Genomic DNA, 1,062,290 nt, shown 5'->3' with positions numbered 1-1,062,290 from the left:
AGCTGATTCGACAAACACTCGAGTTTCAATGACTTGCAGGTGTTGAGCAAAGACTAAAATTTTACTGACCCACTTGTACTCGAGGGAGACTGAAGTTTCACTGACTTACGTGTACTCGGTGATAGCTCGACTTTCACTGACTCACGAGTTCTCGACAAAGACTCAAAATTCACTGACTTGACAAGAATTCGATCTTCACTGACTCACGGGTGCTTGACAAAGACAAAGACTCGAGTTTCACTGACTCAGGAGTGATCGGCGAAGACTCAAGGTTCACTGACTCACGTGTACTCAGGGAAGACTCGAGTTTCACTGACTCATTATTGCTCGAACAAGACTCGAGTTTCACCGACGACAAAAATTTGATCTTCTCTGACTCAGTAGTTTGCGATCACTTGCACTCGCTTGCAATCAATGGACTAGAGTTTGTATGGACTAGAGTTTCACTGACTCGTGTACTTGGCGAAGACTTCAGTTTACTGACTCACGGGTGCTCGTCCAGCATATACAGTTTGACTGCGGAGTTTGTTGCACATGGGCGAGTTTCAGTGCATGTTTTCTGTCATGGGTGAATGGAGCACCCGAACATTTTAGTCAGTGACTCATAACAATTTGTCATTGCCACTTCTTTCTACTGCTTAGAAGAACCACTGCAGTTTTAAAATACAAGCACAAAATGAAAGCAGCGTCCAAATGAAGTTGTGTTTGCATCCATCTTGGTCGCGCTCACACAAGAGTTTGCGCGCACAATACGTGAAATCTGTTGGATCTTCAAGGGGTGGAGTCGCTGCTGGTCGGCCCAAGGGCTAACATACTGTACATTCCAATTGTTTACTTGCTGCTCTGTTGTCTGCGCATGCTGTGAATCAATTTGAATATGAGATTGTTAAAGCATAAGTGAATCCTTTGTAGCTGAGTTAGCCTGAGGAAAAGAGACACTACAGGATGACTCATGACTTGCAGATTTCAGTGTTCATTGTGATTCTTTAAGGTTCAAAAAAGCTAACATGTTCAGAATAGCTCTTGTATGCATATGTGCTTTTTTTTAATTCCCAGAGCCACTTCAAAGTCCCCTGTGAATCATATAGTTAACACAACTCTGGAATCTATTAGTGTCAATCCTCCAAGAGTCACAAGCAGCGTGTGTTTTTGCTTAGAATGCATTGCTCAATCCAGCAGATTATTAATTTCCCATTCTGAGCTGAATATAGCGGAACCAGCCCCTCGACCCCTGACCAATGGCAACAAAGTAGGCAGGGTCGGCCAATAGGAGAAGAATGCAGATTTACCCAGTACACAAGTTTTTTAGAAATGGCAGAATATGTGCAGTGATAAAGGAAAACGAAAAAGAAAAATAACTATAAAATATTTAAATGTTCAAGTAAATAAGGTATGACTAAATAGAATAAATAATAAATAGAAAATTGCCCTGCGATTGGCTGGCGACCAGTCCAGCGTGTACCCCACCTCTCACCCAAAGTCAGCTGGGATAGGCTCCAGCATACCCCCACAACCCTAATGAGGTTAAGCGGCATAGAAAATAGATGGATGGTTAAGTAGAAAATAAAATAATTTATAGTTTAAAGATAAAAGGTTCATTAGTCCAAATTGTTTTGATTTCGCCTCCACCTTTAAAGCTTTCCCGAGGCCCGTCACTGCAAACGCACTTCAAATCTTTTTTCTCTGCATGAGCACTCCGCTGTAACTTTTCACACCCTGCAGATCCAGATGTAAACGCCATTGTCATCCAGCTGTGCTTTTCTCTCATGAGCTGGGTTGCTGCTTTTTAGATGGAAAACAGAGGCTGATTACTGGGAGATGAGCAAACGCTGACTGCAGGGAGAACAGCAGCCTACTCAGGATGGGATGGGTGGTGGATGCGTGGGGGGGGGGTCTACTCTCAATGCTAATGCTTGGCTGGAGAAAGGGCAAACGAGCCTATTGAAATGTAGAGTTCATGTGTTTTCTTAGGGTAATATTCAAACAGCCCGCATTATGAGAATGAAAGGTCAGTTTGACGTTAGTCAGTAGAAGTGGGTGATATTTTGTGGAACCTGTTGGAAACGTGTCCTGTATTTTTTTTCCCAAGTGCTCTGACCATTTTTTGTGGCGTTATATGCACAAATGCCGAAAACGGTCCTATCTCGTAATGTTAAAGAATCCTTTTAAAAAAATTCCCCGATCCGGATCTTCCCCAAAATATAATGAGTTCTTCCATATCCCATTTCCGTCATTTCCTGAAAATTTGGTCCAAATCCATTTGGAACTTTTCAAGTTATTTTGAACACAAACAGATAAACGACAGCAAAAACATAACCTCCGCGTTTGCACTTGTAATAAGTGAGAATACAGGTCAAATTTTTACATGTTTATGTCTTAATACTTAATGTATTCATGTAATAATGTTTGTTTGTGTTAGGCGTTGAGATTTCACACTTTGTTCGGTGGTACTTGACTGCACCATAGTTGTGTTCTGTGACTTTTTTGTACTCGTGTGCTTACAGAAACGCCTTCTCGAGCCCGCTAGCCTCTAGCGCTAGCCCGACGACCAGGCTACTGTTCATCGATCATCTTAGTGATGAGTACCTCTTCATGTTACACTTCAAATGCAAGCCATGTGTCAAAAATCAACATTTTTAGGGGCATACCAATTACTCACTTTTTTTCACCATTCATGGGTGGTCTTGGACATCAACAACAACATTTTTCACAATCATTGAATGATTTGAATTTGTTGAGCGTGATTACTGTTTAACCAGAATAGATTTTAGGCGCAAAAAAAAGTCTAAGAAACTTGTTTGTGAACAATTTAACAATATAATAATAATATAATAAAACCAATATTTGACAATGCAACAATATCAATAAAATAATATAATTATTCCCTCATTTGAGCAGAAAAAAAGTCAATTGTCCAAAATAACGAATCATGTGTCCAAGAGCTTATTCTCTGTGTTTGTGGATAATATCAGCAATATATAAAAACAATATATACAACTATGAAAAGCACAACAAAGAATACAGATTATTTGTGAAAATAAACATCAAGACAAAATGGAAATATATTAAATATTGATCTCATCAGGCTCAAATCGATCCGATACTAATACTACCATTTGGTAACGATATTATTACTTTTAGGAGCAGTCAGCCTACCGACCCTATCAGTCACCAGGAGCAGTGAGAAGAGCTGCAGGTTATAAGGTACTGTTGCATTTTCACCATACCATACCTGAACTTCTGTGAAGAATGTGTCGGACGTTTCGCTCCTCATCCAAAGAGCTTCGTCAGCGAACAAAAATAGAGCAAAATTTGCAAAAAATAAGAGCAATTCTAACAGATTATTCAGCATCCCCACGATTACCATCACACCCAACATGGGCTGTCAATGAAAACACCACCATTCAGGTGATTGCACTCCTGTCCGATTTAAAATCAAACTTGTTGCTGGAATTCCTCTGTCAGAGAGAAACACTGGAGACATGTCAAGTCGCCCAGAGCTCATTCATGTCTAATTACCATGGCACTGGACCATTTTGGTACCTTTTGTTGGCCTGTTAAGAGGAGCACCAGGCCCACGCTCTCCCAAGCACACATCTCCAACATCCTTCTCCTGCTCCTCGGCAACCCCTGGCTTCCCCTGCAGCCGCCACAGTCACACGGAATGAATGCAACCGCCTGTGGAATGTGGACACAAAAGGAGGAATGTCATTTTGCTGAGTGCTCCCCCAAACTGATGGACACACACACACACACACACACACCGCAAGTCAGGCTTGTTTCAACATGTTTAAATGCAGGCGTATAACTTTTTAATAGGCTTGTTTTCATTTAATAAAGGGACTTTTTTTAAATTATAAGACTGCCTGCTGCAATTCATGCACACAGACCACATTTCAGAAGGGTAATAGTGAAGAAGCAGCTCAGGAATTTGGGACATTTGAATTTGAATGTCATTCAATCTGGAGAGTGAGACGGAGCACGAGAGTTGGAAGCTTTCTGTATCTGTTTGAAAAAGCAACAAGCTACAATAAGGGCAGGGCCTGCAGGCAAACAAACGTCTCCCGAGAGGGGGAAAAACACTGCAGTGAAGTATGCAAAAAGAAATATGCACCAGAATTACATGTGCTGTATTTAGTGAACATATCATTTCCGAGAAAATGTGTAATTCAGTGATTCCCAAATAGAAAGACAATAGAAGTTTTGATGCCATTTCTGCACCATTGAAATGGTAATGGCCAGTCATTTCACTCATGGTTTAAGCTGACCACAATCATCATTGACGTTTATGAACGCACTTTGACAGACTAGATATGAAAAGTGCACATTTGCCGAGCCTGATCAGTATTTTTTCTAAAGTAGAAAGACTCCAGACAACTGGGATTTTGACCCGATTTTTACTGAAACGCGAGAGGATTTTAAACAAACCGGAGCTTATTGAAAAATAAAGACTGAAACGGGGGGGGGGGACACCTCAAACATGATGTGTGAATGAAGAAATATGATGTTTAAGAACTGTCAACATAATGTGTGCCTGTTTTCAACATGAGATCTCCTCCTCATGAGACCTAATGGAGCCTCCAATGGGTTGACGGAATACCACAACAAAACATCATGCGTCAATAGATAAACGACACTGATTGTGTACAAACTGTCAGACAAAACTACATTTTTGTTAGTGTATGGTAAGCGTTTCGTATACCAAGTAAATACAGGGCTAGGATCACAGATCCCGATATTTTGACTTGGAATTTTTCAAGATCATTACATTATTTTGTGATGATTATAATCAGAATAAAAGGCAGTACAGTGGATCACATTTGCAATTCAGCAAATTCATGCATTTTTTTTTCTCTGTAGGCCGTTTTATCCTCCGATTCCATCTGCTCATGGATCATCTTACATTATCATTCATTAGTGGTGAGTACCTCTACTGTATATTTTATACGTTAAATGCATTTATTAAGTGTGCGGGGCGTATTGAGGAGGGGTTGGGAGGGTTCTGCAGCTGAATGTAATCTAACAATTCTAACGCTTTTATTGCAAATGTCGATCCGAAATAGGAGGAGACATCAATGCCAAGTTATCAGGAGGGTTTGCCTAGGTATTGATACCAACGTTACTTGGATTGATGGACTTTTAGATTGTGTTTCAAGTGTTTAGAAGGGACCAATAATACATTATCTCTAAAATCTTGCAACTTATCAAGTTGGTGTCTCTAACAATGCGGTTGCCGTGCTAAAACCACACAGTTCTACACAATCCAGACACTGTATCCTGCTACACATAGAGTGTATGTGACAAAAACATGTTACGACTTGATCCAGATTTAATAAACAGATTATACCCCCTGTTGGGACACAATTAAGGACAGTTAAAAAAAAAAGTGTGTTTAGCGCCAATTGTTATCATCCACAGTGTTATCTCCAGCCAACTGGAACCATAGATAAGAGGCCATCTCCAACAGGCAGGTCAAATAGGGAGAGAAATTTGTGATTGAAAAGACTTTTGGTTATCTAACGTTCCTTGCTGATAAGTGAGGTGTCACAGTGAGGCAACCGTGTCCAAATCTTTTCCAACAAGGGCCAATACAGAAAAATGGAAGGATGTGGGGGGGCCACAATGATATTCCTCACCTTTTGTTTACTTAATTCCATGCTGGAAACAATGCATAGATATGCAAAACATCGTCTCATTAAAGAAACAGCTTTGTGTTACGTGTGAAAAGGCAACTTTGTAATTGCTTTCCAGTAGAGCCCTGCTTTTCTAGGACCACCAGGGAATGGCAAAAAATCAACAATTAATTGAGATTGCCCATAAAAATGTCTATTTTTGATACACACCCCCTCCACTGTGCCATGTGGAAAACATCTCAGGTGGGATCTGCTTGTCATGCCAGTAACATTAGAAACCATCGGGACCGGAAAGGTTCTTTTTTTCTAAATAAACCTTTCTTTCACCTTTCAATGTCCCGTGTTTGGTGCGCTCGCACTAATTCTGAACGGGCAATTTTGTGACGACGAAACCTTTTCAAGGACTTTTTTCTTCTTAAAAGCCTTCTCTCGCAGATGCCGTCTAATGGTTATTGGACTGCACTCGGCACCATCAGCAACCTTAATTTAGGCCAAGGATCGTCCCTTGTTTGGCCCCTTGACTCAGGGCCGATGACATTTGGGTTTACACTTAATTTGTTTTGTTCCATAACCGCCAGGATCTTTTGAGAAGTTTAAAATGACGATCTTACTGCGTCCAATCTCAGCAGCAATGGCGTGCTACGCGTGGCCTTGCTTATGCAGCTCAACAATTCGATCGCGTTCAAAGAGAAAGCTTTTTTACCTTTGCCATCAAGAGATCATGAATACCTGACACTACCTGACATAAATAACACTGAATCAACATTTTTGCCAAGATTTTGGCTTTTAAAGGCTGTGGTCTTAAACTTTTGATCAGCTGATGAATAGCCTAGTTCACGTTAATGGTTGTTTGAAATAAATTGCTTTCTCGAAAAAATGTTTTGTCTCACTCTCATTTCTTCTTTTTGCATTTTGAAGCTCTACTTAGAAACTCTCGAAATGTCAAATGTCATGTTAATTCTTGCCGATTTTCAACGGGTCTTAAAAATGTGATCATGCACTACCCTTCTGCCTTCGAAGTGATGTAACTTGGTACTCATGTTGGAAACAAATACGGTGGATTCCCGCACATTCAGGATTCAGCCTTCACAGCCCGCAAATTTGCGATTTTTGGTTAAAAAAACATTTTTTCCCCACACAAAAAAGACATCTCATTAAAAAATGACAGCATGCATGTACCACTGTTTAAAAAATCCCACAATTTTTACACGTTTGTCTTTATGCTTCACAAAAAATGTTTTTTTTTTGTGAAGCGCTGAGATTTCGCACTCTTTTCGGTGGTCCTTGAACGCACCATAGTTGTGATTTAAGAAAGGAAGATCTACTGTAAAGCCATGGACATTGGTACTGATGCAATGGATATTTGGAGCGAAATGTCCACCCCTACTAAAAAGCGACTTGTGGGACACAAATGGCCCTTGGGCCGGATTTTGGAGACCCCCTGGTGATCCACTCTTGTTGTTGTTTAATGCTGGGCACACCAATGGTTCAGATACAAGTGTATCCAAAGGGATGCAGCCTGCTCCATGCTCCACCCCTGGTGTTGCTGCTCTCCACCCTCTTTGTCCCCGGAACTTCTCTTCTCTCCTGGGTGTCTACCAGCGCCGTCAGCTCGCATCTGGATCCCAGTAGGACAAGCTTGCTGTCCAGTGTCCTGACCCATAGAAACCACGGCCTCCTCGCTAGTGGACAGAAAGCTAGAAAAATATAAGAATCAGCTTTTTGAGGTCTTCTCCTTGCTTGTGGTTCTTACTGCCGTCGTAACCAAGAGAGCTCACTCCTGGGATTCTTGCATGCAGTGCAAAAAAGTTTTTAAAACTCTTGCAAAGGTTTTGTTTGGTCGCGTCCTGGTGATTTAATTGAGTCTGGAACTCGATATTGTCTTAAACACCCGTGCTGTTAGAGGGATTAAGTCAGATGGTGTTTTTTTTTGGTAGTTTTTTTGTTTCTGTGAATGAAGCGTCTGTTGTGCTGAAGGAAGCAACAAGTCTCCATGAGGAAACTCGGCGTGGCTCACACTTAGCTACACACCTGGACACTTTTCTACGTTTTGTCCTCTTCTTTTTGCGTGTGTTTTTCCCCGTCTAAAGCTGATACAAAATGAAGACGCTGTTGTTGCTGTGTGTGCATAGCACCCTGGTCGTGTTGTGTTTGTCCGCCACGGCGGAGCAAAAGTTGAGAAACTGCAACGAAGTTCGGGCTGCGTACAGCTCCAAGGGCTTCAACGTCAACGATGTTCCCAACAAAGGAGTCAACGGTGAGTTACTATTGTCGTTTTATGTTCCTGTATGTCACGTTACAACAACAAAGTGGTTCTCAATATGGGGTTCGGGGGCGCATGCGGGCCACAGAGAGGAAGGCGAGCGGTCCAATGGTTAGCATAGCACAGGGTGTCCAAAGCGCGAACAGCGTGCCATTTTTGGACCACAGCTCGTCTGCATGCTCTAAAAAACATTTATTTATTTTTATTGATCTATATTATTAGATATTACACTCAAGTGTATTATAACACAAAGCTAATATGTTTTGTTAGCATAGCATATATTGACCTACATTGGATTGGTTTTAGTATCTTTAATACACCAAATGTATCAAAATAGACCCAGCATCCTTCAAAAAAAGGAAACAGTTTGGATACCCCCTGACTTAGCACCAAGTTTGATGAACTAAGTGGCTGGCTGAAGTTGATTGTTTGTTTGCTTCAAACTAAAATATAATGCAGAGGTTTCCAAACATTTTCATCCGAGGGCCACACACTGAAAAACCAAAGCATATGGGGGCTACTTTGGTAGCTTTACATTTTGTAAACAAACCCATGTAGATATGCTAATAAGTTATAGTATTTATACATTTGGAAAAAACAGCCTGTATCTCAGCTTTGCATTATAGGTGACAGCGTGTTGTTAGCATTAACTTTTTGTCCTTTTTGTCCCTTTTTTGTTTTTTTAAATTTTCCAAATATTTTTATTTTCTTCTGATCTAATTTTCCAAAAATTGCAGGTTTATTCTTTTTTTTTTTTTAATTACCAAATAACAGCATGTCCTTTTCTTTAATATTTCAACATAATATTTTTACAATTTTTTTTCCCATTATATTTCTTGCAAAATTACAAAAAAAATTCCACAATATTTTCTCCTAATATGATAACCTTATTTGTCTAATATTTTTACTTCATTCTCTGTCTTTTAATTACATTTAATTTTTTTTTTTTTAAGTTTTCTTGTTTGATTGTATTGTTAAAATGTGCTGCAGGCTGAACTTTGGGCTCCCCTGTTATAAGGGATCAAAAATAAACCTTAAAGTCTTACCTTTCTGGAATTCACATGATTGTGATTTTCATAGTCAGACATCCAAAACACCGTCTTCCACCTCAAAGTAAAAACATGTCGCTTTGATACATTTTTTGTTGTGTTCTCCATCTTAATGAGTGTCTGGCAACACTTCAGTGCTTGAGCCCGTAAATATAACATTCATTTAGGAAATACTTGAAGGCAATTCATAACAATGGTGAGGTATAATCAACACACAAAGTCTGCTCCCTGCTGAAAGAAGCCAGCCTGTGTTTATTTCTAAGCTTCCTTACTGAAACCCCCATTGTGATGACGCTAGCAGAGATTTGGTTAACTGGTGGTGGTGACATCAGGTTTTTAATGCATTTTTTGGTGTTTGGATAAAAACATACATGTGCCACTAATATGAAGATGGAATGCACAACTGAAGACGATTCAGCAGTAAATGGAAAAAGTGAAAGCACAGGCCCTTGACATATCCGGTGTAAAAAATGTGCTAAAGTAATTAACCCTTAAAATTGTAACAGTCTTGCCATCTGCAAGGCAATGTTACAGGTTGCTTGTCTGCAAATGAATTGGCCAGCAGACAAACAACACATCCTTGGCATAGGGAATTCTGAGTTACACCCAAGTAATGGAAACAAATGGAGGGGACTTTTATAGTGAGGGTTGGAGTGGGGGGGGAAGCAGAGAGTTGGGGTTTCCACTGTGCCCTGCATACTTCAAATCCCACCCTTCTCTCATTTCCTTTTTATGGTGGTTAAATGAATATGCATACTTACCCAGACAAGCCTTGAATTCAGCCCCATTTGATTTCCAGTTTTGCAGTTTAGCGATTCCATTTTAAGATGGTGATCCAACAAGCACGCCGCTGTCGTTTTAATGGTTACTCGTCTTAAAGTTCTTTAGCATTAGCTTGGATTTAAATCTTTTTACCCCATTCTTCACTTTTCACAAAGACAGTCAAACATATATTTGCACAAACTGTTGGCAAAGGTGACCAGCTTGCATGTGCCCTCACAATAGTCTTACTTGGAGTATATTTTTGAATAGTAGGAAATTTACATTTTTGTAGGCCATTACCATGATTGGAGTTGGGTGTAACTGTCAAATAAGTAGAGCACTTACCTCTTCCTGCATTTCATACAAGTCTATAGGCCCTTTGTTTTCTCTCTATGTATGTCTTTGTGATGCTAAATGTCATTGAGAGTACCCCAACATGTCCACATTGGTCACTTTTAATTGTGTTTCATCCCAGGGATTTGAAGGAAGGATCTGAATAAAGCCAGTATTATTGTGCAGGTTGGTATGCCTTTTCCTTACAGTTAATTCCCGGTCTGTGTCTGGGCCTTTGAGGCAGCGCTAGTCTCAGTGAGCTCCCTTTTGTCATTGATGGAGTGAGATAATTCACCCGTAGAAAACAACACAGTCTCAAAGTCCACTGTCGTTAAAAGCGAGTCCTGTGGATGCCAGTGTGTGATTTGTTGGCGCTCACAAACTCAAGACAGCCATTGTATTCTTACACTAACCACCCGGGTTCAAGGACGCAGGCGTCTTCTAAGGGCTGGGAAAAAGCTCAAGTTATACAATTTGCAGAATTTGACCAGAAGGTCAAAATATTTCTTCCACAATAACTTCACTTCCTTTTTATTTGGAGAGACAACATCTTTGCCAGGTGGTGGCTAAGTACTTCTGGAAATATTTACTGTCACTCCTCTGATAGTAAATCAGACTGGTGGAATATGACTCTTATAGGAGACACAGGATTCAAAAACCTGCCTTTTTACAAGCGCAGACGTCTTGTGTTATTGTTGGCACGGCACAGCAGCAGGGATGTTTGTTACTGTTAATGTTACTTTGGGGGCTTTGTTGAGGTACAATAAAGATGTTGTAATGCAGTAAAACCGAAATGAAAACCCTGATTGCTTCAGCATAGAGCAAATTAAGTGATGGACAGTGACAGCAGGATCAGATTGGGAATTCCTTGGTGATCACACTGGATCAGTCTCATTCCTCTCAGTAACGTCTTTCCAGCTTTCTCGTCTGCTGTTTGGTGATTCATGCCTGTGGTTACACACCTCAGTTGAATGGAAATTGGGACACTTGTAGTGCTAATGTAGACGCATTCATCTTGTCAGGAGTTGTGAATAACATGTTTTATTGCCTTTTTTTGTACTTTTGGTTAAGCATCACACCGCAATTAGTGTGTACTTGTCCTGCAATATATGAAACTCTGACTTTGTCATTATTAGGGAGGCACAATGCTTTTTTTCACCGATAACTTCCTGTTATCGATACAATAACCGATTTTTTAGATTTAGCCTAGATTTAGATTGAACTGTGGTTTGTGCACACCCATCCATCTTCTATGCCGCTTATCCTCACTAGGGTCGCGGGTATGCTGGAGCCTATCCCAGCTGACTTCGGGCGAGAGGCGGGGTACACCCTGGACTGGTCGCCAGCTAATCGCAGGGCACATATAGACAAACAACCATTCACACTCACATTCATACCTATGGACAATTTAGAGTCGCCAGTTAACCTAACATGCATGTTTTTGGAATGTGGGAGGAAACCGGAGTACCCGGAGAAAACTGGGAGAACATGTAAACTCCACACAGAGATGCCCAATGGAGATTCGAACCCAGATCTTCCCGATCTCCTGACTGTGTGGCCAACATGCTATCCACTCATTCAACGTGCGGCCCTAGTTTGTGCCCACGTGGAGGTAAAAATTACTCAAAGTTGAATTTGACAAATTGTACCGGTAGAGTTGTCCTCACCAAATCAATACTATTAACAAACATAAAAAAATAGCAGCAGCTCAGAAGTACAAACCGTGGGTCCGTTTGCTGGGCGATGAGTGGGGCCCTTGGTTGTCTCTGACAAGCTTTTCAGACACCGCGGCGATGGGAGCGTGCCCCTGGCTTCTTTGACGCCCTGGGCGTCTTTGTTGGCTTTCGAGACACCGTCGTGGCGATGCTGCTGTTTTGGGTGGCTGGTGGGGACATTGGTGGTGCGCAAGGTCCCGGAGGCAGTGGTGAGGTCCCACACAATGCACCATGTTTGTTTACAGCACGTGACAAGTAAGAAAAAAGGAGTGCTTGATTTGATCACCCTAATCCACCCACAGCAAAGTACTGGTAATCTGGCCTCATTGGAGATTTTTTAAAAATTGTCTGTTATCGGAGCTATTTTTTAATGTTATCGGATTTATCGGTATGACATCATAATTCCTCATTTATCAGGCACCCCTAGTCATTATCTATGTCATTCCAAAGGTTTGTTTTTGCAGGTTTGGGCACCACACTCACCTTTTTTCCTCTTTTAAACAAAATAAGTGACAGAAAAGACATAAGGCTGCCGCTAGTCTTGATGTAATGCCCCAGGTACGGGACAAAGGCAGAGCTAAAGATAAGAGGGCCATTCCTTACTCATAAAAAGTCAATTGCATCAGGCCTGAACCTCATAAGTATACATTGGCCTCTTGATAAAACATAGGATTTTTTACATTCTCGCATTTGGTGGCCTCTTTCTCCTTCGGTGGTAACTCGTCCTCCACTATTATTGGGGAAATAACAGTTTATGTTTATACACTGATGTTCAGCAGATAAGACGACAGAAGGAAACTTGTGCACGCAAGGCCTGTCACAGCTTTCATTGCTCAAAGGTCAGGATTTGCAGTCCTCCTAAAAAAAACTGTTGCCCGGCATTTTAACTTCAGTGATAATTAACTATTAAACAACCAGCACAACGTCTTACTTGCCTTTCAAGGTCAGTCCCATTAAAATTCAAAAAGCCCTCTTTGTTTTATGTGACCGCCCTGCAGGTTTTATCATGAGTAGTGGCTTCAGTGCTGTACTTGGTTATAAATTTAATATCCACAATCATTTAACACCCAGAATTCTAATAAATACAGTGTTGTGTTGCCTTGCCAAATAGGAAGCAATTTAGAAATATACAAGCGTCATGCAATTCTGTTTCAGTGCTGTGCTCCATGCAATGCTTCGTCTTGATTGCCTGAAATAATGACTTGCTATTCAAGTGATAATTACCGCATTATTTATATCATTTAGGGTTTCTTTTAAAATAAATACATCTCGGCAGCTGTTCTTTATGTTTTACCTTGTGCTCCAACCTAATGTAGTATACTGAATGACCACCATCTAGGATATCTCACATCCCTTGAGAAATAAAAGAAGGAAATTTGATCCTAAATAGCCTTTTGTGTCAATCGCAGGATCAAACACCAGCAGGTGCGTCGTCTTAAAGGGACTTTATGCAACTCGCTCCGAATTTTTGGAGACCAAAGAATATTAGAACACTACCACTAGCTAGCATATGTTACCAATAGTGGTTTAAAAGAACAGATTATACAAAAAATGTTGAAATAAAATAACTGCTGTTCATGACTGCCCCCCCCCCCCCCCGCTTTCTCATATAAGCATATACGACCGTAGCACGTGCACATGCACAGAAGCAGTCTCAGAGAAGCGACTGATTCATTTGGACTTACTCTGTGATTATGATATAGGCTATGCATTCAATAAATGTCCCGATAGCAAATTTTGCTGGACGATAATTGTCCTACAAATTATTGGCGATAATCAGTATTAATAACAACATGTTTTCAGACCATTTTTTTCATTAATTATATGGCATAGTAATGAGAGTACATCATATCAAAAGCAATAAACTTTCATTTCTCAAGAGTATTTAACAATGGAACTGGAATGTCAAGAGCTTTTAAATTAATTAAACGAACAAGAGAATGTCTCTGTTAAGGAAAAAAACACGCACACACACACAGTTATGAAGTGTATTGTTATGTAACTAATGTAGGGGGTCATATTTGAGCTGGACCACATATCTGTGGCGGCAGAGTAAAATGCAATGTTTCTTATGTCCTTCATCATGTCGTCTTTCACTTGGTTACACAGTTAAGAAGTTGCTGTTTGTGACATGTACTGTACATGTACGTGTACGTTCCCCCAGGAAATTCATACTGTCTGTCAAACATTTCTAACATTTCTTGAAATGTTGCATTTCTTTTGCAATGTTGGGAGCGACACTGACTGACTGTCAGGACGAAGGCTCCTTTCCACCTCCATTTTAGTTGTGCACACAAGTTGGTTGCATTCCCCTTCTTCCTCATCACTACTTTCGAACAAATGCGACATATCAGGTTGTCGGTGTTCATGTGCTCAACTTGTTCATTGTATTTAAAACCGAAATATTCCCACACTGGGGCTGTGGCATTCGCCTTAGAAACCGTGTTAGCTTATGCTTGCTCACGAGGCTAACGTGTTGCTAGCCAAGATATTCCCGCCTCCATGTACTGGGAAAAAGAGGCTGAATGGTGAGAAGAGGGTTCACTCTCTCCGTTCATTCCACTGTAGCAACAACACGCAGTCAGCTGCAGAGTGAACCCTCTTGTCATCCGGCCTGAAAGAGACGAGGAAAACAAACACGCATGCGTGCACATGTCAATTTATTGAGGCCGGCAAAAATGATTGACTTCATTTCCATCGTGACAGGCCTAATAATAGCTAACTTTAGTTGCTAAACTTTGCCAAATTGCTATCATTACCATACAACAAACATAACTAGTGGGTGTTGATTATTTAGCCTGTTAACGTCTTTCGTTTGTAGTGAAAAAGTGCAATTAAAAAGAGACGGAGAGTGTCGTTGGAGCTGGAACCAATCACTGTGTTACAACAGTCACTGTTACTGCAAATGTTGATCGAAGAAGTAGGCCAACGCGAAGAAAGGCTGCATTCCCTATCATGGAGTCGTGTACGCACAGGAAATACTGTACTGAAGGCAATCTGATCACAGACCTAACAGTTCGCAAGGTAATGTTGGTTTTTTTTGGGGAGGTGCACGTCAAGCTATGCAGGAGCTTAAGCGTACTAATACGGGTATTTTCAAAACGCATATTTTGCTATGCGTTTTGGCCTTGCGCCAGGTTTTTGGTCTTAAAAACTGAGCTTTTGGAAAACTCTAGCCAGAGGGGCGAGTTTCCAAAACCCCGGCTTCAGTGTGTGTGTGCATGTGTGTGTGTACGTGTACGCAGGTAAATTCTGAGCTATTAGGTTGGTGTCATAACATGTGCGACATGTTCATGTTTTTAAACCAGATTTAACAACATAATATGAAGTTATTGACTTACGGATGTTGGTTTCATTTCGTGTAGCGGTAGGTGCGCGTTATAACACACACAAGCTATTTAAAGAACCTTTCATGTTGTTTCCTGGGCTCTGTGCAAGCGAGTGCTGATTTTAAAGATAATGTACATGTCATTGTACAGCTAATATGGGTACAGCTAATAATATTGACGAACAGATGTGTTATAATATGTGACCAAGTCAGCTGTAGTTGTTGTTTCCAGCTATTCAGCCAACTGGCCAAAATGTGCACGAGCCAGTGAACGTGTTTTTATGTTGACATGAACACCGGAGTGGGGTAAATGTGCGTTTTTCAAAATATCCGCGTTCCTGTGGACATAGCCTTTGTCCCACTCTGGTGTTCACAGCGAGTCACTATTTAAATGAAAATGAGTGTAATTGAGGCAATTTTAGCTGTGGGTGTGTGTGTGTATGTGTGTGTTAAAATGAGGTAAGCTAATAGTCATTACATGTCATACCAGGATCTTAGCAAAAACATGTTGTTTCCATACACAGGTTCCTTCACTTTGAAAGCAACTTCAACAAATTGTTTGTCAGAGAACACTATTTTTCCAATAAAGACTGAACATTAATATCCTTCATCAATTTGAAGAGATTTTGGAGACAATCTGTGTGAGAGATTAAATAAACACCAAACATTTTCCTGAGACATGAACCTCCGAGTTTGAAACCTATTTTCTCTGGCTCCTTGGTCAGCCTGTTTGAAACTATTGGTTACAAATTGTGATTATTCATTTCGATGCTTTGGAATAGCAGGATTCACCTTCAACAATAATGCTTAGAGTTGAATAAAATGTGTAAATCAGACTTTGGAGATCTTACAGGTAACACTCTCCTGGCGTATCAGTGAATAGATTGTGATGAGTTGCTGGAAGGACCCCCTCTGGGCTGGTATTTCACTGGAAAGCAGTGATAATGTGACGGTCCCTGTTGCTTTCTGGCCAATATATGTGACATCTCCGCAGTAACTTGGTGAGCCCTCTGGATAATTGAGTTTAGATATCAGGAGGCAGAGGTCTTGTGAACCCAGGGCAGGGGAAAACCTGGTTTTGCCTTCCAGAATCCAGAGGAAGGAGGGAGGCCTGCAACACGTGCCTGCCATCTCCGCTCTGTCTCTCTGCTCTTATCAGCTTCCTGTGAACACAGCAGGGCAGCACTGGCATCAGTAGTTCTCCGGATGTTAGCAAGCACTTATCATCGATCCAGAACAATACAGCAAATCAGTGCACAGAAAAAAAAAAGTTCCATGGAATGATTTTATCTTGAAAACTGTCTGGATTTGTGTGTTTGTTATTTCAGACCTGAGGCTGAGGAAGCCTTCACTCTTAATCAGTAGAGCTATGGAATGTTAAGTCTCCTTCCTTGACTTGTTTAATATGCTCTGCGTGTAGCATCAGTTCAGGAGCAGTGTAACCACCAAGGGCCTGAAATTCTATCTCTCCACATCTTTTGCTTTAGCCTAGACCCCTACAAATGGCCAAGTGAGCGACAGATCAGTGGGGGGTGGATGCTGTGTGTGGGAACAATTGAACACCCCCTTATAGGCCAGCTCGCCTACCCCCCCACCTCACCACATTCCACCCCGGACCACCAAGACCCACACACTACAAACCCCAGAGCTGGAAGCACATGGCAACAAAGAGCACTAGAGGACTGACTGAGGCATGCAGGGAAGGAGAGTGGGGGCTTTGACTGACAGGAAAAAGCTTGGACCAGAGCAAGTTGATCTGAGTGTCCTGGAGAGCACATATGTTTGTGTGAGATGCACACCATCACTGATCGCATGTATTGTGACTCATCCTTCTTCGGCCATGCAGCCATGTTGCTACATTGTTCTTACTCAGTACAAGCTTTGTTTTCCTTTTCCATCTACACACAGCTACAGCGGCATATACAGTTCCCTTGTATATTGCAGTTAATTAGTTCCAGATACGACTGTGATAAGTGAATTTCCACAAAGTAGGATTCAATAATAATCAATGGAATATTTTTGTAATTAGAACATAGAAAACCTGTTTGTGACTACTAGGGGTGTAACATGGATGTATTGAACCGTTTCGGTTCTGCATGTTTGGTTCGGTCCACTTGTGTACCGTTTTGGTTATATTTAATGCTATTTTTCTCATTAAATTTATTACTAGAGTGATCTAAGCGCTTCACGCAGAACCAGGGTCCTGGGCGAGTTTCCGCACGGACGCCTTTGAGTGTCGGACACTGAGGGGGAAGAACGCTAGTAGCTCGCAGGCGTGACAAATGGTATTATGGTAAATGCAAGCCAGAAGCCTGAGCTGGAAGACCCTCCCATCTCACTATGGTCTCCTGAACACGTTGGCTTCCCTGTTAAAATTACGGATGGACAAAGGCAAGTAGATAAATCCAAAGTTGTGTGTCAACATTGTTCCACGGATGTCGGGTATGCTGCAGGAAACACGTTTAACATGTTAGCGTAATACGGCATCATCCGCCAGCGAATATTACATCTACAGGAAAGAAAAAAACAGCAAACACCGATAACTTCAGCATATAAACAACCTCGAGCAAGCAACTAAAGCAGTAACACTTGGTATTGGAGTTTTTTATAACTACAAGATTACGTCCACATTCAGTTGTTGAGAGCGCTTGGCTTTAAGAACAGCCATGAAAAAAATGATTAGACCACGTTCATTTTAATGCCTGATACAACTAAAGGTACCTTTGTTTGGACAAATACAACAATGACAACAAAAGTAGCTCATAAGAGTTCCATTTTTTGGCAGTACAATGCTACCTGTTACCTGATTGATATTCAGGTGATATTTAGGGCACCCAATCTGACATGCATCTGGCATACACGCGCAGTACATCTGTGAAATAATGGACACTGCTGCACTGCTACTATCTTTGATTACAGCACAGTTTACAGACTCACAATTTTGATGACTTTGGACTCGACTTGACTTGACAAGGTTTCCACTATGTTGACTTTGACTTAAATTCTGAAGCGTGATTCAGCACGTAAATCTGTCAATAATGGAAGCTGTCTGTAGCAGAATAAGTGGGCATGCAAACCAAGAAGTAGAAGTCTAGAAGTAAAAACAGGAGTACCGATTGGCATCCACTCCTGTTTTATGCCCTATGAGGGTTTGACAGCCATGATGCGGAGCAGAATTTAAAAAACTATGTATTGAAAAAATGTCCTTGGCACACTGTTCAGCTATTAATTGCTCTAATAGACCGTCCAAAGGCATGGCCATGGCCACCACTGGTCACTCTCCAGCCACTCCACTGGCAATCTAGACAATTCAGGTATCAACTTTTTGATACCTGATCCGCCACTGGTTTGAAAGTCAGCCACTGTCCCCTTTTACTCTGCCAGACTGGCAGCCAGCAATGGAGCTAAGGCTAAAGCTAGCCAGAGCAAAGAGCCAGGCAGCGGCCCGCTGTTGGGACTTTTGAGCAGTGAAAAGAGCAAAGCTGCTACGAGGAAAATTATGGAGTTCATGGCATTGGACGACCAGCCATTTTCGGTCACTGTGGACTTTATTTTTGGTAAGACGCTCAAATCAGGTGTGCAGTGTAACTCTGTTGTGCCGGTTTGTTTTTGTTTTTTTTTTTTAAATGAGAAGTACCAAATGTGCGGTTAAAACAAGTTTGTATTGTTTCACAGCTACTGTTAATTTTTTTTCAACAAAATAAGATTGGAGCATTGAAGGTGTATGCTGTCAGTTATTTTAAAAAATCAGCATCGGCCAAATTGGATTTGGAAGGTCAGGCTTTCTAAAGACTGGTGATGGGCCAAAAAATTTAATTGGGGCACTATGATAAACCCAACTATCTTCTTCATGCAGCATCGACTGATGTTTTGACCAGGTTTTTTTCATCTATGCTAATGGATATGTTTCAATACATTTTTAACTAGTGCAGCTGAATGGCAGCTTTACATGTTAACCTTTCCATTATTCTTCCCTGGTTTGCTCGAGTCGTTCTGTTCATCTGCTTCTTGGTGTTGATACCTACTCTGCTTGTGTAGCACAGCCAACATGGCTCTGATCCCAAACTGCAAGGGCGGAGTTGGAGCCTCCTCGGCGACTCAACCGCCTCACTGAAGTCATGTCATTGCTGTAAACTGTGATAAGGGAAAAATCGTATGATTTCAAGTTCAATTGATTTCCACTTAGGGGACTGTAGCACTGATTATGTGTGTCAGTTATACTGACTGGGATTTGTGTGTTTTGATTGAGGCTTGTTTAAATTGAGAGAAAGGAGAAGCAGAGCCAAGCTTTTGCCTGGGTATTTGGGTTGAAACCCAGTGCTGGGTGCTGGCCAGACTAGCTGTAATCCCTGCTAATTACTCCCAAGTCCTGCATCAAATCTCCCTCTGAGGCCCTCGCTCACGCTTAGCTCACTTTTTCAAACTGCAATTTGAATACACTTCCTACTATTTTTGTAATCCCCCTGTGATGCTTACTGTCAGATATATTTCAATCCAAATCATCTTGTTTTGCTGTATATTACTATTGGGAGTTTTCTTTCTTTGTGTTTTGTATTGTCAAACAAAAGAAGCATTAAGCTGGTTTTTGGCTGCCTTACCTGTCTGAGTTTGATTCATGAACCGATGCCATGTTTAGAGAAAGACTGAAATGTAAAACATGATGAAGACAATGGCAGGCGTCCTGCTGGCCAGAGGGAAAAGAAACTCACACATGAAAGAATATTTTGTTTAACCATGGCTCTGAAGCTGCAAATAATTTGGTCAGTGTGTTTTCAGGGTGATGTGTTACGGCAGAGAAATGTGTTTAATGGGAATGCAAGTTGGCCTGCTGGGACTTAAATTATTGTCTCTGATTGTCATGGCGAGCAGCTAAGATTCACACACAGATTGACGACATTCTGAACACGCTGCACCATTGATGACTAAGGCCCATTAAACCTTAGTGCTGTTTGGTTTTGACTTTGTCTCTTTGACTTTCCTCTTCCCACCGCCTCCACTGGTGTCCAGTGTCGTTAGGACCAACAGGTATATCAAAATCTTTGTTGCTTCTTTGTAGCTTTGAGCCTTCAGAAACCTAATCTTGTACCTGACCTCTTTCTGCCTGAAGCGCTGTGCCGAGCCTTTTCCTGCCTTAACATCTGGTGGACTTCAGCTGCTTTGGGATGTTGTTTATAAATATTTTTAAAGATCTCCCTGGAATTTCTTATTTTGCAAATGTGCGTTTCATTGTGTAATTGTAAAACTTTTTTTTTTTTTTACTTTCTAATATGTTTTAACAAAGTGCACTTTTGGGCAGTCTAAGGCCGACTTCTTATCTTGCTGTTTTTTTTTTGTATGGCCCATCTGGATAGAGTGTTGTCGGTGTGATTTACTATACAGGTGGTCCTCGAGTTTTGCCGTTTCGTGGTTACGTATGCGCTGTTATTAATAATGAATACTGTACAAAAGAGAAAAAGAGAACTACTTTTGTGCTTGCGGCAGAGTAATACGTACGTACTTTGCCAGACTGGCAGAGTAACTTGTAGTTGCGTTGCTACACTGAAATGAAGGACATCACTTTTGTTTCCTTTAGTTCACTATTGAAGCTCACACTATTGAAAGCTCCATTATGACTCCCAAGGCAGTGAGGCAAATTCGTCTGTAGGCACCACGTAAAAAGTGGGTCCAAGCTGCTGAAACATGGCAACCAACATGAAGGACAAAGATGGTATCTTTGAACATGTGAAAGCATCTGCTCCTATGAAATGGACAGTGATAACAGCATAAGCAGCGTAGTTGTCTCATTATTGAGACTTCCTCCTCCCACTAAGCCTGTCTGCCACTTCTTTCAACACCCCCCAGTATGAAGACAACCACAGGGTTATTACTGTTCTTTAATTCTTGCGATTTCTACCAATTTAGCTATTTATTTTTTGCTATTCTAGTTAATGTTTTAATTGCGGTACTTGAGGTCTTTCATGTGTTCTGTGTACACTGTGAATGACTCTGGAGTTAATTTCGGTATATTTATGGACCTGCAAGCACAGCACAGCAGCCCATCTTACTATTCCTCATGTATTGTTTTTTAGGTATAAGATTCGACCTACACCAAAATGTGACTTACATCACAGTCTAGTAACCAAATACATACTTTTTTTCCTGCGAAAATGTGTTGTTTTTGACATCTCGTTCATCCTAAATCGATAATAATTTATAAATACTTGGTAATACAGATATAATGTACAGCATACATGCACCACTGTTTAAAAAGCCCACAATTTTTACATGTTTGCCTTAATGCTTCACTCATAATGTTAAGTGTTGAGCTGTCACACTTTGTTTGGCGGTCCTTGAACGTACTGTAGCGGAAAAGTGGGGCTCTACCATATTGAAAAGGACCTATTTGTTAGCTCAGTGGTGACGCACTTGGCCTTAAGTAAAGTTGTTTTTTTTCCTTTTAAAGACGGTTTTGTTTCATGTGCCAAGGCTCTGCTGACAGCATAAGGAGAAGTCTAGCACGACAAGCCAGGAAGGTCTTGGGTGTCCTCTTTTCTCTTATAATCAAGTTGTGCTGTAACTTGTTCTCTTCAGTTGTGTATAAAACCTTTACCTCTGCAAATCTTTAACAAAACACAGCCTCACTCACTCTTTCACCGCAATACTTTGTCTCACGCGCTTACAAGCATGGACTGGGTGAAGGGGCAAGATGGAATGTGTTGCAGAAGCGCCAGATCAAACGCTCCAAACTTTGCGGCTCTTCAAAAGGCACATACCTTGAAAGAAACATGTGGAAAAAGGGTGCAAGATAAGGCCAGTTGTTACCATGAATCATCGCCATCCACCTCCTCCGATTGTGGTTCTTCACACTAGTGATGATGGAAAAGTTTCATGATTTACTTTGGTTAGTGTTTTAATTCTTTTTGTGTGCGAAGTACCTGTAATACCTAGCGTGGGCATGTCCAAACCATCTGTTGAGAAATGTAATGTGTACCACACTGTGGCAAAAATGTTTCAATCTTGTGACTTCTGTGTTACAATGAATTGTGTCCTTTATGTTATTTCCCGCCCTGGGTCAGCAATATTGAATCTATTCTGCTCTGACCTTGGTGGGGTTTTTTTCTCAACTTGTTTAGAGGATGACTCCTATGTCGTTTTTTTAAATCGCAAACTCATACATCACGTCAGTTTCAGAGTACACTTTGAAATGCTTGTTTGACGCCTATAAATCATTGTCATGTCCACTCAAATACAAAGAAAAATGTCAATCCTTTTGTGCTAAATATACATCTAATTTAGGATATGTTTTGCATATAGAGAGGTCAGAGGACAACCGTGAAGATTTTGTTTACAATGCGCACTGGTAGGACATTTTGAGAATAGCCAGAAAGCAGCGGTAGGCTTTTTTTTTTCGAAAAGTGTTAATGCAGTAAAGGGAAATGTGGGAGCAAGTCTAAATCCTGACAAAGCAGTGACCTGGGAAGTGGTATAGGCAGGGAGCTTTTGTGCCTGGAGACAAAGCTGTAGATTCGGGCTTAGTATGGGAGAGTCAAACTGAGTGAGAGGCTGCTTCAATTTTGTGGAATCTCCCCAGGCGCTTCTGGGTAAAAGTACATGGATGACAGCATTTTGGAACACTCACACGTGGAGAATTTTAATTGGCCAGAGGCCCCAACTGGTTTAGTAATCAGAAATGGACTGTGAGCAACAAGCTCAGTGTCTTTGTCTTTTGGGTCAAGATGGTTTTAAAAAATCAAATATGTTTTAAAGTGACCCATTCTGAATCGCAAATTCTGAAGGCTATAGCTATCTGTCTTGTGTGGCGGTGGCTGCTTTTGACTGTTCATCAACATCACCATGGTTAGAACACCTGATTCTCTGTGCAGTTTGGTGTTTCGAAAGCTGTGCGGAAGAGTTCATTCTCAGTTTATGTAAGGAAATGTTTTACACAGTCATTATCCAAAACCACGTCTTTGCCTGCAATCCAAACGTATTCACTCCAAACATGACTTTGCTTAACTGGTTAACTTCCTGGAGAAATGGGTTGTTTGCTTATGTGGCATGCAGCTTTAAAGGGCTTTTTCATTGGCACATGTGGCTGTGGATTCAAACTATACTCTCTCAATTAGAGACATATCTTGGCCAAACCTTAGAGTGCACCTTGCCTGTACATGATGGCTCACAGACACCCTTTGATTGATTTAATTCCCTCTAAACAACTGTAGTGGCGTAACGGTACACCATATCTATCACCATATAATCACTGTTAAGGTCACGGTCCAGTGCATTTTTTGTACAACAAGGAAAATGCAACGCATTAAAATGCTTAGCTTTTATTTAAACAGCTTTAATGAGTTTTAAAATGAAACAGAAAAAATGCAAATTGCTGGCAGGAAATTCTCCATTAAATAAAATTCTCAAAGTAAAAAATATGAAAATATGTAATAATTTGCAATTGTTATGCAACAGCAGCAGCCTGAATTATTACGTTATATTAGTAAATTAAAGGCGCCTTGCCTAAAGTGCAGCATTAATAGTTCCGATTTGTGGTTTTGTCCCGGAGCTTGACCGAATCATGCAGACATACTGCTTTGGCCTTACCCACTTGCCTTTGTTTGCGTACTAAACCGGGAAGAACCAAAACAGGAGACTTAAACGACCGAAGAGGTACACCTTTGTACCATACCAAATGCTTTGTACTGAAAAGTCCACTTACGACGAGATGTACCCTTAAACCCCTAGACAGCAGATTTGACAATTGATGTACTTTAGGCTGTCCTCAAGGCGCTCTCAGTTGACGTTAGTTTGAAGTTGTCTACTTGTGATCGGATCACTCGGAACGTAAGTTGATACCAGCTCGGAACAGAGCTTAGTCACAGCCATGGATCAGCCTGCTGCTGATCTTCTGACAACTTAGAACAAGCCCGTCATCAGTTACAGACACAACATGAATCTTGAAATAGCGAGTGGTTGGAAATACAAATCCCTCCGTTGCAAGGATAATACATTAGGCACATTTGTGTGGAAGTATGCCCTGATTCTCAAAGGCTTGCTTGCTTTAGTAGATCCTTTTCTGAATGGATGTCACATGTTGTTTTCCATCAATGTCTGACACTTTTGGATGATGGTGAGTCATGGATCAATTCAACACATTTCCTGTCTCATCTTATAGTTGCTGCCTTTGCGTTATAGTTTCGTCCATGACAGGCTGGCTAGCAATGAATGGAGTCATGGGACAGCTGGATCACTGCACTAAAATTAGTTCCCCACACAGGTCAGCAAGTGTGCAGCATTTTCATGAAATTTGCTCACACTGCCAAATGAACACAGGAAGCTCAATTTAAGATCTTGTAATTAGGACCCGGCCAATGTGGATTTTTTTTTGTGGCCAATGCCGTTTCAAATATTAGGGAATAAAAAATTCGCGTTAAAGGACGTGTCCTTTAACAGCAAATCTTACCTTTATGCATTCCCACATAGTATCAGCATTCAGGAGCAAAAATGAGGTGAAAGAAAAAGTGGAAAAAATACCGCAGCGTGGGACAAAGGTACAAGGTGCGGTCATGAACTGTCAAAGTGGGACAAAACGCCGCTCTCATTAAACATGCAAAAACTGAGGGATTTCTAAATGTATATTATTTTTGGAATAAAATAATGGCCCATTTTTTAAAAAAATGGATAGCCCTTTGCATAAAATATGAAGTAGTTATGGTAGTTGTGTATGAAATCATTTACCACAAAGAGATTTACATCCCTACTTATCATAGATAAAAACTTATTTCTGTCTTCAATTAAGTGCGAATAATTATGTGTTAACTACGGACAAAATGAGATTCATTACAATTAAATAATTTAATAGATTGACAGCTCTAATTTGAACATAAACTAAATAAAAAATATGATGTGCAAAAGGGCATTAATCCTCTCGCAAATAAACGCATGCAATGATGCTATATGAATTAAGGCCTTTATTTTCACATGCCTCCCTAGTACCAGAATTCTGTAGTCTTATAGAACAGTCATAATTCTATAGTGCAAAACATACAAATGTTTAGCAAAGGGGTCACCAACGTTTTTTCTTGCGACAGCTACTTTTAGAAAATGAAAATGGCCACGAGCTACTCATTTTTGTAGAAATGATTTTCATGCCTTATTTCAACCCAACAAATCAAATATGCTTGTTTTACCAAAACATTCACAAAATGCTGGTATCCACAACTCACACTTTATGTTTCAGAATACATTTCTTTCTAGTGTTCTCACATTAATAACTGAAAACCTGAATGAAAAGCAGGCCTGCGGGCGCCTCATGTGGTCGTGGGGGGTTACCTGGTGCCCGCGGGCACCACGTTGGTGACCCCTGCTCTAATGACTGTAATCGGCCCGCTCATTAATCACAGATACATTTCTAAGAAAAACACCATGTTACCTGCATGTTATTAGTGAAAAATGAGTATTAATATCAGTGTCAATAGGCCAACTCTCAACCAATTCCGATTATTATGTAATGGCTATAATTAAGTCGGTCAGCCGATTAAATCGGTCGAGCCCTACTTGTAATGAATATGTCATAATAGATGTACTGTAAATATGAAGCCACCATTGTGTGTCTAAATTCATTCATGCTTGGTGATTGTTGAAACAGTTAACAGAAAGCAAAGGAAGGGACAAGCTTTGGCTTTGCTACCCGTTATTTTGTCAGAATACTTCAGGCGGATTGAGCTGTCCCTTTCCAGCGCATTCTTGCTCTTTTGGACTCTCCTTATGAGGGCTGAAACCCATTATTGGTTTGGATGTACGGCTATAAACTTGTCATTACACTATTTTTGCAAGAGGCTGACGTGTGGAGACAAAGTAGGTGGAAGTATTGCCCTGCCCTGATTATCTCCATATGAACCGCTCTGTCTCTAATAATGGTGTCCCCTTACAGCATAATGCTTTTGAACATTGTCTCCCTTTTGCTGTGATTCATCCTCTGCTCTTGATGCACCCAAGCACAACGTGAAGGGCATCTTATCTGTCAGATTGATGCATCATGTGCATTGGTGTTTCATTTACATTGGCTTTTAAAATGCAATTTTAATTGTTTGCTTTACACACTTCTTGAGTTGGCGTGTCTACAGTAGTGTGCACTGTGAATTTTGATAAAATTAACTTTTTCTTTTTCTCAATTATACGGACCAGGGGTGGGCATGTGGCAAGCTTTCCTCTAGCATGGAAACAGAACGTTCAACGTTGTATTAAGCAGATTAATGTATACCTGTAGGAGTAGTGCGATAGTGGAGGTTGTTGTGGAGGTAGCCCAACAAACAGAGCTGACTTGACAGTGTTTCCCATGCATTCATTTATTTTTAGCGGCCCGCCACAAATAGATTTGGCGCTACCTGTTTGCCCCTGCTCATAAACACATATCATGGAACTGTCTGTGATTGTAGCTTGTCATTACAACTCTGTACAGTAGATGACATCATAAGCCTGCTTCTTAACACACCTCATAAGCACCTGGTTTGCCTGAGAATAAGAAGCTGTAGCAGGAGGGATCAGTGTTGCCAACTTGGTGACATTGTTGCTATACTTAGCCGGTATTCAGACCCCTCCAGCTTCAGTTTTTCCAAAAAGCAACTAGCGACAAATCTAGCATTTTTTTCTGGTCTTATGAACACTTTTGAAGACTCTAACTTGTAACATGAAAGCACATATCGCTCCATTCAACAAGCAGCCTTTGCTGCTGTGGCCCGTGCCCCCCACCCAATCTAAAAGCACTCACAGGGGGCTCCATCTTGCTTGTGACATATATATATATATATATATATTAAAATATATTTTTTAAAAAATAGGGCTGTCAATGGATGAAAGTATTTAATCACATGTTGTCCATAGTTAACTCATAATGAATCTGAATCAATCGTAGAATAAAATAAGTTTTCGTCAAAAAGTCATAAAAAGTTAAAAATCCAATCATTTCAATTTAAGGCCTTAAAATGTTTAAAATTTGTTTAAAATGTAATAAAGTGTCTTAAATATGATTTTGAAAGCTCTTAAAAATGTTTTAACGTTACTTTTATTTAAAGCAAAAGGGCAAAAGCGATTTTTGCTCCAATTTTTCTTCATGTATTTTGTACTTTTTTGCCAGCACGGATGTGAAATTGGTCTGTAACTGTATTCATTTTGGTCTTGAAAAGTCTTAAATGTGACTTTATACCTGCAGAGACCCAGGACAAGTGCTTTTAAACATGACAACTGAGTGTCAACAGCGCCTCTGCAGGTTGCATCCAAGCAGTGCACTCCATTTTGCGTCAGTTTTTTGTAACGTCCAACCCTCATCGTAGAGGACAGTAAAGTTTATGTATAAAGTGAAATGTAAATTTCTTTTTAGGACAGCTTTTACATTGAAGACCAGTAGGAAAATCTGGAGCGGGAAAGTGAACAAGACACACATTACCCTCCTTCAGCTATGACTGGCACGGTGCCCTCAAGCAAGAGACTGCGGTTGGACCGCGTGGCTGCTTGATGTGAATACGTGGGCGTTTGTAACCTTCCCTCCTCCTGCGGCTACTCCCCAAGGTTGTAAAGTACAGACGAAAGCCCTCCGTCATCTCACCTAGTGAAAGGATCCTTTGCAATATGCTGTGGAAATCATATTTTGTGCTTCTCCTAATACCACAGTGAAACTGAGCGGAGATTCCCATACTGCACCCTGCGCAATCATGGGGTCTTCTAAGTATTTATTATTTTCCTCTTAGTTATATGTTTGGATCTAATTTCCAAATGACACATCTAAACACATGAAATGATGGCTTTTCTGAAATAATCGTTAAAAAGCTGCTAAGTAAAGCCTTTTGAGATGGTGGCTTTCAATTCAAGTTGTTTTTTTGTGGGCAGAATAATGACTCCAGCCATAAATCACTGACTGAATTCCAATTGTAAAGCATTTAAATGACTAAAGTCGAAAAAATATACACCCGCAGATGTAGACCACACTAGAAGTAAAAAGGATACGCCGGCAGAACTGGATGATTTGTTAACATTCTGTAACAGGAAAGAATCTAAGAAAATAATTTTGTGGAGCCAGTTGACTTTTTATCTCCTTTAAGTGAAGTTTCGGCTCGTGGCTGTCAGCTCTGCCTGCCTGACGACACGCTTATGAATTAAACCTTCACACCTTCTGAAAAGCACCACTGCGGACTCTTCAGAAGCCAACAGGTTTGGCTCATGTGATTGTGCATGACAGGATATGGAACAGAACAGAAAGTAACTCTCCAATATCCGGGGATAATTACACCATAAGCTGAGATTTGGAGCAAGAGGGGAATGTTAGGGCTGCAGGGCGTGCATACAGTATTTACAACAGTCTCGGTGAGTAACGCTCACTTGACTGTCGGCACAGCCTTTTGCATGTCAGAGCAAGGAGGGTTTTATGTTAATTGATAGTCAGCATTGTGCTCATGTGTCATGTCACCTACTTGACTAAATTTGGTCCCATATTGCGCATACCAGTCATTTTGCAGTCGGATATCACGTTTAAAATTGAATTGTCTCCACAGTTTCACATTAGAAGCATTCCTTGCGGTCTAGATTAATATACACATAATCTATATACAAAGTTAGCTTTTTATGTAATCATTGACAAATGTTGACTGTGTGGCCGTCCTGAAGCTTGCATCAGACCATGAGGCTCCAATCACCAATAAAAGCAAGCACACAATCAACATGCTCTTACACCAGGGCCTCCTTTACGGCTCTGCTAATAGTTGTCGCAATGTCTTGAGTTCAGGAGAGTACAGAAATAATCTGTGAGGGACATGCGTTTGGACTGCATTGGCCACTAGGCGTTTCTATTTATACTTTTTGCATGTGTTTGCGACTTCTACGGCTCATAATTGCCAGAATGTCTGGGGGAACGTATGGTGGTGGCGTTATTATTGGATGATTAGAGGTTTGGGAAGTGGGTTACTGTGTGTGGTGGATGTGCAGGCTGGTGGACAAGGGGCTGGTCAGAGGACAGGACCTTTCTCAGAGGAGTGGCTGTTAACCCCTGACCTTGCTGGTTAAGCCTGCAGGGTGGTGGTGGTAGTCGAGGCAGAGGGTATGCAGGCCGTGGGTGGGGTGGGGGGCTGCACCCTTATGTCTGTCTGGTTCAGGGGCACATGATGGCAGGCAGAGGGGGCGGCGAGGTGTCTAATCTGGTTTTTGTCTGTGAGGCGTTTTCACCTCCCCCACCATCCTTCCTCTGAGAACAGTGTTTGAGAAGCAGGACAATGTCAAAGGGAAGTGACTTATTTTATGAGCCATTTAAAGGGGATGGTGCTCTCCCCACAAAGGAAAGCCAGAGAAGTAGTGGAGTGCTGATGAATGCCACGACACACAGTCACATGTTTGTTTACAAGGTGCTGTTTCTTTGTTTTGACCGCCATAAATGGCAGTTTTCCCCTTCAGAGTGACACTCGAACAATGTTCTGTCTCTATGTCTTGTTACATCTTTGAGGACTTGGGAAGCTGGAGAGTTGAGCGGCCGCTGAAAGGGACAAAAAGGAACACACAAGGACTCATGTCAGTAATTGAAGAGAAATGATTGGCCTGAAAACACTGAAAAACAAAGTTGAGCATGATGCTGACTTCCATCACTCGCTTGTGCCTCACAGTCTGGAGTATTTTCTACCAGGAAGCCAAGAAATTGACTTCTGAAGTATGCATGAGCTAAGAATCTTGAGGCCTCAGAGAGTGTTCAAGCTAACAATACGGCATTTGTATGGACATTCCTGTGAAATATCGACCATCTCACTTTTATTTGTGTACTTTGGTAAGTAGGGCTATTTTCCATGTGGATATAGCCCTTTTGATTGTACTGCTGTGCCGTGTGGCCCCTGCAGGAGGGTGGAGGGCCTGGATGGTTGTTAGACCTAAAAGTTCAGAGTGTGTGTGTACCCTGTGCTCCCACTGCCTCCAGTCAATCCGGTACAAAGAGCCATGTGTTGAGCAGTGATGAGATGTGTGAATATGTTTAAGTTGGGGCTGCCAACACTGCCTGTGTATTTGAATGTGTGTACAGGAGGGGATCTGCTGGGGTGGACTAGGGCCAGAGAGAGATGACTTTGGGGAAAGGACTGAGAGAAGTCACTTGAGGCTTATATGGACTTGATCCCAGACAGAGTCCAGTTGATGGCGCCAGGGTGCATCTTTCGCTTGGACGCGTAACTGTGACTCAGAGTCACTTGTGACTCTACTTTGCTATTTTGTACTAGTACTCATTTATTGTTTTATCATATTTATTATCATTTCAAAATGCTTATATAATAGCTAGACCGGGGGGGCTAGGAGAGCCATGACAGCCACATTTTAAAAAATGTATTTCCGTGAGAGCCATATGATATTTTTTTAACACTGAACACAAATAAATGCATACATTTTTCGGCAAGATCAACCATTTTAAAATATAGTAAATCTCTGCATTTATTCTTTTTAATTATGTAGTTATACTGAATCTAATCAATAAATAAAATACTTCTGGTGCTGCATGGTTTACGTCTGTCAACTCATTGAAAGTGAGGGAAAAGTATACTCCTGCAATTATGCTCTTCACTTGTTTCCTCCACTGTCATGATAGTGCGATCGTGAACAGTTCTTGCTCACAGAGGCAAAAGAAAAGCCGTCAAAAAGTTCATTCGCCACATCAAGCATGAATGTTTTGGCAAGTTCGCTGTCTGTGAATGGTTTTCCGTTCCTCACTATTGCTAAAGAACCAGCCAAGACCAGTCAGTTTGTCGGCTCCATGTATTTTTTTGAAGCTGTGGTGGAGGGCTGCATGGGAGGGCGGGCTAAGCTATTGTGATGAGGAGAGGCGAGCTATTTGTGTTTTATGTGACTGCTTTTTAAATTGCACTTTATTTACAAAGCACATCTTCACTCAGTGTGCTCATTTGTCATTAAATACAAGTGTCATGTTTGAATAGAACACTTGTAAAAATACTAAGAGGTGAAGCTAGGCCCGTCATGATAATCGATAAATTGATTAATCGAACGATTAAGAAAATAAACAACGCCGATCATTTTTATCGGCCTCGATATATTGACCTGTGCATGCATTCATGTTTGTATTCCTCACCTCTCTTTCAGGCTGGATGACAAGAGGGTTCACTCTGCAGCTATCTGTGCACATTGTTGCTACAGTGGAACGAACGGAGATAGTGAACCCTCCTGTCGTCTCGTTCCCTCTTTGTCCCTGTACGTGGAAGTGTGGCTATCTTGGCGAGCACATGAATGACGGCACAAAAGCGATGGTTTCTAAGGCGAATGTCACATACCCAGTGTGGGAATATTTCAGTTTCAAAGAGAATGAACACCGACAAACTGAGATGTCGCATTTGTGCGAAAGTAATGAGGAGAAAGCAGTGGAATACGACCAACTTGTATGCACACCTAAAATGGAGGTGGAAAGGAACGTGAATCCCGACAGTCAGTCGGTGTTGCTCGCTACATTGCAAAAGAAATCCAACAGTTCGGGAAATGTTAAAAATGTTTGACAGGCAGTACGAATTGCCTGGGAGAACGTACATGCACAACATGTCACAAACAGCAATTCTTGAACTGTATAACCGAGTGAGAGACGTGTTGAAAGACATCAGAAACATTGCATTTTACTCTGCCACCACAGATATGTGGTCCAGCTCAAATACTGTATGACCCCTACATTAGTTTAACAATACACTACATAACTGCGTGCGTGTGTGTGTGTGTGTGTGTGTGTGTGGCTTTTATTGGAGTGTTTTTTTCTTAACAGAGACAGTCCATTTTTATTTCAATTGAATTTTTTTGTCTTTTGTTTTTATTATGTTGTTTGTTTAATTAATTTAAAAGCTCTTGACATTCCAATTACAATGTTAAATACTCTTCAGAAATTTAAGTTTATTGCTTTTGATACGATGTACTGTCATTATTGTGCCATAAAATTAATGTAAATAACATAGATTGGTGACGATCATTTGTAGGACAGTTATCTACCAGCAAAATTTGGTTATCGTGACAGGCCGAGGTGAACCAAATATTCTTTGACGAGCTACCTGTTGGAGACCCCTTTCATAGCGTCACTGTCGTAAAGCTGGACACACTATGTGTTGGTTGAACAACTTCGAAACACATTTAGTGCTTTGAAGACAAGCCATAAGTATTATAAGGAAAACAAGAGAGCAAGATTGTTAAGTGACACTTTTAAAAAGTAAGTTAGCGTGTATCCCATGAATGTGATTGCCACTTTGTAGCTCGCCCGTGGCATAAAAGCAAGCGAGCTGCCGCCAGAGAGGCAGTGGGAGCCAGACAGAATTTGTAAACAAAGATGCCACAAAGTCAGATGAGACTGAAACGTGAGCGATCACACAAGCTGGCTTAGATAGGTTTAGCCTGTGACAAGCTGTCGTCAATTGATGACACATTTTACGGACTTCTTTTTTGATTCTCGATAATAAGAAACAAAGAAACAAGACTCTTCACCTACTTTTAACTGGTCATCCATGCGGAAGTGCCAACAGGGCAGATAGGCAATTCCGGTGCATGTTTATCAAAATAAAGCGCATTGAAAGTGGCCAATATGTGCATAAATAATAAGCCATCTATGAATCTGTTTAGTATATAAATCCATTCATACAATATATCACTTAACACCATTCTCAACTTTTAAAAAAAGTAATTTTTAAGGTATGGCGGTTTATATTTTGTTGTGGCGCTGCACCACGATCATTTACATGTAGTGGAAACTCTGCAGTTTTTGATGTGTCAAAGAAACATGTATATTTTATGAAGTGAATGATTGGCAAAGGTCCCACTAGACTGGATTCATTGACACTGACAGTTCCTCCCCAGACACCCCTGCTCTGCATCACCTTAAAAATAGTAATAAGGCTTGCTTCCTTCCTTGATGCTAAACCTTGCACCACCATGGAATTTCTTTCTAATTAAAATGGGTCCCTTGGTGAATTGTGGGTCAAAGTGAAGTGTCAATTTAAGATTAATCTGCCTCAAGTGGCTGGAATCGGTTACCTTTACACAGTTAATCCTCTCCTCTTCAAAGCAGCAATGAGCTGTCAATCAAGGGAAAGATGAGTCAACTGTTGCATTTAATTCCTAATTGAGGGGATTATTGCAAAGTATTTTTAATTTTTTGGTGTTCAAATGTTTTACTTGATGAAAATATGAATTTTTTTCCCCTTCATGTTTGGGGTTACGGTCTCGGACCACCAGCGAACAGCCAAAATCTACAAGTAAAAATGTCTATTTTTGACTAGGGCTGTCAAAAATAGTGCGTTAACAGCAGTAACTAATTTATTTCATTAATTCTGTTAAATTTTTTTTGCGTAATTAATGCATACGCATCATGGCAAGCCACGGCTCTCTGTTATGACAGACGATGGCACAGTGTAGCTCCCCGCAGAGTTACACAGAGTCTGTCGCTCCTTTATGACTTACAAATTTTATCATTTGACAGCCCTATTTTTGACACATGGCGTGCTGGTTAGCCACCGTGCTGCACACGCTCGCCTGCTAGCTGGCTGCAAACTGTGGAATGGATGTCCTGAACAGAGGCAGGTCTCAATGAGACGCTTATTTGCCACTGTTTGCCTTTTCTAAAATGTCTCAATGGCTAAAATGTTTTGTCTCTGTAGGGGCTTCACTGCCACCTGTTGCTTTGACATGCAGTTGATAAATAGGGCATTTTTTTGACCCCGCAGTGTGTGAGAATCTTGCTTCGTACTACTTTCGGGGTTTAAGATAAGTGAGTAGATTTAACAGTAGCGTGATGCATGATGTCGTTTTCACACGTTTCCTTATATCATCTCTTCCAGGAGCGTCCCTGAAAGTCTGTCCTCAGGGTTTCTCCTGCTGCACGGTGGAGATGGAGGAGAAGCTGAGCCAGCAGAGTCACTATGAGATCAAAGCTCTTGTCTCCAAGCTTAGCACCAAACTACAGTCCACCTTCCGGCAGAGGCACGAGCAGTTTGACAGTAAGCAAACACACTTATGCAAATGACCACACACAAAAACAGCAGCCACCTTTCAGGCCACATTTGCCACAAAGTGTCCCCATATTAGCAGGAGTGGCGCACACCGCTTGATTTTTTTGACAGACGCTCCCACCTGCCAGTGTATTGCCATGAGCGGAGACAGTCAGTCTGCGTCCACTGGCGTGTCCACCTGTCTCTCAACATCTAAGTTCCCTCCCTCAGCGGCCCCCTCTACCGGCTCTCCTTCTCTAGAGAAACACACATTCTCGCAGACGGACCACACACATCTCCCAATGCAGTCTTCTTCGTGCCTCCATTTCCTCTGTGTGTGAGCATGTGTGTATGCCTGCAAATAGTGGGTCAGATTTCACTTGAGGAGGGCGGAAGCACATGGGAACATGCAACACCGCTGAATCACAGAGGAAGTGGTGTCGATTTTTGACTACTAACCAACTGAGTGACTGCTGTGGTTCTGATGGACTGAGGCCTGATGAGATTGAAGGACGAGCAGTCCATTTAGGATGTGTAGAATTTGAAATGTTACGCATGGATGGGTTTTGACAAACCGGTCATGTTGTGATTTAGGGTTAGCGGCTTTGTGTGTGCTATGTATGTCATATGTGCGCGCCTGTGTATAGGTGGGTCACAGACCTCTCTACATCTTGTGTGTCTGTGAAAGAGAGGGAAGGATTGTCAGTAACAGAGTGCGTGTGTATTGCAGCCAGATGTGAACAGGAATGTGACGTGTCGGAATGCAGTGGCAGCTCACTACGCCCCGCCCCTCTCTTTCTCCTTTCGCTGGCCTTTGTCCCCAACTGATGCTTTTCCTGGCATTGCCAGAACTCTTCTTTCTCTGTGCATCAATTTCTGTATGTCGCTCTTCCCTGACCGTTTGTGCTCTTTGTCCTCGTTCCTTCTCAAGTCCAAGCTGCTGTCTTATGTCAGTCGATGTTGTTTGTGATGTACTTTCAGAGTTTTTGATATTATATACAGGCGGTCCTCAGGTTACGACATTTTATGGTTTCGATGCAGTCCCATAACCTGTTAACAGTACAAAGAGAAAGACACCTAGCTACATGTGCACGGCGGAGAGACTACCGAGGAAGGGCAACGCCACTTTTTTCTTTATGTTGAACTTTTTCCCCTTCATTATGTCTTCCAGGAGTAAGGCAGACTGCATCAAAAACACGAAAGTTAAGGGAAATGAGATATTAAATGGTCAGAAAGTGAAGAAATGACGACCAACATTGACCTCATACCTCAAAAGCTGTTCAACTGTTGTGACCAAGGAGATAGACTGGATTCTTGAACATGTGGAGGGATCTTCTATGAAATGGACAGTGACAACTAAGCAGCATTTCATCTTTTTTTTTGTCACTTAAATTTTATTGAACATTTTTTATGTAACACAACAACACTAAGAAAACTAAAAGTGCCAACATGGGAGTTCTTTTCTCAGCAGCATATCCGTTCCGTTTTTATTTTTCATTTTCAGCTGTAGGTGATGGGTCAGCCTTTCCATGATGTAGATTTCCTCCACTATCGCAGTCCACTGATCCTGTGTAGGGGCGTCCTCCTTTCCCCATTTCCTTCTTATGGCTTTTTTGCTCACTGCCAAAAGAATGTTTACCAAATATCTATCCTTCACAAGTACATTCTCTTCACGTAGGTTTCCCAAGTATATAGTAATTGTGCAAGTCATAAGGATCTTATATCCAAATATTTCCATTAGCACACCATTCAACATTTTCCAAAGTAGCATTATCTTATCACATTTCCAAAAGCTATGTGAGTGATCTGCATCCACGGTTCCACACCCCCTCCAACATGGCATTGTTTTATGTAATTGTTTGCTCTTGACCTTTGACGTGAAAAAGAAACGTGTATTTTTTCAGGAGAACTCCCATGTCTGCGAACTGGTGGATGTATCATGCATTTTCAACATGTTTAGCCATTCTTCTTCTGTGATTTTGATTTTAAATTCTGTTTTCCATTTTTCTTTGATATAGTTAGTTGAGTGCCTAGATATCAGATATCAGTGTTTTATATAGTTAGATATAATTCTGGTTCCGGCTTCTTTATATGCTTTCATTATGATTCTAATCACACCATTCACTTCCCGGGAGGGGTCCATCTTCATCTCCTTCATATAATAGTCCCTGAGTTGTAAATACCTATAAAATTCAATGCTATCAAGGTTGTATTTCTCTTTGGAAACAATTCAGCTGCCCCTCCTTCAGCAATAGACACCACACTGTGATTCCCTTGGTTATCCACCGTTTGAATCCTTTATCATGGTTTGAAAATATTATTGTATGCTAGCCACCTTAATAGTTTGGCATTTTCTTGCTTCTTATGTTCTTTTCCTGTCAAATCCAAATCCACAAATCCAGTGTGAACAACTCTTTCCACTTTGCAATGTACTTTGGTTCACACCAGCATACTAGATATCTCAATTGAGATGCATGGTAATATCCATCCAGATCTGGGAGTTCTTATTCTAGGCCTCCTGCCACCCCATATAAACCTTGATATTGTCCTATTCCAGATCACAAATTGCGCATCCAGGACCTCCTGTTTGTAGGGACTAGAACAGGTACAGACGCCGTGGTAGGACGTTCATCCTAATTATTTGAATTCTTGAAAAAAAAATCCAGTGTTAGTGTGGACCGTCTATTGATGTATCCTGATTTATCCTGCTGTCGTTTAGATACTCCTTTTTAACTGTAGCACCCAAGTATTAAATTTTCTCACGTTCCCAAATGAAGTTGAATAATTCTTGTACAACATTTGAACGGCTGTGATTGATTCTCAATATCTGCGTCTTTGTGACATTTATTTTATACCTCGATAAGTTTTCAAACGACTCCAATAGTTTCATCAGTGGCGGTAATGATTTGTCTGGATCGTTACGAAATGACCATTCACCTCCACTCCCCTAATCTCACGATTTTGTTTGACAGCTTGTGCGAGCAGCTCAATAAAGAGCGCGAATAGATGGGCAGCATCCTTGTCCTGTCGATCTGTGTAACAATTTTATCTGTCGGGCTGCCATTACTTTTGATTCTTTGTTGAGCCTATATATCGTTTGCCTTTTTCTGTTGTTTAAATGTATAGATAAATAAACTGGATTGTGATCATACACATCTGCACCCCCCATGTGACACTCCCTCACCCTATAGTTATGCTCTATGTTCATGGAAAAAAATCATTTTTTGAATGCACTTTGTGTGCTGCTGAGTAATGTGTGTGGTCTCTTTCTAGGGGGTGCATGTTCCTCCACACATCTATCATCCCCATCTCTTCCAAAGATACGTGTATACCGTAAATTCCGGTGTAGAAGCCGCTACTTTTTTTCCTCAAACTTTGAACCCTGTGGCTTATACAAACTACATTTCCCTTGATGCTTGCTGTGGTCATGTCCTAATCTCATGACATCTGTTATGCTTCACAACTACTACTAATCGTTAAAATATGTATTTCGGAAAATGCTATTACTATGATAGTCCATCATAAGGGCAAAAAAGGTCAGGAAACAACATAAAAAACGCAGAGAAGCCACCATTCTCTGCTTTTGCTAAACCCGTCACTCTAGTTGGGTGGAGCCGGGTATGCACACTCCGCAGTTTACAACAAGCAGTGAGTAACAACAAGCACAATTTATACTAAAATCAAATGTAAGCCATTGTTGGATTTGGTTTATTCAGTAAACATCATAAATACAGCGCCAAGATTGCAAAGCTTGTTATGTTGAATGAAAACAAAAAAGGGGGGGGGGATTATTATTGGTTATTGGAATTTGTGCAGCGATGGCATTGACACATACCTGCACCTGCCGGGGGGATTCACGCACTATGATGACTCAAAGGCGGCCACGATGGTGCCACTGTACCGTGGTTCTCATGGAGGATAACCTCAGCAGAAATAAATTAAAATGATTTGTACTTTCTCCTTTTTGAAATTTGTCATGACCTTATTTTTTCACTGACATTATGTTAATGTTATTAGGCATCTTTATGCTCTACCATTCTTTGACAATTTTCTCCCAAATGAATACTAACCAGTCACAAAACGTCCAGCGGCCCAGAAAAAGGTCATTGTCTGATTTGCATAATTGGCTATGATGACATTATCTCACGTTTTTAAACCTTATTTTTTAACAACAGGACATGAAGTTATTGCCTTACGGGTGTTTTACAGTAGGTTTCATTTCATGCAGTGGAAGATGTACGCCTTCTATCCGTGCTCATGTTAACGTGACCTAGACAGCAGGACCCGCTATGTTCCTTTATGCTAGTGTCTCAAAGTGCCCAACACGATAAGAAAAAGTTGCTAGCTTTGTTGCTAGTCCCTGTTTTGACTTGTTAAATCGTTAAGCAAGCAACACTGAATTCCCTCCTGCTACATTTTCTTATTCTCTGACAGACATATTGCGTTTGATGTGTATTGAAAAGCAGAGTAATATTGCCATCTACTCTAAACAGTTGTAACAAAAACCTTATGGTGATGATACTCTGACAGGTGTCTCCTTGCTCGCCAGGTGATTTTTGAGTAGCTCACAAAGGGTCAAAGAATATTTGCTTCAACTCTTAGTATGTTTTTATTATAACGGTTCAATTCAGGCTGTATGCCTTTTTATATAAGGACAAATGAACACAAAATAGCATCAAGATGATGGCGACACTGTTTGAGTGGAGAGTTGCTTGGTTAATAAAGTGGTGTACCGTTTAAATGTTGCCAGTCAGAAATGAAACACAAATAGTTGAAGGCTCTAATAGTGATGAAATTTGGAGACCCATGCAACCTGGACACTGAACTTAAGCAGGACAGATTTCTATTTAATAAAGATATTCATATGTATTATTTTATTCTGTTAATTTTGTTATATTGAACTAAAGAATACATTATTGAGCAATTTATTTCCCATTTATTCATATCAAATTAAATTCAGGTTTGTGTCAAATAGTACAAAAAATCGTTTCACAAAAATAAAGGCAAAAACCCCCCAAAACTATCCGCCCAAAGGTTTATTTTTTAATCATTTGCCTGGGGCCCTTGCAATTGTACTGGTGGTCCCGGCCAAAATACGACGTACCATAAATAAATAGAAAATCTGTATCGGCCGATCTCAGCCATGGATGATGGTATCGGAATTAGCAGTATAAAACCCTGATCGGAGCATCCCTAATCTGTAGCGGTCCAAATTTATCCGAGGCGAGTCGCCACAAATAAATGAATGCATGGGAAACACTAACAAGGGTCAATGGTGAAAAATGTATTAACTAAGAATTGAGTCATATCAACTTTTTCCATTAGTCCTCCACATTCACAGGAGAATAACTGCTGTTGTGCAAATGTTTTGCAGCAGTAAAGAGTTCAATACATGAGCTAATCAGTACAGTATATTACTGTTGAATACCGCAGCGTACTTCAGCAAAATATTGTTTGGAGTCATCCTCAAGGCAGCAGCCCTGATGTGATTTTGAAATTCTAGCCTGCTTTTCATTTACCTGTAGCGTATCCCCCCCCACCCCTCCGCATCACTACAGGAAGCTGGCTGTTCTATCCGTACTGTTAGATGTGAGATCTCTTTACAAAGGCCCGCTGTGCTTTCATTTGACACCTCTCATCGCTTAAAGTGACATGTTCAGGTTGCTGTCCTATTATTTACTCTTTATATGCCAAGACACCCAGGAGCTGTGCTTCTAGTCAGTGCAACTGGCACACAAAGTGCATATTCTTGTATTAGTTGTTAGAGAAGATGACAGGAACAGTGATGTCACATGTGCATAAACACAGCTGCAAATATCAATGAAAACAGACACGGCTACATGCCTTTACACACTAACAAACCCAGGAAGTGTTGTATGTGATTAGGCCCGCTAGAAGTCATGGCCAATTAGAAGCCAGAAATAGTTCTCCTCGGTCAATGTTTGCCACGGCCTCAGCCTCAGTCTGTGTTTGTCTGTCTTATTGGTCTGACCCTGTCCAGCAGAGCAGGTCTATGTGTGGGATTTAAGAATGTGGATTACGGCTTCTTACACAGGACACCCATTGCCTGAGATCCAGCAGCAGGAGGGACGGAATCACATCCCATGAGAAAAGAGTGCGGAGCAAGGACTAATTGGCACAAATAGGGGTGCAATTACTTCTTGGGTTGGGATTGGGAGGAGCAGAGTTTAAAGGAACACGGGTGGGGGTGCAAGGATGAGGAAGTGGGAGGAGTTCCGCTGCCCTGTTCCTGTGATGGATTAAGATCATTGCTCATAATGTAGGGTTCCGCCATGATTTGTTGATCTCCATTTTACACCCACCGTGTAACCGTTCAGTCATTTTGCAGCACCCACACCACAGTTAATTAGCTTTTAATGACAATCCAAGATCATCTCCTTTCTTTCACTGTCTTTAAACTTGTTGCTACTACAACATTCCACTGTTGTGGAACTTTTTCTTTTAGTCTCTTGTCAGTGGAGAGTGGAACATAGCTTTGTGTCCTCTGCTGTGTGTGTGTGTGTGTGTGTATGTGTGAGAGTGTGAGTGACTTGGGGGCTGCAGTGTTTCCGGTATCCCTGGCAACATAGTGGAGATTTGGAGTTAAAAAAGCCCTCAACTTAACCCACCCCATGCTGCCCCCCCACACCCTTTTTCTTTTTAGTGTGTCAGTCTGGAGTGGAAGTGACAGCATTACGAGGGGGCTGTTTGTGTGTGCATGTGCGCGTGCATGCTGGTGGCAGGGAACATTTAGTGTCTCCTACTGTGAGAGCATGGGAACTTTACATTTCAAAGGCAGGCAGAGGGCACCCGGAGAAACTGCAGTGGGACAGAAGTTTTGTGTGCACGGGGCAGCCAGGGGGAGACAAGTGAAAGGGGGCCCGGCGTCCGCTCGCTTGCATGCACGACTGAAGGTGAAGCATTTTTCAGTGACTCTGCGGAATTCTCATTTTGTTCAGATTAAGAGAGTTGGGGGTCAAAGGGGGCTGGATTATTGGAAGGTGGGATGGGGAGGGGAGTGATGGACATTCCTCAGGATGAAGTAGGTCATTGTTCCCCGTCGACTGAAGAGAGGTCTCTGAAGGAACTGATGAAGTGAAAGCAGTGTAGGGATGGGTGGAGGCGTACAGGTCCATATATGGGAGGGGAGAGGGTTCTCATTATTCAGTAATCCTATTGAAAATGCATCTGAAGGACAGTCCAAGAGAAGCCAGAAGAAAGGAACGCGAATGGAATGTGACAACAGAAAAATGCCATTGATGATGGTCAGTTTGAAGCGGCTAGATGTTGGGAGACATCTCCACTGAATGGTCTGCAGAGACGAGGAGCGGTGCCACTCATACACAGACTCAGACAGAGGTGGTCTGGCTCATTTCCTAATTTTAACCCCCGGTTATATAACCGCCCAGGTTACATAAATCATAGTTGTTTATATTCAGAAGATTTAATCTTTTGGTTTCATATGTTAATACAGTATTATCACAACAGCATTTTTCTTATCCAAGGAACGTGTCTGATTTGACAAAAGTGCTATTGCAGTACAGGTGGTTCTCGAGTTCTGTTCCTAGACTGAGATGTAAGTCGAGTTTTAGTGTAAGTGGGAACTTATACCTAAATGTCACTCACACTGTAGCCAGAACACATGAAGGACATATAAGGTTGTGGTTGTCTTGCAGGGCTTTCTACCTTCTTAAAATATTGTCCCTAGCTAGTCTGGAAGGACAAACTACTCATCTTCTCCCAGATCTCCGTGTAACCGACTCCATGACCCCTCGAGCATTAACTTTTTTAATGATGGTCGTGACAGTTGAGCGGTCAGGACCAAGAGCGACCACTGTTTGCGGGGGTGTCACTTCTCTGTGGGGTTTTTATGATGGTCATTTTCACTTCCACGGTGATGGTTTTCCTTTTCTTTGGCGCACTGCCACTTGGGAGACATAATGAATTGTACAAAGTTAGTAATGTTGTCCTCCCCCAGTGTAGCTGCGCTTGCACACACTGCATTCATGTCGCATGAGGCGGAACAATACAAAACTAGTTCTCGAGCGAGTCTTGTGTTCATGGATGAAAACTGAGTTTTAATGCATTTATGGCAGCGCCTTCGTAAACCGAGGACCACCTGTGTTTATCTGCTAGAGCCGGATCAAGATGCATTTGTTTTTTCTGGTAATGAATGTGATTAAACATTATGCATGAGTATTTCATTTAATTATTTTATTTCACACCTGTGTAACAGTGCCAATGTACTCTCATTTGGATTCAACGTGGTTACCGTTATTTTTGTTTACTTTTTTCCATATTTTTTTTGGTCAGGATTACTTTTTAGGGTCTGCCAGATGACTCTTGTTGTTTGGCATTAATGTCCTGCGCTCAACACAATTGCTGTCTCTCCTTAAAAGCACCTTTTAAGAATCTATCAAATAATGCAAATGTTTTTAGGGGGGGGAAAGTCGGGGCATTTTCACTTCACATCCTTGTTGGTGTACAGAAACAAAGATAAATGATCAATTTTGCACTTTTAATAGGCTCTGAGTATCTGTGTGAATGTTTTGAACTCCTGTTTAAATGCCGGTGTGGTATTGAGTACACCAAATACAGTAGTTGAGAATGACTCAACAGTTCCTCTACTGGTTGCAGCCAAGTAATGCACCCCATTTTACCTCAGTTGCTCAAAGACCGTAACAACCAGTTTCACACGAGAGAGAAGTCGTAACCATGACCCAAACGATTAGTCAGTTGTGCCCATACTGAGTTCTGAGCAATATTTATGACACCCCCTCTTTTTTTTTTCTTCCACAGAGTTTTTCCGAGAGCTTCTGAAGAACGCAGAGCTCTCACTGCACAACATGTTTGTACGAACGTACGGCATGATGTACGTGCAGAACGCCGACCTGTTCAAGAACTTCTTTCAGGGCCTGACGCGGTACTACGCGTCCGGCAGCTCGGCCGTCAACCTGGAATCCATGCTGTCTGACTTTTGGGCCGACCTCCTGGAGAGGATGTTCCGTTTGGTCAACGTGCAGTATGAATTCAGCGATGCCTACATGGAGTGCGTCAGCCGTCACACAGAGCAGCTGCAGCCCTTCGGCGACCTTCCCCGCAAGATCCGCATCCAGTTGACACGTGCATTTGTTGCTGCCCGCACCTTTGTGCGTGGCCTCAACCTTATGCCGGAGGTGGTGAATAAAGTCTCAATGGTAAGTAAGAAGGGGCACTTTTGTCCTTTTTCATCCACAAGTTAGTGATAAACGTTTCGCTAAGAATGCAGTCTTGTGTTTTCTGACCGCATATCTTCTGTGGCTTTGACTCCATTACACTCTGAAAACATAAACCACTTTGTTTCCTCTGCTGTGACATGTTTTTCCACTGTACTGAGTGATTAATTGATGATTAGATTATACTGTTTTGCTAAATAATGGCTTGTGAACTAAATGGTCAGAGTCAAAGTATGTAAAGTATCAGAGTCAGTGTTTGTCTTGTAACTGCCCTGCAGGTCAGCGCGTCTCCCAGCTGTGTGCGAGCGGCCATGAAGATGTTGTACTGTCCCTACTGCTCGGGCCAAGTGGCCTTGAAACCCTGCCAGAATTACTGTCTAAATGTCTTGCGGGGCTGTTTGGCCAACCAGGCCGACTTGGACACAGAATGGAACAACTTTCTTGGTAAGTGGCGATAACAACCAGTCTCTCCAGGATTTCGCAGGCCTTTTTTTTTTTTTAACTGTTGCAGCCTGAAATTCCTGATTTCGCAGGTTTTTTTTCCCCCACAAATTGCGATACTGTTTTTTTTAAGGTGTTTATTGTGACAAATTAGCGGGAGAAAGAGCGTCACTATAAATTGCTGTGTTTTTTCTCTGTGTAAATCTAATAGGGAAATTTGTTGACTAATAAGTAATTAATAACAAAATAAAACAAAAAAAAAACGGGAAAAAAGCATCTTAACATCATGGCACACAAAATAAAATGTTCAAAATAGGCTTTACTTAGTCACAACAAAGTACACCTCTAGCCCTGTAAGGAAAAGACTAAAAGTTAAAGCCTTCACATGAAAAACATAAAAGAAACATTTTCACAGTTAAAAAGAAGTCATGCTGAATAAAACTAAACAATGCAATTACTTTCAAGGGACATTACTACAGAAGTGACACTTTCAATATCAGCTGCACACTGACTACTCTCAAGTATATCCAAGCTTCATTTCTAGTGTTCTCCCTTGAAAATATCTACAGTGGATCCCCGCATATTCACGATTCAGCAGTCACGGCCCTGCAAATTCACAGGTTTTTGGTTAAAAAAAAAATTAAAAAAAAAAAAATAATATTTTTTTTCTCCGAAAATGGGTCGTTTTTCCGCAACACCTCATTGACCCTAAGTCAGTTATAATTTATAAATACATTATAATACAGGTAAACTGTACAGCATACATGTTACCACTGTTGAAAAGCCCACAATTTCTACAAGTTTATGTCTTTATGCTGCACTGATAATGATTTTTTTTATCAAGTGTTGAGATTTCACACTCTGTTGGGTAGTCCTTGAATGCACCATAGTTTCTGTGAGATGCAAAAGTGAAACATATATAACTTCTACACTGTGACTCCGATTGCATCTGTTCATTGATCACCTTATGTTATCGTTCGCCAGTGGTGAGTACCTATACATTTTATACTTTAAAAGGTGTTTCATAAGTGCGTGAGAGACATTTAACGCTTAAACCCGGATTGTGTCGTGACTGAACTGAATTGAAGAGAGGAGGGAAGGTTCTGTAGCTGAATCCAATCAAATATTAGAACATTCTAAACGGTTCTTTTTTTGTTGTTGTTAGTTTTCCATACTTGACAGTTTCTACTGCTCACTTGCAGCCTTCTTCAGAGCGGTCACGTGATGTTCCCTGTGGTGTCTTGTCAGCTGATTTATGCAGATGTTGGCGCTGCCTTCCTGCCAGTGAAGGCAGGGCGACAGCACCATCTGCTGTCCGACGTATTTTCTTCTGGCATGTGGTCCTAAAGAAGTCTGCATGTGAGCAGTGGAAACTGTCCATTTTCGGAAAATTAGGTTGCGGAAAAAGTTATGTTGCGGGAATACAGTAAAAATATTATGGGAATAAAGTCATAATTATGAGAAGAAACTTTACAAGAATAATGTTTAAATATTTGGAAAAAAAACAACAACAGAAATTGGAAAAACCAGTTGACAAACAAATTAAGGAAAGTTGTCATTTTTGGAAAATTAGGTTATTATGAGATTAAAGTAAAATTATTATGGGGAATAAAGCCATAATATAAAAATAACATTTACGAAGATTATTTAAGAACAAAGTCAATATTTGCAAATTAAAAAAAAAAAAAGAGCAAAAATGAGAAGAGAGAAAGACCGGAGTTCATACTAATAATACGCTAATTCACAAAACTGAGATAGTTATTTCTTGAAAAATATATAACTTATTAGCACGTCTACATGTGTTGATATCAAAGTGGTTCTTTCATTTTTTTTTTGTATGTCACCCTCTGTGGGGAAAAAGGGCAACGTACAGGAGAGAAAAGTCATAAATACATATAATTAAGTATTACATTGCATCAGTACGTCATTACATGACATCATTATGAATGTAATATGTGCATTATAACTATTCATTCAACATTATAATGACCAATACATTGTGTAATTTCATGTAGCCAAATCTTATATTTAGCACTTTCCCTAATATGAGTGCCAGATATTTTCTCCTGTGCTGTTTGTGTTGCTAAAATCAAGACAAAATATGTTTGCTTCTTCCATGTGGAGGTATCAGGAATTTATACTTTGCTTCCACCTACTGGACGCTAATTGTAACACCAAGACATCAATTATTGCTGCTAATTATTAATTCTTTTTTGTTTCAAATCCTCAGATGCCATGCTTAGCCTGGCTGAGAGGCTTGATGGTCCCTTTAATTTCGAGTCCGTCGTGGATCCCATTGACGTGAAGATTTCTGATGCCATCATGACCATGCAAGAGAACAGTATGCAAGTTTCACAGAAAGTCAGTATCAGTTCCGTCTCTTTAATACGCAGAAATATGTAGGTTTGCTCGTGCTTACTTTTTACGCTTGCTTGCAGGTTTTCCATGGCTGTGGCCAGCCTAAACCGAGCATGGCATTCCGCTCCAAACGTTCCGTCAAGGAAACGAGCTTTACTGGCCGTTTCCGCCCCTACGGTCCTGATGCAAGACCCACCACCGCTGCTGGAACAAGCTTAGATAGACTGGCAAGTGCTAAAACAACCCAGTAGAACCCTGTGTATCTTTTAGTGGATGCTGAACCTTTAGTTGTGTATTTCTTCCAACAGATGAGTGATGTAAAGAAGAAGCTGAAACATGTCAAAAAATTCTGGTCCACGTTGCCAGACACTGTGTGCGTGGATGAGAGAATTGCACCTGGTGATGATTGCTGGAATGGCACAGCAAAGAGCAGGTAATTGATTTAATATCTAGATTTGCTATACAATGGATCCCCGCAAATTTGAGTATTTTTGGTTTAAAAAAATAGACATCTTATTTCACCACGTTAGTAATTACTGTATTTCTAAATATGTGACAATACAGGCAAAACGTAGAGCATGCATGTACTACTCCCTAACAAAACAAAACAAAACAAAAAAACACATCATTTTTTACGTTTATGCCTTTATGCTTCACTGTTAATGTGTTTTCATCAAGCACTTCTATCAATTACGATCTAATTTAATGTATATTATTTATGATGTATTGTGTAAAACTAAGACATGAATAACATCAAATTAAAAGCACAAAATGAATGCCGACCCACCATCCACCAGTTCAAGCCTGGAGTTTTTCCAGAGAGATTATTACATCATTGTTTGACGTGTGTGGTAAAAGGCAGTGCGCTAGCATGAATTAACTTGAGACAAATGTGCACATTAGCACTCAATAAGTCATCAAAACTTACCTTTATGCATTCCCACATAGTATCAGCATTTGACACCAAATATGAGGTGAAAGAAAAATGGTAAAAATACAGCAGTAGTCTATCTGTGCGGCATGAGATAAAGTTAGCACACGCACAATGGACATGCGTCAAGTGAGACGGATGTAACAGAGAGAATCCAGCCACTTTTCAAAATAAAACATCATTAAGACTACAAATTATGTGGGAATTTTTTTTTTTAAATAATGAAAATGATTTTTTCTTTCTGTGCGGCCGAGTACAAAATGACCCGCAGCCTGGCCCAGGGGTTGGAGACCACTGCTGTACACGGAATGCATAAAGGACATAAAGTGCAGTAATAAAACACTAAACACAAAAATTAAATGAAACAGTAATAAAAAATAAAAAAAAGAGCACAATTCCTTACTTTTATCCCTGTGGTTGTCTTGCACACTGGGGGTGTTACACGGAGTGAGAGGCAGGCTTACTGGGAGGAGGACGTCTCAATAATGAGTGTTCGTTTTTGGTGTTCATGGTGTTCGTTTTTGAACATGTCGTTGCTTTTTGGGCTTGCTTTTCTGTCTGTGACCCCCCCCCCCATTATCTCCCAGCTCCTCATAATAGAGGGCGAGTGCGTTAGGTAGTTTGTCCTTTTCCAACACCCGTGTTTCCTGGAAACTCGGCATACCTCTAAACACACTCATGCACATGGCACAAGAGCCGTTCAAAAGACCGGCTAATTACATTTTTATGCATATTATGTGTTTTTTAGAAGTCAACCCACGGTAACAGTCATTGGCAGCAGTTTTAAATTAAAGATTTGGATCAGAATAATGCAAACTTACACGTTATTGGTAGCAATTATGTTTAAATGCTGTAGTAAATATTATCATTGGATTTGTCTTGTGTTTTCATTTCATAAGATGGTGCCATATCCCCATACTTTGACAATGACGTTGCTATTTTAGAATGTTTTTTTTTTTTTTTAACTAAATCTGGGGGGCGTCTCTAGGTAGTTGCTGAATTAAAGAGTTTACTTGGAAGAACTAGAAGAACCGTACGCGTTGCTAATTCACTGTCCTCGCATTTTTTTTATTGAGCGGACCGCTAAATAACCCGCCATTGGGCCAAAGAACGTTTGCACTTCGATAAAGAAGGTGAGAAACACCACTGATTTGAAGCTCGCCTGGACGTACAGGAAGTCTGCATCAACAATAAGTTCTATCCATTCATCATTTAGAATTACTTCACATTGATTTCTGCATGTAAAACTACAATTCTTGTTGATTCAGTATATTTTCTCTTCAAATTTTTGGGTGCCCGGAACGGATTATTTGGATTTACGTTCTGTCCTGTGGGAAAAACTGCCCCGGTTTTCGTACATTGAGGTTTCGAAAATCAAGAACCCACTGTGCTTTAAATGCCTTTAATAAGTGTGTGAAGCATATTTACAGCTTAAACCTGGATTTTGCTGCGAGTGAACAATGGCAATGGAAGAGAGAAGGGGAGGGTCCTGGACCTAATATTTACAACCGTCACATGTTGATTCGAAATCAGCGGGGAACGTCACTGTGAAGCGAGCAGGAGGTTTGGGGGAAGTGTCGAAAATAGACATTTTTATGGGCACATAAATTACTCGCGAAATGCGGGAATCAACTGTATTAGACTGTAAACCAAATGCTCATGTCGGTGATTTGTTTACACAAAGGTATGAGTCAGTGGTGATTGGAAACGGACTGGCCAATCAGGTGTCCAACCCTGATGTGGATGTGGACATTACAAAGCCCGATATTGTGATACGGAGTCAGATTGCAGTTCTGAAGGAAATGACAAGTTGGATCAAAGCCGCTTGCAGCGGCAATGACATCTCCATCGATAACGGTGAGGATGCTTGCCTTTCATTTCTTTATGACAATAAGTTCTACTCGAAAATACCTCACTTTGTGTGTGTGTGTTTTTTTTTTTGGCATATTCAGACGAGGAAGCCAGCGGAGGAGAGGAGAGCGGCAGTGGCTGCGATTCTCCGTCCTGTGACACAGATCAGGACATCTACTTCTCCACTCCAACCAACCCGGTGGATCCCCGAGTTAACCTGGTGCACACTGAATCGGCTGGTGTGGCCTTGCAGGGAAGCATGGCACTGGCGCTCTGCGGGCTGGCCCTGCTTTTTGCCCACTTGAGATAAAAGGATTTGTGCGGTGAGAAGAAGAGAATGACTGGGAATGATGGAGAGAAACTGTCAGAAAGACTTTAAAAAGACTGCCGTCAGGACCTTAGACAGCCTGCTATCGGGGATGGGGGGTTGAGGAAGACTCTTCTTAATAATACAATAACTTCACTTTTAATTATTTGCATGTTTTAAGGTCAACAGTGTCCAGCAATCGGAGTTTTTTTTCCCCCAAGAAAGCCAACTTTTACTCACAGTGGCTCAGTTTGAGCGACCCTATGCTTCTTGCTGCAGCAATAAGAAAAAGTATGTAATTGTCTTCTTTTGGTAATTGAATACTCAAGTGTGCTTTCTTCAACACGTGACACCTACGACGGGACATATCTTCCTCATCACTGATGTCCTCACAAAGATGTTGAGCAGTTATGAGGAGCGGTCATTCAAAAGAGTCATTTAGCAAACTGTGAAACTCTGCATGAACCGACGTCCGCCAGTACGAAATTTGGAAAATGGAGGGCCGTCACTGTTTTTGAAACGGTACTCCATTTTCTTTGGAAAGACCGGGCATCTTCTCATCATCTAAACACAGAGAAATCTTACATAGTTTCTTGAGGAGAAACAGAAGAGCAAACCTGCACAGTCTTTGTCGGCTGTGAGCTTCTGCTTTTCTCCTTCGGCAGTTCATACCTCATGCATTCTCTCATCGTCAGTGCAATCTAGTGATACGGAGCTGGAAGTGTGTGATAGAGATGTGATATGTGGGACTTTTGCTCCCTGGTGAGCAGGGATGGGGCCTGAGGAGGAGAGGCGACCCCCCCCTCCTGGTGTTACCTCCGAAGAAGAAGAAGAAGGCAAAGCTGGCAAGTCCCAAACGCCCCCTTTGTGTGTACTGTAAGCTCAGTTCAGGCCTGAAGATATGACTTTGTATAAGATGACAAATTAGTTTCGCAGTCAACTAGACAAGAGAACCAAAAGAGTGCTTTGATCAAATTTTTAAGACATGGTTGTATTTTGTATTTTGTTTTTTCATATGAAGATACTACATTGGTACTACATTGGATTTGAAATGCAAGTTGTAGGTGGCTCCTTGGATGCACACTTGTACCTCTTAAATGGCCTTTTTCAATATAATTGGACATGAACCTACCTAGATGTATCCGCACAGTCTCACCATTTCAACTCGTGGTTGTGCTACCAGAATGAATACCATGTATTTTGACTGATTCCTTTTTGTTTGAGTTGTTGGGGTTTTTTTTCAATCTTGGTACAGAATTGGCAACATCTTAAGGTGAAACGAATGTAGATTTTATTGAATTACGTTATGTGCTGACATTTGTTACCAGCTAAAAAGCACAACACAAGACTCTTTTTGGTGATTTCATCTCTAACGTTGTAGCCTTTGTACAGTAACTTATGTCTTTCTATGTTGTCATTCTTTAAAACCGGCTAAAGACTATCTATAACTTACAGTATTCATCGCCACTTCAAGGTCACAAAGTATTTGATTTTGTTATATCCGGGGGGGGGGTTAAATATGCATTTTCAAGGTTTTTACTTTGTATTTTTTAATTTGCGTGCTTTCACCTTGGCTGGCAGAAAATACTGTAAACCACTTCTTTTTTTTTTGCCACCATTTTGTTCGGCTCTGCATTTGACATGTTGATTGTAAGCTCAGAACAAAATCTCTCCAAAATAAGTGAGCGGTCCAGTCATGAATCAGTGAAAACATCATGTTAAATATGTCACTTTGAAGGAACCCCTATGCAAACTGCCTTGATTTCAGATAAAGACGCTTGATTTGGCATTTCTTCATCAACAACAATGTTTGTGTGTGTCACCTTGACATGTGGAAGAGTGGCGTTGAGTTAAGAACCCTCCCCTCCCAAAACAACTTTCATGGTCAACCTTTTTGGGGAAATAATGGCGAATGTCTGTGCTTGCGGGCTACAGCAGCATTTTCCGACAAGCGGGAGTCGGTCCCGCTGCAAATGTGGTGTGTTTGAACCCCACGTCCAGTCGGACAGTCGGTTCAAAGCTTTCCATCAAACAGAATGGACTCATTCTCTGACGAGAGAGTGCCGGAACGACTGAAAAGAAGACGAGAAGTGTAAATAAAGAGCAGGCGTTTTAGATGTCTCTAAAAGAGGCCGTAACTGTACACCAGATTTTTACTTGTCAGAGTATCTCCAAAATGTTATGGAAAAACAAGATGAGATAGATGTTAAATTGTAAGAGAAAATGTATATTAAACATTTCTTAGTCTTGTTAAAATAAAGACTGCCAATATTTAACTGTTTGTGAATGTCTTGATTTGTGTTGCGCTCTTTGCACTGGTCACATTCACCTTGGCGTTCACAGATGAGCGTTCAGCTCATGGGAAAGCAGGTGGAAGATGCTGGATTTACTCCAGGTAAAACATTATAATATTATAATAGCCCTGCGATTGACAGGCAACCAGTCCAGGGTGTACCCAGCCTCTCCCCCGAAGTCAGCAAGGATAGGCTCCAGCATACCCGCAACGCTACTGAGGATAAGCGGCATAGAAGATTGATGAATGGACGCAATCGTAATACAGTAGTGCATAATATTAAATAGTGCTACATACAATGTTATAAAAGTATTATCGCTTAGGTGTGACTGCATCTTTCCTATCTGTCCACAGAAGACTGTTAGTGTTAGATGATACAGTACTGCCGATTTTAGTACTGATCTGATACCAGGTATGTACAGGACCAGTATTGTCACTGCTGTTCAGAATGGAATATTTCCACCCTGTTCTGGATGAATACTACAACATGTATGTACTTATCTACAGCAATAAGACCTTTCACTTGGAACAAAGACGCCCTGTTTTGTTTTTTTTAATGAATCTCACACACATAGTTTTATTATGAGTCGCCCTTCTGTCTCCTGGACGCCCAGCCTCCTAGTGGAGGTTGGTTCAGAAACCAGATCAGATCAACCATCCATCCGTTTTTTATACCGCTTCTCCTCTTTAGGGTCGCGGGGGCATGCTGGAGCCTATCCCAGCTGAATTCGGGCGACAGGCGAGGTACACCCTGGACTGGTCGCTACCCAACTAATTGTATTCACTCCAAATGGACTAAATTGTTGAAGGAAAACTGCACTTTTTGGGGATTTTGCCCATCATCTACAACCCTTACATGAGACATGAACACATTTAAAACATACTCTCTTTTCTGTGCATTTTAAAGCAATAAAAATAGATAAAAAGCGACAGCTCTGTTGTGCACGTAATGGGACACATTTATGCCGCCTACAAAGCCCGCTATAAAAACACCTCCAAAAACCAACAACAACATTTTATGGTTTTATATACATGCTGAGAGATTGTAGTAGCAGGTACATTCATGATAACATGTAATACTTAGAGTATTTTGTATATTTCGGCCATCCTAAGCACGACCGGGACTTCCTTGCTCGGCTCATTGATTTCACATACCAACGTCATTGAAACGAACGCCTCACACCTTGCGTTAACTTTTCCAAACTCATAAATAAAAACACAGCAGTAGCAGCATCTCGAATATGTAGCCTTACCTTTAGGTAGTGTTTGAGGCGTTGTGAGTGTGACGCTGATGCGCTACGAGCAAGTCTGTGGTAAAGCTCATTGCTCAACACCAATAATAGTATATGCATGTCACATTATATGTAAATGGAGCGCTGTTCGTGCTTTTTGGAGACTTTTTCAAAGGACTTTATAGGAGGAATAAGTAAGTCCCATACATGCAGTAATGAGATGGCTTTTTATCTGCTTTTATATCTTTAAAACGCACAGAAATGAGAAAGACATACGTGTTCATGTCTCACATAAGGACTGTGGATGATGAGCAAAATTCTCAAAAAAGTGCAGTTTTCCTTTAAAACGTACTTTTCGACTCCTAGGTATTTTATGTTACAATAAAAGAACCCAGGTGGACTTCATCGTAGTACAGGGGTCAGCAACCTTTAGCATCAAAAGAGCCATTTTGCCTCATCTTCCATCCATCCATCCATTTTCTATGCCGTTTATCCTGCCTCATTTTCCAATAAAAAAAATTGTCTGGAGCCGCAAAACATTACACAGCTTATAAACTTGTATAAACTAATCTTTTTTCAATGTTACCTGTTACAACAAAATTCAACAAACAGAGGTGCGTGTGTAGGCCTGCTCTGAAATTATTTCAGAGTAACTGTGACTCGCGAGTTGTTAACGACTCGTTCATGACACACATCTCTAGTTTACAGCTACTTATTGCGGTATTATAGCAGCTATATCCCACGCACATAAGACCATAATGATACATGAAATACAGGGCAAGTGAGAACACCATCAAGCAGTCTCATGGGACCTAGTATTTACTTTTAGGTTTTAGTTTTTTAGCCATATAATAATGCAATAAAAATAAATAATAATATAATAATAATTTGGTCTGTTTTCTTTTGTTTTCTTCATTTTTAAGGAAATAATGTTTTTTTCAAAGAACAAAAATAATTTGAGAATCAGTTTAGGTTTCACGAGTTAAAAAAAAATTTACTTCCTTCACATTTTAAATAAATAATGTTTATTATACAGCGAGATGCGTTGTAAAGGTAATGGGTATTACTGTACTTCCGTTGGTTAATTCACTCATTGATTCACTAGCGTAACTTGTGTACCCCTGAAACGTGTCCGGCGGAAGTTGGGCCCTCGGCCTTGTTGTCACAAAAGAAATGGCGAGCGGCATAGGCAGTGAGTATTGTTTTCTTTCTCCCTTGCGTAATTTAAGTAAGTTTAGAGCACATCCCTGGTGTAAATGCACCCTGGACCTTGCTATTTAATTTAGTTTAGTTGAAAAGAAGGCTGTGTAATGAAACACGACATCGCGTTGTTGTATGTGTCTCATGATTGTGTTCCCCCGTAATGAGAGCGTTAAGCTAATGCTGATTGAATATGAGCTGTTTCCTACTGTTTACCTTACCGCATCAATATACTTTTTGCTCGATTTACTCGCTACGATTAATTTTAAACCGTTCTTTTAATACCTGAAATGCCATTCCATGTCATATAAATATAAATTAGGTGTAAGCTATCATCAGTTATGCTAGCTATCTACCGTAGTCTGGGCTAATAAAAAGCTCAGTTGATTGCATTTTCAGTTTTGTGCGTGTTATATATACTTTCTGTGTGCGCCACGTCATGTTTTTGTGAATCATACATATACACAGTATGTATACTATTATAATAAACTTCCATTGGGACAGGGAATGCATTTTCCCCCTCACGACTACTATCTGGTATAACATGAAAGTAGTAATTAATGTGCACTGACCGTAAACTAAATGCACATTTTAATGTACTTTTGTCTGTAGTTTTAAAGTGCATAATCTCAATTACAACGTACTGACCAGAATGCAGAAATCCTTCTGTGTCCTGGTATTTTGCAAATGATTGTGGGTTTTTTTCTATTCTGCAAGTATTGCTTAACTTTTACACATTGTCCATTGCTTTATTGTTTTGAGCATAGAATTTTGCTCAGACTGAATAAATAAATAAATACCAAACCTTTTTCCTGTTATAAGTGCACAGTGCGTCTGTTCTATGTTCCAGAACATAAGATTCTGAATGTGGGGCCAACTGAACCTTGGTCAGTCAGGGAAAAACTGTGCCTGGCCTCCTCTGTTATGAGGAGTGGTGACCAAAACTGGTAAACAGAAAACTTCCACATGTGTTCATTTAAATGTGTGCAAGTTTTTAACTTGAACTAAGTGGCCCTCTTGTGATTGTAGGGTGTCTGTAAGTCGAGCCATCAAGCCTTTTTCTGAGCCTGGTCGCCCACCTGACTGGTTCTCTCAGAAAGTAAGAGACGATGGATGCACGAGTTTACTGATGTGTTCTTAGGATTGTGATAAATCAGCCATGTCTTTATTTTTCAGCACTGTGCCTCACAATATTCTGAGCTGCTAGAAGCCACAGAAGCCCCTAAGTCAGTAGCACTATATGGTTAATTTTGTTAACTTTAGAACAGTTGTAATCTGTGTTGGATGTGTTTTGCATTCCAGGCGTAAGCGTGGTGAGAAGGGCGAGGTGGTTGAGACCATTGAGGATGTCATTGTTCGCAGGCTGACTACTGAGAGGATAGAGGAGCTGAAAAAACTACTACGAGACACGCAAGAACAGTACAGGTAAGCTGCATCCTTAAATAGAAGACCCTTTAAGAATTTGTGATGTGACCTTTAACACTCTGCATTGTCTATCTGTGCAGGAAGTTGAAGAAAGAGGTGGATCTAATACAGACAGGCCACATGGACCCCCAGCTGAAGGAGCTGTGGGCAGAGATCACACTGTAAGACGCCTTGTTCAAATCGTCTTTGCTCCCTTTTTTTTTTTTTAAACCCCCACATATTTAAATATTTTATTGCAAAATATAAAATTGCAGAAAAAAGAAGCAAGATGAGGAGGAAGCAGAGCAGAAGAGGAAAGCAACAGAAATGGCATATCAAGGTGAGTTTGGTTACAAACTGAAATGTAAAATATTTACCCTAGACCAGTAGTTCCCAAACTTTTTACAGTCGCGTACCCCTTCAGACATTTGACCTGAAGCCATGTACCCACAACTCCTGCACACTTAAAAACATAAACCGTTTTATCTGAATTAACTTGAAATAGTCAACATAATTAACTATTTTTATAGTAATTCTGGGTCAAAATGTGTATTTTGCATGGTTACATTTTGATAAAGTTTGACCTACTTGACCTCGGTTTATGCTCCTTTTTATATGTACAAATCTATTTTTCTCTCGAAATTTTATGGGTGCGACTTAAACACCGATGTGTCTTATACACCAAAAGTTCAGACTCTTAATTGCTTGAAGGTATGAATGAATGGTTGTTTGTGATGAATTGTTATTAATTAGTATGTTTGCACAGACATGAATTTAACTGATGCTGCTAAACCTAAATTGTGATAGATTATATCCTCAGTTTCACATCTTCAAAAACCAAAACAATTCGTATGTGATCTTTTACGGATTACTGACAAAAATCAGTATCATGTATACAGTCATGGAAAAAATGATTAGACCACCCTTGTTTCTTCAGTTTATTGGTCCATTTAAATGCCTGATACAACTAATGGTACATTTGTTTGGTTTGGTTTGGTTTAGTTTATTTGAACATGAAGGTTACAATGGAATACATCTCATGAATCATTCTTTGACAGTTCCACATGTCCAAAAGGAGTAGGAAGAAGCAAAGCTTATTTAATCCTACCCCCCATCCATTCTACATCTAGTACAGTACATGTAGTTCACTTCCTGCATTCCATGTCGTGTTTTCTGTGATAGTCAGGATAATACATAATAGATAACGGTAAGACAGCCCTCCCTGGACAGCCCTGGACAAATATAATGATGATAAGAAATATAACTCATAAGAGTTTAATTTAAGAGCTGATATCTAGCAACTTCCATGCTTTTCTTGATAATAACCAGAATCACTTAAGTTCTTACATGAATAGCTATAGCATCGTACTGCCCAAAAAAATTAACTCTTATGAGCTGTTTTTGTTGTCATTGTTATATTTGTCCAAACAAAGGTACCTTTAGTTGTGTCAGGCATTAAAATGAACACGAAACTGAAGAAACAAGGGTGGTCTAATCATTTTTTCCATGACTGTAAATGCATGCTAATTGAAAGACATCTGCAGGTATGAGAAATATCAGCTGCAGCCAGAATTGCCATTAGTGAGCATCTCAGTATGTTTTTTGGTTCTAAGGAACTTCATACATAAACATGTAAAACCACACTGTTTGTGTCATTTGATAAACCGAAAAACATGCTGTTGTTTGTTTTAACTTCGCTTGTAGTCAAAATAATAAAAAAAAAACCCCACCTTAGTATACACTTGAACTCGAACCAACAACAGGAGCTTTTGCTACTGTATGTCCTGACAGACTGAGCTATCAAGGTAACGTAACACCTTGAGAAATAGGAGATTTAGTAAGGTTAAGGACAATGTATTTTTCATTATTATGATAATTATTAGGGCAGTCCAAGTTAATGCGTTAACGGAAATTTCTTTTAACGTCAGTATTTTTTTTTTAAATGCGGCATTAACATACGCACGTCCTGTTTGACCCTCGGCCCGCACCATAGTTTGAGAAAATGCAGCGGTGGATGTAGAGCCACAAGCGGTATCACATATTGAGCAGAAATGGACAAAGAAAAGGGTATTTTGAATGGTAAGTTCAGCTTCAAAGCGCTGAGTATGTCGATTGCCAGAGAGAAGTATGAAGGTACTGGAGCACTGCCGGTATTTTTTTATTGTCATGTATACAGTGGCACCTTGTAGTGGTGCAACAATATGTGTATCTGTATCGAACCGTTCAATACACATGCGTACTGAACCGTGACCCTTGTATCAAACACTATGCAGTTTTACAGTATATTTATTTGATCAACTTCTGACGGCGCTGGTGTAAGTGTGCAACAGAACTGTACTTTTAAGGTTCACCAGATGAAGCACTGGTGGAAATGAGCCCTCAAACGTCATCAATTATGTCACTTCACAGAATGAACCCGAGCCTCGATAAGCGCTTTGCTAAATACTTCCTGGTTTACTCAACACACACTCCAAAGCCCCGATCCGCCCATCACGAGTACATCTGAACTATCATTGTTTTGGTCATCTACAATGGAACATTTCTAATCTCACCTCTTCTTCAACAGTGGCATCCGAATAGTTGGAAAGGATAAACAATTAGAGAAATGCATGTAATGCTCATGAAGTGTCTTGTCTTTTAGCTCGACAGGCGATTAAAAACACCCCCAAACGTCTGCCGAGTGTCACTGTTCGTTCTCCTCTGGGTGCCAGCCCTACTGGCATGGACTCCCAGACTGACTCCTCCGTCCCCACACCGCCCATGGACCCTGCGGCCATTGCTTCAGATGACACCAGTACCCACACTGTAAGCGTGTGCTTGTGTACAATATATTACTTTGGTACTTATTTATGTGTGTGACACAGCCACTTCATTTTTATTTTCTGCCCTCTCCACCAGGTCCAAGGCGTAGGGGTTTTTCTCCCGGTGACAGACGCCCCTTGTCTGAAAGATGGAGGGCTGGCCTCTCTAGTAGATGACTCCCCACAGAAGAGGCTTCTGCCACAGAAGGCCACACCTCCGCCTTCTCCTCTCCTATCAGAACTGCTGAAAAAAGGCAACCACATCTCGGCCAGCACCCGCCTTGTGAGACCCAGCATAGCCTGTATTTATTTAACTATTCAAGGACATCAATAAGTCACATGATTTATGAAGGCAAAGCTATATTTCCAATATTTCAATGCACTTCATAGTTATCTGCATGGCAATTTTGTATGTGAGACTGCAGTGAGATTAAATTTGACTGGCAGCAGACCCCACAGCGGTATTTACACTCAAAATGCTTATTTTTTTTCATAAGTAGGTTAACAGGTGCTGATGTTCAAAATGAGTTCTAACCACAATTGCAAGACCAAACCTGTCTTGTTTAAAGTAAAGCCCCGGTCCCTACCTGCCGCACTTCCGAGTATGTGATGTCTACTTGCAAAAATTTGGGGATCCGGGCAAAATTGGGCAAAATTTTGGGATCCGTACTTGGTGAGTACGGCCTCAGTACAGATTTGGGAGCATATAGACAGGTCATAGCACTTTTAGTGCAGGAGGAACTTTTGCTGCTTTCGGGCTGCGTCAGGCTATGTATTCACCCCCCAGTACGGGTGACGCGCGTGCCCTCTACAGCCAATGAGCGTACAACGCACTGACTCCGTGAGCACGCACGTGATAAGTGCATTGCTTACTCGGCACTTCCCCAGTTTAACTGGCCAATGAGCCACGATAACGTGGCAATCACACGGAGATCGGACGTTGCAAGCACGTACAACTCACTTACCACGTGCGCAACGTATGATGCACGCAACCTCTCACGGCCAGGCGTGACGTGCGGGCCACGTACTTACACCTTGCGCAACAGTGCGAGTGACGTGTTGATGTACCCCCTCCCTGCAACTTGCCACTCTTGCTACTGTTGACAAATGGACATGAAAAATGTCCATTTGTTGGTCATTTTACAGCAGATTTAGTTGGATCACTGCCTTTAAATTTTCCTGGGATAAAAACCCAATTTATTGCATCACAGGTTGCTGACGGAGACTCCTCTGGAAGCCTTAGCAATGGATTACAGACTGCTGCTTCAGTCACCACGCCATTACCATCTGGCCATGATGTCATCACAGGTAAATGTGCTGAGCTTATGCTTTGTATTACTAAAGGCCTCCATCCAACAACGTACCTTGGTTCCTTCCACTTTCAAATACAGCATTTATTTTACTAGACAGGACTGGGCCTGTCACGATAATCAATAAATCAATTAACCGCATGATATATAAAAACAAACTCAATAATTTTGTCGGTGTTAGTAAATTGACATGTGCATGCGTGTTTGTTTTCCTCCTCTCTCGCTACCAAAAAGGCTGGATGACAAGAGGGTTCACTCCGTGCATCAGTCTCAACACCCAGACGTGTTGGTTCTATAGCGGAATGAACGGAGTGAGTGAACCCTCCTGTCAGTCATCCAGTCTCTGTGCTACACGCTAGCGAGTGCACTACTTGCTTGCTGTGTGTGTTGTGTGGCACACGATGGAATACTTTCTTTGTGCCTATTGTGAATAAAACCGGAACTAATGTCAATTTCAGCCCGTTTGTGCATCGTCAATTTGTGACATGAAAACGTTTATGACAAAGACAGTGAAACAAATATAACAAAATGGTGGAACTTGCGTTTCAGCTGCCGTGATTCCCGAGGTATAACACGTCATTGTGCACCAAATGCTTTTTTGCTGCATCCAAAACATGTACTTAGGCCAAACTTCGACAAAACGTTGCACCCCATTAAAAGTGAACAGCGTACTCCACACACGTTGTTGCTAACAGTGAATCAAGGAAGTGTAAATCCAAATGAGCTGACAGCATTAACTTACAGTGTGAACTTCAGCATATTATTTTTAGTTATAGCAATACATTTCCAATCAGGCTCTTTGACTGTCTGTTAGTGGTTTTTTTGGCTAAGGCCTGTATTTACAGCTAGCTGTTTAAAGATTACAACACTGAAATGTTGTGCTTTCGATTCTTCATTTATTTGCAGAGGGGGAAGTCGAAGCTGCAGTGAAGGCTGAGCTTGGTGAGGAGACCGGATTAGTTGAGGAGGACCTTGTAGCTGTATCTTACATGGGAGATGAACTGGATCTGGACACTGTAGGAGACATCATTGCCATCATTGAGGAGAAGGTACACACTGTGTCTACTATATGTACCTTTTTATGAGTAAAACAGTTCTTGAGTCCTCACGTCCCAACAAGTTTCGCACATGTGCCAACAAAAATGGATTGTGGAAAACCTGATTAATAATGCATATCTCACTAAAAATGTATACACATTAAATTCCTAATTAATAACTAAGACCTTTTATGGTAATTAGATAAGATGTTTCTGAAAACACAATTAAAAAGGTGTCTTAAATGAACCCCATCATCCAAAGTACGATTGAATCCAGCTAATTAGATAAAGTCTAATGACAAGTGGTGCTGGTTGTGCTACCAAGGTTGATGACTCGGTGGAGGCTTTGGATGCAGCAGCAGTGGAAGCAGCTCTGTCTCTGTGTGAAGAGGCTGTCTCAGAAGGCCACACCCTCCCGGGTCCCTGGGAGACTCAGGAATTAAAAGAATCAGACCAGACATCCACAGTCGAAGACCCTGACCACATACAGGACCCTTGTGATGTGACGAGTCTGTCCATCCCAACCCCTGTCGGCGTGGAGACGCAGAGTCAGCCAGAAACTCCAAACACAGAGGAACAGGCCAAGGGAAATTGCGACGAATCTGTGGCGGAAAAAGATGTAAGTTTGTGTGGCACCTCAGACGATTTTGCGGTTGGAGATGACGTTACAGAAGAGGGCACAGCAGAGAAGGAGGACATTAATGCAGTCGTGAAGAGTGAAGCAGACGAGTGGAACCAACCTGAGGCCAACCCGCCCTGCCTAGGTGCACATACAAAAACACAGGCACACTGAAACTATTGTTTTGTTTTTTTAATCTTGTACTCTTTTGATCCACAGATTCTGAGGACAGTTCTGTCTCAGGCAAAGAGTCCAAGGTACCAGACATCACCATTCTTGCACACTTGAAAACGCTTTGGGAAAAAAGTGCTGTCATTTGCCTTATTGCCGCATGTGCTTGACCTCAGGAGGTTAAGGAGGAAGAGGTGGGGAGTGAGTGTGACCCCGAAGAGGGGATGGAGCTAAAAGAGCAGTGTGGCGAGGGGGAGGGTCCCTATTTGTCAGAGGTGGAGCGGGCAGCCAGCGAGAGCGAAGATGGCTACGGGCCGCCTTCTCAACGATACATGGCCGATTCATTGGCGAGCAGCCCTGCCTCTTCTTCCCAGCTGTGCGTATCCATATGTGCTCATGTCTTCTTGGTGAATTCTGACTGTTAGGTCTTGACAGCCATACTTTTATATTCCATCCCCAGGTCTACATGCGGTGAGGACCAAGATGCCGTGCAGGCCCAGAAAATCTGGAAGAAAGCCATAATGCTGGTGTGGAGAGCTGCAGCTAACCACAGGTGGCGCTCTCTAGCTACTGTGCCTTAAATAATCTTGCTCATTTCACATTGTGCTTCCTCTGGAATTCAACTCTGTGAATACATTTTTATCTCAGGTATGCCAGCGTCTTTTTACAGCCTGTGTCCGATGAAATTGCCCCTGGTTACCACAGCATTGTACACAGGTGAGATTACCCTGTGCCTGCGCTCCATTCTCACAATTTGGCTTGTTGAATCCCCTCATTCACTTAAATCAGGACTGTCCAAACTTTTTCCACCAAGGGCCCCCATTCAGAAAAATTGAAGGGGCCAATGTGATACATTTTGATGTGGTTGTGTAATTTGCATAATTTCCCAATGTTTGTGTGTCTATGTGCGACATTATCTCATGTTCTTAAATCCTATTTAACATCAGAATATGAAGTTATCTAATGGGTGTCGATGTGCGAGTGTGCGCCTTATAATACGCATGGTCGATTAAAAACAATAACAACTTCCTGGGCTCTATGTACTGTAAGTGTGAACTGTTCCCATTATTATGCAAACAGTAACCCCAAATCTAAAAAAAAAAAAACAAGCTTATCTGTAAATAAATGAATGTATGGGAAATACATAGAATATATTGCATTAGTAAATCATTTTATATATTTTTAGAATATGCAAAGGCCTAATAAAACACGGGCTGCGGGCCAAAAATGGCCCCCTCGTGCACTTACAAAACCCGTGATTAAACTATCTAGCTAAGGCCAACCTTGTTCATGATTGATGCAGGTTTTCCTGACCGACCTCAATCATCCAATACCGTACATCCAAATGTAAACCTTTTGAAAATAAAAACATTTTTCACAGTTAACCTGCTTTATTCTATTCTCGAACGCTGCTCCTGTTCCAGACCAATGGACCTATCTGCCATAAAGAAGAACATTGAAGCCGGTGTGATCCGTACAACGGCAGAATTCCAGCGCGACATCATGTTGATGTTTCAGAATGCTGTCATGTACAACTCGTCAGACCACGACGTTTACCACATGGCGCTGGAGATGCAGCGTGACGTCCTAGAGCATGTCCAGCAGTTCTTGGCCACCCAGCTCATTATGCAGACCTCAGAGAGCGCCATCTCCGCCAAGAGCCTCCGTGGCAGGGAGGGAAATCGCAAACCAGGCGAGCCAGCTGAGAAGGTGTGTTGAGCAACTTAGATGGGAAAACGAGTAAATGTTACGCTAATGTCTCAATGTTGCATCTGTCGTTTGAACTGGGACAGTACATTTATTTAGGTGTACCAGGAGTTGGGACATGTTTCAGATTGAACAAATACCTAAAATGCAAGATAACAACTTTTAAGTTCTATTACGTTCTACTATGACTTCATTGAGCCTGACCATTTTACATGTACAGTAAGTTTTGGAACCTAATAAATGTAATGAGTTTGGATGCCGAGGGTCTTGTAAAGTGGATATATGACTGCAAATATGGTTATTAATAATAGCATTAGTCTTAAGAAACTATGGAGTATTACTGCTTAAATCTCAACAAATCTCATCTGCCTCAGATTATACATTTGTTGTTCTGTTAAAAATGTGCCTTTACCTACCTGTGCCTTGCATTGTACAAACAGTACCTCACAAAAGTGAGTACATCCAGTATATTTCTGCAATTGTATTGTATCTTTTCAAGGGACAAGAAATGACACTTTGATACAATGTGAAGTAGTCAGTGTAAAACTTGAATAACAGCGTAAATGTACTGTCTACTACAAAACTACTCAACACACAGCCATTGATGTCTAAACCACTGGCAACAAAAGTGAGTGAGTACACATTCAAGTGAAAATGTCCGAATTGGGCCCAATTCGCCAGTTCCGCTTCTTGGTGTCATGTGACTTGTTCGTGTTACAAGGCCTCAGATGTGAATAGCGAGCAAGTGAGCTAAATTTGGTATTATCACTCTCACACTCTCTGACTGGTCACTGGAAGTTCAACATGGCATCTCAATGCAAAGAACTCTATGAGGATGTGAAAATAGAAGTGTTCAGTGGTTCTCTATATACTGTCACCACTGGGAGACAAAAATGTTTTGCCCCCCCACCCCCACAATTGAGAAACTAATCATTTCTATTTATGTATCTGAACTGTACAGACTGAACTCGAAACTGAAACTGGTGAAATGCAACAAAATGGAGAGTAGTGAGAGTAGCACATTCAAGAGTCAAACTTGTACGACAAATTCATACATGCTGGCAGGTCTGAACTAATATTGAAAGTCCTGCCTGCATCTCAATTTGGTTCAGATACATGTCAAGCATGTGTGGTGGCCAACAGGTGAGGACTGCAAAGACAAATGTGTCTTGCCTACAGTCAAGCATGGTCTGGGGCTGCATGAGTGTCCCACTGGAGAGCTCTGGTTCACTGAGGGAAACATGAATTCCAACATGTACTGTGACATACTGAAGCAGAGCATGATGCATTTTTTTCAACGTAACAACCCCAAACACACCTCCAAGACCACCACTGCCTTGCTAAAGAAGCTGAGCGTAAAGGACCTAGACCTGGGGCGACCTCAAACGGAAGGTGAAGTGCACAATCTCTCTTCCAAGAATTCCAGAGGCAACCTCTGAACTCTATGCTCAAGAGACTTAAGGCAGTGTTGGAAAATAATGGAAGCCACACAAAATATTCAGTTTGAGCCCAATTTGGACATTTTAACGAGGGGTGTACTCACGTTTGTTGCCAGTGGTTGAGACACTAAGGGCTGTGTGTTGACAGTCAATTTACACAGTTATATACAGTAAGCTCTACACTGGCTACTTTACATTGTATCAAATAGCCATTTATTCGGTGTGGTCCCATGAAAAGATAAAATAAAATATATTTACAGAAATGAGAGCGGTATACTAACTGTTGTGAGGTACTATTGAAATATGCTGCCTAACTAGCAACAGTATGAGTCCCTTCTACTTTTATATCTATGATTTTGAATTACCTTTTTGCCATCTATTTGCCAACGTCCTTTGACTATTCTCCTTGACCAGCAAATGCATTGTGCACTAGTAAAAATATAATATTCCCTAGCAAGTCACACACGTGGGATTTTTTTGTTTTGTTTGTTTTTGTCTGTGGCTCTGAACTTTAGTACAGGTGTGGTCAGAAGTTTACATACACTCATCATTCATTTTGGGCTTTTAATGATTCATGACAACTGTTCTTTTCCAAGGTGGAATGATTGTATATGATGATATTTCAAAACAAGAGTGGGGTACATTTACATGTTTCACTTGGACTAGACGCTTTTTGTAGCCCTCAACAAGCTACTGGACTAACTTTGGCTTGATTTCTGACCACTTTTATTGAGTTGAGGTTTATGTTGGATAATTCCACCTTTTAGAAAAAGAACGGTTGAAACAAATCATTAAAAATTTAAATGACATTCCATACCTATGATAAGTGTATTTATTTCTCTGACTACAATTGTATGGTTTATGTATACGAATGTATAAAAATGTAAACGCACATGCACACACATGGGAGACCTTGAGACATCTGGTCTCGCCCTGTACCAAAATCACAAAACGTCTCTCCTCTCTAGTCATCCTAAAGGGCTTTTGTGCAATAATTCCTGGCAATATCTTTTCCTGCATGCTGACTGAACGTCTTCTCACTAACCTGTGTCTGTATGTATCTGCCTGCCACTGACTCTTCAGCTTTTTGTTGCTTTTGCATGAATATTCTGTGGTATGGTTGGTTGAACATCGTCCTAATCGGCTGCTACCCTTTGAAGTACCAGTCAATATGTCGGGCTTGCGTCCTTTTTATGTCAGGGTCCAGAGGTACAGTGTTCCCTTGCTACATCGCAGTTCGCCTTTCGCGGATTCGTTGTTTTGCGGGTTTTTTAAGTGCAATTTTGAATATTTTTTTTTAACAGCATATTAACGCGCTTTGAGTTTTGCGTCCTTGTGGTGTATTAGAGCGATCTTTCGCTGCTCTGTTGTATGTCTGTTATTGTATTTACTACTGCTACCAGTAGAGGGTGATGTATACTCATGTTGAAGACGTGTGCAGCTCCACCTAGTTTGTGTGTTTACGTGCCTGTACAGCAAGGAGGAACCCAAAGCAGATAATAGCCGACCAAATATAGAGCCACAACAGTCCTTATTGGCTTAGAGAGAACCCGCCCATTGTGTTCTGTGTCCTGATTGGCTGTAGACCATTGTCAATCAATCTCCTTCGTGTGCCTAGCTAGCAAACTGCATAAGCTGATTGCTAGCTAAATGACTGGATACTGTAGACTAAATGACTAAATGAATCTTTGATTGAAGGAGTAGGACAAGGAGGACAACGACGGCAGGACAATATGTTTTAACAAGGATACAAAAACATGAATATGGTGAATCACTTAATAACTTATCATCACTTAACTTCCTGTGATAAACGAGGGAACACTGTATTTGTGAATGAATTTGTCAGATGAATCTTTGACAGAAGGCGATAGCGTTTATCCATCTGTGCCAGAAACTTCTCCCACCTTTCCCGCCCATGTTTCAGTATTTCATATAGCCTTAGACTTGCCTACATTAGACCATCTTAGGCTGGAGCCTTTCTCAGCATTCTAAAAAACTGGTATTCCTCATGGAATGACTTTGCGAATTAAGATGATTAAAGATGTTGTCCACATCTGATGCAGGCTTGCTGATGGCTGTTGAGGCTGATCCTGAAAAGCCAGCAGGGGGATGTCAAATTTTGGGGTTTGTGCTGTGGTAACACTTGTCCTTTAGGGCAGCTCTGTGACTAGTCTCCAATCAGGAGACTGACTTGTGAACAGTGTGCCGCTAAGCTTGTCGATCGGTGGCTAGGTCTGACCACTGGTCATGGTCAAGGTGGCAAACAGTCAATGATTTCTTAAGGGAGTCCTTTAAGTCTCTTCTTGGGTGCCCCTCCGTTGCAGTGGCCAGTGAAAGGTTTTCCGTAAAGGGCTGTCTTGTACAGATAATCATCCTCTATCCTGGAGACATGTCCTGCCTAGTTGGGAATTGGCATTAATGGGGGAAAATGACTGTATTTTGACAGTTAATTGTGTTTTTTTTTAATGTTTTTTGGCAGAAATGGGCCAATTGAGCAATTCATTTATCATCAGCAATTCTGCAAACTGTGTGGGATTAATTGTTACTTGAATGTCTTGAAGCAGTGGAAGCAAAAAGGACAACACTGCTTGTGCACTACAATTTCACCAAGCACCAACATTCTGCTAAAAACAACCCTGATATTCAAACATCAGTAACATCCACCGTTATTTTTTCCCCTAGTGGATCAAGCAAGATTTTTCAGATTCCCATTCCAAGTGCTTATGATAATCTTTTTTTCATTGTTAAGTTGTGCTTGTGGTGGAGGTGTATGTTTATATATTAACCTTGAGTTGAAGTGGGAATGCGTTGGATAGACCCGCTAAGTGTGAAAACAATCTTGTTTCCCATCAGGCATGGCATATGTCAGCTGGTATATCCAACTTAATGGCTAAATAGTGTATATTTTAGCTAACAGAAAGACATAGGATAACTGTCGTTTCATGTCAATACTTAAGTTTGACCTGCCTTCTTGTGCATGCACAGTGTAAGGTAGTGATGTCTGTCTTTGCTTTGCTATTTACAGTATATCTGCACGTGCTGATTGCTTGCTCTGTTTCAATGACTGTCGCTTTCGTGTGTGTGTGATTACTCTCTCTTTCTCACGCCAATGTTTGTCCTTCTGCAGGACATGGTCCCAATGGCCTCTCCTGCTTTTCTTCTCTCTCTCTTTGTAAGTATGCAGGTTCTCTCCGTCAGATTTCATCAGACGCTGGCCATGCTCAGCACACGCATTCTGTTATTGACGCAAACTCATCACACGTCTTCTCTTTTCAGTTGTACATTTGTGGCATCATTGGAATTGTATCATCATCATGTCATCAGGGGAAGCTAATGTTAAATGTCAATCAGGTCAGCCCCGGTTTTCAACTCACCTTTAAACGGTCAGGCCTTCTTCATGGGCCACTCTATATCACATCAACCAGTGGGTGGAACCACAACCTCTCAGATTTTGCTGTCACTCACGTAAAACAGTCTCTATGCCATACAAATCGAAAATAGAATTTTTCAAAACTCCAATTACGGTATTAAGGGAGTAATTAAGGATGGAATATCTTGCGTTGCTGTTGCGGCCATGCCCATTTATATTAAAATATAATCCTTATTTTCTCCCAAACTACTCGTGCTAGGTTAACCAAACTTTGCTCCTTGGGGTAGCTTTTCATGCAGAATTGAAGTTACATTCAGATTTACAATATTCTCAATATTTACAAAGTTATTCAAGACTTTTGAAAATTTTAGGTGATCATTTTTAGGCCCCAAAATCTCAGGTCTCCTTGAACCGATTTTTTTCAAGATTTTCGTGCTATGTTCTTTGGTGCCTCTAGGATGTAATATCAAAAAATTAGGGGGGTGTTTTTCCTTGTTGAAGAGAAAAATCACAAAATGTGTTAGTATGGACTCCGTTTATTGTACCCTGACAATGACAATTCCCTTGAAACAAAATGGCAAATATAGACTCAAGACAAGTGACAAGAGTCAATGACATTTTTACTTTGTCCTATCGACAGCATCGTGATAATTTCTATGCTCATAGTAGAGCTGGATCTTGCCTCCATCTTGTCCATCGGTTCAGTTATGAGGTTTCGCCCAGTCAGTATGTTGCATTGCCTGACCATCATTTCTTCTGACAAGTTCTGAAAAAGATAATAGAATTAAGGTTGAATCAAAGAACTTACCCCTGGCAGGTTTCCGGTGACTGGAAAAAGGATCGTCGTCTCTGGTTGACTTCATATCTTTGTAAATAAACGTCAAGGTGATGATAACACACTGTTGCATCTAGATTGGATGTTGGGTCAACTGCAGATACTCCACTCTTCCAGACATCCAGTTTACATCTCCTTTGTCCTTTTTTGCGTACAAAACCTGTTTTATGACAGGGTAATCCTAATTTTCTAGTATCTTCTGTCATGATTGACACCATGTAATTGCTGGACTGCTCATCTCATTTTACAGGGTTTAAAGCAACACAAAATTATTCCATTAATTCTTCAGTCTGGTGCATTTTCAAAGCTGAGACAGAAGCACTGAAAACGCACTATAAAAAAGGTGTCAAAACACTGGCAACATGGAGTAATTAAAGTGACTATCATCTGATCAACACACCCTTAGCAAATATTTGCTAACATTTCTTTTTGCGCCTCTGAACATTGCGTTGTACCCAGGACACCAATTTCTCTGTCAGCTCAAGCTGAATACATTTTTTAACAAGATGTTGTTTCTCATTTGGATTTTAAGGGTCAGTCACTTGGCACCAAAAGGCCAAGTATGCCAAGTTGATTTAGTTTGAGATTAGTTTGTCTTCTGAAATAGGGTAGTCAAACATCTTTAATGTCTGGCATAGTTTATTCAATGCCCGGTCAAATGCCACATGATTATCACAAGAATCTGTGGTATCCAAACCTGCATGGTCACTCAAAGTGATTTTACACACCCTAAACATATTTACATTGTATGTTTATGCATTGGGAGTGAAACAATATTTGCATACAAATCTGATTATTGGTTAGAACCACTAAGCACAGAATAAACTGATGATCTAAGCATGTACATCACGCACACACAAGGCATGAAGTTGGGGGAATGTGGGAGGATGCACCGGCCAGGTGCTCATCCGTCTTGTCATTTTTCTCTGCAATAATGAAAAACACCCTCCATAAGATAAATGGGCGTGGCCACACGGTTGCTAACGACAAGGCAAAATCCTTAATTACTCCCTTTAATAATTGGTGTTTTGAAAAAATTATTTTTTGATTCTTGGTTTGTATGGTATAGAGAGTATTTTATATGAATAATAGCAAAATCTGAAGGGGTGTGATAGGCAAATGTCCTCTCTATTGGTTGAAATGACATGGAATGATCCTCACGTCAAATGAGAATCGTATTTTTTTTTAAAGGATACTTTGTCTGACTCATGATGACCAAATTGAGGTCAGAAGTTAAATCGGTTGATGATCCATGTCACCTTTTGATCAGTAGTTCTACTTGTTGCAACTTTCAGCTGTTTTTTTTTTTGTTGTTTTTAGATCTTCACTGTTTATCAGTATTTGCCTTGCTGGGATGATGCATTGCTCAGTCTAGTTTAATCACCTCAAGCATCACCTCAGGAAAACAATAACAGGTGATGCCACTAGGTAGCTGTAACTACAGTGTAATCTGTTTTAAGTTGACAACCCATCTACCAAACTCATCAAGTCCAGGTCCACCATGTTCTTATTACCAAAAACTGCCCGCTTAAGTCGATTGTCGACATACATGGTCGACTGCTACATAGAATTTGAGCGGACCAAAGGGGTCATTTTGATGAAAAATTAGTGTATGTCGGCATGTACTGTAGTATTTGTCAACTTCATCATTGTCGCAAAAGCAGATTTCCCAGTATGTCAAAATCAATTAAAACAATCGAAGCTGTCAGGGGGGCAACAGGAAAGGAACCGCCACTTAACTTCTAAGCTTCGTCATAGGACCTTGGTCCTTTCTTCTTTCTTCTTTGGCGCTAGACTTCTCAGCCGTTCTTTCATCTTTCTTTCTGCACCTGATCAAAACCGCCCATTTTAAATTTTGAACGTCAACAAAATTCTACAAGTTGAAGAAAAAATATTTTATTACTTGAGGTACAACAATTAATCGATTAATCGCCGATTGATCGATTATCCAATTAATCAGCAACTATTTTGGCATCTGATTGTTTTTTGATTTAAAAATGTAAATAACCTCTGATATCAGCCTCTTAAATGTGGATGTATTTTAATTTCCTTTGTCATCCATGAAAGCAGACCTTTTATCTCTGTGTTTTAGGCAAAACAACACATGTACGTACACACATCAGCTTGGCTTTGGAAAAGAATGATCGCCGTTTTTGCCTCTTTTCTCACATGTTGTGGAAAGACGAAAGTAATCGTTAGTTGCAGCCCTAATTACCGCCCATTCTCTTCTTGCGTCTCTGACGAAACTCGCAAGCAGTGGTTCTTTTCGGTTGTGTCGACAACCGCTTATGTCGACTTGAGTCAGCCAATCTGAGGGGTGACGACATAAACGGGGTCCACCGTACCTTTTTGATGTAACCGACATCATCGGCGTTTAGACAGTCGCCAGTGAATTCCACAAAGGAAAAACATGTGACACAAGAAATAAACGTCTATAATTGCACATTAGCATGGTATTATGGCCGTGCGGCAAATGCAAACTGGAATTGGCCTGACTTTATCTGCTTCGAGTGCATTGTTCTGGCTGGCGCGCGTAGAATTTGTGATAGGGCACAAAGTAAAAGTAGGCAACATGTAGTTCTCTCTCCTTGTGCACTAATGTCTTATTAATGGACACTAAGAATCAAAGGAACTGCAATAGAAAGTAACAATCCTGCAGCAATCAATGAACAAGCATTTCTATAAAGACCTTCTCATAAAGAGAACGCCTTGCTTCAAATAATTTCTGCACTTGAGTAAATTAGAGGAAGTACAGTATGCAAACCATGATACAAAGCAACATGGTCTCTGGCTGTGGAAAAAGGCACAACACAGTGCTTTTGCATTTGGAACCAAAGTTATTCAAATTTAAAACCTTCCCCTGACCAGTCCAGTGTGTCACACACACACACACACACGGGTACTAGTCAGCCATCGTTTCAGCTCCTGTACCACCGAGATTTGTGTCCTTTTGAAACCATGAATGCACCCAAGCTCAACCCCAACCAAAGTCAATCACGGCATCTTGTAACCACATGGGGCATCAGGACCTGTAGACGCCAGATAAAGCTTTCTTTCTCTCAGCTTTGGAATTTGCAACTGTGGAATTTCCTCCAGTGACATTTCACCACCCGGCCGGCTGGATAAAGACCCATGACGCTTTCCTGTGTGTTTTTTTTGTTGTTGTTTTTATTGTTTGTGTCTTCGTGATCTAATTTATTTTCTTCTCTTCAGTTTAATTTTCATGTTATCATTTTTTTCTGTTCTTCATTTGAGGAGGACGCCTGAGGTGGACCTGTACTGTGCCGTGTGTGTGTGTGTGTGTGTGTGTGTGTAAAGGCCTCAGTTACATCCCTTCACTCTGTCCAGCTAACCCTTGACCTTGCCCAACTTAAATGTTAATTCTTTTTCTTGCCCTTTTCTTTGTTTTACCCCGCTTCTTCCTCCTCCCTCTCACCTATTTCTCCACCGTAGGATGGGGGCACCAGGGGTCGCCGTAGTGCGATGGAGGCCGACCTGAAAATGAAGAAATAAACTTGACGCTTTGGAGGCAAAAACCCCGGAAGCAAGGAAGGTGGAAGTGATGTGTAGCAGTTGAGTAGAGAGGGTCTATTCAATCTATGGGCCTAGCGTGTTAGCATCTGTGCTAGTGGAGTCGTTTGTTCTAGATGAGCGTTGTGTGTGGATGTGTGATGTGTTTTTGATAGAGCCGCATCTCAATTAGGACCTTGGATTGTATTCAGGCTTCTCTTTGGTCAGCCCGGGAAAACGTCCACATTTTCCCCGTCTTTCCCCGCGCCCTCCCTTTTAATAATTTATTTTATTTTCAAACGCTAATGTGGACAGGGATGATTGTAGAAGATGCTGAAAAGATGAACCAGCTGTGATGCAAGGGGTGAAATTGAATTCTGAATGACATTTAATGAACCCAACAATCGGTTAGAAAGCAAAAATGCATACCTGTTCTGCATGTTCTCTATTTTAGGACTTGAAATTCAATATTTATTGTTTTTTTTTTTTTTTTTTTTTAAATCTTGTTTGGTATTTTTTTATAAGTTGCTAATTTAATTAGTCCATCACAGTTTGTGCATCAGTGTCATTGAATGCACCACCACAATTTCTAAGTGGTGTTTGGGTATCAGAACATTGCCATGACACACGACCCGGAGAACGTCTGAAAATGAGTCCGACCTTTTAAGTTAGCGTCACATGCTTGATAGAGCGCTTTGGAATATGAAGTGGCCGAGTCAGTTGTTGCTGAAGTAGTATTGCTGTATCCCGACTTATCACTTGTAGAGCGTTGCCGGAGTGTGTGGCGTGATAGCATCAGAGACAGCTTGTGTAATGTGTTCTAGATGAAAGTCAGAAAACACCTTTTTGTACTCGTGAAGGACCATCAAGAGTTAGCGTTTGCGTAGCGGATTTATGTATCATACTGTATGTTTTGTTGTACATTTGTTAAATAAAAGATTTCTTCTAATCTTTGACCATCCCAATTTTGTTTTTACGTTCAAGTACAGTTGTACCTTGGTTTTTCGTTATAATTTTTCCCACAGCAAATGGTGTAAATCCGAGTAACTCATTCCAGACACCCAAAATATGAACAAAAAATAAGCTTTATAGAGAATAATTATAGTTTAGTTTAGTAGTTGTACATGTACAAAAGCGCTGGCACTCACAACTTTCTTTGGCCCCGTGGCGGGTTATTAGCAGTTTGGGCACTCAGTTTTGCTTAACGACACAGAACAGGGCAAACGGACTAGTTTGTTGCATTGTACAAAAACTGATACCGTATATGAAAACCGAATCATACGAAAACTGGGGCGTACGAAAACCGAAGTATTGCCATTGTATTGTATTGCCATTTCGCATTGGTCATTTTTGCTGACATTTTTTCAGTTGAAATATAAATATACAGTGGTGTGAAAGTGTTTGCCCCCTTCCTGATTTATTTTCTTGCGTGTTTGTCACACTTAAATGTTTCAGACCATCGAACAAATTTAAATATTAGTCAATGACAACACAACTGAACACAAAATACAGTTTTTAAAATAAACTTTATTATTAAGGGAGAAAAATAAAATCCAAACCTAAATGCCAGAAAACATGTTTATTCCCAAGACTTTTGGGATAATACTCCAAGACAAAAGTTGTGGCCCATTACATCTGGCGTGAAAGTAACGCTGCGTTTCACAAGATCATACCAACAGTAAAATATTGTGGTGGTAGTGTGATGGTCTGGGGCTGTTTTGCTGCTTCAGGACCTGAAAGACTTGCTGTGATAAATGCAACCATGAATTCTGCTGTCTACCAGAAAATCCCTGTGTGGAGTTTCCATGTTCTCCCCGTGTGTGTGGGTTTTTGGCAGGTACTCTCCCGTTCCTCCCACATTCCAAAAAGATGCATGTTAGGTTAATTGGCTAATCTAAATTGTCTATAAGTATGAATGGTTGTCTACATGTGCCCTGCGATTGGCTGGCAACCAGTCCACGGTGTACCCCACCTCTTGCCCGAAGTCAGCTGGGATAGGATCCAGTATACCCGCGACCCTAGTGAGACCCTAGTAAGCGGCATAGAAAACGGAAGGAACTTGTATATTTACAAGTTGTTTTCAAATGTTTCAAAGACCACTACAGATGAGCGCTATTTTGGATAGTAACAAATGTTTTACGTCTTTTCAACCGAACATACTTTATGGTTAAAAAAGTTGGCAACCACTGGTTGAAGGCTTCAAAAAATGTTTACAACAATAAATCAAGTCCTTATGTAAAAACAGCTTTTATTGAACATCAGTTTAAGGAATTAGACCTGCCCCTTCCAGAGGGGATGCTTTCAGTGTACACTTTCAAGACATTTGTGCAAAATAGTAGTCAAGTTAGCTACAGGCATAGAACACAGGAAACTAAGCACAAAAAAGAAACGCGAAGTACCAGTGAAAAAGTGCAAGAGGCTCTAGTTAAACTCGTGGATGACAGGGCTGGCAGAAGAGTAGAGCTTCCTCTTCACCAGCTTGTACTCTGGTCTCAGCTTCAGCACTTTATTGCTATCAAAGATGTGCTTGAGTGGCGGCCAACCGTGATCCCGGTCTGCCTTGAGCACTAAAGACAGTTCAAATGTCGGGGTGACATTGGGGTCAGGGCAAATACTCCCTAAAGACTTGAGGCCGTCTTTGGTCTCCACATAGACCCTGATGGAGGCACCCCGCAGCCCACACGGCTCATCCGCGGACGAGCGCAGCACATCCCGGCCAACCCTGGCGGTCATCTGTCGGGGAAGCAGCAACGCTTCGCAGTGAAGGATGGAGGCCTTGGCCTCTGTCAGGCAGCGCTCAATGTGGCGAGTCACATCTTGTTGAAGGAGCTTCTCTTGCTCCAAACCAGCATCCATGTTAGGATCTGTGAAGACCAGGAAACAAACTGTTAAGTACTTTTGGTGTACACACACACACACACACACACACACACACACACACACACACACAAGTGACAATGCATTTTTTTTATTACATTGCAGCAAGCATTTATTTTTAGTTACATGCAGCATAAAGCTGAGAGGATGCCGAGTCATCAGAATATAGAGCGGATCAGCTCAGCAGGTCATCAGCTGATCCAACGACCGCATCACTTGCATCAGAAAACCTTCCGCGGTAAACTAATTCTTCTAACAGCAAAGGGTCAGGCTACTATAACGCCAGCTCTGCTGTGGTATGCCTGAATTGTTACAGGACTCGTCAAAACGGTAAATGTCATACTTACGGGGTGAAATGTCGGTGTCGTCGCAACTTTCGACGCTTCCCCGTCGCACCAAGCTCCACTCTTGACGCGGCGATGCAAGCCTGAAAAAGTACTTTCCTATCATGTCGATGAGGCTTTCTTCCTCTCCCAAAACAGGCACCCCTTGTCCAAAGAGCAGAGCCGTGGTATAGACCATCCTAATTCCTGTTTGTAGACCACCGGTATCTCCTCCGAACGGTTACTCGTTATGTTCTCCATGTAATGAATGAGCCAAGAATGGAGTCCCGAAGAAAGAGAGCGGCGACTTTTTATAGTGGGAGGTGTTAGTTGCATCAGCTAAACCCGGACACGTGGGCGGGGCTTAAGCACTGTTGAAGGTTTCGGAGGTGTCTCACGCAACATGTCGAGGCATTACACTGTCAGCAGGTACGGCAACAACAAAAAAAAACATACATATTACATATAGACAACCAGCCTTTCACACTCGTATTCAGAAATAATGTAAACACATATTTTCTGACACGTGTAAAAACACTCAACAATAGTGATATTGTGCGCGCACGGATTGCAGTCATTCCTTCATGAACGAATATGTTACGAATTCAAAGTGAAAGAAATGAAGGACATGGTCAAAGGGTACAGAATCCCACATTTTGTAATTGTGTGCTGATAACTGACTATAAATTTCGTTGATGCTGAAGATGATGTCTTTGAGAAATGAGGTCCACTGCTGCGGTGTCTTTATTCAATTTACATTACGTGAAACAGACAGTCATTGTAATTCATTTTAGTGTGGCATTTTGGCCAAACAGAGCATTTTTTCCACCTACACAAATACCATAGCTAAGATATTTACACATAACTCATGAAACCTATACTTTAATTACAGATTAATTCGTTTTCTTTTTTGTTAAGACAGAACAGTATAAGCCAGGGGTGTCCAATGTGTTGCTCAGGTGCCATTTTGAACCCACAGCATGTTTTTTATTGGCCCTCGACATATTGTAAAAATGGCTGAAGTATCATAATTTCCCTTATTTTCCCTTATATTATGAAACACATTCCCTTATTTTCACATGCAAATGTTGACAGGCATAGTATGGGAGCAGATTCAGCACTCAAATGTTAAGTTACGACTTATTATGTTTTCTTTTTGTGAAGACTGAACAGGATAAGTGGTCTACAAATAGAAGGAAGTGGAGGAACATGCAAAAACGCTGTGAGTAACGCCTCAAGGTTGTGATCGTGTGGGCCCGGCAGGTCTAGACTGGTGATGTGAGGCCTACCTTACTCACAGGTGAGCGACAGAAATGAATTAACAGCATATGGAAAGCACAGCGGAAGGCATCTATACTTGATGACGAGAAACTGAAGGAGGAGGTCAGTCTCACCACTCACTGCTGAGTCACTGTCTTTCAACATGAAACCCTTTTATCATCTTCAAATGTTTACCAGTAATGTTAGCAAGTGTCTGACCTGTTTTGCTGGGGAAATCACGTCAGGCTAATAAATCCAAATATTGACAGTATCGATACCATATTATATATATATATATATATACAGTGGTGTGAAAAAGTGTTTGCCCGCTTCCTTATTTCTTAATTTTTTTGCATGTTTGTCACACTGAAATGTTTCGGATCATCAACCAAATTTTAATATTAGTGAATGACAACACAACGGAACATAAAATACAGTTTTTAAATGAAACTTTTTATTATTAAGAGAGAAAAAAACGACAGGAATTTTGGCCCACTCATCTTTGCAGAATTGTTGTAATTCAGCCACATTGGAGGGTTTTCCACCATGAAGCATCTCAATAGGATTCAGGTCAGGACTTTGACTAGGCCACTCCAAAGTCTTCATTTTGTTTTTCTCCAGCCATTCAGAGGTAGACTTGCTGATGTGTTTTGGATCATTGTCCTGTTGCAGTACGCAAGTTGGTGTCAGCTTGAGGTCACGAACAGATGGCCGGACATTGTCTTTCAGTATTTTCTGGTAGACAGCAGAATTCATGGCTCCATTTATCACGACAAGTCTTCCAGGTCCTGAAGTAGCAAAACAGCCCCAGACCATCACACTGCCACCACCATATTTTACTGTTAGTGTAATGTTTTTTTCCTGAAATGTGGCGTTACTTTTATGCCAGATGTAGTGGGACACACACCTTCGAGAAGGTTTAACTTTTGTCTCATCAGACCACAAAGTGTTTCCCAAAGGTCTTGGGGATCATCTAGGTGTTTTCTGGCAAAATTGAGACGAGCCTTGTTCAGCAGTGGTTTTCATCTTGGAACTCTGCCGTATAGGCCGTTTTTGCCCAGTGTCTTTGTTATGGTGGAGTCATGAACACTGACCTTAACGGAGGAAAGCAAGGCCTGCAGTTCTTTGGATGTTGTTGTGGGGTCTTTTCTGACTTCTTGGATGAGTCGTCACTGCGCTCTTGGGGTGATTTTGGTTGGCCGGACACTCCCGGGAAGGTTCACCACTGTTCCGTGTTTTCGCCATGTTTTTGTGGATAATGGCTCTCATTGTGGTTCGCTGGAGTCCCAAAGCATTAGAAATGGCTTTCTAACCTTTTCCAGACTGATAGATCTCAATTAACTCAGTTAATTTTTAATTAATTTTTTTTTTTAATTTAATTTTTTCTCTCCCTTTTTCTCCCTTAATCATAAAAAGGTTTAGTTTTATTTAAACGTGCATGAAGGTTACAATGGAATACAACTCATGAATCATCCTTTCATATCCTTTGACGTGATTTCCCCAGCAAAACAGGTCGGACACTTGCTCGAAATCGAAAGGGGACAAACACTTTTTCACACCACTGTGTATACTTACAAAGTGTTCATGTGCTTCATTTCCCGTCGTTTTCACAAAAGACACGCTCCCAACTTTGTTCCTCCAGATCTTTGTTAAAAGCATTCATACTTTCCTGTGTTCGCAGTCTTTGAAATGTCTTTTTGTCTTCCACCTTTCTCTTCCTGTAGTTTTCATTGCAAATTGTAAACACTGGAAGATGGTGACTGATGTCGTTAATTAGCAGACCACTTGTAGTGTTATGATCAAAATCATTCGTGAATATATTATCTATTAGGGTGGCACAATGGTCTGTTATTCTGCTTGGTTTGGTGATTTTAGAATATACGTAGACTCGTGACATCGTGTCTATCTATTGTCTTGTGCTTATTTGGATTCAGAAGATCAGTATTGAAGTCCCCACATACGAAGGTTATTTTTTGGCTGATGTCCGTGAAGGCTGCCTTGATCTTGAACCTTGAACATTTCAATGCTTGACTTGGGTATTCTATAATAAAAGTTCAGTTTTGTGCTTTTTTTCTTGGCAGATTTCAATCGTTATACATTCTAAAATGTAGTTCAATCAGTTGCAGATGACATTTGCTATCCTACATTTGCTACATTTTTCTGGTGTTTCCCAGGTGGATTGTTTCAAGTTGCTGTTACATAACAAAATGACTGAAACGCATTCTTTGTCATGTTTTGTAACAGATGAGAACGGTTCAGAATAAACCGCTAATATGCTCCAATGGTTCCATATCACAAAGAGAATTAATAAACTGCCTTGTTTGGTTTAGCCCAGAACACTGAAACTCATTGTTAGCTGACGTCAGCTGCTAACGATGCATTGATTAGTGGAGAACAAGTCCGACCTGTCTCAGTAGTCATCCCTCAGTGTGGCTAACACCAGAACTTGTGCGTCTGCTGTTTGTTTAGCTCACAAAATATATTTGTGTGGAGCTAAACTGAGTTATATTGTGGAACAGGTGAAGACATACAGGTATGAGTTGGGTTTTCAACGACACATACCGTTATTTGCTTTAATGTGCCAAACATTGTACAAACATGAAAACTGAGTGTATGTGGTCTTATTCAATATGTGCCCCCCATCCGATCACTGGAAGTGATGCAGACTACCTCTCGGTCACCTTGTTGCAGCCCAGCATCGAGGAACTGTTTGAACCTGTGAAAAAACTGCATAATATGTCTCCTTTAAAACAACAGCTTTTAGAATGATTTTGTTAGGATGCTTTATGTTCTTTTTTTTGGCCCACTGAAGATTGTGGTAGGTTACACAGTGACTCTTTGATGTCAGGCCGCCTAGATTATCATGGCACGTTATCAAACTTTTACTTTGTGTGTGAAACTCAGTCTCATGATGAAGAAGCAGTCATGCGTGTTTTGATTGAAATAGAAGATTAAAGGAACATGAGAAATGACAGGAGAAGTGTGTTGTAAGTGTCTAATATAATTTATCTTTGATTTATGTTTTCAAGTACAAATGAAAATCACACTTTTCACCCAGCCGTTTTTCCTGGAAAACTCCATATTTTGCCCTTCTTTCCCATCACCCTCCCCTTTAAATAGCTTCCCGTAAATTTCCTGTATTTTAAAGTTTCATCAAGAAAATAAAAAACCTCTGCGGTACTGCGTGTGACATTGGTGACGGTATCCACGCTTGAGCTCCAGCAATCTACAAAGGCAGTAGTGCAGCGCATTGGCAGTGGGCAGTCAGATTTCTCTTATTTTCTGGAAAATGTCCCTCATGTTACAGTATGATGAAAATGTGTGTGTTAACAAAGCTGCCAGTGTCTGGTGTGAGTGAACTGTGACCTATTAAGAGTCTTGATCCTACACCACAGCACCAATGCTCCATTGTATGAAATTAATCACAAACACATCAAGCAATCAGCATACTGTGAAGTTGTATCAAATATGGGCTTCCAGAAGGTGGACTGATTCGAAACATGTCTGATGCAACCTCACAGAGCAGTTGCAGCCTGATAAACAGGTGTGGTGTCAGGTGCCTTGTCAGATGACTTGTTTTGGTTTATGGAGTCATAAATATGTTGGTTTGCTTGGCTTGTCTTAATCAGTCACCCGACAGGCTCCTGTTTGTCTCTTACGTACTGACAACAAACACTCTTTGTTTCCCTCGAGATGACGGTGTCTTTGTACTGTTTGATTTGATACATTATGACATAATTTTGAAAACAGTGAACATGGACAGATATGATTTGCAGCAGTTGTTTAATTTTCGTAATGCTCTGGGTTATGCGTCAGCATAGAGGCAAACAAGATTGAATACAACCTTTGGTCTGCTGTGGAATAATGTTCCTGTCTATGAACAGGATGGGCAGATAATGTCCTGTTCTCACAGGGAGGAAGTGGGAGGACAATTGAAGTATAATATGCGCATGAAGTAAGGTGACCTTAGGTGACCTTGAAATTGCCAACATTTTTCAACATTTTTCAGCATGGTATGAATGTGGGAGGCGGAGCTCAGTGGCTCTGTGCTTGACAATGCAACCTAAGCCAGAGTAGCTGATCGCAGATACACTGAGCTTTCAGCACAGCGGCGTCAGAAGTTGATAAAATAAATATGAAACTGCGTATTGTACGATACAGGGGTCACGGTCCGGTATGCATGTGTATTGAACGGTTCGATACAGATACACGTATTGTTACACCCCTAGTATGCACGTGTAGTCAGAATAGTACCCACAACCTTGTCATTTTCTGTTAGCACAAGCATGTTGGTATCGTTACTGTTCAGGGTTATAAGAAAAATAATATGAATAATAACGCCTTTCAAACTATTCTTGTGTACATGAACCTTAAAATCCCTCAATACACTAAATCATATTTACTGGTAGATGGCGCTATTACTGTGCTTTATAAAACTGTATCTTCCTAGATAAATTGTCACATTTACCAGGAGGTGGTACTAGTGCTTCAAGAACAGTGTGTGTTGCTAAACTATGCTCCCTTGCACAATGTGTAATGCAATACTGATGATAATGCTTTGTTTAAAATGTCATGAGGTCTTAATTTAACTATATGCATATTGTTGTTGTTGTTGTTGTATGATGCTCTGCATCATATTGTTGTTGGTAACACTTTACAATAAGGTACACAAAATTACAGTAGTCAATGAGGAACAAACCTACCTAAACCTAACCCTAACCACTACTCATTAGTTACTCATTAGTTATTCCTTAGTTCCTCAGTAACTACCCAACTCATTAGTTCCTCATTATTTCTTCATTAGTTCCTAAGTAACTAGTGTAAATTTATGTGCCTTAGTCATTAGTTACTCATTAGTTCTTCATTAGTTCCTAACTAGTGTAAATTTATGTGCCTTAGTCATTAGTTATTCATTCGTTCTTCATTTGTTCCTAACTAGTGTAAATTTATTTGCCTTAGTCATTAGTTACTCATTCATTCTTCATTAGTTCCTAACTAACTGGTGTAAATTTATGTGCCTTAGTCATTAGTTACTCATTAGTTCTTCATTAGTTCCTAACTAGTGTAAATTTATATGCCTTAGTCATTAGTTACTCATTAGTTCTTTATTAGCTCCTAAGTAACTAGTGTAAATGTATGTGCCTTAGTCATTAGTTACTCATTAGTTCTTCATTAGTTCCTAAGTAACTAGTGTAAATGTATGTGCCTTAGTCATTAGTTACTCATTAGTTCTTCATTAGTTCCTAAGTAACTAGAGTATTTTTGTGTACCTTTTTGCAAAGTGAGACTGGGTTGTTTTTTTATATTCAAGTTGCATTCGTGCAGGGGTGTCAAACTCAATCGCACAGGGTGCCAAACTCAAAGTATACTTTAGGTAGTGGGTCGAACTGGACATTACCCCCCACCCCCCACCTCCACCCTCCAACTTTGTATCTTTCTTATTATGTATTCTGAAATTTTCAAGACTTGTATATTTCTGCATATTGAAAGTATTAAAACCTTAAAACCTTCTTGTCCGTGTAACCAACCATAACCATTCACCATAATTGGTGAATGAAGCACACTCATGTGCATCATCAGTGCACACACACAGAAGTTTGAAGTTGTGAACATGACAGGACATGCCCCGATAATCCAGGCTCAAAAAAATAGTAGTATGGTCAGATTTTGAGAAAATGTCTCATTAGCACTGACGACAAAATAAATAAGCAGTCTACACACCTTTTGAAAGACCTTTTTTTACTTGTTTTCCTTGGTGAGTGGATGTTGCACTGCCTGTTCGTTTTGCCATAATACAGGGTTAGCAAGCCACATTTAGCTCACTTACTCTAACCTGTAAAACATCGGCATGTACTACGCAACGCGCTGTTAATGAATTGATTGACTGCGTAAGTAAATAAAGGATCTGCTTTTTGCATGTCACTCACGGAGTTGCAGTGCAAAATGGTACAGAATAAATGATGTGTTTATTTTATTTACAGTTCAGGTTGGATTTTGTTATGTTGTGCTGCAAGGATATACTGTGCGCTGAGAACACAAGATCAGTGCGCCATTGCGTCCATGTGCAGCTTAGAGGGAACATTGCTGGTAGGCACGTTTTTCTTCCTCCCAGTGTCTGATATACAGCATCCTTCTCTTTAGGACCCTGTACACCCACCACACAAGCAGCCATGCAGAATGTCACAACACATCACCTCTGCTGGGGAGCAACCCTACACCCTTTGGAAGGTGTCAGGCAAAAGAAAAGGGCATCCCTGCGACCAAGCTGCCTTTTCCTACGTAGGGCAAAAACAAGAAACAGAGACAGCTGCACATGCCAGTGCTGCATTTGAATTGATTAACACTATCTGGGACCTTGACAAGTGAATAGCCTGCACTTTTAAGCAACAGTCGCCTAATATGTTCTAACCTGAAAGGAAATGTAGGTACTTTATAATGAATTCAGTACACTCTGATATTACACATTTCTACATTATTGTTTTATACATAGAGATAACTCGCGTGTGGATAGAGGTACACTATAACCTTGGTTAGAGTCATTAATGTGTTCCTTGTCTTCCTTCACGGAAGACAAGATTCTTGGTGACTGTCCGCAAAGACATGATGTGACCACAAGATCAACTCCCACCACCTTCCTGTTTTCATATGAGTTGTTTCTTGAATTCAATAGTATTTCTCACCTCTATACTGTAACCCAAAATAGAGCCAAAGAAAGTTGCAAGTGCCAGCATTTTGATAAAGAAGGTGAGGAACACTATTGAATTCAAGAAACAACTCATGACAAAACAGGAAAATAGGGTCCGTGCTGTATCTCGGTGCCAACACCTCTTTTACAATGTTACTGGTGCCAATGTCATTATCAACAGAAAAAAACAATGCCGATATGAACTAATATTTCATTTTTATACCATTATCAGCTGATGAATCATAGTGAATTTGGATCCTGTAGTACCTGCAAGCTCCCTTTGATGGTACACGTACAGGCCTGTCTGAATTTTTACAATGAAAACCTGAATGACTCAGAGAAGGCTTGGGAGATTGTGGTCAGATGAGACCCAAATTGAGGATGGATGCGCCACCACCACCAACACCATCCCCACTGTCAAACATTTACCTCTGGGGATGTTTCTCTGCCAAGGTTACCATAGAATCTTAGATGAGAACCTCTTGGACTCAGCCAGAACATTGAAGATGGGTCGTGGATGGGTCTTCCAGCATCACGTCCAAAAACCAAGGAAGTCAATAATACACTAAAAACATTAGGTTTGTGCAATACATTGGGACTATTTTATGCACAATTTTAGGTTGTTATATGTATGCGTGTAGTATTTATTTTGACATTTATTTTCATATAGGTGTTGACATATACAAAAAAATCAGCTATTGGGTTTCATTTGCAGTCCATCTCTCTTGCTTATCTCTCTTATTGTGACGATTTGATGCTAGGTTAACTTAGAGGACTTATTCATACCTGTCAACTTTTTAATTTGAAAAGATTGGAAATTTCCCCTGAAAATAAGGGAACATCAGTCTTCATGAATACTAATTATTTTCCATCTTTGAAGGATTTTCAAAAAAGCAACAATTTCACTGGAAACTAATTACATTTATGAACTATACTTTATTTGGGAACGTGACTAACCACTATAACTCATCACTAGGGATGCTCCAGTTGATCGGCCACCGAGTAGTATCGGCCGATTTCCGTAAAAAACACGTGATCGGCATATGCTGATAAATGCCTTTCAAGTTGATTACAAAAAACGGTCGGCGTGCGGCGGCGAACGCTACATATTTGCTGTGTCACGTAGGGTTGCCAACAATTGTATTGAGCCAATAAGTGACGCATTTTGTCTCGTATTGCCACGAGAATCAACACTGGTCTATAAAACGTCAATGGCTTCTGTTTGACAGCTTGACACAGGGTATGCCAATTGATGCCAGCATGTTTAATCACTCCCTTATCAAACCTATTGTTGTTCGACTTTTCTTGCATCTTTCTTTACATGCTTTCCCGAGAGCTGTCACTGGCAGCAGTTAGCTAGCTAAGTAGCTAGAGTTGTCGGCCTAGCTTCTGGTCTTCGGATCCCATATGTGACTTCCTAACACACTGACATTTTGTTTTTAAAACAAACAAGCAATGCGGTTAGTTCAGAGCTCGTTTTTGTCTCACGGGAAAGTGGATATCACGTTCATAGGTTACGTACTAAGTGTCACTGAACAATTTTGCTCTCTTGTTGTCATTATACTAATTATGTTTTGTCCTCAAAACATTATTTGTGTGTGATTGTTTAATGAACATAAACACAAAGTGTGTCCAGCCTTATGAGAGGTCTCCTACCTCATCAGCTGGTTTTGAGTAGCTCACGAAGGCTCAAAGAATATTTGCTTCAACGCTTAGCAGTTTTTTATATTTATTTTTTGTAACGTAATATCATGAGAAATGACCACAAAATTGCATGAAGCCGATGACCACGCTGTTTCTATTGAGATCTGCTTGGCAAATAAAGTAGTGTACCGTTTAAATGTTGCCAGTCATAAATAAAACACATAGTTGACAGCTAAATACAAAGATAAATTTATTTATTTGTATTATTTTAATCTGTTAATTTTGTTATCTATCCGTCCATCCATCTTCTACCGCTTATTCGAGGTCAGGTCGCGGGGGCATCAGCCGAAGCAGGGAAGCCCAGACTTCCTTCTCCTCGGCCACTTTGTCCAGCTCTTTCCTGCGGATCCCGAGGCGTTCCCAGACCAGTTGAGAGACATAGTCTCTCCAACGTGTCCTACAGGTTGGACGTGCCCAGGGAGGCGTCCAGGAGGCATCCTGACCAAGGGCCTCATCTATAAAGCTTGCGTACACAGAAAAACAGGGCCAGAAAGTTGCGTACGGCGTTTTCCACGCCAAGTATGTTTCCTATAAAAAGAATGTGCACAGCGCTACACCACCTTTGCAGCTGGCGTACGCACTTTTAGGAGACATGGCAAAAAGGCGACACACATTTTAAGTGGTGAAGTGAAATCATATGCTAGAAATAAACATGTAATGGAAGCCAGTAAAGATTTATCCATCATTGCATCAAAACATGATGCCATTATGGACTTAAAACATTTGTGGAAAGTTTTGTTATTAGACATGACACTGACTGATATCATTTGTCATTTATCATAAACACCGTTACGCACCAGCGTATAGTATCCCCACTAAAAGATACATGAAAAACACAATGCAGCACTTAAGTACTTCATTTTATTTTATAATCATAGTCATTCCGTTAATATTGATTATAACAAACATCAGGTTGTCAATTAAATCATTCTAGGGATTAAGTTTACATTTAAAAAATACATTTTTTGTTGCATATGTCAAGTATGTCATCAATAGCAACATTTATTTACCATGCATGGCCCTTATTTGTGTGGGTAGTGTCATGGCCGTGTGTGGAAACGTCCTCTTTCCTTTTCCACAAATGATGGGCTTTTCTTTGCTCTTTGCTCTTTTTTACTTCTACCACGGTGCGCCCCATTCCACTGACGCTGTTGACAGCGGACTTGCTCATCTTCCTCTTGTTATGCCACTGCTGTGTCCTCCAAATATTATGTTTTTCCCCAACTAAGATTACCACCTCAGTTTCGGTGAAGTTCCGCTTCTTCGTCTTCGGCTTTACAGCAGCCATGATTCGGAAGAACCGCGCAAAATGCAATCAAGGGTCATTAAATATGGACGCCGCATTCATGAGTCACTTTGCATTGACCATGTATGGCGAATTGAAGGCGTGGAGAGGGCGTGATGTGGGGCGGAGCTGCGTACGCACATTTGGACAGAAGGTGAAGCACAAATTGCGTGAATGTGTTGGGGCTTCGGCATTTGCAGACTTTTAGTCAGATTTCCATGCACAGTTTTATAGATGAGGCCCCAGAGGCTCCAAGCCACCTCATCTGGCTCCTCTCAATGTGGAGGAGCAGCGGTTCTACGCTGAGTTTCTCCCGGATGACAGTGCTTTTCATCTTATCTCTAAAGGAGAGCCCAGCCATCCTATGGAGAAAACTCATTTCGGCTGCTTGTACCTGCGATCTTGTCCTTTCGGTCACTACCCAAAGCTCATGACCATAGGTGAGGGTGGTAATGGTAAATTGAGAGCTTTGCCTTTCGGCTCAGCTCCCATCTTCACCACAATGGACCGATGCAGAGGCCACACCAATTCGCCCGTCGATCTTGCGTTCCATCCTTCCTTCACTCGTGAACAAGACCCCGGGGTGCTTAAAACTCTCCACGTGGGGCGGGATGTTTTTGCCATCTTGAACTAAAAAATGAATTATTGAACAGGTTATTTCCCATGTGTTCGTATTACTCCACAACATGAATCAAATTAAATTCAGGTTTGTGTCAAATAGTACAAAAATGAAGGCAAAAAAATGAAAAACAAAAAATCCACCCAAAAGTTTATTTTTTAATAACTACCTATTTGGGGTGGGGGGGCCTTGGAATTGTCTAGCGGCGGTCCTGGCCAATAGCATTCATCATAAATAAATTGAAAAATGCACAGTTAATCCATGTGATCGATTTTGTCCGATCTCACTCATGGATGATCGGTATCGGAAGTGGCATCATAAAACCCTGATGGGAGCATCCCTACCAGTAACTGCTTTTTAGAAGTCAGAAGTCATATAACCCAACACCCAGTTAGAGTATATTACATGTAAAAACAGTCAACTTAATTGGCATTCCTTGGTGACAATAGAATTCATCCAGGAAATAAAGGCTCAGTATCGATGCCAAAGGTTCATGCATATTTTATTCAAGAGTAAAAAAAGTGGATCGTCCCATGGGGCATGCGTACAGTGTTAGTGACTGGGGAGTTTAAACCAAAAGAGAGAGAGAGAGAGAGAGAGGGCGCGAGAGAAAGAACCATGGCACAGTTGCTATGGCACGGGGTTTCCAGTTGGGGGGTGGGGGTGGTAGGGGTTCACCTCTCCCAAAAAAGCACAACAAGATAACCAAGGAGCAACGCAACATGAAGAGCAACTAGCAGAGAGAGAGAGCTTAAATATTAAGAATAATGTTCATAATAAATATAATAATCATAGAACCATACTGTAAATATCAAATAACAAGAGGACTCAAGAATTAGTACTTTTTTCTCCTCAAAATTGTGAGAGCAACGCAACCGGCTTGTCCTGTTCAAATGTGTCTTGCTGCTTTTTGCTTTTTTTTTTTTTTTAACCATGCAATCATGCTTTTGCCTGCCTGAATGCCTGTGCCTCCATATATGATGGTGGTCATCCGATGCTAGTTTGTATTTATTACTCATATTTGCCGTTAAAAACCAACTCCCGTACATTGACAACGAACAGAGTATTGAATGTGGACTTGACACTTTGGACTCCAAGTGTACCGTCATTCTGTACAGTGCGAAAAGAAACGGGACGCAGGTGATGGAAAGAATTGGGAAGAAAAGATCAAACAATCTGAATAAAAAAAAGCAAATTAACATTATGTACAAAATAAATTATTCATTATTCCTTCGCTCGTTTATATCAACCAGAAAACCAGAAAAAAAATCCTACTACAGTGAAACACATAGCGCACAAATATAATTCACATTGTTATCAAATAACTTAACTCTGCATGCACTGATGCGTAAATATAAATGCTTTACAAAGAAACTTCTCCTCTGATTTCTTCTCGTCTTGGCAGCGGAAGAGTCCATTTCTTCTGCAAAATATAATTTCCTACGTTTCAGGCCAGAGGTCGTTGGCCGTCGCCAGGAGGGATGTGTAATTTAGCACAACTTCACATTTCAACCCTGTCCTCCTAAAGCATTCTATTCCTCAGGTGTGCAACGCTCTAAGTAAGCTCAGGAGAGACACTTCCAATCAAAGCTATTCCCGTGAGCTAGTTAGCCTGAGGGGATGAGTGGGCCTCCGCTCTCTCATCAGGTGGAGGTGTTGAGCTCCAAAAGCAAACAGTACCCCCTACCCATATAAAAAAAACAACAACAAAAAACGAGGGCTCAGATCAGTCTGTAGCTGCAGTTATCTTCGCACATCCCTGTTGGATAAGCATGTTTCCCGCTTAGTGACATTTCTCCAATATAACTGCATGGTCATTGTTAAAGCCAGCTTCTCGATTTTTGATGCAAACGGGAAAAAGAATCTCTTATGTCCCTGATGGCCACACCCTGACCTTAACCGCTCCTTGTCAATGCCACACATTCCGCATCCGCACGATGCTGACGCTGTCGACCCACTGGGGTTCTCCGACATGCACAGTGAATAGTAGCTCCTCCTGTTCTGCATGGGGAGGGATGACGTTTCTTTGTTCAGGGGCATGGGAGTCTCTAAATAGGGCCCATCAGTTCAGCCTTGTAACATACAGCGAGAAGGGGTAGATAATCATGACCCTGTATGTGTGTGTGTGTGTGTGTGTGTGTGTGTGTGTGTGTGTGTGTGTGTGTGTGTGCATAGGTGTGTGAAGCCAGTGTTTGGAATACTGCAATTTGTGTGTGCTGCATTTTCGTATAGAGTATATCTATGTACAGTTATCAGTAAGGATGGTGCTATACCAGTGTTGGAACTGCATTAAGTGTGTCACTGTATATTGCTGTTGCTATCGGTCCCGTTGGGTTCTCCCATATTCATGCGACCCATAGACAGGCCCACGCTGTTGATGGCGTCACGCCGCGGCGGCATTCTCTCGTTGATTCGGTCCAGACCTTTGGCCTCCTCGAAACTGCTGATCCGATGCTGCGGAGAGAATCCGCGGATGGCTGCCACAAACACACACATAGACGCACACAGTTAGTATCTGGTGGAATAATGTGTGTCAAAACTCCTGAAAGAACCCTTTGACCGGATGCCAGTCCGGCTTAACTCAGAATTCAACTTTTTAATGCTGTCATTGAAATCTAGTAAGGGCAAGCTGATAATTTGGTCCCGATTTTCTGCCTGTAGCTTTGGCTTTGGATAAACAGAATTCTGTCACACTGCACTGTTCTAATGCCAGTATCTACACACATCAGGCAGTGTTTATCTGTTGTTTTCAATGGTGAGCCAGGATTAGCTGGGCGACCCAACCACTGATCCTAGATCAGCCGTCAAAGCCCTTAAGAGAGGGTGTGTATGGAACAAAGCAGAACTGGTAATTCATTTTGTTCCTCAACATTAGCTTGTGTTTCAGTTATTTCACATATAGAGACTAATTAATTGAACTACGATTAACATTCATCGTAAAACCCTGCTCTGTTTCCTCATAGTTGATATGCAGTTGTTTGTTCCAACTATTCAGGCACCACTTTAGTTTTATAGTTCCTTATTTTATCAGTTTCTTCAGTGGCCCAGTTTTGCTAACATACCTAAGCCCACAGTTGCAAATAAAAACACAACAGTATCACATATAGTACACTAACTCAATCAAAGTAAACGTGAACTCTGGAGAGATAGGCGCAACCTTTCAACAACAGCTATTGTTACGCTACCTTCCGCAAACATGCAAACACTCACAACTATTTTGCTTGACAGTGTACATCCAACACTCAGCTAAGGGATCATCACGAACAGAAATCAACATAATAGAAGCCGTACCCATAATTTATTTTCTTAAACAAATTATGGTAGTTCAGGTAAGCCACAGACAGAGGACTAAATATACAGTACTTAAATACACAAATCCAAATTCCAAAAAGGCTGTGTAGAACTTTAATAAAGAGAGAATGCAATGATTTTTCCATCAATACTGATTTTGATCATACATTCAGAATTTGATACCTCCAATACATTCCGACGAGATGGGATTGGCACGTTCACTTTTTGGAAGTGAGATTACAGTCACTTCCATTTCATCTTTAAAGTCACAGATCAAAATTCTAAACCATTTTTTTGCCGATGGGTTTGGGATGCATGAGCTGATAAGGGCTTCCCTAGACGATATTCAAGTTACCCATGATGCCACCGACCATTGAAATAATTTCCCTTTTTGCTTTATAGATTCTTAACTTTAATTTGCTAAAGCAGCCAATGTGCTTCTTTAACCTTGTTCCTATCAAGTGTACAGTTAAGTTCGCTATATACTGGATCCCTGTACATTCGTGCTTCAGCATTCAGCAGGTTTTTGGTCAAATCATTTTTATTTTTTCTCCCAAAATAGGTAGTTTTTTTGGCAGAAAACACGTCATTCACCCCTAAATCGGTAGTAATCTGAAAGCATGTGATATTACATTCATCCCTCGTTTATCGCGGTTAATTGCTTCCAGACCTGACAGCGATAAATTAATTGGAAAGTTGGTATCATTTTTATTAAATTGAATATTTTCATATTTAGAGCATTTTTATGACTTTGTAAATAAGATTTTTTACCATTATTAAAGCCCTGTCGACATGAAATAACACTCCTATAGTCACCTTTACAATCTTATTCTTTGTTTACACCCCATTGCCCAACGGTAATGCGAGGGATCACTGCAGGAACAAAGGAGATGGCCGCCGCTTTCGCGCTAACTAGTTAGCCTCCAATTTGTTTGTTCTAAGCGTAACAAAGGGTTTCAAACGGAGTGGGAAAGAAGGACAAAGTAAGAAGCCAAAAACTTACCACTTCCACATGGAATGGGAGGACAACTTTTTTTCACTATGTCATGTCGGACATGCCATGGCAGTGTGAAGTTAATTAAAGTTATGTAATATAATGTGATGTCTCATCAATGTAACATTACTAACGCATAATGACCAGAATATTACATCTACAGTAGTGTTTGCCCCCTTCCTCATTTCTTATCTTTTTGCATGTTTGTCACACTTAAATGTTTCAGATCATCAAACAAATTTATATATTAGTCACTGTCAAGACAACTGAACACAAAATGCAGTTTTTAAATTAAACTTAAAAAAAAAAATCCAAAGCTCCATGGCCGTGTGTGAAAAAGGGATTGCCCCCTAAATGTAATTACTGGTTGGGCCACCTTTCGCAGCAACAACTGTGATCAAGAGTTTGCAATAACTTGCAACAACAGCGGTGTTTTTTTTTTATTTTGTCCCACTCATCTTTGCAGAATTGTTGTAATTCAGCCACATTGGAGGGTTTGGGAGCATGAACCACCTTTTTAAGGTCATGCCACAGCATCTCAGTAGGATTCAGGTCAGGACTTTGACTAGGCCACTCCAAAGTCTTCAACTTGTTTTTCTTCAGCCATTCAGAGGTGGACTTGCTGGTGTGTTTTGGATCATTGTCCTGCTGCAGAACCCAATTTGGTTTCAGCTTGAGGTCACAAACAGATGGCCGGACATTCTCCTTCAGGATTTTCTGGTAGACAGATGAAGTCATGGTTCCATTTATCATAGCAAGTCTTCTAGGTCCTGAAGCAGCAAAACAGCCCCAGACCATCCCACTACCGCCACCATATTTTACTGTTGGTATGGCGTTCTTTTTCTAAATGTTACTTTTACGCCAGATGTAGTGGGACACACACTTTCCAAAAAGTTACATTTTTGTCTCGTCAGATCAGAGTATTTTCGCAAATGTCTTGGGGGTCATCTAGATGTTGTTTTTGTTAAGCAGTGGTTTTCATCTTGGAACTCTGCCATGCAGGCCAATTTCGCCCAGTGTCTTTCTTATGGTAGAGTCATGAACACTGACATTAACTGTGGCAAGTGAGGCCAGCAGTTGTTTGGATGTTGGTGTGGGGTCTTTTGTGACCTCTTGGATGAGTCATCACGCTCTTGGTGTAATTTTGTGGTTTACAGGAGTCCCAAAACTTTAGAAATGCCTTTATAGCATTTTCCAGAATTATATTACACTTTTAATATCACAATATCAGATCTTATATTTTAGGGGAGGGGATGGGGGGCAATCACTTTATTTTTCTCCCTTAATAATAAAAAGTTTCATTTAAAAAAAATGCATTCTGTGTTCAGTTGTGTTGTCATTGACTAATATTTAAATTTGTTGTGACAAACAGGCAACAAAAAAACAAATCATGGAGGGAGCAAACGCTTTTTCCACACCACTGTAACGTGTCTTTTAATATTTTTTTACTAATAGGCAATAGTCAACCTCAAAAAAGCGATCATTTCATAATACATTTTTGAAAAACACAATAGAGTGAGGGAGCGATGTTGAACCTCAATGCAGCGAAGGACAACTATTCACGTAAAATGTACAGCATACAAGTACTAGAAAACAATTTCTACATGTTTATGTCTTTATGCTTCACAGATAATGTCAAGTGTTGAGATGTTGCACTTTTTTTCACCAATCCTTGAACACACTCTAGTTGTGTGCTGAGACACAAAAGTGAAACTTATTAAACATTTTCCGACATAGCCACAGCTTAATAAATCCATCTGTTCATGGATCGTTTTACATTATCACTAATTAGTGGTGAGTACTTAGACATTTTATGTGTTTAATAAGTGTGTGAGGCATATTTAGGGCCTAAACCTGTGTCGCGAGTGAAAGCAGAGTCGGTGGGGGTCTGTTTACGGAGCAGCTCAAACCAGTGTGACGGAGAAAATAAATTTATGGGTGTTTTTTACCATTTGTTTTTGTGTTTCTGCGTATTGTTTGTCGCTTATTGGCTGTGTTTTTGCTTAATTGCAAAACATGTTGAGGAGGTCGTCTGGGAAGTAAACACGGAGGGACGTTCATTATACTCTTGATATTTAATCTTTTATTGTTCATAGTTTATATTGTCAATCCCACATCCTTGATTTATATACAGTCACTAAAAACCTGTCAAATTCAATTCCATTTTTTGAAGTGGTCTGTCATTACGACATTTTTAGCATGCAGTAATTTGAAGCAAACTCCAGATGTTTAAAATGCGCCTGAAAAAAGGGACCTAAGCAGCACACAGCAGATTGTAGAACACTGTTTCAGCTAAAATAGGACACACAATTCCAGGTGGACCAGCTAATTTTTTTCACCCAATGTGGCCCACGAGTCAAATGTTCTGCCGTTAACTTAGAGACTTTTCTGGATTCATAAAACTTCTGGTAAAAAGTCCTGGCTGATTTACCCATATGATATTTTAGCCTTCCAAAGATATCCCACATTTCTGTTTGTCGTTTATTCCTGTCCCCAAATGTGGCTAGATTGTGTTGCAGACATTCCATTCGGAATTCATTGTGAAGTTGACTTAAACCTGAAAAGCTCAGATGCAAATCATTGCCTTCGACTCGGTTTTCTCTCATCAATTTTGGAACAAGGGTTTGTGAAGAAAAAAAAGACAAAAAAAACAAACAAACAACCTAAACACTGCAGTTAAGTAAAGCGTGCACAAAATCACCAAGCCTCTGTACACAGAATACAACACATTAAATACAATACCTGATCTCAATCCATTTGCTAATTATTGTTCATTTGAAAAGGTTTGTATGTTGAATTGGTCTTTTTCTTGATCTTTTTTCTAGAGAGCTGTTCTTTTCAATGACTACAAGCATATTGTTGATGTCTGATGACAACCATGTACATACGTTTTTAGTAAAACACAGCAAATGACTTATTGGACAGTTACACAAATTTTAAGCTATCGCTCCACGATGATCGTTGTATATTTCATGTTTAAACCCAGCCAGAGACGACTTTGAAATTCTGTCTATTAAAATAACAAACAGAATTGACTGCCTTGGCAGAGTCCAATGTCTAGCATGAACAATTTTGACTTGTATTACTGTTAATGCCAGCCAAGCTCCAATTACACAGGGAATGAATGGCCCCTATCAGCTGCCTGAGGACCACCGTACTTGGAGCTGGGGGAGGGAATAATCGAGCCACCCGATTTCGACCTTTTGAACGTTTGTTAAAGACAAATTCACAGCAATCAGCTCTTGTTTTCATCACATGTGAGTCTGTGTGGCTGTGTAGGGGAAGTATGACACTTCTGGCAGCCCGAGGATATACAGTCAAACCTTGGTTTTCGTACTCCCTATTTTTTGTACAATTCGGTTTTCCATGCCAATTCGTCACACTTTTCGTACACTGTCTTGGTTTTTGTACGGCCAAACATTGCGCGTCACAAACTGCTGTGGAACCTCGATTAGTGTACACCTCAGTTACCGTATTTTTTGGTTTACGTAAAAAATGTATGCAAAAATTTTGCCTCGGTTCACATACCTTTCCTGGTTAGCGTACAATACGGTGCGCATCTTGTTGTGTCAGTAATACACTGCGTGAGTCCAACTGCATTTGTAACTTTTTGCAGAGCTTTATGTGGTAAAGAAAATGTCTAGACGGGGCAGCATGGCCAGAAACGTCAGGCAGTACTGACTTCGAATCTGGGTTTAGTCCGGGTACTTTGATTTGCTCCCACAGTCCAAAAGTTAGCTTGTTAGTTTAATTGGAGACTCTACATTTTCTATAGGCGGGTTATTTGGTTAATAGAGGACTATTGGGGTTGTCATAAGACTGTGACAATATGTGGAGAAATATTCTAAAATAGCTGAATTGAATTGTTTTGAGGTTTAATAAAGTATCTATGTACGTATGACAGCTCATCACCGGTAACATGTTCTACTGAAGCGAGGAAACAGATTATATGTTGACCTTCTACAGCACCTATCACATATAGGATAGACAATACAAGGTCAGATTGACCTCATTCCCTCTCATCAACGTTCACTCCCACCCACAGCCCTGCTTCTCTTGTGTGTCTGTGTGTAAATAAAAAGCAGTTAGGGGTATCATATATGCAAGTGTGCAGTAGCAGTTGGTTGACAGTGAATACGTACAGTAGGAATGCTCCGTTGCCGATCATCCAGTGAAATCGTCCGATACTGATACCGATTGTGAAACGAGTTTTTTACTATTTGACAAAAACCTGAATTCAATTTGATGCAAGTTTTGGAGTAATACGAATACATGGGATATAAGTTGTTCAGTTATTTATTTGTTCAGTTCAGATAACGGAGTAAAATAATTCAAATAAATATCTTTATTAAACAGAAATCTGTCCTGCTTAACTTAAAACAGATTAAATTCAGTGTCCAGGTTGCAGGGGTCTCCAACTTTCATCACTATTAGAGCCTTCAACTATTTGTGTTTTATTTCTGACTGGCAACATTTCAATTGTACACCACTTTATTTACCAAGCACATCTCCACTCAAACAGTGTGGCCGTCGTCTTTTATGCTATTTTGTGGTCATTTGTCATAAAGTCTGAACTGAACACTTATAATAAAAAAAATAGCTAAGTGAGTTGAAGCAAACATACTTTGACCCTTTGGTGAGCTACTCAAAATCACCTGGCGAGCTAGGAGACACCTGTCAAGAGTATCACCATCATAAGGCTGGTTCCACTGTGTTTATGTTCATTAGACATAATTAGTATAATGACAACAAGAGAGCAAAATTGTTCAATGACACGAACTAACCGCACTCCATGTTTGTTTTAAAAAGAAAATGTCAGTGTGGTAAAAAGTCTCATTTGGAGTCCGAAGAAGCTAGGTGGATAACTCTGGCTAGCTGGCTAGCTAGCTAGCTACTGCCAGTGACAGCTAGGCAAACCGTGTAAAAACGGATGCAAGCACAGTTGAACAGCAATAGGTTTGATAAGGGAGTGATCAAACACGCTGGCATTGATTGGCGTAGCCTGTGTCAAGCTGAAGCCATTGAGGTTTTACAGATTAATTTTGATTCTCATGGCAATACGGGACAATTGTATTAGCAACCTCACGTGATAGCAGACATGCGATTTGCAGCCGCACGCTGACTGTTTTTTGTGGTCCGCTTTGAAAAGCATTTATCAGCATATGCGACTAACGTGTTTTTTTTTTTTGTTTGTTTTTTTTACAGAAATCAGCCATTACTAATCGGTAGCCGATCGATCGGAGCATCCCTAACGTACATTATGCTTGAACAATGTGGTGACTTCAGCGAGCTGTGGTTGTGAGAACTGTTAGAAGAGCTCCGTGCATCGTGGGTAAGGAGAATCTTTGATATTATGAGCATGGGTGGCCAAGAGCGCAGCCATGCTGCACACACACACAGACACACACACACACACGCACTGTGAAATGACTGGTTTTACCTTCGGCATCCTTAACTGTCTCGATGGCTTCTATGGCCTCAATGGTAGCTGAAGGATGGTCAGACAGAGAAGAAGAGAAAGAGGAGACAGGAAGAAAGGGATGACAGATTCCAAGAAAGCAGAGGAAGGAAACGAGTGAAGGCTGAAACATGCTTCTGTGTAGTTACACGTAAACATCTGAATATGATGTACTGTATGGCTCATAAAGGCTAGAATTTTAAAAACCCCTCTGCTGCGGAAGTGACTGACATGGGTTGGCATGTTTCAGACTTTAATCCATGTGAGGCCTGCAAAGCAACACGGAGGCCAAGGCAGGTTAGAGGGCACCTGGTATTAGCAGTAGCTTTGTCTGACTCACGCATTCTTCTATAACACTATCCATTGCTCACTTTCACACACACACACACGACCAGCAGGCTGTTAGTGTCCTCAGCACCAGTGCAAAGAGGTGGAAGAAGGGAATGAGGCCGTGGGGTGCAGGGATGAAAGGAGATAAACGGCAGTTTAAGAGAAGAGGGAAGAAGAGAACAAAGGAGCAAAGCATATGATTCCAGTGCATTGTGGTGTTTGTATGTGTTTTAACTGCGACTTGAGGAGTGCTCTGGGTTAGGTTTGAAAAGCCAACGTCTGTGTGTGTTTGTGTTTGCCAATGTGTAAAACACTCACCACTCTGCAGAGTCTGTTTGCCCCCTGACAGCACTCCGCTTGGCAGCATACCTGTAGGGGTCAATCCCTTCAGGGTCAACACGTTCTCACTCTCCTCCCTGCGAGCGTGTGTGTGAGTGCGGGAGACAGAATAAAACAGTAGGTAAGAATAGAAGCGCAACTGCCCACACAGATTTTGGGTCACAAGATTCAAAAGATCATCCCAAGAAAGCAGCAAGGGAGAAGTAACCACAATAGAGCAGTTGCGGGAACTTCTGAAGTTAGTAGGCTTGCAGCTACTCTATTGGGGTGCAATTTGCTTTTCAATTGATTCAACTGATAGGAGTCACACAGGGTGCCAATGAAGCTAGAACTGCCACTGTTCAAAGTTTCACTGCATGATGTAAGAAATAAAACAGTAATGAAAGGAAGACAACGAAATACAAATACCTGGGTGTCATAATTGACACAAAGCTGTCATTTTCATTTCCATTCACATACAAAAAGGTCAAATTTAATCATCAAATGTTAGCACAGGTATCAAAAATGTGCATGCATGCTATGATCTTCTCACATATCACTTAGTGTTTGTTTACCCATTTCAAGATTCAAGATTCAAGATTCAAGAGAGTTTTATTGTCATGTGCATAGTACAACAGCAGTTATACCATGCAATGAAAATCTTATTCTGTTCATTCTCCCAAGAAAAGAAAGAAAACAAATGAAAGAATAAGAACATAAGAAACATAAACACATAAACATATATACCAATAAATTAAGCAACAACAACAGACGAGACATTAATACAAGTAAATAATACAAATAAATAAATAAATAAAGTGCTATGAGTGTGTGCGTGTGTTGCGTGCGGCGTGTGCGAGTGCTTCGTTGAGGAGCCTGATGGCCTGTGGGTAAAAGCTGTTTGCCAGCCTTGTGGTCCTGGACTTCAAACTCCTGTAGCGTCTGCCTGACGGTAGGAGTGTGAATAGTGGGTGTTGTGGATGTGTGCTGTCCTTGATGAGGTTGTGTGTTCTGCGTAGGACTCTAGATTTATAAATGTCTTGCAGTGAGGGGAGGGCTGCCCCAACAATGTTCTGTGAGGTCTTGATCACCCGCTGGAGTGCCTTCCTATCACGTGTTGTACAGTTACCGTACCAAACAGTGATGGAGGCGGTAAGGACACTTTCGATAGTGCATCTGTAGAAGCAACTCAGGATTGTGGTGGACATGCCAAATTTCCTCAGTCTTCTCAGGAAGTACAGTCTCCTTTGGGACTTCTTCAGAATTTGTTGGGTGTTGTGAGACCAGGTGAGGTCCTCGCTGATGTGTGTGCCAAGGAACTTGAAGGTTTTCACCCTCTCCACCTCAGTCTCATCAATAAACAGGGGTCTATGCGGCTCCTTTTCCCTTGTTCTTGGGTCGATGATCATCTCTTTAGTCTTATCTGTATTGAGAAGGAGATTGTTATCACGACACCAAGCTATGAGGTCCGCCACCTCTCTTCTGTATGATGTTTCAACACCACCAGTGATCAGTCCGATGACTGTAGTGTCATCTGCAAATTTAATGATGCTGGTGTTGTTCTGGGAGGCCACGCAATCGTAGGTGAAGAGCGTGTACCCATTTGGTCACAGGCTAGTATTACATTTCCAAAACCCCTGCAGTCACTTCACAAACGCACTATAAAGGTTTTGGATAAGAAACCACACACCCTTTCTCACCATTGTCCAATATTAAGTAAACACAGATTACTCAGCTGGTAAAACATGGTCAAATTATCAAATCTGTTTTATTTATAAAATTATTGACTGGTTATCGTCTCCTCCTCCTCACCAGTTTGTCAACATCCTAACAACTAGCACAACTAGAGGCGTTGAGAGGGGAGATTGCATAATTCCCTTTAGGAAAAGTGTTGGACAAGGGCCACACGGTGGCCTAGTGGTTAGCAGCTCAACTCACCGTAGAACTGAAAACATTTTAGCCATCTTCCCAATGGCACGGATCTTATTCTTAATCACCTCCTTCCTGGCTGCTGCTGCACTTGCTGCAAATCAGACAAAAATAAAACCTCACAAATACTGTTGCTGCTAAAATGTATGTACTGTATGTCAGGAATGTGGTGTGTAATAATAGTGCAACGTGTTCCTCACCATCAAAGATCTCATCACCATCGTTCATGAGCTCATCATCAGAGCAGATACTTAGGACGTTGACCAGCATCTCTGTCACTGGACGGAAAACAAAAAAACATTCACATTATGCTCTGTACAAAAAGACTACTAAACTTTATGATCTATTATTGTTTTATACACTAAACTTCTGTTAATGCAAATTGGGAGCATTCACCATTAACAACTTCACTGACTTTAAGGTAGTTTAACTGATTTGTTTGGTGTTTTCCAAGAAACTGCCAAAGGAGACAATGTGACATTTTGGCAGAATTATTGATTATTGTCTGGATTCTTATTGACACCCCTACACATTAGCGTTTCACAGTCAATTATTTACACAATTTATACATTCAACTTGAAGGATGCAGAAGCAACAAAGGCATAGTTAGAAGTTAAAGAAGTGAAGTCCTGGCTGGTCCACTAATATTATAGACCGTTCTTTCTCTACGTGTCTCTTACTCCGTATCTCTCTTATTTCCACGTGTCTCACTCATCCCTCTGTCCTCTCTTTTTGTATGTTTCACTCTGTATCTCTTTTATTTCCCCGTATCTCATTGGTTTTTACATGTTACTGCACTGTAAAATCCATTAGTTAACCTAACTTAAAAAAAAGCATGCAAACCTTGAAAAACCTAAGTAAATGGAACTTAGTATTGAAAGTTGACCACAATAGATGTTTACCTTGTACTTGGTACACTCAAGTGAGATGAACTTTTTTTAATAAGTTAGTTGTACTTATTTATCTGAGTTGAAAGTGCTATTGGATTTTACAGTGTGGCTTCGCTTCTTTCCGTTTTTGTCCTTGTATTTAAATGGCAATGTTTAGCACCTGGAATGCACATCAGTTTTTCTGATCTGATCAACCGGCACTGTAAGATCTAAAAAAAAAAAAAAAAGCTGTGCCAAATTTGAAAACGCCCCGTCAGAATTTACATTACCGTATCTTGGAGTATAAGCTTCACCGGCGTATAAGCCGCACCCACTAAATTTAGAGGAAAAAACTGATTTGATCATATACAAGCGCACCGGTGTTTAAGCCGCACGTTTCCACGTCATAAAATGGGTAGACAAGCTCATTGTGAGTTCACTGATAGCTTGTGATTGGCTCCTGCCAAAGAAAGAGCTACCATTTCCTCACTGACTCGCAAGCGCCTCGGTATTTAAACAATTAGTAGTAGTTCTGAAGTAAAGGAGATGTCACGAGATTAGAATTTAGCCATAGATTAGCCATAACGCTGTATAAACCACAGGGTTCAAAGTTTAAGAAAAAATTAGCGGCTTATACACCATAATTTACAGTACTTAAATAATTTCTTGACTATAGGTCCATGTCTATAGAGGATGGGGTCTGAGTCCGGACTTGAACTACTGTCCGTCAGTTAGTAACCCGTGCTGTTCCTCCTTAGTATGTTTACCACGACACAAAATCAAGTCAAAGGACCATAACTCAAAATTTGCTTTGAGTTTTACCTTAAACTAAAACATCTCCTCAAATGAGAATATAAAAGTTCATACACTCGTAACCACGCAGTTAGTAAAGAACAAAATCCGACTAAGCTCTGAATTCCCACCAGTCTCTAATCCTCTAAAGTGGAGGCTAGCCACTTTTTAAGATGAAATAATACAGTGTTCTACTGATGCCACCGTGACTCAAAACACTGGAAATAAATGGCTGTATCTGCACCTTTAACCAGATCCGAATTTTAATAGGTTCTGCTTTGACCAATGTGCTACCCCTCTACATTATACAGTTTTGTTGAAATACTTTTTGTCGACTGTATCTGTTATTACTATTTTACCATGTCAAAATGAAAAAAGTAATTAAAAAAGGCTGCTATAGGTGACCAAACACTTTTGCATAGTACTGCATCCAAGTAAGAACTGTTACTACCCCAACAGAGTAAATCAAAATGATGTCACTGCAAAGCGTGTGTCGTGTGTGATACCCTTTTCCCCCACAAAAGGTAGCGACCAGGTGAAGACGTCCATAAAGTTAGGCAGCCAGTATGGGTGAGGAGAGCAGTTGAACTGACGGATGTTCATTACGTTGTTCTCGTATTTCAGCACCGCCGCTGGGAACACACACACACACACTTCAATTTAATTTTTTTTTTTTTATTGATTCAATCCATAATGTGAGTGTGTATTTGTCTTACCTTTGTTATTATAGACATCCAGATAATTTGGAGCAGAGAAGATGGTGATGAGTGAAGGAAAACCCGTTGTTTGACTCTTTCTGTACATACGGTACCTGTGGAAGTTTTTATAGAAGGGGTTAGGGTAATACCGTACATACAAGCCAACTAAACAGCTGTAACAGAAATGTTCCTAATGGATTCACCAAACAGCACTTACAATAGTGCCGCCTTAATTGCTGCATTACATTGAGAGGATAACAGATGCTGGGGTGGATTATGGGTCAGAGAGAATGTTTTCACCCTACCCATTTTATTCATGAAGGGTGGAAACCCCACAAGACTGTGGATCTTCAGTGTCAGCACCGGTCTGACATGACCATGCAAGCTCAGTGACCTTGTTCACACTAGTCATTTTGACATAGTAAAATGTAAACACAAAGTCAAATACTTGGAAAGTCACACAATTCAGGGGTCAACTCAAATCTTTAGGAAAAATACACCTCTAAAGTTGCACAGAAACCTAGAGGTTGTACGGCTGCTGTGTGGGATTTCCTGAGGGCTTGCAAGTTATACAGTGGTGTTTGCCCTTCCTGAGTTATGTTTCAGATTATCAAACACATTTAAATATTAGTTAATGACAACACAACTGAACACAAAATGCAGTTTTTTAAATGAAACTTTTTATTATTCAGGGAGAAAACAAATCCAAGCCTATATGGCCCTGTGTTGTCATTGACTAATATTTAAATTTGCTTGATCAGAAACATTTAAGTGTGAAAAACATGCAAAAAAAAAAAGAAGTCAGGAAGGGGGCAAACACTTTTTCACACCACTGTACTATATCGGGTAATGCGATTGTAAAGGTGACTATAGGAGTGTTATTTCATGTCAATAGGGCCACGGAAGAGCACGTTAAATTTAGGTGAAAGCCTGGATAAAATTGCAGACACATGAATTTATTTTCACTCTTTTATATCACCACAAATGAAACCATATCCCCAGACACATAATGGCACTGCCTAGTTGTTTGTCATCCTCAAACAACAACAAATCTTTTTTGCATGGTGTAACTACAATAAAATGTCTGGGTGCATTCGTTTGAATGGCACACATTGTACATGAAAACAAAGGCTGAACTATTCTGTCCGCTGTCAGCTTACCCAGCGTCCTGTGCTTCATGTGCTCTGATGATGGAAAGCAGGTTGTTGGTTTGTAAAAACTCACACACTGCTGGGTAACTGAAATAGGAACAAGAAGAAAAGAGTTAAGACTCTGACAAAACCGTACAGACTGTACATGTCATATAGATGTGTAAAGCCCCCTATGGGGATGTGACTGGGCTCCTGGGTTTCTGTAGTCATTACTAACTGAGGCCAACAGAGGGCATCAGGGATCTCGATCAGGCATGAGCAGGTCAGGGCCATGGAAACAGCAGTGGGTCAAAATAACTCTTTCTACTCAACCAACATATCCCATTGTTGGCCAGATACCACATTCATAAAAACAACTTGTTCTGGAAACACAGCCACATACTGTATAAAACGACTGCTTGATCTCTCTTGGAACTACAGCCTGTCTCTTTCGATTTCTCCATTTTGACAGTTTTATGTGCATCTTTTATCTTCCTATGCTCACCACCACCCTTCTATGTTGCTCCACCTCTTCTCTCACTGTATCTTAATATGACTCTGTATCTGGCAGGAGTAGCCAGTCGTCATAGCAACAGAACCGTGCAGCTTCCCTTGGGATTGTGGGATATCGTTTCATGCCGAAACAGAACTGTGTGGATGTGTTTACGAATGAACGCGCTGTGTTTATGTGTTTAATCTCATAACTGTAAGTGTGTGTGTGGTGGCGGTGGTGGTGGTGGTGGTGGTGGCGGGGGGGGGGGGGGGGGGGGGGGGGGGCAAGATTTTGTGTCTCTTGCACTAATCCTAGTGATGGTTATTAGATCTTGGATCACAGAAAGGAATCTTGTCCCAAACCAATAGCTTTAAGACCACCTACAACTTATTGGATTTCTGATTTGTAAATTAAAGTCGCATTACTTTGAGCACATTTCATGATACAAACACACACCTTTGAGTGTCCGTTATATTGCACACACTCAGCCGTGCAGAACTTTGGCCAGTGTGAGGTTATTTCCTTTTTACCTGTAGAAATAAGAGCAACCTCTGACTGTGTTGTGTCCAAAGTACTCTTGGGTCTTCTCATTGCCAAAGTCTTCAAGGGGGTCTGCCCACAACAAGTCACACATGGGCCCAAACGCCGGGGGCTCCTTGAATCGGTCCAACTGGGACACACAACGGACACACAAAAACAAGTCTCATACACGTGACGCTTGCAAGGAATACGCAGAGAAACAGAAGCAGTGGCACATGTCGTATAAATCAGAGAAGAGCATAGCAAACACCTCGCACGTACACACATACACTATAGATCATCTCCATGGCAACTCCCACCACACAGGAGGGAGAGGATGTCACACCAGCAGATTCACCATGGAAACACTGCCATTACATGAGGAAGTGAGTTTTCTCGCCATGTCTCCGTGTTTGTGGTTGTACTTTTCAACGTAGCATACGGTATATATGCCTTTTTATTCAGTAGTACTTGTGAAACGTCAAACTACATAACATGCATTTGATGAGGAGTTTGATTTTTTTTTCTTTTTAAAGTTCAATATTTCATGAATTCTTGTTGAGTAAAAACTGAAGTACACTGCAGTATCTTCTACAGTCATAACTGATACAGCCTATCTGCAAACTAGGTAAGGTTCTGTTTCTCCACATTACTAGCGATTATCTTTCACGATAAATGCTGCACATATGTTACGGTGGAACCTGTTTATGTCGACACCTCTCAGACTGGCTGACAGACGTCAACATAAGCGGTTGTCGACATAACCAAAATTGACAGCAAAACTGACCATCGCTTGCACGTTTACTTGTGACTTTGGCGAGAGACTTAAGGAGAATGGGTGATAATAAGTTTAATAAGATCATAGTTTTGAACATATGATTTACTGACATGGTTTCCTCCATTTCTGCATATTTTTCATTTGGATTCTTTTGTTTTCATATGATATTTTGGTGACAGGTGTCCTATGATAAATCAATTCCTCCAGTTTTTTTTGCCCTTCGATATTATTGAAAACTGCAAGATTTTAAATAGAAAGGCAGAGTCAGTTGTGTGTGTGTGTTTGTGTGTGTGTGTACCTTTTTGATGTCATCTAGTGTGTGGATCTCTGGTGAAAGCCCTCCATGCACACACAGAAACTGCTGGTTCATCAGGGCTGCTAGGGGCAGGCAATCAAACGCCTCCATGCAGGAATCATACACCTGCTCCGAATACTTGATCTTACCTGGAGGTCATTTGGAGAGAAAGTTCCACAATGTTTTTGAAAGTGCTACTTCTTCACCTTCGTTAGACTTAAAGGGCCCCTGTCCTGCTAATTTCAGGGACTTTTAAAATGCTATTGAATCCCAGTGGGGCACTACAGTATAGTCAGCTTCTTTTCATAAAATACTCCATAAACCTGAAATTGTGGACAGGGTTAATCTGCATACTTCTCCTCTTGACTGAAACACTGCTCCGACCATGCCTACTGTGTTGCAATTGGTCAGGGGCCGAGGGAAGGCATTTCTTGTAATTCACCTCGCTGTTGTTGACTGTCGAAGCTAGGTCTTTCTGAAAAACAAGTCCAGGCTCATACTGGTGGACGGTGGGTCTGTATTAATTTTGCGCTTTTTAATTTTATGTTGTTCCTGTCATAGTTTTACACAATACATAATAAATAAGATAAATTAGATCGCTATAATGTACGTATGTTGATGTATGTGTTGATGACTAGCTAGTGCACTGCTAATGCTAGTACTGCTAGCGCTGAATTGACAGAAGCCCCTATATAGCTGCCCTCGGCTATGCCTGCCGTTAACTAGCAGTTCGTACCCAAATTATAGCTCGCAGTTCCAAGCAAAAATCAGTCCAGAGACTCCTTATTTCTAAAAAAAAAAAAAAGCAATAGATACAAAAATAACTTTGGTCTTGTTGCGAGAGCCATCTGCCAGGGGTTTGAAGCTAAATTTACCAATCAAAGTACCCCTTTCTTTCTCCATTTCGGCTAAATATTTGCTCCCGCCCTTTCCTCAAACTACGGCGTCGGCTGACGGTCAAAGAGGACGTGCGCACATTAATCGCGCATTAAAAAAATAGTGCCATGAACGGAAACTACCGTTAACGCGTTAATAAAGTTTAGCGTTTACTTTCACAGCTCTAATTTCGAACACAGAAGGACAAAGTAAGAAGCCAAAACTTTCTTTCAAGCTGTCATGTCGAACATGCCATGGCTGACTACATGCAGTGTGAAGGTAATGTAATATATCGTCATGTCTGATGCCTAGTGAACAGAAGACTATAACTTGTCTTCCAGTATTTATTTTTTCACTAATAATAGGCCATAGTCAACCACGAAACAGCGAGCATTTATGAATTTATAAATTTTTGAAAAAACGCAATAGAGTGAGGGAGCGATGTTCGAACCACAATGTAGCGAGGGACGACTGTAATTGGATGAATTTTGGAGAATCTGGTGTCCAACCGTGCTTTGGTCACAAAACACCTTTCCGTGAAGCGGAGGAGCAGTGACTACAAAGTAGGTTTTTAGCTCCCCAGAAAACAAAAATTTCTTCCATCCGAAAAAACTCTTACTGGCTGCCATTTTCAAGAAAAAACGAAAATAGTACCGAGCAACAGTCGCCGCTTGAAGCAGAAGTTGTCATACATGGACTTCCTAAAGTTGTGATGTGAGAAATTCAAAAGGTTTTGTGGAAAACTTGTGAAGTTCTCGTACCTTGGCGTTCACGAGATTTAGGAGCGGCATAAAATTAAAGCAGCGATAACACGTTGATATGGCACTTCCACATTATGTGGAATAAGAGTACAACATTAGAAACATACACATACACTACTAGTCAAAAGTTTAGAGACACCTCATCATATTATTGTATGAGCAAGTGTGTCCAAACTCTTGACTGATAGTGTCTGAAAAATTGCAAATGTAGGCTAGGGTCCCTTTAATGTTTCCTACTGGACTACTAACATATTGAAGGATCTGAGAAATAACCAATTTTTTACCTAATCAAGCATGCACGGTTGAATAAAAACACACAAGGAGTAGGTGTACTGTATGCTTTCAAAGACTGAACTTCTGTTTTCTGTGAGTAAAACTCTGACCCAAATATGAGCATGAAACAGCGTAGAGACACTGTGAGGCAGATTGTTTTGTTCTTAAAAAAAAAACAAAAAAAAAACCTCCTGTCATTTGGCAGCAATATCAGTTAAGACATCCAGCAGGATGCATCTTGAAAGTACATTTCACACACGGCCAACACAAAACAATACCATGGGATTAAAATAGCTGAAAGGCAAAAAAGATAGAGGAAAAAAAAGGGCGGGGGGGGGGATTTTCGATGAGAGAAATGCAGGATAATAATTTCATGAAGAGAGAAGGAGGGCATTTGGAGACGATGATGAAAGAGAAGAGAGCGACTGGAAGGGAAAGGAGAGGTTTTGGGGATGTATACACAAATCAGAGCTAGTATTGCAGGAATAATTGTACAGTGTGACATATGAGCCTGTACAGGTGTGTGTGTCCACAAGCGGTGTCATTGTCAACCTCTCCATCTGCCTTGTGTAGAGCAAGAGATCATTACTGCCAGGTGTCAACTCTTTCTCTCTCTGCCTCTCACGCACACCATTTCTCAAGACTTGCACACACACACACACACACACACACAGCAGATGGTAATTGAGGGCGACCACCATTCGCCAAGGGCATCAGGGGAAATTAGCTTCCTCGTCCCATGGCCAATCAGACACAGCGGAAGAAGTCCCTGAGCCAATCATTGACGGCCAAATTAATTTGCCACTAATCACCCACTCTCAGACAGAACTCACTGGCAGCGCTTCTCTTTGACTATTTGGGAATACAATGCAAGAATGAGGCGGAAGAAAGACGCAGAATCTGACACTGGAACTTTATGACCGGAATAGGTGGATGTATCAATCGGAATAGCAAGTGTATTAGTAATGGAGTGATTGCTAAAACTTTAGGGTCTTCTACCAAATCTAGCATTAATCCCTTGTTTATCGTGGTTAATTGGTTCCAGACCTGACTGTCATAAGTAGGGTTGCTCCGATCAGAGTTTTATGCTGCCGATTCCAATACCAGTCATCCAGGACTGAAATCAGCCAATCCCGATCACATGGATTAATTTTACATTTTTCTATTTTCTAGGGGTGCCGTGTAAAAGGGAAAAGTCAGGACAATTCCAAGGTCCCTTGACTGTCAGGGGGCCCAAAAAATAGGTAATTACGAAAAAAATTAGGTATTAATTAATAGCCTAATGTGATTGTTTTTATGAGACCCAGAATTCCTGGCTGCGCCCCTGCCACTGGCTATATGATATGAAAAAAGGAACCATAAAATCACCTTATAAACATAGTTGACGTACTTTTTCAAGAGAACATATATCACTCGTTAAACTTACAAAGGATGAGACACCCTCTTTAAGGAGACTTTGGATGTGAGTGTACATCGGTGGAGTTCTAGCAATACTTCCAGGTACATGAGAGAGCACTCTGCAAACCTGGTGTCTTCCACCGTTGAGAAAGGCCGATGAATTTTGTTTCCTTCTGACTGTCACGCACATATGGGTGAGTGTTGTCCACATGGCTGCATTAGCTGCTGTTGGACTGATGATCACACCGTGAACCTAGAAAACTCACCATACTAAGTGTTTGTTCTTCAAATGCCATATTAAAAGTTAAGCTTTTTAACGTGCTACCCCCGCAAGATAGTTTTCATGGCATGTCTTGGCAGTTAAGTTCCACACGGCACGCTGCCCAAGACACTGCACTGCACACAGGGATCGCTACAGGCTGCAATACTGCAAGCCACACGTGATCTGCTTTTGTGATCGCGGTTAAAAGACATTTATCGGCATAAGCCGATCCCGTGATTTTTCACAGAAATCGGCCGATACTGATCGGTGGCCTATCAATCGGCGCATCCCTAGTGATAAGTGAATAAAAACTAGGATTCCTTATTTATAAACGGAATAGTTTTGTAGTTAGAGCGTAACATTCTAAATACAGTTTTTAGCATTATTAGAGCCCTCTGGAAATGAAATAACACCCTTATTCAGTCATCCCTTTTTGGCCAAATTAAGCATTTATTTTCAAGCACAAAAATGGCTAAATGACCTAAAATACCAATGCAGTATAAGCCGTTAAGACCACCAACTTGTGAATGCAGTATTCTACATTGGTCACGAGGTGTCAGTAATTGTTTGGTGCCAAGCACCAGCCTTGAACAACCGGCTTTTATTGTAAGTTTAAATTGATCTCACAAAAGGCACAAGAATAATAACATAATAATAATCATAATAATAGCACAGGTTACTGTTGCAGCCATAGCCCACAACAAGCTAAACCTCAATTCTGAATCCCCAACGTCACTTCCGGTCCACCATCGATTCTGCTCCCGTACAAGGTAAACTGTCTTAAATGGCTTATTTTATCTGATTATATCTATGATATTGGTTAATATGAATTTAAAGGTGACTATACGGGTGTTATTTCATGTCTGGATGGCTCTAATAATGTTAAAAAAAAACATATTTAGAAGATCGTAAACAGGTTTTCTATGCCATTTATAAAGAAGGAATCCTCCGGTCGGGTCTAGAACCAATTAACCGCGATAAACGAAGGATTACTGTAGTCCACGTTACACTCCTATTATCCAATATAGTAGACATAACAACAGAAAATAAGCCATTTAACACTAGAACCACTGGACTCAACGTTCCCACCCTAGAAATACCAGAGAGGGCCAAAATGGCCCTGTGCATTTGGATTAACAAGTTGATAGTCCTCACCAGTCAGTTTTCATATGTAAATGCAGTCGTTACCTGTGGAGTGTGGCGGAATGTGGGTCAAACTGAGGGGGAAGGTGAGGCAACTGTGGAATGCTTTCAAAGACTTGTGTTTCAGTTCAAGACAAAGTAAAATTTTCAGAAGAGAAAGCTTTGTTGGAATGTAAAGTATCTTTTTGCATGAGAGTTGGGAGGGTTTGCACATTTTATTAGTGCGTGTTGTTTTACAATTTTACAATTTTACTTTTTCTTAAATAAAATATTTTTGTAAAAGTATTTTTGTAAATTTTTTTTTTACTTTGTTTTGTAAATTTGTCCACACCCAGAATTACACACTTAGTCAAATCAATTGCTATTTCAGATATCATTGAAATTGTAGATTTGATTACTTCTATTTTGAGTAATTTAAAGATTTTAAATTAATAAAATGTGTTATATCAATACTTTGGAAAAATTGCTGCTAATTTGACTGACAATTATATATTAACACAAATAAAGGACAAAATTAGGATTTACAGTGTGTGTGTATGCAAACAATATTTGTTATAACATAGTACTGTATGTACGTATGTGCTGCTTGTAGAAAATATAACACTGAATCAGTATCAAATGTAAAAAACTGAAGTAAGAGGTTGACACATGTTTTTCATTTCTTCGTAAATAAGATTCGTGTGTGTTGCTGTAAATGTGTTTCGGTACTAGGGGAACTGAATGGGGGGGGGCGGACAAGAAGCGACGTCAGGGTTTCAGAGTTGGGTTACGGCTGCAACAGTAGCCCATGTTAGAGATTATTGTTCCTGTTGTGAGATCATTCAAACCACCAGCAAATAATAGGCCCAGTCTTACCAAATATTATAGTAACATTACTGACGCCTAATGACCAATGTAGAATACTACTTACAATACTACATGGTGTCTTTTCAATCTGTCTTCTGAATGCCTTATATTTGTATTGTTGCTAATTTAGCCATTTTTAGGGTTGGAAATGCTTACTTTAGGCAAAAAATATTTATATTTCCTTAAATATTAATATTTTAAGTAATAATAGCCTGTATTCAACAAGTAAGCAGCATATTAGTATATATTTTTAAATCCGTGATAGAGTGAAGTCGCAAAATTTGAATCGCAAAAATTTGAAATTTGAGTGGCGAGGGATTACTATTACTTATTACCATTGTCTCTCACATCCCCTCCACACCAAAGGGTGATTCCTAAATACACTATTTAGGAATCATTGCCTTAAGACCAAGTTCAAAATACACCATAGAGTGCCATTTTCCTAATCAGATTGTCGTCCAACCTTAGAGCCTTAAGTTCTTCACCTTAAATGTAACACAAGAAACTAAATTATCTAAAAATAATATTGTGCAAAAGTCTTGGTCCACCGTGAGCTGTGTCGATAGAAGGAGTTGAGTCATTGTGGCATCAAGGCCACCATCCGCCCCCAATTATAATGGTATCCTCCATGAACTACAAACAAACACAAATACTTTAGTTGACAATGTTTTTTTCACGTTTGTGAATCTGTCTAATTATATAAAGTCCTAGCTTTGCAGCGTTTCTCTGCGAAGGTCAAGTTAATTGTATTTTCTATATAGCGGCAGATAACAGCAGAAGTCATTTAAGAGTGCCTTTCATACAGAAACATTGTTCTTTTTCAAACAAATGAAATAGCCTTATCTTATTCATTATCTTATTTAATTTACATGACAGCCTGTCATTTCTCATGTGTTCTCGGTATCACATGAGAAGCGGATCATATGAATTAAATGTCTTCATTTTGACTTTATCGATTCATTTGTAATCTTTGTATTGCTTTCGATTATGAAAGTTTGTGAAATGTAAATGTAGTGATTGGAGCGTGTAGCATATCCGATGTGGATGATGAGATACAAACTCGGGCTTTTAGTTTGTCTGCAAACGCTGCTCAACTCTTGCGGACCAGTCAAGTTTACAATGGTGCCGGGACCCGTATGAGAGTAAGGTTTAGTGGGGTGAGACTGTAATGGATGCCAGCAGGAATGGCTGTGCAAGTAGAGCTCACTCCTTGACGCCTTCAAAAGTGGCATTCTGCTCGTCGGCTAGTGCTGCTCAGCTTGTGTGGACCCTGGTTTGATCTTCTTGTGTGCGTAGGGGCTGACCAGTCATGTTACAAGTGCATGTGTGCACATGTATATATCGGTGTATCGATTCTCAGCCCAACCCCCCCTTTATTCCACATACACATACACATGTGTCATTAACTTGAAAAGTAATTTAAGAAAAGAATCAACGGTGTCGAGAAACATCTTTTTCTTCTCCTGACTAACATGCCTTTGAATATTCTCATTCATCCAGGTGGTTGATAGGACAGCTCTAACCCAGACTAGAGCTGTCTTTGAGCATGAGCTGACGAAGCCTGTTCGGATGAGAAGAGCAACGTCTTCTAAGACAACCCGCCGAATCCAATTGCTATCGATTCTTTGCCCTGAGAACCCGTAACTAACAAATCACATAAGAATAAGTGCAGAAGTGAAAGAGCAAGTGATATAAGGAGGAAATGAACAGTCTACTCACATTCTTGTTTGAAGGTGAAATATTCTGTCAGATGTCTACATTCATGGTTCCCCCGTAGAAGAAAGAGTGTCTTTGGGTAGAGGATTTTCAGCGACCACAAGTATAACACACACTAAATGTTCACCGGGGAAGAGAAAACATGAAGAATCAAATTAATTGCAGTTTATACCTTTACATACAGCACGTGTGTAGATAGTAAACAGTAAATAGTTTCCCATTCTTTGCACCTTCTTGCTTCTTGTCTTTTCATGCTAAATGAACGCTCCTGTTGATATACAGTATAAGCCGCACCGCACATGTCCATGTCATAAAATGGCATGTTGTGGCGCACGAGTCCGTGAGGACCAAGCAGCTCTATATTTGACAGGAGCCAATCATGAGCTACTGTATGAAAAAACTTACAAGCTTGTCAACCCTTTTGAAATTGCAGTCTGACTCATGGCGTCATCTTACACAGAATACTACATTCATTGCACAGCAATTTAACGTTCAGAAGGCATACCTAAGAAATATACAAACATGTACCAGTACACGTTTAAAAAGAAGTATTTTAAGGTTTTCCCATAATGCATTGCATCTGAGCAAAACATTTAATTGGAGGACAAGAGACATAGAAAATGGATGGATGGTGCTTCAATGCCGTCTATGTCCACCAGAGGGAGCCAGAGGAGCCCAGACAGAGGCTAACATCAATGCAGTGCCCCGGCATGCACCAATGAATGCAATGGTGCATTGGACACAATGCATTGTCGGAAAACTTTAAAATAGTTTTTTTTATTCATTTTAAGCCCTTATTGTTACTTGTTTGTATATTTCTTAGGTATAACTTTTGAGTGTTTAGTTGCTGTGTGATGAGGTTAGTGTTCTTTGTAAGATAACAATAATCCAAGTTCTGAGGTTAATCGGACGCTCTAAATTGTGTGAATTTGAGCGAACGATGTGTCCAGTGATTGACCACGGGTTGTACCCCACCTTTCGCCCAAAGTCAGCTGGGATCCAGCTTCCCCGTGACCCTGAACAGTATAAAATGTAGAAAATGAATGAATAAATGATTCATACATTGTCCTGAGAGTACCTGCTCTACATTTTTTCCATCTGCCCTTGACGCGTGTAACAAAGGTGGACTAAATATTGCTCACTTCTCTTCAAACTCATGTCAGTGACATAACACTCATCTCACCACGGCACACTTCAGCCAGACAATGTCATCACAGTGAAACGTCCAACTGGTTGGTATAATAATCTAAGCAGTACTACTACTTGAGCTTGGTTTGGTTTGGTTTGGTTTAGTTTATTTGAACATGAAGGTTACAATGGAATACATCTCGTGAATCATTTTTTGACAGTTCCACATGTCCAAAAGGAGTAGGAAGAAGCAAAGCTTATTTAATCCTACCCCCCATCCATTCTACATCTAGTACAGTACATGTAGTTCACTTCCTGGATTCCATGTCATGTTTTCAGTGATAGTCAGGATAACACATAATAGATAACGGTGAGATAACCGTCCCCCCAAAAAAAGAGAGAACATTCATAATAATGATAATATGATGACAATACTAAATAAATAAATAAATAAATAAGAACAAAGCTTTTTTTTTTTTTTTTTTTTTTTTTAAACACAACAAAGAAAATTATAAAAAAAAATAAATAAATAAATAGAAATAAATAAATAACAAATAAAATTTAATTAAATAAATAAAAAATAAAATAAAATAAAATAAAATAGAAAATAAAAAAATAAATAAATAAAATAAAATAACAAACCTGACAGAACAATCTGGACTCTTCTGCCTTGTATTTGGCAAACATCAACTGCTTGTATTGTTTTTTGAATTTGCTCATCTCTGTACATTGTTTGAGTTCTTTACTCAATCCGTTCCATAGCTTCTCTCAAAATACATTTGAACCACAGTACTGTATAAAAAAAAATCATGAGCATAATGCCGAAAGTTATGTTATGTTGTGTTTTATTGTCAACTACCTGTGTTAATCAAAAACAAAACAAGCCAACTTGAAATCCAGTAACGGCTTTAGGATGATGGAGTGAGAAATAAATAAGTTAAAGTTTACGCAAGAACACGGTGTGTGCACAATACACCAAACAACAACTGTCTCATGGATACAGGCATGAAAACAATTTAAGGGAAGTCCTCGTGTTCTGATGTTCGGTGGCTACGAAGCATTTCCATAAATTATTCGTAGTGTACAAAAGAAAAAGAGAAGTAGTTAGGTGCTGAGGAAGGTCGCTTTTGTTCGTTTTACTACATAGCATCATCTTTGAATGCGTCTTCTGAATCTTATATTTGTATTTTAGTTCATTTAGCCATGTTTGAAAATGCTTAATTTAGGCCAAAAAAAATTTAACATTTGCTTTAATATGCATTTTAGACTAATAATAGGCCATATTCAACTACAGCATGATTTATTAATTCTTATACAGTATATTTTTAAACTGATAGAGTGAAGCCACAAAATTCAAAGGGCGATGTGGTAAGGAACCGAATATATTTCTCAGACAGTGTCAATCAAAACTGTGCATAATGTCATGTTCCACATGACAGGTGATGTCTTTAGTTTAGTTTAGTGCTATTTTTTCTGTGTTTCCTGTTCTGTGTTTTTATTTTGTTGCCATCGTTTCCTGTTTTGGTTCTGAATGCCATCCCTTGACTACCGTGGAGAGAACTGTCATTCATTTTGTAATTAGTACATTAAAATTAGTTTTCTTGGACTATTGTTACTATTGTCAACAAATAGAAAGCAAAAACATCAACTGATTGCGATGTAATTGAAATGATAATAAAGGTCATTAATGAGATGACAGAACCACTGACATTCATCAGTAATTTATCACTTCAGACGGGGATATTTCCAAATAAAATGTAAATAGCTGAAGTGGTACCAATTCATGGCATTCCATGGCATTCTATGAAATAACTGAGGAAATTACCAACGCTATAGACGGCACAAAGTGTGCAGCCGCATTGTTCATGGATTTAACAATAGCATTTGATACAATTGATGACAATATCTTAATTAACAAACAGTATGGAATCAGAGCATTAGCAAACAGGAAGCAATATGTGAAGCTAGGCGAATATACATCTGCAAGCTTAAATATATCATGTGACGTACTCCAGGGGTCAATACTGGGACCAAAACTGTTCAACCTGTATATAAATGACACCTTTAAAGTTACAAAAGACCTGAAGCTACTGTTCGCAGACGATACTACCGCATTTTGTTCTGGAGAAAGCACACAAGAGATGAAGACTATAGTAAAAAGACGGTTTGATAAAAACAGACTATTCCTGAACCAAAGTAAAAATAAAATTATGTTATTTGGTAACAGCAGAAAAGACACTTATGCGCAAATACAAATTGACGGCGTGGACATTGGCAGTGTGAACGAAAATACATTTCTAGGGTTCATTATAGATCACAAAATGAGCTGGAAATCCCACATTAAAAATGCACAACATAAAGTGGCCAGAAATACCTCAATACTGAACAAAGTAAAATTTGTTCTGGACCAAAAATTGCTCCATACTCTCTATTGTTCTGTAGTCTTACCATATCTAACTTATTGTGTGGAGATATTGGGAAATAACTACAAAAGTACACTCCATTCACTAGCTGTACTACAAAAAAGGTCAGTTAGGATAATCCATAATGCTGGTTATACAGAACATAAAAACCCTTTATTCCTAAAATCACAGTTATTAAAATTAACTGGTAAAAAATCTGGTAAACCTTCAAACAGCTAAAATTATGTATAAAGCAAAACTGCTACCCAAAAACGTAATACAATTCTTCTCAACAAAAGAGGAGAAATACGACCTTAGGGAAAAAAGGAACCTTAAAACACTTATACACGCGAACAACGCTAAAAACCTTCAGCATATCAGTATGTGGAATCAAATTGTGGGACGGATTGAGTGAAGAACTCAAACAATGCACGAAAATTAGCCATTTAAACAAACAGTACACGCAACTGATGCTTACAAAGTACAAGTAAGAAGAGTCCTGAACCACTGTGTACATACAATGCTTACTACTAACTCTTTCTTTGGAGTACTTGAAGTATTATTGTCTGTACTCATCATTGTGTCAACTATTAACCTTTTCATCACTTATTATTACTATCCATCCATCCATCCATTTTTTATGCCGTTATTCTCAAGAGGGTCGCGTGAATTCTGGAGCCTTTCCCAGCTGACTTTGGGTTAATATTATGTATTTATTCTGAATGTTATATCATTTATCTATAGTGATTATAAACCTTGAATCCTATTGTACTACATTGTTTTCCTATGTGTTTCAAAATTGGAAAAGAGTACATTTGGAAGTGAACAAATGCACGTAACACATAAAGGCAGCACAGGATGTGATGAATGAAGTTTCAGGTGAGTGTGTATCCAGAATGTGTTAGAAAATAGATGCACTCTTACCTCAATACTGAAATAGCCCCTGTCCACATAGTCCCCTAGGAAGAGGTAGCGCGTGTTGGCAGGAGAACCTCCCACTTCAAACAACTTCATCAGGTCGAAGAACTGGCCGTGAATGTCTCCACACACTGCGGGAAAGACACACATGCACAACAATGATGCCGGTTCATACTGCACATTTAACTTTGACACAATTCCGGTTCATACCTAGACAAGTGCAAGACAATCCCGATATTTTAGCCAGAGTTGTGCAACGTCAGATTTACCTCATATTGGTGAGGTCGGGATTTGTTCACAAGAAGGAAGAGTTTTCTGAAATGCAGCATTGTTTGCCTCAACTGTATCTCACAACAGTTGAGGTGTCTGCAGGTGGGGATCAATATTTCTCTGCTGGAAGCAGCAGGTTGAAAGGTCTGCACTAAACAGCTTCTATTGGACCATCTCCTCATCTGCCTGTCTGTCTTGTATTGTCCCCAGGGAGCTGTACCCGTGAAAGGCGAGCAATGTTCCTACACTGGAACATCCCACACAGATTCATCTCACCACTTATATTTGCATAAACACACACACACACACACAGTAAGTACTGTCAAAAGGCTGGATGAGTCGGAGTCTGATTGCCTTCTCATCTCAGAAAAATGTTTTCCATTTTGCTCTCCATCGATCTCAATCTATCCCCAGCTACCACCCTGCTATTCCTTGCAGCAGACCATTTCCCTGTCAAGGAAATCCATGCATGTTGTGAAGCGCATAACAGCCAATTGGGTCTCTCAGCAATCCTTCTTATTAAAAGGATGGCTGATACACATTGCAGATGAATAAATCAACAAACGTATTCGTTATACAACATCAAACATACTGTCATTTCAAGAGCAAAAAAAACAGTACCTGTGTTACATACTATCAGTGAGAGTTTTGTATTTTTTGTATACTTTTGTTTCATAAATATTATTCATAATATAGTGTACGGTAGATCCCCCGCGTTTCGCAGGAGTTACGTTGCAAGACGCCTATAAAAATGTCTATTTTTACCCTCTAACACAAACTAACAGGAGGTCATCAAACCAAACGCCTCCCTCACTTACGGCGCAACAAAAAGTAACATGTGAAACACACAATGTAACTGCACCACACGGACGGGTATCAAAATACAAGCTTACAACCAATATAATATGCTCACAAAGTATGCTGGGTAACCTCCTGTTGATTGTGGGTTATAAATTAGTATCAAATAGTATTATTTTGCATGTATATTTGTGGTTAAGCAGTATTCATAAATATTTGTTTTTATGAAATAGGTGCTTTATAAGACCATAATACAAACAGTAATGAGACCTTTTAGACATTTTCACAGCCATCTCTCTATTTGAAACATTTAATTTACGTCTCACAGCGCATGCATTGATGAGTGGCTAGCCCCATGTTTATGTCAGTGACTTTCATTGTTTCTGTTTTCATTGGTTGTGACAGATAGTGTCACATCATATTAAACATTCAAACCTGTCAACACTGACACTGGATGCTGGTGTACAGATACAGGACACAAGAGATAACAATACCATACATTTTAATATTGATTTGACTGTTTTATTAGTGTTCTTCTTTGTCATCTACACATGGCAGCTATAAATTTACAACAATATCCACCTGATTGATCCTTACCTGTGACGGGCGCCTCAATGTCCAACATGGTGCGTTCCTGGCGCAGGATGGCAGCGCCCTCATCAATGATGCGAAGGGCCACTGCTTCCTCCAACCGGCCCTCCTTGGTGAGGTGCGCTTTGAGCAGGTCCACCCTCGGCCGGCCCTCGGCGTCAAACACCTCCTTCATGGTGAGCCGGTGGGCCAGGGGGAAGGGGACCGCTGTGGAGGGGAGATTGAGATTTCAAATTTGATGAAAATGAAAAATGAACACATGTAAAAAATTAGCTAGTTTGCAGAGAGAACGGGGGAAGCAGAACATGATTAATTGATGTTTCCTTCAAATATTATAAGCCCTCTGTGCTCTCTATTATGGAGCTGCAAGCTTTGACTCTGTGTGAGTTATGGAGGCTAAGGCGTGTTGTAATGAAGCAAGGGCTGCCACACTTATCAGGGTTGCCTGCCTCTGTTTTGCAGTAATGTCTCCCCGCCTCTGTTCTGCAGTAATGTCTTTCTTACATAATGAAGGCCCACAGGGCACTGCTGGAGAGGGGGCGGGGGGCTGACTGACGACAGGGGTGATACAGCGAGAGTGCACAGCTGCACGTGAGGAGTCACATACACACAAACAAGACACGTTGGCCACACCACAGACATACACGAGGGCTGCTTCACCAGTACACAACTCAGTGGTAGGAAATAGAGATGTGCAAGTCATGAATGACTCGTTCAAACATTTGTACTGTTTCGGGAGTCACGGGTACTTCTCTACATTCATTCCTTCACTTACTCACCCCTGCTACTGCTAGCTAAAATAAAAAATATACATATATATTTTGTATTGTATTATTTTGTAGAACAAATCTGGTCCATACCTCATATCAACTCTCCTTTCCTCTTCCTGCCCAAGCTGCATCTCAGACCCGACAAAACTAACAAATCACTCGTTCAACTTCACCACCTCCAGGTGCTTGCAAAGACTCGAGATTCACCGACTCAGGGGTTGACAAAGACTTTAGTTTTACTGACTCACAAATGCTCAACAAAAGCTCAAGCTTTGCTGACTGATAGATTCTCGACAAGGACTGGAGTTTCACTGACCCACAGGTTGACGAAGACTTGAGTTGCACTGACTCACGAGTGTATGACTAAGACTCAAGCTTTGCTAAGTGATAGATCAGGGGTCGGGAACCTTTTTGGCAAAGGGAGCCGTGAAGCCACATATTTTAAAATTTATTTCCGTGAGAGCCATGTCATATTTTTTAACACTATAATACAACAAGGGCCGCACGGTGGTCTAGTGGTTAGCACGTTGGCCAACACAGTAACAGCTTGGAGATCGGGAAGACCTGGGTTCGATTCTCCCCTGGGCATTTCTGTGTAGAGTTTGCATGTTCTCCCCGTGTGCGTGTGGGTTTTCTCCGGGTACTCCGGCTTCCTCCCATTGTCCTCCCATTGTCCATAGGTATGAATGTGAGTGTGAATGGTTGTTTGTCTATATGTGCCCTGCGATTGGCTGGCGACCAGTCCAGGGTGTACCCCGCCTGTCGCCCGAAGTCAGCTGGGATAGGCTCCAGCATGCCCCCGCGACCCTAATGAGGAAGAAGCGGTATAGAAAATGGATGGATGGATAATACAACTAAAAGAGTGCATTTTTAAGCAAGACCAACAATTTTAGAAAATAATAAGTCTCTGAATTTAATCTTTGTAATAACATTGTTATACTGAAGCTGTCCAATCATAAATAAAATACTTTACCATTGATGCGACTTATGATGCTGCATGGTTTTGCACCGTACTGCGTAGCTTTCTTTCTTTTCGCCATCTTCTTTGTCAAAAGGGTTTGCTCTGCTGAATTAGCTAGCTGACTATTTCATTAAAGAAGGGTAGTTTACTTTTTAACATCTCAATGATCCTGGTAGGCTACGGCATTATCCAATAATAGTCCAGGTTTGGTGTCTGACCTGGGAAATATCGGGAGGACAGGAGGCATTGGTCTGAATTGTGGTAGAAAATGGATGCATGGATGGATTAAAATGCATTAAAAAGTTTTATATTTTCAACATTGTTTTTAACATTGTGATTTCTGTAGTGTTTTACGTTAAAATGTCAGCCAAAAAAATGTAAATAAATATGATCATGTTAAGAAATGTCTGAGAGCCATAGGTTCCCCACCCCTGTGATAGATGCCCGACAAATATTTGAGTTTCACTGATGCACGAGTGCTCGACAAGTGACGAAGACATGACTTCCTCTGACTCATGAGTGGTCTACAAAGACTCGAGCTTCGCTGACTCACTGATGCTCGACACAGACTTGAGTTTCACTGACGCATGAGTGCTCGACGAAGACTGGAGTTTCACTGACTCACAGGTTGATAAAAACTTGAGTTTCACTGACTCACTGCTGCTCAATGAAGCCTCGAGTTTCACTGACGTATGAGTGCTTGACAAAGACTCGAATTATAGTGACTCACAGGTTGATGAAGATTCACGGGGGCTCGGTGGAGGCTCGAGTTTCACTTACTCACGGGTTGACGGAGATTTACAGGTGCTCGGAGAAGACTTGAGCTTCACTGACTCACGTGTTGACAAAGACTGTAATTTCATTGAGTCATGAGTGCCTGACGAAGATTCAAGTTTCACTGACTCATAGGTGCTCGATGAAGTCTCGGGGGTTGACCGAGACTGGAGTTTCTTGTTCAGGAACTTGTTGCGCACGTGCAACATTCTGCATGTGCTTTGTGATGAGTGACTTAACTGAATCAAGTACCCGATTCACTTCAGTGTGTGACTCATGAGAACTCGAGTCAGCAAAAGGAATCGAGTTTCCCATCACTAGCAGGAAACAGGAGGAGGAGGCGTCGGGTGCATGTGTAAAACATGTATGGCACAGTGTGTGAGAGGCTCACACATATGTCAGATCATAAAAGGTATTGTTCCACACAATCCACTGAGCCTGTTCTAGCCCCATCAGTGCTAACACAGATAATGGCCTAGATCATAAGCTAAAAGTAGGCCTGGCTCGCTCTCTCTCTGCACACACACTCACACACAGACGCTTTCACTCTGCCACTTTGTCTCTATTTTGCACTCCTCTTGCCCTGTCTGTGTTTATCCCTCCCGCTTCTATACTGCCATGTCTCTCCTGCTGACACTGCGAACAAGCCACAGTCTCCTCCGCGAGTCATAATATTTTAATGTGAAATTCACACTTCATTTTAGATAAGAACAAGCTCCACAGCCACGGATCCAGACAACATTGTTTCGTGTATTTAGACTAGACTCGATCAATTACGCTATTAAATGCATTGTTTACTTCTGTATTGGGACACTGACAGTTATCATTTTGCCTCTATATGCCACCACAACATAGCATAGGCTTTCTGATTTGATTTAAGAGGGTTTTTTTTAGGATTTACAGCTGTTTTATGCAGAGTATCAAACTTTCCAGGGCTTTGGGTAATTGACATAGTAATAATTTTTCATAATCGGATGCAACTTTTTCTGGTCTTGTACACTTTTGGAGAATCTGACATGAATGCATGGATGAAAGTTAGACACTCAGCCATAAATAGTTTGCAGTCCTGTGGGAAACACTGAACAGATTTAAACTGTGCCTTTAGTCAATCCAGTAAAAACTCACCAACCTATCTATTCTGGTGGTATGTACATGTACAACGGGGCTCGCCAAAGTGCGGCCCTGGGGCCATTTGCGGCCCATGTCTTGTTTTTTTTACTGGCCTTGCGGTACATAGTAAAAATAAAATTAATACTCAGCAAAAAAGGTAAAAAATAGAGCAAAAAGGCATAACGTAAAGAGAAAAATGCTTACATCCTTCCATTTTTCAGTAAGCGGCCATTGGTTGAAAGAGTTCGGACACTCCTAATATACAAAGTAACAGAAATCAGTTACGCAGTTATGCCGGTGCTGTTCTTCAACTAATATCATTCAAGTTTGGGGGCTCTCCCTCCCAAATATCAGCATAGAAGACTGCGAACACCCTAGACTACTTAATTGCACCCCAGGTCACCTTAAGACTGAATACAACACACCAGAGCATCCTGAGGCATTGCAGGCTTCCAGCAGCTGCCAAACTAGGGAGTCTGCGTTACATCGCTTCACACCAAGCGCCCCTGCATGCCAAAACCAGGTAAGCCTTTTCAGGAATGGACTGATTAATATTTCAAAAGCACCCCTCAATAACTTCTAAATTAGTCATGCATGTGAGTTCACATTTAAAACAAGTAGTGGTTAGTGACTAAACATCATTGTCCAATAACGCACTGTCCTGTGCTACTTGACTGCATCGCACTGTACTGTTCTGTTACGACGAGAGAACACGAGCTAGTACATATACATGAACCCAGCACATGCATGCTCCTGCTTGGAGGCACAACTAAAGGTTCTTGTTTATGTGTGTGTGCGTGTGTGTGTGTGCGTGTGTGTGTGTGTATCGAGAAAGAGAGAGTCATAACTGTAGAGCCAAGTGTGAAAATAGAGCAAGTATGAGATTGTCAAGAGCAGCAGAGAGACAGCTCTGAGAGAGGAACTATACTCGGCAAAACTATACTTGGAACCAATTCAGATCAACCATAAATGTCCTTTTCATGTGGCTGCTGACCTTTACATTGGCATAAAACACACAAGTAACACATGACACTGACTATGCGGGGATTGAAATAGAGGCTTACACAGTAGTACATGCAAAACAATACTATTTTTTCTCATTTATAACCCACAAGGCATGCTGGGAAGCCCACATGCACACTTCCCCACCAGGGCCCGGTTGTTCAAAGCTCGGTTATTTTAACCGCTGGTTAACCAGCGGTTAGAATAACCGAGTTTTGAACAAAATTCTTAACCCGTCGTTAGCTAACCGAGCGTTAAATATGCGTTGTTCAAAACATGGTTAGTCACGTCGTTAGTTAACGGCACCGTCAAAGTTAACCGCGTGTTTGACGTAATTGGTCGGCGCCAATATATCCCATAATTCCTCATTTTGCTGACTTCCCGTTTAGCGAAAGAAATTGATAGCAAAAGGATTTCACAAATAAACAAAAAAGAATTAACAAAAATATTTTTATAAATATATTATTAATTAGAGTACGTAAGCAAGATTTAACGTAAAACGTAAAAATGTTCAAATCGTACTCTGCAACAAATGAAGCCAAATGTTTTACGAATTAAAACCAACGAGACATTTATGAACGACCAAATTAAATAAAAATGTTTTTCGTTAAAAATATTTTGCTCAGCACAAGCTGTTCTAGTTTGGAAAAATACTGAAAGTCGGCTCGCCTTCAAAGTAAGAGTATTAGGGTTCAAACTAATATTGGTGCCATGATGATAGTACATATAATAGCTTTTCATGTATAAACGACACATGAGCAATATTTACGATTGCCCCAAATTGCATAAAAATACAATCTTGTGATGCCGATAAAGCCTCAAATAGCTCTCTGTATAATCTGTGTCCATCAAAATCGTTCTTCTTTTGACCAAGATAGAATTTGCAAGCTTAACAAGGTTCAATAAAATGGTTTATTTTCAAATCTGGGCAGTTAAAGCATGTTTTTCTGTCTTGCAAATATAAATAATTTGTCTTGTGCTGAAAAGCTGCAATGTACAGTTAAGTGTGAAGTAATGCATAACCCAGACATCAGCAATGCATGTAAGGAGACATGACAGTACGGCATCATGAAGGCACTGTTAAAAAGTTAGCGGTGGTCCTTAGGTGTGTTAACTTTAACGTCAAGTTAACAGCCGGTTAAAGCTAACCATTTTGGACAACAAGATAATGGTGCCGTTAAAGTTAATGGTCGGTTAAGTGTACTTAACCAGTGGTTAAGTAAATAACCGAGTTTTGAACAATGGGCCCAGGAGGTTACACAGCATACCGAGTTAGTATTTGTATAAAATAGTATCGTTCTGGATGTATACTAGTGTGTAAGCGTCTATTTTGATACAATTCGATACGATAGTGGGTGCGATGCCGTTAGATTGTGTGTTCCATATGATGATGACTTCCTGCTGGTTTGTGTTGTGTGGTTATGGGTGTAAATGTCAAAGCTAATTCATTGCAAATGGACGACACTTCCTCAAGTAAATTGGTGTTATGTACAGTATTGCCATAAACATTACAGTGTCTAAAACAGACATTTTTATGGGCATCTCAATTACTTGCAGATAGTGGGGATCTACAGTACTGGATATTGGAATTTGACATACAGGGTTGATGACTTCAGAAAAACAATCACCATAAATTTAAATTGCGTCAACGAAATATTAAGTATCGGTTATTGGTTAAACAACGTAAAAGCAGCCTTTAAAGATATACATAAATACTTCATTTCAGTACTTGAGGTATCAATGTGGACCAAAATAGATATTTTGTTCTTCAGTTTTTAGGACATTTTTGTTCTTTAAAAGTTTCAACAGGCTCACCACTTTATCAGAACGCTTCACTTATAGCATTACCAAGTACTCATAGCATCAGCAGGTACTGATATTGTACATATCCAGCATCATCATCAACGACTGGAAAATGCCTTGCATTGTGGCTGTCTACAACCCTGCATTTCTAGTTGATAATACGGTAAAGCAGGGGTGTCCAAACTTTGTCCACTGAGGGTCGCATACTGAAAATCAAAGGACTTTGATATTTTCATGCATTTTTTAATTTTGTAAAAAGGTTAAATATATATATATATATATATATATAAATATATATATATGTTTGTGTGTGTGTGTGTGTATATATGTATATGTATATATACTGTATATGTATATATATACAGTATATATGTATATGTTTATGTATGTATATACTGTATTCCACGTTTTTCTGGGTTTTTGGATGAATTTTGTTTCCGCAATGTTGTTTGGGCCACAAATGGCCCCCGGGACCCACTTTGTACTCCCGCTCAGTAAAGCATCAGTGTATGACATTTCAGTTGTGTTTGCAATAGTAGTTACTACAGTATAACAGTAGTACCATTTTAGCATATCCCCCACTTTTGGGATTTGTAACATTTGTAACACCTCTTGTGTTATGTTAGCAATGGCATGGAGAGGTGCCAGTTTGCCTGAGGTGCTCCTGAGGAAGGTAGTCAGTCGCCAGTGCTCAGGGCCCTGCACCCTCACACACTGACAGAGAATAGATCCAATGTCCATTAGCTCCCGTTTGTTACTGTTTATGTGTGTGACATGTATAAAATCTAAATAGTGATAAAATACATTGTGCTTGCTTTCACAGATGGTGAAAGGTTGTTATTAATATTATTATTGTGCATTATTTGAACATCTTTATACAGGGCCCGAGGTCTGGACATCTCATATGCACATATGTTATACATGTTAATGAATAATACTTAAAATGTACATTTCATTTGATTTCTTTAAAATTACAATACAATTTTGAAAAAGTCATAAATATGTGCTACATAATAATCCAAAAATGTTTATTACAATTAAATGATGATGAAAAAAGAGAGAGAAAATAGTCTTTATATTACATACATACAAATGAAACATTTATATATATTTATTAAAAATAGTTTCTTTAATTATATCAGTATTTTCTGTTTATTTTTATTTATGCATTTTTGAGCTGTGTGGAAAATGGATGGATGGACCATTTAATGCCAGCAAGTTGTGTTAGTGTATGGGGAGATTTAAGCTACAATTCGAGAACATGGGATAGCTCGAGCTGCCCATATTGCAAATCGCAAGTACCCTTAGGGTGTGTGGAGGTCAAATTTGAGGTATACGAGGAGTTGGCTAGCATTTATATTCTTTATAAACAGACGTAAAATGAATGCTCAGTAAAACGGGTGCCTGCATTCATGTTGCTCATCACTGAATAATGTAGCTAGAAATGGATGGTCATAGACAACCACATTGTATCCCACCATAACACTTGTTCCACACAACTGATTTGTATTCTTTTTACAGGTACACAGACTGGTCCCCACATGAGAACCACCTGTACCTGTACCACCTGTACCACCTGTACCATTTAATAACACACATCAAAATCCTGCTTTTACAAAGATCAAGGTGAGTTTGGAGTTATATCAGAGACGTCCAAAGCGCGGCCTGGGGTCCGTTTGTGGCCTGTGACTCGTTTATTATTGGCTCGCGGCACATTGTAGAAATAAAATGAAACACAAAAACATAAAAAATGAAAATAGGAAAAAAGCTGAAAAGTTGATACTAATAATGAATCAGCCAAAGCTTTGGCTTTAAATATATGTAAATATATGTCAACATTTTTACGCATTTTTATGAAATAAAAAAATATAAAAAGCAATATCAAAGTGGCTCCCCGCATCCTTTGATTTTTCTGTATGCGGCCTTCTGTGGAAAAGTTTTGGACACCCCTGATTTACAGTATTTATTATTTGCTTGAAGTTTGCGGTGGTGTACACCTGCACTGCATCACGGTGTGAGAGGTGTGTCTAACAGTGTGACACTCATGCAGCTAAACAAGGTAAGGGCAGAGATGAAGTAATCAGTGTAATTTTCTGACACAATTATGTGAGTTGCACAACCCATGTGGAAAATAGTGAAATGGTGCGAGAGAGGTTGCGATGACGTGAGTGACTGTGAAAGAGAAAGATTTCACTGTTTTCGTTCTGGTCCTTCACTTTGTGACTTTAAAATGCTGTACATGCAACCATCTCCAACTGTGGTTCACCACTTGCATGGACTGTGGACATCTATTTCCTATTGTTTATGTCCTCTGGCCCACTCTCCACAGTTAAACTCCCTAGTGTGGAATTTATTAAGTGGCAAAGCTGCCAGCTCAGCCAAAAACCTTGTGAGCCTGAGCATACATCTATGACATGGCTTTCAACCAAAGCCCCTAAATTTGTTTGGGCTGGCCTAATACCCTAACTGGAGCAGAATCTGATCAGAATCCATCTTCCCATTATTGAGAGCACCGTTTATAATGGCTAAAATCAATTATAGGGATTTCATCAGTTTTAACAGCGCAGGGGCACTGTTCGCACTGCTGCAGGATGGAGGGAGTTCAGGAAGAGGGGACATATGACTAAAGATGTCACCCATGATATCCTCATTTTTATGTGTAGGTGACATCAAGCATGGTAGTGCATGAAAATGGTGTGTGGGGCTTATTGTGTCTAACAGAATGGAAAGTGTCAGTATGTGCGATACTCGATGTAGGTTGCCTTCGTACCATGATCATACACACCCTCCCAGATTATTTCATTCTCTTGCTGGGCTCTGCATGAATAAATGAAGCTTGAAGAAGTGGAGGATGAAAGAATGAGACCAAGCCATTCAAAGAAAGGAGCACAAACTGGAGTGTAAGAGAAAGGAGCAATGTGACTGTTGTGTGTTTTTGTGCAAATGTTTATCTGACGTAGTTGACTCGATCAGCTGACAGAAGCATGGGTATTTGAAGGTGGTGGTGGTGCAAGGGGGGGAGTGACAAAAGATACGTTTGAAGTCATTCAATTAATGCGCACTACACACATGAAGAGCCATCTGTGTGCACACGCACAAACACACACAAACGGAAACAACAGTACATCCCCTAACAGCCTGCCCTCATTAGACAATCCCTCTCTCTTTCCGGAGTGCCTTCTCTATAAATAGACAGTGTCCTGCCACCCTCCCCACAGGGCACACACAGACCTGTCAAGGTGGGACCCCCGGCTCGTGAGACGACACACAAATCTAACACACTTATCCTAAAATGCAGTTCACACAAGGCCTTGGGGCAACCATGAGGGAATGGGACAGCATGTTGCACTAAAAGGAAATATGCCCAGAGTGCCCCCAGCCATGCCAGAAGTGGTGTGTTTGTGCATGCATGAATACATGCATGCATGTGTGCATATTCAATGCGGCCATCAGTCAGCTTTGATGAACGGATACGCTTAAAAGTACACTTACGACGCTATAACGACTATATACATACAGAGCCGCCCCTTCCTACATGCATCCATGATCCAGGTGGGTGCTTCCTTTGAGGAGAGTAAAAAACGAGACAAGTCATCTGACGTCACACTCGTTGCCACAGAGATTGATAGCGTGCAGCAGAATAAGTGAATGAAGTGGTAGAATTCACCTACTCACTTGTCGGTCCCTGCTGGTGTAATGGTACAGCCGCTGCCTTTTAAGGCAGAGGCTGAACAGTGAACTGAACAGTTTTTTTTATTGTTGATTTGTCATTTTGCACTAAAAATAATTCCTGCTGGTGCACCTATTTGTGATAGTCATTTTGTATTGGGGGAGGAGGGGGGTCCTCCAGAGCAGCCCTGTAGTTAGCAGGCTACTTCCTGGTTCATGGAGGATAACAGACAAATGATGGTGATGCTGTTAGGATTTTAAGGGATGGACAGTTAAGTTGATGCCATAAACACCCTCTTTTACACAGAGAGCCTGCAAAATAGTCCTAACAGCAAAAACGGCAATTTGCCTTTTACACAGAACGAAGTGAAGGTGACATAACTGAAGGCTTTTGTCACTTGTGGTGAAAAAGGGGCAGATGCATTTGAAATGTTTCTGATATTTGTCATTTCTTTGAAGTAGCTTTGCGTGGTGACTGAAAGGACAAAATCTCAGGTACAAGCGACCAAAATTTGTTTTCTCCATAGGGTGACTGGGCTCTCCCTTAGAGGTACTGTAAGGTGAGAAGCACTATCATCCAGGAAAACCTTGGACTAGAAGTGCTGCTCCTCCGCATTGAGAAGAGCCAGTTGAGGTGGCTCGGGCACCTGGTTAGGATGCCTCCCGGACGCCTCCCTGGGGGGGGTGTTCAGGGCACGTCCAACTGGTAGGAGGCCTCGGAGAAGACTTACGACAAGTTGGAGAGACTATGTCTCTCAACTGGCCTGGGAACACCTTGGGATCCGCCGGGAGGAGCTGGACAAAGTGGCCGGAAACAGGGAAGTCTGAGCTTCCCTGCTTAGGCTGCTGATCCCGCAACCCCCACCTCAGATAAGCGGAATAGGATGGATGGATGGGTAATTTGTTTGAACTGCCTTTTGTTTTTAACCGATGGAAAAAAGTAAAACAAAAACGTAAGTGCTTTTACAAAGTGGCACAGCACAGCTGATAACTAGCTAGGGTGGCCTTTAAAATTGAACTTTTTAAATTTACACCTGTGACCCCTGAATTTGTTCCATTTATGAAGAAGAAAAAATGTTTTTCTTAATTTGGATAATATTTAGAGTTGGCCCCGGGGCTTCCGAGTTTTCAGTTTTTAAATATTTTGCAACTGATTTCCAAGTTCTTTACTGAGGATACTTTCTCATTCAAAGTTGATTAAATCCTATACTTTCTTTTTAATTCTGTTTGTAATTTCATGAAGATCTCATCAAAACAAATAAGATTTAGTTAAACAGTGCAGCACCTTTCGGCCTTTCTTCTGTGTTCCGTGTTGCAGAGCCTACAGTACATGTTGGTTGTTATGACTGTGGAGTTTTAAAAAAGAGGTGCTTTTGTCATTAGTTTCAGTGTCCTCTAATGCCTGCTGCTGATTAGAAAGATGTAAACATGAGCAGGGAACAATGTGTACGTAATTGGCTCTTACGTGCCAGAAATTATTGATGCTAAAAGCCAGGCATTTGGATACTTCGTGCACCTGCAAAATGTCCAAAGTCCAAAATGCTAGCTCAGTAGCAGTGAAAGCTGTGTCCAAAGTCTGGGCGAAAACAAGTATTCAAACACGAAGCAGCCAGCGCTCGATCCAGAAACTTGAGGCCATTTTCAAGGAATGGAAATTGCCAAGGAGGAGGAACAACTTCAGTTTCTCCTGCAAGTCGTCTTAGAACATTGAAAGACATTTGTAGGCTGTGAGAAATTAACCTTAATGGCCAAAACTGGACTGTTAAAACTGTCACAATCAAACTATAACCTTTTTCATATTTGTGTATACTACCGGATAATTCACTTGGATAATATAGTTACTTGGATAAATGTTACAACTTGAGTGTGGAAGACTTTGTAAGCCATGCAATAAAAGTGCGATAAAAGTAAATAGATCATTTACACCAAGGTTCAGTCTTTGCGAAGCCAGGGCCACCTCTCAAAATTGTTCAATTACATTTTAAAATGACCATTTTGTCTTTCTTCACAAGTGGAACATATTTGGGGGTGAGAGACTTGACCAACTTAAAAAAAAATGTCATTTAACCAAAGAATCACCCTCCTAGACAAGCTGCTGCTTCTGCGTGCTTCCTGGAAGTGCTGCCGCAGCTCCACCAGATGATGTATTGTCATAACCAAAGTCTCCTTAAAGACGTTGTCTCATCCTCTGTGATGTACTGTAGGTTCTCTTGAAAAAGTAAGTTCAATGTTTTTGTTTAAATGAAGTTGATTTTATGGTTCCTTATTTCAGATCTTGCAGCCAATAGCTAGGAGTTCTGGGCCCCATGGAAAAACAAATCATGTTGGCCCCCCCTTTTTGATTTTGAAATAATTACCTATTTTTTGGACCCCATGGCAGTCAGGGGACCTTAATTGTCCTAACTTTTCCCCCTTATATGACACCCCTGGCCGATGGCACTCATCATAAAAAAATGCAAAATTTACAGTTAATCCATGTGATTGGTATCGGTCGATTTCACTAATGGATGATGGCAATCAGCAGCATAAAACCCTGATAGGAGCATCCCTAATACAGGGTAAATCTGCATTCTTTTTCCTCTTGGTCCAAACGCCGAACAGTGACTGTGAGCTAGTTCTCAAGCTCCCCAGAAAGCCAGGTAGTATCTGTGGGAATTACAATTTCTCCATTTTATTGAAGCAGCTGAAGGTTAGCGTTATAAGTGCTTCAGAAAAGTGTAAGAAGATCATTGGCTTGGCCCTCTTCTTGTGCTTTCCTGCTCCAGCAAGACTACTCTGTGGCCTTGTCGCACACGCCCTCTCTCTCGCCTCGCCCCCACACTTTCTGTTCATTCCTGCGGGTATGCTTTGTCCTTTGGCTCCATCTCCGCGCACTTCTATCTCACAAACAGCACTAAAATCCATAACGTAGGGAACGAGGGAGCGCCGTCTGAGTGACACGGTGTTGTCTGTGTGACTGATACCATCGTCCCCCTCCAGCCCAAACACATTAAATCATTCTCACCAGGTATGATGAATTGCAGTGTGTTTACAATGTGTGTGTGTGTTTGTGTGTTATTACAGGTAATGCATGAGGGTATAAGCTGCACAATTGCTCTGATGTGGAGGCGACTGAGCTCTGGTGGCCCGGATGTTTACAACACAGGGGAAGAGCAATGATGGAAAAGTATACAGGGGAATGGGGTCACAAACATCCATCCATTCTTGCGGCTCTTTTCTATAACATGCTGGAAGCAGCTGTCTATCTCAGTGGTGGTACACACCCTAAAAAAAAAAAGTGCAGTGATACCAACGGAGACAAAATAACACAGATCTATTGTGAGGTCTGACTTTTTCGTGGAAAAACTGTTTTTTGATTCAAATTTATTACTCTTTTGAATGCATATTTTTTTGAGAAGCAAAACTCTTTACTTAAGTGACCCCACCAACTAGCCGGAACTACTTTCCTCTACACCGAAAAATGACCAGAACTCAGCTCATGGGATGAAGTGGGGGGAAAAGTCATGGTTGATGCACTACACTGCTGATACGGATGTCATACGATTTAATTTTGCACTATCCATATAAGAGCTGCGCTGGACAACAAGTTGACAACCCAGGACTTTTAGCTTGCTGCCTAGTTCTGCTCGACTTAACTCTCATTCGGTGGGGATGTGTGGTCGCGGGTTTGAGTGTGTGACCACCGTTACATAAGTACATAGTGTACATCCATCCATCCATACATCTTCTAAACCGGAGTACCTGTAGAAAACACAGGCACGCACGATGTGAACATGCACACCCTGCACAGAGCTGCAGTGTGAGTCGTATGCATATTTAATTTTAAGTACAGAAGTGCACTATCCAAGTCTCTGTGTTGAAACTTTTGACCCTTTTGGCCCACCATTCTTGTGATTTTTATTCCAATCCAAGTCACATGATGTTTGTTTGTGGCATAGTGCATCACTCCTGCCATTTACATGTGCTACACAACAATACTTAATATGTAAAAGTTACTACCATGTTGGACAGAGACTCTAATATGATGAGCACTGTTACATCTGTTCCTTTGTCACCCCACATCGACCCTCCCATGCCAGGCCACTGACTATCATGTGGGAGGAAGGTTCCTGAGAGAACCCACGCAGAACACAGGCTAAATATGCAAACTTCATAATTCCAAACCAGGCCTAGACCTTCTTGCTGTACAGTTCATCCGCTGTGCTGCCTGATTATGTCAATATAATCAGCTATTTCAGGGAAACCACCCATGCATAAATACAAGTGTGTAGTTTTGCACACTTTTGCACACTACGTGCAAAAACTGCACCCCCGCCCCCCCTTCCTGTGAGCACGACGCACACACGGAATACCGGGGCATGCCCGAGCGACGCGTCCAGCTGTCAGCTCCGCTTCTTCCGGCAGAGAGACCTTGTGACTTCATTACGAGAGAGAGAGCCGACCAGGCATCGTCGCATGTGACACATAGGCAGTGTGTGCGTGTGCGTGTGTGTAGCATGTCAGCCTTGTTGTGGCCACATACAGCACGACAATCTGTGCAAAGCCCACCCCTCCTATGTAGGCAGCCATGCGTAAAGCAGCAACATATTAAATATTCCATAATCCAATGATGCAATAACAGCATTAGTGCGGCACGAATCACCATCGTCATCACTGTAGCAAGCGTTGCAGCCCTGCATGCATCCTCTCACTCCATTTTGTCTCTCATTTGACCGTCAGGGAAACGAGGGGAAGCCAAGGAGGAGTCTGGGGGGGGAAATGCAACCACTGTCCAACGTAGAGAGGCCTCAACAACAGGACGATAGTGTCCACAGTGGGCACCATCAAGCAAAATATGATGCTGCACAGTCGGGCTGCAAAAACTTTTCACCCTTCCTAACGTTTAAAACCAATCGATTACCTGACTGTGGTCCAGATCTGGATCTAAAAATAACCCGCCTATGTAGGCCACCGTGTTGAATTAGCAGGCACATGCATAAACATTACGTGCACATTTTAAATAAAAGATACTATCAAGAACCCACCCCCCCTTTCTCGTAGCAGCATCCTTTTCACCCTCCCTCCGCTTCCATCGTCGCAACATCAGCATCCCGCCAGCACACATGCAAAGATGAGCATCTTTTTTACCTTTATGTCTGCCTTTCGCTGTCATCGTCACACTGCTTGGTGTTTCATTGGAACAAGGTGCTCATCTCTATCCCTCCCTCTCTCTCTCTCTACACTCCGTGGGTGACTCTGGAGGGTATTATTCAGTAGCAGCCAACCACCGCTAGGAGTGGTACGCGCATTGAGAGACCACCACGTCCACCCCCTCCTCTGGAAAATGGGGTATTGCCTCAGTGGGAAGTGGATTGTAATAGAATAGCGAGGGGAAGACCCTGATTGTAGCGTACGGAGCGGGATGCACCCCACCCACAACCCTCCCTCCCCTAAAAGGTTCGCAAGCACATGCACTTTTGTTTATTGTGAGCTGCAAGAGGAACGCACACATGCACGGTATAGCTGCCGTGCATCATTCGCCATGCCTACATTTCATCACCCGGTCCGCGGGACTTGCACTGCAGTCGGACATCCTGGAGCCAGTGACGAAATATGTGCGTGCGTGTGTGTGTGTGTGTGTGTGTGTGTGTGTGTGTGTGTGTGTGCAGGAGAGGAGGGTCCTCCTGCTGCAGGCGTCGATAATACGAGTGGCTGTTGGCTGCTGCAGTGGTATCACTCGGTGGAGTGTCCCTGCTCCCTCGGCCGGGGGAAGCCTAGGCGGTTATCACGGTGCTATAGTCGTGGCATGCTAATAAGACTCTGTAAACGGGCAAAGACAATGATACGTGTGGAATGACGCCACTCCGTGCAAGGATGTGCAGCTGGCAGCTTGGCAACACCCCGGAATGGCGAAAGCAGGAACTCCCACGCATATTCACACTCGTAATGCACAATGCACGCAGCCGGGTTTTTACTGCCATCATGTGGAGGCTCACATTTACAGGACAGCGCAAGGTATTCCCCTCATACAGCTGTGAAACCCTATGGTCATGTGATCTACAGGCTTCCATCCATCCATTTTCTATACCGCTTCTCTTTACAGGCTTGTCTTTATTTAATAAGAAATACATTGATAGAAATGTAAATGTTAAATAATGATATGGGAGAGTCTTTCAGGCATGTATGAGTGTAATACAATGGTTGAAATACTATTGAGAAACTGCTAATATCTATTTATTTATCTGCGCTGTACAGACTGATCTCAAAACTGAAACCAGGTAAATGCAACAAAATGGAGAGCTGTGAAGCATACAAGCATATTGCATGGTGAGTACAATAAATTTGTACATGTTGACATTGAAAGTACTCCCTGCCTCTCTCACCCCCCCCCCTCCCCCCCCCAGAAGCACTGGTGTAATACATTGTAGAATACGATAACTTACCATGCTTATACAGAGAAAATATGTGCACTTTATGCATTCAAACTAAATAGATGTAAGTTTATGTGTTAGAATTGCAATAATATATTTCTCAGGCCTGTTTATTGCCTTAGGCATGTTTAACACAGTCTTTCCGTGACACGTTGACTTCAAAAATAATTTTCCCATTGGAAATAATGTAAAGTCAACAAATCCGTTCCATAGTCAATCTGTCACCATCATAAAGTTTAACATTCCTAACTGTCACGCAAGTTTAAAGAAGAGGTCAACTCTAAATCATAAAAGTTTAAAATAATAAATATACACTACTGATCAAAATTTCAAGACCAGTTGAAAAAGTGCAAGAATTTACATTTTTGCACTATTGGATCTTAAGGAGGTTCTAAGTTGAGGTTCAAAATTCAAAAAATAAGAAATGTTTTAAGAAAGCAATTTATTGCAAACAAACAAAGTGAAATACGCTGTTCATCAGCTGATGAAAAATTGAAAACCACAGCCTTTACAAGCCAAAATCTTGGCAAATCCTGTCATGATCTCTTGATGGCAAAGGCAAAAAGCTTTCTCTCTTTCAATGTAGTCAGATTGTTGACTTGCTAAGCAAGACCTCTCACAGCACATCATCGATGGTGAGGTTGGACCCAATAAAACAGTCATTTGAAACTTCCTAAAAGATCCTGAGGGTTTGGGAACAAAAAAGTCAAGTGGTAGACCCAAACATTTTCACCGGCCCTGAGCCGGAGGATCAGATTCGCTGTCCGTCAAGACACAAGACGATCCTCGGCCCAATTGAAGATTGTTACTGGTGCCGAGAGCAGTCCAATAACCATCAGAAGGCAACTGAGAAGGGTTTTAAGAACAAAAAAATGTCTTCAAAGGCCTCGTCTACTTCAACGCCACAAAATTGCCCATTCAGAATTTGCAGGAGCGCACCAAACATGGGACATAGAAAGGTGGAAGAAAGTTTTATTCTCTGATGAGGAAAAAAAGTAACCTTGATGCTCCTGACGGATTCCAACATTACTGGCATGACAAGGAGATCCCACCTGAGATATTTTTCACACGGCACAGTGGAGGGGGCGCCATCATGATCTGGGAGTGCTTTTTCCTTGAATGGATTAATGGAGCTTCAGGTTGTGCAGGGGCATCAGACAGCAGCTGGTTAGGTGGAGATGTTGCAGGGGACTGAAGGCCCTCGTCTGTGTGCTAATGACTTTTTCAACAGGACAACGCTGCAGTTCACAATGCCTACCTGACAAAGTACTTCGTCCAGAAGAATAACCTCACTCTTTTGGACCATCCTGGGTGTTCCCCTGATCTAAATCCAATTAAGAACATTTGGGGATGGATGGCAAGGGACGTTTACAAAATTAGACATAAGTTCCAGACAGTGGATGCCCTCCTAACTCTGACTGACCCCTCGATTTATAGCAAATCTTTTGGTCGTGCCAAACGGAAATCTGATGGAACTATTTGCATCAGCATATAATGTTTCAATAGATTTCTTGAACATGTCACCAAATTTAAAAACCTCTAGAGCAGAGGTCTCCAACTCGCGGCCTGAGGGCCATTTGCGGCCCACTGTGTTATATTTTGCGGCACACGACTTGACATTCAAGAGTAGTGTAAAAGAGATCTGAGCTAGGCCACCGGTACTCATAAAAAGCAAGTCTAAGGCATCACGGAATTATAATAATAAGCTTGTCACATACACAAATGAACGGGTGGGGGGGTCACTAGACAGAACACGACCTACAATCGTGGTGCTAACACATAAAAAAAAATGACAGCACAACATATAACAGGTTAGTAAACACCCATAGGGCAACTACTGCTATGGGGACAAATGAGCATCTCTAAACACATAACTTCAGCAGTTCTTTGCAAACCACTTACCACAATGCATGCTGGGAGCCGGCATCGCTTCAGATTAGGGTTGTGACAAAATATCTAAATATCCACCTATTATTAAATTATATTAAACCCTACTATCGATTATTGATACCTTTTGCCATGTATGTTTTTTTAGATTATTATTATTACAATATAGGCAATACAGTATATACAATACATATAACTTGTTTCACTGTTACTTCTCAGTGAGTCGAGTGAGCATTTTACATGTCATCTAGTATGACCTCTTCGCAACAGCAGCAGAAAATTGGTCGGAAATACAGAAGAAGAAGAAAGAAAAGCAGAAGAAAAAAATACACAAAAATGGAACAAGAAGGTTTGTAGAGTAATACTGCCACCAAGCGGCGTGTTATGTGTATTGTAGGTGTTTTAGTGTATGCAATGAATTTGTGTATGTAATTGATATTTATTTGAATACACAATAGATAGAAGTTTGTCTTTCCTTATGTGTGTGAATAAACTAAATGGATAGATGCATAGTGTAAGATAATAACACCTTAGAGTACAGCTGTGTTTCCAACTTATGTTGAGCCAAGGAACATATTTTACATGAGAAAATCTCACAGCAGACCACCAAACAGAAATACCTTATAGCCACCCTTACCTACAGGCAGAACACATGCTGTGTGTAGCGCCCCACTATTATTTTACACGAGGGGGTGCATTCTCAGCAAATGCGGAAAGGATGCGCATCGCTGCCATGAGGTGTGCACAGAGCACCAAGTCAGCCCGAGTTATTTAATATAAAATTTGTTATTTTATATTGCCACAAAGTTTTCATTTTTATTTCAACAGCATACCTATTTTGTTTTGACCTTTTCCTTCTTTAACGTGCTCCTGATTCGTATCTACCTCTCCATCTGCATCCAATGGCCTGTAGATGCATCTGTGTACTGTGGACTGTCAATCATGTGGCAAAGCACGCGGCGTCAGATTACTCAGATTACTCATCTCTTTTTTTTAACTCTTTTAACACCATTTTGAATGACACATACTCAAAAAGAAGAAAAAAGCCCAAATGACAATTTTTGGATGAGTATATTGTCCCTGAATAAGACACAAACACCCCCACCCCTCTGGTTTTGTCATGTTTCAGATATAAAGTTGAAATGAGGAGGACTAGACTCAATCAGGACAGCATTAGCTGTATTTCTATCAAGCCATGTCTCAAAAATAAAATCAACATTCCCTGGGCCCCTGGTTGATATGAGGTTTAGCAATGCAGAGGCCCTTTGTGTCCTAGACAACAGCATTGATGCTGTTGGGAATAACGGCTACGGGCGCCGGTGGTGGAGGCCGAGCTGGGGGAGCTTTGGTTGATGGAATGGCCTTAGTAGGGAGAGGGGCCCGTTTCTTTTTTGAGGATCAAATCCTTGGTTTAGCCATGTCTGGAGTGAGGGGAACCATTTTAATCCCTGATTTCACTAAACTTTGAAGATGGTCGGGAAATCTCATAAATGATGGTGGAAACAGGAACAGTTGTGAAACATCTCCAGAGGTTGTAGATGCAGCAGATGGGTCCCAGGCCTGTGGTAAGACCTGTGGTGAAGGTGAGGGAGGAGCTGCTGCATCTGAAACCTGATTCTGGAGGAGCTGCTGTGGTTGCTGTGGCTGAATCCTTTGTGGGTCTTTGGGTGGCGAGGCAGGAGATCTTCTCTCGCCCTTCTTCTCTTCTCTCGGTGGTAGCACAGGATCTGGTCCAAGCCCGGGAGGCTGTTATCCATCAGTTGTCTCACTCCACCTCTGTTCAGGTGTGGGCCTTTCCCTTCAAACAGATCCTCTCTTTGCCAGAAGAGATTAAAATTCTCAATGAAGCGCAGTCCTCTGCACTCACAGACGTTAGACACCCAAGTGTTCATCTGAAGTAGCCGCATGAATTTGTTCATCCTTCTGTCGATGTTTGGGATAGGTCCTCTGATGAACGTTGGTATTGCCATTTTATCAATACTCTCAAATACTTAATGAAAGTCTTTTTTTAAGGATTTAGACTGTTGCTTTCTGACATCCACTGCACCCACATGAACTATCAGATGTTTCACCCATCTGTGTTTTGCTAGTTCCTCGGGTATCAGCTTTGTGATGTCAGAGAGAGTGGCACTTGGATAGCTGGAAGTAGCTATTCTGTTTATGTTTATGTTTATGTTAGCTATGGCACCAGAGTATCTTTGACATACTGACACCTGCTGGATCTTAAAGGGTGTGCACCGCTGCTGTGACACATCTCACACATACACACACACACACTAAAATACCACATTTATCATTTCTAGTGCTGTTCGCTGATAGTATAGTGGTATGTATTCCGCCCTTGGACGGCAGGTAGGTCCCATCATGTCATTGGACACCGTGTTTGAACCATAACATGCAGAAAACGATTTTTGTCCCAGTTCACCCTTATTCGAGAGACTCATCTGACAGATTGATTCAATGACCTACTATATACAATAATATTGAAATGATTGCATTATTTTATATCTTTATCGAAGTTTAAAACAGCTTTTATATCTTTAAAATATACAGTCAATAAATAATGAACGTGAATGTGTGTCATAATGTGGAAAGTAAAGTAAAAGTAAAACCAAAACTAAATCAACACTGTAAATTGAATTCAAGTATTAAATTAATTTAATATGAGCTACTTCTGAGGAAGTAGTTAAATATTTATAGACTGTATCTAAACGCAACAAAAATATAAACGCAAGACTTTTGTTTCTGCTCCCATTTTTTATGAGATGAATTCAAAGATCTAAACTTTTTCCACATACACAATATCACCATTTCTCTCAAATATTGTCCACAAATCTGTCTAAATCTGTTATAGTGAGCACTTCTCCTTTGCTGAGATAGTCCATCCCACCTCACAGGTGTGCCATATCAAGATGCTGATTAGACACCATAATTAGTGCACAGGTGTGCCTTAGACTGCCCACAATAAAAGCCCACTCTGAAATGTGCAGTTTTATCACACAGCCCAATGCCACAGATGTCGCAAGATTTGAGGGAGCGTGCAATTGGAATGCTGACAGCAGGAATGTCAACCAGAGCTGTTGCTCGTGTATCGAATGTTCAGTTCTCTACCATAAGTCGTCTCCAAAGGCGTTTCAGAGAATTTGGCAGTACATCAAACCAGCCTTACACATCCAGCATGTTGACCTCCAAGATCGTCTGAGACCAGCCACTCGGACAGTTGCTGAAACGATCTGTTTGCATAACCAAAGAATTTCTGCACAAACTGTCAGAAACCGTCTCAGGGAAGCTCATCTGCATGCTCGTCGTCCTCAATGGGGTCTGGATCTGACTCCAGTTTGTCGTCGTAACCGACTTGAGTGGGCAAATACTCACATTCGATGGCGTCTGGGACGTTTGAAAGGTGTTCTATTCACGGATTACATCACCTCATGTTGCAGCAGGATAATGCACGGCCCCATGTTGCAAGGATCTATAGCTGAAAACGTCCCAGTTCTTCCATGGCCAGCATACTCACCGGACATGTCACCCATTGAGCATGTTTGGGATGCTCTGGTTCGGCGTATAGGGCAGCGTGCACCAGTTCCCGGCAATATCCAGCAACTTCGCACAGCCATTGAAGAGGAGTGGACCAACATTCCACAGGCCACAATCGACAACCTGATCAACTCTACGCAAAGGAGATGTGTTGCACTGCATGAGGCAAATGGTGGTCACACCAGATACTGACTGATTTTTTGAGTCCCCAGTACTGTATTAGTCACGTGACTTTTTCTTAAAGCGATACGCGCACCTACACAGGGTTTCGCTCTTTGAGCTCGACACATGTGCCGACGCGTCGATGTTCCCAGATCCATCACTATCCGACAGCTTTAACAAGGAGACTTTGTTTGGATTACTCCTCCTCGCATGTTGAGAAAGTGTAGTTGCTGGCTTGTCAGATATGTTGGAAAAATGAAAAAATGATTCAAAAAGTTTTGCTTCACTTAAAAGAAAATAAATAAAATCATCTCCAAGACATGGGGAATTCATGGTATTGCACGACCAGCCATTTTCAGTCACTGTGCACTTTATTTTTGCTAAGAGGCTCAAATCATATGGTATGGTATGGTTTAATTTATTTTGAACATGCATACATGTTACATTGGAATACTTTGTTACAATTATATTATGTCAAGTTATATGGAGAAATTAAAATGTGACGTGTATCCGTTGTAACGCGGCACTTACGTACCACAACAGCTGATGTTATATGTTTCATCATATCCTCCTGACTGGAGCGGAACATCCGAGACAAGGTAAAATCAACATGGCACAAATCAGTGAGATTAAGGTTAATGTACCTTACTAACACAACTATAGCCGTGTGGAGGGCTAGCGTTCTCTTAATTATGACTACTGTCAAATGTGTGGCAGTTTATTACGATGGTAATGTGACCATACTGGGTTTATTTAATCTGAAAAACAGCGCTGTGAGTTAATAAGACAGACAACAAAAACATTGTAGTTCACTAATCAGTAGCTGCTCATTTCTAGCAGACAATACTGTGAAATGGAACAAGGATATACTTGTCTCACTCATAATGTGTTCCACTACAGAAGGTGTCTTAATTTTGCTCTGCAAAAACGCAGTATCTTCTAAAGAATATTTGTCTTACTTCTAGTGAGCCTGTCTCCATGATGACATCACTGGGGGATGTTGGACCCCTTGTGTGACTTCAGTTTCTGCTTGAGGATGCTCCGCCCGCACCCAGTTGGGTTCAGTTCTGGAGGAGACGTATGGGCTACTTGATGAACTTCACCTCCTGAGCAAGGCACTTATTTGGAGGTGTGTTTGAGCTTGTTATCTCGTTGCAACCCAGTTTCCCCAAGAGAGGGGCAGCATTCACGCAACCCCAGACCATGACTCAACCAACACCATGCTTGACTGTGGGCAAGACACAATTATCTTGCTACTTATTTGTGTCGCCAGGTATTTAGACAATTATGGCTGTGTTGAGTCATTTCCCATGGGTAGTAAAGCTATACTGCTCTACCAGCTGTGCACTGACTACTCTAATCATAAATTGTTTGCTGAAATGTGAAGGCTGTACTCTCACTCTATTGCTGTGTCGATGGTAATCAGCATGTTGGCCACACAGTCAGGAGATCGGGACGATCTGGGTTCTAATCTCCGTTTGGCATCTGTGTGTAGAGTTTGCATGTTCTCCCCGTGCGTGCGCGGGGTTTTTCCGGGTACTCTGGTTTCCTCCCACATTCCAAAAACATGCATGTTAGGTTTCTAAATTATCCATAGGTATTAATGTGAGTGTGAATGTTTGTTTGTCAATATGTGCCCTGTGATTGGCTGGCGAGCAGTCCAGGGTGTACCCCGCCTCTCGCCCAAAGTCAGCTGGGATAGGGTCCGCGACCCCAGTGAGGATAAGCGGAATAGAAAATGGATGGATGGAAGGATATTTTCCTTTAGTCGGTAAAGTTCATTTAGATAAGAGAGCTATGTTTTGATGCAGGTTAAATAAAAGGCCATCGTTGCTTTTGTGTGTGTTTTTTTGTTGAATTTATACACCACCACAGTATATTTGAAATAAAAGATGTTATTTTAGTGTAACTTTCCCCTTTTAATTTCAAACTTTCACAAAGAAATGACATTTAGTATTTAGGAGCCACCGTAATTTCCAGGAAGTCAGCTTCTAGAGACGCACAAGGATGAACCTAGGGTTTGAATTGAAGTTTTTTTAATTCATGCAAATATATTCAACATATTCAACATTTTCATCTCTCCAAACCTGTCCAAATTACATATAAATCACATTATTATTAATAAAAGTTAACTTAAAAAATAATCAGACTTTAAATTAGTATGAATGCTAACCCAATCTTTCATAAGGTCAACTTTTACATTGATGGTTTTCCAAATGCTTTTAGACCATCAAAGGATACCGTACTCAGGTTGAAGGATTGGTCTTACATGCTAATGCTCGCTAGCACACTACATACAAGCTTGCGTTTGAGCACTTCTAAAAAGGGTCTACCTACGCGCACAGACACGTTTACTTCCGTCTTTACCTCCTATATGGCTTAAATAATGTCAAGTCAAGCCTTTAGACATAGCTTCCCTGCATTTTACCTCATACGGTGTTCGTGCTAGATGACATTTTGGCTCTGTCTGACATCTGTAGCTGTCTATCGACAGTGAGTGCTACTGCTGCCAGGAGCCAAAATGATGCTCACATGGCACTTTTATGCGCATGTCGGCCGTGGGCCCCAGAGCGGTTACATACGGTTTCCGGCGTCAGAGATTGGCCTTCAAAATAAAACAAATCAACTTGTATAAGACTTAAGCGCACATTATGGAAGGTGAATAACCAAACTTTTTTTAAATTCGTGTAGTTTGCGACCAGACGTTATAAGGTTTGTTTGAAGTTTTCTGCAAATGAAATTACTGTTGGACTGTTAATAAGAACGTTTTTTGCATAACTAAACATCCAGAGGGAAGATAATTTATCAGTTTACTCATTATTATTATATTAAATGCAATTCATAGTTATTCATGCTTTACAAATATATGTACTTTATCATTTGTATCGTTTACTAAGCCACATGTTTTGTGCGTTTGCTGATATGTAATTGTGAAATGGTGCAACCGGATGTGCTGTCACTGTCACTGTTGTGTGAGCACAGGCCCGCTGTGATTTGGTAGCCGCTGCAGTCAGAGGAAGGACCGCGGTTCTACCCCTTCTATCTTTTAGTTTCGACTCGAAATTTTATAGGTGGCTCCTTGTAGTAGCGATCAGTTATTTGTGTGTACTCTAGTCGTGTTCTATGATAATTACGTCGCTGTATTATCAAGCAACTGAGATCACTCGCCATTTTAATCGCAGGTTTCCACTGACAGCAGCGCTAGCACAACAATGGCTCTGAAAAGAATCCACAAGGTAAGGAAGTGAGCGGCGAGGCCCTTGGATTTCGTAGTTTTGCTGGAGATTTTGTCCCGGGGTTGTGCGTCAGTCGGTTGCGGTTGGGCTTTACTGCAGTCTCAACATTATAATGGTATTGGCAGACGAGCCTGTACATTGTAGCTAACGTTGTGTGGACACCTAGCGACGATAGTTGAAGCAGTGCGCCGCTTTTCTGTGCCTCAAATGGGGCCACCTCGGTCGACACAAAAGTCACCGTTTACCATGGCTCAGTACCTTTAATTTGTCTATCTTTTAGCACGTTTAGCCATCAAACACTCAAATGTTTAAAGTGGTCATGATATCTACAAATATTCCTTCTCCATTAAGCGTGTTTGTTTATTGCTTCATTTCAATATGTCCGGGTGGCTGGCTAACGCGATAAGCTAAGCTAGTACATTAACGCGAAGGTGAAACATTGTGGTACACTCTAATTCTGTCCGTCGTCATATGTGATGTTTGGATATAAACATCCACATGTGTGAATTTAGCTACATTATTTTCTAATATTGTTCATGTTCGTTGCTCTACTCTTGACTGTTGTACAGTTCTAGTTGTTAGCGGCTACGCTAAAGCTAGCTGAAATAGAACGACTATTGTGCTTGCTTTCTTATGGTCTAAATCGCCAGTTTGGGCCTTTTTACTAGCAATAAAACTATAGTAAAAGTCATGTAACAATATTTAACACCAATATGAACAGATGCGATGATGTTAGTATTATGACAGCCCATATATGCAAGGACGGATGTAGGCTAAACTAGTTTATACGTCTGCTGCTTTCATGCTCTGCATTGACAGTTCACGACCTAAACAGACATTAACGATAATATTGTGTTGAAACGCTGTTAAATGCTTGTGTTTTGCACCGTTTGACAGCGACACCATAGCAAGAAAGTGTGAAAAGCTATGAAATGGTAGCGGGCCCCGCGCGTCGTTCGCCTGATGTCGTGTTTGTGACAGCAGCCTCAGGAAGACATCATACAATTTCTTAGCTTGTGCAAGCATATTGTTGTTTATCTGGTGTTTGTTCGCCCCTTCTACGTTTTGACCAGTTTTATAATTTCCTCGCTTGCCGCCTTACAGTATGTTGCCATAGGAGCTGAGACAGCGAACATGACGCTATCGTTTGCAGAGCTGCACCGGCTAGTGACAACCAAGAGTCTTGGCTGTAATATTACCAATTTTGTTGACAATTTTCTCCAATTTGCCTTGTTTTGTCACGGCCACAACTGGACTAGGCGTATTACATAATGGGGGTCATTTCATGACGCCAGGGTAATATTGGGAAATGCCTTTGCAGGGTATGCACAGTGCATCAATTGAAATTTGACAGATCATATTTAAGACATATTATGGGTTATACATTGCAAGTGTTCAAGTGATGATTTAGTTGAATCCATCTTATGCGCTAGGGCTGCTCACAAAAATCTCAATTACCACTAAAATAAAAATATCTGATTTTTTGAGATATTAATGAAAATGCATCAAAAACACTGTCATTTTACACAAGGACTCGCTGCACTGTTAGCATGACGGCCTTTTCCTTTCGCTATAATGTGCATGCATGTATTGTGGTGTGAGCAAGCATCTTTTTTTTTTTTTTTTTTTTTTTACTTGATGACTTCTATTAATTTCTATTAAGACATTCCCCCATCAACTGGCCTTCCGGGATTTCCCATGAAGAACGGCAGAAAGGCCATTGGCCGTTTTTTTAAAGCAGACAATACGGAGTCTGATAATAATAATAATAATTAAAATGAAAAATATGATTTGTTTCAAGCATAAGCCCTGAACATGGTTTGTATGTGCGTGACAGAAAAATAATGTCAGAGAATCTCAATCTCCATTCTGAGCAAGAAAATCGTGATTCACATTTTTATTTTTTTGTTTTTCAGAACCGTGCCAGCGCTATTATGCCTCTAGTCCGCGATCATATTGTTTTTGTATGACACTGTCTTGTCACAAAGTGTTTTGGTGCTGTTATTTATTATTCAATAATATGTTTGTTGTTGTTTCAGGAATTGAATGACTTTGCACGGGATCCTCCAGCCCAATGTTCTGCTGGACCAGTAGGAGATGACAGTAAGTTTAGCATCACCAGCAGTGTTGCCCAGACATACGTTCATTTGTGGCGGCCTGCCACAAATAAACTAAGATTGCCACAAATAGATTTGGCATTACCTGTTCATCCTTGCCCATAAACACATTATGAGACTATATAATGGGATTGCCAGTGAATGTAGGTTGTCGTTGCAGCTCAGTACAGTAGGTGACGGTGTGCATAATAAATCACCTCATGTTTAACACACTTCATATGCACTTGGTCTGCCGAAGAATAAGAAGACGTAGCAGGAGGGACCAGTGTAGTGTTGCTATATTAAGGAAGTACTCAGATCCCTCTGGAAAAAGAAAGAAAAGAAGAATCTAGTGACTTTTTCTTGTCTTATCGAAAACTTTTTGAGACACTGACATGAAAACACGTATCGCTCTTAACTTATTAAATCCCAGCCATTTTTCAAAAGACAACTCCTTCAGTACCGGACATTTTAGACAATTTTGACAGATTTTTCAAGGCACACAGGTTATTGTGTTCAATGGCTATATAAACATGGAACCTACCAAAAGAAAGATTAGACTCTTGTCTAGCATTAGAAAAAAAGTTTGTTTCTGCCTTTTTCCGTTCTTTAGTAATCAGCAGTAGAACATAGGTAAGTTTCAGGAAAGTATCAGTTTCCAACAAGAAAAGGGAGAAAAACTTTGTGAAAAGATACATTTCAAGCATAACTTTCACTTTGACATCATTGTTTTTGCTCTTGTGACAGCTCAAATATCTCAACAATTGTACCATAACATAAACAACACAAATAAGGGTTGTTTTACATCCAAATAACAATTTATTTACAAATATAACACCATGAACTATTTGCAGTTTTCACATTTGGAAGTATGCGTGTGTGCATGCTTTAAAATTTCCCTACAATATGTAACCTCCTGCACGCTACACTCCACCTTGCTCTTCCACTTGCTCCTTGCTGTCGAGTATGTTAATACATGCAAATGATCCATGCCGAGCTCTTATCAAATGCACTTCTGCCACCTTGTGGCTGTTTTTATGGCTTAAAACTGCAATGACATATATTAATGTGCAGTTGCATCACCACCCCTTTTTGCCTCGGGCAAAAAAATTTAAAAGATATATAAATACGTCTTTGGGTTTGGGTGTTCGGGTTTATAAAAACGTACAAATACGTCTTTGGTATTGAATGACTTAGCGATCAGCGGTGCTGCCATGGGCTCCCCCCCACGTCAAAACACTCACAGGCGGTTCAGTCTTGTTTGTGACATTTAAAAAAAACACAACAAAAACAGCCAGGAAGTTTGTTTCTAAACATTTATTTTGCTTTATGCACTTTTTTTATCCATTCACTGAATGAATGATTACACACTTTTTACACATGATTTTGTACATGATTACTTTTACTTACTTTTCTTGTCTCTCCCACAACCTTATTCCTTTCTCCTACAGCCTCCATTACAATTGCATGCGTGTTGTCAATGGCCAATTATGCAAATTAGACGATGTAATCTAACAGCTGCTTAGCATGCACAATGATCCATTTAAGGCAGGGTTTTTCAAAGTGTGGAACCATAATCACCCCCTCTGAGAACATCAAGCATCTTCCAAGCAGCTTCTTTGTATTATCGTCTTCAGTAACCTCGAGGTTCACACCCTAGTCGTAGTTTGTGTGCTGCTGGAGTACAGTGTTCCCTTGTTTATCGCAGGGGATAGGTTCCCAAAATAGCCCGCAATAAGTGAAATTCACGAAGTAGCCAACTTCCTTTTTTACAATTATTGTATATGTTTTAAGGCTGTAAACCCCTTGCCATACACTTAGTACACTTTTCTCACACAGGCAATGACATTTTCTCACATTTCTCTTTTGTTTAAACACTCAAAAAAATTTAATGATTGACTTACAGGTAGGACACAAGAACTTATCAAGTCACTCTCACGTATTCCACTCCTGTTGCAATCCTTCTCCTTCGAACCGAAGATTCATTTACATGCTAGCAAGCAAGCTAGCAATGACACTGGGAACACGGCGGGCGGCATGAAGGAGAGGCTGTAGACCATTGTCAATCAATCAGGACGCAGAAAACAATGGGCGGTGCAGACAGACGTGAGAGGCAAGAGAGACATTGAACTTCCCACAATGCAGTTCTTCTTAAAGGGCCAGGCTCGGCCTGTAACGGCGTTCAAAAAAAAAAAAAAAAAAAGGAAGCAGAACAAAAAAAATTCTGCAAATCTGTGAAAGGTGAACCGCGATAGAGCGAGGGGACACTGTACAGGAAATATGTTTTTGCTTTGATTATTATTTTTTTGCACACTAGTTGCTCTGCCTCCCCTGAGGTGCTCAGCTGCCCCCCCAGTGAGGTGCGCCTCACACTTTGAAACTCCCGAATGATCACATGCACACACAAGGCTATATTGAATAAGACACTGAAAACATGTTGTTTTGTTTGTTCACATAACAACAGCATTTTTGGAGCCAAGTAATAAAGCATTTTGAAAAGAGATCTCAACTTGGAAGATTTTACAAACATCACAGTTTACATCAGAATGCTAAAAATTATCGCTCTTACTCTGGAGTGTGTACATGTGTGCACAGTTGAGGCATGTAAGACTATGTCTCATTCAGTAGAATTAGATGCAACCTATCATTGTTGGAGCATTTGTGCTTAACAATTAAACCTGCAGTGTACATCTACAGTACAGCTGGCAAGTTTCCAGTGAACTCCCCATAACAAATATAGACGTAAAGGTGCCGATTATATATCAACACTTGAGATTATCAACAAACCTGTGCATACAGACAGCCAGTAATACATGCAGTGACTCCAGAAGCTTCATTTATTACATGAAATAGTAGATTGTCCCATTAATGTACCACCTTGCAATGGTACACACGTCCCTTGTCCCTAGCCAGAGTTGAACATGCAGCCCTTCACAGAATACAGGCCTCCCTTGCTACATGCTTGACTATTGAGTGTAAAGGTGACTATAAGGGTGTTATTTCATGTCTACCGGGCTCTAATAATGGTAAAAAAAATATATTTAGAAGGTTGTAAACAGGTTTTTTATGCCCCAACTTTTCTTTTTTAACATTCAATCCTACTTTGTGGAAATGTACTTATCACTGGTCTGGAACCAGTTAACCGCCATAAACGAGGGATGACTGTATGAGATATTGCCCCTTTTGCTCTGCATGGTACACATGTTGCATTTAACATCTGTACTTTCTATTGATGTTTTTTCCATTGTCCAAAGCAGGAACTATACCAAGTACAGTAGATACTTGCTTTTTGTTGGGGTTACTTTCCGGGACTACTGGCGAATTACAAAAAAACCCAAAACAAGATATGCATATTTTTGACACACAACTACGGTGGCTGCAGTGGTCGCTTTCCTTGCTGCCCTCCATCTCCTCTCGAATACAGTAAATGTTATCTCCAGTGTGTGACCAACAGCCACATGCTGGGAAGTAAATACAGGAGACTCTCGTTCTCCGTTTATTTTTTGTTAGCAACTCTTGTTATGACTAAAGTATTCAATGTGCTTGCTGCTCTATTTTTTTTTTAATACGAAGCCAATCTACACGAGGGCATACACGTAGATCGGCTAGGAACTGAGCCATTGGAAACGTGCAGTGGGAAAGCGGCAATAGTTCACAGAGTGACAGCCTTTTGGTGAGGTTGAGCCAAAGCTGAGCACCACAACAGCATATCAATGAATCCACGCATAATCAGCACGTTGAAATCAGCTTCAACACAAATGCCACAGGGTTGTAATTATGTTCCTTAAACATGATTAAAATGTATGCAACTTATTTTAGGGATCAAAATTCTGGAATATGTTTGCATTTTTTTTTTTGACTTGGCTTTCTCAATCCTTAAATGCATTCCATTTAATTATTTTATTTCTCTGTTAAACAGAGCTACATAACCTCATGCTGTGTTTGTACACCTGGATAATCTAACAACATACGTTTTTTACCTGTATGGCCAAATGATTTGCTCTCTGGTAGCCTTTTGTTGCCATGTTGAAATAACAAACAATTGTTAATTTGTTTGTGTAAAGTCAAATAGTTGCTTTGCCTGTGTTTTTCCCTGCACTCCTGAGCCTTCCTGATCAACTCTGATGTGTTTCAGGTTTTCACTGGCAAGCCACAATAATGGGGCCTGTAAGTATTGTTTGTACAAAACATTCAGGTTACATTTCAGGGCCACTCATGTACGTAGTCTGTTTTTTGTTGTTGTTGTTGTTGTTGTACACGCAGCTCCTTTGTGAATGTGTTATGCTAAATGTTTTTGTCTCTGTCCATTAGAATGACAGTCCTTACCAAGGCGGGGTTTTCTTCTTGACCATCCACTTCCCCACAGACTACCCCTTCAAACCACCAAAGGTAAGCACAACACAGTGCAGGTGGTCGGTTCTTTGACTGCAATGTAAGTCGGAACTTACACTTAAATGAACTCCTATGTCACTCAGATTGTACGCAGAACACATGAAGGGCATATAAAGTACAGTAAAAGTTCAGAGAGATTAAACACAAAAATTAAATGAAGCAGTAATAAGAACAAATCCTTACTCTTATCCCAGTGGTTGTCTACCTACTTAAAATATTGTCCCAGGTTAGTCCCCTCTTCTCCTCCCAGATCTGCTTGTAACAGTGCACGGAATCCATGAAATGATCTTTATCCTTCATGATGGTTCGGACTAAAAAAGAAGCCAAAATTGGTGGCCGTGTCTCCTCTCTGTGTGCTTTTTTATGATATTCATTTTTACTTCCATGATGCTGCTTTCCTTTTCTTTGGTGCACTGCTGCATGAGAGACATAGTGAAGTCTACAAAGTTAACTAATAAGTAGGGATGTATGACCGATACTGGCATAACAATTTAATATTGGTATCAGGTTTTTCCCTATAGTGAAAACGGATAATAAAAAAACTGCTGGGGCCTATGGGCTCCCGTACTTGTCATCGAGGCTTCCATTGGCACCAATACGTGGAAATACTTGATCACGTCCTGTGCTGTTCTTCGCAGTCGGAACTGGGCTGGATATGTTGAAACCACGGCCATGGGTGTGCCACAGATAGCACAGACATGAGCTAACTCATTAGCTTGTAGCGGCACCGACACGGTCTTGTTTTCTCTGTTGTCAGTCGAAATTTTTTTATCCACGTCGAGGGTCACCAAATGTGGAGATGCGATTCACAACGAGTCGAGATAGGTGGCACCAGTTTACTCTTGACTCAACAACAAGCAATAATTCTTTAGCAATACCTGTAAAAGGAAATACGGTACGTAGATACTTCAGTAATCCCCAAGAGAAATGTCTAAAACTATATTGTGGGCCACCACAATGTTTTAATTCCATGACAGGCGATTTGTGATGTTACACATCTGTATCGGTTGCTATCGGAAATTGAGAGTTGTACAATTTTGGCATATCGGACAAAAAGCCAATATTGGACATCCCTTCTAATGAGGGATGTTATTCTTCCTCAGTATAGCTGAGCAGGAACACACTGTACTCACCCGCCCAGCACGAAGCACACACTTTAGGCCTGTCACAATAACAAATTTTGCCGGACGATAATTGTCCCACAAATTGTTGCCGATAAACGATATTATTGTCAACATTATCTTGAGACCATGTTTTCATTAATGAAACGATAATAATGCAAGTACACTGTATCAAAAGCAACTTTTATTTCGCAGGAGTATTTAACATTGCAATTGGCATGTCAAGAGCTTTTTAATTAAACAAGAAAGACAGGAAAAAACCCAATAAACATAAAATGTACTCGATCTCTTTTAGCAAAAATTGCACTTAATAAAAATCACTATTTCTGAATTTGAAACACTGATTCACTTATAGCACCATTGTGTGTGGAATTTGATGTTTACGTTTACTGGGGTGTAACATTTTGTCAGAGTTTGGTCAAAGTACAGGTTTTGGATGTCGCAAAATGTAGGGGATATATCGATATTTTTCAAATATCGATATTTCTTTGAAGCGTGATATCAAAAACAAACATATTGTTCATATTGATATAGACTGCACTTGCGCTGTTAACTCATCAGTGTAAACACTCATGCAGCCTAAGTCGCACGTGCGCACACACAGACACACTAGCATGCTCTGCTAAACTAAGCTAACTAAGCTAAGAGAGGAGTTTCCAGGTGTTTTCGTCACCGTTTTCACATATTTAGTTCGGGAGGGGGCGGGTTAGTGTATGTGAAGACTTTCTGCCACGATTGAGCAGGAAATACTTACCCCCACATTTCTCATGATGACATCATTTCGTTCATGCCACTTTCCGTTCTTATTGGCCAATTTTGCTATTCTCGATGCAATTCTGTTAACACGGAAGTCATAGGGCCCTAAGAGTGCTGCTGCTGTGTGTGAGCCCCGCCTCTCATCACTGAGACAAAGAGACAGAGTGACTGACACAGGAGGGTTCACTCACTCCTTTCATTCCTATAGAACTATAGAACCAACGCACCCTGGTGTCGAGACAGATGCACAGAGTGAAACTTCTTGTCATGTAGCCTGTTTGGTAGAGAGAGAGAGGAGGAAAACGAATGCATGCACATGTCAATTTATCGAGGCCGGCAAAATTATCCACTTTATCCTGTGATTTATTGATTATCATGACAGGCCTACACACACTGCATTCTTGTGTGGCGTGTATTTGTTCGTCGGCGTGTGCTGTACTAGTTCTCAAGCGGGTCTTGTGTTTACGGACCATGGGCGTGCTTTTGTAATCATGCAATGTCATAACACGGAACGTTACCACCTGTACACTGAAAATGACAGGTTCCAGAGATTTACCTTTTCATTGCTGAAAGCGATGTTTCCTGTTAATCTTCGATGTTGACCTCCTTGGTTTGTCTTCTTCAGGTTGCATTTACCACAAGAATCTACCATCCAAATATCAACAGCAATGGCAGCATTTGTCTTGACATCCTGCGATCACAGTGGTCTCCAGCTCTCACCATCTCCAAAGGTAGGCTGTTTTCTCTGACCTGTGCTGTCATAATTACACTACGAGGTTCACTGTTTTAGAAATTATGAAGCCAAGGAAAGTTGGAGTGCTGGATTTTTTGTACTTTGACTGCCAAGACATAGGTTTTGGTTGTGTGCCTTTTATTATTACACTCCCAGAAGAAGAACACACACCAGCTATCTCTTACAATCCACCATCATTTTTTTGTTTGCAAAGAGTAGATCCTTACCAAGATTTTTTTGGGCCATGCAAATTATTTATATCCTTGCAAGGGATGTGTATTGATACTCTGTACCATAATGGCTCTATTGCGGTTCACCTTTCGCAGATTTGCCGTTTCGCAGAATTTTTTTTTGTGCTTTAAAAAAAAATACATTACAGCGTATGAATGCTGTTTTAGGCCGAGTTTGGCTCTTTAAGAACAGTTGCATTGTTGGAAGTGGAGTGTCTTTTCCCTCGTTTGTCTGTCTGCACCGCCCCTTGTTTTCTGCATCCTGATTGGCTGTAGACCATTGTCAATCAATCTCCCCTGTGCCGCCCTGTGTGTCTCCTGTGTCATCACTAGCTTGCTTGTTTGCTAGCTTGTAAATTAATCAACGGTTTGGAAGGAGGACTGCAGAAATGTTTTAAAAAGGATACAAAAATCCTACAGTACAGCGGAACGGCGCCAGAACGAAAAGGCACGGTCACAGGAGAAAAATACGTACGAATGACTTAATAATTTCTTGTGTGGTTAATCATTAAAATTCAAACAAAGGTTTGAACTTCTTTAAGAGTGTTTAAACAAGAGAGAAATCTGATAGAATGTGAATGCCTGTCTGAGAAAAGTGTATGGTGAGGGGGTTTACAGCCTTAAAACATATGTAGTCATTGTAAAAAAAAAAAAAAAAAAAAAAAAAAATGAAGTTGGCTACTTTGCGGATTTCCCTTATTTCGGACTATTTTGGGACCCTATCCCACGTGGCAAACCAGGGAACACTGTAACCAGACCGAAAAACTAGGTCGATATCGGTTCCTTGTTTCGGTACCGCTAAATTAGTAACTGTTACTATTCGTTTAATAATAATTGGCACCGAAATGAGGCAAAAAACAGGTATAGTTACGCTCTACCTGTCAGCCCCTGCAACAAGTGCATGAAGGTGATATTGTGCAAGTAACATTGTGTACGTAACTTCATTTTGCTCGTTAATACAGTACATGACTCTTGTGCAATATGTATAATTGACAATTGTGTATCAATTGTCCATTTCTGCTGGAATTGTACAGAATGTATGCACTTGAAGTACTGTAAAACGTTGCACATTTTTTGCACATTCCCTGTTTTCTGTATTGCTTCTGGTTTTGCTTAAGTGTGGAACACAAATACACACTTTGTACAGGTAACACAATACAGATGTGCATTAAAAACTATTTAGTAGTAACAACATGCAAGCTTATTCACACACATTCCTTGCTTATGGTATATTTCCTACTCTGATAAGAGTATCATGTAATTATGTTAATTGCCAGACATGTAAAGTTATTTATATTTTTTTATATACATATATGATAACTTAATGTTTTTATAGTTAAGGTCAATTATTGCCACTTGTCATTCGCCGCCTCTCTACCAAACATGCTATTCTGGATGCTGCTTTAACTACTGTCGTGTCCTTCCCAGTTCTCCTGTCCATCTGCTCTCTGCTGTGTGACCCAAACCCGGATGACCCCTTAGTACCGGAGATCGCCCGTATCTACAAGACGGACAGGGAAAAGTATGTCTTCTCATTCATTCACATTGTTGGTGTGCGGGATTTTATTTTTGTGTAGAGGTGCTGCATCACCTTCCAGTATGCTCTGACTGGTTGCCAAGAAGCAGACTCTTTTTTTTTTGCTTTGCTGCAGTGAAAGAGCAAGTCTAAACTAATGTGCTGACTTTGGCCACAACATACAGAAGGGTGTGAACCCTTATGAAGTGGCAGCCAGCTGGCCGATGTTGCTTCTGCTTCAACCAGGGAGAATAATGACCGAACACAGAAGAGACTGTACCAGCACTTACCGTATTTACTCCAAACGTGGCCTCACTCTAATACAGGGGTCACCAACGTGGTGCCCGCGGGCACCAGGTAGCCCCCCACGACCACATGAGGTGCCCGCAAGCCTGCTTTTCATTCAGGTTTTCAGTTAATAATGAAAGAACAGTAGAAAGAAATGCATTCTGTAATACAAAATGTGAGTTGTGGACACCAGCATTTTGTTAATATTCTGGTAAAACAAGCATATTCGCTTTGTTTGGGTTTAAAATAAGCTCTGAAAATAAATGTTACAAAAATGAGTAGCTCTTGGCCACTTTCATTTTGTAAAAGTAGCTCTCGCAAGGAAAAACGTTGGTGACCCCTGATCTAATAGACGTGTCACAATTAACCGTAATCAATGTAAATGAATAAACACAGAGCTTCAGATAGACGTCCTTACACACTAATATACATTCAAAACATACAATTTTATACTTTATTTATAACCTGCAAGGCATGCTGGGTAACTTCCGGCAGGGGAAGTGTGCCTGGGCTTCCCTGCATGCCTTGTGGGTTCTAAATGACTATACCATAGTATTGCTTTACATGTATATTATTGTGTAAGCATCTATTCGTCCTCTTGCTGAAACAACAAAAATGAAAGATTTCTCTCCTTTGTCTGTTTCCAGGTACAACAAAATAGCCCGGGAATGGACACAAAAGTATGCAATGTAGTGTTGGAGCGGGATCATTGCCAACCAGCTCTACGGCAAAAGTTTGGGGAGCTTGAGATGTAAAGAGAAAACAAACAAAAAAAACACATTCAAACAAATGAAAAAGTTTCAAACAAGATCTTGTTGGTTTCCATTGGAGTGCTTTCATTGAGCCACGCCTCCCCCTCACCAGAGTACCTGTAAAAGTCTCTCGACACCCCGCCCCTACCATACGTGTCGTCCCTTTGTTTTCATCTGTCTTGTTTCACCCCCTCCCTTCCTCACCTGCACACCCTCCCATGTACTAACAGCCAATGTGCAGTCGTCTTTATTGTGCCCCCCCTCCACTCGGTTCTTCATTCCTTTATTCTGTTTTATTTTGTCTACAAGCAGGTTTGGCTGTCGCTGCCTCCCCCAGCCCACTCTTACGTCCCCATCCACACTCACCCCAGATGTCCATCACTTAAAGCATTCCTTTGAGCATCTAAACTTCTGAGGGGACCGTTTTCTTTATTTTCCTTTTTCGGGGGAGGGGCACAATAACTTGGAGGGATTTTTACACACCTTTCTTGTTGTGTTTTTCCTTTTTGATTTCCATCTGTCGAGAAAGCAGACTGTCAGCGAGTCAGAGGGCACTCTGTTTCATTTATACAGTGAAAACTTAATGAATCGTCGCAGGCCATTAGTGGTCTTCTGTTGGATACTATGAAATGACTTGAATTTATCTCCACATTTCCTGCTCCTCACACCTCCCCAAGTCGACCCATTTGTACACAGACACACACACACACACACACACACACACACACACACACACACACACACACACACAAAGAACAAGTGCAACCCCGTGTCCACCCCCACAACTACCTCCATTTTTGTTTCTTGACAAAGTGGAGGTTCCAGACCAGGTATTTAAGCAATTCATTTTTTCTTAGTTCAACCTATGTTTTTACCCCACCCTTCCCACCCATAACTCTTTAGGTTGTTACTTTTTTCTTTTCGTTATATGCTTTTTTGTTAAATTAGAGGCTAACATCTTATATGGCTCTGGGACTGGCTTGGGCTCTGAGTGCGAGGAGAACACACTCTTCTTGCACAAAACCTCTGTATATTGAATTACCTGAGAGGCTCGTTGAGCTTTGTGTGTTGATTAAACTGTGTAATAAAAACCTGTGACTCCTGTGTTGACTCATTCTAACGCATTTTTTGGGAGGACATGGGAGGGATATTTAATAGCAGGGTATACAATAATTGTATTGTATTGTGCGATCCCTTTACTGAGATGCCAACATTTGGTGTTTGCAAACGAGTAGGTTGTATAAACTCACTGACCACATTTAAGTACGCCTGCACAGTAGAAAAAAAGACTGCACTACACTTGGTTGACAAAATAGTGTCATTTGACAGTGATTGTTGCAATACATTAGACACACCTTTCGCATGATGCAATACACTTACACTGTTAAATGAGCGCTCCTGACTGTTAAGTGTTTGCAAACACCCTTTACATGTTTATCTGGCGCCGCCTTGCGTTGCCTCACGGAATACCATCGAGCTCATTCGTCAACTTTCTGCTCTTTCTGTTTCCAAATAAAGACGTCCTAAAAATATTGTGTTTGGTGTTTTATAAGCGACTCATTCGCTTAGTGAGTTGTTATCCTGAAAGAATAGGCAAACGATTTCTCTGGAGAATAACCTTACCAAAGATGGTATTTGTCAAGCAAGTTCCCTTCCCTAACTGTCATGCTAGTCGCGCCCAATCAGGCAACGTTTGAAATTAATACAGCAACTGAGCCAAACAATTGAAAAATATACACCATGTACTCACTTGTAATTTGTTTTTAAATGCCGCGGAAAGCCACTGGCACATGAGTACCTTGAGTTATAGCCATTAGATCGACATTTCCAGGTTTTTATACTGTTCCAAATAGCGCCAAAGCGACACCGGAAGTGATGTGAGGGGAGTGATGAACCCACTTTTGCCTTCTCTGTGACGTCTCCTGTTGTAGAGTGACGCAGGACGAGCTCGACACAACGCTCCCAGAAAGAGAACAAGAGTTCACTTACTACGGTGCCATTGACCTTGCTCTGCAGCACTCACAAATACGGCGTCCGGAGAAACCATGGCCGTTTCAAGTTTGCCACAGTTGTCAGCCAACTCGGGAATGAGGCTGTCAAAAGGTAAACGCGTTTACCTCAGCTACTAGCATGCTAGCATGCTTAATGCTGACTCCAGTTCCGTTAATGTAGTCAAGTGGCAGCTCACGTGACTTTTGTTTGCGTACGACAACCGGATATGGATTCAGTCCTTAAAATGATCCACAAAGCCAAAGTTTGTGTTCAACTACCTGCAATGGTGGCTACCAGCCACTTGGGTGTGTTAAAAGGCCACGGAACCATATATAGTTTCTTAACGGTCATCTTGAAGGTGATCCACTTTCTTTCCGTGTCTTGGCCTTCTGCCTCCCGGGTGCAAAAGGCTCATCACGGGACCTGTTAAGCCAGTCATGCGGCATGGCGGCGGTGCTCGTGTGCAGACATGATCTCCACTGCCTCCTTTAAAATCTCCACTTGTAAAGCCTCTGGCACGTTGCCTCTACAATGCCTTCCGTCTTTTAGTTCTTGATCATGTTAGGGTCGTTTTATGGCAGAATTAACTGAATTCCTTAAAGAGAAAATGTACATTACACAGATATGGAATATGGAGTTTCTCTTGTGATCCTATTCTTTACTGACACAAATCCATAATAAGATGAGCATTATAGATGGCATCTTAATGGGATCCAGCTTAACAGGTGTAACTGCATTGGCGTCTCTCTTCTGTCTGTTCCGATGTGCATATTCAGCGTGCGTTTAAAACAAAGTTGCTCTGCTAGATCAAACAGGTGCACCGAGATCTACCTACAAGTGGACTCTAGTCCTGACTGAGGCAAGTGTGAATGTCGATCACACCAAAACACTGTGGTCACCAAATTTGACTGCAACCAGGCGGTTGTTAGCAAAATCCAAAAGAGATCTGAGTGAAAATGATCCAAAGTGACCAAGTAACTTTTTAAAATTCACGTTTGCTTGCTGCATGTGTCTCTGCAGAGCATTTCCTCGTAGCAGTGCCTGTGGCAGTGGTCGCAGCCGTAGGCGGCTTTCTGGTCAGCCGTTACCTGAGTGGGCGGAGCTGCAAAAAGGGGCTGGTGAACACGTGCATCAACAAAGATAGTCCCAAAGTCGTGCACAGCTTTGACATGGAGGACATTGGCACCAAGGCTGTGTACTGCCGCTGCTGGAAGTCAAAGAAGGTTAGCTTGGAGCCACGAGTCATTGCTCAATTGCAAGAAGAAAATGATCCATTACTCAGGGGTTGATGAATTGTGTCTTGAACAATTGAGGCAACATGGAGTGCACTACTTGCTGCAACCAGCAGAGGCGCTGTTGACTCAGTCGCAGCATGTTGGTATGAAAACAGGACCTCATAACATTCAGGGAGGGATTCTTCCATCCCATGAAGAAAAAAATATTTATAATAACAATGTAGTTAATTTTGCTCATAGTCAAGCAAATTTTGTCAAATTTCCATTGTCTCTTTTTTAAAAATTGTACTAATCATGCATTCAAAAATCTAGTGTAAGCGTATGATACCTTGTTGTAGTATATTATGGTATACACATTTTTGTAGTTTTGCAGTATCTAAACTGCAGGCATTTTACTTTTCTTAATGTCATACAAGCGTAAGGAGAAGTTAACCACCCTAAAACATATAAACAATCAATCTACCTTTTAAATAAGTGACGGGTGTTACTGCTTGGAATGCGAGTCTGCTAACTTTTAACTTTAATAATGATTTGGATTGCATGTAGAATGCAAAACGTAGCTCTCTTGGACCACATAGTCGTTTATTAACAAGTATATTATTAGTTTGTGTATATAGCAAAACACAGCAGCAACAGAACCAATGTTGTAATTGCAGTAAGGCGCAAACTGCCCAGTCAGCATTAATGACTTTATGGTCAACAACAACAAAAGTACAGCATGTGTAACACGCACAAGTTTCACGCCAACAGCCAAGTAGCGCAATCAACATTTTAAAGTTCATGCAGAGGTAGATAAAGCTGCCGGATGCTGACCACTCAAGGTACTGCCAGTTTTCAAACTTATTTGTCAGAGGCAGTGTTGACACATGCAACAACAAGGCAATGAAACGATTTGGACAAGACAACCAATCAACCCACTATCAAAATGTGTTAAAAAAAAATCTTGTGCAGTTAAAAAAAAAAAAAAAAAAAGAGGTTGCCTACAGCCACAGCTGTTAATGCCAGTGTTTTTTGAAGTGGTTCTAACCAGAGACCCTGGCGGTTATTTGCTTTTACAGAACATGTCCCCGGCTACTGTAGGAGACTTTGCTGTTAAATGAATATAAACGTTAATTGGAGGTAAATATTGCAAATGCAGTCACAAAATAAATCCCTTGATGCGGCCCGCCACAAATAGATTTGTCTCTACCTAGTCGTCTTCACTCATAAACACATTAGAACACACTTGGTCTGCCGGAGAATAAGAGGACATCGCAGGAGGGATCGGTGTTGCCAACTCAGCGACCTTGTCACGATGTTCAGCAAGTAATCAGACCCGTCTAGGTTCTTTTTCTTTTTTTTCCAAAAAGCGACTTGTGACAAATCTAGTAATGAGACTTTTGGCGATTGTGGCACGTGTCGATCTTCTCAACGAGCAGACGGTGCTGTTGTGGGTCCCTGCCCCATCTTGAAGCACTCACAGGTTTGTGACATTTAGCGACAGAATAAAGTGTTGCGTATGTATTTCTTTTGTTTTTCATGTTTTTCTACTCACTTCTTGCTGATGCGCCATGGCGATGTAAGCCAATTCGGCCATTACATCATTCCCACACCAACCCACCACGGCCACAAATAGATTGCAGTCCTGTGGGAAACGCTGCATGCGAAACATAAAGTATCTATCTGTCGCTTTCGACCAGGGGTGTCCAAACCTTTTCCAGCGAGGGCCACGTTCTGAAAAATGAAAGGATGCAAGGGCCACTTTGATATTTTGTAAAGCAACACACAGAAAAATGCTAAGACGTTATATGCAGCTCAAGCTTTGTAAGATAGGTGAAATGCTACTAAAAATGACTTTTTACCATAATGAGTTTATTCTTGTAAAATTGCAACTTCATTCGATTATGACTTTTTTTCCCCCGTTTCTGCTGTTTTTTTTTTTAACATTTTCCAACTATTTCATTTAAACTTTCCTCATAAATTTTCTCCTCATAATTATAACTTTATATCTTTTCAAACAATAATGTATTTTTTCTTTATTTCAACATTGTTACTAAGATGATATTTTTCCTCATTTTACAAGTTTATTCAAATAAAATTGCAACTTTTTTCTCATTAGAAAACTATTTTTTTCTCTTAATAGTTTGACTTTATTGTGGTGAAATTTCTGCTGTTTTTTGTTAAATTGTTGTTAAATTACATTTTTAGCCTGTGCTGCGGGCTGATAAAATCACAGCCGCGGGCCGCAAATGGCCCCCGGGCTGCACTTTGGACACCCCTGCTTTAGACTAACATGGTGCTTTGCTTTTCTTCTCTCCTCACAGTTCCCGTACTGCGATGGCGCCCACAGCAAACACAACGAGGAAACTGGGGACAACGTGGGACCCCTCATCATCAAGAAGAGGGACACTTAAGCCAACCAATTACAAGTTGGCGCTCCCACCTACACGCATCCCCCCCCCCTTTGTTCGCACATGATAACAGCGTCTCATGGACATGTACTGCGGGTATTATGTTGTCACGGTAAATCCTCCATAGAATGTGCTACTGCTTGAACACTAAGTGACATTATTGGAGATGTAGGGTCACTGGGTCACTTATAACTGGTTTGCGTGTAAAGGCTGCTGTACGTGTGGAGCAGGTGATGTCAAAAAGGTTTTTGCCACTTTTCTCATTTCAGCCTTAAATGAAATAAACACACACTACCCACATGAATGTTGCTTGTTTTGTCTTGTGCGCCAAAAGCCAAGTGCTTCCTCCGAGCTTGATGTTTGGCTTAAATCGTCAATCTGCTGTAAACTGTGGAAACTTCTGACAAAACGGTATATTTGGCTTTTTCTTTAGATTTTCTACAGTGCTGCGTGTCTGATTAAAGGGGTTGTTCTTCTGTATAATGTAAATAAACTTGTGCAACTTGATGAGCACGCCTTATTTGCCTTTTGTGTGCGTGTGTGTGTGCGCGCACGCGTTCTGCAGTGTCCACCCGCTTCAGTGGCCATTTTAAGACGCGTCAGTATTTGTGGTGACCGCTAGAAGACGCTGTGTTTACACGAGCAGTCGTGTCCAGATCGCGCACGCGAGTGTTGGTGGGGGCCCCTGCTGCTATAGTGACGCGCGCGCGACAGCACGACGTGCACGGCCGCGTGCACGTCGTCTGTGGCTGCGTGCCAGATGCAAGCAGGACTCTCACAAGAGGTGGACTGGACTCTGCATCCCTGTGAGGAGTCACCTGGAAGCAGCTCTTGGGTGGCCACGTTTGTCTAATCATTAGCACCCAGCGGCTAACAACACTGCTATCATATTACGTTCCAAAACTTCTTCATCATCACCTTTTACATATGCAAAACAAGACTATTTAGTCATTTTTAACAATGTAAAGCCTAAGAGGGTTCATTTCACTTATAATACATAAATACAATAATAATGTTAGATTAGTTGAGATTACTCACACCTTCATAAAGAAGCAAAAATAAACTTTTCATTGTTTAATATCTATATGTATGTATATTATACAATGTTTATGCCAGTTCTATCTAAATATTTAGTCTGTTACTCATTTATTTTGGTGATAGTCCTGTTCTTACTATTTACTGGTTATATTTCTGTCATCTTGACTTCTTTATTATATACTCGTTATTACCAAGTAACTATTATAACTACTAGTAACTATCACACAGCTTCATCCTGTTGTCTTTTGTGTGAAAAAACATATCACTATAAGCTAAGTGATCTGAACAAAACACCATCTCAGCTGCGTGTTGTAAGTGACAAATTAGTGTAATATCTAATAATATAGCTCATTAATTACAATAATCATTTATTTTATTTATAGGCACCAGCAATAAAAAAAAATATTTTAAATTAAAAATGAAGCCCTATAAATTCTATATAAAAAAAAAGAAAATGTTAAAAACAATTTGAATTTAATAATTTAAAAAAGTTATCTGTTGCAATTTGGACACCTCTGATCTATGAATAAATATATTATGTATAAAATAGTGTTTTCTAAATACAGTATACAGCTACATGTCAATAAATTACAATATTGTAAAAACAAAAATTATGTGTTTTCAGATTAAGAATTTTTTTTTTACCTTACCTTTCTGACCTTACAAAATACATTCTTGAAATATTTCAGTGTGTGTCGTGAATCTGCGAGCCAAATCGGTGCCATTTGTTTGTCTTTGTTTCATTTTTGTACAAGTTTCATGACCCATTTGACTAACAGGACTGAAAGTAACAGGAGTGACTTTTTAGCATATGATAGGAAATATAAGATAATATGCTGATAGCATGTGACACTTCACACTTCCTGTGGATCATGTGACTTGTCTTCCAAGTTTTGTAGAGGGTAATGTGTTAAGGGTAACACAACTGAGTGAAAACCCAGGGGCACGACTAAAGTGTTAATTTTAACAGAATTATATATATAAAAAAATAAAATAAATAAAATATGTTTAAAAAAAACATTTCTGAAGAATTATAATTATTATATTTCACAGTGAAATCTAATTTTAGGAATCAGGGACAGGTAGCAAAAGCTATTTTTCCAGTGTTTAAGGTAGTTTAAATTAATCTTTTTAAATTGGATTTATTATATATGCAATCAGATCAATGTGCAGGACACGTAATTCAAAAAAACATTAATTAATTAAAAACATTTTACAGTTCATTTTATTGTGAATGTATACATTTTATTTTCTGGAGATGCTAATGGCACTTATTCGGTGGCATGGCCGCCATATAACAGAACTGCAGTAAATGAACTTTTGAAATATAGTGTCGTGTCCTGAGCTGCACCTCTATATATATGATATATTATCTATGAGTGACTTTCCATCTTTGTATTTGAGTGTATTGTGTATGCATGGTGCTAATAATAGTTAGCATACAGTCTAGTGGAGTCTTCCATGAGTGTGTGTGTGTGTGTGTTAATGTGCGGACTTCCGGCCGCATGTTAAGATGTTTCAGTGCCTTTCCGTGGGTCGTCGTGACCGCCACGCCACGCCACGCCGTTGAGTCCACTTCGCATTTTGAGCGACGCCCCCAAATTCCGTGCCGAGTGTTTGCAGACCCTCCGGGACGGAGAGGTGGAGGAGGACTCGGCAGTTCGGCCGTCTATGTTCACCACAAGCAACGCGCCATTACTCCATGACTTCATCCCTCCGTTTTGACAGCGGCGTTCGGACAAGTGTGGCTTACTTTGTCTCCCTCGTAGGTAAGACTATTTCCACGTACTTCCTGGTTGGTTGCGGCTGCTTTGTGTGTTGTTGTCGCCGTTCCGTGCGTGTCGCAGCGACCACTCGGACGGTGGTCAAGCAGCGCCGTGCGTCGTCGTCGTCGTCGTCTTCTTAGGTAACAACTCAAGCAACAAGCTTCGCCATTGTGCTTGTAAAACACCCCGCGGTGATCGCCTGTCCACACATGTGTCCATTGTCGTATTTGTCCACTAACATGTCCGCGGAATATACCCTGCTTCTTTTTTTTTCTTCACAGCCACCGCATCGTTGCGCACCTCGCCACTGCTCGTCGTCGATAGCAGGACAAAAGACAGCCTGTTTTTTTGTGGACGCTTCTCAATTCCTCTGCCACGGCTGGCACACATAAGAGCAGTCGTCAAAATGTATTTGAAAAGCGCGCTCCACATTTGACCTGCGCATATGCGCATATCTTTGCATATTGTTGTCGCTCTGTTATTGATTGCATTGATATACCGTGAAATTCTTAAAGGGATACTAACCCCCTGCATGCGGAAATCACTGCAAACACATGCACTCATGCTCACAGCGGCATGTTTGCTCCTCTTTATTTCCACTTGTTAGGATTGTTTTGTTTGTGTGCATTTTCTTGTCTGTTTTTGTGTTCTTTTCTTCACACTGTTCATGTGTTGCGCCACAGGACTCCACGGCTGCTGCAGAGAATGGGAATAGGGACACAGGCCAAGGCTTGCCATTTTGGCTGAAGTAAGAGGACAGTTGTCAACCCCGCGCCGGCTTCAATCCCTCTTCCCCTCACCTCCCCCGCCCCCCCTCTCCTGCACGCACACAAGGACACAAACCGCCGCCCACATTCACGGCTATGTCCACAGCAGTAGACATTGCTGGCCCTTCCTCGCCAGACCAAGCCAACAGCGGCGCTAAAATCCCCAACGAACCGCTGAGACCTAGCCTCAAGCGTTCCAACCACCCCTACAGCCTCTCCCATTACATCTCCACCCCTTCCCAAGCGATGGACGTCAAAGGCCTCATCCAACCCTCCCCAGCACAGGAGCAGACGGCCCCGCCCGGCCCCACCAAACCTCGCCGTGCCCCTTCCTGGCCTGACATGTGGGAGTCACCCAGCGGGCTCCACCTGGCTCACGCCGCAGAGCTGCTGATGCGAGCCGGGCTGCTAGCGTTGACCCCCACTGCCACGGAGCAGGCCGGCTCAGGTGCTCAGAACAGCCAGCCAACTAAACGGGAGGCGGCGGAGACGAAGGGAGGCAAGGGAGATGCCGAAGGAGGGGGATCCGGGCCTGAGGAGGAGGAAGAGGACTCACCTGGATGCAGGGCAGACATCCAGCCCTTCCTGGGTGCTTGGTTCCCCTTCAGCCCCACTCTCTTGCCTCTCGCTGGCTTTCAGATGGGGGGAGGCCACTGGAGGAGCACGGCTATGGGAGCTGAGGGCATGGAGGGCCTGGTGGCTGAGGGCCACTCCCCCGGTTCTCTGGGCGGGGGCAGCGGAAGCAGGAGGAAGAGGAAGCGCTGCGGTGAATGCGTTCCATGCCGGCGTCAGACGAACTGCGAACAGTGCAGCAGCTGCCGCAATCGTAAGAGGGGACACCAGATCTGTAAATACAGGAAGTGCGAGGAGTTGAAGAGGAAGCCGGGAGGCCCCGGGTTTGAGAGCAGGGTGTCCGCGTTTGACCTCAGAGGCTCCGACTTTTCTTTGGGCCTGGCGCAGGAGAGAAGCAGCGGCGCCTTAGATGGATAATAATGTTTGCTGCAGAGGATCTCGCTTTGGATGATTGTTGTGGAGCTGCAGTGTAAACACACACACACACACACGCACATACACACACACGCACGCACGCACACACACTGGACACCATGTTAACAAGCTGGTTGAAAGACGTGGACATGATGTGTAGAGTGCAGAGCTGCACCTCTGATCAAGAATGTTCTCACTCGTTCCCATCCTTTCTTTTGACAATCAGTGAATTGGAGAGCGAGAGAAGGAGAAGGATACCAATGTGTTCCATGATGACTAATATGTTGTAAATAGACTGTAAATAACGGGAAAAAACAACATTATGTCTTTTTTACATCCCTTTCCAGTTTGGATGTATTGTGTTTCAGCCGTTTAAAAAAAAAAAAAGAAAACAAAAAAAGAGCCAAATGTTTTGTTTCGAACGGGGACTCTCGATTCTGTTGTCACCGCATCACCAGTAAGCGAGTCGTCTAAATTATTTCATGTGCAACTTGTACCGTATAGATCTGTTTGCCCTTTTGAAATAAAAGAAATTGGCCATGTGCGCTTGTCTACATGCTTCGTGTGTGCTAAGGTTGGGCAATAATGCACATTTTGGTGTCGATCCGATACCGAGTAAATACAACGCCAGCAGTGCTGATACCGATGCTTTTTGCTTGAAGGTTTTCAAGATCATTGAATGACTTTGGGATTTTTGCCCTTTAATTTGTTGATCTTAATTATAATCAGAATAAAGAACAGGGCATGTATTTTACTTATTTGTGCAAACAAACTTACTTGTGAACAATGTCACAATATAGAAACACAACATAAGTTCAAAATTATGCAATTATTCCCTTGTATTACATACAAAATAAAGTGAATAGTGCAAAATAAGTAAAGCAAAAACTACTATTGGCTCTCATTCAAATCAGCCCTCCTGTGTCCAATAACTTATTCCTTGGGTTTGCAAACAATACGATATATAAATAAATAATATCACAATAAAAACAACAGATATTTATTAAAATATCATGATAGTATTAATTCGATTAATTCAATACTGATATTATCATTGGTATCGACGTGTACGTCGCGTAAACCTCACTCCCCGACACCATCACAACTGTGCTGGACTGTGGGTTGACAGTCAGGGGCTTTTGGTCTGCTGCTAAAACTCATTTGAAGGAGATTTGTGGTCGCATCCACACGTTCCCACCAAATAAGAGTTAAGTCCTGTTCACTGCTGTCAACTGCGCTGGGCTGTGGGATGACAGCCTTTTGAATCACTGGATGACTTAACTTCCATTTGGTGGAAAGTCGCAGATCTCGCATCCATATATCCGCACGAATAAGCCAACCCCGCGTTCCGCCCTGGGTTCGAACCGAGGTCCGCAAAATGAGAGTCGAGCTAAAAGGCCGGACTGTCAACTCGACATCCGCCGTGACTCTTAAGGTGTCAGGGAGGGAGGTTTACCAACGTACATTAGCGCAGCTGCGCTGGCTCACCCCCGTTACACTAGCTAATGACCTAAAATCTATGGGCTGTCAATCTACAGTCCAGCACAGCTCTTAAGGTGTCGGGGAGTGATGTTTACTAACTTACATCCGTGCATCTGCACTGGTTGGCATCTGTTACACTAGCCAATGAACTCAAACCCATGGGCTGTCAATCCACAGTCCCGCGCAGCTCTTAAGGTGTCGGGGAGTGAGTTTTACACAATGTACTACTGCACAGCCACACGAGCTAGCATCCGGTGCATTGATGCTGTCTATGCTTGTATTGATCCGCTAACCCCTCATCTGCGCTCATATTAATGTTTGTTGGCCCCCGTGCTTCCGCTCATACATGAGCATGTACGTGTACCCGCATTCATGCGTGCGTGTGTGTGTGTGTGTGTGTGTGTGTGTTTGTGAGGCCGTGTGTGGATTATGAGTCACCTAATGGTGTGGCGGAGAGCCTTATCACAACCCCACAGACACACACACACCTACACACTGCTTGGCGAGCACACCTAAGCTGACATACATCACAAACACTCTCCATTCACACGCACATACACACACACACACACACACACGGTGACGCAATGTCCTTTTTATTCATAACTCCACATAAGAAAGAGATCTCAGCACGAGCTGGGCTGAGTGTTTTTTTTTTTTGCTCGTTGCCGTAACGATGGCTGATGTGATAAGACCTTCTTCCTCAGCGCCACACTCCAGGGGACCTCAGGGAAGACGTAACCATGGCAACGGTCGGCCTGAGGTGTCACGCTATAATTGGGCCACGGCTGCACTTCCTGTGCGCCTTCAGTCAGGGGGGATCGCAGAGGGACTGTGTGTGTGTGCGTGCATCTGTGGGGGTGGGGGGTTGTGCGTGTGTGTGTGTGTGTGTGTGTTTGTCAGGCAGGCGAGTGAGAGAGAGAGGGAGCGAGGCGCAGCACGCCAGCCAACGCAGGACACTGCCAACTCATGGAGAACAGCAGCGAGCTCCAACATCATGCTATGACAACACTCGCTCTGAATGACAAACACACAATTTTGCACTAAAATGTGTCTTCATCATCCCACACAAAAGCTACACTTCCCCCCTCCCCAAAAAAACCCCCACCTCCCTCCATCGGTGCCTTTCTAGTGATTTGGAGCTTAATCCACCCCCCCCACCCCCTCCACCTTTTTTTCGTTACGCACGCACACACGCACACCGGAAATCTGTGTCACCCGCTGCCCAGCAGGTCCAGTGACTCCCTGAACGCCTGCAGTCTGGCTCCACTGGCCTGCAAGATGGCAGGAGAGAAATGGGGGGAGGAAAGGGGATTGAACAGGGGACAGAGGGGGGAGGAGGAGGAAAAGGAGGGAGGGGTTGTGGTGGTGGTGAGGGAGGGGGTGGGGGGGGTCAAAAGCGGATCCAGGAAGAGAAGGTGGAGGGTGAAGGGTGGGGGGGGGTTTGAAAGAGACTTGGTGAAGGGCAGAGAGGGAGGAGGGTTGGGGTGGGGGTGGGAGGGTAGAGTGGGAGAAAGCGGGAGGGATGAAAAGCAGGACACAGGAGGGGGGGAAAGAAAAGAGTGACACACGGGGAGGAGGACAGCAGGGGATGGAGATAACGTGGGCCAAACAAAGAAAGGAGAGATGAGTGTGAGATCCAGCAAGTAGACTGATGAGGCCTGATAGAAATGCACTGAGACAGGAAGGTGTGTGTGTGTGTGTGTGTGTTGCATTGCGTGTAATCAAGCAGCCCTGTGGCGCTTACATATGTTGGCAGCTCCTCTCACACTGCAGTGGGTTCACACTCTGCCAGCCAAGCTCGCTGCAACCTGCACCGGAGCAGGGCGGACCCTCACTCGCTCAGCCAGACCTTCCAGTCCTGACCGCGGCTTGGAGACACTGCGTCTCATTGTGTCTCCCCCTCACCCGCCCCTCCCTCCACACCTCCCTCCCTACTGTTCGGAAATGTGTGAGAGCATAGCGGAAACAACGCAGCATCTTTTCTGAGGTCACTTTTCTGCATGTTTAGGAACTCTGGTGGGGCCAGAACACTGTGGTCTCCACTTCCTAGAAGAGCTCAGGCTCTTCTGACTTCTGCTTGTATTTTGGTGACACCGGGGGGGGGGGGTCAAAGGGAACTCTTGACCTTTGACCTTTAAAGCTATTAAAGGTGGATCTAGAGGAGGCCGACATCCACAAACAGCATCGCCCACTCTTGCTTCAGAAAGCGTGACTATAATCGTGATGTAATAAACTCCTACAGTAGCCCCTCCCCCCCCACCCAGTCGTGGTTTGGCATTCAAAATTTATTTTCAGTTTTTTTTCTTATGGTAACTTAAATAGAAAGTGTTTGGATGACGCTATCTGCAAAAAAGTGTTGCAGCTATGAATCCAGCAGAGTGTGCTGTCTCACAAGTCAATTCACCCAACATTTTCCAGCAGGAAGATGCTTTGACAAGACATGATGTTGTATAACTGCATGTTTTGTCACTACAATACAGTGGATCCTCGCACATTCGCAATCCAGCATTCATGGCCCTGCATATGTACAGATTTTTAGTCAAAAACGGGACTTTTTACATTTTCTTTCTCCGAAAATAGGCTCTATTTTCCGTATAAAACACATTTCATTCACCCTAATTTGGTAATAACTTAGAAATATGAGAAAATTCTGGTCAAATGTCCAGCATACATGTACCGCTATTAAAAATGCCCACAATTTGTACATGTTTATGTTTTTATGTTTTTTTTAACACAAGTTGGTAATAATTTATCAAATGTGATAATACAGGTAAAATGTACAGCATTGCAACCATAGCAACCACTGTTAAAAAAGCCCACAAAAAAGGCAAGTTGCATTTTGTATAGTGGTCACCAGGCATCACTAATGTTACATTGACGAGACATGACATTAGATTAGATTAGCTTCACACTGCACAGGGTGTTAGGGGTGTTAGTTCATGTCTACAGGGCTCTAACAACGGTAAGAATTGTATTTATAAAGTCATAAGCAGTTTTTTTATGCTCTAACTACAAAAATATTCCATTTCTTAATGTTGAATCCTACTTCGCGGAAATTCCCTTATCGGTCCGGAACCAATTAACCGTGAAAAACGAGTGTATAATTCGTACACTGTGGCTCCGATTCCATCTGTTCATGGATCATCTTACATTATCATCCATTAGTGGTGAGTACCTTTAAATGTGTTTAATACGTGTGTGAAGCATATTTAGAGCCTAAACCTGGATTGTGTCAATTGTGCCATTGTGAACAATGGCAATTGAAGAGAAAAATGTAGTGTTACTTATCATTCATTAGTGTAGAGTACCTCTACATTTTATACTTTAAAATGTGTTGAATAAGCGTGCGAGGCATAGTGAAGAGAGAAGGTTGGTGGTTCTGGAGCTGAATTGAATCTAATAATTACTTTTATTGCAAATGTTGATCCAAAATCTGAGAATGTCTATATCAAGGTAGCAGGTGTGTTTGGAGGGTGTTGAAAAGAGACATCTGTAAGAGTGGTAAAAGTGGGGCTCCACTGCGTATTGTTCAGTGTCCATCATAACTTTGCATTTTGTTATTAGATGTTGCTGATGACATAATAATCCTGGAGTCAAACAGATTTCAAGAACCATTTCACACTTCTGTCTGACATTTTGAGGCAAGGTCAAACAGCGTTCTCTTTCCGAGGAGATGTGTGCACAAAATTCTGTTAATCTTTAGCCTGCTGCTGCTTGCAAAGTGGGGGGAAAAAAAGCCACGGCGGCTCCAGGAAGTTAAGCAAAGGACTGTGATAAAGTCGGCCCGCCTGCAGCAATAGTTCATCACGGCCTCTTGTCACGCCATCTCATGATGCGGAATCGATTGTTACCACTGAGGATTCAGCTCGAAGTGGCCTTCGCTCCTCCATTTGCATCACTCCCAAGAGCATTTCCTTTTAAACCGAGTGATAAATCATGACTCCAGCGCTCATTTTGCTTGATTTACAGCAAATATACGCTACCAATAGCTGAGAAAATGCCACTTTCATTTAGTTTTAAGTTGTGCTCAGTGACTACACATGTAACCTAGGAAGCAAACCAGTGTAATGTCCTAAAATGATTATTAAACAATTAGTAGTTTGATCTGTTGAGCAGTATTATGAGAAAAGTGAAAAATAATAACAGAATGTGCCATTTAGACAGCAATAAATGGCAAACCTGTGCGGAGTGTCGGTGCAATTTCAGCACTTTTTAAATCAAATTATGGAGGATTCAGGTGGAGTCGCCTTACTAACAAAATATGTTTCTTGAATAACGAGAAATGAAAGAGCAATGCCAATGCTCATCATGGGTTTTCAGTCTTGCAAAGGTCAGCGTTTCTATCTCCAGGCATACTTTGAACAAATATTAATAGTTTAAACAAAAAAGTGCGTACGAGGACACATCAAAGACAGGCTGTGTGTTTATAACAAGTTATGATTGCATGTGGCAGTCTAATCTAATCTAACTTTCGTAATTGAGACGCCCATAAAAATGTATATTTCTGACACACGGCTCGCTCCTCCCCCTCCATACTCTTCTACTTGAAGTTCTCCTCCGATTTCAGATCAACATTTGCAGTGAAAGTGACTGTTGTAATTATTGGATAAGATGAAGCTCCAGAACGCTACCCTTTTCTCTTCAATTGCCATTGTTCACAATGGCACAATTGACACAATCCAGGTAGGCTCTAAATATGCTTCACACACGTATTAAACACATTTAAAGGTACTCACCACTAATGGATGATAATGTAAGATGATGCATGAAGGAGTCACAGTGTAAAAGTTATATACTGTACTTTGTAAGTTTCACTTTTGAGTCTCACAGCAGCTGTGATGCGTTCAAGGACCGCCAAATAAAGTGAAAAAACATTACCAGTGAAGCAAAAAGACATTAAAATGTAAAAAATTGTCGTTTTTTTGTACATATGACCTGTGATATGTATTTAGAAATTATAACTGACTTAGGGTGAATAAGATTTGTTTTCTGTGGAAAAAAAAAATCACCCATTTTTGGACAGATAAACTAAAACTATTTTTTGGGGGGACCAAACATTTGTGAATTTGCGTGGTTGTGAATGCTGTGTTGCGAACGTGTGGGATTCACTGTATAGCAGCTGTGCCATAAAGTGCTTTCCAACTGTCCATCCATCTTCTATGACGCAAGGGTCGCGGGGGTATGCTGGAGCCTAGCCCAGCTGACTTTGGTCGCCAGCCAATTGCAGGGCACACATAGACAAACAACCATTCACACTCGCATTCACACCAATCACCAATTAACCTAACACGCATGTTTTTGGAAGGTGGGAGGAAACCGGAACACTTGGAGAAAACGGGGAGAACATGCAAACCCCACACAGAGGTGCCCTTTCCAACTGTAATCATGTAAAATCAACTTTGGATTGTCTCACACACAAATAAAGCAATTGCTGTGTGAGGCAATTTCTGATGAGCAGAGGAGGCAAATCAATGCAGAGCTGCAATCACTTGAGTTGTGCTGACATAAGAACACATACCCAGATGACCTTTCACCCGACCGTAAGTATTCTCATTAGGGCGCTTGTCAGACAAGAAGAAATAATCCCTGCAAGTCCTCAGCAGGTCGGTTGAAAATTGCAACCGTCGGAGAGGTGATAAGGGATTTGACCTCAGATACACAAATATGAATGATACGAAACAAAAAGAAGGGGATGCACTGCAGGTGCCACAGTCACCTGCGATCAGTCTTCATGTGAAGAAAGTCACTTCCCAGCGTGCGCGGTAGTCCTTGATCTGTGCAAGCCTAAGTCATCACAACACAATTTATTATTTGTAAGTTTTACCGTACCACAATAACCTTTTCGTCAGGGCACTAAAGCTTTATGAGGTAATAAAAGCTTTATAATGGCAACAGTTTGACTGTGGAACAGATTATTTATTATATTTATTTTTTTATGAAAATAGAAAAATGTTTCAAAAGTGGTCCCGGCATGCACATAATATTCATAAAATATATTTATACAATATACTATATAATTATATAAAATATATTAAAAATATATATAATAATTGATAAAAAAAAAAAGATTGGCGCACGCCAGAGTTTGGATCCCAACGCAGAGGGGGCAACGTTCAGTGTGAAAAATTATTTAATAACAAAAGGTTAGGGGAAGAAAAAATACAAATGATGACAAAAATAGAAAAAGAGTCCACGGGTAAGAAAGGAGCAAAACAGGTAAGCATGAAAAATACTGAACACCAAAACAATTCCAGCGAAAAAGGCCGGCAGGAAAAAACTAATGCTGAATAACACGAGGCGCTGCTGGAATACCGAACAGGAATAGGTAACCTTAGCATGAAACAAGAGCCCGAACACAGAAAGTGCACCAACTACACTACGAGGCCGGGCAGAACGGAGTAACGGGTGGAGTCCAAGGTACAATCTGGCCACTGGGGAATGCTTCAGCCATGCCTAAGAAGCCAGCGGTAATTGGCGACAGGTGTGTGCTGGCAGCTCCGCCCCTGCCGGGCCAGCTTGTGCACTAAAACAGAAGGCAGTTAGGCGGCAGCAAAGCAACACCACAGAACATGGCACTACTAATATAAAAACAATTTTATTTTTAACATATATTTTATACAAAAACATTATAAAAAAACAAAAAAACCCAAACAAAATAAAATAAATAAGCAATACACTTGTAATTGTAATTTGTTAAAATATTGAAATTATGGACTGCACGGTGGCCTGGTGGTTAGCAAGTTGGCCACAACTGTGCAGTTTGCATGTTCTCCCCGGTTTCCTCCAACATTCTAAAAAAATGTTTGTTAGGTTATTTGATGACTCGAAATTGTTGAATGATTGTTTGTCTGTATGTGCCCTGCGATTGCCTGGCGACCCATGTAGGCTCCAGCATACCCCCGCAACCCTTAATTAGGATAAGCAGCATAGAAAATGGATGGATGGATATTAAAATAAAATAATTTCAAATGAGAAATTTAACAAATAAAAAAAATGTCTATAATAATATACATAAACATATAAAAATTAATACATTCAATTAAAAAACAAAAATGTATTTGTTATTTATTCATATATATATACACACACACATATACATAGACACATATACATATATATCACATATATACATAGAGTATATATTGTATAATGTGTGTGTATATGTGTGTATACCTGTATATGCGCACACACACACACACAGTGTACATATATATAATCAATATTGATATATAATTCAAATCGATTTTTCAAATAATTGTACAATATAATCATTTTGCCTATGTGCCAAACTGGCTATTTATGGTTGAATTTAAGTGGACAACTGCAGCAACAGAGGTGTTACGTCCAATGATGTGGACGCTGCAAGTTAACTGTCCTGTTTCTCCACAATGAATAGTTTGTGAAAGGACGTGCTCTCGCCGCTGATCTTTGACAGGTGCTTTGTCACAACACATGAGAAGTGTCCTGAATTCTCCATCTGCGCCAGAGACAAAAAAAAAAAACACCTGCACACTCTCGCCGCACACACACACACACGTACACACACGTACACACACGTACACACACACGATGCAATGACGTGCACTTTCTTGTGTGACAAAGTTGTCCGCTCTCTCCACAATGCCCGGCTGGGAAACCCAACACTGTCCTGCTAAATATAGAGGGCCCTTTCACACTGCGTGCATGTGTGTCTTGTCACATGATCCCAGATATGGGGCGGACGCGCACGCACACACATAGACACTGTTCTCACACACGCAGACGCCAAATCCTGAGGCTGTGGGTGCGGAGGTGGTGAGGGAATGCGAGGAGCTTTAATGAGTTGGCTGTGACGTGTTGCTTTCCCGTGACCCGACTCCCAGTTGCTCCGTCTCCCCGAGCGTCTCGCCCTCTGTCTCTGCGTCTTAACCACGTGCTAATCAGCTTTATGTGCTCGCCGTTTGAAGTCTGCTGGGCTGTTTTGCTGCTGAATAGATAATCATTGTGCAAGCCTATCAACAACTTCTCTGTGTCTAACCCTATCAGGCCGCCCCCAACCCCATATGGAATGCCTGCACAGCTTTGGTAAAGTCGAACATAACGTATTCCGTTTTTTTCCCTATGCTACCTATTCAGTAATTTAGAGAACATACACTATTAAGGAATAGCAGCTGGGAGTGAAGAATATTTAAGTGATTACTCTCTAGCTCGTGTCATGCTACAGTGGCTTTTGTTTGGATGTGGTTTTTGCCGGTTTCTGGTCTTTGACGCCAGTGCAGTTTGGTCTGTCAATATTTGACGAGGTTTGACTCCTTGTGGCTGTGTACACCAGCACACTGGACAAGAAAGAAAACAGCAATGACTACGATTAACATGTTCAAACACCCACTTCGGATACAACATTAGCTACACTATCTCAAGCCGTCCACAGCTTTAGCTGCACTATCGCAATCTAATAGAGTCCAATACTAGAATAATGCTCAATATCAGTGTGTTTATATATTGTGTGTGTTGTTTACAGTGGTGCAGAACGGCATTGTATCATACTGAAAGGTGTGTAATTCACTCACCACAAGTTGGGAAATATTATATCATAATATTTGCAACATCTTGTGATGCCTCGATGGAAGGAAATGTCAAAACAAATGTCTCTTTTTGCAAAACCATTGAAGAGCTTTGAATAGCCTATCAAATCCATCCATTTACTATGCCACTTATCCTCATTAGGGTTGTGGGCGTATGCTGGAGCCTATCCCAGCTGACTTCGGGCGAGAGGCGGGGTACACCCTGGACTGGTCGCCAGCCAATCGCAGGGCAAACAACCATTCACGCTCACATTCTTACCAATGGACAATTTAGAATCACCAATTAACCTAACATGTGGATGTGGAATGCTGGAGGTAACCGGAGCACCCGCAGAAAACCCACGCACGCACGGGGAGAACATGCAAACTCCACACAGAGATGCCCAAGCAGAGATTCGAACCCAGGTCTTCCCCATCTCCTGACTGTGTGGCCAACATGCTAAATATCGTATTTTCCGGACTATAAGTCGCACTTTTTGGTTTGGCTGGTCCTGCGACTTATACTTTTTTTCACACTGACAGCCCCATAAGGGCGCTCGAGGCTTGTCTGCCAGTATCTGCTACTCCTATCACTCCTATACCGCTGAAAATGTACAATATAAACATCAACTGACAAGACAACTGAGCAAAACGGAACGACTAGATCTACATTTTAGCAGTTATTATTAAGCCTGTGGCTTCCTTTCAGTAAGTAAAAACCTTGGCTATGATTGCACTACATTGTCATGTAGCCTTACAAAGTACACCTGGAAGAATAAGAGGTGAATAAATGAAATGTGAAACTGATGAGGGGTAGGATTAAATAAGCTTTGCTTCTTCCTACTCCTTTTTGGACATGCAAAATTGTGAATTGTACGATGTACTGTTTGACTCATGCATGTTCAGGATGAATTAAACCATTAAACCATTACTAGGGATCAAAAATGGGAAACATTGATGGGAAGCAGTAGGACAAAAAAAAAAAACAACTTAATGTGCAACATGTTTTAATAACCTACAAGACAAACAAGTACAATGATGTGAACTTGAGCTATATTATTACCCACGTCCACTCCCTCGACTCAACCCACGACAGTTTCACATCAAAGCCCCTATTCAAATACTTTACATTAGCTCAGTTTTGGGTCACCGTTCCAGTTGTGTTGACAGTAAATTATGTATAAATGTTCATATAAAAAATATATTCACACACAGAATAAGCTACCTATACCGACCGAGCCACATTAGGTCGTTTTTAAACATATCAGTAGTCTTTGTATTGTACGAAATATGGTACAAGTCGAGTATTCACTGATGTTGTGCGCTGTACTCTTTGACTGGGGATGCTCCGATCAGGGTTTTATGCTGCCGATTCCGATCATCCATGAGTGAGGTTGTCCTATATCGATACCAATCAAATCACATAAATGAACTGTAGATTTTTCATTTGATTTACGATAAGTGCTATTGGCCAGGGCCGCCGTGAAACGATTCCAAGAGCCCCTGGCAAACAGGTAATTATTAGAAAACACAATTTTGGCCGAATGTTTTTTTTTTCCCTTATTTGTGTGAAACAATTTTTGTACTATTGGACACATATCTGAACTTAAAACTAAATAAATTCAGTGTCCAGGGTGCAGAGATCTCCAACTTTCATCACTATTAGAGTTGTCAACTATTTGTGTTTCATTTACAACTGGCAACATTTAAATGTTACACTACTTTATTTACCAAGCAGATCTCCACTCAAACAGTGTTGCCATTGTCTTTATGCTATTTTGTGGTCATTTGTCATTATATAAAAGGCATCAAGTCTGAACGACTCAGAGTTGAAGCAAATATCCTTTGACACTTTGGTGAGCAACTCAAAATCAGCTGGTGAGATCGGAGACCCCCGTCATAGTATCGCCATCATAAGGCTGGACTTTGTGTTTATGTTTATTAAACAACGACACACAAATGGTGTTTTGAGGACAAGACATAATTAGCATAATGACAACATGAGAACAAAAGTGCTCAGTGACACTTGAAAAAGTTAGTACGTACCTCATGAACGTGATGTCCACTTTTAGCTTTTCGGTGGGACTTGTTTGTTTTAAAAAGAAAATGTCACTGTGGTTAAAAAGTCACATTTGGAGTCCGAAGACCAGGAGCTAGGCGGATAACTCTAGCTAGATAGCTAGCTAGCTAGCTAGCTGCCTGCCAGTGACAGCTAGGCAAAGCAAGTAAAAAGAGATGCAAGAAAAGTCAAACGGCAATAGGTATGATAAGGGAGTGATCAAACACACTGGCATCGATTGGCATAGCCTGTGTCAAGCTGTCAAACTGAAGCCATTGTTTTACAGGCTAGTTTTGATTCTCGCGGCAAGAAGGGACAAAGTTCATCCCTTGTCGGCTCAATACGGGTGTTGGCATGTGACACAGCAGAGATGTAGGGTTTGCTGCAGCACGCGATCGTTTGTTGTGATCGGCATTGAAAGGTATTTATCGGCATATGCCAGTCACATGTTTGTTTACGGAAATCGGCCAATATTGATCGGTGGTCGATGAATCGGAGCATCCCTACTTTGAACGCATCCAGTTCAATTTAAAAAAATATATAATTTAAATGCATTAAACATTAAAATGCAGTTATGTGTCCTTGAAGATAATGACTGTCAGTCTCTTTTTGCACGTTTTGTCCATGTTCAGTTCACCTTTTGGGCTCGAGTGAGGATCCTCATGAGCCTGGACCACCACCAACATCAACGAGTATAGGAGCCATTCTCTACGTGGAACGTGTGACACAATTCAGTGCATTATTTCTTTGGTGTCACAACAGGCCTGTGTGGTGATGTCCTAATGGATCAATGGCGTGTCTCTGGTCAGTAGATGAGCAGGTTTGGCAGGTAAAGGAGGTTTGTTGAGGCCGTGACGATCAGATGCGAAGGCTTTTCTGAGCTGGGCTACTCTGCCTCCATATTCCGACTTCTTCTCTTGAATTAAAATGTCTGAGAAACACAGGATGGATCAAGTTAATTCCAAAAGGTCAGGATTATGATGTAGACCGTTGGCTTAATTTTTAAACCTGGTATTAGCCAGTTGAATTATGTGATCAGGTATCAAGACAATTATTTATGGTCACAGGCAACAAGAATTGGGCCAACATTACTCGTGCCTTAACATGAGTTGTTTTGGACAAATTTTAGTAAGGGGAATCCCTCAGGGATCTATTTTGAGACATCTATTATTGAATATACCAGCATGATTCATACCCTGCTATGCCAACAACGTCAGTCAACCAGTCCGAGGGGCGTCAAAATAAACGGTTTCACTGTATCACGTGTATAATAATACAACAGATACAGATCGAACATATCCACCCATTTTCTACTGCCTGAGCCAATTCTTGTACAAGTCCATCATTTTAACCTATTTGCAACTTATTTTCCCCTATTTTATGATGCCAATGTCGACAGGTATGGCATAGCCTTGGTTGTCAGTGTTTACATGTAAACGTGAGCAGTTGTTTCCAGAAACTTCCGCATTGTAATGTTTGTTTTCAGGCAATAAAACACTGTTGCCTTAAACAAGGGGTGCTCAAAGTGCGGCCCGAGGGCCATTTGTGGCCTGCAATCCTGTTTTTTGTTGGCCCACGGCACGTTGTAGAAACAAAATTTACAAAAAGCGCCATCGAAAATGGGAAAATTAGGGCAAAAAGGTGTAATGTCAAGAGAAAAAGCTGAAATGTTGATACTAATAACTAATTATAACAAAGCTTTGACTTGAAATACATAATCTTATGCAGGCAAATTAAAAATATACAAGAACACAAAACATAAAAAACAAAATAAGCAAAATAAAAGATGTAAAAATAAATATAAATAACATTTAGAAATGGAAGAAATATAAATAAAAAACCAAAATGCCACCCCTGTCATAAACAAACAACCATAACAACCCTTGCTGGTCTTGTGTAAACGTCCACTTACCATCCATCCCATTCCAACAACAACATCCATGTAAAGTCAAAGTATTAGTCAAGTGATGCATTTGTCGAGAACAATTTCAATGAAATAAATATTTTTGTTTGAACCAGCCCAGGGTGTGTCCCGCCTCTTACCCGAAGCCGGGATAGGCTCCAGTTTGCCCGTGACCCAAACGAGTACAAACGATTAAAGGAAATGGATGGATTTTGTTTGACTATTAACATCTGAATCGATCAATCATCTATTTATTATCTTTATTTTATGATATCTTTCCTGTTCAGTCTATAAATCATAGCAATGACAGCTGCACATTGACATTGATGACACATTTTCACCATGAATCCTTGTTTTCTCACCTCTGGCCTGTGTGCTGACCCTGTCTGTGTCTGACAGCTGGGCTTTGAGTGCTGCTTTGTTGCCATGGCTACTAAGATGGGGCCTGTAGAGAGGAGCCCAGTCGCCGAGGTTGTCCGAGCGGCTGCCCGATTCACTGTCACTGCCCTCACCAGGGTCCTTCAGGTCGTCATCGGCGCTGCAGGAGTCCGTCTCGTCCTCGGATGATTGGCTGTTTGGTGAGCCAGGGCTGTTCTGTGCACGTAGGGAGCGCAATGTTACAATCTGTGAGGGTTTATCTTGTTAGCTTGACTATAACACTCACAGCGGTTCTGTCAGTGCAGGGAGGCTGGATTTCTGCTTTAAATCCAAGCGGCTGGGCTTCTTTTCCTGCCTGCACGTCTGCTGTCTGGATGCCATTCATATTATCACGATGGAGTCTGGGGGAGAACAATCAGGACAACCTTTGAATCGTCCTCTCCAGTTACTCATTTAGCACATAGAATCAATAATCCAATCGGGAGGAGACCGCTAACTGCTAGTAACTTTAGTTAATTGTTCATCTCATAAAAAAAATAAACTGTGATGTCATGAGGGTGACAGAGAACTAGCTTCATGTTTTAGTTTGTCTAAGGGTCAACATGACACGCGCTCATGTTTAAACCGTGCACCGCATCGTACTATTAGCATCAGTTAATGTATTATTATTAGTGACGGGCAAATTACTTTACACAAGTAATTAAGTCAAAAACAACGCGTTAACGGCGGTAACTAATTTATGTCATAAATGACCAGAGGTGTCATGAGACACCCAACTCACTAGACGGGGCACGAGATTGGGCCAACGAGGACGAGACGAGATTTAACATTAATTTGAAGAAAAATACACTGAAAAAATGTGACTGGACAAACAGACTTTTTAATGTAACCGAGTCACAAAACAATACAGGTGCATTTTGAAATGATCAAAGATATTATTGTCAACATTTTTTTGAGACCAAATAAACCACTGTTATGACAATATGCTGTATAATAATAATAATAATAATAATAATAATAATAATAATAATAATAATAATAATAATAATAATAATGCTCACTTCTTTTTTTAATCTTCTTGTCTTTGTCTATTTATGTCAGGGCTGTCCAGCTGTCCTTTGAAAAACTATTTATGATAAAAATAACAACATATATGTGCGTGGCAGTGAGAGGTCTAAGGCGGATAGCCCGAAAAGTGGTTGGATTCGGTGGACTGGATGGTCGACCGTCGTTGGCAGTGGAGGAATCCGGGTTGTTGTGCTGTATGCTCTCGTATCAAATTTCTTAGCTTTCTGACTGTCACGCACATACGGCCGAGTGTTGTTCACATGGCTGCGTTAGCTGCCGTTTGACTGATGATCACACCGTGAGCCTCGAAAACTCACCATACTCCATCAAGTGTTTGTTCTTCAAATGCCGTATTAAAGTAAAGCTTTTTAACGTGCTACCGTAGCGTGTGTTGGCAGTGAAGTTCCACACGGCAGACGTGATTGTTTTTGTTTTGGCACTCTTGTGCAATGGGAAGGAAAGTGCTAGAAGGACGCCTTTGCTAAGACATTAGGACGTTGCCTAAGACATTAGGTAGGGTAAGACACGACACTCCATGCAGGGATCAATGCGGGCTGCAATAGTACGAGCCACAGGTGATTGGCTTTTGTGATGGGCTTTGAAAGGCATATGCCGATCATGTGGTTTTTCAAGGACATTGTCCGATCGGGGTATCCCTACATTTTAGCTTTTTGTAGTTGTTATTGTTTATTTTATTTCTGAAATGAGCCAAGTTCTGCTTGGACATCAACAAGTAGCAAGCAGCTGTTTAACTCCCGACTGAAAATAACAACTACACGTCACTTGCTGACGCTGACACTGTGACCACCAAGGTAGGTTGGATTTCAAGGTGTACTTAATGTGTACTTCCAATAATGCCTTGCACACTGCCACTTCCATATTACTGTCTTATCGTTCATAGTAGCAATGGCATAGTTCACACCCTTGGTTAGCTTCTATCCGCCCTATTCTCACGATACAGCTTTTCTCCAAACGAGAAATCTCGTCACGTTTTTTTTTTATCTCGCAAAATCTTGTCACACGAGATCTCGCGACACCCCTATAAATTATGTTACAATATTTAGAGTAATTAACGCATGCGCACGGTGGCAGGCCACGCCTTTGTGTTATGGTGGGAAACGGAGACTGTGTAGCCCGTTTGGCCTTGCAACAGCACATCCTCATTATAACTACAAGACCTCGAGGTGCATTCGTGGACACTCTGGACATCCCAATAAGGTGTTTCTTATGCGTGCACGCGCGGTCAAATAAACAAAAAGACAAAGAAAAACAAGTAGTGGATATTCTTATCACTCACTTTGTAACTGTGACGCTTAAGCACAATTTGCTGCATTTAAGTGTGCTCCGGAATCCCGGAAAATACCCTTAAAACATGTTAATTCATCTTGAACTACGTGGCGTCTTTGAACACAATCCCTCATTGCCCGTAATAACGGACAATATGTGATTCATATGTTCTGTTACTTTTAAAGAGACTGGTGTTAGGGAAATACATTTTCACACGTGTGGTATCTTTAAGCTTGATTTAAAATTTCAGTTCATTTGGAGGTGTTAATACATACACACACATATATATGATCCAGTCCTGTCATTTATTTTTCTGTTAATATAGTTAAATGGGCATATTTTGATTAATTAATTTGAAAACTGTGATTAACAACAAATGTATCATTTACTTGCCTGTATTTCTATATAAAAGCACTCACTTTCTTTGTTTGAACCTTTTTGTATTATTATCAAATTGAATGACAGGATGCATTCAAGTGCTTTATCTAGTGATTGCTCTGTGTTTACAGAGTGTCTATAATTCATAAATAAAATGAATACAATTTTAAATGAACGGATTAATCGTCATTCAACTGCACCACGTGACACTGTAACTGCATTGTATTTCATTTTTGTGGATGCGCTAACCTGTTGTTGATAAGGCTCTGGAGAAGTTTGGAGGACCTGAACTCATCGACCTCTCCAATCACAATGACGCTTACGTCTCCATCGCGGCCGAGCAGCCAGCTCACGCGCTTGCTGGAGGCTGCAAGCAACAAAAAAGAGACACGAAAAAACAACTTGAGCTTTCCACCTTTGTGTTAAATGAAAAAAAGTGGCCACATAGACTGTTGTGGAGGCTTGCATCCAGAAGATGGTGCTGTCCTGTAAGTTTAATACTCAGGGAGCCTCTGTGCGCTTGCTGGTGATTTCTGCCCCGTCATTTGCAGACTTCTCACATTAATTTTTGTCATGGTGAAACACACCTAAAGGTAAGCCCAAAATGACTTATATCTTGGCCTCCTTTTGTGTTAAATTGAACTAATACTTGTTAAATGGCTGTCAATGACACAAGAAAGTGACACAATACTATTGATAGTAGGCCTCTGCCACTACTGCTGCCATAGGGCTAGACTAGGGATGCTCCGAGCAGGGTTTTATGCTACCGATTCCGATCATTTATGAGTGAAATCGGCCAATACCAATACCAATCACATGGAACTGTAAATTTCAGTTTATTTCTGATGAGTGCTATTGGCCAGGGGTGCCGTATAAGGACATAAAGTTAGGACAATTCCAAGTTCCCCTGACTGTCAGGCTCAAAAAATAGGTAATTATTAAAAAATAAAATGCTGGGGGGCCCAACGGAATTAGTTTTTATGGGACTAGAATTCCTGGCTGCACCCCTACTATTGGCTACATGATCTGAAAAAAAGAACCATAAACTCACCTTAAATTAGACAAAAACATATTTTACTTACTTTTTAAAGAGGTCGTATTTTACTCTTGAGACTTACAGAGGATGAGATAACGGGTTTAAGGAGACTTTGGATCTGAGAGTACGTCGTCTGATGGAGCACATCTATGCCTTCTGAAGGAAAGTGTGTGGGGGACGCTTCTCCGGGACGTTAGAGCAAGGCACTATACAGCACGCAGGGATCGCGACAGACTGCAGCCTGCAATAGTGCTATCCACAGGTGATTGGCTTTTGTGATTGGCTTTGAATGGCATTTTTCGGCGTATGCCCGCAACGTGTTTTACCATTGAAATTGGTTAATATTGATCAATGGCCGATCGATCGGAGAATCCCTAATTGTAGACTTCTGGGGATCCACCACAAGCACCAAGCTCTCTACCTGTTCACGTCCAAAAGTGATTTATGTACTGTATGGAACTCTTTCAACTCTAGTAGGCGCTCCCACGTCCAAAGTTGCAGAATTGTGCAAATGTAACCATCATGCAACCACGTGATGTTCCTTAATGTAACTTGTTCAGCATGCCTGAAACAAATGAACATACCATACCATAATTGGGCCGTTTGGCGGTGGGAAAACCATCTAATTTGCCCAACGTCGGCAAAGCTTGAGGTGTTCTTTATTTGCAGTAAATCAGCGTAATCTTTACACCCTTAATCATGTATCACAAACAAGCAGGAACTTATGAACCCCAATGCCTACCTCGCTCACGGTGCAACACATGTGGAACACACAATGTAGCTGTACCATACGGGTATCGAACTAGACACACACTAATATGCATGCAAAACAATACTATTTTTTACAAATGTATAAACCGCAAGGCATGCTGGGAAGCCCATGTGAACACTTCCCCAAGAGGACATTACGATTTGTATAAAATAGTATTACCCGCATGTCCATACAGTTACGTTGTGTGTTCCATACTTGTGGGGTTATTTTTGGTCGCACCGTGAGTGGGGGACACATTCCGTTTGATGGCCTCCTTTTGGTTTGTGTGTCAAAAGAGACATTTTGTCACCGTTTCAATTACTCACGGTTTTGTGCTAGTCAGTCTCAGAAAGCAACTCCTGCAAATAGCAAGTATTTACTGTACTGTGCTCTCATCCCTGTCTATGTAGTGTTAGTCTATGTGCCCTGTAGTAGGCGCTGCAGAAGTGCAGCCAACAACAGTGTTATTGCAGCTCCCATCACTCCTGTTGGTAATTATTTTATTCTATAGTATTTGATAACAAACCAATTACATTCTATTAATAATTACTTAGTTGATTAATGGTAATGTTAAAAAGAGCCTTTCATTATCATTATTGTTATCATCGAGAGGATGTTTTTTCCTTGCCTTTGGCGGCGGCGTTGGGTTGTTGGGTTCAGGTCCATTTCAAGTCAAAATATTTTCCATTAAGACACTGAAAATGTGTCCAGGGGATAGATCATTTTGGGTTTTACTTTTATTTACTCTGTTGTGGTGTCTTTTCAATGTATTATATTCTCCAATTTTGCAGTTTTCTTAAAAATATTAAGAAACATCAAAAAACAAGTGTGCACATGAGGCTATTTTTAGCTGTTACTTGATCAGTTGACAACACAGTGGGCAAGAACAGCCCTGATTCCCTAAGGTGACAGTTGTTTTCCATCTCATTAGTTCTTCTGAGGTATTGCACCTGCTATGACATCACTGGCTGGGGTGTGGTTAGAGAATACAAAAGAACTGCTTTTAAAGCAGGCGTGATGAATTCTAAGATAACGTACACAACACAGTGGCAGGAAAAACAAGGGTAGCTTTCTTAGAGCTCGTGTATTTATTAAGGATAGTTTCTAGTTTATTGTGGTGCGTGAGAGAGCAACGTCTCACGTAGAGGTCAACAAACCAGCCATGCTGGGAAGCAGGTGTGTCCGAACTGCAGCCTGGGGTCATTTTCAGCTCACGGCTCGTTTTTTTTTATTGGACCGCGGCACATTTTCGAAATAAAATAAAAAAAAAAAAAAGAGGCAGAATGCAAAGAAAAACAGCTAAAATGTTAATACACAGACATTATTTGTAGTAGTAGTATTCCCTGGGGTTAGTCATATTCATGGGGTTTGCTCCAGCCACAGCAAAAATAAGAAAAGGTCCTGAACTGTGCTGCATGTTGTGTAACACAAACAGGCTTGGTCACTTCTCAGGTGACATGACAGAGATTGGGTAAACAAAGACTGAAACTTAATATATGCTTCAAACCACAGGGGCTTAGTCAGTCTTATTCAGCTGCAAGCCAGGAAACAGATTGGACGAGTGCTGATAGCGGCTGTCAGGCTCACACACACCGACAAATGCTGCATTTATAGCGTAGTTATACAGGTCTAATGCTCAGCGTATGTGTGAGGGTCAAAATATTAGACACAGCTCTCACTAACACAGCAAACTGCCACCGCAATAACAGACATATCAAAAGAAAGGCAGGCATTTGCGACTGTATGTATTGCAATGTATTGCATTGTGTCTGTATGGATAGGATAGGATGTCATCAGACTGTGTAAGCGGCCCATTCTAGCGTTTCTGCTGTTCTGCTGGTGTTGTGGGCCAACATATGCATAAATGGCAACATAAACCAGGAAGAGGCCGGCCGCACTGCAAACGTCTGTGGTTGCCAATTTAAAAGAATAACAAAAAAGTGGAAGGAAACTGGCGTTGAAGCAAGGGTATCCAAACTGCGGCCCGGGGGACATTTTTTGCCTGCAGTTTGGCCCTCGGCGTATTGTATATTCATGTTACTGAGACATATTATAAGATATTACACCAAATTGCTTGGTATTGTTGTGGTTAAATAGCTTTGTATATATTGACTTATATTGGATTGCTTTTAGCATCTTTAGTACACAATATGTGTCGAAGTGGCACCCTGTGGAAAAAGTTTGGACACCCCTGTTTTATTTGTAAAAAGGTGGCAACCACAAGTTCATATCTGCACTTGATGGAGGAAGTGAAGAGCACATTCTCAGAAATCCTATTGCTACTCGTGTCAGCTGTTTTCTTTTTTGCTGTACACGGACTCCTTATGGCGAACAGTTTCTAGCGATGTTACCTTTCTTTGGCCTGCTGACGACGATGTCCTTTCCTTCCCGCTCTTCCCTTTCCCTCCAGCGGCGTACCTGCTCCTCTCTCATCTTGAGGAAGAGGATCCTCTTCTGTTCTTCACTCAGGGCCTCCAGCACCTGCGGCTCCACCCACATCTCCTCCAGGATTTTAGCCAGCATCCTGAGGCTCTTCCCAGCGGGCACGAGAACTGGCCGTCAACCCCTGTAGATTCTCTGTCCACAAGGTCTTGTTTAAGTGGTGGTTTCCACGTAGCTCCTTTTTGGGCTCAGGTTACCTGCTCTGGGAATGAGTCAAGGATCAGGTAAAAGCCCAGGTGTCGTTTGTTTGGGTGGGAATATGTCTGACTGTCTTGAGGTGCAGGTGCAGTGTGTCTGGATCGACTGTCTCTCTAAAAAGAGAGAGAGAGAGTTTGTTCACTTCATCTCCATTCAGCAGAACACGATGGACCAATACAATAGTCTGTGTGTTTTGTTTGCTGTGCATACATCCGTATTCCCCAAGCTTTTCTTCACCAAGGTGCATCTTTTACATTAGAAAAATCTCCCTTATTCTGTTGCATGAACAGCAACAGGTGGACAGGTTCATGATATACCTTCTACCGTCTAGTGGAACTGCCAGTCACTACAGCGGTTATATTTTTAAAACGTCTGTTTTTGACACTCTGATCAAGCCTGGGCTTTGCTTTTCGTTGAGGTCGGGCTTGTGACGTGGGCTCTATGAGCAAACTACAAATCTATTTGGCTTGCTGCTCAGTGTCATGGGCTGCGTTACCGCAGTCAGTCCGAATGAGCAGCCTTTTCTGGAGGTGCACATCTATGGAGTTATATTTATGCCTTAATTTTAACGAAGCAAAGGCTAATTTTGAGCCACGACGTGCAATGTTGCGTGAGCAGGCACATCACTCTCTCTCTCCTTGTCGCTCAACCTGTGAGCGCGAGGTGAGCCGGTGTACAGTACGTGTGCATGCTCATGGTACCTCCGGTCGGGTTTTGGGGACTGGTCCTGCCTGGAACTTGCGGGTTGCGTGCCTGGAGAGCGGCAAGCGTGTTCAGTGGTCAAAACGCGTGCCTGTTGGTCACTCTCCGGGAGGGGAGGGCACTAATAATATATATTTTTTTCTAATATTCTCGCGATTGATCGGCAAAGTCCCAAAGATCGACTAGTAGCTCACGATCAACTGGTTGGTGACCCCTGCTCTAGACCTCTGAAATAACCTCTGGACTAACACGCCTATAATCACCTTTACACTCATTTTACCCATTATAGTAGATAAAATCAGAACATAAGACTTGTGGGTTTCAATTAATGTCTTCCAGACTGTCAGGAATTCAAAGTTGAGTTTTGGCTGGAGTACGGCCACAACAGTACCCCGTTTTATTATTAGGATTATGATGATGATTATTATTGTTATTACAATATTGTGCCTGTTGTGAGATAATTCAAACCTGCAATCAAACCTGTTGTTGACAGCGATCAAGTCTGGTGCGTGTTAATAGTGACACCTAGTGGCCAGTGCAGATTACAGTTCATCAACATCCTTTAATCCCTTAAACTGTATTTGTATTTTACTTCATTTAGTAATTTATATGATTGAAAACGCCAAGAATATGTAAAATTTGCTTAAGGTGCATTTTTTTAAACTAATAATAAGCTGTAGTGAACCACAAAACATGGATCGTTAATTTTTGAAAAACCGCAATAGAGTGAGGGTGCGATGTTGGAACTGTGATGTGGCGACGAACGACCGTAAACTTTTATATCATTAATGACAACATATTTAATCATTTTTCACCAGTTTAGGGTAAATCAGATCATCCATTATCTACATTAAAAGCACATAAAAGCGTGATTTACCACAAATGAAAAAAATAATGTTTTGATCAAAAATCTGTGAAGATGCGGGATCCACTGTATATATTATGTACAGACATAAATAGATGAACAAAGATGCATTTTTTATAAGTAAATAAATTAAAATTTGCCAATTAAGACACACTAATATGCCACGAGACAGTGGTTGGGAATCACTGGCGTACCGTACAGTTGTGAAGATGTGTTTTCAAACACTAGAAGGCAAACAAAGTACATATCTACTGCAGGCTAACTAGAAGAGCTTTATAATTAATCTGATTCACAAGCTCTCGTATGCACAAACACTCTTTTTTTTAGCAGCTTACCTCCACACGTGACACTGGTAGCCATTAACAGCCCCGTTAGTCATTTCTGGGGAAGACTCACAAATCAAATTCTCGGACCACTACCTTCTTCTTCCTCCTTCAAAGTATGTTCAAACCAAGATTAAAAAAGGAGCGACCGAGGATGAGCCAATGGGATTTAAAGCCTTTGATAAGGTTGAGCCAATGGCTGCAGGAGGGCGCTCAGACGGTGTTGACAAAGGTGAAACGTTAGGCCTGACTTTAGAGCTTGAGGTGTGGCCACGTGTGAGCCACAATTGGAGCAAAGCATTAAGCTAAACCTTTCAGCGGGCGTGCTCGCCAACGTATGTGGGTCCTGCAGAGCAGCTTGGCAATTATTTTCTGCCTCTTATAGCTGATGTCAAATTGGATATTCACTTAAGACGTTTAAAGGTAATCCTAATTACTACACAGAGATTGTAGTGATGGCAGATTTTATTCTGTGCGGTATTTGGCACAATAACTTGCAGCCACTGACAATGGAAACCCTCTTTTAAATATTGACAAAGCAAAGAAGCCGCACTTCAAATAAGAAACATGACAAATGAAGTGAAATATTTCATAGCTTGTTGATTATATCAAATAAACCACAACAAGAGCAGCATAAGAACATCTTGGGACACCACACTGATAAAAATGGTACTAATAGGACAGTTTGCTTAGTTATCTGAATCACAAAGCTTAAATGTTAGCCGTTTTTGTGCAAGTTTGGAGAGAGTTTACAAGACAAACAGTGTTGTTTTCAGATTAAGGTTAAGTTAACTGCTGCTTTTGGCGATAATTACATGTTACTTGAGAAACTATACAATACAAATCAGTGCAAAAACATATTTATGACTTCATCATCTCATCATCACATTTAGCCTCTGTAACCATTGTTGCCAACTTGGCGACTATTTCTCTAAATCTGGCGACATTCCAAATGCTCTTGGTGATATATTTTCTCAAAAGCGACAAGCCACAAATCTAGCTACTTTTTATGGCACCGTTGAAGAGTTTTCTGGTATTTGAGGACTTAACAGTGAAAGCACATATTGATCTGCGGTTTTTGTTGTCATTGAGGAGCAGCGGGTGCTACTGAGACATTCGCCCCGCCTCAAAGCAGTCATTGCACTGTCAGCTCCCGTGGACAAGGAGCATAGTGGAGCTCCACGCATCCAAGAATCACACATGTGCGAGGCGCGATGCTTGGTTGGCTCTCGCCATGTTTTACATTTAAAACATAAATGTTTCTTAATCTTCATTAAATGACCAGTCACGACACTCAAGCCTCATTCGGACTTGGTCACTTACCTAAAGGTGGAGGCTGGAGGGGCTGTCCGAGATAAAATATTACAATTATTTTATTTTTATGAATTGATGGCCAATTTTACACTAACATACTAAGAATCAATCAGATTTTGTAGTTGTAAACAAAAAAATAAGGTGTTTTTACTCACTTTTGTGTCTCTTCTACAAGGTTATGCTTTTTTATGAATCTCTTACATTGTATGCAAGTAATGTACAAATTAGCCAATGACATCATCTAGCGACTTCTAGGGCTGCCAATAGCTACTTTTCTTACTGCGTTGGGGGCAACAGTGTCCGTACATTTTAAAACCGTGCGATTTATCAAACTGTCTGTGAATATTCTCATTCATTCAGGTCCATTGCATTCTCAGGGCATTGAATTGATGGCAACTTCTCCTAGAGAACGCCTCAAGTCCGACTAGAGCTGTCCTATCCAGTCCTTGCAAAAAAACAGCTTATATTTCAGTTTTGTGCGACGAAGCAAAGTAGCTTCAAAAAGTACTTTAGTGTGAGCTTTATCCTCTTTTGTAATGTTCTGATGCGGGTTGTGTTTAATTTTATTGTTAGAATATGTTACAAGCCAATGAATCAAAAGCTCCGAATAACAACTGGCCGCCAGGCCGGTCTTTGGACACCCCTACTCTAAATCATCCATAGGTACGAATGTGAGTGTGAACGGATGTTTTTCTATATGTGCTTTATGATTGACTCTAACGCATTTCCAAGTACAGGTGGTGCTGGGTTTACGAACGTACATCCATAAATTATTTAAAAACATGTTTTGGTGCGTAAACACAAGACTCTGAGATAGAATAATATTGAAGAAAAGGAAAGCCATCACCACGGAAATGAAAATGAACAGTATAAAAACCTCCTAGCGTGACACACCCACCAATTTTGGCCGCTCTCAACCACTTGACTGTCATGACCATCACTAAGGGTAAAGATTATTGAATGCTAATGGATGCTGGAGGGGTCATGGATTCAGTGTGCTGTTACAAGGAGATCTGGGACGAAAAGAGGTGGTGATAACTTCCAGACTAGCCCGGGACAATATTTTAAGAAGGTTAGAAAGACAACCACACGGGTAAAGGTAAGGAGTTGTTCTCTTTTATTTTGGGATCATTTAGGTATAAGTTCCGACTTACACTAAAACTCAACTTACATCTCGGTCTAGAAACCAAACTCGTTCTTAGCAGAGGACCACCTGTTCATATACAGAAGGTGGCAGTCTATGGCTGCAATCATTTACCATGCGCAGTTAACTTTGTTGCAAGGAGGATCAACATTCACAGGCCTAACACTTCTCCGTTGTTTGCATGTGAAGACAAAGCATCCCCCCTCTGGCTGTGCTCCAACATGCAAATAGGCTCAGACTTTGCTTGTGCGTCTGCTCACATCACGCAGAGAAAAGAAAGCGAGGGAGCAGAGAGAGGGATTGTCAAGGTGTGTGCAACGCATACTGAGAGAAGAGTTTGAAAAGTCCCTCCATGTGACAACACAGTGGCTGTTGTCAGAGTGTGGGAGATAAACGACTGGCCGGAGAATGGCGACAAAGACGCAAAGAGAGAGAATGAGAGTGGACTTACTCAGTGGCTGCCAGGCGCCAGCATCTTCTCGTACTGGTCTGAGTCTCCTCTAGAGAGTGGTGTCATGAGTGTGTGACGTGAGAGCATGTGCGTGTGTGTGTGTGTGTGTGTGTGAGGTCAAGAGTTAGAGGGGTGGAATGCAAGCTCAGCTCCACTCTGCTGCATTTGTACCCAACACAAGTGGGACGGACTGACATCCGAGCATTCATCATTTTTCCTCCTCCTCTTTGCTTATCGCCTTTGCTTTCTGACTATGACACATAGCAATATACATGAGGCAAGACAACTAACATAAAAAACATGTCATGAATGAAGTCCTAACGCACGAAATATTCAGCTACAAGGGAAAATGTGAATGCCACAAACAGGAATTAAAAGCGGGGCATGTTCTGTGCTTATTATCTCTAATGATTCTATCTGTTTAACAGCAGCTCGCTTGTTTTTCAGTCTCCTTCCGTTGTTTTCTTCCTGCAGGAAGTCCTGGTGGCTTTGTGTGAAAGCAGTAATCACAACACCACATGTGCGGGAAAGAATGTGCATGCTTAAACTAAGCTGACGACAGGTTGTTGGCACATTGATCAAGCATCCACGCATTGTGTTTCTCTGGCCTTCCCACCTCACAGTGCCATACCTGAGTCCAGCTGACTGGATTATTTTGTATATGGTCCGAAATAATTAGTGTGCCCCAAGTACCATGTAAAGAGCTTAAGTAAATGTGTGAAAATAATAATGCTGACGCTGTCAAAGAGGTTTTCATTCAACAATATTACTATAATTATTGTGATTGCAGTTTGCAGTGCAGACTGTTTGTATATATGCTGTATATATTTTTGATGCAGCTCATTTACATGATCTAATTACACTGTGTACGTGTGCCTAATGATGTTTTATTGCAGTTCAGTGACAACACTGCCTCCTGAGTGTCCCCAGTAATAAATGGGTGTGACTGCATGTAGAAAATTAAAAAAAGAAGTTCAGTGAATGCAGTGTTTCCCAAACTTTATTGAAACATATTTTCCATGAGAAAAATCGGACTGCCACCAGACAAAAATATTACTAAAAGTATGTACCATATTTTCCAGACTATAAGTTGCTCCAAAGAAAAAAAAAACATTCAGTGGTGTGAAAAAGTGTTTTCCCCCTTTCTGATTTCTTATTTTTTTAATCACACTAAAATGTTTCAGATCATCAAACAAATTTATATATTAGTCAATGACAACACAACTGAACACAAAATGCAGTTTTTAAATGAAAATTTGTATTATTAAGGGAGACATTGCCGTGTGTGAAAAATCCACTCCTGGTAAGGTTCACCACTGTTCCACATTTTTGCCATTTGTGGATAATGGCTCTCACTGTGGTTCGCTGGAGGCCCAAAGCTTTAGAAATGGCTTCATAACCTTTTCCAGACTGATAGATCTTAATTAATCTCAGTTATGTTTTCACGGGGGCCGCACAGTGATCTAGTAGTTAGCATGTTGGCCACACTGTCACAGTCAGGAGATCAGGAAGACTTGGGTTTGAATCTCCGTTGGGCATTTCTGTGTGGAGTTTGCATGTTCTCCCTGTGTGTGCACACATGGGTTTTCCCCGGGTACTGCGGTTTCCTCCCACATTCCGAAAACATGCATGTTAGGTTAATTGGAGACTCTAAATTGTCCATAGGTATGAATGTGAGTGTGAATGGTTGTTTGTCTATATGTGCCCTGCGAGGGTGTACCCCGCCTGTCGCCCGAAGTCAGCTGGGATAGGCTCCTGCATAGCCCCGTGACCCTAATGAAGAGAATAGAAAATGGATGGATGGATGTTTTAACGGAGGGGGTAGTCACTTTTTCACACAGGACCATATGGGTTTGCATTTTTTTTCTCCCTTAATAATAAAAAGTTTCATTTAAAAACTGGCATTTTGTGTTCAGTTGTGTCGTGACTGACTAATATTTAAATTTGTTTGATGATCTGAAACATTTAAGCGTGACAAATATGCAAAAAATAAGAAATCAGTAAGGAGGCAAACACTATTTCACACCACTGTATTGAAACAAAGGCAAATTATGTATCTTCTGCCATCTAGTGAAAGAGTAACAATTGTTTTGCCTGTCACTATATTGGCATAGATAGAAAAACAACATCATTTGCCGTAAAAAAAAAAATATATATATAATCGTTTCCGGCTTCACAACTGATGATTGGCCAACTGACTAAGAGTTTCTCCAGTTCCTACCACCGCTTTCATCACTCGTCAATACAGATACGTTTCTGCCAAAAGAAGAGCTAGAGTGAAACCAGACCCTTGTTTGTTTTTTGACTTAGTTTATCACTAGTGTGACAAGACAAAAGGTCAAGGGAAGCACCTGGGATTACAACATAGACTCACATAGGTTTGTATACACTTGCAAGAAGCAGTATTTTATATTTTAAAAGTGTTGCACAGTGAACCTCCATTCAGAGATTATAATAATGCTGGGGCTCCCACTACTCCCTGAAAAACACATTTTCTGGAACATTTTTGTCGAGATTTTGTAGAGTTTTCTGCTCACTTTGGTGTATGAAATCAAAATCTATTAATATTGTCTTTGACATTATTATCTTAGCAGATTTGAAAAATTGTCTTCTTTTCTTTTTCTCAAGCTGCTGCAAGTTCCTTGATGTCTTGTTGGCGAAGCCTCACACCTCATCAATCTCAGTCAATAAAGTCACAAAGTCACAATCTCAGTCACTAAATTATTGATCATAACGGTAAATATTGGAGGTGGGCGGATCGACCCAAATATGAATATTAACAATACCAGTGTGATGGGAGCGATATTTTTTTCAGTTCTCTTCTGTGTTTATTTTCAAATGTATTATAGAAATATATTTGTAATTATTGGAGGTCAATTTAGGGGAATATGGCCCCCTTTTCCCCACATTTTTCTGTTTAAATTGTAATTATATGTATGTCATTATGATCTGAAATTTAAGGTTTTAAATACAGTATACTGTACACTGTAAATAATCATGCCACATACAGCATTGTAGCGACGGGTATATTGTGTTGCTCCCAGCTGCTGTTTTGTGTGTGAGCTACAGGGGGCAGTCGGGTTCAACATGTTGGTTGGAGCAAGCGTTTTGGAGGAAAAGGCGTCGATTAAGAAGAGAAGGAAGGTTGCTACTTTGTTCACATGTGTAGCTAAGTTCGCCTGCAAATCGGTAAGTGCTGTTTGTGACTGTGAAAATAAATGGCCACCTGAATACAGACACCCTGACGCGCAGTTGTTCATCTGCCATTACAGTATACAAGATATGACAACAAGGTGACACATGCACGTTAGAAGTCATGAGAGGCTGAGTCAGGTAAAGATTAGGATAATGAGGAAATATTTTTGCCGATGGGAACACACCATATCACCTACACCTTCATTTCCTCCAGGCACACCTTGGGAAAGTCCCAGCACAGCGTCATCGGGCAAGAGGATTAGATATTAGATCAGGTTTCAGACGCAGCACGCTTTCATGGTAACTTTGTATACACACAGCGACATCTGCTGGAGTATGGCACGCCAACAATTCATTTAGGGGTAGTGAATGAAGTTTGAATGAAGAACATTTTTATTGTAATAATACATAAATAAAAATATGAATATAATAATAGATTAATAATAATAAAACAATGGAATAATGTCAGTGCCCTGCTCTAGGTCCAGGTTTGTCAAAAATTGTACAAAAAAGGTCTTAGACAAGGACGCAGGAAGTGCAATCAAGGAACAGGATGTTATCCTTATGGTTTATTTTGAACATACTAAACAGCGTTACCCTCAGTGCATTGCATGTTTTCACTTGCACAATTCAAACGTCTGAAAAGAAGTAGGAAGAAGTGGCGCTGATTTGATCCACCCCCTTCTATGTGTCTCACCAGTTACTGCTACTCTCTTCACTTCCTGTTAAGGAGAAATAAGCAGAGGTACACAGGCGAGCTGAGATAAAAGAGGATGAACAAAAATCTGGAGGAGAATATGAACGTGAAAAGAACAATTCAAGTATTCATATATGAATACAGTATATCAGCTGGGTATGGATGCCAAATGGCTGATCTGTGGAGCATTTTTGCCTATTTCACCTATTTGTCCTTGGACCTTCATGTAAACTGCATGCATAGAAATCCTTCAACATAAAAGCTAAGTGCTCGTACTCCTCTAAAATCTCATGGTTACATAGTCATAGTTATAACAATTGATTTATTGTGTTAATGATTTCTTTAACAGAAAATATTTCATTGACGTCATTTGGCCATTTGTTTATTTGATATATTGTGCTTTGGTTTGCGTCTTTTGTTACCAGCGAGTGAGCAACTGGGATGTGCAGTGCCCGCTGCAGAAAACTTAATGAAAAACTAGATGTACTGTACAATGGCTACAACAGAAGATGCAAACCACTCATTTGCAAGAAGAATAGGAAGGCCAGTACAGTACTTTTGATTGTGAAGTTTTCTAGTAGACAGTGATACCTTCACTCCTGTCTTCTGCAGATTGTTGTTGATGTCACCGACAGTTGTTTCAGGGTCTTTCTTTACAGCTCTCACTATATTTCTGTCATCAACTGCTGATGTTTTTTTTAGTCTTCCTCTTTGACGTCAGTTACTTAGTACAGTGGTCTCCAACCTTTTTTGACCCGCGGACCGGCCTTGTGTTCCCAAAAATCTCCCGCGGACCGGAGAGGGGGGGGTGTGTACATTATAGCAATCTAATTTATCTTATTTTTTATGTATTGTGTAAAACTAAGACATGAATAACACCAAATTAAAAGCACTAAATGAATGCCGACCCACGATCCACCAGTTCAAGTTCCAGCCAAGTTTTTCCAGAGAGATTATTACATCGCTGTTTGACGTGTGTGGTAAAAGGCAGTGCGCTAGCATGAATTAGCTTCAGACAAATGTGCACATTAGCACTCAATAAGTCATCAAAACTTACCTTTATGCATTCCCACATAGTATCAGCATTTGACACCAAATATGAGGTGAAAGAAAAATGGTAAAAATACAGTAGTAGTCTATCTGTGCGGCATGAGATAAAGTTAGCACACGCACAGTGGACATGCGTCAAGTCAGACGGATGTAACAGAGAGAATCCGGCCACTTCAAAATAAAACATAAAAAAGATGGAATAATGGAAATGACTTTTTTTCTGTGCGGCACGGTACCAAATGACCCACGGCCCGGTACTCACGGCCCGGTTGTTGGGGACCACTGACTTAGTACACCAGTGGTTCTCTTCTTCCAAATGATTGTCCTGGAAATGATTGTACAATGGTTCAGATTGATTTTCCCATCTTCTCTCAGATTCACAATTGCTTGTTTTTCACTCATAGACAGCTCTCTGTTTTTCATGTTGTTTTCATCTCTAAATACAGTCTACACATCCAAAACCTTTCCTACCCAATCTGAAACTGAGCGTAGACATTCAGTGCTATTGATTGGTTGAATAAGTAATGCAGTAGGAAACACCTGGGTATCCGGTCCTCCTCATATCCACCTTTTGATGTCAACCCCAAATGTTTTCAATGTACTGTATTCGTTTACAAGCATGAGAAAGTGTGTTTAAACGTTTGACCCCTACTGTATGTATGTAGATTACTAGTGTTATGATTGTTATTATGTTGTTTTGTGATCATTCAAAAAGTTTCGAAATGCAATCAATCATAGTTAAATATCCATTAATAATTTCAGTTTATTTAAGCATGCAAATTGTTAATTTGACAGTAATATGCAATCGTTGAACTACACTGTAGACGTGGTAGTGGGTGGGTGAGCAGAATGGACTGAGCCTTCAACCTCCTCCTGCTCCCCATTTCCAGAGGCAGTCATGAAGAATCAGTAACATTTTCCACACTCTTGACCCAAATATGCGTAATAAGATGGAAAGAAAGCTCGGAACAAAAACAAATAGGATTCCGGTGTCTTCCTTACATAAATAAAACGCAAGACTAAAATGAAAAGTTTTGATTCATGGCAATTTATATTGAGGAACCTTCAATTCGAACATTACTTGTCTGGTATCGTTTACTGAGTAACATGGCACTCTAGCGCTGCTTTGGCAGGGTTTCACATGAGAAATATGTGTGGTTAAACAATCCACTAAGTATTCTTTTACTCTTCAAGATGTTCTACATGGCAGAACAAGTTGTGCTGGTGCAACATCATAAAAGAATAACAGTGGGGAAACAAAAAGTGAGTAAAAAAACATGAAAAGCACAACAAATACGTTTGTAAAATATGTCTTTTTTTATGTCATAAACAAGATGGAGTGGATGGGAGTTTTTTGAGATGGGGGAGGGACCTGGAGGAATGAAAATGTTCACGGGAAAACTGCAGTGTTGTTTAACTGGAACACACACACACCTATACCGTTTACTTAACTTAAATATAGTAACAATTAATGTTCCCCCTAATTTTTCAAGTATCTGAGCATACACAAAAAGGACCTGAGCATTCCTTGGATCTGTGAGCGGCATCAGACGTGCACGATGTAGTATCGCACCTGTCCAAAACCAGTAAGTAAGTAAGAACTTCCATTCTGTCATATTTTGTATATGACTGGTTTCAAACAGACAAGGAGGATTCCACAGTGTAGCTTTCTTTATTCTAAAACGAAACAAGCCATGATGCCATACAATTAACCATCTGAATCTTGTAGAAAACCCCTAGTTTGTCATTTTATTTTCAATGTATTTTCTTGTTTCCCATTTATATTGTTAATTCGGTATATTTTAATTTCCTTATTTGACTTTCACATTCTGTTTTAAAGCAGACTGTTGTGGCACTATTTTATCCTCGAAATTTACTTGAAATTGATGCCATTTGTGTTGTGTATGTTTACTTTTGTCTACATTAAAAAAAAATTAAATTAACTTTCAACTGACCTTTTGGTCCCTTCAGCAACACAAACTCGGCCTAACACTTCTTGTATCCGATACATCCGGCCATCAAAATAAAAGCACGGCAGTAAAACATGAACAGTTCCGCCACACATTAAAGGGATAGTTTGGATTTTTTGACATGAAGTTGTATGACATCCCCATCAGCATTGTAGTCCAATAACAGGGACTTACCCCCCTCCAGTTCTGGTCAGATTTCCGTGATGAAGAACGTAGTTCCGCTTAGTTGCTGGGGACAATTAAGTAAAGAATGTGGCTTCTCAAAACAATATGCATTCAAAAGATTAATACATTTGCTTCACAAAAATGCCTTCTCAAAAAAATCAGACCTTACAAAACATTTGGTGTTATATCCGTCTCCCGCCGTATTCCTGCGCACTGTCGCCAGTGCATTCATGTGTATGTGACGAAGACGCTCGCATCTACTTCCGCGACAGAGCGCCGTGGACATCTTGTTTACATATGTGTTCCACAGCGTCTTCACCCATGACCCACTGAAAACGGGCTCCGCGACCCACTTTTGGGTCCCGACCCACCAATTGAGAATCCCTGTTGAAAGAACACAGTGTTGAGTTTTGTGTGGAGTTTGAAGTGAGGCCATCCACAAGCTCTGGTGACATGCAAGATGTGTCACTAAGGTTTTTTTTGGTCACGGCCACGGTTCTGTTCATTTTTGTTACACTGATGGAACAAAATGCAAGAAATAAATCTGCTCAACTTTTGTGTATAATGACTTTAAAAATGAAATATAAAAAAATGTATTAAAGATGCTAAATTTAGGTCCATTTTCTGTACAATAACTCATATAAGCTTTGTGTTATAGGTGACAAAGCAAATTATTGTAAAATCCAATAATACATCTCATCATAACTCATTATCTCTTTTAATATGCAAACTGGTTATAAAATGAGGGAACTATTATGCTTTTCCTCTTTTCTGACCTATAAATGTTACAATGTTGTGTTCTCGTGTTAACCAATGCCAACGCGTCAGATAATGAGGTTTGCGCATTTAGAAGTAAGACCTCAAAGCAGTTTTGGACGGCTCCGCACTGTGTTTTACAGAGTTTTTTTAACACTAAGTTCCATTGACATCAATGCAACCCTGACTTCCTTATATGGGCATGCCCAGGCAAACGCTGTAGGCCTGCCCTCCCCCTGCTCTGCTTCGCTCTGCTCTGTTCACCGTGTGTAGCTGCTCTATAGGAGTCCAGAACTCAATACAAAAGCAAAAATTTTGCATGCTATGTCACGCTTTGGGTACTCCTTTCAGGAGTCTGATCCTTGTAATATTTTCCAAACAGCTCGGTAATGTTCCACTCTGCAATTCATGTCCTGTTACGATTTTTTCTACATAATAATGATTACAAATAATTGACAACTGAAGTAGGATGCATTGCTTGATTTTTTTTTTTTGCAGTACAGAGGGGTTGTTTCTGACGTGCGTCTGGTGCTACGGGGCTTCTTATTCAAGCTCATGGCGAAAAGCAGTTGCCTTTCATACAGCTGGATCAACACTGGAAAAACAATTGTAGAAAACGGTATAAGCTGAAGCCTGAAGTGCAGTCCAAACAGTAGTGAGTGTGTGTTGGCTTCTTCTTTGGAAAGAGAACCAGCAGGGAGGTATGCATTCTATTTCCTGTAGCACACTCTTTAGCCCTATGAAATGTTCCACTGTCAGGAGTCTGGGTTTTCTGAAATTGGATGCAATTGACATAGAAAAAGCATAAAATCACATTTCAACTGGATCATGTCAGGAAGGAAAATGTTGAATGAGACGGCCTCCATCTGTGTGTCAGCATGATCCAAAACTCTTTTTTTTTTGGCAACTTAGATTTGAAAGGACTTCCATAATTCCATATTTACAACTTGGCATCGGAGGACTGAGTGTGGTGCTGTTGCCGTGGCGACGTGTCAGTCTGTTGACCCGGCTGCCCGGCAAACTCATAGTTGGCAAGCATGCACACTCAAGCATACACACAGAGAGTGTCTCAAACACACACGGCACATTCTGTCATCATGTTGGCATCATGTTTGTCTGTCTGGCACAGCCTCCAACATACACACACACACACACACACACACACACAAAGACATATGCACACTGTAAACAAAAAGGCACATTTTTCAGGTTCTATATGTTCCCTCTTGAGCTCCATGTCATGAACAGGTAGTCACAGGTGAAAGTGATGGATGCCTCTTAGCGACCATCCCCCATTTGTCTGCCTCTGTCAAATAGGGCCATGTGTGTCGTTGTTACCTACTTTTTCATGCCTGTTGTATATAATGACCCAGATGACACATACGCACACACACACACACGCACACACACACATACACACACATACTCATGCTGATGAGGCAGTCGCCAGAGTCCAGCACAAAGCTGTGCAGCTGAATAATCATCAGTCCAAACTGAATGAAGCTGTGGTGTGTTTCTTTTTAAATGAGCCACAGCAAGGTCATTGTAATGCTGATGAGCCGCACTGCAAAACACTCAACTGTCAACTGTAATAAATGCACTGTTGTTATCGCAATGGTAATAGTGTACTGTACTTACAGCACAGGAAAAATATCAGGAAAATAAAGGCAACAATCAGTATTTCGTATGTGTCGTGTTGTGGGAGTCGTGTGGAAATTATTAGATACTGTGACTTTTTTATGTAACACATTTGAAACTATAATGCAAAAAGAAGGATTTTATTAAATTGAAATTCGGTTGGCCGCTATAAAAGGTTGAAAACCAGTCAGTGTCTGGTGTGACCACCATTTGCCTCAAATACCATATACGCCGATTCAGAGCATGCCATACATTTTCAGTGGGTGAGTATAGCCATGCAGTACTGGGATGTTTTCCTGTGTTGCAGGTCGAGCGGCTCATGGTGACCGTAAGGTTATGGTGTGGGCAGTGTGTCCGGTATGTTTTGAACAATGAACACAGGTGCATTTCATTGATGGCATTTTGAATGTACAGAGATCCCGAGGCCCATTGATTTGCTATTCATCCATGACCATCACCATGATAATGCATAGCCCCATATTGCAAGGACCTGTACAGTACACAATTCCTAGAACCTGAAAACATCCCAGTTCGGCTTATATGGTATTTGAGGCTGGTTGTCGGACTGACTGGTTGTCGGACCCCCGTAGATCCTCCAGTACAGTTAAACTGCACATTTTGGAGTGGCCTTTTATTGTGACCAGCCTAGGACATACCAATAAGGTATAGGACATGCAATAATTATGCTGTCTCATCAACATTTTGATATGCCACACCTGTGAGGTGGGTGAATTACAAATTATGAATGCTCTCTAACACTGATTTAGGCCTTTTGTGTGCAGAGACAAGTTTTACATCTTTGAGTTCAGCTCATGAAAAATGGGAGCAAAACCAAAAGTATTGCATTTATATGTTTGTTGATAATAAGTCTTCGGGGTGTAAAGGCACACCATAATCACGGTTCATACCTTGGTGATGGAACATACTGCAAAACATAAAACTGCTCAACGTTTGTGTATAATGATTTTAAAAATGAAACATAAAAGACTGCAGTCTGCTGGCTGGTTTTTACAATAAATAAACTTCTCAAAAAAAATCCAGAAATACATACATAAAGAAAAATTTAAGGATGTGGGCCACATTGATACATTTCGTGCATTAAAGGTGGTAAATGTAGGTCCGTTTTTTGTATTATAATCTATATAAGCTTTGTGTTATAGGTGACAAAACAAATTTGTATAATATCTAACAATATATCTCATGAATAACATTATTTACCAAACCGAAGGCTCTGTACCGAAAAATATGAATACGAATACATGTACCGTTACACAGTTGATTTCTTAATGTAGACTTAGTTTAGTTTAGTTTAGTCACAGTGAAAATTGAATAAGGTTAGAAAACACATTTTCTAGGCCTCTTGCTTCTACTCTTTAAACACTGCACAAACTCCTCTTTCTAACAGAATAATAACATGATTTGTCTTGATTTTTATCAAAGACATCCTCTTCATTGCTGTCATGTGGCCCACAAAAACATGCACGCAGTAAACACACACCATCACTTTCATGCAGGCGCTTTTTGCTTCAAAGTCAGTAGATCAAAAAGAACGATTCACACAAAAACATTAATATGCACAAATCCAAATAAAGTCTGCATGTGTGTATGCATGCATGTGTGTGTGGCATATCACTGTTGAGTGCCCACTGCCTCGAACAGCTCCCTATTGTTTGGCTTGTTGTGGCAGACTGCTTCAGAGCATTAATCTCTTTGGATGGATGCTCGTTTGGAGGGTTCTTTCCTCTCACTTTCAGCATCCTCCCATCTTTGTGAGTCAGTTTATCCTCAGCTACATGTATGTACTGTATGTGTGTATTTGTATGAACACAGTTGCATCTCTTATCTTGTCAGTGAGTTGTACAATACTGCACAGTATACAGCAGGGGTGTCCAGACGTTTTCCAGCGAGGGCCGCACACTGAAAAATGAAACGATGCAGGGGCCACCATATTTTGTAAACCAACACATATACTGTAGATATGTTAAGAAATTTTATGTATCAAAAAGGACGCCATCTCAGCTTTGTGATATGGATAAAAAGCGTATTATTAATATGAACTACCATCTTTGTTCTTTTTTTACCATTTTTTGCTGTTGTTGTTTTTTTAATTTTCCAAATATTTCAACTTACTTGTTCAATAATTTCCATACATTTTCTTTTCGTAATATTATGACTTTATTCCCGTAATATTACAACTCTTTCCCCAACATAATTTTCCAGAAATAAGACATTTATTTTGTGCTGTTTTTTCCCATTTTCCCCTCATTTATCATTCATTTATCATTCATCACTTATACATCACTGCTAAAAAATAACATATTTTTTCTTTAATATTTCAACTCTATGGTACTAAAGTGACATTATTGTTCTTCATACTATTATGAGTTTATTCTTGTAAAATTACAGCTGTCTTTTCCATTTCTGCTGTTCTTTTAAAAAAAAAATGTAATGGAAAATTTCAACTTTCTTTGTGTAAATTTTCTTCTTGTAATTATAACTTTATTCCCGTAATATTTAGACTTCTTGTAATATTATAACCTTTTCTGCAACCTAATGTTCCAAAATATTATATTATTATATTTATATTTATCATATTATGGCTTAAAAACATATTTTTTCTTTTTATTTCAACATTATGCTATTAAAATAAAAAAATCCTCTAACTAGTGTGATGTCATTCTTGCATAATTACGACTTTTTTTCTTAATATTTTGACTTTATTTTTGCAAAACGATTGCTGATTTTCTTTTCATTTTGCTGTTGTTGCTTTTTTTTTTTTTTTTTACTTTTCTTGTTAAATTATATTTTTAGAATGTAAATATTTTCAGTGAAGCATAAAGACAGAAACATGTAAAAATTGTGGACTCATGCATGCTCACATGCTTTACATTATACCTGTATTGTCATGCATTTATACATTCTTTCAGTCTAATTTCGAAAAAAAAACCCAAAAACATTTTTGACCAAAAATCTGCAAATTTGTGGGGTCCCAAACTGTACTGTAAAGATGCTTTCACCTCGGCTTTGGTGGTGTATGTAATTTTGTGATTGCTTGAGCACATCAGCCTATTGATTTGTCATCTTCACAGCCTGCTTCTTTTACTGATATGATGACAAACACACATGCACACACACACACCCCCACACACGCACTTATCACCATTTATCAGTGTTTTTGCATGACTGCACGTATTCATGTCATTTCACAACAGCACACGTACTGTATGTATGCGCATCACAGGGGAGCGCCTAACCCCAACACACCAAGCTGTTATCCTTTCTCCTCATTCAGCAATAACTCCTCCCTCCATCCCATTCTCACATCAGGGATTTCCAGCGTTCCCAAAATGTTTCCGCCGTCATGGTCCAGCAGCTGTCACTTAGCAGCAGACGCATCGCTTTATTTCTCCATCCATCCAACCGCCTCTCCAGGGACACAGATGAGGGAGCAGTGTGTGTGTGTATGTGTGTGCCTACAGTAGGGGGAGGGGAGAGCAGCAGGTTAATGAATTAGTAATTAGGATTGACATCACGTCTGCAGTGGGTATCCCCCAAACTATTTCTTCAATCTCTGGTCAGCTGTGCATCCTCTCTTTGTCATCTTCATCCCCCCCATGCCTCTCCGTCTCTTGTACAACTGCATCCTCTCCACTCGCCCCCTACCTGCTTCCCTCTCTAACCTTCTCCTCCCCTTGTCTTCAAATACACACACACACACATGCACACACACATTTGCCTCTTTTGTTCTGTCCACATCCCCCTCATGACTTTATATACCCTCTTCAACCTAATACCTTCTTTCTTTTCACCCCTGCTTTATTCTGTCTTCCTCTCATGTGCTATTGATCATAAGATATCCCTCGATTGGCTGAGCTTCTCAATCCATGCACACTTTACTATAAGCCTGAGCCTAAGGACTGTGTTCTATATCCCAGAAGGAAACATGATGAAATACTGGCAGAAGGTCAGGATGCCTGGTTTGTACACCACCGATTTTCTCCTCTCAGTAGCCTTGAATTGCTCCAACAGGAAGCTACACCAAAAAGTAACTCTACAATATGCCTCAAAAGTCACACAAAATCATAATGTATGACATCAAACCAACTCGGTGAGCATCAGAGCATTAACTCTGCATGTATGTTTGACATGTTTGGCTTATTTTGCAGCACTTTCAAACCAGGAACCAACGTCAACAAGGGATTTCAAGAGAAGATGACGGTGCCAAGACAAGGACAAACATAGCCAAGGCCATGGTCATGATCTGGGACCACCAGTGAATGGCGAAAAACTGCAAGTAATTTATACACTCATAAAATGTTTATTTTTGACACACAGCTCAGTCCCCCTCCCCCTTCCAAACCTTCCTACTAGCTTGGTGTTGACATTCTCTTTTGATTTTGGATCATTTGCAATAAAAGTGACTGTTAAATCACAATATTATTATCAGATTCAGCTCCAGAACTCTTCTCATTTCCATTGCCATTTTTCACTCGCGACAAAATCCAGGTTTAAGCCGTAAATATGCCTCACACGCTTAAATTAAAAAACATATAGGTACTCACCACGAATGAATGATAATGTAGATGACTCTAGGGACTGCAGCCTGGTTGTGAGGCTAGTGCTGGAGCAAGGGTTTCCAACCTTTCTTGTTTTACAAAATTAAAATGACTGAAAACTACTCCTTTTTGTAACATTTGTAACAAACTGAATCCGCTTGTTTTACCAGAACATTAACAACATTTTATATATTAAAACATTTACAAGTATGTATGTCTGAATTCAATTCTCACATTATTAACTGAAAACCTGAATGAAAACCAGGCTCGCTGGCACCTCATGTAGTCGCGGGGGGCTACCTGCCACGTTGGTGACCCCTATCGGCTAGAGAAAGCCTTTCCCCAAACTGCGTCTACATCATTCCCACTGCTCGCCTGTTGTAACTCCAGTATCGACATATGATCATATATTAACTTGTGTTCACCTTGCTGTAATTGATTGTCAAAGCCAGTGCTTCCGCAGTCAAACAAACTTTTGTGTCTCGGAGCACACAACTATGGTACATTCGAGGGCTGCCTAAAAAAGTAAACATTGTAGGCTTTTTTGACCGTGTTGCATGTATGCTGTACCATTTATTTATTTATAAATTATTATTGACTTACTGTGAATGAGACGCGTTTTCTGAGGAAAAAGCGGCCTATTTTCGGAAAATAAAATTAGGCTCAAACTCAACGAATTTGCAGGGCTGTGAATGCTGAATATGTATAGTAAAAATGGATAGGTTAACTGCTAACGATAGCATCTAGCTATACATCAACAGGATGCCGCCTCACTTGTTTTGCAGATTTTGCATTTTATTTGTCCACTTGTGTGACATCAGAAAATGAGAAACACAAGATGCCGGGGCTTGAACCCGCAACCACACAGCATCGCCAAATGATGGTTAAGTCGAGCAGCGCTAGCTAGTGAGCCAACTGTCAACCCACTGTCTAGCGCAGCTCTTAAGGCCTGGTTAGGGGTGAGGTTGACTATCGTACAGACCACACTAGCTGGCATTGCTTCCATTTTACCTGACATATACATTTTACATGTGTATGGCTGTTTAAAATGTTAGTTGATACATTGCTTGTAACATGAGCAGATGTTTTATGATGGTGACAGCTAGACTCTGTTACAAATGAATGGGATTCCTATTGTGTTTGACCAAAGGTTTCACTGAATTTCATTAAAAGGTGCACATTGTGTTGCTGTGTTATTGTGAGCCTTGTCAAGGACAGCACAGACAGCTAATAGGATGTATAGATGAATGACATTGTACCGTTTGACAGACACAATACGGCCACATCATCACAGCTCAGGGCAGATACCAATTGCATGTTGACAGCACAATCTCGCTATTTTTGAACCTATCACCCACCTGCTGATACGTGGGGGCAAATCAATTCCTCATTTTGTAAGGACTATTTACACAAGAGAAAAACTCCACATATGATAAATCAGTATTTCTCTAAGGGTGTCAGCTGACACTGAGTGCTATTTGTCTTTGTTCTCCAGCCTGCATAATTGATTGTCTGTGTTGCAGCTGTTTAATGAAAAGTATTTCTCGTTTCTCCCTACATCACAAGATGTAGTGGCAGTGCTCATGGGAGAAAAAAGCAAGGGTAACCTGAATGTATTCTGCAGTACATCCACCCTGCAGAAGCCCAACAGGCTTGAGAAGAAGCTATTTTAATTGCCACGCACACACATAGCAGGTCGAAGGTTACAGTGCTGCAGTAATAAAAAACAGATTGACGCTGTACTTTAGAGGAGCAGTTTTGTCATTCGTCAGGGAATTTGTTTTAACACATCTCTCATTCTTGACATCTGCTTGGCCACAAATCAGCTTTGAATTGCTTCATTTATTGACCCTGCAATTGGCTGAGAATGTATGAAATCAGGCCATTCCATAGGTCTTGTTTTCCCTGCCAGACACCAAAATTTAGTACGTTTACATGCAGTCAAATGACCCTATCATATCCTGAATATGAGCAATAACCCGGTTGCACACGGCCATGTAAACACCAACAACCGTTTTGAAAAAACAGATCATTAATTTGTGTTCTGCGCATGTTCTATTCGAAAGGAATCTTGTGTCTTTGGCAGGAACTACTTGTAAACATGGCGACACGCAAAACCCCACACTTTTGGAGCGAGGAGGAAACAAGCCACCTCGTTAGTGTGGTGAAAGACAGGAACATTATGTCTTTTATTGATGGTAGAAAGTACCGCCATAGTGAAATCTATCGGAAGGTGAGCGAGAAGTTACACGAAGCAAGGTTTGTACGAACGCACCTTCAAAAGTGTCCGGGGGGCTCAGGTGGATGTAGCATGAATATGGATGGCACATTTCCTATTTCTTCACATTCAATGAAGAAAGTAAGACAGAATAGTGTCAAGTACCGGTGGTGGGTCACTACAAGAACCAAAACGCAAATAAAGCTTTCATTATCCGCAGTGCCGCCGTTGTTGTTGTTTTTGGATACAGGAAGAAGAAGCGGAAATGATGCGCGTTGCGTCATGACGTTTTCCATGCGGGGTTTTTGTTTTTTTTCGCATCACGCATGTGAACGGGTTATTCCGAATGTTTCAGAAACCGGAATATTGACATTAGCCTGAATATTGACTGCATGTAAACGTAGTGAATGTCCTATCTAAACCACATTTTCAAGATGAATGTTTTCAAGTGGATATCGCGGATCGATCATAGTATCAATACCAAGGGAAGTCTTCTGTTTATATTCACAAATATCTTATCAAAAAACCATGAGCAACTGATATGTCCATAAAAATGTCTATTTTTGACACACAGCTCTACCTTTCCCCACTTGCTCCTGAGGTGTTGTGAGCACGTTGTGATGCTCTAAGGGTAAGTGTGTGGTGAAGCTAGTCGCTAGCTGGCTAGCAGCTAGCCGGTGTGGTGTGTCAGTACGACAGTAACGTAGTTCAATCGGCGTAACAATGTTAATAATAACAATAATAACAGTGTTGCTGTAGCTTGGTTAATATGCACATCACATTATATGCAAATGGAGCGCTGTTGCTACTTTTCGGAGTTTTTTTCAGAAGGCTTTCGAGGTGGAATATGAGTTTCCTATTACGTGCATTCTTAGCTGCGTCTTTTTAGCTGTTTTCATATCTTTAGAAAGCGCCGAAAAGAGAAAGACATGTGTTCATGTCTCTCAAATTCCAAAAAAAGTGCAGTTTTCCTTTAACTATGCCTCACACCAGGGGTGTGCTCAGGGGCCATTTGCGGCCCGCAGCTCGTTTTTTATTGGCCTGCGGCACTTTCCAGAAATTAAATGAAGCATTAAAAAAACAACAGCAGCAACAATGGAAAAAAAGAGCAAAAAGGTGTAATATTAGGTTTTAATAATAAAACACTTTGTTACCTCTAACACAAAGCTAACACAAAATGTTGCCTTTAAATACAAGTAGCACATTTTTTAAGGCCTTTTAACAAAATAAAAAGTATCAGAATGGCCCTCACATCTTCTTTCATATGCGACCCTCGGTGGAAAAAGTTTGCACACCCCTCCCTCACATACAGTACTTATAAAACACACTTAAACTACTAACCACTAATGAATGATAATGTAAGATGACCCATGAACAGATGGATTTAGAGTCACGGTGTCGCACACATAGCACATTATAGAACACATACTATATGGTGCATTCAAGAATCTACTGTATTTATATATTTTTATATTCTTTACAAATCCAGGTAAAATGTTCTTGGACACAGGGAGGGCTGTGGAAGCAAAACGCTAAAGAATTTGAATGACAGGCAATAGAAGTTTTTGCTTTTGTTTAGCTATTGAATTGACTCGACTATTGACTTTATTTTGCTCCGACAATTGTGTGTACTTAAAGGGACTAAGAGAATAGTCAGATTATTTGGTTGATATTGTTGCTTTGTCTTATATTGTTGGATATTTTCTATTGCTAAATTGTTCATAAATAAGTTCAAAGGTACTTTTTGTTTGCCTAAAATCTTTGCTCTGTGTTTTATGCCAAGGGTTTAGATTATATAGAATCTTCCTGTTTACAGTATGTGTCAGTTTTTTTAAACATAATTTTTTATATAATACAGTTCTTTAAAAAACAACAATATAATAAGGATAAAGAGGTGTAATATGAGAGTTATGAAAGTTTACAGATAGCTTTTACAGTAATATAAATACATAAATGAATAAAGCAGTAAGACTTGACAGATACATTGTTTGATAATCCAATTTTATTCTGATTATAATCATGATCAACAAATTAAAGGCCAATATCATTCATTTATCTTGACAAATTTCAAGTTAAAAATGGTCAGTATCGGTATCCCTGCATTACAGAGACCGATAGGACGCAAACACGCAGCAACGTCGTAACCCTCCAAACACAGAAATGACAAAACAAACGCACTGGGAAAATGCAGAAAATTCTAAATGCAAAATCAAAAACAAATGCACAACAAAAATGCTGCAAATTCCAAACACACACACACACACACACACACACACACACACAAAGAAAATGCATAATGTCTGTGCTTGGAGTGTTTGAACTTTGCTTTCTTGGTGTCGGACTGATACCAAAATTTGCAGTATCGCCCCCCTTACTGGATATGACATCTGTGGTACTTTAGACCTTGGACAGAACTATTTGACTGGCGGTAAATCATCTGCATGCTGTGCTTTTCAGGTCACTTCTTCAGCCCCCCCCTCCCAAACTCCCCCCCAACTCCCAACCCCCATCAGACTCTTGTGATGTCAAATCAATACACTAATGCAGAGTTGAAGAAGAGGACCTTCACTCAGTCTTACATCTGCTTTCTCGAATACACTGATATCTTTTTAATGTATTCCAGCTTGTCATCAGTAGGTTACTCCTTGGTTCTATAATCCTCCCCCTGCAGGCTCCGCTGCCTCATATCAACAGGGCCAGGAGACGCGTCCTGTTCTCACGGTGCGCCGGAGCATCCTAGCCACCCGCTGAAACACTCTTGTGGGGCATCGCGTGGAGGCGGGGACGGTCGTCCATCCGTCCATTCACCGTCGTCCTCCGTCGCCTGGACGTCCTCCGAACGGAGGCGCGCAAGACAGGGGAAAAGAGAGAGAGAAAGGGGAGGGAGAAACGAACCCGTCTGCTCGTTTTATTCCCCGGTGTGGATGTACGGAGACAGAGCGGGGAAGAGGAGCCATTCAGGGACCAATTTTACCGGTGAGTGTAGAAATCTTCATCTTCTTGGAGGACATGCGGTTATGTTAACTGCTAGCTTAGTTAGATCTTGTTTTTCATGGTGTCCTCAGTGTAAAGACATTTCTGCTTTGACGTTTGACGTGTTTTTTTGCTTGCTAATCTGACAAAAAAAATAGGCTACCCTTACCGGTTTAGAGCTGCAATGTTTAGCTAATACACTCAGCGGCTCGTGAGATTTGATGCTAAACGTCTGTGTTTGTGTTATTTTTTCACCTCATCCTGCACGGATAAGTCCATTTTTGAAACGTTACCAAGGGTCTATTTTGGAGGAAAAGAAAGACACCGGCCTCAATTGAGCTTGAACCATGTCTCCCAGCCATCTTGTTGTCATGGTTACTGGCTCGAGGAGGCTGGGAGGACATCGCTTTCTCTCTCTCTCTCCCTCTCTCTCTCTCTCTCTCTCTCACACACACACACACACACACACACACTGGCACGGAGACAATGAGCCCTGTCTATTTAGTTTGTGTCCTTTAAAGTGTATTGGGGTGCACTTTGGCAAACGTTGCAAGTACATGCGATGCTAACAGATGAGATCAGGTTAACACAACTTGCACCATGAATGGTGCTTTCACACTTGTAGTCCGGTACTCCAACATTGATACTTGGTGGTCACTTTAGTGCGGTCTGGTTAGTGTTCACACTGGTACATTCACAGAAGACCAAATAATGCTTTCAGGTAAGCATATGTATAGTCGCCCCTAGATTGGATGGCGTATGTAATGTGTAAATTGTCTCGCGACCTCACGCATCCAAAACATGACATCTTCCGGGTCAAGTGGGCTCCTAAGACTTTCCTTTCCTAATTTTTTTTACCAGCTGATTTTGTGGCAGCTTTTTAAAAAGTTGTGATGTTTTGAGGCTTATTTTTTCCAATAACATTGCATCAGCTTGTGATTTTACAAATTTGGTATAAATGTTTTTAGTGTTATTTGTAATCTTAAACCCCAAAAACACGGTATTTCAACAAATCTAACAAAATATGCTTTACTTTCATATTAAACTCAAGTGCAGTGCACATTTTTGAACATTGACAACAATTTACCAGTCCCACCCAAGATCTTGGAGGCTTATTTTTAGATGCCTGATTTTGCAGTTTTTCCCCAAAATTACAACGGAAGTTGTAGTGTTTTCTTTTAGGTGTTTGAGTCAATAATAAACAAAACTAAAATAAATACATCAGTAAAAGGCTTCCTTATTGTCAGTTACCAACATTGTATGTTTTACGGTCGAAAAGTGCTTATCAATCAAAAACATTGCATGTAGTTTACCCCTGCTTTTGTTGATATCATTGTCTGGACTACAACCAGACTGCAAGCATTTCTTTGGAATTCAGTGAACTGTAATGAGCAACATGACCCCTTTGTTGAAAAGATATAGGTATGTTTAACTGTCAAGATCTGTGGAGCTATCGAGTGTTTGACCCCCAGTGGTCACAGTGGTGGTGGAAAATAAAAATACTTGAATAAATCAGGTGCAGGAAAAACAACAGAACGCGACAGAGGAAAACGGCTCTGTGAAAAACATACACAGAAGACTAGGAAGTAGCAACAGGTGAAGGAACCGTCTAGGTGACAGTACAGGCGAAGTACACAAAGGCAATGAACCGGCGGCGTACCTGCGACGACGCTGGGCTTTTAAACTCCACTAATTGAGATCGAGAACAGCTGTGCATAACACCATTGGGGTAAAGCGGCTGCAGCTTCCCCACAGCAGGAAGTGCAGAACTCCAAAATAAGAGGGCAGGACAGGAAGTGATCACTCCTGTCCTGTGGAACATGACAGTATCCCCCCCCCCCCCCCCCCCCCCCACGGAACGGATGCCAGACGTTCCACAGTCCTCAAGAGTCCATGGAGGATGGAGGGAGGAACCGCAAAGGGTCGCGGGACTTGCACACCCCCCAACTTGGGACGAACGAGGGAGACAGGCCGGCGTCCTTGCTGCCAGCGAGGCAGCGTCTGTTGATGCCAGATCGCGCGATGGTACAGCCGGGGAGACCAAGGACTTGCTGCAGCTGCCGGAAGCATGGACGGCCGGCGCGGCCAGGTTTGCGGCGGCGGCATTGGGATCGGCTGGAGCGGTCCGGGTGACAACTTCCCCTTGTCATTTTTGGTCCGGTTAAAACAAACACTAGTCTGTTTGCTGTGCTAGTTCAGGTTGTTTGGTCAGGTGTAAAGGCAGTCCAGAGACATGGGTCGTAGTTTGCCTGCAAGGGAACTCTAGTCCTAGGTGAGGCAAGTGTGAACGCTGACCACACCAAAACAATTTATTATGCAATTTATATGCTCTTTGTTACAAAAAATGTCAGCTGGTAAAAACTCTGCCATAAAAATCAAAGACCCACGATTGTACATGACATCATGTTGTTTTGAAGGCGTGAGTTTCGTCAGACAATGTACACATCGCATACAGTATGCCGTCCAATCGAGGCCTGACTTGCATGTGCTTGACTGAGAGCATTATTTGGTCTGCTGACAAAAACACAAAGAAAAAAACAAACCATACTCAAGCGAAAATAAAATATCTTTGGAGCACAAGTGTGAACGCACTCTAATTATCACCCGCATATGCAGAGATATGGTTATTTTAATTATAGACATTTGCATGTCTAGTCAAAATTCCTTGTAATTCTCTCCCTGGATACAACAGTACTCCCCAGAGTATTCATCTGGAAGTCAAGGTGTTTGACGTGGACGCTCCAGCAGCTGCATCAAACAGAGCTGTCTTACACTTTGTTGCCACAAGTGATGATCCAACACCATAGCTGCAGAGACCCCTGATTTCGACCTTAATTACAAATACCTTTCAGACAACTGGATGTGTCCAACATTGTGGGAAAAGCTTGGGGAAGGTCCTTCCATTCCGTTCCAGTGTGACTCGGCCGCAGTGTGCAGAGGAAGGTCTATGACAGAACCATGACCTTTCATGAGATGTAAAACGAATTCCATGTACTCAAAGACCTATTTCTCTCAAATACTGTTCACAAGTCTGTCTAAATCTGTGTGAGAGAGTCCCTCTCCTTTTCTGAAATAATCTATCCATCTCACAGGTGTGGCACACCAATTGCTGATTAGACAGGATGATATTGCCAAGGTGTGCCTTAGTCTGGCCACAATGAAAGACCACTCCACAATGTGCAGTTCTATCACACAGCACAATGAAACAGATGTTGCAAGTGTTGAGGGAGCATGCAATAGGCATCCTGACTGCAGGAATGTTCATCAGAGCTGTTGAATTGAATGTTCATTTCTGTATCATAAGCCGTCTCCAAAGGCGTTACAAAGAATATCACAGTACAGTCGTACCTCACCACTTTGCGGTTCTTAACATAGCTCTCTCACTCTATTGCAGTTTTTCAAAAAATAATTAAAAAATGATTGCTGTTTCATGGTTGACTATGGCATTTTATTAGTCAAAAAATATTGAAAGACAAGTCATATGTAGTATTCTGATCACTTGGTGTCAGTCTGGTGATCTCGTGTCTGGTGTTCTTTGTGCCAATAGATGGTAATCATATGAGGCGTGGATGTTAAGGGTGGCGTGGGAACTTAATCTCAGCCATGGGAAGGATTCAAATTTTGGGACACATCATCAGTAGTGTACTTTTGAATCAGTGGGTGTTTCGGCCTTTCAACACTAGACACCCTCATCAAAGGCGGCCAACTATAGGGTGATCAAGCCTGAGCCTGTGTCCCATGCCCAATCCTGAATAGAGTAGTGCCTGGAAGGTGGGGGGAGAGGTGGTGGTGGTGGTGAGCTAGACAGTGAGATCTTGACCTCGGACCAAAACCTGCCCGGCCAACCGGGTCGTCGCTCAGCCTCCCCCCTTCCCGCACACTTCATATCCTTGGGTAAGGGCAAGTGGGTCGGGGGGTTCACACTTCATTAGGGTCGTCAGGTGGGCATCCTCCTTCATTGGTGTTTCGATGGTACTGATAGGCCCATGACACCTCCAGAGAGTTCACCGGCAACACCTGGCGTCCCAGGTGTGCCCCCCCCCCCCCTCTGCTTTGAGCCCAGCAAGGGTCCTTGCGCTTGATCCATAGCCTCTGGCTGCTTCTTTCGGCTGCTTCAGAGACTGATCTTATTGTCACAGAGCCTGTCCATGAATGCCAAGGTCTTTCATGAGCCTGATGGTAGAAGAAGCCACAAAACCTCTGCATCCTACTTCAGCTGGATAGACCTCGGCCTTCCATCCTCATTGTTGTGCATCTGCTGCCAGGTCTGTGGAGCTCACTTTCTTTCGTTCGTAGGCCTCTTTGGTGGAATTCTCCCATGAGACCGTGAGCTCTACGATGTTGACCACCTTTAGTGAATGGGACCATAGAACCAAGTCTGGCCTGAGGGTGGTGTTTGCAGTCTCTGGGGGAAAGATTAGTTGCTTGCCATTATCACCTAGCATCTTACAATCACGGGCCATGGCTAGCTGTCTAGCTTCTGGTTTGGTAGGGGGGTGGTTAGACTGTTTCTGTCCCTCTTGAATGAATGTTGACACAGAGATGGATTTGGTAGCTCTCAGGAGCAAGGAGTTGTTGGTGTTTTTCTTGCTCTAAAAGGCTGCTGCCACAGTCTTGAGGACCTGATTGTGACTGTAGCTTGCCATTTGTGAGGCTGGTCTTACAACTGGTCAAGATGTGTTTGAGAGTCGCTGGGTTTGGGCAGAGGTGCAGGTTGGGCCCTCGCCATATCACTGGTGGAGGTTTCTTAGGGATGGTAGCACATAATATGTAGCTCTTATGATGTTGCTTGCTTCCATTTCCTAGAGCTGCCTCCAGGTGAGCTTTCTCCTCTCCACACCTTCCCACCTCAACCACTGTCCCTGCTTGGCAAGAGGGACAGCCTTTGTACTTCTCTGAGCATCCTCCTTATGGCACACCTCCTTTACCACAATTTTCCTTCTTTGTGAGGCTGAAGCTTTGTGCCAAGTTGGTTTACTCACTGCAACGCCAAATATCTTCCCAACTGGACATGTCCCACGATGTAGTTGTGCTTCAGGGCTGACGTAGCGTGCTGTACTGTGTCGGATGGTGTCCATTTCCGTCCTGTTAGGTCTGATCTCTGGAGTCCTTCAATGTCATCTGTAGTCTCACTTTAGATCACTTGTATTATTTGGTGAGGCTCGTGATAGAGACAGTATCTTAGATTACATTACTTTAACACTGGATAGTGAAAAGAAGTTCTCCTGCCATTTCGTGTTGAATTGGTAAATTTTGGCTTCTTACTTTGTCCTTCACCCCTACTTGGCAGCATGCTAATGGCAAAACAAAAATGTTGCGTTTATATTTTGTTAGAACAGAGATGGTGACCCAGCAGGCTCTCTCTCAGGTTCACAATGGATAAACTGACAACATTTCCAGAGACACACTCCAAACTCTGGTACAACGTCTTCCCGGAAGAGCTGCTGTAGCAGTTGTATGTATTGATATGTCTGGCTATTGTTTGAGTAAATGCGAGCAAATGGTTGACCTTGACATCCTAGAAGTGACATATCAGGGTGATTTGGGGGAACTGTTCCGCTCCACTGGAGTCTCCATGCTGTCTTGACTTTGTATGCAGGCAGAAGCACATACACTCTGGATTCTTTCCAATTCTGTGTTTCCCTGACTTCCTGCCCCAGGCTGACAACCAGGAAATGATTTCTTCCCCATCTGTTTGCATCTGTGCTTATGACACACCATTACATTTTTAAAAGATGATGCAAAAGCTTTGCGCTGTGGCTTCATTGGCCGTGCTGAATCCAGCCAGCATACTATGAACAGGGTCAGTGGGTCATTTTTACTGTGAGACAGAGTGTATTTTTCCGAGCGTGTGTCTCTGATAGATAGTAGAGGAGGAGGGGGGAGAGGGCATACACGTCACATCTTATTGTCATTGTTCATTGCATCAGCTTCAGCTTCATGCATATTGTATTAGCTGTGTTTAAGATAGTGACTGATTGTTTTGAAATGATGGTCTTTGTTGTGTTTGAGATTGAAAGACATTCAGTCACTGATTGAGTCATCTCATGCTACGCCTGTGACTGAATCACTTCATTTTCTGAAGCTACAATTGAAACGAATTTGTATCAGAAATGACAATATATACCTACTATTCTTAGTTTCTCACTGCATTTTAAATTACTCTCAGCAAATATAAGGTATTGTTCCCCTGCATCGTTATGGTTCGCTATTAACGTACAGTCATTATGCATCAATGTGCTCTTGCCTGATGAGATATACTATTATCCCTCAATGGCACAGATTAATCATAGTTGTAGGCATCTGACACAGGAAGGTCAGTTTAGAGGTCGTAGTGTATGAACATGGCTTAGGAGACCAGGTGAACAATCCAGAGGAACCTCTGAGGTTGAGCTCAGTCTCTTCCGGGATGTTTTTTTTTTAAATTTAGAATAAAATTGTCTCATACGAAAACATGTGAATTTAATTAATCTGTCTCAGGGTCAAACTGTGGCCGTCCTACAAGCATTAGTTTTATTTCGTTTTACTTTAGTTTTATTTCGTTATCTGTTCTAAAAGGTAAGACAAAAGCAGCATCGTTAGAAAACCAAAGCTATTTTTCTATTAAGAAATAATTTTAAGCCAATTTATCCTCTACAGACACCTAAAAAATATGAACATAAAGCACATTTTATAGAGAGTAATTATAGTTTTACATGCAGAAAATAATGTGAAATACATCAACGAGCATTTAGCGTCACTTGTACTTTTATTGCAGAATATTGTCGAGAGGGAGGAGGGGATGGATACCTTGGTACTTTGCTACAAGTTCTGTCTTAAATTCATACAGTAAGTGTATCTGACCTTCTTTATCGAAGTGCTGGCACTTGTAATATTCTTTGGCCTCATGGTGGGTTAGCATTGTGGGTTATTCGTAAAAAACACAGAGACTGAGGGCATTTTAGCGTTTCAGCCTTTCATCCGCATGTAAACAGAGTTCTGGGTACCCTGAAACCGTGTTTTTTGAAAACAGCTTCTAGAGTGGGAAAATCTGATAACGCCAGCTTGTCGTTTCCGTGTAGATAAGCAAACCTCTACTTTCTGAAAATGATGACATCACCGCCCTGTCGTCATCACGTGACCAGAAGTGACAAGCCGACACGCCAACATAATATCTGAATACTTCGACTGGCATGACTCACCCCAGTCGACATTCTTCTGATATTTTGTTGTCTTTTACTCCAAAATAACTCACGGAAGTAATTCCACTTTGTCATAAGTCTAGACAAGCCGGCCAAGCGGAAGACAAAGGACTTATCATGTGGTTCCGTCTGTGTTTCTGTTTACAGCACCACACGTTGGTGTGGCTTGTGTGTAACATCGGTTTTACCCAATGACCCGTCCCCGTCTGAATGCACTATTTACTAATCTGCCGCAGTGTGGACGCAATTTTTTCCCAAGAACATTTCCATATGGACAGGACCTGAGTCACCAACGCGCGGTTGCTTTGTTTGGTCACTCGATTCCAGTGGCAATGTTTGGTTGTATGACTAAGGCAATATAGGAAAACTGGGGCAAATTTTTTGGTCGAAAACTGAACCATATGAAAAGTGGGGTGTATGAAAACCACATGAGGTTTAACTGTATATATCATCATAGTGTCTTACGGCGTCACATACAAAAAGCCAAACACAATATATTAAAAACAATATACAATTAATGAATACGAGATTATTAACAGGGGAATAAATGGCAAGAATGGCAAAGTTTCTGAAATAAAGAGACCATTTATTGGGAAAGATAGAATCAAACAATGTATATATACACATAGACTGATTGAAGTATTGAAGTGGATTGTGTTAAATGCAATAGCCAGCAAGTGAGTCTCTTTAATTCATGTTTGATTGCATCAGTAGCCTCTTTGGGATCTCTGACAGATCTCAATCATGCTTATCTGAATTGCCTGCCAGAAGAGTGTGACTCCGTGGCAAAGAAATCAATAAATCTCACCATAGTGCGTGCACATTGTGCGCATTAGACTGTATGTGTGTGTGCATGTGTGTGTCTATGCATAAGTGGGAAAGAAATACGAAAAGTGAGCAATATATAAAAAATGCACAGGAGACAGCTGTTATGCTGACTGCTGGTTTGGTGGTTTATTTGTCTGAGTACTTATGTGTGTGTGTGTGTGTTGTTCACATGACTGACAGGTGGTCAGATTGCAATTAAAGCAAATTGATGTGGTTTAAGAGCTTCAATGTTCTACTGAAAAAGGAAAAATTGCGACACTCTCCCTGAGTTGCTACAAAATGACAGATAAGTACGTACATACTATACACACACTCCTTGTGGTATGTGTGTGTGAGCACATCTGCTCTCCTCAGCAGTGGAAATCACAGTCCGGCTCACTATTGTCTTTTTCTAAGACCCTTTTGCCTCAATTAGTGCAAAATGAGAGTCTGACAGTGGAATTAGACTATGAGATATTAGGAAACATAATGTAGAGCAGATGAAGACGAGTGTTGGGAAGAGAAACGTAACACTGAGAGACACAGAGACAATTCCCACTTTCCATGTCTGGTTTCATAACCCTTGACTGTTTCCATTTATGGAACTCTGTGACTGTTTTGCTTGGGTAAGTGTTCACATTTAACTGTGTGTGATACGTGCAAATGCATGCTTATGTAGTTGCATAAATGGAATTTAATAGTGCTTGTTTGCATATGCTCAATACTATAATTGCAAAAGCTCTATTTGGACTCATTATTATTGGTAATGAGGGCAAGGGGGCTTGTTAGTTATTTTGAAAGCAATCAAAATGCATAAGCAGTTTCTTAAATGCATAGTGCTTTGTGTGTTACAATGTATTCAGTTAATTGAAATGCAAAGTGTGACTATAATGTGCTGTCATGTCTGCAGATGGAATAAATTGACGGTGTTTGGTAAACAGATAATGTTTGCAATTACTACGCCTCCCTGAAGGAAAGGTGTCAGCCAATCGCAGCTCACATTTTCAGAAAGAATCTGCTGAGGGATCAGTCAGAGCGTCCTTTGAGATCATCACACAACAGTGAGAGGGATTAGAAGACACCAGCAGAGATACACACAGTGCCTGCCCAACACAAAAGAGTTGAATATCAGACTGCATTTTAATAACTTTTCCTTTCATCACATCACATTTTCAACAAAAACAGTTCTTCATTTCAAGCCAAAGATATAACTTCTTTTTGAGTATGACTTTTTGTGATCGTAGCTTTGTGTTTACGTGTCAGTCCAAGAGGAGAAAGTCTAAAATGGCAGACATGCCCAGAGCGAATTTGCATCACTTTTTGGCTTTGCATAATTTGCATCATCCTTTTGCAGTGCAGATGAAGCATCAAGTGGACCAGAGGCATCCTCATGTTGAGGGGCTAAGCCAAAAATTCAAAATCTTCCACAGTTTCAAATATGCCTGCAATGGGTAATGATTTTTATTGTAACAAGTTACTGTAGATATTAACCCAGTGACAACCATTATTTTGTTAGTACAGCGTAACCTTGGTTAGTGTCTTTAATTTGTTCCAGAATGTTCAACTCTAACCGAAATGTACCCAAACCCAATCAATTTTTCCTAAAGAAATAATGTAAATCCAACTCATCCGTTCCAAAAGGCCCAAAATTAATCCAAAGCATAAATACCAAACGTTAGGGGTGTCACAAGACACCCAACTCACGAGACGAGATGATGCACGACATTGGGTCCATGACACATTTATTGTCCCACAAATTGATGCTAAAATGTATTATTGTCAACATTTTTGAGACGAAATAAACCTCTTTCAACGTCTACCACGGTATGAAAAAGTCACAGTTTCTACGATACGTGAGAAAGTGGAGGTCCAGCGCGGCTACAATGGGGAAATACTAATGCTACTATATCCTGTGTTATTCCTTGCAGTAGGAACTGGACTTCGATGTGTTGAAACCACGGTGTTAGCTTCCTTGTTTGTATTGATTGGCGATAATTACACATAATTCCTCGATAGTTGTGTGCATAAACTGGGTAATATGTCAGTGAAAATAGCTTCGTACCGTTCAGCATGTGTTATGTCCAGTTAACATTTGCTATACAATATTGGTTTGGTTTGGTTTAATTTTATTTGAACAGGCATGAAGGTTACAATGGAATACATCTCATGAATCATTTCACAGCTCCACATGTCCAAAAGGAGTAGGAAGAAGCAAAGCTTATATAATCCTACCCCCCATCCATTCCACATCTTGTGCAGTACATATTATTCACATGTCATATGTCATATAGCATCCTTTACAATTACATGCACATGTGTCTTGTCCACTTATGCAAATTAGAGAATAGATTGCAGTCCTGTGGGAAACACTGAATATATAGTAAATTTAACCTAAAATAACAGCTTCAAAATTATTTTGATAGGGTGGGTGGTCTTCTTTTGTGGTCTATAATACTGGTAGACCACCCTTGTCATCTCTCATGCTGTGTTAGTATCTGTGCTAACATTAATTTTCAGAGCTGCATACAATCGAGGAAAAGGCTTCTTGAGACGTCATCTGTACTTCTGTGTAGAAGGTGTCAGACGTTTCGCTCCTCATCCGAAGAGCTTCGTCAGCAAACTAATAAGTGCTGGTAGCATAGGCCTTAAATACAGTAAGAGTGGGCGGAATTGGTGTGCCAACACCCTCCTCCTATTGGTTCGTTACACTAAGCCTGGGCGGAGCAGTGGTATAATCCTATCCTGTTATTCACACCTACGATAAAAGGGAAGTGTCGCTCCCTGAATTGGGTATGAACGACTCTGATACTGGCTTGTTAGCATCTATTGTTCTGGAACAATAGATGCTAACAAGCCAGTATCACTGGCTTGTTAGCATCTATTGTATCTACATCTAATAGCATCTATTGCATCTACAGTATCACTGGCTTGTTAGCATCTATTGTTCTGGAACAATAGATGCTAACAAGCCAGTATCAGAGTCGTTCATACCCAATTCAGGGAGCGACACTTCCCTTTTATCGTAGGTGTGAATAACAGGATAGGATTATACCACTGCTCCGCCCAGGCTTAGTGTAACGAACCAATAGGAGGAGGGTGTTGGCACACCAATTCCGCCCACTCTTACTGTATTTAAGGCCTATGCTACCAGCACTTATTAGTTTGCTGACGAAGCTCTTCGGATGAGGAGCGAAACGTCCGACACCTTCTACACAGAAGTACAGATGACGTCTCAAGAAGCCTTTTCCTCGATGGACAACTCCTGTACGACTGAGAGCCTACACAGAAGCTGCATACAATGTTTATACAATCTTTGCTGCACACTAAAATCATCAGAGAATGTTTAGGTCATGTACAGGTATGTATTCATACAGTCACACAGTTCTATTAGTGTTTAAAATGTTTTTGTTAATTTACAAATGCATTTTCCCTCCGTGGACTTATATCTGTGTATTTGTCACAGTGGCTTATTACAAAAAAATCTCAACCCTTCACAACTGTGAGCTAAGAACCCAACTGATCCCAATGGTTACTTAAAATGTCAGTAAATATTTTACTGTTGTTTTCTCTGCTGTTGATGATTCAGCAAAGTAAAGACCAGTGAGTCTGGGAACATTTTCCCCTGCCTGCATGGAAGACAGGCAAATCGACCCTTAGATCATAAGTGACTGCTAAATAAAATCACTGTCATGATTTTACAGAATTTTCATTTGGAAAAATAACAACTCCATGCTGGTGTAAACATAACCTTCGTTTGTAAGAAATCCATTCTTACCGCTTCCATATCACCTCCAACAATAACATGAGTGACCTCAGCATTTTTTGACAGTATTTTGCTGATAAATAGATAGATAGATAGATAGATAGATAGATAGATAGATAGATAGATAGATAGATAGATAGATAGATAGATAGATATGTAAATATGTGTGGTGGCTATTGTCTCATCAATGTAACATTACTGACAGCCAGTGATCAGTGCAGAATAGGGTCTCGTTTAGAAAAATTATGTCTCGCAGGAACAGGTCCTCCAGAAGTACAGTATATCAGATTGTGAATTATGGCATCTACTGTGAATGATAATACACATAATGTGGACGTGGCAGTGCGCGAGGCAGGATTGGAATTGTACATTAAGTGCTTTACGCACATTATAAAACTTGCAATCCAACCTATCACGATGTTCCCAGCGCCACTCGTTCTTTTTTTTATCGGAGTTCAACAGGCAATGTTGAAGTTCATGCAAAAGCGGTAGTAATTCTACATATGATCAGACTTACTGAAGATTTGTCAGATCAAAACACGATCGCTGCCTATGACTTCTATCAACGTGTTATGAGCGTCTACTTCACTACTTCCTGGTACGACAAGCTTCATGGGAAATGTAGTTCTTTTAGCATTAACATAAAGCTAATCTACTGCAATCTGCTAGCTATTTTACACGTGTCTTTTCATACCTACCCATCAACATACATGATTAGTAGTAGCAGCAGTACTACTGCAGTAGCAACCTTCCTGAGCCTTTAATTGGTCTCGTAGTCTGAAATGAACTCTTGAAATCAAATAACTTTTGTATGAGCTTATATTATTATATGTGCGTGGCAACCACGAGTCTGTTGATTTTAATATTATTCAATGATGAATTAATTATCACAATCTTTGAACATTTAATTAATTAATTGGCTTCACTTCACTAACCAAATTCCTCAGCCAATCCAGCAGCATATCTAATTCATAACTGTTCGGCATTCGAAGAGAAACAATAAGAAGCTAGTTCTAATTCACACAAATCTGTCTGTAATTAGACACCGCTTATTGGAATTGCCCTTGAGTAATGATGGAAGATGAGCTCCAGAGGTCTTGGCTGCCAAGTGAAAGCAACAGTGCACCAATATGAAAGGACCCATGTTCAAATCACATTATGCAATTTTCACACAGCACAGTGAAAGCAGGAATGGGAACAGATAGTTATTCAGCTGTAAAATCTCTGCATAGACAGAGAGCGCAGGAGCTTACTGGATCATTTTGACAGGACTCAGTTGGGCTTTATTAAACAAATCTCTGTGTGCCTGCATGTGTTTCACACCCTTTTTCATTGCTGGTTTGGCACCATCAGTCAAAGTGCTTTGGACGTGCAACTCCCAAAGACTACGAATATTGTTGGGCTTTTTTAATGAGACTTTGTGCAAAAGTGAAAATCAATGAGTGACTGTCTACTCCAGGTACTTTCAACTATTCCCCCAGTTGCTGTTTTATCCTTCTCTAATTGACTTCTCTGTTCTGTGTTTTCACAGCATCCTACCCAGTTGCTGATCTGAACCTCTGGTCCTCACCTCTGACCAGAGTGCACAACCCAGTCTAAAGTGAAGAGCAACATGACCCAGGAGGGGCAGGCTTTGCTGTCTCCCACCCCACCAGAGAACCCAGCAGAGCCAATTACCAACAGCAGCGACCTGCCCACGGAGGCTCAGAACCAGGCAGAGCAAGACAAACCTGGTTCTGAAGACTTAGAAGAAGGAAAACAAGAAGACAACATCAGCAAGGAAGTAGAGGAAACACGGGGGGAGGCACACTGTAATGTTGAAGGCAGGGCAGAAATAAAGAAAGAGGGAGGAGAGGGTATTCACCATCACCAGACAGACAAGGAGGAGGAGGAGAGGGATGCGGCAAATGGGAATGGATGCAGAAATCATAAGGTGAGATCAACGGAGGAGGAGGAAACACATGCTGCAGATGAGATGAAAGAGGAAGAGGAGGGTAACGAGAATGAAGAGATGCAACCACAAACAGAGGAGGAAGCAGCTCAGCCCCAGCAAGCTGGACGGTTAGTTCAACAGCTCATCACTCCCTCTGGACGAATAGAACATTTACAGAAAAATGTTTTAGTTGGATGACATAGGATAAAAAAAACATTCATGACTTCCAGTTTCCTCTGTTTAGGTCATCTCAGGCTTAGTGCACTGGAATCACTGCAACTGAATCTGTTTTGGCAGAGCATCACATAAGCTGTTTATCAACATTTTATCAGCTTTAGCATCCTTAAATGGGACCACACGTGCACATACAGTACACACTGACAGACTTTGTAGGAACTTTTTTGTGGCTGGGAGAACAGTGCTTATGGTATCCACATACAATACATACTGTCAACACACAATAAATAATAATAATATCATTCTAGATTGTACCCTATCTCTAGCCCAAAGTCAGATGGGATAGGCTCCAGCATACCCCCATGACCCTAGTAGGACAAGTGGCATAGAAAATGAATGAATGAATAATAATAATAATTATTATTATTAAAGTACTACTAATAATAATTATATATTAAGATGTTTATACTGTACATTATATAGTTATTACCAATGGTAATTATGATCAGCATTGTTATTAATAATAATATAAAATTTTATAAATTTACAATATACATATAGAATATTTCTAAAATATTTCTAAAAATGTTAATATAATATAAACACTCCTGATCAAAAATTTAAGACCAGTTTAAAAATTGCAAGGTTTTACATTGTGCATTGTTGGATCTTTGGGAGGTTCTAAGTAGAACTTCAAAATACAAAAAGAAAAAAATGGGAGTAAGACTGTTTGCTAAGCCACTACAGTCATCCCCGGTCACTTCACGCTTCGAATTTTGCGGTTTCGGTCTATCACTACTATCAACATTTAAATTCATAAATCATGCTGTTTCTTTATTGAATTTGGTGTATTGTTTGTAAAAAATATGCATATTTAAGCAATTGTTTTGCCTAAATTAAGAATTTTCAAGCATAAAACTGGCTAAATTAATTAAAATACAAATATAAGGCATTCAGAAGATGCATTGAAAGACGTTGTGATGATATCTACAGTATTATTCTACACTGGGTACTAGGTCAGTAATGTTACTGTAATGTTTGTTGAGACACACAAGCACCAGACTTGATTGCTGTTCGAATTATCTCACAACAGGCCCAATAATTCCTACAACAGGCTACTGTTACGGCTGTAACCCACGGCAAGCTGAAACTCAACTCTGAACCCCCGACGTCACTCAGCTCTCCTAGCAACACAACAAATTTATAACACTGCACACAAGCACGAGTCTTAATATTTTATTATTATTATTTATTATTATTTATCTCTTAAATGTTTATATTTTTCTTAATTGTATCCACTACATTGGGTAATACAAGTGTAAAGGTCACTGTAGGGGTGCTATTTCATGTCTCGAGCGCTCTAATAATGTTAAAAACTGTATGTAGAACTTCATAAACAGGTTTTCTATGCGCTATGAAAATATTTTATTTATAAATAACATAATTCATACTCGGCGGAAATCCACTCATTACGGTCAGGTCTGAAACCAATTAACTGTGATAAACGAGGGAGTACTGTATTAGCAAATAATAGAGCACTTCTTCAAAGCAAGTTGAAGCTTGCCTCTGATCATTGCCAACACAAGAACGCCATAGTATGTCGTGTTATAATATGTAGTTATGACCTATGTTGATATTTTATGGTTTATTATCACATATTTGTAAATTGCTACCGACTTAGGGTAAATGAGCTGGGTTTTCTGAAAAAAATGGCTTATTTTGGAGGTAAAACTCAAAAATGTGCAGTTTTTGTGGCAAATAGGAAAGTAATGTGATCAAAAATTTGCGAATTTGTGGGTTTGCGAATGCTGAATCGCGAATATATGGGGAGCCACTGTACTCTTGCCAAAGTAGGGTGTAGGGAGACGAGAGCATTTGTATATTGTGTGCACGTGCCCTGACGAACACTCAATATAAATGATATAAACAAAGAAGCTCTCTTATGATTAAATCACATTTTTCCCATTCTCATACAGATTAACCAATGGCATGAATGAGCATCCAGAAGATGAGGAAGGTGGCAAAGAGGACCATGAAGGAGCCGAGGGCGGGACACACTTAGACACTTTTAGCTCTGACTTTGAAACCACTGTGGAACAGGCTGACACAGAAGTGGAGGAGGAGGAGGAAGACGTGCCAAAAGAAGAAGGTGGGAGAGGAAACCAGGACAGTTTCAGCTCAGCGTTTGAGCAGATTGTTGAGCAGGTGCAAGAGGAAGAAGAAGAGGAAGAGGAGAGGGAGTTGAAGAAAGAGACAGGCAAACGTCAAGTGGACAACAAAGATGGTTTCAGCTCCACGTTTGAGCGTATTGTGGAGTCTGCCCTGCTGAGGGGCGGGACCTGTTACAGCAGCCTAGACTCTCTGGATGTGCTGTCGCTTACAGATGAGACTGACAGCTGTGTTAGCTTTGAAGCGCCACTGACACCACTCATCCAACAGAGGGCTCTCTTACAGGGCCCAGAGCCTCTGGAGCTAGAGCTGGAAACTGTTCAGGAACAGGAAGGGGCTGAGGCTGGACCAGATGCCCCAGGTAGTGAGCTCAGGGCTGGATCTGTGGCTGGAGTAAGCGGAAGCCCTCTGAGAACCACTATACCAGGGAGCCGGTCAGAGTTTGTTCTGAGTCAACCTGGACGCTGGGCCATCCCGAATGGATACCATACTGATTCCCAGGGAGCCATGCAGAATTCTGTCAGGTAAGGTGAAAATCTGGTTTTGTGTTTCATCCACTTTTATGCTTTTGATTCTCAACGAACCGAGAAACATTTGTGTTTGGAAACCCACATAATCTATGCACACCTGCACAAACTAAAATCAGACTTGACATTTGCTAGACGCTGGGATTGTCATATTTCATCTCATGGAGCTAAATAAGGTAATCAATTACTATATTGGAAAGATAGCTCATTTCAGCACTTTTCACGACAATAAACTTATACAGAACCTCAGTTTTCATTATTCCTTTCCATCTAAAATTGAATCGAATGAAAACTGGAACAATTTGTCTCCTAGGAAACAATGTAAATACAATGACATCATTCCAGATACCCTAAAATATTAATACAAGATACTTTCAAGGCACTCGTGTTATATTTGAGAACGAAACTTTGTTTACATCAACTGATGCAATCACACGCACGCAATAAACAGCGCTTTACGACACAACACATCACTCTTGTCGTGACCACCCCACAGCAGTATGCTACAATTTGCAACTTTCTTTGGCTTCATGTAGGGTTATTTTGCAGTCGTACTCAATAAAAATAAGCACAGAGACCATCTGAAAGCCAATTTTGACACGCAGTGTTACGCAGTGCGCTTGAATGCCTCATCGGGTGAACAGCCACATTGACAGCGCAGGGAGTACAGAGCTTGATAGAGCCCTCTGACGGGAAGAAGGGAGACAGCCACATTACACACATAATCAAGATGATTAAAGGATTCCCTGGCTGAAATCTGTTGATAGTGTCACAACTCTAAAAGAACCACTGTCCGTCCTTCACAGAGACAGAGTGGATGCTTTGTTTGGGCACTTGATTCCTATTCAGGTTGAGGACTAGTTTATTAGGCGCAATGTTTGGTCGTACAATAACCGAGACAGTGTATGAAAACCAAGATGTATTTTTGGTAATAATTTTCATCGAAGTGACAATCCTATAAAAACTGAGGCTCGACGGTATTTATAACCACTTTGACAATAAGTGGCATGAATAAACTACATTGCAGCCACTTGTATAAGAAATGTAAAACAGTCTTTCAGTATTTGAAACTGAAGGATAAAATGAAAAATTGTTCCTGCGAGAGAAAAAAAATCACACACTTAATTTTTTGTATTCTAACAATCAGTGCAACTAAAGAATTATTTGGAATGTCAGTAATCAGTGCCTTCCTCACATTTTATGACTCAGAAACAATGTGATACTGCAGTAACACTTCCAAAAATCTAGATGATAAAGTATGACTTGACTATTACGTGAGTGCATATTGGTTGCTGTTGTCTTAGTGCAGATGGTGGTGTGATATTGTGATAATAGCAACTACCTTGTACTGCTGTGTCATGACCTAAGCGAAGCATATTAAATGTATCATATCGCAGGATAACAGTGGTTGGTTTGATGATGGTAGATTTCGCTATGTGCTCAATTGCAACCACATAATAGAAGCTTTATGTTGATCCTAACCTGAAATTTGCAATGACCTTGACTGAACCAGAAGGTGGCGTGAGGCCTGTGACAGGAAGCAGGGTGACGGGTAGGGTTGAAGGATGTGGGTCTGCTGTTTGTTGTTACTTAAATGTGAGCAAATGCTCACCACTGTAAACAAAAGCTGTATTTATACACCCTACTCTGTAGAGCTACAAGCAAACTGGCATGTACCTTTAAAAATTCATAGTTGTAGTCTTGTAATTTTTATATAATACGTAAGACTTTTGAAATGAAATGAAATGAATCTCCTTCTCCCTTTTGGAACATGTGGGTAGACCACTGGCCTCACTTATAAAACTGTTAGTGGAAATCTGACTAACTCTGTGTACACCAGAAACCCAAAATGCGCGCATGGACAAAAATATTCAGACCTAAAAAAAAGTGGCGTACGCACACATTCACACAATTTGTGCTTCACCTGCTGTCCAAATGTACTCAACCAACTCCACCCCACATCACGCCCTCTCCACGCATTCAGTTCGCCATAAATGGTCAATGCAAAGTGGCTAATAATAACTACTAAAGTCATACTAATTCATACAGGAATGTGCAAAAAAAATTGCAAGATTTTACTGTACACTACTTAATGGTGGAAAACTTTTTTTTTTTATTGTGCGTATCATCACCATGAATGCACGTCTTTCTCTTTTGTGTTCATTCTAAAGAACAGATAAAAAGGGACAGCTCATTACTGCACGTAATGGTACACACCTATGCAGCCTACAAAGACCGCTCTTAAAACACCCCCAAAAACCTCCAAAAAGGTTATATACATGCTGTAACCACGTAGTAACATGTACATTCATGATAACATATACAGTAATACTTACAGTAGTTTGTCGTATTTTGGTCCTTTTAAGCATTATGGGAATTTCTTTCCTGGGCGCATTGATTTCACATAGCAACATTGAAACGAACGCCTACACCTAGCATGAATCCTTTCCAAACTCAAAAACAAAAACACAGCAGCAGCTGTGTTGAATATGTAGCTGAATATGTAGCTTTACCCTTCGGTAGTTGTCGGAGTGTGTGGTGAAGCTAGCCGCTAGCAGCTGGGCACCTTAGGTAGACGTGTTTACCAATTGTCTGCGCAGATGAAAGACTAACGCCAAAAGTAACACCATCACAACAGTTTCCACTAAATGAATACCACAGTAACTATTAGTTAATCAGCAAAATGAGGTACCAATATCTACTTAGTTTTTCAGTCTGGCTACAACCGTTAATGTCAGCAATGGCTGCCATTATGGTACAAAGTTTCGGGAGGCATCACTACACACAAGGCACGTGGGACCTCAGCAAATCTAGCAAGCCTGGGTCTGTTTTTTTTTTTTTTTTGAACAGAAGACTGACAGTCATTATGCAGAACTTCATGGACCTCAAGTTCACTGACCATGACCTTTTGAGGCAATACTTATTTCAAAATGACCAACATAAAGAATGGGTGTTAAGGCTGATGTTTTACTGTTTTTCCATGCAAAATTATATTAAAAAATCTTAAAACAATACCTGCATTATTACTAAAATCTTTGGTACAGTATGGGTTTCTACCTTAGGGGGTCTACAAGTTGTTCTTCCAGCCGTGCTTCCTCTCTTGCTGTGTTTGCGCTGAATGGTGCTCTATAAATAGCTTATTATTATGCAAAAAATAATAATATGGCTATGATAAATAATGAATTGTTATACCATTGTTTGGATTGAAATAAGGTAGCTTGACCACATAAATGTTTTAAGATGTCTTAAGACACAGAACATCTGCTCTGGCGTCTTCAAGACATGGGTGCATGTCTCTTAATGTTTGTCTTAAGATGTCTTAATACACAAAAAAGTCTTGCTTTGAGTTGTTAAGACGTCTCAAGACAAAGTGATGGCTGGGTATACATACGTATGGTATGAAATACTAACTGTAATAAAGATTGTTTACATAAATTGCTTAAGTCTTAATCTAATGCACCTCCTTAGTGCATTTTTAGTAAGAGAAAAATGCAACAGTAAAATTGTGCCTTCCATCATGTTACTAGTCCTAATTTAATTTCAATTCACTATTGCTGATGGGTTTCCACAGCATTTACACTCTTGCACATACAGTATTTGAGGGCATGACATTATTCTTTTAAAACGATGCACTTCTGCTGACCTGTCACACTGAACTAACATTGTGTGCTTGATATATTTGATTAGGTGCATGTATCGTATCTTTTGCTCAACACTGTCCATCTATTGCCGAGGCCCCACAGACATGTGGATAAGAGCAACCTATGACTCACTTTTGATGAATTACCGTAATAGTACTAAAGAGGGCTGAAGAAGACAGATGGGTGCCACTGAAGGGGGAGGTTGTAACAGGAACCATATGGGAAGAGCCATGTAACTTGAACTATGGTAGCATGGCTGTTTGGTTTGCCGACACACACTTGTTCCCGCCCGCACTGTTTCTACAGTTACTAACTGACAGGAATGCCAAATAGATGCACAGACCTTTGACATGATCCTCCCTGCTAACTGCTGGGATTTGCTGTCAGGCTCTGTTGGTACTTCCACAGCTCAATAAGCTTTAATAAGATGAAGAGAGGTTTTTTTGGACATGGATCCTATCCCCGCATCTACAGATGTTGTCCTTTAGGCACAGGCTTGCTTCCTGACCACCCGTGCCAGAATGAAAGAGCTATTGTTTATGCAATGACATCATCGTCTTCAGCTTTCCTCTACCCAGCAGGCTCTTAGAATGTGTGTGTGTGTGTGTGTGTATGAGAGATTATTGCCCCTCTGTGCTGGCTGCCTTGCCACACATTTGGGCAATTAAATGAAGAGTGGATACATCTGGTGGGGTAGTTTTCTTTTAAAGAGGGTATCTATTTATAATGAACCAGAAGTCACTGATGTCCATTTAACAAAGCTTTTGAGACATTTGCCAAATTATCGTCAGCTGTTATCAATGTTGGACAATTCCAACATTTTGAAATATCTCTTGACCCCGGTCTTTTTTCTTTCTTTCTTCTTAAAGTGTTTTTGCGAGTCACAGCATCTGTCAGGCAGATGTGACTAAACATTTCCTCTGCAATAGTGTTGCTTGTCCTACTTTTTCTCCACCTCATCCACAATTGCACATTTTGTCACATATATTTGTCCTAGGTGTGTATGCCTGCTCTACTCCAAAATAACAGTTTGTGTCTCCATGTATTTTCTGTTACATTTTTATTAGATTCTCCTGCAGTAAAGTGGACAAAAGGCCACATGGGCGTATATAAAACATTGAGTTTTTAAGTATGCAAAGTGGTAACAGGAGGCATTGCTTTGTTGTTGTCACAGAAACCTAGCCTTACGAAACAGAGGCTGCACACATACAACATGGCCAAATGCTTAAGCACTGTGACACAGATAGATGTGTATCTTTTACCCAGGGTTCACTTCACCTCTCTACGTGTGTGCAGCAGCTGTGGCGCCACATTTGCATGCATGCACGGCGTTCTCAGCGCGTCCATGCTGGAACCATGCTGCGAGTTTGTTCCTCCCCTTGTGTTCAAGTCTACCACATCTAAGCCCAAGCAGAGCAGATAAAAGGCAGGCACAGTTGATTCCATATCACAGAGGCAGCTCTGCCTTGAGAACTAATCTCTTTCACATATGCTGTCATGTGCAGAAACATGCACACATAAAAGGCACATATGCCGGCAGCATACAGTACATGTGCAAACAAGAACGTGTACAATGTTCACTCAGCGGCCTCATCATATACTGGATCTCACACACTGAGTCTCTCGGTTTCTCATGTGCAAATTTCAGGATGTCACCAAAGGAATAAAACCTTTAGCGTGATTCTATAGCGTAGCGAAACCATCCTGCAGATTATCCCCTCCTGGCTCTCACTAAGGTAGCAATGCACACATATACACACCCCACAGACAGGAATACATATGCACACACAAACCAGTAATACACACAAATTCTGCTGCATCCTTCCCACAGGCACACACACTGTCGCTGAATCATTTTAGCACTGACAGATTTATTCTTGTCTATTTATAGCTGCACTGTGTGTTTCACACACATCTCAGAGTCTGACTGTAACAATAACAGGTTTGGTTGATTTAGGTTCTTCTACTAGAAGCTTCTCTTTTTGTGCTTGTCACATTAGTCAAATTCCTCATGACACTATGCTGTTTAGCAGTCTGTCTTCTTCTCTAGGAATTCTATTTCTCAGTGAATTTTCTGCCACCTCTAAGAAAGTTATTTTTTCTTTGACATTTGCTCATTCGTCTGTGGCAGGTTGGATTATTGGGAATGTTTTCTCACCTCTTTTGCATCATATTTAAAACACAGGTCCATGTAGTTGATGAAGACTGTGTTTTGATTGTCACCGCAATATCATCATATTCATTACAACGCAACCAGGTGGAATAATGTTCCTGCAGATTTTAGCTTGGCGTGGGGAACGGCGGAAACATGTTAAGTATTACTATGCCTGTTGTGGTTATTGTGATTATTCAAACCTGCAGTAAGAGCTTGTTGTTCGCACGATTAAGTCTGGTGCTTGTGTGTCTCAACGAATGTTACAGTAGCATGTTCTTTGGTATTACCATATCTAACCATATCTAACTTATTGTGTGGAGATATGGGGCAATAATGATAAAAGTAATCTTCACTCACTCACTGTACTACAAAAAAGATCGGTGAGGATAATTCATAATGCGTATAGAGAACATACAAACCCTTTATTTTTAAAATCACAGATATTAAATTAGCTTATTTATTACATTTTCAAACAGCTAAAATAATGCATAAAGTTAACAATAACTTCTTACCCAAAAACGCCATATAGTATTTCTCTATAAGAGAGGAGAAATAAACAATGTACCGAGATGAGCAAATTCAAAATACAATACAAGCAGTTGATGTTTGCTAAATACAAGGCAGAAGAGTCTTGATCATTATACTGACTGTTCTGTCATGCTTGTTTTGTTTTTTTAATTATTTATTATTACGCTGATTATTATATCAAAAATATGACATGGAATGCAGGAAGTGAATAATATGTACTGTACACGTTGTGGAATGGATGGGGGGTAGGATTAAATAAGCTTTGCTTCTTCCTACTCCTTTTGGACATGTGGAACCGTGAAATGATGATTCATGAGATGTATTCCATTGTAACCTTCATGCTTGTTCAAATACAATTAAACCAAACCAAACCAAACATTACTGACACCTAGTGGCCAATGTAGACTAGTACATATCATTGAAACATCTTTGAATGCGTCTTCTAAATGTGCTTTCAGAATGCCTTACATTGGTTCTTATTATAGTTCATTTAGCCATTTTTATGCTTGTGAATGCTTAATTTAGGCAAGAAATACATAGAAGTTTCTTAAATCAGAATTTTTTTTTTACTAATGATAGGCCATATTCAGCCCCGAAATGGCGATGATGTATAAATTAATATATTTTTGAAAAATCGTGACAGAATAAAGCCGCAAAATTTGAGGCACGAAGTGGCGAGGGAAAACTGTATGGCAGAGTTCTGTGTGGATGTAGCTTATAAATTAAGACAGACTACACGACTGACTAGTTTAAACTGAATCGACAACGCCATTGCTGATTGCAGCCAAATACTGCGCTTCATTTTGTGTCAAGACACGACAAATTTAAAATATATTCCATGCAATTATTAGAATTCACAGCAATCAATGATTCGGTTCACATGCACTTCATTCCCTCGTCTGGACTCCCTCTAAACCTTGAGCATTAAAATATGAATCTTTTGCAGGATTGATGATAGGGTGTTTCGCCATATACTGGGGATGTAACTATTTCAGCTTTTATAGGTAGCTCGACACATTAGGCACTAAACTGCCATGAGAAGATCACATCTGTGCAGCATCAGGTTAATACATGAGAAAGACAAAATGACAAAAGGTTACCCGCGAGTCATGGTATTGTAGCGATGGATGTGTTGTGTGGTTCCAAGCTGCTGCTATAGGGGGCAGTGTCGTTCGGCATGCTGGTTATAGCAAGTGCAAGCGTTTGGAGACAAGTCTGTAGAATAAGAGAATCCGAAAGTTGTTGCACTGTTCATGTGTGTCTAGCATCTACCTGCCAAATAGTGTTCTGTGGTTCCTGCAAATAATGGCAAACTGGCTTACAGCCATCCTGACGGTGAGTTATTCAGCCGCCATTACAGTATTTTGTTGACAAACTGATCAATGGTCTTCTTCCAAAAAAAGGACGTTGGTGTTGTTGTGTGCACCTACAGTGTAGCTCATGGCTTAAAACAGGTTGCTACTCAGTAAAAATCATCCTTTTTGCATCTATAGTCTTATTATCAGTTATACTTTTGACTTCACAGCTGCTTCTCTGTCATGTGCTTCTTTTTTCTTTCTTTCCGCTTATAGAAAGAGGAAGGGGGGCATGCAAGGATGTGTCAGGATGTTATCCTGCATTTTGGTGGCCGTGAACACATGTATGTCTTTGACAGTTACATCTAGTCATGCATTGTATGTAAACTGACGCCAGTGTTTTTATAAGAAAATAAATGGTGGGGGACACACAAGCAGTACTTGCTTCTCCGGTCAGAGGTAATTCCAATAGCCTTAACCAAAATAAGATAGCTTTCCAACAGAATGACTCAGATTCTTTTTGCTTTTGTCGCATGCTCACTTGTTTCCAGGCAGTGTTCTCAGCGCTGAAGCCTAACTGCCCCTTTTACAAATAAAATATTACATTATGTTAAGCGATTTGAACTCAGAAGGAGCAGCTGACAGGATATTCATTTCACTACTGACTGTCCAGCTGTGTCCAAAATACAGTGGAACCGCTTAAGTCCGTCACACTTTAAAAAATCCTTTTAGTTAATAACCTAACGATAAAAGAGTTACAAGTGTTTTTAAAATTTATTAGAAAATACAGTACATACATTTTTATGGTGGCCTGCAGAACCAAACATGCAAATGATCCAAAACCAAAAACACACATACACCATAGAACACATGCAACGGGAAAATGCTGCAAATTAAAAATCCTGCAATAACATAAATGCTGCAAAATGCAAAATAAGAAACACACACAAACCACATTTAAAACCATGAGCGGGACGTCCAGAAGAAAGGTACATTTTTCTTTGTTTTTGTCGTAATATTGTACAGTATTATAGAGCAACAGATTATTACTGGCAAGTGTTTAACAAAGTCATAAAGAAACATGTATTGTCTATATGTGCCCTGCGATTGAGTGGCGACCAGTCCAGCGTGTTCCCTGCCTATTGCACGAAGTCAGCTGGGATACGCTCCAGCATACCCCCGTGACCCTAGTGAGGACAAGCAGCATAGAAAATGGATGGATGGACAAAGAAACATGTACATTTTCATTTTTATCTTTCTTCTGGGCATCCCGCTCATGTCCTTATGAGCACCCCCTTTCGTCGCCATTGTTCACTACTTCTACACAGGAAGCTAAATAGCTGGTCAACAAAAGTTGTGGTTGCTCATGCTCAGGAAAACACCGCCCCCTAGCGTTTTGGTAGATAATGGCAAGTAATGAGCTTATCCCTCAACTTTATTCTCATGAAACATCTCTCAGCAGCACACACCACTACAAGGTAAATCTCAATTCTTTTATGTATTTGAGGTCTTTTCCAAAAAGTAGCAGAATAAATACTTTCCCTGGCAACTAATGACATTTATGAAGGAGTAATTCTGTTACTTTTTAGGGAGGAAAGTAGACACTCTCTGCGTCCTCTTCAAACCCATACAACACTTCCTCATTCTCCACCAATCACACACGAGGTGCATTCACGGATATCGAAATTCCGATATGACCGCAAAAAAAAAAAGCAGGTCGTTCCATTTTGGACTGATTTGGCACACAACGGTACACACCAGGTGTTTTAGGGTTTTTCTAAGAAAGTAGCACAATAATTACTTGCCCTGGTAATTAATTACATTTATGAAGGAGCAATTCTGTTACTAGTTAATTTACTTTTTAAGTAACTAGTAACTAATATAACTATAACTAATTACTTTTTTAAAGTAATTTGCCCAACACTGCCACGCATTGCCAAAACGTAGGCTACTGTAATTTGAAATACATATTGGAAATGAAAGAAAAAAGCGCCTTTTACTGGATATGATAGGACACTACTTCCTGCCTCCTATGTAGAGCTGATCAATAACTTGCAACATGTCAAGTTTGGAATGAGGGAAACATCCAGAAAGCATAGCAAATTTTAAAGAGGAGGAGCTGCGGGCCGAGAGGAAGCCGGCTAGGGAACATGGAACCATTGTACATAGGCGCACAAACATCAGACCTTCCATCAGGAAAAGTCTTTGCAGCGTCTGCTCCGCCCCTACATCCTCTCCCCACGGTGGAGCCTTCAGACCCACAAGAAACATCTAGGAAAAAGTCCAAATTTATTCCCCGCCTGCTGACAGTATGGCGGAATAACACAGCTACGTATTATTAGGAGGCTGTACTTTTTTGCGAGCGGACTTCCGCTTGACTCCACTAACATTCGGAGTTGAACAACAAAGCGGACGCATGCAGATTTGAAAGCCGGAGAGCGAGAGCCGGATGATGTGTCGCTCGGACATCGCGTCTTTAACCAGAGATTTCCCAGATTTGAGACCATGTGGAAAGAGGAATATGATGCTCACTTCGACTTTTTGCTGCAGCTGCTGTAAGTTCAGTTATTTAATTTCGCTTTCTTTGTCGAATAAGCGAATTTGCTGCGTGGCAAAGTGGAAAGAGTGAGGCGTTTTTGCAAGATTAAATATGATGTAACTATTAATATTGAATGAGTTAAATGGCGATACATAATACGTTTTGTTTTCATGTCTAAGCGTAGAACTGGGTTGGAAACAATGCACCCTTAAACTGCCTTAAAATGATAATAACTTGCTCTTACAGCTGGGTGGAAATGATCTTTTTAGTCGTTATTTTTTTTACTGTACTTTGGCTGACCACAACTTTGCAAAATCAATATATGAGCCAACTTTACACACAAAAAGCTTTTTTTGTTTAAGTCAGACAATACACAGTGCAGCAGTTATTTTTATAGATATCATATCCATCAGATAAAAGCTGCTGACACACACAAAAAGCTTTTCTTTTGTCTGTTGGTTCACATTTGAACAGTGAAATGTCACATTTTCATAATCCTGTAATTGCTGAATGGGATCAGCTACTGCCCCAGTCATGCTCACACACATGTAAACACACCTTGGAGGCAGACACAATTTAGGTGTTCTTGCACAGTCAAAGAGGTCAGGTGAGTCACTGGCATGCACCATCATGCACGCTGTCCCTGATGCAAACATTTAAAGACAGCCTGGCGCTGCATACAGTAGGTATATTTATCGAAATACCGTATTGTCATTGTCTCTCATGCTGTTTTTCTCACATCATGCATTGCATTAGAATAGCATTTTTACCCTGTGAATATAAGGTGAATGATTTATTAGATTTCTTTAAAAAAATATTTCCAAATACACAGCTTAACAACGTTTTGCATAATTATTGTGTATGAATATAATATGACAGGGATGCACAATATATATTTATTCAAGCCAATACCAATAACTTCCTGCTTCTCAAGAACTTTACCAATAACCTTTGATATCCATTGTTGTTTAAATTTAGATTTAACTGTAGTTTGTGCACACCTGGTGGTAAGAACGACTCAAACACTCAAGCCTGTAGATTTGTCATTACCAAATATCATGATATCAAAACTATGGCGACTCAGAAGTACAAACCATGGCTCCAAGGGGTATCTTCGATGATGATAAAGGGCTGGTCATCCAGCACCATCGTTTCCATGATGAAATCACAGATCGCTTTAGTCCTCGGGTTGCCTCTGGCGAACGTTTTTGCACTTTTCAAATGCAGCGTCAAGAAGAGCAAGCCCCGGACCCCGGCGTCGAAGCGACGCTAGCATTTCAGGTGGCTGATAAGGTTTCACGTGTTTAAGCGCGATATTTTTTTTCCCTCAATGCGGAATGTTTGCCGATTACCACATGAAATGTCTTCCTCTGAAACTGTGAAGAAATTCCGCTCGATTGACGCCATGTTTGTTTACAAGTGAGTTTGCACATCACAGGCAAGAGCACAGAGGAGCACTTGATTTGCTCATTCTAACCCAGTGCCAGTAATCTCAGCTCATTGGAGCGTTTAGAGAAAAAAAAGAAACGGTTAATGGATTTACTGATATGCCGTCATAATTCCTCATATTGGCCCGATATTTATCGTGCACCCCTACTATGAACGCATATACTTTACCTTTGCGAAGCTCTGCCCAAGTTAGTTTGGTTATGTATTTCTGTAAACACAAGTGCCCTGTCTGCTTTACAGGAAGCATCTTAATCAGATCCCCCCAACCCACTCCATTGCCTTAACCCATAACTGTTCTAATGGTTTCACTCCTTCCGGATATAACAGCTGCCCACCCTGTCCCTAAGGATGAGCCCAGACACCCTACACATGAAAGGAATTTTAGCTGATAGAATCTCGTACTTTAATTCTGAGCAGTAATGTCTTGTCTACTTATGTTTGATGCATTTAAGCAGGGAGTTGTGTTGCTGAGGGCAGTGACTCCAAGCAGGGTGTTCCATGCAGGTATAAGTGGTTCAAGGTCGCAGGCATCATAGGGACTAATTAAGATCTTATTGAATCAGCCAAGACAAGAAAATATAACCTTGTATGCAGCAGGTTTGTCAGGAAGCAAGGGAAGGGGTCAGCGGAGGGCTTGTAAGGCTTAATCAGCTACTGTAGCCTGCATGTGGAATATTAGTTTGCATATCGGTCTCTATCTTAATCGTCTGCGTCAGCCTGTATTCACATGGCAGTTTATGACAAGCAGCACAATAGAGACTGGAAGCCCTCAGAATGTCTCGTAGCAGACACCGCATAGCTTCCTCTGTATCTATGGTAACTGCCAAATCCCTAACGATAATGGCTGGTAATGTATTGAATTTGTGAGAGTAATGCAATTGGGCTGATCAGATTATGCAAAAATCTTCTGAATCATCTGGCGGGAATGCTGACATGCCACAATGCACATGCACACCCTAAGGAAATGAACAAATGCCATTTAGACTCATTTAGACTGACAGAGGTAGAGAAAGGGAATTTATATTGAGAAATGCTACTCACACTTTAATACTCTGTGTATCTTTCCTCGCATATTTATATGACGTGAACGTCTATTTTATGTAATTTATATAAGATTACTATTAGCTCTTTATGGCTATTTTAGTAGGCATCTTGTCTGTTTGTGTAACCCCCTATTTTACACTATAATTTACTAAAATACAAAACAATTTCCACCAAACTTTGTAGTGGGATGGCGCATGGACTGAAGATTGTCAGTCAAATACAGAAATGTGTCATGACAGTTTGAGTCACTAAGGCATCAAAGGAATGGTCCACCTATAATGACCCCCCCATCTGTTTGTCATCCTCCATGAGCCAGGAAGGAGCCTGCTAACTAACAAGCAGAAAACAAAAACAAACACATATGAACACCACAGGGGTTTAGCAATATAGCCTTGGTGGAGGTCTGCGTCATACTACGTGTATTGCTAAAACAACATATGTGGTGACCTTAGACCTTTCACAATACTGTTTATTGAATAAATGACATTCTACATCTACAAATGTTGTATAGACACACATTTAGTATTTATTTAGTATAGTGTTATAGTGACGTCATGGCCATGATGCATTTACATGTAATTATAATTGACGGAAGACAAAAAGCGAGTAAAAAAAGAAAAGAAAAGCACAACAAATGTGTTTAGAACTACAATTTATTTTTCTTCTGATGCTTCTTTATGCCATTTTTTCAAATGTCACAAACAAGACAGTGCCGCCTGTGAGTCCGGGTGAGGGGCCCACCCGCAGCTGCTGATCATTGAGAAGAGCGATACGTGCTTTCATGTCAGCGTCTCTGTTAGGAACCCCACAATTTGTATGTGTTATATCTTTGTTTCATTGATAATGTTTTTTGTCAAGCATTAAGATTTCACACTTTGCTCTGCGGCCCTTGAATGGATTACCGTTTTGTGCTATGAAAGGCAAAAGTGAAACCTATACGTAACATTCTCCGACACTGCCACAGCTTGATAAATCCACCAAACAGAAGACAGACTGCCATGTTTGAGCACACACATACAGTATATACCTTTGCCTTTTTAAACCAGCTCAGTCCCAGGAGACATCTCACCCTTTTGAGAGCCTCTTAGTTTTAGTCTCCAAAATCCTCTTCACTAGATTTGTCTCTGGTTGCTTTTTTGAAATAGAGCATCTTGAGGCGTCTGATTACTTGCTAAATATAACGACAATGTCACTAAATCCTTCCTGCTACATTGTCTTATTTTCTGGCAGAGCAGATGCGTATGAGGTGTGCAAAGAAGCAGACAGTCATTACAATGTGTTTATGAGGGTGAACAGGCAGCGCCAAATCTATTTGTGGGGGGCTGCCACAAATAAATTAATGCACGGGGGACACATTTTATTTTTTCGTTGATGACAATTTTACTTGGTCTGAAACACACCATCTGCATTGGCTGTCAAAAGTCTAAATAAAAGGCTGATGATTTTTTCCGGTCTAGTGGTTAGCACGTTGGCCAATACAGGAACAGCCTGGAGATCGGGAAGACCTGGGTTCGATTCTCCCCTGGGCATTTCTGTGTGTAGTTTACATGTTCTCCCCGTGTGTGCGTGGGTTTTCTGCGGGCACTCCGGCTTCCTCCCACATTCCCAAAAACATGCAGGTGAGGTTAATTGGCGACTCTAAATTGTCCATAGGTATGAATGTGAGTGTGAATGGTTGTTGGTCTATATGTGCTCTGCGATTGGCTGGCGACCAGTCCAGGGTGTACCCCGCCTGTCGCCCGAAGTCAGCTGGGGTAGGCTCCAGCATGCCCCCGCGACCCTAATGAGGATGAAGCGGTATAGAAAATGGATGAATGGATGGATGGATGATTTTTTCCCAGTGAAGAGGAAGTTAGTGTTGTTCTAGTATAATTGATAATAATAATTCTGTGTGGAATCAATTGTCGCTGAATTGAATCTTGATGCACTTAAGGCAAAATGGAGTGCACTACTGCAACCAGCAGAGGCGCAGTTGAGTCAGGTTTAACTAGTTTGTGGCCCAAATAAGAACATGATGCTAATGGGATGGTCCTCTGGGAAACATCCTGATCAGTAAAACGCTGCAATTGAAACAGGAGCTCAGAACATTCAGAGAGAGTGAGAGAGAGAGGCCATTCCATTAAAATCGTAACAATATGTTAATAAGTTCCTTATAAAGAGGTTATGGTTTAAAATTGTTCCAACTAATTTATAGAAATGCTTCTAAATGTCGCCATGACCTTTGCATCTTTTTACATAAGTAAATCATTGAAACTTCAACAGGGCACATTTGTCAGTTATTATGTGCCAACTAAAGGTCTACATTCAACTGTCAACTGTCATATTTTCAAGCCTAACAGCTCCTAATAGGGGTGACCAAGTGTACATCCTGTCCTCAGAGAGCTCAGAGGGCATGCATATCACATTCTTCCATCCATTCATTGCTCAGCTAGGCAGCTAGTGAGCATGAGATGGACAATTTAGTAGGTCAGCTGAAGGTTTGGCTCAGGGGCAACTTGAAGGGTTGTTGAGTCCAGAGAGAATACGCATTGCTTCTTTGTGGATCCTGAAAAAAACAGGCTTACTTGTGAAGTGTTCAGGTCACATTTTCTTCTTGCAATGGAGTTTTAATATTAAGTGAATTGAATAGTGGGAGATTAGTGGAGCTTTTGGGGAGAGACCGAGACAGGAGAGATTTATCTCAGCATTTTATAATAAGCCACAACAATGAAGAGGGACATCATGGGAATTGGAAATGACTTCAGTGTCATCCATCATTTAAACAGAATGTCATCTGGTTTTTTGATATGTAAAATATTTGTAGGTAATTGGATTGTAAGTATTTCAGTTCTATGACATGACATGTGTTCCATTCATTAACCTGAACACCTACGTGTGTGTGCGTGTTTGTTTTTGCCCATCCATGTGTATGCGGTCCTCCCTCCAGCGATGCCAACCTCACAGACGTGCTGTCTGACTCAGACGAGTGCGATTTGGGCAGTCTGGAGCATTTGGAGCGCGGTAGTACAGACACTTTGGCCAATGGCTGCCGAGCTGACTATGAAGCTGCCAAAAGGCTCGCCAAGCGCCTTTATCACCTCGAGGGCTTCAAGCGCTGTGATGTGGCCAGACACCTGGGCAAGAAGTGAGCATGCATGCACATCCTCATACATATGTGACATTAAGATTCATTCATTCGTGACTTTACGCCTTCTGCTTCCCTGCAGTAATGACTTCAGTCAGTTGGTGGCGTCAGAGTACCTGAGCTTCTTTGACTTCTCCGGCTTGTCTCTGGATCGGGCTCTAAGGTAATGCTGAGTCAGCACAGAGAAACTGTACAGTAAGTGTGTCAGTGTAGATGCCCTGCACATGCGTGCAGATGTCACATTCCCCCTTCACAAGGCATTAGCTTTGTGCTTAGCGGCGTTGCCAAGTGGAGCTGACAGCTGAGAAGTGCATCACTTTCTTGTACCTGACATGATGCTGTTTCAACATGCTGTCTTTCTGCACAGCACCCTCAAGCTCATAATAAGAAACATATACTGTACTTTAGGGGCGACTGGTTGTATTTAAATGAAAATTATGGCTTTTTTCTTCATACAGGTGTTATTTATTCTGTAAAGGACAAATTAAACCAACTTAATGCAACCTATACCAGGGGTCACCAACGTGGTGCCTGCGGGCACCAGGTAGCCCCCCACGACCACATGAGGTGCCCGCAAGCCTGCTTTTCATTCGGGTTTTCAGTTAATAATGAAAGAACAGTAGTAAGAAATGCATTCTGAAATACAAAATGTGAGTTGTGGACACCAGCATTTTGTTAATGTTCTGGTAAAACAAGCATATTCGCTTTGTTTGGGTTTAAAATAAGCTCTGAAAATAAATGTTACAAAAATGAGTAGCTCTTGGCCATTTTCATTTTGTAAAAGTAGCTCTCACAAGGAAAAACGTTGGTGACCCCTGACCTATACATTGTAATATTCCATCCATCCAATCGTTTTCCATGCCGCTTATCCTAACTCGGGTCGCGGGTTACATTGTAATGTTGTGACAGGAAATTAATAAATACATCTATATCAGATGTATCTATATCAGACTTGCCAACATGTATGCATTTTTTGTACTTGGCACACATTTTGAACCCTGAGTATGCTTGTATGCATCGCTGCTCAAAGCTATAAAACGGGTGTCCAAAGTGCAGCCTAAGGGTCATTTGCTGCATGAAATGTTTATACTACTAAACTTCGTCTTTAAATATGTATCATGTTTTTTTTTTTTTTTTTAGCTTTTTTACAAAATTAAAAAAGCTATACATAAATTCTAGAAATAAAATTAAACCAAAAAAAACTACAAAATGCTGAAAATATAGCAAAAGTCATAATGTACCAAGAAAAAACTAAAACGTGGATATTAATAATTAAAAATTACACAAAGCCTTGTCTTTAAATGTTTTTCACATGTTTTAATCCTTTTTACATGTTGGTGGGTGGGAATAAATTTCTTCAAGGTTGACATGTTTGATATTGTGAAAGGAATACATAATAATATTCACTGGTAGTACCTTTCATGAGTCCATACAAATATGGTATAGGCTAAATTGTGTTTTAGTGGCCCGTGATAGCATTGCCATTTGACCTGTTCAGAGACTTTTTTTTTGCATAACCCATCCATCCATTTTCCTCCGCTTATCCGGGTCTGGGTCGCGGGGAAGCAGTCTCAGTACGGAAGTCCAGACTTCCTGTTCCCCAGCCACCTCTTCCAGTTCCACCGGGAGGACACCAAGATGTTCCCAGGCCAGCTGTGCGACATAGTCCCTCCAGCCTGTCCTCTCGTTCTCCCTCACCAGGGAGGCGTCCGGGATGCATCCGGACTAGATGTCCGAGCCACCTCTACTGTCTCCTCTCGTGAAGGAGCAGCGGCTCTATGACTCTACAGAGGACACTCATTTCAGACGCTTGTATCCGCGATCTCGTTCTTTTGGTCACGACCCAAAGCTCATGACCATAGGTGAGGGTGGGAACATAGATCGACCAGTAAATTGAGAGCTTTGCCTTGTGGCTCAGCTTTCTCTTCACCACGACGGTCCGGTACAGCGACCACATTATTGCAGATGCTGTGCCGATCCACCTGTCGAACTCCCGCTCCAACCTTTCCTCACTCGTGAACAAGACCCCGAGATACTTGAACTCCTCCACCTGGGGCGAGACCCCATTCCCAACCCAGAGGGTGCAATCCACCCTGTTCGACTGAGAACCATGGCCTCTGAGTTGGAGGTGCTGAGTCTCATCCCAGAAGCTTCACACTCAGCTGCAAACCGCCCCGGTAAACGCTGAAGGTCACAGCCCGACGAGGCCATCAGGACCACATCGTCTGCAAATAGCAGGAATGATATCCTAAGGCCCCCGAACTGGACTCCCTCGACGCCTTGGCTGCGCCTAGAAATTATGTCCATGAAAATTATGAACAGAATCAGTGACAAAGGGCAGCCTTGGCGGAGGCCAACGTTCACCGGGAACAGGCTCGACTTACTGCTGGCAATGCGAACCAAGTTAATTGGTTTGCATAACCAATTAACCATGAATTAAAGGTGAGATTGTTGTGAGAAAAGCTAATTATGTATTTGTATGGCATGCAGGTGAAGATTGCTGTGATGTGAATAATGTGATGTGATGTGTCAGAATCATCAATTCATTCTGTCTTTGGCAGTTTGGCCCCGCGACTTAGCATCTCTGCAATCATATACAATATCTGACAGTATATTACGTCACACTTTAGCTTTGTTTCTAAAGGCCTGCTTGTCTACAGTATATCTGTGACCGCCACACATTCTATTCACTTGCAGGCATGGTTAATGTGCATATTTTGCAATGTAACTGGGAGACATCTGACCTCCAGTTGGCCTCTTTATGTCATTTGTGTGTGACAGGAACTTTTTAAAAGCCTTCCCACTGATGGGGGAGACGCAGGAAAGAGAGCGAGTCCTTGTGCACTTCTCCAAACGCTTCTGCCACTGCAATCAACAAACAATCACGTCTGAAGGTTAGAGCAAATGATAGTGTTGTGGAGAACCCTTAATTAAGGAGCTGTGTGATGAAGGCAAACAAACTGTTAGCATAGCATAACATGAACACACTTATTAAACAGATTTAAAGTACAAAATGTACAGGTACTCACCAGTAATGAATGATAATGTAAGGTGATTGATGAACACATTGAATGAGCGTCACGGTGTATAAGTGTCACTTTTGTGGTGCTTTCAAGCCAAAAAAAAGTGTGAAATCTCAAAGCTTAATGGAAAAAGAATGAACACATACAGTGGTACATGTATGCTGTACATTTGACCTGATGTATCATGTATTGTTAAATTATTGCAGATTTATGGTGTATTGGATGTGTTGTCTGTGGAAAAAAACGTCTTATTTGCGGAGAAAATATATATAGTTTTTGACCAAAAATAATGCTAAATGTGGGAATGTGCAGGGATCCATTCTATTTAAATAAGGTCAGCAAAATAAATGTAATAATAACTATTTAATTAATACATCTCTAACAGTGTAATTGAAAACAATGCATTATTGTTTTTTTATTATATCGCTCTTGTAGTGGATCTCATTTGTTTGTGCAGCTGTACCTAATGTAGCCGGTGAATATATACTGCAGTGTTATTATATTAACCTTACAGGATTCATTTGTCATGGCACTCAGCAACAACATGGACTCGTGCAAAATGTGAAGGTGTCTCCCTGCACTGTAAGCAAATGTGTAGCATTGCATTTTGACATGAAGTTGACCTCAATCTTGTGCGTCCATCTTTTGCAGATGGAGCTCATACCCTAACCTGTGCCCTCATGCTGCTCAACACAGATCTACATGGACATGTATGTGTTCACGTCCTCCTTTGCACCTTTTCTTGTGGATTCCTGCTCATCTAATGTTCTTACATATTTGGAAAAAGGCCAACAGTGCAGGCCTGTCTAGGCCATCAATGGCATGTTGTGATTATCATCTTATTTTGCATTTTTCTTACCTTCTCCCAGACTCACTCTATCCTTCCTCTCTCCCACTCTTTCAGTGACTCTCTAGTCTCTTGCTTCCCAGCCTACTTTTTGACCTGTTTCTGTCTTTCCTGTCCTCAGATAGTCTCATGTGTTCACTTTTAAACTGGAGCATTGTGGCGTGAACCACATAGCAGTAGTCATCAAACCTTTCAGCAAGGGTTCACATGAAGCCAACCCCTGCTAAACACTTGTGTTGTAGACTATCCCTCTTTTAACTAACATCCTTTCTCTCTTTTCGGTTCCTCTTCTTCCCTTTCAAATCCTTCCCCTGCTCACCACATCTGGTTTCCTGGTCTCTCTCTGTCCCTGCAGGTGGTAAGTATTCCTCCTGTGCCAGCATTGGACTTGTTCCTCATTTAGCATGTGCGCCTTTTTCTTTTCACCGGGCAGTATTAAGCCACAATTTTCGTCCTAGTGCTATTTTATACTGAATTGTCAGGAGAAGCTTTTCGATGTGCGCAATTAAAGAGAAAATGCAATGCATTCTGTACTGCACAGGAAGGCACAGAGGAGATTGATTGACAATGGTTTACAGTCCCTTAGCCAGTCAGGCTGCAGAACACAATGCGTGGGTTCTCCCGTAACCAATCAGGACGCAGAACACAATGCACGTTCATACGCTGTCAAAAAAAGCAGTAAAAAAAAGGTGAACCACGATGTAGCGAGGAAACACTATAAGAAAATCAGGTTGCTACCAGCAGTGGCGCTGTGGACTCTCTCAAGAACAAAAACATGATGCCAGCTATCTTAAGTTGAGCTACAGTACATCCTCATGAACTACAGTGTGAAAAATTGTTTTCCCCTTTCTTGACTTCTTCCTCTTTTACATGTTTGTCACACTAAAATTTTTCAGATCATCAAACTAATTTAAATATTAGCCAATGACAACACAACTGAACACAAAATGTACTTTTTAAATGAAACTTTTTATTAGGGGAGAAAAAAATCCAAACCTTCATGGCCCTTTGAGAAAAAGTGAATGCCCCCCTGTTAAAACATAATTTAACTGAGATTAATTCAGATTGATCAATCTGGAAAAGGTTTTAAAGCCATTTCTAAAGCTTTGGGACTCCAGCGGACCACAGTGAGAGCCATTATCCACAAATGGCGAAAACATGGAAGAGTGGTGAACCTTCCAAGAAGTGGCCGGCCAACTAAAATTACCCTGAATCCTATTGAGATGCTGTGGCATGACCTTGAAAAGGCGGTTCAAGCTTGAAAACCCTCCAGTGTGGCTGAATTGTAACAATTTTGCTGAGAGTGGGCCAAAATTCCTCCACAGCACCGTAAGAGACTCATTGCAACACTTGATTGCAGTTGTTGCTGCTAAGGGTGGCCCAACCAGTTATAAGGTTTAGGGGGCAGTCACTTTTTCACACAGAGCCGTGTAGGTTTGGATTTTTTTCCTCGCTTAGTAATAAAAAGTGGCATTGAAAAACTGCATTTTGTGTTCAGGTGTGTTGTCATTGACTAATATTTAAATTTTTTTGATAATCTGAAATATGTAAGTATAACAAACATGCAAAAAAATAAGAAATCGGGAAGGGTGTAAACACTTTTTCACACCACTGTATGGCACAACTCCTCAGGGCAACATTATTCTTCCCAATATAAGACAGGGATATGCCTGTTGTGAGATAATTTAAACTTACAATAAAAGCCTGTTGTCACAGCCATCAAGTCTCATACTTGTGTCTCTCACTGAACATTACCATAACTGACACCTAGTGACCAGTATAGAATAGTACATTATCGTTTCTTTGAATGCGTTTACCGAATGTCTTATATTTTTATTGTAATTTATTTTGTCATTTTAATGCTTGAGAATGCTTAATTTAGGCAAAAAATGCATGAAATTGCACATTTCCTGTCTAATAATAGGTTGTATTCAGCCACAAAACAGCATGATTTATTAATTAATATAATTTTGAAATTCGAAGCGTGAAGGGGCGAGGCATTACTGTATGTGTAACCGAGGGCCTAAATAAGACGTCTGCAGACGTGCGAGCTCAACACAACGAAAGGACCACAGCCAGCTCGGGAGGCATTTCTTTTTAGCACGTGGCATCGTCTCACCGTCGAGACAAAGCGGCATCCTTCGGACCTTCACAATAAAACGCTGCGCGGTACATCCTGTCAGATGGCATCAAACAAAATAAGGATCTTAAAAAAATAGGTTTAGTTCGCAATGAAAGTGCTGGTTATGTAAGGGGGAAGAAAGGCATCTTTACTTAGTTACGAAAAACTAAATGTTAAAAGTAAATGTGGCATTTTTCAATAACCTACATTGCATATTGCAGTATTTGACTTGTTTTGCACAACAGTGTTTATTTTTAAAAATGCATCCAGTGCCATCACAGTAAAAGAAGCATTATTCATTACACAAGAAGTGGCTTGACATTAGTTTTAGGGAAGAGCTGCTGCCAATATCAGTATTGGTAATGAAGTACTGTGCAATTATGGATATAAATAAAAAGCCAATATCAAGCATTTGTAAAAATAAGCTCTGCCAATTGATTGTTAATTTCCCCCATTGTCAATCAAAGCAATGTAGTGAAATGCCCATGCCTAATCAGAACTATGCCAGTTTTGTAGAAATGTGAATAAAATCGATATGAAAAAAGATGGTTGTTGAGCAACATTGCATATTTTGTCTATGTCTATGTCTATGTTTTGTCAATAATAGTCGCTGAACTGTATCCGTTTTGGTAACCAGAAGACAATCTCATTTCCTAATGACGGTGATGGTAAAACAAAGCGTGAGTTGTGATGTTTCGTCAAAAGATATGCACTGCCACCCGGTGGACAGTTGTATTACTGCACTTCTTTGGGCCTGGTCAAAGTGGATTGCTATTTTAGAGAGGGATATTTGTAATTTTATTATTAAGAATCAATCACAATTTTAAATGAATTAATCACACACTTTGTTTCTCTTTTTTTCTCTCCTCAGAACATTGGGAAGAAGATGTCTTGCCAGCAGTTCATTAGTAACCTAGATGGCCTCAACAATGGCAAAGACTTTCCCAAAGACTTACTGAAGGTACACATCTTCTCCTGAAAGCATGTTTTATTCTCCAAACTTGTTTGATGCTTTCAGATTATTTAATCTCCTTGTTCTTCCTTGCCTGCACAGGTCTTATATAACTCTATCAAGAATGAGAAGCTTGAGTGGGCTGTGTGAGTAAGATTTTTGTTGTGCTGAAAATAGTTTATTAAAATATGTACATCTCTTGTTTGTCTAAGTGTTATTTTCTTTTGCTGTGTGCAGTGAAGAAGAAGAGCTAAGGAAGAGCCTGTCAGAGCTGGTGGAGGAGCAGTGTGAGGGCGGGAGTAAACGTGTTGCCAGGGTAACGGACAGCAATAACCCTTTCATCGCCATCCCCATCCTCCTCAACGCCGTAACCTACAAACATGGAGTGCTGACTCGCAAAAGCCACGCTGATATGGATGGCAAAAGGAGTGAGTGCACTAACACCAACTCACTGGTATCTTAGAATGTTTTGTAATATTGTAATAATATCTTGCATTATGGTAAAACATGAAGGAGTTCAGTTTCCAATCTCTCCCTCGTAGCCCCAAGGGGTCGTCGTGGTTGGAAGAAGTTCTATGCGGTTCTGAAGGGGATGATCCTATATCTTCAGAAGGTACATGTCCTGCACTTCTGCTTTGTTGCTATGGAAACACACATGCAGCACTGTCACTGATGTGGTGGATGCTGCTCCAGGAGTTGCACAGCACTGTGTTTGTGTGCGATGGGAGAGTTATCCAGATAATGAGTCTTAGCAAACGTAGTGTGTGTGTGTCCCCCTCTGCTGGGAGTGAGGCTGTATTGCAGCATAGGAGAGGTTAAACGTTCACTCTGACAAAGACTCGATTCATTTTTTTTATCACGATGCAATGTTGCTATTATTGTTATATTGGATGGTATATTCTCATGATTATTATATTGTCAGATTAGTATGAAGACATCAATAGAACATTTATATAAATGTATATTTTTAAATTATTAAGGCTGATTGGGTCCCTGAAATGCCTATGCTTTTACAGTGGAACCTGGGTTTTTGTGATTAATAAGTTCCACATGTTTAGACGAAAACCAGTATGTACGAAAACTATATAAAGTTTTTCCATAAGAATTAATATAAAGCCATGTAATCCGTTACAGACACCCAAAAATATAAACGCAAAACACATTTTTATCACAAATAATTATAGTTGTACATGCAGAAAACAAAGCAAAATCCATATAAATGACAAATGAAATGGACAAATCAACATTCAACCTAGCTATTACATTTAATGAAGACTTTAGTGAATACGGTGATGAGTGGAGAGAGAAGACGAGGGGACGGGACAGGATAGCACATGACTGCCACATGGACGCTGTTTCACACTCGTCTGTTACAAAGTTAACTTTAGTGCACATTTAGATCTGTGTACTTGAACTTTATTGTAACTTCAGCAGCTGGTACAATCATTATTACACACACTGGCTCACTGACCCACCGTGTGGCCGTTTATATGGTTTAAAATTGCTCTGAATTGAAATCCATTAGTGGGGACTTGCGTCATCAGCTCTTTTTGCCTCCCACGCAAAAAAAACGTAAAAGACGTAAAAAACTACGTCTTTGGTATTAAATGTGTTAAAGGATTCCCTGCCGAAACCTGTCTGTAGTGTCCCAACTCTAAAAGAACCACTATCAATTCTTCACAGAGACTTGAGTCACCGATGTGTGGATGCTTTGACTTGATTTTTGTACAATTATTATATATTTTTTATGGCTGTAAAACCCCTCACCATACACTTTATACACTTTTGCTCAGACATGCAATACCATTTTCTCACATTTCTCTCTTGTTTAAACAATCTCAGAAAGTTCAAACCTTCTTTTGAATTTTAATAATCAACCTACGGATCGGACACAAGAAATTATTAAGTCACTCACACCTATTTCACTCCTGTGACCAAGCCTTTTTCGTAGCGTTTTTGTATCCTTGTAAATACTTATTGCTGTATTGCTCCTCCTGTGGCAGTCCTTCTCCTTTCAACCGAAAATTCATTTACAAGCTAGCAAGCTAGCAGTGACACAGAAGACACTGCAGGGTGGCATGAAGGACATTGAATGACGATGGTCTACAGTCATCAGGATGCAGAAAACAATGGTCGGTGCAGAGGAAAGGAGAGAGAGAGAAGAGAGAGAGACAATCAATTTCCCACAATGCAATTCTTCTTAAAAGGCCAGGCTCGGCCTGTAACAGCATTCATACGCTGTAATAAAAAAAAAAGATGCACTAAAAAAATTCAGCGAAACATGGAATCTGCGAAATGTGAACCGCGATGGAGCGAGGGAACTTTTTAGTTCATAATAATTCATCAAAAACTGGAGCTTATGAAAACTGATGTTCCACTGTAATTATTATTTGATTATTATTAGATTTTTCAGTCTTTCTGTAGCAATAAACTTTGACTGCTTCTCAGGGTGTTGCTGAACATTAGCTTTGACATTCACAGCATTTTTTTTTCTCGTCTCAAATGACTATTCTTGTATTGCATCATGAGGCCGCAAAACAGAATATGACATACAAATTTCCTCATTCAGGATGAATATAAGCCAGATGCAGACATTTCTGAGGTGGATCTGAAGAACGCTGTGCGGATCCACCACGCTTTAGCCACTCGTGCCACTGATTACAGCAAGAGAGCCAACGTACTCAAGCTCAAAACCTCAGACTGGAGAGTTTTCCTGCTACAGGCCCCGTGCGTCACCCGAGTTGACTTATTTGCCTCCCTATAATCTCCCATCAGATAACCACGATTTCTCTCTCTCTTCAGAAGCGAGGAGGAGATGATGTCGTGGATCTTCCGGATAAATCTTGTGGCAGCACTCTTCTCTGCTCCAGCCTTCCCTGCTGCTATTGGCTCCATGAAGAAATTCTGTCGTCCCATTTTGCCGTCCTCATCCACAAGACTTAATCAGGTACAGATAAATTGTTAAGGAAAATGGTGATATTTTTACATTCAACACAGTTTCACCTTATTCCAAGTGAAAACCCTCCATACAGACCCTTGATGACATTATATCTTTACATATTCTATTTGTGTGCACGCCCATCTGATTGGCTGTTTTGGGGGTCTTCTGTTTGTTTGCCTGGCCTGTGATTGGCGCAGGAGGAGCAGCTGCTGAGTCACGAGAGCAAGCTGAAGCAGATGAGCCTTGAGCTGGAAGAGCACAGGAAAAACCCGCCCTCATCTGACCCCAAAAGCCGCGAGTGGGAGGAGTATCGGCTGAAAGAGCACTACCTCACATACGAGGTATACTCGTTAAACAGAACTGTTATTATCATTCATGGTTTATTGCGTCATGTGTTCTTGACTTATAGGCAGATTAATTAATTTTAACTTTGTGCAAAGTTAAGTGCACTTGCACAATCTAATAATCCAATATAAGTGCTATATTAAAAAAAAACGTATTCTATAACGAATGTGTTTATTTTATGGTTGTGCTTTGCATTTACAGTAGAGATCGACTGCTATGGTTTTTGAGACCTGTACCGCTTTTTAACAGTCAAGGAGGCCGATAACCGACATTTAGAGCCGCTATTCATTTGCAGTTAAAGTGAAAATATTGGCGACAACATTTTTAATAACACAAACTCCAACTTTTAACTTACGTTAACTCAAACTATTTTGCTTATTCCATGCAGTATAACTCATCAGAGTACGGTAATGACCAGGCATTTACAGTACTTGGTTGTGGCGTGCCATTAGGGTTCATGCAGTTGTGCAAGGTGTGCAAACATATTGTGTGAAATATGCTCAATAAAAGCATAAATTAAAACGGATTAAGCATTTTTAGTCTTTGCCAGATAATTCACTGCATGTGAGCAGAGCTGCCACTTATGTTTCTAGAACGTTACTGGGTTCACAGTAATAATACCAGTAGTTGTGAATTGTACTGGGATGTTTATTGCATTTTTTAAGAGAGTCTGCTGTCTTAGAGATCATCCCATATTCTAACAAGTGAGGAAATAGCACCAAGTACATAGGCTATACATGTCATACAGGTAAGTCACGGACATGATTCATCAACTTTGCTTAAATATGTTGTGTATTGTTTGTAATTATGTTCTACATTGTTTTTTGAAAGCGAACGGTAAAAAAACGGCAAAGGTTCACAAATTCGTAAAAAACGTGCATTTATAGTTCATTGCTCCAGCCCTGACGAACTCGTCATTTGAATGATGTCAATAGTTTTCAAGGAGAAAAGAGGGGAGAAACATTTGGAGGTGAAATAGAGAACTTGCAGAACTTAATTACGACATAGAAATGAAGATTGGTCGCCTTCAAAACACAGAATAGTGAGTGTAAATTAGTTGCTTATCCTTCAATTATTGTTTTAAATCGGCTTCTTAATGAGCATATAAGGGTCTTTATTAGCCTTTTTTGTTGTGTATTTTGCCGCCGTCGCCTGCTCTGCCCCCGCCGCCCACCATCAACATATCGCTGTGAAAAGATGTTTATATAACATGTATAATGCGTCTGTGTAGGCTCTCAGTCGTACAGGAGTTGTCCATCGAGGGAAAGGCATCTTGAGACGTCATCTGTACTTCGGTGAAGAAGGTGTCGGACGTTTCGCTCCTCATCCGAAGAGCTTCGTCAGCGAACTAATAAGTGCTGGTAGCCTAGGCCTTAAATACAGTAAGAGTGGGCGGAATTGGTGTGCCAGCACCCTCCTTCTATTGGTTCCTTACGCTAAGCCTGGGCGGAGTAGTGGTATAATCCTCTCCTGCTATTAACACCTCCGATAAAAGGGAAGTGTCGCTCCCTGAGTTGGGTATGAACGACTCTGATACTGGCTCGTTAGCATCTATTGTTCTGGCTATTGTTCTGGAGCGAAACGTCCGACACCTTCTTCACCGAAGTACAGATGACGTCTCAAGATGCCTTTCCCAACATGTATAATGCTTTACTGGCTACGGTGGAATAGTGTTTAGAATACAATATGTGAACAAGGCATGACTTACTCTGTTCTGTGGCAACTTTGACGTCGTTCTTCCTCTGACCCGCAATTAAAATAGCGTCCTTTTTCAAAGTGCGTTTATACCATACTTTCAAGCCAAATGCCTCTTGTAAAGGTGTTCATTCATAGCAGTCATCAATGAATTGTTCACTGCAAAGAACAGAACCCGAGTTGGCCGTCCATTTGTCTCTTGTTCTGTGTACTTGCTTTGTCCATTGTAGCCTTAGACCTTCGTCTTTTGGAAAAGAAAACAAAGTTATAGTATCACTCGGACACTATGAACATCCAGCAGCAACACGTTTGGCATGAATACTGTTTTGATGAAAAATATGCTGAAGAAAGTTGACAAGCTACCTCGAGAAGCCTTTGTTTACTCTGCTTTAGCTGAGAGGTGTTAATCCACTGATGTCACTTCCGGAAATGACACTTTGCTGCGACAAGTTTGTCATGGCTAGCTCCATGAACTATAAATGTAATTTTTGCGAATTTACCGTTCGCTTTCAAAAAACAAAAAAAGTATAACTTAATTCAAAACAATATTTAACATATTTAAGTAAAGTTGGTAAATCGTGTCAGTGACCCTTTAAAGGCAGCCCTTGTTCTCTGTAGCCCTTTGATCTGTGGCATCATACCAGCAAGAGTTCCTGCAAGGAGCGCTGAACCTGGGGAGACAGAGCCTTCTCTGTCGCTTTTACCATGTAAAACGTCTTTGACTTTTTGAAAAGCAAAGCATGAATAAAATGTATTATTATTATTATTTTAATGATTTGTTATGCAGCCCCAAGCAGAACACATCAATTGTTGATGACAATTAGGATAAAAATGCAGATTGGGTCATGTATTTGTTATTTACGACATTTAAATCGCGGTGGAACCAGTCCCGTCTGTCTTTTGTTAAGATAATGTGCTTTCTGTTTTATATTTCAATCCCCAAAACTGGTAGTCTCATCCGCAGTGTTGGGCAAATTACTTAAAAAAGTAATTTAGTTTTACTAGTCACTTTCCCAAAAAGCATTACTAGTGGAATAAATACTTCATAAATGTAATTAGTTACCAGGGAAATTAATAATTGTATTATTATTTTGGAAAAAACGTTTAATGATGTAAAGGAGTTGTGATTTAGCTTTGCAGTGGCCTGTGCCGTTGCGAGATTTTTCATGAGATTAAGGCTGGTGCGTGACTTGCAACTAACTTTCTACCAAAATGCTAGGGGGTCGTGTTTTCTGAGCGTGAGCAACCACAACTTTCAGTGACTAGCTATTTAGCTTCCTGTGTGGTCATAGTAGTGAACAATGGCGACTGAAACAACATCCAGATTGTTGATATACCTGTAGATATCACAGCATAACACGCCACATTTCACTGTTGGTAACGGCATTGAAATGTTTGAAATCGTCATTCCTTATATAACCCGTGTTACTGCAAAACAATAACAGGGTGTTATTTTATGCTGTAATGGTGGGCCGCCACCAATAAATGAATATATGGGAAACACTGCAAAGTTTACCACTTTGCCCAACCAACAGAGTCGCATTCCGCTTAATTTCTTTCACCTTTCTTGACATCTATCCCTGTACCCCCCCCCACCCTCTGTTTTCATTATGAGCAGAAGACTCGCTATGAGACGTACATCAGCCTCCTTCAGGCCAAAATCTGCACTGAGACGGACGATCTGGAGAAGATTGAGGCCAGCGTGGTGGGTGGCCTGATGATGGAGGGTACCCTGGCGGGCCGCGATTACCACCTTCGCAAGACACAGTCCTCGCCGTCCATCAGCCAAGCTCACAGTGGCTTAAACGGGAGGGGCGCTGGATGCTCTGCCCCGGGACAGATGAGCTGAGGGGGGATCACAGAGACCACAGCCCTCAAAATAAGATCCCTCAAAGCCAAATCCAGTGTCATCGGGTTCTCAGTTTGTCCGAATGGGAATCCTTCGTAGAATTTATCAACCCTGGTGATAAGTTTCCTTAAGCAATAGATGAAGAACACCCGCCATGATAGATCCCCCCCTCCCCGCCCTCTTCAACCTCAGTACTATTGCACATTTAAAAGGATCTGAACTGTGACTATTTATAACATCGTCAGTATTATTTTGAAGTTGGCGTAATGCTGTTGTCTTTAGCTGTGTTTACTTTGGATGAGAGAGGATTATATTGCATTTGTTTCGAACACAAATGACTCTCGGAGGAAATGGTACTACTGTAGCATTTTGGCCTTTTTGTTTTCACACTCACCGTTGGACCTACAGTTTTGGTGGGGTGTGATGGCGAAGGCGATGCCACGAAATCTGTTACAGAATCTCAAACAGAACTTCTCAGACGAACCCTCCCTCGTAGAGCATATTTATTTATTTATTTAATTCTTGGAAGAAAAAAAAAAATAACCTGTATTGGCTCTTGCTGTTTTTGCAACCATCTCCTTGCGCACACGTGTCGAGAGGGACGCCCTCACGGAACAGGAACTTGGGGTTGAGTGCCTTACTCGCGGCACCTTGACACCAGCTAGTGAGCAACACGTCAGGAAGAAGAACTCGATTCAAAAAAGGACTTGAATCAGAGCTCGTCTCTTGGTCGAGGTCTCGCTCTGTCATTTCTGAGCTGCCGTTACCCCCAAATACTGACGCCTGTTTCGATATTCTGTTTGTTTCTAACGTCTCAAAGAGGAAATCAGCTTGTGACTGAATTAAAGCACTGTGCCATGTTCTGTTAGAACCACCGCCCCGCTCTCCTTGATGGGCGGCACTGAGAAGGGTCGGGTGTGGAGTTATGTGGTTGGAAGCAGTTTTTTTTAGTCTTCATACTCCCCCATAAGACATTAATATACAACAATGAAGGTGTGATTCAAGTGTAGACTTTCTCGGGATATGTGTCAAATTTTTGACAGAGTTTATACTCACGAGTACTCGTCTTTGTTAACTCGTTCACCCCTCACCCTGCTACCGCTAGCTTAAAAAAGGAAACCGGGTGACATGTCATGGCCTGATTAAAGTCGGGGTATGCAGTGGAACTTATTGTGCATGTGAACCGGGTACTCGATTCACTGGAATCACCCGTCACACAGCGCAAATACTCGCACATGCGCAGCAAGTTGTAAATGGAGTACAGTGTACATGTGCGAGTTTCTTCACACGAGTGAATCAAGTACGTGATTCACTTCAGTGAATGACTCATCAGAACTCAAGCCCAGTAAAAGGAATCAAGTTTCCCATCACTTTTTACAAGACTTTCGGACTTCTTGTACTTGAATGTTACCATTGGTTTGCACCTTCAAGAAGGACTCTTCATTTGGACAAAGATACGCCAACTTCTCCAGAATATTCACGTCTGTCGATGCCATGAAGTGTTTTTTTTTAATTCCTTTTATTCACCAAAGAAAGTATTGATTCATCATCATCCACTTTAGTTGTTTAGTAAAAAAGGTTGTAAACCTTTTTGTGAAAACTCTTAAAGCTGAAAGTCCACACTTGAATTAGTTCATTTTCTACCGCTAATTGTGTTCGGGGTCATGGGGAAGCTGGAGCCTACCCCAGCGGACTGTGGTCACTGATCAATCAGAGCGCTCGGCTTGATGGTTTAACTTCAAATCTATTGACAGCTTAAAGGCCCTGTTTCAATGCGTCGTTTAATGATTCCGTCTGAAAAACGAAGGCGTACATTTTTGGGACTTTTTAAAATTGTTTTTCCGGCTGGTTTACAGACGTACCAAGACGTTGCCAGAGGGTGCGAGACATTGGGGATTGGCGGTATGTTACCCTGACGTTTTTGTTGTTGTTGCCATTTTCAAAATTCAGGCGAAACCCTACTGCTTTTTAGACTTTCATGGCTGTTGGGCAGGCGGACAGCTCATCCGCCTCCAGTCACGGAATACACCATACGTCTATAGAACGGTGAAAACGGCATGGAAACCTTCACTTAACTAATACATGAGTCCCTGAGCTCAGGCCAGAGACAGTTCTGGTATAAATAGATGGATACGGGAACGTCGAGGAACGTCTAATCTGGCCTGAATAACGTTCAAAACTCATGTAAAGTTAGAGATAAGTGCAAGAAAACAGCCAGACGGGTAGAAACTGATGTAATCTGCCTGCCCTTGCCTTTGCCTGTAGTACCCCTTTTCTTAGCTAGCGTGATAGTACTCCAAACTAATAGTATTCCGAGGTAATACTGAGACAGATGTAATTTAAAAACGAGCCATGTTGACCATGTAGGAGCTACGACAGTTGTGATGAGGCTATGGGCGGAACTAGGCCTTTTTTTAGACGCAAACTGAATGTTGACGTAATTCAGACGTTTTGCAGCCATTCCGTTCGTTATGCATACTTAACTCATTCAATCCCAACCATTTTTCAAAAGGCAAACCCTTGAGTACCGGCCATTTTAGACGATTTTGACTGATCTTTCAAGGCACACAGAATATTGTGTTCTATGACTACAGTATATAAACTTGGAACCTACCAAAAGAAAGATTTAAGTCGTGCCTTTCATCAGAAAAAAGTGAGTTTCTACCGTTTTCCGTTCTTTAGTAATCAGCAGTAGAACATTGGTAAGTTTCAGGAAGATATCCGTTCCCGACTAGAAAAGGTCGAGCTTTTTGTGAAAAGATACATTTCAAGCATAACTATCACGTTGACACAAATATTTTTGGCTTTTGTGACAGCCAAACATCTAAACAACTATATCAACATAAACAACACAAAAAAGGGGTTGTTTTACATCAATAATTTATCAATATAATACTATGAACTATTTACAGTTTTCACATTTGGTACTGAACTATGCGTGCGCGCATGAGCGTGGGTGCACGCGTGTGCATGCGTTCAAATTTCCCTACAGTGTGTAACCTTCCGCACGCTACACTCCAAGCTCTCTCGCTTCCACCTTCCTGTCGTGTGTGTTTTTTTTTTTTTGTCCACCTGATCTCTGCCGAGCTCTTATCAAATGCACTTCTGCCACCTTGTGGCCGTTTTTATGGCGTAAAATTGCTCTGAAGTGATCCTTTAGTGGGGAGTTGCGTCATCTTTTGCCTCTCGCTCCAAAAAAACGTAAAAGATGTATAAATGCTTTGTTGGGATCGGGCGTCGGGGTTTATAAAAACGTATAAGTGCGTCTTTGGTATTGAATGAGTTAATCAGACTTTTCTCGGATGTGTTTAGACATTACTCTTGCTGTTCTTTCTACCGTGCGCGGCCCAAAAACTTGAATTTGCCCCCGTATGACACTGACGTTAAACGGCAGTATAGGACACAGCCTTTCATGACAAAAAGTGCATGTGTATGCCTCGGCATCTTCTTTTCCTTTGGTGAGACTATAGGTTGAGAAGATGTTAGTTTACAGGGTCATGCTGCTGTGTACGAGGTAGTTCTTCGTGCTTCAATGTATGTTGGGTGAGAAACAATCTGCAGGTCTGCTGCTGATACCTGTCAACCATCCCATTTTACCCAGGATACTCCCGTTTTTCCTATCGCCCTCCCGTTGGAATTAGTTGGTCCTTAATTTCCCGTATTTGAACTTTCCTGTACGGTGCTGCAGATGATGAAGGTATCCACTCTTGCCACAGCAATCTGTGAGTGATGCAGTGCATTGGTAGTAGCCAGTCTTTCTATCAAGGCTAGGATATTTTTCTTGCATTGGGGGAGGAGAAGGAATTTCCCCTATTTTCCAGAACTGTCCTTTATTTTCCCTTATATTTTGGAAAATTTCCATCCATCCATCCATTTTCTATACCGCTTCATCCTCATTAGGGTCGCGGGGGCATGCTGGAGCCTATCCCAGCTGACTTCGTGCGACAGGCGGGGTACACCCTGGACTGGTCGCCAGCCAATCGCAGTGGAAAATTTCCCTTATTTTCAAATACAGCGGTGCAGTGCATCGGCAGTGGCCAGTCAGGATCTTTCCTACAAGGCCAGAGAATTTTTCTTGTGCGAGGGGAGGGGAAGGAATTTTCCTTATTTTCCAGAAAATGCCTCCTCTTATGTTTTTTTTTTTTTTTTTTTCCAGAAATGTTTCTTTATTTTCCAGAAATTTTGCCTTATTTTTGAGGGGGAAAATTCCCATATTTTTCTGAACATTTTTTGAAAAATTATCTTATTGCCCCCTAAGTTTTGGAAAATTTCCGTAATTTTCCAGAAAATTTCCCTTATGTTTCAGAAAATTTTTCCAGAAAATTGCGCTTATTTTGGGGAAAATTTCCCCTATTTTCCAGAATTTTGGGGGGGAAATTTTCCCATGTATTCTAGAAATTGTCCCCCATTTTCAAACACAAATGTTGACAGGTACGCTTCTGCTGAATAAGACATCTCATTAAAACTTCAGCACAAATGCAGCACCAATCCTCTTTAGAAAAGAATTTACCTTTAAAAAAAAGTGTTTTTCCTTGTCAAGTCTCAAGTCTTTCCTTTGGGAGAGAGTAAGCAGCAGGACTGCTCCGGTTTGGCACACCAACGCTAATAAAACTGTCAGAAGAGTGGGATGGAGCAGAAAAACAACTCCACCCGCGGAATATCCATCAAAACATCCTCCACGTGGGTCACAGTGAGCATTACAAAAGACGTGTTTTCGAAGAAGAGGATGGTTAACTTTTCTCAGTAAGCCTCTTCTCGCACACGGAGCAGATATTTAACAAAATATCACATCAAGGCGTCTTCTCTCGGAACTTAATGCAAGGAAATTGGAGTGGTGATGGTACCGTTGTTTGTCAGCACCTTATTGATCCCACCCAAATTCACACACGCATGCCTCGTTTCCTCGTTCTAGGACTGATATGACACAACTGTAGACCTTAGAGACCCTCACTCGGCTGTCCGAGCTGTCATATCTTGATTAATCGACACGTCTCAAGATGATTTGTATCCCAAAAGGAGAAAGCTGGATCATATCAGGATAAATAACTGCTTTTTTCCAGGGAGACTGCCCCTTCTAATCACGTTGGCTGTTGTGCTACCATTGATGTTCCCAATATTCTAGGGTAGGCCTGTGCTGTTAAATAGGATTGTGACAAAAATATTTGTTGTTTTGTTTTATTGGAGAAAAAAAAAAAAGACAACTTCGGCACTTTGATGTCAGCATTAGATCTGTCATTTTGTTTGTATATTTGAACTTTTTTTTGGGGGGGGGGGATGTTCATACAGTGTAAAGGACATATTTACCAAATATTTAGTCTGTGCTTCATAAAATAAGAAGCTTTTATAGAGAGGATTGTAGTCGTGATTTATGAATATGTTGGAGACGGCACCAAGACGATGTGCAGTGCAGCCGACATCACTGATGTACATATTTATTTGTACTCTATATTAAAGGCTTTTTAGAAGAATACGACTACAAGGATCATGACTGACCTCAACAAGCTCATTAGTCCTTGTTTCTTCACTTTATTGATCCATTTTAATGGCTGGTATAACTAAAGGTACATTTGTTTGGACAAATATAATGATGATAACAAATATAACTCATAAGAGTTGAATTTAAGAGCTGATATCTAGCAACTTCCATGCTTTTCTTGATAATAACCAAAATCACTACTTAAGTTCTTAAATGAATAGCTGTAGCATTGTACTGCCAAAAAATGAACTCTATTTTTGAGCTATTTTTGTTATCATTATATTTGTCCAAATAACGGTACCTTTAGTTGTACCAGGCATTAAAATGAACAAGAAACTGAAGAAACAAGAAGAAACAAACAAACGTGTATATATATATATATATATATGCAATTAACACACATCAGGCAAATAGCATTAGCACTACTTGAATTAATTCTGTGTATTATTTATGCAAGTATGCCAGACTATGCTAGTGGTTAGCATGTTGGCCACACAGTCACAGTCCTGGGTTCGATTCTCCCCTGGGCATTTTCTGTGTGGAGTTTGCATGTTCTCCCCGTGCGTGCGTGGGTTTTCTCTGGGTACTCTGGTTTCCTGCCACATTCCAAAAAGATGCATGTTAGGTTAATTGGCGACTCTAAATTGTCCATAGGTATGAATGTGAGTGTGAATGATTGTCTATATGTGCCCATAACTAAATGAATAGTAAATTTAAAACAATCATCCACCAGTGATTAATAATTCAAATTACATTCAAGATATGTTGAATATTGTCAATATTTAAAAAAAAAACCCACACATACACATCCTGGTTTGATCTTTGACCTACACTATCTCAGCTCTCTTATGTTGGATATCAAACTGACATAAATAAATGAAAGGAAAGCATAATCCCTGAACGTCCGGAGGCTGGAGCCGCCATCCTAGTCGAGGCGTCGCTAATCCATTCTGTTACGACACATGCATTTCAAGAAAAGAAAAAACTGTCTTTATCAAACATTGCAAAAGTGACAAACAATTGTGCAGACGGGAGATACTACTATTAATTGTAGGGATGCTCCGATCAAGGTTTCAAATTCATTTTAAATTCAGTGTTGGGGTTGCAGGTGTCCCCAACTTTCATCACTATTAGAGCCTTCAACTATTGGTGTTTTATTTCTGACTGGCAACATTTAAATGGTACACCACTTTATTTACCAAGCACATCTCCACTCAAACAGTGTGGCCGTCGTCTTTATGCTATTTTGTAGTCATTACATAAAGGAATATAGTCTGAATTCAACAGTTATAATTAAAAAAAACTACTAAGAGTTAAAGCAAATATTCTTTGACCCGTTGTTAAGCTAACCAAAGTCACATAGTATGCAAGTATGTTCCTTAAACAACCACACATAAATAGTGTTTTGAGGACAAGATGTAATTAGTATAATGACAACAAGAGAGCAAAATTGTTCAGTGACACTTGAAAATGTTAGCACGTACCCCGTGAGCGTCATTATCCACTTGTAGCTTTCCCGTGGGACAAAAACGAGCTCCGAACTGACCGCAAAGAGTCACATTTGGACTCCGAAGCTAGGTAGCGCCAGCTCGCGAGCTAGCTAGCAACCGCCAGGGACAGCTAGGCAAAGCTTGTACAGTAGAGTCCCTAGGATCCCAAAGTGGGGTACGCCAGTTGCCATAGGGGTTACGTGAATAAAAATGAAAAACAATTAGCCCCTAAACACACAATTACAATTATTACGCGCCTGAACGCCTCACGGCGCGGGGAGAACGGAGCAAATTCAATCCCTACGAATGGAAAGATGCCAACATCGTGCTTCTTACAGACATAACACTTATCTATTTATCAGTGCTCATGTGGAACTTTATCAAAATGTGACCATGCAGAATACAAATTTTGGACTATAAAATGAATTAATGGCAACCCTACATGACACAGCACACGTCGTGTTTGCTGCCGCACGCCGATCGGTTTTTGTGAAAGGCATTTATCAACATTATGCGAGTCACGTGGTGTTTTTTACGGAAATCGGCCGGTATTGTTCAGCGGCCGATCGATCGCAGCATCCCTAATTAATTGCATAATTAATAGCGTAATCCAATACAACTATACGGCAGTAGCTTTAGATTCAATATATTTTATTCACAATTTCTAAGAAGCCCATCTTATGCTTTTTTCTATAAGCATACTGTAGCATATTTAGTTAGCTACAATGCCACGGATAGTGTGGGATTATGTATGCATTTCTTGATGATGCCTTCACTTACTGTCAGAGAATTAGGGCCACACTGGAAAGCAAACTAATTGAAGTTACGAGAAGAAATCACAGACGTTCCGAAACATTAACAATCACATAAAACTCCACATACATACGTACAACACGTGCTACAAAAACAAAAGTGTTTCGTTTGTGACTAAAATGTTATTTAATGCAGTTTAACGGACCTTCTGATGTTTGAAATAAAACAACAGTGACGAAGTTCAAGTGAACGTCCCATCACCTGTCTATTGTCTATTTCTATTTTGCTTTTTCGCATCCCATAATGCCTGAAATGACAAACGAGCTAGCTTTTTCTGGTGTAGAAACATTTTCACTGCCTTTTAAGTCCTCTTAGCACCAGTAAAAAAAAAACGGTACTGGAAGCAGAAAGTTTGTCATTACATGACAGTAATTTGAAAATGTTAGCATGTACCCCGTGAGCGTCATTAGCCTATGGCTTGGGAGCCAGATGTGGCTCTTTTGATGACCAACGCCAGCCGTCCTTCCCATATTTTCCAGGTCAGACACCAAAACTTGATTATTATTGGGTAATGTGGTAGCCTACGCGGGTCATTGAGAGGTCAAGAAGTAAACTTCCCTCCTTTAAACAGCTAGCTAACTCTGCGCAGCAAACCCTTTTGATGAAGAAGATGGCAAAAAGAAAGACCGATACGGAGTACGATGTGAAACCATGCAGCACCAGAAGTTGCATTCATGGTAAGAAATATTTTACTTAACATTGGTTAGCCTCAGTAGGACAGTGTTGGTAAAGAGAATCAATTTAATGACCGTATTGTCTTCTAAAATTGTTGGTCTTGCTAAAAAATGCACACATTTTGTTGTATTTAGCGTTGCAAAATATGATGTGGCTCTCACGGAAATACATTTTAAAATATGCGGCTTTCATGGCTCTCTTAGCCAAAAAGGTTCCCGACCCCTGGTTTAGACCTCGGTTAGTGTTAGGCTCTATCTAGAATATAGTATAAAAGATTTCTGCTACTTGATTTGTCCTGCTCATGACTAGATTGAAAATTCAAAATGTGAACAAAGACTCGGTAAGCTGAATAAAGTCTGGGAAAAATCAGCTTCAGTGTATTAATACATTAAAGGGATAGTTGGGATTTTTGGACATGAAGTTGTATGACATCCCCATCAGCATTGTAGTCCAATAACAGCGACTTACCCCCCACTGGTCTCCCAAGTCCAGTTCTGGTCAGATTTCTGTGATGAAGAACGTAGTTTCACTTAGTTGCTGGGGACCCATTGGCTTCTCAAAACAACATGCGCTGAAAAGAGTACCAAACTATCCCTTTAATGAATCATTATTGGGTTACTACCAATCCATCAAAAAGGTGCGCAAGTCAAAATTGACCGACGAGCCCTGACAACATAATTAAAAAAGGAAATGACTATTTTTAAAAATAAATGCAATAACATTCAAAATGAATTATTTAGAAAATATTTTAAAAAGCTCCTTTTGCCCTCTGCCATAAGTACGGATAAATATGCCGAACGGGCATGTCCAAAGTACAGGCCGGGTGCCATCTGCAGCCCACTGCTTGTGTTATATTACTATTATTATAAAAAGACACAACGTAAAGAGAAAAGTCTGAAATGTTCAAACTAATAACTCACAGCACAAAGCTTTGTCTTTAAATATACACATATTGTTTTTAAAAATTTTTTTTAGCCTTTTTATCAAATCAAACTGCCCCCCCACCCGCATCTTTTTGTTTTTTCAGTAAGCGTCCTTTGCTGGAAAAACTACTGATTCAAATAAACTGCAAAAAAACGGCCTTTTGCGTGATATTCTCATTTACTGAGACCAGAACGTTGCCTCACATGAATCAAACAACACCCACGTGGTATTGAGACAGGCGTGCAGGGAAAGGAACACATGGAATGAGCTTTTATTGCATGATTAATCATTTTTCAGACAACAAGACTCCCCCGAACATTAAAAACAAACAGCACTGTACAAAACAGCACACCTTTTCTTCTTTTTTGCCATCAACAGAAATTTAATAAGGTGGTGAATGGAGTGTAAGGACACGCGTTATGAAGACGTTGAGATGTATAGGATGATGTCCGAGTCAAAGTAAGCACCATCATCTTGTAGTCAGGAAAGGCCATATTTCAACAGGAAATATTCCCCAAAGGGCTAGGAGAGCTTGAACAAACAAGAGGGTTGTTATCACAGTTTTCAGACATTTTTTTTTTTTACCAACTTAAAAAAAACAAAAAAGAACAATATCGGTGTATAACCACTACTTTATCATGCAATTTACTCCAGTAAACTTTCTGACACACAAACAAAATATACTTCAATAAGTAGAATTCAATACATCTTTGTCCAGCAATAGTCACAAAGCTTGTAATTCATAATCTTTTAATTAGATCCCTATCAAAAATAATATGCAGATTTGTAGTCTTCTTAATATATCTAAAGTGCAAGTATGTATCCGTTTTTATTCAATGCTTTCTGTCAGTATAAATATACAAAGCAAAAGAAAAACGCAGTATGTTTTTCCTGTTTACGTTATGTTATATTTTTTCTGAAAGGAGGAGCATCATATATAACAAACCATATATATATATTTGCTATATATACACACACACACACGCGCGCGCACACGCACACACACATACGCCACAGATAAAATATTTTTGAAAGGTACAACATATTATTGTCACATGGGATGGTAAAGGGCTTGAGACCAAACATGGGATATGTTCATTGTGCGTTGTACCCCGCCCCTTCAAACCTACAATCCCTTTGGAACGTTTTTAAAACTATACACTAGTCCAGCCTATGCAGTCTGCCAATGACTTGTTGGTGTGAGTGCAAACAGAAGACGAGCTGAATGAGCTCCTCTGTGGGTGATGTGTGATGAGTCATGTGAGCAGAGGCTGCTATTGGCTGTGTGGTTAACCAGGAACTGGTGCGTGGCCAATGACGGATGTTGCCAGTGAAACCAAGAAGTTCTGTTTGTTGTCTTGTTTGGTAGGAGGGAGAGGCCACCGCCCACTGTTCAAGAAAGGTTGCTGTTTGACATTGTGCATGCAGACCACCACTTTAAGGGGCTTTCATACACGTTAAAACATCATCTTTGTCTTTTTAAATGACATATTTTTTTGCCTGTGAATATCCTCATTTGTCCAGGTCATTGTACGCCCGGGGTGTTGAATTCATCACAACTGGACTGCTCAGCTTGTCTTAGAAAACGTTCCATCGGTTCATGCTCAAAGACTAGATAGGACAGCTGTAGAATGACTAGAAAACATCCTAGACTACACAACAGCTACCCTATCTAGTCTTAGAAGACATTTCACCTCTCATCTGAGAAGGCATCACCAGTTCATGCTCAAAGACTCGATAGGACAGCTCTGGTCTGATGTATGACATTCTCAAGTCATTTTAGGACAGCTCTCATCCCAGCAGGCTTCATCAGTTCATGCTCAAAGACTAGATAGGACAGCTCATAATGACTAGGCTAGCCTACAGCTGCCCTATCTAGTCTTTGAGCAATGTCTTAGAAGACGTTTCACCTCTCATCCGGGCAGACATCATCAGTTCATGCTCAAAGACTAGATAGGACAGCTCTGGTCTGATGTATATGACATGCTCTAGTCATTTTAGGACAGCTCTCATCCCAGCAGGCTTCATCAGTTCATGCTCAAGGACTAGATAGGACAGCTCATAATGACTAGAAAATGTCCCAGGCTACACTACAGCTGTTCTATCTAGTCTAGTCGCTCAAAAACTAGATAGGACCGCTCTAGTCGGACTAGCGCAGAGGCATCTGTGTTATGGTTGTCCTCAGAGGGCCGCCTGTAACCGTGAAACCATATTAACTTCTAATCATTTCATGATATTAATAGACATCGGCTTGGTTACTTACATTATTTATGTACTTACAATGAAATCAGAAGTCGGGCTGCCCAGCTGGAATTCATATAATTCATTTTAAATGGGGTTTGACTCCAATTGTACTAATTTTCTTTCAAAATTGACAGAACAAATATACTGTATTTAGCAAGAAATTATTTTTTTTACTGTGTTTATGTAAAATAATATAAATACATAAAATAATTGTCAAAAAGTAGAAGAAACAATTATAATTCATCAACTTTTTTTAATGCTAAAAAAAAGTTCATAAAAAAAAGCGTCTTTTTGGCATGCGTTATTTCCTGGCTTTTGCGAGCCACATAAAACGATACGGCTGGCCAAATCTGGCCCCCGGGCCTTGAGTTTGACACCTGCGGACACTTCCTAGACTAATGCTAGATTACACTAGACCGATCCTATCTAGTCTTTGAGCACGAAAAGAAAGGAAGCCTGCTTGGACGGGAGGCAAAACGCCTCGTACATTAAGATAACCTGAGCAGGCCACTTGTGATCCATCCAATGCTCTGAGACATACATCTTCCACAATACAGATAAAAGGAACGCCGCAGTCTGTGATGACGGCTACTGCTGGGTGATAAACCAAAACTGAGAACAAACTAGCATTTCCCATTTAAATCCCCGAAAGGGAGGACTCATACACGACTGCAGGTTCATTCTAGATCTTTCCAGATGTCAGTAACAAAACACAATACATAACAAAACACTTAAGCGGTTGTCAACATAACCCAAAATAGCCATTGCTTGAACATTTACTCGTGAGTTTGGCCAGAGACAAAAGGAGAATGGGCGATAATAAAAGATTTTGGAACCTACGGCAGTTTTGTTGACAGTTTCCCTCCTTTAATTGGGGAAAGGCGCACGAAAGATCGTCTGCCCACCAAAGAAGTAAAACCGAAGAGTTGATGGTATCGGTTATTGTTGATCTGAAATCTGCTTTCGCAAAAAGACGTAATCTATAATGATAGCGAGCAGTCCTACAAATGATATCAACATCATTTTTCATAGAAATTATAAAATAGAACTTTTAGGTTGACAAAAGAGCTCAACTGTGTATGTCAAAGTCAACTTAAGCGGGCATTCTGGGTGGACCGGGACTTGATGAGTTAAAGGGGTTCCACTGTAATAAGTATGTGTTTCAGTCAAACTCTATAGAACTTACATAGACACAGTCGTAGAACACAATTTCCTGTCCCACGCACCTTGTGAAACAAACAAATAACGGGGAAGTGTACAAAATAAACCTCCGATTGTGTCTTTTAGCCATCATGCTAGGTTCGTAGCGTTGAGCCCTTGCAGTGATTTGCCACACTTCATCAGGCCTTTCACCGGCACTCCGAGACAAACCTTCGGCCTTTTCTGCAAAATGAGATTGACTTTTGTTGTTGTTTAAAAGGACAAATCCCTTCTTCTTTTTTGGTCCTGTGATCAGGAGAGGTCCCCGAGCCTACTCCTGGATTCTAATGACAGTGGGCCTCATTGAAAGTACTGTAGAGAGGCCTCCCAAACTCTCCAAAAGCAACATGAGGCCTTTGCAGGGGGGGAACGCTGTATGTGAGTGTGTGTGTGTGTGTGTGTTTGTGAGACCCCAATGTGAATGTGAGGGTGGGATGACTTCATGGTATCAAACTCCACACACTGATCCAAAATACTTTCGAGCTATGAGGGGAAAAAAAAGACTTCACGTTGTTAAGCACATTATCATGCTTTTAAAATATCTATAAACCACATACCTATGTACTGTTTGCTCCTTGTGTCCGTACACGTGACACAACGCCATGGAATATTGCACACTAACATGTGGTCAGTGTCTCCACGCCTGCCTGGGAGGGAGAAACCTGACACGATGTTGAACACAACGCGGTGAGGGGGACTATAATGCATATGTGATGTATGGTGAGCAAAGGAGCAATGTTGGGGCAATAGCACCATAAAGAGATATGCTGCCTTGGCCCTGCGCTGATACCAAAGGGGCACAGGATGCCCCACCTCGTTCTTGAACAGCTTCTGACAAATCGTGAAGCCTCTGCGGGTTTTCCGTCTTTGTCGTCGCTACTGTTTCAACATCCCACTATGATGTCAAGAACGCCCGGCCTCCCCTGACTGCCAGCAGCAGTCCAGCTTACTCTTCGTGTCGCTGCCTCGCACCCACGCGCCCACCAGGGTGTGGATCCGGCAGCCCCGGTCATTATGGAGTATATTTCTGCCGACATAACAGCACTCGTAAATGATAGACAGACCATCCACGTGAGGACACGTAAACGAGTGGCGTGTATAAGGCACGAGTTGTAATGACGTCAGAGAAGATGCCTGCACAGAGCAGGCGTGTCTTTTTTTATATATATATATATTTATATATATAATTTAATTTCACCTCACGCCTTTGCACTCCTCAAAGTGAACCTTTTCGCATTGCCGCCCTCCCTCAAGGAAAAAAAAAAAAAAACACAAATTCCCCCACAGAAAACGTGGGTATCTTAATAAGGATCTTTTTACAGCTGATTCACAAAATCATAATTAGTACATCTAAGTTAGCACTTTTTCAATGGAGATGGTGCAAGAGGGCTGGATCCTTATGACAGCGCAGAGATAGACTTATCCCATTTGTTGGAGGTGCATGTGATCTGCATAATAGTATTTTTTAGGTCAAATTACAAGCATGCATTTCATATTCACCTGTAGAGCGCTTTCATATTTCGTCTGCAATTTTGGTTTCTTTTTGTGCCGGCGTCAAATATTCTATGAGCAGACTGTCATTTCTAATAGAGCTCCGGTGTCGTTTCTTGACTTTGAAAAGGGTTCAAATAGCTTTGACGTGTGCAAAATCTTCTGCGAGATCATTGTCACTGAAATCAAGTAGAAATGTTACAGTTAAAGTCCTTGATAGCAGCGCTTACTGTGACATGGTGGATAAGTGGGTGACATCCAGTCAAATGAGCGAGGAGACAGCCGAGGTGCTGCCATGTCTGCGGTGCCTTGTGTGTATGTGTGAGGGGTGTGATTCCCTTGGAGATCTTCTCTCTTTACATTAAGATGAGTTCTGTTTTGGTTCCGGTCCCAAAAAAAAGTCAGTCATCGTCGCCGTCATCTCCGCCGTGCGGGCCCTCCGGTAGCAGTTCCGAGGCCCGTTTCTCTCGACTCCTCTCCTGTATCTTCCTCATCTCCTCCGCGTATTTGCAGAAGGTGTTGCCGAATTTGGACCACACTTTGCACGGAACCGTGATGGAGTTCCGGTACGTGGGCTTCACCTCGCTGACCCGCATGAACACGCCGTACTTGTTGGAGCCCACGTCGAAGAAGAAGCGCTTGTTGTCCACCGTGAGCGAGGTGCCCTCCGGGAGCTCGGCGGGCTCCTCGTCCACGCCGTAGTCGTCGATGAGTTTGGCCAAAGCGTCGCGGAACTCGATGAGACCCTGCGCCGGCAGAGCAATGGTCTGGCCTTGCGAGCTTCCCAGCCCGGGCCCCCGGTTAACGGTCTGCCGGATCCTTAGGAACCGCCCCCTCTGGTTCTCCTTCAGATCCATGTAATATTTCCGATTCTCCCGCACCAAAAACTCGCTCTTGAGCGCCCGCCGGGGCTCATCCTGCACCATGTCGGGGTTGCTCGGGCCCAGCTGGGCGTAATGTTCGATAAAGTCCCCGAGATAATCGCGGAACTCCACGGCCACCGACATGGAGAGCGTGAGGCGGCTCTTGTTCCCCCCAGCGCCGACCTCGGCTATCTTTAGGAAGCGTCCTTTCACATTCTGCTTGACGTCAAGGTAGAAGCGTTTGTTCTGAATGTCGACCCGCTTGGAAGCGAGCTCCTCGGTGTCGTGCTGCAGCCGGGACATGGCTCCCATCGCACCCGGGGGCAGCGAGCCGGGGCCTGCGGTGGGCCCTCCGTGGTCACTGCCACTGTCTCTGTCCGCCATGATGCTGCCTCCCTGCTTTACCTTCCTTCCACCGTCTCTCCCTCTGCCTGCTGCAACCTCGACTGCCTGTCAAAGCCCCTCGTCGCTTTATCGCGAGAAGAGAGCAGAACAGGAGGGTGGGAAAAAGAAAAAGCGTAGTTTCGTCCTGTAGTTCTTTGGGATCCGGGCTCCGTTCAAGACGTTCAAGGATTTTGCAACGTTTTGCAGCAGCTGGCGGGAGTTATCGCTGAACAAACCACGTGACTCATCCGATGCAGCATAGATACATATATACATACTGTACATACATACATACATACACATGGCAAATTGCCCAACCCACAAGGGTTGAGTGTTTCAGCACCACGGACAGCGGCATTGTGCGTTTGTCCATAGTCGTGTCGAGATTTTTGAATGAACAGCTGTGCGAGAGCACTGAATCATTGCGGTGTGACTGGACTTGTGTGTCACTGTTTCTCAATGGGAGATTATTGATGGCATTTATAGGGACGACAAAACGAACACGTTGGCTTGGTTTATTCATGTGCCATGATGGAACATAATGTATTTACACACACACCATTAGGACATTTACGTTTACAAGCTACTGGGCTGTCAAAATGTTTTTTTGCCTTCAATGATCATAAAGCTCACTTTTGATTAACACAGTCAGGAAGGTGTTAATTAATAATACTGTATTTTTTATTATTGTGAGTGTGGTATACAACTGCACTGCATCAATTGTTTTAACCACCTGAGACCATCCATCCATCCAGGAAGCCAGAGTACCCAGAGAAAACCCACGCATGCACAGGCAGCCAACATACTAACCACTAGGCCACTGTTGGCCTCCTGAAACTCAGAAAATTAAAAGACAAGAAATACACCGCAATATATATGTATATATATTTTTTGGGGTTAGCAAAGTTCTCATTTTGTCCTTTATCTTTATGTCTAGTGCCAACTAAATGCTGTCATTCCTTTTGCGATTTCACTCTATCACGGGTTTTCAAAAATACATTGATTAATAAATTATGCAGTTTTGTGGTAGAATACGGACTATTAGTAAAAAAAAAAAAAAGCATATTTAAGAAAATGTGGCTTAACTCAAATACAAATAAGGCATTCAAAAGACGCATTCACAGATGACAAAAGGTAGTATTGTAAACTGGTCACTAGGTGTCAGTAGTGTTATTGTAATGTTCGGCAAGACACACAAACACAAGACTTGATCATCTGAACAACAGGCTTTTATTGCAGTTTGAATTCAAAACAGGCACTATAGTCCCAAAAATCCTTAACAAAAAAACAGGCTACTTTTGTGGCCGTTACCCATGCAAAGCTGAAACTGAACCCCTGATGTTGCTTCCTGATAGTGAAAACCAAGGAAAATACAAAATCTGTCACATGGATTGTGACAGTACCCCCCCCCCCCACTTGCACCCTTGGGCTGGAAATAAACTGCCTAGTGGCAAAGCTCCAAGGGTGGACGAGTTTTTCCCTGCGTTCCTCAAGTCTCTAGATGTTGAGGGACTGTCTTGGCTGACACGTCTCTTCAACATTGCATGGAAGACGGGAACAGTACCTATGGATTGGCAGACCAGGGTGGTGGGAGCCCCATTAGCAAGGCACAGGCTATGGGTACAGGACTTCTGTTCCTTCAAGTCTGATCGTTGCGTTGGCTGGCTCAGATGTTACGGCACCTCTGGTTACCACAATCTTCATCACTTCGCTGGTAAAATCCCCATCAGCATCCTGGTAGGTTAGAATCAATGTAAGTGTTTTAAGTACCAACTAATGATGCGACTCATGAGTACTTTTATGATTGCTTTATCTGTCTCGGTTAATCAAATAGCTGTTTGGTCCATACAAGTCAGAAAATGGTGAAAAATATCAGTGGAGCCAAGAAAACAGGAATACATTTATGAACCTGAAATCATGGGCTTATTTTCTTAAATAACTACTTGAATTGATTATTCGTCACAATAGGTTCATCACAGCAATTAGTTTAGAAGTTGTTTATTCCATGAATTGTAGCAACTCTAACACAAAGTATAGCGGTGTCTTTCCCTGCTCCACCAAACCACGGATAGCAACCTCGCGCCTTCTCTCCACAGAATCGTCCTGTGAATGTAAAAACTTTACGACTGTACCAAGTATAAATTTCCAGTGATAACCAAATAATGAATTGAACATTTCAAATATGGCCAAAATAACTTTAAAATTCAGGTAAAAAAAAAAAAATCTAAATCTTATCCTGTCCTACCATTTTCCATATCACCTTTATATGTGTATTCTTATTCAGTACTTATTTCAGTATAATAGATATATTTGCCTTAGACTAAGCACTAAACAATCATGTCACATCTTATCGATGATAAGAATTGGAGTTGTAAACAGCTACCTTTTAATTTAATGCATCCAGGAGTCAATGAACAACCTTATGATTGATTTGATATTGTATTTCTGGCAACCTGTAACATTTAGGTTCATTATTCACTCTCAAGTTACGCTCAACAGCACAACATTACTGATATAGCCTGAGATGTATAAATCACGGGCAAAATCATTGGGAAATTAACCACATTTCATGTATTCTTGCCTCTGTTAGCACGTTCCTGATGAGCTGAATATTCCTTTGTGTAGCACCTCCTCTTGATGACAGCAAGGACATTCTTTTTGGGGAGTACTGGTCCAGTTTTGCCGTGAATATCGTCTCCAGGTATACAGTGGTGATCCTTCTGAATTCTTTATCTGTATACAAAACAAAAGCAAAAATGGGCCATGTCTTAGTCTATAATGTTTCAACAGATCAGTCTTTCTTGGTGTTTCAAATTTGCAAATTTTACAGATCCACTTCATTTTTAAAACTAATGAAGGCTCTGTTTAAATTACTTGACAGCTGTGGGGCCTACAGCTTGTGCCACACCAGCGTTACAGTAAACGTTATATTACTGTCTTTGGATATTCAAAATGAAAAAGAAAACACCTTCTTGAAAACTACTGCAATGAAATGAACTAATTACATTGCAGTCAATATAACATCTTTAACTATACAGGCTTTTCTGACAGAAAATCTGTGAGAAAAAGTTTTAAAAAGGTAAAACTATGCATATACTTGTTAGCTGTTATCATGATGTGCTGTCTTCATGCGTAGCTGACCAAGTTATCTTTGTTAAATTGTTAAATAATTAGTTGATCCTAAAAGTTGCTTGATTTTTCCAACTCAAAAATATTTGATTTAAAGTGATTATGTATCTGCAGTTAACAAGCAGAATTTGATTTTCTGTGCTAATGCATAGTCGGCGTAATGCTATTACAACAACTCTTTTACGGTGTTATTCGTACCTTTCCGGTGGCGTTTGTACACCATGGCGTCCCTTCCTTGCCCACGTTTTCAGACCACACTTCGACACAGCTATGGCTCACACAACAAATTTAAATTTCCCATGAAAAACAACACTAAAGCTGAAACATTAAAATGCACGGATATTAAACCGAATGTGTACTCAGTCACCTATTTTCGTCATGAAAACGGCCCATCCATGCAGTTTCTTCTGGTCAAATTTACCTCCATTGACACTGCAACATTTGAAAATTCAAACAAAGCAAAAAGTGTATTTTTCTGTATTTGCGGAGTTAAAACTGCTACTACTGAATACAATGCCAATTAGCAACACAACACCATTCGGCTCCCAATGTAAAAACGAGACCAATGATGGTCAAATTACTAGCTCGTTAGCTAAAATTCAACGTTGCAAGCTTACGTAAGCATTACGACCAATAGCAGACAAAAATAGTTTAGTGTGATGAAAAAACGATTTCTTGCCGTGTGTGTTTATAGACGTATTATGTGTTGTGGATAAAAACGAGGCAAAATTGTTCTCACCAGGTATTAAAGTTCAGTAAATTTCTGTGCAAAATGGCGTTTCTCCCTCTTCTTTCTCTGCTTCCCTCATTTCTTGTGCCAGGTGCGGTCTGACAGCAAACATGTCCGGGCATGTCCCCTGTACTCAGATTTTAAAGGACTCTTCCAAGATTTTGAAGTTGTACTGACGAAATACACTTTTATGATAGCTTAAGGCAAAAGTGTATGTTCAAAATTGATATATTACTGAGTTAAGGTAGTTTTGTTTATTTTCATTTAGATCAGCCTATTAAAATAATGTACCAACTGATTTTAATGTGCACATGTAACAAATTTGATTTTTTATGCAAAAAATGCGATTGATTTTAAGCTTAACTAACTACTCCCATAAATAATTTTTAGCTGCTGACCTTTTCCTCCGATTTCAGATCAACATTTGCAATAAAAGTGACCGTCGATTATTTAGATTAGATTCAGCTCCTCTTCTTTCTTCAATAAGCCTCACACGCTTATTAAACCCATTTAAAGTATAACATGTGTCGGTACTCACCGCTAGTGAATAATAATGTAAGATGATCTGTACACAGATTGAATCGGAGTCACGGTGTAGAAGTTATTTATGTTTCAGTTTTGTGTCCCACAGCAACTATGGTGCGTTCAACGACTGCCGAACAAAGTGAGAAATCTCACATTGTGCTAATGTGTGCTGTACGTTTTACCTGTGTTAGAACTCGTTTATTATTACGGACATATGGTGAATGAGATGTGTTTTCAGTGAAAAACTGGTCTATTTTAGAACAAAAACTATTTTTTAAACCAAAAATCTATAAATTTGCTGACTTGTGAGTATGGTAGTTGCCACGGTACATCTTCGGCTGAATGAACGAAAGAGACAGATCAGTGAATGAGTACACAGTTGGATAAAAAGGGGAAAAAGTGGGGGTGGTTCACTGAAACGAGACACTGTGTTTCCTGGAATTGGAGCAGCAATCCCAGTAATGTACTCTTACTTAATTGTAGATTTTTAGCATTTAGGGGGGAATGGTTACACAAAGGACTCAAAGAGTTTTAATAATTGGCTCTTAAATGAATACATGAGAAAAAAAACTTCATTCCAGTGATGTTGCTCAGGCCTTCTACAGTATATCTGAGATTGGTGGAGGTGCAGAGCACTAAACCTGTCAAGCCCTTTCAGCACCATGGACAGACACCCTGCTCTAACCTGACCCTGTTGATGGTGAACCAGATGAAGGAGGCAGTTATGTTTGTCAAACCTGATGAAACGACCTCTTCGACAATTTCTTTATCATGTCCCCTATAGGACACATATGTTTATCTCTCTTAAGGTGGACAGTGAGAGGCTTTCTGACCTCTATTGAAGGGCAGAGGTAAAAGGCTACTGGCTACGGTCATGATGGATCCACATGCAGATGGAGGTGTGCAGTACGCTGAATTAAACTTGAGTTGTTTATGTTTTGTCATCGAAGAGCAAAATATAACTTAAACCTAAAACAACACCAATGAGGGGGGAGTAGACTAAAAAAAAGTGTGCAAATTGCCAGGCTGTGTCTCTGGTGTGTGAAGCTCATTTCGCAGCGTTACTCATCGCAACCGCAGTGTGTAGCAGGCAGCTTCCATTGCACCTCTTGCATGCACTCCGGTTCCACAGTGGTCACCACAAAACGCTTGGCAACACACTATTGTGTCTGCTGCACCCCACGCCAGGATCAACGCTTGCGTATGAGAGGTGCTTTGCTGCTGCTCGCCGGGGATTTTAGGGTGTTTTTGCGCAGCAAGTGTGCTTTTCCCGACGCCAGTGACCGGGCAGGTGATGCTTGCTCACGTAAGGCGCACGCGTGTGGTGAGGGGCGCAGGGGACGCGGCTGGAGGGTGCGCGCTACTGTTGCACCGCCTCACCGGATAACCGCTATCTCATCCTGTCTGGTCTTCCCCCGTTTCCTCTCCTCTGACTAACGGATTTACCGGACAGAGACTTTTTCTTTTGTTTTTTTTTACACCACAAGTGGATCAAGGGCCTGAGCTTGGCGTGGAGTGTTTATCTTTTACGGTGATTCTCTTGTGCGCAAGCTTTTTTTTGCCACCCGGGGAGGCAATGCGCCCACCCATGCGATGCTAGCCTATTAGCTGAAGGTAGAGAAAGAGAGAACAATTTACGAGTCTTGTTTCGCCTTTCAGGAAAGACGAGAAGAAGAGGGGGAGGGTGGTTGCTGAAGGAGAATGCAGCAGTCACAATTTTAAGCATGCAGAAGAAGCGGGCCGTTTCCGGTTCCTAGGCTGCTGTGTGTGTGCGTAAGTGTGTTACTGTGTGTGCCCCCCATCCGAGGCCAGCAGCCGTATGGGGAAAGCATCGGCACACACAGATGGCATGGACACTTCTACAAGGTCTGCCGCTCTGCCCTGCCTCCTCTACCGGAGCCCGTTCGCCGCCGTCTCTCTCTTGCAGCTCCCTCCGCCGCCCAGCAGCACTGCAGCACAGCACAGGCTGACGGTATGAGGCTTGATCCAGTGCATTTCTCCATGCTGGTCATCGGGGTCTCGTTCGCCTGTTACGCCCCGAGTCTCAACTCCCTTCAGGACCAGGCGTACCGATCAGCTGTGGTCATTGAGGGCGAGGTGCGCTCCTCCCCGGAGAACGTCTCCTCCCGGGAGCCATACAGTGTGAATGTCAAAGTGCTGGACGTGTGGCCCGTCAACAGCGGCGGCCTCGAAAGGGAGCAGCTCGTCACCGTCGGGGACTTCGGTTCCGAGGCCCCATGCACCACGGTGGAGAAGGACCACAGATATATCTTTTTCATGGACCCTACCGGGGAACCCTACGTGTTCAAGGCTTCGTACGCCCCCGTGGACGCCAGCGAGCCGGAGCTCAAGAAGGACGTGGAGAGAGTGTTGTGCGAGGACTGCGGTAAGTTTCAGGTGCACATGCACGGTGAGAAGGCTGCCATGGTGATGTAAGGAGACGGGCTTGCGCGTGCACGTGTGGAGTCCATACAGTGTCTGCGCGTACGCATGCGCGCCGATTGACACTTCAATCCTCCATAACCCGGTCACCCATAATCAAATGAGAAGCATGGCAGGAAATGTGTGTGTGTCGTATAAATGTGCGTGTGTGCGTGCGACTGGAATCGACCCCCCCCACGACCCTACCCCCCCCCCCCCACACACACACACACACACACTCTCCCTTCCATCCACTGCAGACTCCTGCTGACTGGTGATCATTTGGACTCTTTGAGCATAGCCAGCAAGATCTGCACCATCACAAATTAGAGTGGCGCTCCTGTGTGTGCGAGCGCGCGCGTGTGTGTGTGTGTGGACAGCAAGCTTGTGTTGAGGTGACCCTTGTGTCTGTTGAAGAGAATTGTTGTCAAATGATGACATGTATCACAGTTGTGACTGCAGTGACCTGCGAGTGGAGAGTTCAAACAGCTCATCCTGTTCCCTGGATAGCTGAAACTGTGTTTGTGGCCATAAAGTGCACCGCACACACACATCTGTTGCACTTTGAGCGTGTCTTATCTTAAATAACACCACCGTGCGTGATGTGTTTCGTGTGCTATGAGCGACACGTCTCTTCAGCAATCAATTAAATAGTCACGAGATGGATGAGGTGTTTTAGTTCCCTGAGAATCATCTCAGCGAGACGTTTTTGGACGTCTCAATGCTTCTAACTTTGTCGGAACAGATTGGGGAAGGCCCTTTTGTATTTCTGCATGACTGTACTCCAATGGTCCTTCAAGGCATGGCTGGATGGATTTGGTGTCGAAGAACTTGACATTTGGGTAGTGACAGCACGCTGCATTTGGCCGTACTCCTCAGGGGAATAAACTTATGTGGTCGGAATGTCAGAAGTGTCAGAGTGGAAGTCTGCGAATTGAAACACAGCCTCAGTTTCTACCCGTACACTTCCGTACTTACATTTAAATATGTATACTTCCTGTATGTGCCCTGCGATTGGCTGGCGACCAGTCCAGGGTGTACCCTTCCTGTCGAGCAAAGTCAGCTGGGATAGGCTCCAGCATACCCCCACGACCCTAATGAGGAAAAGCGGCATAGAAAATGGATGGATGGATGGTTCCTGTATGTATACTGTGTTCCAAAAGTTCCAAATCCATTACCGTCATTGTGCACATACCGGAGGGGTCGATCACAATGTTAACCTCTTCTTCTCTCCTTTTTAATTGTGAATTGTAACCACTTGAGTCAGTCACTGCACTTTCGCTATGTAAGATGCAAGACGGTGATGGTTGAGGATGGTTAGGGTCCATCGCTGCACGGTTGCTCAACATTTGGGGCGTGTTGAGTGAAACATCCAGGGACTGGCAGCACAATGCATTTTTGTCGTATTTCTTACCGGAATGCACTTATGCACTGAAAATGCTTAGTCTAAGTGCGGAAATACGAGAATTGAAACCAGCGTGCGCACTGTGTTCTTAGTTCCTGGGGGTGAGAATTTTATCAGTTTGGTGCTGTTTCCAATTCATTACTTCCTGGAAAGGACAATATTTATCTGCTTCCTGTTTTTCTTCCTCTTCTCTCCTTTTTAATTGGGAATTGCAACCACTCAAGTTAGCCCCTCCTTTTTTGTTACATAACCAAGATGGCGACTCACCATTTGAGGCGTGCTGAGTGCAATGTCCGGGGGTACCGACGGCACACTGCGATTTTTTTTAATGCAATCAAAATGCTAAATGTGCAAATTGAAACACCGCCTCAGTTTAAATTCACACACTTCCATACTTACACTTCAATTTGTATACTATGTACACTGTGTACTTAGTTCCTGAGAGCCTGAATTTTGACAGTGTAGCGCTGTCCCAAAGCCATTGCTGGCACCAGAAGTGATGATTTATATGCTTCCTCTTGTTCTCTCCTTTTTAATTGTGAATTGCAACCACTCGAGTAAGTCCCTCCTCTTCTGTTATGTAGGTATGACGATTGAGGGTGACGGCGCACTGCATTTTGCCGTACTTCTCGTTGGAACGCACTTGTGCACTCAAATTGCTAAGTGTGGAAGTGCGCAAAACACAGCCAAAGTCGTTTAATTGGAACTTGACCGACTACTGTATTGTGATTTTATCCCACGTGACATAACATACAAGATACAGGTCCTTTTCAGACCAAACCAGCTCGTCATCGTCAACAGCAAACCAACACGTCGAGACCTTCTCCGAATGGGAAGTGCCCGGAGATGACTTTTCTTGTGTAGAAAAGACGCTGTATGAATAAAATAGAATTGAATTCGAGGAAGTAGGATGAGGAAGGAACTGAAATGGCTGCACAAAGACCTCATCTCGAAGCCCAGCTAACAACGTGACGTTCTATTTTTAGCTCGGTGACATGCTAAAATGATCAAGTCATTTATTTATGACACGGCTGTTGTAATCAGGCTTCAGTCTAGAACACATTTTGCATACAGGGGTAGGCTCTCTCTCATACACACAAACACACACGAAACACAGCGTGATCTAACAGCAGCAGTCCAGAGCGTGTGTTGACTTATGATACGCACGATAGTAAGACATTTCAGATAAATCACGATTCTTATTTCGAATTGTTAGTATGTATAAAGTTGATCAATACAGTCTGTTCCTCCACATGTCTATGGCTGCCTGGGTTTCATGAGAAGCAGCTCACCACTGCTCTGCAGACACACACCCTGAGTCGAACCAATCCAAACCTGGGCCCGATGGTAGTCAGCCAATCACAGCCATCCTTGGGAAAACACACACACACACTTTCAGTCCATGCCCACCAATTTGAGTCCATCTGCTTGAGCTCCAGTTGTGCTTTTGGCTTCAGGAATCAATTTATGCTTGATGACTTACAACAACAAGAGACATTTATTGTGTTTTCAGTGCTCTAAATTGAGACTTATAGAAAATTGCATATTGTCTACAAGCAAAAAAAAAAAAAAAAAATCCATGGACATCTGTCATGTCCCTTCCCGATCAATGATGTCTCTTTAAAAAGTAAGTCATATGTGTGTACTCACACGTAGAAACTCCTATATTTTCTTTTATAATGCAAACACCATGAAGACTTGTCCATTAAATGTTGACATTTACATCAACACCAACTGCAGGAAGTCTCAGCGGCACGGACCACTCGTCGTGACAAAAATTATGAGACAGCAAATCCTTTTTTTGCAGTGTAAACAAACTGGTGTGTATTTCATGGAATGGCGAGATTGACCAGGTGCTTTTTTTTTTCAGTTAATGTGTTGGGTATTGCCAATCATTCTTCTCTTCATCCAATAACCAAGGTTACCTTTGTCATTGTAAACATTCACATATCTTATTATTATTATTATTATTATTATAACTCCTTACTATAATAGTCTCCTGATTATTCCGAAATACACTACCTAGATTTAAGGAAGCAAATTGGGAAGAGCCTTCCATTGGATAATTAATGCATGGGTGATTATATTTCACTTATTTAACCCGAAGTGAGTGTCCTAGTGTGTAGCTGTGTGTACCTCACCATGTTGAAAGACCCATCATCTGGTGGTGGAAAATATGTTTTTTTGGCATGCAGCACCCATGACAAAACATCTAAGGCAGGGGTGTCCAAACTTTTTCCAGCGAGGGCCACATACTGAAAAATGAAAGGATGCAGGGGCCACTTTGATATTTAGTAAACCAACACATAGAGATATGCTAAGAAGCTTTATGTAGCTCAAGAAAAAACTGCATTTCACCTTTGCAATGTAGGTGAAATGCTACTAAAAATGACGTATGATACGAGTTTATTCTCGGAAAATTGCGGCTTTTGTTCTTCATTCGTTTAGGAATTTTTTCTTAATATTTTGACTTCATTGTCATAAAATTACAGCTGTTTTTTTTCCCATTTCAACAATAATGTATTTTTTCTTTACTTCAACAGTATTACGAAAATTATATTTTTCCTCATTTTACAAGTTCATTCTCATAAAATTGCAACTTTTTTCACATTAGAAATGTTTTTTTTCTCTTAATATTTGACTTTACTCCAGTCACATTGCTGTTGTGGATTTTGTCTGTATAATTTTCCAAATATTTCTACTTTCTTTCTAATATTTTGACTTTATTCCCATGTTATCAAATTTCCCCCAACCTAAGTTTCCAAAAACTACAACTTTAGTCATTGTTTTTGGCTTAAAAAAAATCTAACTTTTTTCTTTAATATTTCAAATTCATGCTACTAAAATAACATTTTTCCTAATACTATTACTTTATTCTTGTGAAATTATGGCTTTTTTTCTTTGCTAGATTACAACTCTTCTCTAAATATTTTGACTTTTGATTGATTTTCCCATTTTTGCTGCTGCTGCTGTTTTTTTTTTTTTTAATTTCCTTGTTAAATTACATTTTTAGACTGTGCTGCGGGCCGATAAAATCACAGCCGCGGGCCGGAAAATGGCCCCCGGGCCGCACTTAAGACACCCCTGATCTAAGGAGATCGATCAAAACTGAAACTACTGAAATCAGGTTAAGAAGTGTGTTCGGTATTCTTAAAAAGTTGACGGACCATGGCAAATTTTGTGCTGTGGTCTGAATCTGAACAGAAATAAATGATGTGACATTGCAGGTTTTGGAAACAATGCCACAGCGAATGTGTGCCGTAAACAAAGCTTGAGAGCTTCAGTGTTGAGAGTATTAGAGTATTATAGTAGTGCAGTAATAGTTTGTTGGCCAGGCACTGTATATTCTTTTCCTTGTGGATTGTCCACCATAATTGTGAAGTGTCAGATTTGATATGCACATGTAGTTTGCACAATTAACAGACCTGCCAACCCATTCTGGTAAATGTATTACATTTTTTTTCAATGTGCAGGCCAATAAAAAACACTGTCAACTCTGTGAGCAACCACAACAATTCTCGACTATTTAGCTTGTTAGCTTCCTTCATCACGCGCAAACGATGGTAATTAAAGAGTGGAAGGGAACTAAGGATGCTCCGACCGATCTGCCATGATAATATTGTCTAATTTCCGAAAAAACACATGATCGGTGTATGTCGATAAACACCTTTCAAAGGGAATCACAAAAACTGATCGGCGTGCGGCGGCAAATCCTACATGTCTAATGTGTGACGTAGGGTTGGCAACAAAATGACGCGTCTTGTATTGAGCTTCCCACAGGCTACACCAATTGATGCCAGCGTGCTTGATCACTCCCTTACCAAAAATACTGCAGTTGGACTATTCTTGCATCTTTGTTAACACGCTTTACTTAGCTGTCGCTGGTTGTACTTTGCATTGGCGGAGTTATCCACCTAGCAAATGACCACAAAATAGCAAAAAGACGATGGCCACACTGTTTGAGTGAAGATGTGTTTGGTAAATAATGTACAATTTAAATGTTGGGAGTCATAAATAAAATAATAGCAATGAAAGTTGGAGGTCCCTGCAACCTGGACGCTGAATTTATTTTGGTTTAAGTTGAGCGGGACAGATTTCTATTTAACAAAGATATTTATTTGTATTATTTTAGTCTGTTAATTTTGCTATCTTGAGCTAAAATTTAATTATTGAACAGTTTATTTCCGATGTATTTGTATTACTCCAAAACGTGCATCAAATTAAATAATAAATAAATATCTAAATTAAGTTTTGTGTCAAATAGTACTAAAATCGTTTCATAAAAATCAAGGCAAAAAAAAGGTAATCCACCCAAACGTTTATTTCTTTAATAATTACCTATTGGATTTACCCTTGGAATTGTTTAACGGCGCCCCTGACCAATACCATGTGATCGGTATCGGGATCGGCAGCATAAAGCCCTTATCGGAGCATCCCTACTTACAACAATAATTTTTATTGCAAATGTTGATCCGAAACCGTAGGAGAAGGCGTTTGCCGAGGTGGGCTAACCGTCCAAAAGTTTGTTTTTTTTTTTGGAGGTGCACGTCACGCTGTTTGCAGAGTAGGAAAGCTTCCTCACCGTCTCTGATTTCAAACCCAGAATGTGTTTAATGGGCTTGAGGTCAAAGCTTTGAAGTACTTCCACACCAAACACATCCAAGCATGCCTGGAGGGACCTTGCTTTGTACAGAAAAGGGTCTCCCCCAGACGATGCCCACAGAGTTGGAAGTAGGGGTGGGAATCTCTGGCCACCTCACAACTTGATGCAATTACGATCCAGAGGCCTGTGATGTGATGATAAAACGATTATCGATGCATCTTTTTTTGTGATCACTAGTTTGTCAGTTTTTTCATGAATAATTTTTTTCTATATATACATTTTTTTACTCACTGTGTAGTACTAAAATAAAGCATATTTGTAATAATGAAACAGATTAATTTACTTCCATTATATTTTACTAATTGGAAGGTTACATCTACCAACATACAGTATTTCCCATTGCAGGAAAAGTAAAGTGCACCACGAGCAGCATGTATACAATTAACAACTTCAGCATAGAGTAACCAACATTAAAAAATCTGCCATTATTCACAAATAAATAAGACTTCTTAATTCAAACTAAAATCCATAGAATCTCTGGCAAAATAATATTTTTGCTGTATAGTCAAAAACAGCTTTCATCCAAAATATAGATTTCTGTACCAACAAGAATAATGCTTGCAGACGTCAGTATATTACGAATGACCGAAAAAACGAGGCTGCCCTTATTCACACTTGCAGTGTCAGTGAAATAACGTTCCGATGCGACACTGTATCTGGGTTCCAGAGCACGCAACAAAGCACGAAAATATGGCCACAAATCCTTCACAATAAAAGTTGCGATTGACTTTGTGATTCGCTTCGCCTTGTCAGGGTTGGGTGGAAAATTAGTTATCACTTGCTCGATGGTTGTCTGGTTAGCAGCAACTTCAGCTGGCTGTTTTTCCCTCCTGGTTTGGGTGGAAACGTGCTATGTGGGTTCGTATATCTGTGGTGTTCCCAAAATATTTTAAGCTTGTATGACAAAGCTTGCATGTTGTCTGGCTCCTGTCCAACTCAATTTTACCTTCAACTACGTGAAAGCCACAGTGCTTCCAGACGCTCAGCCATTTTGGTAGCGTCTTACACTTACACACTTACACACTACACTGGTGGAACTAAGGGGTCAAACAATCCACACTCCATTACCTCTGCCACGTTCGAAGGTATTGTTTGGCTCTCAGTGATCGTTCTAGAAGGCACGTGGTACGGTGTCAACTGATTGCAGTTGTATGAATGTGAGGATATATGTCTGCCTGGATTCTCAGTCATCCAGGTTGTGGTAATCTGCACGGGTTGAAATGAGGCAACTGGACTCGTCTTGTTTGTTGAAGACGTTTCACCTTCACGCCAAAAGGTTTCTTCAGTCCTAACTTTTAAGTGTGGAGTCTCCATATTTAAGTCTCTAGTGGGTGTGTCCCTGGGGGTGGTCACAGTTGATAATGACCGTTGAGCGACAATCGACTCTTCCTGTGAAATGAAATCTTTGGGGGAATCGTGTAATCTGATGCTAGTGCAGTCTGAACGGTCCGACATATACGTCATCGAAAGGCGTGGTTTATCCTGCAAGGCTTGGATAAAGACGACGTAGGCAAAAGTTTGTCCTCTCATCCAAAAATGTATTTCAAAAAGGTGTTAGTGAAGCAGCTCTCGTCAATGTCTCACCACTCCTGCCTCAGACATCCACCCACACGCTCCTTGGAACAGACGTCGCAGCAAGTTGTCTACAAACTGTCATAGCCAAAATTCTTGCCCTCTTCTTAATCTCCTTCACAGAATTCATTTGGTTGAAAAAAATATCGACTCCCGTTGCACAAAATCCTTGAAATTTCCACAAATGTTGTGAAGTAGAGCATGCTAGTGATGTGTGGCTCCATACTGAAATATCGATACTTCCGATACCAACTCTTCATGCTCTCAAGTCGATTCTCAAATCAAAATATCTATACCTTTGATACTTCAGGTATATGATTTTGTCCTTTGTTTTTTCTGTTGTTGTGTATTAGCTTGGCTTTATTGTAAATCACCCCACTCCCTCAATATACAGTACTTCAGGGTTTAAAATACTGTACATCAATAAATTACTATGATGTCTTGTATTCTTTGTGCTATGATTTGAAATACTGTACACTACTTTTTTAAATTTATCAGACACATTAGGTGTATTTGCACAAAGTATCGGACCGGTATCGCCGATACCAGCCTGAATTTTGCCCAGCATCTCATCAGAAATGGAATCTGTGGTATCGCACATCACTAGAGCACACACTGCAGCGATCTTTACTTCTGTAAACACAGAAGTCGTGAGACGTCGTGCTTTTGAGCATGCACGTCAAATTCCGGACGCTTTGCGTTCACATTAACAAGTCGTCATAAAAAATTGGTTTAAACAAAACAAAACAAAACAAAACATCCGAATTGGGAATGCAGTGTGAACGTAGCCATGGATATAAGCAGACAGTAGGTGATGTCCAAACTCTAGATAGGGAGGACCTCTGGTTAAAAAAGAGGTGTGAAAGAATTGTTACGTATACACCAAACTAGAAAGGCTCTCTTGAAATCGAGGAAGGTTTGTACCATCACCTACTGTCTGCTTAAAACAATGTGCTAACATCTTTCCCCCAAAGAAAGAAGAATGGCAACTACTAACAAGCTGTTTTGCCAGCAGGCGGGCGAATGACCTGTTATACCAGCCACACCCATCAACAACAACACAACAAACATCAACTCTATTGTGACCACCCCTAGGAGATACTCCCACCAGAGACATAAATAAGGAGACTCCACACATAACATTTAGAACGGAAGAAGCCTTTTGCATTAAAGGTGAAATGTCCTTAACAAACATGAAGAGCCCACTTGCCTTAATTCAAACTTTGTGGAGACCATGAGGATGCGTTACTCTTTCGCATTTTATGTAAATTTCACTATAAGGCTAATTCACCCCTGCTCCAGAGTTGGTACATTCCCATATCGACTGTACAGGGACCACAGAGTAAAAAGCACTGAGATTTTAAGTGACTTTGTGGAGTGTTGGTGAATGTGTTTCAGATATTTTCCACTTGAGACGCCTTAGGTTTTTGTGTGAATAGAGTTTGCTTATGTAAATGGGAAATGGACGTTCACTTGTATAGCACTCTTCTACCTTCAAGGTACTCAAAGCATTTCATAACCCCCCCAAGAGACTGGGCAAAGTGCTTTCAGATTTTCCTTAATAAATACACTTTCACCACAACAATGTGAATGATAAAAAAAAACTCCACTATTCTTTGCCAGGCATCCTTTGCGTTGATATTCAGACCACAGTCTTTCAGTTGATTGAGAGGTGTCTCAATACATTTGTCCATATACAGGTAGTTTAAATGTGGCATCTGTTCACCCATCCAATCCTACATGCAGCAGGCTGATAGAGCCCTATTCTGATCATTTTTGTTGGCATGTCTTTTGAGGTACATTGACAGAATATTCCTAAAATAGCTTATCTGATTGCCAAATACTGCTGTCACTGATTCTGTATCAAGTGCTGCGTAGCTCCACTCTTAAGCTCTCTTCCCTCTTTACCTGTCCCTCTCCCCGTGCTTTAGCTGGAGTGTCTTTCAGCTTAAGCCTGCCCAGCTGTTAGTCAGAAACACTAAGGAGTAGAATCGGAGAAGGATGAGGAACGTGGATATGACAAACGGATGAAGCAATGATACATGTTATGAAGCTGCTAACCCACTGACTGCCAGCCATGTTCAGAGCAGAGAGATCCATACTTTTGGAGCATTTTTGCTGAACTTTCAAGACCCACAGAATATTGAGTTTTAGGACTACATAAACACTGAAACTATCTAAAGAAACTTTAGACTCTCTTCTTTCATCAGAAAAAAAGGTTTGTTTCTGGCCTTTTTGTGTCTATAGATATTGACGATAGAACATAGGGTATTTTCAGCAAAAACACCTGATTTTGACCAAAAAACTGAGAAAACGAGCTTTGAAAACTGATGGTGGGGTCTGCTGGATGTGGGGATGAACCCCTGCTGCTGACCGATCCAGACAGATCCATTTTTTCAGTAATGGCAGACTTGTGCTTGTCACTCAAGTCCTGCTCCATGATGCAGTCATGAAGTTGACTCAGGATCTGTGTGGCTGCGTAGCCCTCACCCACCATGTTCCGGACTTCAACCTGAAGTTTCTCAAATGTCCCTTGAAAGTCAGAAGAATCAGGGTTGGGTTCTGAGTCACCTGACTCTGAACTGGTTGCGGTGTCGCGCCACACGACTCAGCAACGCTAACCACTACCTTGTTGCTTCGGCTGCCATTATCAACAGCATTTGTGTCTACGTCACCTACATCACCCACGTCACCTCTATCTTTCGCAATCGCGTCACTACTAAAGGCAGATGTGTTTCGCCATTTTCCTCTCTCAACCCACAATCCGTCTTCTTCATAGACAATCTGTCGCTGCTGGTTGAAGGAAAAGAGAAGTGTTGCCCCCTACTGGGACAGAAATACATTGCCTACAAGTCAGAAATTCACACACAAGATGAGTAAGACTTTGATCTGTAACTCCCGCGAAAAAAAGCAAAAGACGTCAATAGAAATCTTTGGCAGTCAACCTTACTTTTTGAAAAGACGTCAATAGACGTCTCTGGCATTGAAAGAGTTAATAACCAACATGTTATCAAGATGTGTGAGTGCTATTGTGCTACCCTCATGCTAACACGTACTGTATTGCCATAAACAACGTAACTGTACTAGGCAGACTGATATCTTATTTAATTAATCATCTTCTATTGCATGTCTACTTTTTTTTTTTTGAAGACTCGAGTTTCACAGACTCACGGGTAATCGATTACAATTTTAGTTTACCTGTGGACCCACGAGTATGCAAAGAATCTTCTGTGCGCTTGTCAGGAATAAAAATACATATCGCTCATCCAGCAGTGACATTTTTGAGCTACTGGAAGGGCTGATTTGGAGGCAACCACAAAAAAGGAGCCATGCCATATCTCCTGTGGAAAAACTCCTTGCAACTCCTGATGTGTCGGACGCACATCAGGAATCGCACAATTCGCACAACGCACAACGAATCGGCTCAAAGAGCCGGCTCTTTGAAATGAACCACAGGAGCTGGTTCGTGTCATTGGGAGCCAATTGGGAGCCGATTAGTTTTTTTCCTTGTCTTTTTTTCTGTTAAAGGCGAATGTCATTGGTCAAAATGTGTGGCGGCGTCGCTGTGCCCACACTGAGCAGGGGGAAGGGCGGGATGTGTTCATTGAGGTTTAAATAAAACCATTTACATAATAAACATTTGATATCAAGTATTTTTTACATTGGCAATTCAGTTTACACAGTACACATTATTTGGTAATAAATTAATTGAAGACAAAAACAAAAAAATATGAGGAGCCACTAGGCTCTTTCTAGTGTGCCGAGCCAAAAGAACCGGCTCTCTAAAAGGAGCCGAAATGTTCATCGCTACTGCAACACTGCATTTTCTTGCGTCTTTATCGCGCACCATCACAGTTAGTGCCGGTGTAATAACCCCTGTTGAGTTGTGTGCACCTTAGTGCAATAGTGTGGATTTCACCAGGCTATGCAGCTATCTAAGTAATGTGTAAGTAGATATAAGTACATTCTCCACATGTTAACAAGAATATCACAACCTAATACATCGTAAATTTCATTTCATTTTACACAAAATGTTGTCGTGTAAAACATATGTTGAATGACAAAATAGACTAATATAGTATTATTATGAGGATGCGATGTCTCTGCTGGAGTTCTCCAGTGTGTTTATTTGCATCCTCCACCAAGACCTCCAACTCCATGGCTTCAAACCTCATTTTTCCTTTACAGCGACTCTGCTCTCCCAACTCTTCACAGCTATTTGCACACACAAAATCTTCATTCAAATAGGGCAGTCTGCACCACTTTTGCAGCTGTTAAAAATAGTTAAATATCTTAGCAGATCACCCGCAACACGCCCACTACGAGTATATTGTATGTCATTTTTCAGTTCGCTCACACAATTTAGCATTCGTTATTTGGGATCTTAGTAGATCAGGTCTTTAGAGTGCAGTCGTTTCTGTAGATTCTCAGCCATTCAGGTCATCGTCAAAAGATTGTTGAAGATGTTCATCTTTTGTCTAAAGGGTTCCTTCTGTGTAAAATGTTAGGGGTGGGCTTTCCCTATTTATGTCCCTGTGTTGTGTGTCCCTATAGGGACAGGGTCCCTATAGGGATGTTGTTGTTATTGCGGTCGCATAACAATAGGTCTTTTGCCCACCTGCCTGGTGGCAAAACAACTTGTGAGTGGCCACTCTTCCTGTTGAATGAGACAATCTTTGGGGGAGAGATGGTACATTGTTACAAGCGGACGACAGGTGATGGCACAAACGGGAGCCTTTCTCGTTTGAATAGATGGCTTCTTTCACACCTCTTTCAAACCAATGGTCCTCCCTAAACACAATTTGGACATCTTTGTCCCAAAAAAATAATGTTCTTTGTTTTTGAGATGCAAATGAACTGCTGATTGCTGTGGTTGTACAAGGGTTGTTTGGTCTCTCCAATGTAGGGGCCATTGCACTCCTCACGAGACTGCACCACACTGTGATGACTTCTACATTGGCGAGACCAGTTATGCATTCACACCTAAGATGTTAGAACTTTTGGACTAAAGGTGAAACGTCTTCAACAAACAAGAAGAGTCCAGTTGCCTCCACTCAACCTTGTAGTTTTCCCGGGGTAAAACAAGCACACATTAAGGTGCAACATGGATGTCAGCCAAGGTTTAAATACGGTACACATTCCGAGCAGGTAAAGGTCTTCACATGCGCTCTTAGCTCAGTCTTGCATCAGTGTGCACATCACCTGGAGGGCAGAATCACTTTGGCATTGATCTCAGAATTAGCAGATCTTTGCTCAGTTGCAGCACGTCAAGGCAATTCTCGCAACATGAATCGCATCTAATGCCACTCCCTTGACCAGCTTTCATCGTTATTTTCTCTTTGCACTTTTTTGTGAATGGTCGTCTGCTGCAGGCAGTGCGAGGGAATGATGTTATAGACAAGAAAACAGTTTTGGGCGCATGAATAAATTGATTACAATTGTGCTTTGAAGTTAAGATGGTGTAAAGGTGGCAAACACACGGAATGTTAGTGAATATTCTGCAGGAGGTTGAGTCAGTGACTTGACTGTAAGCGTGTGTGTGTGTGTGTCTGTGTGTGTATGTGTGTCTTCTGAGAGGTCTCACATGTCTGCCTCATTGTTGCGTTATCTGTGTCTATTTCAGACACTCTGTGTTTCTTTCTCTTCTTTCTCTGTCTCCTTCTGTCTCTCATTCTGTCCTTGCTCCAGCAGAGCATTATACCGGCACACACACACACACACACAGCCACACCAGTTAGCTGTTGCTGCTGTGCTGCAGATGCCCTAGTGTTCTGTCATTAGTGGGGAGTTCTGGGGCTGCTATAAATTATGCACACAGAATAACGGAAGGCTGAAGATTTCTCTGTTGCGTGTGTGTGTGTTTGTGTGGATATGAGATAAATGTACAATTTAACAAATGTAGCGAAGGCATCAATGCTTACGGTATGTTTCCCGTCACATTGTGCTTATCAGTTCATATTAGCAGACTTCTCCGTTGCTCATGTCGCTGATGACTGCCTAACTTGTGTTCATGTCCTTGGTAATGTTGCGTGTTACAGAGTGTGTGTATCTGTGTGTGTGTGCGTCCTTGCTGGTGAATAATATATCAGCACTCATCTTTTTCCAGGAGTCAGCCTCAGTAGAAAGCTCATGCCTCTTAAAGGGGCCGACTCAGTGCCACATGGCTTAGTTTGTGAATGAGGGAGGTCTTTGTGTAACTGCACACACACACACACACACACACACACGCACCAAACAGGCACTGGCTGCACACACCACCCACACGCCGATGCGGCAGGCGCCTCACCACGTCAGCAAAGCGCCTCTTTTCGTCTTCATTTACTAAGATATATTTGATTGTATGTTGGAAGTGCGTTTAAAATGGAATAAACTAGAAGCGACATGCTAGTTGCCATTCTTTACTGAGCTTAAGAGAAAAGTATGACGCGCACATCCTTTTTTGGAAGGTGGACTAAATGTTTGGCACACTTCTTGTAGCACACTGTAGGTTTGGCATGCAGTCAGCTAACACTTGATATTTATGAAGTTGTAAAGTAATGTGACATTTTCAGCTGTCACTCGACGTATTACGCTACCCGCTAAGAACTGCTGGGTGCTTTTGAGCAAGGCCTTTCATTCATGAAATCTATTTCATTGGTCATGCTTGATGTCAGCAGTTTCAACCAGAATGTTGCACTTGGTATGTACTACTTGGACAAAACAAGGGCTAAAAATCCCTTTTGCTACATTATCAAGCTACATTAGCTGTGGAAAGGTGGGCTATGTTAATCTCTTTTGCGTGTTTGACAGCGAGAAGTAGCATATCTTCCAGTAGTCATCTCATCACATAGCTATCGCATCTGTATCTGGACATAATGTAAATTATGTTTCTCATAAGTACAATGGAACTTGTTCATGCTAAAATTTGGCCTCATGTAGCGTAGATTTTACGGTTAGCGTACAATACTGCGCATGTCTTGTCGTGTTAGTAATGCACTGCATGAGTGGAACTGTGTTCTTAATGTTTAATTGTTTTTTTTTCTCACAAAACATCCTTGTTAGCATCCTATTAGCTTGCTAATACATGGAAACAGGAACCGGAAATCAAGATGTGACCAGCAGTTGACTCTGTAGTTCTTTGCTAACTGGCACAGTTAAGGCAAGTATCAAAAATGTGAACACAAAACATGGTTTTACAAGCATGAAACAATTCTAAAGACATATAAATGACAAATGAAAGAGAGAAATGAACATTAAAGGTTACTTTTACGTTCACTGACGACGTAAGACAAAGACACAATGTGGCAGCGATGGGTTGTTTCTTGAATTTAATGGTGTTTCTCCCCTTTTTTTATCGAAATGCTGGCACTTGCTACTTTCTTTGGCTCATTTTGGTTTATTTTGCAGTCGTGATCAATAAGAAAACTAGACTTGAGTTGAGAAACATTCATGGCAAAACCTGAAGGTGGTGTCTGTGTTGATCTCACTGCCACATCGCATCTTTGTCAAGAATCACATCTCCAATTAAGGTAAAAGTAACCTTAAATGCTCATTTATTCCTTTCATTCATCATTTATGTCTATGTATTTATATGCATTTTAATTGTTTTGTGCATGTAAAACTGTAATTGTAAAACCATAAAAATGTGTTTTTTGTTAAAATGTTTTCCTTTCTGGAACGGATTAATTGGATTTACATGATTTCCTAGTAAGTTTCAGTTTGAGTCGAACCTTCTGGAGTGGATTAATGAGGCCAACCAAGTTTCCACTTATATATTTATCTCCTTTGAATGCAAATTTAGTCATCGACTGCTTCTCTACATTGCCACATTTGTTATGGTACAATAGGGGTATTAGCTTTATTTGCATTAGCCTCCTGACTCCTGATTGTACAGTGGATCCCCACACATTCGCCATTCAGCATTCATGGCCCCGGAAATTTGCAGATTTAAATTTTTTTCTAGGAAAATAGGCTTTTCCGAAAGAAAACAAATGTCATTCACCATAAATCTGTAATGATATGTCTTTGCTGTTCATGGATAGTGTTTTTTCATCAAGCGTTGCATTCAGTGACAGTCCTGTCCAGGAAGGTCTTGTGTAGGATTTTCCAACAGTGTCCTGTGATTGATAGTGTCCAGGGTGTGATCTCTCTTTTGCCCAAAGTCAGCTGGGATAGGCTCCAGCTCCCCTTGCCCCTGAACCAGGATAAGGATGGATAGCTGGAAAGATTTTACATGATGATTTCCGTCTAATAATCAACGAGTACCGGCAGAACAGTGCACTGCTTTGATTGACCCGCTCAGGAGAGATAATCATTTAGCAATATTTCACGATGCGGTTGATGACGACATGACGTAATCATCAACTTGCCACAAATATGTTTCGAACTACAATTTTTTGTAGTTCTCTCTTCTGTCACTTCTTTTCAGCTTTTTTGTGTCATGTCACGAACAAAACGGAGCCATCTGTGAGTGCTTGGATGGGGTGGGGGGGGGGCCCTTGTGTGCTTTCATTTCGGTGCCTCCAAAAGACTCTTAACTAGATTTGTCGCTAGTTGCTTTTTAGATAAAGAGTATCTAGAGGGGTGTGATTACTTATAAGTTGATAGGCGAGGGCGAACAGGTAATGCCAGATTTATTTGTGGCACTCTCAATCAAATATCACAATATATACATATTATATTATGCCCGGACTTGCACAGAGTTGCATTGAAGGTGTGTTTTTTTGGCATTTTCAAGATGCAGCAGGGCATCCTGTTGGCATTTCAAAGGGATAATGGGACATCTTCAAACCTTTTGCTCCTCATGGAGGACAGATGTGATCAATGCCTCAATCCCCTTATCTGGAGAATTGTGCTGGTTAGTCGGCTTACACGCCTGCAGTTAATGGTGTGTGTGTACGTGTGTATGTGTGTAAATGTCGGGGCGTTGAGGTGAAGATGAGAGGTGAGAAATGGCGGGGTGAGAGGTGGATAAGCGATGTGGGAGGAGGGAGGGGGGCAGGATGGGTGGAAACGGGGAATAAGGAAGAGGTGAGACAAAAGAGGGAAGACAAAAACGAGGGATGAGACGAGGGGGGGGGTATTGAAGGAAGAGTAGAGAAAGATAAATTGAAGACATGTGGAAACCAGGATGACTTGCACTCGACCCAAAAAAGGAAAAAGAGGAAGTGGAAGAGAAAAAGGGTCTTTTGCTACGATTTTGCCTGCAAGCTGTTCATTAACTATTCATAACCTACACCGCACATCCTGTCTATCTATCTGTCTATCTATCTATCCATCCGAATACTAGCAGTGCCGTGTGTTTGTGTGACAGACAGAAATAATCAAAATAGAATGATAATACAGTAGATCCTCGCTTTTCACAATAGTGACTTTCCGGGACTACCAACAAATGGTGAAAATTCACGAATAATTGATACGCACGTAAACATGTCCATTTTTGACACACATCTTGCGCCAAACCCTCCTGCGATTTTGGATCAACATTTGCAATAAAAGTGACTGATGTAATTATTACAGGCTCCAGAACCCCCCCCCCCCCCCCCCCCCCCATTTCCAAGGTACTCACCACTAATGAGTGCTAATGTAAGATGATGTCTTACAGATCACTTACACACGTACACATATAGCTGAATAATAAACAATAAATATAGCAACTTCTGATGAATCCATGTCAATTTCAGACTTAAAATAATGTACAGATTTAAGCTACGCCTATCTCTGGTTAAACCACGCCACTTTTGTTTTTTTTGCCCGCCCACTCCAAGTACAGCTACGGATGCAGATAAAGATAGTGGTGTACTTGCTCATCCCTGTTCACCACTGTTCCATGTTTTTGACATTTGTGGATAATGGCTCTCACTGTGGTTCGCTGGAGTCCCAAAGCTTTAAAAATGGCTTTATAACCTTTTCCAGACTGATAGATCTTAATTAATCTCAGTTAAGTTATGTTTTAACGGGGGTGGGGCGGGGAAATCACTTTTTCCACACAGGGTCACATATGATTTTTTTCTCCCTCAATCATAAAAAGTTTCATTTAAAAACTGCATTTGGTGTTCAGTTGTGTTGTCATGAAATAATATTTCATATTTTTTGATGATCTGAAACATTTAAGTGTGACAAACATGCAAAAAAAAAAAAAGAAATCAGGAAGAAAGACAGTAGAAGAGTGAGATTGCTGAAATTACAATAAAATATTAAGCATCAAGTCATACGAAGAACTAATCTAAAACTAAACTGGCAATGTTTGACAATAACAATTTGGTGCCTTATAGATAAATTTAAAGTAATGAAAAACATTTTTACTGACAATCTGTCTTGCAAGCATGCATTTACACATATGCACGCACTGTTTCTGTACATAAACTGCAGCTGTGTCGCTGGCAACTACTAACAACACACCCTCATCACACACATGCAGACAGTGGGTGACTCTTCAGCTTGTGTTGCTGTTGTGCAGAGGTTAGTTGGGCGATACTGCATGCAGGCCTTCTGTGGCTCTTATCCAACAACTGACACACATACACACACTCTCTTTCTCTCTCTCTCTCTCTCACTCATTCTCAATCTCATTTTCCCTTTTCTTTCTGCTCGCTCCCTGGTTTCCATGGTGACAGCTGTGCGCTGCAGAAATCACGCTGATCGGAGAGTGAGATAGAAGAGGCTTCTCTCTTTTATACATGGGCACAGACACGGGCATGCTCACACACTCAGACACACACTTAAAGAGGTGCTGGTTGAAACCCAACCTAATCGGACCCTTGAATGTGCAAGGTGACACAAGAGATGCGCTGGTGAGCAGTGGCCTGTTTGCAACGTTTCTCGGTAGTAGTAACACACAAATGCACCTACAGCACCCAAACACACAGCCTAACCCGGCTGTAGTAACACACACATATTCACATTCTAGGCATCTTCCTTCCACATCTTCATCTGTTATTAAGTAATGCTTTGCAAGAAATCGAAAGAACAGATGACTTTTGTTGATGCCTCCCTTGTTGGGTAAGGAGGAGAGAGGGAGGGGACAAGAGCATCAGCTGACCTTGAGAAAAGGACCTCTTGATGGATGGCTGATGGGTCCGCTGGTCACGTGTGATTGGCTTGTGTTGAAGGCCACTCACAGACTATTGGCCACACTCTGCTGTCCAGTTGAGGCTTCCCACAACCCCCCCAGTGCTCATGCTGAGGAATCCTCCCATCACTCAGTGATACAGAAGGCTTGGATCAGCAACTTGCAGTGCTGGAATACCTAACTCACACATACACACACACACACACACGCACGCACGCACACATGCACGCACCCACACACCCGCACACGCACACACACAAAGTATACAGTACATTCAGGGGTGCAGACAGTGAAATGCATGCACGGGTGCGTTAAATGTACTCATATACTGCACGCATAACAAATGTTCTCGCTGCAGAATTGAACTTGTCGTGGCTCACTTGGTGTCTTTGGCGTGTCGCTTGTGCGTCTCGTTATTGTGTTGATGCAAACGCTCTGTTTTAAAGCTGAAAAGTGTGGCGCAGGTTTAACATCTTTCAACGTCAACTTCACAAATTAAAAATTAAGCCAGAGTAGTGTTTTCGCTTTAATCCGAGTGATGTTTCTCGCTTCTCCTTAGCAAACACGTGTGCCAAAAATAGATTGTTTTACAAGTCCTTAGGAGAGATTTTGACAGGGATCGCAAGATGGATGTTGGGTCTTTTTGCTAATCACTTTGCAGGCAAGAGCGCAAGAAGAGGGAGTTAAATATAGTTTTTCACAGTCATTCAAAGGTCGACATCACTCATTAATACTATAATTCTAGGGTAGCAATGTGGTCATTCTAAATGGATTACCTTGAAAAATAATTAAATAGTCGCAGGGAGTTGTGGTTGCGTCACGTCAACTCTCGTCAGCTCCAACCCTGACGAAGGGTTATCAAAGCAGGGGTGTCCGATTTGTTTGTTTATAGCAGCACATTGTAGAAATAAAATGAAACAAAAAAACAGCACTTTTCAAGGTTGGCAGGCCTGTATGCGAGATGTTACGCAGCAGGTTTCAGTATTGTCTTACCAAGCTATGAAAACAGTATTGCACTGAACCTTTTATGGGATCTTCTACTCAATTGTCATGACAAAACCTTGCAGGGTAAACATAAAGTGGTTCAACCCGTTTCTGAAAAAACAAATTGTCCCTCCGCTCTACTATTTTACACTGGTCATTTTGGATTACGGGCACTTGAGGCAGTGCACTATCAGAGCCAGAAGATGGTGCTATGCTGAAAAAAGCAGTTGTAATTAAACTGCAAAACGAATACAAGATGCCTCTAAATTCTTTAGTTATTAAATTCATCATGTTATTACACAGTTACCAAGGCATGTGGTTGTTATGACAATATGTTACCAACAAATTAGTTAAAATTAGGAAAAACAGTGGCAACAATACACTCAATTATGTTGTGCATTGTGTATGTTGTGCAATACAGTATATTTAAAAAAAAAACTTGCTTGTGAGCTAAAATATGAAGAAAGGCATTTAGCAAGTGTGTTTGTCAATTTGGCACATGCACATCACATAAAATGACGTGGCGGGTGGGACGGTGCACACAAGGCTTCAGTTTGACATATGTTCCTTAATGTGCATTTGTTTGACTGTATTCTTGCTGGCCCTCCCTGTCCTTTCTCTGTGTGTGAGGCAGCGGATTTTTTCCAAATATACAGTATTTCTTAAAAAAATCATATTGCACTTTGACTATGCATTTTGTTGACTATAGCCCATTATTAGTCAAAAATATGCATATTTAAGTTAATTTGATGTGCTTTTAGTCTAAATAAAGCATTTTTAAGCTTAAAAATGTCTAAATGAAGTAAAATGCAAATATATGGCATTCAGAGGACATAATGTCCTAATAATGTACATTCAAAAACAAAGGCCTGGGTAAGCGTATCTACCTAGCATCATCATCGTCATCGAACAAGTTACAGTATTTTAACAAGTTAGTGCTTGTATGTAAGAACTATGTATGTGTGTGTAATTATTATGTACAAGTACAGTAAGTAAGTGTTATTACTATATAAACGTGTCATATCAAATGAAAGAAAAAAGGTAGGCTAGGGGTATTTTGTTATGGCTACTGTATTGGGTAATGCAAGTGTAAAGGTGATCTATTTCATGTCTAGAGGGCTCTAGTTATGTTAAAATTGTATTTAGAAGGTCGGAAACATTTTGTCTATGCTCTAACTACGAAATTATTATAAATATATAAACGGAATCCTACTAGGCGGAAATTCACTGAGCAATATGGTAGATATTTCCAACCCTGCTCGTTATCAGAAATGTAAGTTCAGTTGTATAAAGATTCAGAAAATGCCAGACACTAAATATTAGTTTTCTGTGTTGTCGTGTAGCTACACGGTTCGTGTAACTTTTTCGATAGAAATATAAAATATATAAAATATCCAACATGTTACGAAAAGGCTGGCTATTATTCCATCTGGTCTTTTGAAAGGAGAACTCCCAAAGATGTCAAAGGTGACTCAGTACCCAAGCAACAGAAAATGATGTTTAAAATAAATAAAAAAAGGAGTAAAAAATGGAGACAAATATGCAATGATTCCAACAGCTCCATCCATGAAATCCGGATGTCATATCCATGAAGGGTAATTTTCTTGAGATTTTCAGCTAACCTTCCCTGCTGACTAAAGCATGATGGTGCCTGAGGACAGTGTCCCAAAGAGGGATGAGCTCATTCGTAACCAGGTTCACCTCCTGCTACTCATTTCCACACTCATGAACGCATAAAAGTTCCTTCTGAAGGACTGCTTAGTGCAGCTGGAGAATTGCAGGCCAAGTGCAAGAAATGTGCATCTTTAAAATCGAATCTGAGTTCTTTAGCAGAATGATGAACCATTAGATTTAGAATAGTCTCTAATAATATCAAACACACTTGACAGGTTACGCTTCTTCTGGCCTCTTGGTCGTCAATACCCAGTAAAAACACGTTGTCACGTTAAATGATCATTTGTTGTCCAAAATGTAATCATGAGACAGAACAATTGTACTTTCTTTAGGATAGACGTAAGAAAACACATCCTTTGGACATTGTTTTGAAAACAGATTCTCCTTCTTTTAATGATGTGATTGCTGACACAAGTATCAAGATTGTTAGGTACCTCTGCTACTACAAAACTTCCAAGTGCATATTGATGATAACTATTTTGAACATGATTTTAAAGCACCTTAAGCTTTTTTGAAGGCAAATCAATTGAATGTTCCTCACTGATCAAAGCAGTGTACCCAGTGTAGCATGAAGACCAAAGTGAAGGCAGCAAGACTCACACACAAGCAGCATCGAAGGCCTGGGATCTCATCTCTAAAAGTGTGCGTGGAATTCTGACTAAAAGTCTCCGTGCGCCAGAAACCCCAAAATATTCAGACATATAAAAAGTGGCGTACGCACAAATTCACGCAATTTGTGGTTTGTAGATTCCACCTCGAGGAGAAGTGTGCGTATGCGACTCCGTCCAACGCCACGCCCTCACTTCACCATAGGAGGCCAACAAGTGACTCATGAATGCGACGTCCATTTAAAAACCCTTGCTCGCTTTGTTACGATGACTGCTGTCAATTGAATCACGGCCTGTGCGAAGACGACATCCCATTAGAAAAGTTAGCTAAGCTACATCCATGTCTCAATTACTGGACAAAATGGACCAATGATGTATTGCATCAAGAAATGGACGGATTTATGCATTTCATTCATGGACATTTTATTCACCAACCAAAATAGCACACACACTCTATGCTGGTAAAATAAGTGGAAAAGGTAAAAGGAATTCTAAAAAACTAAAAGAGAAAAAACGGAATTTGAGAAAAAATAAAACAGATTTCATAGGGCCCTAAGAGAGTTTGTTAAAAAAATTGTCATATATTCTAAATCACACCACAAATGGATCTATAATTATGACAATTGATTAGTCCTACCCTAAAAGTATTTTGCACGGACATTTTTTTCCAATATTATCTTTTATTGGATGGACTTTTATTGGATCTTTTATTGGATTAGGGACCTGACAGACAGGGGTTTGTTACAAAAGCCAGACAATATTGTTGGTCATGCTGTGTAATAAAAAAAAAAAGTAAATTCAGCAATACTTTGGTTGCATTATTTTTAATGCTTTGAAGAGCTATTTTCATAACTTTATAAAATTCCACAATATTATTATTATTATTATTTATTAAAAAAAAGGATCGGTACCTGATCGGATCAACAAGACTATAAAAAATCTGATCAGATTGGAAGCCAAAAAATGAGGATCGGGACATCCCTAGTGGAAATGTTGAAAAAAATATTTGGAGGATACAGCAGTGGAATAACAAATAAAAGAAAGATGATTGAGTGCAGGTCCACTGTCATCAAAAAATGGCATACATTTTCATTGTTTGCGAGCGTGTTTTTAATATTCTTATCAATTGATGCCACATTTTGGATTCAAACCAGATTCCTAAAAGTTTTAAAGGTGGATTCAAAGAGGCAGCTGTCCTCCTTTTATCACCTACAGTACACACAGTACATTAAAGAATGAAAAGAAAAGTCAAAACACGGATGAAGTTACATCACAGATTGATTACTGTATTTCCTAATGAATATTTTACAAATATTTAACTGTATGCTGACTTTAACACCATGGAACCAGTGAGGGGTAATGTTATTATTATGAGCACTATTTTGTGTATTAATGAATCACAACAAAACAAATTAGCAAACCTGTCATTTCGCTCGTGCGTAATGGTGTTTACTTTAGGACTGCTACCACGACTATCAATTTACACTCAGCACCTATATGTTGATGAACACATCAGAATCATGTAAAAGAGCGACGCTTTGTACATGTTTCTTTAAAGTGCTCATGACACTACAGTAAAACACGTCTACGTGAGTGAAATTGTTGATTTACATACTGTGGCTTTCATTATGAACATTCTCAAAACTTGCATTTACATTTTTGGTGGAACATTATATTTGTTCCATTTGCTGTTGCAAGGGGGACTTTTTATAGCGACACACGCAGGGTGAAAAGCGCGTCGCCTGCCAACAGTGTTGCCAACTTGGGCCTTTGTCGCTAAATCTGGTGACGTTTCAAATCTTCTTGGCGACATATTTTCTCAAAAGCGACTAGCATCTTTTTCTGGCATCGTTGGAGAGTTTTCTGGTATTTGTGGACTTAACAGTGAAAGCACGTATTGTGCTACAGTTTCTGTTCTCACAGCCCCGCCCCAAAGCAGCCGGCGCACATTGAGGGCTATCCACACGGAAACGTTTTCAGGTCAAAACAGCAAAGTATTTTATCGTTTCAGCATCTAATCGACGCGTAAACGGCATTCTGGGTGCCCTAAAATTATATTTTCTGAAAACGATTTCCTTAATGGGAAAATGGGAAAACGCTGGCTCGTCGTTTCTGTATAGACGAGCAATCCGTTCCTTTTTTAAAACGATGACGTCAGCGACCTGTCGCCGTCACGTGACCAGAAGTGAGCGTTGACGACAAGCCAACATAATGTCTGAATATTCCAAGTGTCATTACTCACCGCAATCAACATTCTCCTGGTATTTTCTTGTCTTATACTCCCAAAATGATGCACGCATCCTTTCTTCTTCTGTAGTTTGGTGTGTTATGCGGTTCCATCCGTGTGTCTCTTTACAGCGCCACACGTAGGTGTGCCTTGTGTATTTCATTGTTTTCATCCGTTCCCTAATCAGACACACATTTTTTTCAACCCCCCAAAAAACAAATCCCAGTGACATTCCCGCGTGGACACGGCCTGAGAGCATAGTGGAGCTTTCCACATTCATGAATCATGCATTTGCGCGAGGCGCAATGCCGTCGGGGTGGATCTCGCCCTGTTTTACAGAGCGGGATCTAAAACGTAAATGTTTGTTAGTCTTCATTAAATTACTACTCATTACACTCAAGCCTTATTCGGAGTCGGCCACTTACCTGTCAGTGTGTCAGAAGGTGTGATGGAAGAACGTTGTGTGATAAATGAAGTAGTCCTAACGGCAAGATAAAAGGTAGAGGCTGGAGGCGAGTCCGGATGTAATTATTACGCTGGCTAGACTTTGAGAGGTGCTGGCTGAGATAAAATATTAAAATTATTTTATTTTGATAAAGTGATGGCCAATTTTAAATGAACAAACCAAAAGTCTAATTTATTTGCAGTTCTAAACGTAATTACGTTTTTTTATTTATTCACTTATTTGTCTCTCCTATGAGTTGTTGCAACATCTGATGCAAAAATATGCAAAATAGCCAATGACATCATGTAGCGACTTCTAGCGACTGCCGGGACAGCCAATAGCTACTTTTCTAACTGAGGAGTTGGCACAGTGCCTGCCATAAAGTGGACGTTTCAGTAGTGTTCCACGCTTTCTGTTTCCATATGAAACTAAATGCTTAAAAACCACCCTTTTCAGTGTATATGAAGTATGTAAATATTATAAGCTGTTACTAAGTGGTTGTGGAGCCGTTTTGGTGATTTTGAGCTAAAAAAAAACGTCAATGTTCTACTTAAGTCTGATGAAAATTCCCCTTTTATGTGACTTACTGCAGAAGTCAGGGAATGCTGCTGTGTGTGCCTGCTAGTAGTGTACCCTCCTTGCCATTGTTCCGTAGAAATAAATGTGCAGATCCTGTCTACTGGTGTGTTCTTCAAGCCTGATGCCATTACAAGTCTGCTGCACAAGTTAATTTTGTTATTTTCGCCGTGAAAAATAATATTAAAAGAAATATTTTACCTTCACACCAGAAGTTCCTACCCGGAAGTTATCGTTCACTGCAATGCTTTCTCAGTTGTTATGGTCCAGTTCTGGATTAATTTCTGTTGTTTGTTATATATTTTTTAGATTGTGCTTGTTTTGTTTGTTTGTTTGTTTTAAAGGCTTTTTCTAGAACACTCGAGGAGACGGAGTAAGCTTGTTTACATTTCGAAGACGCCATTCACTGCTTCAGATGCTTCGGTATTTCGGCAAACTTAGATGGACATATTGTTTTGACTCTGCCACACAGATGGAAATCAAAAACCCACAAGACGGTGGACCGTGGAAAAGCATGTCAAGGCAGTTAGCCAAGCCACATTATTTCTACTAATATTCTCTATAGTAGCCAGCCTACTGCTGGGCTAAAGTAATGTTGATTCGTAAATGGCTTGATATGACACGATAGCTAGGCGGCTAATGTGTTATCTGTTGTAGTGTACAAGGTCCAAAGGCTTGTCTTTGATAGCAGCGTCACTACGAATCTTACAATAATAATAATACAGTATGCTTTTCCTCTTTTCTGACCTATAAATGTTGTTACAATGTTGTATTCTCATGTTAAACGATGCCAACACATCAGATAATGAGGTTTGTGCACGTGGAAATGAGACCTCAAAGCAGTTTTGGATGGCTTGTTTTACAGAGTTCCACTGACAACGCAACCCAGACTTCCTTATATGCTAAACGCTGTAGGCCAGAGTCTGGAAGATCTAGAAAGCTTTCTATTGTGTGTGTAAATTTGTATAATAGGTCCCCTTTAAGTCACTCACGCGTATTTCTGTGCCTTTTTGGCCTGCCGTTCCGCTGTACTGTAGCATTTTTGTATCCTTGTTAAAACATATTGAATTAAAGATTCATTTACAAGCAAGCAAGCTAGCGATGACACAGGAGACACGGCAGGGCGGCACGAGATTGATTGTCTGCATCACCCATTGTTTTCTGCGTCCTGATTGGCTGTAGAACATTGTCAGACTAGAGAGGAGAGAGAGAGAGAGACGCTCAACTTCCCACAATGCAATTCTTCTTCAAGGGTCTGGCTCGGCGCGTAACAGTGTTCTTAGGCTGTAATAAACAAAAGAAGCGCTGAAAAAAAATCTGCGAAACAGCAAATCCGTGAAACGTGAAACGTGAACCGCGATAGCGCGGGGGGAACACTGTATGTCACTTTCTTTGCATGCGTTGGCGATGTTTGTTTGAATCTGACCGTTAAACTGGTACCTTCCTCCACAAGATATTCATGATGGAGCTTCTGTGACCTGAACAAATGTGCCTGAGATCACATAAGAGGGTTAAGACAGCCTGATGGACAGAAGGATGGACTGTTACGATGACTTTATGGTCTGACAAACTGTCTGTCCTCTCCTTCACCTCTTCAGGGTCTTAACCCTGTCTGTGTGTGGCAGACTATAAAAATCTCTTAACACCTGAATACTTTTCTCTCATGTTTATTTATTAAGTATTAAGTGCTTTTTATGTAACACATTTAACAATGGTAAGCAACAACATACTGTACATGTTATGAACGTTAAAAGCATCATTTCAAAATCGCCTTTATAGTCAATAAAGGTTTTATGAAGGCATGCAAGAGATTATTTCTGATCCGGTTCGTTATTTTCTATGGGGAAAGTTCGAAAATACAACTGTCATAACACTTTTAACGTCTCAAAACGTTTAACTGTTTTAAAGTAACGTTTTACATTATGTTACTGGTACCCTGACTGGGATTGAAACTGCGATCCGCTGTTCAGCATTGGCACGGCATCATTTTTTATTATATCATTAAATATTCATTCATTAAAGTTAAGATAAAGTCTTTTTATAGTGGTTGAGGTCTGCTTATACAAGTGGTTCTCAGGTTTACAACATTTCCTGGTTAGGAACGTGCTCCCATAAAATGATAAACTTAAAGTAAAGATAAAGTTCGGTCCATAAACATGAGTCTTGCTCAAGAAGTAGTTAGTTACAGGGTATAGGGTGTGCATGTGCAGCCTGACTGAGGAAGGACAACATTGATTTATTAGTTAACTAATCACACTTCATTATGTCTCCCAGGTGGGAGTGCACCAAACAATTAAAGCCATCACCATGGAAGTGAAAATGAGCAGAATTAAAAGCTCAGTGAGAGGAGAAACGCCCACCAATGATGGCTCTTATGGTCTCAATGGTTGTCACCATCATTAAGGATGAAGATTATTGAATGCTAATGAACGCTAAAGGAGTCATGGATTCTATGTGCTGTTACAAGGAGATCTGAGTTAGTCATCTTGAAGTTATCTTTCCAGACCAGCCTGAGGCAATATTTTAAGAAGGTAGAACGACAACCACAGGGATAAAATTAAGGAGGTGTTCTCTTTTTATTACCGTACTGTATATGCTTTCATGTGTCTTGTGTACAGTGTGAGTGACAGTGTGAGTAATTCTTCTCAATGAGGGGGAAAAAAATTCCCAAAAAAACACCAGTCCCTGAACTGATTGTATTCAACCAAAGTTTTTTTTCCCGCAGCACAGTCGCATCTCTCATTTGTTTATATAGGTATTTTATTTTTTGTTGACATTTTTCCTTCCATCACCATGGGTTATTATAATTTCTAATGTATTTAGTGACTTCCTAACTCGCATTTGAAAAGTGCAATACCAAGAAAGATGATTATTCTCTGAGGTATTTTGTCATTGTGCTGTCTAAATGTCACATCCATACTGCCGGCACTGTTCTAAAGTCTCCCCTTCCACAATGAAATTGTATCTCATCTCTACATATGGAACATTGTTATTAGATTATAGTCTCCATGATTTCCTGATTGTCTGCTGCAAAACAAGATATTAAAACATCAAGCAGACTGCTCATTGTCATTTCGAGAACCATATGTCTTAAGAGGAAACTGCTAAGCAGTGATTCAACATACAGAGTTGTCCAAATATTAAATATTCTTGGTAATATGTATGTTATTTAATTAGTGGAAACCGGATTTTCTTTGTTTCTATGCACCCGTGATTGACTGGCGACCAATCCAGGATTGGTCTCAGCTTTTTGTGCAATAAACAACTAAACCCTCATGCAAATGGAATCACTGTACTGTAAATCGGCGATCATCTTTACATTACATGAGTGTAAAGCAGTGGGATCATATAAATGTAGTATTATTGGTAATTATTTATGAGCTCAAATGTAATTTGCAGATGTGTAGTGTCTTTTAACTTTGTCAGCAGTTCAATGACTGAGGTTCAGGCCAGGTCAGGACTGGCCATTGCACAAATGTGATTTATGGTTGGCGGAGGTAGTTTTAGGGATGCATGGCCATGTGACCGTCGTAGATCATGCAGACGTGCAGGAAGGAACAATGCAAGCACTTCTCAGCAGATAAGTAGAACGGGTTAATGGATCTCCATGAAACAAACAATGTCAGGCTCACAAAAAAAATCAAGTATTACTGCAATTGGTGAATAATGTTCATGTGCCTCACTATCGTTTAATATGCTTTTTACTGTATTGTAAAGTTACACGTTAGTAGACGTTACAAACAGAATGAAATAGTCAATGTGTTGGCCCATCAACACCATACTTGATCAGTATACTGTCTGGCATGTACCTGAGGTAACAATACACCTGTCTCTGTATGGTTGATGCAGTGGTCTCGATTTGATATTGAATGATACTGTAAGTCACAAAGGTCACATGACATCAGTCAGATGACATCAAAGTCTCAAGCAGCATGCAAATTGGCATTTTTCATCTTGATTATTCAAATGTATTTCCGAGTTTTATTTGACTTCATTTACATATATTTAAGTAAAAAGCCAAAAACATACCATTTCCACACGGAATGAACTTTCTTTCACTCCATTATGTTGGACATGCCATGGCTGACTCCATGCACTGTTAAGGTAATGTAATCTGAGGTAATGTCTCATCAATGCAACATTACTGACCCCTAGTGGCACAGTGAATACTACATATGACTTGCCTTTGAATATTTTTTTACTAATAATGGGCCAAACTGTGATCATTTATTCATTCATTATTTTTTTTTTAAAACGAGCGCGAGGGAGCGATGTTCGATGTAGCAAGGGACGACTGCATTGTCATTTCGATAATTATGTTTATTTTATCATTGTAATGTTTAACAGCAAACTAGATGTGTACATGAACTGTGGAAACAATGAACACTACATAGTTTCATTGAAATACTGTTGAATTTGTGACCAGAACTATTGATGAATTATGTGTAATTATCATTATTACCATGCTGAATTTTAGTTTATTCATAATAATTTTTTACAAGGTTTTTGTTTTATATTGTTCGAACTTTTAAGTATGAACAGCAGAAAAGGAGGCAGGTATAGCTGCACCAGATGCATTTCATTTAAAACTGTACTTTTGAGTTGAAACAGTCATTTCAATAACTTATTGTCTTTGTATCGAAACAATATCGAATCGTGACACTAAATCGAATCGCAATGAATCGAGCTGAACCATGGCTTTTCTGTCTTGTTGCACCTTTACTAGAGAGACATATAAGAATTGTGTGGAACAGTATGATTGAAATTTGCTTGTACCTGTAACGTTCTGCACCTTGTGTTCTTATTTTGTGGTTGTGCCTGTTACTTCCTGCTCTCTCTCTGCCCTTAGACTTACAGAAGTCTAGTGCTGGGCGGAGCCACAAGCAGCAGCTGGCACTAGTCAGCCTTTATGCTGTTTCTATTTAGTGGCATGGCTGCAGCAGTTCAGGCGTTGGAGTATTCCTCCCGCTACCGTTGCTCCTGCGATGCCTTTTGCATTTTTGTGTGTGTTTTGTATTGCTCTTATACATGCTGCTTCAGACCATTCTACTGCTGCTAGCGGTAAGGTTTGTGCTACTTTTCAATAGTCTTTTGTCTATTCAATAGTATTTATTCCTGCTTGTGGTCCGCCCAGCAGCGCTTTTTGTTGAACTTTATTTTTTGAGTTTTTCCACAGTGCCCTTTTTGTTACTAGTACTTTTACACCGTTGATTTTGGTTGCGTTTTGTTTATTAAAGCTTTTGCATATTTTGCCAAGCGTGTCTTCTGCCTCCGAGGTTCACACGAATAGACCGTAACATTTATTTTCACCACATGCTTTTTGTAGTCATCAACAAACTATATAATAATTCTGGCTAGATATTGGACCACTCTTCTCTTCTTGTTTGTTTCAATTGGTCAGTTTTCTGGCACAAACGGGCTTTTACGGGTAGTCCATATACTGGAGTTCACAAATAGGGCTTAAAGTTTAATATTAGCCTTGTTTTTCTACCCATTCCAAAACCAGTTTTGATGTGTGTTTGGGTTCAATGTCTTGTTTAAACACACGCCAAGATTCAGCCATTTAGCTGTTGATTTGAGGCAAATTTTGAGGTAGTCCTCCTACTTACACTTTGTACAGTGCACCAATACACTGGCACGAAAATGGCACTAGAACATGACGCTATTACCACCATACTTGACAGTTATTACAGTGTTAAGTTTCGAACCCTTACCTTGACTCCACCAAACATACTTTTTGTCATTGTGGCCAAATAGCTCAATCTTTGTCTCGTCTGACCGTGAAACATTTGTCTAGAAGTCGTTTGGCTTATCCATATGGGCAGCAGCACCTTTCAGTCGAGCTTGAGTGTTCATTTCAGAGCAGGGGCTTCTTTCTTAGTCAAGTCAATGACGATGTAAAACTGGCTTCACTGTGGACAGTGACACCTGTGTTCCAGCAGTTTCCACTTCATGGCAAGCTTGTGTAAATGTACCATCCTCCTTGCTTGGACTTTCCCTTTTTTTTAGTATTGGTCAATCCAATAGGTACCAGTGATGGGCAGTGAGGTGCATGGCTGGTGAGGCATGTTTAAAAAAGTAACTTCTTGTACTTGTTAATACAGGTTGCTCATTGAGAGGATACCAAGAAAAACAACAATAGAATATAAAAGAATGGAATAATGAAAACCATGTGTGGTCTTACATTCATATGTATATGAAGTCCAAGCGCCTATCCTCCGGGGAAAAACACCAAAAAGTTCTCCAATCTTTCATTTAGTTTTATTAGTTTATCACAGTAATGTATGTTTCTGCAAATGTTATATCGGCAACGTGCTGACAAACAAATGGGCATTCAGTGTACTCAGTGCATAGTAGAGACTAGAGCTGCAACAATTAATCAAAGAATTGATCGATAAATTAATCGACAGATCTTGGTATTTGATCTTTTTTTGATGAAAAAATGTTTCTTTCTGATTTCTGCCTCTCAACTGCGAATCTGTCATCCATGAAAGCAAACCTATTATCTTTGTGTTTTAGGCAAAACAAGATATTCACACACATCAGCATTGACGTCAGCAAAACAGCGACTGATAATTTTGCCCATTTTTTGGTTTGTTGCAGGCCAGACCACGAACTGTTTGTGTTAGGTTCATATTGTCTAGGGCCTAACCAATTACTCGATTTAATCATAACGACAAACTTCAGAATCGGCTAAGAAAATAATCGTTAGTAGCTGCCCTAGTAGAGACGTATGGCAGTGTCACCTGAGGTTTCTGCCCTGTATTTCATCAGGAAATGCAAATTCAGTGATTTTTACTGAAGAAAATGTGAAAAATGATTGCAATCATACAGAAAATACATTATAAAACACTAACAGACAACTATTAATATTTATTTTATGTTTTTTTTTTATGTTAAGCAGGTTGTGCTGTTAGATGGCTGCTTGTTGAGAAGAGCAATACGTGCTTTACTGTTAGAGTCTGCAAAAATGTCCAATAAGACCAGAATAGGTCGCTAGATTTGTTGTTGTTTTTTTTTAAAAAACAGAATGTAAAGGGATCTGCATAGGCCTATCCGTTGAATATAGTGACAAAGTTGCTAAGTTGGCAACTGTTACGTCTCCTCCTGTTACGTCTTATTTTCTGGCAGGTAGCAGGTGCGTATGAGGTGTTAAGTTACGATGCCATCTACTGAATTATAATGACGCGCTCAATTTACATATAGTCCCATTATAATGTGTTTATTTGCAAGGGCAAACAAGTAGCGCCAAATTTACAAATGAATGTGTGGGAAAGACTGCACAACTCCCGAAACAGAGTTGAGTACAGTGGCACAGGAAATGAGTGGATTCTTTCCTAACTGACACAATGGCTTCTGGACCTTTCTCTAAGTAAATACTGAAGAGAGCAAATAAATCAGTCTCTAGCCCAGCTGCCCCAAATATGACTGCAATGATGTGCTCTTCTTTAGTACAGCTTATTTCAAGGCATAAGCCATAAAGAGAGGCAGCATCTGCTCATATTGAAATGATTTACTTTGGCGTGACTGAGAATTATACATCACTCGTGCAGGAAAACTATCAAGCTATAACGGGAAGCTGATTTTTTTGTTGTTGTTTTTAAACATGTTTGTTATAAGTTGCCCGCTGACTTATCAGAAGCGTCCCCACTGCTTTTGTGTGATTATTGTTTTGTGGGGACAACGTCATAGTTTTCTAGTAAAAAGAAAAGAAAAAAATAGAATGTTTGTTGGTTCTTTTAGAAGATGTTTTAAAGATTTTCTCCCCGAGGCCATCTGCAAACTTCAAAAAGAAGCTCTTGAGTCAGTGGAGGGATTTACCAGAGAATCCATTGTGCTACAAAACATAGGTTTGGTGTTCATCTGTTTGACAAAATATGCTAGCAGTGAGGTTCAAACTGCCTTGAAAGTTTTTGTTATTTTGTTGTTGTTTGCAGCACACGCTGAAAACTGGGTATACTTGGGGCAATGTAGCTTCTTAGGAAGCAGCATTGTGTGTTTGATGAGGGAGAAGAGGGAATGTAACTCCCCCGTGCACATACACACACACGCGCGCACACACACATACACTTGCACATGCAAAAGCATAGATGTTTTTCGGGCTGTCATAATTAACATTTTTAAATCAGGTTAATCAAAGTTTTTCAGTTACTTAATCACCATTTGAAAGTGTTTCAAATGTGCCCATTTTATTAACAGAAAAAAAATGACAAGACAGGATTACAGGTATATACACACTCCTGTTCAAAAATTGCAACATTTTACATTTGACACTGTTGTATTTTAAGGAGGTTCTAAGTGGAGCATCAACACGCAAAAAGAAGAAATGGAAGTGAGACGACAATCTTGAGTCAGCAGTTCATTGCAAACCACCATTAAACTGAAATAGGCTGTTTATCAGCTGATCAAAAGTCAAAAGGCCATAGCTCAAAAAACCTGAAACCCGCCTAAAATACAATAACATTTTCAAAAAAGGACTCAGTAATGAGTAGCAGCAGCATTCTTGTTTAATCACCTGAAACATTTGTTTTGGCATGCTTGATGCCAGTGTTTCCAGGAGGCTAGTGGGAATGTTGCTCCAGGTGGTGAAGATGGCTTCACGGAGGGCATCCACTGTCTGGAACTAATGTCCAGTTGTGTAAACCTCCCTTGCCATCCATCCCCAAATGTTGTCAATTGGCTTTAGATCAGGGGAACACGCATGATGGTCCAAAACAGTGACGTTATTCCCCTGGAAGAAGGATTTTGTTAGGCGGACATTGTGAATGTGAACTGAAGCGTTGCTCTGTTGGAAAACCCAGTTACTACAACATAGACGAGGGCCTTCAGTCATGAGCAATGGCCACTGCATCGTCTCTACATAGCCAGCCGCCGTTTGACACCTCTGCAAAACCTGAAACTCTATTGTTCCATTGAAGGAAAGAGCACTCTCAGGGCAGGTGACATTTTTCCAGTCTACTATTTGACTTTTTTGTTCCATAACTCTCAGGATCTTTTAAAATGATCTTTTAGTTTACAGTAAAATGACTTTCTTACTGCGTCCAGCCTCAGCAGCAATGGTGTGCTGCGAGAGGCCTTGCTTATGCAGCTCAACAATCCGACCTTATTCAAAGAGGGAAAGCTTTTTTGCCTTTGCCATCAAGAGATCATGATTGTGTGAATACCTGACAGAAAATGACATTGAATCCACATTTTTGTCAAAATTTTGGCTTTTAAAATCGGTGGTCTTAAACTTTTGATCAGTTGATGAACAGTCTCTCACTTTAATGCGTGTTTGCAATAAATTGCTTCCTCAAAATAAATTTTTGTCTCACTCCCATTTCTTCTTTTTGCATTTTGAAGCTATACTTACAACCCTCTTAAGATCTAACAGCGCAAAATGTAAATCTTGCAATTTTCTTATCAGGAGTGTATTTGTATGTATTGAAGATTTAATCACGCTAAAAAATAGCACGCGTCTGAGAATCTATTTGCATATAGTCTCTTCAATAGTAGCAGAACATTTGAATCACACATTAACCTTGTTATTATGAGCAATGCAGGGTTGCGTTCAAAGACCTCACGTATTGACGTTTTGAGTGTATTTTCTGGGATTTCCAAGCACACTTAACTACTGATAACAAGATCCACATCTTATTGTTCTTTCTTTGCTTTCTGTTTATTTAGACCACATATGCATGAAAGATTAGGGCTGGGAATCTCAAGGTACATTACAATACGATACGATCTGCGATCCATGGCTCACGTTAACGATAATATCTCAGTATGGTGTGGAGAGCCGCATTATGTCATAATAGTGCAATATGTAACAGTGTAATAAATGTTCATGTTATTTAATAATCCTGCATATTTTTATAAAATTCTATTACAAAATGCAGCAATTATTACAAAATGCAGCGTTATTACATAATGATGTGACAATTACAATATTACATATTGCACCGTTATTACATAATGCAGCTCTACATGGTGATACGGTAAAACAAAACCAAAAAAATGTATTATAATAGTTTATATTTTGCAGCCTTCATTGGGAGGGGCTACAACTCACCCGTGCCTCTAATCAGGACAAGCGGTGTAGAAAATGGGTGAATATTTTGCAGCATATTTTAAGCATATTTAAAGAATGCAACCAACAATTGTGCAAAAACAATGACACTGTTTTATTGCAACATAACTGTAACGCAGGATTTTATTATAGGTGTCTGACAAACACAGAAAACACAACATCTCATGTCTCTCAAGTAAATCAAGTCTATTAAGTAGAAGCATAACAAAAAAAAATAGTTGGTGTAGAATAGCAGTAGTGACGTAATCACCGGAAAGAGACAGACAATGACCGGGATAAGGTTGAGCAGCACAACAATGTTGACAAACAACGTAAACTAAACACACGGCTCTTGATTGAATAACACAACATTTAGCATTTGAATAGAAAAATCAATATTACTCTTAGTAGACAGTTTTCTCCGTGAGCATGGTGACGAACGAGGTGGCTATGCAGGTCTGTGGTGCCGCCCGTGTGTCGTATTTTTGTGAGACACTATCTTACATCCTGCAAAGTCAGTGTTGTCTCATCCACGCTATGAAAGCCAAAGTGAGTTCACACTTTTGATTTCAACTATGCTGCCGCATCTTTCCCTTTAACTTCACCGTAGGGCGGCATTTGTTTGTTTTTTTTCTGCTTCTTTTCTTCTTCTTTTGTGACTTACGCCCAATTTTCTGCTGCTCCTCCTGCATGACATGTGAAATGGTGACTCACTGAGGTAGAACGGTGGAAGACATTTATAGCGGCTGTATTTTAATACAAATTTTTAAAAAGACACACACCGAGAGCATATCGATAAACCAAAAAGTGTCAAATATTGCGACAGTTTTATATATTGATATTTTGTCACACCCCTAATAAAGATGTTTGATGTTCGGAGTTCGGCGTGACGACAAATGCACTTTGAGAATGAGGAAATGTTGATCCCTGGACGAAGGGATTCTAGACGTGTTTGTGAGTTGGAGGTTTACATACGGTGTTGGAATTGCACTGCTGTTGATGTGTTCAGGTCAGAATGAAGTTATATTTGTGTGGCTGTGTGGAGACGCCATACACTGTGCCCCCGTCTGCCATCATAACAGAGGTGTGGCTTACCATGATGTGCATGCGTTAATTAGGCTAAAAATGTAAACATACCGTCGTTAACATGTTATTTTTACAGACCTAATATGTTTTGGTTAAGTAGCTGTGTGCACATGCACATGCACTATGTTTGTTGATGCAGGTTGTGCATGCGTAGCACAAACAGCGGTGATGTTTCCTCTGTGCTCAACTGCTACATTTGGACCCCGACATTTTCACCCTGTAACTGTTTTTTGTCACACACACAAACAGACACCATGCAAACACACATATTTTTATGCAGCGGAGTAGAAACATTGAATGTGTGTGTTGTACGTGTCAGCCAAACAAAATGTGACTGTATCTCCTCTCTGTGTCCAGCCTCTGCTCCTAAGCTGCGACTGATGCGAGGTCAGTCTCTGGTGGAAGGAGACAAACTGTACTTGAAGTGTGAGGCGTCAGGGAATCCAAGCCCCTCCTTCCGCTGGTACAAGGATGGACACGAGCTTCAGGGGGGAAAAGACCTCAGAATAAAAACCAACAAGTAAGTCTGCCAAAGCTGCTGCTCGTGAGGTATTGATATTTTTCATGGTTACACACCACTTGTCTCATGAATCACAATCTTAAAACAAGAAAAGTCAGTAGAGCGTACACCTCAGCCAAGGCCAAACAATGATGCCAGATAGTGGTAGATTACTCCTGGCTTACGATATAACACACTGAACAAGCCGCTCCACCTCTGATTAATTTATATTTCTAACTATTTTTTCCCATAGGAAAATACATCATGCACACTGGGGGCAAATGTTGGCATTATAAAACTTTTTGTTGTAATATTAAGTATCCAAGCAACATTCTCATCTGTTATAAGTATAAAAATAAGTTTGAACACTGTCTTAAAAAGGTACAGTCTGTCTTGGTTAGGTACTGCATGGGGGGGGCACAAACTTTTGAATGTGTTTACTCCGTTTTCTTCCGTCTCCGACAGCCATTAGCTTTGACGAGACCGCAGTGAGTGATAGCTGTGAATGCTGAAGTTGACAACGTTTAACTTTGAATTGTGACAAATATAGACTTAATTTTTTTATGTTCTTTTAAACCAGGGGTCGCCAACCCGTCGATCGTGAGCTACTAGTCGATCTTTGGGACTTTGCCGGTCGATCGAGAGAACATTTTGAAAAAAAATGGATTATCATATCAGTGCTCTCACCCCCCGGAGAGCGACCAACAGGCACGCATTTTCTCCAGTGAACACGCCCGTACGCCTCGTCGCTATCCAGGCAGCAACCCGCAAGTCCCAGCAAGGAGCCCAGTACCCAAAACCCAGCCGGAGGTACACTAGTACACCGGCTCACCAAACTTGTATAATGGAAATAATTGGAAATGGGAAATAATTTAGCGAAAAAACATTATCAGTGAAGCACAAAGTCATGCTGTACATTTGACCTTTATTATCACATTTTTATGAATTACCGACTTAGGGTTCAACGAGATGTGTTTTCTGAATTGCAAATGTGTGGGTGTCCAATTTGTTTAATTATCCTTGCATTTTATAAGTTATATTTCCCGTCTGTCACTTAAAGGAAGTGAAAAATTTGTAGTTCTCCCCGACCCTGACTACACTGGTGACAGTGTTTTGAAGAGTCCTCACTCTGACCACAGTTTTTCAAAAGCTCAGTATCGGTATCGGGTTTTTCCCTACATTGAAAGCCGATATAGAGTTTTTACCGTCAACGTCGCAGAATTGTAACATCAATGTCAACAACATTGAATCATGTAGTACTGTGCTGCTCAGAAGCCTGGGAGGAAGAAGTAACTATTTATTTAGCAAGCAGAGTAATGACGGTGTTTTAAAGAAAGAGCTAAAAAAAAAAAAAATAAAACAGTGCCAGTGTCACACAGCAACGTAATAGGTAGATAACAACAGACAACACACTACCACCGAATAATGCTGAATAATCAACAGCTATGTGAGCCCTAAACGTGTAACTTAGCAGCCATTTACAACAACAGTACAGCAAAGCACGCTGGGAAACAGGAAGTGCTGTTGTCAAAACCATACACGTCAACGTCGCCGCCATATTGGATGTGGCAAGGCTGCGCTGTAAGTGAGTACAAATGAATGTACTTACTTTCATAAAGCGCCTTTCTACAAAGAAATTTAGAGTTGGGCAATATCGGCATATCGGTTATCAGTAAAAAAGCCTATATCGGACATCCCTCATAAATTATATATATAATCGTGCTTTTGGAGAAACAGCCAAAACGCATGATCATAAAGTTATAATGGTGATACAATCAAACTGACTAACTTGTCCTGACTAGCTAGTAACCTTTGTATACAGTATGACTTTCACATTGCATTTTGGGCTAACCAGAGATGTATCTGCCTTTCTCGTTTTTCTTCTGAAGAAAAAACTCCAAGGTGCTGATCAGTCGAGTACGTGTGGAAGACTCTGGAAACTACACCTGTGTGGCTGAAAACTCAGTTGGACAAGAAAACGTCACAAGTATTATCAGCGTGCAGATCTGTGAGCACTCCTCTCTCTATGTACTTGCGTCTTGACTATATATATATATATATATATATATATATATATATCTCATAACAACTACAGTATGTAAATAAGATCATTTAGCCAGCAAGGACATTGTGGAACATGTCTATGTAATTTCTTGCAAATCCAAATATCGACAAAACTATGGATTCCTCCTGTTAACTAATTAATGAATCCATCTGTGTGAAAGAACTGGAGTGGCCCTGCCCTCGACCCCATCAAACATCAGTGACTTCTGACCTCCTAAATGTTCTTTGTGATGAGTAGACACAAATTCTGACAATCTACAGAAGTGTGGACGCTGTTATAGCTGCAAAGGGAAGACTAATAGTTTCTACTTTTGTCCATATGACGCAAACGTGGTAAATGTAATTGTGTGAATGCTTACAAAATTGCGCACCATTCCACTGCTGCTTCTTATTCTGCCTCATTTTTTGTCCACAAACCCAACCTTCATTTCTCAGCCAGTTAAAATAAATTCAACGCCAAAATGTTCAGCTCATTCAGGTCAAAGTGGCTATCTAGTCAGACTTTTAAATATTCCCACATTTTGAGTAATTTCTTATTTTCTGTGAAAATGTTCCCATTGAAAATGAATGTTCCCACGATGATCCCCATTCTGCTCAGTCTGCAGAGGTGATATGACTCAGGTGGTAGACTGCTTGGTTCCCAACACAGAGGTTTCCTGTTCAATTCCTATGTGGACGTTCATCATATCGTATAAAATTATATTAAGTCAGACAGAAGTCACTGTCCTCTAATTTCCATCACCTGTAGACTAATTAGGGGCGATTTTCAAGCTAAGGAGAGAGTAAATTCTGATTGATTGAGCTGGGGAACCACGCCCCATTGGTTTATACATTTCAACATTCAATCTACATTCTCTCTTTCCAACATTTCAATTTCTGCTGTTTTTAGTCTGCTAAAAACAAATTGACAAATTAAAAAAGGTACCCAATACCGGTGAAAAGGCAGCTAACAATTAACAGTATAACATACTGTATAATATAACAACTTCTCTACTTGGTAGAGCGATCATCTCCCCCCTGAAGGTTGTGAGTTCAAGCCCTGTCTAATTGTTCATCAAGTTTCATAATAAAATTATATTACATTTAATATTCTGCTTAATTAAAGGCCTCATATACATTCTGCATTTCAACATTTATACATTTTAACAGCACATACATTTCAGCATATTTCCACAGCATTTCAGTCCAGCTTCAGCACTTAAGCTTCCAAACTACTCCTCCATTCATGCTACATTCCAACTTTCATACTTTTTCAAAGCATTTCAGTTTTGCTTCAGCTCTTCAGCATTCACACACCATGTCTACTGGCATCGCTTCATCTAGTCCCTTTTATGAATGAATTTCCTACACCAACTGTGTCGAAATAATGGAAACAAATCTGAGCTTGTAACTCGGATGATGGCAACAATATACAATGCTTAACTATTCACATCAAAATGCTCTGGAGAATATGTGGCAGCTTATTAACCGAAGACAACATTTAATTGATTACACTATATATTTAATGTATTTCTCTCTCAGTCACCACCACCACATTGTCTCTGGGTGTCAGTCATGTGAGGCACTGCAATGACACGGAAAAGTCCTACTGCATCAACGGTGGAGACTGTTACTTCATACATGGTATAAACCAGCTTTCTTGCAAGTAAGTTGAATTTGTCTTCCATTCCCTCCATCATCGCTCCTATCTCACCCCTCCCTCTCTTATCTCTTTGTCTGTGGCCTCAGACTTGCTTTGTGTCGGTCTTCTTTTTGTCATAAGTCCACTGGTTGAATCCTCCTCACGCACCTCTGCAGCAGGCCCATTTTACTGATTATAGTAAAGACCAAGTGCAAGAAGTACAAGCCATTTTAATGTACTCGTGTGATACATGCATATACGGTGAGCATTTTAATATCAGTGGTTGAAAGGAGGATGGATGCATTCTCTGGAGCCTTTTGTCCCTTGAATGGAATAATGCCATAGATCCACACACACATAAGCAGAGTGGATAGAAGCCAACAGAGCTAACAAAGCACAACACGATTTTAGAGGAAAGGTTGTTAAGGTAGGGCACAGTTTGGAGTGGCCTTTTATTGTGGCCAGCCTAAGGCACACATGCAATAATTGTGCTGGCTAATAAGCATCATGATGCGCCACACCTGTGAGGGAGATGGATTATATTGGCAAAGGAGAAGTGCTCAGGAACACAGATTGAGACAGATTTGTCAACAATATGCCTGCGATTGGCTGGCGACCAGCCCAGGGTGTACACCGCTTCTCACCCGTAGGCAGCTAGGATAGGCTCCAGCATACCCCCGTGACCCTGATGAGGATAAGCGACATAGAAAATAGATGGATGGATGGATGTCAGCAATATTTGAAATTGGTTTGACATCTGTGAGTTCAGCTCATGAACAACAACAGCGCACAGTACAACAACAGTAAGGTAGGCATAGTGTTTAAAGTAAGTAGCCTGGTCTAATGATGGTTATTTTACTTTTGTTGCGTATTGCATAAAAAAAAAACAACTGGCAAACAGGAAAACAGGAAGTACACGCTCCAAATAAACATAAAAAGTCCTGTTAGAGCTCCACCAATGTACTCTCACATCCAAAATCTCCTTGATTTGTGTAAATTTCACGTTCTCTTGAAAAAGTACGTCAAATATGTTTTTGTTCAAATTAAGGTGACTTTATGGTTCCTTTTTTTAAATATCATAACCAGTAGCAGGTTTGCAGCCAGGAATTCTGTGTCCCATGGAAAAAAAATCATGTTGCGCCCCCCCCCCCCCCTATTAATTCATTACTCATTTTATTAGTAATTCCCTATTTTTTGGCCCACAGGCAGTCAAGGGAACTTGGAATTGTCCTGATTTTCCCCTTTATACGGCACCCATCATAAATAAACTGAAAAATATCCAATTAATCCATGTGTCTGTATCAGTATCGTCCAATTGCAGTCCTGGATGATCGCTATCAGAATCGGCATCATAAAACCCCGATCGGAGCATCTCTAATAAAAAATGTGTATTTGTAACACACGGCTCGCTCCTACCCCTCCGAACCATCCTGCTAGCATGACGGTATCTTCCGATTTCAGATCAACATTTGCAATTAAAGTGAGTATTGGAAGAATTAGATTAGATTCTCCAGAACCCTTTACCTCCTCTCTTCAAAATGCCTCGCACGCTTATTAAAAACATTTCAAGTATAAAATGTATCTAGGTACTCACCATAATGAATGATAATGTAAAATGAACCATGACGGAATCAAAGTCACAGTGTAGTCACAGCACACAACTATGTTGTGTAGAAGGACCACAGAACTTGTATGCTGTACATTTGACCTGTATTAACACATATTTATAAATTCTTCCTGATTTATGGTGAATAAGATGTGTTATCTGCAGAAAAACAACCTATTATCGGAAAAAAATATATATATTTTTGACTAAACATCCATGAATTTGCACGGCCATGAATGCTGCATCACGAATGTACGGGGGATCCACTGTACCTGTGTTGTAATATAATTATATTGAAAACGCTTTGAATCTACTTACTGTATCTACTTTGCCCTATTTATTGCATTTGGACCAGGGTGTAATTTAAAATGTTCATAATCAACTTTTAAATTATAAAAAACACCATCCTGCCAGTGTCCGTTTATCTTCAACACGTTTTTGGTGCCTTTGACTCAGATCAGTACAGTACAGATGTTAAATGTCTCCTTTTCAAAAGTGACCTGTGGCATGCTTTGTTGCTGTCCCACAAAGAGATAGAGAGCGAGAGGTTAGCCTACTATTCAAATACAGAATATGACCACTTTGTAGCATTGTATGTAAATTGTGAATGAAAACCATAAAGGCAATATTATATGCAACGAGGAAATAGTGTGCACAGAAAATGAACAAAACAAACCGTTTCTTATCCATTCCAAGTACAAAGTGGATTGCTTGACACATGTAATACGAAGTACACCTACTCAACCCAATCAGCTACAAAATCTGAATACAAAAATATTACTGTGGAGTGTAGATTGCCAGTGGCAGAGAGGCATTTATTTCTATATGTTTATTATTGTAGTTGTAGTTACAATGGTGTGCACCTGTGTAGCACCACCTTGATAGATATGTCTGGTTGTTTTATTGACGTTTTTTGAGCATAATCCCTATTAAATGCCTCACACACATTTTGAAGTATAAAATGTATAAATACTCGCCACGAATAAATGATAATGAAAGCTGGAATAGCCCGATAATTTGTTTCTCCAAAACCACGTCTGCATAATCCACTCTGCTTGCCTGTAATCCCGGTAACGATTTACAATCATCATATGTTCACTTGTGTTCACCTTGCTGCAAGTGTTGAGGCCGGATTGTAACAGAGTTGACTGTAGAAGCTAAGGCTTTACAAGCCACACAAGGCACCACCATCTTGCACTGATGTCACGTCACGTTGCACGTGTATGCTGTACTGTATGCTCTAATATTATGCTTGTTAACGCTTTGTAAATTATTACCAATTTAGGATGGATGAGATGTGTTTTCGACAATTTTTCAGAGAGCAAAAGAACAGGTTTCCCTCAAATAAAAAATAAAATTGACCAAAAATCTGTGATTTGATGGGGAATCAGATCAATACTAAACGCTATAAACTTTGATGTCAAGTAGGAGGCCACAAAATATGGTCCGGCCTTCAGGCTGCGAGTTTGAGACCCCTGCTCTACGTTAAAGATGACGTTAATGATGATAATAGACGTATGTTTAAAAAATGATAACCACCAGGACTTCATACATTACCAATTATTGGTAGAAGTAGTGATACTTACATTTCCTTTGACAGATCCATAAAATCAACACTGATCTGATTTACATATACCAAGAGTTCAGGGGAGTAAAGCGTGACAGTAATGTCATTTCCTAATCGTATAAATGTGATAACCTTTTCTGTGATTTATTTAACAAAGAAATCGCAAGCATTAGCTGGAACATAGCAGTGTGTACTTGACCACTACACTTGTTCCAATGCCTGCAAGAGTAATGTAGAGAGTAAATACCAAATGAAAAGTGAACAGAGGCAGGTAAAAGTGGTATAAAAGAAGCAGGGAGAAAAAGAAGAAATGTCCTATAGTGAAAGCTATGCCGGGAAAGGGCTGCGAGTGTCTCCATCCTCCCTCTGCTCTATTTATAACTATTTAAGAGTTGCTGAGTGGGCTCTTTCAAGGTTTTTTTTTCTGTAATTAATTCAAAATGCCAGTTATCTTTGAGAAAGAGGAGGGAAGGATACCCAGCCAGTGTTGTGTACAGCATGCATGCGGTTCCCCTTGCATTTTCAACTGAACATTGCGCATGTTGACCCGATTCTAGACCACTTTGAGAAATACAATGTTGTTCATTTTAAGCGGCTGTTAGCCTCACAGCTTCCACACCTGTTATATTGCCATGCATTGCGCACTCACCTGTCACGGTCAGGAAGCTATTTAACTAACAATATGTTTATTATTGTAGTCTGCAGTGTACAAACAGGGCAACATTATATACTGTACATCTATGTCAGGGGTGTCAAACTCAATCACACAGCGGGCCAAAACACAAAGCAGACTTTGGGTCGTGGGCCGAACAGGACAACACCTCGTCCACTTTGTATCTTTCTTATTATTTATTGTGAAATTTTCAACAATTGTATATTTCTGCATATTGAAAGTCTTAAAACCTTGTCCTTGTCCCAAGATAAATAATGATAATAAATAATGAATGGAGCACACTCGTATACGTCATCAGTGCTCACACACAGATGCTTGTTTTGTGTTGCGAACATGACAGGCTACTTTTTATCCCGGTTACCCATGCGCGCAGTGCTGGGACATACCAATCGATGTTCCTCTTAATTTTTCAAGTGTCTGAGCATACATGGAAACGACCTGCACATTCCTTGGACCGCCGTGAGCACCATTTGACGTGCACACTGTTGTGTCACACGGATGTGTTCGTTTTTCCCAGAACATTAACAAAATGCTGGTATCTACACCAGGATCAGTCACCTTCTTTAAGGAGACTTTGGATGCAAGAGCATCCAGCAGGACACCAGGCAGTCGGCAAACCCTCCACCGCTGACGACGCCCGGCCATCCAGTCCAACGAATCCAGCCACTGTTCAGGCTATCACAGGCGTGTGTCCCGCATTTTGGCTAATTATCCGCCGCCCGACCGACGATCACATTGCGAGCCGCGAGAACTCACCACACCCTGCCAAATGCCCGCAACCCAAATGCCGCACCGAACTAAAGCTTTTTAAGGAATGTTTTGCAGGGTGCAAAAAATATTGCGCACAGGCACAGCTTATCGGGAACATTGATACCAATATAATGCACTGCTGTGGTTGCGTTTTCAAGCTGGACAAAATGCGCATGACAGTAGGTGAATGTGTTTTTATGTGGACAGATATATTTTTTAAAACTTTATTTAAATTCGTCTGGATGGACATTTTTTTTTTTGCATTGGAAAGGCGGAAATGTCCATTTGTGAAAATATCTTTGTTTGTGTCCATTCATTCCCGCTCGAGATTTCTACTTTCCGTGAATGTATCTTGGCTACAGATTGGATGAGCCAGGAGAATGGAAGGGAGGACGGCTGTGGATATATGACTATGGATGTTTTGGCGTGGTTGTTCGTGATTGTTGATTGACCACCTTCTTGTCATCCTCTCAACGTCCAGGCAAAAGCTACAGTATTTTATATCAACACAAAGACGTCACAATCCATGAGATGTGTAACCCCGAAGAGTTTGCACCTGAAGGGTGGATTCTGCATTTCCCAGCATGCTTTGCTATAGTTAATATTATCAATTTGACTCTCCTATGCCTCTTTAAAAAGGTGTTATTTTGTACAGACAGGGTGAAATAGTTAAAGTAGTATTGTTTGTAGTTGTGTACAGTTAAATTGTTGTTACATTTGGTCTGAATCTGGCACCGTTAGTAAGAATGGTTGTGTATACTGTATAGTGCTTTGGCTACTTTCAATTATTGAATTGTTGCAAGCAATTTGTTTGTTGTGAGCAAACTCAATGCTTTTTTTCCAAACAGTTGAAGATGAAATTGCTGCTTGGGCCAGTTTTAGCCCACAGGCCTGAGTATTATGTACGTAAAAGGCTTTAATACTTTTGAATAAATTAATACATTTTCTTATCCTGTTCAGGATCACATGTGAGTTGTCCTAGCTGAATTTGGGTGACTGGGGGCATAGTCTGAGCAACAAGTCAGGGCTCCAGACTGCGACTAAATGGTTGCATTTTGCGACTAAAATATGAGACATTGCGAGTGAATTTTTCATGTGCGACCAGATAAAAATACGTGTCCTGTATTGAGTTAACAAGGGACGTCCCTTATTACCACGAGAATGAAAAATAGTCGGTGAAATGTTTAGTGAATTGACGGCAGCTTGTCGCAGTCTAAGCCTATCGATGCAAGCGTGTCTTATACTCAAGTTTTACTCAAATTGAAGTTTGACTATTCTACCATCTTTCTTTACACATTTTGCTTGGCTCCACTGTCTCTCTGGCGGCAGCTAGCTAGCTATAGTTATTCCCCTAGTTTTGGTCCATGGACTCAAAATGCGACTTTTTTTTTTTAACCACAGTAATGCAGTTCTTTCGGAGCTCGTTTTTTGTCCCAAAGGGAAGCTACGATGGCTGTCACGTTCACGGGGTATGTGATAACTTTTTAAAAGTGTCACTTAACAACCTTGCTCTCTTGTCACCATTATAATAATTATGCCGTCTTCAAAACACTAGTTTTGTGTCTAAGTTGTTCAACATAAACACGTAGTGTGTCCACCTTTAAAATAATGACGCTATCACGGGATTTTAACAGTAGCTCGCCGTCTGATCAGTTGAGTAGCTCACCAAACTCTTCAACGCTTATAACGACCTGCGCATTCAATTCAGACATGATGCCTGTATCTAATGACAAATGACCACAAAATATCATAAAGCAAATGAGCAATGTGGAGATGTGCTTTGTAAATAAAGTACAATTTGAAATGTTGGCATTCACATAAAACACAAATAGCTCTCCTCTCCTTTCTTTCTGTCAAAAGTAGCTTTACTAGTGCTGGAAGTTAGATACACTATCATAAACCTGGGCACTCAATTTATATTAAGAAGGACAGATTTCTATAAGAGATATTTAAATTATTTTAATCTGTTAATTGTGGGCACAAAAAAAAGCAGTCGGGTTGGTTGGCCCTGCCAACAAGGTGTCCCATATTTATTTTTCCTGACGTTGGCAATCTTACCAGTTAATTTGCAGATTTTATTTTATTATTATTGAATATTTTTTGTCGCTGACAAACGTATGCTCCACACTTCAGCTCAGTAGTTGACAGTAACGCACAAATGTTCGGCTAGTTTGCCAACCCACGTTAACTCCTAAAGAGGAAGAAAGGAGACAAACACCAAAGAAGAAGGACAGAGGGCGGTACTGGCGTTATAATGAATATGATGCCACGCAAATGTTTAGTCAAAAAATGTATTATTGTTATTTTTAATTTTTTCCTCCGAAAATAGGCCGGTTTCTCTTGCAAAAAAAATCACCATAAGTGGGTAATAGTGTATAAATATGTGATAATGCAGGTAAAATGTACAGCATACATGTACCACCATTAGAAAGATCACCATTTTACATGTTTACGTCTTTATGCTTCACTGCTAATGTTTTTTCACCAAGCATTGAGATTTCACTCTTTGTTTGTCGGTCCTTGAATGCACCAGAGTTGTGTGCAGTGAGATGCAAGTGAATGAAACACTAGCTTTGACAGTCAATCTGGCCTCTAAACTTGCAGCAAGGTGAACTGAAGTTAATACATGACGGTAAATCGAGACTGGAATAACAACAAGCAAGCAGTGTGGATTATGTAGACGAGGCTTGGAGAAACGCCTGCTAGCCTCTAGCGCTAGCCTGGCGACCAGGCTTAAGGCTACACTGTGTCTCAAATTCCATCTGTCACTGTCGACACTGCGCATTTTAAAATTCAATTTCCAAGTTTGTGATGTGGCTAGAAGCTTATTGTTCATATCAGGGTCTTGACGTTGACAGTTGATGCTGAACTATGAATCATATTTTGTAGGATTTCTGACAGCTCGGCACCCAAAAAGAAGCTAAACAATGCATTGTACTGCTGTTTGTACAGTTATTAAAACTCCCCCAAAACACACCAAGAATATTATATTCATTTTCTGCTTGTGTGTGTCAATTTATTACAATATACTTTTGACAGATTTGGTGCATCCTCACAGCAAAATGACTGCCCATTAAATGCATACCGCTAGCCACATCTGTTCTTGCTTCACGTGTGAAATGAATTTAAATATTTTGTATTTGTGGTTTCCTAACAGATTTTCTTTTTGACTCACGAGTCACATGTTTATAGCAAAAGACTGAAATGGGAGACCATTGTTTGTTTCCACTTGTGAGTCAGCAACGTCATTATGGTTACCCTGACAACACAACCTTAACACGTACCAGAGAAATGAATAAAACACAAAGAATAATGCTCTACATTTGATCTCTAATGCGGTTCTGGACAGCCAGCTAACAACTGACAGGCACTTCCACTCTTTATGAATGAACATTTTCTGACACAACAACAATGGTGGACCCCAGGGCTGTTGTTGTTGCATTCGTGCTACACATGCTAATGAGTCTGATAGCACTTCTCTAGCCAATTGGACATTACTGAACCACAGCAGAGATGCAGTATTCACATATGTCAACAAGTATATTGATTTCCAAGAGGACAAGCACTTTTTGCACATTTGTGTCGTGTTCCTGTACAAAGTGCCATTGCCAACAACGGGCTTGGCATGTGAGGGAGACCACATTTTTGGTCAGCATATGTGGGTCCATGTGAACTGGGATTACTTTGACGTTGTTGTTGTGTGTACATGGCACTTTTATAATAAAAACACGTCAGAGCTGTGAACATGTGATCGGTCCTTAGTTCTTTGTTCTTAGTCAAACGAGAAATATTGTAGCTTTGCGATCTAGAACAGGATGAGCAGAGTAGAAAATGTATGGGTTAGGTGTATCTGCATTATCTAAAACTAAAAAGCTCATATTCTTGAGCTATACAGTACATACAGGAGGTCCTCAGTCCATGTATGAGTTTCATTTGTACAACAGAAAAGTAAGTCAATTGTTATATCTAAAGCAACACCACAGTCATTCACACAAAACTAGAAGTTAAAATAATGGCAGCTGTTGCAGCTGTTACTACTAATCATTTATGTTGATGTGTAGTTATGTAAAGACGCGTGTAAAATAGGTTGCAGTTGATTCGATTTATTCTTAGCCTAGAAGAATAGCCGTTCCCATGATGCTTAGTGCGGAACCAGGGCGTAGTGAATTTCCGAAATAGACACTACTATCACAGTTTGATAGAAGTCATATGTTTTGATCTGACAAATTTTAAGTAACTTTGATCAAATGTAATACAGGGTCAGGCAAAATGATCTGACACATTTGTAGGTTAAATAAAAGGCAAATCAAGTAAAGAAACAAGAAAGTGTTTTGTATTTTAGAAAAGTACATATAATGCCATTCTGTTTCATTATGTTTTAAAATTAAATCAGTCAAATGGGATCCATTATTGTCCACACACTCAATGCAGATCCAGTAGCTCTGAAGTTGGTAACCCATAACAAGATCGTGTTTCGTGCTGGTACGGGATCATGTCTACCAGGATTGAGGTGCAAACGGAACGCTCGTTGTGTTGCAGTTACATATTCGTTTGTTTTGATAAACGTTTCCACAATGAAACCCCGATGCTCACAAGTCCAATTCATGGCAGCGACTGAAAAAGAAACGAAAAACAATGGCATGATAAAGAAACAAAGCAAAATGGCATTATATGAAAAAAATGGCATATATGTACTTTAAGAAAATAAACACTTTTTTGTTTCTTTACTTTATTTGCCTTTTATTTAACCTACAAATGTGTCAGATCATTTTGCCTGACCCTGTATTACTACAGCTTCTGCTGGAACATTAACACTGTGGCAGCTGTTGAACGCTCGCAACACAGAGTGCAGGCTGGGTTGCAAGGTTTATATGATGAGTAAATGTGCGGTTCAGATCTTGCCTAGCACACTGCCGCTTCCATATTACGTGTATTATCAATCACAGTAGCAATGCCATACCTCACAGTCTTAGAGGCCTCTGGCTGTCCTGTGCCCCCGAGACAGCTTTTCTCTTAATGGAGAAATATCGTCACATTTTAATCTCGCGAGATCTCATGACACGCCCCTATAAAATACAGTAATAAAAAGATTAAATACAAGAATTAAACGAAACAGTAATCAGAAGAGTCCCAGGCTTGGGAGAAATAATCAAGGGGAAAAAAAGTTAGCTAAAAAGAACAAAAGTGACGATGTCCTTCCTCATCGCCTATGTATTCTTACACTGCGCGCCCATGACTGGCTCTTTTTCTTTTCGTTAAGTATTCAAATTAATAATTTATGGGAATGCGTACGAAACGTCGTAACACAAGGACCGCCTGCAGATTGTAAATCTATCACTGTAGCATCATGCATGTTAGGTTAAGTGGAGACTCCATAGTTGTGAAAATGTTTGTGTGTCCATATGTGCCTTGTGATTGACAGGTGACCGGTACAGGCTGTACCCTGCCTCTCGCTCAAAGTCAGCTGGGATAGGCTCCAGCTCACCCGTGACCCTGAACAGGATAAGCAGCAGTTAATGAATAAATGAGGGGCCATGAAAAAACAAAGTATTTTGTTCCGATCCGAGCAAAGGTGCAAAGTGACAAATTTCACTGGCACTGTTGTTGCAAGTGGGACAGTGACTGACAAGATCTACAAACCACATATTCACGATATAACTTTGTAATTAGAGTTCATACTGTACAATTGTACCTAATAACGGCATACCCAGTAGGTGTATGTACGGTATGTGTTATGTGCTTTATGTGTTTGACCTCTCCTACTTCCTGAACTTGCATCACATGACTTTCATGATTGTGATGTCTTTTTACTGTATCACTGATGTCATATTGATGGCGGTGATGTCACAGTATACAAGCCATCTCTTTTCCTGTACTTTGTGGATTGTGTTGTTTCTAATTCAACATTCTCTGTGCTTTCTTGTGTCTCCTTCCCCCCTTCCTTTCTCCTCCCCTCTTTTCCGTCTCTGCCTTTGTGTCCTTCTCCTTTCCTACCTTCCTGCTGCAACCTTTCTCTTCCTTCTGTATCTTTAACCTCATACCCTTCTCTCCTCCTTCTGTGTCCTGTTTTCCCTCCATCAGGTGTCCCAATGACTATACGGGGGACCGCTGTGAAAACTCCGTCATGGCCGGTTTCTACAGTATGTCCATTTGCACTTGTCCTGTCTGCCTCCCACTGAGATGCGGCATGCATACATTGGAGCGGATGTGTATGAGAGAGTGAGAGATGGGTGGCTGCATGCTTGTGTGCCCGCCTTTCCTTCACCGATTCCTCTGATGCTCCTCTGGTCCTACATACTAGACAGATATATCTGAAATGAATGTACTCCTAATATAAATGCAACATTTATATTGTATACTGAGGATTTTCTCAAGTGATATACTGTCTTTTAAAGTTTCTGTAGCTTGATCCAGAGAGCTGCATGCCATGCTTTTTGCAAATGACCCATTGGTGCTGCTAAGTTACTGGTAACAACGTGATGAGACGCTTTCTTAGAACAGTACATTACGTCTGTGTATATTCACTCATCAAGGTCATGGTTGAATCGAGGCAACTGGACTCTTTATTGATGATTCACATTTCGTCCAAAAGGCTTCTTCAGTTATAACATTTTAGGTGTGGAGTTTCCGTATTTATGTCCTGGTGAGTGTGTCCCCTGGGGGAGGTCACTCTAGGGTTGTTGTTGTCATTGTGTCCGGCATGGCTGATGAGCAATAGGTTGTTTGCCTGCCTGGTGGCATAACAGCTCATTAACGGCCACTTTTCCAGTACAATGAGACAATCTTTGGGGGAGAGATATTAGGACATTTTTGTAAGCAGATGATAGGTGATGGCACAAACCTCCTTCTCTGTTTGGGGGAGGCGTTTCCAGTTTGACATAGATGGCTTCTTAATAGATGGAATTTGGGCATCATTGTTGTCAAAGGAACGTCGCTTCTTTTTGAGACGCAAATGAACTGCTGACAGTGTGCTTGAAGAAACTGCTCTCCCATTTGTATAAGTGTTGTCTGGTCTCTCCAATGTATCAGTCTTTGCACCGCACTGCATGAACAACATTGCTGAGTTTGCTTCTCAGGATTTTGTCCTTGGGGTGAACAGCTTTTGTTGGAGGGTGTTTGTGGTCCTTAACAAACAAGAAGAGTCCTGTTGCCTTGATTCAACATTTGCGAAGAACAGTACATTATTAAAAAAAATTCTCTCAAACTTATGTTCTTGGCAGGCTCTTGTCAGCTGGCAAAAGACACAGTCAATTTTTTATGTTTCCCATTCCTTAGCTGCTTTTGGGTTTAAATGTTTTCCATTTTCCAGAAGTACTTTCTCTTTAAATTTCACTGTAAAGTTCAGCTTTACAGGTGCCACCTATGTCCTAATGACATCATAGCGACACATGGTAGTGTCAGTCATAGTAAAGGTGGTACAGACCCACCTGTTATTTGCGTCATGTACAATACATGACACACCCAACAATTAACTGGGGCCTGGTGTCTATTAGAGTGGAGGCCACTGTTTAAGAAAATACAGTATTATGGCCTCAACCTGTGGAGTTGGAGCAAGCCCATAAATTAAAGTCTTTATGTGGTGAACAATATACTCTCAGTCAAAGTTTTGAATACCTGCCAGTCACAGCTGCTGTGAGTGCAGAATGTCATACATTGGCGAGTAAAATCAACCAAAGTGGAGTGTTTTAACAAGCCAAGCAAGGTAATGAGACATGGAAACATTAGTCATTGTTACTGATGAGAGCTTGCCTCTGTGGGGATGTAGGATGGATTCTGAATGTTGGTTGAATGACTGCAAAGCCTGCTGTTGCTACTGTGACTATATCTTCAGCATCAATGGGTCATTTGTTACATGACTTTATATTTGCATGTGGATAAATCTTTAATATAATGTTCCTGGATGTCTGATATTGAGTTACGGCAATGACAATCGAAATATGACAACACTGGGGTCAAGATGTGGTTAATTTATCTTTAGATAAGTAATTAACCAGCAAGCCGCACTCGGTCTCAAGCTAATATTTCATTCAAAATATTTTCATGTTCCTATAGCTACTGATAAATAACAGGCATACAAAAGTGGTGGCATTACAATGATGTAGACTGCAATAAAATAACATTACATCAAGACGATCTACTTCTAGAATTTATTGTTATGTTCGGCTAAGCCGGGTACTGGATTACAAGGTGCAGAGACGAGTTTCCATGTTTAACAATCCGTGTCTCACAAGAAAAAAAAAAAAAGGTACAAAACATGTATACAAAAAATACAACAAAAATACGCCCGGACCGAGTCACAGGGAGATACAGAAAAATACAACAACAAACGCTACTGGCACGGACAACCGAGTTAGGAAAAAGGAGAACAGAAAAAGCTGCTCAAAAAAACGTGGCAGAGATACAGTATATACAAAACTTAGGATGCTGCTGAGACACAAGCAGGATCAAAAATGCAGATCACAAAATTCACTACTACCAGAGAACGCCAGGTAGGGAAGACCGAGAACATTAAAAATATACACAAGTGACCAGAAAGTGACTCTAAGCAATAAGCTAGTAGGAGCTGTGGCCTGACGAAGAGCAGGTAACAAACTGGCACTGCAGGAAGGTCAGACTGCTGCTTAAGAGGACTAGGAACTAATTGGCTGCAGGTGTGTCCAATTACCTCTCCTGGCTGGCTGGGTGTGCTGCAACAAACAATAGATAGAGGACAGCAAAGCAGCATACGGGACATGACACTTATATAATAATTACATACAGTATGGTTTTGTCTTGCATTTACCTTTGTTATTCCACTCTTTAAGTCAATGTCATAAATAACACAGATTTAACTAGGGTTGTCAAAGTTAACGTGTTAATCCAGATTAATTCATTTGTATGATTCATTTTCGTAACATTTTTAATGCACGTAACGCTCGTGCAGCGCACAGGGACTCAGAATCCAAATTCCAACACTATATGGCACCAGAACCACCTTGATCAAGATGAACGACTTTTAACAAAATATTGACCTTCTCAATGGGAAGTTTGACGACAAAAAAAAAAAACAAGACGGGGAAAAAAAATCAACCGACATAAAATATTGCATACTCAGCAGGAACGAGTCTTTGTTTTACCCAAAGCACTTCCAGTGAAATACCACATCCATGCAAAGTGGTTCAGGGATTTTTCTGCAAGTACAGGTGATCCTCGGGTTATGCATGCGTTTTGAGTTTTAGTGTAAATTGGAACTTATACCTAAATTAGACCTAAATGAACTCCTCATAAATCACTCACACTGTACACAGAACACATGAAGGACATATAAAATACAGTGATAAAAATATTAAATACAATAATTAAATGAAACCGTAATAAGCTGAGAACAACTCCTTACTTTTATCACTGTGGTTGTCTTGCAGGCCCTTCTATCTTCTTAAAATATTGTCCCAGGCTAGTCTGGAAGGATAACCTCCTCTTGTTTTCCCAGATGTCTTTGTAACAGTGCACCGAATCCATGACCCTGCTGGCGTTCATTAGTATTCAATCATTTTAATTTTTAACACTTAATGATGGAACCAAAAGAGTGGTGGGAGCGTCTCCGCTCGCTGAGCTCTTTATAACGTCTATTTTCACTTCCATATGGTGATGGCTTTTCTTTTCCTAGGTGCAATGCCACTAATAAAGTGTAAAAACTTAAGTGGTTATTCTTACCCAGTGTGGCTGAGCAGGCACACACTGTATTCTTCCGCTGAGTACGGGGCAAAGACTGTATTTTTGTGCTGCATGTATTCTTCCCCTGGCACACGCTGTAACTAGTTCTCAAGCGGTTCTTGTGTTTATGGACCAAAATGAAGTGTTTAGAAATGTACTGCAGCATGTTTATAAACACGAAACGTCGTAACACGGAACGCTGTAAACCGAGGAACAACTGTACTGCAGTTTGCGCAAAACTACCCACATGGAGCATCTGGACCTCAGTAAGTCTACCCAAAAAAACAAAAAAATGCAGACCAATTAAATATCGTAGAGAACACGCTTTACGAGGCTTTTGCAAGTTGAATTTCACAAGACATTGTACAAGGCATCGTCAAGAAGCACAATAATGGTTAAAAAAAAAGAAACAAATTAACAATGAATGATTAATCCAAATTAATCCACAGCTGCCCATGGCTGATTAATCTAATTTAAAATGTGCATCATTTGGCTGCCCTAATTTTTGCCCAGAAATCACAAGTAATGTAAAACCTGAAACGTGTTGCTTGTGAGTGTGTTATCTTTACAACTTTAATACTGTTTCGCTGTGAGGAAAACAGGATGGAGATGAGCAGCACCAATGAGCAGCTAATTTGACCCTCATTCAAAATACATAGATATCTCACACCCGCGAAAAGAAATATAGTCTTTTCAGCTTCATATGTACCAAACATTTTTCACTCTTCATTGAACTTTTGCTCAATGTCAAAAACAAGAATTCAACAACAACCCTGGGGTCAAAATGTCTTATGCATACAGCGGACCCTCTGAGCTCAAATGTTTGGCCGTTGATTAACTCGATTTTTGACCAGTATTTTGTAGCACTATATAGTTCAATAGTCAAACAAGAATTCAGAATTCAAACAAAAACAACCGAATGTAATCTCCCTTGTTTCTAGTCCATATTTAAATTTTATTTAACATTTATTTAGCATTCTTGCAGTCTTTAGCTTTTGTGTATGTATACTCTTCCACAAGGGTATAAGTGATGATGAGCCAAAGAGGATAATAATAATGACAATGACTGACTAAAAAGGAACCTATTACCGAAGGTGCTACTCATCAAAGGTAAGGTTCACTCCACATTTTATTGTTTTGGGTATGCATTGGTTGCAGGTATGCATCCAGTGAAGTCTGAATTTTCACACTTGAGTTGTTCTTTTTATTGGAAATACTCAATTTTGTTGTTTTTCAGTTAAAAACACTCAATTTGACTTCTGAGGGTCCATAGCGGATGCTTTTGTAAGTGCTCTATGGTTCTCAATTCCTCCTGATTTCCTCGCTGATTATCAGTACTCTCTTTGTTGGGACTACACTCTGTCTTTCTTGACAATATTTGATTCCATCCTCAAGCCTTGTCTTGTCTATGCTTTGTTTTATGTATTTGTATTATCTTGCATTTGCATTGTTCTTCACCTTTGCTGAAAGAACACTCCCTGCTGTGTGGGGTCCACATCGATGCCCTACTGTCTGCTTATATAGTGTGCTGAACGGAAAGCCCTCTCAAAATGTAGAGCAGGTTTTGGTGGACAAGATTGTGTCCCTTTTTGAGTTCCAATGCATGCAAAGCATCAGAAACCCACATGCAAGTTTCTAACAGCGTTGAGCAGGGATAGGACATACTCTGTGTGTTTTACTGTAATCAGTAAAAAAATGATTACAATTGTCATTTGTCAAATCAACCTAATTTTCTGTGCATCATCATTTGTGCTGTGCTGTTTTGTTGTATAGCATCTCACTGCTTTGTTGGTGTCTGTTGTTTTTTTCCTTGGTGTTTGTTTTGTGTTTCTGTCCAATGTTCCATAAATGCGGTCTAGTCAATATGACAGTAAGTGATGCAGCTTCTCGTCTCGCTATCATTGTCCGTGGGTCTCTGCATGCATTTTCCTGCCTGCTCACTTCTCTTTCCTACTTCCTTTGGCTCATCTTCTCCCTTTTTGCTTTTGAGTTTTGTATGGTTCCGTTTGTTTTCCTGACATTTTTGGGGTTTACAGAGCTGAGGTTGTGTGACTTGTCTGTCTGTTACTGGACGGCACACATGTCAATCACCATGACTGACAGATTCCACAGCACTAATGAACTTCCTGGTTCAGCGTACACAGGGAAGGAACATAATATACAGCAGATCCTCTTCAAAGTGGACATTACAGCTGACCCTGTTTGTCTCTTTCCTTTTTTTGACCAACTTTCTGTGCTGGCAGAGCTTCTCAGAATTGAATTTATGGGTATGGAAAATTATCATTTATTTTGCTGTGCTTTAAGAGTTTGCCAAGATTGTGTTACAGTCACACATTATTGTGCCACCTTTTTTTAAAAACCAACAAACCTGTCCCTCCTTTTCTCCCGCCCACTAACCTGATTTTAAGACATGCAACATCCCTCCCCCTTCTCTGCATGCCCTCTTCTTACAGACTAACTTGGTTAAGCAGGAAGAAAAATGTTAATTGAGACAAATGCTTGAAAAGCTAGAAAGGGCAGAGGAAACAGTAAAAAAAAAGAAGACGTTAATGAATGGAGTTAAGATGGTCTGTAGGAAAAAAAAGCTTCATTCAACATGTGAAAATATAATAATATATTTTTGCAAAGTGCTGCCAAAAGATAAACAAGATCCTGGCCACATTGTCCTAATTGCTTTTTCCTTGATTGTATCAATGTTACGACAAACGGTGAGCCAAGTCCTAAATCACAAATGATGTTGGCAACGCTGTGCATGCAAGCTTGCCTTCCCGATTCCCTACGGCTTTCTGTATCTCGTCATCATGTGACTCACACACAATTCAGGTACAAGATTCCCCTAGGCTCATCAATCCTTACTCAGGGCATTTATTTAAAAACCCGAACCCCATTTCTGAAGGTGAAATGATGAATTGGTATAGGTAAAGATTACTTGGACTCGCGTCTTTCCCAATTACAGTCACAGGTGGTCCTCGGTTTACGATGTTCTGTGTTACGACGTTTTGTGGTTTACGAAAGCGCGCCCATAAATTCATAAAACACATAATGATTTACTATGTGCTTAGTATGGCCGAACTTGCGACCATCAGTAAGAATAAAGATCGCATTGTAACGTCTACTCATCTACCTTATAAGGATGAAGAGGGTGTGGTTCATCAACAATCTCTTTTTCGGACGAACCACACCAAAATATCAGCAAACTGAGCCCACACCCACACAGTCAGGACTCATGTCACGTTCATGGCTTCACAGAGTGTCAGAGCACTACACATAACTGCCATGTTGCTACAGTATCCTTAAACATGTTGAAGGATCTGCTCCTATGAAAGCGAGAGTAGTAACTAAGCAGCATGTTTTTTTGTTCAGTCTCTTTCATGTATTTAGTGTTGTTATTATGTATTTTATGTCCTTCATGTGTTTTGTGTTTTAAAATTCTATTTGCACTGCGTCGTAGGAACGGAACTCGTTCATAACCTGGAGACCACCTGTATTTTCCAATCAATTTCTTTCTTAAAGGAGCACAGCATAGTTTGATTGACTGCATGTGTTGTTTTGCACTAACTTACATGAGGCAAAGCAACTGAAATCACCGTTAGTTGGTATATGACTTTGAAATTACTTACTGGGCATGACCGACAAGCTTTTCAAATCCAGTTTAAGTTGATGAAGGCACAGTCTTATTTTGTAGCTTCTGGGGTTTTATCCTCCTGTTCCCCTCTCAGCCCTGTCCCTCTCCTACTCATCATTTTCTCCTGATGCTCCTTATCACTTTCTTTTTTCTCCCTTTACCCTCCTTTACTCCCTCCTGTTGCCTTGGTTGTCTCCTCTGTCATTGTGTTGTTGCAGTTGCCTTTCTCAGTTCTCTGTTACACCACAATAGTCCAACTTAAATACAATCTAGATCACCAGTAATTGCCAGAAATGGGTACTTTCATACAGCGTCACCTCAGACTTCATAGGGCCTGACAATCTTAACGTAGTGCAAATGAATATGATCGAAATATGATATGTCTTGTTTTTATAGCCTCATTACGTTCCTTTACATGTTTGAAGTGTAAGGACTGTCGAGATTCTCAATCATCCAGGTCATGTTAATCTGCAAAGGTTGAGTTGAGGCACCTAGGCGCCAATGTAGAGGTAATTGGTCATTGGTCAGGAGAGACCAAGCAGCTCTTATACAAACGCACACAGTGCCCAATAAAGGAGAGCAGTTTCTTCGGGCCCGGAATCAGCAGTTCATTTGCATCTCAAAAAGAAAGGACATTTCTTTGAGGACAACGATGTCTAAATTCTGGTTAGGGAGGACCGCTGGTTTGAAAGAGGTATGAAAGAAGCCATCAGTGTCAAACTAGAAAGGCCCTTCCTAAACAGAAGAGGAGTTTTGCGCCATCACCTGTCTGCTTACAACATCTCTCGCCCAAAGATTGTCTCATTCCACTGGAAGAGTGACCAGTAATTAGCTGTTTTGTCACCAGGCAGGCGAACGACCTGTTGTTATAGAGGATAGCCATTCACCAGCCACATTGGGCAACAACCACCCCTAAGGGGACATACCCACCAGGAACTCCACACCTAAAGCTTTAAAACTGAAGAAGCCTTTTGGATTAAAGGTGAAATGTCTTCAACATAAAAATCCAGTTGCCTCGATTCAAACTTTGTGAAGGAGAACAAGGGTTATTTGGGGTTAGCCGTCTTCTAACACTTCCTTCTTAGTCATCTATTGGCCGCACATCCCAAAGGATATTATTTAAACGTTCCAGAATTGGCCATTATTTCTCATTATTTCTGGCTGCCGTTTTGATCTGATAATCCTCAATACTTTAGTGCTCACTTCACACAGATTACATAGTCATCTGTCACTATTTCATAATCAACAGGAAACCTTCACATTGGCCTAAAAGTTTTGTGATGAGCTCGATTCCTTTAAACATCATTGCTTGAGTGTGGTCTCACAAATGTGAATTGTAATATATCAGCGTCTCTGCAGGTTCCAACAAGTCAAATTTCAAAACGTTTTAAACGGAAAACTGCACTTTTTGGGGAATTTCTTCCCATTATCCACAAACCTTATGTCAGACATGAACACACGTCTTTCTCTTTTCTGTGGATGTGTCGGTTTATTTCTGTGTAAAACCAGATAAAAGCGACAGCTCAGTAGTGCATGTAAGAGGATACACCTATGCTGTCTACAAAGAACGCTATTAAAACACCTCCAACAACGTTTTTTCATTTTATGTACATGCTGTGACCATGTAGTAACAGGTACCTTCATGTAATACTTACAGTACTTTGTGTATTTCGCCCATTGTAAGCATTACCAGAGCTTCCTTGCCTGGTGCATTGATTTCACATTGCAACGTCATAGAAACAAACGCCTACACCGAGCGTTAACGTTTCCAAACTCAGAAATAAAAACACAGCAGTGGCGGCATCTCGAATATGTAGCCATACCTTTTGGTAGTGTTTGAGACGTGGTGAGCGTGACGTTGACGCGTTACGGGCGAGTCTGTCGTGAAGCCAGTCGCTAACCAGCAGTTACCTTTAAAACCATAATGAATACAGTTTAAGACCCATTTCACATCCATACTGGCACAAAAAGCACAAAAGACATGAAGGATAATTGGAGGTGTGTGCACAACACACTGGCTAATTGTTGTTGATAAATTCTGACCAGGCTGCACAGGTACTTTAGTTCCGTTTTGAAACACTTTTGAAAAACTTTTAATCAAAACAATTAAAAGCAAGACTGAAGTTTATGAATTTGTTTTAAATAAAAGTCATGTTAATATATTTTAAGACCTGTCAAGTCGAATTTAAGACATTTTGTGATTTTAAGAACATTTAGAGACATTTTAAATTCATATTTAATACTTTTTAAGACCCCTCGGATAGCCTGTAAAAACAAAGATAACATCCACCATTTTAGAGCCATCCAGTGGTTACGTTTCACACTGTTAACAAAATACAGCAATCCCTCGTCTCTTCGAATATTGCGTCTTCACTCTATCACGGTTTTTCAAAAATATATTAATGAATAAATTCTGCTGTTTTGTGGTTGAATATGGCCAATTATGAGTCAAAACGTGGACATTTAAGCAAAAAAAAAATAAAAGCTCGTAACTAGGTTTTACTGCGGTCTAAATTCGAAAGTATTACATTTATATTTAAGGATCCTACTTCGCTGAAATTCACTTATCACTGTCAGTTCTGGAGCCAATTAACCGTGATAAAGAAGGGATTATTGTACTCTAATTTAACAGTTATAGTTTATGATTTGCAACTTTGGTAGTACATTTTATTGGCTAAATATGCTTTTATATTAATTAATTCAAAATAATTGCAAAAAGAGATACAATTTTGATGATGATGACATAGCAACTCCTCCAGTAGTATGATCAAATAGTACAGTTATGTTTCTTATAGTACCACAGACTTTGGCAAAACTTCCCTATTGTGGTGTAAACAAACAATGTATTTTATTTATTTTCTATTTTTTGCATTCATGCACGCTTGTGTTCAGATGTCTGTTCTCTTTCATAATGGTTTGTAGATTTTGTATTCTGTGTGATAGAATCATTCGATGACTGTAGCGTATCTAAAACAAATAGACATGTAACAATGAGCTTACCATCAAGTTAAGCAACTCCAATTTTGATCATTTGAGTGTTTTCGACTAGTTAGAACAATGAATCATGAACAGAAAGGCACGAGGGCAATTCAAAAATAATGTTGACATAATTAGAAATGTTTTAATCACAGTGCAGATCAAACAAATTGTAAAATATACTTCGTAAGTAAGTCACGCTCATGCTGTTTATGTGTGTGTTTCTTTGTGTATGTGTGCTGTGCCTATTTTGTGTGTTTTGTTTTGATGTCTGCAATGTGTGGATGCGTATTTGCATGTGTGTGTTTCCTTTCACAGAGGCAGAGGAGCTCTACCAAAGGCGGGTGCTGACGATCACGGGCATCTGTGTGGCCTTGTTGGTGGTTGGCATTGTTTGTGTGGTGGCCTACTGCAAAACCAAGTATGTGCCTTTGAAACAAATACAAAGAAATAAATACACATTCATTGTTTAACCTTCAAACATCAGCACAATATATGATTAAATGCGCATACATGTTATTATGTATTATGGTGGCTTCATGCATAAATTGGCATCCATTTCCTCAGGCCTTGACCCAAAACAAAATGTTATTTAGATAATCTCATCGAGGATTTTAGTAGAGTTGCTGTAGTACCTGGGTTCCCAAAGTGGGGTACGCATACCCTTCGGGGTACACCAATTTTCAGAGGGGTTACGTGAATAGAAATGAAAAACAATTAGCGCCCAACAGTCAGAATTATGAGTGTGCCTGAAGGAGAACAGAGCATGAAGTTGTTCATTGCTCTGTGTACATCATATGAACAAATAAGTACGTTTCATGATTATTTTGTGCATCAAGAGTGTTTAATCTTGAAGATTTCATTTACAGCGGTGATAATCTGTCACTGTGAGTGGGGATTCCCCCGAAAAATGAGGCTTTATCATTGGTTGGATGTATTTTTGCACTTTGGATACTGCTTTATCATGATTGTTAAACGTTCCCCTTCAATTTGGTATTAAATGAATATGCAGACTTAAACCATAGCCATCGTGCATAGGCAAAAAAAAGTGATGACAGAAATGCTGCATGTTAAAGGAACCAAACAGAAGACCTGACATGAGGGATATCCGTCTTTCAAGGCGTGAGCAGGATGCTCAGAGGAGTTAGTGGAATGAAAAGGTACATTTTTCTTTATGTCTTTGTTAAACACTTGGCCATAAAACGCAGTTGCTCTATCGTAGTCTAGAATATTATGTCTTAAGTCTTTAAAGTATGAATATCCCTCAGGTCTCGTGCCCCTGGTAACCTGGCTAGCTTCCGTTTTGTTCCGTCAAGGTGCAGCATCTCTTTCATGTGTGTGTTTTTGGCATTTGCAGCATTTTCTTTTGTATTTGTTTTTGATCTTGAAGCATTTAATGCTTTTTTTAGATCTTTTCTGTGTTTCGAGCGTTGGACGTTGTTGCACGCTTGCCTCTGTCACTTTCCAAATTGATCCTCTGTAAAAAGAGGCAATAATGTGTACAAATTGTAATTCATTCATAATGTGCAAATGAACACTGGCAGAGGCTTTCACTGAGCCAAAATTCCAAATGTTTTACTGACAAATATTTACTGAAAAAATGTGTTTTGTCAGTAAATACAGTTAAAACTTTTGGGCCATTCAGTGACTTCATCAATGGCCAATGGATATTTGTCTTTTGCGTGTACAAAGATTTTTAATAAAAACAAATACTGTATATGTTAGAAGGAGTAGTGGTCAGAATTTTAAAAAGAAACAGTCGCACCACCTTCTACCTACGTGACGGTGATCGCACCCTGTTGGTAGCAATGATGTCCCAACCGCTGTCTTTTTTCTTCCTTCTTAGAGTGATACATACTGTATATGTGTACATTATACTGTATGTGTTTGTAATTGGAGTGATGCTCACGTTTTATAAGAATGGACTAGTGGAAGAGAGCCAGGCTACAGATCCATTGTTTAGCAAGGTTACAAACATTTGACTTGTGTAATATCATGCCTGTAATCTACCAAATCATATAAAGCAACCACAGTCATTTAATTTGATACATAACATAACCTAACTTCAGTATTAAGGCAGTTACAGTAACTTTTGTCACAAGATATTATGCTGTCACTATTGTTTTACCATTGGCTTAAGACAAAAGCTATGATCTAGAGCAATCATCAGTTTAAAGCAGTGTTTCCCAATTACAGTAATCCCTTGTTTAATTTGGTCGATTGGTTCTAGACCCAAAGTGATGCTCTTTGAAGCAGGACCAGAAGTGACCAGTGTAGAATACTACATATCACGTCTTTGAATGTGTGTTCTGAATGCCTTATGTTTGTATTTTAGTTTGTTTAGCCAGTTTTATATTTGACAATGCTTAATTTAGGCAAAAAACATGTAAAATTTGCTTAAATAAGATTTTTTTTTACTAATAATCGGCCACAAAACAGGATGATAATATATCTTTGAAAACCTGTGATAGAGTGAGAGGAATTGCTGTACTGTCTGTCATGCTCCCCCCAGGAAACAGATTTTTTTTCACGCCTCTCCCCAATTTGAAATTCAATTGAGATCCTGCAGTTGAAGTTTGTTCATTTGTCTGTACAAAGCACTGTACGAGTTGCTGGCACCATCTTTGTTCAAGCATGAATAAAGATACTACAGACCTGCCAAACTTGAAGATCTTTAAGTGGTATATACAGTAGTATAAAGTATAGTCCCCTCTGCCTCTCGCACCCCCCCCAGGCGGCCTGCCCCACTATTCGAGAAACACTGATCAGACACCAAATTGAAGGGGAAAGTTTAACAAACATGCCAAACCAAAGTATAAAAAGACCCAACGTAACCAGCGATAAAGCCTCATTTTCGGGGGAATCCCTAGTACTCTGTCATATAGACATGTACACACAGTGATGTGTTTTCACCGCCGCACGGTGTGGGGATTGTGATGTATCGACAAGGTATAGGGGCAACAAACACTTACACTAAGCAACTAGTTTGAGGTAATAAGGAAGGAAGAATGGTTGTCTCTCAGCATTCACGCAATGACTCGCTATGAGATATTCTACATGACCAATTTTCCCAAATCATTCATTGTGTCCATTTTCTGAAACTTGCAGGAAGCACAGGAAGAAGATGCAACATCACCTACATCAGAACCAGAATCAGTGTGTGGAGCAGCCCAACCGCATGCTGGCCAATGGGCCTAACCACCCCGGGCCTGGTCCCGAGGAAATTCCCATGGTTGATGTGAGTCCAAACTGTAGAAATACACAGCAGAGACAGGTACAGGTAATTCTCATGTTAGAATCAAAATCTTACAAAAACACACATTCAATTCACCTCGAGATTGTAATCGCACTTGTGGTCACTTGTATTTACTGTACTGCATCGGGAAAGCTGGGATCATGATATCTCCGGTACTGGAACCACTTATATTTTATAGTGTGAGTTCCGCACTGCGTGGCGCAATACTGCTAATGATGCATGCTTATGAACTGCTGAGTCTGATAGAAAAAAAGTCTGTCTTGAAGACATGTTGAGGTCAGACAAACTTGCCAAATAAGCTTTCTTGACTGCAACACAATGGACTGAACACATTGAATGTAAAACAGAGTCAAGGTTCAAGTTCATACGGCGATAGGTATTAGAATATTAAATGTCTTATACTATGCAAAATAGGAATGAAGCCCAAACTCTTTTTACTGATGACAAAACAGCATGAACAATAACATGTAACACACATTCATTAAACCTCCAGACTGCCTCTATGCACACACAGATTTATTTATATCATACATTATTGAGTTTACATAACGAATATGACTTTACTGTTAAATATTAAGTATATAAATATCAGTATATAAATATATATAAATATAAGTATAAAGTACAGTATTGTGAACTTGCTTGTTTGTTTCGCTTTTATTTTGTGTAGCGTTATCCCAGGATGCAAGGACATGGAGGCACACTGGTTCAATAAAGTTTTAATTAACAAAAGATAAGCTCACACGGAGCAGCACGACGCACACAAAAAAATCAAAGTACCAAAATAACAAAGAAGGTTGGGATAGCTAAGGTAAACATCAAGCTCACGATGATTCACCAATAATCCAGTTAATCGACCACTATATCTTTTTTTTTTATTTAAAAATGTAAATATCCTCTGATTTCAGCCTCTCAAATTTCAATATTCTTTCATTTCTTTAGTCATCTGTGAAAGCAGGCCGATTATCTCTGTGTTTTAGGCAACGCAAGATATTCTAACACATCAGGGGCCCGTTGCATGAAAGTAGGATTCAGACATCCAGGATAAACGACTGAGCTGAGCTCAACCAAACCAAAACGAGAGCATCTAGGCGTACTTGGTGGCACAACGGCGAAGCCGGGATGAGTGGACACCTATTAATCAAGCCAGTTGAAGCCACGCTGCTTCCTTAAATAGACGCCGCTATCGATGACAGAGTCACCGATTCACCATGGCAACGAGAGCGCCGTACTTTCCCCCTACGGAAGCGGAAATCCTCATAGAAGCTTATGAGGAGGCAAAAGAGCAAATAAAGAAGAAAGGCAACGCCTCCACAGTCTTAAAGCAAATAGAGAAAGTGTGGCAAAGTATTGCAGAGGCGATCTGCAATACTTTGTGCGTAAGTACTGCACAAATACACACTCACTGCGCCGCTGAAACCATCATAATTAAAATCCAAATAGTTAATTAATGTTGCGTTTGTTGCTTGTTTGACAATTTGGGAACAGCAGTGTACAGTAATATAATAATAAACTCTTTATTGCTTTATTAGCACATCACCATTACTCGCTCGTAGCTTCAACAGGGCGTATACTTCCGGTTTCCTCTTGAGCGCTGAGCCTTGTGGGTATTGTAGTACACATCCACATCAACCAACACAATTAACTTCTCTGAAAACGTTGTTGCACTGTGATTATGAATTTTGAATGATTATAAATTAAATTGTAAGTGAAATTGTGTAACTGTAACTCCATCACATGTATTACTTATCTTGTAATATGTATTCGTATTTATATGGGATGTGTGTCTTATATACAGTATAGTATGTGGGAGGCTATTATCTAATGACTGCAACATCATCTAATTTATCTACAATGATGAAATGAATGATGACAATAATGACAGTGGGTGTAGTTAAATGTGATAAGAGTGTGTAATGGGCAGTGGATTCATTATTGGTTTACATTTATGGTGACTACTGATTGAGATAAGGGATGAGATTAAATAGATCCTGGAGGTCGCCTCAGGTCTGGAGCAGGCTAGCTCCACAGAATAAATCTCCATGGTAACTTACGTCAGAACATATCCCACTTCCCACGATCCTACTTTCGTGCAACTGATTCACAGATAAATTGAGCCAGGATAACCAAGATATCCCGACTTAATCCCTTATCCTAGTTTTGTGTGACGGGCCCCAGCAACCGATATTTTTGTCTCTTTTCTGATATGTTGCACACCAAACCACTAACTGTGTTTGGTTCATATTGAACCGATTACTCGATTAATCGAAACAACAGGCAGAATGCATCAAACACACAGGTAACCATGGTCCAAGGAAAACTAAAGAACCAACAACAACCTCAACCTAATTACCAACACCAAACAGGTGCGCCTTTAGCTCCCTCAAACGGTGAAGCATACGGTGCCAAACCGGAAACAGAAATAACAAAATAAAAGCACCAAACAGGCAATAACGACCAACCTGTTATGCAGAACATGTCAAAACAGCCTCTAAAAGAACTCAGTGGAAAAAAGTTACTGTGTCTGCTGCTTACTATGAGAGATATAGCATTCTTGATGACACACAAACTCATGTTTATAGGTTTTATTTTTTATAGGTAAATTGTATGCATTCACAGCTTCAAGTATGGAATAGTGGATGAATGTGTTATATGTTTTTGAAATGCCAGTAAAGTGAGTCAAACGTGTGTGTGTTTTCAGTATATCTCCAAGAGTGTCCCTACCACCGAGTGTGTCATCAGCCATGGAGCTGAGGGTGCCGGCAACTACGCAGGCAGCCGAATGTCTACCCGCTCACATCACTCAACCACTGCCTCTCATGCATCCAGGTAGGTTTTAAACACACAGTGTGAGTGAAAAGATCTTTTATTCATGTGCTTCAATACCACAAAGAACCACTTCATCCTGGATGAACCAGATGTTTCAAAGTGACCAAGAACATTCATTACGCTCATTAACGGTTGAGCGTGACATGTGTTTGTTGCTTTTTCTGTCATAATACAGTGGATCCCGCACATTCCCAAGTCAGCATTCGCAGCGTTTTGATGATAATACGTTAAAAAAGACCACACTTTTTACATGTTTGTGTCTTTAGGCTTCACTTCGTTAACCGGTAAGAGTTCTCACTTTGTTCGGTAGTCCGTGTGTCACATTTGATCCAAAAATGATTATTTATGTACAAGAAAAACTAGAAAAAATGTGTCTTTGTTCATCTGTCTATGCCAGCGATGTATAGTGACAGGCAAAACAATTAAATGCTCTTCCAGTCGAGGGCAGAAGGTACATAATGAACCTGTGTATCCACCTGTTGCCATTTATACAACAGAATACGACATGCCAACATATGTTCCTTGCCTCGCACCTCAAGCAAACGAGCAATGCGTGACGTGCACTTCAAAAATCTTCAAGCCTCAGCAATGCAGATTGGCTGACTTTTGTAACGCATCAAGCAGCTCCAGCCACAACAAAACTCTTCAACCACCATTGCTCACCCGCAACGGGAAGCCAACAAGCCAAACAGAGTTCTGGTTTGCTCACAGATCTGACGCCACGCGTGAATCCCAACAAAGAGCCACAAGAGCTGTGGCTCATTTGTCACTGGCCCAAGGCATATAATATAACAATATTTTAAACATAAATAAAACAGCAAACATTTTAAAAATGGAGAAAAAGTCACAATGAAACAAAGCTGAAAAAGGTTTACCATAAGCGTGATATAGCAAGCAAACATTTAAGTTGTTCTTTTCTAACCAATTTCCATATTAAAATAATCACTTCTATTTCAGTTTATGAAGAAAAGCTTGCAAGAAAATATCACACTGTGATGTATTTCACGACAGCAGGGCACTGTTTACTGGAATCTCAACATTTACATACAAAATGCTCTAATTTATTTACTTTTTAAAAAAATAAATGCTTGATTTGCACTTTGGATGAGTAAATAAATGAGTTTTAAGTCAAAGGTTTTGAAAAAAAACACGAATTTTTACATGTGCGTGTCAAATTTTCAGTGTGATTAAGAAGGGCCTCACCAATTCTTTAGGTTTTCTGTGCATACGCATGAACAGTCATAGAAAAATGATATTGTGCATTTTATTGTTTAATACTTGAACAGAATGTTGTAGGAAAATGAATGAGATCCATGAGAATGCAGTATTTTCACTGGTTTTGGGATACTTTTCTGAAATCCTCATTTCATTATTTTGAATTGAAGGACACGGGGGTGGGAATAATGTTGGTGGATTAAAAAAAGACACATTTTTGCAAGAACGCAATAAAAGGTTTTGTGACTTATTACGACCCCAGATTTGGTCATGGATGTCCTCCATTTTCCTGTGAATTATATAAAAGTATCAATATTTCAGTTTGACAGTCGATCTTAGCGCGTAAAGAACTGGGAAGAAATAATCAAATAATTTTGATGGATTAAAAAAAGACAAATTTTTGCAAGAACGCAATAAAAAGTTTTGTGACTTATTACGACCCCAGATTTGGTCACGGATGTCCTCCATACTGTACATCACAAACCGGAAGTGATACTCTAAGTTGTTACACTAACAACATCATTTCTCACATTCAGTGGACATTATCAGCTGTCAAACCTAAATGGTGACACTTTGATCGGGAATTATGTTACATACGGTAACATTTAGGAGGTACGAGTTACATACGAGTTATGTATTTATTTTAAACTCTGAAAAAGACCTTTTTTTTATTAACCTTTATTTAACCAGATAAAAACCCATTGAGATCAGGATCTCTTTTACAAGGGTGACCTGGCCAAGAGGTTAGCAGCACACGTCACAAGGGATAAAATATACAAATCTAAAAGATTACATACAATGTATATTAACAAACATACTTTGTAAAATGCAAGTGATTAGTAATAAAATCCATAAAAAGCTATTTAAAACAAAGGCACTGTTCTGTGGTCTCACGCTCTTTGTCCAACAGCAAGGACCGAAAGGCTCCAAAAGGAATGAGTTCCGAGAGCTTTAGTTCAGCCTGTAAAAGATTCCACGCTGTGGGGGCTGCAAAACAGAACGCTTTCTTCCCCTTGGAAAGCACAAGAAGATGGAACTCTGAAGTACTGTACATATTGAGGTAGTGGCATGGTTTACAGTATAGCCAGGCTAATGTACAACAGCAGAAAAAAAACACAATCATAAAAATAAATTAAATATCTGAAAATGGTGTTTTCATTCATAAAATGTAAACAAGTTCAATAATGGAACTAATTCACCATTCATAAATGGCTACGTTTACGATAGGCCATCATTTCAACAAACTGGTACTGACTGACTGACGAGTGTGCCACTGCACTTCAGCAGTTCCCACCAACCGGATCAAATTTTAGACAAGATCTCAATCATTTAGCTGTTTTCCTGTGAATTATATAAAAGTATCAATATTTCAGTTTGACAGTCGATCTTAGTGCGTAAAGAACTGGTATTGGAGATATCGATGTTTCGGTATCGATCCGCTCATCACGACTGACCATGATGTCACATAATGCCCCTGGAAGTAATCTCTGGTACGCCTTTCGGGAGATTCACCCATATAGAAAAATATTATGGGGGGAGGTAAATTTTTCCTAGGTTCACGGCCGAGACCAGGGAATTTTGGTTTATGTCTGTATGCTTCACTGATAATGTGTTTTTTTAACAAGTGTTGAGATTTCACACTTTGTTTGCCGGTCCTTGAACGCATCATAGTTGTGCATTTTACACTTTAAATGCTTTTGAGTGTGTGAGGAATATTTTGGGTTTACGCCTGGATTGCGTATTTAGCATTTAGCTTGTTAGCTTCCGTCGCGAGTGAACAATGGAGCTGTTATTGCAAATGTTGGTCCGAAATCACAAGAGAACGTCAATGTCAAGCTAGGAGGAGGGTTTGGAAGGAGAGGAGGGGCGATTGATGTGTCAAAAAATGTTACGGCCGTCTAAATTACTCATGGATTTTCGCCATTCCCTGGTAGGCATGGAATGGATCTCCTACGAAAAGCGGGGATCTACTGTATACTCTACTCGAGTGATGTTAAATATGCTTAAGTGTTCCTCTCCCTCCTGGTCCCCTCCCCTGACTTCTCAGTGCTGCTGTAACCTTTTTAAACCCTTACATCTGCAGACATGAGGAGCAGACATGGAGCATGGAGAGAACAGACAGTATGAATTCCGACTGCCAGTCAGGTGGGCTGTCCAGCTCTGTTGGAACCAGTAAATGCAGCAGTCCAGCTTGTATGGCAAGGAGGGCGGCCCACTGGGGCTGTACGGAGATATCCAGTCCAGGAATGCAGTACGGGGATTCCTACGACTCGCTAAGAGATTCACCGCACAGCGACAGGTAGCCAAGTCTTTTCTTTTTTTGGAGACCTGCTGTCAGTTGACCTTAAAATAACAGCTTTTATAAGCCATGTTGTAATCGGGAGAGAAGCTTGTCCGTCTCACCGTGAGGAACACAGAATACCTTCTTTTAGTCTATAACAGTGCTTATCAAATAGTGGGGCGGGCCCCCTGGGGGCGGGGGGCACGGTGAGGCGTGAGGAGGGGCGTGGGAGGCAGGGGGAAGTTCATTTCTTCAAGGTTGGCAGGTCTGTAAGTGTTGGTGGGGCAGGGGGGTGTCATAGGGAAAACGTCATTGTAATAAATAATAATATTAGTGGACCAGGCTCAAATATTTATTAATCTTTTTTCTCAGGTATTATTAAATTAAAGACATGTATTATAAACAAAACCTGTTTTGATAATGACCTTTTATTGGCTAGTGTGTTTTAGTTGGGGTTTTTTTGCCTCTTACTGCACGTGTTTGAAGCCTGTTATTGTATTAAACACGCCAGAAAACAATCTGAAGTACTTTGTTAAAAGACATTTTTGTCCTGAGCTGTTTAGTAATGATTTTAATGCTCCCTGTTTGTGTTCTTCAAGCTTGATACTCATTTTAAATCATTTTTATTCTTCCCGCAGCTGCTTTCACTTGTGTGAAATGTTCTTGGGAGTGTAACAAACATTGTAGAATATTTGATCTGCGGTTGCGTTATCACTTCTCTTCAGAGATTTGAGAGTTACACAAAAATTAAAAGGTGCTTCACAAATAAAATGTATTATTATTTTTGTTTATGCTATTAACATCAACGTCAGCCTGTGAACAAATGATCACTATGACTGCTCATTTCCATTGACCTTAACACACACGTTAGTTACACTCCAAAACAGTAGAGGGAGCCTGAGAGCAAGACACCACAATCATTGCGTACTGTGTCTTTAAGGTTTTGCTATCGCTGTGTAGGTCACCAGGCACAGACACTGTTGCTTGCATTTAGCCTTTGGCAACATCTAGTGGTAGAAAGCGTGTACAACGTTTTTAGGCGTTAGAAATGCAACAGAGGCTCAGATGCCATAAAATAAGGCCATGATATTTTTAACTTTTCAAACTGAGGCCAAACTAAAAATGTAAAGCTTGAAATACGACACTGGTGTGTTGCAGACTTACGATATCTGAAGCTAGGATGCCTTTGGGGTACGATAATACATTTATGCAAGGTGTGTTACCTGTAATTCGAACTAGTAAATTGACACTGGCCATGTGTTGCCTTTATGTAGGTATGTTTCAGCACTGACCACACCAGCGCGCTTGTCTCCGGTGGAGTTCCACTACCCGCCGCTGCCACCCCAGGTTCCCACCTTCCATATCACCTCGCCCAACACAAGCCACGCCCTCTCCCTACCGCCCGCCGCTGCAGCCTACCATAGAGATGACGACCAGCCGCTGCTCCGCTGCCCTGACGTATGTACGCACTTTGCACATACAAGTGCAAGGAGAGTGCTGTTATTTGTAATTGCAATCACGTGCTTTTACAGCGGAAATTTCACAGTTGAACACAATGGTTGACTTCCAGTTTTCCTACAGGAAATAATCCAAATAGAAATGCTCATCATAAAACCTTCAATAGCTATGCAGGCAATGCTTTAGTAACATTTTAACATCTTTATTTCCATACGATTCTAAAAATAAGTTAACCGCTGTCAGTATAAACACGTGGTCTTAATAGTAAACAGTTATTTTCAAACTGACAAAACGTGACAATATTTCTGGTTTAGAGACCGCCATCTTCCACCTATGTCATGTCCTGACATACACAAATGTTTAAAAAAAAAGTTGTGTACATTTTTCTCTTCATTATCATGTATTTGGTTAAATTATTTCCAACTTATATTTTTTGATAACAGATTTCCAAACATAGGGTACCACGAATGCTGTGTCGCGAATAGGCGGGGATGCATTGTATAGCCAACGCCTTTTTGCCACCAGTACTGAGGTACTTGGGGAGTAAGACTCATGGTATCAGGCATGATCAGTCAGAATATAAACCTGCTGCTGACCTTTGATTATTTTTTGGTCGTTTTTTATTAGAATTTGATTTATTTTTACTACCCCGACAACTTGACAAAATAAAAAAATGTCAAGGGGGCTGATTATGATATTTTTAATATATATATTTCTTTTTAGATTGTCAAAAGCTTTTAAAAAGCACGATACATATTTAAGATAATGCAGAGTTTTATGTTGTTATTAGTTCTTAATATCAACATTTCAGCTTTTGCTCTTTGCCATTCTTTCCCATTTTATGCTGTTTTTTAATTTTTTTTTATTCTGTTTTGACAAATATGAACAAGACACGGGCCACAAATAGGCCCCTGGGCTGCACCTTGGATACTCTTGCTAATATAGCTCTTTGTCAGAGTTGAGTTGACGTCAGCGCAACTCAGTGAGCTTGTCGACTATTTAGTTCGTTAGCTTCCTTTGTAGCGAGCAAACAATAGGAATTAAATAAAGAAGGGAACTTTAATTGCACCTGAGACTATTTCATTGGTGATTGCTCATTGACTACAAGGGAAGCTGAATTTTATAAAATAATTGGTCGAAACTGCATTAAAAGTGCCAATGTTGAGCACATGGAAGCTCACAGTGAGAAAGTAAGACCCTGATTGAATAAACAGCAAAAAAAAAGCCACTTCGTAGGGAAGCTGAGCTTCTACGAGGGTCTGTGGAGCAGAGGCGGGTCTTGAATTTTACAGACAGCAGCTATGGGAGTGAGCGGAGTTGTTTTCACCCCCCTTTCCGCATGTGACGCAGTCACGCAGGTTCAGCGGTCAGAGCAGACGTGATGTCTCTTCCGGAGTGAATTATTTCACAGCAATCCTGTTCTACAGCTATTTTCTCACTTTGTACCCACTACATTGTAAGTAAACAACATAATCCCAGCCTTATTGATTTTTGTGGTTTATTGGTTCATTAAATCATATCAGTTTTGGGAGGAGTTGTGGTTAGCATGTTGGCCACACAGTCACAGTCTGGAGATCGGGAAGACCTGGGTTTGATTCTCCCTTGGCCATTTCTGTGTGGAGTTTGCATGTTCTCCCGGGTTCTCCGGTTTCCTCCCACATTCCAAAAACATGCATGTTAGGTTAATTGGAGACTCTAAATTGTCCATAGGTATGAATGTGAGTGTGAATGGTTGTTTGTCTATATGTGCCCTGCCATTGGCTGGCGACCAGTCCAGGGTGTACCCCGCCTGTCGCCCTAAGTCAGCTGGGATAGGCTCCAGCATGCCCCCACGACCCTAATGAGGAGAAGCGGCATAGAAAATGGCTGGATGGATGTATAGTTTGCTAGTTAATGGCAGCAGACAGCATTGCTAAAATCATATTAATGTATGTCAGACCAAAGACCAACTGCAGCCACTGAACTGATCGATGTGTTACAATTACAAATGTAGATATGTATTTGTATACACACAGAAAATAATGTTCCTCAAGCCGACCACTCACAGTCTTAACAGTCTGCGTTGGGGGGCTGAATTCGAAGCGTACAAGCGTATTCAAGTCTCAAAATGTGTGCCATGTACGAAAAATGCATACATGTTCGCAGGTCTGATCATATCAGGCATCTGCTAGCCCTAGGAATGTGAAATGCTATTTCCCGGCGTAACAAATGCATGACACTTGTGGTCTTTGGTGTTTTAGGATCGCAGTTTGTACAGGCAGCCTCGGCGACCACGGCGGCCATACCTGACAGAGAGCACAGGAAGTCTCCCATCAAGCCCCTACCGCCTCCCTGACGAAGAGGCCTACGAGACTACCCAGGAGTATGCCTCCTCAAGGGAACCCATCCGGAGTCGACGCCGCCCGCGGCGCAACCGCCTCAACGGACACGTCTCTCAGAGGTCGGCGGGCCTACGGGACTATACGTCACAGAGTTTCAGCCAATCAGAGGAGGAAGAGGAAGAGGAGGAGGAAGATGACGGTCAAGGGGAGCGCACGCCTTTCCTCAGTATGCAGAACATGAACATGGACCTGCCCGTAAGCGTGCCAGGTTACCATTCATCGTCAGGGGCTGACACACGGACTCATCGCGGACTCAGTCGGCCGGGGACTCGAAGTAACGGGCAGAGTCGAAGCTCTCAGTCGCAGCGTTTCAAGTCAGACAACATGCCCCTTTAAAACCGGCCTCCCCTTGTCCCCCTCCCCGACACTCACCCAAGCAGCCCTCCCCAACTCCCTTCCCACACACACTATTCCACCTCGCACACGCCTCTTTCTTCTTCTGGACTAGAGACCTGCACCAAGGAGAAATATTTTTATTTTGTATAACAGACAGATATTCTAAACAAATGAAATATTTATTTTCATTTCAGCAAAAATTGTCTACTAGCTAACAGCAAAGACTTTTTTTATAAGAGGGGGGGAAATATTTATATGTAAAGGTTTTTTGATTTACAGCAGTATGAGAGATGAAAAAAATATGTGCCAATTTTTTCACAAGTTAGATAAATAGAATAATATTGTGGTGCCTTTTGCTGTATGCTGAAGTTGGAGGTCCCATTGAGTTTTGTAGCCTTTCTTATGAAGACTTCTCATTTTTATAGAGACCGATCCTCTTCCTTACTTTTGCTTTGGGTTTTTTTTTTCTCTGATTTGGGATCCTCCTCTTTTTGAACTGTGATCTGATTATGTCATCATGCAATATTGAGTCCTTCTGTGTAAAAGGTGTTTGTTTACATGGTTTTGATCCACGCAAAACGCTCGTCTCACAGGGACATTCAGTCGCCGACGGGGTAGTTTCGGATGAACGCACATCATTCATTCACAGCTCTGATTTTTTTGTGGAATAGTGAATGGGAAAGTGACATCGGATTCTCATGTACGTGACCAGGGTGCTGCCATAACACAGGGGTTGCTTTTGAGAGTGTGAACGTGTCTGCTGTTTGTTTGTGTGTGCGCCAGAAGCTCCATTGCACTGACCCCTCCCCTTGTGAGCAGTCATTGCCCATCGAAACCCACCAGTTGAAATCCAGCCTGACTCTGGCCTCTTGTGGACTGCCAAGCCCACGCATTTCCTATGCCAGCAGCTGAGAGCCGCACTGTGTCTCAGGACTTCCCCATCACATCACAGCCAAAAGACTGGAGCAAGAGAAAGCTGTCATCGCAATCAGTCACCGCTAAGTTTGCAGACCAAAATCACACCCCCCTCGAAAGCGTACATGTCAGGCTTGTGATTTCGGATTTGTGTGTAGAAAGTTGAAGGTAGATTCAGACTTTTTGTTTACTTCCAAAGGTGTGAAAGTGGGCGTGCATGTTGGACACAAGACGACGTATTTTCATTTCTGATGCAGGGGTGTGGCGACATTTCAGGGCACCCCCTGCTCACTCTGGGTTCCTCATTTATGTGTGTGCTATTTTCATCATATTGGAATGTCTCATCACCTTTTACCGCTCTCATGGGAAAGGAAATCATTTGCATTAAAGGGACCGTTTGCAACTCGCTCCAAATGATTTTATGAAATTATTATATTAAATATTTTTTTAAATCGATAAATATATACAGTTAGAACAACATCGACCAACATATCGTCACCCATTAAAATAATGGGCTAAGCCATTTTTTGACAAAAATGAATTTTTGGCCTAAATCATCTCTTGATGATGCTGACCATCTACGGCAGAATCACCTAAATCCTTAGTTGAAAGGATCGTGCTCTTTATCCCCGATAGGACAATGGCTTCTGTCAAGAGGGTGACCTTAGGCCATTTTATTTTTTGCCTAAAGGCCCTGTCACACCTTGAGAATTTAGCCAGCGTACGCCAACGTATGAAAAATTTGGCCAATACGCTGGCGTACGTCGAATAAGTTATGGGTAAGTTTTGTATAAGTTAAGAGCACGCAGAAGCACGCCGGCATACGTCGTAGTACGTCCAAGTTGTCCCAAAATTTTTCGACGTATGTCAACGAATGATTCATACGTCCCGCATACGCGGGCAATAAGTTATGCGATCGTTGTAAGTTACGCACAAGTCGTCATACGTCAACATACCTTGAGACAAAACTGTGTCTTCTTGGCTGTCTTCTTGGCAAGAGTTGGCTGAGAGGAGATGGAGGCTGTTGTGTTTGCAGATACAGTACATTATGCTATGCCTTGTACTTGTAGTAACTCCATTTTTATACTACTACATGCTTGACCAGTAGAGGGCACTGTGGCACTGGGAATGGAACCAACAGGAGGGGAAGAGATGTTAGAACCTGCGTCATCTCCATCAGAGTGAGAGTGGGAGGGGGAGGCTGTGGGTGGTGATGGATCCCTCCGTCACTGCCCTGATACTTCTTGGCAACGGTCTTCGAAATTTTCTTCGGCATGATGGCAATGTTGACACTGCGATGTCTAGTGAGGTGAGTCATCAAGTGGCAGCCTTTTTATAGGCTACGACACGTGATCGTCAGCCATATGCTGCCGCGCGGTTTGCGTCAGTTAGACTGGCGTTGGACATAAGTTGTGAACGCCGGCAACACGCTACGCATTCGTTGGTATAAGTTGTCTATAAGTTATAGAAACGTTCTATGTAAGTTACTAATACGTCATGTATACGTCAAACTCATTATGAATACGCAATGTATACGCCCAAAATTGAAAAAAACGTCGGCAGTTCAACGTATGCCATCAAAATGATCACGTCGGGCATGCGCTGGTGTGACAGGGCCTTTAGTCAACATTTTTGAGTGATTGATCAAACAAGATGAAATCATGAAACTCAATGGATCTTTCTCCTCAAATATCAGACCAGGCAAAAAAGCAGAAGACCCAACTGTACGTCATTTGCCGGCTCTTCAATTTAGCCCTTAGGGCAAGTCGGTGTTCCCAAAAACTTGAAAAGATGACTTAGGCCATTATTTTAATAGGGTGACGATAGTGGCTTAAAACAACAGAACTGAACAAAAAAAACCCAAATCTATATTTTTTACAATTACAAATTCATTGCAGCAAGTCAGTGCCCGGTCGGCAGCTGCCGAACCATTGCAAACAGTCCCTTTAGAGGAAAAGTGTACTTTTTTGGAATTTTGCCCATCATCCACAATCCCATTGTGAGACAAAAACAAACGCATTTCCCTTTTCCGTGTGTTCTAAATAGCTGCCCCGTGTTGGCAGTATTTTACGAGCCCTCTTAAAAAACATAAAAAAAACTGCCAGCAATGCTCCATTTACATGCCGTGACCTGTATACTAACCAAGCTACAGCGACATTGTTAACGTAGGATGAACTCCATTTCTGTCTTAGTGACAGCGCCTCGCGCCGACATTTCGCCCTCTGTTCTTGCCTGCTCAGCTTCTAAAATCTTCTAAAAAGCTCATCATCCATATATTCAGGCTCAAAAAAAGAAGGTTCCGTATCCTTATTTGTCCCAAAGTAGTCAGCGACGGTGACTCTCACAAAGTCTGCCATCATTAGTGGTAGCAAACACAAAAGGCGCTGTCTATGCTGTTGTTGTTGATGGAAGTACCGTTAATTGGTATCCTCTCCGTGAAATCAATCCACCCAGGAAATAAGTTCCAGTAATGCTTAAAATAACCAAAATGCTGTAAGTGTTACATCGTATCAGGAATGTGCCTGTTACTACATGGTTGTAGCGTGTATATAAAATGTTGTTGGAGGTTTTTGGATGTTTTTTTTAGAGGGCTTTAAAGGCGAAATAGGTGAATCACCATCGCAATCACTTTGCACTTTGACTATCGCGGTTTGGCTTGATCACAGTTATTTAAATATACATTAATAAGTCATGCTGTTTTTGGTTGAATACAGCCTATTATTAGTCAAACAATATGCATATTGAAGCAAATTTGACATATTTTTAAGCATTTTTAAGTATAAAAATATGTAGTATTCTACACTGGTCTCTAGGTGTCATATTTGGTGAGACACATGAGCACCAGACTTGATCGCAGAACCAACACACTTTTGTTGCAGATTTGAATTATCTCACAACAAGCACAAGAACCCCTATTAAAAATCCCCCTCAAAAACACAGGCTACTGTTGTGGCCATAACCCACGGCAAGCTAAAACTCAATTCTGAACCCCTGACTTCACTTCCTGTCTGCCTGCTACTCGGCTTTCCCAGGGAACACATTTACAGCAACACACACAAGCATGAGCTCACGATAAATGTGGGATTACTGTACCTACAGTACATTGTTAGTGGAAAAACTGCAGCGATCTAGAATACAGAGCAAAATAAAAGATGTGTGTTCATGTCTTACAGGGATTGTGGATGATGGTCAAAATGTAAAAAAAAAAAAGTGCAGTTTTCCTTTAAGAAAGGTCTGGCTTTATTTTTAATTTAGCTCAAGGCCAAACACTGATGTAACACTAATGATTGCATCCTTAGTATGTATTGCTATACTTTTGTTGGTAAACTTATGTTGCTTTGTCATGTTGACTGAATGCTCTGTATGTCTCTTGCGTACCCCTTCCCCCTCATCCCCACACCATCATGTCAGTCTTTACCCCCCGCCCCGGAGACCCTCAGAAGCATTGATGAATCAAGGCCACATATTAGTGAACAGCAAACTAATAGTCGAGAGATCACGTCAAAAACCCGTGCATTTCAGATATGTACAGTGCATTGGCTCTAGACACCCCTCCAAAAATAATCTTCACTCTTAAGAGTTCGTTTTGATATTGTTTTCACACAGGAGATGCATGGATCACAGAGAAAAACACGTTTTAAAAAGAGGAACCCCCCTTCAATTCAGGGGAATCATATTAGAATTGTATTTAAAAAGCATTATTTGGCTTCATGGCTCCGAGGTCTGCCTAGTTTTGTCTTATTATCACTGTAATCAATCTGGGAACTGCAATGTGGAAATACTGCAAGTGAGGGTAGTGTGCTTCTAGAGCTAGTTGAATTGTTAACACTCCCGCCCTCTTTCTCCTCACCCTGCGACCCCAGTCCCCCCAGTACCACCCTTGACGTACACACACACAGCATACACAGCTAAGCACATACACATACAAAAACACACATAAAGCCACACACAGCCCCATCATGTATGTCAAGCAGTTTGGCTCTTTGATTTCCCCACCCCCCAACCAATTCCCTTTCTCTTCTTTCCTCCGTCCCTTCCAGTCCCTCCCCCTGCATGTCCTAGTGGTACTGGTAGTTGGGTGCATGGAAAAAGCAGTCAGCAAACTGTTTCTTTTCTTTCCACTTGGTGAAAAAAATTAAATGTGTATTCATTTTAACATTCAGCAATAAATCCCCTTATCTTCATGTCCATCGTTCTTGGAATATGCTAGAAGATTTTTTGCAAGTTTGATCAAAGAAAAAAAAAAAAAAAAAAGACAACATACTACTTGTAAAAGACGAAAAGTCCAAAATCACTCAGTTCATATGAAAAATAAAACTTTATTGCTACCATTTTTGAGAAAACGCCTGTTATATTTATGAAAAGTAAAGATTGGTTGTTTTGGTCATTGTCGTCCCCATAAAAGTGATGGGACAAAATTGGATCTGTTGTCAATCCGCCACATTCTGACTGAACTCCGGGCAGCAGCATCACACAATACAACACTTGCATGGAAACAGGAGTTCAGAACATTTATAGTCAATCATCTCATTAAAAATAATTTATTTTTACAAAATTACCATGAAATGATACTTAATTTTCCTCATCAATTAGAGACCCCAGGGCACCTACACTAATGGACAGCACACCTACACTAATGGTAGATGGTACGTCATCCCATAACCGGAGGGTTGGCGGTTCAATCTCTGCATCACTGCTGTTTTCCCCCTATGGGTTAAATAATGGACCGACTTCAATGGCAGGCAGGCAGAAGAGATTACCAATGATGAAAATGACAGAAATGCTGCAAGAGGACGGAACAAAACAGGAGTTATCCAGGCTACCAGGGGTGCCAGACCCCAGGGATGTACCTCTTTAAAGACTTAAGATGTGACATTTTACAGAATTATACGGCAATCCATTTTCATGGCCAAGTGTTTAAAAAAGGCAAAGAAAAATGTACCTTTTCTTTCTGCCAACTTTCTTTTGGCCGTCCCGCTCACGCATTTAAAGACAAATATCTCTCAGGTCTAGGCGTCCCTGGTAGCCTAGATAGCAGTATTTCTGTTATGCGTGCGTTTTGGGGGTTTGTGTGTGTTTTTGGCATTTGCAGCGTTGTTCTTTTACTTTTGTTTTTGATCCTGGAGCATTATGTGATTACAGCATTTTTAATTCGCAGCGTTTGGATATTGCTGCGCATTTGCCACCGTCCATAGGGCGATGGAAAAGAAGGGCAAAACTACGGGAGTTTACCGGGGAAAATGTGAGGGGTGACAGGTAAGTTCCCATCGGCCAATTGAATTTAACGCTCTATATTTTTAAATCTAACTACATGGGACTTTGGTTCGAATGACACGAGTGTGCTATTCTATCTCACTTTCTATTTAGCTGGGGGTTAATTGCCGAATAAGCACATGTGGAATTCTGGTGCTATCACACATCATTTTTAACCACGTTATTGTGACACAGCTTTTGTTAGCACACCATTATCGCTTTGTCAAGTAACATGAGTCAAAGACCAGTGTATTTAGAATTACAGTTGCCCCTCGTTGAATATTGTGGCTTGGCTCTATCAGGGTTTTTCTTTCATCCATCCATTTTCTATACTGCTTCTCCTCATTAGGGTCGTGGGGGTATGCTGGAGCCTATCCCAGCTGACTTCGGGCAACAGGCGGGGTACACCCTGGACTGGTCCCCAGCCAATGGCAGGGCACATATAGACAAACAACCATTCACACTCACATTCATACCTATGGACAATTTAGAGAATGTGGGAGGAAACTGGAGTACGTGGAGAAAACCCACGCACGCACGGAGAGAACATGCAAATGCCACACAGAAATGCCCATCGGAGATTCGAACCCAATCTTCCCGATTTCCTGGGGCTGTGTGGCCAGCACGCTAACCACTAGACCACCGTGCGGCCGGGTTTTTCAAATTAATTAATTAATAAATCAATGCTGTTTCATGGTTGACTACAGTCCAAAAATATACATGTTTAAGTAAAATTTTTATGGACTCTAAATTGTTTTTGGCCCAAATCAAGCATTTTCAAGTATAAAAATGTCTAAATGAAGTAAAATACAAATATAAGACATTCAAAAAACACATTGAAAGACCCTTTGTAGTATGTAGTATTCTACACTGGTCAGGAATGTTACACTGAGGAGACAATAGCCATCGTGGGACATACTGTAGTAAAACAAGAAACATGGAACTCTCCCAATGTTAACTTGAGTCTATATTATGTCTTATTTTCTCTTATTATGGCTACTATATTGTGTAATACAAGAGTAAAGGTGGTTTTTGGGGTGTTATTTCATTTCTAGAGGGCTCTAATAAAACCGTTAAAAACTGGAACTACAAACATATGCCATTTATAAACTTTATATTGCAGAAATTCATATCACGCCTGAAACCAATAAACTGCAATAAACAAACGACTAGTTAAAATCCCTAATCAACATCCCCAACATGTTTTTGCAATGATAGGTATGTTTTGAATGGGAGAAAACACACAAACCGAAACATACACACCCCCAGGGAGTCGGACATTGGATATTTCGCACCATTCGGCCTACTGCATCTTCACGGCAAATGCACCTTCTAGAATCAAAAGCAAAAGCTTGTGCTTCATCCAGGAGAATAAACGTTTGATACAGTGCATCGTCTTCGTCTTGGAAGGGTGCTTGTCAACCATATTGAGAGGAGAAGCAACGACACATCTGCATCCTTTGTGGTTGTGTTTCATGGTGCACTTCTTCTTCCTGAATGTCATTTTGTGGGTCTGATGAGGTCCCTGAGTCACGCCGAGTTGGGAGCTGTTGCAGAGGTAGCCCCCTTTGATGAACGGGTGGCGGAGAATTCGACTGGGTGTGATTCTCTCTTTCTGATCCCACTTGAACATAGCTTTCAGCAGCTTGAAAAACTCGTCAACCTCGTTGTCTCTCTCTGGAAACATCTGGTTTAAACAACAGCCAGGCTTAGGGATTGTGAGACAATAGATGACATTCAGTTTGAGGAAGCTACTGTTTTGGTAACTACCAACCTTCATCATTTCTTCCAGGGAGTATATCTTACTACTGGTCGTGTTGTTCAATTCGATTGAGTATTCCTTACGTGTCTAAAACAAATATAGGTGCGTTAAAGAGGACTAACTAAGGAGGTGAATACAAGAAAGGCAGTAAAAGAACAGCCAAATATTCAGCAAAAGCAAGGGTACAGCGTTTGTTAATTTTAATGTTGTAATTCTAATACTATCGCAAATACAGTAGATCCTTGCACGTTGTGATTCGGTATTCATGGGCCGCAAATTTGAGCATTTTTTTAATGCATTTTTTTGTTAGAACAAAAATTATATTATTTTATCATAGTATGTATAATTATAATTTTTAAGAATTTTATTTTTATATTATGCATATTTTTTTAAATAGGCCAATTTCACACACCATTATTGCTTTATCGCTTTGCTGTAAAATGTACAGCATACGTGTACCACTGTTAAAAAAGGTGACAATTTTTACATCATTATATATTTAAGTTTTTTTTGTCAAGCATTGAGATGTCACACTTTTTTTCTGTGGTCCTTGAACGCACCATAATTTTGTGCTGAGACTAGCTACCCTCAGAGTCCATCTGTTCATAGACCATCTGGCAGTACATTATCATGCATTGGTGGTGAGTACCTATACATTGTATACTTTAAATGTCTTAACAGGTGTGTGAGGCATATTTAGGGCTTAAATTTGGATTGTGCCGCAAGTGAACAACGGCAACTGAAGAGAGAAGGGGAGGGTTCTGGAGCTGAATCTCATGGAATAATTAAAACAGTCACTTTTATTGCAGAGGTTGATCAGAAATCGGAGGAGAATGCCAACATGAAGCTAAAAAATGAGGGCTGGGAAGGGATTTGGCGTGCATTTTATGGGCATGTCAGTTGCTTTTACGTTTTTCCACATGTGGTCCTGGAGATTAATCCCTGCAAAAAGCAGGGATCTACTGTACAATAGTCACAACATCTCATTTTAATGAGGATTCATCATGTTACTTCTCTAATTCAATAAGTATATGAATCTGCGTGGTTATACAGATTCAAACTCCACGACTGATCAACTGTACATCGAATGTAGTCACCTTGCCTCACCTGAGATGTACTTTATTTGTAGAATTCAAGTACTTACCTTGAAAATCCATTGACCCATATCTGTCTTGTTGAAAAACTGCGTCGTCGTCTTTCCGGCTTTAAGAGTGTTGTCTGGTGGTAGCCCGAGGACACCAATCATGCATTCCAGCTAGACAGATATGATTGACATTAGGGTCAGTAGGGCACACTCATACATGTACATATAGTCCAAGGTTGTAAGAACACTGTGCTAAAAGCAAGGGAATAATGGTCGTATCAGAATACATATTTTTCATTTGTCTCTGATTATCCAGGATGCAGTATAGTGGGTAAAAGTTAGGACAATTCCAAGCGCCCGTGGCTGACAAGGCTCCCCAAAAATACAGATGCGGTGATAACAGCTTCCCAGGGGGTGCCCAATGTGATTTTTTTTCATGGGGCCCAGAATTCCTGGTGGCACCACTGCTGATTATGATCACGATCAACAAATTAAAGGCGAAATCACAGACTTATTCAATTATCTCAAAATATTACAAATACAAAGTGTCAGTATCAGCAATACTGGCCCTGTATTAACTTGGTAACGAATCATCTTACCCCTACTGGATGACACAAACAGCAGTGTGAACACTTCATGAACCGCATATCTTTTTAAAAATGTTTTGATCTTGTCCAGAGTACCGAAGCATAAGTGTACCGTAACATACTTACTAAGTCATAGTCTGTGCTTCCCATGAAAGGAAAAATGCCAAGCACCATCTTCAATATTACAACACCCAGTGACCAGATGTCGATGGCCTCAAAGTAGCGGAGTCTTAAAATGATTTCTGGAGCCCTGTTTATAAAAAAGAATCCCTAATTTGTGGAACTAAGTGACAAATTTAATAGAAACAACAGCAATCGAGCCAACCTGAAATAAGCAACCTGTCTCATTGTGACCTTCTTGGCTTCAGCTCGACTCAGAGCCACGCTGAAGTCAATCAGCTTCACTGTGAATGGCCGCTTTCCTTGATCCACCAGCATTATGTTGTCCGGTTTTATATCACCGTGGATCACTCCTACAGCTTTGAGTGCATCAAATGCTGTAGCTAACTGGACGGAACCATGATGGAACATATTGATGTACAGACAACAAAGAATACTGTGATGAATAAATGATGAATCATCCATCCTTGCCAATGAGTATACCTGCTGAATGACGGGTCTGATGTCCTGGAGACGCATACAACCATGTGCCTTATAATACTGAGACAGGCTGATATCCAACATTTCAAAGACTAGATACTTGTCACCAGAAGAGCCACCATAAAACTTGACAATGTTGTCCCGGTCCAGTCTGATGTCCATTAACAGCTGCAGTATGGACGCCTGGAAACACACAAGGTCATCGTTTGTAATTTGAGCAAGAGGGAGTTTAGTTAGATTATGTACTAGAGACGACCTGAATTGTGTCTTTTTCTATTGACCGGAGGTCGGGGGATGAGCCTCCCCCAACAACTACCAGCGCTTGGCGAAAATCCAGTAATTCATACACCCATAAAAATGTCTATTTTTAACACACAGCTCACCCGACTCTCCAAAAACTCCTGCTAGCTTGACGTTGATGTTCTCCTCCAAGTTCGGATCAACATTTGCAATAAAAGTGGCTGTTGGAATTATTCAATTCGTTGTTCACTAGGAACCTAAGAAGTTATACGCTGAATTCACAATCCAACTTCCAGCTCTACATGCTTCACACAGTTATTAAACATATTTGAAATTATAAGAAGTATCGGTAAAGTAATAAATGTTAATGATGACAAATAGAAAGGATGAATCGAAGTTACGGGCTAGCGTGACTACAGCGCTTATGTCTGTTTTGCGGCTGCCTCCACCTCACTGTAAAGTAGCTAGCAGTAGGATAAGACTCCTGTGCTCTGCAGGCCTCCGGGTTGTCCCGGCTAGCTGTCGGAGAAAACGTTTCTCCAAGCTGCGTCTACATAAGCCACGCTGCTTGCCTGTTGTTCCACTAACAGCTTACCATCATATATTAACTTGTTTTTCAGCCCAGACTGTTAAAGTTTCTTTTTTTCTTTACTTTTGTGTCTCACACTATGGTGCGTTCAAGGACCGCAAAACAAAGTGCGAAATTTCAGTGCTTGGCAAACAAAACATCAGTTAAGTCTGAAGCCATAAAAATGTAAAAAAAAATTTTTAAAAATCAACAAATTTGCAGGACCGTGAAACATATTCATGTCATGTTTTTTTTTTTAGGTATTTTTGCTTAGGAATATATTTAGCTTATTAATTTAATGAATTCATAATTTAATGAAAAATCACATCTGCAAATTACTAGTTGAGTACCGATGGTGACCTATGGGATGTTGATGTTTTTTTAAATACATAAGGAAAAACATTTAAAATGATATTAATACTGTGTTTACGATATCTGAAGTCGCATCAGTTAAAAATATGCGTTGTGAAGAGGAAAAAAAGTTGCATTGGACAGTAAATCACATTTATTTAAAAAGAAGTTATTTCACAAAATTTAAGATTAAGAACAGACGTCCAATCTGGAAAGGCACGTTATTCAGCTACACAACAATAGCATACAAAACAATAGACTAAAGTGTCTGGTATGGCAACCTAACATATGAAGTGTTAGGTCCTGGACTTTGGGTTCCTGTTATTGCCGTCTTTTCTTGACCTTAGGACATCTTACTTATTTGTTAATTAATGTTAGGGCCTTCTTTAGCCTGCCTTTTGTTCCTTTCGTTGTGGGTCCGTTTTCGTTGCAGGCCACACGCCTCGTAGCTAAGACCTCCAAACTTGTTGACTAGTTTAATTATCCCTCTAGTAGTTATTACCTTTTCCCGCGTATTTTGTTTTGTCTCTTGGCATGTTTTCCTCAGCCACCTTTGTCGTGATAGACAGTAGATTTTTTTTTCTACCTTTTATGAGTACTGCATCAGGCCTCTCGCCTCGCTTTTATTTGCTATCTGCCATTTTTGTCTCCTGTTTTTTCAAGCCGTGGGTTTCGCCTTTTGTTACTTTGCATTTGGAGAAATAAAAACTCCTATTTTCCCACATCTATCTCGTCTTTTGGGGTTCCCTACCCTCTGATATAACATTAACAGTTATTCAGCTACACAGTAGCATAGAGAACATACGTACCTGGGGCACTGAATAGACTGAATCAACATAACAAGCCAGCCAGTGCAACAAGCAAGTTACAGGTAAGCAAGTTCACCAAGCTCCCGATCTCACTGAATTCAATGAATTATTCATCCTTGGTTGTCAACGGTCATGCTCACTCATTGGTTCATGTCAGTCTGTATGAATTAACATTTAAAAACTGCACTTTTTGGGAATTTTGTCCACCATCTACAATCCTTATGTGACTTTCTCTTTCCTGTGGCTTCTACAGATATGAAAACAGCTAAAAATAGGCAGGTAATTAAAGCACGTAATGGGACACGCCTATTGCGCCTAGAAAGCACGCTATTAAAACACCTCCAAAAACCTCCAACAACGTTGTAATGTTTTATGTACAGTACATGCTGTGACCATGTAGTAACAGGCACATCCAGGATAAAATGTAATACTTACAGTATTTTGGTCATTTTAAACATTACCGGAAGTTCCTTCACGGGCACATTGATTTCACATAGCAACATAGAAATGAACACGACAAAAACAAAAACACAGCAGCAGTGGCGGCAGCTCCAACATGATAACTACATCAAATCTGATGTAAAGGGATATAAATTTGGGAAATATGTGCCATTATTTTATTCAAAAATAACATGCAGTTAGAAATCCCCCAGTTTTTAAATGTTTAATGCGATCCACGATTTGTCCCACTTTGTTTGACGGTCCTTGAACGCACTCTGACACGCTGCACAGATGGATTGATAGATGCTTTATTAATCTCCAAGAGAAATTCACACAGACTACAAGACTGTATTTTTATCCTTTTTCTTTCACGTCATATGTTCTCCCAAATGCTGTTGATACTATGTGGGAATGCATAAAGGTAAGATATGATGACCTTATTGAGGGCTAATGTGCATATTTGTGGGACGCAATCTCTTTGAAATACAAGTCCAGGCTCGTACTGGTGGATAGTGTCTCTGTATTAATTTTGTGGTTTTAACTTGATGTTGTTCCTGTCATAGTTTTACACAATACATAGTAAATAAGATAAATTAGATCGCTACAATGTACCCATGTTTTACTGATGTGTAGATGACTAGCTAGTGCACTGCTAATGCTTGCTAATGCTAGCTGATGCTAGCGCTGCCAGCTCTTCAGCTGTGGTCACATTGACAGAAGCCTCCACATTGCCGTCCTCGGCTATGTGTGCCGTTAACTAGCAGCTCGTACCCAAAGTTTAGCTTGCAGTTCCAAGCAAAAAAATCAGAGAGACGGCTCGCATCTAAAAAAAACAGTCGTTTTTGGGGTACTCCAATGCCAAGTTACCACTGTATACAGGAAAATAAAAAAATACCGGCAGTGCTTCAGCACCTTCTCGCTTTTCTCTGGCAAGTCGACGACGACGTACTACGTGACAGTTCCAATCACAGCGACAGTTGATACAAATAACTTGCGAGAGCCATTTGCCAGGGTTTTGAAGCCCCTTTCTTTCTCCATTCCTGCTCGATATTTGCTCCTGCTTGTAGCTCCATGGTCACCGCGGCTTCCTTAAACTACAGCGTCGGCCGAGGGTCGAACAGGACATGTGCACGTTAATCTCACGTCAAAGAAAATAGTGCAGTTAAAGTTTGTTTTTTTTTTGTTTTTTTTTTCGCAGGGCCAGCTTAACAATGACAATAAGGTTAAATAGAAAAACGTATTTGTACATGTAAAGGCCGCACCGGTCTATAAGGCGCAGGTGTCCACGTCGTAACATGGGACATTTAGTACACAGAAAGATCTTTTTTCCAAACGGTGCATGTAACATCGCTAGTTAAACAGTAGCCTACCCAAAAAGTCATTCAGCGCTGTGCTCGTCCTCCTCCTGGGAACTAAAACCACTGTAGTCGTCTTCTTCAGTGCGACACACCTCACCGCTCCCTCTTTCGTTGTCGCTCCAAGCGCCACCCCCGCCCCGTGGCAAATCAGCCCCCCGAGAACGCAGCAGCCCAGCCCCCTGAAATCTGCCGGCGACAGTGGACCACCCAACACTGCCCGGCGCTGCCGAGATCCACCTGCAGACGCGAGCAAAAGCCGCTAGATCAATCGCCTTCAACGTGAATGATGCATCACATGCGCCTCTCCACGCGTTCGCCATGATAGGTCCACGCACACGAAGCGCAAAATGACTGCTCCGGATCACAGAGACCACAACATCACCACTATTTAGCCGCTCAAAGCGTGAGAAAACCCAATCGGCTTATACACCGGAAATGACGGTGATTTAAAACTCTCAGAGTCAGACCGCATGTCGGATTCATTTAAAATGGTCAAACTCTCAAATTTGTGTTTTGCAGTGTTTTGACTGATGTAAAAGTGAGCACATTTCCAGTAGCTACACACCTCACGTTGGACGTTCTTCCCTGGCCGGGCAATCTTAATCGCCATGTTTTCTTTTGATTCTCGATCCAAACACTTGATAACAACTCCATAGCTGCCTTTTCCCAGGACATTTAGTGTCTTATACCTTTGAGGAAGGATTTCTGAAAAATAGAAAAAGGTTATGCCACATGCCACATTTTATGACGCATTGTGAGTTTTGGATTATTTTTTTTACCATATTAAAAAGTTTGGTACCATAAACTATGTACCTTTAAGATTTAAAGTGACAGGGGCCTTTTGGGTCATGGTGATTTTATTGCTGAATTCATTTTAGGTCATTTTAGGATGGCACATTTCATAACGGAACAAGAGAACGTATAGAGTCATGCGAGTTTTCACTTATACCAATAAATCTGGATATCTAACCTTTAAGTGACTTTAATTTCAAAGTTATGTAATGATGTCATCAAACATGATAATGATGACATCAGGGGAACGATGCCTTGTTTGTGTGTGATGGAGTTCAAAGTCTGGGAATGTATAACGCAATACAGCATTTACTGAACAGCATAGCTATCTTCCTAAGTACTTCTACCCAATATTTGGTTGCCAAACCAGAAGAAAAGCCTGCAATCCCACATTCTTCTGTAGAGAACGGACATGTTTAAATGCTGCATGCGTAAGCCAAGCTGGTGTGAGTTTGCCTCTTCTAAGGAAATGAATTGCCTAAAACCTACTGTAAATGTTTATTAGGAAACATTCTTGAAAAAATAGGTCCTTGGGAAAAAGTTGACGCCATATTGATAAACTAAACATCTAATATAATAATAATAACAATGAATTACTGTTGCAATTAATGCAATTCAAATTACCACAACTATGCTCAACGACTTGGTGACTTGGAAATGACCAGACGACGATACAGTCACTATGATACATCTACCTACCTACCTACCGACCTACCTATCTAAACACATCTGTTGTAAAGCTAATGGATACAGCATCAGCAGTTAGCTTCTCGACGTGGCTGTAAACAACATTGTACAACATGCGTATCTGAGAAATACTTGCCATTGGGCCTGGCAATGTGTGGGCGAGGAGTCTAGCCTGCTGCGTCTTTTTTACATTTCCGCTACCGTCCTCACCAGTAGCGGTGTTTTGACAACCCATCACGTCCTGCCACGCCGGACATGGTTCAGCAAAGCATCGGCTCAAGCACGAGTATGTGCTGCGTGTGGACTTTATGTCAAGCAGACCCTCTGCTGCATGCAGCGGCTGCTGGCACATTGGACTCAAAGTCTATAAACTCCTAAACTTTGCATAGACACGCCCACAAATGTTGCTCAGATTGGCAGTTACAGATATCCGCCATCTCCTGGTATAAAGTATTAACTACACGAGGCAGCAAATTCAGCAATGTTTTGCGACTTTGGCGCTTAAAGGGCTATGTCGGCTTTCATTATAGAGAAAAAAAAACAATACCGATATTGACCGATATTACATTTTTTTTTTCATCAGGCTGATAATATTGGTTGGCCGATATTATCCGACATCGCTGGTCTTTATATATAGATTTGAGCATTAAGTTATGTTTTTATGTATCATTATTATACCATTCATTTCTATCTTAACTGCAGGGTTCACGATTGTCTTCATCAGGCAAGTCAAAGCATTTTAAAACTATTAGTAGTAGTGCTGTTATAGTTCATCGAGGATTTCTTTTACTTAGGGTGAGGGTTGTCTTATTAGTTTGTGTTTTTATATAAGTCTTAATAGCATAGCTTAGTAGCATATTGACAGTCAATCAGCTTTGCAAACTTCATTTTTTATGCCACTTAATCCTCACTGGGGTCGTGGGGCTATGCTGAAGTCTATCCCAGCTGACTTTGGGCAAGATGATTTGGAGTTTTGGACATGTGGGAGGAAACGCACGCACGCACGAGGAGAACATGCAAACTCCGCACAGAAATGCCCCAATATACAGAGACGAGGTGGTGGCTTGCAAACAAAAAACTCTAGTAACACAATGGCAACTAACAAAAAGCGACAGACGAAAAAGGGGTCTGTGAACAGGGTACAGGCAGTCCAGGTAAGTACTCTAGGTGACAGCACTGATACGGAGACGAGGAACAAGGGTAACAGAGGCAATAACGACAATGAACCAGCGCCGTACGTCTGACACTGGTCTTTTAACCGCCACTAATGATAATTGGCAACAGCTGCTCAGCCACCATGTGTGAAGCGGCTGCCTCTTTCACCCGGCAGGAAGTATACATTGCCAAAATAAAAGCAGAAACATGACACGAAGATTCAAACCCAGACCTTCCGGATCTGCCGCCTGTGTGGCCAACATGCTAACCACTTCGCCACCATGCGGCCACCACACACTTCTACTCAACTAATGCATTTTTTTTTTGTTGTAATCCGCAATTTTCTATAAATGCAAAGAATGCATATTTAATAATAATAATAATAATATTAATAATAATAATACAAGTAATCCCTGCGATTGGCTGGCGACCAGTCCAGGGTGTGCCCCGCCTGTCGCCCGAAGGCAGCTGGGATAAGCTCCAGCATACCCCCGCGACCCTAATGAGGAGAAGCGACATAGAAAATGGATGGATGGATGGATGGATGCAAGTAATCCCTTGTCTCTGCAATACAGCACTTGATACTTTCCTAAACCCGTTATAAACGGTAGTACTTTAAACTGTACATGTAAATATTAAGTGGAATAAATCAATTGGAACAGCAGAATATATTTCTGAATCTTTACAATTAAGGCAGAGGAAATTCATGACATCAACGGTAGTTTCAGCACATTATTTATTAACATACACGGGTAAAAAACAACTCTGCTTACAAATGATCCTCCAAACCTGTAGCGTGTGTATGTTTATATCATACAATTTTTTGCGCATGGTCTGTGTCCTTCCAATTGCCTTGTGAATAGAAAACACAAGATCACATTAACAACAGTGATGTAAACATTCATGAAAGTTAACATTTGCCAATAAAATAAAATGGACATGATGTCCACAAACAATACTACCTAACTTGATCCTGTCCAATTTAATAAGTTGTAATAATTCATACTACATACTGTAAGTACTTTACAAAGGATAAACTATCCTATAGTCACATATATTAGTAAGACATAAGTCAAATTCAGAAATTCTAACTGAAGTAAAAGATTTATGGCTTTACTTCCAAAGAAAAAAAGCTCCATGCATGAGGCTGTCTGCACACTTACACAGCCCCGGTATGAGGCTCTCTTTGTGGGTAAAAGAGGCGTGAGCAGCACGGTGGTCGATCAACCTTATGGTAGCGGTGGTCTCCTATTTTAACACAAATTTATGTTTCAAATGTCACACTAAGCTTAACATATATGGAATTATATGTTGTCATGAGTAAATAAAGCTATACGTTACAAGTTGCTCCTTTTTCCTCCGTGTAGTGCTGACATGTTGAAATATTTTTTCAGAGCTGGGCGTGCAAAGGATCTTGGGATATGGACGGCCAGTAGGATAGTATGGAGGCTGCTTTCTCTTTTCGTTTAGCACTTTTTAATCGGTTTTGTGTGGTGTTTTGTTGATGTTGTGTTGTTTGATCGTAAATAGATAGAAATTTGCATGCAGATTTGACCTCGTCTATTGAGATGTTTGTTTTTTATTTTTGCAAAGCTCAAGCGCAGCACAGAGGTTATGTTTTTTCCCGCGTTCATCTGTTTGTTTGTGTTCAAAATAACTTGAAAAGTTTCGAAAATGGATTTGAATGAAATGTTCAGGAATTGTCGGAAACGGGATATGGAAGAACAGATAAAATTTTGGGGGTGATCGGATCACCGTCTGGATCCAAGAATTTGTAAAGGATTCTTTAACATTACACGATAGGACCATTTTCGCCATTTGTGCACATAACTCCACAAAAAATGGTCAGAGCACAAAAAATACAGGACAAGTTTACAACAGGTTCTACAAAATATCAAAGACTGATCCAAAAAATGTTTTGGTGTGAATCACAATATCTGGGAATTTATGGCACTTGGCAGAGGTCTGCATTCTCCGAGTGCTTTTCTCGTATAATATATATTTTTGTAGCTGTTCATTGATGATTTAAATGAATCCATTTAAATAATAAACATCTGATATTGTGTATTTTTTACATTAGTAATTCATTTTACACAATACAGATAATTTGGTAATAAATTAATTTAAGACAACTAAAAAATCTGAGGACCCATTTGGGAGCCAAAAGAGCCGGCTCTTTTTTTCCTTCACTATACCGGTATGTATCAAGGACTCTACAGTTAACTTCCGTACTATACCCTGTGCGGGTTTGGCCGCCATGATGTTGAGCAGAATCCAGAAACATTGCATTGTAAACATGTCCTCGGCACACTGCTCAGTCATTAATTCATCTAATCGACGGTCCAAAATATTTAGCATTTTTCAAGTTCCCCAACAACAAAGACACGTATGTGTCATAAAGATGTTGTACATTTATAACATTGGTTGTTGTAAATAAACAGGACATTGGACAAGGCTTATAGTGTAGATTGTGTGGGACTCCCACACAGTCTAGCTTTCAGTTAATTTGATCAGTTGAGTTCATGATTTATATTATAGTTTATCAAATGTATGAACAATGTCATTACTGAAATAAAAGTTGTGTTATGTAAATACTTCCAGTTAAATATCCATGTAACATAAGTGTTAGGGACGGCTATGCCGGGACTTGGATTCCAATATACAGAGACAGCAATATCGTAACAAAGAGTTTATTAACAAAGGTTGTCCACAAGTGGAAAAATATACAACAAAACCATAAAGTACAACATAAAACTCCTGGACCTAGTCACAGGGAAAAAGGGTAGTAGAGCTAAGGGTGCTGCGAAAACTAGCAGAGAGGAAAAATACAAAACACAAAAAGCTAGGCAGAGTAAAATGAAAACGCTGCTGAACAATCAAACAGGATAAATGACTCACAACTGCAGGGAAAAAAACAACAGCAGGGGGAACAGGCATACAAGGTAGCAAAAGACCAGAGAGTAGCAATACGAGGTAACTAGATGCTGGAAGGAGCCGGTAGTTGGCGTAGGCTGAGTAACAATCAGGCACTGGACTAGTGTCTGGCTGCAGTTTAATAAGAGTGTCCTTAATTGCATGCAGGTGTGCCAAATTAGCTCTTCCTGCCGGTACACGTGTGCTGCAACAGAAAACAGCCAGAGGGCAGCAGAGCAGCACACAGATCATGACAATAAGTACTTTTTGCTACTTTGTGGATTTCACTTATTGGCCTATTTTGGGAACCTATCCCCGCGATAAACAAGGGAAGACTATTGTTATTGTTTAATTATATACATACTTAATAATATATAATAATGTTGCTTGTTAAGCCTTAGTAACACTGTAAAGAAGGAAAATATACATTTTAATTTAATAATTTCATTAATTATTATGATTATTATTTTGTGTGTTGATGTGTAAGATTTGGTAACACTGTAAGGAAGGAAAAAGTCAAATAAAGAAGCAAAAAGTTTCTTTCATCCTGCTGCTCAGGTTTTTATTGACATCCACGTGTAATTCATGTGTAGTGTAGTGCAGTGTAATGGATTTTTACACACACACATATATATATATTATATATATATATATATATATATATATATATTCATTGTGTTCAGTAAATAACATTCATCCATTTTATCAAAGTGTATGCACAGCGTATAACGGATAACTTAAGTTATAACTTAGGTATACTGTGATTTATTTCACACTCAGCTCAGAGCTAATGAATACGTTGTACCTTGCTCACCATCATGGCGGACTTTCTCCTCCATAGGTGCTAGTCTCTGTTCCATTCATTTACGGCTGAGTCACCACACCTGTTGTTAACTCTAGACTCCCTACGTATTGTGTAGTGACACTCGCAAACACGTCTCTCGTCCTCCTCTGAACAACACTTGGTCACTAGATGGCCACGAGATGCATTCAAGGACAATCCGAAAATCACATTAACGTCTTTATTATACGTTATACGTGTATGTGTGGTGTAAATAAACAGAAAGACAATGAAAAACAATAAGTGGATATTTGTAGTTCCCACTGTACAATTTGATGCATTTAAGTATGCTCGGAAATGCCAGAAAATACAACTACACTAAAAACAGTTACGTGGTGTCTTTGAACGCACATCTTCACGGCTTATAATAACACGGTTGAAGTCTGATTAATCATGATTCATTTATTTGAAAACTGATTAATTTGATAAACATTTTTAATCATTTGACAGCCCTATTTCACAACTTTGACCCGTGTAATCTCTTTATATCAATTATCATTCAATGAATACAATTCCCGCTTTGGTAAATACCAGTAACCCCTAAGAGTCTGAAGAGACATAATACAGAAAACTAAAAATACAATTCTAACTTGTTATAAGAGAGTCTTGTATTGCTATCGGTTTACCACTAGATGGCAGGAATGGATCACAAAGATGACTTGAGCCACATCAGCGTCATAAGGACATACCTAAGTACCGTAAAATAACTTATTTCCACATATGAGCCAGACAGGGATTACTCACAGTGAGTTAGAGCCAAAGAAATCAATTTTATTTTCAATTTGTGACTGTAAATTCTGCTGACACACAAGCACACACACGCACACACACACACAACACACACACCCAACACACACACACACACACACAATTTGTTTCACTTTGCTCTCTTTCATGTCCTTAAGCATGAAAGTCGATTTTAGTGTGATTGTTTTGTCACCCTTTATGTCCAGTTTAAAACACACACATCCTGTTTGTAAGTGACGGAACAAGTCTTACATCTTAACTAAAAAAATCAATATCATTGACTGCTGCGCCCGACAGGCAGGCAAGTACTATATTTCTCCAACTTAAATAATGCTTAGAGGTTATACCTGGTTTGCAAATGAATCATGTACAGTAGCGTTGCAGGGCCTGCAGCAAATAGCGAAAATCTGTCAGTAATTGAGATGCCCATAAAAATGTCTATTTTTGATACACCCTCCCTCTGGCTTGACGTTCTCCGACGATTTCAGATCAACATTTGCAATAATAATTATTAGATTCACCTCCAGAACCTTCCCCTTCTCTCTTCAATATGCCTCACATACTTATTAAATGCATTTAAATGATAAAATGTATAGGTCCTCACCACTAATGAATGATAATGAAAACGATCTGTGAACAGATGGAATTGGAGTCACAGTATAGAAATTAATATATAAGTTTCACTTTTGCCTCTCATAGCTGACTTTTGCCTCTCATAGCAACTATGGTGCGTTCAAAGATGACCAAACAAAGTGCGAAATCTCAATGCTTAACAGAAGAAAATATCAGTGAAGCATAAAGACATAAACTTTTTTTTTGTGAGCTTTTGTAACAGTGGTACATGTATGCTGTACTTTATGTATTATCATATATTTATAAATTATTGCCAACTTGTGAAAAAAAATGTCTATTTGTAGAGAAAAAATAGAAATACACAAATATTATTTTTCCACCATACCTCCACGAATTTGCAGGGCCGTGAATACTGAATTGCGAATGTGTGGGTATCCGCTGTATATTCACTGCACTCAAGTGCAGGCTGAAAATGAACTCTTGACTTATTACGATAGCATAAACATCTGGGGCCTCATCTATAAAACCGTACGTAAAAATCGGACTAAAAGTCTGCATAAGCCAGAAATCCAAAATATGCGTACGGACAGAAATATTCAGACCCAAAAAGGTGGCGTACGCACACATTCACGCAATTTGTGCTTCACCTGCTCTCCAAATGTGCGTACACAACTCCACCCCACGCCACGCCCTCTCCACGCCTTCAATTTGCCATAAATGGTCAATGCAGAAGCAGAACGTCACCAAAACTGAGGTGGAAATCTCAGTTGGAGAACTGGAAGCCCATAAAAACATCATATTTGGAGGACACAACAGTGGCATAACAAGAGGAAGATGAGCGAGTACAAGTAGCGTCCGCTGTCAACAGCGTCAGTGGAATGGGATGCAGAACTTCAAAAAGTGGTCGGATATCAAGGCACACGTTCCCATTTTTTGTGAAGATGTTTCCACATTTTTTCCTAATTGATACCACATTTTAGATGAACTTAAGCTTAGCAAAATCTGTTTCATTTAAAGGTGGACGCAAAGGAAGTTATGTCGAAAATTAATCGCTGTAATTCCTGACGGGTAGTTTAAAAATATTTTAATAACTTAATAACTTAATGATGACATTAAAGCCATCAAAACATTAGGTATCTTATAATTATTTTATGAGGAACTAATGTGTGTTATTTCAAAGCACAACAAAACAAAAGCCCATCATTTATATAAAAGGAAAGAGCGCGTTTCTTCACACGGCCCTGACACTATACATACAAACAAAGGCCGTGCATGGTAAATAAATGTTGCCATTGATGACATAATTGATAAAAGCAATGAAAAATTGTCTTATTTTTTAAAATAAATTGTCCAAAGAAAAGCGAGAAACGGAGCACTAAGGACATATTAGCGCTTATATTATATTCTGCCTTCACCCTGTGATTCCCTGGTCCTTTATTTAATGAACACGTAATTCAACACAGAAATGTTGCAGCAACTTTTAGGGATTATACTCTTTTAGTACAAGCACGCACTCTCCTGCAGAGAGCTCCATGAATACAATTATTTTTGTTAATAATTTCCCTTGTGGTAAAAGTACATCCAACCATCCATCCATGGGGCAACAATGAAATTTCCTTTTGAGAATTAAATAGATTAGATTTAAGGGTCACTACTGTTATGTGGCAGCATAAAGTACGACGGGAGACATGTTGATGTGGTCGAGGACATATTGAAAAGAGCAGTACCATAGCAGAAATTCACTTGAAGTCCCTTAAACACATGCAGCAAAAGCAGAGCACACTTGCAAAACAAGAGCACTCAGAGCACAGAACTCTGCCAGGGCCAAAATGTATTCAAAAATATCTATCTGCATCCACAACAAATTGAAGCTTCTTTCTTGCACTTTGCCCAAAACATTATCCTGCAAACACGTCACACAAACATGTAATACGAAGAGTGTTCGGGGTTAAATGAAGGGATACATGGTCCCTTATTGTGTCCATGTTGTAATATGGGATATATATACAGAAAGACACACTATAAACCTTGCAATCCTACCTACATTCGATATTCCCAGTGTCACTCGTCAGCTGCGGGGATGAGACATGAGATGCTTTTTTTCATCAGAGTTCAACAGCTGCCACAGTCCAAGCAGAAGCTGTAGTAATTCTACGCTTAATCAAACTTACTTAAGCTTTGTCAGATCAAAATGCGGTCGCTGCTTAAGACTTCAACATGCGATATTAGTGTCCACTTGAGAAATTCACTACCTCCTGACTTTGCATTCTAAGTATTGTGAGAACTGTAGTTCTTTTAAGCCATAAATGAGCCACATCATTGTTTAAGCCGTGTGACAAAAGTAGCTGCTTATAGTCCGGAATTTACAGTACATTTTAGGCCAAAACTAAAGTTTTTGGTATGGTTGCTGCTGGGCATGGCTGGTGAATGACCTTCTTGCATATCAGCTTGCCCAACTGATGGCAAAACAGCACAAACCTTCTCTTCTGTTCAGAGAGGGCCTTTCTATTTTGACGGAAATTAATTCTTTCCCAACTCTTTCAAACCATCAGTCCTCTCTATCCAGAATTTGGACATGGTTCTTTTTGAGATGCAAAAAGAACCTGCTGACTCTGGGCCCGAATAAACCACTCTCCTATATTGTGCCATGTGCTTGTACTGTATGAGGGTTGTTTGGTCTCTCCAATGTAGGGGTCATTGCACTCCTCACTACACTGCACTGCATAAACAACATTGCTGAGTTTGCGTCTCGAAATTTTGTCGTAGGGGTGAATCAGCTTTTGTCTGAAGGTGTTGGTGGGTTTGAAATGCATCAGTATGTTTGCTTAAAGGTGATAACCTTTTCACAAAGAAGAAGAGTCCGTTTGTCGTAATTCAACCTTTGCACATGCCCATGTCCTGGATGACTGAGAATCTGATGTTCACTAAACTTGTGCTATGCTAAGGAAGAACCCATTCAGTCTCGGGAAACACCCGGATAAAGGTGCAGATACTTTTCTGGCACCACCTGAACAAGAAATTATCCAACTAAGTAACCCACAGATGGACACAAATGTAATACTCCTTCCCCCACTTTTATTAAGCATTGGGCATGGTGGAGGTTTACAATGAGTGGTATTGTCGTCATTTATGGTCATTGTAATAATGCAAAAACAACAAATCTCATGACGCCTGGACGCCTTAAGTCTTCTGTACTTTGCATCATATATGATCATGCGTACTGACGATGAGGGTGTTTAAAGTGAGGCTGCAATATGGTAGCATACTTTCTTTTCCCAAAGGACAATCAAGGAACTGCAGTGAAGTGTAAAAGGCAAACATTAAAGATTAAAGGAGCAGAGATCAGGTAGAAACAGATGCTTTAATTAGCAGCTTGAGAAATGCTCTTAGCACAGTGTGTGTGTGTGTGTGTGTGTGTGTATGTGTATTTGATGGCTTTAATTAGCCTAAAAGTAAGATGAAACAGAAAAATCCACAAAATGGCATCTCCATAAAGGTTACCAACAACTCCAATATATCTCAAAGCTTTTTTGCCCACGGTTTTCATTTTCTTATCCTTTTTCTTCAGAAATGGTTGTTGAAAGAGAACAACACAGAATGTATCAACGATAATCATACCCATCGTTTAGAAGCCTATCTGTTACATTAAAATGGCATGGTATTTGTTTCAGATATGCTTAACGAGTTAAGGAACATCACGTGGTTACATTTGCACAATTCAACATGTCCTCTTTGTAATGCAGAGGAACACCGAGCTACTGATTCAGTGCATGTGTATGTTTTGCCCTTGCAACCTTGGTTTAGGCCGTTCTCTGCATGGATGCGGTCTGCCATCTCTGGCATGTTCCTAGCCTCATATTTTTGTAACAATGCCTCTGGTTTTGGAATTCTCATTTTGTTGGGTGGCTGATGCTCTTCTCTGCTCTCATCTGTGTGGTCAGGTCTTTGGTAGTTCAGCAATTCAGAAATGAGCCATCACATGCAATGTCCATTTCATGGTTTTGCTTGTCATGTGATAAAAGCTCAGCATGCGGTCACAGAAGTCTCACCGTATTCCCTGATGACTCCCTTATGACTTCTCACCTGGACCTGGATTTGTCATTTGACATCTTGAAGATCTTTCTCATGTGAAGTAGAAGCCATCGTCACTGTCTTGTTGTCATACCATTTTGTCAGTGGCGGTTCTGGCTTAAATGACGCACTGGGCGAACCAACGCTTGCCAGCCGTCGTTCACGGAGGAAAAGCCAGCAGTGCTGACTTGAGCTAGATTTACAAACAAGCCAAATGCAAGATATTTTTATGCTCTGCTGACCACCATGACTCCAATTCCATCTGTTCATGGATCATCTTGCATTATCATTCATTAGTGGTGAGTACCTATACATTTTATACTTTTAATTTTGTCAATAGGTTTAATAAGAGACTAACCAACTAACCAGTAGCTAGCAATTTAAAAAGTGAATAGACAGTTTAAGATTAAAGCATCCTGGTCTCTATGTCATCATGTCAAATTTGTGTTTTCAAAGTTTCCATGAGTTTTCAAGTTTGTATTAAGTTAGTTTTTCATCCCAAATAGTCTGTTGTTTTGCTGCAGGGGCATAAGCGCAGCTCATCTAAAGCTGTGACCTTTTAAGTTTGTTGAAGAATGTTGAAGATTTATCACCATAAGATCCTATTGACGCTGACAATGCTATTTTTGCCAGAGCCATTTGATAGAGCCGCCAGTCAAGAACCAGACAGTTGCAAATTACTGTGTGCTTCCTCACACATTTCTTTGGTTTGCTCTGTACTATGTAATTACTTAGCCACATGTGAATGTTCATGTTAAGATACAAATGAATGAAATATAAATGATATACTTTGTTTGCTGAGAATTAAATGGATACATTTCAGGGGCTGCGTACTTACTGTCTGTGTGTAATTAACAAACAGCCATGTCATCTGATTACATTCCAAGACAGTGATATACTGTCGTTCCCGAAATTGAAAGACCACCTGTTTATGATGAATGCAGGTGGCAAATGAAAAAAACTGACATTTTTGGTATGTAAATTAGTTTTAGGAGTTTTTTCTTTTGCATTTGTCCTATTTTCGTAATTTGTCTGTGTGATTAATAGTTTCAACTGTCTTGCCATCTTCATTACTACATAGACAAAGGCCTTCAGTCATGAGGGATGCCCCCGTGCAACATCTCCACTTAGCCAGCTCCCATTTGACACCCCTGCACAACCTGAAACTCCATTGAAGGAAAAAGCACCCCGGATCATGATAGCGCACCCTCCACTGTGCAATGTGGAAAACATCTCAGGTGGGATCGCCTTGTCATGTCAGTAAAATGTTGGAAGCCATCAGGACAGTCAAGGTTACATTTTTTTCTCATCAGAGAATAAAACCTTCTTCCACCTTTCAATGCCCCATGTTTGGTGCTCTCGTGGAAATTCCAATTGGGCAATTTTGTGTCGTTGAAAGAGATGAGGTCCCGATGTTTTTTGTTCTTAAAACGTTTCTCTCACAGATGCCGTCTGATGGTAATTGGACTACAATCTGCACCAGTAACAATAATAATAATGGATTAGATGTTTATAATGCTTGTCAAGGCACCCAAAGCGTGTCACCATTATTCATTTACTCTTCAGTCACACACTGGTGGTGGTAATCTACATCTGTAGTCACAGCAGCCCCGGGGTAGTCTGACGGAAACACAGCTGCCAATTCTCCACACAAGATAACTTTCCTCTCCGCCGTGTGTGTGTGTGTGTGTGTGTGTGTGTGTGAGCAGCGTCCACTTCAGATTAGACCTGCCACTAACGCGTGCTGTGGCTTGCTTAACCAATCAGATGGCGCCGTGGGTGGAGCAATGCTGGAAACAGCAGTGGTAGGAGAGAGAGACGCAGCTGCATCTGAGCCGAAATAACCTCTCCAACAGTGCAAAATGTAAATTCTTGTAATTTTTCAACTGGTCTTAAAATTTTGATGCGGAGTGTACATGTATTGTCATATATTTATAAATAATTATTAGTATTATTTATAAATTATGTAACTGTCAATATGTGACTGAATACACTGAAGAAATACAACAGATATTTGGGCAACACTCGATTATCAACTTGATACTTGGTAATGGTTTATTTGTTTCAGACATGCTTAACATGTTACATTGAGGAATACATGTTTACACTTCAACTGGTCCGAAAAGGAGTAGGAAAAAGCAGAGTTTAGCATCAATATAAGGTGGTGATGAAAATGAAAGAAAACAGCACATACAGACAAAACTAATGTTCAATACTGTTCATTCGAAAGTGTTAAGAAAGTGGTACAGAAAAGATACACTGGGTAAAGGTTCTGTGAGCGGAGAAGTCAAAAAGTGAATCAGGTTAAGCGCGTAGACTTTGTGTGTGTGTTTGTGATCAGGGGAAAGGTTGACGGGCTTATGATGTCATCCAGTGACATTTAGTTGACAGAGGCCGTGCAACAGATGGGCTGCCAGGATGAGAATGAGAGTCAGTGTGTCTTTACCTCATACTCGGGTGAGTGTGTCTCTGTAAGTGTGTCTGCTGGAGTACAGGGACACCTTTTGTTTCAGAAGTGATGTGACGCTAATTGGTCCAAAAGGTCCAAAGTGCAAGTGACACATTTATCATGTGGCTCGCAATCACAGTCACATTTTTCAGTCTTCATGTGCTTGTTTTTTTACAAGACTGTCCTTGAGGTTTCTGCTTTGAATAAGAATAAGAAAGATGCATTTGAAGAACACGGGAACAGATGAGAGGACATTGAGAACTACGAGGAGCCCTCTTACTCGCAGTAAGAATTAATTAATTTTCAGGGTCCATTCCACTGAATCTGTGTCATTTGCTTGTCTGTTTTTAACTCTCAATTTGATAATACACATATTGAACTACTCAAAATGTGTATTGGACCATCTCAAGCAACTTTATTTAATTGTTGTGTAACTTTCCTAACCTGAGAGTTGGGAGGAATTTGTGATTTATAGTCCCTATGATTCTCTTTGCAAGTGCTCTAAAATGATCTAAGTCTGTTCAGATGAGTTCATCAAAGATCCCATATTATACAATTTTTGTACAAGTTTCAGAGGTCACACAATAGCGTCCTGCCCAAAAAGCAAGCTTTGGTGCTGTAATTTAGGGAGTGTAAAGATGCTTCGAATGCCATCAGTGGGCAAGGAAACGAACGAAATGTTAGCAACACCAGCTTAACTGTGTCAGCTACAATGCTAACATTACACGTCACTTTTTACAAGCTGTCATGGTAGGTAAAGCCTGTTGGCTGAAGAAAAACAAACTGATTAAAATTACAGCTCAGATGTCTGTAGCTGACTGATGAATAGTTGGCAGAGCTCTGGGCTCTTATTTTAAGGTGTGTAGTGAAGCCTGCTTTTTTTCTTTCTTTTTTTTTTTTTTTTACAAAGAATTAATCTAGCTAGGGGCGGGTCTGAGGTAATATCTTGTACATGAGGAATTATGTTTTTCCTCATGACGCCGAAAACCTTGAAAAGCGACCATTTGAGCCCCTCTTCTCTAAAAAGTGAAATAAACCGGTGGGGGAGATGCAGGGGCGATTCTAGACAAATTTTACCAAGGAGGGGCCAGTGCTTATTCAGGGGGCCACATTAAAACATGGCAACACATGACATTTAAAAATTATAAATGCTTTTTTACTTTAAATTGTATGAACATTAAATGAACAAAACTCTGCCATGGTACAACAAAGTGTAGCACACTTAAGTACTGGATTATTTGAATAGTAATAAAATCCAGGTATGCTATGCTTCAGCAACAGGGTACGACAGTTTTGCTGTCTGTCAAAATCCTGCATCTCTCATAGTTGCTTTTTTACAGTTTCTAAAACAAGGTGTTTCTAAAAACTGCGCCTGGTGCATTTGGTGTGTTAAAATGGCTACATGCATAGCAATGCGTGGAGTCCATCATGGCATTTAGGTTATATTATGACATTAATTTACTTATGCATGTATATCTGCATTTACAGTACTTCAAAGTATGGACCAAGTATTTACCTTTAAAAAAAGTTACAGCCATATTGACACAAACACTAATTTACAGCAGAAATCACTATTTGAAGGACCTACACAGGAGGCTTAGAGTGAAATTGCAATTATTGAAATTGCAAGTAAGAACCTTCTTCATCATAAACCTGATGGTGCTGCACTACGGTGTATAAGCTGCACCGGTGTATAAGCCACACTCATTATATGTATTTGTGTGGTTTACATTTCTGTGCTCTGACCAAATCACAATGGTCTTATTTTAAAATAAAACTATTCAAAATGCATTCATTGTATTTGTCAAATTTAATAGTGTTACACTGTAAAACAAAAAAAAACGTACTATATTTGGTAAACACTAAACGGTGCTTAGGACTTGGAAAACCTGACTCGACCTGTCCTGCCTTAAATGGAGACCCGACTTGGATTTGTGACATGATATTAAAGACTTGAGACTTGCAAAACACTGACCTTCTCCCTCCCACCGCTGTGTACGATGTATTAATTAAAGCGTGATTTAGTTCAATTCCCGACCACTTTTTGACAGTCCTGTCTATGTTCACTGTCTTTCTACACCAATTACACTAATCAGAGGGCCATCTCTTACACCCATTAAAAAGCTACTGCATGGGTATTTATATGATGGAACAGACAAGCTGGAGAGAGGAACTTTGTTCTGCGAAGGAGACACTTGTTTCTCACTGGTCTGGTCTAAAGACCATTTCAGAAGCTTACATTTTAATTCTGCTTTCCCTGGAGGGGTTCCTCTGTCCATCTGCACAGTTATTAGCTTTTGCTGCTTCAAAGTCCCACAGCATTTGCTGCAGGGACATTGTGGTAGGCAAAGGAACATTTACAATTAATGAAGGCAGGCTCTCTAATCTTGTGACCTTTAGGATGAGTAGAAGAACATTAATTATCTTGACCTTGATTGAACTTATGTGAGGATGGGCATTGCTTCTCCTAATGGTGACGCAATGCTGTAAAAGGTTGCTGCAACATATTGTATAAACATGCTTTGGATTTTCTTGGTCAATGCCAACTCTATGAAATATACAGTACATGCGGGGATGATTATTAGATTATGTTTTAGCACAGGATTGCAATAATTGTTTCTTTGCGTAGTTCATCTGTAATGAGTCAATGATTATTTAGCATTCCTAATCATCCAATATAATACTTTTATGCTTTATAGAAATAGAAATAATGCCAAGAACAAGAATGCAGATCTATGGGTTATCATAGAAATAAAAGTGTTGGGGAAATTATTTTTAAAATTACTTGGAACCTTGGTTAGCAACATTAATCCGTTCCAGAAGGCCCGGCTCTAATCGAATAAATTTTTCCCATAAGAAATCATGTAAATCTAATGAATCCGTTCCAGACACCCAACAATGTTAAACAAAACACTTTATCATTTTTCTATTAGAGTTTTTGCATGCAGAAAATAATTTGAAATGCTTATAGATGCTTAGAAATGAAAAATCAAAGGGGTATAATTTTTACTTTCATTGAAGACGTGACTGCAGACCAGGGGTCACCAACCCATTGTTTGTGAGCTACCAGTCCATCTTTGGGACTTTGCCGGTCGATCGCGTGAATATTAGAAAAAAAAATAAAAATTATATCAGTGCGGAGAGCAACCAACAGGCACGCATTTTGACCACTACACCTTTGCCGCCCTCTAGGCACGCAACCCGCAAGTGCCAGTCAGGAGCCCAGTACCGACTAGTCACCAGGCAGCTCCCGGTTTCAAAAAGGTTGGTGACCTCTGGTCTAAATACACAAAAATGCAAATGAAAACAAGTGGATATTCTTATCACTCAATTTGTAACTCTTAATGCGTAAGTACAATTTGCTACAATTAAGATTAGGGATCCACATTTTTTGGCTTCCTGTCCGATCCGGTACCGATTGTTTCCTCTGTCCGTTGTATCAAACAGTGAAGCAAAGTCAGTTTCGGATTGTTTTGTTCATGCGCCCTGATTACTTTTCCTCAAGCAAACCCACTTTTTCTTCCCTGTGGTTTGCAACTGGCTTCCAAGATTTATCTGCAAAACAAATGGTATATTTGTGTTTAGTCATTTCAAAATATGGCACCCTAGGTATCTTAAACATAAAGCCTGGGAAATATTGAGCTCCAGGTGTCTGTTTATAAACGCTTTAAAATGACTTGCAGAGATGAATGACTGTACAAATTACAGCTCCAATGTCACTCCACACAGGACATGCAGGGTGAAACAATCAAGTCATTAACAAAGTCATTATGTTCTTCATTGGAGTCAGTACACATTGTCTGCTGGGTTTTCAGAATAACTTTTCTCATAACTTTCCCCATCCTTTGGTATTCATATTTGTATCTATTTTTTTTTTTCCTTCTGTATAAGCTTGCTGTGGGCAACATAGTGATCTGTCATGCACTGCGATACAATTCTGTGTTTGAATCTCATTCGGTTTTGTAGCCTTTCTATGCCTACAGCAGGGGTCACCAACCTTTTTGAAACCGAGAGCTACTTCTTGGGTACTGATTAATGCGAAGGGCTACCAGTTTGATACACACTTCCGAAATAGCCAATTTGCTCAATTTACCTTTAACTATATGCTGTTATCAATAATTACTGATATTATTCTATGGGAAGACACTGCTCATGTTAATGATTTCTCACAATAAATATCAATAATGATTTAATAAGAATAGAAGCAGATAAACAGATAAATCATTATGCAACACTTTATTTCTGTTTTCTGTAAGTGTTTTTCAAATTAAACATTTTCAAATGATCACTTCTACGGCAGCTTTAGGAAATCACATAGGAAGTCCCATTGTCACTAGTCACGAACATTTTTTCATAAATCATGAATTACTTTGCACCATGTTTGCACAAAAAATAAATCATGTAAAACACCGCCAACATTCTTCTTACCGTTGTAGTTGGCGCCCAGTTGAACACCGGAGAGTGGAGATTACCTTTGAACCATACTAGGTCGGAGTTCATTTATATTAAACATTTTTCTAATGAGGGCTGTAATTGGGTTTAATACTGATCAGCAATCACTTTGACAAAACAGCACAAACGCAGCATTAAATTGGTAGATTATTTTAAATCTGAAATTGATGTGGATTGATGAGAATTTGCTATATTTATTGTTTATTATTCAGCTATATGTGTACTGTGGAGAAAAACGTAGTTCCGCTTAGTTGCTGGGGACAATTAAGTAAAGAGTTTGGCTTCTCAAAACAATATGCATCCTGCGATTGGCTGGCAACCAGTCCAGGGTGTACCCCGCCTCTCGCCCAAAGTCAGCTGGGATAGGCTGCAGCATACTCCCGTGACCCTAATGAGGATAAATGGCATACAAAATGGATGGATACATTACAAAAAGGCCTTCTCAAAAAAAATCAAACCTCACAAAATGCTCAGCGTTATATTTGTCTCCTGCGCACTGTCGCCTGTACATTCTTGTGTATGTGATGAAGACGCTCGCATCTTCCGTGATGCAACACTACTTTAACACTGTGGGCTGCTGGAGAGGGGGCAGCACGGAAAGGGACAGGAGCAGGATCAATAGACTGATCAGGAGAGCGAGCTCTGTCCTGGACGGTCCTCTGGACTCCGTGGAGGAAGTGGGGGAGAGAAGGATGTTGGCTAAGCTCACATCCATCATGGACAACACCTCTCACCCGCTACATGACACTGTTGTTTCCCTGGGCAGCTCCTTCAGCAGCAGACTGTTACACCCACGGTGTAAGAAGGAGAGGTTCCGCAGGTCCTTCATACCGACCGCTGTCAGGCTCTACAACACCTGCACCACCTGAACCATGTTGTAGTCACTATGCATTCTTTACACTGTTCTCGTTACTTGCGTATCTTGCTTGCTTGCTGCTGTAACAAGTTAATTTCCCCGCTGTGGGATAAATAAAGAACATACATACATACATACACACACTATACTTGAATACAGTGATAATAATACTCAAATAGTACTCTGACACTAATAAGGTCAGACATGCATGATGTGTGCACTCAAGTATAATTCCACTTTTCAACCCTCTAAAATGCACACCCGCTTTTTTCTAAACTGTCAAGGTTCAATTACAGCTGAAACATCAGCCCAAGGTGCAGAAACACACACTGTCGTCATTGTGAGTCATTCACTAAGATGAAGACGTGAGGTGACAACACGCGTACGTCAATGCACTGTGGCATGTAGATCAGCCGTGATTCCTTGACCACTTTGGCACCTGTCACTTTCTTTTTTGTTCTGCTGTCCTCTCATTCATGCTTTCTTAGCACAATCAGCCTGGTGTGTACTTTCTTGTCAATTTACACATACACTAGTATTTCTCACCCGAAACATCCTTTCAGCTTTCTAAGCCTCCTTTATCAATTTGTCACTGCATACGTGCGCATGTGTGATTAGGCAAAGTGTATCCACTTTCTTTGAAGTGTGTGTCAGTGTGTGTTCATGTTTGTCCTTTCATATCAGCCATCCTGTCATGTGTATAAAAAGAAAGGCTACAAAATAACTTGCTAGTGCAGGACCTGCAGGCTACTGGGTTGTTCTGTATATCAGTGTCTCATAATGTGTAGGATTGTCACACAGTTAAATTCCTGCAAAACCTTGGGGATTACACTCATATCAGGACGATTCAGTGAGATTTTATATCAATGTGTGGCAGTGTGATTAGTATAACTTTATTATTTAAATCCAAACCTTGTTGCAAAAGGTATCATTTTGGGTCAAAATGTTTGCACTTTTGCTGTATTTGTGGAGTGCGTTGCAGCCACTTTGTGGAGAGCATGTAAGTGGAATCTTGGAAATGATTGCAATTTCAGGCTTTATTACTATGCCGAGCATCAAGGCAAGAGGTGTCGTTTTAATTGATTTGATTGGTTTAATGGTTATTTAATGGGACTGTTTGCAACTCGCTCAAGATGAAAAACTTTTCAACTAAAAAATAGACTGTAAATTCCTGTGTATAATCTGCACTGGTGTATAAGCCGTACCCGCCAAATTTTGAGGAAAAAAACGGATTTGTTCTAATATAAGCCGCACCGGTGTATAATCCGCAGGTGTGCACGTCATAAATTGGGATATTTATTTAGTGCACAGAAAGGCGTTGCACAGAGATTTTAAAAAAACTTTTAAGAAAATAAATGCTTTTTTTTCCAAATAGTGCGTGCTAGACAGTTGTGCAACACTGCTAATTAACATTGCAGAACAGTACACAGCAAGTTAACCAGTGCCGTATAGTGCATGTGAACTAGATAACATTGGCCTACCCTCTTCCATGTCAGAATTGAACAGCGTCCTAATTCCTTCATCACACACGTTGTCGGCTCTCTCTTTCGGTGTCGTCTGTATCCTCCTTCATCTGGTAGTAGTCCTACGCAAAGCAGCCATGTTTCCTTGTCTTGACAGCCAAATCCAGTGCCATCCATCCAGCCATCTTCTGTGCTGCTTATATCATGATCTGTGTGCGGTTTGCTGCCGCCAGTCTGCTGTGTCTTGCACTTGGGAGGAGCTACCTTTACACACATGCTGGCAAATACCACCTGGCCCTTCTTAAACTGTGCTGTTGCCTTCACTCATTGCCAGATTGTTCCCTGCTCCTCCCCAACAACCTCTCCTTCCAGCATCTCTCAGCATCTGTCCGCTACTTTCCAGTCTTGTTGGCTTGTATTGTAAGTACTTTTTGATTCCCTGCTCGGTTACTTCCAGCAGCGGCTTCTGCTAGCATTTAGCTACTTGTTCCTGCTTGGTTTTCAGCAGTGCTTTTTTGTTAGTACTCACTCTGCTTGTTTTGTCAGCAGCTCCTTTTGTTAGAGTAGATTTTTTTTCCCCTGCTATTTTTCCTCCTTGTATAGCAGCGCCTTTAGTCCTAGTATTTTTGTGTTGTACTTGGTATTTTTGTTATCTTTGTCTTTTGCCACTTTTGTGGACATTTTCTGTAATAAATTTTGTTATATGGACTGTCTTGTCTGCATCTTGGGAACCAGTATTTTGGTTGTGGCCAACCATAACAGCTTATCCTCAAATCCATTGCCTTTAACTTGAAAGCGGCATCATATTCATTTTTTTGTGGATTTTCTATGATGGAAGCTTGCCACTACCGGGTTGTTACCGTGAATGTGCACAACACATCTACATTCCGGTACAGTAGGTGGTGGTATGCACCTAAACTTTGGTTACAACGCTCAAAAAATCACAAAAAACCAGAACAAAAAAAATTCTCAGTAGGACTCAGTAATGTGCATGTGTGTTACATGGAGTGTAGCTTACGTGCTCGGAGTAGGAAGAAGGTGTGATATACAGCAATTCGAAAGTTAGCGCCCTGAAGGCAGCCGCGTAACAGTTGCAAACAGTCCTTTTTAAGTATCAGGGTTATGGACATAATGAATGGGCAGAGTAAGAACCCATTAGTTTGTGGTGCAGATAGATAAATGTATTATTTTTCTGATTGGATCCACAATTGAATCTTTCCCCTCAGAAAAAAGGAGCCATGCCTTCCATTTTGTTCTATTCATTCTTATGTCATCCTCCATCAACCTCAAAGTGGGCTGCTCATTGACAAATGGACAGACAAACAACAAAAAAAAAAATATGCAGCTTCCCAAATTTTTCACTTTTGTTAGTGGAATGAATTCTGTGTTTGCCCTTTAAGGATCCTTCAGATCTTTCCCAGCTGTCTCATTTGTCTTCATCTTCCGTGAACGAGAAGTTATACAAATGGATGGTGAAACAAGCGATCTGGTTGCAACAGAATCTTTTCTGTAGATCTTAGAAGTCTCCAGTTTAAAAACAAGAGCCCGGGGGAGCATTAAGATCCATAACATACAGTGCATATGCAAATATACTGTATGAGCTACAGTACAAGTGTGTCTTACAAGCCTGCTATAGAGCTTATTCATGCAGGGTTCTATCATTTGCATTTGGATTGTTTATACAACTCAGTAACAGTACAGGATTTAAAATACATATCTTTGCTTCTGAGGCTATCAGCGTGATGTCTTGCTGTGGTAGCTGCTTTTCCTCAGTGAAGGCAGCAAGACTAAAAAATGCATACCAAAATACACATCATAATGGCCAAGATTTGCCGAAGTAAATGGTAGTAACCAGACTGAAAAACTAGTTAGCGGTGCCTGATTTGGTTCTAAATCATTGCAGATTCAGCCACCTGCAATAATTGTCGGCAATATGAGTATAGTTTTTACAATGGTGTGCATTACAGTTATTGTCATTCTGATCAATATCATAGTTAATAATTTCATTACTACTATTATGTGTGACTGTTTCAATGCAGTATTGTCATTGTGGTTGTTGATATTATTTTGTCCCTTCCGTCTTTATAGGGTCTTTATGGCCGTCACAGACATGTGCTGATGTAGTCCTGTTTGTTTCCGTTGTTTCGTTATTGTTGTCACGATTGTTGTTGCTGCTGTTGTCCTTGCCTCTGTCTTTTTTGTCCCCCTCTTACATCCCCCACCGTGTTTTCTTTTCTCTTCTTCTCTATCCCCTCCTGCTCCGGTCAGGCCGCTCCAAATTTGCATAACAAAACATCAAATAAATTCTGTATAACAGGAGAAGTGTATCTCACACTTTTCCCTGGCAGAGTAAATCTGTTGATCACATGAGGGCATTTAGATCAACAATACTATCTGCCCTATTGGCTGGACAGGACAGGGGGGAAAAAAAAAGTGTTGGAAGGTGATATTGTGCAAGTCACGTCTTGTTAAAAATGTAGAGTTCCGACAGAGGCACAAAGACTCTGACGCATTCAGCAGTGCTCAATTCCAAGCCACACACACTTCTTCATTATCTAGCAATCACACTCATGGCAAGTGAGATGCATTTCCGAATGCATCACATTTCCTGTGTTCTGTACTGGTGCTGGTTTTACTAATTATTTTTAATTTACACAATTTGTTGAGGATTTTATTTCACATTAGTGAATTTATTACTTAGTTATAATTTAATATAATATTATTTAAGTAGATAAATCAGTATTCTGTTCAACTTGCATGAGACAAAATTTTGCAAAACTAAAAAGCCATGGTTTTTGGACATAATTCGTATGTTTTCTATTTTTTTTAAGTACAAGTTCAAGCACAGTTTAAGCATCGTTTCAAAAGTACAGATTTGGCACCCAAAGCGGGTAATATGTAAAGGATGCCCAACCCGCAGCAAGACTCACAAATAAGCAGCAACTGAAGTCCTCGCAAAGAATCTCCAGGGAGGAAACAATTGATTGATGATCATGGGCTCTGGACTTCACATGTTGCAGATATTGACTGCATCAAAAAATATTAATGAGTGGAGTTATTTACAATTATGTCAAATCATTTCACATCTATTGTTGTGGCCTGCAAAGACAAAATCACAACAACTTTGTCTTTGTCCAAAAACTTGTGGAACTAAATGGTTTTACAACGTTAGTGGTCCATTTACATATTATGCTGAGTAAACATGTACTCAGTAGTTAATTAAAACCCTCAACATGATTCCCCTTGCCCTACACATTGACCTACAAAAATAATAACATTGTTGAGGATGTTAATAGTGTTTTTGTTGGATTTATAGCCTTGACATTTGACTAAATTCTCCAAGATAACCTCCCCAGGCAGCTGAACTCTGCTGAATTTGAATATGGCTGGAGCATACGGAGATTATTAACCCGGGTTGTACTTTTAGTGGAGGGGCGGACTGTGACTTCTATTACTTTGTCTGTATTGCAGGTGACGAGGTGAGTGTTTACCACTGTGTGTGTGTCAGTGATCGATGGATTGCAGATGGTCTGGGCTCCGCCTAATTATGCAGTGACACTGGAGTAAGCCCCACACAGAGGTCACTCAGGACAGATCCACACAAATATGCACACACTAACACAGGGTGTGATTTTTTTTTCTTTCTTTTTAAGATCCAGTTGAATGCACTGAAAAACACCTGTCAGAGTACATTATTGATAACAGTAGATACCAGAGGTGTGGACTCGAGTTAAGCGCCTTGGACTTGAGTCAGACTCGAGACACAATTTTGATGACTTTGGATTTGACGTGACAATATCATCAAAGACTTGCAACTCAACTTGGACTTTGACATCAACGACTTGACAATACTCGAGAGTTTCAATGAATGCGTTGCTTAAAAGTCCCCATTCAAAGTATTCGACTAACATGACCGTTAATATGTCGTTTCCAGCAAGACACCAAAATTTGTCACGGAATCTGCCTCATTGATTTGCTAAATCTATTGATGTCCAATCAGGTGTAAGAACAAACAATGAGGGTGTGGCTGACATTACTGTGAGCGCCAAACTGCTGGAGAGTGGCAGTGACCAACACCGGGATGTGCCAACATGCTACAAAGAAGAATTTAATTTGCATATTAAAATTACAAGGTCATGGTATTTTATTTACAGCGCTTATTAGGGGTGTCACAGAGAGCTTGTGTCACAAGAGCTTGCGAGATTAAAATGTGATGTCTCGTGATAATAAATTAATTCATCACATGATAAATGAACTCCAGAATTTTGCCGGCCTCCATATCTTGTCATGTGCATTTTTTCCTCATCTCTCGCTTCCTATCTGGGAAAAAAAAAACCTGCACATCGAGATGCAGACAGTCAACACTCACCACAAAATAACTGCTGCTCTTTAATACAGTTGAAAAGCCAGCATTTCCAAAAATGCTGCAAATGTTAGACAGTCTGAGTTGCCTGTGGGGAAATACATGTCACAAACAGTAATTCCACAACTTCACAGAGTGAAAGATGACATATTAAAGGAAATTTTGCCTTATGATATATTATTATTATTATTATTGCATATTATCCTAACATTAGTGGTTTATTTGGTCTCATAAAACACTGACAATTATATCATTTAGCGTCCATTTGTCGAACAATAAGCATTTGAAAACGTACCTGTATTGCAGTGATGCAGTTAAATAAAAAAAGTTTTTTTGTCCAATCATAGTTTTTCAATGTACTTTTCTTAAATTTATTGTTAAAATCTCATCTTGTCTTGTTTTCGTGGACCCAGTCTACTGTATGATCTTGTCTCGTGACAGCTTATGTCAGTAGTGCTTAGGAGTTGTAAAGACTTGAAAATTTGACTTGGGAAAGAAGACTTGAGACTTACTTGAGACTTGCAACACACTGACTTTCTCCCACCTCCAGTACATACACTGTCCGAAATCCAAGTGCATTATTTTTAAAAGGTCAAAAGTGAGTATTAACACTTAACAGATAGTATTAACAGATCAGCAGCAGGTCCAATCATGATTCCACACACTGGGCCGGCTCACTGTCTGTTATGTGTCTCCCTTAAACTGTTTCCCCCTGCAACCTGTGGTAACTAGGAACCTTTACTTTACCTTTGTATTTTGCTACAACTTATCCCTTGAATTGAATGGTGTTTCTCACCTTCTTTATCAATGTTCTGGCAGCAGGTTATTTTGCAGCCGTCCTCAGTAAAATGTTTTTGAAAAAAGCATAGAATGTCGGAAAGTCTATACGTCCAGCATTCAGAGTAACCCAGTGCTGTTGAATACCTCATCAGTGCAGGCCGCGCAGTGCTTAAGAGAAGTGAGAAGACAGAAACAGAGTTGTTTATCGTTCTGTGTGTGTTCTATGAAGAAATAAACCACACACACTCTGTCTATAGAGTCGCAAATCTAAAATAACCACTGTATAACACACAGACTGAGACACCAACACGTGGATGTTTTGTTTGGGCACTCGACGAGTTTGTCAGGTGCACTGTTTGGCAGTACGATAACTGAAACAGTGTACAAAAACTGAGACATTTTTGTCAATAAGTTTCCATCGAAAACTGAATCATTCGAAAACTGGGATGTACAAAAATCGAGGTACCACTGTATTAGTCTTGAGTTTGACGAAGATATTGTTTTGTTTTTTGTGTGTTTGATCATCGGTTTCATCCGTGTCAATTACCTGTAGTTTCTTGTGCAGCTTTACATACCATACTGGTGCCTTTCTTTTAAACACGTTTTCAGATTGTTCTCATCTGAACCACACTGATCATCGGTGGGTGATTGGGAATCTTGCAGGATAATGATTTACATCATCAACATCAAACACATCCTCCACAGTATATGGTTGTCTTTAATCCTTTTGATTAAAAGGCAGCACGGTCTCATGCTCAGCATTTCCCCTGACATATTTTTGCTTCTAAAGCACACATTCTCTCTGGTGACAGATCTGTTAATGAGCCCTTGGTGCCATCATGACGCACCATGTGGACAACACAAACTCACATATCTGATGTGTGTGTGTGTGAGAGTGTGAAAGGAGACATCAGATTTGCACATTGTCCAATCCTCCATAACTTGGGTTGACATGGACACAACACTTGCATTGTTTTCAGGTATGTTATAGCGCTTATTAAGAAAACCACTGACCTGAAAGCTTAAGGGAAACTGCACTTTTTTGGAATTTTGCCCATCCACAATCCTTATGTGAGACATGAACACTTGTATTTGTCTTTTCTGTGTCTAAAGATATAAAAAGAGCTAAAAAGAGGCAGTTAAAACACCTCCAAAAACATTTTATATACATGCTGTGATCATGTAATTCATAACTGCCACGGGCGGCGTGTAGCCAGTAATAAGATCCCAAGATGCACAGATGAGACTGTTTCCGTGTAACAAAAATGTATTATAATGTGCACACAAAAAAATACAAAACAGCCAAAAATACAAACATATAAGAAGTACAACACAAGATTACTGGGCCTAGTCACGGGAAAAAATACAACAACAAAAAGTGACAAAACTAAGGGCGCTGCTAACACGGAAATAACAGGATGGGAAAAACTAAGCAACAAAAAACACTGCTGAAAACCGAGCAGGAAACAAAGCAGAGTGCAAACCAAAAATCACTGTTGCAGATAGGCAAGCAGGGCAATACAATTACTAAGAATGCAAGGGAGGGACGGCCAGAGTGCTAAGGAACAGGTTGGTAACAAGACTAGGAGTGCAGGAATACGCGAACATGAGGAGACAATCTGGCAACAGGTAAGAGAAACAACAGGGTCTAAATAGTCCAGGTGAGTAAGTGCTTGCAGGTGTGTCATGAGCTCCTCCCACGTGAGTCGGCAGTGTGCTGCAACAAACAACAGGTAGAGGGCAGCAAAGCAGCAACACAACTCATGACAATAACATTTAATACTTACAGTATTTTGCCGTATTTTGGTCATTTTATGCATTACCGGAACGTCCTGCCTGGCTGCATTGATTTCACATGGCAACATAGAAACATACGCTACAACTAGCGTTAACTTTTCCAAACTCAAACACAAAAACACAGCAGCAGTGGCGGCAGCTCCAATATGTAGCATTACCTTTCGGTAGTGGCCTGAGGCATTGTGATGCCCTGTGGGCGAGTGTGTGGTGAAGCTAGTTGCTAGCCGGCTAGTAGCTAGCTGATGTGTTGTGGCAAGGTGTCACTACGTAAGTAAAGTAGTTCTTCGCCGTAACAATGTTAATAATAATAATAACAATGTCGCTGTAGCTTGGTTAATATATACAGTATGTCCATCCCATCCATTTTCTATACCGCTTCTCCTCTTTAGGGTCGCGGGGGCATGCTGGAGCCTATCCCAGCTGACTTCGGGCGACAGGCGGGGTACACCCTGGACTGGTCGCCAGCCAATCGCAGGGCACATATAGACAAACAACCATTCACTCTCACATTCATACCTATGGACAATTTAGAGTCGCCAATTAACCTCACCTGCATGTTTTTGGGAATGTGGGAGGAAGCCGGAGTGCCCGGAGAAAACCCACGCGCACACGGGGAGAACATGCAAACTCCACACAGAAATGCCCAGGGGAGCCCAGGTCTTCCCGATCTCCAGGCTGTTCCTGTATTGACCAACGTGCTAACCACTAGACCACCGTGCGGCCCATACAGTATGTCATATTATGTAAATGGAATTTACATATCATTAAATTCACAAGAGAAGAGGGAGGGCGCAATAATTATACCAACAAGGAGACCAACTAAAGCTACAGAAGATGAAATAAGTACTTGGATACAACAAAAACTTACCTGTTTAAGAAAGACTCTTAATACGTGACATGACTCTTGGACGCATCCTAGTCTGTAGGAACGTATAAAACAGACACATTTTAACACCAAAACATCATTTTTTTTAATCACAAGTGAATGACAATAGATTGTAAATTATAGGTGTGTATTTAGTTAGTCAGTGGCTGACACAGCTGCTACAGTGTCCCAGCCAGACATAATCAGTGTCCTAAACAACACGGCTGTCTAAAATATGACATTTCTCAATCCACATATAATTATAGTTGCACATTACTTACAGACACATTGCCTCCAACACGAGGAGCGTTGTACGCTGCGCCCGTCCCGCCCTCCTGGGACTTTAAGGGACATGAACCCCGGTAACCTCCAGCCGCTGAGCTGGGCAGCTCCGTTTGCTGTTAATCCTCCAGGACCTCTTCAAATCACATTCCTTGGATTTACTATTCATCACTGAAACCTGTATTAATGCCAGTGAGTCCGCAGTCTTCTCTGAGATGTTGCCTCCCAGTTGTACTTTCATTAACACGCCAAGAACTACTGGCCGTGGAGGAGATATTGTTACTGTTTTAAAAACGAACTTACACCACAAGCCATTGTTGATGGTGTCTTTCTCCTCATGCTTGGAACTGTGACAGACTGACCCAGTGTCGTGCGCAGCCATTTACAGACAACCCAAACACAACAAGCATTTTATCAAGGACTTTTCTAACTTTATCGCTGATATGTTGATAAAGTACAACACCATTTCATTTTAAGTGTGGGTGATTTTAATGTTCATGTCTGGTGGAGGCCTTAAATTTGGTACAGAATGTCAGTGGACTTACACAGGCGCACGAACACACTTTAGACCTTATATCGAGGAAAAGGCTTCTTGAGGCGTCATCTGTACTTCTGTGAAGAAGGTGTCGGACGTTTCGCTCCTCATTCGAAGAGCTTCGTCAGCGAACTAATAAGTGCTGGTAGCTTAGGCCTTAAATACAGTAAGAGTGGGCGGAATTGGTGTGCCAACACCCTCCTCCTATTGGTTCGTTACACTAAGCCTGGGCGGAGTAGTGGTATAATCCTATCCTGTTATTAACACCTCCGATAGAAGGGAAGTGTCGCTCCCTGAATTGGGTATGAACGACTCTGATACTGGCTCGTTAGCATCTATTGTTCTGGCTCGGCCCTGCCTTCACCTCATTTGCAAGACTAAGAGCTGTGGGTTTTGGTCTCAGTAACCTGCTGAACACAGGGTCCAAATTAAACCAAATTTAGACCTTATAGTGTCTTATGGCGTTCCCGTTGAGAACGTCTTTGTGGGTGATGCAGCATTTTCAGACCATAGTCCGGTCATGTTTGACTTTGATTTGAACTATAATGCAACACTGTCTGCTCTTGTTCGCCTTGGCCGTTTAATGGCCACTGCCTTCGCCTCGCTTTTCACCAAAAGGCCCAAAAGACCCCTGACTAGAAGTGATTCTCAATTCTAAACCTGGAAAAGAAGGGGTGATTTCTTAATCAAGCACAAATAAGACCAAAGAGAGATTGGAAAATGATTTTTTTAGAATGGTGAGGGGACGACACATAAGGAAGAAATAACTGATCAACTATGATGAAAGACGAAGGGAAAAAAATGAGATGGCAGAGAGTGAAAAATACAGTAAAGGCAAGCCAGAATGAAAGGAACTGGAAGGCAGGGCAAACGGCCAGAGATTTACAGCAATGATAAGGGCAAAATATGATGTGTCCATTATAAAATGAATGAGCAGAAATAATTGATCAAATACCTGTATACAATACAACGTATTTGGAATCATATGAAAAGAATGAACATGCTGATCGAAGTGAATGTAGGAGGTAAATTGGGCTGCAGTGTTTGGCAAGGGGGGTGTGTTTGGCATAGCACTGACCTACGCAAACTCCCTCGACGATCGTGTGTGTGTGCACGATATCGCACGGGTTTGGCATGTGCCCTTGGCACTGTATGTCAAGCATTGTAAGCCCATTTCCCACAGTTGGGTTTAATATACAAAATGCCTTTGAAATACTTCAAAAAGAGATTGCAATTGAAATCCAAAAGTAGAAAAATGGCAACTCTGCCTTTTTGGAATGTTAGTATTCTAAAACAGAAAATACACCCACATGCTATATTTTCATTAGCTTTTTACTCCATATGGACGTTATCATCATCATATTTGTTAGCAAAATGAAGGAAATCAATGGTTTCAGACGATACTGTCACATTGTTATATCGCACCATATTAGTGGTTGTCCATTGTCCAACAATGCACATACGAGTGCAGGGTTGGGAGGAGTGAGAGTTAGGATATAATCGTAAATTTAATTTTGTAAAAAGAAAAATTGATTTTCCTCAAGTAACCCCAAAGATATTAGTTCTTGCATGTGTGCTTCCTATCGATTTAGGCTCCAGGCTACAAACCAGTCAGCTACCATGCTTCTGAATAAAATAAATCCGGCCTTGGAGGCAAGGGCTCCTGACACAGAGCTGTCATATCCTCTTACTCTCTACCTCCTTTACACACCCACACACACATACACATACGCACACAGCAAAGATAAACAAACACACAATAGTGTACATCTACTCAGCAACGCAACTGCTGCAGCAGCTTTGAATGATAAATCACACCTCAAGTCAACTCTTTGTTTCTACGCGTGTTAGACATTTGATGATCACAATTACATGATAAAGTGTTTTATTTTATCAATTCATCACCTGATCTGTTGCTCCTCCGGAAAAAAGAAGGACGATAACACAAACACACACACACACAAGCACACATCAGCTAACCTGGTGAAACGCTTCAGGCAAAACTTTGCCTTAGGCAAAGTGTTACGAATATTTTGAAGGGAGAGAAGTGCACTCAACACTGCTGATGGCTAACATTTGCGTATGGAGTTGTCTCTGCATAACAGACATGGGCAACTGGGCGGGCTGGACACGGCCCTTGCCTCTGATTAATCTGGCCCTCCAATTCATTTCCACTTTTAAAAAAACAACAAAAAAATACAGTCATCCCTCCTTTATTGCGGTTAATTGGTTCCAGACCCGACCGAAACAAGTGAATTTCCACAAATTCAATTTTCAATTCAACGTATTTATACAGTGCCAAATCACAACAGCAGTTATCCCATGGCACTTTACACATGAAGGTCACATTCCTAAATGAAAACAGAGAACCAACTGAAACCTTACATGAGCAAGCACTTGGCGACGGAGGCAAGGAAAAACTTCCTCTGGGGAAGAAACTTTGAACGGAACCCATGCTCTGTGGGGCAGCCGTCTGTCTCGACCAGTTGGGCTAAGATATAAAATAGAGGGATAGATGGTAGATCAAGCCAGAAGTCTTAGTCTTAGTCCAAGGAACATAGAGGAGTGTCTCTGATACTTATCAGCGTATCGGGGTCACTTCTAACTATATGCTTTAGCAAAGAGGTAGGTTTTGAGTTGACTTTTAAATAGAGAGAGGATGTCTGCCCCCGAGTAGGGTAGATGGTTCCACAACAGAGGAGCCTGATAACTAAATACTCTGCCTCCCATTCTACTTCTAAAAATTCTAGGAGTGGCAAGTAATTGTAAATTCTGGGAGCACAGTGTTCTCCTGGGTTGATAGGGCTCTAGAAGCTCTTTAAGATATCCTGGTGCCTGACCGTGTAGTGCTTATATGTGAGAAGGATACATTTAAACTCAATTCTACAGTAAATTTCACGGGTAACCGGTGCAGTGGGGCTAAGATAAGATCAGATATGATCTCTGTTGTTTAAGGTACGTCCGGTAATGGCTTTAAATTGTCCATAAGTGTGAATATGAGTATGAATAGTTTGTCTATATGTGTCCTGTGATTGACGAGCACCAAAGTCAGCTGGAATGGGCTCCAGCCAACCCATGACCCAAATATGGACAAGCGGGATAGAAATGATGGATGAATATTGAGGAACATCTATTCTAAGGTTGTGTTCAGGGTTGTTAACCTGAATGCAGCGTTGTGACAGTTAATCCCCCAGCTAAAAACACTCGGGCCTGTAGTGAGTTTAACATGACAGCATGTCAAATGTGTGACTGTTACCTGTAGACTTTGGTCAACAAAAAGCCTGTACGTGCAAAAAGAAGCGAAATGAAGCAGGGTTTAATGTCATCCAGAAAACATATTGTGCTGTCAGACAGACAAAGACAAATTAAATCCTCCTCTCACTTTTATTTCATCATCCAGTTCAATTATCTGCTTCTTGCTGTTTCTTTCTCACTGGTGGAATTGTTGTATTGCATCACCTGTGTCATTCCCCCCACGAGATCACTGACTCGCAAAGTCGCTTGGTTAAAAACCGCGATGAGTTTCACGATGACAGAAAGCCATCCACTGATATAACCTCTGACTTCAGCTACCATGAGAATCTTTCATAAAATACAAACAAAAGGTATCCTGAGCTGAACAAGGAAAATTATCCTTTAAGGTTTCAAGTACAGCCGTTAAAAAAAGAGAACTCAGAAGCAACACATAAAGACTTGACATTCAAGACTTGTAGGCTGAAGTTGTAATATTACAAGATGAAAAATATTCTAGCTCAGACAGGGAGTGCATGAAATGCTGACAAAGAACTTACTCAGTTTGTTATTTTTGCAAAGAGGTCAGATAACAGATACAAAGTGCTAAGATGTCAAGATGTCTGCAGGAATGTGGCCCGCTGCAGTTTTCCAACTCAGATTCTTGTTCCTCATCACATGCAAATGATTACATCACTAAAAGTGTCTCTGGATAGACGTACAGCAAAAGAAAATACTTTCTTAGACATCTGTGGGCCAATGTATGATTTCAGAACCCCCTGCTGGTTTTTCACACCACACACCATGGTGCAGCTGACCACCCCCTGTTTGGAACATAATGAAGTTGCATGTAATACACAATATGTTGACTTATAAGAATCAAAACCTGCACACCAATTCTGAAAATATACATATAACGTATTTGATGATATGTGACTTGTAAGTTATACATTTTTCCATCACACAAGTGAATGGCAAAATAACCCCACATACGTAAATGCAACACTCTCCACCTCTCTGTAAGGATAAGACAAAAATAATAACTTGATATCATTGCAATTGTACAACATATGAATCCCTTTCTTGCAAAGTTACTACTTTGTTGGTCTTTGTTCTTTAATTATATTTTCAGTGTGGGTGGTACATACAGTAACTAATGTTATCTAACTGAGGTGTTAAATTTGACTTGTCATGTCTGATCCGATATTGGCTTAAAAATGTGATATTGGTAGATATCGGTAATTAAAACCGAGTTTAGGAAATGCTGTATAGATGGAGTTTAATGTTCACATGCCCAGGATGGCACCACTGTTTGTTCACATACAGTGCAAGCCCACCTCCTTTGCGTTTTCGTCAGGCTCTCGTGTCCCTGTTCGCTTTGACTGTGCTAAAGTCCGCTACCTCCACGTTAGCATCTGGGATGGTAGCTGTTAGCCTTGTTTCAGTGAAGCACAATAAGCTGCACTCCCTGAAGGTCTTGACCTTCTTTATCAGTGCAGCCAGCTCGTCGATCTTGTTTGGAAGTGAATTCATGTTTCCCATGATGATAGAATATACCGAAGGCTTGAATCTCCACTTCCTGGCTAGCCGCTTGGCTTTCATCTTATCCCCGGCTCTGCTGCCTTGATACGCCTTCTTTCCTCAATGGGAAAACAGGGAATCGCACCGATGCAGGACCTCACTCTCATAGCATGTAAAAAAATCTCAAAATTTAGTGGGTGTGGCTTAAACACCGGAAATTACGGCAAATGCGGTTAAACAAGCATTCTGAACCTTTTACAAGCGCACCTCGGTTTTGGAAATACGGAAAAAGCCAATCGATGAGCTTGTCGACCGTCTAAAGGGAAACAGTCTTCATCTCAGCCTTCAAGCGGCTGCTTTCCGCTTGGTCCTAGTGCCTGGCGGGTATCAATTTCCATTTAATGTCGCATACCGTAAGGCGCATAATTAAATAAACGGCTGTCCATCGACCCAATTGTGGCCAGCCCATGCGGAAAACTCCCGGTACTCTCGATGTCCAATCCACCCCTGCATGGGCCCTGTAATCTCTGTGAATCACTACACAACCAATCACCCCACTGAAAATGAAATTCATTAAAATCATCTATATTATATATATTACTTTATAATATATATATATATAAATATATATATAGAATTGCAACTTGTTTTGGCTTCATTGTGGGTTATTTTGCAGGCGACTCAATAAAAAAAGCCTATTCGTCTAACACTCAGGGTTACGCAGTGCGCTTGAACATCTCAAGACTTGAACAGCTGCAATGACAACATAGGGAGCACAGTGCTTGACAGATCCTGCTCTGACACACAGTTACACACATAATAAAGATGATTAAAAGATTCCCTGACCCAAATTTGTCTATAATGTCCCGACTGTCAAAGAACCACTGTCCAGTCTTCACAGAGACTGAGTCACCAATGTGTGGATGCTTTGTTTGGGAAGCCGGTTCCGTAGACCGATACGTTGACAAAGGGATTAGTTTGTTCGGCGCAATGTTTAGTGGTTACTAAAACAGACATATCGATAACGAGACATATCTTTGGCAATATTGTTTGTCGAAAACCAAATTCTACAAAAATCGGGCCGTACAAAAGTCAAGGTACTGCTACATTTTCTTAATACTTCATACAGCCTGCAAACTACTGATGGCAGCATAACGCATTGGAATTAGGTAGAAGGCTGACAAATAAAAAAGAAAAAAATCATGGGTTGGTTTGACCTTTGACTTCATTTACACAAGCAGTTTGAAGCAGAAATCATTTGTCGGTCTTATTCTACTGATTCACATCAAGAGGTTTTACATACTTGATCAGTTGCTGATTTATGTAAATCCACTTTACTCACTGATACGTGCAAAGAGGTTTTACATGCATAATAAAAAGCAGTTTTTCTGTAATAGACGGGACTAGAGGTAAAGAGATAAAGAACTTTGATCATTTGGATTCTTCGAAAACTTCATAGCAGGCATATGTAAGGAAACATTACTACAGTAGCCTTGTTGGGGTAGTTAATGAATGATTTATTCAGCAATATTCATTTAATTGAAACTTAGTGTGTGAATACGCACATCCTAAAGAGTGTTTCCACAAAAGTACAATACCTGAACTGCTCCAGGCAAGTGGCTAGAGGGAGTCTTTAACCTCAACTCATAATTATAGCAGCAGCTTGCTGTGTCAAGCCCTGCCATTAAATAACCGAGCAGACCATCAGCATCAGCAGACCGGATGTTTACCTTTTTGTCTTCTGCACTCAGCTTTTACCCTTTTGAATCTATTTTTTCTAAGTTTGGTGATATTTTACTTCAACACTCCTGGAGGCATTCAATAAAACATTTACTCCAAGGATATGTAGCGATTTATTGATTGGCCAGAAGACAAATTCACATTCAAGCATACTCACTGAGGGAACTAGTTGAACCATCTATTTCTCTGAAAACCACTTGTCTGTGATGTATGGTACTTCACTGTGTGTGGAGCACAAGGCATAGCGATATGGGGAGTGACGTCATCAGTCTTTGCCGAGAGTTGAGCGTTCTTCTGAGCTTTGTCCAGTGGGTCAGTCTCGAGTGTTATGCTTTTGCAATCTAATAAAGCTGAGTAAAGCTCGCCAACGTTTGGGATACTTGCTCTGTATAACACTACATGGTGTCAAGAAGTTTCCAGATGATGGCAAAGTTCCCACCACCTGAGAACTTCAACTTTTCTCACCCAGAACAATGGCTGGAGTGTTGCCAAAGGTTTCATCGATAGCAAAGCGAAAGAGAGGTACAGGTGTGTACACTACTCTATTGATGGGGGAGAGAAGCTGAACAAGTGTATAAGACTTTCACGTTCGAAGATGAAGTGCAAAGCAAGATTTATGAGACTGTCATGGCGAAACTTGACAATTACTTCGACAATTACTGTGTCGAAAGTGAACACGATTCATGAGAGGGGCTGCTTCCATTGCCGGGAGAAATGGCGAAAGAATACATAATAATCTGCATGAACTAGCCGACACATGTACATTTGCCCATGCTAAAAATTACAATATCTGCAACAAATTTGGTGATTGTAATTCATGACAGAGCTGTCTGAGACGTTACAGCTCATGCCTGATTTGACGCTCAACAAAGCAGTAGAACTAGTGAGGCAATCAGAGCAAGTGAAGAAGCACATTAGCAAGCAAGGAGCTAATGCTGACAGTGCACACGTAAGTGAAGTAGCATCAAGGCGTGCACCACACGTTGACAGAGATAAACCTGGACGTTCACAGGGGAAAGTGACAAAGGCACAACAACAAGGATATTATGTGAGTAAGTCTGGACATAAATGCAACAGATGTGAACGAGTGCATGCAAAAGAGGACAAATACCGCCACTTTGCTCAAGCAAATGGAGGAGCTGTACAGACGGCAAAGCGACTCATAAGACAGTTGGATCCTTTCTTGTACTTGTGGTATACAGAGCGACTCCAACGCAAGTCTCAAGTGATAGTCCCGCCCAGCTTATGCTTGGTAGACAAATCCGTACCACAATTCCAACACTAACCACCAATCTGCAAGCCGCATGGCCGGATCTACAACACGTGAGGCAGGCTGATGAGAGGATGAAGCAGCGCTACAGACGTGTCTACAATAACAGACATGATGCCAGACCTCGACCAGAACATCAGCCTGGGACATCCGTTGCAGTAAAGTTGGACAACGAACGGGGATGGAAAAAGACAGCTTCCGTCCTTGCATAGTACGACTCGCCAAGGTCACACTTGGTTCAGACGGGCACTGGTATACTTCGCAGGAATCGTCGTCACCTGAGACCCATACTTGGAGTACCTGAGGCTTTAGAGGAGCTTGGAGAAGGAGGACACTCAAAAGCGTGATTGGAGCATTTGTCCCTTGTGTGGCACTACCGTAATTTCCGGACTTTAGTCGCACTGTTTGTCATAGTTTGGCTGGTCTTGCAACTTATACTCAGATTTGACTTATATATCAAATTATATACTGTACATAATTCAACATGTGCTGCTTTTAAATTAAAGCGGGTGATGATTTTGTTGGCGACACCTAGTGGCCTCAATAATTCATTGAGTTGAGGATGTTATGATGCAGTTAGGCACACAAACTGGAAGCTTTTTGTTATGGAATACTATCTTATACGCTTCTGCCTTGGACACTATGTGTCTGTAAGTGATATGCAACTATAATGATATGATACCTGTTTGGATTGTTGGGAAATGTAGTTTAGACAGCAGTGTTGTTTAATGAGGATACTAATTATGTCTAGCTTATAGACTGTAGCTTCTGTAGCCACTGACTAACTAAATATTCACGTACAGGTATGGTTTTTCAGTAGATTTTTTGGTGTCGAAATATGGCTGTTTGATACAACTCACCGGGATACGGTCAGGCGTCTACTTTCTGATATTTATTAATCAATTAATGTATCCATTAAATAAAACTTATTTCAACTTCTGTAGCTTTAGTTTGTCTGCTTATTAGTGTGAACATTGCTATCTTCCTCTGGCTTTGTCTTCTTCTCTTGTGAATTTAATGTTGTTAGGACACTCCTAAAAAAAAAAAAAAATCTGAAATGCATATGAATGAACTTATAATTCAGTGTGATTTATGTTTTTTTCTTCTTCATTAAGCATTTTTTGACTAATGCGACTGATGAAACATCAGAATTTATTGTGTTATTCCAGCTTTACAGCTGATAACGTCTATTGCGATAACGTCTATCTATCCTTTTTTGAACAGTGAGTGTACCTTTTTAAATTGAAATGATGTTGCTTAAAACAATAAAATAACATTAAAAAAATTATGTTTGATTTGAAAAGGCAATATGTCAGTAACTGTTTGTGTATTCATTTTTTTTTTAATCTCCTCAATTTAATATCTTCTCAACTCTTGAGAAATGTTGGCAATAACCAACAGAAGTTATATTTTAAATCAGTTCACATAGTTTAGTGTTGTGTTTAATTACAATACCTATGGAGCAAAGAATATTGTTTTATAGCAATTTCCCATCAGGGATCATTTAAGTTTCATCTCACCTAGCATAAAATACCTGTGGTTCAGCATGGTGACCTGCTGTTCCTCTGTGACAGTTTTAGGCTGACAGCAGAGATGTCAAAGGTCTGTTAATGGCTTGACTTCCAGCTGCTGAAGTTCGTCCTCCGCGTCATCTCCTTCTCACACAAAGTGAAATATTAGTCATTAAAGAGCATTGCTCACTTTTATAGCAAAGACACGCCACAGTCCCATACCGATTAGAGTCGTCCCTTGTTTATCGTGGTGACTTGGTTCCTGACCCGACAGCAAAAAGTGAATTTCTGGGAGGTAGTATTCAATATTAAATAGAATATTTTTGTAATTGGAGGATAGAAAAGCTGTTTATGACCTTCTAAATACTGTTTTTACCATTATTGGAACCTGTAGACGTGAAATAACAACCCTATAATCACCTTTACACTGGTATTACGGAACATAGTAGACATGATAAGCAATAATAGGGCATAATAGCTCGCACGTTAGCATTGGGAACGTTTCTTGGTCGATCCCTGCATATCGTCATATCACATTTGTAAAATAATGGACACTACTGCATCTTTGTTCACACCACATTGTGACACCCTTACGCGCGGGCTAAGGGATCTCTTCGGGGACATAAAAGATGGCCTGTCCTTTAGCATACCAAGCTACCAAGCTCACTAGTTAGCCTCCAATTTATTTATCTAAACTTCTATCCATTTATAAATGTATCTAAACTCAAGAAAGGGTTTAACATTGTGGTGGAAGAAAGACAAAATAAGAAGTTAAAAACATACCACTTCCACACGGAATGGGAGGAAAACTTTTTTTCATTATGCCATGCCTGTGACTGACGATTTGGAGCTACTGTCCAGAGTTCTACAACAATGGCTGACTCCTGCTAAGGTAATGTAAGTGCGTCTCGTCAATGTAACATTGCTGACGCCTTGTCACGTGTAGAATACTAGATAGCATGATTATTGCACAGATGTGCTCACTGTATTGAAACTTACCAATGATGAATTGGATCTACAACAGACCTTGTTGAAGCTTCTGTTCTATTTGTTGTGTTCATGTTCGGGGTACAATTCCAACATACCGAACGTGATTATTCTCACCCCATAAATAAGCAACTGCACATTTTAGAGCTTTCCGTTCAAATGCAGCCCAGGATGAACTGGGTTTGCTCTACATGGAGACTTTGCACTAACGCTGACAGAGCAAATCCTACACCATGCTGTTTTCCGTTACAGGAAATATATCAACAAAATTCAGCTTCTGGGTATGCATTTATATAGCGTGTAATAACGTTGGCATTGTTTGAATGAGCAGGTTTACCATTTCTGCTGTTCTTCAAAGATACAGACTTGTATTATGACTAGATCCAGTCCTTTGGCCCTCCATCATGGGTCTCAGTCAGCCACATTTGCTGCATTAAGTTTGTCCTGAAAAAGCTGTATAAAAGGTGCATGTGTCCTCACCTCCCGCGGACAACGCAATCTGCAATGTCAGCCAGTTTCCCTCTCCTCATTTTGACATTTCTTGTGATTTGACCTTTCAATTTCACAGTTTCGGCACTTTTGTTGACTCAAAATTTGAGTTACATAACGTTTAATAATTTTCTTCGTACTATGTGTCCTCTGGTATTCACTACAACTACTGTGTGTGGTGTAGTACTCAGATAATGTACAGTAGTGTGAAAAAGTGCCCCCTCCCTGATTTCTTTTTTTTTTTTTTTTGCATTTTTGCACACTTAAATGTTTCAGATAATCAAACAAATTGAAATATTAGTCAATGACAACACAACTGAACACAAAATGCAGTTTTCAAACAAAACTTTTTATTATTAAGGGAGAAAAAAAATCTAAACCTACATGACCCTGTGTGAAAATGCGATTCCCCCCCAGCCCAACCCCGCCACCCCGTTAAAATTGAGATCTATCGGTTTGGAAAAGATTAGAAAGCCATTTCTAAGGGGCGACTGAAAAAGACATTCATGACGTGTGCTGATTTTAAAGCTGAAGTACGTGTCATTGGGTATTATAATGCACGGCCAAGTCGGCTGTGGTACCCCTTTGAGGCTTCTAATTGGTCAAAATGTGCATGACAGCAGGTGAATGTGTTTTATGTGGACAAACATTTAACTCCACTCATGTGGATGGAGGTTTTTTAAACAGTGAAGAGGGGGAAATGTTTTTATGAAAGGATATGGCCTAAATCCCTGCCTCTCGCCCAAAGTCAGCTGGGATAGGCTCCAGCATACCCCTGCGACCCTAGTGAGGTAAGCGGCATAGAAAATGGATGGATGGATGCATTGATGGATATGGCCTAAATCTGCAAAACCAAAACTCACGTGTTTTCGATGAAAAGCACATTTTAATCATGCTTATAGTGTTCCACTGCTTGTTCTACTTACGTTTAGGGATGCTTAAAACATTAAGGATCTGATCGATGTGTGGCTATGTGAAAGACATTTACCAGGGAATCTCAATTATCAATTCTAAAACGCAAATAAAATGCCTATCACGAAATTAATTCGTTCTCTAAACATCACATTTTTTCTTCTCACAAAGGTCAGATTTTCTGACCTGTCCGTTATTTATGCCAGAAATATCCTCCAGCCACTGGAGAACTGCTGCTATAACTTTGCAAGCCAAGGCGATTTCTGCAGACTGCACGTTGGGCTTACATAAGCAGGGTAGCCAATGATCACCTGCAGGTCACAATCTCAGTGCTTTCCATTGACATTCACAGAACCAAGCAGTGCTGTAATATTCAGAGAACTGTGTCTGATGTTTCTGCTATGTATGTGTGTCTCAGTGAGTGTGATCACACAAATAAAGTATTACTACATAACCCCAACATTTCCCATCCACTATTTGTTTAAATATGTGGTTTAGAGATTGAAAACAGCAAATGTTTATTTTGCCACTAGGGAAAAAACAAATAATAATCATATAGGTCTACAAGTAGAAAAATACATCAAGCCTCATGATATTCACAGTACATTCAAGTTGTACTAGCATGGCTGGATGATTGACTACTCAAGCATTTTGCCTCTAACCCTCACACTGAGTTAGCTTATCATTTGACCATGAAGCTCCTTTTCTGATGTAATATGGTTTTCAATTCAATTTTTAATCATGAAGACATTTTGACATGCATTAGACAAAATTCGACCTCTATATTTAACCAATTACACTCAATAAAGACGTGTTTTTAGCAGAGATGTCCGATATTATTGCTAATATTGGCATACAAATTTGATATCGAATCATGACAGTCAGGGGCGGACTTACCATTAGGCAAACACAGGCAATTGCCTAGGGCCCCGAGATTTTCAGGGGCCCTAGGCAATTGCCTGTGTTTGTATCTATTAGCGTTTTAGTCTTAACACCAGGATGTGATCAGACTTTTACAACAAAGTATCAAAACTTGTCCTGGAGAAGGAAAGGCTGCATGTACTTCATACAAAAATAAAATGTAAGAACACAAATGTTTTTCCCATCCATCCATCCATTTTCTATACCACTTGTCCTCACTATGGTCACAGGTATGCTGGAGCCTATCCCAGCTGTCTTTGAGCAAGCCAAGCCAGCCAATCGCAGGGCACATATACACAAACAACTACCATTTTTTTTCAATTTATTAAAAAAAAACACATAATTGGGTCTAAGAAGTATCTGAACACATTTTTGACATTTCTTTTAACCAAGTTGAATTATTCTCCTCTTATCCTCTGAATAAGCAACCTGTTTTAACATAAAAAAAAAGCTCCAAAGGAGCCAGTGCCTCACTAGCCATTAACCTCACCGCATGTCACGAGTCACACACAGTGTTTTGGTACTTTTTCAATAACTTCCTTATTTATAAATAAACCTAATAGTTTATCAGTTAGAGCAGCTAAACCCTGTTGACAACCTTCTAAATATGTTTTTTAATATTATTGGAGCTCTCTAAACATGACGCACCCCTTTACACTCTTAATACCCATTATAGTATACCGAAGAGAAGATAAAACATAACTGCCATGATAAATAATAAATACAAAATAAATTTTGCTGGACGATAATTGTCACACAAATTATTGCCGATAAACGATATGATAGTCAACATTATTTTTTTCATGTAATGATAATATATGGCATAATAATATGAGTACCCCGTACACCAAATGTTTCATTTTGCCCAAACAGTGTTTATTGTGTGAAATGCATCCAATGGCATCATAGCAGAAGAAGCGTGATGTGTTCATTTCACAGCATTAGTTGCCAATATTGGTATTGGTTGATATTGGTTTGTTAATGAAGTGTTGGACAAGTTCAGATATTGATAAGAAAGCCAATATTGAGCAAGTGCAGAGTATGTCATATGGGTCAGTACCCTTCTGAGTTCCTCTTTTTGGGGATTCTTTCGAGGTGGAATCACTTTCCACTTGAATCAGAACAATACAATCAATAATAATATATACAAAACAATTTGTATTATTTACTTGCATTAATGTCTCTTCTGTTGTTGTTGCTTAATTTCTTGGTATTTATGTATATGTGTTTATGTTTCTTATGTTCTTATTCTTTCTTGTGTTTTTCTTTCTTTTCCTTGGGAGAATGAACAGAATAAGATTTTCATTGCATGGTATAACTGCTGTTTTACCATGCACATGACAATAAAACTCTCTTGAATCTTGAATCTTGAATCATGGCTTCATCACCTTCTCTGCTTGGACTCAATCTTTGCCTGCTGCACAAAGTCAAATTACTTAAGAAGAGGCTGTCTGGGCCTTAGGTCTACAGTAATGCCGTCTTTTTTCTTTATGACATGTGACTTGGGCGGGTGACTGCAGTACTGCAGTGCTGCTGTAGGAACATACATTCAATTCCGGCACATACAGACGTTTTCGTTTCGTGTCACAACGTTTCATGTTTACGAATGCAGGGCCATAAATTATGAACACTATTCAAATAAAGAACTAGTTACGTGTGCGGTGGGGAACAATACGTAGGTGGAATAATTCTTAGTCGTGTGTCGCTACACTGAGGGAGGACAATGTTGCTTTTGGCATACTCACTCTTCTGAGTTTATCTTCTGTCAAAGAAAACGAAAGGAAGTGAAATTAGACAACGTAAAATACTCCGAAAGGGGAGACATGCTGACCAACGATGGTTGCATGTTTGGTCTAGGTTCCCAAAGTGGGGTACACATACTTCCAGGGGTACGGCAATTGTCATTGTGGGTACGTGAATAAAAATGAAAAACAATTATGCCTAACACTCACAATTAGGAGCACAATGAAAGGCCTCATAGCACAGAGTGCACAGCATCAGTTGACAGTGCGTCTTAAACAACACAAGAGCCTGGGCTGCCGGCAAAATGCGTATCATGACCTAAGACGAGAATGGATGTAAATGGTAGCAGCGCACTACCACTAGCTAGTCACTGCGAAAGATTTTCAACACATCACCAAAACAAAAATCTAAAGTTTGGAACGTGTTTGGATTTATCAAGACGGAAGGAAAAGTCAACAAAAGCCACGTCATTTGTAAGCCGTGCAGAGAAGCGCTGCAGTGCACTGTTAGCACAACAAATCTTGACCAACGAAACCAGCACACGAATACAGACGAATATGGTACACTTTATTGGAAGGCTACTGCTTTCCTTTTTTGGTTTGTAACTTCTTTACTTTTGTTACCCACCAAGTACTCTGCGTAGACTGAAATGTTGCACGGTTACAGTGGATATGACATTCGTTTATGGGATTGTTTAATTTTCCAACCTATCACAGCATTTTCATCGCACCCATGTGGCAATAGTGCTAATTACTTGTCTTTCCTTGGACAAATTTTTACCATTTTTGAAGAAATGTGTCATTATTTGAGGGTAGTGTTTATTTATTCCTTATTACTTGATGGCTAAGATTTCTGTTTTTTCTAGACATATTTTAAATAGATCCCATCAAATAAAAATATGTTCATTCAGCAAGTCTTTTTTATGGTCTGTGTCTAAAATTAAATACATTTGACATGTGACTGTTATTTTTTGTCTTTTGACTTTATTTTTGCCAAGCACGCTTGGTGATATGATGTGGTCTTTTATACATTTGAAAATACTGTAAGAATGCCACTTTCATCTAATTGGCATCTTCATTTTCTAACGTAAGATGAAGGTCTACATCAGCAACTAACCGTAGAACCGTGAAATTTAATTGAATCGTATCGATTGGCAAGGCCCCTTCCAGTGTACAAGACAACCACAACGATAAAAGTAACGTGTGGTTCTCTCTTTTTTATTGCTGTTTCATTTAATTCTTGTATTTATTTTGTTGTTACTGTATTTTTATGTCCTAAATGTGTTCTGCATACCGTGTGAGTGACTCAGGTGTTCATTTCAGCTTATTTTAGGTATACAGTAAATTCCGACTCACACTAAAACTTGACTGTAGGAATGGAACGTGTTCATAAACCAAGGACCTCCTGTATAGGCTACTTATAGCTGGCAACAAGAGTGCAGGTCATTAGCAAATTATCCCAACAGTCCTGAGAGAGTGACCACAACAGTCACTGTCATTAATTGATGGATCTCACACTCCTTCTTTGTTGAACATCTCCCAGGAACGTTGGTTTGGTTGTCTTGTCTGTTGCTGTTGAGTACAGCATTTAGAAGAGTAAAAGGAGATAATTCCCCAGAGGTGTTTATTACAGTCAATATAGGGTCAATATAGGAGTGAAACACTTAAGGGGGACAGAAACTAACAAAATAATTTGTTATACAGTACAGTACGTTGTTTTTTGGTTTTGCTGGGGGTTTTTTTTGTCTCAACCTAAATATACTGTATAGGATTATAAATAGGGCCGCACGGTGGTCTAGTGGTTAGCATGTTGGTCACACAGTCACAGTCTGGAGATCGGGAAGACCTTGATTCTCCCTTGGGCATTTCTGTGTTGAAATTGCATGTTCTCCCCGTGCGTGCATGGTTTTCTCCGGGTACTCCGGTTTCCTCCCACATTCCAAAAACATGCATGTTAGGTTAATTGGCGACTCTAAATTGTCCATAGGTATGAATGTGAGTGTGAATGGTTGTTTGTCTATATGTGCCCTGCCATCGGCTGGCGACCAGTCCAGGGTGTACCCCGCCTGTCGCCCAAAGTCAGCTGGGATAGGCTCCAGCATGCTCCCGCGACCCTAATTAGCAGAAGCAGCATAGAAAATGGATGGATGGATTATAAATGTAATCATGTTTGTTCAGTTAATGCTTATTAGAAATGCTAAATATGCCCACAACATTTTTCCTATGAATGGTATGTTTTTAATTGGACCACAGTGGACCCTCGGAACTCAAATACATACTGTATCATTACAGGAGGCTGTATAGACTAAGAAATAATGGGAACAGAATAATCTGCTGTGCATATTTTGCCATTCTAAACATTTTCAATACATCTATAGGTAATATTTTTGGAAATATATTATTTTAACAAGGGATACTCATTTACCTTTGATGAGTACAGTGGATCCCAGCCTATCTATCTATCTATCTATCTATCTATCTATAGTATCTATCTATCTAAGTCAGAAATTATAAATACGTGGTAAATAAGCATAACCTGTATACTTGTATGTAACGACGTATAGCTGTCTTTTAGGGCTGGGCGATATGGACCAAATATCCCGAAATATTTATGTTGAATATCGATATACGATATATATCACGATATTTTTGTCACGAATCGGCTAAGCCACGTTCTGGATTCCTGGTTTGCAGGTTTTCAGGACATGACCATTTTGTCCCCAAAGTGAGTTTAATACCAAAAGCACAAAAAAAGTAAAATATGGCCGAAAGTGCCCTGTTTAAGAGGAAATGTTTAAATGTCAGCAGCAACTGAAAAATACTTGGGGACATTTTGCTGGTTTAATGCCTGATTAATCATGTCTTTCACAGCTCTAAGGGTACAGTTAGCTCATTGTCTCCATTTTCCACAGGAAACGATGATGCACCATCATTTACATGAACTGGGTTTGTAGTTTTCTTAGGTTTACCTTTCAAGGACATCTCGAATGTTGTTGGTCAGTGAAGTGCGGCCTAAAAGTAGCCACTCCTCAGCCCCATGTTTGCTGCAGATGGTGCTTGGTGAGAGGTGTAGCTTCTTCGGAGCACAGTGCTTGCCGCTGCGAGTCGTAGCTTCTCTGTATCCCGGTGATAGCTAGCCACAGCCACTCCTGGTGTGATGTGTAGTTGCTCCGAAGCCCGGTGTTAGCCGCTGCTTGGCCAGGTGTGAGGCACTGGCACTTCGAGGCCCGGTGTCAGCTGCAGATGGCGCTTATGGCGAGGGGTAGCTGTTCCGGGGCTCGGTGTTAGCCTCTGCTTCCAAAAGCCGGTGCTAGCGGGAGATGACGCCTGTAGCGAGGTGTATCTTTTCCGGAGTTACAGCGCTAATCCAGTCTATATCAATATGAATGATATGTTTGTTTTTGATATCGTGCTTAAAGGAAATATCGATATTTTTAAAATACCGATATATCGCCCAGCCCGACTCTCAATCTCAATCAATCTGGCCTCAAAACCTGCAGAGAGGTGAACACAAGTCAATATATAATCATAAGTCATCACTATGGATTCCTCTTTATGTACTGGAATACTTCTTGAAATTACTACTTCTTGAAATTGTAGGTTGAATTCAGAGTTGTTCTACTTTTAAGCTATTTTCAGTCTGAAGGCCAAATAGATTTTGTGCTTTTTACAAAATAACATAACATTGAAGTCGTGAAAACACAAGGCACCATATTATAAATACTGCCTGAAGTATTTACAAACAATTTTGTACAACCTTCAGGCCACAAAGGTTTGCTATTTAAATATATGATTAGTTAAACACTGGTGCTTCATCTCAGGAGGCAAACATTTTGCGCTGTAATTGAGCAGGTGGATGATCTCCCACAATGTTGGGGATAAATGAACATCTGGCCTCACTGTTGCTACTTTCTACAGGCAGCGCGAAAATGTGAAACATATATTATGTTGTTTTACAAAGAAAAAAATACCAAGGTGACCAGAGGGGTCATGTTAATTTTACGGTCATCTTATTTTCCTACATATTTTATGGTACCTTACATTAAATAAACATCTCTATCAGATCCAAAACAACCAGAAGAAAGAGCAAACTATAAATTATTTACGGCAAACATCACAAAAATTTTATGTGAACACTCTCCTCTTTTCTGCTTTACCCCGCATTCTCGTCCTGCTGCGTTTCGACTGACTATCTCTGGAGTACATGCAAAATTATCTGTGATATTTGCATTTGTGATTTTGGGAGAGACTAAACAGTGGGATCTGAAAGACGGTGAAGGAGGCAGAAGCCACATAATTGTGGCAAAGAGCAAATGGGTTTGTTATTTTAGTACACTTAACAACACAATAACTTATGGTCACTACCGAAGAGATTCAGCTTCACTTTCACTTTTCTCTGCCATCACCTGGTTGCAGCCAACCTTATGTTTCAAATGGCAGTGTTCTTCTACATCAGGAGTGTGCAAAGTGTGGCCCCGGGGGCCATTTGCTGTCTGCAGCTTGTATTTTATTGGCCCGTGGCACAATGTAGAAATAAAATTGAAAAAACAAAAATTGGACAAATAGAGAAAAAAGGCACAATGTGAAGGGAAAAACCTGAAATGTTGATACTAATAACTAACAATAACATAAAGCTTTGTCTTAAAATAGATAAATACATCTTCTAGCCTTTTTACAAAATTCAAAAAGAAAAAAGAATCAAAGTAGCCTCCAGCATCTTTTGATTTTTCAGTGTGTGGCCCTCCACCTCTGCTCTACATTACTGCATCATTATAGGTTTTGAAGAAAATCAGACAATGAAATCAAAGGATAATAAATCCATCGCAGAACTGCAATGGTCACCTACTGGTGATCATACAATCGATTATGATCAGGGTTGAATACTAGACATACAGGAGATCCCCGCTTTTTAAAGGAGTTACGTTCCATGTCCAACTGGGAATGGAGAAAATCTGCAATAACTGATATGTCCATATACAGTCTATTTTTAACACATGGCTCACTCCTACTCCCTTCAAATCCTCCTGCTAGCTTGGCGTTGAAGTTTTCCTCCAATTTTGGATCAACATTTACTGTAAATTAGATCAGATTATTAGATTCAGCTCTAGAAGCCTCTCTCTTCAACGACTGCCAATGTTAACTAGCGACAGAAGCTATCAATCTAAATGCTAAATGCACAATCGAGGTTCAAGCCCTCACACGGTTATTAAAGTATAACATGTATGGGTACTAACCGCTAATGAATAAAAACATGGAATCTAAGTCACTTTGTAGCCAGTCACACCACAAAACTATGTTGCGTTCAAGGACATCTCAACATTTGACGAAAAAACATTATCAGTGAAGCATAAAGTCATAAAAATGTAAAAATTTGTGGGCTGTTTTTTGGTAGATGTATGCTGTACAATTTACCTATATGAGCACATATTTATAAACCCAATTTTGGAAAATTGGGATGTGTTTATATTTTTGGACGAACAAATAAAAATACCAAAAATCTGTAAATTAGAGGGCCCCCTACATGCGGAATGAGGAATATCCACTCTATTGTGTATAATCAGGTTTTTCCATCAGTGGCTTTTTATTAGGGATTAGTGAGTACACCACTATCTGTATCTGTATCCGTATCTTTATCTGTATCTGTTCACCCATCGAAATGATCTGTATCCGTATCTGTACTCGGAGTGGGCATGGTTTAGCCAGAAATGGTGGGGCTTAAATCGGTACATTATTATAAGTCTGAAATTGACATGGATTGATCAGAAGTTGCTATATTTATTGTTTATTATTCAGCTACTATATATAAGTGCTGTGTATGTGTGTAAGTGATCTGTAAGACTTTATTATTTAATTATTTTTTAATGATCTGTGTGAAATTGGTGACTCATACAAACATCCAGTGATGGCAAACAGGGAAATAATCTGTAAGCCTTGTTCACTGTAATTTTCGCAAAAGCAGTGCGTTCAGTACTACGAGCAAAGTTTTCCAACTGACCGACGCGACACAAGCCGTTTACAGCTCCGCCTTGTCAAATACACCACGTACGTAACGAAACGAAAGTTTACCAAGTAACTTTAGATAGGAGCTGAGCTGAGGAAAACCTTAAAAAAAAACCACCCGGAGTGGAGGCAGTGACCAACGCGACACGAGTCGTTTTCAACTGTGTCAAATGCACCGCGTACTCCTCTCTCTGGCTGTAGGGAATCTTTCTAGGGAGGGGCGGTCGCTGTGTGTAACTGGCCAATAACAGAGCGTCAAGAGTGAATACATAAGTACCCAATGAGGATTTTCCTTCATCACGATTACGGATAATGACAAGCTTTACTCGTTTCATGCTCGTACTCGGCAAATATGTATTATCCGTAATGGATACTAGTTTAAAACGAGTATCCGGCTCATCCCTAATTTTTATCATACCCGATACAATGGGAATATTCCAAGGACACATTGCAGGGTACATTGAAATAAGAAGTTTGGGAGCATAAGGTAGCATTTTCACACATATTGTAAATTAGCGACTAGCAGGAACAAATCAGGACGAGAAAAAACCTTGGACTTTTGTTGCAGATGCCCGTGAGTCACTGGCCCCATATTTTTGAATTGAGAAGTAACATCATATATCAAATGGTTCGTTTCACAAGGTGAAGGTAATGGACACTGTGTCAGTAGTCTATGGCGTGTTCTTCAGACAACATATGGTGAGTGCCACATTCTTCTGTACATGTTTGTTTTGAATGCTCTGTGCAGTGTTCACAGTTTTAAAGTAAATAAATACAGTGCACTGCAATACAAGTTCTTCATTCTTCCTGTGCTGGAACTGGTTAGGTAGCTAGCAGAAGCATCTAATGACGCCTTCACAGAGAGTAAAGAGCATCCCTTCCGTCAACAAAAGTCTTTAAAGCTCATCTTTTAATTAGGATTGAAGCACTCTTAGCTGCCTGAAGAACACTCATTGGCCCAGCCATTTACAATCGTATGAGTTGGTTGGATGGTTGGATTAGGCACTAACAGCAGAACTCTGAACCACTTTATATTGTGATCAACATTGAATTTTTTCTTTGAATTCTTGACTGAAAATATGCTCGACTGCGCAACAGCATCACATTCAAATGTGCACTCACACTGCGACACACACTCTTACATGTTTGATTCAATTATGTAAATGTTGTAAAGCATGTGCTTGTCACATTACAAGTCATATGTTACGTAAAAAGCTGCATTTCGAAAAGGTGGTTGAGAATGAGAAGCTGAATGTGGGAATGTGGGAAATATTTCAAAACTAATAGGTAAGAACATCACCTTAGTGTAGTATCCTTACCAGTGCTGGGCAAATTGCTTAAAAAAAGTAATTAGCTATAGTTACTAATAATTTGTAACTGAAGGTTTATCAGATCAGCAAATTTGAGTAATTGTGATTTTCGGAATAAAGGTTTTGTGTGTTCTCTATAACCGGCATTGTGGATTATCCTAACTGATCTTTTTTGTAGCACGGTTAGGGAGTGAAGTGTACTTTTGTAGTTATTTCCCCATACCTGCATATTTGATATAGTAATTATATTACCAATTACTGGAAAACAATGACTGCATTCATAAAGCCGTTTGTAGTAGGAGTGAACAATAGCGACTCAAGCAACCTCCGCATTGTACAGACATTTCACTGTCGGTAACAACGTTATATGGTTTGAAATAGTAATAAGTAGATTACTTATATCTACTTATTCTAGTGGTCCTCAATCAGCAGTACATCTACACCTTAAAGCTACCGATCACTCTTTTGAGGACAGCGAGGTAAAGATTTTGGCCAAAGAAAACAGATGGTTTGAAAGAGGAGTAAAGGAAGCTATTTTTGTCAAACAACAGAACCCATCATTGAATCGGAATGGAGGTTTAATTTGGACCCTGTGTTCAGCAGGTTACTGAGACCAAAACCCACAGCTCTTAGTCTTGCAAATGAGGTGAAGCCAGGGCCGAGCCAGAACAATAGATGCTAACGAGCCAGTATCAGAGTCGTTCATACCCAATTCAGGGAGCGACACTTCCCTTTTATCGGAGGTGTTAATAGCAGGAGAGGATTATACCACTACTCCGCCCAGGCTTAGTGTAAGGAACCAATAGGAGGAAGGTGTTGGCACACCAATTCCGCCCACTCTTACTGTATTTAAGGCCTAGCTACCAGCACTTATTAGTTCGCTGACGAAGCTCTTCGGATGAGGAGCGAAACGTCCGACACCTTCTTCACAGAAGTACAGATGACGTCTCAAGAAGCCTTTTCCTCGAAGTAGATTACTTGTTACAGCGTTCGTAACCCTATTATTTTTAACACCGTTATTCCCAACCTTGACCCTTACATATACTTTAGAACAGGGGTCGCCAACCTTTTTCTTCTGAGAGCCACATTTCCACAATGAAAATGGTATTCACTTTTGTAACATTTATTTTCATAGCTTATTTCAACCCAAACAATCTGAATAAGTGTGAACAAAATGTTGGTGTCCACCCACTCACATTTTGTATTAAAACATCAACAATAAAAATGAAATCATCTGCATCTTGTACTTTCGTACGCATTTCTCTCTACTGCATGTATCTCCCAACTTCCATTACTATTGGAGCTACAGTCAATCCTCCGTTGGCCTCCCCGTATGATCCGGTTTTTAACAACACATGTTGCCTCGGTTTTCATACATTATCTCAGTTATCACACAATATTGTGTTTAACAAACCGGTACTGTATTATCCTGTAGAATCGAGTGCCCAACAACGCACCCTACGCACTGTCCGTGGATTTTTTTATTGAGTGCGGCTGCTAAAAGAAAGTATTAAGGGCAATTTGATTAAAAAAAAGGTGAGAAACACTAAATAAGTCAAGAAAGAACCCATCGCAACTGTCCTTGTGTTGTGGTTTTGCTTTCTATGCAGTTACTTAATGGACACATGAGTCACTACTGCTCAGTCTTGGAGGAAATATTCCTTAAACATGTTTATTTCTGGCAGTTGCAGGGTAGGAGGCTCGTCTTAACAGCTTCAAACAAAATACAGCTTAAACAAGACTATGGCCAAGAGCCAAGTCACTCACTGTAAGTAATCAGCAGCCTGTGTGTCTCTCACTATGATTATCACTTTGTAATGGAGTCATTAAATACTGAAGTGACAGCTAACATGTTCCTGTGTGGATCAGTTGGAGAAAGTCTCCGCAATGCATGGACTACGCTAATGAAGAAACGCCAATGAAGAAACATGATACTTCTGTATAAGGATTTTAAGAACATAAAGCAGGTTGAAGAAATGTTGGAAGCACAAAATGGCACAGACCGGTTATATAAGAGCACTGTTGCTAAGTGGTTGTGCAGGCGAGGTAAGAACAAAAAAAAAAAACCTTGGATCAAAAGACAAAATGTAATTTTTCTTGTGTCTCACATCACTGTTTGTGTGTGTGGGGGGGTTTATCCACACACAGGAAACCAGTGTGGGCTTTAAACACTCTGGGCTATTCCGGCTTTCCTCTAGTGTCAGTATTGTACGCGTGTGTGTGAGCGTGTGGGTGTGTGCAATGGTTCGTAAGAGAGATTGTGCATTGTGGTGTGGGGGTGTGTCAGAGAGAGGGGGTGTGAACAGGTCTTTTCCAAATGAGGGGAAGACTAGAGCTCAGAATAGGGCTCATCACAGAAAAAGATATACCCTGCCTTCACTTTCCACTGTTTCCCCCCCATTAACACCGTTAAAGCCACATTATAAAATAGAAAAAAAGTGCAAAAAATGTACAGAAATTAATATTGCATGCTGGATAATGCAGTAGATGAGACTGTTCCATTTGCATTATAAAGCTGGGTACTCACATAAAGATAACTGGCCCATGTTTCATTTGATTCTCAGTCATTTTAAGAACAATAGCAAATTAAGAGGAACAGTCCAGCCCATGAGAACTGATAATCACACCATCGAAATGCTGTGAGGTTCATGACTTATGAGGCACTGGCAGTTTTTTGTGAATTTATTATATTATCTTAAGTCGTTACTGGAATTACAACAGGCAACCACTGTGAATTACATCGTCACGGCTTGGAGAAATGCCTTCTCTAGCCTGCTAGCCTCTAGCACAGGGGTCGGCAACCCTTACAACTTATATAAAACCATATCAACTCGTAAAACGTTGTAATAAAACGTAACCAACTTTAAACAAAAAAAGCCCATCAGAGTTCACGTATTTGCTCAATATCATTTACATTACTTGACTCATCACAGGCAATTCAATATGACTTTTATGAATTAATGTCATCGATTTGCCTACTGGTGATGTTTGTTGCTATTCTATTGGCCCTGTTCTTCAGTCTTTGCAGAGAGAGGCATTTCTTTAATTTTCTGAATGATTTCCTGTTTCCTTTTGAATTCAGAGAATAGATGCTCTGATGTTATTACGAACGATTCTTTCGTGTATTCTCCATCTGTGAACGGCTTCCTCCTCCTTACCATCTCATGTGCAGCCGCACTAGCAGCTGTAGTTGAGTTTGGACCGTTCATCCACTTCTTGAGAGTATGTTTGCTCTGCTGAACCTTCTGTAGTAGTTCTGAAATCGCCCTCTCTTGCCCATATGAGTGCTTGTTTTGAAAATGTCTTTAAACTGTATATTTTTTGTTGTTTGCTAATTTCTCGCCACATATCGAACACACGGGTGAGCCACTGTTATTGGCAGTGAAAGCAAAGGAATATGTCCATTCAGAATGAAACGCAATATTTTTTTTAGGGACATATTCATGGTTATGGATAGCTTAATGCGGGGGTAGCACAGACAACAAGTGTCTCACTGTACACACCGGCTCCTCTCCCGCTTCCCTTGATCATCCAGTCAGCAGTCAAAACGCAGTCTAGATGCATTCACGAGCTTGCGGTATGTCGGATATTTCAAACTCTTCAAAAATGCACATTTCCTCCACTTCAGTGTATAAAAAAATTACAGAGCTTGGCGGAGGGATCCTTTGGAGCTGCTCTAGCGCTTGCCTGACAACCAGGCTAAAGGCTAGACTATATTTACTTTTCAACCGCAGGAAGTTTATGACAAACTTTGCTATTTACCCTGTTCGTTTGAAATACAACCCTGCGTTTCCACCAAAATATACCGGGTAAAAAGGTTCCTTTAGGGGGTGAAAAAGTTCCTCCTAGCTAGTAGGTACTTTCTGCAAAGTTCCAGGAATGCTGGAGGGTCGGGCTGTGCTGACGAACGGTGATTGGTTGAACACACTTGTGTTTCTACTCAGCCGCCATGTTTGAACCACTGTTCGGCTACAAACTGTCATTCATTCATTTTTACAAATTTCATGTAGAGGTATGAGCAGGTATGACAAAAATTAGGGATGAGCCGGATACTCGTTTTAGACGAGTATCCGGATAATGTATTTTAGGATAACGTATTTTTGGATAATGGATAATGTATTTTTGCAAAGTACAAGCATGAGACAAGTACAGCTCGTCATTATCTGTAATCTGTAACTGGCCAGTCACACACAGCGACCGCCCCTCCCGAGGCTAACTCGCCCGTCACTCTTTGACACACAGACAATACAGATAGTGACTCTCTTCTGGCTTGGCTCGACTCCAGCTCACATTCTTTATTTCTCTGTATTTCCGTTTGTATAATACAGACTTGATAAAAATCTTAAGACCAGTTGAAAAATTACTAGAATTCACATTTTGCATATTTGGATCTTAGTGAGGTTTTAGGTAGAGCTACAATATGCAAAAGCATAAAGCGAGAGTGAGACAAAAAGCACTTTGAAAAAGTAATTTATTGAAAACAACAATTAAACTGAAATAGGCTGTTGATCAGACCATCGCTGAAAAAATAACAAAAAACTCTCAGTCGGACTCAGTAATGAGTAGCTCCACCGTTCTTGTTAATCACTTCAAAAATTGGTTTGGGCATGCTTGATGCGAGTGTTTCCAGGAGGCTAGTGGGAACATTGCTCCAAGTGGTGAAGATGGCTTCACCAAGGGCATCAACTGTCCGGAACTGATGGCCATTTTTATAAACTTCCCTTGCCATCCATCCCCAAATGTTCTCTATGGGATTTAAATGAGGGGGACATGCAGGATGGTCCAAAAGAATGATGTTATTCTCCCTGAAGAAGTCCTTGGTCAAGCGAGCATTGTGAACTGCAGCGTTGTCCTGTTGAAAAACCCAGCTGTTACCACAGAGACGAGGGCCCTCAGTCATGAGGGATGCCCACTGCTACATCTGCATGTAAGCATCCGCCGTTTGACGACCCTGTACTACCTAAAGTTCCAGTGTTCCACTGAATGAAAAAGCACCCCAGATCATGATGGATCCCCCTTCACTGTGCCGGGTAGAAAACATCCTAGGTGGGATCTCCTTGTCATGCCAGTAATGTTGGAAGCCATCTGGAACGTCAAGGTAACATTTTTTCTCATCAGAGAATAAAACTTTTTTCCACCTTTCAATGTCCCATGTTTGATGCTCCCTGGCAAAGTCTAAACGGGCAGTTTTGTGGCGTTGAAGGAGACGAGGTCTTTGAATTAATTTTTTGTTTTTTAAACCCTTTTCCCGCAGATGCCGTCTGTTGGTTATTGTGCTGCAGTTGGCACCAGTAAGGGCCTTCATTTGGGTGGAAGACCACCCTGTGTCTTGATGGACATCCAATCGGATGCTCCGGCTCAGCGCAAGTGTGATTTTTTTTGGGTCTACCGCTTGAATTTTGTTCCATAATGCTCAGGATCTTTCAAAACATTTCGAGGACTGTCTTACTGCGCCCAACCTCAGCAGCAATGGCACGCTGCGAGAGCCTTGCTTATGCAGCTCGACAATCCGACCACGTTCAAAAAGAGAGGGGATGACAGTTTGAATGCCTGACAGAAAATGACAATTTTGAGTAGATTTTGGCTTGTGGTCTTAAACTTTTGATCCGGTGATAAACAACCTATTTCTGTTTTTGTTTTTTTTTGTTTAAATTACAAGTTCCAAATGTTCTTTGTCAAAAGTTCAAAACCTCATAAAAATCCAAAAGTGCATAAAGCAAATTCTAGCAATTTTTCAACTGGTCTTAAGATTTTGATCAGGAGTGTATTTAAAGTTTTTTGCAAACCGCCAGTGATCATGTGAACATGGCAGACCTTACATGTTATTAAAATAGAAATCATGTTACATTAGACAAGCACTGGGAGAGTGCAATTGAATTGCAGGGAGGCATGGAGGTATTGAGGGAAGAGCAAAAGCTTTTAGAAGAGCCTACAGGGGCGCTCCAGATAGATCCCTCCTTAACATAGCAGGATGAACAAGTGGGAGAAGAATTGCACTTCAAAGTACTAACTCATCTGAGAGCCCTGTGTGTGAAAACGTACAGCGCACTTGCAGGCCCCTTTGTTAGGTTCTATAGCTGTATGATGATGTAATCACATCCAACAGCAGCTCTGCTGAGAACTATGCTTTTTTGATGCTTATGGTAGATCCATCCTTGTCCTCATTAGGGTCACAGATGACCTGGAGCCTATCACAGTTGACTTCGGCCGAGAGGTGGGGTGCATCCTGGACTGGTTGCCAGCCAATCGCAGAACACATACTGTGTATGCACAAAAACCCATCACAGTCACACACACATATTTCGTGGTGTGTCTCTTTGCTGCACTCCTTCTAGTAGCGTATGTGTATGTTAGATTTTTTTGTCCAATCAGATTTCAGTCTTATGTGTTGTCATGTCAATCAAGTCCGCCAAGGGCCTTCAAAATCAGGAGGGCGAACCCATGTCACTAACTTGGATTTGACAAACTGTGCCTGTATATTTGTGCTAACCAAATATCATGACATCACTACTATTAACAAAACATTTAAAAAAATAGCGACGCTCAGAAGTACACACCATGGCTCCAAGGGGTTTACCATCCTTGTATCTTCAAGGATGGTAAAGGGCTGGTCATCCACCAGCATCATTTCCATGATAAAATCACAGATCGCTCTTTTCTGGCAAACTTTTCAAACACTGCGGCAATGGGAACAAGCCCAGGGCACCGGGGCGTCGTAGCGATGCTGGATGTTTTGGGTGGCTGATAGGTTTAATGTGTTGAAACCTGTTTTTTTTCATTAAACGCAGAATGTTTCTAGAGCATTTGGACGTCTTCCTCTGAAATAGTGAGAAGTCCCACGCGATCAACACCATGTTTGTTTACAAGTGAGCTCTGGGGAAGTTACGACAGGTCGTTTACAGCACGTCACAGAAAAACAGCGCTTGATTTGCTCAAGCTAGCCCTCCTACAGCATAGTAGGGGTAATTTTGCATCAGGTTATCACAGCTATTTTTTTATGTTATCGGATTTATTGGCATAATGTCATAATTCCACATATTGGCCTGATTATTATTGGTACGACAATTATCACGCTCCCCTACAAAAAACCCTTCGCACTGTCACTGAATGGGTACTGAACTCCCGTTGCCTGCATGGAAGACAGCTGACTGAACCACATTTTTATGCAAATGATCTAATTGCTTCAAATAATGTATTATGTACACTTAAAACTTCCTATCCTTATTCAAAATCAGTGGTTCTTCCAGCATGTTTGAGTAAAACTGTGGAAGAACAGTGACCGCAATGCCAGCTAATTACAGTCAGACTGTGCACGAGGGCGGGGTTGAATCAGAAACACGAGTCACACTGGAGCGGAAAAGACATGCAGGCTTAAAGAGGACATATTTTGGAAAACTGACTTTTTAATTGCTTGTGTAAACATATTTGGGTCTCTGAAGTGCCCGCCCAAGCATAAAGTGTGAAATTACACAACCAACAAATTTTTGTGTTAGACAGAAAATGTCTTTCCGCAAGCCATTCTGATTTTGTCCCCAAAGTGGATTCTTTTCTTCATGATTTTTAGCCATTCCTGTTGGGTTTTCAGACCTTGTTGGGGAGCTCCGGCTGCAGCTCAGAGGCTGATGTCTGTATTGTCTTGAGTTTAGCGCTATTCCCTTTCCTTTCCTACAGTGTAGCAATAAAACGTGATTATTTTGCTGCATCATTTCAGGCTTAGCACATACAATTTGAGTGTTATCTCCACATTCCACTTCATCTGTCATTCAAGTATCGCACAGAACCTGAGAAAGTACAATTTGGTATCCTCCTACTTAATGGCATTCTTACAAATAATATGAAAAAAAATGTCTGACAGGCATATATGTTTTATGTTCTCTTTTATCTCTTTATGTTTAAGATCCAAAAAATGCAACTGACTGTGAGGACTTTACACATTTTTATTAGAGCTGTCTGTCCTTGAACCACCATGTGACTCACTGAAAAGTGCACCTGGAGTTTTGAAGTCTCTTAGCTGTCCCTAGTGCTACTTTCATTTGGATAAGTGGGTGTTCCCTAGTTATCAAAGCTACAAAGTCTGTGTGGGTGCAGAACTACTGGCAGAAAGCAACACCATGAGAAAGTTGCCTTTACTTTTTCTCACTTCGTGCCTAAATTAATCCACGCTCAACAAAAATATGAACGCAACACTTTTCTTTTTGCTCCCATCTTTCATGAGCTGGACTCCAAGGACTGAACCTTTTTCTATGTACACAAAAGGCCTATTTCTGTCAGGTATTGTTCACAAATCTCTGTTAGTCACTTCTCTTTTTTCACGAGATCCATCCACTTCACAGGTGTGGCATTCAAACGCCTTTGAAGCCGGCTTATGGTAGAGAAAGGAATATTGAGTTCACGGACAACAGCTGTGGGTATCAACACACCTATGGTACACTCACTCAACATTTACGACATCTGTGGCATTGTGCTGTGTGCTAAAACACATTTTGGAGTGGCCTTTTATTGTGGCTAGCCTAAGGCACACCTGTGCAAGAATCATGCTGGCTCACAATGGTGGCAGTGGAGGTGAAGCTCATAAAGCCAACCATGGCTGCACGAGTTGCTGATGTTCGTCCTCCATTGAGCTCTACACCGTTGCAGTGTTTCGTCCCGTTCCCTTTTCCTACAGGCAGGCCTTTCAAGTCGCCTCATAGGAGACAGATTGGTGTATTGTTTGTCCCCAGGCCTCGATTTTTAGCCAGGAAGAACAATAGAGATTGATTGATGTGACAGACACTAAGTGAGTCTTTGTATCTTTCCATTGGTGCTCCTTGTCCTGGTGCCAGAGACAGCTCACCATACAGCTCAATCTTTGGCAGGCTATGATCCTCCATTCTGGAGACATGTACAGCCCAACACACCTGCATTCATTGCCTCATTGCTGGGAACTTGCTCTAGGAATTCGACTCGACTCGTATTTCTTCACTTCAGAGGATTTTAGAATTGTTGATGTTAGGTTAATTGGCGACTCTAAATTGTCCATAGGTATGAATGTGAGAGTGAATGGTTGTTTGTCTATATGTGCCCTGCGACTGGCTGGCGACCAGTCCAGGGTGTACCCCGCCTGTCGCCCGAAGTCAGCCGGGATAGGCTTCAGCACGCTCCCGCAACCCTAATGAGGAGAAGCGGCACAGAAAATGGATGGATGGATGGATGATGGCAATGATGTAAAACTTGCAGATGGCGATTGCAGTACAACAGCTACGAAGATGTTGACTTTGATGTTGATCTTTAGGTGCTTGCTGAGTTTGCCATCAATCAGCTGTCTTGCTACTGTCTTGTTACTTGTTCCGAGCAAAGTCAAAAAACGAATGAGTCATTCTTGAGAACGCCGACCAAACAGGTGGAGCTGATCTTTGCACGGAGTGAGAAGAAAATATTTTTTTTTTCAGATAAATCATTGGCAGCTTGAATGCAAAGACATTTAATAAAGCTGTGCTTTATTTTTGAGACCTCGAGGGGGAGGTTTAATAAGAGTCTTCGCTCCCTATTGTACGTGAAATATCACTGTGTGTGTATGTGTGTTTCAGACAGCAGGGAAGAGCTTTTGTGTGAGTGTGTGTGTGCATGTATGTGAGTGTGTGTGTAAAAATGTGCTTCAATTTCATTCAGAATGAACGAAACAGTCATTTCTTTTCCAGCACAAATATAATAACAGAGGTATAATTACACAAGAGTGTTTTCTGGTGAAGGGTATTCTTAGCGTGTGACAAACTGCCGCTCTTTTGAAATTGTGCGCTTATATATTTTCTCTGCATTATGCATGCCATCTGCATGTGAAAGAAGGTTTTTGCATAGTTCAAAAATGAAATAAATGCATCTGAGCTTGTTAACTAGTCAAAAATAGCATGTTCGGTAGTCAACCACAAACAATAAACTGTAGGGAGTATGGCTGTCCATGTAGGAAACATTCATTCATTCTTTACCGCTTATCATGTTAAGGGTCACATGAGCTGGAGCCTATTTCAGCTGACGTTTGAGCATGAGGCCCATTCAATCACGAACAAACAATTCACACTCACATTCACACCTCTTGACAAGTCAGTCTTCATGCAAGCCTGGAGAGAACATGAAAACCAAAAGCATGGCTCTGAGGCGGCCGTGCTCAGCACATTGACACCATACTGCCCTTAAACAATTTATTTGATGCATATTTGTAATATGACTGAACAAACAAAAAATACAATTTCCGTATCTTTCGTTCTTTCTTTATTTTCTTTGGTTTGGTCCTCAGCTATCCCCAAACCGTTTTGGCCATTCATCATTACCCTTTCAACTGTCATGAATACACTTCAGATGGATCTCTAACCATTGGCTGGCGACCAGTCCAGGGTGTACCACGCCTCGCCTGAAGTCAGCTGGGATAGGCTCCAGCATGCCCCCGCGACCCTAATGAGGATAGAAAATGGATGGATGGATGGATGGATCTCTAACCCTAAAATGGATTACAAATGTTCCTCTTGCATTGCATCATACAGTTGAACATGTCACACCTGTGCCAGATACTTTATCATGAATGCATATAAAGAAGATGAGACGAGGAAAAAGAAAAGGTAAAAGGTGGGCAGGTTTAGAACAAGCAGACATTTTCTTTGAAGATGTATTTGAAAGTCAACCAACTGGACTTTTTATCGTGTTTACAGTGTCTGTGTATGTCAAGCAGCTGAGATTATAATCAATATTTAATGTGGGCTAGGTTTTAAAGTCTTTCACAAGCAGACAGGAAAACATCTTTATGGATTTATTGGAGTAAGATGATGAGTTCGGTCTTTTCACTTTTTAAATGTTAAGTACAGAGGGTGGTTAGCATGTTGGCCTGGGTTCGAATCTCTGTTTGGGCATGTTCCCCCCGTGCGTGGGTGCCCCGCTTTCCTCCAACATTCCAAAAATATGCACGTTCAGTTAATTCAGTGCTTCTCAAATAGTGGGGCAGGCCATTTCTGTCCCCAAGTGGGGCCATGACAGAAAATAATTGACAGCACCTGGGTTAATTGGAGACTGCCTCTCGCCCAAAATCAGCTGGGGTAGGCTCCAGCGTACCCTAGCGACCCGAGTGAGGACAAGCGGCATAGAAAATGGATGGATGGATTCCAGAGAGTAAATAAATGTATCGACAAGAGAAGATGCAATGAAGTAGAGTAGAAGTAAATTACATGTTGGAAACACTCCTGATGCAGGTTGCACTTATGGTAGTGAATAATTTATCAAGAAGAAGTTATAATGATTTAATTGTATCGCCATATGCTCTCCGTCCATTGTCATTATGCAAGAGTTACCCATTAAATTGACAATCACAGAGCACATTAGCTCCACCATCTACTGAGATCAAACACCGTAGAGCCCGCTTTTCGCAGAGGCTACATTCCAGGATCACCAGCGAATGGTGAAAAAAACATTTTCAGTGAAGCATATAGACACAAACGTAAAAATGGTGAGCTTTTTTAACAGTAATGCTATTTTCCAATAAAAAATAAATACATATTTTTTTCGACCAAACATCCACAAATTTACTCAGTCGTGTACAAGGAGCCACGGTGTACAACTTCTGCCTTCACAAAGAAAATGATGTTGTGTTTTGATTGGCACTATTAAAGATAAAACATCTTTAATAGTGCCAATCAAAACACAACATCATTTTTGAGAGAGAGTTTGTGAGAGAGTTTGTTTTATTGTACTGTAAGTATAGAATTGCACTGCCTCTCATGTTGGTAAATACATTAAAATTACAATACCTTGGTGATTTTTTTAGTCTTCTATATTTAAATGAAACCAATTGAAATAATATGAACTGGTGATGCGTTTCCTTTTAGGACGGCATTTGTGTTAATTTCATCTCCTGCTGCTTCTTTCTCCGTGTTTTACACTCCTTTTTATTTTACTCTAAGGTTGACACAGAATGATCCCTCACCTGGCTGCCCAGCAATGCTTTTAGGGGGATGCTGGAAGCCAATGCAGAGGCTTGATGAATATAAAAGGAAAGCAAAATAGAAAATGGATGACAAGGCAAAGTGAGCTAAAAGCTAAAACAGCAAGTAGCCCTGCTGGACAGCTGAGCTTGCAAGGATAGGTTTAAAAAAAAAAAAAAAGCGAGCTGCGGAAGGGGAAAGAAGAAAGTATAAAGAGACAGAAGATCAATTGAAAGTTAGTTTAGGTTGGAAGAGACAAGCAAGGAAATGATGTTTTATAAAGAGGTCTTGTTAAATCCAGCAGTCAGTCTGTCATGGATTCATGTTGGACAAAACAGATTAATGCAGGAAATCAGAACACGTTTTGAGATTATTTGCAGTTGATATTTTGTAGCCATACACTTTCTACACTTTTCTCACACAGGCATGAACATTTTCTCACATTTCTCTCTTGTTTGAACACTCTCAAAGTTCAAATTTTGTTTGAATTTTAATGATCAGCTTACTAGGTTTTTGTATCCTTGTTCAAACATATTGCTCCTGTCGTCGTATTTTCCTCACACAGTTAGCTTCTTCTTTTTCTTCCATTGCTAACAGTACTGGCAGTTAGCAAGCAGCTCACACGGTTGGTTAGTTTGGTAGCTATGACCACAACAGGAGATTGATTGACAATAGTCTACAGCCAATCAGGACACAGAAGACAATGGGCGGTGCAGACAAATTTAACTTTGATTGGATTTAACCTAATGATGACATTAGCACTATCTAACTATTAGGTATATTACAATTATTTTAGGAGGAACTAATGTGTGTTATTTCAAATCACAACAAAAGAACTCATCGTTTGTGAAAGGTCTTGAGTTTCACTGACTCAAGAGTACTCAACGAAGACTAAAGTCATAGAAACTTGAGTCAATAAGAAACAGTAATATTTTAAAAGGAATTCTACATTTGACAGGAAGCCAGAGTACTGAGGCAAGAAAACAGTTCTGTGTTTTTCTTCTGCTAAAGCAGAATAAGAATTGCAATAGTCCAGTCGTCAAGTAATAAAAGCATGAATTATTCTCTCAATGTTTGCTTAGGGAGATAAGCCTTCACCTCCGTGAGCAACTACAACTGATAAAAAGCATATCAAAGCTTTTATCGACTCTTATCCCGAACGTAACCTGTCCCATAGCAGGTTAGCCCGACTGCATAAGTCCTCGATTAGAAGTGAACCAGCTTTGTAGGACTGCATATCCGGAGTTTAGCCTTGATGTTATGTGGGTAAGAAAAAAAATCCTGCCTCTGTTTTTGTTGTTTATTGGTTTTACAAAAAATCACCCCAAGGTTCCTGGCAGGCGGAGGATAATTGGAAGCTGTCACCGCTGTCATCTAAAAGGAGAGGCTTATTACAATGATTTCAGTTTTGTTTTGGTTTATTTGAATTCACTGCCATTCAGGATTGGACATCTTTTAGATATCCCAGCATTATATTGTTTTTAAGGAGAGGACAAAACAATGAAAGCATATGTTGCACCCCAAGATAGAACCCAAGGGCAGCATAATTAAGTAACGGATTAAAGCATATTTTGTATTTGTATGCCGCATCAGCAGGATGTTAATTCTGTCCAGCAGATAGGCAAAAATATATCTAGCAAAGACTCAACTGAATATGCATCCCTGAACCATGAAAAGAAAAACAGAATTTCCATAAAAAGGTAACCCCTCATTTTAGGCTACAGTGTGTTTACATAACAATGACTCAGTAAAAATGGAAACGTTTCTTTGCATTTTTGATAGCTGTAGAGACGGCCATGTTGTCAAAACCATCCCCAATTCCAAGGATCTTCAAAAACAGGACTGGAATTTACATGCTGGTCCCCATGGCACTGGATAAAAATGTCTTTTGAATATTCTTTTCTGGTGTTTCACAATCAGAATGGCCTTTACTCGCCACCTGTACAGAAGTACAAGCGATTGACTTTGCTAAGTGCAGTGGTGTGCAATCAGGGCCAGCAAGGCAGCCTTCTCTGCTGTCCTAACCTTTACCAGAAGCACTGATCTACATTTCAAACTGAAATTGTAGCATTTGTTCCATTAAATCACATTAATTTGCATTTTCACATGTCCAAAAGAAGTAGAAGAAGCAAAGCTTATTTAATCCTACCCCTCATCCGTGTCACATCAATTGCAATACATTTATTCACTTCCTGTATTTCATTTGTGGTCCTTACCAGTTAATCCATCCATCCATTTTTTATACCGCTTCATCCTCATTAGGGTCGCGGGGGCATGCTAGAGCCTATCCCAGCTGACTTCGGGCGACAGGCGGGGTACAGCCTGGACTGGTCACCAGCCAATCGCAGGGCACATATAGACAAACAACCAATCACACTCACATTCATACCTATGGACAATTTAGAGTTGCCAATTAAACCAATATGCATGTTTTTGTAATGTGGGAGAAAACCCACGCATGCGCGAATATGCAAAGTCCACACAGAGATCACCAAGCGGAGATTCGAACGCAGGTCTTCCCCATCTCCTTTCTATGCCGCTGTGTGGCCAACATGCTAACCACTCATCCTCTGTGCGGCCGGAGATGAATCTTTGGTTTTGTATTTTATAATATATTATTATTATTATTATTATTATTATTATTATTATTATTATTATTATTATTATTATATATATATAATATATTTTTGGTAGCTGTTCATTGAGGATTTAAATAAATTAATTTAAATAGTTAACACTGGATATCATGTATTTTTTACATTAGTAATTCATTTTACACAATACACATCATTTTTTAATAACTGAGGACAAAAAAATCTGAGGAGCCGCTTGGGAGCCGAGTGAGCCGAGCCAAAAGAACCGTATCTCTAAAAAGTGCCGGCATTTAGATCACTAATTAGAAGTGCTGGCCCATGTCACACACACACACACACTATTAGCCATGGGGCTGTTTGTTTTAGCCAGACTTTAGTAAGACTTTTACTCTACCAAAGTCCGGATTGGCAGGAATAGAGGCCAATAACGGTGCATGTGTGTTGAAATGATTAGCTTTAAGTGTGTGAGTGTGCATGGTGTGTTGAATAAAGACATGATATTGTTTAAAACAAGGGAATCAGGCAGCGGTGAACGCTAGTATTTCAGTCAATGTTTTTGTACTTCCTGGCCACAAATCGGGAAGGAATTGTACCAAATCCCCACACTAGATTGGTCAAAACATTATCACTTCCTGTAAATCCTGAATTTGGCGCAATCCCCTTCCGGTTTGGGTAATTGTAAATTGTTCCCGTTTGTTAAAGTGTTTTTCACATCTTGACCACCGCTTTCAGTTACTTGGTTTAGCCCAGGGGGCCATGTTCTAATATCACAGATTGGTTTGAACCAATTTTCAATTATCTTCTGAAAAACAAAGAATGTTTAAAACCTTACTTTTATGTGTGTGCCTGTTAAACATGCTGTTATCCTTTCGGGTAAAATGTAAAGAAATGCGATCGCATTGGGTAAGCAAGTGATGCAATGGTACACTGAAAATGGTAAATCATTGCTGAAGCAATTCATTAAATAACTTACAGCTGTGGGTGTAATTTATCAAATGAACACAACAAAAGAAAAGAAGTGTTCCTACTTCTTCCAATGAACATACGGTACTTTAAAAGTGTACACACATTGATTATGCCATCAGCAAATTGTTCTCACAGCCTCATGCTTTGCTGAGATTGATCTTACGCACATTTATCATCCATCATACTACATACTACTTAAAAGGTGGGTCATGATAGTGTCTTCAAAAATGCTCTGATGCAGAACAGTGAGCTGTGGCCATCAAAAGTAAGGCAGCAACTGAGCCCTTTGACACATGCCTAATGGCAGCTTCATCTCAATGACTGCACACTGATTGTACCATGGATCAGTGAACCGAGGCCCAAAGGAAAAGTATCCATGGTAAGTTTGAATACTATCCATCTCTACAGTAGAACATTTGAAGAAACCGAAAATTCCATGGTCCCCTTCACCCCAGGCATTGTTAGCGTCACAACTGGTGATTGGGTTTTGCTTAAAGCATATGTTTGTTATTTGAACTAAATCATGTTTCTCTAAGATCGAAATTGGGTGGCTAAATTTACCATTAAACTATCAATCATGCTGGTTTAAACGTAACTTTGAAATGCATAGGTCACTCATACCGAAATAAGTATGGTATGGTATGATAGGCTATAGCAGGTTATGTCATGTCTGGTTCTCTAGTTTGTGCTTAGTGCTCGTTCACATAAAAGGTGGACGTTTGACGTGATATTATTCTACTTCCACGCAAAAACGGGGCAATCCCGGTCGGTGTATTTTTACACAAGAGAAGCAAGTAATTATTCTGGAGTGTTGTGAGGAGTTCAAAAAGATTATCACTGCCAAAAGCAACGCTGTTGTCGCCAACAGAGCGAAAGAGGATTCCTGGCAAAATAATGCTGAGCATGTAATTGCGCGAGTTAACACTGATTACTATATACTATGCCCTTAGTGTTTTAAATTATGAACGCTCAACATTGTGCAACTTTTACATATCAACCCTTATCCTTTTAAAAAATGCACTGGAGCAACAACTGTCTTCTTTAATCTTCGGAATATGCCTATGTTGTTTTCCCATCGTGCTACCTAAATCATCCTTGCTCCCAGGTCCACCGGGGTCTCAGTAAATGATGACACCGTGTCCGAATGATTTGCACATTCATAGCCAATTTTAAGCTGAAACTCTGGACATAACCTGGTCGAGTTAAAAGAGGGCCACCTTTGTAATACAGGCAAGCCTGGCTTTTGACTCAACAGACCTCGCTAACCCACTTAGCTTGCTTGGCAGCACACCCCTCTGGTGTTTCAACTTTTACGTGTAGGGAAATTAATGTGTTGTTCCATGTGCCTACATAACTAATAATTTGCTTTACTTACAATATAATTTTGTAATTGTGAATCCTGAAATGCTAAAGCTGAACTGATATGTAACACGAGTGTTGAAATGCCCTAGAAATGTGCTGAAATCTATTAAACGACTGAGGATTGAACCAGCAACCACTCTACAACCTGAGCCATGCTGCCATTGTCCTTACTCGCATGTTGTAAGTGCATGCAAGTGCGATGAACGTGAGTTTTTCCAACCATCAGAGGTTCGCCAGAAGTCCCTGCTGCTGCTGCCTCAAGATGCCGCACATTTCACTGCAGAGACTTCGTGTTCTGAGCTTCAAGTAGCAGCGCACCTCCAGCAGCACCATCTGACTCTCCTTTGCTCCTCCTCTCACCTTCCGCAGCCCGCCTCTGGTGGGCACCTTCGGCTACATCCGCGGCCCTCTGAGACGCAGATGCAGCCCACCTCTCTTCTGTGTCCTCGGCATCTAGGAGACGAAATGCCGGCGCTCTTCCGTCAGCTTCGCCCCACTGCAGAGGACTGAACATGTTGACGTTGGATTGGTTTCAATCAGTTGAGAAATGTGAGAGGAGTTAGCGGACAAAAAATAATGTGAAATAACAAGAAGAAGTAGAGGAATAAATGGATGAAAAATTGTGTACAATTTTATGTGTGTGATACCGTCTCAGCAAATGAATTAGCTTATCAGTATCAGTCCAACACTATCACTGCTCTGCAGTGTTGCACAGAAGTGTGATTGCACGGCTCGGGCTCTGAGGTCTTTTCTCATTTCTGATACCTTCAGTTTAATGTAGTTTACTAACCCCGGAGTTGATTTCAAATCACCTCACGGTACGACACAAGGGCCCAGAAAATAGAACTTGACTTCTCACTGCGGTGTCAGGGAGTCCATTGTTTTCAAATTCTTATACCGTCACTGCTGTTCGGATGAGATACTAAACTTTCATTTACGGCTACTCTGCATTATTTGGTTGACCTCAAATTTGTTTTAAACATTTGAAGATCCTTAGCTGTCGTATGGTTTTAAAAAGAAGTTAACCGCTGTTAAAAGTAAACATAAAAACAAGAAACAAATATCTTCTCATCTTTAACTTTAACGTCCGCTTTAAAGGGCATTTAGCTGAAATCTCCAGAGATTTTTTTTACAACTTTAGAGACAGATTTTTATTCGAATTTTCAATTCTGACCGTCTCTGATTCTGACTGTCTCACTGGGTTCACCTCTCCATAAGTACATGGGGTTCCATGGGTTTTCTTCAGGTTCCTCCCACATCTCAAAACCTGCACTCTAAATCGCCCTTAGGTGTGAATGGTTGTTTGGTATCGACAATAGATGAATGACTGACTAACAGGACATTTAGTGGTTGACTCACCTGACATCCATGCAGGCAGTGTGGACTCAGATGCTACCTAGTGAGGGTGTGAACGAGAGAGAATAGTTGCTTGTACATGTGGCCTGTACCCTAGGGTACAGGCCACCTTTCACCTGAATATTATTATAAAAAAAGTGACATATGGACATAGTTAACTCCCTTGATATTTATTGTTCTCTTCGTGTGAGCTCATATAAAAGTGTGTTTGGTTAGTTTTTGCATGTATTAATTTTTTTCCCATTATTTGTACATGTCAAATGGAGAGGGGGTAGGATTAAATGTGCTTTGATTCCTCCTACTCCTTTTTGGACATGTAGAATTGTGATTTATAATATGTGTAATATGTATTCCAATGACCAGTCCAGGGTGTACCCCGCCTGTCGCCCGAAGGCAGCTGAGATAGGATCCAGCATACCCCTGCGACCCTAAAGACGAGAAGCGGCATAGAAAATGGATGGACGGATGGATGTATTCCAATGTAACATGCATGCATGTTCAAAATAAAGCAAACCATTACCATATAGCATACTGGCTTTTGGGTATATATACTAGTATATACAGTATATACTATACGTGTAATACACTACTGGTGTTTACAATATGGAGACAGCTTTAATAAAATGAATGAGAAATAACAGCTTGTAAAAAGTGGATAAAGTAAATCAACATTGTATGGCTGTGTGCTTGGAAGGAGCAATTTGAAACAAAAACTGACAAGAGATCGGCTGATCTATCGTAGCTATCAGTCTTGATGAAATCAGGGCAGGCTTGTCAGGACACACACCACGCCTCACACACACAGAATGAGATAATAATATTTTCTGAATCCAAATCCTATTGTATTGTTATTCTATGTCCTCTGAGGAGAAATCCTTCTCCCTAAATGGATCCGAGTGATGTGATGAAAGTGTGCATGTGTGTGTGAGTTCATGGGAGAGAACGTCTGGGAGTCTGGAACCCTTCAGCTTCATTAGATTGACTGAGATCGCTATCTGACCATGATGGCATCTTAGAATAACCTCCTATCTGCTCTCATAGACAACACTCACTTGCAGAGGACTTACTGCCTCTGTGACATTGTTAGACCGGAAGTGCAAAATGACAGCAGAAAAGAGCAGAGCACAAGGAAAAGTAGTTCTGTGGCCAGAAATTGATTTTGATGATGTAAACATTGTGTTTCTGTAAATGTGCTTTGAAGTTCAATTGTATTTTTGCATTGTCTGTGTAATAATACATTTGGGTTGTTGTCATGTCGCTTCATGTGTGGTGTGTTCGTGTATTTGGTTTAAAATGAAGTCAGAGTGGAGCAGAGACAACATGCCAGACTGCTGATGTCAACACAGACATGAGATAAAGTCTGTTTTATAGGTGCAGGCTAGACTGGTTATGCCAAAACGCCGGACCCTGCTGATGCTGACGATAAGACTAACTCGGATCTCATTAGCATCATGAAGACACGGGATACCAAGTGACAGGCTCAGAGGGTGACCAGCAGTTCTTTTTTTTATGAAATGTGCAACACACACATTTTAAATATGCAAAATCTAATGTTATCATCTTCTATTTAAAGACATATAAATAATAAATCCTGACCTGTTTCTGAACTGATGAACTAGCTTGATTCTTGCGACGCATTGTAAGTCAAATGTTACTGTAAGTCGGAACTTACCTAAAATACCACTTCATTCACACTGTACAAAGAGTACATGACGGACATAAAATACAGTCATAAAAACACCAAATACAAGAATTAAATGAAACACGAATAACAAAAAAACACTACTGTCACTTTCATATGAGCAGATCTTTTAACATACCTAAGGATACTGTAGTGACCTGGCAGTGATGTATAGTGTAAGAGTTTTGTGATTTCCGACACTGTTACTGTCACTGTTACTGCCGTAAAAGTGACTGACTGTGTATTTGTGGGTGTGGGCCAAGGAGGATGTCTGCGTGCGGAGAGGGCAATTGAATTTGCAGATATTGTTTGCAGATATTGTTTTACTTTAGTCATGATTGGGCATGGGACGCAGGCTCAGGTTTGATCACCCTGTAGTTGGCCGCCTTTGATGAGGGTGTCTAGTGTTGAAAGGCCAAAACACCCACTGATTCAACTGATGATGTCCCAAAATGTACTGTACATCCTTCCCATGACTGAGATAAAGTTCCCATGCCGCTGTCAACATCCACGCCTCATGTGATTACCATCTATTGGGACAAAGGGCATTTGCCATTAAGTCCTGTGCATTTATGAACTTAGTATCTGGACTAGTCCAGTGACTGCTGTGAAAGTACAGCTGACAACATATGAAAGACAGCTTGGAGAGACAGCTGACAGGAGGAAATAGACCCCGCAGGGGCTGTCATGGGTTAGCTCCCCATGATGGCAATCTCAGTTTATGGGAGATACCCGCCAATTGCTACGAAGAGTCAACATAGGAACATACACCTAGAGCCTGCGAGAGCTGGGGTGCAAGATGGCTCGACGATTGACGACATGGCTTCAGACCCAGGAACGAATATGACTATAAGCAAGAATACGGCACATGAGGCAACCACAACAACAGCAGGACACTCGCTTCAGGTGTGCACTTGTGGCAGAGATATCAAATCTCGGTTGGCGACCTTACAAAGAGCAGAGAACTTGAGGAAACCTGAGGAAGGAACACACCAGAGCACAGTTCTATAAAAACCTTTTCAAGTTTGTAAAAGATCTCTTTGCTAAGGAAAAAAGCGGAACCCTCAAAACTCCAAAGCAAGAACTGGAAAAACATTTGGAAAAGGCCCACCATGACATGAAAAGGCATGAACCACTAGTCATCCCACATGATATCCCACCTGTTCAACCTCCTGAATTCCATCTGGAGACTTGCCCTCCAAAATGGAAGGAAGTAGAGAACATAGTACGGTGCGCAAGATCGGTATCAGCCCCTGGACCAAATGGAGTTCCGTATAAGCTTTATAAGAACATGGAGGCTCATGAGGATGGTATGGCAAAAGGGAATAATACCGAAGGCGTGGCGAAGGGCTGGAGGTGTGCTAATTCCGAAAGAGAAGGATGCAGCAGATACTAGTCTATTCCGGCTTCATAGCTTCCTTCTCAACGTTGAAGGGAAAATCTTTTTCAGCGTGATAGCACAGAAACTGTACACCGACCTGGAGAAGGACAAGTACATTGATACATCTATACAGAAGGCCGGCATCCCAGTGTTCTCTGGTTGCTTGGAGCATACCAGTATGATCTGGCACCAGATCCAAACTGCTAAGAAGGACAAAATAGGCCTCCATGTAATCTTGATGGTACAATGCAAGCCTCAGCGACAAAGACCAGGTATTAAGGCAGGACATCACCACCAGTTTGGACACCATCAACAAGACAATGCTGCCAGGGAAGCTCAAACTCTGGTGCCTACAATTTGGACTTCTCCCTAGGGTAATGTGGCCACTCACAATCTACGAGGTCCCAATAACAACGGTGGTAAAGATGGAGCGAAACATAACTTCGTATGTGAAGAAGTGGCTTGGGGTCCCACGCTATCTGGCCAACATCAGCATCTCTGGCAAAGGAGTCCTTGAACTACCTATCACAAGCCTCACTGAAGAACACAAGTGATCTAAAGTGAGACTACAGATGACATTGAAGGACTCCAGAGATCAGACCATCAGAAATGCTACACCACCTCTGTTAACGGGGTGGAAATGGACACCATCCGACGCAGTACAGAACCCTATGTCAGCCCTGAAGCAGCACGACATTGTGGGACATGTCCAGCTGGGAAGAGGAGGATTTGGCGTTGCAGTGAATAAACCAACTTGGCACAAAGCTTCAACTTCACAAAGGAGGAAATGGTGGTCGAGGAAGTGTGCTGTTAGGAGGAGGTTGAAAAAAGTGCAAAAGCTGTCTCTCTTGCCAAGCAGGGACAATGGATGAGGTGGGAAGGCGTGGAGAAGAGAAAGCTCACCTGGACGCAGCTCTAGGAAATAGAAGCAAGAAACATCAGGTTCATCTTAAGAGTTACATATGATGTGCTCCCTTCCCCAAAAACCTTCACCAGTAGTATGGCGACAACCCAACATCCGCCCTCTACCCAAATTCAGCGACTCTCAAACACATCTTGACCAGTTGTGGGACCAGCCTCACACAAGACCGCTACACCTGGAGGCACAATCAGGTCCTCAAGAGTCTGGCAGCAGCCCTTGAGAGCAAGAGGAACACCATCAACTCTCTGCCCTTGAGAGCTGCCAATTCCATCTCTGCGCCAACATTCGTTCGAGAGGGACAGAAACAGCCTAACCACCCAGCTACCAAACCAGAAACTGGACAGCTAGCCATGGCCTGGGATTGGAAGATGTTAGTTGATATTGGCTTTCCCCAAAGATTGCAACCACCACCCCCAGGCCAGACTTGGTGCTATGGTCCCCTTTACTAAAGGTGGTCAACATCGTAGAGCTCACGGTCCCATGGGCCACCGAAGAGGCCTACGAACGAAAGAAACTGTGCTACACAGATCTGGCAGCAGATGCACAACAACCAGGATGAAGTAGGATGCAGAGGTTTTGTGGATTCTTCTACCATCAGGCTCATGAAAGACCTTAGCATTCATGGACAAACTCTGTGGCAGACAATAAGATCAGTCTCTGAAGCGGCCGAAAGAAGCAGCCAGTGGCTATGGATCAAGCGTAAGGACACCTGCTGTGCTCAAAGCAGAGGGGGGCACACACCTGGGACGCCAGGCGTTGCCGATTAGCTCTCTAGAGGTGTCATGGGCCTATCAGTGGACCTATCATCGAAACACCAATGAAGGAGGGTACCCACCTGACGACCCTAAAGAGGTTTTAAACCCACCCCCTTCCTTCCTGCCCTTATTCAAGGGTGGGGTGTTGGGGGAAGGGGGTAGGCTGAGCGATAACCCGGTTGGCAGTGCAGTTGTTTTTTTTTCCACCCAGGTCGGGACCTTACTGACTAGCTCATCTCCCTCCACTTTCCAGGCACTACTTTACTCATAATTGGGCATGGGACACAGGCTCAGGCTTGATCACTTTGTAGTTGGCCACCTTTGATGAGGGTGTCTAGTGTTGAAAGGCCAAAACACCCACTGATTCAAAGGTACACTACTGATGATGTGTCCCAAAATGTACATCCTTTCCATGGCTGAGATAAAGTTCCCATGCCACTCTCAACATCCAAGCCTCATGTGATTACCATCTATTGGCACGAAGGACATTTTCCATCAAGTCCATCTGTGTATTTATGAACTTGGCGTGGTTTGTCCCACAGTCGCCTGTTTTGTTTTTGCAATAAAGAGATTGTTGATCGACCACCTCCCCGTCATCCTTAAAACGCCCAGGTAGACACAACAATGTGATCTTACATCCATCCATTTTCTATGTTACTTGGCCTCAATAAGGTAATTTATTATTATTGACACGAGTTTGAGTGCTCATAATGTAGACTAGTTAATTTTTCACAATAAATGAGGCTGAGTGCACAGTTAAAAACATCCTTTTGATTCCACTTGTGAATCATGTGCAAGGATTGTCAATGAAAAGCAGACATAATATCTGATCTATACAATACTTAGAACTGGCAGGTGCAGACAAGCCCTGCAGGCATATTTTCTGGTGTACAGGCTGGAAGGTTACACACTATGTAGAGTTGTGGTCAAAAGTTTCCATATACTCATTATGGGCATGATTGTCATGTTAATTATGCTCCCTTAATAATTCATTTGAATCATTCTTTTGCTGGGGGAGAATAATTATCCATTGTGATAAAAACAAGACTTGGGTGATGTCATGTTTTAATTCATTTTGGACTGATCAGACACTTCGGGCTGGATATATGATCACTCTTCCTGGCAGAAGTGTGTCGTTTAAATTGTTGTCAACAAATATTCTATAGCGGTGAGGTTGGGATGGCATTGGGAGGGCCTTTCCAGCTTAAATTTAGTCTGCCAAAATGTGGATTTGTGATCATTGTCCTGTTGGAACACTCAGTTATTGGCAAGTTTTCATCTTCTAGCTGTTAATTTGAGGTGATTTGAAAGAATTTGGACGTTCTGACCATAAAACATTTGTCTGGAGAGCCCTTACCATGTCTATGTGCACTTGAGCTTGAAGTTGTTGATCTCGGAGCAGGGCCTTCTTTCTTGGTCGGCACTGTAAAGGCCATTGCTTCTCTTTTGCCTTTCATACTGGTTCTGGTTGCTATCGGAAAAGGAGTCAATGATCACACAATTTAAAAGTTTTCACATTGTATTTAAAAATAAGAGCAATATATTTGGTGACAATGACAATTATCGAGCAAGAGCCCAGAATGAAATTACACAGAGTGTATAAAGCATTTGCCATGCCCCTCAACAAAGAGGAAGTAAAAGTTAAGCTTGTGTGTGTGTGTGTGTGAGAGAGAGCGAGAGAGACAGCAACGCACCTGTTGTGTGTTGTGTGCCTCTTGTCCCTGTATTTTTCCCATGAGTCATATCTAAGTGTTGATAAACTCTGACTGTGAGTGTGTGTGTCAAGAAGGCCTTTCAAGATAGTCTTGAAGCTGAGAAGCTATTGGACTGAAAGTGCACCGAGCTAACAGACTGAATTTAAAGGTGTAATAAGACTATAAGATCCACATAAATGTAAATCTGGCTTCACTGTTGACAGTAGCATTGGTGTTCCAACTGTTTTCACTTCATGGCAGGCTTGAGCCTTGGTGGTTCCAGGGTTGTTCCTTAACATCCGAATGGTAAGGTACACTGACTGGCTATTGCTATAGTTGCCAACATGACTGTCAGTATGTTTTGCCCTCTTCTCTCTTCTTGTCCGGGATCCCTTCTATTCCTGCACCCATGCTTATTTGGCCCATCCAGTACTACACAAACAGGCGATGAAGTGGGCATTCAAACTAAACTGCATTTCGCTCTCCTTTCTCTACCTACTTAACTCAAATATCCCCCACCGAGCCTCCCATCCCATTGAATGTTAATGCGACTGTTGCTACTCTCTATCGCTCTTTTCGCTCTCTTTCTCTGCCCCCTTTTAAAACATGCATTTAGTTGGCTTTAAAACTTGCTGCAATACAACATGACCAGGGCGGAGTACTTTCTACCACACTCACCTGTTGTACAGCAAAACTCTTCTAGCACATTAAACATACTGTATAGTCCCTCCATGCTGCATGAATATGATGCCGAACAGGACAGGAAAAAAAATAAAATGAATAATCTTTGTAAAGGCATATTATGATACTGCTCTTCTATTGAACGTGATTAGATTGTAGAGTTATATACAGTATGATGTGGTTGATGAATGTATAATGTTCACATACTGTATACCTTCATGGTAAAACTCATGCTAATTTCCCCTCTAAACAACTAATAGATCATGTGACAACTTCACAACTGAGTCTCCCTGTTTGTATTTTCTGTCTCCTAGGGTTGCAAGGACAAGATCCAAAATCGTTTCTGCATGGTTGAGTACTTTGGCTGTCTGCTGGCCTCCATCTAGGAACAGCATGACACCAGAGTGAAGAAAAGGGCCGGAAGGATCACCAGTGACCCTTCACATCTATTTAGCCATCTGTTCAGGAGCTTTCACTTTTGAAATGGAGCGTGACACCCGGAATCACCTGCACAATCACTGTGCTGTCTGTGAGATTCATCGCAAAGAACGCATTGCTGTGCAACTGAATTCTCTGTCTAAAAGTCTGTGAATATTTAATGCTTGTTAAATTTGCATGATTTCACTGTGCTTAGTTTTTGTGGGCACACTGACACAATTTTGGGCAGGAAATATACAATATACACTTTACAAATGTGCATAATCTACCTCTCTCTTGTCATTATGACTTTTTTTTTGTTGTTGAATTCTTGTTCCTAGATCTACAAATATACCGTCTGAAGTTCTGCTCAAAATGCTCCTTTCAGATGAGGTCTTGTTGGCAGAGATCTAATCTCACCTTCATGCCAGGTGCTGATAACGCTTCCATCTGTCTGCGGTATGATACCATTACTGCAATAAATGTGTCACAGTTTGTCTAAAAAGCCAAGTTATGTTTAAGTCTAGCAGCATAAACACTGATAAGGTCTCTGATAGGTTTGAGATATGAACTTGACACAAGTGACAGTCTAAACTTGGTCACTGCATGTAAAATTGTTTTTAGTTTCACAGGTTACCTTGTAGCTCCCTTTTTAATAGCAATAATATATTGTCTACATTAAGCCAATTCATTCCATGAGTTCCCCTTGGTCTACTTTTGGAAAACGATGGACAATACAAATTTTTATGATTTGTTTGTGGCTGCAACATAAAATTGTCTACCTGAGAGTGACTTAATTTGGTACTAAAACCCCCGCACCTTCCCTTTTGTCTGAAAGACAGAGGGCCCTTTAATCTGTACAGGGAGAAAAATGGGCTTGGCCGTGAGACATGAGAAGACTCCAGGGGCAAAAAAAAAAGGTTTCTCTGCTGAGAATGATGCAGCTGGCCACTTATAACAACAAGTAGCATCAGGACATTTTTTTGGGGAGATTTCAGTGTCCACCTGTATTAATGCAGGCCATTGCACTCTCCGAAGACCAGCACAAAACCCCTGAGTCAACTGTACTGGCGTCCCTCTATTTCCAAGTCAGTTCTCCATGAAGCAATACTAACAAGCAGGGATGGTTTTGAAATTGTTCTGGATTTCCTGATCTGTGCTGTGGCTTGCATTTCTGTCTCTCCTTCCTGAAGCTCTGACTGTGCTGTCATTGGCAACTTTTTAGTCACTGTTCCTGCAATAATGGGGCGCTCTCACATTTCAGTCAGTCAGCCAAGGCCGTGATGTCGTGATGTCGCAATGGCAGCTGAAGTGGTATGGCACCCCCTCTTAGACAAACTACATTGTTGCTGAAGATGCAATTTTAGAGAGCTGATTATTTCATGGACAAAGTATTCACAGTGCTTCCGAATTCTGTCACAACACGTTATAATGACAACATGATTTTTTTAAAACGTTTGCAATAAAATAAAATCTCACATGCATAAGTATTCACAGCCTTTGCCTCGAAGTTAAAAATAGAGCACAGGTCATCCTGTTTACACTGACCATCCTTGAGATGATTCTCCAGCTTAATTTGAGTCCACCTGTGATAAATTCAGTTGATTGGACATTATTTTGAAAGGCACATACCTGTCTATGTAAGGTCTTCACAGCATGAAGCCAAAGGAATTGTCTGTAGACCTCAGATACAGGATAGTCTCAAGGCAGAGATGTCTGCTGCTTTGAACGTCCCGATGAGCACAGTGGCCTCCATCACTCGTAATTGGACATTGGGAACCACCAGGACTTTTGCTGAGCGATCGGGGGAATAAAAGGAATACAATTAATTTTGGAATAAGGTTGGAACAAAACAAAATGTGGAAAAAGTAAGGTGCTGTGAAAACTTGACCAATGCACTGTAGAAATAATGTAAAGGGGCTGTCCTCTTTCATCTTCAAACTACACTTTTTTCAACCAAAAAAATGTAACAACACAACCACCGGCTAGCAGATGTTACCATTAATGGTTTAAACATCAGATTAAACAAATAAATGTTGATATAGTAATCCTCATTTATCGCGGTTAATTACTTCCAGACCTGACCGTAATAAATGAATTTCCACTAAGTAGAATTCCTTGTTTATAAATAGAATATTTTTGTAGTTAGAACATAGAAAACCTGTTCACGACCTTCTAAATGAGTTTTTTTTTTTACATTATTAGAACCCTCTAGACATGGCATAACACCCTTATGGTCACCGTGTTACCCATTATAATAGACCTAATAACAGAAAATTTTAGACATAAATAAGTCTCGTAATCAAGTGTGTTGCTGTATATGTCTTCTGGTGCTAGCGGACAGGAAGTGACGTCAGGGCTTCAGAGTTGACTTTTAGCTTGGCATGGGTTACGGCCACAACACTAGCCCGTGCTAGGGATTATTGTGCCTGTTGTGAGAGATAATTCAAACCTGCAATAAAAACCTGTTGTTCTGGTGATCAGGTCTGGTGCTTGTGTGTCTCACCAAACATTACAGTACCATTACCGACACCTAGTGACCAGTGTAGAATACTCTCATCACAATGTCTAGTAATGCCTATTTTGAATGCCATGTGTTAGTATGTTAGTTAATTAACGGTTCATTAAAACAATACCATTTGTGGTCACTCGTTTTCAATTTTACAATTAGAGAGATCATTAAAGGTACTCCTCTATGATGACAGTTTCATACGAATTTCAATCGCGAATTAGTTTTGTCAGTTGGCAAATGACTGCCACCTACAGGACTGGAGTAGCGCTTTATCAATAATAACTTTTGATAGTTGGAATTTACAACTGTGCTCTTTTTATTATAATTATTGATATCTTATTATTATTTATTAACAGCAGACAAACTTGTGGCCTTGATCTGCATGCAGTATCCTGCCCCAGTGCATTTATGTACATAATAATTATGTGCATAATGTGCATAATGGAATCTGCCACTATCTGTCAATACTAGCGCTACTGAGTGTTCTTTTTCACTTACATAAGCGGGGCATCACATTAGAAACACCTCTCAGTATGATTCAAAGCATGTCAACGCCACCAGACTACAACATTCAATTATGGACAGAAACTGAACATTTTGTACATGAAGCAAGGTGAAAGGTGTGCCAAGTTAGACCTAAAATTGAAACAACAATGAAGCAAGAAGCAAGAAGATTTCAAATGTAATATGTGCATTAAAGTGTGCAACTATATTACAGGATAGAAGATATAATTTGAGATCTAATGAGCTCGGGTGTGCTTCACCCTGCCTCTCATTAAAACTTTCCTTCATAGCTCATATTATTTCCCTTTACAACCAAAAGAGGGCAGCATAGTGGCACATTTCAACCAAAAAAAAAAGCCCCTCATTGCTCTTCTCCCCTTCATCCAACCCTCATCTTTTTTCCACTTTAATTTATTCGGTGGCAACAACTATTAGAATTCAAATTTGACAGTAAGAAATTGTAAATGCAAATTTAACTTTTCTCCTCTCGGTGTTCTGAGTGGGTCCGCCTGTGCCGGTATGTGGTGCTGAAGAACAGCGTCCTCCATGTGGGGGTACAGATGCCCAGTCTTCTTGATCCTGGAAAACATTACAGTGGATGTCTAAGAACGCATCCCGTTCTTATAGTGCGCTCCAGCGGAGTCCTTTTAGTTACTTTGGATGAGAACCCACACAAGACCTGAGGGGGCGAGTGAGAGGAGGAGGAACAGGAGGAGGCGCATTCATCCACCGGGAAAAGTGGAGGTGAGCTGTCACATGAGCGGATTCCCCCCTTCCTCATATCCTCTTCCTCATCCTTTCTTCATCCCGGAAGGTTCGTTCTGTGGTGCGAGGACATCAACCAACCCTCTCAACCCCTCACCCGCTTCCTCTCTTCCCTTCTCCTCCCTCGCAGTGGAGAAGAAAGCAAGAGAAGTGACTCAAGCTTTATAAGGCTTTGAGTACTGCAAGGAGGTATTGTATTTTTTTTTTTTTTGTATATTTGATTTTTTTTTCACTCCAGTGGATGAACCGTAATTTCTGGACGGTGGAAGAAAAGTACGAATAAGACTGACTTAAATAAATGGAACTTGCGCTGTGTCGCGTCCAAACATGTCCTTTTGGAGTGAACTGAGGGACATCACCGCCCATCTTTGCGTAAAAAACGACTTTTGTGCCGACATGCACATATTCTCTGCAGCGATCGTCTATTTTATTCGTTGACTGACTTTTGGACATTTATTTTCGTCTTTTGAAGAACTTGGACTTGTGTGGAATATAACAGAGAAGTGGCGGCTACTCATTCAACTCATCGATCCATTAATTGGCAGTGTATGCCTTCGCTGACTCCAGCTATTGACTGGTTAGCTGTGAGCAAGTAGGGATGCACTGATGAACATTGCTGAAGTTATTTATTGTAACAATTCCATGCATCCGCACTGCTTGTGGTAATTAAGTGTAATCATTGTGTACAAACCACTCGTTTTGTGCATTTTGGAATGCGTAAAAGTGAAGCGCGGACAGAGAAGTACTAACCTGGCTCCGTAATCAAAAAGGAAGGTTGTTTTTTTTCCTTCAGTTTACATATTTTGAACATTTCTGAGTGTTGCTTTTGGCAAAGGAGGAGAGGACGCGACCTCCTGGAGGGAAAACTTGCCTGCAGTCGGTGATGAGAGGAGAAAGGTTGGATTATTTGAACACTGTAAGATATTTACCGGGTCAAGGTTCTATCACTGGCATCTCTTTGGATACTGGACTAGTAGCTCTCAGAGAGCAGGTAAGAGGATGTCACTGTCGGATTTTACGCATGGCTCATATGCGGGATACTTGACAAGGCGTTCGTGTCTGTGTGTGTGTGTGTGGGTGTGCGCGTGTGTGTGTGTGAGAGAGCGAGAGAGCATGCGTAATTTTACGCACGAATGATAAAGGGAGCATGTGTGACAGTTTGTGTGGCAAGGATTCTTAACACAAACATTGGGATAGCTTCTTATACGATTGTTTTAGTTCCCATCCATCCATCTTTTGTGCCGCTTATCCTCACTAGGGTTGCGAGGGTATGCTGGAGCCTATCCCAGCTGACTTTGGTGCGAGAGGCAGGGTACAGCCTGGACTGGTCGCCATTCAATCGCAAGGCATACAGTATATAGACAAACAACCATTCACACATATGGACAATTTAGAGTCGCCAATGAACCTAAGATGCATGTTTTTGAATCTGGGAGGAAACCGGAGTACCCACTCACGCACCTTGCGGCTGAACATCATGGCTAATAGCCCCCCCCCCCCCCCCCCCCCCCCCCTTTCCTGGCAAGAGGTCACAATAAAGGCACACTTGCACAGTCTGTTGAGAACCAATAGAACAACAAAATATTTTTATATAACAGTTTACCATCATTGTCATTGTTTTCTAATTTGTTGCATGTTAACTGAAAGGAAATAGTGTGCTCTTTGCTCTTTTCAGCAATAGAGACAAAGCCCCTTTTGGGTGAAAGGATGCTTTTTCTGAATCCACTGTATAATTTTGCCATTTGTTCAAGTCATCCAAAATACAGGCGCTGTTTGTCTGAGTGCTTTACAGCCCAGCAGGTGTTTTCTCTTCCTACTCCCCACTCTTCTATGTCCTCTTCTCTTGCAATGAGAACAGAGAACAGAAAGTGTGTGTTGGTTATGTAAAGGTGGGTTTGTAAGCGAGGGAGACAGATGCGTGTTGTCCAAATTGTGTGAGGCTGCAACAGCCACACTTAGGCAGGGATTCCATGGGTTTGCAATGGTGGCTGGTTAGCAATAAGGTACAAGCTGATTGTCAGGGTGGAAGGACTGTATGTGTGTGTGTGTGTGTGTGTGTGTGTGTGTGTGTGTGTGTGTGTGTGTGTGGACAGGAGGTCCTCAGTCTATGCACAAGCTCCGTTCCTACAAAAGAGATGTAAGTCGAGTTTTAGTGTGAATTATATGCTGACCCTTCTGATGGCATCTTGAGCCTCTTACAGTCGTCCCTCGTTCATAGCGGTTAATTGTTTCCGGGACCCAATTGCGATAAATTAATTTCTGTGATATGGGATTCAATGTTAATAAATGGAATATTGTCATAGTTAGAGCACAGACAACCTGTTTTATGACTTTCTAAATACTTCTAAATACATACAAAACATTATTAGAGCCTTATAGACATGCCTATGGTCACCTTTAGACGCCTCTTATTCATTGTTTACGTCACATTGCGCAACTCTTTTGCTGCAGGGACTCGAGACGGCCGCTAGCTTGCAAGCTAGAAAGCTAACCAGTTAGCGTCAAATGTATTTCTTCTAAACCTAAGAAGCCAACAACTTACCACTTCCACACGGAATGGGAGGATAACTTTTTTTCACTCTATCATGTGGGCCACATGCCATGGCTGGCTTCATGACTTCATGCAGTGTTAAGGTAATGTAATGTAAGGTAATGTCTCAATGTTTTGTGTCACTGCTGCCGCCTAGTGACCAGAATTACATATCACTTGTATTTCAATATATAGATATGTATACATATACAGTATGTGTATATATATATATATGGTTAAAATGCGTTCCTGTTGGTCACTTTCCGAGAGGGGAGGGCACTGATGTAATAATAAATGTTTTTTCTAATATTCTCGCGATCGACCGGCAAAGTTCCAGATCGACCAGCAGCTTGCCATCGACGGGTTGGTGACCTCTGGTCTACATATTTGAGGAATTCAAATCATCACTTAGATGTTAATCATGTTGATGAGTGCTTTTTCCTAGAATGGAGCTTGATTAAAGCTAAAAAGAAAAGGAGCTGAGAGGATGTACTTGTATTGGATTAAAGAAGCACAGTCGAGGTCGAGACATGTAATATGTTAAAGAAGCAGTCCATGTCAAACTAAACAATTTAATATTTAATTTAATCACTACTGTTTACTTTGTTGCTCTCCAATGCTGTGATTGTTTATCTGTGTTTCAAGCGTACACAGTGTTTCATGTGTTCATAAATGTTCACACAGTAACATCAGACATGGGTCCTATATTGAAAATATAATGTACGGTAAATATAAAGATACAAACAAAAAGATGTAGCAGCTAAAATGGAATGAGTAATACATCATTTGCATTGTAAATGTAGCCTAAAAGTCACAGTTGCCATCGCAACAGTTTATGAATCAGTTTTTGACGAGGAGCGGATTTTTCATATGGTGACGCCATACGTTACATTCAAACATTTAAAGCATTTGGCTGGCATAAAATAAATTCATTCTCTTCTGCTACGGCTTCTATTTTTCCTGAAAGACATGTTCCATTTGACACAAAAGTGTGTTTCAACAATTTCAGAGTGCATTTTGATCAAAGTCATGCCATACAATGAACAGGAGTAATGACACGCTCATGTAAAACCGTGACGTTTTATGTCATGCTTGGCGAAAGGATCAAAGCCTCTTTTATATTTTGTCACAGGAAGGTCTCGAAATGATCAATGGCATTTTGGGCAGAGGCAGGTTGGCATTTGGGTTTAAGTGAATATTGAATAGCTCCCCTCACATGGAGCTCGCATTATTTTTAGTCTGTATGACATACAGTGGTGTGAAAAAGTGTTTGCCCATTTCCTGGTTTCTTTTTTTTTTGGCATGTTTGTCACGCTTAAATGTTTCACATCATCAAACAACCGGAGCTATTAGTCAATAAAAACACAACTGAGCACAAAATACTGTTTTTAAATGGAACTTTTTATTATTAAGGGAGAAAAAGTGATTGCCCCCCTAAACCTCTGGATGTGATCTCTTGGATGAGTCGCCGCTACGCTGTTGGGGTAATTGTGGTTGGCCGGCCACTCCTGGGAAGGTTCACCACTGTTCCATGTTTTCGCCATTTGTGGATAATGGCTCTCACTGTGGTTTGCTGGAGTCCCAAAGCTTTAGAAATGTCTTTATAACCTTTTCCAGACTGAGCTCTCAATTAATCTCAGTAGAAGGTATGTTTTAACAGTGTAACATCATCGTTATGAAACATCATGTCTGGAGGATGTTTCGTGAAGTAATTCCTCACACAATTGCTAATCGTGGAAATTAGCATTAAGTTGAAGATTCATGTTCAACTTATTTATATTAACTGATTGCTGAGAAACCACATGGGACATGTCAAACGTATTATGGTACCAAGTAGCGGTGTAACGGTTCGTTTTAATAACGATTTGATTCCTGCCACGATTCGTGGTTGCCGATACGATTATAGGAAAAGAAGTGTGAAATGTCAGTGCTTGAAGAAAAGAACATTATCAGTGAAGCATGAAGACATAAACGTGAAAATGGTGTGATTTCTAACAGCGGTACATCTATGCTGTACGTTTTACTTGTACAGGGTCAGGCAAAATGATCTGACACATTTGTAGGTTAAATAAAAAGGCAAATAAAGTAAAGAAACATTTTATTTTCGAAAAGTACATATAATGCCTTTTTTTTCATATAATGCCATTTTGCTTTGTTTCTTTATCATGCCATTGTTTTTCGTTTCTTTCTCAGTTGCTACCATGAATTGGACTTGTGGAAACGTTTATCAAAACAAACGAATCTGTAACTGCAACACCGTTTGCACTTCAATCCTGGTAGACATGATCCCGTACCAGCTCGAAACACCATCTTGTTATGGGTTACCAACTTCAGAGCTACTGGATCTGCATTGGGTGTGTGGACAATAATGGATCCCATTTGACTGATTTAATTTTTAAAACATAATGAAACAGAATGGCATTATATACACTTTCTTGTTTCTTTACTTTATTTGCCTTTTATTTAACCTACAAATGTGTCAGATCATTTTTCCTGACCCTGTATTATCACGTAAATATTGTAAATTATATATATATATATAGAAATTGTGAATTTCTCTTGGAGATGAATGAAGTGTCTATCTAAATTATTACTGAGCTATGGTGAATGAGACATGCGGAAAAAAACGGCCTATTTTCGGAGGGAAAAAAACTGTTGAATTCCATTGTACAAGGTACATGGAAATTCATTCGTTCGTGAGGTTGATGTATGCATGCAGGCTGTACTGTGGCTCCAGCAAATGCTACGGAGAGTAACTGTGTACAGAACTGTTATGGCGCCTGTAGGTCAGTTCACAGTACTGTGGAGGACAAGCTGAGCTCAGAATGAAGCCCTGCAGCTGATAAGGATTTGGTGATTCAGTATCTTGCTTTCAGTCAGAAGGGTGGCTGTCTGCTGACAAAGGGTTTGGACCAGGATCCCTGGGTTGAAGGTTGCTGTATTTCACATGAACGTGAAGAGCTGATTCATTGCTAATGCTATTTTTATTTAGCTTTTTTACTTGTCACATTTAAGTAGACATAGGGTGTTGTGGGTGTAAAGGCACTACCAGCACAGTAAGAAGAGGGTGGAGGTGTCATTTAATGCTGTCCAGGTTTAACGCCTTGTGTTACTCATGGTATCCCTGACAGGAGACAGGCTCCATCGCAGTGTTAGCCTTCTTGGCGGGCACGGTGTCTGGACCGCAGCTATTAATTGTCCTTGTCTTCCTCATTCTGGTCACAGGCATCTTTCTCAATTCACTTGACAAAAGAGGAAATATGCTTAAATGAGTTTGGATCCCAGAGTGAGAGGACATTTTTCATCTGCATCCAGGGCAGGAGAAGTTGAGGAAACCTTGGCAACGGAGCAGAACAGCAAAGTATTTTATCTTGCTGCCGGCTATTTCAAGTTGTTTTAAGCTGGAAAATGTACCCTGCATTTCAAGCCGTCTGTCGATACAGCCTTCAAAATCAACATCCACAGTCGTTGTCTGACAATGGTTGCGTGTGATATTTTGAAAGAGAATGAAACAATAAAAAAGTGGCGTTAGTTTCATATGCAACAGTTTAGAATGTGTAAATAGCATGCCCCGTACAAGTCAAGCAGAAGAATTGGGGGCATTTTAAGAGACTTCAAAGAGAAATACCTTGAAGGTATCCATCTGGAAAGATGTGGGGCATTGTTGATGGTCTTCGTTTCATCGTCGTCATCCGATACAGTAAATAGGATTATGGCTGAAGAAGAAATTGAAGGATTTGGAGTATATCCAACACAAGATCACAGAGATAGCAGAGGTCGATTGCAGGGCACTATATAGCCTTTCCTGTTTTCTTATTTTTTGTTGTTTGTTGTTTTGTTGTTTGTTTGTCACACTTAAATATTGCAGATCATCAAACAAATTGAAATGTGAGTCAGTAACACAACTGAACACAAAATGCAGTTTTTTAAATGAAATTTTGTATTATTAAGGGAGAAAAAAACATCCAAACCTACATGGCCCTGTGTGAAAAAGTGATTGCCCCCTAAACCTAATAACTGCAATCAAGCGTTTGCGATCTCTCTTACAGCGCTGTGGAGGAATTTACCCACTCATCTTTGCAGAATTGAAATATATATAAGTAAATCTTAGTCATCTTCCTCTTTGGGAGTATATATGATACATTCATTACACATGGATATTTGTATTTTCCATCCATCCATCCATTTTCTATGCCGCTTCTCCTCATTAGGGTCACGGGGGTATGCTGGAGCCTATCCCAGCTGACTTCGGGTGATAGGCGGGGTACACCCTGGACTGGTCCCCAGCACATTGCACATATAGACAAACAACCATTCACACTCACATTCATACCTATGGACAATTAAATTATTTATCAAATTATTTATTTATTTATTTATTTATTTATTTATTTATTTATTTGGAAAGAGGGGTTTCGTTGAATACTGTCAACGTTCACCAGATCTCACGCCACTTTTTTGGACTTTTTTTATGTGGAGACCTAAAAGAGAAATTCTACGCTATGAGAGCTGCCACTGCCTGCAAGCCTGCAAAAACCAAGGAAATTGTTTCGTGATGTGTGCAATTCCAATGCTTTGCGTTGTCAGCAGTGTCTGGACCAGAACGGATGTCAGTTTGAGAAAAGGCAGTGACAAAACAATAAAATGATGTTTGTAAATTCTATTAGACGTTGAAAATTGAACAAATTATAATAAAGACCTACTGTAGTCTACATTATTTAAAGTGTGTATACATTTTTTGAGACACGATTTTGTGGTCTTATTTGCAAATTTTAAAAACGATTTGATAACAATTCGATTCCTATCACGATTCTCGGTTGCCGATACGATTCAAGGACGATATATTGGTTCATTTAGGACGATACGATCCGAAACGATTCAGTGACTTTTTAACCATAATTTCAAAAGATGACAATTAAAAGAAAATACGTTTGCTTGGGTTGACTTAAATAAAATAAAAAATAAAATAAAAACAATACAAATAAATATAAAATAAAAATGTCAAATTATTTAAATAAAAGTGATTTAAATCAAACACACATTTGAATTAAAACGGTGAAAAAGGCTAAAATGTAAATTTATATATGAAATAATATATCACTTAGAATAAAATAATCATTTTAATCATTCATTATTGTAACGTGTAGCCCTCACAGTGTGAGGGCTACACGTAGTGATATAGTGCATATAGTGTATAATCTATGTAGAAGTATACAAGAACTGCAAAGATCTGCACTCTCTTTTCAGGGCATGCCCCCTCCTCTTCATCACTGTGACTCTCCAGTACACCCCTCAGCAAATCTACCAGTGTCTGTAGCCTCTCCTTTGTTGACGTAACACGCTCTGACAGGCTAGTCCCTATGGATTCTGATCAAATGGAGTAATAGTGTACACAGCAGCAACAGTGCAGCGCCGGCCTGCTAAAACAGCAGCCGTAATATGGCAAAGATCAGCATCTTGCAAAACTGATTCGACATGTTTCTGTGCTGATTCTACTTCATTAGCCAGGAAAAAAAAACAAAACAACAAATATAGGGAATTTCTTAAAGTGCACAGAAACTAGAGGTTTTTTTTTTAACTTAACATTGTAAATAAGTGTTTTTAAAGGTTTTATGAGTGCATAAAACAGTTATAGCTTCACGGGATTTCTTTCTGTTTGCATTCATATAGGAGACATGAGCAGACTCGCATACTGCAACCTGGAATGTATGATTTAATACCTTTAAATGTACAAAACATCAACAACAGAAATAAGGCATTAACTGCCCCTCCGGGTGATGAGAATCCAAGATGGTTTGCATCAGCAATCTGAGTGTGCCGCTGCTGACGAACAGTGTCATTTGGGCCTTTTGTTTATATGACAAGTGAGGTTTTTTTTTTATTTTTAACAGTACAGTAATCCCTCCCCCTCCCTTCTCGTGGTTAGTTGATTCCAGACCCGATCATGATAAGTGAATTTCCGCGAAGTAGGATTCAATATTAATAAATGGAATATTTTCATAGTTAAAGCTTAATTTTATGAACTTCTAAAAAACATTTTATAACATTATTAAAGCCCTGTAAACATGAAATGACACACCAATAGTCACCTTTATACTCATATTACCTAATATACGTATATTGCTTACATAATAAGCAATAATAAGACATAATGACTCACTGTTTGCATTGGGAAAGTTCCTTGTTGTTGTAGTATGTCAAATGTAGTGCGGGCCAATCGCACGTGGCATTAGGAAAAAAAAGATCGCAATCAGCCCATCGTCCACTCTCACTATGGTGTTTGTCACTTGAGTGATATATTAATGCCAGTCTGACATCCGTTTGCCATACATAGATGTGCACTCCGGCAGTACTGCTGCTAGCCAGTGTCTTGGTGAAGTCGGTAGCGGAGGAAAGGAAGCGCTGTGCTTTTCAGATCCTTTCATAAAAGAATGTCATCAAGCCGTCGGCTGCACTCCCTTCAAGGACACTCCCTGACACTGACCGACGACAATCGGATTAGGTTTGAAATTTGGCAGGATGGGTTTGTATGTTTACATACGTGTATACTCACTGGTGAACCTGCATCGCAAGGTTTACTAAAAAACAAATAAAAACGGGCAAACAAAACAGTAATAACACATATGTTTGCCCTGTTTAGTCCTAACATAATGAAGAGCAAAGGTAAGGTTGGGCATTGAATACTTGTTTGGCATTCTGTAGATTCTGCAAATTTTAAATTACATTGTTGCTCTGATTTAGTGTATCAAAAGGTATCTGTTTGACTTTAAATGTAACATAATTCATCTTTTATCAAAGTGCAGCGGGTCCCTGGACGACCCCTCAACTTGTTGGAGTGTTTTTGGATTTTTCATGTTGGTTTTTAGGTAAAAAAAAAAATAAAACAAATTTTAATTTCCTGAAAATAGGCAGTTTTTTCCGCAGAAAACACATCTCATTCACCCTATGTTGATAATGTGATAACACTGGCAAAATGTACAGCGTACATGTACCATTGTTGAAAAAAAAAAAAAGCCCACAATTTTTACGTTTAAATGTCTTTATGCTTCACTGCTAATGTTAAGCGTTGAGATTTCGCACCGTGTTTGGCGGTCTTTGAATGTACCGTAGTTGCTGTGAGACGTAAAAGTGAAACTTACATGTAACTTCGGTTCTGTCTGTCACCTTATATTATCATTCATTAGTGGTGAGTACAGTACTTTTTAGACTACATTTTAGACTTTGGAGGAAGTGTGGATGTACTGTACTATCATACAAAACTACAAAACTCATTATATTTTGTCGGAACGCTACTGACGTCTTCATTTGTTTCATTCACAAAATCAGCACATGAACTCTAGTTGACAATATGACAATAAAACAGGATGCAATATTTTAATATTCGTAAGTGATGAATATTAAATGAAAAATAACAGGAGCGTTTAAGCATTGAGCCTCAGCATATTTTATATTTGGCACGGACGTTAAGGCAAACTAAGTTGGCTTGTTACTTGACTTTCACTTTGATGGATTAATCATCTCAGCCCAAGATTGCAGGGGGGGTTGTCACACTGTGCTAGCTGGAAGGTCATAATCCAATCATCATTTTGACATTATTTGACACACGATGGAATAGAATGTGAGCGTGTGATAGCTTTACTTTTATCACTGCAACCAACAAATATCTTCCGTAGTTAACACGCTTCTGTCACTGCAGAATTCTCTTATTTTAAGTGTTTTACAAGAGGAGTGTCCAAGATGTGTTTTGGGGAGGAAATAGGTTATACTGTCATGCCTGTAAGTACTACTTGTGATTAAAGGTTCGGTCTAAAGCCCAGATTACGTGATGGCTCACATACTTGATTTGTACGACTGATTTTTACTTTTTTTTAGATGCTTAGATGTGACAAATTAGGAAGATGCTGGATCGTTGTTTGCGTTCTACAGTTACTGAGAGAGCTGCTTCATTCCCTGTCCGCCTCCAGTCATTTTTGCTATGGCCACATTTTGCTTTTTGTTCCAAACTCTTGAACGGTATTTTATGTGTTTCCCAAATCTTCCCGTCTTGTCTCCCTGTTCTGTCCCAGCAGCTCTTTTGGCAGGAACGTCACTAGGTTTGAAAGATAAAGGGGTGCTTAGCGCCCGTGTGTGTGTTTAGTATTTAGTTTTTTTTTGGGCACCAACATAGACTTCGTCAATGAACTGATGATTGGAAGAGCATTTATCAGGACTTGTTATCCGTCTCTCGCTGTTACCTTCCCTGCCTTCTACAGAAGACAAACTGCCTTTCCTCTCCCAACTCTACAGGATATGTTCTTTATACTAAAAAAACACCCATGAGTTATCTAAAAACACAAACTAGAATATCACATTTTCTTCCCCTGGTAAACATAAATATAGGTCAACATTACAGGACATTAACAGTTACAGACATCACCTTTTGTCTTTGCCTTTTTGTTTTTTTTCCTGGTTTATTCCTGTTAAGTTTTCTCAATACTTTGACAATCAGACCTTGTAATAGTCCTTATTGTTGTGGTTACCAAACTTTTCACAGTGGTGTAGCCCTTCAGACATTTGACTTGAAGCCATGTACCCCCTACTCCTGTACAAAAAAACATAAACCTTTATTAATCCTCATTAACTTGAAATATTGAACATGATTAATTGGTTAATTAATTATTAATTACAGTAACCAAGTAATTCTGGTTCAAAAAAATGGTATTTGACATGGTCAAATTGTCAGTCGGATGTTGGGATCCTTCCGTTTGAATGGGTTGAACTGGAGCTTCACTTTTGTGTGTGGCTGTTTATGGTGTCACTGTTGTTACTGGAGAAGAAATCAGTGAATTGTTAAGTCAATCGTTCAAACTTTTGACACAAATGCTATCAGTCTGAAGCAATCAAAGCCAGATTTTAAATTGTTGCTGAGTTCAGTACTCCTAAACGCATTACACCTAACATGCATTAGTTTCAGACATTGGTCACTGGGAGGGCAGGGAAAAAAGGGTTATGCTAAGGTGATAGTCGTTCTTGCAGTTATACAAAAGTCTGGACGGTTTTTATAGACTTAGACAGTCTGCAGTATGTTGTCCCTCTTTGTTGCTTGTATCAGTGTCGAGTACAGTTCATCATCTAAAATGAAGCTTTATTTAGGAAGGTCATTATTTTGTCAGCGAGAGCTGTCACGTCCTGCTTGTTACAAATACAGCTACATTTGAATCACCAGGGATTAAAGTTGTCACAGCCAGTTTTAGTTGGTTTCACATCAACTGCGGAGGAGTTATAGCCAACAGGCATGACACAGTCATAGCCGGTTAAGTGCCAGTTGTTAGTACGTTGACTTATGCATAAATCAAAGTGACATAAAAGCTGAAATAATCTGTGTTTCAAGCTCCAAATTTGTATTCCTGAATATGTTTTTTTGTAGCTTTGATATTTCATTTCCCATACATAATACAGAATACTACTTGTAGAAGACACACAAGATGAGAAGTGTAAATGGACGGCCAAACAGTCAATGACATTGTGCAGGTGCAGTATTTATGTAGTACCTTTCTACAGTTTTTACCAAGACGCCTCATTCATTCACACAATAAGAGTGTGCTGACGTGGGTGAAAAGTAACTGGCTCATCTTCAGTATCTTTCCCAAGAGTATAGGTGGATGATACTACAGATTTTGGTATTGATTGGTATCGATACCAAGAAAATACAGGGTCAGTTCCGACAAAGCCAACACCGATACTCTTTAAGCTCATTGAATGATTTTGTGATTTTTGCCTTGACGCAAAGTTTTAGTGGTTTTGAAACTGTGACTTTTTCCTACCGTGGTATACCTAGAAACCGGCATGACGTAAGCATGCTTCACAAAGTGAGTTACAGCCCTGCACATTGTACAAGCCGTGTGGACGAGCAAAACACGACTTTCTGAAAACAATGACGTCACTGCGAATTCTCCGCAACCTAATAGAGGTCTGAAGGACCACTCTGTTAAATAAATTCACCTCCCTTTATGTGTTCCTTAATCTCCAATGATGTGAAGGAATAAGACTCGCACTCCAATTGACGAGGTTTACAGAATGTATTGAAAATATGTCAGACAGAATAGTTTCACATTCTTCGGATATCCGCCCTGACTGTCTCTCCTAGTGTCCTCCTGCGGTGTCCTGAGCAGAAGAATTGAGAGTCCGCCTCGAGCGATTGGCTCCCAGCCTTTTATAGGTGTTTTCCCAGACTGCTGACGTGTGATCTGGTGCCAGGATATCTTATCCTTCACATTCTTCGATGATGTGTGTGTGATGACAACAGCTGAGAATTGCGTTTTAGCTGACGTGGTAGAACTCTCATCAGCACCTTTTCCTACACAAGATAGCACATGCGCATCCCAGCATAGTACATCCTATCTTTGGCCCAGTTGCCCCATTCTGTGACCATAACTGTCTACTGGCTGCTGATTATGTGAATGCACTTTATCTTTATGTGTTTCTATAACCGACCTCAATAAATATTCATCCATTCAGTTAACAAATTAATAAAACAGTATTTCTATAATCTACTATTAATAAATGTTTACTCACTAAGCTAACAAGTTAATAAAACAATATTACACTACACCGCCCAGTCACTGTCACATGACCAGAAGTGAGCGGTTGTGTACTGCTGCTGAAAAGCCAACATAATATATGAATATTTCGACTGCCATGACTCACCTCACTCGACATACTCCTGGTATTTTTTCGTCTTATACTCCAAAGTGGCGGTCTGGACAAGCGGAAGACAACCACCCTTATGCACATACATTTTTTCTTTTTGTATAGTTTTGGTGTGTCACGTGATCCTTTCTGTCTGTGTGTCTGTTTACAGCGCCACGTGTAAATGTGCCTAATGTTTTACATCGTTTTCACCCAATGATCTGTTCCTGTGTGGACGTGAATATTTACTGATCCAACACTGTTTGGATGTGATTTTTGTCAACTTTCCAGAAAAAACAAAAACCCCCCAAAAAAACAGGCTCGTTCCCGTGTGGAGAGGGCCTAAATGTTGAACACAGAATCCAGGTTTAAGTACTAAGTACAGTGTGTTCCAAATTATTATGCAAATAGGTTTTTGGTATCATAAACTTACATATTTTTTGTTTTTCGATGAAATTCATGGATAACATTGTGCCTTGTGTCTCTTTGGATTACTGATATGACAACTGTCATAATTTCTTTTGCCAGGTGAGCCCAATTAAAAGAAAACTACGGAAAAATGTTGTTGTGGGAGGTTTGTTCAATAACATTCAAATTGTACTCTAAAGGTTTATGATTTAAAAATTATTATGACTGTAATTTATATTGACTATTTATCAAAATCAGATAAAAATATCATTTGCATAATAATTTGGAACACAGTGTATGCCTCACACATGTATAATATATAAAATATAATGAATTATCAAATGTATAGGCACTCATGATGAACAGATGGTCACCATGTTGCCAGGCACAGCACAAAACTGTGGCGCGTTCAAGGACCGCTGAACAAAGTGCGACATCTTGCGTGACGGAAAACATCATCAGTGAAGCATAGAGACATATAAACATGTAAAAATGATGGGCTTTTTTCCAACAATCTTACATTTATGTTGTACATTTTACCGCTTCGAATTTCACGAGTTCTCTCGATCACGGTTTTTCAAAAATATATCAATTAATATATCATGTTGTTTTGTGGTTGAATACGGTTTATTAGTCGTCAAAAAATATGCATATCCGAGCAAATATTATGTATTTTTTGCCTAAATTAAGCATTTTCAATCATAAAAATGTTTAAATGAACTAAAATACAAATAGGCTTTCAGAAGGCACATTTAGGTTGTGATATGTAGTATTCTACAGTGGCCACTAGGTGTCAGTAATGTTTGGTGAGACACACAAGCACCAAACTTGATCACCGGAACAACAGGCTTTTATTGCAGGCACAATAATCCCTAATAAAACAAGGGCTGCCCACGCCAAGTTAAAACTCAACTCTGAACCCCTCACATCACTTCCTGTCAGCCCCTCACTCAGCTCCTGGTTGGGCCGCCGAACATGTACACATTTAGAGCAACACACAGCGCAAATCTTATTTATGTCTCAAATGCCTTATTCACTTTTTATTATTATGTTTACTTTATTGGGTGATAGGAGTGTAAAGGTGTCTATAGAGGTATTAGTTCATGTCTAGAGGGCTCTAATAATGTTAAAAACTACATTTTGAAGGTCATAAACAGGTTTTCTATGCTTACGAAAATATTTGTTTCATAAATAAGTAACTCTACTTCGCGGAAATTCATCACGGTCGGGTCTGTAACCAGTTAACTGCGATCACCGTGCAATAGAACTGAAATATTGACCTCATCACACTAGTATTAATGTGATACAATACTACTCTCTATAGATAATATCAATATTTGACTAGACACCCACTCTACAACTGAGCCAAACTGCCCCCATTTGAACATTTGCATATTTCTCTTAAAGACGTCATTTCCAGTTTATTATGATTTGTAATGCTCACTACGCTTCTTCATGAAGACAGACCTATACCATCCCCCTGTGTATCCATGTGTAGGTGTGTGCGGGGGGCTTTAAAACGTTCAGTTAACCTCTTTGTCCTCGGAGGAATCTCTTTTTCAGTCGCCTCAGCAAACACAAAATAGAAACCCTGTTTGGACGTGCGCCTGTGAAAATAACACAATGGAGGTCTCTTCTCTCCCTGTGCATCCTGTTGTCCAATTCTTTCTCCTTCTCTTGTTTCTTTCCTCTCCTTCTTCTCTCTTTTCATTTATCTCTGTCAGCCTCTGTTCATAGTGGCCGCAGCTTTATTAATGGAGAGAAGAAGAGAGAGAATATAGTTTCTGGTTCCAGTGAACTGAGTGCAAACTCTTAAGAGATTCATTCTGGTTCTATGTATGATGGAGAAAAAAGAAGTCATTTGTAAATGTCAGCGATATAGTTGTGAAAGAAAAACAAGGAATTTGGAAAACAGGTTGAAGTGCAGGGTTGCAGCTGGAACATTATCATGCTGAACAGCACCTCCTTTTGGGCCAGCCAGTCCACAGTGGTGCGTCCTCTGCTCTGTTACAGTCTGAATAAGCCTATAAGATGCTGTCTTTTTGTGCCAGAAGTTGCACACAGTGCTCATAGGGGTTTCCATTTTATGTTTTTCCAAGGTGGAAGGTCTCAGATTAGCAAGTGGCACGCTAAACGTGTGTCTCTGACCATGGAAATGTGATTTCCGGACCCTTTTAAGCATTTGGTAAGCATTTGGCCACATACAAAAGGCAGTTTATTCTTGTTTCATTTGTATCTTCTTCCTTTACACTGCGTGTACCCAATTTTGTCAACTCACTGGGGTTCATTTTGTTTTGCAGAAAGTAGATTTGTGAGTGTGACACAGACCCAAACAAAAGCGATGCCGGCAACTGAGCTCCAACTTGTTTATGTCAACATTCATCGAATCTAAACTGCAGATAGATGGTCTTTACAAGCAAACACGCTGTAGTGAGGTAATAGCTTCAAGCCCACTTCCCCCCGTAGATAGATTCCTGTGAATATGACACACAAAGAGAAACGAGGCCGCTTGTAATTAAGTTCTACATGTGCAAATCTATTTGTGAAGCATTGCTTATGAGATCCGCTGTATAATCACATAGCCCCAAAAGGGAGAGACTGCTTACTTAGCATTTAAATAGGTTCCTTCCCCCCCTGCAAATGTTTGTGTGTCTGTGTGGAGCACAAATATTGCACAACATTGCGTCTCCCTGCGTGAAATATAGCATGGTATGTTTCCATACATGTGCGAAAGGACTTGTTTGCACAATAATGTCTTGCATGTGTGTGCACGCTTCTGTGTGTGAGCAATAAATCTTGCCTGAACATTATTTCTTTAGACTCCCAGTGGACTATTGTAGTGTCAATAGAGCAGGTTTTAAAACGGGTGCAGAGGGAATATTATGGAAAATTAAGTGTGTGTGTGTGAATTTGTGTGTATGTATGTGTGTACTTGTGACAAAGTCTAAATATTGCTTTTACGACAAGGCTTTTAGGGATAAATTCACATTAGTTTAATATCCGTGGAGGCAGAAGAAATCGTATGTTGGTAGTTTTGTGTGTCTATCTGAGCACTCAGTGTTCCCACTGGGGATATTTGGAAGGCAGCGTTATTGAAATGAAATGTAATGTCAACTCCTGCCCTGGAGCTTATCTAGTTTACCTGCGCTGAGGGATTCGGACCCCTATAACGCCCCAGTTGTTCTCTTTTTCTCTCAAGGTTTATTTAACAGAAGCTCAACACTAAGGTGTCAATTCTCCCATTTGCGTGTTTGTGTTTTTCTATGCATTTGGAGCAGGGGCGCCCTAAAGGGGGTAAAAGTTAGGACAATTCCAAGGTCCCATGACTTACAGGGGCCCCAATAAATAGCTAAATAATGTTGCTATCTGGTTGTAATTATTTTTATATAGTCAGAAAATGATTAAAACAGTCTCTTGTATTTGGTGGTAACAGTTAAATATCCACATTGATCAAAAGTAAACTTGCGTATTGACTGAGCACCCCCCCATAGCTACATAAAAAGGTTTGGTCCAGTACTGCCTTCACAGTGCTTCGTAGCTGCAGTGTGTTGCCTGTCAGTCGGCAGTTGCGGCAGAGCAGAGTGAAACAATGCTGCCGGTGCCTACTACCGTACGCGGTGCATTTGACAAGACAGAGCTCTAAACGGCTCGTGTTGCGTCGGTCACTGCTTGCTTTTAATTTGGTTGGTGATATAAAGTCAGTTGGAAAACTTTGCTCGTAGTCCTGAACGCCGTGCTTTTGAGAAAACTACAGTGAACGAGCCTGGCAGATTATTTCCCTGTTTGCATCAGTGGATGTTTGCATGAATCACCAACTTCACACAGCTCATTAAAAAATAAATAAGTCTTACACATCACTTACACACATACACAGTACACATGTAGTGGAATAATAATAAATACAGCAACTTCTGAGCAATTCATGTCAATTTCAGACTTAATATAATGTACTGATTTAAGCCCCACCCATTCCGGGTCAAACCACGCCCACTTCTGGTTTATGCCCCGCCCACTCCAAGTAAAGCTACGGATACAGATAGTCTAGATGGGTGAAAGGATACAGATACAAATACAGATACAGGTGGTGGCGTACTTGCTCAACCCTACCCTTTAACTTCCAATACATTGTCACTGATACTCCTGACTTTCATTTCTACCCTAATTTGGAGCATTAGTAACTAACTAATGCCATAGTCCACAGTCTGATTGGCTTCTGGTTGTCCTGTTCTCATGAGGTTTCTTTTTTCTAAACTAGAAATATGGTCACATTTTAATCTCGCAAGATGTCATGACACGCCTATTGAACACTGAACCTGCTGAGCTCCAGTGATCTCCGCTAACAGCAACACAGTTGGGCGAATCCTTTTTTGCAGTCATACATCTTGCAGATTTTGGTCATCACTGTAGTTCTACATGGTGGCTTGTATGATGGGTCATCGGACACAGTTTGCAACACATATGTTAACCCCTCGTCTTCCACTATGTTTATCGGCCGGCAGTTTATAGCAATCCACTTGGCAAGGACATTCATCAGCCTGTCGGTAGTGGACTTGCTTTGCATTGATGTAGTAGGCTTAACTTGAGCTGCTTCGGCCATAAACAAACTCCGTTTTACAAAGAAGGCATATCACTTTACATTTATCAATTGTGTTGTTGGAGCGTTTTTGAAATGCACATTTCCCATTCATTGGACCGACAACTCTTACGGTCTCTTCTCCGCTACTCACCGCTCATCACCGTGCCCTCCTAAACGACAATGGGGGCCAATCAGCAGATGCTAAACAAGCCCAAACACAATGACATCCAACCAGTGCCCACTTCAGGGTGTGACTGACTGTTGTTTTCCCCAACAACTCAAGCACAAGGAGCCCTAATGCATAAAAACAGATGTGATAAAAGGGCAACTCACAGGCAGAAAGAGTAAAGTTAGATATGAAAAATTACATTAATTTGATTAAAAACAATAACTGACTAAATATGTAACTAATTAATTGTAATCATCAATTTAATTATCTTAATTTGACACCGCTAATAAAAACAAGGGTCTCTGTATGCACAATTCAACAGCATTGACAGCAAGCTTGACACAAGTATATACTGTATTTTACCATGGAACTAGCTTGTAAGAGGCAGATCTGAGGGTTGATTGATTTTGAGAAGATGTTCATGCTCAGTGGGGGCACAGCACCATGAATAAAGCCATGTAAGATTATGAGAAGATGAAGGCATGGGGCCTTTGACTGCATACACTTAAGATAGCAGATAGATAGCTGACTGTCAGGGAGAAATGTATTCACGTCCTGAATACCAGTCTTGTTTTGCTAAGCAGATGCTGCTCAATGCCAAATGGGTCATTACACTGACTTAACTGTGTGTGGTTCTGGCAATGAATTTTTGTGTTAGTGTCTTAGTGTCATTCAGCAGACTGTGCGTGGTTATGTATTATACATTGGTATGTTTAATAGATGAGTACATATGGTGTTTCCATATGGGAACGTTTTGATTGCTATGTTTCAATATTGCGACCTGCAGATGATGCGTTTCTTCGAGTGATGACTCAGTAAGAGTACATACAGTGGTGTGAAAAAGTGTTTGCCCCCTTCCTCAGTCCTTATTGTTTTGCAAGTTTGTCACACTTAAATGTTTCAGATCATCAAACAAATTAAAATATCAGTCAATGACAACACAACTAAACACAAAATGTGTTTTTTGAATACGCAATTCACACAATCGAAAGCCATTTTTCACAGGATGTGTGGAGTCATGGACTGGTTAAAAACGACTTTTTGTTGAGTGACTCACGTCACCGACATGCTGCTTAATCCCTGGGATGGCACTGTCCAGGGCAATGATAAGAGTCAGTTTTACTGGAGCTCAGCTGATGGCTGTTGTCGTTTAGCCACTGCTTGACCTTTGATAAGCACTTCATTAAGGAACCCAGTTTGTGGAACTCACAGGTCTTAAAGAAGCAGTATATCTGGATGTCGTCAGCCAACAGATGGTAAAAGATGTCATTCAATTACTGTTGTGTGACCAAGGGAGAGAACATAGAGCAGGAACAGGAGTGGCCCCAGGACAGAGCCTTGCGGCACACCGCACGTTAGGTCCGCTCGGTCGGACTGGATGTTGTTAGTAGATATCCTAAAGCTTCCACGAGTCAAGTATGAGTGCAACCAGTTCAGTACAGGGCCAGACATCCCAACCTGGTTCCTTAGTCTGTCCATCATGATAGAATCGTCCACCGTATCAAAGGCCACGGAGAGATCCAGCAGAACCAGGACCGCGGCTCTTCCAGAGTTGGCAGACATCATGATGTCACTAGACACCTTTTATGGAGCAGTTTCCATAAAGTGGCGTTGTTTGAACCCAGACTGGAAGGTATCAAGTTTGGTGTGGCTCCAGAAATACTGTTAGCTGTTTGGCCACAGCCTTCTCAAGGATTTTAGCTAATAGGGGGAGCTTTGATATTGGCCTATAGCTTTTCAGTTGGGTCCAGGTTCATCTTTAGTTTTGGTTACACAATAGCCTGTTTAAATGAGCTGGGAAACAAGCCTGTTGAAAGCGGCAAGTTAAAAAACTGCATGACCCAGGGCCCAATTGTGTCAAAAACATTGACAAGAAGCTTAGGGGGACGGATGTCTGCAGAATTGGAGGAGGGTTTCATTTTTGCCAAAAGCACTCAAATGTCTTCCAGTGCCACAGCATTAAAAGAATACCAGTTTGGGGGAGGGACATCAACTCGGGTCGAGTAGCCAGAGTATTCCAGGGTGGTGTTTTTAATATCTCTAACCTTATCTAGGAAGAAGATCAAGGAGTTATTCCTGTCAGCTTTACAGGACACAGGGGCAGCAGGGCACACAATGGAATGTATTGTGTCAGAGATTACTTTGGGGTTTTTCTTATTTGCAGCTATTAAATGCTGAACGTAATCAGATCTTGCCTCCTTGATCATTTTATTTAGAGAAGTTATATTGTCCTTAAGGTATAGCCTGTGTACTTCAGGCTGATTTGAGTTGATTTCCAGAGGCACTCCATTTTATGACATACTCTCCTGCAGGTGCAGGGCAATTTGTGAGTAATGTTAGATATCAAGGGAGCCAGTTGGTCAAGAATAGAGGTACAGTGTGTAGCAAAGCACTGCATAAACCCATCAACATCCGAGCATTAATTAAAGAGAAATGGATCAAACAAGGCACAGAATCTCTGGGCTGAAGATTGAGTAACAATCCTCCTCTTGACCCTTACAGGTGCAGGCTTGGGCTCAGGCGGTACACACAAGTCAAAAAACACACAGTGTGAACATCCTCAACACTTACATTAGTGACGTTTAAGCCCGGTAAGACAACAAGGTCCAGTGTGTGGCCCTTTCTGTGGATGGGGCTAGCTACATGCTGCTTTACATTAAAAGTGTCAGGTGTCAATGTGCAGAATAAAAAATCCCCAATAATTAAGACTCTCTGTAATTGAACTATTGATGTTCTACAGTACAGCCCTACAGTAGGGCAGCCAGGAGGGCACAATTCATTTAAATGAATTAACTCCCCATTGCTTTGCCACATCTCCGTGAGGAATAGTGCGTCCAAGTTCCTGTTGGTGAAGAGCTCATTTATGGAGAAGGATTTATTGGCTATGGAAGGTGCATTTTATAATCCAAAACGACCCAATAAAGATGGTATCATAGTCATAGTCATAGTGTGTGTGCTGTGAGTAGAGGGATTGGTCTCAACCACTGCCCACGGTCATGTGATCTCCAGTTAGCTCGGCAGGCTGAGTGTTCATCCATCAACGTAAATACGGAAGCACAGGAGGGTTTTGGGGTCCCGTTCTCCGGTGATGATCCTGGTCCAGTCCACACGCTGGTGGAAACACTGGACAAGTGCCTTCACACGACCAGCTTCAGCCACCTGTGCCGGCCCAGGTGGGTGGGGGACCCCAGCCGACCACCACACAGCCCACCCTATCCTGGCCTGGACACCGGCCAGGCAGCCTCTTCTCTTCCACTTCGGCTTTCCTGGAGGAGGTGATATCAGCAGGCATCCCTGGGAGATGGGCGCACAGTCAGACGGCGGAGGGACAGGTTGCATGTAGCTTTCCCATTTGTTGAGGAATATCCTCATAAAATGAAATACAGGACTCTTTGACAGAAATCTTCATGACTGCGATGGACACTTCTCACTGTAGTTGAGCCTCCATAAGACCTTTGCAAGTGTGCATGCACACAACATTGTCTACAGACGTGATTGTGGTCTGAAAGGCTCCGTGCTGAATGTGATGTTATTAGAAGTGGCATAATGGTGCCATATTGTGTCACTTCTCCGCCACACACACTGAGACACTCACATTAAGACAGACTCAAAATCACAGGCCTTACACTTACAAATGCCCACAGAGTATAGTCATAAAATCACAAACACGCAAAGGCAGAGGCACATGAGCGATGCAATGAGTCTGTTTGTTTCCTTGTGTCTCTTTGTTACTTGACTGATGCTAAAAACTGTCAAATATACATCTAGTCAACATAGCCACTCTGAATTTGTTTGTTTCAGAAAGTGTTTTCTCTCATACACGTAGTTGACGCCTCTCATCTAACCCACACCAAATCAGTGACCAGTTTAAGGGAACATCTATATCTCCTTCTTGAGATTATCACACGACACCTTTTAGAAATTGTACCAGGCTACCCAGTCAGTAGGATTGTATCGGAATACAATAACCTGCTGAATGGAGCAGTGGTGGATCATGAAGACGTAGAACTTAAGCTGGCTCGGCTATCCAGTGAGCTGGAAGGATACATTCCTCCAATTTAAAACAAGGCCTCATTTGAAAATACTGAATGATTCTCTTCACGTCTCATACTCATACTCATGCAAAAAGACAAGATTTATTGTCTCCACTAGGCATGTGGTCCTAAAGTGTCGTACTAACCAACAACAGTGTACATTACCGTGCATCACCGCACATTCACATTCATCATTCATAACCCACAAAACAGACTTTTGGTAAAGAATAAGTTTTTCTCCCAAAATTCTTTTTTTTTTTTTTTACAGAAAATACATTAGGTGACAATAGTCAGTCATAATGTAAAAAAGAAACTTTGCAACAACTTGCAAATGTTGATCCAAAATCTGAGTACATCAACAAAAAAGCAGGGATTTAGTTAAGTTCTAAGATCTGATGAGTTCTAAGTTATATGTGAATTTCCTTAAAGTAGGATTCCATATTTATAAATGGAAAGGTTAGAGCATAGAAAACCTGTTTACAACCTTTTAAATATGGTTTTAACATAATCAGACCCATCTACAAATTAAAACACACCCCTATAGTCAACCTCTACACAACTATTGCCCTATATATCATAATAGAAAACAAGCTCATGTGTGTTCCTGTAAATGTGTTGCACTGCTATGGGAGCTCAGTGGGGGCCAGACAGGAAGTAAGTCAGCGGTTCAGAGTTGACTTTTAGTGGCCACAAAAGCAGCCCGTGTTCAGAATTATTGTGCCTGTTGTGAGATAATTCAAAGCCTTTTTTGTCTCACTGAGCAAAGAGTAATCACTGACACCTACAGTAGTCACCAGTGTAGAATACTGCATATCATCACAACATCTTTAAATGCGTCTTCTGAATGCTTTCTATTTGTATTTTAGTTCATTTAGCAATTTTCATGCTTGAAAGGGCTTAATTTGTGTAACATTTGCTTAAGTAAGCATATTTTTTGGCTAATAATAGGCCGCATTCAACCACGAAACATCATGATTTAGTAATTAGTAAACTTTTGAAAAACCATGAAGATGTGAAATTTGAAGCGCGAAGGGGTTACTGTATGTTATTTTATTTTTTTCACCAAAAAGACCTGTAACCATAACAGGAGCATTCTTATCCATTGGCTATAAAAGTCACGGAAAACTATCTGACATGACTTTAAACAATAATAAGTAGTGCATGTTTGGTTTACATTTTCAGCAATATATATATTTTAATCGCGTCATCAACTGTCAATCACATACATCCCTACCACGTGCATACACACACATACACTCCTCAGGCACATCGAGGGCAGCTGTTGAGGATCCTCTTTTCTTTTTCTTTTTTGATTGTAGAACAGACACAACCCCATCTCATCACACAGATACAGTAGGTGTGTGCTGGATTGATCTGTGCATTCTTCTATGGTTTGGAGTGTTGGTCCCATCTGCGTGGCTGTTCACAGCGCCACATGTAGGTGTACCTTACGTATTACATAATATTCACTCAGTGAGGCGTTCCCGTCTGGATGCAAATATAAACTAATCTGGCACAGTGTGGACACAACTTTTTGGACTGGCCCTTGCATTCTTTTCCCTGGCAGAGCAAATCTGTTTAGCATGTAAGGTCAGCTACATCAACAATACCATTTGCCTCATTGGCTGGACAGGGCAAAAATAAATAAATATATATAAATATATACTGTGTGTGTCTTAACGCCTTTTCAGTCTCTCCAACTTTTCTTTTGCCTATGTGTGCGTGTGACCTCGGTGCTTGAAAATGTCTGAAATGTCATTCTCAGAGGTGTTTGTAAGGAGAGTGGGTTTAGATGTAGGCATAAATAGTAGGGTAGTATTGGTTTGATTTGTGTGTTTATTGCTTGTTAGCCCCCATGCGTGTCTGTGTGGGAGTGTGCCATGTTGGACTGTAGACCCTCTCAGCAGCTGCTAATTATTCAACCCAAAAATCGTTGTATGCCTTCTGCCCACGATACCTCCCTGCCTCTAACACTCCTTTGGATACCCCAACTCTTCCATTTCCATCCATCCATTTTCTATGCCACTTAATCCTCATTAGTGTCACGGGGGTATGCTGGAGCCTACACCAGCTGACTTTGGGCAGGAAGCGGGGTACATCCTGGAATGGTCGCCAGCAAATCGCAGGGCACAACTCTTCAATTTCTTCTTTATATGTTTTATATATATATTCCCGTTTGATTTCACATTTTTCGGTTTACAGCGCTTCCTTTCTCACAGACAATCAGATGCATCCCACCTCTCATTACAGCATATGATGCGCCTCCATCATCTATCATCTTCATCCTCACATGGTTGACCATTACATTGTTGTTTACAGGATGTAGGGGCAGGCATTTGCGGACATGAAATGCTTATCATCAATGCATGTGAAGAGAAAACAGCAGCCGAGTTCTACCCGGAGGCTTCTGTAGTAAAATTATCATATCAGTGTGAAAGAAAAAGATGACCTGACAGGACCTCACTCCTCCCGTCCACCACCGCAGTGCTTACGAGTGAGTGTGATGTATTTTGTTTATTTTTTTGTGGTTTTGTCATGTTATTCGATATATTGATTCTGAATTGCTTGATGGAGCGTAGATGGGTGTAGTTGTTTGGGGACAATGTATTGGAAGGTAAAGGGGTAACGGGTTTCTTGCTTGAGTAATAATGGTATTCATTCCCAATTCTGAAATGCCACGCATTGTTATATTGCCTTTTTGTATATTACTGATGGTTTGTATAGTTGTGACGTAATAGTGGTGATATTTAGGGATGGATTGGGTCACTGAAGGCCCAGGCACCAATCACTGATTTCTACCCGTCACATAATAAAACATACAAGTTAGACTTACTTTGTAAAAACAGTGGAAAATGTAGGAGATTGCTCCCCTTAGTTGCAAAAAAACCCCACCCGGAACTTAAAATTTAAGATGAAAACTTTGGCCTAGCTATGGCTGTGCACAAAGTCATGAGCAAAAGCTGCTCCAGTATGATAAAAATGATAAAATACTGCGTAAAACCCAGAAAGGCTACATAAACTCAAGTGCACACTGAACTGTTTCATCTTTTTGTCTTATCTTTCTTGCCTCCTGAATTCAGATAAAGATGTGATCCCTTAACTGTGGTAAAATAGGGGGTGGGGCTCTTCAGACATGAAAATCTGGCCAAGGCTTCTCGCCACTTTGTTCCCCATCCCTTTTATTTCCTGGCCAAAGGAGAACGTGATAGTGAAAAAGAAAATGCAAAGCCTTGGAGAAGGTGCCTAGTCATAGCGCACACTACTCCAGTGTCCTCCTCCTGGCAGAACCACTGACACAACTCATTACTCATCTCATTACAGGCAGCACTTAACCTCTGTGTGTACATGTGTGTTTTTCTGGCAGTTAATTGTGTAAACATGCAAATGTATTTACATGCTGTACTTCTGTGACCTTAGCTGAATATGCTTGGGATGGCAGGCTGCGGTTCTCGAGGTAGAGTGGGTTGTCCAGTAGTCTTGAAATTAATGAACGGAGCCATCTTAATGTCTACCATTCATCTAATCATTAAATAATAAAATCCTTTTCACCCAATAGTCCCTTTAGGTGTTAAGAAGAATGTTTCTTTGCATGGATACCTGTCCACGTTTGCATTTGGAAAGAAGGGAAATTTTCCGGAAATTATTTGAAATGATTTTGTTGTATTGTTTCTTATTTTGAGAAAATTTGAAAATGAGAGACATTTTCCGAAAAATAAGGCACATTCTGAAAGATCACAGTGTGCCTTATTTTTTCTTATTTTACAGAAAATTTGAAAATGGGGGAAATTTTTCTGAAAATAAAAAGGACAATTTTAAAACCGGACCGGAATTTCCGTTATTTTTCCTTATTTTAAATCTGAAAATGAGGGAAATTTTCTTTAAAATAAGGCACCTTCTGAAAAACCAGAACGTGAATTGTTTTTTTGGTATTGTCCAGAAAATTAGGGGAAATTTTCCAAAGAAAGACCAGAATTTGTCTTATTTTTTCTTATTTTGAGAAAATCTGAATGTGAGGGAAATTTTCAGAAAAATAAGGATAAGTCAGTTTTCATTTCACAATGCAATGGCTTATTTTTTCTTATTTTCCAGAAGATAAGGAAATATAAGGAACATGTAAGGAAAAGCTTTGAAAATAAAATGGACGAATGACAACTTGGTTTAGGTGGACAATCTTTATTGATAGAAAAATTGCCAAAACAAATGCAAACTCTGAAAGACCAAAATTTTCTTTATTTTTACTTTTTTTCCGCCGGAGAGTTGCCCCTCCAAAATTTTCTGGAGTATACGAAGCAGATTAAAAGATAGACATTCTGAAAGACCAGAATGAGAGAAATTTGAGAAAATAAGGAAAAATCAGGTAAATTCTGCTCTTTCAGAATTGAGAAATTGAGACAATTTGAAAAAAGCCACCCAGGGAAATGTTCGGGTAAATACGGAAAAATAAGGCAAATTCTGAATGACCAGAAAATGTCCCCTCATTTTCAAATTTACTCAAATTTCTCTCATTCTGGTCTTTCCAGAATTTGTACTTTTAAACAGCTGGACTCCAGAAAATACTGTTCAGTCAAATAATACTTGGCCTGACGAATGTGCATTGAGTGTATTTAAGCATGTGTTCTGCATAGCTGTGCTTGTGTACTTGTGGCTGAGGTTAGGTTGTCATATGTTCCTGTCGTGATAGCAGTGATATCTTCAGGCTCATCAGAGCTGTTAACTTTGCAGTTTTACAGTATGTGTGTGTATGTGTGTCCCAGAGTTAATTTATGGTTGGCATGCCAGGGTAAATGTCCTGCAGGACTTGGCTGCGCTATAGTCATAAATTGCTTCAACCGAGTATAATGTGGGCATCCAATTCCATGTTGTGTTTTCATATCTCTGTGCATGAGTGTGTGAAATGCATGCTGCTTTTTATTGTAGATGAATGCAATGTTATGTTGGTGTCATTTAATCACCTTGCTGTTAAGCGATACTGATGCCCCGCGCCAAGCTTTGCATTAAGGGTCCATGTGGTGGCTTTTATAGCAGCACGATAAACCACAGACAACATGCAAACCTGCCATCCACCATTGTTAATGTGGACTTTGAACATTTAAAATGGCTGTAATCCATTTGTAAAGATTGAATCTTTTAACCTGATTCAGACGCAGTTCACGTGCTCTGTAGTGGTGTATGTTTGCTGTATGTTTACCCTGTGTTGATGATATTCTTCCCTTCTGCAAAAAAGTCCCTTTTCTCCCAATCATTTGCTTCTGTTTTTAACACCCTTTTACATAACATGTCACATATTTGCCGTGTTTTAGCTTGATTGCAAAGCACGTTGAGGAAGTTGTCTGTGAAGTAAACGAGCAGAAACGTTCACATACTCTTGATATTCAACATTTTATAGTTTTATAGTATAAACATTTTATTCATGTACCTTTTTTTTTCAATAAAAACTTGTACTGTACAATTCAATTCAGTTTTTTGAGCTGGTCTGTCATTCTACCCTGGTATAACACTTTTAGCATGCAGTCATGCAAAACATTTGTCACATGTTTAAATTACTCCTGAAATACCCACATGATATAAAACTTTTCCATATATATACAGTAGTACCTCGCATAATGTAAACCTCCTTTTACGTAAATTCCACTGAACGTAAAGGATTTATGTAAAGTTTTTGCATCGTATTACGTAAGAAATTCCATATAACGTAAAGCGTCAAGTCGGTGCAAGTTCAGAAATTCGATTTCAATAGCGCGCGCGACAGAGAGCGGGAAACATTTTCCATGACTAACAGAGTACACTTGGTGACGCCTTCTGACGCTTCACGCTCTCATTGGCCGATTATCAGGGCACTGTCTACGCTCTCATCTCATTGGCTGATTATCGGGGCACTGTCTACGCTCTCATCTCATTGGCTGACTTATACAGCGCGTACATGAGTTTGTGTGAGAGACAGGCTTCTCCCTTCAACCTCCCTTCCTCATCGTTGTCGCCCTTAAACTAGTTTGCACGCATTGAAATCTCTTCTTGAATATTTTGAAGGGCCAAAGGGGTGAGTTTGGGAAGATCTTGGAACGGATTAGACTATTTACATGTATTTTACGCTTCGTATAACGTAAAAACCCTATAACGTAAACGTTCTCGGAACGGATTATTTACGTTGTAGGAGTGTCTACTGTACTGCGTATAAAGTCATAGGAACCTGTTCATACAGTTCAATTATTTGAACCCAATATGGCCTGCGAGTCAAAAAGTTTGCCGACCTTTGCGCTAGACAATAAAAAAAATCTGATAATCTAATGAGAGGAATCCTGAATGTATGCCACACCTGTGTCATCTGTGTAGGTGGTTCGTCTATTTATGTATTTTTTTCAAATCTACCACAATCAAATGTATTTGGAATAGTCTCCGGCATACCCCCGCAACCCTAGTAAGGACAAGCGGCGGAGAAAATTAATGAACAATCAAATGTAGGAATTCCAATGGGCTGAATAGTGATGCTGGTCTTTTGGGCTTCATGTCTCGTAAAAATGTATTGAAATATCCATCAAATCTCCATGGATCTCCCCATACAATTGGCTTCACCATCTCTTTCCGAAGCGTCAGTGGGAGCCTGTATGTTGACATGACATTGCAGTTAAATGGAGGAGACAAATCCCCTGTCTTGTTCATGACCAGGGGAGACAGTGGTGAATGTTCAGCATTATCAAATCTGACTGGTGAAGACAAGTGGGGAGCCATTTTAAAACACCTGCTAAATGCACAAGTCTGATTGCACAGTGACTGATTTGTACATGTATGTCACTGTACTGTAGAGAGTGGCTTTAGATGTACAGTATTTCATGTACAGTAATCCCTCGTTTATCACGGTTAATTGATTCTGGACCTGACCGTGATAAGTGAATTTCCACAAAGTAGGATTCCTTATTTCTAAATTGAAAATTTGGAGCAGCGGTGTCCAAACTTTTTCCACCAAGGGACACGTACTGAAAAGTCAAAGGATGCAGGGACCACTTTGATATGTATATTTTTTTAATATTTTTTAAAATGGTTCAACAAAATGTAGAGTATTACAGTGTCAATATTAAAGCTTTTTCTCTTTACTCTGTGCTTTTAGCTCTATTTTCCACATTTTTGATTGAGTTTTTTTTGTTTAATTATTTCTACTATGTGCTGCACCCAATAAAAAAGGAGCCGCAGACAACCAGTGGCCCCCTGGCCGCACTTTAGACACCGCTGGTCTAAATGAAGAATGACGCTATGTGGTCTACTAAAAACCATTAGTTCATAGGTTTGTAACTGTGAAGCATCCATGCGCTGACTACTTATTAATGTATGAGTTATTGAATGATTTGCATTTTACATAAAAAAGTGGAAATGTGTTGCTTTTGTAGTGGTGTGGTACACCGGAGTCAACATTCGCTTAACTAAATTATTATGCGAGGGAGATTAACAAAGAAGAGGGCAAGAATTCAGGCTACGGCAGTTTCGTGGGCAACTTACTGCAACGTCTGTTCCGAGGAGCGTGTGGGTGGATGTTGGCGCCAGGAGAGTTGGGACATTACCGTGAGCTACGTCAATGTCCGTGGGAATATTGTGCCTGTAATGAGATAACTCAAATCTGCAATAAAAGCCTGTTGTTCTGGCAATTAAGTCTGGTGCTTGTGTGTCTTACCAAACATTACAGTAACACTGACACCTAGTGTGACCAGTGTAGAATACTACATTTCATCAATGTCTTTGAATACATCTTTTGAATAGCCATTTCATTGCTTGAATGCTTAATTTAGGCAAAAAAATACATTATACTTGGTTAAATATATTTATTTGAGTAATAATAGGCCGTATTCAACCTCGAAACAGCATGATTTATTTATTAACATGTTTGTGAAAGATGATAGAGTGAAGCCGCAAAATTCGAACCGCGAAGTGGCGAGGGACAATTGGAGATCCCTTATCGTGCTACAAGTTAGCATAGTGCACATGATCACATCAACGATGCAATGTAGACCACGTGGCATCGCTGTTGTCAGCGGTTCATTGAGGGACACACGTATTCCCACATGTACTGTGGCTTTCTGAAGCACAGCATGGGCCCCTCCTTTCAGAATCTGCATGGCAGTTTTCCTACGTGATAATGACCCCAACACCCTTTCAAGATGACGCAGAACGTGATGGAGGGTCTCCACACCTGAGCACCTGTGGCGTATCCCCAAGCGGAAGGTGGAGGAGCGGGAGGTGTCTAACATCCAGCAGTAATGCCATCATGGAGGAGTGGTGAATTCTGTTGCCAAGAGGATAAAGGCAATGCTAGATAACAATGGTACTCGCACTAAATATTCACACTTTGGACACTGTGAGGTGTACTGACTTGTGTTGCTAGCTATTTAGACAATAATGGATGTGTGTTGATGTATATCAGGAGGACAGTAAAACTATACTGCTTTCCAGGTTGTACACTGACCTTCTAAGTTACCGTGTTGTCTCTTGAGAAGATGTTGGGGCGTACCCATTTTCAGCAAGCAACTTAGGTCCAGATGTAAAAGCAGTGATATTTACTTCCATCTTCACAGACAACAGTTTGATACTGTGATGCCAGCATACAGCAGATTCTTGGGCGAAAATCAACCCTTAATCTGAAAAATGAACTCGTCATGACCACCTCCAAAGAGGAACCATCGTTTTGAGCTCACAACGCGCACAACAATGACATTCAGGGTCTTTCATGCATGTTAATGTATAGGTTAATAATTCATTGTTCATGTACCTAATGTGAAAAAAAACATGTCGAGGGAAGTCTAAATCCATATTAGCCTCTTGCACCCAAATCTAATGAAAAATGCTCACAAAATAAACCCCAGTCACATACATTAAAATGTACCATTGTAGAAAAAGCACAACGATGGAAAACATGAGTGCTACTGAAATGTGTCACAGCACTTTTTAGGTAGTTCCCTACACAAAAACTAGTCCAACTCAGCAGTTTGCAGTGAGGTCGGCCCTCTGTTATGATTTCCTCTCACAGGCACTGGAAAAGGTTCCAGATAAATATTGGATGAACGCGCATCAGTGTGACTGCTTCAGATGTGGAGGTCTATTCAAAGCAGACACAGTGCGGCAATTTGGTGCAAATTGTCAATTTTGAACATCCTTTATGCAAGGTAATGGGGCTCACTGGGGTCTTCTCGTGAAATGCCGTAATAAGGTGTCAGTGGTGAGCAAAAATATAGTGTTCATTTCTTTAAGAGTTTATTGTGAACACAAAAGGAACGCATTTACATGTAACCAGTTTTTCTTTGTGTAACTAGACAAATAATTACATTGTAGTGATGTTGTTGCATGCAATTTGCCTACCTACCCATTTACATTTTCACTACAGAAAGAAGGAGTGGGGATAATATCTTACGAAACATGTCAAAATAGCTTTGAGCAATTGTTGTGATTATGCGTTATTCATTACATCATTCAGTTACTTTCTAAGGGTTTTCTGGCTCAAACTTGAGCAGTTGTGGTGCTGAAACAGATGGCCACACAGCGGTAAAGTGGTTGAACACATCCTGTGTAGACACTGAAGCAGCACTGGGGATGCTAATGGTACTGCACTGCTGTTGTGCAGCTTTTACAATTCCGCAAGTCTAGACAAGGTTATGGAGCACTACAAATAAATGATGCACATGTAGAGGACTAAGACTCTAAATTGTCCAAAGGTATGAATGTGAGTGTGAATGGTTGTTTGTCTATATGTGCCCTGTGATTGGCTGGGGACCAGTCCAGGGTGTACCCCGCCTCTTGCCCGAAGTCATCTGGGATAGGCTCCAGCATACCCCCATGCATGTCCTACAGCCCTACAGCATATACAGTACATCCATTTTCTATGTGGCTTGTCCTCACTAGGGCCGTGGGGGTATGCTGTAGCCTATCCCAGCTGAGAAGTCTGATGGCCTGTGGGTAAAAGCTACTTGCCAGCCTTGTGGTTCTGGACTTCAAACTCCTGTAGCGTCTGCCTGACGGTAGGAGTGTGAATAATGAGTGTTGTGGATGTGTGCTGTCCTTGATGAGGTTGTTTGTTCTTCGTAGGAAGCGAGATTTATAAATGTCTTGCAGTGAGGGGAGGGCTGCCCCAACAATGTTCTGTGAGGTCTTGATCACCCGCTGGAGTGCCTTCCTATCACGTGTTGTACAGTTACCGTACCAAACAGTGATGGAGGCGGTAAGGACACTTTCGATAGTGCATCTGTAGAAGCAACTGAGGATTGTGGTGGACATGCCAAATTTCCTCTTGGATTAATTATGCAAATGTGCTTTGCTTATGCTTTCGTTTTTGTTACACTTATTATTATTGATTTTTTTGTTTTTCTTGCTATGCACTATAATGGGCTGTAAACGTATTTCGCCTAAAAAATTATATTTTGTGGTTGTGACGTCACTTTGGTTTGTCATTTTAAGGCGGTTAGGAAGCAAAACAAGCAAAAAAAAATACAACATGCAAATGAAAAACATTTGTGTGAAATAAATAAATAATAACTAGATGAAGCAATTTCAGTAGAAATTGCATGTGAATGTTGAAATGCTGAAGCTGAACTGAAATGTAGAATGAATGTTGAAATATCCTAGAAAAGTGTTGGAATCTATGCAACGAGTGAGGATCAAACGAGCAACCATCAGGTCATGCCACCTCGCACGGAATAAGCAAAATGTTTCCACCAATTTTCCACCAACCAAATATCCACCAATGGGGGCGACACTGTAATTGTACATTCATTTTCAATGGGAAAAATTTTACAGAAAACATTGAATGATGGAAAATGTTTGAATTTTTAGAACGGTCCTGATAGCCTGCAGATTCTGAACAAGCTGAACAGTTTGAGGGTGTAGTTAAAGGACAAAAAAGGTGACATTTGAAAAATGGACAATGATTGTTGATTTCAATACCAGACATTTTTCAAAAAAACAACCCCTTCAGTACCGCCAAATTTAGACAATTTTGACTGATCTTTTAAGGTACACTGAATACTGTGTTCTATGGCTATATAAACAACCTACCAAAAGAAAGATTAGACTCCCGTCGTTAATCTGAAAAAAAAGTTTGTTGCTACATTTTTCAGTTTTTTAGTGATACATTTAAAGCTTAACGTTCACTTTGACACAAATATTTTTTGCTTTTGTGACAACAACTATACCATATCCATCCATTTTCTATGCCGCTTATCCTTTTTAGGGATATCCTTATTATTAGCCTATCCCACTGGTCGCCAGCCAATCGCAGGGCACATGTTGACAAACAAACAATCATTCACACTCACATTCATACCTATGGTGGAGACTCGAATCCAGGTCTTCCCGATCTCCTGACTATGTGGCCAACATGCTAACCACTAGGCCCCTATACCGCAACATAAACAACACAAACGAGGTTGTTGTTTTGTTTTTTTTACATCAAAATAATTTTACAAATATAACACAATTAATTATTTACATTTTTTACATTTTTAACTGAACTATATGTGTGTGCATGTGTGTGCGTGTGCATGCGTAAAAATTTCCCTACAATGCGTAACCTGCAAGCTACACTCCTCGACGCTATCCCACTTCCTCCTTTCTGTCATGTGTGTTTTTATCTCTGCCGAGCTCTTATCAAATGAACTTTTGCCACCTAGTGGCCGTTTTTATAGCTTAAAATTGCTCTGAAGCTAAATACATTAGTGGGGAGTTGCGTCATCACCTCTTTTAGCCTCTCGAGCAAAAAAACCTGTAAAAGACGCATAAATACATTGTTGGTATCAGGCATATGGGTTTATAAAAACGTATAACTACGTCTTTGGTTTTGAATGAGTTAAGGGGTACCGAATAAATTGCCCACTCATTTTCAATGGAAAAATTGTCAGACAAAATATTAAATGAATTTAATGTCTTGAATGAGCTGAACATTTTGGCGCTGGATTGGTTTGAACTGGGTGAGAAATGTGAGAGGAGTTGTTCGCAGACAAAAATAAGGCGGAAGAAGTAGAGGAATAAATAGATGAAAAATGAATGAACATACAGCCGTCCCTCGCTACATCGCGGTTCGAACACGCTATCGTGGTTTTTCCAAAACTAAATTAATTAATAAATGACAATGACCACTGTTTCGTGGTTGACTATGGCCTATTATTAGTCCAAAAATATTGAAAAGCAAGTCATATGTAGTATTCTGGTCACCAGCAATATATCTGAAATCAGAGAAAATCTCTACGAAATCTGGTAGTCATCTGGTAGTTCTGTTTCCTAGCAAAGGAGACTTGGAATAAAATTACTCTTGTTAATTTTTCAGCATTCAATCGATCGCAACTGGACCGTTCAGGTTGTCTTAGAAGATGTTTCGCCTCTCATCCGTTCATGCTCAAAGACTAGGTGGGGCACACACCAGTTAGACTAGATAGGACAGCTCTAGTTGGAGAGCCTTGCAAGAGCCAATCTATTTATCCTCTAAAGGAGGAGACAGGTCCAGACAGGAATGGTTGACTCTTTAGTGGTGTCAAATCGTTAGGATAATGATTAGCGTAGGCGGCTTCCCTCACTCCTCTTTGAAACCATCCTTCTCTGTCCAGAATATGTACATTTTTGTCCCCAGAAGAGTACTCGTTCTCTGAGGTTTCTCAGATAGGCCTGACATACGAGATGACAATGTTATTGCGTCTGCTACTCTTTTCTTCCTCATCCACCTTGCCTTTGTTTTCTTTCCGGAATGCCCTGAGAATACAATGACCTTCACGGGTATATCCTGGTTAACATTTTAGTAAAAGGAGCAAGTGCATAATGTGGTCTGCTAATGGCAGCCTTGCATTTCTCTTCATTTTTTTGTGCGTTTGTACAGAAATATGCAAAGTGTGCTTAGTACGCTACATCAAGTGTTTGCTCATAATGCACAGCCAAAACAGCAGCTGTAGTCTCTCTTTTTAGGCAACTGAATGTAGCAATAATATTGAAAAACAAAGCTGGCACTCAAAGGTTTGTTTTTAAGCATCCAATTAACAAGCGATACCAAATAAGTGATAGGTGTGTCACACAACTAATACAGAATAGAATACATTTTATCTTTACACAGACTATTTTTGTTCATGTTATTGCATATTTATTTGCCTGAACACAGTTCATGCAGGCCCATTTTTACTGCTGTCTGCCTCGAATAACACACTGTAGTCACGTTGAATTGGATTATGCTAATTTTTGCACCATGAAAACACAGCAGCTATTGAATCATTTCAGCAGATCATATTCTAGAAGGTTTCATTTATTTCTGTTGTATACCTTTTTTATACTTTTCTGCACACTATTTCTGAACTATGTCGAAGTTATCACAACATAGCGACTCTGACCTTAAAAAGTTGAATCAAGGCAACTTGACAATCCATATATACAGTCGTCCCTCACCACTTTTTTCAAAAATATTTGAATTAATAAGGCATGCTGTTTCGCGGTTGAATTTTATGTATTTTTGCCTAAATGGAGAATTTTCAAGCATGGAAATAGTGAAATGAGCTAAAACACAAATACAATAATGCCTGTTTTATCACGCTTAATTGGTTCCAGACCCGACTGTGATGAGCGAATTTCCAAAAAGTACATTTCCTTATTTATGAATGGAATATTTTCTTAGTTAGAGCATAGAAAACCTGTTTACGACCTTCTGCATACATTTTTAAACGTCATTAGAGCCCTCGAGTCATGAAGCAACACCCCTATAGTCACCATTTACACAGTTAATTAAAATTTCTTGTCAGCTGCAAAGAGATTATTGCAATGCTGTGCAATGTTTCACCATATCATCCACCATGGTTGATAGAGAGCCTTGAGGTGTTCTCCTGAAATGAAATGAAATGAACCCAACACCTACAGTAAGTCAATAACTTCATGTTCTGTTGTTAAAACAGGTTTAGTAACATGGGATCATGTTGCAATGGCTTTTGACACAAACCAAAAATCTGCCCAGTGATGCAATTTAGACGATGACATCATAGCTCAAACTCAACTCACTCACTCAACTCAAACTCAATCACACCAACGGTTATCACCCTATTCAATTAGAAAGCAATAATGTTTTTGAATTAAATTCAGATGCTGTTGGGCAAATAGGACAGATAGCCTGTAGAAAGGAGAAGCAATCAGCAAGACAATCCCTCTTAAGAAATGGCTGTGCAGGTAATAACCTTTTACAGTGTCAACGCCACTAGTGGTAGCATGAGGTGGTATCTGCCCCTCACAGATGTTGCTAAGGGAGAGCAGCTCATCCAGAGTTGCACATCAATACTTGCTGTGGCCATAAAGTATGCTGTGTCTCACAGGAAAGTGTTAAGAGAATGGAGGAGATAGCAGGAGAAGGGGCAGTACACCAGGAGATGTGAAGGGGACGATCGGAGGGCAACAACCAACCAGCAAGACTGCTATCTGCTCCTTTTGCAATAGACGGAGCACTGCTAATGTACAAAACTTGCGTGCATGTTTTCACGCACACTATCACAAACAGACACTGAGTGTGTGATGAGGGCTTGAGTTAGCATACAGAATTGACTCTCAACCAATCAATGGGCAATAATGCCTTTAGTTCCACACAAGCGATAACCAGTACCGCCAATGAAAAGCGTGCTGGAAAGTGGGATTTCAGGTATTTTTGCAATTAAAATTACAAAAAATGCTTACTGCACCGTAATGAACCACACCACAAAAGGAACCAGATCCATTGACATACACTCAAGAAAAATATAAATGCAACACTTGTTTTTGCTCCCATTTTTCTTGAGCTGAACTCAAATATATTGTTTTATATACACAAAAAGACCGACAGTATCGCCCTCAAATATGTCTAAATTAGTGAGCACTTCTTTGCAGAGCTCCATCCACCTCACAATCGTGGCATATCAAGATGCTGATTAGACAGTAAGGTTATTGCACAGGTGTGCCTTAGGCTGGTCACAATACAAGGTCACTCCAAAATGGATCAAAACAAAAGTGTTACATTGATATTTTTGTTGAGTGTACATACATGCATACATGTTCACACCAACGGATAATTAAGTAATTAATAAGTCTGTATGTGATACCCGAGGAAAACCAATGCAAGCATAGGGAAGACTCAAACCTGGAGTATTTTTGCAGACAGAGCTTACCGATGCGTCACTGTGCTACCAGTAATAAAGCTGTATCAGTTTTACATGCATTGGATCTAAACAAACTCAGCTGCAGCTCCCATTTACACAATTTATACACCCACTTAAAAGAAAAACCATGTTTTCACACTGAAATAGGCTTACATAACTAGGTTTGTTTTTTTGCCAAAATCGAGAAGTGTGACTGCCTTAAGGTGTCCTCACACATCACTAACTTCTGAGCTAATTGCTAACAAGAAGTGATGTGCCAATGTGTCCATTTAATATGTGCCATAATATGTGAGCTGCTTCCCCAAAGTACATTACGTACATCAAGTCATTAAAAGTTGCTTTTAACGCAATCACTTCTTAATATTTATTCAATAAAGCAATTTCGGCCTTTTTAAGATGACGTATTTCAATTCAGCAAGGTTCAAGCCTTGTTTATAAACTGCAAATCTCAGCACTGTCACACGCTGGCGCGTTAAAGCTATTGGACCCCAAGATGCAGAGAGGAACACGACTGCAGAGAGTACAAAAAAAGTTTAATACAAAAGGTGTCCTCATAGGAGGAAAAGGCAACACAAAAATACTAAAGTGGTAACACAGTCCAGGAACAAAAATAAAGGGCAGAGCTACAGAAAAATAGATGACAAAAGACGGTGCCAGCAAAAATGAGCTGCAGGAAAAAAAATCACTATGGGTAACTGAAAAGTCTGCTGAGAACCAAGCAGGTTCTTACCATTAGAAGTAGCACACCTGACAGGCTCACTGCTGGAATAACCAAACAGGAAAAAATACTCACGAGTAGTTCGGAGGCAATACACAAAGCCAGCAAACAAGGTGAGAACAAGGCAGGATGGCGCAGGTTGCAGGTGAGTCCAAGTGAACAATCTGGCACTGACTGGCTGCCTTCAGCCAGCTTAAGTAGGTGGATGAGGAATTGGCTGCAGGTGTGCACTGATAGCTCCGCCTCTGCAGGACAGCATGTACTACAACAGAGAGCAGACAGGTGGCAGCAGAGCGACAACACAGATCATGACAAGCACACAACTATGTTGCATTCAAGGACCACAGAACAAAGTGAGAATCTCAACACTTCACAAAAAAAACATGACCAGTGGAGCATAAAGACAAACAAAAATTGTGGGCGGGTACGTGTATGCTGTACATTGTACCTGTTCATCACGTATTTAGAAATTATTACTGACTTTGGGTGTATGAGATGTCATTTTCTGCTGAAAAAAACGGCCTATTTTAAGAGAAAAACATTTAAAATGTGTTTTTTTTTTAACCAAAAATCAACAAAATCGCAGGGTCGCTAAATGTTGAATCAGAAATGTGCGAGGGTCCGCTGTATATGCACTTGTGAAACCTCACTGGCGTTTATTTATAAAGAGGGCTCGGTCCAGAGGAATAATAGAAAACAATAATATACAAGAGAGCTGCACTGATTATTCCTTTGAATGACTCCAACACCTACAACTTTTCATCCAGCCGCCTCTATCTATCCATTAGTAACATTGGTAAAGCATCATTTTTTGTGCAGAAATTATACAATTGATCCAAATCTCTCATGTTTCTGTGTTTGAATATGTATTCCTTTCTGAGATGCACATTCACATGACCCCTTTTAAAATACTGCATAATCCTCATGCTTTCATTTCCTTTTAAAAAGGTCCCCTCATCCATTTCTCAGCCTTTTTCCTCAGATGAAAGCAACCGGTGCTCTCTGGCATCATGGAAGATGCTGTTAAATGTTGAAGTGGCGGAGGTGTGAGCGAAACCATAGCTCACTGTAGCAGCCTCTCTCACCTGTTAAACGGTGCTGTAACAGTACACAAGTGAGGAAATGGGAATCTGCAGAGAGTGATTGAATCATTCACTGAACAGGTGGTACTGCATTCATTAGTGCACGCCTCATGCTGTGCATGTCTTAGTGCATGCATGCATGCATGTTGATGTGTTTGTCACTGTCATGTATCCTGGTATTCCTACTGTGAAAAGACTGAAAGACTTCCTTTTGAAACGTTAAGCATCCAAGCTCTACTGCCCCACAGCAGCACATCTGTAAATATTGATACATATTTATTATTTAGTGTCCTATCTCCACTGTAGCATGGTGGCCACAAGAGGTTCTTACAATGTTAAATCCATTAAAAAAATGTTTCGAGTCAGTCACGAACCCATGGATCCGTACCTTCTGTTATATTCAACATACAGCACATGCTGAACATCGGTAGGCACAAGACTGCTCCCCTCATCTCTCATCTCTGTGACCCTTTTGAAACCTGACACCACTGCGCTGCGTCATGGTTCATTTGCATACTAACAGTGATTGGATGTTTACTGGGGGGAGGAGGGGTAATATATGTAATATATTTGTTCAATCAACTGGGGGAATAGTTAGTAAATAGCTGTTTTTCACAAGCACAGAGGGGAGACTGCATGTAACAGCCTGCCAGGAGTTGAGTCTTCAGGTGGGACACCCGGGTTGGCCAGGTCTCAGGGTAGAGGCCTGACAAAGTGCAGTCCACTTTTCCAGGTTGAGGGCTGGACACACAGCTAACAACCCATGAAGAAAACACTGTTATCAAAAAAAAAATGTGTTGGCGCATGATGTGTATGATTAATGCCCCCTTCACATGTGCATCCCTAGAACCGGCCCTGAGTATATATAAAAGCCAAGCTGACGGACGAGTGACAACATTTTGTCTCCAAGATGCTGAAGACACAGAAGAAGGGGTCAGCTGCATCTGCAGCTCAAAAGGCAAAGGAAGGGCCCGCGGAAGAGCAGAGGGCCAGAGAGGATGAGGAGAGGAGGCACAAAAAACGTGAAGCTGCTCTTGCAGCATCAGAACCCGGAGTCTCTCAGGTGGAATGATAGATACTTTAGGTAGATACTCTATTATCTCCAACAGAATGGGCGGCATCTTGAGGCAGCAGCAGCAGCAACGTACGATGCACGCGGCCGCTCACGGCCAGGCATGGCATGCCGACCACGTACTTACACCTTGCGCAAACGTACGAGTGACATGCGTCGACTTACTCCCTTCCTGCTTGTTCCCCTCCCTCCCCACGTTTTCAGAAAACGTGGCGGCCGCGGCCTCCCCAACAAAAGGCACGGACTAAAAACACACACTGTGGGTTGCTTTACTTGCGGATTTTCCCTATTTGCTGGTTGTCCAAGATCATCACCACTGCGAACAGTAGGGTCCTTCTATGGTAAGAGTTTCAGCCTGGAGGAGATTCAATCAATTTCCAATATCTACTATAGGAAAAAAAAAAAAAAGTCAACAAGTGTATGTAAAATCACCCAACAGTTTGGCAAACTAACTAAAAATCCTCCTTCACACGCTCTTCCTCCCTCTTGCAGCTGTTCTATGAATGTTGTGTGAGGCTGTGTGTGATCCTTGGTGTCAGAAGTCGTTGTACTATTTGTGTCTGGAATGAATGAATGTCTTGATATTTGAGTCATAAGCAGTTGCAGTCTTGAGGGCACAGCATGTCATGTTGATGAGGGATGTCAGGGAGAGTCGTAAGACTCACTCAGTATACAAATAAAGTATCTTGACAGCGGTGGTCAAAAGGGCAGCTTCGCATGCCAAAGTCAAATTTCCAAGTCATTGGGCTCCAGCAGTATAGATCGTACCAGCCTGTTGTCCGGTCAGTTGATAAAAGAATGAAGCTTCTGTTGAGACATGATGTTGGACAGTTGATAATGGAAGCACAATCTGGTCTTATCTTACGTTGCATGCTGCTGCAGATGATGACGATGGGGTCCGGAATTGGCCTAAAGATTACAGTTTGGTAAACCATGCCAACCTCCCGACTGCCAAATGTGCACACTGCCGATGGGGTAATGATGTGGGAAATGTGTCCTTGGCTTGCATTAGACCTAATAAGCGCCAATAGTTGTGTTTTGCTGTGCACGGAGGAGGTTCTCAGAGAGTACTGCTATCCAGATGCATCCATTTTTATCCATTATCAAGCATTTCCAATTTATTTCCGTAAGCAAGTTAAGGTGATTTATGAGCCTGTATGAATGGCCCCTCACAGCCCAATTTATTGGGCATTTAACAAGAATTGTGGATTGTGGAGTGCCTTTTACAGTACACAAAAGCCAATTAAGCAAAGACAAATGCCATTTTGTGCCATTAATTGATAGTTAAATGTCGAACTCCATAAATAGGGATGAAATAGGAATTTGTCCTTGAAACTACAATCTACATTAAAGGCTTCCAAGGACAACATACAGTCACAGAAAAAATGATATGATTAGACCACCCTTGTTTCTTCAGGTTCTTGTTCATTTTAATGCCTGATACAACTTAAGGTACCTTTCTCTGGACAAATATAACAATAACAACAAAAATAGCTCATAAGAGTACATTTTTTTATTCATGTAAGAACTTAAGTGATTTTAGTTATTATCAAGAAAATCACGGAAGTTGCTAGATATCAGCTCTTGAATTCAACTCTTATGAGCTTTATTTGTTATCATTATATTTGTCCAAACAAATGTACCTTTAGTTGTACCAGGCATTAAAATGGGTCAATAAACTGAAGAAACAAGGGTGGTCTAATCATTTTTTCCGTACATAACAGTTAGCATAACTGACAGTTAGCATCCATAAAACACCCCAAATATACCATGCCATCAGAACACGACCGATTTATCGGCAAGCCAATTAATCAGGCCGATTATAATGTATCACCGATTAATCAATATCGATGAACTTTTTTTGTTGCGCAGAGGTTCTGTCGCTCCGTTCCTTTGTGTCTCTCTGTGCTGCTCCCTGCCCGAGTACTTGGCCCCTCCCCGTCACACACAGACAGACTAGTGAGGCGCTGCTCTGCCGGCCTCATTGACTTTGCTGCAGCAGAGGAACGACAAAACAAACATTTTTTTTTTTTTACACGATGGTAAGCTGTGACTTTGTAAAACAATATAACACGACACACTAGTGCCACGCTGTCAGGGCATGTCAAGCAGAACATTCTAGTTTTTTTCCACACACATTTTAGAGAGCATATTGCAGTGCTTTAACATTGCATAAGTTGTTTCTCTGTGAGATAAACAAATATAGATGCAACTGTTAATTCACATGTCCACTATTATCTATTATATAGCTTTTTAAAGTGAAATAAAGATACTGTATATGCAGATGTACACAGCGTCCCACTTCACTTCATACCACCATGCATGATTTACAACTGCTTATACATTCACAAGTTAATGTTTTCATGAAAATCATTTTGATAATGTTCCAAGTGATGTATTTAGTTGTAATTTTATATATTGCATGTTTTGAAAGCAGCTACATTGTTACATAAAATGTAGTGCAAATTCGATTAATCATTCAAAAAAATGTATATAGTTTTAGTATTATAGTTTTACATGCAAAAAACAAGTACAAATGAATATAAATACATATAAATGATGAATGAAAGTTATAAATGAAAATGTAACATGACTTCTACCTTGATTAAAGACGTGATTGTTGACAAAGATGTGGCAGTGAGATCCACTTGGACAACACCTTTGTGTTTTGCTGTGATTTATTTATTGAATTCAATCATGTGTCGGACCTTCTTTATCAAAGTGCTGGCACTTGCAACTTACTTTGGCTCAATTATGACTTATTTTGCAACTGTTATCAAAAGAAAAGCAGCAGACTTGTGGCATAACTGCGTTAGTTAGCAAAGAACTACAGAGTCAGCTGCTGATGACATCATAGATGGGCGACAAAGCTGACTTTCGGTTCCAGTTTTCATGTACAGTATTAGCAAGCTAATAGGCTGCTAACAAGGATGTCTTGTGATTAAAAATACTTTTAGAACACAGTTGGACTCATGCGGTGTGTTAATAATACGACAAGCTGTGCACCATATTGTACGCTAATCGGAAAATGTACGCAAATCGATGTTGACAATATTGAAAATGTTGACTTTAACCGAAAAACATGCTAACCAAGGTTCCACTGTCTTCATTCCAGGGAACATATTCATTATACTCCAATTACATGACATAAGACATGACATATGGACCTTTAGTTTAGTTTTTCTTTGTTTTTTTACATATTTCCTTTTCCTGTTTTGTGCTTGATGCTGACTCTTTACTGTGACTTTCAATATTTTCTAGTTTGCTTACTTGCTGTCCTGTCTTCCTAGGGGCTTTGGCCATTTGGCCTATTGACTTTTCTCCATTGCTCTGCATATAATTATATACTTTATTAACACAACTGCTGCCATGTCTCCGCATCATAGGTTAACGATCAACCAAATCTTAGCTTAACATAAGAAGGACAAGTACATGCTTTGGATATTCAAGAAATTTCAAATTTCTGTCATGGCCCAACCATCCCCAATCTGCTGACGCATAACACACATATGCCCTTTACTTATTTTGTCCTTTGCTGGATTAAATCAACACGTCCTCACTGGAGGAGGTGTGCATAATTGGACAGGTCCTGATAAATATGCACCGTGTCTTTCAAATTAAGGGATGTAGATAGGACGGTCACACATTTTATGCCTCATCGTGTTGCATTTGGATGAATGTAGGGATTCCATCAGCTAAAATGTACTCTGTGACCACAAACTGTGACCACTCCACCGTTAAAAACGTTTCAATTAGAAAACATACAGAGGCAGAGGAGACATCCACTTTTCTATGGTCACTTATGTGACTTCCGATATATGGAATTGTAACCTTGCACACTTCCGTAACAACATGGCACACGTACATTCAGGATGTTTGCATGTAACTGAAAGGAGATATTGTGCATGACACGAAAGATTGTCTTTAAAAAACACCTGCGTATTTGTTGCTTACAGACCTCACAACATAAGTACACCTGCACAATTTACTAAAAGCAAATCTTATAATGTCGTAAAATAAAAAGGCTGGGTTTTATTATTACCGTCCAAGGTATTATTAATATTAGTGATTAACAGTACTATATTATTTCAGGTGTGTTTCTAATAATCTCCTTCTTTCAGATAGCTATAGATTGATTATGTATTATTTGTTATGTAGTATGTAGTAAATAGTATGTAGTAAATTTGCAGATTATTAGTATTTTTTTTTATTTATGAAGTTTTTATCTCAGAAAATAAAAAATACATCTCATTCAGCCAAGTCAGTAACAATTTATTAGTACTTGATAATACGATAATACAGGAAATGTACAGCATACATGTACCACTGGTAAAAAAAAAAAAAAAAGGCCCCAATAATTACGTTCATGTCTTTATGCTTCACTAATAGTGTTTTTTCAACAGGTGTAGAGATTTCACACTTTGATGGTCGGTCCTTGAATGCACCATAGTTGTGTGCTATGACTGTTTATGGATCATCTTACATCATCATTCATTAGTGCCGAGTACCGATACATTTTATACTTTAAATAACCCTCACGAAAAGCGGGGCTCTACTGTACCTGATATTGTTAAAATGTGTAATTTCTTTTTCAACTTCAATTTGAAATACAGTGGTGTGAAAAAGTTCTCGATTTCTTATTTTTTGCATGCTTGTTACACTTAAATGTTAGCAGCAACAACTGAAACCAAGCATTTGCGATAACTTGCAGTGAGGAATTTTGGCCCACTCATCTTTGCAGAATTGTTGTCATTCAGCCACATCGGAGGGTTTTCCAGCATGTGTCGCCTTTTCAAGGTCATGCCACAGCATCTCAATAGGATTCAGGTCAGGACTTTGACAAGGCCACTCCAAAGTCTTTATTTTGTTTTTCTTCAGCCATTCAGAGGTGGACTTGCTGGTGTGTTTTGGATCATTGTCCTGCTGCAGAACCCAAGTTGGTTTCAGCTTGAGGTCACGAACAGATGGCCGGACATTCTCCTTGAGCAGTTTTTGGTAGACAGCAGAATTCATGGCTCCATTTATCACAGCAAGTTTTCCAGGTCCTGAAGCAGCAAAACAGCCCCAAACCTTCACACTACCACCACCACATTTTACTGTTGGTATGATGTTCTTTTTCTGAAATGTGGCGTTACTTTTGTGCCAGTAATGGGACACACACCTTCCAAAAAGGTCAACTTTTTTCTCGTCAGACCACAGAGTATTTTCCCAAAGGTCTTGGGTCGTCTTGGAACTGGGCCGTTTTTGCCCAGTGTCTTTCTAATGGTGGAGTCATGAACACTGACCTTAACTGAGGCAAATGAGGCCTGCAGTTCTTTGGATGTTGTTGTGGAGTCTTTTGTGACCTCTTGGATGAATCATCACTGAGCGCTTGGGGTAATTTTGGGAGGCTGGCCACTCCTGGGATGGTTCACCACTGTTCCATGTTTTGGCCATTTGTGGATAATGGCTCTCACTGTGGTTTGCTGGAGGCCAAAAGCTTTAGAAACGGCTTTATAACCTTTTCCAGACTGATAAATAATAATCAGTTAAATATCAGTTAAATTATGTTTTAACGAGGGGGAAACCACTTTTCCACACAGGCCCATGTAGGTTTGGATTTTTTTCTACCACAATACTAAAAAGTTTAATTTAAAAACTGCATTTTCGTTCAGTTGTGTTGTCCCTGACTAATATTTAAATTAGCTTGATGATCTGAAACATTTAAGTGTGACAAACATGCAAAAAAATAAGAAATCAGGAAGGGGCCAAAAACGTTTTCACACCACTGTACTTGACTTGAACAACTCAGAGGTGCAATATAAATGAGGTTTTACGATACACTACAGTTTACACTACAACACAGGAATATGTCAAAAACAGAGAATTAAAACAATTTGAAATGCACACTAATACTCCACATAATGTCTGACTGTTTTTGTCCGGAGGCAGCAAAAGGGAAGTACTTAAAAGGTTTAATGGGTCTCAGGCTTTGAAAGGTCCTCACAACATTGTTTAACCAGAGTAATACACTATTTATATCCAGCCTAAATAGAGTACATGAGTCCAGATTCAAACTAATTACTCGTCCTGAGGAAGAGATTAAAATGACAGATATCACATTTTTCATAATGATGACAAGGTGGCTTATGCTTCCATGTAAAACACAGACTGCCTCTGTAACCAAAACAGCATGACTCATGCAGTTTGGGAGAGAAGAGATAGTGTGACAGAAAAGAGCTGGAGGCTGTCTTTAATATTGGATGTGTGGCTGATGCACCCTAATGGCTTAGCATTGGTCTATTTGAGACAAGAATAGCATGCTATCTGGGCTTGCATGTGTGTGTGTGTGTGTGTGTGTGTGCGTGTGTTTTCACACAAATCTGACTCAAAATTAAACCAGTTATTATATATCTACAGATTGCAATTAACAACTGAACTTTTAAACTTTGGCCTAAAAGTGCAAGGATTATTTGGGCAATTAAAGCGCTATTATTACTTTCAGACGTGCTGAGTAGTCGTAGTCATTCAAGGTCACAATGACAGGTACTTGCTCTTTAATACAAGCCAGCAGACTCTCAACTTGTTACTTTAGCCGTTATTTTAACAAGTGGTAAGTGACCTACAGTGTGTTAAGTGACTTAAGCGGGTCTTCAAAGTCGTGCATCATCGACGTTTAAGTTCTTCTATCGAATCAGCAAAGGAAAATATTCACGATACTTACACATTTAACTATGTTGCAACGCTATGTCATTATAATGATAACATAACAATAATAACAAATATCTTTGGTGTCTTATAAAGCAAAGGTTCTCAAGTGGTTTGGCTGTGGAACCCACTATCAGTATAAAATATACATCAAATAAATACTAACTCTCTCACTGCCAAAGACGTATGTTGATGTATTTTCAACAAGTAACGTTGGCTGCCAAAGACGTCTTTTGACGTCTTATGCATCTTGTGTGTGAATTTCTGATTTGTAGGCAATGTATTTCTGTCCCAGTAGGGGGCAACAGTTCATGTTTTCCTCCAACCGGCAGCGACTGATTGTCCATGAAGAAGACGGATTGTGGGTTGAGAGAGGAAAATGGCGAAACACACGCAGAAATCGAGTGGAGACAAAAACTACAGACAGCTTACACTGTCACAGAGCTTGTCTGGCGGTGACACCGGAGCATGACACCGGAAGCAGTTCAGAGTCGGGTGACTCAGAACCCGACCCTGATTCTTCTGACGAGTGGCTGCCGTCTGGATCGGTCAGCAGCAGGGGTTCATCCCCACATCCAGCAGACCCCACCGCCCTCCTGCTTGAGTTTGCTTCTCTGCAGAAAAAGCTCGTTTTCTCTGGTTTTTGGTCAAAATCAGGTGTTTTTGATGAAACTACCCTATGTTCTACCACCAATATCTAAAGACCCAAAAAGGCTAGAAACAAACTTTTTTATCTGATGAAAGAGTCAAAAGTTTCTTTAGATAGTTTCAATGTTTATGACTCAATATTCTGTGGGTCTTGAAAGTTCAGCAAAAATGCTCAAAACCTCTGGCAGTATGCACCTCTCTGCTCCGAACTGGCAGTCAATGAGTTAATATTGAAATATTAATAATAGAAAATATATATAATATTGATAAAATGTCTACTGAACTGTGTTTAACATTTTTTTTTATGATTCCAATCGTTTTTAACATTTTAATCAAATAAAAGGGCAGAATGTTGAGATGAGGCTGTGGTGAATCGCTTCTCTTAAGTGCGCAGCCAAGCCTAACGTCTGGGTGCACTGAACGGCCCGTTTCTGTTTGTCAGCATGTTCCTAATATTTTTGCAGAAGCATCATGACAAACTCCAAATAACTTTAACAAATAGTGCATTTCCAATAGATTCAGGTATACAAAATAATCGTTTCTTCTTATCACCTGATCAGTAGGTAAATACTAACAAATATTGTGCAAAGACCTGTGTGTGAACTGTGTTTTTTGCTCCAGATAAGAGTTTTAAGTCTGGAGTTACAGTCGATAAAGCAACTCTGAGTTCATGCTCAATATCGAGTTTATTTCTGTACTTTCTTTTCAACTGAACCAGAGCTGAGAAGCCGCACTCACAAAGATAGGTAGTGCTGAATGGTAGGAGGCTTTTCACTGCTCGGGCGCACAGTAAAGAATACTCACTCATCACAGTGCTGCGCCAGAACTGAGAGAGGCTGACCTCCACGGCTTTCTTTTTCAGAGTGCGGTGACATGACAGCTTCATGACTTGACGGCTTGATGCTCTCTTTTGCTAATACCTCGCCGTGCACAACACATTGAGGCTTATGTTGTCGTTTGTCCTCAGTGTAAGAAAATCCATGTTTTTTACAGGCTGTGTCATGTTCAATTAGCATTCTGTGACAGCGCATTTCAAATAGCACCACAAAAAAGGCACAAAAAAAACCCTTTAGAATAAAAACGCAAAATGATTTCCGGTTTTTGTTTTCCGTTTTTTTGCCCAGGCAAAAATTCACGACCCACTGAAAACAGGTTGGTCGGGAACCCGTTTGAAAATCAGTGCTATCAAGGGTTAAGATAACATAATACATGTTGCCGAACGGCGTAATTAAGGGAGTGGATTGGATTACAGTGTTCCCTCACCTTTTTCGGATTTGCTGTTCCACAGAATTTTTTTAGTGCTTCTTTTTTATTGCAGCATATGACAGGCCGAGCCTGGCCTGTTAAGAAGTATTGCATTGTGGGAAGTTGAGTGTCTCTCTCTTCCCTCTCTCGTCTGTCTGCACCGCCCATTGTTTTCTGCATCCCGATTGATTGACAATGGTCTAGAGCCAATCTCCTTCGTGCTGTCGTGTCCCCTGTGTCATCGCTAGCTTGCTTGCTAACTTGCTAACTTCGGTTCGAAGGAGGAGGACTGCAGCAGGAGGAGTACTGCAGCGATATGTTTTTAACGAGGATACAAAAACGCTGCAGTACAGAGGAACGGCGCCAGGACGGAAATGCACAGTCACAGCAATGAAATACGCGTGAATGACTTAATTAATTTCTCGTGTCCAACCTGTAAGTTGATGATTACAATTCAAACAAAGGTTTGAACTTTTTTGAGAGTGTTTAAACAAGAGAGAAATGTGAGAAAATGTTATTACGTGTCTGAGAAAAGTGTAAAAAGTGTTTGGTGGGTTGACAGGATTGATTGAAGTGTAAGCTCAGCACAACACACAACACAAAATAATCATCACCCTGTTCAAACTCCTACAGCTGCTTTTGTACCTTCCTAAAAAGAAACCCTGTAAATCAGGGGTGTCGTAAGTGCGGCCCAGGAGCCAGTTTGAGACCCCTGCTTAAGAGGCGTACTTTTCCAGATGTTTTTTCAACATTTGGACATTAGGAGGTCCACTGTACTACACACAATGCTTAAAACTCACTTATCCTCAAATTAACACATACGGTACAGCAGCAAAAAGCCAAATGAACCCCGCACGATAGAATAACTGGTGGGACCTGATCAGAAAAAAAAAAATGAGAAGAAAATATGCCTCCCAAATACACACTCAAACTCTAAAGCAAGGACAAAACATACCCTAGCCTTCCTGAGTGAATGTGATGTGTGACATAATGCAACATGTGCATCACACACACTCTGACCCTGCATAGACCTCCCCGTGCTCGGCTGTTGGCATATTATTATCACAGACAGACAGACATAAAGCAAAGCAACAGAGAGGATGAAAGATATGAGGATTGTAATGCTCTAATAGTGTTTGTTCTGCCCTGCTCTCTCCGTCTGTCTCTCAGTGTGTGTATTTGTATGTGCGCACACCCTGCAGATAAAGTTTGATCCCAAACTACATTTTTACAATCATTTGTTTTTTTTTCCCCCCCTTTCTGTATGGACGTACACACACGAACACACACACAGAGAAGATACACATTTTGCTCGGGCTTCTCTTTGCTCAAATTCTCGCTGGATCAAACATCAAACAAGCTGCTGCTTCTTAGCAAATGTATCGTGCTCATGTCTTGGAAGAGAGAGCAAGAGACTGACCTTGATTGTCGTGTGTGTGTGTGTGTGTGTGTCCATGTGTCTGAGATGGATGGGAGGCAAGGGAGGAGGCAAAGCGAACAAGATAAAGAGAGCTGTGTTTAGTGATGAGAGGACCTGTATTAGAATAAGTGAGAGAGTGTGAGCCTGTATGTGTATGAAAGTGAAGGAGAAGAACAGGGCCACATTTACATGACAATCGATTTAGCTAAAACTTGCGTTTTGTAAAGTCCGACATTTGAACCATACAATTATGAAGAGGATCCTCATACACAGAACTGCCAACCAACCGACACTGCTGTAGAATGCACATCAGGCCACCAGTTGGGTGCAACTCAAGTCTTTCATTTCGGACTCTTCTTGGTTTCTGGTGTTTCGATCAAAAGTTGATCTCAAGCTGTGTTATTATCAAAGGTCTCCAATGTCTTAAATGCACCCTGAGGAGCAAGGAGGCATAACTGAGAAGCTATCATCGAAGAAACGGTGGTGTTTCTTTGTGAAAATCGTATTTGTCCTCGTCAGTGGCATATGCAAATGATCGTATATCAGCTGGATGCTAAGCCTGGATTTACGCTGCAGGGGTAGGTGCTCAGTTCTTATTTAGTGCCTATATCTAGTTAATTACATGAACAATTGAAGTGACCCATGTTTGATATGACGGAACACATGAAACAACCCGTTGGAGTTGGCAAACAGCTCGACAAGAGTCAACAGCAACAACAATCAGAAAATAATAATGCATACTAATAGAAATGTGAAACGTCACATACATTGCATACATTAAAATGCAGGTAAGCTGGACATTGTTTTGTAGTTTTACCCTAATTATTTTTACCCTGTGCTTTTGCTGTAATTTTGGGCATACTCACAGGAGGCCCTTCATAACATGCTGGACTTTGCTGGAAGCTTGTGATTCCCCCTCCCTCTCCTGTCTCCCACTGGCCTGCACGCCTGAAAGAATGGTGCAGCTAATCATTACCGAGCCCATTTTTGAGATGTTTTGTCTATTTTAGGGGGGTTTCGGTTGTTTTTTTAGCTCTGATCTTCAACTTTTGATCAGCGTATTTCAGTTTAATGGTTGTTTGCAATAAACTGCGTACTCAAAAATGTTTCTGTTTCAGTGCCATTTGTTCTTTTTGTATTTTGAAGCTCCACTTAGAACCTCCTTTAGATCTTACAGCGCAAAATGTAAATTCTTGCCATTTTTCAACTGATCTTAAAATTTTGATCAGGATTGTAGGTGTTGACCACACAACCCCCCACCAAATAGTTTTGTGTCTTTTGCTCTCTAACTGTTTTGCCAGACAACACATTGACACCAACATGTCACAGTGCTAAATGATGTGGTCAGACATGTCAAGAATCAAAATTCCGACATTAAAAACTGAATTGAACTGTCATTAAATACACTGTCACATGACTTACAATCTCAGGGCATTGACTCGATGGTAACTGGACTGTTCATGTTCTGTTTGTTTCGCCACTCATCCAAGCAGGTTCCTCAGTTCATGTTCAAAGACTAGATAGGACAGCTCTAGTCTGAGGGGATGGTGCAGGACCCAAAGTATTTGTCCTCTAAGGTCTCGGCATGCCCTAAACAAGAATTGTTTAGCTCTTTTGTTATTATTATGGGACCCAAAGATGACTGTGTTGGTTTTTTTTTTGTATTTACCCGATGCTAAATGATTGAGTGATTTTAGGAAGGGATGAAAGGAAAGCATTGTAAGCAGGAGAGGGGTGGTGTTGCAGCCCTCCCCCTCTGTCTAGAGATGGCTTCTCAGCCTTGATGTCACTCCTCTTTCAAGCCCTCCCCAAAAGATTCAATAATTCAGCCTCTAACAAAGAAACAAAACACAGCCACTTTAGGTTCTCAGATGCCTCCGTCATACAACTGAATGGAACATGAATGAGGATGATGCCAACCAAACGACTGCCGCTGGCTGGCAGAGGCCTCACTCCATTGTATCTTAACCACTGTGGTTTTGCACCACAAAAAAGCTACCCCATTTTTGTTTTGGGGCGTGCTTCTGCCATCCATCCATCCATTTTCTTCTGCTTATCCAAGGCAGCAGTCTCATTAGGGAAGACCAGATTGACCGGTCTCCGGCCACCTCTTACAGTTCCACCGGGAGGACAGCAACGCGTTCCCAGGCCAGCTGTGAAAGATAATCCATCCAGCATGTCCTAGGTCTGCCCCAGGGCCTCCTCCCGTCTGGGCATGCCCGGAACACCTCGCTAGGGAGGCGTCCGGACTAGATGCCCGAGCCACCTCAACTGGAGAGCCACTGGCTCTCGATGTGAAGGAGCAGCGGCTCTAATCTGAGCTCCTCTCAGATGACTGAGTTCCTCAGCCTATCTCTTAGGATGAGTCCAGCCACCCTATGGAAGAAGCTCATTTCGACGTGCCTCTGCCTTAGAGCAGGGGTGTCAAACTCAATCGTACAGAGGGCCAAAACTCAAAGCTTACGTAGGTTGTGGGCCGAACAGGACATTACCTCCCACCCCCCCAACTTTGTACCTTTCCTATTATTTATCCTCAAATTTTCTTGTATATTTCTGCATATTGAAAGTATTAAAAACCTTAAAACCGTCTTGTTCTTTCTACGAACATAATTGGTAAATAAAGCACACTTCCTGTATATGCATCATCAGTGCACACACTCAAATGCTTGTTTGAAGTTGCGAACGCGACAGGACATGCCCCAATAAGAGTTACTATTGTCAGATTTTGAGAAAATGTGCCGTTAGCGCTGACGAAAAGATATGTAACACAACACAAAAACATCAGTCTGCAAGATATGTAACCCGGAAAAGTTTGCAGCTGTGGAAAGGGCGGATTACGTGTTTCCCACCATACTTTTCTGTCGTAAAAATGATCACTTCTGACTGTTTTATGCCTCTATAAGGTGTTATTTTGTACAGACAAGGTGTAGTAGTTAAAGTGCTGCTGTTTTTAGTTGTGTACAGTTAAATTATTTTCACTTTTGGTCTGAATCTGGCACCCTTATTAAGAATGGTTGTGAATTTTGTGCTATATACAATATTGTTTCCACTTAAAATTATAATGCCAGAGGAGTAGTTTATATATCAGAGGAATCGCTTACTTACGCAGATCGCTGTAAGCACTGTGTTTGGTCAGGTCCGTGAGGCGGGACAACTTAAAGCTATTTTCCAAACAGTTCCGCGGGCTAGATGAAATTGCAGCGTAGGACGGATTTGGCCCACGTTCCTGAGTTTGACACATGTGCCATAGAGGATAGATACTTTGTAACCTGCACCATCCCCTCAGACTAAAGCTAGTCTTTGAGTATGAACTGATGACGCCTGCTTGGATGAGAAGCAAAACGTGTCCTAGAGCAACCTGAATAGTCCTGTTTTGATCGACTCGATGTACTGAGAATACAATGACCTGGATGAAGGTGAATATTCACAGGCAGTACTTATAGTGTAGCTCTGTTGACAACTGTTGTCATGAGAACTTGCTCATCATATAGTCCATACACAAAATCATGCTTTGCAATTATAATTGTTATTGCCTCCTTATTTACTCCAGTGTAAGCCCAATTGTCTGTTCATGTGTTGTGTGTGTGCTATGGCTTCAGCAAGAACTAATTGGTGTATTTCAGTCAGTGATGCTCTGTGATGATGTATGATAGTACAGTAAGTAAAGTTCTACTCAATGGTAGATCATAGTGGAAAATTAAATATTGGCTATTGCATCTAAAGCTATAAAAAATGCCTTGTGACCTACTGGTTCTTATTTGTGTATATAATGTCCCCAGAGAGGACACGAGCCTTAATATTCCATGTTAGTGATTCACACATTCATTCACATGAGTGTAGTCGTGCCTATGTTTACAGTATCTCGGTAAATTGATGTTGAATGAAATGGAAGTGACAACGTGATGGATAATTAAGCCAAGTCAATGAAGAAATGTACAAAAAAAAACTACAAAATTCCAAACTCTAATCTTAGCGCTAACAACACATTAAGTGTCCAGGCTGGTCAACTACTATATTCAAGCACTAAAGTTGAGTGGGTGACTCATCTGCCTCATAGCCAGGAGTGTCGGGCTTATAAACAGGACCTTTCTATGTCGAGCTTGCTTGCTCTCCGCGTACTTGTGTGAATGTTTGCCAGCTTCCTCCCATATTCCAAAGACATTCTTTGAACTAAACGAGTTACAAGCGCCGCTAGCAAGTCGAGTTAACCGGCTAACTGCTGAAGTTCAAAGTGGTTGCCTAGCAACAGTGCCACACAAATAGCTAAATAATACTTTCCCCGGAAATTCATGTCCAGTGCCATATATGTCGTTGAGCTCCTTTTCACCATGTACACGTCAGACTTCACACACACACAACACCACACACTTCCACATCCAGATGTTCTTCGATGACACAGCCGTTGTTGGATGTGTATCTGAGGGGAATAAACTGGAATACAGGGAGGTCATCAAGGACTTTGGCAGCTGGTGTGAACTCAGTCAGCTCCAGCTGAACCCCAGCAAGACAAAGGAGATGGTGATCGACTTCCGGAGGAAGATACCACACTTCACTCCGGTGAACATCCAGGGCTTGGCATGAGGTAGTGGCGAACTACAAAATTCCTGGGTGTTCAGCTGAACAATAAACTGGACTGGACTGACGACGCCATGTACCAGAAGGGCCAGAGTCGCCTCCACCTGCTGAGGAGAGTGAGGTGTTTTGAAGTGTGCAGGGCTCTCCTCGGGACTTTCTATGACTGTTTGGTAGCTTCGGCTATCTTCTTCTGTGGTCTGCTGGGAAGGAGGCAGCACAGAGAGGGACAGGAAGAGACTCAACAAGGTGATTAGGAGAGCAAGCTTTGTCCTGGACTGTCCACTGGACTCCAAAGAGGAGTTGGGTGAGAGGAGGATGTTAGCCAAGCTAACATTCATCATGGATAACACCATGACACTGTGGGGTCTCTGAGCAGCTCCTTCAGTAGCAGACTGTTATACCCACAGTGTAAGAGGAGCGCTACCGCAGGTCCTTCATCAGCCATCAGACTGTACAACCTGAACGTGTTCTCTGTTTCTCCACTTGCATTACTCATCTATTTATCCATTTGCACTATTTAAAAGTAATATCTACTTCCAAAACAGTTTTTGTATAATGTGCAATATATTTTTCTTCACTTTTCATGTAAATAATGTGTATATACTGTATGTGCAATATTATTTATTCATTAACAACATCACTGTACTGCCTAAATTTACTGTAGTTTCTTACGTACTTAGTAATCTCATACTTTACTCACTTGGCTAGGTTTTTTGTTATAGGTTTATTGTATATTGTTAATATGTTTATAGTAGATGTGTCATCCTAGATTGCTTATCTTTTCCGTATAGGTATTGGGTATTTTGTGCTTATTGTATCTTTCTGCTGCTGTAACATTTAAATTTCCCCGTTGTGGTATAAATAAAGTACAATCCAATCCAAAAGGATTTTGTATCATATGCCGTCTTGAAGAGCCTAATGACAGAGCACCTGCAGGAAACTGCAGCACAAATAAGGCAAGATCTAAGAAGCCTGTAAACACAGATGGGGAATGTACAATCACGGATTGGAAATGTTCAACCACAGAATAGCAGCTTCAAGAGGAGCTTTTCTGAGATCCATGATAAGGTCAAGAACCTTAGGGAGGAAAATAGAGCACTGTGCGATGACATTGAGGTACTACAGAATGATAACACTGCCTTGCGCGCTGCTCTCAAGGAAGATAAAAGAAGCAAAGGAAAAAAAAGCATTGAGCAAATGAAGAATAAAATTGATGAGGTGGCTCAGAATGCACGAATGAATGATGTGACTGTGACGGGGCTCAGAATTACACTCTGGTCAAATGCCAGGGCAGTCGAGAACATAGGAGAAGCAGATGCTATTAAAAGGAGATAGATGTACAGTACATATTGACAACACTGATACATGCCTTCCACTGTATGGCAGAAACAATGCCAACAAAGCCATGCCCGTCATCGTCATAAAGTCATCAACAGGAAAAAAATATACTGCTGAAACAGCGAAAGAAGCTGAAAGGTACAAATGTCTGCATCAATGAGAATTTGACAAAATGCAACGCTGAGATAGGCAAGAAAGCACGGCAGTCCGGGCTTTTGGCCGTGCGGTCAGCGCTCTCGCCTCCCATTGCGAAGATCCTGTGTTCGAGCCCCGGTGCGGGCGGTGCGAAACAGGGCGGGTTACACATGTCCAAAAGAAATTAAATGATACCATACCATACCACACGCGTTAGGTGAAATGCCCAGAGATTATGTATTTGTGTTTGGGGGTTGTTTGGTGACCAGTCCAGGAGGTGAGACAGCTTCGTCACAACAATGAACTAAAATTTTAAAAGATATTTGTCCCATTCCACATGAGAGTTTGAACTTTTGAGATTGCTTGTTGTCTGTTTTTCTCTATTTTGTTTTCTGTTTCCGGTTTGATACCGTATGTATGACCTTTACGTTTTTCGAGGGAGCTCGGAGCGCACCTGCTTGTGGTTTGTAGTTTGAGTTCTATTTAGTTAGGCTGGGAATTCATCTTACGGTCTTTGCTTGGTTTCTCCTTGGACTCTTGTACCCATGTGTTCAATGCACCCCGTTTGCATCTCCATTAGCAGTTTTTCTCCTTTTGTGTGTGTTTCTGTTTACACCCCCCATGGTGATTTTTGTGTTTAGCCTTAGCAGTCCCTCCTAGCTCTTTATTAAATTTCTACTTTGCAGTTTTAACTTTATTGGTTACACCCACCACCATGTCCTCGCATCCTAGGGTAACACTACATGAAATAGTGAAACATAACAATACTCTCCTTTCCACTTCAGCTGATGACAGGCATGCATGATGTTTCCATAGCCATCAGATATGAGTCATATCTTAGCTGTGGCAACAACACACAACCCAACCATATTCTTCTGCTGTTTGATCGTCAGCCAATATTTGATGGTAAACAACTTTTCCCCACACATCAAAAACACCCCATGTCCTGTCATTATGTACTGCACTGCTCTGGGGATCTGATATGATTTCACCGCTCAAGCTGAAGTATATGTCCCCTTCATTGTCATAGTTTTGGAAAATACAGCAGAATGAGTGCTGGCATCTCTTATCTTTTTCGATTTTTCACTTTTCTGGTTTACACTGTGTGTGCGCGTGTACAACCAGGAGAAAATCAATATGATTTCATGCAGTTCACTCAAAGTCTTGTGTGCATGTGTGTGTATGTCTTTTATGTCAAATCTAATTTTGTTTCGGAATAGCGACTTGCAGTACTACTACTGCAAACCGTCTCAGATCAATACTGTACTATTTTGTTAGCCCAGTTTTTCCATCTAAAACATATTCAATGATTTTATCTCGTTTTTTTCACTTGTGGCATCTAACAACAGTTTGATACACACACAAAAACGTGGCACAGTTTGACAATCAAAACACAACGTTGAAGAGAGTTTGTCTCTGTATTACTGTGGAGAGGAAGCACCGCATGTTTTTGTACTTCAGCTTTAGCAGCACGTAGCATTACTGTTCATAATGTTTATTTATTTATTTTTTTTTAAATATCACCTTGTTTTAAAACTATTGCTACATCTGCTTTTCTGTGTGGAGTTTAGATGTCCTCGTGGACTGTGGTGTCCTCTTACAGTCTCAAAACAAGCATGATAGCTTCATTGGAAACTCTAAATTGTCTGTCGCAGGGAATACAAGTGTGGTTGACTGGTGATCAGTCCAGGGTTTAGCCCCCCCACTCACCCAAAGTCAGCTGGGATAGGCTCAGCTCACTCATGATTAAAGAGCATAAGTGGCTGAAAAATAATGAAAATTTTGAATCCTGATAGAATGTTCTGTGCTACAAGGCAAACTACCCCGAGCAAAGACAATTTCATAGCTGGGTGTATTTAAATGAAGTTAAGAAAAGTTGCAACTAATTCGAAAATGATGTAAAAGTGCAAACTCTCTGGTATTAGGGTGACCAAAATTTGACTCCCAAAAAGCAGGACACTTTGCCTGGCAATGAGATACTCAAATGATACTCGACATTGCCTTATAAGTTCAACATATTGAAAGTATGCCTCCACTGTGTGGATAGCAAATTGGTATACTACAAAATACTACCTATAACCAAAGCCAAATTCCAAAAGGAACAACATTCAAAAACCGGCACAAAAATGATGCTAAAAACAGAACGACACTGGAACCTGACGTGAAATGCTTGTTCCGTTTTAGAGTGTAACCAATATTTTCGGGTTCTAAAGTTAAAAGAACTTGGGAATTTGAACCCCCTGTTGTGAATGACATCCCTAATGTAAGATACTTCAACTCGGCAAGCATCAGAGGATTAAAACTTGTGCATATATTTTGCTGTTTCTTTGGCTTTTATCGGCTTTTTGGCAACACTAATTCAAAATGCTGGCCACACGGCAGCTTCTCGGGTATTACGTCACATGCAGCAGATTGCGGTAATGCCTTTCAATTTAATTGCCCACTAACCAAACTATTAAAAAACTGCGTCTGTGTAGGCTCTCAGTCGTACAGGAGTTGTCCAACGAGGGAAAGGCTTCTTGAGACGTCATCTGTACTTCTGTGAAGAAGGTGTTGGACGTTTTTCTCCTCATCCGAAGAGCTCCGGCTCCACATGCAAATGAGATGGAGCCAGGGCCGAGCCAGAAGGAGTAAAGGAAGCTATTTTTGTCAAACAACAGAACCCATCATTGAATCGGAATGGTGGTTTGAGGTTTAATTTGGACCCTGTGTTCAGCAGGTTACTGAGACCAAAACCCACAGCTCTTAGTCTTGCAAATGAGGTGAAGCCAGGGCCGAGCCAGAACAATAGATGCTAACGAGCCAGTATCAGAGTCGTTCATACCCAAATACAGGGAGCTACACTTCCCTTTGATCGGAGGTGCTAATGGCAGGAGAGGATTAGACCACAACTCCTCCCAGTCTTAGTGTAAGGAACCAATAGGAGGAGGGCGTTGGCACACCAATTCCGCCCACTCTTACTGTATTTAAGGCCTAGGCTACCAGCACTTGTTAGTTCGCTGACGAAGCTCTTTGGATGAGGAGCGAAACGTCCGACACCTTCTACACAGAAGTACAGATGACGTCTCAAAAAGCCTTTCCCTCGTTAATAAAAAACTGGTTATTTTCATTACTTTTTAAAAGAAGAAAAAAACAGGATGGCCAGGCCAGGGTGTGAAAATAGGACAGGTCCTGGTAAAACAGGACGCTTGGTCACCCTAACTGATAAAGTAGCATCAGAGGGCATGGTGAAAGGGACAACCCTAAACACATGCAAACTTACTTGCTTTTAAGTGTTACTTTCTGCTTTGTGGTTTAAGACCAATGAAGTGCCTCAATAATGCTTGACGTGGTATGTGTCACAACATTTCTGTTTGGTTTTAAGGTGCCAGTGGAGAGAAGAGCAATGAAGACTTCACTCTTTCTCCTCCTCATCCTTGCCTTCCTTGCCTCAGGAGCCAGTGATGACGTCAAGTACATCTCCAAGAGGAACTCTGGTAGGATGAATGCTTCTGTTGGTCCTTGAAGTCAGATGTTGTTTAATATCCTTTGGCTTAAAAATGGGCTTTTCTGTCTTTGAATGCTCTCGGGCGTTTTGTTTGTGTTTTGTTTCACTTTCAATTCTGTCATTGCGAACACCCATCAGTCTCTCTTTTTCATTCTGCTGCTAGTCACTCACTGGATTCTCACTGTTGCTGTCAAAAGCGCCTTTTCTTTTTCCCAGCAGCCCTCGTATGCTTTCAGATGTCTCTTAACGTGAAACAAGGGCTATAGCCGTCTGTTTGAGTCAGCCATTTAAAAAAAATCTTTTTCAGCAATTTCCACTCTTTTCGCTCTCTCATACATATTCCACATTCCGCTTCTATCAAAGCTTAAAGCTTTCTTCAACCTCCACCTTTCTCTACATGCATCACTGCTGCTGTCAGTGATGCTAATGTTGGGGTCATTTGTTTATCAACAAGTTAATGACAGATCTGCTAATGGTATTATATAGTTTTTATTTTTTGTATCTTGTTGATGAGCACGGCTCGAAATTGGCTGTTGTATTATTTTAATAATTCTTTCAAAATCAAATGCGAGGACATTTTCGTAAACATAATTTACTTGCATTGTATTGGATATTTTAATTTGCAGGTTTAATGGCGTAGGCAATTATCAATGGTACCAACAGAGCAACTGTGTTATTTTATTACTGGATACCTTGAGGTAGTATATTGAAATTGCAACAGGCATAAGTTAGTCACAGTTATTCACAAATGACTATGCTTAATGATAGCTCATTCATCTCCTGACAGGTTCAGCACACTACAACAGTGGTCGCCAACCCCTTTTGACCCACGGACCGGCTTGTGTTCCCACAAGGGTTCCGGGGGGTTCGTACATTATAGCGATCTAATTTATCTTATTTATGATGTATTGTGTAAAACTAAGACATGAATAACATCAAATTAAAAGCACAAAATCAATGCCGACCCACCATCCACCAGTTCAAGTCCCAGCCAAGTTTTTCCAGAGAGATTATCACATCGCTGTTTGACGTGTGTGCTAAAAGGCAGTGTGCTAGCATGAATTAACTTGAGACAAATGTGCACATTAGCACTCAATAAGTCATCAAAACTTACCTTTATGCATTCCCACATAGTATCAGCATTTGACACCAAATATGAGGTGAAAGAAAAATGGTAAAAATACAGTAGTAGTCTATCTGTGCGGCATGAGATAAAGTTAGCACACGCACAATGGACATGCGTCAAGTGAGACGGATGTAACAGAGAGAATCCGGCCACTTTTCAAAATAAAACATTAAAAAAATGAAAAATGGAAATTATTTTTTCTTTCTGTGCGGCCCGGTACCAAACGAACCATGGCCCGGTACCGGGCCGCGGCCCTGGGGTTGGGGGTTGGGGACCACTGCACTACAATACACATTTTGGCCCCCTTTGGCCCCCCTTTAGGCATATAAGAATCTGGGATTAGGCACAAGTGTCGTCAAAACCACCAGCACCCCACTTTAACTTAAAGGCAGCACATGTTCCATTTTTATTTAGATTTACAAGTCCTACCTGACTATAGTACGTACATACTACAGTACGTATGTTTGTGTTTTAATAATTGTGACAAACCAAATGTGTGGATGTTCAGTTGTAGAATTGTAGATGTTGCGTGGGGCTGTGCACTGTTTGACCTTTAACCTATCCACCTCCTCGTTGTCACTCTGAGCATGTTCTGTGTTTGAGCAAAGCGAGAGACGAGAAGCTACTTTTTTCCTTCACCTTTTCCGATATGTGTGCTTGTGTGGGTCCTTTGTACACGCCACACTCTAAAGTGAGTTTGCTGTGTAGGTGGTGAGATGGCGGGAGTGAGTGTTTGTTATTGGCATGCATGCTTGAAGGCATACCTGCACATGAGAGCCCTGCACTTCATGACTTTGTGTGCATACATGTGTGTGTGTGTGTGTGTGTGTGTGTTCGAGCTCGGTCTGTGGATCTGCCATGTGTGCGCTCCCTAAGCAAGCTTCACTGTGTGCACTGTTTTTTTGAATGCGAATGTGTTTGTGTGTGTGTGGGTGAGGTGTGCACAAAGCAATTACGTGATCAGAGCAGAGCCAAGCGGACATTTATGTGGGCGACTGCTACATTCTACCAAAGATAGGATGAGAGATCTCCGCTCGCTCACTCGCTGCTTGTGCGTCTTTAACTGGACACCACGTGGACAGGAAGTACAATTTCCTCGTGTCAGTTTCTCTGCTTTGCCTTGACGCAGCACCCACTGCAGCTAAAAGGGGACAGACGGTGATAAGAAATAGGAGACTGTACAGAGTGGAGGGGGTTGTGAGGCTTTCAGGAGATAATACAGCAAAATACATAGCGAAGCTCAAGTTTGTTCTAACTAAAACACAGGATGCACATGACACATAATGTGTCTGTAAGCACTCCTGTATGTATTGTCATAGGTACTCTCACAGGGGCACTTCAGCACTGTCAGTGCTTGCTGACAGGCTTTTCAAGACGTCAGTAATGCATAAAAAGTGTGTACATCTGCCTTAATGGTGTATCTCTCATGGCCTGTCGGAGCACACGCTGCAGTATGAAGTACGGATATTACAACGCACTCCAGCATCAAGTATTCATACAAGCAGCTTTTAATATGCAAAACTGGCCTGGAATTTGGAAGAGGATTCAATATGCAACAATAGATACATCTTATGAGGACCTTGTCTGTATGTGTCCAGTGTATCTACAGAGTCATGGAAAAAAATATTAGACCACACTTGTTTCTTCAGTTTCGTGTTCATTTTATTGCCCGATACAACTAAAGGTACCTTTCTCTGGACAATGCTTTTGGTTATTATCAAGAAAACTATGGAAGTTGCTAGATATCAGCTCTTAAATTAAACTGTTATAGGCTATATTTGTTATCATCATTATATTTACCCAAACAAATGTACCCTTAGTTGGCATGGATCAATAAACTGAAGAAACAAGGTGGTCTAATCATTTTTTTTCCATGACTGCATATGAAATATTATCCAAACTTTTACAAGGATCTTCTATTCTACGTATGTTTTAAAATTGTTAGACGTAGGTGAAATAGAAATTCTATGGTTGTCATTGTAACACACAAACCTGACACAAATATCATGATTTTGTTGAGTGGCTTTTTCTACAATGTTAATATTGACCAAGTACAGGAACTTTGGAAATAACAATTGTTACTTTTCATGTCCACCGCCGTCTCACTTGTTAATTAGCATGGGAACTACCTGGAACACCTTCTGTTTTGCTTCGAACACACACCAGAGGGAATATAGATGATATATATTTTGGTGAGTGCAAGTTTTTATTTGGCACTATTTTTTATTAATCTGATATTGTCCAGGTATCTTTTTACGTGGTTTTTAATGATGACTGAACACTGTTTTGAGTGAAGCTCAAGTTTTGAGTGAAGCTCAATTTTAAATGGTGATTCCCTTGTCAGGTTTTTAGTCAGCAGGTTTGGAGAACGTGCCATATATACTATACATTTATAAACAGAAACAAGTCATCGTGTTCAATGTGTTTAATTAATGATTGAAACGCTAGCTTCTCATCTATTTAGCAGTCCCTTAGTCATCAACAGGAATTTACTAATGCTATGGATCACACAAAGTGTTCAGTTGCAGCATTCGTGGATCTTACAAAAGCCTTCGATACAATTAATCGCAATATTTGAACAACAAAATTTGAAAGGTACGGAATCAGAGGATTCGTTTTGAATTGGGTTGAAAGCTACCTGGCAAACAGGAAGCAATTTGTAAAGCTAGGAGAATACACATCTGCAAGTTTAACGTGTGGAGTACCCCAAGGGTCAACATTGGGACCAAAACTGTTCAATTTGTATGTCAACGATTTGTAAAGTGACAAAGGACTTAAAGTTGGTATTATTTGCAGATGATACCACTGCCTTTTGTTCTGGGGAAAGCACACAAGAACTCATTAAAAAGGTCAATGATGAAATGGTCATATTAAAGACATGGTTTGATAAAACAGATTATGCTTGAACTTAAGTAAAACTAAAATAATGCTATTCGGAAATAGAAGAAAGGATACATACGATCAAATACAAATACAGAGTGGATATTGAAAGAGTGAAAAAAAATTCTAGACAAAAAAATGAGTTGGAAATCTCATATCAAATATATACACAACAAAAGGTGGCGAGAAATACTTTACTTTTGAATAAAGCAAAATTTGTTCTTGATCAAAAATCACTCCACACTCTTTACTGTTCTTTGGTGTTACCATATCTGACTTATTGTGTGGAGATATGGGGCAATAATTATAAAAGCAATCTTCACTCACTCACTGTACTCCGAAAAAGATCGGTGAGGATAATTCATAATGCGTATAGAGAACATACAAACCCTTTATTTTTAAAATCACAGATATTAAAATTTGCTGATTTAGTACATTTTCAAACAGCTAAAATAATGCATAAAGTTAACAATAACTTGTTACCCAGAAACGTCATTCAGTATTTCTCTATAAGAGAGGAGAAATATGATCTTGGAAGAAAATTAAACTTAAAACACACTAAAAACAATACAAGCAGTTGATGTTTGTTAAACACAAGGCAGAAGAGTCTTGATTATTATATTTATTGTCCTGTCATGCTTGTTTTTATTATGTATTTATTATTACACTGATTATTATATGGAATAATATGACATGGAATGCAGGAAGTGAATAATAAGTACTGCACAAGATGTGGAACGGATGGGGGGTAGAATTAAATAAGCTTTGCTTCTTCCTACTCCTTTTGGACATGTGGAACTGTGAAATTATTCATGAGATGTATTCCATTCCAACTTGCATGCATGTTCAAATAAAATTAGACCAACTCAAACCAAACATCTATGAGCGAGGCTGTGGAAATATTTAATTGGCCTGCTGGATTGTTTGGATGGTTATTTTTTTATACATATTTCTCAAAACAACCAATAGAGACATGTCAAAACAAAGTAGAGAAGCATCCTAGTGTCTCTTGATGAATATTTTCATTGTCAGAAAAAAAAAACATATAAATTTTGAATTCATTATAGTAAATCAATACACTGCTTGGTAGTGTAATTGCATTACCTATTAGTCACTAATATGCTATACCATCAGCTTACCTGTAATTCCAAGAGACACAAACATGAACAGTTCTAAATTCTAATATCTTACTTTTTGGGAAACTCTTGCATTTAGTTGATTGTCTTCCTTTTTGTAAATGTATTTATTTGTATACACGAAGACTTGCATTTCGGTAAGTTGACTGCTGTAGTTCTCTGCTTTAGCACAGGCGGCACTGTCTCTCTGTTCTCTCTCTTCTGTCTGCACCGCCCATTGTCTTCTGCATCCTGATTGGCTGTAGACCATTGTCAATCAATCTCTTTTGTGCCGTAATTGTAGTCATAGCTACCAAACTAGCTAACCGTGTGAGCTGCTTCCTAACTGCCAATACTGTAAACAATGGAAGAAACAGAAGAAGCTAACCGTGTGAGGAAAATACGACGACAGGAGCAATGTGTTTTAAGAAGGATACAACAATGCTACAGCCAAACGGCGACAGGACGACGAGGCACGGTCAGAGGAGTGAATATACGTGAGTCACTTCATTTCTTGTGTCCAACCTGGGAGGTTGACCATTAAAATTCAAACAGAATTAGAACTTCTGAGAGTGTTTAAACAACAGACAAATGCGAGAAAGTGTCTAAAGTGTATGGTGAGGGGGTTTACAGCCTTGAAACATATAATTGTAAAAAAAATATATAGTTGGCTACTTCGCAGATTTCAGTTGTTGCGGACTATTTTGGGAACCTTTCGCCCGTGATAAACGAGGGAACACTGTATACAGTTGACAGATAAGGAGCGGAAGAAAAGGCTGAGAGAAAGGCATTTAAAGAGGGAACACTGTATACAGTTGTCCCTCGTTTATAGCGGTTAACTGGTTCCAGTCTCGACTGCGATAAATTCATTTTAGCGATATAGGATTCAGTGTTGTTAAATGGAGTCTGTGAAGTCTGTGGAGCACAGAAAACCTGTTTATGTCTTTCTAAATATGGTTTTTAACATTATTAGAGTCTTGTAGACATGAAATAGCACCTATATACTGTAGTTGCCTTTACACTTCTATTATTCTTCGTTTACAACACACTGCTCATCTCTTGTGCTGCAATGACTCAAAACAGCTGCTAGCTAGCAAATTAGCAAGCTAACGAGCTAACCAGTTAGTCTCAAATTCTTCGAAAGCCAAAAACTTACCACTTCCACACGGAATGGGAGGAAAACTTCATTTCACTCCATCATGTCGGACATGCCATGGCTGATTTCATGCAGTGTTAAGGTAATGTAATGTAAGGTAATGGCTCCATGTTTTGTGCCATTACTGCCTACTAGTCACCAGAATACTACATATCACTTGTATTTCAATATTTTTTTACTAAAAATAGACAATAGTATACCAAGAAACAGCGATCATTTATTAATTCATTTCTGAAAAAAAGGCAATACCTGACATCACAAAGCACACTTTACGGAAATATCAGTCTTCATTGTCAGTTTTAATCATTTTGTTGCATCAAACATCAAAATACTGCCACCATCTCTTTACCTTTCCCATCAAATCCCTTGGTTATCCTGGTCAAGGCCACACCTTAACAGCTGCATCACTCCAGACAAAAGCAATAGATTATCTGAGATGGTGAGTAGTGATAAGATAACACTCTTATCTTTATCACAGCAAGGACAAGAGTGGGAAATTAATGAAACCCGTCACTAGAATGGCACCTACTACCAAGGTTTAACAAGCCTAAAGTGTGATGAAATAAATAAATAAATCCTGATGGGTGTCAATTGCCACCCAGAGTGAGCTTTTCTCAGCAGCCTCCGGCACCATCTGCTGGATCTGGTGGGCCACTGCATCACTTGGCCTCAATACAAGCGGACTGTAACAGCAAACAATGCATTTCTGAATTGGCACTTTCATCCAGATCTGCTAAATAAAATGTGTTCTTTCTTGATGTTGTTAATCACTCGTCCACTTGCTAACCACTCGACTGTCCATTTGATGTGCGTGTTGCAGAGTACTGTAGCGTCCTGATACTCACACAGAGACTGAAGCCCTTTTAAAGATTTTGTAACGCCAACAGTAGATCTTAGTTCCCACACAGTATACCCAGTTTGTGCGAGCTGAGCAGTTATGTTGTGAGTGAGTGAAAGACGTGTACTCACAACAACACTCTCTCCTTGTATACCAATAACATCGACATATATTCGCAAGCATCACAATTCAGAACATCGATGTTACAACATCAACAAGTCGTTACATAGTAGAATAACTGCCATGTTTCACTGACTCCATCACAGAAAAAAGTTACGTGTTGCGTGTGTCATATGGCGAAATACGGTCTTGTCTCGTCATTTCCAGGATGCCTGATGACTCGTTCTGCACCGTGTTCATTATCTTTAAAATCAGCACTCGTTTACATGTAGCTCAGGAACTATCGTTAATGTTTTTTTCATTGCTCATGCACACGCACGCATCTATATGCTGGACAAAATGAAACCAGCCGCAGGGTTTTCCCGATGATTTTTTTAAAGCTGCATGGGAGGTGGACTGCCGCCGCTGTGTTGTGCCGCTGCTGCGTCGCTGTGGCAGGACTTTTATTTTTTTATATTTAAGTTTACCGTCAGTAATAATGTCAACATTAGGGTCATTTTCACAGGCTTGAACAACAAAAGCATCAATTGACTTTGAATGCCTTTCTCTCAGCCTTTTCTTCCACTCCTTATCTGTGAAGTGCCAACAGGGTAGACAGGTGATTCCGGTGCACGTTTTTCAAAATAAAGTGTAGTGAAATGTGTTTATGATATTTGAAAGATATGTTATTTCAAATTAATTGTGGTCCATATGTAAATAATACGCTATACATGGATCTATATATCACAGGGGTGCTCACACTTTTTCTGCCTGTGGGCAGCCTGTGGGCTACTTTGATCTACCTCCCACTCTAAACATAAAGAATATATTATATATATATATATACAGTATATGCATTAATTTTATTTATAAATATGAGTATTTATGTACATGTATATCAGGGGTGCACACAAGCAAAATTATCTGCTAATGATCTACTAAAAAAGAGCTACCTCGTACTATAAAACATATAGCATATATACAATTAAACCTGTAAACTTTGCAACTACTATACTAAATACTAATGATTAGTATTTCACATTCACAGTTTCAAAGTTTACAGGTCATCAAAATAGTTGATATCATTCAGTAATTCACAATTGAATGAGCACAATGGCAATAAAGGTAATTACGCATAATTCCTCAATAGTTGTGAACACAAACTGAGTAGCATGTGAGTGAAAATAGCTACGTGGCGTTCATCATGTATTACGTCCAGTTAGCATTTGCTATACAAAATTACAGATACTGTATATGAGAAATTAAAAAGGATTATGCAAAAGACAATGCAGCCGTAGACAAGGCGACATATTAAAAAGCTTTGAGCAATGGGCCCATTTTGCAATTTTTCTTGAAATAGTAGTTTCACAAAGCGAACTTGGAGAAAACACATTTTTACAGGAGAGTTCATGACGCGAAGCGCAGCCATGAAACAACGGACTTTCTTTTCTAAATAAGTAGCCACTACAAGTGAACGGATAACTTTTGTTATAGATTTAGGCATCTTACCGCTGAGTTAGTTCATCCGTAATCGGAATAACAAAGATGAAAGTTGCATTATCTGTGTGTGCCTGCCAACATCTGTTCTCCATTTTTTTTTATGTTGCCACTGCGGCGCAAGAGCAAATCAGAAAGAGGATTAATGTCAGCTGACCGATGTCATATGACATCTACGCAGTGACGGTAATGATGGAGGTGACACGCGACCAACACTACCTTCGCGATCGCTGTAATGGGCACCTCTGATATTGCATATATGTCCGTCCATACACTATTACTTAACTTTGCTTTTCACTTAAAAAAAAAAAAAAAATCCAAGGTGTGGCTGCTTTTACTGAGCCGTGTTGCCCCGCCATGACCCATGACATGTAGCGGAAACCCTGAACCTTCCCAAGTACAATAACTTCATGTTCTGTTGTTAAATAAGGTTTAAAAACATGAGATAATGAACTTTTCTTATGACACTAACCAAAAAGCTCTGTTGCATTAAAAGCAGTGATGTCCTAAGTGCGGCCATTTGCAGCATTTGGCTTGTTTTCTCTTGGCCCACATTGCAAAAGGCACAATATAGAAAAAATTGTTTTATTGATGTATTAATTATTTGTTTTTACATGAAACAAATTAGCAGATTGGCAGATCTGTAATTACAGCAATCATTCTTATGCAAATGTTGACCCAAAATCTGAGAAGTTCAGCAACAATAAGCGTGCTGGATGTTTTCAGACCACTGTGACACTGTGTATATGTACATAATGTAGTGTATTCTGCTGTAGTACTACAGTTACACAAACTCCCAGCAACAAATTCCATCCATCCATCCATCTTCTATGCCATTTTTCCTCACTAGGGCCACGGGTATGCTGGAGCCTATCCCAGCTGACTTCGGGCGAGAGGCGGGGTACACCCTGGACTGGTCGCCAGCCAATTGCAGGGCACATATAGACAAACAACCATTCACACTCACATTCATACCTATGGACAATTTAGAGCCGCCAATTAACCTAACATGCATGTTTTTGAAATGTGGGAGGAAACCAGAGTCCCTGGAGAAAAACCACGCTCGGGGAGAACAAACAAACTCTACACAGAAATGCCCACCGTGCGGCCGCAACAAATTGCTTATGCGTTTAATATACTTGGCCAATAAAGCTGATTCTGAGGTTCTGTAAAAAAAAACAAAAAAAAAACGTGTCCCTCCCTTTTCCCCCCCATCACATTTTGTTGGCGTCAAGTCTTATTATTTCACATCTTTTATTTTTGCAGCATATTTAAAATAAAAGCCCAATCATTTAACAATTAAATGGAATGGCTAGGTGGCTACACTAAGCAGCATAGAATGTCTGTCATATCACAGCCACTTTCCCCACTGCAACTGTGCATGTGTGTGTTTGTGGGAGGATGGTCACACACCAACCGCCGCACACTTTGCACATTTGTTGCCTCACTGAGCCAAAGATGACAGGCTGTTTGTGTGTGTGAGGTGGGTGTGCTTCAGCTCACTGAAGAACTAAAAGAAACAATTTCAAAGGCTTGCTTAGTAACCAGCTGCTGTACATGCTCTCTCTGAGGGCTGTGCAACTCTTACTGTCAAGATGTATCACCATTTTTTATAAATTTGGGCAGGATGTATAGATATTTTAGATCCACAATAACACATGGGAGTGGAAAAGAGGTTTAATGTTTTCCACAGGACTGCAGTCTATTTGTGGCGGTAGACTGCAAAGTTAACGAAACACATGGAAAGCAAAACAAATGTTTACAAATACAAATCAACTTTCTACTGCAGCTTCTTTTCATGTTTTTTCCTATGTCACAAGCAAGACAGAGCCGCCAGTGCGTGCTTATAGATTTGAGAAGAGCGATAGAGTGTAACCGTGTTTAGGTCATTGTCTCGGACTCAAACCCAAAAGTACTCATTCATCCATCTATCTTCTACCACTCATCCGAGATCGGGTCGTGGGGGGAGCAGCCTAAGTCGGGAGGCCCAGACTTCCCTCTCCCCGGCCACTTCGTCCAGCTGCTCCCGGCAGATCCCGAGGTGTTTCCCGGCCAGTTGGGAGACAGTCTCTCTAACATGTCCTGGGTCTTCCCCGAGGCCTTCTACCGGTCAGACTTGCCCTGAACACCTCCCCAGGGAGGCGTCCGGGGGCATCCTGAGCAGATACCTAAGCCACCTCATCTGGCTCCTCTCAACGTGGACGATTAGCAGTTCTACTCCGAGTCTCTCCTGGATGACAGTCCTTCTCACCTTATCTCTAAGGGAGAGCCCAGCCACCCTACGCAGAAAACTCATTTTGGCCGCTTGCCCTTTCGGTCACTACCCAAAGCTCATGACCATAGGTGAGTGTAGGAACGTAGATTGACCGGTAAATTGAGAGCTTTGCCTTTTGGCTCAGCTCTTCCTTCACCACAACGGACCAATGTAGAGTCCGCATCACTGCAGACGCCACACCAATTCACATGTTTATCTCGCGTTCCATCCTTGTGAACAAGACCCCGAGGTACTTAAACTCCTCCACTTGGGGCAGGATCTCATCCCCGACCCGGAGATGACTCTCCACCCTTTTCCGGGCGAGAACCATGGACTCGGACTTGGAGGTGCTGATTCTCATCCCGGCTACTTCACACTCGGTTGCGAACCAATCCAGTGAGAGTTGAAGGTCACGGCTGGATGAAGCCAGCAGGACCACATCATTTGCAAAAAGCAGAGACTCAATCCTGTAGCCACCAAACCGGATCCCCTCAACAACCTGGCTGCGCCGAGAAATTCTGTCCATAAAAGTAATAAACAGAAAAGTGACAGAGGGCAGCCCTGGCAGAGTCCAGCCCTCACTGGAAACAGGTCCCACTTATTGACGGCAACGCAAACCAAACTCTGACACTGGTCATACAGGGAATGAACAGTCTGAATTAGCTGGTCTGATACCCCATACTCCTGGAGTACTCCTCACAGAATTCCTCGAGGAACACGGTCGACAGCTGCTTCTGGAGTCCCATGAGCCAAAAATGCCCGATAGGACTTCTCCTTCAGCTTGACAGCATCCCTCACCACTGGTGTCCACCAACGGGTTCTGGGATTACCGCCACGACAGGCACCGACCACGAATTGAGGCAAAATTGTTGTGTGAATTTTCAACGTGAACTGAAAAAATGCTAATCTGAGAGCACGCCAACCGTGGTTCCACTGTACATTCTTTCATTTTAGAGTCTCCAAGACGGTGTCCAATAAGACCAGAAAAAAATTTGGATTTGTCGCTAGTCACGTTTTTGCAAATCAGATTCTAGACACAGCAAAGTATACATACAGCAAAGTAAAGAGAAAGTCGCTAAACTGGCAACAGTGATCAGACCAGGTGTGTATGAGGTGTGTTCAGAAGCAGAATTACAATGGCATCTACTTTAAGGAATTAGAACGACAAGCTACATTCACAGATAGTCCCATTATCATTTGCTTGTGAGCAAGGGCGGACAGTCCAAATTTATTTGTGACGGACCGCCACAGAAACATGTTGAACTGCCTTATTAAGGGAATTAAAAAAAAAAAACACCCTTCTAAGGTTATGTGCAATTATGTTTATTGGACACAGAATAGACTAAACGAGATAATCCAGTGTTATACACTATATTTATCAGTATATTACCATCTTTGTCGCGTGCTGTCAAGCTCTCATTTTCCCCCATCTGTGTCCAATTGGCATTCGTGTGATGTTTTTATGTTTAGCTGCAGGATGCCAATGTCTTTAGACAATGCGGGATACTGTATATTGCTGCTAAGATGTTAATCATAATCCAATCAACAATATAATAATTTTAAGACTGTGCATGGTAATATTACAATTCCCCCAAAGCAGGAGAAGAACTACTTTCAGCCCTCTTTTACACTTCAGACTGCACCTCCCTTCCACAAAGCCACTTTGTCTCCCTCACTTCCTGTCACTTCTGTCTCCCTTCCTCTTGTCTCTATGTCTGCGTTGGGTTCCAAGGTCACATTAAAGATTCATCCTTTATCTTGTTCTGCATTCAAATATTGATAAAAGCTGACACGACGTTGACTTCGTACAGCAAGGGGTTCTGCTCTCCATGCTCAGACGCACACAAACCACATTTTCTGTTTTGCACCAAATTGCATACCCACTGGAAAACACAAATAAGGGATATTCTGGTGCCTTCAGGTGACAGGATGTTGCATTTTTCTTTTTTTTTTTTTTTTTTTTTTTTTTTACAAAGGTGGTTCAGTTTTAATTTGGAATAATACATGCATGCAACTCATTCACTAATTTACGCTACTTTTGGTTGAGTTTATCTTTGTATATCTTTATAAATCTTAACATCAAGGTTTAGTTTGTTCAAGAAAAACACATTTTTACTATATAATATTACTGTGTGTTAGGGATGAGCGAATACACCACTATATGTATCTGTTTACCCATCTAGATTACCTGGATCTGTATCTGTACTCTAAGTGGGCGGGGAATAAACCGGAAGTGGGCGTGGCTAACCGGAAATGGGCAGTAGCTTAAATCAGTACATTGTACATTAAGTCTGAAATTGACATGGATTGATCAGAAGTAGCTATATATTTACTGTTTATTTGACTATTTACAGGACAGACTCAAAATTGAGATTCAAATTAAGTTTTTGAACACAACATTAAAAGAACCACTTACAGAACATTTTTTTAAATGTTTTTTTTCTAATGATCTGTGTGAAGTTGGTGATTCATGCAAACATCCAATGATGGCAAACAGGGAACTAATCTGGCAGCCTTGTTCACTGTATTTTTCTCAAAAGCACCACGTTCAGTACTACAAGCAACGTTTTCCAACTGACTTTATATCCCAGCCGAATTACAAGCAAAAAGACAAGCTGTTTACAGCCGTGTCTTGTCAAATGCACTGCGTATATAATGAAACAAGGCTATCAACTAAATTTAAATAACATACAAACCGATAGCTGGCAGTACACAGACAGTGGTAACAGTAACCGGCATTGACTGACCACAACAATAAGTACACCTGCAGAGTACAAGCTGCATCAAACATTCTGCCTGTATAGCCATTATACTACATTACTGGTGTAACGGATGCCAGCCTGTGAGGCTGTGCAAGTGTACGTTGGTAAACCTCACTTCATCTGCCTTGAGAGCTGCGCTGAACACGCAGGTGACAGTCCGGGCTTTTGACCGTGTGGTCAGTGCCCTCGTCCCCCATTGCGAAGGTCCTGTGTTCGAGCCCCGTAGCGGGCAGTGTGAAGCTGGTCGGGTTACATACAGTATACATAAGCGTGGTCAAATATTACACCCCTCTCAATTTTGTAATGTACGCGAGCCACACGGTGGTCTAGTGGTTAGCATGTTGGCCACACAGTCACAGTCTGGAGATCGGGAAGACCTGGATTCGATTCTCCCTTGAGCATTTCTGTGTGGAGTTTGCATGTTCTCCATGTGCATGCGTGGGTTTCTCCAGGTACTACGGTTTCCTCCCACATTCCAAAAACATGCATGTTAGGTTAAATGGTAACTCCGAATTGTCCGTAGGTATGAATGTGAGTGTGAATGGTTGTTTGTCTATATGTGCGATTGGCTGGTGACCAGTCCAGGGTGTACCCCAAAGTCACCTGGGATAGGCTGCAGCATGCCCCCAATGAGGATAAGCGGCATAGACAATGGATGGATGGCTGTAACGTACGCAGTGCATTTCACAAGACAGCTGTATACGGCTCGTGCGTCGTGTTTTTTTCGTCTGCTTGCTTCTAATTTGGCTATTTATATAGAGTCAGTTGGAAAACTTTGCTTGTAGGACTGAATGCAGTGCTTTGGAGAAAACTACAGTGAACAAGGCTGACAGATTATTTCCCTGTTTGCCATCACTGGATGTTTGCATGAATCACTAACTTCATACAGATCATTAAAAAGAGAATTAAATAATAAAGCCTTACAGATCACTTACACACATACAGTACACATATAGCAACTTCTGATCAATCCATGTCAATTTCAGACTTAAAATTATGTACCGATTTAAGCCCCATTATCATCCATTAGTGGTGATTACATTCACATTTCACCAGTGACGTGCGGTGAAGTTCACGGGTGGTGAGGTATGGACTCCTTTGGAGGTGTTTCATGTTAATACAGGTTGCTCATTCATAACAAGAAAAACAAGACAATAATTCACTTTTGTTGAAAAGAATGTCTTTAAATTGTTTACAGATACTTCTTAGCCCCATTTACGACATTTTTATTAACTGGAAAACATTTGTGTTCTTACCTTTTTTCTGTAAATAAAGTACGTGCAGCCTTTCCTTCTGCAAGCCAAGAAGAGACACTTGCGGCAGCTTCATCTTCCCTCTATTTGATGCAGGAAATGTGCACATTCAGGGATTTTTACTTCAGAAAATGTTTTAAATGATTGGAATCATACAGAAAATACATTTATAAAACAGTAAAAACAATTCTTAATGTTTATTTTTTTTTATTCTCATTTGTTTTTTATTTTCATCATGAGGCTTTTAAAGCTTTGGATTTTTTATTGACAATGTTGATCCAAAATCAGAGGAGAACGCCAACGTCAAGCTAGCAGGAGACGGGAAAGGGGAGCAAGCCGCGTGTCAAAAATAGACATTGTAAGGGCGCATCAATTACTTGCGGGTGTCCCCCTTTCGCTGGTTGTCCCGGAACATAACATTCACTACATGTACACACAATAAGAGAATGTCACAGCATGGTGGAGGGAGGTTGAGCCAGGTGCAGAAACAACAAAAATACACAAAGTAAGCTAAATTCAATATGTTTCACAATGAAATATGACACAGCAACAAGCTTGAGTGTTGAATCTCAAGAGTCAAGATCAAGCACGAACAAAGAGGAGTGCTGAAAGACAACAGGGAAACTCAATAAACCCTAATTACTAAACAAGATGCAACTGAGCAGGACGTGGAGCGATAAAGAGGAGAGTGGCTGACACAGAGGACAGGACCAGGAGGGATGGTTGGAACTGATTGGTCAATTAAAGGAGGGCATGCTTGACACGGAATTAATAATGAGGGCGCTAATAATAAGACAACAAGCATCTACAGAGCCAGAAAATCATACAAATCAGGGACTAAAAGGTCCGTTTTTCCAAGAGAAAATAATAGTCCAGTGGGGACTGCGTCAGAGGGAAGTCAATTCTTCAGTAGTCTGAATCAGTGTGTGTCTGTGTGTGGGTGTGTGCTGTTATAAAGTTTTCATCACATACATGTTAGAAGTATGACAAAAATACACTAACGAGGTTTTTACACCTTTTGTATTTGCTCACCAGTCAGAGTGTACAATTGCAATGTTCGTATTCTCATGCCATTAGAGCAGGGATGACTGACCTGACTACATTTATTGGACAAATGAAACGGATAAATGAACATTTAACATCACTTTTGGTCTTGTGGGCGAAGACATTAGAAGCGGTGAGAGAGAAGGGTAGTGTACACCATCTCTGTACCCTGCCATGAGTTCTTTCTTGAATTCAAAAGGATGTCTCATCTTATTTATTAAATTGCTGACACTCACAACTTTCTTGGATCCCATGGTGTAAACACACTGAAACGGGTAATACAGACCTGATCAAAATCTTAAGTACAGTTGAAAAATTGCTAGAATTTGCATTTTGCACATTTGGATTTTAGGTAGAGCTACACTATGCAAAAGCAAGAAGAGGGAGTGACACAAATAAACACTGTGCAAAAGTAATTACTTGAAAACAATAATTAAACTGAAATAGGCTGTTTTTAAACAGCTGATCAAAAGTTTAAGACCATCACTCAAAAAATAACAAAAAACTATCCAATGATCTCGTTTTTTCGGTGAAGGTAGCATTGATCGATCGGTAAATTGAGAGCTTTTCCTTACAGCTCAGCTCTCTCTTTACCACGATGGTCCATTACAGTGACCGCATTACTGCAGACCCTGTGACTTCACGCTCCAACCTTCCCTCACTTGTGAACAAGACCCCAAGATACTTGAACTCTTCCACCTGGGGCAAGACCTTATTCCCAACCCGGAGGGTGCAATCCACCCTTTTCCGACTGAGAACCATGGCCTCCGATTTGGAGGTGTTCAGTCTCATCCCAGAAGCTTCACACTCAGATGCAAACCTAGTTTGCAAACCCTAGTAAACGCTGAAGGTCACAGCCCGATGAGGCCATCAGGACCAGATCCTAAGGCCCCCAAACTGGACTTCCTCGACACTTTGGCTGCGCCTAGAAATTCTGTCCATGAAAATTATGAACAGAATTGGTGACAAAGGGCGGAGGCCCACATTCACCGGAAACAGGCTGGACTTACTGGTGGCAATGCGAACCATGCTCCTGTTCTGGTTGTACTAGGACTGAATGGCACATAGTAGCGCGCCACCAATCCTGTACTCCTGGAGCACCCAGTGAGACTGCTGACAACTCCAGGGTGTGGTCATCCTCGTGACCCTGAAAAAAATAAGCAATAGAAAATATATGAATGGATGTATTTCTATATTTTCATAGTCATATCAAAATGTATCATTTTGTAGATCATGGGTGCGTGTCTACGTTTCTTTTTCAATCCCATATTGATTGCAGTCCATCACAAACTTCTACAACCCCCCACTTGAACAAAAGCTTTCCCCACACCCTACCAACTATAATAAGCATCCAGCTACAGTATGGAGTTTACAGTTGTATACAGTAGTTAATCATTGAGCACGAAACAAAAGAAAGGGCACTTTAGACAGGAAGATATAGAAGAGAGTTGGAGCTATTAAAAAGAAAGAAAGGGTGGAAAACAACACTAATACGCAGCCCTTGCTGTCAGCCAGAGTGTAATTAAGTTCTGCACTCTGTCTGCATTGCTCTGTACAACGGGTAATTTTACTTAGCCTGAGCCAAGAGAGCAGACGCAGAAGAACAGGGGAAACGAGGCTGGAGGTGGCAAAGAACATGAGGAGCAGAGAAATTAGGAGAAGATGCTGAAGAGAGAGAGAGAACAGCAGTGACAGGAGAAAGACAATTTAATTTGGGTTATCATTTGTACAGGTAGAAATCTGTTTGACAAGGGAATTACATAATCAGACAGGAAGCTAGGAACAAAAGAAATTAACAAAAGTGCAACTATTTAAATGGCAAAAGGGAATTATTCTAGTTGTGTATGAACTGTTAGCAGAATGTGTAGAGGTTCATGAAACCACTGGTGTCCAGCGTTGCCAGACGTACGATAATTATTGTATTTGTGCAATAAATTCACCCTCTGTACAATCAATAATTTCAAAAATACCATAATGTACCATAATTAGACCCATTTAATATGCGGCTACTAGCAAACACAAACATGATGCACTTTGCCTGATGTGTGTTGTGACACGTACCTCTGTACAGCCAAGTGGGGGCATTGTTCTACCAGTAGCAGCTTTTTTTTTCCCCAGGTGCTGTTTATTTAAAAAAAGGTACGACTGCACTATAATCAATGACAGGTAGAAACATTTATTATACACCATGACTTTCTACAGCCTGTATAATGTCTTTACTTTAAGTGTGACATCATTATTATAGCTAATCAGACAATAAAATACAGAGAAATGTCATATTCTGAGGCACTGCAGTACTCTTCTCATACTGAAGGGGGAGGATTATAGGATTGTTGTGTATATCCAAGCTCAACAGAAGTTGATTAGGCTTTTACAACAAAGTATCAGAGCTTTTCCTGGAGAAGGATAGTGTGTATGTACTTAATATAAAGATAAATGACCACAAATGTTTTTCAGTGAATAAAAATAGATAAATAAATTGGACTAAGAAGTGTTAATAATTTTAATAATTTGATTTTTTTTTAACCAAAGTGAATGTCTTGTCTTGCTTTTATTATTCTGACAACGAGCAACCTGGATTAACATAAAAAACTCCAAAGGAGTCTCACCACACTCACTGAGTGTAAGCTATAGTATATGCGGTCTGTGGGGATGTTTTACTAGAGCAGATGGTTCTGAGCAACATCAAATCGGGTATGTACAATAAGGTTCGATAATGTACAATAATACGATAATTTTAGTCATTTGACTCATTTCATATCTGGCAACACTGGTGGTGCATCCTGATGTCTCCGGTCTGGAAGATGTTCTCTCTTGCTGGTATGAGCAAACAGTGTGAACTGCCATTGTCAGGCACAATAGAGCTGCTCTAAACTTTGCACTATGCTGCCAAACATGACAGAACAGCAATTGTGACATTTCATGCCAACATTTCCTTTCTGAGAGTGAAGGTAACATTGTCTGCTAGGTCACTATTATATTGTCAGGGTTGCACCCCCCTCCTTTTCTATGGAGCAGCAATCCATAGAAGAGGATTCAGGGGGTACGTGTAACAACCTTTTCATTTTCCTCCTATACTTGAATTCCATTTCAACAATATGTTCCATCCAGTAGGACATAGACACTGGCACTACACAGCCTTTCTTGCAGTAGACTGTAGGCAGTAGAGTTAGACATTTCTAAGAGACATGCGCAAGTAAAACCTAAACAGTGTTGGAGTCCCACATGGTTTGTATTTAGGTCCTTACATTTTTTTTTGATGCAGTATACAATAAAAATATGTATTTCATAGTTGTAAAACTTGACTGAAAAAATCCATAGCATTAGAGATTTTGTAAATATTTAACTGCAATTAATCCCATTTTAACTGAACAGCAACATTTGATATAATAAAAACCGTTTTTCCATTTCAAATAGCTTGTTGCCGACGGCTGAATTAATGAACGACACTCTACTGTATACTTGCACTTAAGCAACTTCATCCACAAATGTTTATTTTCCATCAGGCTACTACATACACAAGCAGATTTTCAAACAAAGTGCGATTATACAGGGCTCCGGATTGCGACTAATATGAGACATCGTGAGTACATTTTTCATCTACCATACTTGCGCTTGTACGCCCGTTGGAAAGGGACGCACGTTGCCCCTTATTACTGTGATGAAAAACAGTCTATAAAATGTGGAGTCAATTGACGGCAGCTTGTCACACACAGTCTATGCTCATTGATGCCAGCGTGTGTGACCACTCACATTTGATTAATTTCGATCGACTTTCTAGCATTTTTGTTTACACATTTTTCCTGGCTCTCACTTTCCATCTAACAACTTTTCCGTAGCTAACAAGAGTTATCCACCTAGCCTCTGGTCCAAATGTGACTTTAAAAAAAAATAAATAAATACCACAGTGATATTTTGTTGTTTTTTGAGCTCGTTTTTGTCTCACAGGGAAGCTACGATGGCTGTCACATTCATGGGGTACGTGCCAACTTATTTTTTTAAAGTGTCACTTAATCTTGCGCTCTCCACCCTGATTTTAAGTAGCTCACCAAAGAATATTTGCTTTTTGCTTCAACTCTTAATATTATAACTCTTCAATCCAGACATTGTCTAATTTAATGACAAAAGTACCACAAAATAGCATGAAGACAAAAAGCATAGTTTAAGTGGAGATGTGCTTTATAAACAAAGTACTATTGAAGTGGATACACCTGCGCCATCATGAACCTGAACAAGAAGTTGGCAACTCTGTCAGTTAATTAGCTAATTTTATTCTATTACTGAATAATTTTTGTTGCTGACAAACTTGTGCTCCACACTTCTGCCCAGTAGTTGACAGCAACGCACAAATGAGCTAGTTTTCCAACCCACATTGTCTCCTTTCTTCCTCTTTAAGAGTTAAACGCCGAAGAAGAAGAAGAAGGTGGGCCGATGCGTGTCAAAAGAGGGCGGTATTGGAGTTAATAGCATTTATCAGTAATACAGTGAAAATGAGAGGAACGTGAATTTTTACTTTGAAAGTCAATTTCCTCCTAAAATTTTAAGTTCGGGGCCACTGGACTCCTACTAAAAATGGTGAGTCTGGAGCCCTGTTGTGTGAATGTAATTTCAAGCTGCATTTAAGAGTTGACAATGTCCACAGGGTTCTAACGCTTGAATTTAATTTGGATATTGTTAAACTATTAAAGACCTCTTTGTTGTGAACAGTCAGGTGAAGATCCCAAAATGCGGAGCTAGACACAGTTCAGATAAAAAAAATACAGTCTTTAATGAAGGTGGTGCAGGAACTAACAACAGAATACAAAAATCCAGAGTGCAAAACTGAGGTAGAACAGTCCAACTAAGGAAGCAAAAACATAAGACACCATGGGAAAAGGCAAAAATCACTGGTGAGCAGGACGACGTCACAAGGACATGGAACAGACTCCAAATGCACACATCAGCCTAACAGGTCAATAAACAGCACCAAACAACCTGGAGCCTCACAGGCAGCACACATACCAGTAGTAACAATCCCACATCCTCCTCCGGCAGCCAGGTGGCTTAAGAGCCCTTGATGGCAGAGTGGCTACAGGTGTGCCCCGTGGCGCCGCCCACTCAGGCAGTGAAGGGATCTAAAAGGAAGCACAACGGAGGTCAAAATGTGACAACACGAAATGAAGCAGAACCACAAACCGACCCTCTCTTTATAAACTCAAGCACTTTCAATGTCTTGAAAACATTTCTCCAACGAGTTTGTTAATTTGTCAAATGTGGGCTTACTGATCTTGGCTCTGGGCATCTGGGAGCGGGTGGGCTGGCAATTCTAATGTTAGCTCCGACACAGCTTTCTAGCATTAGCTCTTTGCCTGTCGTAATGTCTTTTGCATGAAAGTGACACAGTAGGTGTCGTATTCTTGAAATGCTTTCTTTGTTGCACAATTTGCACATAATCCTGCTTTTCTGCATGCTTCCATGGGGCAGCTTTTTTTGGGCAGACATCACACAATGCTTCCCGTGCGTCAGCGTTATCGGCGTGCCAGGAACTGGCTGAGAAAATGTCTGCATTGCCTGCAGTACAGAAATAGGATTAATTAATATGATCAATGTGTGATTAAATGTGTTGTTTTCTTTTGCAACACTTTAAAAATAATTAATCATGATTAACGCAAAAAAATTGTGCTAGTTTTTTGCATTAACAACTGACAGCAGAATTGTGTGACGAAAAAGTCAGGTGTGTGGTCATTTATCTCATTGCTGTCACTAATATTGAATTTAGGGCTGCAATTAATGATTATTTTTTTAGTCGATTAATCTAACGCTGGGCGATATGGACCAAATACTCATATCTCGATATATTTAGGTTGAATATCGATATACGATATATAGTCCAATATTTTTAAGCAAAGTGAGTTTAGACAAAATCAAAGCCAAATATGCGTGTCAAATTGTTTTATTAAAATAAATACTTAACCTGAGGATGTTTTTTTTAACTTTTTGAAATAAATATGGGAAAGGTCAAATATACTATTTTTTTTTTTTTAAACGAACCTTTAGCTATGCTGAAATCCTCAGGTAATAACAAAACAACTAAATATGATGGAGTACCCAGTTTAAGAGGAAATTTTTAAAATATCAGCAACTCAAACATATTTTAAATTGAACATAGTATTTTTAGGTAAACATTTTTAGAAGACACAAGCATGTCTTTATTTTGTGCCAGGCACACCAACCTGTCAACTGCATCAGGCTTAAAGCTGTTTTTTCTAGTGTTGCAACAGGGACCACATCTTAGCAATGTGATAGGACACCTCTTTATAATAGCACACCACTTTACTTTGCTTTTCCTTTCATGAACAACGCAACAGGAGTGCGGCAGACAGCGCGCAGCTTCACGCATTCTTCGTATTGGAGTTTGTGCCAAGTTTTAAGGTGGTGAAAAAGTTTATTTTATGCTCTGAATTCGAAGTACCTCAACATTACTACCGCTTATTCCTTGCTGACTAATTCTTCCACCACAGACACTGTTGCTTCGACTGGAGCTGCCGGGCTTCTGCTGCACCCCTGCTCCCTCCTCCTGCAAGCAGGGATGAGGGAGATAGAGCGAAAATACAGTCTATATCAATATCAACAATATGGTTGGTTTTGATATGGTGCATAAATATCGATATTTAAAAAAATATCGGTATGTCGCCCAGCCCTAGATTAATCTGAAGCTTGGTGTTTCAATTTATCATGTACTGTAACTGGTTAGGCTCAAGACGGACCAAATCCATATGAACCACCAAACAGTTATTGGTTTCGTCCAAAAATGTCACTGTTTTCCAAAGTCAAACTTGATTTTGGAAATACAGTCAAACTTGTCTATAGCGGCCACTAAAAGGAGTCTGCAAAAGTGGCTGCTATAGACAGGTGGCCTCTATAGACAGGTTGGCGTCCAGTTTGAATGTTGACCAGGAGAGGAAAAAAAAGAAAAAAAGGGAAAAAAATAATAATAATAATGTTGACCAGTAAAGGGCACTGCGGACTGCTGATAAAAGTTGTACAGCACTACTAGGCTGATTGATATAGCAGCCACTACTAGGCAGTGGCTGCTATAGGCAGGTGGCCCTTCTATAAAGGTGGCCGCTAAGACAGGTTTGACTGTATCATGTTTTGCCTAAAACGCAAAGATAATAAGTCTGCTATCATGAATTACAAAGGAAATTAAAAAAAAATCTAATTTGAGAGACTGAAATCAAACAAATTTGTTGATTAATTGGATAACCAATTAATCACAGATTCATCCATTAATTGTCGCAGCTGTAATTGGATTGTTAATCGGCTGAAAACACACAAAAAATCAACAGAAGGAGGCGAGAACGCGATATTGATTTAAGGTAAGAGGTTAAGGTTAAATGAGAGAAAATCACAGAGCGAGTTAGAGATAAGGAAGATTAAATGGCTTTTCAATTTGCAAAGCTCTTGGGACATGAGGGAGAGAAGGAAATGACGGGGTGTTGCTTAAAAAGAGTGAGTGTGAGGTGACACTGATGAACCCACTGCTAAGTCTGTGACCTTGTCTGTGTGTGTGTGTGCGCATACACACATAAGAAGGTCAACAGACCAAAGCACAGGTGGGACTGTACAGTATGTGCGTGTATGTTGTGGGTGGAAATAAGCTCTAAAGTATTTGACTGAAAGGCAATTAAAAGAGAGTGTGTGTCTATCTGGTAAAGTGGCTAGTGTGAGGCCACGCGGCTGTGTATTGGCAATGTAATTACCAGTGAATAATGTTGGCCTAGATGTGTGTCCATTCAAAGCATGTGTGTGTGTATGAGTGGTAAATGTATTCCCTTGGGGAGACTTGTTATTGGCACTATAATTAGACTGAATGACACACTCCTCCTATTAAAATCAAAGCAGAGCGGTACAAGGTAGTGGTTTTGCCTGATTCTTTTGCTCAGCCAAGCGCCATGGTGCCTTTACTGCCCTTCTACATGGCTGTTGCTAAGTAACTGATGGGGCTACAAGATTAGTCTACCATTCTACAACCAAGAGTTATATTTATGTTCCCAGTCCAACATTTGTCAAGATACGATATATGAATGATATTGATGAAATCTTCCTGACAAAGGCAGAATATTATGCTGCTGGCTTCTTTGTGAGATCATTCACGTGCCATTGATTGTAATTGTCGTATTGTCGCATCAGGAGTTGCTTTATACATGTCTTAAAAGTATTGCATCATTGGCAATGTGCAGAGTTACGTATTGCGTCTGCCTCAGTGATGGGGAAACACATCTAGTGTCGAATGTAATGTTTCACCAGTAGCTTCCTGCCCTTCTACTCTTTACCCCCACACACACTTTTGTGCCTCCTTCATTTACAGTTGAACTTGACAGAGAATCATTAACTGCATAGTGAAAAGCAGCAGATAAGTAATACATGCCATCACTGTCTATTACAGATCCTTAGCCTTAGACCCTGAATGTAAATATTCTGTTAAAGTGTGAAACGTCGATGTAAACGGCGCATTGTTTTTTTCATGCCACATAACGACAAATCACTGAACAGATCGTCAAGTGTTTAGCAAGTGGATGTAATTCAAAACACACAAGTTCAACATATGCTTTATGGATAATGCTGGATGGGTAATGTAGAAAGCAATATCATATCACAATGAATGACTATACCATATGTATGGTTTCTGTTAAATTTGTGTTTTAAAAAGGCATTATATAGGCCATTTTTCGCACAGAAAACACATCTCATTCACTCTTAAGTAGGTAATTATTTAAAAGAGTAACATGTGCAGCATACAACTCAGATTTTGTATTTCAGAATGCATTTCTTTCTAGTGTTCTCACATTATTAACTGAAACTTTAATGAAAAGCTGGCTTCAGGGGCCTCATTTGATTGTGGGGGGCTCCCTGGTGCCCATGGGCACCACGTTGGTGACCCCTGGGCTATGTGATATGAAAGGGGAACCATACAATTTAGACAAAAACATACAGTATTTGACTTACTTTTTCAAAATTACTGATGAAATTTAGAGCATCGGGCGGCTTCTTTTTTTCGGAGAATGTGGATGCAAGATCAGCTTGATGGCGCTCCAACAGGACCCCCAGGCAATCTGACGAATCCAACCACTTTTCGGCCTAAAAATCTGGTCTAAAAACTAAGCCAAAACCATTAGGGGTGGCCCGATCCACTATTGATATTGTTTATTTGTCCGTTAGCAGCACAAAAAACGAGTATAGGATTATATTGTCCTGCATCTAAAATATCCAATATAAGCACTCCAATTCAAGCAGTCCGTTCCAGACTCCGCTCCAACACTGCTATACAGCAGCGGCCGGATAGAACCCACATGATCACAACAGCAGCGTGTGGTAATGTGCTAACAAAGTAGCAAAGAGTAGGAGTGATATCAGCCGTGTGGCAGTATTTTTTCTGAAAGTCTGAAAATTATGTTGCAGCTGAGTGTAAAACTTGTCATGCACAAGTCTGCCTTGGTGGCGCAGAACCGGGGAAGTTTAATATGACCAACCTCATTGTGAATTTAAGGCAGCATCACAAAAAAAAAACAACAAACATGCAAGACAAATCTCTTGCTCCCTCAAACAACCAATGTTGTCCAAAACATTTGCACAGAATGAAAAACTGCCACGGGACGGCAAAAAGTCATTAGCTACAACAGGAAAGAAGACCAGCCCTTGTCGGGGGTGACTAATGTCGGGTTTAAACTCTTAACTGAGCACCTCCAGCCTTGCTACATTATGCTTAGTCGCTCTGACATTGCAGATGAAACTACCCCAGATGCAAAGAAGTAAGCACCTACAGGTGCTGACTATTTTTCTCTGTTTGAGTAATGTCACTTGACCAATCCTTTTCTTACATTCTACACTACAAAGTAAATAGTAGAAGTTGGTACAGTCATGACCAAAAATATTGGCATGCCAGTTTTTTGGCCATGGCTGTATTAATTAGGCTGATTTGGTGGTATTCCATCCAGGCATGGCCAAAAACATTGTCAAGTTTGGCCAGAAACTTTGGCATCTTTGGCATGCCAATATTTTTGGTCATTACTGAATGATTCATGCTGATATGAGATCAGATTGGATCGATATCAGTATTTGCCAATACACAATACTGCAATATTGGTATATGAAGCAATATTGGAACCCCCCTAAGATTCATTCATGCGACTGACCCACACTCTGTTCTGACAGGGAAAAGCCAAAGAAAAAAATGGGAATAATCAGTTGTAGAACATCAAGAAAGAGTAATGTAATGCCAACTTTAGTATTGTAGTAGAGGCATCTCTGTTTAGTATTCTGACTTTCTATTCTCGAAATAAAATACACTCACTCACACCTTTTTTTATGGACTGAAGCATGATCTTAAGCCCTACATGCTGAGAACCATCTGGTAGACAGAAAAAAGAATCAACATTTGCCTTGTTAAAATAGCAGCTGAGTGTCGCTACAGAGAGTGGTTCAAACTCTGCAATGCTAACTCATTATGTTGAACCCAGGGATGCAGTAAGCACTGTTCTCGTTGCAAGTGTTAAGGTTAGGATTTTCAGAATTAATACCCACATAGCAAACACAAGCCTGTGGTTACACACACACACAAATAATTACCACCACCAAAAAGACTTCTGGCAGGTTATGAGGGGGATGGCTGCACATACAAACTACCAGATACAAACCTAATTTTATGGTTTGGTGTGGCATGCACTAAAAACCAGCACATTCAGTTTTACTTCAGATCTGGGAAGAATGCATACAAAGTGTCAGAAAAGTTCCAGTACTCGTGTCACAAAAGATAGATTTCAAATCCAAACTACAAGTTTTGCTCTTCGAACTGATCCCCCTGGAGTCTAACACACTTTTCCAGCCTTCTCTCCCTAACCTCCACAGCTCCGTTGTCATGGCCAACTTCATTGGCCATGTCTTCCACCCGGGTTCCCTTGATGATCCTCTTGAGCTTGGGAAAGAGGGAAAAATCACACTGAGCCAGGCTGGGTGAGCTGAGAGGTTGCTCCAGCACGGCCGTTTTCTCCGCCAGGAAGTGTTGAATGCTCAGGGCATTGTGAGCAAGTATGTTGTCATGGTGAAGCAGCAACGTGCTGTCCTGCCACAACTCTTGCCTCTTCTCATGCACTGAACAAAGCAAACGCCACAGGATGTCATTGTAGACGTGCTGGTTGATTGTCTTTGAAGAACTTGTAATGGACGATGCCCCTCACATCAGACAATTTTCGATACTTTTTGTTCTCATTAGTGTCACATGTGATCTGGGACCTCTCCGAGCTGACTTCGGGCAAGAGGCCGGGCCTAGGCCGCATGGCGGCCTAGTGGTTAGTATGTTGGCCACTTAGCTTTTTCAGGCCTATTCGTTTCCTGTCAGTCTGGCCCTACAGTCCCAGCCAGTTATTGGGCTTCACTTCTAATTATACACCTCCTTCATCAAGGTTTCCAATGCTCTTTGATCCAGCACTTTTAAGCACTTTTTTCTGCTGGGGGCCATGTACACAATACACACACACGCACACACATACACAGTGGCCATTGGGAGTACCATGAGTTCTACCGGTGGGCCAGACAAAAATGAGCAGACGGACGGCCATTTATTTATTGATGCGCCTCACAATGTTACGTTACATTAAATAGAAAATTGAAACAGGCCAAGCACTAGGACCAAGCGAAGCCTATTTCCCTTTGGAACGCCCACAAGCTCATCGATTGGCTGAGCTGTTGCTAACGTGCAATTGGCTATCTCCACTGTCACTCCATGAGCTTCAGGACTTGCTCACCAGTGTTTTGTTAGTTGCCCAGGCGACCGTGGTCATCTGCCACTTTAAGTTGTTATACATGAGAGTGCATCAACAGTGACTTACTCCCCCACTTGGTCCCGTGATTCCCATTTCTGGTCGGATTTCCATGACGAGGAACGTAGTTCCGCTTAGTCGCTGGGGCCACTTAAGCAAAGAGTTTGACTTCTCATGACAATATTGGTTCAAAAGAGTAATACATTTGCATCACAAAAATAACTCCTCGAAAAAAATCACACCTCACAAATCGCTCGGCATTATATTTAACTCCCGCCGCATCCCTGCGCACTGTCGCCTGTCCATTTTTGTGTATGTGATGAAAACACTCGCATCTTCTTCTGCTGTGGAACACACCCGTAAACAAGAAACTCCTCCATCCCTCTTCATTCTGGTTGTTTTTGCCACCATAGGTACAAATTATGTTAAATGTCAATTTCTCCATTTCATATATCATGTTTGTGGCATTGTTTTTTATGTAAAACTGTGCATGTTAAAACGTCATTAACAGACCTCTGCATTGCCACGAGTGCACTAATAGTTAAAAAAAAGGGATCGCCCTCCAAGTAAAATCTCCTTTCCTCCCCCTCATTCTCTGCAAAACTCCACTCCAACCCTCCCCTCTCTTGTTGCTGTTGTTAGCAAAGAGAGTTAAATGAAGAAGTGATTGTAAATGTTAAGTTGTCCATTCATTGGTCATTTGTAATTATTTTGCAGCATTTTATTGATATAAAACTATAATTATTGTCTATAAAATATGTTTTGAGTAAAAAAAAAATACATCTGGTATGGATTAATAGGATTTACATTATTTTATATCGTAAAACGTCTTGGTTAGAGTCTGTTTTGGTTTGTGTTGGATCTTCTGGAAAGGATTAATGATGCTAACCAAGGCACCACTGTCTTACCAAGTATTCAGTTATGTCTATATCATTCAATCTGTGTGCCTGTGTGTGTCACAAAGCCAATGAATTAATAATAATCAATGAGTTATTGTGGTCCGTAGGCGTTGCCAAAAAAAAAACAATAACTAACTTGCAGGACCAGCTAAACTATGAAAGAAAGTGTGGCTTTTAGTCCGGAAAATGCAGTAGTTATTAAAGAATGAGACATATTTTCTTGTTTTTTGGTGAAATGTGTGACCATAAAATAATTGTCCTCCCATTTAACATTGTTTTAAATTCAGGCAATTAATTCTCCACATCCCTTTGTTCACAAAACAGTAATTAGTATGCTGAAAATGCAGTACCCTTACGAACGTATTGCATTAATTTGCTTTGGTAGGAATTCAGTGTTGCGTGTTCCAAAAAGTTTAGCGCTTGCTTAACTCTAACACGTGACTAAAAAGTGGCAAAACAACTTTCTCAGCTTAGAGCTGAGAGCCTTGCATCTAATTGAAGAGAAAATCGATTCAGATGAGTGAAAGCAAGTTATTTCTCTTCAGTCGACTTTGAAAAGTTTTGTTTGTCAACCATTTCTTGTTTCTGATCTGCCGCTTGGCAGATGAGCGCGGGAAACATAAACCCAGAACTTGGGGAAAATACTGATTGACTCGAAAGAATGAAGATGTTCAATCCGTTGAAGTACCACACTATATCCAAGACAATTGTGTCTTTGCTGCAAAATGATCTAATCCAATCTAATTAGCATCACACATCCGTGGAGCAGTTTGATTGTTTTTTTTACTTGACATAAACTGATCATTTAGTTTCAGGATGAATGATAAACTACACAGCACAAACGTGTTTATTTCTCAGTCCCCCCATGGCTCTCCCTGTGTCTGCCTTTGTAATGAGGTTTTCCTAATTACATTTGAACGGGCTGGGGACTACCCTCCCCTCTCCAGTGTCTCTGCACTCTTATGTTTCAACTTCTGTTGCAAAAACAAATTCGAGTTGCTGACAAACCTGCCAAAACCACCACAAGAGTCGCCTCTGGAGGTGAAGGATTTGTGGTTCTACTCTGAGATTTGAACGGACGTCTATCACTGCACACACACCCTGTGTGCAAAGCCTTTTCAGCTGCTTGTATGCAATATTTTTATATTAAACAAATATTTGGAAATTGTAGTGATGTGAAACTGAGGTTAGAAAGCCAGGTAATTGATGAACGAAGAGCTCTTCTGTTCTGATATGACTGAAGGTAAATTAGGGTTATTGCACTGTACAGTATATCTCACCATCTTGTGCAATGAATGTCTGGAAGCTTGAATTCCTAATTGGGACAGGAACTACACAGCCGTCCAGAATATGTCCTATAGTGTTGCATAGGGCATGACTATAGGGAAGTGTTTGACCACCTATCAGTCTACTCTTGCACATGTTTTTGTAATTTATTGTAACAGTCAACTACCTAAATCCAACCAAAAAATGATACCCAGTTCTTAATCCCATGTTTAAACCATTCAAACACTGTGCATGGAACTATCCCTTTTTATGACACAATGGATTTGGTGTTTTAAGCCTTGGCAATTGAATATACATTATATAGTGATTTTTGCAGAAACAAAAAAAAGTATGTGTAATGACCATATGTATGTGTGTACACGTAACTGTCTATTTACATCTACTTTTAAGTGACATATACATTTTACATTGGATATGTCCATTTACCAATAGTTTGTACCATGCTCACAACCAGGTGGATAAACTGGGCTGGGATGGACTGCTGTTCACCTGTGACCCTGAAGATGATAAGCGGTAAATAAAATGAATTTAAAAAAGTGCTAAAGTGTTTAATGCAGCAAACCTCGGCACATGACTCCAATTTATCTCCATTGTATGGCCTAATGCAGCTGTAATGAACTATGTTTACAGTAAATTAATGGCCTCTGCATTGTCATTTTGACTTACCACATTTTCCTATTGACTGCTGCTGTGTTTGTAAGCAAATGCGTGTGTACAATCTGCACATTTCAATGAAGGCTTTGCAGTGTGCTGTCTGTCTGCACACACTGCAGCAGTCACAGTGCTGGATATCCCATTGATATCAGATTTCTTTTTCCGCATACGCTACCATGGTGGATATCTGAACTGGGCCACATGGAGAAAACTGTTGAAACTGTTGTCTGAATAATACATTGTAAATCCAGCCTTAGAGATACGACAGATCAGATCACTCGGAGTGCATGTCCGTTGCCACAGTACCACAATCCCACCCCCTAAGTTCTGGGTGTTAAATATAAAGTGTAGTACCTGGCTCTTTTTCACTAACCTTATCATAAGGGCTACTCAACAAATTGTAGATAAAACACTTTATTGTCTCAGATGCTTCACAGCTATTAGCCTGTATTTATTGGGGGCAGGGGAGAAAAACAGGGCGGTACGAAGGTGGTTAGGGAAGGAAAGAGGAGGGTAAATGTACTGTTGCACAGATGAAATAAAAGACAAAATGGTGGAAGGGCTGTGAGGGAGGTAGAAATGTGACTTATTAATTATTAGTAAGAGAGTTATTAAGAGTTGAATTGTCATCTTTAGTTGTTTCCAACATATTATGTTTTATTTATAATATGCTATCATTTTCCGACTGCCGTGTCTCTGGTAAAGCAACAGGTTCACACACACACACACACACGCACACACACTCTTAATTTTCGTTTTTTATTCACTTCTGAATAGTTAATTCAATTATGCACTTAATCCCTATTGATATGTGTCTCCAGAAACTCCTATTAAAGCTTTGCAGACAATTATTTCCCTTGGCTTATGTTTTGATAACATATAAGCCATGCTTTAAACGGACTAATCAAACAAAATGGTTATTTTTACAATGAGTCATAAGATAGTCTCGGATAATCCATGTTCGGATTGATGGTTGCCAATTCATGCAGTGGGCCAGGTCACAGAGCTCTGATATAGGTGTTGTCTTTTTGACAAGTTACAAGTGAGTGTGTGCATGCGTGTGTGTGTGTGTGTGTGTGTCACCAGCTCAGTTCTGGTACTGTGTGTGTTGGGATGGAGGGAGTGTGTCAAGGTGACTGTCTGAGGGTTAATAACTAGTGACCCATATAAGGGAGCAGATTGGGGGATTTAAAGTGCACAATCACATAGACACACTCTTATTAATACACAAAGTTTCACGCCATTCTGTCATTGTAACTTCCTGCTAAAGTAGCCTAAAACAGCTGTGACCCCACCAGATTGATTTTGTTCTCAGAACAGATTAGCGCCTAACTTCGGGGACTGAGCGTGCACCTGATAACCTAATCAGAGGTACAATTGGAGATATATTCTCTGACCTTCTCAAGTTGCCCCTTTCTTTCTTTTCTGTAAATTTAAAATTCAATCAGATTTATTTTTTATTTCATGTGTTAGAAACTGTGGGAACCTACAATATTACATTACTGCTAGTTGGTGCAGCTCCCAATAACCATACATGCGTCATTTGTATATCCTGCAGTCAAAGGTACCTTAGAGCAACGGTTCTCAATTATTTTCTCTCATGCCCTCCCTGGGGAGCAGGATTTCTTTCACACTTTTCCAATCTGAAATACAATTGAGAACCTGTAGTCTTTTATTTATTTATCTGTATAAACCACTGTATGGGTTTTCTGGCACCAGCGTCGTTCAAGCATGAATCGAGACACTAAGACCTGCCAACCATGAAGACATTCATGTATAGTATAGTATATAGCAGCATCACCAAATAGCGGACCTTCGTCCTGATACGGAGCCAGTGATGGCCCTTTACAGACCTGTGATTTTAAAGAGACACTTATTAAATTGTTATTATTTATTATTATTTTGTTCGGAGAAACCGCTGCAGTTTTATTTAAATATAAGCCTCTTGTGTTCATTTCATTGTTTGTACAGTCAAACCATTTATTATTTATGTGAAATTTCGTCCCGGTTTTCTTTTAAACATGATGTAGGTGCCAAGTTAATTTTGCTGTATTGAAACCACAGGGTGATGTGCAGGGTTTCATTACATTTGATATACTGTACATATGAGCTAGTCTGTTTAAGGCAAATTGTTGCTGAGTTGTTGCTATATTTGCATATTTTGTTTTGACCATCAGACACTGAAAAGTGCAAGGTTACCTGCAAAATGAAGCTCCTTGAGGTGCGTAGGTCGAGTTCTCTCCTGTCTGCTTCCTGTTCTCTCTGTGGGGGTGTCCATGGCCCAGCATTTGCCCACAAACAATTGCCTTGAAGTCCAATAATTGGCCCTTTTGAGTGCAAAAGTCACTGTACACACAATCCTCCATCTTGAAACCTTTCCTAGATGATTGACAGCAAGAAGCCCCCCCCCCCCCCCCCCCCCTGCAAATGTACATATTTTTGGTCCAAAAAATGCATGTATTATATTATTAAATATAATATACATTAAATATAATAAATATATTTAATAAAATTATAAAATATATATAAAATAAAAGTAAAAGTAGTTCTATAAATATAATTTATTTGAATGTTTTCCTTCAAAAATAAGTCGTTTTTCCAACCCTCCCCAAAAAACATGAACCATAGTTGGTAATAATTGAACAATATATAAATACAGTCAAACCTGTCTTAGCGGCCACCTTTATAGAACGGCCACCTGCCTATAGCAGCCACTGAAAAATCCCCCGCAGCAAATTTACATGTTATAGACCCTGTGTATAGCAGTCACCTGTCCAACGCGGCCAGCGGCCACCCATTTTGTCTCCCTTGGTCAATATCTGACCGCATATAGCGGCCAAATTACCAACTCAAGTAGAAGCTTCATGGTGTGCACTGGTCAATACTGTAATGCCGCTTGTTGTGGGGAAGGTGAGACTCACGTCGCCGATGCACTTTAATGGCTTTATTAACAACGGAGAACACTGCAGGACTTGACATCCACGCCAACATAAACACACTTCCCAACTCTCTCGATACTCACAGCTAGCACTGAGCCCAGCTCTCCTGCTCGGGACGCCCACCGTCACTTCCCGTCACTTCCTGATGAACTAAAGCTGTAATGACACTGCCGTATAAAAAGTAAAATATTAAAAACAAGCGTAAGACATTACTAGCACAGCTTTGTTCTGTGGGACATGGATGTAATCTATCAGTTATTATTAAGCCTCTAGCTTCCTTTTAGTAAGTAAAAACCTTGGCTATGATTGCACTACATTGTCATGTAGACCTACAAATTACACTTGGACAAACAAGAGGTGAATAAATGTATTGCAACTGATGTGAAACTGATGAGGGGTAGGATTAAATAAGCTTTGCTTCTTCCTACTCCTTTTTGGACATGCAAAATTGTGAATTGTACTATGTGATGTGCTACTGTTTGACTCATATGCATGTTCAGGATGAATTAAAACAATGAACCATGAACCATGATAATAACAAGCCGAGTAGTGCTGTACAACTTTTATCTGCAGTCCGCAGTGCCCTCTACTGGTCAACATTATTATCATTATTATTTTCCCTTTTTTTCTTTTTTTTTTCCTCTACTGGTCAACATTCAAACTGGACGCCAACCTGTCTATAGAGGCCACCTGTCTATAGCGGCCACTTTTGCAGACTCCCTCTAGTGGCCGCTAGAGACAAGTTTGACTGTATGTGAAAATACAGGTCAAATTTACAGCATACGTGTACCACAGTTTTTTTAAAAAAAGCAAACATTTTGTGTATGTTTATGTCTTCATGCTTCACATAATAATGTTTTTGCATCAAGCGCTGAGATTTCGCTCTTTGGCAGTCTTTGAACGCATCGTAGTTGCTGTCAGGCGTAAAAGTGAAACTCCAGAAGGTCCGACTCGAACCGAAATGGACGTTAACCGATTTCCTATAAGAAATCATGTAAATCCAATTAAACCATTCCAGAAATCCAAAAATGTTAATACAAAACATGTTTTTTTAGTTGTACAATTATAGTTTACGTGCAGAAAACAATGAAAAAGCTCACTGCCATTGTGTCTTTGGGAACAGTCACGTCCTCAATGAAGGTAAAACCTTAAATGTTCATTTGTCGCTTTCATTCCTCATTTATATGCATTTAGAATTGTTTTATGCTTGTAAAACTATTATTGTAAAACTATAAAGACATGTTTTGTGTTAACATTTTTGAGAGTCAACCTCATATATGTAACTTCCAGTTCCCGTTGCCATTTTGTTTAGCTAGCTAATAGGATGCTAACAACATTTGTGATAAAAATACATTAAGAACACAGTTGGACTCACGCAGTGTATTCATGACACAACAAGATGCACGCCATATTGTACGCTAACTGCAAACCGGGGCAAAATTGTGGTGTAAATTTCCGACCTTAACAGAAAGACACTAGAACCGAGGCAGAGGCTAACCAAGGTTTCACTGTACATAACATCTACACCGTGACTCCGATTCAATCTGTTCATCGATCATTTTACATCATCATCATTCGCAAATGGCCGTGGATGGTAACCCCTTTGAAAAGCGGGGATCTATTGTATGTTTCTTGTTTTTTTAACACAAAAGAAAGCTTCAAGGTCTGAATGTTTTCTTCCAATTGAAAGGATGTTTGCACCATTCCCTGATTGGCTAGACACTGCAGTATCTCCACACTACAGGCTTGTATCAATGAGTGTAATCTGCATGGCAAACACCATCCAATCCTTTTTTCAATGCTGCTTATTCTCATTAGGGTCGCTGGAGCCTATCCCAGCTGCCTTCGGGCAAGAGGAAGGGTACACCATGGACTGGTCGCCAGCCAATCACAGGGCACCATTCACACTCACATTCATACCTATGGACGGTCTTCAATTAACCTAACATGCATGTCTTTGGAATGTGGGAGGAAACCGGAGTACCCGGAGAACAAACTCCACACAGAGATGCCGAACCCAGGTCTTCCCGATATCCTGACTGTGTAGCCAACATGCTAACCCCAAACACATTTGATGAAATTACATAAACATCATGGTCATTCCAGTGTCTAACAATGGGAAAATGTTCATTATCCACAACAGGAACAAAATAGGTTTGAAGAACAATTATGCTGTTGCTGTATATCTGAAACCCATTCCAAACCCACCCACACAGCACGTACTGATCTCTTGTAATGCCTTTGTTGCCTTTAAAAACAAACCAGGTGTTAATTATGAATCAGAGGAAAAAAGGAGCAGTCAAAGACAACCTTTAAATGGATCGTTTTTCTTTCTCAAAGTGGTAGATGAAAAATCAGATGTACTATGTGTCTGCTTGTACTATTTGTAATTCTGTGTGCGTACTGTATGTGTGTGGGGGGTCATGTTGGTAGCTAAGGCAAGGTTGTGTACTATCAAAAGTACGCACGCTTTTTCTTCTGCAAGCGCAGAGTCCATTTAATATAGTAAATAGCTGCAGGTTAGAAAGCTAAAACACTGGCCTGCTTGTGTGCATGCATTTGAAAGAATGCGAGCGGGTGAGGGTTTATACTTTGTAGTTTTTGCCCCACAGTCTAATTGAGTTTTCAAGGAGCTCTTATCTTTGAAAAGAATGAGATGTGTGTCCGTCTGTATGTTAACTTGCAGATTTGTGTGCATGCATTTACTGTCAAACAACAATGACATCCTCACATTGGATTCTCACATCCTAACGTAAATGTTGCAACTGCGGAATATCACATGCAATTTGCATAAATAAGTAAAACACTGATGTTGCTGCCCTCTTTTTGCCCTCTCTAGTATCTATTTTTCTTTATTAATATAATGGCAATAAATGTAAAAGACACCCATATGTTATTGAGAACATTTATTAAAATAATTCCCTTTAATGTGCTCTTAATTTCTCCCCTGGGTGCTGTTTGCATCAAGCTGCAAAATGGTTCCCGTACTTCATAACCCCTGTATAATTGAAGGTCATTATACAGTAGTTTGCTGCAGTTGTTATTTAGATTCACATACTAAGAGAATGTGAGGATACTGGACCATAGTTTTAATGTGTATGACCTTGGGCCTCACAAAAAAGTTGCCTCAGCAGAGGTGAAATGTGCGTACGCATCTTTGATCGCAAACGGTATTTATTTTAAAAAATATATCTTACTCCTACACATTCTTTCACTCGTGCATGGAGCTCACACCAAGTTTTTCAGACTTGGGTCTGGAAAAAGTATGGAATTTTCAAATGTCAAATCTGTAGTAACCCTGTTTATATGAAATTTTACTGCAAACTTTTCCTGCTCTGTCACTGATTTGAGAATAACATACAGTGGCAGATTTCACGAGTCCTTCTGTTCACCCATGTGCTGTAATGGTATACGCTTCCGTTCTTGGAAGCAGAAGGTACCAGTTCCTTCCCAGCAATGGTCGTCTCAGACGGAGTCGTCTATTTTATTCTGTTAATTTTGTTATTTTGCAATAAATGATTGAACCATCAGTCTGCAGATCGGGAAGACCTGGGTTCGATTCTCCCTTGGGCATTTCTGTTTGGAGTTTGCATGTTCTCCCTGTGCGTGCCTGCGTTTTCTCCGGGTACTCTGGTTTCCTCCCACATTCCAAAAACATGCATGTTAGGTTAACTGGCGACTCTAAATTGTCCATAGGTATGAATGTGAGTGTGAATGGTTGTTTGTCTATATGTGCCCTGCGATTGGCTGGCGACCAGTCCAGGGTGTACCCCGCCTGTCGCCCAAAAGTCAGCTGGGATAGGCTCCAGCATACCCCGTGACCCTAAAAGGAGAAATGGATGGATGGATGGATGATTGAACCATCTGTTTCTTGTATATTGTTATTACTTCAAAATATGCATTTAATTAAATTCAGGTAATAGTGATACAGTATAATACAAAAATCATTTTACAGAAAGGAAAAAAGGCAAAAATAAAATTTACCATGCCTGTAGGGGTGAAGGCGATGAAGTCGGACGGCCCGACCAACAAGGGATATGTTCATACTGCAGGTCAATTCAGATTTTTCCAATGCGACACAGGCCTAGTTTGTATGTGGATATAAAACCGATATCTACCTCATCTACCGCAGTCTGAACAGTCAGGTCGCATATATCCAACCTGCACGTCATCCAACGTGCACCTCACAGATGTAGGCAAAAGTTCTTCTTGTCATCCAAAAATTATTTTAAAAAGGTGTTAGTGAAGCGCTAATGTCAATGTCCCACCACTCCTGCCGCCAACATCCACCCACACGCTCCTCGGAACAAACGTCGCAGCAAATTCTCCACAAACTGCCATAGCCGAAAGTCTTGCCCTCTTTCTTAATAGTTAAACCCACACACACGAACACTGCTTTAACACCATCTAATGAAAGCACCCCCTTGTTTATTGATCAACAGCATTCAATTCATCTGAATAATTAGGTTGTCACGCAATACTGAGTAACAGCGAGCTTCTGTAGCTGTTTGGAGACTCTTTAAGACACACATGTACTGTAATTACTTGAAGTTTGTGTAGATTTAGTATCGCTCAGTATGCAGGTATCAAACACATATACAATCTACAAGTAAACAGATGTAGACTTAACCTCGCAAGACAGCTAGACTAATGACAATACAGGGGTGGAATCTCGTAAATCCGTCTAATGGATGCAGCTGTTATCCGTCAGAAATATATAATCAGCACCCTTTTAGGAGAATACCTCAGCTATGGGTTCAGTTTCAATTTCAGTGTGGCAAAAGTTAGACGAAAAGAAGCATCGAGTGTTCATTCAGTACGCGAGAGGTGACATGACATTTAGTTTGGTGGAAGAACTGATGCCCATATCGGTTGGAAATGAAGTTCTGGCCAATATTGGCATATCAGATATCTGCAAGAAAGCAAATATGGAGCATCTCTAATTATAATGAAACGTAACTAATAACCTTATGGCTGCTGATTTCATTTCATACAACGGCAGACAAGAGTCAAACTTAATTCATTAATTCATGTTGCCTAGTGTGTTTCAATAGGCTAGATAGATATAAAATGTACACACAGATATAATCTTATATCTCACTATAATGAGGAACAGAGACATCGGAATACGCAACCAGGGCAGCTGATTTTATTTCAGTCATATGATTGGCTAAAATAGTCTTGACAGTCCATGAATGATAAAGCAAATAGGATAATGATGAATGAGTGTCCAACATCCATTGCAAACATGCTTGACTCACTACCATCAATGTGAACCAAAACCCTTTTGTAACTGTGCAGGGACTGAATGGCATGCAAAGTAAATAACTAGTCCTAGTCCACACAGCACACGTGGGCTAGTTGGGCAAACTCCCTTTCATCCTCCAGAACCATGTGCATTGAACTGGACTGGTGTTCCACAACCGGGAGAACAACTACATTACGTTTCCTGGTTCTGAGGTTCTTCTCATGGACAAACAATTGGTGTTATGCACCACTTACTGTATTGACGTAAATATACGATGCTATGTTTTCCCTTGGAAAAAGTCTGAAAAAGAGTCAGAGCTTTTGGTCCTGTCACTCCCACGCACTAGTGACCAGATGCAGCCACGGTCCAGAGGCTGCATCGCAAATGTGGCTCAAAGGTTGGAGAAAATAGCAAACAACAGAGGAGGGATTATTTGCCAAATTTATGACAATGGGGATCAATCAAGCAGAGTCATCAAACAACTGTTGAGCAGCTAAGAAATGTCATATCTTATATCCCTATTTTTCTTTCCAGTTCATTGATTTTGAAAGCATGACTTTGTGTTTATTTTTGTTGTTGTTGTTGTTTTTGTCTTCCAAGGTATTGTTCCAAAAATGTGTCTTGAATGAGAGAGGTTGTCTAATATTTGCGTCAATACAATGTACAGCAGATACACATTTTCGAGGGGGGTTACATTCTGGGATGGCAAAAAAACGCAAGTAATGGATATGCTGATAAAAAATTATATTTTTAACACACTTCTTGCTCCTCTCTACTTCAAACCCTCCTGCTAGCTGATGTTCTTGTCTGATTTTGGTTCAGCATTTGCAATAAAAGTGACTGTTGCAATGATTAGATTAGATTCGTCTTCAAAACCCTCCCCATCTCTCTTCAATTGCCATTGTTGTCTCGTGACACAATCCAGGTTTAAGCCCTAAATATGCCTCACACGCTTATTAAGATTTTCATTGCATGGTATAACTGCTGTTGTACTATGCACATGACAATAAAACTCTCTTGAAGATTAAATGCATTTCAAGTGTAACATGTATTGGGGTCATTCTCCTGAAAGGGGTACCAAGAGCGTGACATAGCAAGCAAAAAACTGTTATTAGTTGTTATTTTCTAACCAAATAGCATAATCAAATAAAGTATCGCTTGTTCTGTTTCAGTTTATGAAGCAGCATTTTGGTATATTTCATGGCAGCAGGCCAGTGTTTACTGAAATCTCAATTGTAACATTTTTCTGTGCATACACATAAACAATTTATGATGGTGGAGCTTTTTCACAACTTACTATTATCGGTGTTGTTGTGCTGAACAGGTGTGATGTAATGCTGACGTCTCTTGACGTCACGTAAGGCAGAGCTAATGGATGGACCTCGCTTCAAACTCCTTTTGAGACTCAACTCTGTGTTTTTCAAAGCATTGTTAGTTCGCACAAGAGTAACACACCACCTTATGCGGAAACACGATGTAAAACAAACATTCCCCAAAGTGTATTGATTAGAAAAAGTAGATCAGTAGGAAACTGGATTGTCGCGCGTATCGTGGACACTACGCCATATTTCTGATTTTGAATCAGTGTCACTTTTGTTATTGTCTGAATTGTTGAGGAAAAAAACGGAGATCAGCTCATTTGCATAGAGTCTTCCTCGATTCAATTTTAGCTACATTGTGTGCCGATTGTGCTGGTTACGTAGAAGACGCGTTACGTTTTGTCTGAGTTTAGTCAAAGTACATGTTTTGGATGCAACAAAATGCGTTTGTTGCATAATGAGGTGTTACACTTCAGCATCTGAAAGGTACGTTCCACCGCTTTGTAAAATTGCGATGCGCCAACGGCCTGAAATTGACATTAGATTGTGTTCTATCCACAACAGACATGAAGAAAGTATTCAACACTGTTGCCCCTGTTTATTCAATGTGGTTGCAGGATATTTTTGTACGGCTATAGCTTCAAATCACGGGCTGTGCATCATGGCCCTCGAAGAGACGCCACCCTCCCTCGTGCCCCTTTCAGGAGCATCACCAATAGGTACTCACCACTAATGAATGATAATTTAAGATGATCGGTGCGGAGGAACGGTGTCGTGGGTTGAAGAACCGCCAAATCTCAACGCTTGAAAAACAGTGAAGCATAAAGATATAAACATGTAAAAATTGGGGGCTTTCTAACAGTGCTATATGCATGCTGCACATTTGACCTCAGTTATCACAAATTTATAAATTATGAATGAGATGAATGGATTATATGTTTTTTTTTTCCTGGAAAAATGCATATTTATGAAAGAAAACAAAACATGAATGTGCGGGGATCCGCTGTAGTTTTATTGTGTATTTATAGTTTGTTTTTAAGAAAGTTATGTTAAAATGATATATGCATGACAAGTGATTGATTCTACTGCAGTGATAGCCCATTATTGTTTTCAATACCTGTATGGTTTCTCACCATCTCTTCTATCTATACCAACTATCAGAACAATCAGTTTTGGCTGATAACGTGCTGCAGCTTCACGTTTTTTTTCTTAGAAGCGCCACTAATACATTTGAACATCATTGCACATTTTTATATCCAATATAATATCATTTTACCAGCAACAAAGGTATCAGCATTCAGCTGGATTGCTTGTTGCTATAAAATGAAATGTCATACTGTGCTATCAAAACAGGTTTGGCTATTGAAACAATCTACAGAATTCTAAGAAAGTTGCGAAAGCTGAAAGAAAGGCAATGAGCTGTGTGACAGCGCCGCCACTCAGGTACATGAAGCTATTAAAAGAGCAATCTTGTACTGTGTCACAAAGTCAAATGCACCGACACAACAAGATAGAAACATTACAATGTGTATAAAACTGCACGTGCGGCTCCAAACTTGGACAAAGTAACTCCTGCTAATCATGTCCATTCAGGTCAACCCCCATTTGCATGGGTAGTCTTACCAAACACTTGCCTGATGGTAAGACAGAAGAGGAGCAGGTCTTAGTTTATTGGACATTCAATTGTGTCAGGCTCCAATCACATAACAGTGGCATGGCTTATCGGGTATCTTCCCAACGAAACATTCACGAACATTCATACGCATGAGGTTCAGAACAGATAACAATGACGTGTAATACCAGTTGTCCATCACCAGCATATTCTTAAGCTTTGAATGTATGCTGACTGTGGATCTGTTTAGTGCCTTCTTGTCCAGTTCTGTGCCCTAGTTTGCAAGACACCATTACTCAATACTGAGTTGTTTTACTAAGTAATTCCCCGCCTTTTGAGGGTCCTTCAACCCCCAAAATGATTGATTGTCGGCACACGGTACAACTTAGTAATTTCTTGAAGTGACTTCTGATTATCAAGATGCACGTTCATAAGGAGAAAGTGTGTTGCTGCAAAGTGTCAATGCAACTGACCTCAAAGAAAACGTTTTTTTAAAAAAAGAGAGCCTTACAATGTAAAAATATGTCCTTTGGTTGTGAGAGAAAATGAGTCAACTTTAGTCAAGACAAAATGGCGACAGAGAAGCAAAACAAATAAAGAGGCGGTTAAGAGAAAAGGGTGTAAAAACATTGATCAAGAGAAATGGAAACAGAGAGTGACAAGGAAAGACTGAACCTTGGGTGATAGCTCTTCAATCGGCAGCAAATTGTTCACACCCACGTACACCACTCTTTGCAATACCTCATGTTGTCGAGACACCTGGTAAGCTGTTATTTTGACCTATAAATGTTGAGCAGAGAAGCAGGAAAACATAAAAAGCCCTGTCCACATGCAATGTTTTTTTTTACCTTTTCAGCCTTGTATCAACACTGCGCCGGCATTTTGGAGGTGCGAATCTTTCATTTTTATTTCAAACGTCTTCCAGAGTCGATAAATCCTCAAACGACAGCAAATATAGCTACTTTGGTGAAGCGATGATGCGTCTCTCTCCAATCAGTGTTTATGCTACGTAAATGAATGATTTATTGGGACTTCTGCAGCAAACTTCTGCTGTTGTACCACTTTCAGGCAGTCTCCATAGTAATGACACATGCAAAGCAATCGCCCTACACCTGCTCCCAGATGCATACATCTTTTTAATAGTCCTCACTCATAGTATTATGATGGCTGTGGTGTGTGAAAATGAACAAACTCACTTATACTTCTCTTCATTAGAAAATACAATAGGCAATATTTATAGAAAACAGACTACGTCCACAACTTACGAACACAATTGGTTCCAGACGACCGTTCGCAAGTTGATTTGTTCATAAGTTCAACAAAAGGTAATTTACCAATTACTGTATATAGGTACTACATGTACGTGTATACATATACTGCATACATATATGTGTATGTATGTAAATATGTTTGGATGTAGTAGTAATATTAAATGAGAATAATTAATGAAAAAAATGAATAAAAATCATATAATAATACGTAATGATAAATGTTATTTAGTGGGCGAGCATACGTCGTTGGTGGTAATGGTGGAGGAGGAGGAGGAGTTATTGAAAAAAGGACAAATCGTCGTCGGCGTTCAACTCTTCCAAAAAAGGTAGTGTTCTGTGGGTGGTGTAGAATTAAGCAGGCCTATTAACTCTTCATAATCACACGCTCTGTTCGGGTTGCATCATACAGCTACAATTTAGCTTTCCATTTCTCCTTTACACTCTCTCCCCACCGTCTTTCTCTACCTGTTGGTCCCATTAGCAGTGCCACAGTGCCCTCTACTGGTCAAGCGTGTAGCAGTATAAATATGGAGTTACTACAAGGCAAAATACATGAAAACATAGACCAGTCAGCTTGCATTCGTATCTCCGAATGTTCGCAAGTCGGATGTTCGTAAGTTGGGGACCTAGTGTATTATGTACAAAAATCACATCATGGATTTCAACTGGCATGGCTCCAAGTCAACATTTCGTTAGAGGTTCTATAAGTATTAAGTAGGGATAAGCCGGATTCTTGTTTTAGACAGAGTATCCATTACGGATAATGCATTTTTACCAAGTAGGAGCATGAAATGAGTACAGCATGTAATTATATGTAGTTGGGATGAAGGAAAATCCTCATTGGGTAACTACTTATGTATTCACTCTTCACGTTCTGTGATTGGCCAGTCACACACAACGAGCCCCCCCCCACCCCACCCCCAAAGACAGACTTCCTACAGCTAGAGAGAGGAGCCATGTATGTCACTCTCACACACAAACACAGGCAGTGACTCTGTGCTTGCTTGGCTCAACTCCAGCTCACATTCTCTATTTCACTCTATTTCGGTTTGTATGATATTTAAAGTTTGTTGGTAGACTTGTTTTGTTATGTACGTGGTGCATTTCACAAGACAGAGTTGAAAACAGCTCATGTGGCGTTGGTTACTGCCTCCAATCTGGATGGGTTTTTTGAATGTTTTCTCAGCTCAGCTTGTATCTAAAGCTATTTGGTAAACCTGTTTGTCATGCCCACCAATACTAATTGTGCCTGCTCACCAATACTTCAACCAGCGCCCACAACCCTTCCTCCAAGCACCTGCACCACCCTCCTGAAAGCCCCGAGGAGGACAGTGCAATCTTCCGGAGTAACCTGGGGTGCACACATTCTCTGTCCTCTTTATTAGAAAGGAGAATTTGCAAGGAACTAAGGAGGAACAACTGGGTTTTAATCAATGTCAAGCTTTTTTGAGCTTTTACAAGAAATTGGTCGACTTAATTTGTTACTAACATATAGAAGTGTGACACTTCATTCAAACAGCAACATAAAATGATGACTTGTGTAATGTTGTGATTTTGGCAAGGTAGGTTTAAGTGTCTGCTTGAAAGGATAACCTCATCAGCCACTACATCAGTTGAGCTTGTGCATCCCTGAGGCTCAATTAGACTTTCCAACTGGAGGCAGATGTAGTGAGAGTTATGAGGTCAGCACACACAGTTGATAAGGGAGGGGGGACATGGTCATAAGTGAAGGACGATAAGAATGTGGAAAAAGGCTGAAAAATAATAAAATACTTTCCCCAGTTGTTGTATGACATGGCTCAACTTCCTCATTATCGCCTAGCAGTGAGAAACGACAACAGAGACATCCGTAACTACTGTCTACTTATACGGCTACAAAACATGCACACAGCAACTTCCTGTTCAGTGCAAAGTAAGCTTCAAAATGAATAATATTTATTCATTTATTTTGGATGAGTTCCCACCTGAAGAAAGATTTGTGCATGTACGAAAGCTCTATTGTCATTGTAGTAGTCAAGACGTACACCAAAATTAGAGCTTCTGTCTGTTTTGGGTTATGTTGGCGACCGCTTATGCCGCTTATATCAGTCAATATAAAGGGGTTTTCCACTGTCAGTGTATTTGATTTATTACCCACTAAACTTTAAGGTCCCTGTTCAATCTTATGACCTCTTATATCAAGTTTGGGGCTATACCAAAATACAGTATGAGTGCCCAGATGCAGGTGTGACAAGGGAACCTTTTCTGAATGTAAAAGTCATTTCTGCTGTCTCTCAACAGAATGCCATGGCCAAATGCCAAGTGCTATGGGTTTTATTGCTCAGTTCAGGGTAGCCATTAAAGGAAAACTTCACCTTTTTTTGGAAATTTGCCCATCAGCCACAATCCTTGAACACACATGTCTTTCTCTTTCCCGCCTTTTCTAAAGAGAGAAAAGCAGCTAAAAAAAACAGCTACCATTTGGGAGCTTGCAATGCATGTAACGGGACACACCGATTTCGACTATAAGGCCCTAAAAAAACCTCCAAAAAAACAAAATCCAGCAATGTTCTTTTTACATAACTGACCTGTATATAAACCAAAGAACTATTTTTCTGGTGTAGTGACGCAGCGCCCACTACAAAGCAATGCAATAGGACACCAATCTCTACTGACCAATCTCTACTGACAAGAATATGAACAACTACGAACAGACAACCTAAGTATCTGTAAAGAATAAGCCCACATTCCATGTTTTGGTTATACACGGCTAGATGGGCTGTGATGTCCAGCACTATGTGCTCCATGTATATGAATCAATATCATGGGGACTTACTCGATGGACAGTTGTCCATCTGGTCCAGCTGGTCTGGGGCATCTTTTCTTTTTATTTTGGGTGGGTGGTTTAAAGTTTATAGCACTGTAGGGTTTGTCAGCACTAACAGTTCTTCTTTTCTTGTGATGCATTCTCTTGGAGCAATGTCCTTTTCGCCATATACACAAAGCATTTCCATCGATGGTAACACTGTATGCCACTCAGTGCAGCAGAAACACTCCATTGATGTCGGCTTGGCTAGGGAAGCTCCACATTTACACCACCAAGCCATGCCGGTGTAATGACTTGCCCCCATCTGCTACAGAGTTTCACTCTCTCCTCTTGCGGGCTGTAGCTCATCCTTCGTATATTCAGGTGCAAAAGATAAGGTTCTGCATCCTCATTCATCCAAAAGTCGACCGCGGCGACTCACAAAGTCTGCCATGATTAGTAGTAGCAAACAAACACGAATGTATCTGTTACTGCACGGTCAAAGCATGTATATCAAACCATAAAACGTTGGAGGTTTTTCAGAGAACTTTATAGTCGAAATAGGTGTGTCCCATGACGTGCATTGTTAGCTCCCTCATGCTGTTTTTGCTAAGACATTCCAAATTCCAAAAAAAGTGCAGTTTTCCTTTAAGGCTCAGTTATGCTCCTGCACCACATAAGCGACTCAAGATGTACAGTATATTTCATAGACATCTTGAATATCAGTGAAGGACTCCTGGAGCCATTCTCACCTCTACAGATCACATTGAACATATTTTTAACCTCTTATGTATATATTGAGCATAACGCAATCTGGATTCAGGTACAGTAAATTAGTGTACTAAACTGAGACTGTGGTTGTGTCCAGAGTGAGTAGTGCATATTTTGTCAGCGAGGTAAAGATTTTGGCCAAAGAAAACAGATGGTTTGAAAGAGGAGTAAAGGAAGCTATTTTTGTCAAACAACAAAACCCATCATTGAATCGGAATGGTGGTTTGAGGTTTAATTTGGACCTTGTGTTCAGCAGGTTACTGAGACCAAAACCCACAGCTCTTAGTCTTGCAAATGAGGTGAAGCCAGGGCCGAGCCAGAACAATAGATGCTAACGAGCCAGTATCAGAGTCGTTCATACCCAATTCAGGGAGCGACACTTCCCTTTTATCGGAGGTGTTAATAGCAGGATAGAATTATACCACTACTCCGCGCAGGCTTAGTGTAAGGAACCAATAGAAGGAGGGTGTTGGCACACCAATTCCGCCCACTCTTACTGTATTTAAGGCCTAGGCTACCAGCACTTATTAGTTCGCTGACGAAGCTCTTTGGATGAGGAGCGAAACGTCCGACACCTTCTTCACAGAAGTACAGATGACGTCTCAAGAAGCCTTTTCCTCGATGGACAACTCCTGTACGACTGAGAGCCTACACAGAAGCAATATAAATAGATGATACAAATATCAGTGTAGAATAGTTTACATCAAGCTTCATTACATTAAAACACTCCTCGACATCCATCCATAATAACTCTTCTCAAGACAAATGCCACAATCGCTAATTTTGCCAAGTGCCCCAAAGTAACAAAGTGTATGTTTAATATTTCAGTGACAACATCTTTGTCTTGGCTTTTTAGCTACTAAAGCAATTATAACTGGAGTAAGGGGAGGAATTTAGGTAATGTAATTAAAGTGACAAGATCCACTTGGGGGAGATCTGGGGGGGATAAATAGTTTAACACACATCTGGCATTTAAATGGGAGGGAAAAGTACTAATCAGGATCAAAGCGCCTATATAAAATCATGTCCTTGTTGCTTTTCTAACCTCACTAGTGCTGACCCATGGTCTTTCCCAAGACCGAATTGAGTAATAACCACTGCTTGGCAAAACACAATTTATATTTTGGCGTAAAAAGTAAGTTAAATCATAGTAATAATAGATAAATGTGCAGATAGCCTATTTAATCAGCAATTCTCTGGCACCCGCTTGTATACTCTCCTTCACGCGGTTCCTTTTATGATAGATTGGTTACATTGGTTGCATTTACAGGCAAGACAATGGATCTTTGTTTCTTATAATTTGAACAGGGATTTCATGCGTGCAAACACACAAGAATGCAAGTATTAAGTGCACACAAATGCGCACAATGATTAGTCTTCTGACAGATTCCCACTTGATGTTATTTTGTTACAAGAAGAGTAATGTAATCATTTTGAATGGTCAAAGTGTAAGTTGGTGTTCTCAGGGCACCCGTGCAAGAAAATGCACGTTGAGTATTCGGAGTATTTTCCCATTACTTACTACTTTTGAAAAGACGGTTGTAAGAAACAATTGATGAACGGCGAAAATTATATCTTTGGATGTGACCTTTTCTCATCAATATTCATTCAGTATGCCTCACACCCTTATTAAACGCATTTGAAAGTACAGTGGTACCTTGGTTAGCATCATTAATCTAACCGACTCAAACCAAAACGGACTCTAACCGTTCTCCCATAGAAAATAATGGAAATCCAATTAATTCGTTCAATTTGAACACAAAAACCATTTTATTGACAAATATAGTTCTACATGCGTAAAATGATGCAAAAATAATTACAAATGACAAATGAATGGACAAGTAAACATTTAACTTTTTTTGCAAACAACAACCAGAGAGAGGAGGGTTGGAGTTTTGCAGAGAGGGAGGGGGAGCAGAGGAGATTGTGCTTGGAGGGTAATCCCTTTTTTTAATTACTGCACTCATGCGGCACAAAAAAATCTATGCAGAGAGGTCTGTTAATGACTGCATTCGAACAACAATGCCACAAACATGACATATGAAATGGAAAAATGAACATTTAACATAATTTTACCCGTAGTAGACCTTGGCAAACAACAACCAGAAAGAAGAGTGATGGAGAAGTTTGGAGGCACGTTTGGCTGCACTTGGAGACCCCATCCAGCCATCCATTTTGTATGCCGCTTATCGTAATTAGTATACCCGGAGAAAACCCACGCACGCACGGGGAGAACATGCAAACTCCACACAGAGATGCCCGAGCGGAGATTCGATGCCAGGTCTTCCCGATCTCCTGACTGTGTGGCCAACATGCTAACCACTCATCCACCATGCGGCCGCACTTGGAGACTCGCCATTTTTTTTAAATTTTCGAACCAGCCTTTGCTTGCCTTAAATTTGTCGACAGACCCGCACTTTTCCGTTGAGCCACACTAGCAGCAACTTCTCAAAATCTTCAATAGTCTGTGCTCTCTGTTTTGTGAACATTAGCTCACTTGATTATGTTGTTATTCTTCAGGATGGTACTTATTGTTGTGGCCTAGTATATCCAGGCGAGATTGGCAAAACGGACGCCATCTTCGAACACTAAACTTGGCCAAGAGCCTGGTGGGTCGTAACAGAGGCTCTGAATCTCAATCACAATCTCAGTGGGAGTGAAAGCAGAACATACCACCCACACAAATACACACACACACACACACACACACACGCATGTGCATTTGCACATCCAAGAATGTGGGAGGACAACTATGTGTCTTTGTTTCATCTACAAATCAGACACACTACATCTCTTGCACAATAACAAGCATTTCTGTAAGAATCATTGTTTGTTCCTCAAAGTCTAGTGTGTACTTTTGTGACATGACTTCCCTTTGACAGGGCAGGAATAAACGTTTGACGATTGCTGCTTTTAAAATTATGTGTGTTGTGGGTAGCATTTTAAAGAGTGAACCATTCTCAGAGACAGAAGACAAAATCTTGCTTTTGTAGCTTTCTGGGTCAGCGCTGGCCGTGCTAGCACTATTCTCATAGAATAGTTCAGATATGGCGTTGATGTTCATTTACGTATCTCTATATCATACAGGTAATGGACAAAAGCATTGGGATAGTAACCATCACATCTTGAGAAACTGAAATGAAAATGGAGGAAAAAGCAGTTCTCGCCCTTTGCGGCTTCCTCGCTTCTGGTAAAACGTTCGAGTGTGTCTGTATATTTTTTTGCCCGTTCATCCAGAAAGAACCTTCTCCAAACTAATCCCTCAACAATTTCCAACTGTGACTGTGATTAATTGAAGATAAGGTGCGTCTCAAGACTTCTGTCGATAGAATCTACTTTCTCACCAGTTTCATAATTAAAGTCTTAAAACAAAGCACATAAACGGTGTTTCCCTGTCAGCCCTTAAATGTGTTACTTCTGTAACTGCAGTCATTTGAGCATTTTGATAAGGTGGTAGTGTTTCAGTCATTCAGTCGTTTTGTGCTATTCCAAAAAATTGCCTTTTGTTTTTATAGATAAATCCTTATCATAGCATAGCAATTTCCAAATACCAATAAAATTGTGTTCATTTGGTAGAAAGTAGAGCCTTGCATACCTGTGAGCCAGGGTCGTAGTTCGTCATTTGGGGGCCCAAGGTAAACCTAGTCATTGGAGCCCTATACATCCTTTTTATAAATTTACATTTTTGCAAAATGTGAGTGTGTAATTTAGTCCACTTTTCTCTGTCAGCTTGTTGCATTTTTCTCTTCTGAATGCCAAAATGCCAATATATGCACGTGCACACACTTGTGTCATTGTGTTCGTTTTATACGTTCATGAGAACATTGTCATCTTCTAGTGTGTGTGTGTATGTGTGCAAGTGTGTGTGTGTGTGTCCACGTATACACAGGTGCACCAATTACCTTTCCATCATGCTCCTTCTCTGCCTATTTCTCCTGCACGTTGCCCTCTATTCACACCTATTAATTATCCCTGTGTATCGCTGAGACAGACAAAGAAGAGGCCCTATTTAGTTCAGTGGTAGTATTTCACACACACACGCACATGCACACACATTGTTCTGCTATCAATGCATGGTCCATTCAGCAAGACACTCAGCAGACAAACATTTTGCATCCTACATTTTACATGCACCACAATTTAACCAGCAAAAACACAACACACAATAGCTCATTTAAAATAATGAACATATAGCATGGTATAGTAAATGTATGGTGCTTTAACTGTGCCATATTGTAAAAACATATTATTCCATCTCCCACGGTGCTTTGTTCATGCTTTGCTTTGCTGTTTGTTTGATTGAAAAACTTGTAGATGCTTCGGTCGATGGCGAAGCATCTACAAGTTTGTATGCTGAACATATTGCGCACGTGCAAGTTTCTACGCGTGCGCTTTGCCACAAGTGACTCAGGTGAATCGAGTACCCGATTCACGTCAGTGAGTGACTCATAAGAACTCGAGTCAGTACAAGGATAACAGAAAATGCCCAAGGAAGTTGCAGTGATGTAGTGTTGTGTTATGAAGCTATGGCACACAGAAACGTGATTAAGCCTAAATGAGCGCAGCACAGTGTGACTGCAGGCCAGTGGGGGACAGAAGGGGGAAATGTGATCACACCAAAGTGTGATAGTGTGAGTGCACCCTTAATGAAGAAATTGAGACCCCTTCACTGCATGGGTATCTGTGAAAGCTAAATGTGGTGCTGATCCAAATGATTAGGGTAGTTCCACTTTTTGCTGAGGTCTAAACTATTTAAATGTCACCTTGTGCACCATGGCTATGGAATGCTAATATGCGTTCATGTAAAAAAAAAAAAAAACTACATAAAAAAAAACATACAGTAAAACGTGATCTCACTCTTACTTAGAATTCAAGTGTTTGTGCGTTCTTGCTCTACAATGATCCAATGAATCCAACATTTTTTTTTAAATCTACCATGTTGGGATAAAAGTTAATGGATTTAATTAAATTCCTACTCCTTTTGTTTCCTGTGACTAGGTCAGATTTCATGAGGTGATTTATTGATAGTGAGGTCATGCAGGTCTGCAAGCCAAATGTCGCCTCCATCCCAGTGTCAATACATGCGTGCAATGGGAAGTCCTTCTGGTCGGCCTTTAGAATCGACATTATTTACAGCAATTCAAGTTTTTATTCAAAGAGCTTAACTTCAATTTTGTGGCTAAATGGTCCTTTAAAGGATCCATACTTTCATTTATACAAGACTGAGGCTGAATCCCAATTCTACCCCTTATTTTACCCCCTTACCCCTAGGTTTTCCGCATAAATGAGAATCAAGTGGTGTCCCAATTCTCCTTAAATCAAGGGGTAAGCGGTAAGTGCTAAGGCGTGTACAGCACTAGAAAGCAAGTGTGGTCGCGGACCAGACTTGAAATGAAGAGTAGGTGGAGTCTACTCGGATACAGCACTTCAGCAGCAGAACGGAGAACGAAAGAAGCATGTAAATGTAAGTAATTAAATCTAATTATTGATTTTCACAGTAACATCGCTGTTTTATTACATATTCAATCATTTGCTACGCGACGTAAATATCCGCCATATTTGAATTGCTGGTTGTCGCTAGTTATAACTAACCGGCTAACACCGATATCTAACTTCACTGCAATTATTAGATAGCGACCACATTAGCCTGTTACAGTAATTGTAAGTTGTATTTTAAAATCGCTCGCTAGCAAGGGGAATCTACATCACTGAAGTGTACTGCGACGCTCGCATTTTATATTAGCTATCTAATCACTTATGTAATACGGCACATCCTAGTCTGTTTGCTGTGGATTATAGCCACTCTAGTCCACCAACAATTCTCATGGTGAAATATGTTTATTTTATTCAGTATACAGTATGGAAGGTCAGGAAGTCAGCTAAATAAAACATGGTTATGTTGACAGCACAACAGATTATTGAAGTTTATTCAACTTTTGGAATCTACCGTTTTTTACCATTACTCATTACTTTTCAGTCCACTATTATACTATGACTATTATTATTGTATTTGAGTTAATAGCTGTAGCCCATCAATCATGCATATGTGTCATTCCTGCAGGCGATCACTGATCAACTGAAGTCAGCCCCTCTGCTACACCACACAGCACTCCAGGACCATTCAAAAGCTGCAATCCCAGTATGGAAAAATCAAATGCAACAAAATGCGATTCTGGACTTTCTTACAAAAGAAAGAGGGACAACATCAATGACAGGAGGAGAGCGACGCCAAAACAGGAACGTTTTTAAGCCTTGAAATAATAGTTGATAAGGTTTATACAATGGTTGATGTTCCTAAAGTTTGTTATATTATTATTTGGCATTGTTATTTCTTTTTCATATATTCTATTCTGATACATTTTCTATTTTTTTTTTAAATGTTGTTGCAGTGCTGTTGGTAAGGTGTTATTTATTAGAGTAGTTTGTTGTTTTGCAATAAATGTCACAGTTTGTGAAAATCTGTTATTTAAAAAAAAAAGGTGTTGTGAGGCAGACTATATAAGATTGAAATAATGTAGAAATGTATGCACCTTACTTTATGGTAGGAAACATTTATTATGAACAATAACACAGCTCATCTGCCTACAGTGTGTCACAGCCAGCAAGCTGTGAAGGGTGATGATGTAATGAGAATCAAGTGGTGTCCCATTTCTTAATTGCTTCTCCCCCTTGTTCCTAGGTTTTAATGGGTAAGGGAAGGGGTAAGACTAAGAAGAACGGCTAAGGGGTAGAATTGGGATTCAGCCTTAGATCCCATAATATTTGCAGACGATACTTTGAAATACACTCTTGTATGCTCCTACCCTCTCGATCTTCCCCGTCCATTTGCAGACTGCTGCCCTTTCCATCTTTCGTCAAAGGTCATATTGCATAAATGTGACTGATAAATTAAGTGCAGTAATAAAGCCACCAGCAAGTAAAAATGAGTTGGCTTGTTTACTGTTGCAGCGAGTTGAAGGAAAACAGACGGAATGACAGTGAGATTGCCATTTTCATTTTCTTGCAGACACACGAGTGTCTGAACGACTGTAATAGACAATAAACAGTCTGCACACACACACACACACGCACACGCTTGCACAGTCTATCACAGAGAGATATGGCATTTAGCAGCCATTGTCTTTTATAAGGAGAGTAAATCCAGTTCATGGACTGGAGTGTGATAGCGACCAATGTTAGTTTGTCATCCAAATGTCAGCCCTTGAAATGCAATATGCAAATGTTGGAAGTTATCGTTCACTTCATTGGATTGCGCTTCAAGAAATCATGACAAAGCCAGAGACACTCGTTCACTTACTGAAGGACACCATCAGGACATCCATGCTAGACCCCTCTCGACCCGCTGGCAGGATAGCGCGACAAATCAAAATGTGTAAGAGCGACAAGACAGAGCGGGTCACAAATCAAAACGCTCCATTGTGGGGACAGAGGGTCAGAGCCCCGTACAAATCAAACCTACTCTATGGTGTGGATGAGTGGTGATACAAATCATGCTGCCTGTGTCTCATGTGGCACATGTCCTAGTGGAAAGAGTGTGAGGAGTAAAAATACACCCTTGACACCGGTGACATTAAAAAGACAGAACAGTCAAGGGGGTTGTCATTGCTGTGGAGACTAAAAAATAGAAAGTGGAAAATGATGAGTCTCTCCTGGTCTATGTACAGGATTGCTGTGTGTGTTATGTGTGATTGAGCCGTTGGTTTCACTACAGATGTGTGTTTCATGTGGGGTATCCACTCGTGTGTGGAACCTAGCGTGTATAATGGTATTCCAATTGGAGGGCAGCCATGTAGAACCACAGAGTAACTGCCTGGGAGATTCTCGGCTCGACGCGAAGCCAATGACAATGAGACAATGCGCTGGTGATTGTTTGGAGAAATTCTAAACCATTCCACCTGCACCCACACCCCTTTTCATCATTGCTCTGGAACCTCCCCGTGTGCCCTTGTTTAACTGTGAATTCATCTGTGAAATGTTGTCTTGGATTCCAGCAGCATGCTTGAAAACCTTCACAGATTGTAGAGAGTGGAGCTGATGACCTCTCCCACCTTCCGTGTCAGTCAGAGCTGCTCCATCAGACAAAGGAATTGTTTTCAACAACAAAATGATGCATTAAGAAGGACAATGCAAAGACAGATCATTTGAGAATTTTGAAGCATTTTTATTTGGTATTTACCCATTTGCAGTAACGGTACATTTAAGCGATCTAATTTATCATATTTATCATGTCAAACTAAGACATGAATAACATCAAATTAAAAGCACAAAATGAATGCAGACCCACCATCCACCAGTTCAAGCCTGGAGTTTTTCCTGAGAGGTTATTACATGGCTGTTTGACGTGTGTGGTAAAAGGCAGTGTGCTAGCATGAATTAACTTGAGACGAATGTGCACATTAGCACTCAATAAGTCATCAAAACTTACCTTTATGCATTCCCACATAGTATCAGCATTTGACACCAAATATGAGGTGAAAGAAAAATGGTAAAAATACAGCAGCAGAGAGAAAGTTAGCACACGCACAATGGACATGCGTCAAGTGAGGCGGATGTAACAGAGAGAATCCGGCCACTTTTCAAAATAAAACCAAAAAAAATGAAATAATGAAAATTATTTTTTCTTTCTGTGAAAAAAACACACATAGTTGTATTGCATTTTTGTACATTATTGATGGTTTGTATAATTGTGATGTGATAGTGGTGGTATCAAATGCACCACCCACCACTGGAATTTGGTTAAAAGATTCACAAAAGTGATCACTTTCAAATAAATGTTAGCCATCCTGGCTCAACTCACAATGCTGCTTGTATTGCAAGATAATAAGAGCAAAAGAGCAAAAGCCGTATGCAAATAAATCATGTCCTTTTCTTCGGTGTTATTTGTTCCTGACGCACAAAACTCACACTCGAGTTCTTAGGTCTTTGTTGATAATCATCCGTGAAACTTTTCTTATTACACATCTCCAAAATGTTCTTTTGTTACACAGAGCATAACAATGTCGAGCGTTTCATGAATGCACTTGGTCTTGGCGTGGACACATAGTGATTAAAATAGACTTTAATTTGTAATAAGATCTGAGCAAAGCAGGTGGGCTTGCAGAAGGCGTGGAAATCACACCTAAAACTCAGAACTAGAGGAATAGAAAAATGTTGCTCATTTCCGTGCCATCTTTGCAGAATACAAAATGATCTTGCTATGTGTGTTACAACTGCGAAATGAATGGTGGTGGCAGTCGGAGCCAAATGCAAGGAAGCAGCCTAAAACTGAAGCATGGACTTAAAGGGACAGTTCGGATTGTTTGACATGAAGTTGTATGACATCCCCATCAGCATTGTAGTCCAATAACAGTGACTTACCCCCCCCCCACATGGTCTCCTAAGTCCAGTTCTGGTCAGATTTCCATAATGAAGAAAGTAGTTCCACTTAGTTGCTGGGGACAATTAAGTAAAGACTTTGGCTTCTCAAAACAATGTGTGTTGAAACAATTCATACATTTGCTTCACAAAAATGCCTTCTCAAAAAAGTCAGCCCTCACAAAATGCTTGTCTCCCGCCGTATTCCTGCGCACTGTCGCCTGTGCGTTCATGTGTGTGTGACGAAGACGCTCGCATCTACTTCCACGACGGAGCGCCGCGGGCATCTTGTTTACGTATGCGTTCCACAGCGGAAGAAGATGCGATTGTCTCCGTCACATTCACGTGAACCCACAGGTGACAGTGTGCAGGGATATGGCGGGAGGCAGATATAACGCAGAGTGTTTTGTGAGGTTTCAGCTTTTGAGAAGGCATTTTTTGTGATGCAAATCTTTTAAAACTTCATGTCAAAAAATCCAAACTATCCCTTTAAGTCCATGCTTCAATTATTAATTTGATTATTTTACTTTTGGTGAAGTTCCTTACCTGAAGTGCGACGTTAATAGTTGCAGCGTACAGCACTGTTCTCATCTTTACTGAACTATGGCAGCACACTGATTTCATCTTATGCACTCATCTTTGTCCCTTTGCGGAAGAGAAATATTTAAAAACAGGTGCACCGCACCTCGACGTCGGGGCCAGGACGTGGGTGGCTCGGCTGGCACGTAGCTGTGAATCTGAGTCGCGGGCCCGCGGGTCCTACACTCTGTCATCGAATGCCTCACCTTTACGTCCGCTTTTAGGGAAACTGTCCTTCACTTGAAATATGTGCAGCGTGGGAAATGGGACATTACATTGCGGGGAGGGCTTTTCGCCAGCCTGGACAGGCACGTAGGCACACACACACACACACACATACAGAGCACACACACACACATATTTATCGTAAACCGGACTGTCCCGTGCAGTTGCATCCCTAACATTTTTTTCACTAACACTAACATTTCACCTAAGCGACAGCATGTCTCAGAACTCACCCGCATATACTCAATGGCGAGTACGTAACGTTTGCCTTTGTCACAGCCAAGCTAAAGAAGATGTCCTCACATTAAATCCTATAAATATTTCCCAAGTAACACACACATTCACACAATCTCTAATGTGTTCTAGTGGGTGTAAATCACACATGCAATGTTGATGATGAGATTGTTAGCAGTGGTCAAACAGTCATTGGCACAACAGTGATTGTTTACACATGCTATGCTAATATGCCATAAACACCCCCCCCAAATGACGCCTGCAATTAGTCACACGGACTCCCATTTCTGTCCCCAAGGGGGGCATGACAGAAAATAATTGATAACTTGTGTTAGGCTTTAACCATATTGCTTTACGTGTTTGTCAAATGGAGTTGAGCTACTACTTGCCTTTTTTTTTAGCTCACATTCAAGTTGTTTACCTTGTTAAGTGTTGAAACAGCAAGCACAGCAAAAAATGCCTTCACCCTATCGTCGCTCTCCAGCAGCCTCTGAGGGTCTGCATGCTCTGGTGTGCCCTGTGGTCTTCCCTCAGTCGTTCATGCCAAGAATACCAAACAGCACCAACAGTGGCTCCTCTCAAAGCAATACAGCACCAGCACCAGCAGTGAGCAATAGCGGGTCATTCTAAACTGCTGACTTGCTAAGTCTAGCAAGCTGAGGGAGTCCAGCCTGCAAAGGATAAATGTCATCTGACATGCTTTCTATGCCTTCAAAATATCATAATGCTTGCTCTGAAAGTAACAATGATGGAATGAATGCAACTTACAGTATTAGTTGTGATGGTGTTGGTCTGGAAATGTGTGTGTGTGTGTGTGTGTGTGTGTGTGTGTGTGTGTGTGTGTGTGTGTGTGTTATATCTCTACTACTGTATAATTATGGTGAAAAACGATGGAAGCAGACCAACTGGGTGTTTTTGCTCAAAGGCCCCCTAAACAGTTGGCCCAAGGGAGCATAGAGTTGTGGTATGGAAGTTGATATCCTCTGAATTATTGACCAGTGTTTTACACTAGTGCTAAGTTCATTTATATAAGTTTCTTTTTTAGTTTGTAGTGTATCTTTGAGGCATTTAATAAATATACTGAATGCTAAAAGATGCTGACGTCTGGAGATTATGTTGTAACATAATATTACAGTCTGCGTGAACATTTTTCAAGGGAATTACAATTTCCAGTTTACCTTTAAGGTACAATGATGAGTACATCACTGCATGGCTGGGGTCTACCCGACTCTCCCAATGATTTTCTGTAGCATATTTTGTTTTTCACTCACCCCAGACTCTGTTCACTCACTGTAGGCACTAAAAAACAATTCATTTTTCCTTTACCATAACTGAATTAAGCTTAGCAGGTTTGGAAATGATGTTTTTCTAAATTCTTCTCCCAGAGGAGGCCTGCTGCACACTTTCAAAACACTCTGCCTTAAACCATTCCGTAGCAACTCGATTCTCCATGGAGATATCAGCGTGTTTGTATTTTTCATCTATTCTGGGTTTCCTTCTCATTTGTCACTACTCTGCTGGTAATATTTGACATAAGATGCTTGCATACTGCAAGTATGCTCGTTATTCTTCACGACAAAGTTGCGAGAACTGAATTAGCATGCTTCATCTTCCTGTTTGCATCCTGTCCATCTTTGTCGCACTCTGCCTTCATGTCTTTCTATCCTCCTCCCTCCCATTTTTTTGTTGTGGGCTGTCTCTATCTCTCTCGTCCCTGCTGTTTGCTAAAGATGACTGGGATATGATGGAGTATTTCCTGTCATGATTATGAATTAGCCTCTCTGTACACCCTCACATACACACTGCTGAAACCATATACACAAACATGAGTACACAGCCCAATAGGCCCATACATCATATCAGGGTCTCTCAAGTCAGTCGACCAGTGATGTCATTGATCTAAGTCGGCTATCAATGAGGAGTGGTGCACAGCCATGACACATTCATAAGAGACGATGGAGGAATAGGAGAGCGATTGCTACTCCGTGGGAGCAATGACTGTGTACATTCTCAGTCATCCAGGTCATGGTAATCCGCAAAAGTTGAATCGAGGCAACCGGACTCTTCTTTTTTGTTGAAGATGCTACAACTTTCGTCCAAAAGACTTCCTAATTTCTAAAATTTTTGGTGTGGAGCCTTCCTTTTTTCGCAGCAGGATGGTTGTTGTCATTGGCCTGCATCGTGTTTGCCTGCCTGCTGGCAATAAACTTGTTAGAGACAACTCTTCCTGTTGAATGAGACAATCTTTGGGGGAGAGATGTCGGGACGTTGTTGCACAGAGTTCCTACACAAGTATGGAATTTATTTTATAAATTTCCAACTCTGGAAAAGTATGGACAATGGAAGCTGAAGTATACAAAAAAAAAATAATTTTTCGAAGACTGATACTACTCTATCAGTTATGAATAACAAAAAAAGAGAAAAAGGAAATGGACTGATCGGTTTTTCTAAGGCGCTTGCTATGGCAGGTAAGATGTTGGTGTGACAGCACACAGTCAGCGACTCACAAAACGCACAAGTGAATGGCCAGCCCTCTGCTCTTATCCTCCTCCAACCCTTTGTCTGCGCTACATTATCTAGCTATAACCTCCTGGAAATGATATGGTGACATGTGGTCCTGCTGGCTTCATCGGGCCGTGATCTTCAGCTTTCACTGATCGGTATGCAGCCAAGTGTGAAGCGGCTGGGATGAGAATCAGAACCTCCAAGTCGGAGTCCATGGTTCTCGCCCGGAAAAATATGGCGCGCCATCTCCGGCAGGAATTTAAATAAGTCAGGGTTTTGTTCACGAGTGAGGAAAAGATCAAATGGGAGATCGACAGCTGAGCCGAAAGACAAAGCTTTTCAGTCGATCTACGTTCCTATCTTCACCTATGGTCATGAGCTTTGGGTAGTGACTGAAAGGACAAAATCGTGGGTACAAGCGGACTAAATGAGTTTCCTCCGTAAGGTGACTGGGATCTCCCTTAGAGATAGGGTGAGAAGCTCTGTCAACCGGGATACCCCTCCACATTGAGAGGAGCCAGATGAGGTGGCTCGGCTATCTGGTCAGGCTGTCTCCCAGACGCCGCCCTGGGGAGGTATTCAGGGCACAACAACTGGTAGGCGGCCTCAAGGAAGACCCAGGACAGTTTGGAGAGACTATGGCTGAATCCCAATCCCTTCCCCTTCGTTTTACCCCTTGTCTTACCCCTTCGGCTACCGCACTCGTTTTCAAGGGGTATATACCCCGTAGCACTTACCCCTTACCCCTTGGTTTAAGGAAAATCGGGACACTACTTGATTTTCGTGAATGCGCAAAACCTAGGGGTAAGGGTAAGACGAGGGTTAAGGAGTAGAATTGGGATTCAGCCAATGTTGGACGAAGCAGCCAAAGAGAGGGACGTCTGGGCTTCTCGTCTTGGGCTGCTGCCCCCGTGAATCGACCTCGGATAAGCAGAAAACGACGGATGGATGTAAAAATAGAGCAAAAGTCATGATGCCTTTTTACAAAATTATATACACGCATGTGCACGCACACACACATACGTATAAAAGAAGCCCATAAATATATATATATATATATATATATATATATATATATATATATACAGTATATATGTATATATATATTGGTCGTGATGTGCCAGTAGACAGAGTCTGCTGTAGAAACGTAAAGTTAGACAGACTTATATGTTATATTTACAGAGGTATTTATGCCCCACAATCAGAATCAATATAGGATTAATATTGGGATCCAATCACAGCTCCTCATTAGATATAAAATACACAACTCACAGAAGAGTTGCCAAAAGTACCACTGTAAATGTAAGTCTCAAAATTTCCTGCAGCACAAGTTAACAAGGAAATACTCTGAGTTATCAAAATGAATAAAATAAAATAATCTAATCCTGACAACAAAACCATCTAAGAATTGCCATCAAAATATTCATTCTGATTCTCAATTAATGAGTGTTATTTCTGAAGAAATCATTACCCACACATCTGCTCAGACAGAATGGATGTGCTCAAACAAACAGAACACATTTATATAGTCATTAAAATGACTTTGTTGGCGATGTTTTTTTGTATCATATCGTTGGGTAACAGGCGGCGGCTGGCTCATGTATTGGTACCATAGAAGTCATTAGACAAACATTCATTACAACACTAAAATGATTGGGGAAAGGTGACAAACATAAAAGGGTTTTATCAACTGAGGGTGCAGTCACACTGGATAGTAAGTACTGTGCTTAGGCATGCTTGACACCTAAAGTGAGGATTGTTTGAGAAGTTTGAGCACAAAGTGCCATGCCAAAACATTGTACGTACATTGTACATGGTATTTGGTCATGGTATGCTTGCTCATGCACAGGTAGAGGTGTACAGAAAACCATCCATCCATCCATCTTCAATGCCGCTTATCCTCACTAGGGTCGCGGGTATGCTGGAGCCTATCCCAGCTGACTTCGGGCGAGAGGCGGGGTACACCCTGGACTGGTCGCCAGCCAATCGCAGGGCACATATAGACAAACAACCATTCACTCTCACATTCATACCTATGGACAATTTAGAGTCACCAATTAACCTAACATGCATGTTTTTGGAATGTGGGAGGAAACCGGAGTAACCGGAGTACCCACGCACACATGGGGAGAACATGCAAACTCCACACAGTGATGCCCAACGAGATTCGAACCCAGATCTTCCCGATCTCCTGACTGTGTGACCAACATGCTAACCTGTCACGAAAGCATGCCACAAAAATGACATGTCTCAATGAGTGGCTTCCTGTTCATCTTACCATCTTTTAGCCAATAAAATGTGTGCTGTATATGTTAATCGTGAAACATAAAAGATGTTTTTCAAGACTGCAGGAGCCAGGACTTTTCTTTTTTAATTCTTCGAGCAGGGATTTTTGTCCAATTACTGATTTGTGTCACAAGTCATGGAGGGAAAAAAAAACAAACAAAACAATTCATGTTAACATAAAGGAAAATACCCTGATGTTAATAAAGCCTGAACTAAAAGGCACAGCACAACAGTTTCATTCATGCGTAACCTGTTAGCCACATCATGCAATGCCTTTGGCATGCAAGAACCTCTGTCCTGCAACACACACACACTCTTGCTTTCAAAAATGAAAGGAAAGTTGCTTTATCTTTATACTAAATTAATATTGCTGTGGAATTAGATGTACCAGATTTTCTAAGTGTCTGTAGGGAAAAGTGGCAACAATAGAATTGCATGTACAGTTAAGATTGGCAACATGAGCAAAATAAAATCAATCAATGGAAACTACTCAATAAATTAAACGATACATTAAACATACAGTATGTGGTCTAGGCCTATAATCACTTTTACCATATTTTTCAGAGTCTCACTTGTTTTCATAGTTTGACTGGTCCTGCAAATTATAGTCAAGTGCAACTTATATATCAAAATATATACAACATATAATTGAACATGTGCTGCCTTTAACTTAAAAGTGTTGTGGTGGTTGGGTTTTTGGCAACCCCTACTGGCAGTAATAATTGATTGAGTTGCAAAGCATACCGGATGCTTTTTGTTAAGGAAGACTTTCCAATACGCTTCTACCTTGGAGACTCTATGTCTGTAAGTCATGTGCAACTAGAATTGTATGATACTTGTGTGGATTACGAAAAGTTGTATTTTAGACTGCAGTGTTGTTTAATTAGGGCACTAAATATGTCTAGCTCTGCGATTGTAGCTGCGGTGTCAGTCACTATCTAAATAAATACACATGTATAATTTTCAGTCTATTAAACGTGTCTTCTACGAGAACCTCTTTATTAAACTGGTCATTTTTAATTGTATCCTCATACTTAAAAAAAAAAAAAGACTTATTTCAGTATCTGTAGCTTTAATATGTCTCCTCGTTGGTGTAAACATTGCCCTGTCCCTCTGGTTTTCTTTTTTTTTCTCTGTTTTTTTCTCTTGTGAATTTAATGTTGCTAGGAGCATCGCCATGAAACTCCTGACTAAAAGCTCGCTCTGATGATAGCGCAATCATAAATACTAAATGCCACTTATAGTCCAAGTGCGACTTATAACAGTATATGATTTTATCTTTGCTTATTTTTGACTGATGTGACTTACTTACCCCAAAGCGATGCTTACTACTTATAAGTATCTATTTTATTATATATACTGTGTATATATATATGTATTTTTTTGTTTGTTTGTTTCTGATTTTTTGTTTTGTTTTGTTTTTTACTGTGTTAGCACTGCAGAACTACTGTTTTGCCACACACACACAGACACACACATACAGATGTGTTCCATCACTTTGCTGATGGTGCTAAGTGTACTATTTTCAGCATGACCTGGCAACCGCCTCTCTTCACACATATCACTCTTGCGTCACAACACTGTGGGTCTTTTGGTGTCAAAAATGCCCACAGTGGAGTTGTTTGATTGAGTGGGCTCCCTGGCTAATGCATAGACCACTTGCCTCAAACAGCAAGGACTGTCCATTGGCATGCGATTTAGGAAAGACCGATTTTGAATTATTTGGATTTACGTTTGTTTAAACAAAGATTGGCATCCCGAGTTAATAAACCCTTATGTGATCAATTCCAAAATTGCATAGCTTTTGGAGAGGTATATGAAAACAAAAAAACACTGAAAAAAAACAACAATTTGGTCTGATGTGCTTTCACCTTCAGAAATAGCATTTTAATGTGAAATGGTTTTGAGAGCCTATTTCTTCCAAAATGACTGACACACTCTGGATCCAATGTGTCCATCACATTATTTGGTAATAACTTACATTAATCCATTGATTCCTTTGCCATGCAGATCATTGGGGTCAGAAGATGAGTTTCAACTCAGAAAATTCTCCAGCAGCTCTCTGGTGATGTCAGAGGATAACCGCATCAGAAAACGATGAAATGCACAAGCTAAAACTGGCTGTGCAAACGCTATAAAATATGTCAGATAAACTGTAGATGATAATAACAAGACTAAAAGCACAGTCTTTTTATATATTTAAATCATGTCATCAGACTGTACAGTGGAATCTTCGCTTCATTAATTTGTTCAACTCGGGCAGAAACTTTTTTGTCCCATAACGAATAATGCAAATCCATTTAATCCGTCCCTGACATTCAAAAATGTTAATGAAAAACACTTTTCATGACTACATTGTGTCTTATTTAGATCTTAATTTCTGTTATGTCAACTATTTTGGGTAATGCGAGAGTAAAGGTGACTCCAGGGGTGTTATTTCATGTCTAATAATGTTAAAAACTGTATTTAGAGGCTTGTAAACAGGTCTATCTATGAAAATTATTCAGGAATCTTACTTTGCAGAAATTCACTAATTACAGTTCGGTCTGGTCTGGAAAAAAAACAAGAAATGACTATGTTGATATTGTGATGAGTTGCACAAGACAGAGGCACTACGGCTTGCTTTAACGACTGTATACATTTTCAGACCAACGGTTGGGTTTGACACAGGTCTTGGTACATAATGTGTTTCGGACAGAGAACATGAAACGCTTCAGCACCACCCTATATTTTTGCCTTTAACATAGCTACAGCTATTGAAGCAGATTTAAAATGTTTTTCTTTATACTTATCAAGCTGCTAGACCTCCTCTGAAGTCATTTGTCACTCCAAAGATGAGCTGTGACTCACACTTTGAAAAGCACTGCTTTATTTACTGTAGTGTGGAGAAAGCATAGAATTTAGCTTAGGTATTGTTGGGTGCAACGTCTCATTGATTGTAATACACAGTAATAACCCTGGCTCATTGTTTGGTTCATAACCATATGGACAGGCGATTACAAGTTATCATTACAGAGGGTCAGTGAAGCAATGCATGATTCTCCAATACCACATTCTACAACTCTTTCTAGAAGAAAGACCAGTGTTTCCCCTTGGCCAGATCTACTGTGTAATCCTTTCAATGTCAGATAGGTTTCTGTATTAAACGCTGAGCTCATTAGCACGAAGAAACTATCCCCTACCATATAGTGGGTAGTCACCATGCACTGCCCTATGGAGGTTGCTTTGAAAAAGAAATCCATTTGTCATTTTTACTGTTTTAATTTGCTGTCTCTAAAATTAGACCAAGATGTATGGCGCTAAACCGTACGGTGGAATCCAACCCACAGAGCACTATATATAGCCTTAGGCTGAAAGAAGCCGTGCCCTCGAGTGTTTCTCAAACGTGGGCAATAGGTCCATAACAGAGGTCAACGTTAGAAAGATTTTGCTCTGCCCATCCAGACACAAGGACAGCCATTGGGGCTTTAAGCAAAAGGCCAACAAACATCAAAATGATGTCTAGACATTTTGCCACCCCACAATAGTCAACAACAAAGAGCCTGTTGGGTTGTTTCTACAGCAACCTGTCTTTCAAAGTGTACTGTCAACAGAAAGCAAATCTGGCAAGATGAAAATAGTTAACCTGGGCTTGAGGTGAAAAGTGAACTCATCGAATAAAGTGTGCCTATTTGTGTTGAGTTCATAAATATCAAATGTGAAGGTCATATGGTTCATTTGGTAATATCACTTGAACAATACTGTGTTGTGAAAACCCACTAAGACTCACTACCCATGTTTCTGTTTAAAAGCTGTAGTAGGTCATTCAAAAATGTTTGGAAAAGGCCGACAATTGGAAGGTAAATGGACAACACACAAACACTGTGGAAATGTCTGTCACATTCATCACGGGCCAATCAGATCAACAAGTAGGTAAGTGTCACTGCCAAACAACATAGCACAAGCTTGACAAGCAGCCAATGTATCTTGTTGAAACCAGCCAAATGAGTGAAAACATCATTGTTTACTTCTCTCACCAAGAAAAGAAATGCTCTTTTAATAGAGAAATGTTGTCCAGTTAAGGGCCATTGGAATGTAGTGGTTCACATAGGTGGCTTTTACAAAGCTGGCATGGAGTGAATCCCCTGACCACACTCACATTCATACCTATGGACAATTTAGAGTCGCCAATTAACCTAACATACATGTTTTTGGAACGTGGGACTAAACCGGAGTACCCGGAGAAAACCCACGCACGCACGAGGAGAACATGCAAACTCCACACAGAGATGCCCAATGGAGATTCGAACCCAGATCTTCCCGATCTCCTGACTGCGTGGCCAACATGCAAACCACTAGGCCACCGTGCAGCCCAAAATCATTATTATATTTTTTATTAATTATTAATTAACATTATTAAGATTATATTATTGATTATGTGACAGCACTGTAAACACAGCTGGGTGTAATACTATTTTTGTATTTATCTAAGCAAATGTGATGCCCTGCTCTGTTACTATTATAATGCACGACATCTCAAAACTATCAAAAATCTCCAGAACAATTTCAAGATATGGGGAAAAATGCTTTTAAAATGTAATAGGATGTAAAAATGAATGTTGCTGTTTGAATGTATTTACAAAGGCAATTCGGCATGTTACTTTCCAGAGACAGACAATGCTGTAGCAGCTTGAGGAAGAGCAGAGGAGTCATTTTGGGTCAGAAAAATATAAGAGGTCACAGTACTGCCTGCCTTTCACATAGTATAAATTATGAAGTAAAAACGCAATAGCAGCTATCACAACAAGACAACCATGCAGAAACATTTACTTCAACTGATATCCTTTTCTTGCTTTTCTTCCACATATATTTCTCTTCCCAAGGTTTTGCTGATAATATAATCCTTTTTAAATGCAAAATAACAAAAAACATACATTTAATTTAAAAGATGTGAGATTATGTCCCCTGAATGCAAAAAAAGGATATATTTTACATGCGGTAATACATTTGTTAAACTCTGTATTAATGCAGTTTTTATCCATCCATCATCTTCTATGCCGCTTATCCTCACTGGGGTCGCGGGTATAAGGGAGCCTATCCCAGCTGACTTCGGGCAAGAGGTGGGGTACACCCTAGACTGGTCGCCAGTCAATCGCAGGGCACATATAGACAAACAATCATTCATACTCATATTCATATGAGTGGATGGATGTGGGTGGAACCCCACGCACGCACGGGGAGAACATGCAAACTCCACCCAGACATGCCCAACAGAGATTCAAACCCAGATCTTCCCAATCAGTCAGGACATCTGGGTGCATGTTAGGTTAATTGGTGACTCTAAATTGTCCATAGGTATGAATGTGAGTGTGAATGGTTGTTTGTCTATATGTGCCCTGCGATTGGCTGGCGACCAGTCCAGGGTGTACTCCGCCTCTCGCCCAAAAGTCAGCTGGAATAGGCTCCAGCATACCCCTGTGACCTTAGTGCGGAGAAGCGGCATAGAAACAGGATGGATGGATGTTACAATTGACATTTCAGCAAACAGCGCACTGCTGCCATGAAATAGAACCAAATGTCGTCTTGCAGATTTTTCTTCATTAACAGAAAGAGAAGAAGTGGTACTTTATTTTAATAGATAGATACTTTATTGTGTTAGAAGAGAACAACTTTAATATTGCCTGCTATGTCATGCTTTGGTACCCCTTTCAAGAGAATGACCCTTAAACAATAAACCATTCACACTCACATTGACAACTATGGGCAATTTAGAGCATGGGGATAACATGCAAACAGAGGAATAAGAACCCAGAACCTTCTAGCAGTGAGGCAGATGTGCTAACCATCAAATAATGCCTCCCTGAAAGGCAGTTTTTTGATACAGTTCTCATTGGATTGTCTAACTCTACTTAAACATCAGCCAGTGAGTGGATTTATGTAAAATTACCATGTCAAGTCAGAGTTAAGTGGTGGCTAATGATCCATATGACATCCCGTAAATAGCTGCAAACCATCTTAGACATCTTCAACATGAGATGCAGGGGTGGTGTACGCAGGGAAAATTTAGGACAATTCAGTCAAGGGCCCCAAAAAATAGTTTTGTTTTTTTTTTTAAATGGGGGGTGAGGGACCTAAATTTATTATTACTGGGGCCTGCCTGTTGAGGAACCTAATGTGATTGCACCCCATAAACACATTCATTAGAGATGCTCAAAGTTGGCTTTCTTACCGCTAATCAGTAAACTAATGTCAGGTCACATCTTGTGTAATGAATGAACACATGATGCTTCTTTTACTGTGATGCAAATAAATACAAACACAAATACTGCAATGTGCAATGTAAGTTATAGAAAAGTGGCATATTTTTTGTTGTCTCAACCAAATATGATAAATCGTCAACTAAAACATGTTCTGCTATTAACAAGTAAGACTTTGGTTAAATCTTAATAAATTCCCGAATAACAATCCAATTGAATAATGCCGGCAATGACACAATTTGGAAAGCTGCACATTTCTATGTGGCACAAACATCCAAAGAAGGACAAAGTAAAGTGCAAAGTATGAAACTGTGCTCATTCAACACATCTCCCTTTGCTGCATGTACGCTAGCTGCTTGGAAGCCCGAGGGATTCTTCGTGAGGTGTGATATGAAATTACTAGTATGAAAGGAAGATGCCTTAGTCCTCTTTCGCATGACCACTGCTTTCATTGCAAATGGCTAATTTTCAATTCGAAAACAAAACTTGGAAATAATTCCACATTGTGGACATACTGAGCTAACAAGCTTGTTGCTGTGTGGAGCACGGCGTCATCACTTGCGCGCCGATGCCATTTTCAGCAGAAAAAACGATATGAACCTATACCAATATCGGACATCCCTACATTTATCATCTTTTGTTTTGTCTTTACATGCTGAGAGTACATTTGATGGCTTGTAGCCAGACTGGCATCTGTCTTCATTATACAGTTATGGTGAATATGCATCCAGACACCTTTTTTTTTTTTTTTAAATCTATAGAGCTATTGCCTGAATGCCTTTGACACCAGAGCTGCTTCTCCTGCCATTCTGCAACCTGAACAACTAGAGTAGCCCATCAGTGAAGAGCAGCGGAGCTTTATCACTCCATCAAACATTAATCCAATTTATGGGCAGGCATAGCAATTATCCTCACACTCTGGTGTAGTAATAGATTGACGCAAATACAGTTCCATTTCTTTAAGTGTAGCCTTTTAAAGGTTTGCTATTGTTTTCCAAAAGTCAATTAACAGTGATTGTTATCGGGTATAGCCGTCACTGCTCACTGATAATTGCTCATTTCAATTAAACCTAGGAATGTGCATTGTAGGGTGGATTTAAAAATAAATCAACACAATCTTAATTCTACTGCACAGTTGATCAATTGCATATCAACTCTATATGTATCATTCTAAGAGATCGATAGTAGTATTGCACTAGTCAGCTGGGTTAGGCTCCAGCTCACCAGTGACCATAATGAATGAATGCTCTTCCATATAAATCTCCTACTGTACTGTATCTACATTTGCTCTGAAAAGATTAAGGATGTCGGCATACTGTACGCAAAAGACAAACACAGTTTTTCCTGTGGAGAAGTAAAAACCCAAAATGTCATCCTTGCAGAATCCGCTGTGACGTACACATTCTTTGATCAGATCAGTGTTGCAACATGCAACTGGATGAATTTCCCATTGCTTAAGACATTATGTAAGGCATCACCTCATGCGTGGGTGGCTTGCCTGTGATCTTCACTCCATGACTGACATATCACGTGTGAAGCGTAGCATCGGGTAATTATGTTAATGAAGCTGTTTCATATTTGAACCCATTACCGGTCAGGCTGTCATGAAGGAGACTAAAGAAGAAGAGCACTTTCAAGAGTAACAGAAATGTCAAAGAGATGACAGCAATTGAAAAAGAACAAAAAATAACTTGTAGCAAGAGAAGAGGAAGAAAGACAAGGGAGGTAAAAGGTTTTTAGGAGAAGAAGGGTGAGAAAACTACTGAAACAGATTAATGGTGTGAGAATGGAACAAATCACAAGCATTTGAGTTCTACTGTACATCACACAAGCGGAGCCGGCTGGCCCACTAGGCAATATAGTCATCTTCAAGATAAATAAAAGTAAAGTTCACATGTGTAAAGCAATGCCCAATTAATATTACTACAAACTTTGTTCTTAATGCTTTTATCACAAAACGCCCTTGATAGCAGCCTATTAGCTTGCTACTACATGGAAACGGGGACTGGAAGTCAGCTCCATCACTGTCTGTGATGTCATCAGCAGTTGACTCAGTAGTTCTTTGCTCACTAACACAGTTATGCCACAAGTCTCTGCTTTCTGCTTATTGCTCACGGCTGCAAAATAACCCGCAGTGGACCCCCAGAAAGTTGCAAGTGCAGCATTTTTATAAAGAAGGCGAGAAACACTACTGATTTCGAGAAATAACTCACAGCAAAACACAAATTGGTGTCTGTGTTGATCTCGATGCCACATTGCCGTCTTTGTCAACAATCAAGTTTTCACACGAGATCAAAGTGATGATAATGTTAATTGATCCCTTTTATTCTTCATTTATATGCATAGTATTTTCTGCGTGAAAAACTCTTAATTGTAAAATTATAAAAACATGTTTTGTGTTAACATGTTTGGCTTTCTGGAACAGATTTGCATGATTTCTTATGGGTAACAATTATTCGGTTAGAGTGCGTTTTGGTTAGAGTTGAACCTTCTGGAATGGATTAATGACAGTAAGCAATGTCCACTGTAGCTGTACTGTACATAGGTGTTTTATATAACTTTTATATATACTTACTTTATTTCGTTTTTCTGCCTTCACAACCCATAGACTACAGTGATTTGAAACTACAAATACTGGACTATATTATACTGCAAACACTGAATAAACAGGGGAAACATTCTTTCTTCTTGTCTGTTGTGTATCAATATGATCTGATGTCATTTTCAGCCCGTTTGCGCACCGCCATTTTGTAATATGCAAAAGTTTGTGGAAACAGTGGGACTGTGAAACAGCTGTGATTTCCAAAGTATAACACCTCATTGTGCAACAAACGCATTTTGCTGCATTCAAAACATGTACTTTGACCAAAATCCGACAAAATGTTACGCATCTTTTACTTAACTAGCATAGTCCGCATACAATGTAGTTAAACTGAATCGAGGAAGACTATATGCAAATGAACTGACATCTGCATTGACGTTCAATGTGAACTTTGGAGCATTTCCGGGTTATCTCATCGGCCTTTCGAAGCCTCACCATCCTACATTGTAATAAATTAAATTTTGTCCATTATTGTTTATGTACATGCACTGAAAAACTAAAGAAACGGTGAGGCATTTGTTAATCTCACTGAAGCACATGTAAAAACTTTGACTTAAAACTCATTTATTTACTCATACAAAATGGAAATCAAGCATTTATCAAAAATAATAATAATCGGTAAATAAATTTGATCATTTTTAATGTAAATGTTACAATGGAGAGTGCAGTAAACAGTGCCCTGCTGCCATAAAATACTGTATACCAAAATCTGACATTTTCTTGCAAGTTTTTCTTCATAAACTGAAACAGAGCAAGTGATTCTTCATTTTAATATGCAAATTGGCTAAATGAATTTTAGGTTCAAGGAGGACGACGAGGAGAAGGATGACAACAGGCACAATACTGTATGTAATAAGGATACAAAAACGAGACAGCCAAACGACTCCAGGAAGAGGCACGGTCACAGGAGTGAATACCCGTGAGTCACTTAATAATTTCTTGTGTCCAACCTAGTAAATTGATCATTAAAATTTAAAAGAAATTTGAACTTTGAGAGTGTTTAAACTAGAGAGAAATGTGAGAAAATGTTTCGTTGCACTTTTGCATTCCGTTAGGCAGTGAACCTAACATGCCCGTTTTTGCACTGTGGGAGTAAACCAGAGTACAAGCAGAAAAATAGGGATGACAGTGTACACCACTATCTGTATCTATATCTGTTCACCCATCTAAATGATCTGTATCAGTATCTGTACTCTGAGTGGGCGGGGCATACACCGAAAGTGGGCATAGTTTAACTGGAACTGGGCGGGGCTTACATCGGTACATTATTTTAAGTCTGAAATTGACATGGATTGATCAGAAGTTGCTATATTTATTGTTTATTATTCATCTATATGTGTACTGTGTATGTGTGTAAGTGATCTGTAATACTTTATTATTTAATTATGTTTTAATGATCTGTGTGAAGTTGGTGATTCATGCAAACATCCAGTGATAGCAAACAGGGAGTCTGTCAGCCTTGTTCACTGTACTTTTCTCAAAAGCACCACGTTCAGTAGTACGAGGAAAGATTTCCAACTGGCTTTATATCACCAGCCAAATTAGAAGCAAGCAGACGGAAAGAAAAAAAAAACACCAGCAGTGACCGACGCAACACGAGCCGTTTACAGCTGTGTCTTGTCAAATGCACCGCGTACGTAACAAAACAAGTTTACCTAATAACTTTAGATACAAGCTGAGCTGAGGAAAACCCCGTCCGGAGTGAAGACAGTGACCAACCAAGCCATTTTCAACTCTGTCTTGTCAAATGCAACACGTACGTAACGAACAAAGGCGTGGCTCCTTTCTCTGGGCGAGTCTGTCTAGGGAGGGGCGGTCGCTGTATGTGACTGGCCAATTACAGACCGTGAAGAGTGAATACATAAGTAGGATTTTCCTTCATCACGATTACGGATAATGACAAGCTGTACTCGTTTCATGCTCGTACTCGGCTAAAATGCATTATCCGTAACGGATATTCGTCTAAAATGAGTGTCCGGCTCGTTTTTAGTCTTTATATTGCATTTCACTTTTTTTTTGTTTTTTAATTTGTTAAGCATGTAAATTGGTTGAGACATTATCTTACTATTCAATTTCTTTTTAAGTGTATGTAAACCAATGGATGGGGGTGCCATATTTGGTAGGCCCAGCTCAGCTCACAAGCCATTGACATATTTGTTACATTTGTGTGTGTGTGTGTGTGCGTGTGTGTGTGTGCGTGTGAGCGAGAGAGGGAACTCTAATTTAAACGCCAAAGTAAAATCTGACAAAACACAATTTGAAGGTCAAATTGACATCCATCTCCGTTCAAACCACACAATGATGTGTCAGCATCTACGGTGTATGTCTACCACAAACTACCTGAGGTGGACTAATAGATGCTGAGGCAAGGAAGGCAAATGTAAGGAAGCAGAGGTGCAGGCAAGAAAAAAAAAAAAGTAATTAAAAAAACTAACAAGCGATGGAAAACATGGAACAAACAGACCACATGTGACAATGGCTTAATGAATGAATTACGTGTTTCTGAATTAATTCTACATTTTTAAGATATTTCAAAATCATATTTAAGACATTTTATGAGCTTTTATTACAGTAATCCCTAGTGGACGCAAACGGCATAGAAAATGGATCGATGGATGGACTTTAACGGCTTAAATTAAAATTATTGGATTTGGATTGGATTATTTCATATCATAACGTTTAAGACTTTTTAATACCCTGCGAATGCCCTGGCAACAAGCATCTGCGCTGGAAATGCACCTGTGAGCCAGTGTAACTCAAGTCTTTGTCAAGTACCAGGGAATCAGTGAGCCACGAGTCTTCACCAAGTACCCGTGAGTCATTGATACTTGAATCGTAATAATCCTGTAAGTCAGTGAAACTTGAGTTTTGGTTGAGTACCTGTGAGTCAGTGAAACTCAAATGGCTGTCAACCTGTCATTGAAAATCAAGTTTCCGTCAAGTACCCTTGAGTCAGTATAACTTGAGTCTTCGTCGAGTACCCGTGAGTCAGTGAAACTCGAATTGCCATTGAGCCGTGAGTCAGTAAAACTCGAGTCTTCCTCAAGTACTCGTAGGAGAGTGAAACCCGAATCATGATGATGATCATCGTGATGCGGCTCTCATGTTGAACGTGATCGAGCTAGCAGCTTTTGTTGGGGTCTGCCAGTGGATCTTGGCAGCGTGGAGCGGTGTGCGGAGGTCCACTGTTGCCAGCGGGTTGCGGGGGGCTGGACCGCTGTTTTTGTGGGGCGGGGGTAGCGCTGGGAGCGAAGTGGTTTTAGTTCCCAGGTGGAGGACGAGGAGAGTGATGAATAACCTTTCTGGTAGGCTACTCTTTAACTAGTCGCACCGTTTGGAAAAAAGCATTAATTTAGTTAAAAGTTAAAAAAATCTTTGTGTAACATCTTATGACGAGGATATCACCACAAGGACAGCTCCGGCTTATAGACTGGTGCAGCCTATACATGTACAAATCTTTTTTTCTCTTTAAATTTGGTGGGTGCAGCTTATATACTGATGCGCTATGTACTCCAGAAATGACGGGATATGTAATATGCATGCCAATAAAGCTTCAGAGAACATTAGTCCAGTTTATCCTCTCTGGTGGCCTTTCTGCAATCAATAGCTTCAAGTTCCTCCCTAACAAAGAGGGAAAGGAAATAACTGTGGGGTGAAATGAGAGTTATGCTTTGAGAAAACATGGCCCAAAGGGTTCCCATTAAGACAAAATCCAACATCCAGTCTCCTAGTAGCAGAAAATGGTGCTGCAAGCAGACAAAGCAATGATGTCTCGTAACTGTTATGAGCATTTAAGGATTAGTTTTGGTATTTTATGGCTAAGCTTTGAAGGAGCTTAACACAAATTCTATGTAATGTTTGGCCTTTCTCAAGGTAGTGTATTATGTTGCCACCACTCAGTACAATATAGTGGAGTGTAAACCTGATAAAAAATAGGCTTTCACTTCAAGGTGGACAAAATATCTTCCTCTCCCCTGCGATTTCTTTTAAACCGAGGTTGATGTTAAAAAGGCTAAAAATGACCTACTACTCTAATATGCTCGGGCACTCGGGACTGCATCACACACAGGCCTACACACAGATACAGTTAGTAATGCAGTCTTAGTGCACACACACACACACGGTCCAGTGGGAGGCTGGTTGATTGGTACGGATTCTGTCCGGGCTGTCTTTGTCAATCAGGATCCAACTCCGCCCCCAATCCGCTGACCTCATCATCTTTGTGACAAGCTAAGGCTGTCAGAGAGCTGTGCTTAGATGGTAAGCTTTATACTGTGCACTCAGCCTGTGCTCTTGTGTGTGTGGAAGGGGATATTTTGATATGAAACAGTAATCTGTAATTACACCAGGATCATGATGCTTTACCTCTTCATCCACACTTCAGGTTGTTCTTTGTTGCATTCAAATGATGATGTTGTGTAAGTACAGTATGTGCACCCAACAGGCCCAGCGTGCACCCAACGCTGAGGTCTTCTACAAGACAGTGTGCTTCATTCATCAAGTTGGTTTGTTTTAAAGAGGACCTCATTATCATCTCTGGACAAAGCATAACAGAGAAACTTTAGTCTATGTATTTTTTTATGTGCAGTTCTTGGTTCTTGGACAGCACACTCATACTTGGAAGGAAATGATTGCCACTGATTTTCGTATTTTAACTTTCATCCAATTTAAGTTTTCATCCTGTACCGCAGGTGAAAATTGCTGCGTTGCAACCCATGTGACCTAGAGGCAGTTCGCTTCGTCACTCCTGGTGTTCGAATGCGGGGCAACCATTTCAATATGGCCACATACACACTTTGCACAGTGTTTGACAGATGAATGTCAATAACGGTGCATGTCGCTTAAATTATTTGCTCCAATTGTGTGAGTGTGCATGGTGTGTTGCCCCCCCACTTTGTCCTGTGAGAAAAGTTCTGGTAGTGCTCGAGTTTGGTAGTGCTCGCTGTTTGCCAGTACCCGCGTTCTTCGAGTGCTAGGCATTAGCGAGCAAGCAGCTCGGACAGGAACAGGAAGTGGAAAGGAGTGTTGATTCAATGTAAGGAGCAGATCTGTTGCTTTTTCCACGGGGTTAATACATTTTTACTAATGCAGTTAGAGAAGCAGTTGCGAAATGAATGCCATGTTACCTGGTTTCTTTTTTAACTTAGCTAGCGGCAGTAGGAGTAAGTGAGCAAGTTACCAGAGACTAATACCCGTGAGATCCCGTTCAGTTTTGAACAACTCGGTCAATACTCAACCTTCTCTATGATGGACTATCTTAGTAATAACTTCTCCCGAAATCCCATTTTGAACGATTTCCACACGTGAGAACAGCGTGCAGTAGTCATTACTAAACAGGTTTTTAATATAATGGCTCGATATTTTCCAAAAGATGTGCCCTTTTGTCTTTGAATCTTGTTAAGAATCCAACTTTGACTGTACATACCGCGTCTTTTTTTCAAATTTTGACGCTTTTTCATGGTATGCAGGCTCAGTAGCTGAATTGTCAAACCAAATTTTATGTACAATTTTAATAGCGACCAGGAAGGGTTTCTTTCACAATTTATTTTGTATATAAGGGGACAAAATGTCAACACAACTGTCAAAAATGATCACTAACGGTTTTGCAGGTGAGAAATATTTAAACTATGGCAGTCTGCACTCCTTTAGGATTTATACACACGTACACAGGTAGAAAAAAATAAAAAAAAATCAGGTAAAAAAATATATGATTTCACAACAGCAACAACAAAAATGCATTGGCAGACTAAAAAGCATGCCTAAACAGGTCGTACAACATCAAATTCACAAAAGTAAGTCGACTAAACCAATTTTTTAAGACTTACCGTTTAGGCTTGTACATAAGGGAACATAGCGCTTCTGTAAAGTACATTATATATTTTAGTGATCTGGTGTAATGATATGTGCAACACATAAATCTGCTTCATTTTCAGCAAACCTTTTGGATTAAAATGGAGCCGCCACACTTGACGTACGTCTTTGTTGGCCCAGAACTACCTTAGGCCATGAAGCTCTGCTTAAACCACTGTCTGACCTATTTTTAGTAGTACAATGTTTTTAGATATGAGTAACTAATGGCTGGCAAGCCAATCTAGACTGGTTGTTAGCGTGTAAGCATGCTATCTATTTTTGTTTGTGTGGTAGAAGAGCCAAGCAGCGTGCTTAATGCCAGCGTGGAACAAAGACAAATCTGGGCCTGGTGTACTGTTATGCCCACAGGCAGAAGTGTGATTCAGTGTGATCCCTTTTTATGTTTCTTCCTCCAAACATCTTTGCTTGATACCCCGTCCAAGTACTTATAATTGTGACGCACATAACTACAATGCCTGTTTTATAATCTGCCTGACGACTGTTGAAAAAAGATCTCTGTTTTACCTCTGTCTTAGCTGTGTATTACCTTGTTTCATAATAGAGTACTCCAAAGGCTAAATTATGAGTGACTCTCAGCCTAGTTTCCAAACGCATCACAGCCCTAAAGGCCTTGCTGCTATAAAGGCTAGTTGTTCTCTTTAGTTTTTCTTTCTGGTTCTTGAGACCCCTTCGCTATTGGAGAAGTAGTTGATGATCACACAATTTGAAAGGTTTTCACTGTGTATTAAAAAAATAACAGCAATAGCTACGGTGTTGGACTCCAGCATCAATGAGGAACATCTAAGAAGAGCCCAGAATGGAAGTACAGCGTCTATATACATGTAGCAGTTGCCAAGCCCATCTAGAAGGTGAAAGTTACGTTTCTATAGAAGTTAAAGTTAAGCTTGTGTGAGTGAGAACAAAGCATCTATTGCGCGTCTCGTACGTTCCCGTATTTTTCAATCAGTCATATGTAAGTGTCAGATTGTGCTAAGTTGATGTCATGGACGGTGGTAATGCACTGAGCTATGAGTGTAATACTACTACTAATAATAATGTCTGACATTAACAATGATAGTTGTGTCCTGCTGCGCTAAAAAAATAATTAATGAATTTTTGTTTTTTTTTTAGTTAACTGCTGATTGCAAAGTAAGAATGTTAACATAAATAAATAAAATTGTTAGGTTAATTGGCGATTCTAAATTGTCCATAGGTATGAATGTGAGTGTGAATGGTTGTTTGTCTATACTGTATGTGCCCTGCGATTGGCTGGCGACCAGTCCAGGGTGTACCCCGCCTGTCGCCCAAACTCAGCTGGGATAGGCTCCAGCATGCCCCCGCGACTTTAACGAGGAGAAGCGGCATAGAAAATGGATGGATGGATGGATGTTTCAAGTACATAGACGCTTAATTTGCTTTTAAAGTATACTTAATATTCTTAATATACTTAATATACTTTTATAGTTGTTTTTTTTTTTTAATCTAAGGCAGTGGTTCTCAATTATTTTCTGTCATGCCCCCACTGGGGGACAGAAATGTTTTCGGGCGGCCCCAATTTGAAATAATCTTGAGAAACTGATCATATATATTTATTTATCTGTACGGTGCAGACTGAACTCGACAGTGAAACCAGCGAAATGCAACAAAATGGAGAGCAGTGAAGCATACAAGCGTATTCAAGAGTCCAATTTGCACGCTGAGTACGACAAATTCATGCATATTGGCACGTCTGCACTAATATTAAAAGTCCTCCCTCCCTCAGCACCACCCACCCCCCACCCCCGCCACCAAAGGTCAGATCGCTTCCCCGCTATTTGAGAAGCACTGAGCTCAGGTGACTCAGATATTCAATAATTTTAATTTATGGCTATTAGCGCTGTCCAGACTGCATGGAAGGTGACATTTTTGAAGGTACACCATGTATTAGCACATTTCTAGCAAGCGGTGGCTGAAACAGGTGGCATGCTGGGTGGGCTGCTTTTCAGGGTGCCTTTTTAAGTTTGTCGTGGTTCGAATGAATCATTCGCGAGGTGGGTGTGAGGAATTTTGGATTACATGAGCTCAATGTGCAGATTGAATGCATGGTCTAAGATTCGTTTTTTTCTTGGCATTTAGGTACTCAATATTTTCACTCCAGGAGGCATGGGTAGGGTAGTGTTTCACATAGCTGATTTATGTGCAGCTGGCGTGGGATGAAATTCTGAATCAATACATTCTTCACACTCACCCTGTGATTGACTGGTATCCATCCCTAAAGCGGGGTACACACAAAAACATTCTTTATCTGTTACAGACCCCACACATGAAGATAAAAAAAAAATAACGCACTGAACAGTTTTGATTGTACTGTGTGCAATGTGCTCCTTTTAATCTCAACACAGCACACCACACACGCATCACGATTCTGTTCCACCACCAATCTAGAATCTAGTCCTTCAAGGCAGAGTTAAAGCTGATTAACTGATTTAAGGCTGTCACTATAACTAACAATACAACTCTGTCTTAAGAGGGACTAGCAGCTAGCTACCTATTAGCTCGTACCTGATAGCTTCATGGCACTGACGATTTCTCTGTTGTCCTTTTCGTTTTCATCGTGGTACAACTTGGCAAAGATGTTCTCGGGATGTTCTCGGGTCCTCCATTTCAGAGGTCCATCAGACTTTGTGCTTGAGGTCGGCCATACTTGTTTTTATTTACGTCAGATTCCTTGTTCGTCAGTCGGTTTGTCGTTAATTGGCTGCACATGGTGCCGCGTCACAATTCACTGAGTGATGACTGGGGAGTCATCGGCTGACAAATTCACTCTTAACACACCTCAGACCCCAAGATAATCTTGTAGGATAATCTAAAAAGACATAATAGTCTATGCTGGTGGACCATGCTGTTATGCTTGTCACCAGCACCAGCATACCAGCACGAAAACACAACATATGCTGGTCTATGCTGGTTTTTCCAGCAGGGTTTGGCGTCCTTGGTCGGGCAGGGGGAAAACTGGGACAAAACTTAACTTGGATAGGCTCCTGCGGCCACGTGACCATGAAAAGCATCAGGAAATGGATGGATTTTGTATATTTGAGTCAATGATAGTCGTACATTATAGCGATTTGATTAATGATTAATTTATCTTATTTATTATCTGATTTTTATCTTATTTATTATGTATTGTGTAAAATTAAGACATGAATAACATCAATGCCGACCCACCATCCAGCAGTTCAAGTTCCAGCCAAGTTTTTCCAGAGAGATTATTACATCGCTGTTTGACGTGTGTGGTAAAAGGCAGTGCGCTAGCATGAATTAGCTTGAGACAAATGTGCACATTAGCACTCAATAAGTCATCAAAACGTACCTTTATGCATTTCCACATAGTATCAGCATTTGACACCAAATATGAGGTGAAAGAAAAATGGTAAAAATACAGTAGTAGTCTATCTGTGCGGCATGAGATAAAGTTAGCACACGCACAATGGACATGCGTCAAGTGAGACGGATGTAACAGAGAGAATCCGGCCACTTTTCAAAATAAAACATAAAAAAAAGAAATAATGCAAATTATTTTTTCTTTCTGTGCGGCCAGGTACCAAATGACACTACTCTAGAGTAGATAAAATGGGTATTTTTATTTGAGTTTGCTCTCGTTCTCAGCATTTGGCTTCAGTGTTAAGATCGCGCCAACAGACTAAGGAGTGCAGCTGTGCAGCTTTATAATAATCTTGAAAGCATGCCACATCCATCCCACCTCTGACCTTAGACAAGTGCATGATAGATCGATAGATACTTTATTAATCTCCAAGATGAATTTACTCATTTTATTCTCTGTCTTTCCTTTTCGCAAAGAAAGTTTGAAATACAGTACACCTATTCCATTCAGAGAACTGTTTTGCCGGGACTTCCACAGGTAGGGACTGAAAGAGAAACAGCAACTTGGGCAACATTCATTTTAACACTGTCTATTCAATTGTACATGTTCATAGAAAGTACTGACCAGTGATTTAAAACATCCAATCGGGTTTAAGAACAAACAACGAATGTATGGATTATATAAATTCTGAAAGCTATGTCAGCACTCTTTTTCTGTTACTAAGTCTTGTCACACTGGTCTTATTTTATTTAAAAATAAAAATAATAAGAACATGTATCCGTTGTGTTTGTCAGATTTAATAGTTACATTGTTAAAATGGCATTTTATTTGGGTGACACTAAACAATGCTTATGCCAGTCCAGGGTGTACCCCGCCTATCGCGTGAAGTCAGCTGGGATAGGCTCCAGCATACCCCCGCGACCCAAATGAGGAGAAGCGGCATAGAAAATGGATGGATGGATAAACAGTGCTTATGACTTGCAAGGATTTGAAAATTGCAAGCCGATGACTTTGGACTTGAATCGACCAGTCTTGACTTGAGATTAAAGACATGAGACTTGACACTTGCAATACACTGACTTCTCACCTTTGTAAATTACTGTTTGAGTCATCAGCGGCCCCTGTGGTCTCTCTTACATTGTTTGCATGTTACATTTACTACTACAAAGCTAAGAGCAGAAGCCACCAGTAACTCCAGCCTTGAATTTCCAGACTTTTATAAAAAAATCTCTGCCACACCTTTCGACTTGGAGCAGCAAAGCTTACAAAACTATTGTAGCTACACTATGCACCTGGACCTTCATTACATCATAAATTCTTAGTATGCGTAAGTAAGTAATGTAATTTTCGACATAATCTCAAAATCAATAAAACGTTTCCCACCATTCATCTTGAAATTGGAGTAATGCAGTTAAGGTGATTGATGTAGTTGCTTGTGCGTGTAATTAGGGGCAAGGATTCATTTTAAATCTAGATAGACCATTTCACCATTATTAATGACCCAACACATAAACTGGGGGCAGAGAGAAGGCAGGTGAATGCTGCGAGATGTCAGCCAAAACACGTTATCAAAAAGTACAAGGAACTATCTACAAGGAGTAGTTCTGAGGTAAATGCCATGTGTTACCGCACTGGGGTCGTAAACGATATGTAGATATCTCCACTTTTACCTACTGATGGTGCAGCACCAGACGCAACAAAGGGTTCGGTATATTGCTCAAAGATGCTACAGTGGTACCTCGGTCTTCGTTGGTAATTTGGACCAAAATAATTAATTTTTTTCAAAATGTTTCCCATAGGAAGCGCAACATAAAAGACGGACATGATGGATGATTTGGAGTGATTTTATTTTACAAACGAAAATGAGGTTTGGCGCCTGGCAATAAATACAACTTAACTCAACAGGCCGACTTTGCCTGGGTCCATTAAATGAGAAAGAAGGGCGCTTAGAATGGTTCGGCCGGTGCGTTGTGGCAAGGACGCTGTGGTCGGAGCTGTGGTGCGCTGGCATGCGTTGGAGGAGAGGGAGAGATAGAGAGAGGGCGAGCGACGTCACATCCGCTGTTTTATCCTCAGGCTCTGCCCCCGGCTGGCCAATGCGTACCTGAAAACAATCAAGTCAGGCTGCGAACAGTAGGTCGATACTGCTGTAGTATCAACTAAGCATTGCAAGATTTGGTGTTGAGTGTGTGATCCAAGATGGCTGAATAAACAAGCAAAGCTGGGAGTAGCATCCATCCACATCTTTATTAATACAACAAGATTCAATGTACCAAAGGTAAAATACAACAGTACTGTACGATACCCGAGACAGCGTACGAGAAACGAGGCAAATTGGGCGGTAATAAGAAATCCAGGGAGTACGAAATTTGGGCAAAAACTGTGGTTTTACCGTACATGGTCGGGTTGGGAGACAACCATGCTACCATTTGAGCCATGCTGCTCTGAGTAAAGTGCAGTAGAAAAATACGCTTTTCGGCAAGAAAGACTGACACAGAATGCAAATTTCAGTGTCTTCTGTCATTTTGTTGTTCTATGTGAGGATGGATCATTTTTATAACAATGTCATCTGGACAAAGCAAGAAAAAACTCTTTTTATTACCCAGTTGTTCTTGTGTATACTCTATGTACTGTACCTACTGTGAACGCTCTGTGAACTATTGCATTTGTGTAACTGTTCTCTCAGCTGATTGTTTCAAAATAACTGAAATCTTGATGAAAGATAGATTCAGTAATGTTGTCGATGAGTCTTTTTTCAGGAAACATTATGGGAAGCAGCCTCAAACTCCCAGACGTAACTGAACAACTGTGAAGATGTGAATTCTCTGGGGTTCCCTGTGCTTGTACAAGCATCTACAACATGCTCAAACATCAACACACTTTCCCCAATACAATCACCTCTTCTGTATTCCCTTCTACCCCAATATGTGTTTCCCAAAAGCCAGAGTGGAGTAAATCTGTCAAATCCCAGTGATATAGGTCTGTAGGGGGCAGAGTGGTAAAGCGCTCCAGACACACACAAACACACAGAGTGCAGAGGTAAGTGGGTGTTTGACAGTAGACCTTCAGGGAGATAGAAGAGCTACTGTTCCCCCGAGGGAGAGTGAAACAAGTAGCTGGGCTTTGGGGGGCGGGATGACAGAATGGAATGAAAATAATGAAAATAATTCTGCATGTACGACTGACTCAGTAGTATTCATATTTTAATTGTTATCTCAGTGGAAAATCTTTATTCTCTGCTCTTTGAAATAAATCTTTTCCTTCCTTCTTTTCCTTGTCAGTGGGTTTTGCATTTACGACATTAAAGAAATAAAAATATAGCTATAGCACTCAAATATAGATATATAAAATAAAGAGCTCCTCACTAAGCCTTGTAACTCCTAACATATCCAACCAAATCTCAAGGTTTAATTAAACCCAAATGCCAAAAATCCTCTGCTTAACACATCTAGTAGACTAGTAGAGCGTATAAGCGCCTGCCTCAACAGCATTTAGACGCATTGGATCGGCTCCGAAATGAAATCACATGTCAAGACCCAGCCAGAAAGAGAAACAGGTTTTCTTGTTGATAATAGTCGCTAATGAACCACTAAACACTATGGCACATGGTTATTAACATAGACAGAGTGGTGTCTTATACCTCATTCATTTAGCAGACACTTTCATAATCATACCATGAGGCACTTGTTTTGTAAATAATGGCTTAACTTTCCTGTTTAGAGATAGCAGTGGTTGTTCATTTGTCACCGATAGTAGTAGTCGTTGCCCTGTGTGTGTTTACTTACTTGTTTCATGTTGTGCTGTCATTTTTGTTTTGCACCGTGATTGTAGTAGTGGTCTGTCTAGTGACCTCCATCTTCATTTCGCTCATTGCAATCCATATTGCTTCCCTAAATGAAGAGCAACCTCCTAATGCAAGATGAAGTTCCTCTGACTATGTCTCTATGAAAATGCTCCATTTAGGTAAAAAAAAATACATAAAATTTGCTTAAATATGATTTTTTTTTAGTAATAATAGGCCATGTTCAACCACAAAACAGCATGATTTATTAATTAATATAATTTGGAAAAAACATGATCGAGTGAAGCCGTGAATTTTGTGTGGTGGGGTGAGGGATTATGCTGTCAATAAGAAATGTTAAAACTCTGTGTAAAAATCTAGCTTTTTTTAACTCCCCACAGTGCTACGTTCTTGGGCTCGCACTTGGATTTGGAGAATGTTTGGAAAATGGAAGTATTCGTGTTTGCTCAGAACCATCAAATTACAGTTGGAAAAGGTCAATAATGTGTTTAAAGGACTTAGGTCAGAAAAGAGAAAACTTACACTCACTTGTAATACAAGAGCTGAATCAAAACAAAACAAAAATGAAGATACCTGTACATGTAAGATAATCATATTTTTATTTGATTGACCCAAAATGTGGACAGCATATATATATATTTTACAGTGCTATATTACCTTCAAAGTATATATTATGTTGCACTATACATTGCTGATGTATTCTACCATGGAAAAAGGATCATTTACATCAGGGGCAACTGGGAGTTCCAATTGCAAGGGAACTGCTCTATGACGTAAGCCCAGGCAGTTAAACAATACCTTTAATATTGCTGCTGTTTTGCCTGATTGCACTGCATCATATAAGAGTTGCTTGTGAAGTTTTACTCCTCTCATGTACTGTATTTTCCAGGCTATAAGTTGCTCTGGAGTGGTGTCAGTCAAAAAATGTGTCATGAAGAGGGAAAAAAAGCAGCATTTATTTATAAATTTATTTCACAAAATTGAAGACCAAGAACAGATATTTACTCTGGAAAGGCAATTTACTGAAGTAGACAATAGCACACATAACAGCAGGCTGAACAGGTGCCCCGGTATGTTAAAGTAACACATTAACAGCTGTTTAATTCCACAATAACATAAGAAACAAACCTGAGAGGCTGAATAGGCTAAATTAACGTAACAACAAGAAGGTCACTGGTAAGCAAGTTCACCAAGCTCCCTATCTCATTCCACAGCACTGAATGGCAGGGACAGCATATTGTTGTCACAAGCCTAGAGCATCCTCATGTTCACTCATTGGTTCATGTCAGTATGAATTAACATTTAAAACATGGTAAATTTTATGTATATATTCATATATGAGTCGCACCTGACTGTAAATACAGGAGCTAAAAATTGTGGTGCTCTGCATTGGTGGTTGTTTTTGTCTTTGAGTGTTAGCAGGCCATTTCCTGTTCCCTAGAGGTACTTTTCCTTTCAACTATATGAGTTCAACACAAACTTGTGCAGATGTTGCAGTGCATGCATATTTTCGAGATCCAGAACTGGAGTGTTTTTCTCTGGATTCAGTTGGGAGAGTAACACAGATAGATACAATAGAGTAGAACAGCAAGGAGGAACAAAAGACAGCATGTGAAGGAAGAAGAGAGGTGTACAAAGTTGCACTGCTGTAAGGGTTTCCTGTTACCTCGGGGGATCATTAGAATTTCATTGCATGTTTATATTCTTACTAGAAAAACCTTCCATGTAAGCAGCCGGTCATGTGTTTCTATGGGGAACTGACTGCACACGTAAAGTGCTCCTGACACCAAAAAAGTAAACAAAAAAAATTAAAAAATGAAAGTACTCACTTAATGAAACATTTTTTCATACTGCTCTCATAGATAAACAACTGTGAAATAGGAGTGGAATAAAGCGGTGATTTTAACACGATTTGGACACGCACCCCCAGCAAGTTTTCTGAACCGATGGCATACTGGCCGTGACGTCACTGCCAGACTGCGTTCCGGGAACCAGACTAAACACATGCAGCCATGAACTCACAACAAGTGACATATTCACATGTATGTGACATACTATATTCACATATAGCTATGACATAACACACAAAAAATGGCCACAAGTTTGTTTTTTGGACTGTCAGTATGTGACACAGACAACTGAAAAAATGAAAGACCAGTTAGCCCTGGAATGAAACCACCCCAGTTTTAGTATTATTGTAAGATTCGTAGAATGGATCCAGTAACAAAACACAGTAGACGCCCCTACAACGTAAATAATCCGTTCCGAGAACGTTTACGTTATAGGGTTTTTACGTTATACGAAGCGTAAAATACATGTAAATAGCTTAATCCGTTCCAAGATCTTCCCAAACTCACCTCTTTGGCACATCAAAATATTCAAAGTCCACCAAATATGGTGGTAAAATATAAGAAAACGTTAGCATAAACATAGTAGAGTAACATTGCAATATAAAATAAGGTAATAAATAAGATTACTACTAGATTACGGGTGACACCGGTGACCAGATGCAAACAAGCACAGCCATGAACTCACGTAAAGCAAGTGACAGGACAATGAGCAGGAGAAGTGTGAATTGACTTACTGCCACCTCAGCACACTTTTCCAGGGTCAAACGTGTTGTGGGTTTTTGACTTTTTATTTCCATCTCCGGGGCAGTAACATTTGTCCCTCGATCTGACGAGGTGAATGGTGTCTTTTAGAAATGTGAACAAGCTTACTCTGTCTCCTGGAGTGTTTCAACAAGCAGTAAATTTGAAATTTTATTTTTAAATATTTCAATATTCGAGTACACAACGAACACGGGAAATGCAGTCATGGAAAAAATGATTAACCACCCTTGTTTCTTCAGTTTCTTGGTCATTTTAACGTTTGATACAACTAAAGGTACCTTTGTTTGGACAAATATAACAATAACAACAAAAATAGCTCATAAGAGTTAAATTGTTTGCCAGTACAATGCTATAGCTATTCATGTAAGAACTTAAGTGATTTTGGTTATCAAGAAAACCCTGGAAGTTGCTAGATATCAGCTCCTAAATTAAACTCTATATTTGTTATCATCATTAAATTTGCCCAAAGAAATGTACCTTTAGGTGTACCAGGCATTAAAATGGATCAATAAACTGAAAAAACAAGGGTGGTCTAATCATTTTTTCCATGACTGTATTTCCTACGTTAGATGTGTTATTTTTTACAAATGAACCAGATTAACTTGTGTTGTGGTGTCATGAGCACTTTGAAGTCAGCGTTATGACCTCGGACATTGTAGTGCTCGTCCATCCTGCTGGCTGCCATCAGAATGACACACATGTACGACAACAGAAGAAGAGAGAGGGTGGCGGCAGACACACCTGAACAGAAGTCAGGTTCAAGGTGAGTGAGCGTGAGTCGCTGTGCGTGAGAGTGCATATGGTACAACCTTTGTTTACTCTCGACCTGTGTGCCCTGAATATTAATGACAATTCTAGCAATGCTTTTAATGCTGATCATGCTGTTTGCCGGCTTCTGGTGTTGGACAAGTGATGGCTTGTGTGTACATTTTTTAGTGATTTTGTTTAATATATAAACGATCAGTTAATTATCAGGAGCGCTTCATTTTTCACCATTTTGGGACATGTTTGGGAAAAGTAAAAGCGGGAAAGCAGTGAGACATTCATGCTTAAAAAGTTAGCTTTTGTAAAGATTTGAAGTGACTTTTAATGTTGCAAAAAAAGAAAACTGCTAAAAAAAAAACAATTAGACAAACACCCAGCATTCATTCAGTGTATTTTTTGTACTTTTGCACTGCTTTCTAATCTACTGCTGTGAAGTGAAACCCTGCTTGGTTGTATTAATATTTGCACTGAGAAACCTAGTAAATCAACCTTCTTTAATAAGCCTCTAATTTCTTATGTAGTCTAACAAACCAGCAATGCCCTTGGTAGGGTAGTGGTTTAGGCAGTGAACCTAACATTTTTGCGCTGTGGGAGTAAACTGGAGTACAAGGAGAAAACCTTTGCAAGCACTGGGAGAACATTCTGCAGTGAGGCAGACATGCTAACCATACTGCTAACGTTATAAGCCCACATAGCAGAAGATTTGTACAAGTTTACTTTTTTTTGTGGTGAAAGAAATAAGTTTATGTATTATGGAAATGTGAAATACAGCAACATGACGTATACATTACAGTATGTCATCTGTATATTTGTACACTGAAGCTCAGAACTCGCTGTTCTCTCTTGCACTTTTGTCTTCCTTTTTTTGTTCTTTTAGCGCATATTGTTGTGAGACTTTTATTCCAAGGACTTTATTGGTCCATAAACTCTGTCCGACCACACCGAGCTCAAAAACATAAACAGGTCTACATTTCATTCTGTCTTTATAGCACTATCTAGCACTCTGGCCAATTCTGAGAGTCTGTGTCTGGTCTCGGTGCGTGATGGAGGAGTTACCTAAGAGTGAGAAGTGGTGATACTTGGTGATACTGCAAATACTTCTGGACCTACAGTATCTGTATTCTACCGACCCCGCACCATCCCGGTCCTACTGGATTCACAAGCTGTTTAGCTCTTTTTACCTCGCTAAACACACATCACAATTAGTGGACATTTCAAAGTGTTGGGTGTTATCAGTTCATCATCAGTCATCATCAGTGCTTAGCACAAGTATACAGCAATGTTTCTAGACTGAAGTGGAGAAACAAAGTCATACGCAACTAGAAACACCACATTGAAATTACAGCATCCATTGGGAGAGAATCACATCATAACTTGTGGTCAGAACCATCATAAGGAATTATGTCATGGAGTCTCACAGATGATGTTTTATTTAGATGTTCTTAACTGTCAAGGAAAAGACACACAGAAACATGACCTGGGCCCTTAAAATAACCTTTATTAAAAGTAGGTCAACGGTAAATTACTGCTGAAGGCAGTCCAATTAAATATTACAGTGTGACCTTCTTTTTTCTTGGCTGGGCAGTGCGTTATGTGTTTTTTATGAGGCTAAACAAAGAAATATGACCTTTTCGTCTTTTAGGGGAAAACTTTAGCAAATGGTCCGTTAGTGAGGGTAAAATCCAAGATTGAGTCATCATGTATGATTAGAAGATTAGGGTCGTACTTGCGCATAGTAACACCCCCCCAAACTCAAGCACAACAGCCATTAGAAGTTCAAACTTTACTGTCTAGTAAGGCTGTCATGTTGAATTACCGATTAAGGCCTTCAAGTTTATGTTTAATGCACTAAAGGTGTTTTGGGCTGTCAAGGAAAACAGCCACAAAGGAGTTCACATATGCTGCCTACTCTTAAAACCACAGAGACAGACAAGAAGTTCTCACTCTCATCAAATTATTAAGTGGCCACACCGGCAGAGAGCAAACAGCTCTCTTATTCAAAGTGATGTAATATTCAAGCACCTGTCCACATGGAGAAAGTTGGAAAATTGCCTCAACCAGTAACTACAGCACATACACACACTTTACAAGCAGTCTTATAGAAACAACTAACTTTTACAAAAGTATGTCGAACTTTGTCATACAGTAATCAATATTGTTATATTTGTGTTAGTCGGTTGCAATTGTGGCTGACTATGAAGAGCTTTGTAGGTGTCCCCTTTTGGTTTGGGTTCCCATGGAAACACATGCTATCCTGGTTCCCAGTTCTCTGGAGCTGGTGTTTCCCACTTGTAAATCCATTCATCCATTTATTTTCTTTTGTTGGGAATGCCAGAATTTTCAGTCCTCATCCTATCTCTTTGGGTGAGTCCAGCCACACTACAGAGGAAACCAATTTTGGCCGCTTGCATCCATGATCTTGTTCTTTCAGTCGCTACCCAAAGCTCATGACCAGAGGTGAGGGTAGGAACATAGATCGAGCGATAAATCGAGAGTTTTGCCTTCTGGCTCAGCGTTCTCTTCACTACCACATTACCACAGATCTCGCACTCCAGCTTGCAAGGTTGTAGAGCTGGTCCAGTTGGACTTGTCCTAACTTTTCCCCTCTATAAGGCACCTCTGCCTGTCGCTGAGGTTCGACTAACAGCCTTGCATATCCGGCAACTCAAATCACAACACCATAAATATTTTTTTCTTAAAAAAAAAATAAAATGCAAAAAAATGCAGTCAAGGGTTTGTGTTGTTTTGGAGTTGTTGACTTGTGTATTAATTGAGTTTTGATTAAGGTTGCTTATGTGGTGACTCACAATATAGTTAAGACATTTTTTCACTTCAGTTTCCGCACCTAAGTGGTTGTTACTTGTTGTTCAGTGAAGAATAAAAGGTTTATTCCACTTATCCTTGACTCCTGTCTCGTTCAGAATGACTTTTCCACATTTGGTTACCCTCGACGTGAGTAAGATGCCGAATGATAATGATGACAACAGCGCGGCCATACTGGTGCCCCTCGATGCCAACAAAGCAGCTAATGTCGATTTTGTCTATGCAGCGACGGTTAAGTTGGCCGATTTTTGGCAATACAGCCCATGCCCACATTGAAGCCCGGTTCCGACTGCGAGGATTAACACAGAATGTGACAAAGTATTTCCACATAGACACTGGACCTCCACTTTCTCTCATACCGCAGGAACAGCATGACGGAAACTTTTTGTGTGGTTGACACCGTGACTTTTTCACACCTTGAAACCGCTAACTAGTACATGCTTACATGCCGACACTAGTATAGAGTGACTACATATCCTGTTTTCCCAAGACTTTCACCTCCTGTCCTGGCCGTCCTTTTTTTTCCGAAAGTGACGAAAATGTCCTGGTTTTCATTGGTTTTTATTGGGCCATTAAACCGACCAGCATTAGGGCACTCTGCTGTAACAACTGAGAGACTTCCATTTGGGCGGCTTTTTGAATTAGTGCTGCCAGAAAGCCAAAGAAAAAGCAAAACCTATGCATAAAGTTAAATGCTCACTGACATGCACATTGTTTACATTCCAAAACTTAACAACAGTAACTTAAACATTTGACTTAATAAGCAATTTTTGGAATCATTTTTGTGCCAGTTTTTGAACGTGTCTTCCTTTGGAATTTGTGTGTTTGGTTATAGATAGTATTTTGTAAGGCAACAGTTTTCTATCCATACAGAGGAGGCATACCTTTAATGTATAGGAATTACATGGCATCTTTGAGTAAACTTCCAGGATCAGTGACGGGTTGAGTGTCCTTGTATTTGTTGTTAAATTAAAGTGGACCTATTATGCTTTTCCTCTTCCGATCTATAAATGTTACACGTTACAATGTTGTATTCTTGTGTTAAAGGATGCCAATGCGTCAGATAATGAGGTTTGCGAATCTGGAAGTGAGACCTGAAAGCACTTACAGAGGTTTTTTTAACACCGAATTCCATTGACGTCAATGCAACCCGGACTTCCTTATATGGGCATGCCCAGGCAAACGGCGTAGGCCTGCCCTCCACCCGCTTTCTTTTGCTCTCCTCTGTTCACTCTAAGCACGTATGGCTGAAATGTTTGTTCGGGTGTGCCTAAAGAGGCAAGCAACAGGCAAAAGTGATTGGAGTTGCTGATTCCCGGCCAGCAAGCGAAAAATATGCTCATCTGTCAACGGCACTTCATACTGGACTGTTTTGTGAACATATACAATACAAAGCTGGACTATCCGCCACATGTTGCTGAAGTCCGACGCCTTTCCAACATTACTTGTTCGTGTTGAAGAGTCAGAAGAGCAAGCTGTGAGTAACAATTTATCAGTGTCCTAACTGTGTTTATTTTGTGTAAGCAATCGGACAAAAGGGGTTCGGAAGCTGTCCGGAAGCGCTTGGGAGCGTGACCAATCACAGCAAAGTGGCCTCGGTGGGAGGTGTACCTGGCTGGGGGTGGAGTGAATTACACAGACTGTTTGGGCGGGTGGCAGGAAACACTGCAGGAAGAGGTGCAGAGTCTGGAAGACCTTGAAAGCGTTCTGTGCGGGCTATCGTGTGTAGCTGCTCTATAGCAGTCCAGAACGCAATACAAGGGCCTGAATATGAGTATAATAGGGTCCTCTTTAACAAGCAGACATAAACCATATCCAGCAGGAGTGGACAAAGAAGTGATGCACACATTCAAGCCATTTAAATTGAAGGGTGCCAACATCAGATGGGGTGCAATCTAGAAAAGGTAGCGTAGTTGTGTGTTTTCATGGCAAACTGTGATAAATGATATTTATATTATATATTTTACTGCAAATCTCTGACTTTATGGGAACCACACATTTTGTTGTTTTTATTGAATTTGTTTCTTTTCTGGCTCTTTCCTCTACCTTCATTTCCATGTCTTTATGTGGCTCTGTGAGAGTCCCAACTCAAATTGCTTATTCAGGTAATTGGATCATTTAGATGTTTTAATTTCCATCCTCACAACGAATGTACCCACTCTTTGTTGTTTTGTTTATTCATGGTTTCCCTCGGCTTTCATTTCCTACCTCTTGCTCGCTGGCTTTTTCTGCTCTTATATTTTTAAGCTCATTTACATAATCAACCTATTTACCAGGTTTTTGTTTTAACATCCTTTTGGAGACTTTCTCACTCTCAAGATTCTTCTCATCGCTACTGACTCACAGCTTTCCTCTTTTCAGTGCTCGGCTTTAATTTCTCTGACGCTCTCCATCTCTCTGCCTGTGGTCTGTGTAGCTGTCATGTCGAACAACCTACTAAATGATCTGGATCTTTAAGACAGTCTGTTTGAACTCAGTAGCGACTAATTAGGCACATTATGTGCAAGACTCATCATGAAGCACTCATTATGTAGCAATAGATATTTAGCTTATTTAGTGATGAAGGAAAAAAAAGAAAATCGAAATAATTAAAATACATAAATAAATTGAATATATATACGTTAGGATAAATGAAGAGGTTAAAGGTAAGTTAACATATAATAATAAGTGCATAATATGAATTAAGCATTAGATTAGTGTAGTCCACATTTGTTGAAATTGCCATTAGTAGAACCTCGGTTAGTGAACACGCCGTTTAGTGTGTGTAACACTGAAAATTTATGCCAAATTTTGTCTCGGTTTGTGTACATTTTCCGGTTAGCATACAGTATGGCGTGCGTCTGGTCATGTTATTAATACACTGTATGAATACAACTGTGTTCTTAATGTACTTCTATCACAAAACGTCCTTGTTAGCAGCCTATTAGAAATGGAAACAGGAACCGTAAGTCAGCTCCGTCGCCAGTCTATGATGTAATCGGCAGTTGACTTTGTAGTTCTTTGCTAGCTAACACGGTCAAGACACAACTCTCTGCTTTTCTTTCTTTTCTGCCAAAGAAAGTTGCAAGTGCCAGCATTCTGATAAAGAAGGAGAGAAACGCTATTGAATTCAAGAAATAACTAATAGCAACACACAAAAGTGTCGTCCGTGTCGATCTTGTTGCCACATTGCGGTGTTTATCGACAATCACGTCTTCAATCAAGGTAAAAGTGATGTTAATTGTTCATTCATCATTTGTATGCTTTTGTTAGTATCTTGGATTGTTTTCTGCACATATAACTATTTAACTGTGTAACTGTTTTATGTTAACATTGTTGGCTTTCTGAAAAGGATTAATTAAATGTATTTATTTCATTTCTTATGGAAAAATTGATTCGGTGGGAGTGCGTTTCAGTTTGAGTCAGACCTTCCGTAATGGATGAATAATGCTAACTAAGGTTCCACAGTGTACATCTTTTTGTTCAGCAATCCATTTTCATTCTACACGGCAGACATGCTGTTTCAGTGAAATTGAATGCAGCCATCCATTTTTATTTCCCCCAAAGATTCATGTTGCAGTATATTGATTATTACTATATCGTTTATTACGACTAAACATTATATTATATTCAGTGATTCACAATATGTGAATCAGTCAGTGAAATAACTGGTAAAAATATATATATATACTGTTTGCGAGCACTAACACTCTTCTTTCTGATAGTAGCTCGGTGTAGAGACAGCAATTACAAACTGCAGTAATTGCACCAAGTATCGTCACTGCAGCGATTGATAACGTGCCACTGAAAGAAAATCAATCACCATAATAGCACGGTGTCAGACTGTAATTTGCATTGACTGCAAGCTTTTGATCCAACGTCGTGCCATTGTATCTTACTGTCATCAACACGCTGAAAATGTGAGATGGATCCTCACACATTCTCACAAAGTTCATGCAATGGTTGGGTTGCACACCCACATACAGTATGTACTGTATTTACAGACAGAATGCTTCCATGGGTGCCTTTGTATGTGTGGACTGTATTGTGATGAGTAACATTTCTGATGGTACAAGGATGGAGACTTATTTATCCTGCTTGGATTATTGTGCATTCATAGCTTTAAGGGTCATTTAATGGGATTCTACCTACCTCTGAGCAGGTAGCCTTGGTTTCTAGTGCTTCTTGCTTGTGTGAGACCATTGTCTGTGGGGCTGCAGTTATCAAGAGAGTCTTAACAAGGAGCTATTAGTTTTTTTACTGCAACGGCTTTGGGACTTTTTTGTTTAAGGTGGGTAATAAAGTGAACCTCAGAGGCACGGAATCTTGCTATTGCCCACACACATGCAGCGTTTCATCCTGCAGCACAGCGAGGTAGTTTTCTCTCTATACTTTTCAAAACTTTTTGCTGAAAAAAGCCCTTCTTATAAACATTGTGACTATCCCAAACAAGTATGTTTTTTTGTTCACACACAAGTGGCACTGAGTACTGATTGCAGACCTCTGCCGAGGCTGAAAAATCAACAATGCACAAATTCACACTTAGTTCCACTCCAGTTTAAGAAGAAGGTGCCATCTGCCATACGCGGCAAGCTTTTTCGCCACAGCTCCCTCTGCTGGACCTGGTGGGTTCCTGCCCCACTTGGATCCAATGCACGTGGACAGTAAAAAAAAATAGCACGATCCACTTTTGAGGATCAGTACTCACATTTAACAGTTGCTCCACAATTTGGCAGACATTATTGTGATTGTTGAAGCTTAAAATGCCTGATTTTGCAGCAGATTGTGAGGTTTTGATGCTTGTTTTTTTTTTCAATAACATTGCTAGAACATTACGTTGTTAACAAAGGCTTACATTGTGGAATACACCTTGCCGTCTGATTGAACCATTTCATACACAATACGATAGTGATGAATTCGCAAAAATGCGTGCATAGTCGAAATACCAAACACCATCAAAGGCTCCACAAATCTTACACGAGTTGCAGTCCTTCTCCATGTATATTTTACCTCCAGTTTTGTTGAGAACATTGGGAACTGTTGAGAACAATCTATTGTGGTGATTTTTCTTGGTAAATGGTAAATCCACCTTTGTCAAAGTAAATAATGAAGTGAGGACGTGGGTGGGCCATGCAGGGACACATTTGATTGGTTAGACAGTTGACATGCTTGTTTGAGCTGCTCGGGGACAAATTCAGTTGGCAAAAATTAAGATTATGGGACAAAATGTGCAAGAAATTTGCGGTAATTGGATAAGTTTGCAAGGCGGGTCATAATTCATGGGGATTGGCAACAGTGCTAAATCCTGGAGGGTCTGATTTAATAACCTTTACACACAGTTCTTGTGGAAAATGGTTATGTAGTGTTTTTCTTCTGTATTTCACCCGCTATCCCATCAACCAACAAAAGGATCAAAACAATAAATACTAACAATAACAATGGTGCCAACTACAATTCAAGAGACAACATGACGCACGAGATCGAGTCCACGAGACAAGGTGAGATTTGAATTTTGAGAAAAGTACAATGGACCGGACGGGACAAACAAACTTTATTTAACCGTGTCACAAAACAACGCAGGTGCGTTTTGAAATGTTTGTTGTCCCACAAATTGAGGCTAAACAATATTTTTGTGTTTTTTGTGTTTTGGGACAAATAAACCAATAATGTGATGATAATATTTAATAACAATATATGATAATAATGCAGTATTTCCTTTAATATGTCATCTTTCACTCTGTGAAGTTGTGGAATTGCCGTGTGCGACATGTATTTTCTCACAGGCAATTCATACTGTCTGTCAAATGGCTTTTCAATGGTATTAAAGAGCAGCATTTCTTTGCCGATGAATTTGTATTTGTATTTGTATTTGTACTTTATTGAATTACTTAATTTCTGTGAACGCATACAATTTTGCACTGTTCTGTTTGTATTTACTTTGCTGACCAGATATCTTAGTGACTGTTGACTGTCGCTCTGCAGTTTTTTTCCTCGATGTGTTGGGTGGATTTGTTTGAGGGGGGCAATTTGGGGTTTTTTTTGCCTTTTATGTTGCTACCACTTTCGAATAAATTCGGCATCCTGGCATATTCCTGTTGATGGGCTCATCTTGCTCATTCGTAATATTATATTCCCACTCGGAGGCTGTGGCATTTGGATTTGCAAACATCTTTTTTGCTCCTAACTTCCAGTACTTGGCCTTGCATTGCTCCTCACGAGGCTCCACTCCTTTGCTGTGTGTATGTTAGACCCGTCTCCCTTTTGACTGACAAGAGGCTCCCTTTGTTCCCCCCATTTGTTCTGTGAAGTACCTAGGTGCTGAAACTTATGTAGAGAGTGAAGCCTCTTCCTGCCTGTTTGGAGGCGAGAGACAAGGAAAATAGACGCACATACACATGGCAAAATCATCAAGTTCATTTTCATTTATCGTGTGATTAATGTATTTATTTATTATCACGAGACAGTTGTTTTCTGAACGAGAAATCTTGTCTCGCGAGTGCCAACCAATCAATTTCACCATTAGACTAAGTTAAAAGTTAAGAGTTAACCTTAAAAATTGATGGAAACCATCAGTATGTAATTACCTTGTGCTTTTATGCACTGACTTTACTATAAGTTGGTGGGGTCACTAAAGTAAAGCGTTTTGCCTCTGAAAACAATATGCATTCAAAAGAGTAATACATTTGCAGCGCACAATCCTTTTCCAAGAAAAAATCTGACCTCACAACAGCTGGGCGTTATTTTGTCTCCCTTCGTATCACTGCACAAAGGCGCCTGTCCACTGTTGCACACATTTCCACTCCTTGTTTGACACTGTTTACTGCTGGGATAGTGAAAGTAAACATGTCTGACTACAAAACAAGTGATGGCGACATTTCTTTTAGCACAAAGCCAAAGGGATACCTTTAGGAACCGGAAAACACTGATGCTGAATCAGATGGCGTTACAGTGGGTAGACAGATCGGGGGACCAGCTGGTCCAAGCTGAAGCTAGACCCACAGCTGTAGCTGTGAGTAGACTATACCTAAATCCGCTTTTTTCCATGCTATTTTGACTGACTTTCAAGCAGTCCATTCCAGATGGCGCTCCAACACCTCTTATCCAGCAGCTGCAAGGCCGACATGATCACAATGTGCTAACAAAGTAGCAAGGAATAGGAGTGAAGTTGGTGGTGTGGCGGTATTTTTAATTCATTTCAAAACAGACGTTGCAGCAGAGTACAAAACTTGTCATGCACAAGTTTCCCGTGATGGCACAGAACCCGGGACGTTTAATATGACCAACCTCATTCCGCATTGTATGCAGCAATCACATTAAAACAGCATGAGGATTTTCGCAAGACCACGGAGATGAAAACAAACCTCTCTCCCTCAAACAACTAACGGTGTCCGAACCATTTGCAAAGCATGAATAACTCCCACGGGATAGCAAAAAGTCATGAGCTATAAGAGAAACAATAGGCCAATTTATTTTGCTTGATGATCAGCCCCTGTTGGTTGTGAGTAATGTTGGGTTTAAATGCCTGCTTTTGTCCACTGTTATTCTCCGTTTCAGTAATATCACTTCATCAATCCTTTTCTAACATTCCACACCACAAAATAAGTAGTAAAACTATGTAAGATTTGTGCTGATATCGGAGCGATATCAGTATCAGCCAATACTCAAGGCTACAAAATCGATATTGTATCAAAAATGAAAAAGTTGTATTGGGACACCGCTATGGAGAGCATTTGCATGGAAGGGAAAACGCCACCATTTTCCTTTCCCACTAGAAAGACACACTCGGTTAGTTGGCTAATATACACCTGCACATCATTGATCAATGCTTTGTCAAGACAATTCTCATCTCCACTGGTAAGTGAAGTTCATTAGATTATTGGTAGAGCTCAGAGTTGTAGCGTGAATGCAGCATTGATTCTGAAGTAACTTAAATGAGAATAGGGTTATTGATTATTTAATAACTGTGACAGTGCCCAAGGGAGAAATGTATTGATTGTGCATATATTGAAAGAAAAACAGCCCACACAGTCTGTCACCTAGAGCCAGTAGGGATGAGGAATGCAACTAAAATTAATGGATTTCATTTGGGTAAATTAAAAAGCCCAAACTGGTGATTAATGTTACAGAGATCTATAATCTTAGAAATCAGCTATTTTAATACACTGGAGTTGAAAGTGTTGCCCAGCCAGTCTAGACTGCAGTGCAAAGTGACCACAGTAATAGGTAAAAGTAATGGTAGTACTTTAGATTAAAAATAATTGTGCCAGAGTTAAGTAGTTCGTAGTATTGCCCAGATATGACTAATGGTGTTGTAGTACTATGTCTCTTCACGTCGTTCTGATAAATGTCCAAAAAAGGTTTTCTGGCAAAGACTAATCATACTTTGCTGTTCTTGAATGTTACTAGTGGTCCTTGTATTTACATCCATGAAAGGTGTCTCTGGATTGTAGAATCTGGCAATGGCACGTTTATCTTCACCAGAGTATTCTTGACTTCTGTATGCTCCGCATATTGTTAAAGAGTTATTTATTCACCAAGGAAAGGATTCTGCCGCTATCCATTTTAGTTGTCTTACTGTAAAAAAGCAGCTCAAGACCTTTTAAAGTACAGTGGATACCCGTACACTTGTGATTCAGCATTCATGGCCTTGCACAAATGTGGATTTTTGGTAAAAAAAAAAAAAAATTTAAAAAAGTATTTAATTTTTTATTCTTTTCTCTAAAAATAGGCAGTTTTTTTTCCATGTAAAGCACATTTCATTTACCTTGAAGTGGTCATGACACCAGAAAACTTCTTAAAAAAAAACAATAACAAAATGAAGGTACAGTCGTCCCTCGTTTATAGTGGTTAATTGGCTCCAGAACCTATAACATTGAAAAATGAATTTCGGCGATATACTAGTCAATGTTAATAAATGGAATATTTTTGTTGTTAGAGCACAGGAAACTTGTTTATGACTTTACAAATACAGTTTTTGACATTGTTAGAGCCATGTAGACATTAAATAACACACACCTTTACACTCCTGTTATTCATTGTTTACATCACATTGCACAACTCTTATGCTGCAGGGACTAGAGACGGCCACTAGCTAACAAGCTAGCAAGCGAACCAGTTAGCCTTGAATGTATTTCTTCTTAATTTTCTACTTAAAAAGTCAAAAACTTATTACTTCCACATGGAATTGGAGGATAACTTTTTTTCACTCTATTATGTCGGACATGCCATGGCTGACTTCATGTGTTCAGGTGTTAAGGTAATATAATGTCATGTCTCATCAATGTTTTGTGACATTACTGCCACCTAGTGACCAGAATGCTACATATCACTTGTATTTCAATATGTTTGGACTAATAACAGAGCATAGTCTACCATGAAACAGGTATCATTTATTAATTAAAACGAAAGGAAGGAGGGATGACTGTACTCACTTAAAACATTTTTGTCATATTGTTGTCATAGACAGACAACTAGAAAATATAACTGAAATGAAGTGGTGATTTTGACATAATTTTGACACGACCTCCAGCAAGTGTTGTGAACGGACGCCATCTTGGCTGTGACGTAACAACCAGAACACGTTCTGGGAACCAGATTCAAACTTATCCAGCCATGAACTCACAGCAAAGCCAAGAAAGTGATATATTCACAACAATAACTCAACAATAACATTCACTGATATTATGTTGTGATAACTATGATATAACGCACAAAAATTGGCCACAAGTACCTCAGTAAGTGACACTGACAGCGCTATGCACACTGCAAAATAAAAGTCCAGTGAACAGCGATTGATGCTTATTTAGCCCTGGCATGAAACCCCACACTATTATGCTAACATTCATAGAATAGATATAGTAAAACAGTATGTATTGACTTACTGAAACTGACAGATCGACTGCAAGATAGGATGAGTGACGAGTGATAGTTTGATGTTTTGCTAGTAATTCACATTGACAACACTTACTGGTGACACTGGCAACAGGTGCAAACCAGCTTAGCCATGAATGTTTGACTACATAGGATTTCCCTCCAGGCATGATCAATTTATTTCCTTTTTGTTCAGTCGCTAAAAAGTGAAAGTGTAATTCCTGTATTGTAAATGCACTGTTTTGTGAGATACACTCCTGATCAAAATCTTAAGACCAGTTGAAAAATTTCTAGAAGTTGCATTTTGCACATTTGCATCTTAATGAGGCTTTAAGTAGAGCTACAATATGCAAAAGCAAGAAGGGGGGAGTGAAACAAAAAACACTTTGAAAAAGTAATTTATTGAAAACAACAATTAAACTGAAATATGCTGTTTATCAGCTGATCAAAAGTTTAAGACCATTGCTCAAAAAAATAAAAAACTCTCCAAATCAGAACAAAAAAAAATCTCAGTAGGACTCAGTAATGAGTAGCTCCACCGTTCTTGTTAATCACTTCAAAAATGGGTTTGGGCATGCTTGATGCGAGTGTTTCCAGGAGGCTAGTGGGAACATTGCTCCAAGTGGTGAAGATGGCTTCATGAAGGACATCAACTGTCTGGAACTGATGGCTATTTTTATAAACTTCCCTTGCCATCCATCCTCAAATGTTCTCTATTGGATTTAAATGAGGGGAACATGCAGGATGGTCCAAAAGAGGGATGTTTTTCTCCCTTAAGAAGTCCTTCGTCAAGCAAGCAAGCAACTCCAGCGTTGTAATGTTGAAAAACCCAGCTGTTACCACACAGACGAGGGTCCTCAGTCATGAGGGATGCCCGCTGTAACATCTGCACGTAAGCATCTGCTGTATGACGACCCTGCACCACCTGAAGCTCCAGCGTTCCACTGAATGAAAAAGCACCCCAGATCATGACAGACCCCCCCTCCACTGTGCTGGGTAGAAAACATCTCAGGTGTGATTTCCTTGTCATGTCAGTAACGTTGGAAGCCATCTGGACCATCAAGGTTACATTTTCTCTCATCAGAGAATAAAACTTTTTTCCATTTGCATTTGGTAAGATGTGCATTATTTTCAGGCTTTTATGAGCCACATAAATAATGGGTCAGGCTGGGTCTGGTCTTGGGCTTGATGACCACACAGTGACTCAAACTAAAAATGTTATTGTATTGTATTAGCATCTTAAAATTGAATGGGTTATTCCCCGGGCTTTGCATCCCTCCTCAATTTTAATGGAAATACTGTACTTCTGCTCAGCAATTAACAGATGATGCACTGTGTTTGTGTGTGCTGATTGGTTAGCATGTCAACCTCACAGTCAGGAGATTGAGTGTTTGAAGGTCCGTTGATCTCTGTGTGAAGTTTGCACGTTCTCCCCTTGCATGTGGGGGTTTTCACTGGGTACTCTGGCTTCATCACAAAAAAATGCATTTTAGGCTAACTGTAGACTCTATACGTAAGTGTGAATGGTTGTTTGTGTATATGTGCCCTATGATTGAGTGGCGAACAGTCCAGGTTGCTCGAAGTCAGCTGGAATAGGCTCCAGCTCACCGGTGACCCGAATGAGGACAAGCGCTATAGAAAATGAATGAATGAATAATCATACAACATAATACATTATTTTCACACTGGCTCGGTTCCAGAGAGCAGAGAACCAAAAAACCTCAATGCAATTAAGGTCAAGGAAGTTAAAAGCACTTCAAAATGTCCTCTTCCCACATTGAACAAAGCAAGTGGTTTTGTCTGAGGAAAGTTCACACGTGCACATAGATAATCCCAATAAAACCGGTGCTGCTTTATTGTTACCTTGGCATTTATATATTTGCTCACTTTAGGGGCTCTCAGAAGGGCATTAAAATCCAACTTAACCAAAAGACCTCCATCTTTAGGACAAGGTAGACCCTGTATAAATTACGGAAAAGTCAAAATATACTTAGCTCCCAATTCTTAAAAAAACAAAAACTGTAGATGTCACAACATCAATAATTGAAGCTTTTAACTTAGATTTTTAGCATTAGTGTGCTCGGCTGCTGTTGTCAAGGAGATCCTTGTAAGGAATCATATATTGCCATTCTTGCACACTCACGCACAAACAATCATGTTTGTCAGTGTTATTTTTTTCCATCTCTCTCCCTGTCTCCTTATCCCAATCTCTCCTCTTCTATTCTTATTTTGGAGAGAAATCATGTGTCGCTCCTGTCAATACGATAGCTACCCACGCTCACCGCTATATATAGGAGCTTCCCACCACCCCCTACTGCTCCTCAATGTCTACCTCCTCCACCTCTACTATTCAGCTTCCCATCAATAACGTTCCAAACAAAAGTCCGTGTGAGTAGATGAGAGGAGAAAAAGGGAGGAAGTTTTGAAGGACTGGCAAAACGAAGGGGATTGGAAGGACAACAAAAATGTCCCTATAACAACACATTTTTTGTATGCCACGGTTTTCGTTGTATTCGGTTTTCAACCAATTATTGCCAAAAATATGTCTTGTTTTTTGTAGAGTCTCTATTGTCGTACAGCCAAACATTGCGCTGGACAAAGTAATCAGTTTTCCCGTGTATCGTTCTGCAGAATCGAGTGCCCAAACAAAGAGTCATACAAGAGCGTCCGTGACGGAGTGTGTTATGAACTCACTGCGTGCGTCCACCCGTGTTTGTAATGTGTCTTTGTTACAAAACGTGGCTGTTGGCATGCTATCAACTCCCACCCAGAAGTCAGTATCCCCCAAACCATCTATGTTCCTACCCTCAACTATGGTCATGAGCTTTGGGTAGTGACCGAAAAGCAAGATTGCAGATACAAAAGGCCAAAATAAGATTCTTCAGTAGGGTGGCTGGACTTAGCCTAAGAGACAGGGTGAGGAGCTCGTTCATCCAGGAGGATGAAGAGATGGACCAGGAAGTCTGGGTTTCCTTGCTGAGACTGCTGCCTTTGCCACCCCGACCCGGATAAATTGAAGACAATGGATGGATGGATTTATATTATTTGTTGTGGGAAATATTTATTCGGTTTTCGACGCGATGTTCCCATTGTTTATCTCACTTTTGAAGTATTGTCACAGTCCTTTATTTAACTCCCTGATCAGGTTAAAGAGATAATCTCTCAACATTTCTGAACATTCTCTCTTCCACGTCTTTGTGTATTGATGGACACAAAAATGGTGTCCTATTTATTTGTTCACTTCACAATTTTCTTTCTTTTTGTGTTAAGGCAAACAATGCCGATACTGGCTAAAAGGTGCAGGAACCAATTTCCATCTGGATGAGAACCACAATTGACTGATAATTAATTTGTGGCCACCAGTTAATATCGGTCGCAGCTTCGTTATTGTGCACCTGTAAAGATGAGTTCACAATCCTGTGAAACTGACCCAGAATTAATTCAGGTGTATTTGCATCAATGATTCACGCCAAGATAATGTGTGCAGTTGTGTTGAAAAAAATTGCACTGACAGCGCTGAGTGAAATTTAAATATCACAATGGCATTGATATGCAAAATATCCCAGCAACATATTCAAATTCATTATTTGAGAAATATTAAACAACTAAAAATGTATAATATTGTTTAATTGCCGTTATTTAGGATTGCACGAAAATTTTAACTTTTTCACAGAGAACCAAAATGACTTCAGAAATAGTTCTATATTTAATGTGAGAACTCTTGAACTGTCAACAATCAATGCAGAACTTCTCTGCATTTGTTTGTGCATGAACGCAATTTAATTATGCATCTGTATAGGAACACTTCCATTGTGTAGATTATGTTCTTGTTTTTTTTGCTACAAATGTGTGCTCGGTTACATGATATTGCGATTAGCAATGGTGGGGCAAAGTATGTTCGTGGCTCAAAAGCTGTAAGCAACAGTTGTTACAGTGGAACCTAAAAGACGTGTAACACAAACTGGCAGATCTAAATTGCACAAGAGTACAAACCGAATCTGCCCTGCCCTTTAACTATGGAGGGAAGGATAGAAAAATCCTGACATTAATGTAGGCCAGCTGTGAGGCAAAAATCTGATAAAGTAACAGCTCCCTTGCTAATAGTGTTAAAGTGTTGATTCTGTAGGCCCTGGGCAGATTAGATTGACGTGGCAACACACAGAAGCTGAAATTTGATTGGACAAAAAAATCCAATAAATGCACACATTACACATACTCTTGATAGTGTTTAGGCCAGCAGAGAAGGCATTGCTGGCCCCGGCTACTGGGTGAACAAATAAAAGTATTACTAATATTAGTATTAGACAGCTGTGGGCTCTCTGTGGGAATTGCAGCTTCGTGTGTATTTGCTCGTGGTTTTATAAAATCATCCTTTGCAAAGTTCCTTGATGTTTAAAGAAGGCAATGAGACTGTGAAGTGTAGCTGAATATTACATAATAGCACAGATCGAAAGTGTTGGTCTTCATGGTGACCCTTTTTGCTTCTCAACACATAAAATGAGCATAAAAATGTGTAAAACCTGCACTTGTGAAATAAAAGTTTTCGAGTGAGTGAAGTGAAGAGGAGTGAAGAGGAATCCCAGTTTCAGTGAAGGTCTATGTCCAGTATCTCTTGGCAGCAGAATGATATAGTTGGTGTTCATTAGTAGCGCTGTAGGATTCGCATTTCAGCTGTCAAGAGACTTCTATACGGCACACTAAATAGTTTTCAAACAGCCACCTCGAAGTGGCATACACAGAAGGTGATGCATGGGTGTTTTAGATAACACACTCTTAAGTGCTGCAGTATTTCCTGTAACGTCTCTGCAAATGTTGTTTATGCCTTAAATTTATGTGCAGTGAGCACGTGAATGTGAAAATGTCATGTCTTAAATGGATCCAAAGTCTCTAAACTGGTTCTGAGTTGTCGTGGACATAAATGTAAGGACAATATGCGCAGATATAAATAAGTAATCGACCTGTGTGCGTGTGACCCTGCTTAATATTGAATGTGTCTATGAAACATGCATGCAGTAGCCACAAACTGCATGTGAAGAAAAGACATGGTCAAACAGGCGAAAACATATAAAAGTGTTTCTTCAATTCACATAGGAGGACTTGTGATTTGATTTATTCTATTTGTATTTTACAACAGCCACCATCATGTAACACTTGACATTTTGTTCACATCACAGCAGATGCAGGATGATTCAACACCACACTTGAGTGATGTTAAGTGACATTCAGTGTTTGCATCTTTGCACGCTCTTTTATTTATATTTATATAATTTGTTTGTGGTGCAAGGGAATCTCAGCTGAGCATGGTTCCATTTGTTCAGCACATATAGTGGGGCGATTAGCATGTTTGTTTGCATGCATAATAGAAGTGGACGCAAAGTGCCCAAGTGCAATCTGTGCAAGGTCGGCCTGCATTTGAGCAGCAATAGCGATGGCAGTGGCCTAGGAAGTAGAGCAGGTCATCCAGAATCCGGAAGGTTGATGGATCCTCGCTCCCAGTTACTGTTGTTGTGTCCTTGGGCAAGACACTTCACCCACCTTGCTTCCAGTGCTGCCCACACTGGTGTATGAATGTGAATGAATGTTTGGTGGTGATCGGAGGGGCCGCAGGCGCAAATTTGCAGCCACGTTTCCGTCAGTCTACCCCACGGCAGCTGTGGATACAGATGTAGATTACCACACACCATTGTGTGACTCTACGTGTGAATGAATAATGGGTTCACTTCACTGTGAATCACTTTGGGCACCATGAAAAGCGCTATATAAAATCTAATCCATTAAGAGACTCGAGTGCAGTAAAAGGTGCAACATTGGTGATCCTTCACACTGAGCAGTTTTAAAAATGTGAATAACCCACGAGAATAAAATAGCCTTTCCCCTGCCATCATTTGGGAATATACATGATATATTGTATCGTTTTATAAAATGATGAAATGGCCTGTTATTTATTTAGTCTATTTGGTTTATGAGGTCACATTAAAGAAATCAATTCATGTTCAGTTGGACTTTTAAGTCAGATGTTACCACATTTTTTTATATACAGTGTTCCCTCACTATATTATATATATATTCGCTGATTTTTTTAAAGTGCAATTTTGCATGTTTTTTTAACAGCATACAAACGCGCATTGTGTTCTGCGTCCTTGTGGTGTATTACAGCAATCCGTCAGTGCTCTGTTGTACATGTGCGTTATCGTATTTACGATTGCTACCAGTAGAGGGTGTTGTATACTTATGTGAGAGTTAAAGACGTGTGCAGCTGGAGTAAAGATGCCGTCCCTCCACCTCCTCTCAGTATGTGTTTATGTGCCTGTACGAGCATATTAGGAACTCATAGTAGAGCTACAATAGCCGACTAAATATAGAGACACAACACTCCTGATTGGCTAAGGGAAAACGCGCATTGTGTTCTGGGTCCTTATTGGCTGTCGACCATTGTCAATCAGTCTCCTTTGTGCATCACTGCCATGTTTCCTGTTGTATGATTGCTGGCAAACAGCTTGCAGTGACGCTGAACTCTGAATGTTTGCACGTTTTCGCCCCGTCAAAACCCACAATGTCGACAAAACGTTCTGTACCCAAAAGACAAAGTAATGCCAACTATCGTACAAAAAGTTTAACTTCTGGACATGCTGAAGGAAGTTGCGGCTGTAGGACGCCATTACGGAATACCAGGCGCGGATTTAGAGGGGGGTTTGGGGGGTTTGGCCCGTTTTGAGGAACCCATGATTTTTTTTGCCACAATAACAGCTAATAAAATGATAAACCATCCTGGATTCCAGTCACCCAGTCCCAGTGAAGGTACATGTTCTGAATTATGGGCGCGTGGTGGACGCATATGCCAGAATGCAACCAAGACGCATGCTATTCCTGAACCCACTGTCAGGCTGATAATTTACACTGGACATTGAACGTGTGCTGTACATGGCTATTCAGGTGGAGGTGCAAAATAAAGGTCCTGGCATCATGACTATAAGGAAAACTGTTGTCTATTCTCAATGAAAATTAACCAGAAAAGCGATCCCCAGTGACATAAAATTATACTCAAATCCTCGGAATTTACAGCCGCTTCAAATTGGAAAATATTTCAGGAAATTGAGCTAAAATGGGTTTCTCCTAGTACTGGTAAAAAAAAAAAAAGATAAAAATAACAACAAACGCTTGAAATTAAGGACATAAAATTGGCCTCAGAGTGTAAGCGAATATGTGTGAGTCACTTAATTTCTTGTGTCCAACCTAGTCGTTTGATCATTAAAATAAATAAAAAAAATTAACTTTGAGATTGTTTAAACAAGAAAGAAATGTGAGAAGATGTTAAAGTGTATGGTGAGGGGTTTTACAGCCTTAAAACATATAATTGTAAAAAAATAAATAAAGTTGGCTACTTTGCGGATTTCACTTATTTCAGGCTATTTTGGGAACCTATCCCCCACGATAAACGAGGAAACACTGGGTCAGGAAGCGCATCAAATGCAAAAACTAAACCAAACAAATTATGCGATTGTCTCCCTTTGGCGCCCCCAATTGGGAAAAACCCAAAAGACAACCACCAACCATGTCTCTATAACAAGGGATAGGAAAAAAACATGTCTTTGGTACCGCTATTACAACACCACTGTGCAATCTCACAAGTACACCTGAAATCTAAATGCAGACAAAACTCCTGTGCCATAATAATACAATCTGTGTTATTTTAGCATCCACAAATGAGACAGTGTTGTTTGTTAGAGAAACAGTTGCACTCTGCCCCAAGGTGTGCAGCTGACCCAGATAACCTTGCTGCAGTTCAGACACACCAACGTCTACAAAGATGCTTTTTTATTAGCAGACACGCAGGAAGAAGGAGGGATAGCTCAGCTCACACATAAAAGATGATTTAATTCAGAAATACTGATTAATAAATTTAAAAAAACATAGAATATGCAACATATTTAAGGAGAATCATAATAAACCCTATCACTAAAGACTTTTACTAGGACTTCACAGCTGTCTTGTCTTCAGCCCTTTGGCAAAAGGCTTTTTTTGGGTCCGGAAAGGGCAGTGGGGACTGTTGCTTCTCAGCAATATGGTTATAATAAACTGCACAGGCCAAATCCACATCCCAATATAGGTAGAAATAAACATACCAGAACAATCTGACCCAGCACAAAATGCGCTGGACGTTTAACAACATAGCCAGCTGATTGAAATCAACAATGACATTTACTTACTTTTGGAGCAATGGCTCACCTACAGAAATGATTGCTCTTTTAGTGCGGGCTGTTGTGTGAATTCTGTCATCTAAATCCTGGTTCCTTTTTGTACTAACGGGTAATATGATTAATTACTATTTTAAACGTTACAACGGTGTTACCATTACCAGCGTGACATGTGGTGTGTTATTATGCACTGATATCTAACAGCTGTTAGCGCTCATAGAGATGTGACGTTTACAAACGAGTGGAGTCTTTTGAACGGTTCTTTTAAGTGAAAGATGAGAACCGATTCGCAGATATGAAAGTAAAAGAACAGGTCATTCTTACATGCAATTTGGATTCAGTTCTCATCGTGCACCCTAACATAGACATGAAAAAGTCTCAACTCGTTTGCGAACATCACAACATCTCTAAGCCACACAAGAGAACTCGATGCATCAATGGTGAGCCGGAGCGGTTTGTTGAGGCATTACTTCACGTCATCGATGTAAAAGGCATGAACATACATGTCATGTTACACTCCACAGCAAATTGTTTGTCTGTGTTTGTTGTGAGAAACTTTCATTCTTACATTCCATGGTACGATTTATGAAGTAATCCTGACTACTGATTAAATAGCTTTGTTGGGAAAGTCGCTCTTCAAACTGTTTTTTAATTACAATTAATTTTTATTTTAAAATGTGTTGGCTCCAAGGCTCTCAAACAGTAAGTAGTAATGAAGGTCCTCATTTTACTTTGAATTAAACTTTGACTTTGTCTTTGGAGCACCATGTTCAAACTGATCATAATATGAAGACGGAGCCATAGTTCGCTTCATTATTAAGTGCCCTGCAGCTAAAAGAAATCTACAAGTCCCAATATGGTGTCTCACTGCGCCTCATAGGGCGGAAGTAAGCTGATGCAAGTCAGGATAGGAAATGACGTTCAATAAAGTCGATGACTGTGTGGGACAATACTGTGTATTGCTCCTCATTATATCACAAAATGTGAAACTTTCCATTTAATAAGTGTACAGTAATCCTTTGTTTCTTGCAGTTAATTGGTTCCAGACCTTACCATGATGAGTGAATTAGTGAAGTGGGTTTCCTCATTTATAAATCAAATATTATCATTTTCGTAGCTAGAACATAGAAAACCTGTTTATGACATTCCCAGTACGATTTTTAACATTAGTAAAGCCCTGTAGACATGAAATAATCCCTCAGTCACCTTTACGCTTGTATTACCCAATATAGTAGGCATAATAGCAGAAAATAAGACATATTAGACATAAATAAAACATGATAGAGTTAGCATTGGGAGAGTTCCTTGTTGTTCTTTTTTTTTACTTCCTGTACTGTCTTCCTACAGTGGCTATTGTCTCATCAGTGTAATATTACTGATACCTAGTGTAGAATACTACATATTACCAACGTCTTTGAATGCGTCTTCTGAATGCCTTTACAGACGTCCCTCATTTACCGCGGTTAATTGGTTACAGACCCTACCGTGAAGTACGATTCAATATTAATATTTTCGTAGTTATAATATAGAAAACCTGTTCATGACTTTCTAAATATATATATATTTTTTATTACTATTAGAGCCCTGTAGACATGAAATACCACCCCTATAGTCACTTTTATACTCCCATTAATCTTTGTTTGCACCACATTGCACAGGCTACGGCATCACTGGACACAAAAGATGACCGCCGTTAGCATAGCAGGCTATTTACTTTACAATTTCATTATTCTGACGTTAAAGTGTTTCAAACGGAGTGGGAAAGAAGGACAAAGTAAGAAACCAAAACATACCACTTCCACATGGATTGAGAGGAAAACCTTTTTTTCCACTCAGTCATGTCAGTCATGCCATGGCTGGCCTATGTGACATTACTGACGCTTAACGACCAGAATACTACATATATTCATATGTATTGTTTTTCAGTATTTTTTGACTAAGAGGCCATAGTCAACCAGCAATTAATAACAAATTAATTAATTTGTGAAAAACCATGATAGAGTGAGGGAGCGATGTTTGAAACTCTATGGATTATGTATTATTGTATTGTATGTCCTATGTATTACTATTTTAGTTCTTTTAGCCATTTGTATGCTTGAAAATGCTTAATTTAGGTGAAAAATATGTCCAAATTTGTTAAATATGCATGCATTTTTTACTAATACTAACACAAAACAGCAGTGATTTATTAATTTGTATATTTTTGCAAAACTGTTCGAAGCGTGACGTGGCGAGGAATTACTGTAGTAAATTTTAAATCTTGGCCTTCAATTGTCGACAGTATAATGCAGTGATTCTCACCTGGTGGCTGCGGAACCACCATTACCCTTCAATGACAAGCGGCAACTCAAATTGCTGATTTTTTTTACAGCAAACCCATCTATCCATATTCTATAGCGCTTCTCCTCATTAGGGTTGCGGGGGTATGCTGGAGCCTATCCCATAGGACTTCAGCCAATCGCAGTTTTTTTTACAGCAAACTTCTCAACTATTGTGTTTATTTTCTAAATTACACTTATTTGTTTAAATCTTAAATTTAAAGGGACGGTTACATGGCTGCCTAGAGGGCGCTAACTTTTGAACATGTTGCAATATTCTGCCCTCTTCCTGCTCCAAGCATGTAAGCTGCGCCCCAGGTAACACACACATGTGCAGGAGCTTTTGCTAAGCGCTGGCCGTGTCATTTTGAGCCAGCTGCAAACAGGACCCACGACCCACTTTTGGGTTGTGACCCACCAGTTGTAAATCACTGGTACAATGTACACTTACATACCTTTATAAATTATAGTACCAGAATTATTAAACATAGCAAAACTACTAACTTGTGGAGGATTTCCCACTTGGTACACATTTCAAGTGAGACACAGGAAGTGTATATTCGGCATTGTCATGCACCTCCACTATTTTTTGCAGTGTTCAATTATAAAAAAAAACATGGAAAAGGATAACGGGACAATGTTACGTTCATGAAAAATAGTGGCAACTAAAACCTTGCACTCACTAAAATATGTGTCAGCGATAACGATCATGATGATTGGACACATGATTTTTAGACTTCAAGAATAATCATTAACTTAAGAACGGTTTGTTCACGTGGAGTAATTTGGCCCCATAACTATAGCCTAGCTTTTTGTTTTTGCAGCTGGTGTGTGTTAGAAGCAAAACAGAAAGCGCTCAAGGCACTTGCCACGCTCCGTGAAACAAAAGGTAACTATTTTTATTGGATTTCCTGTACTTTGTCAGAAATGTTGTGCATATTTTGCAAAACAGCACATCCATAATGGCTTACACTGCAAATGATTTAACAGAATGGAATTACAATTCATATCAGCGCCCATGCAATTAAACCATGATATTCCTGTCCCCCCTTATCCAGGATGAAATAATCAATCAACAAAAGACCAAATGTTATCCAAGATTTATTTTATCATCACTATACCTCAATAATGTAACAATTACAACCTTGGAATTTCCATTTGACCTCCGACTAACAATTTCATAATACACATAGACTAGAAGTTCCTTGTAAAGACCTCTGCAGGTTCGGAGAATGTGTCATATGCAAACACCAGTCATGCATATTGACCTGGATGGCTTTGCATTTTGCATGCTTACTAGCGTCAGTCGTATAGTGGAGAAACAAATCTTTTGTATTTCTTAGAGAGAACAGAAGATGAATGGACTGTTATTTATCATGGGAAGTCCAAATATTACTTTCATTTGGATTTTAATGAGATTAAAGGAGAACAATATATTGACCAGTGTCCTTCCCCTCCTCTTTGTTGGTGTTTTCTTCCCATTTTCGGTCTCATTGGTATGTCTCTCTGGTCTTGTTATCTCGTCTTTTCTCAATTCTGCTGTGCAGCTTGCATTTTACTAAAGCAGCTTATATTCTTGTAAACAAATGTCTCCATTTCTGTTATGCAAGCACTGTTCTGATGTTGACCTCTCCTGTGATTTCCAGTACCGTTGGTATGTGTATTACTGCGTGCAACTAGGTGTCCCTGTGTGTGCATGCTTTTCTGCCGAGGTGTATGCCCTTCTAAGCATGCGTGTTTGAGCGTACGCGTCTATGCCTGCTCCAGTTGCCGAGGACAATCGTTCCTTGGATTCAGGGACAGTAATCTCACATCTCGGTGTCACACATACACACACAGAGACTCACTTCAGAGTGCATTTTCTGTTCGGTGTATCATGAGGCAGGAACTCAGGAAACAAGATGTAGATGAATGAAGGCCTTGCCAGGACTAGATGGACATCAAGCTGTTCTGTTTATTGCTGGCTAATCCTACTCACAAATACATGTCTGTACTGTTAGTAAATCTGTGGGTAGTCCTCAAAGGTGGGTTTTTTGCCACCACTGGTGGTGGCGTGTTAAGGTTGGCAATAGGTCAGGTCCATAGAACAGTTCGATATGGGTTCATACATTGTCCTTTTGTTAAAGCAAATATCAAGCAAACAATAATAGCATCAACTAAACATTAATAATTGTCCATTAAACTGTGGTCTGAAAGTATTTTTTGTATGCTGGCGTGCAATAAACTGGAAGGTGCTTGTCACTGCTGTCCTTCCATGGAGAAGAAAAGCCAATGTGTTTTCCAGCACCGCTAGAGCTAGATTTTGCAACAAGTCAAGTGCATTAAAAATATCGTTATGCTCTGCTGAATGAATGAATGAATGAACTTGACTGCCAAGATTAAGGATAATACATCCAAACTCAACAAGGTGATCAGATTTTTCCAACAAAGTATCACAGCTTTTCTTGGAGAAGGATACGGTGCATGTTTAAGGCAATCAAATATGTTGATGTTATGTTTATATTTATCTCAAAACAACATTATTATCATAATAATAGCACACACTACTGTTGTGGCCGTAGCCAACGCAACACTGAATCCCCGACGTCACCTCCTGTCCACACGTCCAGACGACATTTATTGAAACACACACAAGCGCGAGTCTTATTTGTGTCTTAAATGGCTTATTTTCTCTGATTGTCTCTATTATAACTATATTATATTATATTATATTATAACTATATTGGCTAATATGAGTGTGAAGGTTCCCATGTCTAGAGGGCTCTAATAATGGTAAAAATTGGTATTTAGAAAGTCATAAACAGGTTTCCTGTGCTCTAACTACAGAAATATTCAGTTTATTAATATTGAATCCTACTTTGTGGAAATTCACTTACCGCAGTTGGGTCTGCAACCAATTAACTACGATAAACAAGGGATTAGTGTATTGGAAAACAAAGCTTTCAGCAAGCCATGAACCTCACTGCACGTCATTGGTACAGATACACAATCAGTTCAACTTCTGCCACAGTTGCTTTGATTATGTTAATCCAAATAATTCTTACAAATCATGATAACTAACATATTTTCCTTGCAGCACAAACAGCATCCTTCTCCGAGCTTTTACACCATGGAGAAAATGTTTCATAGGTCTCTAGCTGGATCAATACTAAGAATGTGTGTGTGATCAATAACCAATCTGATTATAATTAATGTGGGATACAGTGAGGAGCAACTGGAATACACACACCTATGCACACAGGCTCGCAAACACACACGCACACACACACACACGTGAATATGTGAGGATGTGATTTCAATAAAACATTGCATAAGGCAGCCACAAAGTTATGAATCGCTATCCTTTTTTTTCCTCCTGCATCGTAGGAGGACTGTATAGTTATGCAAATGAAGCCACCACGTTTTGATGAAGTAGAACCAGTCTAGTTTGTTGCCTACATGTACCGTAGAGGATCCTGGAATGGATGAAGAATCATTGGAGTGATCAATAAACCATGAACAGGTAAAGCATTGAAAAAATATATAATATTCATAGAGGCCAAGAATCAATTCTGAAGGACTACAGGGAAAAAGGTTATAGTACAGTAGCCTTTTTTTATTGGAATCATTCCACTCGTAGATTTGCATGCCGGGGTCAGCTGCATGCCACCTAATGTACCATAAATAAAGTACGAGTCTCACATTTGCAATGTATGTGTAAGGGTCAGTATAGTGGTGAAGAAGGCACATCTCAGTATGATGTGAACGGATGCCAGCTATTGTGCCCGCACTCCCCAAGAGCTGCGCTGGACAGTGGGTCGACAATGGGTTTTGGCTCATTGGCTAGGGTTGCTCGACTTAACTCTCATTTGGTGGGGATGTGTGGTCACGGGTTCGATCCAGGGCGTGTGCAGGGCTGGAATGTGCAGATGACCACCATTACAGATGTACTGTAGGTCAATACCAGTGCAAGGACGCAATACACTGGAAAGAAGTGTTATTATTTTTCTAATATTTATTTCATATATAGCGCAGAGCTGTGGTGAGTCTATCTACCCTCTGCCCTCCCTTGCATATTTCCAAATACAATGCATGAGAATATTAATGAAATGCCAGGTGGAATCGTGATGATAACTATTGTATGCATTTCTAGTTTTCTTTTCAGTAATGTAACATGTCTTAAGCGATGACTGCATGATGTGTTCTATATACTTGCCTTTGTGTGTTTGTGTGACATTTCGGAGGTGTGGATACGTGCCGTTCTGTGTCACTTATAGACAACAACTCAATGTTCACAAGGATCTGTGTTTTTGTAGGTAAAGTATGTGCTGTCTGTCAAAATAATAATTTTAAAGCCTCCTCATGGTAATGAAGATAAGCTTCATGACTGATTCAGAGCTGCAGCAGTTCAGAAGAAATATTTTTGGAGCGGGATGCACAAATCAACAAGTCTGAGGGATGGAAAAAAAGAGAGAATCTCACAGTTCTTTGAACATAAAGACGTACTGTACGCTCGCTTGAGATGTACAGGACTGTATATCTCAAAACATTCAAATGCATCTAAGCATCAACTTCTCAGCAGCATAAGTAAACAATAACTGGGGAATAAAAGCTCACAATCACAGCAGAAGCATTGTATGTATATTTTTTGGACGTTTGTGGACCTTCACATGTTAAACGTCTAACATTTCCTGAAGTGTATGTACAGGATTGGCCAATGACAAAAAGCATTCTAAAACAAAAGGCCTCATAAATTGGTGTCTGTGGGGAATATATTGATAACATATAGAAACACGTACTGTCTTCATGACAGTGACTTTTCTGCTCCCAGGTTTTGCCCACAGTTTGACTGCTGCTGTAAAAACTGACGCTTGTCCAATTCAAGTGTCTTTAAGTAGTTTTCTAGACATTACCTATATACACAATTGAGTGTGCCTTACTGAAGCAGCAGCCATAGTGAAGGTGATATTTCCACCAGGTGACAGCACTGCTTTACCCTACTCCCTATTTTCAGCTGCCTGCAATAAATGAGCCTTAGCAGAGGTACAGTGACTCACACAGTGACAGTGTTTCTGTTTATTATTAATGATTTCTGGCATACATTCGGCATATTTCTGTAACATGAGTATTTGTAGTGCCGCACGGTGGCCTAGTGCTTAGCATGTTGGCCACACAGTCAGGACAGCTGAAATATCTGGGTTGGACACCACTGTGTGGAGTTTGCATGTTCTCCGTGTGGGTTCTCTCCACGTACTCCGGCTTGCTCCCACATTCCAAAAACATGCATGTTAGGTTAATTCTAAAAACAATGTGAAAGTGAATGGTTGTTTGTCTATATGTGCCCTGGGATTGGCTGGCGATCAGCTGGGATAGGCTCCAGCATACCCTGCAAACCTAGTGAAGGTAAGTAGCGTAGAAGATGGATGGATGTAAGTATTTATAGTATAGTTTTTTTAGCCAGACATTCCTCATTGTTGACACTGATGGCAGCTGAGGGCTTGTTGTCTGCTAGGGTGGAGGAAACAGTTACCAAGCTCAGGCTACATTATATCGGTTTTGTAATTATTTAGGCCTAACTACTTCTCAGCCTGTACTACAAAACAGGATTTCTTATTGTCCAAGATAATTAACTCTGGATATACCGTACTATGAAGCTACTGAACTTCTGAGCAGGATTAGGGATGACCGGATAATGCATTTTTGCCGAATACAAGCATGAAACGAGTACATGTCGTCATTATCCGTAATCTGTCCAGGTTGGAAAAAAGTCCTCCCAACAACGTAATGTCCCATTTCCTGCACATTTGAAATGAGGGAGGGTCTGTCTAAAAACGGACAAAAAGATGAAGCATTTGGCCTGGAACATAGGAGAGACTATATATCCAAGAGTATAGGCGACTCGGACCAGGTGGATCTCCTCAGCTACATGCCCACAAGGCCCGCCACCTCCTTGCACTTCTTTTTGAATCGTCACTTCCAAGAACAGATAAAAATGAGTGTATAAGATGAAAGCAGTATGCTGCCATTGTTCAGTAGAGATGACAATGGTTCTGCATGCTGGTAACTATTAACGCTGCACTTTACGTATGGAACTTTACTAAAAATACAATAATCACCACCCTGTTCAAAGTCGCACTGTTGCACTTGCACCTTCCTAAAAAAGAAACACTATAAACAAGGGGGTCCAAAGTGTGGCCCAGGCAATTCTTTGCCCGCATCTTATTCTTTGTTCTTTCTAATGAGATATTTTATTACATATTACACTAATTTACTTTGTCGCCTATAAACAAAGCTTATATAGCTTACTGTATAGTACAATATACTGATCTATTGCTTTTAAGTATCATTAATGTACACAACAAAGTGGTCCACACATTCTTCAGTTTTTCTGGATGCTGTATCAATATTGTTGTAAATTCCCTCGTAATTTCATGTTTAGTACAGGCACTGTTCAGGGCAGACTTCATTTGTGTTTTGTACCAGGCACCTTGCAGGGCAACTAAGGGGTCCTACTGAGGACCACAGCCTAGCAATCCAGGCATGTTAGAAAGCTTGTCCTTGTACTCTATATGTCTTTCTGCGTTAGTGACGAAGGTGAGTTAAAGTGCTGGTAACGATCGTTCGCGATCGTATTTATATGCAAATTAGGCGGCGAATATCGCCCATTGTTTTGTGTATGCCTGTGTATTGTGCGGACGTTTTGCTAGCTAACCTGTTGGCGCCCATTTTGTCATGAAGCAAGTTTGTGTGTGTGTAATTTAGCATGTGCTCCTTTAAGATAGCGATTTACATTTGTATGTTAATGTTTATTCATTACAGAAACAAGACTCCTTCAGACAAATATTTTTATTTTTATTTGAAAATTGTATTTATTAGAGAATTGTTTGCAATGAGTTCGCAGTTTAATTTAAATAATAAAGACAAGTTGGGGAGAAAACATTTTTCTGTTTATTCACAAAAATGCACCAAAACCGTACCGAAACCATAGCTCTATTACCGAGGTACGGACTGTATCGTAGGATAATTTCAGCGTTGCACCCCTAGTTGCTATGGCTACTTATACAGTAGAATTAACCTAGTCCAGAGCAGGTTATGCTCAGGGATTAGAGATTAGATCTGATTAAAACACCAACTACTGACTAATCAGTTGTCTCTAAAAAAATGAAATAATGTCACCGTTCATTGACAAGCCTGTGGAGATTGATGTGGATAGTTAGAAATAAGCACACGGCTCTTCAGGGATTGGGCAAAACCCTATTGATTTTCTCCATTAAGAAAGTCCTGGATTGTCATTGGAGGGGCTGACTTACTAAATACTTATTCAATGGCGAGTCGGTTTAGGGAGGGACGGTCGCCGTGTCTGACTGGCCAATAATAGAGCGTTAAGAGTGAAAACATAAGTCATTATCCAATGAGGATTTTCCTTCATCACGACTACAGTTAACGACGAGCTGTACTCGTTTCATGCTTGTACTTGTACTTGTACTTATGAAAACAAGTAAGAAATGCAGTACGTTGGTGAATACCATCGTCTTAATAAAAGCACATCGATGGGATTTCAGAAGAAATCTCAGCGTTAGCAGATGAGGCTCGTAACATTAGGTTACTATCAAATTAAACAGTTTAATAATATGTTTACCTCATCATCCTGCTTGATTGTCTACACAAAAAGTGCACAACCTTGTTGGTAGCAATGGAGTGGCTTAGAGTGAGGAAATGGCATTCAATGGAATGTCAATAAAATGCAGCAACAAGGAGATAATGCATGTGAAATGGGAAATATCAGGGAAAATAATTAAAACAAATTAGTGACGTGGGACATTTCTCTGATATAATAACTGTAGAGGTTTTAATGTAACTGTAAATGCACTTTTTATATGAGCATATCAGTGCTAGTTGTGCATTTAGTATCATTTAAAGCTTTATTCTTTGATTCTATTACTCCCAGGGTCATTGTTACTTCCAAGTACCCTCAAGCATTTGTTGTCCTTGTCTCAACAGGAGCAGGCGGTCCCTTCTGTTTACCTTTATTCACACAGAGGGGGAGATCACAGTGGCCGCTATGTAGCTTAAATCCTTTTTTACATAATGCATAACCTCTCATAAATGAGAAAAGACAGCACGCTGCTTGAAATAATATTTTTTTAAACCATACAAGCAGGAGTTTTCTAGGTAATTTTCTCACTAAACCTCCCGACTTGATGACTCAAAAGCCATGAATAAGCAAAAGACACGGATTTAAAGAAATAAACTGATTATCTGCAGTGATGGAGCCTGATTTGTTTATTTTTTCTGGGAAAAGTGTTAAAAATGGGAGGCTTAGAGAAAGCAAAAAGAAGCCGTAATATTAGTCAGAGATGATAAAGTATGCCATGGTTCCAGTAGTCTGCAAATCTGTCTCTTTTATCACTTATGGGACATGACCTGACTGGTTGCCTCAGCCAGATTCAGCACCGTCTGACCGGATGGATGGGTGACTAATTGACTGGCTGAGTACTAGTGGACGGCTGATCTGTTGTATGTTAGGCTTTGTAATGGATGAATGGAGAATATAAAAGATGGATTTTGAATACCCTTGGAGGCATGGCTCCATGGATAATGAGAAGTCATAGGCATCGCAAATCAATAAATTTGGCAAATTATTGAGTATATCCAGAATCTTCCGGTGTGGACTAAATGGTGTGGCTTTCTAAAGGTGTGGTCGGATTAAGTGAATGGAGTCAAAAATGCTATTAAGTAGACTTAGAGTCGAAAAGACTCCTGAACAAAACTAAAGCTGTTGCTGTTGATGTTACATGATTGCAAAAATACACTCAACAAAAATAGAAACGCAAGACTTTTGTTTTTTTCTCCTGTGAATCATGAGCTGAACTCTGCAAAACTCTTTCTATGTACACAAAAGATCTACAGTATGTCTCTCAAATCTGTCTATATCTGTTTTGGTGAGCACATCTCCTTCGCCGAGATAATCCATCCACCTCACAGGTGTGGCATATCAAGAGCCTGATTAGACAGCATGATTATTGTACAGGTGCACCTTAGGCTAGCCACAATAAAAGGCCTCTCCAAAATGTGCAGTTATGCTGTACTGGGAGTGTGTAGAGGTCCTAGATTGGTGTGATTACACGTGGTTTGTGTTTGTGAGGCCGGTTGGACGCCTTTGGAGACGGCTTATGGTAGAAAAATAAACATTCAATTCAGCAGCTCTGCAGGACATTCCTGGAGTCAGCGTGCCTGTTGCACGTTCCGTCAACATTTGCGACATCTGTGGCATTTTTCTGTGTGATGAAACTGCAAATTTTGGCATAAACTTTTATTGTGGCCAGCCTAAGGCACACCTGTGCAATAATGCTGCTGTCTAATCAACCTGTGCTTATATGTTTCTTGAGTGTATAGTCTAAAATAATGCAACCGCTGAGGTTGAGCACAACAGCTGATCAACCTTGACTTCCCTGAATTTAAAATCAAATAGTCACATAGATCGGGGGTGTCCAAAGTGCAGCCCGGGGACCAAACAAAGTCAATTACTAAGAAATAAAAGGTGTAATTTAATGAGAAAAAGTCGTAGTTTTACGAAACTAACGTTGTAATATTAGGAATAATGTCATTTTAGTATCATAAAATAGAAATGTTTTTTAAAAAGTCGTAATCCTTATGAGAAACAAACAAAACAATTAATAATGTTGTTTTTTATTAGGTTGAAGAAAAAATAGAATGTTAGGAGAATAAAGTCACAATACAAGAAGAAAGTTTAAATATTTTGAAAATTAAAAAAAAACAAATGGAAAAAAAAACAGTTGTAATTTTTATGATAACAAAGTTGTATTCTAATGAGAAAAAAGTTGCAATTTTATTAGAATAAACTCCAATAATGATATTAATATTATACTCTAATATATAATATAAGGAAAATAATTCGATTTATCATTTTATATATATATATATATATATATATATATATATATATATATATATATATATATATATATATATATATATATAATTAATAAGTCATTTTGGCAACAGAGTTGAAATATGAAAGAAAAATTGTGTTTTTGAATAGTCATAACATAAAAATCTAACTAAATAAAGTTGTAAAATAAATACATACAAATATTATGGGAATAAGGTCAGAATATTATTTAAAAAAAATGATTATTTAAGAAGAAAGTTGAAAGTTGATTTGGAAAATTTTATATAAAGAACAGAAACAGGAGGAAAAAAGAGCAAAGACCAAAGTCCATGTGTGTTTTTTCACCTATATCACAAAGTTGAGATGCATTTTTTTTCTTGAACTATCTCAGCATACTGCGATTGGCTGGTGACCAGTCCAGGGTGTATCCTGCCTGTCGCCCGAAGTCAGCTGGGATAGGCTCCAGCATGCCCCCGCGACCCTAATGAGGAGAAGCGGCATAGAAAATGGATGGATGGATATCTTAGCATATGTGTTGGTTCATAAAATATCAAAGTGGCCCTTGCATCCTTTCATTTTTCAGTATGTGGCCCTCAGTGGAAAAGCTTTGGACACCCCTGCCATAGATGATACATACATTGAATTGTTTGGGCTGTAGCTCAGTCTGTCAGGACTTGGGCTTTGGATGAAATGTAGTATAATAGCCAGTGATTAAAAAAAACTATCAATTCTAGGGTCCAACTGCCACAATTGTGAAACTTTAATTAAATGAACATGCCATATAGTACTCAGCAGCCAAGACAGAGAAATGTGTATCATGTTTACCACAACGCTACGGTCACATGTGTGATTTGCCACCAGAAATACTGCACACTTTAGTTAAGCCTTAAGATGTCCACTGAGCTGAAGTCACTGTGGAGAAAAGAACCTGAATCAGAGGACAGATGAAAAGACAGGAAGATCATAAGCAAAGTGTAGTGCACATTTTCATCACTGACATTCTGACATTTCCTGTCCATGTTTGCCCTCCTCTTTCATGTCCTTTTGCTGTCATTGTAATTCCCTTGTCTCTGCACATTTCTACACCTTCTTTTACAAGAGTATCAACCACCCTGGCTTAGTCAGACCCAGACCATCCAGACAGGCAGATAGAAGTGTACCAGCTAATCTAGCGAATAAAATATGTGCTTTTGTCCTTATGCGGCATCCAGGACTCTAGCTAGATGACACAGCTTTGCCCCTTCGCTATAATATGCCAAAAAGAAAACAATGCACTACAGTGTTTAGGATACCACTCAACTGCAACAGCAAACTACTTTCTATTTGCCGGGAGGTGATTTTGACATTCAAGGGCAAGAAGAAAATACCTTGGAAAATACTTTCACTGAGGCAGAACACATTATCATCTATGTGTTTATGATCTCTCCTCTGCAGTAAATGGCAGCAACCTTTTAAAAATTGGCTCCAACATTCCAAGTCAACAGCAAAAGTGAATAATGAGCCCTTTTCGGTCACCCCCTTCCAAGAACAACTGCATGATTACTATTTCTATGAAAAACTCAGTGGTCACATATTCCAAATCTGGTGATCTTATGATTCTTTATACCAGTGGTGTCCAACGTCCAGCTCGGGGGCCTTTTGCGGCCTGCATCTGTTGTTTTAAGGGCCTTAGCACATTCTAAAAATAGCTTTTAAACAGGAAAACTAAGAAAAACAACAGAAGAAATTGAAAAAAAGAGCAGTAATTTTACAAGAATAGTTGAAATATGAGTCGAATAAAGTTCAGAAAAAAGTGGTCATCTTTCAAGACATAACAGAGAGGCGTGGCTTGCCATGATGTGTATGCATTAATTATGCTACAAAATTTGAGGTAATTAATGAAATAAAATAATTACCGCAGTAAACGGTAATAATTTACATTGCAGTTGTGTTCAAAATAGAGAAAAATGTAAACTATAGATAGCACATTTGTGGTGATTATGTTCACTTTAGCAAGTTGATGTATGTTACTAACTTTGTACAGAGACATGAAAACCTTAAAAAATGGTTGCATTGGCATACACATACCCTGCTGTGACTCAGTTTTGTGTTGTAATGATGACTTTGATGTGGTACAAACGCATTCTGGCAGAAATATTTACAATGATAAGCAAAGCGTCTGTGTAGGCTCTCAGTCGTACAGGAGTTGTCCATCGAGGAAAAGGCTTCTTGAGACGTCATCTGTACTTCTGTGAAGAATGTATAAGAAAGGTATAAGAAAGAAATTATACACTGTCTCCAAAAGTTAGAGAAGGAAGAACTAATTGACAGACAGATGTATCATAGGTTATACCCTGGGGAGGCTACACCATGTATCTATGGCCTTCCAAAAATCCACAAGGAAGGGTTTCCCCTCAGACCCATTGTCTGTAGCATTGACTCTACCACGTACAATGTAGCGAAATATGTAAAAACAGTCTTATCCCCATTGGTAGGCAACACTGATCATCATATAGAGAACACAAAAGGGTTTGTGGCGAGCATCAAAGACCTCAGATTGGAGCCAGAGGAAACTTTGGTGTCTTATGATGTGACTTCACTTTTCACATCTGTCCCCACCTCAGCAGCAGTCTCGGTGGTGAGGAAGAGACTGCTCGAGGACTCAACTCTGCATCGGAGAACAAAACTTAGTGCTGACCACATCTGCCAATTACTGGAAATTTGCCTTAACACCACATATTTTCAGTTTAGAGGGAAATTCTACAGACAAATTCATGGTTGTGCTATGGGCTCACCAGTCTCACCCATAGTGGCGAATCTGTACATGGAAGAGATGGAGAAACAGGCTCTCACATCCTTCTCAGGGACAAAACCAAGGCACTGGTTTAGATACGTGGATGACACCTTTGTCATAATCAAAAAACAAGAAATTCAGTCTTTCACAGATCACATCAATGCGGTGGACACCAATATCAAATTTACTCGCGAGGACACTAAAGAAAACCAACTAGCCTTCTTAGACTGCAAGGTAATTATAGGAAAGGACAGACAGCTACTTACAGAGGTCTTTAGAAAGGCCACACACACTGACCAATACCTGCTTTTTGAATCAAACCATCCACTACAACATAAACTAGGGGTTATTAGGACCCTCCAACATAGAGCGGAACAAATACCAACTAGTGCTGAGGGAAAGAAAAAGGAGACACAACATGTCCAGAGAGCGCTCTCAACCTGTGGGTACCCACGGTGGGCTTTTAACAAATGTCAAAAGAAGAGAGTAGGGAAAGAAACCCAAAAGCCCACAGAAGCTAAAAGGAGAGGAGTGGTAGTCCCTTATGTAGCGGGGGTCTCCGAAAAACTCCAGAGGATCTTATGGCAACACAAAATTCCTACCTATTTCAAACCAGTAAATACCCTGAGACAAAAATTAGTGCATCCTAAAGACAAGGCTCCAAACCAGAAACAGAGCAATGTGGTCTATTCCATCCACTGTAAAGATGAGGAATGCAAAGAGCACTACATTGGGGAAACTAAGCAAATGCTCCAAAAAAGGCTTTATCAACATCGCAGGGACAATGCTAGTGGTCCTCAATCAGCAGTACATCTACACCTGAAAGCTACCAATCACTCTTTTCAGGACAGCGAGGTAAAGATTTTGGCCAAAGAAAACAGATGGTTTGAAAGAGGAGTAAAGGAAGCTATTTTTGTCAAACAACAGAACCCATCATTGAATCGGAATGGTGGTTTGAGGTTTAATTTGGACCCTGTGTTCAGCAGGTTACTGAGACCAAAACCCACAGCTCTTAGTCTTGCAAATGAGGTGAAGGCAGGGCCGAGCCAGAACAATAGATGCTAACAAGCCAGTATCAGAGTCGTTCATACCCTATTCAGGGAGCGACACTTCCCTTTTATCGGAGGTGTTAATAACAGGATAGGATTATACCACTACTCCGCCCAGGCTTAGTGTAACGAACCAATAGGAGGAGGGTGTTGGCACACCAATTCCGCCCACTCTTACTGTATTTAAGGCCTAGGCTACCAGCACTTATTAGTTCGCTGACGAAGCTCTTCGGATGAGGAGCGAAACGTCCGACACATTCTTCACAGAAGTACAGATGACGTCTCAAGAAGCCTTTTCCTCAATGATAAGCAAATATATCCAAATTGGAATTGCCCTGACTAATGATTTTGGTGAGGTTTGGAACATAATTGCAACTTGACACACACCGACAGTTAGCTTTCACATACAGCTTTTTGTTTGCAGGGCATTTCCGAAAAGTGATTGTCAGCAACCAAAATAACAGATTTTGAAGAAAAACCTGTAAAAAATAAACAAAATTATTGTTAAAAACCATTCTTTGTTTTCGGTTCTTGGGACCGCATATTTGTGGGAGAAGTATGCAATGATCACACAATTGAAATGGTTTTCAAATTGTATTAAAAATAAGACCAATATATTAGCAAGTGAGCGTTGTGCAACTCTAGTTGTGCTATGTGAGTGTGTATGTCAAGAAGACCTTCAATGAGAAGCTATTTGACTGAAAACACATTGAGCTAATAGACTGAATCGCAAGGTGTAATTATAACATGGAACAGTTTAAAATCAGTACCCCACTCATTCAAAAATAAGCATAATTTTCTCTACTAAATTCAGACACAATTCAGAATCTATTCATGAAATGTTGGAGTCTTTTTTTGCAAAGGTAAAAAGACATGATGAGGAGGTCAGGGCTGTGGATGAGAGTAATCTGTGCCTGCCTGCTATGACTCACACTGACATATTTTCATTGCTGCTCTGACTTAGCATCAATCTAAAGAAGCCAAGGTTGGCCTATTAGTTTTATCTCCTTGAAATATGATAACACTCACAAAAGAGGCAGGCTAGGGTTTCTTCTTTTCTTTCTTGAAAAATAGCATTTAGGTAGATTTCAGTTCATTTTAACACAGAGATGTAATGATAATAATGGATTAGATTTGTATAGCACTTTTGTAGACACGCAAAGTGGTTTACACTGAGCCCATTATTCGTTTACCTCACAGTCAAGCACGGGGGTTGGTAAGCGACATCTGTGGCACCACCTGCCCTGGGACAGACTGATGGAAACATTGCTGCCGGTTTGCACCACCAGCGTGTCAGAACTGGGTTTCTTCTGTTGTTAAATGCTCCACTTTGCATTTTTAGTGACGATTATACAGTTTCCTTAGGAAAAAGTTGCCTAAAATACACAGTATGATATACTGTATATATTTCAATAATACTCATTCTTAGCATATTTTTTTGCCATTCGCTGCTGGTCCCGGATGGTAACCCCTGCAAAAAGTGAGGATCTACATTACATTAAAAAATGTAATAGATAAATGACAAAAGACAAACTTGTAACTATTATCTGCTTTTTAAAATGTTGTACTTAGATAGTATAAACATAAAGAAAAGTACCTAGTTAGTATGAACATAAAATCTCAAACTTGCAGGGTTCAAGTAAAAATCTAAGGTTTATCAGCGGATCCCCTGTTTTTATAGGTGTGCAAAGACAGTTTTGCATGTACACACATGCAAAGAAGGCATGTTGACTGCATGTGAGTCAGTGGAACTCAAGTCCACATTAAGTGCCCATGAGTCAGTGAAACTCCTAGGCCGAGTGAGTGAATCGTTCATTTTGAACCTGTGAATCTGTGAAGCAGCTCGAGCAGGAAGGGGAAAGAAGTGTTGATTTGAGGCGAGCAACAGACCTTGTGCTTTTTCCACAGGGGTAATAGCTTTATGCAAATGCAGTCAGAGTAGCAGTTATGCAATTAGTGACATGTTACCTGGTTTCCTTTTGTAATTTAGTTAGCGGTAACAGGGGTGAGTAAGTGAACGAGTTAACAGAGACAAGGACCTGCGAGTCCCGATTGTGTTAAGAACTTGAGTTTTGAACTACCATTTTGTGTTAATGACTCTCATGTCTCTAATGCATACAAGTACTATTACTTTTGGATTTTTAAGAACTTAACTGTCACAGGCAATGATCTGCACACTTTACTGATGATTGGAATTTGCTGGCTTGTTGTTGACCATGGATAAACAGTGCATGTAATTACGAAGCCTGGACACTGTACATGAGGGCTTGGTTCCTCCCACACAACTCAAACCTTGCTCTACTGCCATATCATTATACTGTCTTTCAGTGTCTTGCCTAAAACTGAAAATATTATTATTACCTTATACCTCTTGAAAGGAATTGTGATATTAAGTGCCTCAAACCAACCTGTGCCGCTCGAATTGTGCAAATATATGGGTCACTTTACACATTGATGTATTCCAGTGGGGATTATTTCAAATGAGTGTTTGAAAAGAAGCAGAAGGCTGAATAAACGCCCAAGCTATTTCCCTAAGCACTTGAACATTAACTCTCTTTGATTAAAATGAAAAACATTCAAATGTGTTCATTAAGGCCAATGTTACTCAGCCGGTCTACTTTAACTGGATTGCAAAAATTGCAGCATTTTTCTTCTGCTCTCCTACATTGTACCTGGCACACACACACACACACACACACACACACACACACACACACACACACTGAAATTGTGTTGGTAAAGTACACAGTGCCATGTCAGCACTAGTGACATGTTATTAACTGGAAGAAGAGAGCCTGTTGGCATGTGGCCACGGGTGTGTTTGTTTGCGGACTATAGTTGCTTGCAACAAGACTGCTGACATGACTTCAGCTTCCACCGTTAGCATTGTGTGGGTGTGCGTGTGTGTGACACCTGCAGCATGTGTAATCTAGGTATAATGGCAGAGCTGTGCGGAATCGAGCGACATGATTAAAATGGACGGAGGAATGGTGCGGACAGGTATAAAATCAGATTAGATGGAAGGCGGAGGGGAGGGACATGGAGGGGCGATGGCAGGGGCACACCTGCAGGAATGAGTGAGAGAGTGATAATGGTTGTGGGGTGATCATTACCACTTCCATAAATGTCGAGCGCTGCAGTTAGTGTTGTGGGCCATCGCCCATACTGATGTTAATGTTAAGTGCTTCAGTCATGCTAATTCGATTGCCCTGACAGCGGTGACAGTAGTCTGGAAGCAGAGAGTGTTTGCCATACAATAAGTGACTGAGCTGACACCCACTTGGCTTGTTAAAGAGCTCTCCATTTTGTGTAATTAACAGTTTTGACGGGGAGTATCATGTCGGCACTCCAGCATAGCCGCCAAACACTTTCATTAAGGTAGTAAGAAATCAGTCAATATGATACGGTGTACCTGTTGTTTATATACACAGACGCTGCCCAAGCTAATGTTATCGCTTGGTGGCGCCATTACACTCAGGGTGGTCTTTGCAGGAGCAGTGGAGAAGGACCTGGGAATAGAGGGAAATTGACCTAATGAGCAGAAATACGAAAAAATACAAAATGGATCACCCCCAAACTTTGTAGAGGGGTTGGACATGCGTCAAGGAAGTACCCACCACTACATTGTGGTCTGATGTTATAGTCATCAAATATAGTCATCCAGTGAAAGCATGCCATTTTTGTAACAACAAATGACCTTCTCCAGTACAATGCTGTTTAACTGATGTTCATGAGGGCATAGCACCACAGTGTGTTCCGAACACTTGTTTTTATCCAGACAGAGGAAGTAGTAAGTACTCCAGAACTTGGAACACCTGTAGGAATTAGTTGCACCAACTGCCAAGGCTTGATCAACGTCCTTTTCTGGAGAACAGCTTTAAATTGTTGACCCTTTTTGTGGTTCCTGAAACAGGCCTTTTTGTGTGTGTCTGTGTTTGTCTATGGGCCAAAATGCTAACCACTAGGCCATGCAAACAATGACCCCTGCCCGTTAAAAGCATCGGAACCAGGCTCATTCAAATTCAGACGATGCCCAAAGCCCAAAGGTTTCCAAAGTGAGGCCCGGGGGCCATTTTCGGGCCCCAGTGTGTTTTTTATTGGCTCTCGGCATATTCTGAAAATGAAAAGAATTCCTTCGCAATGATGGCTTTGGCTCTGCGCATCTCACTATTTAAGAAGCACTGGCTTAGAAGAACATTTGCATTTGATGCAAGATTTGCAGTACATGTGAATTTCCACTTGCTGAAACATGGTACTTCCATGTCTTCATATTATTTAGCTGCATCTGTGTCCTCCGACAGTCATTTTTCAACAGGTGGAGCAGGAACATCCCAGTGGGACTCTATTGCACGGCTGGCCTGTCAGAGGGAAGAAACTTGAAGTCACATTGACAGCACTCACCGCAAACCACTCAACATGTTGAGGTCTTCTGTGGTGCACCCGAAAGAGAGGAATCCTCTCTGAGGGAGTTTGGAGTACTTCACATGCATGACCTTCTGAGTTTTCTCCATTCAGATTGACAACAGAAAAAAATGCAAAAGTAAGGTGGGTGACCTCCTGTAGGGAGCTGCTTTTGTGGAAGCTGAGTTAAGCAATACATGTGTCACACGTTTTACTGTGCTTTCCCTGCTCAGAAGGATAAATCTTAGACTGTTTAATCCAATTGCTAAATTTCCTGTATGTTTTCATCAATGCAAGGTAATTTAGTTTGACTCAAAAGCCTGGCAGTAAAAAATACTTATTATAATGCATCCTTTACACCAAAAACAAAAATTCCACAAACTAGCAATAATAATAATAATAATTGCTCCTGTAGCCTATACAGCTTGATAATATTTGTGATATCATCAACAAAGACATAATAAAAACTAAAAATAGTTCATTAAAATTAATACAATCAAAATTAATGCTTTTTTAAAGCTGGGGTTTTCAAAGTGTGATGTGGCACCAGAAAAAATCAGGTGGAGGTGAAGTAGCTTGAGAAAAATAAAGAAAAACAAATTTTTCATACCTGCTGATCTAACTTAAGTTACGGCAAAGTCAAAATGAAGTGATTTTTAATTCCTACATTGAGCGAGTAAGCAGTGAACTCCAGAGAGTACATTTTCACACAAACCACCTCTGTTTTAAAGCACCATTCTAACATTATTAACTTTCCAACAGAGTGAGTCTCTTAATAGTCACACCCCTATAGTCACCTTTACGCTCATATTATCCAATATAGCAGAGAAAATTACGAGAAAATAAGACGTAATGTAGATTTACCCATGTTAGCATTGAGAGAGTTCCTTGTTGCTCCTTTTTTACTTCTGGTTTCTGTACAGCACTTCCTGGTTGGCAATTGTCTCATCAATGTAACATCACTGTCACCTAGTGACCAGTGTAGAGTACTACATATCATCACGTCTTTGAATGTGTCTTCTAAATGCCTTATATTAGTGTAGTTCATTTAGCCATTTTTATGCTTTTGAAATGCTGCTTAACTTAGGCCAAAGATACGTAAAATGTGTTTAAATGTGCATTTTTGTTACTAATAATTCAACCATGAAACGACAATGATTATTTTAATATTTTGAAAAACCGTGATAAAATGAAGCTGCAAGATGGCAAGGGACAACTGTACTTAGGCTATACAGTACAATGGCAGCAGCCTGAGGCCACAAGGTCATACACATTAAACAAGTGAACAGGTGTTTAATGGCCTTTGTCGAAACCGATTTTGACCTATGCACTTACGTCTACCTATCACATGCACATTACACAGAAAGGGAAACATGGTGTTGGCATCGTTCCATCATCTACCCACGTAGCAGTCAATGTGTTTGTGGTCATGCTCATGTGTGTTGGATAGTGAGGACCAGTAATGAGCAACAATATGGTCCATCCCAGGATCCCCCCACCCCCAGTACACTCCATTAAAAACGTCATAGGTCTGGATGTTATTATCTCCCTGTTGCACACTGACAGAGTGACATTTCACACATGTCCCCTACTTCTCTTGCAACTGCGTGCATTATTATTTCATGATTCATTTCAACTGTCTCTTCTGCTCTACTTTCCCTGTACTTGTTGAATCAATTTGCTATTTTGAAGCATGCTGTAAACGGTGCAGAATAGCACGATAAAAGCAAGAAAGAATAACAGTAAATCAGCACAGGTCTGCTATGTTCCAAATTTACATGGAAGCGGCGGAGAGGCACAGTATGTGGTCCTGTGCACTTGTAGGATCATGCAGCAGGACCACGTCTAAGGAGTGACCTAAATGTTTGTCTGAAAGGAAATTGAGTCAATGTGATTTTAAAAGATAGCGGTTTGCCCGCTGTGATGTATAACACTTTAAATAACGTTTTAGCAAAGAAAATAATGACGTTTAATGTTTTACGGGGAGAGGGATCAAATCAATAGAAATGAACAAGCAGTGGTCTTGAATATAACACCTAAAGACAAGGCAAGCTATTATAATAAAAAGTATCTACACCTACAAAAGAGAAAAGAAAAAGCACATTACGATTGTTCCATAACACTTGTTCTATAACACGACTTCGAGCGAAACACTTGCATAGGTTAGTCATGGACTTATGTACAGTCTTTGGAATATGTTTGCAGTGTGTAGAAAACCTGTTTATGACCTTCTAAATACGGCAAATAACATTATTAGAGCCCTTTAGACATGAAATAACACCCCATTAGTCACCTTTACTCTCCTATTACCCATTATAGTGGACATAATAACAGATAATAAGACACAACAGTGTTAAATAAGACAGAGCATAGACTGATGTGTTTGCAGTTCTTGTGGTGGTTATTGCTATTGTCTTATCAATGTAACATTACTGACACCTAGTGACCTAGTGTAGAATACTACATGTCATGCCTTTTAATGTGTCTTGTGAATGCCTTATATTTGTATTTTTGTTCATTTAGTCATTTTTAGGCATAATTAAAAAAGCTTAATTTAGGCCAAGGATCCCAAAAAAAAATTACTTCAATAAAATTGTATTTATTTTGAAAAAAACTTGATGGAATGAAGCTACAAAATTTGAACCACGAAGTAGCAAGGAACCAACAAAACAACGCCACAGGCCACCAAATTTACTGCTTTTATTTCCGTTTTTGCTGTTGTTTTATTAATGTTTCTTGTTTTTAACATGTTATTTCATTTTATTTTTTTACAATGTGTTGAGGGCCAATAAAAAAATTGCCACAGGCCACAAATGATCTCCAGGCCGCCCTTTCACAATCCCAGGCATACAGTGATATACTGTAGATATCAGTGCATAATAAATTTCACGATCAATAATGGTAACAGCGTTGTACGTTTAAAATACTATTTGATTAGATTACCCATTACGGGTAAAACAATAACAACGTTAGTAACTCCATTACTCTCGACGCTGGTGGTCACTAATACTCATGCTAACATTTCACACTTAAAGCTTGGTCGTAAATGTAAACACTCTCTAGACATGTATGGTAATCCATTTTATTAGGTTGATAAAAGATTGTAGTAATAGAATTAAACTTTAAACATGCGACTTAATGATCGGATGCTAAATGGAGGACTCTCACTATCCACTCAGACACAAATCCATCAGGCTGAGAATTTTTAAAATCAATATACTAAAGCTCCCAATAGCTCCACGTTAGTGTAGACAAAGATAGAAAAACTCATTATAGTTGGTCAAGGGTTACCTGGGCAGATAAACATCACCAGCACATTATCTTGCAATCATCTGGAGACTGCCTTCTCCGTCCAAACAATGACAATGTTAATTAAAGTAAAATAATATAAAAAGAGAGTGTTTGTCTTTGCATGTTTGTCTCGGAATTCTCTCTTAAGAAATCATGTTTCACTAACCTCTAATATGTGTATTATGTATGTATTATTATCAGTAGTTATATATATTTTTTTCCAAAAATAGGCTATTTTTACCCGCAGATAACACATCTCATTCACCCTAAATCAGTAATAATTTATAAAAACATGATAATACATGATGTTTTTTTTCGTCAAGCGTTGAGATTTCGCACTTTGTTTGACGGTCATTGACCACACCGTAGCTGCTGTGAGAGGCAAAAATTCAACTTATATATAACAACTTGTATATAACTTCTACAGCATGACTCTGATTTCATCTGTTCATGGATCATTTTACACTGACATTCATTAGTGATGAGTATCTATACATTTTATACTATAAATGTGTTCAATAAGTGTGTGAGGCAACTTTCAAAAGTGAGCAACGGCAATTGAAGAGCGAAGGAAAGGGTTCTGGAGCTGAATCTAATCTAATGATTACGACAGTCACTTTTATTGCAAATGTTTCATCTTAAATCGAAGGATAGCATCAATGTCAAACTAAAAGGAAGGTTTGGAGGGGGCGGAGCGAGCTGTGTGTCAAAAATAGACAATTCTATCAATGACTCGCATCTGACAGTGACTCGACTTCCTGCGACCAAGTGGTCCCGGGAGGTAACCCCACAAAGAGTGGGCCTCTACTGTACAAATGAACATGAACATGAACATTTGAATAATTGTAGTATAGGTCAACGTCTATTGTCTTTTTGGAAATGTGTGGAGGAAGAAATCAATCATGGCAGAGCTTCAAAGAGCAATGAGGCCCTGAAGCTACATTACTTTTAGTGAATAACCGAAACATGCATTTTGATGTGTTAGTGCAAAGAATTGTAATTCTACATTGTGTTACTATAAAATGTGTATAATCTCATTTGCAATCCTGTTTTGAGTTTTGCTACTGAGTGATCCTGTGTTTCACTGGTGCCCAGTCCAGGGCGAACCCCGCCTCGCACCGAATGTGAGCTACGATTTGTCACAATAAACAAAACAAGTGATTGAAATTGAAAGAATGAACTTTTATGACCCACCATGCATCTCTTGCCTTAAAAGGTAATTCATTCAATTTCAATCACTTGTTCTGTTCATTGTGACAAATCGTAGCTCACATTCGGTGCGAGGTGGGGTTCAAATACATACAATACAAATACATACAGTACATATGAGCTACTGACCACTATCGTATTTGCATCTTGCCTCTGCCATGAGACCACCATTTTTGGATAAAGAGGCGCTTTCAGCCAGGAGGCGATTGCCGTCTTATCATAACCCCTGACAATATGTTTTTCACAGAAGAGCTAACAGATGAGGTTTGGAGAGCAACAATGTTAGACATTAGGAAGCAGTCGCCACTGTGCGTCCTCCTCCTCCCATGTCAAACAGATTGTCCCGAGTCACGGAAAACTGATTATTTGGCATGATTAGTGGGAAGCTCACATGACTCTATAATGCCAGCGGCTCAAATTCATATCCTCATATGTGCTTCACTGCATTCTGAACTGAAGAAGTCAGCTGCTCCAATTCGGACTCTGTGTTTCCAGAACAGGCCAACACACCCTAATTCATTGGGTGCGTGGGCTGTAGATAGGGGAGGAGCTTTGGGTGATACTTCAAAGAACCAAACCAGCAGTTTTTAAACTTGTTATTATCTAACTAACAAAAAGGAAAACGGAATCAGAAGTCAGCTATGTCACTTTGCACGTCTGTGATGTCATCAGCATTATTTCCACAAGTTCCGACTCTAACCAAAATGGACGTTAATCAAATCAATTTTTCCCGTACGAAATAATGTAACTCCAATTAATCTGTTCCGGAAAGCCAAAAATGTAAACACAACACATTTTTACTATTATAGTTTTACATGCATAAAACAATTCTACGTAAATGCATGTAAATGATGATTGAACGCAAGGGAGAAATGAACATTTAAGGCTACTTTTACCTTGATGACTGTTCCCAAAGACATGATGTGTCAGCGAGATTAACCACCAACAATTGTGTTTCTCATATTCTTTGTCAAAATGCTGGCACTTGCAACTTTCATTGACTCTATTTTGGGTTATTGAGGTGAGGAACACTATTGAATTCAAGAAATAACTCATGGCAAAACAGGAAGGTGGTCGTGGTGGTGGTTAATCTCGTTATCTTTGGGAATAATCACGTGAAGGTAAGAGTAACCTTAAATGTTAATTTATCCCTTTTATTTATCATTTCATATATATTTATTTGTATGCATTTTGAATTGTTTTCTACATGTAAAACTATAATAGTAAAAATGTGTTGTGTTTACATTTTTGGCTCTCTGGAACAGATCAATTGGAGTTACATTATTTTTTATAGGAAAAATTGATTTGATCAACGTCCATTTTGGTTAGAGTCGTAACTTCTGGAACAAATTAATGACGTTAACCAAGCTTCCACTGTACAGTCAAACCTCAGTTTTCGAACGAACAAAGTGTTCACCAAAATTTTGACCCGGTTTTCATACACTGTCTCGGTTATATTGCGAGTAACAAACTAGTCCATTTGCCCTGTACTACATCATAACGCAGAATAGAGTGCCCAAACCTTACGCATTGCTGACTCACTGTTTATGCATTTTTTATTGAGGATAAATAACCTGCAATGAGGCCAAATAAATTTCAAAGTGCCAGCAATTCCATAAAGGTGAGACACACTGTTGAATTCAAGAAATAACTAATTGAAAATTACAAAGATGGCATTCTCCCCCTTGGCATTCTCCCTACCTTGGTGTCTTTGCCAAAAAAGACCCCAAAGGTAAAAATTATGTTGGATGTTCATATTGTCAATTTTATCATTTATAAATATTCACATTGTTTTCTGCATGTAAAACTGTAATTACTGTTTTGAATATGTTTTTTGTCAATTTTTTTGGGGTGTCTTGTAGGGATTAATTGGATTTGCAGTATTCCCTACAGGAAAAACTGCCTTTGTTTTTGTACGTTTACGTTTTCACTGGACCTTTGGAAGAAATTAATAATGACAACCAATGTACCACTGTAATGGCATTCCATCAGGGTATACTATGGATTCATAGTACTTTGTGGACATAGAACACACATACAAATAAGGACATGGATACATGGATCTTATCTATTTGTTTTGAGCATTTTTTTTCCCTAAAATGTTCACTCAAAAGACATTTGAGTTGCATTTGAACGACAGGTGAAAGTCAAGAGCATTCAAACCTGAGCTAGAGACCACGTGGACCTCATGTCACACCGGTGACAAGGAGCCACAAAGAATAACATACTTGTGGAGTGTTCATGGAGATGAAATTGTAATGAGACATAATTTGCCTGTTTGGTTCCAAAAATGTACAGCAATCATTTGTACTGCTGGTCCCATCGGTTGTCAGATAGTGTAGTAGTAACGTATGTGGCTACCATGTTTCTACATCTTGTCAGTTTCTAGTCAGCAACAGTTACTTGCCATGTTGCGTGTGATTTAAACTGGCCCTTGCAGCTAATTGTCATGACTTGGACACACAATGACATCACAACCAATCAGTGGTGCTGCCATAATGATTGGCATATCTCTTGTATAAATGATGCTTCAACTGTGACTGAAAAGACAGCTAACGACAAAATACTCTGATTTTGAAGGAATGCCACTTTGTTTAACAGCGCGTTTGTTTTAAGGGCTTAAGCATTGTCAGCCAGTTTTGGAGTGTCGATGTCTCTGTAGCATCTAATCCATGTGTGGAGTGAAGGGTGACCATCTCTTGCTTGCTCTCTCTTTCTCACACAGCATTGACACCTAAGCCGCTTTTCACCCCAATTTAACACCAATCGTCCTTTTCACAATGCTGGTCCAGCACCTCAGTGTAACCTCTGCAAGCATACCCCCCCCCCCCCCCCCCCCCTCCTTCAACGTTCCTGTCATTCCACACAATTCTACTGACATCACTCTCCTCCATTGTCTGTTCCCTACCGAGACACATCGCTGTGAACAACCTTCAGAAAGGGGCTCTAATGTGTATAATGTAATGCAATGTATAGTATAATGTAATAATATTTATTACAATAAATTAGAATGTACAAGCAAAGACACAACCGAAATCATAAATTGGGGTGGGAATGTTTAGCTACCTCACAATTTGATAAATGACTAGAAAATATAAATAAATAAAATACAAAATATCAATAAATAAATAAATACAATTAAAATAAATACAATTATAATATTTCAATACTATCTGGAGATTGTCATGATGTGCTGTGATGCTGGAGATCATTCCTGTAGTGATATACTACAAAACAATGGGTTATAAAACTTGCTTGCAAGGAGACAAATCAATACAACCTCAACAGACGGCTTCTAAAGAAAATGTATTGTAATTCGAGCTAAAATATGAGTAAATGTAGTTAACCACATTTGCGAGGGGAGGGGTGATCTCCTCCTGTTAGAGACAATGGGGGGCTGACTCACATGCCTAGACACCCAAGGCATCAAGACATCGGGTGATAAGCATGTGCAACTTGTTATGGAGAGAGACAGCCTCTCGCCTTGAGCAGATAATCATAGCAAATCAGTGTCACATTAATATGTACTAATATTAGTCAAATCAAATGGAATGATGAACATTTTATAAGCGCAATAGCAAACCATATTTTCATGACAACTTCCATTAAATGCAGACCGTTTATAATGTTAGATTTGCTGAGCTATTAAAATTCGGTACTGTGTATCGGTGCCATATCGGTTCAAATGTGTATTGGTGCAAACAAGGTATTGCATATTTATATACTGCTACGCACACAATGGGGGAAAGCTAAGCAATTGAACTAATCCTACAATCAACACAGGGTTGCTTAAATATGTTGATTAGTTAGGTTTAAAAAAAAAAATCTAAACACTTTGTATCAAGAAAATGTACTTTGTCCTAGCGTGAGATTTCATAGAATATATAATACTTGAAGGTACTATTTTAGATAGAGGAAAAAAATACAAAACAATTAGCATATTATGATATTTTCAAAGCAATGTAAGACTGTATGATTAAGGACTTCTAGATCACAGACAGCAACATCAAGGTTTGAAAGTGTCATGTTCCTCTTATTTTGGCGGGCTGTACTTCCTGCGGGGAGGAAGAGGCAGCCGCTTCACTGCTGGTGGCCGCGCAGCTGCCGGCAATTAACATTAGTGGCAGTTAAAAGGCCAGCGTCGTCAGACTCGCGGCACTGGTTCATTGTCGATGTTCCTCGTTTCCTCACCGGAGCTGTTACCTAGATTAACCTACCTGTTAGCGTGCCTACAGAGTTTGTTTCCCTCTGTCTCTTTTGGTTTTTGCTCCTGTCCTTTTTGTGAATACTTGCACCTGTCACATTAAAGATTCCTTATTTTTGCACGCCATCACCTCGTCTCTGCATACGGGGGGTCAAGCACTCGACAGCCTCAACCGTGATCGTGACATGAAAGTGTATGGTTAGGAATGATTAAATGTGATAGATTATTTGGAAGCGGTATTTTCGTCCGTCATCCTTCTGTCCTCATGAGACCTTTAATTGCTCTTCTTTCTGTCAACCGATTGGAGGCAAAGAGATGAAAAATGCATGCTAAATTCAAACAGTGCAGCATATAGATTAAAACAATTAAAGTATTTCCTTCGTAGATTATACTCTTAAATATTGTTTTGATGGTCATGAGCTGTGTGTGTGTGTGTGTGCCAGTGTGACCGTGAAGACTCTCGGTACTGTGTGGACTCTAATTGGCTACTGTAACAGAGCTTCCTGCTGGGGCAGACACATGCTCACCACACACAATCGCAGATAAGGCTGAAATTAGTGATGACAATAATGTCAGCGGAGAAACAATCCCAGTGACAGAAAATGAGTGTGAAGCAAGACCAGATGAGCCATATTGATTGATACGACATACTGTAGTGTCTCAACGTCTCTCCGTCCAATTTCAACTTGCATACAGTACATAGCAGTGAACAGGGAGTGACAGAAGAAGAGAAAACAGAGAAAAACATGATTTGATTATCTCTTTGGTTGCTGTCACTGCTTCATTGTACTTATTAGTACTTCATTGTACTTCATTCATTGTACTTCATTGTACTTATTAGTTACACCTAGTTTTATTTCACATGAAGGTTTCAGCTGTTCATGTGAATGACTCTGTGTCTGTGGCTGGATTTACACTACATGGGTCACATGACACAATTCAGATTCAGATTCAGGCGGCCATTTTATGTTAACATTGCATATATTGTGGCAAGCTTGTGTCCGACAAGAGATGGTCAGAGGCACTTCAGCTTGCTTAAAGGAGAGGCTCTTTCATCGCAATAGTCACGACGGAACTCGCTATGATCTTGTCACAGTGAAATGAACAGCGGAGGCCACTAGATAAAGCACTTTACTACAATCACGGCGCAAACACAAAAATGACAGCACAGCATGCAGGTGAGCGCGGACATAATTTGCCGTGGGGACAGTTTTGGTCCCCTGTAGTTTTTATCGGCAATAACAATGTTGCGCTTTAAAAGGAGACAGGTCAAGCACTTGGACCAAATGGAAAACGACCGCTCAAGCTGAAGCCTGTTTCCCTTTAAACTCATTGATTGACTCCACCAATTTTTTTTTTGCTAGTGTGAAATCACAATATTGTCCATAGAGATAATTAAACACACATATAGCAACGACTACTACTACTATGTGGAATAATAAACAACAACCATGTTGACAGTAAACGCAACTTTTTACAAAGCAAGTGCCGCAGGGGATGCTGGGAGGCAGGAAGCACTCCTAGCTGTGCTGTGTAAGAGAAAGTGTTATCTGTTACTAATGAAGATTGAGAAGATTACATCAGTTGCACTTTTTTGTGGAATACTTGATGCAGCCCAGCCTCAACCTGACACTACCTCCAGCGGTCCCCTCGTTGTTGAGTTTGAGACCCCTGATATAGAGAATGAAACTGCAAATCCTCAGATCAGGATCAACAAATCTGATTTCCCTGCAGTGTGAACAAGACCTTAGACGAGCAGAGTTAAAGCAGCCTGTGTCAGCACTGCTGATCAGTCCATGGTCTACCTGGTCTGAGTCAGAAGAGAATATTTGGTGCCAGTGACTCACAAATAGAAGTAAACACGGTAGCCTTTGTTGTGTGAGAGAACCCCATTTGCCACCTGAGTTGATTAGATTTATGTGTCTGCAACAAAATGAAACAAGTTCTCTTCATAATGCCTGCAATATAAGACAGAATAAGTCCAGGTAAATACACAAATTGAATCCCCGCCATATTTACCATATGCTATCTTCCATTTATTGTTGGAAATGAATGTATTTTCCCCCTGCAGGTCATGAATGTACATGTGTTGAACTAGTACAAAAGCTTCCCACTTACATGACATGCAAGGTCCTTTCGAAACCCTTTCCTGAGATCAACAAGATGCTGTGACTGTGTCCGTCGCATGCATGCACTAGAGTGCTGCTATTGCAGTATGCAGTTATGCAGAAAAAATAGGAGGCATTTCCCAGGTGCTGCAACCATTCTGCACAAAAACAAAGAGAGCACTCGTTCATTCATGAGCACATGCATCCTCGGCTGACCTATTTAAATGATCAAACCCAGCTCAGAAAGAAGACTGGACCTGAGGGTGCGATGAGTGTGAATGGATGGCTATGGGTGGTATACTGGAGTGTGAGTTGTACCTCCGACAGTAGGAATATATATATATATATATATTAGCCAGCGCTCGTTTCTGATGACTTTAAAAGGCCAGTTTGAGGGGAAGGATGTTGGGCTTATAAACTCACCATGCAGGTTCATTAAAATGCATGTCACTGAACGCCTCCAAAAGGAGTACAGGCTGGCATGTGTGTAGTGCACACTAAGCACATGTTTGATCCTCATTTAAAGGACCAGGCAGCTCTTTCATGCATATTGCATATGCACAGAGAAGGAAATGTGTGTAATGTGTATTTGCACACATGTGCATGCAATCAGCTGTGTCCAACTTTTTTCAATCCTGTGTATGTGTGCATATGTGTGTGTGTGTGTGTGTGTGTGTGTGTGTGTGTGTGTGTGTGTGTGTGTGCATGCAGTGCTGCACATATATACAGTACTGTAAATATGGACTTGGTGTGTTCTTGTACTGACTGTGATCAACTGTGCCTACAAGTGTATACCAAAACTCACTTACGTTGGCACTGCTGCCAAAGTACAGTAAATGATGATAACTGGACCAAAAAACAAAGTAGCTATAGGTGCCTCATTTCGCTGCTAAATTAATGTAGACTCAGCCACCTGCAACAAGTGCTCATAGAACGGGGTCTTTGAAATGAACGACAGAAGCTGGGTCTTTTCTGTGCGTTCTAAAGAGAGAAAAACGGCTAGCATGAGGCAGTTAACAATGCATGTAATTAAATTGGACTATAAAGCCCTCTAACAAACCTGCAACAGCATTTTATCGTTTTACATACATGCAGTAAGGTAAATTCATGATAACATGTAATACAGTATTTTGCCGTATTTTGGTCATTTTAAGCATAAGGAAAGGAAAACTGCTTTTTAAAAAAGATTTGCCCACCATCCACAAACCTTATGTAAAACACGAATACACATGTTTTCCTCTTTTCTGTGTGTGCTGAAGATAGTAAAAACAGATAAAAAGAGAAAGCTAAGAATCCACGTAATGGGACTAATTTCTAATTAAGACTTGTCTTCTTTCTGCTCCCTTTCATTCTGGTTTGAAGAGTGTTTGGTTTTATGTCGTATTGTTTTAATATTGTTTGTTTGTTTTCTTCTCTCTTGAATGAAATAAATGTTTCAAATCAAATCAAAACCAAATTTCGCCTATTAAGCCTTCTGAAAAAATCTCCAAAAACCACCAACAAGGCGCCATTTGCATAATGTGACCTGCATATTAACCAAGCTACAGCGACATTGTTATTACTATTATTATTACCATTGTTACACTCAAGAACTACACCTAGCCACACCACACCGGTTAGCTACTAGCCGGCTAGCGACTGGCTTCACCACACATTCCCCCCAACACGCGTCAGCTCCGTGCTCACAATGCATCAGGCCACTACCAAAAGCTAATGCTACATATTGTGGCTGCTGCTGTGTTTTTATTTTTGATGAGCTACAGGTTTTAGAAGCTGAGCAGGTAAGAAGAGAGAGTGAAACGGGAGAGTCAGGACTGGCATGACTTGGTAGTGTAAATCTGGTGCTTCCCAAGCCATGCTGACAGAAATCCAGTGTTTCTGCTGCACTGAGTGCACACGCAGTGTTACCTTCCATGGAAAGGCTTTGTGTATATGGCGAGGAGGACATTGCTCTAAGAGATTGCATCACAACAAGAATTGTTCGTTGAAACCGTGGTCATAGGAGCACTGGGGGCCGTGTCCCCCCACACTGGAGAAGTGGCTCCAGCAGATACCTGGAGAAACATCAGACATCTCCATCCAGAAGAGCGCAGTCTTAGGAACAGCTAAGATACTGCGCAGAACCCTCAAGCTCCCAGGCCTCTGGTAGAGGACCCGAGCTTGAGATCAACAGCCACCCACCCTACCAGGGGACATGGGGGGTGGGTGAGGGAAGAGTTTTTTTTTTAATGTATATGTATATTGGTTGGGGCACTGTTTACTGTTTAAGCACTGGTACCATTTAAAAAGTACTGATCTGGCACTGGTATCAGATAATATGTCAACGATACACAACCCTAGTCACCTGTTTGTTTGCCCTCGTCGATACATTTCATTTCCCTCATTCTGCATCTACTTCTCGCCTCTCTCCTCCATCCCAGCTCTACTTTTCTGTCCTCATCTGCTCCCTTCTCCCCTCTGACCACCTCCCCCGCCATTGCTCCCATCCCTTCCACCCTTCCACCCTTCCTCTCCCCCAAGTCTTTATCATTTTATCATCGTTGTATTATGTTGCAGCTGTAGGGCAGAGTGTGTGCGATAGCAATCGCAGCTGTCCGATTAAATCTTGTTGCGCCATTGCTGAACCATGAGATGGTTTATTGATATTTTGCAAGAATTTTCTGAAGAGGAGAGTGTGTTGATTTTATCCCTGATCTAACTAGGCAACTTGGGGATTAACAGACGCTTTCATCTAAAACATGCTGGAGGGCTCTTTGTTCAAAAAACTCAAACACTTTAACTGCAAGTGCCATATCAGTTTGCAAAATATTTATGGGTCACATACCAAAATGTCTTGGGATGCATTCAGTTTGGAATGATGACAGAATGTTGTTTGCAGCTACAGCAGAACACTTTGATATTTGAATAGAGCCATAGGAACCGGTTTCAAGACGCAATACAGGCACATATAGAAAGCACACACTGTGTATCCCTCGATACAAAAGCACTCACTGAGCAATCTCTCCATGTCACAGAAGCAATCAAACACTTTTTTAAAATGATTTAATTAACACAAAATACATAAATGCAAGAAATATTTATTTCCAGACATTTCCAAATTCATATTTTTTAAACCTTTCATAATGAAGCTGTTGGCGGGAACAGGATTTTCTTTTTCTTTTAAATTATCGTAAGTCTTAAACTATCAAAATCATTACAATAGTTTCTGAAGCGAGAGACTGCACTTTCTAGTGCTATACGGGTCATTACAGTAATCATAGGGTAGAGTGGGTGGGGGTCTGTTTAGAGAGCGGCTTGTGACGGACAGAGATACAGAATCAAGCTTTATACGGCAAAGTTCTGCAGAAAAGTGATTTTTTAGATTTTAGGGGTGTTTTGGCTTTTTGCTACTTTTTTGCTTGATTGCCAAAACATTTTGAGGTTGCCTGGGAATTTTTTTGAGATGGTCTGTGATAACCTTTCCAGTACAGAGGGCCCCGGGGCCCATCCAAATATTAACACTGAATTGATTGTTTTACTCTTGATATGATTTGCATTCAATAACTCTGTCTAACCTACTTAGAGTTTAGCGAGCCTAAGCCTTGTCGAATGACATAAAACCATGTGCTCATCACAAAGATATTATCATTCACACATGAACCAGCACGTGTACAACAACATGCCAAACTATGCTAAGCTATGAATTCATGGAACTGATCAAACTTCTAAAAGAACACGGCTCAAGCGATTAAAACATTTCATGATGGTTTCTAGGCTCCATGGAAGCGAGCACTGATCTTAAAGATAAAGTACACGGTGCAGCACGCGCGATTAGGCAGCCTGGAAACGATGATCACGCGCTATGGCGCGTAACACGCGTAGCACCCACTAAATGTGAAGAGAAAAAAAGACATGTAGATATATACAGTAGACCTCAACTGTCTATAAGCCGCAGGTGTCCATGTCGTAACATGGGATATTTAGCACGCAGAAAGCTGTTACACTGAAAGATTTTTTAAAACGTTTGATTAAATACATGTTTTTTTTTTTCAAACAGCACCGAACAGTGAGTGCGCGGCCAGTTAAACAGTGCAGTGCAGTGTGTGTAACATTACTAGTTAAACAGTTGCTTACCAGAAAAGTAATTCATCGCCGTCCTCCTCCTGGGATCCAAAACCACTAAAGTCATCCTTTTCCTCACAATTCAACAGCCTCATAATTCCTTTGTCACACACTTTGTCAGCCTCCCTCTCACTTTATCAATGTCGCTCTCGGCGTCTTGAGCTGTCCTTTCGAGTCACTGTTTGACAAGGCACAAATTCACAAACTTGCATTCTTTTGGAGCGGAGGCGCTTGCCCCGTTCATTCAACACAACCTCTGATCACAGCGTAGCAAAATAGTCACGTTTATATGGCGGTATCCATGCACGCCACTGTCCAACTTACTTAACCCGTTAAAGCCCGAGTTTATGTCGACCTATTTAAGATTCAAGAGTCTTTAGCAGGAAAATATGTCCGTCACGGACCGATCCATCCATCAATTTCAGATTCACCGTCTTCACCGACAGTCTAATTGACTGAAGCAAAAAGATACAATTTCAGGCAGCAGTCCCAAAAAGGGAGACATCTCATCTCCTCATGGCTCCATCCCAAGATGTCTGCTCTCCTCCATCTTAGGAATCCTCCTTATATTGTCCCCATCCCCCACGGGTTAAGGAAAGGGGAGTCCTTGATATCTCCATTTGTCTTGGGTTACCACGGCAACACGTCCTGTCCTGGCTCCATTAGGGCTCTTCCGCTCGTAAATACCTCTTAGCGCCCTAGCACGATGTTGACTGTATGTGTGATGGTGTGTGCGACCTACACTCGTATCCTATGATACAATATGATAATGATCCAACAGTTAGCATACAGAAATATACTGGTAAAGGATCGATATATTTATTTAAGTGTAAGGGGGTGTGTGTTTAGCATGCTAATATATAACTCATTTATCCTTTCACCGTGCTGAATATGCACTAATCAGCATTGGGGGAATGCAGAGACTATATCGGCTGATTGCTTGATCCAAACGGTATGTCACATGTTTGTGACAGTAGGCGTTAAGTTAAGATCGCTGCATAAGACTTTAAAACGTGATATTAGCGTTCACTTCACTACTTTCCGAAGCTGCACTCTAAGCATCATGAGAACTGTAGATTATGCACCAAGCGAAAATGCACAGTGCCACAGAGCAAACATTATTAATCGTAACCGTAGCATTAACATTTGTGAGCAAGGACGAGGCGAAAGGAAGAATAGAAAATAGACGTCTGCGGGGTCGGAAAAAGTCTACACGTAAATCTCAACCTGCGTCACACGTGGGGTGTTCAAGAACCATCCAACAAAGGGGCCGCAACGCCCACAAAAGACACATTATTTGTGAAAGCATAAATTCCCTTACGGGTGCATAATTGGGGGCTTTCTAACATAACAGCTCATTCAACAAACAAATGGCAGGCTCGTACAGCTCAGAAAACGCACTGATTAGTCACAGCACCATGGAAGAAGACCAGCTCTCAAGTAGCACACAGTAATCTTGAAAAATATTCAAAATTAAACACTTTCAATGCACAGCGTCACCATCAAACTTGCTTATTTGTTCATTGAACGCACACAGAACTACTTACTTGCTTTGCCTGTTCGCATGAGGCGTTCAAGAGCGTTACGTAAATCTCAGTGCTAATCTTGTCAAGCTGTTTTTAATTAGTATTCATGTACCCCCTACGGCAATCTGCGTACCCTAGGGGTACGCGTACCCCACTTTGGGAACCTAAGGCCTACTACTTACTGTAACAACCTGTTGGTGTTGTAACATTGATGTTCTGAATTGTAGTCTTTGTGAACGCACCTCGCTGTGAATGTTATTGGTGGATAAGGAAAACGTGTTGTTGCGGTGAGAGAGAAAGAGACGTGTGTGTAAGGTGAGCTGCTGTGTTGCAACAACTACACTTGGCATTCATATACCTTAAAAAGAGTGTCAGCCTCTGTGTAGCTATCAGGACTTTTCAGCACACACAGAATAGATGACAAATAGATGAATGGGACTTAGACGAGTGGCTAACAAAACAGTCAGGTAAAGTCAACATCTTCATTGGTCTTCTAAATGCTGCTTGCATTGACAGACAACAAAGGATGCACATGCAGCAGCAACAGCAGAGGTAATTTCTGCTTCTTTTGCAGTCATTAACTGAACGTAGCACTTGCAGCTGCAGCAGGCAATTGCAAATGGAGCGCTCTGATTTGCAGATTGCTGTGGCAACTCAAAACTAAAAGCGCAAATGTCCACCAAAACAGCAGCGAACCATAAAAGCATAATTAAGGGTCGCTGCCCTCGTGGCCCATAGGTGCAAAACACATATTTTTGGCGACCCTCTAAGGCGTGCTCGTAGCCCAACAATGGGCCGTCACCTCGTGGTTAAGAATCACTCTTTAAAGTTTGCCCAACGCTGTTAAATGAAGACTCTAAACTGCCCATAGCTGCGAATGTGTGTGTGAATGGTTGTGTGTGTAGCAGTTTACTTTGTCCCATGTCCCACTCCCTGAAACAGTTTGGCTGTTCCCAGATGTCCTGCCATCTGCCTGATAAATGAGCCCATCCTAAACCATCCCAAACTAAAATTTCTATATTTCTCTCCAAAAAACTGTCCAAACGGAAGTGTCTGAATCCCTATTTCTGTCCATTGCACCACTCCAATCTGCGTCTGACATATACAATACACTACACACACACACAGGAGAAGAGATGTCACTCAAGATAGATGTATAAGTTGGACAAACATCCCATATGGCATTGTATAGTGTAGGTGGGTGGGTGTTTGTGTACAGATGGAAGTGTGTATGAGTACCAGAGGAAGCTTATCCCTCAGGCGGTACTATTAAATTTGGCTTCGTTCAGCTCTGTTGCATCAAGTTTGCTTTTGCAAAAAAAATGCACGTGAACACTTACCACCATCTTGTTTCTCAACAATTTATTAAATATTTTGAAATGCTGTTGCAGGCCTGGCCTCAACAGGCAGACTTGTGGACTCTCTGGTTGTTAAATAAATGATTTTCCAACTGGACTAGGGAAGACGTCTGTAGAAGTGCTTATATGCTGATGGAGAGGATTATTACTTGCATTTCTCTCTGAAGCATATAAAACGTTCATTGCATATCACCGTATTGTTTGTTCCGTTCTGGATCTGCAAGTAAACTTTAAATGAGACATATTATGCATTTTTTTATTGACTAAAACAGTTCCTAAGTATTTTAATATCATATCTGTGTTCAAAATACCCCGAGCATGAAGAATTAGAGCACACTTAAAACCCCATATAAACAGCCAGTTTTGGGGGCTGTCCTTTTTCATGCAAATGAGCCACTGCTCAGTCACACATGTGCAACACTTTAAGGGCGAGTGAGTGAGGGAGTAGTACAGACAGTGAAAGCAGCTTGGTGATGAAATAAAAGTTGCATACACCAAAGGGAAAGAAGGGGATTATCCCTGAAGTCAGGATTTTACCGACGCCACCCTCGATAGAACTCTGATGGCACATTGCACTCCTGACCAAGGCTTGGAGCCCCAACAGCAATGACAAACAATTGTAAATAAAGTTAATCCACTTTTGATGCCCTCTGTGGCTGGGAGGTGATATTATGTGTGACAATCATGTACAAGTACATGATAGTATAGTTCCATGCAATTACTTGCGACAGAAGACAATAGCAGATCTTCGCCCAGGGAGCTTCTAAATCATGGATAGAGAAACTGGGTGCAAGGGTGGTCCTATGCAAATTTGATGTTTGGACGGGCAGTCCATAGACCCAAATATGTGTAGGGAAGAAATTGAAAAGTACGTTTTCCATAATATGCACCGTTTAACTGTTTTTTGCTGCTTACATTCACTCATTTGATTTCCAGGTTAAAAATGTATGAGGTTTGCTTTCTGCTGTTACTCTTTTTTTTAAATGTTATACAACTATAATTTAAAATAATGTTTTTGCAGAGGAAAATCTTGTGATTGCATTTTACTGTGAAAATATTACAGTAAGAAGTCCATCCATGCTTCCTTCCAGAGTCCGCTGGGTCATGGAGTACATGCAATGCAAATCACTCCGAATTTTGCCAAAAGTTGCAGTAGTTTCCAACTCTTCAGTAGTCTTGGTACATACTGATATGTAAGATACATTTAATGCATTTGAGAGGTTTTTGAAAAGCTCAACATTTTTGAGAGTCAAGGTTTTCACCTCTAATTTCACAGCAGAATACATCAACTCACATATCTGATCTTACACAGTCATACATTATTCAAAATACACTTGCTATGTGTCAGCAGTGATTTAGCAGCTTGTGTCTCACGCCAACTCATCAGCAGAGTGACACAGGCCACACTGCACAAATAGACTACAGCACATTGCTGCATATATATACATACCGGACTTTGTATGCTCGCACGCAAACTCTCGCTCACATACCCGGTAGTGTGCACTCACTGTGCTCGAACACCCACGCACATTGAGCTTAAACCTTGATGACTGGGGCTTTTCCTATCTGATTAGAAGTGCAGTGTCTGCAACTCTTCTTCTGTCCTTCAGAGAATCGCTCTCTGCTCCTCTTCGCCGCTCTCTCTATGCAGCTGTTCAGTTTCTTCGGAATTCTCCCTGGTATGTACGTACATGAAAAAAATACTAACTGTACAATTCAAGATGCTGCACTGTCTCCGTACCAAAGAACAAAGCTGCACAAATTTGCTGTGAAAAAGAAACCAAGCTGAGAGATGATGTGTCTTTGGGAAAGAGTAATCTGAGGAGGCCGGAGTCAAACAAAACACTCTGATTTTACTAATAATGAGAATCCCACACAAAACAGTGACTGACTGACTCAATTTGGGTTTACCTCGCCTCTTACTCTAAGCAAGCTGTGATGGGTTAAGCCCCCCGCCCCCATGACCTTTACCACTTGATGGACCAAAACAAAAAATAATTTATGCCACCATTATTGACTGTCACTCTGAGGTTTGATGATCAGGATTTAGTGACTTTAATGCAAACAAAGAATTGGATTACCGTGATGCTTATCAGGGTCATATTAGCATGACAATTGCTAATGATGATTCTTTTCCCTCAAAACCATTGCGATCATCATCTCTCCGAAGTGCAAATTGCAAGAGATTATGATATGATCATTAGTATTTTCAATTAGCAGAATTACACCAAAAGGATGTAATCGATTCTCACCAAACTTCATAAAAGAATGTCGCATATGGCAAGAAAGAAGCCATACAATTTTGATGCAGATAAAGAAAGTGGGGCGGATAATACCTGTCAACATTTGCATTTGAAAATACAGTAATCCCTTGTTTATAGCAGTTAATTGGTTCCAGATTGTGATCAGTGAATTTCTGCTAAATAGGGTTCCTTATTTATAAATCAAATATTTTTGTAGTTAAGAGTGTAGAAAACCTCTTTAAAAACCTCCTAAATACCGGTTTTACCATAATTAGAGCCCTCTTGACATTGAAATAACACCCCTATAGTCACCTATATACTCATATTACCCAATATAGTAAACAAAATAAGAGAAATAAGCCATTTAAAACATAAATAAAACTTGTGGCGGAGCGGGGACAGAAGTGACTTTGGGAGTTTAAAGTTGAATTTTAGCATGGTTTCACTTCACTTTTCACTTTCCTTTTCCTTGGTGCGGTGCCCCCAGAACAGTCTGGCTCACACTTGAGTAACAAAATGGAGGTGACGTTGTCTTTCCTCAGTGTAGTAACGTGCGACTATGTATTACTCCGCCTCCGTAATGCGTTCCTATACCGCTGATCCTTGTCTCTACTTTTATGGAGGCATTTTACTCTTTATTTACCCAGCTTTTTTCATTTCTTCTTTCTTTTAGTCTACCACTTGCCTCCCCTCTCTATTCCACTTACATGTCAGTTAATCCAGGGGAGCCTTGGGCACCCATTCATGATTCCCTCAACCGTCATATCAGTCTATTTCTGACCAATATGACACCCAGCGCGATGGACTGCTCAGCTGTCTGGCGAGTCCTGTCACTAGAAGTGCTATAAAGTCACACTGTATGACAGTTGGAATCCCAACTGAATGTGCTGAAATACAGTCTATTTAGGATCTAAAGGAAATAATTGTTGCCTTTCAGTTTCCACATATCAGGTAGCAATCAAACTGGGGCACATTCATAGCACTTTTTGCTTGTACTTGTTTAATGTTGGGGGCCGAGGCTGTATATGCTTAACATTTTTCAGTTTGATGGAGCATCCTGATGTTTATCAGTACTCAAGGGAGCAGGTGATATATATGGCCTATTCACCAGGAAAATAGTTACACCGAAATGAGTTATGTTTCTCCTGAAAAGAAAACCAGTTACAAACGTATTTGTGCACTGAATAGCTCCAAACGATAAAATACACCGTCGAGTGTAGCGATGCTGTAAGACAATTCTTAAAGGGGTCATTGTTTTCTAGGATAGAAAGGAGTTGAAACAATAGTTTCTCGGGTGCAATCTGGGTCTTTGCTTTTCAATAAATGATGCTTTAACCATACCTAAACCTTGTCATCACCACGGAAACCTGCGTACTTAGATCAATAGCATTTTCCAATGTGGCTATATTGCTAGAGTCCAAATAAAGCTTGTGTATGGATTCCATGGTGTTGATGTGAAAAAGCCGAAAGTTGCAACAAAATGTTAACTTTGCCAACTGAATGTTGTTTATATGCTAATGCACACTTATGCACAGCCTATACCTTCATGCAATATGATTAAATGAAAGTTTTTCACAGAAATGCGGTACACTTGAGGACTGTGCTAGCCTTGTTGTTAATTGCACTGCACATCAAACAGTAAACATCCTTTATCCTCTTTTACAAGAGACTTTCTTCCCTGCATACACGCTTGTTAATTTGATCACTTGTCACATTAATTGCATTAAGGACATTCATTTGTAGACAAACAAATGCAGCCTGTAATGAGTGCATGAGTTATTAAACATTTGTACTGTCAATTTACTGGCATCTCATTAAAAACCAATGATAATTTATGGAGCACTCCACCAAACAAAGGGCTTGTGACAGTGTGAGTGCTATTAATGGAGCAATGAGGAAGCAATGATTGGATCTGTGTAAACATAGATAAACTACCTATGCGCCTTAGTTAGATTTTCCATCTGGTGACAAGGTGTTGCTATTCAAATAGGGAACTTCGCAGTGAGCAATATGACAGCGCTGTGGAGGCACTGCTTTTTGGTTTGTTTATGCTTTTTAAGTGTTAGGTGTGGGTGGGAGCGGAGCAGCAGGTGGTCAAGGTGACCGGACAAGATTTTTTTGTGCCATAAAGAGTGCTCCTCACTCTAAATTCAGACTTCAGAAGGACTGGCACGAACAGTGCCAAAGTTTTACTTTTGCGTCTTGCAGTGCGTTCAAGGACCGTCGAGCTAAGTGCGACATCTCAACGCTTGACGACAAAACCTTATCGGTGAAGCAAAAACACATAAACATGGAAAAACTGTGGGCTTTTTTTAAACAGAGCGCAAAGTCTATTGCTTCTCTTTAGTCTTTCTTTGTAGTTCTCTGGTCCGCGTTGCTATTAGAGCAGTAGTCAATGATCATACAAAAAAGGTTTTCAAATTGTATTAAAAAACAAGAGCAATATATTTGGTTATAGTGCTGGGCTCTTCATCGACAAGGAAGACAACCCAGACTGAAAGTAGACGGCGTCCATAAAGCAGTTGCTGCGGCCCTCTAGAAAGTGAAAGTCAAGTTTGTGTAGACGTGAGAATTAAGCATCAGTGATATGATGACTCTTGCGCAATCCTGTGCTATGTGAGTGTTTGCCAAGAAGGCCTTCGATGAGAAGCTATAGAATGAAAATGCACTCGGCTAACTGAATCTAAAGGTGTAACAAGTGGTCTATGTACATTTTATCTGTATTATCATGTGTGTATAAATTATTATCAACTTACGTGAATGAGGTGTTTTTTCTGCAGAACAAAGGCCTATTTTCTAAGAAAAAAGCTAAATACCCAAATCATTTGTTGATTGAATTTGCGGGGTCACAGATGCTGCATCGCAAGTACACAGGGCTCCACTGTAAATAATTCCACAACACATTCCTTTCAAATGATTTAATTGGTTAGTTAATACGCCTGAAATGCTTAGAAACAAGCTTAAAACTCAAAGCACAATTATTTGGAAGCAGTTCCCTTCGTTTCATGCAGACTTGTTCTCCCATTATAATTATAAATCTATTTTAGTTATGAAAACAAATATTGTGTCTTCGCTTCGACGCAGAAACAGATGTAATTAAGAATCTGTTACAGAATTACATAATGTATGGGAAGTGACGAATCGAAAGAGAAGTGAGAAATGGTGATTTTTAGAATTGTGTGCTTGTTTGCTTGGTTGCTGTTGAGTGTTTCTTCAATAAAACATAAAGATTTCTTTGTGACCTTCTATATGGATGTATGAACAGACAGATAGAAGAGAATCAATTGAGGCTCAAAGCGTTACTGGTGGAAAAAAGTAAAAAAAAAAGTAAAAAAAAAAAAAAAAAAAAAAGTCAAGTAGTTGGTGCCAGGAGAAGTTCCACGTTTTAAGATTAAAAGAGGAACAGTGAGACAGGGAAAGGAGGGAAACGTCAAGGAGCTTGAAGTCTGACAGCATGTGATGAGTGTAGGAGTTCATTATTTTACTGACTTACACATGACTTATGTACTCCTCCCAAAACCTTCCATGAAAGCAGAAATATCACGTTCTGAGTGTTAAAGCACTCATTTTAAGCATCATAACCATTAAGCATTATCTAGCTACGGCATATTCATTTTTACATGCAAAATAAACTACATTCATTTTAATCACCCTGATGTGAGCGAAGACAGAGCAGGGAAGTAGAAGCTGATTGGCTGGAAGTGGGACTGGGGCGGGGTTATCAAGTACAGGACAGATGACATGGAATTCACGGCTCTTTAAAAGGAGCCGGATCTTGCCGTTCCTATCAAAGAGCCGTTCAAAAAAAACTGGCTCGTAGTTATATGTCTTAATTAGGACGTCCTAGCTAGAACCAGGAAATATGACCATATTAGTCCAGTGCTCAGGTCGCAGTACTGGCTTCCTGTCACTCAGAGAATAGACTCCAAATCTTTTCATGGTTTTGCGCCAACGTACATCGCTGACATGTTAGAGTCACATGAACCTCAGGGACTGGTCCCTTGAGGGTGCCCAGAGTCCGGACTAAACACAGCGAGGTGGCGTTTCAGTTTTATGCTGCCAAAATCTGGAACAATCTGGCAATGTTCAAATCCAGGCTGAAAACAGTTCTATTTAGCTGTGCACATGACAACTGAAAGTATTTTATCTGCGCTCTTCACTTTGAATACATTTTTACTTTCAACTTTTTATGGAAGGGCCGCACGGTGGCCTAGTGGTTAGCATGTTGGCCGCACAGTCAGGAGAGTGGGAACATCTGGCTTCGAGTCTTAATTGGTGACTCTAAATTGTCCATAGGGATGAATGTGAGTGTGAATGGTTGTTTGTCTATATGTGCCCTGCCATTGGCTGGCGACCAGTCCAGGGTGTACCCCGCCTCTCGCCCGAAGTCAGCTGGGATAGGCTCCAGCATACCCGCAACCCTAGTGAAGATAAGCAGCATAGAAAATGAATGAATGAATTAATGTTTTATGGAATCATTTTATGGATTTGGATATGATATGGCTATGAAAAGATTTTAGAACGATTTTGCTTTAAGTTATTTTACCCTTCTTTCCTGTAAAGCACTTTGAATTACCCTGTGTACACACTGTGCTCTATAAATAAACTTCACGTGCTTTGCCTTTCAATGTAAAAACTCCATAAGCAAAAATTAGGACATGATAAAAATGTAATTAGAACGGCTCGCAAACCAACGACACACAACTGTGAATCGGTTGAAGGGGCCGTTGAAAAGACTCGACTCATTCACGAACGTCACCTCTCTACAGGACAGGTAAGACTCCAATCAGATGACTAAACAAATTGCCAACTGCCAATAAACAACAGAAGAAGAGAACTAGACAAAAGTAGGGTAAAACAATTTAAAAAACAACAACAAAACACTATTTCAAGACAAAACACAAAACAAGACAATTTCATGCTAACTTACTAGCAAGGCTGGTGAGGTAAGTCAAGTAAGGTTATTTTTCATGATGCAAAGGGTGATGTATGATTGAGCTTCACTTTTGTCCGCTTGCGATTGCTATGATTTAAATCTGCATATTAATTTGATACCAAATTGAAAGGGAACGTTGAACAAACATGATGCAGCAGTATCCAAAGCACAAGTAGCGATACAACCTCTTTTTCAGGGGAATCTCCACTCTGTCATCCTGACACGCACATACATTGACAGGTCTTCACAGTTCGGGGATTGGAACGCCAATATAAATTAAACCCTCAAGATGAAACACTCTTAATACACATAATCATGAAACTTACTTACTCATTCATATCGCACACAGAGCAATGGAGAACTTCATGCTGTGTCGCCTTCATTCTTTCTGCTATGATGGTGCGCTCTGTGCTATGAGGCGTTCAGGTGCGCTTGTAATTGTGAGTGTAAGGCGCTAATTGTTTTTCATATTCATTCATGTACCCCCAATGACAATTGGCGTACCCCTGGGGGTACGCGTACCCCACTTTGGGAACCTAGGTTATAGTGTGTATGCAGCTACAGGTGACCGTCTTCTGTATTATTGGTAAGCCTGCTAGCCACACTGCTAACTAAACTGCTAGCGGATTTGTTCTTGTATGTTCCTTTGAAATATTATCTTCAAAAAATCCGAATAGGAGTGGTTTATATTCATATAACTCAGTGAATTTAGGGGTCTGACAAGAATAAAAGGCACTTTCTTACTTTCCATTGTAGAATCATCCAAAGAGTCGTTCCACACAAAGATTCACTGTTGCCAGGCAAGCTTGAATGTTGTTACAATAGTTCACTATGAACAGAAACATTTTCATTTTGCTAAGCACAAAAGGACAATGAAAAGAAGGTCTATTTAAGATTATTTCTATCTGTTGTATTTGCATTCTTGTTTTGATAAAGGTCAGAAATTTAATTACTCCCCCTCATTAGTTGAGTAGCTAGGTATTGGCAAACCCGTGTTCAAGACTCGGATTTTTTTTTGTTGTTGGTTAAAATAAAAATAAAAAAAGATTTTATTTTGTACATTCTGTACTTCTATTACACCCTTGCACTTTAGCTTATATATACTGTACACAATTACTCACTCCCCTTCTCTTTCTCTGTTGGGTGCTGTCAGCGAGCAGGTGTGCAGCAATTTCTTTATTAATGACGGGCATGAGGAGGGCCTATGGGACGCTAGCTGTGTGTGTGTGTGTGTGTGTGTGTGTGTGTCGGTGTGTTTGACAAATGTGGGAAAATGTGTGTCGCAAGTCCCAATGACATATTGACAAATGAGACGGTGAGAAGTTTACATATGAAAATTCATGTGAAATTCATGACAATATTTGAAAGCAAATTCTGCTGAGGTGATATTTCCATTGTGTTTCAGGCGGGCATAATGTCACCCTTCCAACACATGCCACTGTAGAAGCCACAACTGTAACACCGTGCTATAAAATCTCCACTTTTTCACCCCTGTAAAATCAACCTAGCAGCATGAGAAGATATTGTTCAGAGAATAAACATGCAGCATATAGATTAATGTGTCTTTATAATAACTCAGATGTATGTAACGCTCGTGGTCATTTCCAGTATGCATATACATTCCCTAAACAGATTTTATTTGTATTAATTTATTTATTTTTAAGTGTGGCATTGATTGTTACTGACCTATCACTGTCCTCCCACGTTGTGTTGTCTAACTGGCATGTTCATTGCTCAGTTCTGTTGATATTTTGAACTGTTGCATCCCCAATCATAGGAAGTCTGTATGTGGCAGAAATTGGTAATCGCTGCTCATGACCGTTTGTTGCTTTTTCTTGAAAATGGCAGCCTGAAAGTGTTTTTTCGGATGGAAGAATTGTGTATCTAAACAATGGGAGGATCTTTTTGTTTTCGTGGAGCTAAAGACCTACCTCTTGGTCACGGTTCTTCTGTTCTTGTCACTTTACAGACTGCTGTTTCGCTGTTATAGCCAATGTCCAATTCTTCTCAACTGTTTGCTGATAACCGTTAGCATGTTACCCGTTCAGGGGTGTGTGTCTCTATTCAGCTCGGTGCTGGAGCCAGCCCTCGACCCCTGACCAGTCGCAATAGAGTAGGCGTGTTCTGGAATCCAAGCTTGTCTACCAAGAGGAGAAGAATGCAGATTTTCCCTGGATGCAACTTTAGACTTATGGATTATGTGTTTTGTTTATGTATTTTATGAAAAGAAACACCAAGGGACCCAATATCATTTAAAAGCCCCTGAAATCAGCAGGATAGGGCCCCTTTAAACAAGCTCTCAGCAGTCAGCAGCTGTTCAGTAGCACGAAAATGAACTGGTTGTGCAGTCGCGTGCCTTTTGAATGGTTTCAAAGGCATAAAAAACAGCAAAATCACCATTATAAAATGACTTTACGCATGTGTCACAATCATTTACTCGTTGAATACTTCATTAAGAACACTTGCAAAATCTAATGAGGTCCATTATTAACACTGCCAGAGGTTTGCTGTGGTTGTAGAGCTGCACTGCTACAATGGCTACCTTAGTTACAGTATGTACTTGTGTGTTTGTTTTTTGTCTTTTCACTTTTCTTTGCATACTCTGATTCTCTGTGTATTCTTCCTATTTTCCCCTCACGGGCCTAACACATTTCTCTAGTCAGGCTCTAATCTAAAAACAATAACCAAGCACATTTCGAACAGAAACTTTTTGAGTGGACTTGTATGCTGTGTAGTAACTGCACATGTCAGCAATGAAGCCCAGTTGAAAGTAGTGAGTTGAGACTATCGTCAGAGTGTAGTTTAAGTGGACCCTGTTGAATTGCATTCTTAATTAAATTGCACATAAGTATGTAGAGATAACTCTCATTTAAGATGAATATCCATATACAGTATGTATGTTTTAAAAACTTTGGAGTCTTAGTTATTTTGGCCTTTGGATTTTCATATGAAATATTTAGCATCGGATCTGTGCTTTTACGAGGTCTTTCAGCATTAATCATGCATAAAGTTTCAAGGCAGCATTTTTGACAGAAGTTACCAGCAAAGCACAGTGTGCTTCTGCTTTTATGCTGTCATGTACGGATATTATGTGAACTTGCTGGTTTGAATAAGAACTTCAAGTGAAGGGGAAGACCACTGATTTTACATGTCAGGGTCTCACCATGTTTTGGGAAGCACAGCAACACACGTCAGTAAGACTAAAGGGCTCTGTAGTCTTGAGTTAGGACACCTGAGTGAAGACAACATAGCAAACTACTAACTACGTTTTGCAATGAGTAGATCACGTGGCATGGATTCATGCCATTTTATCGTAACTGTCATGGGGGTCAAAGTGCATTATTCTATATATAGGGCTACAATGGCTTGTCACAGGAGATGCACTTTGAAAAAGTACTGCTTTTGTACTCTTACCACTTAACTTTGAGTGCTTAGGAACACAGCTTCCTGGAAAAGGTACAAACAGTTTCCTTTGGAGTCCAATAATTAGCCCTTTGGGGCCACTGTGCTTGGTGGAGCTAGAACCTCAAGGAACAGAAATGGTGTGTGCTGCGATACTTTTTAAGAAAACAATTGCTACTACCCTAATCATTTTGGAATCTAATATAATTTCTATTATTTTAAGCTCATTGTGCTGTGCTGCCCATAGTTATACAGCATTTGTTTACTAGTCATAGAGTGGCTCCTCACACATTCATGATTCAGTAATTATCCTAACATCGGTAGGAATTTATAAAAACATGATCAGGGATTGAGGTTGATCCGAACCAGTATCCAGATAACCGGCGTAATTCATTCATTCATTCATTTTCTATACCGCTTATCCTCACTGGAATCGCGGGGGTATGCTGGAGCCTCTTAACAAATGTCTGAAAACCGGAAGTGACGCATTATGTTACCACATCCGTCAGCCGCCACATGAGGAGCCTTTGTTACTTTCAGTGGTGGGTGGTGAATTTGGTACCTGGGCTTTCAGTGGGCCAACAAGAATTTTCTTTGCCAAACACCATGAGCGCCAGTATAAAAAAATAGTATAAAAATGATAGTAGATATGCCACGGAGGGTTTTGAACCATAGTCGCCTGCATAGAGCAACATCCTCACTGGCGATGCACCATGCAGCCATTTGGAGAAGAGGGAACATCAGCACATTAAGTAAAATAGATTAAGATTAAGTTAGATTAAGTAAACTGCCATGAGATTGCTGCAGCTACAGTGTTTTACCAATATAAGTCCCCTTGTCTTCGGATACACAGTCAGCAATATGCCTGACTTACATTACTGCTAATAACATTGAGTTAATGACAAATTTCCACCGGTACACTGGTGCTTGTAAACATGGCACACAAATTTGACGGCCATAAATAGAACGGCTCAGCGATGAAAGGTTCAGACAACTCCAAACATCTACACGACAATATCATCTGAAGCAGTTCACAATCAATATTTATCTAATAACGTGACAAAAATATAAAACCTTTTAAGTACAATACATCGACTTATCAGAGACTTCTTCTCAGTCAACCATTGTGGGCGGAACTTAACGCGCAGAACAGATTTGCTCTGATCAACCAATCAGGACACGGGGCCCGTGTCTTTGCTCTGATCAGAACTGAGCGCCTGCAAGCTGGCTTTGAGGCAAATCAGAAGTGGAATTACAAATCTGATTAGCTAAAACAAACAGACCCATTGCTCCTGTGTATGTGACAGTGACCTTTCCAGATTGTCCAGGAATTTGACTCTGAAGACCCTGGACACCTTACATTGATATGGTAACACAAAGAAGCTGAAATCTGTTTGGCCAAAAAAAAAAAAATCTAACAAATACATACACTACTGGAAGCACTGTAGCCAAGAAACATGGTACAAAATGAAGATAATAGACTGTTGTGAATACATTTATATAATTTAATGGAACAAATACTATCATTTTTTGAAGATTTCAAATGTCAGTGCTTCTAGTGGTGGTTAGGCCAGCATAGAAGGCTTTGCTGGCCCTGACAGCACACAGCTGGTAATGTTTAACCTGTTTTGAAACACTTTTTTTACCATTTATATGACAAAGACATACATTGTGATATCTAGATATTACAAGAGTCTGTATTATATATATATATATATATATATATATATCACTATATGCATTTTAGGCCACATCACTCATCCTGAACACAAGCCCGCTGCGTGGAAATATTTTACACTTTCCTGGGTCACAGGATTTCCTGTTTTTCTGAATACTTTGACTTTTGGGACATACATGCATACATTCGTACATATCATACTTGCCTGTAGAGTTTATTAATAGTGATAATAATTATATTGAAAGAAACAAAGCTCTGGTATCGGAATAGTATCGGTATCACCAAATATCCAAATTCAGGTATCAGGGTTGGATCGGAAGCATAGGTGCACAGGTAAAATGTTCAGCATACAGGTACCACTGTTAAAAAAGTCCACACTTTTTGCATGCTTATGTCTCTACTTTTTTGGCGGTCCTTGAACCACAGTTGTGTGCCAAGATGCAAAGGTTTGTTTGGCTACAGAAGCACATTAGTGGTGGGTATCTTTATATGTGTATATATCTTTTATATTTGAACTGTGTTTAGTAAGTGTATGAGATATACTGAAAAGAGAAGGGGGGGTGGGGGGGGGGGTTCTGGAGATTAATCTAATCTAAGCAGTCACTATTATTGCAAATGTTGATGAGAAAGCTATTATTTTCGGCATATTGGTTGTTATCCATATATACACAGCAAGGTATATATCGGTTATATTTAATTTGATTTCTTATACTACAACAGTGGTGACAATCAAACAAATTATACTGTGGTGGGTGCAACATTCATGTATTATACTCTATCATACATTGTGTGTGTATGAATGAAATATTTTTGAAATTGCATGACCTATTCCCTCCCCAGTGAACAGGCTGGTTGAATATCGTCAGAATGTTGAGGTGATTACAGTTTGGGAGCACTTGCTAGGAAATTGACAGAATGACGAATGAAGGACTCATTCTCTGCATTTTTTAATTACACAGCTCCCTTCAACTGCTAAACAAGGGCGGGGCTCGGCTCCTCGCAGGCCGTCAGAGAAGCGATGGTGACTCGGACGAGCAGTTGAAGTGACAGATTTTGTTTGAGTTGACAATAATTTGTTGTTCTCCGATCTTTGTGAATAAAAATGCCCAGAGGCAATTTATCAAGCCTCGGGTTTAACAAGCGTAAATGTGTGAAGGAGAAATTGTTTGGTGAATGGCTTCAGGACTTTTTGAGAAACACACTTTGTGTAGAGATCAAGGCTAAAGATGTAAATATTGGGCGTCTATGCTACCTCCTGAGGAGGGATGGTAGAGTTGGAATGCACATACAATACATTGTTCAAGTACGAGGGGTGTCAGACGATCTCGTATCACAAGATCTTGCAAGATTTATTATTCAGGCACTTGGCCTGGGACAATAATAATCACACAATAAATTAAAATTAACTAGACAATTTTGCCCGCATCAATATTTTGCCATGTGCATGCGTGTCTGTTTTCCTCGTCTCTTGCCTCCAAACATGCAGGAAGAGAGTTCACTCTGTTCATTGGTTTCAGCACCTCGACATGTTTATTTCATAGAACAACGGCATGAACGGAGTGAGCCCTTTTTTCAGTCATACGGCCTCTGTCTCAGTGAGTGGAGGCAGGGCTGGTGGCATACACACCAAATCTAGAACAGTGTAACATAGCTATATGAGTATATTAAGTTATATGAGTTATGAAGTTATATAAGTAGATTACAAAATATTTCCATATATTTGTTGTATTTTTTTCATTGTACTTTTCTTTAAAGTAATGTCAAAATCTAGTCTCGTTCTCATAGACCCAATGTAATGTATCGTCTTGTCTCGTGAACTGAGTGACTCGTGACACCCTTGTCCAGTACTGTATTCAGAGGATACTATAAATAGCATGTTTTGATGCCTGTTGCATTTGTCCAATACTGAATTTTGTCAGGGAATTGGCAATGAATTAATGTTTGTGTGTTTGTGGGAAATTCCAACGTATGGCAGCATTAAACAGAGGGCAACTCCATTTATTCAGGTCTGATTTTTGTATGAGAACAATGTGTGTGTGCGTGTGTGTGTGTGTTGGGTGGGTACAGGTTTAGTGATGCTGCAATGGATTATGAGTCACAGGCCGCAGGCTATGAATGGCAGTGTTACTGACTGGCATGAACAAAATCTGCTGCACCAAGCACAAACCAAATAATGCACATTTCATTTCCCTATCCGACAGAATAACCTGACTTTTCTAAGTAAAATGAGAAGATATAAAGCAGAAGTGCAAAGTGCATTAAAGGTCCCATGCCATTTTTTGTCAGTTGTATCGAGTTTAAAATATTGTGTTCAGTGTTCGGTCGAATGCCAAAATGTTGCCTCGGTTCACATACATTTTCCGGTTTGCAAATAATATGGAGCACGTCTTGTCGGCGCAAAAATAAAAAAAATACCGGCGGCTCAGAAGTCAAACCGTGGCTGTAAGGGATATACTAGCTGACAAAAGCGTGTATCTTCAATGATGCTAAAGGGCTGTTTGTTTAGTTCTCTGTTGCTGTCACAGATCGCTTTAGCCCTTTGGTCGTCTCCGGCAAACGTTTTTGTACTTTTCAAACACTGCAGTGAAAGGAACAAGCCCCGGGCCCCGCGTCGTAGTGATGCTGTCATTTCAGACTCTTGATGTTGATATCAGTGCATAATAACGTGCCACATTTCACTGTCAGTAACAGTGATGTATCGTTTGAAATAGTAATTATTTCATGACCCGTTACTGGAAACAATAACACTGATCACATCCATAGTCAATGTGCATACTGATACAAATGGGTAGAAGATGAGAATGATCCACAACTTCACATTTAGTTAGTTTGGATGAATATTAAAAAAACATAAACAACATAAATACAATATTGCAATTTCTCTGTATGTTTCCAATTCAATACTGTTAAAATGAATGGCATGTTGACATTCAGGACCATGGACAGCCACCAGTAACTGCTGCTTTTTTAATGAAAACTGCTACTTAAAGCACTATGACACAATTTGACTGTGAAATAACAGCTTCAGAATCATGCTGATAGTCCCCTGGCTTGCAATAAGCAGAAAAGTGTGTTTTTCATTGCTACTGCAACCCCAGTTTATCTCCTTAAGTGGTCCATAATACTGGTGGAACCTGAGTGGACACCTCTTGTATTGTCATTGTTAGTTCAAGTGTCTGTACCAATGCTATTGTTCAGAGTTGTGTGTGGTGCTTGGACTGTGCCTTTGTATATCATATATTATTATATATTATTGATGCTCTGCTCATTCTTCACTATATTGTACTATATTGTTCTTCACTATATGGGTGGGTAAATATGTTTACTCCCCTCCGTGAATCACCACCTTACCGTGGTGGAGGGGTTTGTGTGCCCGAGTGATCCTAGGAGCTATGTTGTCTGGGGCTATATGCCCCTGGTAGGGTCTCCCAAGGCAAACAGGTCCTGGGTGACGGACCAGACCAAGAGTGATTCAGAAGACCCCTATGAATAAACACACGAGGAGAGACCGCACCTCGCCCGGAAGTGGGATACCGGGGCCTCACCCTGGAGCCAGGCCTGGGGGAGGGGCTCGCAGGCGAGCGTCTGGTGGTCGGGCTTTCACCCGTGGGACCCGGCCGGGCTCAGCCCGAAGAAGCCACACGGGATCTCCCCCCCGTAGACCCACCACCTGCGGGGGCAAGCATAAGGGTCCGGTGCATTGCGTTTTGGGTGGCGGTCGAGGGCGGGCACCTAGGCGACCTGGTCTTCGGCGGCCAAATCTGGTTCTTGGGACATGGAACGTCACTTCTCTGGCGGGGAAGGAGCCCGAACTTGTGAGAGAGGTTGAGACATTCCGACTAGATATAGTCGGACTCACCTCGACCCACAGTTTGGGTTCTGGATCCAAACTCCTCGAGAGGGGTTGGACCTTGTTCTACTCTGGAGTTGCTGCAGGGGAGAGGCGGCGAGCTGGTGTGGGCTTATTAATAGCCCCCCGGCTCGGTGCCTCTGTGTTGGAGTCATCCCCGGTAAACGAGAGGGTCATTTCCCTACGCCTTCGGGTTGGGGAAAGGGTCCTGACTGTCGTTTGTGCGTACGCGCCAAACGGCAGTTCAGAGTACCCAGCCTTCCTGGAGTTCATCAGAGGGGTGCTGGAGAGCACCCCAACTGGTGACTCTGTCGTTTTGCTGGGAGACTTCAACGCCCATGTGGGCAATGACAGTGTGACCTGGAGGGGCGTGATTGGGAGGAACGGCCTCCCCGATCTGAACCCGTGCGGTGTGATGTTGTTGGACTTCTGTGCGAACCACAGTTTGTCCATCACAAACACCATGTTCCAGCATAAGGATGTCCATAAGTGCACATGGCACCAGGACACCCTAGGCCGCAGGTCTATGATCGACTTTGTAGTCGTATCATCAGACCTGCGTCCGCATGTTTTGGACACACGGGTAAAGAGAGGGGCTGAGCTGTCAACTGATCACCACCTGGTGATGAGTTGGATTAGATGGCGGGAGAGGATGCCGGACAGACCCGGGAGACCCAAACGTGTAGTGAGGGTGTGCTGGGAACGTTTGGCAGAGTCTCCTGTTCGTCGAGTCTTCAGCTCTCACCTCCGGCAGAGCTTCTCCTGCATCCCGGGGGAGGACGAGGATATCGAGTCCGAATGGGCTCTATTCCGTGCCTCCATTGCTGAGGCAGCCGATCGGAGCTGTGGCCGCAAGGTGATCGGTGCCAGTCGTGGCGGCAAGCCCCGAACCCGATGGTGGACACCAGAGGTCAGGGCTGCCGTCAAGCTGAAGAAGGAGTCCTATCGAGCATGGATGGCTTGTGGGACTCCTGAAGCAGCTGACGGGTACCGGCAGGCCAAGCGGCACGCGGCTTCGGCGGTGATCGAGGCAAAAACTCGGGTGTGGGAGGAGTTCGGTGAGGCCATGGAACACGACTTTCGGTCGGCCTCGAAGAGGTTCTGGCAAACCGTCCGGCGCCTCAGAAAGGGGAAGCGGTGCCCGGTCCACACTGTTTACAGTGGGGACGGGAGCCTGCTGACCTCGACTGAGGATATAGTTGGGCGGTGGAAGGAATACTTTGAGGCCCTTCTCAATCCCACTGACATACCTTCCCTAGAGGAAGCAGAGACTGAGGATACGAACGCGGACAGTTCCATCACCGTGGCTGAGGTATCTGGGGTAGTCAAAATGCTCCCCAGTGGCAAAGCTCCGGGGGTGGACGAGTTTCGCCCTGAATTCCTCAAGGCTTTGGATGTTGCGGGACTGTCTTGGCTGACACGTCTCTTCAACATTGCGTGGAAGTCGGGAACAGTACCTCTGGATTGGCAGACTGGGGTGGTGGTCCCCCTTTTCAAGAAGGGTGACCGGAGGGTGTGTTCCAACTATAGGGGGATCACACTCCTCAGCCTCCCTGGGAAAGTCTATTCCAGGGTGCTGGAGAGAAGGGTACGACCGTTAATCGAACCTCGGCTACAGGAGGTGCAATGTGGTTTTCGTCCTGGTCGCGGAACACTGGACCAGCTCTACACCCTTGCAAGGGTCCTGGAGGGTACTTGGGAGTTTGCCCAACCGGTCTACATGTGCTTTGTGGACCTGGAAAAGGCATTCGACCGTGTCCCTCGCGGTGTCCTGTGGGGGGTGCTCCGGGAGTATGGGATTGGTGGCGCGCTACTACGTGCCATTCAGTCCTTGTACAACCGGAGCAGGAGCCTGGTTCGCATTGCCAGTAGTAAGTCAAGCCTGTTTCCGGTGAACGTTGGCCTCCGCCAAGGCTGCCCTTTGTCACCGATTCTGTTCATAATTTTCATGGACAGAATTTCTAGGCGCAGCCAAGGTGTCGAGGGAGTCCAGTTCGGGGGCACTAGGATCTCATCTCTGCTATTTGCAGACGATGTGGTCCTGATGGCCTCATCGAGCTGTGACCTGCAGCGTTTACTGGGACGGTTTGCATCTGAGTGTGAAGCTTCTGGGATGAGACTCAGCACCTCCAAATCCGAGGCCATGGTTCTCAGTCGGAAAAGGGTGGATTGCTCCCTCCGGGTTGGGAATGAGGTCCTGCCCCAGGTGGAGGAGTTCAAGTATCTCGGGGTCTTGTTCACGAGTGAGGGAAGGTTGGAGCGTGAGGTCGATAGGCGGATCGGCGCAGCGTCTGCAGTAATGCGGTCGCTGTACCGGACCGTCGTGGTGAAGAGAGAGTTGAGCCGGAAGGCAAAGCTCTCAATTTACCGATCGATCTATGTTCCCACCCTCACCTATGGTCATGAGCTTTGGGTCATGACCGAAAGAACGAGATCGCGGATACAAGCAGCTGAAATGAGTTTTCTTCGTAGGGTAGCGGGACTCACCCTAAGAGACAGGGTGAGGAGCTCGGTTATCCGAGAGGAGCTCAGAGTAGAGCCGCTGCTCCTTCACATCGAGAGGAGCCAGCTGAGGTGGCTCGGGCATCTAGTCCGGATGCCTCCCGGACGCCTCCCTGGTGAGGTGTTTTGGGCATGCCCAGCCGGGAGAAGGCCCCGGGGAAGACCTAGGACACGCTGGAGGGATTATGTCTCACAGCTGGCCTGGGAACGCCTCGGTGTCCTCCCGGTGGAGCTGGAGGAGGTGGTCGGGGACCGGGAAGTCTGGGCTTCCCTACTGAGACTGCTGCCCCCGCGACCCGGACCCGGATAAGCGGAGGAAAATGGAATGGAATGGAATGGAAATATGTTTACTTGTGTTTACTTGTGTGCATGTTTTGCCAGAAATGTGCCATTTTTCCAAACTCAGACATTTGGTTATGTAGGTGGTGTTATTTTGGTCGCCCCCGCGACCCGGACCCGGATAAGCGGAGGAAAATGGAATGGAATGGAATGGAAATATGTTTACTTGTGTTTACTTGTGTGCATGTTTTGCCAGAAATGTGCCATTTTTCCAAACTCTGACATTTGGTTATGTAGGTGGTGTTATTTTGGTTGCATCTTGTGGGAAAATCCATATGCAGATTGTTTTGCAGGGGATAATATCTGCTCATGCTAAAACCCCACCCACACAGTCAAACCCAGCTGTGCTCCTCCATGCACACACTGACACATAACCATGACGGAGAAAATATAACACCCACTCATGCGCACTTCACACATGCATAAACACATGAGACTGCACTGGTGAATTAAATATTGGAGTCTATTTTGGTAGAATGGCCAGCAGATTTGTATGGCCTATCGGCTCCATGGTCACTGAATGCATTTTCTTCTGTACTGTAAGAATGTATGTGTATTGTGTGTAGGCTACACATAATAGACCCAAATGTGTGTCCCAGGGTCTCAACTGTTGTCAGCTCATGAATTCCGAATGGCCAACTCTGGGTGGCCTCTATTACTTTTTTGACACACTCGTTCTCACACACACACCAACATACTCTCACAATGTGTGCACTTCTCAAATAATAAATCTAACAGGATAAAACACACACGTGGTCCTAGGGTTATGTAGGAGTTCCGTTCTTAGACTATCAGGTGAGTCGAGTTTTGGTGTAAGTCGGATCTTATACCTGAATTAACTTCCAAGTCACTCACACTGTATACACAACAAATGAAGGAAATATAATGTACAGTAATTAAAAGATTAAATAAAAATAAAATACTGTGAACTGTACTGTGTGATGTACTCAGGAATTCACAGCATTTCTATAATGTGTATTGTAATGGCTATTTTTTTTCCTGTAGTCTTTCTTCCTGGTTCTTTGGATTGTGTCGCTATCGGAGAAGTAGTCAATGATCACACAATTTAAAAGGTTTTCAAAATGCATAAAACAAAAATAACAGCAATATATTTAGTTACTGGACTAAATATATTAGTTAATGGATTTAGCGCTAACTCCGTCATCAATGTGGAAGAGCACAGAATGAAAGTATATAAAGCGGTTGCCGCACCCCTATAGAAAGTCAAACTTCCTGGAAAGTGAAAGTTAAGTTTGTGTGAAAGTGTTAAACCGGTGTGAGTGAGAACAATGCATCTATTGTGTGGCTCCCAGTAGTTTTCCATCACTCATATGTACGTGTTACGCAACTCTGATAGTGCTATGTGAGTGTGCGTGTGTCATGGAGAGTGTGTGTGTGTCCGTGTCCTGAAGGCGCCTTTGAAAAGTCCGAAATACACCGAAAATACAATGAACTATTAAACTGAAATAATACATATTGATGGTTGATTTACGGTAATGTAGTTGCAGAAGAAAGCATTTTTAATCTAAACCACTCTTAGCAGAGTATTCACTGTGCTGAAGCTGAAGTCATGTCTCTTTTTTGGAAATCTAGAATGCTGTCTCGAAAGGTTTGGAATGGTGAAGCGGATTCCTATTTTTTCTTCCCGAAATAACAGAATCGGCTGGAAAAGGAAGAAGGAATGAGACACTGACTGACACGCATGAGCACACAGTGTACAATCATTGGACAAAGACTGAACACAGTCAGATCTCAACAGAGACAGAGTAATCACAAAGAAGAGGCATAGCGGGATATTACACAAAGGCAGGTGCACACCTGACACACAAGGTGCGGGTGGCGCTCAGACAATGTTCCATGATAGATTAAGCATAAAGGCTGAGAGGAATCGATTTTCAAGCCAAAAAAAGGGAGTGACTGACTAGCTCAGGTAACACTATTTTCTTCTGGGGATTAACCAATACCGCGTTACTGCCCGTTTTTGTTAATAATTTGTTTCAAAAGGTCCAATGAAAACCAAAATGCACAAAAACCGAAACATACAAAAACTAGGGCGTTCGAAAACCGAGGTTTGACTGTAATCCTAAAATACGTATATAAAAAATGCAGCCGTTTAGCTGGTAATCCAATCTAAATTCAGACAGCGTTATGTTCTGCGTAAATAAGCAAAAGCATTCTGAGGGAGTTACTTCTGCAGTGGTGTTCATTGTAAAGAGATTGAATGACTGCTATTAAACAGTGTTTGTGTAGAGCTATGCTAAATCTCCCCTGACGTGATGCATATTGCTAAAGCTATAAATGTAGACAATCAAGTATGTGGTCTTAAATTTCTGCCACAATGTCAAACAAAATGAAGTCTTTAAATCATTGGTCGTCCCTTAACTGCACACTTCTTTGAACCGCATGTCACAGTAGTATTTACATGTAGTTACATAGGCATTCAAAAAAAATGGTAAAGTATTTCTCATATTTGTAGACAGTTGGTAAAACACTAACACCTTACTTTTTAAATAATATCAGTATGTTATGCTAATATTGCACAATTTTTAGAACAGGCTAATTGTGGTTTTCCAAACTAAAATGTGAATGGTACTCACTCTACATCAATCAAATGCATCACTCAGTCTGTCTGGGCATCAGGGTGTCTCCATGGGGATTAAAATCCATAAATTACACTTAAAAATTCTAAGAAATTGTTATCTTTCTTTGTGTCAGCATCCTCCTTAAACCATGATCCAAAAGGCTGACATTTGGTGATTCATCAATCATCAGACATTTGTAAAGAATACAGACAGCTACTTTGCATTGCCGTCTCTTGTGGCTGTGGCCAATAAATAAAGCAGAGGAAGACAATAAGGATACGAAGCTGATGAGGTATTTGTGGGTGTATGGCAGGTACAGAGGCTTTATCTCTTCAGGACAGTACCATTTTAATTCAAGGCCTCACAGCGAGTGCCTCAGGCCGGCACTTTAAACAGAAAACATCTATCTTAGCCTGAGACGAAGAGGAAAGTATAAGTCACAGGAACATGCGAGTGAGGGAAAAAGAAACAAAATATGGAAGAGAATGACTGTAAATTGGAAAATAAGACCTTTTTGGAAAAGCTCTTTGTAAACTCTAGCAAGATCTCACCGGCTACAGGTGGTCCTCGGGTTACAAACAAGTCAAAAGTTCTGCCTAAATGAACTCCTAAGTCATTCATACTGCACACAGACCACATGAAGGACATATAAAATACACTAATGAAAAGATGAAATACAAGAATTAAATGAAACAGTAATTAAAAGAGAACTCCTGCTTACCTTTATCCCTGTTTAGTCTTGCAGGCTTTTCTACCTTCTTAAAATGTTGTCCCAGGCTTGTCTGGAAGGATAACCTCCTCTTCTCCTTCCAGATCTCCTTGTGACAGCGCGTGGAATGCATTACTCCTCTAACATTCATGAACATTCAATCATTTTTATCCTTAATGATAGTTGCGACAGTCGACCAATTGGGACCAAAAGAACGGCCAATGTTGGTGGGTGTGTCTCCTCTCTCGGAGCTCTTTATGAAGTTCATTTTCACTTCCATGGCGATTGGCTTTTTTTTTCTTTGCCGAACTACAGTTTTGGAGACAGAATTAAGTCCAAAAAGTTAACTAATAAGCGATGTTATTCTTCCTCGGTGTGGCTGAGGAGGCACACGCTGTATTCTTCCACCCAGCATGAGGCCCTGGCGCCGTTCTTGTGCTGCGTGTGGTGTGTAATTCTTCTGCCATTGCGCGCTGTAATTACTTCTCGAGCGAGTCTCGTGTTTACAGACCAAAATTAAGTTTTTGTAAACCGAGGACCACCAGTACTGCCTTCACGTCTTGTTACTGGTTCATCCCAGCTGACCAAGGGGGTATACGGGCGAAAGTGGCTCCACAAACCCAGGCTTTGTGCTCAAGATGCAACTCGACAAAGCCTGACATCCGCAATGAGACTTAACTGGTCCCGCGACGGTGGTTATCAACTTACTTTGTCAAGTCCGCTTTTCGGCTTTGTGCTAAGTGCGCGTTCACATGAAAGGGGGCGTTGGAGGTCATGCGATACTGTTGCCGCCAATACAGCGAGAGACGATCGCTGGCATGCCAGTATGCAACATGTGAATCCGCAGATTAACACTGATTATTATAAAAACTATATGTGAATTTGCTTTGTATTCTTTCTTCCCTTCCTCAGTTGATGGGTGTATCGACTGGTCAGTGGATCTAAAGGAGTACCATGTTCTGGCTGGTGAGCCAGCGAGAGTGAAATGTGCCTTGTTCTACAGCTACATCCGCACCAACTACACAATGGCCACCAACGCCAAACTACGTCTCATCTGGTACAAGAACAAAGGAGATGCTGAGGTAAAGTAGCTCGTAGTAAAAGTTCAGTTTGCTTTGTTTTCTTGAGGCAAAGTGACGCTGCAGGCATTGTAGGTATGGAGTTCCTGTATTGACAAACAACACATATACAAAAATATAAACATAAAACATTAAAACACAATCGCAAAATGACAAATAACATATCTTCCTCAGTAGAAAGCTGTTGTGTTTCATGACATTGAATAAACTTGATCCTTTTGGCAGCTTACGGAATATAAAACTTATGAACTAATGAATGAACCGGTACAATGGCCCCATGCATCTTTGAGAGTAGTGTCTGCCTATGTACAGTACCTACAGTATGTATCCCTTACACTGCGATATTACAAATACACATTGTAAATTCCAGGATTTTAATGATACACAGTGAGTCCCTGCACATTCAAGATTCACCATTCACGCCCAGCAAATTTGCAGATTTTCTGTCAAATTTTTTTTTTTAAATATGACGTTTTTTCAGAAAGCACATCTTATTTACCTTAAGTCCGAAGGTCACAAAGGTTCCCAAAGTGGGGTATTTCCAACTGTCATTGGGGGTACGTGAATAAAAATGAAAAACAATTACCGCGTAACACTCACAATTACGAGCGCACCTGAACGCCTCATAGCACAGAGCGCACCGTCATAGCAGAAAGAAGGAAGGAGACACGGGATGAAGTTCTGCGTGAGTTATATGAATAAGTAAGTAGGTTGGATGATTGTGTTGTGTATTAAGAGTGTTTCATGTTGAAGGTTTAACTTATATTGGTGTTCAAGTCCGCGCGCTGTGAAAATCTGTCAATGTATGTGCGTGTCAGGATGAGAGAGTGGAGATTCACCTGAAAATGAGGCTTTAGCTGCTTGTTTATATTTTTGTACTTTGAATACTGCTTTGTCATGTTTGTTCAACTTTCCCTTTCAATTTGGTATCCAATTAATATGCAAATTAAAATCATAGCGATTGCAAGTGAACAAAAGTGAAGCTCCAGTTCAACCCATTGAAAGGGAAGGATCCCAACATCCGGCTGAAATGAAAGATATGGAGGACGAATACTTAGATACTTTATTCATCTCCGAGAGAAATTCACACCTTATCTATCTATGAGTGCTCAGGTAAAACTATTATCAAAATTTGACCATGCACAATACAAAGTTTTGAACCAGAATGACTTGCTATAAAATGAATTAACCAGTTAATCATGTTTCATTCATTCAGTTTAATTAAATGTAAAAATGGTGTATGTTTTTCAAGTGTGCAGCAGTAGCGGGTACATGTCTTCAAGTCAAATGTCTGAAGGGGTACACGACTGTAACAAGTTTGGGAACCACTGTTATACAGTATGTCGGTAATGATTTATACACTCAACAAAAATCAACACCTTTGTTTGAGTCTTCATAGCTCATCCACCTCACAGGTGTGGCATATCAAGATGCTGATTAGACAGCATGATTATTGCACAGCTGTGTCTTAGGTTGGCCACAATAGAAAGCCACTCCAAAACGTGCAGTTCAACTGTATTATAGCAGCATCTTAATATGCCACTTCTGTGAGGTGGATGGATTATCTCATCAACCGAGAAGTGCTCACTAACACAGATTTGTGAACAATATTTGAGTGAAATAGACCTTTTGTGTACATAGAAGTTTCACATCTTTGAGTCAGAAAAAATGGGAGCAAAAACAAGTGTTTATATTTTTGTTGAGCATAAATATGTGCAAATACAGGTAAAATGTACAGCATACATGTACCACTGTCAGAAAGCCTTCAGTTTTTATGTGTGTGTCTCTATTTTTTGTATTCAACTTCTTCAAAATTGAATTTTTCCAACCTTTCCAACATTTTAGTATAAAACTGTATACAGTAATTTAGTATTAAAACAAAACAGAGTTCATTTTTCTTAATACTTACTACAATTTCTACAATAGCTACTTACCAAGGCAGCATTTACCTCATATTACTGTACAGCCATCCATCTATTTTCAATGCCGCTTATCCTTATTAGGGTCACGGGGGTATGCTAGAGCCTATACCAGGTGACTTCGAGCGAGACTGGAAACCATGGACAAGGCACATATAGACAAACAACCATTCATACCGATGGACAATTTAGAGTCGCCAATTAACCTAATATCCATGTTTTTGGAATGTGGGAGGAAACAGGAGTACCTGGAGAAAACCCACGAATGCAGAACATGCAAACTCCACACAGAGATGCACAAGTGGAGATTCGAAACCAGGTTCCCGATCTCCTGACTGTGTGGCCAACATGCTAACCACTCTTCTACCGTGCGGCCCCTCTGATTACAATTTGATGAAAATAGTTCTATTCATAATAAGTTATACTCATGACTCTCTTCTGCATTTACTCTGCATTTACCCTGGGGCGGCAGTGGCTCCGGAGGTAGAGCAGGTCGTCCAGAAACTGGAAGGGTGGCGGTTCGAGCCTTGCTCCCTCCAGCCAGTCACTGTCCACTTCACCCACCCTGCTGCCCACACTGGTGTATGAGTGTGAAAAATGTTTGGCTCGGAGAGGCCGCAGGCCTGAATTGGCACCCACGTTTCCGTCAGACTACCCCCACTACAGATGTAGCTTGCCACCACCAGTGTGTGACTGAGGAGTCAATATACAATGTGTTCACTTCATGGTGAAGCGCTTCGGGTGCCCTGAAAAGCGCTGGAAAAATCTAATCCATTATTATTATTTGCACCCTGCAGGAGCCCATCATCTTCTCAGGCCACAGGCTGAGTAAAGAAGATGACTCAATCTGGTTCCGGTCTGCGGAAATGGAAGACAATGGTTTCTACACCTGTGTATTAAGGTAAAGTGTGTGGTCTTAGCGACACCTACTTATACTATTGTGTGAAACACGACATTCACAAGTTAAACAAGGCATTGCTGAGATGACATTTCTTTTGGAAAACAAGGTGTCCTAAAGTCCCGTACATTCAATCAGCTGGTTTGCTAAGGAATATAATGCTTGTCAGGATGTCATCACAACATAATAAGAGAATCATATTCAATTATTCTACTAGTTTGAAAAAGATAAAATACTATCATCATTCTATTTTGATCTGTCAAATATATGAATATAATTTCACATTTATTATAAATATCTGCAGTCTATTTTATTTTAATTTTAGATGTATTTATTGGATGATACATATTTCATTTTTTTCAAAGACATTTTTCAATCTGTACAGAAATAGCGTCGAAAAAAAATCACTTTTAAATATAAATTATTTTCATCCTTTTGAACAACTGCCCTTTTTTCCACACACTCACAGATGCTTCTATAATGTAGCAGCAGGAGTGTGCCGGCAAGTTTGTAAAGGATTGCAGAGAAATTTATGTGGACGTTACTTTACCAGTATTTTTATCAGAACTGGAAAACGTGTAGAATAGATAGACGTAGAAAAAAAAGATGACAAAAACAGCAGTAAAGATGTTTACGGTTTGCTGTGATTACCAATCTTAATACAGAGATTAGAACATGCCCTTAGCATTCAAGGAACTGCATTAAAATGGTTTCATTCCTATTTGTCAGATTGCCTGCAGTTTGTATCCATTAGTAATAAAGAATCCAGATACGTGAAGGTCAGTCATGGCATCCCACAGGGTTCCGTGCTAGGGCCTGTGTTGTTCAGGGGACAATATCATGAGGCAATATCATTAGAAAATGGATGTATCCATAAGACATGAAGAGCTGGATGACGTGAAACTTTTTACTGTTAAATTCAGATAAAACTGAAATTCTAGTCCTTGGTACCCAGCTCCTCAGAGACGAGATTGCAAATAATATTACTGCCCAAGATGGTCTTGCACTCATCCCCCACAATGCAGTCGGAAAACTCGGTGTCATCTTTGATCAGGATCTTTCCTTTAGTTCCCAAATAAGTGTCAAGAACAGCATTTTTTCATTTACCAAACATCCAAAAAATCTGAAAATTCTTGCCACTACCAGACATAGAAAAACATGTTCATGCTTTGTGACCTTCAGGCCCTAAGAAATCTTTAAAGACCGTTCAGTTAGTCCAAAATACTGCCGCACGAGTCTTAACCCGAACCAGAAAAAGAGATTATATTTTACTCGTATTAGCCTCACTGCACTGGTTACCTGTAAAATTGATAAAAATTGAGTTTCAAATTCTCCTTCTTACATATACATCCATCCATTTTCTATACCGCTTCATCCTCATTCATCCGCATGCTGGAGCCTATCCCAGCTGACTTCGGGCAACAGGCGGGGTACACCCTGGACTGGTCGCCAGCCAATCGCAGGGCACATATAGACAAACAACCATTCACACTCACATTCATACCTATGGACAATTTAGAGTCGCCAATTAACCTCACCTGCATGTTTTTGGAATGTGGGAGGAGGCCAGAGTGCCCGGAGAAAACCCACGCGCACACGGGGAGAACATGCAAACTCCACACAGAACCCAGGTCTTCCCGATCTCCAGGCTGTTCCTGTATTGGCCAACGTGCTAACCACTAGACCACCGTGCGGCTCTTACATATACAGTACAGGCCAAACATTTGGACACACCCAACACAACTGATGGTCCCAACCCCATTAATAAGGCAAGAAATTCCACTACGTAACCCTGACAAGGCACACCTGTGAAGTGAAAATCATTTCAGGTGACTACATTACCTCATGAAGCTCATTGCGAAAACAACAATGGTTTCCAGCGCTATCTAAATTATAAGACATATTTAGAGTTATCCATCCATCCATCTTCTATGCCGCTTATCCTCATTAGGGTCGGGGGGTATGCTGGAGCCTATCCCAGCTGACTTCGTGCGAGAGGCGGGGTACACCCTGGACTGGTCGCCAGCCAATCGCAGAGCACATACAGACAAACAATCCAGGGGCAGACACCCTCTCTCTATTTCAAAGTTAAAAAACTCCACCTTTTTGCTAAAGCATATCGTTAGAACTGACCCCCGATACGCTGATATGCATCAGAGACACTCCACAATGTTCTTTGGACTATAATAAAGACTCCTGTTTCCTGGCTTGATCTATCATCTATCCCTCTACTCTCTTTTTCTATCGCAACCCAACCGGTTGAGACAGATGGCCGCCCCACAAGTTGGATTCAAGGTTTCTCTCCCAGATGGAGTTTTCCTTTCCTTTGTCGCCAAGTGCTTGCCCATGTGGGGTTTCAGTTGGTTCTCTGTTTTCATTTATGAGTGTGACTTTCACGTGTAAAGTGCCCTGAGATAACTGTTTTGATTTGGCGCTATATAAATGCATTGAATTGATATTGAATTGAATTACCGGAAAGTTAGTAAATTATAGCAGATAAACAAGTGTGGATGTTACTTTACCAACATTTTTTTATCAGAACTGGACAACATGTTTTTATAATGTGAGACAAAAAACAGCAAAAAAGACGTTTACTCTTCTCTAAACTGGCTGCTTGTTAGTGGATGTCGCTCATTTTTACAGGACATATGCTGACTTGTTAATGTGAATGCCAATATAATTCAAAGAGAGATTCCATCCAATCACTATGTGTCTTTATGTGGCTGCATGGGAATCTAAAAGTTTTCATGTTTAGGGAACTTGTATCACTTCTTCCTACAACAATGGTAAGAAAAGCACACTGTGAAATCCATGAGTTAACCTTACTTAAAAAAAAAAACATGCAAACCGGAAAAAGAAGTTAATGGAACTTAGTATTTATAGTTGACCACAATAGATGTTTACGTTTTATTTGGTATGCTCAAGATGAACTTTAAAAAAAAAAAAAAGTTTGTTGTACTTATTATCTGAGTTGAGAGTGCTATTGGACTTTACAGTGTAGGCTTACTGAAATCATTAACACTCATCCTGGAAAATATTTTGTGAAGTGTTTTTTGGAGACTATAAAGTTATCGTAGGTGTGAATTTGAGTGTCTGTGGTGACCAGTTGATAGGCTCCAGCTCACCTGCGACCCTAATGAGGACAAACACTTCATGGATGGAGTGTTTTTTTTTTTTCAGAATATGAATAATGCTCTATATAACAATGTCTTAGGCAAAGAGGCTAAACATCACTAAAGGGACCCTCTTTACCAACTTCATTTGGACTTGTAATAGTATGAGCTTCAGGTGCACTGGAATAAAGACGCCTTCCTTTGCATTGCACCCTAAATCATCATCCTCTCCTCTCCATTTGATCTTTTTTAGTTTCCTCCTCTGCACAACCTACTCGCCTTTTCCCAACTCCCCCTTTCTTCCACACCTAATCTGCTTTGCCTTCATCTCACCAGCTGCCTCCATCTCTCCATCTTCTAGCACATCTAGCTCCCTTTTCATCCACTGCCTCCTGGTCCATCTTCCTCCCAGTATATCTCTAGCTGTATCTCCACGCCTGCACCCACTTCTCTTTTACACCATCATCATACTCCCCCCTCAGTCCCTCCAGTGCTCTCCACCCACCTCCTATTCCTGCCAGAGCCTGACACCTATCCTCCTTAATAAGCTCTCTCTCTGTCTGCTGCTCCCCCTCTCTCAGCATGACAACCTAATTAGGGCTTGGTGTCTGTCATTGTCTCAGGGTCTGTTATTAACACTTTCTCTGGCACACACACACACACACGCACACACACATACCATCCGTCAGTACCATCAGGTTCATACATTGTGAGAACACTTACTACTACTATACCTGAGTCATAGGTAATATGCACTTCAATCAACTAATTTCCTTTGATTTACTGTTGTTTCTTATGGATGTAAAACACACGATGTTGCCCACAGCGTCACTTTAAAGTAACATTTACAGGCTCAGTCAAGATATGAGGGTGCTGGCTTGATTAATCTCTGTAATTTATCCTTCAAGTTTTAAATTAAAATGTTATTTCTTGTCTTTAGCCATGCCTATCAGAACTCTTTTTTTCCTTCCTTGTCTTTTTTAGTTGTAGCTGGCAAGCATTATTTTATCTTTACACACGCACAACCACACACCTACACGCACACACTCGCGCGCACACACACACACACAAATATCCCCAAATCGTTTTACATGTATGACGCGAGAGCCAAGGAAGAACCCATTCAATTTAGGTGGAAATGCTTGTAAACGGTGCAAATCAATGAGTTTATTTTCCCTTCTTGTTTCAAAAGTCTTCTTGCATTTAGTCACCAGATCCAGCAGATTGTGATGAGGTGGGAAAACACAGGTTGCTCTGTTCAGTCACTTTGCAAAGGTGTATCCCAGAAGGAAGTTACCTGTAACTAGGGTTGAGTATTGTTGACGGTGCCAAATTAGTACTTTTGAAATGATGCCGGTTGGTTAAATGGTTCCTGAACCAGTAGTTAAAAAATAGAAAAAATCCAAGTGCATACAGTCTGCATTATAAGTACATACATTCTGCAGAATTTGAGCAGAAATTGGTCATTGATACACCATTGTGGTAAAACAGCTCTGCTCTTTTGGACGGTGGGTTTGCAATTCATTTTGCACTGTTTGTGTGCTCACGCCTTGCCTGTCCAGGCTGGCGAAAAGCTCTCCTTGCGACGTAATTTCCCATTTCTCACACTGTGCATATTAAAAGTGAGGGACAGTCTACCTAAAAGGGGAGGCATTTGGCGACAGAGTGAAGGACAAAGTATATTTTGGAGAGTGTAGGCAACAACAGCCTCTCAGTAGATATGACAACAGTCCTGCATGCTGCAACTACTGTATTGACGCTGCACTTCATGTCAGGAACTTTACTAAAAATAAAAGAATCATCGCCCTGTTCAAACTTGTACTGTTGCACCTTCCTAAAAAGAAACACTATAAACCAGAGGTGTCCCAAGTGTGGCCCAGGGGCCATTTTTGGCCCGCAGCTCGTTGTCTGTTCTTTGTAATGAGATATATTATTAAATAATACACTCATTTGCTTTGCCACCTATAAAGCTTATATATACAATGCTTATATAACTGGTAATACAATATACTGATCTACATTGGATTGCTTTTTAGCATCTTTTAATGTACTCAAAGTGGCCTTTACATCCTTAAATTTTTCTGTATAATAAATGAACATTTTTAATTTTATTTATTGAAGAATTACCTGCTGTAAATTGCAATTTCATTTTCATGGCTCATTTAAAAAAATAATTTAACAATAATAATAAAGATAGAATTCTGGGAGAAAAAAAGTTTTGCTCTTTACGCAAAAAAAAGTATCGAAATCGTTGCCCAAATACCAAAGTACGCACAGTACTGCGGGTTAGCTGTATCGTTACACCCCTTCTGGCGACATGCGTGTGTTGTAATGTTGATGTTCAGAATTCCAGGATTTGGGAATGCACCTTGCTCGGCGTTGGTGAATAATGAGGAAGTGTTGTGTTGTCTGTCGGTGTGGAGAGGGGCCCGAGGAACGTGTGTGTGTGTGTGTTGCTAGAATTGAGCCCTGCCGTTGGCGTGTTAAGGTGACATTACTTGCAAGATGTTACTTGCACAATATCGCCTTCAAACAGTTGTTGCCGGCTGCTGAGTCTGCATTTATCTCGCCACTTTTTTAGAGTCTGCAGCCCATTTGTAGCAGATTGTTGTTCTGTGCATGTGTCAGGCACAGATTCAGACAAAATCTACTAGAAAATAATGTCGGTGATCTAAGCGGCAGCAAGAAAGGTTTATATGAGACAGGAGCTTGGAAGAAGCAAACAGAGAAGTGGAAAATGATAAAGACAGAAGAAAACATAATTTCAGTGGGTTTGAGAGGTACAAACTCCTCAGTAGGAGTATATAGGTCTTTTGGGAAAGTTACATAGGGAAATGTAAACCTCCTTACTTATCTTTCTAACAATGTCGGACAGACTTTTATCTGTGAAGCCACATGACAACAATAAAGCAGCAATTAAAATGCAATTTCTTAGTGGCTAGATGGGTTGAAAACTTTGAACGGCAGTCATTTCATTAAGGGACATCTTGCTAGAATGGGCTAGAATGTTGGAGCGGCAGGCGGACTAGCCAGCTGGTCAGTTAAGAGACAGCTCGGGTGGATGCCTGCTTTTCTGAACGCCTGTAGGTTGAGCTGATTCTTAATTGGTCTGGATAATCATTTGAACTGTTTCTATATTGCTCATAGATAGATTTGATCATTTGTTTACTCTAGAACAAGGGCGTACTGACACTAGGCCGACAGTACCGTGCAGGGCCCACTTCACGCATAAAATCCAGTACGTTTGGCTAGTGTGAGTGTACTGATCCGCGCCCAGGAGTGGCATGCTTCCTCCTCTGGCTCAGGGTTGGTGAATTTTTTGGGGGGTTTACCACATGACCTTTTTGTTTCATAACCCTCAGGATCTTTTAAGAAGTTTAAAATGACTGTCTTACTGCATCCAACCTCAGCAGCAATGGCGCGCTGCGAGAGGCCTTGCTTATGCAGCTCAACAATCGGACTGCGTTCAAAGAGAGAAAGCTTTCTTACCTTTAACATCATGTATGTGTACGTTGCAGATTTCATTTATCCGTTTGCGATTAAACAGTTTTACTACTCATTGACATTGTAGCTACTGTGCTTACTCTTCCTTAAGGCCCTGTCACACCTTGACGATTTAGCCAGCGCATGCCCGACGTGACCATTTTGATGGCATACGTTGAACTGTGGACGTTTTTTTCAATTTTGGACGTATACATGACGTATTAGTAACTTACATAGAACGTTTCTATTACTTATAGACAACTTATACCAACGAATGTGTAGCGTGTTGCCGGCGTTCACAACTTATGCCCAACGCCAGTCTAACTCATGCAAACCGCGCGGCAGCGTATGGCCGACGATCACGTGCCGTAGCCTGAAAAAAGGCTGCCACTTGATGACTCAAATCATAACCTCACTAGACATCGCAATGTCAACATCACCATCATGCCGAAGAAAATTTCGAAGACCGCTGCCAAGAAGTATCAGGGCAGTGACGGAGGGATCCATCACCACCCACAGCCTCCCCCTCCCACTCTAACTCTGATGGAGATGACGCAGGTTGTAACGCCTCTCAGGCATCGTCAATGGTATCGGAAGCTGCGTTCCCAGCGGTCTCTATCTCCTCTCAGCCAACCCTTGCCATGAAGAGAGCCAAGAAGATACAGTTTTGTCTCAAGGTATGTTGACGTATTCCGACTTATGCGTAACTTACAAATAACGTGTGTGAATGGGCGTCAACGATCGCATAACTTATTGCCCGCGTATGCAGGACGTATGAATCATACGTTGACATACGTCGAAAAGTTTTGTGCATGCACAAAAGTTTTGGATGACTTGGACGTACTACGACATATGCCGCCGTGCTTCAGCGTGCTCTTAACTTATACAAAACTCACCCATAACTTATTCGACGTGTGCCAGCGTATTGGCCAAATTTTTGATACGTTGGCGAAAGCCGGGTAAATCGTCAAGGTGTGACAGGGTCTTTACGTCTGTCACAGAGCTGGCATCTTTAACCGTTACAGACCAAAACATAGAAAACTACATATACAGAACATCCCTTAGCCCTATTGCTTTTTATATTGGAGATGTGTTACACACCAGCATCTTTGACCAAATGTAACATGTCCGGTGTGTCTCAAAATGGATGTTTCTCTTCTAAATTGTCAGTGTTCTCTCATCTCTCATCTTGTCTCTGTTTCACCATTTAGCTTTTGTCAATGAATTCAAATGAACATCTGATTTATGTTAGCCATCTGTTTTCTGAGGACGTGCGTTCCTCTGCAGCCTTCTTCTATCGCCGCTACTCCCTAGTGGTCTTTCTAGTAAGCTGAACCACCTGTCCCCCTTTACAGGATGAATACACTTCTATGAAGCTCGAACAAAACAAACTCACACATAGTTGTCACAGGGGTGTTTAGTGATGCCAGATGAATGTTTAACCTTTCTCTTTATCAGAGTTTTAGGGATAAAGCTAGCGAGCGGGAGCAAGCATACACAATGACAGTAGGAGAGAAGGAGAGAGTGGTCATTTGAAGTGTCTTTGGCAGTCCTCTATGACTTGGCAGCCATTGAGTCGGAACCACTCTCATGCCAGTTTGGACCGTGTGCCAGTTCATGCCAGCTTGAAAGCTCGAGCTGAGCCTTTCAGAAAAGAAAAAAAAAAGGTTTCATTGCTTTGAAGTTCAATGTTTTTTAAAGGTGTTCTGCAATATAATATGACTTGGAGAGGTATAGAGGGAGGCTGGAAGACAAAGAAACGCATGCAGAGATGAAGAGCACCTGTTAGAGATGCTGCTCTATATACTGTAGATCAGGGATTATCAAACTTTTTGGGATCACGGACCCCTTACAGTTTTCCAACCTCTGCATGACAGGTTTGGGTTCTTGTTTAGGTTTTTCAGTTGTTGGATATCATACAGTCCAATAGCTCAGTGCATTGTCAGTCGAATTGCTTCTCATAGAGGCCTTTACAATCCACACATTCACACTCCATGACACAGACACACACACACACACTCACCTAGCACAATCAGAGTTGCACAACACTTAGATATGACTCATGGAAAATATTGGGGAACACACAATAGATGCATTGTTCTCACTCACATCAGCTTAACTCTCACTTTCACACAGACTTAACTTTGACTTTTCAGGCGCAAAAGCTGGTTTCCACATCTCCACATCTAAGAAGGATTTAAGGCTTTAAATTCCAAAGTTTCCGCTGACAAACTTACAAACGTATCAATACTATTAATAAATCAATACCTACGCTTCTCCCCGCTTTCCACAGTAATGGTAAAATTTTTTAAGGACTAGACTTTCATTCAATGGAGAAGGAGGGCACATTTGTTGGCCGCATTTGGAGGCGTTTTTGCAGACTTCGCACTTTGGACAGCCTTCACGAGCCGCGATGGCGTCATGTACCGAACAAATGCAGACACAACCGTTGTTTTTCGCCTGAACTTTTGTTTTTTTGTACTTTTTCTGTGTTGGATGCATTTCTTTGCATTTTTGTTGCTGTTTTCTCGTTCCATGGTATTATTCTCCTGCTCAGGCGCTTTCCTGTTTCCACCTCCCATGGTGAGTTTTATGTTAGCTCTAGCTGTGCTCTATTTTGCAGTTTTGCGCTGCTCCGTGTGAGCTATCTTTTTGTTAAATAAAATACTTGATTTCAAGACTTTACTTAACGCTCTCAATTGATGAAGTGTGAAGGCGAGTTAGAAATGACAATTTAACGTAATGTTCCCACAGCTAGATGATGAGGAAACCCATGACTGCTGAATGTCTGTGGTCAACATCCAAACCTCGAACTCTTTGGTTATTTTCTGTCACTTTTTCTGTGACCAATATTTTAAGGCTCAAATTATACCATGACTGGCTATATCTGTGCAAATATTAAAGCCGTATGACTGAAATGAGTCTCTGAGTCCCTGCAAGAAAATTGGATGTGCTGCATGCCAATTCTCTGTCCCAACTTTCAAAGCCTTGCTTTCCACCTCATTACATGAAGGACATGACACTTACAGCACTGCCAGTGATTGTTGGCCTTGGCTGTAAGTCATGAGGTGCAATATCGAGTGATATGGATTTAATCCATAGAAATACTGTTGCATTACATTTTTTCCCCGTTTTTGCACAGTTGACTATGTTGTCCTACTTTACCAGATATTCTCTTTACTAATTTGAAGTAGTCATTTACAGTCCTGAACAACTCTAATTAAATATATTGGCTGAATGTGAAGGACAGAACTCTGTAAACAGAATAAAATCTATTGAAATTTAAAAGACCTCATCTAATTTGCATAATTGGCTATGATGCAAAACTCAGTGTTTGTGTGTGAAAAAGTAAAACTGAACTATTGGATTTGCATCCTAAGAAATGCGTCTCTTTCTCATGTTTTCATTCTCATGTTCTTAAAACACACACAGCCAATTAAAAAAAAGATTTATCCTGGGTTTCATGTAAGTGTGCGCTTATTTTAAAGATAATATACACGTCATTGTACATTTAATATCTCACTGTACTCTACCCAGCATGCCTTGTGTGTACTTTAGAAATAACAGTTACCTGTATGTTGTTAGCGCTTAGTCGTTGTTACCCACATAGAATGGTCGTTCATTGTTGCTGTGTTACCTGTTAAATGTTGTTCTGTTTATTTTTTGGCTTCCACGACTAACGCTGATATACAGTAGTCCCTCGTTTATTGTAGTTAATTGGTTTTAGACTCGACTGTGATAAGTGAATTTCTGCGAAGTAGGATTCCATATGTTTAAATTTAATATTTTCATAGCTGGAGAATAGAAAACCTGTTTACGACCTTCTAAATATGGTGTTTAACATTATTGGAGCCCTCTAGACATGAAATAACACCCCTATAGTCACTTTTACAGTCTTATTACCCAATACAGTAGATAGAATAATAATAATAATAAAAATAATAATAATAATAATAATAAACAAGACATATAAGGCATAAATAAGACGTAATATAGACTCACACATGTTATCATTGGCAGAGTTCCTTTTTTGTTTTCTTACTTCCTGTTCTGAACAGTGCTTCCAGTGTTGGCTACTATGTCATCATTACTGACACCTAGTGACCAGTGTAGAATACTGCATATCATCGCAGCATCTCTGAATGCCTTATATTTGTATCTTAGTTCATTTAGCAATTTATATGCTTGAAAATGGTTATTAGGCCAAAAATATGTAACATTTGCTTAAATATGCATATTTCCATTCATCCATCCATTTTCTATACCACTTTTCCTCATTAGGGTCACGGGGGTATGCTGGAGCCTATCCCAGTTGACTTCGGGCGACAGGCGGGGTACACCCTGGACTGGTCGCCAGCCAATCGCAGGGCACATATTTTCAGACTAATAATAGGCCGTATTAAACCACGAAACAGCAATGTGAAACCGCAAAATTTGAAGCACAAAGTGCCAAGGGATTACTATAAATGAATATGTGGTAAACCCTGTCCGGGTTTTATCCTATCCTGTCCAGTTTCCCAATTGTGCTTCAATGAGTTTGTCACAGGTTGACTTTCTCTTTTTACGACCACCATAAACCATAGGTTCATTAGGCCGCTACAATGAGGATAGGATCACCTCAGCAACAGCCAATTTAAAAAAACAACAAACGTGATTTACAAAAGCACTTTTAGTGTTGCTATGCTATGGTTATATCTGCTTACTTAACAATGCTGTACATGCGTGGAAAAAAAGACCCCAAACATTTAAGAAGGGCCTAAGTAGGGAGAGAACAATTACTGACTCATATAATGAAATGTTGCATTTTTAAAAGCAAGCACAAGCAACATTCATAGCAACAAGTAGAATATAGATTGTGTGCTTGGACAGGAACGTGTGTGCTTGTTTGTGTGGACACCTCAGTATGCGCAGGTGTCCACATTCCCCCTTGCTTGCCTGTTAGTTAGATTGATAGTCAAATTAATCTGCAGCTCCATCCAGGTATAAACATGCTGCCTGCTGGCCAGGATACATCCCCCTCTATTAGCACCATAACTCAAAGCACCCTGCAGCAGGCTGGCCTGATCAGTGAAGGGTAATTGCAAGGAGGACGTACTTGATTTATTGACAAGGAGGATATGGTGGATTACAGGATGATTTGGAAAATAATTAATTTTGCATTTTAAGTAATTGGCATTTTTAGATAGCTTTGCACACGAGCAGCCATGTTGGGAAGGTTTGTCAGCGCAGTTTAAAGAAGGACCTCAAGTGCATCAATAAACACTGACAGAATGGATGGATGAACTTGACCCGGAAATGCTCTGCCTTCTAAGGTAGAGCAGAAGCACGCTGTTTCCCCATCTCTTAATTTGAACATTGATGAACCAGTTCGCCTCTTTGACTCCACCTGCAGCGACATTCTTGACCCGATTGGCCCATTCACCAAAAGGTGTTCAAAATCCACTGGTGAGCCGTGGCTTAATGACACTACTCGTGCGCTCAGGCGCGGCTGTCGTCGTGCAGAGAGAAAGTGGAAAAAAGAACAACTTCATGTTTCCCTGGAAAGTTTGAGAGGCTGCCTATCTAATTATCAAAAAACTGTTAGGATGGCAAAACCGCAATATATGTCTAACCAGTCGTAGACCTCAGGTCCTTTTTCTTCAACAGAATTGTCAGTCCTTCTGAGTCTACTGCCGTTGCTGCATCTGCTTCCTTATGTCCCAAATTTTCTCTGACAAAATTGTCAGCATTCACTCCACTTCTTTTTACACTACCACTGATCCGAGTGTTACTCGTCTGTGCTCAGCTGTCTTTAGTGATTCTGACATTGTATCACTATCTGATTTATCCAAGGCTGTCCAAAGTGTAAGATCCTCCGATTGCCCGCTTGATAGCCTACCTGCTAGACTTCTAACAGATGTGTTTGACTCTGTTGGGCCTTTTATCCTAAACTTGATTAATAGCTCAATTACATCCGGTTACGTCCCTGGCTCACTAAAACAAGCTGTTGTGCAGCCTCGTTTAAAAGAGCGTAACTTAGAGCCCTCTGTCCTTTCAAACTATAGGCCAATTTCCAAACTACCATTCTTACCAACAATATTAGAAACCGTTGTTCATACTAATCTGGTTTTAAATCTCGTCACATTACAGAAACAGCTCTCTTAAATTTTTAGTAGCTTACTCCGGCAGTCCAACTGTGCTGGTACTTTTAGCCCTGACCGTGACATTTGACACAGTTGACCATGAAATTTTAATATCTCGTCTCGAGTCATATGCAGGCTTCAAAGGCACTGTCCTAAAATGGTTTACTTAACAAACAGGTCTTTCTCTGTCAACCTTGGAACCCTCTCTGCAGAGAAAGCCCCTTTATCATGCGGGATACCTCAAGGCTTAATCCTGGGCCCTGTCCTTTTCCCACTCTATTTGGTGCGTCTGGGATCCATTTAAAAAATATATATATAAAATAACATTCCATTTTTTTGAAGATGATGTACAAATTGTATTTTCAATTCAATCCAACTCATCTGAGAAACTCACTTCAATGTCGACAAGACGTAAAAGACTGGATGTCCATAAATGTTCTCAATCGAAATGACAACAAGACAGACATTGTCATATTTGGTGACTCCGACCTTCTCTCTGGCCTTAACAGTACTGTCGTCCCACCTTGTTCCCACTGTGGCCCCTCCGTAAAAAGCCTTGGTGTTTTTATTGATAGTTCTTTTAAATTTGATAAGCAAATAAGTTCAGTGGTAAAACTGCCTTTTTTCAGCTCACATCACATCACTGCTGTACTCTTCTCTCCACTTTCTGCCTGTTATTTGTAGAGTTCAGTTTAAGATCTTACTATTTGTTTTTAAATCTCTTCATGGGCTGACGCCACTTTATTTATCAGAACTGCTTGTTCTGCACATTCCGGACAGAGCTCTGAGGTCCTGTGATCAGCGTCTGTTAGAGTGCCATAGGTCTGTGCTGAAAACCAGACGAGACAGAGCATTTGCAGTAGCAGGCCTCAAACTCTGCAACGCTCTCCCCCTAAACCTTCCACCGAGAGTTTCTAATCAATGCAAAAAACACACTTGTTTGCACTGGCTTTTAACACAAGCTGAACTGAATATATATATATTTTTTAATTTGTACTTATGTCTGTACTTTTTATTGTTTTTTGTTTGTTTTTTAGCTATTTTTATTGTTTGTCTTTATTTTAGCCTCTTATGTTTTAACCTTTTGTATTATACTGTAATATTTTATTTTCATACTGTTTTTTATTCAAGTACGGCACTTTGGTGCAGTAGTGGCTGTTTTAAAATGTGCTTGACCTTGATGTAGTATCAAAGCCGTAACAGAGGCGGGACATTGCCTGGCTGTAAGGGTGGAGTTTAACACCTGTCCCTCACTTCTCCTGCCATTTCCTGAAAAGCATTTGTCACTTCCATATTGATATTTTGGTTATTTTCAGCCATTCAAGCTACTGAAATCCTTAACAGGCTGTTATTTGTTTACAAACTCAAGTTGTAAATATGCGGGTGGATCTGTATGATGTATTTCCATTTAAAGTAGGAATTTTTTCAGCATTATCATAATTTCAAATGGCTTGCTGTTGTGCTGGCAGGGAGGAGGCTCAGATTCACGTTGGATGCTTCTTCTGTTCTCCCTGCGTGTCTTTTCAAAATGCAGCACAATCCATTATGTAGTTTTAGATGTGCAGAGTGACTGAAAGTATCCATGTGAATATCACTTTCTGAGGGTGGGAAACGGGGTAGGTTTTTTGGAAAAGATTATACAGCAGTTATGTGTTCATGTGCCCATTTAGCCAGTCAAATAATGCTTGTGATAGTCTGGCCTTTTAGTTGTCAACATTGTGTAGGTAAAGAAAAAAGTATTCCACTGATGGATCTCCCGAGTGTAATGCAGTATGTATCTCAACTGGTGGGTCGCCATTGGGCAAAAAAAAAAGATGCGGCAACAATGCTCTGTAGTCACTTGGCGCTTCAAATTCCGCAGCTTCACTCCCATCACGGTTGTTCAAAAATATCGTAATAAATCAATCTGTTTTGTGGTTGAATACGGTCGATTATTAGTCAAAAATATGCACATGTAAGCCAGTTTTACATATTTTTTGCGTAAATTAAGCATTTTCAAGCTTCAAAATGGCTAAGTGAATTAAAATATAAATATATTCAGAAGATGCATTCAAAGACGTGATGATATGTAGTACACTGGTCACTTCTTTCATTACGACTCGCTACATTCACACTGCAAGTCAATTCTGTTTTTTTTTTTGCTCATTTGTGACCTCTGTATGATTTTATTATGAGCATGAACAGTACAATTAAGATTTTATCTTATGCGACTCAAGCCTCATTCGTATGTAGATATAAATCCGCTGTGTATCTGAGCTACTGCAGTCTGAACGATGAAGTCGCACATGTCCGACCTCAACATCATCGAAAGGCGTGTTTTGCCGTGCTTACCAAGACTTGGATAAAGGTAGTCACCAATGTAGGCAAATGTCATCCGAAATTTATTTTAAAAAAAGTGTCAGTGACGCGGCTCATGGCAATTTTCCGACACTCCTGGTTCTGACATCCACCCACACGCTTCTCGGAACAGACATCGCAAGTTCTCCGCAGACTGCCGTAGCCAAACGTTTTAATCTTAATCATTTGGTTAAGAAGATTTTGACAAGAGGTTGTCTATACTAACGATGAAAAGGAAGGAAGGAACCCTACACTATGCAAATTCACGAATTCCCTTCATTAACCGTGATAAACGAGGGATTACGATACACACATAATTATATAGAGGATGTTGTCACTATTCCTCAACAAAAGCCAAACATATTTGGGTCTGCACAGGCAGAGATGGGACACTATGACACAGTGCAATAAAATAAAAAAACAATGTAATTAAAACAGACAAGACTTAATCATTAAGTGCTTCATATTTCCATGTGTTTTATTGACATACATAAACAAACCAATACCATCAAAGCATCAATATTTACAGTATATGCGATAGTGGCCTGTGTGAATAATGTTCCACCATAAAATCTTTGCTAGGATATAATTTACGTTGAATTCAGATTTCGCAGCATATACCAGCAATGGCTGATAATTTGAGGTTACAACCAGATCCATTTACAAGACAACAAAAGACTGAATCATAGTTTTGCTGGTCTGAAGACATACTTCATACGATGTTAAAAGTCTATATTTGTGTGTCGTTGTATGAGCTGTTACTTTTCAATGTTCGAGTCCAATTATATGAAATTAGCTATGGTGTGTTGCACGAAGAGTTGTCGATAAATATAAAGGCTCACAAATGGATAATAGTGTGTGTGAAAACGAGACTGAGCGAGTCAGGGGACCATGCTGGTGAAGGTAAGTGAATCACTGGAGGGGAAAACAACATGCTGCAGGATAGAGGCAGCTTGATGAAGATGAGAGAAACTTAGGGATGGATGGATAAAAGGCTTTTCATTCTCTTATTGTAATGCTCAGTTGTCTTGTTTAGGTCACAGACTGGAAAAATCCCTGTGTGAGTGTGTGAAGTGAGAATGACAGAGAGATCAATGAGGTCTTTTGTGTCTGGAGGTGAACTTGGAACAACACACACATACATACACACCAAAAAAAGATGGTCACCTTGAGAGATTTTGAACTCTCCGGTCTAAAAATGTGTTGCATCATACGCACCATAGCTGAATTTTTCTTGATATTTTAGCCACAGGGTGTCTTGTTGCTTTAGCATGTAAATCCCAGTTGTTGGCTGGAGTTGCTTTCCACTTGGATGGGGTGGCCAAACGTCCTGTTTTTCCAAGACATGTCCTGTTTTCACATCCTGTCCTGACCATCCCTTTTTTTTACAAAGGTGAAAAATGAAAATTATGAAAATTTCCTGTTTTTTGTTGTTTTTCATTGGGCCATTTAATTGAGCAGCATTAGGGCAGTGGTCCCCAACCTTTTCTGACCCACGGACCGGCTTGTGTTGCCACAAATCTCCCGCGGGGGGGGCGGTGGTTGTTCATACATTATAGCGATCTAATTTATCTTATTTATTATGTATCGTGTAAAACTAAGACATGAATAACATCAAATTAAAAGCACAAAATGAATGCCGACCCACCATCCAGCAGTTCAAGTTTTGCCAGAGAGATTATTGCATCGCTGTTTGACGTGTGTGGTAAAAGGACGTGTGCTAGCATGAATTAACTTGAGACAAATGTGCACATTAGCGTTCAATAAGTCATCAAAACTTACCTTTATGCATTCCCACATAGTATCAGCATTTGACACCAAATATGAGGTGAAAGAAAAATGGTAAAAATACAGTAGTAGTCTGTGCGGCATGAGATAAAGTTAGCACACGCACAATGGACATGCCAAGTGAAAGCCATGTAACAGAGAATCCGGCCACTTTTCAAAATAAAACATAAAAAAAAAAATTAATAATGGAATTTTTTTTTTCTCTCTGTGCGGCCCGGTACCAAATGACCCACGGCCCGGGGGTTGGGGATCACTGCATTAGGGCACTCCGCTGCATGTGACATAACCTCTGAGAGGCTGCCGTGTGGGCGGCTTTTTGAATTAATTTTGCCAAAAAGCTGCAAAAACCCCCAAAAAAAGCAAAACATATGCACAGAGTTAATCGCTTGCCGAGTTGAAGTCTTGTAAAATTGGAGAGGTCATACATGAGGATTCAAATTACCAAGTTCTTGCAACTTCTTGGGGTTTCTGAACGTTCTTCCTTCTGAATTTGTGCCTTTGGTAAAAGATAGTATTTTGTAATACAACAATTTTCTCTCCATACAGAAGAGGCATACTTTAAATGGTATTGAAATTACAAGGCTAGGGATGCTCCGATCGATCGGCCACCGATCAATATTGGCCGATTTCTGTGAAAAAGCACTTGATAGCGATAAATGCCTTTCAACGCTGATTTTGCGCGTACTATTTCGAACGTCCCCCGCTCACTTTCCTTCACGATGCGCAGGCGTGCCAAACCGAAAACAAACATGTCTGCCGTGTGGAGCTTACCTTCTGTTTGTGAGAATGATATAAATTTTGCTTCCTGCAAAACACTGCCACGAAAAATATCTCGCCGGGGTAGCACACTGAAAAGCTGTAATTGAATATGGCAACACTTGAGTATGATGAGTTTTGTCACAATGTGCTCATCAGTCAAATGGCAGCTAATGCAGCCAACTCTGGACAACCCGTATGTGCGTGACAGTCAGCAGTCTAAAGCAGTGGTCACCAACCTTTTGGAGCTCAAGATCTCTGGTCTGGGCCGTGAACCTGCGCAAGATCTAACATATTTATTTATTGATTTATTTTGTGGAATGGTTTTTAAAGTACATTTAAAAGTGATATTTAAAGCTTTGTGTTATTAATGGTTGTTGGTGTCAACATTTCAGCTTATTGTCATTGTGCCTTTTGCTATATTTTTTTACTATTTTTGCTGGGTTTCTTTAAATATTATTTTGTTTCTGCAGTGATGCAATGACAAATTAGCCACAGCCCGCAGATGGCCCCTGGGCTGCACTTTGTGAATCTTCGTTGGGGTCAGGCTTGTAGCGTCAACTCCATGTGCAAACTACAAATCTGTTTGGCTTGTTGGCTCAGTGTCGTGGGCAAGCAAAGCGATGGTGGTTGAAGGGAAAGGGGCTGCGTTAGAACAGTCAGTCCTAATGAGCAACGTTTTTTCGGAGTTATGGAGTTATATTTGTGCCTTAATATTACAATGTTACTGTAACTGACGCTACATTCGTATTTTGCTACACGCTCTTTCTTGAATTCAAGTGTTTCTCACCTTCTTTATCCAAGTGCTGACATTTGCAGTGGTCGGTTATTTTGCAGCCGTAGTAAAACAAGGACACAGAGCACTCAGCAATACGCAGTGCGCTTGAATGCTTCATCAGAACAGGGCGTACAGTGCTTATGAGGAAAAAGAAAGGAGACAGACAGTTGTTAATCATTCTGTGTGTATTCTTTGAACAAATAAACCCCAACACACACATAATAAAGACGATTAAATCCATCTGTGGGCACTTGATTGCGCGGAATGATAATCAAGTTAACAGACGAGTTTGTTACACGCGCTGTTTGGCCGTACGATAATCAAGACAGTGTGCAAAAACCGGGACATATTTTTGGCAATAATTTATGTCAAAAATCCAAACATGGAATCCACTGTACATGACAAATATAGCCACCCAAACATGCTAAACATTACATGCTTTTTAGGTTGCCAAAATGAAATACTCTGCATCAATTCAAATATTTTTTTTCACGTTTTGTGATCTTTTTTAGGAACTCAACATACTGTATGAAGGTCTCTATGTCCATGACTGTGGAGGAGAGCGATGAAGGGAAGTGCTTCAGCAGCAACATCCGCTATCTGGAGAAAGCAGAGATTACTCATAGCAAAATGATCACATGTCGTGATATAGATGACTATTTGGCTCCATATAAACAACCTCTGATGACCTGGTACAAGGTAAGTCTCATGCACCAATATAAATGAGAGTAACCCAATCATCGATATAATTCGACAGCTGTTTGATCAGTATGATATGTGTCCTGCTGTCAGGAGTGTGAACGTGTAGAATGGAGAAGCTCTATCATAGTCAACAATACACACATCTGGATCCCTGAAGTGGAGGAGGAGGATGGAGGAAATTACACCTGTGAGTTACAGTACGGATCCAGACTGGTACGGAGGACAACACAACTCAAAGTCACAGGTAGGACGCGGTGTGTTCTTGGATGGATGAATGGCTAAATGGATGAATGAAAGGTACATGTCATAATTTGCTTCACTCAGCATTTGTTTGGAGTGAAATGTGAAGTAAGATGAATTGCATGATATATACATACCATGAGTGGTGGTCTTTTCTACCTGTGTGAAAGTATCAATAAAACTCAGGGTTGAATAACAAAACTAAGCGATTGAATGGCTGAGGAGGGCAAGGCTGATTTTGTGCTGTGTGGCTGAGTGTTTACCGAGCACTTCCTCAAAGCAAATTATAGTTTGGCTATGACCATTTCCTGTGTATCTCAAGCTCGACACATTATGTTTGCGATTTGGCGCCGGTATCCCGCCTGTAGAGGGCGCTGAATGAGTGGTTGGCATAAACAATCACTATTCTCTAGGGCAGGGGTCCCCAACCACTGGGCCGCGGCCCAGTACCGGTCCATAGGTGGGGCCGAACTGGACGACGGGAAGCTTTCAGGTGCAATGATAAATCAAAAAAATACACTTGTAAATAACGACATCAAATTTTATGTAAATGCATATCAATTTGGGAAATAAGGGCCAATATTTTACAGTATTTAAAAATAATATTAAGCTAAAAAATCCAGTAGTTTTGGCATTTATTTGTTGTTTGTTGTAAGCGAAGACCCGTCCCACTTTCTTCGACCGTCCCAGAACGCACCATTGTGCGTATGCTAACTTTATCTCATGCCGCAAAGACAAACAACCATACTGTATTTTTACTGTTTTTCTTTCACCTCATATTTGGTGTCAAATGCTGATACTATGTGGGAATGCATAAAGGTAAGTTTTGATGACTTATTGAGTGCTAATGTGCACATTTGTCTCAAGTTAATTCATGCTAGCACACTGCCTTTTACCACACACGTCAAACAGCGATGTAATAATCTCTCTGGAAAACAAACTCCAGGATTGCACTGCTGGATGGTGGGTCTGCATTCATTTTGTGCTTTTAATTTGATGTTGTTCATGTCTTAGTTTTACACAATACATCATAAATAAGATAAATGAGATCGCTATAATATATGAATGTACGATCCCCCTGGTCCGCGGGAGATTTGTGGGAACACAAGCCGATCCGTGGGTCAGAAGAGGTTGGGCACCACTGCTCTATGGGACATCCTGGTGGCGTCTCCATCCACTGGTCCGTAGCCCGGTACCGTCATGTAAAAGGCATGAAATCAGTGAGATGAATGAAGCTGTCACAATATTTTGTGTATCCTTACACATCCGTAACGGATGACAAACAGATTTAAGATCATCGTCAACTTGTAAACATGCCCTACTCTTCATTGTAGTCAAAGTGGAACATTCACTGCGGTAAGTGATCGGAAACGGGAACAATATTTGCATGGCCTCAACAGCGCTTTTGTAGACCCCAGTTTGAGAACAGTCGAATTAAAGCACCCAAAGTTTCTTTGTGCGAACAATACAAAACTTCCATACTTGGATTCCTAGCACAATTTGTGTACTTACTTGGTGCCTTTCTCTCATTCCCAGTTAAAACATACAGTGTTTCAAGCTTCATTGGCTTTTGACTTAAGTCTGAGTTGGCAGTAACATCTGACTTCCATCTGCAGTTTTGCATAGTTTAAGTGTGTCTGGGCAGGGTAAGGATTGCAGTGCTGCGACGTGAGTGCACATGTCTGGTTGTGTTTTGTTGTTTTGCGGTGTGCATTCTGAATGCATTGTCTTTCAGCATTTACGGCAAACTGTGTTATATTCTTAAGTGCACACGTGCACTTGCTTAAATCCTGTCTTGGCTTTGACACGTGGCGGTATCTTGATAAGTAGCATTAGCTTGGTCATCTAACAACTGATGGAGGGAAGTGCATTGGTTGTATCAATACATGCAGTTAGCTAGTCATTGATACTGCAGTGTTTCACTCACTTTTGTACAGCCAGCGTGGGATTGGTTCCTACTCAGTGACTGTATGAATGTGAGTGTAAACCGTTGTCAGTCACTCTTTCCCTGTGACTGACTGGTGACAGTCCACGGTGTAGGCCCACTTTTGCCCAGAGTCTCAGTGAATAGGCTGCAGTGGCAGCTTAAGGAGTAGATTAGTCATACATTTGCATAGCGCCATATTTGATACACATTGGATAAAAAAAATCTATTCATTTTTTGCACCATATTTCTGCATGCTAACTGTTATATTGGACACAAACCAGAGCCCATATGGTCTGGCTTAAAGTCTCAAAGAGCAAAGTTGGGGGGAAGTAAGAGGTATTTGCAAGCGGAAAAACACCAGATCGAGGTCAAAAGAGACCCCCTTCCTGCTCTAAGTGGGATAAGAAATATATTTGTCGGTGGAAAGAAGATTGGGGTGGATATTTATGAGAGCAGCTACGATGTGCCAAAATATTCTCCCACTGGAGATGGTACATTTTTGTTTTGATCAATCACACTGTTAAATAAATTTCGGTTAATCTGAACTTGACAGCCGCTTGGTGAGTCTTTATTAAACATAAAGGAACGCTGTGAAGGCCTGGAAGGGCCCATAATCACCCTGTTACTCCCGGCATAGCAAAAAAAATAAAAACACACAAAGCTTTAGTTCATAGAGAAAGCCTCAGAAATATTTAATATAAGTTTTATGTCATATCTTTCACCACACAGGAATACAATTAAACACCAATAGCACAGATTGTGTAAAAGAGGAAATGACAAAAGTTTGTTGCTAACAGGTAATTTATGGACATCCCCCACCTTGGAGCCATTCATCATTGGGACTGCATCACTGACACATGAGTGCCAAAGGCCAAAGATGTAATGCTGCAATACTGAATTAAACTAGTCAGTCAACCTAATGGATCTTCTATTGGTTAATGTTACAATGTTCAGTGCCGTTCTCTTGTGTCCACATGCCTTTTATTCAGTCTTCATCTCAATCTCCATTGATGTTCCTTTCTATTTCTATGTAGATACAAATACTTGTAGGTGCAGCATTACAATGAGTGATATTTTGTTTAAAAAATAGTGGGAAACTATAGCAGTATTGATATGAAATTGCACAGATATATCAAGTAATATATCAAATAATATATCAAATAATATTTTAGCTATCTAGCTTAGCAGATGCCGCCACACAGCCAAATGAAATGATATGCCAATCACGGCCACAACGCAAATCAAATAGTTGCGGGTTGAAGTACTACAGTATTGGAAAGAGGTCGCTAAGTTTGTATATGACACATGTGCAAATTGTGAAATTAATATAATAAACAATTTAATGTAAACCAAATCGTAGTAGTAGTAGTAGTATGACAGTAACAGGGAGTATGACATGGATCACAAAAACAATACAAAAAAAAACAATTTTGGTTGGTCCACTGACATTAAAGACCACTATTACAAAACAGACATTCTTAGGTAAAATGACATCTTAATGTTGCCTGGCTTAGTGTGTGTGCGTGTGTGTGTGGGGGTGTGTGTGTGTGTGTGTGTGTGTAGGCCTGCATGTGTTTCTAGCACTGGCTCATCATCACGAATGGTTTCATTTATACATCTGCAGGAACATAATATGTCGTGGTCCATCAGCATTTACAGCAACATCCACTCAATCCTTCTATCTCACATTCTGATGCCAATAATTTGGTCTTCGTCCTCTCCAAGGATGTATGTTGAATGAATCAGCTTCTAAGACATCTGCCAGTATGTTCACAGACTACGCATTTTTATCCCTGATCCTTTAGTCAGGTGTACATCTTTTGGAAACAGCTTTTAATCACTGGGCTTAAATCGGGAATGAAGAAAAGGCACAGCCAGTTGCTGTTGCTCAGCCGTTGGCTATGATGTTGATTGTTGTTTCAGCTCAAAGGGTGTTCTGGAAATAAATCCAAAGTTGTTCAATGTGTTCTGTTTGTCTCAGCCATGATTTGCTTCATCCAAAGCATCCACTTGCAGCTTTTAATTACTGCTGCGCCTAAAGGAAGTGGGCTAATCTCTTATGTTTACAATGATGCTTCCTGTTGATTCCCCGAGAATATGTTTGACTCTGGAAATTAGAATCCACGGGCTGTTAAGGGTTTGACTGTGTTAGACTGCTTATTATGGTTGTAGTGTTTGTATAGTTAGAAACGGGATTTTGCAAATGTTTACAAAGGTGTGATGGAGAATTTGGTCAGGTATGCACATGATCATTCAATTAGGGCGAGTGGTGTTTTGCATTCACAATAATTGTGTGTTGTGTCTTTTTTTTAAAGGCTGAAACCAAATGGAACTCAAATAGTACTAAGTAGAGTGCAGTCCTTAAACAGTCCCAAGCTTGTGTGTGTTTGGTTAACAAATAACGGCATGCAAGATAAAAATGGTCCTTTCCAGCCCTGTAGATGCAGCTCCATCTTCTGGATTTGGTGGTCACTATTCCATTAATGCCAATGCAAATGTCTGTAACAGTGAAAAGTGAAAGTAAATTATTGTATCCATACCTTTTTTGTGATCCTCATCAAAATGTAACGGGTTCTTGCTCACCACATGTGCCACCCCTCCATGTTTTGTGCATAATCTGGCCGGTAATCAAAACACAGAAGTGTTAGGGCAGCAGATACAAGTACAGTACACAGTTCAAGACAAGAACATCCCACAAATTGGCATTCACAGCCCAGAAAACTGGCAGATTTTCAGTCTTTTTTTTCTTTTGAAATAGGCCATTTTTCCTGCAGAAAACACATCTCATTCACCCTAAATTGGTAACACGACAATACAGTTAAAATGTACAGCATACATGTAACATAGTTAAAAAAGCCCACATTTTTATTTATGCTTATGTCTTTATTTTCACTGATAGTGTTTTGTTCGTCGAGCGTTGAGAATTCTCACTTTTGTGGCAGTCCTTGAACAAACCATAGTTGAAGTTATAACCTATAACTAGGCTATAACTTCTCCACCTTGACTCCGATTCCATTTGTTCATTATCATTCATCAGTGGTCAGTATCCATACATTTACTTTAAAATGTGTTTAATGAGTGTGTGAGGCATATTGAAGAGAGGCTGGGGAGGGTTCTGGAGCTGAATCTAATCTGATGATCATAACAGTTGATCTTATTGCAAATGTTGATACGAAATCGGAGGAGAACGTCAACGTCAAGCTAGCAGGAGGGTTTGGAATGAGCTGTGTGTCAAAAATATTAATTTAATGGGTGTCTCAATGTCACACAGTTTTTTTTTGTCGCTCCCTGGTGGTCCTGGAGTATAATCTCCATGAAAAGTGGGGCTTTACTGGACTCTACATTTGGGCCTCTTGGACTATAGTGTTACATCATATTGTATCAACTCTCGTGTGAATTCCATGTGTTATGTGTGCTGTAGCTCAGAGAGCATAAATCCTACTGTAACAATAATTTCTACCAAAGGTGTAATAGCTATTTATGGAGCTAAATTACATGGATATGCTTCCCGTCTTTGTCCTCCTCTGTGTATATTGTACATACTAACGGACAAATAATTAAGCTAACTATGGGAATTGTAATTTTTCAGGTATGGAGACCATTAGCATCAAATATTTGTGTCCTTTACAATGCAGGCCTTATCTCAACTCATTAGTCTCCATTAACTCAGCAACTCTTTTTGCTGCACTCTCCAACAGTAACCCATTAAAAAAACAAAAAAAACAAAAGTGTCATGCATTTTTCAGAAGCTTTTCAAACTAAAATGTGTGTGGGTAAAGTACACAGCATTTGGGTTTAATTTCATACTGCTCAGAATGTCTACGTTGAAGCACATAAGAGGTTTCTCCTGTCTGTTTGACGCAAACAGAGAACGGCAGGGAGGCGATTACAGTGCTGGTGTTAAGTGTTTTTAACCTCATTGGAATATGTTCAGCCTCGTGCTACATTACTTGCATACATATACACAGGTTTCTCTCTCTTGGACACGGGGGGACCTTAGAAGACACTTTGTCTTTCTCTTCCAACCCACTATGCCCACATCTGTTAACATCCCTCTTAGTATCAACCTTTTTTATTCCTGTCAGAGAGAATACAGAATACAATTTTAGTCAACATTTGATTTATGACTAGGGATGTCCGATAATATTGGCCACAGATAATTATTGGCTCGATATTGGCATAAAATTGTCTATCATTTTTTTACCCTACAGTGAAAGCCGATATGGAGCTTTTAGCCCCAATGTCGCAAAATTGTAACATTGCTGTGTTAATACTGTGTTGCTCACAAGCTTGTGAGGAAGAGGCAACTCTTTATTTAACAAGCAGAGTAACAACAAACTCACAACAAACTTACCAGCTCCACAGAAATTGCGGTTACCATTCCACATACCAGTCTTACTCATGGTGTCTTAAAAGAAATCGCTAAAAAAAACCCATCACACAGCAATGTAATACGTGGATAACAGACAGGACTCTACCAACGAATAATGCTGAATAACCAACAACTACGTGAGCTCTAAAAATTTAACTTGGCAGCCATTTACAACAACAGTACAGCAAAGCACGCCGTGGAACAGGAAGTACTCTTGTCAAATACCATATACGTACACGCTGCCTCGTGCGCTGAGCCGTTCGTCAATGTCGCTGCCGTATTGGATATGGCAAGGCCGCGCTGAAAGTGAATACAAGTAAATGTACTTGCTTTCATAAAGCCCCTTTCTACAAAGAAATTTAAGTTAATGCCTCTCGTTTATAGATTCATACATGCACTAATATACTTGCGAAACAGTTAGGCACCAAAAACAGTGTATTTGATCTTCTCAGACGGCTAAGATAAGAACTTAATTGATCCCACACAGGAGTAATTCACATTTATGTATATGTGTGTCTATGAAGAATAACATAATGAAGACTTTGAAGTGGGCTAGTCAAAGTCCTGACCTGAATCCTATTGAGATGATGTGGCATGACCTCAAAAAGGCGGTTCATGCTGGAAAACCCTCCAATGTGGCTGAATTACAACAATTCTGCAAAGATGAGTGGGCCAAAATGCCTCCACAGCGATGTAAGAGACTCATTGCAAGTTATCACAAACACTTGATTGCAGTTGTTGCTGCTAAGGGCGGCCCAACCCGGGAAATCACTTTTTCACACAGGGCCATGTGAAATTTTTCTCTCCCTTAATTATAAAGTGTTTAATTTAAAAACTACATTTTGTGTTCAGTTGTGTTGTCACTGACTACTAATTTTTTTTTTGATGATCTGAAACATTCAAGTGTGGAAAACATGCAAAAAAATAAGAAATCAGGAAGGGGGCAAACACTGAGGCCCTTTGATCCCAGTCACGTGGTCGTGATTTATGAGTTATTACCTATGATGTATGGACTGTGACCTTTGGGGTCATAAGTATTTTGACTAAAAGGGTATTCTCTATTCTCTCTCCCGTCTTTTAGTTTTGTTATTCTTCCTGTGACTTCACTTCTGTCACGCTCCTACTCTTGACACTCTCAATTGGAGACAGCATGTAATGAGAGTGCATGTGTATGTGTGTGTTTGGACTAGTTAGACACTTACCTTCTAATTCATTGTGAAGTTGTCTCCGTTTTCCAAAGAGTGAGGAGCTTGAATGAGCTTAGTACTCTATTGCTTTCTCTTGCTCTCTTCTCTAAATACACACACAAGGAGAGGACAAGAGGCAAACAAGGGCAGAATATTGTGTTGTTGTTAGGGGTGTTTGTGAGGTTTATTTAAAAGTAAAGAGCTCCAGGGTTATTTGCATCAGCATTTTAAAGATGCATGAAGCCCCTTTTAGCATTTGGCATCAGGGTTTGCATCCCAACCCGTGGTTCTTCAGTTTAGAGCCAAGCTGTAATTTTGAAAATGGTTTTCTGTGCTGACACATTATTTGAATAGTGTCAGAATGAATACTTTTGTTCACAATGAATTTTTTAGAGGTTATTATTAGTCAGTCAATAACATTGTTATAACACTTTTATAACATTTACAGCACACATGAGCGTGAGTCTTATTTATGTCTTAAATAGGTTACTTTTTGTTATTACGTCTACTATGTTGGTATAAATGTAAAGGCGACTATAAGGGTGTTATTTCTTGTTTAGAGGGCTCTAATAATGTTAAAAACAGTATTTAGAAGGTCGTAAATAGATTCTTTATGCTCTAACTACAAAAATATTCAGAGGGATTGTGTTCCATGGCTAACAATAAATGGCGAAAGTCTGTGTTGTTCTTGGCAGCCATTTTATTTTTAGTCTTAGTCTTAGTCATTTGGACAAAAATGATTCTTGTATTAGTCACTTTTTAGTCAATTCTATATGAGACCGTTTTATGCTAGTTTTAGTTGACGAAAACGAAAAAAAAAACCCCAAAAAACAACACGCTTTAGTCTAGTTTTAAGTGCTAGCAAGCCAAGCTAACCGGTTTACTGGTAAAGTTTAAGTGGTTGCCTTGCAACAATGCCTAACAAAATGATACCGGTTCTGGAAGTCCAGGTCCACAAGCAAAAACAGAGCCATACTGGCCGCTGAATGGGGAGTATTTTATATTATATGGCACCTCAAAGAATGTAAATCCGGGTCCACAATGAAATGTAGCGTCAGAGAAGGTTTGGATGTTATTTTGCGCCTTGAGGGAGGAGACGAAAGAACAACAGCAGGAAACTGTACCACAAATAAGGCAAGCTCGAAGAGGCCTGCAAACACAGATTGGAATCAAAGAATTACAATCAAAGAATAATAGCCTCAAGAAGAGCTTCTCAGAGATCCATGATGAGGTCATAAACCTTAAGGAGGAAAATGATAATATGACAATGATACCAAGGCACTACGCAATGATATCAAGGTACTACAGGATGATATCAAGGTACTACTGGATGGTAATGCTGCCTTATGCGCCACTCTTGAGGAAGAGAAAAAAGCAAAAGAAAAAATTATTGAGTAATAAAAAATACAATTATTGAGATGGATCAGAATGCACAAATAAACGTTGCGATCCTCACGGGCCACTGAATTATACCCAGGTGAAATGACAAGGCAGACCAGAGCAGAGGAGAACCAGATGAAATGTTGACATGAATGATGTCGACACCATCAATACTTGCATCCCACTGTATGGCACAAACAATGCGTCATCATCGTTCGGTTCACTAACAGGGAATTCACAACTGCACCATTGACGAAAACACTCGATTTCAGATAAACATTTGCAATAAAAGTGCCTGTTGTAATTATTAGATTAAGTCAATCTCCAGATCTCTCTTAATTGCCTTTGTTTAGTAGCGATGGACTTGAACAAGCTAAATGCTAAATGGACAATCCAGGTTTAAGGCCTTAATATCCCTTACACATATATTAAACACATTTTAAAGTATAAAATGTAATTTCAGTAATGACTCAACGCAAAATCTCAACGCTCAGTGAAGCATAAAGACATAAACATGTAACATTGTGGGGTTTTTTTTTAACAGTGGTACATGTTTGTTGTATATTTTACCTGCATTATCATGTATTTAGGAATTATTACCGAATGCGAATTGTGAATTTGCGGGGCCCTGAATGCTGAATCACGAATGTGCGGGAATCTACTGTATTGAGGCTGACATGTAATGTAAAGTATAATCAAACGACTGACAACAAGGGGGCAAATAATCTCCTAAATTACTTGTTTTTGTCTTGTGAATATTGAGTTGAGGTGAGTGGAGTCCTTTGGTGTTTTTTTTCCTCACAGATTTAAACTTGATTGAACATAATTCAGCCACTGGTCTGGAAAACAGGAGTCAAGGAGCTGATTGTGTGTAGACATACACACACAAACACACACATGTGCACGAGATTCATTTATCCATCGATGTTGAAGACACAAACATGTTTTGTTTTTTCACCTTCTTAGCACGCACACACACGTGCACACACCCACCCACGCACACACATAGAAATCTCCGAGGTCTGGTTAATTGCATTAGGTACCCTTCAAATGCAGACCCTTCTGTCTCTCACACATCGATACCTCTGCAAAGAAGCAAAGCAAAGAACCACAAAGTGAGGCACAACATGTTTTTGGGGAATACGAGTGGAACAATTATGCAAATGGCTCAAGAAAGGTTTGTTACACTAGACTAAATAACAAATGTTGTTGACCCGGGATGAACTTTGACAAACTTTATGCGTGGCATTATCTGTCCTTCAAACAACAGGACATTTCATTGTCTGTTTACTTCCTTTAGAAATAAACAACATGTGTAAAATGAATTTAGAAAACCGACAGTCAGCCTCCATCCATCCATTCATCTATCCATTTTTTCCACTTATCCCGGTCTGGGTCAGCAATCTTAGTAGGGAAGCCTAGACTCCTTGTTCCCCAGCCACCTCTTCCAGTTCCACCAAGGGGACACCGAGGCATTCGCAGTCAAGAGACAGAGACTGAATTCAATCGTGATCTTGCTCTTTCCCTGGTCCGGTACAGCGAACACATTCCTGCAGACTCTGTGCCAATTCACTTGTCGACATTGTCGAGATACTTCAGGTGGAGATACTCCTCCCGCTAGGCCAAAACTTCACTCTCAACCAATCTGTCAGGCTCACTTCGTGAGAAATAGGTTGTAAAGTCTTATTTGTTATAACAATGCTTATAGCCAATAAATGTTATTGTTATAAATGTTTATAAACCGTTTATTCCCCTTTTAATTGATGCCCCGTTGGTAACGAAGATGCATTTGTGGGATGAGCTACACAGAGTGTGAATGATTTGTGCATGTAAAATGTGCCAAATCTGAACCAACACCAAGCAGCCAATTCCGCCGTTTCTACTGACTGTTTTGAAGTTTCTGTACCCCCAAGTGCTGACAATCAGGTGCACACAAATTGCAGGAGTGAGCCCAGGTAGCATTTCCAAACTGAAGACCAGGTTTCATGAAGGGGATGTCAAAAGCATGTCACAAAGTGGGTATTATCCAAAGAAGACAAAACCTCAAGACTGCTTCTTTAGTTCCTACTGTAAGACAGTGTAACATAACTCTCAACTCTTGATGTTGTTTATTCATGTTTCTCAAATCTTCCATGTGTACTTACAGGCAATCTAATGTACTGTTGATCATACACCAATATGGATTGCCAGTAGTTACTTTGATCCAGCTGATAATCACTTCAATATAAAATGAATACAAAGCAAAGAGTGCAGCTGTAGATTTTGTGCTTTTGTGTGTTTTTAATTAGAGATGAGTGAGTACAGCACTGTCTGTATCTGTTCACCCATCTAAATTGTCTGTATCCCTCTCTGGGAATAGTTTAACCAGAAATTAGTGGGGCTTAAATCTGTACATTATTTTAAGTCTGAAATTGACATGGATTGATCCGAAGTTGCTATATTTGTTGTTTATTAGTCAGCTATATGTGTACTGTGTATGTGTGTAAGTGATCTGTAAGCCCTTATTATTTAATTGTTTCTTCATGACCATGTTGGTGATTCATGTAAACGTCCATTGATGGCAAACCAAGCACACAACCAAGCAAGCAAATGGGAAAAAAAAAAAAAAAAAAAACACCGGCAGTGACCGAAGCAACACAAGCCGTTTACTGCTCTGTCTTGTCAACTGCACCGTGTACTTAACTGAACAAGTTTACCAAGTAACTTTATATATGAGCTGAGCTGAGGAAAACCAAAAAAAAAAACAAAAAACATCCAGAGTGTAGGCAGTAACCAATGCGACACGAGCCGCTTTCAACTCTGTCTTGTCAAATACACCGCGTATGTAACGAAACAAAGCATGGCTCCTATCTCTGAATGTAGCGAGTCTGTCTAGGAAGGGGATGTTGCTGTGTGTGACTGGCCAATCACAGAGCGTGAAGAGTGAATACATAAGTAATTAGCCAATGAGGATTTTCCTTCATCACAATTACGGATAATGGCGAGCTGTACGTGTTTCATGCTCGTACTTTGCAAAAATGCATGATCAGTAACGGATAGTCGACTAAGCAAGTATCCGGCACATCCCTAGTATTTGTAATTATTTCAAGCAGAACTTGATCAACTTCAGTGCCACGAATGAATGGAAAGTTGAAACCATTCACTTGCTTCTACAGTACACTAAGTGCCCAACTAACGAACACAATTGGTTCCAGATGAGCGTTCTTAAGTCGAATCGTTCTTAAGTAGGGGAAAAGGTAATATTACCAATGATATAGGTACTACATGTACGTGTATACATATACAGTATATGTGTATGTATGTAAATATGAGTTTGGATGCAGTAGTAATATTAAACGAGGATAATTAATGAAAAAAAATAATAATAAAAATGATATAATAATACGTAATTATAAATGTTATTTAACTTTGAAGAGGAGTGGTCAAGCATACGTCGTTGGTGGTGGAGGAGGAGGCGGAGATATTGAAAAAAGGACAAATCATCATCGTTAGACTCTTCCAAAAGAGGTAGTGTTCCGTGGGTGGTGTAGAATTATAAGCAGGCCTATTAACTCTTCACAAACTTTAATCACAAGCTGTGCCTTGCATGTACAGCTAAAATTTAGCTTTTCTTCAGTCTCCTCCCACTGGTCTTAATCGCCTGTTGGTCCCATTAGCAGTGTCACAGTGCCCTCTACTGGTCAAGCATGTGTAATATGGACTTAAATATAAATAATTATGGATTTATAAGGCAAAACATATGAAAAAATAGACCAGTTGGCTTGTGTTCGTATCTACGAGTGTTCGTGCGTCGGATGTTCGTTAGTAGGGGACTTAGTGTATATGGCTTTAGAATTTGATGCGAGTAATGCAACTCAGTTTGGAATGTTTGTATTTTCTCAAACACTACTGCCAACTAGTGTTTTTTTTAATGTTTTAACGTAAAAACTGCCGTAAAGTGGGGTTGAACCAGATTTATCATGCAAGGGTGCAGCCATGTTGTTGCCATTTGCGTCAGGCCTTTCAGAAAATGATTTCTGACTTCTACATAACAAGAGGAGATAAATAAACAACAAGCTTCAGAGAGCATACATAGTAAATTGTCCGTTTAAGCATTGATGTTAAACTTTGAAGAAAACTCCAGTCACAACCACGGCACTATGCCACTGAAGTATAAAGGGATTACCAAGCAAAGGAAATATGTCAAGTCAAGTGAGCAGGCAATAAGGACAATGTTTGCTGTTAAACAGCATCATTATGTGTGTATTATTTTACATGAACAAATTATCTGACCATATAACATACAATTGCACAAGAACTCCAGTACTGTTGTCCCTCGTTTATCATGGTTAACTGGTTGCAGACCCAACCGACCAAAGTGAATTTTTGCTAAGTCGGAACCAATATTAAGCAAAGGAATATTTTCGTAGTTATGGCATAGAAAACCTGTTTACAATCTCCTAAATACAATTGTAACATTATTAGAAACCCGTAGTCATTAAACAACACCCACATAGTCACCTTTATGATTGCATTACTCAATATAGTTGGTGTAAATAAAATAACAGACTCGCACGTTAGCTAGGTACAGTTGTGTGAAAAACTTTTTGCCTCCCTCCTGATTTCTTATTTTTTGCATGTTTGTCTCGCTTAAATGTTTCAGATTATCAAAAAATTTGTATACATCCATCCATCCATCCATCCATCCATTTTCTTTGCCACTTGTCCTCACTAGGGTCGCAGGGTTATGCTGGAGCCTATCCCAGCTGACTTCGAGTACATACAAACAGACCTCACAAATCGCTCAGCTTTACTTTCTCTGACATCGTATTAATGCGCGCTACCGGCTGTCCATTGTTGTGTGTGTGATGAAGATGCATCCGCCTCATGCATCTCGTTTTCGTATGTGTTCCACAGTGGGTGAAGATGCGAGGGTCGCTGCCATTTTCATCACATGCACCGCAATTGTCAGCCGATTAATTAATTTGATGTCAGACAAAGTAAAGCAGAGCGATTTTTGAGGTCTGATTTTTTTCGGGGAGGCATTTTTGTCATGCAAATGTATTACTCTTTCGAACGCAGATTGTTTTGAGAAGCCAAACGCTTTACTTTCTTAGTTTTAAGAAGAACGCCTGGCCTTAACTTGTTTTATCTCGGAAATAATTACTGGGAGGAATGAATTTAGATATCCCACTAATATGAGTGATAACCTTATTTAACATGTGTGGATTCAATTTAAAGTCTGATTCGGATTCATTGTAAATATTCCACAAGGTGGTGCCATGTCACTCTGCTTTGACAGTAACGCCACTATTTTGAATTACCTTTTGTACAAACTCTGTACATGTGTGTAAAACATGACTTGAACACGTATAAATATTAAAAAACAGCAGGCTACAATGAATTTCCGTGCAAAACAGCTTTCAGTGCAAAGATTTCCACACAAGAATATTGTTAATAGTAAAGAGCAACAAAACTACTGTCTGACTCGCTTCCTCCTCATTTCGACCGCTCATTGCTGCTGCTGCTCTTGGAGGCAAGGGGCATTCATGTATTTCTGTGGTTTTTTTGTGTTTTGTTTTTTGCTTTACTGGCGCACTCACGTGAAGGCAGCGTGCACAACGTGGTGTGATGCTATTTGCGTATCTAAAAAGCACTGCACACCTGTGCTGTGCTGTGCTCCTCCCCATGTAACTGGGGAAAAAAAAAGAACGGCTCCCAGCTGCGACTCGGTTAGCATCGTTCATGTTAACGAGCCGTTCAAAATATCCGGTTGGTAGTCATACACACAATTTTCTGCATCTTGAGGCATTTGTTGTATGGATGTCTGATAATATCAGCCGATCGATATTATTGGCTGATATTGGCATAAACCTGAGATATTGGTTCATATATGTATCATTTGTGTGTCGGTAATGATATCGGCACTCTAGTGATGACATGTTCCACACAGCAACAAGCTTGCTACCTCAGTATATCCGCACTCCGCAGTGTAAAATTATTTGGAAGTTTGGCCTTTGAATTGTAAATGTGGAATTTGCATTGAAAGTATTGATTATGCGAGGGGAGAGTAAGGCATCTTCCTGTAATACTTCTAATTTCCATATTTTCGCTCATGTTGTGTTCATGTGCGACGTGCTGACTGAGCCCACTTTAGAATTTCACTGACTGAATCAGTCCAGAGTTTCATCCCGTGCACTTTGTTCATGTATGGATGTTTGTGCCACATAGACATGTGCAGCTTTCGAAATTGTATAGTTGCCAACATTATTTAATTAAATTCTTATTTGTGAATTAATTAAACTACAATGGAACCTCAGTTAGCACCACCCCAGTTAGCGTTTTTTTGGTTAACGTTGCCAATTTTGCCTCTGGTTATATGCATTCTCTGGTTAGAGTACAATATGGCACACGCGTATTGTCGTGTTATTAATACAATGAGTCCGTCGGTATTTTATTAATTTATTATCTATTTAAAATTGCATAACAAAGACACAACACTCTTTTTTTTTTCTTTTTTTGTTTTAAACATTTTGTAAAATCATTTGAAATGCAATTTTTGTGTGATTACCCTTACACTAAGTGAAAAGAAAGGAAGGCGGTGGCGGTGGGGGGCTTTAAGAAGAAGAGAGGAGATGAAATGTGACATAGGTCATTAAGCTGGACTTAATGAAGCCTGTTTGCCTTGAGAACCACCCATTTCATTAACTGATCTTTCGCAATGCTCACCACTGCAACACACTACTATGGAGTGAGACATTAGGTTAGATGAGTATGTGAATAATGAGCCGCCAATTAATTGTAGACAATTACAAGTACCCCTTGCTGCCTTCATCTTGTCGTCTTCTTTTCCCCGCCATCTGATTCAGTCCCTCACACTCTCTGTCTCCCTCAGTCATTCTTTTGACTTAGCCTTGTTAACTGACTGCATGAAAAATTGAAGAAACGCAAAGTTAACTCACAGTTAATTGTGAGGAGACAACCTGTAACCTCATTCATTTATGGGACTATGTGATTCATCAAACAATGTTTATGACACATTAACTTTTCAGTAGGCAATATTATAGAAGTGACTACAATAAATTGTGTCAGTTCCACATTGTGGTTTAATGATAAGAAAAACAAGCCATTAAAACAATTCAAATTTATTGGGGAATCACGAATAAAGACTGAACCTATCTTGAAGCATACTGCTGCACATTCAAAATGTAACTGCATCTTGTATGCTGGAGCCTATCCCAGCTGACTTCGGACGACAGGCGGGGTACACTCTGGACTGGTCGCCAGCCAATCGCAGGGCACATATAGACAAACAACCATTCACTCTCACATTCATACCTATGGACAATTTAGAGTCGCCAGTTAACCTAACATGCATGTTTTTGGAATGTGGGAGGAAACCGGAGTACCCGGAGAAAACCCACGCACACACGGGGAGAACATGCAAACTCCACACAGAAATGCCCAAGGGAGAATTGAACCCAGGTCTTCCCGATCTGCAGACTGTTACTGTGTTGGCTAACAACTGCTAACAACTAGACCACCGTGCAGCCCCTGGATTAATCAGAAATATTAACAAAATGGTCTTACATGTACGAAACCAAGTGGAATATATACAAATGACAAATGAAATAGATGAAGGAACATTTAATATCACTTTTATCTTTATTGATATACAGTATCTGTAGGAACGTAGATCAACTGGTAAGAGCTTTCAGAGCTTTGCCTGTAAGCTCAACTCCCTCTTCACCATGATGGACCGATGCGGGGTTTGCATCACTGCAGACGCCGCACCAATCCGCCTGTCACTCTCGCATTTTGTCCATCCCTTACTTGTAAACAAGACCTCGAGGTACTTAAACTCCTCCGCTTGGGGCAGGATCTCATCTCCGACTCGGACTCCACCCATTTCCGGCCAAAAACCATACACTCGGACTTGGAGGTGCTGATACTCTTCCCAGCCGCTTCACTCTCGGCTGCGAACCGATCCAGTGAGAGCTGAAGCTCAAGGCCTGATGAAGCAAGCGGGGCCACATCATCGGTAAAAAGCAGAAACCCAATCCTGCAGCCACAAACCGGATCCCCTCAACGCCCTGGCTGTGCCTAGAAATTCTGTCCATAAAGGTTATGAACAGAATCTCTGACAAAGGGCAGCCCTGGCGGAGTCCAACCCTCACTGGAAACGAGTCTGACTTTTTGCCGGCCGTGCGGACCAAGTTGTGACACCGGTCACACAGGGAGCGAGCCGCCTGAAGTAGGCAGTATGGTTCCCTATGCTCCTGGAGTACTCCCCACAGGATTTTTCGAGGAACACTTCCATATGCCTTCCATAGGCCCACAAAACACATTTAGACTGGTTGTGTAAACAGGACGGAAAACCACACCGCTCCTCCTAAAAACAAATAAATACTATAATAAGAATAAATACTAGTGCATAATAATGCAATGTTACTGTTCAGTCAAAAAACATGGGTCCTGATTTGTCTATCCTTCTACTGTATGTCTTGACTTGTGGGAATACATACATATTTCCTCAGGACAAAAATTGCAAAATTGCATAGTGTTTATTACTGAATTATATATAATATATTTGCATTCTTTCTGTATGTAGGCTCTTTCTTCAGTGTTCATCTCCCACTTCACCTCTCAAGGGTTTGTTATTTAGCAGTCTATATTTATATGACTCAGAGTACATTGTGTAAAAGAGGGTTCGTGCTGTTTTTTTTTTTGTTTTTTTTTTACCCATATAAATCATTCACCCAAAATAGAGAATCCATCATTCTCCACAAGTAGGAACCTGAAGGGAAAACATCATTTTGACTTGGCTATGCTATTTGGACAGTTTAAACATTTGGTGCAGTGGGTCCATGTTATTTCTATCATTATACACTTGGCTTTGTAAGCTAAAGAAACCAAACTTTGACTGTTGTTATGGTGTCACAGTTTTACAATTTAAACTCAGTCAGTAATTAGAGGTTTGGGGTATGGAGCTGTTTTAAGCGATGAGTCCAGGGTGTACCCCGCCTCTAGCCCAAAAAACACCTGGGATAGGCTCCAGCATACCTGCGACCTGAGACCCTCAATTCGGAGGAGTGCGATTCGACTATCAATCTCACCGTCGAATCATACCAAAATGCCATGCGATCAAGACTGTACCATTCTGACTACATGGGGGGTACCCGCGGCTGAGCATACATTTTTACATAGGATGTCTTTTGTTTTTCTTATAAATAGCCTATTTTAATACAAATTCTGCCTCATTTGTGTTATCAAAGAATTAAAAATTACATGGTTTAACAGAAGAGCTACACTTACGCAAGACGGTGGTGCATACTGTACACAGCGAAGCCCAGAGTCGTTTCCATTTTCAGTTTTGTAGACTCGTCTCTGAGAGCGCCACCGTACCAGAGTCTACACACACCACCCAGCTGCAAGCAGCGTCCAGATCCCAAACAAAGGCGAGCAAGGCGCTAAATACGAGCTAACACCAAGCTAGCACACCACGCAGACTCGCCTTACCAAGTGTTTTTCTTGCTAATGTGCGGCCTTCAGTGAATAAAACGGCCGAGTTACAATTCCACATCACCCACAGTCAAATACTTTTGTACTGCAAAGTCATAATTTTCACTGAGACGTGACTAAACTGCGGACTACCGGACAATTCTACTGAGCTATCCTACGCTGCGGCTGAAACAGGCAAGATGAGAGGCGTAGGACTGTGCATCTACTGAATGTGAACTGCTTCTTTGAGGTGGAAAAAGTCGCAGATATATACACACACACACACACACACACACACACACATATGACTATGGAACCCCTTAGTGGAAGACAGCCCTAGTTTGTTGCATGCGTGTGCATGTATGTGCGCGTGCAGTTGTTGTTCCAGCTGCTCTCATCCACATGTTGTTTTCCATCAGCGTGTCAGACACTGAGGATGAGGAATTCTGACACCTTTTCAATAAACTGCCAGCTTGATCCACATTTGTCCACGCGAGCAAGACAACAAACACAGCAAAGCCGGAAGCAGCAAATACTGAAATATCCACTCGGTATGTCATAGGTTAGTGTCTATCAATGCACATGGCCATACCACAGCTCACATATTGATCTTTTTATCCAATCGACGATGACTTCACACAGTGGAATTAAACAAGCACAATGGTTTCCATGATGAAACTCAGGATAAATAATGATAATATGATTAATGAGTCAGACTATTTCTGAGTCTGAATGGATTATCCCAAAGGACAGTCTTGGCAAAAATATTGCACGGCACACATTTAGAAATTTGCCATTTCGCTGCCGTAGAGCGAGAGTCAAAACTCACTCCATCAGTAGATAAGTCTTGAACTTTAGACCCTTCACAGACTGCAATACTAATTAGTTTCCATCAGTCCAAGTAGTTTTAGCAGTTACAGTTCACATTAAACTGAGTCTTAACTGTGACTTGGCTGCAGACAGTTCCAATCTGTCAGTCTGTTTTAGGATGACATTCTCTGTCTGGCAGGCCTGGCAAAAAGTAATTCCAGACCATTTAGGTTCTGTATGAATAATTGCAAATTTACATCCCAAAGCTTCATCAAGATCGTTTGAATTTGATTGTACAGTGGAAGCTCTGTTAGAGTCATTAATCCGTTCCAGAAGATCCAACTGGAACCGAAACGTACGCTAACTGAATACATTTTTCCCATTAGAAATAATACAGATCCAATTAATCCATTCAGGACACCCAAACATGTTAACACAAAACACTTTTAATATAGAACAATTATAGTTTTACATGCCGAAAACTATTTTAAATGCACTTAATACATATGATAGACTAAATTAACATTTAACGTCACTTTTAATTGATCCGAAGACCTTTGTTGACAAAGACGGCAATGATGATCAGCAAGGCAGGAAGAGAAAGATATCCACACGGATGGCACCTTCATGCTTTGCAACAAGGTATTTCTTGAATTCAGTAGTGTATCTCACCGACTTTATCAAAATGCTGGCACTTGTAACTTTGGCTCCATTGTGGGTTATTTTGCGACCATGATCAATAACAAAAGCAGAGACTTGTGGCGTAACTGTGTTAACAAAGAACTCCAGATTCAACTGATTTTGGAAGTCATATACACTATAGACTTCCGCTTCCAGTTTCCATTCGGAGAGCATGCTAAAATGCTAACATTTTGTAATAAAGATACATCACGAACACAGTTGGACTCACGCAGTGTATTAATAACATGACAAGATGCACGCCGTATGGTACACTAAATGTATGCAAATCGAGGCATTTTTTTTTGGTACATTTTGACGTGAACCGAAAAACACGCTAACTGGGCGTACGCTAACTGAGGTTCCACTGTATTAGTGATATGCCATCCATCCATCCATTTTCTATACCGCTTCTTCCTCATTAGGGTCGCGGGGGCATGCTGGAGCCTATCCCAGCTGACTTCGGGCGACAGGCGGGGTACACCCTGGACTGGTCATATTAGTGATATGTTAGTTTCAAAATATAGGCACTGGCTTTGGGGAAGATACAGTTTTGAGTAATTTTGCTTTTGGTTAAAGAAAACAACAAAATAAACGTTTCGCTACATGGGACAATGATGGCACATAATCTGATTAATCTGATCTCATATACACTATTACCATTGTCAGGGTTTAGCTGGATATGATAACTGTCTATTTTAATTTCATTTCCACTTTAAGACACATTTTGTAATTTTCATAATCTATGTTCTCACGTTGCAGTCTCAAAAACACTATTGTCATGTAAATGAACAAGTGAGTTGGTTGGTGAGTTAAGACTACTGTACTTACAAGGATTTCCTAGTCGATAGTAAAGTGCAAACATTGTAGACCACAGGTGTCAAACACAAGGCCCGGGGGCCAGATGTGGCCCGCCACATCATTTTACGTGGCCCGCGAAACCTCGGGAATAATGCATGTCAATAATGCACTTCACCTTTGTCCTTCTAAATGTATTTGATCCGTCATTTCGACAGAAAAATGTTACTGCATGCAGTTCTTCTAAACGTCAGTATTGTCTAATCATGCAGCAAGATATTCCACGCATTTTTCAAAAATAAATACTTGAATGTCTGCTTGTCACCGTGACATTCTCACTTTACTTCTCATTTCAAAGCAAGTTATCCATCAATTTGTTAGTACAAATATAATAATATAATGTATGGGCAATTGTGTAATAATATCATGAGGTTATATTCATATTTATGTTCATATATTCTGACAGTTACAAGTGGCCCTCTGAGGGCAGCCGTAACTGCGATGTGGCCCTCAATGAAAATGAGTTTGACACCCCTGTTCTAGACTGATGGTATAAAATGCCTTAGACTTGACAAGGCTATAAAAGCTTCTTTTCCTGAGCTTTCTTCCCTGTTCTTGGAACCGCCTTGCTATCCGAGAAGTAGTCAATGATCAGACAATTTAAAAGGTTTTCAATTTGGATTTTAAAAAAAGGGCAATATTTATTATTTATTTGGTTACAGCGCTGGACCCTAAACATAAACGAGGAAGTTTGACAAATAGCCCAGAATAAAAGTGCACAGAGCATATAAACCAAGACAAAGTGAACGTTAAGCATGTGTGTGAGAGAGAGAACACGATGCACTTGTTGTGTGTTTGCCTTGTGTCCCAGTATTTTCAGAGTCATATCTTAAGTGTTTCACAACTCTGATTGTGCTATGCAAGTGTGTGCGTCAAGGAGGCCTTCTGTGAGAAGCTACTGTATTAGACTGAAGAGGCTGAATCTAGACTGAATCTAAAGGTGCAATAATACTATCTAACAAGGCTAAGGATTGGCCTTTGTTTTTACACAAGGCTAGTCGTCACTTAGTCTGCTAAATTAGGCTATGATGAACTACATTATGCTGTCTTCATTTTATCAGTGGCCCATCTCCATCTTTTTGGCCATTTTGCCAATTGTTTTTTGATCACTCTTTAGGTTGTTTTTTCATCTTTAACAATTAGTTGAGGGACCTTAAACATGTTGGGTACAAGCATTTTAAATACAGAATAAACCAGTAACAAGAAACTCGCAAAGGTGATATATTCAAAAACTTGGAAAGACCAATATCAAGGTGGTGAGAGGTGAGTGCATTATTGGACACAGTATAACCCAAATCGCTGAGGGTAATGGAGATACAGTCTTCTAATAGACCAGTGGAAGACAAGGGCCTCAGGGGGAGATAGAAGTGAGCTGGAGAAAGTAAATGATGCTTTGTTCTTTTGCCTTTTTTTCCACCTGAACAAAACAATTCAATAACTCCTCTTCGTCCCCAGCAGAGGTATTGTTTTCATTTTAGAGGTGACCAAACCAGGTATCTATATCAATTGAGATAATAATTTGCCGCAGTGAGCTACCTTTTAGTGATCAGGAAAATCAGGCTACTGCAATGCATTGCATGTAAGTAGTCATCCTTGCTACATTGCGGTTCGAATATCCCCTTGCTCTATTGTGGTTTTTCATAAATGTATTCATTAATACGTGATTGCTGTTTCATGGTTGACTGTGGCCTATTTTTGGTAAACCATATTGAAATACAAGTCATGTGTAGTATGCTGTTCACTACTAGGCGTCGGTAATGTTACATTGATGAGACATTACCTGCATTAAGTCAGCAATCAAACCTATTCTTCAGTTTAGAATAAATAAATTGGAGGCTAGCTAGTTAACTTGGTGGATCGCTACAGTATTGTTAAAGCGGCGACCGTCTCTTGTGTCACTTCAGGGATCCAGTAGCCTGTGCACTAGCTTTGCGAAATGTGATGTAAACAAAACTAGCAGTATTGTCGGAATGTGCATTTATATATGGAAGATTAATGTTAGACTGGCTGTCCTGTATATCAATCAAGTGACAGACATTATAGTGAGGACAGATGATGTCAATCTTTTGCCATGTGATTGATCTACATTATATTTGAGATACGACAACAAGGAGCTTTCCCAATGCTAAGGGTGTCTTATTATTGCTTATCGTGTCTATTATACTGCGATTGGCTGGCGACCAGTCCAGGGTGTACCCCGCCTGTCGCCCGAAGTCAGCTGGGATAGGCTCCTGCATACCCCCGCGACTCTAATGAGGAAGAAGCGGTATAGAAAATGGATGGATGGATGGGTGTCTATTATATTAAGTAACACGAGTATAAAGGTGACCATAGGAGTGTTATTTAATTCCTACAGGACTCATGTTAAAAGACGTTTTTAGAATGTCAGTTTTTTTTTTTATGCTGTAACTACAAAAATATTCCATTTATTAACAAGAAATCCGACTTTGCAGAAATTCACCTGTCGCAGTCAGCTCTGGAACCAATTAACCGTGATAAACGAGGGCCGACTGCACATTAAATACATTTAACTCACATTCCCTAACCTGTTGGTGCAGTCATTTATTGTGTGAATGCGTTTATGCATTCACACTTATTTGGTATGTAATTGTGACAGTTGACAGTTTATATCTTCTGGTCAATCACAGCTAAGCAGAATCAGTGTAGCACTCTGTATAACCAGTATGATTACATTTGGGTACGTTTTGTTAATGGTCATGTATTTACGTTGTATGAATGCTGTCAGACACCCTAAGCTGTAAATGCTACCCGCATAAAATTGCAGCAGTTTGTCAATACCATAAAATTCTCCAAAATATTTCAAACTACATTGTCCTAATTACATTCCTTATATGTAAATGCACAACAACTTAAATACACTGAACACAAATATAAACACTTCCATTCCAAACACACACTTGCTTCCATTGTTCATGAGTTGAAGTCAAAGATCTAAAACATTTACTAACTACACAAAATACTAATTCCTCTCAAATATTCACAAATCTGTCTAAATCTGTGATAGTTAGCACTTCTCCTTTGCTGAGATAATCCATCGCACCTCACAGGTTTGGCATATCAAGATGCTGATTAAACAGCATGATTAGTGCACATGTGTGCCTTAGGCTGCCCACAATAAAAGCCACTCTGAAATGTGCAGTTTTATCACACAGCACAATGCCACAGATGTTGCAAGTTTTGAGGAGTATGCAATTGGCATGGTGACTACAGGAATGTCCACCAGAGCTGTTGTCTGTGAATTCAATGCTCATTTCTCTACAATAAGCAGTCTCCAAAGGCATTTCAGAGAATTTGGCATTACATCTAGCCTGCCTCACAACCGCAGACCACATGTAACCACACCAGCCTAGGACCTCCACATCCAGTAGGTTCACCTCCATGATCATCAGAGACCAGCCACCCGGACAGCTGCTGCAACAAATGGATTGCATAACCAAATAATTTCTGCACAGGGAAGTTCATCTTCATGCTTGTCGTCCTCATCGGGGTCTTGACCTGACTGCAGTTTGCTGTATTGAGTGGGCAAATGCTCACATTTGATGGAGTCTGGCACGTTGGAGAGGTGTTCTCTCACGGATGAATCCCGGTTTTCACTGTTCAGGGCAGATGGCAGACAGCGTGTGTGGCGTTGTGTGAGAGAGCAGTTTGATGATGTCAGTGTTGCAAATCGAGTGGCCCATGGTGGGAGTGGGGTTATGGTATGGGTAGGCGTATGTTACAGACAACGAACACAGGTGCATTATTTTGATGCCATATTGAATGCACAGAGATACCATGATGAGCTCTTGAGGGCCCATTGTTGTGCCATTCATCCGAGACCATCACCTCATGTTGCAGCATGACAATGCATGACCCCAAGGATCTACTGTATACACAATTCCCGGAAGCTGAAAACATGCCAGTTCTTGCATGGCTAGCATACTCACCAGACATGTCACCCATTGAGCATGTTTGGAATGCTGTGGATCAGCGTATACGACAGCGTTTTTCAGTTCCTGCCAATATCCAGCAACTTCACACAGCCATTGAAGAGGGGTGGACCAACATTCCACAGGCCACAGCTAACACCCTGATCAACTCTTTGCGAAGGAGATGTGTTGCACTGCATGAGGCAAACGGTGGTCAGACTCCCCCAGACACCACAATAAAGTGAAACTTCACATTTCAGAGTGGCCTTTTATTGTGGGTAGCCTAAGTCACGGTGCAAAAATCATGCTGTTTAATCAGCATCTCGATATGCCACACTTTTGAGGTGGGATGGATTATCTTTGCAAAGGAGTAGTGCTCACTAACACAGATTTAGACAGATTTGTTAACAATATTTGAGAGCAACAGATCTTTTCTGTACAGTAAATGTTGTAAACTCATGAAAAATGCCAGCAAAAACAGAAATGTTGCATTTATATTTTTGTTCTGTGTACGTGATATGTGTAACATAGTAGAGAGATTTGCTTTAAATGCAATTGCAGACAGACAGGCCTTCTTCAAAATCACACCCAATTCACAGAGTGGCCTTTTAGACTGTCATGTGTGTTTAAGACCACTGGATTGAATTTAAACTATTAATATGTGGCATTAATAAGTGTCAGGGTAAAGAGCTAGCAGAGCCTCTGGCTTAGTTGTAATACTCATTCAGAATGAGAAAACAGTCTTCAAAGGTTATGCTTAGTCAGTGAAGGTTGTACATGATAGTTTTATCGTAATTCTTCAACATTTTAATTTAATATCCCCAGACATTTATTAATGGCGTTATTCATTATAGCAGGGTGGTTACGGCTGTCGCCTCACAGCAAGAAATCTTTAGCTAGGAATCTCTACCCAAGCCTTGCAGTGTTACAATACAGCAAGTGTAGAATCTAACAATAATTATTTAATCCACTGCTGATTTTGTAAGTTCACTCCCTTAGAAAAACATGACCAGCCCATAATGTTTATCGTATGGTTAAAAAGAAAACATTCAATATGACTTATACATAAATTTGACATTTATTATTTGAATGAGTAAAATACACGTTCCTTGTAGTTGGTCACCAGTGTTGTACATATCTCAGAGGGGATTTTGGTCCACTTTGCTTCATAGATACTTTTTAAATCTTGAAAGTTTGTGGCTGTCTCTTGGTCGACTGAAAGTTTCAACTCCCTCTCTTGATTGTCAACGGGATTAACGTCCGAAGACCGGCTAGACCGCTCCAGGATCCCAAAGTGGGTCTTCTTGAGGCAAAGACTTTGTGTCTTTGCCATATGTTTTGGTTATGGTCATGCTGGTGGACTCATCCAAGATGCTTCGGCACCTCAATGTGATTAAGACTGAATCCCAATTCTACACCTTACCCCTCATCTTACCCTTTACCCCTTGGTTTTGCGGGTTCACGATAATCCAGTGGTGTCCCAATTCCTCTTAAACCAAAGGGCAAGGGGTAAGTGCTAAGGGGTATACACCCCTTGAAAACGAGTGTGTTAAGCTACCACACTTGAAATGAAGGGGAAGAGCTACAACACCCGCTGAGAAGACGGAAGCGCGGACACCGAAAAATATATAAACGTAAGCAATTATTCATTGAGTTACTTACTGAGTTACTTATTTAGGTTCACAGTAACATCACTCGTGTTTTATTATATATTCAATCATTTGCTACTCCACGTAAATATTCGCCATGTTTTGAATTTTTGTTTTTCAGTAGTTATACCTAACTTTACTGCAATCTCTTGCATGATTAGAGAAAGACAAGATAGAGACAGCGACCACATTAGCATTTTAATTGTACAGTAGTGTATGTTAATGGGGAATCTACATTACTGAACTGGCCGAGAGAGTGCCATGTTTGTGTCCAACAAAAGCGCCCCCTTTCTCGGTCAAGGCGGCTGGCTATCCCCGCTCTATACTCTGGTTCTCCCGAGCTCTGTGGCAGCGCGGAGGCTGCTCGGAGGATATGTCCACCTACAATGCATCTCGCCTGGCCATGACAGGCAGCTATTCGCGCTCCAGAGTGCACAGTGACGTTGGCGTTTTCGAATCTAATCATGCATGTAAAGCAGCACATCGTAGTGAAATCTGTTTGCTGTGAATTCTAGCCACCGTAGTCCACCAACAATTCTCATCTGGAGATATGTTTATTGTATTCAGCATATAGTATGGATGGTCAGGAAGTGAGCTACATAAAATATGTAAACAACATGGCCATATGTGCACAGAACACCACATTATGAAACTTTATTCAGCTTTTACTGTCTAACGTTGTCCCATTTTTTTTTTTTTTTTTTTTACCATCACTGTACATTTGTTGTCATCACGCTGTTACTATATTCCTATAACCAACGGAAGTCAGCCCCTTTGCTATACCACACAGCACTCCAGTACCATTCAAAAGCTACAATCTCAGTATGGAAAAAATCAAATACAGTGTGAGGCCAAAACAGGAAGGTTTTTAAACCTTGAAATGATGCTTGATAAGGTTTATACGTTTGTTGATTAAGTTTGTTATATTGTTATTTCTATTTCATATGTATATTTGATATATTTTCTATTTTTATAAATGATGATACAGTGCTGGCTGTAAGCTTTTATTTATTACAGTTGTTTGCTGTTTTGCAATAAATGTCACAGTTTGTAAAAATGTGTTCCTTTCTATTTAAAAAAAAAAAAGGTGTTAGGTTGTTGATCGCATCTGCCTATGTCACAGCCAGCAAGCTGTGAAGGGTGATGATGTAATGAGAATCAAGTGGTGTCCCATTTCTTAGTGGCTTCTTCCCCTTGGCCCTAGGTTTTAAGTGGTAAGACAAGGGTTAAGACGAAGGGGAAGGGCTTAGGGGTAGAATTGGTATTCAGCCTAAGTCTTCCTAAACAGCCCCAAAGCAGAATGTTTCTACCCCCACGTTTGACCCTGTGGATTGTATCCTTGGTGTCATATTTACCATTTGTCTCGCTCCAAAGACGTGGAGTCCATTTGATACCAAAGAGCTCAATTTGGGTTTCACCCGACCACATCACATTCTCCCATTCCTCTTCTGAGTCATTCAAGTGCTCAATGGCAAACTTCAGACAGGCCTTTCTTTTGTGCAGGGACACTCGGATTTCAATCCATGATGACGATGTGTAGCCAATGATTTTCTTGGTGACTGTGGTCCCACCTTCCTTGAGATCATCAAGAACCTCTTCCAGTGTAATTTTGGGCTGATCGCTAACCCTTCTCACAACTATTTTTAGTTTATGAGATGCTATCTTGAAAACTGTGTTTTTTTTGTTACCAGCATAATTCCAAACATTATATATCCATAAGAGAGGTGTGGCATGTGCCAAGGCAAGCAATTTTATTGTTTTTTTTCACATTTTGAAAAACACTAGGTATGTGCTCTTCTGTTTGTGCTTGTTTGGTTTATTTTCAGTGAAAGTCTGAGTCATAATCATCATCATTTAAAAGCTCAAATGTCTAAATCCAAGCTTGAAATCAGCCTGAAAAACAAATATAGTACATTACTGCATATACGAATGGTAAATAGATGGGGGGGGGGGGGGGGAGATAGTATTTCTCTCCAATGGCTCTGATACCATCGCACGGTGGCCGAGTGGGTAGCATGTTGGCCACACAGTCATGAGATCTGGAAGATCTTAGTTCGAATCTCCGTTGGGCATCTCTGTGTGGAGTTTGCATGTTCTCCCCGTGCATGGGTTTCCTCCCACATTCCAAAAACATGCATGTTAGGTTGATTGGCGACTCTAAATTATTCGTATGAATGTGAGTGTGAATGGTTGTTAGCCTATCGGTGCCCTGCGATTGGCTGGCGACCAGTCCAGGGTGTACCCCGCCTCTCGCCTGAAGTCAGCTGGGATAGGCTCCAGCATACCCGCTACATTAGCACTATACATACTACACTACAACATGTAAGAAGTAACCCTGATAACAAATGATCTGTGAACGCAGTGAGTTTGGTAAGTGACGTGCATACGCACTAAAACATGACTTCACACACAGTGGAGTGTGTTTATGTGGAGCATTCGTGTCAGTTTTGAAGATTTTGTGTGACTGAGGTCAACATTTTTCTCACCAAATTATTTTGTGTAGGAGATTAAGAAGGAAGAGGATAATCATTTTGGCTATGACAGTTTTTGGGGCACTTGCTGCGATTTACTATAAGTTCCAAGGAGTGTGTAGGCGGATGTTGGAGCCAGGAGTGGTGATTAATCAGTTCCATCTTAAAACACCTTGACACTTGCACAAATTTTGTCCCCGCAGTGGGAAGTATGTGAAGTAAGTCTAAAGTGTGGGGGGCTGCGTGCTAGAATAGGCTAGCTACACAGCCTATTTGCAAACTATGCAGGCAGTGTGTATCAAAGCGTGTCTCATTCTCATGGATGGGTTAACTTTTCCACCACCTCTTGGAACAAGTCGAGGGGAATTATCAAGCAATTTCTGCAGCCAGGATCTTCCTTGTGAAATTCCGTTAATAACTGATCATAATTCCCAAAGTGTTGTCTTCTTGTCAGCTATTCCCTCACCTACACTGCCCATGCTTTCTTTTTTTCTAGTTAGAGTTAAGCCTTCTTCTTTCTCCGTTCTCTCCTGGTCTTCAGCAAGTAGTAGGTATCTTATAGGTCCCTCCCTCGCAAATAAAAAAATTAATGAAGCTGGGGTGATGCCTGCTATAGCGTGGCATCACGCGGGACAAAGCGGGACGAAATAACTGCTTCACGTATGCAGGTGGTGACAATGCATACTCATGCGGAAACGATGCCTTTGCCCGCACTGTGTCGTACACTAGATGTAAACAGTGCTTGACTTAGGTGTAAATGAGACATGCGGGAGTATGGCATTTCGTGCCAATGCGAACCATTTCCGGTCACGAATTGCGTGCCAAGTGCGTAACTTGTGCATTAACAGAACGCAAACCGTATGCAAATGAGTCTTCACCATCTGAATGACACACATTGCCACGGTGAATTGTTGCACAATGCGGAGGAATTTCTCTTCGCACCTGTCTATTTTGGCGACCGATTGTAATTTCTGTTGCTTTTCGACGACGTATAGGTCGGATATACATGACCCGAATGTTCAGACTGCAGTAGTATTAGATGCATTTATGACCACATACAAAAAAATGGGAATTGTACTGTTCACACTGAAATGAACAAATCAGATGCAGATCACATCTGAGGAAAACAACTGGAACTGACCTGCAGTGTGGACATAGCTTTAGTCACAGCACCTGCTGATTTAAAGCCAAATTAAACTTTTTTTTTTATTATTATTACAGGATTGACAATTAGGAACATTGGAACATAGAAATTGAATCATACTGTGCACATTTAGCAACAAAACAACTTAATAGACCATTTTAATTTCTCAGAACAAATGGTAATTTATATTCATAGTTGTTTTTATGCATTCAAACGGTTACATGCTTCGAGATGACATACTGCAGAAGGCAGCTGCTTCATTATTGTTCACATTGTTTTAAATTAGGGGAATACCTGTACAATGATATGTCATATAACAACTGCACTTTATGCAATTTCATGCAATTTACAGCAATTTATTCATACAGATGTACTAACCTCACCTTCATTGTAACACATATGAACACATGAATCAGAACAAATGTATTAGCAACTGATGTGAAACGAAGAGGGGATAGGATTTGAACAAGCTCTGCTTCTTCCTACTCCTTTTGGACATGTGAAATTGTGAATTGGACCGAAATAAAACGTATGTATGTTCTAATAAAATTAAACTATTACCAAATTAACGATACATTAAAATTTAGGGTGGAGAAATCCTGTTCCTTAGATGATCCCATGAAAGCGCTGAAAGTTGAGGAAATACAGTACCAATTTCTCATACAAGCCATTCCACCGATCTCCAACACCGACAGCACCTGGATGAAGCAGGGGGCTAAAACCAAGTCCTTGGCCACCTCTAGACCAGCCAAATTACCATCTTGGCCCCTGGCTTTTCGCCGCCTCTCCATCCCGAACTTCACACCGGCTCTGCAACGCTTCACTGCTTCCTCCGCCCATACCCCTCCAGCTGCTGCGTCACCGCCCCCTCCCCCGTCTTCGACAATACTGTATTTCCTCGCCCTCTTTTTCCACCGACCACTCTAATAGTTGGAGACTAAATCATCAGGAACATCCGCTTTTTTAACCCTATAACACACTGTTTTCCAGGAGCCACAGTCCCCGTCATTCATTCAAAACTCTCCGCCTTACTCAAGTCATTCCCACCATCCATCCACAGAATAATTAACCACGTTGGTTGCGTAGACACCGCCCGCCGAAATCACCAAAGCACAGTTTAACAAACTTTTTCAGTTTCTTCACACCACTGGCATCTTTACCAGCGGACCACTCTCACCTCACAACTGTGGATACGGAATATTCAGCCGTATCTTCTCCCCCACACGTGGCTCCAGTTCGTCACCAACACGCTCTTCTGGAATTATATTGACAATTTTAACCTGTTTTGTGGCCAAACATCCTTTTTTAAACCTGACAGCTTCCATTCTAATAATCTGGGAAGCCGAATCTTAACAGCCAACCTGCAGCACGCTGTACACCCGCAACCACATATCTGACTACAATGTATTTACACCCTGCTTGCCACCTCCCCCTTCTTCCTCTACAAGTACCACACACAGTGTCACTCACACCTCCGCCTACAGGCCACAACAGGCACTGCACCCTTCGGCCGCTCCCGTCACCATCCAGCCTGTCACCTTTGCCAAATGCACTATCCACTGATCTGCCTCAAGTCTGTCAATAAAAACATTTTCTATGGACTTCCAAGCAAAACTCTCACAAAACTTGAGTATATTCAGAACTCTGCTGCCTGCTTATTTACTCGCACTCGCTCTTATGACCACATCGCCCCCGTCCTCCAAAACCTCCACTGGCTTCCTGCTCAACAGCGTGTACAGTTTAAAATCCTGCTACTTACTTAACCTGGAACCCCCTTACCTCACTGACCTCCACTTTCACTCCCCAAACCATCCCCTTTGCTCCTCTGACGCCAACCTCCTGCCGCCACCCTCAATTGCTAAGCGCCGCACCTGGGGCGACAGAGCCTTTATTTTCGCTGCCCCCTCCTTCTGGAAGTCCCTCTCTGCACCTGCCCGTAATTGCACTGATCTGTCCACCTTTAAGTCTCATTTTAAAACCCACCTCTTCAAACTTGCTTATAATGTCTAGTGTCTAGTGCCTTTGAGTTTTTGGAAAAGCACTTGTAAATAAAGTACAAATACAAATACATTTGTGTGTTAATAATGGGAATATAAAGTGTTCAGAACCATGCTTCCAGGCATGTAATTAATCATATAGTCAAACTCATTTTCTTTATTTGAGGTGATTGAATTCCCTCCGAGGCAATCATCTAATCCTTTTAGGAAGAAAAACGGTTGTTGTATGAATGCTGCTCATTTTCCTGTGGTACCAGTTACGCAAAGTAAAACTGTGGCAATAGCTGACGTGTAGCTCAATAAAAAAAAAAAAAAAAAAAAGTCAAAACATTCTTGGGATTATAGGTCCAGGATTTTCAAGCAAAATGAGCACAAACGAATAAAATGACTTTATACAAACACGACTTGCTCACTGATCTATCCCATTTCCCTCCCATTACATCTCTCTCTTGTTGATGTCTTCACCTGTCTTCCTTCTCTTTCCCCTGCAGCTCTTCTCTGCAGCTGTCTAACTCCCTGTTATTCTCTTCCATCATATCATCCATCTCTGACTGAGGACAGATAAATGTTTGACAGATGTTATGTAGGAGTCTTGCCCTGGGTTGCTTGATTAAATAAGAGGGGTGTGTATTCAGTACCGTGTGTGTGCCGCCTTAGGTGGCTACAACTACAGGAAACTAGAGGAAATATGAAATGCCCCAAGTTGTTTCCAGTACATGCCTTTGCTTTACCCAGCTGCTGCTGCGTGCGTGTGTAAGCAAGAGAGGCTGTTTTCTAGTTAGTAGTCAGAGCAAAAAAAAAGCATCCCCATCTGTCCATAGGGGTGAGTTCATGATGCATATAGGACATAAATTATTGTACATCTATATAAGGGTTATGCATTGCATGCATGTTTTAGGCTGCTACACTGCAGGTCGAAGTGCCAAAGCCTGTTTTCTGTGTCCATTTTCCCTGTCCCCCAACATCTACTTACGTTCATACCGGAAATCACTTTGTTTACCAACCAAACTAAGCGACTGCAGTACATGCTGATGCAGAAACAAAAGTGGGCATGACAAAGCGTGGCTCGAGGAACTCCACAAGTTTGGTGAATCTGACAAGTTTGGTGAATCTGGCGTCCTGCACGATAGAAAATGGCTGCTTATCCAGTGCAATAGACTCCATGGTTTCCTGATTGATAGCTTTCACCCTGAGAATTGGAAGTACTGAAGTCACACTTTGCAATCATTGCAAATCAAAAGTTTAATGTCCGAAGGAGACACGACACACATACTAGCCGCCCACGGTTGTTTACACTGCTTCAGATGCAGTTTGATGAGGTCATAATTTGTGCATATGTGCCTATATGCAGCATTTTAAAAAATTGGTTTTCATTGTAGGGAAAAAAACAGACACTGATATTGACGTATATTACATTTTTATGCCAATATTGAGCTTATAATAATGGTAGGCCGATATTATCAGACATCCCTAATTATAAGAATATTAAACTATACCATCCACTTTGTTGCTCCACATTGACTTCCTCCAGTAGGTAGCCCAAGCATTACTTGACAATTGTTTACCCTATTTCATGTGAAACCACCCATATCCATGTTAGAAATAAAATGTAAACAGCTTTGGGACTAATATAATACAGTACTAACATGAATACAGTGCAGTGTGTATACATTGAGCCTGTCTTTATACCCCCTTCCACCTTAATAATCCTTGAAGCATTTTAAGTCAAGTTGTCTTGTGTGCACTCACATAAACGCACTGATGATTAAGGTCATCAGGAGAAATTAAGGGCTCGGTAGCTTGTTCAATGACACTTGAGCCCATCTCTTAGGGAACTAAATGTCCAATCTGCAAGCTTGTTCGTGCAATATGGCCCTTAATATTCTTGGTTCAATGAGAGGAGGTATACAGTAGATCCACTCACTAAATTTCTTTATGAGTCTATCTATGTCTTACACTCAAGACTACAGTTTTTGAGCTAACAACACTCAAGCTCATCTTAACCCTTCACTGAAAGGAAATTCACATCTGCACATGTCCTTCACTGTGTTTCATGTCAAAACGGAGACACTGGAAGCTGGAAAGTAACAGGACAGACAGTCAATTACTATCACATGACTATCTTATATTCAAAACATCGGGTGCACATGAATCAAATGACATCTAAGAATTATATCCAAACAAGTCTGCCTTAACAAAGATAATAGTGCCCAATTTTGATTGACATTCACACTGTACATACTGTATCACAGGCAGTATGAGCAATTGTCTGTTGAGCAAAGTACAGTGGATTCACTTCTATTTGTGATTCAACATTTGCTCTGACTCCACGAAAGACTGATGTGACGCCACAAATTTGTGGATTTTTGATCAAAATTGTTTTTAATTTCTGGGAAATCCCACCCTTACGGATTTCCCTATATTCCTAATGCTAATATACATTTATACAAATGCTAATACTACTAATATACAGCCCGCAAGGCATGCTGGGAGGCCCATACACACACTTCTCCATTGGAAAGTTATACCGCATGCTCTGCAGGTTATAACAGCTGGTATTGTTTTGCATGTACAGTATATTAGTGTGTAAGTGTTCATTTAGATGCTCACATCTTGACTGCTTGATGGATGAACTCTGCACAGTGTTTGTTAGGCTGCATCCTCTTCACATTACTACAGTATACAGGAATACAAGCTTTTGTTGTGGAAGTGATTGACATGAGGCAGTAAACCACCAGCCACTGGGCTTCTGATGCCTTAATGCGCTTTGTTTCACACTGTGGATGAGTGATAACTCACCTGACTGCTTGACAGGTAACCCCATTGAATGACCATTCAACGTTCTTATCTTATTCAACAACAGTATTGGGGCCCTTACCTATTACACCTGTAGGAACTGAAAATGAAAGAAATGATGGAGTGCACAGTAGAGTCCACTCTTCCACTTTTCTGGAAAGGCTTTCTACCATGTTTGTCCCGGCTCACAATCTGTGCTCTTCTTCATCTTAACGGTGTTTCACGGGCTTGAGATCAGGGCAATCAAGTTCTTCCACACCAAATTCTGCCAACGGGCATTGTTTGAATTTGAATGATTCCGGTTCTGATTCGGATTCCTCGTTTAAACTGTAGTTCCTAACAATTCTTGATTCCGATATTTTAAAAAGCAGGGTCATAAAAGTTTAAATGGTTTAACCACAGTTCTTTTTGGATTAAATGTCTGAACTTCTTTATGACTTTTTGAATTACATGTGATTATTATAATTTTTTACGAATGGCAAGTGCTGCTTGGGCGTAGGCAGTGAGGGCAGGCTGTTTGCATGCTAAAAGAGGCTCCATGAAACATGGGGAAGTGGGGGTGGAAAGGTGAAGATGCAGAGCGTCTCAGCCATCTTCATCCGCTGAACGAGCGTCACAGCCATCTCCATCACATCTTTCGAACACATATTGTTTTGAGAAGCCAAACACTTAAGTGACTTCAGCGACTAACCGGAACTACGTTCGTCATCACCGAAATCCGACCAGAACTGGGCTCGCGGGAGCAAGTCGGGGGTAAGTCACTGTCGATGCAATACACTGCTGATGGGGATGTCAGAAAATTCGAAGTACCCCTTTAAGAAGAGGCTGATTAGTAATGGGCTGCAGCTGCGCTAGTGAAGTAGCTGGTGAGAGAGTTCCTCTGCAGAGCTGAAACGAGACAGCTCCAACTTACTATTAGAGCTGTTAATTGTATGTGTTTTCTTTATGACTGGCAACATTTATATTATACACGACTTATTTACCAAGCAGATCTCCAACTCAAACAGTGTGATCATTGTCTTTATGCTATTTTGTGGTCATTTGTCATTATATAAAGGTATAAAGTCTGAATTTAACAATTCTAATTAAAAAAAAATGTACCAGGAGTTTAAGCAAATATTCTTTGTGTGCTATTCAAAATCACCTCGTGAACTAGTAGACCACTTTCATTGTATCACCATCATGTGGCTGGACACACTATGTGTTCATGTTCATTAAACGACCACATACAAATAGTGTTTTGAGGACAATACATATTTAGAATAATGACAACAAGAGAGCAAAAACTACGTTCACCATTAATGTGATATCCAATTCCCCGGGGGGGCAAAAACGAGCTCCGAACTAACCGCATAGCTTGTTTGTTTTAAAAACAAAATGTCACTGTGGTTAAAAAGTCACATTTGGAGTCCAAAGACAAGAAGCTAGGCAGATAATTCTAGCGGGTTAGCTATAGCAGGCTGCCGCCAGTGACAGCTAGGCAACGCGTGTAAAGGAAGATGCAAGAAAAGTTGAACAGCAGTAGGTTTGACGAGGGAGTGAACAAACACGCTGGCATCGACTGGCGTAGCCTGTGTCAAGCTATCAAAATGAAACCATTTAGGTTTTAGAGGCTAGTGTTGATTCTTGTGGCACTACAGGACCAAATGCGTCCCTTGTCGGCTCAGTACGGCTGTTGGCAACCCTACGTGACACAGCGGACATGCACAGTCATGTTTGTGTTGTCATATTCACATATTGACAGGAATTGTCATGTTGCCACCGCACGGTGATCGTTTTTTGTGATCGGCTTTGAAAGGCATTTATCACGTGTTTTTTAAGGAAATCGACCGATACTAATCGGTAGCTGATCGATCCGAGCATCCCTATTAATTATTATATATTATAACAGTGGCTAGTTGGTCTCCAAAATGTTGACAATAATATTGTTTAACATCAATGTATGGGACAATAAACGTTTCAAAATGCACCTGCATTGTTTTGTGATTTGTTTAAATGAAAAAGTTTGTTTGTCCAGCCATTTTTTTGTCCATTGTACTTTTCTTAAAATTCATGTTAAAATCTTGTCTTGTCTCGTTCTCGTGGCGCAATCTCGTGTGCACCGTTTGAGCTGGGTGTCTAGTGACACACCTAGTTTATACCTATGTGGATTTTTTTTCCCACTTGCCACAGGAAGTCAATCACACAAATGGTTTTGGCTTCATTTTTACGCCGGATGCCCTCTCCATGCCCTCTGCCATGTACCATTACACGAGCAGGGATTTATACCTCTTTAGAATGCTCTTGGTAATTTCAGGAATTAAAATTTAGAAGTGGAACTTTTGGATTTGATTTTCTAATTAATTTATTAAAAGTGTATGACAGTGTACCTTGTCCTCTCTAAGCTACATCTCTTTTCCTCATTGCCCCGTCTAAATGACAGTCTGCTGTCTATCCTTGGAGCAGCGTTAAGTAATATTGGAAAGGGTCTTTAGGGCGAATTCATTTAATTAATTTTGCAACCTTAATTTCCCAATACACCCAAGTGAAGAACAAAAATTCTATTAACACACATCAAAAATGACATATCGTAATGTGATACACTTGAGGCCATAGTCAGGGTATGACTACGTCTATGCATACAGTGTTCATGTATAGAAAATAACACTTTGTTAATGCATTAATGCACGATTAATATTTATGCTTTCATTAAGCCCGATATTTATTTGGAAAGCCCTTAGACCAAAACACACACACACACACACACACACATACACGCTATGTTTTATTGGCATTATGGTTGGAAATGTTTAGTTATTCACTTTGCTTAACCTGTTTCGGTCTCGACTGATGGCAGCATTAACCACAGCTTAGTGTGCGTGTGCACCCGCAAGTTATTAGATCGCAGAGCGTTTTTACATCTACGTTTGCATTTTCCCTCGACACATGGCACTGACCCCTATTTAAAGTGTATTAATAGGCAAGCTAAATGTCCAATGTAAAAAAAAAAACAAAAAAACGAGCGCTCGCAGCCAAAACTAATGCTCTATTATGTGTGTTCTTTTGCAATGTGCAGGTTATCTGAGCTTGCTTCAGGCTGAAAGTGAGATTTCCCTCAAATAGATGATCACCTTATCTGTATTATAATGTTGTTACTGCAGCTTAGCACAGTTCAACCTCATGAGACCAACATGGTCCCATTGTGTTTCAGCATCATGTTTTACACCTGATTTGTAATCAAACACACTATTTCCCTGTAACTAACAATGGGCAAATGGTGAAATGTGTAACATCACATCAGAGCAATCTTGGTAAACATTTGCTGCCACTTAAAAAAAACCCGTCAAATTCTGTGTGCCTTGTGTAGTTGATTTTTCCATAGTCGATAGTCAAGACACTTGCTTTGTAAACGTCGGCGTTGTGTTTCTGTTCTAGTTAACATACAAACCAACAAAGATGGGTGATAAAGTTTGAATAATTGTACCACATACAAAGATACTCGCTACAACAACACATGGACATTTCACAGAGAAGGGCGGCCATTCTGACACAGTGGTACCTCTGTTAACGTATGTCCTGTATAGCATGTTTCTTGCTTCGTGTTGAAAATGTACGCAAAAAAATTGCCTTTGTTGTGCATTTCCTGCTTAGCATACAGCATGACGCCAGAGTCCAACTGTGCTGCTAACATATTTTTATTATAAAATGTTAGCACACTCCTGACATCTGTAAAGTCATGAAAGACCTAAAGCTAGTATTATTTGCAGACGATACTACTGCCTATTGTTCTAGAGAAAGTACACAAGAGCTAATAAAAAAGTCACAGACGAAATGACTACACTAAAAAGATGGTTTGATAAAAATAGATCATCCCAGAACCTAAATAAAACTACGATAATGCTATTTGGTAATAGCAGAAGGGATACTTACGTGCAAATACAAACTGATGGAGTGGACATTGAAACGGTGAATGAAAATACATTTCTAGGGGTCATAATGGATGGAAATCTCATATTAAAAATGTACAACATAAAGTGGCGAGAAATACATCAATACTGAATAAAGCAAAATTTGTCTTTGATCAAAATTCACTCCATATTCTGTATTGGTCTCTGGTATTACCAAGTCTAACTTATTGTGTGCCGATATGGGGGAATAACTGTAAAAGTACACTTCACTCACTAAAGGTACTGCAAAAAATATTAGTGAGGATAATCCATAATTCCGCGTATAGAGAACATACAAATCCTCTATTTCTAAAATCACACTTATTAAAATTTGTGGATCTAGTAAATTTTCAAACAGCTAAAATGATGCATAAAACAAACAATAATCTGCGACCCAAAAAGCTCATACAATTCTTCTCAACAAAAGAGGAGAATAATGACCTCAGGGAAAAATATGTGGAATCAAATTATGGAACGGATTGAGCAAAGAACTCAAACAATGCGCTAAAATGATCGAATTCAAGAAACAATACAAGCAGTTGATGTTTGCAAAGTACAAGGAAGAAGAATCCAGAAACGCTGTGTGCATACAATGATGCAGTATGTCTACTACACTCACTACTAAATCTTCATTCTTGTGAGCTCATTGTCTGTACTCGCCCAGTATCCAACTATGTTCTGTTATGTCTATTTCATACATATTATTTATTATGATTGTAATGTGATGTAGATATGGGGACAAGAATGTTTACTATTTTACCACATTGCTACATGACCTTATCATTTTCCTATCTATTTGACCCGCAAAGAGTGCATTTGGAATGCAGGAAGTGAACAAGTGTACTGCAATTGATGTAAAAGGGATGGGGGGTAGGAGTAAATAAGCTTTGCTTCTTCCTACTCCTTTTGGACATGTGGAACTGTGAATTGTAATGTGTGATGTATTCCATTGTAACTTGTATGCATGTTCAAATAAATGAAACCATTACTATTGTAGTGGAGATCAGAACACGAAGTAAAGCCATCAGACATTTCACGTCTTTTCTACATAACTAGCCGCTATAAACGAACGGATAATTTTGTGATCGATAAAGGCATCTTACCGCTGAGTTAGTTTGTTGCATCTCCGTGTGTAGCTGTTGTGAACATCTGTTCTTTAATCTTTGGCCGCGGGGAACAGCAGCGAATCAGGAGGGGAGCTTAATGGCAGGTGACTGATGTCATATGACACGTAAAAGTGACGTTTATGTGATCGACCCAAACTACCTTCGTGATCGACTGTTAGCTTGTGATCGACGTAATGGGCACCCCTGGAGTAGACAACACCTAAATAATATTCTGTTTTATTGTTCACATCAAATACTGTACGCTGAAGGCTCACCACACCAGAGGACCATGTTATGAAGGAAGCCGGAATACCCGGAGAAAACCTACATACAGTACATGGGGGAAAACGTGTACACTCTGGGCTAAAGATATTCCAATGGCGATTCAAACTCAGATCTGTACATTATGAGGCTTGACGGGTTAACCATTTGGCATCGTGTGGCAGTGTCAAACTTAAAAACACACCTGGAGTTCTGAGTCTGGTCACCGGCGCAACAAACAAACGAGCAATAATACAGTATTTCACATTTTGTTTTTAGAAAATTGTTTGCTGTTTGTTTTTGAGTTTCAATGGAAGTATCTTCCCAAATAGGAAAGTTGCCATCATTGCCATCTACTCCCGCGTTCTTGTTGCAGCGCAGGCCACAATATGATCAGGCACATAAACACAAATATGGTGCTTAAAAAAAACAGGTCAGCCGTGGTGAAGTTTTAAGATCTACTGAATGCTATTTTAGTCTTTGGCCTGCTCCTTCTCCTGCTCTTGTATTGGCTCTCATTAGATGCACTCTCTTTTCACAATATGCAAAGCCTCAGAGGCGTGTTGTATTTACTGTACTCGATAATAATATGCTATACCACGGGACTACACAAGTACTGTCCATAACAGAGTGATAGAACTATTAGCCTGTGGTGTGTACTGTATATTATTCAGTTGATATAGTGAAGCTGCATGTATTTAGACCTTCTCTGCTGGTGACTCACTGTATTGCGTCAAGCTCATTTTTTTGTGTCCATAGCTTGAATAATCCAAACATACAAAGAAGGGATTTACATTCATCCTCTGAGATTGTTTCTCAGCATTGCAGTGGAATTATACTGCATCCCCATGTTAGTGTTGACTGGTTGGCCTATAACAATTTTAAAAATGCGTGGATTTTGGTATGTTACACCCCTGTTGCATCATTATTCTGTCTTTCCATTCCAGGGAATTCCAGTCTTTGCATTCCCACATTTCCACATTCCCACGCCTTCGTCATATAATCCCTCGAGAACTTTATAATAGTCCTTCCATGCATCCATCAATCAATTGTTTTTCTATACTGCTTATCTTCAGGGTTGCACCCAGCTGACTTCAGGCAAAAGGTGGACTATGACCTGGACTGGATGCCAGTCAATCACAGCGCACGTGCAGCATATAGACAGACAGCAATTCACACTCACATTCACATCTTCATTGAATGAAAACTCAACCCATGTTGCCTGCGTAGAAGTCAGGCAAGTGAAAAACGACCCTATCCTTTACAAGCTCTGGAATGTTACTATTATAATGTTACTGCTATTATTTCTGTGTTAAAATGATAATAAGAAATAATATGCCCGTGTCCCTAGTGAGGATAAGTGGCATAGAAATGGACGGATGGATGGAAATAATGTGTTTTTTTAAAAGTGGACAGATGATGTGAATCAAGACAGCTGGCTAATATCCAATAGAGATAATAATAATAATAATAATGCATTTTATTTGTAAGCACCTTTCAAGGAACCCAAGGGGTTCATAAAAAAAAAAAAACGCATGATAAAATTATGGAGAATAAGATGTCCTGAATGAGCGGGTTTTGAGTGTGGATTTGAAAAGAGGAAGAGAGTCTACGTTGCGGATGTCTGGTGGGAGAGAGTTCCAAAGTTTGGGAGCAGAGCGGCTGAAAGCTCTGCAACCCATGGTGCTGAGGCGAGCAGGTGCTGAGGTGGACGGAGGATGAGGATCTGAGGGAGCGAGAGGAGGTGGCAACGTTGAGGTGGTGGGGCGAGCTTGTGGATGGCCTTGAATGTATACAGCGGGATTTGAATTCATTTCTAGATGTGACGGGGAGCCAATGGAGGTGCTGCAGGATTGGGGTGATGTGATGAAAAGAAGGGGTTCTGGTGATGACGCGGGTGGTTGAATTCTGGACCAGCTTATGGAGGGATTTGTGAGGGAGGCCGACAGGAGAGAGTTGCAGTAATCTATAGGTGAGGAAACCAGGCTGTGAACAAGTATAGAGGTAGTATAGATGGTCGAGTATTGACAGGTTTTTCACTAAACCGGGACTCACGTGTATTGGTCTCTGTTAACTCGTTCACTTACCCCTGCTGCTGCTATCTACATTAAAAAGGAAACCAGGTAACATGGCATGTGGTAAAAATACTGTACCAGCAGCTCTCATATAATAATAATAATGCTTGCAGACTTCAATATATTGTGAATAACCAAAAAAACTAGGCTGCCCTTATTCGCAAATAATAAACAAACTAATGAATGGGCCACAAGAAATCAACATATCTCTGCAACATTATTGAACAGCTCAGTCATATTCGCACCCGTACGGCTCTCATTCATTCCTCTCGGTGGTAGCACATGAGACGCTAGCTTCCAGTCATCAGTAATGAAGTGTGCTGTTACGGCGACATAACAACGCCTTTTCCAAGTTGAGTGGAAAAATTTTGTCATCACCTGCTCGATGGTTCTGTGGTCGGCAGCAAACTTCAGCTGGCTGTTTTTTCTCCTCATTCGAGTGGAAACATGCTATTTGTTTTTTTCATATTTGTCGGGTTCCCAAAATATTTTAAGCTTCTAGGCCAAAGCTTGCATCGTCAGGTTCTTGTCCAGCTCGTTTTTACCTTCAACTACGTGAAAGCCAGAGTGCTTCCAGCGGGTACGGGTCGGAGTTTTACGCTCTTAGGTGCACCATCATAAACTGTCCGGGCGACACTTCTGCTTTCCGTTTTTTTTTGTTCCGTCAGCATCGATTATTGACATTTATGAATGGATTAATAATCGTCAATGTCTACATCGTGATGCATCCAAGAATCAATTTCCCCCACCCCTACTTTGACATTGTAGATTCTCAAAACTATGAATGAACACATGTGGAATTATGTACTTACCAAAAAAAGTGTGAAATAACATAAGTATGTCTTATATTTTATGTTTTATGTCATAATTTTTTTTTGATAGCGCTGCAAACCCTTGGTGTTCTTGCAACGCGCTTCATCAGTCACCTGAAATGGTTTTCACTTCACAGGTGTGCCTTGTCACGGTTACTTAGTGGAATTTCTTGCCTAATGAACGGGGTTGGGACCATGGGGTTGTATTGTGTGTATCCAAACTTTTGGTCTGTACTAGATATGGGCGTGTGTGTGTGTGTACACTATATATACAGTACACTATGTGTATATATACTGTATATATATATAAAATCTGGAAATGGTAGTGAAAACTCTCCCCCTAAGGCACCACAGACTGATCTTTTTTGCGCAATGGTAAAGAGTCTTTTTCTTTAGTAATTTATTAGTAGTAATTTTTCCTCCAAAATGATTGGCTCGCGTGATTGGCATAATTCAATGCGGGACGGTCAGGGAGTTTCTGCGCCGGTGCCCTGTGACGGATAACTCAAGCGAATCATGAACTTGACATGGGCTCACGTGTTCAGGTAGGTGGATTTTTTGTACATGTGCAAGTTTATCGGGTGAACGAGACGCCGCATTGAGCGCTGAATCACATGTCAACGCCACCGCCATATTTGATGTGGCAAGAGAGAACGGGGAAGATGCCTTATATATGTTATGCATGGAATTGTACCAACCGGTTTACAGTCCAAACAAGATCTCACAAGATTACATTTCACAAGTAAGGCTGAAAAAAAATGCTTTTGATTGTGTGTTACCGTTATAACATCATTTTACGAACAGAATCTGCAGACTTTTTGGCATAATGCTATAGCATTATACTGTGCATTCTCACGGTGAAACCGGCCTCCAAACGCTTTGTATAAAGGCGCTTTATTATGTTTGATCCTTGGTCTTGCATTTGTTTAAGGGGCAGATCTGCCACATCCAAAGGTATCACTACAATGGGCCAAGAGATGTTTGCGTAATGCATACATGTCTCCTCGAGCCTTTTTTCTGCATGCATGCTGTGACACCCAACTCGAGTGATCGAGTACTCAATTCACTTTAGTGAGTGGCTCATAAAAACTCGAGTCACAGTAAAGGGAATTGAGTTTACCATCATAATATTGCTGTCCATGTAACTGCAGCCATTGAGATATTGCTGTAGAACTTAAATAAAATGCATCATAATGTGATCATAAAGTACGTCTGTGAATATTCATCTAGGTCAGTGTAGCCTGAGGGCAGTTTAGTTTAGACTAGACTACTCAAAACTAACCTTAGAACACCAAAATCAAGACATGCATTGTTATCTTTCTGGTTGTGTGTGTAATACCAAGAGGGAAAAGATAGATAATTAGATAATAGTCAGTCGAGTCGTAGCTATATGGTTTATTATGATTTCGTTGGAGTCAAAGTAATGTAGGCCACTCAGTCATTTCCATGTCCACACTGAAATGGACTTTCAAAAACAAACATTTTCTCCACCTGGTGTGGAAAAAAAAAAATCCATCCACATGAGTGGTGTTTTAAAAAATGTTTAAAAAAAAAAAAAAGACTAGAGCTGCAAGTGCAGCCATTAAGGTATGGCTGTGAATTAGGCTGGACTAGATTAGAGCTGTCCTATCTAGTCTTGAGCAGTCTAGTTCAGAGCCGTCCTGTCTAATTTGAAGCATGAATTGATGAACGTCTTGTAAAACCAACCTTTCCAGTCCAGTTGTGATCGATTGAATGCCCTGGGGATGTTTTTAGTAAAGTTGTTAAAATATGTTAATAAAATTGTTTCATGAAAATTAGGTTATGATATTAAAATGAAAGGAATTTGTGTGTGGTGATTTCTTTATTTCACTATGAAGTAAACATATTTGTGAACTGCTCTCCAGGTTGTGGTAGGGGGCCACAATGTTGCCAAGTGGTCACTCAGACCCCCCGCATTAGCCCATTCTGCAATATGTTCAAATTGGCTTGTCTGTTAACATTTCTTATCTCAGGCGGGCCTCAAAGACATACACATGCAATATGATTTTTCTGGCTGTTTGCCTAATAAGTGATACTTTGTATTCATTATCATCATTATGCACTTGAGCACAAGCAATGTACACACATCCCATATGAGCCTTCCATGACAGATTGAGTTTTAACCTCCTGAGACCCAGAAAGATACACCTTCCGCTTTTTTCTTTGCATTAAGAGTAAAATAAAACAATGAAATAAAATGTATAACATACAAATATAAGTATAAAAATGACAGCGTAGCAGTGCAAAACGGCAACAGAAGAACTTAAACAGCGTTAAAGAGAACCATAGAATTATAGCATTACAGTATGTCCAGGAATATTGGTGCAAGTTTACATATTTGCAATTATACATGTTGAGAGCAGAGTGTAATTGAAGTGTGCAACATGAGCAGTCTAGTGATCCTGTGCATTAATTAACATGTTAATGTGACATATATAGTTTATGGAGGGGTAGGGGGTCAGTGGGGATCCTGGGCCTTGTTCTGTGGCAGATGGAAAGAAACTGTTGGTGTGGCATGAGGTTCTGGTCCTGATGTGACCGAAGCCTCCTGCCAGAGGGAAGTGATTGGAAAAGTTTGTGACCAAGCTGGGAGGGGTCAGCTACAATCTTACCTGCACGCTTCAGAGTACTGGAGGCGTACATGTCCTGGATGGAAGGCAGATTGCAGTTTATCACCTTCTTGGCGGAACCGACGACATGCCCTTGTGTTTGGTTTTTTGTCAGAAAATGTTTTGTGAATACTTTGTTCTACTGCCATATTTGGTAGGTATTTAGGTAGGTCATATTATGAATATATACTGCAAGAAGGGGCGGGGGCACACACACGCATTGTGCATCTTAAAGTATTTGTTGCATCAACCATCTTTATCATATTATATCAAAGCGTAGTAGTGGTTCTCATGTGCACCACAGAGGACACTGGCTAAATGTGCTGTTTTCCGTACTAGAACCACCTTTAACTATTGATTAAACGGTACATTTCTACCTTTAAAAACATGCCGGTCGGTAGGTAAGCCATTACGGGAAGACAGATCTTCTATTTTATTGGACAAACCCCTACAAATCACCATGATGTCCTCTTCACAGCTTAACCCATTTTATTCTTGTAGAGTGTTTTGCATTTGAAATAAGGCTGTGAAACACTTCATACCTTACAGAGGACAGAAATGCATTTCTGTGTCTCAGGGGAATTCTAGAAAGATGTATTATCAAACATTGTTTTGAAGGCGCACGCATTACAGATATAAACAACTGTGCACACGCACAAGCAGTCACCGTCACATTCATAATGTGTTCAGATGTGGGTTGTACATTTTTCTGTTGCAGGCTGAAGTTTGAAGGCCTTTCACACACACATCAGATTACAATCGTGTGTCTGTCTGATGCAAAATTCATTTTTAAGTGATAGACCAAAGACAGATGGCTGAGACAGGACCGCAAGCATTGATTCTACAGAGAACAGATTGAGTGAAATGGTCCATAAAGGTACAGTAGAATAAATGGCACAAGAAAAACCATCACTATATAACATGTACATTTTTAAGCATATGAGCAAGAGAGACTGGCTATTATCATCTTAAGAGGCCATGGTTGACTTCAGCCAGTTTGTGAATGAGTTTGGCTGCATTACACTCTAGCCAGGTTTGGCCTGGCTGTAAAGACAACAGAGAAACTGGTTGGCGTCCAGGAGCTCAAAGGACTGTCTGTGTGCCACCACTATGGAGCACTGACAAAGTTTACCTTCGTTCCTGGCCAGAAAAGTTACACCAAACTTTGTGTGACACACATGCAACTATAGCCACAATGTACAACCTCAGCCCAACTGGCATCATTTAATGTCATGTAAGAATGATTTATAAATATTTGATCCTTAAATTAACAAAAAAATTGATACAACAACTGTTATTAACATGACAATGGCATGGTTTTGTTCAAAATTATCAGGGGAAAAGACCAGTAAATAGTCGGTATGCATTCCAATAAATAGTCTGTATGCATTCCTGAGATAAAACAATGTATATTTGAACACACCTTCTCATTGAACGACATGATTTTACAAGACATGTACCGTATACATATTCCCTTTTGGTCTATCCCCTTGCTAAATCAGTTGGGTTTTTTTACAATTATAAAAGCATCATATTTTATTGACTAGCACGACATTCATTATAATAGTATACCAGAAAGCTTGTAACATGCTGTCACCTGTTGTAGTATTTCAATATATTCTCAATTTATCAAACCCATGAGTAGTATCTGTCTTTTAGAGTTCGACTCGGGCTGGGCATCGACTCTCGAGCATCGATGGGAACCGGGATTAACATTGCGATTCTCCCGGGGTCGTTCAAATGTTTTTATTTCGATTCCTAGTTTCGATGCCCACATCACCGACAGGAAGAAATAGCCGTGAACGGCAACAAAGGAGAAGCCGGCGAGCGCACCAGCAAAGAAGAAGCGGCTAAAATGTTCGGCTTAACTTAATAAAAAAAAAGCGGTAGGCTCAGTGCAACATTTGCAACACAATGATAGCATGCAAAGGAGGATGCACGAGCACATTCATGGTGTAGAAATAACAGAGTACCTCGTCTTTGAAGCGCTACATCGGACTTCTTCTAAGCAGTCAGAATCAGGGAAGTCCAACAATAAACGACGTCTGTCTCATGCCAATGTAACCCAGGGTTTCAGGAAGCTAGCTGATGTGGACGTTCAGTGTAAATAAAGGACGGGAGCGACGGCTAGGCAAGTTTATTCACTTGCACAATCTGTCCCTGTTAGCAACAGTCAAGGGACCTTCTCAACCCACCCAACACACTTCTCGCCTTCAAAATAAGAGCGCTTTGGGCTACATTCTGTTTACGTGTTAACAAAATAACGGTGTTTTGTTGTGAAAGTGTACTCCTGTAAAAAGAAACTTGATAACATTTGTTTTCAAGTTGAATGTTTTGATATTTATATACTGGTTGAAAATAGCCCTGTAAGAAATTCAAAGTTGAGTTTTATGATGATTGATGACTATTATTGTTATTGTTGCTGTTGTTGTTGTTGTTGTTATTGTTATTATTGCTATTATTGTTGTGAGATTAAATACTTATAAAATAACAAAAGCCTGTCTTTGGCGATCCAGTCTGGTGCATGTTCGTAGTGACACCTCGTGACCAGTGTAGACGACACTTCGTAAGTTCGTTGCCTTAAACTGTATTTGTATTTTAGTTAACTTAGAACCTTTTTATGTTTGAAAATACTTTAGGACAAGAATACGTAACATTTGCCTAAATATGCATTTTTTTGACTAATACTGGGCTGTAGTCGACCACAAAAATGTATTAATTAATTTTTTTTTAAACCGCGAGAGTGAAGGCGCGGTGTTCGAACCACGATGGAGCGAGGGACGAAGGTATAAAACGTCATTTTCAATGTGTGTAATTTATTTATTTATGTATAGCGCACCTGGAAAGCGCGGAGACTAGTTGGCGCACTGTTTGCGTTCTGTGTACGCTTTAATTTCGTACCCGGCATGCACTCTTTGACTGCAAATGGTGCGCGTTGGCATGGATTGACCACACCCCCGCACAACCAATTTACACCTTGTCAAATACTGTTTACGTCTAGCGCACGACAATAGTACGTTCGTTTACGTGACCGGATGTGACATGTTGGTCTGTGGCGCATCTTCACATCTGTGTTACCTGTATTGCATGAGCTGTTTTTATGGAGGATGACATTGAGAATAAAGATCAGGGCAACATCTATATGCTGTCGATGTCACTATCAATAAGCGTCATTAAGACAAAATAACCCGAATATATTACAGCTGAGACTCACCTCCCCTCGCCCTGCTCTGTTGAAATCAATTGTCTGTCTGACAAGTGTTGTATATGTCACACCTGATGTATGCAAAGACTAAGCTGGGTTCAGCCTGAATGACACAGGTGAAGCAAGACCACAAACACTTAATTTGTAATTGTGAACAATATAGAGATTTTCTGTTCCATCTTTTTTTTTTAAACCACTAATGATAACATGCTAGCCGGTGGTGTACGTTGAGCCAGTTGCAGTCCATCCATCCATTTTCTATACCACTTCATCCTCATTAGGGTCGCGGGGGCATGCTGGAGCCTATCCCAGCTGACTTCGGGCGACCTGTGGGAGGAAGCCGGAGTGCCCGGAAAACCCACGCGCACACGGGGAGAACATGCAAACTCCACACAGAAATGCCCAGGGGAGAATTGAACCCTCGTCTTCCCGATCTCCAGGCTGTTCCTGTATTGGCCAACATACTAACCACTAGACCACCGTGCGGCCCCAGTTGCAGTCCCTTTAATTAAAATACATGAATATGCAGTTTGAATTTGAGGTAGTGTAAAATACAGTAGTGTTCACTGTGTGCCAGCACAAAATAAGTTTAATGAACATTTCAGGAATGCCTTTTTCAGTTGAATTGTTGTTTCAATGAATTACTTTTTCAAAATGCTTAGTAAACAGGATGGTTTTCACCACTTTTAGAGTCTTTGCACATCACTGTGAATATTTTATATACCACTTTTTACACGTGCGTAAGCACTCGAGCAGGAGTACATGCGTGACTCATATGTTGCCCGATAAAAGAGAAATCACTCTTCACCCTTCCGCTTCAACTCTCAAACCCACTTTTTACCCCCTTTTTGACACTCGTTGACATTTGGAATGCCAGATAGTGGAATAGATTGGTAGACAAGATTGAGAATTTATGTGCCACTCAATTTTAGAAGGGGAAAAATGAGACAAAATGCACGACACACTTGAAACCGTACAACAATTGTGTAGTTTGAGACTCTTAATGATTTAAATCAGGTGAGGGACTCTCACCTTACCACCGCTGGTCCCGGAACATGGATGGGAACACTATTTCAAGAATAGAGGCTTGCTTGGGGCGACTCGAACATCCATGGAGATTAAGTTAATTATCTTTCTAGTACCTGCAGCTGAGAGCTATCACTCTCCTCCCTGCTGTCTTTCATGGAATTGCATTGAGGAGTTGGAAAAACTGTCATGGGGAAGCGTCAAGTCACGCATCATCTTTCAAGTACAAGGACTATCGCAATGAACAATAAACTCACTAAATTAGCGAAGCTGCATGAAAAATCCCATTGGCTTTTCATAATAAAAAATGAAAATTGTATTTATTTGTTTTTTGCGGCACCCGCCAGCAGTTTGCAGGTTTTGTGAAGCACTTTTATGTTATGTTTTGTGTTTGTTTTTCGTTCCCTAACTATCGAAAATGAATCGAACGAGGATCTTAAAACTTAGGTGTTACGTAATCCAGCTGTAGTGGCTGTGTGAAAGTGTTTTGGTAAGCCTTATTCCCTGATGCTTTAAGAGCTACGTTGGACAACGAGTTAGCTTGTTAGCTAGTCAGGATCTGTGGATGTGGGTTTGAGCCCAGGCAGGAGGTACATAAACAAGGAGAACATGCCAACTCCACACAACCTAAACATACTCTAACTGAATACATTTAAAAATAATAATAATAAACATTTAACGTCACTTTTACCTTGATTGTTGACAAGTACAGCAATAACGAGGAAGAAGAAGACGTACCCACACAATGACACCTTCATACTTTGCCACAAGTGTATATTATATTATAATTGTATATTACTTTTTATATTATTTTTCATATTTAAATTCAATAGTGCTCATCACCTTATCAAAATGCAGGCACTTGCAACTTTCTTTGGCTCCATTGTCGGTTATTTTGCAACCGTGACCAATAAAAAAATAGAGACTTGTGGCGTAACTTTGTTAGTTAGCCAATAACTACAGTCATGGATGACATCATAACATCATGACAGAGCTGGGGGACACTGACTTCCCGTTCCACTTTCCATTTTGTTAGGATGCGAACAAGCTGGTAAAAAGGACGTTTTGGGATAAATGAATGTTACAAACACATTCCACCCACGCAGTGTATTAAAAACACGACAAGACGCGTGCCGTACGGTACGCTAATGTGAAATGTACGCAAACTGAGACAAAACGTTGTGACAATGTTTGCAAATTTTACACAACTGAAAAACACGCTCATCGGGGCGTACGCTACCCGAGGTTCCGCTGTACTTTTGAATGCTGCTTAATGTTGGGTGCAGTGTGTTTGTGTTATCAGTTTTGTAGTGCGATGGTTTTATTTTTGTGTGGAAATACCCAAATTCTCACCATGACTGTTGATGTTTCTGATTCATTCTTTAAACGAGCATGTCTACTTGTGTTTGTTTTGGGTCCATCAATTAGTAACCCATAACCTAGAAAAGTCCTTGGAAACATTTTTTTAAGAGTGCTACTTCTGAAATGTAGATTATGAAGACAAATGGACGCAGACTGAGTGTGTGTGTGTGTGTGAGAGAGGACGTGTGTTACGATGTCTGCTGAGAGGTGATAAGGCCTTTAATTATGAGCTTGTTCCTTCTGTCATTAGTCAATTCGTTGTCACTCTCTGGACCATATTCCATTTTCATTTAAACGCAGACAATAACAGCAAGAGAAGGGGAGACCACAGGAACAATGCTAATGGTAGCGACAGTGATGAAGTCCTTCACTTTGACGCACATAAATACACATCCTAGTGAGGTCACAGTCATTAAGTGTAATGGAACACCCACGTACGTACAGTACCATTCTGACCATGCAGACACCCACTCATCATCCATCTTCAAGAGGAGTGAAATTTTCTGAATTAGATATCAGTTCATTTCCTTTGAGAAGACTTTGCCATTGAATGAAAATAGGAGGTATATTTGTCTCTAATCCTCTTTCTAATTTAAGTAAGTCTTTATATTACCATACTATGGTGAACACAAATGTTCTATGTTGGAATTTGGGTTTATTGTTTCCATGAATGCACTTTCACAAGTAGAAAAATAGTAGAATCCACAACGTGTGGTCCGCCAAAAAGACATTTGCTGTATACACATGTAACGGATGCCAGCTAGTGTAGATACGCAACTAAGTAAACCTCATTCCTTGACGCCTTAAGAGCCGCACTGGTCAATGGGTTGAAAGCCTGAGCTTTTAGCCTACTGGGTAGCGTGCTCGACTCTCAAACCAGTGGGGTTGTGTGGTCGCGGGATTGAGTCCAGGCTGTGTGCAGCGCTGGACTGTGCGGGATGACCACTGTTACACACACACACACACGCACAATCGGAGGACAAACATTAGCTGTGTTACACACCAGGTCCAGTATCAAACTAGCCATGATGCATGATGGGTATGTACAGTATTCAAACCATAACATGTACATAAAAAAAAAATAAAATCCTGTTACTGGTCACTTTGAATGTCATTGTGAAATAAAAGTGAAGAAATACACACAAACACACACACACACGCACGATAACAAACCACAGAATAGTTGCACGTTTGCTGTGGTAGGCCGTGGCCCTTCCAGGCGCAACACATTCTTCCTGGCTGACGACATTCATTGAATCTCCTCGTCCTCATTTCCGAGGTATTTCCTCTTTTTTTTTTTTTATTTGTCCGGCTTTATCACCATCTAATTTTCTTGTTCCTGCTTTTTGAGATGAATTTGAACATCTGCCGATGGAACATTTCAGCCTGCAACACAGAGGCAGAGACCACTGGGGTCACAACCAAATGGGTTGTTCATTGTTATGCTCTCAAGATCAATTTATCTAGCGAGAATCATCAGGCAGGCTGCCTCGGATTGCCTATTATTGCGTAAACGCACATTTCTGTCTGGTCAAATTTGATCGAAAATGACATGAGCCATTTCACACTTGTGTCATCAAACCTTTCTATTATGATGTTATATTTTGTTCATTTATTTTAGCGTTTAATCACGCTATATGGACAAAAGTCTTCAGCCACACCTCTTACATAATTAAAGCTTCAATTTGGGTGGTCGGACTCATGGTTTGACTATTTACCATGAAACTGTATGCTAATAATTCTATTAGGAATTACATGTAATTCATTTTAATATTTAACTCAAATTCTGCTAAATCAGAAAGATAACTTAATGACTCATTAGAATATTTCATACATATCAACTGGAGGGATTTTTGTAGAATGCATTAAAATAAGATACAGTAAAGTGGCATCTCATTCGGCATAAAAACTAAGCCAACTCATCTTACGATTCCTAACAGGAAAATGCTAAAAGAAGAGCAACAACAAAGTGGCGTGTATCTGGGTCTCAAACACTGAAAGCATCACTAAGGAAGTCGACAATCCAAGAGGAATTCAATGATGACACCCCTCACAGAGTCTCCCTTTTGGACAGACTCGTGGTGGCTCCACAGCAAGTTATTATGCAATTTCAATTGCTACCATCCCATCCCTTCATGTTTTATTCTTTTCTTCAGCATTATTCCTTCACCTCCTAACCCTTCATTTGCATTGCACGCTTTTATTCTGCCGACTCTGTGTGGGGAGTTAAAGACAGTGCAGCTCTCCTTCAGCGGGATTCATTGCAATGTGGGGCTTGACTGAATTGTCAGAAATTCGGCTACAAAGGGAGGTGTGTGTGTGTGTGTGTGTGCGTGTGTGTGTGTGTGTGTGAGATAAAAGCGGTGGCCGTTTTTTCCTCACCTCAGCGGTTGTGCCATGGTCACATTAAACCCTCACATACACATTAGCTTTACACCCTTTGTTCTGCAAGACCTCTCCAGAGATGTCACCAAATAGTGACTGTTGCATCAAAAATATGCTCATTTATATTTCACAAAACACCAGATCCCTATAATGGCATTACCATTTACGATGGATTTGCATAAGCTCCGACATGATTCAGCTCTCTGTTGGTCAAATCTGTTTTGCCTGTCCTGAATGAGTCACCGTAGGCATTTTCTTGAGAGCTGCTCAAATGATTGCAGAGATTTTTGGTGTCAGAGCAGGTTAATGACTTTTTAAGAGGTACGGTCACTGTGCATTAGGGGCCAAAAAAAAAAAAATGCCCCACGAGATGCCGCAGTTGCCTTCCTTACATTCTGTATTCCATATATACGGTACTGTGGCCGCTGGTAGTGTAGCAGTTTAGCTGCTATCTTTTGCGCAGTCGGCACAGGCTCGATTCCACGCCAGTGCCATTGGAGGTCTTCGGTACCTTTCCCAAACCTGGATAAATGGGAGGGTTCTACAAAACAAATCATGCAAGTGTCTCACGTTGGCGACCCCTGAGGTGAGAAGCTGAAAGACAAGAGTAGTGATGTGCAGACCAATACTGACATAATCGATACTTCCGATATCAGCTCTTCATGCTCGAAACTTGATTCTCAAAGGAAAATATTGATACTTTTAATACTTCAGTAATTTTAGGTAATGAATATCATTCACAGGAACACAGTGAAAAGGCAATAAATTATTGAGATCTTGTTTAAATTATACTGTACATGGTTGGTGGGAACTACTTTTTCGTCTTCTTGAGTAAGTGCGTAATGTGTAAGCGCAACGGCACTCTGCTCCATCGGTCAGTCGGCTGGAATGATGGCCCATGGTAAATGGAGCCTTGTGTGAACTGTGAACGAAGTTTTTATTGTTATAGTAGTTCTTAAAAGTTAATCATTTATTTTAATGGTTTTATTATTTAACTTGTTTTCTTTTTAAGTGTTTTAAATACCAACCATCCATATTCTTCCTGTCATCCGAGGTGAGGTCGCAGGGGCAGCAGCCCAAGCAGGGAAGTCCAGACTTCCCTCTCCCCGGCCACTTCGTCCATCTCCTCCTGGGAAATCCCAAGGTGCTCCCAGGCCAGCATGTCCTGGATCTTCCCGGATGTCCCCTGAACACCTCCCCAGGGAGGCGTCCGGAAAGCATGTTGACCAGATGCCCAAGCCACCTCATGTGGCCCTTCTCAATGCGGAGAATCAGCAATTCTACTTTGGGTTTCTCCCGGATGACAGTGCTTCTCACCTTATCTCTTAGGGAGACCTCAGCCACCCTACGGAGAAAACTAATTTCGGCAGCTTGTACCTGTGGTCTTGTCCTTTCAGTCACTATCAAAAGCTCATGAGCATAGATGAGGGTAGGTTGACCGGTAAATTGAGAGCTAATCACAAAGGACCCATGCAAAGCCGCATCACTGCCGATGCCGTACCAATCCGCCTGTCGATCTTGTGTTCCATCCTTCTTTCACTCGTGAACAAGACCCCAAGGTACTTAAAATCCTCCACTTTGGCCAGGATCTCCCCCCCACTCTCGAGATGGCACTCCACCCTTTTCTGGGCGAGAACCATGGACTCGGACTTGGAGGTGCTGATTCTCATCCCAGCCACTTCACACTCGCCTGCGAACCGATCCAGTGAGAGTTGAAGGTCACGGCTCGATGAAGCCAAAAGGACCACATCATCTGCGAAAAGCAGAGACCCAATCCTGCGGCCACCAAATTGGAACCCCTCAACACCCTGGCTGCACCTAGAAATTCTCGCCATAACGATAATGAACAGAATCTGTGACAAAGGGCAGCCCTGTGAGTCCAACCCTCACTGGAAACAGGTCTGCCTTATTGCCAGCAATGCAAACCAAACTCTGACACCAGTCATACAGGGAACAGAGAGCCTGAATTAGGAGGTGTGATACCCTATTTACCCAGAGTTGGATAGTTGGAACACACCCTCCGGTCCCCCTTCTTAAAAAGAGGGACCACCACCCCGGTCTGCCAATCCTGGGGCACCGCCATCAATGTCCATGCAATGCTGCAGAGTCGTGTCAACCAAGACATGCCCACGGGATCAAGGGCCTTAAAGAACTCCGGGCGGATCTCATCCACACCCGGGACCCTGACGCCAAGGAGCTTTTAGACCACTTCAGCCCCAGAAATAGGAGAACCCACCGCGGAGTACCCAGGCACTGCTTCCTCATTGGAAGACATGTTGGTGGGATTGAGGAGGTCTTCAAAGTATTTCTTCCACCGGTCCACAACATCTTGAGTCGAGGTCAGCAGCACACCATCCCCACCATACACGGTGTTGACTGTGCACTGCTTCCCACTCCCGAGACGGCGGATGGTGGTCCAGAATCTCTTTGAAGCCGTCCAGAAGTCGTTCTCCATGGCTTCTCCGAACTCCTCCCATGTCTGAGTTTTTGCCTCAGCAACCGCCAGAGCTGCAGACCGCTTGGCCTGCTGGTACCTGTCAGCTGCCTCCGGAGTCCCATGAGCCAAAAAGGCCCGAGAGTTTAAAATACCCTTTTCACATTTTTCATATAATTTTGTCTTCTTTTTTTCTGTTGCTGTATATTAGCATGACTATATTGTAAATACTTCATGGTTTAAAATAAATAATCAGAATAAATGAAGATAATTATTATCCTATTTATATGTAATTATAATCTGTCTTGTGCAGTTTTTTTGTGTGCAGTAATTTATTTATTATATTTGCTAAACTTCATGTTACTGATGACTGTTTTTGTAGTCAGGAGTGAATGAGCATGCCGTGGGTTACATTTTTGGATTATTTTGAGCCTTTGTATTTTATCTGTATGATAAAATGTGACAGTTATCATTAAGATCACGCAAGGAGCAATCGCATTGCAGTCATTCTGTGACTCGGCTACATCAGACATACCCACAGACCTGCCGACCTTGACAACATTTTATTCGTAGTTTATATATTAATACATTTTAGTTGAGTAATCCCTAGCCATTTTGCTTTTCAAATTACATGGATTCACTCTTCACTCGTGTTTTCTCAAAAATATATTAATTAATAAATAATTACTGTTTTGTAGTTGAATGTGGCCTATCATGAGTAAAAATTTATATGTGCATATTTAAGCAAATGTTATGTATATTTTGCCTAAATTAAGCATTTTCAAGCATAAAAATGGCAAAATTAATGAAAATACAAATGTAACACATTCAGAACACGCTTTTAAAGACATTGTGATGACACGTAGTATTCTACACTGGTCACTGGGTGTCAGTAATGTTAATTGTAATGTTGGGTGAGACACACAAGTGCCAGGCTTGATCGCGGGAACAATAGGCTTTTTTTGCAGGTTTGAATGATCTCACAAGAGGCACATTGATCCCTAACAATACTACGGCCATGACCCACGCCAAGCTAAAACTCAACTCTGAACCCTGACATCACTTCCTGTCCACCCCCAACTCAGCTCCCCTAATACCGGAACACAATTACAGTAACACACACAAACAGTAACATGAACACAATCATACTGTAATACTCATAAGTGTCATTACATTACTTTGATACAATAACTAATGCGGAAAGCACTGTACAGAACTGGAAGTAAAAAAAAAAACAAGGAACGTTCCCAATGCTGATATGTGTGAGTTTATATTATGTCTTATGTATGTCTAATATAGTTTATTTTCTCTCATTATGTCGACTTTATTGGGTATAAAGGTTTCAAATATTTGATTTGGAATAAGGAATCCTACTTTGTGGAAATTGACTTATCATGGTCACGTCTGGAACAAATTAACCACAATAAAGGAGGAATTACTGTACATTATTCCTTTTGCTCCATTTATCCTTTTTTTTTTATTTTATGTGCTGCGGCACCCCTGCTTTGATAGCTGTTCATCAGGGTTGAGTGCATGACACAACATCAAGACTGGGCAACCACAGCTCCCGTTGACTAATTAGATTATTAGCTTCTGCCATAGCGAGAGACTGATGGTAATTCAATAGGGAAGCGTAGGTCATTTTTATTGCAAATGTTGATCCAAAATCAGATGAGCAGGTTCATGGAGGTGGGCTGGCTGTACACCATCTGAACAAGACGTATACACCCAGGAAGTAATGTTCTACACGCCGGCCAATTACAGCCTTACCAATCTACATTACCTCAGCTGGAGGATTTTTGGGAGGTGCATACTACACACAAAGACAGAACCCAAAAGTCAAACCAGCAAAATGCAAGTATTCGAGGGTCAAAATAAAAAAAAATACATACATGTTGGCAGGTCTGCATGTGCACGCAATCGGGCAGTGCCCTGGCTCATCTCTTCCAAATGTGCCGAAGGAGAGGAAGTGTACCTTAACTTGAGTGCAGATCACAGCACTCACTAGCCAAACATGCCAAACTTGGCTTAAGCACGGAAACTTGAAAACCAAGCAAATGAATGATGGATCGTTCATGAAATAATGGGGACGCAACTCTAGATTGATTTATGAATGAATCAGATTGGGAGTTCGTCTCATCTAACATTAGTGATTTCTGACCTTACAGTTCTTCTGGATGAATGGACAACATGTCATGGCCATGTTTTTTTTTTAGATTTACATAGATCCACTGGATAATACATGCGCATAAACAAATATGTATTATTACATTTACTTTTTACAGAAGAAATGGAAACTGTGAATTGAGCTTAACATGCACTGCAACTCTGTATCAAAATTAAATTCCCTCTGCTTTTCTGCACTGTGAAGCATAGTATCATTTCCCAAAGGCCAAAAGCGGTTTCAAATAAAGAATATAGTATCAGATTCTGCTTGCTAAATGGTGCATAATGAGACCGTGTTTTGTGAATCTTGTTTTTCAGATAAGTTTGTATTTCTCTTAGGGCATGTTTACAGAAACAGTCTGACTAAAGTTGGTTTTCATTTGCATTTTAACAAAGATCAATGGTTGAACAACGTTGTACACAAAGATACTCAAGATGTGTTGAGGATCTGCATCGGATGCCAACTCACTCACACATGAGTGCATTGAGTGGCATGCATGTTATTTTCATCTGCCAAGTATCATCATGGAAAATGTCTCTTCTGTGTTGTGTGCTATAATGAAATCGTTCTGACAAAATCTAATGCCAAATTTCCGTGTAAAACCAGGAAAGCGTAATATGACAAGTGTCAAAAGAAATGGCACATTTCTGTTTCACTGAACATCACACACAGAGGGTCATAAAGAAGTGATCCCAAAAATCCAAGGGTAATTTCATTTGCAGCAGAAAACATTATATGCCACAGAGCATGAATAATTAACATCGTGCTGACAAACTGAGCTCAGGATTCGGAATATTGTTTCAAATCTAATTAATGACCTTTGTCCTTTTTTTTCCAAGAAGGCTTCTGCCCTGAGTTAAAATTTAAAGAGCGGAAGGAAGCTTACATGTGGTTCAACACATTCAACACAGGCTGTCTTCATCTGTTTGAGGAGAGAAATGTGCACCGAGATTGTTTGTTTTAGTCTTCTTGGAGCATCTGGTGTCCTCTTCAGTTATGTAAAAGTAACTTTCAGTGGTCGGAAACTGCCTGGCACTCACATATGTTCATGTCTGATGACACACGTGCATAAACACTAGGGATGAGCGAGGAAACCACGATCTCTATCTGTATCTGTTCTCGGAGTGGGGCATAAACCGAAAGTGGGCGTGTTTTAGTCAGAAATGGGTGGGGCTTAACTTGGTAGATTATTTTAAGTCTGAAATTGACATGGATTGATTAGAAGTTGCTATATTTGTTGTATTTATTGTATATATTGTACTGTGTATGTGTGTAAGTGATTATTTCATTATTTTTTAATGATCTGTGTGAAGTTGGTGATTCATGCAAACATCCGGTGATGGCAAAGAGGGCCAACTTTACCAAGTTAGTTTAGATACAAACCAAAATAGAGGCGAGCTGAGGAAAACCTAATAAATTAGAGGCAGTGGGCAACGCCACACTCGCCGTTTTCAACTTGCCAACTGCACCGTGTACGTGAATGAGGCACCGATCAACTCCTCCGTGGCTCCAGCCTGCACCGTCTGTCTCAGGAGGGACGGTCGCTGTGTGTGACTGGCCAATCACAGAGCGTGAAGAGTGAATACATAGTGATTTTCTTTCATCACGATTACGGATAATGATGAAATGTACTCGTTTCATGCCTGTATTCTGCAAAAATGCATTATCCGTAACAGATACTCGTTTATAACGAGTGTCCAGCTCATCCCCAATAAACCCACTCAGGTCGTGACTACACAACTACGGATATTTTAAAAGCGCACATTTTTCTATTCGTTTTCGCCTCTGGTCCAACACGCAAGTGCACGGGCAATTAAAAAAATATTCATGACGTTTCCTGGGCTTCGTGTGTGTGCTCATTCCCGCTTGTTGACAAAGCAGGTCATTTAGCATCTGTCGTAACACACATGAATTGGCCATAACAGGTATGTTGTTTGACTGGCAGTGATTGACACAGACAGATCTATGCAGAGACTGCAAAATACAAGACAAGTGAGCAGTGGTCCCTGTTTAGGTAGCCTTGAAATTTGGCATGGAAGCCTATATTATTTTTTATTCTAAGAGTCATAGAATATATCTCGTAGAAAAACTGTGGGTTTACTTACTTAGGCACACTTTTCTGTGGTTGACGGTTTTCTGGGTTTTTGACTTTTTGTTTATTGTCAATGCTATGTACATTTGTATACTATGTATACTATGTATACTACTATGTATACTATGTCAGTGCTTGTGTTTTTACCGGTCTGGGTCAAAGAAAGATAGTGGGGACAGCTGATGGTAGAAGCACCTTCTGATAATATAAATTCAGTCCCAAACTTTCCTTTATGTGAATTTCTCTTGCAGATGGATGGTTGGCTCTATCTATGCCATAGTATCAAAACAACTGTCCTCGAAATGTGCCTAAAACAATACCAAAGTATCTGACATGGCGAATGGCGTCTTTTGGAAATATGAGCAGGCTTACGAGCCTAATATCAAAAAGCATAATACCCAAAAAATATATATAGAAACAACAGAAAATCAACAAAAAATGCACCACAACAATATGAACCAATGGTTTTCCATGTGGAGTTCTCAGCGGGAGGGTTCTCGAAGTGACGTCACTTCCTCCTTTTCTCCGGTGGGTTGTTTTTCAATTGTGATATATCTACAAAAGGGTAAATGTCAACATTTTAGCACAGATCTAACAGAGGAAATATTCCATTCAGTTTCATTTTGCATGTCAAAAATGACAAGAGTAACGTGTTTTGTTGATAATGTACACATCATTAAAGATAATGCACACATTGTAAATCTAATATCGCCCTATTTTGATGAACAGAGGCGTTATAATGCGCAATCAAATCAGCTGTGGTAGTTTTCGCAGGCTTCTGATTAGCCAACAGAAAAAATCTGGGTTTGTGTGGACATAGCCTAACATTCAGACTCAGCTTGAAGTTCAAGGAATGTCCAGATTTGAATATTATAAAGATCGTCGTAGAAACTGTGATGCAGACTGTGGTGATTATTGCTCTGTCTGACCTTCTGTGCTGGACTGTTCCGCACTACCTGCATGGAAAAGGCCAAACTTAATTTGAAAGGCAAAGGCCATATCAAGGAGAACTTTTCTGAGGCAGCTCCATCCTGGTCTTATTCATTGGCTAGCCTGGTCAAAAGACACAATTAAGGAGTAGAGCACATGAAGTGATTAAGGACGACAATTGCAGCATCCTTAGAATAGACACACCTGTCAACCCTCCATTTTTCCCAGGGAAACTACTGTATTTTGCCCTCAGGTACTCATCATTAATGAATGATAATGTAAGATGACCCATGAAGAGATGGAATCGGGGTCATGGTCACATGGTCACACATAAGTTCCACTTTCACAGCAACTATGGTGTGTTCAAAAACCACCGAAGTGAAGCATAAAAACAAACGTGCCAACAGTTTTACCTGTATTATGAAGTATTTTTAAATGATTCACAACTTAGGGTGAATGAGATGTGTTTTCTGCGAAAAAAAATATTGTGACCAAAAATATGTGAATGTGCGGGATCCATCGTTCATTGTCTCCAATGTTGATATTTGAACCTTGTTACAAATGTTTAGATAAATGATGCATATACAGTAAAAAAACATGTAGCATGGTGGTTAACCAAGTAACTCAATACGCTCTACAGTCCTGATCGTCTCTCTGTTTTCTTCAGCTCTCCAGACCACCCAGCCACCCAAGGTCCTTTTCCCCCCTGAGAGACAAGACACTGTGATAGAGATCACACCTGGTAAGGACGAAATCCTGTACAGTTGCACCTTGCTACATCGTGGTTCGAACATCGCTCCCTCACTATATTGCGGTTATTCGAAAATTAATCAAGCCGCTGTTTCATATTCGACTATGGACTATTATTAGTCAAAAAATACTGAAAAAACAAGATATATGTAGTGTTCTGGCCACCAGGCATCAGTAATATTACATGACATTACATTAGATTACCCTCGCATGTAGTCAGCTATGGCATGTCCGACTCGACAGTTTTTCTCCCATTTCGTGTGGAAGTGGTAAGGCCTTTCTTTCCCACTCCGTTTAAAACACTTTCTTAAATTTACAATAAGTAAATTGGAGGGACTCGGTAGCTTGCTATGCTAGCAGAAGCAGTCTTTTGTGTCAATGCAGTGATCCTGTAGCTTGCGCATTACAGTTGAGCAATGTGTTGTAAACCAAGAATAATAGGAATGTAAAGGTGAATATCGGGGTGTTATTTCATGTCTACACGGCTCTAATAATGGTCAAAATTGTACTTAGAAAGTCAAACAGGTTTTCTATATTCTAACTACAAAAATACTTTAGGAGATTCACTTATCGTGGTCATGTCTGGAACCAATTAACCGCGATAAACGAGGGGCAACTGTATACTTCTTGTGATACACAACAAGGGGTGTAACGGTACCTGTAGAGTGGAACCTCAGTTAGTGTCCGCCTGGGTTAGCGTGTTCTTTGGTCAACGTCAAAACTTTATATCACAATTTTGCTTCGGTTTGCGTGCATTCTCCAGTTAGCTTACAATATGGCCCGCATCTTGCCGTGTTATTAATACAATGCGTTAGTCCATCTGCATTCTCAAGATTTTTTTTAAATCAGAAAATGTCCTTCCTTCTTAGCATCCTATTAGCAAGCGAACAAAGTGGGAAGCGGAAGTTGCCTCGCCCTGTCTATGATGTCATCAGCGATTGACTTTGAAAACATGTTTTATAGTTTTATAATTATAGTATTAAATGCATAAACCAATTAGAAATAACATAAATGATGAATAAAAGGGATACATTATCATTTACGTTTCCCTTTATTGAAGACTGCTGTTCCCAAAGACACGACGTGGCAGCGAGACATCACACGGACGCCATCTTCCTGTTTTGTCATGAGTTTCTTAAATTCAATAGTGTTTCTCACATTCTTTATCAAAATACTGGCATTTGCAATTTTCTGTGGCTCCTTTTTGGGTTACAATATTGAGATGAGAAACACTATTGAATTCAAGAAACAACTCATGTGAAAACAGGAATGTGGTGGTAGCCGATCTCGCTGCCACATTGTGTCTTTGGGAAGAGTTACTTCTTCCATGAAGGTAAAAGTAACCTTAAATGTTCATTTATGCCATTCTTTCGTCACTTATACTGTATGCATTTAGAATTGACACAGTCAGGAGATCGGGAAGATCTGGGTTCCAGTTTCCGTTTGAGCATCTCTGTTTGCATGTTCTCCCCGTGTGTATGTGGTTTTTCTCCAGGTACTCTGGTTTCCTCCCCAAAACATGCACGTTAGGTTAATTGGAGACTCTAAATTGTCCATAGGTGTGAATGTTAGTGTGAATGGTTGTCTACATGTGCCCTACGATTGGCAACCAGTCCAGGGTGTACCCTGCCTCTCGTCCAAAGTCAGCTGGGATAGGCTCCAGCATACCCCCGCGACCCTAGTGAGGACAAGGTGCATAGAAAATGGATGGATGAATGTAAAACTAGAATTGGAAAACTTTTTGTGTTTTGAGAGTCAACCTCATACACGACATCATATACGAGCCACGCAACGTAGGTGACTTCAGGCTGCCATTTTGTAAACTAACTAACAGAATGCTAACAAGGAAGGACATTTTGTGATGAAAATACATTAAGAACTAGGGCAGTGAATGATAAACCGATGCAAGTGGATATTCGGAATGACAAGCGACAGGCAGCTGCATCGGTAGCAGCCTCAAGGATCGCTAAGAATCAGCCATAAATCCTTAGATTAATCGATTGTAGAGACATCCACCGGGTATCGTAAGACTAGCAAGCAGTTGACTGTCCGTTTGTTAAACAACGTGAGAGCCTGGGCTTATTGCAACAGGATTATCATGCATGCTCTGTAGTTTAGCATGACTGAAGACGATAATTGATCTAAATAACATTAGCAGCACGCTAGCTAGTCATCGGGAAAGATTTTCAACACATATGTACATTATAGTGATGTAATTTATCTTCTTGTTATGTATTGTGTAACACAAAGACAGGAACAACATCAAATTAAAAGCACTAATGAACACAGTAAAGAGCCGTCATCCACTAGTACGAGCCCGGAGTTTGTTTTTCAGAGAGGTGCACCAAACAAATGTGCACATTAGCACTCAGTAAGGTCATCGAATCTTACCTTTATGCATTCCCACATAGTATCAGCATTTGGGACCAAATATGAGGTGAAAGAAAAAGGGGAAAAATACAGTATAGTAGTCTTATCTGTGCATGGGAGAAAGTTAGATGGTGCGTTCAAGGACCGGGAACAAGTCCCTGCTGCATTAAACATGCAAAAACCTTGGGGTTTCTAACTGTATATTATTTTTTTATATAAAATAATATCCCGTATTTCCAAAATTGACACCCATTTACATAAAATTGTATGTAGTTATTCACATTTTTTTCGTGTGTTTTTAAGAATGCCACTTTTATAGAATTGGCTTCTATATTTTACCACAAAGAGGTAAATTTTAAAAAAACAGTTGGACTCACGCAGTGTATTAATCACTTAATCACACAACAAGACACGCCCCATATTGATGAACCGAGGCAAAATTGTGGCATGTATTTTCGACATTAACCGAAAAGCACGCTAACCGGCGCCGACGCTAACCAGGATACCACTGTATACAGATTCATTATACCATATGAATTTGAGTACAACAGTTATCAGTTTTATGGGGTTTTTTTTGGAAATATTTTTCAAAAAGGAACAAGTCATTTCAAGAGTCAGCTCAGACAAACAGGAAGGGTCTCATTAAGTCTGTTTCAGATTCGCTCGTGTACTAAATTGCATGGCTGTCTTGATGCAGCACCGGCAGGCTGACTTTGTGTGTGTGTGTGTGTGTGTGTGTGTGTGTGTGTGTGTGTGTGTTTGTGTCCTGCTGTGCTGTGGGCTCGCTGACAATGTAGCACTGTAGGCACAAAGGTGTTAGATTGCATGTACTGGTAAGGGTGTTGTGTTTCCATTAATTCCAGATTGATGTAGTAACAAATAGGCCCTGAGGCCTCTCTGTGCAATGATTGCAGCAGGAACACCTTTTAATGGACACCACGGTCTCACCACCCACTGAATAGTACCTTCAGCAATAAACACACAGATTTGCGCGTATCTTTTTAACAAGACTTTTGTTTCAACCTGTGGGAGATTTACATCAGCAAGCGCGGATACTGTACGGTGTTAATTTCCCCATCTTAATACTGATTCATGTGACCACACGTGTTTTCCGCACCCCCCATACGCCGTAGTTACTTTCTACTTTCTCTGCTTTCCATCACTCCATAATACCGTGGGTAATCAACACAATTCATTTAACTCATCGTTATCTCGCTAATGTAGGCTAGAGGGAGATGAAATACGTAATTAAAGATTAGTTTGAGATATTGGTATACTGGATTGAAAATGGGGGTTGGGGGGGGGGGGGCGTGGGGAGGGGGGTGAAATAATGAATAATGATGCTAAAGGAGTTAAAGGGACATGATCAATACATGCCTTTTTAAAAAGCGCAATCGTGTGAGCTCAAGCTTCTCTAATACAGTGTGAACATAATTTAGACCAACACAGTGGATCCACACACAGACACCATTTGGCCTTCATGGCCCTTCAAATCCATAGTTTTAGGTCAATAATTGTTCTCTCCTATAAAGAGGCAGTTTTGTTTCCTCAGAAAAGGCATGTCATCTACCCTAAGTAGGTAAACATGTATAAATATGTACCACTATTAGGAAGCTCACAGTTTTTAACTGATAATGTTTGTTCGTCAAGCGTCGAGATTTGTTCCGTGGTCCTTGAATGCATGACGGAGAATTACTTTCCAACACTTGGTCAGTATGGTAAAACGAACCTGTTTTACAACAGTGTAATCCCAGCTCACGTTCCGTATTAGCGGGTGAACAATCCAACGTTTGGTGAATTCTGCTTCAAAATGATAGGAAGAGCCGTCATCGAAGGATCAAAAAGCAACGTCACTATGAACGCTTGGCTGAATGTTGTATGCTGTGAAATAAAGCATGCCCTACGCTGTTTGTTTCCCTCCGCTTCAGTCAATCTGGCCTCAAAACTTGTAGTTAATATGTCAAAACAACAGAGTTGCCAGGTGTTCTTTTTTTTTCATTGTATTGGTTGTTTGGATGGGCCGCACGGTGGCCTAGTGGTTAGCATGTTGGAGATCGGGAAGATCTGGGATCGAATCTCCGTTGGGAATATCTGTGTAGAGTTTGCATCCCCGTGCGTGCGTGGATTTTCTCCGGGTACTCCGGTTTCCTCCCACATTCCAAAAACATGCATGTTAGGTTAATTGGAGACTCTAAATTGTCCATAGGTATGAATGTGAGTGTGAATGGTTGTTTGTCTATATGTGCCCTGCCATTGGCTGGCGACCAGTCCAGGGTGTACCCCGCCTCTCGCACGAAGTCAGCTGGGATAGGCTCCAGCATACACGTGAGCCTAATGAGGATAAGCGGCATAGAAAAAGGATGGATGGATGGATGGTTGTCTAGATGTAGTTTAAGTGTTTAAAGTACATGGAGGTCAACACAAAGATTCACACAATATTAAAAAGCAACCATTTCCAAAAAGTGCACATATATACCTACTTGTGTTTCTATTCAACTAAATTGTAAGCTAAGCCGCAGCCACTAAATTTATAGAGAAAAAAAAGATTTGTACATATGTAGGCCATACCTGTCTGTAAGCCGCAGGTGTCCACGTCGTAACATTGGATGTTTAGTACCCAGAAAATGTTAGAGATTTTTTTTACTTTTGATGGAATACACGCAAGAGTGTGTGTAACACGGCCAGTTAAACAGTAGTTTACCAGAAAAGTCATTCATGGTCGTCCTCCTCCTGTCAGATATCGAGACTTCAAGAGACTTGGAGATTTCAAAATGTGATATCAGCTTCCACTTCACTCGTCCATGTCACTACTTCCTGAAGCTGCACATTAAGCATCATGGGAAATGTTTTAGCCATGTATCAGCTCCATCACTATACATGTGCAAGCCGTAGGGTTCAAAGCATGAGAAAAAAGTAGCGGCTTATACACCAGAAATTATGGTATGTCAGAAAACCATAAATTGAATCCATTAACAATGTTAATGCTAGTCAAACATCCTCTATATGACAGAAGCTTTGTTACGAATCGGCTGGTTGCCGGAATAGGACCCCAAAGCAGAGACACAAAAAGGTTTTACGAAGTTTAATAACAAAAGGCACACTGGAACTGAGTGGATGAATAGTCACAAAAAGGGAAAGTACAACAAAAAAACAGGATGAATCCACAGGTAAAAGGTAAACTAAGGGAGCAAAAAGACAAAAAAAAAATACCAAACGCTAATTAGGAGAAGTCACACAGCCCAGGGAAAAGGTTGGCAAGCTACAGGAGAGAAAGCAACAAGCGAACAGGACGGAATGCTAAAAGCAGGCATAGGACATGCAAGAATATGGCGACAAGAGTGAGTCCAAGCATGGTTTAAAAAAGCAAAAATAGCTCCCAGGTGTGACCAGATGGCTGTCAGGATTCGCCTTGGACACGCCCCTCAGGTGCACTGCAACAGAGAGCAGACAGGCGGCAGCAAAGCAGCTCAAGCATCACATAACAAGCTTGGCTGTTTTTAAGGACTGACAGCAAAAATACTGGTCAAAGATCCTTTATGAGACAGGAACACTCCACTGTTATAAAGGAGATACGGAAGGAAAACAAAAGGATGCCTTCCCAATTTAATTTTCCAAAAATTACAACTTCATTTTGTTTTGTTTTGTTTCTTATATTTTGAATAAAAAAAAAATTACATCTTTTTTCTTATTTCATCTTTATTTCCACTAAAATTACATTATTTTTCCTCATATTACACTCGTATTAACTTCGTAAAATTACGACTTTTTCTCTTTAGAGTAAACTTTTTTCTCTTAATATTTAGATTTATTTTTTATAAAATTACTGCTGATTTGTCCATTTTTGCTGTTTTTTTTTAACTTGTCTTGACTTGACTTATTTTTAGAACGCACGAAGGGCCAATAACAAAATTGGCCACGGGCGGCAAATGGCCCTGGGCTGCACTTTGGACACCCCTGCTTTATCAGTTTTGTTAGACTCTTGGCCTGCGATATATAAAATATTACACAATATTAAGAATGAAATGTGTTTTATTTTTAAGCAATTTCTGTTCAAATGTATTTTTTTACCTTCTAGTAAAACTCAGGGCCCCTCCCTTCTTGGTATGGTTTTATCCGCTTTATGTAAGCAATATGGGCGCCGCGGGGCACCTATGTTTTGACCTGATGAGCAAATAAGGTTTTGCCATAACAGGATTGATTAGAAATAAATAAATGATTCATGAATTCATGTTGTATTGGCAGGTGGAACCAAATTCAGGAAAAAACATATCATGAATCAAGTTGCACAGTTGCGAGCAGACTAAGTTTTCCCTTTTTTTTCCATATGTGTTTGGTGTCACAGAGGTTGAGAACAGATTATTCTCCAGGCTACATAAGCACGTTATTTTTCCGAGGTCACTTAAGCCTATTTTTCAAGTAATGTCAAATGCTACTCCCTCAGGATGAATTTCTCTCTATCCTCAACCTCTGTCATCTTTCCATAAAGTGCATTGAAGAGGAAAATAACACACACACACACAGACACACACACACACGCACGCACATAGTGTAAGAAGTGGCTGGGTGAGTTTGGCTGTGATTGGTGGGTGAAGATAAGGGTGGCATACGTTATGTCCCCCCACCTTTCCCCGTCTGTCTCTCTTCTTACCTCCATAGCATTCATCACAGCGTCTGTCCCTGCAAGGCGTCTGCTTCTATCTCACTTTATTTCCATCTGTCTGTCTCCCATGCACCGGTCCCTCTATCTTCAACTGTTCCAGTGTCTCCCTTTCAGGTTGTTCCGTCTCCGCTCTCACATCCTTTAAAATGAGGATGCGTTGTGTCAGTATTCCCTGTCAAATTGTCAGAGATAACATGGAGTGGTGTGAATCACGCTGTTGTGAGGGGGATCTTTAGGAGTCGCTTTTCACGTAAAGACTTGCCATTTGTTTGTTGTTGCAGTTGTTCGTCAACCACAGCCTCATCCTTCAGCCCATACACAAAAGAACATTACAGCATGACTGCATTGCAACGTGGATGATAAAAACTTCGTCATAAAACGCATTGAAGAAACACCGACAGTGGCAAACAAATGAAATGAATGTTAATGTTTACGTTTCTTTTTTTTTTAAGCATTGTAGCAGCACATTTAGCGTTTTTATTCAATTCATATCACTCACGCTGAACAGGTGAACAACTGAAAATCGGAGTAAATTATTGCTTGACATTTATATTCACTTTTTAATTTATGCCTTTGTGCTGTGCAAGAGTCTGTGGTAAAGCTGGATCCTCGCTTATTCGCGATTCGGCATTCACGCCCCCACAACTTTGGTCCAAAAATGTTTTAAAATGTGTATCTCTTTTTTAATAGATCATTTTTTCCTCAGAAAAAAACTTCTCATTCACCCTCAGTCGCTAATAATGTATCCATACATGTACCACTGGTTAAAAAAAACACTCAATTTTTACCTGATAATGTGTTTTCATCAAGCATTTCGATCCCATACTTTGTTCGGCGGTCCTTGAACTAGTCGCTGTGAGACACAAAAGTGAAACTTCTAAACAAGTTCGACACAGATCCCATCTGTTCATCGATCATCTTACTTTATCATTCATTAGTGGCGAGCACGAGGGGTGCAAGGATACGGGAAATTCACGATTCGATACTTTTCGATCATTTTTGTGCCCTTTTTAACTTGTATTTTATTGAAATTACCGACATTTGTTTCCACTCAAAAGTACAGCTTGTAAATGAAATGAAAAGTATCTGGTGCAGCTATAACTGCATCATTTTCTGCTGCGCATACCTAAAGTTAGAACCATATAAAACAGAAACAGCACCTTGTGAAAATAATAATAAAGTACATAAATCAATCACAATTCAGTTCAACATGGCAATCAAAATAATGACGCATTATTAATCCATAGTTCTGTTCATAGGTTCATTAGTATTTCAATCAAACTAGGTAGTGTTCATTATTTCCACACTTCATGGACACATCCAGTTTTCTATTAAACATTACAATTATAAAATAAATAAAAAACAATTATCAAAATGACAGTACAGTACTATTGTGTTATTGTATTATCAAAAAATACAATACTTTTGCATGCGGCTTGATACGCCCTCTGCCGCCAGCCACAACAGGAGCCCTGATGGCTTCCACCTGGGGGATTTCATCTTTTGCCAAGGAGGATCAGCAGGGACTTTGATGTCAGCAGACTAATGTCATGTGACATCTACCGAGTGACATTTGTGACTTGGGTTACAGGATCGGTCGATTCATAGTAGATCCATACCTCGATTCATACTGAACTGAGAGCGCTGTATTGAACGGTTCAATACAGATACATGTATCTGTATTGAACCGTTCAATACAGATATCTGTATTGAACGGTTCAATACAGATACATGTATCTGTATTGAATCGTTCAATACAGATACATGTATCTGTATTGAACCGTTCAATACGTATCTGTATTGAACCGTATTGAACCGTATTGAACGTATTGAACCGTTCAATATGTATCTGTATTGAATCGTTCAATACAGATACATGTATCTGTATTGAACCGTTCAATACAGATACATGTATCTGTATTGAAGCGTTCAATACAGATACATGTATCGTTGCACCCTTCGTGAGTACCTACTGTATATATTTTATACTTTAAATGTGGTTCATGTGGTGTGAGGCATATTTAGGGCTTATTGCATCCTAAATGAACAATGGCAATTGTAGAGAGAAGCGGAGGATTCTCGAGTTGAATCTAATCTAATACTTACAAAAGTCACTTTAATTGCAAATGTTGATCCAAAATCGAAGGAGATTGTCAATGTTTGGGTGGAGGGGGACCGAGCCGTGTGTTAAAAATGGGCATTTTTATGGGCATCTCAATTAGTTGTGGGTGTTTGCCATTTGCTGGGGGCCTGGTACCCTGGAATGTAATCCCAACAAAAAGCGGGGATCTACTATATAATTATATATAGAAAATAATATAATGTAGCTTTCTAAATGTTAAGTGGAAGAAAACACTTAAGACTACATAAAACGTTGCAAAACACACCATTTCTCCAAGTGACTTGAAGGAAGTAAGAGTCTGACAGACACAGTATAAGAAGAAAGGCACCCCAAACATTGTGACCACAGAGAAAGAGCCTTGGTACATGAATTACAAATGAAAGTATGACCTATGAGATGACATATTGAAGATAAATTGTTCTTTCGTTCATTTGCTACCCTCTGAAAATCGGCTATTTTAGATAGAGAAGGGAGAAGGAGCCGGATGTTCGGGGAGGACAGAGCTGAGAGAAGAAGCTCAGAGTAAAATAAATGTCACAGTTTTAATGCATTTTCATTGGGGAAAAAATTACAAGAGCATTGGGGTATCTAGTTTGAAGAAGTGGTCACAACACTCCCAGGCTTCTTGCTTGAAGGCCAGGAAGATTTCAGGAGGAAAAATGAGCCATTCCTGTTGTCGCCCTGAAGGTCAAGTACTGCAGTAGTGCAGTGTGTGGCCTTCATCCATCATCCATGTGCTTCCTTCTTTTGGAGAAACAACTTGAATCCACATCGACAAGAGGCCAGAGTTATTTTGGAATCCCTCCAACTTTCCTACCCCGATCCTACTTTTTTCTGTATTGGACAGAAGAATCAATGCATTTTAAAGTTTGAATTAATGGATTATTTGTCTAATAGTAAAGTACAAAAAAAGGTAAAAACAAATAATTGATCCCCACCAGTCAGTATTCATGGTCCTGCAAATATGCTGAGTTTTGGTCAGATTTTGAATGTATTTATTTTTCTCCATAAATGGGCCGTTTTTTCTGTCGAAAACACGTGTTATTCACCATAAATTCATAATAATATATACAGTAAATATGTGATAATACAAATGCACAGCATACATGTACCGAGGGCTGCAACTAACAATTATTTTCTTAGTTAATTGGTCTGAAGCTTATTCTGTTTTGATCAATAAAGTACTCCGTTAGGCCCTAGTCAGACAAAGTCAGTAAGAACCAACAGTTAGTTTGGTCCACAACATATCAGAAAAAATGTTGATCACTGTTTCCCAAAGTCAAACCTGATGTGTGTGAATATCCTGTTTTGTCTGCTTTCATGGATGGCTAAGGAAGTCTGTGTCTGTATCTGTTCACCCATGTGAACTATCCGTGTCCCTATCCGTAGCTGTACTCGGAGTGGGCGGGGCATAAACTGGACGTGGGCGTGATTTAACCAGAAATGGGAGGGACTTAACTTGGTATATTATTTTAAGTCTGAAATTGACATGGATTGATCAGAAGTTGCTATATTTATTGTTTATTATTCAGTTATATGCGTACTGTATATGTGTGTAAGTGACCTGTAAGACTTTCTTATTAATTATTTTTTTAATGATCTGTGTGAAATTGGTGATTGATGCAAACATCCAGTGATGGCAAAGAGGGAAATAATCTGTCAGCCTTGTTCACTGTAGTTTTCTCAAAAGCAACGTTCAGTCGTACAAGCAAAGTTTTCCAACTGACTTTATATCACCAGCCAAATTATAAACAAGCAGACGAAAAAAAAAAAAAAACGGCAGTGACTGGCGCACGAGCGGTATACAGCTGTCTTGTGAAATGCACCACCAGCTGTGCAGGTGTACCTAATGTTGTGGCCAGTCAATGCATCTTACTGTTACCAGTGTCTGTGTACTGCCAACTGAAATTAACTACATTCTTATATTGTAGGTAGCACGCCTGTTTTATGGTGACTTCATGGGATAAGACAAGAATACATTTCAAGGAAAAAGGCGGTCATGCTACCCCAATTGAGTTGCATAAGTGACGCAACACGAGCCTGCACAGCGTTGTCTTGTCAAATGCGTCTCGTACTTTGCAAAAGAAGTTTCCCAAGTTAGTTTAGATACAAACCGAACTAGAAGCGAGCTGAGGAAAACTTAAAGTAGAGGCAGCGGGCAACGCCACACTAGCCGTTTTCAACTTGCCAACTGCATCGTGTACGTGAATGAGGCACCGATCAACTCCTCCGTGGCTCCAGCCTGCACCGTCTGTCTCAGGAGGGACGGTCGCTGTGTGCGACTGGCCAATCACAGAGCGTGAAGAGTGAATACATAATGAGGACTTTCTTTCATCACAATTACGGATAATAATGAAATGTACTCGTTTCATGCTCGTATCTGGCAAAAATGCATTATAACGGATATCCGGCTCATCCCTATTCACACTTCAGTTTGAAATCAGAGGATATTTACATTTGCCCTGCGATGGACTGGCGACCAGTCCAGGGTGTGCCCCGCCTCTCGCCTATAGGTCAGCTGGGATAGGCTCCAGCATACGCCCGCTACCCTAATGAGGATAAGTGGCATAGAAGATGGATGGATGGATATTAAAATTTTTAAATAAAAACAATCAAATATTAAAAAAGATTAATTAATTATTTGGATAATTGATGAATCATCGATTAATTGTTGCAGCCCTACATGTACTGTACCGCTGCTAAAAAAGCCCATTATGCTTCAGTGATAGTGTTTTTTCGTCAAGCGATGCGATCTCGCACTAAGTACAAGCCTCGACAGTCAATCCGGCCTCCAAACTTGCAGCGAGCCGAACACTAGTTTACGTATACACAGCATGATCATACGTCGTTACTGGAATTACAACAGGCGAGCCGTGTGAATCATCAATCATTCATAAGTGGTGAGTACCTTATACATACATTTTAAACTGAATGCGCTTGTGTTGTGAGGCACAGTTAGGGCTTTATCCTGGATTGTGTTGCGAGTGAACAGTGGCAATTCAAGAGCGATGGGAAGGGTTTTACAGCTGAATGTCATCTAATAATTATAACATTTATAACCTTTTTTGCAAAAGTTGATTCGAAATGACATGAGAATGTCAAGCTAGTAGGAGTGGTTTGATGGGCATATGAAATACAGTCACTGGTGGTTCGTAGTGTAACGTGAACCCCACGAAAAGTGGGGATCTACTTCAACAAAAAGTTTAAAAGCATTTGGTTGATTCGTAATGATTTCATCAGCATTTCAATTACGCCAATTCACGAAGCCAGGTACTCTGAAAGGCAGGGAACATCTTCTTATCAGTGTTTTCTTCAGAGTGAATATTTCTCCCAGAAGTGAAACCACAGCGACGGTCTTTAAATAAAAAGTGTTTGCTCTCTGGTACACTGTGACGTTCGTATCTCTATCAGTGTCTAATTATTTGTCCTGCTGTTTCTCTCTCTCTTACAAATTGTTCCTCTCTCAGCGTGATAACAATCCCGTGGAGCCAGAATTGGATTGTTGTTAAGCTGAAATCCCCTTTAAAAATCTATCTAACCAGGATGTGCACGCGGCTGCACGTGTGTGTGTGTGTGTGGGTGTGTGTGTGCGTTTGTTTGTGTGTCTAGAGTAAGAGGAGGAATGAACAGAACGTGAGTGAGGCTGTGCAAGGTTGGATATCTGCCATGCAGCACCGACAACACCTCGAGCAACTGCGCAGGGTTGACATATGTTGCTAGTCTGCATGTCAAAAGATATTATATCATAAAATTGTACACCCTGCATGCTCCCTTCTTTTCCTTTTTTTCTTTTACATCCAAACTTTTGCCCGGTTTTTACAAAAGCATCCCTGTGATTGGAATCCTTTGCATATAACATCTTTATCATCAGTCAGGACTGCTTCCTGTAATGATCTCATATTGTCGTAAGCAAAAGTAATCCACTACTTAAAGTTGTAAGTCTTTGTGTAGAAAATGAATTGAAAATATTCCCGTATATGTGAAACTATCTATGAAATCATTTATCTAAACATACTACAAATGTATGGTCACAGATGACACAATGGTGGCTCTCCAAATGATACTGAATACCTCTTGGATGAGTCGCCGCTGCGCTCTTGAGAGCAGGCCATTTTCCAAAAGTCTTCGCCACACTGTGTGTGCAGACACACTCACACCTTCACACCTGCCTGCTACCATTCCTGAGCAAGCGCTGCACGGGTAGTGTCCTAATCCTGCAGCTAAATCAACTTTCGAAGACTCCTGACGCTTGCTGGACTTTCTTTGGCGCCCTCATGGCTTCTTCCCAACAATTGAAACAATCTCTTTGAAGTTCTTGACGATGCGATAAATGGTTGATTGAGATGCAATCTTGCCAGCAGCTATATCCTTGCCTGTGAAGCCTTTTTTGAGCAAAGCAACGATGACTGCACGTGTTTCCTCGCAGGAAACCATACAGAAGAAGAACAAAGATACCAAGCACCACCCTCCTTTTTAAAGGTTTCAGTCTGTTATTCTCACTCAGTCGGGTTGACAGAGTGATCTCCAGCCTTTGTCCTTGTCAACACTCTCACCTATGTTATGTTAATCACAGAGAACATGATGTCAGCTGGTCCTTTTGTGGCAGGGCTGAAATGCAGTGGAAATGTTTTTTTTTTGGGTGGGATTAAGTTCATTTTCTTGCCAATCACTCTTCATCACATTCTGAAGTATATGTAAATTGCCTTCATAAGAACTGAGGCAGCAGACATTGTTAAAATTAATATTTGTGTCATTCTCCAAAGTTTTGGCCGTGAATGTACTTCCTTTTACATGTGCTGGCAAGACCCCCTTTTCAGGGTCCATATTTAAGGCCTTGTCCACATGAATATAGATATTTTAAAAGTTTTGTTTTTTAACCTTAAAAATGTAGCTTTTAGAAAGCTCCGGCCACAGTGGATATTTTCCAAAACTCCGGCTTCAGCGTTTATATGACTATGGGTAAAACCGAGCTTATGAAATGTGTGATATGATCTCATGTTTTTAAATCTTATTTAACAACAGAACATGAATCCGTTGACTTACAGGCGTTGCTTTCATTTTATACAGTGTTAGACACGCGTGCAGGCGCCTTATAACGCACACGGGCAATTAAAAAAAAAACATTCACAATGTTTTCTGAGCTTTGTGTAAGACTGGGCTATTTTTTTGCCTGTCTGGCGTTGGGGCAGATAGTATTGTTGATCCAGATGCCCTTTTCTAAGTGTACTCTTTGTCTGCTTCAGTCTGCTTTAGTCTTTCAATCCGGAGTCCACAAGATGAAAAGCATAAACGGTGCCCGGAGAGATACCTACAGTATGTCGAGCTTTTATGTACCGATACAGTAACACATGAATTGAATGTGATTTGAACAAAAAGGTTACCTGTGTTCTTTCCTCAAAAGTCTCAAAGGACCTCAAAGCTGCAGTCTCCTCCCACGTTTCCCCTGGTGAGATATGACAAAATAAATGTATCGTTATTACATTTTCATTTCAAGAAGGACACTTTTGGTGTTCTTGACTTCAGCTCTTTTTTTAATCTATGCTGATTTTCCAGAGGATAAAACTTAGTTGCACAAGTTCGTCTGCAGGGTCACAGTATGAGATGTGAGATGTTCTGGGGGAGAGAATTGACTTTTATGAAGTGCAGGAAGTTTAAGAACACGGGTCATCTTGTGCAGTGCAGAATACAACAAAAGAGAATATGCCTCGAAGAGGACAAAGATTATGTGTTACTTAAAAAATAATACTTGTGATCAATGATGACTGAGTCTTGTACGAATAAAGCAACTGGATGGGCCACTTGTAGTGAAACTCAACACAATAGTTCATCTCCAACAAGTTTGGAAAGTTTGCCCTTTGAGGAGAGAGACTTGTGAGATAAAAAAAAAAAAAAAATTCTTGCATTTCCAACCTCCTTTCAAAGTTTGAATTGCATAAGCCAGCGGTGTCCAAAGCGCGGCCCGAGGCCATTAATGGCCAGCGGCTTCTTTTTTTTATTTCCTGTGGCTATTCCTGTCAACATTCATATTATAAAATAAGGAAAATATTCCAGAGTTGTTTTATATTTTTTATTATTTTATTACAATGAATCCATTGTGAATTACAAATCATCATCCCATCCTTCAACATTGCCTTTTTTTCCCTTCCCTTTTTCTTCCCTTCTTCCACTCAAAAAAAAGACAAAGAGAAAAGCATACTTATCCAAATATAATCAATCAAGCAACAATACAAATAACACAAACATAATTTTTATTTTTTTTATTTTTAACTCTTTCACTGCCAAAGATGTCTATTGACGTATTTTGCTTTTTTTCGCGGGAGCTACAGATCAAAGTCACATCCATCCATCCATTTTCTATGCCGCTTCTCCTCTTTAGGGTTGCGGAGGCATGCTGGAGCCTATCCCAGCTGACTTCGGGCGACAGGCGGGGTACACCCTGGACTGGTCGCCAGCCAATGGCAGGGCACATACAGACAAACAACCATTCACACTCACATTCATACCTATGGACAATTTAGAGTCGCCAATTAACCTAACATGCATGTTTTTGGAATGTGGGAGGAAGCCGGAGTACCCGGAGAAAACCCACGCACGCACGGGGAGAACATGCAAACTCCACACAGAAATGCCCAAGGGAGAATCGAAGTCTTATTCATCTTGTGTGTGAATTTCTGGCTTGTAGGCAATGTAATTCTGTCCCAGTAGGGGGCAACAGTTCTCTTTTCCTCCAACCGGCAGCGTCAATGAAGGAGACAGGCAGCTAACACAGAGCTTGTCTGGCGGTGGATCTGCCTTTAGTAGTGACGCGATTGCGAAAGATCGAGGTGACATGGGTGATGTAGGTGATGTAGACACAAATGCAGCTGTGTTATGCTGATGTAGCCAAGTGTTGCCAAGCAGAACAGAAGCTGTGTTGCTCCAGCAGAACGAAACGTTTTTGTTTTTTTTTTAATAAAAGTTAAAATAAAGGAAAAAATATGTGAAACTAATATAGTTTCCCTGTGAAAATGGTCGGGTTGACAGGTATGCCTGTGGGCACATAGTAAGTAAAATTACACAAAACGTAAAACTAAAAACATATAAATATATATATATAAACATACCATTGTGTGTGTGTGTGTGTGTGTGTGTGTGTGTATATATATATATGTGTGTAATTTCTTCACATATTTACCATATATTGGTTTGGACTCACTTAATCAAAATCAAAATTTGCGGCCCGCGGCACATTTTTTGTTGGCCTGCGGCACATTCTAAAAATTAGATTAAACAACAACAACAAACAGCAAAAATTCGGGCAAAAGAGCAAAAAGGCATATTGTAACAAGAAAAAGTACACATTTTGATAGCAGTCATTTTTTCCCCTTGTCAGTCAGTCAATTGCTTGAATGGTTTTGACTTAGTTTTTACTCCAGGTGCCCTTCCTGACGCAACCCTAGACAGGAATTTCACCAGGCCCTTTGACATGGAAGGCAGAAGCATCTACCATTACACCACCAAGGATACAAAGCTAACATAAATATTTCATTACATATTACAATGTCTTTTTAAGCCATTTTTTAAAATTAAAAATATAAAAATTGCCTATGCATCCTTTCATTTTGCAGTATGCAGCCCTCAGTGGAAAAAGTTGACACCCTCATCCAAATTGTGTTGAAAAATATTAGGTCAGGTCACAAACAAATATCGTCATTCATCCAGGTCATTGTATTCTCAGGGCATGGAATCGATCCAAACTGGACTGTTCAACTTGTCTCATCCGAGTAGGCTTCGTCAGTTCATGCTCAACAACTAGATAGGACAGCTTTACTGTAGTCTGATGGGATGGTGCAGGATCCGAAGTATGTATCCCTTAAGGAAGAAGCACGTCCTGACGGGAATGGTTTGTGGTGCAAAAACAATGTCGTTAATGTACAACAACAGTTGTTTCGGAAAAAAGGATAATTCTAAGAGGATAATTCTACAGCAGGCTGTAGTTGTATGTTGAGTTGTGTTCAAAAAGCTCTTTACAAGCAAACCGGAATATTTTTTTAAATAAACATTTATTTCGTGCCTTAATGACACAATCTATTGCACTTGAGTTGGCTTTGTATCCACTGAAGCACCACCTGCTACCCGCGAAGAGCAAAGTCATTCATTTTGAAACCTTTTACACATATCTCTGTTTATTGTCTTATCTTTACCTTGAAACTTGTTCATCAATATGGAAATAAAACGTTTGGTTACAACTCGAGATGCTCCGATCAAACGGCCACCGATCAGTACCTGTGAAAAAGCATGTGCCTTTCATGTGCCTTTCAATACCGATCACAAAAGCCAATCACCTCCGGCTCAGGCCGCCATGTACAGCCATCATCCCCCGTCCACTTTCCTTCACACTGCACAGGCGTGCCAAACCCAATACAAACATGTCTGCTGTGTGGAACTCACCTGCCGTTTGTGAGAGTGATATAAATTTTGCATCCTGCAAAACATGCCACAAAAAATATCTCGCCGGGGTAGCACATTAAAAAGCTTTAATTTAATACGGCATTTGTAAGAACAAACGGTGTGATCATCAGTCTAAGGGCAGCTAACGCAGCCTAAATGCTGAACACTCGCCCATGTGTGTTCGACAGTCAGAAGTCTAAAGTAAATAACCGGAAAAATCATGGAATTCATCAGATTAGATGACCAGCCTCTCTCAGCCGTGGAAGACACAGGGTTTGCCGACTGCTCTCTCACTCGGAGCCCTGCTGCGTGATACTGGAAGTCCTGCTAGAGCGCCATCAGACAATGTACTCTCACATCCAAAGTCTCCTTAAAGAAGGTGTCTCATCCTCTGTAAGTTTCTTTTCAAATAGTACGTCAGAAATCACGTTTTCCTCGCCTTTTTATTTTGTAATAATTACCTATTTTTTGGGCCCCCTGCCATTCATGGGACCTTGGAATTGTCCTAACTGTTCCCCCTTATACGGCAGCCCTGGACAATAGCACTCATCAAAAATCAAAATTGTCAATATAAACCCTGATCGGAGAATCCCTACTTACAAGAGACCAATAGATAGCTCTCTGCATTGCTCCGAAACTGTCAGATTTGACAAAGCCCTTATTACCGGTCATTTAATTAACCTTGTCAGGCATATCGTCACTAATCTCTCTTCTAATTTCATCTGTTAATTTAAAAGTCTTCTTAACGAGGCCAGTCCCCTAGCCAATCCCATGTCCAGAATAGGTACATAAGCGTAAGAAACTTTTTTAATTAGAGCTGTCGGGAAATTGCCAAATATGGGTAAAGAAGATTTGATTGTCGTTCGTTGCTTTCTTGGGAGAGCTGTTGGGAATCACCTCAGGTTATGAATGTGTGTACTTCGAAGACCCCAAAAGGCTGAATGTCTATGAGAACTGATAATACGGATATGAGACAGTAAACGGCAGTAAACATGTGGGGAGGGAAAAGAAGGAAAAGACAATGCTGTATTGACTTGATTTGGAATAGTCAAGTATCACTTGCCTTCTTTGTGGCAGCTTCATTTCCTGTTAGAAAGGAAATTAGGATTCGGTATTTGCAGAAGTGATTATCATATTTATTAAATCATATCATGTCACTCTCGCAATACTGTACTGCCACATATTATTGTGGATTTCAGCAGCCTTTCCACAGCAAGCAAACACCCTGTGGATATGTTGATGTATGCATAAGGTCATCTAAAATGTTGCTTGATTACGGCCATACTCACTGGTATATTGTTGCAAATTTAATTGATTGATTTCATGAGTTAGAACCATGAACACAACGTAAACTCTAATGTGAGGAGAGAGCTGTAAAATTCTTCCAAAACAGTGTTACAGCTTGTTATGCGATGCAATATACCAAATAATTACAAAACATATGTGTGGCACGATTACAAAATATTATCATTATACCTGATTTGAAAATGGCGGCCCAGCAAAATAGGTGGCATGACTTCAAAGTGCCTGCGGGCCTTTAATTGGTAATCTGTGAAGTAAAACCAGGTTTTGGCACAGAAAGGCAGTCGCTTTTAAAGTGAAAGTAAACACGCAATGAAACAAAATGTTTCCTATTGATGAAAAAAGCTTGTCATCAATCAAAGCATGAACAGCCGTTTGGTTGCAGTCCCCGGCAAGCCAGCAGTTCTCGCCACGTTCCCAAATGACGCAAAGGCGCACAGACCAACACAAGCCTGACTTTTCCATGGATGATCAAGGATGATAGATTCAGCTTTCTGGAGGTATACAAAACATTTTGTTTGGAATGGGACACATCTGTTGTGTACATACAGTAGTTAGTAAATTATAACTGCCCGAGGTTTTACCTTTGAAGGTAAATCATTATTATAATAACTATTTGGCAAGCACAAAAAGAGGGTCAGACACTATGTGACTGCAGGGACACTACAATAACAATGCACCACATTTCACTGTCCATCATGGTAATCGTGTGGTAACATCTGAAATATTAATTAACTACATTTCCTGTTACTGCAAAACAGTAATGCTGTTCATTACACAATAGACACGCTAAAAAACTCCACATTTTCCCGACTCGGTTTTTAGGTATTTGATAGAAGAAAGAGGCAATGTTTTGTGTTTTAATGGCATTTTGTTTTTGAGTTATTGATCCGATAATTCAGAATGTGCCAATCTCCTTCTAACTTTACCATAGTTCGGAAAGTGACAACAACTTCAATAAATTCCTCTGCTTTAACTGCTAAATGCTCTCGGTCAGCAGGTCCCGGTTCAACATAGTCCGAAAGGTCTCCCACCAACTCCCGAGAGAGTTGGAACATATTCCCCAAAGCTATTATGTTTTTAAAAGACGTTCAGACCAAAACAACCAATCAACTAGATTTGTGTTACCCCCGCCGACTGACTTTGACAAAGCGGTTTGACAGTTAAAATAGATTCATGAAAGACACGTCTGTGAAATAATGAACTGAATGGTGAAATAATGAATTAAATATTATATATGGGTGATCGTCCTGAAAGGGGTACCGGGAGGGTGCAGTCACTTTGCCTTGTCACAGAGCAAAAAGATGCTATCACCACTCGAAGGGTTGCACTTTGCAACTAGGTAAAAAGTTCAAGTGAGAAAGTAAGAATAAAGTGATACGGGGAGAGATTCTGTACAAAGGTAGCAGAGTCACTGCATAACAAAAAAAAACAAAAAAAAAAAAACGCAGGAAACATTCTCTAAAAACTTTTTACAAGGATTACCCCTGACAACCCTCAAAGCTGCATTTGGCACACGGGATGGGATTTTGGAAGGGTGTCACTGGCATGTACACAGCATAAGAAAGGATTTAGCAATGAGGTTTTGGAGAATAAGAAAATAAGAAAGGATTTAACACAAAATCATTTGTTGGAGGCAGGCTGTAACTGGATGAAATGAGAAAGTCAACAGCCTGGCAGGTTACAGCTGAGCTGCCCATCACTGATATGTGTATGTGTGCCTGCATGCGCGTGTGTGTGTATCACCATCTGTGTTGCCATGTGCAGCTGTGCTCTCTTAGAGCCCAAGATCCAAAACTCAGCTGTTACCAAGACAACTTCCACCCATGCAATACCTGCCCCCCCCACACACACATACTGTACACACATACATGTTTAAAACCATAACTGTACACACGAGCAGATGGACATATTCTAAATGCATTTCTGCATCATTCTGCATTGTGAAGAATCTCACCGATATGGTACAGTATGTTATGAGCCTAAACAATCAAATGGTTTCCCTTCATGGAAAAAAAGGCATGTGCGTGTCTAAACTGGCAGACGGTCCATTGTTGTACAGTATGTGCCCTTTAGTAGATTTTTGTCTGTATGGTATTTTTTCACAGACCTGGGCAAAGTACAGCCCTCAGGCCACATCTGGCCTTCGCCTCTCCCTGACCGGCCAGCATAGGGTTCAAAATCTAAATTGGAAAATAAAATACGTGGATTAAAACTGCAGTGTTTTTATTTTGGATGTGTACTTTTTACGTATTTACCTCTAGCAGAACCACAACACCCATTGACTATCCCGCTTTTTAGCATCATTCGTCGGTGGTGGCCAATGGCGATTAAAGAGAGGAGAAAGTTATGTGTTCCAGCAGTTACTTTTATTGCAAATGTTGATCTGAAATCGGAGGAGAAAGCTTTGACGAAGGTGGGCTGTACACGGACTGAACGAGTCGTATACACACAGGAAATAATGTACTAAAAAGCCAAACAATCACAGCCCTTATGTGAGGTGGACGTGCTCGTGGTTGTGTAAGGATTAAGGACGAATATCAAAACCCAAACCGAAAAAGTAAGTACATATCGGTGCCACATTTCAGTGCTCAACTAATAGCTATTGTTAATTAATAGTTATTATTTATTATGAGTTACTAATTAAAAGACAGCGGTGAGCATCTACAGGTAGCTAAAAGATGGAGTCACTATATAAGAGAGCCCTGAAAGTACTAGACAAAAAGCCCAGAACTTACCATGATTGTAAGATCTTGTCTAAATACAAACTACTTGGCTTTGAAAATCTTGTGAAATTTAGAAATGGTTGTTTGATGTTGTTTGTTGTTTGATTTAGTTCAGACTGTTGGTCCGGCCCGACACAATAATAATAATAATGAAAATAATAAATGAATTGCTCACCCCTGGTTTAGAGCAATGTAGGATAAATTTAATATTATATCTTATAGATTTGGATTACATGCACTTTCTTTTTATTCCGAAACAATAAACCATGTATCAGCTTTATATACTTGGAGGAAAATATAATGGTTTGTGTGTTTGGCCCTTGCCACCAACACACAAGATGTAGTTGAAACTGCTTAAGGGGTAAGGACTTAACTTGAGTACAACTTTGAGATCCCATATAAAAGTTGTTAATAATGATAAAGATATCTACTTTATTTCATATAATTGAGTTGAATTTAAATTGGCTGAAATGTAGCTTCTGTCAAGGGACTTTTTCTTTACTAATATAACTTGTGGAGGTGAATTAATTAAAGTAAGCATCCTTATGACTCCAGCTGGATGCCAGAAAGATAACATAAATCAATGTTACAATCTAATATGACTTCATTTACTGCTTCGGCTGACAGAGACGTAGTATTGAGTACTCCACATTCCATTGTACCGTATTGCTTGAATCTCTTTTACTTGTTTATTGTTCTATTATTTTTGATAGACTCCTAACAGCCTGTCCTCTGATATTACTATTCATGTATTTGGAATTAACTGAGAACCACTGCAAAATTTTGGGTCAGTAGCTTAAAAATGGTGGACAAAAAAAAAAAAAAAAAAAAAAAAAAAAAAAATGGTGGAAACGGTTGGTTTATTGCAAAGTACTGCAAGTTTGTAAACTTTTAAAAAGAAATACTACTTTGATGTGCAACTGTCGCATACTGTATCGCTCCTATGGTGTCTTCATTCCTACTGTAATTTACTTCACAGAAACAGCAGGAATGCAGGGAACCATGCTAACTGCCAGTCTCATTAAACAGCCATTTAGATTTTGATGAACAGCTAACAGCTGTGAGAATAAACTTTATAGTCACTGGAGAATGGTGCAGTGTGCATAGTATAGAAGAGTATGCTTTACAACACAAAGCAGATAAATAGGTTTTTAATAATCCACAATGGTTGAATCGAGGCAACCGGAACTGGATCTTGAAGATGTTTCATTTGAATCCAAAAGGCTTCTTCAGTTTTACAGTCAATTTTGAAGTGTGGAGTTCACTTATAGTGTGCATGGTTTGTCTGTATGTGCCCTGCGATTGGCTGGTGACCAGTCCAGGGTGTACCCTGCCTCTCGCCCAAAGCAAGCATACCCCCGCAACCCTAGTAAGGACAATCAGCACTGAAAATGGATGGATGGAGTCTACCTATTTATGTCTCTGGTGTTATTGTGGTTATTGTTGCCCGGCATGGCTGGTGAACGGGCATCCTGCATAACAATAGGTTGTTGGCCTGCCTGGTGACAGAGCAGCGCATTAGTGGCCACTCTTCCCCCGGAATGAGACAATCTTTAGGGGAGAGATGTCATTGTTTGACGATTTTTCAGGGCATTGACTCAATCGCAACTGGGCTGTTCAGTTCAGGTTGTCTACAAAGACATTTTGCCTTTGATGCAAGCAGGCTTCATCAGTTCATGCTCAATGACTAGGTAAAACAAGCACTAGGTAGGACAGCCCTAGGGCTTTCCAGACTAGGACTGCCCTTTCTAGTCAGACTAGTGTTTGTTGTTTGTCGAGTGCAACCGGACTTTCAGATTGTCTTTGAAGGCGTTTCGCCTCTCCTGAGAGCAGGATTCATCAGTTCATGCTCAATGACTAGGTGGGACAAACACTAGTTTGACTAGGTAGGACAGCTTTTGTCTGGAAAGCCTGGTTGTCCTACCAATTGTTTGTCCCACCTCGTCATTGAGCATGAACTGATGAAGCCTGCTCGCATCAGAGGCGAGGTGCTTCATCAGTTCATGCTCAATGACGAGGTGGGACAAACACCGACAGTAGTCATTGAGCATGAACTGATGAAGGATCTCGCCTCTTCCAGACAAAGGCGGTCCTACCTAGTCAAACTAGTGTTTGTCCCACCTAGTCATTGAGCATGAACTGATGAAGCCTGCTTGGATGAGAAGCTAATAATCTTCTAAGACGATCTGATTGTGATCCATTTCATGCCCTGAGAATTAATGACCTGGATGAATGAAAATACTCACAGGCATTGTTTGACAGTAGATGAGGATGTGGCGTGCTAACATCACCCCCCCAATGATGGTCTCATTCTTTGGGAAGATTGGCCACTAACAAGATGTTTTGCCACCAGCCAAGTGAACGACCTATTGTTATGCAGGATGGTTGTTCACCTAGCAACAGCCACCCTATTCTGACACCCACTAAAGACATAAATAGGAAGACCCCACACTTCAAACTCAAACAAACGAACCGAGGAAGCCTTTTGGATTAAAGGTGAAACATTTTCGACAAACAAGACTCCAGTTGCCTCAGTTCAACTTTTGAAGATTGCCAAGGCCTGGATGACTGACAATCTACACAGCTAGCAGAACTGGTACGCTTCCACTTCCCGCAGCATGTCAAGAACATACAGGTGTGGACTGTGACAAAAATTTGTCCCTGGACTTTTTGGTCCAGACTGGCCCACTACAATCCGCACGCATACACTGTGCCAACTCACCCGCTCAATGTACATACAAAAACACAAGCCCTTAAAAGGATATGTTTTGGACATGAAGTTGTATGACATCCCCATCAGCAGTGTAGTGCATCAACAGTGACTTACCACTTGGTCCTGTGAGTCCACTACTGGTCGGATTTCCGTGACGAGGAACGTAGTTACGCTTAGTTGCTGGGGCCACTTAAGAGTTTAAAAGTTTGGCTTCTCAAAACAATATGCGTTCAAAAGAGTAATACATTTGCATCATAAAAATGCCTCCTCGAAAAAATCAGTCCTCACAAATAGCTCGACGTTACTGTATATTTGTCTTCCGTCGTATCTCTGTGCACTGTCGCCTCTCCATTGTTGTGTATGTGATGAAGACACTTGTATCTTCTTCCGCTGTGGAACACACACGTAAAGAAGATGGCCGCGGCGCTCTGTCACTCCTGACTGTGTGGCCAATATGCTAACCAGTAGGCCAGCGTGTGACTGGTTATATGATATATCATTGTAACTGTATCATGTGAAACTGTTGAAAGGACAATACCATACACACTGACTGGAAAAATATGTAAAGCATATAAATTATTTAAGTGCTTACTTCAATGTCCTTCATGGTGCAAATTGAACTTTGGGCACTAAAAAAAGCAGTTGTTGACACTTGAAACACTTGAACTCTGCAGGTGACATGATTGCCGGATGTTATTATAGGTCGGAATGATTACAAAGTGGAAAACAGAAGATGTTCACTCTCACAACACTTTTAACCTTGAAGATGTGCAGTGTGGCACTTAAGTGATTCATAAAAGCAAATCATTATGAATCAGTAAAGTGTTTTCCAATACTTTAGATAACTAGATGTAGTTGTAACACACCACGTGTTTGATATGTATTATGTCAAGTTCATAGACAGTTAAACAAGCGTTCTGACCCATTTACAGTGCCACCTCAGTCTACCCCACCAAACACATGTACGCTCACAGATTCAAATATTAATGTAAATAAAACCTTTCATCTTCAAATCAGTTTACTTGACATGACCCAAGCAGAACAAGCGGCCAACATGTTAACAACTTACAGAAGCAGATGAGCACGAACTCCTGGCCAACTAGCTAAACACAGATGAGCAAGTCCAAGCGCTCATGGAGAGACATCGGGGATGGCCAATCACACAATCGATAAGCTTGTCGGCAGACCGAAAAGGGCTTAATTTCCATTTAATATAGCGTAAAAGTAAAGCGTGGTAATAAATAAATAAATGGCCACCCATAGGCCCATTTTTGGTCAGCCCGCTGGGAACTCCGGATGGCCAATCCACCCCTGTGAACATGCTAGCCTGGGCATCATTATTCACTGCCTTATCTGCTATCATCATGTCTTGCGTATGCCTCCTGTGAGCCAAAATGCTAAATTAATATTTCTTGCCCAACTACTCTGAAGAAAAGTAAGCATACTTTAGTTTTATTGATTGACTTGGCTAATTAGGACATATCCATACCCACACACTGTTTTCAAAGCTCCCTTGATACCGCTAGCTTTCTAAGGGGAAAAAGAGAAAATTCAATAACGTTTATTTAATGTTCATCTTGGTGATAAGTAGGTCGTAGTTAAGTGGCAAGTCCAGGATCACAATTTATCCATCCATCCATTTTCTATGCCGCTTTTCCTCACCAGGGTGGATCATAAATTACATGGAATAAAAAGAAATGGGGTGACATTGTGAATTGATGCCTCACAGCAAGGAGGTCCCGGGCAAAAACATGTATAGGTGCAATTAAGAGTCAATTAACCTAACACTGGGTGCCTGTGTGAATGGTGTGCTGCACCAGATGCAATTGTCTGTCAGTATCTGTCAAAGCAACAGCTCACTTTTGCATTACACACAAAATAGACTAAAACTAATAAAAACAAATGATGCTGCATTCCAACAGATAATTACATTTTCACGTTAAAGCCAGCACCAGGCAAATATGGTGTTTTACCTCAAGATCGTTAACCCTCATCCAACCAACGTATTGTACATACAGGATTACTCAGAACTACTACATGTTTTGTACGAAGTCATCGATTATTTTGACCCCAATATAAAAAAAGTAAAACTAAAACGCAACCAATCAAACATCAATTTTCTTTTAATTTTGTAATATTCATTCAAACTTAAACTATTTAAATAGCACAAATAATGCTGTATATGACTATACAACTTTTGTGTATAGGTATGAGGTGTGGGCGGATTGATCCAAATATTGATAGTATCGATACCGAGGGTAGTGTCACTATTCGATCGATACTAGTGTCATGAAGTTGATATTTTTCAGTTCTCATCTATGTTTTTGTTTGTTTTTTCATATTGTTGACATAGTTCTATTTATACATTGCTAATAAAGTTATTGGACACAGGAGGGCTATAGTCATGTTTACACCCAATATAGTAGACATAATAAGAGAAAATAAGACAAAATATAGACTCACACACACACACACACACACACACACACACACACACACACACACACACATCAGTGTTGCCAGGTCCACTTATTATATGCAACTTGGGGCTTTTTTTTGTAAAGTCGCTTGCAAATTCCCAAGTTCCAAGTTGTGTTGGACTTGTTTTCAGAGATTCTCGTGAGACCTGGCAACACTGACACGCATACCCCTAGCCTACAGTTTGTGCAATTTGAAACGCTTACTACGCGTTTACATAGTAATAATGCATATGTAATTTAAGATTATAATTACACACACACACACACAGTTCTTACACACAACCTGTCCAATGGTGACGATGCTACGTGAGATGCCTTTGTTTTTAAATGCGTGAGTACAGTATGTATTTTAAATGCCTTATATTTGTATTTTAGTATTTTTTTTATGCTTGGAAATGCTTAATTTAGGCAAAAATTGTAACATTTACTTAAATGTGTTTTTTTTTTTTACTAACAATAGGGCATAGACGATCACAAAACCAATGATTTTATTAATTAATATATTTTGAAAAACAATGATACAGTGCTGTGAAAGTCAGAGGGTGTTGATATTGTTACATTCTGAATCATGATCAACAAATTCACGTCTAAATCACAAAATTACTCAATGATCTTGAAAAAATTTCCAGTAAAAAAAATATCGTTATGGGTATCGGCAATACTGACCTTGTATTTACTTGGTATCAGATCAGCACCAAAGTATTAATCTTTGCCCACCCTTACCAAGTACTGGAAAATGATATCATCAGTGGAAGTCTCTCTCAGGCTGGTCCTCTACTGCTTATTTGTAGTTGAACAGTATCGGTCCCAGATGTGCTTGACGTTTTTACCGAGAAAGGAAGGATACACAAATCTTCTAACCGTAAGGAACCAACATTCCTACTTTGAACATCATCTTACCTGAGGAACAGCAATAAGCCACGTGATTATTTATCTTGGTCACAGTGAGAATATGACTGTTTTTGCACGATTTGTTTCCGACTTTTACCTGTTTTTCAACTTTCCGTGTCACAAGTACGCACAAGTAGATGGGCTCAGAAGTAGTGCTGGCACATTAGTATGCTGCTTGTCCGCTCGCTGTTGGTTGTAATGATCAACGGTCCTCGCTGCTATTTAGCTGTTGTTTGTTCATTTCACATTGTGAAAACATTACCCAAAAGAAGTCAGTGTGGAGAAGAATACAAATCTTTTTCAGAGAGGAATACGAATCATCTTTAGGATGGATTTTTACAAAATATTTCTTTGTTCTCCAGTGGCTCCCCATGGAAGTCACCGAAACAAGGAGGATGTGCAATCAGCAGCAGTGTGAAATGATGATGCACCAGCCTGATTTACAATGCCACACTAACATTAACGACAGCAATAGAGCGGCAACCTTTCATTCACGCTCATCTAAACGCCCTTTCGCTTCAGCCACAAAAAGAAACAATGACTCATCTCGACTGTATGATATGCACACTCAATACTGCGGTTGTAGTTTTTAGAACTTCTTCTGAATTAGAGATGATTTTAATCACCGTAACATGCTGGAAACACATCCTTAATTAGTGTTAATCCGTTTTGACTGAGAACCTTTGCTCACACATGCATGACTCGGTCAGAGCTTTTTACTTCATGTTATACAAAGATAACGTGGCTTTAGACTCCTGGCTTGTGTGACGCCCTGGGCGGGCTCCCCAAAACCATCCACACGGAAACGTTGTCAGGTCAAAACGGCGAAGTATTTTTATCATTTCAGACTCTCATCCACACGGAAACAGCGTTCTGGGTGCCCGAAAACGTCAAAAATCTGAAAACGCTTGTCGTTTTCATGTAAACGGCCGACACGGAAACAATGACGTCACCGACCCACCACCACCCCGTCGCCGTCAAGTGACCAGAAGTGAGCTTTGACGACAAACCAACCGATATTTCGACTGGCATGACTCACCCCAGTCAACATTCTCCTGATATTTTGTTGTCTTACTCCATAATGACTCGCAGGAGTAATTCCACTTCTCGTAAGTCTTCATGAGCCTTGGAAAGCGGAAAACAACGGACCTATGCGCATGCGTTGTCTTCTTCTATGGTTTGGTGTGTCATGCGGTTCTGTCTTCGTCTGTTCACAGCGCCACACGTAGGTGTGTCTTGCGTATTACATCGTTTTCACTCTGTTCTCACATCTGCTCCCGTCTGGATGCAACTACTGAGTAATCCGCCACAATGCGGACGCACATTTTTTTCAACCCGGCAAAAAAAATGATAATCTGAGGAGTGTTCCCTTGAGGACAGGGCCAACTTCACACACCTAGTTTGTGTATACAATGACAAATTGTGTTTCATGAAAAAGTGGGTTGTGTATCTTTCCCTGGGAAAAATCAAATTAAAACGTAACGACCCAATGGCCTTGAATGCACCTTACGTCCTGTCTGTGACATTCGCTTGCTATGGCACCACGAGGTGCGTGCCATGTTTACGGGTGACTTTGTCAAGCTTGAGTAGGAGGGGAAGAACATCGAGTGGGTACTTAACTTAACTTAACGTGTTTGTCTGACACACAGCTGCAGATACCTGCTGGACAAGAGTGCACAATAAAGAGAGAGCTCACTCTGTGTTGCAAACAGTCCCTTTAAGTAGAAGATACTTGAGAGGTTTGAGTTGAAAAATGTCCGCAATTTGGGTCACCACTTATCATCAGGGGTGATGCTGGGTCCCGCAGCCAGGTACAAAATATAGTAGGATACGTATAAATGAGCAGACAAACTATTAAATACAACACAAATAGAATAGAACGTTATTTTTCCACACTGCAACCTGAAAACACACATAAAAAACGTTTTTTCTTAGTTTAATTATTGTTTTCTCCCCAAATCTATATACTGCCATACATTTAAAAAGATACTAGAACAGAAATATAATATAGTTAGTATAAAAAGTAAATAAATAAATAAAACATATATTAAAATGTATGCAATAGAATAAGAATAAATTAGCACAAATAAAACACATTACAAAATAAATAAAAAAATATTACAACATATAATACATATAATACAACACAAGTAGAAAAGGAAATAATTTTTGGAAACATTTTATTAACACTGCATTTTAAATGTATTCTCTTTTTTGTGGGGAGTACATGTAACCGCTGCATGTTGTTTTTTTGACTGTTATTAGGAATGGCAACATATCCAGACGTTCTCTCTGTTTCTGTCTGCACATATCCAAGGATTGACATGTTTTTTGATCTATTTGTAATAGCTTTCTTCTGGCTACACTAATCAGTGATGTTTTCACATTTTTGTTTGACGGTTTTTAGTGATGACACATCCTTGTCTGGGGGAAGAAGAAAAAAGAACGATTCATCTGAAAAGCGTCATCTTTTTTTTTTTAGATTCTTGCAGTTCATTTTTGCAAGACTTTCAGCGAACCTCAAAGAAAAGCACAGACTTGTGGTGCAACTGTGTTAGTTGGCAAAGAACTACAATTCAGCCTCTGATGATGTCATAAACGGGTGACAGAAATGACTGCCGCTTTCTATTTCCATGTATTAGCAAGCTAAGAGGATGCTAACAACGGCGTGTTGTGGTAAAAAAGCATTAAGAACAAAGTTTGAAAAGTTTCCAGTAAATTTTGGACTTGAATCTAACAAAATGCTCACCAGGACTTAACGCTAAACGACGCTCCACTGTGTAATGACAGACTTGTTTTGTGTGTTGCAGGTATGCCTCTCAGTTTGGACTGCAAGGCATTTTTTGGCTACAGTGGAGAAAACAGGAGACCTATCATCTACTGGATGAAAGGAGAGAAGTTTGTTGAAGAACTTGCAGGACACATTAAAGAAAGTGAAGTCAGGTAATTCCATTGGGAAAAGAAGACCTTTTGTTAGCAGATGACAACATGCAAACCCCAAACAGACGACGAGTTTGTTGTATCAACATTTTATCACATTGAAACCGTGTGTCCTTAATCGGTGCGTTCTTTTCAAACCAAACAGGTGTCATCAACAGATTCCAGCAGTGATCGTTAGGACATGTACTGTACATTTAGCCTCTGGAAGATACTTCAGATACCGTATTTTCCAGACTATAAGTGGCACTGGACTATAAGTCGCATTTATCAAGGCAACAGGCTGAATAGGTGTCTGGTATGTTAACCTGCTAACATACTAACTGTTATTGAGCTACACAACAGGACATGCCAAGTAAGCAAGTTCACCGAGTTCCCAACCCCTTTCCACATCAATGAAACCATTGAATTCTTCATCTTTGATCATCCATTCAAGCGTAGTGTGCCCACTTGCAGCTGTCGACGGTAATGTTCACTCCTTGGGTCATGTCAGTTGGCATGGATTCACATTTAAAAACATGTTAAATGATACATACCTGACAATAAGTCGCTAACTATGAAAAAATTGTGACTTGTAGTCCGAAAAATACAGTACTAAATGTTTTTACTTTGTCAATGTTACTGCCGGTGAGAAGGGGCCACTTGCTGGGTTGTCTCAGAATAGCAGTATTGAGGAAGATAGAAGTGGGAGTATTTAAATTTGAAATTAATCATGCCCCGTGGTATTTAATTAACCTTCGCCTGATGAGTTCTCCAACTAGTCCTCTGGCTACATGCGATCCTGTCCTTCTACTGTTCCAAATTCAACACACCTCATTTGTATGGAGAGATTTCATCTGTGATGTTTGGGTCCATCCACCTTGCTGCTGCACCGCTGGCCAGTGGGCAGTGCATGCATGTCTCTATTTGTATTGGCTCCATGTTAATTACACAGATTTGTTCACCTTCAAATTGTCACATTTGCAAACTGCTCAATGTTGAACTCCCTCACCTCACACTCTGAACTCATCATACATCACACAATGGGTTTGTTGAAACAAATTATGGAAAATAAAGTCCGCACATTGTCGAGGACACAGGTGCAGACACAGCATAGTTATTCCATCCAGCGCTGTCCAGCTACTCGGACATTTTGCAACTCAGCATTCTCGAGGTTCACTCGTGTGCATGGGCTACTGCTTCGTTCATACATTTACTTGGTATTACAAGGCCAAATGTCAAATTCATATGCCTCTATACCTGTCTGAGGTGTATATCCGCTGAAGAATCCATTTGTTGTGAAAGCCCTCTGTTTAATGCAAGTAGGATTTGTGATGTAAGGGTTTGTAAGTCGACCAACGCATCAAGTCGTGGTCTTGTTCTTCTTATTACTAAGTTAAAGTGCTCGTTTAAGCCGACATCGACATATATGGCAGATCACTTTCGTCTCCGTACAATTTGAGATTTAATTTCTATGAAACATTGATCCTCTTATGTCGCCATGTGCTGTAGTATTGTTAACTTTATTGTAACTTCACTTGGACATAGCCTTATCTTGTTAGCTTCCCGTTGCAAGCGAACGATGGTAATTAAAGAGAGAAGGGGAGTGTTATTGCAGCTGGAACTAATCGACGCCTGACAACAGTCGGAGGGGAAGGCATTTGCGGAGATGGGCTGTCCTCCCTCTCAACGAGTCCTATACACACAGGAAATAAGGTACTACAAGCTGACCAATCACCGTCTTAGAGGTCAGCGTCGCTGCAGCTCGAGGATTTGCTTGGAGATGTACGTCAAACTACGCACAGAGACTGAAGTCTTCGTTATGTTACATTAGGGCACTAGTGTTAAATGAAACCGGTGCAATGCAAAAAAGTGCATACCTGAGAAGCGATGGCATTTTTAAAGGTCAAAATGCGGGCTGTTTATGAAAAATGTGCGCATGTTGGCAGGCCTGATGTTTTGACAAAAGCAGATTTGTGGTTATATCAAAATGGACGTGCCACTTACCTTTAACGCTTAGGCATAAGAACAAAGGTCCTTACTCCTTTTGCGGTAGACTTCCCCTATTCCACAACTGCTAACTAACAATTGTTGTTAGTCAGCATTGTTTTAATTTTTTGGGGGGGGATTGTTAGCCACTGAAAGAAAGATTTGTGCATGTATGAGGTACATGGGCTCAAAAATCCTTTATTCTTTCTGGCGAAAGTCCCAAGTAAATGGCTATTTTCAGTGGACGTGAGTCAGCCAAACCGCGGGGCATCGACTTAAACGGATTCCACTTTATTCCAATCGAGCACTCATCCTTACATTTTTCATAGCGCCCGGTATGTTACTATTTCAATTGGCTGCTGTTTCTATTATCACAGCCACTTAAGTAAGGAAGATATTCCTGTGGTGGTGCCAGACTTTTGGCTCTTACCTGGACCAAATGTGCTGTTTCAGCACAGTCAGTCTGGCCTCTGTGGTCATGGTTGAACCTGACCCTGAATCAGATTCATAGAGACAGGTCAACCCCCAGGCGTCAGTTCGGTCTGCCTCCTGTCCTCCTCCTGCTTGCAGGCTCATGGAGTATGTGACCTCACCATAAGGACAGAGGCTTTTTGCACCTGCTTCTGTGTTTTCTACATGCCTCCTTACTCCCTCTGTCCTACTTTTTAATGCACTCTACTTCGCTTAACACCACACATTACTCTACGCATCATTTACCCTTTTCCCTGTTCTTAGATCATCCTCTGCTCTTCTTTTGTCCCGACAGTACACCTCTTTGTCTCCGTTCCCTCTGTCTCAAGCAAGCAATTTGTGAAACACGGACCTACAAGTCTCCACGTTTTACACATGCTGGATACTCTCAGCCCTTTTTATTCTTTATTTCATTTTCACACCTGTTCTTTTCTATTAAAAAGACAGTTTCAGACAGTGAAGTCAATGTTTAAAAGAGCATGTCTGACAGATAAACGTCTGTGTTTGATTGTGCAGGATCATAAGGGAGCATTTAGGAGAAAAGGAGGTACAGCTATCCTTGACATTTGATGCTATCGAGGAGTCCGACCTGGCCAATTACACCTGTTACGTGGAGAACCACATAGGGCGGCGTCGTGGGAGTGCAATCCTGCAGAAGAAAGGTAGGCAATTCTCATTTAGTGTTTTTTTTTTGTTTTTTTTTTTCCCCAAATCCGCTTTAGCGCCAATAATGTCTGTGGACGGAATCTATTATTTGAGAACTCACAATTTACAAACCTCTAATACATGTTGGTTTTCAGGTTAATTCAATCTGGACAACAAATGAACTACATGACCACTGTAGCAGACAGGTTGCAATTGCTGTCTGCAGAGGTGTGGAGGGCGTGTTTACATGGTCATTGGTGGGTGGGTGCGGAACTATTAAAGGGCTCACACTGGTCGGTATGGGAAGAGAGGAAAACTAGGAAGCGGTGTTTTTGTTGACCACTTTTATATGCTATCACTTACCATATTTATATCCTCTGTTTGTCATCGTTCCCATCTATCTCACATGCTGCAATAACCTAATAAATGCACCAAACATATTCCGAAGTGGAGCAACTCAACTCACAAAGGCGAGGACCCAAGCCTACACCTCTCAGAGGCAAAAGGGCAAAGAAGGCCACAAAAAACACACTTGACATTTTATTTTTATGATAATTTTATGTGCATGCATCTGTATGCAATATGCAATATGAAGTGGTTGAGGGCTGGTTACCACGTCTGCCTCACAGTCAGGAGATCGACGTTTGAATCAACAACAAGACCTGTTACCGGGTGTTGCAGGCCAATTTGAGACTCTAAATTGTCCATGCGTGTGTATGATTGTTTGTCGAAATGCGCCCTGTGATTGACTGTGCCACCAGTCCATGGTGTAACCCACCTCTCACCCAAAGTCAGCTTGTGTAACCACACTGGTCTGCCCCGGGGCACGCCCGGGGTTTGAACAGATGAGAGTCGAGAGTACAAACCAAAAGCTCGGTCTGTGAACTCATTGTCCAGCGCAGCTTTTTAAGGCATCGGGGAATGGGGTTTACTTGCACAGCCATCCTTGCTGGCTGCCGTCACACTCACCCTCCTACTCCGTTAATTGAGTTTCGGACCTAGACGGTCCAAATCAATATGAAGCAAACACAGTCAGTGGTTTGGTCTGCAAAATATCAGAAAAGAGACTGAAATGTCGATCACCGTTTTCCAAAGTCAAAGCTGATGTGACTGAATATCTTAAAACAGAAACCTAAAACAGCCTAAAACAGAAACATAATAAGTCTGCTTTCAGGGATGACTAAGGAAATCAAAAAAATAATAAAATAAATTTGAAAGGCTGAAGTCAGAGGATATTTATATTTTTAAATTAAAAAATGAAAACAAATAGAAAAAAAATAAAAAATGGTCAATCGAAAACCAAAGTAGTTGTTGATTAATTGAATGATTGATGAATCATCGACGCACACATCATCGAATAATTGTCACAGCTCTACTCCCGTGGATCAAATTAGAATCCACAGATGAAAGTCAAGGGCGCTAGCCAACGAGCTAAAAGATAAAGTGATTCACAAAGACTTCTATCCACAAAATCTACAAAACGTCCATCTACATTTCCCAATTTTGAGTCACTGCCCAACAACTAACATGCCAAAAAAACAGGACCCTCTTTTTAGAGAGGATGCCAGTGTGGACTCTAGAAAACCCTGTTTGATTGACAGCTAATGTGCAGAAAGTGCACCTGAAAGCAAATAGCACCTGGTATGACCAAGGAAGACAAGAAAAAAAAAAGATCTCATAGTCGCCACTTTAGAGATTCATCTGAAAAATGCATGAGAGTTCCCTGTGTAAAACATTTGCAGCCAGCCTTGTGGTAACTTACATCTCGAGAGTCAGCCATTGCAAGATCCGGGCCAGGGAGAGGGAGTGAAAACTACAGAGACAAAAGGGATAGTGACACCGATCAGGGAAGGGAAAGTCCTGTATCATGGATAAAAAGCCTGCACGGATGTGCGTCATTGGAAATAAATGGCGTTTGGGAATGTGAATAAAAATAAGCGTGCACATAAATGAAAAAGGAGGACACCAAGAAAACCAAGAATAAAGAGGAGTTGTCAGATACAGACCAAGGAATGATGGTGGACAATGTAAGGAGAGCACAAAAAGAGACAAAGGAAGGTGAGATAAAAAAAAAGAGTGTAAGAGGAAAGGTGGTGAACTGAAAAGAGTTCCCTCTTTTTTCCTGCTGAATGCCTTGAGTGTCAAATCTATCTTACTATACTTAACTAGCACCCTGGAGACTCCTGGAGACACACACACACACACACACACACACACACACACACACACACACAAGCTCAAACTGACTCACTCCTCCACTGGGGGTCGTCAGGATATGTCGTCATTACTTAACCGTACAATAACAAGGATGAAGAAGAATGTGTGTGTGTGCGCGTGGTTGATCAGCGCATAGGCAGTTTTTAGAATAAAAAGCATGGGGGAGTTCTCAAGTTGCAAAAAACACAAAAAACGCTTGCCTAGAGGGTGCCAACGTTCAAATATACAAATAGCATTACAGTATATCCCGCCTCTTCATGCTTGGAGTATGTAAGCTGCGCCAATGTAACACACGCACACGTTACGTTTGTTGTGAGCTAATGATAGCAATTTGCCAAAGTTTATCTACTAAAGTTGGCTATCATTGAACGGAGAGCCTATCATAACCACACAATGGTCGGTCGGTCGCTTCTTGGAGACTGTTTTTGAGGATGTGCACACGTTACGGACATGTATGTGGATACGAGAGTGTGCAGTTATTTTATTTGTGCTGAGCAGACATTTACGGCCATTTTTATGCAGTTTAATTTGTAACTTTGGGAAAATACAGGCATTCTTTGTACAATCTACCACTATTGGTAACATATGCTAGCTGGTGATGGCGTCCTTGTATTTTTTTTGTTTAGAGCAGTTATTGTTTTCCAGTATTGGGTTAATTTATTATTATTAATTACTATTTAAAAAGTTACAACACCATTACCGACACGTTATTATGACATATATCTATAGCAACAATCTGGATATCACTTTAGGCGCCATTGTTCACTACTGATAAACAAGAAACTATTGGCTGGCGACCAGTCCGAGGTGTACCCTGATTGGTCGTCAGCTGGGATAGGCTCCAGCATACCCCCACGACCCTAATTAGGATAAACGGCACAGAAAATGGATGGATGGACGGATGGATGGATAGATAGCTAGTCAATGAGCTGTGTGGTTGCTCACTCTCAGTTACACACTGCCCCCTAGCATTTTGGTAGTTACTTTTTCGGAAAAGTAAATAGTAACTATAGCTTTTTTAAAGTAACTTGCCCAACACAGCAGAGCAGGTATCAAATGCTTTTGTAGATACAATTTGCAGTGGGGTAGAACTGAATTGCATCATACTGACAAATATCAAATATATCCACATACATAAAATTTCCTCAAGCTAAGGTCCAGACTAGTCCACCCCCCCAAAATATACGAGAGCCCCCGGCCACGAGCCATTTTCGGCCCGAAGGTATCTATTTTTTGTGACTTGTGTTCAGACTTGAGTGGGTCTGTTTGGTCCAAAACTTTGTGCTTTGTCTCATAGTTTCACATTTTATGAGCGCCACAGTCTCTGAGCATATAACTGCTTTTGTGCTTTGTGCGCCAGAGGGAAGAATGAACACAAATGAGTGTGTCCATTCTGGGTTGAAAGCACTGTCCATTTTTCTCTCCTTACAGCGCCGTGCGTATTTATTTTACTTTTGTCTTGGGCTCACTTGACTTGCTCTCCTCTCACTCCTCCACCGATAGGGCTGGGGGGGTGGGAGTAGCAAGCAGGCGGGGGGGGACATACTGTATCTCTCTTCTTTTCCCATAACTTTCACTCGTCTCGTTGTCCTCTTTATCTGTATCACACATTTCTCCTCTATCCTTAGATGTCTATCGTTCTTCCATGTCACTCTCTGTGCGTCTCTGTTCTTTCATCTGTCTCTGCTGTATTTCGATTCGCAATGTTTAGCGCATGGAATGCACAGATTTGATTGGCTAGTTGCGTCACGTGGGATGGCTTAAGGGGATCATTCGGATTTTTTGACATGAAGTTGTATGACATCCCCTTCAGCAGTGTACTACACCGACAGTGACTTACCTCCAATTGACGAGGAACACTAGTTCCGCTTTGTTGCTGGGGCATTTAAGTCAACAATTTGGCTTCAAAGGAGTAACACATTTGCATCATAAAAATACCTACTAGAAACTACTATCATACCTCACAAAACGCGCCTCACAGACGCTCGCATCTTCTTCCGCTGTGGAACACACACGTAAAGAAGATGGCCACGACGCTCTGTTGCGTCAGAAGATGCGATCATCTTGGTCACGTACATAAGAATGGAGAGGCGACAGTGCGCAGGGATACGGCGAGAGACAAATATAAATAACGCAGCGCGATTTGTGAGGTCTGACTTTTTGAGGCGGCATTTTTGTGATGCAAATATATTCCTCATACTGGACACCACCTGGTTCCGGACTGCAACCGTGGTCCCCCAGTTAGTGAACCCTGCTCTTGTGTGAGAAGCAACAACAAAGAAGAAGAGAATAATAATTACGTCTTGGATCGCACGTCCTGATGAAATGTAAATTGTTCAATTATTGTCCATGTTAAAATCATGAATTTAAAAAATATAAGGACAAAGCATACATTTTAATCGGGAAGCAGCGATATGCTGCGTTATGTGAAACGCATCCCAATGCTCAGTTTTGCTGACCATCAGTACCTTTCACCATGGTTAATAGCCTGAGACACCATTGTCAGTCATCATGTGACAGCCCCATTTTAGCAGGTTGCTGAGCTTTCAACTACAAGAACACTTTTGTTGTAGTGAACTTCAGTAAGTCAACGAGAGGCAGCAGCACGCCATCGCTGCGTTCCGAAAGCCGCTCAGCAAAAATATGAACTTCACTGAGTGAATTGCTTTACCCTTTTAACTGATCTTGACAATTCAAGGCAGCAAATAATTTGTCTCTTCCGCCTCTCGTAGGAGACTGCTTCCTTCAAAGTTCAGTAACCACACTAAAGAGCAAGCACAGCCCCATGCCCCACGCACACCCCGCCTTCTGGTGTGATGCCTTGTAGCAAGGGAAGGCCACGTTAGAGCGCCTGAACACAACACAACAGCCGAGACAAAGCACATGTTCTGCTAAGTTAGCACACGTTATTAAAGCTTGATTTCACACACGCACACACGCATGCATGCATGATTGTATTAGGAGTGCACTCTACCCCCAGTCACCCAATGGGTGATTTCCAGATTCACTTATGGTTTGTGTATTTTCAACACACATAGACAGGAATTGTAGCTGACAGAAAAGAAAGCTGCCTTGAGCCAAAATGATGAGTCTTACTAGAAAGTAAACTAGATGTCTGGGGAATAAAAATAAAAAAAAAACACAGCTACACCGATGTTTTTAATTTCGGATGCTTTTAGATCATTAAAAAAAAAGTATGAAAGTCAGCTCACAGACGTGATGCATCATGGCATGACATACCAGCCACGATGATGCACACAGAGCAGCATGACACAGATAACTGTGACACTTGATGTCAGTGAAGAACTAAACATCACTCAGCATCTGCTGATTTCTTACGTTCATCTAGTTTTTTAACGTCACAAGTACAACCTCAAACGTTGAATTCCTAAAGTCATAAAAATTGTAATTCCACCAAAAATGGGTTCAGATTAAAAGTGTCGTCACACGTATCGCCTTATGTGACGGTTAAATTACCGTACAGTAGATCCTCGCTTACAATAATACAGTGGTCCCGCTCCACTTTGCGGTTGGAACATTGTGTCCTCACTCTATCGCGCGTTTTCAAAAATGTATTCATAGATTATGGCTGTTTCATGGTTGGCTATGTCCTGTTATTATTCCTTTGATGTTCCACAAAGGCAACAAAGGCGGTGAGGCGAGGGAGATAAAACAGAAAAGTAGCACCATGAGTTTAGTCTAATAGAATAACGGGTGGCCGAGCCGCAAGGCTGCGGAGACAACTGCGGTGACCTTGTGGAGATGCCTGAGCATGACAGTTTGCAAAAATACACAAGTTTGGAGGAAACAGCGAGTTAACACAAAGATGCAGGCAGGCGAGCAAGCATCAGCGTGGCGGAGCAAAGATGAGTAAACCAGCGTCTCTCAGCTTCTGTCCATCAGCTTAAAAAGGACACGGCCTATCAAGCTCAGGTGTACCCAGTTGTCCCGCTTCCAGCCGGCGCAAGGGCTCCTGGAAAAAAAAATAAATACAGGCGAACAGAAGGCAGGGACAAGCAAAGAGTATAAACAAGGCAAAACAACGCAGGACGTGACATCATATGGAGTAATGTGGTCACTAGGTGTCAGTAATGTTACATTGACGAGACATTACCTTAGATCAGGGGTCTCAAACTCCGTTTCACTGGGGGCCAGTGGAGGGAGAGTCTGGGTGAGGCTGGGCCGCATCAAGTATTGGGAGTAGGGCTGGGAATCTCAGGGTACCTCACCATACGATACAATTCACAATACATCCATGTGATAACACCACTGTTAGTTCAGTGTTGGTGTTTACTTGCCCCTGTAAGTATGGAAGTAACACTGAGCTTGCCCGGATGTTGTGGGCTGAAGTTACACTACTCTTTGAAGATACAATTTGGTGGGCCGCAAATGACCCACGGGCCGCGAGTTTAAGACCCCTGCCTTAGATTATATAACCGGAACAGTGCATGGAGTCAGTCATGGCATGACATAATGAAAAAAGTTCTCCTCTCATTCCGTGTGGAAATGGTACGTTTCTTACTTTGTCCTTCTTCTCCACTTTAAAACCCTTAAGTTTAGAATAAACTGGTAACTAGTTAGCTTGTTAGCTTGCTATGTTTAAAGCAGCGGACTTCAAAGACAGTCTTATGCTCTATAGCCCCTGGAGCTGTAATGTCAACACAGACATCCATCCATCCATCCATCCATTCATTTTCTATGCCGCTTCACCTCATTAGGGTCACGGTGGTATGCTGGAGCCTATCCCAGCTGACTTCGGGCGACAGGCGGGGTACACCCTGGACTGGTCGCCAGCCAATCGGAGGGCGCATATAGACAAACAACCATTCACACTCACATTCATACCTATGGACAATTTAGAGTCGCCAATTAACCATCTGATTGGCATATTGTTTTTTTTTTTTATGTAATCTTCTGTGTTTGTCTTTTTAATTGTCCGAAAGACGAAAAAGTCGCTGCACAAAAAAAGCACCATCGAAGTGGTTATTGTTATGCTTGGCGCATTTCAACAAAGGAGGAAGATACAAGAGAGAGAGAGCTGTGCCTAGCATAAAATATCCCTTTCCAAAGGAAAACCGGCCACTTCACCTGTCTCAGCTTCAGAGACCAAGTCCGACGGCTCACCAGAACCTTTGACATCAACGCCTAAGGCTAAACCAAGTCGAGGCGCAGTTGAAAAGCAAAACAGAGCTAAAGTAAATCAGTGTAATTTTGTGTTTCCAATTGTAAAATAATAAATAACCCATCGTTGTATTTGCCAGTTGTGTACTCTGTAACCGTTTACATTTTTGACAAAATAATCCCTGAAGAAGTACCTCTAACTCCCATAAAAAGCATTATTTTTAAAATGCAAATTTGAATACTTCATGAATGTATTCATGAATGTATGAATGAATGCATTTGTATGAGGACGGCATTTCAAATGCTATGCTAGTGGCTATGCTAGTGGTATTTAAGAGGAGCTGTAGCTGGTAAAATGTGAAAATGATATACAGTATGACCGACGTGTCGGGCCTATAAAAATTTTAATTGACAATATTATTAATTGTGAACCAATACAAATGATATTATCATTATATTATACAGTATAGAGCTTGAACAGACACAGCTGTCACAAGGCAGCCCAAGACTGCAGCAGCAGCCCTCCTCCTCCTAGGATGTCAGAGCTCTACACCAAGTTGATTAAAAACACCCACTTGGAAATTAAATTGCTCAAGTTGAAGTCATTTGTATGCTTGAAAATGGTAAATTTAGGCAAGAAAAAATACAATTTGCTTAAATAAGCATACTTTTTACTAATAGGAGGCCTTCTTCAACAACAAAACAGCATCATACATTAATATCATTTTTTTATTTGGAATTTTATTTGGAAAATTGTGGTAATCGTGAAATTTGAAGCGCAAAGTGGTGAGGGATTACTGTATTGTCATACATTCACAAGCACCGGCATTGTTACCCACTGCGCCATCCAGCCACTTAAAAAAAACACTAACGCTAACATTAACCGCCAGGTCACAACAATACCGTGATGAATAAACCAAGACACGCACTTAACCCTTTAACTTTGAATACATAGTCACCGATAAAACTGACCTACATTTCTGCCAGTAACTTAAAGAATTAGTAACTTCCACCGGTGATCAGTGGTTCTCGGAAATTTGTCACTCAGCCAAATGTAACAAGCGTAAATAGAACAGCTCGGTGGTAAAGGGTTCAGAGAACTCCAAACCTCCACACTACAACATGATCTGGAGCAGTTCAGAATCAATATTTATCAAAAAACATGACAAAAACATAAAACATTTAAATAAAATACATCCACTCACCGGAGATGTCAATTTCTCCTCCTCAGTCAGCCATTATGGGCGTAACTCGGCTTGTAGCACAGTTTTACACTGATCAACCAATCAGAGGACAGAAAAATGCTGACATTATTATAAGCCGGCCAGCTTGCCTTGAGAGGCGATTTAGAAATCTGGTTTAAAAAAACAGCCCCATTGCTAATAGTGTGTATGTGACCAGGGCCTGCCCTCCTGATTCTGAAGGCCCTGGGCATATTACATTGATATGCCAACACATCTGACTGGACCAAACAAATCTAACATACACATACACCGCTGGAAGCAGTGCAGGCAAAAGACAAGCTGCAAAATAAAGACAATAGACTGAATAGAATAGATTAGATTAGATATAGAATAGAATAGAATAAATTAGTACAATTTCATGGCAGAAATAATACAATTTAAGTTTAAGTGTAGATCAGCGCTTCTAATGAAAGTTTGGCTGGTCCTGACTGCACCACCACTGCCATAACCCATTGCCTCGATTTGCATACGTTTAGAAAAAGTGTAGTATTGTTGGGTAAGAATAAGAATAAGCGTGTTATCACTACATACTTGCCATATACTGCACCTGTTGTAAGAAATAAAGCAAGTGCAATGTTAAACTGTTTCTCCTGAGCACTGATACGGGTAGATTCATTAGCAATGGCTAAATGTGTGACAGCTAAATGAAGGCGAGATACAAGAGAGGGTGAGCCAAGGGGGGGAAAGTGAATAGGAGTGAAGAGGAATAGAAGCAGAGGCGAGAGACATGGGGGCTTTTTTACAAAGATGACACGATCAGGTCATCTGTAATGTAAGCCGAGAGTAAATATTTGGCAATTAGTTAAATGTCTGCCACAGGCCTGGCACTTTATGCAGTACAGTGGAAGTAGTTTGTCACAGCGTAGGAGAGACTTCTGCTGGCGAAAGGCGGTAATGTCAGACTTAAACCTGGAGGTTCATATTTTCACACATAAAATGACAGATGGACAGCACAGGGAGTCTCACATGGCTCCATACGCTGTATAGACAAAAGTATAGGCACACCTGACCATAACTCAAAATGGAAGAACACATGATGTTCATCTCTTTTTATTTTTAATTATTCATCTGTCATATGATTTTTTTTTTTGTTCAATTTTTTTCTTTATTGCCACAGAGAATTTAATGACATTAAAACATCAGCTCGGGTGTATTTCTTTCATATTTTTGACATACCCACTGTCTGTCTCATATGCATGTATACTAAAAAAGACTGTAAAGGAAACCCCAGTGCTTCCTTCCCCAATTTTGCTATCTCCTCGCTCCTCCAGGTACATTTTAAGAAATTGAGATGTCCTCTAGAGAGGCGTGCTGAGATAAATTCCTGGGTCACAGGCAGGAGGTCCGAGAAGAGGAAGCATAAATTAGGTGTCAAAAAGGACCGTTTTTGAGCAGCTCAACAACCTTGAGTAATGAGAGTAATGAGTACCACATTGGGAAAACCAAAGGAGAACAAATCTTAGATTATTAACATGTAGATAGGGTTGGTTGCAAGGGCGGGGGGCAAGTAAGGAGTAAATGTACACCCTGGACTAACAGCAAGTCAATTATAGGGTGATTGCATAAAGCATATTTATTGGGTTGATCACATTTCAGCCAAAGTGTGGTTTTTGTCAAAGCGGACGATTACATTATTATTATTATTATTATTATTATTACAAATTATTTCGACAAAGCTTTTTTTCCATGAGACAGTGACGAGCTAAACACGACACATTGATGAGTAAAACGTGATGAGTGGCGAGTGTTGATGAGAGGAGACTGGACGAAAATGTTTGTTAGGGTGGTAAAAGCTAAACTGCAGCAATGCATCCTAACTTAGCATTCAACGCATTCCCCGCGAAACACGCCGGTGACGTGGGCAGTGGGAGCACTTTGGGTGGGAAACAACGCACTTATTTGTGGACTCGAAATATAATCCCGTTAAAGCATAATTTAACGGAGATTAATTGAGATTGATCAGTCTGGAAAAAGTTATAAAGCCATTTCTTTGCATGCAAAAAAAGAGAAAAAAAATAAATAAATCAGGAAGGGGTCAAACACTTTTTCACACCTGTACATACAAAGTTACCGGACAGTTGGCTTGCGATCATTTTTAAACCGTCTTGAAATATATGTATAACATTGTTTTAACCTTTTTAAAAAATGACATGCACATGCGTCATGGCCAATTATGCCAAATTAAACGATGACGTCATCTACACACACTGCTCTCCCGCAACCACAAATGTCCTGTGCAAAACACTGCGTATGGACAATTTTGAGTCTCCCAATTAACCTACAGTAATAATAATAATAATGGTAATGTATTTGATTTTATATAGCGCTTTTCAAAGTACCCAAAGCGCATCACACTGAAGTGAACCCATTATTCGTTCACTCCTCAGTCACACACTGGTGGTGGTAATCTACATCGTAGCCGCAGCTGCCCTGGGGTAGACTGACAGAAACGTGGCCGCCAATTCGCGCCTTCGGCCTCTCAGTATGGGCAGCACTGGCGGTAAAGTGGGTGAAGGGAGCGAGGATCGAACTGCCAACTTTCCGCTTTCTGGACGATAGGATAATAGGAGCTAAACTGTTGTGCATAAAGCATCTACCCCTGAAGTGACTGGTGTAACCCGCAGAATGAGAGTCGAGAGGGCCAGCCATCGAGCTGAAACACTGGTAGAAGTTAAAGAGTAAGTTTTCCAGCTTTCCTGAGAGGAAGGGAGGGGCATATCAGTACACCCTCTGTAGAAATGTGGCATGCAGTGGACTGCATTTAAAAAAAAAGAAAAAAAAACAAGCTGTGAAAACTGTGCAAAAGATTGGGGAGTTGTGGACCACTCTCCAAGTGCCTATCAGGGTTTCAAGTGAAATGGTCTGAGTAGTAGTCATCTGTGTGCGCTTGTGTTTTGTTTGTGTGCGTGGCACCAGGAGACAGGGTGCCAGCAAGATAGTAATAGATCACATTTACAATAGTGTCATTCACCAGCCATGTTCCATTAATCTCCCATCCCCTCCTACTGCCTATGATAGCACTATCATTCATTCAAAGACATACACTCACCATTCCCAACTTCAGTGAATGCAGCATTGCACTCTGCTGCTGTGCCGTCTCTGGCCACACATATTAAAGGCAGCTTTTTGTGTACTTGTGTATTAAACTATGCTGTTCCAAGTATGGTTTGCTCATAGAAATACTGTAAATTCCGCTGTATAAGCTACTACTTTTTTCTTAAACTTTGAACCGTGTGGCTTATACGGCAGTGTGGCTAATTTAGGCTAAATTCTAAACTTGTGGCATCTCCTTTACTTCAGAACTACTACTAATTGTTTAAATACTGCGCCGCTTGCGAGTCAGTGAGGACACGGTAGCTCTTTCTTTGGCAGAAACCAATCACGAGCTATCAGTGCAGTCATGGCAAGCTTGTCGACTCATTGGAAATCACAGTAGGTCATTATATATAACAGTGTAAGAATATAACAGTATGACTTACAGTGTCATCTTACAAATATCATTAAACTCATCACACAGTAACTTATCACTCAAAAGGTATTCCTGATAAATATACAAACAAGTATCCAGGCTACTCTGGCTCCCTCTGGTGGACAGAAACAGCATTGCAGCACGAGCCACTATTTTCTATGCTGCTTGTCCTCCAATGAAATGCTTTGCTCAAATGAAATACATTATGGGAAAACTGATTTTTTTTTTCATTTAAACTTAAATTGGTACATGTTTGTATATTGATTTGAGTGTTAAGTTGCCATGTGCTGAGTTTAGTGTTGTATTTAAGATGACACCAGGAGTCAGACTGTTACATTGAGAATTACTCCTGCAATTTCCAATGGGTTGACAAGCTCGTTGTGAGTTTTTTCAGAGCTCGTGATTGGCTCCTGTCAAAAAAAAGAGCTAACTGTTCCTCACGGACCCGTGCGCACCAAAATATGCTATTTTATGACGTGGACACATGCAGCTTATACAGTTTAATATACGGTATACATTTTTCATATGCATTTGAAAGGCCGCCATGTTTGCAGAGCACTTTTACGTGTCATTTAGTTTCTGACCTCTCTGGGTGGATGTACAGCAGAACCCGGCTTTTTACAGAAAAACGTGAGTAATTGAGATACCAATAAAGATGTCTATTTTTGACACTCACAATGTAACAGCAACACCTGACTATGCAGGTAATAAATACACACACACTTATATACATGGAAACAATACTGGCATTTATAATCCGCAAGGCATGCTTGGTATCCTGTTGGGGAAGTGAGTGCATGGGCTTCCCAGCATGCTTTGTGGGTTATTAGTACGTGAGAGCACAAAAGGCAGATTTTAACAAATTAACAAATAATATTTTGCCCCAAAATTCATGAATATGCGGGGTCATGAATATGGAGCAATCTACTGACCTGAGAGAATGGTCAATGATCAAATGAGGCAGAGAAACAATAATTATCTTTGAATTGTGAATTATCCTTTCATTTTAATAACACATCTTCTGCATCTTCTCCAGCGTGTGCGTGTGTGTGCGTGTGTCCAATGTGGGGTGTTTTTGTAGCAGCAACATTCACTTTGGTTCAATTAAAATCATTCTGCTTTTTATCGGCAGGAATGTTCCGACGACTGTGAACAACACCACTAAATATGATTATCAGCATACTGTATGTATCATTTCTGCTCATCGGAATGAAAGACAAGCCTGCATTATTGCATATTTCATACACAAATTGCATTACTGTTTGTACCGCGCCAAAAGTGAACATGACACCTGAGAAATGATGTGGGTATTTTCACTTAATTAACTGCCTTGATCTTGTTTATTTTCTTTTCTTCCCCCCTCTGTGAGTGTAGATATGTATCGCCTGGAGTTGGCTGGAGGTCTGGGGGTCATATTGCTGCTGCTGGGAGTTCTAACTGCGCTCTATAAGTGTTACAACCTAGAAATCATGCTGTGCTACAGGAGACATTTTGGCAGTGATGAAACTGAAGATGGTAAGTTTTCTTGAGTTTCGGTTTTAGTGTTTTGTCCAGCAGCTATCATTAACACGCAAGCTGTATACGGTAGCCCACATGGGCAAACGTACAGCAACAACCAAACGCTCCAAACACAGAAGTCATCCAAAAATGTACCTGTATGTGAATTTGGAAATAAGATCCAGTACATTTTCTGGAATAAAAAGGAAAAATAAGGGAAAATGAGGGGAAAAAAGGGAAAATGTCCCTTTTCACAGAATTTCCTCCAACTTTCCTTTGGACATCCTGCTCATGTCTTTAAAGAGGGACATCCCTCAGTTATGGCGCCCCGGTAGCTTGGCTCCGTAATGGCAATGATAATGGTTTAATTTTATTTGAACATGCATGCAAGTTACAATAGAATACATCACATAGATCAATTCACAGTTCCACATGTCCAAAAGGTATTCTGATGTAGTCTTTACCAGTTAATACATGGGAAAATGATACAATGGAAAATGATAAGGTAATGTAACAGTGTAGTAATATAATTGTCAAGGTTTTTTTCTATCATAATAAATAATAATCACATAATTAGTATAGTAGTAAATAAATAATGATCATTTCAAAGGCATAACTAAACTGAGCTGTAATAATGGGTGAGTGCTGACAATGCAATCACAAGAATGAAGAGTAAGAGTGTTGTAGTGGTTAGACTTAGCCTTTTGCACACAGTGGTTCAAAACTCTTCCTTGTATTTTGCAAACATCAACTATTTGTATTGTTTCTTGAAATCGCTCATCTCTGTGCCTTGTTTGACTTCTTTACTCAATCAAAGAAAATAAACGGAAAGTGTAATTGGGATGAGGATTAGCACAAATATGTAAAAAAAAAAAAAAAGTATAATATTTCTGAAGGATTTAAATTATTATATTTCATGGAAAAGTCTAATTTTAGAGAGCAGGGACAGGCAAATGCCATTTTTTCAGTGTTCAAGGTTTAAATTAACCTTTTAAATTGTATTTATTAAATATTCAGTCCGATTAAACAAATGGCACTGATTCAGTGGAATGGTCCAGTAAGTAATGCACCTTGAATAACAAACACCATGAAATTACAGACATTTAATGAATGGTTAACAAATACAGGGTAAACAACATTGTTATGATTATCGTTGTCAATATACAGTATCATTATATAATACCAGTCTAGTTTTGGGTACAATGCCAAGCTTCAAACAATCAGGATAGACAGATAGTAATAAAAGTACAGTGTGAGCTACACAGATACAGGTGTAAATGCATCTAGTGTACATATTTAAATGGCTGCCTTGGATCATTTCAAGATTCAAATTCAAGAGTTTTATTGTCATATGCACAGTAGAACAGGTAGTTCTGCTATGAAATTCTTGTTTGCATGCTTTGTATCATTTTTTGGTATAAAACTATTGTTAATTAATTCCTCTCTATGTCTATTTCTGTCTGTCTATGATGTAGATAATAAAGAGTATGATGCCTATCTTTCTTATACCAAAGTGGATCTGGATTCATTGGGCAGGTCAGCCACCTCTTTGCACACATGCTACATGCAACAATGATGCTCCGTCTCCAATTCTATTTATATGACCTACACACTACTTATAATGCTAGTTAAGTAGGGCATAACTTCAATTAGATCCTATCTATCAGATTGTATCTTAATGTATCTTGTCATGTACTTGATGATGGCTTTGCGTTACTTTGGTACTTCTGCAGAGCGAGCAGCGATGAGGAGACGTTTGCTTTGGAAATCTTGCCTGACGTGTTGGAGAAACATTATGGATACAAGCTGTTTATACCAGACAGAGATCTCATTCCTAGCAGTAGTAAGTATCCATCGGTCATCTCGCTATCGACCCGACCTCCTGTGCGCGCACACACACACACACACACACACACACACACACACAGAAGGCCAAACACCCAGAGTAATCACTTTATATTGCTATTCATCATAACATACACTGACACACATTGTACTGCATGTACTGTATGTATTTGATCACAGTTGTACCTCATGTAAACTGTAACATCATTGTCCTTACTTCTAGCCAAAACATACATCCAACACATACGGTCTCAATCTTAATCACCCGCACACAGACACACTGAATGGGCACATTCTACACACACAGTTTGTCATCATTTCTGGGGTTATGTGTCACTCTCTGTCCTGTACTCAAGGGGGAAATCCGCCCGTTATTGCTCTATCTGTCAATGCTCTGACCTCACTCACAAACACACACACACACACACATACACATACACAAGCACTGTTACAGATAAATGTAGGACTTTGTAGAATACTAAAACATTTCCACTGAAAGTGATTTCTTTCTCCGCATTTTATTCACATTTCATCTTTCAGCTCTGTTACTGAAAAATATCCTTGTTGGAAACATGGCTGCTGTTTACAAAATCAAAGTTTAAAGACATGAGTTGTTTGTTTGTTTTTCAGAGCAAGTGTACTGAAGCAGTCTGAGAGAGAAATGAGAAAGCAAAGCATAGTGTTTTCATTAGTGATCATAGTGATTAATTTCTCCCTGATTACAAATAGGTGAGACTACAAGTCCATATTCTTTTTTGGGACAACATGCTGTGCATGTTTTCTCTACATGACATGAAATACTGTAATACCCCTTTTGCAGTGGTTCTCAGTTATTTTCTGTCAAGATTTCCCTTACTTTCTGGGAAATTTCCCTTCCTTTTAAATACATAGTGGTAGTGTGTATATGTAGTATAGTATAGTAATGTATAGTACTACATAATTACACACATCACTTGAACTGCACACAGGATGAGTGAATTACAGACGCAGACAGAGCTGCCTTCATTTCCTTACCTTTGTTGCTGACAGAGCAACAAAACCCAAAGCACAACATTCAATTATTTCCTCCATTAGCCCTCTAAAATGAACAAAGAAGACTAATAAACAGAACAAACAATGACAATTGTTTTTTTGGAATTTCATGATCATAATGGTTTACACAATTTCAAAGACACCAGCTAGGTGCGACAATCGTAAGAAATGGTATTTCAGACTTGGGGAGGATAATGCATTTAAAAGAACATTAAATATAAAGCCAGAATTTGAAAAGGAAGCACAAGCATACCTAATTTTACTAATCTTCCATGATATTTGTGCCAAAGAATTACTGAGTGTGAAATTGCAGTGGGTGTGTCAAAAAATTCTGTCATTATTTTATCAATTTGTGCAAATCATCTGAAATAATGAACAGCCTCAGGGACTGACTTTCTTAAAAAAAACAATTAAGGCTCATACAAACAGCACCAAAAAACTGGCATTTTTAGGAAGGCCTCTGCATCAACGGTTGCATAATAAAAACTGCTTGGCTCTAATGTATGAACTACAAAATTAAGACGAAAATAAACCCATGACTGGTCTTTATTCAAATTTGTACCAGCATATTTTGTACCAGCACTTATATTATGGACTCTTGTCAGTCACATGGCTCCTCTTGGAAAGATTTTAATATTTAAACTAGCCCAAATAGCTCAAGCAAGGAAGCTGTCTCTAAATGTTTCGCTGTCTTGTTTTTTTTTTACTATGTATATGAAATATTCTCCAACAACTATTATTTATTAGTATGTGGTTAAAAGTCATGTGAAGATAAATCATCAAGTTTCACAGACTCACAGGTGCTCGACGAAGACTCGACTGATGGGTGCTTGAAAAAGACTCGAGTTTCAATGACTCACGGGTGCTCAAAGAAGACGTGAGCTCCAATGACTCAGGGGTGCTTGACAAAGACTCAAATTTCATTGACTCATGGGTACTCAACTAGACGAAGACTTGAGTGTCACTGACCCACAGATACTCGAAGAAGACCCCAATTTCACTGACTCATGGGGTCTTGACAAAGATTTGAGATTTCCTAACTCACAAGTGCTCGACGAAGACTCAAGTTTCAGTGACTCACAGGTATCTGACAAAGACTCAAGTTTCATTGACTCATGGGCACTCAGTGGGATGAAGACTCGTCTTTCACTGACTCACAGGCACTCAAAAAGACTCAAGTTTCACTGACTCACGGGTATTCAATGAAGACTCGGGTTTCACTGGCTCACAAGTACTCGGAGAGCACTCGAGTTTCACTGACCTACGGGTGCTCAACAAAGACTGGAGTTTGAGTGACTTACGGGTGCCCGACGAAGACTCGACTTTCACTGACTCATGGGAGCTTGATGAAGACTCGCGTTTCAGTGACTCACAGGTGACCGAAGAAGACTCGTGTTTTAGTGACTCACAGGTGTTTGACAAAGACATGAGTTTCAATGACTCAGGGGTGTTCGACGAAGACTTGGGTTTCACTGACTCACAGGTGGTCGAAGAAGAATCGAGTTTCACTGACTCACGGATGCCCTACAAAGATTTGAGTTTCACTGACTCATGGGTGCTCGAAGAGAAATTTGAGTTCCAGTCACTCACAGGTGCTTGATGAACACTCGTCTTCCGATGACTCACGAGTACTCAACAAAGGCTCATGGGTGCTCGCCAAGCATCTACAGTTTGGCTGCCGAACTTGTGCATGCATTCTGTGGCAGCTAACTTAAAGGAAAACTGTACTTTCTTTAAAATTTTGACCATCATCCACAGTGCTTATGTGATACATGAACACACGTCTTCCTCTTTTCAGTGCGTTCGAAAGATATAAAATTAGGTCAAATAAGACAGGTCATTACTGCATGTGTGGGATTTACTTATTCAGCCTATAAAGTGGTCTGAAAAAGGTTCCAAAAAGCTGCAGCAGCGCTCTATTTACATATAATGTGACGTGCATATTAACCATACTACAGCGACATTATTATTATTATTATTATCAACATTGTTACGCCAATCGAACTACGTTACTGGCACATTGACCGAGCCGGCGAGCTTCACTACAGATTTGCCCGCAGCGCGTAAGTGCCACGCTCACGACCCCTCAGACCACTACCAAAAGGTACATAGTCAAGATACCGAGAGTACTGTTGTGTTTTTATTTTTGAGTTTCTTAAGTTAATGGTCGGTGTAGGTGTTTGTTTCTCTGATTCTATGTGAAATCAAGGAGTCGAGAAAGGAAGTTCCGGTAATAAACAAAATCCGCAAAATACTGTTTTACATGTCATCACGAATGTACCTCTTACTACATTGTCACAGCATGTATATAAAACCATTAACTGTTGTTGGAGGTGTTTTAATAGCGGTCTTTGTAAGCAGCATAGGTGAATCCCATTAAGTGCAGTAAAATAGACAGCTCGAGTCACATTCACCATGTTTGCCAGGTAGACCAGTGGTAGAATGTACAGGAATGTACGTGCTTTCTCTCAACCTGCTGCTCTCTCAGCGTCCTGCTCTTTCAACACGCTGCTCTATCCTCAGCATTGCCGGTTACTACTAAGCACTTCCGGTTTACGTCTGTCACGTGACTTACTCACAATATACCAAAAGGTCTATCAACAATAATTTTTGTGCATAGGACATGTTGAACATACCTAAATAAAACAAAATATGCACAATGAAAAGGACTGCCATTTACGTACAATTAGTGACCTCATCCGCGCCAGCTACAGGGGGCCTGTTGCATACAGTATGTGAGTTTCTGGGCATGCACTTTGCGACCACTGACTCGAATGATTCCAATACCCAGTTTACTAAAGCGAGTGACTCATTAGAACTTGAATCACTAAAAGGAATCGAGTCATTACTACCATAGAACCTGGTAGATTTCATGCACGTATTTTCTTCTATTGTGGCGTAATGCACAAAGTACATGTTTTACTGAAATTACTGCCAAGCCAACTATCTTTTTATGAAAATTCTTTTTTGTCTCTCTTTTAGCATACATTGAAGACCTGGCTCGGAGTGTGTTGCAAAGCAGACGTTTGATCATTGTTTTGACGCCAGAGTTTGTGGCCAAAAGAGGCTGGAGCATCTTTCAGATAGAAACACGCCTCCACTCCATGCTGGTTACTGGGGAAATCAAGGTAAAAATCAACTTATATTAGCTTTTGACTTTCTGGAGTTGCAGTAACGCATGGAGTCAAGTTTTAGAGTTTGAGTCATGTGCTGTACATGCTATTTTGATTTCCACATATTTCTCCCCGTTTCCACTTTTGTACTTATGTGTATAGGTAATCATGATAGAATGTGCAGATCTAAAGAGTGTGATCAACTATCAAGAGGTGGAAGCACTTAAGCATACAATCAAGGTATGCAGAGAATGATGACGAAAGTAGAGGGTCACCAATATTAGTCAATGAAATAATGCCTTTACACCTTCCCTCAGGTTTTATCCATCATTAAATGGAGGGGTCCAAAGAGCAATGAGCTGTCCTCTAAGTTTTGGAAACAGGTGGTCTATGAGATGCCAGCTAAGCGAAGAGAGACTTTGTCCAGACGTCAGGTAAACTGTAAACTGATTGACAATGAAGCTCTACTATTGTCCTGTGTCGCCACCAGGTATGAATGTGAGTGTGAATGATTGTTTGTCTATATGTGCCCTGCGATTGACTGGCGACCAGTCAAGGGTGTACCCCACCTCTCACCCGAAATCAGCTGGGATAGGTTCATATCCCTAGTGAGGATAAGCGGCATAGAAAATCGATGGCAACGCAAATTTGTCCAACACCACTTCAAACTACATCTCCGAAAATGTCTCCAGTATAATAATATATAGCTATATAAACATACACCTACATTTATTATTTATTGACAATTTTGTCTCCATCAAAACAGGACTGAAACTCATTTGATTGTGCAAGTGGACCCAATATTGTGGCCAGTGTGTAGTGTATAATTTAGTTTTTTAATATGAATAGTCTACTGCACCAACCTTTTTGTAACACTGTTTCGTTTAGGGCTTTAAGTGAATCAAATGCTAAACCTACAATTTGAATATACTTCATAAACATTCTGCAGGTCGTTAGCAGTAATGAAAAACCATAAAAAGACTCAAATGAGTGTGAAAACGTAATCTTTTTACGTGCTTTTTCTCCCTGCGGATGCAGACATTAACGACAAACAGATGGTCTGTAAAATGCTGACTAAATATAGGTAATAGGGAGTATGAAATAGGAATTACGGTGGGAAAATGTGTACACCTCAGGTGGTAGATGCTCTGATAAGCAAAAATATGCTTTCCTGCTGCTAAGTATGGAAGACTAATGCCCGGAAAATAAACCATACACTGAATCCTCAATTATACCAGCCTTACGCAGGCCAAAGTGACATCAGTGATCCACGTTACGTGGCATATATTCCTATAACAGGAGCGCTGTCCAACTTTTTTCCAAGAACCGTCTCGACAAACCATTTTTACAATGCTTTACCTATAAACCATGAGCAGAATGAATGTGTGTAGAATGTTCTTCAGCGGAAAGCATGTACAAAACGACAAAAGCGACGCTGATACACGTTGCTCAAAAGGTTACTGAGGATATAAAAGATATGACAAGATATGAAATATATTTATTTGGAGGCCTAAATCACATTTTCCCTGACCCACTTTTTGGGAGTGGCAGCTCTTTCTGGCTCTTTATGACCGCAGCAAATAAAATCACATTACACTATGATCTATACCTGATGTGTGTTAAAGTCAAGCGGATGAGTTTGCTGCCTGAAGCCTCAACCAAGGACATGGACGCATTATCAAGCAGCAGTGACCTAAAACAAAATACGGTATCTGCAAACAAATGTTATGTTTCTCATTGAATGAAAGAACAAACATTTTTCATGAAGGGTGCACGGGCATTCAGTAAATTGTAAAATAAACAGAGCATGTGCTCCTCCCAGCTGTCATTAATCACGATTATAAAGGAGTTTAAATGTGGATATTGTAAAGATACAATTCTATATTTTTTAAAACTTTTTGTACAAAGTGGCCTCATCAAATTTGGGTACAAATATGTACGTCGAGTTTAAATGACGTCGAGTTTTGGTTTAAATTGGGATTTAAACCTAAATGATATCTAAATTAGGGCCGCACGGTGGTCTAGTGGTTAGCATGTTGGCCAACACAGTAACAGCCTGGAGATCGGGAAGACCTGGGTTCGATTCTCCCCTGGGCATTTCTGTGTGGAGTTTGCATGTTCTCTGTGCGTGGGTTTTCCCCGGGTACTCCGGTTTCCTCCCACATTCCAAAAATATGCATGTTAGGTTAATTGGCGACTCTAAATTGTATGAATGTTAGTGTGTATGTGAATGGTTTTTTGTCTATATGTGCCCTACGACTGGTGACCAGTCCAGGGTGTACCCCGCCTGTCACCCGAATAGGCTCCAGCATGTATAGAAAATAGATGGATGGATATCTAAATTAACTCCTAAGTCGCTCACATCGTATACAGAACACTTGAAGGACATATAAAATACAGTAATAAAAATATTAAATACAAGAATTAAAGGCAACAGTAATAAAAAGGACAGAGCAACTCCTGACTTTGATCCTTGTGGTTATCTTGCACACTGGAAGGGTGTTTATGGATGTTTATTAGGAGGAGGAAGTCTGATAATGAGACCACGACACTGCTTACTTGTCCATTTCATAGGAGCGCATCATTTCACATGTTGTCCTTCACGATGGTACCGACAGTCCAACGGCTTAGACGAAGCCAATGTTTGTCTTCATTTTCGGAGCATTTTACGATGTCTAATTTCACTTCGCTTTTCACTTTCAATTTCCTTTTCGTTGACGCACTGCCGTCAAAGTTTGCCTTACGCTTAAGTGACATAATGAAGGGGAAAAACTAGGAGTGTCCGGATACAACTTTTGCGCTTCCGATACAATACTACAGCCTTGAGCATTGTCTCATACCGATATTGATCCGATCCGATCACTTTCTCACACTCGCGGATATTGTTTGAGGGTGCTGGAGTTTTGTTTGTCTGTGGTCTTGCGAGGATCCTCATGCTATTTTTCACAAGTGCTGATATTGGAGATTTTAGATGCAAGCCGATATAATCCAATGTTGGACTGATGTCCGATATCAATATCGGATCAGGAAAACCCCCTTGAAAAAAGTTAACAGAAAAGAACAAAAGTGACGTCCTCCTTCCTCCGTGTAGCGATGTGCGACTACTTATTCTTCCGCGGCACACATGTAATTAGTTCTCCTTTTTTCATTTAGTACAGTGTTAATAATTTATGGGGAGTTTGTCGTAACCATGAAACGGCGTAACATGAGGAAAGCCTGTACACCCTCAGAACAATCCCAAAACTTTAGGACCTTGCCAGATTCTGATGTACTTGTCTGACTCATTTATCCCTGGAAAGTCAACCTAAACAATGTAAGCCCAAGAAGAATTGTCTTTTCCAATTTCTGGGCAAATAAACGCTCTGCTAAACTTCTTCACAAGAATACTGAACATAAACCATCCATCTTGCTCAGAAACCTTTCGTTGACGGAATAACAAAGTTGGACTTTGACGACTCGCCTTGGCTTCATATTTTTATTACTTTTAGACGTTTATGCATAAAAGGATATTGGTGTCTGCCGTCCAATCATGTCGATATTCCTTAGATCAAAGTAAACCCTCCTTGAATAATCACACACGTGTGCGTCTCCTCAGAAATATATATTATTGTGTCTCCATGGAAACAGGTGATGGACTCAGGTGAGCAGGGCCTCTTTGGAGACCTGCAGACCACCGTCTCCACCATTGCCATGACAACGACTTCAGCATCCCTGGTGCCTCCGAGTGAGAATCGGCACGGACATCATCAGGTCAACTATTGCAGATATATTACGTTAAACCGTGGCTAGCACCACTGTGTATATGACTCTTCAAACTGCATTTAATACTTCATACGAGTTGGATTGGGGAGTTTTTTTAATGTAACGTGGATTTTAAGAAAGCTCCCAGAATTTATAGACTTGATATCCATTTATAGTCTGGCTAATAAGATCATTGTTGACACTGCACCTCCTTACAAGGTCAGTAGAATTTCCATTCAGAGTCATGCTTCATGATAAAAGTTCAAGGAACGTTCTGGTTTCTTTTGTAGGTTTCCTTGGCAACAGAGATCCCTGACTACAACCAGATGACCTTGCCTCTCGGAGGGGGTCACATGGCTACAGCAGCCCAAATGAGGCATTTCTGCCGCAGCTATGAGTTTCATCTTCCCCCACAGCCGTCTGCCTTGTCGCCTCCCCTTCCACCTCCTCCACCCACCATGCAGTTCTCCACTCTGGGCCCTGGGGGGCGCCATGTCTATTGCAACATCCCTATGACCCTTCTGAATGGACAGGTGAGCAAATGGCACTGTTAATCAATTAGTAGATTCCACCGAATCTGTGCCAATTGCTTGTTGTAACGCTCACAAAAGAAACTGTAAATCTGATAATACACACACTCAAAATGTGTGTTGGCCCATCTGAAATTTAAAAAAAAGACTGATTTAATTTAATTTAATTTAATTTAATTTAATTTAATTTAAATCTCACTTGCATGTTTTTGGAATGTGGGAGGAAACCTGGAGAAAACGCACGCACGCACGGGGAGAACATGCAAACTCCAGACAGAGATGCCCAAAGGAAATTCGAACCCAGACCTTCCCGATCTTCTGACTCTGCGGCCACACTAGGCCACCGTGCGGCCCCTTTAGTGTGAATTTTACTAAATTGTTTTATTGTTTGTTTTTTTTTAAGAAAATCAATTTAAAGTATAGTTGGGATAAGGAGTAAGACAAATATATTTAAAAGTAGAAAATTTCTGAATAATTTAAAATGATGATACATTTCATGGTCAAGTCTGATTTTAGGAATCAGGGACAGTCAACAAATGCTATTTTACCAGTGTTCAAGGGAGTGTGAATTAATCTTTTAAATTGTGCTTATTAAATATGCAATCAGATCAATGTGCGGTACAATTTGCTGAACAAAAAATGTATTTTACAGTTCATTACATTGTACATTTCGACATTTTATTTCCTGGGGATGCAAGTGGCACCGATTGGATGGAATGCCCCCCATAGTTTCGTGCTGTGTATCCTTTCTTATCCCTCAATGTTCTTGTTTGTGTGCATGTCCCCAGACTTATTTCAACTAAAACCCGTCTTTTCTCCCTAGGGGTTCAGGGAAGTTGACTGGGGAAGAAGAGGTCTGTTTGGATAAAACAAATGTAGAAAGAAAATGTCATCCACCCTTAAATATGTTTGTATTTCCCATAGATTGGGCTGTAGATGTGTTACATGTGACCACATAGGTGACATATAGTGCACCCTTGCCATGCTATATCGTAGGGTCTAGGATTAGGATGTAGACTGTAGCCAAAGGTGGAGGTGATGGCTGCTTATCACCTTGTTGTGTTGTGTGTCTTCTAGGTTTCTCAGAGCAGCACACTTGGAAAGAAGCCCGAGGTCCACCTGAACAGCACCTTTGTACCACTCACCAGCAGAGAACTAAGCTCTGATATCTGGTAGAAACATGCTTTGCTGGTATTGGATTAAAGACTACTGCTTTACAAAGAACTTACTGATCTTTGACTGGGGACACAGGTTGTTGGACCTTGTACAGACATGGACTTGGGGCCCTTTTCATCCCACGCTATGAACAAAAACTGCTCAAATACTATTTGAACGTGCGGATTCAAAGTGTTTGGACTGCAAAGTGATTGTATATTTCTATTGAACCTCTCACCATGTTCCAGTTTGATACAAACTGGTGGGCAGAAATTTAAAAGGACATGTTTGCTTGCTATACAAGTAGATATCTGGTTCAAAAACAAGCATGGACATGTTGATTTGTTGATGTTTAGACCGGGAAAAGTCCTTGGAAAGGTCAAGGATATGGAAACAGTATACGTATATTTAAGTATCCACCAGCCATTGTGTGGTATGAGGGCAACACTGAAAAGAAAAAAAAATACGAAGACTACAAGAAAAACAAAGTTGATCCTCTACAAGACTATATCATAATATTCACAGAGGAAATCTCCTATTAATAAAGAATAATGTTGTAATTATAAAAAAAAACCTGTCAGAATTCCGTGGTCGGGGTGGAGGCTGCGGAATCCAAGCACATCAGGCGACAGGAGAAGATTTACTCAATACACGACCTTGAGTATTTGAAAAGAAACGTATTATCGTGCAATCGTGGAATCCAATTTAATTGTAAAAACCCTGCAACGAGCAGAATGGGACCCTTTTAAATATTTGTTAAACACTTTTAGTTGATGATTGAACAAAGACAGTAAAAGAGGGGATTTTTTTTGTAGTTCTCTTGCAGGACCAGTCACAAACATCTGCTCAATCACATTCAACTGTTCATATTGATCATAGCGCTGATGTGGCAAAACATTCATTACAGTACTTCATTGTCAAAGTGCAACTTGGCTCAGAAAGGACTTGATTTTCTTTCAAATTGGGACTTTTTTCTTATAATATTACAACTTTATTGGCATAAAATTATACGGTACTCCCTCGCCACTTTGCGCTTCAAATTTTGTGCATTCACTCAGTGTTTTTCCAGATACATTTGAAAAATATATTCATTAATAAATCATGCTGTTTCGTGGTTGAATGTGGACGATTTTGACTCAAATATGCATGTTTAAGCAAATTGTATGTATTTTTGCCTAAATTCACCATTTTCAAGCCTAAAAATGGCTAAATTAGGTCAAATGTAAATATAAGGAATTCTGAATGCGCAAAGACATTGTGATGCGATGTAGTATTCTACGCTGGTCACTAGGTGTCAGTAATGTTACTGTAACGTTGGGTGAGAAACACAAGCACCAGGCTTGATCACAACAGGCTTTTATTGCAGGTTTGAATGATTTCGCAACGGGCACAATAATCTCTAATAAAAACGCTATTGCAGTCATAACCCACGGCAAGCTGAAAGTAAACTCTGAAACCCCGACGTCACTTCCTGCCCGCCCCTCACTCAGCACACATGAGCACAGTCCTTATTTATGTCTTAATAGGCTTAATTTCTCTTATTACATCCACTATATTGGTTAATACGAGTGTAAAGGTGACGATAGGGGTGTTATTTCATGTCTAAAGGGCTCTAATGTTAAAAACTTTATTTAGAAGCTTGTAAACATGTTTTTTTAATGCTCTAACTACAAAAATATTCCATTCATAAATAAGGAATCCTACCTGGCAAAGATTGACTTATCTCGGTTGAGTCTGGAACCGATTAACCACGATAAACGAGGGATTACTGTATATGTGATTTGTTTTCTTTTGCCGCAGTATTATTACTTTATTCTTACAGTTGTACAACTTTACCGTCAGACATTCTGACCTCTCTTTTCATAATATGACTTTTTTTTGTTAAAATCTCATGTTTGCCTTGCAATATTGCGTCTTTAATCCCGTAAAATGCTTTTTTTTTCCTCTTGTAGCATTATGACTTTATTCTCTTATGCTTTTATACTTGATTGATGATTTTTTTCTTTTAATACTAATTAGGGCTGTCTGATAATATTGGCTCACCGATATTGGTATAAAAATGTAATATCGGTCAATATCTGGATATTTCCCCGAAAATGAAGCCGATAATAAACATAGTATCACATATTTGCTGCCGCGCGTATGATGGCCTCATCAAACCGCCTCTCAAGCCTGTAAACAAACATGGGTGGCTAATAAGTAGCAATCTAGCTCGCTCGTTCCATCCATCTATTTTCTATTTTCTATGCCGCCTATCCTCACTAGTAGGAATGTTACAATTTCTTGGAAGTAAGCGATGGTCAAATCTGACGCTGTGTGTGCGCGCTCGATTAGTGGGCACATCCGTGAAAATACTGCTTTTTGACGATATTGGGTGTGTTTTCATTCATACACATCTTTGTTATGTAGATTACTTTTCGGCTTTAATTTTGCATCTGATCTTTACTGCGTGTCGGACCACCTCGAGTCATACGAGTGCTTTGAAAGTTAACTTTAAGCCTTTCAAACTCATGGATCGGAGCTTCAGGACAAGATAAAAGTTATGTAGGACATAAATGCACTTTAATATCAATCTGCAGACGAATTTTCATTCAAATCTGATATATGTTAATTTTGGCCCGAAATTACTGTGTAAATGCAATTTGTAGTGTGACGTGGAAACGAACACAGCGTGCTGCTGCACAGTGGCGGAGCTACGTGGTGTTAGTCACTCTGCGGCCACCCCACTGGCCGTCTAGGCATTTCAGGTATCAACTTATTGCCACCCCTATGTGAGTCATCATCTCACCTTGGCCACCCCAATGATAAATGTCTGACTCCGCCACTGCTGCTGCACTAAGAGTTCTCGGCCGACATTAAAATGATCACACTTGATTTTCTTCCCTGAAGTTTTTGATGATCAAAAAAATGTAAATGGATTCTCTTGACTTTTTAAACAAATGTCACAGCCTAAGCCAAATGGCAAACATTTCTCAGATGTTTTACAATGTTTACGGCCACGTTGAGAAGCTAATTGTTACAGTAATGCTGTATCCATTAGCTTCACAACAGATATGTGCTAATTTCACGACAGGAGATGTGTGATGGTACACATGTCGGTATCAGCTGATATCGGTATCAGAAATTGAGAGTTGGACAATATTGACATATCGGGTATCGGCAAAAAGCCAATATCGGACATCTGTAATATTAATTACATAAAAAAGTATGACTTCTTTCTTCTTAAATCTTTTTCTTCCCATTGTAGTATTGCAACTTTATTCTTCTAATGTTGCAAATTAATTATCATAAAATTGGGACCTTTAAAATTTTCAGAATTCTGCAGTCATTTTTCTTGCAAAGTCACAAATTCCTCATAATATTTCAACTTTAATTTTGTTGTTTATTTTTTTTTTCTTACAGTGTAGCCCTAATACTCCACTTTGTGGTGTTGAACCATCGAACAAAAAAAAATAAAATAAAAACACAATGCAGGTGGCTTTTCTACCAAGGACACCTGCCATTTTTTAGCTCCATAACAACTTGGAATGTTGGTTATTCTCAGCAAATGTACATTTAGCGTGGTCTCAAACAACAATCTTGGGGCCTCATCAACAGATACACGTATCCTGAAGGCTGGCGATCCGAAACAGAACAATTCCAGCGAGAAAAGGAAAGAGAAAAGCATGGATATAGCTAGTCTGCTGATCTGTGTGCAAGTAAAATACAAACAGACTTTTTATTTGCTTAACTGAGAGATAAAAATAGATAAAAGAAAGGATTTCAGGGCAGTCTGCAGGCACAAAGGGTTTTTCTACTTGCATGATCACCCATTTAGATACAAGAGTAGATGGACACAATCATTCGCTGTGGAGGGAAGTCTTTTCATTGATAGGCTAACAGGTAAAAAAGGAGGCGTCTCTCCTAAATGTTCCGATTTTTGTATTATTTATTTCATTTTTCCATGTTGACAGAGTTTAATTCTTCGTTAACGTTGGTGAGAGTTTAACCTGGCTTAGTTTGAAATGTCTGTTCGTTACAATAATCTCTGTACAGCTTCCATGACGTACACAAACAGTATATATACAGGAGTGATATTTTTTCTCCCTACAGTTTCTATTTGGGGTGTTTTTACTGTCATTCTGTTCCTTTTTCAAGTTGGACCACCAAAAGTAACAGCAACAAGAGCGCCACGTCACATTCTTCTTGGTGAGCTTTAAGAACGATGAGAATTTGTGATTAGCGGTTTTGAATTTATGCAAAAGTACTGTCATTGTCTTTACAGTAATAGAACCAATGAATTCTGGATATTTGAGATTCTTCAATACAAGAATGAATATTTGAGTTGTGATATCCAATGGCAATATCAAGTCAAGTGGTTGTCTTTATGCTCATTTCTTTGAATATACTTTGGATATATTGGTTGGAATAATTTAAAGGACAATAAAAGTCATATAAGTTGTTTTATATGCTTTGGATTCCTCGGCCTACTATTGTATTTTTTTCCAACTCATCTTCAGGCTGCGTCTGTCTTCTCCTTCCTCCCATTCATCACAAAGGAAGACCGATAACGATCCTGGCTGCAGCGATGCCAGGTTCAAAAGCTGGATGACTGCCTCCTTAAATTTAAGTTCCTAGCCTGCAAATTCCTCTTTCCAATTACTGCTTGTCAGGAAATATAATTGCTGTCTAACAGGTTTTCATCCATGGATGGAAGAGCTCGATCATTGCATGGCAACACCTGGATGCACACACAGCTTTCTAGCACACCCAACAGGAAAAAAACGTAAGACAAGAAATGGTTTCACTTCTTTGAGAAGCTATTTTGAGGGCCATTTGCTTGTTTTATATCTCTCCAAAAAATTACATTTTACCTCTTCCTTGAAATCTACATCCGATAAACACATTGAACGACTCAAAATGTGCATTGGCCCATCTCAGGCAACTTTATTTTATTTCTGTACAAGTTTCGTAAGCCGAAGATGACTCATTTAAGCAACAGGGGTGAGTTTTAGCATATAATTTGTAATTACATGAAACACAGCCACAGGGCATTTATGCTAATAGCATGTTGACACTAAGCACATTACAGGGATTCAACCGCAACTTGTATTTTACAACAAATAACATTAAAAAAAATGATGTACAACAGGACTGTGCTGAGATTTTACCGCCCTGCCCCCCAGTCAGATGAAATATCATCAAATACACAGAAACATAAATGTCTGAACTTAGTTTTTACCTTACCGTGGCTTGCAGAGGATTTGATGCCGCAACTTCCTGTGGACCATGTGACTTGTACAATATTCCACATTTTTCAGAGAGGGTAATGTGTTAGGGCAGGGGTGTCCACCAGGGGCCGCATCCTGAAAAACAAAGGATGCACTGGGGGGCGACGTTGACGTATCTATTTTTTTATTTTGTAAAAAGGCTAAAAAAAAAAAAAAGTAATAATATATATATATATATATATATATATATAACGATGACAACAAAAATAGCTCATAAGAGTTTCATTTTTTGCCAGTACAATGCTATAGCTATTCATGTAAGAACTTAACTGATTTTGGTTATTATCAAGAAAACCATGGATGTTGCTAAATTAAATTAAATTAAATTAAACTCTTATGAGTTATATTTGTTATCATCATTATATCCGTCCAAATAAATGTACCTTTAGTTGTACCAGGCATTAAAATGGATCAATAAACTGAAGAAAGAAGGGTGGTCTAATCATTTTTTCCATTATATTTATTTTATTATTTTATTTATTTTTTTTAGCCCCTCAGTGCATCCTTTGATTTTCAGGATGGGGCCCCTGGTGGACACCCCTGCCCTAACACATTACCCTCTCTGAAAAATGTGGAATATTCTACAAGTCACATGGTCCACAGGAAGTTGCGGCATCAAATCCTCTGCACATACAATTCTTTGCACTGCACGTACGCATTTTGTAATGCAATGAAATGCTCATCCATCCAACCTTTCATTACATTTCAGTTTGATTATTATAATGCTCTCTTATCGGGTCATCCTAAACAGAGTTTTAAAAGTCTGCAGTTGGTTGGAGTTGTATCAGAGACTACCAGGGCTGACTTTAAGGAGCTGTTGCTCACCTAGAAATACAAAATTATCACACAGCGTCGTATCTGAGTCATCTTTTAAAACCCCATGTGCCCTCACCAGCTTTGCGCTCTCAGGGAAGTGACTACTGAGCTCCGCCTTCAAAGTTCATACCATGATACTGGAAGATTATGATGACAAAATGGCAACTAGACAAAGCAACACACATGAAGGAAGTCACTGGAATGTTGTTATTTGATTGTTATTATTGCGGCAAAACTTACAAATGCATCCAAATGTGGGCTAAGACATGAGTGCTGCACATTTAATAATAATAATAAATTATATAGAATAAGATACCCTGAATAAATGGGTTTTGAGTGTAGGTTGCGTAGATGGAAGTATGAAGACCAGGTAATGTTATTGATGTGGGATTGGAATAACAGCAAGCTATCGAGGATGAAACCCAGACTCTTAGCCTGAGAGATTGTTGTTGTTGTTGAGGACGACTTGGACGTACTATGACGTATGCCGGCGTGCTTCAGCGTGCTCTTAACTTATACAAAACTTACCCATAACTTATTGGACGTACGCCAGCATATTGGCCAATTTTTTTCCATACGTTGGCGTAAGCTGGCTAAATCGTGAAGGTGTGACGGGGCCTTTACAAATGAAGAACTGCAACAGGGAGGTGCAGGTGTCAGATGAGTAGAAGTGGCGGGGTAGGGAGTCAGGGGGCTGAAGAATTTTGTTGAAAAGTGAAAACAGAATTTTGCTGTTTCCGGCGAGCCCAGAGAAATAGGCTTGAGCAATGGAATCATTGCACAATGAGATATGGGTTTTATCAAGGCTGGTTTTCCTGCAGAGGCACTCGAGTTGTCGCCCTTAGGCTTTTTGAGTCCGGCGTTCAGGAGTAAACCAGGGGGCAGATTGGGAGAAGGAAACAAGGTGAGTTATCACTGGAGTGTGATTGAGAATGTCGTTCAGATGACTGTTATAGAGCCCGAGTGTAACCCGTCCCGTTTCACACTGCCCGCACCAGGGCTCGAACGCAGGACCTTCGCAATGGGAAACGAGAGCGCTGACCACACGGCCAAAAGCCTGGACTGTCGACCGCGTGTTCAGCACAGCTCTTAAGGCAGAGGGAGTGAGGTTTACCAACGTACACTTGCACAGGCTCACAGGCTGGCATTCGTTACACAAGCAGTTCATCGGGGGTGGATAAACAGTCCGGGATTGAAATGGTGTCGATACAGGAGGTGAGATAATCCAAGTTGATGTCCAGAATGAGATGAGGCGTGGAGTATTGGGTATGGAGAGGTGGAGGGAGACATTAAATGAAAGGAAAAAACTGTCAGATATGTGGATATCGACAGCTGTGCTGTGGGGTGAGACTGGAGCAGCAAATTAGGTGCAGGGTGTGACCTTTAATGTGAGTAGTGAAGTCTGGAAATTGATGAAAACCAAAACTGTCGAGGCATGATGAAAAATCCATAGTGAAGGGAAGATTACTGTTGTCCATGTGTATGTTGAAGTAATAGTATGTTAGGTGAGTGGATAAATGGGTGAGTCAAAAACTAAGGGCATTAATGAAATTATTGCACTTGCACATAAAATCACTGAGTTGCTCCACTTAAAAACAAACTTAGAAGGATCCAGCACTTACTTAATTTACTGCGATTCTTGAGCTGTGCAATGGTACATACGAAGTGCATCAGGTAACTCACAGACCTGCTGGTGATGACAATGACAGTAGCAACAGCGAACAAAAAGTTTGTCCTCCTAAGATCACCCATCATGATCCAAGACCAAACTAGACAGGTGTGAACACACAGCCTTATAAGCACCACAGAAAATACAAAATACAGAACAAAATCTATGTAGGGCTTCTACATTCCAGCCCCTAATGATTTCATCACAATTAACACAATTAACAATTAACCACCACCATTAACTTGTAGGAGAAAGACACCAATCAGCATAATGTAAAAACACAATCAGTCCAAGAAACAATCAGATCAGTTCAGTAAAGTCCAATCACTAGAAAATGTTCAAAAAGTCAGTGTTCAAAGTTCATGCCTGATACGCCGAACGCCTTCACTGCACTTCTGCTTCCTGCAGAAGGCAAAAGACTTTGGTAATTGGCCTGTCCAGATAGCTCGGCTGAAAGGAAGCTCATCAGGAGTTACTCTGTTGCGAGAAAGGTCAGCCATTTGCTGTCGTCCAGTTGCAGCAGACAACCTACAACAGATGACACACTTTGCCCGAACCTTCTTAATGGCAACACAAGCACCAGGAATGCAATCCTTCTGATGCAGGCGAGAAAGCATGTGGTTTTGTCCACCATGGCGCGTTTCTTGATGTACATGACAGAGTATCAGATTGGAGATGTGTAGGTCTCTAGCCAGTATAACTGGATGTTTTGGATGCATAGCTGGTGTACTAAGTCGCCCTCCAACCAGAATGACACCGCCATCCAGGGTTGGGTTAAGCTTGTAGAGGTTTACACTTTCTTACGCTTACACTTTCACTTTCTCCTCTCTCCAGGCTGGCCTGTTCTTCAAGTAACCTTGCTCTTTGACAAAAGCAGATAATAGCTGACTATGCCACAACCATATCCTCCACGGACAAAACATCCTTTGGCACTTGAGCCCTGATCACTTCCATTTGGACCTTCAGCTCTTTCTCCAGCTGTTACTTAGGTCTGATTCAGACAGGGTTTCTCTCAGCTGCTTTCAATGTTGCACCACTGACAGCAGTATGATCTTAAACCCATGAAGCCATCTGACAGCTCTTTTAAGGCGGAGCCAGGAGGAAAAGTACAAAAGTACAATCAGCTTCTCTACTGGACTGGCCTGCTCAACTTTAGTAGCGTTTACCTCCACAGTTTTGACACCGGATCTCCATCGAGAGGGTCTTTCAAAGTCTCAGGTTTTCTGGGCCACCCGCAATCAATCTCACAAAGAAAGTCAGGACCACAGAGCCATGTACCGGTCTTGAGCGTGGTCTGAACTTGAACATCACCGGAGGCTAAATCTGCAGGGTTGTTTGATGAATTTATGTACCTCCACTGAGATATTTTGAACAACTTCAGTGCTTTAGACAGACACTCTGTTTGCTACAACGATTTTATACCTAGAGGTCTCGTTTTTTAGGTATTTCAGAACCGAAGTGTTGTCTTGCCAAAAAACAGACTCTCAAAGGTCCATTTGTAGCTCCTTTCTCCACAACCAATCTTTGTTCAAACAACTTTTGAGACTTAATGCATTCTGTTCTGCAACTTCCGTTTGGCATTTTGAGGGATTATTGAGGGCAAACCAATGTTGTAATGACCTTTTAATGAGCTTGGCAGATTCTGAGACAGATTTCTTCTTCTATCTTCCTTTGACAGACCAGGTTATTCATTATGCAAGGTTTAAGGGAAGTCCACCTTGAGTTACTTATTCCAAAGCTCATCAAGTCTTGCCACAGAAGTTCGATTCAGGCTGCCAACTCTGATCACTGATCTGGCAATTTCCTCGAAGTGGGCCAGGAAAGACCCCCCCATCCGAGTGCCAATCACACATCTGCATTGATTTGTATGTGTCTCAAGTGTGGCCATCTTTGAAGGTCTCTTGAACGGGGAATGTTACCTGAACCAGGTAACATTGTTAACATGTTACCTTTACCAGTGAACCAGCATTCTTCCCTGCAAACCTTGGGTAATCAAACAAAGATGTTTGGATCCAGTCCAGCCATTTCCAGTCAGACAACATATACGTGTAGCTATCTACCACTTTCTCTTGCCCCATTGCTCTAAGTTCCTCTTTTTGCTTTCAGGCCCCAAATTCTTGTCGGCAGGTGCTACTGAAGTGGCAAAACTACTGCCACTAGCCTTCAAATTAGTTTCAGACTTGACCTTTGTGTCGTTTCTTTTCGATCCAGGTGCATCTTGTATATCTTCAAAAATAGATGCTACTTGCGATTTTGACTTTCCTCTCAACAAACTCTATAATGTCTGGAAAGGTGGGTCGACAACAAAACTTCTTCTGAATGTCACATTCCACATTACTTTATTAATCTCCAAGAGAAATTCACATAAAACATAAAAATGTCACAATAAACTTAAACACTAATAAGAATAAATAAATAAATAAATAAATATGGAACAGATCCCTTCAAATTCAAGTGGAAAATAATACATAATCAGGTCATAAGTCCAGCCTTGTGTGTGTTTTTATTGCCCCCTCTGTTGTGTTGAAAAGTCACTCTCACTGCTCAGTCTTTCAGTGGAGCAGAACAGTGATACAGGGGTAGTAATCTGCCACTGAAACTGCTCTTCTGTTGGATAGATGATGCTGTGCATTGGATGATGCTAGTTGTCCATGATGGAAAGGAGCCTCCTCAGTGTCCTTTGCGCTGCCACAGATGTCAGGCTGTCCAGCTCAGTGCCAATGACAGAGCCTGCCTTCCTCACCAGTTTGTCCAGGCGTGTGGTGTCCTTCTTATTGAGGCTGCTCCCCCAGCACACTACTGCATACAGGAGGGCACTAGCTACCACAGTCTGGTACCAACTTCTTGCATACGTTGAAGGATGCCAGCCTTCTGAGAAAGTACAGACGGCTCTGCCTTTTCCTGCACAGAGCATCTATGTTGGCAGTCCAGTTAAGTTTATCATCCAGACGCACTCCCAGGTATTTATAGGTGTGAACCACCTCCACACGGTCACCTTTAATGAGAACAGGTTCTGGGTGTGTCCCGTTTCTCACAAGTCCACCACCATTTCCCTGGTCTTGGCGGTCAACAAAAAGTTTGTCCTCCCAAACTCACCCCACCATGATCTAAGCCCAATCAACACACAGGTGCGTACACATAGCCTTATGAACGCCACACCTCCCGGCGCCTCCCACAGAGACCGGTGACGTCATCCCACGTGCACATGCGCAACAGTGTAAAAAAGGAAAATACAAAACAAAATCAATATATGTCTCCTACAGTTATTAAAAATGTTGTCATGTTTAGATTGATTTGATGCCAAATATGTGTGTGTGTGCGCGTGCGTGCGTGTGCGTGTGTAGGCAGCTGACCCTGGTGTAAACAGGGCCACTATGTGATACCACAGACAAAGCTTTCTTTACTCTGACACAAACTGCACACACACACACACACACACACACACAAACACACACACACATGCAAAGTGAACAACAGAGTCACTTGCCGTATTTTTGTTATTTTAAGCTCTTGGTAATATACACACATGCACACGCAAGACATCTTTGTATAAACTCTCATCTTTACATAATATCATGTTGTATGATGATGTATTGTAACGTGATGTGACGTGACATGTGATATGATCTGATAATGCCACGTAAGACAGCTTAGGCTTTATTGTTTCAACCCTCATCATTATGTCGTATAGTATTGTATCATTTCATAAGGTAACACAGATGAGACATTGCGTTATATTGTATTTCAACATCATCAATATCATCAATATATTATATTGTATTTTATTATACAGGGTGGGGAAAAAAGTTTCACCTCAACAATGACGTAACTGTAACCCTACTTTTGGCCCTCCCTGTATTATAATGCATTGTATTGTATTGTAGCATACTGCACAGCTATGCAATGCAATGCAACACAGATGAGACATTTTTGTGTCAGTTCTCATCATTACATTATACTGTATCGATCAAATCACATGATAATGTAATGTAACGTAATGTATTGTTTAACGTAATGTAACGTAATGGGGTGTCACCAGACACGAGACACGAGACAAGACAATACACTAGATTGAGTCTATGAGAACGACACAAGAGATTTTAACTTTACTTTTAAGAAAACTACAATGAAAAAATATTAAAAATATATAACAATATATTGCAATCTACTAATATAATTTCTACTACGTCACACTCTTTGCACTCTGTGTGTATGCTACCGAACCAACGCACCAAGGTGCTGAAACCAATGCACAGATTGAACTCTCTTCCTGCCTGTCTGGAGGCGGGAGACAAGGAAAACAGACATGCATGCAAACGGCAATGTATTGAGACTGGCAAAATTCTGGAGTTAATTTTCATTTATCGTGTGACTAATTAATTCATTTATTATCGTCCCAGGCCTAGTGCCCACGGGACAGTTTATTTCTGAACGAGAAATCGAGTAATGTTTTAATCTCGCAAGATCTTGTGACACCCCATAACGTCACCCAATTTAATGTAACCTAACTTAACCTAACGTAACGTACCATACCACAACGCAATGCAACACAGATGAGTCATTTTCATGTCAACCATCATCATTACATCCGTAACGATCGCTAACGTCAAGTAACATAACACAGATGAGACATTTGTTTATATTATATTCATTGTATCATTTTGTGTGATAACGTAATTTAACGTAACACAGATGAGACATTTTTGTGTCAACCTGCATCATTATGTGATATCGTATTCTGTAATGCAACTTAACGCATCATAACATATATTATGAATCATATTTGATATCTTGTTTTATATTTTTACTGTAATGACTTTAGTTAAATGGAATGAAATTAATGAACTTGTTTGTTTTATTAAATTTTTGATTCCATTTGTCACTTTTTCAGTTAACTTGAGACTGTTCTGTCTTCAAACAAGTCACCTTTTTATCCACAGCTACATTATGAGGGTGAAAGGGGAAAACCCTATCAAGTTTTTCCCTTCAGTTGGGATGTGTTGACTGAGGTTTTATGCCGTTTTTCTTGGCCGTCTTTAACAAGAGGAAGCAGAAAACTGTTTCGGAGCTACACGCCAAGCAAGAAATCGTGTGAGAGGCATGAGCTGGAGAAGATGGATTTCAAAATCGAGGATTAAAAGAATGAGTCTTGAGAACGAGACTTTGCAGGTGGTAATGTTGTTAGAATGCAAAGACGTACAGCAATGTTACAGGATTATGTGACAATTTAACATACTGGAACAAAGAGGACGCAGTCACGTTATAAGTTACAGCACTGCCGGTCACAGCATTGTTCTGAAAGGTCCACCCGGAAGTGGTTCAATATAGACAAATGGTGGCTTGATGCTGCTAGCAAAACTTGAGAATGGACTCAGGAGACAAGTCAGTTAGTTTGACGAGAAGAAAACGAGAGCGTCCATGACTTGACCACAAGTATCAACACTTTCACAACATTATTGGCAGCAATGTCGAGAGAAAACACCACGCGAAGTTTGGACAGCATAGACCTTGCTGCGCTAAGAGTAAGACTCTATTCCTTTACTTTTAATGAGGAGTTTGTGTAGAGTAAACAATAAAAATAGTGGGTGTCGCTTCCAATGTTAACGTAACGACATTTTTTCAGTCATTGTTTTTGATGTCACTTTTAGCAGCGGTTTGAAAAGTGTGTTGTGTGTCATCTTGTCGTGTGCCTTGTAACACATTTTAGACACTGTTGTTTTCAGCAGTGTCACGTAGGTCTGGCGTGATTTCACACATTTTTTTTGGGGGGGGGGGGGTGGACTTCTCACTTTGAATCAGGATGGGGAAACTTCTTTAATGATCAAATGTCACAATTACATACAACAAAAATGACTGTCAGTGAATTAAATGGCACTTTAATTGGACTTAATTCTTGTCTAATACCTGCTGTCATCTCAGAACAGCACAAAACATTTAGAACAGTTCAGAGCATTAAAGTTGACATGAACAACTGTTACTACGAAATCAATAATTATGTCAGCATATTTTTGAACAAGTCTTCATTCAACCCATCTGACATGCCATAAAACTAATTTTCTCATGTAAACTCGATTTTACTATCTTTAGAACAAGAATAGCCTGTGGCATTTGTAACGCAAATGAAAGTCATGGGAATGAAACATAATCCATGCAGTACTTTACAGTATTTGTCATTACATACTGTATGCAACAAAGCACGAACACAAATCAATGATTATGGTGGAATACTAATTTTATTTATGTATTCAAGTCTTTTGTTCAGTGTGTTTACATGCACTAAAAATGGCATTATTAGGTCACAACGTAAAACGTGTGTAAACACCTTAATTAGATTGTGTTCGACTTTTTAAAGATGAGAGTAACATACCTAGATTATGCGATTGGAAACCGCCTCCCAATTGCATGTACAGTCGTCCTTCGTTTATCGCGATTAATTGGTTCCAGACCCGGCCACGAAAAGTGAATTTCCGCAAAGTAGGATTCAATATTAATAAATAGAATATTTTCATAGTTAGAGCATAGAAAACCTGTTCATGACCTTCTAAATACCGTTTTTACCATTATTAGAGCCTTGTAGACATGAACTAACACCCCTATAATCATCTTTACACTCGTATTACCTCATATAGTAGACATGATAAGCGATCATAAGACATAATAACTCATGTTAGAATTGGTAAAGTTCCTTGCTTTTGTTACTTCTTGATCATACTATGGGTGAATGGCATGGGGTTAAAAAGAAAGATTGACGTTAGCCTGTCATCCGTCCTCATTATGACGTTTGTCACTTGATTGACATACAGGACAGCCAGTCTGACATGCATTTCATCATATCACATCTGTGAAGAAGTGGACACTGCTGCACCACTATCTTTGTTTACGCCACACTGCGCAACCCTTACAGGCAGGCTACGGGATATCTGCAGGGACATAAGAGACGGCCGCCGCTTTAGCACATCAAGCGACCGAGCTAACTAATTGGCCTCCAATCTATTGATTGTAAACTTAAGAAAGGGTTTGAAATTGAGCGGGAAAGAAGGACAAAGTAAATGACTTACTGGCAGACTCCTGTTAAGGTAATGTGCGTCTCAACAGTGTACCATTACTGACACCTATTGACATGTGGAATACTACATATGACTTGTCTTTTTTTTTTTTTTTTACTAATAATAGGCCATAGTCAACCACAAAACAGCAACCATTTATTAATTAATAAAATTTTGAAAAACTGCGATAGAGTGACGGAGCCATGTTTGAACTGCCTTGCAGCGAAGGACGACTGTGTACACTTCCATCAGAGAGCTTCCGACGCATGCGCCAGTTTTTTCGGTTGAGTTTACACAAGAGTAGAATCCAGGCTTCACACAAGAGTACCAATTATGGGCTCCCCCTGCTGATGGACATTAGTAATTGCAATGATTTTCAACTTTATTTTTTAGGTTTTTTATCAAAATAGGAAATTAGTCCGAGGGCCGGATTAATCAAAGGCAAGGGCCGTATCTCCTTGATTTATTTCATGAATATCTGTGTGTTTTGTTTTGTTTAGATTGTTACATTGTTGATATTAATATATTTTACACAATTTTAAAAGTCAAGGATTAAGTCCATGGATACAGAAAACATGGTCTTATTAGTCTAAAATCTTGTGTTTTATTCAGATTATAATCATGATCAACAAAATTAAAGGTAAAAAGAAGCAGAAAAGTTTCTAGTAAAAAGTTTGGCTTCATTATCAGTATTGGCAGTATTTGGTGTTTGGTTCCATAATCTGCAGTTGTCACCCAACCCTGGCCACGGGGTTAAGGAAGGCATTTTTGTGTAAATTAACATAAACAAATAGCAAATCCCAAAATTACATCACTAAATTGTTTTAAGCCAAAATGTTTTGTTTGCTTTGTTAATGATACTTTTATTTTTTTTATAAAAGTACAACGTTAACAGCTGCTTTTGTCATATTTGAAACGAAGAGTCTTTAGAGGCCAATCGTCATGCCTTTAGCTGATAATGTCATCCAGATTTGCAATTCATCTTCCTCAGTCTCTCTCCCAGGACAACCCTGCATTGTGCAACTTGAGCCACAACTATGGAACACAGTAGATACGCAGTTAATTTATACTATACTGCTCTACTAGACATCTCTTACTCTTTTCCATGTTTTCTGTAGGATCCAGCAGGAATCTTTGAGTTGGTGGAGGTGGTAGGCAATGGAACATACGGTCAGGTGTACAAGGTGAGTTCCATGTTGCTTACTGTACTTTCATTTGAATGGAATGTTGAGTTTGAATTCACATTTACTGATGCTATTCAGCAGATATACTTTCAATTCTAATTGTAATTGAAACATTTTGGTGCATAAAACGGAACGGAGTGAGCCCTTTTGTCAGCCATGCAGTCACTTTGTCTCGGCGGGTGGAGGCGGGGCCGCTAGCATACACACAGAGTGCAGAAGAGTGTAACGGAGTAGAAATTATATTAGTAGATTGCAATATACTGTCATATATATTTTATATTTTTTAATTGTACTTTTCTTTAAAGTAAAGTTAAAAATCTCATCCCGTCTCGTTCTTGTAGACCCAATTTTGTGTATTGTCTCGTCTTGTGAACTGTGACACCCCTAGTTAGTCCCATAGTAAACAGTGGAGGTTACAGTGTTCCCTCACTCTATCGCAGTTCACCTTTTGTGGACTTTCTGTTTCGGCAATTTTTTTTGGTGCAATTGGGGGAAAAAAATAAATTTATACAGCGAATGAACGCTGTTACAGGCCGAGCCTGTGCCTTTAAGAAGAATTGCCTTGTGGGAAGTTGAGTGTCTCTTGCTTCCCTCTCTCGTCATCATTGTCCATCAATCTCCTTTGTGCCGCGTCTCCTGTGTCATCGCTAGCTTGCTAGCTTGCAGTCTTTGTATTTTTGCATGTTTCTCCCCGACAAAACCCACAATATTGACGAAATGTTAAGCGCCCAAAAGACAGAGGACGCTAACCACCGCACAAAAAGTTGGACATCTGGACATTCTGATGGAATGTAGAAGTTACACGGCTGTAAGGCGCCATGACGGAATAAATGAATCTTCGGTTCGAGGAGGAGGACTGCAACAGGAGGAGTACTGCCGCAATATGTTTGAACAAGGATACAGAAATGCTGTAGTACAGCCGAACGACGGCAAGACGAAAAGGAGTGAAAGAGGTCAGATGAGTGAAATACGCGTGAGTCACTTAATAATTTGTTGTGTCCAACCTCATAGGTTGATCATTAAAATTCAAACGAAGGTTTGAACTTTTTTGAGTGTTCAAACAAGAGAGAAATGTGAGAAAATATCAACATCTGTATGAGAAAAGTGTATAAAGTGTATGGTGAGGGGTTTTTCAGCCTTAAAACATGACATTTGTAAAAAAAAATCCGCTACTTTGCGGATTTCACAATATGCTATTTTGGGAACATATCCCTCGTGATAAACAAGGGAACACTATACTTTCCAAAGCCCAAGTATGCCTCACACACTCATTAAACACATTTAAAGTATAAAATGTATAGGTACTCACCACTAATGAATGATAACATAAGATGATCCATGAAGTTTGGTGCATGAGTTACAGTGTAGCAGGATAGGACAGGCGTTTTTCCAGGGATTTAACTGGTTTAGTGTGGTAAAGGTGTAGATGTGTTCAAGTTAAAGAACACGGCAGTTTGTCTTGTATTCGGTGGTCGATTTAACACAATTTTAACAGTCTGAACACTCATACAAGTGTAAAAACATGTTAATCGTGGTTAATATTAAGATGTAAAAACAATTAATTGCCAAGTAAAGTGAAGACATGCAGATGGCTGAGATTAGCGGTTGTGCTTCAGAGGTGAGTCGCGTCACATAATTCAGTTTCAATGCAGCTCACTTTCCAGTATACATTCCAATCTGGCGCTTTTATTATTATTAATGTTGATTTAGACATATTGTACTGAGCACCCAGGAGAACAAGTGCAAGTTTCCGATGCACGACGGCAATTCAAAGTCACTATTTTCAAGCCGCATGTTAACCAAAAATATTACTCAAGCACTGAATTATACAACTGTCAGGGCGTTTGAAGTTATTTATTTCCAATGCATCTGGGGAATGTTATTGAGCATTTTATTGCATTTTCTGGGGAAATTCATTGTTTTTTGTTTTCTCGTGTTTAACCAGACACAATATACAAAAACTACTTAATAATCCAACATTTTTTTTAATGCATCCGTCTTCAAGACTAAATTAATTTTGGCTTGGGTGGTGGCAGTAAGTTAGTTTTGAAAACTTTATGTCTGTGAAATCATCTCACAATTCACCAGCAGCGTCAGCACAAACACAAGTTTAAGATTCAAATATTTGTGTCACTTTCAGTAACATTTACTTCAGCTACTTCCGTTTGGGTGGGAACACACACACACACACACCGGCATCATCAGCATGTGCAGCACATTTTAAAGGTCCCAAGTTTGGTCCGCTTCCTCATTGTGATAAGTGCTTGTGCATTCGTGCATGAGTGTTGTGGTTTATGGTTACGGCCATTGGTTGATGGTGCAAATGTCATGCTTTTGCTGCCCCTTTTTTAATGTAATAATCTATTTATTTAATCGATTGGCCTCTCTCTAAAGAAACAGTTTTGTAGATTTTAGTCACTTCAATATCCTGTCTTGCAGTGGAATCTCATACACAATATGTTCCAGGAAGCTGGTTGGCATCTGATTTTTTTTTCATACTTTGAATCAATTTTACACATGGAAAACAGTTTATCTGATCCAGGACCAACTGTTACCATCGTAAAAACTTTAGTAACAGAAGAGTCATTTTTTAATAAGTAGAATTTGAATGATCTTAACTGCAATATAGTGTGAAACTAAGTTATCTACTGTTCATATTAAGATGTGAAAGCAATAAAACCTTTTGTGAGAACTAATGTCAAAAGGCATACATAAATTCAAGTGCCGTTGGGGGTTCAGAATTGTGGTTAAGCTTGGCGTGGGTTAAGACCGTAAGAGTAGCGTTTTAAAGCCTGTTGTTCCGGCGATCAAGTCTGGTGCTTGGGTGTCTCATCGAACATTACAGTAACATTGCTGACACCTAGTGACCAGTGTGGAATACTACATATCATCACAACGTCTTTGAGTCCGTCTTCTGAATGCCTTCCATCCATCCGTCTTCTATGCCACTTATGCTCACTCGGGTCGCGGGTATGCTGGAGCCTATCCCAGCTGACTTCGGGCGAGAGGCGGGGTACACCCTGGACTGGTCGCCAATCAACCGTAGGGCACATATAGACAAATAACCATTCACTCTCACATTCATACCTATGGACAATGTAGAGTCGCCAGTTAACTCAACCCGGAGAAAACAAACCCGGCGGAGAACGTGCAAACTCCACACAGGGATGCGCAACAGAGATTCTAACCCAGAGCTTTTCTGAATGCCTTATTTTTGTATTTTAGCCATTTAGCCATTTTTATGCTTGAAAATGCTCAATTTAGGCCAAACCATATAAACGTTCATCAAATATTTCAATTCAATCATAAAACATCATGTTAATTAATATGTTTTTTCAAAAATGGTGATAGAGTCAAGCTGCAAAATTTGAAACGCAAAGTGGCGAGGTATTACTGTACTCAGTAAATATCGTCTTATCTGGCAGCCCAAGTGTATATGAGGTGTGTTAAGAAGCAGAGTTCCGATGCCATCTACTTCAAGGAGTTGGAACGACAAGCAACATTCACTGTCCCGTTATAATGTGTTTATCAGCGTGGGCGAACAAGTAGTGCCTAATCTATTTGTGGTGGTTGAAATTTATCTATGGCGGTCTGCCACAAATAAGTGAAAGTATGCGTGCTGCATCACAAACCAATGCTGCCATTTTACTGAAGGACTCACGTTGCTGTTGGCATGATTATTGTTCCTAGACCTCCTATGAAGAATGTCTGTGTGTGTGTGTGTGTGTGTGTGTGTGTGTGTGTGTGTGTGTGTGTGTTGCGTGCGCATGTGAATGAGTATCTCAAACTCAATTCTCAGCACATTTTTTGCAGAAATGTGGATCCCTAAATACAACACTGTTTCACATCAACAGTCATAAAGACATACTGTATAGCTGCATATACAGTATGTGTCAGTAAGCTGCATTTTCCAAAAACCATGACAACAGTAATAGTGCTCCTCCTACAAACCAATTATCCAGATATGAAGCTTTGCAGTGATCGCTTTCTAGCTGCCAAGTTTAGAACCAAGGAAACCTTCATCTTTGTGGCCACACAAGGCGATGAAAAAAAGTAGCGTTCTCTTTATCAGGGTGTGTGCCAAAACACTTCTTATATTGTCATGTGAAGCAACAAACATGAAGTTTAAACATTTTGATCCCATGACCTTATCATTCTAGACGTGCAATATTATAAGTGCAGACCACTTTTAGCACTATTTGAAGCTCAAATTCTTTTCCATCCTGATAGTACGTGATCTGCTTGGGGAAGATGTGTAGTAGTAATGATAACACACACAACATACAGGTATGGCTCTGTAAAGACATCCATACAGGAAATGATTTAAAACTGACTTGATCCAAAATGAATAATGTAACTGGAGCCCATGTGTAACGAGGTGGGATATTTTTCCTGCGGCAAAAGACATGTTCAGAAAGTGCTAATTCAGGTCACTTAGTTAATCATGCAGTCTCATTGTATTCTTTGCATCAGTGCTCACTTTTACATGTCGCAGTTTTGTACCGCTCTTTTGTGGAGTACAGTGGCACCTTGGTTAATGTACACCCAAGTTAGTGTGGTTTTCAGTTCAAGTCGAAAAAATACACCACAATTTTGCTTAGCAATTTAGCTTATAATATATCGCGTGCATCTTGTCGTGTTATTAATACACAGCGTGGAGTCCAACTGTGTTAATGTATTTTTTATCACAAATGTCCTGGTTAGCATCCTCAGCTTGCTAACAAAAGTTAGCTAGGTCACCCGTCTATGATGTCGTCAGCAGTTGACTCTAAAAAATGGCATGAGTTATTTCTTGAATTCAATAGTGTTTCTCACCTCAATAACCCAAAATAGAGCAAACTGTAAAATGTGTTCTGTGTTAACATTTTTTGGCTTTTTTAAAATTCAATTCACATTATTTCTTATGGGAAAATTTGATTCAGTTAGCGTCCGTTTCTGATAGAGTCAGACCTTCTTGAACAAATTAATGATGCTAACCAAGGTTCCGCTGTACTTGTGTTATTAGTGCTGTCACTTCCATTGATACAAAAGAGCTACAAAACGCTCAGTCACACTGTTAACTTTACGCTGCCTTGTTTAGGGTGACAGAATTGTGTAGGTCTGTAATGATAATCAATAAATCATTTATTGGCACAATAAATAAAAATGAATGGATAATTTTGCTGGCCTCGATATATTGACATATGCATGCATCCTCCTCTCTCCCTCTACAAACTGGCTGGATGACAAGAGAGTTCACTCTGTGCATCTGTCTCAACACCTGGGCGCATAGGTTCTATAGTGCAATGAACGGAGTGAGTGAACCCTTCTGTAGGTCATTCAGTCTTTTTGTCCCAGTGGGTAGAGTTTGGGCGCTAGCAAGTGTGCACTTGCTAGCTGTGTGCCATGTGCTACACGATCCAATATTTTTTTTTTGTGCTTGTTGTACATAAAACACAATCTGATGTCAATTTCAGCTCATTTGCACACCGTCATTTTGTGACATGAAAAAGTTTGTGACAAAGACAATTAAATAAATAATACGTCTGCATTGATACACAGAGTATTTCTCTGTTATTTCTCTGTTTTTTTGTTGTTGTTAGTATCCCGACAACAACAAAAGTGACTGATTCAAAATCTGAAATTTTCTGGTTGTGATTTTTATGTAAGTGCAATTTTTGCGAAAAGATACTGAGAGTCTATTTTATTTTCGTTGGGGGTTTTCTGTCCTTTTTTTGTTTGTTAATGTGTTATGTTGTTTGTTTGTTTGTTTAATTTATTTCCTTGACATTCCAGTTACAATGTTAACTCATTCAGTCCCACCCATTTTTCAAAAGACAACCCCTTCAGTACCTTTTGTATGAAAGCTGTTTTTGACTTTGCTATACAGCAAAAATATTATTTTGTCAGAGATTCTATGCTGAGGTTTTTAGTTATTTGTGAATAATGGCTGATTTTTTGATGTTGGTTAATCAGAATTTGCTGAAGTTTGTTAATTTTATACATGCTGCTACTGGTGCACTTTACTTTTCCTGCTGGTTCTGTGCAATGGGAAATACTATATATTGGTTGATGTAACCTTCCAGTTATTAAAATATAATGGAAGTAAATGAATCTGTTTCATGATTATTTGAATTGTGGGTCATTACAAATATGCTTTATTTTAGTAGTACACAGTGAGTAAAGTTCCGTTCTGGTAGTCAAAGTCAACTATCCGAGTTGACTTTGGGCGAGAGGCGGGGTACACCCTGGACTCGTCACCAGGCTATCACCGGGCCGGAGAATAATTGATACTCCATAAAAATATACAGTTTTTACAGAGAAGTGTAGCCTCACTGCACACAACTATGGAACAAAATGCAAAATTTTTTAAAACTTATGGTGAATGAATTGTGTTTTCTGAAAAAAAAAAAGCCTAATTCGGAGGATAAATAGATAAATAAAATGATCGCAAATTTACAGGGCTTTTAATTCTGAATGGCAAGTATGCGGGGATCCACAGTACAGTCGTCTCTCACCACATCGCTGTTCGAATTTTGCAGCTTCACTCTATAACGGTTTTTCAGACATACATATACTGTACACTACTGATAAAATGTCAAGATCAGTTGAAAAATTAAAAGAATCTACATTTTGCACTGTTGGATCTTAAGAAGGTTCAAAGTAGAGCACCAAAATGCAAACAGAAGAAATGGGAGTGAGAGACTTTTTTTTTTTGAGTAAGCAATTTATTGACTTAACTGGTCAAAAGTGTAAGAACAGTTTAAGTTTAAGAGCTAAAAAAAGAAACGCAACCCCCTAAAATAGAAATTAAATGTTCAAAAAAGGACTTAGTAATGAGTAGCTGCGGCATTCTTTGTCAAAAATTAGTTTGGGCATGCTTGATGCCAGTGTTTTCAGGACGCTAGTGGCAATGTTGCTCCAGGTGGTGAAGATGCCTTCACTGAGGGCATCCACTGTCTAGATCTGATGTCTATTTTTGTATTAGTTATTTCATGCCTGGGGAGGTCTAATAATGTAAAAATGTAGTTAGAAGATTCTAAAGAGGATTTCTATGCTCTAACAAAAATATTCCATTCATAAAGACAAATCCTACTTTGTGGACATTCACTTATCACGGTCGGGTCTGGAACCAATGACTCGCAATAAACAAGGCATTACTGTACACAGTATAATCGTATGTTTAAGTTTACAGCAAAAGAATGAAAAGTCCATGAACCCTTACATGTCTGAATCTGAATGTGTTTCAGAAAGAGGTTGGGTGTGAGCCTAGATTTTCTGAAAAAGGAAACATTGCAAAAGAAGCACAGTGAGCTCTGTGTCTATGTCCACACAGGTTTCTCTTACACAAGGGAAGAAAAGTACATACTGGTAGTTTATCCCATGACTAAAATTCTTAAATTTCTTAACCATTAAAACAGGATGTGGAAGAATGGCCCTCGGTTTACGTGACCTAAATAAACCTTGATGCAGCTTTGCCCTATGATATACATAAAATATTTTTTCCTATCATGTGATTAGTAAGCATTTGGATTATCTAATGTGATTAATTGTTGTGGCATGTCGAACTGAGAAGACAATGCTAACGTTGAAGCCAGTCTCCACTGGAATTTCCTCTATTTTATGAAATGTCTCCGCAGTGATTTGACCAGATGCCACAGGCACACAGTGTAGCCATATTTCAACATTCTAGTGTCATCTATTCTATTAAGTTTCGTCCAAGTATTCTTCTGTTAAGTGCCAGTTTAATCAATCAGTTACACAAGTTATAATTATAACAATTGTCATTGTGGTCCAAATACACAGTCACCATATAAAAACGCATGATCAGTTTGGAACATTGTTTTTTCAGTGTTGGTGTCCGTGTCCTCCTAGCACAGCTGACTTCGGGCGAGAGGCGTAGTACACCCTGGACTGATCGCCAACCAATCGCAGGGCGCGGTTTTTTCAATGTCAGTCTATAAATGTCAGTTTATATATATTTAAAAAAAATGTTCATAGTACACTGTAAGGCTGCAACTAATGATTATTGTCTTAGTCGATTTAATCTGAAGTTTGTTGATTTGATTAATCGAGTAATCGGTTAGGCCCTAGATGGCCCAGGTTCCCAAAATAGCCCGCAATAAGTTAAATCCGCAAAGTAGCCAACTTTTATTTTTTTTTACAATTATTATATATGTATGTATAAGGCTGTAAAACCTTTCACCATACACTTTATATACTTTTCTCAGACAGGCACTAGCATTTTCTCACATTTCTCTCTTGTTTAAACATTTTCTAAGTTCAAATTTTGTTAGAATTTGAATGATCAACCTACTAGGTTGGAAACAAGAAATTATTATGTGACTCACACATATTTCACTCCTGTGACGATGCCTTTTTGTTCTGGCGCCGCTCCACTGAAGCATTTTTGTATTCTTGTTGTATCCTCGTTGCTGTATCCTCTTCCTTCTCCTCCTCCTTCAACCGAAGATAACATAACCTTCCTTCAGCATGTCCAAGTCCAACTTTTTGTGTGACATTTAGCATCTTTCTCCGTTTTTTGGGTGCAGAATGTTTCGTCGACATTGTGGGTTTTGACAGGGCGAAAACGTGCAAACATACAGAGTTCAGAGTCTCTCCAGGCTGTTTGCTAGCGATCACACAACAGGAAACACGGCAGTTCGGCATGAAGGAGATTGATTGACAATGGTCTACAGCCAATCAAGACGCAGAAGACAATGAGCGGGTTCTTCCTTAGCCAATAAGGACGCAGAAGACAATGGGCAGGTTCTTCCTTAGCTAATAAAGACGCAGAACACAATCGGCGGGTTCTCCCTTAGCCAATTAAGTACGCAGAACATAATGCGCGTTCATACGCTGAAAAAAATCTAGCATTAAAATTGCAGTAAAAAAAACACGAAACAGTTAATGGTCTTGTCCGCAACATATCAGAAGAGACAAAAATATTGATTACTGATTTCCAAAGTCAAAGATGATGTGTGTGGATATCTTCTTTTGCCTAAAATACAAAGATAATGGGTCTGTTTCCATAGATGACTAAGGAAAATGAAAAATATTCACATCTGAGAAGCTGAAATCAGAGGATATTTTAAAAAAACAAAAAGAAAACCAATTATTAAGCCAATACCAAAACATTGATGTACTAATTGGATAATGGAATAATCATTGATTCATTTATAATTGTTGTAGCTCGTACATTGTATTTGATACACCATTATTCCAGTTGACACAGTGTAGGACCTGACAACTAGTTATGATGTTATGTCTTTATCATTGATTGATTTACAGCAATGGCCAAAAATTTTGGCATGCCAAAGATTTATTGGCCAAATATGCCAATGTTTTTGGCCATGCCTGTAAGGAATATGACCATGACGATATACTGTATCAATAAACAGAAATTAATCTTAAAAATAATGATCAATTGCTCATTTTTGCAGTAGCTCGATAAATCAAATCAGTCCAATGACCACCTCTGCAGGAGTCACTGATGGTCAAGTGGTTGTCTCGTCTGACTTGGGTGCAGGCAGCATGGCTTCAGTCCATACGCGGTGTGAGTGTGAATGGTTGTCTGTTTTTACATGTGCCCTGTGATTCACCAGCGATCAGTCCACGGTGTTGTCAGCCTTTTGCACAAAGTCAGATGGGATAGGCTCCAGCTTTCAGCGAAACATATCTATTTCTGTGACAGTGTTTTTTTGGGGGGTTTTTTAGCCATGGTACATTCCATCTCGGGAAACCAAGACAAGAATGGCACCAACAAAACAATGGCCTATTTTCCGTGCAAACACATACATAACCCCTTAACAAAACACTAACATACTTAAAGAATGACCTGAAGTTGGAGGTGCTGACAAAGCATGTAAGGAAGAGGATCACACTACATGTGAACAATATTGTTTCATGCATTTGTGCTCCATTCCCAAAATTCATGAGGAGTTATACCACACCTTTGCGTTTATATCCATTCAATGATTTTTACCTAAATTATGATAATTATTTGATCCTTTTAGGTTATTTTACGAACACTGATTGGAAACTGCAAAATGTGCAAACCCCATGAAGCAATCACTGATTAGCAGTGGAGAAAATTGGTTGAAAATTGCTACAGGCAAAGAGCTGACAAAAATTATTAATCTATAGGATATCTGACTGCAATTCTGTCAAGCAGGTTGGATTGGTGGTAATTGAAAATTAATAGGGTCTTTACTATGAAATGGAGAAATAATCTCTTCATTTTGTGACTGCGTCACAGCCAGGTTTTGGTTGCAATCTGGCTTGGACCTCACTGTGTGGAGTTTGCATGCTCTACCTGTACTGGCCTGTGATTACTACAGTTTCCCAAAATATACATGTTAGGTTGGAGTTAGAGAAGGTTGTCCATAAACCGGAGGGTAGGTGGTTAGAATCCACTCCCTCAATTCATTGCTGTTGTGTCCTTGGGCAAGACCCTTCACTCACCTTGCCTCCACTGCTGCCTGCACTGGACTAGGTTTTGATGTAGATGTTGACCTAGACTTTCCTGTAGGTCGAGTATTAGTGAAAGTTGGACCTTTTTATACAAGTGGTTGTCTTCTTGCCTTCTTAAAATATTGTCCCATGCAGGCTACTCTGGAAGGATAACCTCCCCTTCTCACAGATCCCCTTGTAACAGTGCACGGAATCCTTGACCCTCCTAGCATTATTATCAGTTAAATAAATCCTTAATGATGGTCACGAGGGTCAAGTAGGTGGGACCAAAGGAGCGGCCAATATTAGTGGGGGTGTCTGCAGGCGGGCTGCTGTAACTAGTTCTCGAGTGAATCTCGTGTTTACGGACCAAAATTACTTTTTAAATTAATTTATGGGAGCGTGTTTGTAACAACAACACGTAACACGGAATGCCGTAAACTGAGGACCACTTCTAAATGTGAATGATTGTTTGGTGGTGGTTGAAAATGCCGCTGGAGCGACTTGGCATCCACTTTTCTTCAGCCTACCCCAGAACAGATGTAGCTTACCACCATCATTGTGTGAATGTGGAGTGAATAAATAATGGACTTTGGGTATCTTGAAAAGCGCTGCATAAATCTAATCCATTATCATGATTACTATTATTACTATTGCTACCATTTACCGGTACGATGAGCCTGATTGGAGGAACATTTGGAGAAAGACGAAAAACAATTTTACCTTCAGAATTACGGTGTGGGGCATACATATATAACTAATCGGGTCTTTGCGAAAAACAATTCCACACGCATCTCGATACACGGGTTACAATGCAATTCAGAAACTATATGTTTTAAAAACAGAATGATTCCAAGTGATTCAATACAGTGGACGAACGATATGATTTGATTTATTTGTTGCTGTAACCTTGCTTTATAAAATAAAGAAGACAATTCTGTAAAAGTGACATTCTTACAGTATTTTCAAATTTGTAAAAGAGTATATATCATATCCACAAGCATGCTGTAAGGCCTGGGCAAAAATAAAAAGACAAACAATAGAATCGCATGTCAATTAATAAAGGGGGAGGGGGCCAACCTATTTTTTTTATGGGACCCAGAATTCCTGGCTGCTGGCTATGTGATATGAAAAAAGGAACCATGAAATCACCTTCATTTAGACCAGGGGTAGGGAACCTACGGCTCGGGCGCCAGATGTGGCTCTTGTGATGACTGCATCTGGCTCTGACACTTTTTAACATGATAAAATGTATTTATAAAAATTGTTTTCATGGTTCTTCTTGCCTTATATTTGCATTTAAGTTCATTTAGCAATTTTTATGCTTGAAAATGCTGAATTTAGGTCAAGAATATATGAAGTTTGCTTAAATATGCATTTAATTTTTTTTTTTTACTAATGGTAGGTCATATTTATCCACAAAACATCAATCATTTATTAATTAACTGATTTTTTAAAAAGTGTGAGGGAGCGATGTTCGAACCATGATGTCGCGAGGGACGATTGTATTTGCCACATGGGAGTAATAAAAATGCTGTGTTAGGTTGGGAAAGTGAACAATCGCATACTCAAAATGTCATGAAGAAATTACTCATTACTTACTAATAATAGTTATCGTGCAACATTTCAGCCTATGCAGTGTTTTTAACACTCAAGTAGGTAACAAAGTTGCAACATTTACAAGTAAAGCCGTTGCAAACCAAAAAAGGTAAGCAGCAGCTATAGAAAGACGGGTACCACACTTTTCTCGTTGGTCAAGATTTCTTGTGCTACCAGTGTACTTCAGAGCTGCTCTGCATAGCTTACAAATGGTGCGGCTTTGTCGAGTTTTCCGTCCTTTCAAAATCCAAAGATGCGCGCTGCTAGTATTTATAGCCATTCTTTCTCCCATTTCTCCCATTGTATTAGAGATGCACTGTCAACCGATTGCTAGTCTCGCGATACCTTGAGCATGTCTCTACAATCGATAAATGTAAGGATTTTTGGCTGATTTTTATCGATCGAGGAGGCTGCTGATACACAGCCGTATCGCTCGCATGTCAAATTGAATATCTGGTCGTATCTGTTTATCTTTCATGACCCTATAACAACCGACATCACATGTATCAGCCGAATGGTAGAACCATGCAAAACACCCTTGCAAATGGGTATGGTATGCTAGCATTATACCAAGCTGCCTAGTCGAAAGTACATAGTGTACTTTTATATATTTAGGGGAATTTCAAGTAAAATTAGTTGTCAAGATAAAGATTAGCCTCGTCATTTCTATCGCAAAGGATAGACAGTGAAAGCTGCGTCATGCCTTTTTTGCATGTAGACAGCTCACCAAGCTGACGAGTTTGTGTTGATGGTTTGTAGACCAAACTTTGCTTCTGTTGCTGATTAGTTCTGCCCTAAAGTTCAAACATACACTGCTTCTCAGACAGCAAAAGGTAATCTGAGATGTTTGGGTAAAAGCTTTGTGAGACCGTTCACTCTGTTGTTTGGTCAGAGCTGAGCAAGATGCACGAATATGACACACAAGACAACATCCTCTCTTGGTTGGGTCTTCAAACATATTTTACACACACAGACAATTTCACATGATTGGTATGAGCATTTTTGCCATTGTTGACGTTGCTACAAAATGGGTTGTGAGAAATGTGTTTGCATTCTAGGTAGGATCATAAACTTAGATAACAATAGTAACAATAGTCATTTTATGAGATTGTGAAACCTTGGATGGTTCTGTGACATTTCAGACAGAACATCTGAGATTGTTTAAACTCTACTCATAACATGAACAGTTTCATGCAAACGTGCAGACTATACAACATAGTTGGAGAGACTTCTTCCTGCAAAAGGTCACGTGTGGTTGTTTTTGGTCACCCTTGAGAACAATTGTTGCACAGAAATTACTTTCACTGAAGGGGAATATACTGTGCAGTCCAAGTCCAATTCAGCTGGCTTAAACAAGGCAAATTTGGATACACTATAAAAATGGACCATGTGACACATAGTTTTGCACTCAAACAAGAAAGGGTTGATGTCCACTGTGGCAATATAACAACAGTCAAACTACTACTTTGTAAACATTTTAATATTTTACACTACGGTTTTAACAAAGCAATGCTACCATTGTCATGACAATGGTTCCAGACCCTGGTAAGTGAATTTCCATGAAGTAGGAGTCCTAATAGGGAAATATATAATATATGTAAATATGGAATATTTTTGTAGTTAGAGCATAGAAAACCTATTTACAACCGTGTAAATATGTTCTTTAACATTAGTAGATCCCTCTAGACATGAAACACCCCATAGTCACCTTTACAGTTGTATTACCCAATAAGGCAGACATAATAATGGAAATAAGACATTTATGACATAAATAAGCCTCATTCAAACCTTGTACAAATTGTTTTTTCTCGATAAATTTAGCGGCTTATATGCTGGTGCACTCCACAGTGCGGAAATTACGACATGTGACTACACTGAACACTGAATTTTGATTTTACAATGTAGAAAGTCTGTTGTTACATAAATAAAATTCAGTACACCCAAAAGGCATTTTTTTAGTGTGCTTGTGATATTATTAAATAATTATATGATTGTAAATTGTTAATTGAATTACAACAGGCAAGCAGTGTGGATAATGTAGGCGAGACTTGGAGAAAGGTCTTCTCTGACAGCTAGCTAGGACAACCCAGTGGTTTGTGGAGCAGTGGAGCCATGTACCACTGCTAGCCGATTAAGAGGGAGATGGATGCGGCACCACAACAGATTTAATCGCAGTTGTAGCGCTAGCCTGACAACCAGGCTAAAGGCTAAACTATGACGCCGATTCCGATTACCTTATCATTCATTAGTGGTGAATACCTATACGTAATATAAAATACCCTTCATAAGGGTGTGAGGCATATTTAGGGCTTAAACCAGAATTGTGCTTCCATTCATTTAGCTTGATAGCTTTGCAATAGGACAATGGCAATTGAAGAGAGACTGGGAAGTTTTTGGTCCTGAATTTAATCTAGTCATTACAACAATCCCTTTGCAAATATATTGCAAATTTAAAATTGGAAGACAACGCTAACAGCCAGCTAGTAGGAGGGTTTGGACGGGGAGGAGCGACCCGGTCGAGTGTACGGTGGTGACTTGATGCAGCATCGTAGTCCAAGCATTATTAGAGAGTCAAAAATATACATTTTAACATAACATAACATTTACATCTTAATTACACACATTCATTTGCTAGTTGCGGATGGTCTGAGAACGTAACCCTCTCCAATAGCAGGGGTCGATTGTAAATAGATGTAAAGTGGGGCAACGTATTGCAACTTTGTCATGACTTCTTGATTCAAAGACATTAAAACAAATAATTGCTGTTGATGCAGCATATAGATGAAAACCCGATGACCTATTTAAAAGTGTTCCAGCTTTGTCATGACTGAGTCATCATCGTAGACAATGACCTCCTTCCCCTCTGACCTCCTTATTTATCCAACATAGCTAACTGCAGTTTTTCTGCTGTAAACAACACTTGCACACAAGGCATGCAGCCCACACGCACACATTGGCAGTAAAGGATGCATTATGTGCAACAGTAATAGTCACATGGTAGGAGTATTGGAGAAGTTGCTGTCCCTCAGACAAAGAGCCTTGTTCTAACAGCCTGGGAGTCTTCTTAGAAAAATGTCACATAAATAACTGGAATTTTCTGCGATTAACTGGGGACCATTTCAGGGTGTACCGCGCCTCTCGCCCTAAGACAGCTGGGATAGGCTCCAGCATACCTGCAACACTAGTGAGAACAAATGGTACAGAAAATGGATGGATAACTGGAGTTTTATTTCGGGAAATTTAAGTTAAGTTGAGCGAAGTTGTGAGAAAGCACATCTGTAAAGTACAAAACTAACTAAAACTAATTTAAATCATTATCTAAACACTGCATCACCTCGAGGCAGATTGTCCTTGTTCTTCTCACTCACCGTCTTGTCGTCAATTTCTCTCTCAACGCATGCATGCACACACACATACACACACTGGGCGTTTCCCTGTTTGTAAAAGGAACTTCCCTTCCGTGCAAGCCACTTCTGTACCATGAGAGTGCATGTGCACACATTTATGTGTGAATTATGACTCCACCAAAGCTGTTGCAGACACTGCTGATGTAACCCTTTATCTGCTTTGAGATCATACCTCAGAAACAGTATGCTAAAATGTTTGCCATATTTACTGTTCACAAATTTTTTAACGTGTGAAACATGATGTTTTGTTGTCACAGGTCAGTTGTAGTAGAGCTTCCTCACCATGCAACTCACGCAGCTGATGTGTGTGACATTTGACATCATTGTGAAATACCATGGATGTCCAAAGCCATAGGACAGCTGGCTGTAATGCAATCTTTAGACATGAATCACTTAACCTTCTGCAAATCTTTCTGGTTTCAAGGATTCAACTTCCTCTCTTTTGGTGCCCAACTCATGAACTTGTTTGAATTAATCTATTGATTAAAAGTGAACAATCCAGAAAAAGACAACTTTCGGTGGATTGTTTTAATCATGTTAAACACTTCTTTGTTTAATATAGCAACATGCATCCATTGGTTTAAAGTGAACTAATGGTGCATGAAATACAAAAATATATCTTCTAACACACATTGGTCTGGTTGGGATTGCAAGTGGAACAGGAGAAAGAAAGACAAAGCGGAGCCATGAGAGAGCAAGGCAGGCTAAAGGAAGGAAAGCAGAGGTGAAAGGCAGAGAGTCCAAGCATAGGAGGAAGGAAGCGGGAACGAGACTGATGAAAACTAGAGAAGAGGAAAGCAGCCCCTCCAGAGAATTATAGCTTTGTATTGTGTTCATGACCGTTGTGGGTTGTCACACTTAAAAGAAGTAATATTTTTAGTAGGGGTGCACAATAAATAATGGGCCGATATGAGGAAATATTACTTCATACTGATAAATCCAAAAAATACCAGTTCCTCTCCTTTCATGCATCCTCAGTGACAATTACACGCTCACACATTCGCGCTAATTTATATACTGTACATGACGACTTGCACACATAGATACCTGTACACACGTACTGTACATATGCACACTCACAGTAAATACGTAGTTCCCCACATAACTCACTGAGTTAACCAGGGTGTTATTATGTTGTTGATTTTATTACAGTGATTATAGTTATTACAGTTGTATGCATTACAGTTATTGTCATTCTGATCATAGTTAATAATTTCATTACTACTATCACGACTAATATGTATGACTGTTTCAAAGCAGTCTTATCATTGTGGTTGTTGATATTATTTTGTCTTCTCTGTCATGGTCTTTATAACCGTCACAGACATGCTGATGTAGTCCTGTTTGTTTCTGTTGTTTTGTTATTGTTGTCGCATTTGTTGTTGTTGGTGTTGTCCTTGTCTCTCTCTTTACTGTCCCCTCTTGTCCCTGCACTCCCTCCTCTGTTTTCTTCTCTATCCTTCTCTATCCCCTCCTGCTCCGGTCTGGATGCTCCAAATTTGCATAAGAACAAAACATCTAATTGAAATAAATTCTGTATGTATGTTCTGTGTGTTAAAAAGCAGAGTTACGATGCATACCGCCACCTGCTGTACGGAGTTGTAACAATAAGCTACATTCACAGACAGTCCCATCATAATGTGTTTATATGTGAGTGCTAACAGGTAGAGCCAAATCTATTTGTGGTCGTCAAAACAACAAAATACAAATATCCGACAAATCAGTAATGTTTAAAGATCTGGAGTGTCTTTTCCAACCATTACCAGCATTGAACAGTGAATTGTGAGCAAATTACATATTTATTGTATTTATTGCAATTTCTTAATGTACTCATTAGAATTGAGATTTTCAAGAGTGAAGTTGTGTAAGTGTTACAAACTCCCCTCGCCAAGCTTGATGCTTGTTGCTAGTCAGAAAATGACTGGACTAATCAGCATCTTTGGAGGATCTACTGGTGTGGTTTAGAGTGAGACATACGTTCTGAGTATGTAAATGAGTGGTCCCTGGAGAGTTTAATCAGTACATTTTAACAGACAATATTTCCCACTTCCTGGCAGTCTGAAACACAGTATAATCTCTTAGCTTGCTACTGACAGCCATGGAATGCAACATGGCTGCCCCCATAGTCGCAGTATTTTTATATTCTAACTTGCATAGTGACTTCAGTGATACACAGCAAAAATATCTTGTAATTTTTAGTATTTTTAGTATTTATTATCAAGTATTTTTTACCTTGATTTTAGGTATTTCATCTAGCTTTGATGTCAGTTGTTGCAGTGTTAATCAGTGGCAGGCAGTGCATTTGGTACCTTAGTCGTCAGTGTGCTGCCCAGATTTTTTTTTGCCAGACACCTTGACAGCCACGATCAAAAAACAAAACAATGACAGTAAATATGTGCCATTGCCGGGTTTTCCACCAGTGATTGTCGGTACACCAGTGCTTGTAAAGTTGGCGCTCAGCAAATGTGATGAGCATAAATAGAACGGCTCTGTGATTAAAGGTTCAGGCAACTCCAAACTTCTACACGACAACATCACCTGAAGCAGTTCACAATCAATATTTATCTAATAACGTGACAAATATGGAAAACTTTTTAAGTAAAATAATTCTGTTCACCAGAGATGTCAATGTTAATTTTCCCACTGTGGGCAACTGCTCAACTTATCTTGTTGAACAGTGTTACTCTGATCGACCAATCAGAGCTGGGGACCTGCAAGCTGGTCCTGAGAGGCGAATCAGAAGTCTGATCGGCTAAAAAAGTAAGAGTTAGTATGTGAAAGGGGCCAGCACTCTTGATTGTAAAGGCCCCGGGCAGGTAATATTGATATGGCAACACATATAAGGTGAAATCTGATTGGACAAAAAAAATTGATCACACACATACACTACTGGAAGCACTGCAGCCAAGAAACACACTACAAAATGAAGATAACAGACTGTTGTGAATAAATTAATATCATTTAATGGAACAAATGCTACAAATTAAGTTTGAAATGTGGGTCAGTCTTTCTGGTAATGGTTAGGCCGGCAGAGAAGGCCTTCCTGGCCCTGACTGCACACCACTGCTAAACAATATAGTTATTTTAATATGACCTTTTTTTATATCTCATGGTGTCTTCGAAGGCAAACTTGTCTGAACACTGAGGACTGAGGTATACATACCCTCAAATTCTACATGCATGAGAATGGAGAAAAACAAAGTAGTAACTTGAGTTCATTGTGCTTGTTCTGGCATAAACTGAAAATATTAGCAGTATCCTATTCCTTGATATTTTCTCACAGCATGTACATTACAGGTTCTTGTTGGCTGTAGAGAAAAACAACGAAAACAATAAGGCAGACCAATTGAGAAAAGGACTAAGACATAAACTAGCAAGTGTCAATGAGTGTTTGTCACATTTGTCATTTATGTTATAAATGTCTCTATTGTATCTAATTAACATATGTATGAATATGTTATAGTAACCTTTTCACTGGCACAATATTTATAGTGTACTGTCACACTATTTGTGTTTGTGTCTGTGTCCGAGAAAGCAATGGTGTCTTGCTTTGTTTGTGTGTAGCTTTTCCACAAATGTTGAGCGTATCTGGGTGTGAGATGTATTGGACAGTGTCAGAAAGTCCACAAGCTTCCTCTCATTAATTCTGGCTGAGAGCTATGTGTGTGTGCGTGTGTGTGTGTGTGTGTGTGTGTGTGTGTCAGTGACTTATGCATGCCGTTAATAAGTAGCCCAGTAGAACATATCACATTTATAACTTGTGGTGGCAGCACTGTTAGCAGACGATGAGACAGGAAAGACAGGAAGGCCATTTCCTTATTTATCACAGTCAAGTTCATATGCCAAAATTCTGTGCAATTATGGAAATTATGTCAAGGTTAGAATGAATAAGGGTTAGTCGGCTTGACAGTAGCTCTCCAATCTATTATAAAAATATATCGCATTCTTTGTGAGAGAATATCAGCTATCTGTCTATGTGTCTGCACTGAATTTCACAAATCTGCAATGCTCTGTGGCAGGATGCGAGCTGCTAGCTGACGTCATCGTCTAATTTGGCCTTAACGCAAAACTCTTTTGTTTGTGGACAGGTAAAACTGAGCTCTTTGGTTTTAGTCATAATAAATGTGCAACATTGCCTCATGTTTTTAGACCTTATTTAATAGAACATTAAGTCATTGAGTTACAGGTGTTGGTTTGATTTTGTGTAGTGGTCGGCGTGTGTGCGTGCGCCTTATAACACACATGGCTGATTGAATAAAACATTCATATTGTTTCTGGGGCTCCATGTAGTGTAAGTGTGCATTGATTTGAAAGATTAATATCCACATCATTGTACATCTAATATCTCACTATATTGAAGCATCCAGGCTCCAGCGTGCCTTGTAGGCACTTTGTAAATAACAGTTAAATTTATGTATTTTTCGTTTGCATTTAGTTGTTGTTACTCACACAGAATGGTAGTTAATTGTTGTTGTGTGTTAACTTACCTGTTAAGTGCTGGAGGCAAGGAGTTCACAATACAATACTCTTCACTAGGACTGTCACGAAAACAAATTTTGCTGGACGATAATTGTTCTACAAGTTATTGCAGATAAACTATATTATTGTCAACATAGTCAAAAGGGACTCTGTCTCTTTTAGCAAAAATTGCGCTGAAATAAAAATCATAACCAAAAACAACAACAACAAAAATAGACCCGGTCTCTGTTGAGAAAAAATGTGCTCCAATAAAAGCCACACACAACAATAAAAACAATAATGTAAATTCCGTTTTATAAGCCGCTACTTTTTTCTCAAACTTTGAACCCTGTGGCTTATACACTGGGGCGGCAAATATGTGGCTAAAAACTACATTTCCCATAGTGCTTGTTCTGGTGATGTTCTCATCTTGTGACATCTCCTATACTTCAGAACTTCTACTAATCGTTTAAATATGTAATTTGGAAAACACTATTCCTAAGATATAATGGCAAAATGGCAAAAAAAATTCAGGAAACAACCAAAACATGCCGAGAAGCCACCATTTTCTGCGTTTGCTACCCTGTTGCTGTCGTTGCACCCATTTAAGTGAGCGACATCAATCACAGTTTGTACTGTAACCAAATGAATTTGGAATTATTCAATAAACACCATAAATATAAGACCAAGATTGCAAAGCCTATTATGATGAATGAAAACAACAAGGAAATGTGACATATAAAAGTGAAGTCGTACCTGGATCCAGGACAATCCACGCAGGGATCCAGGCGCTATGATGACTCAAAGGCGGCCATAAAGGTACCACTGTACCGTGGCTGTTATGGAGTCCAGAGGATAAGGTAAATCCAGCAGAAATAATGGCTAATATCCATCAATTTCACAAGTGACCCTACGTAAACCTTACATACGGTAACGTACATAGCTCCACAGGCGTACATGTGATATCCGCTGATGTGATTAAACAGAAATAGAGAAGTACATATACATTAAATATACTGTACATACAAAACATAAAATGCTGTGTTGTTCTCTTGGAGATGAATAAAGTATCCATTGAGCTCAATTTCACAAGTGACCCTACGTAAACCTTACGCAATGCACCTAACGTCTCAGGCGTACACCTCCTATCTGCTGACGTTCTTCCTTTTCTTGTTTATGGCGGGTCGCAACCAACGTTTAGGTACTCTACCGGAATGTAGATGCGTTGTGCACATTCGTTGTGCATACAAAACACAAAGAAATGGATATGATGCCACTTTCAAGTTAAGGCAATGGATTTGAGGATAAGCGGCATAGAAGATGCATGGCAATGGATTTGGCTGTCAAGACAAGGAAACACGGCTGCTTTGCGTAGGACTACTGCCATTGAAGGAAACAGCTCATTGAAAGAGAGAGAGACGACATTTTAATGAAATTAGGACGCTGTTCAATTCTGACACGGATTCACCAAGCGTTGGATTGTTCACCCACTAATAGGGAACGCAAGCTGGGATTAGAGTCGTGAGACAGGTTAGTTTCACCCTATTGATGATTTGTTCTGTTGTATGAAAAGTAAAAAAAAATCTGTCTGTGTGATGTCCTTCTGTGCACTAAATATCTTGTTTTACATATGACAGGTTTTTATATTTTTGAGGTATAACGTTTGAGTGTAGTTGCTGCGTGATAAATTTAATGTTGTTTGTAAGATGACGCCGTGAGTCAGACTGTTATATTGAGTAATGACCTCCTGCAATTTCCAATGGGTTGACAAGCTCTTTGTGAGTTTATTCATAGCTCATGATTGGCTCCTGTCAAATAAAGAGGTGGCTGGTCCTCACTGACTTGCGCGCGTCACAATATGCCACTTTATGACATGGATATGTGCAACTTATACACTGGTGCGGCTTATACACCAGAAATTACTGTAAATAAAATTGAGTATCAAGTCTAAATAATGAACATTCCGTATTATTCCTGAACAGAAAGGCTGAACATGTAGCGAACGACACTGTCTGGGAGCGCGCACCATTTTGCGCTATTTTGTTTATATTTACTTTGGCGCCTCAGTAAGCATTGACTGTCGAGACGAAGGCTCCGTTTCACCTCAAGCTGCAGTGTTTTTCCCAGGGGGCAAAACTGGACAGGATTGTTGTGTTTGAGGTGCTCATGCAAGTTGGTCGTATTCCCCTTTTTCATGGGCACTACTTGTCAACAAATGCGACATACAGTATCAGGTTGTCAGTGTTCATGGGCTCACCTTGTTAATTCTGTTTAAAACCAAAATATTCCTACACTGGAGCTTTGGCATTCACCTTAGAAACCATCGCTTTCATGCCTTCATTCATATTTGTGTTTGCTCATTTGCTGTCTGCAAAAGTCTCTGTGTGTGCACTCGCACATATTTTTTAACACTGAATACAAATAAATGCGTGCATTTTTAAGCACAACCAACAATTTTAGAATATAATAAGCCTCTGATTTTTTTATTTTCATAATATTGTTATACTGAAGCTAAGCAATAATACTATAATAATAATATAAAATAGTTCTTAAAAACTAAAAATTGTTCGACTTCTGGTATTGCAAGGTACTTCTCATCTTTGTTTCTTTGTGTTTGCTCTGCAGATTTAGCTAGCTGACTACTTGATTAAAGGAGGGCAGTTTACTTCTTGACCTCGAGTTTTGGTGTCTAGCCCGGAAAATATAGGAAGGTCGGCTGGCATTGGCCCTGGCCACCCGCATTGCGGTAGAAAATTGATGGATGGATTAAAGTGCATGAGAATGTGTTATATTTTGAATGTTATTTTGAACACAGTTATTTCTATAATGTTTTACTTTAAAATGGCAGTGTAAAAAAAGGAAAATAAATAAATAAATTATATCGTGTTAAGAAATGTCTGACAGCCAGATGCAGTCATCAAAAAAACTATATCTCCCCCTCGAGCCATAGGTTGCCTACCCCTGATCTAATCCATCATTATTATTATGACTCTTCATTTGCACAGTGTTGTCAGGCTAGCTGTTGGCTATTGCTTGCAAATAGTGAAAGTAGAAGAGTACTACCTTCCTCAAGCAAGCTGAAGTGCTGAGTAACTATGCCATCTACTGGGTGGCATTGTAACAATAAGCCATTTAGATGGATCAATATAATGTCAATGTGAGTGAGGGTGAGCAAATAGCGCCAAATCTAAAAACTAAAATAAAACATAGCACCAAATCCTTCTGTGGCAGTCCAGAATGAATTGTGAAATAACAAATAAATGAATGTAGGAAAAGCACTGGTCTGGTTAATAATGGCTGCTGGTTCAGCACACTGTTAATAAACTGCATTTGTGCTTATGTGACACTATATTACGCATCATGTAAAGGAAAGTTGTCGTGTACAATAACCAGCTGATTTATGATTTGCTCCTTCACAGCTTCATATGAAGTGAAACAAATACAGATTTATACTTCCTGTCATTGTACTGCCAAGTTTTTGTCAGCGTCTACCTGACTCATGTTACAGTGTCAGCAAGCTTCCAACACAAGACCTTGTGAAATCATGTCACAAAGAAAGAAAAGCTTTAAAAAAAAAAGTTCGCATTCTAGGAAAGCTCGACATCAGGGTTCACCAGCCAGTTGCTCATGGTCCATTGGTCAGTTGATTGCGAAGGATCAATAATATTTTATCACCTTCCACGAAGGAAGGAGGTTTTGTGGCCAATATGTTTGCATAATGATTCCTAATTGTCATGAGACACTCAGTTGATGAGACGAGACGATGCATGAGATTGGGTCTATGAGAATGAGACAAGATGCGATTTTAACGTTACTTTTAAGAAAAGGACAATGGAAAAAAATATATGGCAATATATTGCAACATATGAATGTTATTCCTACTAGGTTACACTCTTCTGCACTCTGTGTGTATGCTACCGGACCCACCTCTACCCGTGAGACAAAAGAGACTGTATGACTAATAAAAGGGCTTACTCCATTCATGCCGTTGTTTTATGGAACAAACGCGCCAATGTAGTGAAACCATTACACAAAGTGAACCCTCTTCCTTCTTGTTTGGAGGTGAGAGATGAGGAAAACAGACACGCATATACATGGCAATGTATTGACGCCAGCAAAATGATCAAGCTCATTTTCATTTATTGTGTGATTGATTGATTAATTAATTCATAATTATTGTTCCAGGCCTATTTGTTTTCTAATCTTGGAAGATCTTGTGACACCTTACTAATTGGTTGAATCATATGTCACTCAGCTTTACTATTGGGTGAAGCTGACTTGACTAGCAGTACTGTAAAGAGAGCATCTTGTTCCCGAAAAAATATATATATTTTTTTTCCTAATTAGTAAATTAGAAAAAAGACTGCCTTATTTGTCAGCTGCTATCACAAAAAAGTCAATTTCCAGCATCACTCCACCACCAACCACAGCAATTTTAGTTATACGCAGACGTACACGTAAGTGTTCGATGTACCTTTTTTTTTGTATTATGCTTCACCAAAATAAACATAAGGCAGAAACCAAAGTGTTACTTTGTGTGAGTTACCTTGAGTTTAAACACATACATCATTTGCAAATGGGGAATGATAAACAGGAGGCAATAGTGATAGTTCAGAGATTATAAAACCAATTTTGACGGCAACAACTCTGGTAAAGAAAGCTCAATCCGCTGTTAAATTACTTTTTTTCAACAAGTATTTGTTGAAGTGACGTTTGCTGTGCAACTCATCTTTTTTGTTGTTGAGAATTTAACTAATACATTTTGACGATTTTGTCAGTGGGCAGAGGTGAAGAAATTAAAACTGCTTTCAAACAGTACTTGCACGACCTCAACTTTCCCATTCACAAGTTAGTTGCCATAACAACGAATGGAGCACAGGCTATATTGGTGGACTGGGAATTTATTGCACGGTGCAGCAAAGAGGAGGCTTTCTTTAGCAACAAGCACTTTTGGGCTCTTGTAGATGGGAGAAGTTTCCCCTTCTCTTTTCCTGTGCACAGCAACCGTCTGACACCTTGCTGCAGTGTGAAACTTATGTATGAGTCTTCAGATATGAAACTAACTAACATGGCTTTAACTGAACTGAAGCAAAAATGCTATTAAAGCACATTTGAAAATACATTTTTCTTTTCTATCCATATTTGCGCACAGTTAGGGCACAACATATTTTTCAGTGTCAGTGTCTACCCGCTGGTCTATTTCACACATCCTTACATGCATTGAGACGTGTCTCAGCTTACAGCATCGTAAAGTAGCCACAACAGTGTCTTGTCAGCTTCCTGGTAAGGTTTTCAATTTTACCTTTCACCGTACTCCATTTTTATACCTTCTCGCTCTCTCATCCCTTCTTTTATGTTTGGCACTCGATTTATCCTTTTTGATTGTAAAGGAAAACATTGAAATGTGAAGACCTTGTCCAAAAGAAGTGGAAACAATGTCAAATTCCTCTTATGTGCTGAAAAGATGTGTTGTAATTGTGAAATAAACTAATAACCTATTAAATTTCTATCTGCCGTGGCTATATAGTAGTAGTAGTAGTAGTAGTAGTATCTATGCCTTACACATGCCTTACACATGCATTTAAAGTATAACATGTAGAGGTACTCACCACTAATGAATGATAATGTGAGATGATCCATGAACAGATGGAATGGGTGTCACGATGTAGCTGGTCACAGCACACAACAAAATCTTAACGCTTGGCAAAAAACATTGTCCATAAAAAAGAAACTTGAAAAGAAACCATGAAACTTGTCTTAAACTTTTTGAGGCTCATATCTGTACTTTTAGACATATTCCATCCTGGCCGCACTATTCTTCTTGCTAATGAGTGGTTTGCATTTTCTGTTGTAGCCATTTTACTTTTGTTCATGAAGTCTTTTATGAACAGTAGATAGTGATACCTTCACCACTGCCCTTTGCAGGTTGTTGCTGATGTCACTAACAGTTGTTTTAGGGTCTTCTTTTTTACAGTTCAGACAATGTTTCTGTCACCAGCTGCTGTTTTCTTTGGTTTGACGTTTGTTACTTAGTACACCAGTGGTTTCTTTCTTCTTCAGGACATTCCAGATGGTTGTAGTGGCTATGACCAATATTTGTGCAATGGTTCTGATTGATTTTCCATCTTCTCCCAGATTTGCAGATGCTTGTTTTTCACCCATAGATAGCTCTTTGGTTTTCATGGTGTTTTCACCTCTAAATGCATTCTGCACAGGCAAAACCTATCATACTCAATATGAAACTGAGCGTAGACATTCAGTGCTATTTATTGATTAGTAATGCAACAAGACCAGGAGTCTCCCAATCCGATATTGATTTTGGATATTGGGCTGACGTTAGCAAAAAAACGAGTATCGGCCTCCATTTAAATGATAAAATTGACATAAGCATTTGATTCCAGACTCTGCCCCAACATGTCTGTCCAACAGCGGCCGGATAGAGCCAACATGATCACGACAACAGCTTGTGATAAAGTGATAAGCTAGCTATGAGCTATTTGAGCCTATTTTCCTTCTTTGATAGCTGTTTACATTATCTGGGTGTCTGAATGGATACAGATTTTACATCATGTGTGTATGTCGATGGACAAACAGCTTCTTCTGTGAAGTTTCTTGTCTGTATGCCATGCACAGTTTTACCTAAATGTGTAACATCTATAATACAGTTTATTATACTGTAACTGAAATTGTTAAAGATTTTCGGTACTGATCAAAATGCGCGTGCTGATGTCACTCTTCATGTCTCCTAACAGGGTCGTCATGTCAAAACAGGACAGATGGCAGCTATCAAAGTCATGGAAGTCACAGAGGTAAAATATCTTTTCATGAGGCTACAAAGTATTTTCCTTCCAAAATCTACTCTGTTGCTTCTATGTAAACGATAAACACAATGTGAATATATTGGATATTTTCTATATGCACTTATTTCGTGGACAACGGAACTAAGCAACAGCAGGAGACACGATGGAATAAATGAGATTGGAAAATCGAAGATATCAGTGTAATTACCTTGAGGAATCAAGACTTTGCGTCCGTCATTCCTCCAAAATGTGTTTCTCTCCTCTTCCTTTCCCTTAAAATTTTCCTTGCCCTCTTCCAAATCATTAGAGCATCAACAATATTCTGGCCTTTCTGTCACCAAAGCGTCAACACAAAGCAAGGAAGAAAAACACATTTCTGTTGTGGTTTAAAATGTAAATTTTGTTTGAAAACTATATTATACCTTAAACCTTTGTTGTAGTTGTTGTGGTCTGATGTTGTGTGCTCTATTTTGTGGTCTTACAGCTACATAGTGGGCCAAACAGGTGAGCAGTGGTAGATTTTCTAACCTTTGTTAGCACAAGAGGACAAATCAGCTATTTGTTTGTGAATAATAGCATGTTTCAACAGGGTCTGACATGGACAGGCTTTGATTTGATTTGAATTTGAAAAGAAAGTTGCTTCTCAAAAATATAATTGAAGCAGCTTTAGGGGTGGCCCAAAGGTAGGGCCCTACGAAATCTGTTTTATTTTCTACCCAAATTCTGTTTTTTCCATTAAATTTTTTTAGAATTTTGTTGTTTTGTTTTATACATTTATTGATGTAATACATCACTGGTCAATATTGCTCAGTCTTTCAGAAACGGATGTAGCTTTCTAATTGGATGTCATCCTCCAATTGTGTTATTAATGTTAGATATTTTTTATGACACCCATATTTTGTTTACACAATTAGACAGGATGTTGCAAACAAAGCTGTTATTTTGAAGGCCAGAAGTGTGTTGCCTGTGTTGAGAACGTCCATTGACTGTTCAGACGAGCTGGGTGCAAAAATAAACCTCTCGTCCTTATTTTACTCAGAACTTGCACAACGTCAGCGGGCATTGTAAAATGCTCAGTTACAAAAACACACTCATACAGCCTGAGTCACACACAGTTGCACTAGCATGCTCTGCTAAACTCAGCTACCCCAGCTAGCTTCCATTCACGTGCCATAACAGATGAGTTTCGAAGTTGTCATACCAACTTTCACTGGTGTTTCAGGTCGCAATTTCGGGAAGGGTGTTAGTGTTTGTGATGGGATTCCGCTACGATTGAGCGGTCCGCCGGGGGAATACTTGCTCACACAAATGTTCCTTCTTCTCATGATGACAGCATTTCATTCCCAATGAAATGTGATTTAACAGTAGATTCCGTTTTCATTGTCCAATTCTGTGATTCCTTCCGCGATTGTGTTAACACAGAAATCATTGGGCTCTAACCAAAGACTTCGTTATGCTTCAGCGTCTCGGCCGCTGCATAATCCACGCTGTCTCGCTCCTCCCCCTCCAAACATTCTGGCGGAGCTTGACATATACCTCCAAAAATATCTAACCTCGTGTCAACCACAATGCGGACCGCAGCGCTGTGTTTGGTAAGCTTTTTTTTAGTACATCATTTCCGGTCTGTGACCTTTTCTATTTTTCCTCCTGCGAAAGCGGCCTTTTTAAATGAAAAGAAGTACGTTTATATTACATTACATTTTTTACTGTACATTTGTACAACATGTACAATAAAAGTGACTGATGTTGAAGTGACTCACGGCAGGAAGCTAAGTAGCTAGTCAAACAGAGTCTTGGTTGCGACCTTTCAAGGAATCACTGCGCTAGCTTTTGGGCAGAATAGACATTCATGATATTTAGATGTCGTACAATAAGGTCAGCAGTGAGCAGCTATTTATTTCAGTGCATAAAGTTGGCAATCTCTGTTAGCAAATTGAACTACAATTGAGAAGATTGTAAAGGGACTGTATGCAGCGGGTTTTCCCAGCTCCTGTTTGAATCTTGGCTCGTACTACTAGCAATATATCATGCCTCTTCCTGCTTTGAGTACACCGACGTAACGCACTTACACTAGTTGTTTGTTATCAGCCACCACAGACATGTACGTGAATGCCAAATGTCGTGAGTGACAGCCATGAATGGCAGTTATTTTATTCGGGCAATCCAAAGGAGATATTTCGACAGTTGTTCTTTTAAAGCACTATTGTTAACATGTGCCAGCTGGCGGTTGTGTTCTTATATTTTTTGGTTTCCAAAAATGTAATGTAATGTAAAAACATGAACATTAACTTTAACATTAGCATGGTCATATTCATAAGCATGTCTTGTAGGGATGAGTGAGTACACTGCCTGTGTCTGTATCCGTATCTGTACTTGGAGTGGGCAGGGCATAAACCAGAAGTGGGCATGGTTTAACCAAAAATGGGTGGGGCTTAAATCGGTACATTATTTTAAGTCTGAAATTGACATGGATTGATCAGAAGTTGCTATATTTATTGTTTATTATTCATTAATATTATTGTGTGTAAATGATCTGTAAGACTTTACTATTTAATTATTTTTTCATAATATGTGTGAAGGATGTAATTCATGCAAACATCAAACAAACAGGGAAAAAATATGTCAGGCTTGTTTTGTCAAAAGCACCGCGTTCACTAGTACAAGCAAAGTTTTCCAACTGACAACAGCCAAATTAGAAGCAAGCAGATGGTAAAAAAAAACCCCAAAAAACACCGGCAGTAACCAACGCAACACGAGCCGTTTACAGCTCTGTCTTGTCAAATGCACCGCTTACGTACCAGAACAAGGCCTGGCTCATCTCTCCGGGTGTGGGGAGTCTGTCTAGGGAGGGGCGGTCACTGTGTGTGACTGGCCAATCACAGAGTGTGAAGAGTGAATACATAAGTAGTTACCCAATGAGGATTTTCCTTCATCACCATTACGGATAATGATGACCTGTACTCGTTTCATGCTCATACTCGGCAAAAATGCATTATCCGTAACAGATACTCGTCTAAAACAAGTATCTGGCTCATCCCTAATGTCTTGCTCGCATCGCAACACACTCACACAAATACACAATCCAGCCACAGGCAGGATGCTTTGTGTGTGAGATGGGGTGAAAGCTCAAGCTCTACCGTGTCGTTTTCACCCCGCTGTTCCTGCGTACATTTGGAGGGGGTCAGTGACTGGGAGAAGCACCCAGTTGTTTCCAGCTTTCTGGTTCACATCCACATCCACCTTCTTCACCTCTTCTTCTGCCCACCTCCTCCACCTCGTCTAACCTATATTTAAGTTCTTCAGGTCTCTTCTGGATTCATTGAATGAAAACAAAGACTGCTGTGCAACCCTTCTGTCCAACTGACTAACCTTGATGTGGGGTGTTGAGTTTATCCATGAGCTTCTGATGGACTGATTTACCTTACACCTTAGTTTTTACTAGACAAAACTTAACATTGTGCCAAACCTCAACATGCTGTACCGTAATTAACATTTATCCCAAATCAGAGCCTTGTTAGTGCACATTTTTGAACTGTTGCATGGCTGTACTGTCTGTGCTTGTCTTATATATAAACACATCAGGACCATACACGTACTCCCCTTGAATCTTAATTCTTCATTATACCAAGACCTATTACACAATGCTCTTTCAACTTTCTGGAAACAGTGTGAGGATGGCGCTTTTCTGTCCCAGCATAGCTGTGTTCCATAAAGTGATCTGACCTAACAAATGGCCAACCTTTATAGACACACTGTAACATCATTTGAAGAGATTCTGAAGCAAGAAAATACAGCTGCACTATTTCTAAATCACCGGTCTAAAAACTCAAGGACATTTTGATACTGTAAATTCCGGTGTATAAGCCGCACCGTTGTATAAGTTGCACCCTCTAAATCTGTTCTTATATACCAGAAATTGCGTTACTTAATACAACAGTCAGACTCACGTTTTCATCTTACAAACAACATTAAACACATCACACAGCATAGAACACTCAAACTTTATACCTCAGAAATACAGAAACATGTATCAATCCAAGTTTTATAAGCTACAGGGTTCAAAGTTTCAGAAAAAAGTAGCGGCTTATCCACCGGAATTTACGGTATTTCTCACAACTGTTCATACTTGTAATGTAACAATGTATTAGAAGCAGAAGAGAAAAAATTGCCTGTAAAATCCGCCAAAATTTCTTCACAATTTTGATTTTAAACATGAAACATCTGTCATACTTTTTAATCCTACTGTAAATAGTGATGATTCTACTGGAGATGCCTGATATTGGCTTTCTTACCGATATCTGATACTGTCCAGCACTTCATTACTGATACCGATGTACTGTAGACAGCAGTTCTTTCCTCAAACTAATGTTGTGCAATGAACACATTATGCTTCTTGGGGTGTAATGCCATTGAGTGCCTTTCACAAATAAACACTGCTTTGTGACATCCCTAGTTTCTACCAATATATACATTTTGGTATATCTGCCATATGCCCTGTGTTTAGAATATTTTCATTGGTTGAGGGAGAGAAGTGATACTGAGTACTATATACTCTATACTAAGTTCATTACATTTGTAAATAAAATATAAAAATGCCATTATCCTAATGTGTCTCTTGTGTATAGGAGGAAGAAGAGGAAATAAAGCTGGAGATCAACATGTTAAAGAGCTATTCCCACCATAGGAACATTGCGACTTATTATGGCGCTTTTGTGAAGAAAAGTCCTGCTGGACAGGACCACCAGCTCTGGGTTAGTTCCTCTACAATTGAAGCTTTTCTTTATAGTCAATTGCCCAATGTCATTAACATATTTGAGATTTTAAGTTAGGTCTTCATTGGTTGTTTTTCCACCTATGTTCATTTGTTTGTTTGGTTGTTTATGTTTGTGTGTGTGTGTGTGTGTGTGTGTCCGATGGCTTCTGCCTGTTAAGCTGGTGATGGAGTACTGTGGAGCCGGCTCTGTGACAGACTTGGTGAAAAAGACAAAGGGTAACTGTCTAAAAGAGGACTGGATCGCTTACATCTGCCGAGAGGTGCTCAGGGTAAAGTTACAAACACATCACTTTGCATCCATGTGGGAGGCATCCAGTAATTTATCATGGGTCTCTTCATAGGCTTTGAGTGTACATTAGATTGCTCACTGAGTTCAATCCCCTCATAGTGTGAATCAAGGTGCACTCTTTCCAGCCACATATTTTCCTTTTCCCACTGGAATCTGTTTTTTTTCTTGGAGAAGTACTGAGTTTGCTGCTCATAGGTGTACTAAATTCTGGGCAGTGTGAGACCCGTGAAAACGCCTTCACCCCTGTTCGCCATGCTTTTACTTTTGCCTCCGGTATCTTCGTCGCAAACTACAGTACAGTAATGCCTTCTTTTAACTTTATAATTAAATTATAAAATGATATAATTTCGGCAAAGTAGGATTTGTTATTTATAAATTAAATATTTTCGTGGTTATAGCATAGAAAACCTGTTTATGACCTTCTAAATACAGTTTTTAACATTAGAGCCCTCTATCCATGAAATGCTCCTATAGTCATTTTTACACTTGTATTACCCAATTATAGTTGGCATAATAAGAGAAAATAAGCCATTTAAGGCTTAAATAAGACACAAAGTGATATCAGGGATTCAGAGTTGAGTTTTTGTTTGGCGTGGGTTACAGCTGCAACAGTAGCTTGTCTTAGAGATTATTGTGCCTGTTGTGAGATCATTCAAACATGCAATAAAAGCCTGATGTTGTGGTGATCAACTTTGGTGCTTGTGTGTCTCACTGAACATTACAGTAACATTTCTGACACCTAGTAACCAGCGTACAATATTACCGTATTTTCCGGACTATAAGTCGCTCCGGAGTATAAGTCGCACCAGCCAATAATTCACAATGAAGAGGAAAAAAGAATATGATTTTCTTTTTGGGGGCATTTGTGGCTGTCATGCGCATGCCAAAGTAAGGGGGGCGCTGCAGTCATAGACTGTTTTAACAATTTAGCAATTTTAACCAATCAGAGGCGTCGATAATGTAATTTCCTTAGACATATGATAAGAAATATGGCGATATACAGTAGAAGCTACACGTGGACTGCTAGCAAAGTAGTGTTACTCTTCAGTACGTTATTTCACATTTGTCAGCTAAATTTATTGAAAATAAAACAGAAAATGGATGAAACGTGTTCTTTATCTAAAATGTAGCAGATGTTGATTATCACTACAATGCTGTGAAGTGTAGTTAAATTTACCGATCAAGCAAGAGCTCCTTCGGCTGTGACACTATAATTGCTGAATTAATTGTGTGTCTGGCAAATTTTCCTTGTTTAATTGCCTCCACAACAATAGTTATGCGGAACAATGCAGGCATATATAACAGGGAAGCTTTCAATGTGCGGGCGAAGCAGTTCAATCAAACGCAATCACAAGCTTCTTGCCATGCTAACATTCCACCACCATTCTTCCAAAATAACGGTATGCTTGTGAAAGTTGTCCCGCCAGCTAGAGGTCCGATCGGGTCTTGTCCCAAATAGCCATCGTTGGCGGGGGTGTCGTAGCCGTTTAGCGAGTAAAGCAGCAGCAGTATAGTGTCCTCCGAAGCCCACAATGGCGCCTTTGTTCATCGAGTTTTCCGAAAGCTCAGTTTTTAAGGACAAAAACCTCCGTATACGTGTGGATGAGAGGCCAAACGCATCGAAAAATATGCGGTTTTAAAATATCCATATTTGTGTGGAGAGGGCCTCAGTCAGGAGTGATAGGAGTAGCAAGCTTAGAGCGCCCTCTCGCAGCTGTCAGTGTGACTCCGGAGTACAAGTCGCAGGACCAGCCAAACCATAGAAAAAGTGCGACTTATAGTCCTTAAAATACGGTACATATCATCACGTCTTTGAATGTGTCTTCTGAATGCCTTATACTTGCATTTTAGTTGATTAAGCCATTTTTATGCTTGTAAATGCTTAATTTAGGCAAAAAATACATAACATACATTTCCTTAGATATGCATTTTTTAGTAATAATAGTCATTAATCAACCACGAAACACTATGTTTTGTCCATTAATATATTTGTTTAAATTTTTGTGATAGAGTAAAGCTTCAAAATTTGAAGCGCTAAATGTACTGCTATTTTAAAACATCACAAAGACCTACAATGTAATTGGCTATTTGTAATTGGCACACACTGTCACATCAACCCACAGTTTATGGGTTTCTCAGTGGATCTTTTGGAGTGCTACTGAAAAGTATGTCAATGCAAACAAGTGCAAAGTTGGAATGTCTGCCAAAGCATCAATAAAAGAGACTAAACTGACATGCTTCTTGAAAACACCCCCTGTTTTCCCACTTTGACTTGGATGGAGTAATAGATTTTATTTATTGTTTTTCTACACAAGTCTGTGGGATGTTATGGTTATCATGATAAAAGATCACAAGGTCCTGAGAAACAGGACGGAATATTTGTGTTTTTAGTTGCACTAACAAACTGTGTGCCCATGTAATACAATCAATCAACTAAGTTGCAACAATAAAACTAGGATGCTTCTTAGCAGTTAAATGCATGAGAGACAATGGGCTCTGGACTGCCGCCAGTGTTGCTTCTGCTGTCGTCAGCCATGCTGTCTTCGTATTGTTTCAACACCATAACATACGCAGACCCTCAGCACATGGTGAAGTCATTGTCAAAATTAGGACCCACTTCCTCTGTTTATTTAACCCCCTTTGAAGAAATGAGTGCACACACACATACGCACACATACACTTTAAAACTTTGCCACTCATTAATTTCCTTTTCTGCTACTTAGCCAATAGTGTCTGGTATTTTTTTCCTGAAGGTGAAAAGCATCTCAATGAGCTTGAAATACTGTTGCTCTATTCAGTGAATGTTTATGACCTCATTTGTCATCTGACTGTGCACATGTTTGTCCTCCAGGGTCTTTCCCATCTCCATTCCCATCATGTGATTCACAGGGACATTAAGGGACAGAATGTTTTGCTTACAGAGAATGCCGAAGTCAAACTTGGTATGACACATGAACACATGCACTGTGGCATCTCAAGCACATGCACATCTCTGCAGGCAGAACAATACACACACTTAGAAGTTTGCAACAAGCGCACAATCACATAGTACTTTATTGTCTATGTTATTATGTGTGTTTCAGTGGATTTTGGGGTTTCAGCACAGTTGGACAAGACGATCGGTCGAAGGAACACCTTTATTGGTACTCCATATTGGATGGCTCCAGAGGTCATTGCCTGTGATGAGAACCCCGAAGCCACATATGACTACAGAGTATGAAAATAAACAAAATTAAATAAGCATGTTTTCTAATGATGCAAAGCTAAATTTCAGTTTTAAAAAAACTAATCCTGTGTATGAATGCTTGTAATGAGTACTGTGATACTACTACTACTGTGTAGATTATCCTTAAGTGAAGAAGTTCAGTGGAACCTCGGTTTTTGTATGTTTCTCGTAGTTTTTGTAGTATCCAGTTTTTGACAAAAGATTATTGCCAAAAATATCTCTCGTTTTTTGTACACTGTCTCGGTTACAACCAACTAAGTTTGTCCGCTTATCATTCTTTGGAATCCAGTGTCCAAAATAAGCATCCACGCTTTGGTGACCGAGTTTCTATGAAGATGGAAAGTGGTTCTTTTTTGCATATTTCTGATTGTCAGACTGTTTTTGTCTGACCAGTATGGCTGCAAAATAACCCACCATGACACCAAAGAAAGTGCCAGAACTTCCATCCATCAATTTTCTATGCCGCTTATCCTCAATGGAGTCGCAGGGGTATGCTGGAGCCTATCCCAGTTGATTTCAGGCGAGAGGCCGAATACACCCTGGACTGGTCGCTAGCCAATTGCAGGGCACATATAGACAACCATTCACACTCACATTCATGCCTATGGACAATTTAGAGTTGCCAATGAATTTTGGAATGTGGGAGGAAATCGGAGTACCCGGGGAGAACATGCAAACTCCACACAGAGATGACCAAGCGGAGATTCGAATCCAGGTCTTTGTTGGCCTCTGTGTGGCCAACATGCTAACCACTCAGCCACCGTATGTCCCACAACTTAATAAATATAAATAATAAGGTGAGAAACACTTGATTTCAACAAAGAAGTCGTAGCAAAGTACAACGTTAGCATTTGTTATGGCAGGGTTGTAAATTTAATGGTTCCTTAATTAAGGGAGAATGGTTTACCGGAGACACATAAGAGATATTGAGCCAGGCCAGTGTGTGTAATGATGATTGTACCTGCTGCTGAGGTTAATAAAACTCAAGTGGGCAAGTATACAGCTCTAAATGTCCACTCTTAAAGTTAAATTTGTAACAGACTAGGGGAAACAGCGTCTGTGTGGCTCTTCCGTCCCCTCTTCTACACCCTCCACTCATCTCGGTGTTCACCAACAAGTCTTCCATAAAGGTAAAAGTAGAGATGCTCGATAGTGGTTTTTAATCGATATACCGATATTTTCCAGCACTTCCATTACGGATACCGTTATCAACGTATGCTGATGTATGCAGAATATCGTCCCTCAAACTAATGTCAGGTCACATCTTGTGTAATGAACAAATTATGCTTCTTTGACTGTGATGCCACAGGATGCATTTCACAAATAAACATTGTGCAAAATACGACAACTGTTGCAATATGCAATACAAGTTATAGAAAAAGTGCCATATTTATTTTCAACATTTTGTACCATCAATAGTCACGCCTTATTTCCCCCTTGCAGAACCAGCATTTTCATTGCGAATTTACGCTACTTTCCTGAGACCCTTATTTTGTTGGACGCCGTCCGACAAATGTGCGGGCTTTTTATTGTGAAGGCCGGCAGTGTGCTGTTTTGTCTTTGGGCTCTTGTCGGTTGTATCTGAGACTGAGCTAGTAAGCTACTCGTAAGCTACTTCGGTGATAATAAAAAGTACCTCCCGAACTTTATGGCTGCCATCCTTTTGTTGTTGGCATTCTGGAATTTCCCCTTGTGAGACTAATAAAAGCATATGTTATCTTATCTTATGGCATCATGGTGCCAATATCGTTATCGGCAGTGAAACCAATACTGATATGAACCAATATGTCATTTTTACGCCAATACGGTAAAAGTGATGTTAAATGTACATTTATGCATTTCATTTGTCTTTTATATGACTTTTTATTTATTTTCTGCATATAAAACTACCATTATTGTCTGTAAAATGTGTTTTTGTTTATATTTTGGGTGTCTGGAACGGATTCACTGGATTTATATTATTTCCCATAGAAGATCTTGCTTTGATTTTCGGACATTTTGGCTTTTGTCAAACATTTTAGAACAGATTAATGATGAAAAGTGAGGTTCCACTGTAATTAAATTAATTTAATAAATACAAATTCATTTATTTGTTCTTTTATTTTGGCTTAAGTCTGGTCACACGGTGGTGTCATGAGCAGAACTCATCCAGAGGTTTGTGTGTGCACTCGGTTTACTATTTTTTTTCTTATTTGTCTTGTCAGAGTGACCTCTGGTCTTTAGGCATCACTGCTTTAGAGATGGCAGAAGGAGCCCCTCGTAAGACATTTCCTACACTATTACTTTTTTATCAAATGTATTTTCCCACTCAGGATTTATCTTGACTGCCACTTTTTTCTCTGCCCCTGCCCGAACATATGTGTGTGTGTATGTGTGTAGCTCTGTGTGACATGCACCCAATGAGAGCTTTGTTTCTGATTCCAAGGAACCCTCCACCGAGACTCAAATCAAAGAAATGGTGAGCCTGTTCACGCATGCACACACACCGTTACACTCTTATTTTCTTTAAAAAAAAATATTACTAGTGACTAGTCGTCGTAAATATATTTGGAGTAAATCTTGGTCAATAGAGTCACTTATCATGGCTTCACAGAAACAAAAAAGAATATACTGGATGAATGTCATTGCTACTTTTAATCTTAATCAGGGCACCGCTGCAGATAACGTTGACTGATAGAAAATTAATTTGCAACATTTGAGTTAGCAAAGTTCCTCAATTAAGCCACAGTAGGTTGAGCCGATTCACCATCACCGCATATTCACAGGTATAGCAGGGATATGAAGATACATAGCGTAGCAAAATAAACACACATTACGGTCAAACAAATGTATCCTCGGTTGTACAAAACAAGCACCTGTGGTTTTCAAGAGAAAAGATGTCCATAATAGGCATTCAAAACATTGATTAAAAAGAGTAATTGTCACTGTGAAGTAATTGTCATGTAAAGTTAAAAGTTCACACTCTCATTCAATCTACTGTTCTGTCCTCAGTGAGAGTCTGCTTCATTTCTATACATAAAGGATCAACTAGTGGCGTCTTTCATTCACTTATTCATGTCATGGGAAACAAGTTCATAGCACCGCCTTAGACAGCGGCAACAGTCTGGCGTATGCAGTTCTATCGAAGACTAAAGCCTTTAGGCTTCACCACAGCTCCAGGCATACCAATGTATGTTTTGCAGCATTTTAAACATGCTAGGCTATGCTTTTCTGAAACATTGGGAGCCTTGGAAATACTCTTTGATCAAAAGACCAACCTTCAAACGAACATGAACATTTTTTATTTGTATCAGTGATTCAGGTGAGTTCAAAGTTTATGCAATTCCTTTAGGTTATTTTGTTTTGAATGTAATTGCTGACTGTCATAAATGACATTTGTATATAATTTGCATACATTATTTGGTGACTACATTTCATTTGAGCTATACTGAAACAAAAAGGAGGAAATCAACTCACTGGATGAATTGTAATTTAATTATGCAGCTGGTTCACATAACCCTACTCAATATGAGTGTGTTTTAATTCACATTCATATCCATATTGCCTTTTTTTCATTGTTGGCTTCTATTAATCTCTCACACAGGTCCAAGCGCTTTTTGTCGTTCCTTGATAGCTGTCTCGTGAAGAACCATCTGCACCGACCCGCAACTGATGCCCTACTGAGGCATGCCTTCATCCGAGATTTGACGAATGAGAGACAAGTGCGTATCATGCTCAAGGATCACCTTGACAGAACCAGAAAGAAGAAGGAGAAAGGTAATTTTGTGGTTCAACAAACACTCAGCAATATCATTCTTGGTCACATGGTCACCTCATTCACATACAGATGATGCATCATCAGTATGATAATTGAATCAGCACTGTTTTTATGTATCAAGTACAAAAAGGTTCCAACACACAATTTTTTGTTGTGATGATAATTATTGAGAGTTGTGTTGTTTTCAGCAAAGGTTCCCAGATAAGGAGACCCTTGAATGCTTATACAACAAAATGTATTTGTGTGCTGCTAAAAACACACTTAATTTAATACATGTTGATAGTAAATATCCTTTTTCAGCCACTTGTTCTGTTAAGGGTCGCAGTGGGCTGGACTCTATCCCAGCTGACTTCGGGCGAAAGACAGATGGAAGGAAAACAATTGATCATCACTCTGATTTTTGCTATACAAGTGAAAGACCATTTATCATAATCACTTGTCAGCCACTAGTCATTGTAACTATTAAGTACTGTACAAGAGGTCCTCAGTCTATGTACGAGTTCCATTCCGTTCCTAGAATTGTAAGTCGAGCTTTGGTATACAGTAAGTCAGAACTTACACTACCTATCGGTAATTATCTAAATTAAGACCAGTCACTCACACTGTACACAGAACACATGCTAGCCAGATAAAATACAGTAATAAAAATATTAAAAACAAGAATTAAATGAGACAGCAGTTAAAAAAAGACAACTACGTACTTTTATTGCTGTGTTTGTCTGGCACACTGGAAGGGGCATTGCAAGGGAGGGAGAGAGAGGCACCACTACGTTGCTTAGTTATCACTGTCCATTTCATAGGAACAGACTTTTTCACATGTTCAAAGAAGCCATGTGTATCCTTCATGATGTTTGCAATGTTTTTTTTTTTACACATGAAGGTCACATTTATGAAAACAAAGAACCAACTGAAACCCCACATGAGCAAGAACTTGGTGGCGGAGGCAACAAAAAAAAACCTCTGGGGACGAAACCTTGAACAGAACACAGGCTCTGGGGGGCGGTCGTCTGTCTAGACCGGTTGGGTTAAAAAAACAAAAATAGAGGGATAGATGGTAGATCAAGCCAGACGTCTTAGTCCAAGGAACATTGAGGAGTGCCTCTGATACATATCAGCGTATCAGCGGTCAGTTCTAACTACTGTATATGCTTTAGCAAAGAGTAGATTTTCAGTTGACTTTTAGAGGATGTCTGGCCACTGGGGTGAGTTGGGGAGATGGTTCCACAACAGAGGAGCCTTATAACTAAATGCTCTACCTCCCATTCCACTTCAAAAAATTCTATGAGTGGCTAATAATTGTAAACTCTGGGAACGCAGTGTTCCCCTGTGTTGATAGGGTTCTAGGAGCTCTTTAAGATATACTGATGCCTGACTGTGTAGTGCTTTTTGTGCAAGAAGAAGAATTTTAAACTCTATTTTAAATTTGACAGGTAACCAGTGCAGTGAGGCTAACACGGGTGAGATATAATCTCTTTTTTTTTGGTTCCGGTAAAGATATGTCTGGCAGTATTTTGGACTAACTGAAGGGTCTTTAAAGATTTCTTAAGGCAACCTATTAACAGAGTGCTACAGTAACTCAACCTGGAGGTCACAAAAGCATGAATGGGTTTTTCTGCATCTTGTAGTGTCAGGAATTTTCTGATTTTCTTTGTTTCGTAAATGGAAAAACGCTGTTCTTGACACTTGTCGTATTTGGGAACTAAAGGAAAGATCCTGATCGACGCCGAGGTTTGTGACTGAACTGTGGGGGGTGAGTGCAAGACCATCTAGGGCAGAAATATCATTTGGAATTTTGTCTCTGAGGTGCTGGGAACCAAGGACTATGACTTCAGTCTTATCTGAGTATAAAAGTAAAAAGTTTGAGGTCATCCAGCTCTTTATATCTTTAAGACACGTCTAGAGTTTGGACAGCTGATTAGTTTGGTTAGGTTTCACTGATAAGTACAGTTGTGTGTCATCTGCATAGTAGTGGAGGTTAATGGAGTGTTTTCTATTGATATTGCCCAAGGGGGACATATAAAGGCTGAACAATACAGGTCCTAGCACAGAACCCTGTGGTATGCCATGAATGACCTTCACGTACCTGGATTCTTTATTACTAATGGATACGAACTGCAGGCGATCTGACAAACAGGACTGAAACCATTGTAATGCAGTTCTTTTAATGCTAAGGGCATGTTCTAATCTCCTTATTAGGATTTGGTGATCAATTGTGTTGAATGCTACTGTAAGGTTTAATAAAACTAATACTGAAACGAGGCCTTTGTCTGAGGCGGTGAGGAGGTCGTTTGTAGTTTTCACGAGTGCTGTTTCTCCATTGTGGTGTGCATCCTAAATCCTGACTGAAAGACCTCAAGTAAATGATTGTTTTGAAGGAAATGGTGTAACTGATTGGCAACTGCTTTCTTTAGGATCTTGGAGAAAGATGGAAGGTTGGTTAGCTCAGACGTGGATCAAGGTTAGGTTTTTTTAAGAAGCGGTTTGATTACAGTCACTTTGAATAATTGCGGTGCGTAGCCTGTCACGAGTGACATATTGATTATCTTGAGAAGAGCTGTGTTGATAGTGGGGTAGTATCTTTGAACAAGTGAGTAGGGATGGGATCTAATTTGCATGTTGAGGAGTTTGAGGAGGAAATTGTAGAGGCTAATTCAGAAGAGTTGGTGCAGTAAAAACTGTTTAATTGTGTCTCAGTCATCACCATTTACTCTATGGTCACCGCGTTGGAGGGATTTACAACATCAGTTGATGGGGGGAGGTGGTTTATTTGGTGTGTAATAGTGGCAATTCTACTGTCAAAATGACATGAAATCATCACTGAGTGATAGGAATGGATGGGTCGATGGTGTTATGACACTTTGTTAGCCTAGCCATGGTGCTGAGGAGGAATTTGTGGTTATTTTTGTTTTGTTCAATTAAAGATGAGTAGTAAGCTGTTCTGGCATGACACAGGCCTTGTCTATAATTTTTTAAGGCTCGCTTTTCAGGCTGAACGATTTTCTTGTGAGTGGGTGGAATGCCATTTTCTCTCTAATTTTTGTGTTTTACGTTTCAGCTATACAGCTACAGTATATACACTATATAGAGAGAGCTCCACCAGTCCTCTTCCACGGAAACAGCTTAGTTCTTAATGTTATTAGTCTGTTTTTTATATCTCAAGTGGATTAAGCATTATACGTGTCAGTTTATGTTGAGGAATTGATTCGTCCTCTGAAAATCGAGACTCAGTCACCCTTTACCTGCTCAGCACCAAATGATGAATAAAGAAAAAAATAATTTATTGAGCTAAACCTGTGTGATTGAGTGACTGAATAGTGTTTACATCAAGCATATTATACGCCATGTCTCAGTTCACTGCATTATCCAGTTTTATTTTCAAATGTTCCAAAATGCTTGGAAAGAACGCATTGCAACAGCTGCACTGAAGGTTCCAACAGCTGTTCTGTTTAGGTCAGGGATGTCCAAAGTTTTTCCACCAGGGATCGCATACATGAAAAATCAAAGAATGTGGGGGGCCACTTTGATGTATATTTTATACATTTTGTAAAAAGGGTAAAAAAAAAAGTTACATATTGACAGATACATTTTATTTATTTACTTACTTATTTTTTAAAGTCTAAAGACTTTTTTTCTGTTTACATTTTTCCTTTTTGCTCTATTTTTCCCATTTTTAAATTTTTAAATGTTTATTTTTTGGGTTAATTTTACAGGCCACAAAAAAATAACTTTTACCTTCATTGAAGACTACAGTTCCCAAAGACACAATGTGGCAGCAAGACGCCACACGGACACCATCTTCCTGTTTTTTCATGAGTTATTTCTTGAATTCAGTAGTGTGTCTCACCGTCTTTATCAAAATGCTGGCACTTGCAACTTTTTTTAGCTCCATTTTGGGGTGCAGTATTGAGGTGAGAAACACTAAATTGAATTGATTTCAAGAAACAACTCATGTCAAAACGGGAAGGTGGTGGTAGTTGATCTCGCTGCCACATGGTGTCTTTGGGGACAGTCACACCAAGAATCACGTCTTCAATGAAGGTAAAAGTAACCTTAAATGTTTCATTCATCATCTATATGTATTTATGTGCATTTGGAAATGTTTTCTGAATGTCAAACTGTAATTGTAAAACTATAAAAACATGTTTTGTGTTAACATTTTTGGCTTTCTGGAAGGGATTAATTAGATTTATATTATTTCTTATGGGCAAAAATCGATTCGGTTTGTGTACATTTCGGTTAGAGTCAGACCTTCTGGAAAGCATTAATGATGCTAACCAAGGTTCCACTGTATAAATTCTAAAATACCCCATTTTATTTTCTTGTGGCTGATTACCTCAGACCATTGTGACTGCTTGGGTAATACATTTAGTTTGGTATTTTTATGAATTGACTTTTTTTTATTGTGATTGCAATGGATGCTTCCGCTGTTTTGAATACATTTTCCAAATCATTGGAAAAATGCTAGATGGACCCAAAAAGAGGTGGCCCCCATAAGGTCCTTGTCTTACTCATCAGATTTATCAATTGAGAGAGGAGAAAGAATGTCTCAACAAGAGACTAAAGAGTCGAGACAGAGAGTAGACCGTGTTGGAGAAGCTAAGGCGGGAAGGAAGTAGGGAACAGAACAGCCATCTGGTTCTAATTTTCTGTTAGCTTAGAAAAACACACTAATGACTGGCAAAATATGTGTGCAGAAATGAAATACTAGTCATATTAGTGTGTGGAGTAAATAAAAAAAAAAAGATAAATTAAGAAATCATGCAAAAACAGTATGTGATTGTATGCATATCCAAAAGTGATATTGCCACAAAGGGTGCCAACATTTAAGAGGATGAATCATTCCCCCAGAACTGTCTTTTGTGTTACCAAATGTTGGCATAAAAACGTGTTGTGTCTCAGAAAAATGCTTTTTGTCTCAGATAGCAGTAGCACGAGCCCAAATGACATCACCAACAAAGAGCAGCAGAGAGATTTACTTTGTCCATTACATATGGAGAATTGATCTTCCGAATCTCTTCGGTTGGAGCAAACACCTGCACTCTGTAACCGCTCCACATGTTAATTTCAACATATGGTGTGTCAGTTAAATGTTCACGTTTTCCCAAGATACTTGCACACCATATGTTGACCAAATGTTGTTCTACGCTCCCTTCGTCCATCTTCCTGCCCAGTAGACAGTATGCTTACTAAAGCAGCGAAGGGACTGTTGCATGCGCACGCATACTGGGGCTGTAAAATGGTATTTACAAATCCAATGCAGTCACGGATCGTCTAATAATTGCAAAATAGCTGTTTAAATCTGGCTGGCAACTTATTCAGACTTTTGGGTCACATTTTAAGTGATGATACGGGACTTGTCCTGTGTTTCTTCACTGAACAAGACTTTCACTGTATTTTCAAAGCTTGGCCCACATAATGGCAAAATTGCTACTGGCAGGAGACACTGCTGGTGCAAACAGCAGGCATGGTGGAATGCTTAATCAAGACAAAGAGCAGCACTCTGAAAGAATCCACATAAGCACACTATATGTACTTAAAAGCCTTTCCCCCAAGGCACCAGCCATCACCAAACATCATCTGTCCAACACGACTAGCCTACTTTAATAGACAAACTGCTGTTTTCAGACAGGAAGCTTCCTACACACACGGGAAGCTGAGAGTGGCGGGACACATGCAACTACGAGTCTACATGTGGTTTGGGGTGTATGTTTCTATCTATCCATCCTCAATTAAAAAAAAAAAAAAAAAAATATATATATATATATATATATATATATATATATATATATATATATATATATATATATATATATATATATATATATATACGATTTATTGCAATTCACTAATTAACTTAAAGGCGGCGAGTAACAATTATTTTCTTAGTCAATTAATCTGAAGCTTGTTGAGTAGTCGGTTAGTTTTCAAAAGTCAAAGCTGATGTGTGTGAATATCTTGTTTTGGCTAAAACACGAACATAATATGTCTGCTTTCATGCAAGACTAAGATTTTTTTTTTTTTATTGCATTTGAGAGGCTGAAATCAGAGGATATTTACATTTTTAAATCACTCAAATACCAAAATAGTTTAATTATTTAGATAATTGATTATTCATCATATTAATTGATGCAGCTCGAATTTATGTACATTATTTTATCCATAAATATACAATATACTTTATTATCCTAGCCATTGTTAGTGTAATAAATCACATACTGTAGATTAGTGATTCTCAGCTGGTGGTCTGCGACCCAGTCTTGGGTTTGTTTTCAGTGGGTCACTAGTCTTTGGGCAAATAAATAATAATAATAATAATAATAATAATATGAAAGTAGTCTTGCACTTTTATTCTGAAGGGGATTTCTTTTCATGCAGCGGGGGGCGTCTATTAATACTTTATAAGGTGGCGACAACACTCCGTAGTGCTAGTCGAAACCCGTTTTCATCGAAGAAGTACAACAACGATCTTGAGTCGCACAAGAAATGGTCAGAGGCAGCTTGCTTTAAAAAAGTGCTCTTCAGTTGGAAGCGATGAGTGTGTTATGCAAACGGACAGCAGGCCTTCAAAACAGGTGAATAATCTTAACTTGCGGTGTGGACAAAATCAACACAAATGGAACACACAAAGAACGTATAATATAATATAGTTGAGAAATTTGATAGATTATTCTCTTGTTCTTCCAACTGTGTTTCTCAGAGGGTCCAGAGTATGAGTACAGTGGTAGTGAAGAGGAAGAAGACGAGGTCACAGAGGAGGAAGGTGAACCCAGGTAAACATCAGCAGTGTATCTGTACTGTATGCATGTTGGTGATCTCTTGTCATGAGCAGTATTCCTAAACATAAGAGACACTCAATATTTTTCCCCCTCTCTCTGATATTTCCTCACTTAGCTCCATCGTTAATGTCCCTGGTGAATGGACATTACGGCGAGAGTTTCTACGTTTACAGACAGAGGATCGAGAAGAAGGTCGCCAGAGAGGTAACAGAGTTGGTGCAGATCAGCAAAGGCAGCAGGTAAGTAGGTTTTATAGCAGACTAAATCTTGCACCCTTAAATCGTTTTAGTTCTATCTTCCTAAGATCCCATGCAGAGCCAGCAAAATTAATTCAAAATACCTGAAATTAACATTGTCAACGCCTTTGTCCACAGTATTACTCGAAAGAGCTGTTATAAAGAGTAAAAAGAAAAGCTGTTTACTTTTATTTTGATTTGTATCTAGGCTTTGCAACAATTAGAGCAAGAGAGATACAAGCAGCAGTTACTGGCTGATAGACAGAGGAGAATCCAACAACAGCATGAAAAACGGCAAATATTAGAGGATGTAAGTGCTGTTGATTGCAGTGTTATTCTCTAACTTGCAAAAATTGTATTCATAAAATTTCATTTTTCTAGCAACAGAGGCGGCAACTGTCAGATGCTGCCTTTCAGTGGGCGGAGCTTCAAGAGATTATGCTTGGCGAGGAATATGATCTCCAAGACAACAGAATCCTGAAAGGTGACAGACATCAGAGGACTGATAGGAAACAGGTAACAAAAAATATTTGCTTGATGAGATTGCCCCTGCCTTATTCATGAGGTGTCGTTCATTTAATTGAAGCATCTCTTCTTCATCTGACTTGCAAACAAATCAAGTCATTCGTGGACAAGAGATGCATTTCACTGACTGGTTTTACCTTCAGACTAATGTGAACTTCACTGATGGCATGACTTCCTGTGCTCCAGTGGTGTTTTTCACTTCCTGGAGTGATTTTGAACTGATAGTAAACTGCTTGTACTGTAAATTGGTGAACTCTCATTGGAAACAAAATCGAATTGTTAAGAGGGATTGAGACATGAATTACGCAGCAACAACTTATTTAAAAACAAGGACCAGAATATCAAACCTGCAATGTCAAAGGTGAAACCCTAACTTTAGATGACTGAAACATTTGCTTTAATTAGGGATACACCGACCCACACTTTTTCACTACCGATCCTATCCGGATACCTTAATTTGTATATCTGCTGATACCAATACTATTCCAATACCATAGCTCTGTTTGCTTTAACACTGCATTTTTTTTTCTTTTTACTTCTCCCATCATCCACTATCCTTATGTGAGACATGAACACATACTGTCTTTATCTTTTCTGTGCGTTCTAATGATATAAAAGCAGCTCAAAAGACGCAGCTAAGAATGAACGTAATGGGAAACACTTATTCCACCTATAAAGCCTTCTGAAAAAAACCCTCCAAAAAGCACCAGCAACGCTCCATTTACATATAATGTGACGTGCATATTAACCGAGCTACAACAACATTGTTATTCTTATTAACATTGTTACGCCAATCGATCTACATTACTGTCGTACTGACACGTTACCACACCACACCGGCTAGCTACTAGCCGGCTAGCGACTAGCTTCACCACACACTCGCCTGCAGTGTGTCAGCCCCACGCTCACAATATTTCAAGCCACTACCAAAACATAATGCTACATATTGGAGCTGAGTTTGGAAAAGTTAATGCTATGTTTAGGTGTTCATTTCTATGTTGCTATGTGAAATCAGTGCGCCCGGGAAGAAAGTTCCGCTAATGCTTACAAGAAACAAAATACTTTTAAGTATTACATGTTATCATGAATGTATCTGTTATTACATGGTGCATGTATCAGAAAACTTTGTTGGAGGTTTGGTGTTTTAATAGCAGTCTTTGCAGGTGACATAGGTGTGTCCCATTACGTGCGGTAATGAGCTGACTCTTTTTATCTGTTTTTATATCTTTAAAACGCACATAAAAAGAGGAAGACATACAATCATGGAAACAATATTAGACCACCCTTGTTTCTTCAGTTTATTGATCCATTTTAATGCCTGGTATAACTAAAGGCACGTTTGTCTGGACAAATGTAATGATTATAACAAATATAGCTCATAAGAGTTTTAAGTTAAACTCTCTCTTAGCTGATATATTTGTCCAAATTAAGGTACCTTTGGGTGTATCAGGCATTAAAATGAACAAGAAACTGAAGAAACAAGGGTGGTCTAATAATTTTTTCCATGACTGTTTGTGTTCATGTCTCACATAAGGATTGTGGATGATGGGCAAAATAAAACAAAAAAGTGCAGGTTTCCTTTAAGCTTGCTATTGCTATAAGAATGATGAGGAGGTGGTCGATCAATAATCAATTTGTTGAACAACACTGTCGACCGCAACCACGTCAAAAGAATTTCAGCAAATGTAGCTAGAAGAATACCTACGAACGTAGCTGTCTCTACACACGAGCACTCAGCCTGTCGCATTCATGACTCGCACATAACTTCCAGGTCGCCACATTATCATTATTGTTGATTTTATATGAGGCTGTAATAAACTCCTCTCTACAGGCAATTATAGTATTTTATAGACCTGAAGGTTTTGTGTAGTGCTCAGAGTTTGTGAAGTCCAACTGTTTGTGGACTTTTGTATTGGTACTTCAAGCTATTATTTGTAGTACCTGGTTGGTAAACATTCCAAACATGTGTGATTTAAACCATTGCTGGTCATTCATTGATCGATTAGATTTGTCAGTGACAAACATCTAGAAATAAAAATAAATGCATAAACACACATGCTAGTGTTAGGTAACGCTGTCACTGTGCCATAGCTGTGAACATTGCAGTACTTTGCTACAGCGGTGTGTTTCTAGCTGCCCTCAGTCTCATCCAGAATAAAAGTGTCAACAGCAACATGCTGAAAAGTAAATATAGCAGCCCCTACTTGAGTTGTCCTCCAGCTGATACAATGCAGTGTTTAAGTTCATATCCATGCAAAATATTGAAAGCAACATCAAACTATGTGGCCGTCTAAGCAAAAATTAAACTTGAGGTCATTGTGAAATATTTAAAAAAGGGCGTTGGCAAAGAGCTCCTCACCATCTTGTAATCTCACAATTATTTAGTTCCCACTTCTCAGAAGTCATCTGACCCTCGTTATATCCTAATTATTATATTTTTGTGTTTGCATTGGTATATGTACATGCTCAAGGTACAGCAAATGAAGATGATTTTTTTTTTAGCTGAAATTAAGGTTAAATGATGTATAAATCACAATTCCATAATGTTGCCCTTAATATCATGTGGGTTTTCATTTGTGTGTCAGGACCATGCAGAGAGACACTGGGATGCTGATGTGTCCAAAAGGCCTCTGGAATCAGAGCAGGTAATCAAAACAATTTTACAACTGTTTCTTCATTTGTATGTGTGTCCAGTGGACCCCCACACATTTGCGATTTAGCATTTGGACCCTGCAACATTTCTTTCTCGGTATATAACTTTCTACGACACTGCCGCAACTTAAGAAATTCATCTGTTCATGGGTCATCTTACATTATCTTTCATTAGTGGTGGGTACCTATGCTTTTTATATTTTACATGCGTGTGAGGTGCGTGAGGCATATTTAAGGCTTAAACATGGATTGTGTTGCAAGTGAACAGTGGAAATTGAAGAGAGACTGGGAGGGTTCTGGAGCTGAATCTAATCATCAAACAGTCACTTTTGCAAATGTTGATCAGAAATTGGAGGAGAACGTCAACGTCAAGCTAGCGGGAAGGTTTAGGGGCAGAGAGCGAGCCGTGTGTCAACAACAGATATTTTTATGGGCGTGTCTATTACTTGCTGATTTTCACCATTTACAGGTGGGTCTGGAACATCTATTGTACTCTTTATGGGTGTCCCAATGAGGGAATGGTCAAAAGAGTGCAAGCTGTCTGTGTGTGCAAAGCACGAAACATTAGACACGTACTAGCACTGATGTTTAGAAGCAAGGTGACCGTTATTTTGTGAAGCTGCAGAAAGATGACTGAAGTGTGTGTTTGTGTGTAACAGAGAGATGGACTGAACAAGAGAGCCAATTGTTGAAGGCATACATTAATGTGTGTCTGCCCTAAAGTGAGATGACAGGATTTAAAGAGTTAGAGCCAGGAAGGAGAAAGGGGGAAAGAAAGACTAATGCAGAGTGAAGTTGTGTATGGTTAGCAATAGGAAATGTATCAAGAAAAACAGAATGTAGTTCAGCCATGCAATTGATTTTCAAGACCCCTGCTGGCACAGAGTAAGTTTATCATTTTGACGTGAAGTGAAGTGAAAAGGATTTGTTTTTAATTCTGTGTTTGTCAGAGACTCCCATTAGGATTGAGGGAGACAGCCATGGCATACCCATTGCTATAGCTGGGGTGTTAGATCCTGACAAGCTTTTAAGCCAACGTTTATCACAGCAGGCCCTTCACTTTTGTTCTAAAGCCTTCTCTTTCTGTCTTGGTTGTTCGCTGCATGCCTTCTCTTCCTTTCCTTGTTTTCTCACTGTAGCCCTCCCTCCAGCATTCACAGTATGCACTCTTCTTCTTTCCTACCCTTCCTCCTGTCCTGTCGCTCAGTATTCCTTCTAAAACATTGCTATCCATTCTCAATAGGCAGTCAGACGTATCATTTCACCAGCATGTCTCCTCATGCTATCACTGAGCATTTAAGGAGTAGGTGATGGAGCAAAAAAACATCAGCATGGTGGATTTGTTTGACCTGCTGATGTGATGACACACCAGGTAGACACAGGAATGTTTGTAAAATGTTGGTTACCTTATTTACTACATCAGTAGTTTGACCCCTTTGCAAACTACCGCCACACTTATAAGCATAATGGTAAGTGCATACCTCTCTCAGGCTGTAATCAGAATTGAGCATTATTATCTTTGTAAAGGCAGATTTTTTGATATAGCACTTGTATTGCATTTGAAATGATCTTTTGTTCATAATTTGCAACCAATTTTCTCAAACCTTTGTCGGCACAAGACAGGTTTCCACTCCCAGTTGATTTTCTTTACCGCCCTGATTGCTTCACAGGGATTACATTGTCTTCTGTTTTAAGGGTAATGAACCATTTGTACTTCTAGTTGTATCGCCTGTTGGTAGTCCAAACTCTTTCTCAAAAAGTCTCCCCTGATCTTATGCATTGTACAGTATTTCCATTTCTATTTTCATGTTATACTAGCCCTCTGTTAGTGTCGTGATACATACGGCTGAATTTCATGACTTGAGGTTGATTTCCGCATGGTGTCTGTAGGAATAGACATGTCTTGCTTCTTGCCGATGCAGAGAGAGGTGCATATGCAAAATACACATAATGGGGGTTATGTTCCCAGCTTACCAGCAAATGGCGTAAATAATTGTAATTCACATGGTGAAAAAATGGCTATTTTTGACATGTGCTCGGACCTCCCCCTCCAAACTCTCTGTCTTCAATTGTCATTTTACATGAGTGATGGACGCTTGATTTATTGTATACAGTCATCCCTCGTTTATTGCTGTTAATCTGTTCCAGATCCGACCCTCATTAGTGAATTTTTGCAAAGTAGTAGTCCTTATTAAAAAATCTATTATTTTTGTAGTTTGAGCATAGAAAAGTTGTTTGCTGCTTTCTAAGTACAGTTGTTTACATGAGAGCCCTCTAGACATTAAATAACTTGTAATAACTCAAAATAACCTTTACACTGGCGTTACCCAATATAGTAGACATAATAAGACAAAATAAGACACACAGTATAGATATACAGTGTAGAACCACTAGCTTATGAAAATACTGTAACTTGTTTGACTTGTTGTCACAGCAACAATGGCGCGATGAAGGACCGCTGAACAAGGTGCAAAATCTCAACGCTTGCGAAAAAACATTATCAGTGAAGCATATAGACATAAATGTGGAAAAATGGTGGGCTTTTATAACAGTGGTACATGTATATGCCGTACATTTCACCTGTATTATGCATATGTATAAATGATTACTGACTTAGGGCGAGTGAGATGTTTTCTGCAGTTTCTGACAAAAATAAATACAAATTAAATAATGTAATTTTACAGGGTAATTGTGTTTAATAATAAGATTATAGTTATAGATTCAGTACTAGCAAAACATGTGTTAAATATGCTGAAGAGAAATACTATGTTACAAACACCATGTTACATTTGGAATAATGTAATCACAGCCAAAAGAAAATGACTCTAAGTTTGCATAATAAAAAAGGGTAATATCTCATGCATTATTTGTTTTTTATGTAATTCTTAATTAAACGTATCCCTCGTAGAAACCACATGATCCACAGGTTATTACTGACAACAATCAACAATTGTTGTCATGTGTTTATATGTAGTGTGTCTTTATTGATTTCTGTATGTGTTTAACCTACAATCTGATTACAAACTGCTTTACACTGTGTGTAATAATTTACCCCGCACTATATTATATGCAAATTCTGCTTTAATTAGTCACTGCCTGGCACTGTCCCGTTTCTATGTGTGCTTTCCATGTTTGCCGCATAGAGAGCTGTGGCTCCAAACCAGCTGCTTCAGCTTAAGGCCAAGCAGCCTCGTCTACAGTCGCAAGCCAAGCCCCAGCCTCCAAGCCAGCATCAGCAGCCCGCAGCAGGCAGGAGATCCCACCGCACCCTGCCTAAAGACCAAACGCAGCTCCTATCCCTGCAGCATGACCACAGACACAGGGAGAGAGAAAAGGAGCCGGAGAGGCACAGAGAAAAGCCAGAGGCACCTGTCCAAAAGCTAATGGCTAACAGTGGGAACACAGTCACTCCTGCCGCTACTGCCACTGCTTCCTCGCACAGCCGCCCTGCAAATTGCCAGCGCTCAGCGGTAAAGCAGTGTCTTCCTCAGCTATCAAACACTTTTTTTTATCACAGCCATTCCCCATATGTTAGCGAGTCTATCTGTCCTTGGTATGTCCTTGTATGTCCCCCAGCCACTGAGCTTCTCCTGTTTCCAACTACTTATTTTGCCCCGTCCTCTTGCCCTGTTTGTCTCAGTGTTTACCTTTATGACAAACTTTACTTGAAAATTAGTCAAATGTTTTAGTAACTTCTGGTTAGATTGACTGATTGCTTATTCATTACTTTCTGATGCTCAATTAGAAATGTAGGAATTCCAAATTTCAATAAAAAAAGATTTGGTAGTTTTGGGATGAAGTAACAGCGGTTTAGGCCTGGTATAAAACCATTTATGGTTCATGAAACAGCACAATTATTGTGTTTTGAGACTTGACAGGGGCTGGTTATGGAAAAAAATCACGGTTTCAAAACCGCTACAATAGTCCGTCATATTGTCCTACGGTATGAGAGAAGGTGGAGGTCCAGGCCTTTATGTGGAACGTTGTATTCGCATGAAAGATTCCTTCAAAGGAATGCACATTGAGAAGATTTACTCCGTTTACAACAGGTTTCCTAATTATACGTATGCGCAGTAGCGCTAGGTGGCAGAACTCGTCATTCCACCGGTACTTCCGCGCTGTTGTCATCGTTGTCTGTCGACGTAATACTCACGTTGAGGGTCACCAAAGGTGCGGATGTGATTCACAACGAGACAGAAGTAGAGTGTAAGTGGTATAAACAGTTTACTCTCCACTAAACAACAAGCACCAACTTCTGGGCAACAGTTGCTCACAACATTCACATGACCCATAAACGGAACTTTTTTTGCTGATGCAAACAAATTAATAAAAAACTAAGCAAATAATAACATTCGTAGCATTACGAGTTTTTTTATTATTATTTTTGTTGTGAACTTTTTCTATTACAAATTATTTATTTATTATTTATTTATTTATTTATTATTATTATTATTATTATTATTATTTATTTGTTATTTTGTTTATTTATTTAGAAATAATTCTGTTATTTTTTATTTGTTTTAAAGGGATGGTTCAGATTTTTTGACATGAAGTTGTATGACAACCCCATCAACAGTGTATTGCACCAACAGTGACTTACCCCCCCATTTGGTCCTGTGAGTCCAGTTGTAATCGGAGAGGATGACGAGGACAGATGTGATGAAGACGCTCGCATCTGCTTTCTCTGTGGAACACATATGTAAACAATATGGCCGCGGCGCTCCGTCACGGAAGAAGAGTGGCATTACCGCGAGCGTCATCATCACATACACATGAATGCACAGGCGACAGTGCACAGGGATACAGCGGGAGACAAATATAACGCCGAGTGATTTGTGAGGTCTGATTTTTTGGGGATGCAAATGTATCACTCTTTTGAATGCATATTGTTTTGAGAAGCCAAACTCTTTACTTAAATGGCCCCAGCAACCAAGCGGAACTACGTTCCTTGTCACGGCTCTCCGACCACAACTGGACTCACAAGACCAATTGGGGGGTAAGTTACTGTAGTCCACTGCTGATGGGGATGTCATACAACTTCATGTCAAAAAATTTAAACTATCCCTTCAAATACATATGTTCCACTTCCATCATGTTCTATTATATTGTTTAAAAATGACAGTTTTTCTCCTCTTTTCAATAAAGATATTTCTAAATAGTACATTTTATTGCTGTAATTACAATGCTGTGAAATACCGTGATGTTTTTGCCCAAGGTTATCATTCTGCCGCAATCTCATACCGGCCCATGCCTACTTGACACAGCCACTGTAAGCTTCTTCTGTGGAGTTTAGGGGTTGAGATTAAGTTTATAGTTAGAGATAGTTTACTCCGACTCTTATGACTCCCCTGTATATTTTTGTTAACATTATTAAGACATCCTGATCTGGCCCACTTATATTATGCATCTGCTATAGACATAATCTGCTTCATTTTGTAGATGGATTACGAGGACTCCACTATAGCCAGGATGCTTATTGCTGCTGGCCTGCCCAGTCAGATGCACTCACGGCTAAGCTCTGGGAGCAGCTCCAGTCCTTGTACCCCTGCCATGCAGAGAGCTCACCTACACCAGGTATTACACAGCTCCAGCAGACAAACAAATTTGCTGTATTATTATTCTTCTTTTGGAGTAAGTGTCGTAAAAAGGGAAAGAAAAACACAATATGTACGCCAGTAACCCTTTTTCTTCCTGAACTGAGTTAGAATCTGACCTTCTGGAACTGATCAATAACGTTAATCAAGATTCCACTGCATGTTTACAGCAACGACTGAATTTTTTTTTCCCAGAATGCCAATCTGAGCTCGAGTCGAGCTGCCTCCCACAGCAGCTCAATGTCAAACATGGCTATCACGCAGTTGTCCCCCTTCTCACCGATGTCAACCACTGATGATGTCTTCTGGGACTCTGAGACCCCACCTAAGGTAGGACTTGTCTTTAACACCACCTGGGTAGAAAGCGCACACATTAATTATGCCATTTATAGGGCATAGTTTGTGTTTTCTTCGGAATGTGACCATGTGGCATGATGCCATGCAAGAGGAAGTTGTTGTTCCTTTTACACTGTACACAGGACGTAGACTCCCTCACATGGTATTATGTGTTTGTGTGTGCTGAACATGCTGTGCCCACTGTAGGTGTTGCTTTTCATGATTTCTTCCGTAATGGCTCTAAACAGAAACGTTTCTATGATACACACACCACTGCTAATGTGTCTAATATACCTGCTGTCCTGCACGGTCTGAACCCAATAGGCCGTTAGGTGTATTTACTAAGGGAAAAGCATATGGAGTTAATAGAACAACTAATAACTACATCAACGGCAGGAGGGGCAATAAAGCTGTCTGTTTGCAATGTTGTGTTGCTGAACTAACAGGAGGCCATATGGAGTCAATAGAGCAGTTAATAACACAGTCTCTCCTGTGACTGTTACTTTACAAAAAAATGGAGTGATTTCAAATAGATACCGACTGTGCCACATAATCTGACACCAGTGCGTGTGTGTGATACAGGATGTGAAAAAGTTGTCAAATTGATGACATGCATTCAGCTCACTTCCTGTTCTGCCGGGTGTGTTTTCCCCTTTGTGACAAGGCGGGGGTACGTAAGAGTTGTGAGAGACCAAAAGGTCACCAGATGGTTTGACAGGCATCCTGTAGTTAAGTGTTTCTCAACTGGTGGGGCACTTTTGGGTCGTGGACCTGTTTTCAGTGAGACATGGGTCTTTGCATGGGGAAAAAAAAATTATAGAAAAATAATCTTGCACATTAATTGTGAAGTGGCTTTTTTAATACAGCGGGTTGTTATCTGTTAACTCATTCAATACCAAAAACGTATAAATACGTTTTTACAAACCTGAACAACAACGTATTTAAACGTTTTTTTTTTTTACTTTTTTTGCAGTTGGTTTCCTCTTTTGAAATCCTAGTCCAGTTGGGAATGTGCATACAAGGATCCACTTTTCACACCGCCCATCCGTGACTTGTAAATGCAAAGCAGCTCAGGACTGTCGATCCACATAAATGCGCCTGCTGATCAGCAGTATTTTTAAATAGTGAACTGCTCGGAGTGGTATAGCATGTTGAAACAGCACTGCTAACCTTAATTTGATCTTTGGCTTTTACAGTTGAAAGATGCCTATGGAATAAATAAAGTTCATTGAAAGCACTGATTCACTGCTGGTTCGTATGTTGGGAATAAAAGAAAAATGTTTAAGTGAAGATAATCAGGCTTCCATTCATCCACCGCTTGTGTGAATCGTATATGCCTGCATCAGAGATTACAGTAACCCCTCGATTATCATGGTTGTTTCCAGACCCAACCATGATAAGTGATTTTCCGCAAAGTAGCATTCCTTATTTATAAATGGAATATTTTCATAGTTTCAGCGTTGAAAACCTGTTTGCTACCTTCTACCTTCTACCTTGCTACATGAAATAATACCCCATTGGCATGTTTACATGCGTATTACCCATTATAGTAGACATAATAACAGAAAATAAGACATTTTTCTTTAATTTCTCAGACAATTTCTCTTGGAGATTAATAAAGTGTCTATCATTTAAGACATAAATAAGACTCATGCTTGTGTGTGACGTCGGGGGTTCAGAGTTTAATTTTAGCCTGGCATGGGTTACGGCGGCAACTCCCACGTCTTGTTTTTGCATATTGTAGCTCTACTTAAAATCTCATTAAGATCCAAATGTGTAAAATGCAAATTCTAGCAATTTTTCAACTGGTCTTAAGATTTTGATCAGGAGTGTGTATATATATATATAAAATATGCAATCTGAAGCATGAAGTCACAAGGGATTACTATACTCGCAGGTGATGAAATTCATGTTAACTTTGTTTCTGTAGTTCACAGCCTTTGCGGAAAATTCGACATGCTTGTAAATGAGAGCCCTGTTCTTAAAGGTGTAGTCGTGAAATTCCATAAGAATCCGTAAAAAATATGTGTTGTGTGTAATCTGCATTTGCATTTTTGTTATTGTTTTGTTTTTTTAAAACAAAGAGTAGCATTTTTTTCATGAATGTGATACAAAAAATTATTCATGAGATGTATTCCATTGTAACCTTCATGTTCAAATAAACAAAACTAAACCAAACCAAACCAAACCAAACCAAAGGGGAAATCTTAATCCCATAAACTATGTATATTGCTTGTAATTAGGAGGAAGTAAACAATTGTTTAGGATTATAGGATAACTTGCTTGATTTTGTTGGAAAAAAAATGCAGCATGAGTTAAAAGGATTGTGTTTGTCATATACGCTTTGCAGGTCCCGGAACGTACTACCTCTAAGTTCTACTGCAGAGAGCTGGTGAAGGGACACAAGAGGGCTGCTTCCAGGTAGCAAGAAGTTTGTCAACTTCCAAGTTAACTATGGCAAGATTGACACAAATCAAACACTGATTTCATTGCTATACTTCATGAGGATTGATTAAAGGGATAGTTGAGATTTTTTGACATGAAGTTGTATGACATCCCCATTGTAGTCCTATAACAGTGACTTACCCCCCCACTAAGTCTCCTAAGTCCAGTTCTGGTCAGATTTCAGTGATGAAGAACGTAGTTCGGCTTAGTTGCTGGGGACAATTAAGTAAAGAGTTTGGCTTCTCAATACAATATGCTTTCAAAAGATTAAAACATTTGCATCACAATAATGCCGTCTCATAAACTCAAACCTAACGAAATGCTTGGTGTTATCTGTCTCTCGCCATATCCCTGGGTAAGTCGCTGTTATTGGACTGCAATGCTGATGGGGATGTCATACAACTTCATGTCAAAAAATCCCAACTATCCCTTTAAGACAAATGTGCCTTTACGTAAGGAGAATACGACCAGGAGTTCTGCATTTCTGCTGTTTTTGGCCTTACTTTTACATCTTGTTTAAACCACTTAGCTTGTGTGTGGTATTTTCTCCTTCATTACAGCACTGTACATCTTCATTACATTTATAATAATACTTCAGAAACATTTCCTACTCACCAGGATTTTGTTATTTTTCTTTGTATATTTTAAAGTAAGGGTAAATATGCTTTGTGGTAAGGGCTATTGAATAATGACATCACATTTCTGTCAGCTGTTTAGCTGTTCCTTTTGTCTTTGTGTTATTGTGTCATCAACTTGAGTACAAGCAAAGGTTTCTTACCATGAAGTAGAATGAACCTGATCATGGTGTAATTGTAATTTGTGGAATTGAAACAAGGCTGCTAAGGTGGTCGTCAGCCATTTAATTTGCTTCACTGTGTGGGTTTATAACAGCATCTTGCTTTACGCAAACAATCAGTTATCAACTCTTGCTTTGATTAAACATATGCTAAGGAAATCAGCACAGCAAAGGAATTACCCTGGATTAGAAAATGAAGAACTGTGTGTATTTCATTGCAATTCATGAGTTTGCATTCCCTCCATCTGTGTGTCTCTCTCTCCATCTAGTGGTAGTCCAGTGCTCATGACAGAAAAAGGTTCAAGGTCTGTGTCTCATGGTGTGACCAGTAACCATCCAGGTCAGTTCCTCTCTGTGGTATCTCTGTTCTGCTTTATCAAAATATTCAAATGCATTGTTAAAGTATTCTCAAACCATATTGTTATGGTGAAACTGTATAATTCTGTTTCCTATAGTGACTTATCGTCAGGTTCAATTTGTGGGGACTAGTAATAACAGCATACAATACAAAAGAAGTGTTTTCACAGACCCTATTGTGTATTGAGACCCAATTAGGAACTAAATCACAAATTCTTACTCACCAAAGATAATGATGCTCACTTTTGATAAACAGTTTACTAAGTATTGCTGGGTAGCGCATGATCTCACACCCGGCTACAGTTGTCACCGGCTCAAACAGTCCATCGTAAAGGGAAAATGTTCAAGAAACAACCAAAAAATGCAGAGAAAGGAGACTCTGAACCTGTCTCGTTTGTCAAGTGGAGCCGAGTATGAACACACTCCAGTTTGCAGTGACCAACAAGAAGCAAAATTTATACTAAACCAAAGTTAAAATATTGTTGGAACTATAATATATATATATATATATATATATATATATATATATATATATATATATATATATATATATATATATATATATATATATATATATATATATATATATATATATATACATATATATATATATATATATATATATATATATATATATATATATATACATATATATATATATACATATATATATATATATATATATATATATATATATATATGCTGTAATTCAAAAAGAATTACCTCGTAACAGCAAAGTATATATTGTAAATCTCATTGTACATTTGTATAGTGACAATGAAAGGCATTCTATCATTTCCTCATATTGCTTCATCTAAATCAGGTGTGTCCAAACTTTTTCCACCGAGGGCTGCATACTGAAAAGTCAAAGGATGCGGGGGCCACTTTGATATTTGTATATATTTGATTGCTAATTAGTAAAAAGGTTATACAAAACATACAGTATTACAGACAAAGCTTTGTGTTATTATTTGTTAAAAGTGTCAATATTAAAAGTTTTTTCTGCTTACGTAGGCTCTTTAGATCTATTTTCCACATTTTTGATGGATTTTTTTTTTGTTTAATTTTATTTCTATCATGTGCTGCGCCCAATAAAAAATGAGCTGCAGACCGCCAGTGGCCCCCAGGCCACACTTTGGACACCTCTGGTCTAAATGAAGAACGAAGAAACGTGGTCTGCTAAAAACTGTTAGTACATTGGTTTGTAACTGTAAATCATCCATGCACTGACTACCTATTAATGTATGAGTTATTGAAAGATTTTACATTAAAAAAAGTGGACGTATACTTTTGTTCCTCAAAGCATTTGTCCCCAGCAACTAAGCGGAACTACAATCTTCAGCCTCAAGGAAGCATATCCATGCATAGATCACTTTGCTTGTTGCTTTATAGACATCTGTACGGAACAGTTAAAAATGGATGGGGGTCGTAGTTTAGACACCTCTGATCTAAATGCTCCAACTGTATAAGTGCTCAATTATTCAATAAACACCATAAATATACCGCCAATATTGCAACAGAAACAGGCTGTCACGCCGGTTCTTGCAGAGCGATACAATATAGTAGCAAATATAGACCACGCATGTCAACTGCAGGCTACTGAGAAGCAGCTTAACAGGGTCATAATTGCAGTGTTCATCCAATTGAATGTTCATACACTCCCACTGGAAAACAGCACAGAAAAACAGCAAAGGACACATACAAGAATGTCCAGTATTCATGCAGGCTGACTTGGTGTAAGAACGGAGATAGACATGTCAAAAGCACTATTTTTAATTATTTTATTTTTAATTGGTGCAAATAATTAAATATTAAATAACCATTATTTGCATTAATCTGCCAAACATTGTACAAAGATACTGAGTGTGTATATGGTCATATCATATTCAATGTCTGACCCCTATCCGATCACAGGAAGTGATGTGGACTGTCGCCAGATAGCATTGTTGCAACCCAGCAGTTGATTTAAGCATGTCTTTTAAGCATATGTTTTGTGATTGTTGTTTGCATTTGTGTGGAACTGCAGTGTATCATCCTAAAAGGACAAAGAGGATCACAATAGATTGTGCAGTTTTACCCAGTTCAGTGCCTCATTTTTAAGAGAATAATGTGTGGGCAGGGTCTGATATTTTCCAAAGCTGTAAGTCAGTTTATTCTCAGGCCTTTATTTGTCTCAGACATTCATTGTTGAGTGTATTTTATGTACCCATAAATGGAAAAGATAACTATTTGTTTAAGAAATGTATTGTTGTCTGTAGATGTGATAAATCACTGGGGAGTAGTGACTCAGGGGCCTCATTTCATCAGTCAAAAGAAAGCCAGCTTGAAGTCCCATCCAACACAAAATTTTTGCAATCAGAAAATGTTGTGTTTATAGTACTTAACTAACTTTTGGAACTGCAGCTCACATAAATTTCTGTATCTCAGACTACTTCAAGCAGGAGAGTCCACGTGTGCAGCAGCGTCGACAGCAGCACAGACGGCAGCAGGGCGAAACCCCCAGCAGTCATTCACAAGTAAAAAATTGTTTCATGGAAGTATATGCGTTTGTTGATTTGTTTAAGCAAAGCCTCTCAAAAGATCGATAAAGAAATATTATTATTGGGATAAGACAGTCTGACAGCATTTAATCTTGGTGAACATAACAAGCTTTGAAAAGCTCCAACACACACATGCACTCACAGAAACAGCCAAAAGCTCTAATTATGTATTCTGCGGCTTCTCTGATTGCTGACATTTATTTATTTCATTTTTAGTAATTGTCTCACTTTTAACAAAGCAGGGTTTCAAGTCAGCTGTCCGCCCATTCAACAAGGCCACAGAATACTCCTCCTCCAGTGATGAATTTGGCAGCAGTGATGATGAAGAAAGGAACAGGTAACGTGTCATTATATAGTTCTATCTGTGTAGAACTGATTTTAATCCCTTAATTAAACCATGTGTTATTATCAGAGTTGTAGAGACCTAATGCAAATGAAGGTAATGTTTATACTGACTTAAAGCTCAAGATCTAATCAAAGCATTTACCATAGAGCCCCGCTTTTCATGTGGGTTACCTTTCAAGACCACTAGGGAATGCCCAAAAAACCACTACACATTTAAAAAAATAAAAATAAAAAAACCTGCAAATTTGGGGGTCAGCGAATGCTGAATTGCTAATGTGCGGGGATCCACTATAAATTATTTTGTATTGAAATATATGCAAATAAATGGATTACTTACTATCAAGTTGTGTTCTACCTACCTGAAATTTCTCTAGTTCTGGCCTCTCTAACGGAAAGGGGGAGAAATATTTCAAACAAATACCTGATGGCATCGTGCTGCAACCTCATCACAACCTTAACCAGGTCCTTACACACACACACACACACACACACACGCACACAAAACCACTCACTTTTTATATAATCTCAGACAAGGTTATTTGCTTCAACTGTGAAATACATACGTGGTCATAATCCAAGTCGTCAAATTTGCATACATGTCTGTGTTGTTATCCAGCTGTCTCAGATGACATCAGATGACACCTACATGCTACCAGACCTTCTGCAGAAAATATCTTCATCGAGTCCTTCTCACAAAGCACTGACAGGAGAGGACAGTTACTCACAATCACCCACAGCACCACGATCCCCTACACACCAGGAACTACGTGTAAGTGATGTCACAAAACAAAATATAACATTGGAGGTGGCGGTCCTGTACAGCCAAAAAGAAATACATTCTTCTGTGAGGTAATAACAGCATTGGAAAGAATGATTTACAGGACCGCTTTTGTCGTTGCATTAGTTACATCAGTCCACTAGAGGAAGATAGTTACTCAGTTATCAGGAGTACAATGATTTAGTACTAAACATCTATACTGATCATAAATATATTCAGCAATTATCTGATGTTGATAGAACAAAAATTTCATATTATACAGCTTTGACTCCAGTTTGCTGTCTTTATTTTGTTTCCCTCAGGCTTTCAGCAGTCCAATTGGCAAAAACATTTCCACATCTTCCTCTTCCTCCTTCTTCTCCTTCATTGATCCAAGATTGATCCCGATATCTTCACCACCACAGAGCCCCAGTAAATAAATGTGCACACTGGTACAGGTGGTCCTTGGTTTACAGTGTGCTGTGGTACAATGTTTCGTGGTTACGAATGCGCTCCCATAAATTAATTAAAGACCTAATTTTGGTACATGAACACGAGATTCACTCGAGAACTAGTTACAGCGCACACCGGCGGAAGAATATGCTTGGACCGTGTGCCTTGTGCAAGCCGGAAGAATACAGTGTGTGCCTGCTCAGCCATGCAAATGAAGAATAACATTGCTCATTAGTTGACTTTTTACACATCATTATGTCTCCCAAGCGAGAAAGCCATCACCACCAAAATGAAAATAAACATCATAAAAGAAGGCAGAAAGACCTGAAAGACAACCACAGGGATAACATTAAGGAGTGTTGTCTTTTTATTACTGTTCTATTTAAGTCTTGTATTTAATGATTTTATTCATTTATGTCCTTCATGTGTTCTGAGTATAGTGTGAGTGACTTAGGAGTCCGATTTAATTTAGGTATACGGTTCCGACTTCCGAAGTTCCGACTTACACTAAAACTCAACTTACACCACAGTATAGGAACGGACCTCGTTCATAACCCGATGACCACCTGTATATCTAGTCTGTCTGATAAGTTAAAAAAAATTGTTTGATTTAATTCTCTTGATGGTTTTCTGTGCAACTATTATACTCAACGAAAATATAGATGCAACACTTTAGTTTTGCTCCTATTTTTCATGAGCTGAACTCAAAAATGTCCACAAAAAGACATATCTCTCTCACATATTCACAAGTCTGTCTAAATCTGTGTTAGTGACCATTGATAATTCACTGGTGTATTACGAAAACCAGTTAGTATCTGGTTTGACCACCATTTGCCACCATTTGCCTACTGCATACACCGATCCAGAGCTTCCCAAACATGCTCAATGGGTGACGTGCCCAGTGACCATTCTGTCATGTGTGGCATATCTTATGGACAATGAAAACGGGCATATTTTATTGATGGCATTTTGAATGCACAGTGATAACTTGACAAGATGCTGAGACCCATTGTTGTGCCATTCATCCACAACCATCACCCGTGTTGCATAATGATAATGCACAGCCCCATACTGCAAGGATCTGGCTGGAAGCTGAAAACCCAGTTCTTGCATGGCCAACATACTCACTAGACATGTACCCATTGAGCATGTTTAGAATGCTCTGGATCGGTGTTTTGTACGGTATTTGAGGCAAATGGTGGTCACACCAGATACTAAGAAAAAGTTTTAGATCTTGGAGTTCAGCTCATGAAAAACAGGAGCAAAAACAAAAGTGTTGCATTTATGTTTTTTACTTTTTATTTTTTAGTTTAATAGATAAAATGGAAACAGTTGTTGTCAATGTCCCCATGTAGCATGCAGTAAGGGTGAGCCAATCAAGAGAGAGAACCACAGGAAGGGGTCTGTGGTGAACGTGAACCCAACTAATATTCGACCACAGAGTGACTCTCCTGAGATCCGCAAATACAAGAAGAAATTCACTGCTGAGGTTCTCTGTGCTGGACTGTGGGGTTGGTAGTTTTATTTCCAATGACAAAATGATACAACATTTTGTTGTGTAGAATATGAATGTTGTGTTTTGCTGGTTTTACTATGCAGGAGTGAATCTGTTGGTTGGGACAGAGAATGGTCTCTGGCTTCTGGACAGAAGTGGTCAGGGGAAGGTCTACTCACTCATCAGCAGGAGAAGGTTTCAGCAGATGGACGTGCTAGAAGGACTCAATGTGCTCATTACTATATCAGGTACAGGCACTGAAGATTCACACGTTTCTCCACCTAAAGACCCTATCAACATATGCAAATATACAGAAGGTGCCAACTTTATAAAGGACACCAAGTGATAGTCTGTTTTGATCCGATGCATGTCCAATTTTTGGGACATAGAAAAAGACCACGATTGGGATTTGTAATTCAGGACATATATTTTTTGATTGAACAATGATTTGATTATTATTGAGCAAGTCAGGGTATATAATGAACAACATTCTCCTAGGGATATTTCAGTTGGAAGGCTTTCTTCTATTGCACATCACTCAGGCACTGTTCATGCAGGCAATCGATGCTTTCCAAATATCAGGTCATTAGTGTGCTTGTTGATTATTATAGAAAACTGGTAATATTTTATATTTACATATATATATATATAAGTTTACCGCCAAATCTGTCATAAAGGGAGCAATGCCTCAAATTTTACACTTTTGCAGAAATTTGTTGTAATAATTTATCATGTATGCAATTTCCCAGATTTTGTGAAAATGTTATAGGTTCAGTTGAAACTAGGCCGATAAAGACTATTGTCATTAACATTCCATCGAACTGCAGTATTTATTTGCAAAGAATAACAAACCTTTATTAGTCCCTTGAGAGCAAATTCAAGAAAAGCATGCATTCTTAACTTAATTTATTAGCTAATTTATCTATAATCTAAAAAGGATTGATTATCTGAATGTGTTTCAAGGTAAAAAGAACAAGCTTCGCTTGTACTACCTGTCCTGGTTGAGAAATAAAATCCTGAGGAATGACCCGGAAGTGGAGAAGAGGCAGGGTTGGACATCTGTTGGGGATCTGGAAGGTTGTGTTCACTATAAAGTGGGTAAGTACAGTGCTGTATTGACACATCTTGTACTTTTTTTCATACTGTGAGGTATTACCGTAATTTCCGGACTATAGAGCACACCGGTATTTAAGCCACACCCACTCGATTTAAAGAGAAAAAAGATTTAAGTATATAGGCCACACCGATTTATAATCCGTAGGTGTCCATGTTGTAACATGGAATATTTAGTACACAGAAAGAATGTTAAACAGAAAGTTTTTTTTAAACTTTTAATTAAATAAATGTTTTTTTCAAACAGTGCCGGACAGTGCGTGTGATACGGCTGGTTAAACAGTAGCCTACCAGAAAAGTAATTCATCGCTGTCCTCGTTGTCCTCCTGGGAACTAAAACCACTAAAGTCGTCATCTTCAAGTGTCCGAACCGAACAGCCCCACAATTCCCTCAGCACACACGCTGCCGGTCTCTGTTCTTCTTTCTTCTTTGACATTACCAACGTCAACCCCGGGCCGAGGCAAGTCAGCCCCCGTGCCCTTGCTGTCTAACCACTAGATCAATCTCCTTCAACCTGAAAGCCACATCACATTCACCTCTCCAGTCATTGATGTGTAGTGATGTGCGAATCGATACTGAAATATTTATACTCCTGATACCAGATATTTAGGCTGTAACATTTATTCTCAAATCAAAATATTGATACTTTGATACTTCAGAGTATATCAATAACAGGAACACAGTGGGAAGTAACTACCGTAATTTCAAAACTATAGAACGCGTCGGTATATGAGCCGGACCCACAAAATTTAAAAACAGAAAAAGATTTGTACAGGCTGCACCTGTCAAAAAGCCGCAGGTGTCCACGTTGTAACGTGGGATGTTTAATGCACAGAAAGATGCTACACAGAAAGATTTTTTAAACTTTTGATTAAATAAACACAACAGTGCCTGTAACCTGGCTAGTTAAACAGTAGCCTACTAGAAAAGTCATTCATCGCCATCCTCCCCCTCCTCCTGAAAACTAAAACCACTCAAGTCGTCTTCTTCAGCATCACAATTAAACCGCCTCATAGTTCCTTTGTCGCACACTTTGTCAGTCTTTCTCTCCCTCTTTTGTTGTCGCTCTTTGTGTCACTTTTGTCTCAAGCCATTTAGCCATTAAGCTTGGGCTAAAGCTCTTCATCATGTAGTAGTCCAACCTTTTGAAAACCCTTTGTGAAAGTGGACAGTTGGTTGTCTAAGTAGTCCAAGCAGAAGCTGTAATAATTCTACACTTGCTCAAACTTACTTACGATGTGTCAGAGATTGTTGCATACAAATTTGAAACGTGGTTGTCTAAGTAGTCCAAGCAGAAGCTGTAATAATTCTACACTTGCTCAAACTTACTTACGATGTGTCAGAGATTGTTGCATACAAATTTGAAACGTGATATTAGCTTACACTTCACCCGTCCACATTACTACTTCCTGAAGCTGCACTCGAAGCATAATGAGATTTTTTTTTTGCCATAAATTAGCCACATCACTGTACAAGCCGCAGGGTTCAAAGCACCACTTATACACCGTAACTTATGGTAAATTATTGAGACCTTGTCTAAGTGTTATGCAGTTGTTTAAAATAAATTAATACATTTCTCTGATGTCTTACATTGTTTATTTTATGAGCTATGCTGTGATTTGAAAAACACTACTTTTTAAAATTTACCTGACACGTTGGTGTATTTGAACAAAGTATCGGATCAGTATCGCTGATACCAGCCTCAGTTTTACTCCGTATCGAATCAGAAGAGAAGTCGGTGGTATTGCACATCACTAATGATGAGGGTGCGTGTACAACGCACACAAAGACTGCTCCTACTGCACACGAGATGTAGCGAGACCAAAAAATTATCCGCATCACTGCATAAACTGCAGGGTTCAAAGTGTTACAAAAAAGTAGCACCTTATACACCGGAAATTACGGTATTTAATGTGGGGAATTCATTTTGAAGGTTTCTAAATGTGTTTCTTTGCTCAGTGCGTTATGAGAAGATCAAGTTTTTAGTGATTGCTCTGAAGAATGGAGTAGAGGTTTATGCCTGGGCGCCCAAACCCTACCATAAGTTCATGGCCTTTAAGGTGGGTAATATTCTCTTATATTTTGATATTTCATTTCATACCCCTGGGAAACAAGGCGTAATTAATTGATGAGTAATTATTTCATGGGATTTTCAGGATGGTTCAAATTCCTTGCTAAAGCTTAGTTCCGTTAGTTGCATGCTCAGCGACCCTCTCTACTATGGCTAAACAATACATTTATTTGTACCTATCTACATAAACATTAACATGGATGCACGAAATAGTGAATGAGGTTCAGCCACAACCAAACCGTGCCTCAAATGTGGATATGACCCATTCAGGCATATGAGACTCAGTCTCAGGAGATTCTCAATAAAGCGGTGCCCCATTTCTCTACATCCACCATGGCCTGTACTACTTTTGTTTCCTTGTTTCATAATTGAAAATCCTTTCCATTTTGATTTTGGTTGCCTTCTTTTCTGCCTCAGTCTTTCAGGTCTTTACCACAGAAGCCATTGTCTGTTGACCTGACGGTGGAGGAAGGTCAAAGGTTAAAGGTCATCTATGGTTCTTCGTCTGGTTTTCATGCCATTGATGTAGACTCTGGAACGCCATACGACCTCTATTTGCCTACACATGTGAGTATCCTCTCTTTACATTTAACACTTTGTGTTCCATATCGGGCTGCTTGATTCTGCATAAAAAATGTGAATCAATTGAGACAGTGTTTCTCTGGGATCACAATGTTCAGGGCAATGTGCTTGGATTTGAAAGAAATCACACTGTTTTTTATTATTATTACCATTGTTATTAGGCTGCTCATTGTCTTGTTCTGTTTTAAAGAAGCTTCCAATGGTCTTTCTGCCGTTCTTAATAGGAGGTCCCACAAGGACAGTTGACCGGGCGACTTGATTTAATAGAGAAATGATGAAAGGCTGAAAATAATCCATCAAGTCAAAAAGATTTTAGCTCACTAATCAGTAGCTTGTCATATCTAGCAGACAATACTGTGTAATGGAACAAGGAACTTTGTGTCTCACTCTCTTGGTTGAGAGTAATGTTTTCCACTACAGTAGGTGTCTTAGTTTTAGTTTGAACACGACAAAAACTCAACATTGTGTAAATATTGTCTTATTTCTAATCATCTTGTCTAGATATAGGGTTTATAAATGCACAGCCATCAACATACTCTAATATATAATTTAGTCTTATTAATGCAGTAGTGTGCAGTCAGGGCCTAACCCTAACCAGAAGCACTGATCTACATTTAAAACCTAAATTGTAGTATTTGTTCCATTAAATTATACTAATGAAATTATACGAATCTAGTCCCAACAGGCTATATGTCCAATCAGATTTCATCTTCTGATTTCATGTGTTGCCATATCAACGTAATCTGCAAGATTGGCAAGATTGACAGGTTGCTGTCAAATACACACTATTAGCAATGAGGCTGTTATTTTTAGCCAGTGAGATTTCTGATTCGACTTCTAATTTGCCTCAAAGCCATCTTGCAGGCTTGCATCACAGTCCCGGATGGCTAAATTAATCTACAAAACACCATCATGTAGTCCATCAGATTTTATGCACAATGTAAATTTAAGAAATAAAACTGTAGATTATCTAAAAAATGAAACCAGTTGGTCATTCATTATTAAGTGAAATGTCTTATTTTCCCTTGTGTATTTATAATTGCTTTTTAACCAAGCAAAAATATGTTTTATCTGAGTGCGCGATTAATCAAAGGAATTTTCAGTAGAATACCCGAATACTAAAATATTCGATAGCTGCAGCCCTAGAAGGGATCACTTAACTGGCGGACTGTGGTCAGAGTCAATAAATTAGTCAAAACTTTATTAAATGTAGTTGAAGTTTTGAGAGGGTGCTTCTATTTTGACCAGCGTATATTTTTTAGATCTTTGGTACTTATTGACAACTTCAGGAAATCCACTGACCAATTGCACGCAAGGTAAGCCATCCCATGTGATGCTATTCAACTAATCAAATATGCGCATTGGTTTGCGATCGATTCATTGCCCTGAGAATGCAATGACCTGGATGATGAGAAAGTTCTCAGGCATCGGGACTCTAAATTACAAGAGAGACAGCTGAAAGAAGAGAGAAGAAAAGTGAGTGACATGGAAGAATGAGTGAGACATACAAGGAAAGACGATAGAAACGAGTGATAGATACGGATGAAGACAATGAGATGAGTGAAAGTTACGGAGAATGAAGAGAGGCCTCACAGCTTGAGGAAATTTTCTGTATCTGTATTTGGATTATAGTTGGTTATCCCTGCTCATGTGACCCATGTGGGTCAAACAATAGTAGATATTGAAATAATTTTAGCGATAATTGCTAGAGGTAAGATGTTATCTCAGTATGTTTTCTGACATATTCTGTTGTGCATGATTTTATTTTGTTTTCTATATCATCACTATATCATCTGCACACTCCTATCAAGTCACTGGCCTCAGTCTTTCTGGATCCACTTCTCCTCCCACTCACTGTTGAAGGTGTTTGATGGTCGCCGAGAAAAAGGTGCCACATTTTTGCAACTGAAGTTGAGTTCAGTTTTAATAGACTATTGCCATATTGGAAAAATAAGATGTTGTGGAATACATTACAGTCACATAGTTTCTTCATAATTTCATGCGGGGACTGATCTGATGCTTGAGGCCCTAACTTCAGAGAGGTTGAGACATAAAATCTTGTTGGCAGAAACAAGGAAAACAACATTCATAAAGCACATGATGGTTATTCGTGTTCCTAATATTGGCGGCTAATGAGAAAAAGCGCACTAAATCAGCCTGGAGCTCTCTGTCTTCTGCTTCAGAGAGCTAGCGAGAGAGCGAAATGATGTTTAGACAACAAGAGCATGGAGTGTGTGCTTTTTGCCTCATCAACACGTTCATTCCAGGTATCAATCTGACTCATATCAAAATCAGTCAACAGAGAGCAGAGCATGAGAGGTAGGATAAGAATACAGAATAGAAACTGTCTGTATACATTGCTAATAAGGTTGAAATTTTTTGAAAATCCTCACATTTCTGCAATAAAAGCACAATTAAAATTGCAAAAAAAATTATCTAGACTTTCTTTATGTTGGAAGCGCTGCTGGTTTCACCAGGAAACAACTCAGTTGATCTACTGAGGCATTGAATCAATCACAACTGGACTTTTTAGGTTGTCTTGGAAAACATTTCCCCTCTCATCCGAGCAGGCTTCATCAGTTCATGCTCAGCGACTAGATGGGACAACACTAATCTGACTAGGTAGGGCAGCCCTAGTCTTAGGAGTTGGTGCAGGAAAGGTAAAGGTATGTCCAGGCAAGGACGTTCTTACTCTTTTAGAGTCATTAGAGTGGGACCCTTGCCACAGCCAACGACAATCGTTTGGGTGGTGTCGCCCTCGTTAGCATTCCACTCAGATGTAACGATGGTCATTGACATGCCTGAAATCAAGATGCCTGTGCCTTGTTTGTTTGTTAGAGTTAAATGATTGAATCTTTTAGGAAGGGATGAAAGGACAGCATTGTATGTAGGGGAGAAAGTGAGTCATAGACCTCCCCCTCTGTTCGGAGATGTTTTATCAACTTTGTAGATGGCCTGCCTCACTCCTCTTTCAAACCATCTGTCTTCTTTGTCCAGAATATGTACATTTTTGTCCTCAAAAGAGTGCATTTTCTCTTTAAGGTGCAGGTAGACAGCTGTGTCAAACGAGCAGTTGGAGTATCCACAGTTTTTGAGCACATCGCTCAGGTGTTTATGCTCTTTCTCTTTGGCCTGTGGGCTGATGGGAGCATTATCAGTTCTGGGTTGTAAGGTTCTGACTCTTACCCTAAAGACATAATGCTGGAATTAGGGCTTCATCATACTGATAGTTTTAGTTTGTGGTCATATTGCTTCCTCCAATAGACATGGGGTCTTGGGGGGGATTGTACAGGATAGAGGTTGTAAAAAATGTTTTAAATACATTTGTAAAATTGGTCTCGTTACCTTACATAAAAACTACTCTTTTAAAAGGGTTATTTCACTTTTTAAATCTGTTGTGTGTGGACTTGGTTACCTTTCATTCAAATAGTCTCAGTACACTCCTGCACAGAATGCTTAGCATGTTGGCCTCACAGTCAGGAGATGGAGGCTTAACATTTGGGCAAGTTAGGGCATCTCTATGTGGAGATTGCATGTTCTCCCTGTGCATGCTTGGGCTTTCTCCAGGTACTCCACCTTCCTCCCACATCCTAAAAACATGTATGTTAAGTTAATTGGAGACTATCGACATAGCCTTAACTGGCAGCTTGTTTAGTTAAATGTTACAGTACCTACATAACTAATAGTTTAAATTCACAATGAATCAAGACCATTTTTTTACATCTCCATGTACAAACTCAGTCTTCAATGCAAACAAATTGCACTCTTGCTGTTTCAATAAGTGCGAGATTACTGGTAATATATATTTCTGTACTGCTGCATGTGGGCAGCTTCCTGATGACTCACATTCTGACACATCCTGTGAAACTTTTCTACATTATTACATTTAAAATGTGAAGAGTATGGTTGCTTTGCCAGCAATATTTTTTCCTTATACTGTATTGTAAAAGTGCATGATAAATGTTACTGGTGTATTGGCACACTTATAGAACTGTCAACCTGGCCATGTTTGCAGACTCTTGTACACATACACACACACACACACACACACACACACACCTAGACCACGTGCTACTTTCAGTAATGAGGTGGAGAGGGAGGGTGAGAGCGAATCGCCGGACATACGAAGGGAAAACGCGCTAAAAATACACCCCGCCTGGCCTCTTTTGCTTGTGTGTGTGTGTGTGTGTGTGTGTGTGTGTGTGTGTGTGTGTGCGCATGTTCGTGTGTGTGTGTGTGTGTGTGTGTGTAAGTGTTCTTCTAGTATATTAGCCAGTTCACCCACAGCTGCCTACTACACTGGTGCCTTATGTTTTTCTTTCAGCATTCATTCGCACTTTATTTTCATTTTTCTCCTACACATATACACACATCCTTAGACAGTTCACTGTCTTTGAGTACTCTTGAGAACACTTCACTCCCACTCAAGCATTGGCGCACACACACACACACACATACACACACACACAGACACACAGTGCATCACTCACCCACGCAAAGTTGCAGGCACTTAACATACACACACACACGCACACACACTGGAAACATCTGTGGTGGCTGTGCATGAGCGATGTAACAATGCTGATTCCAAGGCGGAGGATTAAGATTGCGTTGCGTCTATGGATGCCAGTGCTGATGCTGAGGATTGTGGTGGCTAACACTCTGGTGATGTATACAACTTGACTATATTCACTAGCCTATCTTAAGGGGCTCACTTCAATTTAATGTGTGGATGGATTTTTTGTGACCTTTTAAGACCTTGCCAAACTTGCTTGACTTGGTGGATCCAGTGTTTTTGTTTAATTTTAAATATTAAACATTGACCTCTCAGTGCCTCATCTGCAAAGCAATATTTGCATCGTGTACAGTATATGTAAACCATGTAGTACATTCTGGATGTTTTACTACAGTGAAAGCATTACAGATACCAATTTTCTACATAGTAGGTTGTTTTACTTTTGCATGCCAAGTCAAGTTGAGTCTGTTATTTGCTTTTTATTAGGGGTGTCCCGATGCAACTTCCAGTCCGGTACCGACATTGTAGCCTTGAATATGGGTTGATACAGATATCAATCCAATGCATACTTTTATTTTTTTGTAGTGTGGAATATTACAAAAGACATGATCAAGGAATATTAATCAAACAGAGAACAATAATCAGCAACAGTAGGTATATGGAAAAACTCACCCATTTACTTCTTTAAGCATTTTGGGTATAGTTTCATCCACAATGTAGTGGCGGCTAGGCACCAAAAACAATCACAATCACAATCACATTGCTTTTGGTAACTGTTTTCCCAGTACATTAGTGCGTGTGTGAATGTATAAACGAGAGGAATTAACTTAAATTTCTTTGTAGAAAGGTGTTATGAAAGTAGGTACATTTACTTGTATTTATTTACAATGCAGCTTTGACACATCCCATATGGCGGCGACGTTGACATACGGCTCAGCACTCGATGCGGCGTCTATCTATGTCTATGCTCACCACCTAGTGAGCTAGGGGCTAGTCATCTTTTGTGTTATACTGTAGCTAATGATCTCTTGTTGTCCTGTGGGAGTTTCCCATGTAATGCTGCGTCAAATGTGTAATGACTTTGGTTGTATTAACTTTCCCGGTTCTGTGGCACCACAGGAAACATGTCAATGACAGGTGTTGCACTCAGCTGCAACGTGTTTTTTGGGCGTGTTTTTTTTTTGCTGATGTCGGCTCCGTATTCAATATCAATATCAGATCGGGACACCCCTACTTTTTATATTCATATTTATATATTCTATTCTGAGTTGTGTGAAGGGAACTCACAAAATAAGAATTTCTTTGCATTATAAAAATTTAATTTAAGCAAGAAAATTTGCCTTTCAGTTTCAGATGTGTCCTTGTTTTTTTTTCCTTTTCTTGATTATTCATTCATTCATTTTCTATGCCGCTTTGATCCTTATTAGGGTCGCGGGGGTATGCTGGAGCCTATCCCAGCTGTTTTTGGGAGGGAGGCAGTTAGACCCTGGACTGGTCGCCAGCCAATCATAGGGCACAGATAGACAAACAACCATTCACACTCACATTCATACTTATGGACAATTTAGAGTCTCCAGTTAACCTAACATGCATGTTTTTGGAATGTGGGAGGAAGCCGGAGTACCCAGAGAAAACATGTAAACTCCACACAGAGATGTCCAGAGATTTGAACTCAGATCGTTCAGATCTCCTGACTGTGTCACCAACATGCTAACCACTAGTCCACCGTGTGGCCCCATTTTAATAGCGTATTTGATTATAACTTTTTAAAAATGATTTTAGTACATATTAAGATAAGCAAATTGGTCCAAAATAATAAGAAAAAATGGTTTTGGTCAAATATAAGTATTTCAGAAATGTAATCTTGCATAAATTTTAGTTGTTTTTTTTTTTCCAGTGTGGTCATTGTAACCACAATTTTTTGTTGTGCATATGACAATAAACACAGTGAACCTTGAATACATTCAATTTGGTTTTTAACATTGTTACCAATCACCTTATAAGCAATAAAAAAAAAAATTCTCACCACTTGATTCCGAATGTGTATTATTTTGTACTTTTTTTACTTTCATTTTTGTGCACACTTGAACTTAGTTCCTAATGCGTGTTTGTTTCACAGATCCAGGGGTCCATCCATCCCCATGCAATCATTATTTTGCCGAATAGTGCCGGAACAGAGGTTCTTGTTTGCTATGAAGACGAGGGCGTCTACATTGACACCTACGGCCGCATCACCAAGGATACGGTTCTGCAGTGGGGAGAGATGCCTGCATCTGTTGGTGAGATTCCTGTGACTCTCATGTGTTGTCAATATACACTCACAGATGCAATTAATTCTGCCTGTACAAAAATTATTGTTAAGTACCGTAATTTCCTGTATATAAGCCGCTAATTTTTTCTTAATCTTTGAACCCTGCAGCATATACAACGGTGTGGCAAATCTATGGCCATGTTCTAATCTTGTGACAGTTCCTTTACTTCAGAACTACTACTGATCGTTTAAATACTATGGCGGTCGCGAGTCCATGAGGAAACGGTTGCTCTTTCTTTGGCAGGAGCCAATCACGAATTATATGGAAACTCCCGACGAGCTTGTCAACCCATCAGAAATCACAGGGGGGTCATTATTCAATATAACAGTATGACTCATTGTGTCATCTTAGAAAGAACACTAAAATCATCACACAGCAACTCAACACTCAAAGGGTAGGTGAGAATTATACAAGACAAGTACCAATACAAGCTTAAAATAAAAAACAAATATTTTTACTTTTTCCCGTCATGCATGGCTTCCTAGCAAAGCAGTTCATTGGCCATGGCTGCCGGGGCAGAAGAAGTTAAAATAGTTGTTTTTTATTTTAAAGTCATATTGGTACTTGTCTTGTATTTTTCTTCCCTACCTTTTAAGTGTTAAGTTGCTGTGTGATGAGTTTAGCGTTCTTTCTAAGATGACGCCATGAGTTAGACTGTTATACTGAGTGATGACCTCCTGCAATTTCCGATGGGTTGATAAGCTCTTTGTGAGTTTTCTCATAGCTCATTATTGGCTTCTGTCAAATAAAGAGCTGCCTGGTTCTCACAGACTTGTGCGTGCCACAATATACCATTTTATGGTATATTGTATATACCATATTGTATATATACGGCTTATAGTCTGGTGCAGTTTGTATATGTACAAATCTCTTTTTTTCTCTAAATTTAGAGGGTGTGGCTTAAAGACAGGTGCATATTTTGATGCAAATTGGTAGTTGAAGTATAGACTATTTAATTGGCACGTTCAGGGAGGTAGGAATTTAACAATGTTTTATAATATTTGTGTTTGTCCAGCCTACCTGCAGTCCAACCAGGTGATGGGTTGGGGTGAGAAGGCTATTGAGCTCAGGTCTGCCAACACAGGAAATCTGGAAGGAGTTTTCATGCACAAAAAGGCCCAAAAACTCAAGTTCTTGTGTGAAAGAAATGACAAAGTAGGTTGCTGCTACGTCTTCCACCAAAATATCATCATTTTTAATCAAAGGCAATAAAGGAGGTCCTCAGTCTATGTACCAGTTTCGTTCCTATGTTACATTGATGAGACATAAGACATCTTATGTCTTATTTATGTCTAAAATGGCTTTTTTTCTGTCTTTTATGTCTGCTAAATTGGGTAATGTGAGTGTAAATGTGACTATAGGGGTGTTATTTCATATCTAGAAGGCTCTAACAATGTTAAAATATGTATTTAGATGGTGGTAAACAGGTTTCCTATAATGTTACTACGACAATGTTCCATTTATAAATCGGAAATCCTACTTTGCGGAAATTCATTTATCACGGTCAGGTCTGGAACCAATTGCAGTGATAAACAAGGTATGACTGTACTTAAACTAAGCAATAATGTGATGATGTGATGTGGTTTCTTCTCCTATTGTAGGTCTTCTTTGCATCAGTGCAGTCAGGAGGCAGCAGTCAGATTTACTTTATGACGCTGGGTCAGAACTCTCTGTTCAACTGGTGATAAGGGGACCTGCGACGCAAGGATCAGCTGCTTGTGTCGGCCTTGATCCTCCTGGATTTTTTCATGCTTGTCTTGACAGTTTGTCACACGTCATGGATGTGAAATTAGGCAAAGAAGACATGCTGACACAGTTTTGGATCTGATGTGCTTTGGTCTACATCTGGCCTGAAGATTCAGTTTTTGATACGTTCACTGGATTTGTTTCTACTCATCCTGTTCCACATGCAGCTCAACTTGTGTGGCTCATCTGTTATCATCTAACGTAGAAGTTCAGAGGTTCTGCTACTGAAGGAGTGAAAGGTGGAAAAATGGTCATCAGCCATGGAAGCTTCACTGACAACTTGGTGTAAAGAAATTGATCCTTTTGGAGAGACTAGCAGGTTGCCCACCTTATTGAATAATTCTTCCAGATGGCTTGTCAACCTTTAGAATTGCTGGAGCCATTCGCTGACAAATGAGACAAACATCTTTGAACTTTGTAACACCATATTCTTTCTAAAATGGATCAATACAGCAAGCCCTTGTGCACTCTGGAGAGAGGTCATGTCAGGCTGGTTCTGTTTGTGTGTTCTTGTTTGTAACTGTTACTAATTGGAATATGATTACATTATGGAGCATCAAAAAGTCTCTAAAAAAAAAAATGCACCAGCAAAAAGCCTACATTCTCAGTCATCCAAGTCATAGTAATCCGCAAAGGTTGAATGGAGGCAACTGGACTCTTCTTGTTTGGTGAAGACTTCACTTTTTTTGTAGTGGGGAGTGCACTGACCTCTACATTGGAGAGTCCCAACAACCTTTTACAAACACATGGCACAACAGAGGAGGGCAGTTTGTTCAGGACCAGAATCAGCACTTCATTTGCATCTCAAAAAGAAGGGACGTGCCTTTGAGGACTATGTCGTCCACATTTTTGACCATTGGTTTGAAAGAGTCAAACCAGAAAGGCTCTACGAGACGAGTACGTTTTCGCCATCGAAGATTGTCTCGTTGCGTCTAATTCACCTCGATTCAACCTTTGCAGATATACATCAAAAAGTTTGATATGGCCAAAAACTTGGGGTCTGTTAATTCAACACATATTATTTGCTAGTCTAATTAGGAAAGTCCTTGGACTTTCTGTGCTACTCTCAGCAAAACAAGTTTAAAGTGCCAAGCTAACGGCTATTAGCAATGCATTTTAATTTGTGCAATCTTATTTTCAACTTCAGTTTTTAGCCATGTGACTGTACTGGATTAGTTAAAAAAAAAAAAAAAAAAAAGCAGTCATCTACACACAATTATGTAGGTCACCAAGCTAAACACATTTACTGCAGTAATATTTCAAGGCATTCTACGTGTTGTTTTGTACAGATTACAGAGGATATGATTTATGTTTTCTCAAGCAAATTGTAAAAATGACACACCGAATGTCATACGTAGTATTTGTTTTAAAAGTGAATATGTAAAGAGGTTGAATTGTATCTGACATGATCATATCCATTTTCACAGGTCCTCTAGCGGGATCTTCTGTTCTTTAATTGACTTGATGAGCTAAAGACTGAACACCAACAGCAGATGAAGAAGAGTTCTGTTGTACCCTCCTCAGATTTCAAAGTGACGATCCCAAGAGAAACTATTATGATTTTACCTTCTAATGTGAAGAAGTCATGCTCTCAATTTTTCAGCAGGGTTTTTCCTTCGTCATGTTTGACTCCAACAAAGCAAGGTTCTGCGTTCCATTCCTCCATGTAATGATTTGTGTTGCTCTCAGAAAGTGTGCCAAATGTTATGGACTTTAGTATTGTTATGGACTTATATTACAGCTGGTTCTGTGAGAATATTTATGACTGGAAAAGAGGATTGTTGCTATGTTTGCTTCCAGAGGATGAGACGCTGTTTCAGACTAAATGGCGGTACACACACAGCAACACACAGGCTGGTGCAGAGAATCCAGCTTTTTTTTTGGCACACGGTCAAGCTGTGCAAAAATGTAAACTGTTAACTTAAATGACATCCCATTCAGGGTTTAATGTGATGTGGGCTCACCCTTTGCAGCCACACATTAACCATTCAGTATTCACGGCCCTGCAAATTGTGGATTTTTGGTATTGTTTTTTGTGTTCTCCAAAAATAGGCTGTTTTTCCCGCAGAAAACACACCAATAGTTCACCAATAGTTTAGAAATCCATGATAATACAGATCAGATGTGCAGCTACTATATGGCTACATTTACACTGCAGGTCAATTTTTATTTTTTTTCATGTCAGTATAAACAGTATATCCATCCATCCTTCTTCTATGCCACTTATCCTCACCAGGGTTGCGGGTATGCTGGAGCCTATCCCAGCTGACTTCGGGCGACAGGCGGGGTACACCCTGGACTGGTCGCCAGCCAATCGCAGGGCACATATAGACAAACAACCATTCACACTCACATTCATACCTATGGACAATTTAGAGTCTCCCATTAACCTAACATGCATGTTTTTGGAATGTGGGAGGAAACCGGAGTACCCGGAGAAAACCCACCCACGCACGGGGAGAACATGCAAACTCCACACAGAAATGCCCAACGGAACCCAGATCTTCCCGATCTCCTGACTTATGTGGCCAACATGCTAACCACTAGGCCACCGTGCGGCCATGAACAGTACAATTCCGATTTTTTTCAAATTTTTTCAAATTTTTTTCACGAGATTAGAACATGGCCATAGATTTGCCACACCGTTGTATACGCTGCAGGGTTCAAAGATTAAGAAAAAAGTAGCGGCTTATACACAGGAAATTACGGTACTTAATTGACCCAGGCCTCTTTGGTATGTAAATATAAATCAGATATGTATCCGATACTACTGTAGTTGGAATGTTTGGGTCAAGTATAACCGTCCTATACATCATCGAAAGCCGTGTTTTGCCGTGTGAGAGTTGGGCAAAGGTACTCACAGATGTAGGCAAAATTTCTTCTTGCCATCCAAAAATTGTCAGTGAAGCGCCTCACGTCAGTATCCCACCACTCCTCACCCACATGCTTCTCAGAACAGAAGTGGCAGCAAGTTTACCACAAAGTGCCATGGTCAAAAGTCTTGCCCTCTTCCTTCGTAATCTCCTGTGTCTCTCTCCACCCTAATTTGGTGAAGAAAACGTTGACTCCAGTTGCACAAAATCTTTAAAACTGTCACAAATGCGCCAAGACTGGGAACATGTTTACTTTTGTAAACACACTGAACCACATGTTTGTGCATATGCGGGTCACTTCCTGGACACGTTGGTCCGATTTTCGCCAAAAAATCTAAATTCAGCATCATACCCTGCAGTGTGAATGTAGCCTAAATTACTGTATTAAACTACATCGTTTCCGTTTCAAGGTATCTGAAGAGGAGTCTGTTGTGTCCAGCATTGTTTGGATTTCCTTTTCTGCTTCAGTTATAATTGTCCCTTTTAATAGTTGGAAGATCCCTTCTGACCCACTTCCAGGCCACTCCCACAGCCTGATTTCAATCTTCTAATGCTGATTCTGAAGTCATTGGATTGTTGAAAGGAGGTTAGTCTTCAAAGCCTTGTCATGCTTACTGAGATCATCCAGTGGCCCAAACCCAGGATTTGGCCGAAATTGATTTACCCAGGTCTGGGTTGAGGGGTCTGAGAGGAAAAATTAATCTCTTCGGTGTTGGGTTGTTTGTTGATAGTGGGGAATTATGATGGGTGGTATAGAAGAAGCGATTGAATGTTTTTGTTGGTCCAGAGAACTGTGATGGTTCTTGAGAATTGTCATGGTGAAGCTGTATCACTACCAAGAGAGGCCATTGTGCACCTACTGATTGAGGCCCTGATGCATGACGCTCACGTCTCAACCCGCCACCACCCCCAATTCCTTGTCTCTTTTCGGGCGTCCCAGGTGATCCCTTCTCCACTCTCCTTTCATCATCCTCCAGCTCACATTTTCCTGTCTTTGTTTCCACATCTCATCTGCAGTAGCCTGTAGTTGCATCACTCAGCTTCTGGTAGTGTCTGCTGAATGCAGACGTGTATCGTAAGAACAGATGGAAGTTGTTGTTGGCTGCGGGTTTTGTTACCAGAAGGACCTTGAATGTTGTGTTAAGATGCTCACAAACGAATGGAACGTTTTTACTGCCAAATGAAATGATTACCAGGTGTAGCAAACTGGATTTATCACGAAATAATGTTGTAATGATATGTGAATAAGTGGTAAGGCGTCCAGGTAGATGAAGTATGCATTCAAGTAGCTTCCATTTAGTCAACAACTGACTTGATGTGTTTTTTGACATGTTTGCCATATAAACAACCGGGCGCTTGTCAGTTATGCTGTCTTCATTCTGACAGGCAACGTTGATTGGATATTATGTAAAAAAAAAAAAAAAAAAAAGTACACAGTATATTCTCCTGCTAACGTTACTTAGGGTTATATTTGCACTGGATATGTGTGTGATTGCTTGATGTAACAACATGCTAATGTGCGTATGTTTGTATGCAAGGATGCGGATGGCAAGAATAAATATGTTGAATTAACGCATCTGTCTTCCCTGTTGATGCAAAAAAAAAAGTTCAAAGAGGAAACAGTGGAACCTGCTTAAGTCGGTCCCGCTTATGTCAACAACCTAATTTGACCAACTCACCAAGTCCTGGTCCACTGGGTTGTCATTACTAAAATAGTGCCCGCTTAAGCCGAAGTCCACATACACTGTTGACCGCAAACAAAGGTCCATTTTCAGGTTTTGCGGTAGCCTTCTCAGCTGTTTTTTTTATCCTCCTTTCTGCAACTCACATGATGCATCCATTTAAAATTCGCACATATGAAGAAAAACAATGTCAACAAACAAAAATCCTTTATCATCACCCATTCTTTTAATGGCGTGAACACAGTGGCTGTTTTCCGTTATGTCGACAGCCACTGATGTCGAAGTGAGGGACGTCAACTTGAACAGGTTCCACTGTATACTCTGTGGATGTACTCACTTTGAATGATATCTGATACAAGATGGCTGAGGTCAAAGCTTGAATCTGAAACCAAGTATCAGCACCACCGGGGGACAAAAAAAAAAACATAATTCCAATGATAAAATTAAAAAAGTAGAGCAAGTCATTTTTAATGAGAATACACTTGTAATTTTACAGAAAAAATGCATTTTTACAACAACAAAGTAGTCATTTTACAAGGAAAATTTTCATTTTTACATTTTACAAGATTTAAAGTTAATCAGCATTGTAGTCCATTAACGGCGACTTACCCCCCCCCCGTTGAAAAAAGTAATATGCGTTGAAAAAAGTAATACGTTTACGTCACAAAAATTCCTTCTCAAAGAAATCAAAGCTCACAAAACGCTCAGCGTTATATTTGTCTCCTGCCACATCCCGCGCACTGTGGCCTTCTGTGGCGCGCTGCGCATCTTCTTCCTCTGTGGAACACATACGTAAACAAGATGGCCGCAGCGCTCCGTCGCGGAAGTAGATCCGAGCGTCTTCATCACATACGCATGAACTCACAGGCGACAGTGCGCAAGGATACGGCATTTTTGTGATGCAACTTTTTGGAATGCATAATGTTTTGACGACCAGTCCAGGGTGTACCCCGCCTCTCATCTGAAGTCAGCTGGGATAGGCTCCAGCATACCCCCGCGACCCTAATGAGGATAAGTGGCATAGAAAATGGATGGATGGATGTTGATTTGAAAAGCCAAACTTAATTGTCCTCAGCAACGAAGCAGAAGTACGTTACTTATGAGACCCAGTGGGGGGTAAGTTTCCGTTAATGGACAACAATGCTGATGCATTGTAACTACTGTATCCCTAGGATGCTAGTGGGAATTTTTTGCTCTACGTAGTGAAGATGGTTTCACGGAGGGCATTCACTTTCTGGAACTGATTGTCATCCATCCCCAAATGTTCTCAATTGGATTTAGGTCACGGGAACACGCAGGATGGTCCTAAAGAGTCAGGTTATTCCTCTGGAATAAATCCATTGTCAGGCGAGTATTGTGAACTGCAGCGTTGTCATGTTGAAAAAGCCAGTTATTACCACACAGTTGAGGGCCTTCAGTCATGAGGGATGCCCCCTGCAACATCCCCACATTGCCATCTGCCGTTTGACGCCCCTGCACAACCGGAAGCTCCATTCTTCCATTGAAGGAAAAAGCACCCCAGATCATGATGGCGCCCCTTCCACTGTGCTGTGTGGAAAACATATGAGGTGGGATCGACTTGTCATGCCTGTAATGTTGGAAGCCATCTGGACTGTCAAGGTTCCATTTTTTCTCATCAGAGAATAAAACCTTCTTGCACGTTTCAATTCCCCATGTTTGATGCTCACGTGCAAATTGTAAAATGTAAATTCTTGCAAAGTCTTACCATTTTGATCAGGAGTGTATAATAATATCTAATCTTATTTAATTATTATTTATGTAATAAAAAATACATTTTTGCATAAATAAAGTTGTAATTTTACAAAAATTACAAAAAATCACAAGTTTATGTATTATGTTTGGATATGTATTTTTTTTCTAGTAACAGTACTCATGTAACAGTGATTGAATTATTCATATTCATATTTTGTGTGTAGACTAAACAAACTGAGCAAAAAGGAGTGAGCTTTGCATGTGCGTCTACTTTAAAATAAGTTTAAACACATAATTGTGTTTTCATGACATAAATAAAAGTTAAATAAAGTACATTTAAAATATAACGTAAAGTGGCGTGGCTGCTTTGTGTCGTGCTGCGTAGTGGCAACACAGCGCATCGTAATGTGAAAAGAATGAAATGAAATGAAATGAATTCAAAGTGTTTGTGAACTAACGAAGCAGAGACATGTTGTGCTGCTGCCTCGCTCCTTTTGCAGGCGGCTCAAGTATCCATGAAGACTCACTGGCACCAGACGCAGCTTTCTTGGCCTTGCACAACACTGTCATGGATGTTACGAGGTAATTATGTCTGCGCTTTGGCATTTTATGATATCATTATCTGAAACGATTCCATGAAATGATGTAAAAAGATTGTTCATGCCCTCTCATGAGAGCAAAACCATGAGCCTCATTTGGAACTCTCAGATGAGTTTGTCCCACTTTACGATGCTGTGCTCTAAATTTGCCTCTCCAGCTGCTCCCCCAGCACCCCAACCAGCAACAGCAGCCTCAGATTCCCTGCAACCCCCCACCACAACCCCACCATACACTCATACATCCTTGACTGTGCCTTTGTGTGTAAGTCAGCTGGCTTATCGTGGAGGAGTCCACCAAGCCATGACTGGCTACTACATAGTCACACAGTAGCACTTCACAAATGGGATCTTTGCCACTTCCTGTTGGATCAATCCAGTTTCTTAATCCTCTGTGAGAACACGTTACGGTAAGCAGCAAAGCGTGGTGTTGACAGTGCAACGTGTGCGTCATAAAATACTTCATACTAGTCAAGCTCATTTTAAGATAGAAAATATGTGAGTTGTTTTGATTGGTAGAGAGGTGGCTGAATGGTCAAATGCAATTATTGACCTGTACAGTAGAGGTGGGCGGATCGGTCCAAATATCGATATTATTGGTACCTCGGTAGTATCGGTACCAAATTGATACTTGCATGATGAGTTTGATATTTCTCAGTTCTCTTCTATGTCTAATTTTGACAGTGTGTTTTTCTTGTGTCATTCAAACATCTTTAGATATTGCTTCCAAAAAATGGAACGTCCATAAAATGATGGAAAATCAGGGAGGTTTTCCAGAAAATAAGGGAAACGGTCCAATCCTTCATTTTCATTTTCCTTATCTTCCCTGATTTTCCTTTATTATATGGAAAATGTCCCTTATTTTTCCTTGTTTTCTGGAAAATGTCCCTTGTTTCGAGTTATTTTCGAGAAATGTTTCCTTATTTTCTGGAAAAATTTTCCCTGATTTTCTCTTAAGTCAATTTTTCCCAAAAAATGAGGGAAACTAAAGGAGCTTTTCCAAAAAAAAATGCAGGAAAAATAAAATAATAGAAGGGAAATTTTCCAGTAAATGAGGGAAAATAATGGATATTTTGTCAGAAAATAGAAAGAAAAATTGATTGAGGGAACTGAGGGAAACTAGGAATAAGTTTACAGAAAATGAGAGAAAATAAAAGTAAATCAAATAAAAACTTTTAGAAAATGAGAAAAAATAATGGACATTTTCATAAATTTAGGAAAAATAATAACATTTTCCACAAAATTAAGGGACATTTTTCAGCGGAAAATGGGGGGGAGGGTGCTCCTTTGTTCTAATCATTAAAATAAAATTAAATCTAAAATTTAAAAAATGAATAAAATAAAATCTAAATCACTCTATGACCTTGATAAATGTCCAAAAGTATCGGTATTGGTATTGGCGATACGGGTCCTAAATTTACTTTTAATTGGAACTTTGTAGTGTCTACCGTTCACTGTGATGAAACAGGAAGTTGAGGACCTAATTTGGTGATTGTAGGCACAAACATTCATCCATTAAACGTATGTTTGGAAGGTTTAGAAAAGGAATGCAGTGAGGCAACACCACGCAAAGGCTTGTGGGTGTGCAGAGGTTGTGCTTTACAGTGCAAAAGTCAAACTCTCAGATGTGATTGGCGGGCCCGGAGGATCAGATGACCATGTCCAGTCTAAATCTGTCCACCGCCAGCTGACAAGCTGAGAAACCAGGGTGGGAGAGTTTGTGGTTTGGAGATAAATATTTTTTTTATATTTATCTGATCAATAATCTTAAATGCAGCAACCGAACACTCTAGATGCGTTTAGACCAAATGACATCTAAAAACACATGTCAGACTGGGTTAAAACTGACATGCTGAAGTAGTAAAGGTGGGAGAAAACATGTACACACAGTTATTTAGCAACAGTGTTGAGACTGACGGCTTTAAAAATAGTAACGCTGTTCTTGTTTTTCGGTAACAGGTAATCTAATTTATTACTATTTCAACAGTGAAAAAACACGTGAGGCTTTGTTGCTAAAAAAACACTCAGCAAATCAGACCTACCATGGACAAACCGGCAACACAAAGACAAGAAGTGGACAAAAAATGGACACTTAAGAGTCATGACAGGACAATATACAAATGAGGAAGATGCAAGGAAGGGAGCTGACGGGCTGAGACTGGAAGAGCAGATAATGTTTTGACTAGCAAACAGGGAAGGCACAGTAACAGGGAGAAAACCCCCACAAAACTCCAAATAAGTATGTCAAGTCCAGTCCGTCGTTCAGTTTTACATTTTGTACATATCTACTTTGCTATGCTTAATTATTCTCTATTTTACATATTGCAGTTAAACCGACAAACAACTGGTTCTGATTAATGGTATCGTCCGTCATTTTTAGACTTTTGTTGCGTTGCGTTGCGTTGGGTTGCTCTACGTTACGTTAAGTTACATTCACGGTTCCCAAGCATCCTTGAAAATCTGGGAATTGATTGACCAATTTTCCAGTCATGTAAAAGGGGAAAAAAAGGTTTAAAAAATCCTGGAAATGATGACGTTATCCTGGAAAATTGTTTAGCTATGCTATGGCATTGTATGTATATGTGCTATGTGCTATGTGCTATGTGCTGTGCTGTGTTGTGTTGCGTTGTGTTGTGTTTACATGCCATGTGATTGACGACCAGTCCAGGATGTATTTCGCCCCCCCACTCCGAAGTCAACTGGGATAGACTCCAGCGCACCCTAGACATAAACAGGATAAGCAATAGTAGATCAATTATTAAATGAATTATATTGGTTGAATGGTGAATGTTGCACTGTATTTGGACTTTTTGGCATGTTTTCATTTCATTGTACATGTCACACGTTGCAATGACAGTAACGTATTCCATTCTAAATCTATTCCGTTGTAATTTCCCCACAGTCCTGTGATTGACAGGTGACCAGTCCATGTGCATAGAATTTCAGATACGACAAATTTGATGAATGAAAAAAGTCCAACTCCACAACAATAATACAGTATTCCCCTTTTGTATCACTTGTATTGATTCTACTTCATTGAACTCTACATGCATGCATGGTGTTTCCCACTGTGCACGTGTGTGAATGGTTCATGTGATTCGGGGCCCAGTGCCATGATGGTCCGTTCCAGTGACGGCCATCACACTTATGTAATGGCAAGATGTGCCACAGTGCTTCTAAAAGTGTCCACAGCTCAGTACTGCTGGTGTTGGGTGCACGGCTGGAATTACGCTGTGGGTGGCTTCTGGAAATGTAGCAAAGTGGACTGTGGTTTGGTGGAGTGTGTAACTTTCATGTTTCAACAGCCACCGTGCTTGTCTAAACACACACCGTGACACACATTGCTGTAATATTTGAATTCTATGGGAACAATACAAGTTTTATATTATTCTATGGATTTTCCATTCTGCTCTGTTTGAACTTAGTTGCACTGCTTTATTTGTTTTATGCATTTCAAAACTATATCGTGCTCTCCAAATATACAATATTTCACATACAGGGGTGTGAAAAAGTGTTTGCCTCCTTCCTGATTTCTTGTTTTTTTGCATGTTTGTCACACTTAAATGTTTCAGATCATCAAACAAATTTGAATATTAGTCAATGACAACACAACTAAACCAAAATGCAGTTTTTAAATATATTTTTTTAATTATTAAGGGAGAAAAAGTGATTGTCCCCTAAACCTAATAACTGGTTGGGCCACCCTGAGCAGCAACAACTGCAATCAAGCGTTTGCGATAACTTGGAATGGGTCTCTTAAAGCGCTGTGGAGGAATTTTGGCCCACTCAACTTTGCAGAATTGTTGTAATTCAGCCAATTCAGTGGAGGGTTTTCCAGTATGAACCACCTTTTTACGGTCATGCCACAGCATCTCAGTTCAGGACTTTGACTAGGCCACTGCAAAGTCTTCATTTCGTTTTTCTTCAGCCATTCAGAGGTGGACTTGCTGGTGTGTTTTGGATCATTGTCCTGCTGCAGAACCCAAGTTGGTTTCAGCTTGAGGTCACGAACAGATGGCCGGACATTCTCCTTCAGGATTTTTTAGTAGACAGAAAATTCATACAGAATTCATGGTTCCATTTATCACAGCAAGTCTTCCAGGTCCTGAAGGAGCAAAACATCCCCAGACCATCACACTACCACCACCATATTTGACTGTTGGTATGATGTTCTTTTTCTGAAATGCAGCGTTACTTTTATGCCAGATGTAATGGGACACACACCTTCCAAAAAGTTCAACTTTTGTTTCGTCAGACCACAGAGTATTTTCCCGAGCCGAGCCTTAACATTCTTTTTGTTCAGCAGTGGTTTTGGTCTTGGAACTCTACCATGCAGGCCGTTTTTGCCCAGTGTTTTTCTGTTGATGGAGTCATGAACACTGACCTTAACTGAGGCAAGTGAGGCCTGCAGTTCTTTGGATGTTGTTGTGGGGTCTTTTGTGACCTCTTGCATAAGTCGTCGCTTCGCTCTGGGGGTAATTTGGGTTGGACGGCCACTCCTGGGAAGGTCACTGTTCCATGTTTTTGCCATTTGTGGATAATGGCTCTCACTGTGGTTCGCTGGAGGCCCAAAGCTTTAGAAATGTCTTTATAGCCTTTTCCAGACTCATAGACTGTGGAAAGACTCTGATAATGCCAACGTCTGCAGTGAAGTCGTGTCTTTTATGTGTAAGCGATTTACCGTATCCGAGGTCAGAGAGGCTCCGCTTTGCTCAGGAGGTCATGGTTTAATTTAGCTTGGTAATTTGAACCTGAGTGTTGTCTGTCAACTCCTTCTCTGGGCTTAGGACAGTAGCAACACAGGCTCTTTTTTGGTGTGAAAGGCCTATTAGCTCACGTGTGGCCTCAGTAGCAGGAGTGATTACTTTGAATGGAGGATAATGGCGCCGTCTCAGCTGCACACACAATACGCATACTTCATCTCTGGGTAGCAGGATGATGATTGGCTGATTTATCCTGAATGCTGCACGTCCACAATCTGCAAACCTTGGATACCACGTGTGTGTTCCATCCTGTAAATTGACAGTGGGTGAAAGTTACGACAAATATAATGAAATTAGGACTGACGTAGATTTATGATGTGTTCCGAAAACAGAAAAAACACCCCTCCTTTGCATGCATACATGAAATCCAGTGAGTGCAACAAAATGATTGGAATGACTTACCGTCTGCGGATATCAAATGGATTTCAAAAATCAATATATTTTAAAATCAATATATTTAAAGCCAACATTCTTCTTATTTTATGTTTTTTTTTAACAGAGAACACAACAATCCTGGTACAGTCGTCCCCCTAGAGCTCTGTCGACATGAAATAACACCCGTATAGGCACCTTTACCTTTATTATTCTTTTTTTACACCACATTGCGCAGGCTGCGGGATCACTGCATAGACATCAGAGATGGCCGCCGCTATCATAGCAAGGTACCAAGCTACTGTAATTAGTTAGCCTCTCCAATTTACTTACTCTAAGCTTAAGGAAGTTTCAAACGGAGTGGGGAAGAAGCACAAAGTAAGAAGCCCAAAACTTACCACTTCCACACGGAGTGGGAAGAGAACTTTTTTCTTGTCTTTTTTCACTTTATCGTGTCGGACATGCCACGGCAGACTCCATGCAGCGTGAAGGTCATGTCTCATCAGTGTAACATTACCGACGTCTAGTGACCATAATACTGCATATAACTTGTCTTTCAATATTTTTGACTAATAATGGTGATCATTTATTAATTAATTATTTTTTTAAACCGCGATAGAGTGAAGGAGCGATGTTCGATCTGCAACGTGGCAAGGGACGACTGTAATCATTTTTATTGGAAGAAATGTAAGTACAACAGAAAAATAACAATAACCAATTTTGACTTATTTTATTTGTTAGTATTTTTCAAATGTTATTTATGTATTTTATTATATTTCATTTATTTGTACCGTAAATTCAGTGTATAAGCCGCACCAACTAAATTTAGAGGAACACAAAGAGTTGCACATACAGTATATAAGCCACAGTTGTGTACGTCATACGATGGGATATTTAGTGCACAGAAAGATTTCATTTCATTCACACTCTCATTCATATGGACAATTTAGAGTCGACAATTAACCGAACATGTGTGTGGCCAACATGCTAACCACTAGGCCGCCGTGCTGCAAATGATATCGGATCCACTGGGATCCGATATCATTTTAATCCATCCATCCATTTTCTATGCTGCTTATCCTAATTAGGGTCGCGGGGGTACGCTGGAGCCTATCCCAGCTGACTTCAGGTGACAGGCGGGGTACACCCTGGGCTGGTCGCCAGCCAATCGTAGGGCACATACAGACAAACAACCATTCACACTCACATTCATACCTATGGACAATTTAGAGTCGCTAATTAACCTAACATGCATGTTTTTGGAATGTGGGAGGAACCCGGAGTACCCGGAGAAAACCCACGCACACGCAAAGATGCCCAGTGGAGGTTCGAACACAGATCTTCCCTATCTCCAGACTGTGTGGCCTGTGTGCTATCCACTCATCCACCGTGCGGCCATATCATTTTAAAAGCTCCTGAAATGAGCAGGATAGTCTGATTATTGTTGAGTCAGCATAACTTACTATTTATTGACGTGGATAAGTATGCAGTGCAGCTAACAGTGAGGGCATACAGTACACCTTGAGTTTGAATCTTTTGTTTCCTTGCAGAGTACAAATCAAGCCCTCTGACTGCCTCCTGGAACGCCTGGAACATGGCCCAGTGAGTACCTGTCATTGTCAGGACTGTGCCCAACGATGGTTTGAATGTGTTTATTTTGTGTGTTACTGTGTAGCGTCCAGAGGGTGCAGAAGAAGACAAGTTCTGTGTCTTTGACCATTGCTTCCTCTTCCTCTGCATCATCCACCAGGGAGCTGTCCTCTAGCTCCTCATCTTCATCGTCCACCGTCCTCACGCAAAGACACGCCCGTCGGGTGCAGTCGCCTTGCGTCAGCCCTCACAGGGTGAATACAAGCAACTGCATCACGTTCTCTCATTTCAATGGCACCTTTTAAAGAAAAAAGAACATTACTGTATGATGTTGTTGCCCAGACTGAGAGTCCCGTCAACAATCAACATTCTGGAAGTGGAGTACCGGCGACTTTTGTGAAGGTAGACCTCATTCAGGACCACTACACTCCTGTATTGTTGTAGGTCTGTGTAGGTTCTCAGTCATCCAGGTCCTGGTCTTCGGCAAAGGTTAAACGGTGGCAACTGGCGTCTTCTTGTTTGTTGAAGATGCTTCACCTTTTGTCCAAAAGGCTTCTTCTTTTCTAAAATTTCAGGGGTGAAGTCTCCCTATCTATGACCATGGTGGGCATGTCACCTGGGGGTAATCACAATAGGGTTGTTGTTACTGCATGTTACTGTCCTGCATGTGGCAAATCAACTCGCTAGTGGCCACTCTTCCCATAGAATGACACAATCTTGGAGCAAACCTCCTCTTTTGTCTAGAAAGGGCGTTTATAGTTTGACATCAACGGCTTCTTTAACACTTCTTTCAAACCAGCGGTCGTCCCTATCCAGAATTTGAACATCATTGTCCTCAAAGGAATGTCTCTTCTTTTTGAGATGCAACTGCACTGCTGACAATGCATAGGGGAGACACCCACCAGGGGCGTAAATGGGGACATTCACATCTAACATTTTAGAACTGAAGAAGCCTTTTGGACGAAAGGAGAAACACTTTTCAACAAACAAGAAGAGTCCAGTTGCCTCGATTCAACCTTTGCGGGTTACTGTTGTATATATATTTTTTAATTCCAATTTACCATCAAACAAATTTGTGATTTGTTCCAAAAATGTTGAACAAAAATTGTAATTTCGAGTACAATCATCCCTCGCCACTTCATGCTTCAAATTTCACAACTTTACTCCATCGCGGTTTAAAAAAATATATTCATTAATAAATTATGCTATTTGAAATATGGCCGATTATTAGCAAAAAATGTGCATATTTAGGAAAATTATACATGTTTTTTGCCTAAATTAAGCATTTTCAAGCAAAGAAATAGGCGAAATGAACTAAAATACACGTGTAAGGCATTCAAAAGACACATTCAAAAACGTGATATGTAGTATTCTACACTGGTCACTAGGTGTCAGTAATGTTACTGTAATGTTCGGTGAGACACACAAGCACCAGACTTGACCGCTACAACAACAGGCTTTCATTGCGGGTTTGAATTATCTCACAACAGACACAATATTCCCTAACACAAAAAAGAACTCTCCCAATGCTAATGTGTGATTTTATATTGTCTTATTTATGTCATAAATCTATTTAAATTTGTTATTTTATTAAATTATATTAATATATTGGGTAATATGAGTGTAAAGGTGACTATGGGGTGGTATTTCATATGTAGAGGGTTCAAATAATGGTAAAAAACATATTTAGAAGGTTGTAAACAGGTTTTCTATGCTCTAAATACAAAAATATTCAATTTATAAGTAAGGAATCCCACTTAGCGGAGATTCACTTATCTCGGTCAGGTCTGGAACCAATTAACCATGATAAATGAGGGATTACGGTAAGGGCAGGCTACAGACGGGGCTGATGGCACTGTGCCCTCATCGGACTATTTCATCTACAGTCGTCCCTCGCTACATCGCGGTTCGAACATTGCTTGCTCACTGTATTGCGTTTTTTTTTTCTCAAATGAATGAATAAAGGACAATTGTTTTGTGGCTGACTATGGACTCCTGTTAGTCAGAACATATTGAAAGACAAGTTATACAGTGTGTAGTATTCTGGTCGCGAGGCATCAATGAGGTTACACTGATGAGACATGGTATTATATTACATGACCCCCACACTGCATGCACAGCCATGGCATAGAATGACATAATACATAACAAAAACAGCGGCATCTGCTGGATGCGGTGGGGCACTTTGCTCCCTGCTCCCAAACGCAACCTGTACTGGATGCATTTACAGCAGTGGCTACAGTTAGTACGTAGTTTATAGTTGTTTTCTTTTTAAAGACTGCACCAATGCATTCGTTCATCATCATCATCCGCATCACCTCTTCCAGTGCCTCCATGACGTGTGTGCACTGAAGGGCCAGCTGGTGGTTTTGGAGTGCAGACTTAGAGGGACTCCTCCCCTGCAGGTCATGTGGTACAGGGAGGACGAGCAAATACTGGACTCTGACGACTTCAGGATACTACGTAAAAGTGTGTGTTTGGTATTAATCTTGCAAAGTTACGCTCAGCCCACAGTCATATTCATTGTACTGTATATTCATTATACTTTTTCCTCCTCTTTTTCCTCATTTAAGACCATTTCTGTCCACGTCACTAATAGACATAAATCTTTTTCCTCTTTATCCCAGAGGCCTGTTCTGCATCTGTGCCAGGTGAGTATATACAGTATATTCATTTATGGTACTATTCAAAGACTAATCCAACAATTAACACACAGTATGCAGTCGATCCGGGCCCACCAACAAATGGTCAAAAAACGCAAGTAACTGATACGCCCATTTTTGACACGCGGCTCACTCCTCCCCCTCAAAACCCTCCTGCTAGCTTGACGTTGACATTCTCCTCCAATTTCCAATCAACATTTGCAATAAAAGCGACTGTTGTAATTATTACATTCAATTCAGCTCCAAAACCCTCTCCTTCTCTCTTCAATTGCCATTGTTCACTCGCGACACAATCCAGGTTTAAGCACTAAATAGGCCTCACACACTTTAACTAAACACATTTAAAGTATAAAACGCAGAGGTACTCACTACTAAGGAATGATAACATAACATGATCCATGAACAAATGGAATTGGAGTCACAACACGCGACTATGGTGCGTTCAAGGACCACCGAACAAAGTGATCAGTGAATCATAAAGACATAAACATGTAAAAATGGTGGGTAGATGTATGCTGTACGTTTTAGCTGCATTATAAATTACTGACTTAATGGTGAATGACATTTTTTCCGCAGCAAAAAGTGAAAAAAATTGACAATGGATCAAAATGTGACCAATAAGACATAATGATGTATATTTATGCAAAAAACAGTATGAGTGTTCTGCTGGTGTCTGCAGAGGAGCTTTGTACGCTGGTGATAACTGAAGCCTTTCCAGAAGACTCGGGCGTATTTAAATGCATCGCCCACAACTCCATCGGCACCGTCTCGTGCGCCGCCTTGCTGGAAGTTTACAACGGTGTGTTTTTTCTCTTTTTTTGTATTTCTCTCTCAGTCTATCATAAATCGAGCACGTTCCATCGCCTCATCATTGTAGCACACCCACACAGTGGGTATGGTAAAATGACTATACTAACAGTGGCTCCCAACCTGTGTAGACCTGGAGGAGCAGCTGGAGATTGAGGCCATTCGCCAACAGGAGGCAGAATCTCTCATAGAGGCGAAGGAGGCAGCGTTCCAGCAGGAGAGTGCGCCTCTTCACACTTGTGATGACTTCCCCACTTTACTGCCAGACTCGGTGAGTCTGCTGCCGCCTGACTGGGCCAGCAGCTCGCTGGATGACAACTTCACCAGCGGAGCAGGGTGAGTGGATGTACCAAAACACGAACACTAAACTTAGATTAACTTAACCTTAAAACGTGCGTAGTTGAGAAGCCCGTACATTTTTTTTTTGGTCTACTTAGCTTGACATGTACACCCTTACTCACACGGCATCAAACCATCAAACCTAAAAATAACACATGTGGAACACACAATACAATTTTAGACTAATTTAGAACCCACGATGCACGCATGCTGACAACTTTCCATAAAGTTGTCTCAAAACTTTAAGATTTTGGATCAGAACACACTACAGCAAAACCTAAACCTTCCTCTCTATTGGTAAGACTTTCTACAAGATGTTGGAGTGAGCCCATGAGAGGTTTTGTCAGTTCACTGAAATTGGAAGTGCGGGAAGGCTGTTGGCTCACAATATCTGTTCTATCCATCCATTTTCTATACTGTTTGGCCTCATGAAGGTCGCAGGTGAGCTGGAGCCTAATGGCCTAATGGCAATAGCATCCATACCAAAACTAGTATCAGTATCAGATCGATGCTAGCGTAATGAGATTGATATTTTTCAGTTCTGTTCTATGTTTATTTGTGCAAATATCTGTTTTTTGTTGTGGCATTTATATTGTTACATTGTTAATATTGTATGTATTTATAAGCAGTCATCCCTTGCCGTCTCGCGCTTTGAATTTCGTAGCTTCACTCTATCGTGGTTTTTCAAGAATATATTAATGATAAATTATGCCATTTTGGGGTTGAATACGGCCTATTATTTGTACCTATAATCTATAAGCAACTTTTACATATTTTTTGCCTAAAAGCATTTGCAAGCATAAAAAGGGTTAAATGAACTAAAATAACAAACTTAACTCATTCAGGATGCATTCAAAGATGTGGTTATATGTAGTACACTTCACTGGTCAGTAGGTGTCAGTAATGTTACTGTAATGGTAAGTGAGGCATATAAGCAAGCAAGAATCGTTTTTCCTTTAATTTACTTATTTTGCACGATGCTTTATTTTGTTTAAACAAGTTTATGTAATTAAATAAACGGGAATAAGCTTTATTATTTTATTATTTTGTTGATAAAAATACATTGTGTTATATTTTGTTTAAATATTGTTCACAGATACGTTTGTCCATGCTAATATTATTTTTGTTTGCCTAAAATCTTCGTCCTGTGTTATTCAGATTATCATCATGATCATCAAATTAAAGACAAAATAACAAACTCAATCAAGGATCTTGAAAAAAATTCAAGTAGAACGTATTGCGAGCAGTATCGGTATTGGCGGATCACTCTCAAAATCTGCAGTATCGCCCATCTCTGATTTGGTTTATTGTAGTTACCGTCGAATTCCACAAGATGTCGCTGTTGCCTTAGTTTGCATCTGTACGGAGGCGTATGAACTTGTTCGTGACTAACTATCATATCCTCTATTACGTAATGACACAAACTGACGTGTGTTTTCCTCAAGTCAGTCAAGGTTTTGGAGTAAGGCTTAGTTTAAAACGCCCAGTTTGTTCGAATGACGTCTACTGTAACGTGGGTGTTGGAAAGTGCAGTAGCCGAGATGAGACCACAAGGGGGAAATGTCGCTCAAACGCTGAGGACAAAAGAACCAATCAGGTAGCGTGCTTGCTCTTCAAGGCTGTGCTCGTCCGCAGTCGAGAGTGTTCGCTGTGTGTCACCTGTGTCCTCCTGCTTCCAGGCTGGCTGCTTTAATTTCTTCACGGAAACAGCACACGTCCACTTGGTCTACTCTAAACTTTAAACACAACATTGTAAACAGACTATATTTTTTCAAGGTAAGAAGTCTCTTCATACGCTTTTCCAGTCTTTTTCTTCTTTCAGGAACTTGTCGCAGTTTTCATCTTTAGTAATACTCTACTGTCACTCGGTAACTTATCTTTGCTGCTTTAAATGTAAATGTAAGTGTTTGATAAAAGAAACATAATAGAAATTGCGTTTTAATGAAGTCTAAGCTGTAAAGTTGGTTTTAAATTGTTATGAGGGGGTTGGAGTGCACAATACTGTATAAAAATGGACACACCTGTCACGTACAGTTAATGACTTAATCCCGGGTGTCGACCGGGGGCCGTTTAGTATCCACAGCTCGTTTTGTTATTCGGCATGTTCTTAAAAGTGTAATTAAACAACAAAAATGAGCAAAAATAACTTATAAAAAAAGCAAAAAAAATGTAATGGTGATATTACTACTGCTAATATTACTGCAGTAGCACATAGCTAGCTGTAAAGAAGAGTAATATTGCAGTGTAAACTGATACAGTGGAACCTTGGTTAGCATCATTAATTCGTTCCAGAAGGTCCGACTCTGACCGAAACAGGCGTGCAACTAATCCATTGAAAAAAAACATGCTAACCAGGGTGGATGCTAACAGAGGTTTCACTGTATTTGAATCAGTTCTGACCACATTTTGGATGTTGGAGTCAGTCTAGATTCGAGATCTCAGCTTGTTTTTACTTAAAAATACAACTAAAACATACAAATAAAGTTTACAAACAAGACAACTTTTTTTTTAAACTGCAAAAATTGTGAAAACGTTGTTACTAAGAAGGCTAAATAACAATAATAGGCTTTGTCGTCTATGTCGGCTGCTTTATGGATAACTTATTAGCTTTGGATTCATTTAGCGCATTTTGATTGATCTGTATGTAGCCCTTGGTGGAAAAAGTTTGGACTTTAATCAGGATGGACGTTGCCTACATTCACTAAAATGGTGAACTTCTCACACCATCCTGTAGCCCTTGATCTAATCAGAGGGTCCACTTGTGAAAAGGCCATAAATATCTTTATTGTGCTGTGTGCAGACCGCATGCCAGGCGGCTCATATTGTAGCCAAGTGGTATCTTAGAATAAATTATGACCTCATCCGAGGAGGTTAATATGTCTCTGCATGCGTACTTGTTTGTCGCTGGCAAAGTACTCCCAATTCAAGCATGTTTCTCTCCAGTAAATTCTGGTATTGTTTGTATGTACTGTGGAAATGTTGTTTGAAGTAGCTTTGCTGTTGTATCTCCTTGTAATGTCGTGTTCTGGTCAATGCTCACAGCTGGGTATCTCACCATAGATGTTTTTTTTTTTGCTGAGGGCGATGCATCCTATCTATGTTAGTATCTTATGCGATATCGTCCCATTTGTAACGTGAAGGGCAGACATGGCAACTTTGTCCTTCAGATCCCTCAGTGTGTCTCAACATTTGTTCCTTTGCGTTGGACAGTCTGGCTGTTAAGGTCATGTTGAGGTTCTCGGGCCAAGGTTATGGGTTGTCGTATTTTAGTGAATGTATTATTTGAGGTGAATGAAGTGGATGCTTTTCATTTCATTTTCTCTTTAATGAAAAAAAAGTTATTTTCAGGGCATGGTTAGGTGCATTCAATTACAAGTACGTACAGTATGTGAATATTATTGATATACGGGTACAGGATTGACCAGTGGCAGAGATGAAGGTGATATGATCTAGTTGCTTTGCTTCTATTTTGGGGGTAATGATGTCTGAAGATGGCAGCGCAAAGTAACAAAATGTATTGTTCACTCTGTTGTTGGTCACAGAGGACTAAAAGGATAGTATGCGCTTACCTATTCCATGCAGGCATTGTATGTTAGTATGCATGCGTGTGCGGGACACAAGTCGTGTGCATGCACCTGCCAGCTGATGTCCGAATTCCTTGACGGATATAGCTTTGCCCACTTAATCTCTTTCTCCCTCCCACAGTCTGCAGACATCCAAGGCCTCGGATCATCCAGACATTAAGTTTGGAATTTGGATTGTTAAAGTTACAGTGAAAGGAAGGTTAAACTAAAGCGACCACTGTGGGACTTTTTGTACCCTCGTTGTATTTCTATGCTATTTAAACATTTTAACAGTAAGTACAAATTGCAGTGGATGCTGAGATGCTGTCAACAAGCAGAAACGCCAAACAAAGACCCTTTTTTATTGCGCTTAATTGGTTCCAAACCCGATCGCGATAAGTGAATTTCCACGAAGTAGAATTCAATTTTAATAAATGGAAGATTTTTGTAGTTAGAGCATAAAACACCTGTATGTGACTTTCTAACCATTATTAGAACCCTGTAGACATGAAGTAACACCCGTATAGTCGTTCGTATTATTCTTTACACCACATTGCGGATTATTTGCGGATGATACTACTGTCTTTTGTTCGGAGGGAAGCACACAAGAGCTAATTAAAAAAGTCACGGATGAAATGGCCATATTAAAAAGATGGTTTAATAAAAACAGATTATCCTTGAACTTAAGTCAAACTAAAATAATGCTATTTGGTAATAGCAGAAAGGACACGTACGACCAAATACAAATAGACAGAGTGGACATTGAAAGGGTGAATGACAATACATTTCTGGGGATCATAATAGATAAATAAAATTAGCTGAAAATCTCACATCAAAAATATACAACATAAGGTGGCGATAAATGCTGCAATATTGACTAAGGCAAATTTTGTTCTTGATGAAAAATCACTCCACACTCTTAAGCTTTGCTTATTCCTACTCCTTTTGGACATGTGGAACTGTGAATTGAATTATGTGATGTAACTTGCATGCATGTTCAAATAAAATGAAACCAAAACCATAACATTGGTAGTGCACAGGCTATGAGATCACTGCAGGGACACAAGAGACTTCCACGGCTTTAATTATATCGTGCTAACGAGCTAACTAGTTAGCCTCCACGTTTTATCAAGAAAATGTTAAGGTCTGAAATTACTATGTCAAACGGTTGTAGCTTGAAAACGGTTAGAGATAAAGGCATACTGTAAATGAGATAAATCATCAGTATGATCCAAAGTTTGTGATGGGGTTAAATTCACTCATCTAATTTGGATAGTATGACATCACCAGGCTCAGAAATTGCCAGATCCCCGTCTCCACGATACCCAACAAGCTCATCAAAATGTCTTCCTCATCTCGCAAGCAAACCCTGCCGTCATCATCATTTACAGCGGGATCTTGAACACCACTGCTGCCTTCTCCTCTGTCAGAAGTGTACTTCCTGCCACACATTCTCCCGCAACTGTTGCTATTTCCGCGTTTTTTTTTTTTTTTTTACACACCTGCTATCTCCGACCCCCACTTACCCACCCCACCGGTGTTTTGACCACCCGTGCCACACGCACCGTACATCGTCTTTTTGGAGAAACATATGAAAAAACATTTTTAGACAAAATAGAAACTAAAATCAGGCTAAATGAGAATCTCAAATTTGTCTTGTGAGCTGTCAAAGAGCAAGCTTTGGTCAATCAAATGTTCCTCCGGGATGTCCCTTCCTGCGACTCAAAACATGGCGAAGCTCCAAAATGTGCTGCTTTGTGGACTGTCAAAGCGGGCGGAGTCGCTGCCGCCAGCAGCCATGAGCTCCCATGTACGCGGCGCTTCAAACTCATTAAACTCTTTAGCTTTGCATAGCAACACACCAGCAAGTGTTGCTCATGTTAAAGTTACAGGTGTCTGCCATCCCATGGTGTAAAATAGTCTCTATGGCGTTAAAGCGTCACTTAGCCTTGCTCTCCGCTATGATTTTGAGTAGCTCACCAAATTTGCTTCAGCTCTGTATTTTTATAACTCTTCAATTCAGACATGATGCCTGTATTTAATGACAAATGAGCACAAAATAGCACAAAGACGATGAGCACACTGAGTGGAGATGTGCTTTGTAAATAAAGTACAATGTAAATGTTGGCAGTCACATAAAACACACAAATAGATTACCTCTCCATTTTTTTTTTCTTTTATCCAAGTACCAAAGAACCCAAAATTAATGTCTCTCGGCCTGCGGTCCACAAATATGAATGTATCGTACATACCCTGGCATACTACATCCTGTACACACATGTAGTAAGCTACACATACAGTACAGCCACATAACATGACTGACACCACGTCTCATGCAATTACATTACTAATGACCACTAGTTGTCATGTTATTTGCCTATATGTGTGTGCAATGTTGGCTTTAGAAACTGGATAGATAACCATAATCAAAATGATCATTTACACAGTGAATAGAGAATTTCACATGTTCTTGTAGCCATGTGACCATCTATTTTTGACATCAAATAAAGCATGGAATCCTTAAAACTAATCAAACTAATCATGGTTTCCTATAGAGACGCTTTTATAATGTTTTTATTTTCTTGTTCTTTATTTCTGAATTGTTAATTTTGCATAATTGGCCATGATGTACGTTTTTTTTTCTTTTTTTAAAGGCTTTAAAAAGCTATTTATTTAAAGTGAAATATTGTGTTATTAGCTTTTAGTTTCATTCGGAGCAGCATTACGATGTATACAAACAGAAAAAATGTGTTTTTCGTGCATGAGTGGGACAGCACTATAGTACGTCACAGAGAGCATTCATGTTTCCAGCAGCGCTCCATCCAACTGATAACATAGCTAGCTAGCTACTTCAGCGAGTGCAGCTTGTACGGCTCAGATGTCATCGAGCGTCAACACAAGTTGCCGATGTGAACCAAGAAAAGTTGTAGGAGACTTGTAGATTTATTTACAGATGCGGCAAAATGTTACTCTACTATGATTCACTTTGTATGGGCTTATTTCAAGAGCAAAATGCAAATGAAAGGGATGAAAAACGTAGTCGCACGTGTGATCCCTTTCTATTTTTTGTAGTTGTACAGTCTATTTCTAGGCGCATATGCGAGTGAAATGCTGGCACTGTACAGCCGCTTCTTCATTTGAACCAACAGCCGTTCCCTCATCGTCTGGTTCCCTTCTTGTTCAGGCTGGATGGGTAGAGTCACGTGACTACACACGCTGTACCTCGTCTTAAAGGGGAATGAACATAGCATACCAGAACACACACAGTCAAAACAGACAAATAAGTCTTTTATTTTCTTTTTTATTACAAATAAGTCTTTTATATTTTTTATTAAAACACACAGAATTTACCGACCGGGCAAAATGACGTCGGTTATCGAGGTAAATTTTGGTTACGGTAAATTTTCGGTTTATCGCCCAGACCTAATACAGTACAAGCATAACATTTTTTTTGTTTTTGTGACAGGTCAAATATCTAACCCCTGCACCACAACATAATCAACACAAAAAAGGGTTGTTTTCCATCAAAATAAGAATTTACACCATGAACTATTTACAGTTTTATAACTCTATTATGTGCGTACATGTGTGTGTATCTGTGTGCGCGTACATGTTGTGTGTGCGCTACACTCCTCCATGCTCTCCAACTTCCTCCTTCCTGTCTGTCTTTCCTAAGTCATCATGAGTGCCATGATGAGCTCTGCGGAGCTCTGATCACATGCACTTTTGCCACCTAGTGGCTGTTTTTATTGCTCTACAGTGGTGCTGCGTTGCATCATCACTTCTTTTTGCCTCTCGCACACAAAAACGTAAAAGACGTATAAATGCGTCTTTGGGATCGGACATTTGGATTTTAAAAAACATATAAATCCGTCATTGGTATTGAATGAGTTAATGGCACATTTCAGAGTCCACATTTGGACTTTTGTGACTTTGACAAAGTAATCATTTATAATATAGGGTATGGTATGTGCGGTAGGTTTTTATTATATAAGTAAAACTCAGAAGTCATGCTCTATTGCTGACAGTTAAATGTTTGTACCAAAATAGTCGTCTAATAAAAACTTTGAGTGTCTCTGCTGGTGTCATTTACGGTTGTGTAGCTTCTCTGCTTTGTAAGAAGAGCCATGAAGGCAAACATTTACCACACTAACACTAACACTAACCACACTAACAAATACTTTTTACAGAAATAAGTCACTCAGAAGCAAAACCGGCATAGGGTTTTTCAACAGAGATACTTAAGTACATTTAAAAAAAAAACACACAGATTTGTCCATTTTATTTTACAGGCGCTAGATAAGTTGTTTATAATATGATCCTATCCTGGAACCTTGTTTTTTTTCTCTTTTCAACTGGTGGCCTGTTTCTGTCAGTTTCCCAGCGCCTCAGCTGGTCAACCACACTTCTGACGATCACTTGGGCCAGAGTCAGGAGGACGAGTTTGCGCTGAGCTTTGAGGGCCATCAGTCACCAGAGGTCACAGTCCACACACCCAGCCCTTTGCCTCCATCTTCACCAGCACTACCACCTGCACAAATCAAAGAAAAAAAAACAACAACCAAGCTGTTTACTCCAAGCAAGCTGAGCTTCAATGTAAGAACTTAACATAAAGCTGTCATTGGACGCATTGTCCTCATGCGTCTTCTTCCCAGTCATTCATTGTTCTGCCTTGTTTACTTGCTGTTCATGCTCTTCTTCTGTGCAGCCCTCCCAGCTAGGTGGCAACAGTATGAACCTGTCAGACCTACCTTCCTTTACTCCCAGTAACTTCCCTCCTAGTGCCTTCAACTATGAGCGGCCAAGACATTTTATTCAGTCACAGTCAGCCTTCCAGGCACCCAGCTATGAAAGTGTGATGAGGGAGGCTCAGGAAAACCAGAATAATTCCCAAGAGAACCAGATGACTTCCATGCATAGTTCAAAAGTTGCTGAAGGGCAAAGTCAAACTAGGATGTCTTCACAAAGCCACTCCGTGTCAAAGTCCATGTCTCAGACACAATCTCAGTTTCAGTCAATTAACCTTAGTCATAATCAAACACAGTCAAATGGGGCAAGCAAGTCTTCCCCCTCCTCATCCAGTCTGAGCTCCCCCACTTTGGCTTCCTCTTCCGCTGCTTCCAACTCCTTTGCTGCCTCATCCTCTTCTTTCCCATCCTCCTCTTCCCTCCCACGCACTACCATGCGCTCCACCATAACCCTCACCCCCAGTGTCCCAAGTGCTTGCGGCCTTGGCAGTGCCACTCTGCCAGCCAATCAGGATACCATGTCAGCTCCCGCTGCGTACCTCTGCTCCGTGCTGCCCTCCCAGTCCTCTTTCTCCCCTTACTCCTCCAAACGGACCCCCAACTCCACCTTTCCCCGTTCTTCCACCTCCCCATCCTGGTCTCCGCTAGCTCCTTCAAGCCCTCGTCTCCCGATGAAAGCTGCCTCCTCTCCGTCCTCCCTTCCTCAACAGCCTCCTCCATTGTCCCCTTCCTTCCCTCACTCCAGCCTCTCTCCCAGCTCCTCTTCGCTCCCACAGCCCAACACTCCTAATAATCAAAACAGTGTTCCTCCCCCTGTGGTCTCCCTGCCAGCCAACTACAAGGGGACGCCGAGCACGTGAGTAAACAGCAGTTTCACATTCATGCGTATTATTTGTTGATATACACTTAGTGAAAATCTTGATCCGAATTTTAAGACCAGTTGAAAATTTGCAAGAATTCACATTTTGCACTGTTGGATCTTAAGGACGTTCTACTGTAGGTAGAGCTTCAAAATGCAAAGAGAGCAAATGGGAGTGCAACAAAAATGTTTGAATATGCAATTTTTTGCGAACAACCATTAAACTGAAATAGTCTATTCTTCAGCTGATCAAAAGACCACAGCCTTTAAAAGTCAAAAACTTGGCAAAAATGTGCATTCAATGTAAGTTTCTGTATTCACTCTGTCATGATCGCTTGATGGCAAAGGAAAAAAAGCTTTCTCTTTGGATTTTTGGGCTGCATATACAAGGCCTCTCGCAGCTCGCCATTGCTGCTGACGTTGGATGCAGTAACACACTCATATGAAACTTCTTAAAATATCCTTACGCTTATGGCACAAAAAAGTCAAGTGGTAGACCGAAAAACCATTTCAGGCCCTGAGCCGGAGCATCCGATTGGCTGTCCATCAAGACACAGGATGATCTTCGACCCAAATGAGGGTTGTTAATGGTGCCGAGTGCAGTCCAATAACCATCAGACGGCATCTGTGAGAGAAGGGTTGTAAAAACCAAAAACATCTTCAAAGACCTTGTCTCCTTCAACGCCACAACATAGCCCTTCTTGGAATTTACACGAGAGCACCAAACATGGGATATTGAATGGTGGAAGAAAGTTTTATTCTCTGATGAGGAAAAAATTTAACCTTTATTGTCGTGATGGCTTCCAACGTTACCGGCATGACAAGTACATCCCACCTGAGATGTTTTCCACACGGCACAGTGGAGTTGCGCCACCATGATCTGGGGTGTTTTTTCCTTCAATGGAACAATGGAGTTTTTAATAAATTGCTTACTCAAAAAAGTTTTAGTCTCACTTCCATTTCTTCTTTGGATTTTGAAGCTGTAACTATCATTACATCCTCATCAGCAGTGTAATGCATCAACAGTGACTTACCCCCCACTTGGTCCCGTGAGCCCAGTTCTTAACATTAGTTTCCTTAGTTAACCTTATAACCTAAGTTTCCAATTTCCCATTAACCTTATTATTGTAGTTCAAAATGGGTTGGGGTTATTGTTAAGGTTAGCACAGGGTTAGGGATAGGGTTAGGACATAACTTTGGGGTTTGTGCAAAACTTTACTTTCCCTTTTTAAATTATTCTACCTTGATGAGCCAATGCAAATTATGTACTTTTACAGCACTAGTGGACCCTCAGAACAGTTGGCCTGAAATATCATGAAAAAGTATGATGGACAAAAATGAGGTGAGAGTGGATGAGATGTAACAAAACAGGTCAGCAGTTGTTGATCTCCCAAAATGTTTTCACAATCCAAACCAATTTAAGGCCCAACAGACTCAAACGGATTATGTTTGACCTCTGATAATCCACTGTATTAAGACGTAAAGTAGTTTGGTGGGGATTTCTTCCACCTTCCGCTAACGACTGCAGAGGTGTAAAATCCTTTAACCTCCAATGCTTCCAGATGTAACGACTACATAGCATATACAAACATTTGATCAAAAATCCATAAAATGGACTGTGCCCATCCCTGGTCCAAACCAGTCTAGAGATTACTCGGTTTCTATGTCCATGTGCAACTACTGGCTCGGAACGTCAGCATGCTGACTCTTGAAAAGTTTTATGTTTTGCCAGACACAATTCTGTTTGTCAGGCTTCTTGGTAAGAACATTCATACATCATTGTATCACTGTTGACTGTGAAAGGAATGATGACAAATAATTCCTTTGTGTTGACTTCCTGTTATTTCTTTTTTCTATCCCAGTCTTCCGAAGCCCATTCTCAAGAAGACTGTAGCTTCTCGGCCATCTTCTTCTCGCTCAACAGATGAAGACATTCAGGGTTCTAAGGATGCCCTCATCCAGGATCTGGAAAAGAAGCTACGCTCGAAAGAAACCAGGAGGAGAAACAGCCAGGTGTTTGTCCTCACACATCATGCTAAAAGAAAACATATCAGCACTTATCAATGTACATGTTTTATATGTGACAGAAACTTTCCTACGAGGAGCGTATGGCGCGAAGGCTGCTGGGTCCAGACAGCGCCAACTACATGTTTGACCAAGACAGTCTTTCAGACTCGCAACTTGACCAGGTGCTGATAAACTGTCTAAAGACATTTCAGTGGGACAGTGTGTGGCAGGGATTAGAATGTACCGGTATATGATGAAGCCCCATGCCCGTCAGCTTTCAGCATTCATTATGTTAATAAGAGGCTGAATGAAGAGATACCAGATAGAGGACCTCTTCTGGGATATTTTTTACCCGCTTTCTGAGAATGACACCATGTTATTGCAGATGTGATTGTTTCAGAATATGAAAACCTACACAAATTCAATATGACAATCTGCAATTAACTCTGAGCGGTTTTCTGTTGTAGCCAGAATCACCAGAAGGAAGACACACTGGGGGGCTATGGTGAGTACATGATCATTGACATAGGTTTCAAACAGTAGTTGTACCTCGCAGAGAAACATTGGATTTAAAGGTGTTTATCTGTCTCTATGTTCACATTAATACTTTAGATTTCAGTATTTGTAGGACAATGAACCATATTGGGTATGGTGTAAATAAAAATAAATGTCACACGCTTCACGTTATTTTGTTTTCCCAGCCAATCAGTAAAGAAAAGACAATAATGAAAATATAAGTAGAGATGCTCGATATTGGCTTTCTTATAGATATACCGATATTGTCCACCAATTACTACTCGACTAATTGATATCAACCGATACCAATATAGGCAGCAGTTCTTCCGTCAAACTAATGTCAGGTCACATGATGAACACTTTATGCTTCTTTTACTGTGAGGCCACTGCATTTCACAAATAAACAGTTTGTGCCAAATAAGACAAATACTGCAATATGCAATGTAAGTTATAAAAATGTGCCTTTTTTAACATTTTGTCTCAACAAAACAGTCATTAAAAAAAATCATGACCAATCGTCAACTAAGATAACACGTTCTTACGATTGATAAGTAAGACAGGTTAGGCTTAATAAATTAACAAATAAGAATCCAGTTTTTGTCAACCTACAATTTGGAAAGAATAACCTACAGTTTGTGTTTGTAAGTCATGTGCAAAGTGTGAAAAACTCTGGACTAATACAGTCAATGAAATTATAAACTGATCTTAATCAGCACGTGACACATGAACGCAAAAAAAATGGGTCAAAGTGAAAGTTATGCTTGAAATGTATCTTTTCACAAAAAGCTGTTTTCCTCCCTTTTTTGTTGGGAATTGATATTTTCCTGAAACTCACCTATGTTCTACTGTTGATTTACTCAAGAACGGGAAAAAAACTTTTTTTTTTTTTTTTTTTTTGCTGATAGAAAATGAGTGTAATGTTTCTATGTTTATATAGCCATAGAACACAATAATCTGTGTGCCTTGAAAGACCAGTCAAAATCGTCTACAATGGCCGGTTCTGGAAGGGATGTTTTTTGAAAAATGGCTGGGATTGAATAATAATAATAATATAAATAAATAAATAAACGATAATAAATTAATACATTATCTGACTACCCCAACAGGGGGAAACACCACTCTGGGACAGATGAGCGGGGGAACGAAGGATCAGCTATCCAGGAAAAATGCTATGCCCCTCGCTTCATGCAGATCCCTCAAGACCTCACTGTGGAGGAGGGACGCTTCTGTAGGATTGACTTCAAGGTGAGACACACAAATGCACTGAAAGCATCACTTTTTAAAAGTGGTGGCTGCATCGATGTTAATTCATGGTTGGGAGATTTTCTTAGAATATTTTCTCTCAATATTCAGGTTGGAGGACTTCCAACCCCGGATGTCTGCTGGTACTTGGATGGTAAAGCCATACGTCCAGATGACTACCACAAGATGCTAGTGTGTGAGAAAGGGATGCATTCGTTCATCATTGAGATTGTCACAGTGCACCATGCTGGCGTGTACGAGTGTGTGGCCAGGAACCGTGCCGGGGAAAGCAGATTTACCTTGAAGCTTGATGTCATAGGTAAAATTACTTTCTTCAATATGTGTAGGAAAAAATTGAGACACCCTTATGAAATGTATTTTTTTCTCTATAGGAAAGTCAACATGATTTCAGAACTTCTTCAGATTTGCTGTGGAAATAATTCTGAAAATACAACTGGAATCATTTTTAAATCACCTTTTGGAAATTATTTATAACGTTGTTCTGACTCCCACATTCTAACAGTCTTGTCCGTTTGTTGATCCTTTTAACCAAGTTGATGCCAGGGATATTCCACCAGATCAGCTCAACTGTTTTTTGGGTGTAGCAGAGTCAATTATGAACACAAGATCCTCAAAGTGCACACTATGCAGCCACATCATTTCTGTTTTGGATTTTCTCTCTTCTAATAAATGATTTGATTATTTACAATTACCCTCACATTGATTAAAATGAACCAATTTTTACTCAAGTGTTTCCTCTTTATGATCTTATTACAAATGTACTTTTGCATCTTAATGGGGTTTTCATGTTGTCAAGTTCTTTGGTGATTTAGCATGCTTGAACTTCAAAAGGCTGAGAAGATCAACTGAACTGTAGGAGATTTTCTTGAGTTTTATTTTACATATCAACTATTTACAGAATCTTGTCAGGTTAGATTAATAACCTTGAACCAAGAAAAATAATATTAACTTACCACTCAGTAGAAGCATTGTTCAAATCACAGTAAATAACAATTAGCATTTTGTTTCCATCTAACCATCTATCCTGTCTCCCTTAGCGACAATCATTTTAGTAAATTCTCTAGAAAACTATCCTCATGTCAAAAATGTCATGTATCAAGGTTAGGAAAGATGTGCATTGGCATATTAGTATCAAGGTTCTGAAAGATGTGTATTACCATTGGCATATTAGTATCGAGGTTCTGAAAGATTTGTATCAGCATTGGCATATTAGTATCGAGGTTCTGAAAGATTTGTATCAGCATTGGCATATTAGTAACGAGGTTCTGAAAGATGTGTATTACCATTGGCATATTAGTATCGAGGTTCTGAAAGATTTGTATTAGCATTGGCATATTAGTATCAAGGTTCTGAAAGATGTGCATTAGCATTGGCATATTAGTATCGAGGTTCTGAAAGATTTGTATTAGCATTGGCATATTAGTATCAAGGTTCTGAAAGATGTGTATTACCATTGGCATATTAGTATCGAGGTTCTGAAAGATTTGTATTAGCATTGGCATATTAGTATCAAGGTTCTGAAAGATGTGCATTAACATTGGCATATTAGTATTGAGGTTCTGAAAGATTTGTATTAGCATTGGCATATTAGTATCAAGGTTCTGAAAGATGTGCATTACCATTGGCATATTAGTATCGAGGTTCTGAAATATGTGCATTAGCATTGGCATATTAGTATCAAGGTTCTGAAAGATGTGCATTAGCATTGGCATATTAGTATCAAGGTTGTGAAAGATGTGCATTAGCATTGCCATATTAGTATCAAGGTTGTGAAAGATGTGCATTAGCATATTAGTATCAAGGTTGTGAAAGATGTGCATTAGCATTGGCATATTAGTATCAAGGTTCTGAAAGATGTGCATTAGCATTGGCATATTAGTATCAAGGTTCTGAAATATGTGCATTAGCATTGGCATATTAGTATCAAGGTTCTGAAATATGTGCATTAGCATTGGCATATTAGTATCAAGTTTCTGAAAGATGTGCATTGGCATATTAGTATCAAGATTCTGAAAGATGTGTATTAGCATTGGCATATTAGTATCAAGGTTCTGAAAGATGTGTATTAGCATTGGCATATTAGTATCAAGGTTCTGAAAGATTTGTATTAGCATTGCCATATTAGTATCAAGGTTGTGAAAGGTGTGCATTAGCATATTAGTATCAAGGTTCTGAAAGATGTGCATTAGCATTGGCATATTAGTATCAAGGTTCTGAAAGATGTGCATTAGCATTGGCATATTAGTATCAAGGTTCTGAAATATGTGCATTAGCATTGGCATATTAGTATCAAGGTTCTGAAATATGTGCATTAGCATTGGCATATTAGTATCAAGTTTCTGAAATATGTGCATTAGCATTAGCATATTAGTATCAAGTTTCTGAGAGATGTGCATTGGCATATTAGTATCAAGGTTCTGAAAGATGTGCATTAGCATTGGCATATTAGTACCAAGGTTCTGAAAGATGTGTATTAGCATTGACATATTAGGTATCAAGGTTCTGAAATATGTGCAGTAGCATTGGCATATTAGTATCGAGGTCCTGAAAGATGCATATTACCATTGTTGTGATGTCAGCAGTTGTAGATGTGTACAAGTAGCATCAATGTTGTCAGTAGTATCAAAGATACTAATACACACTAAGACACCAAATACACATCAACATATATACTGTATACATCAATACTGTATAAGGGCATCATTATTTTGTATCGAGGTTACCAAAGATGTGTTTTAATCATTGTCATAATAGTGTCAAGGTTAGATGTGTATTAGTAGCATAGTCATATTGGTATCGAGGCTGGGAAGGCTGTTTAGTAGCGGCACTGCTATCATAGTATCACGGTAATGAAAGAAGTGTATTAGTAAGATGGTTATTAGTATCAGGTTTATGAAAGATATGTAAGTAACATCATTACTTTCAAAGTTATGAAAGATGTGGATTAGTAGCATCATTATGGTCATATATTGGTATCAAGGTTATGAAAGATGTGGATTAGTAGCATCGTTATGGTCATATATTGGTATCAAGGTTATGAAAGATGTGGATTAGCAGCATCGTTATGGTCATATATTGGTATCAAGGTTATGAAAGATGTGGATTAGTACCATCGTTATGGTCATATATTGGTATCAAGGTTATGAAAGATGTGGATTAGCAGCATCGTTATGGTCATATATTGGTATCAAGGTTATGAAAGATGTGGATTAGCAGCATCATTATGGTCATATATTGGTATCAAGGTTATGAAAGATGTGGATTAGTAGCATCGTTATGGTCATATATTGGTATCAAGGTTATGAAAGATGTGTATTAGTACCATCGTTATGGTCATAAGCATTATCATAAGCTTTGATAGCTATTAGTACTACCATATGGTCAACAATGAACAATATTTTGTCAAGTCAGTTTTGACTCAACACATCAACGATGTTTAATGTCACTTCATAAAGTCATGATTTGAAACTAGAAAGAGGGCATTGATGAAGCACCGTCTATTACGATACCATATCAGCTGTGCAGTGATTCCAATATTCTTTTGCCTCTTTGCAGCCCAGGAGGCTCTGCGCCCTCCCACCTTTGTTCAAAAGATGTCCAACTCCAGAGCACTAGAGGGCGACACTGTGAGATTAGAATGTAAAGTAGATGCTTCACCTCCTCCACAACTCTTCTGGAAAAAAGATAAAGACATGCTGCGCATAGACCCCAACAGAATGAGGTGGGCTCTTCTTTTCATGTTCATAACGATGTCTGCTCATCAGGATGTTGATCTCAACCCTGCAAGGCTGTCTTTTTGTGTGCAGTCTCTACCAGGATGGATCAGGCAGGCAGTGCTTGTTGATAGAGAGGCTGACCAAGTCTGACGCTGGTTGGTACACACTCTCGGCCATCAACGAAGCTGGCATGTCCACATGCAATGCCAGGCTGGATATAAGCCGTAAGTCCTCAACGTCTTCTTCCGAGTCTGCTACACGTCCCATAGTTGGTCATGAGGCTGTAAAGTCTAAACAGCAGAGGGAGGATGCATTACACCATCAAGCACAAACATGATGAACACATGATACCTCGTATGTTCATCATGATAGCCCATCATGAGCTGGACCAGAGAGTGTTGCCTATGGACGATGGGTCGTTGGTGAAAGACAACTCACAGCAGCAAAAAAACAACCAGCTATTAGGTTTCTGCTTGATTGTATAACATAGCATCTGCTCTGTGTGACCTGCTAGTGACCTGTCCCTCTGTCATGCATGAGCTGAAACCCCCCTTGGATATTTCAACCCTTTATTGCTTCTATAAATGGAAACATTGTCAAAATAATTTGGCTTTTTGACAAGAAAAAGGCTCTTTTCATGTCAAAGTGGCAACAGATTTTTCCAAATCGGTCTCCATTAAAAATATATAATGTAAAGTAAATGACTGGTATTCAACCCTCTGGTCAGTATTTAGGAAAAGCACCTTTGGCTGCAATAACAGTCCTGTGTGTGCACTGTTGCCAACTCCTCAGTAAGAAAAGTAGCTGTTGGGTGACCTAGAAGTCGCTACATGATGTCATCGGCTAATTTGCATATTATTTGCATATGATGTAAAATATGCTGTAAGGAAAAAAAAAAAAGCACAACCTTGTAGGAGAGACAAAAAAGTGAGTTAAAACACCTTAATTATGTTTAGAAGTACAAACAAACTTCATTCTTGGTTTGTTCATTTCAAATTGGCCATCATTTCATCAAAATAAAATAATGTTAATATTTTATCTCGGCCGGCGCCTCTCAAAGTCTAGTCAGCATAATAATTACATTCGGACTCGCCTCCACCCGCCACCTTTTATCTTGCAGTTAGGACTACTTGACACACTGACAGGTACGTGGCCGAGTCCTAACGAGGCTTGAGGGTAATGAGTAATGATTTAATCAAGATTAAGAACCATTACGTTTTAGATCGCACTCTGTAAGACAGAGCGAGAACCACCCTGACGGCACCGCGTGTCGTGCATGAGTGATTCCTGGATGCGTAGAGCTCCACGTGCTCTGGGTGTGCGGTGGAAGCTGACAGTGCAGTGACGGCGTGTGCTGCTGTTCCGTGAGAACAGAAACTATATCAATGCGTGCTTTCACCTTCAAGTCCCCAAATACCAGAAAACTCTCGAGCGGCGCCAGAAAATGTCGCCGGTCGCTTTTGAGGAAATCTGGTGCCAGGAGGGTTTGGATTGTCGCCAGATTTAGCGACAAAGTCAGCAAGTTGGCAACAGAGAGTGTTTAGCACAGCTGGACACTGCAATTTTTCACTATTCCTCCTCACAAAACAGCTCAAACTGTCAGGTTGCTCCGGGATGGCACGTGAGCAGCTCTCTTCAAGTCCAGCCACAAATTCTCGATTGGATTGGGCTTTGACGTGACCACAGTGACTTTGTAGTCTTTGAATTAGTTCTGTGACACTTTTGCTGCGTGCTTGGGTTGTGTTGCTGGAAAATAAACCTTCTTCCAAGGTGTGTGCAGGTGGAACCAGATTATCCTCCAGGATTTGTTGATATTTTTCTGCCTTAATGTTCCCCTCTACCTTGACAAGGCTTCCAGGGCCTGCTGCTGAGAAACATCCTCACGGGGTCATGATGTTGCCAGATAGGGATGATACGTTTGTGATGTGCGGTTAAACATATTCTGATAGACAAAAAGCCCCTTTTTTGTCTCATCAGATCGAAAAACCTTTTTGCTATGGGCAAATTCCAAGCGGGGTTTCATGTGATCTTTTTTTCAACAGTGGCTTTGTCTTTGCCACTCCTGTACGCCTCCAACTGGTTAAGTTGCCATACACAGTCTCTCCCATCTAGAACACTGAAACGCGTAACCCCTTCAGAGTGGTCACAGGCATCCTGATGGCTTCCCTCACCAGTCTTCTTCTTGCCCCATCGCTCATTGTGTGAGGATGGCCAGCGAGGCAGGTTTATAAAAGTGCTCGTCCATGTCCTTCCATTTCTTAACTATGGATGGATTTACTTGAAGTCCGCGGGATGCTGAGTCAGTTGGAAATCTTCTTGTAGCCATCTCCTGGTTCTAAACGTTTCCTTTACATTTTCTCTGAGTTGCTTGGAGTGTTCTTTTGTCTGCATGTTGCAATCGTAGCAGGAATACTACTGAACCAGAGACTGCACCTCCCAAACACAGGTGTTTTTATACTGCAGTCGCTTCAGGTGATCTGCATTTCACTGTCTGTGCACTAAAAATCTGCTCTCACTTTGACACGAAATGAGCTTTTTTTCCCCCCAAATTCTTATACCCTGATAAAAGCAATAAAAGGCCGCTATCCAAGGGGGGTGGTGAGTGAATACTTTTGCAACTTTAGTGTTTTTTGTGTATTGAGGGTAAGTCTACAATATTGAATGTGTCCTGGTTAAAGATGCATGCAAAGAAGCCACTCCATTTCATGTTTAAAGCTAATATTGCAAAGCTTCCTCAGTTCAATGTGAGCAGTCCTGGTGTGCACAAATGTGTCAGTGAGTAAATGTACTTGGTATTTTCAGGCAGCTGGCATAAAGGGAATGCTAACCCAGTTTTGGCTGCACCGTTTCTTTGATGCCATTTTCTAAATACCTGACATTCATCATCATTTTGCGTTGTTTTATTTTGACATGTATCCTTCTTTGCGCCCCTGCCAGGCCGAGCAGGGCCTCCCATGAAAACGGCGCCCCCCGGCTCCAAGTCGTTGAAGCTGCTGTCATCCGTGAGCCATGTGCCCGCCATGACGGTGGAGCACCCCGCACAGCACACCGCCCCCTTGTATGAGAGCGAGGAGCTGTAGATCTGAAGTCCTCTGTCACTCTAACACATCTCACAAGTGTCAAACTGGGCCAGACGATGCCATGCGAACAAAGCACAGACGCTGTGTTATCGAATATTACTGCATGAAGCTCACATGCACATTACTCTTTAGCCCAAGAGACCTTTCTGTTTTTAACTGAACTCCTGCAAGCCAACGTAGCCTCACTCTTCATGTTGTCCAGCTGCTGCTGTTGCTCACCTTGGACCGCATGCACGGTTTCAGGCTGCAGAGCTCATGTTGGATTCATGCCTGTAAGCCTCTCTGGCCGTCATGGCGTCTCTCAGCAAAATGGTGGCGGTGGCGAGGTCATTTACATGTATTAATAGATGTGTAGTGACACATGCAGCCCTGGTGCCTTTTTTATCCTGGCAGCTGAACAAAATATTCATCTGCAGTCCAGGAAACATTTCAATCATTAATCAGATTCATAAAACACAAAACTGTGTGAATTGTTTAGATTTATTTGCAAGATTCAAGCAAGTTTTAGAAGGGCGCGGTCTGTTTTCAGGCTGAGTAACTCTAGATTGAGATTGAGAACATTGGCCCCACTCACAACATAGCCACCATCCAACATTTATACTAATCTAAACTAAACTTTTGGCAGCTCCTTGTTAAAGTACTGAAATATTGGGCATGTGCATTCAAAGGTTTAGAGAAGGTCAAATTCTGTTCACCTGTAAAGGTTGTAGTCACCCCAAAGCACAATATCCATTACTTTTAGTGAGTGGTGCATGAAATACTGCTCTTTACGCCCCCTACCGTTCATAATGTGTATTTACTTCAACTGGAAACATGACATTTGCCCCAGTTCTCACAGAAAATGAAATCCCTGTCTGTTTTTTTTCAGCATACGGTTTGTTTTAAAGTTAATTCCTGCCAATATAAATATGGTGTTGTATGTGAATAACTATATGTATTTGAAATTATGAGTATCACAGTTGGATACCCACCAGACCCTCCCATTCAAGAAGTCATGTTCCTCATAATACTGTATATCTATGATTGTTTCAAGCATCTGCTTTGCTCAGCTTGCCAAAGTAGGTCTCTTATAATAGGAAGCTGCAGGTACAAGTGTTTTCTCTTCAAACACTGTTTGTTGTGTCAATTGTTCAGCATATCAGTGGATAAATGAGGAATAAAGTCAGACAACTTTGCTTCAATGCATTTCATGGTGGTCTGATATCCTCACAATCTTCGTCATAGAAAGCAACTGACCATGGCAGGGATTGTCTATTGGTTCATTTTATTAGAAACCCCCCTGGCCACAAATATCAAAACAATCTTGCAGATGAAGCAAGATAACCAAGGTACACAGCGTGGAAAGATCTGATCACTGACGTTAAACTGCCGCACTCAAGTCGTGATGCCAGTCCATAGATGTACACATACCGTACATACAATATACACAGTGCGTACTTATACAATGCAACCACCAATGAAAACTATTGTAAAAATACAAATTGGAACAGAAAGGCACATGAGACATGTTCCCCAAGACAGGTTGTGATGCTTTTAACAGTAATTGCAATTGTTTATAAACATGATAGAACCATGTGCATGTTCCTTAAAAGAATATATCAACATGAATAGACACCGGACACATTTGACTGCCTTCCTGATGTAGGTTATGGCTGGAGAAAAACATGCAGGTTGTGCCCAAACAACCTGAACATCATACATTGAATATCAATAAATGAAGTGACATTGTATCTCACTAACATAAACCAGATAACAAAAATATTTTTAAAACTAATATTAGCAAAATTCTGACAAGTTATTGTGCATGTACAGTACAGAAAAACAAATTCAAACCATGTGCAGACTCTTACTGGACCGTTAACGTGATGTTTTGTGTGTCCAAGCCGCTAAGTAATCATCGCTCATGGTCAAATTTCCACATCGCTTTCTTTATCGTTGTCATGGTCACCGTCGTAAAACTCATTTGCTGCTTCAGGCCTGTGGGAGTGACGCCACCATTCATTACATACTGGAAGTAACTTTATATGATCAGTCTTTGTTGTTCATGTGTTATTTTAACCATGTACAGTAGATCCCTGCTTTTCGCCAGCAAAATGGCCCAAAAAAAAAAAAAAAAGTGAATTGATATGCCCCAAATTTTTTTTTACATTTTTGACATTTGCAATAAAATTCAAAGTTGTAATAATTGGATTAGATTAAACAACAGAACGTTTTGCAGGCTTTTTTTTTTAATTTTGCCTATCATCCACAATCCTTATGCGAGACAAACACGCCTTTTTGTTTTCTGTGCGTTTTAAAGACATAAAAACAGCTTAAATGCGACAGCTCAGTAGTGCACGTAATGGGATACACATATGCCGTCTACAAGACCGCTACTAAAACACATCCAAAAACCTTCAACAACATCTTATGGTTTTATATACATGCTGTGAACATGTAGTAACAGGTACATTGATGATAATATGTAGTACTTACAGTACTTTGCGTATTTTTGGCCATTTTAAGCATTAACGGAGCTTCCTTGCTCGGTGGTTTTTGCGTAAAAAATGCTTATTTTGGCCTTAAAAAAATACATAATAAAATAAAAATATATATTATTATATTCAGAGGGTCTGTGAACGCTGAGTCGCGAATGAGCAGGGATCCACTGTAGTTCTCGGTCATTATTCGGCATTGTTGTTCAAATGTGTTCTGACCTAGTGTAGTTCTCCTCGCTCCCTCTCTCATCGGGGTCGGGCTCATCTGTGCGTTCGTAACTCAGCATGTCCGAGGGGACGTCGTGGATCTGAACACTGGGTGCGTGGTTCAGCATCTTCAAGTTCTCGAACACCGTCTGACGGATCTGCTCCAAATACTGCACACATGGATACATGAAAGAGACCGTGGTTACACAGGAAGCACCATAGACTCCCAGAAAGGACGTTAGTGTGTGTTATTTGGAAGTGACATATAAAACGTCTCCTGCAGTCTTTTACAACACACTGCACTCATGTTTCACCTGTCTAGAGTTCTGGTTTTCTATCCTGGTGCTGACATCAGGATGCAGCGTGAAGTCGGGAGCAAAGTACTCAAAGTACTCTGGAAAGGACACAGGGTGAAGTTTCAGATGAGTAGTACAAAACAGTTGCATCCACTGCCCATCAGATGGCACCAAAGGCTGAAAAAGACTCACCACTGTAAGGCAGCTCGTCACTGATGGATTCATCCAGTAAAAGAGATGTCTCAAACGTCCTATATGATGCAATAAAGCACAATTTTCCATCTACAGCATTTCTTTTGCTGTACAGTAGCTTTAATCAGACTTACCAGCATCGAGCCACATTCCTGACCGTGTAGCCGCCTCCTCCAAGAACCAACAGAGGAATCTTGAAGCTCTTCACAAACTCCACACACTCGCTGCACAAGAGAAAAAACACCAAGTTAGAAAAGGGAATACAAGGAGGTGAAGGCCAATACACGATACACACCCGTGCCCTCGTATGCTGAGGTTAAAGCAGCCCAGCCTGTCACAGCCCAGAGAGTCTGCTCCACACTGGAAAACAACACGTGGCACCCAGTTCTAACATCAGTGACCTCTGATATCACAAATGTTATTTCTTGAAGAATGGACAATTGTCTTGCAGAAGGTCTTCCCAGAAGAGTGAAAGCTTGGAGACAAACTCCATATTTTCTTTTCTTTCATTTTCAGGTCCTGTTGGTGGAATGGTGCTAACTGTTGCAATACTTTTGTCCCTATCGTTTCTGTTAGCTCATTATGCTAATATGCGCCAGGCTGACCTGTAAAACGATGCAAGTTGGCTGGTAGAAATCCACCACTTGTTTAATGACTGGTTGGAACAGCTGCCTGTAGCCTAAAACACACACGCAGCGTTGGTCATGACTAACAATGTGAGGCAGTCACATTTGTGCTGGTAGGTTGTGACTCACTCTGGTCATCAATGCCGTCCCTGAGAGGAACATTGAGGCAGTAGTAGCGACCGCTCTCTGCTCCGACCTCATACATGTCACCTTCAACAACACACACACATACAGTAGCGTTATGACACACTTGCAGAGTGAAACAAACACACTTCAAACATCATGCCTGGATCAAACCAGTAAGCTTGCATTCACTTGACAGATCTGACGACCTCACTTGTGGTTGTCTTGCACATTGGAAGGGGCGTTGCAAGGGAGGGAGAGACAGGCTTATTGGGGGGAGGAAGCCTCAATAATGAGACCACTATGCTGTTTGGTTATCACTGTCCATTTCGTAGGAGCAGATTATTTCACATCTTCAATGATACCATCTTTATCCTACATGATGGTTTCTCCACTTTCTGAGCATTTTACAATGTTTAATTTCACTCCACGTTCCTTTTCTTTGACCCACTGCATCAGCAAAGTCTGCCTCAGGCTTGGGAGACACAATGAAGGATGAAAAGAACAAAAGTGACATTACCCTTCCTCAGTGTCGTGATGCATGACTTATGTATTCTTCCGCCACGTGCGCGTATCTAGTTGTCTCTTTTTTTTTGTCCACCTTTAATAATTCATTAACCATGAAACAGCCTGTACTGTATTTGTGTATGTTCTTGGAGCCTATTTGTGTATGCTTGAATTTCATGTGTGCTATTGCATGTTCATAGAAAAAGTGAATGTCCCCGCATGGGGACACAAAGGTGTATGCAATAACACAATAACACTCACCTGTCCCTGGAAAAAAGTAGTTCCCGTATTTGTGGAAGGAGACGGTCATGACCCGATCGGTCAGATAGAAGGCTTCCTGCACACCGTCACCGTGATGAATGTCTATGTCGATGTACAGGACCCTGGGGTGGTATCTGGGAGATGGACACATGTATGTAGAAGGACATGGACATACTGATGGCTATTTAATCAAGTATCGTCTCACTTGAGAAGCTCCAGTATACTGATGACAATATCGTTGACGTAACAAAATCCAGACGCCTGCAAAGACAAACATTTTTGCCCATCAGTACACATACTGATAATACAAGATACACTTACAATGGTTAGAGATTCATGGAACAATTCCTGTGGTTGTAGTTGGAAGCTGTTTGCATGACATGATAGAGGCAGTTAAAGTACACTTTTATACAATAATCAGCACTGCGTTGAATTATTTACCTCTATGACAGTGACTACCACAAAGATCTCGTAAAAATGCTTTCTTGATACAGCTTTTATGCTGGCTTTCTAATGTTGTGGCTTGTGGGCGCATGAGACCATTGTGTTCTGACCTCAAACTTCTTGGCATGATGCAATCCTCCAGCCCAGTTGATGGCGATGTCACAGATCTGGAAAATACAGCCAATAACCGCAAATTAAAAGCATGACTCTATTGTAATGCTTCCCCACACATACTGTATGTTAATGGTGGCCCACTGATGGGTTTGACCAAACATTTTTGTCAAGGTATTGTACAGCACTCATTGTCTGTTCACCTTTGCTCACAAACACCACCTGTGTATCTTGTCGTTACAACGCCGTACACTAGATAGCATTGCAATTCTGCCTCGTAACACACCTCATACACTACGTGGTCACAAATAAGTAGGGCTGTCAATCTATTAAAATGATTGATTGCGATTAATCATGCTGTCCATAGGTGACTCGTAATTAATCACAATCACAGATAGAAGTTTTTAATCGGCCCGCTGATATTATTGGCCTAAAAATGTAATATCGGTATCGGGTTTTTTCCTATAATGAAAACTTTTTTAGAAACTGCTGTATATAGGCCTATGGGCTCCCGTACTGGCTGTCGTCGAGGCATCCAGCAGTGTCGTGTATCAACAGTGACTTACCCCCCACTTTGTTCCGTGAGCAGTTCTGGTCGGATTTCGGTGAAGAGGAACGTCGTTCCGGTTAGTTACTGGGGGTCACTTAAGTAAGTAGTTTGGCTTATCAAAACAATATGCGTTCGAAAGAGTAATACATTTGCATCACAAAACCCACAAAAAAATCAGACCTCTCAGTCGCTCAGCGTTATTTCCTCTCCGTTCGTATCACTAAATGCTCTCGCCTGTCCATTTTTGTGTGTGTGTGTGTTCCACAGTGTTTACCTGTGCGGATGGAGACTGCTGCGATGGGAGACCGTTTCGTCGCAGCAATCTTACTACACTGTGGAACACATACACACGTCTACTGCTGCACCAAACAAAACCAAAAACCATAAGTTAATAATTTCATGTTCTGTTGTTAAATAAGGTTCACACATTTCTTATACCACAAACCAAAAAGCTCAGTTTTACCCGTCTACACACAAACACCGACTCAGACTTTTTGGATATCGCCGCTCTGGCCGGAGTTTTTTGTCATGGCCAATTATGCAAATTAGATAATGACGACGACGTCAACTAGCCTAACCCACAACACAATGCCACAGATAGCTTGTAGCCCTGTGGGAAACACGATACTGTACTGTGAGTGTCAAGATGGCAAATTAAAACAATGTTCAGTAAATCAGGTGAACTTTGGCACAGACTCCCTCTGATAGGATACAGGATACAGAATATTGTGTTACCACTTATCTAAGCTGTTTGTGTGTGTGTGCGCGTGTGTGAATGTGTTCACGGTCTTTACCTTATGGTTGAGTTGTGTGGCGCCCTGCAAAGAGGCTCCTGTGTATCTGGAGCAGAACTCAAAGAGACCTGGAAAGACAGGACTAAGACAAACAAGCAATACGTAAGGGCTCCATACATAATAATGGCTATTTAAGTACATAATAACATGTTCATTGTAGTTTATCAACTGCTGAGGGATCATTAATGATGCTTAATATGGTAATAGGATTCCTTTTTTTTTTAAGTGAGCATAAGAAGGATTAGGGCCACACTGAGAAGTAAACTTACAAGATAATATGAGAAACATGTTGTATTATTGCAAAAATGAACTTTATGACAACAAAGCAGTAATTTAAGCAATTGCATAATAAAGTTTCCACAAATGTAAACACAGCAATCTGAGAAGAGCAGTCACTGTCTTATATTTGGGTTCTTGAGATGTGTACATGCAAACCAATGTGGCTAAACAAATTTTCCCCAAGTTAGTCAGAGCTTTTCTTCCGGTCACTTACACACAGTAGCGACCAGGAGTTATGTCAACCAATGAAGCAGCATCATCAAAGTACTGCTGAGCATCTTGAAAATACATCATCAAACATTTAAAAAAAAAAAACATACAATCTTGTCTTTAAAAAATATGCTGCTCAAGCTGAGGATGAACATCTGACTATTTCACTGCTTGTCAAACTTTTAAGTGTAACATGACAGGATACCAAACAGCCTTCACTGTCACACAGGTATACATTACTACTGTATGGCCATAACAAAAATGAAAACTATTACCTTGTAATAATACAATTTTATTCTTATAATGCTACAAGTTTATTCTTGTAGTATAACATTATTACTACAAAATTACAACTTTTTACAACTTTCAATATTACAATTTCAGTGTCGTAATGTTATAATTTTATTCTTGAAAAATTAAGATTTTTTTCTTGTGCTATTACAAGTTTATTCTTGTAATATTATGACTTTATTACAACAAAATTATGACTTTTTCCTTCTAAAATTAAAATGTATTTTTGTAATAGTATGATTACTTCTAAAATTACATCTCTTTCCTTGTGATACAATTTTAATCTTATAATGTTTTAAGTTTTATTCTTGTAATATTATATTATTAATATGTAATATTAGGACTGCAAAATGACAGATCTTTCCGTGCAATATTACAATTTTAATATCATAACTTTATTGTTGTAAAATAGAGTTTTTTTTTCTTGTATTACAATTTTATTATTGAAATAGTATGGATTTATTACTGCAAAGGAAGGGTGTCACACTACATTCAGTTCACGAGACGAGACGATACATACGATTTTGGTCTACGGGAACGAGATAAGACTTTAAAATTACTTTTAAGAAAAGTACAATGAAAAAATATATTTTTAAAACATAATATATTGCAATCTACTAATTTAATTTCTACTTTGTTACACTCTTGTGCACTCTACCAGCCGTGCCTCAACCCACTGACTCAAAGAGACTGTATGACTGACAAAAGGGCTCACTCCGTTCATGCTGTTATTCTATTGCACAAACACGCCAAGGTGCTGAAACCAATGCACAGGGTGATCCCTCTTCTTGCCTGTTTGGAGGTGGGAGACGAGGAAAACAGACACGCATGCACAAGGCGATATATTGAGGCTGTCAAAATGATCTAGTTCATTTTCATTTATTGTGTGATTAATTCATTCATTTATTATCATCCCAGTTCTAGTGCCCACAAGACATTTTTTTTCTGAACGAGAAATCTTGTCACGTTTTAATCTCCCGAAATCTTGTGACACCCATTATTGCAAAATGACAGTTTTTTTTCCCCCTCATAGAATTAGACTGTTTTCCCATACTCTCACTAATCCCACTGTATTGATATAATTATTATTATTATTATTATTTCTCTTTCTATTTTAGTGTGGCCCTAAAACACATTTGCCGAATGAGAGCCTAATTATGAGTATTATATTTGGAAAAAGTAGCAGTGATTACTCACCAGTCATCTCCAACATTAAACGTGTTGAGGCTCTTGGTGAAGCCCTGCATGTTGTTGGGGCTAACCTTCTGCAAGAAGTCTATGTAGTCTTCAGAATGGAAGCGACACATGTCATGCTGTGACGCTTTATATGGCTTAAACACCTGCAAAAATCAAAACACGATTTAATGTGGCTTGTACACGTTGCACCCCCATGTTTTATATCCTGGTGACGTACCTGCCTGTTATAATGCATCCTATTATAGTGTGTGCCAAATGATGTGGTCACTGAGTGCATTTGTGTGTCGAGCTCACCATCATTTTCTTGTAGAGTCCATAGTGTAGCACCAGACTGTGAGTAAGGGATAACCGGTGAGGTTTCATGGGATGGCCAGCACCTTTATTTAGATAAAACTCTTTGGTCATTTTGGTTGTGACATGGTTCCACGTTTATCCAAATAAGCGTCAACTGCAACTCTTAACTTAACATTGGAATAAGACAAAAGAGGCAGCTAAGTAAATACAAGGTAGAAATGCACACAAAAATGTTGAAGAGGGACCAAAATCGCAAAAGAAAATAAAAACACAACCAGAGACAGCTATTAGCAACCATTTGCTTCTGTAGGCCCTCTAGCTAACACAAGCGTCGTTACTCACCGTAATGAAAGTTACCCACGTCGGGGTCATAAAAATAAGACGTCCTGTTGGACATTATGAGCAAAATGTTGTTTTTCAAATTTCTCGGATGTCTTTATATCTATAAAAACTGCATTTTGTTTGTCAATTAGCAGACTATGCCGCCATGGTACAACAAACAGAGTGACAACGTCATCAGGCAGCGACAGTGACGAAAGGGATGGGCGGAGGTGAGTGCGGTAGGAGGGTCCTAATCCGAAACTTTTTTTATTTTGTCAATTATATGTGCTTTAGTTTCCTTATTTGACTGTTCACTTCTATGTTCAGCCTGTCAATCTGGAAATGTATTTGAAAATAATGCCATATTTGTAGAATGTTTAATTTTTTTATGAAAAAAAGAAAAAAAATGTGTTCATTAATTGTCATGTATTTAAAAAGAGAATGTCTCCCAAACTTTTATAATCATGTTCCCCGAAATTCATTGATAAGAAAATCGGGGATTGTTAAATAAAATACAATGTTCCCTCGCTGGACTTGCTGTTACGTGGATTTTTTAAAGTGTAATTTTGCATGTTGTTTTTTTAACAGCGTATGAACGTGCATTGTGTTCTGCGTCCTTGCTCTATCGGTGCTCGGTTGTATGTGTGTGTTATTGTATTTACTATTGCTACCAGTAGAGGGTGATGTATACTCATGTGAGAGTTGAAGGCGTGTGCAGCTGGAGTAAAGATGTCGTGCCTCTTTCTCATTTCAGTACGTGTTTATGTGGCTCTACGAGCATATTAGGAACCCTCAGTAGAGCTACAAGCTACAATAGCCAGCTAAATATAGAGCACAACTGTCCTAATTGGCTAAGGTAGAACCCGCCCATTGTGTTCTGCGTTCTGACCATTGTCAATCAATCTCCTTTGTGCAGCACTGCCAAGTTTCCTGTTGTATGACCTCTAGCAAACTAGCAGTGTGACTCTGAACTGTATTTTTGCACGTTTTCTCCCCAACAAAACCCACAATGTCGACGAAACGTTCTGCACCCAAAACCCAGAGGAATCCAGCCATCACACAAAAAGTAGGACTTCTGGACAAGCTGAAGGAAGGCAGAAGTTATGCGGTTGTAGGCCGCCATTAATGAATGCTGTAAGGAGGAGTAAAATACACAGACAGAAGCAATATGTTTTAACAAGGATACAAAAACGCTACAGAGGAACGGCACCAGGACTGTGCATGGTCAGAGGAGTGAAATACACGTGAGTCAATAAATAATTTATTGTGTTCAACCTAGTAGGCTGATCATTAAAATTCAAATGAAAATTTCAACTTTGAGAGTGTTTACACAAGAAAGAAATGTGAGAAAATGTTGATGTCTATCTGAGAAAAGTGTATACAGTGTATGATGAGGGCCTTCACAGCCTGAAAACATGTATAATAATTGTAAAAAAAATAAAGTTGGCCACATTGCGGATTTCATTTATTGCAGGCTATTTTGGGAACCTGTCCCCCGCGATAAACAAGGGAACACTGTAACACTATTTGAACTGAAAAATAATGTAAGGCTGCATTTCATGTATTTATTTAGAAGTGATTTAAAGGTTAAAGTACAGTTAAACAAGTTGTGTTCAAGCATCTATGGCAGGGGTGCCCACTACGTCGATCGCAAGCTATCGGTCGATCACAAAGGTAGTTGGGGTCAATCGCATAAACATCACTTTATAGATGTCATATGACATCTGTCAGCTGACATTAAACTCCCCTCATGATTCGCTCTTGCTCCTGCGGCAATGGATGACAGACGTCTCAACTTTCAACTTTATTCTTCCAATTATGGATCAACTAAATCAGCGGTAAGATGCTTATGTCTACAACAAAAGTTATCCGTTCACTTGTAGCAGCTAGTTATGCAGATGTTATATGTTTTATGGTAAGAGATAGATCATGTTGACTAGCACTGAACTTGCATGCTGAAAAAGTGCGTGCACAGTAAATATATGTTTTTTATATTCATAGGAGGAGGTGGATCTTTTGGACTTGGGTATTGTAAAAGTAGCTCGCAGACTGAAAAGGTGTGAGCACCCCTGATCTATGCAATATATCACTGTACTGTATACATGTATATATTGGAAATGTATCTCAATTATCAAGTACCAAGATGTTACTCATGAAGTGCCCACTGGAATAATCACAATGGTTTTTACTCATCACTTATACAGAGGTACAAGTGAAGTCATCCAATCACCCACCCGTACATAAACAACATACTAACATACTTTATAATATGATGGGGGGTAGACATCTTCTCGTCGAGAAGATTTTGTCAATTGCGTGGAGAGACCAGCTGATCAATTCCATGATTTAGATTTGGAGAGCAATGCCAAGAGGGGCTCTTAAAAGTCTGAGACAGGACAAAACGAGAAGTGAGAAGCAAAGCAGGGAAGATAAGGGCAAGGAGAGGGAAAAGATGCGACCGCCTTTGTTGAGAGCCAGCAGAGGAAGATTATTTAATAATTAGTATAAGTACAAGTGACAGCCATGGTAGCAAAAACAATTAAATGAAGGCAACAACAACATAACCTGAGGATCAAGTGAAATAAAACTGGCAACCGATATCATAAAATGAAGAGTGAATTCAACCTTTTTGTGGTTGTTGGACATAATAAATGTGCCAGTCATGCATTTCAGTGTGGGGATTTGAAAAGGATTGGTGTATATAAATCACTTGTGTATGACAGCATGTCTCTGCAGGCTTAGTTGAGAAAAAAAGATTTGAAAATGCATCCACAACCATGTTAGTACAGAGCCAAGTGTGGGTTTGTATTTATTTTTGAAGCCCTGTCATATTCTTTCCAGGTCATTAGAGAAATGGGTTTCTCCACACAAAACGGTGGAAGGAAAGTGAGAACAACATTTGCACATTTCGACTCAAGGAAGAGGAAAGAAAAGTTCTATACGTTATGTAACGCGGTATCAAGACACTGTTTTTACAATTCCATTATTTCTGCTTGTGTTACACATTTTACCGACAACCTCCTTTTTCCATCTTAATGATTGTAAGATGGGAAGACCAGATGTGTCCGAGAGGTCTGAGCTACATGGGTAAGGTCGTGTCTGCAAGGAGCCGAGTGTGTGTGTGTGTGGGTGTGTGTGAGAGAGAATGAACAAGAGGGAAACAGTGAAACCCTTGAGTGAAGGTTTATGTAACATTTAGTGTGATTGATGGACACACCACAATCAACCTTACAGACACACACATAGTACAGTACATCATACTGAGTATACTCAGTGTGATGTATTGCAGTTCTGCACCACCGCAAACTACACTCAGAATAAAAAACATACTGAGCATCACATTGCATCTCATTAGATTGTGCCTGCACAGCCACGCTGAGGAAGAATAACATCGCTTACTAGTTAACTTTTTACACTTCATTATGTCTCCCAAGTGGCAGTACGCCAACGAAAATGAAAGCCATCACCAGGGAAGTGAAAATGAACATCATAAAAAGGTCTGAGAGAGAAGACACGCCCACCAATTTTGGTCACTCTTTTGATCTAAACAGCTCAACTGTCGCGACCATCATTAAGGATTACGATTATTGAATGCTAGTGATTGGTAGAGGGGTCATGGATTCCGTGTGCTGTTACAAGGAGATCAGGGAGGAGAGGAGGAGGTTATATTTTAAGAGGACAATGTTTTAAGAGGGCAGAAACTTTGGAGTTAATTTAGGTATAATTTATTTACAAATTCCAAATTACACTAAAACTCGACTTACATCACAGTCGACTGATCCTGTCGTCCCATTTGAACAAGGTGCACTGTCCTGGATTGTCACACCTTTTAAAAAATCAGCATACAGTGAGTGCTGCAGTTTTGGAGGTGGTCTGAAAAGGTGACTAACCAGTCAAAGTTACACCCGTGTTTCCAGCTTCCAAGTCACGTGTCTAATTTTATGGTATTGTCAGTGTTGAATCATCTACTCTTGAGTTCAGGTGTCACACACGCATCAACTCAAGGCTGTGGAAGATTAAAGTCTGCTTCTATATGGTTGAAGCTGTAACCTTCCATCACAATACACGTAACAGATTTGCTGACACTGCATCGCTTTCACTGGGCAGAATGTGAGTGCTTTTTTGCTTGGTTGCTATTACCATGCATGTACCTTTGCCTGCAGATAAATAGTGGAGATCCTATGAATGTATGAGTCCTGGTGTTCCACAGATTGCAATACTGTCAGTTCACCAATTGGCCAATCAATTTTGAATGCATATTCTCTATCATGTTTTCAAGCATTCTGTACCATCGTATCAAGTTAGACACTTAATGTCACAACCCGCGAATACATTTCTGCCTGTTGTTTGCTTTCTATTTTGAGGTTTTGTTATGTTTTTAAACTATCACGAAAAGCTCTTTTATTGTACACACAATGTATTGATTCTTAAATGCTATAACATTAAAACTTGAGGCGTTTACAATCAAGCATAACGCATCAACAAATCCTCCCTTGAAGTTGGGTAGAGGGTTGTCATTTCCAGTTTAATACAATGGAAAAAATGTAAAGCATTAAGAAGAAGTTGTCCCATGACATTTGGCATTTGGCCTCTATAGATGTTAAAGCATTGCAAACCATTCTAATGGTGGCCCAAGATGTTTGCACAGCACTGTATCAATCCTGTTTTTTGTCATTTTCCGCAGGACGTACGCAGCTGATAAGACGATATACTGTCACAAACAGAATTTTGGATAATTACTGGACTTTAGAGTAACTGTTTATGCCTCCTCCATGACCAAAAAAGGTGCAGGTATGTGCAGTAGAAAAAAAAAATCACTCTCAAAGAAGACTCGAGTTTCACTGACTCACAGGTACTCTACAGAGACCTGACTTTCGCTTACTTGCTGAGTTTCACTGACTCACTGGTACTCAATGAAGATTCGAGTTTCACTGACTCACTGTACATGAGTTTCAATGACTCACGGGTGCTCTACAAAGACTAGAGTTTCACTGACTCAAATGTACTCAACGAAGTGTCGAGTTTCACTGACTTAATGGTACTTAATGAAGACTCGAGTTTCACTGACTCACTGTACTTGACTTTCACTGACTCAAATTGATTTTCACTGACTCACAGGTGCTCTACGAAGACCCGACTTTCACTGACTTGCTGGTAATCAATGAAGACTTGAGTTTCACTAACTCACAGGTGCGGAAGAAAGATTGGATTCCACTGACTAACGGGTGCTTGACGAAGACTTGAGTTTCCCTGACTCACGTGTGCTCCATGAAGACTCAAGTTTCACTAACTTACGGGTGCCCAATGAAGCCCCGAGTTTCACTGACTCATGGACCAAATGAAGGCTTGAGTGTCACTGACTCGTAGGTGCTCAGCATCTACAGTTCGGCTGCTGAACTTGTTGTGCATGTACATGTTTGTGCACATGTGCTCTGGGACGGGTGAGGAGATCCAGTCGAGTACTTGTTTCACTGTGGGGGACTTGTTGTGCATGTGCGAGTTTCTGTTCATGCACTTTGTGATGAGTGATTTAAGTGAATGGAGTACCAGATTCACTGCAGTGAGGGACTCATAAGAACTGGAGTCATTATAAGGTATGGAGTTTCCCATCACTAATGCGCAGGTATGTTCGGTACAAAGCAGTACCTTTGAAGGAACCGCCCAATTGACGATCCACTGTACCCTATAAGTACAATAATCAAAATGTTATTTTCCCACATGGAAATGGGTGCACAAGTCTCTGCAGGGTCTGACTGGAGGACCCTGGTGTTAGACTCTTAACACCTTCCAGTCCATACAGCACGGTCCAGAATGTGCCACTGGCTTTATTTGGTTTGAGAGCAGGTCAGCAGCTAGAGTCCACCCCGAAAGTCTCTTTCACACTTGAAGTCCCCTGCTGTGTGACACATGTTGAATCCGAACACATGCCATCATAGGTGCCATATAGGAAAGATCAATATGTACCACCTTGGAGAATAACACCACAGGTAGCTGTGCAACCTCCACTTTAATGTATGTATGCATCAGGTGTGTTTGTTGCTTTAATCCCAATTTGACACCCAGCCTTTGCACCAGTGGAACCGCGAATGCCTCGTGGGCAGCAGAGTGTGCAGAACTTTGCCCGGTGCTGTCCACAGCTGATGTTTGTAGTGCATGATGAATGATCCCAGGTGCTGAGTTACTGGGCTGTATAAACGTTTAACACTCACACATATTTGCTTCTGCAAGAATTTCTAATTAACAAAAATAAATGTGCACAGTATAATAAAAGGCTGAGCTGTACAGTAGTGCATTTGGTTTTATTTTCCACATTGGATAATACACTCCACAACCGCATAGGGAGGTCGAAGGCAAAACAAAATCAGTATAAAAACAATCCTTGAAATGAATAAATCCTTGAAAGCAATTAAAAGTACATTAGAATTGCTCGATTCTTATGTTTACATGCATGTAGATTCTCATGGTAATGAGTAATAAGTTTGAATCAAGGCAAGTGGACTCTTGTTGTTTGTTGAAGACGTTTTCAAAGGGCTTTTCTGCTCCCTTTCATTCTGGTTTGAAGAGTGTTTGTTTTTATGTCATATTGTTTTAATATTGTTTGTTTGTTTGTTGCTTTCTTCTTTCTTGAATGAAATAAATTTAAAATAAATAAATAAATAAAAATGTAACCTGCACTGGGCAAAAACAAGTTCCAAGACAAAAACCGCTGCTGAACAAAAAGAACATTAAGGCTTGTCTCAATTTTGCCAGAAAAAATCTTGATGATCCCCAAGACCTTTGGGAAAATACTCTGTGGTCTGACAAGACAAAACCTGAAGTTTTTGGAAGGTGTGTGTCCCATTACATCTAGCATAAAAGTAACGCCGCATTTCAGAAAAACAACATCATACCAACAGTAAAATATGGTGGTGGTAGTGTGATGGTTTGGGGCTGTTTTGCTGCTTTAGGACCTGGAAGACTTGCTGTGATAAATGGAAACATCAATTATGCTGTCTACCAAAAAATTCTGAAGGAGAATGTCCGGCCATCTGTTCGTGACCTCAAGATGAAACCAACTTGCGTACTGCAACAGGACAATTATACACAACACACCAGCAAGTCCACCTCTGAATGGCTGAAGAAAAACTAAATGAAGACTTTAGAGTGGCCTAGTCAAAGTCCTGACCTGAATCCTATTGAGATGCTGTGGCATGACCTTAAAAAGGAGGCTCATGCTGGAAAACCCTCCATTGTGGCTGATTTACAACAATTCTGCAAAGATGAGTGGGCCAAAATTCCTCCACAGTGCTGGAAGAGACTCATTGCAAGTTAATGCAAATGCTTGATCACAGTTGTTGCTGCTAAGGTTGGGTTTAGGGGGCAATCACTTTTTCACACAGGGCCATGTAGGTTGGGATTTCTTTTTCTCCCTTAGTAATAAAAACTTCCATTTAAAAACTGCATTTTGTATTCAGTTAAGTTGTCATTGACTAATATTACAATTTGTATTTATTTATAAAGTGTTTATTTGTGACATCTAGAAAAAAACATGCAAGAAATATGGGGTGGCACAAAGAATCTCCTATAATATGTCAGATTTATGTAAGATGTAAGTTTTCAGGGTCCAGGGGACATTTGCCCTCAGAGCGGAATGGCAAATCAATGCAGTAAAAGAGCTGATATATCACAAAACATAACTTTTGGTAATGGTTTTGGAAAGCGCAAGCTCAGCAGGCCTGACAGTCAAACAAATCACAGTAGAGCCAACAGCTAATGAGCTCCACGTTCCAACTACATCAAGAAAAAAAAAGAAAACATAACGCTGGACAGCAGGAATGTCAAGAAAAATGGTGGAACGTTGATTGTCAAATACAAAAACACAAATTTCCCTCAAAGTACTTCTGGTAAGAGTCACCATACAAGCCAACATGTTTAATCGACATCTGGGAAGAGTTCCAGTGAAGTTGTTTTATTCAAATGGAGATTACAGCAATATACAGCAGGTCAGATAATTGTAAACCATACAGGCACATGACTGAACTTCAAAGCACTGTTATGTCAGCTTTTCACTCTGTGTACGTCCGTCTATGTAACAATATGAGTGCATCAAAGGAATACAGTGGACAGCATATTGATGATTGAGACTCCTACTAAAATAGAGAACAAAAATGAAGAGTGGATGGTATAGAATCATAGACTTTTGAGCGAGAGATCAACATACTGTATCTGGTTGGGGCCGAGGGATTCCCATGTATAAACAGACTAAGACAGAACAACATGACTGTACACTGAACTTCCAGCTCATAATCACAGTAAACATATGGTATGACTATACAGTATGTTATCAAAACACAAACATTTGGAGATGGATGATGCCATGTTTAGGGATACACACAACCTCACGATGCACATGTGCTCTGATAACAATGAAGAACACTTGGCAAAACAGGATGTAGAAGTTTGTTAGCACTTAAAGCCACTCACCTACATACACAGTAGAGCCTTAAGACACAGTCAGGTCCTGGTTGACTGACTAGATGCCCGAGCCACCTCATCGGAGGAGCAGCGGTACGACTCAGAGTTTCTCCTGGATGGCAACGCTTCTCATTTTATCGCTAAGGGAGAGCCCAGCCACCCTACGGAGAAAACTAATTACGGCCGCTTGTACCCACGATCTTCACGAGAACCATAGACTCGGACTTGAAGGTGCTGATTCTCATCACAGCCACTTCACACTCAGCTGTGAACCGATTGAGTGAGAGTTGAAGGAAGCATGACCACGTCATCTGCAAAAAGCAGAGACCCAATTCTGCAGCCGCCAAACCGGATCCGCTCAACGCCTGGCTGTACCTTGAAATTCTGTCCATAAAGTAAAGAACAGAATCAGTGAAAAAGGGCAGCCCTGGGCAAGTCCAACCATCATTGGAAATGAGTCCGACTTATGCCGGCAATGTGGACCAAGCTCCGCTCTGCAATTTGTTACAATAAAAAAAAAAAAAGAAAGAAAAATGGAATGATGGTGTGGGAATACTTGGACATGTTGAGTTATATTTGTTGTTTTCCATTATTGCGGTTAAGTATTCATTTTGTACAGATGCTGACTGAGTCGATACCACTCATGACAGAGTTTGATCAGAGTTTTTGAATCCATAGCTTCCACTGTACTGAATTTGTATGCACACGTGCATTTGCACGTTTGCGTGGCAAAAGGAGGTAGAAGAATTCCAAGCCTTGGACAGCAGTGGGATTTGGCCTTGTCCAGTGTCATCCTTATGATAAAGTGATGACTGAAATGTATGTGTGTGTGTGTGTGTGTGTGTGTGTGTGTGTGTGTGGACACAAGAGGAGTGCAGACAGGAAGGGATGAGTGACGTACAGTTGTCTTCTGTTTGAGACGTGAAGATTAAAAGTCTTATGAAAGAAATCATGCAGTAAATTTGGCGCATGTCATTTAGCAAGAATGTGCTTCTGTCTTTTCATCTAATTGGCTTGTGTAAGTGTGTGAACCGGAGCCCAAAAGTGAGATGTTTATTCTCCAAAAGGGCAGTGTATGTGCTGTGCATGCTGTTCACAGGTTTTATACTATTCTGACTGAAATTCGATCCCACAACTGACTGATTTTAGCAATAAACTTAAGCATTAAATCCGGGGAGTCCAAACTTTTTCCACCGAGGTTCGGAAACTGAAATATCAAAGGATGCGGGGGCCACAAAAACAGCCTACATCTCAGCTTTTGTGTTATCGGTGACAAAACGTATTATTAGTATCAAACAATTAGTATTTTTTCTCATAATATTGTCTTAATTCTCATAATATTTTGACTTTATTCTCATAATAATAGCGGTGTGACGATTCATTCACTACATCGATGCATCGATTTATATTCTTACAATCCAACTACATCGATGTGTGTTTCGCAAGTTTCCATTCTGGACGTCATATATCAATCTAACATCGTTTAAAAGGGTAATCAATCAATTTTTTTAAGCACTTTTATGATAAAGACTCGATAAAGACAAAAAAGTAATTCAGTCTGTCTGTGACGTCATCGACTTGATTGATTTGATTTTTCCTCTTTTGGTCAGTTAATTCACTTCGTTCAGTATCCATCTCTAACTCGTCTGTCTTTATTTTAAACTCCTTTTAAGTGACATTTATGGGGACAATAAAGGACGTTTTGTACGCCTACGCAGGTTTGGATTGCACTATTTAAAGTAAATAATTAATCATGGCAAGGTATACCAACCTATGTTCATCCTGATTTTGTATTGCATTAAAAAAAAATGTTGTACTCAGCATTATTGATCATTTACACCTGATTCCCTTACAAAAACCAGCGTGAACCTAGGAAACTTCACCTGCGCTGTCCAGTATCCAGGTATTTCTTTCTGCCACACTGGTTGAATTTTTACTGACTCGATTTAAAGTTACTGAATCGTTTCCGATAGTATCATTCTAAATGAACCAAAATCGTTCTTGAATCGTATCGGCAACAATGAATCGTGATACAACTCGAATCGGTATTAAAACAAATTTGTACACCCCTACATAACAAAATAACTTTTTTTTTTTTTATTTTCCAGAAATTGCAACTTTATTCTTTGTTTGTTTCTGATATTACAACTGTTTTCCTTTAATTTAAAAATAATAATAATAATAATAAAAAGATTAAATGCAACAATTAAATGAAAGAGTCATAAAAAAGAGAGTAACTCTATACTTTTATCCCTGTAGTTGCCTGGCACACTAAGGGGCGTTGCAAAGGAGGGAGAGAGAGGCTTATTAGGAAGAGTATGTTTCAACATTTGAGCAGCTTGGACCGGGAATGCAGCCATTGTTGATCAGCGTTTCTCCACTTTCAGAACATTTTACAATGTCTGATTTCACTTTTCACTTTCACTTTCTTTGACGCATTGTTATCACGCGTGGGAGACATAATAGAAGGAAAATGGTAAACAAAAATAACAAGTGTGGCGTGACTACATATTCTTCTGCCAACGCAGTCTTCGGCCACGCACACGTAACTAGTTTTTTTTCTTTTTGCACATTATTAATAATTTAGGGAAGGGCGCTGTAACCACAAAACATCATAAGAGAGGACCGCCTGCAGTTGTGATTCCTGCAGTGTTACAAAATAGCCTCCAACCAGTTCTTATCCAAACTCATTCTGCATGAACAAAATGTCCTCAGTCAGATTCCAAGAGTTGAAGCTGATCCCAAATCAAAAGGCTGCAAAAACTAAAACATAGAGTTTGTGATAGCATTTAATAAACACAACTGTGGCATTCTTTCTACAATAGTTCAAAACAAAGCACCCCGAGTGTTCCAAAAGTAATTCTAACGGTCTTAATAATAATGTTTTACAAGGTCTAAACATGTGTTGATGGCCATGGTGATCTTGAGCTGTGTACAAAAGGCCCATTCAGATAGACTTGTTTGGAGTTTGACTGCGGCAACAAATGAACGGTTCAGCAGCTTAAGTGTTTCCAAATGGTACCAACAAGATCAAACAGAATGATTTGGGCTCACATTTAGCTGAATGCCATCTGCCATGCTACTGTGTGAAAAAAGCCCAGCCTTTATGGCTCTATGGGACCCCCCCCCAAAAACACAGACAATATAGATAGACACAGAACCTTGGATGCACTAAATCTGATCATAATTCATGAGCAAAACTGCATGCCTGCCAAATGTTGCAAGGCACACTATATAGACAAAAGTATTTCTCCAGGTGATCACGGCCCCTACATCCCTACTGGATACTTTTGTCTGTGTGGTGAATGCATCTGTTTAGGTATTCCTTCACAATCTAATAAGATCAGCGTCGTTCTTAATTGTGCATTGTCTTTACTATTAGCTACTATTAGCAGTTGTAGTATCGTTATGTTTGCAGATGAACCTTAAGTGCATATTTTGATTTCTTCATATCATCATAGTCGAGGATGGGCAACCTCTGTGGTAAGGAGGAGGCAATTAAATGTCACTGACCCTAAGCAAGGTCTGAGTGACCCAATTTTATGCAAACTCATTTAGTGAATTCTATTACAATACAAAACATTTCAGTGCATTCAAGTTCACTGACAAGAACAACTATGACTAGTACAGATTTAACTGCGCAACACTTGTGTGGCTACCTGTAGCCAAGGTTTAAAAACATTTCTCATATGCCATAAAACTCATTTTCTCATGAAACCTTCATTTTTACATTTTTGGAACAAGACCAGCCACTGGCATTTTTAAAGGAAATGAAACATAATCCATGAATTATTCAGGTATTTAGCATTAGGTATTCAGAAAAGCATTAACTGAAATCAAGCCATGATAGGCAGCTCTAGTTTACTTTTCTTATTTATCCTTAAGATTTGCACTATAGTGGCCTCTCAAGCCTTTCACTTGTATTGAATCGTATTGTGCAAATGAACCTAATACAGTAATCCCTTGTTATCACGGTTCCGTGACTTGTCTTTCAATATTTTTTGACTAATAATAGGCCAGAGTCAACCACGAAACAGGGATTATTTATTCATTCATTCATTTTTGAAAAACAGCAATAGCGTGAGAGAGCGATGTTTGAACCTTGAAGTGGCGAGGGATGGCTGTAATTGATTCCAGACCTGACCGTGAAAAGTGAATTTGCGTAAAGTATAGAATTCCTTATTTATAAATCAAATATTATAGAAAACCTGTTTATGACCTTCTAAATACGGGGTTTAACACTATTAGGCCTTTGTAGACATGAAATAACACCCCTATAGTCAGTGACCAAATATTGTTTTGAGAAGCCAAACTCTTCACTTAAGTGGCCCCAGCAACTAACCGGTAATACGTTCCTCATCACCAAATTCCGACCAAAACAGGGCTCTCGGGACCAAGTGGGGAGTAAGTCACTGTTGATGCACCACACTGCTGATGGGGATGTCATACAACTTCATGTCAAAAAATCCCTTTAACACTCGTATTACCCAATATAGTAGACATAATAACAGAAAATAAGCTATTTAAGACACAAATAAGACTCATGCTCGTGTGTGTTGCTGTAAATGTGTTTCGGCACCATGGGGAGCTGAGTGACGGGCAGACAGGAAGTGACGTCGGGGTTTCAGAGTTGAGTTTAAGCTTGGCATGTGTTATGGCCATGTTCTTATTCGGGATTATTGTACCTGTTGTGAGATCATTCAAAACTGCCATAAAGCTTGTTGTTCCAACGATCAAGTCTGGTGTGTGTGCGTCTCACCAAACATGACAGTAACATTACTCACACCTAGTGACCTGTGTAGAATACTACATATCATTGCAATGTCTTTGAATGCATCTTCTGAATGCCTAATATTTGTATTTCAATTTATTTAGCCATTTTTATGCTTGAAAATGCTTAATTTAGGCAAAAAATACATACGTTTAGCATAAAAATGCATATTTTTGACTAATAATAAGCCAAATTTGACCACAAAACAGCATGATTTATTATTTAATATATTTAAAAAAAAAACGTGATAGAGTGAAGCCACGAAATTCAAAGTGCGAAGTGGCGAGGGATTACCGTATCTTGTCTAGTGAGTGAATATCATAAATGCATCATTCATATGCGCAAATTTGAATTCATTTTGGACGGTGAAAAGAGAAAAACAGAAAGCAATGGAACATTTTTCTGGAGAAAATTGGTCTGGGAAAGAGAAAAGAGGCACAAACAAGCCATGATTGTGAGAAAGAAGGAAGAAATGAATAGGATGTGATAATGTTTCCACCAGACTGGGAGTGTAGGGGAGGTGAAGGGAAAGAGCGTAGGTGTAGGAGGGGATGGAGAAGTGGTGCAGCATTCCTGTCTGAACACACCAAACGGGACCAGAAAGGAGAAAAGAAGTTAATCTGAAATCCAGATGCCTTAAGGACCAACAGAGGGTCAAACTAATTCAAACACACACTCACATAGTCACAGAGCTCCATCCCTTCTTGTGTTCTCTGTTGTTTTTTCAGACTTTTACAAGTCAACAGGCATCAGCCGGACTAAAAGATCAACTGGATACTTTTTACGTCTGCGTTTTCTTGTTAAATTTGCTGCAGTCAAAGTGACAGGATTTGTTTTGGGAGTCTCTCTTTTATATTTGTTTTGTTTTCTTCAGGAGGAATTTCCAGGTGAGTGAAACGGTGTTGCACTCTTTCAGATCATTGACTTAACTTAACTTACACAAGGATGCCTTTATCAATTATTTTTTAAAATGTATGTTTTTTGGAGTATTTCCAACTTTGACATTTACTTATCTTGTGATTTAATGAATGACAAAAAGCTGGCAAACAAAAGAATTGGAATGTGTTTCTTTATGCCCATCAATGCATCCACTTTGACATGTATTAACAGATTATTTACAAGTACAGTACGTCTCTGTGTAGTCACTACTTAAAGATTAGCCGAGTCAGCATCCTTGTATGACTGCAGGAACAGGTGATAGGTTACCATTTGATTTTGTCCAGTTATTTTCTTCAAATATATATTACAAATATGTCATTAATATTCTAGTGTTATTTCCAACAGAGTTTGGTTGCATGTCATACATTGACGATAAAGATCTATCGAGAATGATAGCTAAATCACTGCAACCGAATGATTTGTGAATGCACGGTGCTATACTACTGTATATTGCAGACCGGAATGGAAACAAACGTGGAAATCCCACTGCACTGCTGCTTTTCCCTCAACATGTGTTATCTTGAAAGAGATAGAAGACAGAAGCTGTGAGTTGGCTCAGAGTCAGCGTAAGGTTTTTGACATGAAGAAGTGCTTAAGATGTGTTTCCTTACCCCTCTGAGGCAGAAAAAGGCTACCTCAGCCGGGACATCCTCCTACCTGAGTCATGGGCCATTACATTAAGTGAAATTCAAGCCATATCCTTACTAGGCACAGGTACTAGGATGTGTGTTTTCACATATAGACCGCAGCTTTTTATGTACATGCAGGGTTTGTCCATTGGAGTTCATTGGAGTGGGTAAATGTTCAAAGACCAAATCAAGAGAAAAGAGGTCTAAATATGCTTATTGCTCACAAGGGTTAACAAGTACTCATAATTTCAACATGAGCTGTAATGTAAACTAGCATTGTCATGCTTGAAACCACAGCGCCAGCCTCACCTTAATTCCTCAGGCGTCATCCGAAGAGTCATCTCTTTTTACACTGAGAGAGCAAGTACAAATTTGATGTTTTAATTTGCGCCGAAAACACATTATTTAATGACTCCTAAGCACGCATGTCCAATAATATTAGCCGACCAATATTATCGGCCGATGTTGGCACAAAACTGGTTTATGTCTGTGCTGCTTTTTCTGCTGATAATGATATCAATGCACTAGTGATGATGTGCTTCACACAGCAACAAGCAGTTATGTTTACATTGTGCCATGATGAAAAATAAAAAACAAATAACGACAACATAAAATAAATACTAATATTTGGCTACTGAGATTGGCTGGCGACCAGCCCATAGTCAGCTGGGCTCCAGCATACCACCGCGACCTTAATGTGGCGTAGAAAATGGATGCATGGATGGATATTTGTCCTTTTAACTGTTTTATAAATGTATTTTCTGGATGATTCCTATCATTTTTTAATATTTTCTTAAGCAAAAATAGCAGAATTTTCCCATTTCCTGATGAAATACTGCTCAGAAACCTAAGATGAGGCTGCCGCAAGCATCTCTTCTCAGCTTCGTGCCCAAGTCCTGCCTACTGTCTGAGTTAAGATGATAATGCCTGACAGTTTGTGTTTGTTTCATACTTTGCACTTTACTTTGTTCTTATATGGATGTTTGTACCGAAATGTCCAGCTTTCCAAATTGCATAGTGACCAGCATTATGCAATTGGATTTTTACTTGTGAATTTAATAAGACTAACATGTACTTGGTCATGATTTTTTTCGATTTTGTTGAAACAAATTGTTTAAAATAAATGAGGCACTTTTCTATAAATTCCATTGCATATTGTAGTTTGTGTCTTATTTCGCACAAACACTGTTTATTTGTGAAATGCATCCATTGGCATCACAGTAAAAGACGGATAATGTGTTCTTAGTTTGACGGAATTGGGAATGGTATCGGTAATGAAGTGCTGGACGATATTGGTATATCAGATATCGGTAAAAAAAAAAATTGAGCATCTCTTGTCCTAACTAGATTAGCGCTTGTTTACTAATCATTTTGTAGTATATTTTAATGATATTGATTTATTGGAATTCTATGCAATTTATATGCCATGACCACCCCTACCTAGTGGCATATTTATGAGAAGTTTGGAGAATTTAGTACAAAGACTCAGGGGTTTGGGGCTATCCCCGTCTCTCCTCCTGGAGTTCCTAGAGGTCACCCTCGGTTGCTGAGGCATATAAAACGCCATCTAGGAGTGTGCATTTAAAGCTAAGCCAGTGGTTCTCAATTACTTTCTGCCATGCCCCTACTGGAGGACAAAAATGTTTTCACGCCCCCCCAATTTGAATTACTATTGGGAAATAGTTGGATAATATCTATTTATTTATCTGTACTGTACAGACTGAACTCGAAGCCAAAGCCACCCAAATGCAACAAAATGGAGCGCAGCGAAGCATACAAGCGTATTCAGGAGCCAAATTGCATGCTGAGAAATTCATACATGTTGGCAGGTTTGCAGTAATATTGAAAGTCCTCCCCGTGACAGTTCACCGCGCCCCCCCAGGAAGGCCCGCCCCACTATCCGAGAAGCACTGAGCTAAGCCAATGCGCCTTGTGTGGCCCTGCTAACCGTTACCAGGAAGTACCAGGCAGCACAAGAATGTGAAGGTGCCAATCTCAATAGCCATCAAAAATATGGGGTGATTTACTTGCCACTTGCCACTTTTCTATGCTTTTTTTCATCATTTCCAATCAATATCCTTTAAACTTGCAATCATTATTGTGCAATATATAAACGAGACCACTCACTGCTCCTTTATTGTCGATATTCTACCAGTCACTGTCAAGCAACAGCCACGTAGACATATAGAATGGACATTTTCAGGCATTGTCATCTGTGCGAACGGAGGTGAAAGGTCAGATTTACAGGCACAATGTCCCTGTCATCGCTCTGCCCGTAGTCCAATTTTCAACTAAAGTTCAACACTTTCGTTATTGTTACAAATCCAAGCAAGTGCCGACAGGGACTGGGGGCCCCACCAAAAAAATAAAATTTTTTCACTATTTTGTAGTGCCCCTGTCATTCTTTGACACTTAAATCTGGATTATGCTTCTGCGTCCAGTCGCTAAACCACTCTATCCTGTTTTCTCTCTCTATCTACCATCTGTCCCTCTACAGACAGACGGCCAACCCACAGAGCCTGGGTTCTGTTCGAGGTTTCTTCCCTTGAGGAGGTTCAGTTGGTTCTCTTGATGAATGTATGAGGAGTGTGGTTCTACACCTGCTCCATGTGTAAAGTACCTTGAGAGAAGTTCTGTTGTAAATTGGTGTTATATCAAGAAAATTTACTTGACTTGACTTGTTTCCCCTCCAAAGCTGTCTTGATCCTTTTCGAACTCTGACAAACAATTCTCTGACAAAACACTCGAGACACTGTTTTCTGGAACATTATCCCAATGAGTAACCACAACTCTCATTGAACAATGGCAATTAAAGAGAGCTGGAGAGTGTTATTGTCAATTTTATTGCAAATTTTCAGCTGAAATTTGAGAAGCTTTTGCGAAGGTGGGCTGGATGCCCTCTGAATAAGTTGTACATCTACAGGAAACAATGTACTAAAAGCCAACCAATCACAGCCTTTCTAATCCCCATTGTCGCAACCTTTTTTGAAGGCTTTGGAGGGGGAGGAGCGAGCCAGCATAGTGTAGGCTGGCACCTTGATGTAGGAAAATCACCACCATTTTTCGCACCCTTATGCCAACCTTCAATCTAAGCATGAACACCAAATAATATTTGTCACAAGTATATGTTCGGATGTTTATCTTTATCAGAATAAGAATGGCCGAGCGAGGTGCATTATTGTCGGATACGCTATGTGAGCAGCCACCGTGCGTCCACGGAGGTTGGGAGGAGCTGCTGCCGTAGCCGGGCACAATGTACACAATGTACTTTTAAACTTGCGACACACGCACTCCTCCTCTGCCTTGCTCTTGCGACCCAATTTACTTCCTACGGGCTTCGCGTGCTGTCTGCAGGTTTGAAAATCTGTGCAGGCAATGTGCGTGTCTCTTGTGATTTTCCCCATTTTTGCGCGTAGCCAGCACGTAGGAGCATGTACGTTGGGATGTAACTCCCCCTTAACCCTGACAGGGCACACCTGTGAAGTGAAAAGAACTTCAGGTGACTAGCTCATGAAGCTCACTGAACACCAACACCGAAAAAATTATAAGACATGAAATATATGTCTAAAATATAAGACAAATATTAGACAAATATTAGAGTTATTTCACACTTTTTTGTTAAGTGCATAATTCCACGTGTGTTCATTCGTAGTTTTGAGAATCTACAATGTAAACAGTCATGAAAATAAAGAAAACGCATTGAATGAGAAGGTGTGTTCAAACTTTTGGCCTGTACTATAATTAATTGGTTAATTAATTTTAATAGTAATTCCGGGTCGAAAATGTGTATTTTGCATGGTCACATTTTGTTAAAGTTTCAGATGAGCGCCCATAATTACTGTAGCTAAGTGATCATCCTACATATCTCTTATTCCAGTCTGACTTTGGCGTCCTTCCGTATGAATGGCATGAATGTGAGCTTCACTTTTTTTTTCCACTCACGACAGCTACGGTTTAAGTCTGCATACTAATTTAACACCAAGGGGAAAGTCTAATGTTCATGATAAGCAGTATACTTTTAATGCACAAAATAATCATCAAACTTACTTATTTGTTTATTTAATGCACGCAGAGCAATGAACTACTAAATGCTTTGTCTCCTTTGTGCTCCGTTCTCCTTGCCCCATGAGGCATGCATGCGCATTCGTAATTGTGAGTGCTAGGCAGTAATTGTTTTCATTTTTATTCACGTACCCCCTATGACAAATGGCGTGCCCATGGGAGTACACGTACCCCACTTTGGGAATCTTTTACTGCATATATAAGAGAACTCAAAGAGTGCAAATCTCTGCCAAGGCTGAAACATTTTTCACACGCAAAATCAATGCTATTACTGTATAGATAAAATGCTGCATAAGTACGTGATCATATTAGATTGAATTGTATCTCAACATGTTAAATGGGATTTTTAATGTTAAATCTTTTCTTCACTCTTCTTCTCTATCCCCTCCTGCTCCGGTCCGGCTGCTCCAAAGTTGCATAACAACAAAGCATTAAAGTTAAATAAATTCTGTATAACAAGGTAGGTGTATCTCACACTTTTCCCTGGCAGAGAAAATCTGTTGAAAATCATTTAGGTCAACAATTGTATCTGCCCTAATGGCTGGACAGGACAAAAATATAAAAAAATAAAAATTAACAAACCATTAAAAAATAGCGGCGGTTCAATGCATAAACGGTGGCGCCTACGGGTTTACAAGCCAACAAAAACTAGTAAAGGGCTGGTCATCCAGCGCCATAATTTCCATGATGAAATCACAGATGTCTTTAGCCCTCGGGTCGAGTCTGGCAAACTTTTTTGCACTTTGCAAGTTCTTCCCTCAAATTAATGTCAGGTCACATCTTGTGTAATAATGAACATGTGACTGCCACTGGAAGCATTTCTCAAATAAACAATGTTCATGCAAAATTAGACAAATACTGCAATATGCAATGTAAGTTATAGAAAAAGTGTCATATTTATTTAAACACTTTGTCCCAACAAAAGTCATTAAAGAATCATGACCAATAAGTCAACTAAAATAACATGTTGTTCTACTATCAACAAGTAACACAGGTTAGTCACAGATCAGAATTCTATGAAATAATGCAATGATACAATTTGGAAAGCTGCACATTTCTATGTGGCACAAACATCAACATAAAGTAAAGTATAAATGATGAAACCCTTGATTAACACAGTCAGTGAAGTTATAAACTGGGCTCATTCAGTGCAACGCAGCATGAATGTAAAATATTAAACTACAGTACAGTATTATCTTCTTACTCCTCTCCCGCATAACTACCACTTTCATTTCATATTTACAATCCAAAGGCGAAACTTGGAAATAATTCCACACCGCAGACATACTGAGCTAGCCAGCTTTGTTGGTGTGGATATCATTAACGGAAAAAAAAAGATACCGATATAAACCGATGTTTTTATTTTAAATTTTTATGCCAATATCACAAATATCATAATGCCTAAATGTCTAATTTCTTGCTTGTTGGTGCATATAGTCTCCCCTTTTCGTCTATGTGATCTTCTTATTTGATCATATTCTCTCCAAACCTTTCCAAACTCAGGCACCATGTTTCAAGCTATGGTCTCTGTTTTTACTGTTGTCTGTTACGTCCGTCCTCTCCCTCTGTCTCTAGGGAGAATGGTAAAACCATTAGTGAGGAAGACTGAGTCCGACGGTATCTTTGACCCAGGAAAACAATTCCAGACCACTTGATAGTGGAGACCAGTTTTAAAGACGTCTTTATTGCTCTTTAAAGTCACGGCAGACCTTGTTGCAGCAAAAGGGTTTGGTCTTACCTTAGAAGCATGAGAGGTGATGATGAGACGTGTGATTACTACATTAAGATAAAGACATTAAAATGTTACATTATAGAACTAGTGTAATACGATCGCTAAGGTAAAGTCAGGGTCTAGGACTCAGGTCTTCTCCAGAGCACAAGAGGAGCATTCCAGAAACTCATAGCTTGCGTTCTACAGTTCACCCTGACCTTTGACTCGACTAAGGAAGCAGAAACACACAGGTCAATTCTTCCAATGCCTTCCTACAAGCAAACCTGTGACTTGCCTCTAAACACTTATGTGCGGGCTGTGTATGTTTCATACTGTGTACCTTCAAAATAGGTTCAATTCATCTAAGTACTTCATTCCAGATAATGTCCTCAAGCTTCAACATAGCTAGTTTATTATTAGCCTTCCATTTTGTAAATGGACCACCAGTGAATGGCAAAATTTAACAATTCATCACTTCCTGCAGATGCATTAATGGCGTGAGCAGCTTCAGTGATTAAGTTATGGAGTTGTGGTGGTGCACCAAGATCTTCTGCAGGTTGGCGACAGTGGCCTTTCCCCTGATCATCACATCGCTACTATGGCTAACGGTAAATATCATCTTTACAAGAACCAGAGGAAGGGATTAACAATCATTCCGTGTTTCTACATATTTATATGCAGTAGAGGCAACCACCTCAAAGACTGTTGAATATTGCTATTATCTTATTCTGTTCCATGCAATTACTTAACTTCTCCTCTCCTGTAATCAGCCAAATGGTCTGTGATCCATCCCTCGTTGCAGATCACCCCCGTCCAGACTGCACCTTCCTGTCCACGGAGCTGTAGCTGTCCAGGTGTTAAAGACGTCCACTGTACTTTCAGACATCTCACAGCCATACCAAAAAATTTTCCCAAAGACACAGAGAGGCTCAATTTAGGGTATGTTACATTTTTTTAAGGGGTGTGCCATTGTAAATCTAAACAGTACTACACAAGTTTGGGCAAAACTTAACACCCCACAGGAAATACTTTGGAGTAACGATAAACAACCCTTCAATGACTCGGTTATTTAATTCAGATCACTTTTTTCATTAATCTAAAATAGCTTGTCCCAACATGTATGATCATAAAACACACTGCTTGCCATTTGTTTATGCTCATTAAACCTGCAGGCATTTTTTTTTACATCAAGGAGATAATCAGGAAGATAGTCAACACATATATCAAAGTGCATTTCATATGACAACCTCTGCTTGAAAGCCAGGAGCTAAAAGTTTTAGCACCAGCATGTGGTACCAAACTGACTCCAGAGGGGGAAAAAGCTCCTAATCACTTCCATGTGGGTCTTTGCATATTGGATGGAGCTTTCAGCGCCATTCTCTCACAAGTAGGGAAATAATCCAGCCACTGTTTTGGTTATAACAACAGTGTGGTCTCATAATTACCGTGTCTCTTGACAATGCATTTGGATTCATCAGTCTGACAGGCAGCAGCAAAAGTTGCAGGATGAAAATAATTTGCATAAAGGATCAGTAGAGTGTAAAGTCTATTGTTCTAATTCAGGTGCACTGTATTGCAGAAAAGCGCATCCAAATGCTGCATTTCCTTTGGCTCATTTTATGTTTTCTCATCCCTGATACAGCTATAAATTTGGAGTCCAGTCGGTCGGACTCGGGCTGCGTTCGCTACTTTATCTCCTCCTTCCTGATATAGCAGCAAAAATTTGTATCATGAGTTGCTCATCTGAAGACAGAGTGGGCAATTTGCATTTAATGAGCTGTTTTTCTTATACAAGTGGGATTTGGTTCTCATCGTTCGCTTAAAAGAGCAGTTCAAAAGACCGGACTCGTTCGCGAACATCACAGTTTTAGTACGACATAGGATAAACACACATCAAACATAATCAGACCCATGAAGTATAACATGGCTTTGTATTCCACATGGAAGAAATAATGAAGGACATCAATAATGGTTGAACATCATTTTACTAATGAACAGCTCTCACTATAAGGAACTGTTTCAATCTTATTGCATATTATTCATTTGTGATGTATGTTTAGAGTGTGATCAGACAGGAATAAAGAGAACACATCGGCACAGCAGACATTTGGAGGGGTACCAGACCTTCAGGGAGATGACGGAATGGTCTTTTCAAAACACAAGACCACCCACTTACTGATTAGGGATACTGTACGTTCACGCCAGGCATGTTCTGTGTTGTTTTATTTACATTTGATGCCTTTTTGTTTGGCTTCATTACAGTATGTTTGACTTCATTAAGGAACTACACAAATAAATAAATAAATGCAGTTCTAAATATTTATCCTCTTGGTGAACAACGCTGTGGATGGTATTGACAACAACCCACAACATAGACATTTATTACCATAAGCCCATTAACATCTGATGGGAAATCCCGCTTAAAATATAACTAAGGCAAACATCAGTTTCCTAAATGATTATATTCAATAATATAAAGTACAGATGCAGTTGTTCCAAATGATGTCGAAGGCATAGCGAAAGTGACCATAATCTATATGAATACAGAAACTCCCAAGTGTCCTGTATCATTTTTCGATAGATATACCTTTCATTGACATTATATTGTCCCATATACCATAGAGCAGTGGTCACCAACCTTTTTGGTCTCGGTCGTGAACCTGCTTCATTGTGCCTTTTGCTGTATTTTTATCATTTTTTTCTGTTTTTTAAATTTTATTTTGTTTCTGTAGTCATGCAATGACAAATGATGGCCCCTGAGCTGCACTTTGGGAATCCCGACACCCCTGCTTTAGTGGCTCTTGGTCCGGGTTGGGCTTGTGGCGTCGGCTTCATGAGCAAACCACAAATATTTGGTTTGTTGGCTCAGTGTAGTGGACGAGCGATGCGGATTGCGGAGAGAGGGGCTGGTCAATGCGCTACAACAGTCAGCCCTTAACGAGATTTTTTTGGAGGTGCACGTCTATGGAGTTATATTTGTGCCTCAACTTTGAGGTAGCAAAGGCAGACTTTGAGCCCTGTTAACGTGCAATAATTACTGTTGTGTGCGCAGGCACATCGCTGCAGCGCACTATCACTCCATCTCTCGGTGTACGAGGCGAGCCGGTGTACTAGTAGGTTTTGGGGACTGGGCTCAGAGGTTGCTGCCTGGATAGCGGCGAGGCGATCAACGGGTTGGCGACCCCTGCCATACAGTATTCAGTAATGTGCAGCCATGATGACAAATTTAAAAAAACAATATTGGTTTTTGACAGCAGCACTAGCCAGCAGAAGGTCAAATGCATTCAATATATTTTTATGGTCTGCTGAATGAATGAATGAATTTCTCTGCTGATGGAAGATTATATACCCAAAATCATCAGGAGGTGATCAGACTTTTACAACAAAGTATCAGACCATTTCCTGGAGAAGGAAAGGCTGCATGTACTTCATATACAGATAAAAGGTAAGAACACAAATGTTTTTCAGATAATTAAATACATAAATAAATAGGCTTAAGAAGTACCTGAAAACATTTGTAATTTTTTTTAACCAAAATGATTTATTCTCCTCTTTTTTTGGTTAGCCTCTTAATGAGCAACCTGTATTAAAATAAAAAAACTCCAAAGGAGTCAGTGCCTCGCCAGCCATGAAGATCACCGCACATCACTGACAGTATCTCTCTAATCCTTACAGAAAGATTGCTCCTGACACAGTAAAAATTTCAAGTGACCCTAAATGCATGAGTGAAAAAGCACTAATAAACAAAAATTTTGCTCCTCACACAATCAAAAGAAGATGCTATGTTATGCTCTTTTGACTGGTAGTATACATGTCTAAACCAAATACAAGCTTGGTAATTCACTGGTTAGTCAATTTATTTCTGTAGTTATATCACCATTATGCTGTTTAGGTTTAAACATGGGATGAGTTACGGATAATGCATTTTTCCCAAGTACAGCTCGTCATTATCCGTAATCGTGATGAAGGAAAATCCTCATTGTGTAACTGCTTATGTATTCACTATTCAGGCTCTGTGATTGGCCAGTCACACACAGCGCCCGCCCCTCCCTAGACAGACTTGCTGCAGGCTGCAGTCAGAGAGGAGCCGTGCATCGCTCACGTACGCGGTGCATTTGACAAGACAAAGCTGTAAACGGCTCGTGTTGCGTCGGTCACTGCTGGGTTTTTTTTTTTTTTTTTTTTATCTGCTAGCTTCTAATTTGGCTCGTGATATAAAGTCAGTTTGAAAACTTTGCTTCAAGTCCTGAATGCGGTGCTTTTGAGAAAACTACAGTGAACAAGGCTGACAGATTATATTCTTGTTTGCCATCACTGGATGTTTGCATGAATCACCAACTTCACAGAGATCATTACAAAATAATTAAATAATAAAGCCTTACAGATCACTTACACACATACACAGTACACATATAGATGAATAATAAAAAAAAATATAGCAACTTCTAATCAATCCTTGTCAATTTCAGACTTAATTTAAGCCACTCCTATTTCTAGTTAAACCATTCCGACCTCCAGTTTATGCCCCGCCCAATCTGAGTACAAATACGGATACAGATAATTTCGATGGGTGAAAAGATACACATACAGATACAGATACAGATAGTGGTGTACTCACTCATCCCTAGTTTAAACCCATTATTTACCAGTTGGGCCGAATTGAGGGATGATTGCACTCACACCACAACTGAACCGAGACAAGTTAATTTGGGACCATCTCTTCAAAATGATCTTGAACCAGTTGGCTAAGTCCATTTTCGAGTTTATGATCTGTGTTCTCACTTGTGTCATCAAGTAGGCAGGTCCAATTACAGTATGTATGTATGAAACTATGCTCAGAATACACTCAGACACGGTCAAGACTATGTTTTGGCCAATGTCCTACACTGTCCAACTATGTGTTTATTTGTGTGCCACTTTCATTATTAAACATATTTTCGAAAGTATATGAAATATATCGGATGTTTGCTTGGAACACATCAAACATACTCCCATTGTTTTGATTTGTTTTTTTAATTTCCAAAAGACTAAGCACTGCAAACACAGTAGTGCTTACTTTGAATTTAAAACAACACTGCATTTAGTCTTTGTAAACAGAAATAATACATATGTTTATATGCATATGGAACATGGAATTAGGAAAAGATCAGAAGTAGTCACGTAAGATGCAAGTAGAAGCTTTCTAATGCATGGGATGAATTTCTAAATGCCAGCCTTGGAGTAATTGAGGCTTTTTGCAACAATATACCCCATACAGTTCGACAACTATTGTGTGATATGAGCTTGAAGTGTAGGTTTCAGTGTGGTTAAAAAAAAAGCGTCAGCAGAAGTAGGGTTGGACACTGCCCAGTCTCTAAGATTGAACTGGGACTAACATTACGATTCTGCCGGGATCGTGAAAAAGTTATTATTTTGATTCCTAATTCTGATGCTCACTTTGCAGACCGGAAGAAATAGCCGTGAACAACATTAAAAAAAAGAAGCCGGCCAGCGAGCACCAGCAAAGAAGAAGCAGCTAAAAAGTTTGGCTTACCTTCATAAAAAAGAGCGGTTGGCTTGGTGCAACATTTGCAACACAATGATATCATGCAAAGGTGGTTGCACGATCAACGTGATTAATGTTCACACAATCATACTATTTTTCAAAAGTAAACATCTTTTGTGAAAGCATACTCCTGTAAAAAGAAACTTAAAACATTTACATTCAAGTTGAATGCTTTTAGTTTATACACTGTTTGAAAATAGCCCTGTAAGAAATTCCTAGTAAAGTTGATGAAAGGTTCATATCATTAAAAAGTTCATTGAGAAGTTCAGACATTTCATCCAAAAAGAACTCTGATTAACGCCCTCATTTAAAGCAGTCTAAACTTTTATGACACTGCCTCTAAAAAGCATCGGAATCGAGAATCGTTAGGAACTGGAATCGAAACGAGGAATCGGAACCAGAATCATTCAAATTCAAACGATGCCCAACCCTAAGTAGATCGTAGTAACTTTTTGATGTTTGACAAGACTAAGTTTGATGTTTGACAGGACTATACTGGCTACTGTAAGCCATCAGTATGCTTCCTGTAAGGTCTTACTTGATGCAAAGTTAAACACCACTAGAACAACATCCCCCAAAACTTTCAAGATTATGTTTAAAGACATTTTTAATATAGTGTTAAATATGATCAAAGCACTCGCACTGCCAATCTTCAGCTCCCACAGCAGGAAAATGTGTAGAAAATTGGCATTCAAACACTGTATATCTGTGACAAAGCCACATTAGACTATGAATTGGCTGTTTCAATCCTAGTGGACAAAATGCAAAGACCAAATCTGCCATACGCTCTCAGAAGACTTGAATTCTGGAAGGTCTGCCTTAAACTGCCTCAATACAGACCGCCTCTTTTGTTTCTTTTATGAATAATGTATTTGACACAGACATATGCTGTTCTGTACTGTATTTGGCATCTGCATGACTCTTGGAAGGATAAACCTATTGTAATGTGCCGAAAGCTTGAGACTCCAAGGCAGGTTTTTCAATAGCTCTTTGTATTTTAATTGCTGGTACGATTATGTGCCTAAGCTGGAGTCACACAGACTCCTGCTGCTTTATGTTGCTGCCATGAACACAACAGAAAAATTCAAAAGCCCTGCCTACCAGGAATGGCTGTTGTATATTGTTATACTGGCAAGGATATACTGTTGTTATTTTACATTATTATTATTTTACATAGTTTTATTTTACATTATTTTTGTTATTTTATCGACTGTCTGGACCAGGAACACACACACTAATTTAATGTCACCTGGTGACAGCTGTGACATCATGTATCAGGATTGTGTTTGTTCTCTCTCCCTCTTGCAGATATAATAGCCTGACTGAGGTGGAAGGGTCCGAATTCAGGTCACTACGGCAATTGGAAATGCTCATGTTACATGGTAACGACATAAGCACTGTCCAAGATGGAGCATTTTACAGCTTGCGGTCGCTACAGGTAGTGTGTACAATATGTCATTGTGTTCTTGTAAGTTATCCTACTATACACTGGAGGAGAAACTATCAAAAACAATTAATAACAGCATTCACTCTGTGTGAATAAAAACATGATTGTTCAATTTCAAATATACCAATCACACAATTAAGCCCAGTTATTAAAAATGAAACCCAAGTCACTGATTCTGGGGCTCAACTGTGATTAAGGTGGTTGATTAAGTTGCATTCTTTAATTATGTCCCAAACTTGTGCTATAAATTTGGTAGGTATTCCTGTCACTGTGGTGCTTCAGTGAAAATTCCGGCCTCACAATGATTCTGTACGACTGAGTCACTGTCATTGAATTAAACGTGTAATCGCCAACAGTAGCGAGCTGTGTATTTGGTACCTGGGCCATCAGTGAGAACTTAACCAACTTAATCCACTTCTTAATATCACCACTATCATGTCACAATTATCCAAGCCATCAATTACATACAAAAATGCATTATAGCAATGAGTGACATGAAAGAGGCATTTTGCATATTGGGGATGAATATCATTATGGCTCTCGCTCATTTATCGCTGTTAACTGGTTCCAGATTCGACCACGATAAGTGAATTTCCGTAAAGTAGGATTCAATGTTAATGAATGAAATATATTCACATTTAGAAACTACAAAACCTTTTTATGACCTTTAAAAAACGTTTTTTTAAACAATATCAGAGCCCTGTAGACATGAAATAAATCCCCCGTAGTCACCTTTACAATCCTGTTATTCTTTGTTTACAACACATTGCTCAACGTAATGTAATGCGCAGGCTACGGGATCACTGCAGCGACACAAGAGTATAGCAAGCTACTGAGCTAACTAGTTAGCCTCACCAGTTAAATTTTTCTAAAATTAGGAAAGTGTTTCAAACGAAATTAGGAAGAAGGACAAAGTAAGACGCTAACACCACTTCCACACGGAATGGGAAGAGAACTACATATGTCTCATCAGACATGCAGTGTGAAGGTAATCTAATCTAGTATTATGTAACATTACTGACACCTAGTGGCCAGAATACTACTTATAACTTGTTTTTCTATATTATTTGACTAATAATACTCTAATAATACTGCTAGTAACTTCAACCGGCGAACAACAACAACTCCAAACTTCTAAATTACAACATCATCTGGAGCAATTCAGAATATTTTTTTTTATGTACTGTACCCACCAGAGATTATGATTATTTTTATACAAAATCCATCCTCCTTTCCAGATTGCTACTTTTGTTGACTATTTGTCGAACTGTTTTGCTCTGATCAATGAATCAAAGGACAGAAAATGCTGACGTTATTGTGGACCAGATGTGAGGCAAATCTGAAATCTGAAAAAAAACAAAACAGCCCCATTGCTAATACAGATTAAGTGGCATATGCCAGCAGTACTGATTCTGAAGGCCTTGGGCAGATTAGATTTACATGGCAAAACATAGAAGCTGAAATCTGATTGGACAGAGAAAATCTAACATGCACGTACACTACCGGAAGTAGTGAAGCCAAGAGACACGCTACAAAATGAAGATAAAATGTTGGGAATAAATGAATACAATTTCAATTTAGGGCCGCACGGTTGTCTAGTGGCGAGCATGTTGGCCAACACAGTAACAGCCTGGAGATCGGGAAGACCTGGGTTTGATTCTCCCCTGGGCATTTCTGTGTGGAGTTTGCATGTTCTCCCCGTATGTGCGTGGGTTTTCTCCGGGTACTCGGGTTTTCTCCCACATTCCAAAAACATGCATGTTAGGTTAATTGGAGACTCTAAATTGTCCATAGGTATGAATGTGAGTGTGAATGGTTGTTTGTCTATACAGTGGCTTGAAAAAGTATTCATACCCCTTGAACTTTCCCACATTTTGTCACGTTCCGACCACAAACATAAATATATTTTATTGGCATTTTAGATGAAAGATCAACACAAAGCGACACACAATTGTGAAGTAGAAGGAAAACTGTACATGACTTTCAAATTTTTTTAAAAATAAAAAACTGAAAAATGTGGCGTGCAAAAGTATTCAGCCCCCTTTTCTCTGAGTGTAACCAGTTGCCTTCAGAGGTTGCCTGATGATTGCTGAATGATCAGCTGTTGACCTAATGATTAAATGGAGTCCACCTGTGTGTAATCTAACCTTAGTATAAATACAGCTCTTCTGTGACGGCCTCAGAGGTTTGCTAAGAGGACACTGGTCAGTGAACAGAATCAGGAAGTCCAAGGAACACACTAAACAGGTCAGGGATAAAGTTGTAGTGAAGTTTAAAGCAGGGTTAGGTTATAAAAAGATTTCCCAAGCTTTGAACATCTCACAGAGCACTGTTCAATCCATCATCAAGAAATGGAAAGGGTATGGCACAACTGCAAACCTACCAAGACATGGCCGTCCACCGAAACTTACGTGCTCAAGAAGGAGAGCACTGATCAGAGATGCAGCCAAGACGCCCACGGTAACTCTGGAGGAGCTGCAGAGATCCACAGCTCAGGTGGGGGAGTCTGTCCATAGGACAACAATTAGTTGTGCACTGCACAAATCTGGCCTTTATGGAAGAGTGGCAAGAAGAAAGCCATTGTTGAAAGAAAGCCATAAGAAGTCTCGTTTGCAGTTTGCCAGAAGCCATGTGGGGGACACAGCAAACGTGTGGAAGAAGGTGCTGTGGTCAGATGAGACCAAAGTTGAACTTTTTGGCCTAACTGCAGAACGTTATGTGTGGCGGAAACCTAACACTGCACATGACCCTCAACACACCATCCCCACTGTCAAACATGGTGGTGGCAGCATCATGTTGTGGGGCTGCTTTTCTTCAGCAGGGACAGGCAAGCTGGTCAGAGTTGATGGGAAGATGGATGGAGCCAAATACAGGACAATCTTGGAAGAAAACCTGCTGGAATCTGCAAAAGACTTGAGAATGGGGCGGAGGTTCACCTTCCAGCAGGACACCGACCCTCAACATAAAGCCAGAGCTACAATGGAATGGTTTCAAACAAAAGATATTCCTGTGTTAGAATGGCCCAGTCAAAGTCCAGACCTAAATCCAATCGAGAATCTGTGGCAAGATCTGAAAACTGCTGTTAAAGAGGAGAAGCGGTAAAGAAAATGGATGGATGGAATTTCAATTTAGAACAAATAAAAAAATATAAGTTGTAAATATAGGTCAGTGCCTCTGATACAGTAGATACTGTAGTGTTGAGGCCAGCAGAGAAGGCCTTGCTGGCTCTGACTGCCCACCACTGATTACCAAAAGCCATCTCAATGTGACTTACTTTTTAATCTTGCCAAGTAAATCCAGATTTAATGTTTTATTTTCCAGTTTGCCATGTACAGTACTATATACAAAAGGTTGAACACAATTCCATTCTGAGGCCCCTGATGTCTTTTGATTTTGAAATAGTTTCTTCAATTCACAACCCAACACTCAGCCTTTAATGACGGATGGACAAAATGCAATGCATACATTTTTTCCAAGACTTAAGACATTTTTGGCGTTACACTGTATGTAAACTACCCTTGAGTAAATGTTGACATTGGGTTGATCGTTTCGTATGTTTATATTCCCAAAACTAAAACTTCATGGAATTTGCTTTATGATGCAGATTTGTTTTTCTATTAGCTAACAACAATTCTATATTTTTCCAGATAATGAAGCTGAGTTACAACAAGCTAACAACAGTGACCCCTGGTTTGTTTGAGGGTCTTGTTGGTCTGGTTCGTCTCCATCTGGACCACAACCTCATCAGCTTTATCGAGCCATACTCATTTTCGGGTTTGACTTCTCTCAAACTGTTACAACTGGAGGGAAATCTTCTTAAAGAGATCCATCCTCATACCTTCATTACAGTGTCCCTGCTTGGAAACTTTTGGACCTCTGGACTCAAGTAAGACAGCATTTTTCTGTCCTTGTTTGTTGTTGTTGTTGTTGTTGTAGTAATACACTCTTTCTTCTCAGACACTTACACCTTTCAGACAATCTGTTGGATCAGCTCCCTGCCTCTGCATTGAACACAGCTCCCAGGCTGGAGCTCCTCTCTCTTCATGGTAACCCCTGGACTTGTGATTGTCAGCTTCACTGGCTGGTACAGTGGAGCTCCACACATGAAGGTACTGTATATGTACAAAATATTCAAATTTGTAATCATACTGTATTTATTTGTAGGCTATTTATGACTAACGGAAATTGACTCCCCCCATTCCTACGCAAAACATAAGTATTATAGGGTGATTTAAAGGAAAACTGCACTTTTTTGGAATTTTGCTCATCATCCACAATCCTTATGTGAGACATGAATATCACGTTTCGCTGGACAGGAGCTAGAGCTTCCTGTCCTGCACTCTTATTTTGGCAAGCTGTGCTTCCTGCTCGGTGGAAGAGGCAGCTGCTTCACACCTGCTGCCCGCACAGCTGTCGCCAATTAGTAGCAGTTAAAAGGCCAGCGTCCTCATATGTACGCCGCTGGCTCATTGAGTTTGTCACTAGTGCTATAACGTAGACTACCTACTCACCTGTGCCTTGGAATGTACCTGTCAGTTTTTTCACAGAGCTTTCCTCTCTGTCGCTTTTTGTTCCCATGTCTTTTTTTTCAGTTTCTGAACTATTAAAACCTTTTTATTTTGCACACCATCGCCTCATCTCTGCATACTGGGGGTCAAGCAGCCACCACGCATTCGTGACAATGAATGATATAAAAACAGATAAAATGAGGCAGCTCATGAATGCACGTACTGGGACACACCAATTCTGCCTAAAAAAAAACCCGCAATTAAAACTCTAACAACATTTTATATTGATATATACATGCTGTGACCATGTAATAACAGGCACATTCATGATAACGTGTAATACTTACAGTATTTTGCTGTAATTTGGTCATTCTAAGAATTACGGGCACTTCCTTCCTGGGTGCATTGTTTTCACATAGCAACATAGAAATAAACGCATACACCTCGTGTTAACTTTTCCAAAATCAAAAACAAAAACACAGCAGCAGTGGCGGCAGCTCCACTATGTAGCTTGAGGCATTGTCAGCACGGCGCTGACATGCTGTGGGTGATTGTGTGGTGAAGCCAGTCGCTAGCCAGTGTGATGTGACGCGGTGTCACTACACCATAACGTAGTTCTTTGGTGTAACAATGTTAATAACAGCAACAATGTTGCAAGCTACAGGAGGCCACATTATGTAAAAGGAGCATTGGATTTTTAGCTGCCTCTTGTTATCTGATTTTATATCTTTAGAACACACAGAAAAGGGAAAGACGTGTGTTCATTTCTCACATAAGGATTGTGGATGATGGGCAAAATTCCCAAAAAGTGCAGTTTTCCCTTAAGCTCATTTTAAAAGCATTGTCTCTTTAAAGATAAACAAAAAATGCCCAATAATATGAATAAAATCTTAGTTTCAACATGTTAGAATCTAGTGAATCCGCCCCCCCGGTCCGCAGGAGATTTGTGGGAACACAAGCCGGTCCATGGGTCAAAAAAGGCTGGGGACCACTGCTGTAGTTCATTGGTGTCCTATTGTTTTATGATACTTTCTGTCTCTCCCTCTGTCCTTTTCTTGCTTTCAGGAGTAATAAAGTGTAAAAAGGAACGTGAAACCAGCACAGCTGAGATTTGTCCCCAGTGTTTCTCACCTCAACCCCTGAACGGTACCCTCTTGCTTGGGTTAACTGAAGACCAGCTTACCTGTGAGAGGCCAGCTCTTCACTCTTCCCTGAAACTCTGGGACAACCCAGTGTGGGCTGAATCTGATACAGAACCTGACCTCCCATACACCCGTGATCTTGAAAAGCCCTTAGGTGACCTGAGCTTTGCTCTGTCGGATAGCCATGGAAATAATGCCCACGTGGTGTGCGACGTGCGTCACCCAGGAGACAGTTCACCAATAAGCTGGACAGTGAATACACGGACAGCACAAGGGTTGTCTATTAATGTATCATTGGCAACTGTCCTTGAGTGTGAGATTGATCGTGAAAAATTGCAAAACCTTTGGCAATTGGTTGCATATTACTATGAAAGTCCTGCTATTTTGGAGAGAGGTCAACAAAGAGCAAACACGAGCAAAACAACTTATCAATATGCACAAGTTCCAAATGAGAATTCCCCTTATTTTACAGACTTAAAGGGTTATTTAGTAGGAGAGCCTACATGGCTGCTTCAACACAGAGTCACTTTAAAGCTTAATAGGCAGCAAACAACAACCAAGAAACTGGTGATGGATTTTACTACAGTGATCACCAAGCGTATTAACAGTCATCATAGAGGGCAGCAAGACAACACTGACATTCCTTCTTCTTGGGCAATGATTAATCGTGGAACTGCAGGACGTGTGAAAACTGCTCTGGAGGGCTCAGAGGTTCATTTAAAATGCAGTGTTGTCACTTCACAACAGGATGTGAAAATGGAGTGGATGCTTCCAGATTTGTCCATTGTGGAGAGTATTACTGATAAAGTCAAAATTGATGACACAGGGGACCTTGTCATAATGAATACATCACAATCTGACTCTGGCCTCTACCACTGTATGATCAGAACAAAAGCTGGAGTGGATTTGATGTCTCTGAGGCTTACTGTCAAAGAACGATCACTGAGTCCCACTGCTTTCAATGGTCAGAAAATGATAGTTGAAAAGGGAGGTTCAATCTCTCTCCCATGTGAAGTAACATCAGTGCAACCCAGTCAAACTGTTTGGTACATGCCCAAAAACAAAGTTCTTCTTCCCACACAAAAGACAAGAAAAGCAACAGTAATGGAAAATGGGACTTTGGTGGTAAAGAAATTGATGGAAGAGGATTCAGGGGAGTATAGTTGTTTGGCCTCAAATCTCTATGGCGTTGACATGCTGTCACACATAGTGGAAGTCACAGGGGAAATGGTCTCCCAAAACTCTGAAGTAAAGACAGAAACAGAGCAGCAAATCTTAAACACTGATGAGGAAGAGGGTTCAGCGGGAGATTACCAAGAAACTAGTCGGCGTTTTGTGACACAGGTTTCTATGGAAGGAAAACAGCATCGGAGTCCTGAAACAAACAAAATCCCAAGGAAAGATCTGAAACGAAAACCCACCATTATTGTGAAGAAATTAGATCCTAATTACTGGGCGGAGGTTTTGGCTAAAACCAATGCTAAACTACCCATTTCACGGGCCTCAGAGTTGCCGCTACAAGATTCCACCACTCAAATTGTCCCAGCCACTTTGCCCAACCCTGCAACTACCATTTCCTCCTTTCTAATATCCAGCAATTTTCCCATCACAACAATTTCTGATGTTAGGATTGAGCCAACAACTTTTCTGTTGGAAACGCAACCAAAAACTTCACTGACCCCATCTGCCAGAAGCACAGAGCCATCCAAGCAGCAGGTTATTGAGATTACCGACAAAAACAATGGCATAACTGAGTCTTCAACTGTTGCAACCCAAGCCGAAAAAGCAGAAAACAGAAATTATGGTGAAGCTAAAAGGAAATTTTTTCCTAGTAACTCCAGTCGGAGAAGGCCACCTTTCAGGCGTAGAAAACCTCCAATGAGAAGAATTAAACCTGATCTGAAACCGTTCCGTCATTCATCAAACATGCTTAATTCTACAGTTTCCCCACCAACAATCACAACAACTATTACTACAGTCACTACCACTGCAATTGGTAAGACAACATCTGCACTACCTACAGTCACTGCTTACTACCGGACCGAGGAAGACAAAGTCGATGAAAAATCTAATTACAAGGATAGTGGTGGTTTGGATGAAAAAAAAGAATCAAACTCTGAAACACGTCATACTCTTCAGGATTTTAAAAATAGGTTCACCGCATTTCAATCAGTTGTAGAAAAAGAAGCCAACTTAGATATTCCTCCAGAAGCACATGTTTTACCTTATACAAAAACAAAGACAGAAGTTAGTTCTCTCCCAACCAAAATGACTCTTGTGGAAGAAACAGAGCAAGGTGGTTCAGAAAAGATATCTAAAGGAAAGATGGTGGACCATCTGGAAGAAAAAGGTCAGACTGAGGGAATGCACAAAGCCCTCGAGAAAGTCAAATCTGAGAATGAGCTGGTCACCCAGAGTTACAATATGTGGCATAAACCTCTTTCCACAATCCAAACACCAAAACCAAACAGGCATCCTTCACTGGAACAAAACAGACCAAACCAAACAAGAGGTTCATCATCCAAAGTGATTACTTCACATGTAAACAAAAACAAAACAAAAGAGGACAGTATTTACAAGGAAAATATAGAGGTGGCTAGAGCAAGAACAAAGCCTGAAATCCCCCATGTTCCTATAGTGCAGCCGATTCACCCCTGGCTCCACCAGTACAACCAAGGACGAGAACAACCAACATCTGCACAGGTGCTACAAACACACAAAGACGGATATTCAGAAAAACTGAGTGAAGTGGATCTTAGTAGCCCTCCTTTCCCTCCCCACACTGCACCAACCTCCCGTTGGTCTACAAACCATCATCATTATCCTGTATATCCTCCTTGGCCAGGGCAACGGTCATTTCTTTATCCCAAACAAGGTAGGGAAATCTGTGTTAAATTGGTGGTATGTGGAGATGTTTTGGCCAAAGGTCTAATTTTTCTTCCAAGGTGCTGTGCCACACATTGTGCCCACACAGGAAGCCAGACCTCAGGGTCAAAACCCAGTTGCTACCAACAGACCGGAGATCATAGCTGAAACAGTAAAGCCCACACCCACTCACAGAAGCCAAGTCAGAGATCATCTCTTACTGTCAAGGCTGAGGAACAGATACAGACAGGTACGATTTATAGTATGTTTGTGGGTTTAAAAAAACAAGTGCTAGTGGTAACAATTAAGTATTGACTATAGACTGAAATTTGTGGTTTATATTATTTTTTTCAGGCGTACGTTGATCGTCTCTCACAGCTTGGAAAAATAATGACACCAAAACCGCGCATAAACTACGACAATCCTGTAAACCCAATTCAACCCAGTCCCATACCGCTTAACCCAGTCAGAGCCTTCCTTCCCAGACCACAAGCACCAACACCCTCCAATGCCTTGCGACCTCCAAACTTTGCTAAACCTACAGTGTCGGCATTCTCTGGTTTCAATTCAACCCCTCATCCTCAGCAACCTACCAAATCAGGATTACAGCCAGGGAGTCAGTGGCCTGTTCGAGGTAGGTATTTACAGTAAAACAAAACACTATATCGTAAAATAATAATATTCTTTTTAGAATATTTCATTTTAAAGTAAAACTGTTAAATGTGTCTTCAGCTGGAATTGGCTCTCGACATCCAACTGCTGCACCTCCATACCCACGGGTGTTCGGAGCTGGGGCTGGTGGGGCAAAACCCCGCATCACCACAGTAAACAAAGCCAGTGTGTCAGTGCTGGCAGAGGGTGATGCTGTTCTACATTGTAAAGCAACAGGGAATCCTGACCCTAGCATTGCATGGACAAAAGTATCTACAGGTAATATGTTAAAGTGAGAAAGAAACGGCTTTGGTGACATGGTAGGAAGCCATGTGTAATATAAACTAACTCTGGAATGTTAATACAGTATGTACTCAAGGAGGAACATTTATATCTGAACATGAACATTGTGGCTATCCAAAATGTGTTTGGGTCTTTCATGTTCTTCTCCTTTTTTGGGTTCCCTCCTCAGGTGCCACCATACCAGCCAACACCAAGCATGGTTCCCGTTTTGAAGTCTTCAAAAATGGAACTTTTGTAATTAAAACAGTCCAGCTTCAGGACAGAGGCCAGTACCTTTGCACTGCCCAGAATAGGTTTGGATCAGATCGTATGGTAATCACGTTAGCAGTCCAGACTGAGGCCCCCAAGATCCAACCTGCCAGGTCTACGGAAATAGCAATCTATTTAGGAAAAAGTGTGACCCTTGATTGCCTTGCTTCTGGAAAACCACCAGCCCAAATTTCCTGGATTCTACCAGATGGCACATTTGTTCGTGAAATTGGGACTGTTCATTCCCGACTTCCTCAAATGTCACTACTTGTGAATGGGACATTGCAAATGCCGTCAACAAATTTCTCCAGTAAAGGAGACTATAAATGTATTGCAAGCAATGCAGCAGGTGCTGATACAATCATTTATCATCTTCATGTTGCAGCTTTGCCTCCAAGCATCAGTGAAGCTGCAAGTGACACTGTGATCATTCCGGCAGGTAATTAAAATAACTAGGTAAATAAAATAAACAAACTTAAAATATTCAACTCAATACCCATAAATGGGTAACTAAGTAACTATTTACATTTACACAGGTAGGGGTCTATATGTCCATTGTTCCTTGAAAGGTGAACCTTTTCCCACTTTGAAGTGGGCACTGCCATCAGGGGTCCATGTGAAGCCATCACAGTTCCTGGGACATCGGCTCTTTGTCTTTCCCAATGGGACACTGTATGTGAAAAATGTCTCACCAGCTGATGCAGGGAGGTATGATGGATTTGACATGTTTGAATTAACTGCCCTATCAGTATAGTTATTTAAACATTAGTTGGGTGCAAGAATGATAACAGTAAAGTTATTCTTTCCCCACAGGTATGAATGTTTGGCCGCAAACACTGTGGGCATTGCCAAAAGAACTGTGCGGATTGAAGTGAGGGCAGATAGCTCCTCAAATAGCCCCCATCCTCCTGTTCTTTTCCCCCCTATTCAGCATCATGCTGTTCCATCCCGTCAGCACTCAGTGTCAGCTATGTATGGTTCTGCTGTTTACTTACACTGTCCAGAGTCTAGTGGATACCCAAGGGGCACCATCTGGCAACTACCCTCCAAAACCACCATCGAGCATCGATACAGGTAAGAGAAATCCTCAGTGCGGGACTTCATAAATCACTACACAATAACATATTTTGAGATGTTTTTAAATTTGAGTTACTGCTTTAATCTTTAAGTAATTTCTCTCTTCCATCTGCCTCCAGTCCAGAGAGACCAATTAAAGTTTTCCGGAATGGGACTCTGAGGATACTTCAGCTAACAGAGCTGGATGGCGGAAATTATCTGTGTATCTTTCAGCGACCCAATGGAGAGGACATGGAGCTCTTTCGGGTATAATTAGGGCAGATAGAGACTCTAGGCAGATCACGTTAGTTTAACATGCAATAGTGAGAGTAGACAATGTGAAACAAAATGTAGTGCATCTTCTCACTCATGCATCACATATTTTTGTATCAGGTGGATGTCTTGATGACGCCGCCCAGAATCGAACATGTGAGAACAGCACAATCAAAAGTGAACTTTGGAGAAAATGTCCAGGTATCGATAGAAAACACATGTAATGACCCTCAATGTTGGTGTATTATAGGTTAAAGTGAAAATAACAAATGCATCAAATTAATTCTATTGTTACTGCAGTTAAAGAATGGGTGAAACATATCAATCTATCCAGAGACTCCTTATGTTTGTTTTTGTATCCTTCCTAGGTGGATTGTGTTGCAACAGGCCTCCCAGATCCAGAAGTCTCTTGGAGCCTACCAGATGGAACACTAATCAACAATGCACTTCAGTCTGACGACAGTGGCTATCGCAACCGCCGATATGTTATTTTTGACAATGGAACATTACTTCTCCATCAAATGGGCAAAAAAGATGAGGGTGACTACACTTGTTATGCAAAGAACAAACTGGGTAAAGATGAGAGAAAAGTTAGTGTCAAAGTTGGACCAAACGCCCCAAGAATTAGTTTTCAATCCCAGTCACTGATAACTGTGAAATATGGAGAGTTCGCTAAAATGAGCTGTCAAGCAACAGGTGAACCAACACCAAGGATCTTTTGGATCTCACCACGTAACGATGTGATCCCAACATCATCAGACAAGTTTGACATTATGGAAAATGGTATGTTAGTGGTGAAAAGAGTAACGCTTGCTGATGAAGGGAAATATGCATGTGTGGCACGAAATTCTGCTGGTGATGACGTAAAAAATGTACTTCTTGAGGTTGAATTCCGGGAACCCTTTATTAATGGCAAAAAAGGAAAGACTTCCAGAAATGTTGTCGGTGTTTCTTATCAAACAGTGCTATTGGACTGCAAGGTGGAAGGGAAACCTGTGCCAAAAGTTTGGTGGGTTACCCCTTATGGCCACTCGCTTCAAACTTCCTACCTCAGCGGCCGCTTCCAAGTCCACCAAAATGGCAGTTTGGAGGTGAGAGGGGCAAGGAAGACAGATGGAGGCAGGTACATGTGTATGGCCAAAAACCATCTAGGTGAAGCATCATTAGTAATTGAATTAGATGTGGCGCCAATAGCAGAGAAGCCAAGTTTCGCTGTTCCTAATATTGAAATCATATCAATTCAACAATATGGCAGGGAATTGTACCTGCAGTGCCCTGCTCGTGGCAAGCCAAACCCTGAGTTTGTGTGGGTGCTACCTAATGGAACAATGTTAATGCCTGGTTTTAGACTCCAACGCTTTACCCACCATCAGGGCAACGGCACTCTGTGGATCTCTCAGCTGGCTGCAAGCGATAAGGGAGTTTACAGGTGTCTAGCAAAGAATATAGCGGGACAAGCAGAGAAGCGCTATGCACTGGAAGCGGGCAGAAAGCCGACAATCAGAGGACCCGCAGGTACAGTATACTTTTCATTTTCAGTCCATTTATTTATTCGTGTTTAGTACTGTTGTATTTCCAATTTCCAGGTGGGATAAAGATCACCTACGGCCAAACTCTCAACTTGCCCTGCACTGTGGAAGGCTGGCCACAGGCGTCGATCGCATGGACCCTACCCAATGGCTTCACTTTGGATAAACCTCAGTCCGTTGGGCGAGTTACGTTTCTTGCCAATGGGACCCTCCAGATGAGGCAGATTGCTACTTTTGACAAAGGGACATATATATGCAAAGCCTCAAATGCATTTGGCTCATCAACATTGTCATACCCTATCACGGTAATGGTTCATCCACCACGCGTCACCAGTATGCTACCCTCCATCACCAGAGTCAGTCGGGGATCGCCAGTGAGGTTAAATTGTGTTGCTACTGGTGTTCCCAAGCCAGAAATTTCATGGACTCTACCTGGCAGTACTACATTGGTTCCACATAACCACTACATAGTCCAAGGAGGGATCCACATGACAGAGGATGGTAGCTTGGTTATTCAGAACCCTGTGCTCATGAACTCTGGTATCTATAAATGCAATGCTAAAAATGCCCTTGGAACAGATTTTAAGTCTACATACCTACAAGTGGTGTGAGTGTCATGATGTTACTTATTTGTTGTGAGGATTGTGAGGTTAAGGAGTTCTCCCAGCAGGGTTAAGACTTAATGATTTGTCCATAAGGGCGTTAGTAACCGTCTATTATACAACAATTAGGATGCCATGGAGAAAAGCCACTAGCTGTCTAGCCATAGGCAGCCTGATGTTTTGCATTTAATGTCCTCACCACACATTAAAATGCATTGGGCGCGTTACCTCGACCTCTTACCTCTGGCTACATGATGCAGCTTTGGATAAGTTGTGATTTCAATAAAAGGATACTCTGAAGTGGGGACTGCATTGTAAGAATGGATCTATCTTGTATGTACCCATTTGATGTACATAGAATGAATTTGTTCTGTACATGATAGAAAATCATATACTCATACTGTATATTTGCAAATCATTTGTATCAGTGGCATTTATTCATGTGCAGTAATGCAGGAAAATAGTTAACAGACGTATAGCAAATTTTTGAATGGTAGATACACAGATTAAGTCAATTAATGTGTCAAAGGCTTGGAAATTAAATCGCATAGATGGAGCCTCATTGACAATGTAGAACTTCTTTCTTTCAATCACACTGCCGATGTGCTTCATGGGAGAATAGGTCATACCTAGAAATCCTCGATATTGGCTTTCTTCTCTATATCCGATATGCCGAAACTGTCCAACACTTAATTTGCAATATCGTTATCTACCGATACCGATAAATGCAGAGCTCTTCCCTCAAACTAATGTCAGATCACATTTCATGTAATGAATGAACAAGTGGTGAGTAGTGAAGGAAGACACCATACTCTCCCCTCACATAACTAGTGCTTTAAAGTCATTGCAAATTGCTTGTTTACAATCCAAATTCAAAATTTGGAAATGACTCCAGACCGCAGACGTACCGGGCTAGTAAGCTTGTTGCTCTCTGGAGCATGGTGCAGTCTGATGAGGTCATGACTCATACGCTGGTAAAGGTTACATGCACACATACCAAGCATTATCCATTCATCCATGCAATACCTTATCCGATATAATTCGGCAGAAATACCAATACGGGCGATAACATCAGTTGGTCGATAGTATTGGACATACACTGGACATACAGTCATACCAGATTCCCGATCAATCAAAGGTGGCCACTGACGAAGTCAATGACAAAATATGCCCATATTAATATAAAAGTTTACTATATGAAAGTAAATATATTCTAAAAAAGATAAATGCAGTCTCATTAGCGATTCTAATGGGTTGGATCTTATTATGACAGTGCTCATGAAGGCAATGCTTCACAAAGCCTATTCATTTAAGTCATTCTCAGACTGTTCCTTCATCACCACAAGAATAAAATGTTTGTACTGTAAGCACATTTTAGATTTCTATCAGCTATACTGCAAAGGCAGTGATACCCTGAAATATTATTTTGGGTACATTATTACAATGGGTACGTTATTACAATGTGTATGTTTAAAGATGATCAATTTGCTTTTGTATGGCATCGGCAGACAGGTGATGATCAGTTGATCTTAAAGAGGTCTACTGTAACCCTGCCTTCTCCTGTAGCACCACTCAGACGTTCGTGATTGTGGTTTAACACACTTAGCAACATTTACTTTATGATTGATGAAGGGTGCCCTTCAGGAGGCTTATGTAGGGTGGCCCATGTGCTACAACCCTGTAGCATATCATTTATATACAGTAATTCCCTAGTTTATCAAGATTAATTGCTAAGCGCTGGTGGTGTAGTTTTGAGCCAGCTGCAAACAGTCCCTTTCATGAAAACACATTAAAGTGTTTAAAGTGCACTTTGAATTTGAAGTACAGTCGTTCCTCGTTTATCGCAGTGAACTGGTTCCAGAAGTGAATTTGGTGATCTGGCAATCACGTCTGCTGCTTGTCTCACTGAACAAATACTGACACCTAGTGGCCAATGTAGAATACTACATTCACAATTAGAATGCAAAGACACCGCAAGAAAGAAGGAGACACACTCCAAGACACACTCTTGGGTCACGACCCACCAGTTAAGAATCACTGCCCTTGGGGACCTGAAAGAGAGGAACGGCCTCAAAAGTAGCCCGTGTTTTTATTGTGCCTATTGTGAGATAATTCAATCAAGAGTGTTTCACCAAACATTACAGTAGCACTGTTGACTCCTAGTTACAAGTGTAGAATACTACAGTATATAGCGTCACGTCTTTGAATGCGTCGTCTGAATGCCTTGTATTTGTAGTTTTCTCCATGTAGCTGCTTCAGAATGCTTAATTTAGGAAAAAAGAATGTAACATTTGCTTAAATATGCACGTTTTTGCTAATAATAGGCCATATTCAACCACGACACAGCATGATTTATTAATTAATATGAAAACCGTGAGAGCGTGAAGCCTCGAAATTTGAACCGCGATGTGGCGAGGGACGACTGTAGTACATATCATTTAAAATGGCTTTTTCTTCAGGTTTTAGAGATGAAATCGGTTTCTATCTTTGTTTGTTTTGTCGTGAATCAGTCATAAAGGATACAATTCAGGTTTATGATGTCCAGGATTATTGACGCATTTATCATCACCAGTGTTTACTTAGGGAGTATTTGCATGAGCAGAATAAAACGTGTTGTACGCAGATGTGTATACTGTGTATATAAATGCATGCTATATTTCAGTTAGTTTTCACCAGAATGTGAATGTCTCACTCTGTCTCACTTCCACACAAATGAGTCTTTGACGACGGAAGAAGGCAGCTTTGTCAAACACAAATGTTGGGATTGTTCCTCACATCTTGTGTTGCTGTGCATGTGTGTGTGAGTGGGAGATTATGTTTATGTTGCTTTGAGAAAAAGAGACTCTGTGCAAAAGAGATTGTGTCTCTCTGGGGGATTGTTCGCCGCCATGAGTGTGTGTGTTGTGTGTATAACAAAGACACTGACAAAAAATGAGGGAAAGTGTGTTTCATATCAAATACAAGTGTGTGTCAGAATGGAGGCAAAGCCGCTTAAGTGTCTGGCAGCATTTTTTTATGCCAACATTTTTGTAAATGCTGAGTGACACAGATCTTCTGTCTTATGTTCATACTTGCTCTCAAGTTGTATTCTACATTCTTGACATTATTGCCGTACAAGGTGCACAAGGCTTGGATTAATTTGTAAAAAAAAAAAAAAAAAACTGTCTGGGAGTTATTATTAATAAATCTGTACCTACCTAACGAGCAATAATTTACAAAGAAGAACGCAATGATAACCTGTGACTATGTAAAGTGTTTAAAATGTGAGCTATTTTCACATAGAGGAGTGTACTGTGTATGAAACCACATTAATGAAGTGTGGAATCTGACAACACTGCAATCCTGTGCATTAAGGCCTTGTTGCTTCATGGAATGTGATGATATGAGCAGCTAATCAGATCACATGACCAGATAGTGTGAGAACTCTTTTGCATGTTCACACTAGCTGGTGAGGCTGCAGTATCGCAAATGAATTTGTCTATATTCCAAATGCATAGTGCACATTGTTGTACATTGACTTATAGTGTACTGTATATTATTGTGAAGGGCGTTTTTGGGGTGATTTTGGTTGACATTTTGTTTTATGAGACATGGCCCAAATGTTAGAAAAGGCTCTATATACCATCACTGCAAACTACAATACAGTATACGCATATTATAACAGTAAACCAATGCCAAACATAATGTATAAAAGCATACATTATGGGATGCACCGGATTTTATTGATTGTGCAGGTGTCCTTAAAGAAGTGACTTTAAAAATAGTTGCCTTATAGGATAATTAATCTCATTAGTGTTCTCGACATACGTGCTCTCACACTGTTTTGCAAAATCTACAAACAAAATTGAAACATTATTTATATATAAGTCTTTATCTTAAATTACTTTACAATAAATGCAATTTCAGATATAAAATACTTCAAATGAACAAAAACGTTGACGCATTGTTAGTTAAGGTTAGTTCATGTAGTTTAACAACGTGTGTGTGTTAATTAGTTGAGATAATGTCGATGCTCGTACGTTTTTAAATGTTCAGGTCGAGATCATCTCGGTCATATCGCATATCAAGTCTCCTCCTTCTTTCCTCCGCTCCCCTCCCTTCGCTCCATCCATCCATTCGCCTCTCCACTCACACGCATTCCCAATTTTGCATCGCCTCCTCCGGCACAATGACCAACGATTCCCCGGAGGAGGAGAGCCGAGGAAAGAGGACAACGCGGCCGAGCCGAGCAGACGACAATGTCACCATCCTGACATCATCCATGGATGTCTACAGAAGCCGGAGCCGAGCCAGCAGCAGCAACGACGCCGGCGCCAGCTTCACGTCCTCCGCCGATCTGAGCACGTCCTCCCTGGAACTGAGCATCCAGACGAGGATATTTAAGATAATCGTCATCGGGGACTCCAATGTGGGGAAGACGTGTCTCACCTTCCGCTTCACCGGGGGGAGCTTTCCGGATAAAACCGAAGCTACCATCGGTGTGGACTTTAGGGAGAAGGCGGTGGAGATAGAGGGAGAGACTATCAAGGTATGGAAGTGTGTGTGGATGTGGATCAGCGATGTTTCCTTGCTCCCACCCCCTTCACATCCTGGTTCTTGTTGATCTACTCTCAGAGGATGCAGGCCTTGGCTTTCTTTAACATCTCACACACGCCACACACACCAGCTATTCTCAAAATACACTGGAATCAGACATTGATGGAAACATTCACCAGTCTTTGTCTGACAATGATTTTCTTCCATGCTCAAATTGGCATATAAGTGTTATTTTATGTATTTGTTTATTTTATTGTCCAAACATTCAAAAGGTACACATCAACGCAGTATTTTAAGTAAAATTGTGTTATTTTTATTTTCCTATTTGCCTCAACTAATAACAATAAAAGCAAAATGTGCTCACATTTTCAGAAAATTCCAGTTTAAAAAAATGAATACAGTTCATTTTGTCATTTTTTTCAAAGCAAATGGTAACCTGTGCTTGCTGTATTACATACACATGATCCTGCACATAATACCAGACCAAACACTTAATGAACTTGAGGCCAAATATCATATCTTAAGAGTATTTACTGCTGGTATAAATTTGTACGTACATTCCTATTCAGTCTTGTGGATGATGATGTTACACCACGTTGTTGTCCACTATGCCTCCCCCCATGCAGCTGGCCAGCAAGTATGGATGCAACAAAGCCACACGTGCATAATATGCTCCCCTTCCCCCATTTCAGTCTCAGCTGACAAGCCTATCCTCTCTGCAACCACCAGAAAGCCCAAAATGCTGACTCATTAAAACACACTCACTGTTAGGTCTATTAGGTCAGCGTGTGTGAATCATTGAAAAAGTATATGATGGACGTACGTACGAGAACTTGTGTGACTCTTCCAGGCTTCTTAAAAAAAGGTATCCCTTTCCAGTGGATATTCACGATTCAGGATTCACGGCCCTGCAAATTTGTGCATTTTTGGTCCAAAAAATAATTTTACAATCTTTTTCTCAGAAAATAATCCTTTTTTCTGCAGAAAGCAGATCTCATTCACCCTAAATAGGTAATAATTTTGTGGGACTTTGTGGGCTGGCTATTGTGGGGCCGGTCTTGGTTCTGCCCGCCCCCATGGAGCCGGTGGCTCTCTGGTGGTGGGGGCTTGGTCTGGCTGTGTGGGGCGGTGCTTGCACGTTGTGCACGCAATTACACGTTCACACATTCGCACACATTTATGCACGTATATATACATGCAGACATGCACACATAGACACCTACAGAGATACCTGTACACGTGTACGTATACACACTCACAGTACATAAGTACTTCCCCACATAACTCGCTGATTTATCCGTCGTGTTATCATGTTGGTTTTATTACAGTGATGGTGATGTCGGCAATGAGATTATAATTATTACAGTTGTGGCCATTTAGTGTCATTCTGTTGGTTAATATTTCAATTCCTATTATTACCAACAATAAGTATGACTGTTTCAATTCAGTATTATCACTGTGGCTGTTGATATTATTTTGTCCTCTCCATCATGCTCTTTATGGCCGTCATAGACATTTGCTGATGTTGTCCTGTTTGTTTCTGTTGTTTTGTTATTGTTGTTGCAATTGTTGTGGTTGCTGTTGTTCTTGTCTCTCTCTGTATTGTCCCCGCACTTCCCCCTGTTTTCTTTTCTCTTCTTTTCTATCTCCTGCTCCGGTTCGGCCGCTCCCAATTTGCAGAACAACAAAAGATCAAATAAATTCAAATAAAATCTATATAACAGGGGAAGAGTATCTTACACTTTTCCCTGGGAAAATCTGTTTAGCATGTGAGGGCATTTAGATCAACAATACTATCTGCCCTAATGGCTGGACAGGACAAAAAAAACAAAAAAACAAATTCGCTATATTACTGTAGCGTAATAGATATTTAACGGTATTCTGTGACAGATGAAGAAGAAGATACAAATAAAATACATTTTTGATGCTGCATAGGCTATAAAAAGCAGCCGATTAAAAATAGATGTAGCAGAGTGAGGAGGGTCATAAAAAGGGTCATGTCTATTTGTTGCCTTCTGACAAGGTTGAATTCTGATGCTTGAACAATGTTTTTTCGTATTATTTTTATTTTAACTTGCTAAGCCATACATGACAAACAAACACAATGATAAAAAACTGAAAAACAGAATCATACTTGCTCTAAATGATAACCAGTCATACTAATTTTAATGTAATGTATTCTATGCCAGATCATTGTCCTCCATCCCACATTATAGTGGTGTTCAACGAAGTACAAGGTTTGATGTTCTGTTTTCATCCTCTGATAAAAAAAAAACAAACAAACAGAATTTGGCCTTTCAAACGGTAATATAAGATAAATTGGCAATGTTTTTATTTATTCATAACAGGTGAGTGCCATGAGATATCCCTTGTGACAAACAAAGCACCTATCTTGTTCAAAGGGAGAAAGAACAATCACTTTCTCTTTGCCCACTTGATAAATCTCGGAAACCATTATGTGTAGTAGTTTTTTTTCATTTCTATCAGCTCTCAAAGAACATTGACAAAAGCAAAAGACCCTGTGTTTACCAAATGAGAGTCTGCGATACATAGTTTCTGATATCTTTTCATGGGACAGCACTGAAAAAAATGACACTTTACTACAATGTAAAGTAGTGTACAGCTTGGATAACAATGTAAATATGCTGTCACCTGAAAATAACACACAACCATTAATGTCTAAATCATTGGCAACAAAAGTGAGGACAACTCAAGTGAAAACAGATCCAATACAATATTTGCAGAAATGTGAGGGGTGTAATCACTTTTGTGAGGTATTGTATAGTTAACTTTAATATATTAAATCAGAGATACAGAATCAATTTCTCTCCTGTCGGTGTTGACACTGTTGCTATCTTCGGTGTTGATTGTAAAAGTAACACTGTCAAACATTGCACTATGTTGAGAGGCTTCACAGGATGCACAGTGCTGTGAAAAAGTGTTTGACCCCTTCCTGATGTCTTATTTTTTGCATGTTTGTCACACTTAAATGATTCAGATCATCAAATTTAAATATTACAATGACAACACAACTGAACTTTAAATGCAGTTTTTTAAATGACACTTTTTATTGTTAAAGGGAGAAAAATAAACCAAACCTACATGGCCTTGTGTGAAAAAGTGATTTCCCCCCGCTGTAAAAACATAACTTAACTGAGATTAATTGAGATCTATCAGTCTGGAAAAGGTTATAAAGACATTTCTAAAGCTTTGGGGCTCCAGTGAACCACAGGGAGAGCCATTATCCACCATAAGCAAGTCAGTGGGCAAAAACGGCCTGCATGGCAGAGTTCCAAGACGAAAACCACTCCTGAACAAAAAGAACATTAAGGCCCATCTCAATTTTGCCAAAAAACATCTTAGTGATCCCCAAGACCTTTGGGAAAATACTCTGTGGTATGACAAGACAAAAGTTTAACTTTTTGGAAGGTGTGTGTCCCATTACATCTGGCGCCACATCGCCACATCATAAAAAAGAAAAAAAAAACCTCTGTTCACCACTGTTCCATGTTTTCGCCATTTGTGGATAATGGCTCCCCTTGTAATTCACTGGAGTCCCAAAGCTTTAGAAATGTCTTTATAACCTTTTCCAGACTGGTAGATCTCAGTTAATCTCAGTTAAATTATGTTTTTATTGGGGGGAAATCACTTTTTCCACACAGGGCCATGTAGGGTTGGATTTTTTTTTCTCCCTTAAAAAAAAAGTTTCATTTAAAAAACCTAATTTTGTGCTCAGTTGTGATGTCATTGACTAATATTTAAATTTGTTTGATGATCTGAAACATTTAAGTGTGACAAACATGCAAAAAAAAAAAAAAATCAGGAAGGGGGAAAACACTTTTTCACAGCACTGTATCAGGACCGTACTCAAGCCATGGCAGTTACCGTTCAAATAACGGGTTTTATGTTTGCTTGTGATCATCCAAAGAGCTACTGGAGGTTTGAATTTAGTTAGAGCATGTACTGTAAGACATGTTGTATGTGGTACACTGGATTGCTACCGTCTGTCGACAAGTTCATTTGAAATGACTTTGTTATTGGAAGCTTTCTAATGAATAACCTGATGCCACAAATACAGCATCATGAAGAACTGGGCAGTGGCTGTTAGAATATACTGGGGTGGTCATAAAGAATGAGTTGTACTCATATTAATCTGTTTTTCTTTAATTGGCTACCCTTCTTCGTAAAAATTCTTTTTTAGCCAGAACTTAGACAAAATCTGCCAGGATTATCTGTTACTCTATGCCATCCCAAATTGGTATATTTCATAAAGTATTTTAAATGAATATACTATGAATCACACACATATTTAATATATGAAGTCTTTAAACACATACCTTCTTCTCTTCTTCAGGTACAAGTATGGGACACGGCAGGCCAGGAGCGATTTCGAAAATCCATGGTGGAACACTACTACCGGAATGTCCATGCAGTCGTATTTGTTTATGATGTCACCAAAATGGCTTCCTTCCGCAACCTGCAAACATGGATAGAGGTGAGTATAACAAGTCAATACTGTTATAACGGATACTCGTTTTAGACGAGTATCTGTTACACCAAAACCTGATTATTGGATAATGTAGTAGACTACCCGGGTCATTGAGAGGTCAAGAAGTAAACTTCCCTTCTTTAATCAAATAGTCAGCTAGCTAATTCTGCAGAGCAAACCTTTTTAATGAAGAAGATGGTGAAAAGACCGAAAGACACGGAGTACAGTGCAAAATCATACGGCACCATAGTCGCATTAAAGGTAAGAAGTGTTTTATTTAATATTGGATAGCTTCAGTATAACAATGTTATTAAAAAGAATACATTCAGAGTCTTATTATATTCTAAAATTGTTGGTCTTACTTAAAAATGCATGCCTTTAGTTGTATTCAATGTAAAAAAAAATATTATATGGCTCTCACTGAAATTTATTTTAAACACCAACACTGAACTAACAGTGGCGTTATCACATGGATGTATTGTGAATTGTATCGTATGGTGAGGTACCCTGAGATTCCCAGCCCTACTCCCAATACTTGATGCGGCCCAGCCTCACCCAGACTCTACCTCCACTGGCCCCCAGTGAAATTGAGTTTGAGACCTCTGCTCTAGTGGCTTAGTGGCTATTTCTCTCCATAGAAATCCTTTTAGATCCTTTTACATACTGTATGTGTATATATGATATACAGTATATATATATCCATCTATCCATTTTCTATGCCGCTTCTCCTCATTAGGGTCTCTGGGGTATGCTGGAGCCTATCCCAGTTGACTTTGGGCGACAGGCGGGGTACACCCTGGACTGGTCGCCAGCCAATCGCAGGGCACGTATAGACAAACAACCATTCACACTCACATTCATACCTATGGACAATTTAGAGTCACCAATTAACCTAACATGCAAACTCCACACAGAAATGGCCAAGGGACAATCAAACCCAGGTCTTCCCGATTTCCACACTGTGACTGCTAACCACTAGACTACCGTGCGGCCCCGTTATTGTAGTATCTCAAACATAATGTGGGTCAATCGTGCATGGCATTAAAAAAAGATCGTCATAAGCCTATCATCCATCATCACTGACATTTGTCACTTGATTGATATGTTCATGCCAGTCTGACATGCATCTGCCATATATCTTTTTTTTTTTTTTTAACGATACCATCTGGCCCTCACAGTGTCTGTCGATAAAAAATCTTGCCCTTGGACAAATGTAATTGAGTATCCTTGTTCCAAACCTTCTACCAGTCTCTGTTTACCCAATATTATTCTCACTTTCCCTTTTAGAAAATGGTAACCTTGTACATGTGCAAGTGAGTCACAGAGAAAGGGATATAGGATTAATTAAACTATGCTTCTTCCTACTCCTATTAACATGTTGAATTGTGCAATTGTAAATATGTGATGCACTTAAATGTAATATACTAGTAGTTAAACATATTCAAAATAAAGTAAGCCATAACGATCTTGACCGTACATCAGACTTTTGGTAATGTGGTAGCCAGTGTTGCAATGGGGGTAAAGTGAGCAAGAGGGTTCTGGGTTCAAATCTCGACTTAGAGATTTCTGTTTGAAGTTTGCATGTTTTGAGGTCTGTCATGTCTTGACTTGAATCCCCTTCCTTTCCTCAGTTGTAAAAATAAGAGTAAACCGACTCAGGCTGTGCTCTAAATCTTGAGCCATGGGTTTTTTTTGGACCGAAGCATGTCACCTGGGAATTATTTTAATTTGTGAAAAAATTTCATATAGGTCTCCTTTAATAAATATATTTTTGTTTCACTGAATCCAGTGTGTTCTATTTTATTACAGGAGTGTAATGGTCATAGGGTCTCTGCATCAGTACCGCGAGTCCTAGTGGGGAACAAGTGTGACCTAGTGGAACAAATACAGGTCAGTAGACATAAGCAGCACGAACAACTGAGGGTATTTCCAGGTACAATGCATCATAGCTAGTCATAATAATAAAAAAACTTCACAGGTGCCCTCCAACATGGCATTGAAGTTTGCAGACTCCCACAACATGCTGCTGTTTGAGACATCTGCAAAGGACCCAAGGGAGAGCCAGAATGTGGACTCAATCTTCATGTCACTGGCCTGTCGCCTGAAGGCCCAAAAGTCCCTGCTCTACAGAGACGTAGAGAGAGAGGACGGGAGAGTGCGGCTCACACAAGAGACTGAGACAAAGAGCAATTGTCTTTGTTGAAAAAGGGAATTGGTCGGAGTGATGGAAGGGAATACTGTACAGAATAACAACAGTTAAAGTCAAGGAAGGGGAGGAGAAAGATAATGGGGAAAAAACAAGATCAAGGTGATGCTTATAACTGAAACTGGAGGCAATGTTTCTTTTTACACAAGAGGAAGTGATGAAACATGCTCTGGACATATTCTTTAGCATGAGGAAAGTTGATCAAATACAAGGATGGAATGAAGGATAGATGCAATTGAAAGTCTTACATGAATTCATGCATACGGACAGTATATGTATATTCTGCGCACACAGGCAACACACTGGCAACATACAGTGGAACCTTGGTTAGCGTCATTAATTCCAAGTCCGACACAAACCGAAATGGACACTAACCGAATACATTTTTCACATAAGAAATAATGTAAATGGAATTCATGCGTTACAAAAGCCAGCAACGCAACGCAAAACCTGTTTTTACAGTTTTACAACTATAGTTAGACATGCAGAAAACAGTTTGAAATGCATATGAATAAATATAATTGATTAATGAAAACGATAAATGAACATTTAAGGTTACTTTTACCTTCATTGAAGATGTCATTCTTGACTGTTCCCAAAGACACGACGTGGCAGCGAGACACCACACCTTCCTGTTTTGTCATGAGTTATTCATTGAAATAAAAATAGTGTTTCTTACCTCAATAACCCCACAAAAACAAAATGGCGCCTGGAAGTCAGCTGCATCACCCATCTGTGATGTCATCAGCGGCTGACTCTCAAAAATGTTAATGTTGTCATGCATAAAACAATTCTAAATGCATATAAATGGCGAATGAAAGGGATAAATGAACATTTAACGTTATTTTTACCTGCATTCAAGATATAACTGTTCCCAAGACACGACGTGGCAGCGAGACACCACAGGGACACCATCTTCCTGTTTTGTTATTTTTTTAATTAAATAGTGACTATGTTTACATGCAGTCAATATTCGGGTTAAGGTCAATATTCCAGTTTCTGAAACATTCGTAATAACCCGTTTACATGCGTGACGTGAAAAAAAAAGACCCCGCACGGACAATGTTTCGACACACGGTAAATGTCATGACGCAATGCACGTCATTTCCGCTTCTTCTTTTTGTATCCATAAACAACAACACCGGCATGGTGGATAATTAACGCCTTGTTGATTGACTGATTCCTTTTGATCGGGATATCCCGATAGGCGTATACATGACCCGATTTTCGGGTTAGGGGGTAATATTTGGGTTTTTAAAAACATGAGCATATTCCGTTTTTCAAAAGGGTTATTGGTGTGGTTTACATGGTCTACATAGCCGTGCCCAACCGGGTTATTGCTAATATTCCGGTCATGATAGGGTTATTTGACTGCATGTAAATGTACTCACCTCAATAATGGGCGCCACACACAGGAGGCGACAAACAACAGCGATTGGTGAAACTCATTGCCAACGCATAGCAAATCCCGCACACGGGAGGCGACAAGCGGCTGTGGCCAGCTACACCGGTGAGTGCGCTCACATCCAGAGTGAATTATGAGTCTCCCACGGTTTTGATTGGCTGTAAGATGAAATGAGGGGTGCCAAAGTTCAGAGGAGGAAAAGCGGCCGGTGTTGATCAAGTACTCGCTTTGCTCATACTTGCTCATACCAGACCTTGCTAGTATTGAAGATGAACTTACATAAATGTCCGTGTAAATTTATGCAAACTTACAGTACTTGATATGAATATACTTGATATTAATTTAACATGCACAAATTTCGCTTGTCGCTGGACGGTGACTCACGATAATCGCCCTGTCGCGCAGGTTCCATTGAAAATGAGTGGACTAGAGGTGACGTCGCCTCCCGTGTGTGGTGCCCATAACCCCACAAAAACTAGCTTGCTAATAGGATGCTAACAAGGAAGGATGTGTTCAGATAAAAAATACATTAAGAATACAGTTTGACTCATGCAGGCAGTGTATTAAAAACACAGCACTCGCAATATTGTAAACTAAGCGGAGAATGCACGCAAATCGAAACAAAATTGTGGTGTAAATTTTTTACGTTAACCAAAAAAACATACTGACGTAGGCGGATCCACTGTACGTATTGGTAATTCATAACAATGGTCTTGATAAAAAGCCATTAACACAACTCATTTGTCTTGAACCCAAAGTGTTTTAACCATGAAGGGTCATTCACTTTGATCAGTATTTCACATGTTATTCATATACTCTTGCCTTAAATATGCACATTTAATCATTATTTTAGTGATCTCATCTGGGGAAAGAAGCATTGAAGTTTCAGTATTGACTTGCGTAAAATCACTGTGAACTCACTACAGAGGAAACAAAACATATCTACAACACACCCCATGGAAAACCACAAGAACCACCACAACCAGGAAGAAACCATCTTGATAGCAGTCCATCAGACAAGGAGTCTGTTATTAATTTTGAAGCATTAAAGACCAGGGAAAATGCATTTTCCTGTTTTGCAAATAAATGTTATGGAAACATATCCTTTCAGTGCTTTCCCCCTGACATCGTGGCTTCTCCAGCTTTGTATCCAATTGCAAGAACCCTCAGTGTCAGCCATAATCCATATTCTGTACTAACATTTGTTTGTCAACTGTTTTACTTAAACTGTGAGTATGCTGAGAAACTGAGACTGCTGTAGACAAGACAATGGAAATGATTATCACTATACAGTCAACAGACACATCATGTGCCGAGCATACCTTAATGAAGCCTACTTCTGAACAGTGCTTTGGTAGGATACATATGAGAGATGTGCGAATCGGGACTCAGGTACTTTCTCCATTAACTCGTTCACTTACTGCTACCGCTACCTAACTTAAAAAAGGAAACCAGTTATCATGTCACTAAGTGTGCAGCTGCTACTATAATAGCATTTGTATAAATGTGTTTGTGACGACATGACTTGAGTGAATGACCCGATTCACCTCAGTGAGTGACTCAAGAACTTTTGTCAGTAAAAGGAATCGAGTTTCCCAGTTAGCCTAATACTAAATAAAATCGATGAGTGAACATTTGTGTCGTTGCTCCAAGCTGACAGTCTGCTGGCCTCAGTCATTTCTTACGTTGTGTACACAAGAGAGAGACTTGGAGAGAACTGACTTCTGCCACTAGTCTATTAAATTCATGTCTGCAAAATCACTGGAAACGCGGTTTATGGATACAAATCTGAAATACATGCAATCTAATGAACTTAGTGAACAAAAAAATGACTGTGAAAATACAGCTTCCTATGGTAATGCTTTGTTGCGCTTCAGTTTTAAACATGCTTACAGACAATGGAATAAAACGTCATTCATTGTAAAAGTAACTCGACTTCGGGTGGCGTGAACTCCATGGAATTCAGAGCATAATGATAACTTAATGACTATTTCACAATTATTTCCTTTTTTAAAATGTATTATGGGTGAATGCATCCTGGACACGATGGAGGTGTGTCATTTAATTAAACATATTCATTACATACAACCTGTTGATTTTATTTGCTGCTTAAGTGACAGACAGATTCTCTTGATAAAAGTTTCCTGTAATTAAATTGACCTAAGCTGGATAAAAAAAGTTTAACCTATTGTCTGGTGTCAAATAAATAATTGGTACACAATACACTTACACGTCAGTCTAAATGGTGTTTTTATTTCCTTCTAACAAGGTAAAGGTATGGTTTTACACATTTCAAATAATTCCAAATTTAAAGATACAATTTTGGTCAGAAGTTGACATACACTCATCATGGGCTTGAATCTTTTATTAATTAGGAGTTCATAGTGATTATTTGTACATCTCTTTTATCCAGGATCGCATGATATTAATTTTGGATTTCCTTTAAATTAACACAGGGACAAAACTGTGACGACTTTATGTAAATATACCCTCTCCTATCTTTTTTTTTCCTAAATTTGTTATGGATTCTTAATTTTAAAAGGGATACCTTCAAAATGATTTTTGTTCTTTGTATGCAGATTATTTGTTTTATTTCTCCTTACGTTATGAATGAATATTACAGTCACACCAAACAGGAAACCAAATAATACTAGTCCAAGAATAAATCATAATATTAAATAAAAAATGCATAATAATAATACAATGCACACAAGAAGTACTGATGAAGATCCCATTACAGTATATCAGGGGTCGCCAACCCACACCGATGTCGATCCACTAGTCGATGGACTTTGGGACTTTGCCAGTCGATCGTGAGAATATTAGAAAAAGAAAATCTTATAACATCAGTGGCTTCCCTTCCCGGAGAGCGATCAATAGGCACGCATTTAGTCCACTAAACACGCCCATACACTTTATCGGGCAGCAACCTGCAAGCCTCAGCCAGGAGCCCGGTCCCCAAAACCCGGCCGGAGGTACCAGTGCAGACACAGCGGCAAAAAGCGGCAAAAAGGTTGAGCGAGCAGCTTGCAGAGGTTGGGAGAGAGGGAGAGATGGAGTGACAGCGCAGAGATGTGCACACAACATTAATTATTACACATTAATATGGCTCAAAATCTGCCTTTGCTGCCTCAACGTTAAGGCACAAATATAACTCTGTAGACGTGCACCTCCAAAAGAAATCTTTGCATGCCAGCGACGCGGTTCGTTAGGGTTGACTGTTGTAATATTGACCAGCCCCTCTCTCCTCAACCACCATCGCTTGCCCACGACAACAAGCCAAATAGAATTGTGGTTTGCCCATGGAGCCGACCCTGACAAAGAGTCACAAAATTAGGGGTGCCCAAAGTGTGGCTCATTTGTCATTGCATCACTGCAGAAACAAAATAACCCCCCCAAAAAACTGCAAAAATGGTAAAAAAAAAAAATACGAAGAGAGGCACAATGAGATAAAGCTGAAATGTTGATGCCAACAATATGTATCATATGACAGTATTATAAATATGACTCACTTTACTTTACTTACTTTATTTCTTACTAAATAAATAAGCAAACAAAAAATGCTAATTAATTTTTCTCGACATATATATGTATATATATTTTTGGTTGGTGACCATCCCGCCATCCATCTTCTATGCCGCTTATCCTCACTAGCGTGGTGGGGGTATGCTGGCGCCTGAAAACATTTCTGTGCCCCCGTGGGGGCATGACAGAAAACAACTGAGAACCTCTGACTTAGTGTAATGATGAATCCTGGTGCACTGGTGTATTATTGTTCCTGTGTGAATTGCAGATAAAAAAAAAAATACTGTCCTCAAAGTACTCAAACATATGTAATCCTTGGACATGAAATGTTCCCTATGTATTTGACATGATTGAATTTACAGTAAGTCTGTTTTGGCTGTTTATACAATATGGATGTAATGATACAGTATTTACCGCACCAACCTTCTCAACGCAGGAGTTGCACGTCTATTTATTTTGTATCTTTTTTCCCCCCATATGTATTTCATTTCAACATCACGTGCCAATGTTGTACAACTTTCTTTTCTTTTGCTCTCTTAACACTCCGTGCCTCTGCTTATTGTTTCAGTGAATGCTTTCTTTGCCTTCCACAGTTCCCACTGTTGGATTACTTGTTTTTTTCCCTTTCCAAACATGTGCTTTGTGCCGTTTTTTCTTTTCTCTTTGGCAGATTGTGTGTCCATTAATGGATTGTGCAGATGAGCAATGCTGACTACTGGGAGGATGAGACCATTGGAGACATGAGGGGAAATATCTCATCAGTAAACTGTTTTGTTACAAAAAAAAAGACCCAGTTGCAACTTTTCAGACTTATGGATATGTTTAAAATATGTTTAAAATTGTACTGTTGTACTTGGAAATGTTGTACCACTCACAAACACACTTGGTTTACCAGAGAATAAGAAGACGTAGCAGGAGGGATTGATGTTGCCAACTTAGCGACTTTATCACTATTGTGGCAGGCTTGAGACACATGAACTGGTCTGACAAAAACGTCAAGTTGGTTAAGGACAATTCTAGCGACTTTGGAGACTGACATGAAAGCATGTGTTACTCTTCTCAACGAGCAGCGGATCCTGCTGTGGGCCCCTCCCCCATCTGACATAAAAAAACAATTAAAAAAAGAAGTACCTGAAGAAAGTTTGTATTTCTAAACATATTTACAGTATTTTGCTTTTCATGTTTTTTTTGCTAACTTTTTATCTCTCACAGTGATGCACACATGCGTCATTGCTAATTATGCAAACTGGATGATGACCTTGCCTAAAATATCCTGGTCCTCCCCCGGGGTGCAGGCGAAGCTTTGCTGGAGGTGAGAGTTGAAGACTCGATGAACAGGAGACTCTGCCAGACGTTCCCAGTACACCTTCACTACACGTTTGGGTCTCCCAGGTCTGTCCGGCATCCTCCCGCGCCATCTAATCCAACTCATCACCAGGTGGTGATCAGTTTACAGCTCATCCCCTTTCTTCAACCGTGTGTCCAGAACATGCTGACGCGGGTCTGATGACTACAAAGTCGATCATAGACCTGTAGCCTCAGGTATTCTGGTGCCAAGTGCACTTGTGGACATCCTTATGTTCGAACATGGTGTTTATTATGGACAATTTGTGGTTCGCACAGAAGTCCAATATCATTACACCCTACGGGTTCAGATCGGGGAGGCCGTTCCTCCCTGTCACACCCCTCCAGGTCACACTGTCATTGCCCACATGGGCATTCCAGTCTTCCGGAGTCATTAGCTGGGGTGCTCACTTGCACCCCTCTGATACAGTAGACTCCAAGAAGGGTGGGTACTCTGAACTACCGTTTGGCGCGTACGCACAACAACAGTCAGGACTCTTTCTCTAAACCGAAGCGTACGGAAGTGACCTTCTAGTTCACCGGGTATGACTCCAACACAGAGGCACCGAGCCGGGAGGTTATTAAGAAGCCCACACTAGCCTGCTTCTCCCCTGCAGCAACTACAGAAAACAACATCCAGCCCCTCTCCAGGAGTTTAGTTCCAGAAACCAAACTGTGGTTCGAGGTGACTCCGACTATCTTTAGTCGGAATGTCTCAACCTCTCGCAAAAGCTCAGGCTCCTTCCCCACCAGAGAAGTGACATTCCATGTCCCAAGAACCATATTTGCTCACCAAAGACCTGGTCACGCAGGCGCCCGCCCTCGACCGCCACCCAAAGCACATTGCACCGGACCCTTATGCTTGCCTCTGCAGATGGTGAGTCTAGGCGTGTGGCTTCTTCGGGTTGGGCCCGTCCGGGCCCCACGGGTGAAGGACCGACATCCAGGTGCTTGCCTGCGAGCCCCTTTCCTGGGACTGGCTCCAGGGTGAGGCCCGTCACCAACGTAACTCCCAGGATCAATCGGACACTTAAACCCCTCCACCACAAGAAAGTGGTGATTCTTGACATTTATTGAGTATTTTATGAAAAGAAACTTATAATAGTGCTCCACTGGGATCGTACCATTTTAAAAGCCACTGACACCACATAAATATACCAGACAAAGACATGAAGTATCGGAAACATGGCTAGATATTCCAAACTGTGGTTAAATAATGTTGTCCTTCAGGGTCTGTGTCATATTCAATACAGAGAATGCAAAGAAGCTGTGAATCTTTAACAGGAGGGGGGTTACCTGCTGGAAAAAGTGGTAGCTATCCTAGGTCCTGAACCCCCAACTGGGGGTCTTTTTTCCCATTATGGAATGCGCTTGAGGAAATTTTCACAAACATCTTTTTTTATGTTTGCTACTTTTTCTAGTTTTCTGCACACGCACATACACACACAAATAAAAACGTCTAGAAAATTTGCATCATTTCAAAATGTTGCAGGGCCTGAACGTGATGATTAAGACTTCTACAATCCAAAATTAATTATGTATAAAATATTGACACACGTTCTTTATAAATATTTGGGTGGATCAGGTACTGCTGTGTGTAACCTGTGGATAGCAGCAGCAGGCTGCGATGAATGTGAGCAGCCTCGGAGGCGAGTAGAGGAAGAACGTGGAGACGTCACATAGATGCAAGCAGCCGTAGCTGCCTCACCGCTAATCACACATTACCTCCAAGCTAACCCTTCCGTGCTCTACATGGTTCGCCTTTGATACATCATCGCAAATCCGAATTGGCACACTCGCATTCCACAAAAATAGAGATTTAACGACATTGCGGCACGGGGAATATTTTTTTTTACCGTCTCAAATATCCATTAGTTCCCCTCCTCTTGCATCCAAGAACTGTCTGACTTGGCTAGCGTCAGGCTAGCCAGCTAGCTAGCTAGCTACTCGTATCGCTAACGGTGGTTAGCTAGCTAGCGAGCTGTGGTAACTTGCGTCATGGACGAACTGCTAGTGGAAGTGAGGGGGACAAGTGGCGCCTTTTATAAGGTAAGTTGGCGATTTTGCAATGGGCCTTTCTATACGTATGTACTTCTAATTAGCTGGGGTGGAATGTCCCCGTCGGACTAGCATTGAGGTACCTGCTCGGTGTCTTCGGGCCTCCGTGCCTCTGCACCCTCCGCCGGCTGGGACAGAAAAGCTGTAAACAAAGCTAATACTGTCTTTGCTGCAAGATATGAACTGACAGCAAAATGCTCTCGCAGTATTAGCAGGATTGTTGATGTTATGTCTTAGGCTGAGCACAATAATTTAATATCAGTGAAGCAGTGGTCAGCTGGTCATTCATTTGTAACGTTACCGTTCAAATAGTTTCTTTTTCTAATTAAACGTTTCATTAAGGGTTAATATACTTATTTGTCCTTTAGATGACATTTACAGAAATTCGTAAGTGTGCCAAGGCGTTTGGTTTAAAGTAGTACTTGTTAATATGGTGACAGCTGTGGAGTAGTAATATGACCAACATACGACAACTGTTTGGAATTCATTCATGTAAGAGCACACAGTTGGATCATTTATTGATCCACATCAATGTTACATCAAGCTGAGTAATTGGAAATATTTGGATAGGTATCCAGTGATTGCAAACAGTACGTTATGATAACTCAAACAATGTCTAGGCGGTGACGTTTTTACATTATTTCCTGTGTGGATGCAATTTATTACCGGCCATCTCAGTGGACACGTTCGCTGATTTCAGATCAGCGAACGTTTGTAAGACATACGTTCCACCTGCAGTAACATTTCCCTTCTCTCTTTAAATACTATTGTTAGCTCACCAGAAACAAAGCTAACAAGCTAAATAGACGACAACTATTGTCACATCACGCGCTTAACTAAGAGCTATAGAATCATGAGCACTGTTTTTATTTGTGGCGGCCTGACAAGTAAGTTTAGCACTACCTGTTCACCCTCACACATAAACGCATAATGTGAATGTAGCTTGTCGTTCCAACTCCGTACAGTAGATGGCAGTATGCATCGTAACTCTGCTTCTTCGTCATATGCACCTGGTCTGCCAGAGAATAAGAAGACGTAGCAGGATGGATTTTTTTTTATTTTTATTTTTTTACTTTTTAGAGAGTCTGACATGGTTATCGCTCTTTTCAATAAGCAGGGGGTTCCGCTGTGGGGCCTCGCCCATTTAAAAGCACTCACAGGCGGCACTGTCTTGTTTGTGACAAAATAACGGCAAAAAGAAGCATCAGAAGAAAGTTCACTTGTAGTTCTGCAAATTTGTTCTGCTTTCCATGATTTTTACCCACTTTTTGTCTCTCCCCCCCAACATTATTTGTCTCTCCAACAGCGTCCAAGCAAAAAACAGCAAATAATTCACAGCCATTTATGCAAATTTGATGATGATTTTCCTAAATAATGATTTTTGTTTACATAACAATGTGAAGTACAGTCGTCCTCGCTACATTACGGTTTCAACATTGCACCTTCTATCACGATTTTTCAAAAATTAATTAATTATTGCTTTTTCGTGGTTGAATATTACTATTATTACTAAAGAAAATTGATATTTAAGCAAATTGTACGTCTTTTTGGCCTAAACTAAGCATTTTGAAGCATAAAAATGGAAGAATGAACAAAAATACAAATATAAAGCATTCAGAAGACGTCAGCTCACGAGAGTTGACTGTTAATTGAGTGCTAGCAGCAGGTTAGCGGTGTAAAGAGTGGCTGTGTGTGTTCTCTGCTGGTTAATAAAGCGATTGCAGTGCATCGTGAGTCTCTGCTTACCCACAAACAGCTGCAGTCGAGTTGTATTCTGCACTGGTCCCTTGGTTTCAGTAACGTCAGGGTTTTCCCCTAGGATTTCTAGAAGCTGTGGTGGTGGGCTGCAAGGGAGGCTGATTGCCGCCGCGGTGTCGTGCAGCTGCTGCGTCGCTGTGGCAGGAAATTTGTTTAAATATTTAAAGTTACTGTAATAATGTCAACATTAGGGTCGTTTTCACACGCTTGAACAACAAATGCATTAGTTAACTTAAAATACCTTTCTCTCTGCCTTTTCTTCCTCTCCTTATCTGTCAAGTGCCAACAGGGCAGACAGGTGATTCTGGTGCATGCTTTTCAAAATGATTTTATGATATTTGACATTGAATTTCAAATTAATTGTGGTCAATATGTAAATAGTAGGCTATACATGTATCTGTATAGCACAGGGGTGCTCACACATACTGTATATAGCATGATATAGCATATATGTCCATTCATACACTGTATTACTTAACATGGTTTTCACAGAACAAAATCCCTGAATGTTACATTGATGAGACAGTAGCCACTGGAGGAGTTATCTTATATTATTTAATTCTAAAATGAATTATTTTCTATTATTATGTCTACCATATTGGGTACAAGTGTAAAGTTGACTATAAGGCTGTTATTTCATGTCTGGAGGGCTGTAATAATGGTAAAAAACGCATTTACAAGGTCATAAAAAGGTTTTATATAAGTACAAATTTATTAAAGGGATAGTTCGGATTTTTTGACATGAAGTTGTATGACATCTCCATCAGCATTGTAGTCCAATAACAGCGAGTTACCCCCCACTTGGTCTCCTAAGTCCAGTTCTGGTCCGATTTCCGTCATGAAGAACGTAGTTCCGCTTAGTTGCTGGGGACAATTAAATCAAGAGTTTGGCTTCTCAAAACAATATGCGTTGAAAAGATGAATACATTTGCATCACAAAAATGCCTTCTCAAAAAAATCAAACCTCACTGCGCACCGTTGCCTGTGCGTTAATGTGTATGTGACGAAGACACTCGCATCTTTTGTTACAAACATGAATTGTATGTATGTATGTGTGTATATACAGGGTCAGGCAAAATGATCTGACACTTTTGTAGGTTAAATAAAAGGCAAATAAAGTAAAGAAACAAGTGTTTTTATTCTCAAAGTTCATATAATTCCATTTTTTTCATGTAATGCCATTCTGTTCCATTATGTTTTAAAAATTAAATCAGTCAAATGGGGGATCCATTATTGTCCACACACTCAACGCAGATCCAGTAGCTCTGAAGTTGGTAACCCATAACAAGATCGTGTTTCAAGCTGGTACGGGATCATAGTCATAGTCTCTCCAACGTGTCCTGGGTCTTCCCCGAGGCCTTCTACCGGTCGGACTTGCCCTGAACACCTCCCCGGGGAGGCGTCCGGGATGACGGTGCTTCTCACCTTATCTCTAAGGGAGAGGCCAGCCACCCTACAAATGCCAATTTTTTTTAATGACTTATTTGTTTTATTTATTTTATTATTTATTTAACTTTTTTTAACAACTGGCAGAACATGAATAATTTAATGACAAAGTTGCTGAGAGCAACTGCCAACATTTAAATTGCACTTTATTTACGAAGCACAGCTCCACTCGGTGTGCTCACTTGTCATTAAATACAAGTGTCATGTTTCAATAGAACACTTACAAAAATACTAAGAGGTGAAGCAAATACATTCAACATCAACTGGTGAGCTACTGCTAGCTTACGTGTTACCTATTGGAGACCCCTGTGATAGCGTCACTGTTCAGGTGCACTACTTGTACACACAAGTAGTGTTTTGAAGACAAGCCATATGTATTTTAATGATAACAAGAGCGCAAGATTGGTAAGTGACACTTCATAAAAGTAAGTTGTGATGATAATGGATGATTGATGTATCCCATGAACGTAATAGCCACTTGTAGCTCCGAGCCAGCTAGATACCGCCAGCCAGGCAAAACAAAAATGCCAGAAAGTGGAATGAGATTGAAACGTGAGCGATCACACACGCTGGCATAGATAGACTTTGAATGTGACAAGCTGTCGTCAGACTACACATATTACGGGCCATTGTTCATTCTCCCGACAATAAGAAACAAAGTGAAAGTCAACAGAAGATGTGTCGCATATCTGCTCACATGCGCAAGTGCCAACAAGGCAGACAGGCAATTCTGGTGCATGCTTATCAAAATAAAGCGCAGTGAAACATTTTTATGATATTTTAAATCATTTTCAAACTAATTGTGGTCAATATGTGCGTCAGTAATAAGCTATATATGTACCTATATAGCATATACCTGTATATACATTCATACAATATATTACTTTAAAATGTTTTCAAGTTTAAAAAAAACAAAACCTAATTTTTAAGGTGTGGTGGCTTTTATTTTGTAGTGGCGCACCGCCACGATCAATTACATGCAGCAAATGTAGTTGAATAGTGCCAAAAAATGCCATTTAAATGCTCTAAGCAACTTTGCGGTTGAATTAACAGTTTGGCAATGTTCTCGGTGCATGTTCGGCTAGTTACACTTATACATAAATAAGTCATTAAAAAAAATTGGTATTTGTCATTTAAAAAAAAAAAAAAAAAAGGAATTGCAGACGCAGCAGCAGCATGACACATCGGCGGCAGTCCGCCCTCCTATGCCCCACCACCACAGCTTTAAAAAATCCTAGGGGAAACCCTGGTGGGCATTGTAAAATTGTAAAATGGCCTTACATTATAAAGCCTGAGTCGCGCACACATGCACACACACACACACACACACACACACACACACACACACACACACACACACACACACACACACACACACAGCTGCATTAGCACACTCTGCTAAACTAAGCTAACCCCGCTAGCTTCCATTCACGCTCTGTGACAGGGGAGTATCCAAGGTTTTTTTCCGCCGTTTTAGTAGTGTTTGTGATGAGGTTCCGCCACGACTGGACATGTCTGCATGGTGGTGTTGAGTTTTCTTCTTCTTGTGGGTGGCAGGAGTTGAGTGACAACCAGCTTTGAGGCGAATCTCCCATCTACCGCATCTGCCCTGTTTGAGCGTGGCCCAGAGTTACGAACGTGATATGGCAACTGGATCAGGCCGATCTCGCGGCAGAAGCCGATATTATCTGATATTCAAAACAGCAGATCGTCAGCCGATCCCGATTCTGAATGCTCTTAGAGAGCAGTGATATGTACTTTGTTAGAAAGCCCACAATTTTTACATTTTTATTTCTTTGTTTCATTGATGACTTTTTTTTGCCAAGCATTAAGATTTCACTCTTTGTTTGGCGGTCCTTGAACGCACTACAGTTATGTGCTATGAGACAGAAGTGAAACCTATACATATCCTTCTCAGACCCTGCCACAGTTGAATAAATCCACCAAAGAGAAGACAAATGTGTTATTTAACTTGAACACACACATCTACCTTTTGCAAGGTGAAACACCTCACCCTTTTCAGAACTTCACATTTCAGTCTGCAAAAGCCTCTTCCCTAGATTTGCTCTCGAGGGTATCTTGTATCTCGAGGGGCTGATCACTTGCTAAATACAGCAACAGTGTCGCGAACTTGTCAACACTCATCCCTCCTGCTACATCTTCTTATTCTATAGCAGACCAGGTGCGTATGAGATGTTTTCCTTTAGCCTCAATTGCTTCAAGGCACTATTAATTGATCTATCCGTTTCACACGCTAAAAAAAAAAAAAAATCTTGACTAATCTGGCATTACGCCCATCCCTTATTGCCACCAACTCCCCTTATCTAATCACAGTGTTCACTTCACCATGCTTTGGGATAGTAACATGGCCAGTTTATACATTTTATACTTAACCCAGGCAAATGTACTTGCAAGGTTGAGCAGGTTGTAATTTTAGCCCACCTCCAATCTGTGGGGGATTTGGGTTGCTCCCCTTCTTCGCCTTTCGCTTCATTGCATCTGTTACTTACTGTTAGCTTGCCAAGCCAGTGCAACCCAGAGGCATAGCACTCTTGTCTGGTGTCCTTCAAGGCTTGGCATGTCCTACTTTTAACATTTGGTAGAGCGTTTACAACCTCAGAGTGAGCCAAACTGTCCGGGCAAAGTTCATTGGTTGTGTGGGAGCCACAAATATGGCCTTACAATTTTATTTTTCAAATTCTGTTTTTTCCATTTTAATTTTTTTAACAGTTTTTTTTTCACCTTTTACACTTATTTTACCAATACAGTGTGCGTTTTTGTGACAGTAAATAAAATGTCAGTTAATTAAATGCAAAAATCCTTAAATTTATTGATGCAATACATTATTGGCCAATTTTGCCCAGTAGTTCTGAAACTGATGTAGCTTGGCTAATATTTTTTAATGGATTGTCAGTCTCTGCACACGTGTACCAATGTGTGCAAATCCTCAACAAACTGTAATGCCCGTGCTTTTGGTTAAGGAAGATGTAGTCACCAATGCAATTCCAATTGCATTGTTAATGTAAGATATTTATACTTATTTTGTTTGTACAATGTGTATGTGGCGAACGGCTCTTATTTTGAAGGCCGGAAGTGTGGTGTGTGTGTTGAGAATGCCTATTGACGGTTAAGACGAGCTTGGAGCAAGAATAAAACCTTATTTCGGCCTTATTTCACTCAGAATGGGCATCGTAAAACACAACACAGTGTAAACACACATGCAGCCTGAGTAGCACACGCACAGGTGCACTAGTATTGTATGTTCTGCTAAAGTAAGCTAACCCTGCTGGCTTCCATTCACACTCCGTATTTTTGACAACTTTTGCCGGTGTATCAGGTCACCGTTTCGATGTGTTTAGTTTGGGTGGGGGCGGGCTAGTGTTTGTGAGGAGTGCATTCCCCAAACAAACGTTCCTTTTCCTCGCGATGACAAAGTTTCACTCACATTATATCCATTTTTGCAAGATTTTTAACAATAGATTCCTTTTTATTGGCCAATTCCGCGATTTCGGACAAGAATGCTTTGGATTTTTAAGTTTGCCAACAGAATGTGCAGCCTTTTACTTGCTTTGGAGTATTTTGACAAGTGTGTCAATATGTCTTAATATAATTTTTGACTTCTTTGCTTCTCTTAGGCTTTCGTGAAGGATGTCCATGAAGGATCAGTCACAGTAGCATTTGAAAACAAGTGAGTAATGCAAAGCTGTCAGCAAACTAACTTGAAATCGAACTTTTACTGCGGTGACTAAATGAATGTGTGCTTTCATCCCAGCTGGCAGCCGGAGCGCCAGATCCCATTCCAGGACGTGCGATTTCCTCCTCCAACGGGGTTCTGCAAAGAGATAAATGAGAGCGATGAGGTTGAGGTGAGACTTTGTAGTCATTTTTGCTTGCTAAAAATCACTTTCTAATGAACTTTTATTTGCACATAATTTGTCTCAGGCACTTTAATTTGCATCTTTTATTGTTTTAGTGCTTTTGTCCAAGCTTGTGATATGTACTATTTTCTGTGTGGGTTTTGGCAGGTGTACTCAAGGTCTAATGACAAGGAACCATGTGGATGGTGGCTGGCCAAGGTTCGCATGGTCAAAGGAGAGGTAGGGCTCAATCGAAAGCAGTTTGTGCTTACTTTCATTTCTCTGCTTCTGTGTAGAGTTCTGCTTCTTTTCTTTATTGTCCACAGCCAGAGAGTCCTCAGCCCTGAGTTATCTTTCCCAACGGCTTTGTGGGTGTGGCTCGTATATACAGTACCAGCGTTTTTGTTAGACTCTGCACTACAAATTTGTGTAATGTGTCCAGGAAACTGAACGCAAGCAATTCTTGATCTGATTGACAGTTCTCATTTTATATCAGTTGAGAAGTTTCATAATGAATCACAAATATTTTGTAATGTTGCTGTTATTACAACAATATCAGACCAAAAGAGAGAAAACAGCAGATCCCCGCTTTTTGCGGGACATTGACGCACCCATAAAAATGTCTGTTTTTGACAGATGACTCCCCCACAAAACCCTCTGCTAGCTTGGTGTTGACATTATCTTTGACATTTGCAATAAAGGTGACCATTGTAATTAATAGATTAGCTTCAGCCCCAGAACCCTCACCTTTAGTGAATGATAATGTAAGATAATTGATGAACAGACGGAATTGGAGTCACGGTGTAGCCTTTAGCCTGGTTGTCAGGCTAGCACTAGGTGCAAGAGAATGCTTTCCTGCAAGCCGCATCTATATAATCCACACTGCTTGTTGTAATTCAATAGCAAATTACAATTATATATTAACTTGTCTTGACCTCACCGGATTGACTGTCTACGCTGGTGCTTCCATAGCCAAAAGGACCGCCGAACAAAGTGCAAAATGTTCAAGTGTGACGAAAAAAACATTATCATTCGTTTTCTGTGCTGCTTAATCCTCATTAGGGTTGCAGGGGTATGCTGGAGCCTGACTGGTGGCAGGCGGCGTACACGCTGGACTGGTCAGCACCTAATTGCACGGCACATATAAACAAAGTTTCACACTAACATTCATATCTATGGACAATTTAGACTCTCAAGTTAACCTAACATGCATGTTTTCAGAATGTGGGAGGAAGCCGGAGTACCCGGAGAAAACCCACGCACGGGGAGAGCATACAAACTCCACACAGAGATGTCCAACGGAGATTTGAACCCAGATCTTGTAGCTCTCCTGACTAAAAGTCTGATTTAAATCCAACCTTTTGAAATAATCACGCAAGCACACACCAATGTCTTAAGAACTCCCTAAAATGAAGCAATTCAAAGGGACAGGGTTGATGAGCTATGAAATCTGCAGCTACCTGGGGGTGAACTAGATCCTTTTTCAGTTCAACGATTGAAATCTGTCATGCTCAGCAACAGACATATTTAGGGATGCTCCGACCACGGTTTTATGTGGCCGATACCAATACCGGTCACATGGATTAACTGTAGATTTTTCAGTTTACACTGTGTGCACAATTATTAGGCAAGTCTGTATTTGATCATATTCCCATTTTTCTACATATTTTCCAGCCCCAAGGTGAAGAAACTTGAATTCCTATTGGGTTTAAGCATACCAGGTGATGAGCATGTGTGTACTGAGGTAGGGTGTGGCCTTCCGAGATCAACACCCTTTATTAGGTGTGCACAATTATTAGGCAACTTCTTTTCCTTTGGCAAAATGGGCCAGAAAAGACATTTAATAGACTCTGAAAAGTCAAGAACTGTAAACCTTCTTTCACAGTGATGCAGCACTCTTGAAATTGCCAAAAGACCACAGAACCATTAAATGTTTTTTTTGCAAGTGCACAAAAGGGTCACAAGAAACATGTCAAGAGAAAAACATGCAAATTAACTGCCAAATATTTGAGAAAAATCAAACGTGAAACTCCCGGGAACCCACTATCCTCCAGTGCTGTCATATTCCAGAATTGTAATCCACCTTGAGTGTCCAGAAGTACGGAACATGGTGTTCAGTGCTCAGAGACATGGCCAAGGTAAGAAAGGCTGAAACCCGACCACCACTGAAAAAGACACACAAGTTAGAAGGCTGTGGCTTGATCAGTATTGGATTGGAGCATCCCTAGTAACACACTAGTCGTGGGAGTGTCTATGTTGAATGAACATTGACATACATTGGTACATGTTAGCATTCTTTATCAGGTTCCAGTTCTTTTCATAAACCATCACGCTGACATGACGGTGTTTGTTGTTTTGTGTGTCTGTAGTTTTATGTTATAGAGTATGCTGCATGTGATGCAACATTAAACGAGATAGTGACGCTGGAAAGGTTACGGCCGATCAATCCAAACAAACCAGCTACCAAAAATACCTTCCTCAAGATCAGACTGGACGTCCCTGACGATCTACGGCAGATGTAAGTTTGCCCTGTAATATAGTCTTTTTTTTTTTTTTTTTTTTTTTTTTTTGCCATTTTTAAAGATACAGTAAATGCTCAAGAATCACAGTCTAATATAATAATATGCATGCTTAACTCCTTATTAATAGGTGCTCCAAGGAATCCGCACATAAAGACTTCAAAAAGGCTGTGGGAGCGTTCAGTGTTACCTACGACTCAGAGAAGAAGCAGCTGGTCATCTTGGTGTGTGAAATGCCTGACTTTCTTAAAAAATCTGTTTGTGTGGGAGCAACCTAGACACACTGTAACTGTGACGCCTTGTATTTGACTTTAGAAACATCACATTCATCTTGTCCGGCACGTATTAGTAATCCAAGGTAGATTATTAAAGGGAGATGCGTTTCGGTTTGTTCCAACAGTCAGTGAATGAGGTCACGGCAAAGCGGGCCAACATGATGAGCGACATGCACTTCAGGAGCCTCCGCACCAAACTGTCTCTCATGATGAGGAATGAAGAGGCCAGCAGACAACTGGAGGTACATGTGTGAGCCAAGAGATTGTGTCCTTCCTGCCTATCAAAAGTAATAAATAAATACCTGTTTGTGCAGAGTTCCCGACAGCTGGCATCACGGTTCCATGAACAATTTGCAGTACGTGATGATTTGATGGGGCTCGCCATTGGGACTCATGGGGCCAACATTCAGCAAGCCCGTAAAGTTCCTGGAGTCACTAATATAGACCTGGATGAAGAGACATGCACCTTCCATATTTACGGAGAGGTATGACAGCTCTACTAATAGATGACCTAGTTATACATATGTGCATCTACCTTTATCTATACCTAGTTTATCATGTGTTATGTATCTCAAATGCTGTGTAAGTGGATTTAACTGAATCGTGAGCTTGACATACTTACTTACATACTTCATTAAAGAAGAATTCCATCTCTTAAGAGTATAAATCAAGGTAGCAGGGTAAATTGTTTCGTATGATTGTGTCAATTTATTAGTTTTATTGAGTCTGTAATGCAATCGAATTACCAGAGACAATGCATAGGGCACATGCAGTATACAGTGGAACCTCTGTTACCTCATCATCATTAATCTTTTCCAAAAGGTGCAACAAAAAACCGAAACATAAGAAAACCCAATCAATTTTTCTGAAAGCAAACTAAGATTAGTAAAAAGTGCATTTTTGTATCTCATAATAATATATAACATATTTAATCTAAATTGAAAAATCATATTAGTGACCTTTTTAAGAATAAATGATCAATGACTACAAAAAATGTTAAAAATGCAATACAAAATCGGGATGAACGGAGGTTGGTATAGCTTGCCATGATGACTTATTTACTTTAAATAGTGCAATCCAAAACTGCACTTTGCACCCTAAGGTGAGGGACACTATGCAAATTCCTCAGCAAATGAATTTGGTATGATATCTTCAATTTGGTGTTGAAACTTTGTCACCTGTACGGGTCGGTGGCAGCAGGGGCTTTTTTTTTGTGCTGATGATAATCCTGATCAGAGCAGCCATTTGAAAGAACGGCGCAGCAACGAGCATGTAATGTGGCCTCCTTGTACCTTTTGCGCTTTAGAGGGTCGGGATGGGTGCTCCGTCTTGATGACGTGCAGGATACCGTGGTGTGGTGGGTTAATGATAGGTTTTGATAATCCGTTCTCTGAATATGGGAATATGTGCATCTTTAAAGACTGGCAGTATATTAGTAACATCTGCCTATTTTCATTTTTTAGGAAGGTAGGTATATTTTATACATCGAGGAAAAGGCTTCTTGAGACGTCATCTCTACTTCTGTGAAGAAGGTGTCGGACGTTTCGCTCCTCATCCGAAGAGCTTCGTCAGCTCTGTATATATTTTATACAGATTTTTTTTTCTGATCTGAATTTACATTGCATACAGTCATGTGAAAATTAAATTAAATTAAAATTAAATTGGGGCACCCCATGGGGGTATAGATGGGACACGTTTGTGTATATGAAAGAGTTGTTTTATTGTATACCTGTGCGGCTCCTTTTGAGGTGTAGCTGCTCTGAAGCCATTTCAGTCAGCAACACAAGTTGCCTCATGAGCATGTACTGCATATACAAATGTTGACCTTCATATGTACTGAATGAACAGGAAAACAGGCTTTATAGTGTTTTTATGTTTGAAATACTGTTGCTGAGGTGAAAAACCGTCGTCCGTAAACTTGTGAATCTAAAAATGGCGGATAAAGCTGTTCGAGAAAGTGTTTAATGTTTGGTATTTATCTAAGGACCAGGATGCTGTTCGTATGGCAAGGAGTTTCCTGGAGTTTTCCGAAGATGTCATCAAAGTTCCCCGGAACTTAGTAGGTGAGAAAATTACTTTGCTATTTTTTTTATTATTATTATTTTTTAGAAATTAGATCAGATAGTATGAGGCAGTACTTTAATATTCCAATGATGACTCCATGCATCAGGGTTCCTATGCTAGTATGAAAAGTATGGAATTTGATTTGATAAATGTTCAGGTCTGGAAAAGTATGGAAAATGGAAACGCAAGTATGGAAAAATATTAATGTTTCTAAAACTGTTAACTGTTGTGTTTTCTAAAAGATAAAGTTATGAATAACTTTAAAAAAAAGAATGAAATGGGTGGATGTGCTTTTCTAAGGCCTATCCTAGGGCAGCTGAGATGTTTATTATTTTCCTCACTTAAAAAATAAATCAGAAATTATTCAGCAAATGAAAGAATACCTCTTTCTGCAAAGACAGTCAAGGACAGGACCAGTAGAATGGGCATTGATGACAATTCAGCACAGGCGTGAACGCTATTGAGCAAACACTGATGGAGTCACTTTTGTGTCGAGGCAAATTAGCCATTTAGCTTGAGCTGTCCTCTTCTTCACGCAGTAGTCCAGCCTTTTGAAAGTCGTCAGTGATAGTGGCTGGTTGGCAATCCGAGCATTCCAAACAGAAGCTGTAGTAATTCTATACTTGATCAAGCTTAATTAAGATGTGTCAGAGATCGCTGCATAGGACTTCAAAACGTGATACTAGCTTCCACTTCACTCATCCACATCATTACTTCCTGAAGCTGCACTCTACGCATCATGGGAAAGTTTATAAGGCATAAATTATTCCCATCACTGTACAAGCCGAGTTCACAGCATGAGGGGAAAAAAAGTAGCAGTTTATACACCGGAAATTACCGTAATCCAATATCCAAATATTTTTGTAATTGGAAAATTGATTAATCATCGATTGATTGATTGATTGTTGTAGCTCTAATTATACACGTCTATTTACTAAGTTTAGATAAAGTATGGAATTTTAAAATATGAAATCCGTAAGAACCCTGATACATGATTTTTTATGTAAAACCACCACCACTTACCTATAAGTGTATTTCAGCACTTATAGTACATTTTTACCGGTAATAATCATACTTATTTTCTTTTAGGAAAGGTGATTGGGAAGAGTGGCAAACTGATCCAGGAAGTGGTTGATAAGTCTGGCGTGGTGCGGGTTCGTATTGAGCCTGAGAATGACAAAAAGCCCTCAGTGGCAACGGCATCGGTGGCAGCGGCAGCAGCAGGAGATGAGGTGAGTCAGAAAAAAATACTGTACATGATGACTTCTCACATGATGCCTCACTTTACAAGACAATAATTACTGCTGCTGGCCACGATCGTCATCATAAAAAGTAGGAGTGCCGAATGTGAGGGAAGCGGAATAAAACCAGTTTCACTTCTGTATTCATTGTATTTTAATCAGTCTCATGGCTGTCTCAATTTGCACACTTTCACACGTAGACTTAGTCTTTTGAGAGCATAACGTGGTAAGTATGGCAAAATACCATGTGCTCTTAGCACCGTGATAGTGCGCTCAAAACGCCCAAAATGGTGAGTGCGCAGTGATGGACTCTCACCACTTTCAGTAGTAGCCATCTTGGCTGTATAGGGGAAGGGATGGGCCCAGCTCGAGTGGTTGCAATTCACAGTTAAAAAGGAGAGACGAAGAAGAAGAGGAAGTGGGTAAATGTTGTGGTAGTCATTTCTGGTAAGTGCGCAACTTCAGCAATTGATTTGGGACAGCATCATGTTGTCCACATTTGCATGTACACAGCAGGGGTGGGAATCTTGATGCATCTTTTTTTGTGATCAATAGTTCGTCCATTTTTTCCTATATATAATTTTTTTTTACTCACTGTGTACTACTAAAACAAAGTATATTTGTAATGATCCACAATTAAAATAAACATGAAACAGATTAATTTACTTCCATTATCTTTTCAGAATTGGAAGGTTACATCTACCAGCATATTTCCCATTGCAACCAACATAAAGAAATCTGCCATTTTTCACAAATAAATAATAGACTTCTGAATTCAAACAAAAATCCTGAGCATAGAATCTCTGACAAAATAATATTTTTGCTGTATAGCAAAGTCAAAAACAGCTTTCATACAAAATATGGATTTCTGTACCAGCGGCTCTCATACAAGAATAATGCTTGCAGACATCAGTATATTATGAATAACCAAAAAAACTAGGCTGCCCTTATTCAAAATTGCAGTGTCAGTGAAATAACATTGCAATGGGATGTTGTATCTGGGTTCCAAAGTGTTATGTGGTTTCTCATATTTGTCGTGCTCCCAAAATATTTTAAGCTTGTATGACAAAGCCTGCTTATTGTCTGGCTCTTGTCCAGCTAATTTTTACCTTCAATCGTGCTTCCAGATGCTCGCTTTAAATCTAGCAGGTTACGCTCAGCCACTCTGGTGGCGTCTTACACTTAAGTGCACCACCATAAACTGTCCGGGCGGCACTTTGGCTTTCAGTCATTTTTTGGGGGGATTTTTTTTTTTGTTCCGTCAGCATCGATTATTGACATTTGAGAATTGATTAATAATCGTCAGTGTCCGCATCACGACGCATCTAAGAATCGATTCTTTCCCCCACTCCTAATACACAGCATACTTCTACATATTGAAGTGTACTGAATGTATTTGATTTGAGGCATGATTGATTACTCACATGTCTACTCTGTGATTAAATATGATTAATCACACATTTCCCTTGGGCTTAATAAAGTCTATCTAATAGAATATATCTATTGAAATACTACAATTGACTTGAATTTAGTTTTGAGATAAAAGAAGTACAGGTATGGTGTTTGAATAAAGAAATATTTAACAGACCAGCATTTTTTAACTTGATTTAACAACTATACACATTTGCTGAGCAGTAATATTCATAAACCTAACCTTATCAGCAGACAAATCAAGTACAAAATAACTTTTGCTGCAAAGTGACTTTAAATAGCTTGTACTCAACTTTGGTTTTATCCAGCCTTCCATTAGGCAGGTTTTTAAAATTTTACTTTGCTGTGAAGCAGACCTGGGTCTTTCTCCTTACTCATAATTGTTAGCTGCATTTGCCCTGCCTTCACCTTTCAACCTTATGATCTCTCGCAAAACCTTACTTTCATTGTACATTTTGTCCAAGGTGATATTGCGTGTTACAAAGTTACAAAAAAAAAACTTACTTGCTCAGTGCAAATGACATCGACATGCGCTCCATTTCATTAAAAAAAAAAAAAAAGTATTTAACAAACGTAATCTCAAATAGACATATACACAATCTCTTCCTCTTTTTTTCAGCAGTGCGTGACCAAGATGACTTGTATTTTGCTAAGGCTTCTTTTATGGCTAAACTTATTGTTGCATATTGGTGATAGGTGGCTGGAGCTTAAAGCTTTCGTGTTTTAATCTTTCTCCTAGGGAATGGTGCCATTTGTATTTGTGGGGACCAAGGAAAGCATCTCAAATGCAACAGTACTGCTGGACTACCACCTCAACTATCTTAAGGTATGCCAGAAATGTCCTACAGTGGTTTGTTACACACCAATATCATGGGGTAAAACACTGACAATGACCAGAAAGCTTGATGATCTCATTCGATCAACAATCTAAAAACCGTAACATCATTCTCTGATTGTGTCTAAAAACTAGAGCTTGTTTTTCTAACTCTGTGCCTGCAGGAGGTGGACCAGCTACGTCTAGAGCGTCTTCAGATCGACGAGCAGCTGAGACAAATAGGAGGCGGGGCCAGTGTAGGAGGAACGGGCCCACGAAATCCTAAAGACAAAAGCTATGTGTTTGATAATGGCACAGGCCTCGGGAGAGGAGCAGGAGGAGGGAAGCCCTATGGAGGAGGGGGAGGAAGAGGCGGTCGAGGACGAAGAGGAGGGGGTGCAGCGTTTACCTCAGGTGCAGTTACATTACCACTGTACTTAAGCACTTTAGACCTTCATTTGGAGTCTGAGTGTCTGTATACAGTATGAGCCAGACAAAATGAGGGTCAGTTTAAATGTGCTTTCATTTGTGTACCTTGTCTGCCAGGCACCAACTCAGAGGCATCCAACGCTTCAGAGACAGAGTCAGACCACAGAGATGAGCTCAGCGATTGGTCATTAGCTCCCACTGAGGAGCTAATGACAGGAGGTGGAACCTTGCCAAGACGGACGGACGGGAGGAGGAGAGGAGGTGGCGGAGGACCTCGAGGACGAGGGGGAAGAGGACGAGGAGGATATAAAAGTGAGGAATTTTTTTCAACTTTTGTCAGCTACTTATGGCATACCTTGTTGTTGGGATACAATGGTTTGATACGGTACCCTTGGCTGTCTCGGTTAGGTGACGATGTGCAGTGGAGCGACCCGAGGCCTCGTCATAGCAGAGACCCCAAGACGAGAGCACAGGAAGACACCCTACAGGTATAGCGCTTTAATACTTTGTGGAATTTTCAAGTTATATAGTCTTATGGCGTTTATATTAGGGCTATCAAAAATAACACGTTAATGGCGGTAGCTAATTCATTTAATTAATTATGTTACATATTTTGTGTAATTAACGCATGCGCATTAGAGCAAGCACGCGTCTCTGTTTTGACGGCAGACGGGATCACAGTGGAGTGTCCCCACACAGACTCTGACGCTCTTTTAGAACTTCATTCAGACCTGAACACATCAACTACAGTACAATTCCAACACAATACACTGTATGTATCTCCAACTCCCACACGTTTCTCGTGTGTTCATCCTGGGAACGACACTTCCTCATTCGCATTACAAGCACGCGAGATGCATTCAGGGACACTCACAACATCACAAAAACAGCTTTATAATGTGTGTATGTGTGTGTGTGTGTGTGTGTAAATGAACTGGAAGATAAAGAAAAACATGAAGTGGATATTCTTCGTAACAAATTGCTACATGCTGGAAAATACACTGAAAACAAGTAAATTTACCTTAAATTACGGGATGTCTTTGAACACAACCCCTCATTGCTCATAATAACACAGTTTAAAGTGTGATTCAAATGTTCTGCTACTATTAAAGAGACTCGTGCTGGACAAATAGATTTTTAGACTTGTGTGGTATCTTTTAGCTTGATTGACATATTAAGTTCATTTTATAATCCTGCCCTGTCATTTATCTTTCTGTTAATTAAATACAGTAGAAATGGGCATATTTCAGGCATAGTTGCTAATGGTGATTAATCATGATTAATTTTTAAACTGATGCATTTGATTAAAATTTGTACTCATTTGACAGACCTCGTTTATATGAATACATAGTGTTAGTTTGAGCAATACAGTGCTTCAGTGGCCTGTTTGAATTTGTATTGGCTCATATCTTTACATGTTGTCTCTGTGCTTGTGTGGGTTCTCTTCCAACATAGTACCACTGTCCAAAAATATGGATCCAAGGTTTTACTGAAGACTCAAAGGTGTGAGTTGTTCTGTTTCTTTGTCAGTCCAGTTCAGGGTTCCCCCCTCTTCTTATCCTAAAATACCTAGGATTGTTTTTCCCAGCATGGGCCGAGTGGGCACTTAGGAAGGTTGCTATCCCGTTTGTGACTGCAAGAATTGAAACTGGATTATCAAAATCACAACAGATGATTCACAAAAATTCAGCTGCAGGACTCGCATTGGGCAATTAGTGAAAATTGTCATACCTGCCACTATTTGTCTGGCAGTCCATGGCCACCAATACTTCCATGCTCACTGTATCAACGGCTTCCTCTTTAAAGCCCAAGTGCCTGTGACTGCAGGATGTGCGCTCAGCAGTGCCACAATGTGATATGTCATTTGGGGCCATTTCCAGGGATCCAGACTTGAACAGCCTCGGCGCTATTGACAGCCGGAATGGAATGGTCTGATATTTGTACGACATGCCTTTGTAAGCAAATCTCAGAAACTTCCTATGTGGGAGATATGCCGCAGTGTGGAAGTACGCGTCTGACAGGTCGATTGTTGTGAACCAATCGCTCATTTGAATTGAACGACAGAGTACTTTGTGTGTCAGCATTCTGAATTTGTACTTACGGACGTGCCTGTTTAACCCCTGAAGATCCTAAATTGGCCCAAATGGATGTAACCCCCTTTTTTGGAACAAGAAAATAGCAGAAGTAAAACCCGTGATATATTTCTTCTTCCGGGACAGACCTGATCAAGCAAATCAGTGCCCATGCAGGCTATGCACATCGGGTGAGCGTCCTTGCCTGAGATGGAAGCCCCGCATGACGCAGGGCACAGGCGGGATGCTGTTTAAGCCCTTTGGTCGGGACCGATGTCGCAGACGTGGTTCGGGAAAGATGGCTCGTTTTCACCACTGCGGGGTGTTAGCCCGAGCTAGTATATCACACGAGAGCCTGTTCGCTGCGACGCGTTGACAATTACTCTGCTCGGTTAGCAAGCTAATGCTAACTGACCAGACAAGGCCGCCTTGACGCGTAACTTATTAAGTTATTGCTTGCACATTAGCTACACCTATAACCAAATACAGGGTAGCTAACGAACGGGGCAGCTCGTCACAACACGGCCGCTGCTCTGAACCAGTGAACGAGTAACTACAAGGAAAAATCGTCTGTCCAGGACTAAAGTCAGTAACTGCGTTCTTGACTTTACCTTTTTTTCTCAACCCACTGTTATTTCGAACTAGCTGAAGGACCTTAGTGTCGTACCCACACGGGAAGAAAACAATGATTTGGAGGGAGAGGTCAGCTGTTACATGTTTACATGAGCGGATGAAGACGTTATGACTGCACCCCTGCGACGTGACTGTGCAGTCATAACGTCTTCATCCACACATGTAAACACTGTGGAACACATAGTGTGCAGTGATACCAAGTGAGAAAGACTTACTACATCATCGTGCATATAAAGCTACATCATATGGGAAACCCCCACAGCATAGCAAAAACTCATTAGCTGGAACAGAAAAGAGCAAGCCCCTGTCGGCGGTGAGTAATATCGAGTTTGAAGGCTTCATTGAGCACCTCGAACCTCGCTGTATTATGCGTAGCTGCCACTACATTGTGGCCTTGTGTACAGTAGTAACACTTGATCAAGCCTTTTGTAACATTCCACACTACAAAATGAGTAATAAAAGTATGTATGATTCATGTTGATATGGGATCAATATGCGTATCGACCGATATTCAAGGCTGCAATATCGGTATCGTATCGGAAGTGGAAAAAATATGTTTGAACTTAAAATATGTTGTTAATGATTAAAGCTGATAGGTGTGTTGACAGGCTGGTGGTTTGTGGTGTATAGTAAATACTGAAGGATTATGCGCGGAAATATCAATACTTACTTTGCAAGTTGATTTCAGTGTGAGCCCCTACATTTTCTGCCTGCACTTTTAACATTTTAAGTTGGGGCCACTGTGCTCCCAGTCTGGAGCCCTGATTTCACCTTTTGAATACAGCAGCTTGACAGACTGAAGCACAGGCATGTGTCATTGTGAGCGGCACTGAACGATTCTATTTTCCCCACAGTCAAATGGTAGACGAGTCCCTTATTCACCGTCCTCTTGTGTGATAGACAACAAGACATTTTATGGCTCCACTCCAATAGTCTGTTCCAATTCACACACTTCAAATTGTGCTTCACAGGTTGTTATTCAAGTTCAATTTTGAAGCAAGTTACGCGCCAATGGAGATTATTAAATCAGCAACACAAAATGACAAACATTGCTGGCAAGGCCTGCAGCAGGGGTACAAGGCAAACCATTTTTGCACATTCGAAGTAGTGAACTAGGGGTGCACTGATTACAATTTTTGGCCGATCACCGATCTTTAAAAAGCCAATCCCAATTTTGGCCGATACAGATTAAAAAGAAAAATGATTAAAAAAATTGAAAAACATTGAACAATACCCGTTAAAGAATAGACACTTGTTTTAACTGCACATGAGGTCGTTCTCTCAAATAGAATTGAAATGTTTAGAAAATTGCAGTCCAAACTACAAAATGATATCACTTCCATTTTAGTTTTTCACTTTTTAAAAACAAACGCAGCTTGCACAGTAGGTTACACTACACAACTGATTTAAGCCTCTTACGAAAAAATAAAATGCACAGCAGTAGTTTACTTTTCCAAATAAAGGAAATCACAAGGTTGGAGGTGTTTAATAAAATATTAGTCTACAGGACAAACTAATTGCTGGTCGTTCAGTGGAATGAGCCCCATAATTTTTCTCACAGTGGCTTTGCTCTTTTCACTCCTCATAAGTGGTGCCCACAGCGGGTTGCTATTACAATAGGATTGGAATGAAATTTTGCGACTTAGCACAAGTTGCAGGGGGAACGCTTTGAGTGTGACACCGTACCAGAAAAGCGCAGAGGTAGTTTCCCCTAGGATTTTCTGAAGCTGTGGTGGGCTGCATGGAACCCGCCGCTGCTGTGTCGTGCTGCTACTGCGTCTGCAATTTCATTTTATTTTTTATTACAGCAATTTAACTTTTTTATTCTTTTTTTTTTTTTTTTTTTTTAATTAAACGGTTTTCAACAACCGGGAAAACATTAACCGAGAACATTGCAAAACTTAATTTAATGGCAAATTTGCAGAGAGTCAAAAATGTTCACTCTTTTTGTTACCTGACCTGTTTAGTCCAATAGTACTATGTGACTAGTACAAAAGTACAACATTTTGTACTATTTTACACAAACCTACATTTAATATTATGCCTGTTTTAGACTAAACTAATAGAAATTAATTGTTTAATAATATATTTTTTAGTTCAAAATAACAAAATTAACAAAATAAAATCATTTAAATAGTTTTGTCATAGAAATCTGTCCTGGATAAACTATATAAATTCAGGTGAGCTACTTCATGTGACTGTTCTTTGGTGAACTACTCAAAATCAGCTGGTGAGCTACTGCTAGCCTATTAGCTCCCTGTTGGAGACCCCTGTGATAGCATCACTACGTGTTTGTTGAACAACTTAGTCACACATCTAGTGTTTTGAAGACAAGCCATAAGTATTGTGATGACAACAAGAGAGCAAGATTGTTAAGTTACACTTTAAAAAGGAAGTCAGCATGAACGTGATTGCCACTCCTACCTGGAATTGGTGAAAGTCGAATGAGATTGAAACGTGAGCGATCACACACGCTGGCATAGATGGGCTTTGCATGTGACAAGCTGTCGTCAATTGACTGCACATTTTACAGACTATTTTTTTTATTTGCACGATGATAACAAACCAAGTGAACATCAACACAAGACGCATGCTTTTTTCTCGTCACACGTTTGACTTATCTTTATCTTCCGGTCGCTAAGTTATCATTCTTGTTGATATTATATGAAGCTGTAATAATGTCCTCTTCTACACAAGTATGATATTGTAGCAACCCAGAAGTGTGTGATGTCTGACTATTTTGTGAGGCCTTCCATCATGTGTAGCGCTTGTGTGTGAGGAGGGACGGCTGCAATGCATGTTTGTAGACAGCTACAGTACATTCGCTGATACTCTTTGGGTACGTTTGCCAGTATTCTTGTGTTTGCTGACAACATTTAAGCACAGACATGGCTCATGGATTGGAAATCTCCACAGGTGGTGTGGTATGGGCAATTTTCAATGTTCATTTATTTATCTATTTTACAGGGACAGTGCATGCATATTAGTAAACATTCCTGTCAATGTGCCAGAATTAACCAAAAGGCTATTTTTCATCTGTAGTCCCACATCGTAGTCCCATTTATAAAAGTATACCGTAAATTCCATTGTATAACAGGGCTGTACGCTTAGCCTTTTAACCAGCACTGTCGGTAACACTAGTGGAAACAGTCAGTTGTCCCAGATTTCACATTTTCTCTCACAATTCTCTCACCAATTTCCTCTCCCTCCTTGGTTTCATTTTGAAAATACGACTTGATTTTCATTTTGTAGCGGACACAAGGTCAGTCATCTTTCATCGATTAATGGAACGATAAAAAAAAAAGACAAAATTGATCAGCTGCATTGTGGAGATGCAGCAGAACCTTCGTCCCGACAGTCAATGCTTGCTGAGGCGGTTGGTTGGCAAAGTAAATGTAAACAAAACATTGGTAAATGGTGCGCGCTACATTGCAAAAGAAGTGCAACCTTTCAATACGGATGAAAAGCCAACAGTTTGGGAAATGTTAGAAATGTTAGACAGATATTACAAATTGCCTGGGAGAACGTACATGTGTAGTACATGTCACAAACAGCAATTCCTGAACCATATAACCGAGTGGAAGAAGACGTGTTAAAGGACATCATAAACATTGCATTTTACTCCGCCACCAGATACTGTATGTTTGTGGTCCAGCTCCAATATGACCCGCTACATTAGTTTAACAACACACTACATAACTGTGTGTGTGTGTGTGTGTGTGTGTGTGTGTGTGTGTGTGTGTGGTTTCTTAACAGAGACAAGGTCTTTTTTTTTTGTTTTTGGTTATGATTGTGATTTTTGCTAAGAGACGAAGCATCCATTTTATTTTCATTGAGGTTTTTTTTTTGTCTTATTTGTTTAATTCATTATGTTTAATTCATTTAAAAGCTCTTGACATTCTAATTACGATGTTAAATAATCTTGAAAAATTAAAGTTTGTTGCTTTTGATATGACGTACTCTCATTATTATGCGATAAAATTAATGAAAAAATGTTCTCAAAAAATGTTGTCAATAATATTAAAAACAATCAATTGTTCAGTTTCTGTAGCTTTAATTTGTCTGCTTGTTGGCTTTTGTGAATTGAATGTTGTTAGGAGCGTTGTCATGACACTTCACGGGGACTGGTGTTTAGGTACCTTTTGATTTTACGTGAATCGGTTGTACCAACAAAGATTTGCTCGGTGCCTATAAAAGGTCAAAATTTGGTACCCATCCCTATGCAGAGGTAAATGATTTGATGATGATGATATTGGAACTAGAGCTGTAACGATGACTCGATGTTTCGATTATTAATCGATTTTCCAATTAATAGACAACGTTTTTGGTAATCGATTAATCATTTCATTTCAAAATTTACTGTAAATATACTGATTTCAGCCTCTCAAATGTGACTCTTTTTAATTTCCTTAGTCATCCACGAACGCAGACCTGTAATCTTTGCCTTTTCGGTGAAACAGGATAGTCACATCACCTTTGACTTTGGAAAAGAGCAATCGACGTTTTTGCCTCTTTCTGATATCTTGCAAAGCAAACCGCAGAAGAACATTCCCACGCAAAGTATGGGATTTATCCACTTGTACTTCGAAAAATCGAAAAATGCAAAAATATATGCACAACTCTTACCATGTCAACACAAAAAACCTAGTGGTAGAACAGTGAAACTGGAGTGCTGCTAGAGGCGGAAATTTAAAAAGGTGCTTTTTTTTCAAATCCGATTTGTCTATTAATCAAAAAAATAATCGACCAATTAATCGATTATTAAAATAATCGTTAATTGCAGCCCTAATTGGAAGCCGTTACTGGATCGGATCAACGAGCCCAGTTGCTTTGATTCAACACTCAGTAGGTAAGTTTAATAATCATAGGAGGGCGATTTCCTCTGTAAACCATCCCTCTGGACGGGATTCCCCTGTGCAGCACAACGTGAACTGTTGCTTTATGCTGTGCTGTAACTCCAGTAGATATCTCGCTGTACGCAAGTCCTCACTCTATGTCTGTGCCCTCCCGCCCATAAACATGGCACGCACCTCATGGTGACGTAACACGCAAATTGCACCGACCTGAGGTGCATTCACGGACATCGAGTCGTTACATTATTTTTGGGGTAAAGACCCCACGACACCCTGAACATGGAAGTGGGTCACCACCTACCAGTTGAGAATCCCTGCTCGAGAAATCTTAATGTGGAGCAACAATTCTTTTTCCACATTCTTAGAGAGTCTTTGTTATGAGGTGCTATGTTGAACTTCCAGTGACCAGTATGAGAGAGTTTGAGAGTGATGGCACCAAATTTAACACACCTGCTCCCCATTCACACGTGAGACCTTGTAACACTAAGGGACAGTAAAATTACACTTTTATATAAGCTCTGTACTGGCTACCTTTACCTTTTTATGTGAAAGTGATTAGAATAAAATATTGTCAGTAATGCGAGGGGTTTAGTCATGCGCACACTTCCCCAACAGGAAGTTACCCAGCAAGTCTTGCAGGTTCTACTGTACATTGGTATAAAATAGTATTGTTTTGAATGTATATGTAATTCATTGCCATGAGACAGCGCTTCCTCAAATATATCTATATTATGTACAGTAGTGTCAGAGACATCGCCCACGCTTGTGTAAAATAATTTTTAAGGGCTTGTATGGCATTCTTGGAATGAAACCCCCATAAAAAGCGAGGATCTACTGTAGTCACTTTTGTGAGTTATTGTTTATGGTGAATACCATTTATTAATGGGCAAAGCAACATAACTATTCAGAAAATAAAAATGAATTACTTCCCCCCCCGACAGATCCGTGTGGATGGGAACAATGAACGTAGCGTGCAGCATTCCTCAGGGGGGAGAGGAGGAGGGCCTTCTTCATCGCAGGGTGGCATCAGTGCCAGCGGCGAGGGCCCGCCACGCCACCATCACCGGCCCATCAGAGACCGAGGGATGAAGAAGGAGAAACAGGATGCTCCCCCTCTGGTGAACGGAGTGTCGTAGATACATCACTGGAGGACCTTCTCACTTAGACACATATACTCAGAAATGAACACACACTCTCTCACACACCCATCACACCAAACACAACCAGTCCTTAACCATCCATAGTTTTGTTTTTTTCCATTTTCAGTTTTTTGGCAATCACGTTTAATAGACAGGAGGTTCCATTCCATCAGCATGGAATGCTTATTGTAGTGAAGACCATGCTGGTCTGCTACATCAGCGTGACAATATGGATGTTCTCGACCAGCAAGCTTTGTGGCGAAACACATCTAACGTTCAGTTATATGCATCGCTTCTCCCCTATTAGCAACATGGTGATGCTACGCATGCTAGCCTTCACTCTCTCTGCACCTTGAGGTTTCCTACTTGACCTTAAGACATACATTTTTCATGCGGTTAGGGCACAATGAGGACCGTCCTCAACCCTGGTAAAGTATGGGCAATATCTTCCATGACACATCAATATCAGCTTCTGTGATTGCTTGTACTGTATTCGACTTGCAAATAATTGTAATGATAAGCGGCACACATACTAACAAAATGTCCCTTATCTTTACCGGACTGTCATCGTGCAACAAGGTGACCCGATCTTGGATGATCCACACACTCCCGTCTTTGTCCCACCACCTGAGCCTACTTTCACACGAGGCTCCTTTTGTTAGGCAGGGCAGCATGAATCCTCCCTCCTGAGATCAGGAACCCTCCGTTGTCTGTGGGCAACATTTGACAGCACACAGCTGAAGTTGTGAACTTCAGTGTTGAGGAGAATCGGATGTCCTGAAATCCAACATAACAAATCGGCTTGGATTTCACTAATGTCAGGGTAGATAAAACCCTTTACTGAGTTAGAGCAGGATACGTTTGTAGGCCCAACTTACAGGGTTTTTGATCTGTATTTAGCCTTGTTGAGTGAGCCACTTTTTGCTCCATGATTTAGGATGGAATCGGCCACCTTTTTTTGTGGAACAAGAGTCTTGGCCTTTTGTCCCCAGACGTGTGTTCCATTCCTGTTCTTTTATAGAACAAATCTGTCTACCGATGTGGATGGCAAGATAACATAAGTCCATGGCACACAGATGCAAATCAACTACAATGCAACCTCGGCTTTGGCAGTAATTTGTTCCAAAAATCCGACAAAAACAGTATTATACAAAAACCAAAGCAATTTTTCCCATAAGAAAGAATGTCAAATTTATTCCTGACACCCAAAACTATAAAGAAAAACCCATTTTGTAGAGAATAATTTTAGTTTTACATGCAGAAAACAATGTGTGAAATGGATATAAATGAAGAATGAAATTGATGATGAACATTTAACATAATTTCTCCCTTTAATTGAAGACTTGTTGGCGAGGAGTGGAAAGGTACTTTGCTAGGAGTTCTTTCTTGAATTCAATAATGTTTCTGATTGCAACTTTCTTAATTCCCATGGTGGATGGTGGCTTATTCTGCAGTTGTTTTCAATTTTAAAAAGCACAGAGACTAAGTCACCAATGCTTTGGATGCTATGTTTGGTCACTCGATTCTGCGGAACGATACACCCGCGAACAGACTAGTTTGTTATGCGCAGCTGCAGTCGAACAAAAGATGACAAACGATATACGGCATCTCTCTGGCTTGGTGACTGATGCCATTCAGCCGTTATTCTCTTCCTGTGATATCATTTATGTTTCACATCCTGTTCCGGCATCATACAGCCTGCACGTTTTTGATGATTCAAGCAGAGCTTCATTCCCTGCATTTAAAGTACTGGTGCATGCATCAATGTAAAGTTAAGTAAACTGATTTAAGTCTGAGCATAAAACTCATTTGGATGCTTAATGTTGAGCCAGATCCACAGCTCCTGTGAGGCTTTTTAAACCGTTTCTATCTCTGTGCCTTGGATTTATGCTTCTCTTTTGGTTCTTTTACAAGCACCTAACTGCTTATTTTATTTTCAGACCCTTTGCAACACTAATTTCTGGTCCCCACACTTGCTGTCTGGTCTCTTAACATTTATTTGAAAATTCTCACAATGTGATTTCTGAGGCCAGTATTTCCTTTCCATTGTGCTTATTTTTACAGAAGTATCAATTAATGGTGATTTATTTCTCACTAATCGTTTTTCTGCAATGCATCCAAAAGTGGTTCAAGTACAAATAATCTTTTTACTGTCCGTAGAACATTCACCGAATGGAGTTGTTTAAAGAGAGAGGGTGGCATACTGTATATAATGATGTCATTATTTGTCTTGAGAAAAAAGATTTGTACTATTGTTTCAAATGTGCACTTATCCTTATTTTCTTTCTTTTTTTGCTGTTTGATATCAGTTGAATGCTAGATCTCTTGATAATAAACTTGCTGTAAAAAGTATCCTCCATAGCAGGGTTGAGTCACATTGATAGTGAAATGTCCTAAATGTCCTGTTCATTCATGAATGAATGAATGTCCTAAAATGTGGTACAATAAGGGGGGAAAAAACTCCAAAAAAGTTAGTTGTGTTTTAAAGACTGTCAATTGTTGCAGTCCAGTCATCATTGATCATATGACTTAAAGTGACTTTATTCAATTTGATCGAAAATATTCCCGGCAGTGCGTCGTTCAGGCTTCGTCAAGCTTGCATGAATTTAAATAAATTATTATGGTGTTCAAATACAAACCACCCATCAGTCATTACAGGAATCTACAAAGAATGTTGAATGTCCATTCCAAAAAATATCACATTTATTATCCAGTGTTCAACTGGTATGAAAACCTATAATCTTTTCTGGTAAAATACAGGTGGTCCTCGGGTTCCTAGACTGGGATGCAAGTCGAGTTTTAATATAAGTCGGAACTTATACCTAAATTAACTTCTAAGTCACTTACATTGTACGCAGAACACATGAAGGACATATAAAATATAGTAATAAAAGGATTAAATGAACCAGTAATAAAAAGACTCCTTATTCGTATCCCTGTGGTTGCCTTTGTAGCTTCCTTTCTCCCAGTTATTGTCCCAGTTTAGTCTGGAAGGATAACCTCTTCTCTTCCCAAATTTCCTTGTAACAGTGCACAGACTCCATGACACCTTTAGCATTCAATAATTGTTATCCTTAATGATGGTTGTGACAGTCGAGCTATTAGGACCAAAAGACCTGCCAATGTTAGTGGGCGTATCCCCCCTCTCAGCGCTTTTTATGATAATTGTCACTTCCATGGTGTTGGCTTTCCTTTTCTTTGGCGCACTGCCGTTTGGGAGACATAATGAAGTATAAAAAGTTCACTAACAGCCGATGTTTATTGTTCCTCTGTGTGGCCACACGGCAACACACTGTATTCTTCCTTCTAGTAAATAGTTCTCAAGCGAGTCTTGTGTTTACAGAGCAAAATTTATTTTTATTTTATTTTCAATTCTGAATAAATGTATGGGATCGTGTTCGTAACCACTAAACATCTTAAACCAAGGGCCACTTGTATTAACTGTCCATATCTAGAGCTAGTAAGCCACCACTGGAGGATGTACTATACCGACGCTTATTTCACACCCAGGCTAAGTTAGAAAGTTTACGTCAAAATGGTGCAACTGATTTAACTGTAGGGTTGGACTCCAGCCTTAATGTACGATACGCTTTTTAAAAACAAAAAACAAAAAAAAAAAACCTGATGTCAACTTTTCCGCAAGAGAATGAGTTCTATAGACTTGTGTGCATTGTTTTGTTTTAGGGGATAATACTAACAAATAGGGTTTGTATGATAGTAGAAACATGTATACTTTAAGGAGGAGGTGGGAAACTGTTGCATGCTGCCCATTTGTTGTTGGGAACCGGAGCGAAGCATTTGGGAAAATGAATTGGAAATGAGTTTTATTGTATTCTGTGATAAATACAAAACTCTTGAGGAAGAGTACTTGTTACCACGGTTAACTGAAGAAACGTCAGTGAATCTTGGAAGATGAACAAAATCCCTGTCATTTCCGAGTTTCTTGAGTTGTACACAAATTCTGCTATTTGACTGTTGCTAACTAAAATACCAGCATAACTCTGAGGTCTGTTGGCTGTCCACTTTCAAATAAAAACAGCAATGTTATCACAGGACTAATCTAAACTGGACATGACTTTATTCATCGATGGGATGTGGGTTGGGGGGTAAAAAAAAGATGCATTGCAGTTTGAACAAGTCAATTTTGTACAAAAAGGTCGATCGACAGTAGGACTGAAACTGGTTCTGGCAACGCCTAATTTGTATGACTGTATGTCAATGGTGTCAACCTGCTAAATGTACCATGAACATTTCCTGAGGAGTCATTTTTTTGAACCCACGACTCACTGCAAGACCATGTCGATAGTTTTGGGTTAGATTTCCAAATGTCCCTGATGCGATGAAATGACTGAACTACAAACATGAAACCTTGATGTTGACAATGTAAAAAGACCGTATTTAACAACAAATGGATCATAATAGAGAATGTGGTGTTGAAATGTGATCATTTGTCAACCATACCCATGAGGGGCTGCGACAGGTTACGAGTGGAATCAACGCAAGATGACCAACGTTGACTTTTTGTCTGCAGCAAATGGTTCTTCTCTTCTTATTCCAGAATGTATATTGCAACAAATGCTAACTAGACATATTTGCTGGCTTTTAACACCAGAGAGGCAGACAGGAAGGAAAGATGCATCGAAAATCTGTACATACTTAAACCAGGGTAGTCTAAAAAGCTGTAAATCTTGTGAGCACTTTGGGCATTTTTTTCTTTTCCTTTTGTAAATACTACTAGCATTTAAGGTGTCTGGGTTTACATGTCTGGTTATAGTGCAATATATTTTGTATGCAAGCAGTTTCAATAAATAAAGGTTGATCTTCTGATAACTAAAGCCTTTGAAATGAACAGTTTGTTCTCAATGATAACGCACTCATTGATAGTAATGTGCGATACCACTGATTTCCTTACCGATTCGATACAGAAGAAAATTCAGGCGATACTGATCTGATATTGATACTTTGCTCAAATGCAGTCATCTGTCATGGGTGTGCAAAAATATATTGATAAATCATTGCTGTTTCGTAGTTGAATACGGCCTATTATTGGGGAAAACTATCTATTTAAGCAAATTTTATGTTTTTTTTTTTTACCTAAATTAAGCATTTTTAAGCAATTAACTAAAATGTAAGGCATTCAGAAGACTCCTTCAAATAAGTCATCATATGTACTTTATATACTAGCCACTAGGTGTCAGTAGTTTTACAGTAATGTTCGGTGAGACACACGGACACCGGACTTGATTGCTGGAACAACAGGCTTTTATTGCAGGTTTGAATGATCTCACAACAGGCACAATAATCCCTAACACTGGGCTACTGTTGCAGCCGTAACCCACGCCAAGCTAAAACTCTAACTCCGAACCCCCGACGTCACTTTCTGTCCACCCACCACCCAGCTCCCTTAGCACCGGAACACATTTACAGCAACACACACGTCTTATTTCTGTCTAAAATGTCTTATTTCCTCTTATTATGTCTACCATATTGGGCAATAGGAGTGTACAGATATAGGTGTGGTATTTCATGCCTCGAGGGCTCTAATTATGTTAAACACTGTATTTTGAAGGTCGTAAACAGCTTTTCTATGCTCTAACTACGAAAATATTCCATTACTAAATAAGAAATCCTACTTCGCGGAAATTCACTTATGGTCGGGTTTAGATCCAATTAACCGCAATAATTGAGGGATTACTGTATACGCTTTTTAGTTTTCAACTAAGGTATTTTCTGTCATATATCCTGGACGTATCTATTAATGCACAATATTTCTCTCAACTTTCACTCCTTTATTTATTGATAATGAATGTTATTATAAATAAATGGAATACAATAAATACAATTGTTTTTATTTTGGATTTTATTACTGAATAAGCTATCTACTAACTTTATTATACTTGTTTATCCTTGTCGTGTCCTACTGTATAACAAAATGGCCACCTGGTACATGTTAAACACAGGAAGTTAACAAATAATCAGTAACTGCTAGCACATAGGCAAGGCATAGGATTAAATACTGTAAGCTCTGCTTCTTCCTTGCAAGTTTAAACATGTGATGTACTGCAATGTACTGTAACTGTTTTCAGCATGTTCAAAATAAACAATTACTTGTATTTATTATTTTTATTATTATTACAATATGTTTAAATGTTTATGACGTGATTTTCTGTGTTATAATATATGGTATAGGTACAGAGGTAGAGTCTTGGTCACGTGGAGCAAATGAATCAGTAGCATAGAAGAAATATGGTACTAAAAGAACCCATTTAGATGTCCTTCATCCTGCTAGGCAGCTGTTCCCTGCATGCTTGGGAATTCTTCAACATAAAAGCTAAGTGCTCCTTCAAAACTTTTCCAGGATTTCAATACCCTCTTGACTGCAAATAAGAGGCCTCGACTCACATCCTGCTTTTCTCCATTGAAATGTTTCCTATCCTGATTTAATACCTCATCTCTTCTCCCTCATGCTTGATTATATGATGCACTGCGTTTTGAGTTGCTTGTCGGTTTTGAGTTGCTTGTGGCATGAAAGTGTTAAGTCTCGATTACAAAGCTTCAAATCCAACGGCACAAATTGATTATTTGCTGTGTAAACTTTGACATGAAGTGGTCGCCACATGGAACCTTGTGGAACCCCCATGTGAGAGGTGCTTCACGATTTTACTTAAAAGTCTCAAATGTTGCCATTCACAACTGCCACGAACAGCTTCACTGCCTCGAGGTGAGCGGATTGATCCAAATATTGATATTATCCATACCAGGGTTGTATCGCTATAGGACTGGTGCTAGCGTGATGAGATGAATATTTTTCAGTTCTCTTCGATGTTTATTGTCACAAATACATGTGTATTTTTTATTGTGTTGTTCAAATATATTGATATGTGCAGTATATATATTGCTTTTTGCCCGTTTTTACATTTCATCGTATGCTGAATTTGGGGTTCTTATTATCGGTAAAATATTATCATCAAAATGGTCAAAAATACATTTTTGAAATTTCACTGTGTGTAGTGAATCCATAGAACATAAGTTTCACTTTTTTAATTGATCTACTGAAATAAATTCACTTTTCAAAGCTATTCTAATTTATGAGATGTATTAGGTATCAATCCAAAGTAAATGCTAGTATTGCCGATACTGAGACCGATACTTTTTACTCAAGATCATTGAATGATTTTGTGGTTTTGCCTTTAAATTGTTGATCATGATTATAATCAGAATAAAACAAAAACAAACAAAAAATATATCCACACGCTTATCAACATTTGTGAACAATTTAACAATCTGTAAATACAACAATACAAGACAATTTTGCCTTTAAATTGTTGATCATGATTATAATCAGATAATAAACTGTATTACCTTTTATCACATACAATTGTTTGAGCAAAATAAAGTCAATTGTGCAACAAAAGTCAACAAAAGCAAAAATTGTTATTGGCTCTCAGTCAAATATTTCCCCCCAAAGCTTCTCTGTGCTCAAGAACGTTAAAACACACCTTCAACTTTCGTATTTTGCCCTTCTTTCCTGTCGCGTTGTCGTCCCGTTTAAATTCCCGTAAATTTCCCTTATTTTAACTTTCCTCCAATTTTTCATGTGTCCGTGGGGCAGAAATTTCCCATATTTCTTGAGAAAATGTCCTTTATTTTCAAACGCAAATGTTGACAGGCAGGGGTGTTCACACTTTTGCAGCCTGTGAGCTACTTTCAAAATGACCACGTCCCAAAGATCTACCTCCTACCACAAACATAGAGAGTACATACATTTAGTATATTTATAAATATGAGTATTTATGTGCATTGCTCATTTATGTCAGGGGTGCACACACTCTTTCAGCATGGAAATTACAAGTCAAAATAATCTACCTCTTAATATAAAACATAACATACAGTATATATAAAATGTAACTGGTATACTTTGAAACTACTATACTAAATACTAATGATTAGTATTTTGCATTCACAGTTTCAAAGTTTACAGGTCATCAAAGTAGTTGATATCATTCAGTAATTCACAATTCAATTCAATACGGCAAGATCATTGCACATAATAATAGATAATAGTTGTGTACATAACGTGAGCACCGGTAATACAGTCAGTCAAAATAGCTACATAGTGTTCATTAGACGCACAGTTCATGTATTAGCATTTGCTGTCAAACATTACAAATATACAAGAAATGAAAATGATTAAGCAAAAGCTAATGCAGCCGAAGTCAAGGCAACATATTAAAAATGTTTCCGCAATGGGCGTTTTTCCAATTCATTGTGAAATTATATTTTAAGAAACGGAAGTGTAGAAAAACACGCATTTCTATAGTGGAGTTCAGGCAGATTCGGCCCGCCATTATGTTTTGTGTAAAGCGACACTTTAAAAAAATCGATAAAATTATTTTATTTTGTATTAATTATTGTTGATTTTTTATATGTTTTTTATTTATATTATATTACATTAAAAAAATAATAATTAAAAATAAATCCAAGAAAATTTGTACTGCATGCAATTGAAGTTTGTTATGTTTACGTTGTCAGGCCCCATTTAAAATGAATTATACAAAAGTTGTACACTCAAATTTCTGCTTGGCGCCTTGACTTCTGATTTTAATGTAAACAAGTAAATAAATGTAAGTAAATAATCAAATGTGCAATAATATCATGAGGTAACTCATTTATATGGATTCACAGTTACAGGTGGATTCGTGCGGCCAACCATACCAGCGATGTGGCCTACACCGAAAACAAGTTTGATGCCCCTGCGTTAGAATAAGTGGGGACATTAAATTTAAAAAAAAGTTAATCAAAAACAATGAGGACAAATATATGAATCCTGGAGTAAAAATTTGTGACTGAATCGCACAGTTTGAAATGAATTACTGTATAAAAATTGAGCAATCGTTTATTGGTGATTGGTATACTATCGATATTCTGGCCGATCTGCCCACCCCTGTATTCAGCTACTGACGGCTGGTCCTCATTAAGGTCACACGTGAGCTGCAGCCTATCCCAGCTGACTATTGTGCTTTGAGCCTCTGTGGTTACACTAAAAGACGACTGTTAATCAAATGCAACCCTTCATTCATTGCCTACAGGGCAAATGTGTAACAAACGGCATCAATGTGGGAGGGAGGATTCATTTTAAAAGCAAAATTGTTGTGTTTTAGTATTGTACTGAATGGGAAATTATGTGCAGTATTGCTTCGAAACCACATGGGGGAGCTGTGGTGCCGTGTGGCTTCACTTGCCACTCTGTCTGAACCTCATGGAGACAAAGATGAGTGTCTGCATTCGCAACTAACTGCCATCATAATATCATCATCATTATATAAAATCATAATAATAAAAACATCGTTATAATACAAATAATAAGAATGTTACTGCGCCAAATAACACTCGGAAAAATTATGCCAAAGAAGCATCATGACGGGGTCGGGATGTCTTTAATGTCATTTTATCTCAGTGCCTTATTTTCCTCATCATTTCACTCATCTTGCAATTTGTGTTTTAAATCTCATGGCTTTGTATTCCCTTCCCTCCCTCTCTCCAGTCACTCAGTGTCTGACCTAGTTTTGGACAGCCGCCCCACACACACATGCACACACACACCCACACACACACGCTGAATATACACGGTCTTTGATGCTTAAAACACTAGACAGTCGGGGTATTTTTTGTCAAGTTTTAAGAAAAATCACTGCATTGTTGCCTTTCTCATTGGATCGTGAGTTGAAATGACACACTTGGTTCGGGGATGTGATGACAAAACAACACGGCTCAGAATCCTCAATTCTGCTGTGTTAAATAAGAAATTATTGTCTCCTCTCCTCGTCCTCTCTGTCGGAGCCTGCTGTGATGCAGAGCAATGCTGGCATGTTGCCTCAGACCACACCAAAACACACACACCATCCACACACACGTGCGCACACTGCCTGCAGCACATCCTCCGATATTATTTACGCTGCATTTAGACGTGTAGCGTTGCTCTGCTGTCATCTTAAAAACATGCGCACGTTTGCATGGGAGACGTGATGTCACATAAAGGAGTCACGGTTTTCCAGAGCCCGCCGCCACACATGCTGAGTGAGACGTTTGGGCCATCTGGTCAATCATTTCTCAAGGCAAAGCATAAACAGTAAAAACTTGCTGCCGGGCACGTGTAGCAGTATGGCTGTGCAGCGAGGATGGCGGGGCACTAAAACTTAATGACACACTTGTTCCTCCTTAGAGGTGGACCACACAAGACATGAACAAAGTAGTCTAAGGAGGCTACTGACCTTCACCGCTATTCAGTAATTAATATCAATATCAACTCCTTATTCGAAACAATGTTATGTTGGATAATGTACAGTCAAACCAAGGTTTTTGTTAAAAAATGTCACCAAAATTTGGTTTTCCTACACAATTTCTGTTATCATACAATATTGTGCCTAACCCTAATCCTAACCTGGTCCACGGAATCGAGTGCCCAAACAAAGCATCCTACGCGTTGCTGACTCACTGTCCGTGCAAAAAATTGAGTGCAACTGCTAAATAACCCGCCATGGGGCCAAAGAAAGTTGTGAGAGCCAGCAATTTGAAAAAGAAAGTGAGAAATCCTATTGAACTCAAGAAAGAACTCCTCACAAAGTACGGAGATGATGTCCGCTTGGCCGTCATAAGGGTCCTCTACTTTAGGTGTTACAATACTCAAGCCGGATACCGTTAAAAAATAGCTAAATGTGATGGAGTGAATGCATACACGCTTAAGAAGAAATACTTTCCAAAACATGCTGACAAATCGAGAACTGTGTACTGTATGGAGGTGCAGAATTTCTTTCCATCTGGTTTAAAGGCCATGAAAGACAACGTTGGACTTATTGGTGCATGGGTAAGTATCATATTTGATGGCTGTTGATGCATGCGTGAGACCTTTATTTGTTGGAGTATGTTGCCAAGCAATTCACTCATAACTTTTTTTCATAACGATCTTGTCATCGTCGCACTGCTGAAACAGGGAAAGAAGCTGAAAGGTAGAAACGTCTACACGAATGAGCATCTGACAAAATGCGATGCAGACATCGCCATGAAAGCATGCGACTTGAGGGAGCAGGGAAAGATTCAAGGTACAGTAGTACCTCGCATAACGTAAACCTCCTTTTACGTAAATTCCACTGAACATGAAGAAATTCTGTAAAGTTTTTGCATCGTATTACGTAAGAAATTCCATATAACGTAAAGCGTCAAGTCGGTGCAAGTTCAGAAATTTGATTTGAATAGCGCACGGGACAGAGAGAGGGTACACTTGGTGACGCCTTCTGATGCTTCACGCTCTCATTGGCTGATTATCGGGGCACCGCCTATGCTCTCATCTCATTGGCTGACTTATACAGTGCGTACGTGACTTTGTGTGAGAGACAGGCTTCTCCCTTCAACCTCCCTTCCTCTTCGTAGTCGCCCTTAAACTAGTTCGCATGCATTGAAATCTCGTCTTAATTTTTTTACTTTTCTTTGTGTTAACTTAATGTAAAATTACCGTAACCATGGGCGTTTCGTCCCAGGCTAGTCCTCCTCCTACTCCTACTCCTGCCTCCACTTGCGTGCTACTGATCAAGACATTGTTTTTGTTTTTCAGTTTTATTCATTTACAGTAATCTTATTTATTACCTTATTTTATATCGGAATGTTACTCTACTATGTTTATACTAACGTTTTGTTATATTTTCCCACCATATTTGGTGGACTTTGAATTTTTTGAAGGGCCAAAGCAGTGAGTTTGGGAAGATCTTGGAACGGATTAGGCAATTTACATGTATTTTACGCTTTGTATAACGTAAAAACCCTATAACGTAAACGTTCTCGGAACGGATTATTTACGTCGTAGGGGCGCCTACTGTTCTTGGAGCGCCAACTGCTAAATCTACATCAAGCTAAACAGAGGACCAGAAGAGGCCACCGTGCTTGTTGTCAAAGATATCAAGGGTCTGGATAAATATTAAAAATCACGTCACCACGACAACAAAGAAAATGGAGGATTCAACCCACAAACCCCAGTTGGAAGGATGACATTTAATAACATTTGACATCCACATTGCAAGAGCCTGCTCAACAAGAAGTACTGGAATTAGGAACTCAATTTTTCGACATTCAATGAAATTCACAATACATCACAGAGGCTTGCAGGACAGAAAGACCTGGAAGCGGCAACACTTTGCTACCCAGACCACAAACAATTGGATCGGAGAATGATATACAGTCAAACCTGTCTATAGCGGCCACCAAAGGGAAACGGCAGAAGTGGCCGCTATAGGCAGGTGGCCGTTATAGACAGGTTTGCGGCCATTTTGAAAATGTGTGCGCGCACATATTAACATGTCTGTGATTAGAAGCTTGTTGTGTTAGCAGGTACATATAATTATACTGTTACATGTTGACCAGTAGAGGGCACTGTGGGACTGCGGATAAAAGTTGTAAAGAACTACTGGGTTAATAAACCGCTGTTAATAAAGCGATTAAAGTGCATCGGCGACGTGAGTCTCTCCTTCCCCACAACAAGGGGCATTACAGTATTGACCAGTGCACATTGTCTCACACCAGGAAATAAACGGTGTCACTGTCTGCAACAAGCTCCAAAGAAGACGGCTTTTTTTATGTGGAACAGCTGACAGTTTGTGTGGATCTTGTGAATGATTGTGACTGAGCTACGACTCAGTAATTAAAGTCTACACACGACGGCTTCATTGCTTAAAAAACAAAACTTTTTTGTGCATGAAGCTTCTGCTTGAGTGGGTATTTTGGCTGCTATATGCGGTCAGATATTGACCAAGGGATACAAAATGGGTGGCCGCTGGCCGCGTTAGACAGGTGACCGCTATACACAGGGTCTATAACACGTACATTTTCTGTGGGGGATTTTTCAGTGGCCGCTATAGGCAGGTGGCCGTTCTATAAAGGTGGCCGCTAAGACAGGTTTGACTGTAGATCAGGAAAACGACAAAAGAAAAAGAAAATGTTTTTTTTTTAAATATATATATTAGACTGCTTTTATTACACAGAGGAAAAATAAAACAACATTAAACCCAACAAAAAAATAACAATTATATATATATATATATATGTATATATATCAACAGCAGAACCATGCATGCAAACTATAATAACATCAAGCAATATTTGAGTCAATACAATGAACCCTGCAAAGTAATTGCAATGTCACAAACTTGGACTGAGGCTGAGAAAAGCATGAATTTTGAGCTAGAAGGATATAAAGTGAACTACATCAAGAGGAACAATAAGACTGGAGGGAATGTTAAATGATATATTGATCTACAAACCTTAACTCAACAGGAACACATTGTTACACGTCCCTCCATCCATCTTCTATGCCACTTATCTTCACTAGGGTCCCAGGTATATGCTGGAGCCTATCCCAGCTGACTTCGGGCGAGAGGCAGGGTACACCCTGGACTTGTCGCCAGTCATTTTTTAAATATATTATTAAATTAAAATGTTATTTTAATTTCACAATATATTATATAAATTCAATAAAATTGTATTCAGTCTAAAATAATAATTAATTGTTTTGAAAAAAGTTTATAACTGCACTTTCCTGCAATAAATCTAATAAATTATTACAATGAATGTGTAATTATTACATTTTCAGTAATCAAAAAATATTCACTCCACTATTCATTTTCTTAAAAGTAATAAAAAAATATGGTTTCATTCATCCTGAACATGCATACGAGTCAAACTGGAGCACATCACATAGTACAATTGACAATTTTGCATGTCCAAAAAGGAGTAGGAAGAAGCAAAGCGTATTTAATCCTACCCCTCATCGGTTTCACATCAGTTGCAATACATTTATTCACCTCTTGTTTTTCAGGTGTACTTTGTAAGGCTACATGACAATGTAGTGCAATCATAGTCAAGGTTTATACTTACTGAAAGGAAGCTACAGACTTAATGGTTGACAGAATCGAAGGTTGATAAAGAGTGAGTACAGACCATGTACTCACCACAATGAAGAGTTAGTAGTCAGTGTAGTAGTGGTTAGATATTGTATTGTGTGTAAACAGTAGTTCAGGTCTCTTCTTCTTTGTATTTAAGTACATGTATACTTGGGGCATAGAACAGATCCTAGAATCCCGTCCTGCCATCCATTCACTCATTCAGTGTGACCTGGACCTCCAGCAGCTTGTTGCTGGTGCTGTCCTCCAGGGAGCAACCAGGAGCTCCACTTGCAGAAGTTACATGGGGAGCCTGCTACTAAAAGTGCTCTTGGGGGCCCTCTGGTGGCCACATGACTTGTAGCTGACAGTGCAACGTTCTGCTTCCATTCCATTTTGGGAGGTATGACCTGGAATTGTCTGAATTTAGAAAATGTGTTGTCTGGGAGAACAAGAGCAAAAATGGGGAAAAAGAGAACAGAAAGGCGGAAAGTAATGAGAAAAAGTTGAAATGTTGACAATTCTACGCTTTATCACCTCTATATAACCTCTTAGCCTATCAACATTGAAAAACTTTTTTTCCGTTTACAACACAAAAAATAGAAATGGCTCCCAAATCATTTGATTATCCAGTATGAGGTCCTTTGTGAAAAAAGTTTGATCTAAGGAGATTGCTGAAACTCCTAAAATTGGGTTAAGAACTTCTGAAAGGTGGAAAGACGATTGGGAAACTTTGCACAGTCTTACGAATCTCTTGACAACAATACACGATTTTAGCAAAAAATCAATGCAACTCGGTACATAAATAAATATAACACTGCAGAAGCTTGTAGAAACCATGCCACACAGCCGGTCCAATCAAATGTTACAGTGTCTGACCTTGTTGGAACATTGAATATTGTTAGTCTTTGATTTTTCCTGTAAGGGGTCACCATGGACAGTCAATCACATGCGTGTCTTGGCTTAGTTTTAAGACGGGCGCATCCTTCCCATTTATTCGGCCTCGGACTAGCAGTGGACATCTCCAATGGCTGGGTATTGGGGCCCCGCATGGGCATCTGCACAAAGGGCAGCACCATGTATCATTACACCACCACCATGTTCATTTCTGGGTGCATTAATGGGCCCTATCCAACATTATGCAATATTTCAGACATATTGTATATATATGTATATGTTTAAAATTTGAAGGCTTGAATTCACGCCTCGCCACGCAGTAGGAAGTTGTTCATTGCTCTGTGTGCATCATATGAACAAATAAGAAAGTTTGATGATTGTTTTGTGCATTAAGAGTGTTTAATCTTGAAGATTTCATTTATATTAGTGTTTCCAATCCGCATTTTCCTCGAAAATGAGGCTTTATCGTTGGTTGTATGTATTTTTGTACTTCGGATAAACTTTCCCCTTCCATTTGGTGTTAAATGAATATGCAGACGTTAAGCATAGCCATCACGAATGGACAAAAAAAGTGAAGCTTAAATTCAACCCATTGACACGGAAAGATGCCATATGTAGGATGAGTATTTATCTATTTATCAGTGCTCATGTGAAACTTTATTAAAATGAGACCTTGCATAATACACATTTTTGACCCGGAAGTACTGTAAAATTAATTCATGAACCAATTAATTATGTTGAATATTTCAAGTTAATTGAGATAAAAAGGTTTATTTTTTTTAAGCGTGTGGGAGTCGGGGGTACATGGCTTCAGATCACATGTCTGACGGGGTATGCGACTGTAAAAAGTTTGGGAACCACTGTTCTATGTCATATGTATGTACCATTTCATGAGGTCCTGTCCCTGTTTCATTTTTATGCCCCTCCTAAAACTCGAGAACGGTTGGGTACGTGAACTTCACTAGACTTCCACAAGATCTTTTGAATTTCTCACATCACAACTTCTGGGAGCACTCCTCAGTAGTGGTGTAACAAGACAGGACGATACAAGAGATTGGGTCCACGACAACGAGACGAGACAAGATTTTCACAATACCTTTAAGAAAAGTACAATGAAAAAATTTAGAAAATATGACAATATATCACAATATACCTCAAGGTCCTCAAGAACCTGGCAGCAGCCCTTGAGAGCAAGAGGGACACCATCAACTCTCTGCCCTTGAGAGCTGCCAATTCCATCTCTGTGCCAACATTCGTTCAAGAGGGACAGAAACAGCCTAACCACCCAGCTACCAAACCAGAAACTGGACAGCTAGCCATGGCCCGGGATTGGAAGATGCTAGTTGATATTGGCAAGCAACTAATCTTTCCCCCAGAGATTGCAACCACCACCCTCAGGCCAGACTTGGTGCTATGGTCCCCTTCACTAAAGGTGGTCTACATCATAGAGCTCACGGTCCCATGGAAGGATTCCACTGAAGAGGCCTACGAACGGAAGAAACTGTGCTACACAGATCTGGCAGCAGGTGCACAACAACCAGGATGGAAGGCCAAGGTCTATCCAGCTGAAGTAGGATGCAGAGGTTTTGTGGCTTCTTCTACCATCAGGCTCATGAAAGACCTTGGCATTCATGGACAGACTCTGCGACAGACAATAAGATCAGTCTCTAAAGCGGCCGAAAGAAGCAGACAGTGGCTATGGATCAAGAGCAGGGACACTTGCTGGCCTCAAAGCAGAGGGGGGCACACACCTGAGATGCCAGGTGTTGCCGATGAGCTCTCTGGAGGTGTCATGCGTCTATCAGTGGGCCTATCATTGAAACACCACGGTTGCACAGGGTGCCTACTACTCATGATTGGGCATCTATTGGCACAAACAACATTTTCCATCAAGTCCTGTGTATTTATGAACACACGTTGCCCAGGAAAACCAGGTGGGCCGCCAGGGGGTGTATTATAAAGAGGGAGGATTTGATTTGCACGCTGTTTGGTTTGCTGCCCTCTGCTGTCTTGTTTCAGCTCTGCAGAGGAACTCTCTCAAAAGCTCCTTGACTAGTGCAGCTGTAGCCCATTACTAATCAGTCTCTTCTTAAGCAGTGCTGCCTAGTCAGACCATTGCCAGATTGTTGCTAAACCTACACCAGCATCGTGCATGCGCCGTTCCTTCACGCCATATCTGCTCGTGATTCTCTATTGTCTTTTTGTCCTTGCTGCCAACTGTTACTTTGGAAATTGTTGAGCATTTTGCCTTTTTTCTCTCATTTTTGCTACTTTGTTTTTTGTTTGTACATTGTTAGCTTCCCGGTGACCTTTTGTTGTTGAGGCTGTCAAATCTGAGAGTTCACAGCCAAGAGGAGAAGAATGCAGATTTACCCTGTGCACAACTTCCCTGAAATGAACAGTATAGCTGGGCCCCTTTCAAAATTTATTTTGGCGGAGCCTCGTGGGATTCAGCTGGCTATTAAAAACATTAGCTACGGCCCTGCTTCAAGTTGCGTTGAACAAAACGTCCT

The 1,062,290-nt window shown here is 40.3% G+C and overlaps 18 protein-coding genes and 2 long non-coding RNA genes across 47 annotated transcripts; 15 read left to right on the top strand and 5 right to left on the bottom strand.

Moving 5' to 3' along the window:
* Window positions 1–7,215: 7,215 nt before the first annotated feature.
* gpc4 (glypican 4) lies at window positions 7,216–51,440 on the top strand. The gene is made up of 9 exons (XM_054792206.1): window positions 7,216–7,890; window positions 33,893–34,051; window positions 42,842–43,239; window positions 43,536–43,701; window positions 45,929–46,059; window positions 46,137–46,283; window positions 46,365–46,489; window positions 48,672–48,844; window positions 48,940–51,440. The coding sequence occupies exons 1-9, from the start codon at window positions 7,734–7,736 to the stop codon at window positions 49,146–49,148; spliced, it is 1,665 nt and encodes a 554-aa protein (XP_054648181.1). The 5' UTR covers window positions 7,216–7,733; the 3' UTR covers window positions 49,149–51,440.
* A 2,332-nt stretch (window positions 51,441–53,772) lies between these two features.
* On the top strand, window positions 53,773–72,615 carry brd8b (bromodomain containing 8b). 2 transcript variants are annotated; one of them, XM_054792737.1, is made up of 19 exons: window positions 53,773–53,862; window positions 54,721–54,817; window positions 54,900–54,969; window positions 55,047–55,096; window positions 55,173–55,295; window positions 55,376–55,456; window positions 55,550–55,614; window positions 57,916–58,079; window positions 58,173–58,358; window positions 59,287–59,383; window positions 60,292–60,434; window positions 60,748–61,186; window positions 61,261–61,298; window positions 61,389–61,588; window positions 61,673–61,765; window positions 61,861–61,929; window positions 62,637–62,922; window positions 67,486–67,530; window positions 72,017–72,615. In XM_054792737.1, the coding sequence occupies exons 1-19, from the start codon at window positions 53,844–53,846 to the stop codon at window positions 72,074–72,076; spliced, it is 2,325 nt and encodes a 774-aa protein (XP_054648712.1). In that variant the 5' UTR covers window positions 53,773–53,843; the 3' UTR covers window positions 72,077–72,615. The 2 variants fall into 2 exon arrangements, with proteins under 2 accessions (XP_054648712.1, XP_054648713.1); XM_054792738.1 differs by lacking the exon at window positions 67,486–67,530.
* A 1,689-nt stretch (window positions 72,616–74,304) lies between these two features.
* si:ch211-39i2.2 (DNA damage-inducible transcript 4-like protein-like) lies at window positions 74,305–75,574 on the bottom strand. The gene is made up of 2 exons (XM_054791587.1): window positions 75,298–75,574; window positions 74,305–74,937 (listed from the first exon to the last, which is right to left on the bottom strand). The coding sequence occupies exons 1-2, from the start codon at window positions 75,470–75,472 to the stop codon at window positions 74,495–74,497; spliced, it is 618 nt and encodes a 205-aa protein (XP_054647562.1). The 5' UTR covers window positions 75,473–75,574; the 3' UTR covers window positions 74,305–74,494.
* LOC129189669 (uncharacterized) lies at window positions 75,197–141,938 on the top strand. 2 transcript variants are annotated; one of them, XR_008572841.1, is made up of 7 exons: window positions 75,197–75,280; window positions 76,438–76,495; window positions 76,574–76,656; window positions 96,317–96,443; window positions 126,044–126,148; window positions 134,426–134,497; window positions 141,153–141,938. It is a non-coding gene; the product is annotated as an uncharacterized LOC129189669 (long non-coding RNA). The 2 variants fall into 2 exon arrangements; XR_008572840.1 differs by lacking the exon at window positions 75,197–75,280 and adding an exon at window positions 75,514–75,702.
* Window positions 84,759–133,519, bottom strand: LOC129189667 (protein phosphatase 3 catalytic subunit alpha-like). 3 transcript variants are annotated; one of them, XM_054791584.1, is made up of 14 exons: window positions 133,319–133,517; window positions 118,109–118,309; window positions 116,450–116,574; window positions 111,999–112,110; window positions 104,724–104,869; window positions 103,659–103,798; window positions 102,666–102,743; window positions 101,524–101,618; window positions 101,314–101,439; window positions 99,347–99,424; window positions 99,156–99,240; window positions 97,218–97,315; window positions 96,552–96,599; window positions 84,764–89,303 (listed from the first exon to the last, which is right to left on the bottom strand). In XM_054791584.1, the coding sequence occupies exons 1-14, from the start codon at window positions 133,341–133,343 to the stop codon at window positions 89,125–89,127; spliced, it is 1,536 nt and encodes a 511-aa protein (XP_054647559.1). In that variant the 5' UTR covers window positions 133,344–133,517; the 3' UTR covers window positions 84,764–89,124. The 3 variants fall into 3 exon arrangements, with proteins under 3 accessions (XP_054647561.1, XP_054647559.1, XP_054647560.1); XM_054791585.1 differs by lacking the exon at window positions 133,319–133,517 and adding an exon at window positions 133,216–133,306; XM_054791586.1 differs by lacking the exon at window positions 96,552–96,599 and having other exon boundaries at window positions 84,759–89,303; window positions 133,319–133,519.
* A 1,215-nt stretch (window positions 141,939–143,153) lies between the features above and the next one.
* On the top strand, window positions 143,154–156,198 carry LOC129189737 (ubiquitin-conjugating enzyme E2 D2). Its single transcript, XM_054791732.1, has 7 exons — window positions 143,154–143,423; window positions 145,463–145,526; window positions 149,655–149,686; window positions 149,831–149,908; window positions 152,414–152,519; window positions 154,180–154,273; window positions 155,203–156,198. The coding sequence occupies exons 1-7, from the start codon at window positions 143,400–143,402 to the stop codon at window positions 155,246–155,248; spliced, it is 444 nt and encodes a 147-aa protein (XP_054647707.1). The 5' UTR covers window positions 143,154–143,399; the 3' UTR covers window positions 155,249–156,198.
* Window positions 156,199–157,211: 1,013 nt separating this feature from the next.
* zgc:110843 (uncharacterized protein LOC541492 homolog) lies at window positions 157,212–161,431 on the top strand. Its single transcript, XM_054791733.1, has 3 exons — window positions 157,212–157,410; window positions 158,320–158,522; window positions 160,838–161,431. The coding sequence occupies exons 1-3, from the start codon at window positions 157,353–157,355 to the stop codon at window positions 160,925–160,927; spliced, it is 351 nt and encodes a 116-aa protein (XP_054647708.1). The 5' UTR covers window positions 157,212–157,352; the 3' UTR covers window positions 160,928–161,431.
* A 2,020-nt stretch (window positions 161,432–163,451) lies between these two features.
* On the top strand, window positions 163,452–166,024 carry LOC129189736 (CXXC-type zinc finger protein 5-like). Its single transcript, XM_054791731.1, has 2 exons — window positions 163,452–163,731; window positions 164,412–166,024. The coding sequence occupies exon 2, from the start codon at window positions 164,592–164,594 to the stop codon at window positions 165,483–165,485; it is 894 nt and encodes a 297-aa protein (XP_054647706.1). The 5' UTR covers window positions 163,452–163,731; window positions 164,412–164,591; the 3' UTR covers window positions 165,486–166,024.
* Window positions 166,025–176,500: 10,476 nt separating this feature from the next.
* Window positions 176,501–191,945, bottom strand: zgc:92242 (uncharacterized protein LOC436899 homolog). 2 transcript variants are annotated; one of them, XM_054792956.1, is made up of 6 exons: window positions 191,810–191,945; window positions 186,722–187,123; window positions 182,833–182,950; window positions 180,137–180,251; window positions 179,835–180,066; window positions 176,501–178,500 (listed from the first exon to the last, which is right to left on the bottom strand). In XM_054792956.1, exons 2-6 carry the CDS (start codon window positions 186,891–186,893, stop codon window positions 178,349–178,351), a joined length of 789 nt encoding a protein of 262 aa, XP_054648931.1. In that variant the 5' UTR covers window positions 186,894–187,123; window positions 191,810–191,945; the 3' UTR covers window positions 176,501–178,348. The 2 variants fall into 2 exon arrangements, with proteins under 2 accessions (XP_054648931.1, XP_054648932.1); XM_054792957.1 differs by lacking the exon at window positions 191,810–191,945 and adding an exon at window positions 188,913–189,169.
* Window positions 191,946–194,935: 2,990 nt separating this feature from the next.
* LOC129190374 (uncharacterized) lies at window positions 194,936–195,296 on the top strand. The gene is made up of 3 exons (XR_008572985.1): window positions 194,936–194,998; window positions 195,082–195,142; window positions 195,219–195,296. It is a non-coding gene; the product is annotated as an uncharacterized LOC129190374 (long non-coding RNA).
* A 15,356-nt stretch (window positions 195,297–210,652) lies between these two features.
* psd2 (pleckstrin and Sec7 domain containing 2) lies at window positions 210,653–257,321 on the top strand. Its single transcript, XM_054791330.1, has 15 exons — window positions 210,653–211,030; window positions 224,310–224,839; window positions 226,865–227,581; window positions 243,162–243,359; window positions 243,442–243,522; window positions 246,141–246,253; window positions 247,034–247,092; window positions 250,223–250,312; window positions 250,406–250,449; window positions 250,541–250,731; window positions 250,846–250,916; window positions 252,873–253,030; window positions 253,106–253,250; window positions 253,442–253,585; window positions 256,903–257,321. Exons 2-15 carry the CDS (start codon window positions 224,391–224,393, stop codon window positions 257,131–257,133), a joined length of 2,691 nt encoding a protein of 896 aa, XP_054647305.1. The 5' UTR covers window positions 210,653–211,030; window positions 224,310–224,390; the 3' UTR covers window positions 257,134–257,321.
* Window positions 257,322–268,488: 11,167 nt separating this feature from the next.
* On the bottom strand, window positions 268,489–272,766 carry LOC129189551 (transcriptional activator protein Pur-alpha-like). Its single transcript, XM_054791331.1, has 2 exons — window positions 271,456–272,766; window positions 268,489–270,982 (listed from the first exon to the last, which is right to left on the bottom strand). The coding sequence occupies exon 1, from the start codon at window positions 272,691–272,693 to the stop codon at window positions 271,848–271,850; it is 846 nt and encodes a 281-aa protein (XP_054647306.1). The 5' UTR covers window positions 272,694–272,766; the 3' UTR covers window positions 268,489–270,982; window positions 271,456–271,847.
* Window positions 272,767–278,201: 5,435 nt separating this feature from the next.
* On the top strand, window positions 278,202–360,077 carry LOC129189658 (pro-neuregulin-2, membrane-bound isoform-like). Of its 6 annotated transcripts, none has more exons than XM_054791566.1 (12): window positions 278,202–279,463; window positions 316,194–316,356; window positions 318,225–318,343; window positions 319,921–320,044; window positions 330,698–330,756; window positions 336,346–336,576; window positions 341,229–341,331; window positions 344,019–344,190; window positions 346,868–346,995; window positions 350,294–350,509; window positions 351,766–351,949; window positions 354,190–360,077. In XM_054791566.1, exons 1-12 carry the CDS (start codon window positions 279,052–279,054, stop codon window positions 354,664–354,666), a joined length of 2,388 nt encoding a protein of 795 aa, XP_054647541.1. In that variant the 5' UTR covers window positions 278,202–279,051; the 3' UTR covers window positions 354,667–360,077. The 6 variants fall into 6 exon arrangements, with proteins under 6 accessions (XP_054647541.1, XP_054647543.1, XP_054647542.1 ...); XM_054791568.1 differs by having other exon boundaries at window positions 278,203–279,463; window positions 336,553–336,576; XM_054791567.1 differs by having other exon boundaries at window positions 278,203–279,463; window positions 344,019–344,148.
* An 89,107-nt stretch (window positions 360,078–449,184) lies between these two features.
* On the top strand, window positions 449,185–833,929 carry il1rapl2 (interleukin 1 receptor accessory protein-like 2). 9 transcript variants are annotated; one of them, XR_008572828.1, is made up of 22 exons: window positions 450,288–450,412; window positions 481,686–481,801; window positions 509,210–509,321; window positions 678,601–678,770; window positions 681,484–681,587; window positions 700,474–700,660; window positions 700,754–700,907; window positions 762,660–762,734; window positions 793,247–793,379; window positions 796,329–796,474; window positions 809,883–810,023; window positions 811,481–811,541; window positions 811,739–811,848; window positions 815,865–816,010; window positions 816,158–816,235; window positions 816,313–816,429; window positions 819,623–819,745; window positions 820,027–820,269; window positions 821,344–821,438; window positions 825,559–825,609; window positions 825,921–826,186; window positions 831,795–833,929. XR_008572828.1 is itself a non-coding variant. In XM_054791464.1 (20 exons), the coding sequence occupies exons 1-20, from the start codon at window positions 450,305–450,307 to the stop codon at window positions 826,036–826,038; spliced, it is 2,472 nt and encodes an 823-aa protein (XP_054647439.1). In that variant the 5' UTR covers window positions 449,188–450,304; the 3' UTR covers window positions 826,039–826,636. The 9 variants fall into 9 exon arrangements, 4 of the variants coding, with proteins under 4 accessions (XP_054647439.1, XP_054647442.1, XP_054647440.1 ...); XR_008572829.1 differs by lacking the exons at window positions 450,288–450,412; window positions 481,686–481,801 and adding an exon at window positions 449,185–449,610; XR_008572827.1 differs by lacking the exon at window positions 481,686–481,801 and having other exon boundaries at window positions 449,188–450,412.
* Window positions 833,930–834,521: 592 nt separating this feature from the next.
* On the top strand, window positions 834,522–920,084 carry LOC129189646 (misshapen-like kinase 1). 6 transcript variants are annotated; one of them, XM_054791544.1, is made up of 33 exons: window positions 834,523–834,698; window positions 837,341–837,406; window positions 864,054–864,110; window positions 868,727–868,852; window positions 869,034–869,144; window positions 872,016–872,106; window positions 872,248–872,378; window positions 874,595–874,649; window positions 874,770–874,848; window positions 875,974–876,146; window positions 882,845–882,917; window positions 883,039–883,162; window positions 883,368–883,469; window positions 883,547–883,675; window positions 886,270–886,329; window positions 889,480–889,806; window positions 891,776–891,910; window positions 892,126–892,260; window positions 894,617–894,687; window positions 895,777–895,847; window positions 898,292–898,380; window positions 898,644–898,741; window positions 899,124–899,211; window positions 899,366–899,518; window positions 899,830–899,938; window positions 901,315–901,470; window positions 901,559–901,702; window positions 902,418–902,552; window positions 904,528–904,628; window positions 905,057–905,206; window positions 911,857–912,016; window positions 913,065–913,204; window positions 913,651–920,084. In XM_054791544.1, the coding sequence occupies exons 1-33, from the start codon at window positions 834,642–834,644 to the stop codon at window positions 913,732–913,734; spliced, it is 3,780 nt and encodes a 1,259-aa protein (XP_054647519.1). In that variant the 5' UTR covers window positions 834,523–834,641; the 3' UTR covers window positions 913,735–920,084. The 6 variants fall into 6 exon arrangements, 5 of the variants coding, with proteins under 5 accessions (XP_054647521.1, XP_054647519.1, XP_054647518.1 ...); XM_054791543.1 differs by having other exon boundaries at window positions 883,541–883,675; window positions 898,647–898,741; XM_054791542.1 differs by having other exon boundaries at window positions 883,541–883,675.
* Window positions 920,085–920,677: 593 nt separating this feature from the next.
* Window positions 920,678–952,105, top strand: myot (myotilin). Its single transcript, XM_054792921.1, has 18 exons — window positions 920,678–921,069; window positions 927,345–927,396; window positions 927,470–927,638; window positions 927,727–927,786; window positions 929,712–929,853; window positions 930,012–930,035; window positions 930,727–930,846; window positions 930,986–931,190; window positions 939,133–939,352; window positions 939,465–940,360; window positions 942,226–942,376; window positions 942,451–942,552; window positions 942,838–942,875; window positions 943,993–944,131; window positions 944,240–944,447; window positions 947,705–947,870; window positions 947,956–948,089; window positions 950,803–952,105. Exons 2-18 carry the CDS (start codon window positions 927,389–927,391, stop codon window positions 950,943–950,945), a joined length of 2,925 nt encoding a protein of 974 aa, XP_054648896.1. The 5' UTR covers window positions 920,678–921,069; window positions 927,345–927,388; the 3' UTR covers window positions 950,946–952,105.
* An 87-nt stretch (window positions 952,106–952,192) lies between these two features.
* On the bottom strand, window positions 952,193–960,316 carry hdac3 (histone deacetylase 3). The gene is made up of 15 exons (XM_054792715.1): window positions 960,147–960,316; window positions 959,805–959,887; window positions 959,511–959,653; window positions 957,534–957,615; window positions 956,189–956,245; window positions 955,840–955,895; window positions 955,635–955,768; window positions 954,873–954,953; window positions 954,723–954,796; window positions 954,413–954,477; window positions 954,252–954,341; window positions 954,118–954,176; window positions 953,944–954,023; window positions 953,642–953,799; window positions 952,193–952,922 (listed from the first exon to the last, which is right to left on the bottom strand). The coding sequence occupies exons 1-15, from the start codon at window positions 960,199–960,201 to the stop codon at window positions 952,853–952,855; spliced, it is 1,287 nt and encodes a 428-aa protein (XP_054648690.1). The 5' UTR covers window positions 960,202–960,316; the 3' UTR covers window positions 952,193–952,852.
* Window positions 960,317–973,954: 13,638 nt separating this feature from the next.
* On the top strand, window positions 973,955–1,004,095 carry si:ch211-159i8.4 (matrix-remodeling-associated protein 5). Of its 4 annotated transcripts, XM_054792895.1 has the most exons (18): window positions 973,955–974,237; window positions 977,416–977,471; window positions 981,176–981,299; window positions 981,494–981,630; window positions 987,545–987,674; window positions 991,331–991,569; window positions 991,641–991,792; window positions 993,257–996,208; window positions 996,279–996,448; window positions 996,553–996,832; window positions 996,931–997,128; window positions 997,322–997,840; window positions 997,938–998,109; window positions 998,215–998,475; window positions 998,598–998,724; window positions 998,851–998,931; window positions 999,099–1,000,245; window positions 1,000,317–1,004,095. In XM_054792895.1, exons 3-18 carry the CDS (start codon window positions 981,213–981,215, stop codon window positions 1,000,868–1,000,870), a joined length of 7,206 nt encoding a protein of 2,401 aa, XP_054648870.1. In that variant the 5' UTR covers window positions 973,955–974,237; window positions 977,416–977,471; window positions 981,176–981,212; the 3' UTR covers window positions 1,000,871–1,004,095. The 4 variants fall into 4 exon arrangements, with proteins under 4 accessions (XP_054648870.1, XP_054648872.1, XP_054648869.1 ...); XM_054792897.1 differs by lacking the exon at window positions 977,416–977,471 and having other exon boundaries at window positions 998,851–998,886; XM_054792894.1 differs by lacking the exon at window positions 977,416–977,471.
* Window positions 1,004,096–1,004,920: 825 nt separating this feature from the next.
* Window positions 1,004,921–1,018,135, top strand: rab33a (RAB33A, member RAS oncogene family). Its single transcript, XM_054792922.1, has 4 exons — window positions 1,004,921–1,005,389; window positions 1,009,752–1,009,892; window positions 1,011,696–1,011,776; window positions 1,011,865–1,018,135. The coding sequence occupies exons 1-4, from the start codon at window positions 1,005,030–1,005,032 to the stop codon at window positions 1,012,087–1,012,089; spliced, it is 807 nt and encodes a 268-aa protein (XP_054648897.1). The 5' UTR covers window positions 1,004,921–1,005,029; the 3' UTR covers window positions 1,012,090–1,018,135.
* Window positions 1,018,136–1,020,037: 1,902 nt separating this feature from the next.
* fmr1 (fragile X messenger ribonucleoprotein 1) lies at window positions 1,020,038–1,049,010 on the top strand. 2 transcript variants are annotated; one of them, XM_054792218.1, is made up of 15 exons: window positions 1,020,038–1,020,415; window positions 1,027,264–1,027,316; window positions 1,027,401–1,027,494; window positions 1,027,654–1,027,725; window positions 1,029,855–1,030,003; window positions 1,030,135–1,030,228; window positions 1,030,405–1,030,521; window positions 1,030,594–1,030,764; window positions 1,032,264–1,032,342; window positions 1,033,433–1,033,575; window positions 1,035,755–1,035,841; window positions 1,036,015–1,036,243; window positions 1,036,376–1,036,570; window positions 1,036,667–1,036,746; window positions 1,044,758–1,049,010. In XM_054792218.1, exons 1-15 carry the CDS (start codon window positions 1,020,365–1,020,367, stop codon window positions 1,044,950–1,044,952), a joined length of 1,809 nt encoding a protein of 602 aa, XP_054648193.1. In that variant the 5' UTR covers window positions 1,020,038–1,020,364; the 3' UTR covers window positions 1,044,953–1,049,010. The 2 variants fall into 2 exon arrangements, with proteins under 2 accessions (XP_054648193.1, XP_054648192.1); XM_054792217.1 differs by having other exon boundaries at window positions 1,036,376–1,036,746.
* Window positions 1,049,011–1,062,290: the final 13,280 nt, after the last annotated feature.

This window comes from Dunckerocampus dactyliophorus, chromosome 11 (assembly GCF_027744805.1).
Source record: "Dunckerocampus dactyliophorus isolate RoL2022-P2 chromosome 11, RoL_Ddac_1.1, whole genome shotgun sequence".
NCBI lineage: Eukaryota > Metazoa > Chordata > Actinopteri > Syngnathiformes > Syngnathidae > Dunckerocampus > Dunckerocampus dactyliophorus.
This window is presented reverse-complemented; position numbering and strand designations above follow the sequence as displayed.

Bases quoted from the DNA above. Each gene is read 5' to 3' on its own strand.
- si:ch211-39i2.2 (XM_054791587.1), bottom strand. From the start codon at position 75,472: ATGGTCTATACCACGGCTCTGCTCTTTGGACAAGGGGTGCCTGTTTTG. The intron at 74,938-75,297 runs GTAAGTATGACA...TGGTCTTCACAG, and splicing joins CGACACCGACATTTCACCCC to ATCCTAACATGGATGCTGGT.
- zgc:110843 (XM_054791733.1), top strand. From the start codon at position 157,353: ATGGCCGTTTCAAGTTTGCCACAGTTGTCAGCCAACTCGGGAATGAGG. The intron at 157,411-158,319 runs GTAAACGCGTTT...GTGTCTCTGCAG, and splicing joins GGGAATGAGGCTGTCAAAAG to AGCATTTCCTCGTAGCAGTG. The intron at 158,523-160,837 runs GTTAGCTTGGAG...CTCTCCTCACAG, and splicing joins GCTGCTGGAAGTCAAAGAAG to TTCCCGTACTGCGATGGCGC.
- LOC129189737 (XM_054791732.1), top strand. From the start codon at position 143,400: ATGGCTCTGAAAAGAATCCACAAG. The intron at 145,527-149,654 runs GTAAGTTTAGCA...GATGTGTTTCAG, and splicing joins TGGACCAGTAGGAGATGACA to GTTTTCACTGGCAAGCCACA. The intron at 154,274-155,202 runs GTATGTCTTCTC...GTCTGTTTCCAG, and splicing joins TACAAGACGGACAGGGAAAA to GTACAACAAAATAGCCCGGG.
- LOC129189736 (XM_054791731.1), top strand. From the start codon at position 164,592: ATGTCCACAGCAGTAGACATTGCTGGCCCTTCCTCGCCAGACCAAGCC.
- LOC129189551 (XM_054791331.1), bottom strand. From the start codon at position 272,693: ATGGCGGACAGAGACAGTGGCAGTGACCACGGAGGGCCCACCGCAGGC.
- fmr1 (XM_054792217.1), top strand. From the start codon at position 1,020,365: ATGGACGAACTGCTAGTGGAAGTGAGGGGGACAAGTGGCGCCTTTTAT. The intron at 1,027,317-1,027,400 runs GTGAGTAATGCA...CTTTCATCCCAG, and splicing joins ACAGTAGCATTTGAAAACAA to CTGGCAGCCGGAGCGCCAGA. The intron at 1,030,522-1,030,593 runs GTACATGTGTGA...CTGTTTGTGCAG, and splicing joins AGGCCAGCAGACAACTGGAG to AGTTCCCGACAGCTGGCATC.
- LOC129189667 (XM_054791584.1), bottom strand. From the start codon at position 133,343: ATGACAGCGAAAGGCAGACATAAAG. The intron at 99,241-99,346 runs GTGAGGAACACG...TCTGATTTGCAG, and splicing joins TGGTGATGAGATCTTTGATG to CAAGTGCAGCAGCAGCCAGG. The intron at 96,600-97,217 runs GTGAGTGTTTTA...ACCATCCTTCAG, and splicing joins CAAACAGACTCTGCAGAGTG to CTACCATTGAGGCCATAGAA.
- il1rapl2 (XM_054791464.1), top strand. From the start codon at position 450,305: ATGAGAGGAGAAAGGTTGGATTATTTGAACACTGTAAGATATTTACCG. The intron at 700,908-762,659 runs GTAGGACGCGGT...TGTTTTCTTCAG, and splicing joins AACACAACTCAAAGTCACAG to CTCTCCAGACCACCCAGCCA. The intron at 810,024-811,480 runs GTAAGTTTTCTT...TCTATGATGTAG, and splicing joins CAGTGATGAAACTGAAGATG to ATAATAAAGAGTATGATGCC.
- si:ch211-159i8.4 (XM_054792894.1), top strand. From the start codon at position 981,213: ATGGAGTTGTGGTGGTGCACCAAGATCTTCTGCAGGTTGGCGACAGTG. The intron at 981,300-981,493 runs GTAAATATCATC...CCCTCGTTGCAG, and splicing joins CATCGCTACTATGGCTAACG to ATCACCCCCGTCCAGACTGC. The intron at 997,841-997,937 runs GTAATTAAAATA...ACATTTACACAG, and splicing joins CACTGTGATCATTCCGGCAG to GTAGGGGTCTATATGTCCAT.
- rab33a (XM_054792922.1), top strand. From the start codon at position 1,005,030: ATGACCAACGATTCCCCGGAGGAGGAGAGCCGAGGAAAGAGGACAACG. The intron at 1,005,390-1,009,751 runs GTATGGAAGTGT...TCTCTTCTTCAG, and splicing joins TAGAGGGAGAGACTATCAAG to GTACAAGTATGGGACACGGC. The intron at 1,009,893-1,011,695 runs GTGAGTATAACA...ATTTTATTACAG, and splicing joins ACCTGCAAACATGGATAGAG to GAGTGTAATGGTCATAGGGT.
- LOC129189646 (XM_054791542.1), top strand. From the start codon at position 834,642: ATGTCGAGAGAAAACACCACGCGAAGTTTGGACAGCATAGACCTTGCT. The intron at 868,853-869,033 runs GTTAGTTCCTCT...CTGCCTGTTAAG, and splicing joins GACAGGACCACCAGCTCTGG to CTGGTGATGGAGTACTGTGG. The intron at 876,147-882,844 runs GTAATTTTGTGG...TGTGTTTCTCAG, and splicing joins CAGAAAGAAGAAGGAGAAAG to AGGGTCCAGAGTATGAGTAC.
- hdac3 (XM_054792715.1), bottom strand. From the start codon at position 960,201: ATGTCCAACAGGACGTCTTATTTTTATGACCCCGACGTGGGTAACTTT. The intron at 954,954-955,634 runs GTGAGTGTTATT...GTGTTGTTGAAG, and splicing joins CTACTTTTTTCCAGGGACAG to GTGACATGTATGAGGTCGGA. The intron at 954,478-954,722 runs GTCAGCCTGGCG...GTTGTTTTCCAG, and splicing joins CAACTTGCATCGTTTTACAG to TGTGGAGCAGACTCTCTGGG.
- LOC129189658 (XM_054791566.1), top strand. From the start codon at position 279,052: ATGAGGCTTGATCCAGTGCATTTCTCCATGCTGGTCATCGGGGTCTCG. The intron at 336,577-341,228 runs GTATGGAAAATT...TTCCTTTCACAG, and splicing joins TCTCAGAATTGAATTTATGG to AGGCAGAGGAGCTCTACCAA. The intron at 351,950-354,189 runs GTATGTACGCAC...TTGGTGTTTTAG, and splicing joins CGCTGCTCCGCTGCCCTGAC to GATCGCAGTTTGTACAGGCA.
- psd2 (XM_054791330.1), top strand. From the start codon at position 224,391: ATGACCCAGGAGGGGCAGGCTTTGCTGTCTCCCACCCCACCAGAGAAC. The intron at 243,523-246,140 runs GTAATGCTGAGT...TGTGTGTGACAG, and splicing joins TCTCTGGATCGGGCTCTAAG to GAACTTTTTAAAAGCCTTCC. The intron at 250,313-250,405 runs GTACACATCTTC...TTGCCTGCACAG, and splicing joins TTCCCAAAGACTTACTGAAG to GTCTTATATAACTCTATCAA.
- myot (XM_054792921.1), top strand. The intron at 927,787-929,711 runs GTAGACCTCATT...CACCTCTTCCAG, and splicing joins TACCGGCGACTTTTGTGAAG to TGCCTCCATGACGTGTGTGC. The intron at 939,353-939,464 runs GTAAGAACTTAA...TCTTCTGTGCAG, and splicing joins CAAGCAAGCTGAGCTTCAAT to CCCTCCCAGCTAGGTGGCAA.
- zgc:92242 (XM_054792956.1), bottom strand. From the start codon at position 186,893: ATGCTGGCTAAAATCCTGGAGGAGATGTGGGTGGAGCCGCAGGTGCTG. The intron at 180,252-182,832 runs GTTAGCGCATCC...GTTCTCCCCCAG, and splicing joins CAGAGCCTTATCAACAACAG to ACTCCATCGTGATAATATGA. The intron at 180,067-180,136 runs GTGAGTGTTATA...CTACGTGCACAG, and splicing joins CCTGCACTGACAGAACCGCT to AACAGCCCTGGCTCACCAAA.
- brd8b (XM_054792737.1), top strand. The intron at 55,296-55,375 runs GTAAGCTGCATC...CTATCTGTGCAG, and splicing joins GACACGCAAGAACAGTACAG to GAAGTTGAAGAAAGAGGTGG. The intron at 61,766-61,860 runs GTGGCGCTCTCT...TTTTTATCTCAG, and splicing joins AGAGCTGCAGCTAACCACAG to GTATGCCAGCGTCTTTTTAC.
- gpc4 (XM_054792206.1), top strand. From the start codon at position 7,734: ATGAAGACGCTGTTGTTGCTGTGTGTGCATAGCACCCTGGTCGTGTTG. The intron at 7,891-33,892 runs GTGAGTTACTAT...CATCTCTTCCAG, and splicing joins TCCCAACAAAGGAGTCAACG to GAGCGTCCCTGAAAGTCTGT. The intron at 43,240-43,535 runs GTAAGTAAGAAG...ACTGCCCTGCAG, and splicing joins TGGTGAATAAAGTCTCAATG to GTCAGCGCGTCTCCCAGCTG.